General features: G+C 45.8%; 4 protein-coding genes and 3 long non-coding RNA genes across 11 annotated transcripts; 3 read left to right on the forward strand and 4 right to left on the reverse strand.

Moving 5' to 3' along the window:
* Nucleotides 1-27,142: 27,142 nt before the first annotated feature.
* On the forward strand, nucleotides 27,143-486,858 carry LOC146829907 (CD5 antigen-like). The gene is made up of 7 exons (XM_085604183.1): nucleotides 27,143-27,254; nucleotides 67,278-67,342; nucleotides 133,728-134,045; nucleotides 333,319-333,636; nucleotides 421,677-421,997; nucleotides 452,497-452,529; nucleotides 484,114-486,858. Exons 2-7 carry the CDS (start codon nucleotides 67,288-67,290, stop codon nucleotides 484,644-484,646), a joined length of 1,578 nt encoding a protein of 525 aa, XP_085460309.1. The 5' UTR covers nucleotides 27,143-27,254; nucleotides 67,278-67,287; the 3' UTR covers nucleotides 484,647-486,858.
* On the reverse strand, nucleotides 287,770-288,695 carry LOC146829908 (uncharacterized). The gene is made up of 3 exons (XR_014961115.1): nucleotides 288,576-288,695; nucleotides 288,329-288,469; nucleotides 287,770-287,905 (listed from the first exon to the last, which is right to left on the reverse strand). It is a non-coding gene; the product is annotated as an uncharacterized LOC146829908 (long non-coding RNA).
* Nucleotides 294,949-295,531, forward strand: LOC146829909 (uncharacterized). Its single transcript, XR_014961116.1, has 3 exons — nucleotides 294,949-295,060; nucleotides 295,176-295,297; nucleotides 295,404-295,531. It is a non-coding gene; the product is annotated as an uncharacterized LOC146829909 (long non-coding RNA).
* LOC146829910 (uncharacterized) lies at nucleotides 417,070-670,478 on the reverse strand. The gene is made up of 3 exons (XR_014961342.1): nucleotides 670,197-670,478; nucleotides 418,745-419,124; nucleotides 417,070-417,989 (listed from the first exon to the last, which is right to left on the reverse strand). It is a non-coding gene; the product is annotated as an uncharacterized LOC146829910 (long non-coding RNA).
* A 136,382-nt stretch (nucleotides 670,479-806,860) lies between these two features.
* Nucleotides 806,861-950,605, reverse strand: LOC146829911 (phospholipase A2 inhibitor and Ly6/PLAUR domain-containing protein-like). Of its 5 annotated transcripts, XR_014961117.1 has the most exons (6): nucleotides 950,101-950,605; nucleotides 942,751-942,867; nucleotides 939,839-939,994; nucleotides 904,918-905,067; nucleotides 831,648-831,832; nucleotides 814,588-814,665 (listed from the first exon to the last, which is right to left on the reverse strand). XR_014961117.1 is itself a non-coding variant. In XM_085603988.1 (5 exons), the coding sequence occupies exons 1-5, from the start codon at nucleotides 950,150-950,152 to the stop codon at nucleotides 806,870-806,872; spliced, it is 567 nt and encodes a 188-aa protein (XP_085460114.1). In that variant the 5' UTR covers nucleotides 950,153-950,605; the 3' UTR covers nucleotides 806,861-806,869. The 5 variants fall into 5 exon arrangements, 4 of the variants coding, with proteins under 4 accessions (XP_085460114.1, XP_085460112.1, XP_085460115.1 ...); XM_085603988.1 differs by lacking the exons at nucleotides 814,588-814,665; nucleotides 831,648-831,832 and adding an exon at nucleotides 806,861-806,961; XM_085603986.1 differs by lacking the exon at nucleotides 831,648-831,832 and having other exon boundaries at nucleotides 813,234-814,665.
* Nucleotides 950,606-1,022,653: 72,048 nt separating this feature from the next.
* Nucleotides 1,022,654-1,026,555, reverse strand: LOC146829912 (uncharacterized). The gene is made up of 7 exons (XM_085605451.1): nucleotides 1,026,552-1,026,555; nucleotides 1,025,616-1,026,364; nucleotides 1,025,251-1,025,307; nucleotides 1,025,046-1,025,163; nucleotides 1,024,752-1,024,888; nucleotides 1,024,011-1,024,257; nucleotides 1,022,654-1,022,808 (listed from the first exon to the last, which is right to left on the reverse strand). The coding sequence occupies exons 1-7, from the start codon at nucleotides 1,026,553-1,026,555 to the stop codon at nucleotides 1,022,654-1,022,656; spliced, it is 1,467 nt and encodes a 488-aa protein (XP_085461577.1).
* Nucleotides 1,026,556-1,026,585: 30 nt separating this feature from the next.
* Nucleotides 1,026,586-1,027,991, forward strand: LOC146829913 (uncharacterized). Its single transcript, XM_085605458.1, has 2 exons — nucleotides 1,026,586-1,026,592; nucleotides 1,026,688-1,027,991. Exons 1-2 carry the CDS (start codon nucleotides 1,026,586-1,026,588, stop codon nucleotides 1,027,989-1,027,991), a joined length of 1,311 nt encoding a protein of 436 aa, XP_085461584.1.
* The last annotated feature ends 125,442 nt before the right edge of the window (nucleotides 1,027,992-1,153,433 follow it).

The raw sequence follows: 1,153,433 nt of genomic DNA on the forward strand, positions 1-1,153,433 counted from the left end.
TAGATACCGCACAGTGATTGGTTTTCTGGTCCAACAAACAGGGGTTGTGTCAGTTAAAGCAGGTACGGTCAAGTGTGACACATAGCTGTCCTGCTAATAGATGATTTCGGTCCATGGGGACAAGGGGCGTGTTCGAGATGCGAACCGCGTTGGTAATGGGCATGCCTGGCTGACTGGTGAGAGAGGGGTATACAAGGGTATTCTTACAGATTAAAAATCTCGGATAGCTCATTCAGACCAGCCACTGACGTATTAAACTTGATGATGAGCATCGCTTCTCTCCTCACTAATTTGGCGTCAAGGTCGCCACCTCGGGTATCCTGTGTGACTTTTGAAATTACAGTCCATCTAACGTCTCTTTCAGTGTGATTTTTGTTAAGCCAATGGTTCACCAACGGGGCATTAGGCACGTTCTTGCGTATCCTAGATTTGTGCTGTTGTATCCTTGTCTTTATCTCTTGGTTTGTTTTCCCAATATATAATTTGTCGCAAGGGCACAATATTCCGTAAACTACAAACTTTGTTTTGCAGTTTGAGAAGGAGTCATGTTTCCAATTGACCCCCTTGTGGGTAAAGAAATTCCCTTCGATTGTGGAGTCACAACAGACACATGTCCCACATTTATGATGTCCTTGTATTGGAGGCAGATTCAACAGACTTCTTAGATCCTGACTTTTGGTTTTTGGCAGTGCAGCTCTGACTAGCTGGTTGGCTATGCTCTTATCTTTTTTAAAAGCAAATAACGGAGTCTCTTTGAGTGACACATCCAGTTCTTTAATCAAATGCCAATTTTGAGAGATGGTCTTTTTGAGCCAGTTAGACGTTGGGCCATAAGTTGATACGCAAACAATCCTGTTGGTTTTGGATTTAGCCTTTCTCTCCAGAAGTGCTTCGCGTGGAGTCCACCAAGCACGTTTGATTGCCTTCTTTAGGAGTTTTTTAGGGTATCCTCTCTGGAGTAGGTTGTTCTTTAAATTTTCGGCATGGTATAGGTATTCATCTTTGAAGCTACAATTCCGTCGAATTCGCAAGAATTGGCCGTACGGCAGGTTATCTTTTAAGCTGCGAGGATGATTGCTGGAGTAGTGTAACGCTTTATTCCTGTCTGTTTTTTTCTTGTAGAGTGTAATCACTAGACCGCCATTGCTGGGATAAATTTCCACGTCCAAAAAAGGGATCTTATATTTGGAAAAGTTCAAGCTGAATTTTATGTCAGCCGTTCTATTGTTTAACCAGTTGACAAATTCTTGGAGTTGCATTTCATCACCAGTCCATGTCAGGAACACATCGTCGATATATCGGACCCAGTTCGTAATATAGATTGAAAAAGGGTTGTTGTTGTAGACAAATTGATCCTCATACATAGACATGAACAAAATTGCCAGCTCTGGGGCAAAAGGACACCCCATCGCAACACCTTTGGTTTGCAGAAAAAAATCATCTTTAAAACAAAAGTAGTTGTTCTTGAGGGCAAATGTGGCTAATTCCATAATGAAATTCGTGGGGACCTTTTCAGGTTTAGGTCTACTGTTGAGGAATGACTCCAGGACTGCCAAACCTTCATCTTGTGGGATCTCTGTATAGAGTGAGGTGACATCCAATGTTGCTAGAAGATGGACATTTTCTTCAAAAATCATATTGTTAAGTTTGGCCAAAAAATCTGTGGTGTCTTGTATATATGATTTAACATCCTTCATAAAAGGCTTGAGAAAAAAGTCAACGAATTTGGATATTGATTCATTTAACGATTCGCACCCCGAGACTATCGGGCGTCCTGGGGGATTCCTCTGATCCTTATGAACTTTTGGAAGTACATAAAAGATTGGTATCCTTGGATTTTTATTCCTTAAAAAATCGTATTCCTTTTTACCAAGAAATCCTTGGTCAAAGCCTTTTTGTAGAATGAAAAAAAGTTTGCCTTGCATTTCAGTGGTGGGGTCCTTTGTGAGTTTCCGATAGCAATGTACATTTGAGAGTTGTCTCATTACTTCCATGGTGTACCGTTTGGTGGCCCAGATGACAATTGAACCACCTTTATTGGCTTGTTTGATTACTATAGACTGGTCGTTTTTGAGTGAGGTCAGCGCTTCTTTTTGCGCTTTCGTTATGTTGGATTTCACGAATCTCTTCCTTTTATTTTCTGCTTCGTTGATAGCTGATAACACAACTTTCTCAAAAAGGATAACTTCCTTAGGTGTTTTAGAAGACGGGGGGCAAAAAATAGATTTTTTCCTCAGGCCTGTTGTTTCACTGTTCTGTTCTACAGGATTACCCGAAAAAAACGTGATTAGATGTATCTTGCGACAAAATTCAATGAATTCCGTCTTCAGTTGGACGAAATTTGTTGTTTTGGATGGCACAAAAGATAAACCTTTTTCCAATACTCCCAGTTCATCCTGTGTCAATGTTTTGTCTGAAAGATTGAAAATTGGTGAGCTGATCTGTATCTGTGATTCCCGCCGGGGCAGAGCCACTTGTGTGCTTAGTTCTTGTAATTTTGGCGTCTCGTGGACATTTCCCATGGCTGATTGGTATATCTTGCTCTACCTCGTTGTTTTTGACGGCCCCGTCCTAAAAAAGACGGTTGTTGAAAATTCGATTGGTAATTCTGTTGAAAGTTGCCGCGCCTATTCGAATCGCCACTTAAATTGATGTTATCCGTATCACTCCCACTTGAGGAAGATGTGGTGTCTGAATAGGTGATACATTTTTGCCTCGATCTCCCTTGAAAGTCCGATAGGAATCTACGTGATTCTGGTCTGGTATAAAAATCCAATTGGAGGTAGGGGTAAACTTTTTCCAAAGAGAAGGACTTCTTATCCTTCTCAAACTGGGTACTCTTTTGGTTGATTGTGAAATCCTTGAACTCCAGAATATCCTTATCAACCTTTTCAAGCAGTGCCTTTGCGTCCAGGGAGTTAAGGTCATTTCACCCATGGTAGACTTCATTGTCTTGTTTAGCGTGCAGTGTCCCAGGGAGGTATGGTCATTTCACCCATGGTAGACTTCATTGTCTTGTTTAGCGTGCAGTGCCCCAGGGAGGTATCGTCATTGCCCCCATGGTAGACTTCCTTGCAGTATTTAGCGTGCAGCGCCCCAGGGAGGTAAGGTCATTGCCCCATGGTAGACTTCATTGCCTTGTTTAGCATGCAGCTCCCCAGGAAGGAATGGTCATTGCCCCCTTGGTAGAATTCATTGCCTTATTTAGCATGCTGTGCCCCAGAGAGGTAAGGTCATTTCACCCATGGTAGACTTCATTACCTTGTTTAGTGTACAGGGCCCCAGGGAGGTAAGGTTGTTGCCCCCATGTTAGACTTCATTGCCTTGTTTAGCGTGCAGCGTCCCAGGGAGGTAAGGTCATTGCCCCCATGGCAGACTTCATTGTCTTGTTTAGCGTGCAGCGCCCCTGGGAGGTAATGCATTGCCCCCACGGTAGAATACATTGCCTTGTTTAGCATGCAGTGCCCCAGGAAGGAATGATCATTGCCCCCATGGTAGAATTCATTACCTTGTTTAGCATGCTGTGCCCAAGGGAGGTAAGGTCATTACCCCCATGGTAGACTGCATTGCCTTGTTTAGTGTGCAGTGCCACAGGGTGGTAAGGTCATTTCACCCATGGTAGACTTCATTGTCTTGCTTTTTGTGCTGTGCCCCAGGGTGGTAAGGTCATTGCATCCATGGCAGACTTCATTGTCTTGTTTAGCGTGCAGTGCCCCAGGGACATAAGGTCATTACCACCATGGTAGACGTCATTGCCTTGTTTAGCGTGCCGCGCCCCAGAGAGGTAAGGTCATTGCCCCCATGGTAGACTTAATTGCCTTGTTTAGTGCAGCGCCTCAAGGAGGTAACGTCATTTCACCCATGGTAGACTTCATTGCCTTGTTTAGCCTGCAGCGCCCCAGGGAGGTAAGGTCAGTGCCCCCATGGTAGACTTCATTGCCTTGTTTAGCCTGCAGCGCCCCAGTGAGGTAAGGTCATTGCCCCCATTGTAGACTTCCTTGCATTATTTAGCATGCAGCGCCCCTGGGAGGTAATGCATTGCCCCCATGGTAGACTTCATTGTCTTGTTTAGCGTGCAGTGCCCCAGTCAGGTAAGGTCATTGCCCCCATGGTAGACTTCATTGCCTTCTTTAGCGCACAGTGCCCCAGGGAGTAAAGGTCATTGCTCCCATGTAAGACTTCATTGCCTTGTTTAGCGTGCTGTGCCCCAGGGACGTAAGGTCATTTCACCCATGGTAGACTTCATTGTCTTGCTTAGTGTGCTGCGCCCCAGGGAGGTAAGGTCATTGCTCCCATGGTAGACTTCATTGCCTTGTTTAGCGTGCAGTGCCCCAGGGAGGTAAGGTCATTGCCCCCATGGTAGACTGCATTGCCTTGTTTAGTGTGCAGTGCCACAGGGAGGTAAGGTCATTTCACCCATGGTAGACTTCATTGTCTTGCATAGTGTGCTGTGCCCCAGGGAGGTAAGGTCATTGCTCCCATGGTAGACTTAATTGTCTTGTTTAGCGGGCAGTGCCCAGGGAGGTAAGGTCATTGCCACCATGGCGAGACTTCATTGCCTTGTTTAGCGTGCCGCGCCCCAGAGAGATAAGGTCATTTCACCCATGGTAGACTGCGTTGCCTTGTTTAGTGTGCAGTGCCACAGGGAGGTAAGGTCATTTCACCCATGGTAGACTTCATTGTCTTGCATAGTGTGCTGTGCCCCAGGGAGATAAGGTCATTGCCCCCATGGTAGACTTAATTGTCTTGTTTAGCGGGCAGTGCCCAGGGAGGTAAGGTCATTGCCACCATGGGAGACTTCATTTCCTTGTTTAGCGTGCCGCGCCCCAGAGAGGTAAGGTCATTTTACCCATGGTCCACTTCATTGCCTTGTTTATCGTGCCGCGCCCCAGGGAGTTAACGTCATTTCACCCATGGTAGACTTCATTGTCTTGTTTAGTGTGCTGTGCCCCAGGGAGGTATGGTCATTTCAACCATGGTAACCTGCATTGTCTTGTTAACGTTCCGTGCCCCAGGGAGGTAAGATAATTGTCCAGATGGTAGACTTCATTGACTTGTTTAGCTTGCCGTGCCCCAGAGAGGTAAGGTCATTGCCCCCGTGGTAGACTTCATTGACTTGTTTAGCGTGCAGCGCCCCAGGGTGTTCTGAATGCAGATTATGCATGAGTGAGGGCACAGAGTATCAAGTTTCGAGATATTGCTGTGGTTTTGTAGTTGTTTTGTATCATCCAAGCCTGCGATCTGCTTGAAAAGACTGTCTTATCCTCAGCAAAGGAAAACTTCTTTATTGTATTGCTGGGTTTTTTAAAGGCAGCATAAGGCCTTGTAAGGTCACAAAGGTTATATGGTGGATTCTAAGTAAAGCCCTGCCGATGCACCTGTGCCATTTGCTATTTCTGCCCAAACACTATAAATAAGGAATTATCAATTGAAGCCTTCAGCCTATAGCAGGCATTTAATAGAAACCTCTTTTCTTGCCATTGTTTGTTTAATTAGCCCAAATTCCAAATGTGTTTGGGCTGGAGATGCATGTTTAGGTTAGTTAAAGTTTAAAGTTAAAGTTAAGCTTGCGCATGGGCGGTGACCGGTTAAGTTTGCTGGCTACCTAGGCCAAGGATCAATAGGACATAGCCCTAGTCTTCATCGCTGGAACTCAAGTGGCTGGGAAACATCTCCCTCTTAAAATATTGAGAAGGAAGATACCTCAGGAGGCTAATTCAGCCTCTACAGAGATCTCTGCGTAACATCATACTGTAAACTAGCCCCTCCCTTTCACACGTGGATTACTTTAAGTAATGACTTTCCTTCTTAACTTTACAATGCTACTATCCTGCATCTGGGACAGCAGCTGCAAGATACAGTGGGAACAGTCACTCAGGTGTGCCCGTAAAACACCTGCTTAAGCAAAGCCCAGTCTGTCCATGGTTTCACTTCCGATATAACTATAATATTAATACTTAGTGCTGTGGCGCAAGGTCTCATCCTCACGGTTGGCGTTCAGGTTATCAATTCAGCAGCTGGCAGATTTCATCAGCATGGGTCGAAAGGCTGGTTTGTAAACATACTCTTCACGTTCATGCACCTGCTGCTGTGCTTTCTATGTATTTAAGTGGCTCTCGCAGGGTTAATCCACCTTTGGTTGTTCCACTGGTTGCCGACTCCAGCCGGACTTGCTGTTTTACACACTGCATCAGTCCATGGTATGTCATTTTCCTGGGTTGACATCAGTGTGTGACATATTGAGACAGTAACCTGATAGGTTTGACAATGTTTTAGGCATTCACTTACACATGTGCATCTTGATAGAGAAACTGACTCTCTTCCATACCTTCCCCATGCAGCCATGGTGCATTCAGTGGGCGCGAGCGGTAATGACGCACAGTGGGTAGAGTTCAGCTGGTTTCAGTAACGTTCTGACCCATGGGCCACGTGCGCTGGTGGGACATATGAGAGCCGATGGAAGTCTGTATTTATGCAATGTGAAGGTGAACAAACTATCATTTACAAAAATAACTAGTGTGCATGGGTAGCAGTTCATGCCACACTCACTATCCAACAGCACTACTAGCACCGTTGGAGACCGTTGCAAGCTGGGTACATGAACGCAGTTCTTTACAAGACATGGTCCATATGACCCCAGAGGTCACTTTTATCCAACAGTACCTGTGGATAATGGAAGCGCCTTTCGCTGCGGGTTCCAGCGCTGTTTTGCATTCAATTACCAGACCTACAACGGAAACACAATAATAATTCACTACCCTCGACATACTAAGAGTGTGGCCAGCATATACTTTAGAAGCGTGGTGGCGCAGTGGAATCCAGCACCTAACGCAGGAGCCTCCATTGACGTCATGGGCACAGAGTGACGTGCAGGAGTTCTCCTGGCCTTTCCTCTTCCTGAAGAAAAATATTGTATTAGTGAGAGCCATTTAGCCATTTCCAAGGTGGTGATATTCGGCAGGTTATAATCTTTTAGATTTGGATTGCTTTGGAGTGACCAGGTGTTTAATCACAGTTTTCAAAGAGTTTTAAGTTCTGGTCATTTTGGCATCCACGGCGCAATTTTGAGGGGAAAAACTGTCCATCCCTGTGAAAAATATTGAGTGAGGTCCATTTGATAAGTTAAATAATGAGTGTTAGATCTGGGAGGCAGATTAGTGTGCCACGACCTCCGTTCGGGTGACAAGAATTGGAAGATTTGTGTCTTGGCCTTTGGAGGCCCTGCAGTTACCAATGGTTTTTCCTCCACTGCAGCATGGCCCAAGCGTTTAACTTCATATGTCATCTTCAGCCACTCACCTGCTTGTTTCGGTTGCATAGGAAGAGGGTTAATACGGTGTTGGATTAGAAAGAAGCAGCCTCAGGCCACCCATTTCCAACCCAAGGGATGTTCAAAGACTTTGTTTTCAGTAGGGTCGCTCAAGATCACCGTATGATGTATACTCAATGAGCCAAAGCAATGAGGAACGCAAAGTGGTATTTGTCCAATTTATGTGTAATGCCTGTAAGCGGGGGATGAGTGGTATCTGTGAGGTAAAGGGGAACAAGGCCCGTCTGCATGACTACAGAGTACTACCTGTGTAGGTGTACGGTGAGCTGTGTACCAGTGTGAGTGGCGATACTGTGTGCGTGCATGGGGTAGGAGGACAGGATCTGTCTCGGAGTACAGAGTTCAACTTATGTAAGTGTACAGTGACCTGTATACCCGAGTGAGTGGTGTGTGTGTGTATGTGAGTGCAAAATAAAGGGGGACAGGATCAATTTGTAGGGGTAGAGTTCTATCTGTGTAAGCATATGGTGAGCTGTGTACCTGCGTGAGTGCAGGGTGAGTGGTTCGACTGTGTGAGGGCATGGGGAAAGGTAGGCAGGATATGTCTATATGAGTACAGAGTTCTACTTGCGAAAGTGTATGGTGAGCTGTTAATCAGGGTGAGTGGTGTGCATGTGTGAGTTTTGTGCCTGTGTGAGTGCGTGATAAAGGGGGACAGGGTCTATCTCTGAATACTGAGTTCTACCTGTGTAAGTGTACGTTGAGTTGTGTATACGGTGAGTGCAGGGTGAGTGGTGAGCCTGTGTCAGTGCATGGTAAAGGGGGGCGGGGTCGGTCACTATGACTACAGAGTTCTAACTGTGCAAGTGTACGGTGAGCTACCCGGTTGAGTGGTGTGCATGTGTGAGTGCCTGGGGATAAGGTCCACCTGTAGGAGTACAGAGTTCTACCTGCGAAGTGTACGGTGAGCTTTGTACGGTGTGCTGTGTACTCGTGTGAGTGGTGTGCCTGTGTGAATGCATGGGGGACGGGATCCACCTGTAGGAGTACAGAGTTCTACCTGTGTAAGTGTACGGTGAGCTGTGAACGGTGTGAATGCATGGGGGACAGGATCCATCTGTAGGAGTACAGAGTTCTACCTGTGAAGTGTACGGTGAGCTGTGAACGGTGTGCTGTGTACTTGCGTGAGTGGTGTGCCTGTGTGAATGCATGAGGGACAGGATCCATCTGTAGGAGTACAGATTTCTACCTGTGTAAGTTTACGGTGAGCTGTGTACGGTGTGCTGTGTACTCGCGTGAGTGTTGTGCCTGTGTGAATGCATGGGGGACGGGATCCACCTGTAGGAGTACAGAGTTCTACCTGCGTAAGTGTACGGGGAGCTGTGTACGGTGTGCTGTGTACTTACGTGAGTGGTGTGCCTGTGTGAATGCATGGGGACGGGGTCCACCTGTAGGAGTACGTAGTTCTACCTGTGTAAGTGTACGGGGAGTGGTGTGCCTGTGTGAGTGCATGGGGGACGGGGTCCACCTGTAGGAGTACAGATTTCTACCTGTGTAAGTTTACGGTGAGCTGTGTACGGTGTGTTGTGTACTCACATGAGTGGTGTGCCTGTGTGAATTCATGGGGGATGGGATCCACATGTAGGAGTACAGAGTTCTACCTGTGAAGTGTACGGTGAGCTGTGAACGGTGTGCTGTGTACTCACATGAGTGGTGTGCCTGTGTGAATTCATGGGGGATGGGATCCACCTGTAGGAGTACAGAGTTCTACCTGTGAAGTGTACGGGGAGCTGTGTACGGTGTGCTGTGTACTCACGTGAGTGGTGTGCCTGTGTGAATGCATGTGGGACGGGATCCACCTGTAGGAGTACAGAGTTCTACCTGTGAAGTGTACGGGGAGCTGTGTACGGTGTGCTGTGTACTCACGTGAGTGGTGTGCCTGTGTGAATGCATGGGGGACGGGATCCATCTGTAGGAGTACAGAGTTCTACCTGTGAAGTGTACGGTGAGCTGTGAACGGTGTGCTGTCTACTCGCCTGAGTGGTGTGCCTGTGTGAATGCATGGGGGACGGGATCCACCTGTAGGAGTACAGAGTTCTACCTGTGAAGTGTACGGGGAGCTGTGTACGGTGTGCTGTGTACTCGTGTGAGTGTTGTGCCTGTGTGAATGCATGGGGGACGGGATCCATCTGTAGGAGTACAGAGTTCTACCTGTGAAGTGTACGGTGAGCTGTGAACGGTGTGCTGTGTACTTGCGTGAGTGGTGTGCCTGTGTGAATGCATGGGGGACGGGGTCCACCTGTAGGAGTACAGAGTTCTACCTGTTAAGTGTACGGTGAGCTGTGTACCGTGTGCTGTGTACTCGCGTGAGTGGTGTGCCTGTGTGAATGCACAGGGGACGGGATCCACCTCTAGGAGTACAGAGTTCTACCTGTGAAGTGTACGGGGAGCTGTGTACGGTGTGCTGTGTACTCACGTGAGTGGTGTGCCTGTGTGAATGCATGGGGGATGGGATCCACATGTAGGAGTACAGAGTTCTACCTGTGAAGTGTACGGGGAGCTGTGTACGGTGTGCTGTGTACTCACGTGAGTGGTGTGCCTGTGTGAATGCATGGGGGACGGGATCCATCTGTAGGAGTACAGAGTTATACCTGTGTAAGTGTACGGGGAGTGGTGTGCCTGTGCATGGTAAATGGGGGAGGGGTCTGTCTGGTAAAGGGGAACGGAGTCTACCGGAAGGAGTAGAGTTCTACCTGTGCAAGTGTACGGTGAGTGCTTTGCCTGTGCATGGTAAATGGGGGCGGGGTCTGTCTGTATGAGTACAGAGTGCTACATGTGTAGGTGTACAGTGAGCTGTGTATACGGGTGAGTGGTGTGTCAGTGTGAGTGAAAAGTAAGCAGTAAGCAACACATTAAACCCAGACCTACTGGCATAGCCAATGCGTGTTTTGTAAATCTAGTCCAGGTTTATGGAACCAAAGTTTTCCCTCTTATACAAGTGAAAGTTCACTTCACAGCTGGATGATTCGTCTTCATTATGTAGCAGAGGTTTCAGGAAACAGTTGTTTGTCGTTTAACTTGAAACATATTTGCAGAGCTCTCTGGCATTATCCTCCCTCGGCCCCAGGAAAGGAGTGGGAGCTCAACGATGCCAAGATACACAAGGAAGCAGGAGGTGCGCGCTTCACACTGCGCGTCCCTGCCCGGGATATGTTTTCTCTTAGAGATGAAGGTAAAATGAGCCTGGAGAATATTTGGATTTCTCGTTATCCCCCGATACAAAGGCTCTATTTGTTAAAGATAAGGGAGTGCTCGTGAAAAACCACGGCAAAACAAGGCCTCATAGTAACAGCTTCCAGTTTCTAAACAATCGCATTTTGTTTACTATCTGACACTTGTCCTTGAAACACTTCATGAGAATGTCTTCCTAGAAAATGCAACTTCGCAGCCAGCGAACTGGCGCCAGGGTCCATGGAAAGTCGCATCTTTCACTGGACAGAAAAACTACATGTATAGAATGTTACTTTTCACTTTAGCAACAACAAATGCAAACATTTGATGCTCCTGCGATACAGGTACCGCTAAAAAGATGGTGTCACGGGTGCACAGATGGTTTGGTGGTTACATTACATTTTTTCTTTATTTCACGGTCATGCCACAAAAACAGCATGCTGCTGCGTACACGTGGTGGCTATATGCTTATAGTAAAACTTTAACATACAAAATAAATATCCCTTGCATAAAACTTAACGTAACAGAACAGATGCTTCCTGGAAGACAAGTGTAGCAGAAGAGACACAGAAACCCTTTTAATAATGCCCTTCAAAAGAAAATATTTGTATTTCTGACACAAATGAAAGGTAATATTGGCTTTGACTAAGCCGTAGATTAAACCCATAAGGATGGCTAAGATTATTTTTTTTTAACAGATAAGGAACAAGCGCTCGCCAGGCAGCCGTGGCACCCGCGCTTTACTTTTAACATTAAAAGTAAAGCGCGGGTGCCGCGATTATACCAAAAGTAAAGAAATAGAAAAAACATCTATTTCTTTACTTTTGGTATAATTGCGGCACCCGCGCTTTACTTTTAACGTTAAATGTAAAGCGCGGGTGCCGTGATAATACCCAAAGTTAAGGAAAACAAGCATTGAAAGCGTGCATCATCGCGATCACTCGGAAAGTGATCGCGATCGCGATGACGCACGATTTTTCAAAGTGCTGCTGAAGGCTAGCGGTTCGCGCGTGCACGTTCACGTGAACGCAAGCGCTAGGCAACCCAGCAGCACTTTGAAAACTCACATGTAAAATGTCTCTCCGAGCCAACGCATGCGCTGGGCTCAGCGAGACCTAAAAAAGCGAAGCGTGGGCTCCTGCACTTCGTTTTCAAATAGCCCCAGGGTGGGCCAGGTCCCGGGGGCAATCAGTGAATAATTTACAGGGGCCCTTGGGGTCTCCTGCAGCCCCTGGCACTGCCACCTCCCCGGGGCTTATTAATTTGAATGCGGGGGGCACGTGGCCCCCCACAGCACCCAGGACTTCCACCTCCCTAGGGCTTTGTTTATAAATGCTTGGGGGGGGGTCCATACCCCCCATGCTGGCCTGGGGACCGCCACCTCCCCGGGGTATTCAAATTTAAAACGTGGGGGGCCTCGCTGGCTTCCCAAGCCCTGGGGACCGCCACCTCCCTCGGGCTGAAATTTTAAAAAAAAGTGTGTGGGGGGCTCCAGCCCCTCCCCACACTGCCCCAGGGTCCACTACCTCCCCAGGGCATTGAATATTTAAATACAAGGGTCAGTAGTGAAACCTCAGCACCGGGGACCACCACCTCCCTGAGGCAATGCAAATGGATGGAGGGGGCCGTGTGGCCCCCCCTCCTGGAGCCCTTGATGGCCCTGGGGACCACCACCCACCAGGGCCGGCTCCTGCATTGTCCCGGGGTGCCCACCTTGGGGACATTGCTGTTTGCTATGGCCGGGCGGGAGTACGGTTCCTGCCCTGCCATAGCAAACTCTGCTTTACTTTGTTGAAGTGAGAGCAGGGAAACCTGCTCTTGCTTCAAAGAAGCAAAGCAAAGCAGATGATTGCTTTTGAGCAAGGGGAGCTGCACATCAGCAGCTCCCCTTGCTCAAAAGCAATGCCGGCTCTTGCAGGAGGTGGGTAGCCGGCGGGACCATGCCATGCTCCCCAAGGCAAAGAGCCGGACTGGGGGATAGGGTCCCCAAGGGAGGGGGGCCACGTGGCCCCCTCCCTGATTAAAAAAATTATAAATTAAAATAAAAAAATTGAGGCACAGCCCCGGGGGATGGGGTCACGGGGGTAAATAATGGCCTCAAGAGGGGGGCTACACAGCCCCACTTAAAAATAACAATAAAACAATTATTAAGAATGTGGCCATGCCCCAGGGGATGGTGTCCCCGGGGCCGAAATTGGCCTTGGGTGTAGGGCCACATGGCCCCCTTCTAAAAAAATGAAAGAAAAAAATAGCTGGCATCTCACCGGAGGCCCCGCACTCTCCCTGCAGCACTCTGCAAACGCACACCCTGGCGCGTTCTCTGTTGGGGTATTAAGTCCCCTTCATTCCTGAGGGTCCCTGGGGACCAACTAGCCCACCAGGTACCTACAGTATGTGCCTCAGAGCTGTGTTGCAGAGAGGTGATCTGAGGCCATGCCCCTTTTTACACCACTCTGCAAACGTGCCTCTTGGTGCACTTGTGGTGGGGTAATGAGGTCCTCAGGACACAAGTGGACTTCATCCCTGGAGCAGCAGTGCGCCAGGACCTGCATTTGTAGACTGGTGTAAAAAGGGGGCATGGCCTCAGACCACTCTCAGCATTCCAGCTTTGTGGGATTTACTGGAGGTACCTGGTGGGCTAGCTGGCCCCCAGGGACCCTTAGGAATGAAGGGGACTTAATACCCGAACTTAGAACGTGCCAGGAGGTGCATTTGCAGAGTGGTGGGGAAAGGGGGCGTGAACTTTGTCCACCTCTCAGCAATCCCATTGTGTGGGGCTTACTGGAGGTAAGACGTAGGCTAGTTGGCCCCTTAAGGACCCCCAGCAGCAAAGGGGACTTAAATACCTTTCCAAGAGCACGCCAGGGAGCTGGTTTTCAGAGTGGTGGGCAAAGGGAGGTGACTTGCTATGAGAACTTAGCAATCTTGCTGTGTGGGACTTTTTAGAGGTAATAGGAGGGGTAGTTGGCCCCCAAGGTTGTCGTTGAGTGCCAACTACCCCTCTTTTACCTACAGTAAGTCCCACATAGTGGGATTGCTAAGATGTCTAAGGAGGACATGCCCCCTTTCTCCAACACTCTGCAAACGCGCCTCCTGACTACGGGATGGGGATAAAGTCCAATTTACTCTGAAGGGACTTTGGGGGCCAAGAAGCCCGCTTGGTTCCTGCTCTAAATCCTATGCAGTGGAATTCCTAAGTTGGAGGCCCAGCACCCTTTCCCTACCGCTCTGCAAGTGTGACTACTACTTGAAGAAGCGTCTTTCTGCACCTCTGACTTAAAGGTAGTTTTAATCTCCCTGCCCTATTATGTACTAGGGCCTTACAGAGGAGGTCATGCCATTCACAGGGGTTACGCAACGCATAGTGTTCCCTAGTGTATGTCTTTTAGCATAGCACTGACTCTAGGCCTGGGTAGTCAGAGTCAGTTACCACCAGTACCCGTCAGCAAAAAGTTGGGGGCACAGGATGACTTTGCAACAAGGCCTCTTTCTGCTCCTCTGTTGGCTCTGTGTGCACATCTCTTGCTTCTTCCTGCACTTTTCCTCGTCATTCCATACTACTGTTGCCTCTTTCTGCATTTCTCTTGCTTGTTTCTGTGCCTTTATTTCTCTTTCTGCACATGTCCTGCCTCTGTAGGCATAGTTAGATATTAGCATTTAAAAAACCTTTGAAATTCACTGAAAAAAACACAGGTTTCAGGGACGTTATAGTTAGAAATTAGCATTTTAAAAACCTTAGAAATTCACCGAAAAAAACACAGGTTTCACGGACGTTATAGTTAGTTGGACATTCCACTCGTACAAAACCAGAGAAATTCAGAAGTTATTGTTAGTTCAGCTAACTATAACTCACGCCCCCGCAATGCACTAATGAAGACGAAACATATTACATCACTCATGACATGGTCAATGACACCACTGATAAGATCACTGATGACCTCTTAAATGACATCACTGATGACATCATTCACGTGATAATTTGATGCATCTTCTCACACCCTAATATAACCTTTGATACACCCACTCTAAATCACAGACTGCTATTCTAAAAACCATACATACTACAACACCAATAACTGCATACCCACTTACGATTCTTAGGTCTACACACCCATCCACTCACTCACCCATACACTCACTCATACTTTCAGTCACTCATCAGTACAGGACTATCATATGCAGTCATACACCTATATAGACACACACACTCTGCCACTCACCCATAGAGTTACTCACACACCTAGTTAGTCATGCACAGAATTAACAATACTCCTATTTACTCACCTATAGAGTTATACACTCACCACCTCACTTACTCATACAGATACTAATGCATACTTACACTCTTACACAATCACTGATACACGCACACACTCATCCACACAGCCACTCCCACAATTGCTCACTCTCAAATATAGGCATTTGTATACTCCAACACTCACATATACTGCCTTTCACATGTGTAGTTACTCACACATGTACCAGTGAGACATCCATTCACTCACCAACACACCCATACACACACTCACCCCCATACAGTCCATCACAGATGCACTCTTGGATCCATACACCCAGTGAATCACCCACTCAACATCTATGCACAGTCACACACCCCCAACCCACACAAATACTCAAGCACCCATACAGATACTCAGACAACCAATCAATAACCCATATAGACACTCATGTAGCTATTCACCAACCCATGCAGCCGCTTACACACCAACAGACAGACTGATACAGACATTCACACAGTTTAGTGACTAACCCATGCATAAGATACGTTTAGCCCCTTCGCTGCTAAGCCATTTCCCCCCATGCTAAGCCTTTTTTTTGGCTATTTGGGGGAGTTCGGCGCTTAGGCCCCTGTAAGTTTTTATAATCATAATCTTAACAAATATAAGCAAGCTCAAAAAGCACTTCGACGTGCAGTATTTACTGAGAAAAAGAACCGCTCTGAGCAGTTCTGGCTAAAATTGTTACACGCAAATAAAAATCATAACCCAAAATTCTTCTGGTCACTTGTTAATACTAAAATACACAAACAAGGAGGACAAAGCAGTGCTAATATCTCTGAAGCTGAATGGGTTTCCTATCTCACAACTCACTTTGAGGAACCAGAAAAAGATGTCCCACCGGCCAGACCACCAGCCACGGCTCCTCAACCCAATTCACGCCAACTGCCTGGCACAACGGATGCAAGGATATTAGGAAACCATGTCGAATTAAATACAAGGACCCCATCGACAACCAATACGGAATCTCTGCTTCAGTCTATAGATCTGTCACAAAGTGCTCCAACAACTCTGGGAATTATTAGAGAAAAAACTGTTCGAATCATAACCGAGGGTCGTTCAGACGGAGCTCCAGGGCCAAACGGACTCCCCCAGTCTCTGTTTAAACAGGACACAGAATTTTGGGGAAACCAATTGGCACCGCTCTTCTCCTATTGCCAGACCAAATCGGTAATACCGGAATCGTGGCAAGGTGCCATTATTCAGCCAATTTACAAAGGCGGCAAGAGATCAGACCCAAAAAACTATAGGATGATCACTCTGTTGGACGTGGAATCAAAATATTACGCTAAGCTGCTCCTTCAAGATCTGGCATCCTGGGCTGCAAAAAAACCTCTTATACCTTTTAACCAGACAGGATTTGTGCAAAAATCAGGCACTATAACGAACTTGCTTGCAATTTCTGTCCTGCTGGACAAAGTGGAGGCCTCAGGAACGTTAATGCATGGCTGTTTCGTTGACTTTAAGGCTGCATTCGACCGCGTACCCCAAAGCCGATTATGGCTTAAACTGCGGACATGGGGGATTCCACCAGTGTTATTACAAGCCATAATCATGTTACACACCAACACATGGGTTCGTATAAAACTTGGGGATGGAACCTATATCTCAAGGAAAATACAAACCTCCCGCGGAGTGAAACAAGGGTGTGTGTTGGCGCCCCTTCTTTTCAATCTTTTCATCTCTGACTTGTCAGAATCACTTGACGAAGTTAATTCTCACCCCCCAAAACTTGCCGGGACAAGAGTTAGTAATCTACTATACGCAGACGATCTGGTCCTGCTAAGTCACACCAGGGTTGGCTTGCAGAGACTACTCGATCGGTTGTCTCTATATACCAACGAAAATGATCTCGAATTGAACTTAACAAAGACAAAGGCAATCACCTTTGGGCAAAGGAAATATCAAGGTGGAGGTTGGCGATATAACGGTAATAACGTCGACAGAGCCCCTTCTTACAAGTATCTGGGGGTTCACTTGGACAGAAGGGGAATATTCTCCAAACACAGAGAAGAGGTAGAAGCCAAAGCCCTGACAATCCAGGTGGCTTTTAAGACTCTAGCAAGGGAACTATCTGGTCCCAGTCTGACCCCACTTATAACTGTCATAAAGGCAAAAATTATCAATTTCCTCACCTATGGCCAGGAGATCATGCAAGGGAAAGACAACAGCCACGTAAATAAAATAACAACAAGAATATTTAAACAGGCGCTGGGTCTACCAAAATCTTCATCTCCCGCCCAAATACGTCTCGAGTTTGGTCTTCAAGACCATCAAGCAGTAGGGCATGGAGCATACATCAGGTTGTGCAATAAATTGCGTACCTCCAGAGAAGGAACCCTGGAGGCTCTTTTGTGGGTGGAAATCTCAGCCGGCTATCCTGGCAGTTCATTCCGGCGCTACCTGCAAGATTCTTTAAAACTCTTCGATATAGAAGAAATTTGGTCCTCTAATCCATCTCAGCAGGCTCTTAAAATTTACATCAAAAGAAACGTCCGCCTTTGGTCTTTTCATTCGGATAGAGCCCAACTGGTGCATCGTAAGCACGCCTGGTCAATCATATCAGGATTCAAGCCAGGGATTATGGCACACTACCTGTCATGTACCTACTCAGCGCTGTGGAAAAAAAGATTTTTGGCCCTCAGAATGGGTGAATGGCCATTCCTGTACCATTTGCCAGGATGGCGCCGCACAAATTCCAACGTAACATGCAGGGGGTGCGGGAGCAGCCCAGAAACAATCGAGCATGTGTCATGTCTATGTCCTGCAGTCCACGACGATCGAAAGTTCTTGTTAAAGAGCGAATGGAACAAACTTGGAATTCGTACGTGCCGGCAAGCCATCCTTGCATCAATGAACCCGGACAATCCACAGCTCAACATCCGGTTCACCAAGTTCATCACAGGAACAGCAAGAAAATGTACACACAGCGAGAGCCAGTATGCCATTAACGGTTAACTATCAAAGGACAGATTAAACCCTTTACTGCCTCACCGGATTTGTACATCTGTCAGCATCACCCAATTGCAGCAGAACATGGCCTGTTGCGTACGGACCATCTTGTTTTCCTGTGTAATCTTGGAACCCTCAAATATTGTATGCAGGGACCCTACAATATAAATGGACTCGCACCACTAGGGTCTTTACCACAAAATCTGACTTAATTACAGTGTTATTGATTATCGCCTTTTAAAAATCAATGTCCGTTTGTGGCCCTAATAGACGAAAAAATCTGAACGGAGGATTATGGCCCTTAACTGTTTTTTAATCACTTTTCTTTTTTTTAAAAAAAGGGGGTTGTACCGTTTAGATGAGTTAATACTTTTTATCATTATAAAAAACAGGTCTCTAGGAGTTTTTAAATTATTTTATGACGTATATTTACTTATTGTGATGGTATAAATGTAAATATTTTAATATCTATTCTTGATACACGTTCTTATTATGGTAGCATATTCATCATTGTAATGATTTTTATTAATCAAACAATAAAGTATTCCCCCCTAAAAGGTATCCTTGCCAAATTTGCGTCCTTTTCTTCCAGCATCATGGGGATTCTAACGGTATAAACACTGAATCAACCTGGGTCTGGTGCTGTGTCAACAAAAAGAACAAGAGAAAGTATACCTAACTAGTCTGACATCTCTTGTTAATAGAGAACCCTTCTAGGAACAGAACCCCTCAATCACAGAGGAGTAGTGTATTTGTCATCATTTGGGTCTGTATATCTCGATACAACGCACCAAGTCCTGATGGAGTGACCTGGTGACGTATAAAGAGAAATGGCATACAAGGGTTTCTGTCAGATCTCCAATAATATCAGAAGTATGGTGAGCCCTCTAGTTTGTGAAAGGGGTCCTAAAAGTGCAGCACTAAATCATAAAGGTGACGATAAAAATGGCTAGTGGAACTCAAATGTGCTTTAATCGGTAGAGTGCCTCTGCCATCGTTAAAAAGCAATATGGCAATTTAGCATAAATAATTTGTCATTATGCTCAATGTCCATAGTAATCTGGTCGACATGTTTCTGCCCAATTAGATCTACACAGTATCGGGGGCATTCATCAGGACCTTAAATGCTGCTACTATGTGAAAAAGTGTATCAAATCAAAGTAAAAAATTCACAGACAATCCTACCGCACCAGTCAACTCTACAGATATCTAAACCGGATACCTAGGAAAACAAAAAGACGGATAAGGAATACAATCATCCTGGGTTTTGTATGAAACAGCAAAAAAGCAGTCTTTATCAAATGACATCAACAGAAGCACGTACTAATGCTTCACAGCATCTAACAGTGTATTAAATTGCCATTAACCCAAATATTTTGGGTGATACCCTCACCTCAACCTGGTCCGTACTCAGGGAAAAGGGGCCCCTCTCTAGTAAAAGGGAAGACAAAATAAAAGGCTGCTGATTGACATGCCTAAGATGTATCTCCCCATTAAAAAAGGCTAAAAAGATATAGGCAACGTCCAAGTACTAACAAAAAGCATGTGGACAATGGCATCATGGTCATGATCAAAGTAGTAGGTCATCCTGAAACTGTATATCAGGTCAAAGAGCTCAAGGATGTGAAGTGATTCTACAAAGAAACAGGTCTAATTACAGAGTCAATCACGTGTGACAAAACATTGTACTTTTACCTAGAGTGAAGGGTCACCCGCGTATTATGAATAACAACAACCATCTGAATCTTTAGACAGATGGAACTTGATAGAGTGGATAATCGCTCACAAGGTCAAATTAGAACCCAGACAGGCATGACACAAAAGAAAGAAAGAGAGGTTAGCGCTGCACTTACCTATCCGTCGGTACCCCGGGGCGGTCTTTGAGTAAAGACCGGAGGTACCGGCAAGAAAGGTTCAACGTGCTTTATAGTAAGAGAACCTCAATTGGTTGCAGCTGCGTCTGCTCCTCATGGTGGCCCAAAGAGTGCCTGTTGCGTTGTAGACCGGCACGCATGTGTAGAGAAAGACCCAAGCCGAGGAAAAAACTAAAACAGAGTGCGCATGTGTGAATTTATCCGCTAGTCTGCTTTTGCCCAATGCGCATGTGCCAACCTATCTACACTAATCTAATACAGCTCCTTAGTCGCAAAGGGGCTCGTAAGAGACTCATCATCAAACGTACAGATGAGAATGAAAGTATTAGATACTACAAAAATACTCTGAATCAGCTATCAAATTGACATGTGTCACAGGTTCTAACGGTACCCAGAGTTTGTGGATTTCCCTTGAGGGGACCTAGAAATTATACAAAATACAGCAAAAGTTTGGATTTTTGGGGGGAACATGGGAAAAAAGTGCTCCAAATGAAAGCGTCTGTTTTTTTTCCCTGCAAATGGTATCAAAAAAGGGTTTGTGGGGCTTAAATCATAATTTTCCCAACATTTAGGTAATGACAAACGTTTCTCAGAAAATCCGAAATTTTTACATAGTTTTGTCATTTTTATGGGACACAGCCTATTTTTGCTATTTTTTGTGCTTTCAACCTTGTTGGACTTGGCCCTTTTTGCAGGGTCATCCCTAAACTTTTTGCCTTCCTCCTGTATTTTTTCTGACCTGTTGTTAGCTGTTTTATGACTCTGGGCACCTTACCACTGCTGACCAGTGCTAAGGGGCATTTGCTCTCCCTATGGTAAAATGTTGATGTTCATTGGATTCCATGATTGGCTGAAGCGGCCTAGTAAAATGTGCCTAAGGTCTGCCATTGCAGAACCTGTGTGCAGTCTGGTACTGTCATGCTGACTGCGTAAGTGCACCTACTTTTGCCAGTCCCTAAACCTTCCCTTAACTACATATTAGTCACCCCTCTGATAGGCCCAAGGGCAGGGTGCATTGTAAGCATAAGGTAGGACAGGCCCTGATGTGTGTGGCATGTCCTAATAGTGAATTACAGCCATTTTCGTTTTTCACTATTGAAGGCTACCAGCTCTCCATAGGCCAGAATGGGCTGCTGGAATTATTACACTCTATATTCCCAGCGGACTCAGAGAGCATGGTAGAAAGTCAAGTTTAGTATACCTGAACTCAGAATAATAAAATACTTCTTTTAGTAAAGTTTATTTTAATATCCTGTGTTTGTAAATACTACTTTTAGAAAGTTAGTATTTACTTGCCTAACCATTTCAGTCCGCCTCTGCTGTGTGTGTGTGTGCTGTCTAGTTTCAGTGAGGGGCAGGGCTGGGGAATTCCAGGAGACAGGCTGGCTGCCAGGTGGTGAATAGAGAGATTACACCAGGATGGGTGGGAGGAGTACACCTTGACTCTGAATAGGGTTGTGCTCTGCCACCACAATGCTGGTTCCGCCCCCTGTGGAGCGTCTGATGTCTCTGCCCTGTGCACTGAAAGGAAAGAGCAGAGTCACCACAACAAAGTGCTCCAACGCCGGACTGAGCCAGGCACAGGCCCCGTGGCCACAAAGAACAAAAGAAACTGTGTATAAAAGTAGGAGCCTGGCTCCTAAGAAATTAGATCCTGTTGACGCCAAGAAGAAACTCTGCCTGAAGAGAAGGACCTGGGAAAGCTACATGGAGGAGTACTGTCTCTAGCCTGAGAGACTGGCCTGTGGTGGGTGCCTTGCTGCAAGAAGGAGAGAAGAAGAAAAAGACTGAAAGACTTTTGTTCACTTGTGCATCTTAGACAATCTCCAAGGGCTTGCTTGTGAACTTGCCCCCTGAACTGCGACCCAGGAACAGTGGGCGCTACCCCTCCATGGAAGAAGGGAACTGCTGCTGGTGAATGCCCTCTTCAGCGCTGACTCCAGAGACCTGAGTGCGACTGGGAACCTGTCCCGCACTCTGAGAACCTGTGTGCCCTCATCCCGCCGAGCAACGTGACCTCTGGACAACTGTGCCGCAGTGAGCACCGTAACGGCCTGCCCCGCCTGGCCTGAGCATCGCAAACTGTTGCCCCCTCGAGCCGGTGCTCGCACCGCAAGAAAGGACCGTCCGGTCCAAGCAACGAGCCTCTGTGGCCCCCGAGCCGTAGAGCTCACCGCAAAGATCGCCCGCACCTGAGTTTGCCTCTCCTGGACGACACCCTGTTGGCAGCGCCTCGCCACTGAATTCACCCCAAGCCGCCGCCCCCGCCTTCTGCAGCATGGCGACGGATTTCCGAGTCACGAGGCGCCCCACAAAGCATCGCTGCCCTCTGCGAAGCAGGACCACACCGCGACGTGGGACGCCCCCTCTACGACTGCGGCATCTCCTCAAACCCCCGAGAAGAAACAAGGTACTGTGCGCTTCAAAAGCATCAGCGTACCTGCAGCGTACGGCTGCAGCGTAGAGACTTGTGCGCGTTCTGACCCCCAGCGTACAGGCAGCGCATGGCTGCATCACAGAGAACTGTACGCATCATCGCAGGCCAACCGTACGGCCCGTACTGCCTTCAAGATCATCGGCCCCGTACGCTTGCTCACGCGAGAAGCGAGAGGCAGAGTAGGGATCGTCCCGAAGAGCGGTACGACGCGTACCCAGAGCGGTAAGACACGTACGAAGAGTGCTGCGACGCGCACAGACCCCAAAGAGGTGCAGTCAGCACCCAGCCTTGAATTAATAAGAACTGTGGCACCATAAATCATAACAAGTAACTGGAACCCCTTTCAAAGCCTAAAGACTGCATTTAAAAACCTGCTTGAGAAGTTTATATAAAGAGCTATATTTTTTACAAATACCGTCTCGTGCCTCTGTGTGGTGGGTTGGTGATTATTGTGGGACATTGCAAGTGCTTAACCATATGCGCTCTAGAGATTAGCCGGACTGCTCGCGCCACACTACCTAGAGGGTGAGCAGGGGTTGTCTGCTGAGAGCAATCCTTTGCCCTGACTTAGAGGAGAGGGTCCCTGCTTGTCGCAAGTGCATACCTGCGCCAACCAGAGACCCCCGATTCTAACAGACCTCCTTCCAGTTAATGGTAGAAATGGTTATGAAAGCAATAATGGATCCTGGAAAGCTATACATTTTTGAAAAGTAGACAACATTCTGAATTCAGAAAGGAGTCATTTGAGTAGATCCTTCAAGGTTTCTTTATAGAAACTGACAGTTAAATATAGAAAAAATTGAAAATTAGTTTAAAAAAACAGCCTTTTGTGTCAACATTTTCATCTGTAACTTCTAATTATGACAGCTCTTTGAAAGCAATATAAGGTTACATCCGCTGGACATTAATGGTTGCGGGGATATATAGGACTTGGAGGTTCACCAAGAACCCGATGAACCCAGAGCCAAAAACTGAGTAGCGACTTACAATGTTTTTTTATTATGTACTGGGTATATAGCAATTATTCTGGGAAAATGTATACATGGAAAAATCGGTATGAAAGACACCTATGTATTTCTGAAATGGGAACAAAATATAGGGGGCATATTAACAAACCAGGCGATAAAATTATAGCCGCTTTAGCGGCAGAAAACTGCCGCTAAAGCGGCGATAATGGGCTTGATAATATGCTCTATGGAATTCCAATTGAAGCCCATGTTAAATGTGAAGGACGTCTAACATGGGCTTCAATTGGAATTCCATAGAGCATATTATCAAGCCCATTATCGCCGTTTTAGCGGCAGTTTTCTGCCGATAAGGCGGCGATAATTTTATCACCTGGCTTGTTAATATGCCCCATAGAGTTTAAAAACAGTAGATATTTGCACATTTCCGAAATCGGGAATACTCATACTAGCATGAGAATTATAGGTCATTTTTAAAAACGACTTCTTTTTTACACATTCTCTTTCATTTGGAAGGCAGCAATGCATCGAAAGTCACTGGGTAATAACATTCGCTTTACAAATCTAAATTACCCTAAGTCTCCTAATAAAAATGGTACCTCACTTGTGTGGGTAGGCATAGTGCCAGGAAATGGCTGAAAATCCAACGTGAACACGCCACAATTTCAGAATGAAAAATTACCCTCTTTTAGCTAAGTGCCTAGCTGTAGTTTTATAACCCTAGCTCTGCCGGCACCTAGGGAAACCTAGCAAACCTATACATTTTTGAAAGCTACACACCTAGGGGAATCCAGAATGGGGTGACTTGACTGGCTCTCACCAGGTTCTGTTACCCAAAATTCCTTGCAAACCTAAAAGATTGTGAAAAAAACACATTCTCCCCACATTTCTATGGTGGAAAGTCCTGGAATCTGCGTGGATCCACAAATTTCCACCCACCCCACGTTTCCCGAAGTCTTCTGAGAAAATGGATACCTCACCTTTGTGGGTAGGCCTTGTGCCCGCGACAGGAAACGGCGCAAAACGCAACATGGACACACCTCAATTTCACAGTGAAAAATGACCCTTTTTTGGCAAGGTGCCTAGCTGCAGTTTTTGAACCCTAGCTATTCCGGCACCTAGGGAAACCTACCAAACCTATACATGTTTGAAAACTAGACACACAGGGGAATCCAGGATCGGGTGACTTTACTGGCCCTCAACAGGCTCTGTTACCCAGAATCCCTTGCAATCCTAAAATATTGTCCAAAAAAACACATTTTCCTCACATTTCTGTGGTGGAAAGTTATGGAATTTGCGTGGATCCACAAATTTCCACCCACCCCGAGTTCCCCAAAGTCTTTCTAGAAAAATGGTACCTTACTTGCATGGGTGGGTCAAGTACCCGTGACAGGCAAGGGCCCAAAACCTCTTGAGGCGTCATCAAAATTACCTATCACAAACCAACCTGGTTTTGCAAGGGGAGTCCCATGACTTTTTGGCCCGGGGCTCGGCGGCCACCTAGGGAAACCTACTAAACCCACACATCTCTGAAAACTAGACAACCGGGGGATTCAAGGGAGGTATGGCTTGCATGGATCCCTCAACGTTTTCTTACCCAGAATCCCCAGCAAACCTGAAATTTAGCTGAAATAATTACTTTTTTCACACATTTTTGTGTGGGAAAGATGTGGCATCAGTGGGATGACATCAATTTCCTACCACACAGCGTTCCTCCAGGTCTCCCAATAAAAATGGTGCCTCATTCGTGTGGGAGATCCAAGTATCCGCGACAGGCAAGGGCCCAAAACGTATTGAGGCGACATCAAAATTGCCTATCACAAAACAACCTGGTTTTGCAAGGGGGGTCCCATGAAATTTTGGCCCGGGGCTCGGCAGCCACTTAGAACATTTTGTGATAGGCAATTTTGATGTTGCCTCAATACGTTTTTGGGCCCTTGCCTATCGCGGGTACTTGGGCCTCCCACGCAAGTGAGGCACCATTTTTATCAGGAGACCTGGGGGAACACTGGGTGGTAGCCCCTAACCCCACGCATAAAAAAGCGTTGGCGTCTAGTGGGCTTTTTGCCCCCCGGGGGGGGCAGATTGGGGACTACTGCCCCGATCTTCCCCCCAGGGGGGCAGAAAGGCTGTAATTTTTGCAGGTGGGCTGGGGGCATTGGCATGGTCATTTTGGGCAGCCCCCAACCTAATAAAAATTTGCCCAAAAAAATCCCTGGCGTCTTGTGGGCTTTTTTCCCCCCCTGGGTCAGATTTGTGACTACTGCCCCATATGCCCCCTGGGGGGCAGGAAGGCTGTAATTTTTGCAGGTGAGGGAGTGGGGGCATGGGCATGCCTGTTTTGGGCAGCCCCCACCCTAATTAAAATTTGCCCCAAAAATTTCCCTGGGGACTAGTGAGCTTTCTGCACCCCGGGTGTGTTCAGATTGGGGACTAATGCCCCCATCTGCCCCCAATGGTGGGCAGAAAGCCTACTAGATGCCAGAATTTTTTTGGGCCAAATTTTCATTAGGGTGGGGGCTGCCCAAAAAGGGCATGCCAATGCCCCCACCCTAATTAAAATTTGCCCAAAAAAATCCTTGGCGTCTAGTGGGCTTTTTGCCCCCCCCGGGAGGGCAGATTGGGGGCTATTGCCCCATCTGTCCCCTAGCGGGGGGCAAGAAGGCTGTAATTTATGTGGGGGAAAAGGCTAATTTCAGTTTTGGTTTCTGTGCAATGATGACAGTGCGAGTTGCGTGCTGATCGTCATTGCACAGAAACCATGGAGGGGGCCTTGCGAGCTTTAGGAGCTCTTCCTCAGCTCCCAAGACTTTAGGGGAGAGAAGGAAATTCCTCTGCTGTCTGCAGCAGGGGGATTTCATGCCCCTGTCCTCATGTCAGAATGGTTCCGTCATGAGCACAGGGGCACCATTGCTCATTACGGAACCATTCCGTCATGAGCATCAAAGGTGTTAATCACTCACTTATAGAGTCAATCACGTACCTACTAAATCATCTATTCAGACACTCATACACCCACTCATTCTTCAATACACCTTGGCCTATATATATTAAACATATTTAAACTTTACCGAAACAGACAGTCACGGGATGATGTCATCAGTGATGTCATTTGTAGGAGTGGGTGGAATTTGTGTAGTCGTGCTACGCTAAGCTCCGCAAAATGGTAAAAAATCTCCGCAAGCACGCAAACGTTTCGTGAACATGCGGAATTGCTTGTTCTGCCCATTTGCGATGATTTGCATGCTCGGGGAGAAATATCTTGCGCAAGCGCATATTGAAAGCGCGAACAAGCAAAAAATTCTGCGAAGCCGCGGATCGCAGAATTTTTGGCAATTCGGCGTTCTTTGCAGAAAGCAAAATTACCCAAATTCCGTGAGTGGAACGGAATTTACCACCCAAGCCTAGTGATTTGAGATGTCATCAGTGATGTCATCAGTGTTGTCACTGACCATGTCATGAGTGATGTAATATGTGACGTCATCAGCACTGCATTGCGGGGGCGTGAGTTATAGTTAGCTGAACTAACTATAACGGCTGAATTTCTCTGGTTTTGTATGAGTGAAATGTCCAACTAACTATAACGTCCCTGAAACCTGTGTTTTTTTCAGTGATTTTCTAAGGTTTTTTAAATGCTAATTTCCAACTATAACATCCCTGAAACCTGTAAGTGGATATATATATATATTTCCCCCAAAGGAAATTGGGGCCCAAGGGTGGTCGGCTTGTGTTTGAAAGGGCAGACCCCCTGACAATTTTACATCAATTATAAGTGTTTTTTTATTACAATCTTTTTTTAAGTTGTCCTCAGGGGTAGGGGCTGGCTGATGCCATGAGGGCCGATGCCCACAAATTTTCCCTGGTGACCTAGTGGTAATTCCTGCTCGTGGATCGCAGCGCAGCTGTCATGTGTTAGGTACCTTCAGGGATGAGTGCTCTGAAGATGATGCAATGTAAATAAAGTATGTTGGAATCAATTCATGTCTGTGCTGCACAAATGTTAAAATGACATTGGAGAAAGACCAAGGTGGAGGAGCGTTTTTGTTTGTTCTGGCTGTGAGTATCTATCTGATGATGACCCCGCCCTCAGAGAGTCAGAGGAGCAAGGTTTGGTGTTCACTCCTTAAAGTATGACACAGTGGGAGTATGAAAGAAGATCCTGTCCCTGCTCTCCCAGAGCAGCACCTGCTGAACCAGCAGCCACACAAGGCATTTGTGACGGTCACAGAGGTAAGCAGCCTAGATATCACAGGTCAAAGGTCATGTCTCACTTCTGTGTTCATTCTGTGCCAAGCAGGGGGTTGACCTAGCTGTTTAACAAGAAAACAATGTACATGAATTGGGAAACTATCCAATTGTGTAAATTAATCAGGGATTTACACATTTGAACTGCATAATGATATTACAATCACATATTTACAAGTGCACTGTACTCCACACATCTCTTTGGGTTTAGGTATAAGGATAGTAAATGGTTTCCCACAGCACCTCAGAGATGCTTCTTTATTTATTTGTGATTTTTATGAAGCAAATGTGCTTGCGGCAGTCTTACGCCTGCTGTGAGGCAGGCGTAAGATATTGACGCATTTGCGTCCTAGAAGTGGCGCAGTGGAATCTCATAGATTTTACTGCATCACTTCTACGAGGCTTACTGCGCCAGAACGCCCTGCCTGAATACATTATACCTGGTGCAGGTATAATAAGGCGCAGGGGTTTACAAAGCGACGCCTTTACCTAGATGTGTCACTTTGTAAATAAGACGCAACATGGCGCATTTTTTACGCCGCTGGTGCATCTCAAAAAGTGACGCACCGGTGGCGCAAAAGTGACGAAGGGCTTATAAAAAAGCCCCTATGCTTCTAATGTTGCCTGGTTCAGAAGCAGTCTAATGTTGTAAATGTGGATTTTTTTCCATTTTACTGACTTTTTTTTAAAATTCAAGCCAACATGAAATAAATGTATTAATCTTGTCGGATTTTATGTGCAGGGACATGTGCTTTAGATATGAATTTAGATATGAAGCGCCACCTAGTGGAGAATTATTGCACATCTTAATATTTTATAAAGTGAGGAGAATGTGCAGTTAAAAATCTCTCTTCCAGATCTTTGTTTAATATGCCTTCAAATGCTATCTTCGTCAAAAACAAAGTCAAATTTACCAAGATGAGCATTCAACTGGGAGGCTGGTATTACATATTCCAAAGTATCCAAAGATGTCTTTCTAAATGACATGACGTCCCCCAAAATAATAATTTCCCTGCTCAGGACAAGTCTTCATCTTTGGTGTGGGACATGCTAAAATAAGAGACTTTCCACTTGAGCGGAGCCCGTATGTTATCATGTTTGGTGGTCGGTCGACACTGGTGCTCTCTTGTGGATTCATGCAGTCTTACAGGTTCGATGCACCTGTATTGCATTACGCCTTACATCACCCCCTCCCCTTTTATCAAAATTCAGCCACTAGTTACTTCCCTCAATATGTGTTTGGTAACTATATTTTTAATGGGTGTGTCTCTAAGAAGGAAGATTCCACACAGAGTTGACCCTAAAGTTGTTATGGGCTTCTATTATGTGTTGTGGAGTGATTCAAATGGCCACCGGTTTGATGAGTCAACGCCTCATCCTTTCTAGGTCGATAGTAAGCACCACACACCTCTTTTATTCAAATCCAGAAAAACAGAGGTGAATGTGCATTTTCAAAAATATACCTTAAGTATGTCAGTATTACCTCTAAGCCTGGGCAAAGCACTACGCTACGCTACGCTCGCGTAGTTTGCGAAGTTTGCGCTACTTCGCACTACGCGAATTGCACGTAGCACAGTGCAAACATGCGTAGCGTAGCGTTGAGTAGTGCAGCAGTCATTTTTTGCTTGCTTGCGGTCCTCAACATCAAGTTGGTGACCGCGAGCAAGCAAAATGACATCCCGGTGAGACTTTTTCCTTGTTCGTGATCAGCAACATCAAGTTGCTGATCGCGAGCGTGAAAAATAAACATCCCGGCGAGATTCTCAACGCGAGGAGGTCAGGTTTCTCATTGCGAGTGGTCGCGTATGCTCGCGACCGCTCGTGATGAGAAACTACCAGTCCGCGTTGAGAAAGCTGCCGCTCGAGTAAAAATCTACTCGAGCGGCAGAAAACTACAGCTCGCACTGTGCAAGATGCCGTTTTCAATGATTGCAGTGCCGGATGCTTGTCTGCACTGTGCAATCATTGAAAACGGCATCTTGCACAGTGCGAACAGGGTACTACGCAGTTCGCGAATTGCTACGCGTAGCTCGCGTAGTGCGAAGTGCACTTTGCGTAGCTTCGCATAGTGCTACTTCGCGAACTACGCCCAGGGTTAATTTCCTCATTTGCTTTTGTTTGCGGTGCAGTAATGTCCGGAGTAATACGATTTTTTTGGTGTAGCCGACTTGTGAGAGAAACAGCCTCCTATGGCCAGAAGATACCCGATAATTTTACATTTCAACACAGGATCGAAGCGCCCAATAAACCCATGGAGATTGAGCTTATGATCCGAAACATTGTCATCTCTGCCTATGGACACGTTTTTGATTTTAATTTCAATAGCAAAACGAAACATTTTCAGATGTTTTTTTTTTTTTAACCCACAATGGTAGCGGATTGTGAAAATTGGAAACAGAGATTTGGGAGGAGACGTGCTGGTTACAGTGTTCAAGAAGAACACGTGAGCATTGGTAAAGCTTTAGACTGTTTTTAAACTGTCATGTATTAGTCTCTGTGCAGCTATAGCCCTTGCACAGCTGGGTTGGGTGAGTATTTATGGCGTCAAGCCATAATGGTTATTCTAGATTTTACTGTTCTTCAAAAAAAAGGCAGTAAGCAAACCTCGTAAAAATAATATGGTTGCTTTAATTACTTTAGGAAACACCTTAGAGATTGGGGTTGTCACACACCTATGTTATGTTATGTTATATGGTATTTATAAAGAGCGCGGCTACTCCCAGGAGTGTCCCGGTGCTGAAGCAAAGAGACCACATAACAGCTAACAGAGAGAAACACCCAATGCAGAAGGCAGGCCGGACCCTACCGTTGCAATAAGCAGGTCTTTAATTTCATCCTAAAGGTGAGGAGGTCCTGTACCTGTCTAAGAGAGAGGGGCGAGTGTTCCATGAGCGAGAGGCTACCACTTGAAAGGATCTTCCCTCAATCCGGGACATCAGGACTTTAGGTGTGGAGGTCAGAAGTTGAGCAGATGACCTCAAGGTGCGTTGGGGTGTATAATGTTGGAATCATTCCCTGAGGTAGGGGGCCCCTATCTTGTGAAAGGCTTTGAAAATGACAACAGGTCGCTGGTACAGCAAAGCCGCATGGCCCACTATTGATCCTCGTGCAAGTCTAGGTGTGAAAATGGTGACTTTGTAGCTTACTGGGTAGTGATGACTGGGCCCAAATCAGAAACATTCTGCTGTGACCTATGGGTAAGAGCACTTATGGCTTATTGTTGACTAAGCCATGAGCGAGCCTGACTGGCCCTTGCAATACAGAAGTAAGTCAAGAGTACCTGCTACAAGGACAATCACACACACTAAGCAAAATCTTTATGGATCGGGTCCATTTAGTATCGGAACGCTCAATGGAAGAAGAGGTCCAGCCGTGTATGCTGTGTTTTTGGTCAGATTTTGTCATTGGGTGATGGCGGTTGGTTCATAGTTGCCGATCCTCGTAGCTTTGTAGCGTTCCATAGGTGCCAGGATTGTGCATGTTTTATATAAGTGCCTAATTCAATGAGGTAGAACCTCCATGGCGTAAAAGCAGTGTCCATGCTTGAAATGGAATATTTCCAACGGAGCATTGGAAAGACCAGTAACCACTGGAATTATGGACTGCCCTGCACTTTGGCCACGCTCAGTCTTTTTACAGCTGATGTTCCCACTCTTATAACTTATTCATTAACGCAAGGAAAATACTTTTCATAATGATTTCAAATTTAATACGTGCAGTTACATGTACGAGACTGCCAACCAGGGCCCTTTCAAAAACATTTCCAATTCAGAAACATAAGCAAAGCTCTTGGAAAGGTTTAGACGAGCTCGTCATTCAAGTTTGTAAAGCAGGAGTTCAGGAATTAATCATAAAGATAGTACTGATAACACATAACAGAGATAGTGCTGCTAAAACATAATAGAGCCAGTGCTGCTAAAACATAATAGAGCCGGTGCTGCTAAAACATAATAGAGCATTGCTGCTAAAACATAATAGAGCTAGTGCTGCTGAATTGTGTGCATGGTCCTGGGGGTCTGTAGATGAGAGTACCTCTGAGGGTGGTCTTGGGGTCGGTGTGTATCTGAAAGCGAAGGAGCTCGGCGGTGGTGGTGAGGGTGTCGTCGGTGTTGGTAGTGATGCGGATGGTGTTTCTGTAGACAATGGCGATGCCACCTCCGGTTTGGTTGATGCGGTCCCTCCGGGTGATCTTATAGCCGTCCGGGATGGCTATGGCGATGTCGGGCGCTGAGGAGGCGTTCATCCAGGTTTCCGTGAGGAAGGCGACGTCCGGTGCTGTTGTGAAGGTCCCAGAGTTCGACGGCCTACTCGTGGACGGAGTGGGTGTTGAGCAGGATGCACTTGAGGTGGTTGTTGTTGGCGCCCCTTCTGGCGGTCGCGGTGCAGGTTCGGAGGTAGGTGAATTTGCAGGCTTGACAGGTGTAGGGTCTGTGGGTGCGCTTCGGGGTGGCTTGGTAGCAGTCGGGTGGTCGTCCGGTGTTGAGTGCATTGAGGGCGGCGAAGCCGTATCTCAGTCAGGAACCCCGGCTCTGGCGGGGACCAGGGGTTCTGTCGCAGGGCGCGGTCCAGGCGCGGACGGGCGCAGACAGGCTTGCCTGCGCGGCCTCCATATGAGGGGCTGTGGGAGGGAGGAGCAGCTGGGAGGCGGCAGCAGGCTGGCGAATGGGGCAGCGGGGGGCGGGGCCGCAGGAATGCAGAGGCGGGAAAAAGGATACAGAAAGCAAAAACGGGGGGCAGGCGGGCAAGGTTTAGAAAGGGCACAACAGTGGCAGAAAAATACAATCAAGGCAGCAGGTGAATAAAACAGCCGGTGAATAAAACAGAGAGGCAACAGTGACGGCGAAAGGGACAGCGGGGGGCGGGGCCGCAGGGACGCTGCGGCGGGAGAATGCGGGCGGGGGACAGGAACAAAGGGCACAAGTAAACCAAGTACAGCACGGAAGTCAAGCGGGGGGCAGGGGGCACAAAGGGGACAACAGTGAGCAGAAGAGGGCAACAGTAAATCAGGGTCAGCAAGACAAAATAAGATGGCAACAAGTCAGGGGGCAGGAACGGAGGGTAACTTACAGCAAGAGCAGTGGCAGCGGGACAGCGTCACAGGGAGGACCTACCTGGTGTACAGGGTAAAACATAACGCAACTACTGATGCTAAAACATAACAGAGCTAGTGCTGCTAAAACATAACAGAGCTAGTGCTGCTAAAACATAACAGAGCTAGTGCTGCTAAAACACAATAGAGCCAGTGCTGCTAAAACATAACACAGCTAGTGCAGTTAAAACATAACAAAGCTAGTGCTGCTAAAACATAATAGAACCAGTGCTGCTAAGACATAATAGAGCATTGCTGCTAAAACATAATAGAGCTAGTGCTGCTGAAACATAATAGAGATAGTGCTGCTAAAACATAACACAGCTAGTGCAGTTAAAACATAACAGACCTAGTGCTGTTAAAACATAACACAGCTAGTGCAGTTAAAACATAACAAAGCTAATGCTGCTGAAACATAATAGAGCTAGTGTTGCTGAAACATAATAGAGATAGTGGTGCTAAAACATAATACAGCTAGTGCTGCTAAAACATAATAGAGATAGTGCTGCTAAAACATAATAGAGCCAGTGCTGCTAAAACATAATAGAGCCAGTGCTCATAAAACATAATAGAGCTGATGCTGCTAAATCATAATAGAGCTAGTGCTGCGAAAACATAATAGAGCTGTTGCTACTAAAACATAATAAAGCCGGTGCTACTAAAACATAATAGAGCCAGTGCTGCTAAAACATAATTGAGCTAGTGCTGCTAAAACATAATAGAGCCAGTACTGATAAAACATAATAGAGCTAGTGCTGCTGAAACATAATAGAGATAATGCTCCTAAAACATAACACAGCTAGTGCAGTTAAAACATAACAGACCCAGTGCTGCTAAAACATAACACAGCTAGTGCAGTTAAAACATAACAAAGCTAGTGCTGCTGAAACATAATAGAGCTAGTGTTGCTAAAACATCATACAGCTAGTGCTGCTAAAACATAAAAGAGATAGTGCTGCTAAAACATAATAGAGCTAGTGATTCTAAAACATAGTAGAGCCAGTGCTGCTAAAACATAATAGAGCCAGTGCTGCTAAAACTTAATAGAGATAGTGCTGCTAAAACATAATACAGCTAGTACTGCTAAAATATAATAGAGCTAGTCCTACTAAAACACAATAGAGACAGTGCTGCTAAAACATAACAGAGCCAGTGCTGCTAAAATATATTAGAGATAGTGCTGCTAAAACAGAATAGAGCTAGTCCTGCTAAAACATATTAAAGCTAGTGCTGCTAAAACATAATAGAGCTGGTGCTGCTAAAACATAATAGAGTTGGTGCTGCTAAATCATAATACAGCTAGTGCTGGTACTGCTAAAAAATAACAAAGCTAGTGCTGCTAGAAACATAATAGAGCTAGTGCTTTAAAAACATAATAGAGCTGGTGCTGCTAAAACATAATAGAGCTAGTGCTTTTAAAAGATAATAGAGCTAGTGCTGATAAAACATAATAGAGCTAGTGCTGGTGCTGCTGAAACATAACACAACTAGTGCTGTTAAAACATTATAGAGCTACTGCTGCTAAAACATAATAGAGCTAGTGATGCTAACACATAATAGACCTAGTGCTGCTAAAACATAATAGAGCCAGAGCTGCTAAAACATAACACAACTACTGATGCTAAAACATAACAGAGCTAATGCTGCTAAAACCTAATAGAGCTAGTGCTGCTAAAACATAATAGAGCCAGAGCTGCTAAAACATTTTAGAGCTAGTGCTGCTGAAACATAATAGAGATAGTGCTGCTAAAACATAATATAGCCAGTGCTGCTAAAACATAATAGAGCCAGTGCTGCTAAAACATAATAGAGATAGTGCTGCTAAAACATAATAGAGTTAGTGCTGCTAAAACACAATAGAGACAGTGCTGCTAAAACAAAATACAGCTGGTGCTGCTAAAATATAATAGAGCTGGTGCTGCTAAAACAGAATAGAGCTAGTGCTGCTAAATTATAATAGAGCTATTGCTGGTGCTGCTGAAACATAACAGAACTATTGCTGCTAAAACATAATTGAGCTAGTGCTGCTAAAACATAATAGAGCTGGTGCTGCTAAAACATAATAGAGCTATTGCTGCTAAAACATAATAAAGCTAGTGCTGCTAAAACATAATACAGCTAGGGCTGCTAAAACATAATAGAGCTACTGCTGAGAAAACATAATAGAGCTAGTGCTGCTAAAACATAACATAACTAGTGCTGCTAAAAATATAATAGAGCTAATTCTGCTAAAACATATTAGATCTGGTGCTGCTAAAACATAATAGAGCCATGCTGATAAAACATAATAGAGCTGGTGCTGCTAAATCATAATACAGCTAGTGCTGCTGCTGTTAAAAAAGAACAAAGCTAGTGCTGCTAAAACATAATAGAGCTAGTGCTTTAAAAACATAATATAGCTGGTGCTGCTAAAACATAATAGAGTTAGTGCTTTTAAAACATAATAGAGCTAGTGCCGCTAAAACATAATAGAGCTATTGCTGGTGCTGCTGAAACATAACACAACTAGTGCTGCTATAACATAATAGAGCTAGTGATGATAAAACAAAATACAGCTGGTGCTGCTAAAATATAATAGAGCTGGTGCTGCTAAAACAGAATAGAGCTAGTGCTGCTAAATTATAATAGAGCTATTGCTGCTAAAACATAATAAAGCTAGTGCTGCTAAAACATAATAGAGCTATTGCTGGTGCTGCTGAAACATAACAGAACTATTGCTGCTAAAACATAATTGAGCTAGTGCTGCTAAAACATATTAAAGCTGGTGCTGCTAAAATATAATAGAGCTATTGCTGGTGCTGCTGAAACATAACAGAACTATTGCTGCTAAAACATAAAAGCGCTAGTGCTGCTATAACATAATAGAGCTGGTGCTGCTAAAACATAATAGAGCTATTGCTGCTAAAACATAATAAAGCTAGTGCTGCTAAAACATAATACAGCTAGGGCTGCTAAAACATAATAGAGCTACTGCTGCGAAAACATAATAGAGCTAGTGCTGCTAAAACATAACATAACTAGTGCTGCTAAAAATATAATAGAGCTAATTCTGCTAAAACATATTAGATCTGGTGCTGCTAAAACATAATAGAGCCATGCTGATAAAACATAATAGAGCTGGTGCTGCTAAATCATAATACAGCTAGTGCTGCTGCTGTTAAAAAAGAACAAAGCTAGTGCTGCTAAAACATAATAGAGCTAGTGCTTTAAAAACATAATAGAGCTGGTGCTGCTAAAACATAATAGAGTTAGTGCTTTTAAAACATAATAGAGCTAGTGCCGCTAAAACATAATAGAGCTATTGCTGGTGCTGCTGAAACATAACACAACTAGTGCTGCTATAACATAATAGAGCTAGTGATGATAAAACAAAATACAGCTGGTGCTGCTAAAATATAATAGAGCTGGTGCTGCTAAAACAGAATAGAGCTAGTGCTGCTAAATTATAATAGAGCTATTGCTGCTAAAACATAATAAAGCTAGTGCTGCTAAAACATAATAGAGCTATTGCTGGTGCTGCTGAAACATAACAGAACTATTGCTGCTAAAACATAATTGAGCTAGTGCTGCTAAAACATATTAAAGCTGGTGCTGCTAAAATATAATAGAGGTAGTGTTCCTAAAACATAATAGAGCTAGTGCTGCTAAATTATAATAGAGCTATTGCTGCTAAAACATAATAAAGCTAGTGCTGCTAAAACATAATACAGCTTGGGCTGCTAAAACATAATAGAGCTGGTGCTGCTAAAACATAATAGAGTTGGTGCTGCTAAAGCATAATAGAGCTGGTGCTGCTAAAACATAATAGAGCTGGCGCTGCTAAAACATAATAGAGCTAGTGCTGCGAAAACATAATAGAGCTAGTGCTGCTAAAACATAATACAGCTTGGGCTGCTAAAACATAATAGAGTTGGTGCTGCTAAAGCATAATAGAGCTGGTGCTGCTAAAACATAATAGAGCTAGTGCTGCGAAAACATAATAGAGCTAGTGCTGCTGCTGCTAAAACATAACACAACTAGTGCTTCTAAAACATAATAGAGCTAGTGCTGCTAAAACATAATAGAGCCAGTGCTGGTAAAACATAATAGAGCTGGTGCTGCTAAATCATAATACAGCTAGTGCTGCTAAAAAATAACAAAGCTAGTGCTTTTAAAACATAATAGAGCTGGTGCTGCTGAAACAATAGAGCTAGTGCTTTTAAAACATAATAGAGCTAGTGCTGGTGCTGCTGAAACATAACACAACTAGTGCTGTTAAAACATTATAGAGCTACTGCGGCTCAAACATAATAGAGCTGGTGCTGCTAAAACATAATAGATCTACTGCTGTTAAAACATAATATAGCTAGTGCTGCTAAAACACAGTGGAGCTAATGCTGCTAAAACATAGTAGAGCTAGAGGTGGTGCTGCTAAAACATAACACAACAAGTGCTGCTAAAACATTATAGAGCTAGTGCTGATGCTGCTAAAACATAACGCAACTAGTGCTGCTAAAACATTATAGAGCTATTGCTGCTAAAACATAATAGAGCTAGTGCTGCTAAAACGTAATAGAGCTAGTGCTGGTGATACTAAAGCATAACACAGCTAGTGCTGCTAAAACATAATAGAGCTAGTGCTGCGCACACATAATAGAGCTAGTGCTGCTAAAACATAACACAGCTAGTGCTGCTAAAACATTATAGAGCTGGTGCTGCTAAAACATGATAGAGTTGGTGCTGCTAAAACATAATAGAGCTGGTGCTGCTAAAACATAATAGAGCTGACGCTGCTAAAACATAATAGAGCTAGTGCTGCGAAAACATAATAGAGCTAGCGCTGCTGCTGCTAAAACATAACACAACTAGTGCTTCTAAAACATAATAGAGCTAGTGCTGCTAAAACATAATAGAGCCAGTGCTGGTAAAACATAATAGAGCTGGTGCTGCTAAATCATAATACAGCTAGTGCTGCTAAAAAATAACAAAGCTAGTGCTTTTAAAACATAATAGAGCTGGTGCTGCTGAAACAATAGAGCTAGTGCTTTTAAAACATAATAGAGCTAGTGCTGGTGCTGCTGAAACATAACACAACTAGTGCTGTTAAAACATTATAGAGCTACTGCGGCTAAAACATAATAGAGCTGGTGCTGCTAAAACATAATAGATCTACTGCTGTTAAAACATATTACAGCTAGTTCTGCTAAAACACAGTGGAGCTAATGCTGCTAAAACATATTAGAGCTAGAGGTGGTGCTGCTAAAACATAACACAACAAGTGCTGCTAAAACATTATAGAGCTAGTGCTGCTAAAACACAGTGAAACTAATGCTGCTAAAACATTATAGAGCTAGTGCTGATGCTGCTAAAACATAACGCAACTAGTGCTGCTAAAACATTATAGAGCTATTGCTGCTAAAACATAATAGAGCTAGTGCTGCTAAAACGTAAAAGAGCTAGTGCTGGTGATGCTAAAGCATAACACATCTAGTGCTGCTAAAACATAATAGAGCTAGTGCTGCGAACACATAATAGAGCCAGTGCTGCTAAAACATAACACAGCTAGTGCTGCTAAAACATTATAGAGCTGGTGCTGCTAAACACGATAGAGCTGGTGCTGATAAAAACATAATAGAGATTGTGCTGCTAAAACATGATAGAGCTGGTGCTGCAAAAACATAATCGAGCTAGTGCAGCTACAACATAATAGACCTAGTGCTCCTAAAACATAATAGAGCTATTGCTGCTAAAACAGAATAGAGCTATTGCTGTTAAAACATAGTAGAGCTAGAGGTGGTGCTGCTAAAACATAACACAACAAGTGCTGCTAAAACATTATCAAGCTAGTGCTGCTAAAACATAATAGATCTGGTGCTGCTAAAACATAATAGAGCTAGTGCTGCTAATTCATAATAGAGCTAGTGCTGGTGCTGCTAAAACATAACACAACTAGTGCTGCTAAAACATAATAGAGCTAGTGCTGCTGAAACATAATAGAGTTAGTGCTGTTGCTACTAAAACATAACACAGCTAAAACATAATAGAGCTGGTGCTGCTAAAACATAATAGAGCTACTGCTGCGAAAACATAATAGAGCTAGTGCTGCTAAAACATAACATAACTAGTGCTGCTAAAAATATAATAGGGCTAGTTCTGCTAAAACATAATAGATCTGGTGCTGCTAAAACATAATAGAGCCATGCTGATAAAACATAATAGAGCTGGTGCTACTAAATCATAATAAAGCTAGTGCTGCTAAAACATAATACAGCTAGGGCTGCTAAAACATAATAGAGATGGTGCTGCTAAAACATAATAGAGTTGGTGCTGCTAAAATATAATAGAGATGGTGCTGCTAAAACATAATAGAGCTGGCGCTGCTAAAACATAATAGAGCTACTGCTGCGAAAACATAATAGAGCTAGTGCTGCTGCTGCTAAAACATAACATAACTAGTGCTGCTAAAAATATAATAGAGCTAATTCTGCTAAAACATATTAGATCTGGTGCTGCTAAAACATAATAGAGCCATGCTGATAAAACATAATAGAGCTGGTGCTGCTAAATCATAATACAGCTAGTGCTGCTGCTGTTAAAAAATAACAAAGCTAGTGCTGCTAAAACATAATAGAGCTAGTGCTTTAAAAACATAATAGAGCTGGTGCTGCTAAAACATAATAGAGCTAGTGCTTTTAAAACATAATAGAGCTAGTGCCGCTAAAACATAATAGAGCTATTGCTGGTGCTGCTGAAACATAACACAACTAGTGCTGCTATAACATAATAGAGCTAGTGATGATAAAACAAAATACAGCTGGTGCTGCTAAAATATAATAGAGCTGGTGCTGCTAAAACATAATAGAGCTAGTGCTGCTAAATTATAATAGAGCTATTGCTGCTAAAACATAATAAAGCTAGTGCTGCTAAAACATAATAGAGCTATTGCTGGTGCTGCTGAAACATAACACAACTATTGCTGCTAAAACATAATTGAGCTAGTGCTGCTAAAACATATTAAAGCTGGTGCTGCTAAAATATAATAGAGGTAGTGTTGCTAAAACATAATAGAGCTAGTGCTGCTAAATTATAATAGAGCTATTGCTGCTAAAACATAATAAAGCTAGTGCTGCTAAAACATAATAGAGCTATTGCTGGTGCTGCTGAAACATAACACAACTATTGCTGCTAAAACATAATTGAGCTAGTGCTGCTAAAACATATTAAAGCTGGTGCTGCTAAAATATAATAGAGGTAGTGTTGCTAAAACATAATAGAGCTAGTGCTGCTAAATTATAATAGAGCTATTGCTGCTAAAACATAATAAAGCTAGTGCTGCTAAAACATAATAGAGCTATTGCTGGTGCTGCTGAAACATAACACAACTATTGCTGCTAAAACATAATTGAGCTAGTGCTGCTAAAACATATTAAAGCTGGTGCTGCTAAAATATAATAGAGGTAGTGTTGCTAAAACATAATAGAGCTAGTGCTGCTAAATTATAATAGAGCTATTGCTGCTAAAACATAATAAAGCTAGTGCTGCTAAAACATAATACAGCTTGGGCTGCTAAAACATAATAGAGCTGGTGCTGCTAATTCATAATAGAGCTAGTGCTGGTGCTGCTAAAACATAACACAGCTAGTGCTGCTAAAACATTATAGAGCTGGTGCTGCTAAAATATAATAGAGCTGGTGCTGCTAAAACATAATAGAGATTGTGCTGCTAAAACATGATAGAGCTGGTGCTGCAAAAACATAACACAGCTAGTGCTGCTAAAACATAATCGAGCTAGTGCTGCTACAACATAATAGACCTAGTGCTCCTAAAACATAACAAAGCTAGTGCTGCTAAAACATAATAGAGCTAGTGCTGCTAAAACATAATAGAGCTAGTGCTGCAAAACATTATAGAGCTAGTGCTGCTATAACATAATAGAGCTAGTGCTGCTAAAACATAATAGAGCTGGTGCTGCTAAAACATAATAGAGCTCCTTCTGCTAAAACTGAATAACGCTGGTGCTGCTAAAACAAAATAGAGCTGGTGCAGCTAAAACATAATACAGCTAGTGCTGCTAAAACATAATAGAGCTAGTGCTGCTAAAACATATTACAGCTAGTGCTGCTAAAACAGAATAACGCTGGTGCTGCTAAAACATAATAGAGCTAGTGCTGCTAAAACAGAATGACGCTGGTGCTGCTAAAACATAATAGAGCTACGGCTGCTAAAACAGAATAACGCTGGTGCTGCTAAAACATAATAGAGCTAGTGCTTTTAAAACAGAATACAGCTAGTGCTGCTGAAGCATAATAGAACTAGTGCTGCTAAAACAAAATAGAGCTAATGCTGCTGAAACATAACACAGCTAGTGCTGCCAAACACATATCAGAGCTAGTGCTTCTAAAACATAGCATAGCTAGTGCTGCTAAAACATATTTGATCTAATGCTGCTGAAAAATAACAGAGCTAGTGCTGCTAAAACATAATAGAAGGAATGCTGCTAAAACATAACACAGCTAGTGCTGTTAAAACATAACAGAGTTAGTGCTTTTAAAACATAACAAAGCTGCTAAAACTGCTGATTGTGGTGCATAGGATCAATGCCCAGGCATTTTTCAAGTGTGTTCTGGCTGAGCCTCAAACTCGAAGGTTTTCTGGTCAGGTTATGCTTTTGCATAAAAGCTGATCTGTGAATTTCTGGTGTCATCTTCTGCAGCTGTCACATTGATATCCAAAGAAAGTGTTTTCTGACATATTTCAAATCATATCAAAACAGGATTTGTAAAGCGCGGCTAATCACTCGGGAGGGTGTCCAGGGCTGCTTCAGTGTACGGTTAAATCAGGACTATCTACTCACACAGCCCCTTGACAAATGAACTTCCCTTGAGTTTAGCTTGCCATTAACAATTGCTTAAGGTGCATGACAACTCCTCATTTGTTGATCTAAGGGAAATCCATTTTTCAGTGGAAGATTGTATTGCCTTACAATTCAAGGGTGACAGTGTTGTTTGACTTTCTAGCCATCAGTCGTGCGCCCTTGGTTCGACATTAGATGCAGTCTAGTAGCGCATACGCATTGTTTACATGTCTTCTACCTCTGCATCTGGAGGTAGCACTTAAGGGGGTTCCATTCCCGCGTCCCACATATTGTCAAGCTGTGGTGGGTGCTTCAGTTGTTTAATTCCACTCAACATTGCAGCACTTTCCTGTGGTTGTTTCTGAATGTAGTGTGGGATGAGCAGTGTCAAGCAGCCCGCTACTTCCTCCTAACCAAGCACATCGGCTGAGAGTAGTAAAGTAGAAGGAATATACTTTTTAGATCGAGCCTACTAGAGAGCGCATGCGCCGGCTGTTGTGAGTTATATTGAGATTTACCGAGAATATGGAGGAAAAAGAAAATAGAAAAAGCAAGCATTTCAAAGCAAGAAATGAAGAATATATTTGTGATAACAGGATCGTAATGTGGGGCAGCTGACATTACTGGAAAGATATGTTGTGTTGTGTTCTAATTAACATAGCCCAAAAACTGCAAGTCTTTTTAGTAAACTTTTTATGAAATATATTGACACTGTTTTCGAGTGCGGCACAAGCTCATTACATGCTCCAGGCTTTCTCCTGAAGGTAGCTGATTATCAGACCATTTTCATTAAACTATTTTAGGTTTTGTGATGCATTGGGAAGTCTGATTAGTTCATTAAGTACTCCATGGCACCCTATACTTTGAAAAGAGCGCCTTAAGGCTCCGTCTAGGCACTGCACATGTTAAACCCTGGGTGATAACGACTATTAAACACAATGCAAAATTAGAGAAAGCATGTTGAAACTACAAATATGACAAATTCATCCCTCATTTACTTGCACATTTCAAAAAGAAGCTGAAAAACTGATCAAGTAACGTGCTTCATATCACTCCCGCTGTACTTCACACCAACTAGTTGACCGATGACTGAGAAGAGCCAAAGAATCTGAAGTCCTGCAACATCACTGTCTAAAGCAACTGACGGGATGCAGGTAGCCCACCTCCGTTAAATGTACTCCACACCAAGTAGCATACTGATGAGTAAGAAGAGCCAAAGTACCTTACCACTACAAATGTGTCTGTACTTACCATCTTAGCAAAAAAAGCTATACCTCAAAAAACTTGTCCATTTACATTCTTCTTCGACTAGAATCTGCCTTTGACAGAGTCCCATGTGGCCGCCTTCTTGCCAAAACTTACAGAATGGGGCATTCCAGAAAAATTGTTAAATGCCATTATTGCACTGTACAGAGAGACATGGGCACAGATCAAAGCTGGGAATGGCAGTAGGGTCACATTGAAAATCCAAACAAATAATGGCTAGAAACAAGGGTGTGTTTTAGCCCTCTGTTTGTTCAATATATACCTGGCTGACTTGGACAGCTTCCTATTACAAGAGGAGAGTTTTCCACCAAAATTGGCAAGAGAGAAAATAGTGTGCTTGCAATGCGCTGACAGCATCGCCATTGTGAGTTAAACACCTATAGGGCTCCAAAATTCAATAAATGCATTAATAGAATACATCGAGCAGCAAACCCCAGAAATGAATTTGAGTAAGAAAAAAGTAGTCTGTCTTGTAGCCTCTAAGTTTAAGTCACACACGTGGGCCATTAATGGAAAGCGAGTTGAGGTGGTATGCTCATATAAGTAAATGGACATACACATGGAACCACACCTGACCTTTAAGTACCATCTTGCTTCACGGTAGGCGAAAGCACACTCATTACCATTTCTATTCAAACAGTTGCAAAAGAAACTCAGTTGCCCTTTACATGAACAATTGTTAACAATCAAGCAGCCCAACTGGTTCCCACAGCAGACTATGGCCTGGGACTCCAGCATGGAAAAGAAGTGGCCGCTCTGAATTTTCTGCAAACGAGTGCCTACAAGACCATCTTTAGTCTGCCAAAATCCTCTTCATCAGTGCAGATTCGACTGGAATCCAGCTCAAAAATTCAGGAATTAGCAAAGGAAAAACATGGTGGTGGTACCGGTATTGATGTTATTGGTGGTGGTGGTATTGGGGGTGGTGGTGGTAATGGTGGTGGTGGTGTTGGTATTGATGGCGGGGGAAATGGTGCTGGTGGTATTGGTGGTATTGGTGGTGGTGATAATATTAGTGATAGTGGTGGTGGCATTGCTGGTGGCATTATTGTGGTGGTATTGGTGGTGCTTGTATTGGTGATGGTATTAGTGGTGGTGGTGGTGGTATTGGTGGTGATGGTGGTGGTATTGGTGGTGGTGGAAGTGGTATTGGTGGTGGTGGTATTGCTATTGATGGTATTGGTGGTGGTGGTATTGGTGGCATTGGTCATCTTTGTGGTGGCAGTATTGGTGGTGGTGGTATTGGTATTGGTGGTGGTGGTGGTATTGGTGGTGGTTGTGGTGGTATTGGTGGTGGTGGTATTGGTGTTGGTGGTATTGGTGGTGGTGTTATTGGTGGTGGTGGTGGTATTGGTGGTGGTGGTAGTATTGGTAATGATATTGTTGGTGGTGGTATTGGTGGTGGTGGTATTGGTGGTGGAGGTATAGTTGTGGGTGGTGGTGGTATTAATGGTGGTAGTGATACTGGTGGTAGTGGTGTTGGTGGTATTGGTAATGGTGGTGGTATCGGTATTGGTGGTGTGGGTACCGGTGGTGGTATTTGTGGCATTGGTGGTTTTTGTGGTGGCAGTTTTGGTGGTGGCGCTATTGGTGGTGGCGATGGTATTGGTGGTTGTGGTGGTGGTATTGGTATTGGTGGTGGTGGTATTGGTGGTGGTGTTGGTGGTGAGGTATTGGTGTTGGTGGTATTGGTGGTGGTATTAGTGGTGGTATTGGTGGTGGTGGTTGTTGTGGTGGTATTGGTGATGGTATTGGTGGTATTGGTGGTGGTGGTATTGGTGGTGGTGATGGTAGTATTAATGGCATTGGTGGTGGTGATATTGGTGGTGGTTGTGGTATTGGTGGTGGTGGTATTGGTGGTGGTGATGTTGGTGGTATTATAATGGTGGTGGTATCGGTATTGGTGGTATTGGTGATGGTGATGTATTGGTGGTGGTGATATTGGTGGTCTTTGTGGTGGTGGTATTATTGGTATTGGTGATGGTGGTATTGGTGGTTGTGGTATTGGTGGTGGTGGTAGTATTGGTAGGGATATTGGTGGTGGTAGTATTGGTGGAGGTGGTATTGGTGGAGGTATTGGTGGTGGATGTATTGGTATTGGTGGTGGTGGTATTTGTGGTGGTGGTTTTGGTAATGGTGGTGGTATCGATATTGGTGATATCTGTGGTATTGGTGGTGGTGGTGGTGGTGGTATTGGTGGTGGTATTGGTGGTGGTGGTATTGGTGGTGGGGATGTTGGTGGTATTATAATGGTGGTGGTATCGGTATTGGTGGTATTGGTGATGGTGATGTATTGGTGGTGGTGATATTGGTGGTCTTTGTGGTGGTAGTATTGGTGGTGGTGGTATTGGTATTGTTGGTGGTATTGGTGGTGGTGGTACTGGTATTGGTGGTGGTGATGGTAGTAGTATTGGTGGTGGTGGTATTGCTGGTGGTGTTATTGGTGTTGGTGATATTGGTGGTGGTATTTGGTATTTGTGGTGGTGGTATTTGTGATGGTATCAGTGGTATTGGTGGTGGTGGTAATGGTGGTATGATTGGTGGTGGTGGTATTATTGGTATTGGTGATGGTGGTATTGGAGGTTGTGGTATTGGTGGTGGTGGTAGTATTGGTAGGGGTATTGGTGGTGGTAGTATTGGTGGAGGTGGTATTGGTGGTGGTATTGGTGGTGGATGTATTGGTATTGATGGTGGTGGTATTTGTGATGGTATCTATATTGGTGATATCGGTGGTATTGGTGGTGGTGGTGGTATTGGTGGTGGTATTGATGGTTGTGGTATAGGTGGTGGTGGTATTGGTGTTGTTGGTGTTATTGGTGGTGGTATTAGTGGTGGTATTGGTGGTGGTGGTATTGGTGATGGTATCGGTGGTATTGGTGGTGGTGGTATTTGTAGTATTGGTGGGGGTGGTATTGCTGTTATTGGTGGTGGTGGTATTAATGGTATTGGTAGTGGTGGTAATGGTGATGGGGACACTGGTGGTGGTGGTATTGGTGGTGGTGGTAGTGGTGGCAATGGTGGTCTTTGTGGTGGTATTGGTGTTGGTGGTGGTATTGGTGGTGGTGTTATTGGTGGTGGTGGTGGTATTGGTGGTGTTGGCAGTATTGGTAGTGATATTGTTGGTGGTGGTATTGGTGGTGGTGGTATTGGTAGTGTTGGTATTGGTGGCATTGGTGGTCTTTGTGGTGGCAGTATTGGTGGTGGCGGTATTGGTGGTGGTATTGGTGGTTGTGGTGGTGGTGGTGGTGGTGGTATTGGTATTGGTGGTGGTGTTGGTGGTGTTGGTATTGGTGGTGGTTAGGCCTGGGCGGTAAATTCCGTTCCGCTCGCGGAATTTGCGGAATTCGCGTAATTTCGCGTTCCGCGGAGAACGCGAAATTACTCAAAAGTCTGCTTTCCGCGATTTCGCGAAATTTTTGCTTGTTCGCGTTCTCAAAATGCGTGTTCGCGAGATATTTCTCCCCGAGCACGCAAACAGCAATTGTGAACAGGAAAAAAGCATCGCGAACAAGCAATTCCGCATGTTCGCGGAATTTCGGCATGTTCGCGGAGATTTTTTACCATTTCGCGGAGATTTGCGTAACGCAATTTCGCAAATTCCGCCCACCCCTAGTGGTGGTGGTATTGGTGGTGGTATTGATGTTATTGGTGGTGGTGGTATTAATGGTATTGGTTGGTGGTGCTATTGGTGGTGGTGGTTGTATTGGTGGTGGTGGTGGTATTGGTGTTGGTTGTGTTGGTGGTATTTGTAATGGTGGTGGTATAGGTATTGGTGATGGTATTGGTGCTGGTGATATTGGTTGTCTGTGTGGTGGTAGTATTGGTTTTGGTGGTATTGGTGGTGGTGTTGGTATTGGTTGTGGTGGTATTGGTATTGGTGGTGGTGGTGATGATATTGGTTTTGGTGGTTGTGGTATTGGTGGTGATATTTGTGGTGGTATTAGTGGTGGTGGTGGTATTGGTGGTGGTGGTATTGGTGATGTTATCAGTGGTATTGGTGGTGGTGGTATTGGTGGTGGTGGTATTGATGTTATTGGTGGTGGTGGTATTGGTGGTGGTGGTGGTAATGGTGGTAGTGGTGTTGGTATTGGTGGTGGGGGAAATGGTGATGGTGGTATTGGTGGTATTGGTGGTGGTATTGGGGGTGGTGGTGATAGTATTGTTTGTATAGGAGGTGGTGATGATATTGGTGGTGGTGATATTGGTGGTGGCATTGCTGATTTCATTATTGTGGTGGTATTGGTGGTGCTTGTGTTGGTGATGGTATTTGTGGTGGTGGTGGTGGTATTGGTGGTGGTGGTGGTGATATTGGTGGTGGTGGAAGTGGTATTGGTGGTGGTGGTATTGGTATTGATGGTATTGGTGGTGGTGGTATTGGTATTGGTGGTGATGGTATTGGTGGTATGTGTGGTGGTATTGGCAGTGGTGGTGATTTTGGTGGTGGTATTGGTGGTTGTGGTATTAGTGGTGGTGGTGGTATTGGTGGATGGGGTACTGGTGGTATTGGTGGTGGTGGTGGTATTGGTGTTGGTCTTAGTGGTGGTGGTATTTGTGATGGTCTCAGTGGTATTGGTGCTGGTGGTGGTATTGGTGATGGTATCAGTGGTATTGGTGGTGTTATTGGTGGTGGTGGTATTGATGTTATTGGTGGTGGTGGTGGTAATGGTGGTGGTGGTGTTGGTATTGGTGGTGGGGGAAATGGTGATGGTGGTATTGGTGGTATTGGTGATGGTATTGGGGGTGGTGGTGATAGTGTTGTTTGTATAGGTGGTGGTGATGATTTTGGTGGTGGTGATATTGGTGGTGGCATTGCTGGTTTCATTATTGTGGTGGTATTGGTGGTGCTTGTACTGGTGATGGTATTAGTGGTGGTGGTCGTGGTATTGGTGGTGGTGATATTGGTGGTGGTGGAAGTGGTATTGGTGGTGGTGGTATTGGTATTGATGGTACTGGTGGTGGTGGTATTGGTATTTGTGGTGATGGTATTGGTGGTATGTGTGGTGGTATTGGCAGTGGTGGTGATTTTGGTGGTGGTATTGGGGTTGTGGTATTAGTGGTGGTGGTGGTATTGGTGGACGGGGTACTGGTGGTATTGGTGGTGGTGGTGGTATTGGTGTTGGTCTTAGTGGTGGTGGTATTTGTGATGGTATCAGTGGTATTGGTGGTGGTGGTATTAGTGGTGGTATTGGTGGTGGTATTGGTGGTGGTGGTATTATTGGTATTGGGGATGGTGGTATTGGTGGTAGTATTGGTAGTGGTATTGGTGGTGGTAGTATTGGTGGAGGTGGTATTGGTGGTGGTGGTATTAGTGGTGGATGTATTGGTATTGGTGGTAATGATATTTGTGGTGGTGGTTTTGGTAATGGTGGTGGTAACGGTATTGGTGGTATCGGTGGCATTGGTATTGGTGGTGATGGTATTGGTGGTAGTATTGGTGTTGTTGGTGTTATTGGTGGTGGTATTGGTGGTGGTGGTATTTGTGGTGGTATTGTGGGTGGTGGTGGTGGTATTGGTGATGGTATTGGTGGTATTGGTGGTGGTGGCATTGGTGGTGCTGGTATTGATGTTATTGGTGGTGGTGGTATTAATGGTATTGGTGGTGGAGGTATTGGTGGTGGGGCACTGGTGGTGGTGGTATTGGTGGTGGTGGTATTGGTGTTGTTGGTGTTATTGGTGGTGGTATTAGTGGTGGTATTGGTGGTGGTATTAGTGGTGGTGGTATTTGTAGTATTGGTGGGGGTGGTATTGATGTTATTGGTGGTGGTGGTATCAATGGTATTGGTGGTGGTGGTATTGGTGATGGGGACACTGGTGGTGGTGGTATTGGTGGTTGGTGGTAGTGGTGGCAATGGTTGTCTTTGTGGTGGTATTGGTGTTGGTGGTGGTATTGGTGGTGGTGGTGGTGGTATTGGTGGTGGTGGCATTGGTGGTTGTGTTATTGGTGGCATTGGTGGTCTTTGTGGTGGCAGTATTGGTGGTGGCGGTACTGGTGGTGGTAGTGGTATTGGTGGTTGTGGTGGTGATGGTGGTGGTGGTATTGGTATTGGTGGTGGTGTTGGTGGTGTTGGTATTGGTGGTGGTGGTATTGGTGATGGGGACACTGGTGGTGGTGGTATTGGTGGTGGTGGTAGTGGTGGCAATGGTGGTCTTTGTGGTGGTATTGGTGGTGTTGGTAGTATTGGTAGTGATATTATTGGTGGTGGTATTGGTGGTGGTGGTATTGGTAGTGTTGGTATTGGTGGCATTGGTGGTCTTTGTGGTGGCGGTATTGGTGGTGGCGGTATTGGTGGTGGTGGTGGTATTGGTGTTTGTGGTGGTGATGGTGGTGGTGGTATTGGTATTGGTGGTGGTGTTGGTGGTGTTGGTATTGGTGGTGGTGGTATTGGTGGTGGTATTGATGTTATTGGTTGTGGTGGTATTAATGGTATTGGTGGTGGTGCTATTGGTGGTGGTGGTTGTATTGGTGGTGGTGGTATTGGTGGTGGTTGTGTTGGTGGTATTTGTAATGGTGGTGGTATAGGTATTGGTGATGGTATTGGTGCTGGTGATATTGGTTGTCTGTGTGGTGGTAGTATTGGTGGTGGTGGTGGTATTGGTGGTGGTTTTGGTATTGATTGTGGTGGCATTGGTATTGGTGGTGGTGATATTTGTGGTGGTATTGGTGGTGTGGTGGTATTGGTGGTGGTGGTATTGGTGATGGTATCAGTGGTATTGGTGGTGGTGGGATTGATGTTATTGGTGGTGGTGGTATTGGTGGTGGTGGTGGTAATGGTGGTGGTGGTGTTGGTATTGGTGGTGGGGGAAATGGTGATGGTGGTATTGGTGGTATTGGGGGTGGTGGTGATAGTATTGTTTGTATAGGTGGTGGTGATGATATTGGTGGTGGTGATATTGGTGGTGGCATTGCTGGTTTCATTATTGTGGTGGTATTGGTGGTGCTTGTATTGGTGATGGTATTAGTGGTGGTGGTGGTGGTATTGGTGGTGGTGGTGGTGATATTGGTGGTGGTGGAAGTGGTATTGGTGGTGGTGGTATTGGTATTGATGGTATTGGTGGTGGTGGTATTGGTATTGGTGATGATGGTATTGGTGGTATGCGTGGTGGTATTGGCAGTGGTGGTGATTTTGGTGGTGGTATTGGTGGTTGTGGTATTAGTGGTGGTGGTGGTATTGGTGGATGAGGTACTGGTGGTATTGGTGGTGGTGGTGGTATTGGTGTTGGTCTTAGTGGTGGTGGTATTTGTGATGGTATCAGTGGTATTGGTGGTGGTAGTATTGGTGGAGGTGGTATTGGTGGTGGTGGTATTAGTGGTGGATGTATTGGTATTGGTGGTAATGATATTTGTGGTGGTGGTTTTGGTAATGGTGGTGGTAACGGTATTGGTGGTATCGGTGGTATTGGTGGTGATGGTATTGGTGGTAGTATTGGTGTTGTTGGTGTTATTGGTCGTGGTATTAGTGGTGGTATTGGTGGTGGTGGTATTTGTGGTGGTATTGTGGGTGGTGGTGGTATTGGTGGTGGTGGTATTGGTGATGGTATTGGTGGTGGTGGTGCTGGTATTGATGTTATTGGGGTGGTGGTATTAATGGTATTGGTGGTTGAGGTATTGGTGGTGGGGCACTGGTGGTGGTGGTATGGGTGGTGGTGGTATTGGTGTTGTTAGTGTTATTGGTGGTGGTATTAGTGGTGGTATTGGTGGTGGTGGTGGTATTGGTGGTGATGGTATTGGTGATGGTATCGGTGGTATTGGTGGTGGTGGTATTTGTAGTATTGTTGGGGGTGGTATTGATGTTATTGGCGGTGGTGGTATTAATGGTATTGGTGGTGGTGGTGGTATTGGTGATGGGGACACTGGTGGTGGTGATATTGGTGGTGGTGGTAGTGGTGGCAATGGTGGTCTTTGTGGTGGTATTGGTGGTGGTATTGGTGGTGGTGGTATTGGTGGTGGTGGCATTGGTGGTGGTGTTATTGGTGGTGGTGGTGGTATTGGTGGTGTTGGTAGTATTGGTAGTGATATTGTTGGTAGTGGTATTGGTGGTGGTGGTATTGGTAGTGTTGGTATTGGTGGTTGTGGTGGTGATGGTGGTGGTGGTATTGGTATTGGTGGTGGTGTTGGTGGTGTTGGTATTGGTGGTGGTGGTATTGGTGGTGGTATTGATGTTATTGGTGGTGGTGGTATTCATGGTATTGGTGGTGGTGCTATTGGTGGTGGTGGTGGTATTGGTGGTGGTTGTGTTGGTGGTATTTGTAATGGTGGTGGTATAGGTATTGGTGATGGTATTGGTGCTGGTGATATTGGTTGTCTGTGTGGTGGTAGTAATGGTGGTGGTGGTATTGGTGGTGGTTTTGGTATTGGTTGTGGTGGTATTGTTATTGGTGGTGGTGGTGGTGATATTGGTTTTGGTGGTTGTGGTATTGGTGGTGATATTTGTGGTGGTATTGGTGGTGGCGGTGGTATTGGTGGTGGTGGTATTGGTGATGGTATCAGTGGTATTGGTGGTGGTGGTATTGGTGGTGGTGGTATTGATGTTATTGGTGGTGGTGGTATTGGTGGTGGTGGTAATGGTGGTGGTGGTGTTGGTATTGGTGGTGGGGGAAATGGTGATGGTGGTAATGGTGGTATTTGTGGTGGTATTGGGGTGGTGGTGATAGTATTGTTTGTATAGGTGGTGGTGATGATATTGGTGGTGGTGATATTGGTGGTGGCATTGCTGGTTTCATTATTGTGGTGGTATTGGTGGTGCTTGTATTGGTGATGGTATTAGTGGTGGTGGTGGTGGTATTGGTGGTGGTGGTGGTGATATTGGTGGTGGTGGAAGTGGCATTGGTGGTGGTGGTATTGGTATTAGTGGTGGTGGTATTAGTATTGGTGGTGATGGTTTTGGTGGTATGTGTGGTGGTATTGGCAGTGGTGGTGATTTTGGTGGTGGTATTGGTGGTTGTGGTATTAGTGGTGGTGGTGGTATTGGTGGATGGGGTACTGGTGGTATTGGTGGTGGTGGTGGTATTGGTGTTGGTCTTAGTGGTGGTGGTATTTGTGATGGTATCAGTGGTATTGGTGGTGGTGGTATTAGTGGTGGTATTGGTGGTGGTATTGGTGGTGGTGGTATTATTGGTATTGGGGATGGTGGTATTGGTGGTTGTGGTATTGGTGGTGGTGGTAGTATTGGTAGTCGTATTGGTGGTGGTAGTATTGGTGGAGGTGGTATTGGTGGTGGTGGTCTTAGTGGTGGATGTATTGGTATTGGTGATAATGATATTTGTGGTGGTGGTTTTGGTAATGGTGGTGGTAACGGTATTGGTGGTATCGGTGGTATTGGTATTGGTGGTGATGTTATTAGTGGTAGTTTTGGTGTTGTTGGTGTTATTGGTGGTGGTATTAGTGGTGGTATTGGTGGTGGTATTTGTGGTGGTATTGTGGGTGGTGGTGGTATTGGTGGTGGTGGTATTGGTGATGGTATTGGTGGTTTTGGTGGTGGTGGTATTGGTGGTGCTGGTATTGATGTTATTGGTGGTGGTATTAATGGTATTGGTGGTGGAGGTATTGGTGGTGGGGCACTGGTGGTGGTGGTATTGGTGGTGGTGGTATTGGTGGCATTGGTTGTCTTTATGGTGGCAGTATTGGTGCTGGTGGTATTCGTATTGGTGGTGTTGGTGGTATTGGTGGTGGTTGTGGTGGTATTGGTGGTGGTGGTATTGGTACTGGTGTTATTGGTGGTGGTGGTGCTATTGGTGGTGGTGGTGGTATTGGTGGTGGTGGTATTGGTGGTGGTTGTGTTGGTGGTATTTGTAATGGTGGTGGTATAGGTATTGGTGATGGTATTGGTGCTGGTGATATTGGTTGTCTGTGTGGTGGTAGTAATGGTGGTGGTGGTATTGGTGGTGGTTTTGGTATTGGTTGTGGTGGCATTGTTATTGGTGGTGGTGGTGGTGGTGATATTGGTTTTGGTGTTTGTGGTATTGGTGGTGATATTTGTGGTGGTATTGGTGGTGGTGGTGGTATTGGTGGTGGTGGTATTGGTGATGGTATCAGTGGTATTGGTGGTGGTGGTATTGGTGGTGGTGGTATTGATGATATTGGTGGTGGTGGTATTGGTGGTGGTGGTGGTATTGGTGGTGTTGGTAGTATTGGTAGTGATATTGTTGGTAGTGGTATTGGTGGTGGTGGTATTGGTAGTGTTGGTATTGGTGGTTGTGGTGGTGATGGTGGTGGTGGTATTGGTATTGGTGGTGGTGTTGGTGGTGTTGGTATTGGTGGTGGTGGTATTGGTGGTGGTATTGATGTTATTGGTGGTGGTGGTATTCATGGTATTGGTGGTGGTGCTATTGGTGGTGGTGGTGGTATTGGTGGTGGTTGTGTTGGTGGTATTTGTAATGGTGGTGGTATAGGTATTGGTGATGGTATTGGTGCTGGTGATATTGGTTGTCTGTGTGGTGGTAGTAATGGTGGTGGTGGTATTGGTGGTGGTTTTGGTATTGGTTGTGGTGGTATTGTTATTGGTGGTGGTGGTGGTGATATTGGTTTTGGTGGTTGTGGTATTGGTGGTGATATTTGTGGTGGTATTGGTGGTGGCGGTGGTATTGGTGGTGGTGGTATTGGTGATGGTATCAGTGGTATTGGTGGTGGTGGTATTGGTGGTGGTGGTATTGATGTTATTGGTGGTGGTGGTATTGGTGGTGGTGGTAATGGTGGTGGTGGTGTTGGTATTGGTGGTGGGGGAAATGGTGATGGTGGTAATGGTGGTATTTGTGGTGGTATTGGGGTGGTGGTGATAGTATTGTTTGTATAGGTGGTGGTGATGATATTGGTGGTGGTGATATTGGTGGTGGCATTGCTGGTTTCATTATTGTGGTGGTATTGGTGGTGCTTGTATTGGTGATGGTATTAGTGGTGGTGGTGGTGGTATTGGTGGTGGTGGTGGTGATATTGGTGGTGGTGGAAGTGGCATTGGTGGTGGTGGTATTGGTATTAGTGGTGGTGGTATTAGTATTGGTGGTGATGGTTTTGGTGGTATGTGTGGTGGTATTGGCAGTGGTGGTGATTTTGGTGGTGGTATTGGTGGTTGTGGTATTAGTGGTGGTGGTGGTATTGGTGGATGGGGTACTGGTGGTATTGGTGGTGGTGGTGGTATTGGTGTTGGTCTTAGTGGTGGTGGTATTTGTGATGGTATCAGTGGTATTGGTGGTGGTGGTATTAGTGGTGGTATTGGTGGTGGTATTGGTGGTGGTGGTATTATTGGTATTGGGGATGGTGGTATTGGTGGTTGTGGTATTGGTGGTGGTGGTAGTATTGGTAGTCGTATTGGTGGTGGTAGTATTGGTGGAGGTGGTATTGGTGGTGGTGGTCTTAGTGGTGGATGTATTGGTATTGGTGATAATGATATTTGTGGTGGTGGTTTTGGTAATGGTGGTGGTAACGGTATTGGTGGTATCGGTGGTATTGGTATTGGTGGTGATGTTATTAGTGGTAGTTTTGGTGTTGTTGGTGTTATTGGTGGTGGTATTAGTGGTGGTATTGGTGGTGGTATTTGTGGTGGTATTGTGGGTGGTGGTGGTATTGGTGGTGGTGGTATTGGTGATGGTATTGGTGGTTTTGGTGGTGGTGGTATTGGTGGTGCTGGTATTGATGTTATTGGTGGTGGTGGTATTAATGGTATTGGTGGTGGAGGTATTGGTGGTGGGGCACTGGTGGTGGTGGTATTGGTGGTGGTGGTATTGGTGGCATTGGTTGTCTTTATGGTGGCAGTATTGGTGCTGGTGGTATTCGTATTGGTGGTGTTGGTGGTATTGGTGGTGGTTGTGGTGGTATTGGTGGTGGTGGTATTGGTACTGGTGTTATTGGTGGTGGTGGTGCTATTGGTGGTGGTGGTGGTATTGGTGGTGGTGGTATTGGTGGTGGTTGTGTTGGTGGTATTTGTAATGGTGGTGGTATAGGTATTGGTGATGGTATTGGTGCTGGTGATATTGGTTGTCTGTGTGGTGGTAGTAATGGTGGTGGTGGTATTGGTGGTGGTTTTGGTATTGGTTGTGGTGGCATTGTTATTGGTGGTGGTGGTGGTGGTGATATTGGTTTTGGTGTTTGTGGTATTGGTGGTGATATTTGTGGTGGTATTGGTGGTGGTGGTGGTATTGGTGGTGGTGGTATTGGTGATGGTATCAGTGGTATTGGTGGTGGTGGTATTGGTGGTGGTGGTATTGATGATATTGGTGGTGGTGGTATTGGTGGTGGTGGTGGTAATGGTGGTGGTGGTGTTGGTATTGGTGGTGGGGAAATGGTGATGGTGGTATTGGTGGTATTGGTGGTGGTATTGGGGTGGTGGTGATAGTATTCTTTGTATAGGTGGTGGTGATGATATTGGTGGTGGTGATATTGGTGGTGGCATTGCTGGTTTCATTATTGTGGTGGTATTGGTGGTGCTTGTATTGGTGATGGTATTAGTGGTGGTGGTGGTGGTATTGGTGGTGGTGGTGGTGATATTGGTGGTGGTGGAAGTGGTATTGGTGGTGGTGGTATTGGTATTGATGGTATTGGTGGAGGTGGTATTGGTATTGGTGATGATGGTATTGGTGATATGTGTGGTGGTATTGGCAGTGGTGGTGATTTTGGTGGTGGTATTGGTGGTTGTGGTATTAGTGGTGGTGGTGGTATTGGTGGATGGGGTACTGATGGTATTGGTGGTGGTGGTGGTATTGGTGGTGTTGGTAGTATTGGTAGTGATATTGTTGGTAGTGGTATTGGTGGTGGTGGTATTGGTAGTGTTGGTATTGGTGGTTGTGGTGGTGATGGTGGTGGTGGTATTGGTATTGGTGGTGGTGTTGGTGGTGTTGGTATTGGTGGTGGTGCTATTGGTGGTGGTATTGATGTTATTGGTGGTGGTGGTATTAATGGTATTGGTGGTGGTGCTATTGGTGGTGGTGGTGGTATTGGTGGTGGTGGTATTGGTGGTGGTTGTGTTGGTGGTATTTGTAATGGTGGTGGTATAGGTATTGGTGATGGTATTGGTGCTGGTGATATTGGTTGTCTGTGTGGTGGTAGTAATGTTGGTGGTGGTATTGGTGGTGGTTTTGGTATTGGTTGTGGTGGTATTGTTATTGGTGGTGGTGGTGGTGATATTGGTTTTGGTGGTTGTGGTATTGGTGGTGATATTTGTGGTGGTATTGGTGGTGGTGGTGGTATTGGTGGTGGTGGTATTGGTGATGGTATCAGTGGTATTGGTGGTGGTGGTATTGGTGGTGGTGGTGGTGGTATTGGTGGTGGTGGTAATGGTGGTGGTGGTGTTGGTATTGGTGGTGGGGGAAATGGTGATGGTGGTAATGGTGGTATTGGTGGTGGTATTGGGGTGGTGGTGATAGTATTGTTTGTATAGGTGGTGGTGATGATATTGGTGGTGGTGATATTGGTGGTGGCATTGCTGGTTTCATTATTGTGGTGGTATTGGTGGTGCGTGTATTGGTGATGGTATTAGTGGTGGTGGTGGTGGTATTGGTGGTGGTGGTGGTGATATTGGTGGTGGTGGAAGTGGTATTGGTGGTGGTGGTATTGGTATTAGTGGTGGTGGTATTAGTATTGGTGGTGATGGTATTGGTGGTATGTGTGGTGGTATTGGCAGTGGTGGTGATTTTAGTGGTGGTATTGGTGGTTGTGGTATTAGTGGTGGTGGTGGTATTGGTGGATGGGGTACTGGTGGTATTGGTGGTGGTGGTGGTATTGGTGTTGGTCTTAGTGGTGGTGGTATTTGTGATGGTATCAGTGGTATTGGTGGTGGTGGTATTAGTGGTGGTATTGGTGGTGGTATTGGTGGTGGTGCTATTATTGGTATTGGGGATGGTGGTATTGGTGGTTGTGGTATTGGTGGTGGTGGTAGTATTGGTAGTCGTATTGGTGGTGGTAGTATTGGTGGAGGTGGTATTGGTGGTGGTGGTCTTAGTGGTGGATGTATTGGTATTGGTGATAATGATATTTGTGGTGGTGGTTTTGGTAATGGTGGTGGTAACGGTATTGGTGGTATCGGTGGTATTGGTATTGGTGGTGATGTTATTAGTGGTAGTATTGGTGTTGTTGGTGTTATTGGTGGTGGTATTAGTGGTGGTATTGGTGGTGGTATTTGTGGTGGTATTGCGGGTGGTGGTGGTATTGGTGGTGGTGGTATTGGTGATGGTATTGGTGGTATTGGTGGTGGTGGTATTGGTGGTGCTGGTATTGATGTTATTGGTGGTGGTGGTATTAATGGTATTGGTGGTGGAGGTATTGGTGGTGGGGCACTGGTGGTGGTGGTATTGGTGGTGGTGGTATTGGTGGCATTGGTTGTCTTTGTGGTGGCAGTATTGGTGCTGGTGGTATTCGTATTGGTGGTGTTGGTGGTATTGGTGGTGGTTGTGGTGGTATTGGTGGTGGTGGTATTGGTACTGGTGTTATTGGTGGTGGTGGTGCTATTGGTGGTGGTGGTGGTATTGGTGGTGGTGGTATTGGTAGTGGTTGTGTTGGTGGTATTTGTAATGGTGGTGGTATAGGTATTGGTGATGGTATTGGTGCTGGTGATATTGGTTGTCTGTGTGGTGGTAGTAATGGTGGTGGTGGTATTGGTGGTGGTTTTGGTATTGGTTGTGGTGGCATTGTTATTGGTGGTGGTGGTGGTGATATTGGTTTTGGTGGTTGTGGTATTGGTGGTGATATTTGTGGTGGTATTGGTGGTGGTGGTGGTATTGGTGATGGTATCAGTGGTATTGGTGGTGGTGGTATTGGTGGTGGTGGTATTGATGTTATTGGTGGTGGTGGTATTGGTGGTGGTGGTGGTAATGGTGGTGGTGGTGTTGGTATTGGTGGTGGGGAAATGGTGATGGTGGTATTGGTGGTATTGGGGTGGTGGTGATAGTATTCTTTGTATAGGTGGTGGTGATGATATTGGTGGTGGTGATATTGGTGGTGGCATTGCTGGTTTCATTATTGTGGTGGTATTGGTGGTGCTTGTATTGGTGATGGTATTAGTGGTGGTGGTGGTGGTATTGGTGGTGGTGGTGGTGATATTGGTGGTGGTGGAAGTGGTATTGGTGGTGGTGGTATTGGTATTGATGGTATTGGTGGTGGTGGTATTGGTATTGGTGATGATGGTTTTGGTGGTATGTGTGGTGGTATTGGCAGTGGTGGTGATTTTGGTGGTGGTATTGGTGGTTGTGGTTTTAGTGGTGGTGGTGGTATTGGTGGATGGGGTACTGGTGGTATTGGTGGTGGTGGTGGTATTGGTGTTGGTCTTAGTGGTGGTGGTATTTGTGATGGTATCAGTGGTATTGGTGGTGGTGGTATTAGTGGTGGATGTATTGGTATTGGTGGTAATGATATTTGTGGTGGTGGTTTTGGTAATGGTGGTGGTAACGGTATTGGTGGTATCGGTGGTATTGGTATTGGTGGTGATGGTATTGGTGGTAGTATTGGTGTTGTTGGTGTTATTGGTGGAGGTATTAGTGGTGGTATTGGTGGTGGTGGTATTTGTGGTGGTATTGTGGGTGGTGGTGGTATTGGTGGTGGTGGTATTGGTGATGGTATTGGTGGTATTGGTGGTGGTGGTGCTGGTATTGATGTTATCGGGGGTGGTGGTATTAATGGTATTGGTGGTGGAGGTATTGTTGGTGGGGCACTGGTGGTGGTGGTATGGGTGGTGGTGGTATTGGTGTTGTTAGTGTTATTGGTGGTGGTATTAGTGGTGGTATTGGTGGTGGTGGTGGTATTGGTGGTGGTGGTATTGGTGATGGTATTGGTGGTATTGGTGGTGGTGGTATTTGTAGTATTGGTGGGGGTGGTATTGATGTTATTGGCGGTGGTGGTATTAATGGTATTGGTGGTTTTGGTGGTATTGGTGATGGGGACACTGGTGGTGGTGGTATTGGTGGTGGTGGTAGTGGTGGCAATGGTGGTCTTTGTGGTGGTATTGGTGGTGGTATTGGTGGTGGTGGTATTGGTGGTGGTGGCATTGGTGGTGGTGTTATTGGTGGTGGTGGTGGTATTGGTGGTGTTGGTAGTATTGGTAGTGATATTGTTGGTAGTGGTATTGGTGGTGGTGGTATTGGTAGTGTTGGTATTGGTGGTTGTGGTGGTGATGGTGGTGGTGGTATTGGGTATTGGTGGTGGTGTTGGTGGTGTTGGTATTGGTGGTATTGGTGGTGGTATTGATGTTATTGGTGGTGGTGGAATTAATGGTATTGGTGGTGGTGCTATTGGTGGTGGTGGTGGTATTGGTGGTGGTGGTATTGGTGGTGGTTGTGTTGGTGGTATTTGTAATGGTGGTGGTATAGGTATTGGTGATGGTATTAGTGCTGGTGATATTGGTTGTCTGTGTGGTGGTAGTAATGGTGGTGGTGGTATTGGTGGTGGTTTTGGTATTGGTTGTGGTGGTATTGGTATTGGTGGTGGTGGTGGTGATATTGGTGGTGGTGGAAGTGGTATTGGTGGTGGTGGTATTGGTATTGATGGTATTGGTGGTGGTGGTATTGGTATTGGTGATGATGGTATTGGTGGTATGTTTGGTGGTATTGGCAGTGGTGGTGATTTTGGTGGTGGTATTGGTGGTTGTGGTATTAGTGGTGGTGATGGTATTGGTGGATGGGGTACTGGTGGTATTGGTGGTGGTGGTGGTATTGGTGTTGGTCTTAGTGGTGGTGGTATTTGTGATGGTATCAGTGGTATTGGTGGTGGTGGTATTAGTGGTGGATGTATTGGTATTGGTGGTAATGATATTTGTGGTGGTGGTTTTGGTAATGGTGGTGGTAACGGTATTGGTGGTATCGGTGGTATTGGTATTGGTGGTGATGGTATTGGTGGTAGTATTGGTGTTGTTGGTGTTATTGGTGGAGGTATTAGTGGTGGTATTGGTGGTGGTGGTATTTGTGGTGGTATTGTGGGTGGTGGTGGTATTGGTGGTGGTGGTATTGGTGATGGTATTGGTGGTATTGGTGGTGGTGGTGCTGGTATTGATGTTATCGGGGGTGGTGGTATTAATGGTATTGGTGGTGGAGGTATTGTTGGTGGGGCACTGGTGGTGGTGGTATGGGTGGTGGTGGTATTGGTGTTGTTAGTGTTATTGGTGGTGGTATTAGTGGTGGTATTGGTGGTGGTGGTGGTATTAGTGGTGGTGGTATTGGTGATGGTATCGGTGGTATTGGTGGTGGTGGTATTTGTAGTATTGGTGGGGGTGGTATTGATGTTATTGGCGGTGGTGGTATTAATGGTATTGGTGGTGGTGGTGGTATTGGTGATGGGGACACTGGTGGTGGTGGTATTGGTGGTGGTGGTAGTGGTGGCAATGGTAGTCTTTGTGATGGTATTGGTGGTGGTATTGGTGGTGGTGGTATTGGTGGTGGTGGCATTGGTGGTGGTGTTATTGGTGGTGGTGGTGGTGGTGGTATTGGTGGTGTTGGTAGTATTGGTAGTGATATTGTTGGTAGTGGTATTGGTGGTGGTGGTATTGGTAGTGTTGGTATTGGTGGTTGTGGTGGTGATGGTGGTGGTGGTATTGGTATTGGTGGTGGTGTTGGTGGTGTTGGTATTGGTGGTAATGGTGGTGGTATTGATGTTATTGCTGGTGGTGGAATTAATGGTATTGGTGGTGGTGCTATTGGTGGTGGTGGTGGTATTGGTGGTGGTGGTATTGGTGGTGGTTGTGTTGGTGGTATTTGTAATGGTGGTGGTATAGGTATTGGTGATGGTATTGGTGCTGGTGATATTGGTTGTCTGTGTGGTGGTAGTAATGGTGGTGGTGGTATTGGTGGTGTTTTTGGTATTGGTTGTGGTGGTATTGGTATTGGTGGTGGTGGTGGTGATATTGGTTTTGGTGGTTGTGGTATTGGTGGTGATATTTGTGGTGGTATTGGTGGTGGTGGTGGTATTGGTGGTGGTGGTATTGGTGATGGTATCAGTGGTATTGGTGGTGGTGGTATTGATGTTATTGGTGGTGGTGGTATTGGTGGTGGTGGTGATTGGTGGTGGTGGTATTGATGTTATTGGTGGTGGTGGTATTGGTGGTGGTGGTGGTAATGGTGGTGGTGGTGTTGGTATTGGTGGTGGGGGAGATGGTGATGGTGGTATTGGTGGTATTGGTGGTGGTATTGGGGTGGTGGTGATAGTATTGTTTGTATAGGTGGTGGTGATGATATTGGTGGTGGTGATATTGGTGGTGGCATTGCTGGTTTCATTATTGTGGTGGTATTGGTGGTACTTGTATTGGTGATGGTATTAGTGGTGGTGGTGGTATTGGTGGTGGTGGTGATATTGGTGGTGGTGGAAGTGGTATTGGTGGTGGTGGTATTGGTATTGGTGGTGGTGGTATTAGTATTGGTGGTGATGGTATTGGTGGTATGTGTGGTGGTATTGGCAGTGGTGGTGATTTTGGTGGTGGTATTGGTGGTTGTGGTATTAGTGGTGGTGGTGGTATTGGTGGATGGGGTACTGGTGGTATTGGTGGTGGTGGTGGTATTGGTGTTGGTCTTAGTGGTGGTGGTATTTGTGATGGTATCAGTGGTATTGGTGGTGGTGGTATTAGTGGTGGTATTGGTGGTGGTATTGGTGGTGGTGGTATTATTGGTATTGGGGATGGTGGTATTGGTGGTTGTGGTATTGGTGGTGGTGGTAGTATTGGTAGTCGTATTGGTGGTGATAGTATTGGTGGAGGTGGTATTGGTGGTCTTAGTGGTGGATGTATTGGTATTGGTGATAATGATAATTGTGGTGGTGGTTTTGGTAATGGTGGTGGTAACGGTATTGGTGGTATCGGTGGTATTGGTATTGGAGGTGATGTTATTGGTGGTAGTATTGGTGTTGTTGGTGTTATTGGTGGTGGTATTAGTGGTGGTATTGGTGGTGGTATTTGTGGTGGTATTGTGGGTGGTGGTTGTATTGGTGGTGGTGGTATTGGTGATGGTATTGGTGGTGGTGGTATTGGTGGTGCTGGTATTGATGTTATTGGTGGTGGTGGTATTAATGGTATTGGTGGTGGAGGTATTGGTGGGGGGCACTGGTGGTGGTGGTATTGGTGGTGGTGGTATTGGTGGCATTGATTGTCTTTGTGGTGGCAGTATTAGTGCTGGTGGTATTCGTATTGGTGGTGTTGGTGGTATTGGTGGTGGTTGTGGTGGTATTGGTGGTGGTGGTATTGGTGGTGGTGGTATTGGTGGTGGTGTTATTGGTGGTGGTGGTGGTATTGGTGGTGGTGGTTGTATTGGTAGTGACATTGTTGGTGGTGGTATTGGTGGCGGTGGTATTTGTGGTGGAGGTATAGTTGTGGGTGGTGGTGGTATTAATGGTGGTAGTGATACTGGTGGTGGTGGTATTGGTAATGGTGGTGGTATTGGTATTGTTGGTGTGGGTACTGGTGGTGGTGGTATTGGTGGTTGTGGTATTTGTGGCATTGGTGGTTTTTGTGGTGGCAGTATTGGTGGTGGCGGTATTGGTGGTGGTGATGGTATTGGTGGTTGTGGTGGTGGTATTGGTATTGGTGGTGGTGGTATTGGTGGTGGTGTTGGTGGTGAGGTATTGGTGTTGTTGGTGGTATTGGTGGTGGTATTAGTGGTGGTATTGGTGGTGGTGGTTTTTGTGGTGGTATTGGTGATGGTGGTATTGGTTATGGTATCGGTGGTATTGGTGGTGGTGGTATTGGTGGTATTGGTGGTGGTGATATTGATGTTATTAGTGGTGGTAGTATTAATGGTATTGGTGGTGGTGATATTGGTGGTGGTTGTGGTATTGGTGGTGGGTGTATTGGTGGTGGTGATGTTGGTGGTATTATAATGGTGGTGGTATCGGTAATGGTGGTATTGGTGATGGTGATGTATTGGTGGTGGTGATATTGGTGGTCTTTGTGGTGGTATTATTGGTGGTGGTGGTATTGGTATTGTTGGTCGTATTGTTGTTTTGTGTGGGTGATTGGTAGTGGTATTGGTGGTGGTGGTATTGGTGGTGGTGGTATTGGTGTTGTTGGTGATATTGGTGGTGGTATTAGGGGTGGTATTTGTGGTGGTGGTATTTGTGGTGGTTTTGGTGGTGGTGGTGGTATTGGTGTTGGTGGTATTGGTGATGGTATTGGTAGTATTGGTTGTGGTAATATTGGTGATATTGGTGGTGGTGGTATTGATGTTTTTGGTGGTGGTGGTATTGGTGGTGGTGGTAGTAGTGGTAGTGGTATTGTTATTGGTGGTGCTGGTATTGGTGGTGGAGGTATTTGTTATCGTTGGTGGTGGTATCGGTGATGGTGGTGGCATCGGTGGTATTCGTGGTATTGGTGGTGGTATTGTTGGTGGTGTTGGTGGTGGTGGTATTAGTGGTGTTGGTGGTATTGGTGGTGGTGGTATTGGTGGTGGTGGTCGTAATGGTGGTGGTATTGGTGGTGGTGGTATTGCTGGTGGTGGGGAAATGGTGGTGGTGGTGGTATTGTTGGTATTGGTGGTGGTGATGATATTGGTTGTGGTGATATTGGTGGCATCCTTGGTGGTGGTGGTGGTATTGTGGTGGTATTGGTGTTTGTGGTATTTGTGTTGGTATTGGTGGTGGTGGTAGTGGTTATGGTGGTGGTGGTATTGGTGGTGGTGGAAATGGTATGGGTGGTGGTGGTATTGGTAGTATTGGTGGTGGTGGTATTGGTATTCGTGGTATTGGTGGTGACGGTGGTGATTTTGGCAGTGGTATCGGTGGTGGTGGTGGTATTGGTGGTGATGGTGGTATTGGTGGATGGGGTACTGGTGGTGGTGGTATTGGTGGTGGTGGTGGGATTGGTGCTGGTATTAGTGGTGGTGGTATTCGTGATGGTATCAGGGGTATTGGTGGTGGTGGCATTGGTGGTATTGGTGGTGGTGGTATTGGTGGTGGTGGTTGTATTGGTAGTGGTATTGGTATGTGGTAGTATTGGTGGAGGTGGTATTGGTGGTGGTGGTATTGATGGTGGATGTATTGTTATTGGTGGTGGTGGTATTTGTGATGTTGGTTTTGGTAATGGTGTTGGTATCGGTATTGGTGGTATCGGTGGTGTTGGTGATGGTATTAGTGGTGGTGATTAACCCTGGGCGTAGTTCGCGAAGTAGCACTTCGCGAAGCTACGCAAAGTGCAGTTCGCACTACGCGAGCTACGCGTAGCACTTTGCGAACTGCGTAGTACCTTGTTCGCACTGTGCCAGATGTCGTTTTCAATGATTGCACAGTGCGGACAAGCAACCGGCACTGTGCAATCATTGAAAATGGGATCTTGCACAGTGCGAGCTGTATTTTTCTGCTGCTCGAGTAGATTTTTACTCGAGCGGCAGCTTTCTCAACGCGAACTGGTAGTTTCTCATCGCGAGCGGTTGCGAGCATACGTGACCACTCGCAATGAGAAACCTGACCTCCTCGCGTTGGGAATCTCACCGGGAGGTTTATTTTCCATGCTCGCGATCGCCAACTTGATGTTGCTGGTCACGAACAAGGAAAAAGTCTCGCCGGGATGTCATTTTGCTTGCTCACGGTCGCCAACTTGACGTTGAGGACCGCGAGCAAGCAAAAAATAACCGCAGCACTACGCAACACCACACTACGTGTGTTCGCGCTGTGCTACGTGCAATTTGCGTAGTGCGAAGTAGCGCGAACTTCGCAAACTACGCGAGCATAGCGTAGTGCTTTGCCCAGGCTTAGTGGTGATATTGGTGGCTTTGGTGATGTTTGTGGTGGTAGTATTGGTGGTGATAGTATTGGTATTGGTGGTAGCAGTATTGGTATTGATGGTGGTGGTATTGGTAATGGTGGTGGTGGTATTGTTGGTATTAGTGGTGGTGGTATTGGTGGTGGTAGTATTGGAGTTGGTGGTGGTATTGGTGGTGATGGTATTGGTGGTGGAACTGGTGATGGTATCGCTTGTGGTGGTATTGGTGGTGGTGGTATTGGTATCAGTGGTATGGGTGGTGGTGGTATTGGTGGTGGTGGTATTGGTGGTGGTGGTATTGGTGTTATTGGTTGTGATGGTATTAATGATATTGGTGGTGGTGGTATTGGTGGTGGTGGTATTGGTGGTGATGGTGGTAATGGTAGTGGTATTGGTATTGGTGGTGGTGGTATTGGTGGTGTTGGTAGTGGTGGTGGAGATATTGTTATTGGTATTGGTGGTGGAGGTATAGGTGGTATTGGTAATGGTGGTGGTATTGGTATTGGTGGTGGTGATGGTATTGGTGGTGGTGATATTGGTGGTGGTGGTGGTATTGATGGTGGTAGTGGTTTTGGTGGTGGTGGTATTGGTGGTGGTGGTGGTATTGGGGTGGTGGTGGTGGTATTGGTAGTGGTGGTATTGGTTTTGGTGGTGGTGGTATTGGTAGTGGTGGAATTTGAATTAGTTGTGGTGGGATTGGTGGTGGTGGTATTGGTGGTTGTGGCATTGGTGGTGGTGGTAGTATTGTAGTGGTATTGGTATGTGGTAGTATTGGTGGAGGTGGTATTGGTGGTGGTGGTATTGGTGGTGGATGTATTGTTATTGGTGGTGGTGGTATTTGTGGTGTTGGTTTTGGTAATGGTGTTGGTATTGGTATTGGTGGTATCGGTGGTGTTGGTGGTGGTGATGGTATTAGTGGTGGTGATATTGGTGGCTTTGGTGGTGTTTGTGGTGGTAGTATTGGTGGTGATTGTATTGGTAATGGTGGTGGTGGTATTGTTGGTATTAGTGGTGGTGGTTTTGATGGTGGTGGTATTGGAGTTGGTGGTGGTATTGGTGGTGATGGTATTGGTGGTGGAATTGGTGATGGTATCGCTTGTGGTGGTATTGGTGGTGGTGGTATTGGTGATGGTATCAGTGGTATGGGTGGTGGTGGTATTGGTGGTGGTGGTATTGGTGTTATTGGTGGTGATGGTATTAATGATATTGGTGGTGGTGGTATTGGTGGTGGTGGTGGTATTGGTGGTGGTGGTATTGGTGGTGGTGGTGGTAATGGTAGTGGTAGTGGTATTGGTATTGGTGGTGGTGGTATTGGTGGTGTTGGTATTGGTGGTGGAGATATTGTTATTGGTATTGGTGGTGAAGGTATAGGTGGTATTGGTAATGGTGGTGGTATCGGTATTGGTGGTGGTGATGGTATTGGTGGTGGTGATTTTGGTGGTGGTATTGGTGGTGGTATTGATGGTGGTGGTGGTTTTGGTGGTGGTGGTATTGGTGGTGGTGGTGGTGTTCGGGTGGTGGTGGTGGTATTGGTGGTAGTGGTATTGGTAGTGATGGAATTTGTATTAGTGGTGGTGGTGGTATTGGTGGTGGTGCTATTGGTGGTATTGGTGGTGGTGGTGGTGGTATTGGGGGTGGGGGTGGTATTGGTGGTGGTGATATTGGTGGTGGTAGAGGTATTGGTGGTGGTAGTATTGGTGATGGTGATATTGGTGGTGGTATTGGTGGTAGTGGTGGTAGTGGTGGTTTTAGTGGTGGTGGTATTGGTGGCATTGGTGATGGTATTGGTGATGATGGTGGTGGTATTGGTGTTGGTGGTGGTATTGGTGGTGGTGTTGGTGGTTGGGGTGCAATTGGTGGTGGTATTAGTGGTGATGGTGGTGGCATTGGTGTTGTTGGTGATATTGGTGGTGGTTTTGGTGGTTGTGGTAGAATTGGTGGTGGTGGTATTGTTGGTGGTGGTATTTTTCTGACAGGACTAGGGTACCCCAGTGTATTTCATTGACCATCACGCTGGTTCTGGATAGGCCTGGGTGGTAAATTCCGTTCCGTTCGCGGAATTTGCGGAATTTCAGTAATTTCGCGTTCCGCGGAGAACGCGAAATTGTCCAAAATTCTGCTCTCCGCGACTTCGCGAAATTTTTTCTTGTTCGTGTTCTCAAAATGCGTGTTCGCGAGATATTTCTCCCCGAGCACGCAAACAGCAACTGTGAACAGGAAAAAAGCATCGCGAACAAGCAATTCCGCGTGTTCATGGAATTTCTGCATGTTCGCAGAGATTTTTTACGGTTTCGCGGAGATTTGCGTAACGCGATTACGCAAATTTCGCCCACCCTTAGTTCTGGATTGAGGGGATAGAGACCCTGACATGGCCAGGGTAACCCAGTGAGTCTCATTTAACATCATGCTGGTTCTAGATTGAGAGGAGAGAGTCCCTGACAGGGCCAAGGTACCCTAGTGAGTCTCATTCACCATCATTCTGGTTCTATATTCAGGGGCTAGAGGCCCTGACATGGTTCAGGATACCTCATTGGGTCTCATTCACCATCACGCTGGTTCTAGAGTGAGGAGGTAGAGGCCCTGACATGGCCAGGGTACCCCGGTGAGTCGCAATCACCATCACACCGGTTCTAGATTAAGAAGATAGAGACCCTGACATGGCTGGTGTACCCCAGTGAGTCTCAATCAGCCTCACGCTGGTCCTAGATTGAGGAGGTAGAGGCCCTGACATGGCCAGGATACCCCAGTGAGTCTCATTCACCCTCCTGCTGGTCCTAGATTGAGGAGGTAGAGGCCCTGACATGGCTGGGGTACCCCAGTGAGTCTCATTCACCATCACGCTGGTCCTAGATTGAGGGGACAGAGGCCCTGACTTGGCTGGGGTACCGCAGTGGGTCTCATTCACCCTCCCGCTGGTCCTAGATTGTCTCCTGCTCTGTATAATCTGCACTGAAGAGATTCAGGTACAGGATGGGATCCAGGACAAGGTAAGAGATCCAGTGGCTAGCAGGAACATAAAGAGCAGTCGTTCATTAATCCCTAGAGAATCAACCAGGGGAAATACTAGTGCAACTAGTAAAGATACACTCAGTTACAGATACACTGAGTAAGTCAAAGAAACCTTTGAAACCATCTGACACTGATGTTAAATTGTCTTTTCCTATGTTCAGACTCTTGAAAATGTTGCTGAAGGTCGTGTTCTACCTTCAAGTGCTCAGCACTTGTTTTGCTCGAGGTGAGTGTTTGCTTTCCTACTACTGTATTTTAATATTAATGTATATGACATGTTATATTTCTGAGAAAGTGAGAGAGAGAGAGAAGAGACAAAGAAAGAGTGAGAGAGAGGAGAGAGAGTGAACGAGACAAAGAGAGAGAGAAAGAGAGAGAAAGGGAGTGAGAGAGAAAGGGCGAGAGAGCGAGAGAGAGGCAGGTAGAGAGATAGAGAGAATCAGAGAGAGGGAGAGAGGAAGAGAGTGAGAGGAGACAAAGAGAGAGAGAGAAAAAGAGTGAGAGAGAAAGGGAGAAAGAGAGAGAGGGAGAGGCAGAGAGAGAGAGAGTAGACAGAGCCAGAGAGAAAGAGACAGAGTGAGAAAAAGGAGTGAGAAAGAGATTGGGAGAGAGAGAAAGAGACAGAGAGAGAAAGAGAGAGAAATACTTAGAGCAAAAGAGAGAGAAAGGGAGAGAGAAAGAGAGAGAGAGGAGACAGAGAGAGTGAGAGAGAGAAAGTGTGTGAGAGAGAGAGGGAGAACGTGAGAGAGAGAGAGAGAGAGGGGACAGAGAGAGTGAGAAAGAGAAAGTGTGGGAAAGAGAGGGAGAAAGTGAGAGAGTGAGAACTTGTGCATTCCTGCTAAAGGAAGGAGTACTTCTGCACAGAGAATCACTTTCTTCATAACTGTGGGTATTATGAAACTAGAATAGAAAGCTGAGGACCACCAATACTGTCAAGTGTTTCCCAGAGATCAGGAGGCTGAGCAGATTCAGTGGGACCTGCACAGTTAAGCATCTGAGAGCCAAGATGTCTGGAGTGAGGGAGGGCCTGTGAGGTGAAGTCCCAGAGAAGCCAAGAACCATTTACAGGCCCATCACTGTCTGAGGTGTGCCACCGTCAGCACACACACCTACACTGCCTCTTTGTTACACACATTCTGCCAAAGTCTTCTTGTTGGTATAAATAACACGCTAACACCTTCTGAGAGTACCTCTCTGCTGAGGCCCTCTGCAGACAGAGGTTTACAAGGCATGCTTCAATGAAAATACTTATCCATGCAAGAATCTTGAACCCAACAAGCACTGGTGCTGCTTGTTAAAGGCCTTAGTGATGGTCTCAGAGGGGGCATTATTGTTGTGATTAGAAACCCCAGGAACTAGTCTTTATATCACATGAACCTCACAATGTAATCTACAGAATAAAGACTGTTGGTTTAGATGGTATCACAGCTGTCACGTGATGAACATGATTTTCAGGGTGCCCAGGATGTTGTTTGGGTGCATTTCCCTAAAATGTAACTTTGATAATATGTATTTGTAAAGCTCACTCCAAAAAGCCCCCTCAGTCAATTAGAGGCTTGAATATTTCTACTTCAGCCCAACTGTCAATAAATCTATTCATTTTTAACCTTAAATGCTCCAAAATTATTGAACTGATTTACACCAAATCACAAAAAGCACGCTTTCTGGCAAACTATCGAGCTTTACGCAAAATATGGTTTACGTGTGATCAGCCGCTTTAGCACTGTCTAAAATTCCCTGTGGAAATTGCATGGGGAATTTGCATTTTGGGACCACCCTCTTACTCGATCCATGCTTGATGGATCACCATGAAACCTTCGGAGGAAGTAGCTGAGGGCGATTATCTTTTTTGGGAAAGTTTCATGAAGATTTGTCAAATGGCTTCAAAGTTATTAGCGAAACAAAAAACTCACTTCCTATGAAAAGTCTGATGTAACTATAAGTATACAGTGGTGAGTGACACTGTGTAATGTATTATTATCTCAGGCAGGAGTAAAATAATTTGGATGGTGGCTCTTGCTAGGTGCTGAGATCTGGTAGATATGCAGGGGCCATGAAGAGAATATCCAGTAGTGGGCGAAAATTGTTCTTGTACTAGCGTTTAACTTTGCTTTGGGATAATGACCCCGAAACAGGGAACCAAGGGCCTCATTTATGAGGTTTTGCCCTAGGGTAGCGCAGCAGGCATTCCTGCTGCGATTCTCTACGGCAAAAGAAAAGAGCAGGAATGTACCGTATCTGTAAGATACAGCGCATTCTTGTCCTTTTCCCAAGGTGCAAGGGTGCCTGTGTTGCAGGGATGATTATTTTTGTACAGGAAGGGAAACCTTTCTGTACAAAAATAACCACAAGAGGTGTTTTCCTCTTTCTGTGTGTGCTGCAGAATGCAGAATGCAGCACACATAGAAAAAGGAAAAACAAGGAGAAATAAAGATATTTCTACTCGTTGTGCCTCCCTTACGCCTCCCCTGGGGAGACGTAAGCTTTTGGTGCTGCCTCAGACTTACGCTTTCTCGTAAATCTGGGCCAGTGTCAAAAGGCCGTGGATGTTGCTGGGAAGGCCCCCAGCAGCACCCATTGTACGCCCCCTTAACGCAGAACACTGTGTTAAAGGGACTGATATTTATCAGGTACCATTAAGCCAAAAAAAGTGGCTTAGTGCTGCCTGATAAATATCACACAGGCTTCTGCCTCACGGAACGTCACAAAAAGTGATGTTCCGGAGGCGCAAGGAATCTCATAAATGAGGCCCCAAATCTTTAAAAGTGGGGATGAGTATGTGAGAAGTTGGCCTGATATATGCTGTCAACTAATTATAGTGGGCACCTTGTATCAGTCCAAACAACCCCTTATTGGTATAGGTTAAAGACAACCTTTAATGAAAGCTATCCTAGTGGCCGCTATGGAGAGCAGCCTTTAGGCTAATTCTTGAAGGAATGTAAAGCAGCTTGTTTTAACAGTCTATAATCTCTTGAATGACCAAATGAAAGGACAACCACACCAGGTATATATTTAAAATATATGTATTTAAGATAAAACACACCCCTCTAGTCACTTCATGAGACTGTAGTTCGAAGTACTTAATTTACAAGTTAGCAATCAACAGTAATAGCACAAATACACGTTTGGGCCCTAGGGGCGTACCAAACCATATACCAATAAAGTGGTATAAGAACCGCGACTGAACTAGACACTAGGCCTAGAGCCTGTAGAATCGCTGTGACCCCAAGGAACCACCCAAGGTAGTGACACAGGGGACCCACGGGGACTGTATGCAGTGTGTAAACACAACCACGGGTTCCTGTTAGCTTCTATGGGCAATGTCGCGGTTAGAAATGTAAAGATTAGGGACACTTAGAATCGAGTCAGGACCAAACCCTTTTGGACTTAGGAAGTTACCAGGGATAGCTCCCACAGGAGCACTGGAGTACTCATGTTACCTCACCCAGGGTAGCCGGGTGCATAGGTGTCTTTTGGTGTCGGGTCGCGTCGGCGATATCAATGGAAGCTGGCGAAGAAGTGCTGCTGCCGTGAAGAGGAGAAGTGTCCAAAGTGATGCAAGCCTGGATCTAGGATGGAAGGAACCTGAAAACAAAGGGGACAGAGTCTGGGTCACTGACCAGTGACCAAGGGCAGGATGGACCACTGCCCACAGATGCCGGGTGCTTCCAGTGAGTGAACGGGTGTCTTGACTCTTCAACCATGAGGTCCAGGAGGTGCCGATGATGACCAGGAGCTGGATTCTAGCTGTGCCATAAAGTCAGTCAAGTACTGCGGTGTCATCGACCAGATTGGTCACAACAAGCCTTGGCAACGGCAAGTTACTTGAAAGCAGAGAAAGGACGTCGGTGCAGACCAGCAAGGTCTGGGGGACTCACCCAGTGAGGGTAAGTCGGGGCACGTCTGGAGCAACCAGGAAAGCCCAATCAGATGAGGAATTGCCTTCTTGGGGACATACTAGCCAACGGGCTAGCGATCGTGATGGAGCCTCAAGTGATCGCACTTGAAACTGGCCCACGGGTCACTCATGGAGTGGAGGCCAGAAATCTTTGGTGCAGGAAGTGCTCAAGGATTAGGCTATTTGGAGCCCAAAGCACAGCTTTGAGGAAGACCAGGAAGATAGTGTTGCTGCAAAAGTTCACGGTGTCCAGGGGTCTCGGTTCCACGTCACCCACAATAGCCATGAGCCTCAGCTTCGCTGTGGACACAGGGTAGCCTCGGGGAAGTCTGGAAATCCACCTCTGGTGATCCAAGGACTTTGGCATCCAGCGGGAGCTTCAGCAATGCAGACTGGTCAGATGCTTCTTTGATGCCAGTCAAGCAGGGGAGTCACTCCTTGACACCAAGGGAGATTTCTTCAGTCTTCTAGTCAAAGTAGAGTTTCATCCAGGGTAATCTAAAGTCGCAAGGACTGGGTTCCCATAATAATACTAAGTTTGGGGGTTGGACATACTCTAGGGAACCACCTATGGGAGGGTTTGGAAAGAGGGGTGGTTACACCCATTTCCTTTGTCCAGTTTTGTGCCAGAGCAGGGGCAGGTAGCCCCTGCAACCGGTTTGAACTAGACTATGCAGAGGGACACCAAGTGTGCCCCAGTGCAGGACTTCAAAGCACCAGAGAGTGCTCCCACCCAGCCCCAATACACATCTGCCTGTCTGGGGAGGTGGTTACAAACACCGCCCTGGGACAGGAAATCTATTGTCCAGGTCTCCCCTGCCGGAGTTTCGGTCAGCAGCAGGAGGCCAGACCCGTGTCTGTTGCAGAGGCATACATTTTGTGATGCCAGGGCTGTAGAAAGTCCTACCGGGTTAGTCCAGTGTGAACATGTCTTCCCTCTAGAAGGGTGGAATGCTACCCCTGCCACCAGAACTGGCGGGGGGTAGTATTCCAAAGCGTTTGACACCAAACACAACATGTTTCCGTGCAACCATCCCAAAGTTAGCATTTACCTCGAGGTTATAATGCACTTAAGGGTATATGGTCAGGCTGCACCACAAACAGCATCAGAGGAGGTACTCTGAACGCTGCAGAAGGGCTCTGCACATGCAGGGGCACCCTCTCACTTAAAAACCAAGCCCTCTGCCTTCAGGATTGTTAAGGCCTGCCATAGGAGTGACCTATAGGTTTTATATGTGTGTGCAATGGTATTGATATAGGTATCCTATACCACAGTAAGGGGTGCACGCACACCCTTACCCAGGCTGCGGTAGAAGACCTGTGGTGCCATTTTGGAATGCTTCCCAGGGGTGGCATAATACATGCTTCAGCCTCTGGTAGGTGTCTGAGGTACCTATGCCCTAGGTACATAGTATACCATATACTAGGGGCTTATAAGGCACTCCAGGATCCAATTATAAATGTACCTAATTTACATGGAAACCATTTTAGAGAGGAAGCAGCAAGGCTGGGGTCTTGATTAGCAGGGCCACAGCCAGACTAAAGTCGAAAAACAGTAAAACACCAGCAAAAAGTGGGGGTACCCATGTGAAGCCGATCCTACTCTCCTACAGAGTAGTAAGAGAAGGGCCATGAATTCCTATGAAATTAATTTTGAACCCAGACACCTTAAACAAATTTTCAAGTTCCTCGGGTAGTTTATTAATAGAAGCAACTGGGTGTCTGATTCACAAAGGTAAACTTACACTTTTGTGTACTTTTGTGTAAATGTACTTTTTTTTGCTATTCACAAACATTAATTTAATCCTAAATTTACAACTGTGGAGACTCTGCAGTCAGGGTGGAGAACTCTGCACAAAATATATAGGCCTGTCCTATCATTGTATGTCCCCCCTCCTCCCTGACTGCAGAACGTCCATAGTCCTAATTTTACTATTAAATTGGAGTTCATGGACAGCAAATAAAATAGTAACTTACACAGAAGTGTAAAGTTACCTTAGTGAATCAAGTCCTGGGTTTGTAAAGAGTGTACAGTCAGCAAAAGGACAGCTTTATAATCTGTATTTGTAGAAGTAAATCATTTTAGTGCTTGTCTTTTTGAAAGAGAAAATACCAGGGATGAGAATAGACACCCTTGTATTGTCTCTTGTTTGATGGATCTTTTGAGAGAGCTTGCACCGGTTTTTATGCAAGATAATGGATATACAAACTTGGCAAGGATAAACTCAGACATTGTTGAGCCCAGATTCATTTTCAGCAATACGTTTGGTAGATCACAGTTCACCCTAAAGTGCATATTCTAAAGAGCTATATAAATAAATGCCATTAAGATAAAATATAAATACATTTTGACCGTTGAAATTATTTAAGGCGCTTGATCATTATATATGAGCTTTTCACTGAACTTGGACTCATGCTTTACCAGCCGAATGTTCACGTGGATGTTGAAGGGATTCAGAGCCGCCATAATGGCCTGTCTGTAAGTCCGCACTTTAAGAGTATTAACAGCTCTATGCAAGAGCTCTAAGTGCTATCTGCAAGGTGCTGGGCACAAACAAACTACAGGCATATGGGTTTCTTTTCCAGTAGTGGAGAGCCTGCAGGTGGAGTCCATGGACCAACTGAGACACTTGGGTAAAAGGTCCAGGGTTGGAAACACCCCAAATCGATGGTGCATGAGCTTCGATTTGACACACTTCGAATAGCTTGTGCTCAGGAATGCCTGAAGAACTTTGGCATTGCATGTGTTTGTCTCCATCCAGGCATGCCTTCGTCACCCTAACGTGCCCTTGTCCTCTAGTTTGCTAACCTTGGGAGCACTGATGGAAACACATGTTTGAAAGCTGCCTGAGCCACCTGCAGGTTCCACAGATTCCTTCCCTGGTAAATGTATCTGAAGACACTTTCAGGAACCGAAGGCGCAATGAGGTGCTCAGGCTGGTTCAGATTTCTTGCCAGTTGAGATTATCCCGGGTGCCAGGCATAAAGGCTCTTAGTTTGTGGCACAATGTAAGAAATACTGGCTGGCTATTACTTGATTTAACAGGCAAAGCTCTAGGCATACTAGCCATCCTTTAAAGGTTAAAAACTGATTTATATATTTTGGCCACCAAACCAATCATGAGGCCAGCATCCTTCCCCATCAGGGTTCCACTCCTGTATGTTATTGATGGTATTTGCTTTGTGTTCGACATTGGGTTTCTGGCTGGCAGAGGTATGCACCCTGCCCAAGTAGGAACCACAATCCTAGTCAGTTCAAGTCACAACACACCCTAAATTATCCTGTCCTCACCCTCTGGTAGCTTGGCACAGAGCAATCAGGCTTAACATAAGAGGCAATGTCTAAAGTATTAGTGCAACACCTCAAACACCAACACAGTGAAAATATGGCAAAAAGACTCCACACCAGATCAGAAAATAATTATGGTTTTCTAAATAAACAAGACTAAAATGACAAAACAACCAACATGTACAAGTCAAGATATTAATTTTTAAAGAATAAATGCAAAATCACTTAAATGGGCTATCAGGTCGCGCTAGACTGGGGCTAAGTCAAAAGTTCAGTTAGAACGCTATGGGGCATGGGCCAGATACAGGGACCCACGAGAAGTTGCAATCACGAACTCGAACTGGCAAACTAAAAATTGAGGGCGAGTTGAAATTAGCTGAGAAAAAGCTAGCAGTGGAACAGATGGGAGTACAAGGGGAACTGGAAGAGAAGAAACTCCAACGAGAGCACGAAGGACGAATACTTCAACTGGAGCACGATCAAAGCTTGAAAGAAATCGAGCTCAAGTCAAGGAGCGAAGAAAATCGACCCCCGGAGAACCGGGGGGCGCAACCACAGGCGGAACAGAAGGTCCACATCCCCAAAGATGTGGTCAAGGAATATTACAAGAACGATGACATCCAACAATGGTTCAAGGCCTACGAGGTCGCCATGACCTCCCACCGAGTCCTGCAGAAAGATTAGGGGGCCGGGTTGTGGGGACAATTTTTGAGCGAGGGGAGAGACACCCTGCTCGACCTCCCATCCTCCATGCAGACCTCCTACAGTCACATGAAGGAGGCCCTCCTCACAAGGTACGGCCTCACCCCGGAGATGTACCGCCAGCGGTTCCGGGACTGCAAGAAAATCCCCAGTACCACGTGGGTGGAGTATGTGAACTTTTTCAGCCGTGCATTCGACGGGTGGATTAAGGGCAGCAAAGTCACCACCCTGGACGAACTAACCGACCTCATGTTATGGGAACACCTGGCGGCGAACTGCTTTGTGGAGCTACGCCAGCATCTGCTCGACAGCAAGCTCACGGATCCGAGGAAGCTGGCTGTCGAGGTGGCTCGCTGGACCAACACCCGGGTCTCCCAGGGCCCTGTAGGAGAATACCCCTGAGCCAGTCAGGGACCACCTCGCCAGAGAGGGGGGGGGGACCAGGGAGTGCAGAGGGAATCCCTGTCCAGTCCCCCGAAAAGCCAACCTCTGCACTTCCCGGCACCCCCACCCGCTGTATCCGGTCCACCCGTGAGACGGGGGCACCGGGTGACCATCACTTGTTTCCGTTGCCAGAAGCCCGGGCATTACGCCAATGACCCCGAATGCCCCATGGCCCTGCGCGTCCCCACTACAGCCCCCCCCCCGCCAGACAGATAGCTAACATAGCCCTAGGGGAGGAGACTGAGGAGACTGTAGAATGGGAACCCGCCGCCATGGCCTTGGTATCATTAGGAGACAGAGAAATGGTCCCTGGGAGCCTACTGCCCTCCAACACGAAGAAATATGGGCAGCTAGTGACAATCAATGGCCAACAGGTAGAGGCCCTCCGTGACACCGGGGCGAGCATCACCGGTGTCTTCAGCCACTTAGTCCACAAAGACCAGATCCTCCCCAATGTATTTTGCCCTGTAATTGCCGCTGACAACACGGAGAGTCTCTGTCAGGTAGCCCTGGTGCCTTTTGAATGGGGTGGAGTGGTTGGTAAATTGAAAGTTGCCGTAAGAATCTCTCAGCCGGTCGAGCGCAAGGCCCACCTAGGGATGATGGGTCTCCCCGAGTGGGTGTGCGCCACCACCCGATCGATGGCGGCCCGACTGCCCCCCCTGGGGGAAGTCGAGAACGCACCTGCCAACGAGGACAGGATTGTCCCAGCTGAGGTCCCCCACATCTATCGAACTTTCTCAGTTCTTAGACCTTGGAGAAACACAAATCAAGGAAACAACGGCCACAATCAAATCAGGCTCAGCATTAGATCCTTGTCCTCTAAAAGTCATTCGTCCGATCATGGACTATCTCTCCCCTGACATTGTATCAATCTGCAACACAATGTTCAGAACTGGGATATACCCAGACTCCCTTAAAAATACCTTGGTCAAACCCCTACTTAAGAAAGTTAATTTGGACAAGGACCAACCAAAAAACTACCGCCCCATAGCCAGTCTCCCCTTTTTAGCAAAGGTAGTGGAAAAGGCTATGAACTCACAACTCTCAGAGTTCATAGAAAAACATCAACTACTGGACAACACTCAATTTGGTTTCCGCAAGTTCCACGGAACCGAAACTGCCTTAATAAAAGCTACAGAGGACATAAGAGTGATACGGGACCAGGGAGGTACAGCAATACTCGTACTGCTCGATCTGTCGGCCGCCTTCGACACGGTCGACCACAAGATCCTGGTCGACCGTGCCGAAAACCTGGGCATCCGCCACATGGCTAGAAATCTGCTCTCCTCCTTCTTGGCCGGTAGATCACAGGTGGTCACACTGGGGCCCTTCCAATCGCACAAGCTGTCACTACCGTGTGGGGTTCCCCAAGGCTCATCCCTTAGTCCGACACTATTCAATATCTACGTGTCGGACCTGGCCTCTGTCATCAAGGCCTATGGGATGAGTCTTACTTCGTACGCGGATGACACCCAGCTTGTTTTGGCCATAAACGGGAATGGAGACAAGGTAGCTGAAAACTTTCAAGAGGGCATGCGGGCGATCGGTGAGTGGATGGCCTCTAACTGTCTAAAGTTAAATGCAGAAAAAACGGAGGTCGTCATATTTGGACATCTCTCCCCAGGATGGTCAAACACCTGGTGGCCCCCCACGCACGGAACACCACCTACACCAGCCATCACCGTCAGAAATCTGGGGGTGATTTTTGACGATAAATTAAATTTTATGGCCCACTCAAATAAAATAGCAGCAACAGCCCATCACAAACTTAGGTTGATCAAGAAAATCATGCCGTTTTTACCAACCTCAGCAGGTAAGACGCTGGTAAGCGCCCTCGTGCTTTCATCTCTTGACTATTGTAACGGCTTATTCATCAACGCCCAAGCAAGAGTGACGAACAAAATGCAGACCATCCAGAATGCTGCAGCCCGCCTCCTGTCTGGAATCCCTAAGTTCTCACCAATCTCTGAGACTATAAGGGACTTGCATTGGCTCAAGATTCGAAACAGGATCAAGTTTAAAGCGCTGTGCATACTCTATAAAGCATTGCACAACTGTGGTCCACATTTCCTGAAATCCCATCTCAGATACCAGTCCTCCATAAGATCGCTCCGATCTAACAACTTTAAAATCCTTCAAATACCACGAACAAAAACAGTTAACTGGGGCGATAGATGCTTCCTTGTGGCAGCTCCCAGGTTATGGAACTCCCTGCCACCATCCATCAAAGACAGCCCATCCCTGATGCATTTCCGTAGAAAGATAAAGACCTGGCTGTTTGATCAAGAATAGTTACCGGCCTAACCTCGGGAATACCTTCAAAGTTTCTAGCGCCGAGACGCCTACGGGCAATTGTACGCGCTGTATAAATCTCAAAAATAAATAAATAATAAATCTCCCCACTTGAAGAATCTGTCGCCAACGACGGACCCCTACCGTCCGACCCCACAGAGATCGCAGAGTTAAGCGTTCTGCCCGAGTTGGCCCAATGGCGCCACGAGGGGGGCCCCTCCCGAGAGGAGTTCTGCCAAGAGCAAGCTACCTGTCCCTCCCTGGTCGGACCCCGGCAGCAAGCAGAGGCCCAAGCCGCGGGCGACCAGTCTGGGACACACCGGCTATATTGGGAAAATGACCTTTTGTACAGTGAGCAGAAGTCGGTGGAGCTAGGTTCAGCCCGGGTGCTGGTGGTACCCCTACGCTTCCGAGACTTCCTCCTGGGCTTGGCCCACGATGTCCCCCTCGCAGGCCACATGGGCCAAGACAAAACATACAGTCGCCTAGTGACTCACTTTTACTGGCCGAAAATGAAAGCAGATGTAGAAACCCACTGCAAGTCCTGTCCCACGTGCCAGGCTAGTGGGAAAAGTGGAGGAAAGCTCAAGGCTCCCCTCCAACCCTTCCCGGTCATCAATACCCCGTTCGAATGGGTAGGGATCGACATCGTGGGGCCCCTGGACCCCCCAACCACCCAAGGTCACCGCTTCATCCTCGTCCTAGTGGACCATGCCACCCGATACCCGGAGGCCATCCCCCTACGCACCATCACCGCCCCCGTGGTGGGCCGGGCGTTGATGGGGATCTTTTCCCGTGTGGGTTTTCCCCGGGAGGTCGTAAGCGACCGCGGGACGAACTTTATCTCGAAATACATGACGTCCCTGTGGCAACAATGTGGAGTGTCCTATAAGTTCACCACACCGTACAACCCCCAAGGGAATGGCCTAGTAGAGCGGTTTAACCGGACTCTGAAGGGGATGATTGCAGGCCTGGAAGAGCCCCTATGGCACAAGTGGAACGTCCTGCTCCCCTGCCTTTTGTTCGCCTACCGGGAAGTCCCCCAGAAATCCCTGGTGTTCAGCCCCTTTGAGTTACTCTACGGGCACCCCATCCGGGGGCCCCTCAGCTTGGTCAAGGAAGGGTGGGAGGCGGCGCCCCAAGACCCCCCCCGAGAAGTGTTCCGATACGTCCTGACCCTCCGAAACCAGACTAGGAAGTTTCGAGAAATGGCCGAGGCCAACCTGGAGGCGAGCCAAGAAGAAATGAAACGCTGGTACGACCAGAACGCCACTCTGGTTGAGTTCCAGCCGGGCCAGCAGGTATGGGTCATGGCCCCCGTGAAACCTTGCACCCTCCAGGATAAATGGACCGGGCCCTTCAAAGTCGTTGAGCGGAAGAGCCAGGTCACGTACTTGGTGGACGTCCAGACCCCTCGGGACCCCCTTCAGGTCCTTCACGTGAACCGCCTCAAGCTGAGTCTGCTGCTGGCCACAGATGACGGGGCCGAGGAGGAGTCAGATCCCCTCCCTGACCACCTGTGTACCGAGGAGAAGGATGGCTCCGTGGAAGGAGTGAACCTCTCTCCATCCCTCACTTCCCAGCAACGCGAAGACTACCGCCAGCTCTTAGGGCAATTCCCTGACTTATTCTCTCTCGTCCCCAAAGTCACCGACTGGTGTGTCCATGACGTGGACACCGGAAACAGCCCGCCGGTGAAGCAACAAGCCTACCGAGTACCTGATCGAGTCCGGTCCTGCATCCAGGCCGAGGTCTCGAAGATGTTGACCTTGGGGGTGATCGAACCCTCAGACAGCCCCTGGGCCAGCCCCGTGGTACTGGTCCCGAAAGCAGCAGCCCCCGGTGTCGCCCCAGAACTTCGATTCTGTGTGGACTACCGGGGACTCCATGAAGTCACCCGAGCCGAGTTCACCCCATCCCCCGAGCAGACGAGCTCATTGACCGCCTCGGGTCGGCTTGTTTCCTCAGCACATTCGATCTGACCTGCGGATACTGGCAAATTGCGCTCACGGAAGGAGCCAAGGAGCGGTCCGCCTTCTCCACCCCGGATGGGCACTATCGCTTTCGCGTGATGCCCTTCGGGATGAAAAATGCCCGGGCCACTTTCCAGTGACTGGTGAATAGAGTCCTGGCCGGGCTGGAAAAGTTCAGCACCGCATATCTCGACGATATCGCGGTTTTCAGTTCCGAATGGAGCACGCACCTCCACCACCTCCGGAGGGTGCTAACGGCCCTGCGCCAGGCAGGTCTCACAGTAAAAGCCAGCAAATGTCAGATTGGGCAAGGTTTGGTGGTCTACCTCGGGCACCAGGTCGGAAGCGGGCAGGTCGCCCCTCTGCAGCCTAAGATCGACGCCATCCTAGCCTGGGAACCACCCACTACCCAAACGGAGGTCCGAGCCTTTTAGGGCCTCTCCGGCTACTACCGAAGATTCATCCGGGATTACGGCAGCCTGGTCGGTCCAATCACGGAACTCACGTCCAAGAAACAGCCCAAGAAGGTGCAGTGGACCTCTGCCTGCCAGGAGGCGTTCGATGCCCTGAATGCGGCCATGTGTACTGCCCCCGTGCTCCAGGCCCCCGACTACTCCAAGGAGTTTGTGGTACAAACTGATGCCTCTGAGCATGGCATTGGGGCAGTCCTGTCACATGTGAATGACCAAGACCTAGACCAGCCCGTAGCCTTCCTCAGCCGAAGGTTGTTACCCAGAGAACAGAAGTGGAGCACCATTGAACGCGAGGCGTTCGCCGTAGTCTGGGCCCTCAAGAAACTACGACCCTATCTGTTCGGCACCCATTTCAAGGTCCAAACCGATCATCGCCCCCTGCGATGGCTCATGCAGATGCGAGGGGAAAACCCCAAACTATTGCGGTGGTCAATCTCCCTCCAGGGGATGGATTTCACCGTGGAGCACCGCCCTGGTACTGACCACGCCAACGCTGACGGCCTCTCCCGGTTCTTCCGCCTGAGCGAAGAGAACCCCCAAGAAGATGGGTAGTTGTCTCCGGCTTTCAGCTGGGGGGGACGCGTGTAAGACCCGGCCTTGTGGCATGGCCATCCCTGACCCCTGGCCACACCCCCTGACCCGTACACCTCATTCAGTCCCCAGTACACGGCCGAGCCGGTCCTGCCCACCAGGACCCACACACCACCCGACCCGGACTTCCCTGTCCGTGCCCTCCATCTTCCCAGCACCACCGGGCCCGCGTGCCCACTTCCTGCACCTACGATGGCCACCCGGCCCCAGCACAACCCCGGCCTAGAGGCGCCACCCCGGCTGGGGAACATCGCGCTCCCATAGAGTGAGAGAGGGAGGAGCAGTTTCCATCACACCTCTGTCCTCCCCTCGGGAGATGGGTTTCGATCGGCCCTCTGGCCTCCCTGAGGGCTGGCTCCACACCTGCTGGGTGTCTGGGACTACTCCTGACCCGGCCCTGAAAGCATCAAAGTACAACATGGCAGGAAACTCCAACGAGCGGCCCCTAGGCGCTAAGACCCCTGCCTACACAGACCCAGGACATCAAAGAGCAGCTGACCTATATCAAGGGGTGCTCTGGGGCTATCTGGGAGATTCGACTCTGGAACGACGAGAACCCTGCTGACGTGGTCGCGGCTCCCATGCAACCTTGGAACACCTGAGCCCTGCTGAGTGACTCGCGGCTCCCCTGAAGATCGTAAGACCTCCGAACTGGTGCTGAGCCCTGCTGAGTGCCTCGCGGCTCCCCTGAAGATCGTAAGACCTCCGAACTGGTGCTGAGCCCTGCTGAGTGACTCGCGGCTCCCCTGAAGATCGTAAGACCTCCGAACTTGTGCTGAGCCCTGCTGAGTGACTCGCGGCTCCCCTGAAGATCGTAAGACCTCCGAACTTGTGCTTGAGCCCCGCTGAGTGACTTGCGGCTCCTAAAGACTCCTCTGGTCCGGCTGGACTGCAGCGTATCCCCCGGCTCGAGGATTGTGAGCTGTGCGTTGGGTACGCCCCTGCATCTATCCGGATCCCCCAAAGACTGTCCCGCTACCCCCTTCCCTACCGAGACTCTCTGGGCCCGAGCTCTATTTTGTACATATCCACCTTGGTGATCATAAAGATCTGAGGACATAGCAACATCGGGGCAGATGGGGAGAGATCTTAGGGGCAGTTTACCAGGAGAGAGGACAGTGAAGGGCAGAAGTGGGGCAGGAGTGGAGAGGGCATGGTAGCAGTGGGGTAGAAGAGAAGAGGAAGAAGAAGATGGAGGAGAAAGGGGAGGTGTGGGGGAGGAGGGGGAGAAGGAGAAGAGGAGATGAGAGGAGCAGTATATAGGAGGCATTATGATGGTGTAGCAGGGCAGCAGGAGGAGGGTAGGGCCAAACAATCGGGGTGGTAAAGCAGCAAAGTAGAGAGCGGAGGAGGTGGAAAGGGTGGCTAATGGGGAGGGGGAAATGAAGTGGGGGGTCAATGGAACACGAACAACTATTTTAATGGGTGCAAGCATCCATCTGAGATCACTGCAAGGCACATACCAGCGGGCGCGAATGACGTGCATTATTCAAGTGCCAAGAGGGCTGTGAGTGCTATAACAATGGGCAGTGTTGTCAGTGTTACAACTCACTTTCATTGTGTACTCTTGTCAATATTAGGGTGTGATTTCGGACTACAATGTTTCACCAGGGAGATGGTGCACCGACCCTGGAGACCTCTGAAGCTTGAGGGAGGGTTTTACTTTAGTGAGGACTTCAGTCATGGCCGCGAGCTCCACAGACAATTAGCATTTAAATGCGCCTGCGCGGGGAGGGGCGCGAATTCCAAGCAGGGGGCTGGATGAATTACTGAGCACAAAGAGGCGTTTGGTTGGCCAGGGGTGAGATTTGTATGTGTAAAGGGTAATTAACAGGTTTGCCAGGGGGGCGAGAGGGCAAGGGTGAAGGCAAGCGCGGCCGGAAGTCCACGGACAGCCTTTACCTTGCAGTGGGGAGGAAATGAGCTGCAGTCTGAAGAGGACTGGCAGGCTGGTAAGAATATCTAGGACTGGACGGCAGCATCGTGCTCACAAGCTTGCCTTTCTGTACTGGAGCAAGTTATTGTGCTGCATGCAGCCTTTGTGGCACTGATCACCAGAGGCTCATAGTACTGGTCCTGCACACATGGGCTACACCGGTGACATGTGCCACGAAATACACGGTTAAACATGGATAAACTATGCTCATTCGTAGCGGACATCTGCAAGGGTGGCTTGTCCATGCACACAAAACAAATGTGCTCCATAGCAGCCTGGTTTATTGGTAAATGTATTTTTTATCCAAGCAGGCTGCTCTAGCTATTGAAACTCCCCTCTGGTTGAACATTTTTTTATTATAATAATTAATTTTTAATCGTGCCTGAAAAATGGGCACTCGTAGGTGTTTCCATCTTCAAAAGGCACTATGAACTGTCATGGCAGGACGAAGCAGTGTTCATGGGGACGACTGTGGAAGCAGACATCTGTAGGGAGTAAGTAGTTTCCATGGCTACGAAACACTGCAAAAATGAATTTGGAAAAAAATTTTGGCACCGAAGCTAAAAGCAAAATCGGTAAAGATGAAAGAAGGAATGGAGAAGAAATTAGAGAATGGGAAAGAAACGAAAGGGAAATGCGAAGGGACGAGAGGAAAATAAAGAAGGGGAGAGATCGAAGAAGGAACACGCGATAAAAACAGAAAGGAGAAAGTAAACAATGATAACTATGTAAAGATAAAAGAGTAGAAGGTGATAATGAGAGAACGATGGGAGGAGAGAGATGGAAGCAGGCACGCAAGATTAAAATTGCCGGGATAAAACAAGAATATATATGGAGATAAAAGAGTAGAAGGCAAACTATGCCATGCTTCTAATTAATTCAATTGTAAGAGGGAGTCCAGTACCAGAATCATGGAAAGGGGCAGAGGTGGTACCAAATTTTAAAAAAGGAGCAAGGGACGATCCCGCCAGCTACCGCCCAATTAGCTTGATAGATGCCATGCAGAAATTAGTTGGTAAGGTGCTACTACAGAGAATCCATCAATGGGTGGAGAAAGAAAACATACTCTCCCAATACCAAGCTGGATTTAGGGCATGCACAGGGACGGTGGACCAAGCTTTTAGATTGGTTTTAATATATTGGAAGGTAGTTTTGATTGGCAAGGGCAGCCTTTATCTGGCATTTATTGATTTAAAGACCGCCTTTGACCTAGTTCCCCGTGACTGGCTTTGGCACCATTTGGAAGAAATGGGGATGCCTCCGCTACTACTGAACATCTTGATTCTCCTACACGAAGGCAACTATGCCCAAGTGAGGTGGGGGTCCCAGGGACAAAAAGCAAACAGGATCCCAGTAAATAGAGGAGTCCGCCAGGGCTGTGTTCTGGCACCCACCCTGTTCTCCCTATATATGAACGGAGTGGTGAGCTATTTGCAGGAGTTTCCATCTGATGCACCAGCCCTGGCAGGAGATAGGGTTCCCACTTTACTTTTTGCAGACGACACACTGCTTATCTCTAAAACGCCAGCAGGGCTCCAAAAGCTCCTGGCCAGATTTTATACTTTTTGCGAATCCAGGGGCTTGATTGTGAACACTTCTAAGACTAAGCTCATGGCGATCAACCCTTATAAGCCTTACAGAGACAACTTTAGCTTAGATGGAACACGCTTGGATAAAGTCCCAATGTTCGACTACTTGGGAATAAGACTAGATGACAAAATGCGATGGAGGCATCACATTGACAAAATGCTCCTAAATCATAAGCGTGTCACGTGCATATTAATTAAAGAACATCGCCTATCGTTCAGCAGACCTGTGGCTCCTGCCCTTACAATCTATGCAGCTAAAGCGGTCAGCTCAGCTCTTTATGGAGCTGAATTGTGGGGCTTTGAAAATACTGAAAGCATTTGCAGGTCTGAACACAAGTTTTTAAGATATTTAGTGATGTTACCCAGAAGTGTGCCATTGAAACCGCTTCTAAAAGATACGGGTAGGCATTCCTTTAAATATTTAGCGAGACTACGACCCCTGTTATTTTGGGCCCACTATGTCGGACCCCTGAACTAGCCAATTACACAGCCGCATTTATAGAAATTATGGCCCTACACGTAAATAAAAGAATTAGCTGGCTAGTTAATCTTAAAAAATCCCTCGTTGCTTTAGGTTTCAAGGAGGAATGGGATACGCAAACCGCCCCTACTAAGGCTGATCTCAAAAGACGTTATTGGGCTTGGGTTGATGCCCAAGAACATATCAACCCAAGAGCAGGAAGGCTGACGGAAGAGTTTTATCTTCACAAGCAACGCACATTTTTAGAACCATATCTAGATTTTATAAAAACACCACGCGATAGAGCGCTCTATATCCAGTTCAGGGTAGGTTCACTGCCGGTCAGAGAGCTTACAGCGAAATGGAGCACCCCACATCAGATGCCCTTAGGGTGGCCCTGTTGCAAAGCACCCACAGAGAGCATAGCCCACCTTATGTTTGCCTGCCCTGCTTCTAAAAGTGCAAGGAAGAAATGGCTTAAACCCATCTGCAGAGAGTTGAGCACGCGTGAACACTGTACTGCTCTACGCATTTTAAAGGCTGACCCGCGGACCCTCTTTGCTTGTGGTGTAGCCAAATACCTTGGCTGTGCTTGGATTGTAAGGTTCAAATTCTTGCGCGAAGACTTGCAATGAGCTACGCTCATAATTTTAGTGTCATGATTTACACGCGACATATTGCACTGCCACTTTACTCTCGAGAAATAAACCAAGAATAACTTAAGGGAAAAAGGCCTTCATGACTAGAAGGGCCACAAATGAATTTTTGTAAATATTGATCTAAGACTAGATTATTTTCCCAACAATTATATTACTTAATATTGCGGGCAATTAGAATCTGACGTGTTTAATGTCTGATTGTATTTTATACTTTTAAACTGACGTTTTAAACTTTTTATAGTCTATATAAATTGACGGATGTAATCATGGAAATGCTTTTAAGATATTGGATATCGAAATAAAGCTACTTTGAGAGTTGAGAGATAATAAGGGAGAGATGGTGGAAGTAAGAGGGTGGGAGACCATGGGGTGAAGCAAGAGTCCGCTAGAGAGGAAACGAAAGCTGGACGACTGTGAGAGGTCGGAGCTATGCTCAACCGAGATAGCACAGCAAGCAAGAACTCACCTGAGGGCAGTCAGTTTCAGAGGCATGGTTGGAGGCACTGGAGGTGTAGTGAGAGACACAAGGGGCGAGGTGACTCGCCAGAGGAAACAACAATCCTGTGGCAGAGCTTGAATTTTGGAGCTATGTTTCGGTGTGAATAAAACCATTCTGGACACTTTGCGACCACTTAGTTTTGCTCTATTTAGTTAAATTATTTATTTTTTGTATTGTGAACCTTTCTTTTCTCTCCGTGCCGAGGCTGAATTTTATAACAGAACAAATATGCATTTATTCTTTGGGATCCTTTCCACAGGGGAGCGCAGGAAGGAAAGGAGAGGAAAGAGAGGTTTCTTGAAATCACCATTCTCTAGAAAGATGAAAAACAAAAGTAGTGATTCAGTGGCAAACTCAAGTGGTGGAAAAGCAGGAGAGCCAGATGATATAGAAATGAGTGATTGGCTTTGCTACTCGGCTGGGTGTGGAAAACAGGAGAGGAGGAAGGGTGGGTGAGTGTTAGTAAACAGAATGTTTCAAAGCTAATCCCGGCTTCCTCTCAAAACCCTGCGATTCTGGACAAGCCACGTAATGCACCTAAATGTATATTGCAAACAAGCAACAGAACAGGAAGTGCGGCCGCAACTATAAAAGATTTATCGTGGCGGCTGGAACGAGGGTAGCAAACAACAGAACAGGATCTGCGGCAATTATGAAAGAAGCACGGCACCGGAAACAAGCTCAACAAAGTAGTGTTTACTGAAGCCTTTATGGCACTTGTCATGTGACAAGGTGTGAGGCAGTTCAAAAGAAACATTGCAGGAGGGGTGACAGACAGGCCGAAATCATAAACAAGCATTGGGCGCGTGGCAGTAAAAGTAACGCCGTGCGGCCGTAAAAGCGAAAGTCATTGCGATCGCTCTGAAAGCGAAAGTGATCGCGATCGCAATGACGTGCTAAAGCACGAGTTTTCAAACTGCTGCTGAAGGCTGGCGGTTCGCGCGTGCACGCTCGAGTGAACGCAAGCGCTAGACCAGCCAGCAGCACTTTGAAAACTCACCTCCAAATGTCTCTCCGAGCCAGCGCATGTGCCGGGCTTAGCGAGACCTTAAAATGACTACATGTACTTTATATAGCAATATTAGTGAGGACCCGGAAGTACTGAATTATATCTCTAATGAGATTGCTCACTGGCCCCTTCCAGGGATAGTTTGTGGTGACCTTAATCTAAACCTGCCATGTGACTGGTCGGCAGAAACAGGTTTCCAATATAAGGGTAGGAAGCCAAGAGTGTTTCAAGCTTTTAAAAATGTATGTCAAAACCATGGTCTGAGAGACGGAGGGCAAGCAAAACATGCGAAGGATTCTGGCTTTACACATTATTCCAATCCATGCTAGGCATGCAAGAATGGATTATATTCTGGTTTCTAATACGTTAATATCTTGCAGTACAATAGAAAGGTTACCAAGGGTGCTATCTGACCATAATCCTCTTGTTTTAACCATAGAATACGGACCAATGAAATGTAATGTTAGAACCTGGACTTTCGAAAAGGGCATTACTGGTAAATGGGGAATATTGTCACCATGTGCAGCATTGGATACCTCGGTTTTTAGATGATAACATAGGTAGAGCGCCAATCGACATGGTCTGGGATGCCATAAAAGCCAGGATCAGAGGGGAAATGCAGGTGTGTAGGATTTGCCTCTTATGGTTACCCCTACTATTTGCTGGTGTTTCACTGTTTTTCAACTTTAGTCTGTCTGGGGCCCTGCTGTTCAGGAGCCCTACCTAGCTGCTTCCTCTCTAAATTGATTGGATGTACTTTAGGTACACTCCAGATCGGATTCTGGGGTACACTTGTGATTCCCTAATATATGGTATACTCTGTACCCAGGGCATAGGTAACCCAGAGGCCTACCAAGGGCTGAAGCATGTATTGTGTCACCCCTGGAAAGCCCTCCAAAATGCCTAACCCTGGGCGTAGTTCGCGAAGTAGCACTTTGCGAAGCTACGCAAAGTGCTGTTCGCACTACGCGAGCTACGCGTAGCACTTCGCGAACTGCGTAGTACCTTGTTCGCACTGTGCCAGATGTCGTTTTCAATGATTGCACAGTGTGGACAAGCAACCGGCACTGTGCAATCATTGAAAATGGCATCTTGCACAGTGCGAGCTGTAGTTTTCTGCTGCTCGAGTAGATTTTTACTCGAGCGGCAGCTTTCTCAACGCGAACTGGTAGTTTCTCATTGCGAGCGGTCGCGAGCATATGCGACCACTCGCAATGAGAAACCTGACCTCCTCGCGTTGGGAATCTCGCCGGGAGGTTTATTTTCCATGCTCGGGATCGCCAACTTGATGTTGCTGATCGCGAACAAGGAAAAAGTCTCGCCGGGATGTCATTTTGCTTGCTCGCGGTCGCCAACTTGACGTTGAGGACCGCGAGCAAGCAAAAAATGACCGCAGCACTACGCAACACTACACTACGCGTGTTCGCACTGTGCTACGTGCAATTCACGTAGTGCGAAGTAGCGCGAACTTCGCAAACTACGCGAGCGTAGCGTAGTGCTTTGCCCAGGCTTAAAAATGACATCACATGTCTGCTACTGCAGACTGGGTAAGGTGGTGCATGCACCCCTTACTGAGGTGTAGGTTCACTATACCTCACCTATCACTGCACATCAGTCACCCCTATGGCAGGCCTTATCAATCCTGAAGGCAGGGTGCATGGTTATATGTGAGAGGGTGCCCAGGCATGAGCTGAGCCCCTCTGCAGCCTTTGGAATCTCTTCTCCGGGGTTGTCAATGGTGCAGCCTGACCATAAACTCTTAAGTGCATTATATCTAAAACTGTTAATGCTAAATTTGGACTGACTGCACGGAAACATGTTGTGTTTGGTGTCAAACACTTTGGAATCATACCCCCACATCAATTCCTGATGTGAGAATATGATCCCGCCCTTCTAGAGGGAGAGACATGGCAGCACCGGTATGCCCGGTACCAACTTAACAGAGCCCTGGCATCACAAAATAGATACTACAGCCACAGACACGGGTCTGACCTCCTGCTGCTGACCAAAACTCTGGCAAGGGAGGCCTGGACAATAGGTTTTCTGTCACAGGAAGGTGTAACCACCTCCCAGACAGGGACGCGCGCGGGCGGGCGCCGGGCAAAGCCTGGGCAAAGGGCGGGCAGTCTAGGCCATCAGGGGCAGATAGAGGCAGGGCAGGGCACACTCTCTGCGGAGTTTGAAGTACGGCTGCTGGTGTCTGTCACACACTGACTGCTGGCCTAGTAAAAGGTACTGTACTACTGCATGAGAGGATTTAATCCCTGTGTTGCTTTGACTCTGTTTCATGAATCTGAGTTAATTTCCATGTCCTGTGATTGCCATTGTACTGATCTACGAGTCCTGAAAAGTTATTCCTAACACACTCACACAAATGGGTAAAAGGAAATTGATTGATACTACTGGAGGGATTGCGATCATTGCCGGTGGGGCAGCTAAACGGAAAAAGACTAAAAGACCTGCCAAGAAGGTATTACCCACCTCCACAATGGATCGTATTGAAACATTGGTCGATGAGTGCGAACTGATTCTTGACACTTCCCAATCTCCCGCCCCTGATCCTACGAATACATCTCCGTTATCGAACAAGAGCTTGCCTCGCTCTCTGACTGTTCCATCAATGTTTAATCAAAAGCCAGCTCGCAATTCCACACTTAGAGAGGACGTCATCATTACAAGCGAGTCTTGTTTGGTGGCCCCTCCACCTGGTATTAAAATAGGTAACCCTGTGCCTCTTGAACCACATGTCTTGGTCTGTACTAATCGATATGCTCCTTTATCTGAAATCCCTGCTACTATTGAAGAGTCTGATCCTGTCAGTAATTCAGATTTACAAACTTCTGCCTCCAGGGGGGAGGCGGGGAAGCTTCCTATTACTGATGGAAGAGAAACATTTAACGTGATGCAAACCATTACTTCCCTTAGGGAAGAAATAGGCGAACTTAAGTTAATAATCCAAGAATTATTGCTTATTGTTAAAACACCTAACTCAAATTCTGTTCGTCATGATTTGGGTTGGCTGTCTCCCTTGCAACCATCAGCACATCTCCATTATCCACCTTTAATCCCTACTAGCAACCAGTTCCCGCCCCTTGTCTCATCGAATCATAATTCTGTTATTAAAGACATAGGGCAGACCAAGAAAGCTATACCTCGACCTATGACTGCGGCCAGGAAGTCAAGCCCAATTCCTGGCTTAGCGAATATTTCACGGTTGCCAAAAAACTCTTCTGATCGACACTCTTAACTGTCCCTTTCTAAAACCTCTTCCCTTAGTGTCGCTAAGCAGCCCACTGTCTTTATGGTCCATGTCCCCGTCCTTGAGGGGAGAGAAGATGAGGGGTCTTTGATAAATAAAGTTACACATTGGGTCCGCCACGTCAGGGGGTGTCGATCCCTAATTAGGAGTGACATTATCAGGGCCCAAAGGCACAGATATGATGACAACTTATCTGATTGCATCGAACTTACCCTGGCAAGCCACTTTGTAGCTGAGGGACTATTGGCATTAGAGTTCAGAACTTCTTCCCCAGGTACCTCTTCCATTCAATTTAGGCGCTACCCATGTGTAGAATCTATGGCTACAAGAGACCAAGCACCAGAATTGTCGAGAGACGGCCAATCGAATCTGGATTCTAATGATTGACAAACTTCCGGGCTGCCTATTCCTAGGAAATCACAGCAATTTTTCGCAAATAAGCTCAATCTTGCTACTGCTGTTTCACCTGTTCATCCTCCAAATATAAGTTTAATCCCTCTCATCCCTAATGCCCACGATCTTGGCGGTCTAAGCGAATTTGTATTAAGTGAAATGTCTATTCCTGATGATGTTGTCTCCATAGCTTCCACTACCAGCCTTAAGATAATTTCATGGAACATAGCGGGTTTACGTAACAAGCTTTCTTTGCCAGATTGGAATATATTTATTGCTAATCAAGATATATGTATCTTTCAAGAAAGTTGGAGTTTGGAGCCATTGTATAAATCAGGTTTTAGTTGTTTTTTTTTGCCAGCTATTTCCAATGGTCGTGGGAGGCCGTCAGGGGGCCTCATAATTTGGATAAGCGCTAAACTCAATCTCAGGGTAAAACAACACCTGTGCACATCAATGGACCTAATGCGGTTAACAATTAAAGGGGTTAAAGGTGGCCCTGTTGTTGAGCTTTTCAATGTTTACGTAAGAGGCACGAAGGGAGGTGCTAAGTCACCAATTGTCACAGTCTTGAGCGAGGAAATTACCATCTGCCCTCCGGACTCTTTAATTCTGGTTGCTGGAGATATGAATTGTACATTCGAACCTCTAGCCCCAGAGGACCTGCTCAATGTAGAGGCTGATGATGCTAGATTGGGTATCCCGTCTCTATCTATGCCGCCAATTAGGAAGTGGTCTCAGCTGGCCATTCAATTGAACGCCCTCTCATTTGAATTTGGCCTTAGAGCTGCAAATGGTAGAATGCCGTCCGATCTTTTTGGTGCAAATACTTTCAATCGAGCAACTTGCCCTTCTCGCATCGATTATATTTTAGTCGACCTTAGATTGTGGCAATACACTGTGGATATGGTCGTAGTTCCATCTATTGATAGCGACCACAATCCTCTGTGTTTATCTATGATGAATCCCTGGCCTCTTGTTTCCCATAATCACGCTATAGGTCGAACCATGCTTTCCAAGGAAGTTGTTAACTTCCAACTGCAAGAGGCACCTGAAATGGCCGAAAATTGTTTCTGATGACCAAAAACTGAAAGCCATCAAAGTTTCCTTGCTGGCCAAAAAGTAGATCTCCAGGCAGCATGTAGTGCCTCAGAAGGGCCTCCCATTGACAGTATCTATGTTGAAATAGTAGAGACGATGGGTTCCTTTTTTTCGTTACCACCTCGTCCCCTGAAGCATAAGCCTCCTAAGGCGCCTGGGACGTGGTATAATTCGGAGTGTAGGAATAAAAGGAGCACCCTGATAGCCGCTGTTAAGAAACAGGACTGTCTCTCGGTGAATAATGCCAGGAAGGAGTACAAAAGGGCAATTCTAGAAGCCAAGCGTAACTGGGATGAAGCCTTTTGGTTAGACCTTAAGGCCGCTAGTTTAGCTAAAGATGGGAACACTTTCTGGAAGTTATTCAGAAAATCCAGAGATCAGGACCCTGATGATGTTCCTAATAATATTACTGACCATGCGTGGTTTGAGCATTTCAAAAAGCTTTATTCTGGGCCAGTTTCTCGAAATACAAGCACACATGCTGGCCCCTTATCATCATCGTTTGCCTCTCAACCTTTTTTCCCTTTTGAGGAGTCCGAAGTTCTGCTTGCTATTAAGAAAATAGTCCCAGGAAAGGCACCCGGGCCGGATGGCCTGCCAGGTGATCTGTTTCAAGCAGATCCTCCAAACTGGGCCAGGTTTTTTACTCTTTTACTCAATTCCCTCCTTAGAGGATCCCCTGTCCCCGAATCGTGGAAAGAGGGCGAGGTGATCCCAATTTTTAAAAAGGGCTCTAGGGAAGACCCTGCCAACTACCGCCCAATCAGCCTAATTGATGCTGGCCAGAAGGTGATTGGAAGGGTCTTGTTAGAAAGAATCTTGTCATGGACAATCGAAAATGACGTCCTGTCTGACTATCAAGCAGGTTTCAGGGCAAATGTGGGAACAATCGATCAGGTATTCCGGCTTCTCCTCCTGCACTGGAAGGTGGTCTCGATCGGCAAGGGCAGTCTCTATCTGGCTTTTATAGATCTGAAGACTGCCTTTGATTTAGTCCCTCGTGACCGCCTCTGGTCAGTGTTGAGGGAACTGGGAATCCCGATACCTATCCTAGATCTTTTGATTCGCCTTCATCAAGGCAATTATGCCCAAGTGAGATGGGGTCGACAGGATCAAAAAACGGCTAAAATCTGGGTCACTAGAGGGGTGCGCCAGGGCTGTGTTTTGGCTCCCACTCTATTTTCTTTATTTGTGAATGGAGTGGTAAGTTTTTTACAGGAGTTTCCTACTGATGCCCCGGCCCTGGCGGGAGACAAGATCCCAGCCCTACTTTTTGCTGACGATACCCTGCTTATTTCTAAAACACCTGCGGGGTTGCAGAAGCTTCTTGATAGGTTTAATCTTTTTTGCAATACGAGAGGCCTATCTATAAATACATCAAAAACTAAGCTCCTCTCTTTTTAACCCCTCTAGATCTTCTAAAACCAACTTCACTCTGGAGGGAGCACCTCTTGAGTCTGTTAAAATCTTCGATTACCTCGGAATCAGAATTTCCGACAAACTTAGTTGGAGACCCCACATCGACAAAATGCTTCTCAACCACAAGAGAGTTGCGGGGGCAATCGGGAAGGAACACCGATTATCTCAGAGTAGGCCCGTTGCTCCCGCACTGGTGGCTTACGCTGCAAAATCTGTAAACTCTGCACTGTATGGGGCCGCACTGTGGGGCTTCGACAATGTTAAAGAAATCTCTATGTCGGAAAACAAATTCTTTAGGGATTTGGTTTCGCTCCCGATGGGTACTCCATTAAAACCCCTTATGAGAGACATGGGCAGGCGTTCAGTTAGGGACCTTGCCAGATTACGCCCCTTGCTTTATTGGACTCGCCTGAGGCGTACCCCTGAACTCTCCAAATGTGTTGAGGGTCTTAGAGAAGTGATGAGTTTGCCTGGGTCCCATAGGATTACCTGGTTGTGTAATATTAAAAAGTCCCTTTCTGCACTGGGCTTAAGAGATGTCTGGGAGTCCGGAATGCGTCTCAGTAAGGCTGATCTGAAGAAGGCCTACTGGATGTGGATTGATACCCAAGAGAATACAGCCGTGGTTGCCGGCAGCTTAATCGAGGTTTTTTATTTGCATAAACCAGTGACGAGGTTGGAGTCTTATCTTGATGTAATCCAAAAGCCCAGAGACAGGCGATTGTACATCCAGTTTAGATTCGGCACTTTGCCCATTCGGGAGCGCACAAGCAAATGGAAACCCCCTTACCAAACGATTGCAAGTTGTCCATGCTGGAAAGCGAAGGTGGAAACTGTAGCGCACTTCTTGTTTGAGTGCCCTTTCTATAAAACTCCCAGGGTAAGATGGTTGAGCCCTGTTTGGAGACAATTGGGCACGGTGAACCACCGTGTTGCGCTGAGAATTCTCCAATCGGACACTAGTGATTTACTTGTATGTGGGGTGGCTAAATTTCTTGCCTGGTCCTGGCTGATTAGATTGAAACTCCTGGGTTCTTTGTCGTGATGTATCTCTTCTTGCCTTGTTTTAATATTTTTTAGTATTTTTTTTTTACCTCCGTGTCAAAATGCTTTGGGGAAATCATTCTTTCCTCGAGTTTAAATGTAATTTAATACATTTTTAACTTCGTAAATGTATTTAATACGATTTTAGATGCCATGTTTCAGGCCGAGGGGGACTGGAAAAGGGATGTAACAATGCATTTTCATCTAGTATGCCGATTGATCCTCCGTATTACCCTCTCGCTCCTATTGGATCTTGTCCTGACTTTTACTGTGCATTTTATGTTTGTCTGTATGCTTTTATGATATAATTTGATCGAAATAAAGCTTTTGACTGACTGACTGGCTTATGTGTATTGGGGCTGGGTGGGAGCACTCTCAGAGTGCTTTGAAGTCCTGCACTCGGGGCACATTTGGTGGGGGAACAACCTTTACAACGCAACTTTTACCACGCACTACCATTACAACAAACGCGAGTTCATTGACAACGCAGGACATTACAACGCAAGTCTTTACATCGACTTGCACTAGATGGAGTGCTAACATTAAAAATAGTGTAGTTTACTATCCCAACACCTTCCCTACTGTTACGTGGACTGGAGTTGCAATAGTAAATTACACTTTTTTAATGTTAGCACGCCATCTAGTGCAAGTCGATGTAAAGACTTGCGTTGTAATGTCCTGCGTTGTCAATGCACTCGCGTTGTAAAACTTTCGTTGTAACAGCATGCGTTGTAACAGCATGCGTTGTAACGTCATACATCCCATTTGGTGTCCCTGTGCATAGTCCAGCTCAAACTGGTTTAGGGGCTTCCAGACCCTGCTCTGGCATGAAATTGGACAAAGGAAATGCGTGTAGCCACCCCTCTTTCCAAACCCTTCCATAGGTGGGTCCCTAAAGTTAGTCCAACCCCTTCCTTAGGTATAAGTAAGGAACCCTGGGCAACAGGACTTTAGATATCCCTGGACAAAACTCTAAAGCTGAATCCTGGAACTTCAACGCTCTATTCAAGACTAGAGGACTGAAGAAATCTCCCTTGCGGCCAAGGAGTGACTCCCCTGCTTGGCAGGCACCAACGAAGCATTTTGCCAGTCTGCATCTCCGAAGCTCCTGCCGCACTCCAGACATCTCAGAGGCCGACCCAACTCCCCAAACAAAGCTGAGACCCGCAGCCTTCATGCGGCACGTGGAACCGGATCTCCTGGTCACCGTGCACATTTGCAAGTGCATTGACTTCCTGACATCTCTTAAAGTCATGCTTGGGGTTACTAGTAGCCCCCATATCGAGCACCATCGGCTCCAAAGATTGTGGGCCTAGACTCCACGAGTGTTCCATGAGCCCGCTTCTTGCATTTCAGCTTGAGGCTCCTTCGCGATCCCTGGTCTGTCGACTGGTGGGTCCATGTGAAGGCAACTTTGATTTTCCTTGTCTTTCCTGGTTGCTCCCGACATGCCCTGACTCCAAACCAAGTGGTGAGTCCCTCATACATTGCTGGTCTGCACCGAAGCATCTTTCTCCTTTCTGGGTTGGTTGCTGTTGCCAAGGCTTGTTGTGTACAATCTGGGCACCGATGCTGCAGCACTCAATATCATTCGTGGGACAGCTAGAATCCAGCTCCTGGTCATTCTCGACGCCTCTTGGTCCTCGTGGCTGAAGAGTCAAGCTTCACCTTCTTTACCTGAAATCCCCCGACTATCGGGCCCCTGGTCACTGGCAAGTGACCCAGACTCTGTGCCTTCTACTTTCAGGTTCTACTCGACTTCGATCCAGGCTTGGATCTCTTCGGACACTTTGCATCTTCCCGGCAGCAGCACTTCTTTGCCAGCTCCCATTGAAAACGACGACTCGACCCGACACCATTTGACACCTATGCCCCCGGCCTAGCTGGGTGCGGTAACACGAGTACTCCGGTGCTCCCGTGGGTGTTGACCCTAGAACTTCCTAAGTCCCAAAGGGTTTGGTCCTGACTCATTTCTAAGTGTCGCTAATCTTTAAAAATCTAACAGCGACTTTCCCCATAGAAGCTAACGGGAGCTCGCGGCTGTGTTGTTACACTGCACACGGCTCCCGTGGGCCCCTGTGTCACTACCTTGGGTGGTTCATGGGGTCCCAGTGATTCTACAGGCTCTAGGCCTTATGTCTAGTTAGGTTGTGGTTCTTATACCACTATTTTAGTATATGGTTTTGCTCGCCCCTAGGGCCTGACGTGTATTTGTGCTATTTTGCGGTAATATTTGAAGTGTAACTTATGTGTTTTGACCTCTAGCCTCATAAAGAGACTAGGAGGGTGTGTTTAAGAATAAATACATATATTATATATATATATATATATACCTGATGTGGTTGCCTTTCATTTAGGCATTCAAGAGATTATAGACTGGTAAATCAAGCTGCTTTACATTCCTTCAAGACTTAGCCTGAAGGCTGCTCTCCATAGCTAAAACTAGGATAGCTTTCAATAAAGGTTGTCTTTAACCTATCATCAATAAGGGGTTGTTTGAACTGGTACAGGGTGCCCACTATAATTAGTGGACAGCATATACCAGGCCAACTTCTCACAGGAAAGACTACAATTTTCATTAAATGCTTTTAAAAAGGCGAAACAAGAAATGGTACTTCAGAATAATGTAGCAACAGCCGAGGAAGGACTCATAAAAGCTGTCCAGGAGGGAAGGGAAGTTGAAAATATATGAAGGTGGGTTGCGACAGCCAAAAATTGCATTATTGATATTCTAATGACAAGAGCCATAGATAAAGCAACAATGCACAAAGACATTTTTTACGAACTTAGTCAACAGGTGGGACATTAGTTAGCGGTACGTACCTGAGAACAAAGTACAGCTAATTCGGGATCCAGAATTTGGATTAAGGACAGACCCCGGACGCAATAGGAGCTGCATTTCAAAGATTTTATCTAAATTTATATGGGTATAAAGATATACAACAGGATTTCATTGAAGAATATCTGGACCAAGATACATTTTTCAGATTAGGGATAGAAGATTCAGAAAGTATGGATGGTATTCTGCAGTGTGAGGAAATCATTCTCTCAATAAATAGCTTAGCTTTAGGCAAAGCGGCGGGTATGGATGGGATTCCGACTGACTTTTATGTTAAATTGTCTTTACAAATGAAAAAATTATTGTCTGATTTGGTCGCACATATATTTCAGTTGAGATGACCTCCGGTATCATGGTCCTTGGCCAAAATTGTGGGTTTCTTAAAAAAACATAAAGACCCTACAGAACTTGGGTCTTATCGCCCTATAACACTGATAAATGGGGATTCCAAAATTTATGCTAGGCTATCAGCTGCCCACTTGGCTACGATTATACATAAACTTGTATCCGAACATCAGCATGGGTTTATCGGAGGAAGGTCTACAACTGATCATGTTCAAGGGATGACCTCATTGTTTGATTGGACGGATGTTACAGGGGGCCCTGTGGCACTTATATTATTAGACGCCGAAATGGCTTTGGATAGGGTCTCCTGGAAATATCTTTGGACAATCATGTCAAGAAGCGGCATTACGGAACCATTCATTAAAGCAGTACAAATGCTGTATATGGACCCATCTGCCGTTGTAATGGTTAATGGGTCAGTATCTGAACTGTTAGCCATTACTAGGGGGACAAGACAGGTGTGCCCGTGCTCTCCGCTTTTATTCACGATGTATATCGACCCTTTTATTCGTAGACTGGACAATAATGTACTAATTCCACCTATATGGACAAGAAACCATTCTACGAAAACGCTGGCATATGCGGATGACATTGCTTTAGTTACGACCCTATTAATGCAATCGACATAATAGAGGAGGAGGCTAAAAATGTTTGTAGGGTGTCTGTATATAAATTGAACCAAGACAAAACACAGATTATCCTCAATAGCAAAATCAGGATGAGTGATGAACGGGTAATGGAAAATGCTACATATTTGGGTGTCAGCATAACGGCAAAATTGGGGAATTTAGTCAATATTAATATTGAACCACTAATACAACGCACAAAAAAGGATATGATTCGGTTAAACAACCTACATCTATCCATCGGTGGTAGATGTAACATGATCAAAATGCTTTTCTTACCCAGATTTTTATATTTTTTTAGAACAATTTGTCTGGAATTCCCATCACAAATTTTTAAACATATAGACAATATGTTTTCTAGGTTCATATGGGGATACAAGAGGCCATGGCTAGCATTAAGATTCATCACCCTACCTAAGGATTGAGGGGGAATGGCATTATCTAACTTCAAACTATATTATTGGGCCACCACATTAAAATATTGTGCTGGTTTATTATTTAAGACAGACAACAGAAGTGAAGGTAGTATCCCAACACCACAAGAACTTTTATTGGGCGATGAAACCAGAAGGTGCCTAAGGCGACATGTGAATGATAGTTACTTTAAGAAGGTAAGATTCAAGACTATCTTCGGCATTGACAAGGTCTGGAATAATATACGTAAATTACTGGGTATGGGACGGTTATCTCACTACACGCCAATCCTCAAAAACAATAATCTCCCAGGGATCTTTAGAGTTACACCTATGGAGAGATGGGTACAGAGAAGGATCATACAATTAGGGGGCATATCATCAAGGATCGGCGATAATTATCGCTAAGCGCACTTAGCGCTAGGATAATTATCGCCGGGTAACATGGAATTTTATCGCTGAGATAGCGTGCTATTAGCAACGCTTATCTCAAAAGCGATAAAATTACAAGCGCTAACTGCCAAACATGAGATTATCGCTGGAAATCCAGCGATAATCTCACAAAGGCGATAGCTTGATGATAGGGAAAGGCATACTTAGCCATGATATCCACCTTCCATACGATATCATGGCTAAATCAGTCTTGAAGCAGGCGTAAGGAAAGTAGCGATAACAGAGGTTATCGCTACTTTTCTTGCCGCTATGCTTCTTAGCGTGAGGCTTGATAATAGGAGAAATGTCGCTTAGCGGCATTTTTCCCGTTATTCTGGGGAGGAATGCCCCCTTTGCATCTCATTAGAGATGCAAAGCTGGGCGTTAAGGGAAAGGGCGAAGAAGCATGGATTCACGCGTTAGTGTGTCCTTGCTAATAGGGTGTTAAAATTATCGCTGCTTTTCATCCAAAAAAGAACGCAAAAGCGGCGATGATTTTTTAACGCCTCGTTGATGATATGCCCCTAGGTTGTTTTTACTCCACTATAGGACTAACAGGCACATGCATCATCATAGGGTTTTGCGATTCCTTAATTGCGATTATTAAGGAATCGCAATTAAGGAATAGCAAAACCCTATGCATGTAGGAATCGCTAAAGAAATAGCGATTCCCACAAATTCCTTAATTGCGATTAGCAAATTGCGAGTCGCAATTAAGGAATGTCTTCCCATTCATTCCTATGGGCCTCCAGGCCCATAGGAATGAATTAGAGATTGCGGGAGCAATTTGCGAGTACCAGTAGGTACTCGCAAATTGCTCCCGCAATTTCGATGGTGCAAGGGTGTCAAAATGACACCCTATTGCACCCATGTATGTTCACTCTGCACAAATGTTGCATACACACATGCTCTAAGGGCATGTGTGTGGGCAACATGTAACTTAGAAAAATGCAAAGAAGTGCATTTTTCTCAGTTTTCGCAAATTACCATGAGGTCCAGCCTCATGGTAATTTGCTCACGCTAATAGCGAAATCGCTATTTTTTAAACTGTAATGCATTGCATTTAAGGAATCTCAATTAGGGATTCCTTAAATGCAATCGCTATTTAAGGAATCCCAATTGTGAGATTCCTTAAATAGCGATTTTTGCATTTGGGATGATGCATCCCAAATGCAAAAATACCGGGAGCAAAGGGTCAGATTCTGAGAATCTGCCCGTTTGCGACCGGTATTTTGCTTGATGCATGTGCCTGTAAGTCTTTTGAGAAATTACAGATGGATTATAAATTAGATCATCGGGATTTTTAAATATCTGCAAGTTAGGGACTTTCTATTGAAGAAAGGTGGTGGCAGAATAAAATTTCAAGAAATTCATTTTTTAGAGAACCTGTCTAAAAAAATAACTACAAAGATAGGAGAAGTCTATGAATTGATGAATGTATGTTACCCGCAGGATATGGATAAACATGTTTCAAAATGGCAGGTTAGACTAGGTGTTTCGGCTGAAACTCTCCACCATTCCTACAAATTACTTCAGTCCTGTCTAATGTCCACAAAATTGCAAGCTCAATATTACAAAGTCTTTTTTCTATTATATTACACTCCACACAAAATTGCTAAATGGGGGACTGGAATTGGAGGGTTGTATATGTATATAAAAAAAAGAGAGAGACAAAATTTTAAAAATTAATTTTGAGGGGGCCAAGACACAGCCTTGTTTGAGCTGTGCTGTTGAATATGAATATCGAGGGGACCAAGACACAACCTTGTTTGAGCCTTGCAGTTGAATATCGAGGGGGCCAAGACACAGTCTTGTTTGAGCCCTGCTGTTGAATATCAAGGGGGCATAGACACAGCCTTGTTTGAGCCCTGCTGTTAAATATCGAGGGGGCCTAGACACAGTCTTGTTTGAGCAGTGCTTTTGAATATCAAGGGGCATAGACACAGCCTTGTTTGAGTCGTGCTGTTGAATATCAAGGGGGCATAGACACAGCCTTGTTTGAGCCCTGTTGTTGAATATCTGCAGGAGCCAAGACACAGCCTTGTTTGAGCTGTGCTATTGAATATCGAGGGGGCCAAGACACAGCCTTGTTTGAGCCCTGCTGTTGAATATCGTGGGGGCCAAGACACAGCCTTGTTTGGGCTCTGCGTTTGAATATCAAGGGGGCCAAGACAAAGCCTTGTTTGAGCCCTGTTGTTGAATATCCAGGGGGCCAAGGCACAGCCTTGTTTGAGCCCTGCTGTTAAATATCAAGGGGCCAAGACACAGCCTTGTTTGAGCTGTGCTGTTGAAGATCGAGGGGGCAAAGACACAGCCTTGTTTGAGCTGTGCTGTTGAAGATCGAGGGGGCCAAGACACAGCTTTGTTTGAGCCCTGCTGTTGAATATGAAGTTGGGCCAAGACACAGCCTTGTTTGAGCCCTGCTGTTGTATGGACCTTCCACAATTATCATCACCTAATTTTATCCTTACCCAGGTACTGGAATTTAGGAGGTCTAGTGTCCTTGACAGTTTCCATGGAATAGACCTTAATTGCAGATTTCCCCATATTTGAGTTCTAGGGACCCGGTCTAAAGCTGTGTAAAAGTCAACAAAGTAAATGTAAAGTCTTGTCGGTGTCAATAAATTGTGAAGTGCCAAGGAATCCAAATATCTTCATTTCTGCTTCCACCCACCAGTCCTCATATAACTTGATTGTGAGTAAATTGCATATCAAAGGCAGCCGATGCATGTTTCATCAAGCAATGACTTTTTCAAGGCTGCAACATTTGTACGAACAATACTTAACAACAATGTACGCGGGTCAAAATGTACTAAGGTTACGTGCACTAGCACATAGGAATAGAGAGACAGGAGCCCAGCCGATGTGTAATGCTGATTATCCTGCACAATAGAAGTTGGGGGAATAGGGGTCTGTCTGCTTGGTGCCCCTGCAAAGTTGTTCCCGAACTGTGGCAGGGCTCCCTAATTCCCCCCCTGAGCTCTTTGATTTGGGGCCTGGACACTTGCAGTGAACAATGTAGCAGTGGCGTAGCTAGCCCATGTGCCCCCTGTGACGGCCGCATTTATGGAGGGGGAGGTCGCTGCCCTCAAAACTCATGCCGCCCAGGGTGGACTGCCCCCCCTTGCTATGCCACTGCCGTGTAGCCAAAATAATGGCTGTGTTGCGGATGAAAACAAAAGTTGCCACAAGAAGGAACCTTTGTGCACCACTGATTAGAGGTGTGTGCTCTAAGTGTTCAGGGTGAAACAGTGAGGGGGAGACATTTGTGCCCACTCCTGGTCTTTGAGGGGGAGACAGTTGTGCCTGCTCCTGGTCTTTGAGGGGGAGACAGTTGTGCCTGCTCCTGGTCTTAGATGGGGAGACTTTGTGCCCACTCCTGATCTTTGAGGGGCAGACATTTATGCCCACTCCTGGTCTTTGAGGGTGTGACATTTGTGCCCACTCCGGGTCTTTGAGGGGGAGACAGTTGTGCCTGCTCCTGGTCTTTGAGGGGGAGACTTTGAGCCGGGTCCTGGTCTTTGAGGGGGAGACAGTTGTGCCCGCTCCTGGATACTTTGTGCCCCCTCCTGGTCTTTGAGGGGGAGACAGTTGTGCTTGCTCCCGGTCTTTGAGGGGGAGACTTTGTGCCCGCTCCTGGTCTTTGAGAGGGAGACAGTTGTGCCTGCTCCTGGTCTTTGATGGGGAGACTATGGCATGCTCCTGGTCTTTCCCCCTTTGTTGGAGGTGGGACATGAACCAGCACTTTGAGGGTGAGTGGTTTCAGAAAGTGGTGGTCACGACGCTGTAGAAGGACGAGTAGCGGCTGAATGAGCGGCTGACCGATGAGTCTGAGGTGATGAAAATGGTGCTGTGCCTGGCATTATGTTTGCTTCGGATTTTGGTAACAAAGCTCAGAATCTCCAGAACCCCCAGGTCTGAGTGTGACATTTACCTGCCCATAGGGGTGCATGGCATGGACACTGCCCAGACCCCATAATGATGTGGGGTGCACAGGGCTTTATGTAGGCGGAGTCCTGTCAGGTCTCAGCATCGGCAGTTCTAAAAACCAGGTTCCTTTTTTATGGGACGTGTTGCATCTCTGCGACAAAGTAGCGATGCAACACTTCTCAGTGCGCCCTCCTTGTGACGCCATGGGTGCACCGGATTTACAGTACGGCGCATAATGTCGCAAGAAGTAATAGATTAGCCAGTTTTACTGACGTATCTGTAGGCGCAAAAGTGGCACATTGCTGGAGTTGTGTCGCAAGCATGATGAAAACTCCAGCAATGCATGGGGGAGGCCTATCTTTAATGTACTCCGTCACCCTTACGCCTGCCTTGAGGCAGGCATAAAGTATTGACGCAATGGCGTCCTAGAAGTAGCACACTGAAATCTTATAGATTTCAATGTGCCACTTCTACGAGGCTTCGATTCAGGGGAACACCCACCTTGCATACAATATGCCACTTAGTGCGGACATAGCAAACACAACAAGATGATAGATGGAGTGCTGAAACTTTTCAGACACTAACCCCCAGTCAAGAGATCTAGGTTAAACCCATGGCTCTTTTGCTCACCATTCCACCCGGGTTTGGCCCCAGCCATATGCAAATCAGACTATACCCTGATCCCCGTGGGAAAAGTCCAGCCTGAATTGCCAGTCCAGGACCTCCCTGGACTGGAAACAAGGATCATGGGATCGGTTTTGGGGTGCACCAAGGTGAGAGCAAGGGACCCACATCTGAGCATACCCTTGACATCTTGGTCCCAGGATGCTTGCTTACGGTCCAAGGAGGACCTGGCCGGGCAGTTCGGGCCGGACTGTTCCCATGAGTAGCAGGATCAAGGCTGATTTGCATTTGGCTGGGATTAAACTGGAATGTCATGGTGGGCCAAAGAACAATGGATTTACGCGAAGATCTCTGTACTGTGGTTAATGTATGACATTGTTCAGCATTCCGTCCATAAATTGTTCTTTTTTCATTTGTCACCCCGAGTAGGACGGATATGCTTAGACGTAGGTACCGTGTTCACCATGACACTGGATTCGGGCTGGACTGTTCTAATACGGAACAGGGTCTAGACTGATTAGCATATGACTGGGTTAAAACTGGAATGGCATGGTGTGCAAAAAAACTATGCATTTAGACACAGATCTCTGTACTGGGGTGAATATTTGATATTGTTTAGCATTGTGTCCATCAATTGTTCTTTTTACATTGATATAAAGTGGTGTTTACGCAGCCATGATATTAGATTTGTCCTGTTGTATCCCGCCAGGATGCGCATAGTGGTGAAAAATCAAATGTACTTCATTCACATGCCTGAAGTCGCATGGGGTTGGTTGGAGACCGAGGAAATCGGCAGGCCATGAATTATGGATCATCAGGGTTCTTCAAGACTCCTCAGGAACAACCTCACCTGTCAGACGGGAACCTCCCCTACTAAGGAACAGCTACCTGTGAGAAGGGCCCAAAGTGTTAAGACAGTACTATCCCAAAGAAGGTCTGCTTTGGGCTTGGACAGAAGGGTTTGCTAATTAGGGGCAGATACGGATGAGGGTTCCAGCTCCGATGCATTAATACAGGGCCCAAGTCAGCAGACTCAATGGTTTGACAGCTGCTTCTTCAAGTAGATATCAATTCAAATGTCGTGCATGCAGGAGAGCCTGACTGTTGCTGTCCACATTGGGATTGGCTGACACTGGGTGAAGGCCTAACTTCTACAGTCTTGAGGCGTGTGCTAATATCAACATTTGACATGTCCTGGATATCCTGAGTTGCACGCAGTAACCTTTAATCTAATGACCAGGAACAAAGGTATGTGTATTGTTAGCCAAGCTGACTATTTTCACATCAGTTAGTAGTTTTGTGACAAAGTGTAACTTGGCGCAGCTGTTCGTAGGACTGGCCCGATTGAGGGGGGAAGGAGCAATAATTCATATGAATTATTTTCCAATATAGCTCTGCTGACGCGTTTGGTTTCTATTATCTGGAATGTCCATGGCTCTGGAGCTCCAGGAGAGCATTCATTTTGATTTCTTCAGAGGTTCCATATTTGGTAGATAAAGTGCATGTCTACCAAGGGTCACATTTTTGGTACGAGAGGGAAGGCTGGAGACTGATCCATATCTCATATGCTCATGCAACGCAATCTGGTTATTGGGGGGAGATGATAATTGATGTTCTCAAGGATTGATTGGTTCCCCATTGCAGGGATGCACCACAGGCCAAAAGCGTTGCTAATTAAAGGTGGCAATTGGACCCCCTGGAGGGTTGGAGGGAAGTAGATCCGCAAGCTTTTGAGTTCTCGCCCTATTCCCCGATGCATAAGGTACACACATGTTTGGACATGGCCCGATGAGGCTGGGGAGTGCATTGGAGATAGTGGATGCCCATTACTTGGCCCAACCTGTATCTGATGTTAATCCAATCCTCTTAATGGTGGATTAGTTAGGATCAGACCACTGATTTCTATGTGGCATCTCAGGGGAGAGGCGCTGTTGGAGTCAGTGTTTCGAACAGAAATTGGTGAAAGTACAGCTCTCTTTTTCCGTACAAATGATGGGCCTGATTCACAAAAGTAAACTTAGACTAAAAGTCTAAGTTTAGACCTAAAGTCGAACGTAGACCAAAAGTCTAACTTTACAACCACTAAAGATAGACTTTTGTTCTAAGTTAGACTTTAGATCTAAACTGAGGCTTCAGGTCTAAAATGAGGCTTTTGATCTAAGTTTACTTTTGTGAATTAGACCCCATGTTATGGGTCAGGCCCACTGATTGACTGGGAAGCTTTTAAGGCAGTAGTTGGAGGGTTTGTATAGAGATGCGGGCCCATATTTATCATAGTATAGTGTCGCCCATTGCACCACACAAGGGGGAGCAGGAGCGACGCAACACGAACGTAAGATTTATCAAGCCATGCAAGGCCACCTTGTGTGGCACTGTATAACTTGATAACGCTGGAGTACATCAAGGCGGCACAAATTGCTGCCTTGTGTTACTCTGCCCCAGGGAGGCGTTCCATGGGTGGAGCGTGGTGTTCCCATGCATCCAACCATGGATGTTGGCGCAGTCGCAGAATTACCATTAGTGGTAAGCATGGGAATGCCTTAAAATGCTATGAGGATAAATATCTTTATTTCTCCTTGATTTTCCTCTTTCTGCGTGTGCTGCATTCTGCACCACACATAGAAAGAGGACAATGCCTCTGAGGATTGTTTTTGTGCAGGAAGGTGTCCCTTGACCCATGACGCAAGGGTGCCTGCGTTGCCGCATGGCAGCACATTGTGCTCCAGTGCTAGGAAAGGACAGGAACGTGCCATATAGTGTGACAAACAGTACATTCCTGCTCTTTCCCTGTCCCGCAGTGCAGCAGAGTGACTTGCTGCTTTGCATGTACGTTTGATGCATCTGAGCCTATGTTTGGTAAGAAAGCACTGACTCAGCAAATATTAGAGAAAGAAGAGGAACTCAAACTGATTGCAGCCTTGAGTGTCCAGGACGCCTAAGCTCTTGAAACTCTGCTAGTAACTTTCAAGGAATTGACCGGCCTGTGTGGCTAGGCCTGGTACAAAATACAAAGTATTTGCCACAGCAGCACTCTAAGGGGGACAGGTTGGACAGACTGATAGTTGATGGGTTGAGTCAGAGCTGGCCAAAAACTGATCTCTGCTATCTATCACAACATTGGTAAGCGCAGTATTTGCACTGTATTATAAAACATCTTATGGAGCTCCTGCTCAGCGGGAAGGGGGATGTGAAGACGTGTTTCTGGGCGCGTTGTAGTTGCCGTGCCTTATTGCAGAACAGAGAGAGGGGCTGAACGAGGCACTGATTACCCAAGAGATCCACGTTTCAATCGATCAGTTGGCAAAGGGTAAGGCAATCCCAGTGGACATAGAAGGCTAAACTTGTTCGGTGCCTTTTGGTGGTTTATTCGGATGCCCTGAATTGAAGAGTGCTGCCGGAGTCCAGAGTAAGGGCAGAACCCGATGGAAGTTCCACCGTATTGGCCATCTTCAAGTGAAAATGCAAAATTCAGAGTAAAGTTTTGGCAAACAGATTGGCCACCCATAGTGATAGGGAGCGTACTGGCGTGTGTACGGCCCGTACCACTACGAGTACGCATACGCGAGGCCACCCATAGTGATAGGGAGCGTACAGGCGTGTGTACGGCCCGTACCACTACGAGTACGCATACGCGAGGCCACCCATAGTGATAGGGAGCGTACAGGCGTGTGTACGGCCCGTACCACTACGAGTACGCATACGCGAGGCCACCCATAGTGATAGGGAGCGTACAGGAGTGTGTACGGCCCGTACCACTACGAGTACGCATACGCGAGGCCACCCATAGTGATAGGGAGCATACAGGCGTGTGTACGGCCCGTACCAATACGAGTACGCATACGCGAGGCCACCCATAGTGATAGGGAGCGTACAGGCGTGCGTACGGCCCTACCACTATGGGTGTTCTTGCGTATGCATACTGGTAGTGGTACGGGCCGTACACATGCCTGTACGCTCGCCATCACGATGGGTACACATACGGCAGCACTCCCATAGTGATATGGGAACGTACACAGGCCCTCTTCGCAGCAGTACAGCGGTTTTCACACATCACAGTGGTGACAGGCGGCACACAGGTAGGGATAGTGCGGACATACTTGTCCATGGATGGACATACTTGTCCATGGATGGACATACTTGTCCATGAATGGACATACTTGTCCATTAATTGACATCAAGGCATCGTCTGTGCATTACTATTCACAATGAATGGAGGTGCACTGAACATAGAAAAGAAGTCCAAAAATGTTTATTTTTTTCTTTGTTTAATATTTATTTTAGATAGATACACAACCGCAGCCAACGCGTTTCGTTCCTTAAAGATAAACATTTTTTAACGGAACTTCTTCAGGGCTCAAAGTGACAGCAAGTTAAATACAAGCTTAATATTCCGAAAATGAAGAATAACGAATGAGCAGTGTATCCCACTTGGTAATAGAACTATCCAGAGATCAGAAGATATTCCAAATTGGTCGCAGAGGGTCTAGATAAATCTAAAGAACCAGTAGTTGAAAATTAAGATGTAAGGATCCATTGGGATGGTGACTAACAAAGATTCTTACTGAGAATCTGTACTGTTCCTTCAATTCAAATTGTGAGGAAGATTGTCAAAAGACATCATGAATAGATGCTCAGTCAAACGAAATATTGATCAAACACCTTGATAAGCGTTTTCTGCTCCCATCCCGATTCGCCGACCTGTGTGGGGCACAGGTGTGACGGCCTGTGATGTGGAACATTACTCCTGAGTCGAGAAGGCACCAGATGTATGATGAGATGTCTACAGATGTACTGTGTGATGGTGCAATGTGTGCCAGGCATGCCCTTGACTCCTTTGACATGTGTGCATGTCGTACTGCACACTTGGGGTGAGCGTCACTGGCATGGCACGGACACCAACACACGGAAGTGTCCCCTGATGCCCGGTACAGGGGTTACCACACCTGACTTGTCACTACCCACGGTGCACAATGTGACTATGTCATGTATGTGTGGGGGCTTCCCATCAGGTTGATGTTGGAGCACCCTCAAAAGCTGCAGCCGTTGCAGCAACCAACATGTGTCTGTGTGTAGATTGACATTGCACACTGTTCCGCACACCATGCCACATGTGGTATCGGATGTGAGGTGCACATGTATGCATGGGACACGGAGTAGCGTGACAAGGACATGTCTGCATCCTCACAATGAATGTGTGGTGAGTCATGACATGTGCACCTTCATGGCAAGGTGTGTGGGCTGTCCTAGTGTAATGTCATGTGACCTGTGGCTCTAGTGTTCCGCTACCAGTCTCTGCAATCGGCATCCTACTTCTGCTGATGTGTGGGCGTATGTCACTCCTGTCTTGCGTCTGGCTGTTCACTTGCACTGGGACACAGCTATTCCCATGGCATGGCATGGCATGGAGAGGTTCTCAATCTCCGTGTGTAGCTGGGTCTTGGTAGGAGTGTCACCTTGCATCCATACGTGTCCTGGGCATGTAGCACATACCTGACTCCCTATGTAGCATATGTGTATAGACAGATTAACATGTGCTCAGTACATGTTGTCGTAGTGCACTCACTCTTCCTTGTCACTTCCAAATTACTGCAGAGCGCCGCCTCTTGCCCGACCAATTCTGGACTTGGCTGCCATGCGGGAGAATGACAGCATCCGGCTCTACCGCTTCCCCCAACCGTTGATTCTGGAGTTGACGGCAAGACTGGCACCACACCTGCAACCGCAGCACAGGTATCCTACGGCACTGACACCCCAGCTGAAGGTAATGGCTGCCCTACATTTTCTTGCCACGGGTACCTTTCAAAATACCATAGCTCATGTTGGTGGCATGTCCCAGAGCATGTTCTGCCGTGTGCTGCATGATTTCTTAGAGGCCATGTTGATTCACCTGGATGACTTCATCAAGTTCCCAACCCCTGAACAGTTGACTGCGGTCAAGCGTGGATTCTATACCCTGGGAGGGATGCCCCATGTCATTGGGTCCATAAATGGGACACATGTAGCTTTGGTACCACCACACGCACGGGAGGTGGCGTACCGCAATCGGAAGCACTACCACTCCATCAATGCCCTTGTGGTGTGTCAGTCCAACATGGTGATTTCACATGTCTGTGCTCGTTTCCCAGGATCAGCACACGATGCCTACATCATGAGGCGTAGCAGGATGCCTGAAATGATGATGCAGCTGCGCAACGAAAGAGCATGTGTTGTTGGTGGGTACAGTCTGTCTGTCCTGTATTTTGCATAGCCTACCAGCACGACTGCTTCACCACTTCTAACGATGTCCATGTGCTTCCCATGTAGGGGACGCTGGCTATCCCAACATGCCATGGCTGCTCACACCTCTCCGCAACCCCATCACGCCGGCCCAGCTCTGCTACAACACCGCCCATGGCCGGACAAGGCGAGTGATAGAGAGGACGTTTGGCCTGCTGAAGAGCCGATTTCGGTGCCTCCACAAGACCGGCAGCGCGCTCCCATATGCCCCTGCGAAGGTCTGCAAAATCTTCATGGTCTGCTGCATGCTGCACAACATGGCAGTTGAGAGAGCTGTGCCACTCATCCTGGATCAACATGACGAGGACCATCAACCCGTGGAGGACGAAGGGCTTGGCAATGGGGCTAGTGATGTGGAGGATGTGGAGCCGCAAGAGGACATCCGGACTCGGCTCATACGCGACTTCTTTGCTTAGTGGTGAGTACCAGTGTCTGAGTGTGCACGCATTGGTCCCTGTGTGGCATGTGTTGTGATGTGTGTCTCCACCTGCATGTATGGCACGTGAGTCAGAGGTGTGTGTGGGTGTGTCACTGGAGTGATGGTGGCAGTGATGGTTGTATTTCCCCAGTCATAATTGTGACCTAGCATGTTGTCATCCATACATGTGTCGAGTAAATGCACATGCAAGTGGCTGTGCTTTTTGTGGCTGACTTCTTGTGTGTCTCTCTTCCCCAGGTACTTGCGCATGCCGTCTTCTGCTTGCATTGTTGTGGCACTGCTATTCCTCATGGACACGTCATCGTGGGCTGACTCAGCGTTACAGGCACGGACACGTTTGGAAGTCTCCATAGGGTAAGGGATGCATCAGGGGTGTATTGGGTGTGGCAGTTGTTCACGATGTATGCACACTGCCCCTGTCGATGTTTGGTTCCTCTGCAGACATGTAGCATCACCATGGGACACGACATGCAGCTGTGTACACCTGACTAGATGGTCTGCCTGGTTGACAGTCATCAGTGATGGGATAGTGGATTGTGATGATGGCATCAATGTGTGTGACACTGCCCTCGGACACATACGGTTAGCATTGGCTTGACATGGTGTGGGACTTCCACATCAGCGGATCAATGGTGTATGGCAGTCTCTCCGTGAGCAGCTGTGGGTGTTTAGCTGTTAGCCGACAATTGTGTGCCAGTTCCATGGCTAACAGGCATTTGTGCTGCAGAAGGGGGGTGCCAGTGTTGGACCCACATGTTACTCCACAAGATGTGTTCATGTGTACTTCAAGTTGCCTCTGCAATCTCGAAAACATGACTAATAAAGGTGTCCCAATGCCTCCAAGGTGCCTCTTCTCCGTCAATGCTGGTGTGTTGCCACGGTGCATCCAGCATGTCTGGCATGGTTTTCCCTGATAGTGGCTATGTGTTGATGTGTCGAGTAGCAAGATGCAAGCTGTGTGTGTGGGCTGAGACTGTGTATTGGGCATGATGTCCATGACTGTGTGGGTATTGTGACATGTGCCATCCCCATGCATCCAACGTTGGCCAGGCCCCCATTCTCTGCATCCACCGGACTCAAGCTTGCAGGACATGGTTCTGCCACCTGTCTACACATACCTGGGTGCCCCCCAGGACCCTGGACATGATCCCTGACCTCTGCGCATGACCGTTGCTGTACTCAATGTGTCTGTCAGCACGGTTGTGCGGCCACCCCCTCAGCTGGTTGGGCCCATCACGGGTGTGTATGGTGCTCCATGTCTGTCTTGACTAATACACTGTGACCCGTGTGTCCTGTGCCAGACTCAGGCCCCAGTGTGTGGATGGTTGGAGTCAAAAGAGAGCTCAGGCATGTTTAGACTTTACAACACACATGTAAGGTAATAATGCAACCAGCAGGCATCTTCTCTTCATGGTGTGAATTTTTATTTGGGGGGGGGGGGGTATAAAGTGAGGGGCTTTCCGGGAGTTTGGAATCCAAAGTTCAGTAGGGGAGTTGGTGTCCTTGCCATTTGAAATCCTGAGTCCATGCCACAGTCTTTGTCAACATTGGTCAGACAGTGACCAGCAGGGCCATGTGGCAGAGAATGTCTCTTGATGCTGTGATGCTGTTGCTCCAGTGGGCCAGGTGCCAGGCCAGGTGTCCTGGGAGATGGTGATGTTGCGCCGACGGGGAACAACCTTTACAACGCAACTTTTACAACGCACTACACTTACAACGCATTTTTTACAACGCACAATCCATTACAACGCATGACATTACAACGCAGGACACTACAACGCATTTTTAAAAACTACCTTTACAACGCATTCCATTACAACGCATACTACCATTACAACGCATACCATTACAACGCATAATATAGTAATATACTATCCAACACTTACCCTACTGTTGCACCCCCTGGAGTTAGAATAGTAATTTTTACCCCTATACTATCCAACACTTACCCTACTGTTGCACCCCCTGGAGTTAGAATAGTAATTTTTACCCCTATACTATCCAACACTTACCCTACTGTTGTACCCCCTGGAGTTAGAATAGTAATTTTTACCCCTATACTATCCAACACTTTCCCTACTGTTGCACCCCCTGGAGTTAGAATAGTAATTTTTACCCCTATACTATCCAACACTTACCCTACTGTTGCACCCCCTGGAGTTAGAATAGTAATTTTTACCCCTATACTATCCAACACTTTCCCTACTGTTGCACCCCCTGGAGTTAGAATAGTAATTTTTACCCCTATACTATCCAACACTTACCCTACTGTTGCACCCCCTGGAGTTAGAATAGTAATTTTTACCCCTATACTATCCAACACTTACCCTACTGTTGCACCCCCTGGAGTTAGAATAGTAATTTTTACCCCTATACTATCCAACACTTACCCTACTGTTGCACCCCCTGGAGTTAGAATAGTAATTTTTACCCCTATACTATCCAACACTTACCCTACTGTTGCACCCCCTGGAGTTAGAATAGTAATTTTTACTCCTATACTATCCAACACTTACCCTACTGTTGCACCCCCTGGAGTTAGAATAGTAATTTTTACCCCTATACTATCCAACACTTACCCTACTGTTGCACCCCCTGGAGTTAGAATAGTAATTTTTACCCCTATACTATCCAACACTTTCCCTACTGTTGCACCCCCTGGAGTTAGAATAGTAATTTTTACCCCTATACTATCCAACACTTACCCTACTGTTGCACCCCCTGGAGTTAGAATAGTAATTTTTACCCCTATACTATCCAACACTTACCCTACTGTTGCACCCCCTGGAGTTAGAATAGTAATTTTTACCCCTATACTATCCAACACTTACCCTACTGTTGCACCCCCTGGAGTTAGAATAGTAATTTTTACCCCTATACTATCTAATACTTACCTTAAATGCAATGTAATATTATGCGTTGTAATGTTATGCGTTGTAAATGTAGTATGCGTTGTAATGGATATGCGTTGTAAAGGTAGTTTTTAAAAATGCGTTGTAGTGTCCTGCGTTGTAATGTCATGCGTTGTAATGGATTGTGCGTTGTAAAAAATGCGTTGTAAAGGTATGCGTTGTAATAGCATGCGTTGTAACGTCATACATCCTGCGCCGACCCTCACAGTCTTTTCCGTGGACGACCCGCCCTCCTGCGGGGACCCTCAGAAGCAGGCCGTGACAACGTCTGGGATGCTCCATCGGATGTTTCCTCCTCCTCCTCCTGCTCCCTCCCTGTGGGTGGTGATGTTCTCCGCCTTCTGGCACAGGGAGGGTCGGCCATGTTGTCGGCCATCTGACGGAGTGTATCGTGAATTCCCGTGTACGCCGTCACGAGCTCAGCCTGTCCGTCCTCCATCCTCCGTTGGTGTTGCAGTAGACAGGCATGTAGCTCCGCATGTTGCTGGGCCTGCTGGGTCTTGATCCCCTCGAGGACAGACACAACCTGGGCCAGGCCCGTGGTGTCCTGCCGGTATGTGTCCAGGATGTTACGGACATGGGAAAATACCGGTTCCCCAGCCAACTGGTTAGGCTCGCGCCTCCGCCGTCCTCCACTCCCACCACCCCTGCCCACTTGCACCTGGCCTGCCCTTGTGGGTACATCGGGTCTCCGGGACCCCTGAGGGGTGGCATTGGCGTTGTCGCCTGCCTCCTCCTGGGTGCCCGGGACACCGTGTCCCTCCTGGCCAGCCTGGCTGCATTGTGGTGGTGGGGCAGGGATCCTGGGTGTCTCCTGGGATGTGGCAGGAGTGGGGGTGGTGGTTGGCACAGTTGTACCTGACGCAGGTGCTGCAGGTGGTTGGACACCAGAGGTGCCAGGTCGGTCGGGGTCGTCCACAGAGTGGTGAGAGTCGTCGCTGCCGGTGGGATCGGGCTCCCGCAGATCCGGGTCCTGTGAGTCTTCCCCCCCAGTGTTGGGGGGTGAACCACGACGTTGACCTGTGTGTGAGAGAGACAATGTTAATTTTGGTCCATGCAACATCCATGTTTCATCAGTTTCAAAGTTGGCACTTTTCCTCTTGGAATTAGGATCTGTCTTGCATTCCACTCACAGTGCACTTGTGCATGGGTGTGTCCCTTGGACACCACTTTGGCCCCTTTAAATATGTGTGGCACAGTCTTACTTGCTGCGTCAAGTGTGACTGCAGTCAGCAGTGGAGTGGGCAGGTGTGGCAAGCCATGCATTGGCGCCTTCTGTGTAGCACTGTACATGTGCACATGGAGTGGATCCACACACTTATATAATGCAGGTAGCTGTCGTTGTGCTTGTGAACAGGTTGTGACATGGGCCTGTGTTTTGCCATGGGGAAGAGGGGGGGTTCTGGCACTGGCCACCCTTGGCTACATGCACGCAGTCTACCTGCTGACGAGCAGACATTCCCACACACCACACGGCTGATTTGCTCTCCCTGTGTCTCCCTCCCTCTCTGTCCCCCTCTCCCTCCCTCTGTGTGTCTGCCTCCTCCCTCTGTCCGTGTCCCTGTGTCTCCCTCCCTCTCTGTCCCCCTCTCCCTCCCTCTCTGTCCCCCTCTCCCTCCCTCTCTGTCCCCCTCTCCCTCCCTCTGTGTGTCACCCTCTGTCACCTCTGCCCAGCTTCCTAGACACACACTTTTTCCAGTCCTTTGAATGGCCCTTGGCTTGTTGATGTGAGTTTGTTTCTGATCTCCAGGCACCCATTGGGTGTAGTGTCTGTGTGTGCGCTGCTGCTGTGGTTGTGTGTGCTGCCACTCTTTCACAGTGTTGGCTGTTCATTAGCTGCTGTCATGTGCAAAACAGTGCCTTCACCCCCATGTGTTGATGCAAGGCGTCCGCCATTTGCTGGCGAGTCTTTCCTGTGTGGGGACACACTGTTTGTCTGGCTGTGACCTGGGCCATATGGGCAGTGGGCATTGTTGTCTGCTTCTGAGTTGCACTATGTGATTTTTGGGGCCCACCCTCCCGCCATCCGGGTTATCGTGTCATGTGTTGGTGTCTGCTGTGGCCTGTGACTTGACATTGTCCAGCTGGGTGCATGGGGCATGGTGGCGGCAGTGGCATGTGCGTGTTCATGGAGTGTGGGTGAGTCATGCGATAGCTTGGGGTGGTTGCGTGCCTGTTTGTGAGTTTGGTTGTGGATGACGTTCCCCCCATGTGAGGTGCGTTGTTTGTGTACTTACCCGGGTCTCAGAGTCCTCCTAATCCTTCGACTGCCTCCACCGGCAGCACGGCCATCACCCTCTCCCCCCAGGGATGGTAGTGTACGGGTCTGCGGGAGGGCCCTCCTCCAGTGACGTTGGCCTGGTTGTGTTCATCCGTCATCTTTGCTCGGACCCTCCTCCGCAGATCATACCACCTTTCTTGGCATTCTTGCTTGTTCCTTCTGGTGTCCGCAACAGCATTCACAGCATCGACGATGGTCTGCCACATGGCTGTTTTGGCTGCAAGGCTGGTCTGTCTGACCAATGCTCCAAAGAGCTGTGGCTCGACTCTGAGGATTTCATCGACAAGGACCTCCAACTCTCGGTTACTGAACTTTTGATTCTTGGTAGTGGGCATGGTGAGGGGTGTGGGTGTGGATGGTGGGGGGGGTGTGTGGATAGTTGTGGGTGTGTGGGTATGGTTGTGCAGGTGTGTGTGTGTGTGAATGTGATGAGGGGGTGTTTGTGAAGGTGGTTGTGTGAAGGTGTGCAAGTGTAAGGTGTGGTGAAGCTTGTAGCATGGTTCTGTGGTGTCTAGCAGCAGTGAGTCTGTTGCAAAGGCTCATGGTTTGTGTGTGTGGGCCCTTTTTATTGGTCCATTGGTGGGTGTGGCTGTGTTTGAAGTTTGGGTGGGTGTGTTATAAGGAGTGGTGGTGTTTTGGGCCTCTGTTTGTTTTTGGCAGTTGCAGGTCAGTGAAGGTGTTTTTGTAGTGTTTGTTGGCCATGTTTAGTGGCTTTGTGCCATTCGTATAGTGTATTCTTGTGTTGTTTTGTTTTGTCCTGGTTGTGTACGTGCGTTTTGAGCGTGTGTACGGTGTGTACATGAGCCATTTGGTTGTACGGTGCTGTCCTTGTGTGTGGCTTGGTACATGCTGTTGTGATGTTGGGGCCTGGGGTGCGCTCTGTACTTAGGAGGTTGTGTTGGGGGTGCGACGGGAACGTCCTGGGGTGTACATAGACGGTGGTACGACACGCACAGGGGTGGGGGTTCGACTGGAACGTACTGGGGTGTACATAGACGGTGGTACGACACGTACAGGGGTGGGGGTTTGACTCGAACGTACTGGGGTGTACATAGACGGTGGTACGACACGTACAGGGGTAGGGGTTCGACTGGAACGTACTGGGGTGTACATAGACGGTGGTACGACACGTACAGGGGTGGGGGTTCAACTCGAACGTACTGGGGTGTACATAGACGGTGGTACGACATGTACAGGGGTGGGGGTGCGACGGGAACGTACTGGGGTGTACATAGACGGTGGTACGACATGTACAGGGGTGGGGGTTCGACTCGAACGTACTGGGGTGTACATAGACGGTGGTACGACACGTACAGGGGTGGGGGTACGACTCGAACGTACTGGGGTGTACATAGATGGTGGTACGACACGTACAGGGGTGGGGGTACGACTCGAACGTACTGGGGTGTGGTCAGACACGTACAGGGGTGGGGGTTCGACTCGAACGTACTGGGGTGTACATTGATGGTGGTACGACACGTACAGGGTTGGGGGTACGACTCGAACGTACTGGGGTGTACATACATGGGGGTCGGACACGTACAGGGGTGGGGGTTCGACTCGAACGTACTGGGGTGTACATAGACGGTGGTACGACACTAAACAGGGGTGGGGGTTCGACTCGAATGTACTGGGATGTACATAGACGGTGGTACGACACGTACAGGGGTGGGGGTACGACTCGAACGTACTGGGGTGTACATTGACGGTGGTACGACACGTACAGGGGTGGAGGTTCGACTCGAACGCACTGGGGTGTACATACATGGGGGTCGGACACGTACAGGGGTGGGGGTACGACTCGAACGTACTGGGGTGTACATAGACGGTGGTACGACACGTACAGGGGTGGGGGTTCGACTCGAACGTACTGGGGTGTACATAGACGGTGGTACGACACGTACAGGGGTGGGGGTACGACTCGAACGTACTGGGGTGTACATTGACGGTGGTACGACACGTACAGGGGTGGGGGTTCGACTCGAACGTACTGGGGTGTACATACATGGGGGTCGGACACATACAGGGGTTGGGGTTCGACTCGAACGTACTGGGGTGTACATTGACGGTGGTACGACACGTACAGGGGTGGGGGTTCGACTCGAACGTACTGGGGTGTACATACACGGGTGGGGGTGTACATACATGGGGGGTATGTCTCGGACGTGCGGGGGGGAGTGTTGGGCGCGTATGCGGGCACATGTCTCCATGGTTGCTATGGGATTTCGGTGCGGACGGTGTTTTTTCCATACGGTTGTAACATCGGACGCACAGGATGGATCGTGATTCCTCGGTCGGACTTCACCTTTCACATTTGTACGGTAAATCGTCCGAGGACGTGTCGGACACATTTTCCGACCCGAGGACGTGTGGGAAATCATTCCTGATGTGGTTCGTATGGACTTTTTACCACGCGAATCGTGATTGCCAGTTCGTACGGCACTTGTACGATTCGTACGATAAAAAGACCGGATACGAGTCGCACGGGGAATTTTTTTACCGGATCGTAATCGCCACCTCTGTGTCCCTTCAGGAGATGCACCTAATGCCTACAGAAGCCTACAAACTGCACAAACGATGAAGGGAACAACTACACAGCACTTCATATTTGACATTCTCAAGGGGTTCAGCAGTGTGGATAAGGGCTGGGGTCCCGTTCACAGTGGTAGAGTCCAAGATGGATGACCAAGGCAGGTATGCATTATTGAAGGGCACACTGGATGGAAAACTGGTAGTATTGGGGTCTATATATGCACCCAAAATGGATCAAGATGCTTTCCTGGGACGCTTGTCAGTCTTACTGGCGGACTGGGCACAATACCCCTGGCTGATAGGCAGGGACTTTAATGCGGTCCTCGATACAGACTTGGATCGTTCACATCCTCCACTCCCAGGCACGGCAGTAACACAGCAAGCCAAGCTCCTATGTCAATGGGTGGCAGGGCGGAGTTTGGAAAATGAATGGCGAGCTAATAACATAGACTTGCAAGAGTACTCCTTTTATTCACATCTCCATGCCCTACATTGCCTCCTAGATAGATTCCTATGTCCACATTCCTTGCTCACAGCTGTCACCAACACTACCTACTTAGGCAAAACTATATTGGATCATAACCGGCTGGAACTCACACTACACTGGGGCCGAGCACCTTCCCTGATTCCAACATGGCGATTGCAGCCCCAGCTTTTAGAAGATTCCGTATTTAGAAACACTTTGGCCACCACAATTACCTCCTTTTTTTCTGATAATACAGGCACAGCTTCAACGTGGCTGCTTGAATGGGAGGCCTTTAAAGTGGTGTTCTGCGGAGTTTCAATGGGCACAAAATTAGAATCAGAATTGCAATCCCTAGAGGTAGCGGTCTAGCTCAACGCACCAAAGGAGGCAGAGCTGAGAGAGGCTAGAGTGCGATACGCAGAACTACTACAGCGCCTGTGACTTATTGACCTAAATACCTATACCCAACGGACACATGCTGATGCGGACAGATCAGGCACATTACTTGCCCGTATGACACAACCCCAATTCTCTCCCACACCTGTACTGTCAATCACTACCCCTGCTCACAAGCTAGTGTCAACGCAACTTGAAATCAACACTGCATTTCATGACTATTATGTAGGACTTTACAATGCTTCACCGTTACCCCCCGCCCCCCGGAAGCAATAAACAAGTTTCTAGCGGTAGTGCCCCTCCCAGTCATCTCCGCAGCGCAGCTGATGTTAAGGATCTGGCATCCCCCATCACGAAGGCAGAGATTCATGGCGCCATTAAGGAATTTGCGCACAATACGGTGCCAGGATCGGACGGGCTCCCCATCGAGTTCTACCTTTGCATCACAACTAGTACCTAAATTGCTGCAAGTATACGTAACATCCCTAGATGAGGGGGCCTTGCCACCTACGGTCAGGGAAGCAATAGTGATGTCTTTATTAAAACCTGATAAACCCCCCCGCTGACCTATCCTCCTACAGGCATCTGTCGATGTTCAAGACGGAGTACAAGATCCTCAGTAAAATTCTGTGTCGCTGTCTCCTTCCCATGCTCTCGGGGCTAATCCATTCTGACCAAAAACGGCTTTGTACAGCATCGAAGCACTTCCTTGAATATACGCCGACGATTTAGCTTATTTGATTCAGCCCACAATCATTTCCCCTATGCGGGCTGTTTGACACTAGACATTCGGCAGGCCTTCGACACACTGGGCTGGGACTACATGCTGGCAATGCTGAGACAATACAGAATCCCCCTGAATACTGCAGCTGGGTAGAAATGATTTACACAGTGCCCACGGCCAGAGGTAAAACTGGCCAATACATTACCCAACCATTTTGTATATTCTGTGGAACCCGGCAGGGTTGTCCCCTTTCTCCACTTTTGTTTGTATTGGCGATAGAGCCGCTAGCCCAACATCTTTGTCAGGCGATGTGCCCAGTTGGAATACCAAGGGATGACACTACCCACTCGATCTCCCTGTGCGCTGATGATATGCTCTTGTATCTTAGAGATCTGCACATGGACATTTATGCACTGGCCTCCCATCTGACATGATTTGGCACTCTCAGAGGGGTACTAATCAACGCCTCTAAATCATGTGCATAATCCTTTTATAAGACGTACACACTGCCTGCCTTACAATTTGGGACGGTACAACAGAGGGTGGAACCGGTCACTTTTAGGTCCTTAGTCATTCAAGTATACAGAGACATGCAAAACACCTTAGAAGGTAATTTAGTACGTATTATCAGTTCCCAGATGTCACAAATAGCCTTTTGGACTAGATTACCACTATCCACAGCGGGGCGACTAACAGTGTCCAAAATGGCAATGTTGCTGAGATTACTGCATTATTTTGTCAACTTACCGATAGTGATCCCTGCCTGGATCTTTAAACTCCTGGACTCTCTATTGATATGCCTGATCTGGGCAGGAGGTCGCTGGAAGATAAGTCTCTCAAAGCTCTAATTACTGGCGACTAAAGAGGGAATTGGGGCCCCAGACTTTAAGGTGTATTGTATAGTTGGTCAACTTCAATGGCTGGCGTACTGGCAGGCTGGCCACAATTTATTTGAAATTGGGTACATGCCCACACAACTGCGTCAAGGGACGCTACATGCTCTACTCTGCCCAAACACCACAAAACTAAGGGTGGGTGTAGTTCGCGAAGTAGCGCTTCGCGAAGCTACGCAAAGTGAAGTTCGCACTACGCGAGCTACGCGTAGCACTTCGCGAACTGCGTAGTAACATGTTCGCACTGTGCAAGATGTTGTTTTCAATGATTGCACAGTGCGGACAAGCAACCGGCACTGTGCAATCATTGAAAATGGCATCTTGCACAGTGCGAGCTGTAGTTTTCTGCTGCTCGAGTAGATTTTTACTCGAGCTGCAGCTTTCTCAACGCGAACTGGTAGTTTCTCATAGCGAGCGGTCGCGAGCATACGCGACCCCTCGCAATGAGAAACCTGACCTCCTCGCGTTGGGAATCTCGCCGGGAGGTTTATTTTCCATGCTCGCGATCGCGAACAAGGAAAAAGTCTCGCCAGGATGTCATTTTGCTTGCTCGCGGTCGCCAACTTGACGTTGAGGACCGCGAGCAAGCAAAAAATGACCGCAGCACTACGCAACACTACGCTACGCGTGTTCGCACTGTGCTACGTGCAGTTCGCGTAGTGCGAAGTAGCGCGAACTTCGCAAACTACGCGAGCGTAGCGTAGTGCTTCGCCCAGGCCTACACAAAACACCGGGTTGACTCATTCCTACTCAAGACTGCCATGCACTACTGGAAAGTGGCCCTAAAATACACTAACATTCCCTTCTCTTGCGCCCCGAACATTCCACTATGTGGTCTGCCAACTTTGATGGGTACACTGATGGCCCGCAAATTGGCCCCATGGGAGAGGGACGGAGTCACGACGGTCGGATCCCTGTTTGCAGACGGTTTCCCAATGCCGCACTCCAAATTTGTGCACACACACGGGGTACCCGAAACATTGTTCCTAACCCATGCTAGTATTATGCACTACATAAGGCTGCACTGGTTAGTAGAGAACAAGGGGCACCCCACCTTTGAATTACTCCGTGCTTTTCATACAGTGGGTCAGAGGACATACAAGAACGCCTCTGTTAGAAATGGGATTTCTGGTAGGCTCCACTCTAGTCAGGACAAGGGAGCTACACTCCGAAAATATCCCCTGCTCACCCCCTTGGTAGCTTGGCATGAGCAGTCAGGCTTATCTTAGAGGCAGTGTGTAAAGCGTTTAGCACCCAACATACAGTAATACAGTGTAAGTACTACAAAAGGAAACCACACCAGTTTTGGAAAAATAACCAATAACTTTATAAACAAGACCAAAGACGATACAAATCCACAATACTATTTAAAAGAAAGTCTGTAATTATGAAAATAAGATTCCAACAAAGTTCTTTGATTTTGATAGCTCCGTCCGGGGCTATCTCGGCGTCATGTACAAACAAATCCAAACAGTTCTGGCTGGCTGCAGAACATGGGCCAGCTGTGGTGTCGGGAGGACCCACAAACAGTACCTTTCAGAGATGCAGGGCGATGGGGTCCTTGAAGTCACTCGCATTGCAGGTCGAGCTCCTTTCTGATGGGATCAGGATCGCTGGCGCCAACCGTTGTCGGGTCCTGTGGTGCCAAGGGCAGTGGTGCGGCATGCGGTACCCCCAGGTCGCGGTGCGAGCAGCGGCTCTGTGGCATCATCAGATGGCGTCTTCAGTGAGACCAGGGTCACAGTGCGAGATAAAGGCGGTGCTTGTCACGGTTTTAGCGGGTCAGGGAGCAAGCAGCGCCGTCGTCGTTGCTGAAACGCTGTCATCGGCTGACGAGCGGGAGTTAATGGCACCAGCGTTGGTGAGACAAGGCTGCGGTGTGGGATGAGGGCAGTGCATTGTGTTACTTACGAGGGGTGCCCCCAAACCACAGTGCAAGCAGCGGCGTCGATTTTGGCGAAAAGTGGCGGTGTCAGGATGGCAAAGTTCTGGACCCTGAGGGGAGCCCGAAACTTCCACGCACCCAGCATTCCCCCAAGTCTGACGATACAAATGGTTGCTCACTTTTGTGGGTAGGCTTAGAGCCCGCACCGGGAAATGGCCCAAACCGCAATGTGGATGCATCACATTTCTCCAGTGAAATCTGACCCTTTTTGTGCAATGTGCCTAGCTGCGGATTTTGGATCTAGATCTGCCGGCACCGAGGGAAACCAAGCAAACCTGTACATTTCTGACAACTAGACACCCAGGGTAATCCAGGATGGGTTGACTTGTGTGTCTCTATCCAGGTTCTGTTTCCCAGAATCCCTTGCAAACCTCCCAATTTTGTAAAGAAAACAAATTGTCCTCACATTTCAGTGATGACAAATTCTGGAATCTCTGGGGAGCCACAGACTTCCACCCACTCAGCATTCCCCAAAGTCTTACAATGAAAATGGTACCTCACTTGTGTGGGTAGGTCTCCTGCCAGCAACAGGTATAGGCCAAATACTCAACATGGACACATCACATTTTGCCAGTGAAAACTGACCCTTTTTTGTAATTTGCTTAGCTGTGGATTTTGGGCCCTAGCTCAGCCCGCAAGTAGGGAAACGTAGCAAACTTGTACAGTTTTTTAAAACTAGACACCCAGGGGAATCCAGGATGGGTTGCGTGTGCGGTTCTCACCAGGTTCTTTAATCGAGAATCCCTTGGAAACCTCAAAATTTGTAAAAACAAACAGATTTTCCTCACATATCTGTGATGGAAAGTTCTGTACTCTTTTGGGGAGCCACAAACCTACATTCAACCATCATTCCCCTAAGCCTGCTGATAAAAATGGTACCTCACTTGTGTGGATAGGCTTAGTGCCCACAGCAGGAAACATCCCAAAACACAACGTGGACACATCACATTTTTACAGTGAAAATTGGCCCTTTTTTTAAATGCGCCTAGCTGTATATTTTGGGCCCTAGTTCACCTGGCAACTAGAGAAAATGTTGCAGGGATTCTGCCCAAGAATAGAACTATGCGTATTATTGTATGACTTTGGTAAGCAGGGACTGAGTCATCCTCCCACCTGAGTACCGACTAGCTTTAGCGCCTCACTTGCTCTCCTACTCACTTACAGAGAAACAAGCGATTAGACACCCCAGACCACAACTTCCGGATCTCTCAGGAATCGCGGTAACAAGACATACCCTTTCGCTCTTTGTCTTGCCCTTGTCCACAATAAAATTTGACAGAGACACGAAACAGTTTAAAATGTTTATTTTAACTAACGTGCTCTAACATGCAGTAAACGAGCCACAACAAGCAGAAAAATGCACAAGGAATTATAGTCAGTATACAAGCTAATCCATAAATCAAGAAGGGCGATGTCATACTAACAGGACAATAGGGAAAAGGTGTATAGGGCCTACTTTCCCCTTGCTAAGAAAAGGTATTATTATATAATAGAAGATCTCTTGTCTTTGTCAGCAGACCCCATACCTCAGCCTATAGATGGTACGTCTACATCACAGGTGCTGTCACGCTCTTGTTCCTGGAAAGGTCCCTCTCCAATTGTAAGTGCTAACATGCAGGTATCCCCATAATATGAAAGTACAGGTGTTCAACAGCAGCTGCAAAGGTATGTTTTGTCTAGGTGCTAGGGCCTGAACAGAACAGATTAACAAGTGACATTGGTTGTGACCTTGTACAAATTGTTCACACTAGACTCTGGGAACACGTAGTGAACGAGCACAGCAGACATTTCTCATATGAAAAGCATAAACAAAGATATTTGCAAAATTAAAGCTATGTAGTAACGTGTGCAAAGCTGTATAATGGTTGCAGAGTTCATGATAACTTAGTGTTGTCAAAAATGTCCCAACGGCCACGTGAGACCCTCCCCTTGGTCAGGTCTGTAGCACCCAGGGGAAACAGAACATAAAGATAAGCAGAGCGAATGTCAAAAAGTCCGAATTGTACGAGTGCTATAATAGGAAGAATAAATATCATTAAAAAGGGTGTTATCAGAACCTGCACTACAAAAAAATAAATAACTTTTGTATGAAAGTAGACAGAGGAAAACGAGACCAATGAATCTGGTCCTAGATCGGTTCTTTAAGGAGATTCAACGGATTCCAAAAAATCACGGGCAGCGTAGTATTGAATCAGCTCCAAAAGGCCATCAGTACCTTCCTCAGCAAAAAGGTTAACCATTCAGTTAAGCAACGTGAGCATTCATGCGCCTAATATTTCCGTGGTAGGAGGAGCATTTCCGGGCAACCTGCGTGATTTTCAATGGTGCTGCTCTTCTCGTCCTTGGATGTTGTGCTCCTCCTCATACACCATGAAGAGAGGCATCTGCTCAGCTCGTTAGTTCTTCTTGTCCTTCGATGTTGCGCTCCTCCTGATACACCATGAACAGAGTCTTCTCTCCAGCTTGTTAACTCTTCTCGTACTTGGATGTTGCTTTCCTCCTGATACACCATGAAGAGAGTCTTCTCTCCAGCTTGTTAGCTCTTCTTGTCCTTGGATGTTGCGCTCCTCCTTGTACACCATGAAGAGAGGCTTCTCCACAGCTCGTTAGCTCTTCTCGTCCTTGGATGTTGCTCTCCTCCTGATACACCATGAACAGAGGCTTCTCTCCAGCTCGTTAGCTCTTCTTATCCTTGGCCAAAGCTCTCCTCCCAAACCCGGCTATCTCTAGCACAAGAACACTTTCTCTGACTGTGGAATCATGTGAGCGCACCTGCAAGGAAAAGAACATTGCAGCACAAGAAAAACTTTCACGTTGAAGGTTAAACACTGAAATCCCAAATGCTTAAGGCCTTTGGTTAAGCTAACTTAATAGAACATTCAAATACACAGCAAACGCAAGTCCCTTGTGTACGTAAAATGTATACCTGAGTGTGCACATAAAAGTACAATGTTAATAATTGACTCACAGCACCTATGCAATACATTTAAAACAATTTTACAGAAAATATCCGAGGGAACTACGACTTTTCGTATCATTTCTAGTTGTTAGATCACTCCGATACATGATTTCTATGATTTCTCTCATTTCTACAGTGAAGCGACTGATTAGACGTCTAATGCTTCACTCTATATTAATAAGATTAAGGCACACTGCATGGTTAGGCATGCTAGATACACGTAAATACTGTACTCCTGCAACTAACTTAGTAGAGGCCACATTACACTGCCCTTTTCAGTTATAATTCAGCTTCTCTTGTAAAGCAACTTTACTTGAAGTTTAGATGTGGGACCCTTGGTGTAAATGCGTTTCATAGTAAATGGTTAAATATTTCTGCACTGAACCCTGCAGTAGACTTCTGTCCAGCCTGCAAACTCGAATGTGAGATGATGGAACATGCACTACTTTTCTCCACTGCATACTCTCCTGTGCCGGAATGGATTATGCTGCCGGTGAGGGGGGTCTCAACAGAGCTTTTCCATGAGAATCATGAGAACTGACTCGCAGGAGACTGTTGTATAAAGTGGAGCAAGGGTTTTAAGCTCCATGTCCTCATGAGATTGTGTTTTTTTTTTTTTTTAAATATGTAATTTTATTTATGGTTTTCTTGTTCTATGAATGAATGCACCCAGTGGGACTCCTGTCTGGGTCACAGACACCCACATCTGTGGCCCAATGAGGAGCTCAATGGTCGTTTGATTTTTTTATTAGGTTGAAAAACTATCCAATCAGTGTCCTTTCTTCACATGTGGGTGTGTCATAACACACAGGAGCAGATCAAGTCCATGGCAATGTGAAGTCAGGATACTTCAATGTGGACTTCACTAGGTCACAATGTTGGCACATTCCTGCCTCATGTAAAAGGCCCTCTTACATAAGGCGTGGTACTGTTTTTATCAGAAAAAAATAGGGAATATTATATAGGAGGACTTTAGGCATTTGTTTGAGTTTCTGGAGTTTTATGTCACTCAAAACATGGATTCTGCAAGCAACATCCGCATCAATTCCTTTCTGTCCAGTTTGGAGAAATGTCTGGAGTTTGGTAGGTTACCTCAGAGCTGGCAGACCCCGGAACGCAAATACTGCAGGTGCCCCCCAGTGCTGTAACATGGAGGGGTCCCCTATGCTCTGGACCCAGACAGGAGTTCTCAGACCAGGGACCTGGAACCTGTGCACAGTGCCAGAGGGGGCCCCTACAGCAGTCACCCCTGCACCACAGGTACTGCTGGGGCCAATGTTACACCACTTGTGTCCCCCAAAGGTGTAACAGGGAACCCCCCTCACACTACGCACCCAGTCAGGAGCTCTCAGACCAGGGACCTGCAACCTGTGCACAGTGCCAGAGGCGGCCCCTAGAGCAGTTACCCCTGCACGGTAAACACCCAAAATATCGATTCCAAAATATCGACTGCCCAGAATATCGAAGTTAAAATATAGAGTGGACAGAATGTCGAATTATCAAAATATAGATAGGTCAGAATATCGAAATTGGGGTACAAAATATCGATTTCCAAAATATAGACTTTAAAAATATAGAATACCATAATATCGAATTTTCAAATATAGATTACCATAATATCGAAAAAAAAAATTGTGTTATGTATGGTAGTATATGTGTTAAAATGATGTATTATTTTTGTAATGTATGTTTAATTTATTTCAACAAATGAATGTTATGTAATTTAATTATTGCGTAATTTAATTCCGTAGCGGGTTGTGGGTTTATAGGGGAATAGGGTGGGAAGTAATTTAATTATGGTTAATTAAATGTTAATTATATTTATATGTTTTGATAATTAATTAATTGATAATTAATTATTAATTGGTAATTAATTTTTATTAATTGGTAATTAATTTATATTAATTGATTAATTGATAATTATGTTAATTGTATTTGTTAACATTAGGAGTTGGTTGTGGGTTTGTAGGGGAATTGGCTGGGAAGTAAATTAATTGTAATAAAGTAAATAATACAATTTTTATTTATGTGTATTGATAAATAATTGATAATTAATTAATAATTGGTAATTAATTTGTATTAATGGGCAAATAATTTGTATGAATTGCTAAATAATTTTTATTATTTGCAAAATTATTTTTATTAATTGATTAATTGATAATAACGTTAATTGTATTTTTTATTATTGGGAGTGGGTTGTGGGTTTATAGGGGAATTGGGTGGGAAGTAAATTAATTGTAATAAAGTAAATATTAATTTTTAAATTTATGTGTATTGATAATTGATAATTAATTTTTAATTGGTAATTAATTATATTAATTCTTTTTTTTTTTTTTTTTTTTTTTTTGTTTGAAAAACCTTTATTGACGTTTCGATCATTGACAAGTATGGGCCTACAACCCCCCAGGGCCGGCCGCTAAACAATTAGAGCAGTAAGATCAAATATAAACACATGCGGCACCTCGGTAAGCACAATCTTCATGTTAAGATAGTCCGGCCGTGGAGTTACGCAGGCAGGACACCAGGAGAAAAAGGGTTTTTCATTTTATGATGAAACAACAACAGTAGGATCAGGTGCCAAACAATTTCCCAACAGCGATAAAGGGCAGGCCGCATGATAGACGTTAGCAAGAAACAGCAATCTATTGAGTCAATGGCGCAAACACAGGAGAGTCTGGATAGGGAGGATTATCAAAAACAGTTGCGCCTGCAGGCCCCCATACCTAACGCCCAGAGAACACCCCGGAAACTGTGGCACACACGGAGAGGCAACGGTTCACAGCAAAAAGGACGTACCACGCTGATCCCAGAAAGAAGAAACAAGAAGAAACGGAGAAGAGAAAGGAGGCCATGGAAAAGGAGATAAAGACTAAGAGAGAAAAGCTTCCCCCCCCCAACCCCCCGCCCTGCACCTCTGCAAATGAGTATGGCCCCTCCCCCCAGCAGTGTGCCTGTCGCCCTGGAACTAGACCCGAAATATAGAAGAAACAGGGAAAAAGGAATAAAAAAGAACCCCACCAGGCGGGGGGGTGGAGAAAATATAATAAACTGGAGGAGGGCCTTCAGAACATACCCCCGGCTTCTCCCTCCCGCACATTACGGTCTCCCAACAGCAAACAATAAGTAGCACCAAATCGACCATAACAAAAAAAAAAAAAAAAAAAAAAGGGGGGGAATGGGGAGCATTATGTACCGCATATGTTAGCAGCTATGTCCTGAGAGTGCACAACCATGAGTCCGTCCGTCTACCAGATGACCACCCCGAGGGATCAGCCTCATCCCTGACCACTCTTGGCGATGCCGCCCATGCCTACCCCCCGACCCAGCGCCATGTCCGATGTTTCAAGGTGAAAGGGTGTCCCAAAACAACCGGGAAGCGACGCACACAGGTGGGGTGGAAGTCCCAAAACACCAACACAGTCCGCATCTCGAAGGGACGTCTTCCCCAGTGCCGCCCCAGGAGCTGCACTGCACACAAGGTCCAAAGTAGACAGATATTGCTGGTAATGTCCTTGGGTCACCGGAGGTCGTGCACGGGACGAGGCCACCACCTTCCACTCGGAACCACTACGTCCGGAACAGATCAAACCCTCGGTCAGCCGATCATACGGTAGCATACCGTCCCGAGTGTCCGGCAGTGCACCAATCGTGGGGAGGGCTGCGACATTATCCTCCTGTGTGCAGTGTGGGAAGTCCCTGTGTAACTGTGGACCGGCATGCCGCCATTGTTCCAGCGCTGATACCACACCATCGATCTTGCTCCCCAAGACCCCGATGCCACGAGCCAAGGAGAAATGAAGGGCACCAAGGGCCTCAAGGAGGTCGCCGTACCCCAGCACTGCTCCCCGCGGTCGCTCTGCCACACTCCCAGAAGGCACGCACTCCCAATCCTGCTGCGACCCGGTGGACAGGATAGTAGGCTGCATCGCAACAAGATGGCCGCCGGGGAGGCCCGACTCGGATTGGGGCCGGGGCCCAGGGACAAGCGCCTCGGGGTCTACGTCGCTGGAGACAGGGGTCCGGGGGCAGGTACAAGTTCAGCCGGTGCGCGGACTCGGGCAACAGTCGTCCCCACCAAGGACCCGCAGCCGCGGAAATCCGGGAGCAGTCCGCAAGGATCAGGGCGAGCTAGGGGCGGCGTCCGGGCAGCTCACCATCAGAGGCAGGGGCAAACACCGAAGAATCCGAGAACTGCACCCCCGGGCATGTCCGATCCGCTACGCTTTAGCAACGGGAACGGCCGTGGCGAGATGCAGGCCGGGGGCAGCACCGCTCCGGTGGACCGACTCCACCCAGGCACCACAGGCCGTTGTTGTTAGACTGCCACCCGGCCAAGGCGTCCACTCGAGGTCCCGGCTTCGGGGCCGCACGGGCCGCAAAGTTCATCCGCAGATTTCTCAGGCGGTACAGTAGCCAGAAACCCCGGAGTCACACGATCGGCTGCCACTCTCATTCACAAACACGATCCCATGGCGCAAGTTGGGGATTTAGTACAGGATATCCGTGCGGGATGCGGAGGTTCACGGAGCCGGGAGTCTACGCTGCCGTCCCGGTCGCCATCTTGGCTCCTCCCATATTAATTCTTAATACATTTGTATCAATTGATAATTAATATTTTAAATGGTAATTAATTGTTATTATTTGGTAATTATTTTTAATTAACTTTTTATCGGTATTGATAATTAATGTAATCCTATTTTAAATTTAAATCATTACTCTCCCTACTTTTACACTCTCAGGAGTGGGAATAGTATTTTTTACCCTCCGCTATCCAACTCTTTTCCCAACTGTTGCACTCACTGGAGTGGGAATAGTAATTTTTACCCTCCTGCTATCCAATGCTTTCCCTACTGTTGCACTCTTTGGAGTGGGAATAGCAATTTTTACCCCTACGCTATCCAACGTTTTCCCTACTGTTGCACTCACTGGAGTGGGAATAGTAATTTTTCCATTTGCGCTATCCAACGCTTTCCCTACTGTTGCACTCTCCGGAGTGGGAATAGTTCATTTTATCCTCCCGCTATCCAACGCTTTCCATACTGTTGCACTCTTTGGAGTGGGAATAGTAATTTGTACCCCTACGCTATCCAACGCTTTCCCTACTGTTGCACTCACTGGAGTGGGAATAGTATTTTTTACCCCTACGCTATCCAATGCTTTCCCTACTGTTGCACTCTCTGGAGTGGGAATAGTAAATGTTACCCTCCCGCTATCCAACACTTTCCCTACTGTTGCACTCTCTGGAGTGGGAATAGTAATTTTTACCCCTGCGCTATCCAACGCTTTCCCTAGTGTTGCACTCTCTGGAGTGGGAATAGTAATTGTTACCCTCCCGCTATCCAATGCTTTCCCTACTGTTGCACTTTCTGGAGTGGGAATAGTAATTTTTACCCCTACGCTATCCACCGCTTTCCCTACTGTTGCACTGTTTGGAGTTGGAATAGTAATTTTTACCCCTACGCTATCCAACGCTTTCCCTACTGTTGCACTCACTGGAGTGGGAATAGTAATTTTTACGCTCTCACTATCCAACAAAATCTCGACTTTTTTAAATTACTTATATTATGTTTACATTTTAAGGTTTTTTATATTATATTATGTATGTTTTATTTAATTGTTTTTAGTATTTAATTAATTTTATATTATTTTTAATACATTTAAAAAATTCGATATTTCGGCTAACTATATTTTAACAGTCTATATTTTGGAATCGATATTTTAGTACTTACCTGTTTGTAGATAGGGAGTCGATATTCTGTCCTTCTATATTTTGGTGTCGATTTTCTGTGTAGTCGATATTTTGTCCCTCGATATTTAGTCACTGACCCCCCCTGCACACCCTGGGGCTGCTGGGGCTAATGTTACTCCACTGGTGTCCCCCAAAGGTGTAACAGGGAACCCCCCTCACACTCAGCACCCAGTCAGGAGCTCTCAGACCAGGGACCTGCACAGTGCCAGAGGGGGGCCCCTGATGGAGCTTAGATTTTACCTATAACATGTTTGCATTATTATATGACAAAAAGCTGCAGACATGAGTTTTAAAATGGCACGCAGATTGTGGCACAGGCAAGATGAAAACATAGGGCCTGATCATAATGCTTCATGTGAAAACATGCTTAATTAGTTGAACAGCCATGCTTATATGTGATTAATCCATATGTAATCTCACTATAGAATGCACATTAATTTAGAAAATGTATTTGTACTTTTAAAATGGCATCATGTATTTTTGCAAGAGTAGAAATGTGCTGAATTGTGTTACACAGTGTAGAAAACCCCGTGATTTTAGTTTGCTTTAGTGGACTAAACTGAAACATTATTTTGGAATGTGCTCCTCTTTCCCCAGCAACTTCCAATGAAAGGTCCTGATAAAAAATCCTGCCTGCCGCTTCCTCCGACCTTCAAAATGTTGCATATTTTTGTAGCCTGTTTAAACATGGAGAGAAGAACACACTTTTTTTTTCATAAATCACAAGACTGAAATTTGAACAGGAACAAGCCAGAGGGGGGCCCTTAGAGCAGTCACCCCTGCACACCCTGGGGTTGCTGGGGCTAATGTTACACCACTGGTGTCCCCCAAAGGTGCAACAGGAAACCCCCCTCACACTCCGCACCCAGTCAGGAGCTCTCAGACCAGGGACCTGCAACCTGTGCACAGTGCCAGAGGGGGCGCCTAGAGGAGTCACCCCCACACACCCTGGGGCTGCTGGGGTTAATGTTACACCACTGGTGTCCCCCAAAGGTGTAACAGGGAACCCCCCTCACACTCCGCACCCAGTCAGGAGCTCTCAGACCAGGGACCTGCAACCTGTGCACAGTGCCAGAGGGGGCCCCTAGAGCAGTCCCTGCGCACACCCTGGGCCTGCTGGGGCTAATGTTACACCACTGGTGTCCCCCAAAGGTGCCATAGGGAACCCCCCTCACACTCTGCATCCAGTCAGAAGCTCTCAGACCAGGGACCTGCAACCTGTGCACAGTGCCAGAGGGGGCCCAAGAGCAGTCACCCCACACACCCTGGGGCTGCTGGGGCTAATGTTTCACCACTGGTGTCACCCAAAGGTGGAACAGGGAACCCCCCTCACACTCTGCACCCAGTCAGGAGCTCTCAAACCAGGGACCTGCAACCTGTGCACAGTGCCAGAGGGGGGCCCCTAGAGCAGTCACCCCCGCACACCCTGGGGCTGCTGGGGCTAATGTTGCACCACTGGTGTCCCCCAAAGGTGTAACAGGGAACCCCCCTCACACTCTGCACCCAGTCAGGAGCTCTCAAACCAGGGACCTGCAACCTGTGCACAGTGCCAGAGGGGGGCCCCTAGAGCAGTCACCCCCGCACACCCTGGGGCTGCTGGGGCTAATGTTGCACCACTGGTGTCCCCCAAAGGTGTAACAGGGAACCCCCCTCACACTACTCACCCAGTCAGGAGCTCTCAGACCACGGACCTGCAAACTGTGCACACTGCCAGAGGGGGCCCCTAGAGGAGTCACCCCCGCACACCCTGGGGCTGCTGGGGCTAATGTTACACCACTGGTGACCCCCAAAGGTGTAACAGGGAACCTCCCTCAAACTCCGCACCCAGTCAGGAGCTCTCAGACCACAGACCTGCGACCTGTGCACAGTGCCAGAGGGGGGCCCTTAGAGCATCACCCCTGCACACCTTGGGGTTGCTGGGGCTAATGTTACACCACTGGTGTCACCCAAAGGTGCAACAGGAAACCCTGCCTAACACTCCACACCCAGTCAGGAGCTCTCATACCAGGGACCTGCAACCTGTGCACAGTGCCAGGGGGGCCCCTAGAGCAATCACCCCCGCACACCCTGGGGCTGATGGGGCTAATGTTACACCACTGGTGTCCCCCAAAGGCGTAACAGGGAACCCCCCCTCACACTCTGCACTCAGTCAGGAGCTCTCAGACCAGAGACCTGCAACCTGTGCACAGTGCCAGAGGGGGGCCCCTAGAGCAGTCACCCCTGCACACCCTGGGGCTGCTGGGGCTAATGTTACACCACTGGTGTCCCCCAAAGGTGGAACAGGGAACCCCCCTCACACTCTGCACCCAGTCAGGAGCTCTCAAACCAGGGACCTGCAACCTGTGCACAGTGCCGAAGGGGGGCCCCTAGAGCAGTCACCCCCGCACACCCTGGGGCTGCTGGGGCTAACGTTGCACCACTGGTGTCACCCATGAACTTGCCTCGTATTAAAAAGATTCCTGAGTGTCTAGTGTGGATTCCTACTCAAACACATGGGAACCCACACTCTGAGGATGCAGGCAAATTCTGATTTGGGTCATTCCATGGCAGTGGTATGTTCCTGTGTGAGTAAAACTGAAGGGTGAAAAGAGATATTGATGAGAAGTTTACACCCCAGCAGGTCGCCCTCAATGTAACAAAAAAATGCACTGTTTTATAAGTGTATTGTTTGAGCTCATGCTTGGAAAATTCTAATGCTGATATTTTGGCAAACACTCTGGCCCAGGGGTTTGTAAATATCCAGGCAATGAAAGGGTTTCTAGAATGAGAATGATTTGCATTTCTTCTGTTTCTGCAGCTCCCATTTTTGAGGTTGTACTGACGGATTCCAAGGAACCCTGTGTTGGTTTTTTGCGGATTAAAGTCCGTGAATGGGGAAGAGTGTGTAACCATCAGTGGGACATGAAGGACGCTGCAGTGGTCTGTAGAGAGCTGGGATGTGGAGCTCCAGTTTCAGCAACAACCGGATCTTCATTTATTGAAAATAGATATGAGCCAGTACTGATTTCAAATGTACAGTGCAATGGAGATGAACAGAGGCTCTCAGAGTGTCCCAACACCACCGAGATACCCCAGGATTGCGATTCCACGAAGTCCGCAGGAGTGCGCTGCACAGGTAAGAAATAATCACTATTATGAGATCTCACTTCCTGGTAAGAGATGTAAACAATGTATCTGCATCTTTGTAAAGCAAAGCTAACAACAAAGCAGCAGAGTGCTGTACAGTAAACTGGAGGGCATTACAGTGTGGCAAGGAGCACGTGGGAGCAGACTGAGGAGGAAACATGGTCCACAGAGATGGTGGACTCGAGGACTGGTCTGTAACCAGAGGCTGTGACCCCAGGAATACGTTGGGAGTAAGGTAGACTTTAGGGCATTTTCAGGTAACATGGTTATAGTGAAATTGTATTTTGATTATATTTTTTTTCACAGAATCCACACAACCATAGCATTTTCAACCCAAACCAACCACCTGCCAGTATCTCGCGTGGCTTCCGTATGATAATTTTTGCTACTTTTAAACAGGTCCAACCTTTAAATGCTGGCAAGTAGATCTTCCTTAACCCGCACACCTCCCACAATTTAGCAGGACATTGTGGGTCAGATGTACGACCATTTTTTGCAGTCACAAATGGGAGATCGGCCTGTTTGAGACCGCATAAAAGGGTCCAAGCATGTACAAACGTTATTTTGCGAGTCACTGATTCACCAAATAGCGTTTGCAACTCTTGCTATTATAGTGAGTCTCAATGGCATGTACTATTGTTTTGAAGCCGCATTTGCGCTCGCAAAACACTCGCCGTTTGCCACCTGCTTCAAGTTGGTGGTAAACCACTCGCAAATGTTTTAAACTGCTTTATTGAAAAAGTAGTTCCAGACACCATGGTCTGCTGACCCCAGCAGGCCACCATCCCTGTGAGTGCTAGCCATTCCCAATGGGGTCACAAATTGCGCTTGCCTCATGAATATTAATGAGTCATGCAATTTGCGACCCCATTGGGAATCACAAACAGTGTCTAAGACACTGTTGTACATTCACTTTTGCAAGTCGCAAATTTCGAGTCGCAATTCCACGCAATTTGCGATTCGCAAAAGTGAATGGTCATACATCTGGCCCTATGTGTATTGGATAAGACATCAATAATCCTACCAGAGACAGTCAAAAACACATTTATTTGGTTTGCGGGTTGTTGGAACACCTTTCCTCCCAAGGAAGCACACACAAGAACTCCACAGTAAGAAATTGTATCATTGTTTGTGGTGGGTGAGTGCCCACCTCAAGTAAAAATCACAACACTTGTCAGGGTGAACCCTGAAAGTCACTAAATTAACTTTGCACTCAGCCCCCTGGTAGGTATGGCACAGTGTAGACAGGATGGACATAGCTCATGGTGCAAAGTTAATATGCAGTATCACAACAATAGCAAAATCAAAACACCAAGCAATACAAATTCAAAATTAGAAAAGTAGAGTAAAATGTAAAAACAAACACCATAACAACACAAAACCAAGACAAATAGTGTTAGAAAGCACTAAGCTCCGATTGTAGTGAAGGGTTGGACTAGACAAGGACCTAAGAGTGATTTCAGGCCTACCTGGAGAGCAGATAGGATGTACCAACCATGTTAAACCCAGTCGGAGGTTTTACCTTGGGACTACGTCAAGGAAATGGAAGACGAAATCCTTAAGTAACTCAGTATTTTTTTCAAAGCACGCCCTAATCACCCATAAGAGTCTCAAGGCGCTGGGGCCGTCGAGGAGATTAAGTGAGCTATTGCCCAGAGTCACATGATGCTGAGCTGATCTGCCTCTGGCGCTGGGGATTGAACCGTGAGCCCCGCGCTCCAGAGTCAGCCAACCTAGCTGCTGCGCCACACCTCTCCCACCTTAAGTGAGGCAAGTCAGCAGTCTTTTTCGGAAGAAGTCCTCATGAAGTCGGATATGCATTGGACATGGTCCCACTGATAGCTCAGAGAAGGAAAAGTTTAAATGTCGCACCCAGGGGAGTCCTGTGGTTAGATACTTTTGCCGCCTACCTCTGGTCAAGATTTTTACCTTAAGACTTAATCTCAGAATTGTGAGAAGTTGGCCTGGTATATGCTGTCCACTAATTAAAGTGGGCACCTTGTACCAGTCCAAACAACCCCTTATGGTGATAGGTTAAAGACAACCTTCATTGAAAGCTATCCTAGGGGTAGCTATGGAGAGCAGCCTTCAGGCTAAGTCTTGAAGGAATGTAAAGCAGCTTGTTTTACCAGTCTATAATCTCTTGAATGACCAAATGAAAGTACAACCACACCAGGTATATATAAAAAATATATGTATTTAAGATAAAACACACCCCTCTAGTCTCTTTATGAGGCTGGAGTTCGAAGTACTTAAGTTACAAGTCAGTATTCAACAGTAAAAGCACAAACACATGTTTGGGCCCTAGGGGCGTACCAAACCATATACCAATAAAGTGGTATAAGAACCACGACTGAGATAGACACAAGGCCGTTAGCCTTTTGAAGTGCTTGGGCCCCAAGGAATCACCCAAGGTAGTAACGTAGGGGACCCACGGGCGACGCGTGCAGTGTTAGAACACAGGCGCGAATCACCGTTAACTTCTATGGGGAAAGTCGCGGTTGGAAAATTACAAGTTAAGGACGACTACAAGAAAACCCTTTCAGACTTAGAGGTGTCTAGGGCCAACACCCACGGGAGAACTGGAGTACTCGAGTTACCTCACCCAGGGAAGCCGGGTGCATAGGTGTCTTTTGGAGTCGGATCGCGGCGTCGTTTTCAATGGAAGCTGGCAAAGAAGTGCTGCTGCCGTGAAGAGGAGAAGTGTCCGAAGAGATCCAAGCCTGGATCGAGAATGGAAGGAACCTGAAAGCAGAGGGGACAGAGTCTGGGTCACTTACCAGTGACCAGGGGCATGATAGTCCAATGCCCACAGATGTCAGGTGCTTCAGGTGAGTTTATGGGTGTCTTGACTCTTCAGCCACGAAGTCCAGGAGGTGTTGACGACAACCAGGAGCTGGATTCGAGCCGATCCACGAAGTCTGTCGAGTGCTGCGGTGTCGGCGACCAGAATGGACCCAACAAGCCTTGGCAACGGCAAGTCAAGTGAAAATAGAAGAAGGATGTTGGTGCAGACCAAAAAGGTCTGGGGGACTCACCCAGCAAGGGTAAGTCAGGGCACATCTGGAGCAACCAGAATAGCCCAATCAGAAAAGGAGTTGCCTTCGTGGGGACCCACTAGCCAATGGACTAGCGATTGTGAAGGAGCCTCAAGCAGTCACACTGGAAACTGACCCACAGGTCACTCGTGGAGTGGAGGCCAGAGAGCTTTGGTGCAGTTGGTGCTCAAGGCTAGAGGTACTCAGAACCCAAAGCACAACTTTGAGCAAGACCAGGAAGATGATGTACCGGCAGAAGTTCATGGTGTCCAGGGGTCATGGTACCACATCACCCACGATAGCCACGGGCCTCACATTTGCTGTAGACTCAGGGTAGCCTCGGGGAAGTCTGGAAATCTACCTCTGGTGATGCAAAGACTTCAGCGTCCAGAAGGATCTTCAGAGTTGCAGACCGGACAGTTGCTTCTTGTGTGCCTGCCAAGCAGGGGAGTCACTCCTTGACCTCAAGAGAGATTTCTTCAGTCTTCTAGTCGAAATAGAAAGTCGAAGGTCCAGGATATATGTTGCAAAGTTTAGTCCAGGTTAATCCAAAGTCTCAAGGACTGGGTTCCTATACTTATACTAAGATAGGGGGTTGGACATACTCTAGGGACCTACCTATGGGAGGGTTGGTTTGGAAAGAGGGGTGGTTACACCCATTTCCTTTGTCCAGTTTCGCACCAGAGCAGGGGCAGGTAGCCCCTGCAAGTAGTTTGAACTGGACTATGCACAGGGACACCAAGTGTGCCCCCAGTGCAGGACTTCAAAGCACCAGAGAGTGCTCGCGCCCAGCCCCAATACACATCTGCCTGTCTGGGGAGGTGGTTGCACCTCCCTGTGACAGGAAACCTATTGTCCAGGCGTCCCCAGCCGGAGATTCGGTCAGCAGCAGGAGGCCTGACCCGTGTCTGTGGCAATGGCATCCATTTTGTGATGCCAGGGCTCTGAAAAGTCTTTTACCGGTTAGACCAGTGTGTACATGTCTCTCCCTCTAGAAGGGTGGAATGCTACCCCTGCTGCCAGAACTGGTGAGGGGTTAGTATTCCAAAGTGTTTGACACCAAACACAACATGTTTCCGGTCCAAAGTTAGCATTTACCGCGAGGTTATAATGCACTTAAGAGTATGATGCACCTCAAACAGCATCAGAGGAGGTACTACGAACGCTGCAGAGGGGCTCTGCTCATGCAGGGGGACCCTCTCACATAAAAACCAAGCACTCTGCCTTCAGGATTGTTAAGGCCTGCCATAGGAGTGACTTATAGGTTTTATATGTGTGTGCAATGGTAGTGATATAGGTAGCCTTTTTAACAGCAAGGGGTGCAGGCACCACCTTACCCAGGCTGCTGTAGCAGACCTGTGGTGTCATTTTGGAGTGCTTCCCATCGGGGCATAATACATGCTGCAGCCCCTGGTAGGCCTCTGAGGTACCTATGCCCTGAGTACACCATATACTAGGGACTTAAAGTCACTCCAGAATACAATTAGAGATGTACCTAATGTACATGGAAACCATTTTACAGAGAAAGCAGATAGACTGGAGCCCTGAATAGCAGGATCCCAGCCCAAATAAGACATAAACCAGCAAAACACCAGGCAAAAAGTGGGGGCAACCATATAGTCAGATTCCACCTTCCTACACTGCCCAAGATATCGACACCAAAATATAGAAGGACAGAATATCGACTCCCTATCTACAAACAGGTAAGTACTAAAATATCGATTCCAAATTATAGACTGTCAAAATATAGTTAGCCAAAATATCGAATTAAATAATATAAAATTAATTAAATATTAAAAACAATTAAATAAAACATACATAATATAATATAAAAAAGCTTAAAATGTAAACATAATTTAAGTAATTTAAAAAAGTCGAGATTTTGAGAGCGTAAAAATTACTATTCCCACTCCAGTGAGTGCAACAGTAGGGAAAGCGTTGGATAGCGTAGGGGTAAAAATTACTATTCGCACTCCAGTGAGTGCAACAGTAGGGAAAACGTTGGATAGCGTAGGGATAAAAATTACTATTCCAACTCCAAACAGTGCAACAGTAGGCAAAGCGTTGGATAGCGTAGGGGTAAAAATTACTATTCCCACTCCAGAGAGTGCAACAGTAGGGAAAGCGTTGGATAGCGGGAGGGTAACAAATACTATTCCCACTCCAGAGAGTGCAACACTAGGGAAAGCGTTGGATAGCGCTGGGGTAAAAATTACTATTCCCACTCCAGTGAGTGCAACAGTAGGGAAAACGTTGGATAGCATAGGGGTACAAATTACTATTCCCACTCCAAAGAGTGCAACAGTATGGAAAGCGGTGGATAGCGGGAGGATAAAATTAACTATTCCCACTCCAGAGAGTGCAACAGTAGGGAAAGCGTTGTATAGCGCAAATGGAAAAATCACTATTCCCACTCCAGTGAGTGCAACAGTAGGGAAAGCGTTGGATAGCGCAGGGGTAAAAATTACTATTCCCACTCAAGTGAGTGCAACAGTAGGGAACACGTTGGATAGCGCAGGGGTAAAAATTGCTATTCCCACTCCAAAGAGTGCAACAGTAGGGAAAGCATTGGATAGCAGGAGGGTAAAAATTACTATTCCCACTCCAGTGAGTGCAACAGTAAGGAAAGAGTTGGATAGCGGAGGGTAAAAAATACTATTCCCACTCCTGAGAGTGCAAAAGTAGGGAAAGTAATGATTTAAATTTAAAATAAGATTACATTAATTATCAATACCGATAAAGAGTTAATTAAAAATAATTACCAATTAATAACAATTAATTACCATTTAAAAATATTAATCATCAATTGATAAAAATGTATTACCAATTAATAATAATTAATTACCAATTAAAAATTAATTATCAATACACATAAATAAATAAAAAAAAGTAATATTTACTTTATTACAATTAATTTACTTCCCACCCAATTCCCCTATAAACCCACAACCCAGTCCCAATAATAAAAAATACAATTAACGTTATTATCAATTAATCAATTAATAAAAATAATTTTGCAAATAATAAACATTATTTAGCAATTCATACAAATTATTTACCCATTAATACAAATTAATTACCAATTATTAATTAATTATCAATTAATTATCAATACACATAACTAAAAAATTAATTATTTACTTTATTACAATTAATTTACTTCCCACCCAATTCCCCTACAAACCCACAACCCGCTCCTAATAATAACAAATACAATTAACATAATTATCAATGAATCAATTAATATAAATTAATTACCAATTAATAAAAATTAATTACCAATTAATAATTAATTATCAATTAATTAATTATCAAAACATATAAATATAATTAACATTTAATTAATCATGATGAAATTACTTCCCACCCTATTCCCCTATAAACCCACAACCCGCTACGGAATTAAAATACGCAATAAATAGATTATATAACATTCATTTGTTGAAATAAATAAACATACATTACAAAAATAATACATCATTTTAACACATATACTACCATACATAACACACAAAAAAAATTGATATTATGGTAATCTATATTTTAAAAATCGATATTATGGTATTCTATATTTTTAAAGTCTATATTTTGGTAATCTATATTTTGTACTCCAATTTCGATATTCTGACCTATCTATATTTTGATAATTCGATATTCTGTCCACTCTATATTTTAACTTCGATATTCTGGGCAGTCGATATTTTGGATTCGATATTTTGGGTGTTTACCCTCTAGATACACAATAGGTCAGCCAACTGGCCTTTGAAGTCCACTTCTTAATCCTGGGTACAAGGGGGGGCAGGTACAGTCCTTCAGGTCTCCCTTCATGCCCGAAACTGGGTGCCCAGTCCTCTTCTGTTCTTCCATATGTCCAAGAAGCATTATGAAGTGGGTGGCTGGAGGTGACATATTTGTAGTGGGTGAGAGTGACTCCTAGATCCACCCTAACTGATGGGTAAAGGTGCCCGGGGATAACCCAATCCCCCATTGCAGCAGTTCCTGTTTGTCCTGTTTCAAATAATCCCAGAGTGCCCCTCACTCTCACAATCCAAGATGAGGAAACCATTCTGCCTTTGTGCAGAGCCTGTGTACCCTCCAAGAGGTGTGGTCAAAGCAATAGACAGTCCCTCCCTCTCTGGTCACCCCAAACCCATTCTGGAGGTAGGTTTCCTTCCAATGGATTTTCTGTCAGGCTGCCTATAAGGACACAAGCCGGGTCCTTTCCAGGTGCCACTTAACATTTACTTGTTTCAGGGGAGACCCCAATGAAGATAAGTAAGTTCCAAGACCCACCCCTCTCGCCTTCCTGCCAGAGGAAGAGAAAAACATTAATCCACCCCCAAACCATTGTCTGTGCTTTGAGAGCAGTTTTCACACCTCATCAGGGCTAAGCACTTGATGGTCCATTGATGAAGAGGTAATGGAAATTGTAGGCCTGATTTACTAAAGTTTTCTACAACGCTGTGAAGTAAGGGAACGTACAGCATTGCAATGCCTAAAATAGAAGCAAAAATGTGTCATATCTACTAAGATTCAGTGCTCATCTTCCCCCTCCTACCGCTGGCACACTGTGTGCTGCCTGGTGCCAGGGTAGATGCACTTTCATCATGAAGCAAGGACCCCTGCTTTACAGGTTGTATTGTTTTTGTGCAGGAAAAAGTACCCTCCTGAAAAGAGACAATTTCTATGTGTGTTGCAGAATGATAAAGATTTATCCTCATTGCGCCTGCCTCAATAGGTGCACCATTTTGGTGCAATGCCAGGTTTACTGATTTTAGCAAATCTGAGGTTGCATTAAATCCCATGAATGGATGCATGGGGACATCCATGCTCAACCCATGACATATCTACCACATTGAATTATAATGCAAGTCAGTGCAAGCTGCTGCATTGCGTTTCATGTCTATACAAAGTCACAAAAGGTGGCTCAAATTGACCCTTGTGAGGCTTAGCAAATATTATTTAAGGACTTGCATTGCTTTCCATTGACTTGTGTGACTCAAGGACAACACAAGTCTTCAGTAAATCTGGGCCTTGGCCTCCAGGTGCTTTGGGCAACTAAAAGGCAGCTTTCCAAATGTTAATTTTCCTTAATATTTATTAACAATTGATTTCACCATTAAGTTGACCTTTTAATAAATATTAAAACATGTTGTTTGTTCAATTTCATAGTGGGCCCCTAACCAAAAATAGCCAAATTACCATTTAATATTGCTTCCTAGCATTTCTCAGCTAGAGCCTTCCTACAGTGAAAATAGCGTTTGGGCGCTAGCCACTGTAAGAAAATGTTAACTTTAAATTTAAACTTTTCCTCTACTTTTACATTTCATTTACCCGGCTATAAGGGCTACACTAGGGTAACTTATTTATATTAAATTGAAGAATTTCTGCAGCCAAATGCTGATTATATTGACAGGTCACACTGCAGATTCTGCACTGCAGCAGTCAGTCTACACAGGATAAGCTCTAAGTTATGTTTGCGCTGCCGCTATAGAGTATGGCACAACAGGTGCTTCTGTCCACAAGTGGCATTCAACTTCCATGCCTTGGGTGCACATTTTGCACTATATACTAGAGACCTACATGCAAGGTAAATGCACCAATCAATAACAAGGCAATGCATTCATGTTTGAAGGGAAAACAGAAACACTTTATCCCTGATGAGCAGTTGTAAATTGTACAGGACTTCTAAAGCCACCAAAACAAATAGGGAAAACTAATGGGAGGAAATCACACAAAAGATGGTAATTTCCTTCATCCATTCTATAATTTTAAGAGGCTTTGTAAATTTGTATATAGTATAAATGAAAAAAAAGTAAAAGGTGATAACAAATTAGCAGCATATAGAATGACATTCTTTTGTGATCTCGACTAGCCAACCAGAAATCTCTTTGCATACAGAAGTGCCGTGGTTATGGCATCTCCTCTGAAGGCACTGAAAGATTTGTGAGCAGCCAGCTAAACATGGTAACCGCTCAGCAAGCTTTCCTATTTTCCAAAAACAAACTTCCAAAGTGTTTTTTTTGGGGGGTGGATAATTTCTCACACATCCCGAGAGTGCCCGGGTTTACTTTGCGATCTGAAACAGAAAACAATACAACTAATCATTCACCCTAAATATAGCAGTCAGTCTGATGCACTTACACAGAAGGCCGCAACTCTGATGGGCCACCAGTGTGGGGTGTCCCGTTGGCGGAACCAGCAGTGGCACCTCAGTTGGAAATATTACAGCCCTCTAGACTCTAAACAACATGGGTGGACTGTCTGTTTTGCAGACAGGCGACTATGTCACGGAACCCTGTTCACCAAAATGCAAATCAGGCCTAAAGTCGTGGTTTGTTAAGGATTGTCCTGCAAAGGTCTGCAGCACTCAAACCTGATCATAACTGAGCAATTTCTGACTCTGAGGTCCTGATTCACAAAGGTATACTCACACTTTGTGTAAGTTTACTCTTTTTCAGTTTTCACAAAACACCAATTTAATAGTTTTGTACATTTTGAAAAATGGCCCTCTCTGAACTGTCACCCCAAACATGTTCAGTTTCTAGATAAGATTACAACAGGCTGCTACATAACTTCTACACCTGCTCAACTAATCTATGCTTCATGAAAACTACTCTCCGTCTCTGCTATTTCAGCCTGTGTTTAACCTTCTCTTTCATTCCCTTGCCTCATATCCCTTTTAGAATATTCCTCTTCCTGTAATGTAGGGAATATTAGTCTATAAGTTCTATAAGTTCTATAAGTTCACAAGATATTCCGTCAGTCGCGGTGAACAACCTTTACAACGCAACTTTTACACCGCACTACCATTACAACTAAACTATTACAACGCGAAATCTGTTACAACGCATGCCATTACAACGCATGCCATTACAACGAAATGCACTAGATGGCGTGCTAACATTAGAAATAGTGTAGTTTTACTATCCAAACACCTTCCCTACTGCAACGTGGACTGGAGTTAGAATAGTAAATTATACATTTCTAATGTCAGCACTCCATCTAGTGTACGTCGTTGTAAAAGCATGCGTTGTAAAGGCTGGCGTTGTAACAGATCTTGCGGTGTAAAAAATGCGTTGTAACGGCATGCGGTGTAAAAGCATGCGTTGTAACGTCATACATCCGTCAGTCGCGCTTGCGCAGCTGTCTGTTTTAATTCTCCTGTTCTTGTATTTGTTTTAATTTAATTTTTCATTACCCCTGATTTTAGTCTGGGTCTAGGTAGCGGTTTCCCTTCCCTCTCACCGCACTTAAAATACTCCAAGCACCGCCGTTTGGCGGGTCCGGGTCACGGGTGGGTCCCTAGTTGGATTTCGGGCGCCATCTTTGATTGGGTTGGTGTTGGTGTTGCTCTAGCCCGGCGGGCGCCACTGCGAGCGGTCACGCGGCAGGTCAAACCTCGTGGGACATCTACTTAAAGTCGCTCTTCCCGCGCAGCGGGATCGCGCAGTGGGACGCCGTCGCTTAGCCGGAGTCGTGCCTGAGTCCTGCCTGTCTGCGCCCGTCCGCGCTTAGGACGCCTAGGGCGCTAGGGGTGGGTCTCGGGCACCCGGGTGATGAGCGTCGGAATGATTACCTATTCGAGTATCGCCTTACGAGATATCGGAGATTCTCTTCCGACGTGCGATCAGGCACAGATACATCCGCTTAGCGGCCCATGTCAGTGTACCTGTGTGAGATGGGCTCTTGGTTCACCTGTTCGCATCTGCAAGGGGATACCCCCCTCAGCCTCACGAGGCTTTGGTTCAACGTCGTGTCTTCGTTTATTGAACCTAAATGTTAGGTCTTTGGTCCAACATCACCTAGCATTTTTTAACCTAATTCAGGAAGAGTCTCCTGATATAGCTGTGATCACGGAAACGTGGCTGCAGGAACACGATACTGCCATCATTAACTTGGCTTTCCCCCCTGAATATTCAGTTTTTAACCTTAATCGGTCATCTAGAGGAGGAGGTATTGCCCTTGCGGTTAAATCAAGTCTATCTTGCAGTTGGAGGGTCTTAAACATCGTTGGATGTGAGAGTGCCTTTTTTAATATCTCGATTAGTCCCCAGTTTTCTATCTCGGGGATGGTGGTCTACCGGCCCCCAGGCAGTGATGTGGCATTCAGGGAAGCTTTCCCTGATGCCGTCAGTTCACTATCTATGGGTTGTGCGAATTTTTCCATCCTGGGAGACCTCAATCTCCACTTTGAGAACAGGAGTTTGCCGGCTGTCAATAATTTCTTAGCCGACCTCGAGGCCCTCCAACTGACCCAAAAGGTAGATCAACCCACTCATGTGGGAGGGCATACACTCGACCCCTTTCTTACTAACCTCCTGGAAGCTACCATCTCTTCCATAACACCTGTGGGGTGGTCGGATCATTTTTTGGTGGATATTCGTGTTCCGTTGCCTGCTACTCCTGTTATCCCCCCTTCGAGACCTATTCTCAAAAGACATTGGAATAAACTGAGACTAGAGGACCTCCATGAGGTCTTGGCGTCACATCCACTGGGACCCTTTGAGGGTTTGGAACTGGGCTATGACCGGTTCTGTAAGTGGATTTCGGGGGCGCTCGATCTCTTGATCCCTATTAGGGCAAGTAGGTCTCGTTTGAGAGAATCGAGCCCTTGGTATGATAACGCCCTGCGGGTGTTAAAGGGCACTTTTAGGCGGGCTGAGAGAGAGTGGCGGAGACACTATGATGCGGCCAAGAAATCGCTGTATCTGTCCTCCGTCAAGGCGTACCATCGAGCCATTTGTAGAACTCGTGCTGCGTTCTACTCAGAAGAATTCCGTAACAGCCCTAATCCTTCGAAATCAATTTTCAAGGCCCTTAAGGATCTTTTGGCCAAAATAACTTCTTCCCCGGTATTGGCCTCCACTTCACATTGCGAGGTTTTGGCATCCTTCTTTTTGGAGAAGGTGCAAGCCATTTACCGGTCGTTTTCTGATTTGAGTCCACCTTTGGGGCCTCTGGTGACGATACTGGGTCGTCCTATAATGGAGTCGCTTCCTTTGCTTTCCTCTGAGGAATTTGACAGGGTGACCCTAAAAATTAAGTCGGGCTCACCTCTGGACCCATTAAAGCCTGTCGTCTTTAGAGATCATTGCTTTGTAGGACGCCCTCTTTTGCGATCCTTCATTAACACTTCACTGATGACGGGCATGGTTCCAGTCAAATGGAAGCAGGCGGTGGTTTCCCCTATTTTGAAGAAGCCTTCATTGGATCCTTCGAGGCCGGAGAATTACCGGCCTATTTCCTTACTTCCCTGGCAGGCAAAAGTCATGGAGGCCCATGTCAACCAGGCTCTCTCTGATTATATTACCCGTGCTAACATCTTGGATGACACCCAGCAGGGATTTCGTGCTGGGCATAGTACGGAGACAGCTCTTCTGGTTATGGTTGACCATCTTCGTGGGCTGGTGGATTTGGGACAGACGGCGGCGCTAATATTATTAGACCTAAGCGCCGCCTTTGATACTGTCTCACATCCTATCCTTTTGCGTCGCCTGGAGGAGTTGGGCATTGGTGGTGTTGCCTTACAGTGGTTCCGCTCCTTCCTTGAGGACCGTTCCTTCTGCGTTGCCATACCTCCTCATCAGTCCAATTTCTATCCCCTGGGCCTGGGGGTGCCTCAGGGATCCTCGCTTAGTCCCACGTTGTTCAATCTTTACGTGAGGCCGCTGGCTGATGTTGTCAGACAGTGGGGCATGACGATGGTCTCGTATGCTGACGACACACAGCTAGCGGTCACTATCAGCGGGGACGCTGAGTGCGATGCCCCTAGGTTCCAGAGTGGACTGAGAGCGGTGGCGAGCTGGATGAATGCCAACTGCCTCCAGCTCAACGCAAAGAAAACTGAGGTTATGGTTGTCGGGAAGGGACGTGACCTGTGGGGAGATAGATGGTGGCCACCGGAGCTTGGGCCAGCCCCAACTCCGGTCACGGAGCTGAGAAACTTGGGAGTATGGCTGGAACCCGCTCTCAGCTTCGTGGGGCACTCCAAGAAAACTGCGGCCTGTTGTTTTGGAGTTCTTCGAGGCTTAAGATTTATCTTGAAGTTTTTTGACTCCTCAACGAGGCAGTTGGTTGTTCAGGCAACCATAATTTCTCGATTAGATTACGCCAGTTCACTCTTGGTAGGGGCTAACTTGGCGGAAATTTACCGCCTCCAACGGGTCCAAAATGCAGCAGCTAGGGCCATAGTGGGCCTGCCTAGATCCTGCTCTGTGTCCAGCACTCTCCGATCTCTTCACTGGCTCCCGGTGAAAGCCAGAATTCACTTCAAAGTGCTCTGTCTGGCATTCAGGATCTTGAAGGGTTTAGCCCCTCGAATCCTTTCTAACCTCTTGTCGTTCTATGTACCGTCGCGCCCTCTGAGATCGTTGGGCCAAGCGTTGGCAGTGGTCCCGAGATTCAAGTTGAGTCGTATGGGAGGTCGATCTTTTCGGGTGAAAGCAGCTATCTTGTGGAATTCTCTCCCGTTGGAGATTCGCCTTTTGGACGATCTCTTTTTATTCCGAAAAGCTGTAAAGACTGTGCTTTTTTAACCATCTTACTTTCTGGTAGGCCTGGGCGGTAAATTCCGTTCCGCTCGCGAAATTTGCGGAATTTGGGTAATTTCGCGTTCCGCGGAGAATGCGAAATTGCCCAAAAATCTGCTTTCCGCGACTTCGCGAAATTTTTTGCTTGTTCGCGTTCTCAATATGCGTGTTCGCGAGATATTTCACCCCGAGCACGCAAACAGCGATCGCGAACAGGAAAAAAGTATCGCGAACAAGCAATTCCGCGTGTTCGCGGAATTTCTGCGTGTTCGCTGAGATTTTTTACCGTTTCGCGGAGATTTGCGTAACGCGATTACGCAAATTCCGCCCACCCCTACTTTCTGGTCCGTTTGTTGTGTTATTCTCTCTGTTCTGTTAGGTGCGGCTTAGCTTATCTTGTCATGCGCCAGGACGCCCCTTAGCTGGGGCAGCTGTGCGCAATACAAATGCCCCTAACATAACATAACATAACATAACAGATGATTCATTATTTACATACTTCATGGTTGGTTATGTCATGACCTCTACGAAACAATCCATGAAAATGCCTTTGTCTAGATTTATTGGGAACATTTGGACTCCCAAGGACTGAGCTAGGAGAAGGTGACGGTTTGCTGAAACAATTAACACTAGGGTGCTGATTCCGATCGGGTCGAAAAATTTCCCGTACGATTCGTATCCGTATATTTTTACGTACGAATCGTACAAGTCCCGTCCCACCGGGGAAGTATGATTTGTATGTGAAAAATACATACGAATCGTATCGGGAAAAGGTCTACGAGACGTACCCCGGACAGTTTTACGTACAAATCGTAAAACTGAAGTCCGAGCGCACAAGTACGATCCGTACCGCCCTTCCGAATACACATGCGTATGTAAAACGTCCCGTACGTAGCGAACTCTGTACCACTCGTACAGCCCCACCCTCCCCCCGCGTATGTCCACACGTACCTCCGTATGTCAGCACCGTACCCCCCGTATGTCAGCACCATACCCCCCATGTCCGCACCGTACCCCCGCCCCGTACTTGTACGCACAGTACCCCAGCCCCGTACACCAGCCCCATACTTGGACGCACCGTACCACAGCTCCGTACTCATACACACCGTACCCCAGCCCCGTACTCGAATGCACCGTACCCCAGCACTGTACCCCAGCCCCATACTTGGATGCACCGTACCCCAGCCCCGTACTGGTACGCACCGTACCCCAGCCCCGTACTTGGACGCACTGTACCCCAGCCCTGTACTTGGACGCACCATACCCCAGCCCTGTACTTGGACGCACCATACCCCAGCACCGTACCCCAGCCCCGTACTTGGACGCACCATACCCCAGCACCATACCCCAGCCCCATACTTGGACGCACCATACCCCAGCACCGTACCCCAGCCCCATACTTGTACGCACCATACCCCAGCACCGTACCCCAGCCCCGTACTTGGACGCACCGTACCCCAGCCCCGTCCCCCAGCATCACGTATGCATGGACCTTACAACAACATTGCGTATGCGAGCACGGTACAACAACATCGCGTATGTACGCACCTTACATACGCGAAAATGACTCGACCAGGACACTGTAAAACAGCACAAGGAGGGTCAATTCGACTCGCACAACACCACAAAACACGTCTACAGTAGAAAAAACATCAAAATGACTGACCTGCCACATCCAAACAGGCAAACAGAGGCCCAAACTCACAACCACCTCTTATAACACACCCACCAAAATTTCAAACTCAGGCACACCCACAAATGGACCAATAAAAAGGGCCCACACACACAAACCATGAGCCTTTGCAACAGACTCACTGCAGCTACAGAGTACACCCCAACAACTGCACCCATACACCTTAACATATATACCTTCACACAAACTCCTTCACACATATCCCCTCTTCACCTTCCCACACACACCTTCACATTCACACCCACACACCCACAACCATCCACACCCTCACCCCACACCATGCCCACAGATAAGAATCCAAAGTTCACAAGGGAGGAGCTGGACATCCTTGTCAACAAAGTCATCAGAGTCGAGCCACAGCTGTTTGGAACATTGGTCAGACAGACCGGCATAGTGGAAAAATCACACCTGTGGCAGAGGATCGTCGATAGGGTGAAGGCTGTTGAACCCATCAGAAGGACCAGGAATGAATGCCAAGCGAGATGGTACGATCTGCGGAGGGCAGTCAAGTGGAAAATGAACGAGGACTACGCCCAGAGCAACATCACTGGAGGTGGGCTGCCCCACAGACCGGTACATTACCATCCCTGGGAGGAGAAGGTGATGGCCCTGCTTCCGCCGGTGGTAGTACACGGACTTCAAGGACTTCTAGAGCCTGGTGAGTACACAAACAACTCATGGAACATGGGGGGAATGGCATCCACACCCCAACTACACATCATGCACGCAACTACCCCCAAGCCCTCACCGGACACAACCACACTCAAAAACTACGCTCATACCACTAACATGTGTATGCCCCATTCACAAAGCAAGGCCATGCCATGTCCCAGGCTACACAAAGCACTAACCCAAGACTGGATGTCCGGGATGCTGGGAGGGTGGGGCTCACAAAACACATTGCTCAACTCTGAATCAGACACCATTGCCCTCAGCCCATTTTTAGCCCAGGTACATACCCATGCACCATGCTCAATGCACAGGGACTGGCTAAGTACTGACAAGGTAGCTGACACTTGGCCCTGCTGTAGGCAGCACAAGGCCCTCCTTTGACCACTGCAAACTCAAACACCAACACAACAAGCTCAGATATCTAGGACCGGAACTCACACTCACTGTCATGGCAGCATGCTCCATGGGGGGACAGATACATCACCTGGGAGACCCACTGCCAAATCACACTACACCCACCAGCTGGCCCTGTCACACACACCCCTTACACAAGCACACACCCCCGGGGCAGGCAATGGATTTACCCACTCTCACAATGGACATGTGACACAACAAGATCAATCCATAGCCAAAGAAGCATCCAAGCCAAAAATCTACATGTCATACACTCAGGAGAACATATCAATCTGTCCCCCGCAACATACCCACCCACATGTGAACATTGAGGAAAAGGCTAGGCACATACAACTACCTTAAAGAACCGTGCCAACTTGAATATGTATGAAACATGGATGTCGCATGAAACAGCATTAACATTGTCTCTCTCTCACACACAGGGCAACCTCATGGATCTCCCCCCAACAACGGGGGGGAACAATCACAGGCCCAGGCTCGGCAGGAAGATGAGCCCACTGGCAGCGACGCCTCTCAACACTCTGCAGATGACCCCAACCCGCCTGGACCCTCTGGTGTCCAAGCCCCTGCAGCACCTGCTTCAGGAACATCTGCGTCAACCACCACCCCCATTCCTGCCACATCCCAGGAGACACCCAGGAGCCCTGCCCGCACTGAACAACTGAGCCGGTCATCATCTCGTATGCCATTGACAGCCAGCTGCTCCTCACCCTCACCAAAGACACAGCCATTGCCAGTTCCAACCTTCAAGAAGGCATGAGGTCCATTGATGAATGGCTGAACATCAGCCACCGGAGGCTGGACTTGGCCAGGACTGAGGTAATCATCTGAGGATTGTCCCCTTACAGCTGGGTCAACTCCTTGTGTCCCACCCGCCAGGGCACTGCACCAGCACCCAGTGGCCACGCACACAAGATGGTGTGCATCATACAGAACCTGCTTACGTGGGAATCCACATGTGGCATGGTGTGCGTAGATGTGTGCCATGCCCATCTCCACACAGACACATGTTGGATGCAGCAACAGCAGATGTAGTTGATGGAACACTAACAGCAAGCTCATGGGAATACATGACACACACATGACATAGTCACATTGGGGCATGCTGATCGTGAAATGTCAGTTGTTAGTGTCCCTATCCCTGGCATCAGGGGACAGTTGCGGGTGGTGGTGACTATGCCATACCAGTGATGGTGTGCTTGACACATTTGTACTACAGTCACACATGTGCAAAGAGTGAAGGGGAAGTGTGCCACATAGTGCCCCATCACACATGACATGTGTACACAGGTCATCACACATCAATTGTGCAACTACATGAGAAGACATGTGCAATAACACTGCCTGACACACCTAGGCCCGGCACATGAAAGTCTGCAATGACAATGACTTGATGTACAGCCTTGTGTGAGACGGAGACCTCCATTCCTTTTGTGTGCGCCTCCTATCACCAGTGTAAGAGTGTGTAACGCCCCGTACACACGTTCTGAGAGCGTGTGTATGGTCCGTACTACGTGTACTCCTACGGCACCACTACAATAGTGATATGCACCGTATCCATGCTCTGAGAGCGTGTGTACAGCCCGTATCACTATAGTAGTGGTGCCGTAGGAGTACGCGTGGTACGGACCGTACACACGCTCTCAGAGCATGCGTATGGTCCGTCTCACTATAGTAGTGGTGCCGAAGGAGTATGCGTGGTATGGGCCGTACACACGCTCTGAGAGCGTGTGTACGGTGTGTATCACTATTGTAGTGGTGCCGTAGGAGAACGCATGGTACGGGCCGTACACACGCTCTGAGAGCGTGTGTACGGTGCGTATCACTATTGTAGTGGTGCCGTAGGAGTACGCGTGGTACAGACCGCACACACGCTCTGAGAGCGTGTGTATGGCCCGTATCACTATAGTAGTGGTGCCGTAGGAGTACGCGTGGTACAGACCGTACACACACTCTGAGAGCGTGTGTACGGCCCGTATCACTATAGTAGTGGTGCCATAGGAGTACGCGTGGTACGGACCGTACACACGTTCTGAGGGCGTGTGTACGGTCCTTATCACTATAGTAGTGATGCCGTAGGAGTACGCGCGTTACGGGCCGTACACACGCTCTGAGAGCGTGTGTACGGCCCGTATCACTATAGTAGTGGTGCCGTAGGAGTACGCGTGGTACGGACCGTACACACGCTCTCAGAGCATGTGTACAGTCCGTATCACTATATTAGTGGTGCCATAGGAGTACGCGTGGTACGAGCCGTGCACACGCTCTGAGAGCGTGTGTACGGTGCGTATCACTATTGTAGTGGTGCCATAGGAGTACGCGTGGTACGGGCCGTACACACGCTCTTAGAGCGTGTGTACAGTCCGTACCATGCGTACTCCTACGGCACCACTACAATAGTGATACGCACCGTACCCAAGCTATGGATGTGTGAGTACGGTGCGTATCACTATTGTAATGGTGCCGTACGTGTACTGGTATGTGTGCAACACACCGTACATGTTTTTTCGAATCAAAAATTACATATGAGACAAGTATTAGGCCCAAAATGCATGCTGGTTGTCATGGATACAGAGATTTCAGTTGCAATGTGGCCATCATGTGGGCTTGAAAAGTCAGTTGGCCCAAAAATTACAATGTTGCAAAGTGGTGTTTGCCTTGCTATGATGCTCAAAATTTGAACCATGCAAATTTGTGTCATTGGTGTATGTTTAAAGGGATTGGAGGAAACGTAGGATGCAAATGAGTCTGACCAATCACTCTGTACACCTGTAAATGAAAGCCCTCAGCAAGACAGATATAAGTCAGCCAGAACCCATGAGAGGGCACTTGCCTGCACAACTTTCCTGTCGACCACACTGCTGCTGTCTGTGCTTCCTCTGGCACCATGTCGCGGACTGTGGAGAGGGCCCAGCCATTCACACTTGAAGAGAATGAGGCATTGCTGGATGTCCTCCTCCCACAGTACCCAAAGCTGTATGGGAGACCAGGGGTGCAGGTGAGTGCTGACTCCACTACCTTTGACTGTGCACCTTTTTTGTGACTGTCACTTCTGGCATTGTGTCCAGGTGTGACAGACATGCAATGTTGTTTAGAGTGGGTCCCAGGGAGGGAAAGGCTTATGTCTCTCATGCAGAGCATGATGTAGTTCCTGTGTGCACTCCTCACTTTCATTGTGCTTACTGTGACATTCACTGCATAGTGCATGACACATTCAGCCTGGCAAATCCTTGATGGCATTTTTTGGCTATTGTCCTGAGGCGATTAAGTGGTCTCCCCGGTTTAACCGGTGACTGTACCCACAGATGTGTATGAGTTGAATGGACCTGTGGTGAGAGTGTCCAAGTGATGTGTACGCCCTCCTGGACATTGATGTGTGTGAATGTCCCTTGTCATGTGGCTGAGTGCCTATGTGAAGTGTTGCACCCCAGCTGCATGGAGGAGGCAACAGATCTACCCATCTGATGTGACAAGTAAGCTGTGCTGTGTGTCTGACTTGCTGAGCTAGCCTGACACCTGTGAAACCCCACAGGCAAGTGGCACATGTGCAGAGTGAGGTTTGTATCCGCTGTTGCCAATGGCAGGTGATTGATCTGTGCCTGTGTGTGTCTGTGTACTCTGCTGAGGTTGCGTCAGTGGCCTGGGGCATGTAACTGCTTTGAGGCGCTGTCCATCAGCCTGGTTTTGCATGTGATGCACAGTGTGTGCCATGATCAGGGAGTGTGTCGCACCCCTCCTGCCACCTGTGTACTTTCAATGGCATGTAGTGCATTGGGGCTTCCACAGAGGCCAATGTCTATATGAGAAAGATGCAATTCCTTGGCAGCATCCTATGCCCTGTTCAACATATCAAAGATGTTCAAATGTGTGTCTCTGTGACTTGGAGCAGGTGTAGTGATGTTGTCTCACTTTGTCATCCTCACAGATAACTGCCTACGGGAAGGGGGGGATCTGGAAGGAGATCGTCAGGGCCGTGAGATCGGCGGGGGGTCACAGTCATCACCTAGCCCAAGTCCGAAAACTGTGGCGGGATATCCGGTGCTGGACCCGGCGGATCACCCGGGTCCAGCTGGGACTCTCACCTCCACGCCCCCACGGCGGGCGCCAATGCCTGACCACCCACATGATGCGTGACCTGGCGGTGGTCTTCCCTGACCTGGCTAGGCAGTTACAGGAGAGACAGCAGCAAGGAGGGGGTAGGTACATGTCTGTTTATTGTGTTGTGTGTCCCCAGCTTTTGGAAGTGCTCTGTAGCCTGGATACACTGCCAGGGTTTATATGTGCAGTGCATATTCTGTTCCACAAAGTCAACCGGTGCTCTTATTCATCCCTTCCCCTTCTTGACATGTGTCCCCTGGTCTGTGTGTAATCACAATTGCACATGGTCATCTAGGCTGCCAGTTAATCCAAGTGCACATTGCTTTCTGCATCATGTGGGAGGGTGGTCTGTGACATGTGTTGGTACCTTGCCTGTGCCCTGTCCTGTTCACTCTGTTGGGGGTCCATGTTTGTTGGCACTGATGATGAGTCTCAACATAGGAGTGTGAGGTATCAAATGAACACACTTGCAGCATGCATGACCAATGTTGTGGCATCAGACATGATGTGCATGAGTGGGAGATATGCATAGTGCCAGGACGGTTGCTCATGTTACAGTCAGATCATTCCAGGAACAAGGAGCAGTGTGCCCACTACAGTCCCCGGAGACACCCTTGCCTGGTAATCATGTGTGTCATCCAACACTGTGCCCATTTTCAGTGTGTTCAGCATATGTTAGCCTCTGTGGCATTGTTCCCTGGCCTCATTTGTATTTATCCAAAGGGTACTACATGTGTCCACTGGACAGGGAGACCCCATTTGGCGTGTGCATAATCACACTGGGCAGTGCCTGTGTGTCTATTCACAACTATCTGTTGATGGTTGTTTGTCACAAATATGTGTTGGCAGCCTCACGAGGTGATGTGGAGTACATTTGGGAATTCTTGCAGCACATGTTTGTAAACCCTGATTAAGAGGTGTCACTTCTTGATCTGTCTCAATCACATTGTCTCAGGTATGGGGGATTTGTGCGGGTGAGGCCTACATGGCCAAACCTTATGTCTCCTTGCCAGGTCTGACCTGTGTGTGATAATTGGCTGGACAGAGACTCAACATGCAGTGACCCAGTGATGTTGTGCAGGGTATAATGTTTGTGCTTTGCAGCATGTGTCAATTGTTTAAATGCATGATTCCTGCTCATACATTTTTTGCACCAGTGTGTGGTCCAGATGCTAGGTAGTCTGGTCTTTGTGTGCTGACATCTGTGTGGACATTCTGGCTTGCCATGAGGGTGTCTCCTCAGTGCAGGTATGCCTTTTTACAACACAATTGCAGGCCCATAAGCTTTTGCCTTGTCCTGGGTTTGGACATGTGTGCCACTCCACATGACAGGCAGTGGGTCAGATGTGTTGCCAACTGTGTCATCAGGTAACGGATGGCCATGTGACAACTGACATAATTCAAGTTGTTAGTCAAAAGGTATTGTACCTTGGCACTCACAACACTTATCAACAGGTCTTCATGTTTTAAATGCTTTAGTTTGATGTTTTGTTGTTAAGAACAATAATGTGCCTGCATGACTGATGCCTCCCAAGGAAGTGCACAACAAACCACCTTTACACTTTCAGGGAACACGCTGGCACATTTTAAAAGAAGGCAATGTTCTAATGAGACTGTTTTTCAGATTATACATATACATGTTCCCCCAATGTTGTGGAATTTGGGTAAGTCCTTGGTTGTTGGTGATACCAACTTACGGGTGTCAATTCATCAAGCCCTCCGTGGACCCATGTATATGTACTTTCCGCAACAACATTTCCTTCTAACATTGGCTTCTTTAAAGAAGGCTGCCAGCTTCTTCAATGACTGGGTAAATGTAGTTTTGCGTGCACCTCCTTGGGAGCGATCTTTTATGAAGGCACATGTGTGTTCTGTTCACATTCCCACATTCTGACCATGTCGATTGTGTAAAGTATTGTGATTCTCAAGGGACCAACATTTTTTCGTTTTGTGTTCCAATGTACCTACAGGTCTCTGAGTGTGGGGACACCTTTGGTATTGAGGTGTGTTAGTTTGCCTTGGGTGCACCACTACTGTTTCTTTCAGGGTAAACAAGAGGTGGCATGACTTCATTGTATTGCTGTGCTCACCTGTTCCCAGACACTAGCTTCTCAGTGTATTTCTCATTCACATCTTGGGCTGGTGTGTCCTATTTTTCTTTGTGTCCAAGTGGCATGGTGGGTCTACCAACCGGGGAGTACAGGGCTTACATATGTGCGTAGTAATCTAGCTGTTACTCATGATGCATTGCCTGATATGCACTGTGACCTATTGGTTTTGTACTCATGTGTCAGATGTATACAGGTGACTGATGTTTTTCTGTATCTTCACCTTGCCCACAGCATCATCATTGGAAATCGAGGGAGACACCTGCACGGACCTGGAGGAGGGAGCCAGCACCAGTGCCACCAGTGTTGGCGAGTCTGCGGGAGCCAGTGGCACGGAGGGCGAGGGGAGTCAGTCAGAGGACCTGTCTGGTGGCGATTCCAACTACGACCCAGACGGGTCCGAGGCTGACCTCAACGAGGGGGTGGAGGCCGCTACAACACCTGGCAGCAGCCCAACATCTGTCCCGCCTCCTCCATTCCCATCACCGCCCTCCCAGTTGCTCCGGTCCCTTCTGTCCATGCAGGGCCCCACCATGTCTCCTTCGGGATAGGCACCGCACCCCCTGCCCCTGTCACCCCTGCTGCCCTCACTGAAGAGTCTGTGGACATACTGCGCAGTTGCAGGTTGGGCAGTCATCGGTGCTAACTGTCCTCCATTGCCACACCCCACTGCTGAAACAGATGGTGTTGTTCATGGAGGGCATGTCAGCAACGCAGGTTTCTGCGGTCCATGGACTCCTCCCTGACGGCAGCAGTGACTCTCCTGCAGCGCTTCGTCCCCCCCACCCCAGTCTCTTCCACACTTCCCTCTACCATACCTGTCCCATGCACACACAGGCATTCCCAAGCACGCACCCCACCAGACACAGGCAGCACACCACCAAGTAAGGGCAAGCGCACACTTCCTGGCACGCACACTCAGGGGGATGTAGCCACACCCACTGGGTCTGGGGCAAAAAGACATACATGCAGCCACAGTCTGAGTCCGCAGGCCTCACAACCCAGTCCCTCCAAAAGCACTCCCCTTGGCTCCCCTGCCAAACTGACACCCAAAGAGGTCGACATGGGTGAGCTGGCCCTCACCCCCACTGTGACACCACCCCGCAAGCGGGAGAGGAAGTCCCCGGCCAGGGTAGTTAGGTCCCCCCCTGTCCACCCCCTCCCCCAAGAGCGCTGCACCCCATCCCTCGGCCACCCCCCCCCCTCCGTTGGCCCTGGGGTTTCTTCCGGTGCGGGGTTACTCTGGACGCCCTGGCAGAAGTGTGCAGCGCCGAGCTCACCTCCCTGTGGTGAAGACGTCCACCCCTGCACCCACCACTCCTACCCTTCCCCCTCCTGTCCCTGCGGTGCCTGGTCCTTCCCCACATGATGCCCCCCCTGGTCGACGAACCTGAGGGTTCCACTGTGCAGGCTCCAGGAGTTGGTGTTGTGGTAATGTGTTATGGTTCTGAGAAATGTTCTATTCTGATGGTCATGAGGTGGACCATGGTATCTGCGTGCCATCACAAGGTCTCTGCAAAGAATCATTGGTAGTGTGTGTTATTTTGGTTTAGAGACATTGTCCCAAGGAGTGTTCCTTCCTCTGTGGCACCTGACATCTTCCCTGCAAAGAGTTGCACTATTGTTGTGCTGACCTGTGTCTACATTTCCTTTGTTGGTGACGGATCCCTTCAACTATGGCCATGCCTGCTCAGCAATGTCTCCGGCTGCATCGTCTGTGCCATCCTTGCTAGTCACTGTACTTGTGTATTGAGTATGTTGAAATGCCTTCATGGGGAAATTCTCCCTTTTCAGCACTATGCATGTGTGTACACCCGGCCTAGCACACACAATTGGTACTTGTTCTGCAGGGTATTTGGGCACCTGACTCACAATTGTGGGCATTGTATCTGTGGGAACTCCACCCTATTCCTTCCATGAGAGACAACAACTTGGTGGCTGTCCCAGCACCTGTACATTCCTATCAGTCCTGGGATGTGCGTGACAGTGTGTGTTCCCTTTGGCTCCCTTAGTTTAGTAGGCAGTGACATGACTATACAGTCTTGTGGCATGATCTCAGTGTGTGTATTGTGCTGCATCTGCCAGGGGTGGGTAGGCATGTGTTCTTTGTCCTCACACCCACACGTGGTGTGTCATGCAGTGGGGGAAAGACATCCATCCTCCTGGGAGTGGGACACTGCTGTCAGTGATGTGTTGTTATGGCACTATCATCATTGTTCAAAGTTAGGGATGCGTGCATACACCCATGGAGTTGTGGTTATCTGATAATGATGTACACCCCCCATGTCTCTGTCCACTGCTGGGAGTCCTCTGCACCCACCCATATGTGTCTGTCCACTGCTGGGTGTCCTCTGCACCCACACACATATGTGTGTCCACTGCTTGGAGTCATTTACACCCACCTCTCACATGTCTGTCCACTGCTGGGAGTGATATGCACCCACCCCTCATATTGCAGGCCACTGCTGGTAGTCATTTACACCCACCCCTCACATGTCAGTCCACTGCTGGGAGTGATATGCACCCACCCCCATGTCTCTGTCCACTGCTGGGAGTCCTCTGCACCTTCCCCTCATATTGCAGGCCACTGCTGGGAGTCATATACACCCACCCCTCACATGTCTGTCCACTGCTGGGAGTCATATGCACCCAACCTTCATATTGCAGGCCACTGCTGGGAGTCATTTATACCCACACCTCACATATCTGTCCACTGCTGGGAGTGATATGCGCCCACCCCTCATATTGCAGCCCCCTGCTGGTAGTCATTTACACCCACCCCTCACATGTCTGTCCACTGCTGGTAGTGATATGCACCCACCCCCATGTCTCTGTCCACTGCTGGGAGTCCTCTGCACCCACCCCTCATATTGCAGGCCACTGCTGGGAGTCATATACAGCCACCCCTCACATGTCTGTCCACTGCTGAGAGTGATATGCACCCACCCCCATGTCTCTGTCCATTGCTGGTAGTGATACACACCCACCCCCATGTTTCTGTCCACTGCTGGGAGTACTCTGCACCCACCCCCATGTCTGTCCACTGCTGGGAGTGATATGCACCCACCCCCATGTCTCTACCCACTGCTGGTAGTGATATGCACCCACCACCATGTCTCTGTCCACTGCTGGGAGTCCTCTGCACCCACCCCTCACATGTCTGTCCACTGCTGGGAGTGATATGCACCCACCCCTCATATTGCAGGCCACTGCTGGGAGTCATATACACCCACCCCTCACATGTCTGTCCATTGCTGGGAGTGATATACACCCACCCCTCATATTGCAGGCAACTGCTGGTAGTCATTTACACCCACCCCTCACATGTCTGTCCACTGCCGGGAGTGATATGCAGCCACCCCCATGTCTCTGTCCACTTCTGGGAGTCCTCTGCACCCACCCCTCACATGTCTGTCCACTTCTGGGAATCCTATGCAGCCACACAACCAACCCAACCACCCCCTTGGTGCAGTACACTGCTGTCCTGGGCCTACAAACACACCAATATAAAGGTAATATGCTGCACCAGGCCGTAAGCCAACATTCGTGGCGTGTGTACGCCTTCTATCCCAAATGTACTGGTGCCATAGGGGTATGTGTGATACGGACCATACCCCCGCATTCATAGGGTGTGTACGGTCCGTACCACGTGTACCCCTACAGCCCCAATCCAATAGTGATACGGCCCGTACCCAGGAAATGTATGTGTGGGTGCGGTCCGTATCACTGTAGTAGTGGTGCTGTAGGAGTACGCGTGGTACGGGCCGTACACACGCTCTCAGAGCGTGTGTACGGTCTGTACCATGCGCACCCCTACGGCACCTCTACAATAGTGATACTGACCGTACACCCGCTCTGAGAGCATGTGTACGGTCTGTACCACGCGCACCCCTATGGCACCACTACAATAGTGATACGAACCATACACACGCTCTGAGAGCGTGTGTACGGTCTGTACCACACGTACCCCTACGGCACCACTACAATAGTGATACGGACCGTACACACGCTCTGAGAGCGTGTGTATGGTCCGTACCACGCGTACCCCTACGGCACCACTACAATAGTGATACGTACCGTACAAACGCTCTGGAGCGTGTATACGGTCCGTACCACGCGTACCCCTACGGCACCACTATTATATTGATATGGACCGTACACACGCTCTGGGGCGTGTGTACGGTCCGTACCATGCGTACACCTATGGCACCACTACTATAGTGATACGGGCCGTACACACGCTCTGAGAGCGTGTGTACGGTCCGTACCATGCATACCCCCACGGCACCACTACTATAGTGATACAGACCGTACCTACACTATGGATGTGTGAGTACGGTGCGTATCACTATTGTAGTGTTGCCGTAGGGGTAAGCGTACATGTCCACTTCCATTGTAGCAGGATGCAGGGATTGGTGGACACACCCCCCGGAGTGACCAGACCCTGGAGGTAATGTATGTCCTCAATATTGTAGGTTTTAATTTGGGTGGGCGGTATGTTTCCTGCCCCTCACCCCCCCTTGACCCCTGGGTGTTGTTTTCACCTTCTGCGGCGTGTGCGTCGGGTTCGGTGCACCAGGTCATAGGCTAAAAGGGCCAGGATGACACGTAGGATGGGGTCCATGGCTGTCCGTCACGTACCGGGGCTCCGTTTTCGAGTCAGACTCAGTTTTCCGGCATTTTTTGGCTGTCGTAAAAAAATTGCTGTGCGGAGTGACGTAGGGACGAATCGTACTTGCTTGCGTAAAATGCTGCCTAACTCCGTACGGACGTCGTGTACGCGCTGTCCAGGATCAAACTCATAGGTATTTTTTAGCCGTACGGTGTTTTGTAAGATTCGTACGGAAATGCTATTTCTGTACGAATCGTACTTGCTGGATTGTATGGTGGATTTCCCGGGTACGAGTCGTACGGAGAATACGCTCTGTACGACGAATCGTACACGGGTTTTACAGGATTGGAATCGGCATCTAGGTGAGAACTCTGCGTGGTATGTGCACAAGATATCATGGAAGTGTGCCTTTAATGCGACTCGTGATATGAGCTCAAAATATCATGTGTGTGCCCTTAATGTGACCCCGTAAAAACAGTTATTTACAGATAGCTTGTTATTCATACACTCCAGTCACAAGTGCTACCTGCAGACTGCTCACAGCTAGGAGTGGGAGGAACTGCTGGAATTTCACTCTGTGGAGTAACCCAAACATGCCATGAGATTCCTGGGAATTTTTTTTTCAAGTGGCATATTCCTACTCGGAGGAAAATTAAGTTTAAGTGATGATTGAATATCTATCTATCTATCTATCTATCTATCTATCTATCTATCTATCTATCTATCTATCTATCTATCTATCTATCTATCTATCTATCTATCTATCTATCTATCTATCTATCTATCTATCTATCTATCTATCTATCTATCTATCTATCTATCTATCTATCTATCTATCTATCTATCTATCTATCTATCTATCTATCTATCTATCTATCTATCTATCTATCTATCTATCTATCTATCTATCTATCTATCTATCTATCTATCTATCTATCTATCTATCTATCTATCTATCTACCTACCTACCTATCTATCTATCTATCTATCTATCTATCTATCTATCTATCTATCTATCTATCTATCTGATTGATTGATTGATAGGCTTTATTTCATACATAAAATATCTTAAAAGCAATTTAACAGTTTAGAAAAACAGCAGAAAAAACACTTTTCAAACAAAACAATACTTAATAAATACAATTAGTACAGTTAAGATCAGAATTAAATTGATACAGAAAGCCTTTTTGCACGAATCAACCAGGACGACTTTAAAAATTAGACACAGCACAAACCACCAAAGTGGATGTGTCGGACAGTAAAATACGCAGGGCGACTGTGATTGCGAGTTCCCAACTGTCTACAAAGTGGTCTGAGCCAATACCTCCTGGGAGAGCAATAGTCAGGGCATTCAAAAAGAATATGTGCCACAGTCTCGACCCGCGTGGAGCAGAGGGCACAAAAGGGGGAGGGCCGGGGGGACAATTTCCACCGGGATATCAAATCACCTACAGGTAGGATCCCTACTCTGAATTTAAAATATAAGGCCCTATCAAAAGGAATAGAAATCATATCGAGATATGGTTCGTAAGCTAACACGTCTTTAATCCTCAAAAAGGCTACAGTTGACTTGCACTGGCGTGGATCAACAGTAAGTTTAAACGAAACCCAATTTCTTTAGAGTGGCTTTGGGAGGGGCAGATCGAGTAACCCAAGCTTCACCTAGGCCCAACTCCCCAAAAAGATGTTTAACATCCCTCAACCATTTAATCTTACACCAGCCCCCCATAGACATCACCTCGGACAGTCCCTCCACATAGGAGGCTAGTTCAGGGACCCTCCACAAGCGGGCCCACAAGAGCAAGGGACGTAGTCGAGCTTGGTCCGCAATTAATCTACATCCTAAGTCCAACAAAACTGGACTTGTGGGTGTACTCGAAGGGAGAGCCATAAGATCTTTCAAAAATTTGCTCTCTGATTTTGCAAGCACGTCAAGATTGCCTATGCCCCACAACTCTGACCCATATAAAGCAGCACTAACCCCTTTAGCTTTATAAATCTCCACAACTGGGGCAATAAATTGTTTTGTGGAAGTACGATGTACCCTGAGCAAAGCACCACCCACCCTTTTGTGGTTAAGGAGCATCTTGTTGATGTGCGGAGTCCAACACATAGAGTCACTAAGGCGGATTCCCAGGTAATCAAACTCTGATACCCTCTCCAGGTAAGCAGAGTTCAACACGGGAGGGCGCCCCAGTTTCCCAGGTGGATTCATGATCAAATATTTGGTCTCATCGACATTGATCACCAATCCCCTAAGGGAACAAAACTCCTGGAAGCGTTTGAGAAGTTTTTGGAGGCCCTGGGGGGACTTTGCAATAAGGAGGGTATCATCAGCAAAGAGCAGTGTAGGGATCCGAGTGCCCGCCAGGGACGGTGCATCAGCAGGTTCTTGTAGCAAATACTCAACCACCCCATTCACATAAAGAGAGAATAGGGTGGGAGCTAACACACATACCTGGCGGACACCCCTACTTACTGGAATTCTATCTGTTTTCTCCCCATTCTTACCCCACCGCGCCTGTGCATAATTGTCTGTATGTAGTTTTATCAGAAGTGATAGGATATAGGACGGCACCCCCAAACCCTGCAAGACCCTCCACAGTTCCTCCCTAGGTACCAGGTCAAAGGCAGTCTTGAGGTCAATAAAGGCCAAATAAAGACTGCCCTTGCCCAGCACCACCACCTTCCAATACAAGAGCGCCAGTCTGAAGACTTGCTCGATAGTCCCGGTTCCAGAGCGAAAACCAGCCTGGAAATCAAATAAAATCTTATTGTCATCTACCCATTGGAGGATTCTCCCCAGAATCACCTTCCCTACCACCTTTTGGGATGAATCAATAAGGCTTATGGGCCTGTAGTTGGCGGGGTTGTCCCGGCATCCCTTCTTGAATATCGGGACAACCTCCGCCCCTTTCCAAGATTCCGGTACAGATGCTCCCCCCATAATTGCATTCAATAGGGTGGAAACCAACTTCCCCCATTGCTTAGGATTAGCACGTAACAAATCACCGGGTAACCCATCAGGCCCAGCAGCTTTTAGGGGGACCAGGGACTTGATTACGAGCTCCACTTCTCTGTCGGTAAAGGGATACGCCTCAGTGTCCACTGCCTCAACCATCAGGGTAAAGGAGTCATTAAGAACCCCCTCGACAGGGGTATAAAGGGACAGGAAGTTGCTAAACCAATTCTGGGCTGGGACATTACATGTCAGCAAAGTGTCAACAGGCCTATCCCTAGATCTTACCAAACTCCAAAATCCCCCAGCATTCCTGTCCAAGCTTGCAGCCAGGAGGTCCGCCCAGAACTTCTCCTCCCCCTTTCTTTTTGCTGCCTTTAAAGTCTGGGAGTAATCTTTCCTTGCAAGCCTGATAGCTACCTGGGATTTAGATTTAACAGCCCCTACCAGCGCTTTTTTCTTGACTCTGCATTTTTTTGTAAACCAACCCTGCGATTTCGGCAGCAACTTCCTGTTGTTAACACGGGAGGCCATGCTAGGGAGAATAAATAGGTTACTCAATGCCCTAGTTAAGTCGCAGAAAATCTGCGTAGTCTCCTCGGGCGATCGGGTGAGCGACTCCGACTTGCACAGTGCTGCAGCCAGGAGTGCCCCTATATCCGCCACTTTCTCTTCGGACATAATAAGCTTTGCCCACTTCAGCCGTCTACCACAATTAGATGAGAGAACTTCGTGGGAAATAGGTGCTATATAGGATGATAATCCCCCCTTAGCAGTTAACCACTTGGAAAAAAGGGTGTGTGAGAGGAGATTATGGTCACTCTCAATGGTAGGTATGATCTCCATATCCTTCAGAGTGCTCCATAGACTAGCCTCAAGAAGAATGTAATCAATTCTGGACGTATGATTTGGCCTATTATAAGTATGGGCACCCACTAGGTCAGACTTGGACCTCCCATTGACAGCCCTAAGATCGAATTCCATGTTAAGTGAGTTGATCTGTACCGCCACTTGGGTCCACCTCTTGATGGGAGGAAGCGCAAGGGCAGGAATACCCCTCCTGGAGTCCTCCTCACCACTTCCCAATATATCGTCCAGGCCCAGGGGCTCAAACGTGCAATTCAGATCTCCTGCCACCAAGATGCGAGATTTATTGGGGCGCTGCCTAAGCAGACCTTCTAGTAAGGATATTGTGGCCGATAGTATACCACCCTTCGTGCCTCTGTCATAGACGTTAAAAATGTCCAAGAAGAGGCCACCCCGTGCACCCTTTATAGTAATGTTGAGGAGGTCGGGAGAATTGGTAGGATGCTGAACCACCTGACAGTCAAGAGCAATATCAACCCATATGAGGAGACCTCCCGAAGGGCGTCCCTTCCCTGAAACTGAGGGGACAGCAGGGACAAAGTAAGTCGAATAACCTACCATGTGACAGGGTTCCCTACACCATGTTTCCTGGAAAATGCAAATGGAGTAGCCCTCCACAAGCCCATTCCAGTCCGGGAGTCCCAGCTTCCTTGAAAGACCCGCGACGTTCCAGCAAAGAATCTTGATATCTGGATCCGCCACAACCGACTCTCTACAGATAAAATCCTGTAGTAAATTGGTGGCTTCATCCAACTGAGAGGGAGAAGAGACAATTCTTTTATTCGGCACATTGGGCGCAGGAGCAGCACCTGGGCAATGATCCTTACAGACCACCCCATGGCACGTGTCGGTTCAATGTCCCGATGGCCCCCCATAATACCCGGGCCAAAATGCCGGTTGAAATAAATGAGGGATAGCAGGATTCACGGGATGAATAATCATTGCTCCAACCCCCAACAAAATGTACACCATTGTGATTTACTGCGGTCCTAGGGTAAAAATAGGTTAAGTCTACTACACTAATGTTTGCCCCCCCAATTGCGTACTCTGGATTGCAAATAGTTTGGGCAACCCTAGTATCTTTAAAGTTAACCACCACACAATCTCTTTCTAGGTGCTTACGACCATAACCTACCCACCCTACCCTTCTCACTCCTAGGATCAACCCATCTAAACCTCTAGGAAGAGGTCTATTAGACTTTAACCAGTGCATGGTTTTATTTTTTAAAGCCCGATAGGATTCATATTGATCTTCTCTCAAAATGGGTACGTTGGTGAGTATGGCAACATACGGGTGGCACTCGGGGGGCAAATTTACCGGTGGAAAAGTAGGAGACGCTTTTGGGAGAGATTCCTCTGAATGGGTTTCTCTAGGGTGGTTAGTGCAAATTCTGGACGAATAAGCTTGGTCAGGACCAGTGCCCTTAGCAAGCCCATTCGAGGTTTCCTTATATTTAGAAGGTCCCTTCCTACCCGGTAGCTCAGCCCGGATAGGCTTCTGTACCGGGACAATAAGAGGCTTCGGCACACTCGATTGTGCTAGGCCCAATTGACTAATATCACCTAAAATATCCGTAACCTGAGTAGGAGGTTCATTAACCACAGCCGACAAATTTACAGTGTTTTCTGTGTTAGGGCCGGTAGATATGTCCTGTGTGGGTGCAGCAAGCATCCGGGTGCCACTATCCCCACCCTGTCCACCCTCCTTGTTTTTAGAAAGCAGTTTGATAAGTGTTTTCAGAGAGAAAAAATTATCCAAAGTTGCCTGTTCAAATCTATCCAGCCTCTCTCCCAACACTTTTACTCTTTCCACAATCGGGGACAATAACGTTTTCATCAGATCTTCAAGTTGTGAAATTGTCACAGAGTCGTTAGATGAAACTAAATGGCAGTCTGATGTTGGATCAACACATGCGTCCTCAGTCCTAGGACCTAAATGACCCCCCCCCCCTTTCCCAACCCAATATTTTTCGTAGCCAACCCCTCACCCGCTTTAGTTCCTGTTCCCCTTACACCATGTTTCCTTAGTCTCTTATGAAGTTTAGGGAAGCTGTCTTTACATGGGCTGGCAATCCTTTTCCTTTTAGTATCAGTTATATTCATAGAAACCGTTAGAGGTACCACAGGCGGCTGAGGAATATTATCTTGGGTAGTTGGAATAGTTGTGCAAGTTGGTACAACAGGGAGTTCACTGGAGCATGAGTCAGCACTACTACTATCGATAGGAGGGGGAATGGATATGGCTGCCAAGCTCTCCAACCTATCAATGCTGGCCCTCAAAGACGCAACCCGTAACGGCTCCGGTGGAGGGGATGTCATTACAAGGGGATCTGAACTACATACGGGCGAGGTAACAAGTGCCAGGGAACCCAATGAGGACCGTTTCGACAGAGGAAGTTCTAGGGAGAGACGCCGCTCTGTCATTACAATCTCCTTCTCTATGACAGCACCCACCCGTGTGATGAACTGATCCATAGTGCCTATAATACAACTGGCTCCACCCTCACCTCCTCTCCTGAGGCTCTTCCCTGAGCGGGTGGACATTAACACAGGCTATAACAGTGACCAAATGATAATAATAGTAGAACACCCCTATATGTCTCAACGTACCAATGATAATATCAGGGGGGGTGGCCCAACCCGGCCCTGGACAGCCCCGGACTGCCACAGACTGCCCGCCCTTTGCCCGGACTTCGCTCCGTGCTTCGACCCGCGCGCGTCCCGCGTGCGCGGTCGTAAGCGTAGTTAAGTACGTATAAGCTGGGGGCGTGGCTTGCAGGGAGAGCGGGCCAGGTGTCTACTATTGGCCAGGCAGGGACTCCTGGGAGATGGAGTCCCTGCAGTAACGCTCGCAGCCCTGCTGCTGCCACAGACCTCCCCAGCCGGCGCTGAAACCACAGGCACTCTACCGCTCCTTCCGTGAAGCGGGACCCGCAAAGCGGGTCCGGCGAACAGCGATGGCAAGCACAGCAGCTAAGTCCAGGTACAACGCTCCCTAAGATGAGGGTCCACTTGAACAGGAATTAGACAGAAGCACACACAGTCCCACCAGCACCGGGAAAGAAGGATGATTTTAAATGCAGCTGGTGTGCTGGGGGCGTGGCTTGCAGGGAGAGCGGGCCAGGTGTCAACTATTGGCCAGGCAGGGACTCCTGGGAGATGGAGTCCCTGCAGTAACGCTCGCAGCCCTGCTGCTGCCACAGACCTCCCCAGCCGGCGCTGAAACCACAGGCACTCTATCGCTCCTTCCGTGAAGCGGGACCCGCGAAGCAGGTCCGGCGAACAGCGATGGCAAGCACAGCAGCTAAGTCCAGGTACAACGATCCCTAAGATGAGGGTCCACTTGCCCAGGAATTAGACAGAAGCACACACAGTCCCACCAGCACCGGGAAAGAAGGATGATTTTAAATGCAGCTGGTGTGCTGGGGGCGTGGCTTGCAGGGAGAGCGGGCCAGGTGTCTGTGGTAAATAAAATATTACGCTCTCAGACTTTTTCATATTATCAATAGGATCATGCATAAAGCAAGAGGCTGAGTCTGTGGTATCAGATTCATAAAGGGCTTTATTCCAATAACTCGAGTCAAAGGGAGAATATCACCATCACCAAAAAAGGATCTGGACGGGACTGAAAAGTATTCTCAAAACAATATTCACAGAGTACAGTATATATACATTTCTCAATTGTACGTAAGCAAAAGAGCAAGAGAGAATGAGATAAGAGCATGTGGGCGTGTAAGTAGGCGTGAAGGTGGGCGTCCATGTGGGCGTCCACTTGATGATAATGGGTAATTTGTCATGTGTGGGTGGATACCTGGAGATGATTTCGCAATGTCAGCAGAAATACTTGGCAGAGATGCGCGCGCAGCAGCATGACGTGTGATTGACGCGCAACTAGAGGGTGGAGGGGACTTGACATTTAGCTCTACATGTGGAGACAAAAAGTCTGGGGGGTCAAGTCAACCTAATCCCAAATCATATCTAACATCCTATGTTTAAAGAACTATGTTATCCACAAGGGAAGGACTCTCGGACAGAATCTATTCTATACTGACTGTGTGTGCGTGTACAAGCGTCTAAGTGTCTATATGAGATGCAAGGGGCAGAAACCTTCCATGGTAACAGGGCTATGAATTACTTGCATGAAGACAGAGAAGCCAAACCCCTTTGCTCGGGAGCTAAAGGAAATGTTTACCTAAACTACTAGACAGGAATGCATCGGCTGAAGAGCAAAGTAGATAATTCGAAGGTGAAATACAGCTTCTTGGCAGGCAGGCAAAAACTGGCCGAGGCAGGCACCGTTAGCTGCACAGGAAATAGGACAAAGTTCATGGATACAGATGCGAGCTCAAGCTGCAGCTTGTCAGAGACAGAGAGCAGGGAAAAGCTTTGAGGACAGAATCGGGCCTACTTCGCCTGAACTGTAAAAATGGAGTAACTGAGCCATATAAAGTCGGTGGCCTTTCATACTTAGGAAGCGAATATCCAGCCCATTCATGGCGGATCTGACAGAGGACATGTTGACGGTGGACGCACATGTATTTGCGTCTTCATAACTGGAACTGGAGAGAACATACATGTGTTTGTAACATGCACATAGAACCGTTGGGGTCCAAGATAGGGGACATAACTGATCAGGGAAATCCACATTTCCACATTCCCTCCTTGTCCCCTACTTGCCCGTCAAGAAACATCAATCTTCATTAATCCATCGATTTGCTCATGGAGCATCATTTCTTCTTCTTTCTTCTTCCGGGATCTTGAGCGAAAACCTTGATGTGGAATACACGATGTGGCACACAGACCACAAATCGCTGGTCCACATTGCAGGCATAAGCAGCAACTGAATAGTATGAGAAGGCCAATACCTAGGAAGGGTAGGACCCTCCATCCAAAGGTAGATAATACACTCCAAAACCAACCGGACCAAGTCCAGGTGCCTGGATTCTGGTGTATCTGGCTCACAATCTTATGAAGGCGAGTTATGGCTTTATATACAGATGGCGAATTTTCTGGTATGAAAAATGCAACAGCTTGATTTGATGACCCTACAAGCTCCGCCCCTATCGGCCAGGATAACGTCAAGGACAAGACTATTTTGAAGCACAACAATCCGCATAGCAGACTGCTCTTCTGTTAAATTGCCTAAGGCGGAAATAGTTTCGTTCACTACTGCTTCAAGGGTTCTGGTTAATCTACGTATCAACTTACTATTGGTAACTGTACCTATATAGGGAAAGAAACCTTTATTGAAATCTGTGTATTTTTCCCATGCTGTTTCAGTGTAATCGACAATTGGGAGATCTCTCTGCTGTCTATTGTGTACTAAATGAGTATTTCTATGATAATCAGGAGGAGCTAGGAAAACAGGTGGCAAAAGGAATGCTATGTAACAGGTACCATCCCAGTCTGGTGGTAGACCCATATAGGCAGTCTGACCACATATGAAGTAGGAGTGGCGTGAAGCTCTAAATGAAGATTTGCCTTCATCACTAAATTCTACTGTAATAGTGCATTTGCTATGGCCCATATGTATGGAGCCAACTTTTCTTACACATAATTCACCCTTAACTGGAAATACTGACATGGTGGGCAAAATTGGTGTAGCTTCACATTCAACGTTCAGGATCATGAGGTTAAGTGTAAAATTACCTAATCCATATACTTCATTTCTTATATCAGTTCCTGTTCTTTTGGGAAGTCCCTCCTTGTTAGGGTAGCAGACTTTAAGCAAAACTAAGTTCAGGTTTCCCCATACCCAGTTATCTTGATAAACTGCGGAATTCGAATCTAGGGAATTAATCAAACTTAAACCATGCTCCACAGGAGCCATTGTGTGTGAACGGATAGAGAAAGAGGGGCAAAACTCCCTTATAGTTCTGATAGGGGGGGGAGTCGGCCACAGACCCAGCAGTCTGTAGCATTGCTAGTCTGATGTGAATGGTGCAACATCTGAATAAAGGTATTGTTGCGTAAGGCAAGTCGATATGATAGCTCATAGGATGGCAGATCACTAAATGTGTGCTTTATGGTATCATTAGTGGAGGAGTATAAGAGTGAGGCAATAGGAGGAAAAATAGCATGTAGTATTAAGCTGATACATATTATCATGATGCATATAAGAGATTGAAAAATTACAGTCACTATACATCTATTTGCTTCTTATCTAGCTCTCTTATTTTTGCTTTATGTTATTGTCCAAGATTTATGCGAGCCAGAACACATGTTCAACCGCTTCACCACCTAGTGGACTTAATTGATCAAACGAGTTCTGACTGAAAGTTTTAGCTTTGTGGAAACTTCTGGGGAGTCTCCTCTAGAAAATGGTGTTCAAAAATCCAAGTTCAAAGTCTTTTTCCTTTGTAAAAGAGTGGTGAAGGTGCACTTTGACTTTAACAGCCGTCCCCGTGGTCTAGAGCACTGACTTGGGCGCCTTGCATCCAGGAGCGATGGAGTATTCTTTGACCTGGGTGTTGTCAGGGAAGGCGGCAGCAACCTGCGAACAACAAGAGAGTAGTGCAGACATCAAGGAAGCCAGGTAATCTGTCAGCATGTTGCTGTCAACATAAGTAATCTTTTAGGCATTGTAGTGCCCCACATATTTGGTGGTCTACCAAAGACCACTTCATAGGGAGATAAGCCTGTTCTAGAATGAGCTACTATTCGCATGTAAAAGAGGGCAACCGGCAGGGCTACCATCCAATCTATACCTTTGTCTGCGCAAATTTTAATGTCCGATTATGTCTTCCTACAAGGCCTGCTGCTTCAGGATGTCGCACACAATGGAATTTCCAGGTATACCCTAACAGAAGGGACACCTGCTTCATTAGTACCAGGACATATTTGTAACCTCTACATCTGTTTATTTGGATATAATCCATTTGGAGCACTTCAAAAAGGGTGGTCAGGTGGATGGAATCCACCTTGTTCCATCGGAATGCCTTTACCTGCATTGAATTGGCAACAGATCATACATGTTCTGACCTTTTGTTTCGCTGCTGCACGCAGGTGCTTGTTGACCCATATATTCTGTAAGCTATCTATCATTGCTTTCTCTCCTAAGTGTGCAGGACTATGTGCGGTATTTATAATCACTTGTGGATTTGCCCTTATTCATCCAACCCTGATCAGTCAGCACCCCTCCTTGTTCCGACCATTTCTTTAATTCGTCTAGAGTAGCATGTGTCTGAATGTCTTGTACATCCCTGGAAGGATCCCTAACTGTCATGGCTTTGGACAGTGATAGTATCTGTAACTTTGTCATGTCTAGTGGGGTCTGAGCTGTCTGTTTAGCAGTTCGGTCTGCCAGATCATTGCCTTGGGAAATGGTATCTGTGGCTCTAGTATGTGCTTTACATTTTAGGATAGCTATGGCTGTTAGTGAATGTATCGCTTCCAGAAGGGCTTGAATATGGGGGCCATGCTGTATCTTGGCCCCATGAGAGGTCAAGAAACCTCTTTCTCTCCACAGAATCGGTGTAAATGTTTACTCTCAGGTGCTTAGCTCTTATGCACGCTTGTGTCAGGGCGATGAGCTCTGCTACTTGTGCTGACAATATGTCTATTCTTTTAGTCTCTATTATTACAGTATCAGTAGTCACTGCATATACTGCCACTAATTCTCCCGCCCCTGTCCTCATGCATGAGCCGTCAACTTATAGTGTTAGGTCGGGGTCTGGGAGTGCAACATCTGTCAAGTCTTGTCTTGGTTTAGTCACGGTATGTATTACTTCAACACAGTCGTGTGGTGAAACGCTTTCTGTACTGGAGGGCAAAAGGGTAGCGGGATTCAGTATGTTGCATCGTCTGATCTCTATGTGTGGTTGAAATAACGTCAGCTCATAATCTGTCAGTCTAGCTACAGTCAGGTGTTGTGTTTGTGTCCGGTTCAAGAGAACCTCTACTGCGTGTGGTACTTGTACTGTCAGAGGGTGGCCCAGCACTATCGAGTCACTTTGTCTTATGGCTAAGGCCGTTGCTGCAACTGATTTTTGGCACGCAGGCACAGCCTGTGCTACTGGGTCTAATGTACTAGAAAAAATAAGCACAGGGCTCGTGTTTTCCTGCATGATCTTGTGTTAGGACAGATAGTGCTGTTCCATCCCGCTCTGTCACAAAAAGTATAAACGATTTGTGGTAATCAGGGTTTGCTAAAACTGGTGCTTGACATAAAGCTCTCTTTAATTCTTCAAATGCCACAGTGTGTTCTTGAGGACTTTAGTCTTTTTGTGTCTTGGGCTGTGAAAAACCAGAAATCAATTGAATACGTTCCGGTGCCCACAACTAATTCCCCTGAAAGATCACAATAAAACATGAGAAAAAAGGGGAAAACACCATACCTATTTCCTCGGCTTAATTTCTAAGGGGGCTAATTTCTAAGGGGCTTAATTTCTTAAGGGGCTAGCGGGAAGCGAACCTCCTCAGGGGCCAGCAGAAAGCCAATATTCTCCTCCTTCCCCCCCCTTTTTGACAGGAGGAAATCTGAAACAGATTTCACTGCTCTCAAACACTATCAAACCCTGTGTCTTGACAATACTATTAATCCCTGTGTGTAGCTACTGGGCGTAAACAAAATTATAGGAGATACACAGCGTATGTGAAACGGCGAGAAATCCTTCAAATTAATGTACAAACATCATTGTGTTAGCTCATAAGCTAGCCGAATGACATCTCATATGCAAATGTCCCTAGTACATGAACCTACACCAACCTGAAGTCAATATTAATGCTAGGAGGCCCTAATAGGAATGCTAAATCACCTAAATATTCGGAAAACCAAGTTTAGGAACAGTTGTTAATGTTGATAATTAATAATTTGTCTGCTAAAGAAATCAGTCATTGTGCAATGATTTCCACCTACACAATAAATAGCCTAATTCAAAAACAAGTCAACTTTTGGGGCCACCACTCACAAGAATGAGCTTACTAAAGCAAACTTTAAAAAGGAAATCCTGTCAGATATTTTCTCATTACCCTAAATACCGGGCCTCATATGTCACTCTGTGGTGGCAGTCCTTATTTAAAAAAAAACCTTTCAAGAGTTAAAATGCTAGTGCACAGATCATAATTGTTCCTTAATGTCCAATCTGGAAACATATGACCGAGGCTGCCTGTCTATAAGAGAAAGGCAGTCATGTGATACATATTTTAGTCTTGCATAACTTTTCCTTCTTTTATTCATCTCCAATACCAATTAGACACTAACATATATAAATGAGCAGCGATGCGCAATTACAGTACCTTCAGCTCAGAAGCGAACATTCTGGCCTGCTTAATTTGTCAGGTTTATAATCAATAACTGATTTACCTGCCCTATACCCCTCCATCTGACAGTGGGTCATCCCAATGATGACCGTGTCAAGTCTGACACACAGGATCAGCAACAATAATCAAAAAATGAAGAACACACGAACCTGTCACTTTTTTTTTTTTTTTTTTTTTTTTTATAAAAATGAGCTATGTATCTTTGTACACAATGTACCCTCATGTCCTAGTCGAAGATGCATCTCACATCTTTCCTCACAGACCCATAACCACTGGATCATTTATCCAAAGCAACTGGTGGCAGCTTGTGGCCACAATTCAAAAATGTCTGAATTTGAAAATCGTTTTTATATAGGCATATAGCCCTTAAAATTCCAAGCAAGAGCAACATTTTACTTTCCGGCCAGAAGCAATATAACAATTGCTAAAAAATAAAACAAATATTCTCCATAGACATTTCCTCGGGGCACTTGTTTTGCACGGAACATACCAAGGGAATCTTTCTCGACCAACATTTCTCAGCTGCCCTGTCTTATCAGAGAAGCTAAAAATAGCCCCTCAGCGCGGCCTGAGCCTGGGCTGCCAGCCATCTTTTTTTTGTTTTTCCTACTCCTGGCCCCAAGGCTCTCCAGCTGCAGGCATTACACAGATGCGATGTCAGAGAAGCCTTCTAAGCAGTGACTCTGTCCTGCTCCTCTCACCGGCCCCCACCCACACTGGCTACAAGGTCAGAATCTGACTCAGATTTCTGTATCACAATCTGCTCTACACGGCCCCCACCTTCTCCTCACTCTGAAGCTGTCAAAGACAAAAAGACTACTCAATTCCATAAAAACTGCAATAATTCGCCGAATTGAAAAATTATTTTTATATACAATTTGCTCTCAGGGGGTCATAATCATACCGTCTTGACCCAGCACATTGGCTCACTGGACCATCAAGAACACAAACCTGTATTCATGAACAATTTGCAAATTCGAAATACCCACAATTCTTTTTCCAAGCTAAACTTTTCACTAATTATTTTTCGTTAACACTTTGTACATTAGGGGTGTCATCAAATCACAGGAGTTGCTCCTTCTCTAGCTGCACCCCTCTCAATTTCCTATTGACAACGTAGTCAAATGTTGGACCATGTAAACACCAGCTATGCGCTGTTCATTTGGTGGGTGGCTCAAGAACCTTTGGGCTACTATATCATTATTATATGCACTCTAACTGGTCTTTCTCATGGGGCCACTCTTGCTAGGTCCTCTGAAAGGACGTGATAAATACCAGCAACGTCAGTATTTCTTTTTCTGTCAGCCTGCGCTCATTTTACCAGCTCAAATTCCTCCTGTAACATCTCATCCTTGGCTTTTCGAGACTCCAGTCCACTCCTCTCTGCTTCATAAAACACTTACTTTGTCCTTCTATGTGACGCCTTGCGCCAAAAAACTCAATGGCATCCTTCCAAGCTGGTCTACATTTTCTCTTTCATAAGAGTGTTTCGTTGTCCATCTACTTGTCCTGCTTTTACTCGTATACCTTCCTCAACTAACACGTTTTCTCGGGCTTTGTCTGAATCCTCACTACTTTCCTCTTCTTTTCTGAGCGCTTTCTCTGTGCGTCTACGCAATTCTTTATGCCATAATTCAATGACATATTTTTGTTACTGTCTAGCTGTCCTTTTCCATAACTCTTCTTCTACTTTCATCTTAACTTCGAAAAGAGCGGCATATTTGACAACTAATCTGGTACTTTACTCTTGAACACAACTGATTTGATACTTAATCTTGAACACACTTAGTACAAAAAAAACACAATAATGAACAATGCACAATGGACAATCATTCATACCACAATATTCAGGACATTTTTAACACATTAGAAATTAAACACTAAACATTTTGCCCCTTAAAATTGACCAACAATGATGATAGTCTGCATAACTAATCACCAAGCAGAATTCTTGACACTAACTAGATACTTCGGAATACTTGATATACGGCTAAACCGTACATATACACTGCTAAACAGTGCAGACCGGATTTGTGTACCCAAATCCGTCTTGACCGGCACAACCCATGTGCGCGTCAGAACGCCTCCCCGGCGATGGTCCTCACCGGGTAGCTCAAAACGAAAGGCCTCGGAGACTGGACTGGACACGACTGCGGACATCGGACCCTCTGGACATCGGGACTTCGAAAACCTGGTGGGCCTCTGTATACTTCAGACACAGCTCTCTCGCAGGTGGGCTCTGGGTAGGACAATCTGCGTTCCTCACCGCCTCGTATGGATGCCTGGTCGCAGTCTGTCCCCTTCATTTGGCCTGAGGGAGTTGGCGGAAAGACCCGCGACGTGCGCGCTTGAAGTCCATCACGGCCATGGAAGGGGGCAAAACTGGACCTTCATCTCCGGCGTGTGGGGAAAGAGACTAAACTATTCGGGCGCCATTCTGTGGTAAATAAAATATTACGCTCTCAGACTTTTTCATATTATCAATAGGATCATGCATAAAGCAAGAGGCTGAGTCTGTGGTATCAGATTCATAAAGGGCTTTATTCCAATAACTCGAGTCAAAGGGAGAATATCACCATCACCAAAAAAGGATCTGGACGGGACTGAAAAGTATTCTCAAAACAATATTCACAGAGTACAGTATATATACATTTCTCAATTGTACGTAAGCAAAAGAGCAAGAGAGAATGAGATAAGAGCATGTGGGCGTGTAAGTAGGCGTGAAGGTGGGCGTCCATGTGGGCGTCCACTTGATGATAATGGGTAATTTGTCATGTGTGGGTGGATACCTGGAGATGATTTCGCAATGTCAGCAGAAATACTTGGCAGAGATGCGCGCGCAGCAGCATGACGTGTGATTGACGCGCAACTAGAGGGTGGAGGGGACTTGACATTTAGCTCTACATGTGGAGACAAAAAGTCTGGGGGGTCAAGTCAACCTAATCCCAAATCATATCTAACATCCTATGTTTAAAGAACTATGTTATCCACAAGGGAAGGACTCTCGGACAGAATCTATTCTATACTGACTGTGTGTGCGTGTACAAGCGTCTAAGTGTCTATATGAGATGCAAGGGGCAGAAACCTTCCATGGTAACAGGGCTATGAATTACTTGCATGAAGACAGAGAAGCCAAACCCCTTTGCTCGGGAGCTAAAGGAAATGTTTACCTAAACTACTAGACAGGAATGCATCGGCTGAAGAGCAAAGTAGATAATTCGAAGGTGAAATACAGCTTCTTGGCAGGCAGGCAAAAACTGGCCGAGGCAGGCACCGTTAGCTGCACAGGAAATAGGACAAAGTTCATGGATACAGATGCGAGCTCAAGCTGCAGCTTGTCAGAGACAGAGAGCAGGGAAAAGCTTTGAGGACAGAATCGGGCCTACTTCGCCTGAACTGTAAAAATGGAGTAACTGAGCCATATAAAGTCGGTGGCCTTTCATACTTAGGAAGCGAATATCCAGCCCATTCATGGCGGATCTGACAGAGGACATGTTGACGGTGGACGCACATGTATTTGCGTCTTCATAACTGGAACTGGAGAGAACATACATGTGTTTGTAACATGCACATAGAACCGTTGGGGTCCAAGATAGGGGACATAACTGATCAGGGAAATCCACATTTCCACATGTCAACTATTGGCCAGGCAGGGACTCCTGGGAGATGGAGTCCCTGCAGTAACGCTCGCAGCCCTGCTGCTGCCACAGACCTCCCCAGCCGGCGCTGAAACCACAGGCACTCTATCGCTCCTTCCGTGAAGCGGGACCCGTGAAGCAGGTCCGGCGAACAGCGATGGCAAGCACAGCAGCTAAGTCCAGGTACAACGCTCCCTAAGATGAGAGTCCACTTGCCCAGGAATTAGACAGAAGCACACACAGTCCCACCAGCACCGGGAAAGAAGGATGATTTTAAATGCAGCTGGTGTGCTGGGGGCGTGGCTTGCAGGGAGAGCGGGCCAGGTGTCAACTATTGGCCAGGCAGTGACTCCTGGGAGATGGAGTCCCTGCAGTAACGCTCGCAGCCCTGCTGCTGCCACAGACCTCCCCAGTCAGCGCTGAAACCACAGGCACTCTACCGCTCCTTCCGTGAAGCGGGACCCGCGAAGCGGGTCCGGCGAACAGCGATGGCAAGCACAGCAGCTAAGTCCAAGTACAACGCTCCCTAAGATGAGGGTCCACTTGCCCAGGAATTAGACAGAAGCACACACAGTCTATCTATCTATCTATCTATCTATCTATCTATCTATCTATCTATCTATCTATCTATCTATCTATCTATCTATCTATCTATCTATCTATCTATCTATCTATCTATCTATCTATCTATCTATCTATCTATCTATCTATCTATCTATCTATCTATCTATCTATCTATCTATCTATCTATCTATCTATCTATCTATCTATCTATCTATCTATTTAGGTGAATTTTTCAGTTACAACATTAAAGTTTTGAAGTAAAAAGCACCAGTGATGTCATTTATTATGTCATAGAACATATCATCAGTGATTTCATGTGAGGCCATAAGCAGGGCGTGGCGTGGACGCATGTTATAGTTAGTGCTGCTAACTATAAATGCTGAATTTCTGTATTTGTTTTAGTTTAAAACATTTATGATGTCACTGAGAAATTCACCAAACTATAACATGACTTTTTTACCTTTGTTTTTTTCAGTGAATTACTAAGGTTTTTTTATTTTAAATGAAACAGATCTTTTATTACCCAACACTATAACGTTACTCTAAACTTTGTTTTTTTCTGTCAATTTCTAGGTTTTCTTTAACCCTTTAAATGCGGGCAAAATTTTACAGCAGTGTGGGAAAATTTGACGCGTGCGCCAATTGAATGGCTCCCGGCCATCCGACGCACATGCCACCCGTGGCGTCAGACAGCCAGGGGCCGTCTGACGCATCTAAAGGGTTTAAGTAAATTAAAAAAAATTGTGAGTTTATGTGTGGTAGAATGATTTTATTGTATATGTTGTGTGCACACATTATTTTGAAAAAGAATGGTTCACAGTTTGCAAAATATTTCTCAAATATGTGTGAGTATTAAACAGATAAATATTCAGTATTTCAGTGTAGATTGTGTATTTGCTCAGTTCTTGTAACTCTCATATCGAGACATGTTACCAGCAGTCTTTTTTTAGGTGTCATTACTCCCGTGAAAACCTTGTGGGGCACTTGCGAGATAGTAGAGTTCTAAATTTAATTGTGATCTTTTATATACAGTTCTTTATCATATTTCATTTATTATTTAATGCCAATCTATAATAGATTAAAGATTTAGTGATAAAAACATGGTTGGATATATTTTTTTTTTAAGTGATGGCTCTCGTGAGACGCTTGCGGGAGTTGGATGTACAATCCCCTGCGTGGACTCCAAGGGGCTGTACCTTCTGTTTGGCTTTTGCAACGTACCTGTGAGATCCTACATTTAGAATTAAGTTAATTACAATGTTTTCCCGTAAAGTTGAAGAAAGTAAAATATTAGACATGTTGATTAAATTAGAAAAACTGAATTATGTATTGTTGTCATGACGCCATTGAACTGCGCTTACATTGAGATGGGGAAAACACAATGTCATCCAGAGAAGTTATCCCCAATGAAATATCCGTGACGGATTAAACTGGGCCCGACTTGGAAGACAACTCTTAAGTCCATTTTATTGGGACTAAGAGTTTCCACTTCCTCACATCCAGGCCAATGTCCCACTTTCCTAGAGAGTTCTCGGTCTAGTTGTTTTCCGACTCGAGACTCTCTTGGTGTTCAACGCTCCTACACGAGCTTTGCGCAGCACACTTCAACTGTGAAGAAACCTGAAACGGACGTTTCTCTTCTGCGCGCTGTGACCAAACTGAGGAGATAAAGTCTGTGGCGGTCGCGTATCCTGAACTTCAGCTTAGGCATCTTTGAGGAAAGTACTGGAGGCATTTTTGTGATGTTTGCTTGAATTATTCCTTATGTTCTCAATTATTTGAATTACAGCGCTATTCCTGTCAGCAAGTTTATCACGCTAATCAGTCAGCAAGTTTACCGGTGAGTCGTGTCCAGTATCTGAGGAAGGTGCATTGCAGAGTTTGACTAAGACAGCAAAGAGAAGAGTCTTCTGTGAAGAGAAGCCTTATCAATCGTCATAAGTAAGAGTGTTTATTCTACAGCGTTCTGCAAGTGTTAAAATAATCGGCAGGGTTATGCAGTGAAGAAATTATACGCAACGCTTTTTCCAGCCAATAATTCCTAGAGATATATAAGACTTTTGAGCAGCTTTTTCCTGACATAGCTCTTCAAGTACAATTTAAGAAAATACTTATTTTGAGTTACTGCAAACGGAGTTTTTATCTTCCGCAATACTTCAAAAACAATTTAATGGTTTGCCAGACTGGTCAGCTATGAACTTTTAATTTTTCTCATTTCTAATCTCACTCTGAAGCCCTAACAAACTGATCAAATGAATCAATGACAGAACTTTTAAGAGAGGGGCTAGATCTCTGGCACAAAGAGGTAAAGAGTAGATAAATAGGAAAAGTATTACTACGCAAGGTTTAGATAGGGAACAAACTAATTGTTGTTCTTCATTTCAGGAATCAAAATAGAACAGATTTCCAGAAGAAGAAACAGAATCCAGAGGCAGTCTCTCTTGTTTTGTCTTCCACTTCCCCTTTCCCCCTGGCTGAATTCGGAGGCAGTTGTTTTCACCTGTCGCTGACTTTGGTGAGAGGGTTTTGGGACCAATCATCTGTTCCTGGGGAGATCGCAACAGGAATCTGACAATTGTTCTTTGGAAGATATGGAGCAAGTACTTTTTTTACGGCCTCGCAAGACATTTGCGAGACTCTTCCCAGAGCTCCAGGACAAGGAGCACAACCTATAGAAGGATTCTGATTGGTACATTTTTTGTTTGAATCTGTTTATAGAGTATTTTCCGGATTTTACAGCCCATATATCACTGAATCATATTTTCAACAGTACTGTCATATGGTCACAGGGAAATTCGACTTAGATCCAATGAAAATATGAAAAACTTCGAACATTAAACAATGTAATCCCACAACATGAGAGTGTGTACATCTGCAGAGTTGAGACACCTGGGATAAGAGGTGCACTGAAGGGGTGAGCAGTCAGAGTGGTGCACTGGAGGCGTACATCTGGAGAGCCCTCAGTGTCATGGCCCCTCTGGGTGATTGAGCAATGTGTAACAGGGCAGCCTGGAAGTCAGGTGGGATGGCAACCCAACAGGAAACAAGAGGGTATTTGCACAATCCCGTTGTATCCTTTCTGTGGAATGCAGCACATTCAGGCTAGTTCTGTGTTTTCATGGAATGTTCCCAAGCAGCATTTATGCGAGGGGTGGGCAACTTCCACCTTCGGGTAATCAAGCGTTCCACTACGAGGAGTCCCAAATCAATGAAGCGAGTAGTGGCTTCGTGTTTTTTATCCCTACGGCACAGTCCCAGGTGCCCTGTGTAGTTTTTCAAGTGTGTGGCTATGTCTAGCCAGTAACAGTTAAGAGAAATGCAGGCCAAGATCATCATGTGAAGGAGATCACCATCAGGCAGGTTAGAGAGGGGACAGTCAGCATCTATGAGATAATAATAACGGTTTATCTTGTCTGGGTGAGATATGCTCTGCTGAGCATATGTATATATATATATATATATATATATTCACTTAAAAAACCATAGGTTTCACACACGTTATAGTTAGGAATTAGCATTTAAAAAACTTTGCAAATTCACTGAAAAAACCATAGGTTTCACATACGTTATAGTTAGCTGGACTTTTCACTCGTACAAAACCATTGAAACTCCCCCGTTATAGGTAGTTCAGCTAACTATAACTCGCGCAACCGCAATCCACTGCTGATGACGTCACATATTACATCACTCATGACATGGTCAGTGGCATCACTCATGACATTACTGATGACATCTCAAATGACATCACTGATGACATCACTGATGACATCATCCAGTGAATATGTGTCTTTCTGAAAAATAAATATTTTTTAAATATGTATATCTAAAGGTTAATGGAAGAATAAATGGGTAAATAAGTTGCTAAATGGATGGTTTTTTTTGTAAAATTAATTGTATAACTGACTTATTAACAGTATCTTAATTAATACAAGTATTAGTGAGTAATGTTTAAATATTTAAATATCTGTATCAGTGTCTCACTTTGTGTATAAGTGGCTGCATGGGTTGGTGAGTAGCTCCATGAGTGTGTATATGGGTTATTAGTTCGTTTTTAGAGTATCAGTATGAGTGTCTGTATGGTTCAGTGGGGGATGTTACTTAGCGTATAGATGCATGAATGAGTGACTCACTGTTTGTATGTGTTTTGAAGACAGTATCTGAGCAGGACAGTATGGGTGGATGAGTGTGTGTATTGGAGAGTAAGAGAGTGAATGACTGTCTCAATAGTGTCTTTATGAGTAAGTCCATATGTTTTAAACTAGTATATGTGAGTATTGATGTATATAAGTGAGGATATATGACAGTGAGAGATTGGAAGAGTTCCTGTATAAATAAGTATGTGTTTCTATAAGTGATTGTTTAAGAGAGTAAGTATGTGTACGTTTCTGTAGAAGTAAGTGTAGTGGTGTGTGTATAGCTGTATATGCAAGTAAATGGTTGTTTATTTGCATGTGTGAGTATGTGTGTGAGTAACTCTATGTATGAGTGTAGGTGTGTAACAGGATGTATAGGTGTATGAGTACATATGATGACTGAGTACATGTATGAGTGACTATATAGAAGTTTTGATGAATGAGTGGATGCGTATGTAGATTTTGGAATTACTGAATAGGTTGTTCTAACTGGTATTGGTATCTCTATAGTTTTCAAAACGTTAGTTTGTATTTTTCAATGTGTGTATCAAAGTTTATATTAGGATAAGAGGAGGTCTGCCACTCTTACACAAGGATGATGTCATCAGTGATGTCATCAGTGATGTCATTTGAGATGTCATCAGTGATGTCATGAGTGATGTCACTGACCATGTCATGAGTGATGTAATATGTGACGTCATCAGCAGTGGATTGCGGTCGCGCGAGTTATAGTTAGCTGAACTAACTATAACGGGGGAATTTCAATGGTTTTGTACGAGTGAAATGTCCAGCTAACTATAATGTATGTGAAACCTATGGTTTTTTCAGTGAATTTGCAAGGTTTTTTAAATGCTAATTCCTAACTATAACGTGTGTGAAACCTATGGTTTTTTAAGTGAATTTGCAAGGTTTTTTAAATGTTAATTTCTAACTATAACGTGTGTGAAACCTATAGTTTTTTAAGTGAATTTGTAAGGTTTTTTAAATGCTAATTTATGTATGTATTATTATATTTTTTATATATTTATTTTACAATAAACTACCTATGTATATAGTTATAGATTGACTGTATCCTGTAATATGGAATGGCTCAGCTCTTTTTTTTTTTATTTGGATAAAGCATAGTTAATATCTTCTATAAACTTATAAACAGTTTAAAATGTTTTTTTTTTTTTTAAGGGTTTTTCACGGTGCGCGCAACGTGCGCGCACAGGCAATTTTTTTTATTAAAGGAAATGTATTTTTTTGATTTACGAGGTCCTTTAGGGATCCCCTGAGAAGGTCTAGGGGGTCAGGGAGTGTCTTCCCTGCCTCCTTTTCATGTTTTAGAAATCGGGTTAAAAGTAATTCATTTCTGATGCGTGCGTGTACCGTGCGCGCATGCGTGCGTGCACTGTGCGCGCATGCGTGCGAGCACAGTGCGCGCAACGGCAATTTTTTTTATTAAAGGAAATGTTTTTTTTTTTATTTACGAGGTCCTTTAGGGACCCCCTGAGAAGGTCTAGGTTGTCAGGGAGTGTCTTCCCTGCCTCCTTTTCATGTTTTAGAAATCGGGTTAAAAGTAATTCATTTCTGATCCGTGGGTGCACCATTCGCGCATGCGTGCGAGCACCGTGCGCGCACGGCAAGTCATGTGATTACGAAACAACACTTTTCATTGATTCATAGTAGTTTCTGTTCCAGAATCTTCAAACACCACACCTACTCCCCTCACTATTTCATCTTATTTCCTGGGACAAGGAACTGAACATCTACTCTAGTAAAATTTTACTGGAAAATGGCAGAACAGCAGTCTACTTCAGGGAGTGAGGAGGAGACCTTTGTGGTACAACAAAGGAAGAGCAAACAAAAAGACTCTTTCATCTGGAAATTCTTCACCTTTCCAGAGGGCCAAAAGAAGGTCAACGCCCCAAAGGTGACATGCACTATTTGTGGAACTGTCTTGTCCAGAGGAGATCCCAGCAAGAAATACTCATTTAGTATTTATTCAATGCTGAGGCACTTCAAAACAGTGCATCCTGTACCTTATGCTCGAGAAACAACTAGAGCCCTAAGGGACAACCCTCCACCTGCTCAGCCGAGCACATCATCTGCGGCCGCAGATTCACCGTGTACCAGGCAACTGGACATCCGCCCACTTTTCCAGAAGGTGCACATACATTGTAATGTGTGCAATGCTGTTCTTTGCTACTGTGAGAGCAGTATTAACTTGATTGAAAACAGAATACAGCAGCACACATGCTCCAGCCCATAATTTTTTTTTTCATTTATTGTTTTTGTTCCTGTTGAACAGTTTTTCATTCCCAGTTTTTTTTTTTGTGCTCTAAGAAAATCAAAAAAAATACAAAATTGTTAAAAAAAAAAAAATACAAAACAAAAAAGACAAAAAAACTGTTCTTTTCAGAACTCACTTCACTTCTCCAAGAAGAGCTATATTCCTAATATACTGTGTTGTAATTTTATTGAATGAATGTGTAGTGTATACATGAATGATTGAAATGATTGAAATGACTGAGTGAAGAGGAGGAAAGGACAGACAGAATGAGTGAGAAAAGGAAAGTATGATCAGTCATGAAAGGGAAGTGAAAGAATGACTGCAACAAAAGGACTGAGGGGGCCGATTCACAGAACTAACTTAAGATAAAATCCTAAACTTACTACTTTTGGTATTCACAGAAGTTAGGATTTTGTCTTAAGTTTGGCTTAAGACAAACTTAAGACAAGCTTAAGACAGACTTAAGACAGACTTAAGACAGACTTAAGACAGACTTAAGACAAAATTAAGACAGACTTAAGACAGACTTAAGACAAACTTAAGACAAAATCCTAACTTAAGTCTGTCTTAAGTCTGTCTTAAGTTTGTCTTAAGACAAACTTAAGACAAAATCCTAACTTCTGTGAATACCAAAAGTAGTAAGTTTAGGATTTTGTCTTAAGTTAGTTCTGTGAATCGGGCCCAGTGGGTAGAGGATACAGGTAAGAAGAGTGAATGAGTAAGGGAATGGCAGTGAGTAATGGAGAGTGATGGAGGGGAAGTGAGAAAAGGGGAGTAAGGGACGGAGATAGGAAAAGGGAGTAACAGATGAAGTGGATGAAGTACAGCAGGGTAAAGGGATTGAAAGTAAGAGAAGTGGAGTGATGGTGAGATAAGGGGTATGAGGATTAGAAAAGGGGGTAAGGGAAAGTGAGAGATGGGGAGTGAGGGGATGGAGGATTTAGGAAACTGGAGTGAGAGAAAGAGAGTCAGGATTTCAATGAGCAAAGGAGAGTGAGGGAGAGTGAAGGAAAGAATGCGAAAAGATGAAGGGGTGTGAAATACAGACAGGAGGAAGTGAAGTAGGAGAATAGGAGTGACTATGAATAAAGGATAGTGACAGTTAGGGAAGGTGAGGGAAGGAGAATGACGGAGAAGGTTAAAAAATTAACATAGATGGAAAATGAGTGATGGAGAGAGGAGGAGTGGTAGAAACAGAGATGTTAAGGAAATTAAGGGTAAGACAGACAAAGGGAGGGAGACAGAAACAGAGACAGAGAGCAAGCAACTGAGAAGGAGTAAGGCAGTTAGAATGACTGAGACATATGGAGACAGGTAGAGAAACATGGTTGAAAAAATAGTGATGGAGGCAGTAAACCTAGGGGAGTAGTAGAGAAGGAGTGCGGGAGTTACGAAAGAGCAGTAAAGGAAGAAGAGAGAGGGAAGGGGAATGAGAAAAGCAGAGTGAGGAGAAGTGAAGAAAAGGGAGCATGAAAGTGAAGGGGTGAGAAATACAAATATTTTAAACTTACCTGACCAACAAAATAACTTAATTGGAAATAAATGTTTTTTTTTTAATTACAAGAAAAATGGATTCAATTTCCTAAATTGTCTTTCTAGATCTGAAAAAAAAGAAAAAAAGTAGTAATATTTAACAATACATTTTAGAATGCTGTACACATATTTTCATATTTAACAAAGTAATTTTTTTGCCCTCTTTTTGCTGTTTTCAGAATATATTGAATTTCACTGAAAATAGTGATATCAATTGTATTCATCACTTAACAGCGGGCAAAAAAATAAACAATCTGAAAGGTTGTTTAAAAAAGCCCTGAATCTATCCTCAGTAAAACATACCTTGATAGAAATGTAACATATATATTAAAAATATCTTCTAGGAACAATAACTATTTGCAATAAATAACGTCTGTAAATCGTGTTGCTTAAGCACATACACCAAAATAATATCTGTCAAAGAAGTCCACAATAGAAACATTAACCTTTCCATGAGGCCAAATGGTAATTTTTAAATCCTTTTTAGGTGAAATATCCAATGGTAATCCTATAAAATCGAAATAATGGTTTCGTCAGATGCTGCAATTTGCATCTAAAATTTTGGTTTTAGAAAAATTAAGTAGGAATTTGGTAATTCTGCAGGCAAACGTTGCTTGAAAATCAATTGAGAATCATTACACAGTGTCCAGCCTTTTTCACATTTTAGATAAACTGTGTAATGACCAGAAGTTATAGAAGGTCCATCATGGAAAATTATTGCAACTGCAACAAAAGTCTTTCCTGATATTGATAATTGATTTCCTACAAACTTCTTTATTAAAGTGTCCAATTTTGTTCCATCAGCTCTACAACGTTGCATCATTAAAATTATATACTGTCCATATTTCTTTAAAAATAACGTTGATAACATTTCTGATTTACATTGAGAACATTCCATGTTGTGATTTGCATCTTTAACTAATTTACTAAAAGTCACTGATTTACTCTCTGGTAATGTTAAATGTATGAACCTTTCAGAATCAACATTAGTGCTGCATGTGTTCATACAGTTTTCACAACAATGTTCCCATTTATAAGAGAGACCAAACATATTTTCTATTTCTACCCCTTCATCTTCCAGTACCATAAGCATTTACATTAAGAATTCCTGTGCATCTTGCTGGACATTTTGTGTAAACTGTGTACATCCAGAACATACATCTAAAAGATTTCTAACATCAGAAGCACTTTCTATTTTAGTTTTATCATTACTCAACTTCTCATAAAGGAAACTCAGCAGAGAACAAAATCTTTTTTCATGATTTAGTATTATCTGCTCTTGCAAACTTTCAAGATAAAATACAACATTCAGCACTACATTAGCGTAGCAGTTGACACCAGAGCTATTTTCAAAATGACAACCAACAACCTCTTTAACATTGTCCTTTTTCTTTTTGCTTGCAATCACATAACTCTCTTTTTGTTTTCTCTTCTGTACATCCTCATTACAGATATTCTCAATTCTCCTTTTCCGACAAACAGCATGATTTTCAAACACAGGATACTGACCTAAATGAGGAGCATAGCTTCTTCTTAATCTATTATACTCCTTTACACAATTTGCATGAGCACTAACTTTTGAGTCATCAAATTCTATCATGAATAAACCAGATAATTTTTTCACTCGTGACAAAGCAACATATGCCATTCCTTCTTTAAACACACTAGATCCAATTTTTACACAAGCACTATCTACAGTTAATCCTTGAGATTTGTGAATAGTTACAGCATATGCTAGAGAAAACGGAAACTGCTTCCTACGTACATATAAGTCTTTCACAAGCAAAAAACGAACTGAACAACGACTAATGTCTTTAACCTCTTCAATCTGATCAAATTTTATTTTTAAAAATTCAGTTCCATCTTTTTTCTGGTAATTAACAAAACCCACAACTTTACCCATAGCTCCATTCACTAAACCTTTTTCTACATCCAAGTTACGTCTTAAAATTACTCTACAGTTCAGACATACATAAAGATTATTTTCTAAACCAGCTGTTTTCGATATTTTTTCTTTAGAGAATCCAATTTAGTTTTCAATTTGCCTGTCAATATAATAGTTATTCCTTCATGCTGTATTTTATCCACGGCTTCCATTTTCATAATCTCTTCATTTTCCAATTTAAAAAGTTCTTCATTGAATATAGAGCATTCATGTAGTGTTGGCATTAAGCAGATTACAGTATTTTTTTCTGCAATTTTCTTGTATATTTTCTCTGGAACTATTTGTTCTGTTGGAAACAAATTACATAGCAATCGACTCTGTAAAGCTTTTCTGCCATGTTCTGTGAGTAGTCCAATTCTGATATCTTTGAGAATACTTGCATAATCATCATCATTTGCTTGCCGCATATTGGTAATGAGTTCTTTGTACTCAAAGTATGACCAAATATTCACATTACCTATACTTCCTCATGACTTTTTCGTGTCTTCATGTGCAAGAGTATTAAATACTGGTTGTCCTTTAACTGGAGTGAGCTGCAGTAGATCCCCAAAAACTATAACATATTTTCCTCCAAATAACACGTCATAGTCTGTCTTTAGAATTTGCTGCATTCTTAAATGCACAAAGGCAAGCATTAAGTTTGATACCATGCTTACCTCATCAATAATGAGAACTTTCATTTTCTTCAACACTCTTGAAACTTCAAAACATGCTCAGACCCCTTCTCAAGAAACTTGCGATGCCCTCAACCTTTTCTTTATCGAAAAGATTAAAAAAATCAAAGACTCAATCCACTCTCCCCCCCAGCCATCCCTTCAGGTCTCCATGCCTGATAACCACTCGGTCATCACGACGCTCCCTGCTCTTAACGCCGACTCATTGGCTCGACTCGCTACTAGAGTCAAATCTGGCTCTCCTAGTGATTGTTGTCCACCCTCAGTCATGCGAGACATCTGTCTTAAATTACCGGAGCACATCCTCCCTTTGTTAAACTGCTCCCTCAACAGCGGCTCTGTCCCTGCATCTTTTAAGGAGGCAATCTTGGTGCCCCTTTTAAAAAAACCTGGTGCAGATCCGGGAGAGCCCTCTAATTATCGTCCCATTTCCCTCCTCCCCTACCTCTCAAAGCTATTGGAGGCCCATGTCACTCAACTCCTGTCACACTTTATTGAGTCCTCTGGCTTCCTTGAGCCCAATCAAGCCGGATTCAGACCCGCCCACTCGACCGAGGCGGTCATTCTCGCAGTCTTGAATACTCTAAGATGCAACGCGGACGCTGGTTCCCCTCAAGCTCTGGTGCTCCTGGACTTGTCCGCCGCGTTCGACACGGTGGACCATAACATCCTCCTCCGCCGTGTTGCTCAGGCGGGCATCCAGGGCACCGCCTTTAACTGGATCATGTCTTTTTTAACCGGCAGAACTCAGGCCGTGCGCTTAGGCCCTTACACAGCCGGGAGAACTGCAACTACTTGCGGAGTCCCCCAAGGCTCCTCCATTTCGCCGTTGTTGTTCAACCTTTACCTTCGTCCACTCATTCAGTCACTCAGGAAGTGGGATATCACGGTGTACAATTACGCCGACGACCTGCAAATCATCTTCCCACTGAACTCCCCTAATGCTGCTACTACCTTCCAGTCTGTCATGATCCACATTTTTGAATGGATGAATATTAATCAATTAAAGCTGAACCCGGGGAAGACTGAACTGCTTCTCCCTGGCTCCAGTTCTGCTCACTGGGGCCCTCAGTTCTGGCCCACTGAATTGGGCCCTCTTCCGGTCCCGCAGAAATCAGTGAAAAGTCTCGGCGTGATAATCGATGCTGAACTTTCTCTAAAAACTCAAGTGGGGGCTGTCATTTCCTCCTCTATGTACCAGCTCAGGAAGATCCGTAAGATCAGCCACCTACTCTCATCACCTGCATTAATCCAGGTCGTCATTTCCTTGGTCCTGTCCCGCCTGGATTTCTCCAACTCCATTTATCACGGTCTTCCTCAGTGTCTTCTGCATCGCCTTCAGGTTGTCCAGAACCAGGCGGCCCGTCTCATCTATAAAATCCCTAGGTGGCAGTCGGCTAAACCACTACTACAGCGACTCCACTGGCTGCCAATCGGCCAAAGGGCAGCCTTCAAGATGGCGTGCATCACCTACAAAGCACTTCACTGCACTAGCCCTGCCTTCTTGCAATCCTCAATCACGGCATACCAGCCATCACGTAATCTACGTTCTGCCCACCTCCACTTATTGACTGTTCCCAAAGTCAAAACTAAAAAGTTCGGTGCCCGCTCTTTCGCCCTTCTGGCCCCCTCCCTCTGGAATTCTTTATCTCTCCCCATCAAATCTAGTCCCTCCCTCCTTGACTTCAGGAAACTGTTAAAGACCTCCCTCTTCCCCCCTCCTTGCTAACCTACCTTTTGCTATCTGTCCCTCTGTCACTGCTCTCACCCTTCTGTCATTAGCGCCAGGAAACCATTGGTGTCAGTGCGCTTTACAAGCTTCATTTAACATAACATAACATAACATGCTTCTCCTGTTAGCTTGTGGTATTCTATTTTGTTCTCATGCTCTACTGGTAACATTAGCAAACGATGTAAGGTAATTCCTTTTATGTCATATGCTGCTAACCCAGTTGGAACAGTAACAACACAAGACAAAGTTGAATCAGATTTTTTCTGTAGGTAGCTTCTAATTACTTTAATTAAGAATTTTTTTCCAGTTCCAGCTTGTCCACTCACATACATTCTGATTGGTTCAAATGATGTGCATGAGCACTCTTTATTTTCATGTAGTAATCCATGATCAATTTGTTTTGTGACTTCTTCATAAATTTGTTGTTGTTCATCATTCAGTTGTTGTTCCAAATTTGGTAAGTCTATTAAATCTTCCTGAGCTTGATTCATAGCTGTTTCCATTTCAGTCATGGCTATTGCAGCTTCATTTTCTACAATTGGTTGTCCTAGGGGATCTTGACTGAGCGTACCAGAACTTTGACTGTCTTGAGAACTGTCTCTAGCTACTTCAGCTGCAATTGTAGCTTCTTGTTCAATTTCTTCATTTAACATTTGTACATAAGTTGTGAAAGTACTGCATTCTATGCTATCTTTGCATGCATTAAAGGAATCTTCATAGCTTTGAAAATCTCCAAGTAATTCATCCTCTGAACGCCATGGTTTAAACAGCTGTAAAAGTGCTAAGTAGTAAAATTCCTTTTTGTCAGTAGTGTCGCAACTCAGCTTCCTGTGATTAATCAAACTTCCTTTTGTTTGTTTCACCAAACATCCTTCCTCACCAATGACTTTATATTTTCCATTGTTGATGTCTTCTGTGGCATTCCGTGTAAAAATGTAGTTCTGCAGCACTTCATAGAGACACATGTTCTCAAGATGATGACTTCTGTTTGGGTAATATGTGTCCAACATATTTGTTTTCAAAATGTCTGTACTTTCCTGTTCGTTCTCTGCTAAATATTCAATTTCTCGAATAGATTTCAGTACCTGATTTCGCATTCCTGCAAGGCCTAAACTTACCCAAATTATTCTTCTGGATTTGGAGTACAGACTTGCAGATGATATCCTAACTGAGCATTCGTATGACCCAATTTCTCGATGCGATAACATCTTTAAACTGAAACTGTATAGCTTTTTACTGACAGTCTTCTTGTGAGAAATCTCTTCCCATATTTCTTTCAATTCCGTTTTCTCAGATTTAGTGATGTAAGATGTGACATACCGAGCAACAGCAATAGAATAGTCAGCTACATACTGAATATCCATGTTAGCATTCCACATGGATAAAATGACTGGGTTGTAGTCATTTATATATCTTTCCTTCTTAGGTTGTAGGTATTTTTCGGAGATTTACTTGTAATGGTATGTCGCACAGCTGACATAAAACTGTTTACTCTTCCTTTTGAAAGAACAGGTCGTGGAAATCCAAATCGACATTTTGTGTAGAATTTATCTTTACTCTTGCACTTTCGTCAACAGTATTTTCCACACCGATGACTTTGGAAACGTAAAACTTGCTCTTTTAAGTTTTTTTATTCTGTGCTTTTAGGTATAGCACATGTTGCATATTCTTCAATGAAAGATAAAACTGCATCATTAGAATCTGTTCCAAATTTTGGGGCATCCTTGATCCACAACAGCATATGAATAGGAAGAGCACCTCTTGCTTGGTACTCTTTTCTCCAAAAGAAATCCACAACTTCTCCAAGAGGTGGATTTTTTTTATTGCAGATTAAGGACATCATAGCCTCAAATCTATGATTGAAATATCTGCAAACATTAACCGGATCCAATGAGCACAATTCTCCTGCTGTCTTGTATTGGATGTTTTCAATATTTGAATTTGCCTCTCGAAGAAAATCCAGTAAATCATCCCAAGCGTACTCAGCACAGCTTAGGGTAAGGAACCATGTAGGAGTTCCTAAATTCCGTAACATACATTTCAATTCTCCATGGCGTCGGTACCAATATTCATTCGTCCAAGCTGACAAGCCATCAGATTAATCAATTGAGATTCCAAATGATCATCTCGCTGTTGCACTTTGTTCATAAAATCCTTTGCAGACACATTATGTAGATGTACTCCAGTTTTTAAAATGTGATTTACTGCATAAGATAGTGCAGACAAGTCACTTTAAAATAAAAGATGGAACAAATAAGGAATACTTTCACGAAATATTGGATCTTCTGCATATAATCTTGTAGTCCGATACTCAGAAGCAGGAATCTGTACTGGACGTTCATCATATCGTCCACCTTTTCCTGTAGGAAACAGCTGGGGAAAACAACGAGCTTCCAAGCTCTCCTCCCATACACTCATGGGAGTTCCTTTTGCTTTTTTCATCTGAAACAGATCAATAGTGTTTCCCACATCTTCTTTAGAATGAAGAGGATGTATGCTGAAATGTTCATAAATTTCTTCTTCTTTTGACTTATCCACTTTTTGAATTTGCCCAGTTGGTATTCCTGTGTCTGCTAGTAAAACTTCTTCATCTTCATCCATATAAATTGATTCATAGTACTTATTATTTCTTTTCAAATATAAATTTGCTCTTTGTACTTTTCGTACATCTACTAGCTCCTGCCAAATTTTCTTATTCTTTTTAGGTACACCATTAACCAGAATAACTAATGGTTCCGTTTCCAAACTATCTGCATCAATTGTTTCAATATTTTTTTTCAAATCTAATGGCAAATAGACAACTCTTCCTTTTAAACCTCTTTGTAAATCTGAAGGAGGTAATTCACCTGTTTTGGGATCCATACGAACTTTAGTTTGAAACGGTTGGACACATTGAATGAGTAGAGACTCATACATATTTAAATCACTAAGTTCTGCAGGAATATCAACCAATTCTAAATTATTATGTACAGCTCTAGCTGGCATTTTATTTTTTTCTAACTTGTTATAACAGTATTTACAAATACGCTGATCTTCACCCAAATCAAAACAATTTTCCAGAAACAAATATGTACCAAAATCCTTCCACTCATAATTATTTTCTTTTTCACTTTTTTTATAGAGATCAACATTCCTTGTTTGAGTTTTATAATGGCTTCAAATACAAGTAATATTTGGTCTTTCATTAGAGATGATAGTAAATTTTGTCATTTGATCTTCAAACTTTTTACTAACAGTGGGTTCTACATTCTCTTCCACATTTTCTTCAATAACTGTGTCATTTCCTGCACGTTCTTGTTCTGGAACAAAGTAACAAAACTGAATATCATCAGTAACCTTCTCTACATCTGATAAAGATCCACCCAACAGAGCACTATTCAACTCATTTATCTTTAGTGCTGGACTTTTAGCAACATACAATCTTCTCACAAACTTTCTCATTTCAGTATGATGTACTGCCAGCATGCTAAAATGGTGAAAAACACTTTGACAAACTTTCCTAGACAAGCCAGAGAATGTCCTTGCAAACCAGTATTCTTTCTCACTCTGCATGGATCTAGTCTTTGAAGCACCTTAATCTTCTATTTAACACTTTTTTTTACTATATTCTCTTAGAATGTCACGTAATTTATCAATAGATTCTTGTCGTACAGTACAAATACTACTACAATTCCAAGTATACACTGGGGCTTTAGGACGTTTCCCCATAACCTCATCAGCTAACTCTTCTTCCTCATTTCTTGGAACCATTTTCTCCTTTTCCATTACACAACCATCTTTAACTTCATAACTTCGACCACTGGTGTCAACTGCATGCAGCAAACTATTACTTTGAAGATAACTCTCTTCATTAAAAAATGGTTCAGTACTTGAACTATGCTTCCATTCTTCTAAGAACACATTACTAAAGTTACTTTTTTTCACTACTCTTTTCCTTTTGCTTTTTGACTTCATTACATTGACTATTTTATCTAATGTACAGATCCTGTTCAAAATTAAAATGAATAGTTTTCTTTTTAATTCCAAAGCCTTTGCAACAATTGATTCAATATGTTTCTTTTTCTTATAAAATATTGCTTTCTTCCTATATTTTTTCACATCCTTTAGCAAATTGAACACCACTCTTCTCTGAAACATTTTTTTACGAATGTTTTGAAATTCTGTTTTTCTTTTTAAGTCATTCTTTCTTGCTTCTGATTGTACATTAGAATTTAATATTTTCTTTTTATTGTCTTCTTGTTTTCTTCTTGAAACACTATTTACAGTGGATATACTTTGTACATTTCTTCTATGTTTGAGAATATTTTTTAATAAATCCATATTCTGCTTACCAGAAGACTTTTTCTTTTTTCCAACATGAGGTTCTTCAACTAATTTCTGTTGTCCAGTTGTCTTCAAATATAGATGTTTTTGCTGTTCTTTCTCTTTCTTGATTTTATAGGCATGTTTAATGTATTTCAGTGTTGTTCAGCAATACCTAAAGGAAACTAAAAAAAATAATACCTTAATGTAATTTAAATATATTACTATATTTTTTTTGCGCTTTTCAAATCCTATCATATGAGCTGCCCCTTTCCTACGAGTGCAAGTCTTACAGAAAAAGAGCAACACAAATTAAATCTCTGACAACAATTCCTGTGTGCAGACAGACTCATGGTGTGATTCTAGGCAGAAAACGATATTTGATTGGCAATTTCAAAGCACATTTACTACTGTGGTAGAGAAAGTGATAATTACTGTAACAGCCTGACACAATTTCCTTATAGTTTAGAGAGGCAGAAAAGAGCACATGTCCTAACAGCTACTTGAGACCATGAGCATGTGGAACCTGGGTGAGTGATTAGACTAGAGCAAAGGAAATGAGCCTTGGTGATGTTGAATGTGTTAGCGTTACACACTGCTATCTGAAATACCACACAGTGCTGAATAGTAAGCATGGGAATGCAGGAGAAGCAGCTGCCTCTGTGCTAAGAGTGTGTTTCTGGAGACTGTGTATTGTCAGGTGCAAGAGAGATCTGCATGGACGCTTACACAACTGCATGAAGACTGCAGAAATGTATGTAAGATCACCTGTGGTAAGGGTTAATTGGAGTTTTGAACATGTAGGAACTACCTCACCCATTGCAGGAGAGGAAGGAAAATATACCCTGTTGTTTTCAAATGTGTTAGCATTTGCCTCTCATCTGTGAGATAGTGATTTGTGCTGAATGCTAACCATCACAGTTCAAGAAAACAAGCTGCCCCTTTCCTACGAGTGCAAGTCTTACAGAACAAGAGCAACACAAATTAAATCTCTGACAACAATTCCTGTGTGCCCACAGACTCATGGTGTGATTCTAGGCAGAAAACGATATTTGATTGGCAATTTCAAAGCACATTTACTACTGTGGTAGAGCAAGTGATAATTACTGTAACAGCCTGACACATTTTCCATATATTTTAGAGAGGCAGAAAGGAGCACATGTCCTAACAGCTACTTGAGACCATGAGCATGTGGAACCTGGGTGAGTGATTAGACTAGAGCAAAGGAAATGAGCCTTGGTGATGTTGAATGTGTTAGCGTTACACACTGCTATCTGAAATACCACACAGTGCTGAATAGTAAGCATGGGAGTGCAGGAGAAACAGCTGCCTGTGTGCTAAGAGTGTGTTTCTGGAGACTGTGTATTGTCAGGTGCAAGAGAGATCTGCATGGCCGCCACAACTGCATGAAGACTGCAGAGATGTATGTAAGATCACCTGTGGTAAGGGTTAATTGGAGTTTTGAACATGTAGGAACTACCTCACCCATTGCAGGAGTGGAAGGAAAATCTACCCTGTTGTTTTCAAATGTGTTACCATTTGCCTCTCATCTGTGAGATAGTGATTTGTGCTGAATGCTAACCATCACAGTTCAAGAAAACAAGCTGCCCCTTTCCTACGAGTGCAAGTCTTACAGATCAAGAGCAACACAAATTAAACCTCTGACAACAATTCTTGTGTGCACACAGATTCATGGTGTGATTCTAGGCAGAAAACTATATTTGATTGGCAATTGCAAAGCACATTTACTACTGTGGTAGAGCAAGTGATAATTACTGTAACAGCCTGACACATGTTCCTTATAGTTTAGAGAGGCAGAAAAGAGCACAAGTCCTAACTGCTACTTGAGACCATGAGCATGTGGAACCTGGGTAAGTGATTAGACTAGAGCAAAGGAAATAAACCTTGGTGATGTTGAATGTGTTAGCGTTACACACTGCTATCTGAAATACCACACATTGCTGAATAGTAAGCATGGGAGTGCAGGAGAAGCAGCTGGCTGTGTGCTAAGAGTGTGTTTCTGGAGACTGTGTATTTTCAGGTGCAAGAGAGATCTGCATGGACGCTTGCACAACTGCATGAAGACTGCAGAGATGTATGTAAGATCGCCTGTGGTAAGGGTTAATTGGGCTTATGAACATGTCGGAACTACCTCACCCATTGCAGGAGTGGAAGGAAAATCTACCCTGTTGTTTTCAAATGTGTTAGCATTTGCCTCTCATCTCTGAGATAGTGATTTGTGCTGAATGCTAACCATCACAGTTCAAGAAAACAAGCTGCCCCTTTCCTACGAGTACAAGTCTTACAGAACAAGAGCAACACAAATTGAATCTCTGACAACAATTCCTGTGTGCACACAGACTCATGGTGTGATTCTAGGCAGAAAACGATATTTGATTGGCAATTTCAAAGCACATTTACTACTGTGGCAGAGCAAGTGATAATTACTGTAACAGCCTGACACATTTTCCTTATAGTTTAGAGAGGCAGAAAAGAGCACATGTCCTAACAGCTACTTGAGACCATGAGCATGTGGAACCTGGGTGAGTGATTAGACTAGAGCAAAGGAAATGAGCCTTGGTGATGTTGAATGTGTTAGCGTTACACACTGCTATCTGAAATACCACACAGTGCTGAATAGTAAGCATGGGAATGCAGGAGAAGCAGCTGCCTCTGTGCTAAGAGTGTGTTTCTGGAGACTGTGTATTGTCAGGTGCAAGAGAGATCTGCATGGACGCTTAAACAACTGCATGAAGACTGCAGAGATGTATGTAAGATCACCTGTGGTAAGGGTTAATTGGAGTTTTGAACATGTAGGAACTACCTCACCCATTGCAGGAGTGGAAGGAAAATCTACCCTGTTGTTTTCAAATGTGTTACCATTTGTCTCTCATCTGTGAGATAGTGATTTGTGCTGAATTCTAACCATCACAGTTCAAGAAAACAAGCTGCCCCTTTCCTACGAGTGCAAGTCTTACAGAACAAGAGCAACACAAATTAAATCTCTGACAACAATTCCTGTGTACACACAGACTCATGGTGTGATTCTAGGCAGAAAACAATATTTGATTGGCAATTTCAAAGCATATTTACTACTGTGGTAGAGCAAGTGATAATTACTGTAATAGCCTGACACATTTTCCTTATAGTTTAGAGAGGCAGAAAAGAGCACATGTCCTAACAGCTACTTGAGACCATGAGCATGTGGAACCTGGGTGAGTGATTAGACTAGAGCAAAGGAAATGAGCCTTGGTGATGTTGAATGTGTTAGCGTTACACACTGCTATCTGAAATACCACACAGTGCTGAATAGTAAGCATGGGAGTGCAGGAGAAGCACCTGGCTGTGTGCTAAGAGTGTGTTTCTGGAGACTGTGTATTGCCAGGTGCAAGAGAGATCTGCATGGACGCTTACACAACTGCATGAAGACTGCAGAGATGTGTGTAAGATCACCTGTGGTAAGGGTTAATTGGAGTTTTGAACATGTAGGAACTACCTCACCCATTGCAGGAGTGGAAGGAAAATCTACCCTGTTGTTTTCAAATGTGTTAGCATTTGCCTCTCATCTGTGAGATAGTGATTTGTGCTGAATGCTAACCATCACAGTTCAAGAAAACAAGCTGCCCCTTTCCTACGAGTGCAAGTCTTACAGAACAAGAGCAACACAAATTAAATCTCTGACAACAATTCCTGTGTGCACACAGACTCATGGTGTGATTCTAGGCAGAAAACGATATTTGATTGGCAATTTCAAAGCACATTTACTACTGTGGTAGAGCAAGTGATAATTACTGTAACAGCCTGACACATGTTCCTTATAGTTGAGAGAGGCAGAAAAGAGCACATGTCCTAACAGCTACTTGAGACCATGAGCATGTGGAACCTGGGTGAGTGATTAGACTAGAGCAAAGGAAATGAACCTTGGTGATGTTGAATGTGTTAGCGTTACACACTGCTATCTGAAATACCACACAGTGCTGAATAGTAAGCATGGGAGTTCAGGAGAAGCATCTGGCTGTGTGCTAAGAGTGTGTTTCTGGAGACTGTGTATTGTCAGGTGCAAGAGAGATCTGCATGGACGCTTGCACAACTGCATGAAGACTGCAGAGATGTATGTAAGATCGCCTGTGGTAAGGGTTAATTGGGCTTAGGAACATGTAGGAACTACCTCACTCATTGGAGGAGTGGAAGGAAAATCTACCCTGTTGTTTTCAAATGTGTTAGCATGTGCCTCTCATCTGTGAGATGGTGATGTGTGCTGTATGCTAACCATCACAGTTCAAGAAAACAAGCTGCCCCTTTTCTACGAGTGCAAGTCTTACAGAACAAGAGCAACACAAATTAAATCTCTGACAACAATTCCTGTGTGCACACAGACTCATGGTGTGATTCTAGGCAGAAAACGATATTTGATTGGCAATTTCAAAGCAGATTTACTACTGTGGTAGAGCAAGTGATAATTACTGTAACAGCCTGACACATTTTCCTTATACTTTAGAGAGGCAGAAAAGAGGACATGTCCTAACAGCTACTTGAGACCATGAGCATTTGGAACCTGGGTGAGTGATTAGACTAGAGCAAAGGAAATGAGCCTTGGTGATGTTGAATGTGTTAGCGTTACACACTGCTATCTGAAATACCACACAGTGCTGAATAGTAAGCATGGGAGTGCAGGAGAAACAGCTGCCTGTGTGCTAAGAGTGTATTTCTGGAGACTGTGTATTGTCAGGTGGAAGAGAGATCTGCATGGACGCTCACACAACTGCATGAAGACTGCAGAGATGTATGTAAGATCACCTGTGGTAAGGGTTAATTGGAGTTTTGAACATGTAGGAACTACCTCACCCATTGCAGGAGTGGAAGGAAAATCTACCCTTTTGTTTTCAAATGTGTCACCATTTGCCTCTCATCTGTGAGATAGTGATTTGTGCTGAATGCTAACCATCACAGTTCAAGAAAACAAGCTGCCCCTTTCCTACGAGTGCAAGTCTTACAGATCAAGAGCAACACAAATTAAATCTCTGACAACAATTCCTGTGTGCACACAGACTCATGGTGTGATTCTAGGCAGAAAACGATATTTGATTGGCAATTTCAAAGCACATTTACTACTGTGGTAGAGCAAGTGATAATTACTGTAACAGCCTGACACATTTTCCTTATAGTTTAGAGAGGCAGAAAAGAGCACATGTCCTAACAGCTACTTGAGGGAATGAGCATGTGGAACCTGGGTGAGTGATTAGACTAGAGCAAAGGAAAGCAGCCTTGGTGATGTTGAATGTGTTAGCGTTACACACTGCTATCTGAAATACCACACAGTGCTGAATAGTAAGCATGGGAGTGCAGGAGAAAAATCTGCCTGTGTGCTAAGAGTGTGTTTCTGGAGACTGTGTATTGTCAGGTGCAAGAGAGATCTGAATGGACGCTTGCACAACTGCATGAAGACTGCAGAGATGTATGTAAGATCACCTGTGGTAAGGGTTAATTGGCGTTTTGAACATGTAGGAACTACCTCACCCATTGCAGGAGTGGAAGGAAAATATACCATGTTGTTTTCAAATGTGTTAGCATTTGCCTCTCATCTGTGAGATAGTGATTTGTGCTGAATGCTAACCATCACAGCTCAAGAAAACAAGCTGCCCCTTTCCTACGAGTGCAAGTCTTACAGAACAAGAGCAACACAAATTAAATCTCTGACAACAATCCCTGTGTGCACACAGACTCATGGTGTGATTCTAGGCAGAAAACGATATTTGATTGGCAATTGCAAAGCACATTTACTACTGTTTTAGAGCAAGTGATAATTACTGTAACAGCCTGACACATTTTCCTTATAGTTTAGAGAGGCAGAAAAGAGCACATGTCCTAACAGCTACTTGAGACCATGAGCATGTGGAACCTGGGTGAGTGATTAGACTAGAGCAAAGGAAATGAGCCTTGGTGATGTTGAATGTGTTAGCGTTACACACTGCTATCTGAAATACCACACAGTGCTGAATAGTAAGCATGGGAGTTCAGGAGAAGCATTTGGCTGTGTGCTAAGAGTGTGTTTCCGGAGACTGTGTATTGTCAGGTGCAAGAGAGATCTGCATGGACGCTTGCACAACTGCATGAAGACTGCAGAGATGTATGTAAGATCGCCTGTGGTAAGGGTTAATTGGGCTTATGAACATGTAGGAACTACCTCACCAATTGCAGGAGTGGAAGGAAAATCTACCCTGTTGTTTTCAAATGTGTTAGCATTTGCCTCTCAAATGTGAGATGGTGATGTGTGCTGTATGCTAACCATCACATTTCAAGAAAACAAGCTGCCCCTTTTCTACAAGTGCAAGTCTTACAGAACAAGAGCAACACGAATTAAATCTCTGACAACAATTCCTGTGTGCACACAGACTCATGGTGTGATTCTAGGCAGAAAACGATATTTGATTGGCAATTTCAAAGCACATTTACTACTGTGGTAGAGCAAGTGATAATTACTGTAACAGCCTGACACATTTTCCTTATACTTTAGAGAGGCAGAAAAGAGCACATGTTCTAACAGCTACTTGAGACCATGAGCATTTGGAACCTGAGTGAGTGATTAGACTAGAGCAAAGGAAATGAGCCTTGGTGATGTTGAATGTGTTAGCGTTACACACTGCTATCTGAAATACCACACAGTGCTGAATAGTAAGCATGGGAGTGCAGGAGAAACAGCTGCCTGTGTGCTAAGAGTATATTTCTGGAGACTGTGTATTGTCAGGTGCAAGAGAGATCTGCATGGGTGCTCACACAACTGCATGAAGACTGCAGAGATGTATGTAAGATCACATGTGGTAAGGGTTAATTGGAGTTTTGAACATGTAGGAACTACCTCACCCATTGCAGGAGTGGAAGGAAAATCTACCCTTTTGTTTTCAAATGTGTCACCATTTGCCTCTCATCTGTGAGATAGTGATTTGTGCTGAATGCTAACCATCACAGTTCAAGAAAACAAGCTGCCCCTTTCCTACGAGTGCAAGTCTTACAGATCAAGAGCAACACACATTAAATCTCTGACAACAATTCCTGTGTGCACACAGACTCATGGTGTGATTCTAGGTAGAAAACGATATTTGATTGGCAATGTCAAAGCACATTTCCTACTGTGGTAGAGCAAGTGATAATTACTGTAACAGCCTGACACATTTTCCTTATAGTTTAGAGAGGCAGAAAAGAGCACATGTCCTAACTGCTACTTGAGACCATGAGCATGTGGAACCTGGGTGAGTGATTAGACTAGAGCAAAGGAAATGAGCCTTGGTGATGTTGAATGTGTTAGCGTTACACACTGCTATCTGAAATACCACACAGTGCTGAATAGTAAGCATGGGAGTTCAGGAGAAGCATCTGGCTGTGTGCTAAGAGTGTGTTTCTGGAGACTGTGTATTGTCAGGTACAAGAGAGATCTGCATGGACGCTTGCACAACTGCATGAAGACTGCAGAGATGTATGTAAGATCACCTGTGGTAAGGGTTAATTGGGCTTATGAACATGTAGGAACTACCTCACCCATTGCAGGAGTGGAAGGAAAATCTACCCTGTTGTTTTCAAATGTGTTAGCATTTGCCTCTCATCTGTGAGATAGTGATTTGTGCTGAATGCTAACCATCACAGTTCAAGAAAACAAGCTGCCCCTTTCCTACGAGTGCAAGTCTTACAGAACAAGAGCAACACAAATTAAATCTCTTACAACAATTCCTGTGTGCACACAGACTCATGGTGTGATTCTAGGCAGAAAACGATATTTGATTGGCAATTTCAAAGCACATTTACTACTGTGGTAGAGCAAGTGATAATTACTGTAACAGCCTGACACATTTTCCTTATAGTTTAGAGAGGCAGAAAAGAGCACATGTCCTAACAGCTACTTGAGACCATGAGCATGTGAAACCTGGGTGAGTGATTAGAGTAGAGCAAAGGAAATCAGCCTTGGTGATGTTGAATGTGTTAGCGTTACACACTGCTATCTGAAATACCACACAGTGCTGAATAGTAAGCATGGGAGTGCAGGAGAAAAAGCTGCCTGTGTGCTAAGAGTGTGTTTCTGGAGACTGTGTATTGTCAGGTGCAAGAGAGATCTGAATGGACGCTTGCACAACTGCATGAAGACTGCAGAGATATATGTAAGATCACCTGTGGTAAGGGTTAATTGGAGTTTTGAACATGTAGGAACTACCTCACCCATTGCAGGAGTGGAAGGAAAATCTACCCTGTTGTTTTCAAATGTGTTAGCATTTGCCTCTCATCTGTGAGATAGTGATTTGTGCTGAATGCTAACCATCACAGTTCAAGAAAACAAGCTGCCCCTTTCCTACGAGTGCAAGTCTTACAGAACAAGAGCAACACAAATTAAATCTCTGACAACAATTCCTGTGTGCACACAGACTCATGATGTGATTTTAGGCACAAAACAGTATTCCTGGGTGATACCAGTACACCTTAACTTATGGTGAAGACATACTCCATAATATCTTACAAGTTCAAGGCAGTTAAATATCTTCCAAAACATAAAATGTAAAACACAACTTTAAAAGAAGAAACACATTTCTACTATTTATATCAAAATACACCACATACATCCCCTCTCAAATTCATAACTCACCGTTAAAAGTAGTTAGTTGAGAAAGAAATGTGCCACTCACACAGCAGATTATCAGAGCCAGAATCTCTGAGCTGTACACCTCTCATCAGAACCACTAAATGGCAAAACGTCCCTCTCTTTTTTCACACATATACATTTTAACTTCAAATCACATTGCTTCCCACATTTTTTTAAATGGAAACACACATTTCTATTGGTTGCAAATTTCAACCCTTTCCAAATGATTCCTACCCCCAACATGACTTCTGCCTGCTACCATAGCAACAGATCATGGAACACTGGTGTGAGCAGAGAGGTCAGAAGTTCAGCACACGATGTTTCTAATCCAAAGAGCAAGAGTGCTTGACTTTTCAAACCTAACAGCATATCCAAAGTAATCTTCTGTGGGAACACATTTTTCTGAACCAATACAAAACATGCTTTTAAAAATTTAAACATACAGCCTAGTTTTTAGAGTTGAATGGTCTGAAACAGCCAATGAGTTCTTTTTATTAAAAAAAAGTATGTAAGCCTCCATTTTACAACCATCTTTCTTTTCATATTGCCATTCTACTGAAATACACCTTCTGAGTGCATCCAGATCTCCTTGAAAGATGTTCACAGTGTGGATTGTAGGTCATAGCTATGTCTACTGGAGTGAAAAGTATGCAGAAAAAAGAGGTATTGTGAAAAACCTTGCTTTGCCAAATGTAGACATTAAATGGATTGGTCAGAGAGGGTTAAAATGGCACCAATTAATGCCTTTGGTGAAATCCTTTCTACATCTCCCACAGCCTGACCTTATAATTGTGCACTGTGGTGGAAATGACCTAGGCACTTTAACTGGGGTAGGTCTGGAAATGCTTGTTAAGGACACCTTTGTGCAATTGATGTCACTTTTTCCACAAACTACCTTTGTATATTCTAAAATATGCCAAGGCAAAAGTGGAACTGGTCCAACCAATATTGTCCGCAGTTTGAGAAAGCAAAAAAGCACGTCAATAAGTCTGTTTCTGCTTTCCTCCGAGACTATGGTATGGGTTCTATATACCACAACAACTTGCGTTACAACATTCAAGGCATTTATAGAGGAGACGGTGTTCATTTCACAGATGAAGGGAACAGTCTTCCTCTTGAACTTTAGACTCTGCATCGGTACTTACTTGTAGGTACAAAAAAACACTCAATGAACACAACGGCTCTTTTTAGAGCCAACCAACATCTAAACACTTAAACTTGATTTTTGAATCAATTTTTTTAATGAATTTTTTGCCGCCGTGCACGCACCGTGCGCGCACCGTGCAATATTTATATAATTTTGGTTTTTTTTGGGACCTTAGGGTCTTTCATGGTCCCCCTGAGAAGGCCTAGGGTGTCAGGGACTCTCTACCCTGCCCCCTTTTCACGTTCTCCACTTGTGTTTTTAACTCTCTTCTGCCTCTAAAACTCAAAATGGCGGCTGGGGGGTGTGCGCACCGTGCGCGCACCCCGCGATTTTTTGAAAAAAAATAAAATGTTTTTTTCACCCTTCGGGGTCCTTCAGGGACCCCCTGACAAAGGCTAGGGGGTCAGGAACTCGCCACCGTGCCCCCTTTTCACGTTCTCCACCTTTCTTTTTCACTGCCACACACAAAATGGCGTCCGACACTTCCTGATTTTGACCGATTAGAATGTTGACTGACATCTAACCACCAATCAGAATTACGCTCACACACATTTGGTGCGCGCATGGTGCGAGCACGGTGCGCGCACGGTGCGCGCATATAGATATTTATGTACTATTCACTGCAATTTTCTCAGGAACTACTGAATAGATTGACACCATATATGCAAAAGGCACATGCCTGACCTGAGGACTAACTCTTTGCCAAATGTCAAGTAATTCAGTTCAGCCGTTCGGGCTGTACCTTCAACTAAAGGTCCTGTGGGAAAATGCATTGGGAAAACGCGTTTTGGGACACCCCTTTTTTCTCAGCCCCCACTTGACGAATTACCCCGAGACTTTCAGGGTAGGAGCTGAGCGGAGCACCCCATTAGTTTTGAACATTTCACGAAGCTAAGTCAACCGGCTCCAAAGTTATTCAAAATAGAATTTTCAGATTTCCTATGGGAACTCGGTCCTAACTATAACTATCTACTGGCGACCGCCAGTAGATAATATATATATTTATATATATATATATTCACTGAAAAAAACATAGGTTTCAGGGGTGTTATAGTTAGCTGGACTTTTCACTTGTACAAAACCATTAAAATTCCCCCGTTATAGTTAGTTCAGCTAACTATAACTCGCGCGCCCGCAATGCACTGCTGATGACGTCACATATTACATCACTCATGACATGGTCAGTGACATCACTCATGACATCACTGATGACATCTCAAATGACATCACTGATGACATCACTGATGACATCATCCAGTGAATGTGTGTTTTTCTGAAAATTAAATATGTTTTATATATGTATATCTCAAGGTCGATGGAAGAATAAATGGGTAATCAATTCAATTCAAATAGACTTTATTCGGATTTCGAAAACCATCCATAAAAGCACAAAATAAAATTTTAAAATACACGTATAATACTACAGTTTTGGGCCACAATTTATCATTTACAAATATAATTTATAAAAGCAACAATGAAAACCCAAATGACCTTTTTCCTGTACAATGCACAAAACCACCTTAAATACAATATATGGCGGTATACAGAGAAAGGATAACTATCAATATTATGAAAACAAGACAAATACATTACATTACATTAGGTTAGTGCAAATCGTGTATTAAAGTGCAAAGAATGCATATCTCAATATAAAATTAATCAATTCTCAGAGACCTGCGTGAACGTACAATGGCATTAAGAAAATTACTGACTCTAAAAATCAATTCATCTGATCCCAGCATTAAAAAGTGTCTATAAGCATAATTGTAATCGGTCATGTCGTGCTTTCTACAGTAGGGGATTAAGTAATGCCTTGTAAATTTCTTGTAGAAACCACAGCCAAAAATAAAATGTAACATACTCTGGGTTCCACCATGGTCACAAGGGCAATTTAATTTTTCCAGATTTTTAATGTAACCCAGTGGAAAGCAGATGAGATTTACAATACTCCGGTCCCTAAATCTGAATAGTAAGGTCCTATTCCACCTGCCCAGTTTTTTACGTAAATAGGGCTGTGGTAGCATCGGGAATTCGGGGGATGATTCCTGGATTTGTAAATAATTAATTGTGGATTGTTTCGCGGAATCTACTCTTTCCCTCTCCTTGTGGAAATGCTGATAGAGTGCCCTTCTCACCAAGTTTTTGTGGGAGCCATCGATCTGATCGGGGTGTGTGAAAAGGTGACCATAGTTGACACTCACGAGGCTCTTTTCTACCGCATTAATCCATGGAATTAAACCGACATTCTCGCTATTCAGACAGTCCATAATAATCTCACGGGACAGGGAAGCTGCCGGGTTTTTCCAGACCCTTAGCCAAAACAATGCGGGTCTGGCTCTTATAAAATCCTCAACATAGTGTAGTTTTAATTTGTTATGGCATACAGTGGTTGGTGCACTAATGACTCCCCCCAAGATTTTCTGACAAAATCTGTTCTCTTCTCTCTGTAATTCGGAGCAGTTCGAGAACCCCCAGACTTCAGCACCGTATGTACCAGTTGGAAGGCATTGGGTCCGGTAGATTTGTAGTAAACTGGAAACCACGTCCACCTGGCGCGGTTGACAGAGAGAGGTAACAGAGTTAATCGATTTGGAGAGTTTATTTCTCCCCATTGCAACGTGGGGTTGCCACGAGCCGCTATTGGAAAATAGCAGGCCCAAATATGGGAAAGTGCAAGTGCTTTTTAAGGAGTTTTGACCTATCACAATCTTTGGGATTTTATAATTTTTAGGGCCGCAGGTCATTATAAAGGATTTACTAAAATTAGTGCACAAACCTAAATCAGACATGTAATCAACAAATCCTGATATTAAAGTACGCAGGGCATTCGGAGTGCGGCCCATGAGTACCGCATCATCCACGTAGAGTAACGCCGGGATTGGTTTCTTATTAATGATAGGGACGTCTTTTGTCAAGTTACATAAAGAATGGGTTAATTCATTGATGTATAGTATAAAAAGCAAGGGGGCCAGAACGCAGCCCTGTCTCACCCCCTTGCCTATTAAAATTTCATTTGAGACCTCGCCTTCATTATTTATTCGGACGCGGGCCTTCAAGTTGCGGTGGAGATTGGCCAAAAAGTGGACTAGTGGTTCATCTAAACCGTAATTTAAAAGAATGGACCATAAGCGAGAGCGGTTTACAAAATCAAATGCTGAGCTTAGGTCCATAAACCCAAAGTACAGAGGGGATTGTTTGGCTCTTGTGTATTTAGCCATTATAAGGTTGAGGTTCAGATATTGTTCCACCGTGCCAAGTTTGCTCCTAAAGCCTAGCTGGCAACGGTGGATAATAGAATTTTCATCTGCCCATGTGCTAATTTTATTAAATAGGACCCTACCTAGGACCTTCAGGGTATTATCGATCAATGATATTGGTCGATAGCACCCCGGGTCCAACCTATTTCCCTTTTTAAAAATAGGTACGATGGTACTGCTGGACCATGTCGGGGGGATGGATTTCTTACTCAGATTGTTAAAAAGGTTACAGAGTAAGGGGGCCCAGAAGCTTGTATTGGATTTTATCTGGTCAATAGACAAGCCATCCGGGCCTGGTGCCTTATTACCAGCACTATTTACAATGGCTTCCTCCACCTCCTCTAATGTTATGACTATGGTACTGTCGGGGAAATTATCCTCAGTGGGATCTCCAACTTCCGCATAAAGTTTTGAGAAGTGGGTGACCCATGAGTCTCCTGTGATATTGCAATTGATCGGGGTGATGTTACTTCCCAGGGCTCTCAAGTTCTTTACATCTCTCCAAAACCCAGTTGAATCTTTTAAGGCAGCAGATTTCGTGAGATTATCCCAGTGACTTATTAAAAGCTCCTCAGTTCTAACTTTTAGTGCGTGTTTGTATTTGGAGCGTAGTGAACTGACAAGGGACACATCTCGGGGTTTAACTGCCAAGGCCTTTCTAAGTTCTCTATTGGCCCTCGAACAATTAGTATCGAACCATCTTTGGTTAGTTACATTATGTTCTTTTGACGGTCTGGATATTGCCCTTTTTATAGCTATGCATAAATCACAGAAAGACTTAATTATATCAGGGCCACCAAATGCTAAACAGTTAGAGATCAACAGAGGATTATTCCTAATCACAGTAGATAGGATCTCTTGGTTATCGATCCCTCTCCAGACAATCCTGAGCCCGTCTGTGGAGACGGTAATATTTTGGGCTCCTGTCTCATGTGGGCCTATAGGTTTTTTAATTGATTTAAGTTGGATTACTATGGGCAGATGATCGCTATATGAACTACTAACAACCTCGGATCTGAGTAACACTTCGCTAAGGAGGGAAGAGATAAACATATAATCAATTGTAGTTGAACTACCACGGCCAATATAAGTAGGGGCCGGCTCAATTCCCTCAGGGGTTCCGCTATGGCTCATTACATCGTCTAAATCCCTGCTATGTAATAAATCCAATAATTCAGCACCTCGTCTACAAGGCGGGGATGTATAGTGAATGTGGGCATTAAAATCTCCGCCGACGCAAATACCATCAAATTGGCCAAACTTTTCTCCATTTGCAACTTCATCAATAAAATTGAACAATTCTAAAAAGATGGGATTGGGATGGTTTATAAAATCGTTATAATAAAAGTTTATGAGACAAATTTTAAACCTTGCAACATATTTCACGGCTATCAGATATTTACTGACCACATGTAAGGGTTCAATTTTCACGTCCTTAGAGATTTTTGCCCAGATGGATAAACCACCACTTGGACTCCCCGAAACAGAGGGCAAAGCAGTAAGATTATGGCAGAAAAAACCCTCCAGTAATTGGGCGCATGTGCACCACGTTTCTTGCAACATTACCACATCAAAGTTACTTATCCAGGTAACCCATTCTTTAATTTTCATCTTACTTGAAAGCCCAGCAATATTCCAACTAATGACACTAAAAGTATCAGTTAGTGGAACAGTGGTGGGAGAAGGAAGGGCAATGGAAGAATCGGGGCGTGCTACATGAGGTGGAATTAATCCATCTGGACAGGGCTTATAAGTATTTATAGGTTTTGCCGTTTCCAAAGGCGTTGTGCTGATAACCTTATCAAGTTTTATAGGAGATGTTAGTAGTGGTCAATCTAGGCTTCCTAATTCGGATAGAGCGGAAAATCTATTGGATAAAGGAATGGTATTGGAGGCCGTTTGAAATATTCTGTGTGGGGGCCTATAAAAGTGGCCCAGTGGGTGAAGAGTTATGGCAGTAGATGTGCTGGCATAGGTGTTATGTGTGTCTATAAAGAATCTTACAGAGCTCGGGTGTCGGAAGTTGATCACTATACAGTCCCCACTAATATTTTTATGTTGTGGCCCCACCCAGCTTACCCGACGAGTTGATATAATCTCATTTGATATGTTCCATCTTGCCCCTTTATGTTTAGTCAGCCAATCAATGCATTTGTTATGCAGTTGTGGCCATGACTCACTTTGGTTTTCTTTAAAGGCTGGTACGCCTGCTAACACTAGAACATATGGGCAGGCTTCTGGGGGTAAGTGAAGTGATGGCCCTAAATTATTAGTGGTACTATTTCTTACTAACGCACCTCTGCTTATGCTTACACTATCTGAAGTGTTGCCTGTCCTATCTTTTAGGGTTACTGATGGAGTAATAGTGGGGTTAGCATCCGAGCCCACAATATTAATTGAAGCTCTTCCTGCTACTCCAAAAGAATCATGATTTGGGCCCATGGTCAATGCGGGTGGGGTATTAGCTAAAGTGCTGCTAGATGAGACAGCTTTGACAGCTGTTAAGCTTTTGGTGTTACTATGGCCGGGATCATCAGCAGCGGCCAAACCCCCCTCCCTCAGACCATTACATAGTGATTCTAACTTGCTCATAATTTTTTCACCCCGGGCTGCATCCACACTAATGATGCCTTTCCTTTTAATTTCCTCTTTTTTGACAAGGTTTTCAATTTTGTCCAGTCTCTTAAAAACAACATTAAATTGTTTGGCTATTTGAATTTCGACTTGCTTAAAAATGGTATCAACAATAGTTTCTATCAAATTGCCATTGACTTTGGGTTGGATATTTCGGTCGATGGACTCAGTCTGGGTACTGACCGAATTGTCAGTACTCTCATCACATGATATAGGGACCCCACAAGTACCTTTATCCAGGGCTGAAGACTCTGGTCTACAAATAGAGACAGTGGGTCTTCCCGTTCCTTCATCCAATGGTGAGAGTTGCGATGATAAGTCCTCAATGGTACCTGATATCACTATTTCACAGTCATTTCCTTTGTTTTTGTTCCATAAACTTTGTGGGGTAGGTTGGTTTCTACAGTGTCTTGGTTGTTTCCTTTTGTTTATGGTACATTTCACTGGGCCTCTCTTACGTTTCTCCCTTGTTGTTGTGTTGGAACATGGTGTTTTATCTAGTGCGGGTTCCACTAATCGGTCAGTTACAGGTACAGTCACCAAACTGGTTATGTCAATAATGGTAGTTACAGTATCAGCTTGAGCTGATGGTTTGATGACCGTTACTGTAGGGGAGAGAGGGAGACCCAAGGTAGGTAAAACGTTAGGAGACTGGGAACATGGCAGGGTAGTAGTAGGGAATCCGAAGGACATCCTGCGTTCGGTATCAGCAATCTCGTTAGTAACCATAGTAAGGGCGTTAGCCAGTAATGTATCAATCGAAGTGGGCTGTTCAATAGGGGTAACAGTAGTGGCAGATGTGGGCCTCATCGTACGTTTCCCCATGATTTGTATAAATACCTGTACAACCTAACGATGCAAGGGGGTGGCCTAGCCCTGCCTCTGTCTGCCCCTGACGGCCACAGACGGCCCGCCCTCTGCCCGGGCTCAGCCCGGCGACGCCCGCGCGCGTCCCGCGACGCGGAGGGGGCCTCTGCTTATGTAGCGCCTCCGGGCGCGGAACTGTCCGGAAGGAGGTCCTAGCGGCAGCAAAGAATGCCGGGAGCTGTAGTTCCCCCCCACTGCGGCCAACGATGGAGGGTGGCGGCGAGGGGAACACACAGCATCAGCGTCCCGTTACAGCCTGGTGGTCTAGTGGATCCTGCCTGGTGAGTCCCGCTGCTCGGTCGGTATTGCAAATGATCCCCCCGCTCCACCGAGGGAGCCTCTGCTTATGTAGCGCCTCCGGGCGCGGAACTGTCCGGAAGGAGGTCCTAGCGGCAGCAAAGAATGCCGGGAGCTGTAGTTCCCCCCCACTGCGGCCAACGATGGAGGGTGGCGGCGAGGGGAACACACAGCGTCAGCGTCCCGTTACAGCCTGGTGGTCTAGTGGATCCCGCCTGGTGAGTCCCGCTGCTCGGTCGGTATTGCAAATGATCCCCCCGCTCCACCGAGGGAGCCTCTGCTTATGTAGCGCCTCCAGGCGCGGAACTGTCCGGAAGGAGGTCCTAGCGGCAGCAAAGAATGCCGGGAGCTGTAGTTCCCCCCCACTGCGGCCAACGATGGAGGGTGGAGGCGAGGGGAACAGACAGCGTCAGCGTCCCGTTACAGCCTGGTGGTCTAGTGGATCCCGCCTGGTGAGTCCCGCTGCTCGGTCGGTATTGCAAATGATCCCCCCGCTCCACCGAGGGAGCCTCTGCTTATGTAGCGCCTCCGGGCGCGGAACTGTCCGGAAGGAGGTCCTAGCGGCAGCAAAGAATGCCGGGAGCTGTAGTTCCCCCCCACTGCGGCCAACGATGGAGGGTGGCGGCGAGGGGAACACACAGCGTCAGAGTCCCGTTACAGCCTGGTGGTCTAGTGGATCCCGCCTGGTGAGTCCCGCTGCTCGGTCGGTATTGCAAATGATCCCCCCGCTCCACCGAGGGAGCCTCTGCTTATGTAGCGCCTCCGGGCGCGGAACTGTCCGGAAGGAGGTCCTAGCGGCAGCAAAGAATGCCGGGAGCTGTAGTTCCCCCCCACTGCGGCCAACGATGGAGGGTGGAGGCGAGGGGAACACACAGCGTCAGCGTCCCGTTACAGCCTGGTGGTCTAGTGGATCCCGCCTGGTGAGTCCCGCTGCTCGGTCGGTATTGCAAATGATCCCCCCGCTCCACCGAGGGAGCCTCTGCTTATGTAGCGCCTCCGGGCGCGGAACTGTCCGGAAGGAGGTCCTAGCGGCAGCAAAGAATGCCGGGAGCTGTAGTTCCCCCCCACTGCGGCCAACGATGGAGGGTGGCGGCGAGGGGAACACACAGCGTCAGCGTCCCGTTACAGCCTTGTGGTCTAGTGGATCCCGCCTGGTGAGTCCCGCTGCTCGGTCGGTATTGCAAATGATATAAGTGTCTAAATGGATGATTTGTTTTTGAAAAATTGATTGTGTAACTGACTGATTAAGTGTATCATAGTGAATACATGGCTTAGTGAGTAATGTTTAAATATGTAAATATCTGTATCAGTCTCTCACTTTGTGTATAAGTGGCTGCATGGGTTTGTGAGTAGCTACATGGGTGTCTATATAGGTTATTAGTTGGTTTTTTGAGTATCAGTCTGATTGTCTGCATGGTGAGGTGGGGGGTATTACGTAGTGCATAGTTGCATGAATGAGTGACTCACAGTTTGTATGTGTTGAAGACAGCATGTGTGCAGGACTGTATGGGTGGATGAGTGTGTGTATGGGTGTGTTAGTGAGTGAATGACTGTCTCAATAGTGTCTTTATGAGTAACTACATATGTTTTAAACTAGTATATGTGACTATTGGTGTATATAAGTGAGTATATGTGAGAGTGAGAGATTGAAAGAGTTCCTGTATGAATAAGTATGTGTTTCTATAAGTGATTGTTTAAAAGACTAAGGTGCCGATTACGATCCGGTAAAAACCGGGTATGAACCGTCGGTCGGAGCGTATTCTCCGTCCGACTCGTACTCGGTTGTAAAACATTACAAACATGGAATTACGATTCGCACGGAAACACTATTTCCGTACGAATCGTAAAAAACACCGACCGACGAAAATATGCATACGAATGTGATCCGGGAATGCTGCGACGTGACGTCGGGACGCTTCGAGGCAGCGTTTCACGACCCAGGAAGTACGATTCGAACCGACAGCAGTCCGGACGGCAATATTTTTACGGCACCCAAAAAGTGCCGGAAAAGCGAAGTACGGCGCGAAACGACCAGAGTAAGTGGCCCGGTAAGCGCCGTACCCCCCCCAGCCCCCGCATGTACGCGCCGTACCCCCCCCAAGCCCCCGCATGTACGCGCCGTACCCCCCCCCAGCCCCTGCATGTACGCGCCGTACCCCCCCCAGCCCCCGCATGTACGCGCCGTACCCCCCCCAGCCCCCGCATGTACGCGCCGTACCCCGCCATCCCCCGCATGTACGCGCCGTACCCCCCCAGCCCCCGCATGTACGTGTCGAACCCCCCGTGTATGTACACCCGAGTACGTGTCGAACCCCCCCGTGTATGTACACCCGAGTATGTGTCGAACCCCCCGTGTATGTACACCCGAGTACGTGTCGAACCCCCGTGTATGTACACCCAAGTACGTTCGAGTCGTACCCCCCCGTGTATGTACACCCGAGCGCTAGCGCTGGGGGTACGCACCGTACATACACGGGTGGGGGTACGACACGTACTCGGGTGTACATACACGGGGGGTTTGACACGTACAGTTCGACACGTACTCGGGTGTACATACACGGGGGGTTCGACACGTACTCAGGTGTACATACACGGGGGGTTCGACATGTACTCGGGTGTACATACACGGGGGGTTCGACACGTACATGCGGGGGCTGGGGGGGTAGGTACGGCGCGTACATGCGGGGGCTGGGGGGGTACGGCGCGTACATGCGGGGGCTGGGGGGGGTACGGCGCGTACATGCGGGGGCTGGAGGGGGTACGGTGCGTACATGCGGGGGCTGGGGGGGGTACGGCGCGTACATGCGGGGGCTGGGGGGGGTACGGCGCGTACATGCGGGGGCTGGGGGGGGGGTACGGCACATACCGGGCACCTGTTTGGACGTCTCCATGGTTGTTATAGGAGTTCGGTGCGGACGGTCTTTTAGCCATACGGTTGTACATTCGGACGCCCGGGACGGATCGTGATTCCCCGGTCGGACTTCGCTTTTCACGTTTGTACGGTAAATCGTCCGAGGACGTGTCGGACACTTTTTCCGACCCAAGGACGTGTGGGGAATTATTCCCAATGCGACTCGTATGGGCTTTTTACCATGCGAATCGTGATTGCCAGTTTGTACGGCACTTGTATGATTCGTACGGTAAAAAGACCGGATACGAGTCGTACGGGAATTTTTTTTACCGGATCGTAATTGGCACCTAAGTATGTGTAAGTTTCCGTAGAAGTAAGTGTGGTGGTGTGTGTATAACTGTATATCCAAGTAAATGTATGTTTGATTCTTTATTAGCATGAGTGACTATGTGTGTGAGTAACTCTATGGATGAGTGGCATTGTGTAACTGGATGTATAGGTGTATGAGTACATATGATGAGTGAGTACATGTATGAGTGACTGTATAGGACTGTTGGTGAATGAGTGGATGTGTATGTGGATCTTAGAATTACTGAAGAGGTTGTTGTAACTGGTATTGGTATGGCCATTGTTTTGAAATTTGTAGTCTCTATTTTTGAATGTGTGTATCAAAGGTTATATTAGGGTGAGAGGAGGTCTGCCACTCTATCACAAGGATGATGTCATCAGTGATGTCATGAGTGATGTCACTGACCATGTCATGAGTGATGTAATATGTGACGTCATCAGCAGTGCATTGCGGGCGCGCGAGTTATAGTTAGCTGAACTAACTATAACGGGGGAATTTCAATGGTTTTGTACAAGTGAAAAGTCCAGCTAACTATAACACCCCTGAAACCTATGTTTTTTTCAGTGAATTTCTGAGGTTTTTTAAATGCTAATTCCTAACTATAACGTGCCTGAAACCTATGGTTTTTTCTGTGAATTTCAAAGGTTTTTTAAATGCTAATTTCTAACTATGCCTACAGAGATAGGACATGTGAAGAAAGAAGAAAAAATGCACAGAAAGATAAAAAAAGAAGTGCAGAAAGAAGCAACAGAAGTCCTCAAAGATGAAGAAAAGTGCAGGAAGAAGGATAACGTGCAGAAAACAAAAAGAAGAGCAGAAAGAAGCCTTGTTGCAAAATCATCCTGTACCCTCAACTTTTTCAGACGGATACTGGTGGTAACTGAGTCTGACTAACCAGTCCTAGAGCCAGTGCTATGTTAAAAGACACTTAGATTACAGTGAAAACACCTACATACACTAGGGAACATTATGCGTTGGGGTCCCCCTGTGATTAGCATGACCTCCTCTGTAAGCCCCTAGTATTTAATAGGGCAGGGGGATTAAAACTACCTCTTAAAACAGGCCACAAGGTGTTTTTGCACACGTTAACTCAGGCCCCGTCCCCTCCCTTCACCACTGTCTAAACATGCCCTGTGTCCGTTTTTAGTTGGGAGATTAAGTTCATTTGAATCCTGAGGGTCCCTAGGGTCCAACTAGCCCACTAGGTACCTCCAGTAAGTGCCACAAAGCTGCATTGCAGAGAGGTGTAAAAAGTGGCACGGCCTGGACCACCTCTCTGCAATGCAGCTCAGTGGCGCTTACTGGAAGAACTTGGTGCGCTAGTTAGCCCCCAGGGGCCCTCAGTATTGAAGGGAAATTATATCCCCAATTTAAAACGTGCCATAGTGCGTGTTTGCACACGTCACCTCAGGCCCCGTCCCCTCCCTTCACCACTGTGTAAACGTGCCCTGTGGCTGTTCTAAGTTGAGAGATTAAGTCCCCTTGAATCCTAAGGGTCCCTAGGGTCACACTAGACCTCCAGTAAGCGCCACAGAGCTGCGTTGCAGAGAGGTGTAGAAAGGGGCTTGGCCTCAGAACACCTGTCTGCTGCGCAGCTCCCTGGCGCATACTGGAGATGCCTGTTGGGCTAGTTGGCCCTCAGGGACCCTCAGTATTGAAGAGGAATTAATTCCCCAACTTACAACTCGCCAGGGGGCGCGTTTGCAGAGTGCTGCAAGGAGGGGGCGTCGCCTCCGGCACGATGCCAGTCTTTTATTTATTTTAATTTTTTAAGAAGGGGGGCTGTGTGGTTCCCCTTCTTATTCTAATTTATTGGCCCTGATGACCCCATCCCCCAGGGCCTGTCTCCTAATTATATTTATTTGACCCCAATCCCCAGGGCCGGCCAATGTTTTTTATTATTTTAAAAACATATATATTTATAGACACACCTAGGACATGCTGGACAAACCGTACGTACCTATCACCATGACGATTTGCGTGATATTCATTAAAAGGCGACTATGCATACAATGAATCCACATGGAATGTATTTACACCACTAGTGAATCTCTGACATGTCTGATGCCCTACCGTGCCTAATCCCGGTAGACACCCTTGTAGTTTATTTATACAAAAATGGGTAGCTATTGACGGGCACATTTAATACACATGCACACCAAGCCATTCAAAGGGGATTCAACAAAAATTCGACCAAAACTATGCAAGAAACCCCCCTCACGATTAATAAAACACACATCCACTGCCGGATGTGTAATACTTTTTATTTTACTCTCTGGAAAGGGGACGAACATCACTTGAGAGTCACAGCGCGCTCCTGGCATAGCCCAATGCTGTGTTACACCCACCATTGCCTGCTGAGTGCCACACACCTCTGTGTTGTATTCCACTAGCTAGTGCATATGCTATGACACTCTCTAGCCCATGTGCACTGTAACACCACCCTGTGAATATGTCATGCCACACTTGTCTTCGCACGGGTTGTATTGCCCCATCTAACATGCCTTCCTCGATACCTATGTTATAACGCACAGTGCTATGCCATACATATTACAATCTGGGATCCATATCTTTGTCACAGTGCATATGCAACGTTACACTCCCCAGCACATATTTTATATTACAACTTTAGAGACTAGTTAGGTTACACAACACTGCCCTGTGCATATTACACTCCAAGGCGCATATCGCATAGCACGCGCTAGTGCCTGTGCTATCTCGCGCTCTCCAATTAATCTGTCATTGCGCACAATGTATTGCATATTATTTTCACGCCCGGTTCATCTTATATCACACTTTTTGGTGCATAGTTTATACCATACACTATATCTAGTTTTCATTTTCAATCGTGCTCTCAGGACTATGTTCTATATAACACTGTGTTCACCTACCCTTTTGACGGGCATTACATTTTGCGATAGGGGGTGGAGGGTCAGGGGGTGTTTCTGCCAAGTGAGCCCGGAGTCACAGTCACAAACGTCCTCTTCTTCCTGAATAAAAGTGAGATTATGCTGCATACTTGTTCATATTTTAAGTAGTTTACAAAGACACATGTTTTAAAAACAATAAAGTTCCTAATACCCGCCTTCTCTGAACAGTTAGCTTGCTGCCCCATCCCCCTCCTCCCTATCCTCTGTTGTGTGAATCCATGGACTAGCCTCCTCACTCCTGCCATGCATGGTCTGATGTGCTGCCACTGCCAACAATTTAGTATGATGTACCAGTCCACTCCTCCTGCCCTCCATTGCCCAATTCTATGTCCCATAATTGACCTCCTGCTTAAACTCTGTGCTTAGCTTGCTGCCCCTATTCTCCTTCCCCCTGCCCTCCGATATCTTTGTGCATGCCCCTGCTCCATCCTTTTTGCCCACCATGTTCCATGGACCTGCCACTCCTATCTACTCTGAGTGTTCTGTTGAGCTGCCACTCCCCTCCCACCTGCCTAGCATTGTCAGATGCCTGTAACCTGTCCCTGCCACCTCCACCCTGCCTGTCCACATGCCATGCCCCTATCCTCTTCCTCCTGTCCACATGGTCCATTGTACTGCCACACCCTTCTGCCCTCCCTGGTCTGTTGTGCTGCAACTGCTCCTCCTGGCTGCCCCGTGCGGTCTGTTGTGAGGCCCCTTCCCCTGAACTTTCTTGTCTGTGCACAGGTCCTGACCCTGCCCATCATAGCCATTGTGCTGCCACTAACCCTCCCGCTTGCCATGCATGGTCGTCTGTGCTGCCATGGCCCCTCCCACGTTCCCTGTGTGGTCAGTTAGCTGCCCCTGACCCCCTCCCACCTTCCCTCAATGGTCTGTGTGTATGCCATCACAGTCTCACTGTTGCTCTTCATGGTGTGTCTTGCTTCTAGTGCCCATCCTGCCTGACTTCCATGGCTATCTTGCTGCTCCTGCCCTGCCCCCTTGCCCCCAGCCCTCTGTTTACATGTGCAGACCCCTACTCCCTCCCTCCTGGCTTGTCTGTTCCATTGTAATGCCCCTGATCCATCCCTCCTGCCCTTTATGGTCTGTTATGCTGCAGCTTTCTCTCATGTCTGTCCATTATGGTCAGCTAGCTACCATTGCCTCTTGCCCCTCTGTTCTCTGTTGTCCATGTGCATGGTCCTGTCCCCTCCCTCTTGCTTTCTATGGATTGTTGTGCTGCACTCCCGTCCCGCATGCCCTGTGTGGTGTATTGTGCTGCTGCAAAACCTGATACCTGCCCTGCAGGGTCAGTTTGGTGCACCTCTCCATGTCCCTCCTGTCCTCTGTTATCCAAGTCCATGTCCCTACCCCATTTCCTTCCATGATCCAAAGTACCATACTTGCGAACATTTTGAACTTGGTAAGAGGGAGATTTTGAAAAAAAACTGGGGTATTGATTTTCCCCTTTGAGTTACATTGAAAAAGAGGAGATTGTAGACAGGAGACAGATCAAATAAAGCCCATTTGAGCTTAAAAACATTGGACGTTTCCTGGCTGAATCGGGTCTGTTGACATGTATGGTTGTACTACCATTGCCTCTTCCTTCTGCCCACAATGGTCTATTACATTGCCACAGCCTCTCTTGCAAGTCCTGTATTGTTGGTTTGTTGCCCCTGCCCCCCTTTCCACTGCCCTCCATAGTCTGTTGTGCTGCCACGGCCCTTCCTGCCTGCTCAGTGTGGTTAAATTGTTGCCTTTGCACCCTCCTACCTGCCTTCAATTTTCAGAGTCCGTGCCCCTGGCCTCTGCCTCTCAACAGTATCCTAATGAACAACTAGATTGCTAACATTCTATATTTATTACAAAGGTGTGGAACGCCTGACGTCATCTTGATGTAATCAAAACTGTAATACCTAGAGCATTTCCTTTAGAAATTACATATATGAGAGGGTCTTATTGGCATCAAAATTATGGTTAGTGCTCTAAAAGACTAAAATAAGGACACATTTTCTGAGTTTTCAAATAGCAACAAAGCACTTTTAAATTATTTGTTATCTTTATGTTTTTTTATCCAGTTGACCACTTGATTAAATGTTGCACTTAGGGGAGAGGATGTGGTGTTACTTCCAGAACTGCAGACTTTGCAACTGGGGACCTGGTTGGAGTTTCTGCTTCAGGTCGACATTCTGTGATTCTGGTCAAATCACTTAGTCTCCCCATGTCTACAACCAAAATGAATTTGTTCTTGTGTGATGTAACCAATGCTCATGTAAAGCACTCCAATACCTGACAAGTCTGCACTATATAACACTGCAAAAACACAAAATAATAAGTGTTTTGCACACTTCTGTCATTGGGCTATATTTGGGCTACATCTGGGTGATTTTGGGCTACATTTGGGCTCTTTTATCTCCGGTGGCCATTTTGGGAGATTTATTTGTTATGAAGTTTCCTAATTTCCTCATGTACTGCAGTTTCCTCAGTAGGAAATGCTTTCAGTTTTTTACTTTGATTCCATCATGAAGGTATTCAGATATGTCACACATTTGCCATAAATTCTGAATGTTAGCACTCTAGTTGCTCATTAGATCACTGTAGTAAAACTACTGTTCACCATGGAAGCCTGCTCCTGGTATTAAAAGTGCATGTTTCAGTCTGCATGTCAGATTTTTTTAATGAAATAGAAGAGGATTTGAGAAGTCACTCAAAATGTGCCCTCATTTTCTTTATTCAGCATTAATCATAATTTCTATGGCAAAATGAACCCCCGCATTGTGTTCCTTTTTAAATTAAATGTTTTAAGTGTTACCAGTTTATTCCAATCAAGATGGCTTCAGGTGTGCCATACTTTTGTCATAATGAAGACAGTAAGCGCTCTAGTTGTTTTTAAGAACACTCTGGGACATTCTGTCATTGGGCTATACTTGGGCTACATCTGGGTGATATTTGGGCTACATTTGGGCTCTTTTGTCTCTGGTGGCCATCTTGGGAGACTTATTTGTTATGAAGTTTCCTAATTGTTTAATGAAATAGAAGAGGATTTGAGAAGTCACTCAAAATGTGCCCTAATTTTTCTTTCTGTAGCACTAATCATACTTTTTATGGAAAAATGAACCCCCTCATTTTGTTCCTTTTTAAATTAAATGTTTTAAGAGTTACCACATTAATCCAAGCAAGATGGCTTCAGGTGTGCCATACGTTTATCATAAGTAGGACTGTTAGCGCTCTAGTTGTTCTTTGGAACACTCTGGGAAGCTGCAGTAGAACACAAAGGAATCAACTGACAGTCTCTGCCCTTGTTGGATGTACATGTTTTACTGAGACTGTCAGACTTCATTCTCACATGACTGAGAAAGATAATGTGAATTTACAGAAAATATGCTCTCAGTTTAGCTTATAGATCACCTTCCAAACCTCTGTGGGAAAAGCATGAGAAAATAGTTTTCTCTCAAACATGATTCATGATATCACAGCAGAAGGCTTTTTCACATGGTAAAATCATCTTAGAACACAGTATGGTACCATCAACAAATGATTTATAATGTAACTAAAGTCTTAAAACCTTCTATTAACTGCAATGCTTTTTAATGAGGTGCTGTCATGTATATTGGTCCCAAGATGGCTGCCAACACTTCTTGGATGAAGTGCTGACAGCCAATCAGATCTCACGATGAGATGTGTGGTTAGGCTCCACCCAGATATATATGTAAAACAAATATTAGAGATATATGTGATTTTACTTTTGATTTTCTCAGGAACTACTGAACAGATTTACACCATTTAAGCAAAAGGCACGAGTCTGAACTGAGGACTACCTCTTTGCAAAATTTGGTTTAATTCCGTTCAGCACTTCGGGCTGTAGCTGCGTCAACAGGTCCTATGGGAAAATGCATGGGGAAAACGTGTTGTGGGACCCTCCTTTTTTCTTGGCCCCTGCTTGATGAATCACTGTGACATTTTCAGGATAGGAGCGGACCAGAGCTGGCCAAAAGTTTGGAAAATTTCGCAAAGATTCATCAATCGACGCCAACGTTATTCCAAATAGAATGTTGCGGATTTCCTATGGAAAATAGGTCCTAACTATAACTACCTACTGGCGACTGCCAGTAGGTAATATTCACTGAAAAAACCATAGGTTTCAGGGGTGTTATAGTTAGCTGGGCATTTCCCTCGTACAAAACCCTAGAAATTCCCCTGTTATAGTTAGTTCAGCTAACTATAACTCGCGCCCCCGCAATGCACTGCTGATGACGTCACATATTACATCACTCATGACATGGTCAGTGACATCACTGATGACATCACTGATGACATCTCAAATGACATCACTGATGACATCACTGATGACATCATCCATGTGATAAATTACTGCATCTTCTCACACCCTAATTTAACCTTTGATACACCAACTCAAAATTTCAGATGTCCATTCTGAAAACCATAGATACTCCAATACCAATAACTACATACCCACTCATTAACTCTTAGGTCTTCATACACCTCCACTCCCTCACCTGTACAGTCACTCATACTTACAGTCACTCCATACAAGACTATCATATGCATTTATACACCTACATAGATATTCACACATCACCAATCATCCATAGAGGTACTCTCACACCTAGTCAGTCATGCAAATAATTAATCACACTCCCATTTACTCACCTATGCAGTTATACACACTCAAGTTCACTTACTCATAAAAATAGTACCACATTCTTACGCTCTTATACAATCATTGATACAAGCACACACTCATCCATACAGCCACTCTCACAATCACACACTCTCACATATACCTATACTCTTACACGTATATATACTGCCTTTCACATATGTAGTTACTGACACATGCACAACTGAGATATACATTCAATCCCTAACACACCCATACATACACTCACTCAACCATACAGTTCATCACAGATTCACTCTTAAAATCATGCACCCATAGAATCACCCAGTCACACATCTATGCACAGAGTCAGACACACCCTACCCACACAAACACTCAGGCACCCATACAGATACTCAGACAACCAATCAATAACCCATATAGACACTCATATAGCTATTCACAAAACCATGCAGCCAGATATACACCAACAGACAGACTTATACAGACCTTCACACAGTTTAGTCACTAGTCTGCAGTAAGATACATTTAATGACTCACTTATAGAGTCAGTCACGCATCTACAAAATCATCCATTCACACACTTATACACCCACTCATTCTTCCATAGGCCTTTCACTATAAATATATAAAACACATTTAAACTTTTCAGAAAAACACACAGTCACTGGATGACGTCATCAGTGATGTCATCAGTGATGTCATTTGAGATGTCATCAGTGATGTCATCAGTGATGTCACTGGCCATGTCATGAGTGATGTAATATGTGACGTCATCAGCAGTGCATTGCGGCGGCGCGAGGTATAGTTAGCTGAACTAACTATAACAGGGGAATTTCTAGGGTTTTGTAAGAGGGAAATATCCAGATAACTATAATGCCCCTGAAACCTATGTTTTTTTTGTGGATATATATTACCTACTGGCGGTCGCCAGTAGGTAGTTATAGTTAGGACCTATTTTCCATAGGAAATCCACAACATTCTATTCCCAATAAGTCTGGCACCGGTTGACGAATCCTTGCGAAATTTTCCAAACTTTTGGCCAGCTCCGCTCCGATCCTACCCTGAAAGTTTTGTGGTGATTCGTCAAGTGGGGGCCAAGAAAAAAGGGGGGTCCCAAAACGCATTTTCCCATGCGATTTTCCATAGGATCTTTTGTCACAGCTACAGCTCGAACCTCTGAACGGAATGACACCAAATTTGGCAAAGAGGTAGTCCTCAGTACAGACTCATGCCTTTTGCATAAATGGTGTGAATCCGTTTAGTAGTTTCTGAGAAAATTAGAGTTAAAAATACATAAATATCTATGGCCAGGGAGGAGCCGCGGACCCTACCCGCACCGTGAGCGCGCCCTCCCCGAACCAAGCGCGCACCCTCCCGATCGCGCGCTGAATGCTAATTGGCTGTCAAGTGTCTGTCTACATTCGAAACCAGGAACTGTTGGCGTCCATTTTCTGCCTCGGTAGAAGCGAGGCTGAAGAAGCAAGGGGAATAAGTGTGTAAAACATATAAAGGGGGCAGAGTGGAAATACTCTGACCCTCTAGAGGTGCTTAGGGGGTCCCCTTTTTTTTTTTTTGTAAACGGCGGTATGCGCGCATGTTGCACGCATCCTACCGCGTTTGGTGCATGATTCTCTCGCGTTGGGTGCGCGGATCCACAGAATTGTTTTTTGGAAAAAAGGCAAGAAATCATTGGTTGTATGACTACTTTCTACACTGAAAGGTAGGGTGTATATTTCTGTTTTTTAAAGGTATGATTCTTATTGGTTGACAAAAACAGATTGTAAGGAACATTATATATGATAAGCTGATATGTTGAAAAGTCAAGCACACTTCCTGTCTTGTTTAGCAACATTGTGTGCTGAACTTGTGACCTGTGTGCTCAGTGCAGTGTTCCATGAGCTGTTTCTATGGTAACAGGTAGAAGGCAGATTGGGGAAAGGGTTGAAATGTATTTCAGTTGGAAAGGGTTGAAATGTTTAACCAATAGAAATGTGTGTTTGCTTTTGAGTTGATGTGTGAAGGATTGTGATTTGATGTTTACATGTATATGTGTGGAAAAGGAAAGGGAAACTTTTCCATTCTTGTTTTTGCTGAGAGGTGCACAGTGCAGAGATTCTGTAAAAGAAAATATGGTGAGTGACTGATATACTTCTTAATCCACAAAACAACTTGAAAGGTGAGTTATTTAATTGTGAGGGGATGTATGTAGACTATTTTGATTTTAATCAGACTAATGTATTTCTCCTGCTAAAGTGTAGGGAGTACTTTTTTCTCTACAATCTTATTGACAGTGTGTGTGCATGTAGAAACCATTCTGTAATAATCATTTGTATTTTTCATGTGTTTGCAGACAGATAACTGTGCTGTTTTTATATTTTGGTAGAATTAGACACCAGTCATTGTTTATGAATTTGAGAAATGAGTTATGTTATGTATCTATACTAAAATGTAGTACTTCTTCTAGATGAAGAAATGTGTTTTGGTATAGTGCAAGGGATAGTGTTATTTGTCTAGAATCACACAGTGAGTATGTGTGCATTTGGGAACCACTGTGAGAGAAGCATTTGGTAACATCGTGTATTTACTGACAGATAACTGTTTTAAAACCTGCCATGTTGTCAAGTTTTAGTAGCATTAGAAGCCAGTGTTTGCTTATGCATTGATAAAATAAGTTGTGCTTTGAGACTAATCTGCTGTACTTTAATATGTGAATTGTGTGTAGTCTCCTTACCCCTTGCACAGTAGTGAACGAGTTTTGGTAAGCTGCTAGGGATAGTGTTGCTTGTCTAGAATCACACTGTGAGTGTGTGTGCATTTGGGAACCACTGTGAGAGAAGTATGTGGTGATATTGTGTATTTGCTGACAGATAACTGTTTTAAAACCTGTCTTGTTGTCAAGTTTTAGTAGCATTAGAAGGCATTTTTTGCTTATGCTTTGATTAAATGAGTCATGCTTTGACACTAATGTACTGTACTTAAATATGTAGATTGTGTGCAGTACCATTACCTCTTCTAGACTAGTGAATGAGTTTTGGTAAACTGCTAGGGATAGTGTTGCTTGTCCAAAATCACACTGTGAGTCTGTGTACATTTGGGTGAGGATTGTGAGAGAAGCATTTGGTAACATTGTGTATTTGCTGACAGATAATTGTTTTAAAACCTGTCATGTTGTCAAGTTTTAGTAGCATTAGAAGCCAGTGTTTGCTTATGCATTGATTAAATAAGTCAGGCTTTGACACAAAAGTGCAGTCCTGAAAAATGTAGATTGTGTGCAGCTCCCTTACCACTTGCACTGTAGTGAATGAGTTTTGGTAAACTCCTAGGGATAGTGGTGCTTGTCAAGAATCACACTGTGAGTTAGTGCGTATTTGGGAACCACTGTGAGAGAAGCATTTGGTAACATTGTGTATTTTCTATCAGATAACTTTTTTAAAACCTGTCATGTTGTCAAGTTTTAGTAGAATTAGAAGCCAGTTTTTGATTATGCTTTTATTAAATGAGTCAGGCTTTGACTGAAAAGTGCAGTCCTGAAATATGTAGATTGTGTGCAGTTCCCTTATCAGTTCCACAGTAGTGAATGATTTTTGGTAAAGTGCTAGGTATAGTGGTTGTTGTCTAGAATCACACAGTGAGTCTGTGTGCATTTGGGAACCACTGTGAGAGAAGCATTTGGTAACATTGTGTATTTTTTAGCAGATAACTCTTTTAAAACCTGTCATGTTGTCAAGTTTTAGTAGCAATAGAAGCCAGTCTTTGCTTATGCGTTGATTAAATGAGTCATGCTTTGACACTAATGTGCTGTACTTAAATATGTAGATTGTGTGCAGTACCATTACCTCTTCTAGACTAGTGAATGAGTTTTGGTAAACAGCTAGGGATTGTGTTGCTTGTCTAAAATCACACTGTGAGTCTGTGTACATTTGGGTAAGGATTGTGCGAGAAGCATTTGGTAACATAGTGTATTTGATGACAGATAACTGTTTTAAAATCGGTCACGTTGTCAAGTTTTAGTAGCTTTAGAAGTTATTCTTTGCTAATGCATTGATACAATGAGTCAGGGTTTGACACTAAAGAGCAGTACCATGTATTATTCTCTTCACTGTGCCAGAACTGAAAATTTTAAAGTTTTACCCAGGCACTAAGCTAGCAGTAGTCTGATGATTTAGTCAGTTTCCAAGTACTCATGTTGTGAACCATACATTACCACATAGATTGTTTCAAATGTCTATGTAGTATGCATGCAGTCTTCTAACATACTATACACTTGTCTTTCACATTTTCAATTCACTAGTCAGTATCCATACACTTCTAGGAAACACCCTGTAACTCCCTTTGCAGACCTCTAGTGACCCATTCAGCAGCATGTACTAATCCATTCACTGTGGCAAAACCCAAACACTTATAAATTCACCAAGATACTATCTTTGGAGTACTCTAATCATTCATGCAGTGCCTAAGTATTCATGCACTGAGCCAGGCCTTAGCATATGGACTGCTTCAAACCCCTATCCACTATGTATGCAGTCTTCTAGCCACCTAGACTCTTGTCTTTCACACTTTCAATTCCCTAGTCAGTATCCATACAGTCCAGCAAGCATCCTGTCACTCCCTTTGCACTCCTCTAGTGACCCATTCAGTTCCAAGTACTAATCCATTCCCTGTGCGAAAAGCCTACCACTTATAAATTCTCCTTGCTGTACTCTAATCATTCAGTCAGTACCCAAGTAGTCATGCAGAGAGCCAGGCCTTAGCACATGGACTGCTTTAAATGCCTATGCAGTATGGATGCCGTCCTCTAATCACCTACACAGTTGTCTTTCACACCTTCAATTATCTAGTTAGTATTCATACACTTCTAGCAAACACCCTGTCACTCACCCAGTGTGTCTCCTTATAGTACTGTAATCATTTAGTCAGTTAGCATGTAGTCTTGTAGTGAGGTAGGCTTTAGGGCATGAACTGCTTCAAAGTAGTATGCACTATGCATGTAGTGTTTTAACCATCGTCACACTTGTGGTTCAGGGCTATCGTTTCTTAGTCAGTTTTTTATATAAAATGTGTTTGTACAGTAATGGAATAGTATAAATTTGAAAGTTATTAACCCCTTCGCTGCCAGGCCTTTTCCCCCTCCTGTGCCAAGCCTGTTTTTTGGCTATTTGGGGTAGTGAGCGATGAGGCCCCTGTAACTTTTTGACCACATAAGGTATCCACGCCAAATTTGCGTCCTTTTCTTCCAACATCATGGGGATTCTAAAGGTACTCAGGGTTTGTGGATTCCCCTGGAGGGGTCACAGAAATGAGCCAAAATACAGCAAAATTTTGTTTTTTTTCGGAAAAATTGGAAAAACGGGCTGCAAATGAAAGCATCTGGGTTTTTCCCTGCAAATGTTATCAAAAAAGGGTTTGTGGGGTTGAAATCACCATTTTCCCAGCTTTTCGGGGATACCAGACTTTTGTCAGAAACCCAACATTTTTTACACAGTTTTGGCATTTTTCTGGGACAGAGCCTATTTTTGCTATTTTTTGTGCTTTTGACCTCCATCCAGTTAATGGTAGAAATGGGTACAAAAGCAATAATGGATCCTGGATACATTTTCGAGAAGTAGACAAAATTCTGAATTCAGCAAGGGGTCAGTTGTGTAGATCCATCAAGGTTTCTTTATAGAAACTAACATTTAAATATAGGATAAATTGAACATTAGTTGAAAAAAACAGCCTTTTGTGTCAACATTTTCACCTGTAACTTCTTCTAATTATGACAGCCCTTTGAAAGCAATATACCATTACATCTGCTGGATAATACTGGTTGTGGGGATATATAGGACTTGTAGGTTCACCAAGAATCCGACGAACCCAGAGCCAAAAACTGAGCAGCAACTTGAAATGGTTTTTTATTATGTACCGGGTATATAGTAATTATTCTTTAAAAATGTGTACATGGAAAAATCGGTATGAAAGACACCTATGCATTTCTGAAATGGGAACAAAATATAGAGTACTAGCATGAGAATTATCAGTCATTTTTTAGAATGACTTCTTTTTTACACAATATCTTTCATTTGGAAGGCAGAAATGCATCGAAAGTCAATAGATAATAGTTGCTTTACAAATCTGAATTACCCTAAGTCTCCCGATAAAAATGGTACCTCACTTTTGTGGGTAGGCATAGTGCCCGCGACAGGAAATGGCGCAAAATGCAACGTGGTCACACTTTTTTTGAAAATTAGACACCCAGGGGAATCCGAGGTGGGGTGACTTGACTGCCTCCCACCAGGGTCTGTTACCCAGAATCCCTTGCAAACCTAAAAAAATTGTCAAAAAAAACAAATTTTCCCCACATTTCTGTAGTGGAAAGTTCCGGAATCTGCGTGGATCCACAAATTTCTACCCACCCGGCGTTCTCCAAAGTCTTACTAGAAAAACGGTACCTCACTTGTGCGGGTCGGCCTAGTGCCCGTGACAGGAAACTGCGCAAAACGCAACGTGGTCACACCTCAAATTTGCAGTGAAAAATTACCCTTTTTTGGCAAAATGTCTAGCTGTAGTTTTTGAACCCTAGCTCTGCGGGCACCTTGGGAAACCTAGCAAACCTATACATTTTTGAAAACTAGACACCCAGGGAAATCCAGGATGGGGTGACTTAACTGCCTCCCACCAGGGTCTGTTACCCAGAATCCCTTGCAAACCTAAAAAATTGTCAAAAAAAAAAATTTCCCCACATTTCTGTGGTGGAAAGTTCCGGAATCTGCGTGGATCCACAAATTTCCACCCACCCCGTGTTCCCCAAAGTCTTACGAGAAAAACAGTACCTCACTTGTGTGGGTCGGCGTAGTGCCCGCGACAGGAAACGGCGCAAAACGCAATGTGGTTACACCTCAATTTCGCAGTGAAAAATGACCCTTTTTTGGCAAAATGTCTAGCTGTAGTTTTTTAACCCTAGCTCTGCAGGCCCCTTGGGAAAACTAGCAAACCTATACATTTTTGAAAACTAGACACCCAGGGGAATCCAGGATGGGGTGACTTGACTGCCTCCCACCAGGGTCTGTTACCCAGAATCCCTTGCAAACCTAAAAAATTGTCAAAAAAACAAATTTTCCCCACATTTCTGTGGTGGAAAGTTTCGGAATCTGCATGGATCCACAAATTTCCAACCACCCCGCGTTTCCCAAAGTCTTGCGAAGAAAACGGTACCTCACTTGTGTGGGTCGGCCTAGTGCCCGCGACAGGAAACGGCGCAAAACGCAACGTGGTCACACTTCAATTTCGCAGTGAAAAATTACCCTTTTTAGGCAAAATGTCTAGCTGTAGTTTTTGAACCCTAGCTCTGCGGGCCCCTTGGGAAACCTAGCAAACCTATACATTTTTGAAAACTAGACACCCAGGGGAAGCCATGATGGGGTGACTTGACTGCCTCCCACCATGATCTGTTACCCAGAATCCCTTGCAAACCTAAAAAATTGTCAATGCAAACACATTTTCCCCACATTTCTGTTGTGGAAAGTTCCGGAATCTGCGTGGATCCACAAATTTCCACCCACCCTGCATTCCCCAAAGTCTTACGAGAAAAACGGTACCTCACTTGTGTGGGTCGGCCTAGTTCCCGAGACAGGAAACAGCGCAAAACGCAACGTGGTCACACCTCAATTTCGCAGTGAAAAATGACCCTTTTTCGGCAAAGTGCCTAGCTCTAGTTTTTTAACCCTAGCTCTGCAGGCACCTTGGGAAACCTAGCAAAGTCATACATTTCTGAAAACTAGACACCCGTGTGCTTCCAGGGAGGCATGGCTTGCGTGGATCCCCCAACGTTTCCTTACCCAGAATCCCCTGCAAACCTCAATTTTAGCTGAAAAAATCACATTTTTCACACATTTTTGTGTGGGAAAGTTGTGGTATCACCGGGCTCACTCAAATTTCCCACCACCCAGCGTTCCCCTGGGTCTCCCGGTAAAAATGGTGCCTCACTTGTGTGGGAGGCCCAAGTACCCGCGACAGGCAAGGACCCAAAACGCAGTGAGGCGACATCAACCACCTGGTTTTGCAAGAGGGTCACTTGGGTTTTTGGCCCAGTGCTCGGCGGCCATCTAGGGAAACCTACCAAACCCATACATTTCTGAAAACTAGACACCCGGGGGCATCCAGGGAGGTATGGCTTGCATGGATCAAATTTCCCACCACCCAGCATTCCCCCGGGACTCCCGGTGAAAATGGTTCCTCACTTGTGTGGGAGGCCCAAGTACCCGCAACAGGCAAGGCCCAAAACATTTTTCGGATAGGCAATGTTGATGTCGCATCACTACGTTTTTGGGCCCTTGCCTGTCGCGGGTACTTGGGCCTCCCACACAAGTGAGGCACCATTTTTACCGGGAGACCCGGGGGAATGCTGGGTGGTGGGAAATTTGAGTGAGCCCGGTGATGCCACAAATTTCCCACACATTAGTTGTTTCTACAGCGTGAGAATTTCGGCACAATATTGCAAGGAAAATGTGACAGCCTTTTTGAGGTTTGCAGGACATTGTGGATAAAATAACTTTTTGGAATTCACAAGAGAGACATCACCACGAACTCCCGTGGGTTTATGTCAATATCTACAGTTGGTGGGTTATTCTTACATGGAACATACACCTTGACAGAGAAACTAAAAAGACAAGGATTCCTGCACAGCCATCTATTCCTCAAACGCACAAACATACTGGTTGGATTTGGCACGAGGGCGAGTGATGGTTCAGTATATTAAATTTTATTAACAAGAGATTTCACAAAAATGAAATGCACTGTCAATAATTAAATGGAGAAAAAACTGAACCAATGACTCGCAGCTCGTGAGCTGTAAAGCCACGGCAAGGCACCAACCACTTTTCAGGCCATCCACACACCTTTCATATTTGATACACACAAGACCATTCGCACCACCAGGCACAAAAACAACACATTACAAAATTCACAAAAAGGGACAAGGTACACCCTGCTTCAGAAAGGCAAATATTACTGCACAGCCATCTAATCCTCAAGCACACACACATACTGGTTGGATTTGGCACGACGGTGAGTGATGGTTCAGTATATACAATTGTATTAGCAAGAGATCTCACAAAAATGAAATGCACTGTTAATAATTGAAAGGGCGAGAAACTGAACCATTGTCTCACAGCTCGTGAGCTGTAAAGCCACGACAAGGCACCAACCTCTTTACAGGCCATTCATACACCTTTCATTTTTGTGAGACATACAAAACCATTCACACCGCCAGCCGCGGGCCCATCACATAACAAAACTCACACCAGCACACAGCGCCATTCAAGGGCCCATCACTTTCACACGCCCACATTCCTGACACAGCAACTACACAAGCTGATGGATTGCGTGGAGTGGCACTCAGCTAGCATTGTGTGTAGTGACCATCAGCAAGTCACTACTCACACACAGCCAGCTGAGCGCCAGTCCACGCACACCGCTAGCCGAGCGCCAGTCCACGCACACCGCTAGCCAAACACCAGTCCATGCACACCGCTAGCCAAGCGCCAGTCCACGCACACCGCCAGCCAATCGCCAGTCCAGGCACACCGGCAGCCAATCGCCAATCCACGCACACCGCCAGCCAAGCGCCAGTCCACGCACACCACCAGCCAAGCGCCAGTCCACGCACACCGCCAGTCCACGCACACCGCCAGCCAAGTATCTGTCCACGCACACTGCCAACACATTTAGGATTTTTTTAGTCAAAAAAAAAAAAAAAAAAAATCGCAAATAGATACAAATCTACAAACACAAAATCAGAAACTAAATACATTGCACTAACGCCAGCCTTGAAACAGAATCAAATTTTTCAAAGAATACAGACCAGGCAGTTCACTTTACCACTCATGAATGCTCCCAAAAATTATTTTGCGTGTGGTACACTCTAAAACAAGCAGGGACACACAGCCCAGGTTTAGAAGGACAGTCGGGGCAGTACATACGAATCTCCTTCCGCGTACCTCTTCGCCAACAGACTCTGCATCTCCTAGTGGGAAAACCTTTTGACGGTGTGGGAGGGATGAAATCAGGAAAGTGGCGATCTTTCAATCGAACCACATTCTCCACCACTCCAAATCTAGGAACACTTGCCTGTTCCAAAATAACAAGGCTAGCTATCACAGAGTGCTGAAACTGAAGAAATGTCAACTTTGACGCAGGAGAACACTCCTTGAACACAATAAAAGCATTGAAATTTGCTAATTCGAAGAAATGGATGGCCAACTTCTAATACCAAACATAAGCCTTCCGAATAGCAGAGTAAGGTTCCAACCTCTGATCTACTCTGTCAACACCACCCATGTGCTTATTGTAGTCTAGAATGCACACAGGTTTGCGCACTTCAGCAACCTGACCCCAAACAGCCACAGGTGAAGTACTCTCATCATGGATGGTAGTCAGCATGTACACATCCCTCCTGTCCACAAATTTTTACAGCTAGTAGTTCATCACTAAGCAAAGAACTTCACTGTCCCCTCTGAAGTTTTTTGCAAACAAGCTCTTTCGGATAACCTTTACGGTTAGAGCGAATTGTGCCACATGCAAAAGTGTCCACTTTATACAATTCCTTAAATAATTGCACAGCAGTATAGAAGTTATCAAGGTACAAATGGTGGCCTCTGTTAAACAGTCTTCTAGTAAGATCCCACACAATTTTCTCTGAAACTCCAAAAGTGGACGGACAACCTGGGGGGTCAATAGTAGAATCTCTACCAGTGTACACTCGAAAATTAAAAACATATCCTGTCCTACTCTCAGAAAACATATACAGCTTAATTCCATAGCGTGCCCTCTTGCTAGGGATGTACTGCCTAAAAACCAAACGGCCCTTGAACAAGACCAAAGACTCATCAATAGATATTTCTTTCCCTGGAGTATAGATCTCAGAAAATCGATCTACAAAGTGATCAAGAACGGGCCGAATCTTAAAAAGACGGTCACAGTCAGGGTGATCTCGTGGCAACGCCATAGAATTATCAACAAAATGCAGCATACGTAGCACAAGTAAATACCAATTATGAGTCATAACTGCAGGAAATATGGCAGTTGCCAACAAGGGGCTAGTAGACCAATATGAAGCCAAGGTTGGCTTCCTTACCACACCCATCAATAAAGTCAAACCCAAAAACTTCTTAATCTCTTCCAGATATGTGGGAGTCCACCGGGTAGCTCTAGACTGAGGCCTAAGTTTGTCACTGTTGTCCCACAAAAACTGTTCAGCATACAAATTCGTCTGCTCAACAATCTCACCCAAAAATACATCATCCATAAACTACTGAAAAAACTGTAGATGCAAAAAGTGTTCACAATCCACTGTACACCCTGCATCACCGCTAAAGGCAGGCAACACCGGCTGTACCATGTTTGGATCAACCCAAAGTCCAGCACTTCCAGTAGGAAGCCTAGCAGCCTCAGACTGCAATCCAGATGCCTCTTGCACCATCGGCACAGCAGTTTCCTCCTCTAAGACAGGCACTTCATCCGCACTGAGAGTTGCTTCATCCACACCAAGAGTACCTTCATCTGCACTGAGAGTACCTTCATCATCCGATGATTCCATGTTGAGAGAAAACTCACTGCCAGAATCTTCCCCTCCCTCCTCTCCCTCAGACGCACTGTCATACTCATAATCATTCTCAGAGGAAGATTCAAGAAGCATACCAACCACCTGTTGAGCAGTCATTCTACGGCTAGCCATAATGCTTACTAATAAAGGTAACTTGTCAAACAAGTCAACAACAACAAACACTTTGTAAAATAAGTAATAAACAAAAAGCACCTTTATCAAAAACACATATATACTCCAAAACAATACCACTCACTTGCCAGAGGCAGCTAAACTACTCACCACCACCTACTCTGTACAGACACAGTATGGATCAACAATATCCCACTAAAAAAGAAAGAGAAAAAAAATTACACATAAGACTATGCAAAACACATCGCAAAGAATTTCATGCTCAAACCACTAACTAAATATGCTGCCATTATGACATCACTTACAAAAAAATTCATTCAAACATTACAATATTACTCATTTGGAGTAAATACAACATAAAAAAAATTCTTACCAAAACAATGCAACTACACAAAACTGCAGAACAACCACTGTCGAAACCGGAAACAGGAATCAAAAGCTTTAGACTAGAATAAAAATGAGAAAAAACATTAATGTCACATATGCATACAATGCTCTAGACCATCACGTACTGCGCAAAATGTATTGCTTGAACCTCCCACTTTCAAGAAGGAAAGATCGATGGCCCAATCCTTTACAAGCAACGCGGCGAGAATCTGGAACTCAGCCTCAGCTCTGGACCACCCCCTCCCTCTTCCCAGTCCTTCAAAACTGACCTCAAAGTTCTCCTCCTGCAAAGACACTTCCAAACTTAATTCACACCCTCTCTATTGTCTGAAGGAAGTCTTTACATTATAGGAAATTTCGTTCTCCATGCCCGTAGAAGTGCCTTCCCAGTGTGTTCCTGTGTTTTGAGTGTCTGCCATTTATTGCACTTTTATACCTCTACTTGTACTTTGTACTCTTTTGTAACTTGCACACATGTCACTTTTTCTCTTGTAACTTATTGTTTGCTACCTCTTGTATTTTATGTGCTTTTGATACATACACAATTACCACCATTGCCTCATGTAACGTAACGTTTGCTCTTGTTTTCAGAGTGTCTGCCATTTATTGCAGCATTTTACCTCTACTTGCATTTTGTACTCTTTTGTAACATGCACACATCACTTTTTCCTCTTGTAACGTAGCGTCTGCTACCTCTTTGATTTTGTTTTCACTTTAAAATATTTAAAAAATAATGTGGCCATAAGGGGAGCGACCCTTGTCTAAACAACGAAAAAAAAAAACTGGCGCTGGTGGCCATTCCTGCTGCACGATCGTGCAGCAGGAATGCATAAAAGTGACATTGGGGGCAGAGGTGTAGCTAGAGCTTGTGGTGCCCGGGGCTATCTCTCAGATTGCCGCCCCTGGGGAGGGGGTATTGCTGGGGAAAAAAGACAGCGACCACTTGAAAGAGGTCTGAGAGACAAGTAGTATCGCCACTAATAGTTACCTCGATCATGCAAGTTACATGCACATACATGACACTGGTCCAAGGCTACACAGTTGAATACACCGGTGACTGGCAGTACAAAAGAGAACACACAGACTGCATGATCTATCTGGGGACTCAGAAAAACCAAATGTGACATCCATCAGAGAGCTGCGTGAATAATTACCTGGTAATCCCCTCAGCACAATGCAAACTTGCACATACATGACACTGTTCAGGGATCTATCATCTACAGCTGACATTAAATGACCATTCATCATGGTCCTCCCATTAAAGCAGTGCACTTTGTGATCTGTATGCTACATGTTCTTTGCAGCAGGCACATTAACCCTCTGTGCTACCTTTCCAGGAGTCAACCCTTCCACTAGACAAAACTCCATCTCTCTCTAGGAAGAACATTAATCACCAAAGTTATCATGACTTTTTAATTGTTTCTGAAAATTGCTGGAGGCCAAGAAGGAGGCAGCAAGTTTTTTTCAAACCATAATATACTTCCAAACACTACGCACCCACCCGAAATAGGTATCCAGTGAGGTCACACCGTTCGCATCGCCTTAACCTGCTCAAGGTTCATGTGACCTCAGTGACAGAGTCACAGCGACTGGATCACTGTTGCTCTAGGGTGTGCTGCTTCGTAGACCTGCCCGCAAGACTGGAGATGAACTTCAGTATGGATTGTGGTGGACAGGCCTTCAAGGTTAACCCACAATTGACACCACTAGGGTACACCTGCTTGTGCTAAGACATCAAGCCTTCTAAGGTCTAGTGGGGCCTTCTACGGTCTAGCATGGGAATGTGCTCCCTCAGTACAGTGGTGTGGTGGACTGGTCATGAATGCGGAACCCGGTTCCCCAGTTCCAAATTCGACAGCTCTGGCCATAGTGCCACATCCCCACTGAACACCATACTTGCCCACTGAGAGAAACTCGCACTGCCTTCAGCTATAACCTAATTGTGCCCGCTATAAACACTTTGATGTGGCTCAATTCAGATTATGCACTTGAGTAATATGCTGCCTAAAATAAAAAAAAGCAACCACTCATAGGGAATGCAAAGCATGTGAAATGTAAGCAGAAACAACATGGTTACCTTAACGATCTCACACTCAGAATTCAGAAATCAGCGAGTGGTTTCACCTGAAAAGTTATGGACATGACTAGAGGGCCCTGAAGGGAACCGTTTCACTGTCCATTGCTTATATCCTTACAAAACGTAAGCAGTATGGTATAAAAAGACCACATCCATAAACACAGAGCCATGGTACACATTGTGTTTTCCAATCCACCCATCAACCAGGTATTGCAGTACCTCCAGGAATGGTAAACTTTCCCACCTGGGAACAACAATGCTGTTCAAAGAAAGACGAGAAAACGAAAGTAGCGCTTCTCTGGCAAACTCTGTGATGCTGGTGTATTTGGATGTTAATAAAACCAATCTGGCCACTTTGCTACCCCTCTGTCTTGCTTTATTTAGTTATGTACGTATATTTCACATAAGCCTTCAATTTCTCTCCATCCTGCTGCACTTTGGATTAGAACATTTCAGAAACATGGCATTTCTCGGATGCGCGTTTTTTATTTTTGGATCCATTTCACACGGAAGCAACTAAATTAAATAACTACAGCAAGCCCAGACTTAACAGAAATTGTTTGTCCCCCCCCCCCACCCTAACTAACCCACCGATCACGAAATCCCCCCCTCCCCAGCCCCAAAACTCACCTTTCCTCTCTGACGTGCAGGAAGCAAATGGCTTCCTGCGCGACGGAGAACAAAGGGAAAACCTCCAATGACATCAGCGCGGCTCACGCGCTGACGTCATTGATGACGCGGGGGTGGGGGGCGGAGGGAGGCAAGGGAAGGTCTTCCCCTGCCTTCCCAGTAAAAAAACAAAAGAATCGACCACTCACGGGGGGAGCACCAGCGCTTCCCCAGTGGGTGGGTGTCATGACGAGCTTGACTCGTCATGGGCACAGCGCGACTGTGCTCCATGACGAGTCTAGCTCGTCATGGGCACAGAACGGGTTAATATACATTTATTTGTGATTCTTTTTTACAGATACAGAACAGGAGTGTTTCTCATCTGTTTGCACTCTTCTCATGCAAGATTCTTTGGATGAAGGGTCCTTAGGAGTTTCATCATACTTGCTGTGCCGCACGAGTATTTTTTGTTAGGATCCCCTCGTAACAGAACTCTTTTGCAAATTTTACGCGTGACGAAGGTGGCATTGGTCTTTGTTTGCCCCTCATGAAAAGTAGAAAATTTCCACATCACTGAAGGAAAACGTTGTGGGTGTGGTGCATCCTCCAAAAATTCATCCTTAGATTCGGTGAATATTTTAAAGTGACAACATTTACAGTTTTTGCAAGTTAAACTTATAACATTTTGTTAGCTGTATGCATTTTAATATATCTGTGATTTGTATCTTTTTTTTTTTTTGAGAATAGCATGTTGTTTTTTTTTTAACAATCTTTGAGATAGTTTTTTTTTTGCCCGCTGTTAAGTGATGAGTACAATTGAAATCACTATCTTTAGTGAAATGTAATATATTCTGAGAACAGCGAAAAAAGGCAAAAAAATTACTTTGTGGAAATTATGCTGTGTTGTAAAAAATGTATTATTACATGTTATAATTTTTTTTTCCTTTTCTTTCACAGATCCGAATTTTCAAATAAGCAATTTTTATGAATTTAGATTGGAATGAAAATGTGAAAAAAATGTGTACCATTTTTTATTCCTATTACTGTGAAGGTACGTTTTACTAAGTCTCAATATGCAGAATGAGGAGGTCTGCAAGAAGCTACAAAGTTGAAATATGTTTCTAAAAACACTCTGTTTATACCTTTGTAGTTTTGAAATCTGACCATAATCAGATATCATGTGATCTGCAAAAAAAGAGATTTGAGGGGTTCATAATATTTCCTATTTTAGCTATTGAAGGACCGCAATTATTTCAATCATTCTTCTTTGAACATCTTTCCAGACAAAACTCTGTGCTTACCTTTTATCATTCGCAAGGAATTTTAAAAATGGAAATATGTCACTTTTTGTAACATGTAACATTTGAGATGTCATCAGTGATGTAATCAGTGATGTCACTGACCATTTCATGAGTGATGTAATATGTGACTTCATCAGCAGTGCATTGCGGGGGTGCGAGTTATAGTTAGCTGAACCAACTATAACGGGGGAATTTCTAGGGTTTTGTACGAGGGAAATGTCCAGCTAACTATAACGCCCCTGAAACCTATGTTATTTTTAGTGAATTTCTAAGGTTTTTTAAATGCCAATTCCTAACTATAACGTGCATGAAACCTATGGTTTTTTCAGCGAATTTCAAAGGTTTTTTAAATGCCAATTCCTAACTATAACGTGCATGAAACCTATGGTTTTTTCAGTCAATTTCAAAGGTTTTTTAAATGCTAATTCCTATCTCTAACTTTTCTCTAAAGCTATGATGTTGAATGATTTTCATTGGATTTCTAAATTTTTCTATTTAAGTGTGTCAATTCCTTTAATTATGTTTTTTTTTAAAAACTTTTTCATCACCATTTTTTTAACTTATTTTTTCAATTAATTCTTTTAAAAATTAAATGGTAAACAAAAATTAAATATTTTTTTATATTTGTAAACATATTTTGTAAACTATATTTTCTAAACTTTTTTCTTTTTCCATTTTTTGGGGGATTCGCGCTCCCTATGCGCACCGTTCTCGATCCCTGCGCGAAAGCATCCGCGTATGGTATGCGTTGAGAACGTGTTTGGTGCGCGATTGCAATGCGACCGGTACGCGACTCCAATCCTATACGCGACACGTACGATGCACGTTACGCGACGCTTGCGCGGTTTCGCGATGCGTATATGACTCGGTGGGTGCGCAAATCCCACGAAATATTTTACATTTAAAAAAACATATGTATATGTATTTCATGTGAATACTAATTGAAGACAAACTCTAAACTACTCATAAAAGTAATATATTTTTTCTTCTAATCCTATATTTTTTTTAAATTCAATTTCGCGGATGCGCGCTGGGTGCGTGCTGCGTAAGCGCACGGTGCGCGGATCCCATGTGACCTGAAAAAAAGAGATTTGATTGGTTCACTACACTTCCTATTCTAACTATTGTAAGACCCCACCCATTTCAATCATTCTTCTTTGACCTTCTTTAGAGAAGAATCTCTCTGCAGAGAAGAATTTTTTGGGGAGATTTCCAGAGCTACCATTCTTTTTATTCTAAAGAAAATGGCTTCTGGACAGCAAGCACCATCTGATTCGGAACATTCTTCAGATGATGGGTTTCTTCCAGAAGCTCCTCGCCCTCAACGATATAGTTCAGTGGTATGGACGTTTTTTACCTTTCCTGATGGAGAAACAAAGACATATGCAACGAAGGTGACGTGCAAAATTTGCCAGAGAGTCCTATCAAGGGGAGATCCAACTAAAAAATACTCTTGCGGGACCGCAACCATGATGAAACACCTCAGGACTCTCCACCCCATCGACCTGGCAAGGGAAAAATGCAGAAGAATGCGTCACAACCCTCCGCCAGCAGTGGCAAGTACATCTACAGCACCGCCAACTGTTGTTCACCCGGACATACGTCCCGAATTTGGACAACTTAAAATTATTTGCATTGAATGCAACAAGCTGCTGTATTACGGTGAGCAGTCCGTTGAGCTTATCTGCACTGCAGGGTGCAGAGAAACCATCACTGTTAAAAAAAAAATTCCCTACAGTTCACTTTTTTGATCTTCATGTTCCCTTTTTTTGTTAAAAAAAAGAAAAAAATCACAAAAAAATATAAAAGAAAAAAGAAGAAAAAAAAAAGTTATTCTAAGAACTAACTTTCCTGGTTTAAAAAAAAGAGCTATATTTGTTTGTTAGTGTGTGAATGTTTAGATGAATGTATGTGTAGTATGTAATTGACTGAATGAATGCATTAGTAGCGTATGGTGAATGTATAAGTGCAGAACTATGAGGAAGTGCTGCAGCATCACACAGTAACCACTTTAACTGCAGTGTGCTGTAGCACTTCCGAAGCACAGGGATGCAACATATGTGCATAAATATGTTGCAAATCTATGCTTCTCTCTGCACGGCTGCTTAAACTGCAGCCATGTGGTGACACAGGCACCCTTGCACCATAGTGCAAGCATATCTGTGTCATGTGCTGTTTGTTTTTCTGCAGGAAGACACACCTTCCTGCACAAAAACAATTAGAAAACGCATTTTTCTCCTTCAATGTATGCTGAACATTTCAGCATGCATTGAAGATATAAAAATGTGGAGAAATTAAAACAATTCTCCTTGTTGTGCTTTCCTATACCAATTGGAGAATGGTGCAGCATTCACACACATATCGAGATTTATGATTTCTGGTAAATCTGGAGATGTGTCTTGTTCTATGAGTATTCAGTGCAATCATGCACAACAACACTTATAGAACACCGTTTCAACGCAAAGTGGTGTGTATGATGAGGTTGTATTTACATGGAGTAGAGAAGTACACAGAGTGCCTTTTCCTCTCTTTGTAAATATGAAAGAGTGTCTTGCGCAATAACTATGTTACAAAAAGTGACATATTTCTGTTTTTAAAATAGCTTGCGAATGATAGAAGGTAAGCACAGAGTTTTGTGTGCAAAGATGCTCAAAGAAGAATGATTTAAATGATTGTGGTCCTTCAATAGGTACAATGGGAAATATTATGAACCACTCAAATGTGTTTTTTTGGAGGTCACATGATATCCGATAACAGAGAGATTTAAAAAATACATAGGTATAAACAGAGGGGCAGATTTACGTTTCCTGGCGCATCCCTGCAAATCAGCAGGGATGCGCCAGGGAAGATGCATCACGCAAGTTTGCCCTTGCGCCACCGCAGATGCGCCGCATTTACAATGTATTGCATCGTGGCGCAAGGACAAGGAGATGCGTGACGCATCTGCTGGCGTGAGGTTGGCGCAGTGCCGAAGTTGTGTCGCAAGCGTGACGCAACTCCAGCACTGTTCCAACCTGCCCTATACCTAACATGGTGCGTCACGCCTTACGCCTGCTTGAAGCAGGCGTAAGGATTTGACGCACCAGCGTCGGAAAAGTGACTGCGTGAAATCTCGTAGATTTCTCGGCGTCACTTTTCCGAGGCTTTTTCCGCTGTAACGCCCACCCTGCATACATTAACCCCTTCGCTGCCAGGCCTTTTCCCCCCTGTGCCACGCCCTTTTTTGGCTATTTGGGGTAGTGCGTGCTGAGGCCCCTGTAACTTTTTGACCACATAAGGTATCCACGCCAAATATGCATCCTTTTCTCCCAACATCATGGGGATTCTGAAGGTACTCAGGGTTTGTGGATTCCCCTGGAGGGGTCACAGAAATGAGCCAAAATACAGAAAAATGTAGGTTTTTTGGGGGAAAATTGGAAAAACGGGCTGCAAATGAAAGCATCTGGGTTTTTCCCTGCAAGTTTTATCAAAAAAGGGTTTGTTGGGCTGAAATCACAATTTTCCCAGCTTTTAGGGGATACCAGACTTTTGTCAGAAACCCAACATTTTTTACACAGTTTTGGCCTTTTTCTGGGACATAGCCTATTTTTGCTATTTTTTGTGCTTTTGACCTCCTTCCAGTTAATGGCAGAAATGGGTACAAAATCAATAATGGATCCTGGAAAGCTATACATTTTCGAAAAGAAGACAACATTCTGAATTCAGCAAGGGGTCATTTGCGTAGATCCATCAAGGTTTTTTTATAGAAACAAACAGTTAAATGTAGGATAAATTGAAAATTTGTTGAAAAAAAGCACCTTTTGTGTCAACGTTTTCACCTGTAACTTCTTCTAATTTTGACAGCTCTTTGAAATCAATACACCGTTACATCCGCTGGACATTACTGGTTGTGGGGATATATAGGACTTGTAGGTTCACCAAGAACCCGACAAACCCAGAACCAAAAACTGAGCAGCAACTTGCAATGGTTTTTTATATGTACCGGGTATATAGTAATTATTCTGTAAAAATGTGTACATGGAAAAATCGGTATGAAAGACACCTATGTATTTCTGAAATGGGAACAAAATATATAGTTTAGAAACAGTAGATATTTGCACATTTCTGAAATTGGGAATACTCATACTAGCCTGAGAATTATCAGTCCTTTTTTAGAATGACTTCTTTTTTACACAATGTCATTCATTTGGAAGGCAGAAATGCATCGAAAGTCAATAGGTAATAACAGTTCCTTTACAAATCTGAATTACTCTAAGTCTCCCGATAAAAATGGTACCTCACTTGTAGAGGTAGGCATAGTGCCCACGACAGGAAATGGCTCAAAACCCAACGTGAACACACCACATTTTCACAATGCAAAATTACCCTCTTTTAGCTAAGTGCCTAGCTGTTGTTTTTTAATCCTAGCTCTGCCGGCACCTAGGGAAACCTAGCAAACCTATACATTTTTGAAAGCTAGACACCCAGGGGAATCCAGGATGGGGTCACTTGACTGCCTCCCACCAGGGTTTGTTACCCAGAATCCCTTGCAAACCTAAGAGCACCGGGCCAAAAACCCAGGTGACCCCCCTTGCAAAACCAGGTCGTTTTGAGGTAGGCAATTTTCATGTCGCCTCAATACGTTTTGGGCCCTTGCTGTGGTACTGTAAAAATTTGGAACCACATTGGACGCATGCCCCTACCCTGCCGATTTTGGTATCAACAAACCGCAAATGACAAATGCGGTATGTACAAGTGTTTTCGTCATGTTTAACCAATGAATTCACCGTATATATATATATATAATACTACATATTGAACCCTCGGGTTCCATATTAGAACATTAGCCATTTTTGTGGTTGCCCTCACATAGGCTGTGTGCTAAGGCAATGCCTAGGCCTAAAGGACACGTACACCTTCTGTGACTTCTCTGTGACCTGTGCAAACTGACTCCACTGCCCGAGGTCAGCACTGTCCGGCCGGTTCCTTTTACTGCGGCCAACTGGGATAAGCATCAGGGCCCGAGGCATCATAAATTCCTTCTTCCCACACGAACCCTGACTAATCTCTTTCACATCTGACTCTGTTTCCTACTTTATGGCTTGTTTTATGAGCAGGAGGTACCCGTTTTATTGGGGTCTGCTGATATCTGATGAGGGTTCTGAGCCTTGCTGGGTTAAATGATTGAGGGCTGAACGAACTGAAATGTGGGATTGTCATCATGACTCTGCTTTTTCTTTGAAGCCAAAATATGTGAATAACCACTTGTAAAACAGGGGCGGTGTTGCCCAAAGCGGAATATTCTGTATAAAAGAGAAGATTGTTTTTTGTTCTGGAGACTGCCTCATTCAGTTGCTAAGGCTTCTGTGCAACGTAGTCTCACTCATTTGAGTTTAATAAAGATGTCTTTTCATATTTCAGCTTCTTTGCCAAGTTCTTTGTTGTATTACCATGAGTATGAAATTTTACAGTACCGCATTGCCTGTCGCGGGTACTTGGGCCTCCCACACGAGTGAGGCACCGTTTTTATCGGGAGACCCGGGGGACGCTGGGTGGTAGGAAATTTGTGTCAGCCCGGTTATGCCACAACTTTCCCATACAAAAATGTGTGAAAAAGGTGATTTTTTCAGCTAAATTTGAGGTTTGCAGGGCATTCTGGGTAAGGAAATGTTGGGGGATCCACGCAAGCCATACCTCCCTGGAATCCCCCGGGTGTCTAGTTTTCAGAAATGTGTGGGTTTGGTAAGTTTCCATAGGTGGCTGCCAAGCCCGGGGCCAAAAACTCAGAGGACCCCCTTTGCAAAACCAGGTTGTTACATGATAGGTAATTTTGATGTCTCCTCAATAGGTTTTGGGCCCTTGCCTGAGGCGGGCACTAGGCCTACCCACGCAAGTGAGGCACCATTTTTCTCTGAAGACATTGGGGAACGCAGGGTGGGTGGAATTTTGTGGACCCACGCAGATTCCAGAACTTTCCACCACAGAAATGTGAGGAAAATGTGTTATTTTGGACACATTTTTAGGTTTGCAATGGATTCTGGGTAACAGAACCTGGTGAGAGCCAGTGACGTCACCCCATCCAGGATTCCCCTCGGTGTCTAGTTTTAAAGAATGTACAGCTTTGCTAGGTTTGCCTATGTGCCAACTGCACTAGGGCCAAAAATCCACAGGTATGCACATTGCTAAAAACAAATCGGAGCCCAGTGGGCTTTCTGCCGCCCTGGGGAGGAATCGGGGAAAGGGGTTTCATCCTGATGTGCCCCTAAAGGGGCAGTAAGACTGTGGCTATTTTTTGTGGGGGTGGGGGTTTGGTATGACCATTTTGGGCAGCCCCCACCCCCACGCATAAAAAAACCTGCATACTCACTGGCGCCTACTGGGCTTTCTGCCCCCCCAGGGGGAGGATCAGGGGCCACTGCCACCATCTGCCCTCCTGGGGGGCAGAAAGACTGGAATTTCTCTGGGGGTGGAGTGGGGTATTATCATGCCCATTTTGGAGAGCCCCTATCCCTACACTAATAAAACAAAAACATCCATGGTTTCTAGTGGGCATTCTGTGCCCCCAGGGGGGGCAGATTGGGGGCTACAGCTCCCATCTGCCTCCTGGGGGGCAGAGAGACTGTCATTTTTGTGGGGGGGAGGGTGGGGGCATTGGCGTGCCCGTTTCGGGCAGCCCACACCCTAAAAACAATTGTGCAAAAAAATCCCTGGTGTTTAGTGGGCTTTCTGCCCCCCCGAAGGGGCAGATTAGGGGCCAATTCCCCATCTGCCCCCCGGGGGGGGGCAGAAAGACTATAATATTTGGGGGGTGGGGGCATTTCTTTTTTTTTTTTATTCCCTGGTGTCTAGTGGTCTTTTTGCCCCCCCCGGGGGTGCAGATTGTGGGCCAATGCCCCATCTGCCCCCCAGGGGGGGCAGAAAGGCTGTAATGTGGCGGATGGGTGGGGGAATTGGTGTGCCCGTTTCGGGCAGCCCCCACCCTAAAATAAAACTGAAAACAAATCCCTGGTGTATAGTGGGCTTTCTGCCCCCCCAAAAGGGGCAGATTAGGGGCCAATGCCCCATCTGCCCCAGGGGGAGCAGAAAGACTGTGATAATTGGGGGTGGGGTGGGGGCATGGGCCTGCCCATTTTGGGCAGCCCCCACCCCTGATTTTTTTTTTTTTACAATTCCCTGGTGTCTAGTGGTCTTTTGTCTGTAATGGTGGTGGGTGGGTGGGGGCATTGGCGTGCCCGTTTCGGTCAGCCCCCACCCTAAAAAAAACTAAAAAGAAATCCCTGGTGTATAGTGGGCTTTCTGACCCCCCGAAGGGGCAGATTAGGGGTCAATTCCCCATCTGCCCCCCGGGGGGCAGAAAGACCGTGATTATTGGGGGGTGGGGTGGGGGCATGGGCCTGCCCGTTTTGGGAAGCCCCTATTGTTATTTTTTATGAAATTCCCTGGTGTCTCGTGGGCTTTTTGCCCCCCCGGGGGGGCAGATTGGGGGCTACAGCCCCCATCTGCCCCTCAGGGGGGGCTAAAAGACTAAATAATGCCCAAATAATTTGGGGGGAGCAAAGGCTCTTGCCCACGGGGCCGCTCCCCCCCACCCTGGTGTCTAGTGGGTGGATCCCTGCTTGGGGATCGCCCTCCTGTGGCGATCCCCAAGCAGGGATCCACTGGGGAGGGGTACCATTGGAAAGGGGAGATTCTCCCCTTTCCAACGATACCTCTCCCGTCTTTCTATGTGCTCAGGGGGCTGAGATAGCCCCCTGAGCACGTACAAAGTGAAACTGAAATGAGCCTCTTGGCTCATTTCAGTTTCACTTTCACTATAATGACGTTGGCGCGACGTGCGCGCCGATCGTCATTACAGTGAAAGGGGGGGGCCTCGGGAGCTGGGGAATCTCTTCCCCAGCTCCCGAGGCTATTTTGCATGAAAGGGAATCCCTCTGGTGCCCGCACCAGAGGGATTCCCCAGGGAATGCCTCATGACAAGCTGGACTCGTCATGGGCACAGCGCGACTGTTCTCCATGACGAGTTCAGCTCGTCATGGGCATACGAGGGGTTAAACCTGATGCAGGTTTAATGTGGCGCAGTGCTTTACAACGTGACGCATCTCCCTAGATGCGTCACGTTGTTAATAAGGCACAGCATGGCGCTAGCTTTGCACCGCCGCTGCGTCACAAAAGTGATGCAACGGCGGCGCAAATGTGGTGCACAGGGTTTGTAAATCTGCCCCAGAGTGTTTTTAAAAACGTGTTCAAACTTTGTAGCTTCTTGCAGATCTGCCCATTCTACAAATTAATTCTTAGTTAAACTTACCTTCACAGTAATAGAAATTAAAAATGGTATACATTTTTTTCAGATGTTTTTTTGCAATGTAAATTTATGTAAATTGCTTATTTTAGAATTAGGATAAGTGAAAGAAAAGAAAAAATAGTTATAACATGTAATAATACATTTTTAACAACACAGCATAATTTCAACAAAGTAATTTGTTTGCCTTTTTTGCTGTTCTCAGAATATATTGAATTTCACTAGAAATAGTGATTTCAATCATACTCATCACTTAACAGAGGGCAAAAAAAAAACAATCAAAAAGATTGTTTAAAAAAAAACAACATGCTCTTCTCAGTAAAATTCCAGAAAATACAAATCACACATATGTGAAATAATTATGGCTAACAAAATTTTATAACTTTAACTTATAAAAACTGTAAATGTTGTTGCTTTAAAATATTCACCGACTCAATGAGCACGAAAAAGTCCATAATTCAAACAAATACCTTTCCTTGAGGCCAAATGGTTTTTTTGTACTCCTTTTTATGTAAATTATCCAATGGTAATCCTAATAAATTGTAATAATAAATTCCTCAGAGAGTGAATTTTCTTCCTAAAACTTTGACTTTAAAAATGTTAGGTAGGAATTTGGTAATTCCCTAGGCAAACGTTGTTTGAAAACCAACTGAGCATCATTACAAAGTGTCCAGCCTTTGTCACATTTTAGATAGGCAGTGTAATGACCAGATGTTGTGGAAGGACCATCATGGAAAATTATTGTAATGGCTACAAAAGTCCTTCCTGATATTGATAGTTGTGTTGCTACAAATTGCTTTATTAAAGTATCCAATTTTCTTCCATCAGCTGTACAACGTTGCATCATTAAAATTATGTTTTGTCCATTTAAAAAAAAAAAAATAATGTGGATAACATTTCTGATTTACATTGGCTACACTCCATGTTTTGATTTGCACCTTTAACTAATTTATTGTAAGACACTGATTTACAGTCCGGTAATGTTAAATACAGACATCTTTCAGTGTCTACATTAGTGCTAAATGTATGCATGCAATTTTCACAATGATGTTCCCATTTGTAAGAAAGGCCAAACATATTTTCTATTTCTACATCTTCATGTTCAAAAATGGTAAGCATATACATTAAAAGTTCCTGAGCATCTTGTTGGATATTTTGTGTAAATTGTGTAGAACCAGAACACACATCCAAAAGATTACAAACATCTGAAACAGTTTGTATTTTACTTGTATCTGTTGTCAATTTTTCATAAGCAGAATGCAACAGAGAACAAAATCTTTTTTGTAATTCTGCATAATTTGTTCTTGAAAACTTTCAAGATATAAAACAACATTGACCACTACATTAGCAATAGCAGTTGACACCAGAACTATTTTCAAACTGATAACCAACAATCTCCTCAATAGTGTCCTTTTTAGGTCTCGCTGGCGTTGCAGCGCGAAGCGCTGCCGCCAACGAGACTTATTGTTGCCGTGTTTGCTCCCAAGGGAGACAGACCAGGGCACACGCAGCGATCGGGGTCTGTGGACGCGCTTGCGCAGACGCACAAGCGCGCGCACACACTCCGCCGCTGCCGACCCCCCTCACCGCATCCCCGGCTGCCTAACGCGCGCACGCACACACCTCGCGCCGGCGCCCATATCCCTCTTCCTCCCTGCCCACAGCACCTTCTCCACTGCCAGGTCTCAGAAAGCTCCGATGCAGTTGCTAAAAGGCTTTTAAATGGATGTTGGAGGATAAGGACATAAAATGCGTACTGTTCAAACAAGACTGTAAGTAGACTATGGTCAGGCTAAAAAGCTAAGGCAATGTTTGGTTGGAGCAAGAACCGGCCAGAGACGGAAAAGACAGGATTTACAAATTGGCGCCAAACATGTGAAGTGAACCTGCTAAGAGTCTCTGGAAACAGTCTTATGTTCTAAACTCAGTGATTCTCCTGTAAGTCTCCAACTCAGCAGTAGGTGTTAGAATTCCCAGTAATAAGGCCTGCTCACAAACAACAAATAGTGAACAACCACAGTTAACCATAAATGGAACCCTTTTATTAATAAAACACATTTCTTTAAAGCAAATGTTCAAATGTGGCGTGCGGAACCGCTAGTTTGTAATCTCGCTGCCGTGCATCTAATTGGAGCCTGGGGGCTTATTTTAACCTCCTGCTTTTGCTGAGTCGGGTTCATTGCTTATTTTGAAGTCAAAAAGCTGCTTCCTTTTTGGAAATAAAGACCTCTTAGTTAAGTTCTGCCTCCAAGGAACCAATTATGCTTTCTATCATCAAGGCTAGGTTTTGAAGTCTTCAAAATCGTGACATGCCAACAGCTTTTCTCTGCCATTCCCAATCCAAATTAGCACTTTCAGTCGTAGAGATAATGTTCGATCTCCCCGGTTGTTGCTCACCTTTCGCTGAAGCTGCTGGCTTTATCTCCTGGCTCTCTTCCTTGGGGCTGAGGTGTTTGCTGGATCTACCAACGTTGCAGATTACGCTCCTGATCTGTGCGGCTGCACATGACTCGGCTAGCTTTCTGGAAGTCCTCCATTCTGCTAGACTTTGGGACAAGACCTTAGTTTACCTGGTCTGGTTACCACAGAACCAATACATTTTATTGATTCAGACATCGACAGTCTTCTCGTGGGACAATGTGTAGGAGTTGCAGCCTACCTAGGATTGGATCCTTGGAAGACGGAGAATAGCCTCTAGCTAGAGTTGTCCCCGTTACTAGTTTCCAGCTAAGCGGGCAGGTTAAATGAGAGCGAAAAAGGGGTGTTTGAGGGTAACTGTGAAGGGGACATGAAGCATCCACAATTCAGAGATTAACCTCTGTTAATGGCACTGACCATCCTTCGAACGGACATTCATCCTCTTCATACATTTTTTTATTGAGAATTTAAAATTGCATAAAGAAGAAAATATGTAATGAGTATCCAAAGAGCAGAAAAGTAACAGTTGACATAGATTAAAGTTATATTTTTCACTCTGACCTGTGCCGTCCTCCATTTAGGGAAAAAGGAAGCCTGTAGGGCCAGTGACATTCTTTGCCTAATACACTGGCTGCAAGCAAGGAAAATCCACAGCCCTGCAATCCTCTTTGTCCAGAGACCCCAGTCCAGTCTCCTCAGTACAATGTCAAGGCTCTCAAAGTGCTGGGGCAGTTTAATTCAGATAAAAATCCGAATAGGTGTATAGCACAGAGTCTGGAAATAGTTCCATCTCAATGTGTTTTCCTTTCCAGCAGCACCCTACTTTTTAGTTTGTCAATAACATAGGAGGGGAGTACCTTCTCATCCCTGGCCGATCATAAGACTGTGTGTTTCTGAATCCTAATACGATATGTGCTGCGTCCTCAGGTGCTCTGTCCTGCTGAGGTTGGAAAGGAAGCGGGTGAAGCCATAGTAGCCTTCAATGATATTATAGATATATTACAGAAGTCTCTCCGTGCTCCTACCCACAAGAAAGAGCGTGGACCTGCAATGGTAATTAAATCCCTTCATCCTGCAGAAAACTTGGATTTTTATAAACTGGGAGCATTATAAAAGCTGTGGAAAAGTGTATGCACAGCTAAAATGAATAATGAAGTATTTAATTCTAATTGCACATTTTTAACAGCATATTCCTTACAGCAAATTGTGGTGACTTAAAGATTTATTTTCCTTTTTCACCTTCATAATAGGTTTTGTGTACTGTGGCGGTCTAAAGAATGTGGCAAGTGGACTTTCTTAGGAAAAGTCAAAAAGACTAAACTTTGTTCCCAATGCGTGGAGATTATTAGTCTCTCACAGAGAGAGGGGGATCGGTGCAGGAATATTTCAGTTCTTTTGCTGTCCCAAATGTTAAGCCTGTATTGCAATGTTTTCCCTGGATGTCTTTAAAATAGCAATTTTTCCAAGCAGGAATAAGTACCTGAGATTTGTGGCAAGACAAGCATATCCTTTGTGTTTTAAAAGGGGGAGTGACCCCGTTTCGGAGAGTTTCCATGGATAATTTCAGGTGCTTGAACCCCTCCGCCCTCAAGTAAGGCTAGACCTCTTCCTAATTAAAGTCAACCATTGGGCCACTTCAAGCATACGTTCGGCGTATAAGCCCTTTACCCGCTAAGAGCTTCTTAGTTGGCTAAATCTTTCGAAGCCTGATTGTTGCTTCTAAGGCATGAGTCCTTGTTCCCACACTCTCCCTTTTAGAAATGGGGTTTCTGGTTGGCTAGGGTCTGCACCTGAGCCAGGCACAACCCACCACTGTAGTCAGGGTAAGGGAGTTACACACCCAAGATAACCCCTGCACACCCCCTTAGTAGCTTGGCACAGCAGTCAGGCTTATCCCAGAGGCAATTTGTAAAGCGTTTGCTGCACCACCACATGCAGATTAGAAATCACTGTGCTGAATATATGTAACCCACAGACCACATAAATTACTTGACCATAAGTAAGTGTCGTCATAACACGTTTAGTGCAATACAGTAAACACTAATACGTTGCACATGTCATGGACCATCATAAAATGTTATGCCCAACATCACAGGGAAAGCCACCAAAGTAACTACTCCTAGAGGGCAACTCTCAAAAAAAGAACCATCAAAAAAAGTATCAGGATACTTTTTACGCTGTCAACAGCCATAAAATGCCACCTAGCACCACATCAGGGCATGAATCAAGATGCAGTAGGTCATACTGCCTTTGTGCACCTATAATTGAAATGCCCTCAAAGGTGTGTGCCAACCATAAGTGGTAGCTGCCCGTGATGGTGCTCAGAGGCAGCTGCTGCAGGAAAACATACATCCAGAATGAAAATAAAAGGGGTCACTCGCCCCCCACCAGTATGCTTACTTGGGAGGTCTTGCTGTGCCCTCCCTTCCTTACGCACAGCCCTATGCGGCTGCCCGAGGGACCGTGGTACAGCCGGAACAAAGTTTAGCAGCCCAGTCCCGGTGGTAGAGGCATTTGATGTTCCTCAGCCCTTGCAGGACTCAGGTCTCACCTTTCTGTGTGCGGAGGAGAAGAGGCGCTTCTCCGCTTCTCTGGCCTTCAGCTCCACTTGGGCACACAGCTGTGGTCGCACCGCTAACAGGCCTCGATCCTGGGCTTTCAGGTGGTGCTTCCTCGCTCTGGGACAGGCAGGGAGGGGCTGGGCTCCTTCGCCTCCAGCTGTAGCGCCAGCCCATTGCCACAGCAACGCAGGCTTCCTCTTTTGAAAGGGTTGGATCCCTGCGGCGCAATCCAGGGAGCGCAGAGTCGCTTCCCAGTCAGATAAGCCCGGTAATCCCCAGATAAATGCACAAACTCCTCCACAGCATTGGGGAGTTCAAAAATTGCACCAGGGATTCCAAAAGCAAAAGGAATTCCCAACAAAGCGAAAACACAAGAGGGAGGACGAACACAGATCTCACCATGCGCTGCTTGGCCACTTTAGAAAAAGAACAGTCCAGCCCTTTCTCCTGCTCCAGGCAGGTTGAATATAGCCAGTATCTTTCTGTAAGTCCTTTGTATCCCTAAGAATTTCAACAGGAGGCCAGCACACACAAGCTCTTGGAGACTCTTCACAAGCCGGAGACCACAACAGAGCAGAAAGAGTCAGTCCTTTTCCTCCACCAGACAGAAGCAGAAACTTCAGGCCAACCCGCCCCTCACACAGAAAAGGCAGCACTCCTCGCACAGTCCTTCCGCTCCTCTCCTTGGCAGGGTCCTCCTGTTCCTTGAAGTAATCTAAAGTCCTGGGGTTTTAGGTGTAATACTTATACTCCAAAATGTGTTTGTTCTCTTTGTGAACTTGCCAGGACAACATAGCAGTTCACGACTGTGTGTACAGACACTACAGTGGTAGATCTGAGACACATTTACAGGGCTACTCATGTGGGTGGCACAACCAGTGCTAAAAGCCCATTAGTAGCATTTGATTTACAGGCCATGGCACACACAGTGCACTTTACTAGGGACTTACCAGTAACTCAAATGTGCCAGTCATGGATAACCAATCTATCACAATTTATACAGAGAGCATACACCCAGAATCCTATAGCCAATGAAAAAAGGGTCCGAAAATTAGTAGGCAAAAGGCAAAAAGTTTGGGACAAACCTCTTAAAAGGGCCAGGTCGAACACTCCCCCATTGTGTGTGTTGACGATCTACGCTGTTGTTGGGGTTATTAGTTGCAATGTGCCTGGAAGGCTTGAAGAGCAGCAGTTGGTAATAATGGCGACAAACACTCTTGTTGGGTCGGAAGGAGGAATTTGATAGCTCAGCCTCAAAGATTTATAGGTGAAACCCACTAGAGAACTTGAATTCTAGAGTTGTTCGCCTCTGTAGTGTGGCTAAAAGAGAGTGGGAGTTGGTGCCTTGACTCTAGGACAGGCGGTTTGTGTTTTTTGTTCATAGTTCTTGAGTGGCATTGTCCAAAGAAAGAGCAATCCTGTTAAGTTTTGAGGGTTGAATCAAAAGTATAGAGCATGCTTCGATCTGCAAGTAGTGGGCACTTGAAAGGAACTTTGCCTTAAAGAACCATTATCGGGGAAAGTTACCTTTCAGTCATGAGCCTTGCAACCTCTGTCTTTACTGCTGATATTTTAATTGAATTTAGTGAAACATTTGTATTATTTCAATAGCTATCTTTCTCTGGGTATCGTGCCCCAATGTATTAAACTGATAACTTCTATGATTCTCTTTTGAACATAGCGAGATTTAAATTCCGCCTGAAAAATATTACGTAAATTTGAGTCGACAATTGCTAAACCTTTTCATTTTAAAGGAGGATGTATCTACCTAACAACAGTGCAACACGCTTCTCATGAAATAGGTTTCTTTAACGAGGGTGGTTAAAAGAAATGGGCTTTTAGGTGCTAGAGTCCGACAAAGGTTGCCCGAAGCACACACCAGAAAGACTAAGGAGACAGAAAAGGACAGGTCCTTAGTGGTTCGAGATGGTATACAGTCTTCATGGAAGCTGGTTCGATAAGTTAGAGTCAGGGACTGTGAAGGAATGACCTCCTCTATGATTAATCCGGCCAGGGAGAAAGTGACCAAAGTCAGACTATCTCAAAGTTCTTGGGAGAGAGAAGAAAGTAATGAGGTTCTGAATGCTCCTTGGTGAGTTTTGTGAAGCGCACTATGAATAAAGGATAGTGTTTTAAATGTTATTCTTTCTCCAATAGGGAGCCTGGTCCTGATAAAAGCGCGCCTCACAGTCTTTATACCATTCCGTGGGTGGAGTCTAATCACTTTCCTTAACATTTCCATCGGGCCAGAGTATGAAGCGGCCATAGATATCATTTAAGATTTAAAAGAGAGTCGATGGCTAAACTCCACTGCCTCAGATGGAATGGGATATGGGCCAAGTTTAATGGGCCACCACTTCTCAGACCATAGTTGAGGCTGTTTTCCCAGAACCAGGATCTTAGTTTCTCCTTAGTTCAGTCTTTGTCCATCCAAGCAAAAACTGCAGTCAGTGACATTGCTACGGCCTATTTTAGTATCCCGCAATTATCTACTGGAACCCACTCTGGTCAAATGGAACTTTTTACTTGCCTAATAGCATGGAGGGAAGATTACCGTTATCACAATTACAGTCTGCAATTTTCCATAATCAAGGACTCGAAACTTAATCTCTTGGCTCTCTGGTTTTTATTATCAACATAAAGATTTGAAGATACAAAGTCCTCAACACGAGGCACAACAAGTACATAGGCACTAAAACAAATGCTACTCTACGAAGAATCCGCATACGGCTAAAAATAACTAACAGTACAATCTCTAAAAGCATGAGGTAGAACACTACCAAGCAAATGTCGATACTAGGGACACTGAACCATACCATCTCTGTCCCTACTCTGCACTAGGTGATATCCCTACATAGCAATCCCTTGAGACCCTCATCAGATAAAAGGTGTCAGAGCGAAACTTCCTAAGAAGTCTTCACTTAGAGAGCTTGGTCTAAGTTGCCCCCTCTACCCTTCGCCTAGCCGTCCTCTGCTTTGGGCCGCCCCGCTCTGCTCTGCCTCCACCCTCGGGGCGCTGTCCCTAATACAGTACCCCAAGTCTCAGAACACGCCCTTTGCGCCTCCTCTCCTTCCGGGGTCGTCTTTCAGTACTTTTCCACAGAGCGCTGTCCAGTTCCATCGTCCATCGCTTGGCCTTGAGTCCCAGACGCCATCCGCACTAGGAGTTACGATTGGCACATTCCAATACACTCCCATGTCTGGCTTTCTCTACATAATTCAAATTACGAACAAAGAGCTTCTCTACTAACGAGCAACTGTCCTTGCACCTGGGGTGAGATCATGCAAAGCAGACATTCTTCACATCTTTTAAGTTGCAATTTACTACAGCCTGAAAACCTCTACTAAGACAAATCCCTTTTGGCCTATTGCCCTGGCCAACATAAGAAAATACCAGGCCTTTCGCCTCAACGATATATGCGAATCCTGGCCACTACTTCGGTTACACAAGCAGTTTTAAATCACGGTATTGACATTTACGTCTTTCTTTCATGTGTGGTCAAACTAAACAAACTACAGACACGAAGTCTAGGGTACACATTTCTAACACCACACTGCATTTCCCGTAGCTAAACACTATACATTTCTCTAATACGTTTACCATGTGCTTGTACATAGCTAGCACTTCTACTTAAAGTCGATATAGGTTATACAGTTGTAATACATTGCACACGAAATCCCTGAGTACACATTTGGTTATATGCGGGTGCCGACTAACAATGAATATAACGCACCCCTACAATTTTCAGACTTTTAAACGCTACATCAGTTCCCCCATTTGATGACATCCGTCATCACACCATTACATTCCCTTCTTCAGAACTAATTTAAACCGTGCTAGTCATAACATTTCCATGTCGGACTCCCTCCAGTTTCTTAAGACTCTCATATTGCTGCTCCTGAAGCTTTGCCATCCTCCTCTCGTTTGCCTTTAGAGCTCTTTCAACCTTGCCTCCTTGATACCACTTCCATGCCTTCACGCATCCCCACAAACAGATCACACAAACCACGGCAATAATAATTGGCTTCAACACTGAACCCAAAAATCCTCTTCCCAGATTCGCAAACCAAGTTCCCACACTTCCAAATCCTAATCCAATCTTCTCCCACACATTCACCTCCGTCAGATCCTTAATCTCCTTGTGAATAGTCGTGATGTTGTCTATGTACTTCCCTATCTCCTTCGAGTTGTCTGGAATGTATGTGCAGCATTCCTGAACTTTCAATAATTTGCAGACTCCGCCTTCTTTTGCTAATAATACGTCTAAAGCAAGGCGATTCTGCAAAACCATATTCCGGATCGACAACATCTCTCCAGCCACCAATATCAAAGATCTTGCCGTATTCATAGACAACTCATCAACTACAGTCGCCAACCTTCGGATCTTCACATCATTCAACACCACACCCATACTAGGTATCATTGCTCCGAATATGTCCCCAATCACTGCACCGGCATTTGTAGCCCTACGTTTCCTAGGCGGTCGCTTCGTCTCTAACAACTCCAAGTCCCTTGTGTGATAAATCTTCGGGAATATGATAGCCAAATAGCATACTCCATACCAATTGTCGGGTAATCTGACATAAGCATTCGTCCCACAAACATAATACACTGTCGGGATTACTTCTACTGGACCTTGCATAAAATTCTTAGCATAAGCTTCCATTGTAAAAGTCTGAGAACAAATGCTATGTCCGACTGCGACCTTCTCCGTCTTGGATTGAGGCCGGGCAATACACAAATTCCCTTTCTGTGCCTCATCCAATGCTATTGGTCCATAACTTCCCTTAGATCTGTGAGCTCTCTCCTCGTCCGTCCAATCTACTGGGCTATCTCCGGCGTGTCGTGTCTCGGTCAACTTTCTGTACCTGTCCTCTACTTGGTCTATGAATTTCTTCTCTATCTCCGATAACGCACATGTCAGGTTATTCCTGTGAGCATGCGCCGTATCCAGTTTCACAGTCGGTCTAAAATATTTCAGGAGTCTGTCCTCTTTCTTATCCAGATCATATCTATTCAAATGCTTGATTGCTGGCACCTCGGGAAGTACCGTGTCAAAATTTGAGAAGAAATACTCGAACTGTCTCCTGTCATAAAATAAACTGAGCCATATGCTACAAGAAATCCCATAAGTCAATGGGAGATGATGATACTTGATACCCTCATCCACTGAAGCAGGCAACTGCATACATACATAACAATCCTTCACATCCATCGCATCAATATACTCATACAGCAACCTTGCATACGCGTTAAGCTTAAAATCACCCTTTGACAAATCCATGTGAAGTCTGCGAACATCGCTCAAATCCGATAAATCCTGTTCTCTAATACTGACACCACTCTGCCCTGGGGTAATAGGTGTGGGTGCTCCCTGAACCTTCCCCTCTTGCCTGTGAGCCACCATGTATGAACTGATCACTACCGCAAATATGGTGACTACTACAACTCCTATCAATGTGCCTATTATCAGCTTAGCCCTACGATGTGGGTTTACAGGATCTGCCATCTTCGGAATATGCTCAATGTCCAATGCAGTCTCTGAAAGGATAAGTCTCCTTCTCATCAATGTCTCTTTCGTAAACTTAGGCAAACCTCCCTAACTTTTCTTCGTTCTACAACGGAAAAATCCCTAATTTTGTTCTTCTTCCGCTCGGCTCTAGGTAATCTTCTTCTCTGCTTGTAACCTTTCTCATATCAATCTAACATAAGCGCTGGTCCCAACAGCTCCAGGACTCCCTGCAATATTTCGAGCTTAAGGATAATCAGTTCTTGTGGATCTGGCAATGCTGTGAACGTCGGGAACTCTAAATTGTCCAAGATCATACCTCGTATGGCACTCAGGAATGGCGGACTTGGGATATGAATCGTCAGAATCCCTTCGATCTCCAATCCCGGAACTTTCAGCAACACTTCCACCCTCTGGAGCGGGACACTGTTGACCAATGTCATCGACCTCAATCTTCCCGTGCTCGGTAACCCTGGCATCAGTCACTTGGTATGCCCACTCTGGTGAAACGTACTTCCGACTTGGCACTCGAGTTCTCTTGGATCTTCTCACACCACCTTGGGGATTCTCCTCGTCCCCTGATTCTTCTTCGGGTTCTTCTGAAACTGGTGCAAGGTCTGTGTCTGGAGCCAACCTCAGGTTTACCCGGTTCTGCTTTGCGGGCCAAACCCTTTCTGCTTCGGTGGCACCCCCGGTCTTCTCTCCGATACCCTGTGCACTGACTTCCTCTTCTTCGGCTGAACTTGATTCTGTACTACCCACTGCACCTCTTGCTCCTTCGCCGGTTTCTGGGTCAGTACTTTCTTCACGTCTTTCCCCAACTCGATTCAGTGCACCATCAGCCGCTTCAGCAACCCTTACAGCTTGACTGGCCCTCTCTGGCGGCTCTGCCGGCTCACTGGGATCTTGGTTCTCGAGAGGGGCTGTATCTTCCAAGGGTGCTGGAACTCTTCGGGTATGAGAAGCATGCACCCAGTTCGGTAACCCTCCGCACTTGACAGCAGTGTTCGTAACAAGGATTACTTGGAAAGGGCCACGCCACCTAGCATCCAAACAACTCTTCCTCACGTGCTTTCGGACTAGGACCCAATCGCCTGGGTCCAAGTCGTGGCACCTGTCACTCGCAGCTGGAACCGTTGCTGTCTGCACCTGCTGAGACACAGAACGGACCACGTCAGCAAGGCCTTTACAATAGTCCAGGATCATATCATCAGTGATATTTATCAGAGCAGTAGCAGGTATTGCAGGCAAACGCATCGCTCTTCCCATGAGGATTTCATGGGGTGACAACCCAGTTCTTCTATCAGGCGCACTTCGAAGGCTCATAAGGACCAACGGTAATGCATCAGGCCATTTCAAAGACGTAGACGAACACACTTTCGCCATCCGAGCCTTCAGAGTCCCATTCACCTGCTCCACTATCCCTGAAGCTTCTGGTCTATAGCTACAGTGTAACTTCTGATCTATATTCAAAGCAGCACAAAGCAATTTCATAACTTCGCTGTGGAAATGAGTTCCTCTGTCCGATTCAAAGGACGTCGGGAACCCGTACCTAGGAATGAGTTCTCTCAATAACAGTTTCGCTACGGTGAGTGTGTCGCATCTGCGTGTAGGATATGCCTCCACCCACCTGGAAAAGACACATACTATCACTAATATGTACCTCAACCCATTACACTTCGGCATTTCGACAAAATCCAACTGCATCCTATTGAAAGGTCCCCCTGACCTCCCTATGTGGCTCAACGTCACAGCAGTTCTTTTCCCTACATTCATCTGTTGACAAGTGACACACCTCTGACACACAGTTTCAGCCACTGCACGAAACTTCGGATTGTACCAAGTCTGACGAAACACTCTCATCATGGCTTCTCTACCCAGATGTACAGCACCATGTATCAACCTCGCCATGGGATTCAACAAACTTTCCGGCAACACTGCTCGTCCATCATTCGAAACCCATATATCCACATCTCCCTTCTCACATCCAGCTCGTATCCAGCTGTCCCGTTCCTGATCTGAGACCCCTTCCTGGATCTGCTTCAGTTCCTCCCATGTGTCAGCCATTGCTAACATCTGACCGTACACCACCTCTTCCCCAGTTTCCTCAATGTGGGTCTCAGTAAAGTTGCATCCCTGCTCTGCACAAAATCGAGCTACTTCGTCTGCATAGTTATTTCCCAACGAGACAAAGTCGCTCCCCTTCGTGTGGGCTGCACATTTAACAACAGCAATTTCATCAGGACCTTGCAATGCTTTTAACAGTTTCCGCACATAATCACCATTTCTTATAGGAGAACCTGAAGACGTCATAAACCCTCTCTGAGACCATAGCTGTCCGAAGTCATGAACCACACCAAACCCGTACTGGCTGTCCGTGTAAATCGTTACACGGATCTTCTCAGCTGCCAAACAGGCACGAGTCAGAGCAATGAGCTCAGCCACCTGCGCGGAGTGTACTCCTTCTAAACAAGCGGCTTCAACCACACCCGTGATGGTGCATACAGCAAACGCTGCTCTCAATCGACCGACACTGTCTCTTAAACATGAACCGTCCACAAAGAAAACCTCATCTGACACTGGGAGCGGTTCATCGACAATGTCAGGTCTCGGTTTGGTGCATAGTTCCGTAACATCGAGACAATCATGGTCCTCACAATCTTCATTATCATCTATGTTTGGAACAGGTAACAATGTAGCAGGATTTAAAACAGCACACCTCTTCAATGTCACATTATCGGCTGCAAGGATAACTTGCTCATAACGAGTCAGCCTATTATTCGTGAGGTGCTGTGTTTTAGTCCTAGTCATCAACAATTCAACAGAATGTGGCACATGTACAATAAGTGGATGACCCATCACAATGCTCTCACATCTCTCGATGCTGACACCTGTTGCCGCAACGGATCTGAGACATCCGGGCAACGCAGAAGCTACTGGATCTAAAGTAGCTGAGAAATAAGCAACTGGTCTACGGACACCTCCATGATTCTGGGTTAACACTGCTAATGCGCAACCTTCTCTTTCGCAGCAGAACAATGCAAATGCCTTGTTATAATCCGGCATTCCCAACGCAGGAGCGCTACATAAGGCTTCTCTCAGCCCCAAAAATGATTTCAAACAGTCGTCGTCCCATGGTACCGGATCATTTACATCCTTTCGCGTCAGCCGCTGTAAAGGCTTCGCTTCAAAGGAAAAGTTTGGGATCCACTGGCGGCAATAGCCCACCATTCCCAAAAACATTCTAACTTCCCTCTGCGTCGAGGGAACTGGCATTCTCAGAATCGCATCAATGCGATCTGGAGACACCTTCCTTTTACCCTTCTCAATTCTGTGCCCCAAATACTGTACCTCAGGTAAACAGTATTGCAGCTTGTTTGGAGACACCTTGTGACCGTTCTCTCCCAAGAAATTCAACAACGCAATGGTATCGATCCTGCAAGCGTCTTCTGTCTCGGACGCGACAAGCAGGTCGTCGATGTATTGCACCAAAACAGAGTTTTTCGGCAACACAAGACCTTCCAGATTCTTCTTTAACAGCTGATTGAAAATCGATGGGCTCTCCGTATACCCCTGTGGGATACGACACCACGTTAATATACGATTTTCTAGCCTAAAGGCAAAAAGAAATCTACTATCTTCATGTAGGGGAATCGAAAAGAATGCCTGACACAAGTCAATCACTGTGAACCATCCAGCTTCGCATGGGATCTGGAACAGTATCACAGATGGATTCGGTACCACTGGACAACATGGAACAACTATGTCGTTTATTTTCCGCAGGTCTTGCACTATCCTGAACTTCCCACTTGGTTTCTGCAGTCCCATAATGGGTGAATTACATGGACTACCCATGATCTCCACCAGTATTCCCTGCCTAATCATGGACTCAATCACAGGTTTAATCCCTGCAATCGTTTCAGGCGACAGTTTATACTGAGGGGTTCTCGGGAATTCCGCGTTTGGCTTAACCTGTATCTTCACTGGTTCCACTCCCCTGACTAAGCCGATTTCCTCTCCGCTTAGATCCCATACATCGGTCGCAACTGACTCCCTCAAGTCCTGTGGAAGCTCCTCCACTGTCAGAGCCGGGTACACTTCCACGCACACCTGCTGATTTGCAACCTTAAAGGTCGCGTCGTCATCTCTTGTCTGTACCTCTACTCCCCTCGGGGTACAGTAAATTGTGCAATTGAGCTTACACAATAAATCTCTTCCCAACAGACAAACAGGACTAGAATCGCACATCACGAACTGATGTCGATCCCTAAAGTTTCCTATCCTGACGGGAATCGGTTCTGTCAAGGGGCTAACTAGTCTCTTATTCGCCACTCCAACCACTTGTATGCTTTCTCCCGAGAGGGCTACCCCCGGAACTACTGCTGATCTTATGGTTGACCTGGTAGCCCCCGTATCTACCAAAAAGGTAGTAGGGCGTCCATCGAGTTCTGCTTCCACAAAGGGTCCCTTCTGATCTACTTCTAGTATGGCCCTAAGTAGGCAATCATCGTCCTGGCCTAGACTTAGCTGCGCCAGCAAATCTGCATCCCTCTCCTCTTCCACTTCGAACATGGGCATCTGCAAATAAGTCCGAGCTCCCTGCTGTATGTTCTGCATCCTGGGTGGCTGGGGAACCTGCACCTGCGAGACGCCTGTCCCCCCTTGCATCGTTCTCGGTACAGTCACCGTCTGTACCTGTTCCGCCCCAGGGACCTGACCCATTCCTCCCTCCATCTGCGGCTGATTATAGGGGTTCAAGGGACACTCGCACCTCCAGTGTCCCACCTGATGACACTGGTGACAAGCAGTCGTCTTCTTCAAGATCGCTACATCTATGCCTGTCCTAGGGTCTACGGGTCTCGGCCTTCCCTGACCCTGCATATTCTGATTCCCTGTCTGATAATTTCCCTGTCTTCGCCCCACTGGACCCCCATTCGGCGGTCCCTGAGCAGCTTGCATCTGAATGAGCAATAGGTTATCCTTCATCTTCTTGTGCTTTGACTCAATCTCATCCGTGCAGTACCTGGCGTACCGCAAGATCTCGTCTACGGGCTTATTCTGCCAACAAATCAAATGCTGCTGTATCATAAGACTAACCTCGGGCTTCAAACCCAGCACGAACTTAGACACAAACTGTCCCATGTCCTTCGTCTCCAACTCATCTAACCCACTGTACTGCTTAAAAGCTTTCAAGAGTCTCTCATAGAATTCATGTACTGTCTCCTTGGGCTCCTGCACCGTCCTGTCTATCTTCACCCAATCGATATCTTGGGGTGAAACCTTCGATTTCAACCAGGTAATAACCTTATCGTACAGCCTCATGACCACGGGCGACGGACCATTTGTAATCTGGTTCCTATCAGGCTCATAGTCCGGCCAATCAACAGCAATTTTACATGCGCTCCACAGATCTCCCGGAACCACGATATCGAATAAGGTGTTCAGATCTATCCACAACACCTTCGAAATCTTAACGAAACGCTCAACTTGCTTGTACCACTCTGCAGGCTTCTCCCTGAGCCTGGGAAAATCATTCGTAAATGATGCCAAATCCCCCCTGCTCCATGGTACATGCACGTATCCTCCATTCGCCACCTCTCTCAAGGGAAGGATCTTTACCTCCTGCAAATCCCCTTCAGCGCTCCCTCCTTTCGCTCCCCTAGAATTCTTTTTCCTAGCCCATTTCTCTTGCCATTTATCAAGCATCAGCCATACTCTCATGGCTATAATCAGCTCCTTAGTATGTGATCTTAAGCCAACAACCCTCTTCTCTTCTAATTCCCGCTCGGTACAATGCATTCTATGGTTCCCTTGCAATGCTCTAGTCTTGGATAGATCCACCTCATATTCTCGAGCCAAACCCGCCAGTTTCTCATGTGCCACTCGTGCTTTACGAGTCACATCCTTTGCCACAAAAAGCAATTCATCTGGAGTATATGTCAATACTCTCTCAAGAGGTAGATTCCCATCTATTATTTCATCCGCCTCTGCTTTAAGTCTTACTACATCTATCATTCCTGCCTTCAAGGCTCCTTTCAACACCTGACAACTTGCTCCACGTCCCTCATCATACTCGCATTCCGATTCCTGCTCTCTCCTTTCTTCCGGTGACTCTATGGGAGCAGAATAGCTCTTAAAGGCACCTGGGGTTGTCCCCGCTCGGCCCATATTCCAGCTCATTTGCTTCTTGGGTGGTACCCATGACCCTAAATCTGGCCTCGACTCCATCGGAGTCTTCGGCCTCACCGGTCTCTCGTCCTCTTCGCCCCTAGACGTGTCTGACACCGCTGCTAAGGGTGTACTCCATTGTACAGGGCTTGGAGGTCGGGCCGTTGCCCCTTCCAACTCACTTTGCCCACTTTCTCGCCTACTTCTCTCTGCCTCTCGTTCAGACCTCTCTCTCGCCTCTGATTCCGGGCTGTATATAGATACAATCGGTCCAATGGTGACCGGTACCCTCAATGCATCCGGTAACCTCATCTCTCCTTCAATCCTTCGACTGGTCCCCGACTGACCCTGTGAACTCGCTGTATCAAACGAGACCAATCCTTCCACTCGGGTCTCGGGCTGGATCGTTACCCTTCTAGTTTCCTCTCTCTCGCTCCACCTATCATCTGGCTCATCCGGGTTATATGGGGGTGGTCTCTCTTCTAGCAACCTTCGCAATACATCATCATCAGAATCACTATCCTCTTTCTGTGCTTTCCCATTCCTTATCCCCGTCTCCTCCATTATCGCGGGATACAGTTTCGCTTCCTCAATGGTCTGCACTCTCCATCTTTTCTCCGCTGCGTCCCACTTGGCATCCTGAAACGCCCTAATCGACTTCCTCATCCTCTCCTGACTTCTTCCCTTTTCCTTATCATGTGCTGCTCTAATCCACGCATGTAATGCTTCAAACTGTGCTGATCTCGGCAAGGGTTTTAAGGACCCCATCACTGTCTTCAATTGGTACAGCACCGCTAATCTAAATGAGCCGTACCTCGGGAAAGCTAATTCCCCTTCACCTTGCGTAACCTTATGCCAATTCTCGATCCAAACTATAGTATGTAACCCCACATTCTGTGCCATGTAATGTGCCGGGGTATCCTCGGGAGGAGCTTCTTCTCCCCCGCGGACAACCACATGCCTATCACCTCTACACAACTCTCGCAAAGCCCTAAGGCACTTCATGATGAGCAAAATCGATCTCGCGCTCTATTTACTCCTTGTTCTCAAATCCTCCAATAACAGCGCGACTCACACCAACCGGCCTATCACAGCGCGACACTCTCTGACGTCACCTTCCTTCGTTCGCAGCAGTTCCCTTTTTCCAAACTCGTTTCCCGCTTACTCACGTCCCATTCATACACTGAAATAACCAATTAAGTTACTTCTCTGGCTGTCCGTCCACAGCCTCTGACTGTCCGTCCACAGTCTCTCGACCTTGTTGACCTCGATTGGCGCCCGTCTGCCCCCGTCCGGCCAGACAAAAACGCCTCTGATAGGTTACTAACACTCCAATCTGCTCACCACAACCCACGACCAGCGTTAAGTTGCCATACACACACGCATTCGCTCCCCCTATCTCGGTCCAGGTGATCGATGGTACCTCACGATCTCCTTTGGGTGGTCAACAAAATCTATCTCAGGTGTCTTCTACACCACAATTCCCGGGCTGCGCGCGCTCACAGCCTGATCTCACAATCACACGACATACACAACAACTCCGCAAGACATCACACAACAAATCAACACCGCAATCTACAACTCTCATTATGTTCATACTCACTCCTGGAACTGCTGCTTTCTGCCGCGCTGCTACTCGCCGTCGATGCTCATCTGCTGCCGTCTGCTGCTCGCCATCTGATGATTCAGCATCACTTATCGTCTCTTGGGCCTCAAGGGTCACTTATCCCTATCTAATCTTCCCTCGCTATCAGTAAGAAACCATCCTCGTTTGCTACCAACTGCTACGGCCTATTTTAGTATCCCGCAATTATCTACTGGAACCCACTCTGGTCAAATGGAACTTTTTACTTGCCTAATAGCATGGAGGGAAGATTACCGTTATCACAATTACAGTCTGCAATTTTCCATAATCAAGGACTCGAAACTTAATCTCTTGGCTCTCTGGTTTTTATTATCAACATAAAGATTTGAAGATACAAAGTCCTCAACACGAGGCACAACAAGTACATAGGCACTAAAACAAATGCTACTCTACGAAGAATCCGCATACGGCTAAAAATAACTAACAGTACAATCTCTAAAAGCATGAGGTAGAACACTACCAAGCAAATGTCGATACTAGGGACACTGAACCATACCATCTCTGTCCCTACTCTGCACTAGGTGATATCCCTACATAGCAATCCCTTGAGACCCTCATCAGATAAAAGGTGTCAGAGCGAAACTTCCTAAGAAGTCTTCACTTAGAGAGCTTGGTCTAAGTTGCCCCCTCTACCCTTCGCCTAGCCGTCCTCTGCTTTGGGCCGCCCCGCTCTGCTCTGCCTCCACCCTCGGGGCGCTGTCCCTAATACAGTACCCCAAGTCTCAGAACACGCCCTTTGCGCCTCCTCTCCTTCCGGGGTCGTCTTTCAGTACTTTTCCACAGAGCGCTGTCCAGTTCCATCGTCCATCGCTTGGCCTTGAGTCCCAGACGCCATCCGCACTAGGAGTTACGATTGGCACATTCCAATACACTCCCATGTCTGGCTTTCTCTACATAATTCAAATTACGAACAAAGAGCTTCTCTACTAACGAGCAACTGTCCTTGCACCTGGGGTGAGATCATGCAAAGCAGACATTCTTCACATCTTTTAAGTTGCAATTTACTACAGCCTGAAAACCTCTACTAAGACAAATCCCTTTTGGCCTATTGCCCTGGCCAACATAAGAAAATACCAGGCCTTTCGCCTCAACGATATATGCGAATCCTGGCCACTACTTCGGTTACACAAGCAGTTTTAAATCACGGTATTGACATTTACGTCTTTCTTTCATGTGTGGTCAAACTAAACAAACTACAGACACGAAGTCTAGGGTACACATTTCTAACACCACACTGCATTTCCCGTAGCTAAACACTATACATTTCTCTAATACGTTTACCATGTGCTTGTACATAGCTAGCACTTCTACTTAAAGTCGATATAGGTTATACAGTTGTAATACATTGCACACGAAATCCCTGAGTACACATTTGGTTATATGCGGGTGCCGACTAACAATGAATATAACGCACCCCTACAATTTTCAGACTTTTAAACGCTACATCAACATCTTAAGGATTTTGGGGACCCTTGGCCAAGCATATTTTTGGGGGCCCCCGTTAGGAACAGTTCTAAATTTACGATCCAATTTCAGCTCTTTCATGCCCTCATGCCCAAAGTCACTGACGGTGCACAGCCACACTCCTCCAAATTCTAAATGTGTTCACATCTGATATTCAGGGATAATGATGGGTGTTTTCAATATTGTAAACACAGCACCTGCTCACTAATATTATTGCAAATAGTCTCTGTGATACCCTCCCATTCCCCATATATAAGGTCCTGATTTCACCTAAAAGAAACTTTTTTTTATGGATATTGCATGAAACATACACAACATTTCTCTGCAAAATGTCTGTAATAGACACTCAAACATCACCCACATTAAAAATAAAACAAAGCAAAACGGTATTTAAAACAATCTGTATCGGAATTATTCAAGTCCTTAGGGCAAGACTTTCTGCAGAACAGAGCTGGCTCGATCAGGGGGCTCCATGAAAGGCAGGGGCCTTAAAGCGTCTCTGCTGCAGTGAGGCATTCCTTAGATGTCTTGGCAGAGAGTTTTCTCCTTAGTTAGTGATGACAATCTGCCTGTGACCTCCAAATGTCAAAGCTTCAAATCCAAAACTGCGAGTTAGGGCAGCTAAGGGAATCCTATAAATATTGAAGCACATAGGGAGCAGGGAAACCTGTGGCACCCCGTGCGAGAGTGGCAGAGATTTAGAGGAAACAGGTGGAAGGCCGATTTTCAGGGTTCTGTTGGCGAGAAATGAGTGGTCAAGAAGGAGCTGTACCCTTGACACCTCTATCTTCTACGCCTTGAATCCCAGAGGCTCGTGAGGTCTTGTCGAATGGTGTGTCACCCTTCTCCAGAAGAATTTTAAGATAAGATACAGTGAGAAGAAAACCAACCTGCCGAGGGGCCAGGACATTCGAGATTAATAGTGATGTGTAATCGAAACCTGTCTCTGTTCAGGTTTGCACATTCACAGATTAGCATGCTTTTGTAGTTAATTGCTAATATTAAAGAGCTTCTGCTGCGCAGTTTACCTCGGCAGCTGTCAGCACCCTTCACAGTCCGTTATGGGAACGACACAGCAATGGCTGTTTGAGTAACTGAAAGAGTCTTCTGTAAATCTTAGTAATCAAGATGCTTAGTGCGGTAAATGCTTGCAAGCGACATCTTGCCATGTACCGGTCATGTGTTTGAGTTTCAGTTATGCCAGCTCAACCTTCCATCCCTTCAAGGTTGGTAATTTGGCGCCTTTTTTGGACACTACAGAATAACTGCGTTAGTGTTGCATTAGGGTCTGTGTAATAGTATGTTTCTGTTATTATTACTTGATGTGTGTCTGTCCGTGAGATGAGCGTCCGTGGGTGCTCATTGAGAGTAGGACGCATTTCGTATTTCTTTGCACTGTTGTCATACCTAATTCTATTGGCAAACATAATGGCCCTTCTTTCCTTTTCTTAAGCCTCCCTCCCGGTAGCCTGCATCCTCAGAGATGCGTATTCCTTTTTTAGGTCTCGCTGGCGTTGCAGCGCGAAGCGCTGCCGGCAACGAGACTTATTGTTGCCGTGTTTGCTCCCAAGGGAGACAGACCAGGGCACGCGCAGCGATCAGGGTCTGTGGACGCGCTTGAGCAGATGCACACGCGCGCGCACACACTCCGCCGTTGCCGACCCCCCTCACCGCATCCCCGGCTGCTTAACGCACGCACGCACACACCTCGCGCCGGCTCCTGTATCCCTCCTCCTCCCTGCCCGCAGCACCTTCTCCACTGCCAGGTCAGGAATGCGCCTGCAGGCTGTTTAGGTTCGTAGGGGGGCAGGTACCTAATTCACGGTGTGATCGGAAGCTTTTTTGTAGCAGACCAGTATGCTTTGTAGCAGCTGAGTACAGGGGCATATTTTTCTTCAGATGTGTATTTGGTGTTACTGCTCATGCCAGGAGAGGCTGTATCATGAACATTCTTGTGCATTTCATCGAGAGCTTTAGCTGTGGTCTTTGAATCAAAGACTTTAAATACATGATTGTAGTAGCTCCAAATATAAAGTATTAGCGTCGTCTGTTCCTGATATAGGTTGGGTTATTTTTGCTCTGTGACTGTCTTTTATGTAGGACTGAGGTTTTTATATCTGTTGAGTAGTAGGAGCAGCTGTCAGTGGCAGGTTGGATCCATGTGTAATTCCATGCACCGTAATATCTCGTTGACTCTCGGAAAGACACTTTGCTTTGAAGAAGGGCGGCTGCGTTGTCACGTTAGTGGAGCTGGCGAGTTTTCCTCACATGGTTTGAGCCTGCCAGAAGAAGCCCATTGGATTCGATAGTGTACCACTCAGTGCTCATTCAACCTCGAGCTCGAGGAACTCTTGGGTGTAAACACGCATGGCTGAATATGAAACTGTTGCCCAAGTTGCAACTGGTCTGGAATTATTGCGATCAATTATACAATTTTTATATAGCACAAACTCGACCCAAAGGTATCAGAGCGCTTTATATGAGCACCAGTTGTGTTACAGACAGACACATTCATTTTGTTAGGCACGGGAGATTAAGTGATTTGCCCAGAATCACAGGATGTTGAGAGACCCTGAAGAGACTCAAACCCCCTTCCCCAGCTTCAAGGTCAGCCTCCAAATCTTTGGGTATTGGGACAACTGACTGCAAGTGATCAATGTTATGTTGATTTTAGGGGTTGACTAATCCTAGTCTGCCGTAGTCTGTCCAAAAAATCCTACTCCAACTTGATAGGGTAAGACCCTTACGGGGGCTGTATGATTTTCAGGTCTAGCAGTAGTGTCACCTTTTTTGTTGAGGTGCATTGAAGATCAGACGCAACATGAATAGCATTTGTATTTTAAGATCAAAGTTGTGTTGGCGGGTATAACATTTGCCATGCTAGAGTGATTTTGGCAAATTTGCCTGATGTAGTTCTGAGTCGGATGGCACCATTCACCTGTAGGCAGTGGGAACTTGCAGAGAAGGAGGCAGTACTCAATTTTGTAACAATTTACAGTGCTTGGTTTCGACTTATTTTTATTAATTTATCATGGCACTGAAAATGATTTAACCCTTTCCGTTCTCATGACGGAACCACTCCGTCATGAGCCACGGGCGCCGTGTGCTCATGACGGAGAGGTTCCGTCATGCTGCGGCCGTTGGCGGCCGCTCCTCCCACGCGGTGCTAATTCCCCACCTGTGCGGGCGATTAGCGCAGTGGGCGGAGACGTGACGGAACCACTCCGTCATGAGCACAGCTCACTCGTAGCTCGTGACGGAGTGGTTCCGTCACGAGCACAGCGCCACCGCAACTGCCCCCAAACCCCCCCAGCGCCGCGGCGGAATTCCTGCCGCGGCGAAGGGGTTAATTAATGGCTCCTTTGTTTTTGTGTAAGTCATTAAACACAATAATATATAGACACCAAAACAATAACTTAAAACAGATAGTTAATAAGTGTGATGTAGACAAAAGTGAGCCACATTTTAGTAACTGCAAGAAAGTAAAAATTTGGCAAGATTGCAAACATCTTGCCTCCGCTCTCATGACTGCATAGACTTCAAGGTGCTCTGGTGCTTATAATCCTGTAAAGTAACTAGTATAGTAATTGCAAACTGCTTTCCTTTTAACATGTAATATTTCACGTGAAAGTAATGAAATATATCAGCATTTGTAAAGCACACAGCTACCTCCGGAGAGGTGTCCCGGCGCTGGGGTCAATCGGTAAGATTAAACGAGCTATTGCCCAGAGTCACAAGGTACTGGACTAAACTACCGCCGGTGCGGGGGATGGAACCGTGAGCAGCCCCCGTGTTCCGGAGTCAGCCACCCTGGCTGCTGCATCACACCTCTTAAGTAAGATAAGTTGTTTGTTTTAGAGTAAGAGTTGCATCGTGCAAATGGGCCAAATGTTCATGATTTGTTAAGCACAACTTTTGAAATTCATTTGAAGCCAGCTTTGAAAATGGAAAGTAGACAATACATGCCACAGTAGGAGTGACCGTGCCCAGTCCAGTAGTACCTCCAGGAATGTTTTCCAGTTATTTTGTGTGAAGTGAGAACAGCCTGATGTATTTGGCCCTTTATATACTATCCATAAAGTGGATATACGCAAGTCATTGCCTTGCATAATAGCCAGGGCCTTAGCTCGGCCAGTAAGCTTCAGATTTCCCCATCAATCATGCTGGCAAATCTTGTCAAAATCCATTATGGGAAGCAGGACTCGAGGGGTCTTAAGAGGCAGTGGAAAGAAAGAGGAGTGCGGATTGTTAGGGGTACTTAAGACACAATAGTTTTCAAAAGTACCAAGTTTTAGGGCAGAGGCGAGAGTGAGAGAGAGTGTGCATGTTGTCTGTGTGCATGTACAAATCAATGGTGAAATCCGACAGACATCGCAACGGACCCGACTGAAAGCACCTGTACCCAACTATTTACCACAGAATACATCTTCTGGGGGGTAAGTGTAACACCGCAAACACCCCTCCCCAAGCTACCCCCTGATAATAGCAATCCTTCTACCATGCATTCTAGTTCTCAGCCCACACAGCATCCTCTTGCAATAGAATAGACAGAAATGTGTCTCGTCTGCCACCTGTAACCTGGATTGCAGTGAGTGGTGCCCCAGAAGAGGACTACAATTGAACTAACCCAGATTTTGGTTTCTCATGATCATTTTCGCTGTTGGCAATGTTCTCGGGTCAATCTGTCTTTTTGATTGTAAAACACAAGTAATTGTACTTACTTATTATTATAATACTTTTGCCCTTAAACATCTAATTACAATTTTTGTTGCATCCGCAAAAACACATGATTTTACTTTTATGGTGTGCACTGTAAGATTATTCCTGCTACATTACCATTGTAGGTGGTTCAGTAGTCATCGTAGTCCCATGGGGCAAGTCTGGGCAAAAATATTTCGCCTTCTATGAAGAGGCAGTGGATGTAAATTGCTTCAGTTTGAGCAGTGTACTCCATTCACTTCTAAAAGCATTATGAAGGTTAGAAATTAATTCATTTTAAAGAGGTGGTCCCAAAAGGCTTTATCTTTTGGCACCTTTTATGTCCAAATGCTTTTTATCAGACACTCATCCTTGCCGCGTGGGCATTCTGTCTGTAAGGAGCAATGCACAATTACTCTCCACCCATTTTTGAAGATTGATAAAGCAGTGCTATAGCAACAAGCATTGACAGCGTCAGTAGCTTTCACCTTTGAGACCTAATTGCTTTTCTAATGCTTATTGCAATTTTTAACAACATTGGTAAAAAAACGATGCCTTTTGCTAACCCTGTTAAGTATTTGCAAAAAAAAAAGGCTCATTGAAGCGCTCGCTGTTGGAGGTGACCTCATTTTCTTGTATCTTTTAATGACTGATCTAAGATGGTGGATGACACGTTTGTATAGGGCAAGCAGCAACTTGCCACCTGGTCCTTCCGCTATTTTGGCTATTCCCGGTAGCAAGGAGATCGGCCGATAATTGGCCATTACTTCTGGGTCTGATCCTGGCTTTTTCAGCAGGGCTTTAACCATCGCTTGCTTCCATAATAATCCAGTTTTGTTTTCAAATTTCCCGTCAAAATAATAGTGATTCCTTCATGCTCTATTTTATCGATGGCTTCCATTTTTATAATTTCTTAATTTTCCAGTTTCAATAGTTCTTAGTTGAATATAGAACACTCGCGCAGTGTTGGCATTAAGCGGATCACTGAATTATTTTATGCAATTTTCATGTACACATTCTCAGGAACTACATTTTCATTTGGAAACAAATTGGAAAGTAATCAACTCTCCAAAGCTTGTTTGCCATGCTTTGTCAGAAGTCCAATTCTTATATCTTGAAGAAAACGTCCATATTCAGCATCATTTGCCTGTCGCATATTTGATGTCAATTCTTTGTATTCAAAATATGTACAAATGTTCACGTTACCAACACTGCCAAGAGACTTTCTGGTATCTTCATGGGCAAGTGTTTTAAATACCGGTTGTCCTTTTACCGGAGTCAGTTGCAGTAGATCTCCAAAAACTATGAGGTGTTTTCCTCCAAATAACACATCATACTCTGCTTTAAGAATTTGCTGCATTCTTAAATGCACAAAGGCAAGCATCAAGTTTGAAACCATGCTCACCTCATCAATAATGAGAAGTTTCATTTTCTTCAGCACTCTTGAAACTTCACAACAAGCTTCTCCAGATAGCTTGTGGTATTCCAATGTGTTCTCATGCTCTACTGGCAGCATTAGTAAACGATGTAAAGTAATTCCTTTAATGTTATATGCTGCCAACCCAGTTGGAGCAGTGACAGCACAAGAAAAATGCAACTCAGTTGTTGTCTGCAGATAACTTGTAATTACTTTAATTAAGAAACTTTTTCCTGTTCCTGCTTGACCACTCACATATATTTGGATTGGTTGAAATGATGTACATGAGCACCCTTTCTTTTCATGAAGTAATCCATGGTCAATCTGCTCTTTCACTTGTTGATATATTGGTTTCTGTTAAACATTTAGTTGTTCTTTCAAGTTTCTTAACTGTATTACATCTTCTTGAGCTTGATACATTGCTGTTTCCACCTCATTCATGGCAATTGCTGTTTCATTTTCAACAATTGGTTGTCCTAGTGGATCTTGACTCAGTGCAGCAGAACTTTGATTGTCTTGAGAACTGTCTCCAGCAATCTCAGCTGCAATTGTAGCTTCTTGATCAATTTCATCATTCAACATTTTCACATAATTTGCAAAAGCACTGCCTTGTATGGTATCTTTACTAGGGGTGGGCCGAATTTTTGCGAAATTCACTTTCGCAAATTATCGCAAAAATGTTAAAAATCTCCGCAAACACACGGAAATATCGCAAAGATGCGGAAGTTTTTTTCCCGCCCGTTCGTGGTATTTTCTGCGTGTTCGCGGCTCGCCAACTTACCCATGCGGTTGCTCGCGTGCGCGGCTATCTTGTTTTCACTTGTCTCGTGGTGCATGATCGCGAGAAGAAAGACGTGATCGCACGACGAATGACGTTACTGCAGGCACGAACTGTCGCGAGACAGCGCAAATGGCTAACAACAATCCAACATCTCATGGAGAACGCGACACGGACGGGAAAACTTGTCGGTGAACGCGGGGATTCAGGGAAGGCGATCGCGCACGCGCGAGAATGTATTATTTTACAGCGCGAGCAAGCCAAAAATTTCCGGTAAAATGCGGATTGCGGAAATTTTGACATCTTCGTGCGGAACGTGAAAATGTCAAATTATCGCAATTTCCGCGAGCGGAACGGAATTTTAGCCCAGTCCTAATCTTTACAAGCATTAAATTAATCTTCATAGCTCTGAAAATCTCCAAGTAATTCCAGTTCTGAATGCCACGGTTTGAACTTTTGCAAAAGGGCTAAATAGTAAAAATCCCTTTTGTCGCATCTAAGTTTCCTGTGATTAATTAAATTTCCTTTCCTTTGTTTCACCAGACATCCTTCGGTACCAATCACTGCATATTCTCCATCACTGATGTTCTCTGTAGTATTCCATTTAAAAGTGTAGTTTTGCAGCACTTCATAGAGACACATGTTCTCAAGATGATGACTTCTGTTTGGGTAATATGTGTCCAACATATTCGTTTTCAAAATATCTGTACTTGCTGATTCTTTTTCTGCTAAAGATTCAATTTCTTGAACAGATTTCAGTACTTGATTTCGCATTGCTGCAAGACCTAGACTCACCCAAATTATTATTCTACTTTTGGAGTATTGACTTGCAGATGATAACCAATCTGAGCATTAATATGCTCCAATTTCACGATGCGATAACATCTTCAAACTGAAACTGTATAATTTCTTACTTAGAGTCTTCTCATGAGAAATCTCTTTCCACATTTCTTTCAATTCCTTCTTTTCTGATTTAGTAATGTAGGATGTTACATATCGAGCAACAGCAATGGAATTGTCCGCAACATACTGAATATCCATGTTAGCGTTCCACATGGATAAAATAACTGGATTGTAGTAATTTATGTATTTTGACTCTTCGCTTCTTCTTAAGTTGTAGGTATTTTTTGGAGACTTTCTTGTGATGGTATGTCGCACAGCTGACATAAAACTGTTCACTCTTCCTTTGGATAATACAGGACGAGGAAATCCAAAATTACATTTGGTATAGAACTTATCCTTTGACTTGTACTTTCGTCGACAGTATTTTCCACACCTATGGCTTTGGAATCGTAAGACTTGTTGTTTTAAGTTTTAATCTTCTCTGCTATTGGGTACGGCACATGTGGCATAATCTTCAATGAAAGACAAAACAGTTTCATCTGAATCTGTTCCAAATTTGGGGGCGTCCTTGATCCATAACAACATATGTATGTGAGGAGCACCTCTTGCTTGATACTCCTTTCTCCAAAAGAAATCCACAACTTCTCCAAGAGGAGGATTCTTTTTATTGCAGATGAAAGGCATCATAGCTTCAAATCTATGATTATCTGCATACATTAACAGGATCCAAAGAGCACAATTCTCCAGGTGTCTTGTATTCAATATTTTTTATATTGGAATTTGCCTCTCGAAGAAATTCAAGTAAATCATTTGGTATTTGGTATTTGGTAGGGGTATTTGTATAGCGCAGCGTTCGCTCCGGAAGGAGCATCTTGGCGCTGAGAATCCTTGATGACCGGTCCGGAGAAGGAAAGGGGTTAGATGGCTGCTTTAGTGAGGTCATCGGGGAGGCTGAACATCCAAGTCTTCAGAAACTTTCTGAATGGTTTTTCTTGGGTTTGTTGCCTGAGGTGTTTAGGCAGATTGTTCCATGCTTTGGTGGCCAGGTAGCTTAAGGTTTTACCTCCCTTCGTCTTCAGATTATACTTTGCAGGAAGGATGAGGTTGTCCTGGGACGAACGGAGAGATCGCCTGGGGGTGTAGTGGGGAAATCGTCTGTGCAGGTATTTTGGACCGGATTCATTGAAATCTCTGAAGGCGACGATTAGAATCTTGAATAAAATTCTCTTGTGGAGAGGCAGCCAGTGTAAGGATCGAAGGGCTGCGGAGATGGAAGCTCTACGGGGCAGTTTGAGAACAAGTCGAGCAGCTGTATTGAGCACGCTCTGAAGTTTCGCGAGAGTGCTCTTTTTTGCCCCTGCCAGTAGGCCATTACAGTAGTCTAATCGTGAAATTATAAGGGCTACTGTTACACTCTTTCTGGCGTCGAGAGGGAGAAAGTTGAAGAACTTTCTTAAAGATCTTATTATCCCGAAGCATTTACCGGCTACAGTCTTAGCATGTTGATCAAAGGAGAGATCTGAGTCGAAAATGACGCCTAGATTCCTGGCCGTTGTTACAGTTTGGGGGGGAGCGACTGAGTCGTCTGGCCACCAAAGGGCAGGGCAGAAGGAGGTGTTCTTTCCAATCGGGAGAATCTCCGTTTTATTTGAATTACACTTCAAATGATTTGCGTTCATCCAATGGAAGACCTCCGTTAGGCAATTCTTGAGGTTGAGCTCGGCGCTGGTAGAGTTACCGTCCAAGGGCACGATGAGTTGAGTGTCATCGGCGTAGGAGGTTACTGGTATTCCAAAGGATTCAATCAAGGACAGGAGTGGGATGAGATAGATGTTGAAAAGGAGGGGACTTAGGATAGAACCCTGCGGGACGCCTGAGGAAATCGTCTTCTCTTTTGAATGGAAAGGGCCCAGAGCGACGGTCTGTGATCGGTCAGCAAGGAATGATCTTAACCAGGATAAAGCGTAGTCTGAGATCCCTATGTTCATTAGTCTACTGATGAGGATAGAGTGGGAAATGGTGTCAAACGCCGCGGTCAGGTCAAGAAGAATGAGGATTGAATTTTTTCGCTGATCTTGTAGCAGTTTGATCGTGTCTGATAGTTCTATCAGCGCTGTTTCCGTCGAATGTTTGGGACGGAAACCCGACTGCTGTGGATGGAGTATGTTATTTACTTCCAGGTATTGTCTAAGTTCTCTATAGACCAGTTGTTCGGTTATTTTTCCTAAGGCTGGGAGTAGTGAGATCGGGCGAAGATTGGTCAGGTCAGACGGTGGTTTATTGGCCTTTTTCATAAGGGGCTTGACAATTCCTTTCTTCCACCGGGGGGACACAATTCCTTTGCTAAGCGACGAGTTGACTATGTCGTTGATTGCTGGGTTGATTACGTCAATAAGTTGGTGAAGAATTTTGGGTGGACAGGGGTCGGAAGGGGAGCCTGATTTGCAGGCCAGGATGACTTCTCTTGTTTGCGCCAGTGTTACAGGGGAGAAACTGCTCAAATTACCGGAAAAAAAGTCAGAGGGAGGGGAAAATGAAGAGGTACAGAAAGGGGGGAAATTGCTTTGAATGGAAACAATTTTGTCTTCAAAATAGTCGGAAATTTTATCGCATAAGTCTTGTGATGGAGGTATTTCTGGTTGCAGTGCTTTGGGCTGGGTGAATGACTTTACTATAGAAAACAGAGTCTTTTGTTTTTGATGGGATTCTTTGATGGCGTTCACATAGTAGGATTTTTTAGCTGATTTAATACTCGAAAGATAGGTTTTCCTTGTATGAATATATAAGAGACGGTCGTCGATGTCGTAAGACTTGCGCCATTTTCGCTCTGCTTTCCTACAGAGTAGGTGAGAGGTAGCAAGGTCGGGGGTAAACCAGGGGGCATTAATTTTGGATTTTTTATGAGAGATGCCTTGACGTTTAGGGGGGTTTCTGGTTTTCATTTCCTGTGCGAGCCAGTTGTAAAAGAGGTCGGCGTCAACTTCTACATTTCCGGACAGGGTAGGGGTATGGGATTGATTCATAGGTTTAAGAGTCAAGCTTTCTTGGACTTTTTTCCAATTGATAGGGTTGGAGGGGCGTGAGTTAGTATTGTTGCGAGAGGGGGAACGCACGCTATGGATGTGGAACAAGATCAAGCTGTGATCAGTCCAAATTTGGGGAAGCGGGGGCAGGGTGATAAGGGAAGAGAGATTGGTACATACAGCATCAAGGGTGTGACCAAGCAGGTGGGTAGGCTGGGAGATTAGTTGTTGAAGATTAAACATTTCTAGTGTTTGAAGAAAATTGATGGCTTGAGTATCAGATTTGGAGTCGAGATGTAGGTTGAAATCCCCGAGTAGGGTGAAGTGGGGGAAATGAATCAAGAAATTCAGTGGCATTACCGGGCGGGCGATAAATAAGACCACCAGAGAAGGAGGTTTGCTCGTTCAATTTAATTGAAAAACCTAGGCCTTCCGTGTTTTTTAGGGGCTCTAGGTTAAAGGAATGGCAGGGGAAGGTGTTCCTAAGTATAATGGCGACACCTCCACCTCTGCCTTTCGGTCTGTCCTGCCTAAAGAAAGAGTAGCCTTGAGGTAGGGAAGCAGCAATATCAGGATTGCTATCTTCTGTTAACCAAGTTTCGGTTATCATTAGGCAGTCCAAATCAAAGTCGCAGATGAGATCGCATATGTCTTGATTATGCTTGCACATAGAACGTGCATTAATCAGACCTCCTTTAAAGAGCGTTGGGGCGGCCTTGGGTTGTGATAGGTAAGTGGGTGTAATGGCTGAATGATTTGTAGTCGTCCAGCGGCAATTTTTACAGCTGATAGTGCCCGCAGACTTAGTTAGATCGAATATACAGGGGCAGTGTTTGACACCCTGTAATCGATAGAGGTCTTCAGGGAGGTACCTAATGAAGGTTGAGGTTTGAGCAGAGTTTCTTGCGCTAGGCGCGGTCTTGGCGCGGACGGGCGCAGACGGGCTTGCCTTAGGCGCGCCTTTGGCGCGCAAACGGCGCTCCCGCTGCGCTCGTCCGCTGCGCTGGGTAGGTCGACACATTTGTAATGGTCGTTATGGGCGTGGCCTCGTAGTGGGCGTGGCTCCGCCTTTGGCGCGCTGGCGCTGTTGTCGTTTCCTGAAGGAGGGGGTCTGAGTGAGCGCGAAGCAGCAGCGCTACAACTATCAGGTGAGCAAGAGCGTTTTTGTGAGGATTAAAAGCAAGTTATTAGTGACAGTTTTTAAAAAATATGCAGTTTTAGCAAAAACCTCCGGCTTTCCGCCTCAGAGGGGATCAAGAATGGAGTCGTTGCGCTTTCCTAGCGTTTAAGTAGTGGTCGGTGGGCGTGGCCTCGCAGTGGGCGTGGCTCCGCCTTTGGCGTGCTGGCGCTGTTGTCGTTTCCTGAAGGAGGGGGTCTGAGTGAGCGCGAAGCAGCAGCGCTACAACTATCAGGTGAGCAAGAGCGTTTTTGTGAGGATTAAAAGCAAGTTATTAGTGACAGTTTTTAAAAAATATGCAGTTTTAGCAAAAACCTCCGGCTTTCCGCCTCAGAGGGGATCAAGAAAGAAAATCATCCCAAGCATACTTAGCACAGCTTAGTGTAATGAACCATGTAGGAGTTCCCAAGTTCCGTAGCATGCATTTCAGTTCTCCATGACGACAGTACCAATATTCATTAGTCCCACGCTGACATGCCATCAGATTAATCAACTGAGATTCTAAATGATCACTGATGCATTTTATCCATGCATTTCAGTTTTTAAAATGTGAGGTACTGCATATGAAAGTCTAGACAAGTCACTTTCAAACAGAAGATGAAACATATAAGGGATACATTGTCGAAATCTTGAATCTTCTGCATATAATCTTGTTGTCCGATATTCAGATGCAGGAATCTGCACAGGACGTTCATCATATCGTCCACCTTTTCCTGTTGGAAACAACTGCAGGAAACAACGAGCTTCCAAGCTCTCTTCCCATACACTCATGGGACTTCCTTTTGCTTTTTTGAATTGGAGCAACTCAATCGTATTCCCCATCACCTCTTTGGAATGAAGTGGATGTACACTGTAATGTTCATAGATTTCTTAAAAATCTGGACATGTCCACTTTTTCAATTTGTCCACTTAATATTTCAGTATCTTCTGCTAAATCTATTTCTTCTTCTCCTACAAACACATTTCTATAGTACTCATTATTTTTTATCAGATACAATAATGACTTTTGCACTTTTCTAACATCCACTAACTCTTGCCAGATGTTCTTATTTTTAGTAGGAACACCATTAACTAGAATGACTAGTGCTTTTTTTTCTGCATGGTCTATACCAATAGTTTCAATGTTTTTCTTTAAATCTAACAGTAAATACACAACACTTCCTTTCATTTCCTTTCATTCCTTTCATTCCTCTTCGTAACTCTGATGGAGGTAATTTACCTGTTTTAGGCTCCATACGAACAATAGCCTGAAACGGGTGCACACATTGAATAAGAATAGACTCATAAGTATTTAAATCTATCAGCTCGGGAGGAATACCAACAAACTCTAGATTATTATGAACAGCTCTAGCAGGCATTTTTATCTCATCTAATTTGTTATAAAAATATTTGCAAATACGCTGCTCAGATCCCAAATCAAAACAATCCTCTACCAACAAATAAGTTGCAAATTCCTTCCACTTATCATTATTTTCTGTTTCACTTTTTAAATACAGATTGACACTCCTAGTCTGATTTTTGTAGTGACTTCGCCGACAACAAATACAAGAAACATTTGGTCTTTCACCTGAAATTACCTTAAACTTTGTGATTTGATCTTCAAAATGTTTTGTAATCACGGGTTCTACATTGTCTTCAACATTTTGTTCTACTAATGTGTCAGTTTCTGCACTCTCTTGCTGAGGACCAAAGTAACAAAACTCAATATCATCACAAACCTTCTTCACATCTGATACTGACCCACGCAAAAGAGCACTGTTCAACTCATTCAACTTTAGTGCTGGACTTTTTTCATAATACAATCTTCTCACTAACTTCCGTATTTGAGTATGATGTACTGCCAACATCCTGAAATGGTAAAAAACACTTTGATAAACTTTCCTAGAAATACAAGCCAGAGAATGACCTTACAAACCAGTATTTTTTCTCACTTTGCAAGGGTCTAGTCCTTGCAACACCTTAATCTTAACACTTTTTTTACTATATGCTCATAAAAAACTACATAATTTATCAATAGATTCTTGTCGTACACTACAAATACTACTGCAATCCCAAGTGTTCACAGGGTGTTTAGGACGGTAAACACCCAAAATATCGTTTCCAAAATATCGACTGCCCAGAATATCGAATTTAAAATATAGAGTGGACAGAATATCGAATTTTCAAAATATAGATAGGTCAGAATATCGAAATTGGGGTACAAAATATCGATCCCCATAATATAGACTTTAAAAATATAGAATACCATAATATCGAATTTTAAAATATAGATTACCATAATATCGATTTTTTTTTCGTGTTATGTATGGTAGTATATGTGTTAAAATGATGTATTATTTTTGTAATGTATGCTTAATTTATTTAAACAAATAAATGTTATGAAATTTAATTATTGCGTAATTTAATTCCGTAGCGGGTTGTGGGTTTATAGGGGAATAGGGTGGGAAGTAATTTAATTATGGTTAATTAAATGTTAATTATATTTATATGTTTTGATAATTAATTGATTGATAATTAATTATTAATTGGTAATTCATTTTTATTAATTGGTAATTAATTTATATTAATTGATTAATTGATAATTATGTTAATTGTATTTGTTATTATTAGGAGCGGGTTGTGGGTTTGTAGGGGAATTGGGTGGGAAGTAAATTAATTGTAATAAAGTAAATATTTGATAATTAATTAATAATTGGTAATTAATTTGTATTAATGGGTAAATAATTTGTATGAATTGCTAAATAATTTTTATTATTTGCAAAATTATTTTTAATAATTCATTCCATTTGCGCTATCCAACGCTTTCCCTACTGTTGCACTCTCTGGAGTGGAAATAGTTAATTTTATCCTCCCGCTATCCAACGCTTTCCATACTGTTGCACTCTTTGGAGTGGGAATAGTAATTTGTACCCCTACGCTATCCAACGCTTTCCCTACTGTTGCACTCACTGGAGTGGGAATAGTAATTGTTACCCTCCCGCTATCCAATGCTTTCCCTACTGTTGCACTCTCTGGAGTGAGAATAGTAATTGTTACCCTCCCGCTATCCATCACTTTCCCTACTATTGCACTCTCTGGAGTGGGAATAGTAATTTTTACCCCTACGCTATCCAACCCTTTCCCTGCTGTTGCACTCTCTGCAGTGGGAATAGTAATTGTTACCCTCCCGCTATCCAACACTTTCCCTACTGTTGCACTCTCTGGAGTGGGAATAGTAATTGTTACCCTCCCGCTATCCAACGCTTTCCCTACTGTTGCACTCTCTGGAGTGGGAATAGTAATTTGTACCCCTGCGCTATCCAACGCTTACCCTAGTGTTGCACTCTCTGGAGTGGGAATAGTAATTGTTACCCTCCCGCTATCCTACGCTTTCCCTACTGTTGCACTGTTTGGAGTTGGAATAGTAATTTTTACCCCTACGCTATCCAACGTTTTCCCTACTGTTGCACTCACTGGAGTGGGAATAGTAATGTTTACCCCTACGCTATCCAACGCTTTTCCTACTGTTGCACTCACTGGAGTGGGAATAGTAATTTTTACGCTCTCACTATCCAACAAAATCTCTACTTTTTTTCATTACCTATATTATGTTTACATTTTAAGCTTTTTTATATTATATTATGTATGTTTTATTTAATTGTTTTTAATATTTAATTACTTTTATATTATTTTTAATACATTAAAAAAATTCGATATTTTAGCTAACTATATTTTAACAATCTATATTTTGGAATCGATATTTTGGTACTTACATGTTTGTAGATAGGGAGTCGATATTCTGTCTTTCTATATTTTGTCGTCGATATTTTGTGTAATCGATATTTTGTCTCTCGATATTAAGTCACTGAACCGTTTAGGACGTCCCCCTAGAACTTCATCAGCTATCATTTCTTCTGCATTTCTTTCAACCATTTTCTTTTTGTCAATTGGACAACCATCTCTAACCTCATAACCTCGACCACTGGTGTCAACTGCATGCAATAAATTATTGCTCTGTAAATAACTCTCCTCATTAAAGAAAGGCTCTGAACTGGAACTGTGTTTCCATTCGCCCCAAAAAAATCAAAAAAATATGTTCTATTAATTATTCTTTTCCTCCTACTTTTGGCCTTCATTAAATGGATTGGTTTATCTAGTGATCGAATTCTGTTTAATACTAAAATAAATAGTTTCCTTTTTACTTCAAAAGCCTTTTCAACAATGGTTTCAATATGCTTCTTCTTTTTATAAAATAGAGCTCTCTTTTTATATTTCTTCACATCTTTCAGCAAATTATGTACTACTCTCTTTTAAAATATTTTTTTGCGTATTTCCTTATACTGATTTTGCCTTCTTTTACCATACGTCGTCTCCTTTGACTGTCCATTTGCTTTTTTGCTTTTCCTATTATTTTGAAAGAAAATTCTAGTTGAAGCATTCTCAGAGGTTTCAGCACTTTGTGCATTCTGTCTGGTCCTACAAACATTTTTAATAAATTGCTTTGTGATCTTACCAGAATATGTTTTCTTTTTAGCCACATTATGTTGTTCATTCAATACTTGTGGTTAATTTTTCTTCAAGTAACTCTCCTTTCTCTGTTCTTTTCTTTTTCTTTTTTTCTGGCATGATTTCTCTATTTTATTGGTGAAAAACAGTATATGTAAAAAATAATCACAAATAAATGCAATATTAATAACTTTGAAATGTATACTTTTCTATTACTGTACAAACACATTGTATATAAATACTGACTAAGAAACTATAGCCCTGAAGCACAACTGTGACGATGGTTAAAACACAACATGCATAGTGCATACTACTTTGAAGCAGTTCATGCCCTAAAGCCTACCTCACTCAAAGACTACATGCTTACTGACTGAATGATTACAGTACTGTTGGACTTGGCCCTTCTGGCAGGTTCACCCCTGAACTTTTTTGCTTTTTACTGGTGACTTGGTGTGGTGATTTTTGGTTTCTGCGCACTTTCCCTGTGTCCCAGGGTAAAGTGCGTGCGCGCTCTGAGTGCATGTGGTGGGATAGGCCTGCCCTCCCATAGGAATGCATAGGGAATGTATGTGTCCCTAGTAGTTCCTGATGCGTGGGGTGTGCAGGCCCGAGTTTGGTATGTGCGGACTCGTGTGATTGAATGCTGCGCGATGATGTGTGCGGCGTGCATGTACCTAGTGTGGAAGTGCCACTTCTAGAAGTGGGCACTTCGGTGTGCAGTGTAAAATGTGTGCCTTGTCGCGTGATTGGCTGGTTGAGGTCATGTGACGGGCTAGGGATTCCCCAGAGTCAGGATGAGTTACCCAGTGGTGAATGGGGAGATCAGCAGCTAGATGGGTGGGAGGAGTACACCTGGGTCCTGAATAGGGCAGGGTTATCCCCACACAATGCTGGCTCCGCCCCCTGTGGTGCGACTGACGACCCTAGCACTGCCAGTGAATAGAGTGAGGGGCTGTGCACATCAAGGGTGCTCCCCAACCAGCTGCGACTGGTTTTCCCCCTCACCCTGAACCCAGAACAAAGGGTTTTTACTGTATAAAAATGGGGCTGTGTACCCACAGAAACTGTTCTCTTCCAGGATCCTGAGGGGGGCTGCTGCTGCTGGAGGCCAGGAGGAACCTCCACTTTGGACTGCCTTCCTGCCTGGAGGGCCCAGTGAGCTGGCCCCTGGCCCAGCCTTGCCCCCCTGCCCACCTTCCTAAAAACTTTGCTCGATTTGGATTATTTTGCCCTAAAGCGCTGGGAGCGCTTTATCTGTGTCCCTCAGCGCCTGGAAGCGCTCTGATTTGCCTTTAGCGCTCAGGGGCGCTTTATTGCTGCCAGCCGGTGCCCACCCGGCGTTTACCCCGCTTATTTAATAATTTGATCGTGCGGGAGCCCACCCCGCATTGTGGTGTGCTCGCGGGTGCCCACCCCGCTAATTTGTTTATTTTACGGCGGGTGCCCACCCCGCCGTATATCGCATCTGTAGAGGGAGCCTACCCCTCGTTGCCGCTGAGAAAGTCACCACCCCGGCCCTTGGGCAAACCGGAAGTCAGGCGGCCCGTGTTGGGACGTGGGCAGGACGTGGCAGAAAGCAGGAAGCGGACGGGAGCCTACCCCGCGCTCCTGCACTGAAGCCGGAAATCTGTGCTGAGTGACGCAGGGCTCCCGTGAGATCGAGGGAAGCCCCGCACCAAGAGAGAGGAACAAAGTCCCCCCTGCGAGCGGCCCGGTGAGTAGGGGAGGGCCCGGGGGGCTCCGCGGGGCCGGTACTCTCTGTTACAGAGCGCGTGGACGCTCTGAACGAACGAGGGCATTTTGTGTAAGAGCCGTCGAGGCTCCACCATATGCGGGGGCATTATTTCTTGAGCGCCGAGGTCGCTCCACTGAACGGAGGCAATTTGCTACAGAGCCCACGAGGCTCCAACGTTGGCCCCTATGGTATAGTTTGGAGCGTTGCACGCTCCCAACGTCGGGGGCATTTCTTTTGCACTCGGAGCGGCCCCGGAAGACAGCGGGCCGCTCCCATCCATAAGGGGGCATTTCCGTTGTGACTGAGTGGCCCCAGATGGCAGCGGCCCACTCCCACCTCTCCCCACAGTGACGTGCAGAGCCACGAAGGCTCTAGGGGGTATTTTGTGCATTTAGAGTCCAGGAGAGGCTCGAACCCCTGCCATATTTGTTTAGAAGGCGCAGTGGTGCCCACGCTCACTTTCTCCAGCTGCCCAGCACTTAGTGGGCAGCTGCAACGTTTAGGTTGTGGCCTCTGTGTTTTAGCTTGCGCAGCTTGCGCAGCCATGTCCTGACTTTTCTGGACGCAGGACGTCCCAGCCCCCTTCAAGGCCAGTTGGCCTAGGGACTGCCATAGGTTGTGGCTAATGTGTGTTTATGCGCTATTGTGCCTTGTTTACACCTCTGAATGTGTTTTTATGCATCATGTGTAATGTGTTTACCCCTACAGGTATTGTGATACTTAGGTGGTTGTTTTCTCCCTAGTACAGGGGGTGCTAGTGAGGTCCTGATTCCCTGCGCAATATTTTCCTAAGGTGGTTAGGGTTGCGTAGGTGGTACCTACCTGATACCAGTAGTTACTGGTTGTGTGCTACATGTTCTATTTTAGTGCTACAGTGATTGTATGTGCTATGTTCTAAAGTATTCTTCCTATGTTTTAAGTGCTAATTTCCACAAGTGCTAATTGACAGTGGTCCATGTGGCCCTGTCCCCTGTACATATAATCCCTTGTAAATTCTGCCTGTGCCTGTTGGCACATTGTAGAGTGTGTGTTTTTATCTAATGTGTTGTGGTATAATACAAAGGTTATTTTTTTATAATACCTTGTGTGGAGTTTCCTTTGTGGTGGGCCTTGGGTGTTGTTGCTGGGTGCGCGCGCAAACGCTTTACACATCGCCTCAGAGATAAGCCTGACTGCTCGTGCCAAGCTACCAAGGGGGTGAGCAGGGGTTATCTTTGGCGTGTACCTTCCTTGCCCTGACTAGAGTGGTGGTTTCTGCCTGGCTTTGGCGCAAGCCCTAGCCAACCAGAAATCCCATTTCTAACAAGTACTATAAGGAGAGACACAAGGTGAGTGACAGGGTGTTTGCTAGAAGTGTATGGATACTGACTGGGCTATTGATGGTGTGAAAGACAAGTGTGTAGGTGATTAGAGACCTATATGCATAGTGGATACATGTTTGAATCAATCCATATGTTAAGGCCTGTCTCACTCCAATAGTACTTGGATACTGACTGAATGATTTGAGTATTGTAAGGAGAGTGCCAGGATGAATTTATAAGTATTTATTTTTTGGCGCAGTAAATACATTAGTACATGGTGCTGAATAAGTCACTGGTGAAGTATAAGGGGAGTGACAGGGTGTTTGCGGGAACTGTATGAATACTGTCTGGGGTATTGAAGGTGTGAAAGACAAGTGTGTAGGTGGGTAGAGACCTACATGCATAGTGGATAGACGTTTGAAACAGTCCATGGAGTAACACTTGGATCACTGCAAAACTACCTGAGTACTGACTGAATAATTAGAGTACTACAAAGAGAGTGACTGGGTGAATCTTTTTAAGTTTTTGGGTTTTGGCGCAGTGAATAGATTAGTACTTAGTGCCAAATGAGTCAGTGGAGGTGGGCAATTGAAGTGACAGAGTGTTTATTGGAGTTTATAGATACTGACTGGGAAATTGAAGGTCTGAAAGACAATTGTGTTGGTACTTAGAGGCCTCCATGCATAGTGGAAACACGTGTGAATCAATCTATGTGCTAAGGCCTGCCTCACTTCATTAGTACTTAGGTACTGACTGAATGATTAGACTATTGCAAGAAAAGTGCCTGCGTGAATTTATAAGTGTTTCAGTTTTGGCGCAGTGAATGCATTACTACATGGTGCTGAATAAGTCACTGGAAGAGTGCTAGAAGAGTGACAGGGTGTTTGCTGGAAGTACATGGATACTGACTGGGGAATTGAAGCTCTTAAAGACAAGTGTATAGTAGGTTAGAAGCCTATACGCATACTGGATAGACCTTTGAAGCAGTCCATGTGGTAATGCATGGTTCAACAAATTATAATATACGGTATCCCTCTAGACCTATATTGCTTTTACTTTGTGTGGGTTCACATGAAGAAAATACAACAACTATATACGTATATTTTATCTGTTTTATTCATTTTTTGATTCATTTTTGCATTATTTTTTCATTTGAATAAAATTGATCACTTATTTTGAAAGAACAAACTATAGAGAATTAATTATTTCTCCTTAATGTATAGCAAGTTTTGACATATGCTTTTGTCTAAGGAAGTACATACAAAGTGAGAACATATGCTTTTGCCTAAGAAAACCACAATTCGTACAAAATGAAAAGAGAAATTTTTATCAAAAACATACAAATCTTGACATGAATTCAAGAAAATCCCCACACCAATTACACCTCTAAACATACATCATACATGTCACTTTTATACTCAGCATTCATTCTTTACCCCAGAACCAAACAACATGCATAGAAATAACCAAACAGGGCTGAGCTGCTCAACCCTCTGATGCTATGCTGAACGCTGGGGTGTGTCACACAATCTGGTCGACGCACGTTTCGGTGGCTTAGTCTTCTTTAAATGCCACCTTCCTCAGGACCTGTTGCTTAGTATTTTTGCCACAGGCAAAGATGGGGGACCTGGTTTTCTGAAAATTAATTAAATAGTGTTAAAACCATGTTTTTGAATCTAGTATTTCCATGTCTATATCCCACAGGAGATTGTACAATTTATCTCCAATGTAAATAACTAACGAGAGTTTTTATGCTGTCATGACAGCAATAGTGCCACTGAATTTAGCTCTCTCTGAAATGTATAGAGAAAAAAAGGAATTTTTTAGAAGAATAGTAAAAGAATGAGAAAACAAAGTAAGAAGGAACCTAGACTGCTGACAAACCCACGTCTACAGAAGTTCTCATAGGTGTCCAGAAACATTGTCACTCATCACAGATTATTATTATTCTATGTGATTGTTCAGGCTAACTTCTTTTTACTGGTTCTAAGTTTAAGGAATAAAGGTAATATGGTCTACTTGTTCTGTGTCAGTGTTCTGGTAGCAGTACTTTCTTACTATAGTTGTTTGTCGTGTAGTCACTTTTCTATACTCCTGATCTGGCTGGTGCTGTTCTGTGTCGATGTTCTGGTAGTAATGCTTGTTTTCTATGGTTGTTTGTCGTATAGTCACTTTTCTATGCTCCTGGTCAGGCTGGTGCTGTAAAGAGATTCATATTGTCATTAGTTGGGCGTGTTGTGTTTGTACATGTTCTATGGCTGTGTTCTTGTCATATAGGTCCCAGTTTTACATCTACTCTGTGTACCTTGGTAGAGCTGTGTCTGAGTCCTCAAATTCAGAAAACGTTAGATTGTCACGTGATTCGAATTCTGGGTCTCGTCCCGATATGGCACAGTTGAGATAGACCTTAGTGTGGTTGTTTCATGCCTAAACATAAAAGCATAAAAACTCTCGTTAGTTATTTACATTGGAGATAAATTGTACAATCTCCTGTGGGATATAGACATGGAAATACTAGATTCAAAAACATGGTTTTAACACTATTTAATTAATTTTCAGAAAACCAGGTCCCCCATCTTTGCCTGTGGTAAAAATTCTAAGCAACAGGTCCTGAGGAAGGTGGCATTTAAAGAACACTAAGCCACCGAAACGTGCGTCAACCAGATTGTGTGACACACCCCAGCGTTCAGCATAGCATCAGAGGGTTGAGCAGCTCACCCCTGTTTGGTTATTTCTATGCATGTTGTTTGGTTCAGGGGTAAAGAATGAATGCTGAGTATGAAAGTGACATGTATGAAGTATGTTAAGAGGTGTAATTGGTGTGGGGATTTTCTTGAATTCATGTCAAGATTTGTATGTTTTTGATAAAAATTTCTCTTTTCATTTTGTACGAATTGTGGTTTTCTTAGGCAAAAGCATATGTTCTCACTTTGTATGAACTTCCTTAGACAAAAGCATATGTCAAAACTTGCTATACATTAAGGAGAAATAATTAATTCTGTATAGTTTGTTCTTTCAAAATAAGCGATGAATTTTATTCAAATGAAAAAATAATGCAAAAAAGAATCAAAAAATGAATAAAACAGATAAAATATACGTATATAGTTGTTGTATTTTCTTCATGTGAACCCACACAAAGTAAAAGCAATATAGGTCTAGAGGAATACCGTATATTATAATTTGTTGTGCCTTGTTCCCCCTGTTCCCTGGCCTTAAATTAATTTATTAGGGGGTCACCTTGTCTTAATTGATTAACAGTGGTTTTTTAATCACAGGTTTCCTTTGAGAGAGTTCCATTCAGCTGTCAAGGTAAGCAAACGTGCCCAGTAATTACATGCTCTCTCTCTTTCTTGTTTCTGGTCTATCTGTGTATTTACATCTGAGGTGGTCTACTTTTGGGGAGCAGTGAGTAATAAATTACTTGCTTCTTGTGGCACTCATTTCTACTCTATAGGAATATATTTATTGTCTTAAATATTTATTAAGAATTTCTTCTCTTATTTTTTTCTTTACTTATCTGATTTAATACACGATACAACGGATCTTACATTAGTGGAGGTAAGGATTAGAGTAGCACCTCGTAGTAAGTACCCCACGAGCATATAATGGAAGCCTTACAGACTTTTGGCTTCACCGATGCAGATTTCACAGCACTGATTGGTAACACTGGCAACACTAATCGCAATATCACACTACCAAATGCTGCCAACAGCGAATGGCAAGCATTACTCAATCTAAGGAAGAAATGTAAGAGGATGGAATCCCATGCTACATTTATGTTAGAGTATCTCAGGGCTGGAGTTATCCCATCAGGCTTACGAGTCCGTAATGTTCCAACACTATTTGTGGAACTACACAAATTCTTAGAGAGATGGTCCCATATAAGCAATAGATGCTCAAGAGACTGGATGATCTTAATCATCGAAACAGCAAAAGAACAAATTGCAGTCCTCAACATAGAAATTCAAGAACTAGAGGACAAACTTAAAACCAATACAGCTGTGGAGGAGGCAAAGTTAAAACTAGATAGTCTAAATGCTGAATTACATGATTTTTATGAATATATCATAAAGAAAAAAACGGAGAAACTCAAGAAGGATATAAAATGGTTCACCCAGGAGAAGGCATACCCATACCTTAGAGTCAATTATTACCAAGAGTGGCAAAACGAAAATGAGTCACATACACATACTTACAATAACAAGAGAAAAGTGGTCACGTTCTCAGATACCAATTCATCAGAATCAGAAGGTGATGCCCCAAACAACTATGAGGACACCTTTCAAGGCCAACGACCCTATAGAGGGAGAGGTGGAGATTATCAACCCTACTATCAAGCCCCACCTCCTTTTTTAGGGAGAGGCCGAGGCCGGAACAGAACCCGCTACACGAAAACAGACAGGAGAGGGTACCAACAAATGGACCCTCATCCTCCTCAGATGTATATGAGGACCAGGAACCAACAATATTGGAGGAACTAAAAAACAGATCTAGAACAGACGCTATACCGATTTTCAACATCTCCACGCATATGTTGAAATCTGACGAAGTAGCCATCCTGAGCAGAGGACTATCCTTCGTACCCAACACATACTGCAATAAGTTTAAACTTATGCAGGATATCTTTTCCTTTTTTAGGAAAATTCGCCTAAAAAAATTCAGGATGCAAATTGAAATCAACTTTCACTCCCACTTTGGAGATGGTAGGACCAGAGGTATCTATCTTTGAAAAGTCTGTCCTCAATGATATCAACAAACTCATGGGACATAACCACTACAGTAAACCCAATGTGAGAGCTGGGGAGCGAACTGCTCTCCTGAAATTGCAAAATGCTACGGAACTCACCATAAAACCTTGTGACAAAGGTGGGGGCATAGTCCTCATGGACACTAAGAAATATGAGGAAAAAGTCTATCAAATGTTAGACGTGGCTGAACACTATAGGCCCATCAAATCAGGGGCCATCACGAAGTTAAAAGAACTCATTGAACGCACAACGAGCAAAGCCTATGAAGAAGAAACTATTTGTGAGAAGGAATATCTATTTTTGAACAAAACTAATACAATAATACCAGCATTGTATGGTGTGCCTAAAACACATAAAAACACCTCAGATCCACCACTACGTCCAATAGTATCTTCTATCAATTCCTCGACAGAACCACTATCCAAATACGTGGACACGTTTCTATGCCCATTAACAACCCACTACAAATCCTATATTAAGGACACAGGGGATATCATCAACAAATTGGAAAATGCACCTTTTGACCCCAACAATGAGATTTTGGTCACACTTGATATTGAAGCACTGTACATGAACATACCACAACAACAAGCAGTAGAAGCAGTAAAAACCCTCCTAGAAAGAACACCAGGAGATAGACCTAACACCTTCATAGTGGAATGTTTAGAAATAGTGCTGAAAAACAACTACTTTGATTTTAAAGGGGGTCTCTATCACCAAATCAAAGGGACCAGCATGGGGGCATCATGTGCCCCTAGTGTGGCCAACATATACATGGGTGAGTATGAACTAAAACACATTTCCAATAAAGTAGCTCCGTTCTATGAGAATGTTCATAGATGGCACAGATTCATTGACGACATCTTTTTTATCTGGCGTGGTGATGAAGAAACCCTGACTACCTTCATAGACTGGTTGAATGCTAGTGACAAGAATCTGAAATTTACTTGTCATAGAAGTACCATATCGGTAGAGTTTTTGGATATTATCATACAAGCAGAGGATGGTAAGATCTCTGTCAGCTTTTTTAGGAAACCAACATCTAAGAACACTATCTTGTCAGATACCAGTTACCACCCAAATTGTCAAAAAGATTCTATCCCCTTCGGGGAGTTCCTGCGAATCAGACTCAATTGTTCTAACATCCAAGATTTTGACAAACAGGGAGAAGACCTAAAACAGAGACTGCTTACACGAGGTTACCCTAAACGTCTGATTAGGACTGCCTACAAAAGGGCACGCTATTACAACCGTGATGCCCTATTAGCAGGAAATACTCGCCCCAAAAATGACAAAATGGTTTGTGTTGTGAACCATTCGACCTTAAATTTTAAAATAAAAAAGGTCTTGAATAAAAATTGGCACATCCTAAATACCAACGAAGGGCAAGAGATCATCCACAAACCTATCCTCGCGTATCGTAGAAATCGGAACCTCAAAGATAGCCTGGTACATACGAGGCCCAAACAGAAACAATTGAATCTACAAACCACATTGGTAGGACCCCCGATCCTAGGTAACCACAAATGTGGCACGTGTATTGCCTGTGACAGTGCTCTCGTCACTGAAACTTGGAACTACCAAGGAAAGGCAGGTAAACTACGTGACTTTACAAATTGTAGGAGTCAAAACCTTGTGTACCTTATATTGTGTCCATGCGCATTGGGCTATGTAGGCGAGACAGGTCGCGAGTTTAGAACTCGCTACAGTGAACATAGATCTGCAATCAAAACAAAAAAATTAGCATGCCCCATGGTTCAACATTGCATTGATTTACAACACAATGAAAACGAATTGAGGTGGCTGATCTTAGAAAAGGTAAAAAACCTCCCAGGGAAAGATACGCAAGAAGTTAGAAAAGTACGTGAGACTTATTGGATCTATACCCTAGATACAGTCAAAACCGGTCTGAACGAAGAAATAGTATGGCACACAAGATAAGGGGTCATCTTCATCATATACAAAACATAATATGCTTTGTATTCCCTACCCTTATCGATTACCCAAGACTTGACACAGCCATGGTGGCTGCCATATTTCTGAGTACATCTATTTTAAGTATGTCAGTCCCCATAGGGGTGTGCGCCACCCCACGATAGACAGATGCACATAGGGTGGAATTATGAGACCATGACTGTGAGCTTCCTTGCCCAACCGACAACTTGTATGTTGTTTGTCCACATATAACAAGATGGTGGCTGAGCTCCGCACAGCATCACGTTAGAACTACTAAGAACAGTTAAAAACACACCAACCTGCACTGACTCAGTCCAATATGGTGACTAGGTACCACGACATAAGCTGAGTAGTCAGATCATGTGAGGAGCTACAATACACCACTAAATTGCCCCACGTAGATACATGAGTAGACCAGATATGTTTTGAGTCCATATTTTTGAAAGATCAGGCAAATATTTGCATTAATGTTCTAGAACATCCAGAACATGCATGGGCTTTGCCCTCCAGGCTGGTTCTGCTTGAGATGGTGGCCGAGCTAGACCAGTAATGGTCAGACCACCTGAAGCATGTAAATTAGTGCGGACTCAGTCCTAGATGGCGACTATGTCCCGCGCCAGACCATGTGAGGTTTAACAACACATTGCCAAATTGCCCCACACAAACTTAGGAGTAGATAAGATACTTTTTTATTTATCTTTTTATTCCGTATCTGTGAAAAAATAGGCAAACACCTATACTCATGTCCTTGAATACTCAGAATATATACGGATTCCATCCTTCTAGTTGGTTCCGCCCAAGATGGCGGCCGAGCTCCGCACAGTATCCCGTTAGAATAATCAGTAACAGTTAGACCACTCGAAACATGCTAACCAATACTGACCCAGGCCAAGATGGCGACCATGCTCTGCGATACTAGCTGAGTAGCCAGACCACCTGAGGTGAAATAATATACCACCAAACAGTTGGTTCCGCCCAAGTTGGCGGCCGAGCTCCGCATAGTATCCCGTTAGAATATTCAGTAACAGTCAGACTATTCGAAACACGCCAACCAATACTGACCCAGGCCAAGATGGCGACCATGCTCCGCGATACTAGCTGAGTAGCTAGACCACGTGAGGTGGAATAATATACCACTAAATTACCTCACATAAAAACTTATGAGTAGACTAGATAACTTCCCAAAAAAGTAGGTAACCATTTGCATCAATGTCCCTGAACATCCAGAACATACATAGATCCTACCCTTTAAGTTACCACTCTAAGATGGCGCCGTCGTTAGCATAGTCACCCATAAGCAGGAAACGTCAGCAGTCATGTGACGCAGTATGCCGCAGAGCGCCGCAGGTGCTCCGCATTAGCAACTTGGCATTAAGATTGCCAACAATATAAAAAGGCAATAGTACCGTTTACCGTTTAATCGGCACCGGTCCACGTCAGGACACTCGGCTGGTGGGCATATGCAATTATCAGCAGGTAAGACACTCGGGGGGGAGAGACTGTGTAAACAGTGGACTCTTAGGGTAGCTGAGTCCCATTCAGTATTTTCTCGAAGGTGGCAACTATATCAGAATAGTCAGTGTGTTGACGCCTGTATTGGCAGGTCAAACATTCTGTTGAGAGACGGCATAAAAGAGCGGACTCGCATTGCAGCTGAGTCTCAATCCACTATTTTTCCGAAGGTAGTAATAATATCAGAACAGTTAGTGTTTTGGTATAATGCTGTTTGGGATGCGCACGAGGTACCCCTTCTTCATAGGCGAAGAGCTTATATGGCGACCCACACAAGCTAGCTTTTTGGAGCTATCCTAGTAAAAACCTTTATCGTAGAGATTTGACACTGTTTAAACGCTGAGTGAAAATACGCGATGGGCAATAGCGACTGACACAGTAGAGAGCTTAGAACACCAATTATAATCAGGGCCCTGCATAATGTGAATTTTCTTATATCACTCACCAGGTCTCCCTACAAGAAGGGTATCACTGACTTCCATGCAGGTACACACAAAAGCAGTGGCCTGTGGAAAAAAGGAAAAGAAACAAGAAAGGACCTCAAGGAAGAGCCAATAGGACACGTATGGACCAAGTAGGTCACCAAAGATAGACTGACCCTCTGAGAATAATACAAACAGCCTGATTTTTATCGCCCGCAATTTCTAATGTGAATAGTAACTATCCCTACCTTCTATCGTTACATGCAGGCATGAAACAACCACACTAAGGTCTATCTCAACTGTGCCATATCGGGACGAGACCCAGAATTCGAATCACGTGACAATCTAACGTTTTCTGAATTTGAGGACTCAGACACAGCTCTACCAAGGTACACAGAGTAGATGTAAAACTGGGACCTATAGGACAATAACACAGCCATAGAACATGTATAAACACAACACGCCCAACTAATGACAATATGAATCTCTTTACAGCACCAGCCTGACCAGGAGCATAGAAAAGTGACTATACGACAAACAACCATAGAAAACAAGCATTACTACCAGAACATCGACACAGAACAGCACCAGCCAGATCAGGAGTATAGAAAAGTGACTACACGACAAATAACTATAGTAAGAAAGTACTGCTACCAGAACACTGACACAGAACAAGTAGACCACATTACCTTTATTCCTTAAACTTAGAACCAGTAAAAAGAAGTTAGCCTGAACAATCACATAGAATAATAATAATCTGTGATGAGTGACAATGTTTCTGGACACATATGAGAACTTCTGTAGACGTGGGTTTGTCACCAGTCTAGGTACCTTCTTTCTTTGTTTTCTCATTCTTTTACTATTCTTCTAAAAAATTCCTTTTTTTCTCTATACATTTCAGAGAGAGCTAAATTCAGTGGCACTATTGCTGTCATGACAGCATAAAAACTCTTGTTAGTTATTTACATTGGAGATAAATTGTACAATCTCCTGTGGGATATAGACATGGAAATACGAGATTCAAAAACATGGTTTTAACACTATTTAATTAATTTTCAGAAAACCAGGTCCCCCATCTTTGCCTGTGGTAAAAATACTAAGCAACAGGTCCTGAGGAAGGTGGCATTTAAAGAAGACTAAGCCACCGAAACGTGCGTCGACCAGATTGTGTGACACACCCCAGCGTTCAGCATAGCATCAGAGGGTTGAGCAGCTCAGCCCTGTTTGGTTATTTCTATGCATGTTGTTTGGTTCAGGGGTAAAGAATGAATGCTGAGCATGAAAGTGACATGTATGAAGTATGTTTAGAGGTGTAATTGGTGTGGGGATTTTCTTGAATTCATGTCAAGATTTGTATGTTTTTGATAAAAATTTCTCTTTTCATTTTGTACGAATTGTGGTTTTCTTAGGCAAAAGCATATGTTCTCACTTTGTATGAACTTCCTTAGACAAAAGCATATGTCAAAACTTGCTATACATTAAGGAGAAATAATTAATTCTGTATAGTTTGTTCTTTCAAAATAAGTGATGAATTCTATTCAAATGAAAAAATAATGCAAAAAAGAATCAAAAAATGAATAAAACAGATAAAATATACGTATATAGTTGTTGTATTTTCTTCATGTGAACCCACACAAAGTAAAAGCAATATAGGTCTAGAGGGATACCGTATATTATAATTTGTTGTGCCTTGTTCCCCCTGTTCCCTGACCTTAAATTAATTTATTAGGGGGTCACCTTGTCTCAATTGTAATGCATGGTTCACTGCATGAGTACCTGCGTGCTGACTGAATCATTAAACTACTGCTAGGAGACTGCCAGGGTGAAACTTTTAAGTTTTTCGGTTTTGGCGCAGTGAATAGATTAGTACATGGTACTGGATCAGTCACTGGAGGAGTCCAAGATGAGTTGCAGGGTGTTTATTGAAGTATATAGATAATGACTAGTTAATTGAAGAAGTGAAAGACAAGTGTGTAGGTGACTTGAGGCGTGCATGCATAGTGAATAAACATTTAAACAGTCCATGAGCATAGACCTCAGACACTACATGATGACCTGGGTACTGACTGAATCCTTAGAGTACTGCAAGGAGAGTGCCTGGAGAGTAGTTTGGGGGATTTGGCACAGTGAATAGATTAGGACATGCTGCTGAATGAGTCACTGGAGGTGTGCAAGGGGAGTGACAGCGTGTTTATTGGAGTATATAGATACTGACTGGGCAAATGAAGGTGTGAAAGACAATTGTGTAGGTGGTTAGAGGCCTCCATGCATAGTGGATAGACATTTGAAGTAGTCCATGTGCTAAAGCCGGGTTCACTACATAAGTACCTGGGTACTGACCGAATCATTAGAGAACTACAAGGAGAGTGCCTGGGTGAATTTATAAGTCTTTGGCTTTTGGCGCAGTAAATGGATTAGTACATGGTGCTGAATTGGTCACTGCAGAAGTGTAAGGGGAGTGACATAGTGTTTGCGGGAACTGTAAAAAATACTAACTGGGATATTGAAGGTGTGAAAGACAAGTGTGTAGGTGGTTAGAGGCCTGCATGCATACTGGACAGACATTTGAAGCAGTCCATTATCTATGGCCTGGGTCACTGCATGAGTACCTGAGTACTGACTGAATCATTCGAGTACTGCAAGGAGAGTGCCTGGATGAATCTTTTACTCTACTGACACATCTGGCACTAGTTTCAGCCTGGCAGTCTCTTAGCAGTAGTTTAATGATTCAGTCAGTACTTTTAATTTTCAAAACTCGTGGCCCGCTCCGGTCCGCTCCTATCCTGAAAGTCTCAGGGTGATCCGTGAAGCGGGGGCCGAGAAAAAAGGGGGTCCCAAAACTTGTTTTCCCCATGCGATTTTACATAGGGACCTTTAGTCGCAGCTACAGCCCGAACTGCTGAATGGAATTACACCAAATTTGACAGAAAGGTAGACCTTGGTTCAGAGTCGTGCCTTTTGCTTAAATGGTGTAAATCCGTTCACTAGTTCCTGAGAAAATCAAAAGTAAAATCACATATATATCTGGGCGGAGCCTAACCACACATCTCATCGTGAGATCTGATTGGCTGTCAGCACTTCATCCAAGAAGTGTTGGTAGCCATCTTGGGACCAATATACATGATAGCACCTCATTAAAAAGCATTGCCATTAATAGAAGGTTTTAAGACGTTAGTTACATTATAAATCATTTGTTGATGGTACCATTCTCATTTTAGGAATTTTGGTATGTTCTAAGGTGATTTTACCATATGAAAAAGCCTTCTGCTGGGGTATCATGAATCATGTTTGAGAAAAATCTATTTTCTCATGCTTTTCCCACAAAGGTTTGGAAGGTGATCTATAAGCTAAACTGAGAGCATATTTTCTGTAAATTCACATTATCTTAGAGAGTGAGTTGTAGAGAGTGAGTAGCAGAGAGAGAGTAGTAGAGAGCAGTAGAGAGTGAGTAGTAGAGTGAGTAGTAGAGAGTAGTAGAGAGAGTAGTAGAGAGTGACTAGTAAAGAGTGTGGAGAATAGAGTGAGTAGTAGAGTGAGTAGTAGAGTGAGTAGTAGAGAATAGTAGAGAGAGATTAGTAGAGAGTGAGTAGTAGAGAGAGAGTAGTAGAGAGTGGATAGTAGAGAGTAGTGAAGCGTGAGTAGTAGAGATTGAGTAGTAGAGAGAGAGTAGTAGGTTGTAGTAGAGTAGTAGAGAGTGAGTAGTAGAGAGTAGTAGAGAGTGAGTAGTAGAGAGTGAGTAGTAGAGAGAGAGTAGTAGAGAGTGAGTAGTAGAGAGTAGTAGAGAGTGAGTAGTAGAGAGTGAGTAGTAGAGAGAGAGTAGTAGCGAGTGAGTAGTAGAGAGTAGTAGAGTCAGTAGTAGAGAGTGAGTAGTAGAGAGAGTAGTAGAGAGTGAGTAGTAGAGAGTAGTAGAGTCAGTAGTAGAGAGTGAGTAGTAGAGAGAGTAGTAGAGAGTAGTAGAGTAGAAGAGAGTGAGTAGTAGAGAGTGAGTAGTAGAGAGTGAGTAGTAGAGAGAGCAGTATAGAGTAGTAGAGTAGTAGAGCGTGAGTAGTGGAGAGTGAGTAGTAGAGAGGAGTGGAGAGCGAATAGTAGAGAGTGAGTAGTAAAGAGTGAGTAGTAGAGAGTGAATAGTAGAGAGTGAGTAGTAGAGAGAGAGAGTAGTAGAGAGTGAGTAGTAGACAGTAGTAGAGTGAGTAGTAGAGAGTGAGTAGTAGAGAGAGTAGTAGATAGTAGTAGAGAGTGAGTAGTAGAGTAGTAGAGAGTGAGTTGTAGAGTAGTAGAGAGTAGTAGAGTGAGTAGTAGAGAGTAGCAGAGAGTGAGTAGTACAGAGTGAATAGTAGAGAGAAGTAGTAGAGAGTAGTAGAGAGGGAGTAGTAGAGAGTGAGTAGTAGAGAGTAGTAGCGAGTGAGTAGTAGAGAGTGAGTAGTAGTGAGTAGTAGAGAGTGAGTAGTGGAGAGTGGGTAGTAGAGAGTAGTAGAGTAGTAGAGAGTGAGTAGCAGAGAGAGAGTAGTAGAGAGCAGTAGAGAGTGAGTAGTAGAGTGAGCAGTAGAGAGTAGTAGAGAGAGTAGTAGAGAGTGACTAGTAAAGAGTGAGGAGAATAGAGTGAGTAGTAGAGTGAGTAGTAGAGTGAGTAGTAGAGAATAGTAGAGAGATTAGTAGAGAGTGAGTAGTAGAGAGAGAGTAGTAGAGAGTGGATAGTAGAGAGTAGTGAAGCGTGAGTAGTAGAGATTGAGTAGTAGAGAGAGAGTAGTAGGGTGTAGTAGAGTAGTAGAGAGTGAGTAGTAGAGAGTAGTAGAGAGTGAGTAGTAGAGAGTGAGTAGTAGAGAGAGAGTAGTAGAGAGTGAGTAGTAGAGAGTAGTAGAGAGTGAGTAGTAGAGAGAGAGTAGTAGAGAGTGAGTAGTAGAGAGTAGTAGAGTCAGTAGTAGAGAGTGAGTAGTAGAGAGAGTAGTAGAGAGTGAGTAGTAGAGAATAGCAGAGTCAGTAGTAGAGAGTGAGTAGTAGAGAGAGTAGTAGAGAGTAGTAGAGTAGAAGAGAGTGAGTAGTAGAGAGTGAGTAGTAGAGAGTGAGTAGTAGAGAGAGTAGTATAGAGTAGTAGAGCGTGAGTAGTGGAGAGTGAGTAGTAGAGAGGAGTGGAGAGCGAATAGTAGAGAGTGAGTAGTAAAGAGTGAGTAGTAGAGAGTGAATAGTAGAGAGTGAGTAGTAGAGAGAGAGAGTAGTAGAGTGAGTAGTAGACAGTAGTAGAGTGAGTACTAGAGAGTGAGTAGTAGAGAGAGAGTAGTAGATAGTAGTAGAGAGTGAGTAGTAGAGTAGTAGAGAGTGAGTTGTAGAGTAGTAGAGAGTAGTAGAGTGAGTAGTAGAGAGTAGCAGAGAGTGAGTAGTACAGAGTGAATAGTAGAGAGAAGTAGTAGATAGTAGTAGAGAGGGAGTAGTAGAGAGTGAGTAGTGGAGAGTGAGTAGTAGAGAGTAGTAGAGTAGTAGAGAGTGAGTAGTAGAGAGACTAGTAGAGCATAGTAGAGAGTGAGTAGTAGAGTAGTACAGAGTGAGTGGTAGAGAGTAGTAGAGAGTAGTAGAGTGAGTAGTAGAGAGTAGTAGAGAGTGAGTAGAAGAGAGTGAATAGTAGAGAGTAGAGAGTAGTAGAGAGTGAGTAGTAGAGAGAGAGTAGTAGAGAGTGATTAGTAGAGAGTTGTAGAGAGTGAGTAGTAGAGTGAGTAGTAGAGAGTGAGTAGTAGAGAGTAGTAGAGTAGTAGAGAGTGAGTAGTAGAGAGTAGTAGAGAGTGAGTAGTAGAGAGTTATTAGTAGAGAGAGAGTAGTAGAGAGTAGTAGAGAGTGAGCAGTAGAGTAGTAGAGAGTAGTCAGTCAGTGTCAGTCAATCAGTGTCAGTCAGTGTCAGTCAGTGCCAGTGCCAGTCAGTCAGTGTCAGTCAGTGTCAGTCATTCAGTCAGGGGCAGTCAGTCAGTGTCAGTCAATCAGTGTCAGTCACTGTCAGTCAGTCAGTTTCAGTCAATCAGTGTCAGTCAGTGTCAGTGTCAGTCAATCAGTGTCAGTCAGTGTCAATAATTCAGTGTCAGTCAGTCAGTGTCAGTCAATCAGTGTCAGTCATTGTCAGTAAGTCAGTTTCAGTCAGTCTCTGGCTCTTCAGCAGGTCTGCTGACCTGTTTCACTGGCTCTAGAGCACCTCTGCTGACCTAGAGGCATATTATCAAGCCAGGCGATAAAATTATCGCCGCTTTAGCGGCAGAAACCTGACGCTAAAACGGCGATAATGGGCTTGATAATATGCTCTATGGAATTCCAATTGAAGCCCATGTTAGACGTCCTTCACATTTAACATGGGCTTCTATTGGAATTCCATAGAGCATATTATCAAGCCCATTTTCGCCGTTTTAGCGGCAGTTTTCTGCCGCTAAAGCAGCGATAATTTTATCGCCTGGCTTGATAATATGCCCCCTAGTTCTCTGCCTCTAGAGCAGCACTACTGACCTGATTCTATGGCTCTAAAGCAGCTCTGCTGACCTAGTTCTTTCCCTCTAAAGCAGCTCTGCTGACCTGGTTTCTCTGGCTCTATAGCAGGTCTGCGGACCTGTTTCTCTGGCTCTAGAGCAGCTCTGCTGACCTAGTTCTTAGGCTACAGAGCAGCTCTGCTGATCTGGTTCTCTGGCTCTACAACAGCTCTGCTGACCTGGTTCTCTGGCTCTAGAGCTGCTCTGCTGACCTGTTCCTCTGGCTCTAGAGCAGCTCTGCTGACCTAGTTCTTAGGCGAAATGCAATGTGACATCATCAGCAGTGCATTGCGGGCGAGCGAGTTATAGTTGCAGAACTAACTATAACGGAAGAATTTCTATGGTTTTGTACGAGTGAAATGGCCAGCTAACTATAACACCCCTGAAACCTATGTTTTTTTCTGTGAATTTCTAAGGCTTTTTAAATGCTAATTTCTAACTATAACGTCACTGAAACCTATGGTTTTTTCAGTGAATTTCAAAGCTTTTTTAAATGCTAATTTCTAACTATAACGTCTCTGAAACCTATGTTTTTTTTCAGTGAATATATATATATATATACAAATTCCGGTCTTTCAAAATTGTTTTGCCGGACGCCTTTTGAGGCCAACAGTCTCTTATTTATAGGCAGCTTGGAATGTGAGTGAACATAAGGCTCTAATTAGCTGATTGTCTGCATGTGTTTATATACTGACCCCCAGTGGGCCTTGCTAAGCCTCGAAATACATGAAGCAAAACGATTTTGAAAGACAGGAATGAAGATGCTGTTTTTCCTTTTGAAAAATAAAACGGATTTTTGCATATGCTGTCGAGTGCGTCCTTAAATACTTTGGGCCTTTGTTTGAACATTTATATATATATTGCTTCTAGCGGTCATAGTTATAGTTAGGACCAAAGTTTCCATTGGAAAAGCACTTTTTGTTTTACCAATGACTTTGGCCCTGCTTGACGAATCTTCCCAAAATCTTTTAAACACTTCCAGTTTTTGGTCCAGCTGCTGTGTTGAAAGTTTCGAGGTGATCCATCAAGCAGAGGCCAAGAAAAAAGGGGATCCCAAAACAGGTTTTCCCCATGTTATGTCTATGGGGATTTTTCATCTACTGTCAAGACCTCTGCAGTCGTAATTACGTCGGGAGGTCAGGTAAGGAAAATCAGTAATGAGCTCAAAAAGGCAAGCAAATACCCAAGATGGAGGAGATTACGATCGTCAACCAGTCAAACCTTGAAGACAAGGGTCATTTGTCTTCAGAAGCAAAATGGAGGAAGAATCAGGTCAAGACCGATAAGGCTAGGTCAGCAGTCTAGTGTTTTGACCCTTGCGCCCTCTAGCTGGAAGAAAAGCTCTGGTGCTGCGAACTCTCAATGCACTTCAACTGACGTTTGAGACGCGATAACGTCTCTCTGCAGTCTGGCTTCTGACAGAAATTCCTGGAAGAAGATTTCAGCTGTATTTTCGACTATTTTCTGTCACCGCTTTGGCTCTGAAAAGCTAAGTAATCATTCTGGATATTTTCTACACGTATTTAGTAAAACTGGAAAAAGACATTTTAACCGGTGTCTGGCATTCTTTATGCCTAATTGGTTCCTGTCAAGAGAAGTTAGAAAATAATAATTTCACAGTTTAAAGCGCATTCAGTTAAACTTGAAAAAGACATTCAGGCAAGCATCTGGCATTCATCATTTTTATGAGGTTCCTGTCAAACTGGACTTCGCCAGGAATTCATTCAGTGTAATGTGTGTACACTGCAACCCTCAAAAGAATTATTTTCTAGTAGTCACTTTTCCACTAAACAGCAAGAGAAGGTTTCCCTGCACATTTATCAAGTTTAGAAGTTTGTGAAGAACATTTTTTATGCTAGCGCGCTAGTAGGGTTTTTCTCCTAACTGAAATATTTTTCATAACTAATTACCTTCTTTTCTTCGTTCCTTCGGAAGAAGCATAGTGGAACATTTTGGTAAGCAGTTCAAGAGGCTAATATTTCAGCAAGAAGATAAGGTACAGCAATTTCCTTCATTGTTTCATTGCTGTGATACAAGACTTTATTTTTGTAATATTCAGAAGAGAGTTTCTTGGCATCCAAGCTACAAGAACATTAAAACAGTATACTCAACCTCCTACAATCTCAGAAAAGTTAAAATAGAGAGAAGCAAAAGCCTTGACTAAATGGGTAATTTCATAATTGTATTCTAATATATATATATATTCACAGAAAAAACCATAGGTTTCAGGCACGTTATAGTTAGGAATTAGCATTTAAAAAACCTCAGAAATTCACTGAAAAAACCATAGGTTTCAGGGGTGTTATAGTTAGCTGGACTTTTCACTTGTACAAAACCATTGAAATTCCCCCGTTATAGTTAGTTCAGCTAACTATAACTCGCGCGCCCGCAATGCACTGCTGATGACGTCACATATTACACCACTCATGACATGGTCAGTGACATCACTCATGACATCACTGATGACATCTCAAATGACATCACTGATGACATCATCCAGTGAATGTGTGTTTTTCTGAAAATTAAATATGTTTTATATATGTATATCTCAAGGTCGATGGAAGAATAAATGGGTATATAAGTGTCTAAATGGATGATTTGTTTTTGAAAAATTGATTGTGTAACTGACTGATTAAGTGTATCATAGTGAATACATGGCTTAGTGAGTAATGTTTAAATATGTAAATATCTGTATCAGTCTCTCACTTTGTGTATAAGTGGCTGCATGGGTTGGTGAGTAGCTACATGGGTGTCTATATAGGTTATTAGTTGTTTTTTTGAGTATCAGTCTGAGTGTCTGCATGGTTCGGTGGGGGGTATTACGTAGTGCATAGGTGCATGAATGAGTGACTCACTGTTTGTATGTGTTGAACACAGCATGTGTGCAGGACTGTATGGGTGGATGAGTGTGTGTATGGGTGTGTTAGTGAGTGAATGACTGTCTCAATAGTGTCTTTATGAGTAACTACATATGTTTTAAACTAGTATATGTGACTATTGGTGTATATATGTGAGTATATGTGAGAGTGAGAGATTGAAAGAGTTCCTGTATGAATAAGTATGTGTTTCTATAAGTGATTGTTTAAAAGACTAAGTATGTGTAAGTTTCCGTAGAAGTAAGTATGGTGGTGTGTGTATAACTGTATATGCAAGTAAATGTATGTTTGATTCTTTATTAGCATGAGTGACTATGTGTGTGAGTAACTCTATGGATGAGTGGCATTGTGTAACAGGATGTATAGGTGTATGAGTACATATGATGAGTGAGTACATGTATGAGTGACTGTATAGGACTGTTGGTGAATGAGTGGATGTGTATGTGGATCTTAGAATTACTGAAGAGGTTGTTGTAACTGGTATTGGTATGTCCATTGTTTTGAAAATTTTAGTCTCTATTTTTGAATGTGTGTATCAAAGGTTATATTAGGGTGAGAGGAGGTCTGCCACTCTATCACAAGGATGATGTAATCAGTGATGTCATCAGTGATGTCATTTGAGATGTCATCAGTGATGTCATGAGTGATGTCACTGACCATGTCATGAGTGATGTAATATGTGACGTCATCAGCAGTGCATTGCGGGCGTGCGAGTTATAGTTAGCTGAACTAACTATAACGGGGGAATTTCAATGGTTTTGAACAAGTGAAAAGTCCAGCTAACTATAACACCCCTGAAACCTAAGGTTTTTTCAGTGAATTTCTGAGGTTTTTTAAATGCTAATTCCTAACTATAACGTGCCTGAAACCTATGGTTTTTTCTGTGAATTTCAAAGGTTTTTTAAATGCTAATTTCTAACTATGCCTACAGAGATAGGACATGTGAAAAAAGAAGAAAAAATGCACAGAAAGAAACAAAAGACGTGCAGAAAGAAGCAACAGAAGTCCTCAAATACGAAGATAAGTGCAGGAAGAAGGATAACGTGCAGAAAGAACAAAAAGAAGAGCAGAAAGAAGCCTTGTTGCAAAATCATCCTGTACCCTCAACTTTTTCAGACGGATACTGGTGGTAACTGAGTCTGACTAACCAGTCCTAGAGCCAGTGCTGTGTTAAAAGACACTTAGAATACTGTGAAAACACCTACATACACTAGGGAACATTATGCGTTGGGGTCCCCCTGTGATTAGCATGACCTCCTCTGTAAGCCCCTAGTGTATAATAGGGCATGGGGATTAAAACTACCTCTTAAAACAGGCCACAGGGCGTTTTTGCACACGTTAACTCAGGCCCCGTCCCCTCCCTTCACCACTGTGTAAACACGCCCTGTGTCCATTTTTAGTTGGGAGATTAAGTTCATTTGAATCCTGAGGGTCCCTAGGGTCCAACTAGCCCACTAGGTACCTCCAGTAAGTGCCACAGAGCTGCGTTGCAGAGAGGTGTAAAAAGTGGCACGGCCTGGACCACGTCTCTGCAATGCAGCTCAGTGGCGCTTACTGGAAGCACTTGGTGGGCTAGTTAGCCCCCAGGGGCCCTCAGTATTGAAGGGAAATTATATCCCCAATTTAAAACATGCCATAGTGCGTGTTTGCACACGTCACCTCAGGCCCCGTCCCCTCCCTTCACCACTGTGTAAACGCGCCCTGTGGCTGTTCTAAGTTGAGAGATTAAGTCCCCCTGAATCCTAAGGGTCCCTAGGGTCAAACTAGACCACTAGGTACCTCCAGTAAGCGCCACAGAGCTGCGTTGCAGAGAGGTGTAAAAAGGGGCTTGGCCTCAGAACACCTGGCTGCAGCGCAGCTCCCTGGCGCATACTGGAGATGCCTGTTGGGGGCGCGTTTGCAGAGTGCTGCACGGAGGGGGCATGGCCTCTGGCACGATGCCAGTCTTTTATTTATTTTAGTTTTTTAAGAAGGGGGGCTGTTTGGTTCCCCTTCTTATTCTAATTTATTGGCCCTGATGACCCCATCCCCCAGGGCCAGTCTCCTAATTATATTTTTTTGACCCCAATCCCCAGGGCCGGCCACTGTTTTTTATTATTTTTAAAAAATATATATTTATAGACACACCTAGGACATGCTGGACAAACCGTACGTACCTATCACCATGACGATTTGCGTGATATTCATTAAAAGGCGACTATGCATGCAATGAATCCACGTGGAATGTATTTACACCACTAGTGAAGCTCTGACATGTCTGATGCCCTACCGTGCCTAATCCTGGTAGACACCCTTGTCGTTTATTTATACAAACATGGGTAGCTATTGACGGGCACATTTAATACACATGCACACCAAGCCATTCAAAGGGGATTCGACAAAAATTCGACCAAAACTATGCAAGAAACCCCCCTCACGGTTAATAAAACACACATCCACTGCCGGATGTGTAATACTTTTTATTTTACTCTCTGGAAAGGGGACGAACATCACTTGAGAGTCACAGCGTGCTCCTGACAGAGCCCAATGCTGTGTTACACCCACCATTGCCTACCGAGTGCCACACACCTCTGTGTTGTATTCCACTAGCTAGTGCATATGCTATGACACTCTCTAGCCCATGTGCACTGTAACACCACCCCGTGAATATGTCATGCCACACTTGTCTTCGCACGGGTTATATTGCCCCATCTAACGTGCCTTTCTCGATGCCTATGTTATAACGCACAGTGCTATGCCATACATATTACAATCTGGGATCCATATCTTTGTCACAGTGCATATGCAACGTTACACTCCCCAGCACATATTTTATATTACAACTTTAGAGACTAGTTAGGTTACACAACACTGCCCTGTGCATATTACACTCCAAGGCGCATATCGCATAGCACGCGCTAGTGCCTGTGCTATCTCGCGCTCTCCAATGAATCTGTCACTGCGCACAATGTATTGCATATTATATTTCACACCCGGTTCATCTTATATCACACTTTTTGGTGCATAGTTTATACCATACACTATATCTAGTTTTCATTTTCAATCGTGCTCTCAGGACTATGTTCTATATAACACTGTGTTCACCTACCCTTTTCACGGGCATTACATTTTGCGATAGGGGGTGGAGGGTCAGGGGGTGTTTCTGCCAAGTGAGCCCGGAGTCACAGTCACAAACGTCCTCTTCTTCCTGAATAAAAGTGAGATTATGCTGCATACTTGTTCATATTTTAAGTAGTTCGCACAGACACAATGTTTTAAAAACAATAAAGTTCCTAATACCCGCCTTCTCTGAACAGTTAGCTTGCTGCCCCATCCCCTTCCTCCCTATCCTCTGTTGTGTGAATCCATGGACTAGCCTCCTCCCTCCTGGCATGCATGGTCTGATGTGCTGCCACTGCCCTCAATTTAGTATGATGTACCAGTCCACTCCTCCTGCCCTCCATTGCCCAATTCTATGCCCCATCATTGACCTCCTGCTTAAACTCTGTGCTTAGCTTGCTGCCCCTATTCTCCTTTCCCCTGCCCTCCGATGTCTTTGTGCATGCCCCTGCTCCATCCTTTTTGCCCACCATGTCCCATGGACCTGCCACTCCTATCTACTCTGAGTGTTCTGTTGAGCTGCCACTCCCCTCCCACCTGCCTAGCATTGTCAGATGACTGTAACCTGTCCCTGCCACCTCCACCCTGCCTGTCCACATGCCATGCCCCTATCCTCTTCCTCCTGTCCTACATGGTCCATTGTACTGCCACACCCTTCTGCCCTCCCTGGTCTGTTGTGCTGCAACTACTCCTCCTGCCTGCCCCGTGTGGTCTGTTGTGAGGTCCCTTCCCCTGAACTTTCTTGTCTGTGCACAGGTCCTGACCCTCCCTTCTATCCTCCATTGTCCTTTGTGCATGCCCCTCCACCCTCCTTCTTGCCCATCATAGCCATTGTGCTGCCACTAACCCTCCCACTTGCCATGCATGGTCTTCTGTGCTGCCATGGCCCCTCCCACCTTCCCTGTGTGGTCAGTTAGCTGCCCCTGACCCCCTCCCACCTTCCCTCCATGGTCTGTGTGTATGCCATCACAGTCTCACTGTTGCTCTTCATGGTGTGTCTTGCTTCTAGTGCCCATCCTGCCTGACCTCCATGGCTATCTTGCTGCTCCTGCCCTGCCCCCTTGCCCCCAGCCCTACTCCCTCCCTCCTGGCTTGTCTGTTCCATTGTAATGCCCCTGATCCGTCCCTCCTGCCCTTTATGGTCTGTTATGCTGCATCTTTCTCTCCTGTCTGTCCATTATGGTCAGCTAGCTACCATTGCCTCTTGCCCCTCTGTTCTCTGTTGTCCATGTGCATGGTCCTGTCCCCTCCCTCTTGCTTTCTATGGATTGTTGTGCTGCACTCCCATCCTGCATGCCCTGTGTGGTGTATTGTGCTGCTGCAAACCCTGATGCCTGCCCTGCAGGGTCAGTTTGGTGCACCTCTCCATGTCCCTCCTGTCCTCTGTTATCCAAGTCCATGTCCCTATCCCATTTCCTTCCATGATCCAATGTACCATACTTGCGAACATTTTGAACTTGGTAAGAGGGAGATTTTGAAAAAAAACTGAGGTATTGATTTTCCCCTTTGAGTTACATTGAAAAAGAGGATATTGTAGACAGGAGACAGATCAAATAAAGCCCATTTGAGCTTAAAAACATTGGACGTTTCCTGGCTGAATCGGGTCTGTTGGCATGTATGGTTGTACTACCATTGCCTCTTCCTTCTGCCCACAATGGTCTATTACATTGCCACAGCCTTGAAGGAGGGTAGATTTTGTATCACAGGGGGCCCCTGGCCCGTTCTGTCCACACCTGAAGTATGAGACCCTTGTCCTTGCCCTGCCAGCTGCATTTGTAGGCCGTATTAAATTGACCAGCGGGTCCTGTGTTGCTATATAATTATCCTGAGACATCCTTACCACTCAGCCAGCATAAAACCCCTGTGTAGGCCCTTCTGTTCAATATGTAGGCCTCTTTGTTAAATTGACCATAGCTCTGCAATTTTAGTGTATAGCAGTCTGAAGGCAGGTCTGCGAGGCCTTCTGATCCAAACTAGTAGCCCCCACCCTACCCGAGTGCTCCGTGCTCGGTATCAAAGTTCAACATCCCCCTGAAGCTGTCGACATACAGTAGGCTGCATCCTGGACTGGTACTTGCTTCCTGGGCAGGTTTCCCGCTTTTAAGGAAGTGGCAACTGCAGAGCGTCAAGTTAGGAGAACTGAGGAGATTTTATACATGAATATATTGAATTCCCGTACAATACCCATTATTTTCTGCTTGCTCTATGGAACTTACGATAAGCGATTGGCCTGAGAGACTGACCTTTTCACCCAGTCCATTGTCAGCATTAAGTGGGTAAATGACGAAATGTCTGGTAAAATCTGCAGACGAAGCTTTTGGGTAGCATACGTAGGTAGATGTAGCGTGCAAAGGAGACCACAAAATGATATAAAAAGGGAGCACCCACATATATCGACGGACTACCTCGCCGTCTGTATGTAGGTTAACAGGCAGTGCAGGTTTTCCCCAAGAGCTGGGAGCTCTTGTCTTCCTTTGCTTAAAATGTCTTGCTCTGCTTTGCTTGAAGTATCTTATTCTATTTTACCTATATGAAATGTCATGTTATGTTTAACCATTGTTCTCTTTACTTTTGCATTTAAAAGATTTTGTATTGTAATTGCAGGAATGCTTGCTCTAAGAGTAAACGTGAGTGTTCCTAGGTAACATTTTCCTTGGTGTAACTTGTTTCTCATGATGCATTTATAGATGTGTTTTCTCTCTCTCTATGTCAGTACATTAATTGAGATACAGAGAATATTATGACAGCTGTATGATTATCTGGATTCTGTATTTTGTACTTTATGTCTCTATTCTGCGGTTTCTTTGAAGTTGCATCTTCTCATTAAACTGCCATTGTATTCTGCCTCCAATTCCATGTCTCATATGTCTGTTTTCTTCATTTTTGGAGCAAGCGTTCCTAGGCACCCCGGCTCAAATTAAGGTGCCCCTTTTGTCCCTGACTCACTCTCCTGCTCAGTTCTGTGGTGGCTCCCGGGGATCTGGGGACCGCCCCTAGCTTCCTTGACCCGTAATAGATCTTCCCTCCAACAGCCTCTCTTGCAAGTCCTGTATTGTTGGTTTGTTGCCCCTGCCCCCCTTTCCACTGCCCTCCATAGTCTGTTGTGCTTCCACGGCCCTTCCTGCCTGCTCAGTGTGGTTAAATTGTTGCCTTTGCACCCTCCTACCTGCCTTCAATTTTCAGAGTCCGTGCCCCTGGCCTCTGCCTCTCAACAGTATCCTAATGAACAACTAGATTGCTAACATTCTATATTTATTACAAAAGTGTGGACCGCCTGACATCATCTTGATGTAATCAAAACTGTATTACCTAGAGCATTTCCTTTAGAAATTACATATATGAGAGGGTCCTATTGGCATCAAAATTATGGTTAGTGCTCTAATAGACTAAAATAAGGACATATTTTCTGAGTTTTCAAATAGCGACAAAGCACTTTTAAATTATTTGTTATCTTTATGTTTTTTTATCCAGTTGACCACTTGATTAAATGTTGCACTTAGGGGAGAGGATGTGGTGTTACTTCCAGAACTGCAGACTTTGCAACTGGGGAACCAGGTTGAAGTTTCTGCTTCAGCTCGACATTCTGTGATTCTGGTCAAATCACTTAGTCTCCCCATGTCTACAACCAAAATGAATTTGTTCTTGTGTGATGTAACCAATGCTCATGTAAAGCACTCCAATACCTGACAAGTCTGCACTATATAACACTGCAAAAACACAAAATAATAAGTGTTTTGCACACTTCTGTCATTGGGCTATATTTGGGCTACATCTGGTTGATTTTGGGCTACATTTGGGCTCTTTTGTCTCCGGTGGCCATCTTGGGAGATTTATTTGTTATGAAGTTTCCTAATTTCCTCATGTACTGCAGTCTCCTCAGTAGGAAATGCTTTCAGTTTTTTACTTTGATTCCATCATGAAGGTATTCAGATATGTCACACATTTGCCATAAATTCTGAATGTTAGCACTCTAGTTGCTCATTAGATCACTGTAGTAAAACTACTGCGCCATGGAAGTCTGCTCCTGGTATTAAAAGTGCATGTTTCAGTCTGCATGTCAGAATTTTTTAATGAAATAGAAGAGGATTTGAGAAGTCACTCAAAATGTGCCCTCATTTTCTTTCTTCAGCATTAATCATAATTTCTATGGCAAAATGAACCTCCTCATTGTGTTCCTTTTTAAATTAAATGTTTTAAGTGTTACCAGTTTATTCCAATCAAGATGGCTTCTGGTGTGCCATACTTTTGTCATAATGAAGACAGTAAGCGCTCTAGTTGTTTTTAAGAACATTCTGGGACATTCTGTCATTGGGCTATACTTGGGCTACATCTGGGTGATATTTGGGCTACATTTGGGCTCTTTTGTCTCTGGTGGCCATCTTGGGAGACTTATTTGTTATGAAGTTTCCTAATTTCCTCATTTACTGCAGTCTCCTCAGTAGGAAATACTTTCAGTTTTTTACTTTGATTCCATCAAGAAGGCATTCAGATGTGTCACACATTTGCCATAAATTCAGAATGTTAGCACTCTTTTTGCTCATTAGATCACTGTAGTAAAGCTACTGCTCACCAGGGAAAACTGCTGCTGGTATTGAAAGTGCATGTTTCAGTCTGCATGTCAGAATTTTTTAATGAAATAGAAGAGGATTTGAGAAGTCACTCAAAATGTGCCCTAATTTTTCTTTCTGCAGCACTAATCATACTTTTTATGGAAAAATGAACCTCTCATTTTGTTCCTTTTTAAATTAAATGTTTTAAGAGTTACCACTTTAATCCAAGCAAGATGGCTTCAGGTGTGCCATACGTTTATCATAAGTAGGACTGTTAGCGCTCTAGTAGTTCTTTGGAACACTCTGGGAAGCTGCAGTAGAACACAAAGGAATCAACTGACAGTCTCTGCCCTTGTTGGATGTACATGTTTTACTGAGAATGTCAGACTTCATTCTCACATGACTGAGAAAGATAATGTGAATTTACAGAAAATAAGCTCTCAGTTTAGCCTATAGATCACCTTCCAAACCTCTGTGGTAAAAGCATGAGAAAATATTTTTCTCTCAATCATGATATCCCAGCAGAAGGCTTTTTCACATGGTGAAATCACCTTAGAACATACCACAGTTCCTAAAATGAGTATGGTACCATCAACAAATGATTTATAATGTAACTAAAGTCTTAAAACCTTCTATTAACTGCAATGCTTTTTAATGAGGTGCTATCATGTATATTGGTCCCAAGATGGCTGCCAACACTTCTTGGATGAAGTGCTGACAGCCAATCAGATCTCAGGATGAGATGTGTGGTTAGGCTCCGCCCACATATATATATGCTTTTAAATGCTATTTTCTCAGGAAATACTGAACAGATTTACACCAGACCTGCAAAAGGCACTTCCTTGACCTTATGGCTACCTCTCTGCCAAATTTCAAGTAATTCTGTTCAGCCGTTCGGGCTGTAGCTGTGTCTAAAGGTCCTATGGAAAAATGCATGGGGAAAACGTGTTTTGGGACCCCCCTTTTTTCTCGGCCCCTGCTTGACGAATCCCCCCGAGACTTTCAGGGTAGGAGCGGAGCGTAGCGCCCCACCTATTTTGAAACTTTCGCGAGGATTCGTCGTCCGGCGCCAAAGTTATTCCAAATAGAATGTTGCGGATTTCCTATGGAAACAGGGTCCTAACTATAACTACCTACTGGCGACCGCCAGTAGGTAATGTATTTAAGAGATGTTAGAGTAGAATGTTAAATGCATTGTCATTACACAGGTGCTGAGTAGCCAGACCCAAGCAGAGTAGTGGAGACCAGAAGAAGCATTCCGAGTCTTCGTGTTAAGGCAGTCTCTCTTTCTGTCCACTTCCCCTTTCCCCCCTGCGGTTGCGCCTTTCCAGAATTTACTTGCTCTGGAGGGTGTAGCAGCGGAGGGGCGTTGGGACCATCCTCGACTCCTGCGGTTCAGTCTGGTATCTTGACAGATTGAAGTGCCAGCACCTTGCCGCCTGAGTTGAGAATGGCTGAAGGATTGGATGTGAAGGCCTTGGCCAGAATTCTTGAAGGCTTACAAATTCAGCTAACTAAGACTATAGAGGAGAATAAGAGTTTAAGAGAAGAAGTTAAAAGATCACAACAAGAGACACATATGATTAGGCTAAGACTGGATGAATTAGCTGCCAGTTCCTCCTCTCTTCCTGGTTTAGAGTCTAATCGCAAAACAGCTGCTGAGGTTGCCACACAAGTAATCCATTCAGTTTCACCCATTGTTCCATTGGTAAATCCTGAAAGGTATAATGGAGATCCTAATAAGGCCCAAGTTTTCTTAACGCAGTGCTCCTTGCACTTCCTATGTAGGTCAGTGGTTTTCACAGAGGACCAAGCTAAAGTTGCTTTCGTGCTGTCTTACTTGAGCGGTGATGCAGCTGCATGGTCTATGCCCTTGATTTCTCGCAATGATCCTGTTCTTTATGATTATGAGCTCTTCAAAAAAGAATTTTTGAGAATTTTTGACAGGAGAACTGCAAATCAGGCTGTAGACAATGAGCTATTAGATCTTAAACAGGGAAACAGAGAATTAATTGCCTACATTGCTCAATTTAACAAATTATTAGTGGAAACAGAGTGGCCCGAGAGTAAGAGATCTGCAATTTTTTATCGGGGTATAAAGGATGAGCTAAAAGACGCCCTGGCACAAATACCTCACAGACCACAAGATGTCTCAGAACTCATTGATCTGATGCTTCAAATAGAACATCGTCTGTTCGAGAGAAGATCTGAAAAGAAGAGAGATTTTCGTGTATTTGTTCCACGATTAGACAGGGCAAAGATAGAAGCTAACAAGTCAGAGTCAAGTTCAAGTGAAGAACCTATGCAGATAGGATCCATTAGAGGTCCTCTTTCCAAAGAAAAGCGAGTAAAGAGAAGATTGAAGAAGCTGTGTATGTACTGTGGAGCGTCTGCTCATTTTTTGAAGGACTGTCCCAAGAAGCCCAAGTCTAATCAGGGGTTAAAAGACAGATCCCATCAGTAGAGGGAGTTGCCCTGGTGGGAAATAAAAAAGAGACAACTCCGGAACCCCAACAAGTTATCAACACCTTGCAGTCTGCAGCCCCACATTTATCTGTGTCGTTTACTGCGAAATTTGGATCCACTAAAATTAAGAATGTATCTGTGATGATTGACTCAGGAGCCACAGGCAATTTCTGTGACTTGAAATATGCCAAAGAAGTTGGAATCCACGCAATTAAAAATAAACATTTGGAGGTGGTCCGGGCAGTTGATGGTTCAACTCTTACTTCTGGTCCAATCACAGAAGAAACAGAGACCATCGAATTAATTGGGATACAAGGACATCGAGAATATCTAAGATTCAATCTAATCAACGCTCCTCAATTTCAGTTGATTTTAGGCTTACCCTGGTTAACTGAGCATAACCCAAAGATCGATTGGGAGAAACGCACAGTGGAGATGTCCTCTGCATATTGTCAAAGGAACTGTTTTCATGGACAAAGAGTTCATTCAGTTGGTTCTCCCGCAACAAATTTGGCTCAGTTAACAAACACGATTTGCGTCATGGATTTGAAAGAAATTCCAGAAGAATATTTAGATCTAACCAGCGTATACGATCAATCTAATGCAGAGAAGCTCCCACCTCATCGTGAATACGACTGCAAGATTGAATTAGAACCAGGAGCGGTCCTTCCGTGCAGTCGTATTTATGAGCTCACTGAAGCAGAAAATCTTTACCTCAAGACATATCTGGACGATTATCTAAAAAATGGCTTTCTACGTCCTTCTCAATCTCCTGTCTCGTCGCCTTTGTTTTTTATTCCGAAGAAGGACCGGAGTCTTCGCACCTGCATTGACTTTAGAGCCTTGAATCAGGTCAGAGTAAAAAATAGGTATCCACTGCCTTTAATTTCTCAGCTGCTGAATCAGGTTAAAGGGGCAAAGATTTATACAAAGCTTGACCTAAGGGGCGCGTATCATTTGGTAAGAGTGGCCGAAGGCGATGAGTGGAAAACAGCTTTCCGCACTAAATATGGCCTTTTTGAATATCAGTTCATGCCATATGGATTGAGCAATGCGCCAGCGGATTTTCAGCATTTCGTAAATGATGTCTTACGTGAATTCTTGGATCGAGCGAGTAGCAGTTGTCTATATTGATGACATTCTGATATTCTCTGAGAACATGAAGGAACATGTACTACACGTGCGAGCAATTCTACAAAAATTATTGGAAAACTACGTTTTTGTAAAGCTGGAAAAGTGCTCTTTTCATACTAAACAAGTGGAATTTCTAGGATTCGTTTTATCTGCAGATGGAGTGGCGATGGATCCATCAAAGGTGGAAGCTATAAGAAATTGGTCTACCCCTAGAAACATCAAAGAAGTCCAAAGCTTAATTGGGTTTGCCAATTTCTACAGACGATTTATTTCTAATTTTTCCACCAAGGTGAGTCCTCTAACTCAACTGTTGAAGAAAGGAAGGAAGTTTGTGTGGTCCGATGAAGCAGAAAAGGCCTTTCAGTTTTTGAAGGAAGCGTTTACCTCTGCTCCCATCCTGATGCACCCAGATCCAGATCAGGCTTTTTTTGTCGAAACTGATGCTTCAGATTTTGCCACGGGTGGTATACTTTCACAGAGAAATAAACAAACTGGCCAAATGCACCCCGTGGCCTTTAGATCACGAAAGTTATCGGACCCAGAAATTAACTATTCAATCGCCGATAAGGAATTATTGGCTGTAAAGGAAGCCTTTCAAGATTGGCGACACTACTTGTTGGGAGCCAAGCACTGTGTCACTGTATTTACTGACCATCGCAACCTACAATTTTTAAAATCAGCTAAAACTCTTACTCCGCGACAACTTAGGTGGTCACTATATTTCTCTGTGTTTAATTTTGTAATCACCTATAAACCAGGAGTGAAGGATGGAAAGGCAGACGCTCTATCACGAATGAACATGCCAGAAGATTCAAAGGGTCCATCAGTTGAGTCAATCATTCCAGCTAATAAAATCTTGGGAGCAACTCATCTAGAAGAATTCACACAAGAAATACAACGATCAAACTCAGAAAAGAGTTTAGAAGTTTGGGCAGCAGAAGATGCAAAAAGAACGATAAAGGATGGACTTCCTTATTATGAAGATGCCTTATACCTTCCCACGAATGAACTTCAAGAAAAGGCATTGAGGAGCTGTCATGACGATCGATTAGCGGGTCATAAAGGCATACAAATACCTTAAGTTTATTGAAAATACATTTTTGGTGGCCAGGCATGGCGGCTCGAGTAAGACAGTACGTTTCAACATGTGAATTGTGTATCAAGGGAAAACCGAACAGACAGGCTCCTCAGGGTTTATTGCAGCCTTTACCAAATCCCCCTAGCCCCTGGCACACAGTGTCAATGGATCTAATTGTTGATCTTCCTAATAGTCATGGTTACAACACTATATTGGTGTTTGTGGACTCCTTTTCGAAGATGAGTCATTTCATTCCAATAAAAAATATTCCCACGGCCTATCAATTGGTTCAACTGTTTAATCAACACATCGTTCGAACTCATGGTGTTCCACAAGTAGTGATCTCGGATAGAGACACTCAATTTCTGTCAAGATTCTGGAAAAAATTCATGCAAAATCTGGGTATTGATTCTCGATTTTCCACCAGTTATCATCCGGAAACGGATGGTCAGACTGAGAGGGTGAATCAAGAATTGGAGCAGTATTTGAAATTGTATTTGTTAGAACAAGAAGGGAATTGGTCAGACTTGCTTTGGACAGCTGAGTTTGCATATAATAATGCAGTTCATGATTCTACTGGTTACACTCCCTTTTATTTAAATGCGGGTAGACATCCAAGTTTAATGTTAGGAGAAAAAGACAATTCAGTACCAGCGGTAAAAGAGTTAATAGATCAATTAAAGGACTCTTATCAAAAGACTCAAGACAATTTAGTGAGAGCAAAAGAATCATACAAAAAACATGCAGATAAAAATAGAAGACAAAGTCCACCTTATGTTGAGGGAGATCAAGTTTGGTTGTCTACTCGCCATCTTAGGTTAAAAGGAAACAGAAAATGTCAGCCACGTTTTATTGGTCCTTTTAAAGTTAATAAGGTGATAAGTCCAGTAGTAGTAAAACGTCATCTTCCAAAACAGATTAAGGTACATCCAGTGTTTCATGTATCACTCTTAAAGAAAAGTCCTCCAGACGTCAGACTAAAGAGATCCCCTTTACCAATTCGAATAGAATCAGAGGACGAGTTTGAAGTTAGCAGCATTCTAGACTCTAAAATCTCTCAGGGCAAGCTATTCTACTTGGTGGACTGGAAGGGGTTTGGCCCAGTGGAGAGATCATGGGAACCCTTTTCAAACATTCATACCCCTAGGCTAATAAAGAAGTTTCATAGGATTCATCCAAAGAAACCAAAAATGGGAGAACCCTTTTTGGAAGGAGGTACTGTCAAGACCTCTGCAGTCGTAATTACGTCGGGAGGTCAGGTAAGGAAAATCAGTAATGAGCTCAAAAAGGCAAGCAAATACCCAAGATGGAGGAGATTACGATCGTCAACCAGTCAAACCTTGAAGACAAGGGTCATTTGTCTTCAGAAGCAAGATGAAGAAAGAATCAGGTCAAGACCGATAAGGCTAGGTCAGCAGTCTAGTGTTTTGACCCTTGCGCCCTCTAGCTGGAAGAAAAGCTCTCTCGCTGCGAACTCTCAATGCACTTCAACTGACGTTTGAGACGCGATAACGTCTCTCTGCAGTCTGGCTTCTGACAGAAATTCCTGGAAGAAGATTTCAGCTATATTTTCGACTATTTCCTGTCACCGCTTTGGCTCTGAAAAGCTAAGTAATCATTCCGGATATTTTCTACACCTATTTAGTAAAACTGGAAAAAGACATTTTAACCGGTGTCTAGCATTCTTCATGCCTAATTGGTTCCTGTCAAGAGAAGTTAGAAAATAATAATTTCACAGTTTAAAGTGCATTCAGTTAAACTTGAAAAAGACATTCAGGCAAGCATCTGGCACTCATCATTTTTATGAGGTTCCTGTCAAACTGGACTTTGCCAGGAATTCATTCAGTGTTAATGTGTGTACACTGCAACCCTCAAAAGAATTATTTTCTAGTAGTAACTTTTCCACTAAACAGCAAGAGAAGGTTTCCCTGCACATTTACCAAGTTCAGAAGTTTGTGAAGAACATTTTTTATGCTAGCGTGCTAGTAGGGTTTTTCTCCTAACTGAAATATTTTGCATAACTAATTACCTTCTTTTCTTCGTTCCTTCGGAAGAAGCATAGTGGAACATTTTGGTAAGCAGGTCAAGAGGCTAATATTTCAGCAAGAAGATAAGGTACAGCAATTTCCTTCATTGTTTCATTGCTGTGATACAAGACTTTATTTTTGTAATATTCAGAGGAGAGCTTCTTGGCATCCAAGCTACAAGAACATTAAAACAGTATACTCATCCTCCTACAACCTCAGAAAAGTTAAAATAGAGAGAAGCAAAAGCCTTGACTAAATGGGTAATTTCATAATTGTATTCTAATATATATATATATGTATTTAATAGATGTTAGAGTAGAATGTTAAATGCATTGTCATTACACAGGTGCTGAGTATCCAGACCCAAGCAGAGTAGTGGAGACCAGAAGAAGCATTCTGAGTCTTCGTGTTAAGGCAGTCTCTCTTTCTGTCCACTTCCCCTTTCCCCCCTGCGGTTGCGCCTTTCCAGAATTTACTTGCTCTGGAGGGTGTAGCTGCGAAGGGGTGTTGGGATCTTGACATCTACAGCCCGAATCGCTGTAAGGAATTACACCAAATTTTGCAGAAAGCTGGATTTTGGTTCAGAAAGTGTGATTTTTGTGATTTGGTGTAAATCTGTTCAGTAGTTTCATAGAGATATTTAAGTTTAAAAAATGTAGCTATCTGGGAGCCCAATAGCCTACTGAAAACCTGGTGAAATTTGATTGCCTGTCAACACTTCAACCAGGAGATGTTGGCATCCATATTGGGATTCGTTGAACCCCAAGGCCTCTTGGGGAGTCACACTGGGACCCCCTCAGGGCCAAAAAAGCATATTGGCTGTGGATCGGGCTGAAAGCCTTAAAAAATAACAAAGCTGGTTTTCCCATGCTTCTTTATTACTTCCCCCACAGGTGGGCCAGGTCCTAGAGGCAGTGTACAAATAAAAGAGGGGATTGCATGAGCCCCTCATTCCTGGGGCTTATTGTGCCCCCGGACCCCCACCTCACTGGGGCTTCATTGAAATAATGGTGTGGGGGTTGCCCTCACGACAACCCCTGTGCTCTGGGGACCGCCACCTCGCCAGGGCAAAATGTGAATTTTAATGCAGATGGGTCTGTACTCATCCCGCAGCCCCAGGGACAACCCCTTCCCTGGGGCTTCATTGAAATAATAGTTTGGAGTTTGCCCTCACAGCAACCTCTATTCCCTGGGGACCGCCACCTCCCCAGGGCACAATGTGAATTGTACGAAATATGCTAGTGAAGTTCTGTTAGGATTGCCTTGTTTCATAAGCTAGGCCTAAGTTTTAAAGTGACCTTTCACCTATATTTGTCCTACTTTGCTCTTCGTAACGGTTCCAGCACTAACCTGTTATCCAGCTACGCGGAACTCTGTGAAGTGCAAATAAAACTCAGCCGCCTACACGGTGCTCTGCAAACGGCAGAGTACGATAGAAAAATGCCATCTGTGGTGATTTTCAGTGCTGGATGCTTGTCCGCACTGTGCAATCTTCGCAAACGGCACCATGCACAGCGCAAGCAGGCGCTGTTTCCGTTCTTCCACTCGAGCAGCAGCTTTCTCAATGCGAATGGACAGTTTTGCAACGCGAGCGGTCGCGAGCATACGCGAACACTCGCAATGAGAAATCTGACCGCCCGCATTGAGAAATCTTGCCGGGAGATTGATTTTCCACGCTCGGGCTCACCAACTTGATGTTGACGATCACGAACAAGTAAAAATCTCATCAGGACATGGATTTTCTTCGCTCGCGCTCGCCAACTTGATATTGACGAATGCGTTGCAGGGTTTTTTTCGGAACTCCGCGACCTCTGCGCAATGCAGAGTGCAGAAAAATCCGGAGTTCACCGCCCAGACTTAATTTATATGCCTGCATATATTTGCTGTCTTTGCAGCATGGTAGAATTCTGCCTTCTTTTTATGCTGTTGGTGCGTGTAATCTCTTACGTTAGTTTCTGTCTGTTGATTGTTGCAGAATATGTTTTTTACTAGAATGACTTTGGTTCAATAAATGCTTATTGAAAAAATCCCCACTGTTTATTATTCTGTGTATCTCTGTGAGACTAAAGGCATATTATCAAGACAGGCAATAACATTATCGTCGCTATGGTGGCAGAGAACTGCCACTAAAATGGCGATAATGGGCTTGATAATATGCTCTATGGAATTCCAATTGAAGCCCATGTTAGACGTCCTTCACATTTAACATGGGCTTCAATTGGAATTCCATAGAGCATATTATCAAGCCCATTATCGCCGTTTTAGCGGCAATTTTCTGCCGCTAAAGCGGGGAAAATTGTATCTCCTGGCTTGATAATATGCCCCTATGTGAGCATGATTGACTGAGCGAAAAGTACTGTACTGTTTTCACGATCTCTGAAGGGTGAAGGTTGTCATGTTGGATGGTTGCCAGACACTATTCGCTCCTTGGTAAGGTTAGGGGGCTGATGGAGGCACTGTGAGCTAGGTGGTCTATAGGACGGCATATCCTGCAGGGGTGTCCAGAATAAGTCTAGACACCAATCCCTTAGTTTATGTTTTCCAACAAACGCACAGATCAAATGTATTTTTAGGAACTACACGGCATGATGATTGTTTTGTAATGCCTGTAATGCTTTTATGATTCAAATATGAAATCACTTTAACTGCATTCTTCAATGAGAATAGTAATATTTTCAGTCCAGCTTACTCAGAAGAAGTGTTTGAATAGTTATTCTGAATTTTTCTGTCTCTAACTCTGTTACAAGGAGTGTACACCAGAGGTTATTGTCCATTTCTAGAGAGTAGTGTTTTGAGGAAGAAGAAGAAAACTTTTCACAAGCAGTTTTCTCTGGGGAAACAATTATAGCACCAGGGCAATAATGAAGGAAAACAGCAGGAAATGATCATGTGAGAGAGATTGAATTGTCATTAGCCAATTTCTCTTAAATGTAAGACTAAGAAGAAGTTATGATTGAAGATTTGCCGTTTCTCTTTCTGAAAAATCATACCATATATATTTTTATATCAAAGACTGTGTAATACAAACTACAAAACACTCTGAGAAGACAAACAAGAAGAAACCAATAATCCATATGTGAGTAGTAAATTACTAAAGAAAAGAAAGAACATTACATAGCTGTAACTCACCTAAAGATTAAATAAGGTAGATGAATGATTCATGAATGATTCTAGTTAAGCAATTGAGCAGGATTTCTACTTTAGAGAAAGCAGAAGCCCCACTCCAGTATATTGACTTGGCAACGGTTTTTGATAAGGCTGAAGTGGAAAGTTACCTCTTCATAGACGATATGACTGAAAAATTTACCTCGAGACATGAACAAATCTACCTTACAGCAGAATTTATGCACTCACTGAAAAAGAAAAACAATTCTCAAATGAATACCTTGAGCAATATCTTGCTAATAGATTTATACGTCCCTCTCAATCGCCCATCTCTTCACCTGTCTTCTTCGTCCCAAGGAGAATGGAGTGCTGAGACGCCGTATTGACTACAGAGCCTTGAAAATAGTAACAGTTAAAAATCAGTACCCCTTATCGTTTATCACTGTGCTCTTAAATCAAGTTAATGAAGCCAAAATCCATACAAAGTTGGATCTCTGTGGTGCTTACTATTTAATCTGTGTGGCAGAAGGAGATGAGTGGAAGACTGCATTTCGCACTAGATTGTTGTTGTATGAATACCAAGTGATGTCCTACGGTTTATGTAGAGCTGCCTTCCAACACTTTGTCAATGATGTTTTGGGAGAATTTGTAGACAGAGTTCCTGTGGTATACATAGATGACCACTTAATTTTCTCAAATTATCTAAGTGAACATGTGCAACACATGAGGGCCAGTCTCAATAAATTCTTAGAAAATACCCTTTAAGTCAAGTTAGAAAAGTGTGACTTGTATGTGGAAGTAGTTACATTTTTTTAGATTCAAGTTATCTGCTACAGGGATTTCTATGGACCCAGCCAAGAACCAAGCAATTTTGAATTAGCACTCTCCTAAAGATGGTCAAGTAGTATCAAAGTTTCATCAGATTTGCAAACTTCTATTGTTGCTTCATAAAGCAATTTTCTAAAAGAGTTGATCCAACAACCAGTCTCCCAAAGAAAGGTTTTGCTTTTGATGGTCTACAGAAGCAGAAGAAGCCGTTCAGTTTCAAAAGGGAGCCTTTACCACAGCACCAATTTTACTTCACCCAGATTCTGAGGAACCATTTTATGTTGAAGCTGATACTTCTGATTTGGCTATTGGTGGAGTGTTATCACAACGACATAAGAGTACTGGGCCACTATATCCTGTGGACTTCTGCTCTAGGAAACTAACTTCCCTTGAAGTTAACTACTCTATTGCTGAGAAAGAATTGCTGGCTGTGAAAGATGCCTTCCAGGGATGGTGGCCATACCAACTTGGAGCTTGTCATGTAGTTAGAGTGTTCATTGACCATTAATGTAGGAAGGTGGAATCTGACTACATGGTTGCCCCCACTTTTTTCCTGGTGTTTTGCTGGTTTCTGACTTAGTTTGGCTGGGAACCTGCTATTCGGGTCCCCAGCCTATCTGCTTTCTCTTATAAATTGATTCCATGTACTCTAGGTACATAACATATTGGATTCTGAGGTGCCCTTATAAGTCCCTAGTATATGGCATACCCAGGGCATAGGTACCCCAGAAGCCTACCAGGGGCTGAATCATGTATTATGCCACCCCTGGAAAGCCCTCCAAAATGACACCACAGGTCTGCTACTGCAGCCTAGATAAGGTGGTGCAGGCATCCCTTACAGAGATATAGGTTCACTATATCTCACCTATCACTGCACAGAGAAACCTATTGGTCACCCCTATGGCAGGCTTTATCAATCCTGAAGGCAGGGTACTTGGTTATAAATGAGAGGGTGCCCAGGCATGAGCTGAGATCCTCTGCAGCCTTCGGAATCTATCCTCCGGGGTTGTCAGTAGTGCAGCCTGACAATATACTCTTAAGTGCATTATAACCAAATGGTAAATGCTAACTTTAGATAGACTGCACGGAAACATGTCGTGTTTGGTGTCAAACACCTTGGAATCATACCCCCACACCAGTAACTGGTGTGGGAGTATGATCCCACCCTTCTAGAGGGAGACACATGACAGTACCGGTATACCGGTACCAACTTAAAAGAACCCTGGCATCACAAAACGGATGCTGCAACCACAGACACAGGTCTGGCCTCCTGATGCTGACTGAAACTCCAGCAGGGGAGGCCTGGACAATAGGTTTTCTGTCACAGGGAGGTGTAACCACCTCCCAGACAGGCTGATGTGTATTGGGGCTGGGTTGGAGCACTCTCAGAGTGCGTTGAAGTCCTGCACAAATGGTGTCCCTGTGCATAGTCCAGCTCAAACCGGTTCAGGTGCTACCAGCCCCTGCTCTGGCGTGAAACTAGACAAAGGAAATGGCTCTAGCCACCCCTCTTTCCAAACCCTCCCATAGGTGGGTCCCCTGAGTTAGCCCAACCCCTTTCTTAGGTATAAGTAAGGAACTCCTGGCAATAGGACTTTAGCTATCCCTGGATGAAACTCTGAAACTTAATCCTGGAACTTTGACGCTCTACTCAAGATTAGAGGACTAAAGAAATCTCCCTTGGGGTCAAGTAGTGACTCCCCTGCTTGGCAGGCACCAACAAAGCAATTGCCGGTCTGCATCTCCGAAGCTCCTGACGGACTCCGAAGTACCTGCAGCACAGGAATAGTATTTCCAGACTTCTCAGAGGCCGACCCGAGTCCCCAGCAATGCTGAAACCGGCAGCCCTCATGAGTACCGAATCATCTTTTTCCTTTCTGCGTAGGTTGCTGTTGCCAAGGCTTATTGTGACCAATCCGGGCACCGATGCTGCAGCACTCGGCATCCTTTGTGGGACAGCTCAAATCCAGCTCCTGGTCATCCCCAACGCCTCCTGGTCCTCGTGGCTGAAGAGTTAAGCTTCACCTTCTTCACCTGAAATCACCTGACATCGGTGGGCATTGGCCTATCATGCCCCTGGTCACTGGCTAGTGACCCAGACCCTGTCCCCTCTGCTTTCAGGTTCTTCTCATCTTCGATTCAGGCTTGGATCTCTTCGGACACTTCGGATCTTCCCGGCAGCAGCACTTCCTTGCCAGCTCCCTTTGAAAACGACGATGCGACCCTACACAATTTTACACCTATGCACCCCGCTTTCCTCGGTGAGATAACTCGAGTACTCTGGTGCTCCCGTGGGTGTTGACCTTAGAACTTCCTAAGTCCAAAAGGGTTTGGTCCTAGCTCATCTTTAAGTGTCCCTAATCTATAAAAATCTAACCGCGACTTTCCCCATAGAAGCTAATAGGAGCTCGCGGCTGCGTTCTCTCACTGTACACGGCCCCGTGGGTCCCCTGTTTCACTACCTTGGGTGGTTCCTTGGGGTCCCAGTGATTTTACAGGCTCTAGGCCTTGTGTCTAGTTAAGGCGTGGATCTTATACCACTATTTTAGTATATTGTTTGGCATGCTCCTAGGGCCTAACGTGTATTTGTGCTATTTTTCTGTAATATTTGAAGTGTAAATTATGTGTTTGGACCTCTAGCCTCATAAAGAGACTAGTAGGGTGTGTTTAGAAATAAATACATATATTTTATAAATATACCTGATGTGGTTCCCTTTCATTTAGCCATTCAAGAGATTATAGACTGGTAAAACAAGGTGCTTTACATTCCTTCAAGACTTAGCCTGAAGGCTGCTCTCCATAGCTACCACTAGGATAGCTTTCAATAAAGGTTGTCTTTAACCTATCATCAATAAGGGGTTTTTTGGACTGGAGCAAGGTGCCCATTATAACTAGTGGACAGCATATACCAGGCCAACTTCTCACAATTAAATCCTCCAATTTCTAAAATCTGTCCGAACCTTAAGTCCTTAACTCTAAGATAATTGAGATGGTCATTATACTTTGCAGGGTTTAACTTTACAATCACAGATCGACATGGCTCTGCAAATGGAAATGCAGACGCCTTTTCAATAATGGATACTCAACCAAGGACATATACAAAGGAAATTACTCTGATTATTCCTACAGAAAGATTTGCTTGTGCCTTACAATTTCCTGAATTTAAGACAAAGGTGCAAGAGTCAATGTCAAAGGAAGACGTGCTAGAGTGGACAAAGGAAAATGCAGAAAGAAAAAGTTTGGATAATCTCCCTTATTTCAAAGAAATACTCTACCTACCCACGAAAGAATTACAAGAGTTGGCTTTAGGGATTTGTCATGAGGATTAGCTGGCAAGTGATAAAGGAGACTTTAAATCGACAGACCTAGTAAAGAGACATTTCTGGTGGCCTAAAATGAATCCTCAAATAAGACAACATGTTCAAACTTGTGGTAGATGCCTCAGGGGTAAAACTGAGGGGAACTTCTACCATTCCCTATTGCACCGTACCCTTGGCACACAGTCACAGTGGATATGCTAGTAGATTTACTGTCTAGTCAGGGCTATAATACCATCCTAGTATCCGAGTTATTTCATCCTCTTCAAAAGATTCCTAGTGCTCCTCATCTAGCTCAAATCATTGCCCAGCACATAGTCAGGGCACATGGTCCCAGTGGTTGTAAATTCTGATCGACGTGGCCCATTACACTTCAAACTTTGAGAAGGCATTTATGAAAAGGCTTGCAATAGATTATAGATGCTCCACTAGTTATCACCCAGGAGCTTGAACAATACTTAAGCCTAAAACTTTTAGACCTCGATGGAGAGTGGCCAGCATTAATTTGCACTGCGGAATTTGTGTACAATAATGCGATTCATGCTTCCACCCATTATTATCCATTGTATTTAAAGTCTGGAAGACACCCATATGTTGACAAAGTTCCAGCAGTGTATTATTTTAGCAAATTAATTCAGAAGGCCTATCAATCTGCTAAAGAACACTGATAAAAAGCTGAGGCCTAATATAAAATTCATGCTGACAAAAAGAGAAAAAAAAACCCAAACTATAATAAAGGAGACAAGGTCTTGTTATCTACTCAACATTAACACTTAAAAAGGATTTTTAAAAATCAACCTAGATATTTAGGCCCCTTTAGAGTGGACAAAATAATAAATCCAGTTACTGTAAAACTCAAATTGCCCTCCAAATACGGATTCATCCAATATTTCATGTTGCTCTGTTAAAAAAAAATCCTCTAAACTTAAGAGTGACATTTCCTCCAGATTCAGTTTGGTTGGGTTCTGAGAAGTCAGCAGATTCTTAATTCAAAATTCAAAAAGGGAAGGCCTTACGACCTAATTTAGTGGTAAGGTTTTGGTCCTGAAGAAAGGTCTTGGGAACTCTCTCAAAATGTTCACGTCCCACGATAAGTGAAGCAATTTCATCTCTTATTTCCCAGCAAACCTTTTTTGGAGAAATATTCTTTGGAGGGGGGTACTCTCAGGAACACAGTAGCCAGCATCAGAAACTGCTCACTAGGGATGAAGAACTGCTGGAGATTACAAATATCCCTTCTCCTGATCTCATGCTGCTGCTCAAAAGATTGCTCCTGGTGTTTGCATGCTCACTCTCCACAAAAGACTAATTGATCGTTCTAGTCCTGTTATGCTGCCTCGCCCTTGTCTCTGCTTCTTGCGTGCATCCACACAAGAACGCGTACTTCAACTGCCTTCTTCACCGCTTCACCGAGGAGAGTGCCGTTTCTCAGTCTTGCTTACTCAGAAGACATTTTGAATAGTTATTCCGCCTTTGAGTTACAAGATGTACACACCAGGGGTTATTCCCCATTTCTACAGAGTATTGTTTTTGGATGAATAAGAACAAAACTCTCCACAAGCAGTTTTCTCTGAGGAAAAAATTATTACACTGCAGCTATAAGGATGAACGACAGTAAGAAATAATCATATGAGAGAGACTGAGTTGTCATTAGCCTAGATTCGTAAAAGAAAGACTGTTATCCAAGAAGAAGTTCTGACAGAAGATTTCCCTTTTTCCTTTCTGGAAACTCATACCATAAATATATTTATATCAAAGACTGCGTATTACAAACTAAGAAAGACTCTGAAAAGATACACAAGAAGAAACCAATAATGCATATATGAGTTCCACATTTCTAAAGAAACAAAAGGACATTACAACGCTGTAACAGAGAGGAGCTATCCAGAAGATGAACTAAGGTAGGTAAATGATTGATATGAAAGAGAGTGAGTTTTAGAGAAGTAGTTGTTTGGAAATGTTTAGATTATTTTAAGCATATGATTGTCCTCCTATGTAGGTGTTGTTATGGATCTTCTAAAAGAAACACCTTGAGAAGACCTTAGGAAGCATAGAAATAGAAGCGCTCAGAAGGACGCCTGACTCTGGAGGCAGTCTCTCTCTTTCTTCCATTCGCCCTGTTCCCCGTGCTTGTGCAATTTGAGAGATTAGCATTCAGCAACACACATAGAAATTGCCTCCATTGATTGTTTTAATGCAGGAAGGTGTCCCTTCTTGCAAAAAAACCATCTTTCGCAAGGATGCCTGTCTAAGGGCAAGGCAGCCATTTGAGCGTCAGCGCAGTAAAAGTGGACAGGAATTGCTGCCCTTTTCTTTTGATGTAGGGCAGCACAGAAGGAATACTTGCTGCTCTGTCCTATGCCCAAAAATAAGTAAATGAGGCCCCTAGCCGTCAATCTGGCATTGACCAGCATTATTCAATCCATGGGAAATTTGTTGTCAAAATTGCTGTGCAGGAATATTTCTGGTTTTAAGTCAAAGCAACCGAACAATGACTAGTTAATAATTGCTGAGAAATATGTTATTGTGATCTTCCATGAAACTTGGTACACGGAAATATTGTCTGGGATGGATATGAAAGTTTCAGTTCAGCTCTACTCTCTCATAGTGGCTCAGCTCAGGGAAGGTTCAGAGTTTGAGGGCTTGCAAGGCTGAACTAATTGTTTTTAAAAATAGGAGAATTCAAGTCCTTTGGGTTGTACTTCCCAGCACTTTTAATATTTATTTCAATAATTTCGACAAATCCGTCAACACGCAGAATAGGGAGGGTGATCGCAACAATCTTTTCATGTTTTAACTGTTTTAAAGAATCGATCTCTCGCTGTCTCCAATGACCATTGACTTCAATATTATCCTGGAGGATTTTAATGCTAAAATTGCAACTAATGCTACTCAGAATAATCCCTTTTCGATTCAGGATTGGGTAGATATCAAGGGGACTAAGCTTTATAGATATGTCTTACAATTTGGCCTCCTAAATGTGGCAGAAACATTGGAGGATCAGACCAATATCAGGGCTACTTTTGTAGGCTGGGACAGGGCACAATCATTGACTATGTCTCCATCTCAGAGTATATGAAGGTATTCTCTTAATCCTGGAGGACTCTCAAAAAGAGTGTCAGTGACCATAACCCAAATGACTTCTTAATTTTCCTATCAACAGGCACAGATTGTCTGCTGAGAAAGGAACTAAGAACCTGCAGACCACTGACAAAGGGTTGAGACTCAGCTGGAGAGGTATTCATTTTCCCGACCTTGCCTTTTTCCATCTTTAGCGCCAGTTTTGATCTAATAAATGGTTGTTTGCTGACTTTCAATTGATCCCGCCCATTTATCACCGACGCTTCATTTAAACTTAATATTCCATCGAGAGAGCTCAGTTCCAATTAAGAAAAGATCTTCCCAAAGATGGTTTAAAAAAAGAATGGAGAGTAGCAAAAAAAAATATGCTATGTTGGGCTGTTAATGGTGTTTCTAGAAATCAAGCCAACGTTGTCAGGGCTAAAGCTGCTTCTAAGTTAACAATTAGAGTGTGGAAAGAAAAAAGAAAGGAAAAAACCTTGCAAATTTTCATTAAATCCCGTAAAGACAAAGGTTCTGGTGCCTTTTGGAAAATTGTGAGTGCTAAGAAAAGTGGTTGAGATAACTCCAACAGGCCGGCTACCAATATTAGTGCCAAAGGTTGGGTGGAGCATTTTATTAATATTTTTTCTTTCGGCATGGACAGTAATAATGTTGTACAGGAGGCTCACATAACTTGCCTGATGAACATCCATTTGTCTCTTGAAGAGGTTGTAGACACCATTAGAGGTAGCCCAGCTCACAAGGCCCGGAACCTGATGGGCTCTCTATGGACTGTATAAATTAAATACCCAATTCTGGGGGCCCATCATAATTAATGTTTTGACAGCTGCTGTGTCACCAGTATTCCAGCTTCATGGCAGACAGCTACTAGTGTTTGTATCTTTAAGAAGGACAATAGATAAGAACCTAAGGGCCATATGTATCAAATACTTTTGCATTTGCAAACGGTGCAATTCGGTATCTTTGCCCATTTGCGAAAGCATAAGAGCTTTTCAAGGTGTATGATATGCGTTGTAGTCGCAATTTTAGGTAATCACAAATGTGCCAAGCAGTTTCTAAATGCAAACTGTGCAGTTAGAACATGATTTTACCATCGACTTGGAGTTGGTGTAACAATGTGCACATTTTTGAAAATGTATTTTTCAAAGTGTCATGTGGCACACATGCCTCTAGGGAATTTGTGCTTCTTGCATGTGTGCATTTCTTTTTTGGGGTGCTTCGGGGGGGCCTTAGGCCCCAGGCACACCTGGTATTGCATTACCTAATTTGTGATTACCAATTAGGTAAACACAGATTAGGTAATGCCAAACCATTTGCACCTATGGTCCTTTAGGCCCCATAGGAAAGAATGGAGTAGTATTACATAATAGCGATTACCTAATTGTGATTACAAATCTTTAGTACTCGCTATTAGGTAAACCATATTTTCTTACATAGAATTTTGCATTCCTTAAATAGCGATTACCTAAAATTCACTATTCAAGTAATGCAAAATGGAGTTTCGATACATGTGACCCTAAATGCTGCAGGCCGAACTCTATACTCGATTTAGAGGTCAAAATTTTAGGACGTATTATTTTACATAGAATGGAGGCCTGGGCAAATGAGAATAAGGCAATATTATTATGGTGCTGTTTGGATTTAGAGAAGAATTGGGGACTCAAGATCAATGCTCGTACTTGCACCTATTCACTGAAAAGTACACTGTAGCCAAAAAAGGAACTATGTATACCTTTCTTTTATTGCTCTCAGAGGTGTCTTTGACTGTGTCAACCGATCAAAGCTATTGGACATTTCAATACATATGGGCCTACCCAAACCTCTTGTGAATTTTTCACAGGCACTTCACAGTGGGGTGACTGCTTCTGTGAGGTATGGCCCAGAGGGTACTGCACAACACGAGTCAGGCTAGCCAGAGGGGTTTGTCAAGGCTGTGTCCCTGCCCTCATATTGTTTGATTTGTATATTAATTAGGAGTACGTGGAACTTGAGAAGTTTCACTCCACGGAGTTATGCAGAGTTACCCAAAAACTCAGCGAGACTTAGCGGAGTTCCCCAAGCAGTGGAGTTGTGGTACGTCACTCTGCTTACGCAGATTTTTAGCACTGGAATCTGGTCCCACGCTATAAAGTCAGCACAAACGGAACCACACGGTGTGCCAAAAGGAGCTGCATTTTTCTACACAAGCGGCAGCTTTCTCAACACGAGCGGTAGCGACCTGTTACGACTGCCTGCATTAAGAAATCTTACTGACAGGTAGTCTAGCACTTGATTTTGTTGCTCTCGCGACTTACCATTGGTGAGCCGCACACAAGAAAAAACTCTGCCACAAGGTATTTGGAAAAGTACTACCGTAAGCTGAGCACCGAGTGGCAAAACTCCACGAATTCCCATGGAGGAGCGTAGTTTACCGCCCACCCCTAATATTAACAGGATGAGCAATTTTCTAATCGCTACTGGCAAGGATCTGTCAAAGTTGGGGCCCTGGTTTGTTTCTGCACTACTGTTTCGGCACGACTATATGCAGATGATGCTGCCTTAATTGCCCGCACCCCAATAGTCCAAGATAATTTGTTGATCACTTTTTTAAGCTGGTGGACAACCCGAATATTGAAACTAAAATCTCTAAAACTCCTTGCGGGGTCTGTGATAAACAATGCCAGAAGGTTAGACAACTCACTATGAACAGAAAACCGATTATGAGAGTAAATGATTTCTCATATATAGGGGTGATCTTCGATGTCCGGAGCTCCTGGTTAACTTGCATCTCACACAGGTGTCTCTATTTTAATCAGTCTGTGAGGGTAATCTTTGATTTAGTCAGAAAGGTGGGTAAAAAGCTGTGCTGCCTATCTTCAAAATGTAAAAACCCAAGTACATTTCAGTTGTATCCTATGGGGCAGCCATCTTGTCTAAAAATGTAACAGGAGGGGAGCCGCTATTATAGATGTCTGCTTGGACTTCCACCATCCAGTCTGCACTTTTATATACTTAAGGATCTGGAGCTTCCTTATATTGAGGGTTCCATCAGGCTAGAAGCTCTTCTTTGGATTTTAATTTGGGCAAATGAGCAGACCAATTTCAAATGTATGTTCATCACTTGCTTTTACGCCTGTGAGTAGGGCCTTAAAATGAGTGGCTAAAATATGTTAAGAATAGTACAGAAGTATTGGGCAGACCTGAAATGTTTACTTCCCCACACTTGATTGATAAAGGAAACGCAAAACGAATCAAAAAGATAAATATGTCTTTTTGCAGGGTGAAGAGAAAGAATATTGAAAAAAACATTGTCAGGGACTAAAGCTGCTTTTAAATTAGCTATTAGGGTGTGGAATGAAAAACTGGTATTAGGACGGAATCCAGTTTAGATGTGTAAAAAATACGTCAGAAAACTCGTTCCCAACAAACTTTCAGTTGGATACCATCAGGAGCCGTCTGTGTTTTTCCTCCTTGGCCATTGTGACTCAGCGTCTACTTTAATCTGTGATGAGGTTTCTACTCTGACCTTGGCACATTTGTCTGTAAATATCATGTGTTCCCTCAATGAACATTTTTATTACCAATTTTAAAACTAAATGATTTTCATCAGCGCAAACCTGCACTCTAATTTTAATTTATGTCATCCAGTCCCCTGGTGTGTTCTGCAGTTGGTAGGTTTTTAAAATCGCCATTCATATGCACAACTCAATGGGTTACTAAATATTTAAGAACAAAGTCCTGTGCACACTTTTCAGGGTTGTGTGGTTCCAGTGTAGGAACCGTTAATCGAGTGTTCTTTGTGTAACAAGAAATATGAGAGTTGACATCAAGCGAATCTTTCTGAAGATGTTTATGTATCAAACCAAATCAAATACAGAAATGAAAACCAACCAGTTACTAAGTATTTGTTTTCCAAATGTTGGACGTTTTACAGTTATGAATAATAAACAATAGATGTTATGGTTCTGATATACCCCGGGAACCATTTGTGATTTTGCATGAGTTTTTGCTTTTGATGTATTTGTATGATGTCATTGGTATTTTTGCGACCTTATTGTCTTATTCTTTTATGGATTGGTTTTAAATTCGACATAACGATTTTATTAATTGATTGATTGATTGATTGATTGATTGATTGATACTCATATTGTGCATGGAACATGCTCTCTGATGTGATTCTCCTGTGACTTGCCTTCACCGCTGTGTTCCTGAGGTTTTGTTTACAAACCAACAATACATACTGCTTCATATTCAGTTATTCCTATAGATGTTGTATTACTAAACAAAGTACATCATTGTAGCATCTTTCACATGAGTCGCAGGTTTATTGAGTTCTTGGATAGTAATTGACACTACTTCTTTCTTTTCAGGACCAGATGAGATCCGCTTGGTGAATGGGATGTCCCCTTGCTCAGGAAGAGTTGAACTCAAGCAGAATGGTGTTTGGGGGTCAGTGTGTGATGATGACTCTTGGGGACAACAGGAGGCTTCGGTTGTCTGCAGACAACTGGGCTGTGCACTGGTGCAGGACTACATGCATAATTCCTCGTTTGGAAAGAGTTCTCTTCCAGTGCTGATTAGCAACATTCAATGCCAGGGATATGAGGCCGCTCTCTGGAAGTGTGCACAGCAAGACTGGGAACTCAATACCTGTGCAACAGGAAGGGACGCAGGAGTGACTTGTACTGGTAAGAAATACTAAGACAATGCAAGCAAATTCTTTATTCTTACAGGACTATAATTTATACCAGACTACAATATTGTGATAAAAAGCAAAAGGCTACTAATGATGCATTTTAGGGCTTCTACTGTAAGCAGTAACACAGACCAGGCCAGTGCTAATCATGAGCGGGTTCTATACACATTATCATAGCACAGACGAGATTTATTCGATGATGAGTATGCCATATAATAGGATCACAGAGAATCACTGTCCATTCTCAAGTGAGTGCAGGATACAGTGATATCATTCAGACCCACTATCCATCCTTGAGTGAGTGCAAGGTACAGTAGGATCATTCAGACCACGATCCATCCACAAGTGAGTATTGAATACAGTAAGATCATTTAGATCCATTTTCCATCCTCGAGTGAGTGCAGGATACAATATGATCATTCAGATCCACTGTCCATCCTTGAGTGAGTGCAGGATACAGTAAGATCATTCAGACCCACTATCCATTCTCGAGTGAGTGCAGGATATAATAAGATCATTCATACCCACTATCCATCTTCAAGTGAGCTTAGGATACAGTAAGATCATTCAGACCTCCATACATCCTCAAGTGAGTGTTGAATACAGTAAGATCATTCAGATCCACTTTCCATCCTCGAGTGAGCGTAGGATACAATAAGATCATTCAGACCCACTATCCAACCTCGAGAGAGCGTAGGATACAGTAAGATCATTCAGACCTCCATACATCCTCAAGTGAGTGTTGAATACAGTAAGGTCATTCAGACCCACTATCCATTCTCGAGTGAGCGTAGGATACAGTAATCATTCAGACCCACTGTCCATCCTCGAGTGAGTGTAGGATACAGTAATCAGTCAGACCTACTATCCATTCTCGAGTGAGTGTAGGATACAGTAATCATTCAGACCTACTATCCCTCCCCGAGAGAGTGTAGGATACAGTAATTATTCAGATCCACTATCCATCCTCGAGTGAGTGCAGGATACAGTAAGATCATTCAGACTCACTATCCATCCTCGAGTGAGTGTAGGCTACAGTAAGATCATTCAGATCCACTATCCATCCTCGAATGAGTGCAGGATACAATAAGATCATTCAGACCCACTATCCATCCTCGAGTGAGCGTAGGATTCAGTAACATCATTCAGACCGACTATCCATCACCAAGTGTGTACAGTATACAGGATACAGGATACAGTAACATCATTCAGACCGACTATCCATCCTCAAGTGACTGCAGGATACAGTAGGATTACTACGACCAAGAAAAAATCCATGAGGGAGTGCAGGATATCGTAAGACTCCATCTACGAGTGAGTGTAGTTAGGCAAAAGCAAATGACTTGGATTTCGCACACCCCCAATTTCACTGTGCCAGGAAATCCTTTGCTAACTTTTCCCAAACTACCTAATATACATTTTTGTCTCTCTTTTGATTTGCAGGAAACCCAGTTAGATACAGAGTTTGAAATAGGTCTATTTGGTTACAGCAGTTCCTCCTTTATAGCGGCATGCCAAAGGGGGGGTCCGTGTTTTTTATTGAAATCAGTCATTTTGTTGCAGTCTACCAAAGTGTCTTTGTCTTTGAATTTTGCATTGATGATGTATTGTTCAGTCGCAGATGTCCATGATAAATGTGTGGAATACCTCGTTTGCAATGTTTATTTTTCACCCACTTGTGACTTTAAGAATGACATTTCAGTTCTTCAGACAGCCATCCTGAATGCAGAGAATTTATTTCCAAATGCCATCTGTTAATTGTAGGATCATTTATTGTTAACATCTCCTCATCTATTTATCAGTAGTGTAGCTTTTCTGAGCTCAATATGTTTAGACCCTGTACTTCTAAATATAAGGAGTGATAAGCGGGCACCTCTATTACTCAAATGTGCATTAGAATGAAATGTGACGTAAATCAATTGAAGGTTCGATGACCGCCCATCTGAAAGTTTTTTATGGCAGCTGGAAACTCTCAGGTTTCCATTAGATTTTGCCTTTCTACACTACCTTAATTCTAAATCTGTATCTGGCATGACATGAGGCTCAAGTCTCGGGAGTGATCATCTTTAATTAACAATTGGCCTTTGGTTGTAAAGTGAACTTCTAACTACTGGTCCCCATTGTGCAGGATCAAAAGATCTCATTCAAACAGGATTTATGTAATGATCTAGTTATACATGAGAAATTAAGGATGCAAATTCAATTGATTGTTGACTCATCTTCAGGCAATGTAAACAACCCTTTATTTGAGAACTTACTTTTAATAATAATAATAATAAAACCACTTATAGAGCGCCTGGTTACACTCAAAACGGTGTGTCCCCGCGCTTAAGAAATGCTAATGTCCCCCTGAAAAGCCGATGTCCGAGGCTAAATCAATCCTAGGGAGAAGAAGACATTTATTCACTAGGGAAAAGGTACGTTTTCAGCTTTAGTCTAAATCTAGCTTCAGAGGGTTCCATACGCAAGTCGAGAGGGAGATGGTTCCAGTGCCTACTGGCTAGAAGGCGAAAGGAGCTACCTCCCATCCTGGTCCTGCGTACGCGAGGGAGCTGGAATAGCATCGCTCCAGCCGATCTCAGGTTGCGAATAGGGCGATGGATGGTAAGGAGATTGCGTAGATAACCAGGTCCTTTACCCTGGGCAATGCGATGGACAAAACAAAGTGCTTTGAACTTGATGCGCTCCTCGATAGGGAGCCAGTGGAGTTTCCGTAATGCTGTTTTTCCTGAAGCCCTGCGAGGAAGATTGAGAACCAGGCGGGCGGCTGCATTTTGGATGCACTGCAATTGATGTAAGCCCTTTCTTTTTAGGCCAAGAAGAAGAGCATTGCCGTAGTTTAGATGTGGAGTGACTAGGGCATGAATCAATGTTTTCCTGGCACTAATGGGGAGCAGGGTGAGAACTTTCCGAATAGTTTTTAATATTCCAAAACATTTTCCCGTAGTTTTGTTAATCTGTTGTTTAAAAGATAACTCCCCATCCAGCAACACTCCCAGATTTCTAACGGAGTCTGCCGGGACGGGAATTTCACCTAATTCTAGTGGCCACCAAGCCTGGGACCAGGCCGAGGGGGATTTACCAACCACCAACACTTCTGTTTTATCGCCATTAAGGCGTAGGCAGTTGTTGTTCATCCACTCTGCCACAGCTCTCATGCAGTTGGAGAAGTTTTAGCATCCTCTGCCTGATTGTTGGTGAGTTTAATTATTAGTTGGGTATCGTCCGCATATGAGACGATATCTACACCAAAAGCATCCACAATATGTGCTAAGGGCTCCATGTATAAATTGAATAGCGTGGGGCTCACACTTGAGCCCTGTGGAACCCTGTGTCTCAATTTGCGAAGAGTCGATTTGTAGGGAGGATAGGAAATCTGAAAGCTCCTGTTATCTAGAAAAGATTCTACCCACTTCAGGGCTGGTCCTTCAACTCCCAAATCTGAGAGGCGTGACAGCAGCATCGAGTGCAGCACGGTGTCAAATGCTGCACTGAGATCTAGTAGAACCAACGCTGCCGTCTGCCCCTCGTCCGCAGCTAGTCTCAGACATTCAGTGGAGAAGAGCACCGCCGACTCAGTAGAGTGGCCCGCTCTAAAACCTGACTGAGTGGGGTGGAGAAGCGAGTTTTCTTCAATGAACTTCATGAGTTGACTATTGACTACCTTCTCCACGACTTTCCCACAAAATGGGAGGAGAGAGATGGGGCGTAGATTTTTTAACTGGGAAATGTGGACATTGGGTTTCTTTTTCAGGGGTATAACCTGTGCTGTTTTCCAAGTGTTAGGCACGTGGCACTCCTGGAAGGATAAGGAAATCAAGTGTTCAATCTGTTCAATCATGCAGTCAAATATTCCCTTGCAACGATTGGGGGATATCACATCCAAAGGAGAGCCAGTCTGAATGCTATTAACAATAGTAAGTAAATCTAACCTCTCTGGAACTCTAAAACATGTCAGACGGGGTATGGTGGCGGTGATATTTCTCACTGCCGAATGTTTAGTTGGCATGTTATCTGTAAAGGAAGCGTGTATTAAGTCCACTTTGTTTATGAAAAAATCTGCAATCTCATCACATAATTCATTGGAGAAGATGTCTTGGGCCTCTAATCTAGTGGGAATCATAAGCTCTTTGTAGATTGAAAAAAGTTCCTTAGTAGGATTTTTTGCCGATTCTATACGTTCTTTGAAATGAGCGCCTTTAGCTGCTCTTACGAGTTTGTGATAGGCTTTAAGTTCTCTTTTATAATTCAGTTTATCCTCAGAATAGTAGTTTTTCCTCCAGCTACGTTCAGTATTTTTACATTTAGCTTTAGCTTCTTTAAGTTCTTTAGAAAACCAGGGGGCAGTCTTAATTTTCCTGGCGGGGGGCTTTAGTATCCGTGGCGCTACCTTGTCCAAAGCCCTAGACATCCATATTTCATAATCGGCCCAGGCTTTGAGCAAAGTGTTACCTGGAGACGGGGATTCTTTAAGTAGAGCGGATTTATAGTTTTCCTTCGTAAACTTCTTCCGGTCTCTACGCTTCTGAGGTCTAGGTTTGATCATACTATCATCCTGTGGGCCAATTTCAATCTCAAAAGGAATAGCGAAATGGTCTGACCATGTAATTTGCAATGGAGTGGCAACCTTAACCCCTTTCCAGTTAGAAAAAATGGGGTCAAGAAGGTGGCCCAATTGATGTGATGGGAGAGTTGATTGCAGTTTGAGCGACTGTGATTTCAAAGCATCTATCACAGCTTGTGCCTCCTTACAATTGGGGTCCTCAAAGTGGAAATTAATGTCTCCCAAAATGAGAAATTTTTTGTAGCGAAGTGCATGCTGAGATATTAGCTCTGTCAGATTATTACAGAACTGGGAAGTCTTGCCTGGGGGCCGGTATACAAAAAATCCATTAATAACATTTTTAGGGTTGGCTTTAATCGAGAAGAAACCACCCTCACTGTTAGGTAGAGTGGCCTTCTCTAAGGTACAGTGTAGGTCGTTTTTATAATGCGCTGGCTAAGCCTATACAGCCTTCTTTTAACACCTGCTCCCACTCATATAAAGGAACAAAAAGAGGCCCAAGTCACACAACTATGGGGGTCTTTGCAGAGTGCCTTTGTTAAGAGAAAGACCAGTAAATTATCGCAAAGTGTTTGGATGGAGACTGTAGGAAGCTGGCTCTGTATATTCTATGACAAAGTAAGGTATAGTGTGCACAGAGTCCAGTGGATCTGCAGGGTTATAGCAGAAGCTAATTAGACAATCACTGGCAGCTTGTGGTACAGCGGTTGAGCAGTTATGCTTATCAGGAGGGTCTTTTAAGCATTTATTGTATTCACTCAGATAGGAACTGATGGCACACACTCAGAGGCTGAATCCAGACCAAATAGGTAAGAATAAAAAAGATATGCTTATGTTTTGTTTCTGGACCCAAGCAGGACTTGGCACAGGTGAGCAGAATATGCTTTCAAATGCAAACCTTTACAAGAAAAGGCAAATGTAGATGAAATTGGAATTGTTACAGGTTTGTATTTGCTTTTAAACAGTTCAGAATACATTAAGATTACGTTGGATTACTGTAATATTAAATTTCAGTTACTTCGACTACTCTTAGTGATATGCCGAGGTATCACATCATGGAGCATACAAAATACAGTTAAGTATGACAGATTTTGGTTCAAAAGAAAGTTACTTTGGTTTCCATGCAAACGTTAGTTCACTACTTACAACATTTTTAGGAGAAAAATCCTAACATGGATTCCTATGGAGAAAAATAGTGTTCTTGGTTTGCAGGCAAGTAAACAACTTACAATGCTGAGTGTCTGGAGTTAGAACCAATGTTCCCCAAGGTTCAGGTTCGCACTCAAAGAGAGTCACCAGTGGCACTGGGGCGCAGGGTGCAGAGTGCAGGGGCCCAATGTTAGCCAATAGGGCTGAGGGGTCGTCAGTCAAGGGTTGCTTATGAGCAGGTCACTCGGTTATGGGAGCAAAGCTCCGGGGATTAAGATCAGAGTTGCAGGGTCCAACAATCAGAACATGAGCTGCACCAGCAGCAGCATGGAGGCGGCCGGAGGCAGAATGCCAAGGAGACGTCAGGTGCCCTGTGGATTTCAATGGCGATCTCTGGTTTGGAAGAAGAACTGCAGGCTCTGGCAAGGAGGTTTGCTGAGGGTGACCACTGGCCAGAGAGGTGAGTTGGATTCTTGGGGGATGCCTGGACACCATTGGTTGGGCCACAAAGGCCGTGAGGCGTCAGGTGCAGGGGTGTCCTTTAGGCAGCAAGTTTTCTTACTAGCTCCACTCACAATAAGTGGGACCCTCAGGTTTAGGCTGCAGGCATCATTCTGAAGCTCGAGGTAGGTCGGAATCACCAGATCCCAGGTCACGATTGCTGGGGAAACCTCCTCGTGGTGTTGAGCCGCTCAAACTCGGGCCAATGGTGTCGGGTGCAGAGTGGTGCAGAATGATGGTGCAGAACCGCAGAGCCACCTGGATTTGGGTTCTCTGTTGGAGTCTTGGTTTTAGCAAACCAGTACTCACAGGAGACAGAGTCGTTCAGGGGAAGGCAAGGCAGGTTCTCTGGGTTCTGGATGGCGGCTGACTGCTGGACAGGCCGGGTTACGCCGTTTGCTGGTTGAAGTCAGGACAGACGGTAGGGCTGGGGCCTCTTCTTCCTTCTTCAGCACGGCTCTTCTGTCCTTCTTCTTTTTTCTTCTCGTATCTGAGAAGGCACGGTTCAGGGTGGCCACTAAGTACTAAATGTAGGTGCATTACAGGGGTGTGCAGGTTGGAACCAGTAGGTACCTTCCTTGGGGTGAGTACACCCCTTAGTATGCCATCCTCCAGTGGGAGGGGGCATAAGCCTCACTCTGATTGGCTCGGTCCCCTCATCGTCAAGATGGAGGGGACTGAGATGTGTGATTCACCTCACCTCCTTCACCAGAGGGGTGGGGTTGGCAAAGGTGGGCACACTTCTTCTCCTAACTTGGTTTTCCCACCGATTCTGGGGGTCAGAATCAGTGGGAGCAAGTTGCTGGGGACAACAAAAGGCAGGGTCAGCTAACAAAGGCGGCAGGCCTTTGAATCTTCCCCTTCATGGCCCGAGCCCATCCTAGGGGAGGAGGCATGACACCTCTTCCCAGGATGGGCTTTGTTTCTGAACCCAGAGAGCGAAGGCCTTCTGCCCAGGGGTCCAGAAACCTGTCTGGTGTTGGCAAATGGCGGGTAGCCATTCAGGAACTACACCAGGGCTGGTAGTTTTTGAGGGGGCATCTCAAAGTGGCCCTCTGAGTGCATTTTACATTAAATCCCACACTGGCATCAATGTGGGTTCAATTTGCTGAGACATTTGCTACCAAGCTGCCCAGGTTTGAGCAAAGCCATTTTGGAGCTGTGGAATTTGTGATGACCAACTCCCATACCATATACTCTGAAGGGATTTACAATGTCTAAGAATGGACTTAGACACTGTAGGGGTACAGTGCTCATGCAACTGTACCCTCACCTATGGGCTTGTGCACGCTGCTAGAGGGGCAACTTTCCTAGGCCACAGGCATTGGGTTTCAGGCATGGCACACAAGGATTTGTGTCATGTCGACTCTTCACTTTACCTTTCTCTGTACCAAAACATGCAGCCTGTAATGGAAGTGTTTGGTTGTTAGTGTGCATGGCCTCTAAGGGTGTCACAATAGGTGCTGCAGCTCTTAGAGGCCTTCCCTGGTCACAGTGCCCATGGTACAAATGTGTGACTGGGTGTCTTATTGGATGCATTAGAGTTTGGCTGGGTGTGTCAGTGTCTGCACTGGAATGTCCCTGAGAGTGTTAGGGCCTGATTCACAAAAGTAAACTTAGACCAAAAATCTAAGTTTAGACCTAAAGTCTAACTTTACTACTAGTAAAGTTAGACCTTTGGTCTAAGTTTAGACCAAAAGTCTAACTTAGACCAAACGTCTAACTTTTCTACTACTAAAGTTAGACGTTTGGTCTAAGTTAGACTTTTGGTCTAAACTTAGACCAAAAGTCTGACTTTAGTAGTATTAAAGTTAGACTTTAGGTCTAAACTTAGGGGCAGATTTATGACTGCTGGAGCATCTCTGCTAATCAGCAGAGATGCGCCAGAAGAGTTGCGACGCATCTGCCCACCCGTGCGCCACCACTGATGCGCCGCATTTACAATGCGGTGCACCGTGGCACTCGGATGGGCAGATGCGTGACGCCTCTCCTGTCGGAAAGGAGGCGCATTGCTGGAGTTGTGTCGCAACCGCATAGCAGCTCCAGCAAGGCTCGGGGTGCCCCTATCCCTAACATGCTGCGTCAATCCTTACGCCTGCTTCAAGCAGGCTCAGGGATTTGACGCAGCATGGCCGGAAAAGTGACTGAAATCTTGTAGATTTCACTCAGCCACTTTTCGGAGGCGTTCCTGTGCCGGAACACCCCCCCTGTGAAGGTACGCCCACATGTGGCGCAAGATTTACAACGTGACGCATCTCCATAGATGTGTCACGTTGTAAATAGCCCGCAGCATGGCGTTGGCTTTGCGCCGCCGCTGCGTCACAAAAGTGATGCAACAGCGGCGCAAAAGTGGCGCACGGGGCTCATAAATCTGCCCCTAAGACTTTTGGTCTAAGTTTACTTTTGTGAATCAGGCCCATAGTGTATGCATTGGTGTATGCCTGGGTGTGTCAATGTATGAAATCAGTGTGTGCCTGGGTGTGTTATTGGAGGCATTAGTGTTCGGCGGGGTGTGTCCATCTCTGCATCAGTGTATATCCATGGGTAAATCAGTGTATGCATCAGTGTGTGCCTGGGTGTCTTCCTTGATACATTAGTGTTCGGCTGGGTGTATCAGTGCCTCCATTGCTGCATGCCTCGGTGTGTCAGTGTCTGCATTGGTGTATACCTGTATGAGTTAGTACCTGCATTAGTGTTTGTTTGGCTGTGTTTAAGACTGTATCAGTGTGGGGCTGGATGTGTCAGGGTTTGTATTGGTGTGTAAATGGATTTACCAGTGGGGTATCAGTGTGTGCCTGGGTGTCTTCCTTGATACATTAGTGTTCGGCTGGGTGTATCAGTGCCTCCATTGTTGCATGCCTCGGTGTGTCAGTGTCTGCATTGGTGTGTGCCTGTATGAGTTAGTACCTGCATTAGTGTTTGTTTGGCTGTGTTTAAGACAGCGTATCAGTGTGGGGCTGGATGTGTCAGGGTTTGTATTGGTGTGTAGATGGATTTACCAGTGACGTATCAATGTGTGTCTGGGCGTTTCAGTGGCTGCATCACTGTCTGCCTTGGTGTGTAACTTGAGAATGTAGGATTGTTAAGCGACACAGAAAGATTGAATTAGTAAACTAAATTACTCCAATAGATGGTACCATAAATATAACATGGAGTAAAAAACCTAAATACAAGTTAGTAATACGTTTTACAAAAGTACACAAAAAACTTTTAATTTCTGCAAAGCATAAGTTCATATTATAAACAAGACAGTACACATTTCTTATGCTGTAACCCTATCTTAAATTACATTAAAGCATTTGATTTTCCTTTTCTTACTGTTCTCAGGTTCTATAGTTATACACCATAAATGATGTACTGTATTATGAATCATCCTTGAACAGTGGGAAAAACAATCATATAGATTGTGGGAAAAAACACAGAACTGCACTTTATGTCACTGTAAATAAGCAACTCTGTGCATTGTACTCACTACAATTATGTATTCATTGTTTTACCTATAGTTACTCAACTAATCTACCTTACTGCTAATAGATATAAAGGACACCGGGATATGGAGACCTTTATAAAGGCATCAATCCTGACCGGCCGAATGATGTCATAAATACTCATAATGCTACTACTACAACTAAACAATTTCACTTTTTGAGTTGTAACCATCAAAAGATAAGAATTTGGGAGCTTATAGGGCAATCGTTGCTTGAATTTAAAGGTTGCTGTGATTACATTCTGTCCATTCAGTTTTACTTTCTAAATAGACAGTATAGAGTCCAGATGTAACACAAACTGCTTCATGAAATATAATAGCCATTATGGTTTATGTTCTTCCAGAAATAGATATTTGGCCATCTTTGAAATTTGCAATCTCTGTTTCCAATTTACTTCCATCAGCTCTGCATCATTGTTGCATTAAAATAAGACACTCCCCACTTCTTGGTGTACATAATCTTGAAATAAGATCTGAGTGACTGTGAGAAGTTGGCCTGGCATATGCTGGTCACTAGTTATAGTGGCCACCTTGCACCAGTCCAATTCGACTCTTATGGTAGATAGGTTTAAGACAACCTTTATTGAAAGCTATCCTAGTGGTAGCTGTGGAGAGCAGCCTTCAGGCTAAGTCTCGGAGGAATGTAAAGCAGCTTATTTGACCTTATAATCTCTTGAATTACCAAATGAAAGGACACCACACAGGTATATATATCAAATATATATGTATTTATTTCTAGACACACTCTACTAATCTCTTAATGAGATTAGAAGCCAGGAACACATTCAAATATCAACAATTCCCATAAGTTAAGCACAAATATGGCTGGGGCCCTAGGGGCGTACCAGACCATATACTAAAAAAGGGGTTTAGGAAAGTCGACTTGCAAGGGGACAAGGCCTAGAGCCTGTAGAATCGCTGGGGCTTCACTAATCCACCCAAGGCAGGTAAGTAAAAGACCCACGGGAGACGCGTGCAGTGTGAGAACACAGTCGCGGGTTCCCTATTGATTTCAATGGAGCAAGTTGTGGTTGGATTTTTAAAGTTTAAGGGTACTTCGAGGAAGTCTAACAACAAGCCACTTACAAGGTAAGTAATTTGAGGGCCAACAAACACTAGGGCACCGGAGTGCACGAGTTACCTCACCCAGGGAAGCCGGGTGAATAGGTGTCTTTTGGTGTTGGGTCGCATCGCTGTTTTCTATGGAAGCCAAAGAAGATTTGCTGCTTGCGAAGACTGAAGAAGTGTCCGGTGGAATCCAAGGCTGGATTCAAGATGAAGATGACCTGAAAGCAGAAGGGACAGTGTTCACAGTCACTTGCCAGTGACCCGGGGCCAGGAAGATGGATGCTCAAGGATGTCGGGTAATTTCAGGTGATCAAGTGTGTTTTGACTCTTCGCTCACGAGGTCCAGGAGAGATCGACGATGACCAGTAGCTGGATTCAGAGTGTCCCACAACGTCTGCAGCTGACTGTGGTGTCGGCAACCGGATTGGAGCCAACAAACCTTGGCAACAACTAGTCTTGTGAAAAGTGAATAAAGTCAATGGTCCAGACCAGCAAGGTTTGAGGGACTCACCCAGTGAGGGTAAGTGAGGACAGGCCTGGAGCAACCAGGGGAGCCCTTTGGTTTGAGAAGAAAGTCTTCAGGGGACCCACAAGCCAACGGGCAAGGGATCGCGAAGACGCCTCTTGAGGAAATGCTTTAGAGGAGCCCACGGTCACTCGGGATGGGGTAGGCCTCTGATTTTTGTACACAACCTGCGGAGGGTTGGGCGACAAATGGTCCAAAGCACAAGTTCGTGGAATGTCAGGAAGGGGTTGCACTTAACAATAGCGCACGGTTCCCAAGTATTGCAGTTCCTCGTCACTCGTGGGGTCCACTCTCCTCAGCTTTGCAGAGGACTCACAATGGCCGTCGAGAAGTCAGGAAATCCACTTCCAGGGCTGCAGGGACTTCCGACTCCGGCGGTAACGGGAAAGTTTGCAACCGTTGATTCAAGTTTTTGGTGCCCGCCAAGCAGGGGAGTCACACCTTGACTCCAAGGGAGATTCTTCCGTCTTCCAAAGGTAGTGGAATGTCGAAGGACCAGGATTCTTCTTGTAAAGTGTCATCCAGGGATATCTAACTTGCAATGGCAAGGGTTCCATAACTTATACTCAAAGGCAGGGAGGGACTAGCTCTATGACCACTCCTCTGGGAGGATGAGGGGGGTGGGTGGTTACACCCACTTCCCTTTGTCCAGTTTCTCGCCAGAGCAGGGGCAGGTAGCCCCTGAACCGGTTTCAGCTGGCATATGCACAGAGGAGCCTACTGCTCCCCCAGTGCAGGACTTCAAAGCACTCTAGTGCACCCACCCAGCTCCAATACACTAAATCCTGTCTGGAAGGTGGTGACACCTCCCTGTGACAGGATGCCTAATGTTGGGCCTCCTCCACTGCGAGTTTCGGTCAGCAGCAGGAGGGCAGCCCTGTGTCTGTGCTGGTGGCATCCATTTTGTGATGCCAGGGCTCTTTCAGATTTCTACCGTGTTTCCACAGTAGGTACATGTCGTCCCCTCTAGAAGGGTGGGATCATACTCCCACACCAGTTACTGGTGTGGGGGTATGATTCCAAGTTGTTTAACACCAAACACGACATGTTCTGATGCAATCATTCCAAAGTTAGCATTTACCGGGAGGTTATAATGCACTTAAGAGTATATGGTTTAACCGCATCCACAAGCAGCCACAGGAAATAGACCCTGCAAGCTGCAGAGGGGCCCTGCTCATGCAGAGGCACCCCCTCACATTTTAAACCAAGCACCCTGCCCTCAGGATTGATAGGGCCTGCCTTAGGGGTGACTGATAGGTTTATATGTGTGTGTAAGGTGAGATATAGGAACCTATACCTCAGTGAGGAGTGCTAGCACTACTTCACCCAGGCTGCAGTAGCAGGCCTGTGGTGTCAGATTTAGTCTGCTTCCCAGGGGTGGCATAATACATGCTTCAGCCCCTGGTAGGCCTGTGAAGTACCCATGCCCTTGGTTCCTAGGGTACCATATACTAGGGGCTTATAAGGGACCACAGTATCCAATCACTAATGCATCTAGTATGCACTCCAAGTTGATTAGAGAGAACAGAGAGACTGGGGCCCTGATTAACAGGTACCCAGCCAGACTATAGCCAGAAACCAGTGATAACATCAGAAAAAAAGTGGGGCAACATAAGTGCAGATCCTACAGTGACAATTCGGGCAGGTATTGTTTTGTGTAGCTTGTTTGAACAGTCTGCCAAAAGACACAGTTTTGCAATCTAGGAGTATTAAATAAAGAAATTGCTCTGAATCTATTTCCGTATTTGATCTGAATGAGCAAACTTCACACTATGGTTCCATGAGCAAGTACGACCAAATAACTTATCAATACATATTTCTTCTTCTACAAGCTACAAATATCACCATTATAAACTCTTGTGCATCCTGTTGAGTTTTTGGAGTAAATTGTAGTCGCCCAGTACATATCTACAAGGTCTCAAATGTGTGAAGCACAGTGTGTTACAGTTCTATCACTACGTAAACGTTGCAGCAAAGCACACAGTGCAGAACACAACATCTTCTGTGGTTTCTGTTCAATTGCATGTACAAGATGAGGTAATTGAAAGAGCATGTTTAGAACAATACTTGCATATCAGTTGACACCAGAGGGGTTTGACATGTGTTAACCAAAATTATGTTTATCGAGTCAATATTTTTCTTCTTAACAGCGTCTTTGTTTTTCTTGTTTTCCTTTCTTTCAACAATTTCAGTACAATCCTTTTTATGTTTTCGCTTTGGACAGATGATGCGTTTTTCATAGATGGGATACTGTCCTAAATGAGGAACAAGAAGACTTCTTAACCGATTATATTCTTTAACATATCTTGGATCAGGACTTACTTTCATGTCATCAAATGCAACCAAATACAAACTGGACAATGTTCTAGCTCGAGATAAGGCACCATATGACATACCTTCCTCAAACGCAGTTCAATATTAATAAATGATGCATCTACACTTAAACCGTGAGATTTATGAATAGTCTCAGCGTATGCTAGAGAAATTGGAAACTGCTTCCTCTGAAAATACAAGTCTTTCATGAGCAAAATACCGACAATAGACCTTCCAATCTGCTTTACGCCATCAACCTGATCACAATTTATTGCTAAATATTCAACCTCAATCCTATTAGGAAAGTAAAGGAAAATGATCACTTACCCTAAGCACAATTTACTAATCATTCCTCAACATCTAAATTACTATGAAAAAGTATTCTACAGTTCTTGCAAACACTTCTCTAATCCTGCAGTTCTGTAAACAGATTTTTCCAATGTATCCAGTTTCACTTGCTGTTTTTGATTTAGGAATACTGCCACACCCTGATGTTCCATTTTGCCCACTGCTGTAAGTTGAAAGAGTTCTTCTTTCTCCAATTTTATCAATTCTTTATTGAAACAGGCACACTTCTGGAGTCTAGGAATTAGGGACACAATGAATTTTCCTTCTTGAATAAAAGTGAACATTAGATCAGCTGCTGTCTTGTTCGTAGATCGCAGTCTCTTGACAAGTCAACTTTCTAAGGGGCATATCAACAACAACCGGCGATAATTATCGCTAAGCGCACTTAGCGCTAGGATAATTATCGCCGGCTAGCGTGGATTTCTATCGCTGAGATAGCGTGCTATTAGCAACGCTTATCTCAATAGCGATAAAAATCCACACGCTAACAGGCTAACGTGAGATTATCGCTGGAAACCAAGCGATAATCACACGTTACCTTGTTGATAGGGACAGGCAAACTTAGCCATGATATCCTCCTTCCATAGGATATCATGGCTAAGTCTGAAAAATACCAGACGTAAAAAAGCAGCGTTAACCGCGGTTAGCGCTGCTTTTTTTTTCTCTAACAGGGTTAGCGACATTCTTGATAATAGGAGAAATGTCGCTTAGCGACATTTCTCCTATTATTTTACTCTGGAACGCCCCCTTTGCATCTCATTAGAGATGCAAGGGGAAGCGTAGAGTAAAAGGGTGCTAACATGCAAATTTGCATGTTAGCACCCTGTTGTTGATAGGTTGCTAGTTTTATCTCTGCTTTTTTGGCTTTTAAAGCCAAAAAAGCAGAGATAAAGCCCTTGTTGATATGCCCCAGAGTGATGTTTTCCCTCCTCTGGGAGAATGCCTACTCAAATATCCTTAAGAATATTTTCATATTCAACGTCAGATGTTTGTCACATATTCTTAAGTAGTTCTTCGTATTGAAAGTTTAACCAAATGTTTACATTTCCAACACTTCCCAAAGAATTCCGAGTTTCATCATGGAGCAGTGTTTTGAACACAGGCTGTCATTTTTGTGATATGAGTTGTAGTAGAACACTTATAATCACAATAGAGAGTGAGGAACTAGAGTGGCTAGTCCACTTCCCCAAGGAGTATGTAGTAATCAAAAAGATCTAGCTACTTCAATAATGTACGTGTTGTATGTGTCTGGTTGGGAAAACCTATTAGTTTTTAAGAAAGCCCTCACCCACCAACCTAGTTGGTGGCATGCTTCATCATCGGGCCCCACCCGAGGCACCGAATGTGCCTCAGGTGTGCTACGACGCCTGATTACAGCGAAGCAGGAGGTGTTAAGTGAGTGTGCAGTGAAGGTGTTTAGAGGGGGGTTAAAATGCTGTCCTAGAGGTCCCAAATGGTTACTTTATTGGTGGGCCCCAGGCAGAGTTAAAAACAAGGCTTTTGGACGTGGTAGGAGAGACTTATGGTCTCCCACGTCCAGTGTGGTCAACTAGTTTCAGCCAGGCCTTTGGTTAAAAATGGCTTTCGTCAGGACCTATGTGTGAGGGGGTGAAACAAGGGACTAACGTGCTGTAAGCACCCTATGTGAGGCACTCGCTAAGGTGCAGTAATTGTAAGAGGAGGCTTTCCTCTCAGTTTGTACCTGTGGAAAAAAAAGATGGGACAAAACACCAACAGCCTCATGCATCAAGCCAAAATCCAGTCGGTAAAATACCGATTCGCTAATAGCTCCCGGTATTGAGTTAAAAATACCCAATCCCAATGCATCAACCCAAAAGCAAAAATCGCTATTTAAGGAATCCTTAAATAGCGATTCCTTAAATAGCGATAGCATTTAAGGAATCCCAAATTGAGATTCCTTAATTTAAGGAATCTCAATTTGGGATTCCTTAAATGCAATGCATGAAAGTAAAAAAATTAGCGAATTCGCTAATAGGGGGAGCAAATTACCATGAAGATGAACTGCATGGTAATTTGCTAAAAGTTTGAAAAATGCACTTTTGTGCATTTTTCAAAGTTTCATGTTGCGCACACACATGCCCTTAGAGCATGTGTGTGTGCAACATATGTGCACATATCAATTTCAGGGGTGCAATAGGGTGTCATTTTGACACCCTTGCACCCTTGAAATTGCATGAGCAATTTGCGAGAACCTACTGGTACTCGCTATTTGCTCATGCAATCTCCAATTCATTCCTATGGGCCTGGAGGCCCATAGGAATGATTGGGATGGCATTCCTTAATTGCTACTCGCAATATGCTAGTAGCAATTAAGGAAAGTTAAGGAATCGCTATTTGAATAGCGATTCCTACATGCATAGCCTTTTGCTATTCCTTATTAGCGATTCCTTATTTTTCGCTAATAAGGAATCGCAAATGGCATTGTTGATGCATGTGCCCCATAGACACATAATATGTAAAACACGCTGGTTTAGGCACGTAATTGGTGGTAGCGATACCTGGTGCCTAAGTGGTGATCGAGTCAACCGACAGTGATGAGCGGTAGCGTCGGCTGGTGTAATATATGCCGAATAGTAAAACTATGCGATACAGGTGCTAGTACCTGAGGGCGGAATGGCAAAATGCTATGGTGACCAAGGCAAAATGGTATTTAAGGTTACTTCCTAACTTCGGGGGACAAACTTCATGAGTCTCTGGCGGGGATCCGAGACTCTCATGCACTCTGAGGGGGTAAAAAGAAAAAGTTCAAAAGGAGCAGTGGGGAGAAGAGAGCTCACTGCCAGCGGTAAAAATAAGCACTCAGGAGCAGCCAATGGCTATATCCCGGTGGGGATACCGTGAGCGAACTCTCACTCTCCCACTTATTTGACGTTGTCTCTGGATCCGCTGCTACACCTGGTGTGTCCGGCCAGGAACTCCGATGGTGCGGGATCCGGAAGCCGGCGTGGTTTAAGTAGTGTGTTTACGCCCCAGCCGAGGGTCGTTGATGCGGGGCGTGTCTCATGGGTGAGTAGCGTCTGTCAAGGCAAGTAAGAATGGACAGACACAGAAGACATGCTATACTCCCTGTGATATTTGCCAGCGGTAAAGTTAAAACGGCACAGCAAATGGATGCAAGTGTGTGGCATTGTGGGGGGGCACTTGGGAATTAGAAAAGGAATGAATACAGTTGCTGTCAATAAGTGTATTCCAACCCAGTAGTTTGTAACTAATGCGGGGGCTCAGTAGAGTGTATGTGCAGCTGTTATGCTCACTATGTGACAGTTATCTAGTGTGTGTTGGCACCCTTCACATGACACAGAGTATAGTGCCGCAAATAGGGTGGTGCATTCTGAGTGGCCTTATCGGGGTCAGCGGGGGTCAGCTCTGATGGGATAGTCCCGTATAGGCAGTGCTCCTGCTTAATCGGATGCACTGCCAATCATGTTTGTAGTGCATATGTCTGGCCGATAGGGTATCTTGCGCATGCTTACATTAAATGAGACGCGGTGGACACGTCGTAAAAGTATCAGGCGTGCGTCGGGACTAGCTAGGACATGCCGGTAGGCTGGGGCCTAGTGTCCACGCATGAGGGTGGAGGTTTGGCTCTGAATGGGGAGACCCAGTAGATAAAGGAGGGTCATTATTATCACCGAAGGTGGCCATGGCCAGTCCATTTTAATCAGGGGTACAGTTCCGTTCATGAGGAGATGGGCTAATGCAGTCGGGCCCAGAAGGAGGCGTCAACCGGGCAGAGTATGGTTGCTGGTATGGGGTAGAGTATGCAGATTCTGTGGGGGATCAGCGGTTGAGGCTGTTCCACAGTATGTTGTCACTTAGCCCATGAATGGGTGTTGAAAGACGGTAAATCCAATGTTGCTCCTTTGTGAGGAGTGTTCTTTCGTTGTTATTCGGATGGGGTGGTATATGTTCGATAACCGTCCACCGCATATCATTAGGCGTGTGTCCTTCTTCTAGGTAGTGGTCCATGAGTTTGCTGTTGGTCTTTTTGCAGCGTATCGTGCGCCTATGTTCCATATTTCTGGTCCGCATTGGTGGTCATACCAACGTATCTGAGTTTGCAAGGGCACTCTATAAGGTATATCAAATTAGTAGAGTTGCAGTTGGTGTGTTTCAGTAGCTGTCATGTCTTGCCAGGCTCCAAGTTAAGGGTCTTGCTGTGCTGTGTAAGGTGGCAAACACAGGGGTAGTGGCCAATCACATTAGGTAGACACAACGCCGTGTGCAGTGTGTTCTTTGGTGGTGGTGTCGGGGCTCTGGGGCGGGTTGACACCAGTTGGTCTTTTAGGCTACTCGTTTTTTTGTAGGCGTATAGAGGTTGTGTCCAGTTTCTGTTGCCAGTGTTAAGGATCCTCCAATTTTTGCGTATTATTTTGGCTACATGATTGGATATGCCATTGTACGTAGTGACACAAGTCAGTGGTGTTGGTGTCTCTGGTCGTTTGGTCTCCTCCAGGAGTGCATCTCGGTTCTGGTTCCTGGCGCGCTTCCTGGTGTTTTGAATTATTCTCTCAGGGTATCCTTGTAGTTTTAGTGCCAATTCGGCAGATTGTTTGTGATAATCTGTGGTGGAGCCTCCACCCATGACCCTCAGGGAGAATCTCCCATTCGGACAGTTCCCGTGCAAAACCTCATGACAACACCACTCTACAACATTCTCAACGACCAGCAATATTGGCGATAAGATCACAAAACATGCAATAAGGCGCGTTAGCACAGGAAACTAACACCTGCTCTGAACTGGTGCAAAGTAAGGGTGGGCAGAATTTGCAAAATTGACTTCCGCAAATTATCACGAAATTGCTCAAAATCTCCGCGAGCATGCAAAACTTTCGCGAAGATGCGGAGATTGCTTTTCCCGCCCGTTCGCGATGTGTTTTTGCGTGCTCGTGGACAAATATATCTCCAACTTGCCCATGCGGTCGCTAATGGGCGCGGCCATCTTGCTCGCGATGCTTATTTCCTGATCGCAATGACGTGTTCGCAATCGCAAACTCTCGTGGAATAGTGCGACCGGCTACCAACAATCCAACATCTAGAGGCGTGCGCGAACGGACAGGAAAACTCGTCGGCGAACGCAGGGACCCGGTAAGGCGCGACCGCGCGCGAGAATGCATTTTTAAAGCCCGAACAAGAAAAATACTTCCGTTTCGTGGCAGGTTGCGAAAGTTTTGACATTTTCACGCTCTCCGCGGAACGCGAAAATTTCTAAATATCGCAAATTCCGCGAGTGGAACGAAATTTACCGCCCAGGCCTAGTGCAAATACGGACGATAACCTGCACCATCAAAGGAAGCTCAGCCCAGAGCCACACCTGAAGAACAACAGATGCCATGGAGCCACTGACCATGCATCCCGTAGCCCCAAAAGAGCAATGTCACCCCCCCAAGGACCCCACCCCCCCTGTGGCCCCACTCCGGGCACCCCCCAGACAAAGGTATGCCAGACAAAGATATGTCACATCAACGTTACAAAATCATGATCAAAACAATGTGCCTGACGTTGGACACTTACGACACCTAACAAACATGTGTGGTCATAACAATGAGAATCATACATTTATCTTATAATTCCCAAATAATTTGTTCTATTCTGAATAAACACAAAGCAACCAATCTGAAGTGTCATGGCGGGTCTACTCAGGACAATCTGTAAGTCACAGCCTGCAAAACAAAATCCCAGATAAGAAAGTGTCATGCACTCATCAAAGGACAGAGAGAGCGAGCAAAAGAGAGAGAGATAGAGAGATAGAGAGAGTGAGAGAAACATAGTGAGGGTGAGAGAGAAAGAGAGAGAAAGAGATACATTGTACAAGGAGTGCAAGGCCAATCCGGCACTTGGCTCATACATGCCAACTGTTGTGTGTGTATCGCTATTGTTGCACACTAAGTCACAGGCCTGACATCAATTGCAACGCGAAGGCCACATCACATTTAAAAAATGCAAGCATTAGTCAAACTAACATTAGGTATGAAAGCCCCTCTGTCTCAATACACAAGACGGAAGGACAGCTGAACCCCTGACCTTGGCCTTGAATGCGGCTAGCACTCCCTGCGAGAGATACCATACCAGAACCTGACGACTCCCACACCACGAACTATGCGAATGAAAGACCAACTTGTCCACACCCCACACACATTTGTCCCTGCTTGAGGTACACCTGCATGGAATGCCCTTGACACATAAGTAAATAAAAAAACATAAGTTCAAACGTTGCACACAAATACGACTCATTGCTCCGAGCAGTGGCATATCATCCACATAACTGCCGTCTGTCAGAAGAGTGCCGGTGCTACGAGACCAACAAAGGCGATGTCTGGCAATCCCTGGCACATGCACAACCCCTGTCACGCGGAACTGTACCATGCACGAATGCTGCATCTGTTGGGATCACTGCCAGTGGCAGTGTTGCGCATCAGTTTCCGTCTGAGATTCCGTCTTGCGTACTTCACCTGTGTTCAGCCCTGGTTCCACTGTCAATCATGCACATTCGAGTGGCCCATGGATGTCTGCCTATCCAACACAAAAGTAGCTGAACTGGATTATGACTTGTGTGTGCGCCCCCTGTTGGCCCATGAACAGGAGTGTAACCGTGATACCCTTGCATGGGATGCCTTGATATTTGGCGTCTGTGCAGGCAGATGGGCATGGGACATTGCACAACTCCTTGTTTGCAGTGACCGCATAGAGGCGCTCCTCTATTGGGCTGTTTTGCGGATCGGAGAAGCGAAGTGGTCAGAGTACAGCTGCCCGGACCAGTTAATGGATTGGATCGCCCTCATGATCCTTGAACTTGACAACGATGTACTCTTGGAACAGGTTGCCCATGAAGCTGCACTCGCATTCATGGACGAGTAACTACATTCCTGCAGCCACAACTGATTGTCACCCACAGCACAGGTCCCCACACCTAGTAGCATCTTGGAGGATTGGTCACATATCCCACCACAACAGTGAACATATCTGCCTTCGCCTGGTCTCAGAATGCATGTGCGTGGACCTATGTGTGTGTACACACACCTGTGCAAGGTGATGCAGTCCCATTGGCGGGGCTGCACAGCGTCATTTTGCAACTTTCCAAAATCTGAGAAACTTCTGGGGGGAGAGTACACACATGGCAATGTAGTACGACATGTGACCTTGTAGTACCCTTTCACCTGTTCACTGTCAGCAGAGCACACAGTTGGCGCAGTCCGGTGGTACAGCACTATGCAGATCCAATGGGCTGTGAGTCGTGTTCCCTGACACGGGGCAATGAGCAGACGCCAAACATCACATGACGCGTCCAGCAATGCAAGGTGGGCTGTGACCGTCGACATCCGTGATGTTTTGTGTTCATTCTTGCCACCCCATTTCTTGCACCTCAACATGTCCCTGAGCTGTCTGTAAGTGGTTTAAATATTGGTATGCATGTTGTGGCCCTTGCCCTCTCCGTACTGACACGCACATGCTAATAAAGTCTACGCAACTACACTAGTGTACAACTGTGATGAGTGTTGATTATAAAGAGAAATCATGTGCCTACATGTGCATTGTCCGTACAGAGGGAGGGTTTGACTGACACTTGTGTATTGGGGGTGAGTCCCTATTGACAGCTCCACCTCTGTGAGCCGACATTGTGTTTGGGATAGGTGCTAGCAGACCTGTACTCTTACGTGTCTCCAGCAATGTGAGTATGGTGTCCAACTTCTTGCCATTTATCAATGTTATCCATCAAAACAGACTGTGTCCACACAGATGTGTGTAAGCAGGTATGCGAAGAGACATTTTGTTGTCACATGTGATGGGGCACCACTTCAGGACTGCTACCGAATTTGACTTTTCTGCACACAGCCCTTACTAATACATGGCAGTGGGGCTACATTGGGGGGTAACCAGATTGTTGATCATGTGCAATGATGCCACAGCTAGTTCACACCTTCACAGTCATCTAATTGGTCATGTGGGTCAGGGTCAAACATGCACATTGATGACATTTAACAGGATGTACCTTTTAGTGCAGTCAATGTCTCTACATTCATCCATACTTGTATGCGTGCGTGAACATAGACATGACACATCTGTGTGCTTTGGAATGTTTTATTCACATTCTGGGGAGTTTGGGAGCTGGAGCAGTACATGGCCATTTCAAGCCCACATGACATGGTTTCCCAGTGGTGGTCCAACTAGAGTCCTCGGGGGAATGCAAAGTTAATATGAACAGGAAGAGTTCAGTCCGCAGCCGGATTGCTGTGTCATTGGTACCGGAGCAGATATGGCAGGCCATGTCGGGGTCCAGGTGAATGTCACAGAGTGTTTTGGGGGACAGTGGGAGGTGTTGTTCCAGGGCATGATGCATAGGGCTGAGCCAGGCAGGGCCAGGACATGTGGCGTGGATGGATGCTACTACCTCCTTCCTCACACAGTCATTACCCTACACATATTACTCATCTGAGACGGGTTCTGTGTCCGATGTGTCAGGCGTGTGTGTGGTGTTATGGCTGCACCACTGTGTGCCACTGGCACATCAGGGTGTGAAGGTGACAGGGCTGCATCACTGTGTGCCACTGGCACATCAGGGTGCAAAGGTGATAGGGCTGCATCACTGTGTGCCAATGACACATCAGGGGGCGGAGATGTGTGTGTCGAGGTTCCTAAAGCAGTCATCTGGTACAGGCTCAGTGGCAGCAATGGTGATGTGTGTTTCCTGCTGTGTGGTCTGTGCAGGGTGTGGGGTCAGCTCGATGCAGCTGGGCTGCCCTGCTCCTGGGGGTGGGGTGTGGAGGCTGTCAATTATCCGTTGGATAGTGTCTGGGCAGATGTGCAGGGTGTCCTCCTCATCATCACTGTAGAGATGTGTGGTCTGCTCTGCAGGAGGCGTTGATTGTCCCTCTGCAATGTAAAGGGGAGATGCAGGTTAACAGTGTGTTCCATGTATGTTGACGCATTGTAGATGTTTACATTTGGACTGCATGACAATGTACATTTTGACTGTTTTGGTGAAGCTGGCTATTTAATGTGAGGCAGTGGACATTTCAACTACATGACAGATGTGTGGTTGTACTCGTACCTTATGATCTCACAGTGTCATGCAATGCCAGATGTGATGGGCCAGTTTCTATGCACGCGCGGCATCAGTTGTGTCCTCTGTCCTGTGGTGTAAGGGTTACACTTTGTACCCCATTGTCGTCCACGTTGATGTACTGTGATTGCTACGTGTGTGTGCTGCATTGTTAGAGAGTCGCCCCTGCAGCTCTGATTTGGCGGCCCCTTATCCCTTCGGGTGCTGGAATGTTTGCGACGTGTGTGAATTGTGCTTCTAGACAAATGTTGTTCTCTTGTGCATTGTTTGTCTGCAGATGTGTTTTTGACGCCTTGGGTTGTATGTGCACATGGATGTGTCAGAGTGTGATCTGCTACTTTACAGATGTGGTGCACACTCACCCACCTCAATGTCGTCTCATGCATCTTGTCATGTATTGTGACAGCAGCCATGCTATCTGTCATGCAGTGTCACTTGCATTGTCAGCGTAGCTCACGGAGCCGCTGCTTTTCTGGATTCAGCACATGTGCATGGGTAGGTAGTGGCATTGGTGATATGGAGGGGGGCCCATTTGTGCACATTGTGGACAGGGGCCTTCTTGGTGTTTCTATGTGTGCTGCAGTGTGCCAAGGGTATCAGGGACATGTTCCACACTCATTGTGGGTGTGCAGTGTGCTGCTCATGATTGTGCATGTGTGCCATTGTTCCCATCTCCCCCTGGCCCCCCAGTCCCTGGTCGTTTTTCACCCTGTTGTTGTTGGGTTAGGTGATACCGAGCTGTGTCCAGACCCCCAACCCCTTGCACCATCTCCACACTGATGACCGTGGCCTCCATTTCCTCCAGCTCATCCAGCTCCTCGTTTGGCGCAGGACTCCCACCTCCAGTCGCCTTTGCTGCCTTCCTGTTGGCAGCGAGTTTCTCCTTGGTTTGGCTGTGCAGTTCATGCCAGAGCCTCTTGACCTCCTCCATTGACCTCCTCGACACTCTGACTGCATTCAGGTTGGTGACGATGGACTGCCATATTTCCGTTTGTGTTGCCAATGACGCAGTGGAGGTGACGAACAGTTGTTGGTAGTGTTCTATCACCTCCATGACGATGATCCGATCTTCCTGCGGACTGAACCCCGTCTTCCTCTTCATCACAGGGTTCCTGGCTGGTCCTCCATTGGGCTTTTGGGGTTCGGGTTGTCCTCTGCACTTGGTCTGGGTGCATCCATGGTGATAAGAAGTTTGATTTGGTTTTGATGTGTTCTTTTTTTTTTGCTTTTATAGTGCATTTTCCCTCATGACGCATGGGAATTGCTGGCCTGTCGCTGGGTTGTCGCTGATTTTTATATCGTGATTTGGGGCATTGCAGGTTTTTTCAGGTTAGTGCTTTGCATTTTTTCGGCGTTGCGTTCATTTTTAGGCAGACATTTGGTGCGATATTCTGCTACTATCGCATGGTGCCACCGGGTTGTGAATACCACGTTAACACAGCATTATTTTCCCGCGGTCAACTGCGATGTGGAGAGTTGCGTTAGGCTGATTTTGCGATGGTTATCACTCGTTCTTGAGAACATGCCCCTTAGCCTGTTAAGGCTGACCAATCAGCAGAGACTACTGGAAGGCTGGATTTTGGCTTACAGAAGGGAACGGTACATAACTTCTCTTCTGTACTTGTTATGATGAATACATTCAACAGTGGCAAGTCCTTGAATAATATTGTAACCTCTTTCCAAGCGATCTGTATGACTGAACAAAATATTGCAAAGTTAGCCTACGGGGATAAGTTTTTACAATGCAGAAAAATTAAAATGGGCCATTTTTCCCTGACCAGGGTATATACAACATATTTTATAAGGGCCCTGCTTATAGTTACATGACCCCCCACCCTTGGGAAACCTAGGGAGGACCCTGTGGCTGCCTAAGATGGATCAATAAGGTAGATTATCACCTTTAAATTGCCCAAACCACCAAAGTTGAGTTTGCACACAATTTATATTTAAAGACAGTCTGCAAAGGCAGGCTGCCTTTAAAATGACAACAGGCACTCAGCATTGCACACATTCAAGTGCAGGAAACTCGCTGGGCCTCTAAACGTCCATGCCCTGTTACATGTTAGGGACTTTTAGGACGTGTTACCAATTGTGTGAACTTACTTTTAAAGACATGCTGCAAGGCGGGACTGCTTTTAAAAGGACAGCAGGCACACAGCAGTTGACACATGCAAGTCCAGGTAATCTGCTGGGCCTCTACACTTCCATGCCCTATTAAATACTATAGGTAGTTTGCACCCTCTGCCCCTGCTATCTACTAGGGACTTATATGGCCTGTCATTGCCAACTGTAAGTATGCCTTATAGCATGTACCTTTGTACACATAGCACTGGCTCTGGGTCTGGTTGGCAGAGCCCAGGGTACAGTCAGAGTCAGTTAACACCAGTATCATGCAACAAAAAATGGGGGTGGACAGGGCAAAAGAATGACTTTCCAACAATCAACATGTGTCCTTAGAATCTGATGCATTCTTGTACGAAGGAAGGCAAGCATTAAGTTTGAGACAATGCTCAACTCAACAATGATTAAAAGTTTTACCGTCTTCAGTACTCTTGTTTTCATAGGTCCGTAAGTGTAGTGAAGTGGCATTGTCAGAGTCCAGTACCCATACCCAGTTTGGCCTTTGAAGTGGGGGAGACGTCAAAGACAGGCTTTTGAAGTACACAGAGGTCCTGCACTTCCTGCCCAGGTACCAGACCTACTACAGAGGGGTATGCAGCCCTTTGTGTGGGGACATTACACAGTCTATTCAGGTGTAAATGAGGCTGGGTCCAGCTCCTCCCTCCCACCCTCCAAGGATGGCCCATCAAGTCACACCTAACCTCCCATGGTGTGTGGCTGGCTAGGGGGAATACACAAAGCCCAGCTGTCACCCACCACAGACATGTGGTCAGAGACAGGCAGCAGGAACCAAATGGCTAAAGTAAGAGAATGCCAACTTTCTAAAAGTGGCATTTTCAGAAATGGTAATTAAAATCAGACTTTAGCATAGTTAGAATTTAAAATTTGGATTCCAGAAACACCAGGCTTGGAGGGTTCTATATCTTCAGAATTAGAAATGACACCTGTAAAATGTAATGAGGAAATCCCAATGTTATCCTACTGGAGGGGTAGGCCTTCCTGTAGTGAAAAACAACTTTGATATTTTTTCACTACTAGGACATGTAAAACTTAAAAGGGAAAACAGCCTTTACCATGCAGTCGGAACCACACAGTGACTTTACAAACCAGTCTCAACAATTAATATGTCTTCACCACACTAGTCTTTACAACGACTTGCTTTAGGGAATGCATTGTTGGACTGGGGTTGAATTTGATGTCCAACACTTTCCCTTCTGTTGTGCAGATTGGAATTGGAATAGTAAATTATACTATTCCAAAGCCCAGTGCTTCCCTAAGGTAAGTCATTGTAATGACTTGCGTGTTAAAGGAATGTTTGGTAACAATTCATTTGTTGTATTGACCAAGTTGTAAAGGCATGCATGGTAAAGGCGTGCTTGAGTCCATCATACAGCTGCTTAAAAGTACATGTCCTGCCTTTTAAATGCATTGCACCCTGCCCACTGGGTTATCCAGAGCCTCCCAAAGGTGTGGATTGTGTGTCTGAAAAGGGAAGGTTTAGACCTGGCAAGAGATTTATCTTTAAACTGCAGACACTTTCTCTGCCATAACAGGCGTGAACCATTGATAGAGGGCAACTTAAGAGGGTGGCACAATCAGTGCTGCAGGCCCACTAGCAGCATTTACTTTACAGGCTCTGGGACATGTAGCACAATTTACATGGGACTTATAAGTAAATTAAATATGTCAATTGGGGATGAACCAATATCACTTTGTTTAGGGGAGAGAGTACAAGCACTTAAACACCAGCTAGCATTGGTAAAGTGCACAGAGCTCTAAAACCAGCAAAACCGAGGTCAGAAAAATGGAGGGTGCCAGGCAAATACCTGTCAGGTCTAACGGAAGGGAAGCATTGTTATTCCTTTATATAAAAAGGGGAATAGGAATGATCCCAAACGTTATAGACCGATTGCCCGATAGGAAAATCTTTTTCATATGTCTCCTACAAAGAATCTCAGAAAGGATACACTAAAAACATCTCCTCCTGATGGAGCAATCTGATTTGAGGGGGGGCTGTTCTACAATCAGACCCTCTACCTTTAAGTGATTTAGTGAATTTCTAATTAAGCAAAAATTGTTAAAGGGCGCAATGCCCGCAATTTTAATCTAATAGGCCGCAATAAACATAGAGGGTCTCGTCTTTAAGTTTCATTGCTTTCTTTGTTTCTTGACTATTGGCTCTGCAGGCCACAGTTAGAAAGAGCTCGTTCATGCCGACACTTTAGTCATGAGGCACTTTTATTAAGACACTAAAAACAGTAAAAAGTAAAGAAACTGAAAACAATCACTATGGGAAGACTGTTTACTTTTTTCTGCAGTGCAGAGCAGTCTTCACCACCCAGCACACAGAACTCCATAAAGGCCACCAAATCATTTTCAAGGGCGGTATGTATGACCCCTCCTCACCATTCCTCCTGTGGCAATGGCTTTAAAAAAAGGCAGGATGTGAGAACCAGCACTAGCTTGGGAACCACTAACAGCCCTGTAAAAAAAGCTCAGAATTGAAACCACCCTAACTTGAGCACATTCATTTTTATTATTCCAAAAGGTACATTTGATAGGTCACAGCACGTTTTCAAGTAAATGTGCTATAAAGGCATTATCGGTTTTACAGCCAGTGCTGTAATACAGTAATCAAAGGATATGTTGCCCTCACAGTTTTTACTTCATGAGGCTATATCGCAGGTAAGCACATTAGGGTTTTTATATTGCAAGTAAGTTTATCAGCGTCTTTACAGCGCAGGTAGGTTTTTATAGTACTTTACTTTGCACATAGATATATTTTAATTATTTAAAGTCATTATAAATGTGTATATGATTTGGTTAAAAATGTATGTATGAATATTTATATAGAAAAGATGATATATAATATATACATATTATCTAATGGCGGTTGCCAGTAGATAAAGTTAGGACTCAGTTTCCATAGGAGGAGCGTTTATTCTTTTCCCAATAACTTTAGCTCCAGTTGAAGAATCTTCACGAAATTTTCAAAACTCGTGCGGCGCTCCGGTCCGCTCCTTTCCTGAAAGTTTTGGGGTGATTCGCCAAGTGGGGGCTGAGAAAAAAGGGGGGTCCCAAAATGTGTTTTCTCCATGTTATTTCCCATAGGTAACGTTAGACACGACTACAGCCCGAACTGCTGAACAGAATTACATCAAATTTGGCAAAAAGGTAGCCCTTGGTTCAGAAAGAGAAGTTTTTTTAAATGGTGTAAATTCGTTCAGTAGTTCCTGAGAAATTAAAAAAATAAAGGTAAAAACATCAGTTTCCCATAGGAAACTTTAGACACGGTTACAGCTGAAACTGCAGAACGGAATTACACCAAATTTGGCAAAAAGGTAGTCCTTGGTTCATAAAGCGACCTTTTTTTTAAATGGTGTAAATCCGTTAAGTAGTTTTCGTGATATTAAAGGAAAAAAATCTTTATATAACTGGGCGGGACCTAACTACACAAGCACGAGCTTGGCTCTAATTGGCTGCCAAAACTTCAATCCATGAAGTGTTGGAAGCCATCTTGGTGCAATGCTTTTTAGGCCTCGCCTAACGACGTAGCACATGGCCGGCTCACTGCACGAACACCCCAGCACTGCCCTAAACCCTAAAACACTACCCCAGCATGACCCCCTACACTTCCCGAACACCACCGCACTGCCCTATACCCTGAAACACAACTCCCAGCATGACCCCCTACACTTCACAAACACCACTGCACTGCCCTAAACCCTGAAACACCACCCCCAGCACCACCCATACACTGCCCGAACACCACTGCACTGCCCTAAACCCTGAAACAATACCCCCAGCACCACCCCCTACACTGCCCGAACACCACTGCACTGCTCTAAACCCTGAAACTCCACCCCAAGCACCACCCCTACACTGCCTGAACACAACTGTGCAGCCCTAAAGCCTGAAACACCAACACCAGCACGACCCCCTACTCTGCCCGAACACCACTGCTCTGCCCTAAACCCTGAACCACTACCCCCAGCACGACCACCTACACTGCCCAATCACCACTGCACTGCCCTAAATCCTGAAACACCAGCCCCAGCACGACCTCCTACACTGCCCGAACACCACTTCACTGCCCTAAACCCTGAAACACTACCCCCTGCATGACCCCCTACACTGCCCGAACACCACTGCACTGCTCTAAACCCTGAAACTCCTCCCCAAGCACCACCCCAACAATCCCTGAACACAACTGTGCTGCCCTAAACCCTGAAACACCACCCCCAGCACCACCCCTACACTGCCTGAACACCAATGCACTCCCTTAAACCCTGAAACACCACCCCCAGCACCACCCATACACTGCCCGAACATAACTGCTCTGCCCTAAACCCTAAACACCAACACCAGCACGGCCCCCTACTCTGCCCGATCACCACTGATCTTCCCTAAACCCTGAACCACTACCCCCAGCTCGACCCCCTACACTGACCGAACACCACAGCACTGCCCTAATCTCTGAAACACCAGCCCCGGTTCGACCCCCTAAGCTGCCCAAACATCACTGCACTGCCCTAAACCCTGAAACACCACCCCCTGCACGACCCCCTACACTACCCAAACATCACTGCACTGCTCTAAACAATGAAACACCACCACCTGCTCGACCCCCTACACTGCCCAAACACCACTGCACTGCCCTAAACCCTGAAACACCACCCCCAGCACTACCCATACACTGCCCGAACACCACTGCACTGCCCTAAACCCTGAAACAATACCCCCAGCACCACCCCCTACACTGCCCGAACACCACTGCACTGCTTTAAACCCTGAAACTCCACCCCAAGCACTACCCCTACACTGCCTGAACACAACTGTGCTGCCCTAAACCCTGAAACACCAACACAAGCATGACCCCCTACTCTGCCCGAACACCACTGCTCTGCCCTAAACCCTGAACCACTACCCCCAGCACGACCCCCTACACTGCCCAATCACCACTGCACTGCCCTAAATCCTGAAACACCAGCCCCAGCATGACCCCCTACACTGCCCGAACACCACTACACTGCTCTAAACCCTGAAACTCATCCCCAAGCACCACCCCCACACTGCCTGAACACAACTGTGCTGCCCTAAACCCTGAAACACCACCCCCAGCACCACCCCTACACTGCCGGAACACCAATGCACTCCCCTAAACCCTGAAACACCATCCCCAGCACCACCCATACACTGCCCGAACACGACTGCTCTGCCCTAAACCCTAAACACCAACACCAGCACGACCCCCTACTCTGCCCGATCACCACTGCTCTGCCCTAAACCCTGAACCACTACCCCCAGCATGACCCCCTACGCTGACCGAACACCACTGCACTGTCCTAAACCCTGAAACACCAACCCCAGATCGACCTCTTAAGCTGCCCAAACACCACTGCACTGCCCTAAACCCTGAAACACCACCCCCTGCAAACCACCTACAGTCGAACACCACTGCACTCCCCTAAACCCTGAAACACCACCCCCAGCACCACCCCCTACACTGCCCAATCACGACTGTGCTGCCCTAAACCCTGAAACACCACCCCCAACACCACCCCCTACACTGCTCGAACACCACTGCACTGCCCTAAACCCTGAAACACAAGCCCCAGTTCGACCCCCTATGCTGCCATAGCCACACCACACCCAGCATGCCCCCTACACGGCCCGAACACAACTGCACTGTCCTAAGCCCTGAAACACCACCCTCTGCACTACCACCTACACTGCCCGAACACCACTGCACTGCCCTATACCCCGAAACACCACCCCCTGCTCGACCCTCTACACTGCCCGAACACCACTGCACTGCTCTAAACCCTGAAACACCACCCCTGCATGACCTCTTACACCACTGCCCGAACATCACTGCACTGCCCTTAACCCTGAAACACCAACACCAGCACGACCCCCTACTCTGCCCGATCACCACTGCTCTGCCCTAAACCCTGAACCACTACCCCCAGCACGACCCCTACGCTGCTCGAACACCACTGCACTGCCCTAAACCCTGAAACAACAGCCCCAGTTCGACCCCCTAAGCTGCCCAAACACCACTGCACTGCCCTAAACCCTGAAACACCACCCCCAGCACCACCCCCTATACTGCCAGAACACCACTGCACTGCCCTAAGCCCTGAAACACCATCCCCAGCACCACCCCTGCACTGCCCGAACACCACTCCTCTGCCCTAAACCCTAAACACCAACACCAGCATGACCCCCTAATCTGCCTGAACACCACTTCTCTGCCCTAAACCCTGAACCCCTCTCCCCAGCACGAACCCCTAGACTGCCTGAATATCACTGCACTGCCCTGAACGCTGAAACACCAGCCCCAGCACGACCCCCTTCACTGCCCGAACACCACTGCACTGCCCTAAACCCCAAAACACCACCCCCTGCATGACCCTCTACACTGCCCAAACACCACTGCACTGCTCTAAACCCTTAAACACCACCCCTGCACGACCCCTTACACTGCCCGAACACCACTGCACTGCCCTAAACCCTAAAACACCAAACCCAGCGCGACCCCTACACTGCCCGAACAACACTGCACTGCCCTAAACCATAAAACACCACCCCATCACAACCCCCTACTCTGACCGAACACTACAGCACTGCGCTTAATTCTGAACCCCCAGCATGACCCCCTATACTGCCCGAACATCACTGCTCTGCCCTAAACCCTGAAACACCACCCCCAGCACAACCCCCTACTCTGCACGACCACCACTGCTCTGCCCTAAACCCTAAACACCAACAACAGCACAACCCCCTACTCTGCCTGAACACTACTGCTCTGCCCTAAACCCTGAAACACTACCCCCAGCATGACCCCTTAAACTGCCAGAACACCACAGCCCTGAACCCTGTAACACCAGCCCCAGCATGACCCCCTACACTGCCTGAACACCACTTCACTGCACTAAACCCTGAAACACCACCCCCTGCACGACCCCCTTCACTGCCCGAACACCACTGCACTGCTCTAAACCCTGAAACACCACCACCAGCTTCACCCCTACACTGCCCGATCACCACTGTGCTGCCCTAAACCCTGAAACACCACCCCCAGCACCACCCCCTACACTGCTCAAACACCACTGCACTGCTCTAAACCCTGAAACACCACCCCCAGCACGACCCTCTACACTGTCCGAACACCACTGCTCTGCCCTAAACCCTAAACACCAACACCAACAGAACCCCCCTACTCTGCCCGAACACCACTCATCTGCCCTAAACCCTGAACCACTACCCCCAGCACGACCCCCTACACTGCCCGAACACCACTGCACTGCTCTAAACCCTGAAACACCACCACCAGCTTCACCCCTACACTGCCCGATCACGACTGTGCTGCCCTAAACCTTGAAACACCAACCCCAACACCACCCCCTATACTGCTCGAACCCCACTGCACTGCCCTAAATCCTGAAACACAAGCCCCAGTTCGACCCCCTATGCTGCCCGAACACCACTGCACTACTCTAAACCATGCAACACCACACCCAGCATGCCCCCTACACGGCCCGAACACAACTGCACTGTCCTAAGCCCTGAAACACCACCCCCTGCACTACCCTCTACACTGCCCGAACACCACTGCACTGTATTTGGGCAGTGTAGGGGGTCGTGCTGGGGAGAGCGGTTCAGGGTTTAGGGCAGAGCAGTCGTATTCGGGCAGATTAGGGGGTCGTGCTGGTGTTGGTGTTTAGGGTTTAGGGCAGAGCAGAAACACCACCCCCTGAATGACCCCCGTCAGTGCCCGAACACCACTGCACTGCCCTAAACCCTGAAACACCACCCCCAGCACCACCCCCTACACTGCCAGAACACCACTGCACTGCCCTAAGCCCTGAAACACCATCCCCATCACCACCCCTACACTGCCCGAACACCACTGCTCTGCCCTAAACCCTAAACACCAACACCAGCATGACCCCCTAATCTGCCTGAACACCACTTCTCTGCCCTAAACCCTGAACCACTCTCCCCAGCACGAACCCCTAGACTGCCCGAATACCACTGCACTGCCCTGAAACCTGAAACACCAGCCCCAGCACGACCCCCTTCACTGCCCGAACACCACTGCACTGCCCTAAACCCCGAAATACCACCCCCTGCATGACCCTCTACACTGCCCAAACACCACTGCACTGCTCTAAACCCTGAAACACCACCCCTGCACGACCCCTTACACTGCCCGAACACCACTGCACTGCCCTAAAGCCTAAAACACCAAACGCAGCGCGACCCCTACACTGCCCGAACAACACTGCACTGCCCTAAACCCTAAAACACCACCCCATCACAAACCCCTACTCTGAACGAACACTACAGCACTGCGCTTAATTCTGAACCCCCACCCCCAGAATGACCCCCTATATTGCCCGTACACCACTGCTCTGCCCTAAACCCTGAAACACCACCCCCAGCACAACCCCCTACTCTGCACGAACACCACTGCTCTGCCCTAAACCCTAAACACCAACAACAGCACAACCCCCTACTCTGCCTGAACACTACTGCTCTGCCCTAAACCCTGAAACACTACCCCCAGCATGACCCCCTAAACTGCCAGAACACCACAGCCCTGGTCCCTGAAACACCAGCCCCAGCACGACCCTCTACACTGCCTGAACACCACTTCACTGCACTAAACCCTGAAACACCACCCCCTGCATGACCCCCTTCACTGCCCGAACACCACTGCACTGCTCTAAACCCTGAAACACCACCACCAGCTTCACCCCTACACTGCCCGATCACCACTGTGCTGCCCTAAACCCTGAAACACCACCCCAGGCACCACCCCCTACATTGCTCAAACACCACTGCACTGCTCTAAACCCTGAAACACCACCCCCAGCACGACCCTCTACACTGTCCGAACACCACTGCTCTGCCCTAAACCCTAAACACCAACACCAACAGAACCCCCTACTCTGCCCGAACACCACTCACCTGCCCTAAACCCTGAACCACTACCCCCAGCACGACCCCCTACACTGCCCGAACACCACTGCATTGCTCTAAACCCTGAAACACCACCACCAGCTTCACCCCTACACTGCCCGATCACAACTGTGCTGCCCTAAACCCTGAAACACCACCCCCAACACCACCCCTACACTGCTCGAACACCACTGCACTGCCCTAAACCCTGAAACACAAGCCCCAGTTCGACCCCCTATGCTGCCCAAACTCCATTGAACTGCCCTAAGCCCTGAAACACCACCCCCTGCACGACCCCCTACACTGCCCGAACACCACTGAACTGTCCTAAGCCCTGAAACACCTCCCCCTGCACTACCACCTACACTACCGAACACCATTGCACTGCTCTAAACCCTGAAACAACACCCCCTTCTCGACCCCCTACACTGCCCAAACACCACTGCCCTGCCCTAAACCCAGAAACACCAACCCCAGCACCACCCTCCACTACCCGAACACCGCTGCACTGCCCTAAACCCTGAAACACCTCCCCCAGCACCACCCCTACACTGCACGAACCCCACTGCTCTGCCCTAAACCCTGAAATACCACCCCCAGCACAACCCCCTACTCTGCCCAAACACCACTGCTCTGCCCTAAACCCTAAACACCAACACCAGCACGACCCCCTACTCTGCCCGAACACCACTTCTCTGCCCTAAACCCTGTACCACTCCCCCCAGCACGACCCCCTACACTGCCCGAACACCACTGCACTACCCTAAAACCTGAAACACCACCCTCAGCACGACCCCTTACACTGCCCGAACACCACTGCACTGCCCTAAAACCTGAAACACCACCCCCTGCACGACCCCCCTACACTGTCCGAACACCACTGCACTGCCCTAAACCCTGAAACACAACCCCCAGCACGACCCCCTACACTGTACAAACACCTCTGCCCTAAACCCTGAAACACCACCCCCAGCACAACCCCCTACTCTGCCCGAACACTACAGCACTGCCTAACCTAAGCCTGTGCAAAGCACTACGCTACGCTCGCGTATTTTTCAAAGTTTGCGATACTTCGCATTACGCGAATTGCATGTAGCATAGTGCAAACACGCGTAGCATAGCGTTGCGTAATGCAGCAGTAATTTTTTGCTTGCTCGAGGTCCTCAACGTCAAGTTGGCGACCGCGAGCAAGCAAAATGAGATCCCGGCGAGACTTTTTCCTCGTTTGTGATCAGCAACATCAAGTTGGTGATTGTGAACGTGGAAAATAAATCTCCCGGCAAGATTCTCAATGCGGGGACGTCAGGCTTCTCATTGCGAGTTGTCGCGTATGCTCGCGACCGCTCGCGATGAGAAACTATCAGTCCGCGTTGAGAAAGTTGCCGCTCGAGTAAAAATCTACTCGAGCAGCAGAAAACTACGGCTCGCACTGTGCAAGATGCCTTTTCAATGATTGTACAGTGCCGGATGCTTTTCCGCACTGTGCAATCATTGAAAACGACATCTTGCACAGTGTGAATAGGATACTACGCAGTTCGTGAAGTGCTACGCGTAGCTCACGTAGTGCGAAGTTCACTTTGCGTAGCTACGCACTACTTTGCAAACTACACCCACGGTTACCCTATAGTGCCCGAACACCACTGCTCTGCCCTAAACCCTAAACACCATCACCAGCACAACCCACTACTCTGCCCGAACACCACTGCTCTGCCCTAAGCCCTGAAAAACTACCCCCAGCATTGTCCCTACACTGCCCCAACACCACAGCCCTGAACCCTGAAACACCAGCACCAGCATGACCCCCATACACTGCCTGAACACCACTACACTGACCTAAACCCTGAAACACCAGCCCCTGTACGACCCCCTACACTGCCCGAAGAACACTGCACTGCCCTAAACTCTGAAACACCAGCCCAAGCACGACCCCCTACACTGCCCAAACACCACTGCTCTGCCCTAAACCCTGAAACACCAGCCCCAACATGACACCCTACACTGCCCTAACACCACTGCACTGCCCTAAACCCTGAAACACCAGCCTCAGCACAACCCCTTACACTGCCCAAACAACACTGCACTACTCTAAACCCTGAAACACCATCCCGAACATGACCCTCTACAGACCCCAAACACAACTGCACTGCCCTAAACCCTGTCACACCAGCCCCAGCACGACCCCCTACACTGCCCGAACACCACTGCACTGCCCTAACCCCTGAAAAAACAGCCCCAGCATGACCCCCTACACTGTCCGAACACCACTGCACTGCCCTAAACCCTGAAACACCACCAGCTGCATGACCCCCTACACTGCCCGAACACCACTGCACTGCTCTAAACCCTGAAACACCACCCCCACATGACCCCCTACACTGCCCAAACACCACTGCACTGTCCTAAACCCTGAAACACTACCCCCTGCATGACCCCATACACTGCCCGAACACCACTGCACTGCGCTAAACCCTGAAACACCACCCTCAGCATGACCTCCTACACTGCCCGAACACCACTGCACTGCACTGTCCTAAACACTGAAAAATCACCCGCAGTACGACCCCCTACACTGCCCGAACATCACTGCCCCAAACCCTGAAACACCCCCCCAGCAAGACCCCCTACACTGCCCGAACACCACTGCACTGCCTTAAACCCTGGAACACCACCCCCAGCACGACCTCCCACACTGCCCGAGCACCACTTCACTGCCCTAAACCCTGAAAAATCACCCGCAGCATGACCCCCTACACTGCCCGAACATCACTGCCCCAAACCCTGAAACACCCTCCAGCAAGACCCCCTACACTGCCCGAACACCACTGCACTGCCCTAAACCCTGAAACACCACCCCATGCACGACCCCCTACTCTGCCTGAACACCACTGCACTGCCCTAAACGCTAAAACACAACCCCCAGCATGAACTCCTACGCTACCAGAAACACCCCTGCACTAGCCTAAACCCTGAAACACTCCCCCAAGCACCACTCCCTACACTACCCGAACACCACTGCACTACCCTAAACCACTACCCCAGCACGACACCTTACACTATGCAAACTCTACTGCACTACCCTAAACCCGAAAAAACTACCCCCAGCAGGACACCCTACTCTACCCGAACACCACTGCACTATCCTAAACCCTGAAACAATACCCCCAGTACGACCCCTAAACTACCCGAGCATCACTGCACTAACCTAAACCCTAAAACACTACCCCAGTAGTACCCCCTACACAACCCAAACACCACTGCACTACCCTAAACCCTAAAACACTACCCCCAGCATGACCCCCTACACGACCCAAACACCACTGCACTACCCTAAACCCTCAAACACTACCCACAGCACAACGCCTACACTACCCAAACACCACTGCACTACCCTAAACCCTAAACCACTACCCCAGCACGACCCCCTACACTACCCAAACACCACTGCACTACCCTAAACCCTAAACCACTACCCCCAGCACAACTCCCTACACTACCCAAACACCACTGCACTACCCTAAACCCAAAAACACTTCCCCAGCACGACTCCCTACACTACCCAAACACCACTGCACTACCCTAAACCCTAAAACACTACCCCCAGCACAACCCCCTATACTACACCAACACCACTGCACTACCCTAAACCCTAAAACACTATCACAGCATGACCCCTACACTACCCAAACACCACTGCACTACCCTAAACCCTAAACCACTACCCCCAGCACGACCCCCTACACTACCCAAACACCACTGCACTACCCTGGGCCTAAACCCTAAACCACTACCCCAGCATGACTCCCTACACTACCCAAAAACCACTGCACTACCCTAAACCCTAAAACACTCCCCCAGCACGACTCCCTACACTACCCAAACAACAATGCATTACCCTAAACGCTAAATCTGCCTAGCACAACCCCCTACACTACCTAAACACCACTGCACTACCCTATAACCCTACCCCCAGCACAACCCCCTATACTACACAAAACACCACTGCACTACCCTAAACCCTAAAACCCTACCCCCAGCACGACCCCCTACACGACGCAAACACCACTGCACTACCCTAAACCCTCAAACACTACCCACAGCACGAACCCCCACACTACCCAAACACCACTGCACTACCCGAAACCGTAAACCACTACCCCAGCATGACCCCCTACACTACCCAAACACCACTGCACTACCCTAAACCCTAAACCACTACCCCCAGCACAACTCCCTACACTACCCAAACACCACTGCACTACCCTAAACCCTAAAACACTCCCCCAGCATGACTCCCTACACTACCCAAACACCACTGCACTACCCTAATCCCTAAAACACTACCCCCAGCACAACCCCCCATACTACACCAACACCACTGCACTACCCTAAACCCTAAAACACTATCACAGCATGACCCCTACACTACCCAAACACCACTGCACTACCCTAAACCCTAAACCATTACCCCCAGCACGACCCCCTACACTACCCAAACACCACTGCACTACCCTGGGCCTAAACCCTAAACCACTACCCCAGCATGACTCCCTACACTACCCAAAAACCACTGCACTACCCTAAACCCTAAAACACTCCCCCAGCACGACTCCCTACACTACCCAAACAACAATGCACTACCCTGAACGCTAAATCTACCCAGCACAACCTCCTACACTACATAAACACCACTGCACTACCCTAAAACACTAACCCCAGCACAAACACCACTGCACTACCCTAAACCCTAAAACACTACCCCCAGCACGACCCCCTACACTACACAAACACCACTGCACTACCCTTAACCTTAGAAAAGTAACCAGCACCCCATGTCCAATCCCCCTTACCTCTCACTCCTTGTGGTTCCTCCCTCCTCGTGGTTCCTGCTTCATGTCGTCTCTGAGGGGCGGTGCACGTCGTTGTGAGGAAATGGAACAGCCTATCTTTCCTTACAACGATGTAGATCGTCTGCATTTTTTTAGAACTCACGGTCATTTACCATACATACCTTTTCAAGAAAATTTGTTGCAAAGGCATGCGTGGTAAATGACCATGCGTTCTAAAAAAATGCGTAGTAATGACTTTGCGATGTACAACGCATGCGTGGTAATGCATGCGAAGTAAAAAAGTTGTTGTAACGGCTGTTTACCGATCGAAGCTGGCCCCTGTTCTTCAGTGAGTCATTTATTTGATAAATTAGGAGGAAGGAATGTCTTTTTTTTACCGCAAAATGCATTCCCGGCTGTTGTATTGTGAAAGTGTCCGTGTGTCCTGATTTCACTTCCAGTGAGAGAGTGGAAGAGTCTGTTTGGATCTAAAGGGGTTCTGCTGTTGGACAGGGCTGGCGTGACACGTCTAGGGGTGGGCGGAATTAGCGGAAGTGCCTTTCGCAAAATATCGCGAAACGGCACAAAATCTACGCGATCTCGCGATATTTCGCGTGATCGCGGAGATTAGTGCTTCCGGTTGGGGTTTTTGTGACAGGAGCATCGTGCCAGAATGAATCCTGCCCTGCATATTTACCCAATAAGATGCCACCGTTTTGTGCAATACCTCTTCTCAACTCGAGTACTTTCTACTGGCTAATCAGTAAGTGCTACCTCATCGGGTATATGTATAGTGTATTTCCTACACTACAGCTGCGTAAAGGGCCAGAAGAGTTGTCTCCAGTGGCAATGTGTGTCTGTAACGTTGCCACGGCGCCGATGGGCCCGGGGTCCCTCGAGTCAGCTGTCCATCATAGTGGTGGAAAGGGAGGGATGACGTTGCCCACCGCTGGTGTGTGTGGCAGGTTCGTGCATAATGGTGTTGGGAAGGTTTTAGGGTGGTTTGGCAAAATTCCATCCCGATTTGGGTGATTTTGGGGTGTTTTTGTGGGTTTGCGGGGGGCGCGTGTTTGGGCGAAAAGTCGTACCCGTTCCAGTCAATGGATTTGTGTAATTCTTGCTGCGATTCTTGGGAATCGCTGGAACTAGTGTCCCAGTGAGTTTGAAGATGATCGAAGCAGTGGAAGTGCGAAATAAGAGCATTTTTTGTGAAGGCCCGGATTGCAATGTTATCCAATGGGCGGTGTTGGGGTACGTGGAGAAGTGGTTTTTAGGGGGTTCCAGTTGATCGACAGGAACGGGCTGCTGTGAGTGGTAGGGAGGGGGAATTCATGGGTGTGCAGGAAGTTTGGGAGGAATCGATCTATGGGAAGGGTGTTTTTTGGCAAAGTCGACGAATCCTGGCAAACATTTTAAAATTAGTGTGACGTTCACTTCAGCTACTGACTTGAAAGTTTCGGAGTGATCCATCTAGTGAGGGCCGTGAAAAATGGAGGTTCCAAAATGCGTTTGCTCCACGCAATTTCACACATGGATTTTAGACACAGTTACAGCCTGAACTGCTGAAAAGAAATTACAGCAAAATTGGCAGAAAACGAGCTGAAGAAAGTGACCTTTTAAAATCAAGCCTACAGCAGTGCATGCGCTGTTGCTCGACTTTAGTAAGTGGGTTTTAAAAGTGCTTCCCATCGGCTTTTGCTGGCCTAATGCTTGCGTTCACGCGAGCGTGAACGTGCACAGCTGTCAGCTTTCTGATTACTTTCACTTTGTGCGCCGCTGCACGCGCACCACTCGCGTGTTTGCCGGCGTGCACGCGTGTGCACACAACTCCCTCGGCCTCTCTCGCCCGCTGCAGCCCCCATCTTTGCATTCCCCGCGAACAATGCTTGTTGAAAATTTGTAAAGACTTATCCAATTTATCGTATTGTTTGTTGTACAATTTCCAAAAACATTTAAGGGTCCCTGCAGGGATGCTAAATTCCAAGCCAGGCTCTGATTAGGCTCACATTGTTAATTCGTTGGCTCACCTACCTCTACTTACAACAGTACATAGAAACAGTGAAGGAAAGAAATGGCATAATGTTTCAGATTTTCTGAATTCTGTAATCGGCAGAGTATGTAAAAAACATAAATTTAGCACTTGAGTTACCCCGAAACCAAAAATACGAGGAGCACAAATCCGCTCCCTTCCTATCTTTCTTCTATGTTTATCACAAATGTCGTTGTGAAACGCTGCACCATCGGAAATAGTTCCAGTTCTGTTCCCGGGTCACAGTCACAACAAGCATGGCGGTCCTGGCTTCAAATTCAAGCAATCCTATAGTATTCTTGATGTTACTATAGGGGGCAGGTGAGGTGTTTTACGGTGAGAGGAATGTTAGGATACGCCTGACTTCTTATGTTGCGGACTGTGCACACAGTAGTCTACGCGCTCCCTTCCGACTTTAGCCGATGTGTATCTGGTGCAACACCTTTTGATTTCCCAAGTTCTGCACGTTCTGTTTACACAAGGTTCCGCACAGACAGGCGCCGCTAAGTTCACCCTTTTCTACTTACTGTCCAAGGATCTGTCTCACTCTTTACTTTCGTATTTGGTGGGTAACCCCATTTAGTGTGATTTTCCTAAACCAGTTCTGCATTTTTAGTCCAAAGGACGCTACGTTCTGCTAGGCACTTGTAATTTCCATTTCATCATTTTATTACACTTCAGCGTTTTGGAGTGTCTGCGATTGAGAATTAAATATAGAAATCTGTAGAATTTCATGTTCCATTTTACTTGGATTATGAAGTTATAAAAGTGGTAAACTAAACGTCCTCACTTTTAACTCACAAAACCAGGAATCTCTAAGCTAAATAATGCACAAAACAGGAGTCAAGTTAATTATTGAATGTTCGCGTCTGCGGCATTGTAAGTATAGGCTTACCAATTCTTTTATAAAAGCCAGTGTTGTCTGAATTCATGTTCTATATTATAGCTCCATCCTATACAGACCTTCACTGCCTTTCAGCTAGGTTCGCTATACAAGTACCACAAATTTACGTATTTTTACGGTATGAGAATTTGCAAGAACAGTGGCCAAAAACAAATGGTCCTTTTCTCTAAACTTTGCTAGAATTTTACATCTAGTTTAGCACATCAACTTGAGAAGAACCTGCATTGGCCGACCCAGTACGTTTTTCCTCGTGGCTTTAACCATGAAACCTATTGGCTTCGCTAATATAATAGAAAACAAGCATTGACATAGCCAATAGGTCTCACCTTTGGGACCTTATAAGTGTTTAGTTATCCAACACAATATCCTTGGTGCAGCAACATCAAGTGTTGCATGGCTAAAAACTTATATAAGGTCCCAAAGGCTATGCCAATGCTTGTTGTAAATTGGTGTAAATCCATTCAGCAGTTTGGGAGATATTAAAGAAAAAACTAATTTGTGTATATAGGGATGCGGAGGCTTCGTGAACAATCCCAATCTCATCCTGAGATCCAATTGGCTGCCAACTCTTCAACTAGGAAGTTTTGGCAGCCATCTTGGGACTCTGATTTTTTATAAAAGAAATGGGGGCAGGGTAGAAATACCCTGAACTCCTATATCTGGTCAATGTGCCCATCACAATGCACGGCCGGGAGGAGTTAGACGAAGGGCCTGGCCTGGCATTGTGCAACCCACTCAGGCTTGCTGCTCCTGCCACCCTCCTCCTTGCCATCTATCTTTTTCCAAGACCATGTCCCTGCTCCCTTCCCGCCTGCCATGAACAGTTATCTTGCTGCCCCATCCACCTCCCTAACATCTGTTTCTTGAGTCACAGCACCAGTCCCCTCCCTTTAGCTTGATGTCCCTGCCCACTCCTCCTGCCCTCCTTTGACCTCCTGCTTAGCCTTTGTGCTTAATTGCTGCTCCTACCCTCTTTCCCCATCCTCCGATGTCTGTGTGCTTGCCCCTGCTCCCTCTTTTCTGCTCATCATGTTCCATGGAACTGTTACTGCCCCTCCTGTCTTCTCTAAATGTTCTGTTGAGCTGCAACCGCCCCTCCCACATGCTTATCATGGTCTGTTAACTGCAGCCTGTCTCTGCCATCTCCTCCCTGCTTGTCCGAGTTCCACTACCCTATCCCCTCCTTCCTGTCCTCCATTGTACATTTTGCTGCCACTCCCTTCTGCTCTCCCTGCTCTGTGGTGCTGCACCTCCTCCTCCTTCCTACCTGGTGTGGTCTTTTTTGAAGCTCATTTCCCTGCTCTCTCTTGCCTGTGTCCAGCCCCTACCCTCCTGCTGTCCTCCATGATCCTTTGTACATGCCCCTGCCCCCTCCCTCTTGCCCACCGTGACCATTGTGCTGCCACTAACCTTCCCGCTTTCATGGACTTCTGTGCCAACCACAGCCCCTCCCACCTGCCCTGTGCGGTCAGCTTGCTGCCACTGACAAATCCCCACTCTCCCACCTCCCCTCTGTTGTCTGTGTGTATGCCATTATATTCTCACTGTTGCCCTCCATGGGCTGTTGTGCTTCCAGTGGCCATCCCTCTAGCCCTCCATGGTCAGCTTGCTGCTCCTGCCCTGCCCCCGCCCCTGTCCCTGCTCTCCATTTTTCATGTGGAGACCCCTATCCCCTTCCTCCTGCCTTGCCTAGTTCTTTGTTATGCACCTGCACCCCCCATCCTGCCCTTCATGGTCTGTTAGGCTGCAACTGTCCCTCCTGTCTGTCCAGTATGGTCAGCTTGCTGCCCTTGCCTCTTTCCCCTCTGCTCTCTGTTGTAAATGTGTATGGCCCTGTCCCCTCCCTGTTGCTTGCTATGATCCGGTGTGCTGCACTGGCATCCCGCTTTCTCTGTGTGGTGTATTGTGCTGCTGCAACTGCTGACACCTGCCCACTTTCCTCCTGTCCTCTGTTATTCAAGTCCACGTCCCTACCCCATTCCGCTTGCCATCAGTAATCAAATGTACCATACTTGCCAATATTTGAACTTGGTAAGAGGATGAGTTTTTAAAACAAACCTGGGGAATTGATTTCTTTCATTGACTTACATTGAAAAGAGGAGATTTTAGGCAGCAACTAAAATGAGGACACATTTTCTGAGATTTCAAATTGCGACAATTCACTTTTAAATTATTTGCTATTTCGATTTTTTTATCCAGTTTATCACTTGAGTATATGTTGCAATTAGGGGAGAGAATGTAGCATTATGGCCAGAGCTGCAGACTTTGCATCTAGGGAATCAGGTTGGAATTTGGGCATCAGCTCGACATCCTGTGATTCTGGGCAAATCATTTAATCTCCCAGTGCCTCCGGAACATTACTTTTTGGGACGTTCCGTGGCGCAGAAGCCTGTGTGATATTTATCAGGCAGCACTAAGCCACTTCTTTTTACTTAATTCTGCCTTTCAAATATCAGTCCCTTTAACTCAGTGTTCTGCGTTAAAAAGGGGCGGGCAATGGGTGTTGCTGGGGGCGTTCCCAGAAACCTCCATGGCCTTTTGAAACTGCCTCAGATTTAAGAGAAATCGTAAGTCTGAGGCAGTGCCAAGAGCTTACCCCTCCCCAGGGGAAGCGTAAGGGAGGCTCAACGAGGAGAAATATGAAACAACCCTCTGTGATTATTTTTGTACAGAAAGGTTTCCCTTCCTGTACAAAAATAATCGTCGCCGCAACGCAGGCACCCTTGCACCATTATGCAAAGGTGCCTGCGTTGGCGCACAGCAGCCCATTGTGCGCCGGCGCAGGGGAAAAGGACAGGAATGCTCCATATCTTATAGATACGGCGCATTCCTGCTCTTTTCTTTTGCCGTTCGGAAAACTTCATAAATGAGGTCCCCCATGCCTATAGCACAAAAGGAATGTGTCCTTGAGTCATGTAACTGATGCTCATGCAGCCCCAGAGGTGGATTTCCAGACTTCCCCGAGGCTACCCTGGGTCCACAGCAAGGCTGAGGGCCAGGGCTATCGTGGGTGACGTGGAACTGTGACCCCTGAACACCTTAAGCTTTTGATGATCCATCATCTTCCTGGTCTTCCTCGAAGCTGTGCTTTGAGCTCTGAGTAGCCCCAGCCTTGAGCACCTCCTGCACCGAAGATTTCTGGCCTCCACTCCACGAGTGACCCATGGGCCTGTTTCCAGTGCGACCGCTCGAGGCTCCTTTGCAATCGCTAGCCCTTTGGCTAGCAGGTCCCCATGAAGGCAACTCCTCTTCTGGTTGGGCTTTCATGGTTGCTCCAGACATGCACCGACTTACCCTCGCTGGGTGAGCCCCCCAGACCTTGCTGGTCTGCACCAACATCCTTTCTCTGTTTCCAAGTGACTTGCCATTGCCAAGGCTTGTTGGGTCCAATCTGGACGCTGACACCGCAGCACTCGACAGACTTCATGGGACAGCTCTAATCCATCTCCTGGTCATCGTCAACGCCTCTTGGACCTCGTGGCTGAAAAGTCAAGACACCCATCAACTCACCTGAAGCACCCGACATCTGTGGGCATTGGACTATCGTGCCCTTGGTCACTGGTAAGTGACCCAGACTCTTTCCCCTCTGCTTTCAGGTACCTTCCATCCTAGATCCAGGCTTTGATCTCTCTGGACACTTCTCCTCTTTACGGCAGCAGCACTTCCTGAGCAGCTTCCATTGAAAACAGCAACGCGACCCAACACCATTTGACACCTATGCACCCGGCTTCCCTGGGTGAGGTAACTCGAGTACTCCGGTGCTCCTGTGGGTGTTGGCCCTCGACACCTCTAAGTCCAAATGGGTTCGCTCATAGTCATCCTCTAAGTGTCCTTAAACTCTTTATTTCCAACCGTGACTTTCCCCATATAGGTTAACGGCGATTCACGGCTGTGTTCTCATACTGCACGCGTCCCTTGTGGGTCCCCTGTGTCACTACCTTGGGTGGTTACTTGTGGTCCAAACACTTCTACAGGCTCTAGGCCTTGTGTCTAGTTCAGGCGTGGTTCTTACACCACTTTATTGGTATATGGTTTGGTACGCCCCTAGGGCCCAAACGTGTATTTGTGCTTTTACTTTTGAATACTGACTTGTAACGTAAGTACTTCGAACTCCAGCCTCATAAAGAGACTAGAGGGGTGTGTTTTATCTTAAGTACTTATATTTTAAATATATACCTGGTGTGGTTGTCTTATCATTTGATCCTTCAAGAGATTATAGACTGGTAAAACAATCTGCTTTACATTCCGTCAAGACTTAGCCTGAAGGCTGCTCTCCATAGCTACCACTAGGATAGCCCTCAATAAAGGTTGTCTATAACCTATCACCATAAGGGGTTGTTTGGACTGATACAAGGTGCCCACTATAACTAGCGGACAGAATATATCAGGTCAACTTCTCACACCACACCACCCCAGTTTGGATCAAGCCTTATGCAAATCAGTCTTGACCCTGTTCCTTGTGTTAACAGTCCAGCCCAAACGGCCAAGTGAGGTCCTCCCTGGACCGGAAACAAGCATACGGGGACCGGTTTCAGAGCATCACCCTTCATCAGCCAGGCTAGCTAGAATCCAGTGGTGTAGTGAGCACAGGGGCCACATCTGGACAAACCCTTCCCACTTAGGGCAACATATGCAAAAGAAATAATTGATGGTCGGAATGCTGGACAATGCAAACATACATCCCCAGTCACAAGGATATGAGGTAAATTCAGCATTCTTTTGCTCACCAAACCACCCCAGTAATGTCCCAGCTATATGCAAATAAGTCTTGACCCTGTTCCTTGTGGGAACAGTCCAGCCAGAAGTACCAAGCCAGGTCATCCCTGGGCCGCAAACAAGCATCTCGAGACCAGTTTCAAGGCATCACCCTTCATCAGCCAGGCTAGCTTTAATCCAGTGGTGTAGTTTGCACGGGACGCAAGTCTGGGCATACCTTTCCCACTTAGGGTGACATATGCAAAAGAAACCCTTGATGGACGGAATGCTGGACAATGCAAACATTCTCCCTCAGTCACAAGAATCTGGGTTAAAGCAGTAATTCTTTTTCTCACCACACCACCCCAGTTTGGACCCAACGATATGCAAATCAGTCTTGACCCTGTTCCTTGTGGGAACAGGCCAGCCCGAACTGCCAAGCCAGGTCCAAACTGGAGTGGAAACAAGCATCCTGGGACGGGTTTCAGGGCATTACCCTTCATCAGCCAAGCAAGCTTGAATCCAGTGGTGTAGTGAGCACAGGACCCACGTCTGGGCATTCCCTTCCCACTTAGGGAGACAAATGCAAAAGAAACAATTGATGGCCGGAATGCTGGACAATGGAAACATTCATCCCCAATCACAAGGATCTGGGCTAAACCCATCATTATTTTACTCACCATACCACACCTTTGGACCCAGCCATATGCAATCAGTCTTGACACTGTTCCTTCTGGGAACAGTCCAGCCTAAACTGCTAAGCCAGGTCCTCCCTGGACCAGAAACTAGGAGCTTGTGACCGATTTCATGGCATCACCCTTCATCAACCAGGCATCCTTGAATCCAGTGGTGTAGTGAGAACGGGACCCAAAGCTGGGCATACCCTTCCCACTTAGAGCGACATACGGAACAGAAACAATTGATGGATGGCATGCTGGACAATTCAAACATTCACCTCCAGTCACAAGCATCTGGGTTAAATCCATCATTCGTTTACTCACCAACCCACCCCAGTTTGGACCCCGCCATATGCAAATCAGTCTTCACCCTGTTCCTTGTGGGAACAGTCCAGCCCGAACTGCCGAGCCAGGTCTACCCTGGACCAGAAACAAGCATACTGGGACTGGTTTCAGGGCATCACCCTTCATCAGCCAGGCTAGCTAGAATCCAGTGGTGTAGTGAGCACGGGACCCACATCTGGGCATACCCTTCCCACTTAGGGTGACAAATGCAAAAGAAACAATTGATGGCCGGAATGCTGGACAATGCAATCATTCACCCCCAGTCACAAAGATCTGGGTTAAATCCATCATTCTTTTGTTCACCACACCCCCCCAGTTTCGCCCCAGCAATATGCAAATCAGTCTTGACCCTGTTCCTTGTGGGAACAGGCCAGCACAAACTGCCAAGCCTGGTCGTCCTGGACTGGAAAAAAGCAGCCTGGGACTGGGTTCAGGGCATCACCCTTCATCAGTCAGTCTAGCTTGAATACAGTGGTGTAGTGAGCACAGGACCCACGTCTGGGCAAACCCTTCCCACTTAGGGCAACAAATGCAAAAGAAACAATCGATGGACGGAAGGCTGGACAATGCAAACATTAAAATCCTAACTTAAGTTTAACTTAAGTTTAACTTAAGTTAGGATTTTTTCTTAAGAGCAAAACGTAAGACAAACTTAAAATAAATTCCTAACTGTACTACTCCTAAATGCCTTTTGTGAATACTGAAAGTCGTAAAGTTAGGATTTTGTCTCAGATTACTTTTGTGAATTGGGCCCGATAACAATTGTTCTTTGGTTTTTGGAACTGGAGCGTTTACAACAGCTTGCACATGATTTTGTTTAGACTTGATCCTATTTTTAGAAATGCTGTGTCCACTTCATTGCAATTAAACTTGCATTTAGAAACTTTGAGTGTTACCTCCTTTGTCGCAGCCTTTGAAGAAAAACTCTGAGTTTAGCATTATGACCCTTACCTTCCTTTCCATAAACTAGAATGTCATCTTGAAAAGCTATAGCTCCATGCACTCCTTCTAAAGTTTTTTTCATCAGCCTCTGGAAAACCGACGCAACACTAGCTAATCGGAAAGGCATCCTGCTAAACTGGAACATTCCCTCAGGTGTAACGAATGCAGTCAGATGACATGATTCTTCCATAAGCTCAATCTGATGCTATGTGCTTGCCAAATCAAGAGAGGAATATACTTTTGTGCCTGACAAAGTAGAAACTAATTCATGTAGATTAGGTAACAGATGTTTCTCTACCCATATTTCATTGTTAAGACTTCTAAGGTCAAAACATAGTCTAAAAATCTCCTGACGGTTTCAAAGCAATAACAACTGGAGACACCCTCTTGTCATACATATCCTTTAACATCTCCTTGAACTTTCCTCTGAATGTCAAAGGAACTGCATGTCCAATAAAACTATTTGTGCCTAAAACCAATAATCTTTCCCAGCTTCTCTGAAAAACTTCCTGGGAACTCTGATTTCAAATGCATAACCCCCATGTTTCCCTTCAATTCTTCTACTGCATAAACTTGTGGTGCTGCATATGGGTTTAGTTTCATATTAAGGTCTTGTTGGTGGGGCCAACTCGAAGTAGGATCTCCTTTGGAGGCTACGTTGATTTTTCCTCTGTTTTTCCTTCCTTTGAAACTCTCTACAAGGCAGCCCTGTGGTGCATACTGAGGGCTGATTGGCCCCCAGGGACCCCCAATATTGAAGGGGAATTAATTCCCCATCTTAAAACGTGACACAGGGTGCATTCACACAGAGTTGCTGGGAGGGGCGGGGCCTCCGGCACAATGACGGTCTTTTTTTAAATTCTTATTTTTTAGAAGAGGGGCTGTGTGGTCCCCTTTCTTTTTTCTTTTTTTGGGCCCTGGGGACCCCATCCCCCAAGGCCTGACCCCTTTTAAAAAAAAAGAATAATCTAAACGGGTAGGGGACCGCGTGGGCTCCCCTCCCGTGGCCAATTCCGGCCCTTGAGACCCCATCCCCCGGGTCATGGCCAAATTTTTCTTTTTTATTCAAGGAGGGGGACTACGAGGCTCCCATCCTGAGGCGTCTATTGGCCCCGGGGACCCCATCCCATCCACTGGGCCGGCCTTTATTTATTTATTTTTTGGGGGATGGGGGCCATGTGTCCCTCTCCCTGCCACTGCTAGCCCTGGGGACCAAATCCCCCGTGGCTGGCCCTATTTGTTGGGGACAGTGGGGGAGCCTCAATACCCCCCAGTCCCCCCGGCTACCCGCCTCCTGCAGGAGCCAGCATTGCTTTTCCACACGGCGAGCTGCTGACATGCAGGCCCCCGTGTGGAAAAGCAATCTGCTTTGGAAGAGAGAACAGGAAACCTGCTCTCGCTTCCAAAATCTAAACCAGTGTTTGCTATGGCAGGACAGGAGGCGCACGGCTCCTGTCTTGCCATAGCAAACAGCAGTTTCCCGGGGGTGGGCACCCCGGGACACTGCAGGACCCAGCCCTGGGGGGTAGCGGTCCCCAGAGCCATCACGACTCCAGGATGGGGCCGCGTGGCCCCACTCCCTATGTTATTAAACCCCCTGGTGGTGGTCCCTGGGGTGCATTTTCATTTTAGTGCCCCGGGAGATGGCGGTCCCTGGGGCGTGTGGGGGGGCTCGAGCCCCCCACACAGGATTATTTTAAAAACTAGCCTGGGGGTGGTGGCTCCCGGAGCTGCGGGGAGGGCGTGGGCCCCTGTGAATATTTAATATAAGCCCTGAGGTGGTGGTCCCCGGGGCTTGGGGGGCCTTGGAGGCCCCTCACACATTTAAAAAGAAGCCTCGGGGGTGGCGGTCCCCGGGGCTGCAGGAGGACCGAGTGCCCTCCCACACATCATTTTAACCAAGCCCCGTGGGTGATGGTCCTTGGGGCAGCGGGGGCCCTGCATATCCCCGCACATATTTTTGCAAATGCTCCCGGGACCTGGCCCACCCAGGGGCCTCAATTATATGAAGTGCGGGAGCCCGCGCTTCATTTTTTAAAAATTTCAGCGAGATTTGCGGTCCCAGCGGAAATTTTGCTGAAATTCTTTTTTAAAATGCTTTGTTTGGCGAGCAGGCCGAGAGGGTCAGGGTGTTTCTACCCTGCTCCCTTTTCTTTTTTTTCACCTTTGTTTTTCTGTTTTCTTGTGACTCAGTTCTACCGAGTCAGAAGATGGCTGCCAACACTTCCTGGTTTGGAGAGTTGACAGCCAATTAGAATGAAGCTTGTGGTCGGGAGGGGTCGCAATCCACAGTTGCCCTACATATTGAAACTTTTATTTTTTGAATTTCTCAGCAACTACTGAACGGATTTACACCATTTAAAAAAAAGATCGCTTTCTCATCCAAGCACTACCGATGTGCCAAATGTGGGGTAATTCCGTTCAGTAGTTTCGGATGTAGGCTTGATCAAAGTTTTCTACGGGAAATTGATTTTTTGACTCTTATTTTTTTAATGTATCAAAAACTACTGAAACAAATTTAAACCATTTAAAAAAAAGGTCGCTTTCTGAACCAAGCTCTACCTTTTTGCCAAATTTGGGGTAATTCCGTTCAGCAGTCCTATGAAAATTAACATTGAGAAAAAGCGTTTTGGAACCCCCCTATTTTTCAGCCCCCGCTTCAGGGTGATTCGCCAAGTGGGGGCTGAGAAATAAAGGGAGGTCCCAAAAAACGTGTTTTCTCCATGTTATTTCCCATAGGAAAATTTAGACACGACTACAGCCTGAACTGCTGAATGGAATTAGACCAAATTTGGCAAAAAGGTAGCCCTTGGTTCAAAAAGAGACCTTTTTTTAGGTCGAGCCTAGAGCAGCGCAAGCTGCTTGCTCGACTTATTGTAAAGGGGTAAAAAAAAGTGCTACCAGATGCTGCCATGGCCGGCCTAGAGGCTGAGTGCATGTGCGCGGGCGCGCGCTTTGCGTGCCTCTCTCCGCGCTTCAATTCCCTCCCCCTCCCCCACCACAGATCTCGTCACTCTGCTGGCCTCATTAAGTGCATCGCGATCACTTTCAGCCTCATTAAGTGCATCGCGATCACTTTCACTTTCGTCCGGCTTCAGCGTTAGCTCTTGTTTCATTAGTCTTTTTTTCCTAATCATTCAAAGTGGGTTTATAGGCGATTTATGTGCCCGTGATTTCCAGGCTACTGGTCATTTGCGTTCATGGGTGCCCACCTGTGGGTGTGTGAACTGACTGCTTTACGTTTGTTTTATTCCTGCTGTTGTGGAAGGGATCGCTTTATTAACACCAACCATTACTCATACGACATGTTCCCACTAGATCTGACGTCGCCCTCACACATACTCGAGCACGGACAGTGTACCAACATGTTGTAAATGCTTCAAGCTAGCCTTGGCCGTCGTAGCAAAGCAGGCTTGAGCTGCCTTTCACAAACTGTAAGATGGGGTCTCGCCAGCATTTTGTGGGCGTTTTCATCCATTGCACACACTGCTCGTGGCCTTTGGTGAAGTTAAATTACAGCGTCATACGCATGAAGTAGTTATGCTTTTTGCATATGCTAAATTGTGGACAATATCTAGGCATGTTAACGAGTTGCAGTGTTTCCCTTAAGCCAAAATCCACCCACGTAATACAGTAAAACTGTGCCTTGAAACTCTCCATAGGTAGTGCATTGTTGATCTGAAATATGGGGAAAATAAAGAGTTACTTGCCTTTTGTGGCTTAAATATGAACTCTTCTCTGGAATACGGGAATAGCAGAATTTACAGTTATGCTCTTTCCATAATTTTTCTCTCTGGATACTGGGTTGAGTAGAAAATATCTTGTGGAACAGCGAAAACAATGTGAGCCACAACTTTAAGACATTTTCTCCTCCAAGTCGTGCCATTATCTCTTTATTTAATATTAATGCTATACCCTTGCTTTCAGTTTTCAGGCAATCTAGTGGCCTTATGCATTTTGCATAAATAAAAATCGTTTCTCCGTTTTCTTTGTGGAGATTTTAGGGGAGAAGAATTTTACCATACCCAAATGTAGATGTGCCCCATGGCTCTCGAATCTCACACCTGCACTGTAGACTCCAGCGTTTTCTTGTGACCATTAGACTCTGTCTAAAGACAGTGCTGACTTGTCTAATCACAGAGCATTACCAACCTAAGGCAAGGAAGGTTGTTTGACAAGTGCTTTCATATTTGTCTTTTGTGGAAGTTCTGTAGGTGATGGATAATCGTGGACAAGGGTTGGGCCTTGTTTACTGGTTTCTAGGAGTTCCAAAAGAGTTTCTGGCACTGGGAGCCAAGAACACTTATGTCTGTGTTCTGAGATTGTCCTATGAACTCTACTTTCAAATGCAGGGTTTTCGTTCAACAGCGGCTCGGGTGGGGTTCTCATGATTGGCGAGATTGGCAGTAAACATCACTGGTGGTGTTCCCATATGAAAATTTGAATTTTTGTTTGATGCTCCTGGCTACCATGAGGAAGCTGCACTCGTTTGTGCACCAATCTTCCCATTAATAGCTTGGCTGTGCGTCTCTTCAAAAGAGAGAAGCCTCAATGTAATTTTTTTTTAGTTGTGCATACAGGAACACAAACCATGGGCCCACTACCTTGGACAGATGAGCCCTCGTTTTGTTATTAAAGTGGGCTGTAAAGCTTAAGTGTTTGAGAGCCTCAGGCTTTGATGCTCCTTCAAGTTGTCTCGTGCAATACTAGAGTGATATGGGCTTTGTTGAGATGAAGCTTGTGGCACTCATTGCTGTCTTGGTTGTGGTAACTATTAGCCTGAAAACTGGAGTTAGTGTGAATTTGCATTACCTCAAATGCTATGAATGCACGTGGTGAGATTTCAATGGATACATTTCGCCAAGTAAAACATGATGTAATATATCAGTAGATAGCAAAGCAACATAAAGCAAAAACACAAATTTCATTGGTAATTCCTTTCCCTCAGAGAAAAAGTTGCAATAGTGCAGAATTACTGGTGTTTTTAGGTCTCGCCTACGCATAGGAGGGCCTTTAGCCGCCGCTGTGGCGGCATCCACCTTGCGGGAGCAAGGAGCGGCGCGCATGCTAATTGGCTGTTGTTCGCTCCCACAAGGTGGATGGTGCCACAAAGCATGAGTGTGCTTGAAAACAGCTGCTGCTTGTTATTTAAGTAGCCTTTGATGCAACTTTGAATGTTGTCCTTCTGAAGTCTGTGCTCTGTATCCAGTCTCACCCGAGCTGTCCCGTGTGAGCTGCTCATCTGAGCCCTGTTCGTTTGACACAACAGCTTACAGACAAGTAATATTACGCGGATGCACACTGCTTTTAAGCATAATTTAAAGGCAGTCAAAGAGACTATTACAAGGATGTGCACTGCAATACCTATCTAAAAATTATTAACTCAGTATTTGTATTTTTTATTTTCTCTGGCAAACTGGCACTCGCTGTACTGCACTTGCTCCGTGTCCTCGTCGCGCATCACTTGCGACCTAATCAAGCCCCGCCCCCTCCACGCGACACTTTCGGGACACAACCCCCAGCAGACTGCTCACTGTGGACACAGGGCCTCTGACTGCATCTCTCCCTTTCCTTCCGGCCTCTTGCGCTCTCCGCCTCCAGATCACCTCTCCAGTTCCTGGCTCTGTTCCTCCACTCCTCTCCAGCTACCTATCCACTCTCTATCTTGCTCAGTATCCACCTCTCTTTCTCACTCCCCACATGCCGGTCCTCCCCATCTCTTTCAACGCTCCTTGTCTCTGCCATCTGCTCTTTCTCTTTTAACCCTGCTCTCTCTACCATCTTTCCTTACTTGTATGTATCCTCTCTACACATTTTCTCTCCTCTCTTTCTCTCACACTCACATCTCGACGTCTTCTGCCCATCAGTGGAAAACCTATACCTCCTCCATTGTCCCGCTCTCTTCCCAATTATCCCTTTCTCTCTTCTATGTCCGTCTTTTTCTAAGTCTCCCTCCAGTCAGCAACTGCCTCTCTACATATATATATATTTTTTTCTTTCTGCTTGTTTTGCCTATCTCCCTGCATGTCTACTGCTCCTCTCTGCCATGTCCTGTTCACCAGTGTCCCTCTTCTGTGCAATCTCCCTGTCAAAACTCTCCCCATTCACTTCCATTCAATCTGCCTGTATCTCTTTCCCTCTGTTCATGTCTGTTTTTGCCAGTTCGCACTCAGTCTGCAAACCCATTGCTATCAGCATGCGCATGCGCCGGTGCCTCTCTTTAACTTTAGCCTGTCTCTCTTTGACCTTGTAAAACTACATGCCTCTCTTCATGCCCTCCCCCCCTCTCACTCTATTTGGGCACGTTTCTCCATTCCTGCCTATCGCATCTGTGCCTGTCAGTGTTCACTGTCTGCCTCCCATGAGCATGCCCTTCACTTTCTCCTTGTCTCTGCTGGCTCACTCCCTCACTCTATCTGACTCCAACCCCACCCCAACTTGAGGGCATCCCTCACACTCCAATCTGTCCCTGCCATTTCTGTGACTGCCATAGCCCATCTCCACATCTGTCCCTCCCTCCCCTACTTGCCAGGCTTTCTCTCACACTATGTTGCTATGGCTCTCTCCCTGCCTGTCTGCCTGCGCCTCTTCCTTCATGCCACCCCTTTCTGTGTAGTTAGTTAGTCACCCCCGCACGTAACCTTTACTGCCCATATTTCTTTTCTGAATGCATTAATCTCTTCTGTCTTACTTCTTATTTGCCTTTGTCTCATGGGAAACAACCAATCTTGGTCCCCACTGTCTCTCCCTCACTATAAATGTCTCCTACCTCATACCTTCCTCTACATGTACCTACCTCTCACGTACCTCCATTCTCTGCTGGCTGTTTCTCCTCCCCTCCTCTACCTGCAACAACCCCCGTCATCAAACTCAAGGCAACTCTATCTTTGTTCCTGCCTGTCTTTTGGGACCTTATAAGTATTTAGTTATGCAGCACAATATCCTTGGTGCAACACCATGAACTGTTGCATGGTTAAACACTTATAAGGTCCCAAAGGCGAGACCTATTGGCTATGCCAATGCTTGTTTTTAATGGTGTAAATCCGTTCAGTAGTTCCTGAGAAATTAAAAAAAATAGAGATCAAAAAATCAATTTCCCATAGGACAATTCAGACACCGTTACAGCTGAAACTGCTGAACAGAATTACACCATATTTGTCAAAAAGGTAGTGCTTGGTTCATAAAGTGACTTTTTTTTTAAATGGTGTGTGAGATCGGCCTCACGGCGTATGCCCTCCCGGTCATCCAGCCAACCTGCAACCACCCCCAAGACACGGCATCTCCGACTCCGGCCGCCCCAGCCACACAGACCCGAGGGCCGGCCAGAGCCCCCGACAGACTCGACACCCTACCACGCATGTCCGACCGAGGGAGCGGGAACCCCCGAGCCAGACCAAGAGGCGCCAGCCCAGTCACACCTCGGATCGCCTTCCCCCGGGAGGACTCGATCGGCCACCAGGCCCCTGGGGAGCAGGCGCTTCGCCTGCCGAGCGTCTGGGGTCCCTCCCAGACCCACCTGAAAAGACCAAAGAAACGAGCGGCAGGAAACCCCGCCGAACCCCCTCAGTCACCAAAGGCCCCTCTCTGCGAGGACTCCGGACTTCCAAGGGCAGGGGGAGTATAATAGGGGGTGCCGGAGGAACGAATGGCAGAGAAGACCTGGAACCATCAAAGCTTGCTGACGCTGTCGCGGCTCCCGAATACCGAACCACCTGGGCCTGCTGAGTGACTCGTGGCCCCCAGCCATTGAACCATCTGAGCCCTGCTGACGAGATCGCGGCTCCCGAACTCCGAACCACCTGGGCCTGCTGAGTGACTCGCGGCCCCCAGCCATTGAACCATCTGAGCCCTGCTGACGAGATCGCGGCTCACGAACTCCGACTACCTGTGCCTGCTGAGTGACTCGCGGCTCTCCCCTCGAGGACGAATTGGCAAGAGATCGCCCAGAGAAACAACACCCTCCAGCTCGAGGATTGTGAGCTATCCGCAGGGTACTTTGCAGAGACACTACATTCAAAGACTGTCTCGCTACCCCCATTCCCCTACCACCGATTTGTAGTATCTTGTGCCGCTGATGTACTACTTACACCTTGGATCATAAAGATCCCTTGAAACATTCGATAAAAGAACCTATCGTCCAACAAAGAATACGTGTGATGTCACTCTGTTCGTAGTGTAAGCTCAAGGTGTGCGTGCCTGGTTCGGCCTACTTGGGAGAGGTGGGTCAAAGGGGTGGGCAAGACGTGTATCGAACCCCCCTCCGGCGAACGCCTTTCCAACATTTGGTGGCAGAGGACGGGATCCGAGCCGACACCGAAAGAGAGCGTGCAGTGAACGACTGACGCACTACCAAACAGAGATGGAAGGAGAAACCTCCCTGGGTGCCGCAGGTACCGAAATGAGCTCGCCGTTCCGAGAGGATCAATTGGACTATTATACGCATAGAGAATTAAAACAATTTTGCAAAGACCTTGGAATCGCTACCACCGGATTAAGCACAAAGGAAGACTTCCAGAAAGTATTGAAGACCTGGCCCCCGACCCAAACGGAAGGAGACTCCGCCCATGAACCACAAAGCATCCCGGTGAGAAACAACGGGCCAGAGGGGAACCTGTCCCCCGAGGAACTAGCAGACCGAGAGAGAAGCTGCAACCACGAACTGGAACTGGCCAAGCTGAAAATCGAGGGAGAAATAAAACTGGCCGAGAAAAAGTTAGCCGTCGAGCAGTTACGGCTACAAGGGGAACTCGAGGAAAAGAGACGCCAAAGAGAGCACGACGAAAAGAAACTCCAGCTGGAACAGGAACGCAGCCTGAAAGAGATCGAGTTGAGGGCTAAAAGCGAAGAGTCACGACCTTCCGGGAATCTACCATCCGCTCCCACCGTGGAAGCCAAAGTCCACATCCCCAAGGATGTGGTAAAGAAGTATTACAAAAACGACGATATCCAGCAGTGGTTTAAGGCCTACGAAGTCGCCATGACCTCTCACCGAGTCCCGCAGAAGGATTGGGGGGCTGGACTATGGGGCCGGTTCTTAAGCGAAGGAAGAGATACCCTGCTGGATCTGCCCTCCACGGTCATGAACTCCTACAGCCACATGAAAGAAGCCCTCGTGGGCCGGTATGGACTCACCCCCGAGATATACCGGCAACGGTTCCGAGATTGCAAAAAGATACCGGGCACCACATGGGTAGAATACGTGAACTTTTACAGCCGGGCCTTGGACGGGTAGATCAAGGGCAGCAAGGTCTCCACCTTCGAAGAGCTGTTTGATCTGATCGCCTGGGAACATTTAGCGGCCAATTGCTTTGTAGAACTGCGCCAACATCTCCTGGACAGTAAACTCACCGACCCTCGAAAGCTGGACGCCGAGGCTGATCATTGGGTGAACACCCGGGCCACCCGAGGCCCCGTGGGAGACTACGGTCGCCACAGTCAAGGACCCCCCGCCAGAGGGGCGGAGGAAACCACGGCCGACCGAGAGACTTCCCAGGGGGGCCCCCGCACAGCCCTCCCAGCAGCCCACCAGCGGCAGGTCCAGCCCCGTCCCCAGCCAGCACCGGAGCCCCGGGGCGGCTAGGGCCACAAACCAGGATCACCTGCTTCCGCTGCCAACAGCCCGGACACTACGCCAATGACCCCCAGTGTCCCCAGTATCAACGAACCGCAACGACCAACCCCCCGGCCCGGCAGATGGCCTCCGTGGCCCTAGGGGAAGAGATAGAGGACTCCGAAGAGTGGGAACCAGCTGCCATGGCCCTGGTCTCCCTTGGTGATCGAGAAATGGTCCCCGGGACACCCTTGCCCGCCAACACGAAGAAGTACCGACAGCAGGTGACCATCAATGGCCACCGAGTCGAGGGCCTCCGCGATACCGGGGCAAGTGTCACCGTGGTCCACCGCAACCTAATCTCTGAAGACCAGATCCTACCCGGTGCCCTCTGTCCGGTCATATCCTCCGACAATTCCGAGAGCCTCTGCCAGATGGCTCTGGTGCCTTTCGAGTGGGGAGGAGTCTCCGGAGTATTGAAGGTAGCGGTCCGAACATCACAGCCCGTAGACTGCCTCCTGGGCAACGACCTTGAGAGTTCCCCGTGGGGGCAAGTGGAACGAAGAGCCCATCTCGAGATGATGGGCCTACCCGAATGGGTCTGCGCCACCACGCGCTCCATGACCGCGAGATTGCCTCTCTCCGAGGGCGGTGAGGCCCTCCCACCGAACACTGTCCCCGAGAACCTGGACACCCTACCAGAAACGGACAACCCTCCTTCGGAGGGAGAAGAAGACACTAACCCGGGAGAAGGGCCAGAACCTTCCGCCCCTGAGGCACTGACTGAGCTCGGAGAACTGCCCGAGATGGCCCAGTGGCACTGTGAGGGAGGGCCCTCCTGTGAAGAGTTCTGCCAGGAACAGGCCACCTGCCCTTCCCTCGTGGGACTCCGATAACAAGCCGAAGCCCAGACCGCCGGTGACCGGACCGGAACCCACTGGGTCTATTGGGACAATGGCCTCCTATACAGCGAACAAAAGTCAGCCGAGCTAGGCGCAGCCCGAGTACTGGTAGTACCCCTGCACTTCCGAAGCCTCCTCCTGGGCCTGGCCCACGATGTACCCTTGGCAGGACACTTAGGTCAAGACAAAACATATCAGCGATTAGTTACCCACTTCTATTGGCCCAAGATGCGAGCAAATGTAGAAGTCCACTGTAAATCCTGCCTCACGTGCCAGGGCAGTGGGAAAAGTGGCGGAAAGCGCAAGGCTCCATTACAACCCTTTCCCGTTGTGAGTACCCCGTTTGAGCGGGTCGGCATCAACATCGTGGGACCCCTGGATCCGAAGACCGCCCAGGGCCACAGATTCATCCTCGTCCTGGTGGACCATACCACCCGCTACCCCGAGGCCATTCCCGTCCGCACCGTGACGGCTCCCGTGGTGGGCCGGGCTCTCATGGGGATCTTCTCCCGTGTCGGATTCCCTCGCGAGGTTGTGAGTGATCGCGGAACTAACTTCATATCCCGCTACATGAAGTCCCTGTGGCAGCAGTGCGGAGTAACATATAAGTTCACGACCCCCTACCACCCCCAGGGCAACGGCCTGGTGGAACGCTTCAACCGAACCCTGAAGGGGATGATCCTGGGCCTCGAGGAGCCCCTGCGCCGAAGATGGGACGTCCTCCTCCCTTGCCTCCTGTTCGCGTACCGGGAAGTTCCCCAAAAGTCCCTGGGGTTCAGCCCATTCGAACTACTATACGGACACCCCGTCCGGGGGCCCCTGAGCTTGGTCAAAGAGGGCTGGGAGACAAGCCCCCGGGGGACCCCCCCTGATGTGTTCCGCTACTTCCTGGCGCTCCGCAACCAGACCCGGAAGTTCAGAGAACTCGCAGAGGCTAACCTCGAGGCCAGCCAAGAAGAAATGAAGCGCTGGTATGACCAGAACGCAACTCTGGTCGAGTTCCAGCCGGGCCAGCAGGTTTGGGTCATGGCCCCGGTGAAACCCTGCGCCCTACAGGACAAATGGACTGGCCCCTTCAAGGTGATCGAGCGGAAGAGTCAGGTCACGTACCTGTTCGATGTACAGTCCCCACGGAACCCCCTCCGGGTTCTCCACGTGAACCGTCTCAAGCCCCACTTTGTGAGAACGGAGTTGAGTTTGCTACTGGCCACCGATGATGGGGCGGAAGAAGACACTGAACCCCTGCCCGACCCCCTGTGCGCTAAAGAACTGGATGGTTCCGTGGAGGGAGTGAAACTGTCAACCACCCTCACTCCCCAACAGTCCGACGACTGTCGCCAGCTGCTCAGACAATTCGCAGACCTCTTTTCCCTCATCCCAAGGGTCACCGACTGGTGTGTCCACGACGTGGACACCGGCGACAGCCCACCTGTGAGACACCGAGCCTACCGGGTGCCTGACCGGGTCCGCACCTGCATCAAGACCGAAGTACAGAAGATGTTAACCCTTGGAGTGATCGAACCCTCCGATAGCCCCTGGGCCAGCCCGGTAGTCCTGGTCCCGAAAGCGGCCGCCCCTGGGGTCGCCCCCGAACTAAGATTCTGTGTGGACTACCGGGGGCTCAATGCGGTCACCCGAGCGGACGCTCACCCTATTCCCCGCGCCGACGAGCTCATCGACCGCCTTGGGGCTGCACGTTTCCTCAGCACCTTCGACCTGACCTGCGGTTACTGGCAGATTGCGCTCACGGAGGGAGCAAAAGAACGCTCCGCCTTCTCCACACCCGATGGACACTACCGCTTCAGGGTCATGCCGTTCGGGATGAAGAATGCCCCGGCCACTTTCCAGTGGTTGGTAAACAAGGTCCTGGCCGGACTCGAGGAGTTCAGCGCAGCGTACCTTGACGACATAGCCGTATTCAGTTCTCAATGGCACGAGCATCTCCAGCACCTCCGGCAAGTACTGCTGGCCCTGCGCCAAGCCGGCCTAACAGTGAAGGCCAGGAAATGCCAGCTCGGGCAAGGCTCCGTGGTCTACCTGGGGCATCAGGTGGGCAGCGGGCCGGTCGCCCCCCTCCAACCAAAGATCGACGCCATCAAGTCCTGGGAGCCCCCCACCACTCAGACGGAAGTCTGGGCCTTCCTGGGCCTCACAGGATACTACCGGCGGTTCATTAAAAACTATGGTAGCCTCGCAGGGCCTCTCACGGAGTTGACCTCCAAAAAGCTCCCTAAGAAGGTGCAGTGGACCCCCCCGTGCCAGCAGGCATTCGACGCCTTGAAAACCGCCATGTGCACCGCCCCAGTACTCAAGGCCCCCGACTACTCCCAAGAGTTTGTGGTCCAGACCGACGCGTCCGAACACGGCATCGGAGCCGTCCTCTCGCAGTTCAACGACAAGGGCATAGATCAGCCCATAGCCTTCATCAGCCGAAGGCCGCTGCCTCGAGAACAGCGTTGGAGTACCATAGAATGAGAGACCTTCGCCGTAGTCTGGGCCCTCAAGAAACTACGGCCCTACTTGTTCAGAACCCACTTCCGAGTGCAGACGGACCACCGGCCCTTGCGGTGGCTGATGCAGATGAGGGGAGAGACCCCCAAGCTATTACGATGGTCAATCTCCCTCCAAGGGATGGACTTCACTGTCGAGCATCGCCCCGGGACGGATCATGCCAACGCCGACGGCCTGTCCTGGTTCTTCCGCTTCAGCGAGGAGAGCCCCCCAGTGGATGGGTAGTTCTCCACGCCTTTCAGCTGGGGGGGACGCGTGTGAGACCGGCCTCACGGCGTATGCCCTCCCGATCATCCAGCCAACCTGTAACCACCCCCAAGACACGGCATCTCCGACTCCGGCCGCCCCAGCCACACAGACCCGAGGGCCGGCCAGAGCCCCCGACAGACTCGACACCCTACCACGCATGTCTGACCGAGGGAGCGGGAACCCCCGAGCCAGACCAAGAGGCGCCAGCCCAGTCACACCTCGGATCGCCTTCCCCCGGGAGGACTCGATCGGCCACCAGGCCCCTGGGGAGCAGGCGCCTCGCCTGCCAAGCGTCTGGGGTCCCTCCCAGACCCACCTGAAAAGACCAAAGAAACGAGCGGCAGGAAACCCCGCCGAACCCCCTCAATCACCAAAGGCCCCTCTCTGCGAGGACTCCGGACTTCAAAGGGCAGGGGGAGTATAATAGGGGGTGCCGGAGGAACGAACGGCAGAGAAGACCTGGAACCATCGAAGCCTGCTGACGCTGTCGCGGCTCCCGAATACCGAACCACCTGGGCCTGCTGAGTGACTCGCGGCCCCCAGCCATTGAACCATCTGAGCCCTGCTGACGAGATCGCGGCTCCCGAACTCCGAACCACCTGGGCCTGCTGAGTGACTCGCGGCCCCCAGCCATTGAACCATCTGAGCCCTGCTGACGAGATCGCGGCTCACGAACTCCGACTACCTGTGCCTGCTGAGTGACTCGCGGCTCTCCCCTCGAGGACGAATTGGCAAGAGATCGCCCAGAGAAACAACACCCTCCAGCTCGAGGATTGTGAGCTATCCGCAGGGTACTTTGCAGAGACACTACATTCAAAGACTGTCCCGCTACCCCCATTCCCCTACCACCGATTTGTAGTATCTTGTGCCGCTGATGTACTACTTACACCTTGGATCATAAAGATCCCTTGAAACCTTCGATAAAAGAACCTATCTTCCTACAAAGAATACGTGTGGTGTCACTCTGTTCGTAGTGTAAGCTCAGGGTGTGCGCGCCTGGTTCGGCCTACTTGGGAGAGGTGGGTCAAAGGGGTGGGCAAGACATGTATCGAACCCCCCTCCGGCGAACGCCTTTCCAACATGGTGTAAATCCGTTCAGTAGTTTTCGAGATATTAAAGGAAAAAAATCTTTCAATATCTGGCCAGGACCTAACTACACAAACACGAGCTTGGCTTTAATCGGCTGCCAGCACTTCAATACAGGAAGTGTTGGCAGCCATCTTGGTGCAATACTTTTTAGGTCTCGCCTAGCAATGCAGAGCATGCGCTGCCCACTGCACGAATACCACAGCACTGCCCAAAACCCGAAACCACTACCCCAGCACGACCCTCTAAACTGCCCGAACACCACTGCACTTCCCTAAACCCTGAAACACCACCCCCAGCATGACCCCCTACACTGCACGAACACCACTGCACTGCCCTAAATCCTGAAACACCACCCCCAGCACGTCCCCTACACTGCCCGAATACCACTGCACTGCCATAAACCCTGAAACACTACCCCTACACTGTCCGAACACGACTGCACTGCCCTAAACCCTAAAACACAACACCCAGCACCACACCCTACACTGCCCATACACCACTGCACTGCCCTAAACCCTAAAATACCACCCCCAGCACCACCCCTACACCGCCCAAACACCACTGCACTGCCCTAAACCCTAAAACACTACCCCCAGCATGACCCCCTACACTACCCAAACACCATTGCTCTGCCCTAAAACACTACCCCCAGCACTACCCCCTTCACTACCCAAACACCACTGCACTACCCTAAACCCTAAGACACTACCCAAAAGCATGACCCCCTACATTACCCAAACACCACTGCACTACTCTAAACCCTAAAACACTCCCCCAGCACGACTCCCTACACTACCCAAACACCACTGCACTACCGCAAACCCTAAATCTATCCCCAGCACGACCCACTACACTACCCAGACACAACTGCACTACCCTAAACCCTAAATCTACCCCCAGCACGACCCCCAACTCTAACCAAACACCACTGCCCTTCCCTAAACCCTACAAACACTACCCCCAGCATGACTCCCTACACTACACCAACCCCACTACACTACCCTAAACACTTAAACACTACCCCCAGCACGTCCCCCTGCACTAGACAAACACCACTGCACTACGCTAAACCCTAAAACACTACCCCCTACACTACACAAACACCACTGCACTGCCCTAAACCCTAATTCTACCCCCAGCATGACCCCCTACACTACACAAACATCACTGCACTACCCTAAACCCTAAAACACTACCCCCAGCACGACACCCTACACTACACAAACACCACTGCACTACCCCAAATCCTAAAACACTACACCCAGCACAACCCCCTACACCACACAAACACCACTGCACTACCCTAAACCCTAATTCTGCCCCCAGCACGACCCCCTACACTACACAAACATCACTGCACTACCCTAAACACTAAAACACTACCCCCTGCACGACCCCCTACACTACACAAACACCACTGCACTACCCTAAACCCTAATACACTACCCTCAGCACGAACCCCTACACTATACAAACACCACTGCACTACCCTAAACCCTAAAACACTACCCTCAGCACGACCCCCTACACTACTCAAACACCACTGCACTACCGTAATTCCTAGAAAAGTAACCACCACCCCATGCCCAATCCCCCTTATCTCTCACTCCTCGTAGTTCCTGCTTCATGTCGTCTCTTAGGGGCGGTGCACGTCGTTGTGAGGAAACCGAACAGTCTCTCTTTCCTTACAACGACGTGGATCGTCTAAATTTTTTTAGAACTCATGGTCATTTACCATACATACCTTTACAACAAAATTCGTTGTAAAGGCATGCGTGGTAAATGACCATGCATTCTAAAAAAATGCGTAGTGATGACTTCGCGATGTACAACACATGTGTGGTAAATCATGGGTTGTAATGGTTACGCGAAGTAAAAAAGTGATTGTAACTGCTGTTTACCGATCAAAGCTGGCCCCTGTTCTTCAGTGAGTCATTTATTTGATAAATTAGGAGGAAAGAATGTGTTTTTTTTACCGAAAAGTGCATTCCCGGCTGTTGTTTTGTGAAAGTGTCCGCGTGGCCTGTTTTCACTTCCGGTGAGAAGGTGGAAGAGTCTGTTTGGCTCTAAAGGGGTTCTGCTGTTGGAAGGGGCAGGCGCGACACGTCATCAGAAAACACAGCTAATGCAAAGTGTTGTCCCCGAAGTGTGGAGCAGTGCCTTGAGAGGTCAACGAGTGTGCGTCCCACCGCAGTATGACTGTACCGCGTGGCCCATGTGCCGCCTCCATTGTACGGAAGGCAGAAGAGGCATCAATCGCAGGTCCTCTTGAAGACCGTTGTAGCACTAAGTCTACATTTTGGAACTAGGGCATTTTAACCTTGTTGTTCCTGCCAGAAACAAAGAGAAGATCCTGTGTCATTCAGTGTCCTCGTTACCTTTTCTGTGGGAAGTGGTGCTTGTCACTTCGCTGCCCCGCCGGCGCACACGACTGGGCTCCCCAACTCGTGTGCCATCTGTAGGGACTCTGTCCTCGGATCACTGGTTTTTGGTTTCTGGAGTGCCAATATAAACAGTGGCTCCCAAAGGACTAGCCTGAACACTTTGGTGAATATCCCCTGCACCAGCATTCCGCGGAAATTCTTTCCTAGCTCTCCCACATCGACGACGATGTCATAACAGCAAGGCTCCGCTCGCAACAACGTATGACGTCATAGGAGCCATAAGAGGACCTCGTTGGCATGCTGACATCAGTTCCACCCATTTTTCTGTGCCACCGAGGTAAACAGGTGGACCGACACATTTTCACATGTATACATAGTATACTAAATATATATATATTCACTGAAAAAACCATAGGTTTCAGGCATGTTATAGTTGGGAATTAGCATTTAAAAAACCTTAGAAATTCACTGAAAAAACCATAGGTTTCAGGGGCGTTATAGTTAGCTGGACTTTTCACTCGTACAAAACCATTGAAATTCCCCCGTTATAGTTAGTTCAGCTAACTATAACTCGCGCGCCCGCAATGCACTGCTGATGACGTCACATATTACATCACTCATGACATGGTCCGTGACATCACTCATGACATCACTGATGACATCTCAAATGACATCACTGATGACATCATCCAGTGAATGTGTGTTTTTCTGAAAATTACATATGTTTTATATATGTATATCTCAAGGTCGATGGAAGAATAAATGGGTATATAAGTGTCTAAATGGATGATTTGTTTTTGAAAAATTGATTGTATAACTGACTGATTAAGTGTATCTTTGTGAATACATGGCTTAGTGAGTAATGTTTACATTTGTAAATATCTGTATCAGTCTCTCACTTTGTGCATAAGTGGCTGCATGGGTTGGTGAGTAGCTACATGAGTGTCTATATAGGTTATTAGTTGTTTTTTTGAGTATCAGTATGAGTGTCTGAGTGTCTGTATGGTTCGGTGGGGGGTATTACGTAGTGCATAGGTGCATGAATGAGTGACTCACTGTTTGTATGTGTTGAAGACAGCATGTGTGCAGGACTGTATGGGTGGATGAGTGTGTGCATGGGTGTGTTAGTGAGTGATAGACTGTCTCAATAGTGTCTTTATCAGTAGCTACATATGTTTTAAACTAGTATATGTGACAATTGGTGTATATAAGTGAGTATATGTGAGAGTGAGAGATTGAAAGAGTTCCTGTATGAATAAGTATGTGTTTCTATAAAAGATTGTTTAAAAGACTAAGTATGTGTAAGTTTCTGTAGAAGTAAGTGTGGTGGTGTGTGTATAACTGTACATGGATGTTTGATTCTTTATTAGCATGAGTGACTATGTGTGTGAGTAACTCTATGGATGAGTGGCATTGTGTAACAGGATGTATAGGTGTGTGAGTACATATGATGAGTGAGTACATGTATGAGTGACTGTATAGGACTGTTGGTGAATGAGTGGATGTGTATGTGGATCTTAGAATTACTGAATAGGTTGTTGTAACTGGTATTGGTATGTCCATTGTTTTGAATATTGTAGTTTCTATTTTTGAATGTGTGTATCAAAGGTTATATTAGGGGAAGAGGAGGTCTGCCACTCTATCACAAGGATGATGTCATCAGTGATGTCATTAGTGATGTCATTTAAGATGTCATCAGTGATGTCATGAGTGATGTCACTGACCATGTCATGAGTGATGTAATATGTGACGTCATCAGCAGTGCATTGCGGGCGCGCAAGTTATAGTTAGCTGAACTAACTATAACGGGGGAATTTCAATGGTTTTGTACGAGTGAAAAGTCCAGCTAACTATAACGCCCCTGAAAACTATGGTTTTTTCAGTGAATTTCTAAGGATTTTTAAATGCTAATTCCTAACTATAACATGCCTGAAACCTATGTTTTTTTCAGTGAATCTCAAAGGTTTTTTAAATGCTAATTTCTAACTATGCCTACAGAGATAGGACATGTGAAGAAAGAAGAAAAAACGCAAAGAAAGAAAAAAAAGAAATGCAGAAAGAAGCAACAGAAGTCCTCAAAGACGAAGAAAAGTGCAGGAAGAAGGATAACGTGCAGAAAGAACAAACAGAAGAGCAGAAAGAAGCCTTGTTGCAAAATCATCCTGTACCCTCAACTTTTTCAGACGGATACTGGTGGTAACTGAGTCTGACTAACCAGTCCTAGAGCCAGTGCTATGTTAAAAGACACTCAGAATACAGTGAAAATGCCTACATACACTAGGGAACACTATGCGTTGGGGTCCCCCTGTGATCAGCATGACCTCCTCTGTAAGCCCCTAGTATATAATAGGGCAGGGGATTAAAACTACCTCTTAAAACGCGCCACAGGGCGTGTTTGCACACGTCACCTCAGGCCCAGTCCCCTCACTTCCCCACTGTGTAAACACGCCCTGTGGCCGTTTTAAGTTGGGAGATTAAGTCCCCTTGAATCCTGAGGGTCCCTAGGGTCCAACTAGACCACTAGGTACCTCCAGTAAGCGCCACAGAGCTGCGTTGCAGAGAGATGTCAAAAGGGGCACGGCCTAGACCACCTCTCTGCCACGCAGCGGAGTAGTGCTTACTGGAAGCACCTGGTGGGCTAGTTGGCCCCCAGGGTCCCTCAGGATTGAAGGGGAAGTATTTCCCCAACTTAAAACGCGCCACAGGGCTTGTTTGCACACGTTAACTCAGGCCCCGTCTCCTCCCTTCACCACTGTATAAACACGCCCTGTGGCCGTTTTTAGTTGGGAGATTAAGTTCATTTGAATCCTGAGGGTCCCTAGGGTCCAACTAGACCACTAGGTACCTCCAGTAAGCGCCACAGAGCTGCGTTGCAGAGAGATGTAAAAAGGGGCACGGCCTAGACCACCTCTCTGCAATGCAGCGGAGTAGTGCTTACTGGAAGCACCTGGTGGGCTAGTTAGCCCCCAGGGGCCCTCAGGATTGAAGGGTAATTATTTCCCCAACTTAAAACGCGCCACATGGCTTATTTGCACACGGTAACTCAGGCCCCGTCCCCTCCCTTCACCACTGTGTAAACACGCCCTGTGGCCATTTTTAGTTGGGAGATTAAGTTAATTTGAATCCTGAGGGTCCCTAGGGTCCAACTAGCCCACTAGGTACCTCCAGTATGCGCCACAGAGCTGCGTTGCAGAGAGGTATAAAAAGTGGCACGGACTGGACCACCTCTCTGCAACGCAGCTCAGTGGCGCTTACTGGAAGCACCTGGTGGGCTAATTAGCCCCCATGGGCCCTCAGGATTGAAGGGGAATTATTTCCCCAACTTAAAACACGCCATAGGGCGTGTTTGCACACGTCACCCCAGGCCCCATCCCCTTCCTTCCCCACTGTGTAAACTTGCCCTGTGGCCGTTTTTTAAGTTAGGAGATTAAGTCCCCTTGAATCCTGAGGAGCCCTAGGGGCAAAATAGCCCACTAGGTATGTCCAGTAAGCTCCATTGCAGAGAGGTGTAAAAAGGGGCACGGCCTGCACCACCTCTCTGCAACGCAGAGCAGTGGCACTTACTGGAAGCACCTGGTGGGCTAATTGGCCCCCAGGGTCCCTCAGGATTGAAAGGGAATTATTTCCCCAACTTAAAACGAGCCACAGGGCGTGTTTGCACACGTCACCTCAGGCTCCGTCCCCTCCCTTCACCACTGTGTAAACGCGCCCTGTGGCCGTTATAAGTTGAGAGATTAAGTCCCCTTGAATCCTAAGGGTCCCTAGGGTCAAACCAGCCCACTAGGTACCTCCAGTAAGCGCCACAGAGCTGCGTTGCATAGAGGTGTAAAAAGGGGCTTGGCTCAGAACACCTCTCAGCAACGCAGCTCCCTGGCGCATACTGGAGATACCTGTTGGGCTAGTTGGCCCTCAGGGACCCTCAGTAGTGAAGGGGAATTAATTCCCCAACTTACAACTGGCCAGGGGGCGCCTTTGCAGAGTGCAGCTAGGAGGGGCGTGGCCTCCGGTGCGATGCCGGTCTTATATTTATTTTATTTTTTTAAGAAGGAGGGCTGTGTGCCCCCCCTTCTTTTTCTAATTTACTGGCCCTGGGGACCCCATCCCCAGGGCCTGCACCCTAATTTTTTGTTGTTGAAAAAAATACATTTGGCCCTCTCAAGGCCTTAATCGGCCCCGGGGACCCCAACCCCCGGGTCATGACCTTTTTTAAAAAAAAATCTTTAGGAGGGGGATGCGCTGCCCCCCTCTTCAGGCCACTTAATGCCCCGGGGACCCCAACCCCGGGGCCGGCCTTTGTTTTTTATTACTTTAAAAAATATATATATATAGAAACACCTAGGACATGCTGGACAAACCGTATGTACCTATCACCATGATGATTTGCTTGATATTCATTAAAAGGCGACTATGCATAGAATGAATCCACATGGAATGTATTTACACTGCTAGTGAAGCTCTGAAGTGTCTGACGCCCTACCGTGCCTAATCCCGGCGCCCCCGCCGGTGGGTACTCTCCAAGTAGACACCCTTGTCGTTTATTTATACAAACATGGGTAGCTATTGACGGGCACATTTAATATACACGCACACCAAGCCATTCAAAGGGGATTCGACAAAAATTCAACCAAACTATGCAAGAAACCCCCCTCACGGTTAATAGAAAACACATCCACCGCCGGATGTGTAATAATTTTTATTTTACTCTCTGGAAAGGAGACGAACCTCACTTGAGAGTCACAGCGTGCTCCTGGCTGAGCCCAATGCTGTGTTACACCCACCAGTGCCCACCGATTGCCTCACACCTCTGTGTTGTATTCCACCAGCTAGTGCGTATGCTATGACACTCTCTAGCCCATGTGGACTGTAACACCACCCCGTGAATATGTCATGCCACACTTGCCTTCGGACGGGTTATATTGCCCCATCTAACGTGCCTTCCTCGATGTGTATGTCATAACGCACAGCGCTATGCCATACATATTACAATCTGGGATCCATATCTTTGTCACAGTGCATATGCAACGTTACACTCCCCAGCACATATTTTACATTACAACTTTAGAGACTAGTTATGTTACACAACACTGGCCTGTGCATATTACACTCCAAGGTGCATATCGCATAGCACGCGCTAGTGCCTGTGCTATCTCGCGCTCTCCAATGAATCTGTCACTGCGCGCAATATATTGCATATTATATTTCACGCCCCGGTTCATCTTCTATCACATTTTTTGGTGCATAGTTTATACCATATACTACATCTAGTGTTCATTTACAATCGTGCTCTCAGGACTATGTTCTATATAACACTGTCTTCACATACCCTTTTCACGGGCATTACATTTTGCGATGGGGGTGGAGGGTCAGGGGGTGTTTCTGCCAAGTGAGCCCGGAGTCACAGTCACAAACGTCCTCTTCTTCCTGAATAAAAGTGAGATTATGCTGCATACTTGTTCATATTTTAAGTAGTTTGCACAGACACACATTTTAAAAACAATAAAGTTCCTAATAACCACCTTCTCTGAACAGTTAGCTTGCTGCCCCATCCACCTCCTCCCTATCCTCTGTTGTCTGAATCTATGGACTAGCCTCCTCCCTCCTGCCATGCATGGTCTGATGTGCTGCCACTGCCCTCCATTTAGCATGATGTACCAGTCCACTCCTCCTGCCCTCCATTGCCCAATTCTTTGGCCCATCATTGACCTCCTGCTTAGCCTCTGTGCTTAGCTTGCTGCCCCTATTCTCCTTCCCCCTGCCCTCCGATGTCTTTGTGCATGCCCCTGCTCCATCCTTTTTGCCCACTATGTTCCATGGACCTGCCACTCCTATCTACTCTGAGTGTTCTGTTGAGCTGCCACTCCCCTCCCACCTGCCTAGCATTGTCAGATGACTGTAACCTGTCCCTGCCACCTCCACCCTGCCTGTCCACATGCCATGCCCCATTCCCTTCCTCCTGTCCTCCATGGTCCATTTTACTGCCACAACACCAGCACCCTGCTCGACAACCTCGCCAACCTGGGACTCAAGCAACTGGTGTCCACCCCCACCCACCTCGCCGGACACACACTCGACGCAGTCTTCTCTTCCAGCACAGACATCGACTTCAGCCACGCCACAGAGCTTCAATGGACGGACCACAGCTGCGTCCACTTCACCTTCAAGAGAACGACGACCCACCACCACCAGAAACAGACCGCCCGCAGAAGCTGGAACAAGATCACAGCAGACCAGCTCGCCACCTCCCTGAGCCAGCACCCTCCTGCCAGCTCAGCAAACCCCAGCCAGGCCGCAGACAACCTCACGAAGTGGATCAACAACTGCGCGGACGAACTCGCCCCACTGAGGACCCCGCCCAGCAGACCCGGCAGCAAGAAGGCCCCGTGGTTCACCGACGAACTCAAGAGCTCCAAGAAGAACTGCCGAGCCCTCGAGAAAGTCTGGAAAAGGGAACCGACACCGGACAACAGGACCTCCTTCAAACTTGCCACCCGGAAGCACCACCAGCTGATCCGCGCCGCCAAGAAAACAGCTTTCAAGGACCGGTTGGACAACAACGCACACAACTGCAAGGAACTCTTCAACATCGTGAAAGAGCTTTCCAACCCCAGCGCAGGAAACAACGACATCACCCCATCGCAAGACCTCTGCAACTCCCTCGCCTCATACTTCCACAACAAGATCGCGGACATACACAACAGCTTCAACAACCAACCAACGCACACCACGACCAAACAACCACCCCCCACCACCACCCTCCACGCCTGGACCCCGATCAGCACCGAAGACACCATCCGCACGATGAACTCCATCCACTCCGGATCACCGACCGACCCCTGCCCTCACCACGTCTTCAACAAGGCCGACGCTGTCATCGCACCCCACCTGCGAGACATCATCAACACATCCTTCGACACCGCCACCTTCCCCGAGAGCTGGAAGCACGCCGAACTCAGCGCTCTTCTCAAAAAACCCACAGCGGACCCCACCGAACTCAAGAATTACCGCCCCATCTCGCTCCTCCCGTTTCCAGCCAAAGTCATCGAGAAGACCGTCAACAAGCAGATGGCCGCCTTCCTCGAGACGAACGGATCCCTCGACCCTTCACAGTCCGGCTTCCGAGCCAACCACAGCACAGAAACCGCCCTCATCGCCGCCACCGATGACATCCGAGCCCTGATGGACAAGGGAGAAACAGCGGCCCTCATCCTCCTAGACCTCTCCGCGGCATTCGACACGGTCTGCCACCGCACCCTAGTACGGCGCCTCAGCAACATCGGCATCCAGGACAAGGCGCTGGAATGGATCGTCTCCTTCCTCGACGGAAGAACACAGAGAGTCCGCCTACCACCGTACAAGTCAGAGGCCTCCGAAGTCATCTGCGGCGTCCCCCAAGGATCATCTCTGAGCCCCACCCTCTTCAACGTCTACATGAGCCCCCTCGCGGCCATCGTACGCAAACACAACCTCAGCATAATCTCCTACGCCGACGACACCCAGCTGATCCTCTCCCTGACCAACGACCCCGCCGCCGCCAGAGCCAACCTGCACGAAGGAATGAAAGAGGTAGCCGAGTGGATGACGACCAGCCGCCTGAAACTGAACTCGGACAAGACGGAGGTCCTCATCCTGGGCTCCTCACCCTCCGCCTGGGACGACTCCTGGTGGCCTCCCGCCCTGGGCACCGCACCCAAACCGACAGACCATGCACGAAACCTGGGCGTCATCCTGGACTCCTCCCTCTCCATGACCAGGCAGGTCAACAACGTCTCCTCGGCGTGCTTCAACATCCTACGCATGCTAAGGAAGATCTTCTGGTGGATCCCCACCGAGACCAGGAAGACCGTCACCCAGGCCCTCGTCACCAGCCGACTGGACTACGGCAACGCACTCTACGCCGGTACCACCGCCAAGCTCCAGAAGAGACTCCAGCGGATCCAGAACGCCTCAGCCAGACTCATCCTCGACATCCCACGAACCAGCCACATCTCCGAACATCTGAGAGACCTTCACTGGCTCCCCGTCAACAAAAGAATCACCTTCCGCCTCCTCACCCACGCACACAAAGCCCTACACGACCAAGGCCCGAGCTACCTCAACAGCCGAATCAACTTCTACGCTCCCAAACGCCACCTCCGATCAGCCAACCACGCCCTCGCCGCCGTCCCCCGCATCCGAAGAGCGACTACAGGAGGAAGGTCCTTCTCCTACCTGGCCGCCAAGACCTGGAACTCCCTCCCGTCCGACCTGCGCCTGACCCAAGACCACCTCTCCTTCAGGAAGAAGCTGAAGACCTGGCTGTTCGAGCAGTAGCGGCACCCCCCCCCCCCCCAGCGCCTTGAGACCCTACGGGTATGTAGCGCGCTTTACAAGTGCCAATGATTGATTGATTGATTGACCCTTCTGCCCTCCCTGATCTGTTTTGCTGCAACTGCTCCTCCTGCCTGCCCCGCGCGGTCTGTTGTGAGGCCCCTTCCCCTGAACTTTCTTGTCTGTGCCCAGGTCCTGACCCTCCCTTCTATCCTCCATGGTCCTTTGTGCATGCCCCTGCACCCTACTTCTTGCCCATCATAGCCATTGTGCTGCCACTAACCCTCCCGCTTTCCATGCATGGTCTTCTGTGCTGACATGGCCCCTCCCACATTCCCTGTGTGGTCAGCTAGCTGCCCCTGACCCCCTCCACCTTCCCTCCATGGTCTGTGTGTATGCCACCATAGTCTCATTGTTGCTCTCCATGGTGTGTCTTGTTTCTAGTGCCCATCCTGCCTGACCTCCATGGTCATCTTGCTGCTCCTGCCCTGCCACCTTGCCCCCAGCCCTCTATTTCCATGTGCAGACCCCCTATTCCCTCCCTCCTGGCTTGTCTGTTCCATTGTAATGCCCCTGATCCGTCCCTCCTGCCCTTTATGGTCTGTTATGCTGCAGCTTTCTCTCCTGTCTGTCCATTATGGTCAGCTAGCTACCATTGAGTCTTTCCCATCTGTTCTCTGTTGTCCATGTGCATGGTCCTGTCCCCTCCCTATTGCTTTCTATGGCTTGCTGTGCTGTACTCCCGTCCCGCATGCCCTGTGTGGTGTATTGTGCTGCTGCAAACCCTGATGCCTGCCCTGTAGGGTCAGTTTGGTGCACCTCTCCATGTCCCTCCTGTCCTCTGTTATCCGAGTCCATGTCCCTACCCCAATTCCTCCTGCCTACCATGATTCAATGTACCATACTTGCGAACATTTTGAACTTGGTAAGAGGGAGATTTTGAAAAAAAACTGGGGTATTGATTTTCCCCTTTGAGTTACATTGAAAAAGAGGAGATTGTAGACAGGAGACAGATCAAGTAAAGCCCATTTGAGCTTAAAAACATTGGACGTTTCCTGGCTGAAACGGGTCTGTTGGCATGTATGGTTGTACTACCACTGCCACTTCCTTCTGCCCACAATGGTCTATTATATTGCCACAGCCTCTCTTGCCAGTCCTGTATTGTTGGTTTGTTGCCCCTGCCCCCCTTTCCACTGCCCTCCATAGTCTGTTGTGCTGCCACTGCCCTTCCTACCTGTATTCAAAGTGCATGTTTCAGTCTGCATGTCAGAACTTTTTAATGAAATAGAAGAGGATTTGAGAAGTCAAAATGTGCCCTAAGTTTTCTTTCTGCAGCACTAATCATAATTTCTTTGCCAAAATGAACCCCCTCAGTTTGTTCCTTTGCAAATTAAATGTTTTAAATTTTACCACTTTATTCCAATCAAGATGGCTTCAGGTGTGTCATACCTTTGTCATAAGTAAGACTGTTAGCGCTCTAGTTGTTCTTTAAAACACTCTGGGATTTCTGTCATTGGGCTATACTTGGGCTACATCTCGGTGATATTTGTGCTACATTTGGGCTCTTTTGTCTCTGGTGGCCATCTTGGGAGACTTATTTGTTATGACGTTTCCTAATTTCCTCATTTACTGCAGTCTCCTCAGTAGGAAATACTTTCAGTTTTTTACTTTGATTCAATGAAGAAGGCATTCAGATGTGTCACACATTTGCCATAAATTCAGAATGTTAGCACTCCTTTTGCTCATTAGATCACTGTAGTAAAGCTGCTGCTCACCAGGGAAGTCTGCTGCTGGTATTGAAAGTGCATGTTTCAGTCTGCATGTCAGAATTCTTTAATGAAATAGAAGATGATTTGAGAAGTCACTCAAAATGTGCCCTAATTTTTCTTTCTGCAGCACTAATCATACATTCTATGGCAACATGAACCATCTCATTTTGTTCCTTTTTAACCCCTTCGGTGCTCATGACGGAATGGTTCCGTCATGACCCACGGTTGAGCTGTGCTCATGACGGAACCATTCCGTCATGACCCCGCCCGCGCCAGATTCCGCCAGCACAGCGGCGGAATCTGCGCAGCATCGAAGGGGTTAAATTAAATGTTTTAAATGTTACCACTTTATTCCAATCAAGATGGCTTCAGGTGTGCCATACCTTTGCCATAAGTAAGACTGTTAGCGCTCTAGTTGTTCTTTGGAACACTCTGGGAAGCTGCAGTAGAACACAAAGGAATCAACTGACAGTCTCTGCCCTTGTTGGATGTACATGTTTTACTGAGAATGTCAGACTTCATTCTCACATGACTGAGAAAGAGAATGTGAATTTACAGAAAATATTCTCTCAGTTTAGCTTATAGATCACCTTCCAAACCTCTGTGGGAAAAGCATGAGAAAATAGTTTTCTCTCAAACATGATTCATGATATCCAGCAGAAGGCTTTTTCACATGGTAAAATCACCTTAGAACATACCACAATTCCTAAAATGAGTATGGTACCATCAACAAATGATTTATAATGTAACTAAAGTCTTAAAACCTTCTATTAACTGCAATGCTTTTTAATGAGGTGCTATCATGTATATTGGTCCCAAGATGGCTGCCAACACTTCTTGGATGAAGTGCTGACAGCCAATCAGATCTCACAATGAGATGTGTGGTTAGGCTCCGCCCAGATATGTATATGATTTTACTTTTGATTTTCTCAGGAACTACTGAACGGATTTACACCAGATATGCAAAAGGCACATCCCTGACGTGAGGACTACCTCTTTGCCAAATTTAAAGTAAATCTGTTCAGCCGTTCGGGCTGTACCTTGGACTAAAGGTCCCTATGGAAAATTGCATGGGAAAAACGTGTTTTGGGACCCCCTTTTTTTCTCAGCCCCCGCATGACGAATCCCCGCGAGACTTTCAGGGTAGGAGCGGAGCGGAGCGCCCCACCTATTTTGAAAATTTTGCGAGGATTCGTCAATCGGCGCCTAAGTTATTCCAAATAGAATGTTGCGGATTTCCTATGGAAACACGGTCCTAACTATAACTATCTACTGGCGACCGCCAGTAGATAATATATATATATATATACAAATGCATAACCAATAAAGGTATAAAGAATTAGCAACAGATCAAGCATTTCTCACTATTAAAACATAAGCGTGATTAAGACATATTAAAAACATTCATGCCAAACAGTAAAAGCATCTTTTTGGTAGAAACAGGTGGGCATCCTAACGTTTTTTTTGTTTTATATTTTTTTTAATATATTTATATTATTTTCTTTATTGTTTTTTTTTTTTCAATTTTTTTTGTGGAGTCGTGCGCCCAATGCGTACCTTTCCTGATCACTGCGTGGAACCTAGCCGCCATTTTGGGATTGTTATGTAAGATCCGCGTAGGATGTGCGATGGGTGCGTATTTTCATTCAATGAGACCGGTACGCGACTCCAGGCACACGCGACACATGCGTATTACTTTACGCGACGCTCGCACGCTTGCGCATGGAAGGCCCCGGTAGGTGGCGGTTCCCGGGGCTGCGGGGGGGCCTTGAGCCCCCCGTATGTATTCCAATGAAGCCCCGGGGTGGCGGTCCCCGGGGCTGGGGGGCTGTGAGCCCACGTACATAATTTTATAAAGCTTCGAGGGTGACAGTCCCCGGGGCTCACATAATAATATTGCCCCCGGGGCTTGACCCCCCGGGGCCTAATTACCAACGAAACGCTTTGTTTTTCTTTTTAATCGGTAGGATCAGCGCACCCTGAGAAAAAGGATTTCTCGTGCTGCGGTTCTCCAAGGCACAAAATGGCTGTCAACACTTCCTGGTTTGGAGTGTTGACAACAAGTTGACAGCCAATTAACATGCAGCTCGTGATCGGGAGGGTGCGCGCAGGTTGCGCTCAGGGTACGCAGATCCACCGCGCCCATAGATATATATGTGATTTTACTTTTGATCCTCTCAGGAACTACTGGACGTATTTACACCATTTAACCAAAAGGCACGACTCTGAACCAAGGGCTACCTTTTTGCCAAATTTGGTGTTTAATTCCGTTCAGCAGTTCGGGCTGTAGCTGCGACTAAAGGTTCCTATAGAAAATTGCATTGGGAAAACACGTTTTGGGACCCCCTTTTTCTCAGCCCCCGCTTGACAAATCACCCCGAAAGTTTCAGTATAGGAGCAGAACATAGCTGGCCAAAAGCTTTGAAAATTTCGCGGAGATTCGTCAACCGGCACCAAAGTTATTGGGAATAGAATGTTGCGGATTGCCTTGGAAAATAGGTCCTAACTATAACTAACTACTGGCGACTGCCAGTAGGTAATGTATTTGCATGTATATGTGTAACTATTTCACACACACGACCACTTGTTGAAGTAATCCGAGGACACAATGGGGATTTCTTCGGGAGTCCTTTATTTACAGAATTACGGCATAATGCATTTCGGCGGGTTTGCCTTCGTCAGATGCCAAATACATCAGGGTTGTAACTGCTCCCTCTTTTGTACTGTTGCGGCGCTCCCATTGGCGGGAGATCAGCTGTTCACGCTCCACCCAGGACAGCTGTAGCCTAAGTTTGACTGACTACAGGTCCCAACATTCACCTGTTCGTGTAGGTACTGCAGCGTGAAAATCCCAGTTAATACTAATGCTGTGTTTGCCTAGCAAAAGGGGGGGTCTTAAATGTTTGCTGAAAAACCCAACGGATGATAAAGTCCAGGACGCCCTTGAGTCCCCCACGCCCAAAACCACAATTGCAGACACAAACCGGGCCATGAAACGTAGCTGCAATCAGCTCACTTCCCCGTGCAATCACGAGCTGCTCCTGGCAGCGGCTTTTTGTCAGGTCCGATCTTGTGGTGGAAACGGAGTGATTCAATACCTTGTAACTATTTGTATATGTTATGCCAATATGCCATCAACATAAAGGTTGACACATGTCCAACACACAAGAAGAGTATGTTCTTCATGGTATACATTTTGCACATGGTGTAGGATGATGTGTTTTGTCATTAATTTGCTGAAAAACGATACCAATAACTTTCTGATCACTACCAAATGACTGTTGTGAGCAGACACGTGCCTATCTAAATAATATTGATACATGTGTTTGTTTTATGTTATAAGGGACAGTTGTACCAAACAGGCCAAAATGTATAATTGTGTCAGGTGTGACGCTCCATCACAATTGTGAATGATGTTACGGTAGCCCTATTACAGGTGATATAGCATAAAATGCATTTATAATACAGTGGATGTTACAAACGTCACATTTGTGAGTTGGTATCATAAACAAAAAATGTGAGCCAAAGTGACTAGAAACATAAGACAAAATAGCTACTTTTTTTGTTAATAACACACTGCCAATATGTTTTTACTAAAAAATGCAATTTAATTGATTTTAAAAGTGACAGATTTGCATGATGTCTTACTCATTCATAAATGTGCATGCAAGCTATTCTGTTTTTTGAAAAATGAATTTGATAGTAAAACACTTTTTAAAACAGACAGGAATGTGAACACATTGGTGACAGAGTAACACATACCGCAAAACATCATTTTTATGTCCTTTGTTATTTCCAGATGATAAATCAATATTGATCAAAAATAGATTAAGGGGACTTTTGCAGATGTGATGATCCGTCATGTATATGTTGGAGTATTCCACCTGGAAAACTCCACATGAGGCACAAAAAAATGACTCATTATCTCGGACATTTTAGAAATGCATCAGGGTTTAATCTTTTTCATAATGTGGTTTGCATTTTTATTTCAAAGAATTCATCCAAATCAGTGTCTTTAAAATGTACTATAATATTGTAACAAGTTTCACCTAAAATGAAATTCAGAATATTTGTAAGTTTTTTCACAATGGAAAATGACACTAAAAATAGCTTAAGATATTTTTGGAGTCAAATGTGAATTTCTTTTGCTCTGTACTAAAGTGGATTAGAAATGTATAAAGCCCTATATATGTACTTATGCTGTGGAAGTAATTTGAAAATACCAACAAATGAATTTTTGAATTTCTTCAACAACATAAGTAAAAACATAGGACGTGATACTTTATTAAGCAACTTAAGTACTGGGGGCCTCATTTATGAAAAGTGACGCATCGCTGCGTGAAAACAGTGATGCATCACTTTTCACTGCGTCCACCCTGCGACACCAATGATGCGTCATATTTACAGTATGAAGCATCATGTCGCAAGGAGTTACAGATACATCAGTATTTCTGATGTATCTGTAGGCGCAAAAGTGACGCATTGCTGGAGTGTGTCACAAAAGTGACGCAACTCCAGCAATGTGTCCTTTCACATGGGCAAGTCCCATGTTGATAGTGCCTGCATCAGTCTTACGCCTGCAGTCGTAAAATATTGACGCATTAGCGTCCAAGAAATGGCGCGGTGAAATCATATAGATTTCACTGCGTCCCTTCTACGACAGTATTTTGGTCAAAACACCCCCCCTTGCATACATTATACCTGGCGCAGGTATAATGTGACGCAGGGGTTTACAAAGTGACGCATTTACCTAGAGGCGTCACTTTGTAAATATGACACAGCAAGGTGCATTTTTTACGCAACTGGTGCGTCACAAAAAGTGATGCACCGGTGGCGCAAAAGTGACGCAAGGCCATAGATCCATAACATTATTTTTAACCCTTGAAAAATACTGAAGTTAGTTGAAGTTAGTGTTGTCATTGTGAAATGCCCAAACAAAATAAACAGGCTTTCAGTTTATACAAATATTGGTACAACATTGCAGTAAATATTAACACATGTTGATTCACATTTTTACTTTTTAAAATAGAAACACATCAACTTTTTTTTACACACACAATGTTCAAAGGAATTTCTGCTTTATATTGATTTTTGTGACATAAGTTCAGTATTCAAAACAACCAAAGCAAACCATTCAGAGGTGTTAAACAGTTCCCGGGGAGAATTGAAAATGATTAGGAGAAATGATCAAAAATAAGATAGGAGCAGAGAAAGTACAAAACTGTGACCAAATGGTTTCTGAAGATGTTCCCTACATGCATGAGATAATGATAAAAGTAAATCAAAGTTTCAAAGCCTTTAAGCAGTTAAAACATGACATTTTGGGAAATGTTTTTGAGAAAAAGTTCATGATCAGTTCTATTTACACAGATACAATAAAACTATTGTATATGTCTTTCAGCATCTTCAAGAGCAGGTGAACGGGACATTGACCAAGAAGGCAGGGAAACAGCTGGACCCTGTGTTTCAGGTGGTGAGATATCGGACACAGATGGACACAGTGGCATTGAGTTTGAGGGGACTGGAATGGAGGTCACCACCTCGTCATCATCTTTGAAGGCCTCCACAAGTGAACATTACCAAGTGGTGATGGACCCTACAGCAACTGTACCAACCACATCTTTGTCTGACACCCAGAGATCCAATTCCACCCTCTCTCCTGCTCCCCCAGTTGGCCAAACCTGACCCACCAAAAGGGCTGGAATCTCTTTTGCCACGGGCACCTCAACAATTGCCCCTGTCACCCCTGGTGTGCTGAGTGAGGAGGCTATTGACCTCTTACGCGGCATCTCTGTAGACCACACTGCAATTGTGAATGACATCCAGAACATTAGTTGCCAAATGCAATAAATGGTTCCATTACTGGTCGACATTCACAGTCTAATGTCTGGAAGGCAGGGATCACTTGCATAAATAGCCTCCTCACTCACCACAGTCTCCCAAGCAATTCAACCTTGTACACCAACTCAGCTCCCTTCTTTAACCCAAATCTCAAGCCCCATCCCAATCTGAACTATACCCTTTTTCTTTACAGACACCCACTCCAACAGACACAAGCAGCACAATCAGACACACATAAACACAGACACACAAAGAAACACACAAACAACATGCACACACTAGTGATACTGCACTCACAGGCATCAAAACCACCACCACACCCACAACCACCACAATATCCACAACCACAACCACCAGCACCCCCACAAGCACCACAAACACCTCCACACCTACAACCAGTAGAACACCCACAAGCACTACAACCACCACAACACCCACAATCGCCACCACATCCCAAAACCACACAAACCACCTCAACAGCACACTCATCCAAATCAACACACTCACATAAAAGCACACCTACACGCAAAACAACACAAACCAAACGCAAACACACTAATTCATCAGAATACCAAACACCAGCCAAACCACACACATCCAAACATACACAACATACACCACATCCACATGTAACTGCAAAACATACAGACAGACGCAATACAACCACACCAACCACTTCAACAGCACACTCATCCAAATTAACATATTCACACTAAAGCACACCTATGTCCAAAAGCACACACTCTTCCAAAAACCAAACACCTGCCAAAAATTACACTTCTAAACATACACCAGACCCACATACTACTGCAAAGCATACAGACACACGCACATCACCTACTCCAGCTCCCTCTGCCTCCAAAACCCAATCCTCTCCCACCCCTCCTACTTGTACTCCTCCTTTTAATTTCACATCCTACCTGTCCCTAACCCCTGTCAAACACAAACCCACCCCCTCAAAAAAGATCCTTGAAGTCCATTCTCTGTGGTCAATAGCTGCCACTTCTTGAGGAGGTTAACCTTTGGCAGTATATCTGTGAGGCATGTTTTGAGCAACACTACAACTGCCTGTTGTGAAGATAAATATTTTTGTTACCCTTTTATGTAAAATAAATATGAGAGAAGTATCTCATTTGGTAATAAAAAAATAATTTGACAAAGTTTGTCCTAACATTATTTTTCATTTACAATTTGTTGATTCCAAGAAATGTAATGATGAAAATGTGAATTCGATATTTTTACTTGCAACTATGGGGCACATGCATCAAAAGTCGAAATAGCGATTCCTTAATTGCAAAAAGTAAGGATTTGCCATTAAAAAATCGCTATCTAGAATGCATGAAGGGAATCGGTAAAAATAGCGATCTGCTAATATTAGCAAAAATGATACCGAGGACACAAATGCGACTAGCTAAGCCAGGGAATCGCAAAATGCGAGCTCGCTATTAGCCATTTCGGTATTTGCGAAATCGCTATTAGCCAATTCGCAAATAGCATGCCGCACTGGAAGCAGGCTGATGACATCACAACCAGGAAGTCATCCAGTGCATGCTTCATTCAGTGCCCTGAGGAGCTCAGAGGAGGAGGCAGAGAACTGGAGCTGACCTGAGACACCTAACAATCGGTATCCGGCAACTGTTTACAGACCCAGGATAGCCAAACCAACAGCAGGGGAGAGTGCCACGCCAAGGAAGAGGAAGCTGAAATTGTCAGAGAGGAAACTTGAACATCTGATTGAGAAGGTCAGCAGTAACCATGATAAATTATTTGGGAAACTGTCCCTGAAGGTGCCAGAGGCAGTAAAGCGTAAAATATGGCTGTGCATCAAGGAAAAAGTAAATGCTGTGGGAGTCACACACCGCAGCATTGATGATTTGAAGAAAAGGTGGTACGACCTGAGGAAACGTGCCAAGGAGCGCATAGCCGAAAGGGTGAAGGAAGCAGGTGGTACAGGAGGGGGACCATCGAATGCACCCACCAACACAGCCCTGGAGGACCTTGTTGAGGCGACAATCGAGCCTGAGGCAGTCGTTGGAGTCACACAATTGGACACAGCAAGTACCCCACAAGGTAAGATGCATGCAAGCGTTAATCCTTTGCGTATATTCGTGCACATACCCCTAGGTAAATCACAGTGTACAGGTAAAACTCCATGCCACGTTTCCCCTCATACACAAAATGCATAATGGGAGTTGTAGTCATGACAGCCAAGGGGGCATTCAAAATCAACAATGGTTAACAAAACATACCAACACTGCATGTCAGCCAGTGTGTTTAAATCTGTCATTTAATCTGAACATAGTATGCCAAATGATAAACAGAAGTAGGATCAAACAAAATTAACACTGCACTGTTTGACATCACAGATGCAGCTGAGGCAGACTCCGAGGATAGTCAGCGGCTCCACATCTCAGAGACACCTGCAGAGACGGATGTAGAGACTCCAGTGGTCCCAGCATGCACACAACCCCACCACCAAAACGCAGGGCACATGTACCTTCACTGCAGCCAATGGAAGCCGAGCGGACTCCAGCAACCACTACAAGCTCCAGCCAGCAATGTGTTGTATCACCAACTCCAACACAAGCACAGGTCCAACCAGGACAACGGTGCAGATCCAGGGCCTGTATTGCGGAACGTGATGCGCAGACTCCAAATGTGTATTTATTTATTTTATTTATTTAGAAAGTTTTATAGAGCGCGAACTAGATCCTAAACGGATATCAGAGCGCTATACAATCAATAAAGGTTACTATACAACAAATAAATGTTACACATAGCACATACACAGAGCATCTTGTGTAGGCAAAGCAATAATCAACCTGAGGAAAAACAAAAAGTCTACTTGCTTAGATGGTCTATTATGACCGTCTTGTTAGGGACACGGATTTGATTGGAACCCAGATGTCTATAGTCCATGGTTAGGTGAATTTGGCCATGAGTATCGATTTTACCTCCCTTTTGAAAGAAGCAGTGGAGGAGTTAAGTCTGGTTTCAGGAGGTAAGGCATTCCAGATTCTGGGTGCCATCCCGGAAAAGGATCTGTTGTATGTTTTCTTCTTGTGGAACCTTTGTGGTTTCAGTAGTAGGTTATGCGCACTTCTTGAAGGTCTGATCCCACCAGAGATAGTTGGTTTCTGTGCCAGATATGTGGGTGCATGGCTGCGTGGAGTCACAGATGCTACGTGTGCAGCGCCTGCAGGGGAAACACATGGGTACAATAAATATGCAAATTTCAAAGCTGGCTAAGAACATCAGCACAATGGCAGACAGTGTGCATGAGCTAACAACAGTGGTTGCTGAGGGAATCGGTAGACAAAATTGAGCCTACAGGAGCTCACCCGGGCGGTGCTTGCAGGACAAAGCACTAAGCGGAGAAGGCATCGCCAGAGCTTGATCCGCACGTCAGCGAATACAAGGGCCATCAAAAAGCTCAGCAACACCACCGCGCTCCGTGTCAATGCAAATCGATCTTGAACATTTCTGTGGGGATGTTGCCAGGGCCTTAGGACAAGTGACCACTGCTGTTGAACACAGCCAGTCCGGGACTGTGAGTGCGATCAACTTGGCAGGGAAGGATGGGAGTGAGGAGGCATCGAGCCTGAGTAGCCTGTCTGTGCCAGTGAACACTACCAGGAGGCGCAGCTCACACAGCTCCACATCCAGAGGCACACATCAGGGTGATGTTGCAGAGGCAGGCGACAGGAGGCTGGGGGTACGTGGAAAGAGGCGCTAGCCATGCATATCCTCCTTTTTGGCCATGGTGGTGTAACCATGTCAATTACAACACAGTGATTGCCCTCCAGTGATTAGAACTATTTTATTTTGACTTTAGAGCCCAATGCAATCACCTTCCTAATTTGCAAAATAGTCTTCTTTAGTTTGACATGTGCTTATGTTAATAAAACATTTACGTTCAACATTCAGTTGTAATGGCTCATTATTACCTACCTCAGAAATGATGTTGAGTGATATTTGCATGTCTCCTCTGCCCTTCTGCTGTGTTTGCCACATGCACCTGTCGGTGTTGCGCGGGTGGTTGGTCGTCCCCATCAGAGTCACTGTCGGACATCTCAATGTGTATGCCTCTCCTAGTGGCAATGTTGTGCAACATGGCACATACAGCCACAATCCTGCAGCAGGTCTCGGGCTGAACTCCAGTGCTCCACCAGTTTTATGAAGAATGCGGAAATGACTTTTGAGAACACCGAAGGTCTATTCAATCACATTCCTAGTGCTTATGTGTGCCGCGTTCTACCTCTGCTCCTGTGGTGTGGCTGGGTTGAGGTATGGTGTCAAGATGTATTCGCACACAGCGTATGCGCTGTCACCTACAGGGTGGAAAGCAAAGTGTTAGCCGCAGTTTTGCAATTACATTTGGTTGAATGATGTAGCAAATAGGTATATGTATGTACCAAGTACGTGTCCTTTGCCAAATTCACCCCCAAGCAGATGCATGTGGATGCCACTGTGGAGGAATATATATGAGTCATGGGTGCTTCCTGGAAATTGTGCCACGATGTCTGGTATTATATGCTTTGCTTTGCACACGGTCTGCACATTGATGGAGTGGTACGACTTCCTGTTCCGGAAGATGTACTCGTTGGCTGCTGGGGGACAGATAGGGACATGCGTGCAGTCAATGCATACGATCACATGGGGGAATTGGGCCACCTGGTTGAACTCCAGTTGTGTCTGATTCAACTCCTGTGGGGTTGAGGGGAAGGTGATGTGTGTGTGGATCCTTGTCATCATGGCGTCAAGGAATTTATGGAAGAAGCGTGAGAGTGCGCTTTGGGATACACCACCGTCTACGGCTACTACCCCCTGGAAACTGCCTGACGCTAGTAGGTGCAGGCTACATAGGACCTGTACGTGTGCAGGGATGGCATGGGTCTCATGGGTCTGGTGCTGCAATAGGGGTTCCAAATCTACAATTAGGGACATGATCATTGCACGGTCCAGCCTGCACTTATCATAGATTTCGTCATGTCTGTCCCAGTAATGTTATGCGCACTCAGAATACCCTCACCTGTATCCTCCTTCTGCGCTGGCTACTGCATTGATCCTCATCCTCCTTGCAAGCACGAAGAGAGCTGCCATTGTGAAAGGCTTACGGGGTCTTCTGAGGCATTTTAACAGTTTTCAGATTGCTAGCACCTGTATTTTTTTTTTTTTAACTTTACCTCCTGGTTGGGATTCCCCTTATTCTGCTCTTGATAGCGATTTTCATGATATTCGCTATTTGCGATTTTACATGCATTGAATTGCGATTCTTTAATTGCTAATCTCTATTTGCGGTTGCAGTTTTATGTTTCGCTATTAGGGATTCGCTAGTTTTTTTGCGAATTTCTTGTATTTTTGGTATTTTGGTAGCTGCATTGGAAAGTGTTGTTTTGCAGTCACTAACGGGCTATTTTAACGATTCGCAATTTTTGCGAGGGTAATTTTGCTTGATGCATGTGTCAGTATGAGAGGAAATACAACAGTTTTCTTTAAACAAATTTCTAATGCAAGAGTCCATACACTAGCAAACAAAGGATTTGATGGTTACTTAAATTGTGGTGAAAGCCTTCCTCATGATAATGGACACTTACACCAAAAAAAAATATATATTTTTTTTTAAAGTGTTAATACAGGTGCTTTTATTTGAACCTGACGGGGGATATAAATAAACACATATGCATTACACCTTAAAAAATAAAATTAACATTTTATAAAATACAGAAAACAAACTAGACATTGGGAAATGTTACATTAATACATATATAAAATGATTTAAATTTAGAACAAACATTGATTTTACTAAATCTCCTTGTCTAGTGCAATTTCTACAATATATTAAATGTAATTATTCCAAAAGTGTGTAATGCATATGTTTAGAATTTGATAATTTTCAAAAAATAATGAAACACACTTGTATAAAAAAATCATCTTTGATTGATGTCAATTTTTGTGTAAGTGTCCATTATCATGATGCCAGCCTGCACCAAATTTGAAAATAAAATTAAATTATACAGTTGTGTTTCTTTAAATTTCTTAAACAACAACATTACACATATCTGTATTACACATTAGTAAACCATTACTGTAAGAGAGATTTAAAATTGCACAAGTCCAGAGCTAATGTAAACAGACAATTCAAAAGGAAACAAACTTACTTTCGATTCTGGCAACTACAGGGTTGATTTGATTTGTGGTCAAATAGCAGCAGCAAAGGAAGGACTTGTACGATTGGGTTCATGATGGGAAGGGAAGTGGAAAAAAGAAAAAGGTAAGTTTCTGACTTCTATTCCTTATGAAATGTCAATCAAGTGTGGATGTCTCCACATGACAGTTCCGTTGGTGGGAAGGCACATCATGATTGGTCGGCAGAAATACTGGCTGTAGTCCCTCTTACAGCCGCTTTTACCCAGGAGGCCATTGACGCAGGAGGACAAATATGGCAGAGACTGTGGCGCTCAGATAGGCTATCGTCCATCGACCCACCAGCATCTATATATAGCGGGCGGACCTCCTAATAGGTGTATAGAGAAACCAATGGAAAATCGACGATGGGACCAGATCTGCCAATATCTAAATCAGGCCGTGAATCTATACAGGTAGAGTAACATCAGGGAATTGCCCCTTAAGTGTCACAGTTTCTCAAAATACTTCAATTGTAGGTGTGAGTCCACACAGGAGTACACTTAGGTTCCTTTAATCGTTTGCAGTGAAAACATGCTTTGTGAAGAGGAATTTTGTTTCGTAGAATTGTTCATCAAAGATATCAAAACATGTTTACTTGGAGGAGATATATTATTCATAGGAGAATCCATATGAGGTAATAACTGAATACTGTGTGTCACATACTGTCTGCTCTCTTTGGTATTTCTGTTCTTAGGTGGTGCTGATAAGATCCGTTTGGTGAATTCTGGAGATGCATGCAAGGGCAGAGTGGAAGTGAAACATGACAATCTATGGGGAGCTATCTGTTTTGATTACTGGGATATAAAGGAAGCACAGGTGGTCTGCAGACAGCTGGGATGTGGGTCAACAAAAGGAGCAACCATCGAAATTGTACACTTTGGAAAAGGAAAGCTCCCAGTCTTGCTGAGTGATGTCAAATGTACAGGAGAAGAAATCTCACTTTTTGATTGTCAGCACTCTTCCTGGGGATTCAATAGCTGCACTAACAGAAGGGATCCAGGAGTCATCTGCTCAGGTAAGAGATCAATGTGGAATCCTTAGGGGGAGGAGACATGGCCTAAGGGCCAGAACTTCAAAGTTTGGAACTGGCAAACTTGGTTCGAGTCCTGACCATCACTCAATATCCTGTGGATCTAGGTGAATCACTTAAGCCCAGATTTACTAATACTTTACTAACAAGTGTTGGGGTGGGATGCACTATGCAATGCAAACCAGGGTCTGCTATAATTTATTGCAAAGTAACAAAAGCCAAAAGTGCACCAGCACAGGAGGAGAGACAAAATGCACCAAGTCCTAATTAATATGGCAGGTTTGTCTCTATCCCTTTGACACAAGGCTGCACAGCAACTTAGCTTCAATTGTCAGTAAATATGGGCCTTAATCTGCCAGTGCCTGAAAAAAGTGTAATGTAATCTCGTTCTCATGTGAAGTACTACACTGCCCTTGAACTAAGTTTGTATGGTAAACAACACCTGCTAAATCCTTACGATACTTGTGTTATATTGTAATAATATACTTAGGAAGCAACACTGGCTAGCAGTCAATATCCTGTTAGTTCTAAAAGATATTTGGTTATATTCGTTTTTTGAAGGCATAGAGTTAACTGTTAGATGAATGAATGAATGAATGAATGAATGTACTTTTGTAGAGCATAGTAGAAACTCCAAGATAGGAGAACTCTGGTGTAGAGACAGCAGATCTAAGAAAAGGCCAAGAAAGTTAACGCGATTTTAAGAGCCACGTTTTCAGCCTCTTGAGAAACATTCTTTCAGATCCGGAATGAAGCAAGCCATGAGGGAGGGTGTTCCATTGTCTGGCTCGCAGGCAGCCAAAGGAATGACCACCCAATCTAGAAAGGTAGATATGAGGAACCTTTTAAAGATATGAGATGTAGAAAAGTGGCCTGTTATGTGGTGATGCTGGTTAGGCCTCACTATGTAATACTCACAATACCCCAAAGATGGCCATTGGATTCACAATAATAAATCCTTAGCTCAGTCCTGGTAGTGCGGCAAAGAGCAGTCAGTCTTCATTAGAGGAGCATGTAGTGCCTAATTTTAGGCGGTGGATTCCGGTGCTCGGCACTAGCACTTATTTGGATTTCGGTGCTTGGCACTGGCACTCAATTGTCAACACCACACTTATTACAGTCTGCCACATGGTGGTGCTGCTCATCAAATTTAGAGAGGAACAAAACAACGGTTGTTTATTGAATACAATATACATCAACCTTTACTAATACCTGTCTCCCCAGCCATTCCTTTAGCTTTAGGGGCCTGGAATAATCTGTACTGTCTCACTTGCATGTGAGAGAAATGGGCAGTAGTTGTTTTGGTGTTGTCATTGGCAGAGATGGGTGGTGCAAGCTGCAGTGGCCTCCTGGTCAGGGCCCTGGCACTTTTTATTTAGCCAATTAAGAACTGGGAACATGTGTTAAGCATTTTGGAGTACCAACAAGGACGATAAGTAATAGCACGTACCCCCATCGAACTGCAGAAATCTTTATCCAAATATGCAGACTTCATGGGCGCCCTGGACCTTCACATAAATGTCAAAAAAACTTTCGTTATGGTAGTTGGCGGATCAAGAAAAACAACTAAGTCCATTTTTCTGAAGGAACAAAAAAACGAAAAGACCTCACAGTATCCCTACTTAGGCATCATGATCGACGATGCCCTGAACTGGAAAGCGGCAGTTGAGGCCAGGAGACATCTCTTCAAACGAGCGATCATGGCGTTGATGAAATTCTCCAATAAACTCGGGAAAAGACCACCAGTAGAATTGCTACAGATTTATGCCGCGAATGCCAAGCCACCGCATTATATGGTGCAGGGATCTGGGGACACACACCCACCGGCTCTATGCAAAAAGAGGAGAATACGTTCATGAGGTTCCTTTTATCAACTCCAAGAGGCACTTCCATCTATGCCTCACACATAGAACTTGGAATCCCATATATTGAAGATCTAATAAAAATTCAACCTATTTTGCTTTGGAGGCGAGTATGGGTATCAAAAAAAAATAGTCTGACTAAAACCATCCTACGCGACATCATGGATCTGGACCACGCTCATAAAATAGCCTGGCTCTCTTACGTAAGACATTTTTTCTCCGACCTGGGTCTAGAAAAATATTACCATATGCCAGAAGAATTGAAGGAAATACCTAAAAAGGAATTGAAACTAGCTGCCTTGAGCCACCTGGAATCCCTTAGACTGGCATCATTGATTGCGAAAAAATCGGTTACTCACGCAATTATGACACAGCAGTCCCTGAATATCCAGCCATATCTGACCCTGGAGATCACAACTTATGAAAAGATGCTCCTAACAAGGTTCAGAATGAATCTCTTTTTCAGACTAGTGTCATTCCCTGAAAAAAATAACTGGAAAACTCAGATGGAACCGTGCCCATGTGATGATCTTTCACAACAGTCCACCATGCACACACTATTGTTTTGCGAGTTCTTCCATACCCATTGAAAAATCTGGCTAATCACTTTATTAAAAAAATGGGGCCACAGACAATGTCGTCCAGCCATGCTGGCACTTCAAACCTTGGACTCCGAATGTACAGTGTATCACGTACTGAATTTTTTAAAGTGTATTATGAGGCACAGAAACAATTTGTAAAACAGTGAATTAATTTCCATATCACCTAACTACTTACATTCTCTTTTTTAACTGTATATTTAATCATATTTTTAAACAAATTTTACTATGAACATTTGTATGTCATGATATCTTTTATGGTTTTGCAATGCTAAAAACCGAATAAAGATTATTATTATTATAATTGACACGACTCGAAGGAAAACCAACACCAATTTTTAAAAATAAAGCAGATTTTTCAATTTAATTCAGACACCAAAATGAATACAATCAGATGAGTATAACCGGTTTTATTGATTTTAGAAGCAATTGTGAATCAGTGCGATTCTCTAAAGTAAAACGTTACCAATGCGGTGAATGGGAAAAAACACTAGTAACAAACGGTCACTTGCAGGTCGAGTTACCTGGAAACCGCGGGAGGTTAAGGTGATGCTGGTTGCAGGACCAAGCCACACAGTCAATTTAATTTTACCTAGCCCGAGAGGCCTGGGTGCAGTGTTGTCCTGGCTATCCTAGGTGATTAAGCAGGAGCCACGGGACCGCATAGACGGTACTGGGGAGGAAATGGATGAAAAAGATCGACAAGGTGGCCACTGCTGTATTTGATTGAAGGTGCTGCAAAGTTCCCTCAGGTTGTAGTGTTGAGTAAAGATGGTGGTAATCAGATGGTTACCTACAAGCCACTTTGGCTGTAAAGTCAGCAAGATGATACTTTGATGTGCAGAGGTCATGGGATAACAGTAGCTGCCTGAAACTTGCTGGAGTTAGGGAGCTTGTTTCCCACAATGCACTGGACCATCTAATCACTCAGAAGGCCAATGGCAAGTGATTCTTTGCTTCTGGGAGTCTGTTCATACCTGCAGGCATCAGGGAACAAATGCCACTATCCAAGGGAGTCTGGAGTTGCCTTTGGCGCCCAAAGGGGTCCCTCTGAGATGGGGAGTCAGTCTTTGGTCCTGGATGAGTTGCAGTCATGCAGCTGCAGGTTTTTATGCCTTTACTTTGCGCAGGTCCTGAAGTCACAGTCTTGGGTTTCCATGGCGGTAAACGTTTAAAGGGACCTGTCAAAGCAAATACTCTGCAAAAGGGGGATTTGGGGACAAGTCATGCTGTGGGGCTGTGCTCATGGGGACTCCTGGCCCAAAAGGACTCAGGCAGAATTTATGTGCTTGAGCTGTGGGGCTCGGGTACAGAGGTGCTGGCTGGCTGGCTACCTAGAGTTGAAGGCTATCATTTTTCTTGGTCTACCTGTAGCGGGAAGAACACCAAAACAGCAGGGTGATATGGAGCTAACCTGTCCTTAAGTCCTTTGACATGTAGGTAAGTTTTAGCACTGTGATGGCCGGACTGGACACTAACAAGCCTTGGGGGGTGCAAATGTCCCGGTAGTCAGGGAATAGAGATAGGGCTGACCTCCAAGATTCTTGAGACCCTCCTCCTGTCATGCTGCTTCTTTGGTGGGCCAGATGGCCTACAAAAACAGATTACTGGACAGATTACTGGACAGGTGCAGGAGGATGGCTCCTCCACCCCAAGGGAGCTGCTGCTTGGTTGTTGAAGTCCTGGGCAGTCTTCCACAACTTTGGGAGAATGCACAGCTTTTGGATGAGTCGGGTCAGTGCAATTGTCGATGTTCCAGCAGCAGGGTTTGGTGTCAAGTGGTGGTTAAATCCTATGTTCTCACTGTGACTTCTCTTCTTTTATCCTTTCTCGTTCCCTACAGACAAATATGCATTCCTGGTGTCAGGGGACCCCATAAATACTGTGTTTAGGGACGGTTAGGGGGGTGTAGATTAGTACCCAATGCGCTACTACACACCCGACATGACCATTTCCTATGGAGAGTAGTCATAAACCTGACCCAGATCTTCTAGTTTCATCATTTCAAAATGGTGAAACCCTTTCTTGGTTGTCCACTTCAGGTGTCCCACCTCAGGGGTGTGCCTGGTCTGTAGGTGTACACAAGGAGATGATGGATGGAGTGCTGAAACTTTTCAGACACTCACCCCCAATCAAAGATCTGGGTTGAACCCATCATCATTCTTTTTCCCACTACACCAACCCAGTTTGGACCCAGCCATATGTAAATCGGTCCTGACCCTGTGCCTCATGGGAACAGTCCAGCCTGAACTGCCAGGCCATGTCCTCCCTAGACCGGAAACAAGCATCCTGGGACCGGTTTCAGAGTAACACCCCTCATCAGCCAGGCTAGTTTGAATCCAGTGGTAAAGTGAGCAAGGGACCCCCATCTGGGCATTCCCTGCCAACTTAGGGCGAACAAAGCAAACACAAGGAGATGATGGATGGAGTGCTGAAACTTTTCAGACACTCACCCCCAGTTACAGATCTGGGTTAAATCCATCATCGTTTTTTAGCTCACTACGTCACTCTAGTTTGGACCCAGCCATATGCAAATCAGTCTTGATCCTGTGCCTCATGGGAACAGTCCAGCCCGAAATGCCAGGCCAGGTCCTCCCTGGACCGGAAACAAGCATCCCGTGACCGGTTTTGGGATAACACCCCTCATCTGCCAGGCTAGCTTTAATCCAGTCTCAAAGTGAGCAAGGGACCCAAAAGACAATTTGCCAGTACCCTGATGTCAAACTGAAAGTACATAAATTGTGCTGAACCCAGCCTGTCAATCCGTTCATCAGCTCTTGGGATAGGATGTGCATCTTTATTAGTGACAGCATTGAAATCTCTATGGTCCAAACAGAACCTCAGCTCTGTTTTTCCACCCCTGGAGTGAAGTTTGGGGACTAAAACCAGTGGGCTGGCCCTGGGACTTTCAGATGGCCAAATCACCTCTCGCTTCATCATCTTGCTGATTTCAGCTCTGCTGCATTCTTTAACTAGGTCAGATTGCCTGTAAATGTTCTTTTCAATAGACTGACTGTCCCTAGTTTCCACTTTCTGGGTACACCAGGTTGTCTGACCAGGGGTTAAAGAAAAGAGCTCAGCATACTGCCCGAGGACTGCCTGCAGCCAGGTTGCTGTTGGGCAGAGAGGATGACTGAGAGGACAACTCCTTCAACTGGCCTATCTTTCGGGTTGTGGGAGAGGAGGTCAGAGAGAGGTTCAGCCTCTTCTTCCTGATTCTTATCAGTGACTATCAGCATGATCACATTAGCCTTGTCATGAAAAGGTGTTAGGCACCCTTGTTAAGGCTTCTGCAAGGGCCTTGGTCAACCAAGTAGGTGACCTCTCCCATTCTCTCTAGGATAGGGTAGGATAGGGTAGGGGCCACGCCATTTGGGCCTTTGGTCTCAAAACTGTACGTCTAAGATTAATCAACTGGGGGCACACACATACTATATGTACTAGAGTTTCCTGTGGCCGTCCACAAAATCTACAGTTGGAATCCGGCCACAACTTTGTTGGGTTTTTTCCCGTACATAACCTTAAAAACATATTTTTACACTTTGCTGAAAAGAAAACATTCAGGTACGGCTGAACATGCAGGGATTGGTATGAATTAATCACATAACATGCATAATGTGTCTCTGCTAATGCATTTTTATCCAATTTAAACGAATCAGCTTTGATAAGGTTATTTAAAATTAATTTATAATTGGGCATTTTCAGATCTTGCAGTGTACTTTGCAAGACAATATCTCGTAGGGAAGTTTAAATATAAGATCTCCATTTAGCCGCATAGACAGACTTGTCTATTTCTTGCCAACAAATATTCCCTAAAGATACAGGGGTTGATGTTGACAATGCGACCATGAATTTTAAAAACGCTCCTTTTGATACCAGGCTCTGTCTCTGGAGACCAAACTCCAGTCTTAATCCTGCTTGACTCACTGACTTGGCAATCCCAAAAGTTGCTTTGTAGACCTTGGCAACCAATAGGTCAAGAACGTTTGCATCTTTCCCTCTAGTAATGTGAGAACCATATATTAGGGTGGGTTGTAACTTGGCTTTGATTACTTTAAGAAGAAACTCATATGATTGACAGTTCAGTGATTTTTTTGAGCATTTAAAAGCATGGATCAAGGTCACAGCCTTGGCCCTTCGATCCTTAAAATTAAATTTAAAAGACACATGATTGTCAGACATCACCCTAAGTATCTATACGTTTTAACAATGTCAATTGCACCTTCTCTGGCCTTCCAGGAATTAAACTTTGGTTTAACCATACCAATTTTCATCACTTTGGTTTTTCTGACATTCAGTTTAAGGCCATTCTGTTGTATATAGTCATTGAAGGCAGTAATGAGTCTTTGTAGGCCGATAGGAGTATGACTCTCGAGGATAGTATCATCGGCATACTGGAGGTAACTCATTTGCACCCCCCCATCCTAGGAACACGCCCATCAACAACATCCAAATGCTGAGCAAGATCTGATAAAAATAAATTAAATAAACAGGGGGCAAGGACTCAACCCTGCTTTAGGCCATTATATGTTCTAATCCTCCCTGATAAGGAATAGCCATCACCCAACTTAACTTGAACCCAAGTGTCGGTATACAGAAGAATAATAGCCTTCAACAATTTCCTTGAAATGCCCTGATCTGACAGTTTTTTCCATAAAAAGTTTCATATACAGAGTCGAAGTCTGCCTTAAGATCAATAAAAGAAATATTCCATTTCCAATCTTTATTCGAGCAAATTAAAATGAACATAAAAGCACAGGTATAAAAACATCATTTATTAAAAGAAGAATTTCCCCCCTCTAGTTCATCATAAATTCTAAGATAAAAAGAAGCCTAATACAATAAAATTATCTCATATGTTAAAAATGCTTTACAATTGGATTAACATGAAGTAAGCTCAGAGAACTTAACACCCCACCCTTCCTCTTCCTCATGCAGGCCCATAGGAACGTCGCTACCGAATGACAAGTCAGCGGATCGGGTAATGATTTTAAAAATGATAGTGCCACCCGACACTGGTTAAAATTCCTTTGTTTTAAAATTGGGGTGAGGTAGTCATTCCTTTCTTTCTTATAGAGCTTGCAGAATAGAACTAAATGCCGCTCTGTTTGTAGTGAGAGATTGTCACATGGGCAGATACTTAAGTCTGATTGATTGTACGTTTTTCTGGGTACCCTAGCATCAATGGAATCATGTTCAAGCGGATTGTCAGTAATATAAATCTATGTTTCGGCCAAGCAACAATTACATAATATAAAAACCCCTCCTCTAGGAATGGGTGATTTTGACGGTATAGGTAGAACGCTTATTTCTCTTTATAATGTTCCTTTCGCTTATACTCAGACATCAATAAAATATGTTTCCAACCTTTTGTTTGTGACCTTTCGGCAAGCCAGTGGATTATTAAACAATTCAGGGAGGCCAATCTCCTTTAGAGCAGATTTTACACAGCTGAGCCTTCTTGAAGTCTTCCACTTATCCATGGTTAGACAACTCTTTATTATTGTTTGGGTGAGTGTCACTGTATCTCTCCGCCAGATTGAGCTCCAAAGGAGAATCGGGGCTAGCTGTATGGGATCAGAAATGTAGTGTAAGCCCAATTCCGAATGTAAAATATAGTTTGAAGTCGAAGGAGGAGGTCACTATGGATATGAAAAACTGTTTTCAGTGGATTGCAATTGTGTCGATGTTACCGTACCCCACACACCCGCCCCATAGGTCGCTGCTGCCTTTACCTTGGCCTGATAAATATTTTTAATGGGTAGGATAGGTTTAGCACCCAGTTTCCGAGTGAAAGATTCAACAGCAGCGATGCCACTATCTATTTCCAACTTGCTTCCTTCTATCAACTTTGACCATGAAAGGTCTTTATCAAAGAGGACCCCGAGGGAAGGAATCCACCACCTCTATCCTTTTGGCATCCGCTTGCAGATACAGCCTTTTATCTCTTTTTTTCACCCCCACTATTATTACAAAGGACTTGGTTTGGTTTACTTTCAATTGAAGTGAATCCATGAAGGAAACATATGCATTTATCAATCGTTGTAAGCCAAGCCCTGTTCTGGCGATTAACACCGCATCATCCACGTAATCCAATATTGGTAACGGTTGGGAGTCAAAAACAAGGACATCTTGTGAGGCCATAGTGAGTGCTTTCTCGACTTCATTAGTGTATAGGGAAAAGTGGAATGGGGCGAGGACGCAGCCCTGCCTTACACCCCAAGCAATTTTAAAAGGGCGTGTACCGTCTCCGTCCTTGGTATAATGGACTGTTGCCACAGCGTTTAGGTACGATTGTCTAATGAAGTCTAGTATGGGTTGGTCGACCCCCATCACCTCCATTATGTTCCATGGCTTAGCATGGACCCCACAATCGAATGCGGCCGTCATGTCCATGAAAGCCATAGAAATCCTTTCGCCCTTCATTCTAGTGTATTTTTCTACGATCAGTGCTAAGTTTAGGCACTGTTCCATGGTACCCCTTCCCTGCTGAAATCCATACTGGGCCTGGATCAAGATTGTTTTTTCCTTAGACCACCCCTCTAGCCTAGGGAGGAGGAGGCGACCCATTAAGTTAGATGCTGTATCCAATAAGGAAATCGGTCCCAAGCACGCATTCCCAGGTTGTGTGCGTGGTCGGTGGGTGTTGGGGCTGCTCCCAGTGCCGTCGGCCCCCAGGAGTCATCCCAGGCTGAAGGGTTGGAGCCGAGGATGAGGACCTCCGTCTTGTCCGAGTTCAGCTTCAGATGGCTGGTCTTCATCCAGTCAGCGACGGCCTTCATTCCTTCGTGGGGGTTGGCTTTGGCGGTGATGGGGTCCTTGGTGAAGGAGAGGATCAGTTGATTGTTGTCGGCGTAGGAGATTATGTTGAGGTCGTGCTGTCGGGTGACATGTGTGAGCGGGGCCATGTAAATGTTGAACAGTGTCGGGCTGAGGGAGGATCCCTGGGATACGCCGCAGATGATCTCGGAGGCTTCGGACCGAAATGGGGGAGGCGGACGCTCTGGGTTCTGTTCGGGAACTCTAGGCCTACATTTCAGTGCTCGGGTCAGTGCCTTCCTTGCTTTAGAGCATAGTGAGTCAAACCAGCCCCTGTCCTTTTCTTTATTCGACTTTTTTTGTGAGTGAGGAACAGTTTTACCTTCTCTAGGATATCACAAAAAGCCAGCACCACTCCCCCTGCATCAGCCTCTGGATCTAGGCACAGTAATATGTTATCTTGTGTATTTGTTATAACATCTGGAATCATCTTTAATCTATCGATCTGTGCCCATTTCGATTGGACTCCATTTTTCCTTGTCACTGTTGGAGTTCCAACTTGCTTATAGTTGTGTATGTCTCATATAGATACTTTCATCTCCATGGATAAAATCGAATGATCACCAAAAGTTGTAAAACAGTTTCCTTCCCTGGAAACCCTTAATCTGAGTGGGGTCGTTAAAAGTATATAATCGATTGTTGACTCCTGCCCGTTTTGGTGGAAAGTTCCCCCTGAGTTTTCTGTATCGAGATCTGTATCACAAACTACTTCCATATTTAGGGAGGTTAATGACCTGTTTAGGGAGTTACCATACTCATTTTGAGTAAATTGATATATAGGGTTACCACCCATGTCATCTAGTCCACAGACGGGGAGTGCGTTATAATCGCAGGGGTGTATATTAAAGTCACCCATCCAAATAATATTAACATTCACACCCTTAAGGTTGTGCATGATGCTTTCTATTGCCTTAAAGACCTCAACCACAATTAGGTGCATGTTTGGGCCAAATCTGTTCTTATAAAATGTACTAATAGCCATATCCCTTCCTGTTGTATCTCCAGCATCAGGATATGGAAGTTTGGATATGTACAGTCACACTTTTTCACATTAACTTTTAGGTCATTTCAAATTAATGTCAAGATGCCTCCCTTTGCCCTCCCTGAAATAGATGGTGTTGCTTTTAGTCTGGAAGGAGTGGTAGCCTTGATGTGCACTGGTCCCACAGCCCATGTTTCCTGGAAACATACTATTCCGTACTCTTGCCATACACTTAGCCAATTGCTATCGCTCAGCTTGGAAACAATACCAGCTACGTTCCATGATGCTATTTTTAAGACCGCTTTTTGTATCCCCTGTTGTCTTATAGGTGTCTGTGGTCTATCACCGGTAATGGCCTGGCTCTCTGTGTAATTTGGTTTCACTAGCTGTAGTCAGTCACAAGCTTGTAGGTCAGAGAGGGGTGCAAATCTACTTTCAAGTCTCAAGTCTGTTAATCTAGGGATCTCGCATGAGGCCCTCCTTGTCTGTCTCTCCATATATTGGGGGCAACTCCCTGTTGCTTGTCAGAAGAGTGGTCTAAAGAAAAAATCAAAGGCAACACATTAATTGTGAAATGTCTATCAAAGTCGTTACCCAAATTGTCCAAAAGGGATCTGGCAATACAACCTTTATTAAAGTTTAGGACCACACAGTCTCTCCACATTTCTTTCCTTGTGGGCCCTACCCAAGTAACTCTTCTAGTCATAATCATTTGACTTTGTAGGTTCCCACCCAGACCCCCCTCCCCCTTCAAATATTGGACCACCCAATGCATGGCTTTAAACATTAGTTGAGCTGTTGATTCTGCCTGGCCATCCCGCAGTGGTGGCACATTTCCCAACACCACCACCAGGGGAGCAGCCGCTGGGGGGAAATTTAAAGTCTGAGTTCCATCCATCATATTGAAGTTATCCATTAATGGATTGATTTTATCAACCGCTTTATTCAGTTTGTTAGCACAGGATAGACTCGGGTAGCTTTGGGCAAATTCACTGGATATGTTGGCTGTCAGTATGTTAGTCCCATCGGTGCAAGTGGCAGAGTTAGTATCTATGGGGTGTGCCATATTTTGGGGTACAGTCATCATCCTTTTTGGTTTTGTAGGTTTTGTACTGGGGGCTATTTTGCTTGCCTCTTGGATAATGTGGGGTTCTCCATCTGGCGTTGACATGTTCCGTACTAATAATGCCTCTAGTGCGCTAAAATTTATCTTGGCCTGAGATTCAAGGCAATTTATATTATATTCAATCTGGCTCAGTCTCAATGTAATGGGGTTTAACATGGAGAGACCAAGGTTTCTAATGTCTGCCACATAGCCTCATTAGTTGCCGGACATGGGGCAGGAGTCAGTGTTTCCAAGTTGCTTGAGTCACCTAAATCTGGGTCTGTTGTGTCAACCTCCCCCCCTTTTTTTATTCGGCCTCGAGGTCTTTGCTGGTTTTGGTCTCTGCCCCCCCCCCCCTCTTTTTCTTTACAGCAGGGTCAGGAATAGATCCCGTAGATTTTATTAGTACTGCTGCCCTGGTGGAGGCTCTTTGTGTAGTAGAAATCAGTACCGACTCGTGGTATATCGATCCCGTGAGTGTTTCTGGGTCTGGTTCTATTTCTATTGTTTTGTCTGAAATCTCGTGTGCAAGAACAGAGGTTGCCCTAGTTAGAATTTGGTCAAGTGTCCCCACAATAATTCCACCTGGTTGTACACTCTTTCCCTCTCGTTTGCTAATCTTGTTACTGGCTGTCTACAGCAAAGTTGGCATGCAGGAGGTCAATGCCAATACCCCAGAGTTATAAGTTAGTTGTTAAGGACAGACCACTGTACCTTCAGTTAGTGCAGATCGCAGGGGGGGCCCAGCCAAGTCTCCTCAGGGCTCTGACGCGAGTGAATGGGCCCTCCCTTGGCTTCCTGGGAGCGGCTACGAGGGGCAGCGGGCCAGTGTGTTGGTTAAATAGCGTGTCCGCGCACTAAGGCTGCTGATCCTTGTGGTTCTTGCAGGGCAAAACTGCAGGCGAAAACAGCGAGGTTCCATGGAGCGGCTATGTGGTGCCCGGGCTGGCATGCTGGTTAAATAGCGTGACCGCGCGCTAAGGCTGCTGGTCCTTGTGGTTCTTGCAGGGCAAAATTGCAGGCGAAAACAGCGAGGTTCCAGGAAGCGGCTAAAATATATAAATGTTGTTTATTTAAGACAGCCCTCTCCGCAAGTAGGGTTAGAGCCAACAAGTTTGTAGTAGTGGATTTTCCTTTCGGGAAACCAGTCTGTTCTTGGGCTATCAGTTCTTTCAGTCACCATGGTGACACTTGCTTGTATATTCCTCAGTGCTTCTACGTCAACCAAATTGATCTGTGGCTTTTGTCTGTTTTCGTCCAGTTTACTGGGCCAGAAACACAAGATAGCTATATCCACCACGCCCTTTGAGATTAAAATAGCTTTATTGTGCTGTCTGACCTGGCTAGGGCACACCAAGGATACCATCTGGAGACTAACAACCCCTGAACGTGCTGGACTCATTTGACTTGTATGACCCAAGGGTACGCCTTCTTCGACAACTCCCGGGGAGTGTCCAACCCTAGATCCACTAAAGTACTGATGTAGTTTTGCAGAAGTACAGTTACTTAACAGATTCTCCTTTATAATCAAATTATAGAGCCCCTCATTATCTTGCATCTTAATCCCTTTTAACCAGCTACCTATTGCTTCCCAGGGCTGACCTGGGTTCTTGTGAGTCTCCCTGAACTAGATACAGTACCTTTCAGTGGTTAGTCCAAAGCCCTCAGTCAGGGTTGACATCATGAGGTCAGAGGACTCAGCATTATCCTCATCTAGTGTCAGGAGTCTGTCCCTGCACTTTCCTGAGAACAACTCCCAAAGCAGAGAGCCCCAGTATTTTTGCTGTGACATTCTCAATTTACAAGCCCTCTCAAAGATTGTAAACCACTTGGTAATGTCATCAAATTCAACATATTTGGGGACTATCCCAGACTGGACACAAACAAGCCTTGGTAGGCACAAGGGGGGGTACTGGACGGTATAGCATCTCAAAACGAAGCAGAGAGAAGGGGCTGACCTCCAGGAGACTCAAGAACCTCCTCCTGTTGTGCTGCTCCTTTGGTGGGCCAGATGGCCAACAGCATGGGTTACCAGACACATGTGGTCAGTGCCTGCAGATGCAGGACGATGGCTCCTATACCCCAAGGCAGATGCTGCTTGGCTGTTGATATGCTGGAGAATCCTCCACAGCTTTGGAAGGATTCACAGCTTTAGGATGAGTCAGGTCGGTGCAATTGTCAAGATTCCAGTAGGAGGGCAGGGTTTGGTGCAGTGACTGCTCTTCTTTTGCCATTCCTGGGTTCCCAAAAGACACACCAATGAAGGACAAAATGCAGAACAAATCAAACATTCACCCCAGTCAAGAGATCTGGGGTAAATCCATTGTTCTTTTGCTCGCCAGGCTAGCTCGAATGCAGTGTCACTCTGAGCCCGGGAACCATGTCTGGTCATACCCGGCGTACTTAGGGTGAGAAAGCAAAAGACACACAAATGATGGACAGAATGTGGAACAAAACAAACATTCACTCCTAGTCGAGAGAACAGTCCAGCTCGAACTGCCAAGCCAGGCCAGCCCTGGACCAGAAACAATCAATCAACCAGGGTTCTTTTAAAGCACGACTACTCACCCATTAGGGTCTCAAAGCGCTGAGTTGGGGGGGTGGATCTGTGGTTCAGTCGAAGAGCCTGGTCTTCAGGTCCTTCCTGAATTGAGGCAGAGACACTGATTGTCTCAGATGTAGAGGCAGGGAGTTCGAGGTCCTAGCAGCGAAGTAGGAGAAGGATCTTCCTCCAGCCGGGGTCTTGCAGATCCATGGGATGTCTATGTATGAGATTTATAGAGTACGACTGTTACTCCGAAGAGTGTCCTAGGGCTACTGCAGAAGGATCATCAGCAAGAAGGACAGGACTAGAGGCAGGAGAAAAGCCAGGTCTTAAGTTTTTCCCGGAACGCAGGTGTTGCCTTAATGCAGTGGAAGTTTGTTCTAGAGAGAAGGGCCCAGGAAGGAGAGAGATCCACCCCTAACCTTGCCTTTCTAATAAGCAGAACTATGGCTAGACAGAGATTTTCAGAGCAAAGGTTGCTCTGGGGAGTATACAACTTAAGCAAGGGCTGGCGATATAATTATTGATGCTTTAGCGTCTGTTTTTGGGCGAAAAGTGGCGATAATTATATGGCAATATCATTAAGGACACGCTAGCGCGTGTTTCCTTGATGTAGAGCCCATTATTTCACAGCCTCGCCTCGCATAGCTAATGAGATGCAAAGAAGGCGTGGCTGTGAAAACAACACATGTTAATATCAAGAAGGCAGCTTCACGATATTAACAAGGAGGTGCAGCGATAAAAAAAATCGCGCAACCTCAGCCTTAACTCAGGAATTTAACGTCTGTTAAATTCCTGACTAAGGCATACTTTTAATGGGAGATGGATTATGCTGATAGGACCGCAGGGTCCTATCAGCAATGTTATCGCTGTTTTCAATGGAACATCGCTGGAAAACCAGCGATGTTCCATTGAAAACACCGCTATCGCTTAAATATTATCGCCATAGCGCTATGAGTTGTAAATATAGCGTTATCATGGCGATAATATTCAGCGATAGCCGGCGATAATATTTCTCGCTCTATGTATGGCCAGCGATAATTATTGATAATATGCCCCTAAATTCTATCTTGTAGGAAGTCCGGGCCAGTTCTGTGTAGAGCCTTCTGGGTGACAAGCAGTATCTTAGAAATGATCCTCATCCTAACCGGGAGCCAATGAAGGTTCGGAAGAAGGCAAGTTGAATGGGAATTGCGTGGGAGCCCAAAGATGGTATGTGCCGCTGCGTCCTGGACTAACTGCAGCCTGTTGATCAGGTTTTTGGGCAGTTCTATGTACAGACCGTTCCCGTAGTCAAGGCGCGAGATTATCAAGGCGTGCATCACTTGTTGTCTAGCCTTAAAGGATAAGAAATAAAAGAATTTCCTAAATACGCAAAGGAGGGCAAAACAAGTGCCCACCACCAAGTTAACTTGGGAACAAAATAACAGTTGTCCATCAAATTTGAAGCCCAGATGTTTTACCACCTGTTTTAGAGATAACTGTGTGGGGGGGTCATCCTCAGGCCAGAATGTCTGCCTCGGTGTCTCAGCCTCTGATCCAAAGAAGAGGAACTCAGTCTTCCCGGCATTACATTTAGGTTGGTTGCTGGATAGCCAACCGAACGTTGCTGTAAGACAGATACGGACTTTCTCACCTGGGAAAGCCTCGCCCTTCCCCCAGGAGAAAAGCAGTTGGGTGTCATCGGTACATGACACAATTTTTGCCCCTAAGGATTCTACCAATGTGGCCAAGGGAGTGAGAGAGACAATAAATATAGTCGGAGTAACGGCTGAGCCCTGTGGCACTCCTGCCCTTCGCTTAGGGTAGGCAGCAGAGAAAGGGTTGCACCATACCTCTTGTCCTCATTTCTCCAAAAGCAATGCCAGCCGCTGCCAAGCCGGCCCTCTAATTGCCACCGAATGAAGATGAGCTAAGAGGATTGGGTGAGCGATGGTGTTGAATGCTGCAGATAGGTTGAGTAAAAACAGCAGCTCTCTGTCACCCCCGTCCAGACTGAGGAGCATGGAATCGAGTACTTCCAGCAAAGCTGACTCAGCGCTACAGTTGGGCTGGGAACCAGATTGGCTAGCATGGAGCAAGGTATTGCTTTCTAAGTATGAGGACATCTGTTGGTTATCATGTTTCTCAAGCATTTTTGACAGAGGTGGAAGGAGAGAGATTGGTCTGTAATTGGTTGTATCATTAGGGTCTGCCTGAGATTTTAATAAGAGCGGTACAATTTTGCATGTTTACATGCTCTAGGCATCATAGCTGATGAGAGGGAAGTATTAAATAATTGATGCACCACCGGGTAATAACCTCTGCCCCTCTGGTTAAAATAAAGGAGGGACCAGGATCAGAAGGAGAGCCTGATTTGAGGCAATTTATGGCCAGAAGAGAGTCTTCCAAAGGGAGGGGGGGAAAAGGAACCCAGGATACTATCTTTACACCTGGAGATGGATACTGAAGGAAAAGGATCTCCCACCTTCCCCTCCTCTTTGCCGATCGATTCCTCAGTACCATAGCCCAGCAAGCAACTGTCAGCTCCTGGAGGGGGAAGGCTAGCTTGAATAGAAGCTATTTTGTAATGGAAGGAACAAGTAAGTTGTTTACATCATTTTTGGGAAGAGGGTTTATAATTAGTCTAAAAAATAGCGAAGAAAATTTGCTCTACCTTTCTAAATAATTATAATGCAACTAAATCGTAATGATATAGAACCATCAAAACACACTCAGGCAGTACCATATAGGAGATAACACACCAAATGTTTGTTAATTAATCTCAGCCTCCAGTGAGGTAAAAGACTTAACAATTTAAAAAACTTCCTTGGAGTGATTGCCAGCGTTTAAGATTTTAGCCTCAAAATGTAGGTTTTTTGATAATTTAATCTCTTTATGATACTTTCTAAAAACTTCTCTATAATCTGTTTTTGCCTTTGGACAGTAGGTGGCTCTCCATTGCCTCTCTATACGTTTACACTCTTGCTTTGCATTTTTTAACGCCTGAGTGTACCAAGGACTGGTCCATTTAAGGCAACGTTGCTGAGTCCTCCTCACTGGAGCAAGAGCTAGGATGGAGGTCTCAATCCAACTATCAATCCGGCTCACATCTTCATCAATATTACCGGAAAGAGTGGGTTTATCCTCTTCTCGCGTACAACATAGGGCTTCCAGTTGAATTTTATGGAAGGCTCTTACCATACATGATTAGTTGCCATTCCTGGCAGGGGGGCCTCTGAGCTTTGCCCATTTGAACCTAAGCATGTAGTGGTCGGAACAGACGGACCAAAGGGATAGGGGGTGGCAACTTCCAGAGGACGCGAAGTGAACATTTGGTCGAGTATGACCAGCAAGATGTGTAGGGGCAGAAATAGTTTGGACAAGGCCCATGACGGCCAGATTCTCAAGAAGCAAAGAACTTCCTCTTGCATCTGCACATTCCATGCAAAGGGTAAAATCTCCCAACACAATGCAATGCACGTACTTAAGAGTTAAAGAGGTCAGGACATTGCATAAAGAGGGTATAAACCCTCCAGTAGGGCCAGGAGGCCTATAAATAAGTGCCCCAGATACAGGTCGCTTGGATGAGAGGGAGAGCGTGAAACCCAAAATCTCTGCGCCAGCTAGATACATTGGGGGTAAAGGGGCCAGAGTGTAGCATTCCTTGTAAATAATTGCAAGTCCTCCCCCTCTACCCTTATCGCAATCTTTCCTCAGAACCTTAAAGCCTTTGGGGACAGCTGTCCAAATATCGGGGCCAGAGGAATCTGAGAGCCACGGTTCAGTTAAAAACAAAACATCAAGATACTCGTCGCACAGTCGGCCATGTATATTATTTGCATGTTTCGGAAGAGAGCAGGTGTTGATCAAGCCTGCAACAAAAGAGGAGCTGGGACATAATAGCGCCATTAAAGATCGGTCCCTAGTGTTAGTACAGAAATGACATGATCTGCATTTTGTCTGAGAGAGACCAAGGGGCATATTTACAATTACTGGTGCATCCCTGCATATCAGCAGGGATGTGGCAGTTATTGTGCGCCACAGCTCCGCCACCATGGATGCGCCACATTTATAATGCGGCGCACCATGGGGCAAAAAACGGCACAGATGCGTCAAAGTGGCGCATTGCTGGAGTTGCGTCGCAAGCGCAACGCAGCTCCAGCAAAGCTCTGGGGGCCCCTATCTTGTTAATGCTGCGTCAATCCTTACGCCTGCTTCAGGCAGGTGCAGGCTTTTGACGCAGCATGGGCCTAAAAGTGACTGAGTGAAATCTTGTAGATTTCACTCAGCCACTCAGCGTTACGCATCTCCCAGATGCATCACGTTGTAAGTACTCTGCACCATGGCGCAGGATTTGCGCCGCCGCTGCGTCACAAAAGTGACGCAACAGCGGCGTAAATGAGGTGCAAGGGGCTTGCAAATATGCCCCCAAGTGTGTAGTGATTAAGAGGAGTGCACGTGGAGTTAGCACCAAATCCCGAAGTTGTGAGGGGCTGTAAGAGAGATGGGGAGTACCTTTCCTGATGAAACCAGAATAGTGGCTGGTGCTGGTCCATTTTAGGGACGCTGACGGGTGCAGATGAGCTTGCCTTTAGTGCGCCAACGGTGCGTCCACTGCGTGCGTCCACGCAGCCTCACTGACTAAATAGATGGGGAGGCTAAGTAAGCTAGAGGGTGCACTTTCAGAAATGGCGGCTCTAGTTGTCCCTAAGGAGGAGAAATGGCCGCTAAGCACCGTGCCTCGTGGGAGGTACCAGCTGTTCCCTCTCCCGCAATTGTAAGAATAACCCGGATTCCCAATTGCTCAAGGTCAGTTTACATCAAGTCAAATCCAACTGTTTCACAATTTTAAAACAGGGTGATGTATTAAGATAAATGCCTAAAGTGCTAAGAGAGAATAAACAATCAGAAAGAAGGAATTAAAACTCAGGAAAAATTTACAAGCATATAAAACCAAGGCCAGTTGGACAGAGCAAAGGTGTGTGGAAGGAGAGGTGGTGTTTGAGGTATGCAGTTCTGGCATTGTGGAGGGCTTTGTAGGTGTGTGTGAAGAGCTTAAAGGTAATTCTTTTGTTGATCGGGAACCAGTGGAGGTCTCTCAGGTAACCAGTGATGTGGCTGTGATGGGGGATTTTCAGGATGAGTCTGACAGAGGCGTTCTGCATGTTCTGCAGTTTTTTGGGAGTTTTTGTTGGTGACAGCATAGAGTGCTTTGCGGTAGTCTAGTCTGTTTCTGATGAGCGCAAGGGTGACTGTTTTCCTGGACTCAGTGGGGATCCACTAGAAAATCTTCTGAAGCAGGTGTCGCATGTGGAAGCAGGAGGATGAGACGGCATTGATTTGGCGGTTCATAGAAAGTGAGGAATCCAGGATGATGGAGAGGTTATGTGTATGACCCGTGGGTGCAACGAGATTTCTGGCAATTTGGGCCACCAGGTGTCATTCCATGCAGAGGGAGTGGAGTCCAGAATTTAGACTTCAATCTTGTCTGAGTCGAGCTTGAGGCAGCTTTCCTTCATCCAGATGATGACTGCCTTCATCCGGTTGTGGAAGTTGCTCTTGGCGACTGTGGGTTTGTCTGTGAGGGAGAGAATCAGATGGGTGTCATCGGCGTAGGAGATGATGTTGAGTCCATGGCTTGTGAAAATGGCTACAAGCGGGACTATGTAGATGTAGAGGAGGGTGGGGCTCAGGGAGGACCTTGGGGAACTCCGCAGCTGATCTCTCTGGGTTCTGAGTAGAACAGTGGAAGTCTCACTCTCTGTGTTCGGCCAGTGCGGAAGGAGCAGATCCATTCTAAGGCTTTGTTACAGATGCCGGAATCATCAAGTCTTGCGCAGAGGGTGTGCTGGGAGACGGTGTCCAAGACTTCTGAGAGATCGAGGAGGATGCGGGCTTCAGTTTTGCCTCAGTCGAGGAGGATGTGGATGTCGTCTGCAGCAGCAAGCAGTGAGGTCTTGGTGCTGTGCTTGCTTTTGAAGTCCGACTTGGAGAGGTCCAGGATGTGGTTCGTTTCGATGAACTCACAGAGTTTTGCTGAGGGAGGTGGTGGGCTAGTCTTCTGTGACTTTGTGTCAGCTTCTGCTAGGATGGTAGTGGGCTTGGTGGTGTACGGTGGATTTGGTGAAGGAGAAGTGGACGCACTGGTGGTCGGTCCACTGTAGCTCAGAGGAGTGTCTGGCAGAGATGTTGTTGCTTGTGGAGAAGATGGGGTTGAGCGTGTGTCCTGCTTAGTGGGTTTCAGAGGTGACTAATTGATTGAATCCGATGGTGGCGAGGTTCTCCAGGAGGGATGAGGTGTTGTGTCAACGAGGTTGTTCTGGTAGAAATTGAGGTTGATGAGGAGGATGTAGTCCCTTAGGGTGAGAGCCTGCTGAGCCATGAAGTCGGCTATGGCTTAGCTGAAGGTGAGGTGGAGTCCGAGGGGTCTGTAGACAATGGTGCCGCAGTGGGTGGTATTCAGGTTGGTCTTGATCTGGAAGTGGAGGTGTTCCATGTCAGTTGAGTGGTCTTTGAAGCTGATTGTGAAGCAAAGGTTGTTTTTGTGTACGATGGTGATGCCTCCTTCCGGCTGGTTGGTCCGGTCCTTATGGATGACTCTGTAGCCGTCGCGGATGGCGGTTGCAATGTCCAGGGCTGAGGTGGGGTTCATCCATGTTTCCGTGAAGAAGGTGACATGGGGGAAATTGAGTCAAGCAGGTACCAGATCACTGCTGATTGTGTTTTGAGGGAGCGATTGTTGATTAGGATGCAGCTGAGTTGGTCGGTCTGGTACTCGAGGGTTTGGCAAGCAGGGGGTCTGGTGTGTGGAGGCAGGAGAAGGTGCAGTTTCAGCAGGTAAACGGACCTCGGGTGTCCTTCAGAGTCGCAAGATGGCAGCAGGCTGTAGAATGTCCGAGGTTGAGTGCATGGAGAGTGCTGCCGTCATAGCAGTGGGGGCTGCAGAAACCAGAGTCCGTGGCACTGGGTGCAGTCCAGGTACGGACGGGTGCAGATGGGCTTGTCTTTGGCACATCTTTGGTGCACCTTTGGTGTGCCAGTGGCATGCCAGCTGCACACGGGCGCACAGCAGCCGCCATTCAGCAGTAATGAGGAGGTGGTGGTGCTGGTCAGCTGGGAGGTGGGAAGCAGTGCTGGGAGGGGGCGGTGCCGCAGAGGCAGGCAGCAGCAAGATTGGGAAGCATGAAGGGGGCACAAAGAACAGCGCAGAAGGAAAAGGGCACACAAGGAGAAATAAAGCAAGAGAAATAGCACAGCAAGAAAAATACAGTAGAGAAATACAAAAAATACAGGTAACAGAAAGGAAATACAGAAATCAGAAAGACAGACAATACTCACCGTCGGACAACCTGGGATGAGGTGGAGGAAGGAGCCTGTGGGTGGAGGAGGGCCTCAAACTCAGAACCTGGGCCCATGAGGGAAGTCCACTACTACGTGGAGCTGTACGGTGGGGGAGCAATGCACACTGACAAGGTCAGTGAGGTTGTCCTGGGACTGGTTTTGGGGCATCATCCCCTCATCAGCCAGGCTAGCTTGAATACAGTGGCACAGTGAGCCTGGGACCCACATCTGAGCAGGGGCAAAATGCCTTGAGTGTGGGGAGGTGTTGTTGTTCCTTTCACAGAATGTCCTGCTGCCTGGGTCCAGAAACTTGATTAACATCAAAGAGGCCTACCTTGTTGCACGCTAGTGGAGATAACACTTCAGTCAGGCAGGAACCTGGTTCAGCGTGACCACAGAGGAGGGGCTGCTTATTTTCATGCCACATCTCTGGGGTGGGCACAGGGGAAGAATTATTCTATCATCTCGGTTTAAGTAGAGGGGGCACTGTGGAATTATTTGCATTATGGCACACAGGAAATGCCTTAAAAGTGGTAATTTTAACCCCATTGCTTAGAGAGCGGCTGCAGTGGCTAGGAGTTTCAACCACCCATAGTCTGATGCCTGGCAGGAAGGTAGCACCCCCAGTATGCTCCTCAGAACAGAAGAGGACTGGACCTGCTAGTTGTGACCTAGAAAACTGGACCTGCTGTCTGCCTTGTATCCAGGACAAAGAACTGGACTCCAAGGGTCATATGGCTGACCTACAGTTCAAGCTACAGGGACTCGACGAGCTACAAGAGCTCTTTTTCTGCAACTGCCTAGATGACCTATTTCGTCTGCACCAGCCCTAGACCCTTTGCTGGCCTCTGCCGGAGTAACCCTCAAGTGCTATTCCCTGACCCTTGGTAGATGTCCAAGTGTACACCTCCTTCTGTCAGATCCTGAAACGTGGTACTTAGAAACGTTTTGGCTACAAGAACCTTAACTAGGACTAGTCAAGTGTAATCAGATGACCACATTTTGCACTTAATTTTTTGGGCACAAGTTTTATATGTAAACTTTCAAAATTCATAACTTTGGGTTCCTTTGTTGTATTTCTGTTGCTCTGGTGTCACTTAATTTATTAAAGCTTATTCGAATTTGTCTTATTTTGTTAAGGATTTTTCTTGTGTTGTGTTTTGACTTTATTATTGTTTCGGTCCTGCGTATATAGTTTACACACTGCTTTGAGAGCAGTGCTTCTTCTCCACATGTGAGCTGGAGTCACACTCAGACTTGTGTTGGACAAGACTATGAGTGAGAGTTGTTTCTTGTTGGCGTCTGACGTCACTTTCGAGCGCGGAGCGCGGAGTTCGGAGCTGAGCTGAGTTTATCGCTGCTGGCTTCATGCTCGACCGACCCAAATGACCCTCGCTGTCTAAGCTGTCATCAGTATCATCAGTTTTAATCAGTTTCCATCAACAATCACAACACCGCCGGAGCCACCATTGTACCACTCACCGCTCGCTGCCTGCCTGCTACCCGTCTTTCAATCATTCCATGGCTGTCACTTCTTGGACCGCTGGTCCGCTGTCTGGCGGACTGCGGATTTCAGGCCGGTGGCCTAGTGCAGCTTTGTGTGGCTTCGTGTGGCTCTGTGGGGCTCCATGCTGCAGCGGTAAGGTGAAGCGGTGAAAAGTTGAAGAGGTGGAGCGGAGAGCGGGAGGCGGAAAGCGGTAAGCGGCAAGTGGGAGTTTGCAGATCTGTTACTTTGCCATTCGCCTGCGATCTACCTCCTGCTCCTGCGGTCACCTACCACGGGTTGACCAGACTTGTTGTGCCTTTGTTCGCCTGCTCCCTGCCCTACCCCTGCCCTCCCCACAGCTCGTATTTTTGGGCTCCCTGGATTCACCACCGGCGTGTGGCAGCGGGAGAAAGTGAGCGCGAGTGAGCGCGAGTGAGGGCATGAGGGAGCTGTGAGGAGAACAACATTGAGGAACAGCTGAGGAGCAGCTGAAACCGTATGAGCCGCCACTACAGCCAGAATTTAAGCTAGGATCTGCGGTTAGAGTTGAAAAAATTGTTTCAACATCGTTCATCGTTCATCGATACCAAGAAGCGCAGCGGGGGGGACGGATATAAGCTTATTTAATCTTCAAATCTTCAAACCCTTGACCTAGCCTGTAGACAATGAGATCAGGCCGACAGCGAGGGGCGCCGCTCAGACCCCAATCAAAGCGACGTCAAAAGATCGAGGAAAGCTTTGAAATTTGTGCCACTACAAAGAAGTGCACGTTAAAAGAAGCCCCCCTGAATGATTCAGCTAAAATGGCAGTCCCCCCTACAAATTCTGATCAAGTCCACGCGAATCAGCTGTCTATCAAGAGCTTCTTTAAGCAGCACCAAAAACAGTATCAAAAACAACAAAAAAACTAAAATAATGAGACTGACAATGGCCTCTCATCACCTTCATCTTCAACAAGTGTAGAGAGAGTCTGACCGTGTGCAATACTACAATCTAAGTTGCCCTCAGAAACAGAGGAGTTAAAAGATGGTGGCAAACTCCAAGTTAAGATCAAAAATCCAGGCTCAGAAAATTTTGAAGTGTCTCCAACCCTCAGACCAATCCTAAAATCGTCTGGCCAGTTACAGGCAAAAGCCCAAATTCATTTGCAAGACTCTGCTATACAATCCATTGCGTTGTCTATGGCCGATGAATCTCTAGCGGTAATTCCAACTAGAAGGGAGGAGCCTCTCAAATCGCTGGTTTGTAGTCAAAGTGAGATCGGCTCAGTGATTAACATCTCCTCAGGCCTGGACCAAAACTTAAGCGATGAGGTCTTCATGTTAGGCTATGTCGCTGCCGAGACAGAAAGTAAGAGGGGTAGTCAAATATTGACACCAGTGATACCTGAATTATCATCCAGTCCAAATGACCTAACTGATATAGGGGCATATCAGCAACAACCGGCGATAATTATCTCTAAGCGCACTTAGCGCTAGGATAATTATCGCCGGCTAGCGTGGATTTTTATCGCTGAGATAGCATGCTATTAGCAACGCTTCTCTCAAAAGCGATAAAAATCCTCACGCTAACTGCCTAACGTGAGATTATCGCTGGAAACCCAGCGATAATCTCACGCAATGTGGCGTTAGCTTGATGATAGGGACTCACAAACTTAGCCGTGATATCCACCTTCCATAGGATGATAGATGTCAGGTCAGGAACGCCCACTTTGCATCTCATTAGAGATGCAAAGCTGGGCGTTAGGAATTCCTATGCTAAAGCAAGTTTTGGCGTGTTAGCGTGAGCTTGCTAATTAGGCGCTAAAATTATCGCCGCTTTTCTGCCGAAAACGGCCGCAAAAGCGGCAATAATTCTATCGCCTCACCTTGCTAATATGCCCCATAGTCGTTAATGTAAGGTCATTTAGTCCGGATCAGTCAAGTATAATCCTGGAAAACAGCTTTATCAATAACAAATCACTACTGGTACCAAGTATTGTCAGTGCTGAGAATGTGCTCATTTCAAATGAGCAAAGCAAATTCACACATGTAGTTCCAAACAACCAGTTCAATCCGGTGGACTTATCATTATTAACAACATTTGATGGGAATTATCAAGCTAGATCTGGCGACATAGAAAACAACCCTTCTAGTTTACTCCACACTATGGATTCAATCACTAATGCTCTTAGCTTTCATTCAGATAAATTAAATATCCAAGTAGACATTTTAAATACATTGGCTATCCACGTAGTAGGGATCGATGCAAAACTTCTCCAATTGACTAATTTGACAACTAAAGTCCGATCGAATAAAGAGAACCAACTAGTAACTTGTACTTGTGCACAACTGATTGACAAAATTTCAGACCTACCGTCAATTGTTAGTTCTTTTGCACAGGAAGTAAAACTGATGTCGGGTAGAACAGCTCAAGGCAGAATAATTCCACACGAAGATAAAATTTATTTATTTGTGGCAACAAATTACTCAAATTACCCAAACCAATCGGTATTGACAACCATAGAAAAGTCAGTGAATTCACAAGAAAAAGTGAATAGAGGAAACCAAATTACAAATGTTAAACTACCTAATGAGTAAAAGTCAAATCCAAATTGCAATTAGCGCAAATAGTAAAGTCGCCGATACGAATGAACAACTCGTAAATGATGCCACTATCCTGAAAATGTCTGAGTTATCTCAAGATAGGCTCAAAAGAACCGAACCTAGGGAACAATTAATAGTGGATGAGGTGAACACCATTCAATCTAAAGTAAATCAAGCATCAAGTGCTACTACAAACTCTGAGATCCTGTCCAAAAGGGCAAGAAAAAGGCTAAGGAAAACCCACAATGAATTATCATCAAAGGGAAAAAAACCCTTAAGGAGGCTGTCATTAAAGAACCCAACGAGCCTAATACGAAAGTTCTATTTACGATTTTTAGATCCGCGGAAGCACCTGCGGTTAACTCAAAGGTTAACCGAAATAGACAAGTTATCGGCATTCCTACCCCTGACATGTCCAATGACAGTATATGGTCAAAAAATTCTGCTCCATCAATGTCAGGGGTCATTAGGCGAGAAGAGCCTCCTAAAGAATTGCCCGATCGATGTGGAGAACAAAATACCTACACAGAAAATTATAAATAACGTCAGCCATCAGAGTCAAAACGAGATCTATATTGAGCAATCAATCATCCCTGACCAAAAGACATCAGAAGTCCATGTACTAGAAGAATCGACATTTCCAGTTTCGGCTCCTACCGTTGGGAAGAGGGATCCACTTAGTTATATAAATAAGGAGAAAATAGAGCTTACAGATTACTCGCATGAACTGAAGAAAGTAGTCTTTTGCCCTCAGTATACTACAAGAGGCCCCTACGATATCCTGAACCGTGGAAATATTCTGAAATTATTGAATGCAATTGCAGATTTGAAGAATGTAACATCAGATGATTTGGAATCAGTTGAGTTTAAGAAAGATTGTAATAACCTCTATAATGAAATAACCGTTACAGCTTGGCAACGTGATGAAATCATCAGCAAAATATTCACCAATAATAATCAATTTGAGAAATGGGGCATCAAAGTTTGGAGAATTTATGGGTCTCAATACCCGACTTTGTTGATTCCTAGTAGGTCATCTTGCAGTCCGGACTCAAATATCAGTGGGCAAAAAACAGGTCCGGGACCACACGTTAGAGTTTTGAAAGGTGCCTCAGGTCCATCAACAAAGTTTAATTTGTCATTTGGTATTAAGGAACTGTCAACCAGGACTTCGAATATGTGAAGAGTCAAAGAAAGAAATTAATCCAGTTGAAGATTGGAGTTGGTTCCCGTCTACATTGGCAAATGGAAATCTTGTGAAGCACGATTGATGCCCGAACTCTCTTGATAAAGCATTAAAACTTTTTGAAGTCTGTTCTTGGAACACAAATGGTTTTAAATCACTTCTTGAGGATCCAGATGTAATAAGCTTTCTTAGAGACTTCGACATATTAATGCTCCAGGAAACTTGGAATATGGTCTGTGAACCCCTTATTGGTTATTTTGAATATTTAAATGTGGCTCTCCGTAAGGCCTCTGTTGGTCGCCCCAGTGGCGGCCTTTCCACTTATGTTTCTGTGAACTTGGATGCTAAACACTTTGAGATTGACTTTCAGGTAAAATGGCTATAGTGTATTAAATTAATTTCCAAGCAACCTATTATCTTTTTAAATATTTATATAAGTCCAAAACATAAGGTTAAATCTACCCAACTATCGAGCTTGTGGAAAATAGTGAAAGTGTTATACTATGACCATTTAGACTCATTGATAATCATTTCCGGTGATTTTAACACACATCTTTTTACTTGTAAAAAGCCGAATATATACCCGAAAATTCTATCCCAGTGGATTAATTCCAAAGTTTATAAAATTTGATCTTAAGATATTGCAAGACGAGGATCACACATCGACATTCAAAAAAACGTGTAATCCTTCTATTATTGATTACTCCATAATTTCTGAGAAACTGTTAAATTTGCTTCAAAGTTATCAAGTTACCAAGGATAGAGAGTGATCATAATCCACAAATTATTTCCTTCGCTTTCTCTTTTGACCACTTACCGAAAACAAGAATAATTAAACCTGCTCCTACTCCATTTAATCTTAAAAGGTTAATATGGAATGAGAGAACCGAAAAGGATATATTGGATGCCCTTTTTTATTTAATTTTAAAAGACGCAATAGCTGAAGGAAAATCTATGGTTGCTCTCTTGCCTTGTTTGTGTTCCTCTCTTTTGGTTGATTTTCCTAATTCTAAAACATCAAAAGGTGCAACTTTGACTTCAAATAAACCAGGGTGGTTTTCGAGCCGGTTACTCTACCTTAAAAGAAGTCTTAATAGAGCAACAAGAGCATTGTATAGAAAAGCGAAAGGAACAATCTAATTTCCTTGTGTCTTAACAAATTAAACAATTGAAAAAGGGATACAAGAACGAAATATGGAAGGTTAAACAAGCGCACTATGAAGAAATTTGGTCTAAATTACATTTTTCATGTAAAATTAAAGACTCAAGGTCATTCTGGGGTATCATTAATAATCTTGAACGTGGTAATCATAGCGGAAATAGTGCCAATATTGAAGAATCAAGCTGGGTACATTTTTTCCATAACCTTCATGCTGCTCCTCCGGGCCCACAGTTTGATTCTCATAAATTTGATTCTGCCCATCATGGCTCGCAAGAAAAAATAAAAGATGGCGGGTCAGACTTAAATGTCCACGATCCACTGAGTCTATTCGACAAAGAGCCATGGTCGGTAGAGAAAGTTAAAAAGTAATAAATAATATTAGATCAAATGGAGCTCCCGGTCCGAATGGAATCCCTAACATAGTTTTTAAAACAAATCCAAAGTATTGGCATGAGGTTTTAACATTTTTATTCAATGATGTGCTTAAAACAGGTTCCATTCCTGAATCATGGCAGGGAACTATCATCCAACCAATATTCAAAAGCGGTCTTCAAGACAATCCTGCAAACTACCGTTTAATTGCCTTAACGGATGTGGAGGCTAAAATATTTGCTAGTTGTCTGTTGGAAGAACTGGAAGGGGACCACCTTCTTTGAGGGAATGTCTTCTGGGGGTAAAATGACACAGGTGAGATGGCAATGGAAATACATCAAACTAAAGAGCCCCACTAATCCCTGGCAGGAGACTGGAATAAATACATCAAGTTATAAAGAGCCCCACTAATCCCTGGCAGGAGACTGGAATAAATACATCAAGTTATAAAGAGCCCCACTAATCCCCGGCAGGAGACTGGAGTAAATACATCAAGTTATAAAGAGCCCCACTAATCCCCGGCAGGAGACTGGAGTAAATACATCAAGTTATAAAGAGCCCCACTAATCCCCGGCAGGAGACTGGAGTAAATACATCAAGTTATAAAGAGCCCCTCTAATCCCCTACAAAGAACAGTGGTCCTGGACCTATATTTTAAATGAATTAATCAAATTACTTTGTATTTTATGATTCAGTTAACCATAACATTAGATGAATTAATACAGCAAAAGGAAGAAAAACGACCTGGAAAGGAATTCATCGTGTGTTTATTCAATGATATATTGGAAAAATGCCATCCATGTTATATTTAATCAAATGAATTAATCAAAAGGAGGTTGCACCAGAAGAGAATGTGCAGTGAAAAGGAGAGGGTGCTCAAGTGTAAGGAAATCAGAGGAAAGAATACTTCAACATATTATCTAAAATTTAATATGTCAGGGCAAGGAAGCACGGTTACAAGTCACCGTCTTAGCTGGTCTGTCCCAATGTCATTCATATAATCTTTGACTTTTGTTCAAACACAGAAATCAACCTTGGCTTTCATTCATGCCTGACTCCACAGTGACGACCGCGTACTGACGAGGCGCGCTTTTTCCAAACAATCAACGGAACCCCAGTTGACCGCTTAACTTTACAATTGAACATTGGCTGTAATCGTCCCTTGAAGCCTCTGGTGGTTCACTTTTGGACATTTATTGTCAAGGTTGACTATATTCATTCTATTGGACTCCAAGTATGAACCATGAATTTGCACATCGCCTATAACTGATAGGTTGCCCAGGCCTAGTCCTGATGAAGATCCGCAAGACCGAGGCTGTTTAATTTCCCTTATGGTCGCAAGTCGGATCGAAACGTCGACGCCCCCCTTTGAATTCAGTCTGTACCCGAAATATCCTCTTCCATGTGCTGTATCAGAATTGATTTCTGTGTTTGAACAAAAGTCAAAGATTATATGAATGACATTGGGACAGACCAGCTAAGACGGTGACTTGTAACCGTGCTTCCTTGCCCTGACATATTAAATTTTAGATAATATGTTGAAGTATTCTTTCCTCTGATTTCCTTACACTTGAGCACCCTCTCCTTTTCACTGCACATTCTCTTCTGGTGCAACCTCCCTTTGATTAATTCATTTGATTAAATATCACATGGATGGCATTTTTCCAATATATCATTGAATAAACACACGATGAATTCCTTTCCAGGTCGTTTTTCTTCCTTTTGCTGTATTAATTCATCTAATGTTATGGTTAACTGAATCATAAAATACAAAGTAATTTGATTAATTCATTCAAAATATAGGTCCAGGACCACTGTTCTTTGTAATATACATTACCCAGGTCCTTGACCAGATTGGGTTACCCCGTCTTTTGTAAAGATCCTCTAATCCCCGGCAGGAGACTGGAGTAAATACATCAAGTTATAAAGAGCCCCACTAATCCCCGGCAGGAGACTGGAGTAAATACATCAAGTTATAAAGAGCCCCACTAATCCCCGGCAGGAGACTGGAGTAAATACATCAAGTTATAAAGAGGTCCACTAATCCCCGGCAGGAGACTGGAGTAAATACATCAAGTTATAAAGAGCTCCACTAATCCCCGGCAGGAGACTGGAGTAAATACATCAAGTTATAAAGAGCTCCACTAATCCCCGGCAGGAGACTGGAGTAAATACATCAAGTTATAAAGAGCTCCACTAATCCCCGGCAGGAGACTGGAGTAAATACATCAAGTTATAAACAGCCTCACTAATCCCCGATAAGAGATTGGGGTAAATACATAAAGTTATAAAGAGCCCCACTAATCCCAGGCAGGAGACTGGGGCAAATACATCTTCTGTGAAACATTACATCTACGATTACTGATAAAGTTCACATTTTCTGCAGTTTACCTTTTCTTTGCTCTGTAGCACCATGTAGTCTAAATGCCCTGACCTTTCACACATCTTCTCTCCCCAGAAACACGGAAGTTGAACCCAACCATCTACAAAGGTAAGTTCCATTTTCTCAGTGAAAAGAATGCATTGAATAATTAAAATATGTTACGTTGAAGTTGGGTGGATAAGAGTGCCTTAAAATTTGAAGTAAGGATTACTCTTTATGCCTATCCTTATGTAAACCATGAAAATGAATTTCTTCTTAAACAAAAACAATTACAACTTTTACAAACAGCATCTTTGTCCTGAAGATTACTGAGGAAACTTCTGGGTACTCTGGTAAGTACTATTGCGCACACTGGATATATCCAAAAGGGATTCAAAATAGGTGTTCATGGCCCACAGGAGAGCTTTTACTCATGACGGAGTTACAATGTGATGAACTAAAGAAAATAAACAAATCATATATAAAACATGGGCTGATATTATGTTATCATTACCTGAATCAGATAACAGCTGTGTGTTGTAGAGTCAAAAATCCCATCCCTAGAAGAAATATGCTTGCCTGCTCCTCATTTTATCATTCTGACAGACCTGGTGTGTGTTCCTGTAGATGAGTCTCGTAACACAAACCCCTTGACAGGTGCTCGATAATACCTTTGTATGTTGTTAATCAAAGATTTGGGAGACTTTGCTGGAGGGCATGGCCACCCAAAGAGGTACTACTTTTATCAGGAGTAACTCCCAATCCTGTGACCTGATTGGTAGAAGGTCATGTTTGGTCTGTAGCCATGGTGTACGAGCCTTGCTTCTTGGACCCCTTCCTGTGTAAATGTCTGTTGCCTGTCGTGTGTCATGACTGGACCCCTCCACATTCTCCTAATGTATGCACAAACTAGTGTTTGGATACATGAGCGTTGGTGCAGCCCCAATGAGGGTCCATCAGTATGCATCTAGCACCTGAGGTTTTAGGGTGCTCATTGGATGTAATGGCTGTCAGAGCTGCTGTCTGGCATTCTGTGCTTGTCCTCGTCCACTGATTGCCTCCACTCCCTCCGATCACAGCCTTTATGAAGGCGCACTACATGTCTTTATTGGGTTCACCGAAGAAGTCAAGATTATGGGCCAAATGTTTTAAACTTTCATGCGAGGCAGAAAGACAACTGGCTGAGCTACTGAAGTAAGGAGGAGACGAGAAGACTTCGAGGTAAGTAAAAGTGGATTTATTTTCAATCAGTGAAATACCCACGACAGAGCACTCCCACCGCGTACCAGGATCTCTGCCAACTGATTAATGTTGGCAGAATCATGGCACACAAAGAACAGCCGGATTGTGGAACCATATTCAAACAACAATATAGAGCGAGACACTCTTGCGCTGGCTACAGCGCGAGGATGCCTCGGAGCAAAGTAAGTAAGAAGCTACTTCTCCCGCCCCCCAAAGAACAGAAGGAAAAGGACAAGGAGGCAGAAGAAAAATTTGGTGGCAAAAAACATGGTAAGCATAACTTTAAAGTGAATGCAAAAGGAGTAACGAAAAGTCCTAGTTGCAAATTCATGACAAAACATAATCATTGAACCTGGAGGGTAATCTTCTTCTATGAGATACCAAATCATCAGATCGTACAGGAAAACCTGCGACATCAAAACAGCCTCAGGGACAGGACTTTCATGCTGACTGACATATGAGGGTGAACATTGAGAGGGAAAATCTCCCCCTGTATCCTGTTCTCGCACAGGTGGTGAAACACAAAAAGTGGGATCACGCAACTAACTAGTCCAGTCACATTGTTCAACCTCTTATTTAGACAACTGCATTAAAGACTTAACCTGTGATTCAGAAAGATGAACAAGCGATCTTTTATTCCACCACCCCTTACTACCAAGGAGTGCTGAACCTTTGCTTACACCCGTGACATGAACAGGGGCAGAAAATGTAGACTAACCCTTAGAAACTTTTTTGAGATTTTTGATAAGAACCCAATCATTGACTTTCATCTCCATATTATTAAACTTTTTACCTGAATCATGTTAAGACTTCATAAGATTTTGCTTATACAACACTCGAGACACAAGACCTTTGTTACAGGGGCCACCCTTATCATGCTTGGTTTGTGGCCAATTGGGACACAAATTGCTGTGGGTGTTTCTGCCCCTCAAAAGGGTAAGAGGAGGAACTCCTGTTGTTCAGTGAAGCAAAATATTCTAAGACTATTATTTAGCCTCAACACAATCTTGAATGTCTTGACCAGACGAAAGGGTTGCTTGAATGGCGACCTAAACTAACCTGTTCACCCTTTCGACCAAACCATTGGACGCTGGAGAATAAAAAGTAACTTTATAATGAGTAACATCGTTTTCATTTAAAAATGTACACATCTTGTGCGAGACAAAAAGTGTACCATTGTCAGTTACATTAATAGATGGGGAACCTTCTACAGAAAAAAACATTTTTCAAACATTTGATGGCATTAGTGGTCCTGGCTGAGTCACAGAACATATGACAAATCCATTTAGAATGGTAGTCAACCATGAGAATGAGAATCTTAAGGTTATGAGGTAAAACATCATACGGTCCAGAAAAATCTAAGCCAACCTTGTCCCAAGGTCTGTTGGGAAAAGGAACAGGGTGCAATGGTGTACTCATCAATTTCGATTTTTATCTGATAAAAGATATTCAATGCATGAATTAACACAAACTTTGACCTGGGATTCCAAGGATGGCCACCAATAGTACAATTTGATTAGTTGAGAGGTTTTCGTAACACCTAAATGACCATGGTGTGCAGATTTGAGGATGTCCTTCCTGGGACTTGACGGAGGAAGAAAGGAATCGTGTTGCATGACCATACCATTGACAAGGGATAACTCAGATGCCACCATGGCAAAAGCTTTCAACTCAAAAGAAAGTTTTCTGCTCTCGATCCATCCCTTGACAATGTACTCCATAACCTGTTTGAGAATTTCATCTTTGCTGTAAGCCTCTGACCATGACTGTTCAGTAATGTTGGGGCATTCTTTGACAGCGTCTAAAGCTGCCACAACACATTCTGTGTCCTCAAAATCCTCAAGATCAGAATCATCGAGATAAGCCATGCGTGAGAGACAGTCAGCCCTGAAGTTCTTACCACCAGCATTGTGCTTAATAGAACAGTGAAATTCATGTAAACGCAAAAGTAATCTAACCAATCTGGTGGAAGCCTTGCCAAGCCCTGTACCATTGAATAAATGAGTAAGGGGTTTATGGCCAGTAAAAAGGTCAAATTCACGTCCCAAAATGTAATTTTTAAATTTATCAATTGCCCAAACACATACGAGGGACTTGCGTTCAATTGTACTGTTATGAGTCTCAAAGGGTTTGAGCCTTCTTGAAGAAAGGGCTATGTTGTGTTCTTTTCCAGACACCCATTGACCTAGAACTGTACCCAACCTTGTGAGACTGGCATCCACCATGATGAAAGATTTATAGCCATCTTTAAAAGTGTGTAAAGCAGGTGCCTCGACAATGAATTTCTTGACTTGGTTGAAGGAGGAGGAGACTTTGTCAGACCAAACAAATTTTGAACCCTTGCGCAGGAGAGCACACAATGGTTCAACTGTTTGAACATAACCCTTAACAAACCGTGCATAATATTCTGCTAATCTCAAAAATGACCGAAGGGTATCATTGTCTTTGGGAGGAACAGAATGACTAATGGCCTTGATATGGGAGAACTTGGGTTTGATGTCCTTGGTTGACAAGGTATGACCTAAGTAATCCAGTTATTGGGTACCAAAATGCCTGCTTCATCTAATTTCCTTAAAACTTTAGTCAAATTGTTCAAGTGTGTTTCCAAATTTTCTGCAAACACCAGGATATCATCCTGATAGGCCTGGACCCACGGCATGTCTTTGAAAAGATTATCCATCAACTTCTTAAAGACACTAGCTGCGGTGGCCTGGCCAAAAGGTAACCTGAGATACTTGTAAACCCCGAAAGGTGTGACAAAAGTAGTCAACTCTTGAGAATCCACTATAAGGGGTATTTGGTGATAAGCTGAACGAAGGTCAATGATAAATAAAAACTTTGCCCCACCCAAACTGGCAAGAAGCTCATGAATCTTGGGAAGGGGATGGCAGCCAATCAAGATGTTTTTATTCAAAGTGCGTAACTCGGCACATAACCTGACCTCCCCAGATTTTTTTCTGACAATAACAATGGGAGATACCCATTCTGAGGAGTCACCAGGTGTGATAACCCCTTCATCACACAATGACTTGAGGACTGACTTAAGCTCACTTCTATCACTAAGTGCGCAAGGATGAACCCTGTGAACAATGGGTTGGGCAACTGGCTTAAGTCTAATCTGATGTTGAAAACCTTTAACAGACGTCCAGGGGAGACTTCTGTAGTCCTTTGTTGATTGGTTTTCTTTACTTTCGAAAGGTTCAAAAAGCTTGTGAAAAGAGTTTATTTAAAAAGTTCATGGTCTTTTTTCCCACACCTGGGTCTTATTTAGTATTATGGACGTGGTCGCTGAACAGTTGGTGGGCTTCTGTAAAGGTGGTCCACTTCAGTGACTCAATTGCAGACCTGTTGGAATATAGCTGTTGTTTGTGGGTTAGTTCAGAAAATATTTGCATCCCTACATGTGAGTTGTATGATGGAATCATGCACTCCTAAACCACACGTGGCTTAACAACACAGTCACTATCATGACTGCGTTGTTACCGCGCATTGCTTTAGCACACAAGTCGTTACAACGACTCGCTTTAGTGGGGCGCTGGACTATGGAATAGTATTATTTTTTATTCCAACTCCAGTCGGTGTATTAATAGGGAAGGTGTTGAACTTTATTCCAACACTAGTCCAACACCGTATTCCCTAAGCAAGTCATTGTAGTGACTTACGTTCTAAAGTAATGTGTGGGAACTATGTTTTCAATGTAGTGCCCATGCTGTAAAGGCACTATGTGGTTTAAACTGCGTAGTAAATGGCGTTTGCCCTACATGTGTCTTCATAAATCTGCAGTGGAGGTTCCTGTGTCTTTCTTTTTGGGGTGGACTTTTTACTAAGCCTGGGCGAAGCACTACGCTACGCTTGCGTAGTTTGCGAAGTTCGCACTATGCGAACTGCACGTAGCACAGTGCGAACACGCGTAGCGTAGTGTTGCGTAGTGCTGCGGTCATTTTTTGCTTGCTCGCGGTCCTCAACGTCAAGTTGGCGACCGCGAGCAAGCAAAATGACATCCCGGCGAGACTTTTTCCTAGTTCGCGATCAGCAACTTCAAGTTGGCGATCGCGAGCATGGAAAATAAACCTCCCGGCGAGATTCCCAACGCGAGGAGGTCAGGTTTCTCATTGCGAGTGGTCGCGTATGTTCGCGACCGCTCGCGATGAGAAACTACCAGTTTGCGTTGAGAAAGCTGAAGCTCGAGTAAAAATCTACTCGAGCAGCAGAAACTACAGCTCGCACTGTGCAAGATGCCATTTTCAATGATTGCACAGTGCCAGTTGCTTTTCCGCACTGTGCAATCATTGAAAACGACATCTGGCACAGTGCGAACAAGGTACTACGCAGTTCGCGAAGTGCTACGCGTAGCTCGCGTAGTGAGAACCTCACTTTGCGTAGCTTCGCGAAGTGCTACTTCGCGAACTACGCCCAGGCCTACTTTTTACATACATTTGTGCAATTTTAGCAGTGAGTGATTATTCATGGATCGCCTTAATTTTTACTTATTGGTCGTTGGTTGACTCACCTCACCATGCCAGAAAAGGATACAAGGGGGTGTTACATCAATGTGGGTTGTGTCTTTTGACCTACACAGGCATGGGGTGACATATAAAGAGGGGGTATGTCGCAATTGGGTGTTGTTGACCATTGCAATGTCCCCTGAGGTAACATGTGTACCCCTCCAGTCTCGATACGCAGCATGCAGTTTGATTCTCCCTAGTGGGGCCAGTTGACTTGACTACGCCCTTTTTCTAGAGGCTTCTTTTTGTGCTGGTTTGGGGGTTCTCTTTATGGATCTTAGGGCCCTTCCCTACGTCTTCATCTGATTTGCTGTCTCCATGGCTGTACACTGGAAGGGGTCAAAAATCTGTTCCACATCCCCCGTGTGTTTCTGATGTGGTACTGTCTGAGATTGGGCTTATCACCTCTCCCAGACTGTGTGTTTAAGGCCTTGTGAGATGGTGTAGCAAGCACTATTCAGCGGTGAGCGGGTTTCTGAGTATCTAACATGAAGTTGTGATGAAATTTAGCAGATTCTGTTCTTTCTAGCATCCCCCTCTACCTTAGACCAGAACTTATCCAAGATTTTTTGGGCCTGCTTCCCTGGCTCTGGACAGGGACTTTTAACTGGCAGAATTATATTTTTGCTGCTTTGGAAGGACATGACCTGGTGAGCAGGCTTTTGGATGTTTGAAAAACCTTGAGGGAAAGGAGGAGGCAGAATATTGCTACTAGGGGTGGGCGGAATTTGCGAAATTCACTTTCACAAACTATCGCAAAAATGTGAAATATCTCCGCAAACACGCGGAAATATCGCGAAGATGCGGAAGTTTTTTTCCCGCCCATTCGCGGTATTTACTGTGTGGTCGCGGCTCGCCAACTTACCCATGCGGTTGCTCACGGGCGCGGCCATCTTGTTGCGGTGCATGATAGCGCAACGAATGACGTGATCGCGAGACGAATGACGTTACTGCGGGCGTGAACTGTCGCGAGATAGCGCAAATGGCTACCAACAATCCAACAACTCCTGGAGAACGCGACCGGATCGGGAAAACTTGTCGCCGAACGCGGGGATTCAGGTAAGGCGATCACACGCATGCGAGAATGTATTTTTTTACAGCGCGAGCGAGCAAAAATTTCTGGTAAGATGCGGATTGTGGGAATTTTGACATTTTCGTGCTCTCCGCGGAACGTGAAAATGTCAAATTATCGCAATTTCCGCGAGCGGAACGGAATTTTCGCCCATGCCTAATTGCTACAATGAGGGTCCAGTGCACTATGCAGAGCTTTGCAATCTGTCAGACTTTGTGCACGTGCTATGGAGGTTATGGTGTCTTCATCATACCAAGTGTGCAAGAAACTTGGCTCCCGACACTAGAACATTACTTCATTTTGGAACTGAAAGGGGGCCGCCATTTGGCTGGAGGCTGCTTTCCTGTCGGTGCTACATGCCTTGAAGGAAATTTGGTCACCCGGTGAGAGGCCCGAGAATTGGGTCCTTTTGATTTGGTTATTGGAACCCATCCCAATTAGACATGTGTGGACAGGGAGTGGCTCCTCCCCCTTTTTAGACTGCCTTCCCCCCGGGGTGTGGCTAGCCAACCCCACCCTGGGGGATCAACAGCAGAGTGAGGCCAAGGCTCCTACAGGTCTCAAAATGGTGGACTCTAGTGCGGATTCCTGGTCGATAAATCATACAACAGCCCTGAGTTTTCCTAAATGCAAGTAAAAGGCATGAATTCCTAATGTTATCTCACAGCTTTCTGTTTTTGAAACAGATTTTGAAGCGTGGGTGGAGTGGATGTTTTTCATTGGGGTTTGAACTTAGTTTGTATTTGGGTTTTGCGACTGTGTAAGGCCTTTGTCTGATAAGACAGTTGCTCCTCCCTCCGGGGGCTGTGGCCCCAGTCTTTGTTGGGCCGGGCTTTCTATCTGTGGTTGCTGTTGCCCTGTGTTCGTCCAACTACCTGACCCTTGTTGCGGTGGTACAGTGGTTGTCTGACTTCACTGTAGATGAGTGTAAGGGTCATTTGGGTTCCCTGGGATTGGTTTTGTGGATGGGGATTTTGCAGCGATAGGCACAGAGCAACGCACTCTCCACCTAAGAAGAACAGAGGTAGGCACAGAGTGCCGCTCGGAGATGAGTCCGAGCCGGAACTAGAGTGGAGGATTGTGCCTGAGACTCAAGCCTCACAAGACTGGCAGGGCAGGAGAGGGGCTGACCAGAAAATAAGAGATCAAGGTAGCCTGCTGAAAATTCAATTAAGATGCAGGAGAAGAAACATGGCACCTTTGTGGGCACACAAGGAGAGCAGTGACAAAGACGTCCGCTAATCCCCCCGGACGTGCGGGATAGACAAACCGGCCCCAAGGGAGATAGTGACCAGAAAGGAAGGTGCGATCTTCGAGTGACCATTTTGCAACCTGCTAGCCAGCTGGACCAAAAGGGAGGGTCGGTATGATAGACCCTGGTCGAAAGAGTGATCCTTTGATCCAGAGGACATGGCCTTTTTGGAAGACTGTATCCGGTGCGGATGGGGAGATCCCAAGTGTAACTTCTCCTACTTGCAGTATTGCCTAAGAAAATGTGAGCTTTAAGTTGAGGAGAAAGTTAAGCCTGGGCAGAGTTCCGCATCCGCTATGCGGAACTCCGCAAAGTGACCAAAAAACTACACCGTGCTATGCCGAGCTCCGCTATCCGCAGACTTCATTAGGTTGTGCCATTCAAGCCAATCTTTAGCGCTGGGTGTTTGTCCCGTGCTGTAAAATCATTGTAAACTGCACCATGCGCAGTGCAAGAGGGCGCTGATTCTTTCTGCTGCCCGAGTAGATGTTCTACTTGAGTGGTTGCTTCCTCAACGCAAACAGAAGGTTTCTCAATGTGAGCGGTCACGGCCATCTCCGACCGCCCGTTTTGAGAAATCTCGCTGGGAGGTGGTCTGGAATCCCTTTTTTTGGAACTCCGTGTGCTCCGCGGAGTGTGGAAAACACTGTATACTCTGCAAATGGAGTGAAGGTCGCCGCCCAGACCTAGAGAAAGCAGAGATACCCAAAACCAAAATATGCCCGCTATTGCAAGAGGGCACGTCAAGGACCATCTATAGTGAGGAAATGCCTGTACACAGTCACAAGAGTTCATAAATTCAAGGGGAATTCCTCCCCAGGCAATGTTCCCTTTAAATGATTTATGAGGACTAATTTAATTTTAGATGTGTTGATCCCCAGGCCACGTGTGGAACAAAACTTTCAAAGAAAGTCAAAAGTTTCTTTTGTCTGCTCGATGTCTTGGACATCAACAAAGTGTCATTCATGAATAAAAGGATTGTTACTTTAGTTTCTGCCAAGAGCGAAGTGTCCGTGTCTTACTGGGTTAGGAAGGGGACTATGCCACTAAGGAATAACAAAAACAATGTGGGCACCAGTAAGCAGCTCTGGCTAACAGATCTAGCAACAGATATTCTATTTATCAACTGGTCTTGATCTCCCCCCCTGACATGCGCATAGCTATCCTTGTGTAGGCGTATCACTAGTGAAAGAATATTGGAAGTCATTGCCATGTCTGGGAGAGCCTTCCATAGACCAGTCTGAGAAACTAAGTCAAAAGCTGACTTTAAATCTACAATGGCAACATAAAGGTTGCCCTTGCCAATTGTGACCATTCTCCAGTATAACAACAAAAACCCAAAAATGTAATCTATTATGGACATTTTCCTGTGAAATCCAGCTTGAAACTGGCTAAGTGCGTCATGATCATACGCCTAGTCCTGATTTTCCCCAGAAAACATTGGAAAAAAACCTTTTTGTAGGCAATTTATTAGTCTGATTTGCCTATAGTTGCTCGGTAAGGGTCTGTCGCCCTTTTTATATATTGATACAACAATAGCACCCTTCCAGATATCAGGGATTGGGGCCCCTGCTGCAGTAGTGTTAGCAATTAAGAGGATGTAACTACTAGACCAGGCTTCCCGATCACTTATAAACAAGTCAGCCGAGTCACCGTCCAGACCGGGGGCCCTGCCACACGGGACAATGTCGAGTGATTGAGCAACATCAGAGAGTGCAAACATTTGGGTAGAAGAGGGACTAGGCCAGATGCATGGAACAGGATGCGATTCATGAGCTAGGCTAGTAAAATCAGCAGAATACAATTGACTAAACTAGTCTGCTCAGTCTACAGGAGCAATGTTCATAGAAATGTCCAGTGAAGTCATAGCTGAACCAAGGGCAACCAATGACCAGAATTTAGAGCATTCCTTAGCAAAATATTCATCCTTTCAACCTCTCCACTTCTGGTCGTCCCAATTCCACTTAGCTTTAAAGATGGCCGTCTTCTAGACTTTCATAAGTATGGAAATTTGAGCTGTGTTCTTGGATTTGATATCTTTAACCAGTGAAAGATTTAATACGCGACATTCCTTAGTATATCAGTAATGTTTCCCTCTAGTTCTATTGCTTCTAGGTGTATTGGTGATAGAAAAGTGCACAACTACTTTTTCAAATAAGTCAGTGCGAGATGATATCACCTGATTGGCGATGATAAGGTGGCCTCAAACGTGTAAGAAAATATTTGAGGTCAACATTCACTGCAGACACTATATCAGGAAGAGCAGCCACCTGGTACCATTTTAAGTGGCGTTTGTCAGTAGTCAAAATGATATCCCTGGTGTATGTGATGGGCCTATGTCTGAAAAGATCTTAGTTCATAATGTTTGCATAGACACAGAAAGAGGATTGTGGTCACTTTCTGTTCACTCTACTGCGGTCCTATCAATGACCGTTGGCCGCAGAAAGTAGTCTATTCTATTTGTATGATTGTCTGTATTGTACGTGTGTCATCCTTTTGGGTCAGATTGTGTCCTTCCAATAGGGACCCTTAACCCAACCTCAACTGTTAATGCTTTTAGTTGAAGGGCTACCTGTGACCACCTATTAATAGGTGGGCTACCCAAAGGAGGGGCAGACCACACACTGTCCTCTTTGTGGCTATATAAAAGTCATCCAAGTCATGGGGCACAAATTGGCCAGCCACGATAAGATGGAAAGGCCAAGGACACTGCTCAAGGAAACTTTCGCACATCTGAAGTGTATGAGATGCTATGCCCCTTTGACCCCCATACCTTTAATTATTAAATATGATTATTACTGAATTAAGACCAAAGTCCAGTTGGATGCTTAAGATATCGGTGGAATTGATGTAAAGTTGTTAACCACACAGTAGTTATAAAAATATGTATATATTGATATAACACTATCTAGTACGACACAGTGGTAAACAACGTTTACCGCGAAACTTGGTCCCCGCAGGGAATCACAACGCGGTTATTACAACGACCGCATTGTGATTCTACATACCATTACTCCGCAAGTCGGAATGACGACTTGCGGAGGGGGGGAAGGTGTTGGATTTAAAATCCAACACCTTCCCTAGTGTCCGCACAGACTGGAGTTGGAATAGTAAATTATACTATTCCAACATCCAGCGCCCCCCTCCGCAAGTCGTTGTTCCAACTTGCGGAGTAATGGTATGCGGAATCACAATGCGGTCGTTGTAACGACCGCGTTGTGATTCCCTACGGGGACAAACAATGCGGGATGACGAGATAGATTCCGACACAGTATCTACGACACAGAGATAATCAAAAAACAAACACTATACTTGAGCACAGAAATGAGAGTAAATAGCACTAATACACAGTGGGCCCCAGGAGGGGACCAAACCATATACTAAATAGGTGGTATAAGAACCACAACTCTAGTCAAGACAGTGTCGAGAGGATGTAGACTCGCTGGGACCCCGAGGAACTACCCAAGGTGAGTAGATAGGTACCCCGCAGAGGACGGGTGCAGGGTGGGAATTCGACTGCATGAGACCGCATGCTTCCTACAATTCTATGGGAAAGTCGCAATTGACATGTCAGAGTTTAAGGACCCTTCCCAGTGGACTTCGAAGAAACCCTGTGGAAGATGGAAGGCTGGAGAGCCACCCTACCCGTGGATACTGAAGTACCCAATTTAGCTATCCCAGGGAAGCCGGGTGCAGAGATCTGAAATGGCGTCAGAAACCGCTGTTGAACCCAATGGAGAACTTCAAAGAAGAGTCGCAGCTGTAAGGAAGAAAAGTGTCCATTGGAATCCAAAGGTGGATTCTTGTCGAGAAGTACCTGAAAGCAGAGGGGGCAGAGTCTGGGTCACTTGGGAGTGACCAGGAGCTCGGTAGACAAATGCCCACCGATGTCGGGTGCTTCAGGTTGGTTGATGGAGTGCTTGACTCTGCAGTTGCGGGGACCAGGAGATGTCGAGAACAACCAGGAGTCAGATGCGAGCTGTCTCACAAAGGATGTCGAGTGCTGAGGGGTTGGTGTCCGGCGGGAGCACAAAAACGCCATGGCTATAGCAAACCATGCAGAAGGGCAAGGAAGGGTACGGTGTGGACAAGCAAGGTACAGGAGACTCATCAATTGCAGGGAGTCAGGGCAAGCCTGAAGCAACCAGGGAAGCCCAATAAAAGCATATTTTACCTTCAAGTGGACCCACAGGCCGGAGGCACAGGAGTCGCGAGAAGACCAAGTGCGATTTCACCAAACAACAGCCCACAGAGCACTCCATCCGAGGAGGTCTGAGATCTTGGTAGAAAATGGCGCCAGCATTTGGGGCTATTAGTAGCCCAATGCATGTGTTCAGGAACGGCCAGCAAGTACTTGCACTTTCAAATGTACACAGTGCACAGGGGTTCAGGTATTGCAGCCCCCACAAAGGATTCTGTCCTCAAACTTGGTAAGAGGTCAGCTCGGGCCTCAAGAGATGTAAAATCCCACCTCCTGTGTTGATGATTCCTTCAGAGTCTGCAGGAGCTCAGGATGAGTAGACCAGTCAGCAATATTGAGGTGCCTGTGAATGCAGGGGAGTGACTCCTTCACTCCAAGTGAGATATCTTTGGTTATCCTTCATGCTCTACAGGTCCTACACAGATCCTGTATGGTGCACGGGCTCAGTCGATACAGCAGACTGAGTGGGAGATAAGGTAGGTCCCAAACGAAGTCCAGCAAAGTCCAGAGTGTCCAGCCTGTCGAAGTTCAGTGGTTTCTGGTTCATAATCTTGTCCACGTCGAATCCAGAGACCTACAGCAAGGTAAACCCTTAACTACCCACAGGAGAGGGTTAGACAGATTCAGGGGACCTCCTAGGGGAGGGTCTGGACAGTGGGGAGGTTACTCTCATGTCCTTTGTCCAGTTTTGTGCCAGAGCAGGAGCCAACAGCCAACACCAAATGTGCCCCTCATACAGACTTTCGGTCACTGGAAAGTGCACCCAGCCAGCTCTAATACACTAAATCCTGTCTGAGAGGTGGTCACATCTCCCAGTGACAGGATGCCTATTGTTCTGCCTTTCCCTGCTCGAGCTTTGCTCAGCAGCAGGATAGCGGAATTGTGTCTCTGGTCGGCAGCAACCATTTTGTGCTGTCCGGGACTAGAAGGCTGTTACCAGGAACACCAGGGACTCCATGAAGCTCACTTCTGAGGGGTGGAATCATACCTCCCACACCGGGTAGCGGTGTGGGGGTATGAGTCCAACATGTTTGACACCAAAAACGATAGTGTTTGCTTCAGTCATTTTAGAGTTGATCATCATGCGGTCGCATAATGCCACTCTATGGGCCAGATGAATCAAGCAAAATTGCGATTGCAAACGGTGAAATTCGCAGAATTTCACTTTTTGTGATCGCAATATCGTAGTGTGCAATGTAGGGAAGAAAAAACCCACTTGCAAATAAAGAATCGCAAAATTTGCGATTCCCTATTTTGCGCACGCATTTAGAGGATTCCAATTTGCAAATACCTAAATGCTATTCTAGTAGTCATCGCAAATTGCAATAATCATAAATTACCACCAACTTGAAGTTGCTGGTATTTGCGATTTCCTATAAATATGCATTTTTTCAAAGTGCCATGTGGCTCAGATACATGCCCTCAGGGCGTGTATGTGCGCCACATGTGCACACATGCACATTTCAGGGGTGCATCAGAGTGTCCTTATGAATCCCTTGCATCCTTGAAATGGCGCATGCAATTTCTGTCATTCCTATGGACCTCTAGGCCCATAGACATGAATTGGAAGCCATTCCTTATTTGCGACACGCAAATTGAGTAATGTGTAGGAATTGCAAAATATTGGCAGATTCCTACATACATTGCATTTTGCGAGTCTATAATAGTGAATCTGTAAAATTCGCTATTATAGACTCACAAAATGTAATTTTGATACATCTGGCCCTATATGTCATAAATGGCTGCTTCACTAACAACCCGGGAGAATGGACTCTGTAGGCTGCAGGGGTGTCCGGCTCATGTAGTGACACCCTCTCACTTAGATCCAAGCACCCTGTCTTCAGGAGTGTTAAGGCCTGCTATAGGGGTGACTTATAGATTTTAAGTGCAGTGACCCTTAGATATAGTGAACCTATATCTTAAGTAAGTGGTGCAAGCACCAACTTACACAGGCTTCAATGGCAGACCTGTAGATCCATTTTGCATGGCCTCTCATGGGTGGCATAATACATGCTTCAGCCCATGGGAGGTCTCTGGGGTATCTATGCCCTGGGAACATGGGTACCATATACTAGGGCTGACAATGGTACCCCAGTATCCAATCTGGAGTATACCTAGTACATGACATTACCAATTTAGGGAGAAAGCAGCTAGACTGGGGTCCTGATTAGCAGGATCCCAGTCAGACTAGTCAAAAACAGTATTACATTCAGCAAAAAGTGGGGGTAACCATAAGAAGCAGATCCTACTTTCCTACAATATTCTTCTTCAATGTATGCATCAGTGTTGCAAGCCACACCTGACAAAATTGGCCCTGCTGTGCCTTCCCTCGACAGGCGTACATGGAGGGGGTGTTTACAGAGGAAGGGGTGGCTGAAGCCATCTCAGCATTACCAACTGGAGAGGACGGCTATAAGACAGGAAATCCCCTCCTGGTCCCTCTTCTAACAACTGATACCAAGTAGAGGAGGAGATGGACTCCTTGGGGCCCATGTCTAACCAACCTACCAACACTGTACTTTCTAAAGAAAAAAATACCCACTTGGGTGCACTATCACCTCATCTCCTTGGCTAATGTTGACCTTAACTCCTTCGCTGCTAGGCCTTTTCCCCCTGTGCTAAAACGTTTTTCAGCTATTTGGCGTAGTTCACGCTTAGGCCCTGGTAACTTTTTGTCCACATAAGGCGTCCATGCCAAATTTGCCTCCTTTGCTTTCAACATCCTGGGGATTGTAAAGGTACCCAGAGTTTGTGGATTCCTCTGAAGGGGACTGAGAAATCATTCAAAATACAGCTGTAGTGATGACGCTGTAGACCTTTCAGTTGAAGAGATAGTGAAGTTTAATAGCACAAACAGCTATACAGCAAAGGGAAGTACGGCCGATCCACAGCAGCCTCCAACTGTCCCAAGCTCCACTTCCAGACATATCCCACAACGACTCCGTAACCTGGCAACATCCTAACATTCTCCCTGATGTCACCAATGACAGAATACGATGAACAGAACTACATCTAAAGCCTCCTCCTTTCTCACTTTAAAAAAAAGCAAAAATAAAAGCATGAACTGGAAATAAAGGAAACAACAAGGCATGTACGGAAAATACAAAATGAGAACACTAAAATAAAACGTTTCACATATGGCACCTTACGGGAATCATTTTTTTTCTCCCACTTCTCCTAGCCGGGACCTCGAGAGGTCCACTGACCACCATATCAGGAGAAGCCGAAGAAGAGCATGGAATAACATTCTTAACTTTAACAATTTTACATACATTCCACCATTTCCCTCCTTCAACTTGAATGGAATTCTTTCCCACCTTGGTAACAAGAACAAGTGGACCAAACTTACTCTCTCCCTTCTTGACATGAAAAGGAGACTTGATTCGCACCGTGTGTCCGACACCCACCGAAACCAATTTGACACTTTTTTTTATGTCAAACCATGACTTTTGTTTGTGCTGTGAGCAAGAGACATTTTCTCTCATTAGTTCCATAAGTGAATTAATATCAGGAACACTTTTGATCCACTTATTCATCCAGGCGGGTTTAAAGTTAGTGTTCGCCTTCCTTCCCCTCAGAAGCTCAAAAGGAGAGACCTTAGTAGTAGAGTGGGGAGTGGTCCTGTAGAACCATAATATGCTCACCAGAGAATTAACAATGTCTATATTCCCACACTTGGCCCACCTAATGCAGTCCCCCACTAATCTATTCATACGCTCTACCAGCCCATTTGATTGGGGATGGTAAAGTGAACTCATTTCATGTTTGATGTTACATGATGAAAGGAAATTCCCAAAACTCAAACTGGTGAATTGAGTACGGTTATCCATCACCAAGGACTCTGGAAACCCTTCCCGCATTAAAACTTTTTTGAGGAAGGAAATGATGATTTTGGTGGAGACCTCCTTGGCCAGTTTTATCTCAGGCCTTTTCGAAGCATAAACGATAAGGACAATAATGAACCGACTACCACCAGGCAATACTTCAAGAGGCCCCATGATATCTAAACCCACTTTTAACCAGGGACCAGAAGGACATTCAATGGAAATTAACGGAGGGGTAATAACTTTTAATCCTTTATCGGCTGATCGACAAATAGGGCACATATCAACAAATTCATTGATTTGGTTAACTATAGAAGGCCACCAGAAACACTCACGAATACGTCTTTTAGTGAGTGTCGATCCTAAATGACTGTCGTGAGCACGTGTAATAATCACCTTCCTAAGATGCTGTGGAGGAATTAGTCTGTCAGCACGGAGCAAAATACCACCTTCCAAAGAAATTTCAGACTGGACATTCCAGTAAGGCTGTAAACTTGGAAGGAGAACATGCTCCATCTGAGGTTCTGGACTTTTAAGAGTCCAGAGGTGTCAGGGAAACAACACCCGAAGACCCCTGAGTTCCTCCTGTCTCGGTGCACAAATAAACAGAGACACGGGCTTCTCGATGGTGGCGTCAAAGACCAAGGTTTATTTACTGCAGGGACACAGAAATCATAGGAACCACACAGAGGCAGAATCTACGAGACTGTTCGAATTGCATTAAGTGGGTTACTCTTTAAATACACGCAAATTGTCTTTAGGCAACATTACACGAATATTTCTCATGCCCAACCCGGCATCCCAAACAAACAGTAAATTTGACATCAAACAATAATTAGTTGTAGGTTTTCGGTATTCGATCAGGTCCTCTCGACAGTTTTCCATTCTTCGCCCGATCCTCCCCATCATAAAAATCGTAACCTCCCCATTGTAAAAGCCCAGAAGGAAAGGAGCAGAGCCAGGTGCAAAGGATTGAAATGTAGGATAAGAGGTGTTTATGGATCATAAACGGGCATGGCTACCGTCTTCGGCCTTTCAGTCAGGACAACGGACATGAGAACCAGTATAGCAGGACTGGCCTCAGGCAAGGGAGGCAGCTTGATTCTGCCTAGTCATGCAGCGTCAGCCTTTCTCGGGCTCGAGCTTACGTGTCCTTAACAAGGTGACTCTGCCGGGGTCATCGTCCGTTCATTGACTATGTGAGGGCAAGAAACAAGATGGATGCCGTAACTAAAATGGGTGCCATGACTTTTACGACAGAATGCCCTATTTTCCAGTGAATTCATGCTAGTTGCGCAGCGAAAACACTGTCATGTATACAATGGATCATTTGCGGTTCATTGGTACCGAAATCGTGTCAGTACTACGATACCGAATTCACGGTTTCGGATCGCTACAGAACCTCACCTCGGCCATCCTGATTTCACAAATTCGCAGACCTGCTGCAAAATAACATCATCAGGAAGAGCTTTCAAACAATCATCTTCAGAACCGACACCATGCTCCATTAAATCAATTGAAGCAATCAGACAGTCGTCTGAGTCTTCCTCACCACAATCACTCGAACTAGAGTCAATCCTTTCTTCGTCAATCGGAAAATGAGATAAGAAGTGAGCCCTGACATTCCTCCCACCAGAGACATGTACAACATCGAATTGATACTGCATAAGCCGTGACACCATGCGTAAAATCCTTGGGGAGCAGGATTTCCCTGTGCTCGAACTGAGAATATTTACTAACGGTTTGTGATCGGTCCTCAATAAAAAACGCCTTTCCCAAACGTAAGGACGAAACTTCTCAATCGCCCATAAATATGATAATAAATCCTTCTCAGTGACCGAGTATTGAAGTTCACTGCTTCTCTTCTCAGGACTCTGGAAGCAAAAGTGACCGTACGTTCAACATTGTGCTCATTTTGTGTAAGAACAGCCCCCAAACCTACCTGACTTGAATCGACTGTTATACAAGAAGGTAAACTTGGGTCGAAAGGCATAAGAGCCTGGCTATTCTTTAAACACTCTTTCACAGAGCTCAAAGCTGAAGCACATTTGTTGTTCCACTCAAAACTCACACCATTACTGAGAAGGGAACTAATGGGACGTACAAGAGAAGCATAATTAGGGATAAATTTAGAATAGTACTCAAGAAGACCAAGCAAGGATTTGACACCAGTTTTATCAAGAGGGGCTGGAGCATGAGTAATGGCATCTAATAAACCCAGTCTTGGCTTGATACCTTACCTGAAATGAGGTGACCTAGATATTCAATTTAATCGCGACGAAAACTAAACTTCTCTGATTTAACAACCACGCCACGATTTTTGAAGATCTCAAGTACCTTTCTAAGTATATTATCCTGCGATAGGACATCCTTAGAGTGTATCAGGACGTCATCTTGAAAGACTAAGACTCCCTCAATATTTCCCAACATGTTTTGCATAACTCGTTGGAAAACGGATGCTGCAGATGCAAGTCCGAAAGGCATCCGTTTGTACTGAAATGTTCCCAACGGTGAGAAAAAAGCTGTGAGAGGACGCGATTCAGGATCCAATTCTATCTGATGGTATGCACTTGCTAAGTCAATTTTTGAGAAAAAGCGTGACCCCCTAACACATGCAAAAAGGTCATCAATTTTAGGTAAGGGGTGAGAATCGACCCAGATCTCTCTGTTTAGAGATCTCAAGTCAACACAGATGCGCAACTTCCCACATTTTTTGCACGCGACGACCAAGGGTGAAAGCCAGAGTGATGACTCTGTAGGTTCGATGATCCCTTGGTCACAAAGTGACTTTATTTCAGACTCTAGATCGTCTCTAACGCTAAAGGGTACACCCCTTAGTTTATGCTTAATTGGCAGCGCTCCATCCTTTACAAGAATTTTGTGTCTGAACCCTTGTATAGTTCCTAGATTCTTTGAGAAAACAGAAGGGAAACATTCATCCCAACCTCTCAAACTGTGGTCATCTGTTACAACAAGGACTTGTTCAGCTGCACCTGGTTTTAAAATCATTCTGAACAAGCCTTGATGATACCAGCCAAGAATGTTTAACCCTTTGATGGCTACATAGATCTTCCCCCATATTTTCGTCCCCTTGAACATGAGATCATCCTCAAAAAAATCCTAATAAATCAATTTTACGACCCTTATATGAAACAGGGGAGCGATCAGGAGGTTTTAAGGCTCTGTCACCCCAAGTCTCATTAAATAATTTTTGTGTTATCATGGTGATTCTTGCCCCAGAATCCACAAGTAGATTGAGGCATTTATCACCAACACAGATTTCAACAATAGGATCGATGCAATCAGAGGAATCATGAACATTTGAAATAACATCATGAGAATCAACAATTACAGAAACAACCTCAGTATCAGATTCTTGATCAGATTCTATGACGCATGCAACAGTTCTTCTACGATATTTCTTTTTTAAGCAAACTTTTTCAAAATGTCCTGTTTTCTTGCAATAATTGCAGATTGCATTAGCTCCTGGACATCTCCCCCCTTTTTGATGAGGTGGATTACACAACGGTAACAGATTTGCTTGGCATTATGGAATTCATTCTTTGAGGTAGAACCATTTTTGGCACTGTTTGAAAACTTTTTTGGGAAATTTTTAGACGAACCAGGCTGAAATGTAGCAAGTTTAGTCTTATTGTTCTCAGCAACTAAATTGACAAGATCAACAGGCTTAACTTCCAGCTCTTTCAGTGAAACTTGAGATGTCTTGATGCTCTTGGCAATTTTAATTGTTTCTTCCAAGGAGGGATTTGCTAAGGATAATAATTTTTGACGAATTTGTTTGTCTCTGTAGTGGCACACAAATTGATCTCTAATCAATTGGTCAGTAAATGTGTCAAATTGGCATACAGAAGCCAACATACATAGACCTGAAATCTAAGAATCAACATCTCCGCTTACTCCTTGTAGTCTCTTGAGAAATTTGTGCCGAAGGACCATCAAGCTAGGTTGCTTGTCAAATCTTGTTTTGAGTTTCAAGATAGTATCCTGGAAAACGTCTATCTCTTCCCCAGGGGGATTGTCAATTTCAGGAAGATGTTTAAATATAGATCTCCCCTCAAATCCCAGGGAATGGATAAGAAGGATTTTTTTCCGTTCGCTATTAAATCGTGAAGCACCGATGGCACCAAGATAGGTTTGGAAAGCGTCAAACCATATCTTCCACCAAACAGGAGGTTCACCAGGGGATTCAAGAATAGAGGGAGGAGGAGTCACAGATTGAATGATGTAAGTAAAGTAGAAAGGACAGTATAAGAAAGAGAGAAGGTAAAAAGAATATATAAAGAGAAATAGAAAGAATGTGCAAAGATGAAAAAGATGAGCTTAAAGAACGATTTAAAAAAAGAAATATATAGAAAAACGAACTTTAATAGTAAAACACACTAATAGATGTGAATGCAATCGAAAACAGAATGAATATTTTAAATAGAGGTGGAGAGTAAAATTATAAATCCCCACACGTTGCGAATTACCATTTAAAACTGACAAAGCTTGTAAAAACTGGTAAAGATGGTAAATATCAATTTATATTGTATTGCAGAATGTATTTTTTTTTTTAAATGTAGATTCGAAAAATGCCCTGAAAGGTCAACAACAATCTACTAGTAGAGGTGTGCGAATCGCCGTGATGCTTCTTGAATACATTTGGTATCCGCACTGAGAAGGTTGTGCGAATCACCGTTTGAACTTTAAATCACATATTTAAATAAAGGAACTATTTGTAGAGGTGTGCGAATCACCGTGATGTTTCTTCAATATTTTTGTTACTCGCACAAAGAAGGTGGGCGAATCACCGTTTTAACGTTGTAAGTAGTGATAGATGTGCCGATCATCGAGATCGGCAAAATATGAGGGTTTCCTTGTTTTCAAAAACACCTGGCGCACAAAGCTTGGGGTTGCTATGCAACGGTTACACGCTAGTGAAGCGCGTATGAGAGTAGGGCAAGCTGAGGTCTACTGCGCATGCGCAATGAACGACTGATGCGCATGATCGGAAAGATCAACCACAGAAAGCCGGATGCCGTCGAGTCAAGCTTGAAAACACCAATAGTATACGATGGCGCTACCTTAGCGGAACTGGAGCTGCGACCGGTAAGTCTTGTATGGTGAGCACAGCATGCAGAAAGGATGTTAGGTGTCTCTGTGTTTAGAAAAGCTTTGCAAAGCTAACGGGATCTCCGAGTAGCGAGAGGCGGTGCAACTTCGTTTGACGAAGCGGTGACAGTCAAAGCAGAAGATAAACAACAGTCTTACCGCTCGTCGATATTTTTGATGCACGTCGGGTCCTGAATGTCGCTGTGTAGCTGAGTAGATCGTCGCCAATAATTGTAGTGATGACGCTGTAGACCTTTCAATTGAAGAGATAGTGAAGTTTAATAGCACGAACAGTTACACAGCAAAGGGAAGTACGCCCAATCTTCAGCAGCCTCCAACTGTCCCAAGCTCCACTTCAAAACATATCCCACAACGACTCCGTAACCTGGCAACATCCTAACATTCGCCCTGATGTCATCAATGACAGAATACTATGAACAGAACTACATCTAAAGCCTATTCCCAATGAACGTAGAGAAAGAAGCTATAACAACAGCTAACTTTTGTTTTTCCGGGAAAAATTGGAAAAAGTGCTGTAGTAGAAAGCGTCTATTTTTATCCCTGCAAATGGTATCAACAAAGGGTTTGCAGTGCTAAAATCATCATCTTACCAGATTTCAGTAACAGGCAGACTTTTTTCAGATAACCAACATTTTCTACCACTCCCCCTATCCAGAGTAACAAAGAATGCCTTAATACAGAACTGTGCCCAAGGGGTTCCCTAACCTCAGAATTTGCATTATTAAATGACTTTATCAATGGTGGAAAACAATCTCCTCCCATTTGAAGAGGAGTCTAAACAAGCTTTGTGTCTTTTGTTCTGGGGAAAAATACAAATGCTCAAAATGACTGCGGCACTCATATTTAATGATATCTTTATTCTGCTGCTGATGATTCTCCAGAGCCTTCAGCTCCCCAGAATCTGAGCTTTAAGACTATGGCCAGACACAATGTGGCACCACGAATAACAGACACACCTTTCTACTGGGACCCCTGGTACGCAAAGGGGGTACAATGCATGGATCAGATGTTTGCATTATAATTGCTTAGATACAAAATTAGCCTCCTTCCAACTGACTGCTGGAAATTTCACTAACTGACACATTTTCTCTCAGCAGCGCTTGACCTCCACCTGCAAAGTTAATGGTATGACCCCTTCTGGAGTATCTGCAAATATAGTGTTAATGTAGGGGTGTCACGTGCAGTCTATCTGAAGTTCTGATCAAGACTATACATTCCGGGTCTAGTCTTACTTTGACCGGGCTGACCTGACAGACCACCCCCGGCAGGGAATACTCTCCTAAATACTGGGAGGTGATGCTGCTCCTCGACCATGATAGAGTCCTCAGGGAATCCTGCTTGAAATATTTGTAATAAAATGTCCTCCATGAATGGTATTGGAACCCAAAGAATCTGCAGCGGGCATGTCTTCTGCCATAACCTGGGTAACCTGCATCACATCCTTTGGGCTGGTCCAGACCTGAGATCATAATGGATGTTTGCCTGGCACCACCTTCAAAGTTGTACCCACCTTGCTGTCCTCCTGTCTGCGCATCTAGCGCTATTCATTGACATCTCTGATCTTCCTGGATTAGACACTCATACACACTGCTGACTAGCTATGTCTTTGGCAGTAGTTAAAGTATGTATTCTACCTCATTGGGGCAACCTACGAGTCTCACTGAGCTCCACAGAGTGGCATTTCATGAGCAGACTACCTACCGACTGAATGATAGAACCAAAGCACTTGAGAGAATCTGGGGAAACTTCATTGCTACAGAGAAAGAAAGTCCTTAAACTAGCCTTTTCTTCCCTTCCCAACCTCACTGCCATGGGTCCTCTTCCCTTACTCATATGGCGTCCCTCCTATGTCCTGCCGAGTTTTCTCAATGTTGGCCCGACTAGACCATTCATGGATGGCTTAGCCTTCACTTGGATGTTCATAGGAAATAATGACCCTGCACCATAGTTGTGTCCCAGGAAGATCTCGCCTCCCTACTCCCAGCTGTCACCTCCTTCACCCATAGGTTTCTAACATTCACCTTATACAGATAAGTCCTGCACCCACCCTCACCTAGGGCACACTTCCCCACCCACTCCCTTTATCCAGCTAGATTCTTCTGCTCATCGATTCAATACCTCCCGTGGGGCATAGAGTTGTGGGAAGGGCCTTGAATGTTTACTGTCGATGTTGTTGTATGGAGACACCCAACCCTTTCTCCCTAGCATGTCTTTTGACCACATGCAGAACAAAACTATGCCACTGGGTGAATGAAGTGCACAATATGCACAGTTTTGCAAAAATGGCCCCTCCTATTGGAGATGAGGCATATATGGTGTTAGAAATGGGGGTCTCTAGTTGGCCATGGCTAGCGCCACTGTCCAAATAGGAACCCTTCTTCCTAAGTCAGGGCAAGTGAGCTACCCCCTTTGACAACCCCTGCTCAACCCTGTGGTAACGTGGCACGAGCAACTAGGCCTATCTCAGAGGCAGTGTGTGAAGCATTTATGATCACATACAACAAGGCAGTAATAACACCACAAAAGGACACAACTCAGGTAGGTATAGAAAAATAATATCTTTATCCAACAGTTCAACTCAAAACTCTCCAAACGTTTCAACAACTGTAAGTCACGTCAACCCATAGGGACTCAAAAAGACAACAAAATATTCACCAAGGTGTGACACTGAGTTCAGGGCCGGGGCCTACGCGACCCGCGGCACACCAAATACCTGTTGTTGAAAGGGAGCACAGAACGCAGATTCTCAAAGAAGTAGAGATGGTGACAGGCGGACTCCCAGCGACCACAAGACTCAGCTGCGGAGGTCCGCAGAGTGCACCCACAATGATTCAGGCACTCTGGGACAGGCGGGCGCTCAGCATCAGCAGCACGCAGCTGCGGCTGCCCGGACTGGTCGGGGCACTGACTCTCATTGTGTAGTTCCATGGTGGGCTCACAGCGGCAGCAGCTCTTTCTTAGCTACGGCGGCCCAAGAGACGATAGCTACAATCCTCAAAAATGGGGGACAGGGTGCGGGCGCACAGCGGCATCAGCTCTCTCTTAGCTGCGGCGGCCCACGGGACAAATCTCGATGATACAAAGTTGCCAAAGGTGCAGGTGCTCAGCGGCCACAGCTCTCTCTTAGCTGCGGCGGCCCATGGGACAAATCACGATGTTGCAAAGTTGAAATAGGGTGCGGGCACTCAGCAGAAGCAGCTCTCTCAGCTGCGGCGGCCCACAGGACGATCACAATGAGGCAAAGGGGCAAAGGGTGCGGGCACTCAGCGGCGGCAGCTCTCTTTTAGCTGCAGCGGCCCACGGGACAGGTTATGATGATGCAAAAGTGGCAAAGGGTGTGGGCACACAACGGCGGCAGCTCTCTCCCAGCTGCAGCGGCCCACAGGACGAACCACTAGGATGCAGAAGTTGACAAGGGAGTGGCCACGCAGCGGCAGCAGCTCTCTCTTAGGTGCAGCGGCCCACACAGAATATTACGGCGATGCCCAGTGGCCACGGGTGCGGCCACTCAGGGGAGGCAGCTCTCTCTTATCTGCAGCGGCCCACAAGACGAGCCACAAGGATGCAGATATTTGCAAGGGTGTGGGCTCGCAGTGGCAGCAGCTCTCTCTTAGCTGCGACGGCCCACACAGCAGATCACGGTCTCGACCAAGCTGGCACACCGGTGGCCACTCAGCGGCTACAGCTCTCTCTGAGTTGCAGCGTCCCACACACATTCAGGGGAAGGCTCAAAGGTGCAGATTCTGGTGGGCTCTCAGCGGCGGCAGCTCTCTCTTAGCTGCAGCATCCAACACAGACTTAGCAACAGTTTCAAAGGTTCGGATTTAGGCAGGCTCTCAGCGGCGGCAGCTCTCTCTAAGCTGCAGCGGCCCACACAGGGTGAGCAAGGATTTCAACAATGTCCAGTCTGTGATCCTCACAGTAGAACTAGAGGCTGCAGATTATTCAACGGAGACCTCACTTGCAAATAGGATACCTTGCACAGGAATTTGACGGGGTGAAGTCTAATGTCCCTGAGACTTTTGCAGGAGGTGCTCTCAATTTTAGGCCCTTGGGTAGTTTTTTTGGCAAGCTTGGTGAAAGTTTTAAAGTCCTTTCCACTGTTCGCTCGGAGAGAGTTTCGTCTTGACATGCAGCAGGAACACACCCGGACAAAGTTCCAGCGCAGCATTTTATACCTAAAAAGTCTTTGTTCTCTAAGGTCCAGTCAGAACCAGTTTGGTGGAGTCGGGGAGCACTTGGTTTATGAGGCGACAGCCTGCCCTTTCGGAATGAGGGGGTCTGCTATCAGACACCCAGTGGGAGGTGGAGCCATCATTCACCTTGCCAGGCACGGCCCTGCTTGGATCAAAGAGTCACCCCTCCCCATGCTCTGAATACCGATCTCTCTCTCCAGCCAGGTCCGCCCCAGCTGGCCCTGCTGCCTGAAAACCAGATGGCCAATACACATACTTGCAACAGCCTACAGTAGGGTTTAGCCAAGAAACTGCTGCGTTTCCAGAAGAGGCATTTCAAAACATGGGAAATATAAACGGTCCTTACTAAAAGATGGCCCTCACTGTTCTGAGCATAAACATACCAAACTCGAAGGTCCTATCAGGTTCCTAGGGCCCGATAGGAGAATGAAAATTAATCCTGAATCAGTCTATTCTGGCCTATGAGAACGGATTGTGTCATAGTAGCGACAATTAAATGGAGGGTAACTCACTATGGGAACAGGCTACACAGACGTAAGCATTATGGTTGTCCTAACTCATACAGTCATTTATATACAGGGAGCATTCGCGCTGGGGCACTGATTAGCAGTGGCACGGCACCCAGAGCACCTAAATACAGCCAACATAAAAGATCGGAAGGGTAAAGGGGAAGGGAGACCCACGCCAATGATGCCAGGTCTAACATATGGGTCATGGCAATTGTAACTATTATGAATCTGTGACATTGTCCATCCTCTTAGTGCTCCCCTTTGTCCCCCCTCTGCTCTCCATTTCTCTGCCCCTCCACTCCTTTCCCCACCTTCTTTATCCTCTTCCCCCATCATGCTTGTGGCAGGTGTTCCTTGTGTGCTGCGCTTACGTCTTTCCCTCACAGCTGGAGGATCCAGACCTAGATCTCCATTGAACACTGAACATCTCTCTCCTGTTGACGAGGCCTGATCGAAAGTTTGATTACACTAGAGGAATTGGAGTAATTTTGGTAATTCTCTTTTGATGACTAAGAGTAATTTGTGGCACAAATCCTACAGCAGGCAGACAGGTACAACAAACTTAGAGAGCGTAAAGGTTGCAGCTGTTCTTCTCCTGTTGCATTAGATGATATTGTCATCCTACGACCCATTTTGTACAAAACGGTGCATTTTGTTGTAAGAAAATAGTGCTGGATGCTTGATTGTTAGACCTGACAGCCCTAGGGTAGTCTCCCCCCCCAACCTTTTTCCTTGCCTCTCTTCATTTTTCTCACTTTGGTTTTGCTGGTATTAGGACTCTGTGCAATTCACCCCTCCTAACTAGTGCCAAAGGGTTTGTCCTCTCGTCCCTAAACATGGTAATATTGGTTCATCCCCAAATATTATATTTAATTTACTTGTACGTCCCTAGTAAAGTGGTACCCAGGGACTGTGAGTTAAATGCTTCTAGTGGGCCTGCGGCACCCATTGTACCACCCACTTAAAGTAGCCCTTTAACCATGCCTTGGGCCTGCCACCGCAGAGCCTGTGGGTAAAACCGTACACTGGCATCCGTATTTCTCCGGGATACAATAAAGTGCTCGTGCTGAGGGTGTGTGCACTGCAGAGTTTAAAACAGATGAACGAGGCGATTTTGTATAGTCAAGTTCAGTTCATCTTTTATTCTTGTCTAATTCTTTTGCCGCTAGGTTCAAAACCTTTATTGCCTCGCAAGGCAATTGGAGAGTCGAGCCTCCAGGCATTTTATAACGGCCTCTCTGAAGGTCCTTACTTGTTCTCTCCTCAGTGTTGGCCATAAGAGAGTTTTCCGAGTGTTTGGCAACGCAGAACAAATGCATGATATGTGGCGTAGCGACTCATCGCTGTGACCACAAAGACGGCATTCCTTTGTCGATCAAGTCCGTTTCCATTTTGGGGTGAGGTCTTTCGAGGGGAAGGATCCCAGTCTCTGTAGGGTCAGATTCCGCTTATATTGTTCTGGGAAGTGTTCTGACAAATACGGTTGAGGTTTCAGCGATTTCTAAGATGGTATCACCGCCCACGCGTGTGTTTTGTGGATTAAGAAGGCTCTGTCTGTTAACAGCAATTTTTGCTTGATGGCTTTGTTAGCTATTTGTTTAAACTCGGAGTAGGCCGTTATTGTGAGCCAAGTAACCTCTAGCTTTAGTGCTGAAAGGGATTGCTTTAAAACTCGGAATACTGACTCACTCAGCCTGGATTGTTTTTCGACCTCCTTCCAGCTGTGGTGGGCTAAAGTGTTTTCCTCTGCTGCTCTCATTCTCCAATAATATTTGACAAGGGCTCCTTGTCTTGCTGGTATGTGTCTTTTTTAATCCACTCGTATCTGGGCTTGAGGAATGTGGCGTGGAATTGAGAACAATTTCTTGAGGAGACTAGATTGTGCTGTGTTTAAGACTGTCGAGTCCTTAGTGTTTATCATTTCCGATCCCTATGAAATTTTGCTGCTATGACCTTTAGTAGATGGTTTGTTGAACAACTTCTGAGTTTTTTCTGCAGGATTTTAAATGCAAATAGCAGTTGTTTGGCTTTTACTTGCCCTAGGTCCAGATGTTGCTTGAAATTGAGCTGGCAATCTAGATGTGCCCCCAAATATTTGTATGTATCCACCTGGGCAGAGAGTTGTTGTTTAACATACAGGTGAATTTAGGACATTTTTTATGGGCACTGGGAAAGCACATGACCATCGATTTTTGGAGGTTGATTACTAATTGAGCTGAGGTGGTATATTCTCGACAATGTCGTCTGCGTATTGGAGACGTACTATTGGGACGTTGCCCAATTTTGGAAGGTCTCCTGGTGATGAACGAAGGTTGTTCTCTAAGTCGGCTGCGTAGATGTTGAATAAACAGGGAGCCAGAAAGCACACCTGTTTTAAGCTGTTGATGTTGGAAATGTTATTAGTTAGACTTCGCCCGTCCACCTTTTTTATTTGGACCCATGTTTGTGGGTATTGATTGATGATTGCCTCTAATAATTTTGTAGGAACTCCCCAAGATTTCATTTTCGCCCCTAGCTTGGATCTGGGCACTTTATCGAAGGCTACTTTGAGGCCTACAAAGCAGGCATAGAGGATGTTTGATTTGGCGATGGCTTGATTGGCCAGGAGGGTGACTGCCGATATGTTCGTTAAAGTGCCGATCCCTGCCCTAAATCCTGTTAGTGTTTTCGGAATCAGGTTTGTGCTGCTGACCCAATCCTCAAGGTCTGCCCACAAGCTTGATGCGTAGATGTTTGCCTCAACGTCAATGAGCGCAATCAGTCTGTAATTGGATGGGTCGGAATGCGCCCCTGATTTGTATATGGTTTGTAGGATGCTTCCTCGCCAGGAATCAGGAATGATACAAGACTTTAGGATGTGTGTAAACAGAGAAGTTAGGTGGCCATCCCGAAGGGATGGATCTTTTGTAAATAATACGTTTGTCAGGCCATTTGCCCCCAGCGCCCCGTCCGGTCTCAGATGTTTTATGGTGTTCAGTACCTGCTTTTGTGTAATCTGTAGGTGGTGTTCCGTTGATTCAAACCTTGTTGTTTCCCAAGCTTCTGGATGTAGTTTGTCCGCTGTTTGGTTTTTTGGGTGGTAGAGTGGATTTTTATGTAGCGATTTGCAGATTTTAGCATCTGTTTTCTGGATGGTTCCGGGTTTTCGGGCCTTAGGACTTGTTGTCTAACTGGTGCCCATCCCAATCGCTTTTAAAGGTTTGGTGATAGTTCCCACGCCTGGGAGTGAGGTCGTATTGTATGTGACTTCAATGTAACTTCTCCATATATGTTCCATTATGTCTGAATTGAAATGTCGGTTTTTGCCATTTAATAAGAAGATGATGTTTGCCCAAAACAGTTTGGAGTTTCTTTGCTTGCCGGCGTGGAGTAATTTCATCCAGTATTAATCGTTATATGTTTGCTTTGCCGCCTTTGTTTCTTTTCATTTTTGCTATAAATGTAAGGGTCTGTTGTGTCGGTTCTGATCCCGGGGTTCGCAGTGATCTTAGGTACTTGTTTAGGTGGGTTTTTTGTCCTTCGGTTGTGTGTGTACCAGGCTGCCCTGACAGTTCTGGGGGCTTTATGGCTGTTTTTAACAACTCCCAGGCCTCTATACACTGTGGCTCTGCTTCTGTTGATGCCAAAAACGAGAAACATGCCCCCACGATGTTATCTATGTTGTATTTGAAGTTTCTGCCACTTCAAAGGCACTGCTGGGTATAAGTACTGGACCTCTGAAACCGCCACTTCTGTACACTTCTGGATCTGTGAAGACTCTGCCAAGAAAAAGAACTTCTGTACTGCTGAAGAACTGACAGTCTGCTGAACTGTTGTTCTGCTGAACTCCTTCTATGTTGTGTTGCCCTTCAGCCTGCAATCATCTTGCCGTTTTGGGGGGACTGGAACTGCATCACTTGAACCCAGAGTAACTCCAAGGGCTAGTTGGCTGGCCTCCTGATCTGACGTCTCAAGGACATAAAAGTCTTCCAACCACCCCGCCTCTACACCTGAACTCTGCCATCTGTGAGCCTACCCTGCCAAGTGGAGCCACCCTAGTCCTGGACTCTTGGAAGTGGGCCTCAGGTGTTTGCTCCAGCTGAACAGGCGCATTCCTTGCTGAACCAAAGCATCGCTGAGTTATGGGGATCGGATCTGATGCATCCCCGCCACCGCATGGATAGGAACCCACACAGCGCCACTACTGCATGGATTGGACCTGACGCACTGCACAAGCCTCTTCCCGCTGCAGGGTCTTCACATTCCCATCAACGGCAGCCTTGATGACAATGATAAATCTCTGTATTGGAGCGTTCCCTCTCACCAGAGCTGACACATTGCCTTGATTGCTCCACATATCCTTGACACTGGTCTTTGCCTTGCAAGCCCCACTGACAGGGTACTCAACGCATTTTTCAACTTAAATCCACACAACGTTCCGCAACCTAGGATTAAGGTATTTTTGTTCAGTGGACCAAACTGGGACCCTGTATCCAGTCTGCGCTCCATTGTGGTCGTCCTGAACTTTTGACTTTGTTCTGGTCCGACATGACCAGATATCTTATTTTAGCGCTTTACTCTTCTTGCACTATTTTTACTTAAAACCTTTCAAAATTAATATTTCAAGTCGTTTTGAACTTCTTTAATTTATTAAAGTCAGAACAATTTTTCTAACTTGTGTGGTATCTTTTTGTGTGGTGCTTTCACTGTTTTACTGTTTAACCCCTTCAGTGCCCATGACGAGCTGGACTCGTCATGGGCCGCGGTGGCGCTGTGCCCATGACGAGTCCAGCTCGTCATAGACCCCGCCCGCTAATTCAACGGCCGGCACAGGGCGGGGAAAGGGGCGGGCACTGAAGGGGTTAAAGTGTTGCACAAATACTTTACACTCTGGCTCTAAGTTAAGCCTGATTGAGGTGTGCCAAGCTACCAGACGGTGAGCACAGTTAATTTAGGCTTTGCCCGACACTTAACCTGACTAGGAGTGTGGTTTCTGTTTGATTACGTTTCATACTCCAGTCAACCAACAACCCAATTTCTAATACCCCCCCCCATAATTACATGAAATGTCCTGGTAATTACATCTAATTAGGCTAGAGGCAATTACACGAGTTACACCCAACCCTACTGTTGACCCTGTTAATTCAAATGTTGTACATCATGGATTTCTTGATATTTTTACATATATTTGTCTGTCAGTCCAATATGTAATGCTTAATGCTTTTTTGCTTGTTTCTTTTAACTTTTAATAAATAGATGTTGTTATCGAGACTGTGCAATGGATGAGTGTTTATGAGCCCTATAAACAAAATAAATACATTTTTAGTGATGTAGTTGATAAAACACAGAAGTGGAGTCTTCATGAAGGTCGCCTTCGGAGACCAAGCTAAGATTGGTCCATTCAACAAGCCTCTTAAAGCAGCAATGAGGGATGGTCCTCATCTAGAACAAACACCATGTCACTTCCAGAGAGATTTATTTACACTGAGGTAGATGCCACAAAGAGTGGTTTGAGTGGGGAGGAAAGTTCTGGCTGTATCAAAATTCCCACCCAGTCTCTTGGTGAATGGGTGAAGCTAGAAGAGAGGGAGCCCCCTCTAAAGGACCTACACAGTGGTCTTCAGCACATGTGCATCTCGAAGTTCAAAAGTCTTCCCTTCTCTCCTGGTGGGAGTATTACAGTTAGTGAAGTCTCCAGTTTATGTATCTGCAGTGTTTATGCATTTGTGTCTACTTGTCTGCTGGTGGTGCTTGTAAAGTTCAAATTCAAGACCGTTTAACCCCCTTCTTCTCTTTCTAGAGTCTCTCTCCTTTGATCCAGACACAGCACACTCTTCCCTCGGCATCTCTGCAGATAGAAAGAGTGTCACGCTCCTTAACAAGCCGAAAAAAGTTACTATCAATGATAAGAGGTTTCTACATTCCCAATGTGTCCTGACATCACAGAGCTTCACGTCAGGACATCACTACTGGGAGGTAACCCTGCCTCCAAGAATACCCAGAGGGCCCTTTTTTAAATTCTCCATGGCTTTCGGAATCGCTCTCTCGTCTGCTATACAAAAGCCCTTTCGTGACATATGGTCCTCTGGTAATGATATCTGGTACTTTGCACATTATGGGACTCGTTGGAATGTGAATCCAAGTCCACCACTAACAGAGAAAGAAAGGAAGGCAATAAGAAAGTTTGGGCTTTACCTGGACTATGAGGAGGGGCTCCTGTCATTTTATGATGCTGAGACTCAGCAGCACCTCTACACATACACCATCACCTTCACTGAGAAAGTGTTTCCTTGTGTGTGTATTTACAGAAATTCAACTATAACACTGAATTAGCAATTAGGAGATAGGCTTGTAGAAATATGCCTAATACAGCTGATAATAATTTGGCAATATTACAGGGATGGTGATGCAATACATTTTAAAGGAGCTGCTTCAGTAGCAAGTAGAAATATAAACATGTTTGTTGCATCCCTACACCTCCCTCCTATTCTCTCGGCTTCCCTCCTATTCTCTTAGCCTCTGTCTGGCTCGCTTTTACTCTCCTAGCTTTCTGTCTGACTCTCTTTGACTCCCTCTGACTCTCTTTGAATCTCTCTGACTCTCTGTGACTCCCTTTGCCTCCCTCTGACTCTGTTTGACTCTTCTTGCCTCCTCTGGCTCTCTTTGACTATCCAAGCCTTCCTTCCCCCCTTCAGAGTTTCTTTACCTTCCTGAGTCTCTTTTCCTCCCTTTGCCTCCTTCTGACTCTTTTTTAATCCATTTTGCTCTCACTGACTCTCCTTGACTTCCTTTGCCTCATTTGACTCTCTTTGCCTCTCCGTGCCCCCTCTGCTTCTGTTTGCATCCCTTTCCCTCCTTCTGAGTTTATTTACCTTTCTGACTCTCTTTTCCTCCCTTTACCTCCCTCTGGCTCTCTTTGACTTGCCTTGCCTCCCACTGCCTCCCTCTGACTCTCCTTGCCTCTCTCTGACTTGCATTGACTCCTTTTGCCTCATGTGACTCTTTGACTCTCTTTTCCTCCCTGAGCCCCCTGCCTCTGTTTGCATCCCTTTCCCTCCTTCTGAGTATCTTTGCTTCCCTCACTCCGTTTGACTCTCCTTGCCTTCCTCTGACTCTGTTTGACTCTCCTTGTCTCCCTCTGCCTCTCTTTGACTCCTATTACCTCCTCTGGCTCTCTTTGACTCTCCTAGCCTTTCTTCCCCTCCTTCTGAGTTTATTTACCTTTCTGACTCTCTTTTCCTCCCTTTGCCTCCCTCTGGCTCTCTTTGACTTGCCTTGCCTCCCACTGCCTCCCTCTGACTATCCTTGCCTCTCTCTGACTTGCATTGACTCCTTTTGCCTCATGTGACTCTTTGACTCTCTTTTCCTCCCTGAGCCCCCTGCCTCTGTTTGCATCCCTTTCCCTCCTTCTGAGTATCTTTGCTTCCCTCACTCCGTTTGACTCTCCTTGTCTTCCTCTGCCTCTCTTTGACTCCTATTTCATCCCCTGGCTCGCTTTAACTCTCCTAGCCTTTCTTCCCCTCCTTCTGAGTTTCTTTACCTTCCTGACTCTCTTTTCCTCCCTTTGCCTCCCTCTAGCTCTTTTTCACTCTCCTTGCCTCCTTCTGACTTTTTTTACTCCCTCTTGCTGTCTATGACTCTCCTTAGCTCTCTCTGGCTCTTTTTGACTCGCTTTGCCTCCGCTGACTCTCTTTGAATCTCCTAGCCTTCCTTTCCCTCCTCATGAGGTTGTTTTCCTCCCTGACTCTCTTTTCCTCCCTTTGCATCCTCTGGCTCTCTTTGACTCTCCTTGCCACCTTCTGACTCTCTTTGAATCTCCCTGGCTCTCTCTGACTTTCCATGCATCCCTCTGACTCACTGTGAAACCCTTTGCCTCCCTCAGGCTCTTTTCGACTCTCCTTGCCTCCCTCTGGCTCTCTTTGACTCACCTAGCCTCCCATTGTGTCCCTCTGTCTCCATCTGACTGTCCTTGCCTCTCTCTGCCTCTCTTTGAGTACCATTGCCTTCTCTGACTCTGTTTGACTCTCTTTGACTCTCCTTGTTGGTTGTTATGGATTGACAATAGCTGGATTGAAAGCAATGAGGAAAGTATGTCTAGTTGTAGCAAGTCCTTATGTTGTGCTTAAGGCTTGTGTATCTTTGGGGTGGTCTATAGTGCAGACATTGGCTGCAGAGTGTTCTACACAGAACAAGCAACGCATCAGGAGGTGTGCTAGCTTTCAGAATAGGTAAAGGCTAAAGACACAAATATAATTAAGTGTGTTTATAAGTGTTTGGGGATGTCACTTGAGGATAAGTGCAATATAGGTGATAAGTGACCCCCTGTTGTATGTAAGGAGGACCTTGTAAGTCTGTGTGGATTTCTGTTAGAAAATAGTAGAACAAGGCCGAAGGCTGACTTCCTTTATCATGTTAGCTCTGCGGAAACTCCCTCTGTCCTTATGTGTGGTAATGGATTTATTGTGTTCCTTCTATTTCTTCCACACAACCACATGTTAAATCCACGGTCTCCATCCCACTAATAAAAAGGATCTGAATGCAGAAATGAATGTGGAATTTGTGTTCTTTAAACAGTTGCAATGAATAAACACTTCATTAGAAACAAATAATGAATGGGCATTTAGAGGAAATTAAGTTAATAAAAACCGGTCTCTAATTGTGTCTACTCTCTACCTATGTGCTCAGTGACCTGCGTTTCTGTGTCTTTCAGTCCTAGCAGAAGGCACTGTGATGTGTTACTGTAGACAGGCTATGCCATTTTCCTATTACAGGTGGCTGGTGGTGTCAGAAGTACAGTGTAATACCAATATTACAGAGCAGACTTTCAGTAGGTGGTGCAAGCTACCAGAACTTATACAAACAGACAGATAACAAGCTGAAGTTAGATTGGTGGTGGAATAGAAAATGGGTCAAACAAAGATCTTCCCCATATGAAAGGGAGAATTATTTCAGAGCTGGGCCCTTAGGAGGAGATGGCCACCCTACTTGCTGTGGAGATCCAGATTCATGAGAGGGCTCGGTCTGAAAGGAAAGGAAAGGTTTCTCAGCTAGGTGAGCAGAGTAGTGGTGTGGAGGGCCTTGCAGGGAGTATCCTGAAGGTGATACCTGCTGGCAGGGAGAGCTAGTAATGGCAGGTGAGGGTGATTGTTAGGAGAATGGATTTAGAGTGGTCCATGCTCCATTAATCCTCATAGATGGCAGCACACTCAGTCACCTCTGAGGTACTCGATGGTCTGTGTAGTCAATGCCTGGATGTCAGTGCACAACATATAGCAATCAATTAATCAGGGATTTGTGAAGCGCGCTAATCACCCGTGAGCGTCTCAAGGCACTGGGGGGAAGCGTGCAGCTCCAAATCAGCCAAAGAGCCAGGTCTTGAGGCTCTTCCTGACGGTGTGCAGAGTGGGGGAACGCCTGATGTTCAGCGGGAGTTTGTTCCAGGTTATTGCCATAATGTAGGAGTAGTCTCTTCCACCTGTTCCAGCTCTGGGGATGCATGGGGTTTCGGCGAGGGTGAGGTCGGCGGTGCGGAGGTTTCTCTTGGGTGTGTGGAAGGAGCCTCTTTCGTTGAGGTATTGGGGTCCAGTGATGTGGATGGTTTTGCAGGCATGAGTTAGTAGCTTGAAGGTTACTCTCTTCTCAACGGGGAGCCAGTGGAGGTCTCGTAGGTGCTGGGTGATGTGTTCATGTTGTGGGATGCCGAGGACGAGCCTGGCAGCGGAGTTCTGGGTGGTCTGGAGATTCCGGAGCAGGGATTTGTTCATTCCAGCATAGAGGGTGGTTCCTTAGTCCTGTCTGCTGGCTATGAGTTTGTGGATGACAGTCTTTCTGGATTCTGGGGCGATCCACTCGAAGGTCTTGCGAAGGATGCATAGGTTGTTGAAGCACATGGAGGAGACAACGTTGATCTGTCGAGTATGATGCAGAGGTTCCAGGCGTGGTCCGTGGGGGTGGGGGGTTTGCCGAGGGCAGTGGGCCACCAAATGTTGTCCATGCTGTGGGGGTGGATCCGAGGATGAGGACTTCTGTCTTCTCTGAGTTGAGCTTCAGACAGTTGCTGCTCATCCAGGATGCAACGTCTTTCATTCCTTCCTGGAAGTTGAGTCTGGTGGTGTCGGGTTGCCTCGTGAGAGGATGAGCTGGGTGTGATTGGCATAGGATACTATGCTGAGTTCATTCCATCTGACGATGGCGGCGAGGGGGGCCATGTAGATGTTGAAGAGAGTGAGGCTGAGTGACGATCCTTGGGGTACTCCGCACTTGATCTATGTGGGTCCGGAGAGTAAAGGCAGGAGTCTGACTCTTTGGGTTCAGCCGAAGGGGAAAGAGCAGATCTAGTCGACAGCAGTTACCTGTATGCCACGGTTGTTCAGTCTGGCGATGAGTGTGCAGTGGGAGACAGTGTTGAAGGCCTCAGAGAGGTCCTTTAAGATGAGAGCCGCTGTGTGGCCCTGGTCGAGGAGAGTGCGCATGTCGTCTGTGGCAGCGAGGATGGGGTTCTCGATGCTGTCGTTGCTGCAGAATACAGATTGGGATGAGTCAAGGCTTGAGATTGCTTCAATGAAGTTCGTAAGCTGGATGTTGACGATCTTCTCAGGGACTTTATCCACGAAGGGGAGGAGAGAGATGGGTCTGTAGTTTTTGAGGTCCGTAAGGCCTGCGGAGGGCTTCTTGAGGAGGGACATTTCCAGTCACCAGGGAACATATAAGATGGTAATTGATGGGTTGAAGAATGCAAATGAGTCAGTGTTTCTACAGGAAAGGTTCTGTCTAGGGAAGTGCTGCCTCTACAGTAGCATAAACCTGGGGAAGATATTCATCATGAGGCAATGCCCACACTGAGCAGGAGAACGCTTATGCAGGTTACATCCCACCAGTTCATTCCTCCCTAAAACAAGTGTGTTGTACCCGCCAGCAGTGTGAAAGACATTACGTCACTCTTATAATGACTATGTGAATCCATAGTCCACAATAGTTAGAGTGAGTGTAATCTCTGTGGGAAGGCCCCCACTGCTCTGGTGTGTGTTTAAATATGTGTATCACAGTCATAGACTGTAACCTTTAACAAAGCAGAGCTGGTGCACATATAACAGATAAAAACCAAACAGAGGAGGGAGGGTCCAAGGGAGAATGATTAAAGACCTGCTCAGGTTACTCCCCTTATCAAACTCTAGCAAAACAAAATTTTATCCACGGGTCTGGCAGGCTTCAAAAAGAACTAAAGACAAGTGGCACAATCCAGATCTATTTCCTACATAGTGGGGGAATCCTTTAATAAGGATAGAATCCCATCACCCACCGAGGTGGCATGCTTTATCAATTGGGATTTCTCCTCTCAGTTGCAACTCCTAGTGCATATTAGTGCAAGAAAAACACATACAACCAGTTTCCTTAGTTTCGGTCTGGTCACAGCTTCTGAAGATCCGAGGTACCGACGGACAGAGCGGTGCCTCCCTTCTGAACTGCTGCCAGGTGAGGTGAGGTGTCTTACTCATTATCTACGGGTATGATCAAGATATCGCAACATCACCAGAAATAAGGAAACTTGTTGTATGCGTTTTGCTTGCACTAATATGTGCATTGTCAGTATCTCATTGTATCACCATTCATCACGCAATAGCAATATCCAACTTGGTCGTGAAGAAGGCCATGATCTCACTGATCACTCAGGCTGAAACATGTAGACCCGTTTACTAGATAGAAGCAGATAATATTTCTAAACTGCATTTGCACTGTTTTTAACCTTGACACCAAGAGTTAACTAATAAACGTATTTTTCTCTTGGTAGCCAATTTTAGAACACACCGCACTTTTTTGTCTAGCACTGCACCCATCACCCGAACATTCTTCACATTGTTTGGATTTTAGTAGATCCAATACTCATATAGCATCTCAAAGAATACATCCGTGAGCTCCTCCCTCACAGTGAGGGGTTTGTAGCCCTCAGATGCACTAGGAGTTACAACTGAGAGGAGAAAAACCAAATGATGAAGCATGCCCCCTCAGTGAGTGATGGATTCCATCCTTCTTAAAGGATTCCCCCACTATGTAGGAAAGAGATCTTGCTTGTGCCACTTGTCTTTAGTGCTTTTTGAAGTCTCCCAGACCCGTGGATAAAATGTTGTTTTGCTACACATGTAACAGGTACCAGGTCTTTGAGGTCAACAGGAATGCACTGAGCGCATTATTTGGAATAGAATAGTTCTAGATACCTATAGAATCTTAGCTCTATTTAAGAGCTATTGGGACTGCAGATTGAGAACTCTGGCCTTGACACTGGACACACTGAGGTGCATATCAACAACAACCAGCGATAATTATCTCTAAGCGCACTTAGCGCTAGGATAATTATCGCAGTCTAGAGTGAATTTTTATCGCTGAGATAGCGTGCTATTAGCAACGCTTATCTCAATAGCGATAAAAATCCTCACGCTAACAGGCTAACGTGAGATTATCGCTCTAAACCCAGCAATAATCTCATGTTACCTTGTTGATAGGGACAGGCAAACTTAGCCATGATATCCACCTTACATAGGATATTATGGCTAAGTCAGAAAAATACCAGATGTAAAAAAGCAGCGTTAACCGCGGTTAGCGCTGCTTTTTTTGTCTCTAACAGGGTTAGCAACATTCTTGATAATAGGAGAAATGTCGCTTAGCGACATTTCTCCTATTATTTTACACTGGAACGCCCCCTTTGCATCTCATTAGAGATGCAAGGGGAAGCTTAGAGTAAAAGGGTGCTAACATGCAAATTTGCATGTTAGCACCCTGTTGTTGATAGGGCGCTAGTTTTATCTCTCCTTTTTTGGCTTTTAAAGCCAAAAAAGCAGAGCTAATGCCCTTGTTGATATGCCCCCAGGTAAGTAAATTTAACAATGGCACAGCAAGGCCCTTCAAAGAGTGGGGGGGTCCCCCTTGTGGCGGCACTGGGTACAGCCATATCTGCAGGTGAATATTGTTAGCGCACAGTTGGAAAAAGTAGAGTGTGAGAAAGTGAATTGTTAGTTGGGGTGAATGGGAGTCTACTACAATTAAAAGAGTCACAAACGTTACAGTAACATTGAACTCAGCTCTTGGTAGCTATTGCACGGAGCAGACAGACTTAAATTACAGAAAACATGTAAAGAATTTAGAAGAATCACAACAGTAAAAAAGTTAAATTCACAACGCAATACAAATCCCATTACATAGAAAGAATTAATAAGCAAAATGACATAGAAAACATGAATATTCCGTAAGAGGAACAAGAGATTTGAATTTTTTAAGATGTGAGTGAAAATAGCACCAACATGTGCCAACTGCCAGTTGTAGTCAATGGTTAACATGAACAGAGACCTAGGAGCAATTTGAGGATGGCCCCAATTGAGGCCTGGACAGATAAACCAAGTAGATTGGTCCACATGAAAGTATGGGAGTCAAAAATGTTGAAAAACTTTCAAATCCCAATCCAAAAGCAATTTTGCTTTTTTTTTCTAGAATTTTTTTTCCTCTGTCTAAAACGTAATTGATTTGCAAGCATTGGGGTTAAAGCGGGCACTGTCACTAGTGAGTAGAGTTTGTGCATGTGATGGAAGAAATCTTAGCCGTTAGAGCAGCACATGGTTGCAATCAAATAAACCAGTCCAATATGTGAAGATATCTGCTTGATCTGCACAGAGATGTCATCATATGAAGCAGTCTATTATCTGGATAATATGTAGTACAGAAAAAATAAATCCTATGATCCTTCCTCCATATGGTTAATTTCACAACAGGGGAACCAGAACCCTAAAGTATTTTGGTAACACATTTGTAGAATTCCGCGTAACTTCTGCCCTGGGATATGGTGTTGATGCATTTTGACTCCATGGGAATTTTAATGTCTCCTCAGGTGAGGGACTGGTGGGAACAGTGTCTGTGAGACATGGACAAAAGGCACTCAGAACACACTGGGCTATTGTGTCTAGAAAATCCTGTTTGCGGCATACCGTAAAAAATGCTGAAGAAAGACCCGGCCTTGGGAACAGGAGCATTCTCTTGAGGAAATAATATTAGGAATATTGCTGTTTTAATTGGAGAAAGAGTGGGACACAATCACAATTTGTATGGAAGAGGAATACAGGAGAAAGTTGTTATCGTTTTTTAGAACTCCTGCTTCTTATTTGGTTGCCCAAGCGAGGATCATTTCCTGGTGTTTTGTTGCATAGAGGTGCTCGACCTGCTGGCAGGCACCTTGTTTCTGCAGTGTGCTCTATTTATAAGAGTCACTGAACAGATCACTTGCTGGGACCAGGGAACGGCATATCGGCATACTATATCAAAGATCGATGTCTCATTGCGCTCATTCCAGAGAACTTGTGACGTCACATGATAAGTGGTCATGCTGGGACTTATAGTTCACCAAACCAGGAACAGGCAGGAAGCCCTGTTGGGTAACTCTGGATATCTTCTGCAAATGATGGATAGACTGGATATTATGAAGGTGTGTGGATGCAGACCACAGTTGGACCTATATTGACAGTAGAGATTTGGATTGGCTGGCTTCAGTGTTTAGGGGAGGCAAGGAGGGGTGCGGAGATGTTGTATTCTCACTAAGCATTCATGTTCCCATTCATGGTAAGTGAAAACTTTCCGTGGAATACTAGCTTTGTGCAAAAAATGGTGACGATAGTGTAGGTAACAGAACATATTGCCAAAACTCGATGTACCATCATACAATTAATCATTTGAAAATGCATCAGATTTTTCTAAATAAGATAGCACAGTGTGCACAGTTTCAATGTCCCAATCATCAGAGAGAGTACTAGAGGTGATGATATCACTAAGAGTAATTTTGAATCAATGTGGGGGTATATTATTAAGGGCCTTTCGCTGCTTTAGCTGCACTTTTTTGCAGCTAAAGCGGCGATAATTGTATCGCCCTATTAGCAAGCTGCAGCTAACGGGCCTTAGCGCAAGTTTTTTGGAAATAGCGGCCCGTTTTTTAATCTCAAAGTATGTTAGCGATATTTATCGCTAATGACATGCAAAGTTGGCGTTCCTTACCAAAAGTTCACAAAAAAAGTCACTAAATGTAAATGTGGGTGTACTTGTAAAGCGCACTGTGACTCCATGGAGTATCCTGGCGCTGAAGACCGCTGGGGAACCCGTCCTGGTTTTCCCTGTGAGATGGTCCCTTGCTGGTTATCTTCAAGGTGAAACCAGGCATCCCCGGCGTCTGTGGGGGGCCGTTGTAGAGATGAGGCAAGCTTAATGCCCAGAGTTGCCGAGTGTGTTCCTGGTTAGAGTAGGTACCGAGGCGAGAATTATCGAGTCCGTTTTGACCCTGGTCCACGACCCTGCTGCGTCGGGAATTGAACCCTGGTCCCTGGCCGATTCTCTGCTTACGGGTCGGCCGCCTCTAACTAGTGAGCCACACCTCTCCACTAACACAACATCGCACTTTTATCAATGATGACCCGGACCCGCAAAGCTCCAAGAAAATTTGGTCTAAGCCCAGTTAGCACCAGGAATTTAACAACAGAAAAAAACATGACTTAAACTGGTGATGAATGGAGCTACATAGGAAAGACTAGGCCAGAACTCCATCAGGAGAGCCACAGATGCCATGGAGGTGGTGATCATGCCGTTTAGGGGTTCCACGAAGGCAAAAGCAAACACTGCCAATGCCACCCCCACAGGACCACCCCGAGGCAGCGACGAAGAAGACAGCGGGTACTGCGCAGACATCACAGGCGCAAGTCCAGCGGGGCATCCAGGATCTAATCATGGTATTCCTGGATGTTGGGGGGCTTCAGGGGGGTTGCCGATGTGTTCTACACTTGGCCCTGGGTGTTCAGATCTGCATTTTAACTGTATGTGTACATCTTTTCTATGGTAGGTGGACTGATAAGCTATTATGTTAAAGTCCACACTTGCGGGTTGCGTGCTTTTTTTATCGGTAAAAGCATATTGTTGGAATCTGACCGCTATCGCCGGTTTTCCTATCGCCATCTCACAGTGGTTAGCAGCAGTTTTTGCGGAAGCTATTGCCTGTTAGCGCCGTGTTGGTAATACTGCGAAACAGGCGATAGACGGCAACAGAAAAACTAGCGCTAACCTAGGTTAGTTATCGCCAGTCCTTGATAATATGCCCCGTGGAGTTCTTAATAGTTTAGTAGGACCATACAAATCATAGGAAACTCGGTCCCAAACTATTCCTTCAGGAACTGGAACTGCTGTAATGTTCATTAAGGACAGGTCCCTCTGTTCACAGTGCGATGATGCATGTGGTTTTAAGCCCAAGTTCACATGTTGTACTGCAGAGTGTTCTGGGAGGTAATGTACATTCAGGAGCAAGAAAAAGGCAGTCACTTGTCAGGATTGGAGCTGAAAGGTCAAGTTTTCCCCAGTTGAGGCAACAATCTCATGGTCAGACTAGGCTGGTCCGAGGTAGGCGTAGATGCGTTTCTGTGAGATCGCTCTCCGCCTTCCTACGGTCATTTGTAGTTTAGTCACATTTCTACCCCTTCCTTCCAAGATGGCCGCTGGTTGGTCCAATTCTTCCCTCTCACAGTTTCTCCGCTGCGGTGCAGTGTTTAGATTTTGAAGTTGTGCGCTCGCGTCCAATACGCGGCGCACTTCAACTGTCAAAATTTGTGGAGTGGCGGTGTTCTTTCGAGCTCCGTCCTCTCCAGTTAATTCCAGTCAGAGTTTAGACTTTCTAATATTCATTAGTTTCCAGTTTAGAGAACCTTCCCCCAGTCCCGCAGTGGGACACTATTTCGGGAAAACCAGCAGTATCTTCGAAAGAGTTTCGTGAGGAGAATCTGGAGAAGAGGGCTTCTCGTTCACGACGGAGGACAAGTTCTTCATGAGAAAGAAGGGTGAGAGGTTTGGCGTGAGAGCAGGGCATTTGAGAAGTAAGTGCGCCTTTTTTCTCTCACATTCTTGGAGCGTCAACCTTCCAGAGAGCTTCGTTTCAGAGACTAGAGACTCAGTGGGTCAGTAAGCTTTTATGTGTCCGCTTATGATTCACGTATTTTCAGCAACAGTACTTCTTCAGTAAAGATTCGCCAATCAGAATCAATGTTGAGTTCCAGTGGATAGTAAAGGAAAGAAAAGAGACTGAATTAAGAGACAGAAGGATGAGTAGTTGAGAGACAAAGAAAAACTTTCACAGCTTGAACTTAAAAGAAAAAGCAATTGAAAATATATATATATATATTTAATTAAGAGCATTTCCTACCAGCATCTCTTCGTTGTGCAGAGTTCAACAAGAAGATGAGCTAACCTTACTCAACCTCAATTTCCAGCTCTTCTTTACAATATAGAATACCACTTATTGGGAGACAGGTAAAGTTGGTGGGAGAGAGTCAGGGAGCAGGGGGCTTAGGAAGATATAGGGTTTTACATATGAGTTTTCATTACAGGGTTCGCTGCATGACAACAGTACAGCCCCTCATTCCCAATGAGATACCCAGCCGACTGAGTATAGAGAGTAGCTACCCACTGTGTCAGGACAGGTATTGTGTGGAATAATTACATTTGGAATTCTTAAGGGTAGTGTTTGTGGAGCTGTTGTTATTAACTCTCGTTACAGGAATCTAGAAGACGGAGGTTCGTGTCCAGTCAAGAAAGAAGACACAGTGCAGTCTCTCTTGTCTGTCCAATTCCCCTTTCCCCCTCCCCGCTGTTCGTGAGCCTTTGAGTTCGCGGCAGCGGAGTAGGGGAGTGGAGAACCAGCATCAGCTCCTGTGGAAACCGAAGTTCAGCTTGAGGTACTTGACAGATTGAAGTGCCAAAAAACTGAATTCCACCCGAGCACGATGGCTGAGGGGATTGATGTTAAGGCACTAGCTACAGTATTAGATAGTATCCAGAAGCAGTTAAGTGATACTATGGAAGAGAACAAGTCCTTGAAAGAAGAGGTTAGAAGGTCAGTTTTAGATGCAAGTTATTTGCGCCAAAGGTTTGAAGAGTTTTCTGGGGGAACCCGTCCTGCTGTCCAAGAAGATAAGCCTCCCTCTTTTGCCCCAGCCCCTTCTGCATCCGAACTCACTACTCAGGTGATCCACGCTATCTCGCCAACTATTCCATTGGCTGCTCCTGAAAGATATAGTGGGGATCCGAACAAGGCCCAAATTTTTCTTACTCAATGTTCCCTACACTATCTCTGTCGGCCCATAATTTTCAAAGAAGATCAGTCTAAGGTGGCGTTCATGCTGTCGTACCTGAGTGGAGATGCCGCCGCCTGGTCTATGCCGTTGGTGAACAACAACGATCCCATTTTATATGAATTTGAAGGCTTCAAGAAAGAATTTCTACGAATTTTTGACAGACGGTCCATCTCGCAATCCACTGATAATGAGTTGTTAGATCTGAAGCAAGGAAATCGAGAATTAGTTGCTTATTTGGCGCAATTTAATAAATTAATTGTAGAAACCAACTGGCCTGAGGCAAAACGTGCTGCAATTTTTTATCGTGGTCTCAAGGATGAGATCAAAGATGGTCTATCGCAGATTCCAAAACGTCCCACGGAGGTTTCTGAATTAATTGACTTAGTTCTTCAGATTGATCAGCGTCAAAATGAAAGGAGGAATGAGAGGCGGAAAGAAACCAGGTATATCCCTCCTCGTTTTGACAGAATGAAGACAGAAGGATCTAAGCAGAAAGAATCGTCGTCAGAAGAGGAACCAATGCAGATTGGTTCCGTTCGAGGCCCATTGTCTAAAGAAGAAAGAGAGAAGAGACGTTTGGGAAAGCTGTGTATGTATTGTGGGAACTCTGGCCATTTTGTGAAGGAATGTCCAAAGAGGCCAAAGAACAATTCCTGGGTAAAAGATCGGCTCCACCAGTAGAAGGGGTTGCCCTGGTGGAAGCTAAAGAACAGTCAACTCCAGAGGCGAAATTAGCGGCTAATACTTTGCAATCTTCGGCTCCACATTTAATTTTGTCAGTTCGGATTAAGTTTGGAGGACAGATCAAGGAAGGAATGTCGGTCATGATCGATTCAGGGGCCACGGGAAATTTTTGTGACATTGGATTTGCGAGAGCTCTTGGAATCGCCTTCTTGAGGAAGGAACGGCCGGAGCCTGTACGTGCTGTAGATGGAACAAGTTTGTCCTCCGGGCCTATAGTCTACGATTCTGAGGAGATTTTGTTGTATGGACCCGGCCAACACGTGAGCTCTTTACAATTCAACTTAATCGATGCTCCGCAGTTTCAATTTATTTTGGGCCTGCCCTGGCTCACTGAGCATAACCCTCAAATTGACTGGGCTCAGCGATCCATTTGCATGAATTCACATTTTTGTTTGCAACATTGTTTCCAATCCCATCCAGAACCATCAATAGCTTCACAAGCTTCACAGCCCCAAATCTTAGCTAGCATTCCGAAGACCATTTGTGCTTTAGATACTCAAGAAATTCCACAAGAATATGAAGATCTAGCCTCAGTTTTTGATGAAAGAGAAGCGGATCGTTTGCCTCCCCATCGTGAATACGACTGTCGCATTGAGCTGGAGCCGGGAGCCTCTCTGCCCTGTAGCCGAATTTACGCCTTAACCGAAGCGGAAAATGTCCATTTAAAAGAATATTTGAATAAATATCTGGCTAATGGCTTCATTCGCCCCTCACAGTCTCCAGTTTCGTCTCCACTTTTCTTCATTCCGAAGAAGGATGGCCAGCTGAGAACTTGCATAGACTATCGCGCCCTCAATTTGGTGACCAAGAAAAATCGTTATCCACTACCCTTGATTTCTGAGCTCTTGGATCAGGTTAAGGGAGCAAAGGTGTATACTAAATTGGATCTGAGAGGCGCCTATCATCTGGTCCGCATGGCTGAAGGAGAGGAGTGGAAGACGGCTTTTCGCACTCGTTTTGGTTTGTTTGAATACCAAGTAATGCCCTTTGGCTTATGCAACGCCCCAGCCGCTTTTCAGCACTTCGTAAATGATGTGTTGCGAGAATTTTTGGATCGATGTGCAGTGGTCTACATTGACGACATCCCCAGTTTAGAAGAACATATTCAGCACGTCAGGTCCATTCTGAAGAAGCTGCTTGAGAACCAACTTTTTGTCAAACTGGAGAAGTGTGTGTTTCACTCCATACAAGTGGAATTTTTGGGATTTGTCCTGTCACCCAATGGTGTTTCCATGGATGAATCAAAGGTTAGGGCCATCAAGGAGTGGCCCTCCCCGAGTTCAGTGAAGGAGGTACAGAGTTTCCTCGGCTTCGCCAATTTTTACAGGCGTTTTATAATTAACTTTTCGGAGAGAGTTTGTCCTCTCACGAAGTTGCTCAAGAAAAAGGCAAAGTTCGAGTGGAATGCGGAAACAGAAGCAGCCTTTAATGAACTCAAGAGCATTTTTGTATCATCTCCGGTGTTGCTTCATCCAGATCCTGAAGAACCGTTTTTTGTGGAAGCAGATGCCTCCAATTTGGCCATTGGAGGAATTTTGTCTCAGCGCCATAAGCAGACAGGCCAATTACATCCTGTAGCTTTTCGTTCCAGGAAGTTAACAGCGGCAGAGATAAATTATCCCATCGCGGATAAGGAACTGTTGGCAGTCAAGGATGCTTTTTTGGAGTGGCGTCATTATTTATTGGGTGCCCGGCACGTGGTGACCGTCTTCACGGACCATCGAAATCTTCAATTTTTAAAATCCGCCCGCACCCTCACCCCCCGTCAATTGAGATGGTCACTATTTTTTGCCGACTATGATTTTGTTCTCACTTACAAGCCTGGATCTGCTAATGGAAAGGCGGACGCCTTATCTCGTCTGAATGTGAACGAAGAGGGGAAGACTGGAGAAGAGGGAGTTATAATTCCTGTAGATCGAATAATCGGAACTCTCACTTACACAGACATTGAAAAGAAACTACAAGACACACAGTCTCCAGAAGAAGTGAGGAATTGGACAGCCAGGGGAAAAGAATTCCAAGTGAAAGAAGGAAGGCCCTATTTTCAAGACAAGTTGTTTGTATCAAGTGTGGAATTGCGAAGGCAGATCATCGAACACTTTCATGATGAGCCTCTAGCTGGACATAAAGGGGTGAAGAAAACGTTGGAGTTGATCCGAAGAGAGTTTTGGTGGCCGGCAATGGAAGCTCAGGTGCGGCAGTATGTAGCCACTTGTGAGTTGTGTATCAAGGGAAAGACTCCCAGAAGGGCTCCACAAGGTCTTTTACAGCCTTTGCCTCTCGCCCCATACCCTTGGCATACCATTTCCATGGATTTCATTGTGGATCTTCCGTCTAGTGGAGGCCTCTCAGTTATTTGGGTGGTGGTGGACCATTTTTCTAAAATGAGTCATTTTGTCCCTTTGAAGGCTCTTCCCAACGCAACTCAATTGTCCAAACTATTCACACAACACATTGTAAGGGCACATGGGATTCCAAAGATAGTCATTTCCGATAGGGGTCCTCAGTTTGTCTCTCGTTTTTGGAGATCTTTTTTAAGGAGGTTGGGTGTTGACTCTCGTCTGTCCACCAGTTTCCATCCAGAGACTGATGGACAGACGGAAAGAGTAAATCAAGAATTGGAGCAATACTTGCGCATGTTCTTGCTGGATCAGGAAGGAGAGTGGCCTGACCTAATATGGGCAGCCGAGTTTGCTTACAATAATGCCGTTCATGCATCTACTGGTTACTCCCCATTTTATTTGAATTCAGGAAGGCATCCTAACACACTGGTAGATAAAGAAATCAGCAATGTTCCAGCAGTGGAGACAGTAGTGCAGGAATTACATTTGGCTTATCGGTTAGCTTCCAGAAATTTGTCTAAGGCTAAGATTTCCTATAAGAAGCAGGCAGACAAGAAGAGGCGCCCAAATCCAGTTTATGAGAAGGGAGATCTGGTCTGGGTTTCCACCCGAAACTTACATCTGAAGGGGAACCGGAAGTTTCAGCCTAGATTTGTGGGTCCTTTTCGAGTAGACCGGATGGTGAATCCTGTCAGTGTTAAGGTTCATCTTCCTCCAAGGTTGAAGATTCATCCAGTCTTCCATGTTTCCTTGCTCCAGCGTTGTCCTGAGGGTTTTAGAGTTAAGAGGTCCCCTTCTTCAGTTTTGGTGCAGGGAAGGGAAGAATTTGAGGTGAAGAGAATTTTAGACTCTAGGCTACAAAGAGGGAAGATTTTCTACTTAGTCGATTGGAAGGGTTATGGTCCTGAAGAGAGATCCTGGGAGCCATCTTCCAACATCCATGCTCCACGTTTGCTCAGGGAGTTTCATCGCACCCATCCTACTAAACCCAAGGAGGAGAGGAGAGGGGCTTTGGTGGGAGGTACTGTCAGGATTGGAGCTGAAAGGTCAAGTTTTCCCCAGTTGAGGCAACAATCTCATGGTCAGACTAGGCTGGTCCGAGGTAGGCGTAGATGCGTTTCTGTGAGATCGCTCTCCGCCTTCCTACGGTCATTTGTAGTTTAGTCACATTTCTACCCCTTCCTTCCAAGATGGCCGCTGGTTGGTCCAATTCTTCCCTCTCACAGTTTCTCCGCTGCGGTGCAGTGTTTAGATTTTGAAGTTGTGCGCTCGCGTCCAATACGCGGCGCACTTCAACTGTCAAAATTTGTGGAGTGGCGGTGTTCTTTCGAGCTCCGTCCTCTCCAGTTAATTCCAGTCAGAGTTTAGACTTTCTAATATTCATTAGTTTCCAGTTTAGAGAACCTTCCCCCAGTCCCGCAGTGGGACACTATTTCGGGAAAACCAGCAGTATCTTCGAAAGAGTTTCGTGAGGAGAATCTGGAGAAGAGGGCTTCTCGTTCACGACGGAGGACAAGTTCTTCATGAGAAAGAAGGGTGAGAGGTTTGGCGTGAGAGCAGGGCATTTGAGAAGTAAGTGCGCCTTTTTTCTCTCACATTCTTGGAGCGTCAACCTTCCAGAGAGCTTCGTTTCAGAGACTAGAGACTCAGTGGGTCAGTAAGCTTTTATGTGTCCGCTTATGATTCACGTATTTTCAGCAACAGTACTTCTTCAGTAAAGATTCGCCAATCAGAATCAATGTTGAGTTCCAGTGGATAGTAAAGGAAAGAAAAGAGACTGAATTAAGAGACAGAAGGATGAGTAGTTGAGAGACAAAGAAAAACTTTCACAGCTTGAACTTAAAAGAAAAAGCAATTGAAAATATATATATATATATTTAATTAAGAGCATTTCCTACCAGCATCTCTTCGTTGTGCAGAGTTCAACAAGAAGATGAGCTAACCTTACTCAACCTCAATTTCCAGCTCTTCTTTACAATATAGAATACCACTTATTGGGAGACAGGTAAAGTTGGTGGGAGAGAGTCAGGGTGCAGGGGGCTTAGGAAGATATAGGGTTTTACATATGAGTTTTCATTACAGGGTTCGCTGCATGACAACAGTACAGCCCCTCATTCCCAATGAGATACCCAGCCGACTGAGTATAGAGAGTAGCTACCCACTGTGTCAGGACAGGTATTGTGTGGAATAATTACATTTGGAATTCTTAAGGGTAGTGTTTGTGGAGCTGTTGTTTATTAACTCTCGTTACAGGAATCTAGAAGACGGAGGTTCGTGTCCAGTCAAGAAAGAAGACACAGTGCAGTCTCTCTTGTCTGTCCAATTCCCCTTTCCCCCTCCCCGCTGTTCGTGAGCCTTTGAGTTCGCGGCAGCGGAGTAGGGGAGTGGAGAACCAGCATCAGCTCCTGTGGAAACCGAAGTTCAGCTTGAGGTACTTGACAGTCACTATACCAATCCAAAAGACTAGGAACAGTAGACCAATTGTAATCCAGAGCTGTAGCCAGGGAAAAACAAAGTAGGTATTTTCAACCAAAGGTAAAAATCACAAATTTGTTTGTAGTGAACTGCAGTGGCGGTAACTCGGGTTCACTTGAACCCGATGAGAAATCATGAAAATCAATGAAGTAGCCAGACGCAGTCCGATCCATCTTTGGCAGCTCAGCAGTTCTGTGGAAATGGCAGATGCCTCCATTCAAGACAAATTCACATAGACAACGGCATTTGGCCAAATTGAGATCTGAGTGTCATTTGTAGTATGATGTTGCTCATTTTCAACAGGTAAATGTTGTATTCCGTTGTTGGTAACTCCTTCACTTCGCAGAGTGGAGTCGTCAAAAGTTATTAGTCTTTCCATCTGAACTTCCTGTATGGTAGCAAGAGGAGATCAGTGGCTACCCAGGAGCCCATGCAGCCTACTATCGAGTATCGCCCACATAGTGTGGTTTGATCAGATCAGTTGAGACAAATCTCTTGCCTTTGCAGCCGGCAAAGGGCAGAAGAAGTACTTGTCTTGTTCCTTAGACAGTGATGCAGATCAGGATGATAAAATAATATCCACTACCACGGATAGAGTGATCTTCACAGTTACACGCACATACATACGTCATACACTAGGGCCCATTTCACTTACACGTACTCCGATACTCCATCAGCGGCAAACCTGTAAAAAGAAAACACCTAAACACCCTGTACCTGCATCTAGGCGATAGGACCAGTTTTAGTGGCTGTCCAACACAATATAAACAATCTATAAACAATAATCAATAATAATTCAATAAATGACAAGGAAAGAAACAACCAACACCATATTCAAAATTATATTGCTTTATCTAAAATTAGTCAGAATGAAATCGGAATAAATCATCTCTCATAATTACCTATTCTAACTAGTGTCAGAACGGGTCAGGACCAGTCTCTTGAAAAGTCTTTCAGGATAGAGTCCTCAGCATTGGTCATCTGCAACGCAAGTTCACGCAGCAAGGCGACGAAAGAAAGAGTGGGGGAGAGCCCTCCCTATGCTAACATTTTATACCGCGAAATACAATGAAAACCCACATTAAAAGTTTGTATCACCATGAAGAACAAGAAGGATGGGATGTATCTTGACTGCATCCTGAGAAACTCCGCTCAAGAAAAGTCTTAACTATGATTCTGCAACATTTTATATTTGTTTCCTTCGACAAGCCAGCTTTCGCACAATGTTCTCTGTGGCTCTTTGTCTTTCAAGGATGAGCATTACTTTTGGAGATCCTCCAAACTTGCTGATGTCTTCCCGGATATATCCTTATATGGACTACCGACAATTTCTCTGTTAACTGAACACCAGCAGGGGTCTCTCTTGATACATCAAAATTTCAACGCCTGAAATACATCTCAGCCAGGCTTCAAAATATTCTCGAAAAGGCCTCCATAGGCCTCAATAGACCATCTTTAATTAAAGAGACAAAATAAAGATTACTACATCATAATGATTAAACAGTGTTAACCCCACTAATACCCTTATGTGTATGCATTTATCTAGCTTTGCGACATACAGAGCATTAATTCAGACAGCGTTTTGTGCTTAAAATAAATAGCACACAGCAACACTAAACATGTAAAACTTTGCACGTTACTGTAAAACAAATAAAGCACAGACACGCAAACCCATGTGTAAACCCCTTCCGTATTAAAACAAACAGGTTGATTAATAAGACATTACTTGCACAAGACAAATAATTAGTTATTAATTATTAATAATTAGTTAAACGCATAGACATGCCAGAGCTTCAAAAGCCCCAGAATTTTCTAACAGAAAACTCTGCTCCAGCAATCCCCCCTTTGGTGATTTTATCACCAAATAAACCCAAAAAAAAAATTAATGGAAATTTAGACCCATTTTAGAAGAAATCAGAAATGTCTTTTCCCCTACACAACATTAAACACCAGTCTCTCTTTCATCATCTCTCTTAGTCTCTAAATAAACACTTTCCCTCAATTCTTCTAATTCAATCTCTTCTGGTTCTCTTTTTAACTTCTCAAAAATCTTATTTTTCTTATTTTTCTTTTTGTTATCCAAATTTTTCTCTTTCCCTCTCCTGTTTTTATAACACACACACACCAATCTCAGTATCAACACAGCAACGATTATACAAGACAAAGGAAACAAGACCCTACCTACAATAGTACTACCTATTTTAGTAATAAAATCCTTAACAGCTATCATCTTATTAGCTAGTTTAGTCCATATACTCCCAGTTTCAAGTGGTACCAGATCTTCATGCAAATCAGTAATATTTCTAATATAGACTTTCAGATCTCTGCTTTCATCAGGAATGTAAGTGCAACAATGTTGAACTTTCAAAATTCCACAAACTCCACCCTCCTTGGCCAAAAGTATATCAAGAGCAAGTCGATTTTGCATAGACATGGCACGTACGGCACTCAATTCCGTATTTACCAAAAGAAATCCTCCTGCGGTATTTGTCGATAAACGATCAACCACTGTGGACAATTTCCGAATTCCATAAGCATTTAAAGAAATTCCCACTGCTGGAATTAAAACCCCAAAAATGTCACCCACAATTTCAGACCAAGTTTCTCTCTTAAAACGTTTTAGTACATTAATATCTTCTACATCACATGTACAGACGCTCTGTATAATGGCCCAAATTATTTTCTGTCCACTATCTTTTCTCTGACCAGGGCTCCAACTTTTGGGATCCAGGCAGGTCTTGCCAGTTCAGCTTTCACTTCTCCAGTGGCAGTGTGTTCACTTGGACGTTGCTTTCTACTGCCCAGAATTCATTGAGTTCTTGTAAAGCAGCCATACAATCATTGATGTCAAATGGTTTTCATCTGCCACTGTGCTGCCACCATCTAGGTCAGGTACCCACATTCTTATCCCGCACATGACTTCATATGGAGTACGGCCCCCCAGGGATTTTCTTGGCATTTTGTTAAGTGCTCTCTGGTTAAAGCTCCGGAACTTTACCGCAATCATGTAGGGTGGGATGCCGAGTCACCTCACCATGAAATACCATTAAAATCTACTCCAACTCCAAAGAGGCAGTGCCCAATAAAACATGATGCAAAGAAACTAGTCAGGGAGATCTTAGGTCAACTTGAACATCAAGAACTGATTGAAAACTGCACCTCTCCCATGAACAGTCCTTTGTTTCCGGTAACAAAAACTGACAATTCATACCATCTAGTTTTAGACAACAGGCATTTGAACACATGAACTTTTGCAGTACAAAATACACATAGTGCCTCGTTAATGAATAACATTGTGTGCCAAAAATACAAAAACGACACTAGATATCTCAAATTGATTCTTCTGTCAAAATATAGCACCTGAAAGCAGTTATTTGACAGCATTTTTGGCCCTAAGCACTCAACACCAGTTCTGAAGACTGCCCCAAGGGTATAAGAATAGCCCTGGGTTGTTCTCAGCAAGAGTTTCAGAGTTGCTCCAAAATTGTGATGAGGAGGCATTGCCCTATGTAGAGGATATTTATCTGACAGACAATGAGTTATTGGAGCACTTGAAAACGGTGAACAATATAATTTAGGGGATCGCCACTGTGAACTACAAATTTAACTTTCACAAATCGAAAATTGCCCACCTCGATGTTCTATTTTTGAGATATAAGTTATCAAGTGAAGGGAAAAGACTGAGAGCAACTCTTTTAGAAAAATGTGCACTGCTCCAAACTCTAAAAACTCTGAAAGGTTCACAATCTAAATCTAAATCCGTATTTTTGAAGCGCGAACTACTCACCCTTATGGGTCCCAAGGCCCTGGGGGTCGTTGTGGAAATTAAGCAACCTAGTGCCCAGAGTCACATGGTGCTGAGCTGCGCTGCCGCTGGAGATGGGGATCGAACCATGAGTCCTGTGCTCTGAAGTCAGCTGCCCTGGCCGCTGCACCACAACTCTCCACAATCCGCCTTAGGATTCCTACATTTTGGCAGAACATATATTTTGGATTACGCAGAAATGGTAAAACCATTCTATGAGCAAATCCAACCTGATTTTTCAGTTCAAATATTGGACACAAGAACACACAGAAATTTTGTGTTCCGTACAAGCTGATATGATAGCTTCTAAACACTTACACACACATGTAAATTCCATGAACCTGGTGATCTGTGTGGCGTGGATGAAGCAGGGTACACCTATATCACTTTCAATGAAGATGAAACTGTACCCATTGCATACAAATAACATTTGTACAAGAATGCTGAAATGCATTATTCATCCACTGAAAAGATACTCACAGAAGTACAGACTGCTGTAGTGAGAGAAAGAGCACTATCACAGGGAAAACACATAATTGTTGTGACTTCAATACCAACCTTAGAGGCTGTTACCAAAGCAAGCATTCCAAATGAAAAGCACTTCATTCACGATGGATACCATGGGCTAATTCTCTCACTGCAACAGATGTAAATTACAGATATGATCCTACACTGAAAACACAAGCATTTCTGCATTATGAACAAGAATATCCTTTTCCGAATTAAATCCTCCCTCTCAATCAGTATGAATGGATCATTTATAGTGACAGTTCTGCTCAACCAGCCGTAGGAATTAAACAGCCATACAGTGCAGCATGTGCGATTGTGAAGGGACATATGCAGGACGGCAAATTCTGTCCTAGCAATACACAGCCGCAGTCTCTTGGAGACTGCACAGCACAACTGACAAAACTATAAGCCCTGATAATGGCACTGAAAAATACGGATTGGGAATTACCCACACTCATTGTGTGCGATTTGTTTTATTGTGTCCAGTCATATAATAAATATCTTCACTACTGGGGCCAGAATGGCTTTAGAGATTCCAAAGGTTGCACAATAAAGTACAAGCTGCTTTGGGAACAAGTGGCAAAGCTAAAGAAATGCTTGCCACAGGCTCATGTAATTCACGCATTAATTCATCAGCGTGTTGACGTGTAGGTTGAAGGGAATTTATTTGCTGATGAAGCCGTCAAGGTGACAGTGCAAACTGCTGCAGTTGCTGCAATCACTCGTTCTAGCACAAGAATAGACGGACAGATAATGATAGCTGTAAACGCCATTTGTAAAAGCTCTGCCTTGCCTAAAGGTTTTCCACTCATGTACTCCCACAAGTTAGATGCACAAAACATTCCACATACTTAAATTCCAGGAGTGAGGGATAGAGTAATACCAAACATGGATCACAGATTAGGATTGATTCAAGCTGCACACAAGGGTCTGGATACACCACACGCAGGATTCGCTGTGACTATTCCACTACTTAAACAGCATTATTAGTGGGCAGGTCTTGCAAGTCAGACCTAGAGCTTTGTCCTTAAGTACAATATCTGTCAGCAGATGAAGGGTTTCACCGTAGCACGTCCACCACAAACACTATTACTGATATCAGACAGACGTCTCGCTTGTGTCTATTTGGACCACTTCGGCCCCCCACAATCTGACTGGGCTTACAAATACATCTCGGTGGCAGTGGATTCATACTGTGGGTTTAGCCTCAGCGCTTGGCTGACGCCCGAAGGTTATAAAGGATTTGCAAGTCTTCATAGGGACATACGCAATTGACACATTACATTCTGACTGTGGCCCTGCGTTTAGCTCACAGGCTTACAAAGAAGCCTTGGGAAGTTTGGGTTTGGCCTCTCAGTACTCCTCCCCATATCATCCCAAAGGAAATTCGATCGTGGAGAGGAAGAACTGGGACATAATGCAATCCTTAACAGCTAGGGTATTAGACTCGGGTGGCAGATGGGTCAATCGCCTATATGGTGTCCAGAGGGCACTTAACAACATGCCAAGAAAATCCCTAGGGGGCCGTACTCCATATGAGCTCCTGTTCAGGATAACAATGTGGGTACCTGACCTCGATAGTGAAAGCACAGTGGCGGATGAAAAACCATTTGACATCAATGATCGTTTGGCTGCTTTAAAGGGAACTGAATGAATTCCTGGAATTGCAAAGCAACGTCCAAGTAAAACGCACCGCCACTGGAGAAGTGAAACCTATTCCGGCAAGGCCAGCCTGGATCCCAAAAGTTGGGGATCTGGCCAGAGAAAAGATTGTGGACAGAAAGAATTTGGGTCATCATACAGAGCGCCTGTTCCTTTCCTGGCTGTCGAAGAAACAATAACAGTACTTCTTTCGCCCTGTGCCGGCTGCAAAGACAAGAGATTTGCCACAACTGATCTGATCAAAGCACACTATGTGGCTGATTCTCAACAGTAGGCCGCATGGGACCCTGGGTAGCCACCGATCTCCTCTCACTACCATACAGGATGTCTGATTTAAAGACTAATAACGACTCCACTCTGCAAAGTGAAGGAGTTACCAACAACAGAATGCAACTTGGACCAGTTGAAACTAACAACAGCAAGTTACAAATGACACACAGATCTCAATTCGGCCAAATACTGCAGTCTATGTGAATATGTCTCAAAACGAGTCATCTGCCAGTTCCACAAAACCTACTGAGCTCCCAAAGATAGCTCTAGAACACTCTCTGATGATTGGGACATTAAAACTGTGCATACTATGATGTCTGATTTAGAAGAATCTGCCTCATTTCAAAACGATGAATTGTATGATGGTACACCTAATTTTGACACCATGTTTTGTTACCAGGACTATGGTCCTCATTTGTTGCACAAAGCAAGTATCCCGCAAAATGTTTTCACTTACCATCAATGGGAACATTGCCCAACATCACCAAAATGTAGTTCAACAATGTGCACAGAGGTTTGCTTAGTTTTCTGGGTTTAACATTTCAGACCCGGCTTCTTATTACTATAGGCTTGCACAAACACATGCAAAGAAAAATATGCTCACTAACACCAGGTTGATATACTCTGCATCCTTTATTTCCCAGCTGTCTTTACAGGGTTTCAGCTTTTGGAGAACCACTATAGACACAAAATCTGTTTGGGGGACTAAGGATTGGCAGGTTCAGGGAACCAAGGCTTTATTTAGAACTTGCCTCATACCACATCAGATAACCTTCCTGAACAAAACTGCATAACAGACTTCCTGTCTTGGGTTAGCCAAGAATTAGGACTTGAACAAACCTCAGATTCTCTCACCTACACACTTTGAGGGTTGGCAAAATTATATACTACACAGTGAGGATACACTAGAAGCAGTGATGCATAATGGATCTTCCAATTCATACCCCAATTGGAAGGGATGCCTGATTTGGCCAATAGACACAAATAGGTGCCAGTCAAGATTCAGGGATTGTGAGGAACTTCGATTTCTGATCACGATCGAATCGACCCGCCATTTTGTGCTCCACCGCCATTTTTATGTTGCCATCACTTAGGCACCACGGCGAGCAAAGTCCATTCTGCTTTTTCTGCACCCTGGTGTCGAAATACACTTTCTGCCTCTATTTACAAAGCTGGTGTTAGGACTGGCCGAGTACACTAGTCCCTGTCTGGCTTTCCTGATTCCTGTCTCAACTATCTATTGATTCACACCATTCTTTTCTGACTTTATCTTGTCCCCTGGCCTTCACTGCCTTCTGCTAGCATTCTCTCGTTTCACAACTGTCCTCCAACACACACAAACGTATCTCGCCACCTGCAAGTTAGTTATGAATCTGTTAATGAATTAGCTTGAGGGAGGGGTGACCGACATGATTGGAGGAGAGGTTTCTTCGAGTCATCTGACACTTTTGTTTTCCAATCTCTCCTATTGGTTCTATACTGTTTTCCAACTTTCCTTATTGGTTCTTTCTCGTGTGTTATGGGAGTGTTCTTAGTAAATGTTTCTGAACCCTGTATAGTATAAAACCCTGTGCACCACAGAGTGAAGTGACAGTCTCCTGAGAACCTACTTTGTGTACTTCTAGGATAACTGTACTAGCTGCAGCTAAATAAATCTGATCTTCTAACGCCGACAGAGTGTCCCGTGTCTCTGTGTAGCTGAGCAGGAGAACTCCGGAGACTTGGGCGTACCCTGCGCCGCCAGACCCAAAGAGTTCTGGTTCTTCAATACCACTGAAGGGTTTAGTGTTCATAGGCAAGACCCACGCTATGTATAGTCAGAACACTCGGGGTGGCGACATCTTACAGTGTAGGTAAACTATGCCTAGAGTGACTAAAAACCTTGACGCTGTCTCAGGTGAAGCAACACTTGTCCCTTCTATCAGACAACATGGATCTCAGGGATTTTTTGTTAGGTCTCCAGAAGCAACGTCGTAAGCGCTTCTTGTATGCTATTTACAACTAGCTATGTAAAATCTCCCAACAGGAGGCTGATGAGAGATTACATGAAATAGATAGGGTTTACCTAGGAAAGGCTTTGGCTGTGGCCGGCAATGGTATGGCACGCTATTGTCCAGAATGTATTCACTGGGCAACATTGTGTCTTCTGCAATAGATATAAAGGAACAAGATTTCTATATTTTACAACATGGGCAGTCTCAATTGCGTTCCAATTATATTGCTAAGCTGGACACTACAGTCCTTGCGATCTGGCCACATGCCCTGGCGTTACATCAACAGGATGACTCTGTTTTCTGTATACAATCTAACAGAAAGACAGATGTCAAAGGCACAAAAAGATGCAAAGCACACCATGCTGCAAACTGAAACATTGGAATTTCACCGTGGCTGAGTCACCTCCCACAGAATGGTTAATGCGTGGCTCTATCACTCTACTAGTCATGACTCTCCAATTTCAATTCTGTCTCCAGTATCATCCGGTAGGCAGGTATGAAGCGCTGGGAGAAGGGTACATACATGATTACTGGGAATTACCTACAGATTTAGGTGCAGGAATGGGGACACTGAAGTTTTTCTCAGCGGTTCAAACTGTGAAGTGCTTTAAGTGGATCTCTTGTTTGCAAAGAGATTACACTCCACAGAGCCTGCAACGCTTTGGTTGCAAACTTATCCTGTTATTTGAAGGGCTCCCCAGCTGCCATGATTCATCCGGTGTTCGAGCTGGAGTTACTTGATACTGAATGATCAAGGCTGCTGTGGGATGTGACCGGGCATCGCATATCTGGTCACAGTAAGCTCCAGGGTTACTTGTATGGAAGTATTGTTTCCACCGGCCCATACAGTTAGGGAGGCAACGCTATGGCATATGTTGAAATTTTCCTTTGTACAGTTTGATTCTCTGAGCAGACTGAAAGCCATGCTTTTTCAGAAAGATGTGGCCTTAACCTCAGCCCTAGAGACTTTTCATCTCCAGGTTGCATAGTCTTCATCTAACATGCAAGCACTAGTCCGTACAAACTTTCCACTCCATTTCGGGGAAATGGTTCATCATATCTTTAACATATCTGATGCTGGGGGGGAAGTATCGTAAACCTATTTAAACATATAGGTTCTGGACTGGTTAGCACCTTTCAGACGATCTTCTGTGTAATTCCAGCATTTGTACACTCCGTATTGGAAAGCGTTTTTGGAGGGTTCCTGCTGGTCCTACTACTTGTAGTGGGCATCCTGATTTACATTTTTCTGCTTCACAATTGACATCCTAATTCATCGAGAAATAAAAAGAGCCCTACTGGTGCAACGTTGTCGTGAATGCATGGTTCTCCATCTGGGCACACCTCGGCTTGGGGAGTTCAGTGAGCATTGGTTCCTATCGTTCAGACCTGTCTGGTTTGACTGCATCTTGCCTGTGCTCCTCTGCATATTCTGCAGATACGAATGCATGTTGGACTTGTGTCTGACCCTTCCATCGGCTGCGCCGCGAGACATGGACATACTACTGGACCCCTTAAAGGCCCTTGTGTATCTATGTCCTCAGCGCATTCCCATGTTGATGATGGCATTCTTAGAGCCTCCATGGGATGCTCTAGCTCCTGGCCGAATGGACACTGGCTCTACAACAGGCTCACAGGTGTCTAGTTCTTCCTCAGGGACTGATGTGGGAACCTGAGAAGATCACCTTTGCTCCATTGACCAGATACATGAGGTGCTAGAGGGACCATTGTCTGCCAATGAGAGCAACAGTGATGTTGTGTCTCCCACACAGGAAACATAAACAGTTCAGCTCTCTGTTTGATGGTAACAATTCAGCCTTTTCCAAAACAAGCCATATTGGAATGTGAAGCATCTTTTTGTTTTAATTTTTCTGCTCTCACTGAGCACCATGGCTTTCAATGTGCTCAGTCAGTCTGATCATATATTGACTTTTAGAGCTTATTGGATTTTTTACAGCATCCTTTTACCGCATTTAAGATTAACATGTTTTTAGATGGTTTTAGACAATGATTTTATAGCAATAATTTTATGCTTTTTAGCTGGCTTATTTTAGCATTAGCTGACCTTATCCACCTTCGGATAAGGAGTGGGTGTTATATTTCATAAGCTAGACCCTTTACCTACATTCATCCTACCTTTCTCTATATAACGGTTCTACTGCTGACCTTTTACCCAGTTATGTGCTGTATAAATGTTGGGTGGTTTACTTTGAAAACTACAAACAATTAAATATGTTCCCTCATAGCCTGTTTATAACTTCCATTGAGACTTAGTTCTTTTCAATTTAAATTATCCATTCACTCACAATAGTGACAAAAAAACATGAACTTTGTCATCGCTTTATTACTTCAATTTCTTTGAATATATATCATAACATTTTCATTTTTCTTTTTTATGTATATACTCTCACAAAAATTCATACAATAGACATCTGTACATAGGATGAGGTTATGAGGTTATGTTGTGACAAATAACACCTCTGCGACCAATAGGATTTTGTATTATAGAGCAAAAGCTCAATAAACGGTCGATGCGTGTTTCGGTGGTGTAAAAGAGATAGTTAGACCTCTTTCATCAGGACCTATACAGAAGTCAGTTCCATCCGTACCATAGCGATCAAGGGACCTAAAAAATACATACAAAATGGTCACTATCGTGAGTATGGATGTGTTTGAATGAATGTGGTATGTTTGTATTTATTCAAGTTAAATATAGGGACAAATTTTTATTTGAACGGAATTCTGGATATGAATTTGTATGTAATAATTGTTTCTTTTTTGCTTTGTATATAAATTGTTATTATTAGTCTGGTTGAAACAGAAAAAGGATATACATAAAAAAGAAAAATGAAAATGTTATGATATATATTCAAAGAAATTGAAGTAATAAAGCGATGATAAAGTTCATGATTTTTTGTCACTATTGTGAGTGAATGGATAATTTAAATTGAAAAGAACTAAGTCTCAATGGAAGTTATAAACAGGCTATGAGGGAACATATTTAATTGTTTGTAGTCCTTTCCCCTCTTTTCCCTAGCCTGAAAAGTATCCCTTAGAGGGGGTTCCCCATTTTTTGCAATATCTTTGAAAACTAGCCACATTTATTATGCATGAGGATTCTTAGTATCATATCTTAATCCCCTGCACATAACGTACATAACAGGAATAACATACTCTGCATAATAACTCTGTACAAAACTCACCGCTATCGTCATCCTTGGACGACAGGCCACATAATTGCAATTATTGATTCAGGTTGATTAACATAATTGCAACCATAACATATCGATCTGGGTAGAACCCCTGAGGGCACCTTTTTGGTATAAAAGAACCACACCTTCTCTGGGTAACCAGAGGAGACTCTTCCACGCTGACACTGGGTCCTGCATGCTGAAACTTCTACACACAGCAGTCTGACATTCCTTGCGGGGTGTCCAACTTGAGACCAAGACGGGGCCCTTCATTCTCTCCCATTAGGTAATGGGGTTGGCTCTTCCCAGGGGATTCTTGGCTTCACACACATACATGTTTCACACTGATATACGTTACGTACGGGAAACATTGTTTACAATGCGGGCATTGCATCGCAATGCCATTACATCACGGTCATTACAACGCAAGTCATTACAACGACTTGCGCTGGATGGCACTCTAACCTAAGGAACAGTATAATTTACTATTCCAACACCTTCCCTACTGTACGTAGACGGGAGTTGGAATAGTAAATCATATTATTCCTAAGTCCAGCGCCCTCCAACGCAAGTTGTTATAACGACTTGCATTGTAACGAACGTGATGTAAAATACTGCGTTGTAATGGCTTGTGATGTAATGACATACATCCGTTAGGTACATTTAGGTACACTTAGGGTCTGCATCATAGGAGTATGCAGAGATTACTGCTTTATATATTCTTGCATATATTCATTGCGTTAGCCCCATGGTAGAAATATATCTACTGTTTACTCTGTTGATGCTTGTAATCTCTTACATTTGCTTCGTTCTAAAGCTTGTTGCAGCACATATGTTTTTAACTAGAATGACGCTGGTTCAATAAAGGCTTATTTAAAACATCCCAAACGTTTATTCTGTGTATCTCTCTGAGACTAAGGGGCAGATTTACAATAACTTGTGCATCCCTGCATATCAGCAGGGATGCGCCAGTTATTGTGCGTCACGGCTCCACCACCATGGATGCACGCATTTACAATGCGCCGCACCATGGGGCAAAAATGGACAGATGCATGACGCATCTGTGCCGTAAAGGCAGCGCATTGCTGGAGTTGCGTCGCAAGCGTGACGCAGCTCCAGCAAGGCTCTGGGGTGCCCTATCTTTACAATGCTGCGTCAATCCTTACGCCTGCTTCAAGCAGGTGCAGGGTTTTGACGCAGCATGGGCTCAAAAGTGAGTGAGTGAAATCTTGTAGATTTCACTCAGCCACTTTTAGGAGGCGTTCCTGCGACTGGATGCCCCCCCTGCACAGGAACGCCTACTTCTGGCGCAGGGCTTTACAACAAGACGCATCTCCCAGATGCGTCACGTTGTAAATACCCCGCAGCATGGCGCTGGTTTTGCGCCGCCACTGCGTCACAAAAGTGACACAACGGCGGCGTAAAAGAGGCGCAAGGGGCTTGTAAATCTGCCCCTAAGTGAGAACACGTGACTGAGTGAAAAGTACTGTACAGTTTCCACGATCCCTGAGGGGTCAGTGTTGTCATGTTCAGTGGTTGCCAGAAAGTATTCGCTCTGTGGTAAGATTCTGGGGCTTATGGTGGCACTGTGAGCTTGCAGGTCTATAGTCCGACAAATCCTGCAGGGGTGTCTGGTAATCAGTCTTGACACCAAGCCCTTAGTTTATATTGACCAACAAACGTGCATATCCACAACAAGCCTATTCCCCGTTCAGAAGCAGAGTCCTCAGTGGCTTGGTCATTTCTTATTTTAAGGCCAGCTACCTTCTTATTTTTATTTTGAGCTTTAGTTTTGGGTTTATCTTCTTGTTTGATAATGTAGTCTGAAGTGCGATGTGTCTCCCTTTTTGACTTGACTCGCTCTTCTGATCTTTGTTCTGAAAGTCCTTCTCTCTCCGAGTGTTTTGATGAATTCTGAGAGGAACAAGAGGAACGTTTATCAGTATCCTGATACCTGTCAGGTTTTTTTATATTATCATGGTTTTTGAGATTGTATCGTTTTTCAGAGGGCTCCTGTTGAGGAGACACACCCCGTGATTGTGATGCATTCTGCTTATTATTTTATTATTGTTTGTTATCCCATTTCTTTTTAGATGAATCGGGTGCTTGCTTAGAGTTATCCTTTTCAGAATTACCCGCCACTTGTGGTTTCCCAGGTCTGGCTCTCAAATGATCTCTACCTAGTGAAGCATAGGTTTCGTCAATAATCCTAGGCAGTTCTCGCTCCTGTTGCACAGGAGTGACTTCCCTCAGGTGTTGGCATATAGCCACCGCTGAAGCCTCCCCTTTTATGTTACTTAACATAATTGCTGATACCTGGGCAAAACTGCCCATCAGTTTCATCCCTAAGTCCAGGTCAGGTCCTGCCCGTACTCATTCTGCATCTGTTTCAATATATCCGGTAAAACTGCTATCGATGAGGTAGCATGAATTCTGTTATAAACAGCAGCGAAAATTGTACCTCGAGTGGTACAATCCTCTATCGGAGGAGCCATCCCCATTGGCAAGCAAATTGCTGGTATTCTGTGTTTTCCTGCGGGCTTGTATGGGGAAATCCTGTTCAGAGCTGTGCTATTTTCTGTGCTATCCAGAATGGAATTTGCTCCCGATTGGTGGGCATTCTTCCCATAATCACGTTCATCATTTGTCAGCTGATAGCTGGTTCAGTCAATTGAGGTTGACCAGCTTGAGAAATCTTTGCAGATTGAATTGGAAATGTTTGCATTATGAACTGTGTAAGGTTTCTGTAGAGTTGTACTACTTCTCTGTAAAGTGTATGGTTTTCTGCTGCTGACAATGTATCAATGTCTGGATGAGTTGTATCAGCAGCTAGGACCGGCCAAGTCGCTCCTTCTCTGCTGAGTGGACCAAGTCTCACATTTGCTGTGGAGTGGGGAGGGCACTTTAAACCAATTTATATGCTCTTGGTAAGTAAACAGGACTTCTATGTCCACGTACGGAAAGTATTCTTGAGGTGTGTCATCTTCAATGTAAGTATGAAAGAACTGTGTGCGTGCGTGTGTCTGCAGGGGGAAATTTAACCCACAATAGAATACCTCTGTTCGGAATGCTTCATGTGCCTCTATCAAGAAGGTAACACTACCACCCAATGCTGGGAGGCCGTATTGCAATAATTTCATAATAACTGCATGTCTGTAATTTTCTGTAATGTTAAGAACGTCTTCCTGCTCTTCTACTCCTGTACCAATACAGCTGTCTCCATGAATAGACAATGTGGGAGGAAGTAGTAAGGAAAAGAGATAAGGTTTTGCACAATGTGGCAAGCTATAATCCTTCAAGCTTGATTTAACCTGCCGCCAATGCATAGGGTGCACCTACTCAGCTGCGGCAGATTTCCCTTCCCATGCCAGACGTCTCTGGTTAAGTGTGAGTCGGGGTCTCTGAGAAAGAACAACAAAACTACTCAGATTTGACTGTTAAATAAGAAGCAAACAAACGTTGGCGGCGCCATGTCGTGTAGTTCCTATAAATATATAGGATATACGCGTTTGCTGGACAACATAAATGAAGGGCTTGGTGTATAGCCTGATTCTGGACACCCCCTAAGTATATGTTGGCCTATAGACCAGCTAGCTCACAGTGCCACTGTAAGCCCTTGAAAGCTACCATGGAGTTAATAGTTTCTGGCAACCACTGACCATGACAACCCTTGACCCTTCAGAGAACGTGGAAACAGTACAGTTCGTTTCGCTCAGTCACTGATGCTCACTTAATCTCAGAGAGATACACAGAATGAACGTTGGGGACATTTTCAATGAGCATTTATTGAAGCAGTGTCAATCTAGTATAAAATGTGTGCTGCAACAATCAGTAGAAAGAAGCAAATGAAAGAGATTACAAGCACCAACAGAGTAAACGGTAGGTACATTTCCACCATGATGCTAAAGCAATGAATATATGCAGGCATATATAAAAATAGTAATCTTTGTGTACTCCTACAATGCGGACCCTATCTAAGTATACCTAAATGTACCAAGCATGTATGTGCGTGTAAAGCCAAGAATCTCCTAGGAAAGAGCCAACCCCATTACCTGAGGTGAGAGCATGAAGGACCCCGTCTTGGTCTTGAGTTAGACAACCCGCAAGGGATGACTGACCACTGCGTGTCGGAGATTTGGCATGCAGGGTTACCTAGTGAAGGTTCGGTTCTTTTATACCTTAAGGTTAGCCTTGGGGGTTTTACCTAGATCGATATATTTATGATTGTGAAAAAGCCACTATCACTTATCTTTTTTTAAAATTCTATTTCCTAACTACAACGGCCCTGTGACCTTTTTTCAGTGAATTTCTATGTTTTTTAAGTAGCAATGGTGTTTACAGAGAGGTGTGGAAAAGGGGCAGGCCTCTGACCAGCTCTAAGCAATCCCACTGGCTAGGACTTACAGAAAGTACCACGAGGGCTTCTTGTTCCCCAAGGTCCCTTAGCATCCAAGAGAATTTATATCCCCAACCAGTGGTGTGCCAGGAGACGTGTTTGCAGAGTGGTGGAGAAAGGGTGTGTGGCCTCGTTAGACAATCTTAGCAAATTAACTGTGTGGGACTTGCTGGAGGTAACAGGGGGGGTAGTTGTCCCCCAAAGACCCTCAATAGCCAAGGGGACTTCATCCCCTAATTAGTAGTGTGCCAGGAAGCACGTTTGCAGAGTGGTGGAGAAATTGTTCTTGATGATTGTGCATGTAGTGCCTGTGGGATTCTATGAGTGCAATTGCCAAGGACACACTGCGAATACCGGGTGTGTTTAACAAAGTGTAAAAACACATATATAGACATATTTTACATAAAGTTTCAGTGTAGCTATTTAGTAAGATACTAATTTAACTTTTCCCTTTGTATTCATTTGTCGAAATTGTAAATGGTGTACTTGCCTGTTACACCGCATAATTGTTTTCCTCCACTGGATAATATTGAGGTGTTCTGAAATTGCACTGTTTACTTCTGAACCTGAAAAGTATTTTTAAATGAAACTTACTTACCAGATTGTGAAGACCTTGGTCGGGAAATAAAGTTTAAACAAAGCTTATTTTTCTAAAATTGGTCCGGATCTCCTTCTTAAGTCGGGTGTCCATTATTGATCACTGTTGTGCAAAAATGCCTTAACCTCCTCTATGTTAGGCCTGCGGCTGCTCGCCCACACTGCTACTGGTAGAGCACTTTGGGTTTTACGTTGAGCGCTGTACACTTTTGGGGAACCCATGGACTCTGAGCACGGTATAACCACCTAGCGGTGGAGAAGTGTGGCTCAATGATTAGAGCGGCAGACCCTGATGCAGAGGTCTATCCCGGGACCAGGGTTCAATTCCCCACCTCGGCGGGTCTTGGGCTCAAAAATTCCACGGACCTGATAATTCTCGCCTCAGTGCCATTCCAATCATGGAGTCCCACTCTGCAACTCTGGGCAATAGCTTGCTTAACCTCCACAACAGCCCCCACAACGCTAAGGATGCCTGGTCTCCACCTTGGGGGTGCCCAGGAGTGGATGCCTCACAGGGAAAGCCAGGATGGGTTCCACAGTGGTATTCGTAAAAGCGCCTTGAGACCCTTGCGGGTGAGTAGTGCGCTATACAAGTATCAATTTACAATTTACATTACAGCGGTGATACCATATACAGAGCCAACTTCCTACATCTAGAAATAGTATTTTGCACTGAAAGGGGGCCATTCCTGTACAAAACATATTCTAGATATGATACATATACCTTTGCACTATGATGCAAAGATGTTTTCGTGGTGCTAGGCATCCTGAGTGTGCATGATCACTAGAGAGAGAGAGAGACTTACAGTGGAATTCAGCACAGTACATTGGTTGCAGGATTGTACTGAATGACATCTTTATAAATGTGCCCCTAAGTGCTGGGACTGTAGTGTAGTTCCTATATCCCTGATAGGCTCTGATAGGCTCTGCACATTGGAATAACATACACTATAGATTTGACATAGGACTAAGGTCAGTATGTCTCTATCAAGTATATTAAACTTAATTACTAACTAGCTAACTCAGAAGTCACTAGAAACTTCTCGTATATACAAGACGTGGTTAGTCTCTGACATCCGCATAAACATGACAACTTTGTTTCCCTTTAGAATCGGAACAGTCTCAGAATTGTGGAAACACTAGATAACAGTTTCACTCAGTCAATTGTGAATGCTTTGTTTCTACAGAGTTGCACAGAAATAGAGAGACGGGCATTTCAATAAAAGGGTTTTTTAAACAGTCTTATTTCTTATGCAAGAGATATGAATTGCTACAATCGTAAGACAGACTGCGAAGTACAATATGTACAAGGTTAGCAGTGAGATAAAATAATACTGCAATAGCATGGTTTGTAGCTATGACACATATTAATCAAAATACATACATAAATAACACAAGCTAAAAATGTGATACTCATCTAAAACTTCTAAATTGTTCTACCCCAGTGTACCTAACCTAAGTGTAGTACGAGGTTTGAAGTAGGTGCCGTTTCTAAAGTATAGCTAGCTATGTTTTAGTTTTACCCAAGAGTTGCCAAAAGTTTCTCTAAGTTCTAGTCAGCTCCATACCTTAGAATGAGAGAGGTTGGAATCTCTTTTCTGGACTCGATAGTCTAACCCCCCGCAAGGGAAGTCAGAGAGCACTGGAGCTGGATCCTCTGCGAGGAGGATGGCAGCAACAGGTCAGTGCATCAGGCTGGAACTCGTTCTCCTTCCAAAATTGCCGTGTCGAACCGCGTAGTCTGGGTTGGATCGAATCATCCGGGTACCGCAATTTGCCAGAGCAAGTGCAGGTATATTTATACCTTGAAGGTGTTTAGGAATGCCAGTATTGCCGTAAAAGTCGGGCAGAGGAACGTCATGAATGAACCCCTAAGGGATAGATGTTCATGCATACTTAATGATTTCTTGGAGAAATCAATATTCAAGCTGAGGGAAATTCCTGAAGGCTTCAGGGTCTGGTTTTCCAAGAATTTGTTGTGACGTGGATGGACGGATGTAGGTGGCCATGCCTGTATTTGGTTTGTACGAACAATATCTAAATAGGGCTGGATTTCTATGTCCAAATAAGGGCAATGTGAATTGTACCTATGTAAGGGCATGAATCGGGAAACCTATATACGGAATCTAAATCAGCACACAACAGGACCCAGAGTTTTTCTTAGAAGTCCGCCACCGGGGCTGCAAATGGCAGCATTGTGAAATACCATGGCAGTCTAGCCTTAATCATACGTTATGCCTCTTCCATCCATCTGCCTGCATTCTCTGTCCCTTTATCGCTCTCTTCCAGGTTGTTATTCATCCATTCTTTCTCCTATTTTCTTTATTTTCTTTATGTGCTCCTTCTTGTTATTTGCTCTCTTGCTCTGGGTCTGAAAATAAGTTCTGGTCCACAAGAACGAGTGCAGGTGGGGCCCACCATGTCCTGCAACCACTGGCTCAGATTCGGCACTGCTGATTCCCCAAACTGCAACAGTTACACTTAGAGCTCTGCATTGACTCCACAAGCGCAGTCAAGAGCACCTGTGGGACATATTTACGGGAATGGTGGCACAGGACAGTGCGGCGAATTACCTTGCTACGTTGCCCTGCGCCACGGGAAACAGGCAGAAATGTACCACATTACTCTGATACGGTGCACTCCTGCCCTTTACCCCTGCGCTGGTGCCATTTTGGCAGCCTAGCGCCAATGCAGGCACCATTTCACCATGGTGCAAGTGTGCCTGTGTTGTAGGCATGATTGTTTTCGTGCAGCAATGGGCATTCAGACCATCCCTTCTGTGCAGGGTGAGGGAAAAACAAGACAGATCTTGTGCTGTGTCTATTGAGGGGTCAGGACCTTCTCTTCTGTGCAGGGTGAGGAGGTGAAGATGAGATGGATCTTGTGCTGCATCTACAGAGGGGTCAGGACCCTCCCTTCTGTGCAGGAAGAGAGAAGACAAGACAGATCTTGTGCTGCATCTACTGAGGGGCCAGTACCTCACTTCTGTGTCGGGTGAGGAGGGGGAAGACGAGACAGATCTTGTGCTGCGTTTATTGAGGGGTCAGTACCTCCCTTCTGTGTAGGGTGAGGAGGAGAAGATGAGACATATCTTGTGCTGCGTCTACTGAGGGGTCAGGACCTTCCCTTCTGTGCCGGAAGAGGGAAGACAAGACAGATCTTGTGCTGCATCTACTGAGGAGCCATGACCTCCCCTTCTGTGCAGGGTGAGGGGGGAGAGACAAGACAGATCTTGTGATGTGTCTATTGAGGAGCCAGGACCTCCACTTCTGTGCAGGGTGAGGGGGGAGAGACAAGACAGATCTTGGGCTGCGTCTACTGAGGAGCCAGGACCTCCCCTTCTGTGCAGGGCATGGGGGAAAGACAAGAGATATCTTGTGCTGTGTCTATTCAGGAGTCAAAACCTCCCCTTCTGTGCAGGGCAAGGAGGGGAAGACAAGACAGATCTTGTGTTGTGTCTATTCAGGAGTAAGGACCTCCCCTTCTGTGCAGGGCGACAAGGGGAAGACAAGACAGATCTTGTGCTGCGTCTACTGAGGGGTCAGGACCTTCCATTCTGAGCAGGGCGAGGGGAAGACAAGACACATCTTTTGCTGTGTCTACTGAGGAGTCAGGACCTACCCTTCTCTGCAGTGGGACAAGGGGAAGACAAGACATATCTTGTGCTGCGTCTACTGAGGGGTCAGGACCTTCCATTCTGAGCAGGGCGAGGGGAAGACAAGACACATCTTTTGCTGTGTCTACTGAGGAGTCAGGACCTACCCTTCTCTGCAGTGGGACAAGGGGAAGACAAGACATATCTTGTGCTGCGTCTACTGAGGGGTCAGGACCTTTCATTCCGTGCAGGAAGAGGGAAGACAAGACATATCTTGTGCTGCATCTACTGAGGGGTCAGGACCTTCCCTTCTGTGCAGGAAGAGGGAAGACAAGATATATCTTGTACTGTCTCTACTGAGGGGTCAGGACCTTCCCTTTTGTGCAGGAAGAGGGAAGACAAGACAGATTTTGTGCTGCGTCTACTGAGGGGTCAGGACCTTCTCTTCTGTGCAGGACGAGGAGGGGAAGACAAGACAGATCTTGTGCTCAATCAATCAATCAATCAAATAATTTGTAAAGCCCACTTCATACCCGTGAGGGTTTCAAGGCACTGGGGGGGGGGGGGGCTGCTGCTGCTATTGGTCGAAGAGCAAGGTCTTGAGTTGTCTCCTGAAGGTCAGCAGGTCTTCGGTTTGTCGCAGGTAGAGGGGGAGGGTGTTCCAGGTCCTGGCGGTGCGATGGGAGAAGGATCTGCCTCCGGAAGTTGTTCTCCGGATGCGCGGGACCGTGGCCAGGGCGTGGTCAGCAGAGCGGAGTTTCCTGTTGGGTACGTAGAAGGAGAGCCGATTGTTAAGATAGGCTGGTCCGGTCTTGTGGAGTGCCTTGTGTGCGTGAATCAGGACCTTGAAGGAGATTCTCCTGTAGACGGGGAGCCAGTGCAGGTTCCTCATGTGGGGGGTGATATGGTCGCGGCGCGGGACGTCGAGGATCAGGCGTGCAGATGCGTTCTGGATTCTCTGCAGTCAGTTGATGAGTTTGGACGAGGCTCCTGCGTAGAGGGCGTTTCCGTAGTCGAGTCTGCTGCTGACTAGGGCCTGGGTGACTGTTTTCCTTGTGTTTGTCGGGATCCATCTGTAGATCTTCGGACCATGCGGAGGGTGATGAAGCAGGTAGAGGAGACTGCGTTGACTTGTTTGGTCATGATGAGTTTCGAGTCGAGGATGACTCCCAGGTTGCGTGCGTCGTCGTTGGGGGCCGGGGGTGACCCCAGTGACGTGGGCCACCATGAGTCGTCCCATGCTGAGGGGTTGGACCCGAGGATGAGGATCTCCATCTTGTCTGTGTGCAGTTTGAGGCGGCTATCCTCCATCCAGTTTATGACGGCCTTCATTCCCTGGTGGAGGTTGGATTTGGCAGTGTGGGGGTCATTGGTGAGGGAGAGGGTCAGCTGAGTGTCGTCGGCGTAGGAGGTTATGTTGAGGTCGTGCTGTCGGGCGATGCGTGCTAGAGGTGCCATGTAGACGTTGAACAGCATCGGGCTGAGGGAAGATCCTTGAGGGATGCCGCAGATGATCTTGGAGGCATCGGATCGGAACGAGTGGAGGCGGACTCTCTGAGTTCTGCCGGAGAGGAAGGAGGTGGTCCAGTCCAAGGCTTTCTCCCGGATCCCAGCGTTTTGGAGTCGCGTACGTAGTGTGCGGTGGCAGACGGTGTCGAAGGTGGCGGAGAGATCCAGGAGGATGAGGGCCGCCGTCTCGCCGTTGTCTAGAAGGATCCTGATGTCGTCTGTGGCGGCGATGAGGGCAGTCTCGGTGCTGTGGTTACTGCGGAATCCTGATTGGGACGGGTCCAGGATGTTGTTGTCTTCGAGGTGACGGGTGACCTGGGTGTTAACTATCTTCACGATGAGCTTTGCTGGGAACGGAAGCAGGGAGATGGGTCGGAAGTTCTTGAGGTCGCTCGGATCCGCCTTGGGTTTCTTCAGTAGGGCGTTGATCTCTGTGTGCTTCCAGTTCTCAGGGAAGGTGGCGGTCTCGAAGGAGAGGTTGAATGATTTTGTGCAGGTGGGGTGCGATGGAGTTCCTGGCTTTGTTGAAGATGTGATGCAGGAGAGGGTCAGACGGGGATCCGGAGTGGATTGTTCCCATGGTCTTGATTGTGTCTTCGATGCTCACATTGGCCCAGTTTGTCAGGGTGTCGTGGGCGGTGGGGTGCGGTGGGTCTGGTGCGGCGAGGTCTGCAGGGGTCGTCTGGGGTCTGAAACTGTCATGGATGTCGGTGATTTTCCGGTGAAAGAAGCTGGCAAGGGAGTCGCACAGGGCTTGCGATGATGGGATGTCGTTGGCGTTGGAGCTGGGGTTCGAGAATTCCTTCACAATGATGAAGAGCTCCTTGCTGTTGCGTGCGTAGTTGTCAAGGCGGTCTGTGAAGGAGGTCCTTTTGGCGGCTCTGATGAGGTGGTGGTGGTTGCGGATGGTGTCTTTGTGGGAAGCGCGGCTGTCTGGCGTCTTGTCGCTGTGCCATATGTTTTCCAGTTTCCGGCAGGTGCGTTTTGAGTCGAGGAGTTCCGTGGTGAACCAGCTGACTCTTTTGCTGGTGTCTCTGCTGGTGGGTTTTTTTAGCGGGGCTACGGTGTTGGTGCAGTCGTTCATCCAGCAATTGAGGGTGAGTGCACCCTCATCGGGGTTGGTGGGGTTAGTCGGAGGATTGAGTGCGAGGCTTATCTGTAGTTGTTCTTGGGTGACTTTGCCCCAGCAGCGGCGGGGGGTCTGTATTGTGCGGTGGTGTGTGAGGGGTTTTCGGAAGGAGAAGTGGATGCAGTGGTGGTCTGTCCAGGTGAGTTCGGAGGCGTGGCTGAAGGTGACGGGGGGCTTGAGGAGAAGATGGCATCTAGCGTGTGGCCGGCGATGTGGGTCGGCGTTGTGACAAGCTGTTTCAGTCTGAGGTTGGCGAGGTTGTCGATCAGGGTGGAGGAGTTGTTGTCGTTGTTGTTCACCAGGTGATAGTTCAGGTCTCCGAGGAGGATGTAGTCGGTGGAGGTCAGCGCGTGTGTGCTGATGAGGTTGGCGATGGAGTCGCAGAATTGAGGCCGGGGTCCTGGCGGTCTTTAGACAAGGGTGCCCCTTAGGGTGGTCTTGGGGTCCGTGTGGATCTGGAAGTGCATGTGTTCGGCGGTGCTGAGGGTGTCATTGGTGTTTCTTGAGACCCTGATGGTGTTTTTGTGGATGATGGCGATTCCTCCTCCGGCCCTGTTGGTGCGATCTCTGCGGGTGATCTTGTACCCGTCGGGGATGGCTATGGCGATGTCTGGCGAGGAGGCTTCGTTCATCCAGGTCTCGGTCAGGAAGGCGACGTCCGGTGATGTGGTGTTGAGTAGGTCCCAGAGTTCGACGGCGTGTTTGTGTGCAGAGCGGTTGTTGATCAGGATGCATCTAAGCTGGTTGGGTTCGGTCGTGGCAGGCGTCTTGGCGCTTTCGCGGCAGGAGAAGCTGCAGTTCCGGCAGGAGAAGGGACCGTGGGTACGCTTCGGGGCGGCCTTGCAGCAGGTGTGGGTCCTTCCTGGGTTGAGAGCGACGAGGGTGTTGGCGTCGTAGTGGAGGCGGCGGTCCTCATGGCTGCTGCGGGGTCCAGGGGTTCTGGCGCTGGGCGCGGTCCGGGCACGGACGGCCGCAGACGGGCTTGCATTAGGCGCGCCTTCGGCGCGCCAGCAGCACGGCCACTCATCGGCTGCCATATATGGGGAGGTGGGTAGGGAGGAGCAGCTAGGAGGCGGGAGGCGAGGGACGAGTGGAGCGAATGGGCGTGGAGGGGGCGGGGCCGCAGGGGCGGCAGTAGTTGGGATGGGGCAACAGAGACCGGCGCGGGGCACGGACTCGAGAAGGGGGCTCAGAAAAAGAAGCACAAAATCAGAGGGGGCACAGGAGTACAAGCACAAAATCAGAGGGGCACAGGAGTACAAGCACAAAATCAGATAGGCACAGGAGACAGTGGTACAGAATATAAAGGGGCACAGAGGTTGGCGAGGGGTACATAAATCAGAAGGGGCACAGAAGCAAGCGGTGAGAGGGGCCAGGGGGGCACAGAAGAGGAGCGGGCAGACAGGCAACGCAAGCAACAGGCACAGTGGAAACAAACCTTAGGCCACCACTGGCCACCAGGGATGATGCACAGGTGAAACCTGCGGGTGGAGGAGGGCCTCGATATCACCGGCGGCGGCAGCAGAGACAGCGGGGGTGACGGCGGAAGTGCAGCAGGGGGAGCGACCTACCAGGAAGGTCAAGGGTCGCTCTCCTCACCGTGCAGCGGCCGCCATATATGGGGAGGTGGGGAGATGGGGAGGGAGGAGCAGATGGGAGGCGGGAGGCGAGGGACGGGTGGAGCCAATGGGTGCGGAGGGGGCGGGGTCGCAGGGAAGGCAGCGGCAGGGACAGGGGAAAGGAGACCGGCGCGGGGCACGGACTCAAGGAGGGGGCACAGAAAAAGAAGCACAAAATCAGAGGGGGCACAGGAGTACAAGCACAAAATCAGAGGGGCACAGGAGTACAAAGCACAAAATCAGAGGGGCACAGGGGACAGTGGTACAAAATATAAGGGGCACAGAGGTTGGTGAGGGGTACAGAAATCAGAAGGGGCACAGAAGCAAGCGGTGAGCGGGGGGCAGGGGGGCACAGAAGAGGAGCAGGCAGAAAGGCAACGCAAGCAACGGGCACAGAGGAAACGAACCTTAGCCCACCACTGGCCACCAGGGATGAGGCACGGATTACTGACATAATATCGATAACCAAAATATCGACTACATAAAATATTGTTGCCAAATTGTCGACTACAATATTATCGACTCACTATACTTATTAAAGAAAATACAAAAATATCGAGTACACAATATCGTCTTTACAAAATATCGTATATCATTATATCGAAATAATAAATATCGTTAACGAAAATATCGTCTAACCTTAATTTACTATCTAAATGACAAAATTGTCGAAACCCGAAATATAGACTACCAAAATATAGAATATGTCACAATATCGACTATCTAAAAAACAATGAATAAAATATACTTTTAGCACAATACAAACATTAGCATTGTAATACATAATAAAACACTTAAATAACATAAAACATTTTTGTTCAAACACATACATTTAAAAATAAACATTCCATAAGCAATATTAATACATTTCACAACAAAAATAGTTTTATAATTATTATACATGCATTAAACCACATTACAAAATATCTTCAAACCATTTAATACTACAAATAAACCATCACTTACTACTAATAAGTTGCTAATTATCGTTTCCCTTACATGGAAACAAACAGCCAAAAAATAAAAAAACATCAACGTGGACAAATGAAATGGTCACATTTAAAATTCAACCAATGAAATGAAGCAACTAATTAATTTCACTGTATAAAAACACTACATTTCAAGATCTCTTTCACACTACAAACTGAAAAGAACAAATAAGGTGAAACTCTACTCAACTGTTTCCTGAAAGAAGATTTACAGTCCAAAAGAAAATTTTACAACTACAGAAAGTAAGTTAAACTCTATTTAAAATACAACAATACTAGAATGCTACAGCTTAAACTATTTCTATAAATTTATTTACTACACTTTATTTAATTACATTCATATCTCCTCTACAGATACCTTTTAAACATACAGAACAATTTTCGACATCACCACAACTCTAATATTAATGAATGTAAGTATATTTTAAATTTTTCCAACCCACCTAGAACTATTAATTAAAAAAAACGTTGTAAAACATATTTTATGACTGATTTCTCTCCTCAACAGAAAACCACAAAACCATCCAAAACTACCTTCTACACAATCACCTACTGGACCTAAGAAATAAGTAAGTATATAAATCTCAATCATAAACAGCCTAAAATACGCAGCTAAAATTTTACTTTCCCCTTAAAACAGTATCACATTCCCAAAAATGTATCCAACTATTAACTACTTTTTTTCTCTTACCAACAGAAAATCTATCTCCAAGATTAAACTGAAAGCTTGAAATCAGCTAATGAACATCTTTCAACACATCAAATTAAACATTGTAAGTAAGTATATTCACTAAAATGTAAATATATTTAAAATATCTGTAACATGTTTATATTTACAATATATTTTGTCATCTCCCCTAGCATAATACAGAACAACATGACTGAAGGTGCAGAATTTATAACATCTCAAAAAAATTAAATGTTGTTATGTTATATGGGTTATGTACATACACAAGAAAAGCAAAGTGGTCTGAAAATGTTTTGGAAATGTAGCAAATACTACTTAAACAAATGCTATGGGAGAGCTATTACAAAAGAAACCACTGTTCTTTCTGTAAAAGAACATAATCACCCCCCCAATAAAACAGAGATTGAAGTTAGGAATGCTCTTGAAAACATTAAAGAAGCAAGTACTAGCACTGATAAACCCACCACCCAAATACTCAAAGAACAATTATTAAAAATACCACACCATGCATCAGCACAATTACCCTCAATTGATTGTTTAAAAAGAACTATTGCTAGACAAAAAAAAAACTACCCAAACTCTACCTACCCCTAAAACATTTGAAACAGTAATCATTCCCCCAGAACAAAGCATAACTCAGACTAATGAACCATTTATTTTTTTTGATAACAAATCTCCTGATAAAAGAATAATTATGTTTGCTACTGCAAACAATTTAGTGAAATTACAACAATGTGACACTTGGATGATGGATGGAACTTTTAAAGTTTGTCCAAAACCATTCTACCAGCTGTACACAGTGCATGGATTGTACCAACATTCTAACATTCCATTCATCTATGCCCTCTTACCAAATAAACAGCAAATGACATACATAGAAATGTTAACCAAAATAAAAGAAGAAACCAATAATTATTTCCCACAAAAAATAATTATTGATTTCGAATTAGCCATGATCAATTCAATACTTAAAAATTATCCACACACAGCAATCCAAGGTTGCTATTATCATTTTAACCAGAGTCTATGGAGACATTTCCAAAAATCCACCCTAAGTGTACAATACGCTACAGATAGTACTTTTGCCTACCAGGTTAAAAAACTAATAGCACTAGCATACGTACCTATAACAGATGTAGCAGAACACTATAATATTCTAATAGAAAGTCCCTATTACAAAAAGAACAAAGACAAATTAAGCCAACTCCTAGACTACTTTGAGGACACCAGGGTGGGAAGATTACACCGATCAGGACATAGAAGACAACCAAAGTTCCACATTCCTTGGTGGAATGTATACCTAAGTACCTTAAATAAACAATCCAAAACAAACAATAGTGTTGAAGGATGGCATAATGCCTTCCAAGCACCTACAAGCAGAGTGAAACCTACCCTACAAAAACTCCTGGAATCTCTAAAAAAAGAACAAAGCTACCAAGAATTACGGATGCAACAATCTGTTACTCAAATAGGTCCTAAATTAACTAAACAAACCAAACAAATGTTTGATCTACTACAAAGTCAAGTAACCCTATACCCATCAACAAGTGGCCTAGACTACCTATCACTAATAGCCAAAAGCATTTTATAATGAACATACCCACAGCTAACAAATGAAAATGTCAATACAATAAACAATTGCAATTATATATTAATACTATTTTTTCCTAAATAATATATAATTCTCATATACATTTCTTTTTCATATAGGAAATATATATGTACAATTAAATATTATTTCTCTAAATATAATATATATAACAATAAACTATAGTAACATTTCCCACCAAAATTATAAAAAAATTTAACTTACCATTGATGTAGCCATAGAAGATGAATGCCACCAAGTAAGACTCCTTCCATTTATATGTCAATCCATAGTAATAATAAAAATGTAGCCCCCCCAAAAATTCAAAAATTCAACACATCCAATGTAAATCCATCCTCGACAAATCCAAAAACGTGAAACCCTCCAAAACCCGAAAAATAGAGCAAAATAGCAACAAACGCTCCTGGAAATCCCTGAAATAAAAAGTGTGATAACTTTATTAGTTTAATTAACTAAAACACACTTTTGTTAAAAAAAAAAAAAAGTCTCTCTTTCCAGCATAATATCCAAACCCTAAAAAACCCGAAAATATGTGAAAAATCCAAATAAACGCTCCATGAAATCCCGTAAAAAGCTTAAAAGTGTGTTAACAATATTACTTAAATCAAGTAACACACACTTTAAAAAAAAACGCGTCTTCGTCTTCGACAAAACATCGATCAAAATGTACCTGTAAAAAGAACAAAACATACCCACCCACACAATAATACCCAAATACATGATTTAAATACAATTACATCATTTCAAAACAATACATATTCAATCACAATATTTACTTCAAAAACTACGTCACAACCAGTAAACAACCACACGTAACTAAAACATTACTAACACCTTCAAAACACCCAAAACAATATAAATTATTAATAAATACACTCTAAACATCCAAACTACCCTAAACATAAGTATTTAATAACATACAATACTTAAAACACCCCTTACCTTGCTCAACGCGACACAGCTTCCAACCGCGAGCTTCCTCAGTCCAAAATGACCCAAAATAACATCAAGCGGTTACAAAATAAACCCATTAAAATGAAAATACCTACTTAAATCAGTGTAAACACATTAAAACAATACAAAACATCATTATAATCATATATATATATAACATTAATGTATCTTAATTTATTAAAAGGAATTTGTAATAACCAATACCTTTAAAAATTATATTCATAATAATTTTAAATACATTATTATTATGATTATAATACAATAATTTATTTTCACAACTGTAAAAACTATAAAAACTTTTTTTTTATAATTAATTTTTTTTTTTTACCAATCTTACATGTTCAAAAATATTTTTTTTCATATAATTATAAAAGAGAAACATTATTAATATTAATATATCCTAGAATAATATTATTAATCAACATAAAAAATACATACCATAAAAATATAATTTTTGTCATGTACTAATTATGTACAACAACAAAATAAAAATGACACAATATTCTCCAGAAATTAAATATGCAATGATTTTTTTATGTATATATCCAACAAAAACATTATTATATCAATACTGTAAAAATATGTTTATTTGCAAACAATGTAAAAAAAGTTATAAATGTAATGTATGTTTTTTTTAATTATCAATACTTCTGTTATAAAATGTGATGATATCAACAAATTTTATTTTCCTTAAAACATTGCAAAAATACATAAATGTATGGATATTTTCTGTATCTCTACTAATGTATACTCCATTCTGTAAATAAAAATAAGCAATACTCTCTCTACTTTCTTCCACAAAAATAAAGCTTATTTACAAATATAAAATGTGTCATTTAATTTCATCATTTATTACTATCAAATGTATAATTTTGCTAATTAATTTGTTTAAAAAAGTTAATAATCACATGTTTTCCAACATTAAATAAAAAACATACTTCATTAACACAATACATATACATTCTACACACTAACCCTATACAATTTACTATTCCCATTTGAACTACATTAAAGTCTGGGAATGTGCTGGACACTAACCCTATATAATTTACTATTCCCACACCACTTAACATGAAGTCAAAAAAGTTGCTGGACACTAACCCTATATAATTTACTATTCCCACTCCTGTTAACATAAAGTCAAGGAAGGTGCTGGACAGTAACCCTATATAATTTACTATTCCCACTCCACTTAACATAAATTCAGGGAAGCTGCTGGACAGTAACCCTATATCATTTACTATTCCCACTCCAGTTAACATTAAGTCAGGGAAGGTGCTGGACCATAACCCTATATAATTTACTATTCCCAATCCAGTTAACATAAACTCAGAGAAGGTGCTGGACATTAACCCTATATAACTTACTATTCCCACTCCAGTTAACATAAATTCAAGGAAGGTGGTGGACACTAAAGCTATATAATTTACTATTCCCACTCCAGTTAACATAAAGTCAGAGAAGGTGCTGGACACTAACCCTATATCATTTACTATTCCCACTCCAATTAACATAAAGTCAGTAAAGGTGCTGGACACTAACCCTATATAATTTACTATAACCCACTCCAGTTAACATAAAATCAGGGAAGGTGCTGGACACTAAGCCTATATAATTTACTATTCCCACTCCAGTTAACATAAAGTCAAGGAAGGTGCTGGACAGTAACCCACGGGGCTCTGTTCATTGCTGTCCTGTAAGGCCACGCCACTGCAACGAAACGCACTGCTTTCCTCACCTGCTGCCAGCCTCCCCTGCCGCCGACGCCGTCTTGCACCCAGGCGTGGCCGCAGTGAGGGGAGGACTACATCCCCCAACAGCACTAGCGGCAGGAAGCCGCACACGCCTCCTCGGCGCCCGGAGGCCTACTTTAACCGAGGAGAGCCCCGGTGGAGCGGGGGCTCCGTTCATTGCTGTCCTGTAAGGCCACGCCACTGCAACGAAACGCACTGCTTTCCTCACCTTGAGGAAATATGAATTTTATGATCAGTTATGTCCCCTATCTTAGACCCCAACGGCTCCATGTACATGCTACAAGTACATGTATGTTCCCTCCAGTTCCAGCTATGAAGACGCAAATACATGTGCGTCCAACGTTAACATGTCATCTTTCAGATCCGCCATGAATGGGTCGGATATTCCATTCCTAAGTATGATTGGCCACCGACTTTATATGGTAGATATGATTTGGGATTAGGTTGACCTGACCCCCCAGACTTCTGTCTCCTCACGTAGGGCTAAGTGTCACGTTCCCTTCACCCCCTAGTTACACGTCAATCACACGTCATGCGGCTGCGCGCGCATCTCTGCCAAGTATTTCTGCTGACATTGCAGGATTCTCTTATGGATCCACCCACCTGTGACATCATTTTAAATGACGTTTCTAGAATACGCCTTTATGTACGCCTATTATAACGCCTTTTTCATTACGTATGTGTATTCTTATCTGTATTATCAGCTGTTACGCCTCCTGCATCTGTCTTACTGTAATGCATTTCATATATATACTATTACTTGTCAATAATGTATTGCCTATCCCTTCCTGAACCTTCGTGGTGATGGAATTCGATTGCCTGGTTCGAACCATAATTCCTTTGTAAGGAATAAAATCCTTTTTAGAACCTCTAATACCACGGATTCTGCCTCTTATTTTACTGAGTTATTCTTATTGAATTTTACCGCATAAAAAATAGTACAGGTAATTTAAATATTTACCACATAAATTGGCGCCCGAATAGGGACACTTTCCCCATCTCACGCGCCGGAGGTGCGTTGCAGGCCCGGTCTCCTGCCACAGCTGGACGGACAACTATGCGTACCCTCAGGATTTCCTGTATCTCCCTCCGGCCAAGCGGGGAGACTGAGGCTGCGATCAACACCCAGACGAGGCGGTGAGAAGTGCGAAGGATCCCGACCAGAGCCTAGCTGAGAGAGCAAGATCCGAGGTATACAGAGGCCCACCAGGTTCCGAAGTTCCGTGTCGAGTCCAGTCCAGTCCGGTCCAGTCCAGTTCAGTTCCGAGGCCTTCCGTTCCGTGCTTCCCGGTGAGTACCGTTGCTGGGAAGGCATTTAGACGTGCACATTAGTTTGTGCCGGTCAAGACGGGTTTGGGTACACAGATCCGGTCTGCACTGTTTCAGCAGTGTATCTGTACTGTTTAGCAGTATATCTAGTATATCTTGTGTATAATCCAGTATTATCTAGTATTAGTATTATGTCGGTGACTAGTTTTCTTCTAATTATCATTGTTCGTTAAATGTTAAATGTTTTAATATGTTTTAAAAATTGTGATATGAATGAGTGTTCATTATTGTGTTTATTGTATTAATTGTGCTCAAATCCAGGTATTAAGAGTTTGAGTAAGAATCAAGTAGCAAGGTTTAAAGATGCCGTTCTTTTCAAAATTAAGACAGATCAAAACAAGAAAAGGGGTACTCGAAGAAGCTGTTCCCATTCCACCTAGGGACACTCCAGGGTACTTTATGTACCATAAACATGGCCTAGATGCCGTATTATATCTTGATTTATGGGTGGACTACACCAAGGATTTAGCAGAAAGTCAGAGATGGCCCGCAGCTGGGACATGGGATGCAGATTGCATCATGAGAGTGGAAGAAGAATTATGGAAAAAGAAAGCCAGACAGTCACAGAAAGATGCCATTGAATTATGGCGTAAAGAATCGCATAGACGCACAGAGAAAGCGCTCAGAAAAGAAGAGAAAAGTAGGGAGAATTCAAATAAAGCCCGAGAAAATATATTAATTGAGGAAGGTATCCGAGTAAAAACAGAACAAGTAGACAGACAACGAAACACTCTTATGAATGGTATGTATCCTCTTCTGGCCGAGGGTTTACCTAAGGCCACCCCGGAGGTACCGAAAGATCTGCCACCTCCATTACTCCCGATTAAAGCACATCCCAAGACCGCAAAAGATATTTTCCTTTCTTCCTATTTAGACGATGTAGCTCCCGAGTATGTTAATGCTCCGCCGCCACACACAACACCTGTCAATGGTGCTCAACCCCAAGATCATCCGCCCCCAACTCCGCAACGACAAACTCCCCCTCACATTCCAACCGTTTCATCTGTTTCTACCGCTTTTCCTGCATCTACAGTCTCTACCTTACATTCAACAAATCCTTTCGCGCCTAGCACCTCAGAAGGTGCGACAGGAGGTGCGACAGCAATTTTTTCCACGCCACCGCCAGGAAATAAATTGACCTTTAGAGATTTAGCATACCAACGTACACCTCAAACAGCAAGATCCGACATGTTTAAGGAACATCTTGTGGATTGTAGATATGATCCAGTGCCCGGTAAAAATGACAGAATGCTGCTGTCATCACTACGTATACGACGAGCGTCAACATATTTAATGACACTACCAGGAATGGTTGCTCATCTAGACAATATATATCACTTTGTCCAATCAGGGCGAGGCCCTGAAAGTATTGACAAGGCCATGGAATACCAGAAAGTAGATATACAGAGACTACTGTTAAGCTTCCTCATAAACTGCTTGATCAGAAACAGAGATAGGCCTGAGGTAGATCACGATGAAATGCAAGTACTTACCCGATGGGGTCAGAATATATCGGAGGGAAAACATGATAAACAGAAGTGTATAGTAGCTATGTGCCGAAAGATCCGCAAAGAAATAGAACGAATACATAAAATCAGATTAGAGGCAGACAAAACTGAATCAGAGGGAGAGGAGGAGGAAGAATCAGAAATGTCCACAGGACAATTAGAAACGATAGCTTATGTAGGTAGGGGAAGATCTTTTAACAATACCAGATACTTTAATGAGCCAATACGTCCGATACGTCCAGAATGCAACAGAAATTTTCAAGCCCCTATGTTAAATACGAGGTCCCCTGAACACCTATTCCAGGCTGCTGATAAATTACTCCGAGACCGAAGGGGGTATCATATGCTCGATTCTATGGACGAACAAGAATTAGCCAGGTCAGCAGTACAATGGGCTGACAGCTCTGAAAAATACAGTGATGATGCGCTAGCACACACGTTTCTGAATCTTACCCCAGACGAACAGCGTTTAGCTGGTATATACATGATACAACACCTCCTTATATTGTATAAAAGCCAACACTCCAATCCTGATCCCCTACCCGATATCCTGATAGAATTACTCACGAAAAAATGGAGAGGTTCAGGTACTGATTTAATTAAAGAAATTCTAGAATATCGACACCAGTACATTGTCTTCGTATGCCCAGAACATGTTTCAGTTCCCACCGTGGAAAGAAAAACGTATCACATAGACAGACAGAATCCCTTACGCGAAGTGCACCCAGTCAAAGGTGAAGACAATATTTTTAAACGTGTGTTTGTGTACACGCCCATAACTAAAATAGAATTATTGGAAATGAAGAAAGTAGTACCTAGCCATGACAAAGATCCAGCAGGTTTCCACCGTGAGATAAAGGACATGTTACTCATGGGAGATTATACCTACCCTGACATTATGAAAATATTAAAAGTATTATTGCCTGCCGGTATTTACGAGAAACTCAAAGAAAAGGAATGGGAGGTGGGAGACCAAAAGATTGATTGGACAGCATTAGAAAACGAAGAAAAGGCCCGAACTGCAGGTTCAGGGCTTGGGGAAAAAACTACAGCATTACCAGGATTACTAGTGCAGGTATTGCCACGTTTATTAACTACGAAAAAGGAAGACTGGGGTGCAATTTCAGCCTGTAAACAAAAACAAGACGAAGACACTAGTGATTTTTATTCCCGATTTGAAAAATGTTTTGGTATTAATAGTGGCATAAAAGCAAATAGCGAGTCGTATCCACATCTGTTTGTGACAAAACTAGTTGAAAATTCCCTGCCCCAAGTTAAGAATAGAGTATTGAAATTCGAGAGTACTTGGCAAGGTAACACCCCTTCACAGATGTTACAAATGTTACAATATCACCACAATAGAATTAGAGAAGAACAAGAACATGAACAAAGACGTATGAAAGACACGAAAATGAAAATGCTTGTTGCTCAGTCAGTTCCAGCTGACGGTCATAAAAAGGGTATGACACAGTCCAGTAATTCAGCGGTTCCTGTAAAAGGGACATGCAACTATTGTAAACAGCCAGGTCATTATGTACACGATTGTGCAGTTCTGAAACATAATATCTCTACGGGTAAAACCAAGGAGAGACCACGTCCACCTAGACAGGATCAGATCCAACAACAAGTACCTCAGCATGTGCAACCTATGCCAGTTCCACAACAGACCGTAGCAATATCACAGCCGCAGCCTATTGCTGCAACACAAACCACGACACAACAGATGTACCAGTATGCACAAGCTGACTATCCCGATTATCAGCGATACACATGAAATAGCCTAGAGAAGGAAGTTGGCTTACCCCTTATTGAGGTTCCTGTAGACCAAGAGGGACCTTATGTACATAGTCAAGTATTAGGGAAAGACAGAAAATTTCTAGTTTTTACAGGGGCAAGCAGAACAACTATAAGTCACAACGAAGTTCCAGGGGCACCCCTCTCAGGCTCACAGAATATTTCCCTTGGATTCTCAGAAAAGCCTATTATTAATGAAGTATCGCTACCTCTTCCACTTACGGTTGGTCCATTGACACGAACGACAGATTTATTGCTTACTAAATCATGTCCAGAAAACTTGTTAGGTATAAAGACACTGAAAGCTCTAGGCGCTCTAATATGTTGTTCTCCGGAAGGAGTACGATTATTTTTGCGTGACTTTAAAGGTCACTACGTGTCCAGAGACATGGATCACCGGTTACAGAATTTACCTACACATTTATGGGCACAAGGTCCCACTGATGTTGGTTGCATGCACATTACACCATTTCGAGTCACACTCAAAGCAGGAGTGGTACTACCACGAATGCGACAATACAAGTTACCTCCAGATGCTGTAGTGGCTTTGCTGCAAATCATTGATGAGCTCATTGCACAAGGAGTGGTTGTGGAAACCGACTCCAATGTATGTAATTCCCCGATAATTCCGATTCTTAAACAAACTGATCCAAAAGCACCGCCAGTATATCGATTAGTTATTGATCTGCGCGAGTTGAATAAATGCATTGTACCACAATATCCAGTGGTCCCAGATATCTCTTCATTATTAACAGCTATTGATTCAGAAGCAACGTTCTTTACTGTAATTGATCTCAAGAATGCCTTCTTTAGCGTCCCAATCGATCCGGAAAGTCAATATTTGTTCGGATTCAGTTTAAATGGACGAAGTTTTAAATTCGCACGCGCACCTCAAGGATTCACAGAAAGCCCCAGCATCTATAGCCAAGCACTGAAAAGACAACTTGACAGTATCCACATGCCAGTTAACACTGCCCTGCTTCAGTATGTCGATGATCACCGCCCGAAGCGAACCTGAATGTGAAAAAGCATCACTGACGGTTTTACAATTCCTAGCAGACAAGGGGCACAAGGTGTCCCCTTCAAAGCTGCAATTCTGTGTCCAGCAAGTTGTGTACCTTGGGCACTTGCTGTCCAAGGGGGAGAGGCAGCTTACACCTGACCGCATTCAGTTAATTGTTAACATGCCGCCACCCAAGACACAAAAGGAGGTGCGGGCATTCATAGGCCTCACTTCGTACTGTAGGCAAAGGATCCCTCAATATGCATTTCTAGCAAAACCACTCATTCAGTTGACAACACAGGAGGCAGCGACATCGACTGTCCTCCCTTGGACTCAGGAACATACACAAGCTTTTGAGAGCTTAAAGAAAGCTTTATGTCAAGCACCTGTTTTAGCAACACCATGTTACAGTAAACCTTTTACACTTTTTGTTACAGAACGTGAAGGTACTGCCTTATCAGTACTCACTCAGGAACAAGCAGGATCACACAAACCATGTGCTTATTTTTCTAGTACGTTAGATCCCGTAGCCCAGGCTCTTCCTGCGTGCCTGAAATCAGTCGCAGCAACAGCTTTAGCGATCAGACAAAGCGATGCCATAGTACTAGGACATCAATTGACAGTACAAGTACCACACGCAGTAGAGGTTCTCTTGAATCGGACACAAACACAACACTTGACTATAGCAAGACTGACGGGTTACAAATTAACATTGTTCCAGCCACACATAGAAATCAGACGTTGTAGTACATTAAATCCTGCCACACTTTTGCCATTAAGTGGAACAGATCCATTGGCACATGATTGTATTGAAGTCATTACTGTTACGACGAAACCCAGACAAGACTTGACAGATATTCCATTACCAGATCCAGACCTGACATTATATGTAGATGGTTCATGTATGAGAACAAGTACAGGAGAGTTAGTGGCCGCTTATGCAGTCACAACAGACACTGAAGTTATTGAAACAAATTGTATTAACACCTTGTCAGCTCAAGCAGCAGAGCTTATCGCTCTGACACAAGCCTGTATTCAAGCCAAAAATAAGAAAGTCAACATATACACAGATTCACGTTATGCATTCGGAGTCGTCCATGACTTCGGCATGCTTTGGCGAGAGAGAGGTTATTTAACTTCTCACGGTGCCCACATCCAACACGGACCCCTCATTTAAGCTCTATTAGATGCAATTCATCTACCTACTGCAATATCTATTATGAAGTGCAAGGCCCACACGAAAGTGACTGATATCATTTCCCAAGGTAACGATCTAGCTGACCGAACAGCTAAACAGACTGCTCAGAATCAGACTCATACAACTGACACGACAAAGACAATAGTTCCGACACCCACACACTGCATGACAGTTAAGGATCCCGCCCTTGATGTAATTGACATACAGACACATGCTACACCAGAGGAGATAAAGAAATGGACTGAATTAGGAGGGATCCAAACGGATCAAGGATGGATGACGAAGGGAAAATCTATATGGTTTCTCCCCGACTCCATGGTTCAAGTTATCATTAATACAATACATAGTCCAGCGCACCTAGGAGAAAAAGCTATGCTAGATAGTATTCAACACATTTGGTTCAACAAACACTTGCGAGCAGCAGCCAAACAGAAAGTACGTACCTGCATGATTTGTTGTCAGTTCAATCCCGGTAAAAGCATTCCTGTAGAGCAAGGTGGATTTCAACCTCCCGATCACCCTTTTGAAGCACTCCAGATGGATTATATCCAGATGGAACGATGTCGAGGATTCAAATATGTTCTCGTAGTTGTATGTGCTCTTTCCCGTTGGACAGAAGCCTACCCGGTCTCAGATTACACTGCCCCGACTACTGCCAAACAGTTCGTTCGAGAATTCTTCCCACGGTATGGTTTGCCCCGTGTCGTGTACTCAGATAACGGCCAGCCGTTCTCATCCGAGCTAATGAAACACGTTTCTCTTCTGTTAGGCTATCAATGGAAATTCCACTGTGTCCGGCATCCCGAGGCAGCAGGTCTCGTGGAGCGTCATAATCAAACTCTGAAAATTAGATTGTCTAAAATCTGTAGAGAAAAAGGTGTCGACTGGATAGTAGCCTTACCAGTTGCGCTCTTTTACATGAGAATGGTAGCACATTCTCGAACAGGGCTATCCGCGTATGAGGTGGTCTTCGGTAGGCCACCAAATATGTGGGGGACGCCTATACCTCGTAAAATCACTGATGTTGATTGTAATATGCTGACAGATTACCTGGCTTCCTTGATGTCTGCACTACAATCTTGTCGTTCACAGGTATCTGCAGCTTTTCCCGATAACACTGAGGTGAAGCCCCATGAAGTGGTTCCAGGCGACCTAGTGCTTGTAAGAAACTTCGACAGGAGGAGCCCGCTGGAGCCTCGTTGGCAGTCGCCCAAGCTTGTTCTTCTCACCACAAGGACAGCCGTGAAGATTGAGGGTTGTAAGGGTTGGCTACACTCGAGTCATATCAAGAAATTTCATGGACTACCGTCGGATTTGAACTTTCAGCCCTGCATTCCCTCACCGACTGACTCAAAACTCCCCCTGGTTGAAAAATCAGAAAAAGAGAACTATAAACTGAAACTAAGGTCTAGCAAGTCAGACAATTCGATTGTTTAAGTCCTCTCCAAGGTGAATCGGTTGAATTAGTCTCTGACATGTATCCTCTAGACCGAAATAGAGAGAGAAATAGACAGAAACAGCTCAAGAAACATGCGTACTGTAAATCACTTCGTAGTCACTGTATAGTGACATTATTAATTATGTTTTTTCTAAGTCTTCTGATTATTGTCGCAAGCATACTATTACACATGTATTATCCTATTTCCAAGCGTGCTTTCAATGCTACTGCCGAACATTCCTTTAGCGAATTACCTCCGCATGAGTTGTCCTATAGATTTGCGCTGCGTAACAACACATTCATTAGTATGTTACATCATTCTCATCAGACCAGCAATGCTACCAATTGTTGGATATGTGGCCGACTCCCTCCCTATCAGAAATACAAGGGAGTTCTGCCCCTCTTTCCGTATCCATTCACACACAATGGCTCCTGTGGAGCATGGTTTAGTTTGATTAATTCCTTAGATTCAGATTCAGTAGTTTACCAAGACAATTGGGTATGGGGAAACCTGAACCTAGTTTTACTTAAAGTCTGCTACCCTAACAAGGAGGGACTTCCCAAAAGAACAGGAGCTGATCTAGAAAATGAAGTATATGGATTAGGTAACTTTACACTTAACCTCATGATTTTGAATGTTGAATCTGAAGCTGTACCAGTCTTGCCCGCTATGTCAGTATTTCCAGTTAAAGGTGAATTATGTGTAAGAAAGAATGGTTCAATACACATGGGCCATAGTAAATGTACCACTGTAATCGAATTCAGTGATCAAGGCAAGTCTACATTTAGAGCTTCTCGTCATTCCTACTTCATATGTGGCCAGACCTCATATATACGTTTACCTCTAGATTGGGATGGTACCTGTTACATTGCATTCCTTCTGCCACCTGTTTTCCTAGCCCCTCCTGATTACCATAGGAATACCCATTTAGTACACAACAGACAGCAGAGAGATCTCCCGATTGTCGACTACACTGAAACGGCATGGGAGCAATACACAGATTTCAATAAAGGTTTCTTTCCCTACATAGGTACAGTCACTAATAGTAAGCTGATACGTAGATTAACTAGAACCCTTGAAGCAGTAGTGAATGAAACTACTTCCGCCCTAGGTAACTTAACAGAGGAGCAGTCTGCGATGCGGATTGTTGTTCTTCAAAATCGTCTTGTCCTTGACGTCATCCTGGCCGATAGGGGTGGAGCTTGTAGGGTCATCGGATCAAGTTGCTGTGTTTTCATCCCAGAAAACGCGCCATCAGTATATAAAGCCATAACTCGCCTTCATAAGATTGTAAGCCAGATACACCAGAGTCCAGGCACCTGGACTTGGTCCGGTTGGTTCTGGAGCGTGTTGTCAGCCTGGGGATGGAGGATCCTATCCTTCCTAGGTATTGGCTTTCTCATACTATTCAGTTGCTGCTTGTGTCTACAATGTGGGCCAGCGATTTGTGGTCTGTGTGCCACATCGTGTATTCCACATTCAAGTTTTCATTCAAGACCTCGTAAAAAGAAAGAAGAACAGATGATGTTATATGAACAGATTGATGGATTAATGAAGATCGATATTTCATGAAGGGTCCGTAGGGGACAAGGAGGGAATGAGGAAATATGAATTTTATGATCAGTTATGTCCCCTATCTTAGACCCCAACGGCTCCATGTACATGCTACAAGTACATGTATGTTCCCTCCAGTTCCAGCTATGAAGACGCAAATACATGTGCGTCCAACGTTAACATGTCATCTTTCAGATCCGCCATGAATGGGTCGGATATTCCATTCCTAAGTATGATTGGCCACCGACTTTATATGGTACACTTTTCACGTTTTACAGTTCAGGCGAGTAGGCCCTGAATCCTGTCATCAAGTCTTTTTCTGCTTTCTGCCTCTGAAAGTTCCAGCCTGAGTTTGCATCTGTATCCATGAACTTTGTCCTACTCCCTGCGCGGCTAACGGTGCCTGACGCGGCCTGTTGCCTGCCAAAGACTGTATTTCACCTTCAAGTTATCTGCTACGCTCCTCATCCAATGCATTCCTGTCTAGTAGTTTAGGTAAACATCCTTCCAGCTACCGAGCAAAAGGGCCCGGCCTCACTGTCTTCATGCAAGTAATTCATAGCCCCTGTTACCATGGAAGGCCCATGCCCCCTCGCATCTCATGTAGACACTTAGACGCTTGTACACGCACTAACCGTCAGTATAGAATAGATTCTGTCCGAGAGACCTTTCCTTTTGGATAATACAGTTCCTTAAACATAAGATATTAGATATGATTTGGGATTAGGTTGACCTGACCCCCCAGACATCTGTCTCCTCACGTAGGGCTAAGTGTCACGTTCCCTTCACCCTCTAGTTACACGTCAATCACACGTCATGCGGCTGCGCGCGCATCTCTGCCAAGTATTTCTGCTGACATTGCAGGATTCTCTTATGGATCCACCCACCTGTGACATCATTTTAAATGACGTTTCTAGTATACGCCTTTATGTGATCTATCCCTTATACCAGTTAGAATCGATTTTGGTGAAGCACAGAGCATGTGCATTGTATTCAGTGCTCCCTGAGCAAAACGGATCGTTTTTTTGTGATTTTTAATTAATTTTAAAACTGTGTGATTTTCATGTTGTAAATGCACTCAGCATACCTCTGATACACTTGCACGCATTTTCGCCCATCTATCACGGCGCTAGCTGCCGTTAGAGCTTCAAACCGGGCTCAGGCTTCTCTGCACTCGGCGGCCATCTTGAGTGGGGGCTAGAGTGGTGGGAGCGCTCTAGTGTACCACATATAAGGAGCCCTGAAGCAGCGCTCGCGAGATCTATCCCTTATACCAGTTAGAATCGATTTTGGTGAAGCACAGAGCATGTGCATTGTATTCAGTGCTCCCTGAGCAAAACGGATCGTTTTTTTTGGTTTTTGTGATTTTTAATTAATTTTAAAACTGTGTGATTTTCATGTTGTAAATGCACTCAGCATACCTCTGATACACTTGCACGCATTTTCGCCCATCTATCACGGCGCTAGCTGCCGTTAGAGCTTCAAACCGGGCTCAGGCTTCTCTGCACTCGGCGGCCATCTTGAGTGGGGGCTAGAGTGGTGGGAGCGCTCTAGTGTACCACATATTAGGAAACAGTGTTCTACCGCGCTAGCGGTCGCGTTTGCGGGGGCGCCGTCGCTGCGCCGGAGTCTCGCCTGAGTCAGCCTGTCTGCGCCCGTCAGCGTCCCGGAAGCGCTCGGGAACGTTTTCTGGTGGGTTCCTTTGAGCTCTTGGCTCGATGTACACTAGAGATGATCTTCTGTCTTACAATGTACACACTGCTCCATGTCAGCGAGCTATCCCCTACTCTGCTGGGGATATTACTAAGTGCCCCACATGTGGGTGGATGCCGGACCCCACAATTCCCTGTCCTGGCAAGCTCCCTCTTTTAGGTACTAACTGCACTTTGTTAAATACTAGGTCTCTTCCTCAGCACGCTCTCGACATATATAATCTCTTAACACAAGATGACATAGATTGTCTCTTTCTCACAGAAACATGGCTCGGTGAGGGCTCGGAACCTGATCTGGCTATTGCCATCCCTCCCTCAAATGCTATTTTCCGTCGAGACAGATGCAAGGGAAGGGGAGGCGGAGTGGCACTTATCATTAAAAGGCACATTCCTTGTACCATCTTGTCGACGGATGATTTACCTGACTGTGAAATCCTTGCCTTCTCCCTGGCCCTATCCCCCCATCAATCCTGCCTGGGGCTTTTGCTTTATAGACCACCTGGCCCTCTCGGCTCCTTTACTGAGGATTTGCTATCGATCATTTCCACACTGAGTCTTAGAACAAAACACTGCCTAATACTCGGGGACTTTAACATCCACATGGATAAGGGCGAGGATCCAGAAGTGCAAAAATTTCTGGATATGACATCGTCGGTGGGACTTCATATGTACCTACAGTCCCCTACACATGAGAAGGGGCATATTTTAGATCAAATTTTCTCGACCGTTCCGGTGGTCCTTTCCTCCCTTGCCCCAGTTCTTTGGTCGGACCACTTCCTAGCGGATTTCACGCTAGTACATCAGCCTGTGGCCGCCCGCATTTCGCAGCGGCTCGCTGCACGTAGTTCTAGAGCCTTCCACAAAGTCACCCCGGCCATGATCACCCAGGCTTTAGATACCCATCCTTGTGTTCTTACGGGCAGTCTGGAGGATGATGTGTTGTGTTTTCAGAATTGGCTCACTGCACGTTTGGAAGCCTTGGTACCATCTCGCCAGGTTAGATCTGAACTGGCACGAGCATCAGCCCCGTGGTTCTCTGCTGCCTTGGCGGCCAAGAGAAGGCACTGCAAGAGGCTGGAGAGAATTTGGAGGAGGCACTATGATACATCGGCTAAGCAGTCTTACAGAGCAGCAGTGAAAGAATATCACAGGGAGCTCGTTGCAGAGAAAAAATCCTTTTTGGCCAGAAGGATCGAGGAAGCAGATAGCTCCTGCAAAGAGATCTTTAAGATTGTTAAAGAATTCACCTCTCCCTCCTGCTGCACTTCTGCATCTGCTTTCTCGGAACCTTGGGTCATGGAGCTTGCAGTATTTTTTACTAATAAAATACGTACTATCCAGTCAGCGTTGCAAGGAACCCAGATCATCTTGAGCACAGGTTCAGAGGTCGATGGCCTTTCCAACCCCTGGTTATGCCCACCAGCTATGCATATGGATGCTGTGGGCCCTACCCTGCACTGTTTTCCCTCTTTAGAGCCTCAGGCCTCACTTGACCTTTTGTCTAGCCTGAAATCTGGCTCTCCTCTGGACCCTTGTCCCGCCAAGTGTCTTGCGACCCTGGCACCTGCCCTTAATCCGATCATCAACCCTCTCATTAATGCATCTTTGAAGTCGGGCAAAGTCCCCTCCTCCTGGAAACAGGCCTTAGTTCTTCCCCTCATTAAAAAAACAAATGCAGATGCTAAACTGCATTCTAATTATAGGCCAATCTCGCTGCTTCCTGCCCTGGCCAAGATCACTGAAAAGTGTGTTCATACCACCCTTACCAACTTTGTAGAGGGCAACTCCCTTTTACAACAGTCACAGTCTGGATTTAGATCTAACCTGAGCACCGAGACCGCTCTTCTTGAGGTTACTGAGATTGTGAAGGAGACCCTCGATAGGGGTGGAAAGGCCCTGCTTATCATGCTTGATTTGTCGGCGGCCTTCGACACCGTCCCCCACGACCTCCTCCTAATTAGACTCTGGGAGATTGGGCTGCGGGGTACGGTGTTCGCATGGTTTCAGTCTTTTTTGGCCGATCGGACACAAACGATCTGGGCTCCCCCTTTCTCCGCCCGGATGCCACAGCGTAAGGTAGGGGTCCCGCAGGGCTCCATACTGAGTCCTTCCCTCTTTAATATCTTCCTTACACCTCTTGCGGCACGGGTGGAGGAGCTAGGGGCCCAGATCATATCCTATGCGGATGACACACAGCTCCTGTTTACTTGTGACAGGGGCTGTGACTTCAATGGAGCAGCCATTCGGAAGTGTTTGGAGTTTGTGTTTGACTGGTTTGGGAAAAATGGCCTCAAATGCAACTCCGACAAATCCGAGATATTGTTCTTTGGCTGTCCTGCAGACCCACGTTGGAAGCTATGGTGGCCTTCGGCCATGTCTCCCCCTGCCAGCGACTCGGTCACAGCGAAGAACCTGGGTATGATGGTCGATAACACTCTTTCCTTTAAAACCCAGGTTGCTGGCTTGACTGGGAAGTGCTTTGCCATCTTAAGGATGTTGCGCAAGTTTCTGCCCTATTTATCTTTGGAGCATAAGAAAATTACGGTGCAAGCATTAATTGGCTCGCGCCTAGACTACGCCAACATCCTTTACTTAGGTCTTCCTGAGTATCTGCTGACTCGTCTGCAGATAGTTCAAAATTCTGCAGCCAGGGCAATCTTCGGTTTAACTAGAAGATCTAGGGCCAGCAATCTCCTTGTCTCTCTGCATTGGTTGCCGATTCGTAAGCGTATCTTTTTCAAGACCCTAACTACAGCTTTTAGGGCGCTTCACAATTTTGGCGCTGAATATCTGCAGAGAAGGGTCAATTTCTATCTTCCATCCAGACCTCTGAGATCTGCTGCCCAGGCCAAGGCTATCGTTCCAACAGTGAAGCGTGCTCGCTGTGGAGGTCGCTCCTTTAGTTACCTTGCACCCCGCCTCTGGAACACATTGCCCTTGACGCTGCGGGTGTGCACCAATCTCTCGGTTTTTAGGAAAGGACTTAAAACCTATCTGTTTGCTTTGTAATGCTGTTATTGTTAATTCTGGTTATGTTTTCTGTTATAGCTGTTTGTTTGCTGCTGGTATTTGGTGGGATGATCTTTAGCGCCGGGACGCTCTTTGGAGCAGCTGAGCGCTCTACAAAACAAACAGTAACAGTAACATATGTACGCCTGTTATAACGCCTTTTTCATTACGTATGTGTATTCTTATCTGTATTATCAGCTGTTACGCCTCCTGCATCTGTCTTACTGTAATGCATTTCATATATATACTATTACTTGTCAATAATGTATTGCCTATCCCTTCCTGAACCTTCGTTGTGATGGAATTCGATTGCCTGGTTCGAACCATAATTCCTTTGTAAGGAATAAAATCCTTTTTAGAACCTCTAATACCACGGATTCTGCCTCTTATTTTACTGAGTTATTCTTATTGAATTTTACCGCATAAAAAATAGTACAGGTAATTTAAATATTTACCACAACCTGCTGCCAGCCTCCCCTGCCGCCAACGCCGTCTTGCACCCAGGCACGGCCGCAGTGAGGGGAGGACTACATCCCCCAACAGCACTAGCGGCAGGAAGCCACACACGCCCCCTCGGTGCCTGGAGGCCTACTTTAACCGAGGAGAGCCCCGGTGGAGCGGGGGCTCTGTTCATTGCTGTCCTGTAAGGCCACGCCACTGCAATGAAACGCACTGCTTTCCTCACCTGCTGCCAGCCTCCCCTGCTGCCGACGCCGTCTTGCACCCAGGCGCGGCCGCAGTGAGGGGAGGACTACATCCCCCAAAAGCACTAGCGGCAGGAAGCCGCACACGCCCCCTTGGTGCCCAGAGGCCTACTTTAACCGAGGAGAGCCCCCCGTCGCGGGATGCGCGCGGGTGGCGCCAGGCGAAGCCCGGGCAAAGGGCGGGCCCTCTGAGGCCCTCAGAGGTCAACAGTGGTCGGGCGGGCCATCCTTCTAAGCTGCTATTTAAGGTGAGGTCAGTGATATGTCAAGCATGGGGAAACGTAATGCCAATGCAACCACAAAGTCATCTGTGGTCCACTCTGCTATCCCGTCATCCTTAGAAAGCATGCTGGACAACGCTTTCAATATGGTTACAAATGAAATAGCCAACACCGAGAGGAGAATGTCTATGGAGCATACACGCTTACATCCAGAGTCGCAGGAAATAAGCCCAAATTATAATTTACCGCTGTCCCCCGTGGTCACAGTTGCCAAACCTAATTCGGCCAACCTACTACCTACACCATCAGGGGGTAACTGTGGTACAATTGTAATCGATTCACAGTCTGATCCCATTACGCATGCCCTCATCCCTTCTCTGTCCCCGAATAACAAAATCGCAGGGGAAAAACGAAAAAGAGGCTCTTTGAAACCATCAGAAAACAAAAGGAAACAACCCTCACGCAATAAGAGCCAACCAACTCTGCAGAGTATGTGGACTAGAGGGAAGCAAAAAATGCCAGGGGGTAGCAGCGTCATGACTGAACCATTGCAACTCGCTGAAGGGCTTTTGGACACTGTTCCCTCCAAAGAAGGACATAATTGCGCATGCATACAGACTGATCCTGTAATCGAAAGCGCCACCTTAAAAAAGTCAAATGAGAATTTTATGGAAACTATAGTTGATACTATTTTTAAACAAATGGAGAACAGTTTAATAACATTTTTAAATGATTAGATAGACTAGAAAATTTGATAAAAAATGAAGATGCGAAAAAGAAAGGGGTTATTAGCCTTGATTTAATGAGGGGAGATCGCCTTTTGAAAGAGCTGGAAGTTGCTAGTAAGGGCTTCCTGGGTGGAGGGTCCAATACTATAAGTAGTACAGCCACATCCAACACTGTACCAAAAGGTGTCAATGGAGAGAGTAATCATACTGTAATGACTCCTCAGCATACCCCGGTTGGAGCAATGGAATTAGTTTGTCCTATTAGCGTGGCCTCCAACACGCTAAAGGACGCTTCTACCTTGCCCTCTATAAGGCTGGAGGCACCCACTAATATTGGGTCAGATAAGGGCCAAACCATTGCTACTAGGCCGATCAAACACCTGGGGCCTGCCCTTCATCTGCCTCCCGATGCCTACCCCTATGTTATAATTTTGGCAGGCGTACCACAGCTAAGGGATGGACAGAGTGAGTCATGGGTTCAGCTAAACAACAAGGTGCCGATCACGATCCGGTAAAAAAATTCCCCGTACGACTCGTATCAGGTCTTTTTACCGTACAAATCGTACAAGTGCCGTACAAACTGGCAATCACGATTCGCATGGTAAAAAGTCCATAAGAACCGCATCGGGAATTATTCCCCACACGTCCTCGGGTCGGAAAATGTGTCCGACACGTCCTCGGACGATTTACCGTACAAATGTGAAAAGTGAAGTCCAACCACGGAATCACGATCCATCCCGTGCGTCCAATGTTACAACCGTATGGAAAAAACACCGTCCGCACCGAACTCCCATAGCAACCATGGAGACATGTGCCCGCATACGCGCCCAACACCCCCCCAGCCCTCCTATGTACCAGTCGAATCCCCACCCGTGTATGTACGACCCGTACCCCCACCCCAACCGTGTATGTACGACCCGTACCCTCACCCTAACTGTGTATGTACGACGTGTACCCTCACCCGCGTATGTATGGAGCGTACCCCCACCCCAACCGCGTATGTACAACCCGTACCCTCACCCGCGTATGCATGGAGCGTACCCCCACCCCAACCGTGTATGTACGACCGGTCCCCCCACCCCAACCTTGTATGTACGACCCGTACCCTCACCCGCGTATGTATGGAGCGTACCCCCACCCCAACTGCGTATGTACGACCCGTACCCTCACCCGCATATGCATGGAGCGTACCCACACCCCAACCGCGTATGTACGACCCGTACCCTCACCCACGTATCTATAGAGCGTAACCCCACCCCAACCGCGTATGTACGACCCGTACCCTCACCCCAACCGTGTATGTACGACGCGTACCCTCACCCGCGTTTGTATGGAGCGTACCCCCACCCCAACCGTGTATGTACGACCGGTCCCCCCACCCCAACCATGTATGTACGACCCGTACCCTCACCCGCGTACGTATGGAGCAAACCCCCACCCCAACCGTGTATGTACGACCGGTCCCCCCACCCCAACCCTGTATGGACGACCCGTACCCTCACCCGCGTACGTATGGAGCGTACCCCCACCCCAACCGTGTATGTACGACCGGTCCCCCCACCCCAAACGCGTATGTATGACCCGTACCCTCACCCGCATATGTATGGAGCGTACCCCCACCCAACCGAGTATGTACGACCCGTACCCTCACCCCAACCGTGTATGTACGATGCGTACCCTCACCCGCGTATGTATGGAGCATACCCCCACCCCAACCGCGTATGTACGACCCGTACCCTCACCCGCGTACGTATGGAGCGAATCCCCACCCCAACCGTGTATATACGACCGGTCCCCCCACCCCAACCGTGTATGTACGACCCGTACCCTCACCAGCGTACGTATGGAGCAAATCCCCACCCCAACCGTGTATGTACGACCGGTCCCCCCACCCCAACCGTGTATGTACGACCCGTACCCTCACCCGCGTACGTATGGAGCGTACCCCAACCGTGTATGTACGACCGGTCCCCCCACCCCAACCGTGTATGTATGACCCATACCCTCACCCGCGTATGTATGGAGTGTACCCCCACCCCAACCGCGTATGTACGACCCGTACCCTCACCCCAACCGCGCATGTACGACGCGTACCCTCACCCGCGTACGTATGGAGCGTACCCCCACCCCAACCACGTATGTACGACCCGTACCCCCACCCGCGTATGTATTTAGCGTATCCCGACCCCAACAGTCTAAGTACGGAGCGCACCCCAGGCCCCAACACCAGCACCTTCACCCAACATCGCGCATGTACGAGTCGTACCAAGCCAGACACAAGGACAGCACTGTACAACAAAATGCCCAAAGTACACACCGTACACACGTTAAAAACGCACGTACACAACCAGGACAAAGCAAAACAACACAAGAATACACTATTCGAATGGCACAAAGCCACAAAACATGTCCAACAAGCACAAATACAACACATTCACTGACCTGCAACTGCCAAAATCCCAAACAGAGGCCCAAAACACAACCACTCCTTATAACACACCCACCCAAACTTCAAACACAGCCACACCCACCAATGGACCAATAAAAAGGGACCACACACACAAACCATGAGCCTTTGCAACAGACTCACTGCTGCCAGACCCCACAGACAACCTACAGCACCATACTTGAACCTTTACTACACCTTACACTTGCACACCTTCACACACACACCTTCACAAACACCCCCTCATCACATTCACACACACACCTGCACAACCACACACACACACCCACAACCATCCACACCCACACCCCCCCCAACCATCCACACCCACACCCCTCACCATGCCCACTAACAAGAATCCAAAGTTCACTAGCCGAGAGTTGGAGGTCCTTGTCGACGAAATCCTCAGAGTCGAGCCACGCCTCTTTGGAACATTGGTCAGACAGACCACCATTTCCGATAAAACAGCCATGTGGCAGAGGATTGTCGATGCTGTGAATGCTGTTGCGGACACCAGAAGGTCCAGGCATGAATGCCAAGCCAGGTGGTACGATCTGCGGAGGAGGGTCCGAGCCAAAATGACCGACGAACACAACCAGGCCAACGTCACTGGAGGAGGGCCGCCCCACAGACACGTAGAATACCATCCCTGGGAGGAGAGGGTGATGGCCATACTGCCTGTGGTGGCAGTGGACGGATTAGAAGGACTACGAGACCCGGGTGAGAACACAAATAACTCACCTCACATGGGGGGAACGTCATCCACAACCAAACTCACAAACAGGCACGCAACCACCCCAAGCTATCGCATGACTCAACCACACTCCATGAACACGCACATGCCACTGGCGCCACCATGCCCCATGCACCCAGCTGGACAATGCCAAGTCACAGGCCAAAACACCAACACAAGACACGGTAACCCGGATGGCGGGAGTGTGGGCCCCAAAAATCACATAGTGCAACTCAGAAGCAGACAACAATGCCCTCTGCCCATATGGCCTAGGTCACAGCCAGACAAACAGTGTGTCCCCACACAGGAAAGACTTGCCAGCAAATGGTGCACGCCTTGCATTAAGACATGGGGTGAAGGCACTTTTTGCACATGACAGCAGCTAATGAACAGCCAACACTGTGAAAGAGTGGCAGCACACACCACCACAGCAGCAGCGCAGACACAGACACTACACCCAATGGCTGCCTGGAGATCAGAAACAAACTCACATCAACAAGCCAAGGGCCATTCAAAGATCTGCAAAAAGTGTGTGCCTAGGAAGCTGGGCTGAGGTGACAGAGGGTGACACACAGAGGGAGGGAGAGGGGAAGAGAGAGGGAGGGAGACACAGGGAGATGGACAGAGGGAGGAGGCTGACACACAGAGGGAGGGAGAGGGGGACAGAGAGGGAGCGAGAAAGGGACACACAGGGAGAGCAAATCAGCCTTGTGGGGTGTGGGAATGTCTGCTCGTCAGCAGGTGGACTGCGTGCATGTAGACAAGGGTGGCCAGTGCCAGAACCCCCCCTCTTCTCCATGGCAAAACACAGGGCCATGTCACAACCTGTGCACGAGCACAACGACAGCTACCTGCATTATCTAAGTGTGTGGAACCACTCCATGTGCCCACGTACAGTGCAACACGGAAGGCGCCAATGCATGGCTCACCACACCTGCCCACTCCACTGCTGACTGCAGTCACAATTGACGCAGCAAGTAAGACTGTGCCACACATAGGTAAAGTCGCAAAAGCTGTGGCCAAGGGACATACCCATGCACAAGTGCTCTGTGAGTGGAACGCAAGACATATCTAAATTCCCAGAGGAAATGTGCCAACTTAGAAACCAATGAAACATGGATGTTGCATGGAACAAAATTAACATTGTCTCTCTCACACACAGGTCAACGTCGTGGATCACCCCCCAACACTGGGGGGGAAGACTCACAGGACCCGGCTCGGCGGGATGACGGAGCCACCGGCAGCGATGACTCTCACCACTCTGTGGATGAACCCGACCCCGACCAACCTGGCCCCTCTGGTGTCCAACGACCTGCAGCACCTGCGTCAGGTACAACTGGGCCACCACCACCCCCACTCCTGCCACATCCCAGGAGACACCCAGGATCCCTGCCCCACCACCACAATGCAGCCAGGCTGGCCAGGAGGGACACGGTGTCCCGGGCACCCAGGAGGAGGCAAGCGACAACGCCAATGCCAACCCTCAGGGGTCCCGGAGACCCGATGTGCCCACAAGGGCAGGCCAGGTGCAAGTGGGCAGGGGTGGTGGGAGTGGAGGACGGCGGAGACGCGAGCCTGACCTGCTGGCTGGGGAACCAGTATATTCTCATGTCCGAAACATCCTGGACACATACCGGCAGGACACCACGGGCATGGCCCAGGTTGTGTCCATCCTCGAGGAGATCAAGACCCAGCAGGCCCAGCAACATGCGGAGCAACATGCCTGTCTAATGCGACACCAACGGTGGATGGAGGACAGACAGGCTGAGCTCGTGACGGTGTTCACGGGAATTCACAGTACACTCCGTCGGATGGCCGACAACATGAACAACCCTCCCTGTGCCATCAGGCGTAGAACATCACCACCCACAGGGAGGGATCAGGAGGAGGAGGAGGAGACATCCGACGGAGCATCCCAAACATCGTCACGGCCTGCTTCTGAGGGTCCCCGCAGGAGGGCGGGTCGTCCACGGAAAAGACCGTGAGGGTCGGCGCTACAGCACCATCTCCCAGGACACCTGGCCTGGCACCTGGCCCACTGGAGCAACAGCAGCACAGCAGCAGAAGACATTCTCTGCCACATGGACTTGCTGGTCACTGTCTGACCAATGTTGACAAAGACTGTGGCATGGACTCTGAGGATTTCAAATGGCAAGGACACCAACTCCCCTAGTGAACTTTGGATTCCACACACCCGGAAAGCCCCTCTTGTCATACCCCCCCCCCACGTACCCCAAAAAAATAAAAAGTTACACCATAAAGAGAAGATGCCTACATTTTGCATTATTACCTTACATGTGTCTTGTAAAGTCTAACCATGCCAGAGTTCTCATTTGACTTCAACCATCCACACCCTGGGGCCTGAGTCTGGCACAGGACACACATGGGTCACATTGTATTAGGCAAGACAGACATGGAGCACCATATACACCCGTGATATGCCCAACCAGCTGAGGGGGTGGCCGCACAACCGTGCCAACAGACATTTTGAGTACAGCGACAGCCATGCGCAGAGGTCAGGGATCATGTGGAGTGTCCTTTGGGGCACCCAGGTACGTGTGGACAGGTGGCAGAACCATGTCCTGCAAGCTTGAGTCAGGTGGATGCAGAGAATGGTGGCCTGGCCAACGTTGGATGCATGGGGATGGCACATGTCACAATACCCACACAGTCATGGACATCATGCACAATACACAGTCTAATCCCACACAAACAGCTTGCATCTTGCTACTCTACACATAGACACATAGCCACTATCACGGAAGACCATGCCAGACATGCCGGATGCACCGTGGCAACACACCAGCATTGACTGAGAATAGGCACCTTGGAGGCATAGGGACACCTTTATTAGTCATGTATTCGGGATTGCAGAGGCAACTCGGAGTACACACAAACGGGTCATGTGGAGTAACATGTGGGTCCAACACTGGAACCCCCCTTCTGCAGCACAAATGCGTGATAGCCATGGAACTGGCACAAAAGTGTCGGCTAACAGCTAAACACCCCCTGCTGCTCACGGAGAGACTGCCATACACCATTGATCCGCTGATGTGGAAGTCCCACACCATGTCAAGCCAATGCAAACCGTATGTGTCCAAAGGCAGTGTAACACACATTGATGCCATCATCACATTCCACAATCCCATCACAGATGACTGTCAACAAGTCTAACCATCTATTCAGGTGTACCCAGCTGCATGTTATGTGTACCATGGTGATGCGACATGTCTGCAGAGGAACCAAACATCCACAGGGGCAGTGTGCATACATCGTAGACAACTGCCACACCCAATACACCGCTGATGCATCCCTTACCCTAAGGAGACTTCCAAACTTGTCCGTGCGTGTAACGCTCAGTCAGCACACGATGACGTGTCCATGAGGAATAGCAGTGCCACAACAATGCAAGCAGCAGACGGCATGCGCAAGTACCTGGGGAAGAGAGACACACAAGAAGTCAGCCACAAAAAGCACAGCCACTTGCATGTGCATGTACTCAACACATGTAAGGATGACAACATGCTAGGTCACAATTATGACTGGGGAAATACACATCACTGGCACCATCACTCCAGTGACACATCCACACACACCTCTGACTCACGTGCCATACATGCAGATGGACACACACATCGCAACACATGCCACACGGGGACCAATGCGTGCACACACAGACACTGGTACTCACCACTAAGCAAAGAAGTCGCGTATGAGCCGAGTCCGGATGTCCTCTTGCGGAACCACATCCTCCACATCACTAGCCCCATTGCCAAGACCTTCGTCCTCCACGGGTGGATGGTCCTGATCATCTTGATCCAGGATGAGTGGCACAGCTTTCTCAACTGCCATGTTGTGCAGCATGCAGCAGACCATGAAGATTTTGCAGACCTTCGCCGGGGCATATGGGAGGGCGCCGCCGGTCTTGTGGAGGCACCGGAATCGGCTCTTCAGGAGGCCAAATGTCCTCTCGATCACTCACCTTGTCCGGCCATGGGCGGTGTTGTAGCGGAGCTGGGCCGGCGTGATGGGGTTGCGGAGAGGTGTGATCAGCCATGGCATGTTGGGATAGCCAGCGTCCCCTACATGGAAAGCACATGGACATAAGTAGGACAGGAGAAGCGGTCGTGCTGGAAGTCTACGCAAAATACAGGACAGAGAGAGTGTACCCACCAACAACACATGCTCGTTCGTTGCGCAGCTGCGTCATCATTTCAGGCACCCTGCTACGCCTCATGATGTAGGCATCGTGTGCTGATCCTGGAAAACGAACACAGACATGTGAAATCACCATGTTGGACAGACACACCACAAGGGCATTGATGGAGTGGTAGTGCTTGCGATTCCTGTACGCTACCTCCTGTGCCTGTGGTGGTACCAAAGCCACATGTGTCCCATCTATGGACCCAATGACATGGGGCATCCCTCCCAGGGCATAGAATCCACGCTTGACACCAGTCAATATTTCAGGGGTTGGGAAATGGATGAACTCATCCAGGTGAAGCAACATGGCCTCTAAGAAATCATGCAGCACACGGCAGAACATGCTCTGGGACATGCCACCAACATGAGCTATGGTATTTTGAAAGGTACCCGTGGCAAGAAAATGTAGGGCTGCCATTACCTTCAGCTTGGGTGTCAGTGCCGTAGGATACCTGTGCAGCGGTTGCAGGTGTGGTGCCAGCCTCGCCGTCAACTCCAGAATCAACGGTTGGGGGAAGCGGTAGCACCGGATACAGTCATTCTCCCGCATATCAGCCAAGTCCGGAATTGGTCGGGGAAGAGGCGGCGCTCTGCAGTAATTTGAAAGTGACAAGGCAGAGTGAGTGCACTACAACAACAATTGATTTGTACTGAGCACATGTTAATCTGTCAATACACATATGCGACATACGGAGTCAGGTATGTGCCCCATGCCCTGGACACGTATGGCTGCCAGGTGACACTCCTACCAAGACCCAGCTACACACGGAGATTGTGAACCTCCACATGCCATGGCATGGGATTAGCTGTGTCCCAGTGTAAGTGAACAGCCAGACGCAACACAGGAGTGACATACATCCACACATCAGCAGAAGTAGGATGTCGATTGCAGAGACAGGAAGCGGAACACTAGAGCCACAGGTCACATGACATTACACTAGGACAGCCCACACACCTTGCCATGAAGGTGTACATGTAATGACTCACCACACATTCATAGAGAGGATGCAGACATGTCCTTGTTCCGCTACTCCGTGTCCCATGCATACATATGCACCTCACATCCGATACCACATGTGGCCTGGTGTGCGGAACAGTGTGCCATGTCCATCTACACACAGACACATGTTGGTTGCTGAAACACCTGATGCTTTTGAGGGAGCTCCAACATCAAGCTAATGGGAACCCCCCACACATACATGACATAGTCACATCGTGCACCGTGGGAAGTGACATGTCTGGTGTGGTAACCCCTGTAGCGGGCATCAGGGGACACTTGCGTGTGTTGTTGACCGTGCCATGCCAGTGACGCTCATCCCAAGTGTGCAGTACGACATGCACACATGTCAAAGGAGTTAAGGGCATGCCTGGCACACATTGCACCGTCACACATAACATCTGTACACATCTCATCATACATCTGGTGCCTTCTCGACTCAGGAGTAATGTGCCACATCACAGCCTTTCACACCTGTGCCCCACACATGTAGTACTGCCCAGACAATGCCTTGATGTCCATCCATGGACAAGTATGTCAGCCCTATTCCTTCCTGTGTGCTGCCTGTCACCACTGTGATGTGTGAAAGGCACCGTACTTTCGCTAAGAGGGCCTGTGTACGTTCCCTATCACTATGGCAGTGCTGCCGTATGCGTACTCATAGTGATAGTGAGCGTACAGGCGTGTGTACGGTCCGTACCACTATGAGTACGCATACGCGACAACACCCATAGTGACAGTGAGCGTACATGCGTGTGTACGGTCCGACTCACTATGGGTTGTCTCGCGTATGCGTACTCATAGTGATAGTGAGCGTACAGGCGTGTGTACGGTCCGTACCACTATGAGTACGCATACGTGACAACACCCATAGTGATACACACGCCTGTACGCTCACTATCACTATGGGTGTTGTCGCGTATGCGTACTCATAGTGGTACGGACCGTACACACGCCTGTACGGGCTGTTGGTATGCATTTGGGGTGCCCTAGGGCCCCGGGACGCACCGTACCTGTGTGTGAAGCTCCAAATTACATAGGGGACACATGAGGGACAAGTATAAAGGCCTACATGCATGCTGGTTGTCATGGAGACCAAGTTTAAAGTTTGAATTTTTTTAAGCAGGTGCACAGCAGTAGTCAGTTTGAATGAATCTACTTTGTTGCAATTTGGTTCTGGAGTTGACATCATGCTGAAGAAAAAAACACAATAAGAACCCACTGACTGTGCTAGGTTTGAAGGGATTGGAGGAAACATAGGATGCAAATGTGAGTGACCAATCACTCTGTACTCCTGTGCATGAAACAGGCCAGCAAGGCAGATATAAGGCAGCCATGTCCCATGAGGGAGCACTTGCCTGCACATCTTTGTATTCGACGACCCAGCTGCTGCTACTGATTCCCTGGAACAATGTCAAGGTCTGTGGAGAGGTCACAGCCTTTCACCCTGGAGGAGAACCTGGCTTTGCTGGATGTGATCCTCCCACAGTACCCCCTGCTGTATGGCCGACCAGGGTATCAGGTGAGTGAGTCCACTAGCACAGACTGTGTCCCTTTTCTGTGAGTGTGACTTCTGCCATTGTGTCCAGGTGTGACACACATGCTATGTACTGTAGGGGGGTCCCAGGGGGGGAATGCCTGATGTCTCCCAGCCAGAGCATGCTGTGGTGCATGTCTGCCATCCTCACTTGCATTGTGTTTACTGTGACAATCACTGCATGGTGCATGCCACATTCTGCCTGTCTTGTCCTCCTGGGAATGTAGCCTCTACAGTCCTCATGTGATTATGTGGTCAGCCCAGTGTGACAGGTGACTGTACCCACAGATGTGTGTTAGTTCTGTGTACCTGTGCTGAGAGTGTCCACATGATGTGGTCGTACCCTGGACATCGGAGTGTGTGTAAGTCCCCTATCATGTGGGTGGGTGCATATGTGGAGTGTAGCACCCGGGCTGCATGCGGGATGGATATACCCTGCCCATCTGATGTGAGCAGGGAGCAGTGCTGTGTGTCTGACGTGCAGAGCCAGCCCCACACCTCTGAGGCCCCCCCGTCTAGTGGCACATGTGCAGAGTGAGGTTTGTCGCTGCATTTGGCAATGGCAGGTGAATGTCCTGTGCCTGTGTGTGTCTGAGTACTCTGCTGCGGTAGCGTCAGTGGCCTGTGGCATGTGACTGCTTAGAGGTGCTGCAAATTATCCTGGTGCAGCTTGTGATGCACAGTGTGAGCCTGGATCATTGATTGTGTAGTTGCCCTCATTCCACCTGTGTACTTTCAATGGCACGTACTGCTTTTGCCCTTCCCCAGAGGATCATGTCCCTATGACAAAGGTGCAATGCGTTGGATGCATACTATGCCTTGTTGTAAACAGCAAATTTGTTCTAATATGTCTCTCTGTGACATGTGCCTGGTGTATTGATGTAGTGTCACTTGTTCATCCTCACAGGTAGGCGCCTCTGCCAAGAAGCAGATATGGCTGACCGCCGTCAGTGCCGTGAGGAGTGCGGATGGTCACAAGCGGCGCCTGGCCCAGGTGAGGAAACGCTGGCAGGATATCCGGTGCTGGACGCGGAGGATCGCACGGGTCCTTCTGGGGGACTCACCTGAGACCCATAAGAACTGCGGGCACCGCCGTCTGACCCACATCCACAAGCGTGTGCTGGCGGTGGTATTTCCAGACTTGGAGAGGCGCTTACAGGAGAAGCAGCAGCAGGAAGGGGGTAGGTACATGTGTGTTTGTTGTGTGTCACCAGCATTTGTAAGTGCACAGTTGCATGGATACACTGCCAGGGTTTAAAGGTGCTGTGCAGATCCAGTTACCCACAGTATAGCTGTGCTCTCCTGCCACCCTTCCCCTCCTTGCAATGTGTTCCCTGGTCTGTGTGTAGTCACTCCTTCACAAGGTAATGTAGGCTGGCGCTTTCTCCACGTGAACTATGCCTGTAGCATCATGTGTGGGGGTGGTGTGTAACAGGTTTTGGGACCTTGCCTGTGCCCTGTCCAGTTCAGTACATGTGGGTTCCATGTCAGTTGGCATTGATGCTGAGTCCAGACATGGGAGTTAGTCTCTCAAGTGTCATGCCTTACAGCGCGCATGTCCTATGTTGTGGCCTCTGACATGATGTGCATGAGTGTGCGATACGCATAGTGCAGGGATGGTGGCGTGTGTTGCAGTCATTCCCATTCAGGACCATGGAGTTGTGTGGCCACTACTGTCCCCTGGGGCATATTTTCCTAGGTGTCATGTGTGTCATCACAAAACGTGGACACTCTCAGTGTCTACAGCATAGGTTGTGCTCTGTGCCATTGTCCCCTGGCACCATGTATATTGACGTGGAATGTAGTACAAGTGTCCACTGTACAGCCTGACCTGATTTTCCTTGTTCATACTCACAGTGGCCAGTGCCTGTGTGTCTTGTTACAATCATCTGATGATGGCCATTTGTACATGATTATTTGGACAGGCGCACCTTGGGTATTTGGCGTCCAATCTTGCATTTATGCAGCCCCTGTGTATTTCACCCAGACTAAGAGATGTAAGTGCCACCTGTGTCTCAACAAATTGTCTCATGTAGGGGGTGGTTGGTGCGGGCCAAGCCTACATGTCAAAACCAGTATACTCCTTGCTAGGTCTGGCCAGTGTGTGATGTTTGTCTGGACATACACTCAAGGTGCAGTGAGCCAGTCATGGTGGGCATGTTTTCAGTATTACCTATGCAGCATGTGCCTCAATTTCATGGATATGGTCCCTCCTCATCCCTATTTTCGGCACCGCTGTGTGGTGCAGATGCAGTGCTGGATTGTCTCCAGGGCTTGGCTCCTATGTCAAACTCCATTTCATGTCATTTGCTATTGTGTCATGCTCTCCATGGATTTTCTGTGGCATGGTGGGTCAACCAACTGGGTGTTGCATGCCCTACATCTGTACCTTGTTTTGTAGATGTTACTGATCTTTCTTTGCAGGCTATGCACTGTAACCTATGTAGATTGGACTCATGTGACATATGTATACAGGTGTGTGATTAATTGCTGTCTCTTCACCTTGCCCACAGCATCGTCGGGGGACACGGAGGGAGACATGAGCACAGACGAAGCGGAGGGACCGAGCACCAGTGCCAGCGTTGACATCGTGGCTGGCACATTGAGTGGTACTGAGGCGGAGGACCTGTCCACTGGCACGACTGAATATGAAGCTGACGGGTCAGAGGATGATCTCTCCGAGTGGGCGGAGGCTGCACCAGCAGCTGACAGTGGCACAACATCGCACCCCGCCCCCTCCATTGCCATCAGCCGCCTCCCACTTGCTCGTGTCCCTTCCCAGCGTGCCTGGTCACCACATGTCTCCTTCCTGCCAGGCACCGCACTCCCTGCCCCTGTCTCCACTGCTGCCGCCAATGCCGAGTCTGTGGACATCCAGCGGCAGTTGCAGGTTGGTCAGGCTGCGATCCTTAATGTCCTCCATGGCCACAGCCAAGTGCTGCACAACATGGAGGCATACTTGGAGGGCATTTTTTCATCGCAGGCTGACCAACACAACTTGCTGAGGTCCATTGACTCGACACTGACTGCAGCAGTGGGTCTCCTGCAGCGCTACGTCCAACCCCCTACCCCTGCCCCATCCACACTTCCCACTCCCATGCCTGTCCCACATACACCCAGACGTCAGCATGCACCCACCACAACAGACACAGGCACCACACCAGCAGGGAAGGTCATACGCACACCTCCTGGCACGCACACACAGGGTAAAGTAGGCACACCCACTGGGTCGGGGGGCAAACGTAAGTCACGCAGCCACAGTGGGAGTCCGCATTCCACCAAATCCACTCCCTCCAAATCCCCTCCCCTCAGCTCTCCTGGCCACATATCCGGCAAGGACTCCTTCATAGCCGCTCTGTCCCTGAGCCCCACTGTGACACCACCCCGCAAGCGGTCCAGGGAGTCCCCGGTCAGGGTGGCTGAGTCCCCCCCCTGTCCACACCCTCCCCCAGTGGCGCTGCGACCCATCCCTCCGCCCCCCCCCTCCTTGGGGCCTGTGGTTCCTTCGGGTGCAGGGGAGACGCTGGAGGACCTTGCTAAGGTGTGCAGCGACATCCTGGCCTCCGCCTTTGGCCCTGCCCCACCCCCTGTGGTGGAGTCCTCCATCCCTGCACCCACGACGCCAACCCTTCGCCCTCCTGTCCCTGCGGTGCCTGGTCCTTCCCCCCCCACATGATGCCCTCCCTGCTGTGGAAGACGAAGGAGTCTGACTGTGCAGGCAAGCTAGGGGACACACGTCCCACTGTGTCCCCCATCCAGCTGTGACTCATGTACTGCCCTATGGGCTTTGTAAATATTGAACTTTATCCACACACACATTATTTGGAAATGCTAAATAAAGCCTTTTTTTTCCTTAGAACACTACTGCTTTTGTGGTGTTGCTGTTGGTGGGGCTGCTACATGATTTTGGGTGGTGATCATGTGTTGGGTGTGTGGGAAATGTAGTAGTGTGCTGCTCTTAGGGGGGACCCTGGTATCTGTGTGCCATCACACGGTGTTAGCTAGGTTTCTCTGTTCATGTAAGCAGTTACTGCATGGTGAAATTGTCCCAAGGTGTATTCCTTCCTCTGTGTACCCTGACATCTTCCCTGCAGGGTGTTCCCAATATTTTGCGCTGAGCTGTGTCTACATTAGCTGGGTGTGTGACGGACCCCTTCAACTTTGGCCATGCATGCAGAGCGATGTCTCCACCTGCATCATTCGTGGCATCCTTGGTGATCACTGTACTTGTGTATGTAGTCTGTTGACATGACTTCATGTGGACATGTTCCCTTTTAGGCTGTATGCATGTGTGTACTCTCAGCCTCACACACATGTGTTACATGTACTGCAGGGTCTTTGTGCACCTGACTGACAATTGTGGCAATTGGATCTGTAGGTACTCCACCCTTTTTTTTCCATGGGCAATGCTGGGGGCCTCTGCACCTACCCCTCCTGTGTCTGGGCACTGCTGGGAGGACTCTGCACCCACCCCTCCTGTCTCTGGGCACTTCTGGGAGGACTCTGCACCCACCCCTCCTGTGTCTGGGCACTGCTGGGAGGACTCTGCACCCACCCCTCCTGTAACTGGACACTGCTGGGAGTGATAGGCACCCACCCCTCCTGTGTCTGGGCACTGCTGGGAGGACTCTGCACCCACCCCTCCTGTCTCTGGGCACTGCTACGAGGACTCTGCAACCACCCCTCCTGTGTCTGGGCACTGCTGGGAGGACTCTGCACCCACCCCTCCTATGTCTGGGCACTGCTGGGAGGACTCTGCACCCACCCCTCCTATGTCTGGGCACTGCTGGGAGGACTCTGCAACCACCCCTCCTGTGTATGGGCACTGCTGGGAGGACTCTGCACCCACCCCTCCTATGTCTGGGCACTGCTGGGAGGACTCTGCACCCACCCCTCCTATGTCTGGGCACTGCTGGGAGGACTCTGCACCCACCCCTCCTGTCTCTGGGCACTGCTGGGAGGACTCTGCACCCACCCCTCCTGTCTCTGGACACTGCTGGGAGTGATAGGCACCCACCGCTCCTGCGTCTGGGCACTGCTGGGAGGACTCTGCACCCACCACTCCTGTGTATGGGCACTGCTGGGGGCCTCTGCACCCACCCCTCCTGTGTCTGGGCACTGCTGGGAGGACTCTGCACCCACCCCACCTGTCTCTGGGCACTGCTGGGAGGACTCTGCACCCACCCCTCCTATTTCACGATATGTACGCTTAGAACATACACGGGTGTGGGTTCGCTCCATGCATACGAGGTGGGGGTACGGTCCGTACATACACTGTTGGCATCGGGGGTACGCTCCATGCTTACACGGGTGAGGGTACGGGTCGTACTTACACTGTTGGGGTGGGGGTACGCTCCATACGTCTGCGGGTGAGGGTACGGGTCGTACATACACTGTTGGGGTAGGGGTACGCTCCATACGTCCGCGGGTGAGGGTACGGGTCGTACTTACACTGTTGGGGTGGGGGTACGCTCCATATGTCCGCGGGTGAGGGTACGGGTCGTACTTACACTGTTGGGGTGGGGGTACGCTCCATACGTCCGCGGGTGAGGGTACGGGTCGTACTTACACTGTTGGGGTGGAGGTACGCGCCATACGTACGCGGGTGAGGGTACGGGTCATACATACTCTGTTGGGGTGGGGGTACGCTCCATACGTCCGCGGGTGAGGGTACGGGTCGTACTTACACTGTTGGGGTGGGGGTACGCTCCATACGTCCGCGGGTGAGGGTACGGGTTGTACTTACACTGTTGGGGTGGGGGTACGCTCCATACATCCGCGGGTGAGGGTACGGGTCGTACTTACACTGTCGGGGTGGGGGTACGCTCCATACGTCCGCGGGTGAGAGTACGGGTCGTACTTACACTGTTGGGGTGGGGGTACGCTCCATGCATACGGGAGTGGGGGTACGGTCCGTACATATGCGTCCCCACGCTATGTGATGCTTGTGCGGCCCGTACCCAGGCCTTTGCCATGTGGGTACAGCCGTCCCGCCATTGTTGGGATGACGTAGGTGTGGGCGGGGTACGACTCGTACCCACGCTCTTAAGGCATGGGTACGGGACGTACCTGTATTGTTGTGTTGCCGGTTCGCGTCATCAAGCACTTCCGTTGTGGCGGACGCTGGCTTTTCTGGACACGCCCCCACCCCCTCGTAGTGACCAGGGCCTGGGGGTCAGGTATGTCCAGGGCATGCGTGCTGTGTGACTTTGGTGGGGGTTTTGTGGCCTGCCCCTGCTCCTGCCCCCCCCTTTCCCCCCTCCCTTTGTTGTTCTGACCTTCTGCGGCGTCTGCGTCCGAACCTGTAGAGGAGGTCGACTGCTATGAGGGCCGGGATGACACGTAGGTTCGGGTCCCTGTCTGTCCGTCGCGTACAGGTACTCCTTGTTCGCGTCGTCCTGATTTCCCGGCAGTTTTTGGCTGCCGGAAAATATTCACCGTGCGGGATGACGTCGGTGCGAATCGTGATTCCTGGTTCGTGAATGGCAGGCTGCGTGCGTCCCGACGTCACATCGGCGCTTTCCCGGATCACATTTGTATGTTTATTTTTGCGGTCGGGTTTTGTACGATTCGTACGGAAATGGTGTTTCCGTGCGAATCGTACTTCCATGTTTGTATATTTTTACGACCGGGTACGCGTCGGACAGAGAATATGCTCCGTCCGACGGTTCGTACCCGGTTTTTACCGGATTGTGATCGGCACCCAAGTGTCTAGACTGGCTGTCCAAACACAAAGGGGTAGGCCCTAACATATCGAGAGGAATTTTGTCCGTCCGACGGGTGTGCTGGGTTGGTCCATCATCTAAGAATATAGCAGGAGACTGTATCGTAATTAACTTCAGAAATCCCAACAAACAGTTAAATCCATCCTCGGCAGCATTAACAATTATTTCTCCCCTCCTACTGCTATAACCTCTTTGCCACTGGGCTACTTCTACAGACCCCATCACAGATTACCCAGCCCTGTCCCACCACCTTTCCCACTGCATAATAGGTTCAGCACATTGTCTGAGCTGGGTACCCTGGACTGACCATCAGTCATCATCCCAGACTTAGGTGCCGATTCCGATCCTGGAAAAACCGGGTACGAACTGTCGGTCGGAGCGTTTTCTCCGTCCGACTCGTACCCGGGACAAAAACATTACAAACATGGAAGTACGATTCGCACGGAAACACCATTTCCGTACGAGTCGTACAAAACACCGACCGATGAAAATATACATACGAATGTGATCCGGGAATGCCCCGACGTGACGTCGGGACGCTTTCAGGCAGCGTTTCATGACCCAGGAAGTACGAATTGAACCGACAGCAGTCCGGACGGCAATATTTTTACGGCACCCAAAAAGTGCCGTAAAAGCGAAGTACGCCGCGAAACGACCAGATTAGGGGGCCCGGTACGTGCTGTACCCCCCCCAGCCCCCGTGAGCACGCGCCGAACCCCCCGTGTATGTACACCCATGTACGTACGAGTCGTACCCCCACCCGTGTATGTACACCCGTGTACGTACGAGTTGTACCCACACCCGTGTACGTATGAGTCATACCCCCACCCGTGTATGTACACCCATGTACGTACGAGTCGAACCCCCGACCGTGTATGTACACCCGTGTACGTACGAGTCGTACCCCCACCCGTGTATGTACACCCGTGTACGTACGAGTCGTACCCCCACCCGTGTACGTACACCCATGTACGTACGAGTCGTACCCCCACGCTACGCGCTGGGGGTACGCACCGTACATACACGGGTGGGGGTACGACTCGTACGTACACGGGTGTACATACACGGGTGGGGGTACGACTCATACGTACACGGGTGTACATACACGGGTGGGAGTACGACTTGTACGTATACGGGTGTACATACACGGGGGGTTCGGCGCGTACTCACCGGGGCTGGGGGGGTACGGCGCGTACATACGGGGGCTGGGGGGGTGTTCGGCACGTATGTGGGCACATGTCTCCATGGTTGCTATGGGAGTTCGGTGCGGACGGTGTTTTTTCCATACGGTTGTAACATCGGACGCACGGGATGGATCGTACTTGCACGGTCGGACTTCACTTTTCACATTTGGGCGGTAAATCATCCGGGGACGTGTCGGACACATTTTCCTACCCGAGGACGTGTGGGGAATTATTCCCGATGCGATTCGTATGGAGTTTTTCCCATGCGAATCGTACTTGGCAGTTTGTACGGCACTTGTACGATTCGTACGGTAAAAAGACCGGATACGAGTCGTACAGGGAAAATTTTTCCAGGATCCGAATCGGCACCTTAGTAACCAGGAATCATACTAACACACCTGGCACAGTGGGGGAATTGTCAACTTACCCCATTACAAAGGGCTCCAATGGCACTAAAGCGCCCACATTGTCATCTCACCTTAAAGCCATTAGCCATTCCATCGCCACGCCATCATCAAATTATGGTCTTGTGGAGGCAACGGAATCGGCTCTTCAGGAGGCCAAACATCCTCTCTATCACTCGCCTGGTCCGCCCATGGGCGTTGTTGTAGCGGTGATCGGCAGCCGTGCTGGGGTTGCGGAGAGGCGTGATCAGCCATGGCATGTTGGGATAGCAGCGTCCCCTACATGGAAACATCATGGACAAGAGTGGGTCAGGAGAAGCAGTAAGACAGGAAGATGACGTTAAATACAGGACTGTCAGAGTATACCCACGAACAATACATGCTCGTTCGTTGCGCAGCTGCAGCATCATTTCAGGCACCCTGCTACGCCTCATGATGTACGCATCGTGTGCTGATCCTGGAAAACGAGCACAGACATGTGAAATCACCATGTTGGCAAGACACACCACAAGGGCATTAATGGAGTGGTAATGCTTGCGGTTACGGAAGGCTACCTCCTGTGCCTGTGGTGGTTCCAAAGCCACATGTGTTCCATCTATGGACCCAATGACACGGGGCATCCCTCCCAGGGCATAGAACTCACGCTTGACAGCTGTCAACTGCTCAGGAGTGGGGAATTTAATGAACTCATCCAGGTGCTCCAACATGGCCTCTAAAAAATCATGCAGAACACGGCTGAACATGGTTTGGGACATGCCACCGACATGGGCAATGGTATGTTGAAAGGTACCCTTGGCCAAGAAATGTAGGGCTGCCATCACCTTCATCTTGGGTGTCAGTGCACCAGGATACCTGTGTAGCGGTTGGAGGTGTGCTGCCAGCCGTGTCGTCAAGTCCTCAATCAAACATTGGGGGAAGCGGTAGCGTCGTATACAGTCATTTTCCCGCATGTCAGCCAAGTCCAGAATTGGTCGAAGGAGAGGCAGAGCCCTGCAGTGAATTAGAAGGGACAACGAAGAGTGAGTACAGTACACCACCAATGTCAATGTACAGAGCACATGCTCAACAGGCAATACACATATGCTACATACAGAGTCAGGTCTGTGCAATATGCCCTGGACGCGTATGCCAGGCATGTGACACTCCTACCAAGAGCCAGCTACAAACGTTGATTCTCAACCTCAATATGCCATGCCATGAAACTAGCTGTGGGCCAGTGTAAGTGAGCAGGCAGACGCATTACGGGAGTTACAGACATCCAAATATGTGCAGAAGAAGGATGTTTATTGTACAGACAGGTTGCGGAACACTAGAGGCACAGGTCACATGTCATAGAATAAGGACAGACCAAACACCGTGCCATGAAGGATTACATGTCAAGACTGATCACACATACATTGAGAGTATGCAGATATGTCCTTGTTTTGGAACTCCGTGTCGATGCATACATACACACCTAACGTCGGATTACACATGTGTGCTGGTGTGCGTAACAGTGTGCCATGCCCATCTACACACAGACACATGTTGGTTGCAGCAACTGCAGATGCATTTGACCAAACACCTACAGCAAACCTATGGGAACACATGACACACACATGACATAGCTACAGCGTGCAACACGGGCATTCACTTGTCAGGGGTAACATTCCGTGTACCTGGCATCAGGGGACATTTGTGGGTGTCGGTGACTGTGCCATGCCAGTGACGCATGGCCCACCAAGTCAGTACTACATGCACACATGTCAAAGGAGTGAAGGGGATGTGTGGCACATAGGGCACCATCACACGTGACATGTATACACAGCTCATCATACTGTAATTAGCTTCACACCCCAGGAGTATGGTGCCACATCACAGCCTGACCCACCTGTGCCCGACACATGTAGTACTGCACAGACAATGCCTTGATGTCCAGTCTTGGCCATGTATGACAGCTCAATTCATTCCTGTGTGCCACCTGTCACCACTGTCAGGTGTGAATTTCACCGTACATACACTCCGAGGGCGTGTGTGGGGTCCCTATCACTATGGTGGTGCTGGCGTATGCGTACGCCATAGTGATACGGACTGTACACGCGTGTGTACGGTCCCTATCACTATGGTGGTGCTGGCGTATGCGTACGCCATAGTGATAGGGACCGACCCTACACACGCGTGTGTACGGTCCGGACTACTATGGCATACACGTACGCGAGCACCCCCATAGTGATAGGGACCGTACACAAGCGTGTGTACGGTCTGGACTACTATGGTGTACAAATACGCGAGCACCCCCATAGTGATAGGGACCGTACACACGCGTGTGTGCGGTCCGGACTACTATGGCGTACACGTACGCGAGCACCCCTATAATGATAGGGACCATACACCCGCGTGTGTACGGTCCGGACTACTATGGCATACACGTACGCGAGCACCCCCATAGTGATAGGGACCGACGGTCCCTATCAATATGGGGGTGCTCGCGTGCATGTACGCCAAAGTAGTCCGGACCGTACACACGCGTGTGTAGGGTCGGTCCCTATCACTATAGCGTACGCATACGCCAGCACCACCATAGTGATAGGGACCCTACACACCCGTGTACGGTCCGTATCACTATGGCGTACGCATTCGCCAGCACTCCCATAGTGATGGGGACCATACACACGCGTGTACGGTCTGTTGCAATGCATTTGGGGTGCCCTAGGGCTGTGGAACGCACCGTACCTGTGTTGTGACATAGGATTGACATAGGGGACACATGAGGGACAAGTATAGGGGCATAAATGCATGCTGGTTGTCATGAAGACCGAGTTTCAGGTTTGAATTTTGCATCATGTGGCCAGCAGAAGTCGGTTGGAGACAATATACTTTGTTGCAATGTGGTTGTTGACATTACATCATGCTCAATTTTAAAACCATGCAAAGCCTGTCACTGGGGTAGTTTTAAAATGATTGGAGGACACGTAGGATGCAAATGTGACTAAGCCAATCACTCTGTACTCCTGTAAATGAAACAGGCCAGCAAGGAAGATATAAGGCAGCCAGGTCCCTGAGAGAGCACTTGCCTGCACATCCTTTCATTACACAACACTGCTGCTGCTTGTCATTCCTCTGGCACCATGTCCAGGTCTGTGGAGAGGGCCCAGCCATTCACCATTGAGGAGAATATGGTGTTGGTGGATGTGATCCTCTCACAGTACACCATGCTGTATGGTCGACCAGGGGAGCAGGTGAGTGTAGACTCCACTATCTTAAACTGTGCCCCTTTTTGTGACTGTGACTTCTGGCATTGTGTCCAGGTGTGACAGACATGCAGGGTTCTTCATAGTGGTTCCCAGGGGGGGGAAGGGCTCATATCTCCCATGCAGAGCATGCTGTAGTTCCTGTGTGCACAACGCACTAGCATGGTGCTTACTGTGACGATCACTGCATGGTGCATGCCGCTTTCGGACTGCCTTATCCTCCTGGAAATGTTGTTTCTACAGTCCTGATGTGAGTCTGTGCTCCCCCCAGGGTGACAGGTGCCAGGACCCACAGATGTGTGTCTGTTCAGTGTACCTGTGGTGAGAGTGTCCAAATGATGTGGTCGTCCCCTAGACATTGGTGTGTGTGTGAGTCCCCTGTCATGTGGGTGTGTGCATATGTGGAGTGTTGCACCCAAGCTGCATGTGGGATGGATACACCCTGCCCATCTGATGTGAGCAGGGAGCTGTGCTGGATGTCTGCCGTGCTGAGACAGTCCCACATCTGTGACACCCCCAGTCTAGTTGCACATGTGCAGTGTTAGACGGACCGGGAGGGTCGGCCGAGGACAAGGGGAGAGGTCTCCGGGGAGAGCCGTCTCCAGCGATCGTACAGACAAATAACTTCCCCCCCACAGACAGATACCACACAAGGAGAAGATTCAGCGTTCTTTATAAGCACTTCTTAAGGTACGATGAAATGGTACAAGGAGGTCTGGACTCAGGGGTCCCCTCGATTCAAGTCTCTCAAGATGGGAAAAGGGGGTAGCGGGACAGTCTGGTTACCAGTCTGGTAGTTGAGGTGGTATGGTGGGTAGCTCACAATCCTCGAGCTTGGTGGTCTAGGTGGTACGGGCCGCGGCAGCGCCAGCAGGTCCCGGTGAAGATGGTCGATACACGGTCCGCGGCAGCGCCAGCAGGTCCCGGTGGAGATGGTCGATGTACGGTCTGCGGCAGCGCCAGCAGGTCCCGGTGAAGATGGTCGTTACAACGGGCCGCGGCAGCGCCAGCAGGTACCGACGAGGATGGATGTTGCAGAAGGCCGCGGCAGCGCCAGCAGGCAGGACGATAGTTCGCAAGATAGGGCTACGGCAGCGCCAGTAGTCCGTCAAGGCTGAGTTCTCTCGGTGTCTCTCGACTCCAGGATACAACTGCCTTCCTGCTCCGGAGCTGCTCCAGTTATAGGGCAGGCGCCCTTTGATGTCCGGACCCTCGCACTTGGAGGTCGGAGGGTCCGGGATGAAGGTGTCCAGACACCCAGCAGGGGGTGGAGCCGGTGCCTGGGGGAGCTGGAGGCGATCGGCACCTGGCGGGGGAGAGTCCTTGGCGCTTCGTTCTCCCATTGACCTGCCAAGTGGTCCGCTCACCTCCTGGGTGGATTGTGGTGCCGGGATGTCGGGGCCGGCCAGGCCCAGGGTTAGGGTCGTGTGGAGGCCACGCGGCCTCGTGGCGCAGGGCCCAAGATGGCGGCTTGACCCGGCCGGGGGAGCCGGTGGTGGCTTGGGCCCGTGATACATGGAGGTCCGAGGGCAGGAGTTCCGTCAGGAGACGGGGTGCGGGTGATTCTCGTGGGTCACGCCTGGCGGGCCGGGGCTTGGGCCCTGTCATGCGGGGAGGGAGCAAGCCCTTTGTGTGGCCTGTCCAACATGCGTCCCCCCCAGCTGAAGGCGGGGAGAGTCACCCATCTTCTTGGGGACTCTCCTCGTCGAGGCGGAAAAAGCGTGACAGGCCATCTGCGTTGGCGTGGTCTTGGCCCGGTCGGTGCTCCACGGTGAAGTCCATTCCCTGCAGGGAGATGGACCAGCGCAATAGTTTTGGGTTCTCCCCCCGCATCTGCATCAGCCACTGCAGGGGTCGATGGTCGGTGTGTACCCGGAAGTGGGTACCGAAGAGATAGGGCCGGAGCTTTTTGAGGGCCCACACCACTGCGAAGGCCTCCCTCTCGATTGTGCTCCAGCGCTGTTCTCGGGCCAGGAGACGTCGGCTGATGAAGGCCACCGGCTGGTCATGACCCTCGGGGTTCAATTGGGAAAGAACCGCTCCGATGCCGTGGTCGGAGGCGTCTGTCTGTACAACGAATTCCCGACTGTAATCGGGGGCCTGGAGCACAGGGGCGGTGCACAGGGCGGCCTTCAGCTTTTCGAAGGCCGCTTGACAATCGGGGGTCCAGTTAATCCGCTTCGGTTGGTTTTTGGACGTGAGACCCGTGAGGGGCCCCACAATGCTGCCGTAGTCCCTCACAAACCGCCGGTAGTAGCCGGTGAGCCCCAAGAAGGCTCGGACCTCGGTCTGGGTGACGGGGGGCTGCCAGGACTGGATGGCAGCAATTTCAAGTTGCAGCGGGGCCACCAGCCCGCTTCCCACCTGGTGCCCAAGGTAGGTCACGGACCCTTGACCAATTTGGCATTTGCCGGCCTTAATCGTGAGGCCGGCCCGCTGGAGGGCCTGTAGGACCTCTTGGAGGTGGAGGAGGTGGTCGGACCAGTGGCGGCTGTATACTGCGATATCGTCCAGGTAGGCAGCGCTGAACTCTTCGAGCCCCGCCAAGACCTGGTTCACAAGACGTTGAAACGTGGCGGGGGCGTTCTTCATGCCGAAGGGCATGACCTTGAAGTGGTAGTGGCCATCGGGGAGAGAAGGCGGACCGTTCCTGAGCCCGGGGTGTGAGACCGATCTGCCAGTAGCCCGCTGTTAGGTCGAAGATACTGAGGTAGCGGGCGGCCCCCAGCCGGTCGATCAATTCGTCCGCTCGGGGGATAGGATGAGCGTCGGTCCGGGTGACAGCGTTCAAGCCCCGGTAGTCAACGCAGAATCTCAGTTCAGGTGTGGTGCCGGGGGCAGCGGCTTTGGGGACCAATACAACCAGGCTGGCCCAGGGACTGTCCGAGGGCTCGATGACCCCGATCGTGAGCATTTTGGCCACTTCCTCTTGTATGCAGGCCCGTACCCGATCTGGTACGCGGTAGGCCCGGTGTCGGATAGGGGGACTGTCCCCGGTGTCCAGGTCGTGCAAGCACCAAGGGGTGACCCCGGGGGTGAGGGAGAACAGTGTAGCGAACCGCAGCAGGAGGTCCCGGCAGCCCTGGCGTTGCTCTGGGGTGAGGGCATCAGAGAGCCGGACCCCGTCCACGGAACCGTCGTTCTCCTGAGTCTTCAGGAGATCCGGGAGGGGTTCGGAGTCCTCCTCTGCCCCACTGTCCGTAGCCATCAGGAGGCTGAGTTCTGAGCGCACAAAGTGTGGTTTGAGTCTGTTGGTGTGGAGGACCCGAAGGGGGTTCCGGGGGGTCCCCATGTCGATGAGGTAAGTGACGGGGCTTTTGCGCTCGACCACTTTGAAGGGCCCCGTCCACTTATCTTGCAAGGCACATGGTTTGGTGGGGGACATCACCCACACTTGTTGACCAGGTTCGAACTCGACGGAGGAGGCATTGTGATCATACCATCTCTTCATGTCTTCCTGGCTGGCCTCGAGGTTCGCCTTGGCCATCTCCCTGAAGCGCCGGGTCTGATTGCGTAGGGCCAGGAGGTACTTGAAGACGTCTGGAGGGGTCTTTAGGGGGGCCATCTCCCAACCTTCTTTGACTAGGCTGAGGGGCCCTCGCACAGGATGCCCGTACAGGAGTTCGAAAGGGCTAAAACCGAGGGACTTCTGGGGAACTTCTCGGTAGGCGAAGAGGAGGCACGGGAGTAGTACATCCCACTGGCGACGGAGGGGCTCTTCCAATCCCCCAATCATCCCTTTGAGAGTGCGGTTGAATCGCTCCACTAGTCCGTTCCCTTGGGGGTGATAGGGGGTCGTGAATCGGTAGGTGACCCCGCACTGTTGCCAGAGGGACTTCATGTATTTTGAGATGAAGTTCGTGCCTCGGTCGCTGACGACTTCTCGGGGGAAGCCCACCCGGGAGAAGATCCCCATTAGGGCCCGGCCAACCACCGGAGCTGTTACAGTTCGTAGGGGCACCGCCTCGGGGTAGCGGGTGGCGTGGTCCACCAGTACCAGGATGAACCTATGTCCTTGTGCCGTGCGGGGGTCCAGGGGCCCCACAATGTCTATTCCTACCCTCTCGAACGGGGTGGTGACCACTGGGAAGGGTTGCAGAGGGGCTTTCAGCTTACGGCCACTCTTCCCGCTGGCCTGGCACGTGGGGCAGGACCGGCAGTGGTTCAGGACATCGTTCCTCATCTTCGGCCAGAAAAAGTGGGTCACTAGGCGACTGTAAGTTTTGACCTGGCCCAGGTGTCCAGCCAGGGGGACATCGTGGGCCAGGTTGAGCAGGAAGTCTCTGAAGCGGAGAGGTACCACCAGTACTCGACCGGCCCCTAGTTCTGCGATTCTTTGTTCGCTGTATAGCAGGTCGTTATCCCAGTAGACCCAGTGAGTTCCGGTGGAGTCCCCTGCGCTCTGGGCGCTGGCTTGTTGGCGGAGTCCCTCGAGAGAGGGGCAGGTCTTTTGCTCCTGGCGGAACTGTTCTTGGGTGGGCCCCCCTTCTTGACGCCACTGAGCCAGGCCGGGAAAGTCCTGGGGTTGCGCGTCCCCTTCGGTCGTTGGTTCTGGGGGGTTGGCCTCGTCGTTGTCTTCTACTGGGGCGACCGGGGGCGGAGGTGCTGGCCATTCCGGTTCTTCTGATCGGGGGACGGCACGGGCGGCCATGGACCGGGTGGTTACGCAGGCCCAGTCCAGGAGGCCCAGCATCCCCAGGTGCTCTCTTCTCTCGACGGTGGCCCACGGGGAACTCTCAAGGTCATTCCCCAGGAGGCAGTCCACGGGGGCATCATCCAGGACCGTCACTTTCAACAGGCCGGAGACCCCTCCCCATTCGAAGGGGACGCAGGCCATTTGACACAGACTTTCGGAATTGTCGGCTGAGCGGACGGGGCAGAGAATGTTCGGCAGGATCTGCTCGGGCTTCACCAGGTGACAGCGGACGGCCGTCACACTGGCGGCTGTGTCACGTAAGGCCTCGGCCCGATGCCCATTAATGGTCACCCACTGACCGTATTTCCTGGTGTTGGCGGGTAGGGGAGCCCGCGGGACCATGTCTTTTCCCCCTAGGCACGCTAGAACCATGGCGGCCGGTTCCCACTCTTGCTGGGCCGGCTCATACTCTTCCTGTTCCTCTGATAGTCGTTCTTCCCCCAGGGCGGCGGCAGCTACCTGGCGGGGCTTGGGCGTTTGGTTCTGCGGGAAGCTCGGGTCATTGGCGTAGTGGCCGACTCGCTGGCATCGGTGGCACGTGACGTTGGCTCGGAACCCAGGACGCATCGGGGGGTTGCCCCGGCCGGCCGGGGGTGGGGTGCTGGCCACGGGTGTTGCCGGGAGGGTGTCTCTCCCTCGCCCCTGGCCTCCTCCTCCTCCCCGAGGACGGTGCTGGCCTTGGTTGCTTCGGTTTTGCTCGTGTGGTCCTCTCCGGCCCACTCGGGTGCTTTCCCATCGGTCAGCTTCAGCGGCGAGCTGCCGGGGGTCAGTCAATTTACTGTCGAGGAGGTGCTGCCTGAGCTCGACGAAACAGTTGTTCGACAGGTGTTCCCATACCATAAGGTTAAAGAGTTGTTCGTAGGTCGTTACATGGCTCCCCTTGATCCATCCCTCGACGGCTCGGCTGAAATAGTTGACGTACTCCACCCAAGTTGTACCCGGGATCCGGGTGCAATCTCTGAACCTCTGGCGGTACATCTCGGGTGTGAGGCCGTAGCGGGTGAGGAGGGCAGCCTTCATGTGGTCGTAGGACGACATTTGGTGATCTGGGAGCTGCAACAGGGCATCGCGGCCTTCGTTGACGAACCTCCCCCATAGTCCGGCTCCCCAATCACTCCGGTCGATCCGGTGGGAGGTCATGGCGATCTCGTAGGCTTTGAACCACTGTTGTATGTCGTCTTCTCGGACATACTCTCGGACAACATCCTTGGGGATGTGGACTTTTTTCTCGGTTGCCCCCGGGGTGTGCGGTCGCTCAGGCACCCCCGGTTCTTTATTCTGTTTCCGAAGTTCTATTTCCGCCAGTTTGCGCTCGTGTTCGAGTGTTATTCTTTTTTCCTCAAGCTCTCTCTGTCTCTGTTTTTCTTCTCGTTCTTCTCGGAGCCGCAGATGCTCTAGATTTAGTTTCTGCTCGGCTAACTTTAGTTCACCGTCCATCTTGAGTCGTGCCATTTCCAACTCGTGTAATCTGGTTCTTTCTCTTTCTTGGATCTCCTCCTGCGAGAGGCCCGTTCCCCGCTCCTCGGGAGCCGTGGCGTTCCCCTCTGGTGCGACACTGTTTTGGTCGGAGGATCCGGCGATCCCAGTTTCTGCCCACGACTCAAGGGCGCGCTTCAAATCGTCTTTGGTACTCAGGCCGGTGGTAGCAATGCCTAGTTCAATGCAGAATTGTTTAAGTTCGCGGTGGCTATATTCTTCCAACTTATCCATTTGGAACTTTTCAGTGGAACCGCTATCTTTGGCTGACATCGTGGTTTTGTCGTGGGGTGAGCTACTCTCTGTACGATTACGCGTTGATTCGGATCGCGCCGCTGGCCACCAATGTTAGACGGACCGGGAGGGTCGGCCGAGGACAAGGGGAGAGGTCTCCGGGGAGAGCCGTCTCCAGCGATCGTACAGACAAATAACTTCCCCCCCACAGACAGATACCACACAAGGAGAAGATTCAGCGTTCTTTATAAGCACTTCTTAAGGTACGATGAAATGGTACAAGGAGGTCTGGACTCAGGGGTCCCCTCGATTCAAGTCTCTCAAGATGGGAAAAGGGGGTAGCGGGACAGTCTGGTTACCAGTCTGGTAGTTGAGGTGGTATGGTGGGTAGCTCACAATCCTCGAGCTTGGTGGTCTAGCTGGTACGGGCCGCGGCAGTGCCAGCAGATCCCGGTGATGATGGTCGATGTACGGTCCGCGGCAGCGCCAGCAGGTCCCGGTGAAGATGGTCGTTACAACGGGCCGCGGCAGCGCCAGCAGGTCCCGACGAGGATGGATGTTGCAGAAGGCCGCGGCAGCGCCAGCAGGCAGGACGATAGTTCGCAAGATAGGGCTACGGCAGCGCCAGTAGTCCGTCAAGGCTGAGTTCTCTCGGTGTCTCTCGACTCCAGGATACAACTGCCTTCCTGCTCCGGAGCTGCTCCAGTTATAGGGCAGGCGCCCTTTGATGTCCGGACCCTCGCACTTGGAGGTCGGAGGGTCCGGGATGAAGGTGTCCAGACACCCAGCAGGGGGTGGAGCCGGTGCCTGGGGGAGCTGGAGGCGATCGGCATCTGGCGGGGGAGAGTCCTTGGCGCTTCGTTCTCCCATTGACCTGCCAAGTGGTCCGCTCACCTCCTGGGTGGATGGTGGTGCCGGGATGTCGGGGCCGGCCAGGCCCAGGGTTAGGGTCGGGTGGAGGCCACGCGGCCTCGTGGCGCAGGGCCCAAGATGGCGGCTTGACCCGGCCGGGGGAGCCGGTGGTGGCTTGGGCCCGTGATACATGGAGGTCCGAGGGCAGGAGTTCCGTCGGGAGACGGGGTGCGGGTGATTCTCGTGGGTCACGCCTGGCGGGCCGGGGCTTGGGCCCTGTCATGCGGGGAGGGAGCAAGCCCTTCGTGTGGCCTGTCCAACATGCAGAGTGAGGTTTGTAGCGGCAGTTGCCAATGCCAGGTGATTGTTCAGTGCCTGTGTGTGTCTGTGTACTCTGCTGAGGTAGCGTAAGTGGGCTGGGGCATGTGACTGCTTAGGGGTACTGTTCAGATTCCTGTTGTAGCTTGGGATGCACAGTGTGAGCCTGCATCATTGATTGTGTTGCACCCCTCATTCCACCTGTGTACTTTCAATGGCACCTACTGCATTTGCCCATTCCCAGGAGGATGATGTCACTATGACAAAGGTGCAATGTGTTGGCTGCATACTATGGCCAGTTCAAACATGCATGATTTGTAATATGTGTGTCTCTGTATCATTGATAAGGTGGATTGATGTATTGTCACTTTTGCATCCTCACAGGTAGGCGTCTGTGCCAAGGGGGAGATCTGGAAGCAAGCCGTCAGTGCCGTGAGGAGGACGGATGGTCGGAAGCGGCGCCTAGCCCAGGTGAGGAAACGCTGGCAGGACATCCGGTGATGGATGCGGAGGATCGCTTGGGTCCTGCTGGGGGACTCACCTGTGAGCCACAAAAACCGTGGGCGCCGACGTCTGACCCACATCCAGAAGCGTGTGCTGGCGGTGGTCTTCCCTGACTTGGATAGGCGCCTAGCGGAGAAGCAGCAGCAGGAAGGGGGTAGGTACATGTGTGTTTGTTGTGTGTGACCAGCTTTTGGAAGTGCGCAGTTGCATGGATACACTGTCAGGGTTTAAATGTGCAGTGCATATCCTGTTCCCCAAAGTAAAGCGGTGCTGTTCTTCCTCCCTTCCCCTCCTTGCCATGTGTTCCCTGGTCTGTGTGTAGTCACTCTTGCACAAGGTCTTCTAGGCTGGCAGTTACTCCAAGTGCCCAATGCTTGCAGCATCATGTGTGGGGGTGGTGTGTAACAGGTTTTTGCACGTTGCCTGTGCCCTGGCCAGTTCTGTCATTGTGGGGTCCATGTTAGTTGGCACTGATGCTGAGTCCTGACATGGGAGTGTGTGTTTCATGTGTACTGCCTTACTGCCTGCATGTCGAATGTTGTGCCCTCTGACATGATGTGCTTGAGTGTGAGATATGCATAGTGCAGGGATGGTGGCTTGTGTTCCAGTCATATCCATCCAGGGCCATGGAGTAGTGTGGCCACTACAGTCCCCTGGGGCACCTTTTCCTAGGTATCATGTGTGTCATCAGACAATGTGGACATTCTCTGTGTCTTCAGCATAGTTTGGGCCCTGTGGCATAGTACCCTGGCCTCATTTGTATTCACGTATACTGTGCTACATGTGTCCACTGTACAGGGTGACCTAATTTAGCTGGTGCATACTCACAGGGGCCAGTGCCTGTGTGTCTTGGTACAACTATCTGATGATGGTTGTTTGTCAGTGATATATGTGGACAGGCGCACCAGGGGTAGTTTGTGTGCGATCAGGATTAATTGCAGGCCATGTGTTTTCATCCCAGACTAAGAGGTGTAAGTACTTCCTCTGTCTCAATCACATTGTCTCAGGTAGGGGGGGGGGGGTTGGTGCGGGCAAGGCCTACATGTCCAAACCTGAAGTCTCCTTGCTCGGTCTGGCCAGTGTGTTATGTTTGTGTGGCCAAACACTCAAGGTGCAGTGCCCCAGTCATGTTGGCCATGGTGTTCAGTATTACCTTTAAAGCATGTCCCAAGAGTTGATAGACATGGTTCCTGCTCATCCCTTTCTTGGCTACGCTGTGTGTCGCTGATGCTGTGCTAGATTGTCCCCAGAGCCTGGCTCCTCTGTACAATTTGATATCAAGTTATTTGCTATTGTGTCATGCTCTTCATATTTTAACAGTGGCATGGTGGGTCAACAAACTGTGTGTTGCAGGGACTACATATGTACCTTGTATTGTAGATGTTACTCTTGTTGCTTTTCAGGCTATGCACTGTGACCTATGTAGAGTTGACTCATGTGACATATGTATACAGGTGTCTGATTTCTCCTGTCTCTTCACCTTGCCCACAGCATCGTCGGGGGACTACGAGGGAGACACTGGCACGGACCGTGAGCAGGGAGCGAGCACCAGTGCCAGCAGTGCAGAGTTGTCTGGCACATCGAGTGGCACGGAGGCCGACGGGAGTGCAGCGGAGGACCTGTCCAGTCAAACCACCACTGACTATGACGCAGACGGGTCCGAGGCTGAGCACTCCGAGGGGGCGGAGGCTGCTCCCACAGCTGACACCAGCACTCCATCACTACCCGCCCCCTCCATTCCGATCACCGGCCTCCCACTTGCTCGAGTCCCTTCCCGCCGTGCTAGGTCACCACGTGTCTCCTTCTTGCCAGGCACCGCACCCCCTGCCCCTGTCTCCACTGCTGCCACCAATGCCGAGTCTGTGGACATCCTGTGGCAGTTGCAGGTTGGTCAGACTGCGATGCTTAATGTCCTCCATGGCCACAGCCGAGTGCTCAACCAGATGGAGGCCTACATGGAGGGCATTTCAGCTGCGCAGTCTGACCAACGCAACTTGCTGAGGTCCATAGACTCGACACTGACTGCAGCAGTCGGTCTCCTGCAGCGCTACGTCCCCCCCTACCCCTGAACCATCCACACTTCCCACTCCCATGCCTGTCCAAAGCACACCCAGACGTCCCCATGCACGCACACCACCAGACACAGGCACCACACCACCAGGGAAGGCAAAGCGCACACCTCCTGGGACGCACAAACAGGGTGAAGCAGGCACACCCACTGGGTCAGGGGAAACGGAAGACACGCAGCCAGAGTGGGAGTCCACATTCCTCACGACCACCACCCTCCAAATCCACTCCCCTCAGCTCTCCTGGCCAGGATTCCACCAAAGACTCCTTCATGGCCGCTCTGTCCCTGAGCCCCAAAGTGACACCACCCCGCAAGCGGTCAAAGGAGCCCCCGGTCAGGGTGGTTGAGTCCCCCCCCCTGTCCACACCCTCCCCCGGTAGCGCTGTGACCCATCTCTGCGACCCCCCCCACTCCTTGGGGCCTGTGGTTCCTTCGGGTGCAGGGGAGACTCTGGGCGACCTGGCAGTAGTGTGCAGCGCCATGCTCGAATCCACCTTTGGCACTGCCCTACCCCCTGTGTTGGAGTCGTCCGTCCCTGCACCCACAACACCTACCCTTGCCCCTCCTGTCCCTGCGGTGCCTGGTCCTTCTCCCCCACATGATGCCCCCCCCCCTGTGGATGACAAGGTAGTCTGAACTGTGCAGGCAAGCTAGGGGACACGCATCCCAATGTGTCCCCCACCTGGATTGGAACTATGGACTGTCCTATGGGCCTTGTGCATATGGAACTCTTCATACAATTCATTTTAGAACATTGCTGAATAAAGCGATTTTATTTTCCTTGGCACACTACTGCTTTTCTGGCATTGCTGTTGGTGGTGCTGCTCCATGATTTGGGGTGGTGATAATGTGTTAGGTGTCTGGGATATGTTGTAGTGTGCTGTTCGTGGGGTGGACCCTATTATCTGTGTGCCATCACACGGTATTTGCTATCAAACTTTGCTCATGTAAGCTGTTACTGCATGGTGACATTGTCCCAAGGTGTGTACCTTCCTCTGTGGACCCTGACATCTTCCCTGCAGGGTGTTGTGAAGACATTTGTGCAGTGCTGTGTCTACATTTGCTGGGTGTGTGACGGACCCCTTCAACTTTGGCCATGCATGCTGGCCAAGGTCTCCACCTGCATCATTTGTGTCATCCTTGGGGGTCACTGTACTTGTGACTGGAGTATATTGACAGGACTTCATGTGTACATGTTCCCTTTTCCGCACTATGCATGTGTGTACTTCCAGCCTCGCACACAAGTGTTTCGTGTTCTGCTGGGTCTTTGAGCACCTGACTGACAATTGTGGCCATTGTATCTGTGTGTACTCAACCCCTTTCTTTCCATGGGCATAGCTGGGGGGACTCTGCACCCACCCCTCCTGTGTCTGGGCACTACTGGGAGGACTCTGCACACACCCCTCCCATGTCTGGGCACTGCTGGGAGGACTCTGCACACACTTCTCCTGTGTGTGGGCACTGCTAGGAGGACTCTGCACACACCCCTCCTGTGTCTGGGCACTGCTGGGAGGACTCTGTACACACCCCTCCTGTGTCTGGGCACTGCTGGGAGGACTCTGCACACACCCCTCCTGTGTCTGGGCACTGCTGGGAGGACTCTGCACACACCCCTCCTATGTCTGGGTGTTAGAAGGGCGCCCTCTGGGAGCCCGATGGTATCGGCCGGACCACCCCGAGGATCACCGTTCCTTAGGCGAGTAGCCGAGCCCCGCTGAGAAGCCTCCTGGGCGAGGTCCTTCTCTTAGGATCGTATCAGCCAAGCAACCCCCCCACCACAAAGGGACACAGTCAGGGGATCAATTCTTATAAGTCTTTATCGGTAATCAAGGCAGATTTCTGTGGCAATATTTACAGGTGGATCAAGGGATCCAAAAAGAGTCTCAAAGTCTTGTTGGGATGGAGTAGCGGGAAAGTCTCAGTCTTAGCCTGGTACGGGAAAACCTGCGCCTAGCTCTCAATCCTCGAGCTGGGGGGTTCCGGGAGCCGGGACGTCGTCCGCAGGGCTTGGGGGGTTGCCTCGGTGAGGTCGAGCCGCGACGAGGTCAGCAGGGCTCCGATGGTTACTTCTGCGAGGTCGAGCCACAACGAGGTCAGCAGGGCTCGAGTTCCAAGTTCCAGGTAAGGAGTCTCTCTCCGTAGGGTCAGCCGCGATCCGATCAGCAGGGCTCTCGACTCCAGGATACAATTCCTGTCCTGGTTTGAGGCTGCCCCAGATATAGGCCTGGACCCCTTTGATGTCCGGACCCTTGCGCCTGGGGGGCGGAGGGGCCGGGATGGGAGAGGCCAGACACCCAGCGGGAGAGGCGCCAGCGCCCAGGAAGGCCGGAGGGCGATCGAAACAAGGCGTTGGGGGACGGTTGGGGGTCCCATCGAAACTCCCCTCCTCCGGGATCGGTGGAGTGGCCACTTGGTGCCCCCTGGCTGGATCTTGGTGCCTCGATGTCGGGGCTTCGCTGGGGCCGAGGCCGGGGCGGGCCGTGTCGCGTAGGCTGGTGCGGGTAGCAAGGTACAATCCGGAGGGACGCCGAAGGGTGGGGGCTGCCCCCATCGGGTCGGGTAGGAGGGTTCGGGACCACGCCACGAGGCCGGGTCCAACAGGCGTCCCCCCCAGCTGAAGGCAGGGAGAGTCACCCATCGTCTTGGGGGTTCTCCTCGCCGAGGCGGAAGAAGCGGGACAGGCCGTCGGCGTGGCGTGGTCGTCGCCAGGCCGATGATCTACAGTGAAGTCCATCCCCTGCAGAGAGATGGTCCATCGCAACAACTTCGGGTTCTCGCCTCTCATCTACATCAACCACCGCAAGGGTCGGTGGTCGGTTTGGACCCGAAAGTGGGTGCCAAAGAGGTAGGGCCGGAGCTTCTTGAGGGCCCACACCACGGCGAAGGCCTCCCGTTCGATGGTGCTCCATCTCTGCTCCCGGTGCAGCAGGCGCCGGCTGATGAAGGCCACCGGCTGGTCAACCCCCTCAGAATTCACTTGGGACAAGACAGCCCCGATTCCGTACTCTGAGGCATCCGTCTGCACCACAAACTCCTTGCTGTAGTTGGGGGCTTGTAGCACGGGAGCGGTACACATCGCTGTCTTGAGGGTCTCGAAGGCCGCCTGACAGCGGGGCGTCCAGTGCACCTTCTTGGGCTGTTTCTTTGATGTGAGCTCTGTGAGGGGGCCCACAATGCTCCCATAGTTCTGAATAAACCGTCTGTAATAGCCCATGAGTCCCAGGAAGGCCCTCACAGCGGTTTGGGTGGTTGGGGGCTCCCAGGCCACGATGGTGTCGATCTTTGGCTGGAGGGGAGCCACATGGCCGCTCCCCACTTGATGTCCCAGATAGGTTACTGATCCTTGGCCTATCTGACACTTGCTGGCTTTTATGGTAAGTCCGGCCCTTTGGAGGGCGGTCAGGACCTACCCGAGGTGCCTCAGGTGCTCGGCCCAGTGGCTGCTGAACACCGCAATATCGTCCAGGTAGGCGGCGCTGAATGCTTCTAGGCCGGCCAGTACCTTATTTACCAACTTCTGGAAGGTCGCCGGGGCATTCTTCATGCCGAAGGGCATCACTCGGAAGTGGTAATGGCCATCGGGGGTGGAGAAAGCGGAACGCTCTTGGGCGCCGGGGGTGAGCCCGATCTGCCAGTATCCGGCGGTGAGGTCGAAGGTGCTAAGGTAGCGGGCTGCCCCTAGGCGGTCGATCAGTTCATCTGCCCGAGGAAGGGGATGGGCATCGGTTTTGGTGACGGCATTCAATCCCCGATAGTCCACGCAAAACCGGAGCTCCGGGGTGGTGCCGGGGGTGGCAGCTTTCGGCACCAGGACCACAGGGCTGGCCCAGGGACTGTCGGAGGGTTCGATGACCCCCAGTGCCAACATCTTGGCGACCTCGGCGTGGATGCAGGCCCGTACTCGCTCGGGGACCCGGTAGGCTCGGTGTCGCACGGGGGGGCTGTCCCCGGTGTTGACGTCGTGGACGCACCATTGGGTGACTCCGGGAGTGAGGGAGAAGAGAGCAGCGAAGTGATGCAGCAGTTTGTAACACTCTCGGCGCTGATCGGGAGTCAGGGTGGCGGAGAGGATGACTCCTTCCACGGAGCCGTCCTTTTTGGAGGTTTTCAGGAGGTCGGGCAGGGGCTCGGAGTCGTCCTCGGCCCCATCGTCCATAGCCATCAACAGGCTAAGTTCTGTCCGGGCAAAGTGGGGTTTGAGCCTGTTGGCGTGGAGGACCCGGAGGGGGTTCCTGGGGGATTCCAGGTCAACCAGGTAGGTGACGGGGCTCTTCTTCTCGACCACCTTGAAGGGCCCGGTCCACTTGTCTTGGAGGGCACAGGGGTCGACGGGTGACATGACCCAGACCTGCTGGCCGGGCTCGAACTCGATGGAGGAGGCGTTCTGGTCATACCAGCGTTTCATCTCCTCCTGGCTGGCCTCGATGTTGGCTTCGGCCAGCTCCCTCAATTTCCGTGTTTGGTTTCGCAGGGTCAGGAGGTACCGGTAGACGTCGGGGGGAGCATCTTGGATGGTGGTCTCCCAGCCTTCCTTGACCAGGCTGAGAGGGCCTCGGACAGGGTGTCCGTACAAGATTTCGAAGGGGCTGAACCGCAGAGACTTTTGCAGGACCTCCCGATAGGCAAACAGGAGGCAGGGCAGCAGGACGTCCCACTTGCGTCTCAGGGGCTCCTCTAGGCCTTTGATCATCCCTTTCAAGGTCCGGTTAAATCGTTCGACTAGACCGTGGCCCTGGGGGTGGTACGGGGTGGTGAATTTGTAGGTGACCCCACACTGTTGCCACAGGGACCGCATATACTTCGAGATAAAGTTGGTGCCTCGGTCGCTCACAACCTCCCGGGGGAAGCCTACTCGGGAAAAGATTCCCATCAAGGCCCGGCCCACCACGGGGGCCATCACTGTTCGGAGAGGGATGGCCTCGGGGTATCGGGTGGCATGGTCGACCAGGACGAGGATGAAGCGATGCCCCTGGGAGGTTCGGGAGTCCAGGGGCCCCACGATGTCGATCCCCACTCGCTCAAACGGGGTGTTGACTATTGGAAAGGGCTGGAGAGGGGCTTTGACCCTTCCCCCGCTCTTCCCGCTGGCTTGGCAGGTCGGGCAGGTCCGGCAATGATTGTCCACGTCCTTCCGCATTCGGGGCCAGTAGAAGTGGGTCACCAGGCGGCCGTATGTTTTGTCCTGCCCCAGGTGCCCAGCGAGGGGCACATCATGCGCCAGATTGAGGAGGAAGTCCCAGAATCTGAGGGGGACCACCAACACGCAGCTGGCCCCCAATTCTGCGGTCTTCTGCTCGCTGTAGAGGAGGTCATTGTCCCAATAGACCCAGTGGGTCCCCGTCTGGTCTCCGGCAGCCTGGGCGGCTGCTTGCTGTCGGGTCCCTTCGAGGGAGGGGCAGGCCTTTTGTTCTTGGCGGAACTGCTCCCTTGTGGGGCCACCTTTTTGGCACCATTGGGCGAGTTCGGGGAGGTCACCGAGCGCGGCGACCTCGTCCGGGGCGAGTCCTGGCGGCCCGGCCTCGGTGTCTGCTTCTTCTTCGACGGAGGGAGGTGGTGGTTCGGGGCACTCCGGCTCTTCGGGGGGAGCCTCGACGCTCGGTTGGATGGCCCGGGCGGTCGTGGACCGGGTGGTTTCCCAGGCCCATTCGGGCAGTCCCAGCATCCCCAGATGCTCCCGGCGCTCAACGTGGGCCCAGGGGGAACTTTCCAGGTCGTTCCCGAGGAGGCAGTCCACGGGGGCGTCGTCGCGGACGGTGACCTTCAGCATGCCCGACACTCCCCCCCACTCGAAGGGGATCCGGGCCATCTGGCACAAGCTCTCAGTGTTGTCTGCCGACCGGACGGGGCACAGTACATTAGGCAAGATCTGTTAGGGGGTCACCAGGTGGCAGCGGACGGCTGTCACGCTGGCTCCGGTGTCTCGGAGGGCTTCGGCCCGGCGTCCATTAATGGTGACCCACTGTTGGTACTTCTGGGTGTTGCTCGGGATGGGAGCCCGGGGTACCATTTCCCGGCTGCCCAGGCAGACTAACGTCATGGCGGCGGGTTCCCACTCGGTTGGGCCGGCGTCGTAGTTCTCTTCCTCTTCTTCCCCTTCCCCCAGGGCAGCGGCCGCCAACTGGCGGGGGGGTGGCCCGTTGGTCCCCGCCCGTCGGTTCCCGGGGCAGGTAGGGTCACTGGCATAGTGCCCTGTTTGTTGGCAGTTGTAGCACGTTACCGTCGGTCGAGGCCTTGGTCGGGCTGGGGGGGCCCCTCTTCGGGCGTGGGACAGGGACGTGCGGTTTGAGGGCGGTCCCCGGGGAGGACTCTGGGGTGGCCCCGCTGGAAAGTCTCTGTTCCTGTTTGATCCCCCTCCTCTGCCCCACTGGCGGGGGGCCCCGTGGTGTTCCGTTGGTACTCCCTTATCGAGTTCCGAGGGACCCGGGTGTTAACCCATCGATCGGCCTCGGCGGCGAGCTTCCGCGGCTCCGTCAGCTTGCTGTCGAGGAGGTGCTGTCCCAGCTCGATGAAGCAGTTGTTGGAGAGGTGCTCCCATACAACGTTCGTAGGAGGTGACCTTGCTGCCCTTGATCCAACCTACCAGGGTTCTGCTAAAAAAGTCTACGTATTCCACCCAGGTGGTACCAGGGAGCTTCTTGCAGTCCCGGAAGCGTTGGGGATACATCTCTGGGGTGAGCCCATAGCGGGTGAGCAGGGCCTCCTTCATATGGTCATAGGAGGTCATCACTGCGTCTGGGAGCTGTAGCAGGGTGTCTCTGCCTTCGCTGAGGAACCGTCCCCATAGGCCGGCACCCCAATCTTTCCGGGGTACCCGATGGGCGGTCATGGCTACCTCGTAGGCCTTGAACCATTGTTGGATGTCGTCGTTCTTGTAGTACTCTTTGACGACGTCCTTGGGGATATGTACTTTCGCCTCGACCGGTGTGGGGGTGTCTCGGTTTCCGGGGGTGCCAGTCTCTCCATTTCTTGACTTGATTTCAAGTTCTTTAAGGCCCCGCTCATGCTCGAGGGTTAGCCTCCTCTCTTCCAGTTCTCGGTGCCACTTTTTCTCCTCTATCTCTTCTTGCAGCCGCAGTTGCTCTAGGACCAATTTCTTTTCGGCTAGTAGGAGTTCGCCTTCCAGGCGGAGTCGGGCGAGCTCTAACTCGTGGGTCCTGACCCTCTCCCGCTCTCGTATCTCTTCCGTGGAGAGGCCGGTATCTATGCTGGTTGTCCTCCCCTCTGCCGGGGCTGCGGTTGGTTGCCGGTGTACGTTTGGCACCGGGTTTTCTTCGGTTTGGGGGGAGGCCGCTTCGGACTCTACCCAGGTCTTTAGGGCTTTTTGCCTTTAGGGCTTTTTGCAGGTCCTCTTTTGTGTTTAATCCGGTGGTCGTGATGCCTTTGTCTTTACAAAACTGTTTTAGTTCCTTATGTGTATATTCCTCCAAAAGTTCTTGTCGGAACTCAGCGGTTGGGGTGGTCTGTTGGTCGTTCATGGTTACCCTGTGTCTAGGTAGGTAGTGGGTGAGTTACTCGCTGTACGATCTGCGTCGGGCTCGGATCGCACCGCTGGCCACCAATGTTAGAAGGGCGCCCTCCGGGAGCCCGATGGTATCGGACGGACCACCCCGAGGATCACCGTTCCTTAGGCGAGTAGCCGAGCACTGCTGAGAAGCCTCCTGGGCGAGGTCCTTCTCTTAGGATCGTATCTGCCAAGCAACCCCCCCCCCACCACAAAGGGACACAGTCAGGGGATCAATTCTTATAATTCTTTATCGGTAATCTAGGCAGATTTCTGTGGCAATATTTACAGGTGGATCGAGGGATCCAAAAAGAGTCTCAAAGTCTTGTTGGGATGGGGGAGCGGGACAGTCTCAGTCTTAGCCTGGTACGGGAACACCCTGCACCTAGCTCTCAATCCTCGAGCTGGGGGGTTCCGGGAGCCGGGACGTCGTCCGCAGGGCTCGGGGGGTTGCCTCGGTGAGGTCGAGCCGCGACGAAGTCAGCAGGGCTCTGATGGTTACTTCTGTGAGGTCGAGCCGCGAAGAGGTCAGCAGGGCTCCGATGGTTACTTAGGCGAGGTCGAGCCGCGACGAGGTCAGCAGGGCTCCGATGGTTACTTCTGCGAGGTCGAGCCGCGACGAGGTCAGCAGGGCTCGAGTTCCAAGTTCCAGGTAAGGAGTCTCTCTCCGTACGGTCAGCCGCGATCCGATCAGCAGGGCTCTCGACTCCAGGATACAACTCCTGTCCTGGTTTGAGGCTGCCCCAGATATAGGCCTGGACCCCTTTGATGTCCAGACCCTTGCGCCAGGGGGGCGGAGGGGCCGGGATGGGAGAGGCCAGACACCTAGCGGGAGAGGCGCCAGCGCCCGGGAAGGCCGGAGGGCGATCGAAACCAGGCATTGGGGGACGGTTGGGGGTCCCATCGAAACTCCCCTCCTCCGGGATCGGTGGAGCGGCCACTTGGTGCCCCCTGGCCGGATCTTGGTGCCTCGATGTCGGGGCTTCGCTGGGGCCGGGGCGGGCCGTGTCGCGTTGGTTGGTGCGGGTAGCAAGGTACAATCCGGAGGGACCCCGAAGGGTGGGGGCTGCCCCCGTCGGGTCGGGTAGGAGGGTTCGGGACCACGCCACGAGGCCGGGTCCAACACTGGGCACCGCTGGGAGGACTCTGCACACACCCCTCCTGTCTCTGGGCACTGCTGGGAGTTATAGGCACACACCCCTCCTGTGTCTGGGCACTGCTGGGAGAACTCTGCACACACCCCTCCTATGTCTGGGCACTGCTGGGAGTGATAGGCACACACCCCTCCTGTGTCTGGGCACTGCTGGGAGTGATAGGCACACACCCCTCCTGTGTCTGGGCACTGCTGGGAGGACTCTGCACACACCCCTCCTATGTCTGGGCACTGCTGGGAGTGATAGGCACACACCCCTCCTGTGTCTGGGCACTGCTGGGAGTGATAGGCACACAACCCTCCTGTGTCTGGGCACTGCTGGGAGTGATAGGCACACACCCCTCCTATGTCTGGGCACTGCTGGGAGGACTCTGCACACACCCCTCCTGTGTCTGGGCACTGCTGGGAGGACTCTGCACACACCCTCCTGTGTCTGGGCACTGCTGGGAGGACTCTGCACACACCCCTCCTATGTCTGGGCACTGCTGGGAGGACTCTGCACACACCCCTCCTGTGTCTGGGCACTGCTGGGAGGACTCTGCACACACCCCTCCTGTGTCTGGGCACTGCTGGGAGTGATGGGCACACAACCCTCCTGTGTCTGGGCATGTACGGTCGGGACATACACGGGTGTGGGTATGCTCCATTCATACACGGGTGTGGGTGCGCTCCATTCATACACGGGTGTGGGTACGCTCCGTACATACACTGGTGGGGTGTGGGTATGCTCCATTCATACACGAGTGTGGGTACGCTCCGTACATACACTGGTGGGGTGTGGATATGCTCCATTCATACACAGGTGTGGGTATGCTCCGTACATACACTGGTGGGGTGTGGGTACGCTCCATTCATACACGGGTGTGGGTATGCTCCATACATACACTGGTGGGGTGTGGGTATGCTCCATTCATACACGGGTGGTGTGTGGGGACGCTCCATGCATACACAGATGGGGGTACGGTCCATACATACACTGGTGGGGTGGGGGTACGGTCCGTACATACACTGGTGGGGTGGGGGTACGGTCCGTACATACACTGGTGGGGTGGGGGTACACTCCATTCATACACGGGTGTGGGTACGGTCCGTACATACACTGGTGGGGTGTGGGTACGCTCCATTCATACACGGGTGTGGGTGCGCTCCATTCATACATGGGTGTGGGTACGCTCCGTACATACACTGGTGGGGTGTGGGTATGCTCCATTCATACACGGGTGGGGGTACACTCCATTCATACACGGGTGTGGGTGCGCTCCATTCATACACGGGTGTGGGTATGCTCCGTACATACACTGGTGGGGTGTGGGTACGCTCCATTCATACACAAGTGGGGGTACGCTCCGTACATTCCCGTACCCACGATTTGCAGGCCTGGGTACGTACCGTACCCAGGCCTTAAGAGCGTGGGTACGAGTCGTACCACGCCCACCACTACGTCACCCCAACAATGGCGGTACGGCCCGTACCCACGTTTTAATGGCCTGGGTATGGGCCGTACCAGCATTGTTGGGGTGATGTGGGGGTACGCGTGGTACGACCCGTACCAACGCTCTGAGGGCCTCGGTACGGTGCAGACCCCCAATGGGGTGTCGTAGGGGTACGCACCGTACCCAGCCCTTCAGAGTGTGGGTACGGGTCGTACCACGCGTACCCCTACATCACCCCAACAATGCTGGTACTGCCCGTCCCCAGGCCTTTAGTATGTGGGTACGGGCCGTACCGCCATTGTTGGGGTGATGTAGTGGTGGGCGTGGTACGGCCCTTACCCACGCTCTTAAGGCCTGGGGATGGTACGTACTGGTATTGTTGTGTTGCCGGTTTGCGTCAACATCCACTTCCGTTGTGGCGGACGCTTGCGTTGCTGGACACGCCCCCACCCCATCGAGGTGACCAGGTCCTGCAGGTCAGGTATGTCCAGGGCATGTGTAATTTGTGACTTGTGTGGGGGTTATGTGTCCTGCCCCTGCCCCCCCTTTGCCCCTGGGTGTTATTCTGACCTTCTGTGGCATCTGCGTCGGTGCCTGTAGAGCAGGTGGACTGCTATGAGGGCTGGGATGACACGTAGGTTCGGGTCCATGGCTGTCCATCGCGTACAGGTGCTCCTTGTGCGCGTCGTCCTGATTTCCCGGCAGTTTTTGGCAGCCGGAAAATATAATGCATGCAGGGTGACGTCGGTGCGGATCGTACTTCCTGGTTCGTGAACCGCAGCCTGAATGCGTCCCGACGTCACGTCGGAGCATTCCCGGATCACATTCGTATGTATATTTTCGTCGGTCGATGTTTTTTACGATTCGTACGGAAATGGTGTTTCCGTGGGAATCGTACTTGCATGTTTGTGATGTTTATTTCCCGGGTACGAGTCGGACGGAGAAAACGCTCCGACTGACGAAACGCTCCGACCGACGGTTCGTACCCGGTTTCTCCAGGATCCGAATCGGCACCTATATATATTATATTTCGATATTTATAACAAAACTAATAAATCGATATTATCTACAAACGATATTACTTCATCAATATTTCATACTTCGATATTTTACTAAACAAAAAAAAATACGATATTACTTACATCGATATTCTACACTTCGATATTAATGTTATCGCGATATTTTTACTTAAATTTTCGATATTATGTCTATTTACCATGAGGCACAGGTGGAGCCTGCGGGTGGAGGAGGGGCTCGATATCACCGGCGGCGGCAGCAGAGACAGCGGGGGTGACGACGGAGCTGCAGCGGGGGGGAGCGACCTACCATCACTCACTCTATTGACACCCCAGAACCAGCACTGTCTGCACTGCCAACGGGGAATGCTCAAACTTTGTGCATGAGTGGATGATTCATCTCTGGACATAAAGTGCCATTTCAGGTTAACCCACGTGCTCTTCAGACCAGAGGTGAGCTGACCCACTGGGTGAAATGAGGGACGTAGAAGGGTCGGTGCCCGTGAAACACCTGCACCAAACCTCTCCCGCGTTTTCTCGGTTTTCCGTCGTTTGTGTTATGTTCCGGTGGACCATACTATCTGGTGGCCCGCCGGTGGGTGTACTGAGGGTTCAGGACCTCCCCCTCTGTGCAGGGCGAGGAGGGGAACACATGACAGATCTTGTGCTGCGTCTATTGAGGAGTCAGGACCTTCCCTTCTGTGCAGGGCGAGAAGGGGAAGACAAGACAGATCTTGTGCTGTGTCTACTAAGGAGTCAGATTCTTCCTTTCTCTGCAGGGCGAGGGGAAGACAAGACGTATCTTGTGCTGCATCGATTAAGGAGTCAGGACCTCCCCCTCTGTGCAGGGTGAGGAGGGGAACACATGATAGATCTTGTGCTGCGTCGACTGATAGGTCAGGACCTTCCATTCTGGGCAGGGCGAGGGGAAGACAAGACAGCTCTTGTGCTGCATCTACTGAGGAGTCAGGACATTGCCTTCTCTGCAGGGTGAGGGGAAGCCAGACATATTTTGTGCTGCGTCCATTAAAGAGTCAGTGTGAGAAGTTGGCCTGATATGTAGTGCTCACTATTCTAGTGATCACTGTGTATCATTCCAAACGACCCTTATTGATGATTGGTTGTAAGTCAACCTTATAGACCAGCTATCCTAGTAGCGTGGATACGAGCAGTCTTAGGCTAAACTCTAGAGGGCGTGTTAAGCCAGCTGTTTACCATCACATATACCCCTTGAACACCAAGTGAAAGGACACCACACAAGTTGTTATGAAAATAAAGGATATTTATTTATAACAAGACTACACTGGCTCTTTATGAGTCAGGGAGCTAAGCACAATACAAAACTCTTAGGAAAATACTTCTGGTTGCACAATTTACACAAATGCCCGAGGGCACGAAACCATTTACACTGCAAGTGGAATGGGAGAGGTTAAGAAGTCTAAAGTTACTGATTCCGGAGGAATCCGATCAGTTGGACTAAACGAAAAAGAAACTGGACACTTGTAAAGCGAACCTGCGATGGAGCACCGAAATGCTTGAGTTACCTAGCCCAGAGGCTGCGGCTGCGGGAGGTTCGGCAAGATGTCGGGAGTCCTCGTTGTAGTCTCAGGAGCCTGAAAGAAGAAGTTGCTGGCAGGCGACCAGTGACGATGTTCAGCGAGATCCAAGCCTGGATCGGGGATGAAGGAAACCTGAAAGCAGAGGGGACTCAGTTCTCAACCGCTAGCCAGCGATCGTGTGGGCACCAGGAGGGTACCGGCTGAAGTCACCTCGACCAGGTGAGTGGATGACGTCGGACTCGGCTGTTCCTCGGACCAGGAGGCGCGGCGGCGACCAGGATGGAGGGCGAGCTTTCCCACGAAGGTGTCTGCTGTCGATGATGCTGGGCCCAGGAATGGGGCAGCGGATCTTGGCAGTGGCAACCCACGCGGGGGAGTCAAGATGGTGTCTGGAGTGGACCAGGAGGGTCCGTGGTACTCCTCTGTTGAAGGGGAGCAAGAGCCAGTCTGGAGCAACCAGACTAGACCGGGGTTCAAGGTTACTTCCATGTCGTGCCCCTCTAAAAGGAGGGAATGCTAACCCCGTCGCCAGAACTGGCGAGGGGTTCGTATTCCAATTCGTATGACACCTTACTCGACATGTGTAGGTGATGCGATGCCAAAGTTAGCAAATAACCGCAAGGATTATAATGCATTTAAAAGTAGTTGGCCCGCGTCACCATGGAACGGCTATTAGGACTTGTTTCCGCAAGCCGCCGACGGGCTCAGCTCGCGCCAGAGCACCGTCCCACATGATTCCCTGCACTCTGCCTTCAGGATTGATAAGGCCTGCCATAGGAGTGACTGATAGGAATCCATGTGTCAATTTCAGGGTTAGGTGTAGGAATACTACACCTACAGCAACGGGTGATTATACCACTTTGCCCCAGCTGTCGTGCAGCCAGTTGTGTCAGATTTGGGCGGCCATCCAGGGGTGGCATAATACATGCTGCAGCCCCTGGTAGGCCCTGGGTACACCGATGCCCTGGATACCTGTGGTATGCTGAGACAGGGACTGACAAGGCGGCCCAGTTCCAATTAGTGGATGCACCTAATGTACATGTGTGTTAATTTCGAGAGAGAACAGCTAGGCTGTGGGTCTGATTGGCAGGCCCACAGCAAGGGAAAGTCGTAAACCAATGAAGCAAAAGCAAAAAATCTGGGTGATCATAGGATTGCAGACCCTACTCTCCTACATGACCCCCCCCCCCCAAACTTTGGGACAATAAGCTAACCTTGACCAGGTGAGTCTTCTTGCTCTAAGTGGAAATACCTGGAGAGCCCATCTGCATTGCCATGATCAGTGCCAGGTCTATGCTCCACTGTGAAGTCCATCCCCTGTAGGGAAATGGACCACCTAAGTAGTTTGGGGTTTTCACCTTTCATTTGATTTAGCCACAAGAGGGGCTTATGGTCGGTCTGAATCTTGAAGTGAGTGCCAAACAAGTATGGCCTCAGCTTCTTCAGGGCCCAAACCACAGCAAAGGCCTCCCTCTCAATAGCTGACCAATTCTTCTCTCTGGGGGTCAGCCTCCTGCTAATAAAAGCTATGGGCTGGTCATGACCATCAAAATTCAGTTGAGATAGAACAGCTCCCACACCCAACTCCGAAGCGTCTGTTTGGACAATGAATGGTTTGGAGTAGTCTGGACTCTTTAGGATAGACGCTGTGCACATGGCCTGCTTTAGGTCATCGAATGCCTTCTGAGGTTCCGTGTGAGACGGGACGGCACCTTTTTGAGTGGTGACGAATATGGATGAGTTTGGTATCTATGAACCGCAAATGACGAGTATAGTGGGTGTACGAAGTTTCGCTACACAGCCACGTATGGTTCGCCTCATTTTCGGGTTCGTTCATCCGAACCCTCGGGTTCCATTTTAGATACAGCGTCCATTTTGTTTCTTGCCCTCAGGTAGCCAGCGAACGGGCTTTTTGTCCGCTTCGTGACCCTGTGACTTTCAAGCTAGTACGAAGGACACGTGTTTCTTTGAGGTGACTTTTACGATGAGGGGAATGACACGAGTGAGGCAGATGGCCCCGCTCAAAGGCCCATCTTGCCGCTCCGGTCTATTGTTTCAGTCACGCATACATTAGACACGAGGTCTTTGAACTCTCTATCGAGTTTCCTTTATTGCCCCTAACACTCTTCTCTAACCTGTTGTGCATCCTCGTTCTTTCCCTGCATTCTGTTTTTCGTCCTTCCTTAATGTGTTTATGGTTGGGAGGAAATGTGTTTATTACGGAGGGAATATGTTTTTACAGTTGGGAACCGGCAAGACTGTTGTAATTATGTTCCGGCCTCCTGAAACATGAACGCGACCCTTTTGAAGTTTGTTATGGGAACTGAGTTGTAACCTTTGTTCGCCATACTGTGCTATGGCGAAAACGTGTATAAAAGGAGCGACCCACTTCTACGAATTTGAAGCAGTCTCCGAGAACCTACACGTTGTGTACTTCTTGTGACCTCTGTATCCCTGCAGTAATAAACGCTGATCTCTGACGTCGCTGGAAGTGTCCCGTGTCTCTGTGTTTGGTACGCCAGAACAGGTAACCCACGAAGGTTTCAGGTGTTGTCCCCTGGCACCGCTGGGTCTTAAGAATAACCCAGTCCTTCAGTTGGCGCCCAACGTGGGGCGACATCAACGGTACCGGTCCAAAGCCCGACGATCGTGAGGAACTTCGTGCGAAATCTCCGAGGGAAGGTGCACCCCGCTTCATCGATCCAGTTGTCGAAATAAGTGGCCCGACGTCTTTTCCCGCGAAGATCCCCGCCTCCTGACGGCTGCGACGGACCGATGCCCTGACTGTCGACCTGTTTTGGCGCCTGGCGTAGTCCTTTGTACGGCGAGACGATTGACGGGCCTTCCTGGTGACGCCATTGTTCTCTCAGTTAAGTATTTGTGGGTCGCTCCCAGTATTGCTTTGTTGTTTGCATGGTTCCATAGCATTCGTGGTTCTTAGTTGTTGGGTTTTATTTGACGATTGCAATTGCCAAAAACCGAGGGTCTTGCATTTTTGCGAGGACATCGTAACCCGACAGCCCTTGAAGTTTGTATACTTGGCTAGTGTGCACGATGCCTGGCCGTAGTACTTTGTTTGGGTTTCTCAAATGTTGCAGCATGGATTCCCGGCTGGAGGATTCATGTCCGATACCTCCGGCTGGAACTCCGCTTTATGAGCTCTATAGTCGCCATGGCGTGGGTCCTATTGTATACAATGAATATTGGGTTTGTTACACTAAAAAGGATGGCGTCCTTAGTTGGCCACCTCATGGTAGTTTCGAGACTGCCGTTTTAGATAACTTGGAAGCTAAATTATTTAAAAAGAAAGCTAGGCCGGCCATGTTTGATTCCTTCCGGTTATGGCGGAAAGAGGCCAAACAGAAAGAAATCAAACAGAATAAGAAAAATAAACGAGAAGGTGTCATTACGGTGATGCGCAATGCAGAACAATATCAGTTAGACAAAGATGAGAAAGAGCAGGAAGTTAGTGCTCGGCTTCACCACATGGCAGTGGACAAATGTTATCCGGCGCTACCTCCTACGATCGATCAGACAGGAGAAGAATCGGTGGAAGATTCGCTTTTGTCTTATCTGATGAAATCGCCACCTCCTTATGCTCCCGATGTTATGGGTCCCGTCCATCCACCTCTTCCTCAACCCGCTGTTCTGGCGGCTGCTGGTCAGCCCGCCGTTCCTCCCGTACTCCCGAATCCCCTTGGGCCACAGATCGTACATCCTCTTGTTCCGGCTTCTCTCCCTATTGCGCCTTTCCAAGTCCCTCCTCAGCCTGTTGTTCCCGCTACTCCTGCTGCTGCGTCAACCGCTACCGTTCCCGCCCCTATGGCGGCTACGCCTGCATCTTCGTCCTCTTCTCCTTCTGTTCGTAGTCGTCTTTTGACCGCTGTTGCTTCTCTTTATTCTCCGTTCTTTGGGCCGATACTTGGCTCGACTCTTTCGGATGTTGCTCAGAGACGCAGTCAGCTTCCTGATGGTAGGGAGCGTGAGTCGTTGGTGAAAACGGCACGTAGATGGATTCGCAACCCTGTTAAATACACCCCACGTGTAGTGTTCGAAACGTTTTCTCAGTTTAATGTGCCCACGCAGCGATTCGTGTTCGAAGAATTGTGTAAGTCATTAAAAGAGGAGTGGGACGAAGATATAGCTGATGATGTACCACCTGAGGTTTCCGAGCTACAGCTTCGGTTTGCCACGGGTGTCATTGTAGGTGATAAAGTTCGAGAGGCTCTGGAACGTTTGTTATCCTTTCGATGTACAGTGCAACCACGTGCACTGTTTAAGGACGCGACCGCGGAATGGATGGCACAACCTGGTCAATATCCTATGCGGGAAGTTCCCCCGGTATGGATGCCAGGTGATGCTGCTGCTAACCCTCCTGTCCCAGCCCATTTCCAGAGGGTGTGGATACACCTCTCTTGGAAGCGATCGGAAGTTTTGCAAGTGAAGCAATCCCTACCTGATCCCCGTAAGAATCCTGCGGGTTATTATAAGGAGCTGTCCCAATTGGTGGATGCTACTGTTATGAACCTAGCCGATATTGATATGTTGTTCGGCAATGTAGTGCCTCAGCCGATTTGGGCGAAAATTCGTCACGAGAATCACGTAGCCGAGTTAGGCGGTGACTGGGCTGCCCTTGCAGCGGCAGATGCCCGGCAGGTCGGTGGGGCTAAACCCGAACAGATTATTGTGGCTTTACCCCAGAGGATAATTACCCTCATGAAAACACTTATGCCAGCGATGCGCGTCAATTGGGACAAATTATCGGCGTGCAGGCAAAAGAGGGATGAAAGTGTTTCTGATTTCTTTACAAGATTTGAGGAAGCGTTCATTGATCATAGTGGTCAGGACATGGGTTCCGAGGGTGGTCAGCGGTTGTTTGTTGATAAATTTGTATCAAATTTGTTGCCCGATCTTGGCAACAAGTTGAAGAATTCTGAGAGTGCGTGGGCTGTTTCTACCACTGCCCAAATATTAGCTACGGCCCAATATTACGAAAATAGAGAAAAAGAGGAAAGTGAGCGTGCAGAAAAGAAAACTAAGGATCTCAAAACTAAGGTCTTGTTGCAGCAAGCCTATCCGCCGCGTTCGAATTTCAGTGATACACAGCAGCCAAACAGATCGCAATCACAGTTCTCTAGACCACAGCCGCGCAATGCTTCGCCTGCGCCTCGTTTTGTGCTGGGATATAATCAGTGCGCTTATTGTCGTGGGGAAGGCCATCTGAAGTTCGATTGTCCGGTTCTCCGTGATAGGGCCAATGGCGTGTCGGCTCGGGGAGGACGTAGTGGTCCTCAACAGGTTTCTCGTGGTAGAGGTCGCGGAGTTACCCAGAATCAGGCCGAACGCTTTGCGACGTCTTCGGATTTGCAAAATTGTTTCGATCGGCGCGAACAATCGTCCGGTCGGTCTACACAGTATCATGTGGATGATTGTTATGTTGAGTGTGATGTTGATGCGGATGGTATCTACTAGGACAGCCATAGACAAAGGAAGGGAGAAGTATCAGTTCCGGTTGATCAGAGAGGGCCTTATGTTGCAGTAGCCACCTTGGGCGTTGTTGAGCCTTTTCTGTTGGACACTGGTGCAGCGAAAAGTTCTATCATGCATTCTAAACTCCCTGGCGCGCCTTTGTCTGGCTTAACAAATGTTTCCGTTGGATTTTCTGGCGCCCCCGTTAGCAATCCAGTTTCTAGCCCTTTGCCCCTTACAATTGGGTCTCCTGAGCTGGAAGCTCCTTTGATTTTGACTACTGGTTGTGGTGAGAATCTTTTGGGCTTAGATTTGTTGAAAAGGTTACATGCGACTTTGTACTGTTCTCCTGCGGGTGTGGAGCTTACGTTGGGTAAGAGCGTGATCTCCCCTATGTATTTATCGATCGATAAGTTCCCATCGGAATTGAGATCTCTTCCAGCCTCCTTGTGGGCGACAGGTCCCAATGACGTGGGCCTGTTGGATATACCACCTTATGTTGTCCAACTTAAAGTTGGTGCGCGCTTGCCACGTATACCTCAGTATCGTATTTCTCTGGATGGTGAAAGGGCACTATTAGCGATCATTTACGATCTGATCGGCAAGAATGTTATTGAGGAGACACGCGGTAATGTGTGCAATAGTCCCGTGTTGCCTATTCTGAAACGAACGGATCCCTCCAAGCCTCCTGTGTATCGTCTAGTTATCGACTTACGGGAGGTAAATAAAGTTGTTGTTCCGCAGTTTCCTGTGGTGCCAGACATTACAGCTTTGCTGACTCTAATTCCAGCTACTGCATCATGGTTCTCGGTCATCGATCTGAAGAATGCGTTCTTTAGCATTCCGATTGCTGACGAAAGCAGAGACTTGTTCGGTTTCTCATTAGGTGGTCGTAGCTTCAGATTCAAACGTGCTCCACAGGGCTACTGTGAGAGTCCATCAATCTATAGTCAAGCTCTTAAAAGTCAGCTTGATGCATTTGTGTTACCGGCTGGTGCAGCCTTGATTCAGTACGTGGATGATCTGTTGGTTGCTGCTGACACTGAACAGCTCTGTAAAGCTGCTACAGTGTCTTTGTTACAGCATCTTTGCGACTTACATCATAAAGTGTCACCTTCCAAACTACAATATTGTTGTCAAGAAGTTACCTATCTCGGTCACTTATTGTCAAAGGCGGGAAGAAGGTTGACCCCTGAACGAATTGCAGCAATTGCTCGAATGACTGTGCCAGCGACTCAGAGAGATGTGCGTGCCTTTTTAGGTATCACATCATACTGCAGACAGTGGATCCCGAACTTTTCACTGTTAGCGAAGCCATTGGTAGCTCTCACGTGCAAGGACGTTTCGACTCCTTTGCCTTGGACGGAGGAATGTCAGAAAAGTTTTTCTGAACTACGTGATGCGCTGTGTTCGGCTCCTGTGTTAGGTACTCCCGATTACAGTAAGCCTTTCACATTATACGTCCATGAGAGGGACGGTTGTGCGTTGAGTGTTTTAACGCAACAATTTGGTGATAAGCAGCGTCCGTGTGCATATTTTTCCTCGACCTTAGACCCGGTGGCTAGAGCGTTGCCAAGTTGCTTGAGGGCGACGGCGGCAGCTGCGGCGTCTATTCGACAATCCGCAGGTTTGGTCATGGACAATATGCTCATAGTAATGGTTCCGCATGCAGTTGATACGCTCTTGAATAGGACAAAGACTCAACATCTGACGAGTGCAAGGTTGTCTGGGTACGAGCTGACCCTTTTGGCAAGTCATATACAGATTAAGCGTTGTAATGCACTGAATCCGGCGACATTGTTGCCGATTAATATCGGATCTGATGATGTCCTGCCCCATGATTGTTATTTACGGACTGAGGAAGAAACAAAAGGTCGTGTGGACCTGAAAAACACTCCCTTGTCAGATCCCGATGGTACTTTGTATGTGGATGGCTCTTGCTTTAAATTGCCGAATGGCGATGTGACGACTGCGTATGCTGTGGTGACGTTGAGCACGGTTGTGGAAACTGCGAGATTGAACCAGAATTCAGCGCAAGCGGCAGAATTAATTGCATTGACAAGAGCGTGTGTTCTGTCAAAAGGAAAACGTGTGAATGTGTTTACCGATAGTCAGTATGCATTTGGTGTTGCGCACAACTTTGGAAGATTGTGGAGAGAAAGAGGATTTATGACGTCGCATGGTACGAAGATTCAACACGGGAATCTGGTGAATGACCTTTTGGATGCGCTTACATTGCCTAAACAGTTGGCGATTGTGAAATGTAGTGCGCACCGGAAAGTGACGGATGATGTTGGTTGTGGTAATGCATTTGCGGATGAGATTGCTAAGGAAACGGCTAAGAATCTTGCGACTCGAATGTATGTCGCGAGTTCAGTGAGGTGGCCGGCGGGGACTGGTATGTGTGAAAATACTGTTGAAAGTGTGAAAGAAATTCAGAATGGAGCTACTGAAGCTGAAAAGACCAAGTGGAAAGAAAGTACAGGGAAATTGGATATGCATGGATGTTGGGTTGACCTGACGGAATGTCAGAGATGGATGTTACCAGACGCATATGTATTAGCTGTTGTGACAATGGCTCATGGGTTGTCACATATTAGTGCGAAAGGAATATGTAAGTTCTTGTCTCCTGTGTGGAGGAATGATGGTATCACTAAGTGTGCTGAAAGAGTGGTTAAGAATTGTATGGTGTGTTTGATGCACAATCCCGGAAAAAGCACCCCCACTCCACCTGGTCATTTCGCTCCTCCTGCCTGTCCCTTTGAGGTTATCCAGCTAGACTTCATCCATATGGAGAGATGCAACAACCTGAAGTATGTTTTAGTTGTGGTTTGCGCGTTCTCCAGATGGATTGAGGCCTATCCTCTTAAAGATAATACTGCCCTGTCCACAGCAAAAATCCTGCTGAAGGAGTATTTTCCTAGGTATGGAATGCCGCGGATTGTGTGGTCGGATAATGGAAGTGAGTTTGTGGGAAGTGTAATGCAGAGTGTGTGTAAGGGCCTTGGAATACGACAGAAATTCCACAGTGCCAATCATCCTCAGGCAGCGGGTTTGGTTGAAGGGTACAATGGTACCCTGAAGCTGAAACTCGCTAAGATTCAAGCCACGACTGGTCTGTCATGGCCTGATGCCTTGCCTCTGGCTCTCCTATCGACCAGAGCAACCGTACACTCTCGAGTAGGGCTTAGCCCGTATGAGATTGTGTTCGGCCGCCCTGCGAATATTTGGGGAGTCCCGAGACCTAGGGCTTTTGATAGTCTTGAATATCCAATGTTGATCGATTACTTGTATGATTTGACCACTAAACTACGATTAATTCATCAACAGGTCTTTGAAGCTCTACCATCACAGACAGAGGGTCCTGGACATCAGCTCCGGCCAGGAGATTGGGTAGTTACCCGAAACTTCGGTCGGAAGCGTAACTTGGAGCCCAGATTCGTCGGACCCCACCTAGTCTTGTTGACAACGAGGACAGCGGTTCGACTGGAGGGCCGGAAAAATTGGGTCCATGCCAGTCACACAAAGAAGGTACCGAACCCCTTACCAACCGACGGTTGGGTGAGAACTGGGATTTCGGCCGAAGAAACTGAGACTCCTTCGCGTTTTGTGCCATTTAGCGACGCTCAACTTGTAGAGGAGGATTCGTTATTGCCAGATCCACGAGTGGAGTCATTAGTAGCAGAGAACCCAAGGTCCGACTCGTCATCTGCTTCATTGAACACTGTTGCGCCAGCTGAACAATTGTTTGTAGAGCAAACTCGACCTGGAAGAAGTCGATACTTTCTTCGTTCAAGGACTTCAAGGACTAATAAAAATTGACAGTATAGTGGTTTTTACGTTACGAGTATTATGGACAATCACATCCTTTCTTTTTGAGTTTTTTTGTGCTTTCCACTGCTAAGAGACTTGTAATAAATTTAAACGTTTCGAGGAGACCTCGCCATCCGGGTTACCGTAGGGCCGTGCGGGTACTTCTTTCTGTTTAGCAGGTTTCTGACGCTAGGTTGGTTACTTTTGTCGATTCCTGGGAACTCCTGGGGATTGATAATCGCTACTCAGAACGAAGTGCGTCAAGTACGTCACGGACGGTTTGTAGAGGATGGCTTCAGGACTTGGTAGTTGTTTGCATCCTCAGCTCTAGTAGTGAGGAGCTTGTCTCGCCCTTTACCTTCAAAGGAGAGCCACAGTATAGCTGCCCACTGACTTGGGGGGACGCACTGGACAGTGCAGGCCCTCTCCAAAGCAGTTATCCACTTGTGGATGTCGTCCCCTTGTTTAAAGGGGGGCACTATTTTACTCAGGTGTCTAGTGTCTATACCCCTGTCTTTCTCTCTATTGAGAATGCTGCCACCAGTGGGATCTAACCCACTTAATTTCTGCTCTCGGGCCAGGGCAAGTCTTTCTTTGGCGAGGGCAAGTTCTTCCCGCTCGATCCTCAGATTGACTTCCCTCATCTTCGCTTCATGCTCCCTTCTCTGAGGGGACGTCATTCCTCTCTGAGAAGATGCCTGAGAGACATGTGTATGAACCGATCTGCCAGAGCCTCTGGAGAGAGACCTAGCTCGTCCGTTCCCAAGGTTAGGCCTGCTTGAGCGTGGGCCCGGGGCTCCCCCAGTTCCATTCTCATGCCTGCTTAAGTTGGTCCTTGTAAGCCTGCTGACTACCACTGGACCTTTGTCTGCCTCGTCTTCTGTTAACTCCTCCTCGTCCTCCTCCTCTGTGTGGAGGTCGAGGTCTGGGTCACCGAGGGTTCCCTCTAAGGGAGGCATGTTCCCATCAGCACTGGGGGGACCTGTGTTAGAGGACCTCCTAGCATCGTACGCCTCTAAGAGACCTATCAGAATTGCGATGGTAGGGTTAGAACCCTGGTTTAGCTTCCTGGAGGCACACAGTTGTCTCATCTCCTTGAAGCTAAGAGCTGCATATCGTGACACGACCTGTGGAGGGTCACTGACCACTAAGGGAGTCTCCGCAGACTCTCCGTGGACCGACATGCTTTTTTAGTGAGGTGTAAGTGATGCACCTACCTACACTATGGGTTTACCTACTGATCCCTTGCTAAGAGTTGCAGTCAGGGTGTGCTAAGCCCTGTTACACTACAACAGCCGGTTCAGTAGAACTCGGAGTATTCTAAGTTAAGTTATATGTACCTGGGTACTTATGTGATCTTTCACTTCGATATTCTTAGGATACGTGTGTGGTAAAACAACAGCAAGCTCAAATCCCAATGTGCACCTAATGTACATGTGTGTTAATTTCGAGAGAGAACAACAGCTAGGCTGTGGGTCTGATTGGCAGGCCCACAGCCAGGGAAAGTCGTAAACCAATGAAGCAAAAGCAAAAAATCTGGGTGATCATAGGATTGCAGACCCTACTCTCCTACAGTCAGGACCTCCCCCTCTGTGCAGGGTGAGGAGGGGAAGACGAGACAGATCTTGTGCTGCGTCTACTGAGGGGTCAGGGCCTTCCATTCTGAGCAGGGCGAGGGGAAGACAAGTCAGTCCTTGTGCTGTGTCTACTGAGGAGTCAGGACCTCCTCTTCTGTGCAGGGTGAGGAGGGGAAGACGAGACAGATTTTGTGCTGCGTCTACTGAAGGGTCAGAGCCTTCCATTCTGGGCAGGGCGAGGAGAAGACAAGACAAATCTTGTGCTGTGTCTACTAAGGGGTCAGGACCTTTCATTCTGGGCAGGGCGAGGGGAAGATAAGGCAGATCTTCTGCTGCATTCACTGAGGAGTCAGGACCTCCCCTTCTGTTTAGGGCGAGGAGGGGAAGACGAGACAGATCTTGTGCTGCGTCTACTGAGGGGTCAGGGCCTTCCCTCCTGTGCAGGAAGAGGGAAGACAAGACAGATCTTGTGCTGCGTCTACTAAGGGGTCAGACCCTTCCCTTCTGTGCCAGGGAAGGGAATACAAGACACATTTTTTTGCTGCATCTATTGAGGAGTCACAAATCATTTTAAGATTATCTGATTGATAGACGTCGAGCATCCATAGTCACCCGGATGGGTGTCGGGTTTGAATAATCCAAGTTTGGGGCCTGGTGTAGAGTTTTGAAGTTTAGTTACTCTGTCAGAAATGCAATGGAATATCCTGTCTGTCTGGTTAAAAGAACCGTAAGATATGTTGCACTTTTATTAGGGCAGACAGGATAACTTTCATGTCTGTGACAGATTATCCAGTCCTCCAAACTTCAGTTCAGTCTCCTAATGTCCAATTCGAAAATAAGGGGTGCAGGGCCAACTATTCCATCCATTTAATGTTGGGTTCTGGGTAGACATCTGTGGAAATATACATTTTATGAGGAAAGTGAACAACATGGGAGATTATAAAAGCAATCGCTTTCCCTGTTCAATGTGTGGACGGGTCAAAAGTGCTTACCTGTGGCATGTCTGCTGCATTTGTCTGATGTGTGTGTAACCACTGCACAGCCAAGAGAGCACCAGCCATGTTTTTTTTTATCCTTTTATCTTGATAATGGGATATTGCGAAGGTATTCTTGCTTACACAATTGGATGACCACCACTGTTCAGTTACATGCACTTACTGGTTCAGTGGTGGAAACCGGTGTCACTCTAGCGCCTTATTCAATCCCATGATACCTGACACTGTTGAGAACAACTGGAGCAGGATACAAAATAGGAAACACTGTTGGAATGGGGCAGAGCGCTTACATAGCACCAGTTGCGTTACATGAGGACATTCATGTTTGTTAGGCATGGGGAGTTTAAGTGATTTGCCCAGGATAACAGGATGTTCAGCGTCATTGCCAAGACTCGAACCCGGTTCCCCAGATTCGAGGTCCAATGCCCAGTTACTTCTCAGCCTCTGCACAGCCTCTCCTGAGCCTCTGCCTGCCTCTCCTCAGCCCCTCCCCAGCCTGTGCTCAGCCTCTCCTCAACCTCTCCTCATCCCCTCTCCTCAGCCTCTCCTCAGCCCCTCCTCGGCCTGTGCTCAGCCTGTGCTGAGCCTCTCCTCAGACTCTCCTCAGCTTCTGCTCAGCCTCTCCTCAGCCTCTCCTCAGCCTCAGCTTATCTTCTCCTCAGCCTCTCCCCAACCCCTCCTCAGCCTGTGCTCAGCCTCTCCTCAGCCTGTGTTCAGCCTCTCCTCGGCCTCTGCTCAGCCTCTTCCCAGCCTCTCCTCAGCTTCTACCTAGTCTCTCCCTAGCCTCTCCTAAGCCTCTGCTCAGCCTCTCCCCAGCCTTTCCTCAGTCTCTCCCTAGCCTCTCCCTGGCCACTCCTCAGCCTCTCCCTGGCCTCTGCTCAGCCTCTCCCCAGCCTCTCTTCAGCCTCCCCCTAGCCTCTCCTCAGCCTCTCCTAAGCCTCTGCTCAGCCTGTCTTCAGCCTATTTCTCAGCCTATTTCTCAGCCTCTTCTCAGCCTCTCTTCAGCCTCTCTTCAGCCCCTCGTCAGACCGTGCTCAGCCTCTCCTCAGCCTGTGCTCAGCCTCTCCCCAGCCTGTCCTCAGCCTCTACCTAGCCTCTCCTCAGCCTGTGCTCAGCCTCTCCCCAGCCTCTCTCCAGCCTCTCCTCAGCCCCTCTTCAGCTTGTGCTCAGCCTCTCCCCAGCCTCTGCTGAGCCTCTGCTCAGCCCCTCTTCAGCTTGTGCTCAGCCTCTCCCTAGCCTCTCCTCAGCCTCTCCTAAGCCTCTGCTCAGTCTCTCCTCAGCCCCTCCTCAGCCTCTCCCTGGCCTCTGCTCAGCCTTTCCCCAGCCTCTCTTCAGCCTCTCCCTAGCCTCTCCTCAGCCTCTCCTAAGCCTCTGCTCAGCCTCTCCCCAGCCTGTCCTCAGCCTCTCCCTAGCCTCTCCGTAGCCTCTACCTAGCCTCTCCTCAGCCTGTGCTCAGCCTCTCCCCAGCCTCTCTCCAGCCTCTCCTCAGCCCCTCTTCAGCTTGTGCTCAGCCTCTCCCCAGCCTCTGCTGAGCCTCTGCTCAGCCCCTCTTCAGCTTGTGCTCAGCCTCTCCCTAGCCTCTCCTCAGCCTCTCCTAAGCCTCTGCTCAGTCTCTCCTCAGCCCCTCCTCAGCCTCTCCTCAGCCTCTGCTCAGCTTCTCCTCAGCCCCTGCTCAGCCTCTCCTAAACAGGAGCTCTTAAGTTCCAGGCAGCAGGGAGCTCGGTGGGTTATGTACCAGGTGCGTAGGGTAGAGTGGTACATGGTCGCGGAAGCTGAGAGGCCATTGCCTCTTGTTCCTGCTTCGCTCCCACATCCTGCTCAGTATCCTGAACTCCAGTAACTCCCTTGGCCCCCAATGGCCCTCTTCATATCCTTATCTAGCTTGAGGTGCTGCTGTGGCTGCTGGGGTAGGGGTATAAGCATATGTTCCTCCCTTCAGTCGGTCTGTTTTTTCATTAGGTTTATTGCTTTATTTTGTGACACAACACAGTAGTCTAGTTAGAGTGTAGGAGAAAGATATTTTATTTCCATTTATCACTTTTTAAAGCCATTCCACTCGTTTTTAGGTCTCGCCTACGCAGCGCGCATGCGATGCATAGGAAAGACCTTTAGCCGTTGGCACAGCTTTGAGGGCAAAAACGTGCAAGCGTTGCATTGCTTCCAATGGCAGCGCATGCACGTCTGGAGATTCCCTTGCAGGAGCGAGCGGCGCCATATTGTGGCACCATATGGTCGCAATCATCGCGCCTTGCTGCTCGCTCCCGCAAGGGAATCTCGTAGGCCCCCCTCCCCCTGGTGCCGTGCGAGGCGTGCGCTTGTGCTGGTTTTTGTATGCTAGCGGCAAGTGAGCCGCGACCCCTCACCTTCATGGGCCGCAGCAGTGCGGTGCTTCAGGGGCTCCTCACAGCGGGGGCCCGCCTCGCTTTTTGAGCTGGTCGCCGGTTTCTCTTTGGGCCCTATTGTTTGGTCTGATCATCTCCACAGCTGCCATACAGGTCTCAGGGGCTCTCCTCCCCTCCGATCGCTGCCCAGGCAGGGCCTTCCCCTTGCTGTTTTTCCCTGGCCCAACTTTAGTTCCTCTGCTGCTCACTACATGGGGAAGGGCCACCACTCGACACGCTCCTGCGGCTCACCCCGGCACATCTCGTCACCACAGGCCGCCTTTTTCACCCCGTCTCAGCTTCTGCCAGCGTCGTCTCTCCTTTGCACTGACTTTTTGGGGTTGCCTCCCATGGATTAATCAGGATGACACTGGTGGTCTGCAGGTCCTCAGCTTTCCTGATGGCCATCAACTCCGCCTCCGGCCAAAGGGAGAGAGTCTCTGATTTCCGGACATGTTTGGTGGGGTCGGTGTTAGTACTACACAGCAGGATTCCTCCGAAAATGGCAAGTAACTACCAGTATTCAAGTAAAAAAGAAATTATTCTTGCCATGTGTTTGAGAGGCTCGGTGCAGACATAGATTAAGGTAGTAAATACAATCAACAAGAGTGGTCTTGAAAGAACCGTGGGGCATATTTCAAGCCAGGCGATAAAATTATCGCCGATTTAGCAGCAGAAAACCGCCGCTAAAACGGCGATAATTGGCTTGATAATATGCTCCATGGAATTTCAATTGAAGCCCATGTTAAATATGAAGGACGTCTGCCGATAAAGCGGCGATAATGTTATTGCCTGGCTTGATAATATGCCCCCTTGTTTTTTGCTATTTTAATTTCTCTTGTCTAGCTCTCAGACTACAGAGTTCCATTCCTAATCAAAATAGACTGAATGACTGAATGGCTTCTTGTTTCAATTACTTAAATTTGGTACAATATTGGTACAATATTGTAAAAACAAAACCACGAAGGCTTAATAAAACCAGATAACATTTTTAAAATGAAGTACACATTGTAGCGTCTAGGTGCCTGCTGGCCAGATCTTGAGAGCTTGTTTAATTACTTATTGTCTTTGTCATGTGCCACCAGTTTCCTCTTACCTTACTACCAATTGATATTTTATTCATGTACTTGCCAAACCGGGCTAGGTCCATAGTGGTACTAATTATCAGACAAAGATCCAGAACCTGTGTTTAGTTAAGTCTCAGTTTCCAGTTGGCTCTTAGGTCGTTTTTTGGGAATACCATGAGCCGCACTCAAAAAATGTGCGTTCTGCACTCCCTGCTTAGGGCCGCTTCCAGGTATGGATGCATTTTTATGTCATCATATGAGTTTACAATCGAAGACGCGTAGAATGGCGGATTTTATCTAAATCCGCCTTTTTCGATAGAGCCACATTTTTTTTTAGGTGGCCTTTAATTCAGACGGTGAAGTGAAGTGTCAGCGTTGCTTCCAAGTTCACCCTCAGGCCCTTGGCGGTTGCGTTTAAGTATAGAGCCCAGGGTTACCTTTTTTTTTATCTCCTTCAAAATAGTTTTTAAGGTACCAGATTTGGCCTGATGGGCTGATAGTATTTGAGAAAGGTTGCCTTACATTGTAGATCATGCCCTACAAGACCAAACTCAAGTCGCAAAACAGGTTGTGTGTGTACTTAGGCTGATTAAACATTCTTCTGTATGCCACACATTGCAGTTTGCCCAACATTTACAAGAATTTTCCAGGATGTGCTTGGGGCCCATATGGAATTGTCAGTAGTAGTTTTGCTTTAATGGTTCTCATAATAGCCTCTGATGATGAGCTGTGTAAGTGTATGTGTAATGTAATGTAATGTAAAGGAGAATTTATACCGCGCGGCTACCACTCCAAGGAGCATCTTGGCGCTAAGTCAACCAGCTGGAGAAGTTGAGGGGGGAAGACATAATTCACACAGGTACCAAGACTACACCATAGCTAGGCAAGCCGCATCGGTAAGAGAAAAGATCCATGTTTTTAGAGCCTTTCTGAATTGAGCCTCCTGCGACAAGGAACGAATGAAGGAGGGAAGAGCATTCCAAGCCTTAGCGCCCAAGACGAAGAGAGATTTGCCACCCTTGGTGGATAGCTTGAATTTAGGGATGGTGAGCAGATTCAGTCCTGAGGATCTCAAGCAACGTGCCGGATGGTAGCGTTTAAAGCCATTACACAAATACTTCGGGCCTTGCTGATGGAAGGCCCTAAAAGTAAGTAGAAGGAGCTTAAAAAGAATCCTGTAGCTGACGTAACGAGAATGCTAAGGCCGTGACTTTTCCTGTGATCTGTTTTAAATGTAGGTTTTGTTTAGTAATCTCTGAGAACCAGACGCCTATGCAGTTGTATTTTGAGGTATGTACAGTTTTAAGGCTAACAAGCCTCCAGGTATCTGATGATTTCATCTTGTCATTCCTGAAGACCATCACCTCCATCTTTTCGGCATTTGCCACCCGCTTATTGTCTAGGTAATAGCGATTTAGCTAATTCAGCGCACGCTGCATGCCTTTTTTGATGTGGTCTGGATAACAAAGTCGTCTGCACATTGGATAATGGACCTCCTATAGGGTCCAATCCTTGGGTCCAATCCTTGGAGGTATTGTGTTTGCCTCTGTAAGTGCACTGCCCAAATCAGCTGACTACAGATTGAACAGAACTGGGGCCAAGACCCAGCCTTGTTTAAGGCTTTGGCTGTTGGTATTCAGCACATAGCTGTCTTTTCGGTTCCTAGCTTAGTATGGGCCCACGTGTTTGACGAAGGACAAGTCATGGCCTTAAGCAGAGGCTTTGGAATGGCACCATATGCGGGCTTGGGCACAAAGTCTGTTCTGACCCACGCAGTAGAAAGCTGCAGAGGTCCGGAACGAGGGGTTCGCCCGATGTCATATATTGTCTGTGGAAGATGAATTTTGTCAGATTCCGGTTTGGACGAAAGAAATTAAACTCACTCTGTGAGCCCGTTCCTCCGATTCGGCAGTAGAATATTTGCTAATACTTTTGCCTCGATTTCTAATAGTGCAATTAGGCGGTAGTTTGTGGGGTCACCACTGTTGCCCTTTTTAGGTCTCGCCTGACCCAGCGCACGCGCTGCTCTGTCGAGACTTATTGAGAGGGCTCCAAAAAGTGCTACCAGGCCAGCCTAGAGCTACAGTGCATGTGCGCGGGCGCGCGCGCTTGCCCGCTTTGATGTTTGATTGTGATCACTTTCGCGGCCGCAGGGCCACTTGGCATAGCCAATAGGTCTCGCTTTTGGGACCTTATAAGTATTTAGTTATGCAACTGTTGCATGGCTAAGCACTTATAAGGTCCCAAAGGCGAGGCCTATTGGCTATGCCAATGCTTGTTGTAGATAGGGTACAAAATGGAGCCTCTCCAGGACTGCAGAAGCTGGGCATTGGAGTCACATTCCTTATAGAAAGGTGTAATAAGCAGTTCTGTCCAGAATTCTGGATCGGCTTTGACGAGAGCCTGGTAGCCCATTGGGGCCAGGCACCCCATTTTCTCTGACAGCCTTGAGGACTCTGCGGACGTCTGCTTTGGTGATTCTTCCGGTATCCATTCTGAAGCAACATACCTTTGCAGACCACAGGAAGGATCAGTTGGTCATGCGCTGCTCTGCGAGACATTTTGTAGTGTGCTTTTAAAAGTGCTACCCCAGGCTTCTGCTGGCCTAGCGCTTGCGGTCACGCGCGTGTGCACGCACGCAGCCGCCAGCTTTCACTGCCTCTCCCACCACAGAGCTCCTCCCTGCCATCACTTTCACTTTCGCAAATTAAATGTTAGTGTCTTTTTGCGTTTCCAATGTGCACTTGCTATTACCCTGTTAGATGCTCAGGCGGAAACAAAGACGTTCCATTATCTTCAAACAGAAACATCATGCGCACGCTCTTCTAATGTGTAAAAATCAAATTCTGTTCCTGACAGTATCGTTTTGTAACATTCTACCCCCACTGAGCCCTGGCCGGGCTTTCAGCTCATTGTACCACAGCACAGAACGGCAGCTGGCGCAGATACGACGAGCCCGTGTGGGCAGGTCGGGGCTGCTGATAACTCAGGGCAGGGTGTCTGTCGTGTATCGGGCACATCGGAATGAGCATCATTCAAGCTCGGTTGCACGGAAGGGCTAGAGTGGCAACAGACAGCAGCGAATCCCCTGGCTCGGGAGAACCACATCCCACATTGATAAAGTCATGGCTGACGCTCGGGCCAATGTATGTCCGCCGGGGGCCTCTGGGGACTCCATTCTCTGGAGCCGAAGTGAGCTGGGTGACTACGGAGCACATGAGCCTTTTGTCCCTGCCGCAAAGCCCTTAGCATGTGCTTTGCGCCCCCCAAGCCCCAAGGCTCGGGTCTGAGGTTTGCAACACACAACTCTGGCTGCAGTTACTTTTCACTGTGCAAGCGATATAATGTCCCGTTTTATGCTCGAGGAAGGCAAACCCTGAAGCTCTTTTGGTTGCCCGCAGGGGTTTATTACAGTGTGGCCAGGGGCATGCCCAGGAATGAACCGCCTGAGGACTGCGCTGTGCGGCTTGCGTTGGTCATGCTGCAGCTTGCTTTCACTTTTGCATGTTTGACTCTCCATTGGAAACAGATTCACGCTTCTTTGCACTTAGTTACTTTGCGCACTAGTTCATGTTCTGTGTCTAAGCACCTGACCATGTTTACCAGAAAGGCACATTGTTGCATGCAATGCGAATCTGGAAGCAACCACAGTAAAAACGTTATAAAAATAGATTAAGGGAGTGAATGCCAGTATACTAGCAGGATAGCAGCGCGCGCTAGTGTTTTACTTTTATGGTAAACATTCCGATGATTGTAACACATATTTCTAATAGAACGATATCGGAGTAATTTATTCCATGCACGTGCGCTCGTTTCTTTAACAAGCATGGGCATGCACAGATCCACGGGCACGGCATGTGGGCATGTGGGCATGGCTCTGAACCGTCCAGAGTTTTAAGTCGCTTCTTATCATGCTTTTCCAGCATAATTCATGGGCACGATTCATTCTTTTTGAAAAGTTTAGTGATTAATATGAACATGATATCAACATTTCGCAATAATAATTTTAATCCATGCGGGTGAATCCTCAACTTCGTCATGGGACGGGCGGGGTTTGTGGCAGTGAATCTCTTAAAATAATTTAAATGCATTGATGTCAGGGGAAGTCTAACCTACTCTGTTAAGGTGTGTTTATTGGTGAGAGGGTTTCTAGAAAGCCACAGACTGATAGACATACATTTGAAATATGTTTAACTGGTCATTTATTCCTAAAAGTCACAAGATCTTATTGAAATAGTCTGTCTATTCGCCACTGAACAGCTTCCAGCCACTCTTAAGTTATGTAACGATGTATCTGTAGAATAGTATATGCCAATTCCTTAGCCTTTTGGCTAAAGGAGAGGGTAGAACCTTCCGACCTAACCTGTGTCATTGTCCAGTGTGTAGACTGTGTATCATACTGCCTGGAAATGCATTTGTAATTCAGACCAGATGCAGATGGCTGCTGTTTATAAAGGGTACACAGTGTACAGCAATGGCACAGTACCCAGGAGAATGCGCTGCATGCAGTGCTTTAAATGGAAAAAAAAAAGTGCAGGTACTCATCAGATTGAGCTGGGGTGTGACAAGGGGGTGGGGCTAGAGGCGGGACTAAGGGAGGGGCTAATGAAAAACATTTAAAGGGCTCAATAATTTTTTGGGGGTACAAATGAAGACAAATTGCTTCAATCTGTACTGTATTGTTGGTGCCCTTGCATGTATTAAGTTGTACTAGTTGACTGTTGAAAGGTAACTATCATGTTTCCCTTTTTGTTAGAGGCACCTGTATATTAAACAAAACATTAAAAGTTGCGGAGACTTGTTATACTGAAAGACGAATGATCCTGTTCCTATAATATGGCATTGCATTAACAAGAACATTCCAGATTGCTTACAGATGTGAGGTTTTTTCACTCTAGAGTTATGAGACAGAGGAGGACCAAATTATGCAGTTTGTGGCAGTATTACTTCACTATTGAGTGATTTTTAAACTACAACATCAGGTTATTTTGCTGCTAATTTGGGACAATTCTGACTTTGCACTATCCTGTAATGCTGTGTTTACGAACAGCCTTTGTGGCTGTCTGTAAAATGTAATAAACTGTTAAACTTATTCTGTTGATCTAGAACCTAATAATTGATTTGGCCTTTACTGGATCCATTGTATTTTTGTTGTCTGCCGAAGTACCTTTAACTTGCGGACACATTGCCTCATGAAATTGAGGTTAACACGGTTTCCGAATCATCAATTCTGTAGCTAAGTTATTTAGGTACACTTTGGGGTGTTCACATTTGGGAGTTTCCCATGCCCACACATTAAAGAAGGTAATTAGGTAGGAGGTCTGGCACATGGAAGTTTCAGACAAAAAGGTGGTTGAGAAGTGTAAATGAGAGAAGGCATTCTATTTGGAGAAGAGTATCTGAGGGGAATAAAAGGATTGTTAACAGAATGTTGAAGGTTATCTGTGGTGGGAGTGGATGGTACAGGACAGGGATTGAAGTTGCCTGCATGGGGTGCAAAATATCTGACAGATGTGGCAGAGAACCTGAAAATGGAGTATACCCTTTGTTGAAGGATAAGAGAGTGAAGGGCAGAAGGCACATGAGAGAATATGTTTGATGAATACTGAGGGAAAGGGAGGAGAGTATTAAGAGATGGACCTAATAAAAAGAGTAAGGATAGAGTAGAGAGTACCACTGATTTCCTCACTGATCTATATATCCTGATACTCTTGTGTAAGCTCTTGTGCCCTGCCTCTATGCCCCCTAAGTAACCTACCCATCTGCCCATGAGTGCCCGTTTCTCATTACTTTCTTTGTACCTCAACCTTCTGCAGTCCCTGACTCTGTACCCTCTGGTGGTCTTGGATCTGTTCCGCCTGCACCATCCAGTGCCACTGTCCATGTGTTTTCTTGTACCCTCTGAAATCTCTCCTCTGAACCGTTACTGCACTGCATCTCAGCCGTCTACTTCTGAGCCCTCAGTGCACCGAATCACTACCCTCTGGTAAATCCCCATATCTACCCTCTGTAAGGATATAGATTTTACATGTAATGTCTTTAAGCTTCAAAACTGGGGTGATGGGAGCAATGGGGCGAAGAAGAAAGAAAAGAGTTGGCAGTAGGAGCAGACAGTGCAGCATTAGGCTTGTGACCTGTGGCCCCTGAACCAAAAAAAGGCCAGTTACAAATCAGGATGACAGTAGTAATGACACAAACTCAAACACCCAATAGGAACAGGAAGGGAAAATTATGGATAAACGGTCAACATACAGAGTATTCCTGACATATAAGAAGAGAGCAGCCCCCAGTACAATTCCACAACAGGCAATTAATTACAAGAAAAAAAGACTACATGCTAAAATACAACTCTGATCCACATAGGGTGTAAGGAAGCAGTCAGCTGTCATGCTAGTGATCCTGGGGAAAGCAAGTTATCTGGGATCTCACAACAGAGCAATAATATTTCACACTTTTAGATACTGTGCCACTCAGCAAAACCTAGTCCAAAATTCTGAGGGGCTAGTGAAGGGACGGAGTAACATATGAGTGTGGTGTCAATGTAGATGATGGTGGACAGCAGGCCTGCCATAGCCACTGTTATGGGAGGCACCCTGTACGCACGTGTTTGATGCTCTAAGCTTCCCTTAGGCCTGCTCGTTCTCTTCAAGCCCAAAGCTTGGCTTCCTCCCGTGGGTGCGGGGGGTTCCATGGTGCTCCCACCCTCACTGTGTGGCTCACTTTTTTCATGCCAGCTGTTGTGTGAACTGATGACGACCAGTCTGGTGCACCTCATCGTGCGGTGGACCCCTACAGATTTCTAAGCTGCTGTAGTGGAAACTGCCACACTTGCTCCTGCTACAACCACCAGGCCCCCACCATATGTGGAGGGGGGGGCAGACGCTTGGCACTTCTCATTCATATCTCTGTACTGTTCACAGCCTCACACTCCTGGATGCCTCCACAGCATAGTAGCAGGAAAGACATGCCTGCGTTTCCCTGGCTAACTATGATCCTTCCTTCTTTTGACTTCTCTGCCCGCGCCCTCCTTTCAGTGCGGGGAAATGTGTCATGGCCTGTAGTGGTGCGGGTGTTTCCTAGGCTCCCTGCCTGGCCTGAGGGTCTAGACCTCTGGCCACATCTGAAATGACAGTTACATTCTAGGGACAATATTTATAGTAGTGTACCACTTTGCCAATTCACAAATTTTACATGTATGGAAATCCAGTGTTCATATTATGTGTTTGTCGGAACACAGTAGTGGCACTCTGTGGGTGCAGAACTCCCAAGTTGGAGTGCTGGGTGTGCAACCAAAAGAAGGCAGTCAATGAAGGAGAAACCGCACCTAAAACAGAGGATTTTACTTTAATTTGTTGAAAACTGCAGTTATTGTCCCGGGAAAGTTACTTGAATTTGCATCAATTTGCTTTAAAAGGAGGTGTAAGGCTGGCTGTATGTGTCACTCCCCCAACGCAGACAGTCTTTGCAGAAAAAAACCGAATTTCCCGGTTTGTGATTATTGTATAACATTCACCGTTTGAGGGGTCTAGTCATTTCTGCATCTGTGGCAGGTCACTGGATATGGGCTGGCCCTAGAATGGCAGACCATCGATGGAGAACAGAAAGAAGGAAAAAACAGAAAGAAAGCATTCTTCATCTCCACATCCACGACCTGGAACAACATTTATAAAAAATACTTCAGCCCTCATGCAAATCTGAAAGAAAGTGAAAATGCATTTCCAAAAGGACGACTATCTCCGTACTTAAGATAAATGCACTGGTCATATGCCCATTATTGAAATATAACCCAGGGATTTTGGGCACAGTTAGGCATTATGATTTCCACAGACCCAATACACAGCTTCTTTCTGGACTGTATGGAAGCAGCCGCAGTGAAAGTCAACACAGTAGCACTTATTAATTAAAACATGTAATCCAGCAAAGGACGCGAGGCATCCAGCCACCTGCTCGCCTCCCCGCCCTGCCAAAGCTGCAGCACCCCGCATCGAGTGGAGGCCTAGAAGGTATAGCACTGCATCCTCCCCTGCACTGCACATGGACACATTCATTTTTTAAGGCTCGAGGAGATTGGGGCTGCTCACAGGCCACTCACCAGAGGCGCAACTAGAGTCAAATTTCGGGGGAGGCTAAGAAAAAATTTCGGGGGGGGGGGGGGCTGATTTTTCAAACAAAAGGCAGAGTGGCGCTGCAGGTGCCCTAAGCAGGGGTGAAAATCATCAAAGCCTCATTAACAAGCAAAAGGTCTTTTAAAGACCTGTAAAGTACTCGGGGCGGCTGTGTGGGTGCCCGGGAAGATGTCTCATCCCGGGCAGCCAAACACGACGGGGGGGGGGGAGAGGGGCTGAAGCCCTTTGAGTCCAATGGGCTTGCCACTCACCTACGGAGTGGCAGAAAGTTCCTTGTCGATGGGTCCTCAATCGGACTGGCACTGGCGCTGATGGGAAATCCTGCTTGCTGATGGAATTTTCTGGCTGTTTCCCTTTCTGCTGTGCTAGAAAAGAGAAAGGGGAAAGCCGAAGGGCTTCACTTTCTTCCCGCTGCACAGCTACCTGGCGTGTGAAGTCACACCCGTTGCTCTGCCGTTGCGTGTCACTGCCCCCCCCTGTGAAATTACCTTTATGTGAGCATGCGCCAGCAGTGTAGAAAGCGATGCATGCTCGCATATTTGTGACCTAAAATGCCGCATTGACACAGTGAGTACCGGTACTCTCCTTGGTAACGCAAAAGTGCTGGTACTCTTTAGGGTAAAAAATTGAAGTGCCGGTACTGAGTACCGGTGAGTACCGGCCCATTTAAAGCACTGGCTGCATGGCTAAACACTTATAAGGTCCCAAAGGCGAGACCTATTGGCTATGCCAATACTTGTTTAGTCATGTTTTATGGCAGGATGTTTAAGAAAAAGGGGACAGCCGACACGTGTTTCGCCCTATGTGGCAGATTGAGCCAGGGCTTTCTCAAGGCTAGTTTGTGATATTCAGAAGTCCTACAGTCTATTGTAAGTATATTACATTCCAGATTTCTTCATTGTAGTATATAAGAATATTCACAATTCGAAGTAACGAGGTTTCGGTCCCAGGAAAAATCCATCTTTTGCAGTGTTGCTGTTATTGGGGGCCAACCTCGAAAGGAGAAGTTGACTCTGCCTTCTGGGTGGTCTGTGCTGGTCGCCATCTCCTGTTGCCTCCAGCTTGCCGCGGCGTCCCCTACCACCACGGCCTACTGCGGCCAGGGCTGTCTTTGGAGCTACATATAGTGGCTTTGCTTTCCTGCACCACCAGCTCCGGGGGCCCCTGTTGGATAAAGGCACAAAGGCGAGAAGGAGCTGCTCGCCCAGATGCAAGAGCCAAGTCTACTCTGAGGTGCGCGGTGCTATATGCAGGGTACGACCCAGGCTTGGGGTTACTCAGTCTCCCCTATGGGAAGGGTGCTTAATGAGGGGCAGCAGCAGCTCTTTAGCACACATAGAAATGTTAATGTTCTCGTCACAGTTTAGAGGCGATACAGAAACGGGAAGAGCACCAGGGCCCGCAGCTCCCCCGCGGCAAGGAAGCGTTGCGGCTTGTGACGCGGGTGGTGCTGGTTTTCTGCTGTCTGTCACTCATTACAGTATTCAATAGCCCCTGCAATATGGTAATGCTGCCTAAAGTGGGGGCCTGGTGAGGACCAATCAACGCAAACCACAAGATGCAGCGTTTGAGCTCGAGCAGTGTAGCAGTGGGACGAGTTGATTTTTAGTGGCTCCCAGTCCTTGATCACCACGACTATAAGGAAAGTGTGCTCGGGGAAAGTGATTGCTTACAGAATATATCCGAAAACCACATCAAATCCCTTACGGAACAAATCCTGTCCTGTGGGCGCATTAAAGGGGTTGGCAGCCACTTCATCTTATTATACTTTAGTGGCTCCCCAAAAGAAACATCTCGTCTTTGGGAATCCAATCAGCAAAGCGATAAATGGGAAGTTTAAAATACTTTATCAGAAGATGTAATGACACACTTTGCCATATCTCAGCATTTAGCGAGCAGTCAGAGCGTTTTGGCTGGCAGACGTGTAGGCTTGCTTTGAGTTTCCTGCTGGCTGGTGCCACTGCCTCATCTCCATAAACCCAATCAATCAATCAATCAATCAATCAATCAATCAAACATTTGTAAAGCGCACTACATACCCGCGAGGGTCTCAAGGCGTTGGGGGGGCGCTGCTGCTGATCGAAGAGCCAGGTCTTGAGTGTTCTCCTGAAGGTCAGCAGGTCTTGGGTCTGTCGTAGGATCAGCGGAAGAGTGTTTTGGCGGCGAGGTGGGAGAAGGATCTCCCGCCGGTGGTTGTTCTTCGGTTGCACGGGACGGTGGCGAGTGCGAGGTCGGCGGAGCGTAGCTGGCGATTGGGGATGTAGAAGGAGAGACGACTGTTGAAGTAGGCAGGTCCGGTCTTGTGGAGTGCCTTGTGTGCGTGGATGAGGAGCTTGAAGGATATCCTCTTGTTGACGGGGAGCCAGTGCAGGTTTCTCAGGTGGGGGGTGATGTGGCTGTGGTGTGGTATGTCGAGGATCAGTCGTGCCAAGGCGTTTTGGATGCATTGTAGTTGTTTGATGAGTTTGGTCGGGGCTCCTGCGTAGAGGGAATTTCCGTAGTCGAGTCTGCTACTGACGAGGGCCTGGGTGACTGTCTTTCTTGTATATGTTGGGATCCATTTGTAGATTTGCGGAGCATGCGGAGGGTGTTGAAGCAGGAGGAGGAGACGGCGTTGACTTGCTTGGTCATTGAGAGCGTTGAGTCTAGGATGATTCCCAGGTTGCGAGCATGGTCTGCGGGTGTCGGGGCTGTCCCCAGTGCCGTCAGCCACCAGGAGTCGTCCCAGGCTGAAGGGTTGGAGCCGAGGATGATGACCTCCGTCTTGTCCGAGTTCAGCTTCAGGCGGCTGGCCCTCATCCAGTCGGCGATGGCCTTCATTCCTTCGTGGAGGTTGGCTTTGGTGGTGATGGGGTCCTTGGTGAGGGAGAGGATCAGCTGAGTGTTGTCGGCATAGGAGATTATGTTGAGGTCGTGCTGTCGGGCGATGTGTGCAAGCGGGGTCAAGTAGATGTTGAACAGTGTCGGGCAGAGGGAGGACCGGTGGGACCCTGGGAAGACCCTGGGTCCCTGGTGGGACCGGAGTCCCAGGGTCTTCACTCGCCTTCATTTGCCACGCTCATCATCCTGGTAGGGAACTACCAGTCCCAGGGTGCAACGCTCCTCCCACAGGAGCTGCTAGTGAGGGGGGAGGCGCCAGAATTAACATGGCGCATAAAGCGCTGCTTCTCCCCCCGCGGCGCAGGACGTGCGCGGGCCACGCCGGGGCAAAGCCCGGGCCAAGGGCAGGCCCTTCCTTGCCTATCAATGACAGGAAGAGACAGGGCAGGGCCATCCCTCTTTCATCTGGCATTCCGACTTTGGACTGTTCCAAAGACTAGTACCGGCTGCTGAGGTATTGATTAACTTTGTTCTTAACCCGTTTCATCTCCAAGCAGAGTCCCCGCGTTGAATCTAGGAGTGATTTATGTTGTCTTCATTCACTCTGTGCCCACGTGCCAACCACTATCCGAGTTCCATTTGGTTGTAGTTGGTTGTAGTTTAGACCTGCCGTAATTAACCGAGCACTTGAGCACAAGCTGGTAGGTCTGGCTTGTTTCCCTTGAAACTCAGAAGGATTGAGAAAAGAAAATCCATGCAGGGAAGTGGAGACGGGGTGGAGGTGGTGGTATTCGTTGGGCCGACAAAGGAAAAAAGGCCAGGAAGCTACAGAAACACGCAGGTACTAACTGTGTTTTAGACCGCATAGACACCCTCTTTAGCGAGCGCGAGGGTATATTAGAGGTAGAACCAACCGAGCAATCTGGTACTGACAAGTCCCCCCACAGATCCACCCAACTCACTAATCGAAGCCCAAGTCGCTACCCTGCTATCCCAGCTATGTTTCACAAACCACACAAAAAAGGGACCATTACACCAAACATAGAGGGAAAACGAGACACAACGAGGGTATGTCCGTCTCTTACCAGTTCTCTTGGCGTCAACTTTCAATAGCCAGGTACTACGATTTCCCGTACAAATAGGTTTTCCTCCCTGTCGAAACTGACCAATACTGACAGGGAAGAGAGGCCCCAGCCATCCCAACCACTTTTGACTAACAGTACAGGGATAGCCTCAAGGCCTAACACAGAATCCCAGGACATGATTCAACTCGTTTATACTCTTCGACTTGAAATAGGGACAATGAAATCCATGATCGGGGCCCTAAGCTCAATGGTCAAGCTACTATTGCAAAAGGACTCTTCCCGCACAGAGAGTGCAAACCTTACGACAGAACACCCTCCCCAACTTTGTCAGGCTAATCACACCAGCAGTGAAACAGTCACCCTTATTAAGGATACCTGTCATAATGGTCGCACGATGTCCCGCCATGCTGTCATGACCCACAAGATAGCGCCCTCACTACAAACGGCCAAGCATTTTCCTCATTTCAACTCACGTTATCATAATGGCTGCCATAGTACAGCAGTAACACAGGACCATCTAGCGCACGGTAGACACGCTTTACCTTTCCAGCTACAATATCCCCAGCGTAGTACACAACTTCGGCCGGATGAATTGAGCACTTCTACTCTGTCCCAGACCCCCAGAAAGTACACGGTGAATGTACCTTAGTATGACACCAGTAAAGGCGTGAAAAATGATGACTCTTTTACTAACAAATCCTTTCATCCTTGTCAGAGGGCTTGCGGGTTACTAGAGGTACATCACCCAACATGTCAAACGGGTTAGTGTCATCTTCTCATACCTCTCCAAGGGCAACCGTGATATCATGGAACATCGCAGGGCTGAGTTCAAAGGTCACATCACCCGAACGGCATGTATTTATTGAGTGCAATGACATCTGCCTCTTTCAGGAATCCTGGTTGGTGGACCCCCTCTACTGTACAGGCTACCTAAATTATCACATCCCAGTGTTTCAGGGATTCTGCTCATGCACAGAAGTATGCACAGGAAACCAGGACCTCAGTGAATTGTGGTGTACCAAAAAACTCACCTCAGAACCCAGAACCCCTATCTGACCAGCATCAGTGTCCCATTCGTTATCCGTATTCTATCGTAAATTATCACATCCCAGCTATTAGAGGAGCAAAAGGCCATCCATGAGGGGGACCGACAATTTGTGTCCGACAAGAAATTGTCTATAACATTCAAGTACTTCTGACTCAGAGCAAAGACATTCTTGCTTTAAGGCTGACGATGCGTCCGCAAGGGAATGTAGACATTTACAATGTTGATGTGAGAGGAACAAGGGGGAAGAAGTCGGATGTGTTAGCGGCTCTCGACGATCTTCTTGACCTACATTCCTGGGATTCCCAAGTCTAAATTGCGGGTGACTTTACTCGTCCTTCGAGCCCCTTGCCAATGAGGAGTGTGACCTCACAGAAAAGGAAGATGCCCAGTGGGGCATCCCAAAACTGGAACTTGCACCCATAAAAAATGGATGGATGTGGCAATCCAAATTAATTCTATTTGTTTGGAGAAGGGAATACGGGCGGCAAATGGAAGATCTCCATTAGATAGACTTGGGGCGAATACATTAAATAACGGTCATAGTGCTACTTGCATAGACTCTCTATTAGTTAGCTTGCAGCTATGGCACTCTTTTGGTGATATGATAGTGAGGGACCGGTTAGAGAGTGATCATAATCCCCTATGCGCGACCCTGGAGGTATTACCGCAGAGGGCATTCACTCTGATAGGTAGCGAATTGCTCTCTCTTGATGTTGTCCCCACAAACGATATTAGACGATTAAAATGGGTGACGATATTTGAGAAGCCTGAACTCATAGTTAATGTCACCAGGGATATTGACCACGCCATAGCCGAGCTAGAGGCAAGCGTGGCCAATATCGAGGTTCCAGAGCTTATAATTCATACCCATAACAAATTCTTTGCCCTTCTACGCACCCACTTTGTTAAGCAGTGTTAGTTCAACAGCATTGAACATAAGAAAGTCTGTCATTGGTTCAATGAGGAATGCAGAGGGGTGAGTAAATCTCTAGGGTATGCTATCGAAGCAGGAGATCCTGCAAAAGCACGCTCTGCCAGGCATACCCAGGAAAAGCCAAGAAAGCATGGGATGAAAACAGATGGCAGGACCTTAAACAGGCGTGTGCCATGAGCAGTACAAAGCATTTCTGGAACAATAAAATGGGACAGGGGAGAGCAGCCGCAACAGCCACAAAATCATGTAGCCCAGGAAGAATTGGTTATTCATTTTAAACCCCAATACGCCCGTAGTCCAACTGAGACAGATGTGGTTGAGCCGACTTACTCGCGCTATCAAGATGAGGCTTTTTGCAGGGCTGACATCGACGCCGCTCTTAGGTCAGTAACGGGTAGCAGAGCACCAGGCCCAGACGGCATCCCGGCTGATATATTCCTTTATGACAAAGCCAAATGGTGTTGGTATATTCTTCTGTTGGCTAACGCGATTGCCCACGGAGCACCAGTCCCCGACTCCTGGAAAGGGGCTGAAATTATCCCCGTTTTTAAAAAAGGGGATAAATCCCAATACAGGTAACTAAAGGCTCATTAGTGTAATAGACTCCTTGCAAAAGATAATGGGGAGCGAGTTCTTAATAAGGTCCAAGAGTGGATAGACGAGCAGGGTATTTTATCCCTATTGCAGGCTGGCTTTCGGGCGCACACCAGTACTATCGACCAGGCGTTCCGATTTATTTTATTTTACTAGAAGACAGTGGTTCTGGACAAGGGCAGCTTGTATGCTGCCTTCATTGACCTAAAGTCAGCATTTTATCTCGTGCCCCCGCAGCAAACTATGGGCGAGGCTGTAAGAAATGGGGATGTCTCCCGAACTGTTAACCCTCATTATCAGATTACATGAGGACAATTACGCCCACATTCGATGGGGCTCACAGGGTGATGTTACCAATCCCATTGACAAAGGTGTGCGCCAGGGCTGCGTCTTGGCACCCACACTATTTTCACTGTTTATCAATGGGATAGTGAAGAGTATGAAGTATGACGCCCCCAGCTCTAGCAGGTGGAAAAATCCCTATTTTAATGTCCGCAGCTGACACATTAATTAGTTTAAAAACTCTGAGTGGTCTCCAGCGAGCCTTGTTAATGTTTGAGGAGTTTTGTCTCTCGCGGGGTTTGGAAATTAATGTGTCAAAAACGAAATTCATGTCCTTCAATCGTCAGAGTTCATTCAAAGGAGGCATCTTCATGAATAGTCGCCCCCTGGAATAAGTCAGTGCCTTCACGTGCCTGGGCGTTACTATACAGAATGATTTGAATGGAATCGACAGCTTGACATGGCAACGTTGAAGCACCGGCAACTATAGGGAGCACTTCAAATCGAGTTTAATAACTCACTCACACAACCAGTTAGTCCGATGCTGCAAATATACAATATGAAAGTGGTCGGCCCAGCCCTCTATGGGGCAGAGCTTTGGGGATGTGAGATTCTGGCCAAGCTTACTGTAGTAGAAAAAAGTTTCCTATTCAAGATCACCACTCTCCCGCAAAGCCCTCCAGTGCGCCCCTTACTTTATGATCTCGGTAGAAAAGCACCGGCAGAGATAGCGAGATTACGCCCTTTACTACACTGGCGTAGAATCCGGTGCACACCTGAATTGGCAACCTATGCTGCAAGATCTAATGAAGGCAGACAGCTTCCATAAAATTAAATGGTTACAGGAGGTTAGAGCCAGCCTAGTAAGCATTGGCATGACTACATTGTGGGATGATCCAACAAGCTCCCTGTTCCCCTCTAAAGAGATTCTAAAAGAAAAATATTCGGACATGGTGATGCAGAACATACATCGAAATAGTGATACATCCTTACTAACGGGAGGCTTTTTGGAAGTCAAACCAAGCCCTAGCCTAGAGCAGTACTTAGACAGAATAACAAAATCACATGTTCGGAAGTTATACTTCCAATGTAGGGTGGGTTCACTTCCAATAAGATCCTTTACAGCTAGATGGGCCAATTCAGGTGATAAGACGTGCCCCGCTTGACAGGCCAACCTGGAGTCTCTGGCCCACCTACTGTTTGTCTGCCCAGCATACGTTGCCCCGCGTCGAGCATGGCTGATGCCAATTTGTAAGTGACTAGGCACCAGAAGGAGTGGCGACCCACAAAGAATATTGCGCACAGACACGTCAACTCCTATTGTCATTGCACTAGCAAAATGTTTGGGGCGGTCTTGGGCTATCAGATCGCAATCTCGCGCTGCAAATTGAAGGCCGCGTTTGTTATTGTTCATTTGCATCTGTTCTAGTGGAGCCGTAACCCACGCTCCAAAGGCATGGGTACGGGCCGTACCGCCATTGTTGGGGTGACGTAGCGGTGTCCATGGTATGACCCATACCCACACTCTCAAGGCATGGGTACGGGCCGTCCCGCCATTGTTGGGGTGACGTAGGGGTGTCCGTGGTACGACCTGTACACATGCCCTTAAGGCGTGGGTACGGGCCGTACCCCTACGGCACCCCAACAATGGCGGGACGGCCCGTACCCATGCCTTGAGAGCGTGGGTACGGGTCGTACCACGGACAACCCTACGTCACCCCAACAATGGCGAGACGGCCCGTACCCACGCTCCAAAGGCATGGGTACGGGCCGTACCGCCATTGTTGGGGTGACGTAGGGGAGTGCGTGGTACGACACGTACCCATGACCTTAAGGCGTGGGTACGGGCTGTACCCCTACGGCACCCCAACAATGGCGGGACGGCCCGTACCCAGGCCCCCAGAGCGTGGGTACGGCCCGTACCACCATTGCAGTGGTGATGTAGGGGTACACGTGGTACGGGCCGTACCCACATCCCAAAGGCATGGGTACGGGCCGTACCACCATTGTTGGGGTGCCGTAGGGGTACGGCCCATACCCAGGCCGTAGGACGTGGGTACGTCTCGTACCACGCCAGTGGACAGACACATAGGGGTGTGTGGCCATCAGCCCCCCGCAGTGCCCAGACATAGGAGGGGTGGGTGCAGAGTCCCCCCAGCAGTGCCCAGACATAGGAGGGGTGGGTGCAGAGTCCCCCCAGCAGTGCCCAGACATATGAGGGGTGGGTGCCTATCACTCCCAGCAGTGCCCAGACATAGGAGGGGTGGGTGCCTATCACTCCCAGCAGTGCCCAGACATAGGAGGGGTGGGTGCAGAGTCCTCCCAGCAGTGCCCAGACATAGGAGGAGTGGGTGCAGAGTCCTCCCAGCAGTGCCCAGACATAGGAGGGGTGGGAGCAGAGTCCTCCCAGCAGTGCCCAGACATAGGAGGGGTGGGTGCCTATCACTCCCAGCAGTGCCCAGACATAGGAGGGGTGGGTGCAGAGGACTCCCAGCAGTGCCCAGACATAGGAGGGGTGGGTGCAGAGTCCCCCCAGCAGTGCCCACACATAGGAGGGGTGGGTGCAGAGTCCTCCCAGCAGTGCCCAGACATAGGAGGGGTGGGTGCCTATCACTCCCAGCAGTGCCCAGACATAGGAGGGGTGGGTCTAGAGTCCCCCAAGCAGTGCCCAGACATAGGAGGGGTGGGTGCAGAGTCCCCCCAGCATTGCCCAGACATAGGAGGGGTGGGTGCAGAGTCCTCCCAGCAGTGCCCAGACATAGGAGGGGTGGGTGCAGAGTCCTCCCAGCGGTGCCCAGACATAGGAGGGGTGGGTGCCTATCACTCCCAGCAGTGCCCAGACATAGGAGGGGTGGGTGCAGAGTCCCTCCAGCAGTGCACGGACATAGGAGGGGTAGGTGCAGAGTCCCCCCAGCAGTGCCCAGACATAGGAGGGGTGGGTGCCTATCACTCCTAGCAGTGCCCAGACATAGGAGGGGTGGGTGCAGAGTCCTCCCAGCAGTGCCCAGACATAGGAGGGGTGGGTGCCTATCACTACCAGCAGTGCCCAGACATAGGAGGGGAGGGTGCAGAGTCCCCCCAGCAGTGCCCAGACATAGGAGGGGTGGGTGCCGAGTCCTCCCAGCAGTGCCCAGACATAGGAGGGGTGGGTGCAGAGTCCTCCCAGCAGTGCCCAGACATAGGAGGGGTGGGTGCAGAGTCCTCCCAGCAGTGCCCAGACATATGAGTGGTGGGTGCCTATCACTCCCAGCAGTGCCCTGACATAGGAGGGGTGGGTGCCTATCACTCCCAGCAGCGCCCAGACATTGGAATATGCTAAAAAAGAACAGGGGTCAGGGTAGAGATACCCTGATCCTATCTATACATATATCTTTGTTTATTTAAAAATAAATTAAAGGAAGGGGGTGCTGAAGGCCCCCCTCCTTGGACAGTTTTCAGCCCCAGGGACCCCATCCCCCCTGGCCTGGACTTTTGCTTTTCAATTGTATAAAATAAATATAAATGGAGGGGGCAATTTAAAAAAAAATAACTTCAAGGGAGGGGGCGGAGCTCCCCCCCTCCTTGGGCCAATTTTGGACTCAGAGACTCCATCCCCAGGGGCCTGGCCTTTCGTTTTACATTTTTAAAAATAAATTTAAAGGGAGGGTGGCCAGGCCCCTTTTAAAATGTTTTATTTCAAAATAAATAAAAAATGGGAGGAAGTTGCACTGCCCCCCTTCTGGGCCAATTTCAGCCCCGGGTACCCCATCCCCCGGGGTTAGCCTCAATTGTGGGTCCCCAGGTCCCACCCATGGGGCACCCACTCTCTTGGAGATTGTGGGGGAGCCTCAAGACCCCAGTGGTCCCTGCCAGCTCCCAGCTTCTTGCAATAGACAGCATTGCTTTGACACACAGGGAGCTTCATGTTAGCTTCAAAGCAATTGTAATCGCTTTCAGCAAGTAAGAGCATTTTCAATGCTCTCCCTTGTTGAAAGTGAGCAGAGTTTGCTATGGCTTGGCACCAGCAGTAAAGCTGCTGCCAAGTCAGAGCAAACAGATATGTCCCGGGTGGGCCCCCAGGGACATAGCAGGAGCTGACCCTGGAGGGTGGCGGCTCCTAGGGCCATCTTTGGCTCCAGAAGTTGGACCACATGGCCCCCCTCTAATCTTTACTTCAACCCCAGGAAGGGGGTGGTCCCCTGGGCTGTGGGGGGGGGGGGGGGCTGTGAAGGCCCTCTGTACTTCTATAATAATTGCTCTGGGGAAGTGGAGGTCCCCAGGGCTGCGGGGGGGGGGGGCATACCAGGCACCCCATATTTGTATTTATTTTCCCCAGTAGGTGGTGGTTCCCAGGGCTTGGGCGAGTCGCGTCAGCCCCTCTATCTTTCAAAAATGTATAGCCTTAGGGAGATGGTGGTCCCTAGGGCTGTGGGGGACTTAGCAGCCCTCTCACATGTCTAATATCCATTGCCCCACAGGGGTGACAGTCCCAGGGCTGTGGGGGTTGCCCAGGACAACCACCGCCTAAATTATAAACAATGCCCCAGGGAGGAGGCAGGCCCCAGGGCTGTGGTGGAGGCCATATGGGCATCCAGCACACTCATTATACACCTAGCCCTGGAAATGTGGCAGTCCCCGGGGCTGCGAGGGGCCCCAGCATCATTTTATTTGTTGTCCTGGGGAGGTGGTGATCCCTGGGGAGCAGGGAGTGCCACATGGGCACCCCCTGCATAATTAAAAAACACTTGCCCTGGTATTTGGCCCATCTGGGGGCTTCATAAAAACAAACATGCAGGAGACTGGGCGTCTTTTTTAAACAAATTTTACAACGGTCTGAGGGTTCACCTGTAAATTTGTTGCAAAATTGATAAAAGAAATGGTTTTGACTCCCAGCATGATCCCTGTGGGATCCCCCCCACCATACCTGGGAGGTCAGGGTATTCCTACCCTGCCCGCTTTTCTTTATTATTTACCTTTTTTGTGGGACACGGCTTCAAGCCGAGTCCCAAGATGGCTGCCAGCAGTTCCTGGTTGAAGTGCTGGCCGGTCAATCAAATATTAGTAGGATCCGTGAGCCTACTGCAAGGGTTCACGTCCCCAGATATCTATATTTTTAAAACTTGAATATCTCTGAAACTACTAAGCTAACGCCTTACTCCGCCACTTCCTTGAACATATGCCCCCTACTGTGCTGAAAGGCGAACAAACTGCTTGACAAGTGTCATTTAAATGTGGCGCTCGCTCTGTCAATATTTTTACAAAATGGCAGCTGGCAAGCTCCACGTCACTCAGCCCAAGAGCTTTAAAGATGCTGTGGAAATGTCACGTAACTGTAAACTGGAACCTGCTACCCCAGTCATTGCCAGGAAAGGGACATTTGTGTAGAAGCTGTTCAAAGTAAATATCAAGTGAAGTCTCTGTAGGTACTGCAGAGCCTCGTCTGGCGGGAGGAAGTTGGCGCCATGTCTGTTTGTTTGTGTGATGTAAGGAGTTTCCTCAGGAGATCAAAGGAGATCTCAAACTGTCCCACAAAATGAAGCCTTACCGAAGATACTGTTCATCATCTGGTTCTACATACATCAGCACCTGCCAAGCAATCATTCACACATTGTTGAGATAGAGAAGGTGGGGCACACCTGAGTGTAACACACTACCACATTAATGAAAGGTCCAGAGGGAATCTAATTATGCACTTGGCGAAGAGCAAATATCTCAATGATATTGCGCTGTAGAGCATGCATTAATGCTGGGAGCAGCAGTACTTTGGTGGAGGATTTGTCTTTAAAAGCTTTTGCCTATCTGGTGGGCCTGGCTAACAGGAGGAGTGGGGGAAGATGGTATTTATTTTTAATGGGATGATTTTAAAAAGCGATATAAAGTGGTCTACGCTGGCCATTCCAGAGCGCTTATTAGCAGCGGCGGTTCCTCAACTAAGGGGGAGTAGCGCCGCCCCACTTAGCTTTGAGCAGTGGAAAAAGGAAAAATAAAATGATAATAACACAATGTTATTATCATTTTTATTTTCCTTAGGCAGTTTTATGGGGTGGGGCGGGGCGGGGCTGGGCTGTCGTCACAGCCAGAAGTTGGAGAAGTGGTTGAGGCACTTAAGTGGGCATGGTGGTTTGGCCAGCCGTCTTGGGCCAACGAAACAGTCATGTGCACTTAGCATGTTCTCCACCGGGCTGTAATGCACAGCTTGGGTAGAGAACATGCACAGGCTCCCACTTCTTGTCTGAGCACTGAACCATGATGCCCAGACCAATCACAACGCTGCTGTCATGCTGGTAATAGCAGTGTTGTGATTGCCGTGATTGGCACAGAAGCCTCTGTGCTTCCTGCGTCAGGACCAGAAGAACAGAAGAGGGAGGAGAGGCGGCAGCCAAGTAAGTGGCATTTTGTATTTCCCCCTCCTCTTCCACCCCACCCCACCTGTACTACTCTGTTGCAGCCACCACTGCTTTTCAGATTGACTTTGGAGAGCCATGAGTGGGTGTGAGGGGGAGAAGAACCAGGGACGGAATGAGTTAAATTTTAAAAAAGGGGACCGAGTGGGTGGGAGATGTGGGAACAAACAGGGACGGGAGGGAGAGGAGAAGAAACAGGGAGTGGTTAGGTATAAGTTAAATAAGATGAAAAAAGAGCTATGACGCAGCCAGTGTTGACCACGACATAGCTCAGAAATAGTCCTGGCTTCCAGCGCAAGCAGAAGATGACCAGCGGAGGGGCACTAGTCAAAGAAAATAAATCTGTACTTGATCTAAGCGCCACATTAAGAAAATGAGTAATGCATGGCAAGTGCTGTCCAATGAAAAGACAGCAAAGAAGAAGGACAATGATGCAGACAAATGGTAAGCTGTGGGTGGGTTTCAAGCACATTATTTCATACAAGAGTCTTGCAAGCGAGAGTGCATGCTCTAGTTGGTGCTCTCGCAGCCACAACCTAAAAAAAGTGAGCCTACAGTCTTGTTATAGAATAACATACCAACATAGACACTATCCGGTGTCCATACATCCATCCACCACCATAAAGCAAAACATCCTCATCCATAAGCCCACTCACCCGCCATGATATGCACATCCACCGGAGAGACAGACATGTTCATATTTCTAGACAGACCCCCATTATCTCCATATAGCACGGCCATTATATTCACAGACCCCCAATCTGTTTACACTGCCACTCTGTGTACTCAATAAGTAGCTCTGTGACTAAGGGCCTGATTACGATGGCGGACAGAAGCCCCTCCGCGCTCGCGTCAGAGCTGGAAAAGCACAATTTGGTTGCGCCGGAAGCGGTCTTCCCAACTGCCATATTACAATGGGCACAGATAGGAATTTTTCCATCTGACGCAGTACTTCAGAATCTGACAGGAAGTTCTGACCACACCGGTGTCAGAAGGGGTCAATGGAGACAGACAGGCCGGCGGAAGTGCACTCCGACTGCCCACTTCTTTACGATGCGCCAATCAGGCCATCCGACCATAGAGGTAAAACCAGCTCATCAGAGATGTTGGAACAGAGGCACAGAGAGAAGATCTTCAACTCCCTGCAGGTTTATGAATGGCATTGGGAGAATTTCTTTGGTTGGTGTTCTTCGAGGGGATTTATCCTTGACTCTTGTGAGGGGGGTTCTATTTTGAGTCACTCCGGGATGGGTACTTGATGGGGATGTCGGTCTCGGATCACTGAAGTAATATCGACAGATATATTAATGACCTACCAAACTATCAGACAAAAATATCGACAACCTATACTTATTTTAAAAAAAACACACAAATATCGACAATAAAATATCGTTAAACATTTACATCGATATCAGTATTATCGACACATAAAAAAATCGTAATAACTAATATCGAAAATATTAAGAAAGCATACAAAATAACAATATCGATAACAAAAATATAGACAACACTATTATAGTACAAAAAAAATATCGATAACACAATAAATACACCAAAAATTATAAAACTGTCAATAACACACACAGCATACAAAATAAATAGATTAACCCATAATTTAATAACATTTAAAAATCATGTCTTCAAAATTATTAAATACACAAAATGATTTACTCTTTCAAATATTATATATAAAATAAATAAATATGAATTAACATGTAAAACAATATAAATTACATAAGATATGCTATACCATTTTGAAATACAGAAAAACAAGCTCTAACTAAACCTTAATTGCCGTTTCCAATATAAGGAAAACAAGTGGCAAATGTATTGAAACAATAAACAGCAACAAATCAAATACGCATAGAATTAAAATAACCCAATAAGATTAAAACAACAATTATTTAAAAACTATATAAACATTGGACTTCATTAGAGAAAACTCTGGTTCCAGCTCCACAAAGAAAGTAACATAGGATTTTAAAAGTACACTTACTTACAATCATCTCAAAGCACTTTTTCAATAACAAAATGATTAATATATATATTTTAAATTACATCTCCACTACAGATAATTCTGAAGAAACTCAACAAACTACTGCTTTGACTTACCACTGGGGAGGGAGGGAAAGGACCACACCAGATATGATACAGGCTCCAAAGACCCCTCCAAAGGTAATAAAGGTAAAGATAGCCGACAGAACCCTCCACTCAGACCAGATGGTAAAAATGGCTTCAAGAAGAATAAGACGAGGGTGAAGCCAACACAATCCCTGGTGTGTGTATTATTGAACACACGTTCACTTGTAAAACATAAATACCAGTTAGAATGCTTCCTTCAAGTGGGAAATCCTGATATCGTTTTCCTAACTGAGACTTGGACTGATGCCAGCTCAGATCCAGATTGGAATATGGCCCTCCCCCCAGGTTATGCAATGGTACAACATGATAGGACACAAGGCAGAGGTGGGGGTGTAGCCATAATCTACAAAAATAGTTTACAATTGCATCACAAGGTTATAACAATGCTCCCAGCTGAGACGCTAATGTTCTCATTGAAAGCTAATGACTCTCTCACATTGAAAGGGTTACTTGTTTATAGGCCACCACGGCCCAGAACGGCGTTCTCGCATGCCATTTTACATTTTTTAGAGTCAAGCCTAGATTCTGAGTTTGTCACCATTATGGGGACTTTAATTATCATTTAGAAGCAGGAAATAACTCAGATACGGCAAGACTGGTGGACAACTTGGAAGCATATGGACTTTCCCAAATTGTATCAGAACCCACACACTTAGCTGCTCACATCTTAGATGGGATCTTTACTAATCAACCAGGTATAAATATAACAAAAATATTATCCTTACTTTGGACCGACCACAGAGCGATTGTCTTTGAGGTGATCAATAAAATTCCCATTTTACCACAGGCTTCCCTGGTCCCTAACCTGCGGGTTCGGAAATGGCACAAGGTTGAAAAGGCCGACCTGGAACAGATGCTGAGCTCAAGCCTTCCTGTACTAAACAGTGATAATGATATAGCAGCCAGTCAATTCGATAATTGGATTAGAACAGCTGCAGATAGCCTTGCTCCGGAAACTAATAAAACCATTAGAAGAGCAACCGCTACAGCACCCTGGTATAGTTCTGAGGTAAAAATAATAAGAATGAAATGTAGACGGACAGAAAGGATCTGGAGAACAGATTATAGTACACAACATAAGCTAGCTTACAACCAATGTTTGGAAGAGTATAAGCAGGCTATTGTCAAAGCCAAAAGGGCCTATTACACTGGAAAAATAAGCGATGCTACTCATTCCACAAAGGAACTGTTTAAAACCGTGCATACCCTTGCTACACCCCAACACTCAGTCAAGTTTATACCGGATCTAGACTTTTGTAATATAATGGCCACATTTTTCAAAATAAAGTCCAAGTGATCTATGACGATCTTTTAGACTCGGCTAATACTATGCCATTTAATAATCCTCTGACCACAAACGTAGGGATAGAAAGTGGTAGACTTGCAGGTTTCAGGACACTCAAGGTGGAGGAGGTCTACGACCTCATGATATCCACTAAATCTGGGTCTCCAAATGATCCATGCCCTCCAGCAGTCTTCCATCTGGCTTCTAAAGTCATTAGTGAACATCTTACCCCCCTTTTAAATCAAGTTCTTGTAACTGGTAAATATCCTGAGATCTGGAAAAAGGCCTGTATAAGGCCAATTCTCAAAAAGCTGGCCTTGGATCCATTAGAACCAAGAAATTATCGGCCAATCTCTCGACTACCATTACCATCAAAAATTCTGGAGAAAGCAATAAATAGTGAGTTAATCCACCACCTAGAAGACAATCTGCTGCTAGACCGGACACAACATGGCTTTAGGCCTGGGCACTCGACAGAAGCAGCACTGGTGCTGGCAACAGAAGAGATTCGTAGGATAGTGGATGAAGGTGGCAGAGCAATTCTGGTTCTATTGGACCTTTCGGCAGCATTTGACACCGTAAATCATAAGGTGATGGTACAGCGGCTGAAAGAGATAGGGATGGAAGGTACGGCATTGAATCTTCTTTCCTCCTTTTTAGAAGCCAGACAACAAAATATACATTGGGAGAACATGCAATCTGGAACATTCCAACTCCCATGTGGTGTTCCGCAGGGTTCGGCATTGTCCCCAACCCTCTTCAATATATATGTGTCCCCACTGGCCAACATGGTTAGGAAACACGGGTTTTCACTAATCATGTATGCCGACATTTCACAACTCACTATCTCAGTTGCCGAATCTCCAGACAGAGTAGCTACTGATTTTCATGCATGTCTGAAGGATATCATGTGTTGTATGAGTTTAAACTTTCTAAAAATAAATACGGACAAAACCGAGGTCCTAGAATTTGGTAAAGGACCATCGGTATGGAGCACTAACTGGTGGCCGACAGAGGCTGGGATTTGTCCTACTCCTGTGACTAAGGCAAAATATCTAGGGGTCACCCTAGACGATCAGCTTAACCTATCCGCCCATGTTAATCAGTTAACTTCCTCCTGCTTTTTTCTCTTAAAAACTTTGAGGAAAATATTTCTGTTTATAACATCGAAGCTTCAAAAGACAGTTGTAGTCGCATTGTTTCTATCTAAACTGGACTATTGTAATGCTCTTTTTGTGGGAATTGACAAAGAACAGGAGAGGAAACTACAATCACTGCAGAATGCAGCGGCTAGGCTACTCATGAACCTTCCTAAGGGCCATTCCACTTCAGAAGCCATCAGAGCATTACATTGGCTCCCCGTTCATCAAAGAGCCAATTTTAAGGCTCTGTGTCTGGTACATAAGGCCCTTTATGGTGGTATTTCTGGGGAGGTGCGGAAACTTTTTACTAGGTATCTCCCTGCTAGAACTCTCAGATCCTCTACGAAGGGCCTTGTCTGTGTCCCAAAAATACGTAAGGTAAGGTGGGGGGCCGCACACTGTCTTTTTGCGCGGCAAAACTTTGGAACCAGATGCCATCTATTCTGTGTTGTCGGATGAGGTTTAGGAAGGAATTAAAAACCTGGTTATTTGCCAAGAATTAAAACCTGTTCGGGGTCTATTAGCAACTTATCACAGTGAGCGCCAAGACGCTTATTGCTGTAGGGGCATTAACTCTTTCAGAGACAATTTTAATGTTCCTCACTCGAACCCTGATAAAATGATAGCAATTCTGAGGGACTTCTATGTCTCTCTTCACAGGGAAGACTCTGCCCCCACAGTAGAGGAGTGTCATAAATATCTAGATGATTTTACACTCCCGTATATCACTGACAAGGAAAAAATGCTGCTTAGTAAACCAATAACGCTGGAGGAAGTGTACAAAGCAGTCGACTCCCTCAAACTTAATAAGGCTCCGGGCCCTGATTGAACTCCGCCACTGAAGAAGGGAGATGGAAACTCCTGAAACGCGTCTGGCGAAAAGATTAACTTTTGATGCCTGTTACCTGGATGGTCGCCTGCTTGCAAGTTGTTAATAAAGAATTGTGCTACTCATCTTCCTGTGGCTTCATTCCATTTGGGGCTTACCTGTTTGGATGGATTATTGCGGCTGTTTGCCCAGCCGCAGAATGAGGCCCACCGCATCGATGCGGGTCCGTGCCGGCGTCACGACGAAGCTGGTATCGATGGAAGGAAGGCAAGTGTTGGCGCCATATGCTGGGTGAGGCTGCACTACAATGACCATGTCATGAATGATGTAATATGTGACATCATCAGCAGTGGACTGCGGGCGAGTGAGTTTAGTTAGCAGAACTAACTATAACGGAGTAATTTCAATGGTTTTGTACGAGTGAAATGTCCAGCTATCTATAACAGCCCTGAAACCTATGTTTTTGTCAGTGAATTTCTAAGGTTTTTTAACTGCTAATTCCTAACTATAACATGTCTGAAACCTATGGTTTTTCAGTGAATTTCAAAGGTTTTTAAATGATAATTTTTAAATGTAATAATAGTTATATGTATTTTTTATACTGATTTTCTACAGTTTTTTAACTTTTTATTTTTACATATTTTATTTTTTAAATTACATTATATATTTTTAATACGAATGGAAATAAAAATGTTTTTTAAAATATTGAAACTGAAATATTGTTTTTTTTTAAATATTTTAATTTTAATATACTTATATTTTTTTCTTTTCACGTTTTTTTTTGGAGTTGTTCACCCAATTTGTACCTTTTTTGATTGCTATGCAGAACTTTACTGTCATTTTAGAAATGTTGTGAATGATCCGTATAGGGTGTGCGACGGGTGCGTATTTTCTGAGATGTGCGCGATCGCTATGCGTCCGGTACGCGACTCCAGCTCCCGCGCATTCACAACACATGCGCATTACTGTACCCAACGCTCGCGCGCTTCCACGTGACGTCATATACTTGTTCGACGCGGTGGGTGCGTGACACCCGTGAATTTTTTTTATGTCTAAAATGATATATATATATGTCTTTAATATACATATTAGGGCAAGACATTATCTAAGCTATTCATAAAAATAACAAAATCGTTCATAAAAATACAAAAATAAATAAAAAGAAAAAAAGAAGAAAAAAAAAGTTCTTCTCATAACTAACTTCTCTGGTTAAAGAAAGAGCTATATTTTTATGTTAATGTGTGAAAGTTTGTTTGAATATATGTGTATAGCTTAATTGACTGAAAGAATGCATTAGTAGTGTATGGTGAATGTATAAGTGCAGAACTATAAGTGTGTTGGTTAGTTAGGGGACTGCATGCATAGTGGATAGGGGTTTGAAGCAGTCCATGTGCTAAGGCCTGGCTCACTGCATGAGTACTTGGGTACTGACTGAATGATTAGAGTACTGCCAGGAGAGTGTCTCGGTGAATTTATAAGTGGTTGGGTTTTCGCACAGTGAATGGATTAGTACATGGTGCCGAATGGGTCACTACAGGAGTGCAAGGGGAGTGACAGGGTGTTTGCTGGAAGTGTATGGATACTGACTGGGGAATTGAAGGTGTGAAAGACAAGTGTGTAGGTGGTTAGAAGACTGCAAGCATAGTAGATAGGCGTTTGAAGCAGTCCATGTGCTAAGGCCTGGCTCACTGCTTGAGTACTTGAATACTGACTGAATGATTAGAGTACTGCAAGGGGAGTACCTGGGTGAATTTATAAGTGGTTGGGTTTTGGCACTGTAAATTGATTAGTACATGGTGCTGAATGGATCAGTAAAGGAGCGCAAGGGGAGTGACAGGGTGCTTCCTGGAAGTGTATTGATACTGGTTGACCTTGTCACCCCAGGAATCCTCATAGGGTCCTGCATGTGAATAGATTGAAACTCCACCATGACAGGGCAGACATGACCATGTTACTGGTCACGGATGAGGGTGTAGAGGAGGAAACTGAGCCTGTGCCCGACCTCCTCTCCACTAATGTGCAAGATGGGTCAGTGGAGGGAGTTGTGCTCTCTCCCAAATTGACAGACCAGCAACACAGAGACTGTAAGCAAGTATTGGAGCAGTTTGTTGCCCGTTCTGTTTGACCCCAGGCATCATTGAGTGGTGTGTGCACCACATTGACACTGGTGACTGCCTTCCTGTCAAAAATGAACTATACAGGTTGTCTGACCATGTCAGAGCCAGCATTAAATCTGAGGTTGCTAAGATGCCGGAACTGGGTGTAATTGAACCGTCTGAGAGTCCATGGGCCAGTCCAGTGGTGCTGGTACCTAAACCTAATCCTCTGGGGGGACCCAAGGAGTTAAGGTTCTGAGTGGACTACAGAGGTTTGAATGCAGTCACAAAGACTGACGCTCACCCTATACCTAGAGCTGATGAGCTCATTGATAGGTTAGGGGCTGCTAAGTACCTGAGTACGTTTGATTTGACTTCAGGTTACTGGCAGATTGCCCTCACCGATGGAGCAAAGGAGAGGTCAGCATTCTCCACACCAGTGGGACATTATCAGTTCAAGGTAATGCCCTTTGGATTAAAGAATGCGCCTGCCACTTTCCAAAGGTTGGTGAAAAGGGTCTTGTCTGGGTTGGAACAGTTCAGTGCAGCTTACCTGGATGATATAGCTGTATACAGTTCTACTTGGGGGGATCACTTAAACCACCTAAGGAAAGCGCTTCAGGCCATGCAGCAGGCTTGCCTGACTATTAAGGCAAGCAAGTGCCAAATTTTGCAGAGTTCTGTGGTGTACCTGGGCCTCCTGGTAGGTGGGGGCCATGTACAGCCTCTCCAAGCTAAAATCCAAACTATTTTGGATTGGAAAGCTCCTGTTACCCAGACTCAGGTCAGGGCATTCCTTGGACTGGCAGGATACTATAGAAGGTTTGTTCAAAATTATGGGACCATTGTGGGGCCCCTAACAGAACTGACTTCTAAAAAGAGGCCCAAAAAGGTGATTTCGACCCCAGAGTGTCAGAAGGCTTTTGACACTCAGAAAGCTGCTATGTGTTCAGCACCAGTGTTACTGGCCCCTGACTACACAAAATAATTTTTAGTTCAGACTGATGCTTCAGAGCAAGGGATTGGGGCAGTGTTGTCACAGCTAAATGAAGGGGGCCTTGATCAGCCAGTTGTCTTCTTTAGCAGGAGGCTTCTTCGAAGAGAGCAGAGGTGGAGTGCCACTGAGAGAGAGGCTTTTGCGGTGGTGTGTTCACTGAAAAAGTTGAGACCATATTTGTTTGGGACTCACTTTTGTGTTCAAACTGACCTCAGGCCTCTCAGGTGGCTCATGCGGATGGGAGGGGAGAATCCCAAGCTGTTAAGGTGGTCTATTTCCCTACAGGGAATGGACTTTACAGTGGAACACAGACCTGGGGTTGCCCATGCAAATGCAGATGGACTTTCCAGGTTTTTCCACTTAGCTGAGGAGGACTACCAGGGTGTAGGTTAGTAACCCCTCACCTTTTGTTTGGGGGAGGTGCTATGTTGCAAAGTCATCCTGTGCCCTGGGCACCCCCAACTTTTTGCTGACTGGAACTGCTGGTAACTGACTCTGACTTACCCTGGGCTCTGTCTAACTGGACCCAGGGCCTGTGCCAAGCTGAAAGGAACACATTAGAATACAGTTAAGACACCCAACATACACTAGGGTACACAATGGTATGGTGGGGTACCCCCTGTAATTGGCATGACCCACCCCATAAGCCCCTAGTATATAATACTAGGGCCTTCCTCAATATCTCCGCACTGATATGACCCTTCTCCAGTTCATAAAGCTTTTGAAAACGTATCTTTTTTAATTTGTTTGCCATGGTTGTACATATGTTACAAGCGCAGAGATACCCCTTGGGGTGATTCAGCGCTATATACAATTATAAAATAGATAAAATAAATAAATAGGGCAGGGGATTGAAAGTACCTAGAAGTCCCCAGTATCCCGGGGCATGGCAGTTTAGAGGCCAGCAGCCTTTCTGTACTTGTATGTGTGCCATGCTGAAGCCTGGGGTCAGTTTAAAAACAGCCAGGACTGCTTTTAAAAAGTATATTGTGCCCAAACTTGACTTTGGTGGTGGGGACACTTAAAAATGGATATCCTACAATGTTTTGGCATATTAGGGACCCCCAGGGTCTTCCCTAGGTATCCCAGGGGTGGGGGGGGGTCAGTTGTGTATAAGGTATACCCTTAGAAAATGAGATGTTATATGCCTGGGTACAGTGACATTTGACATTTCACTTCCCACATTGTTGTAAAGGGCTGCTCAAATTCGACTTTGATGCTAGAAGCACTGTTGAAGAAGGATCTGCAATATTTCTGCAGATTCAGAACCCCTAAGGTCCCCCCTAGTTTCACTGAGGGTGGGGGTCCTGTGGAAAATAGGGAAATACTTATAAAATATATTTTTATAAGCCACGGTGCTAGAAAACTGGCCCAAGTCATTTTACTCATTGCAAATCCCATGGCCCATAGGTTAACATTGCAGGAAGTTATTAAATAATAACTCCTGATAGGAAGGACCTAGAGCCACCATGAAAAGACTTAAAGGAATAGTAGGGCTACATCCAACAATATCCTATTGTTGAATTTCTCCAAAAATGTATCTACAGGAAGTTATAAGACTTTCTTGTTTGTAAGTCCAAATTTAGCCTTCCAGTGGTCTGCCCTGATTGGTCAGAGTTAAGTGGATTAGCCAGGCTGCTTTGAAGAGGTGATAAAGAGCCCCTGGGGTTACCCACTGTCCTGGGAGGGCAATGTGTTGTTCCATAGGAATGCCAGGCCAGGGGGAGGAGTTGTAAACCATGCTCTTCAAAGGCAGAGGGGAGGCCTGGGTGTCAGTTATACTTTTACACTTTTGACCCAGAGCCAGGACTAGGCTTAAGGAAGGTATGTGCAAATGGTAGGGGGGAGTCTATGGAAATGAGCCATCCCTGGGGGGGGGGTGTTTAGCCAGGTCTTGACTCTCTGCTAGAAATCCAGCCATTATGGATTTGGAAGATTTGATGCACTCTGGGACAAAATATTGCCACACTCTTCAGGAAGTGGTCATCGACTTGAGGAGTTACCCTGCTCTCATTGGTCAGGAATGACCTGCTGCTTGACCCAGAGAATTTTGAATAAGTATCTGAGAGTGGCAGAGCCCTCCAGATCTACTGCTGAAAAGTTTTGCTGTGCAAAGATTTCTAAGGTCTGACCTCTGAAGACTGCACCAACTGAAACTGCAGCGCTGTGGATTACCCTGCTACAAAAGGACTAAACAGTGGACTCCCTGCAAGCAACAGGTTAACAGAGCTCATCTGGACATCCCCACAACAAATTCCCAGCCTGGAGTACCAGTGGATTTGAAAGGGTTTTGTTCAAGTAGATTGCGGAATTGAAGTTTCACACTTTCAAGGACCCTCTTGGAGATTCCAGAACCTTGGAATGTGTGTTGGGTACTTTGGGACCCGCAAGCAGAACTTCAGGAGGGAGTTCAAACTGGACCCGCCTGCTGGAGAAGGCACAACACATTTGGTGATATTCTCCAGAAACATGTTTAAAGGTGTCCCTGTCAGAGAAAACAAAATGACTAAAAAGGGCACTGTTGATTTCTAAGCACTAGAAACTGACTAATCATTAAACATTCATCATTAACATTCATAACTCTGGTTCCCTACAGTGGATTTTTTTTGTTTATTGGTGTCATTTACAAGATAAAAACATTACCTATTTTTATAAATTGGTGTTGGAGTTTTATTTTGTGTTGTGTCTTAATTATTTACTTTAATGGTGTTTTTGAATGCTTTACATACCTGTCTTTGAAGTTAAGCCTGTCTGCTCGCAGCCACGTTACCAGGGGTTGAGCATAGGAATCATTTTCTAAGACCTATGCTGAGTTCTATCATGTGTTTGTGGCCTTATCGCCAGTGGCAGACCGACATTTGCCCCTACCAACAACCCACTTTCCAAAAGCTACTATTTACAAACCTAGGTATAATAGTGGGAAAAAGGGACCTAGCAAAACACTGGGGGATTCCACCCCACCCACATTGCAAGAATGGAGAAAGGAGATGGTTCTATACATGAAAGCTGAAAAGGTAATATACAGGGCATGAGGATGTAAAGTAAATGCAATAAAATATGTGGTCCATGGCATGAGTTCCACGGATTCATGGCAATGGGAGTAAATGGAGTAATTCTCAACCTCAAAATCAGGAAATCACAATGACACCAGGGGTAGCACAAAACACCCACTGACAACTTGTAACTTGTTATGATGTATATGTATTACCAATATACTTCTGTAAACTATACCTTCAACTACGTCTATGTGAGTTGTGTAATGGTTATATAAAAGAAAAAAGAAAATATATTTTATAAAATAACTTATCTGAAAATTGTAGTTTTAAATATACCATTCACCAGGGGATCGTCGTTGCAGGCAGGCAGTGCAGAAACAAAGGGGGTCATACATGGGGATTCATTGAGGGCGGTACAACATACCCCCCAGCTGCATTCTCCACATAGTGAATCATGGTACATGCAGTGCAGAACTTGCACTCCCCTCTGTGTTTACTGTAATGCAACGCTACAGTCAACAAAGAGGGAGCACAAATTGTGGACTGCGTGTACCATGATGCAAAGAGCAAACTTTTCAGGGATATGATGTAGTGTGTGGTCACACCCTTTTTCCTACCCAAACTGCATTTAATGACCTCCTCTAACATTTATCACATGTTCCTAATGATCCTTTTTTGTAAAAATAGCATTCCGGCACATTGATGACACTTCATCCAGCCCGAGCCGGAGAGTACGGCTTGAGCCGAAGAGTATGGCTCGGTGAGGAGAGTATTGCCAAAGCAGGAGATTCTGGCCCGACTGTGGGCATAAAGATATGATTCGTGAATCACCACTTTGCATACCCAAAGTCATAAAGGACATCAGACACTTTCCTTCCGCCTGGGACTGCCGTGAGGGGAACGGCCAGCGTTGGGGGCATTTCCTACCTGACCTGATCTTTCACAGTTGACACTGCCGCCGTGAGGGGAACGGCCTGGGATAACTCCATCCCCCAGCACACATAGCGCCTGCCGTAGTTGTCACTAGGCAGCGCCTGGGCGTTACTTAAGCCCCTTACTTGCCCCGCTGCGCGGGACGCGCCTACAGGACATCAGACACTTTTCTTCCGCCTGGGACTGCCGTGAGGGGAACGGCCAGCGTTGGGGGCATTTCTACCTGACCTGATCTTTCACAGTTGACACTGCCGCCGTGAGGGGAACGGCCTGGGATAACTCCATCCCCCAGCACACATAGCACCCGGCGCCTGCCGTAGTCGTCACTAGGCAGCCCCTGGGCGTTACTTAAGCCCCTTACTTGCCCCGCTGCGCGGGACGCGCCTACAGGACATCAGACACTTTCCTTCCGCCTGGGACTGCCGTGAGGTGAACGGCCAGCGTTGGGGGCATTTCCTACCTGACCTGATCTTTATCAGTTGACACTGCCGCCGTGAGGGGAACGGCCTGAGATAACTCCATCCCCCAGCACACATAGCACCCGGCGCCTGCCGTAGTCGTCACTAGGCAGTGCCTGGGCATTACTTAAGCCCCTTACTTTCCCCGCTGCGCGGGACGTGCCTACAGGACATCAGACACTTTCCTTCCGCCTGGGACTGCCATGAGGGGAACGGCCAGCATTGGGGGCATTTCCTACCTGACCTGATCTTTCACAGTTGACACTGCTGCCATGAGGGGAACGGCCTGGGATAACTCCATCCCCCAGCACACATAGTGCCCGGCGCCTGCCGTAGTCCTCACTAGACAGCGCCTGGGCGTTACTTCAGCCCCTTACTTGCCCCGCTGCGCGGGACGCGCCTACAGGACATCAGACACTTTCCTTCCGCCTGGGACTGCCGTGAGGGGAACGGCCAGCGTTGGGGGCATTTCCTACCTGACCTGATCTTTCACAGTTGACACTGCCGTCGTGAGGGGAACGGCCTGGGATAACTCCATCCCCCAGCACACATAGCGCCTGCCGTAGTTGTCACTAGGCAGCGCCTGGGCGTTACTTAAGCCCCTTACTTGCCCCACTGCGCGGGACGCGCCTACAGGACATCAGACACTTTTCTTCCGCCTGGGACTGCCGTGAGGGGAACGGCCAGCGTTGGGGGCATTTCTACCTGACCTGATCTTTCACAGTTGACACTGCCGCCGTGAGGGGAACGGCCTGGGATAACTCCATCCCCCAGCACACATAGCACCCGGCGCCTGCCGTAGTCGTCACTAGGCAGCCCCTGGGCGTTACTTAAGCCCCTTACTTGCCCCGCTGCGCGGGACACGCCTACAGGACATCAGACACTTTCCTTCCGCCTGGGACTGCCATGAGGGGAACGGCCAGCGTTGGGGGCATTTCCTACCTGACCTGATCTTTATCAGTTGACACTGCCGCCGTGAGGGGAACGGCCTGAGATAACTCCATCCCCCAGCACACATAGCACCCGGCGCCTGCCGTAGTCGTCACTAGGCAGTGCCTGGGCATTACTTAAGCCCCTTACTTTCCCCGCTGCGTGGGACGTGCCTACAGGACATCAGACACTTTCCTTCCGCCTGGGACTGCCATGAGGGGAACGGCCAGCATTGGGGGCATTTCCTACCTGACCTGATCTTTCACAGTTGACACTGCTGCCATGAGGGGAACGGCCTGGGATAACTCCATCCCCCAGCACACATAGTGCCCGGCGCCTGCCGTAGTCCTCACTAGGCAGCGCCTGGGCGTTACTTCAGTCCCTTACTTGCCCCGCTGCGCGGGACGCGCCTACAGGATATCAGACACTTTCCTTCCACCTGGGACTGCCGTGAGGGGAACGGCCAGCGTTGGGGGCATTTCCTACCTGACCTGATCTTTCACCGTTGACACTGCCGCCATGAGGGGAACGGCCTGGGATAACTCCATCCCCCAGCACACATAGCGCCCGGTGCCTGCCGTAGTCATCACTAGGCAGCGCCTGGGCGTTACTTAAGCCCCTTACTTGCCCCGCTGCGCGGGACGCGCGCGGGCAGCGCCCGGGCACAGCCCGGGCCAAGGGCAGGCCCGTCCTTGCCCGTCAGTGGCCGGTTGAGGCTGGGCTGGGCCCATTCCCTTGGTTCTGGATTGGCATTTCGTGTTTATGTCGCTGGGTTGTTCGTAGTCACTTGACAAAAAGTGGGCTTTGTCCTTTTGTTTTTGTGTTCCTTCATTGGGTTCCGTGTATGCTTATTCCAGCATAAGCGCAACAAGTATCAAGCTACTAGTATCATGAGTAAGAGAAAAGCTGAGGTTTGGCTGGCGGGGACTCTTGATGACTATCTTACAAGGGCTGAGTCAGTAATTAATCATAAGATTTTAGCAGTGGAGAGAAGACTATCCCTAGAACCAGTTTTGGCGTTACCTCCTGTTCAGCATGTGGACGAACAGGATATCTCTATGAATACTGGGCCTGGTAACTGTTTCCTGGCGGATCAAGTACGTCTAACACCTACAGCAGGGATTATTGATCCCTTGCCATCCATAAGTAGCCTCCCCAGTCCTGTTATGGTAACAACTAGGGCCAAACAAAGAGCTACTGACCCTAAAACTAGAGAACCGCCCTGCAAGATAAGGAAAGGCAGAGCCCCAAGCAAGTTAAGTGCCCCTAAGGCACCCCTTGGTAATAGAGGAGCCCATTCTTGTGGGACTCCTTCTGCCTCTGCTAATACTTCCCCCTTGCAACCTATGACCCAGCAGAGCTTTGAGCTTTTAAGCTCACTTTTTAAGGAACAGCTATTTTTACTTATCCAACCTGTTTTGGACAAGCTAGATTCTTTGGCAACAAGGCTAAACTGTATTGAAGCATCTTTGGCAAGTAAAACCCCACCTGCTGTAACCTCATTTGAACCTAATTCAAATGATGTGGCCAGCAACGTAGGTGGAGGGGTTCCTGATGGCCCTCTCGATTTAAGACCCCAAGTTGTTAACACCTTTGATCACGTAGTTAATAGAGCTAACTCTAATCAGCCCATGGCCCCCCATACCATTGCTGACAGGCCTTTGACCGATCACCAGCTAAGGGGGTCTACCCAAGGACCTGCTGACCAGGCATTAGTGGATCCTGATGCGTTAATAAATTTACATCTCCCCCCGGAAGCAACTCCCTATACAGTTTTTTTAGCTAATGTTCCATCACTACCAGCAGGGACACGGGAGCACTGGTCTAATCTTAAAAATAAAGCCCTTCACTATCTAGGGAACAAACTAGGGGCCAGCAAAAGGTTGTTTAATGAATTCAAAATGTTTAGGTGGGTAAAATGGGTTGGCCACTCTCACAAACCTTTGGTAGGGGATTGTGCGGTTCTGAGTTTTAGGTCCCCTCTACTGGTTGAACAAATTTTGGAGATGGCCTCCCAATTTGCTCCTAACCCTAACGAGATCATGATTTTACCCCTTGGTTACTTTTATAGACCAGTAAGGGATGCGCTTACCAGACAGTTCCGTGCCTCGCATTTTGTTTCCCAGCAGGGTCTGCAGCCCTTCAATCCTATTCTGTTACATAATCGCTTCACTGCCCTCTCTTCCTTGGAGGACAATGACTGACTGAGGGTTGTCAGCGTTCATTCCGGGACTGGGACAACAGGGGTCTCAGAACCCTCTAGTCGGGTGCCTCCTGCCCAATCACTTCCATTGGTCCAAGGAGAAGATTTAGCTTTATCTGGCTTACCCAATGCCTGTTCTACCTCCCACCCTAATGTGGCGAACCAGATAGTGCATAAAAGGAGTGATTCTCATAATGTTAACATCTCCTCCTGGAACATAGCAGGTTTACTTTCTAGACTGGCAGTTCCTGATTGGCTGGTTTTTGTCGACCAGGCAGATATCTGGTGCTTTCAGTAGACCTGGTCGCTAGTTCCCCTATTTCGTGTAGGGTATTTGAACTTTTTAAAATCAGCCATTAAGGGTCCTAGAGGCAGACCGGTGGGTGGATTGGCTATTTGGGTACGTCAATGTGAGGGCATTACAGCTGTGGAAGTCCCGATCGATAATCCTGATATTTTGGTTATCAGGATTACTTCCACAAGGGGTCTTAATATCCTCATTATAAACATCTACGTGAGAGGTCTCCCGGGTGGCAAATGCTCCCCTACAGTCCATCTTTTAGACCATCTACTCTGTTCAGTGTCCAGTGATGGCCATAGGGTGGTGGCAGATGATTTTAACACATGTTTTGAGCCTCTGGGTGATGATGACGGGAAACTATCTGAGGCTGAGGATTCTGTGTGGGGAATTCCCCAGTTGGAATTAAGCCCAATTAGGAAATGGACCCAAGCAGCATTATACGTGAAGGGTCTTTGTCTTGAAAAGGGCCTGCGGGCTGCCAATGGCAGAACGACATCAGATAGGTCCGGGACGTTGACCTTTAATAATGGCAGAAGTGGTAGCAGAATAGATTATATTTTGGTTAACTGTGAGTTGTGGTCGGCTGTTATGATGGTGACTGATAGGATAGAAAGTGACCTCAACCCCCTGACGTTGCTACTATCAGATAGTAGTTTTAATGGCCCTCCAATTGATGATGGTTGTGTTGTGCAAGCGCATGCCATCTTAACTAATGATCAGAGAAGGGTTCGCTGGCCCAAGATTGCCTCTAATGCTACCGCACAGGAAGCCATTAGGAATCTGGTTAATATAGCTATGGATAAACTGACTAGCTGCGAGTCCGACGATGGGGTTAAGTGTAGCATCCCGCATATTCACAGAGACTTATTTGCAGGTCTTAAATCTCTTTTTGTCAAGAGCATCCCTGTCAATGGTAAATATAAATTCTTGGGGGATAACTCTTGGTTTGATATAAGCTGTAAAGAATCTCGAAAAGCCCTTTCATTAGCTATTAAATCCAGGATACCAGAAAGCATTAGTAGCTGTAGATCCGCGTACAAATCTGCCCAAATAAAAGCTAAGAAAAACTGGGACGAAAATCGGTGGAGGGAGTTATATGAGGCTTGTGAGGGTAGGAGCATGTGCCAATTTTGGCGCCTCCTCAAATGGGGCAAGAACCCACAGGATATGACTCCGGTAAATCATGTTGAACCCGCCCAGTGGGTCTCCTTTTTTGAAAATCAGTTTAAGTCTAGTGAGAGTCCAGATAGAGTTTTGTGGTCTGATGCTGACACGGAAGAGTTACGGTTTGCCCCCAGTGAGGTGAGGGCAATCTTGAAATCTCTTCCAAGTGGTAAAGCCCCGGGTCCCGATTGTATTCCTGCTGATCTTTTTAAGCAGGACCAGGACCTCTGGACTCCCTATCTGACCATTCTTGCTAATGCCCTGGCTGGTGGTGCATTGATTCCGGATACCTGGTTTGGGGCAGAGATATTGCCGATCTATAAGAACGGTGATCTGTCAGGTCCCGCGTAGGCCTCTCAGGATCGGTTCGTTGCTCAATGGGGGCCCCCCTATTGACAACCCTAATTCCGAATAGCCGTAAAGGCACGGAAGCTTAAGGGGGTCAATCGAGGGGCAGGAAAGGATGGGAACAGCGGGGAGGGAGATCTGTAAAGGAAGCACAGGTTTGGTTAGCCGGATTGCCTGTAGCTAAATTGGCTTTACACCCACTTGACTCACATAAACAATTCAGTCTACCTGTAAAGGAAAATAACCAGTTCTATCTGTGACAGCAGAAGGGCGATTAAATATCGTCAAGGCCGCTTCCACGCCAGCTAATTGCAGTGTGCCTCGGAACGTCGCTATTCTGTAAAGGTACTCACAGGGCGCAACTGTAGATACACAAACAATACATAAGCACCCCTCCCTGCTATTATACCAGCAGCAGAATATACCTTTTTGCCAATATAGGGTAACACCATATACCCACCAAAGAGGGTGTGCAGGTAGGCCTCACTGAGGAAGGAAGGTCTTACGCTGTAGCCTAGCTGCCCCTCTACCAACCCCCAGCTAGAAGACAACACAACACACACACACAGATCATAAATACATGTTCAGCGGTGATTTCAAGAAAGGCAAAACATTGGTGTACAAAGAATTTCACAGCGTGGTATTTAGGGTCATACCACCTGGTAAGTTCAAGCGTGAATGTCGAGCGCTCCACGCACTCACTCCGATTCTCTTAAATGCCTGTTAATAAGTCTCACAAGCGTATTTGTCTTTTGGCAGTCTTTGATATCTCCAGCACGGAAACACAAACAGAAGCACAAACGTGTGCACTAAGGGACTCTTGGTGGTGTCACTGACACCCTTACCGCACCCGGGGAACTCCACAACGAGATCTGCAACACGTTCAGGTCAGGCTCCAGGATAATCTGCGAGTAGTTCTCCGTGGTTCCTGGCTATATGGATTCCCGTCTATTGTGCCGCGTCACTTCCTGTGCGCGCGCGTCGGGCCTAGAGGTTGCTGGGAAGCGTAGTCCCTTGGCAGCTTTGGTAGTCTCCCATAATCCCCGCATTGCGCGGATATGGTTCGAGGCCTGATTCCAACGGCCCGCTTCTTCCCTGATGGACGGCGAGAGGGCAGAGGTCAGGTGAGTTTCCATGACAGCACATCCCTCTCCCCGCGACCTCTGCCAGGAGCCAGGTTTGTCGGGATATTTAGCATGGAAGGCTTTTGCACACCGAGGAGCATGTACCCCCCTGGCAGGTTCCCAAGAATCTTCTTCCCGTCCGTATCCTTTCCAAGATACCAGGTACCAGAGTTTGGACCCCCGCATTTTGGAGTCGAGGATGGCCCTGACTTCGTACTCCGGTTCATTGTCTACCCAGACAGGAGCAGGATTCTTCTTCACCGGGGTGTAGGAAGGTTTCAGCAGCGACACGTGAAATACTGGATGTATTTTTAAAGATTGTGGTAGCGCTAGCATCATAGCCCTAGGGGAGATAACTTTCTTTATCTTGTATGGCCCGATGTACCTTGGGTTGAAAATGCTGTATTTCCGGAATCGTATGTTTCTGGTTGATAACCATACTACATCATCCTTCTGATACGGAGGATTAGGTTTCCGGTGTTTATCTGCCTGGTTTTTGTACGCTATTTTAGCTTTAGCCAAGTTTTTGTATGTACTCAGAAGGATTTTTCGAATGTGTTTGGTTCGGGTACCAACTTCCGGGACCCCAGGCCCGCTCACTGGTTGGATCAAAGAGGTAAAACGAGGATGGAAGCCATAGTTGCTATAGTAGGGTGAATACTGTGTAGATTGATGTGTGGCGCTATTGTAAGCCACTTCGGCCAAACAGAGCCATTCAACCCAAGAATCGGAAGTGTCTGCTACATAGCAACGTAGGTACTGCTTAAGATTCTGATTGAGTCGCTCCGTCTGCCCATCCGACTGGGGATGGAAGCTAGTTGATTTGGATGACTTCATGTGTAACGCTTTACACCACTCCTTCCAAAACTTAGCTGTAAATTGAGGGCCTCGGTCCGAAACGATATTGGCCGGGAGTCCGTGTACTCTTATAATGTGGACCAGGAGTAACTGGGCTAACTGCCCTGCCGTGGGTTCTTTGGCACATGCGATAAAATGTCCCATCTTGGTGAGGCTGTCTACCACTACCACGATGGTTGTACAGCCGTGGTCCTTTGGAAGACCTACTATAAAATCAATAGAGATGGTTTCCCATGGTTTCAACGGTGTGGGTAAAGGTTGCAGTAGACCCTGCGTCTTCCCATGGTCCGTTTTGACTTTAGCGCAAGTTTCACAATGCCTTACCATGTTTGTGGTGTCTTTCACCACTGAAGGCCACCAGAATTGTCTTGCTATTCTGTCGAGAGTTTTTCTGACCCCATTATGGCCAGCGCTGGGCGTGGAGTGACACATCTGCCATACTTCCTCTCGCAAGGACTTCGTTGGTACTAACAATTGATTGCCTTTCATAGGCAGACCTTGGAGTAGCTTCCATTGCGGATGTGCTTTCAACCATTGTCTCCAGTAAGGGGTGTTGATTCCTACGAGTATCTTTTGAAGGAAGTCATCCGTATGTAAAACTCCAATGACCTTCTTTGGGTCCAAAATAGCCTGCTGTTCTTCTGTCTTATGCTCCAGGGGGGTAGTCTGCCTGGATAAGGCATCTGCCTTTCTGTTCTCTGTTCCGGGTCGATATGTCACTATAAAGTGAAATTCCGAGAAAAACAACATCCATCGCAACTGCCTAGGAGATAACATGCGAGTTGAGCGCATGAACTGCAGATTGCGATGATCAGTATAGACCGTGACTACATGTTTGGCTCCTAATAACCAGTGCCTCCAATCTGTGAAGGCTTCTTTAATGGCTAAGAGCTCTTTTTCCGCTATAGTGTATCTGGTCTCAGCAGGGTTTAACTTCCTGGATAGGTAGGCAACTGGATGTAATTGCCCGGTAACTGCATGTCTCTGTGAAAGAATAGCACCTATGGCTACATCAGAGGCGTCCGCCTCTACAATGTAAGGGCGTTCAGGGTCAGGGTGAGCTAACACCGGAGCGGTCACAAAGGCATCTTTCAAACATTGAAAGGAGTGTTCGGCTTCAGCCGACCAACTAAATTTTACGTTCTTTCTTAATAGGGCTGTGATGGGTGCCACCATGTTTGAGAATCCGTTAATAAACCTGCGATAAAAGTTTGCGAATCCCAGGAAACATTGCACGTCCCTCACTGTGGCAGGTTGGGGCCAGGTTTTTACCGCCAAGATTTTCCTGTCAGACATTTCTTGCCCATTGGGTGTCAGTATAACTCCTAGAAACTCCACCTTATCCACGTGGAACTCGCATTTGCTGAGTTTACAGTACAAGTTGTTTCTTCGTAACGCCTCAAATACTTGACAGACATGCGCCCGATGCTCCTCAACCGAGGAAGAGTAAATGAGGATGTCATCTATGTATGCTACCACAAACCTGTCCAAGAACTCCCGCAACACCTCATTCACAAAGTATTGAAATGCAGCGGGAGCGTTGCACAGGCCGAATGGCATTACGGTATATTCATACAGCCCATACCGTGTCCTAAAAGCTGTCTTCCATTCGTCCCCCTCTCTTACCCTTACTAGGTGATATGCCCCCTTTAAATCAAGCCGAGTGTAGATGACTGCTGTTTTGACTTGTTCTAAAAGTACAGGGATTAAGGGTAAGGGGTATCTATTTTTTATGGTGATATCGTTTAGGGCGCGAAAGTCTATACAAGCCCTCTTTTCTCCGTTGGCTTTAGGGATAAAAAAGAGGGGAGAGGCAGCCGGAGATCTGGAAGGACGGATAAAGCCATTCTCTAGGTACTTGTCCAAGTATTCACGCAAGTGAGTGTTCTCGGCTTCTGTCAAAGCGTACAAGCGCCCACAGGGGATCAAGGCCCCCGGAACCAGATCTATGCGGCAATCGTAATGCCTATGAGGGGGTAATGTGTCTGCCATCTTTTCACAAAAAACGTCCTGATATTCCGAATACCAGGACGGAAGCTGTACATCCGTTTCTGCTGCCGTCGCTACACTATAGGACGACTGCAAGGCCCCCTCCTTGTCCGTACACCTGCCAATACAATGAGCTTTGCACCAGGCCCCACTAAACCTCACCCTTCCTTCTTTCCAATCTATATCAGGGTTATGCTTTCTTAACCAGGGGAGCCCCAATATTACTCCGTATTGCGGAGCATGGAGGATGTTGAACTGTGCCGTCTCGGTATGGTCCTGCTCGCACTGCATGAGCAAAGGTTTAGTATTAGAGTCAATGGGGCCAGTGCTTAATTTCTTTCCATCTACCGCCAGAACCTCTTCGGGATGGTCTTTCCTTACTAACACGAGTCCCAAGCTTGAAGCCACTTCCCGATCCATGAATAGCCCTGTGGCACCGGAATCAACCATGGCTTCTATAGATTGCCATCCCTTGGGGGTCTTGAGGTGTATGGGAAGAAAAAAATGGTGAGTAATGTACTCCGTCGGTTTAGATAACGAAGGGACATGAATACCACGCAAGGAGTTCCCTTCAGTGTTCCCTGAGTGTATTAGTTTCCCTGTTTATCTTCCGTTGAGCGTCCGGAGGTTTTAGTCGCTCCAAATCCAGTCTTGGGTTTGGCCAAACACTCCCTAACAAAGTGGCCTTTTTTACCACAGTACATACAAAGCCCCTCTTTGCGTCTATTGTCTCTCTCAGCTGGTGTGAGCGGTGCCCGTACAGCCCCTATATCCATAGGTTCTACGTGAGCTCCAGCCCCCACACCTAGGCCTCTGTTGCGGTCAAAGCGCAGAGGGGGTCTGTCTACTTTTTTCCTATCCCCTCTACGTTCTCCTAGCCTATAGTCTAATCTCAAGGCCAGATTTATTAAATCTATGCACGTGGAAGGTTGGGGGTCAATTTGAGCTATTACGTCCTTCAGGTCATCTTTTAACCCTTGATAGAAGAGCGCCCCTTTCTTGTCCTCGGGCCACTGGGTTTCAGCCACTAGTCTCTGAAAGGTGTTAACATAGGTAACTATATCCTTGGTACCCTGTCTTAGTTCTAGCAGCTCTCTATCTGCTGTGAATGAGGCCGCTCGGCGATCAAATACTGTTTCGAACTCTTTCTTAAACTCATCCCAATCATATAACAGGGGGTCATCTCTCCGAACATACGGCACGGCCCATTGAGCAGCTTCCCCCGTTAAGTATGATATCATAAAGGCTACTCTGGCCTGATTTGTGGGAAAGGCCTTCGGTTTGCACGAGAAATGCATCAATACCTGTGTCATAAAGACCTGGACTTTATTGGCATCGCCCTGAAAACGTTCAGGGGCGGCCAAGGGAATGGGAGTAGGCATCTCTACGGTTACTGGCGTGGTTGCAGAGGGGGTTCCAAACTGGAACATTCCCCCGACTGCTCCACGCCCTACCTGGGCATCAAAAGGGTTTCGCTGTAACCGGTTTACTGAGTCCTGTAGAGCGGCTGTCTCAGCCCTAGAGGCTACTAACTCATGTCGGGAATCAGCTACCTCTTGTTGAAGATTTACTAAGGTGGCTAATACATCCTCTAGGGTGGTCATAGTGACAACGAACCGACCGGGAGAGGTATATTAAGTTAGGCAGATTATTCTGTCAGGTCCCGCGTAGGCCTCTCAGGATCGGTTCGTTGCTCAATGGGGGCCCCCCTATTGACAACCCTAATTCCGAATAGCCGTAAAGGCACGGAAGCTTAAGGGGGTCAATCGAGGGGCAGGAAAGGATGGGAACAGCGGGGAGGGAGATCTGTAAAGGAAGCACAGGTTTGGTTAGCCGGATTGCCTGTAGCTAAATTGGCTTTACACCCACTTGACTCACATAAACAATTCAGTCTACCTGTAAAGGAAAATAACCAGTTCTATCTGTGACAGCAGAAGGGCGATTAAATATCGTCAAGGCCGCTTCCACGCCAGCTAATTGCAGTGTGCCTCGGAACGTCGCTATTCTGTAAAGGTACTCACAGGGCGCAACTGTAGATACACAAACAATACATAAGCACCCCTCCCTGCTATTATACCAGCAGCAGAATATACCTTTTTGCCAATATAGGGTAACACCATATACCCACCAAAGAGGGTGTGCAGGTAGGCCTCACTGAGGAAGGAAGGTCTTACGCTGTAGCCTAGCTGCCCCTCTACCAACCCCCAGCTAGAAGACAACACAACACACACACACAGATCATAAATACATGTTCAGCGGTGATTTCAAGAAAGGCAAAACATTGGTGTACAAAGAATTTCACAGCGTGGTATTTAGGGTCATACCACCTGGTAAGTTCAAGCGTGAATGTCGAGCGCTCCACGCACTCACTCCGATTCTCTTAAATGCCTGCTAATAAGTCTCACAAGCGTATTTGTCTTTTGGCAGTCTTTGATATCTCCAGCACGGAAACACAAACAGAAGCACAAACGTGTGCACTAAGGGACTCTTGGTGGTGTCACTGACACCCTTACCGCACCCGGGGAACTCCACAACGAGATCTGCAACACGTTCAGGTCAGGCTCCAGGATAATCTGCGAGTAGTTCTCCGTGGTTCCTGGCTATATGGATTCCCGTCTATTGTGCCGCGTCACTTCCTGTGCGCGCGCGTCGGGCCTAGAGGTTGCTGGGAAGCGTAGTCCCTTGGCAGCTTTGGTAGTCTCCCATAATCCCCGCATTGCGCGGATATGGTTCGAGGCCTGATTCCAACGGCCCGCTTCTTCCCTGATGGACGGCGAGAGGGCAGAGGTCAGGTGAGTTTCCATGACATGATCGCTCAGCCCCGGCCAATTACCGCCCAATCAGCCTCATAGATGCTGTCCAAAAAATTATTGCTCACCTCCTATTGGGCCGCATCCAGAGTTGGATTTCTGAGACTGACATTTTACCTCCACTACAGGCGGGCTTTCGCTCACATGTTGGAACCATTGACCAGGCTTTTAGGTTTACCTTATTATACTGGAAGGAAGTATTTCTTGGGGGTGGCATGCTTTTTTCCGCCTTCGTGGACCTTAAGTCTGCATTTGATTCTGTCCCAAGACTTAAACTGTGGGAAGTTCTTCGGGCGTTGTCCATGCCAACTGGTATATTGAGGCTGTTGATTAGATTACACGATTCCACTTATGCCCAGGCTCGCTGGGGGAAACCAGGGGAGGTGTCATCTAGATTTGAGGTGTCCAAGGGGGTAAGACAAGGCTGTGTCTTGGCCCCTACCCTTTTTTCCCTGTTTATTAATGGGGTAATTGATTATTTCTTAAATTTTCGGACTGATTCGCCCACATTGGCTGGTATGAAGGTCCCCCTGCTCATGTTCGCGGACGACACCCTCCTAATTTCTAAAACGCGTCAGGGGCTCCAGTTAGCACTGACCCGTTTTGAGTTGTTCTGCCGCGAACATGAGCTTGAGGTTAATGTGGGGAAGACCAAATTTATGGTCTTACGTGTTGCCAGACCGGTTAGGGCCAGGGTCGAAATGGGAGGAGTAACATTAGAACAGACTTCTACTTTCACCTATCTGGGGGTCACTTTTTATGACAACCTTAGCTGCAAGCCCCAGATTGACCACTATACCCTTAAACATATTCAATTGGGTGGAGCACTGCTTAGGGAGCACAGGCTCTCGTTAACTAAACCTATGGCTCCCCTGATTAAAATCTATGGGTCCAAAATCCTTCCAGCGGTCATGTATGGTGCTGAAATATGGGGGTTTGGTAATTTGAATTCCCTGAGAGTGGCTCAAAACAAATTTCTTAGGTCTGCAGTAGGGTTACCACAATCCTCCCCACGTATACCCCATCTATTTGATCTGGGTTGCCACCCTGTTGAGGACATGGTGCGGTTTAGGCCACTGTCGTTTTGCCGACGTCTGTGGACCACACCTGAGTTGTCCTCTTACGCCAATGCTTTGATAGAAGTTAAAAATCATGGGGGTTCCCACAGAATCAGTTGGTTGTTTGAAATTAAAACTATCCTGACTGATATGGGAATGGGTGAGTTGTGGTCTAATCCCGAGACGGCTGTTTTTCCAAAGAAATAGATCTTTAGGGACACATATTGGCAGTGGGTCAAAGATAAGCGTTTTGCCTCTATGACTGGAGGTCCTCTGACCATAACATACTTGACCAATAAGGATGACCCATATCTTGAGGCATATTGGGATATAATCACAAAACTGCAGGACAGGAAACTCTACCATCAATTTAGACTAGGCACCCTGCCAGTACGCTCCTTTACTAAAAGCTGGTCTACTAATGACAATTGCCCCCACTGCGAGGATACGACAGAAACTGTAGATCATTTCCTCTATGTTTGCCCGGAGTATATTCGCCCAAGAAGGTTGTGGTTACGCCCTGTTTGTCGCAAACTTGGAGTTAGATCAGTATCAATTGCCAGCAGAATATTGAAATCCGATACTTCAAGTTTTGTGATTATTGGTGTGGCCAAATACATAAGTTGGGCATGGCTCTTACGTAATCGGAGTTTTAGTCCCTAACCATTTTGCTCCTAATATCGTATAGTCTGTTATGACATAAGTTTTAAACATATCAAGTCATTGTAACTTTGCACATTTAATATCTTTTTATTATTGGTGTTTTTAATAGTGAAAATTTATTTATAGGTTTTTATGTATACTGGTTCAATATATATCTGTATGTTTTTAACTTGTATCGATGATTTTTTAGCATGTCTTTTATGATGAAATATTCGCAATAAAGTCTTTCTTGACTTGACTTGACTTGACATAAAGTTAGCCTTTTGTCTCAGATTGCCTTTGTGAATCGGGCCCAATATTATCAAGGTATTTGTATGGCCAGAATATTGTCATTCAGATGAGAGCTTATTTTTCTGCAAAACAACTTTCCAAAATGTTTGAACTGAGAGGTAGTAAGGAAGATATCTGATAACTTTTATGATTAGTTGGTTTAGCATTTGATTTGTGAATTAGGGGATTATCCGTGGCAGCCTTAAATATAGAGGCACTCTGTCTTGGAACAGAGGATAATCAGATCAATGTGAAATCTGCTTTTAAAGGTGTCCGACACGCGGGCTGTTGAGGCTCCCAGAGTGAACTTTCCAATGTGCAACAAACATTAGGGCAGATTTACAAGCCCCTTGCGCCTCATTTACGCCGCCGTTGCGTCATGGTGCGGGGTACTTACAACGTGACGCATCTGTAAAGCCCTGCGCCACATGTCACTTTTAGGCCCATGCTGCGTCAAAACCCTGCGCCTGCTTGAAGCAGGCGTAAGGATTGACGCAGCATTGTAAAGATAGGGGCCCCCAGAGCATTGCTGGAGCTGCGTTGACGCAACTCCAGCAATGCGCCACTTTTACGGCACAGATGCGTCACGCATCTGTGCTGTTTTTGCCCCATGGTGTGCCGCATTGTAAATGCGGCGAATCCATGGAAGCGGAGCTGTGGCGCACAATAACTGGCGCATCCCTGCTGATATGCAGGGATGCGCCAGGTATTGTAAATATGCCCCCAAATATTCTGCAAGACAGATCAACGTGTTTTAAACACAAAGGGACATCTTATTACCCCAAGCTCTCTCTCTGCTGAGTGACCGTACATTGCAACCATCTCATATGCCTACAAACCTTTCATGAGCTCTTATTATGGCCATCAACTTTAAAACAAATAGAGCTTTATATCATGCAGAATCAGACTGACTGATGCACGAAACCACCCCTCTGAGATCCCTTTTCCCCACTGGCCCATCCAAGCGTTCCCTCAAATACCAAACACACTGAGCGATACTCTCAAGCCATGAGTTTTATCAGCGTGAAGTATCACATTGGCCTTCATGAAAAATCACCTACTCTTTTTTTAGGTCCACCCTGGAGATAGCTATGAGGTTTGTTAGCCTCATGTTTTCTCAAATAAAATATATAACAATGCATATGCCTATCTCGGCAAAACAAGCTTTGGGTCAGCCTTCTTTGTACATTGATTAGTTTGACTGTCAATCCAAGACATGGGAATGGATCAGCCCTTATTTGTCATTGTTTTACTTGGAGGTGTCAGCTTTATTTCCGTTGTGTTGACAGCATATGGATTGTCACATTTAAGTTACCCTGACTGACAGTAAGAAAGTCATATTTCATTGGCTGCCAACTATTGGTTCTTGCCCGTGGGATTAGGGGCGATTTGTCATTGTCTTTTTCCCTGAACTTTTTTTGCCTGCATCTTGTATATATTACAAATAGAATAATGTTTTAATTTTTTTTGAGAATGTGTTACTTTGGTAACGTAGGGCTTAGTGCTTCCGATAGTTTATGAAACTCTGTTTAAAGTGCATCTGATTTGCAGCCTTTTTAGATGATGGAAGTTTTGATTTCTAAGTATATTTGTCTCTACCTTTCCATCTAAAAGTATCTATGGGGCATATCAACAACAACCGGCGATAATTATCGCTCAGCGCACTTAGCGCTAGGATAATTATCGCCGGCTAGCGTGGATTTTTATCCGTGAGATAGCGTGCTATTAGCAACGCTTATCTCAATAGCGATAAAAATCCTCACGCTAACAGGCTAACGTGAGATTATCGCTGGAAACCCAGCGATAATCACACGTTACCTTGTTGATATGGACTCACAAACTTAGCCATGATATCCTCCTTCCATAGGATATCATGGCTAAGTCTGAAAATTAGCAGACGTAAAAAAGCAGCGTTAACCGCGGTTAGCGCTGCTTTTTTTATCGCTAACCAAGTTAGCGACATTCTTAATAATAGGAGAAATGTCGCTTAGCGACATCTGTCCTATTATTTTACTCTGGAACGCCCCCTTTGCATCTCATTAGAGATGCAAGGGGAAGCGTAGAGTAAAAGGGTGCTAACGTGCGAATTTGCGTGTTAGCACCCTGTTGTTGATAGGGTGCTAGTTTTATCTCTGCTTTTTTGGCTTTTAAAGCCAAACAAGCAGAGATAAAGCCCTTGTTGATATGCCCCTATATATCTCTGTCCCAATCTATTTGTCTCTAATCCCCTCTCTGTGGTGCATATTTCTAAATATGTCTACCTAGTTTGTGTCACAAAAGTAACGCAAACTGTTCCAGTGTTGAGTTTGCATTTACTGCGCCCTCTGCACTGTCTGCGCTTGTGTGTACCAAGGAGACGTACAATCTGTGGTACATGGACATTCCATGCAAGCAGCCCTGGAGTTTAATGCAAAGTCTAACTAATAAAAAAGGTATACAGGGCTCTGTCCCAAAAATGTACATCTCCTTGGGACAGGTGTAACATTGGAAAAACATTTTCGTTTCTTCGCAGTTTTCCAACTTTGCTTGTTTGTTGCAATGTTCAGCACTTATACAGATATGGAAAAAATGTCATGTGAGCATGCAATGTTGTACTGGAAGGGTGGCCTTCCAGTACAAACCTATTCTAGAGATAATGGTGACACATTTGTACTATGGTACTCGGGTATGTGTGAATGGCACAAAGTAGCCGAAAGAGCTCTGCGCATGTGGGTTGGTGGGAGAGAAACAGCAACATTTCCTAATTGTTAATATTCCCACCCTTCAAGATTGACTTGTCCCTGGGTCTGTCTATCCGTATCTCTTTGTATTTGTCTCTGTCTCTCACTATTTGCCTCTGCCTACTCATGTCTCTGTTTCTGTCTGCCTCTTTGTCTCTTCCTGTTTTGATCTTCATCCTGCCTCAGTTTTTGTTTGTCTCCAATCCTCGTCTCTTCCTCACTCCCCTTATTGTGTTTATGTTCCGTCACTCTTCTACTCACCAAAAACTGGACTCTCTTTCACAATCAATAGCATCCTCTCATCCCTTTTCATATTTGCATTATTTGTGCATTATTGTTTGTGCCGTTGAGATTCAGACCATTCTTATTTTTTCTTGTCCCTAAAACAATTCAACAAGAAGACTAGATGGGACTCACTCTAAGCATCCAGGATTGATTCGGTGGTCTGGCGACAGCTCAGCTGTCACCAGGCGATCATGCCAGAGTCACCAGGAGAGGAGTCTTGTGTCTTCGCACATTTTGGGGGCCCGGAATATGTGTTTTGATTGAGAAGAAAAAGAAAAAGAGCTGCGATCCCTAAACCTAAACTCTCAGCGGCGCGCACATGACATTGTAATGCTACTAAAGGGCCTTAAATAACTCGATCATTCATGGGGTTGGATGAGGGCACTCATTTACCTTCATGGATTTTTAGATCTGGCATGACAGTGCAACTGGTAGCTTAACTTTTAACTTATACCAATATTATTTCACAGTTCCAGACAAAGACACATCCATCCCCATGCAACCTGCTTGTAATGCTTCACATTACCATCCAGCATTCCTCTAAAGCCAGACCAATTGGCATTGCCAAGGCCTGTTTGCACTTGCGTCGCTCTGATTAACTGAAATACAAAATGATATGCAGGACTATAGATTGGATTTCTCTTCCCTGGAGAGCAGTGTTCTGCTCGGGTATCGTCACTCAGTGCTCTCCTGACGTCACTCACTCCGTCAAAAGCCTGGAGAACAGCACAGTAGGTGAGACCAGCGCATCTGCGACATGTGACCCCATTGGCAACATTGTGCAGTTCATGAGTTGGTGCAAGCTTCTTGTCTTGTCCGATCTCCGGAGTGTCTGTGACTCTGACATCTGTAACATCGGGGATGTGTGGGGTAAGTACAGTCTGTGACCATGGCATCTGCAAAAGCTGCAGGGGGAATGGGGAGAGTGTATGAGAGTAGGATCTGGGTACCCCCACTTTTTGCTGGTGTTTCACTGTTTTTCGACCTTAGTCTGGCTGTGGCCCTGCTAATCAGGACCACAGCCTAGCTGCCTCCTCTCTACAATGGTTTCCCTGTACATTAGGTGCATATCTAATTGATTCTGGAGTGCCTTATAAGCCCCCAGTATATGGTATACCATATACCCAGGGCATAGGTACCTCAGAGGCCTACCAGGGGCTGCAGCATGTATTATGCCACCCCTGGGAAGCACTCCAAAATGACACCACAGGTCTGCTACTGCAGCCTGGGTAAGGGTGTGCTTGCACCCCTTACTGTAGTATAGGCTACCTATATCAATACCATTATACAGACACATATAAACCTATAAGCCACTCCTATGGCAGGCCTTGACAATCCTGAAGGCAGAGTGCTTGGTTTTATGTGAGAGGGTGCCCAAGCCTGAGCTGAGCCCCTCTGCAGCTTTCGAAAATCCTTCCTTATGCCTGTTCTGTGATACAGCCACACCATATACTCTTAAGTGCATTATAACCTCGCGGTGAATGCTAACTTTGGAATGGCTGCATCAAAACATGTCTTGTTTGGTGTCAAACGCTTTGGAATACTACCCCCCCCCCACCAGTTCTGGCGGCGGGGGTAGCATTCCATCCTTCTAGAGGGAGAGACATGTTCACACTGGCTAAACCCGGTTAAATCCTTTCAAAGCCCTGGCATCACAAAATGGATGCCACAGACACGGGTCTGGCCTCCTGCTGCTGACAGAAACTCTGGCAGGGGAGGCCTGGACAATAGTTTTCCTGTCACGAGGAGGTGTAACCACCTCCCCAGACAGGCAGATGTGTATTGAGGCGGGGTGGGTGCATTCACAGAATGCTTTTGAGACACTGCCTGGGGCACACAATGTGTCCCTGTGCATAGCCCGGTTCAAACTGGTTGCAGGGGCACTCAGCCCCTGGTCTGGGGCGAAACTGGACAAAGGGGAAGGGGTGTAACCACCCCCACCCCAGGCCCACCCATAGGTGGGGCCTTAGATGTAGTCCATCCCCTAAACTTAGTATAAGTATAGGAACCCCGTCCCTAGGACTTTATATTACCCTGGACGAACCTCTGAAACATATATCCTGGACCTTCGACTTTCTATCTCGACTAGAAGATGGAAGAAACCTCCCTTGGGGTCAAGGAGTGACTCCCCTGCTTGGCAGGCACCAAAGAAGCAACTGACCGGTCTGCATCGCTGAAGCTCCCGCCGGACGCCGAAGTTACTGCATCCCCAGAGGTAGATTTCCAGACTTACACAAGGCTACCCTGAGCCCACAGCAAAGATGAGGCCCGTGGCTATCGTGGGTAATGTGGAACTGTGACTCCTGGACACCGTGAACTTTTGCAGCAACAACACCTTCCTAGTGATCCTTGAAGTTGTGCTTTGGGCTCTGAGTAGCCCCAGGCTTGAGCACTTTTAGCTCCGAAGATTGTTGGCCTCCACTCTACGAGTGACCGGTGGGCTGGCTCCAAGTGCGATCGCTTGAGACTCCTTTGCGATCACTAGCCCGTTGGCTAGCAGGTCCCCACGAAGGCAACTCCACTTCTAACTGTGCTTTTCTGGTTGCTCCAGACTTGTGGTTACTTACCCTCACTGGGTGAGTCCATCAGACCTTGCTGGTCTGCACCGCAGTCCTTTCTCTGATTTCCTGAGACTTGCTGTTGCTAAGGCTTGTTGGGTCCCTTCTGGTCGCCGATACCGCAGCACTCGACAGACTTTGTGGGACAGCTCGAATCCGGCTCGTGGACTTCGTCGACGCCTCCTGGACCTCGTGGCTGAAGAGTCAAGACCTCAGCAACTCACCTGAAGCACCCGACATCTGTGGGCATTGGTCCATCCTGCCCTAGGTCACTGGCAAGTGACCCAGACTCTGTCCCCTTTACTTCCAGGTTCCTTACATCCTAGATCCAGGCTTGGATCTCTCCGGACACTTCTCCTTTTCTCGTGAGCAGCAGTTCTTTGCAGGCTTCCATTGGAATCGACGACACGACCCGACACCAAATGGCACCTATGCACCCGGCTTCCCTGGGCGAGGTAACTCCAGTACTCTGGTACTCTCGAGGGTGCTAGCCCTAGAACGGTCTTAGTCCAAAAGGGTTTGGTCCTAGTTCGATTTGAAGTGTCCCTAATCTTTAAGATTCCAACCGCTACATTCCCCATAGAAAGTAATAGGAACCCGCGGTTGTGTTTCCACACTGCATACGGCTCCCTTGGGTCCCTGATGTCCCTACCTTGGGTGGTTCCTTGTGGTCCCAGCGATTCTAGAGGCGATAGGCACCTTGCCTATCTCAGTCGTGGTTCTTATACCACTATTTTAGTATATGGTTTGGTACGCCCCTGGGGCCCAAACGTGTATTTGTGCTTTTACTGATGCTTGATCACTTTTAACTGAATTACTTTGAACTTCAATCTCATAAAGAGACTAGAGGGTTGTGATTTATCTTAAATACATATATTTTGAATATACACCTGGTGTGGTTGTCTTTTCAATTGATCACTCAAGAGATTATAGACTGGTAAAACAAGCTGCTTTACATTCCTTCAAGACTTAGCCTGAAGGCTGCTCTCCATAGCTACCACTAGGATAGCTTTCAATAAAGGTTGTCTTTAACCAATTCACCATAAGGGGTTGTTTGGACTGATACAAGGTGCTCACTAGAACTAGTGGACAGCATCCATCAGGCCACCTTCTCACAGAGAGCACACAAAGTATACAAGAGTGGGGACTAGGAGATAAGGTAAGAGGCAAAATAACTGGGGGATAAAAGTCCATAGAAAGGTTAGTAGTCTAAAGGGATCAAACTAAAAGTGACAGGTCCCACGCTCTTAAAACGGAGCTGAAATGCTGTCGAAATAACGTGTGTGTATGAGTGACAGCCCTCCCTGGAAGTGGGCTGCTGTGGGGATGTGTCACATGGGCTGTGCTAGAGTGTGAGCAAGTGTTGATGCCTATGTTAGGGTATTAACAGTGAACTTAGGGTTATGTAAAAAATTAGGCCCTAAATGTGTGCGAAAAAGTGTCTTCATGTAAGAGGGAGATGCCTGGGTCTGTTTAAAACTGGGCCTGCAGAGCTGTGACAGATGAGGTCTCAGCAAGAGGAGCTGGGAATAACCAGACATCCCACGTTCCCCACCCCCCACTGGTGTTTGCTGCGCAGAGGTATTTTTAAAAAAAAGAAAATAAATATCTTTCTTTAGAAGCAGCTATGTCAATTTTAAAATGCCTCCCTGACAAAGGTGGTGGCAGCAAACTATCCACGACAGGCCTCAAAAGGGGTTGCAGCTGATAAAATGTTAGAGTGGCATACCCTTCTAAGGATCACAAGTCGTGAGATGAAAACACATGTGCCAAAGGGCAGCTTTCAAGGCATGGCTCTGGCATGTAGATGTGAAATTGATAAAGTGACAACAGTTGTGAGCAGAGCAGTGTTGAGAAGAGGGAAAATGCCAAGCCCTGGCTGGGCCCAAACGTCGCCAAGAGAATGTGAAACAGGATAACACTTGCTCCCCCAACACACAAGCCGATGCTGCAAAGTCAAAAACGTCAAACAAAGAAGCTGCTTCTAGCATTCCAGGCACACAGTGGTGGCACATCATGTGGCATCATGGTGTTCCTGATGCCTAAATTTGTGTTCTACTTTGTTTTGTTTTTCTTTCCTAGGTACTGATCAGGAGCGGTTACATCATGCAGCTGTAGCCAGATTCTGGTTAATACAGGTTACTGCCGCCCTGATCGATCCTGAGGGTATTTTAACTTTGTCTTTCACGTGCACCTTACATTTTATAGTTCTGGTCCTGAAGAAGCGCCAACGACCCTTAATGCGACGCAGGCGCGAAACATGTTGACCTATGTCTTTCTATACCCGGGCATAATATGCTATTGGGGCTAGATTTTATTTAGCAGTTAAGTCTGCTCAGGGTACACGATTCAGACATTCGCTGCATGTTTACCCTTTATGAATTTCTCATCACACTTGCACGCACTTTTTTATCACCCTCATTGGACCCCCCACCCCATACACCCACATGCACCATCCGGCAGTCCTATAAAAGATCTCCGATAAAGAGACCCTTTGGGGGACCCGTAGGGAATTGCAGCGCCGGCCCTACGAGGAGCAACTGCCCGATGATGAAGCATGCCATCCTTCGGGTGTGTGAGGGCAACAGAGGACACAAAATGGTCTTCCCTTTCATTTGTGGGTCCCTTCACCTAGGAATTCTGTCTTTTTTCTTTATTTCCCTTTTTTAACACACAGTGACTTTTTGCACCTTAATGCATAGGTGACTTTTTGCACCTTGCTTTAGGAAAAGTGTTCTTCTTGTTGATATTAATGTAGATATAAGGAGCGTGGACACTGGACCTTATAAACGCTCCTTGGTCCCCCCCTCTTTTGTATAGTAAAAAAAATAAGGCTCCCAGAGCATGCTAGGGGCTGGGCTATGCTCTGGGGCTTGTCCCAGTATGTGGTGGGCCATCGGTCTAAATCTGCTGAGGGTGGCCCCAGAGGCTGATGCATCCTGAGTGGTGCTCTGGGGTAGTGTACGAGTGTGTATGGTGGTGGCCTGCTGAGGACTCCCCAGAGCCATCTGAGGTCCGGGAGGGCACTTGGTTTGTGTGGGGTATGGGGCTCATGGCTAAATAAATCCTCAGAGCCCGCTTACAAAGGGCACTGATCTGGGGTTAAGGGCGTGTGCAGACGTGTCCATGTCCAGTGCAGGCCCTCAGTCCCAAAGCAGCTGTTATACCAGCCCAGAGCACGCGGTGTGCTGTGCAGTGCTCTGGGTGTGGGTGGTGTATGCGGCAGGGTGCGGTGGGGGCCTATGGCCCACACATGCTGTGGCCACCCAAGAGCCATCCTACCCATGACGGGGCTTTGAGGATTGTCAGGTATACTATTATAACTCAAAGACGTCGTAACTTCAAAGTTGATTTATTTATAACACCCACCAGCTGTACATCGATTCCAGCAGGCTCCGTGAACATAACCGTCTCCACTACTCAAGTACATTCTTTCTGATGTCACAACATTCTCTTAAGTAGCCAAGACTTAAAGGGGAAGTTCCAACACATCTTCCCTATATAAACAATATACATAAAAATAACAAAGGAAAATAGAAAAAATATGAAAACAGCAAATTGCACTTAGATTGTTTACATAAATAACTAATAGACCAAAAGGCTAAATAAATACTGGACAACTCAAAATAATGAAGTAGAACAGTACTGATTCTACTAATACTTTACAAAGTAATCTTGCAGATACAATGGTGGCCTCCTGACTCTAGAATCATGAGTTGGTGAATCAGAACGAGGACAATCAACATTACATTTGGGAACCCTTGACTAAGGTAAAGAGCTTCTGTAACCACTCTCCCTTGAATATTTTGACAAACGAGACATACTCCATACATCACCCCCTTCAAGCATTACCACATTCCTCATCACTTTGATAATGCCCCTAGGGCCAAAATATTTTGTTTCACCTTTAGGAGACCAAACTGCTTTCTTCACAAGCACAAGATCACCTATTTTCCAGGTAGTATGACGTACTCCATTTTTTGTGTCAAATCTACGCTTCTAATTATCTTGGTATCTATTAAATCTCCAATTGCTCATAACACAACCCCTGTCTTTTACACTCAACCAAAGAGGATTAAACTTTGAACCAGCTGTTCTCCCCTTAAGTTTTTTAAACAGCGAGCATCCAGTCACACTGTTAGGTGTGTTCCTGTGTGCCCACAGTTTTTCCCTAAGAATGGGCTTGAGTGAAACTCTTCTCTCCAATGCCATCTGAGCAGAAGCTCAAACTAATCTATTCATGCTCTCAACTAAACCATTTGCCTGAGGAGAATAGAGGGCAGTTCTTTGATGCGTGATGGAAAGCTCTTTTAAAAAATCTGACATCTCCTGGGAGGTGAACTGCACACCATTGTCTGAAACAAGTACATCAGGTACGCCTTCACATGTAAAAGCATCTTTTAAAAATTCAATGATATTCTTAGTCACCACCGAATTCATACAAGCAGCAGAAACCCACTTAGAGGTAAAATCAACAAGTGCAACAACAATCCTCTCTGAAGGAGACAAGATGTCAAAAGGGCCTACAATATCCACAGCAAGCTTTGACCAAGGACGTTCAGGTATTGAAACAGGAGAAAGAGGAGTAGTCCTCACATTCCTCGACTTGTCATTGCCTGCACACATAACACAATCCCTGACGACACCCTCTACTGGTCGATCAACCTCAGGCCACCAATAAGACTCTCTAACTCTTGCTTTGGTCAAGCTACGACCAAGATGACCCTCATGTGCTAGATTGATGATTTTCTCTCTCATATCATTTGGAGGTATCAGTCTTTCCCCACGCAACAGCTCACCTTGTAAAATATTCAATTCATCACGAACATTCCAGAAACCTTCCACAGAATTTGGAACTTCATTCAAAGAAGGCCAACCATTGATGACAAAATTCATGATAACACCTCTGACCTCATCACTCTCACAACTAGATTCCCATTCTCTCTTGTCTATGGCTGAATCTTTCACCCAAGAAACAATGTTGTCAAAATTGTTAGTTGAACTTTCTTCAACAGGCATTCTGGATAGAAAATCAGCTGCTGGTGCATTCTTTAAACCAGGCAAATATTCCACCGTAAAATTGTATTCCCATAATCCTTGCACCCACCTTTTGATTCTAGGTGTAGTGCTCTCTCAACATTCCTACAGGAAAACATATGCACAAGTGGTTTGTGGTCTGTTCTAACAAGAAACGGTAGACCCCACAAATAAACTCTGAAATGATTGATAGCCCAGTAACAGGCTCGAGCTTCACGCTCTATCACGGAATTACCGCTCTTCAGCTCCCTTCAACGAGCGAGAAGCAAAACCAATAACTTTCTCACTGCCATCAACCACTTGCGATAACACCGCACCCAAACCTCGCACACTGGCATTTGTGGTCAAGATGGTCCTTTTCTGAACATCGAAATGCCCCAGAGTTGGCACACATGCAATTTCTTTTTTAACTTTTTTAAAAGCATTTTCACAATCATCAGACCAATTAAAATCAGTACACCTTCTTCAAAAGTATTCTTAAAGGTTCCATTCCACTTGAAAAATTGTACACAAACTTCGAATAATATTCAGATAAGCCTAAAAAAGCCTTTACTTGATCATTATTTGCAGAAGATGGTTCCTGCAAAATTGCCTTTGCAAGATCAACTTTAGGGCTAATCCCCTCACCAGAAATTGTGTGCCCTAAGTAGGAAACAGAAGTAACTCTGAATCTGCATTTTTCACTTTTCAATGTGAGTCCCAGTTCTTTCAACCCTGACAGAACACGGAATACAACTTCATCATGTTTATCCTTGTCCTGACCATGAACAAGTATATCATCTTGAAAGAATAAGACTGACTCAATGCCACTCAAAACATTTTTCATCACTCTTTGAAAACAGGCTGCAGCACTTGCCAAACCAAAAGGCATCCGAATAAACCTGTAAGCACCTAGTGGAGTGACAAAGGAAGTAAGTGGTTTGGATTCTTCATGAAGTAGAATCTGATGATATGCCGCAGATAGATCCATCACACTGAAAATATTGACACCTCCAAGTTTCGATAAAGCTTCATTAATATTCGGTAAAGGTTGCCTATCCACCCAGATACAGTTGTTTAAACTTCTCAAATCCACACACATCGATTTTTTTTCCATTATCCTTGGGAACCAAAACTATTGGAGCCAACCATTCAGAAGACTCTATCTCTTCAATCACTTGCAAATCTAGCAGCTTATTGATTTCTTCTTGTAAGGGTTTCATCATAAGGTTGGGAACTTTCCTTACTTAATTGTGTACAATTGGTATTGCATTTAAAAAAAAAAATGATTTTATGATTAAAACCATTGAGGCAACCCAGTTTATCACTAAAAACTTCAGGAAACTTTCCTACAATGTCTTGAGCATCAGTCTGTTGCGAAACAAGCATAACTTGATTTGGCGCATTAGGGTTCAGAATAATACCAAGATCTCTTTGATGGCACCAACCCAAAAGATTGTCCCCTCGCATCGCAACATAGATTTTGCCTACTGTTTCTCTACCTTTGAATACAATCGGGTGAATAGAATAACCTATTAGATCAATTCTTTGTCCTCCGTAACCCGCAGGATTGATGTCAGGTGATATAAGTTTTACATCACATGAACCAAATGTGGAATACCAAAATTTATCACTCAAAAGCGTATAAAGTGAACCTGAGTCTGCTAAGACAGAAACACATTTACCTCCAATATACACATCACACTTTGGCATGTTAACATTACCAGTGTCTGCTATTCCTTCATCATTTGCCGATTCAACCATGCTGTCTGTAATACAATGAATCGCTAATTGTAACATGTTCACTTTTGTATTCCTACACATACGAGCATAATGTCCTCTTTTGCCACAGTTCCTGCAATTAGTACTCTTTGCAAAACAATTTGGGAAATTCGGTCCATGGTTTTGGCTACCACACCTAGGACATTTTAACTTACTATCTTTATTAAAATTATAATTAAACTTTTGTCTGTCAAACTTAGTGGCGGTCTTTTCCTGGTTGGTATTCACTTTACTAACCACTGCAACAGATGTATCACATGGTACATGTTCCTGATCCACTTTACTGACACTGGAAACCAAGTCACCAGTGGTCGTGCTGTTCCGCATCTCTTTGACCCAGAAGGACGTGTGCTCAACACTCTCCACAATGATAATAGTTTCTTTAAGATTTGGATTTTTTGACAACAACTTTTCCTGGATTTTTGGGTCATTAGTGCATCGCACTAATTGGTTGCGGATGAGTGAGTCAGTTAATTGCTCAAACTCACAAGTTTGCGCCAAAGACTTTAATGCCGCTACATAGTTGCCAACTCTCTCCCCTTTTGCTTGCACCCGCATAAAACATTTATGTCTTTCCATAACTACATTTATGCGAGGTCCAAAATGTGTCTGTTACTGCATTAAACTCATTTCATACACATCATTTCGTTCACCTGCACCTCTGTCATAGATATTTCTTCCTTCAGTACCAAGGTTGTGAAGTAAAATGGATTGTTTCCTAATTGCCGAAAATTTTTCACCACCAATGCGCCAGAAGATATGAATCAAAGAGCGGGTTCCATTTCTTCCAAGGGAGTATCGGTTCCCCCCGTTCACTTAAAAACTGTGGAGGTTGACTCATACCACTAGATGTCGCCATGCTAAAAGAACAAGTTAACACAACAAGCTAATAAAATAAGCCAATACAATTATTTAAAATAATTAACTAACATAAAGAGATAAAATAACAAGTTAAACAAACTTGTCGACAAATTCCTCTGACTTCCTTGAATACTATTCTGGATGTTCAAAACAAAATTCAGGAGTCTCAATTTGAGCGCAAAAATGAAAAGTAAGATTATATGTCAAAAAAGTGGCCATCAAGCAATGAGTTTATGTCCTCAAAACTAAAGCATTCTCTATTTTACATACAAGTAGTTATTGTGACCAAAAAGCTGTCTGCATAGAGACTGTCTGAATCTCCTGTTAACAGAATGCTCACGGTTCTGAAAATACTTGTAAAGACAAAAAATGAATTTTCATCAACTGGCTCTTGGCACACATGAAATGATGAGATTGTGAAAGAATCTATATCCAAATGTTGCTGGCACTTTTGTAATCGCACCCTCAATCATTTAAAGAAAGAACAGCTTCTCCAAAAATGGTGCCAGTTTAATCCTTCCTGTATTTCCATGAACCCTGCATCTTGAAACAGACATCAGACAAAATACCCTTCACTTCCTTGAGAAATTCTCTTAAAACATTGAGCCAGCACATGTATCATCCCCCGTCCTTCTTTAATCCTTTGATGAATAAAGCTTCACACGATGATTTCCTCCGTCTCTGTTTACTTTGACTTCGAGCTCTGAAGCACTCTAAAACATTAGGCCAGTGTATGCGTCAGCTGCATTCCTTGCACAGCTGATCTTTACAATAATAGCCTCACGCGCTGACCTCCTTCGCCTTTGTTTACTTTGACTTCACGCGCAAGGCTGACTCGCATCATTAACATTCTCTGTCTCGCGCTCCGTTTAATTAATGCGCAACTGCTAACCTTTAACACCTTTTGTCATTAACACTAAAAAAAAATATGTAAAAGCACTCTTCAGCATGCACTTTAAGTTAAGGATTATTCTTCCTTTATCCTTGCCTCGCCGCGCAGCAGTTCCGCAGACAGCACTTCAATTAAAAATGAAAAAATAAACGGACCGACCTTTTTCCTTCCGCCCGTTCTTACATTGGCACGCCGGGTTCTTTGGTGGGTTTTTCATTATCAGTCGTCGCCAGTATTATAACTCAAAGACGTCGTACCTTCAAAGTTGATTTATTTATAACACCCACCAGCTGTACATCGATTCCAGCAGGCTCCGTGAACATAACCGTCTCCACTACTCAAGTACATTCTTTCTGATGTCACAACATTCTCTTGAGTAGCAAAGACTTAAAGGGGAAGTTACAACACATACGTTGCGGGCCACGCTGGATCCGATTGCCTGAAACAGGTGGTTTCGACCCAGAGCTCCAGTCCTTAGTGCTAATGCCAGCCACGCCCACCTTGACGTCTACGGGGAGTCCCTCGATGTCACGGTGGGCGGGGCCGGCCCTCGTTGAGAGCGGACAAGGCCGGCTGAGAACCAGCAAGGCTTTTGGTGCCCCTCAACATGAGGAAAATCCCTGCAGGGGAGGCCTCTTGTTTGCGTTTTACAACCATGGGCTCTCGTTAGCAGCAAGCCATGATGATTGCTGCTAACGAGGGCTCGTGACCCCCCCCAAAAAATAGGGCTGTAAAAGGAAAGAGAAAGGGGAGGGGAACATGGCTTCACGGCGACTGCAAAGCGCCCAATGCAGGGATTCTAAAGAGGAAACTGCTGACATAAACCGCTGGGATTAATGTTCTTTGAAGGGTGAGATCAGCATTATGGCTAGTGTAGGCTTTAGATGATCATAAAATTGCACATAGGGTTAATATGTATGCTGCCAGTGTAAAGTAGGCAGGGATCCTTTTGTTACTTGCGGTTTATAAGTTAAAATCCTAATACAGAGGTGTTTATTAAAATGTTGTTAAAGAGCAGAATGTACAATCCACTGTATAGATTAGAGCCTAGATTAATGTACATCGGGTGAGTCATGTGGGTAGAAATCAGAGTTTATTATTAAAAAGTAAACGTCAATACATGGTTTTGTTTTCATTTCTGAGAATGTGCTTTTCCAAACTTTAACCAGGTTGTGTACCCATGGGTTTGATGGATTGTTCTTACAAATTGTACACCTATGGCCTATGTAACATTTTCCTACACGCTGATTTACATATGCCATATGTATGGATGTATGTCTCTATGTAATATGTAATAGCATTTTCTAAGGTGAACGTGGTAATGTTATGTTTATGAGATCGAGTTTTAAAAACTGCCCCTGTTTGATCTGCCCCCACCACAGGACCTCCAGGAAATAACTATCAGTGACGAAGACCTGCTTCCCTTTCAGCACAGTAGAGGTATTTAGAGTTCGATAGTTCTGAGTAGTTTTTGTACAATGGGTTCTCAGAAGCTCTGCTTTTCTAATGGTATTCTCATATATGTATGATGTTATAGATTATGACGCCAAAGTACAACTAGCTGTTGACACTCTACAACAGTTCCTGGAAGGTCAAGATGCATCGTTCAGGGACTAGACTCTTTAAACTGTCTAAGACTTAGGCAGTGAGCTGTAGGAGGGCTCCTCAGGAGGGACTGCAAAGGCATGGTTTATATTGTAAATGTGACGTTTTTTTCTTTCTTTACAGATCCCATGGATGCCTGAAAGGTCGACGGGGATGTGGAAGAGGCTGCTCAGCGAGCAAAAAAAGGGCCACTGAAAAGTCTTGAGCGTCTAAAGAGGGACCTGTGACGCAGAAAGGCGCTGGGAAAAGACTTCTAACAGGTGTGTGTTTTTTTCAAAAGGTTGTCAAAAAAAACTCTCAGGTTTTAGTCTCTCTAAAGAAATGCCCGTTAACATGTAGTAGTGGGTGTCTAAAAGATTGTGTAAGATTTATAGGCCCATAGGGTGTCTGTGGCTAGTGTAAGCTATAGTTTATTCAGGTTTCATTTTGTTTTTCTTATATATATATATTTATGTTACATTCTAGGAGCAGCTCAAAAGCTCACACGCAAAAAGCCATGCAAGGCTAAGAGGGTGAGGGCCCGTTAAGCTACATCACAAAGACAGAACGGAACAGCAAGCCTACTGCAAAATGTATGTGTAAGCGTGTAAGCCATTACAAACTATGCTCTTAATATGCACATATCCAGCAGAGACCCAGCAAAGACATGAAATGTCAAGTCAAGCCACCGTCCAACCTGTTCAACACTTCTACAGGAATGCCTATTCTGCATATGGTGGGAGACTCTAGAGGGGAGCAGCCCTTAAGAAGAAGCAGGTGGTCCCTGATCCCCAAACAGCTCTGTTAAACCTCAATAAGAAGCCCCGAACCACTCTTTAGATCTCTCATTAAAAAAGGTTGTTACGCCATTGAGTGATCCCATTACCCCCCTGATCTCTAAAGGGCTAATTGCCATGACGGCTGTTCCTGCAGATCTGATGCAACTCCAAACCCCAAAAGTGAATCGTCTCTCAAGGATAAATCTTAAGAAGAAGCATGGGGTCCCTGAGTTACACGTAGAAGCAGTGTAAAGGAACTTAAACAAGTCTATTACACTGCAGCCCCCTTCCCACACCCTGAAGCACTCTATAGTTTCAAATAAGCTGAGGCCCATGTAGAGGTGCTCCCCCAGGGGCCCCTAAAGACATATATAATCAGTCCTAACAGGCATAGGGACTCACCGATAGTAATTGATCAACCCTTACAAACAACTTATACTGCCGGCCTAGCATCTCTAAAGGCCTTGGAAGGGTTGGCCAATAGTAATGACAGACCCACAGAAGCCGTGAATGGGGGGGGGGGCTTCTAATGTGGTCAATGGGGAGTTGCAGGCGACGGATAGACACACACCTGACCTTAACTCTGACGAGTCCTACACTTCTGAGCCCCTTCAGTATTTTGGCTGGCATTTAAACTCCCCATACCCTGTCTCTCATCACCCCCCGCAGGAGCGTACGACCCAACCATCCCCGTATCCAGTGTAAATCCCATTTCACCAACCTCAACACACCCAGATAGCAGTATAGAATGGACCAGCTTTACAAATAAAAGTTTGGATGATGTATCTAGTAAGGAACCGGCCACAGGATCCCGAGGATCTTCGCATTGGGACGCTATTCCTTTGACCGCTACAGGCCCCACGTTACAGAATGACATTGTGGAGGACCGTCTGAGAATTTCGTCAAAGTTACTTCAGGGTAATGTACAAAACATCCCTGTGTTTATCCCTAATCCCCCACAATATGATTCTGTAGACCCAAAAAAGGTACTAGGGGCTCAAGTCAAAGATATACAGTTGGCGGTCTGAAAACTTAAACGGCAGGTGAAAGCCGTATCCTTAAAACTGGGGAAGGAGGGAAGAGGAGACAGGGTCATGACGGGTGCACAGCTGAAGATCCAGCAATGGGTTGAAATGTGTAAAAGTATGATCCTACAGATGTGTCAAGCAGCATGCATGACTAGGTACACTATTCAACCGGTATTAATAAAAGTATACATACATCAAAATTTAGCCCTAAGGTCTGCACTATAATGACAAAGTTCCTAGGCTTCGTACGATGCCTAAGGTGTGAAAAGTACATAGAGCCCAACAAACAAGGTCTTACAGTATCACACACCATGCCTAAAACATATAAATGAATCCTTAAAAGTAGACAATGCATAAGTTCAGGAGAGAACATCCCGAGGGTGGGTCATTTGAAATGTTCAACAGGTAGAGCTGCAATTTGCCGACACCAGGAACAAACAGATACATGTAGGTTAGGTAGCAGAGGTCTCTACGAGCACAACGCTTACAAGTACAAACCAGACTGTTCAAATAGGCCTAAAAAAAGGTAGTCCAATAAAAAGCAAAAGTGGATTCATTTCTCAAACTCAGGATTCAGACCCTGTGTTTGAGAAATAAATCTGTGTTTTAAGAGAACGTTCGAAATTACAGTCTTACGGTAGAGAGATTTAACGCTACAGAACACTATGGGGAATTGAGGTTTGTTAACCTACACCACATAAGATTATGGGGTTTTAGCCACACATTAGGCTGTGCAAATGCTTATAGAAAGGTTTTTACACAATGTGGGTCCTAACAATTTCTTCCAGGGACAGGGCATTGATAGTCCATTGTTCACCAAACGAAGGTCCTGCGATGTCTCTCAAGGCTTTTAGAGAGTAAGGCTGAACTAGTCGCCTATGGTTCTTTCAGAGTCATAGCCCTCATTGTACGGGGTCATGAGGGTGGTGTTTCCGGGCCTTTAAAGAGTATGCTATACAGCAAGATCATTGGTAAGAAACAACGTTGGCTGCTCAACTTTAACAATGGAGCCACCAACACCTGTCTGGCGACCAGCATTGTGGAGTTGCTGCAGGGTCGCACAACCCCTGATGCTGTTGTCATGTCTAGAGCGGCTGAAGCCCATGAGGTGCTTGAAATACGTCCAGAAAGCTTAGTCTGCTTTGGTGAAATGGGTCTTTTTGAGAACTTTCTCGCCAATACCGTGAAAGTTCTTTATCACAACAGTTCTTGGAAGTACTTTAAAACCAGGGAACGTGTGAAAAACAAGACCGTATATGACCTCCACTATGAAAATCACTTTTAAGGGTTCTTGAACCTTATAGGTTGTCTATAAGCCAAGTACATCTGCACCCACTGCGATCACATCTACAGCACTAAGGCAAATCCTCAGTGGGAAATGCATTGTAAGATGTGTCAAAGGGACGGTTGCGTCATAGACGCTGCCCAGAAGGTGAGGTGCCGCACCTGTAATCTGCTTTGTCGCCCGCAAGATTGCTTGAGCATACACAACAACGCTGTTGAATGCATCCCTAAAATGGATTGCCGTTAGTATGGCCGGTATGTGGCAGAAGATCACAAATGCAAAGGCATGAAATGCCCAAAGTGTCAGACTCCTTTTAGGGTATGGAACTGTACACAGGTGCTACATGGTTAAAGGGAGGCCCAAGATCAAAACAGAAGACTACATAGTGTTTGATATAGAGTGTACACAGGAAACGGGGGTACACCAACCTAACTATAGTTACGCACACCATCTAACTTCTGGTGACTGCTGTGAGTTTGTTAGGCGAACGTGCGTTGGTGATTTCCTTAACACTTTAATTCAAACCAAATTCAAAGGGTATAAAATGCTGGCCCATAATTCAAAAGCATAAGACTCATCTTTTATTTTACAAAATATGATGCGTGAAAAGGTGCCAGTAGAACTCATCACCCAGGGTTCCAAGCTGATGTTGTTAACGGCTGGCCAGTTACAAAAAAGGTTCATAGGGCCACATGTATCATTATCACAAGTAGCGATTACCTTATTGCGATTTTCTCAGAATCGCAATTAGGTAATCACTAATTCTAATGTATGAAACTGTTTTCAGTTTCACTAGCGATTCTTAATGGGTTGCAATGACCTACCTCATGCATATTAATGAGGTAGGTTGCATTTTGTGAGCCATTAAGAATCTACGCCATCACAGGGATGGTGGCCTGCTGAGGACAGCACACCACCATGTCTGTGATTGCTTTTAAATAAAGCAGTTTCTTTTGTTTTTAAATGCAGCCTGTTTTCCTTAAATGAAAACAGGATGCATTTAAAAGGAAAAAATGAAACTTTGCAGTTTCATTTTTTAAGAGTAGGCAGTGGTCTGTGGGACCACTGTCTGCTCTTAAAAATGCTTTTACAATCATTCACAAAGGGTTCCCTTGTGGACCTCTTCACTTCTGCAAATGGGTTGCCACCTACTTGAAGTGGGTGGTAATATGTGAATGTTTTGCAACTGCATTCACGATCACAAAACATTCATGCTTACCGTTAGGATTGGGTATTTGGTAGGGACGCCCTAAACACGCCCCTTTCAAATACTGAATCGCAAACCCATTTTGCGATTCGGTAGCACTTTACCAAATCGCAAATTAGGGTTTGCTGCATCTGAAAAGCATTTTTTGCGTTCGCAAATGGGCCGATTCTGAGAATCGGCCCGTTTGCGAAGGCAATAATGCTTGATGCATGTGTCCCATAGACACCCTGAATTTCCTACCCATGAAATTTAGTAAGTTGCCAAAAGCCTTTGGTTTTCTAGGATGTAAGGGTTAATTTCCACACTTTTATAACACCTGGGCAAACCAGAAACATGTGGGGCCCATGCCGCCTTCCGACAGCAATGGGGCTAAGTATATGATGCCTTGTGAGAAGGAGTGCTTTCTACCATGGTACAATGAAAAACGTGAAAAGGAGTTTCATTTTCGGACAGAGGGGAAAGCTTATGGTCAGGCTGATGTTATGATCCTACGAAAAGTCTGCAACCTCTTCAGAGATGTTGTGGTGTCTATGACTAAGAATGTGTAACGCCCTGAACGTCTCAGGATCGTTTAACAGACACGATAATGAGGACGCAACCACTTGTGAAGGGTTAGTTATTTTAATGAAGGCAAAAATAATACAAAGAATAAACAAAAGTTATAGTCACTGGAATCCTCCAGGCTAAGTACGTTACCAGCCCACCGCACGGATGGTCCTAACCGTCCTCTGCATATACGCCGATCCCGGCGTATGCCAACAGAGGGCAGAAATGAAATGGCCGACAATGCCCATCGGTAGGCTGTGAGGGGCATGAAGAGTGTGGGGGAAAATCGAGGAGTCAGGGAAACACCCAGCCGGGGTCTCTACCTGAAGGGAGCAGCCGCTCAACCTCTTCCTCAGACTGCAACGGGACGCGGAGTCACCTCCTGGTGATGCGTCACCGATACCCCAATCCAAAGCAAGAAGACTGAACCGAGAGCAGCCGCTCGATCGATCCTGTGGACTTCCGAGTCTGTAACGCGGCAAACACCTCCTGGTGTGCGTTACAGCTGGCAGTCCCTGTATCTCTGGTCGGGCTGGGAGTTACGACTCCAACCAGCAAAAGCGCCACTGCGCTTTGACTCAGCCGAGTCAAAAAGCGAAGCTCAATAGTTGACCGGTAGAGCTTCCGGGTCCTTCACAGGTGACGATGGGGCAAGACACGGCCCAGGGAGTAACGACTCGACCTACCTCCGTTCTTGCCTTACTGGAGCACCACTCCGGAACACTGCTCTTCACGAAGCAGGTACGTCGGTGTAAACACAACATCCGACAGCGTTGTACCTCCCGGTTCCTCCCTTTATAGGGCGTGTTTTCCTTGAGTTATGTAACAGCTCTCCTGTTTACATAAGGGCGTGTTTTCCTTGAGTTATGTAACAGCTCTCCTGTTTACATAAGGGCGTGTTTTCCTTGAGTTATGTAACAGCTCTCCTGTTTACATAAACTCTCAACCGCTAAGCATCCTGGGAGATGTAGTCCGTGTTCGCTGGTTACCGTTTTCTTCCCCTCGCATGACAGGAATTCTTGACAGTACATCCTCCCTCTCAGCGGCTCCCCACGGGTCCAGCGCTGGCAGGAAAACGCAGATGGAACAAGAAGACCAAGCGCGGAGCATGAACCCCTTCAGCTGGTTCCCATGAGTGCTCCTCCGGGCCATAGCCTTTCCACGCAACCAGGTACCACAGCTTCCCCCTGCGCCATTTGGACGCCCGTATGCCCGACACTTCATACTCCACCTCCGACTCCACACATACCGGCCTAGGTGTCCCAGACGGCTTGGAGGGTGCAGGTTTGAGCAATGATACATGAAAGACAGGGTGTATCTGCAATGACTGGGGCAAGCACACCTTCACGTTCACGGGACCCATACACTTGGTAATTCGATAGGGGCCCATGTCCTTGGGAAGGAACACACTGTGCTTTCGAAACCTCATGTTTCTTGTGGATATCCAGACGTAGTCTCCAGTGCGGTACAGTGGCCCGGGCCTTCTCTGCCTGTCTGCCGCAGCCTTGTATCTTCTCTTGGCCTCTATTAGGACAGCCCTTGAGCTCATCAACGTGTCTTTTATGTGTGCCACCCTGTCCGCTGTGGCGGGAATCCTGTCCTCTCTGAACGGATGTAGAAACGGCAAGAACCTGGGATGTTGGCCATAGTTGCTATAGAACGGAGATGACTGTGTGGAGCTGTGAGTGGCGTTGTTATAGGCTATCTCTGCAACCCATAGCAAGTCGACCCATTCTTCCCTGCCCTGGTCCACAAAACATCGCAGATACTGTTTGAGCGTTTGGTTCAGGCGCTCGGTTTGGCCGTCCGTTTGAGGGTGGTAGCTGGTGGACAGGGCGGTCTTAACATGCAGCGCAGTGCACCAAGTCTTCCAGAATTGCGCAGTAAACTGCGACCCCCGGTCCGACACGATCACCCCAGGTAATCCATGCAGTCGTACCACATTCTTTAGAAGTAGTGACGCCAATTCCCCGGCCGTAGGGACTCTCTTGCAGGGGATGAAGTGCCCCATTTTCGTCAAGTAATCCACCACCACCAGTATTGCCGTCATCCCCTGGTCTACCGGTAGGCCCACCACAAAGTCCAGTGATATGCTATCCCATGGTCTATCCGGGGTCGGAAGTGGATGTAAGAGCCCTTGGGTTCGGCCATGATCGGCCTTCATGGTAGCACACGTAGGACACTCCTGTCCCCACCTCCTGACATCCACTCTCATGGTTGGCCACCAGAAATGCCGTCCCATGCTAGCCACCGTCTTTTCAAAGCCCAAATGACCTGCGCATGGAGAGTCATGGCACCAGATGAATGCTTGTTTCCTTAGCCTAGGCGTGGGTATCAGTAGGCACCTGCCCTTCAGGGGTATCCCGTCCTTCAGCTGCCATTCCCTGTGACTGAGGAGCCACCTCCGCCATGCGAACTACCTGATCCCTCTCTTTATTCCCCTCAGGAAAGTATCCGGTTGGATAACCCCCAATACCATCCTCGGGGAAATGATGGAACGCTCGGTCGCAGGCAATGGTTCCTTAACTGCAGTTTGACGGGACAGGGCGTCCGCCTTCCGGTTTTCCGTCCCCGGCCGATATGTGATGCGGAAGTTGAACCCCGCAAAGAAGATCATCCACCGCAGCTGCCTGGGAGAAAGGTGTCTTGTGGCCGTCATGAACTGTAGATTCCGATGGTCCGTGTACACCGATACCACATGTCTTGCCCCCATCAACCAATGCCTCCATTCGGTGAAGGCGTCCTTGATTGCGAGAAGCTCCTTTTCCGCAATATGGTAGTTGCGTTGGGCGTCGTTGAGTTTGCGGGACATGTACGCAACGGGATGAAGCACCCCTGTGTCGTGGTTGCGTAGGGACAAGATAGCCCCCAGCGCCACATCCGAAGCGTCCGCTTCCACCACGTAGGGGAGATCCGGATCGGGGTGAGCCAACACCGGCGCCTTACCAAAGGCGCTTTTCAGGGCCTCAAAGGCTGTGTTCGCTTCAGGGGACCAGACAAACTCCTTGGACTTCCTCAGTAGCTGTGTGATTGGGGCCACCACTCCTGAAAATCCATCTATAAACCGCCTGTAAAAGTTGGCGAAGCCAATGAAACTTTGGACGTCCTTCACGCTTTGGGGCACCGGCCATTCTTTCACCGCCTTGATCTTTCGTTCTGCCATCTCCTGCCCCTCTGGACTCAGCATCACTCCGAGGAATTCCACGGACGTGACGTGGAAGTCACACTTGCTGAGTTTACAAAACAGCATGTTTTCCCTCAGCTTTTGGAGCACAGCTTTGACGTGGTGTACGTGCTCCTCCACACTGGACGAGTAGATGAGGATGTCGTCGATATATACGACCACGTAGATATCCAACTCCTCTCTGAATACCTCATTCAAAAAGTACTGAAAGGCTGCCGGGGCGTTGCACAGACCGAACGGCATGACGAGGTACTCAAAAAGGCCGAACCTGGTCTTGAAGGCGGTCTTCCACTCGTCTCCGTCCCTCATGCGCACCAGATGGTATGCCCCTTTCAAATCCAACTTGGTGTAGATACGAGCTTTCTTGACCTGTTCCAGAAGTACACTGATGAGAGGCAAGGGGTACCGATTTTTTATGGTTATCGCATTCAATGCCCTAAAGTCCACACAGGCTCTCAGCTCCCCATTAGCTTTCGGGATGAAGAAGAGTGGCGAGGCGGCCGGAGACTTGGACGGGCGGATGAATCCTAGCTTGAGGAGTTTATCCAGGTACCCCCGGAGATGCACGTTTTCAGGCTCCGTCAGGGCATACAGCCTGCCGCTGGGAACGCTGGCCTCTGGCACCAGGTCGATCTGGCAGTCAAACTGTCTATGTGGTGGTAGCACTTCCGCCTTCACCTCATCAAATACATCCTCAAAACTGTGATAAGCCTGGGGGAGAGCCACATCTTTTTCTGCCGCTGTAGCCACCGTCTGACTCCCGCTCTCATCTGCGTCAAGGGATTCCGTTCTTTTTCCACAATGCAGGATGCAATACGGTGACGTCATTTCGACGCGATGTGTTGGCCAATCCACAGAGGGGTTGTGTTTCTGTAGCCACGGCAATCCCAATATGACGCCATATTGGGGCGCTCGGATGATGTTAAAATCGATTTGTTCCCAATGGTTCCTCCCATATCTCATCGGAAGGACCCCCGTGTGCTGCCCGATGGGCCCCGTCACCAATCGCCTTCCGTCTACAGCATAGACGTCTTCGGGTACAGCTTTGGGAAGAAGCACTAGCCCTAGCCTGCATGCCTCGTTGTGGTCCATAAACATGCCAGTGGCCCCTGAATCCACCATGGCCACAACGGGTATCCACTGGTCATGCACTCCCACGTGCACCGTGAGAAACAGGTGTCGGTGTCCCTTAGTGACCGAGTTGGAAAGTGAAGGGATGGATGAGTGACTCCGAGATGCCCCTTCTTTGGTCTGGGAGTCCTCTAGTTTTCCGCCGGTATGTCCACCACGGCTGTTACCGACCGGTTGGCCCGATAACGTGACGTCTTCGGTTTGGCAGGGCATTCACGTACGTAGTGGCCTTTTTTGCCACAATATAGGCACAATCCTTGTTTACGGCGTGACTCTTTCTCCGTGGCTGTGAGGCTCGCTCGTATTGCGCCGATGTCCATGGGTTCTCCCTTGGATGCGGTGGAAGTTTCAGGACTTCCCACCGTCACATAGGATGGAAGGGATTTTCCTTTTCTCCCATGATCCCCCTTTCTTTCACTTAGCCTATGTTCCAGCTGTAATACCAGGTTGATAAGGCCCTCACATGTCTTGGGTTGAGGGTCAATATGAGCCACGGCGTCCTTGAGCTCATCGCACAGCCCTTGATGGAAGAGCGCCGTCTGTTTAGCAACAGGCCACTTGGTTTCCGCAACCAGCCGTCGGAACGCGTTGAGATACTGCACCAGGTCGTTGGATCCCTGTCTCAACTCAAGCATTTCACGGTCCGCCGTGTACGAGTCAGCCCTTCTGTCGAATACCTTCAGGAATTCCTCGCGAAAAGCACCCCAATCACATAAGATGGGGTCGTCCCTGCTCACCAGAGGTACGGCCCATTGTGCCGCGTTTCCAGCTAAATAGGAAATAAGGAAAGCCACACGAGCCTGACTCGTGGGGAACGCCTTTGGTTTGCACGATAAATGTAGCGCCACTTGTGTGAGGAATACCTGCACTGTGTTAGGATCCCCACTGTACCTCTCTGGTGTTGCCAAGGGGATGGCTACCGGCATTTCCACTACTACAGCAGGGGTCTGGTTCGTGAGGGAGGTGCTGGGCGAGAGCGGGTCCAATTGGATAGCATCCAGTCTGGCTTTTACATCAGCTGTTTCTTGCCTAGAGGCAGCCACTTCAGCTTGCACGGTCGCTAAAGCAGCCAGCACATCGTCAAGTGTTGCCATGTCTGTTATCGACCGGGAGACAGTTAGTGTTATTAGGGTCGGATATTTTGTAACGCCCTGAACGTCTCAGGATCGTTTAACAGACACGATAATGAGGACGCAACCACTTGTGAAGGGTTAGTTATTTTAATGAAGGCAAAAATAATACAAAGAATAAACAAAAGTTATAGTCACTGGAATCCTCCAGGCTAAGTACGTTACCAGCCCACCGCACGGATGGTCCTAACCGTCCTCTGCATATACGCCGATCCCGGCGTATGCCAACAGAGGGCAGAAATTAAATGGCTGACAATGCCAATCGGTAGGCTGTGAGGGGCACGAAGAGTGTTGGGGAAAATCGAGGAGTCAGGGAAACACCCAGCCGGGGTCTCTACCTGAAGGGAGCAGCCGCTCAACCTCTTCCTCAGACTGCACCGGGACGCGGAGTCACCTCCTGGTGATGCGTCACCGATACCCCAATCCAAAGCAAGAAGACTGAACCGAGAGCAGCCGCTCGATCGATCCTGTGGACTTCCGAGTCTGTAACGCGGCAAACACCTCCTGGTGTGCGTTACAGCTGGCAGTCCCTGTATCTCTGGTCGGGCTGGGAGTTACGACTCCAACCAGCAAAAGCGCCACTGCGCTTTGACTCAGCCGAGTCAAAAAGCGAAGCTCAATGGTTGACCGGTAGAGCTTCCGGGTCCTTCACAGGTGACGATGGGGCAAGACGCGGCCCAGGGAGTAACGACTCGACCTACCTCCGTTCTTGCCTTACTGGAGCACCACTCCGGAACACTGCTCTTCACGAAGCAGGTACGTCGGTGTAAACACAATATCCGACAGCGTTGTACCTCCTGGTTCCTCCCTTTATAGGGCGTGTTTTCCTTGAGTTATGTAACAGCTCTCCTGTTTACATAAGGGCGTGTTTTCCTTGAGTTATGTAACAGCTCTCCTGTTTACATAAGGGCGTGTTTTCCTTGAGTTATGTAACAGCTCTCCTGTTTACATAAACTCTCAACCGCTAAGCATCCTGGGAGATGTAGTCCGTGTTCGCTGGTTACCGTTTTCTTCCCCTCGCATGACAGGAATTCTTGACAGAATGTAAGGGTTTTGAAGCCAAAGACCCCTCAAATGACAAAGGCAGTTGAATACATAGACCCTTTTCAAACATCACTTTGGCTTCCATGTGTATGTCCATCTACAAGCACATGTTTTTAAGACCTAAAAGTATTGCTCTAGATCCACCGGACCTCGATTACGATAAACAGAAACATTCAGCCCCCTCTATCCAAAGGTTCCTGTATGTCTCTGAGAATGAAGACATACATATTCAACACGCCTTACAGGGTGATGAATAATTCCTGGGTCCCTATGGGTACGCTGTAATTAAGGGAGTGCCAATGGCCTTTGAATATAATCGCCGCTTTTACCACGGCTGTCCTCAGTGTTACAAACCCCACAATTTTATCAGACTGATGGGTGCCAAATTTGAGCACTTACATAGACGTACTCTATTGAAGGCCCAGTATGTTGAAAAATGTGGCTTTTCTATGAGGTCCCTTTGGGAGCATGAGTGGTTAGATATGCTAACATCCAATACAGAACTCTGCTCATTCTTTAAGAGGAGTGATTTATCAGAGCCTCTGGAGCCTGTGATGCCTTATTTGGGGGCCGTACATACGCTATACATCTGTATAGACACACTGATGAGGGTGAGAAAATACACGACTCCGATTTCACTAGTCTGTACCTGTTTGTGAACAAGATGACGGTATACCCCTAGGTCACCCCACCATCATATATAGAGATTTTAAACCCATATCTGAATACTTTGGGTTAGTTAAATGTCAAATCTGACCTCCAAGGCATCTTTACTTTTCGGTGCTACCATACAGAGTCAACGGTAAGCTAATGTTTCCCCTCTGTCGAACATGTGCTGTGAGTAAAGAGGTCAGTGTGTGAAGACCCACTGAAGAACAAAGGATGCTCACAGGGACATGGTGTAGCATAGAGGTCCAGGCAGCCTTAGAGAAAGGCTACAGGCTCGGCAGAGTACGTAAAGTGTAGCATTTCAAGAAGACCACAACACGCCTCTTTTCTCCGTATATTCATTTTTTTCTCAGAGACAAACAGGAGGCCTCAGGATATCCCCAATGGTGAACTAGCCAGAAAACAAAGCAAACATACATCGATGACTACTACACTCACGTGAGCATACGCTTACGGCCCCACTTGATAGAGGGCAACCCTGCCAGATGACAGTTAGCCAAGCTCTGTCTGAACTTTATATTGGGAAAATTCGCACAGCATACAAACATGTTAAATGCTACCATTATAACAGATCCTGATGAACTGTTTCAGTACCTTTTTGTCCCTTGTTACGAGGTGTCAAGCTGCGAGTGTATAGATGACGAGTCCGCAGCTTTGTGCTGGAAACACACAAAAGAGTACCCCACAATGTGTAACAACATAAACATGTTCATAGCGCACTTCATGATCACTCATGTGCGTTTTATGCTTTATGGGGTTATTGATAAACTCCAGGACCGGTGCTTGTATCAGGATACCCACTCAGGTATTTTTGTGAGTAAACCAGGGGATGAAGACACTCCTCTTGGTGATAATCTAGGTAATTTGACCTTTGAACTTGATAAGGATGAGTATATAGTCAAATTCACCTTACCCGGATCTAAGATCTATTCTAACAAAACAAACAACAACAACGTATGTATGATGGTCAAAGGTACGGTTATTAGACACATAAGAGCAACTGACTCGTACACTATGGACACACGATTACAGCATCCGTTCTCCTGCGTTTTAGCAGGTCTCACAAACTGTGGTGAAAGCTACTTTATAAAAAAGCGCTTAGAAAATGCTGCAGGGGCTTTATGCCAAGCACCCAACAACATTGTATAGCTTTATTCTAGCTGGGAAGATATTTATACCGAACTATCCAGAGGTTTCCCACATATCAGGTTTATTGAAGGTATACCTGATAATCTCAACGATGATGAGCTGCTGCCGCCAAACCTTGTAATTGTAGAGGACCTTATGCGTGAAGGTGGGGATGATCCTGAGCTAGAGAAAGCTTTTACCCAATATTCACGCCATCGCAATCTAAGCATATGCTACATCGTGCAGAACCTGTTTTACAAGGGTAAGAACAGCTCGCAATGCCTCATATCTGGTTTTATTTATAACCCCCCCCCCGTGACAAACAAAAAAGCTTCATCATAGCTAAACAGATGTACCCTGGAAACACACATTTTTCCATGGATGCCTTTAACAACGCTACTGCTAAATCCCACGGTAACTTGCTGGTTGACTTGAAAAATAATACTCTAGAAGACTACAGGCTCACGGCTGATATTTTCTCCCCTGATCTCTCTGTTGCTTACACACTTAAGACTAAGCCCAGACCCCCCAAAAAGACACGTTGAAGGCACTTTAGTGGCATTTACAATCTTGATCTTATAATATAACGTGGTAACTATGTCTGTCCGCTTGCGGCGTAATTTAGCTCCTCCAAAAATGCTGGTTACAGGCAGCCCCCAAAATAGAAAGGCCATCCTGTGTGCGGATTCAGGGGATTTTGTGGCAGCCATTTCAGAAATCACCCTCAACACCCTAAAAGGTAACGTCCCTATATCAAATCGCCAGTTACAGGTGCTGAAGAAAAAGCAACACCTTATCAAGAAACTCAGTAATAAAAGGGCGTCCCTCATTTAAAAAAAAAAACTGGTAAAACAGTCTGGTGGGTTTATTGGTTTGATGTTGGGAGATTACAAGTATCCTCTCAAGTCAGTGACGAAGCATGCCTCAAAGATGTATTTGGGACCTAGACAGCAGTTGGAACATTTGGGCCCATCTACGGACAATGCCTGGGATATAAATAAAAATGAGACTCTGAGGCTGGATGCTGAAAATAAAGAAATTTTGAAGTGGACCAATGTAAATCCGAACAAACAAGCCAACCTTTACTCCAGCACCCATTAAACATTTTTTGAACTGTTACAAACAGTGGAATACAGAAGAAAATAAGCTAACTCTATATGTCCCCGACTCTGACCAACAACCAGCACACACTGCAGCCCCGCAGCAACCACCTCAGCCGCCTCAAGGCCCTGCACCACCCTCAGATATCTTTGTTGAAGACCTCTTAAAAAAAATAAGTCAAAGGTACCGGGGGCAGCACAGATGTTGATGTGTAAGCTTGCAGCTTCTGAAGACCTAACAGTGTGGAATAAGCGGGTGAAGTCCTCTGCAGGGGGCAACCGATCCCTAGATCACACATGTACGATCTAGTCAAAGGTCTCACACATGTAAGACCCCTAATGGACCAGAATGCTCTTAGAGGTTGAGAAAACTTTCTGCGAGCCTCTGTTGACCTCAATATCCTTTCAATGCTCGTGGGTAAGGACGACCACAGGTGCCTGCTTGAAAGTCTGAAGGGACCCATCCTGTCATCACCACCAGCCTTACGCGTTTAGTGGCTATCCCCTGTATGGACCACACCGGTTACGACATCTGTACCTTGAAAAAGGCCACAGCCAAACCCTCTCTCGTGCATTACAAACTAATGTTTCTCCAGACTTTTTGAACAATTGTACCGTGTACTGTGTATAGTTATACAACCGATAACAAATGTGTCTGATTTTTTCTTCGTATAGTTCTTTAGTAAGTTTGTCACTGTAATACATTTTCCTAAAAAAAGTTTGTAATAAACACTTTTAACTTTTCATACTGTCTCAGTCATCTTTTAAAGCACTGTAATTATGTTGTATGTGTCAGAATAAAACTATGTAGTTCATATTCATGCTTTAATTTTTTTTATTTTAGACAATAATCATTAAACATACAGCCTCTACATGACCTTACAATTTTGACATACGGTGTATTCCATTTTAACAGGACAGACCATAGCACCGGTGTTTTCTTTTACATATTTCAAAACTATACGGTCATTGTTAACAAAATCATTTGAATATAGTTGAAAGAAATTTCTGAACGTCATACCCTCTGACATTTTACTAATTAAATATATACAATGTTCACCGCATGTGATGGCTAACGAATCCTGAACTCTCATCTTGTTATACTCAACCCGTATTGCAGCTTTTTTCACATACTTGAATATGGGTTTTGTATAGATGCTGTTTTCGGGGAACTCTGTGGTACTGTCAAACTCTGTAATCTTGTCACTATCCTTAAACATGGCAGCCCAATGTGTTCCGTTCTTGTAATTCGGATCTGTATTAAAGACAAGTGTGCAGGGTCTTTCTGTCCCCATTTCAGCTGGTAACCCATCGCTAGGGAAAACATCTAAAAAGTGTTTCCTAGCATGTTTATGACTACTTAAGAACTCACGTATCTCCACATTTTCCACTTCACAATGTTTTAAAAATAGTCAAACAGTCTGGTTGACCGGAATGACGCTGTTGAATACCGAGAATACCGAGAATACGACTAGGTTCACATTCACAGGCTTGGTATTACTAAAACGTATTTCAGCTTTTCGATTTCTGTTTATGACCAAGCTATATTGATTGCCATCATCCATGTCAGGAGTCAGATCAAATGCGAACAGTGTGTATTCGTTCCCATAGCCTTCTCTTTACACGACTACCCAGCAGTCCCATAGATGCTTCCCGGTTATCAAAACCAGCCCCAGATATTCCCTGATACATTTGGAGATTATAAAACTGGGTGTGTAGGGTTTTACAGTAATCACAGTGCTCTCGTGGACCAATATGTTCACCTGCCACTGATAATCTATTTGCGCATTAACAATTGCCTTCTGGCTGGTTTGTGGAGTGAATATGCCTCCTCCCCTGTTTACCAGGTCTCCAGCAGGTCTCTGTTTACTGGTTCATTTTCACCTACAGCCCTCCTATACAGAGCTTTGGCGCTTCCAAAGCTACCAACCCCTCTTGTACCATAATAAAGTTTTCTTAAACGGGCCCCAGACATGTTATCAGTCGTTACAGCCCTTAAAATGAAAGACACTTGGTTTGTGTAAGTCCATTTTATTAATAATAAGGAATATTGGCAAAATATTAAGAAAACACATTTCACATTTTCATAGTATATAGCATAATGGCTCTGCACTTTTTACAGACATACACACAATGGTTCTAACAGGACCTTCCATAACAGTCTCTACAAAAGCCTGCGGGGTATAATGCATAGCCACATGGCCCTGTGACATTTTATGGTTTTTGTTAGACCTGTCAGCCCTTTGGGTGGTCCCTCCTCATCATTATTTATTTTGTCCCACTTTTGCCTCAAACCCTGTTTGACTTTTTCCTTTTTACTGGGAACCACCAGACTTTTTCGTGTTGCTACAGATTCAGGGAGCCATTTTGGCTACCCCTGAATACTTCTGTCTGAGGGCCTGAAGCACAAAATGGTGGCCTTCTATGACATCACCAGCATCCACTGGAACCTACCAGCACCTTCCAGAACCTTCCTGAAGATTCCAGCACTGGGTGACAGTTGGAAACCGTTTGGAATGTTGGGAGGATAAGAGGAGCAGTTGGCAGTTGGAGCTGGCAGTTGGCACCTGACTGGTGAAGAGAGAGGAGCTCAAGAAGAAAGTGGAAGGAGTGAAGCAGCAGGGGTGGAAACTTGTGCCTGGAGTGGGGTCCATAAACCCACCCTTGATACTTGTCCCAGCTGATGGATCCCAGCCTATAGCCCTGTGTGGGAGAAGAAAGAAGAAAACCATCCTGAGGACCTGGACAGCAGGAACAGGCCTTAGAAACTAAGAAAGCAGAAGTCTCTGACCTGAGAGTTGGATTCCCTGGAGCCTGGCGTCGAGTAGCCGAAGACCCGGAGCCCGAGGTGGAGAAGCGGCGCTGTCTGAGGTAGCAGACGTCGTACCCGGAGCCACCTGAGGTCGTAAGAGGGCGCCGGCGGAGGTCGAGTGGAATACCAAGGGTCGTGAGGTGAAACCGAGGTCGAGCAAGCGGCGTCATCGGAAGGGTGAAGTCAGCCCTCCGGAGTCGTCGGAGACCGAGGTACAGGAGCACCGGAGGTCGGGAGTGAGGATCGCACTCCGGAGTCGCCCGGAACCTGTAAGGAGAAACACCGGAGGTCGGGGGTGAGGATCGCACCCCGGAGTCGCCGGAAGTCGACAGCGAGGTCAGGCCGGCCGACGTCATCGGAGCCGAGTGCGCCATCGGACCGGAGCCGCCCGAAGTCGACATCGTGAAGAGACTGCCCGACGTCGTCGAACCGAGGCCCGACATCGGACCGGAACCGCCTACCGGCGTCGTCTAAAGAACTGACATTGTGCCGAGGCCGCCGAGACCGAAGCGGAACCGCCTCACGGCGTCAACACGACTCCAGCGGCGTCGGAGCATCAGAAAAGGGCAGTAAGTGGAGTAGAGGGCGCCTAAGGCCCTGTGAAAGCCTGAGAGACTATTCTAAGGGGCTAGGGAGGTGTTGAAGCCCACCTGACTGTGCCTGGGGTGAACTGGGACTATCCTAGAGAGGAGTCTGTGGAGAGGGAAGCCAGGGTATTGGTGTTTCCCCCCTTTTTGATCTACCTCAGATTAGGCCTCAGCCTTTGCCTCAGCCAGGGAGCCCCCCTCAAGCCTTTCACACCCTACAAGCTGTGCCTGGGCCAATTCAGCCCTTCTGAAGTGAAGTGTCATCTGATTGCACAAAGTGTTATTATACTGCTAAATATTTATTGGGGTTACTGTATTATTTAAGATCTCATCTATTTATTGCTGCACTGCATTTTTAGGTCCACAGGACTTGTGAGTGTACAGTATTTATTGTGATAATATTTATTGATACAGTAATTATTACCTCAAAGTATTTATTTGCCTGTATATATTGCACTGTATTTATTCCTTGGTATTTATAATCACCCCTATTTATTTCAGCAATCAGCAACTATTTATTTGACCTGCTATATTTAAAGTAAATGTATATATTGTGATTGATATTTATTTTACAAATCAGCAACTAAGAGAAACAAGATAAAGAATACCTATTTTCATAATTTTTACGGTGTAGAGTCGTTTTTGGAGTGGATGCACGCATGGTTATTGTATGGGTATATTGTATGCTTAGCACTGCGCCTGTTTCCTGACCACTCGAGCCAAGCTACCACAGTGTGTTTGGGAACGGTCCACCCTCGCCCTGCGGAGTGGGAGTGGGCTGTTTCCAACATAAATTGGTGTTCAGTGGTGGGATAGAGCTGTGCCTACATATACTCTACAATAACTGTGGGTAGTCCATAGGCCTACACCGGGAGTTTTCTCACAGCGGCCTTCCTAATTGTGGGTTTTTGTTTTTTCCAAATTTACTCTGGTGGTGGGTGGAGGTATTATTAAAGGTATCCCCCTGCATTGTTACTACACAAAACCTGTCCTCTAACCTGAGTGGGCAAGATGGAGTTTGTTCTTGAAAACCTAGACACATACACTGTGGCCCAACTCAGGGAGTTTTGCCAGCGAGAGGGGGTGTACTGTCCCCCAGGAGCAAAGAAGGGTGCACTTCAAACCAGCTTAAGGGCTTGGGGGGAGGCACGCCGAGAAAGCAAGGCTGAGGAAGAAGACAGGGATGGAGAGCCTGACCCCGAGGGGGCGGAGATGTACCAACCTGAGGTGGGGAACCTGTCCGCAGGGCCCAGGACACTCTCTAGGGGGGGCAGCCGTGCCTCTAGCGGGGGCTTGTCTGAAGTGGAGCTAGCAGACCGGAGAGAGAAGAGACAGCTCACATGGGATTTAGCCAGGCTGGAAAAGGAGAAAGAGGAGCAGAGGATGGCCCATGAATTGCGCTTGAAAGAAATCGACCTTCAGATCTTGCGAATCGGGGCACAACCTGTTCCCAATGGTGGCAGCCAAATCCAAGAATCCACCAGGGAATCCAAACCTTACCTGCCAAAGGACATTGTCGCAAGCTATGGGGCAGGTGATGACATCGCCAAGTGGCTCGCGGCCTATGAGGTCTCATTGAGGGCCCATGGGGTTCCAGCGAAGTACTGGGGAGGGGGATTGTACAAATACATGCCTCCAGCTGGAAGGGATGCTTTATTGGCCCTCGAGGAGGATGAGCAAACCCACTACCCTGCCATGAAACTGGCGCTCATCAGGAAGTTTGGACTAACTCCGGAAAAGTATAGGCAGAAGTTCAGGGGTAGTCACAAACTGGGCACACAGAATTGGGTGGACTTCCTGGACTATGCGAAGAAGGCACTGGAAGGTTGGATTCAAGGCAGTGAAGTCAGGAACTACGAGGAGCTGTTTGACCTGGTATTGAAGGAACACCTACTCGAGAAATGTTTCCCTGAACTGCGGCAACACCTGGTGGATAGCAAGCTGACCAGCCCCCGGAAGCTTGCTGAGGAGGCGGACATTTGGGCTAGTACCCGGGTGTCCACAAGGGGGACTGGAGGGGATACTCAAAAGGCCGGACAGGGCGCCCCCCAGAAGAAAGAAGGAGGGGAAAAGAAAAAGGAGTTCTCCAAAGGCCCCCAAAATAACTTCCAAGGGAAGGGATCAGGATTCACCTCTAAGGCTAACCCACCCAGAAACCCTAATCCTGGCCAGAGTCAGCAGCCAAGGGTTGTCCATTGCTATGAGTGCGGTGGCGTTGGACACTATAAAGGAGATCCGAAGTGTCAGAAACGATCACCCCCTCCCACTGGAGGAAAGCCCCCCGGAGTAGCTAGTGTAGTGCTCGGGGAGGAGATGCCCTTAACTAAGGGAAGGGAGTGGGCGGGTGTCACTTTAGTGTCCCTGGGAGAACGGGAGATGGTTCCTAAGATCCAGGTGCCCGCAAATACTGCAAAGTATGGGCAGTGGATCACCATCAACGGCCAAAGAGGGGAGGCTCTGAGAGACACAGGAGCCAGTATGACTATGGTACGTAGCCAACTGGTGTCTCCAGAGCAAGTTATTCCCGATGTACTCCACCCAGCCGCGATGGCTGACGGCAGAACCGGCCACTATCCCGTGGCTGAGGTTCCCTTTGAATGGGGGGGGGTTGCAGGTTCACTTCGAGTTGCCGTAAGCCCTGCCGTGCCAGTCGATTGTCTGCTGGGCAATGACATGGAGCACAACGCTTGGAAGGAGGTGGAATACCGGACTCATACCGAGATGCTGGGTACACCTGACTGGGCCTGTGTTAGCACAAGGTCCGAGACTACCCGAAGAGGGAGTTCATTCCGGCTGGAGCCTGGAACAATGGCCCAGCCAGCTGCCAGTCAAGGGAAGAACCGAGGACAGGAGGAGCCTGCCTCGGCGTCTCCACCCCGTAGGACGGATAGGCCACCGGAGGTGGTGGGCCAGGAGTCTGCGGAGGGGGACGTTACCAATCTGGAGGACTTACCCATCCCGGCCGAGTGGCACGTGGAGGGAGGCCCGTCCAGGGAGGAATTCTGCCAGGGCCAGAGGGAGTGCCCTACCCTTGAGGGGCTGAGGCGACAGGCCGAAGCCCAGGCAGCAGGGAACGTTGAAGGGAACTACAGTGTTTACTGGGAGGATGGCCTCCTCTACAGTGAACCCAAGGCACCCCTACATGGATCCTCACGAGCCTTGGTAGTACCTCAACGTTTTCGAGCCTTCCTGTTAGAGTTGGCTCACGAGATCCCCTTGGCAGGACACCTGGGGCAAGACAAGACCTTCGCCCGTCTTGTCCCACACTTTTATTGGCCTCAGATGAAAGTGTCGTCCGATACCTACTGCCGGACATGTGTGTCTTGCCAAGCCAGTGGGAAAACAGGGGTGAAGCTGAAAGCTCCCCTGGAACCACTTCCTGTCGTTAGCACCCCCTTTGAAAGGGTGGGCATCGACATTGTGGGTCCGTTAGATCCACCAACGACAGCTGGTCACAGGTTTATCCTGGTTCTGGTGGATCATGCCACACGGTACCCAGAGGCAATACCTCTGAGGACCATAACAGCACCTGTTGTGGCTAGGGCCCTGATGGGAATCTTTACCCGAGTGGGTTTTCCCAAGGAAGTTGTGTCCGACAGGGGGACCAACTTCATGTCAGCATATATGCGGGCCATGTGGAAGGAGTGTGGAGTGACCTACCGGTTCACAACTCCTTACCACCCCCAGACCAATGGTCTGGTGGAGAGGTTTAATAAAACCTTGAAAGGCATGATCAGAAGTCTGCCTGAAAGCCTGCGGAGGAAATGGGACGTCCTCCTACCCTGTTTGCTCTTTTCTTACAGGGAAGTGCCACAGAAGGGAGTGGGCTTCAGCCCCTTCGAGCTTCTGTATGGGCACCCTGTACGCGGACCTCTTAACCTGGTGAGAGACGGATGGGAAAGAACTCCCAGAAAGCTCCCCCAGGATGTGGTGAGCTACATGCTGGCCTTCCGGAGCCAAATGGCTAAGTTGTGGAAGCAAGCTTCTGACAACTTGGAAGCCAGCCAAGCAGTGATGAAGGCGTGGTATGACCACAACGCTCACCCGGTGGAGTTGGAGCCTGGCCAGAAGGTGTGGGTGATCGAACCTGGAGAGCTTAGTGCCCTCCAGGATCGCTGGTCAGGACCCTTTGAGGTGTTGGAGAAGAAGGGTAAGGCTACCTACTTGGTGGACCTGAAGACCCCTCGTCAGCCCCTGCGGGTGCTGCATGCCAACCGCCTCAAACCCCACCACGAGAGGCCCGAAGTCATCTTGATGATGGTGACTGACGGAGGAGAGGACGTGGAAAGCGAGCCTCTCCCTGATCTGTTTGCGTCTCAGGAAAAGGATGGGTCGGTGGAGGGAGTGATTCTCTCCCCATCCCTAACTCCTGAACAGCAGGAGGACTGTCGCCAGGTCTTGGGGCAGTACTCTTCGTTGTTCTCCCTTGTCCCGGGTAGGACTCACCTGTGCGTCCATGACGTGGACACAGGAGACAGCCCACCTGTGAAGTCCAAGATCTACCGGATGTCTGACAAGGTGAAGGCCAGCATTCATAGTGAAGTCACTAAGATGCTGGAGCTAGGAGTGGTTGAACCTTCTAGCAGCCCCTGGTCCAGTCCGGTGGTGTTAGTACCAAAAGCTGCACCACCGGGTGCCCAACCAGAACTGAGGTTCTGTGTGGACTACCGGGGACTGAATTCAGTGACAAGGACTGATGCTCATCCGATCCCTAGGGCGGATGAATTGATTGACCGGCTGGGAGCTGCCCAATATCTAAGTACCATTGACCTTACTTCAGGGTACTGGCAGATCTCGTTGACAGATGGAGCAAGGGAAAGGTCAGCCTTCTCCACGCCCAATGGCCACTACCAGTTCTGTGTGATGCCCTTTGGGCTCAAGAACGCACCTGCCACGTTTCAGCGCCTGGTAAACCAGATCCTCACCGGGATGGAGAGTTTCTCTGCTGCTTATCTGGATGACATAGCCGTCTTCAGTAACAGCTGGGAGGATCACTTGCAGCACCTGCAAGCTGTTCTCCAGGCCCTGAGACAAGCTGGATTGACGATCAAGGCCAGCAAGTGCCAGATCGGGCAGGGGTCGGTAGTGTACCTTGGACACTTGGTGGGTAGGGGAACGGTGCAACCCCTCCAGGCGAAGATCGAGGCCATCATGGCCTGGGAACCCCCCAAGACACAGACTGAGGTCCGAGCATTTTTGGGCCTCACGGGATACTATCGCCGCTTCGTGAAGGGGTACGGTACCATCGTAGCCCCTCTCACGGAGCTCACGTCCAAGAAACAACCTCGACGGGTAGTCTGGACGGAGGCTTGTCAGCAAGCCTTTGAGACATTGAAGAAAGCCATGTGCGAGGCCCCGGTCTTAAGGGCCCCAGACTTTTCCAAGAAGTTCATTGTCCAGACAGATGCATCAGAACATGGCATTGGGGCAGTGTTATCGCAACTCAACGAAGAGGGTCTGGATCAACCCGTGGTCTTCCTATCCAGGAGACTACTTCCCAGGGAACAGAAGTGGAGTGCAATAGAGCGTGAAGCCTTTGCAGTGGTATGGGCTCTGAAGAAGTTGCGGCCATACCTGTTTGGCTCGCACTTCCTGGTTCAGACCGACCACCGACCCCTTCGTTGGCTGATGCAAATGAAGGGGGAGAATCCCAAGTTGTTGAGGTGGTCTATTTCCCTACAGGGGATGGACTTTCAGGTGGAACATCGGCCTGGAGTGGACCACGCCAATGCCGACGGTCTCTCAAGGTATTTCCGCCTTAGTGATGAGAACTCCCAAGGGGTTGGGTAGCTCTCCCCACTTTCAGCTGGGGGGGACGCGTGTTAGACCTGTCAGCCCTTTGGGTGGTCCCTCCTCATCATTATTTATTTTGTCCCACTTTTGCCTCAAACCCTGTTTGACTTTTTCCTTTTTACTGGGAACCACCAGACTTTTTCGTGTTGCTACAGATTCAGGGAGCCATTTTGGCTACCCCTGAATACTTCTGTCTGAGGGCCTGAAGCACAAAATGGTGGCCTTCTATGACATCACCAGCATCCACTGGAACCTACCAGCACCTTCCAGAACCTTCCTGAAGATTCCAGCACTGGGTGACAGTTGGAAACCGTTTGGAATGTTGGGAGGATAAGAGGAGCAGTTGGCAGTTGGAGCTGGCAGTTGGCACCTGACTGGTGAAGAGAGAGGAGCTCAAGAAGAAAGTGGAAGGAGTGAAGCAGCAGGGGTGGAAACTTGTGCCTGGAGTGGGGTCCATAAACCCACCCTTGATACTTGTCCCAGCTGATGGATCCCAGCCTATAGCCCTGTGTGGGAGAAGAAAGAAGAAAACCATCCTGAGGACCTGGACAGCAGGAACAGGCCTTAGAAACTAAGAAAGCAGAAGTCTCTGACCTGAGAGTTGGATTCCCTGGAGCCTGGCGTCGAGTAGCCGAAGACCCGGAGCCCGAGGTGGAGAAGCGGCGCTGTCTGAGGTAGCAGACGTCGTACCCGGAGCCACCTGAGGTCGTAAGAGGGCGCCGGCGGAGGTCGAGTGGAATACCAAGGGTCGTGAGGTGAAACCGAGGTCGAGCAAGCGGCGTCATCGGAAGGGTGAAGTCAGCCCTCCGGAGTCGTCGGAGACCGAGGTACAGGAGCACCGGAGGTCGGGAGTGAGGATCGCACTCCGGAGTCGCCCGGAACCTGTAAGGAGAAACACCGGAGGTCGGGGGTGAGGATCGCACCCCGGAGTCGCCGGAAGTCGACAGCGAGGTCAGGCCGGCCGACGTCATCGGAGCCGAGTGCGCCATCGGACCGGAGCCGCCCGAAGTCGACATCGTGAAGAGACTGCCCGACGTCGTCGAACCGAGGCCCGACATCGGACCGGAACCGCCTACCGGCGTCGTCTAAAGAACTGACATTGTGCCGAGGCCGCCGAGACCGAAGCGGAACCGCCTCACGGCGTCAACACGACTCCAGCGGCGTCGGAGCATCAGAAAAGGGCAGTAAGTGGAGTAGAGGGCGCCTAAGGCCCTGTGAAAGCCTGAGAGACTATTCTAAGGGGCTAGGGAGGTGTTGAAGCCCACCTGACTGTGCCTGGGGTGAACTGGGACTATCCTAGAGAGGAGTCTGTGGAGAGGGAAGCCAGGGTATTGGTGTTTCCCCCCTTTTTGATCTACCTCAGATTAGGCCTCAGCCTTTGCCTCAGCCAGGGAGCCCCCCTCAAGCCTTTCACACCCTACAAGCTGTGCCTGGGCCAATTCAGCCCTTCTGAAGTGAAGTGTCATCTGATTGCACAAAGTGTTATTATACTGCTAAATATTTATTGGGGTTACTGTATTATTTAAGATCTCATCTATTTATTGCTGCACTGCATTTTTAGGTCCACAGGACTTGTGAGTGTACAGTATTTATTGTGATAATATTTATTGATACAGTAATTATTACCTCAAAGTATTTATTTGCCTGTATATATTGCACTGTATTTATTCCTTGGTATTTATAATCACCCCTATTTATTTCAGCAATCAGCAACTATTTATTTGACCTGCTATATTTAAAGTAAATGTATATATTGTGATTGATATTTATTTTACAAATCAGCAACTAAGAGAAACAAGATAAAGAATACCTATTTTCATAATTTTTACGGTGTAGAGTCGTTTTTGGAGTGGATGCACGCATGGTTATTGTATGGGTATATTGTATGCTTAGCACTGCGCCTGTTTCCTGACCACTCGAGCCAAGCTACCACAGTGTGTTTGGGAACGGTCCACCCTCGCCCTGCGGAGTGGGAGTGGGCTGTTTCCAACAGTTTTGTTCTAAATGCACACATGTATATAGCGCTGAGATAGAATTTCAGCGAGAGTACGTGTTTTAATCTTTCCTGATTTTAGAGCACATCGCTATTTTATTGAATTTGTGACTGCTTTTAAACTGCGCCGATATATTCTGTCAGTTTCACGAGTTAGCGCGTTTCTAAAGTGTTTGTCATCTGTACTGTTCTACTGCAGCTCACCTGGCCTACCGCTGCAGCTCCGCCCGCCCCGGTCCATCACGGCTTCTGCCGATTGTGTGGAGGGCGTGGCCGAGCTAGCTGACGTATTTCCTGGGTGGGAGGAGGGGAGGAGCTAACCTGACTCCTCTACTTAAATACATGTGTAGGCGACCGCGCTCTGACACTAGGAGATAGAATTTCAGCGAGAGTACGTGTTTTAATCTTTCCTGATTTTAGAGCACATCGCTATTTTATTGTGACTGCTTTTAAACTGCTTTTAAACTGCGCCGATATATTCTGTCAGTTTCACGAGTTAGCGCGTTTCTAAAGTGTTTGTCATCTGTACTGTTCTACTGCAGCTCACCTGGCTTACCGCTGCAGCTCCGCCCGCCCCGGTCCATCACGGCTTGTGCCGATTGTGTGGAGGGCGTGGCCGAGCTAGCTGACGTATTTCCTGGGTGGGAGGAGCCAACCTGACTCCTCTACTTAAACACATGTGCAGGCGACCGCGCAGCGGACGCGCGCAGCGGGCGCGCCGCTGGCGCGCCGAAGGCGCGCCTAAGGCAAGCCCGTCTGCGCCCATCCGCGCCGGTACGGGCCCAGGGGCCTGGTCCCCCGGTCCCGCAACTCCCAGAGATAGGATTATCTACACCAGGGAAGAGCTACACATGTTATCCAAACCACTGAACCTTACATGCAAACATAGGCTAAATGTAGACAAAAACACTTTGAAGTGTGGGCACTGCCAAACCAACTTCAGGCCAGAAACACAGATTAATAATATTCACGTTTGGCGTTTAGCCCTGCTCAACTGCAGATCATTAGCCAAACACAAGTATGAAATTAAAGATCTACTTGAGGAACATAAACTAGATGCCCTATTCCTGACTGAAACATGGCTTAATGAGAGTTCCACCCCAGATGTTCTGGATGCCATTAACGTTAACCACAAGATAGTCAGACAAGACCGCTCGGGCGGAATGGAGTATGTATAGCCATAATTCATAAAGTCAATATGACATGTGACGTGCAACAAGTTGGTTTAGATGACTGTGAAGCCCTTTCATACACGCTGTCAACATCAGATAGCACTACATTAAGTGGTATCTTAATATACAGACCACCGGGCCCAGTCACCAAGTTCATATCAAGTCTAGTGGATACAATAGTGCAACCTGCCCTTGGACACAACAAATTTATGGTGCTAGGTGACTTAAATATACACTTTGACAACAAACAGGACGAGGGTATAAACCTCTTGTGTAAAGACCTACTCACACTAAATCTAGCCCAAAGGGTCACAACACATACCCACCAAAAAGGACACCTACTAGACCCCATTTTCACTAATTGCGAAGATGTAATGGTTGGACTTCCTTGTCCTATCCCATGGTCAGACCACTACCTAGTGCCTTTCTCCATACCTACACACAGAAAACTTCCTAAACAACCCGACCAGAAAATAACTACTAGGAACTGGAAAAATGTAATCCCACTTCCTTCTCGCAAGCTCTAATAGAAAGGGAACCAAGATGGGACAATGACACAAATTGTGCAAATGACCAACTAGATTCGTGGATCTCCGAGACGCTAAATGAAATAGTGCCATGGAGCACCAGAATCCCTAAAAGGAGGGGTACAACTGCACCATGGTTGAATAAAGAACTAGCTGTAGTCAAAAAGAAATGTAAAAAGCTGGAACGAATATGGAGGAAGAATTACTGTACCAAAGCGAGAGAGGAATACAAATATGAACTCAAACAATACCACTCACTAATCATGAAAACCAGAGGCACCTACTACACGGAGAAAATTAATGGAGCCAAGAATGCTCCTAAAGAACTATTCACGATATTGAAGTCGCTAAAAACTCAGAAGGAGCCGGATGAAACTCCTACCTCCAAAGAGAACTGTGACAAAATTGCGGAGTTCTTTGCCTCTAAGGTTAAGAACATTTATGATACTTTTCCTACAGAGGCAAGACTTGGTACTAATACTATCCATGCCAACAACAAATACCATGTAGGAGGCACATTGGACGAATTCACCGTACACAGCCTAGACGAAATGCCAGAAACCGGTCCTAGGAAGCTTGTTTCCGGTCCAGGGAGGGCATGGCTTGGCAGTTCGGGCTGGACTGTTCCCATGAGGCACAGGGTCAGACTGATTTGCAAATGGCCATGTCTGAACTGGGGTGGCAGAGTGGGCTAAAGAACGGTGATGGATCAAACCCAGATCTGTTGACTGGGTGTGAGGGTTTGATTGGTTCTGATGCTCCGTCCATCACCACCCCCTTTTGTACCGCTTTGTTTGCCATAAGTTGGCAGGGTATGCTCAGACGTGAGTCCCTTGTTCACTTTGCCACTGGATTCAAGCAAGCCTGGCTGAAGACGGCTGAAATGCCAGAAACCGGTCCTAGGAAGCTTGTTTCCGGTCCAGGGAGGGCATGGCTTGGCAGTTCGGGCTGGACTGTTCCCATGAGGCACAGGGTCAGACTGATTTGCAAATGGCCATGTCTGAACTGGGGTGGCAGAGTGGGCTAAAGAACGGTGATGGATCAAACCCAGATCTGTTGACTGGGTGTGAGTGTTTGATTGGTTCTGATGCTCCGTCCATCACCACCCCCTTTTGTACCGCTTTGTTTGCCATAAGTTGGCAGGGTATGCTCAGACGTGAGTCCCTTGTTCACTTTGCCACTGGATTCAAGCAAGCCTGGCTGAAGACGGCTGAAATGCCGGAAACCGGTCCTAGGAAGCTTGTTTCCGGTCCAGGGAGGGCATGGCTTGGCAGTTCGGGCTGGACTGTTCCCATGAGGCACAGGGTCAGACTGATTTGCAAATGGCCATGTCTGAACTGGGGTGGCAGAGTGGGCTAAAGAACGGTGATGGATCAAACCCAGATCTGTTGACTGGGTGTGAGTGTTTGATTGGTTCTGATGCTCCGTCCACCACCACCCCCTTTTGTACCGCTTTGTTTGCCATAAGTTGGCAGGGTATGCTCAGACGTGAGTCCCTTGTTCACTTTGCCACTGGATTCAAGCAAGCCTGGCTGAAGACGGCTGAAATGCCAGAAACCGGTCCTAGGAAGCTTGTTTCCGGTCCAGGGAGGGCATGGCTTGGCAGTTCGGGCTGGACTGTTCCCATGAGGCACAGGGTCAGACTGATTTGCAAATGGCCATGTCTGAACTGGGGTGGCAGAGTGGGCTAAAGAACGGTGATGGATCAAACCCAGATCTGTTGACTGGGTGTGAGTGTTTGATTGGTTCTGATGCTCCGTCCATCACCATCCCCTTTTGTACCGCTTTGTTTGCCATAAGTTGGCAGGGTATGCTCAGACGTGAGTCCCTTGTTCACTTTGCCACTGGATTCAAGCAAGCCTGGCTGAAGACGGCTGAAATGCCGGAAACCGGTCCTAGGAAGCTTGTTTCCGGTCCAGGGAGGGCATGGCTTGGCAGTTCGGGCTGGACTGTTCCCATGAGGCACAGGGTCAGACTGATTTGCAAATGGCCATGTCTGAACTGGGGTGGCAGAGTGGGCTAAAGAACGGTGATGGGTCAAACCCAGATCTGTTGACTGGGTGTGAGTGTTTGATTGGTTCTGATGCTCCGTCCACCACCACCCCCTTTTGTACCGCTTTGTTTGCCATAAGTTGGCAGGGTATGCTCAGACGTGAGTCCCTTGTTCACTTTGCCACTGGATTCAAGCAAGCCTGGCTGAAGACGGCTGAAATGCCAGAAACCGGTCCTAGGAAGCTTGTTTCCGGTCCAGGGAGGGCATGGCTTGGCAGTTCGGGCTGGACTGTTCCCATGAGGCACAGGGTCAGACTGATTTGCAAATGGCCATGTCTGAACTGGGGTGGCAGAGTGGGCTAAAGAACGGTGATGGATCAAACCCAGATCTGTTGACTGGGTGTGAGTGTTTGATTGGTTCTGATGCTCCGTCCATCACCATCCCCTTTTGTACCGCTTTGTTTGCCATAAGTTGGCAGGGTATGCTCAGACGTGAGTCCCTTGTTCACTTTGCCACTGGATTCAAGCAAGCCTGGCTGAAGACGGCTGAAATGCCAGAAACCGGTCCTAGGAAGCTTGTTTCCGGTCCAGGGAGGGCATGGCTTGGCAGTTCGGGCTGGACTGTTCCCATGAGGCACAGGGTCAGACTGATTTGCAAATGGCCATGTCTGAACTGGGGTGGCAGAGTGGGCTAAAGAACGGTGATGGATCAAACCCAGATCTGTTGACTGGGTGTGAGTGTTTGATTGGTTCTGATGCTCCGTCCATCACCACCCCCTTTTGTACCGCTTTGTTTGCCATAAGTTGGCAGGGTATGCTCAGACGTGAGTCCCTTGTTCACTTTGCCACTGGATTCAAGCAAGCCTGGCTGAAGACGGCTGAAATGCCAGAAACCGGTCCTAGGAAGCTTGTTTCCGGTCCAGGGAGGGCATGGCTTGGCAGTTCGGGCTGGACTGTTCCCATGAGGCACAGGGTCAGACTGATTTGCAAATGGCCATGTCTGAACTGGGGTGGCAGAGTGGGCTAAAGAACGGTGATGGATCAAACCCAGATCTGTTGACTGGGTGTGAGTGTTTGATTGGTTCTGATGCTCCGTCCATCACCACCCCCCCTTTTGTACTTAAGGACACAGCCAGAGGAATAAAATCCGGCTCCCCCCTTGATGCCGCCAGACCGAATATAATTATGGAAGGCGCCAACACTATCATGCCCCATATCATGGACATTATATCCCGCTCCTTCCAAGATGGCATAGTTCCCGACAAATGGAAACAGGCTATTGTCAAACCTCTGAAAATGAATTCCCGCATTGACCGCACTGTATTAGAAAATCTACGTCCAATCTCTCTACTACCTTTTACAGCTAAGATAGCGGAGAAAATATCTAATAAGCAACTTACTGACCATATAAATAAACATGATCTATTACATCTTTCACAATCAGGCTTCAGAAGTGCACATTCAACGGAGTCAGCTCTACTCTATGCCACGGAAGCATTGAGGAAACATGCTGATGAAGGAGATACCGCTGCACTGATCCTTCTCGATCTCAGTGCAGCTTTTGACACTGTATCCCATCAACTGCTCCTACAAAGACTGGAAGCATACGGTATCAGGGGTAAAGCTCTGTGCTGGTTAAAGTCTTTCCTCTCTGATCGTAGTTTTAGAGTGGCTCACGAATCTTATATATCAAAAAGCATGCCTCTCGAGCAGGGAGTACCGCAAGGCTCCATATTAAGCCCGACCCTCTTCAACCTATATGTAAGTCCGTTGGCCGAACAGCTCGAACAACATAATGTGTCTATCGTCTCATATGCGGACGACACACAACTAATTGTCCTACTGTCTCAAACAGATGAACAAGCAGCCACCCGCTTCTCTAACTGCCTATCAGAGGTTGCAAAATGGATGTCAAACCACTGTCTTAAACTAAATGGGAACAAAACGGAGGTAATGATTGTGGGGAAATCACCAACCATCTGGTCATCTGCCTGGTGGCCAGCCTCCTTAGGCCCACTACCCAACCCTAAAATGGAAGTCAAAAATGTAGGTATCTTTTTTGACGCAGAGTTGAATTTCATCAACCAAATACATAGGGTTGTGGGTAAATGTTATGGAGCGATCAAGGTTCTGAGGAAAATTCTGAACCTCATGCCCTCCAATGCTAGAAAAACCATTGTCCATGCAACAATAACTTCACAGTTGGACTATGGCAATGTTCTCTATCTTGGAACCACCAAGGGAGGACTTGCCAAACTACAGAGGGCACAGAACGCTGCTGCTCGATTGGTACTTGGCTTACCCAGAAGAGCAAATGCAGAGAATGCACTGAAGAAACTCCACTGGTTGCCAGTAGGAAAGAGGGTCATATTCAAGGCGTTATGCTATGGGCACCGCATCCTCATGAAATCCGGCCCTAAGTATCTGCACTCACTCCTTGAGGAATACAAACCTGACAGAACTTTACGGTCCTCGGACAAGGCATTGGCTAAAATACCCAGGATATACAGAGCCAGGCAGGGAGCACGGTCCTTCAGGTATCTAGCAGCAAAGACCTGGAACACTCTACCAATAACCTTAAGAACAGAGACGTCTGAAATACGTTTCCGCAAACAACTTAAAACATGGCTCTATGGTAAAAAAGAACTATTATAGTTCTACTAGCACCTCCCTTACTGCTACTTTCTTTTTCCTGTGTCAGAGCGCGGGGACACACGGTTTGTGGTGTAACCAGGCGCTCTATAAATGTGTTATAAATAAATAAAAACAGTCTTCGGGGGCTAAAGAACCTGTTCTTCTATTTTTAAATACATATTACACATATGCCTTTCTACAAGCCATTCTATAATCTTTCTATCAAAGCTAGTACACAGCCCCGGCATACCCTGTAGTTTTGAGGCTTAGTTCACTGGAGTATCGAATCTCATTGAGTGAAATTGACAATGTGTTCAACATATCAGGGTGGACATTTTTCTTTTCAGAGGACAACCCTTAACAGTTTATACACCTTTCACGGGTCTAACAAACTACATATATAACAGATTGCTCTTGCTCTGTATGAATCACTTGGGCATTTGTGCGCAGCCTGCCGAGGGTCCTTTATTTGATGGCCGCACCAAAGGCTGTAATAGTCACTGCAGCAAACCCTTTAACAGACAACACGGCATCTTGGTGTACCGCTGGACTTTCCTTTTCACAGACGCAGCTCCTAGATGCACAAACACAATTCCTGTGGCCATCGTTGTTTTGGCATGTGGAGCTTTCAGTCTGCTTTGAACACCTGAGGCAGTAGATATTTACGTCGTCCTCTTCTGACGGCCGTCCCTCTGCACCCGTTCTACAGTTCGAAAGAAGAAAGAGAGACAACCCATTAGTTAAAAATATAATAGACCATTATACACGTTAATATGTTTTTTACTAACCTCAGCATTTTCATAGCCCTCAACTGTGCCCCTAAAGTCTTGAGAGTCACAGGTGTCCATCGATACCCCACTGTCTTTGGAGCTTGTACCCGGCTGTTGCACGACAACTGCCTTGGGAACTGCTTCCTCCACGGAAGCCATATCTTCATAGAGCAGCAAGTTAGGAGGAGCTACAGCTTCTTCACCCACTTCCGTTTGGAAGAAGTTGCCTCCAGCAGGCCCTTCACTGCTAGTAGAGCCCCGACTGCCGCTGTTATTGACCTTAATCAGTGACACCAGGTGAGGCCAGTCCTTGAGACTAAGCTCTTCCATCCGAAAACCAGTAACGTCGCAGCCCATATCTTGAGGAGTTTCCTGTTGAGCATGCTCGTCCACGCTCCCTGGTGATATGCTCCAATCACTCTTCAGCGGGATCCATTTCATGATTGGGCTGTATCCCTTCATATTGATAAGTTCCTCTATCTGCATTCAGGCTCGTGCTTGCTGTACACGACTTTTAAGGGCGCCTTATATGTATTCTAAACATCCCTTAAAAGAGGCGTACATTTCTACATCACAACTTGGACACATGGCATCATCGGGTTCTGGTTCACTGTGATCTCCAAAACAGACCGCCCTTATGACATCCCACCCCCTTTGAGACAAGAACTCCCCTGCAGCATTTTAGTTCATTTCTAGGGCATGGGACCTGTCACTTTTAGTTCATTTCAAGGGCATGGGACCTGTCACTTTTAGTTCATTTCGAGGGCATGGGACCTGTCACTTTTAGCTCATTTCGAGGGCATGGGACCTGTCACTTTTAGCTCATTTCTAGGGCATGGGACCTGTCACTTTTAGTCCATTTCGAGGGCATGGGACCTGTCACTTTTAGCTCATTTCGAGGGCATGGGACCTGTCACTTTTAGCTCATTTCGAGGGCATGGGACCTGTCACTTTTAGCTCATTTCGAGGGCATGGGACCTGTCACTTTTAGCTCATTTCGAGGGCATGGGACCTGTCACTTTTAGTCCATTTCGAGGGCATGGGACCTGTCACTTTTAGTCCATTTCGAGGGCATGGGACCTGTCACTTTTAGCTCATTTCGAGGGCATGGGACCTGTCACTTTTAGCTCATTTCGAGGGCATGGGACCTGTCACTTTTAGCTCATTTCGAGGGCATGGGACCTGTCACTTTTAGCTCATTTCGAGGGCATGGGACCTGTCACTTTTAGTCCATTTCGAGGGCATGGGACCTGTCACTTTTAGCTCATTTCGAGGGCATGGGACCTGTCACTTTTAGCTCATTTCTAGGGCATGGGACCTGTCACTTTTAGTCCATTTCGAGGGCATGGGACCTGTCACTTTTAGCTCATTTCGAGGGCATGGGACCTGTCACTTTTAGCTCATTTCGAGGGCATGGGACCTGTCACTTTTAGCTCATTTCGAGGGCATGGGACCTGTCACTTTTAGCTCATTTCTAGGGCATGGGACCTGTCACTTTTAGTCCATTTCGAGGGCATGGGACCTGTCACTTTTAGTCCATTTCGAGGGCATGGGACCTGTCACTTTTAGCTCATTTCGAGGGCATGGGACCTGTCACTTTTAGCTCATTTCTAGGGCATGGGACCTGTCACTTTTAGCTCATTTCGAGGGCATGGGACCTGTCACTTTTAGCTCATTTCGAGGGCATGGGACCTGTCACTTTTAGCTCATTTCTAGGGCATGGGACCTGTCACTTTTAGTCCATTTCGAGGGCATGGGACCTGTCACTTTTAGCTCATTTCGAGGGCATGGGACCTGTCACTTTTAGCTCATTTCGAGGGCATGGGACCTGTCACTTTTAGCTCATTTCGAGGGCATGGGACCTGTCACTTTTAGCTCATTTCGAGGGCATGGGACCTGTCACTTTTAGTCCATTTCGAGGGCATGGGACCTGTCACTTTTAGCTCATTTCGAGGGCATGGGACCTGTCACTTTTAGCTCATTTCGAGGGCATGGGACCTGTCACTTTTAGCTCATTTCGAGGGCATGGGACCTGTCACTTTTAGCTCATTTCGAGGGCATGGGACCTGTCACTTTTAGTCCATTTCGAGGGCATGGGACCTGTCACTTTTAGCTCATTTCGAGGGCATGGGACCTGTCACTTTTAGCTCATTTCGAGGGCATGGGACCTGTCACTTTTAGCTCATTTCGAGGGCATGGGACCTGTCACTTTTAGCTCATTTCGAGGGCATGGGACCTGTCACTTTTAGTCCATTTCGAGGGCATGGGACCTGTCACTTTTAGCTCATTTCGAGGGCATGGGACCTGTCACTTTTAGTCCATTTCGAGGGCATGGGACCTGTCACTTTTAGCTCATTTCGAGGGCATGGGACCTGTCACTTTTAGCTCATTTCGAGGGCATGGGACCTGTCACTTTTAGTCCATTTCGAGGGCATGGGACCTGTCACTTTTAGCTCATTTCGAGGGCATGGGACCTGTCACTTTTAGCTCATTTCTAGGGCATGGGACCTGTCACTTTTAGTCCATTTCGAGGGCATGGGACCTGTCACTTTTAGCTCATTTCGAGGGCATGGGACCTGTCACTTTTAGCTCATTTCGAGGGCATGGGACCTGTCACTTTTAGCTCATTTCGAGGGCATGGGACCTGTCACTTTTAGCTCATTTCGAGGGCATGGGACCTGTCACTTTTAGTCCATTTCGAGGGCATGGGACCTGTCACTTTTAGCTCATTTCGAGGGCATGGGACCTGTCACTTTTAGCTCATTTCTAGGGCATGGGACCTGTCACTTTTAGTCCATTTCGAGGGCATGGGACCTGTCACTTTTAGCTCATTTCGAGGGCATGGGACCTGTCACTTTTAGCTCATTTCGAGGGCATGGGACCTGTCACTTTTAGCTCATTTCGAGGGCATGGGACCTGTCACTTTTAGCTCATTTCGAGGGCATGGGACCTGTCACTTTTAGTCCATTTCGAGGGCTTGGCACCTGTCACGTTTAGTTTGATGAGAATTGATATCCCTTTGGACTACTAAGGTTGAGCAAAGTAGAAAGAGAGAAAAAAACAAAAAAGCACAGAAGAGCGGCAAGACGGAATGATTGTGAGGAGCACAAGATTATTCAAAGAATGAGAAAGAGTGTGAAAAAGACAACAGAAGGCAGCAGAAATGTGCAAAAGGTGGAAAAGAGAAAGCCCAGAAGAGCAAGAAAATGTCAAAGGGTGTGTGTAGGAAAAAAAGATAAAGGTAACTTAAAAAGACGTAAAAACACGAGATCAAAGGCCAAAGAGAGAGTGAAGGCACAAAAAAAGCAGGAGAGTGAAAAAGAGAAGCAAAGGTGCGAAAAGAGAGGAAGGTGGACGATGTGGGGACTGTCAGACATCGCTGGCACTGGGTTGAAAAGGGCCTGGTCAGAGGACCGGGCACGGATACCGATGCAGGTGCTGGGTGGGGGGCAGTCAATGCCTGCTTCATGGCTGGTCTGCTCGGTGACTACCATTAAAAGCAGTGATAGCCGAAGCCTTAAAAAAGGGAATCAGCAGCTGTTTGCTATATATTTGGTAAAAGAATAAAAAGTGTAACATGGATTGGCTACCACGATTACCACAGGGACAGGGCCTTTGCTCAAGATTGATGTTAAAGCCTAAGGTATTTTAAAGTGCCATCCCCTAAGGCAAAACAGCAAGCTTCGTTCCCAGCGGTTGGTCGCTTTTAGGAGATAGCTAGATGGAAGTTTTTTGGGGGGGCCATCAGCATTCACCATAGTTACAAAAAAGGCGACTGAAAATTTCGAAATGTCTTGCTTATATCTCAAGTTGCAATAATATTCATACAGGGCCTCCTGGAAAATCTTTTGGTTAATTCCTGCCATATGGCTTGGGTTTGTGAAGATATGCAACAGATTTACAGTAGTCAGGCTAGCCTTGACAGCCGCCAACCATGGTATGTCACTGCCCTTATCACATTCAAAGCAGTCAACTATGATTTCTCTATTTAACGTAGCTGCTGGATTTTGCTATACTTTTATCTAAAAAATGACTGGGCGGGTCCTGATGTCCTCTATATAGGATACTTTTAACTCATGGTGGCAGCCAAAGGATGAGGAACAGATCGGTGCCCCCAAAACTCTCCGGCAGAATCTATTTTCTTCTACCTGAATGCTGTTGCAGTTCACATAGACCCATATGTTGCAGTGGGTATACACTGGGTTTTATATATTTTCTTTAGGGAAAACACTACCTCGGTTCTTCTGGGTTGGGGGAGGCACAAGATTGAGTTGTCAGTCTTTAAAAATTTGCTCCGGCTATGTGCCAAATGAGCAGCCTAAGAACCATAATCTGAGAATACTAAGCCCAAATATGGGAAAGTGCCTGTGCAAAACAATTTTTCAGAACCAGAGGTATTTAAATTAACAGAGTGTTTTTGGGGCCACAGCTCATTAAGAATGATTTTTTTAAAATGTGTGCAAAGGTCCAGCTTGTTCATAAAATCAACAAAGCCCCCAAATAAAATGCGCAATGCATTAGGTGTGTGGCCCATTAGGACCGCATCGTCCGCATATAATAAGGTGGGTAGTTTATTGCCGTTAATCATCGGGACGTCCATAGTCAGTTTAGATAACTCATTATGCAGCTCATTAATACATAGATTAAAAAGCAGAGGGGCCAGCACACATCCCTGCCCGACCCCTCTGCCAATGACAATGTTCCCTGAGACTGCCCCATCCCTACTAATCCTCACCTTTGCCCCCCAGGTCACTATGTAAATAAGCCAAAAAATGCACTACGCCCTCGTCCAGCCCATATTTTAAAAGACATAGCCATAGGCGCGATCTGTTTACAAAATCAAAGGCTGAGGTGAGGTCCATGAAAGCTAGGTAGATGGGAGACTGCCGAGCTATCGTGTATTTACCAATGATCAAATTTAAATTGAGGAATTGTTTTGCCATTCCCAATTTGCTTCTGGGGCCTAACTGACATTTGTTAAAATACTTTCATCCTCAGTCCAACAGTTCTGTTGCACGTTGGAGAAGTGATGCGTTGAGTCCGGTCCGTAGGGGGAAGTGATGCGTCGACTCCAAGAAAATCTGGTCTGCAGGTGGTGAGCTGGGATAATATACTGCACAGGTAAAATGCGTGCAAATCCGGGATCCTCTGGTGATCGATGCAGCAGCATCGAGGGCCGCTATTCAGTTTCTACAGATACGATCCCTCGATGCGTCAAAACAGATTTGAATGTGGCATGCCTCTTGTAGTTGCGTTGCTTTTCCAGCTCCCAACAGCAAGAACAACCTTCAGAGGCACAACACAGTCGCAGGCACCTCTTGGCAAGGCAGAACTCCCAGCAAGGAAGTTAAGGGGAGCTGGAGGTGAAGTCTTTGTGTCCCTGAGAATTCAGAACAGGAGCCAAGCTGTACTTCAAGCCCTTGGAGATCTTCCTCAAGCAGGGGACACAGCACACAACAAAGTGCTTGTCCTTTCCTTGCCAGAAATAGCTACTTCAGGCCAACCCCAGATGGCACACAGCAAAGGGGCAGTACTTGTCCTTCAGTTTCTCAAGCTCTTCTCCTTGGCAAAGGTTCCTCTTGAACTTAAGAAATGAACTAAAGTTCTGTGGTTTTGGATCTAATTCTTATACCCCAAAATGTATTTGTTCTCTTTGTATAAGGAACCCCAGCAACACCTTGTACTCTTTCTACGTTACATGCAGCTTAGTATTTTTCCCTCTCCATAAGTGTCAAGTTCCTTGGTGTGTATATCTACCCATGACTCTCTTTAAATGCCTCAGACTCTGTTGCATCACTTGGTCTCATGTACTGCATTAAGTCTTCTCATGAATTGATGGAGCAACCTCATGCTCACACTTCGCTTGCTTCCATGCTTAACATTCTAACATTTGTCTCCCATGCTGAAACCTATCGGATAATATCCTCCACCCCACCCACATACTCCAATTTCTGATGTTTATAAAATTGTGATGTGTTATCTGCAAGGGTGTCCACACACTCAAACCTGATTAGCTTGATGAAAAAAGACTGTCTGCTGCCTATCCACCTGCAGAGCATACTGCTCATACTGCACTTTCTACTCCCTTTACTTCTCTCCCTTTACCTTTCGATTTTTTGGGTAGATGGATGGCTCTGTCATAGTTTCGCCCTATTCCACTTTTCAAACAATAATTCCAGTAAACCAGTTTCTGCTTTTACAGATCAGAAAAAAAAAACATGCAGTCTTATGTAAAGCTTGTCAAATCAGGATAGAGGGGGGTAGAATGCCTTGGTAGGCCACCAACTGCTTTATCTCTGTTACCTCCCTAAATGAATCCAAAATGTGTTTATAATTTATTAAAAGAGACAATATTTAAACGTCAAAAAAACTCCATATATGGGCCAAACTGCTAAATCTGGTGGTTTTTGTTTTCGTCCTAGTTACTAAGTATGTGCATCAGGTGCCCTCCACAAGATGGTCCTCAGTAATAAAGAGGTACTTTTAAAACTATGGATTCAAGTTACAAGGGTGGTATCTCACTGCTTCGCTGCCACGATCTGCAACAACCAGTGGTAGCAATCATATATTCAGAGTACATCAGGTAATCTATGTCAGCACTGGGATTTTTTTCTAAGTGTGACAGTTCCAGAGATAATGACTTGGCGGATCGGTGCTTTAGATTGTAATAGTTTAATAAAAGGTTAATAAGCATGTGGTCATAGTTGCAAGGGAAACTACTTTGGACATATAAAATGAGAGCTCCCTACACTATATTGGTCTGAAACTCCCATCACTTAAGTGAAGAACTGTGAGTCTGATTTATGGTTTGACGGACAGTACTCTGGTCATTATGATAGCAGAGGACATTATCTCCACAATCCTGGCACACTATCATATGTCACATTCAGTGATGTTCACCAGCACAAATATTGTCCCTGTACCTTGAAAGGAGCCCCCTTCACATTGGTTCCCTTCAAGATATAAAATGTTTGGTAAATGGATCACACCAAACCTTTTCAAAGTCTTTGTTTTTCAGAAACAAACTTTAAAGTGGGAGTGTTTCAAGAATCTTGATGACTCCCAAGGTGTGAGGGATATTATTTGTTTTGTCCCTTGCTGCCATGTTTTCTGTGGTTGTGAAGGACAAAGAAATACAATGACATCATCTACACAAAATAGTGTCCATTAGTGTAACGTCCTCCCTTTGACTGCCAGCGCTCCCTCAAGCTTTCCATCAACTGAGCAAACGGGCACTCAATTATTGGTCACTTAAGGTTCCCTCGTTTATAAATGAGATCTGACAGACCGAGGGTCAGGCAGTGTACCCTGCTTGTCATTTAATAAATAGAAACCTATGTTTCTGTGTGTGTCCTGATATTCTCTCTTTTCCCCACTGCCTTGATTGCAACTGTGTGCATGGAGTTTTGTCTCTATTATCCCTATTATCCCATCCTTTGAGCCTGTAATCCCTAAGCAGCCTGGCATTGAAGGTACTATCACACTTCGCTGAACCAAGAATACATTCCCTCATTTAGCTGTTTGGGTGTTTTACCCGCTTTTTATGTTTTATGCTGTATCAATTCTGAGCCTGAGTATCCCTTCTACCTGTTACCTGTTTTGTCTGGTGCTCAGATTGCCACCATTCCAAAAATGCTACTGTGACCACCTTAAGTTGTACGAAACCTTCATCTGCTGCTTTGGTACATGTGCACCTAGGAAACAAGACTATATTAGGGTACACTATCTGCTCAAGCCCAACCAGACAAATAAGGCTCATAACATGTGTCACAGCATGCTATTACTGTACCCTGTAATATCACTGGCATTCACAGACACAAATACATACTAGTTGAAAAGCACAGCACAAAATGGAACATAATTTGTGAATCATTCACGGATGACCTGGCAATACTGGGAGCTTTTGTGGTGTTTTTGATTCTTGGCCCCAAATCCATAATGGCTGGTAAGAGGGTTGTTAATGTAAGATGGTCAGGGTAATACTCTGACCACTTTTACTCCCCTCATTTTTACCACCAACTTGTAATGAGCTCCACAGTGGCAAGAGAAATATGGGCTTATTTGCAAAGGTAAACTTAGACTCACTACCACTGTAGATAACTCAGCAAATAAAAAGATAGGACAGTGCCTGTAATTGTAAAGATATTACATGTAAAACTACACTAGTAATTTGTGATTAGCATATCAATCCTGCTGAGAAGTGCCCACATGGTGCCACATAGACTAAAACAGCTTTGCAAACAAGTGACTGGACAACTGGACCCGTAATAGGCACATTGTGTGTTTTCATTCTTTTGCAGGAGCATCTTTTAAAAGGTGTGCCAAGTGCAAACAATGATAATGCACCCTATTATGGGGAAATAGCTATGCAAAACTTTTAAAGGGGATGTCTGGGGGGTCCATAGGGACACCTTTAACTCCCTCCAGAGGGCTGCTCTCAGGGGCACACTCATAGTGTGCCACCTTCCAGGTGGTGCACCGTGAGTGCACCTCCTGAGAGTTTCTTTGCCTCTGCACCTGTAATACGCGGGTGCCCATATGCTGCCTTATAATTAACCATCGGGATAGTCTTAAAAAATGGTATTAAAAACTGTTTTGTGTATTTTAAATAGAAACTACCGAAGAATAAAAAATGCGTCATTGTTTGTTTACATTGAGCATTGCAAGGGCAGGGGAGTTGGTCAAGTTTGGAGTTGAACCCCAGAGGAAAGCAAAGCAGAAATTTCACAGTATCGACCCTTAGTCTAAAGAGCAGGCTCCTCTCCCATCTACCAATTTGTCTTGAGAGATAACTACAGGGTAGGTGGGTTCTATTCTCAATCGTCATGTATCGGGCTACTAAGGGTTTTTGTGCCTGTATTTTGTGTCTGGTTTTGCTGTATGCCACGTAAAGTGCCTTCATTAGGCTTTTTTTACTTATGCCATCTGAGTCGGTTGGATTTAAAAATAACTGCTCAAGATTTACACTGGCCAGGCTCTTCCTGACAGCGGCGAGCCAGTGTATATCCTTTCCTTTATCGCAGCTGAGACAATCTTTAATGATTTCCCTAGTAAGCTGTGCCGCGGGGTTCTTCCACACCGCGAGCCAGAATAAAGCGGGTCGAGCTTTGATATAATCTTCTATGTAAGGAATTTTCAATTCGCTGTGGCAAGCGTATTGTGATGTGGAAATAGGGGCGCCCAATATTTTACGACACAATCTGTTTTCTTCCCTTTGTCACACTGCCTGAAAGCCCAAACTTCTGCTCCACAAGTGGCAGTCGTGATGCATTGTAATTTAAAAATTTTAGAGATAGCAGAAACGACCTGTATCTTTCCAGGCTGGGGCAAGCCAAGTATGCTGTTAATCGCTCTAGAATCTTTTTTGCCGCCGTGTGCTACATGCTCCACCCATAGGCTGTTCCCTGCAAAAACTAGTCCAAAATAAGGAAAAGTGCTGGTACTCTGTAAACAATCTGAACCCAAAGTAATGGTATTATTTAGGTACTTTTTCGATCCGCACGCCATTAAAAACGATTTCTTAAAATTAGTGCAAAGGTCCAAGCTTGCCATAAAATCTACGAAGCCCCACAAGAATAAGCGTAGGGCATTTGGGGTGCATGCCATTAAAACCGCATCATCGGCATAGAGAAGGGCTGGGAGCGTGTTGCCATTAATGATGGGAACATCAGGGGTGAGTGATAGCAATGATCCGCTCAGATCACTGATGTAAAGAATGAATAGCAGAGGGGCCAGGACGCAGCCCTGCCTGACCCCTCGCCCAACCCTGATGGCCTTTGATACCTCACCGCCCTTCCCTATCCGCAGCCTGGTATGCAGGTCCTTATGCAAATAAGCTAAAAAGTATACTAAATCCTCATCCAGGCCATATTTTATGAGGATGGACGAAAGCCGAGACCTGTTAGCAAAGTCAAAGGCCGAGGTCAGATCCATGAATGCCAGGAAAATAGGAAATCTTTTAGCTGTTGTGTATTTTCCTATGATCAGGTTGAGGTTAAGGCACTGTTCAACGGTGCCAACTTTGCTCCTGAACCCCAACTGGCATGGATGGAGGATGTGACCCTCCTCGGCCCATGCCCTGATCTTGTTAAGCAGGATCCTCCCTAAGATTTTCAGTGTATTGTCGATCAGGGAGATCGGCCTATAACAACTTGGATTAGAACGGTCACCCTTTTTAAAAATTGGCATGATGATGCTGGTAGACCACGTTTCTGAGATTAGTGAAACTGATAAATTGTTAAAAACATTCAATAAAAGAGGTGCCCATAATTCAGGCTGATGTTTAATGAGATCATTTGGCAAGCCATCTGGGCCTGGTGCCTTTTTGCCCGCACTCTGATGTATTGCTTCGTTTACTTCTGTAAGGGTTATCTGGACCCTGGTAGCTAGCGGATTCTCGTTCAGAGCCGTGTGTTGGGCTGGAGCTAAGTAAATCTTTGAGAAATGATTCTCGCATGACTCACTACTGATGTTACAACTGATGGGAGACAGCGGGTGATCTATAGATCTCATGGCTTTAACAGCCTGCCAGAAGCCTTTCCCGTCTTTTAATGTAGCAGCACATGCTAATTTATCCCAGTGTTCTTTAACTAAATCACATTTTCTTTGTTTGATGGTGGCCCTATATCGCTGTCTGCACAGTTTAATGGGCATATGGTCCCTGGGGATTTTTGCGATTGTCCTTCTAAGATCTTTATTTGCAGCAGAGCAAACGCTATCAAACCATCTGGGACCTAAGTATGTTTCCTTAACGGGCCTTGAGAGCTCATGTTTAATGCCCTCACATAGTTGCGTAAAGTCACCGACCACATCTGTGTTATGTTCTTTAAAAGTCAAACAGATGTCTACAAGATCTGAATGCGCTTTAGCCACCTTGCCCAGTGAAGCTGTGTTATCGATACCCCGCCAGACTAGTCTAAGATTATCGGTAGAGGAGGACAGATCTCTTGCACCACACTCTTTACTAAAAGTTGGTCTACGGGCGAGTCTCAAGGTTACATTTACCGGGTTATGATCTCCGTGAGTGGTAACGACCACCTCAGCTTTAAGGAGGCAGTCTTCCAGTAAGGGTGATATGAAGACATAGTCAATGGTAGAGGCACTACCTCTTCCTCTATATGTGGGTATGGTATGTTTGACACATTTGGGGTCCATAACAATCTCCATTACATCCACCAGGTTGTGTGTACATTGATAATTAACCAATTCGATCCCCCTATTACAGGTAAGCATGTTACTAGGTTGGTGAGTGGCAGTATGGCTACCGTTGTGAATTTTAGCATTAAATTCTCCCCCTAGGCAGATTCCTGACAAGTTGGGGAAGTTATTTAAGTTCTGTATAGTGCTTATACATTTGAATAAATTAACAAAGTTAATATTTGGTAGATTCTGAAAATCGTTATTATGAAAATTAATAAAACATATGGAAACACCTCTTTTATAAATAATTGCCTGGAATGTATGGTTATCAGTGTCCAAGGCCTTTACACTGCCACCTGCAAGGATGTTTATCCAGATTGGCAGGCCTCCTGAAGGGCGACCCAGGTGGGGAACGGAAGCGAGAGAATTAAAACACTCAAACCCCTCCAGAAATAAATCTCTGGTTGCCCATGTCTCCTGAAGCATTAAGGTGTCATGTTTTTGAACGAAATCTATCCAGTCTGGCAAATTGATTTTGGAAGCCAGGCCGGCGACATTCCAACTTAGTATTTTTAAGTCGAGATCACGTGCAAGCGTGGGCAGAGTGGAAGGCAAGGGCCCTGGGCTAAGGGTTCGGGATCATGGTCGAGGGTAGGCCCAATGGGGATGCAAATGTCTCTATCTGGGGGTTCATAGGATCAAGGAGATGCATTAGAGGACACAGCAATGGGAGGTAGTCAATCCTGGTTGTCCAAGTCAGACAATGACGAGAACCTATTGAAAGTGGGGCCAGGGGCTGCGGAGTTGGGGATGCCCAAATGCGGTTTGTAAAAATAGCCCAAAGACAGAGCCCAGATCTGGGTTGTGACATTGGGGTGGGACTCCTGGGCCGTTACTATAGATTTCACCAAGGATGGGTTTCGGAAGTTAAGAACTACACAGTCCCCCTCGATGTTTTTTGGGGACTGCCCACCCATCCCACTCTACGCGTTATTGGTGGGGAACAACCTTTACAACGCATGACATTACAACGCATGACACTACAACGCATTTTTAAAAACTACCTTTACAACGCATTCCATTACAACGCATACTACCATTACAACGCATACCATTACAACGCATAATATTACACTACACTATCCAACACTTACTCTACTGTTGCACCCCCTGGAGTTAGAATAGTAATTTTTACCCCTATACTATCCAACACTTACCCTACTGTTGCACCCCCTGGAGTTAGAATAGTAATTTTTACCCCTATACTATCCAACACTTACCCTACTGTTGCACCCCCTGGAGTTAGAATAGTAATTTTAACCCCTATACTATCCAACACTTACCCTACTGTTGCACCCCCTAGAGTTAGAATAGTAATTTTTACCCCTATACTATCCAACACTTACCCTACTGTTGCACCCCCTGGAGTTAGAATAGTAATTTTTACCCCTATACTATCCAACACTTACCCTACTGTTGCACCCCCTGGAGTTAGAATAGTAATTTTTACCCCTATACTATCCAACACTTACCCTACTGTTGCACCCCCTGGAGTTAGAATAGTAATTTTTACCCCTATACTATCCAACACTTACCCTACTGTTGCACCCCCTGGAGTTAGAATAGTAATTTTAACCCCTATACTATCCAACACTTACCCTACTGTTGCACCCCCTGGAGTTAGAAAAGTAACTTTTACCCCTATACTATCTAATACTTACCTTAAATGCAATTTAATATTATGCGTTGTAATGGTATGCGTTGTAAAGGTAGTATGCGTTGTAATGGAAATGCGTAAAGGTAGTTTTAAAAAATGCGTTGTAGTGGCATGCGTTGTAATGTCATGCGTTGTAATGGATTATGCGTTGTAAAAAATGCGTTGTAAGTGCATGCGTTGTAAAAGTGTGCGTTGTAACGTCATACATCCTTATTGGTAAGTGATGCCCTGAGTATCCCTTCTACCCTTTTACCTGCTGTTGTTGTGAAACTTTTTGTCTTGTGCTCAGATTGCCTCCATTCCAAAAATGCTACTGTGACCACATTAAGTTGTACGAGACCTTTATCTGCTGCTTTGGTACATGTTCTCCTAGGAAACAAGACTATATTAGGATACACTATCAAACTATTAAGGACTGCGCAGACAAATAAGGCTCATAACATGTGTCACAGCATGCTATTACTGTACCCTGTAATATCACTGGCATTCACAGCCACAAATACATACTAGTTGAAAAGCACAGCACAAAATGGAACAGAATTTGAGAATCATTCACGGATGACCTGGCAATACTGGGAGCTTTTGTGGTGTTTTTGATTCTTGGCCCCAAATCCATAATGGCTGGTAAGAGGGTTGTTAATGTAAGATGGTCAGGGTAATACTCTGACCACTTTTACTCCCCTCATTTTTACCACCAACTTGTAATGAGCTCCACAGTGGCAAGAGAAATATGGGCTTATTTGCAAAGGTAAACTTAGACTCACTACAACTGTAGATAACTCAGCAAATAAAAAGATAGGACAGTGCCTGTAATTGTAAAGATATTACATGTAAAACTACACTAGTAATTTGTGATTAGCATATCAATCCTGCTGAGAAGTGCCCACATGGTGCCACTTAGAATAAAACAGCTTTTCAAACAAGTGACTGGACAACTGGACCCGTAATAAGCACATTGTGTGTTTTCATTCTTTTGCCCAGAGCATCTTTTAAAAGGTGTGCCATGTGCAAACAACGATAATGCAAATCTTTTAAAGGGGATGTCTGGGGGTCCATAGGGACACCTTTAACTCCGTGAGTGCACCTCCTGAGAGTTTCTTTGCCTCTGCACCTGTAATACGCGCTGGTGCAGAGGCAAAGGGATTACCTCATTTGCATGGGGCATGCCCCCATGCAACTGAGAGAATGCTCCCTGCAGATAGCGCTTTTTGTGCACCAGCACTATTGTTATTACAGTAGGGTCCGCACAAGAGTCTTGGACCCCTTCTGTAATAACAAAGTGCCCCAGGACACTTCATGTAATATGGTTCCTGATGCTCCATGGACCCTCTAACAACACTGATAGTTCTAATATATTCGATGTCTGGCAGCTGTGCTGGAATATTCCTGTATCGATCCTTTATACAGACACCTGTCCTGAAGTGGTGGTGCTGTCCAATCGAATGAACATTGCAGAAAAGCCATGTATCCATGTATGCAGAAACATAGTTGTACTTACATAGCGGGAACCTAGCTAGTAGACAAATCGTGGTATTTTGCCTTCTCTTCTCTGTTGGCCAAATAAAGTGCTAGAATCCCAATTTACGACACACAAATGTATCACGAGGGGAGACACTGTTGACTAGTATTTGTATGAACCAGGTACTCAAAGAGCACATTAGCACTCATGAGATCCTTCTATCAAAAAAACAAATTAATAATAATCTTAGCTTTATAAAATCAAAACTATGAATGGAAACCTTGAGGCCATATACAAGAGGAATAACATCAGAATCCTGGGGCTTCCATAACGCACAGTTAAGAGCAAACCAGCAGGTTTTGTGAAGACTGTGTTGTGTTAGCTGTTTAAGTGTAAATCACTGACATTGATGCTCCTAGACGAATATGCACATATGAGATGTGCCCTTTGCTCGGTGCCTGGCACCCCTCTCAGGCCAGTGTTAGCTAATGTTTTACTCTACCAAGATGCCATCCTTAACGTGGCATTAGATAAAAGTGAAATTAATTATAAAGTTTTCCTCCTGGCTATCTACCCTGACTTCACTAAAGCAATTTTTGATGCCTATTGCATCTTCCTCCCAGTCAAAAATACACTTACAAGCCGTGGGAATAGCATATGCCGTGTGATACCTGGCCAGAGTGAAGTTCCAAATTGCTTTCAAAACCTCATGTCATAGCTCACCCTCTGCTGGTAGCCTCATTGCTAAATAAACACCCACATAAAAATCAAACCAAGAAGATGGACGACAACCAGACACGAGACAATCAAAGGATGAAGTAGAATAGCTGATTGATGGCAACCACAGTATCCATCTGCAGTGTCACTGGAGCCGGTGTAGGAGGAGTCACTGGTGCACACACAGAAATGTGTCTAAATGAAGAACTGCAGGAGATCACCCTATACATTAAACGTGTGAAATAATATGTAACTTTTCTGTCCCACCGGGGCAGAAAAAGGATAAAGCAGCAGTGTGAATCAGCATTGTGGCTTGGAACTGACTCACTGACGACACCCTCATGCAAACTATAATAAGGAATGTATTGTAAGCCCCACAAATGTAGCAATGTGTACACACACTCAGGGCAGTTTAATATAACAGTTGCAGTGTGAACAAGGGGAAACAGGGATATATGCCCAAGTTTAAAATAATATATTCTGGCTTCCACCCCAGATGCTTCGCTTGGTAGATGACGTTATAATGCAGAACAGCACTAGAGAGTTTGGGTCTAATGTGGGTGGGGGCTTCAGGGTACACAGTGTAAGCAACACATGTGCTGGGGTTTGGGGAATAGAGATGATGGTCCGTAGAGAAAAAACAGGAATTCACCTCTAGTCTGATGGTAGGGAATGACACAAAACTCTCCCCTCCCTCTAAATTGTCTTTCACACTCATCATTAACCTCAACTGTGTTCTTGTAAACAATACACATATCTACAACAGCACAGTTAACAACAATGACATGAATCACATGATATGACCATGTTCACTCTTCTAGAATATGAAGAAGACATTCATTACAGTGAATGTTTTACATTTGCAGCTTCTGTAGACAAAGATGTGACAAAATATCCAAATTATAAAGTAGAGTTTGTTTGGAATACCATTCACAGTTACCTCCTTGTGAAAGCTATGTGCATTCAAAAGCACACATTGGTGCTAAAGAAGAAATATTGCTATTGACAGACTTGAAAAGGTGTGGGAAAACAAAGTAAATATACATATGCCAAAAAGTTTGCATTTGTATATCAAGAACAGCAAACAGACTGCAGGAAATAGAGCAGAATGTTGAGACAAAAAAGAAAATGACAGCAATTGGCATTAACCTCTCCTGAAGTTCAAAGTGACTTTAATGATGAAACCAAAATACAAGGTGAAGCAGGAAAAGAAAGACATAGAGATTTTATACACAGAAAATGAGCTCCTGGAAGCACAAGCTTTAATGATCTTGAACAAAAGAGGTGAACATATCCATCAAATATCACAGACACCGTGAATCAGGTATGGACTTAAGGGACTAATATGGTCCTTTATATATCACAGAAAACACTACTGGAATTTATCCAGGATCCAATAACAATACCTAAACAGGAACTGCCAATGAAAGAGTTAATGAGACTATCGACACTGTTCAAGATGAAAAGCAAAATACATCAAAACAAAGCAACAATACAAAGAAAAATGCATGTCTAAACCAAAGACATTACAAAAATGTACAATACCTACAATACCAGAATGTTTTGTCTATGAATATCTGCGTGAAGAAATCACAACTCTTTAAATATCATATGTAAGTTTAGAAGCAGATTTAATCAAAGCAGTCAATCCTGACAATTTTGGCCTGAACAAATTACCCATAGGGGCCCCCTCGGCCGCCATCCGGAGGCATTGCATCCATGGGGCCCTGCTAGGGACCCCCAAAGTCGACGTCTGACAGCCTTTCTGTGGTGGAAAGGCCGGCACAGAAAGGCTGTCAGAATCCCACATTGCAGTCCCTCAATCGGAAAGAGCGGCCCTTCAGATTAGTGGAGGCTTTCCGAAGGGCAGACGGACTCTCCGAGCCCATTGGAAGCCATTCGGAAATCCGGTTCAGATTCATTTCTGACCGACTCCATCATAATGGGTCGGTCGGAAATGAATCCGAACAGGAGATAGCGATGTCGTCGAAAGTCTCCGACTTTCCTACAGCATCGTAATTGGGCCCATAATTTGAAGTGAGTTCTTGATAACCATAAATGCGGCCATAGACAAACTCCACAAAATAGGTAAATGAGCAAATGCAATAGTTACAACATTTATGAAGCAACCGGCACAAATTTGGACCAGAAGATTCATAATATTTACAAACATGACAAAGTACGGAAAGGCTTCATGAAAGTGAAACCCCTGCAAAGGTCATAAAATGGATATGGCAGAACAGCCGTGCTGTTGCAGTGATGTTCAGAAACATATGAAAAGCATTTGACTCTGTCAGTCATCAGTACATCATGGCCCTGGTTATGGGTCAGGAGGAGCAGAATTATCATAGGGGATTCAGGTTTCACTGGTGTGGGAGCACTAGACCCTATTTCTCCGCGCAATTAATCCAGTTAGAAAACAGTATTCAGACGAAATATCAAAAAAATACAGTTAATATCGAGGTCAAGAATAACAAAATTAGGTAATGTATTAAGTATCATCAAATACACAAAATATGGTAACCAGGCATAAAGCAAGCAAATGGGTGCACTGCACTCTTATTTATGGGAGAATATAAAACATATACAAAATACATGCTGTGCTCCTAGGAAGGGATTGGTTACCATCCACAATCCCACTCTGCCCTCTCAAGAAAGAGCAAAATTAAATTAAACTTCAAATCCAAGCACTCCAAAAAGTCATCAATACTAAGTAGTTGTTTGAAATGGGGGTCTCTAGTTGGCAATGGCTGGCCACTGTCCAAGTAGGGACCCTTCTTCCTAAGTCTGAGTAAGAGGGCTACACCCTTTGATAACCAATGCTCAACCCTGTGGTAACGTAGCACGAGCAGCTAGGCTTATCTCAGAGGCAGTGTGTGAAGCATTTATGACCATACACAGTCACACAGTGAGGAACACTACAAAGGGACACCACACAAGTAGTTATAAAAAATAAGTATCTTTATATATAGACTTAACACAAGACCACTAACGGTAAAAAGGCACAATACTGTAAAATAGGGTTACTCTTAAAATGCTGCAAAAATAGTTCAAAGTGTGCAAAGAGGAGTTCAGTTCAAAGCAGTGGTCTCTGCGACCCTTTTACTTACAAAGTACCTGGATTTCGCAGCAAAACCAACAAAATGTCGCAAAGAAGCTGTATCGATGATTTTCTGCACGCGAGGCCGGCGGTGCGATGAATCCTTGCCACGAGGGAGGAGACAATGCGCCAATCTGCTGATGCATGCGGGGACAAGGCGACAAATTTATGCACGCTAGGCTGTTGATGCGATGACTCCTTGCCACGAGTGAGGAGACAAGGCGACGATCCTGTTGCGTGTGCGATCGGGTTGCGATGCGAAGAAATGGTGCTCCATGAGGGAGTGACGATCCTGATGAGATGCGATGAAAATGGCAGACGCCCGGCGTCCGCGCTGCGATGTCGTGATACGATGATCTTGATGCGATGATTTTTGGAATTAGCGAGCACTTGGCAGCCCGCAAACGTGCGATGATCTTTGGTTGCGAGCACTCAGCGGCAGCAGCACGATGATTTTCTGTTGCGCTTTCAACTGCGGCGGCTTGCAAACGTGCGTTAGCGACGATTTCAGCACTCTCTTCTCCGTAGTAGAACTAGCGGCCCTGGAACTCACAGGAGCCTCATCTGCAGATAGAAATCCTCACTGGGAGGAATCAGGAGGCTGGTGGTGAAGTCTGATGTGACTTAGACTTCAACAGGAGGCTAGCTCTCTCCTAGCCCTTGGGTGATTGCTTTAGCAAGATTAATAAAAGTTCTCTCAAAGTCCATTTCCCTCTTCTTCCAAGTCCAATGGTAACCACTGCAGGCCAATCCAAGAAAAAGCACACAAGCACAAGGATTGTCAGCTCCTGCAGATTCCTTCAGTTACACGGACAGAGATTCGGCTTGATGTCCTGGAGCAATACAATTTGTAGGTGTTTCAGCACAGAGATTTATTCCCCAAAAGTCTTTGTTCTCAAAAGCTACAAGTCACTGAACCCAGCCAGAACCAGTTCTGCTCAGTCCTGGAGCACTTTGTTTACCACGCTGCATCCTTCCTTTCAGAAAGAGGGGGTCTGCCATCAGACGCACAGTAGGAGGTGGAGTTAGCCTTCACCTTGCCAGGCACAGCCCTATTCAGGTCAAGGAGCTACCCCTCCCCATACTCCACATGCAGATTTCTCTAGTCAACCCAGGTCTGACTCAGCCTGCCCTGTCCCTCCAAAACCAGACAGCCAATACACATAACAGCAGAGCACACTGGAAGGCTTAGGCAAGAAAATACCTACTTTCTAAAAGTGGTATTTTCAAACACAGAATATTAAAATAAACTTCACTAAAAGATATATTTTAATATTCTGAGCTCAGGCATACTAAATTCGCTTTTCTACCATGTTCCTTAGGTCAGTTAGGATTATAGAATGTAATAATCAAAACTGCCCATTCTGGCCTATGAGCAACAGGTATACTTGCAGTAGTAATTCACTACCAGGACATGCTACACACAGCAGGGCATGTCCTACCTTACACATACAATGCACCCTACCATAGGGGTGACTTACATGATTCCAAGGGAACGTTCAGGGGCTGGGAAGTGGGTGCACTTCACAGCCTAGATGGCAGTTCTGGACTGCACACAGACTCTGCAGTGGCAGGTCTGAGACACACTTTACAAACTGCCTCTGTTGGTGGCACAAACCAGCACAAACCAGCACTGCAGGCCCACCAGCAGCATTTGGTTTACCAGCCCTGGGCACACACAGGCCACGCTACTGAGGACTAACAGGCAAACCAAATAAGCCATTAATGGATGTACCAATTCACATGTCATATTTACACAGGGAGCATTTGCGTTGTGGCACTGAATGGCAGTGGCACAGCGCCCAGAGCATCTAACACCAGCAAAAACAGACAGCGAAAAATGGAAGGGAGACCCACGCCAATGGTGCCAGGTCTAACAGTAGTCCACATTTAATCCACGTTCAGGTACATAAATCTACGTCCAAATTTTCACATCAATTTTGTGTAGATGTTGTTTACAGTTGGTTCCAAAAGGAAGGCAATCCAAATCAATAATTCCACTATGTCGAGCAGTTTGAAAGCCAATTAAGAAACAAAAACAAGTCAGCCAACACGTGTTTCATCTATTGGACGTACACCTCAACTTCTTTAGGGCTGTGGGCATTAAATAACCCAACTTGAACAATTGTTTTCTACATAAACTGTGTATTTCCTCACCAAAAAATGGTGCGCAGAATTAAGACAGTGAAATAAATGCCCATTTAAATCTCATAAAAAAGCACCCAGGGTCCTAGTAGAATTCTCTATGTACATATTAGCAAAAGAAATAATATTCAGTGCACAGAAAGAAAATATAAATAAAAATGTTTACATAAACACATATACGCACACAACAAGTATGTATATCTACATATACATAAACTTGTAAATTGAAAGACATAAAATAACGAGTAAAAGTAATAAGGTAGAAGTGAGATGGAGAGAAAACCCAGCAGTATCAAAGCCACCAATAGTAGACAACAGAAAGTAAAGGGATGTGACCGAACCGCAATGCTAATCATGCATCACACAATGTGTACGTTCTTCATCCAGTGTTAAGGACCTTCTTTGCTCTCTATCACCCTTGATAGAATAAAGCATATCATTCTGTTCATATTAACCTGTTTGGGCGGTATATAGATGTTCTTCCACCTGATAAAAATGTATTCCATAGGTCAAAATAATGCCAAAGTCCAGTAGTGCCAGTAGTTATAAATATCCTAGGTCAAAATTCACAATTTAGTACATCGAAATGCACAGCAATATATATTTCAAACTTTCGTCAAACGGGCAAGACCACAATTACACAGCCTTCTCCAAATCTTAATTTCATGGGAAAAAGACTAAATGAAAAAAACACATAACTGATTGTAGTACCCATATTACATGTAGCTGACAAATGCAACAACAAGTTATCCCCAGTATCACAAAACTACTGTATATGAGACCAATAAAAGACCACAGACTTTCCATATTATAGGCAAATAAATAATATTCAGTAAAATTCACTCATGCACACATAGTAATTAAAACACAACTACTACTAAATCTAAAGTCCAGAGACCACGTAACATCTTTTATGTTTGAAATGCTTTATTGAGGAAAAAGTATAGTGGACAACAAAATACAGATCATAGAAAGAACATTGTCATACAGAATCAAAAAGAGAAAAAATAGAGGATCATCATGAGTTAAACATAAGAAACCAGAGGGAAAATTAAAAAGCATTTTGTAAAATTTTAAAGGCAACCAGGGGGAAAAGGGGGAAAGAGGAGAAAAAAGGAAGAAAAGGGAAGGGAAGGGAAAGGAGAAAGAGAAAGGTAAATATTAGGCGTTAGGAGAAGAATAGATAAAGAGATCAGAGAAAAACTAGGTTGAATAGAAAGAGCAAACAAGCCAAGGGTAGGGAATAGTTGAAAGGCAGGAAAGAGAAATGCAAATGTAGAAGATATAAAAGGGAAAGAGTCACTAATGGGGGTTTGAAATTCTCAGAGGATAAAGGAGAGATAGATTTCGATTTCAGAGCCATGCGGTCAAGATATGCTGTAAGAGGCAACCAGAATAAATCTCTATTGAGGGTAGGAGTGGAGGCAGCAGCAAAACGAACATCAAGCCTGTGATAGTGACAGAGAGAATTCCACCAACATTGTATAGAGAGCTTAGAGAGGTCCTTCCAATTAGAAGAAATATGTAGGAAAGCCAGAGCCAACATAAGATCTAATAGACCAGAGGAGCGAGAAGGAATATCAAGAGTATCAGAGATACTACCTAAAAAAAGAAGAGGGATAGAGTATGGAATGGAGATAGAAAATAGACGAGAGATATGAGAACACACCTGATCCCAAAGTGCGAGAACAGAAGGGCACAGAAAAAGTAAATGAAAAAGATCAGCATTAGGGGCAGAGCAGGTCCAACAGGCAGAGTCCTTATCAGGAGAAAAACGAGAAATAGAAACAGGAGAGAGATAAAGCCTATGATATAGAAAGAACATAGATTGAGTTAGTGAGGCGGAACGGGAAATTTTTAAGGACCTGGCCCAAACTTTGTCCCAAACAGCTATAGACCAGTCACAGCCCAAATCAAGCTCCCAAGCAAGTTCCAATTTAGATTTCGAGCGGGTCGGATTGGGGGAGGAGAAGAATTTATAAATAAGAGAGGCTTTAGGGAGAGTAGACAGGATCTGAAGAAGCGGGGAATGGGATACGGAAGAGGATGATAAGGGGAGTGAATAATAAACATCAAGTATGATGGCCATGAGGACAGTGAATCTGCGGAAAAAAGTCTTGGGACAGTGAAACAGAAGTCGGAATCGAGGAAAAGAACATGGGAGAAAACCATCGAAAAGTTGGTTAACCCATATCAGACCCTTTGATCTCCACACAGTCCAACAAATAGGACGATTATTGAGGAGAATAAGCGAATTGTACCAGATAGGGGAAGCCAAAAAGGATTCACGAGAGACCGGGTCAGGACGGACCAGAGCATGTAGAAGAGAAGAAGTGTGTTTGAACAGGGGTAGATGAGTGGTTAAGTTCTTAGCAGAGAAATGTACAATTTCAGATAGGGAGAAAGGAGAGAGGAGTGAGCGTTCAATAGAGAGCCAAAGAGGAGCAAGTGAGGAGGGTGCAAGACCAAGCCAATTAGAAGCCTGACGGAGAGAAAAAGATTTATGATAGAGACGGAAATCCGGAAAGTTGACTCCGCCATTGGATTTCGGTTTACAAAGAGCAGCTAGAGCAACTCTCGATTTTTTATGATTCCAGAGAAACTTAGAGAGACAGGAATCAATGCGTTTGAAATAGATATCAGGGATATGAATGGGGAGCATGGAAAGGATGTATATAAGAATGGGAGATATCATCATTTTGATCGAATCCAGCCGACCCCACCATGAGAGAAAGAGAGGATTCCAAGAAGAGAACAACTTATCAATACGGGATAATACAGCAGACATGTTCAACCGAATAGATGAAGAGATGGAGTTAGAGAACCAAATTCCAAGGTACTTAATTTTAGAGGAATTCCATGCAAAACCAGTGGTCGAAAACTGATGAGGGAGACAAAATTTAGTAAGAGGGAGAATCTCAGTTTTATCAGAGTTAATCTTGTAACCAGAGACTTGGGAAAAGGAGCTAAACTCAAGTAGTAAGGCCGGAATGGATTGGTCAGGGTCAGAAATAAACAAAAGAATGTCATCCGCATACGCAGAGAGTTTCAAATGAGTCTTGTCATAAGGGAAGCCAGAAATAGAAATGTTGTTTCTAATAGACGTAAGAAATGGCTCTAAAGCTAAGACAAAGAGTAGAGGGGACAAAGGGCAGCCCTGACGGACTCCACGCTGCAAGGGAAAATAGGGGGATAGATGGCCATTAACTAAAACAGACGCTTTAGGGGAGGAATAATGTAAAGAAACCAGAGAAATAAAATTAGGACCAAAACCGTGCCAACGCAGGGAGGCGAACAGAAAGGACCAATCTACTCTATCAAAAGCCTTCTCAGCATCAACCGAGATGGCAGCTAGAGAAATGTTGAGAGAAGGTACCTTATTGAGAACATTGAGAAAAAGGCAGGAATTATCCGAGGTGAGTCTGCCCTTTATGAATCCACATTGTTCCTTACCAATGAGATGGGGGAGGAGGGGATCTAAGCGCCGGGCAAGAAGTTTAGCAAATAATTTATAGTCTACATTAACAAGGGATATTGGGCGATAATTTTTACAGAATTGGGGGTCGCGACCCTCTTTAGGTATTAGGCAGATCGTAGCCTCGTGAAAGGTACCGGCAGCTGTGCCAGAGGTAAAGAAGGATTGGAAGAGGGAGAGAAGTTTAGGAAGCAGAAGATCTGAGAAATGTAGGTAGAATTCCACAGAGAAACCGTCCGGACCCGGAGATTTTCCTTTGGTTAGAGATGTTAAGGCGCTATCTAATTCGGTAATAGAAAGGTCAAGTTCAAGATCAGGGAAGTTAAGATGAGAAGTGGAGGGGGCAGGGATTTTATCCAAGTAGGATTGAATAAGGGCAGCCGAAGGGGGGGACTCAGGAGTATAAAGAGATTGGTAAAACTGTTGAAATTGGGCGAGTATATCCTGCTCCTTATGCAAGAGAAGATTATCGGTGGAATATATCGAATCAATCAGATTGCGCTCCTTGCGAGACTTAAGGTAGTTGGCCAATAGTTTACCTGACTTGTTGCGACCTCCATGGTAGCGGGCGCTGCTGCGAAGATATATTGAGGAAGCGTTATCAGTGGTGATTTTGTTAAAATCAAGTTTGGTGCGTATAAGGTCTGGTAAAACCGTTTTAGTAGCAGAGGTGTAGAATTTATGCTCCAGGGATTTAATATGGGAGAGAAGGTCCTTCTGTTTCTTAAGGTAAGACAGCTTTTTCTTTGAGACAAAATCAATCACAAAACCGCGAGCGGTAGCCTTAAAAGAGTCCCAAATAACGTGAGGGGGTAAAGAGGGATCAGAATTGAGTAGAAAAAATTCCGTAGCAAAGGAAAGAAAAGAAGAGGAAAAGAGGGGATCTAGGAGGAGAGAGTTATTTAAAAGCCAGCGGGAGGATTTGGGATGAGGAGGAAGAAGATCAAGAACTGTGACAATGGGAGCATGGTCTGAGATAACTATCGGCTCTATAGAAGAGGAAAGAAGATTTTGAGAAAGAGACTGAGAAAGGAAGATGTAGTCAATCCGAGAGAAAGAGGCATGAGGAGGTGAAAAGAAGGAATAGTCCAAAGAGTCAGGATGGAACAGTCTCCATGAGTCAAGAAGGTGAGATTTAGAGATAGTGTCAAGGAATTGTGTATGTGATTTGTGGGGGGTAAAGCGGGCAGAGGATTTGCGATCAAGAAACGGGTCAACAATTTGATTACAATCCCCCCCCAGAATGAACAGGGAATCACTGTATTGAAAACACTTAGAAGTTATTAGAGGCCAAAAATTACAATCAGGATGAGTGGGGCATATACATTAAAAACAGCCAAGGATACAGAATTAATTAACAGCTTAACTAAGACCCAACGACCCTCGGTATCATTTTCTTGAGAGAGAACTTTACATTTGAGCTTCTTGTGACACAAAATGGCCACACCATTCTTTTTATTGGATGTAGGAGAAAATAAAACCGTTCCCACCCAGCCTCTCTTTAATTTAAGAGACTCCGCCTCAGAAAGGTGAGTTTCTTGTAAAAGAACTAAATCAGGAGTATAAGAGGCTAGATGGGAAAGCACTCTCTGTCGTTTAATAGGGCTAACAAAACCTTTCACATTCCATGAGATAACTTTGAATTAAATAACAATAAAATGTGTAAAGAACAGAGAAAAGGCATAAAACCAAGAACGCCATAAGGGACAACAACAAGTGAATGAGAGAAAAGAGCAAGACAAAAGAAAGTCAGGAGATACAGTAAGAGAAAACAAAGAAAAAGGAAAGAGAGGAAAAAGGGGGGAGAAGAGAAGTAGAAGAAGAGACAGTACATATCCAAAACGGATGACTGAGGAAAACATACCTGAAGGGGGGAGGGAGATGACAAGATGACGGTGGGGTATGGGAGGATTCGACAAGAACGGCCTCCTAAGCCGGAGAGCAACACACCGCACCAGGACGGAATATGAGGAAGACGAATCGTATGATACGAAGAGGGATACAAGAGGGTTTATCGAATAAAAATCTAAGGGAGGGAAAAAGAAACGTGTTAAGCAGAAGTCATGGTGAGATAAACAGTACAAAAGCAGACATTATATGTAAAACAGAAAACCCAAACAACAACCACTATAGAATCACATCAAGCAGAAGAAGAATCAAACCAGGGAGGGAGAAATTTCAGCAAAAACCTGTAAGGAGAAAAAAAAACCAAACAGATAAATAATCAACCAGTAGGGGGATTGGATGTGTCCATGCCAGCATTGGTCTGAATGTGAATAAAATTCTTAAGTTCAGCCGGATCTTGGAAAGTCCAGGTATTGTTTTGATGAGTTACCTTGAAGGTACAGGGGTGAAAGAGGCCATATCTAGCTCCAATAGAGCGCAGAGGAGCACGAAGAGATAAGAATTCTTTTCTTCTGGCAGCAGTGACATTAGAAACATCCTGAGAGAGAAAAACTCTCTGACCCATCCAGGACACCTGGCGCTTCGCTCGAGCTGTAGAGAGGACCAGGAGGAGATCAGTAAACTTGAGGAAGAGGATGATGACCCCTCGCGGTTTGGTTGAGGAGGAGGAGCGAGGGCCAAGTCTATGAGCTCTTTGGATACTTAGAGCAGTAGTAGTAGGAAGATCCAGAAGTTTCAGAAGAAAAGAGGAGAAGAACGTTACAGGATCATCCCCTTCCAAGGACTCCGGCAGGCCATAAACACGCAGGTTGTTCCTCCTATTCCTATTTTCCAAATCCTCAGTGTGCTGTTGGAGGGTTAGAAGAGACTTTTCCAGAGAGGAGATGCGCTGAGAGTTTGACTGAATCTCAGTGACCTGCTGCTCCACGGAAGAAACACGAGTTTCCATCGTTGACCATTTAGCCTCAAAGAGCTGCATCTTCGCATTAGTCTCCTCCACAAACGGACGTAGAGCGCGAATCTCCTCCAATATCAGCTTCATAGATATAGGGGACGAAGGCGTCTCAGGTGGAGGTGGAGGAGAGTCTTGCTTCAATCGCTTAGACAAGGAAGCAGAAGGAGAAGGTTTGTTTAGGGCAGGCTGTGACGGAGAAGAACGGGTGGATGATGTCGTCGCCATTTGCTCCGTGGGAGAAGGATGGGAAGAGTGACCAGCCGTTGAAGAAGAGGCGGAAGAAGGAGAGCTCTTCGAGGGCACAAAGACAAACTTTGGGTTGCGTAGCTTGCCCATAGAAGCTTGAACGTGCCAGGGCAGGATGAGAAAGAAGTGCTCCAATGCAACGTCTTGTACGCAAAAAGCAAAGAATGTCAGTATGTATAGATGAAAAACACAGCGATCAACAGAAGCACTAAGGGATAACAGCAAAAACCAGAGTCCCAAGACACAGAGGTGATGCAAGCCAGGAATGAAAGGCTACTTCCAGTGTTGACAGAGAAGTCACCGGTGAGCGCAAACGCCAAATGCGCCGAGATTTAATGGTAGAATTGCAGAAATCCAGCATGTGGGCGTAATGAGGATGTAGGGAGATTTACGCACTGGAACTGAAGTAAGACATCAGGGAAGAGCACAGCAAACGTAACAGCCTGTGAGGAGAACATGGATGTAGGGGTCTCCCAGGAAGCAGCAGCAGCATGAAAAATATCATTCAGGCATAGCGCGATGACAGAGCGGCCATTAATTGTCAATGATAAAGTCCAGGAACAGAAGGAAGAACAAGGAGAGCATATTTGCAGTTACCTCAGCGTCGCACACACATCGCGCCTACTTCAAAATGGCCGCCGCGCTGAGGCACTTACACCGAGGAGCGGGAACTGGGCAAAAAACTGCTGGAAGACGAAGTCCGGCGGTCACATCCTCAGCTCGGAGATATCCGCTTGAAGGAGCCACAAGGAAGGAGCCGAAACAGTCGCAGATAGCGGTGGGGAGATGAAAGAAACCGCCGCGGCGCAGGGAGCTCCGGACTCAGGCGGCCATCTTGATCGGCGTCCAAGCCACGCCCCCGACCACGTAACATCTATTACATTGAACAACAAGAAAATAGATGTTGTTGCATATATGACGTATAACAACCGCACTTTTTAAAACAGTTTCAACCCCATCTCATATACTCAAGTCAGGCCGGATAGAACAGGAGAGTGCTCCTCGTGCCTATATCGCGTGTGCCACACGCGCCATATGGCAGATTTTTTTATTAGGAGTGTGGTATTCAGTTTATAGGGGTTGAGAGTGGGGAGCAATATAAAAACATTTGAATACATTTTTTTTTATATAGTATGATAGGGTTTATAGGGCATACTGTTATATTTAAAAAAGTCATAAAATTTGTGTAAATATTTAGACAATTGTAAATATTAACTAATATGTTAATTAATTAGATGAAATTCTTTATTGGATTGTTGGTATTCAGTGGATATGAGTGTTAAAATATTAAAAAATTGGAATGTTGATATAGTAGATCATAAGGGTGGGTAGCAATTTAACATTGTTGAGAAACTTGGAATAAGTTTTAATCAATAATTCATATTTTTATGTAAATTATAGATATTTTAATGAATTTAAAATTTGCACTAAAATTTGGGTAATATGTTATTGAAAATATTTGTGTTGAGTTTAAAAAAAAATAATGACAAAACATATACAAACATGTTTTTTATGGTTATTTTTTATTTGACAGTAGTTGGTATTGAATATTTATAAATGTTTTAAAAATATACAAAAATAAAAAATAACTATCACAAAAAATAACGTATAGCCTGATTTTGACTTTGGCGCAGTTTTCCGGCTCTCGGCCGGCACAGTTGCGCCAAAGCCGCGCAAGGAATGCCCACCGTATTACAAGTTGAACTTGTGTACAGCGGACAGTGCTTCTTTTTGGCATAAACTTGACCCGAAGGTATCAGGTATCAGAGCACTTTACATGAGCACCAGTTACATCATACAAGGGCACATTAGTTTCTGTTAGGAGCGGGGAGATTAAGTGATTTGCCCAGAATCACAGATGTTGAGCGTAATCCTCTCCTTCACCTTCCCCATGGCAGTAATCCTCTCCTTCACCTTCCCCATGGCAGTGCCTGGAAAACAGCAAAAAAGTTCCAGCACAGCAAGGATGGTGAGGTTTATGCAATGCTGCAACTTTGGGGAAATATACACAGGGGGAAACATGTTGTGCCCTTCTGAATGTATCCCCATGGCGGGGGGACATTGAGGCCCTGTAGGGTCCCCTTTGTTCTTTCTCCACTAGCCTTTTCATGGCACTATGAAATGGCTGGCGGTTGCGGAACTTGTCAGACTGCTGCAGTTCCCTCAGCACCTTACATTGTTGTGCAGTTCTGCCACCTGGCGCAACTGGTGGTCCTCTGCCACCGTATGTCTGGCAGTCTTACAACCTCCAGACTCTTAATCAGCCCCTTAGATTTGTACTTAGTTCTTATTTAAATTGTAAGATGCAAAATGTATTTTTATACTAGTTTAATAAATGTTTTATGTTCAACCAATTTTCTAATTTGTGTGTTGTGGAAAATTGTTATATATTTTAATTTTTCATTTGTAATTTATTTATATTTGTGTGGTTTTAGGAATTTAGGACCTCCTCAGGATGGTGAAAAGCCCATCACCGCCATGCCGTTGGTGGTAGTTACCCACTAATCGTAAGGGCCAAATTGGCTGTCACATTACGATGGCTGCCAAATTGGTAGTGGTCAGAAAGACTGGCCGCCACGATTCTGACAGTCAGAATGATTCAGACTGCCCGTCCGACCGCCCATAATCCACAGTATGAAGTGGGTGCCTGCCAGGCACCACAATAGGAATATTAATATTCATTTCCCCATGTCTTTCAGCGGCAGTCAACCCGGCATGGCCAGGCAGGCGGAAACAGACTTGGGGGCCCGTAGCGGGCTGCAGTTGACCCCTTGGGCATCAGACATGGACCCTCGGGGGCAGCTATGATGTCTCCCTACATATCCCAGCACCATGTGGCAGGCACCACAAAGAGGTGCCTGCCATGGAGTGAAGGGATATGTAACATGTCATTTCTTTGTACTGTCATAAGGTGCTACACATCGCAGCACCTGCTGCAATAAAATGAATAGAGTTTGTGACTGCCTTGTAGGCAGGCGGTCCCCATTCCAAATTGATGGTGGACAGATGAAAGTCTGTCCATCATCCTAATTAGGGCCTCTTTACTAAGATATGAAATATATTTTTATAATTGAAATACATTTGAAATGAAATAGGGAATATTATAAAATATGTTTTGAAATTAAACAAATAATAATAAGGAAATATTGTAAGTAGTGGTTAGAAGGTGTGCATAATATTAATTTTATAATGTTTTAAAATTGGTATGGATAAAATGTTGTGAATAGGTTTATTGTTTATGTTTTTAATTTCTTAACATTTAAAAAATATGTTTTATATATTTTACAAACTATGGATTTTTGTATTGTGTTTTATTTACGTTATGCTGTGTTCACATTTAGAAAAAAATTATTTTGATCCAACTTTAATAGGTTAACTTTGTTTTATAATATAGGGGGTAAAAAAATTGTATTTTTATAATGTTTAGCAATTTTTATGGATTGATTTATGTTTGGAGTTGGAGTAGCAAATTATGTATGTTTTTGTCCAGTACTTTCCCTAATTGAAGTTATTTTGAAGTGGGAATAGTAAATTAAGTATTTTTAGTGTCCAGCGCCTTTAATGACTTAAGCGATATTGAGTATTGAGGTGGGAATAGTAAATTATGTGTGTTTGCGGCCCAGCACCTTTTCCTACTTACGCTGTACTAGAGTGGGAATACTAAATTAGATATGTTTCGTTTCTGGGACCTTCCATGACTAAAACTATGTTAGAGTGGGAATAACGAAATATGTATGTTTAGTGTCTAGCACCTTCCTTGACATAAGCTATATTGGAGTGGGAATAAAAAAATTATGTATGTTTATTGTCTTGCACTATTCCTGACTTAAGGTATACTGGAGTGGGAATAAAAAAATTATGTATGTTTAGTGTCATGCACTATTCCTGACTTTAGGTGTATTGGAGTGGGAATAATAAATTATGTATGTTGTGTCATGCACTGTTCTTGACTTAAGGTATATTGGAGTGGGAATAGTAAATTGTTTATGTTTAGTTTCATGCACTATTCCTGACCTAAGGTATACTGGAATGGGAACAATAAATTCCCCCCACCAAACACCTTCACTTTCAGATCCAGACCAGTCCCAGAACCACTCCGCGGCACCCATGCCTACAGACCCCCCAGACGCAGCGCTTTGTTCACCACTACCGTTGCTGACCTCATCGCACACAGCGCTATCGCCTCCATGTACTACATACTCATCGGAGACCTAAAATTCCACCTTGACAACCCCAGCGACCCCAAATCCGCCACCCTCCTGGACAGCCTCGCCAACATCGGACTGAAACAGCTCATCACCACACCAACCCACAAGGCAGGACACACCCTTGACCCAATCTTCGCAGCAGGAAACAACATGCTCTTCAGCCACACCATGCAACCCGAATGGACAGACCACCACTTCGTACACTTCCATTTCGACAAACCCATGCCTCCCAAACCTGCACCACACCCCCCAAAAAGGAACTGGAGCAAAGTCACTGGGAAACAACTCAACTCCACCCTCAACTGTTACGCACCCACCACATCGACCGCCCCCAACCTTGCAGCTAATTGACTCCACAGATAGATCTCCAGCTGCGCAGATATCCTTGCACTACTATACAACCCTGACAGGCAATGCCCCAGGAAAGACACCTTGTTCACCGATGACCTCCAATAATCCAGATGCACCTGCAGGCGTCTTGAGAATAACTGGAGAAACAGCAAAATGCCAGAAGAACCACCACCTACAAAAATGCCATGACGGAATACCACCAACTCATCAGATTCACCAAAAGGACCTTCATCCAAAACAAGATCCTCGCCAATGCCGGCAACTCCAAGCAACTCTTGAGCATCATCCAGGAATTCATCAAGCCCCCAGTGAAACCACAGACATCACCCATTCCCAGGCGCTCTGCGACAAGCTCGGATCCCACTTCCATCTGAAAATCAAGGCACTCTATGACAATTTCAATGACCAGACACCCCACTCTGAAACCACATCCTGTTCCAGCCATCCAGCCCACCATCTCCTCTTGCACCACAGTCACGACCAAAGACACCACTTCGACCATGAAAGGCATCCACTCAGGGGCCCCCATGGACCTCTGCCCCCACAGATCTTCCACAGAGTCGCCACCGCTCCTGAACTACAACACACCATCAACACAATCTTCAAGACTGGCATCTATCCCGATGACTGGAAACATGAAGAAGTCAGACCCCTGCTCAAGATGCCCTCAGTAGACCCGACGACATCAAGAACTACCGAGCCATCTCCCTCTTCCTCTTGATGGCCAAAGTCACAGAGAGGACCGTCAATGCACAACTAACCAAATTCATCGAAGAGCACTCTATCCACGACCCCCAATATCAATTCTGCAGCAACCACAGCACCGAAACCACTCTACTCACCACCACAGATGACTTCCGCACCCTCCTCGACCAACGTCACACCGCGGCCCTGATATTTCTCGACCTCTCTGCAGAGTTTGACACTGTCTCCCACCGCACACTCACCGCCAGACTCCACAAGTCAAGCATACAAGGAACCACCCTCGACTGGATCCACTTGTTCCTCACCTGCAGAACCCAAAAAATCTGACTAACACCTTTACTCTCCAAACCCACGGAAATCAACTGCGGAGTGCCCCAAGGATCATCGCTCAGCCCCACGCTCTTCAACATCTACATGGCTCCCCTCGTCGTCATCGTTAGACAGCACAGACTCAGCGTAGTATGCTGACCACACCCAGCTCATCCTCTCCCTCCCCAAGGACCCAATCACCACCAGATTCAACTTCCAGGAACGAATGGAGGAAATTGCATCCTGGAAGACATTCTCGGACACTACCCCTCAACATGGGACAACACCTAATGGCCTACGGCCCTCAGCAGTCCCCCACACCCACTAACCATGCCTGAAACCTCAGCATCATACTCAACTCCTCCCTCTCCAAGACACAACAGGTCAATGCCATCGCCTCCAGCTGTTTCATCACTGTTACAATCCTCTGAAAGACCTTCAAGTGGATTCCCCCAAGTCAAGGAAGGCCGTCACTCAAGCACTCTATTAAGAAGTAGACTGAATAGCTTTAAAATAGTTTTAATGATATAAGCTTACAACCTCCTGCCACAGAGCTTACAGCTGAAACTGTCAAAACACTGTCAGTTTAGTCAAGGGCGAGCGGAACATTCCAAGAGGGTGAAAAGGAGAGGGGTGGCATGGGAAGGGAGAGGAACATTCCAAAGGGTATGGAGAGCAAGGAGAGTAAATTACAACACTTCTCCCTTCCACAACAATAACAGGAAAGGAGTGCGAAAACAATTAGAAAAAAATAGGGGCAACACAGTACCTCATGTGGGGTGAGACTGGAAATGCTATCCATGCTCCAGGTTCTACCATCATCCAGTGTGACCACATTCTTTTTGACCTCAACTATTTTCATGGGTTTGGAGAATTTGCTGTCACAGGGGCGACGGGCCACAGGAAGTTTTACTACTACACTGTCCCCAGCTTTCCAGTCAGGATCTTTCACGGCATGTTTTACATTGTATCTTTTTGTATACTCTTCTTGATTTTAACATGGCTTTCCATCTCCTCTCTATTGACCCATGTGGGTTTACCTCCACCCAACCAGTTGGGGATCATTTTGGTTCCTGGTAATCTACGCTTGAGGGCCAGAAATGGAGAAATATTCGTCACAGCATTAGGTGTTGTATGATAGGACCAGAGCATGTTCTTAAGTGCTTTATCTACAGGTTTACCTGAGACTTGGCCCATTTGAATGCATTCTTTTATCATGCGTTCCACAAGACCATTAGCCCTTGGACAGTATAAAGCAGTTTTAATATGACAAATAGACAATTTCTTCAAAAAATCGTGCATTTCGTGTCTGTTATGATGGTACTAGGAACTCCTTCAGTCATAAAGGTATCAGAAAGGAATTCAATTAAAGACAAAGAATTGATTTTGGTACAGACTTTTGTCGTTATCCAATGTGAATGGTAATCAACTAATACTAACATGCACTAGTGGGCTAGATCAGCAATTCTATCCCACATATCATTAGGTGGTACCAGCTTATCTTTCCTCATAACTCTCTCATTTACAATGCTTAGTTCATGGCGGACTTCCCAAAAATCCTTCAAATTATCATCTAAACACCCTTGTTTCAAAAGCCAACTATGAACAATTTTTTATTTTACTTTGTTGAGAGACTCATCCAATCTCATCCCTTTTTCCCATTCTTCTTGAGAAATGCCTGGAATCTCCACTAACATGACTTGTTCAGTTATATTGTCTGCATCAGTTCCCTCTCCACTACACAGTGATCTAGATAAGCAGTCAGCTACTACATTCCTAGTACCGGAAATATAATCAACCTTGAAGTTGTATCCTTCTAAACTCATAAGCCATCTGCTTATGCGTGGAGTGGTATTGCCTCTGCTTTTGGTTGAAAAAATGTATACAAGTGGTTTTTGGTCTGTGAGTACTGTAAAAGGCAAACCCCACATATAAAATTTAAAGTGAATAACAGCCCATGCCACAGCTAGTGCCTCTCGTTCCACAGTGCAGTAGTTGCGCTCAGCATCTTTTAATGCCCTTGATGCGAATGCCATAATTTTCTCTTCGCCATATATGGTTTCACTGAGAGTCGCCCCAATGCCTTTGCTACTGGCATCTGTTGTTAATATAGTTTTTCTTCTTGGGTCAAAATTGCCCAAGAATGGTGCATTCACAATAGCTTTTTTTTTAAATTTAAAAGGCTCTTGACACTCAGGACTACAGATAAAGGGTTCCCCTTTTTTAAGTAACTCTCTTAAAGGAGCCGTAATGTCAGCAAAGTTTTTTACAAACTTTGTCATATACTCGACTAGTCCAAGGAAGGACTTAACTTCTTCCTTATTAGTTGGTGCTGGCGCTTCTCTCACTGCTTTCACAAGATCTATTTTAGGGTTAACTCCACTCTTGGAAATGGTGTGTCCTAAATAGTCAACAGTGTCTACATCAATCTTACATTTCTCTCTCTTTATAGTTAGGCCAGCCTCATTAAGTGCCTGCAAGACTTGTTTTAAAACATCTTTGTGATGTTCACTTGTTTGACCGTAAATTAGAATGTCATTCTTAATGTCTTTCAAGATCTGATGCATGACTCTTTAAAAACTGCTGCTGTCGATGCAAGTCCGAATGGCATCCTGAAGTATCTAAATGCTCCAAATGGCGTAATTAATGAGGTCAGTGACTTAGAAACTTGATGGAGTTCAATCTGATGGTGCGCTTGGGAGAGATCTATTACACTAAAATGTTTGGCTTCCCCAATCATGCTGATCATTTCATTTATTCTTCTGAGAGGAAATCTGTCTACCCAGATATTTGCATTAAGGTCTCTTAGGTCCACACAGACACGCAAACCCCTCCCACCAGGTTTTTGGGTGACAACTATGGGAGCTAACCATAAGGAGCTCTCGATTGGTTCAATGCTTTTCTGACTTACTAGTTTATCAAGTTCTTTTTTTAATGGTTCATGCATCAAAAGAGGGATTGGTTGAACCTTGTGTACAACTGCCACTGCGTTAAAATAATGTGCACTTGTGAAAATTGTATAAATGTACAACGAGCACTGGAACATAAAACATGCATAATGGATTCTTAACGGTGAACCCTTGCATAGATCCTCTGTGGGAGGGAAAACAGAATAGTGTATTGAAAAACAGAATAGTGTAATGGACTCTTGACAGCGTTTACCACTTGGCGTATACCTAGGGTCCATGGACAATAGTATTGAAAGCAGACCAGTAATCCACGCCGGTGAGCGACAACTCACCCAAGTAGTCAAGTAATAAACACCCTTGCGTAAAGGAGCAAATTGTGACTCCAAATAAACTGTAACATCAAACACAGAACATTGGAAATTGAAGCTTTGGATGTCAGATATATTAACTCCATATGCGCAGGCAGTGTGTCTTTGTGATTCAAGATGTACATGGTGGAAAACATTATGCAAGGTGAATGTACAAACACTCCAGAAAGTAAATGAGTCAGGTATGCAGGATTAGTTTCAGGTAGTTTTATTCAGGATCACATCAAGATTATAACAAGACCCCACCAGGAGCAGCCAGAATGCTGCTCAACCCAGCCAACTGTGGCTATTTGACACCCAACATTTTGTAAGATGACATCACATCAAGATTCCAGAGAGTGAGCAAGCATAACATGGGAGTCAAGGTACAACATATCCCCCTTTCTTCTTAATGAAAAAACAACAACAAGAGAATAAGAGAAAGGAACCGAGAAAGAAGAGTCACAGAGGATACAGAACTGTTAAACCATGGAAAGAAGAACAACAAGGGCAAAAACGAGAAGTAGAGAAGAAAGGAAAACAAAGACATAGAAACCATCCTCCCTTCTATACACAACAGAAAAGAAGAAAAAATAACGACATCAAGGAAGAGAAGAAAAAGAATCACGAATAACTGCCTCAAAACATACCCTCTGGCCAGAACAGGAATGTAAGAAGGCAGAAAAGGAATGAACCAACAAAACTAAGTACTACAGGATGTGGAAGACACAGAGAAAAGAAACAGAGCAGAAAAGCAGAGAAAATCTCGAATTCCAAGCAGAGAAAATCTCAAGTTCCACACAAAGCAACAGACAAAGACATCACCAAAAGAACAGAAATGAAGAAAGAAAACAATGAAGATGAGGAAAAGTTGATGGGTAATCCTCACCCATGAGAAACACCATCATCAATACAAAATTAAAAATATAATGTAAAGATAACAGTGCATGATACGAATTCATAACTATATGTGAGGTTCAGGAGGATTATAACCCGAAAACAAGCCCTTGAAACATAAGGCAAAACGGCAATAACAGGTGGGAATAAGACCCATAAGAACAATAGTCCTTGTATAGTTGACATCTTGAAAACTAAAGAGAGTTTGAGTGATGTCAAAAACAGATATGGGTAGGAACCCAAATGATAATGCGAAAGGACTAAAACACTTGCATAAAAAAACAGATATGGGTAGGAACACAAATGATAAGAACAGATATGGGTAGGAACCCATATGATAATGCGAAAGGACTAAAACCCTCGCAGAAAAAGACCAAAAATTGAGCACATGTGAACAAGTGTATGGGTGTGAACCCGGCAACTAGACATGTGTGGGTAAGAACCCGTAAGCAGTCTCTAGGTGATAAAGAAAGACACATATGCAACAGGACTGAAACCCTTGCATGGATGCAGAATCGACTAAAACCATTGCATAGATCCCCTGTAAGAAAAGACAACTAAAATAATGTGCACTTGTGAAAATTGTATAAATGTACAACGAGCACTGGAACATAAAACATGCATAATGGACTCTTAACGGCGAACCCTTGCATAGATCCACTGCGGGAGGGAAAACAGAATAGTGTATTGAAAGACAGAATAGTGTAATGGACTCTTGGCGGCATTTAACACTTGACTTATACCTAGGGTCCATGAACAATAGTATTGATAGCAGACCAGTAATCCACACCAGTGAGCGACAAATGTACATTAGTTAATTATAAATATAATAATTATTTTAATTTTCTTTCATTTTCAGGTTTTATGGAGCGTTTCTTGTTTTTTATTCTATTTGTCATGCTTTTGATGGTTCTACGCTACAGAGGATAATGTTGGAGCATTTATTTTTGCACAGTTGTATTTTGGGGAGGTTTTAATCAAAAAAGGGATTTCAAAGGATTACTTTCCTGTTACTGCTCTTTATACAGGCTCTCAGCAACAAAACAGTAAGTAATTTTAATTTATTTAAAGTAGGTGGGAAATGTTATTTCTTTATTTGTGGTTTGTTGTTTAAAATTGAGATGTACTGTTTTATTTACTATCTAAGGATGGGTATCATGCATTTGTTTGGTTATTTTATTTTTTATAAGGATATTTATTAAGTAATGTTTTTTAAAGTTAAAGTTACAAATATTTTTATTATGTCAAAATTCATAGATTTGACATAATATTCATATTTTAAAATTAAAACGAAAATGTTAATAAGTTAGGATGTTGCATTGATTTATTTTTGGAAAGTTATTCCTTAAGTAAGAGTTTGATTTATAATATGGCTCTTGCTATGTTTTCTAAGTATTCTAGACCTTTTGTATTTGGATACAGTCTAACTTCGTAAGTAGATGTTCATACATAGTTTTAGTTTGCTTAGTTAGCTTAGAGCGCGCTTGTGTTATGGATTGGTCCAGTCTTAGGGGCATATCATCAAGCTGGCGATAGAAGATTATTGCCGCTTTTGCAGCCGTTTTCTGCCGAAAAGCGGCGATAAGTTTATCGCCTAATTAGCAAGGTCACGCTAACGCGTGAAACCTTGCATTAGCACACAAATTTTTAACGACCATCTTTGCATCTCTAATGAGATGCAAAGTGGGCGTTCCTGACCTGACATGACAGGAGGAACATTTCTCCTATCATCAAGCCCCACGGTATGAAGCATAGTGGCAAGAAAAGTAGCGATAACCCCTGTTATCGCTACTTTCCTTGCGCCTGCTTCAGGACTGACTTAGCCATGATATCCTATGGAAGGTGGATATCATGGCTAAGTTTGTGAAGCCCTATCAACAAGCTAACACCACACTTCGTGAGTTCATCACTGGGTTTCCAGCGATAATCTCACGTTAGGCAGTTAGCGCTAGGATTTTATCGCTGATGAGATAAGCGTTGCTAATAGCACGCTATCTCAGTGATAAAAATCCACGTTAGCCGGCAATAATTATCCTAGCGCTAAATGCGCTTAGCGATAATTATCACCAGTTGTTGCTGATATGCCCCTTGGTTCTTTCTGTTTGGCTTCTAGTAGTTTATGTAGGGTGGGTTGACTTCTTCCTATTGTGGATTGGAGCCATTATGCCATCCTTCCACCGTGTTGTTTGTTGGGCTAGGGTATGTTGTACACATTCCACCATGGAATGTGGAATTTTGGTTGGCGTCTGTGACCAGATCTGCATGATTTTCCTACCCAAAATGTACTCAAAATAGTCAATTAGGGGAGTCAGTCAATTTTCATTGGCTTCATAGTAGGGGCTTTCAATGAAAAGGTTATATTGATTTGCTGCCTCATTTATGGGGATGCAGGCTAAAGCTAATATTTTATTTATTTCATATAGAAAGCTTCTATTTATTGCATATTCAAAATTAAGGGCGTCAATACGAAGCTGCTGTATGACTGACATTTGCTTGTATGATCTAACCAACAGATTACTATGTGGCTGCCTGAGGAAGCAGGTGGAGGGACCGACTGCTGCTGTTCCGAGAGCCAGTCGGTCCAGAGGTCAGAATGTATTCCATACCATAACGCTGGTGCCTGCTCAGGTACTGCTGTAGGGATTGCGATGTCCCTTTCGGTTTGCCTTTCTAAGGCCGTCTGACCTCCATAAAAAGAAGGCCTGGGTGGTGAACTTCACACCGTTTGCAGAGTTTGTGGAGTTTTCTGCATCCCGCACTCCGGTAAGTTCGCAATCGCAGTTCACGAGCGTGAGCTGCCACTCGGGTAGAATTTCTACCCGAAAGGCAGAAAAACCAGCACAAACTGCAGTTCGCACTGCACCCCGCCACTCACAGAACTTCGCAGAGTTCTGGTTAGCAAAACTCCACAAACTATACTCAGGCCTACAGAAACGGACTTTGGGGGCCCCTAGCATGGTCCATGACCCTCGGTAGCCTCTACTGCAACACGGTGCAGGGATGTTTAAAAAGTGCACGGTTACTATTACTGCTTGTGCTTTCAACACAATGCCGGTTGGACAAGCTCAACCAACCAGCATCGTAATGGGGCCATAAGGTCATCATTATGATGTTGTTTGGACCACAACTGAGCGGCTGTTGTTGGGTCCGACTGACATTTGCTCCTGTGACCCGACTGTTGTGTTGCAGCGCGGAAACCTGGGTAACAGGAATCAAGACAAAACCCCGTACCTAATATCCTCCCATCGTCACAGACCAAATATCACATTAACACATTCACTCCGACAATCATTGGTGGGGCCCATAACACCAACAGTCACACTTGTCTTCTCACTGGTCTGCACTTACGGGAGAGATGAATGTTCCAAGCACTGACATGAAAGGAATACCTTATAACCTATAGAGAGAAATTATTTACACACCTATACACTAATCCTTATATCTACACATCGTGAACCTAAACATTAAGATACTACTCCCACGTGATCAATGGATCATTTAGTTGGATTGATAGGGTGATTTAGTCCTGCTAAACACACTCAAGACCCTGATCTATCCTCTCTCAATAAACGACCAAAACACATTTGCTTGTTAATCAATATTTTTGTTTATCTAATTAATGCAAGAATTTAGTTCCATCTAGTAAATTTATTAGTCATTACGCAAATCACAGAACACCATATTTACCTAATTTGGCTATTGGTCGTCCTCTAAGTCATCAAATTTAGTCGTCAATCAGTCAGAGTTCAAAAGTTCTTCATGCAGCACGCTACAGTCCCAAAGATTGGGTCAAAGACCAGAGACGTGCAAGCATCGATCAGTGCCCATAGATTTTAGGAAGTCCTCAGTTCATGAAGAAATTGGGCAGCAATTCAGTCTGATTCAGGAACGCAGCAGTTACGTAGCGTCACCGTCGTCTCCGTCAGCAAAACGGAAAGCACGCATCGAGTAACGCAGCCCTTTTCTATTCTATCGTTATTTTTATAATAAAAGTAATGTCAAGAAGATACATTTTAGAAAATTTGGGCTTCTCCCATTGGTCGGTTAGGATCGTCCGGTGAGGTTTCACACAGTTCAGGAGGTTATGTCATTTTTCATGATGGTTCAGTTTTTTTGTAAAAGTCCTTTGTCAAGATGCTTGGAAGGCTTCCCACCGTGGCCTTGCTTGGGTACAGCGAGTCTAGGGTCATGTCGAGGCCACTGGTACATGTTGTAACGCATGCGCACTTCCGCCGGAACCTCGTGGAATGGAGGCCATCACGTCATGTCAATTTGGCGGCCATCTTAGTTTTAGGCCCAAAGGACAACTTAAGCGAAACAAACACAAAAGAGTAATTAATACATAGAAATAACAAATAAAATGTTAAACCCTCACTAATCCCTCTATGTGCATGTAATTACCTAGTGTATAGCGACATTTAAACGTTCATATTCACCCATTGATGTCATCTGGTGCAACATTACGAAAACGTCACAAAAGCAACAAATATCATACGATATTCTATTTTCCTAGTATTAGTATGCGTACACATGTTAATTACAAATTATTTAGCCATGCAAAATGCAAATCCCACGTGTATTTCGTACATTAGTAATGTTGATTAAACTTCATGTAAACACATTAATAGTATTACAACCAATAGATTATTCTACTTAGTAGAAACATGCAGAATAGGGGGGGTATACAAAATGTTGTACTACCCGCTCCATCAATCCCCCCTTTGGTGATTTATATCACCACACCATTAAAATGTTGTATTACTTTTCATGGAGTCGAAATGAGTTCTTGCATTTATTCACATCTCAGTCTCCCCAGTATCTTCTCTTTTGGCTGTCTTATACATACTTTCCTTTACCTCTTCTAATTCTATTTCTTCAAATTCTCTCTCTTGTTTCTTATCATTTCTTCTTAAATGTTCTCTTTTTAACTTTTTCTGACTTTTCTTTCTTTTATGACAGAGGCATCCTAATTGTAATATTAATACTAAGAAAATCACACATGTTAATGGAAATGAAAATTTTCCTAAAACTATACTACCTAAATTTTTTAAAGCAGATATTTTCTTTACAATCTTTTCCCAAACACCTTCAACCTCCAGTGGTGCAATTTCCTCATGCAGATCAGTTATATTTTTAATATAAATTTTCAAATCTTTACTTTTGTCTGGAATGTAAGTACATTCCACAGACTCCACCTTCTTTTGCCATTAATATATCAAGGGCAAGTCGATTTTGCATTACCATGGCACGCATGGCAACCATTTCTGTGTTTACCAATAAAAATCCTCCAGCGGTGCTTGTTGACAAGCGATCCACTACTGTTGATAGCCTTCTAATTTTGTTTGAATTCAGAGATATTCCCACTGCTGGCATCAATGCTCCAAAGATATCGCCTAAAATTTCCGTCCAAGATTCTCTCTTTCTATGTGCTAAATAACTACCTAACTTATGTACACCATCGTCTCCTCTTCCGATGTGAAAAATCTTTGGGAAAACCAGGCCTACATAACATGTGTCATACCAATGGTCTGGCAAACGATAATACGCCATGCACCCACAGATAAAATATAACCCAGGAAAAACTGGATCATTTCCTCCTTTAAATCCACTGTCAGGTCCCCAACTAAAAGGTCTCATATCAAGAAAGGTATCCTGTATAAGAAGAAAGGAATTATGGTTGCCGTGTTGTCCAAACTGTGTAAACATCATTGGGTGCAAGGTCGATTGCAACATGGCGGCAGTGTGTTCCATAATAGGAAACGGTTTAGCGCTCTAGTCAGATTGGCAGATTGGAGTGTTACAGGTGAGGCGCACAGAGAGCTGCGCACTTCACCTGAACAGTAGGAGGAGTAGGAGGTGTCTTCAACGCGTCGCGTTAGTTTAGGGAAAAGAAGCTTCGCGTCGCGAGAATCCTGAGGAAATATTTGAGTTTGTGTACAGCCAGCTATCCTAAGTAAGACAGTTCCAATTTTGCCTGAGAAATGGTCCGTAAAACTTGTAACTGCGCATGCTTGCCAGAAGCTCTGCTTCCTTAGAGCGAGTGCGCAGTTTTTTCTGAATAAGTTATCTTGTACGAGTCTAGAGTCAGCACAAGTCTTGAATATAAATAGTACTAGGTTACTCGACGAGAGTTCTGAGAGGTGACGGCATTTTCGAAGTGAATGCCGTTTCCTAATAGTCTCTCATACAACTTAGAGAGTGGAAACACGCATGAGGTCAGAATCCATATGACTCAGAAAAGTTAAGAGAATAGAAATAGCGTCTACCCTCAGTAACTATAAATAACAACAGTGAAGCAACTGTAGTTAGATAATAAGATATATATATATATATATAGGTGAAGAAAAAAAGGAAACTTACCAAGGCTGCAGTTCTCTGTCCTGTAAGTGAGCACCTGTGGAGAGAAATTAGAAGTTAGAAATACGAGAAAGAATAACAAATAACACAAGTCCATTACATTACAGTGAATAATACTAAGAACAGAAGAACAAGTAGCATAAGAAGAGAAGCAAAGGCACACAGCTCCTGGGTAGGTTTAGAGCGAATTAAGGAGAGCAAGGTTAGAAGGAGAAGAGGAGTCAGAGAGTGATTACATGTAAGTTTATTTTTCAGCATACTAGAACAGTAGGGCAGAAGAAAAATAGACAACATAAGAAGAAGAAGAAAGGAAGACTACACGTGTGTGCATTCTCTTCTCTGTCCAATTCCCCTTTCCCCCTTGGGGCTTTTCTGGCTACGCATTTAATATTGTGCTTGGCTGGGGAGTTCTGAGGAGGAATTGGGAGCTTACGTCATTCTGCTCCTGTGTCACCCGCCAGCAAAAAGAAAAGAGCTGGTTCTGACAGAGTGAAGTGCCCACGAGGTATAGGCACCTGAGCAGAATGGTGGAAGGTTTGGATTTGAAGAAGCTGGGGAACATTTTGGATGAGATACAAAGAGAATTAATTACAGTTAGAGAAGAAAATAGAGAACTCAAAAAGGATACCACAAAATTGGCACAAAGAATAGGGAGTTTAGGTTCGGGAGATGGGTTTAAGATATCTTCCCCAGTTTTGGGTTCATTTGGGGAATCAGCTTCATCCCAGTCAAAAGTAAACACACAAGTAATACATTCTTTATCTCCGGTGATTCCCCTAGCACCCCCTGAACGCTTTAGTGGAGACCCCCAGAAGGCTCAAGTCTTCTTAACACAATGTTCCTTGCACTTCATGTGCAGACCTGCACTGTTTCCTGATGCGCAGTCTCGTGTGGCATTTATCCTATCTTACTTAAGTGGGGATGCCGCAGCTTGGTCAATGCCCTTGGTCACCAGAAACGACCCTGTGCTATTTAATTTAGATGACTTCAAGAAAGAGTTCATGCAAATTTTTGATCGTCGAAAGGTGTCTCAAGCTACAGATAATGAACTTTTGGAGATCCGACAAGGAAACAGAGAGTTAGTGGCATACTTGGCACAATTCAACAAGTTGTTGTTAGAGACGGAATGGCCAGAGAACAAACGAGCAGCAGTATTTTATCGGGGGCTAAAGGATGAATTAAAGGATGCTTTAGCGCAAGTTCCCAATCGTCCTACTGACATCTCCGCTTTGGTGGACCTAGTTTTGGAGATTCATTTTTGCCAGAGCGAGAGAAGGGGCGAGAAGAAACGAGATTATCGACCCAGTGTACCGCGTTTTGATAGGGCCAGATATGAACCTCACAAGGAACATGATTCAAATCGCGGAATTGACAGAAGAAAAAACCACAGTGGTAGGGACAAAATGCGCAGAGAAATGTAATATTCGTGCTAAAAGTAAAAAAGAACCCTTGCTACTAGGTAAGCAATACGACAACCACTAATGTCGTAATCTAGGTAAACCAAGTCTACCCTAAACATCAACAATTTTTGAAACCGAGCAATAGGGTTCAAAAGTAAAGTCCAAGTAATGGTGCTAGTGCACATCAAAAGAAATTTCAAATTGGTTCCAATTGTTCAAGTCTTGTCTTTATTCTTTGACAGAGCTTCTTCGATGTAAGCCCCCTGTCAGCCAACACGTGTTTCGTCCTGACTATGTTACGTCATGGACTTCATCAGGGCTGCAGGCAAACAAAAAAATATGATAACCATAATCCATAAGCATATGTTGCTAATCAAAAAACATTCATACATCTAAATTAACATAGTAAGCTATAGTATTAATAATACAATTTGTGGTGCTAATTAACCTAATAGGTATAAATGATGGTCGGAGCAAAGCATATGATTTTGTGTGTTCACCGAAAAGTAAAGATTATATTCTGTGATTATAGGAAAGGAAGTGAAACGCCAGAAGGAGAATAATTTTGTAGAAAAGAACCTAATAAAGAACCAATAGAAGTGAATATCGAAGATAAAAAAGGAGATCAAATAGGCTGTATGAACCTCAAAGACGACAGCCACTATCTTAACCACTAGTCTCCTAGGTAACGGCAATAGAATTATTAATAAACACCCAAGTGTATTCTTGCTACCTAGGTTCGTACTACAATGTTCAATCGTGGCTGTCGTCTTTGAGGTTCATACAGCCTTTTTGATCTCGTTTTATCGCTGTATCGCCTCAAGCAATTTTCCAACCACCTCAGCATTCTTAATGGGAGTTCCACTTGATGTCAAAAATCCTCTCTGTAGCCATATTTGGCCAAAATCATGCACCACACCAAATCCGTACTGACTGTCAGTTATCACAGTCACTCTCACACTCTTCCCAATCTTACATGCCCTAGTCAAAGCAACAAGTTCAGCTACTTGGGCCGATTTTACTCCTTTCAGGTAGGATGCTTCCATTACTGCTGCAACTGTGCATACTGCATATGCTGCACTCAACATTCCATCATCTGTTCTCAGGCAAGAACCATCTACAAACATCCCAAAATCACTTTCTGGCAATGGTACATCTTTTATATCAGGACGTGGTTTGGTTCAGAAATCGAGTACATCCAGACAATCATGATTCACTTTATCTCTGACTTCCACATTCTCAGCATCAGGCAATAACGTTGAAGGATTCACGTTCAAGCATCTCACAAGACTCACATTCGTTGCACCAAATATGACTTTCTCATACTTAGTCAGCCGACTATGTGTCATGTAATGAGTGCGACTCCTTGTTAAAAGGATTGCCACATCATGAGGTACAAACACTTTCTGTTTATCTACTGGCGACAGTATCCAACCATTCCAAGAAACATTCTCACCTCTCTTTGCGTCATGGGAGCTCTCATTCCTTTTATGATCCTGATTCTGTCTATTGTTATCTTTCTCAGTCCCTTTTCGATATTGTGGCCTAAATAATGTGCTTCTTTTTGGCAAAATTGTAACTTTGATGGTGACACTTTGAGTCCTCCATCAGCCAGATGATTCAGCAAGGCTATAGTGTCCATTACACAAGGTTCACGAGTCTTCGACGCCACAAGAAGGTCGGCGATATAGTGTACTAACACTGAATTTTCAGGCATCTCTAGACTTTCTAAGGATTTCTTCAATATATGATTAAATATTGAGGGGCTTTCTGTATACCCCTGTGTAATTCGGCACCAAGCCAAAATACGCTCGCCGAAGCGAAACGCAAAAACCTGCTGGCTGTCATGGTGCAATGGGATGGAAAAGAAAGCATGGCATAAATCAATCACAGTATACCATTCTGCATCATGGGGAATCTGATACAAAATCACAGATGGATATGGTACAATGGGACAACATGACAACGATTTTGTTTATCTTTCTCAAATCTTGCACTATCCTGAACTTTCCATTAGGCTTTTTCAGTCCCATAATCGGGGAATTACATGGACTACTCATTATTTCTCTCAAAATGCCTTGTTTTATCATTTTCTCAATTATTGGAGTGACTCCTTCAATTATCTCAGGTGTCAGTTTATATTGTGGGACATTTGGATAACATACTCCTTCCTTCACTGTTATTTTTACTGGGTCCACATTTATCATTAATCCCACATCTTCTCCCGTGAAATCCCAGACTTCTGCCTTTACAGTCTGTTTCAGTTCTTTGGGTAACTCATCAGGGTTAAATACAGCATAACTTTCAGTAACCTCTGTTTCTCTATTTGCCATAGTCATCTTATACAGCACATCTTCATCAGGGGTCTCAAATGCTATACCATCAGGGGTACAGAAAATAGTGCAATTCATTTTGCACAGCAAATCCCTACCTAACAAATTCACAGGACTTGTGTCGCACACAACAAAGCGGTGCATTTCCGAGAACTTCCCTATGCTAACTTTCACTGGTTCTGTAAGATAAGTTTTGATCTGTCCGTTAGATACACCAACTACTTGGATCATTTCATCCGAGAGAAGAAGATTCTTAACATCAGCTGACCTAACAGTTGATCGAGTAGCACCAGTATCGACTAGGAAATAATATTTTCATTATTTATCTTCCCATCCACAAATGGGCCTGTCTGGTCTACTTCTAGAGTTTTCTGGACTGACCCGATTCACCTGAGGCCTTCTATTTCCCTTGGAGTCCCTAGTGACTGGCAGCGCTTCTTAAAAACTACCGCTTCATCAGTTTTGTTTAATCTTACCACGACAAACATTTCCGTGATTTTCGCGAAGATGCATTTGCATTCTCTCTCCTTGGCCTCATAAAGCCCTGCACACCCAGGGTTGGCATTTAAATAAACTCGCCTCGGAATTTTCTCATTATTAAAGGATTTTGCTCTAACTCCAAGGATGTCTATTTGTCCCTTCAGAATTATTTCAAGCTACGCATCGATCGTCTGTCCTTGACCAGAATGACCCTGCTCATGCCCCCCTTTGTGGTCTCTCAGGTCCCAGCATAAACCCATACTATGACCTTTGGTTCTCGTTCGCCCTGAGGAAGGTGGCACCAATATTTCGGTGCTTTCACCGAAACGCGCGTCGGCGCTTACATGTGGCCCACCCAAGCCTTAACTCCTCAAACTTGAACATTTATTGATGATTCTGTATATATATTGAATTTTGTTTATACATCGAATATACTTTGGGTTTTTTATACCTCTTCATATGTGGATGTGTGATCTTGGTGTTTATGGTGTGGAATGATACCGGTATGAGTGTGCAAGCCTGTGTGTGTTTGAGTACGCTTGGGACCTTTTTATGTATGTTTATTGTTATTTGAAATTTTTCTTTATATCAATTGCAAATTACTCAATTTATATTTCTTTGAAATAGATCCAAGCTAAAAATAAAACACTTATGGATTTGTTCCTGATTATTTTTTGAATGTTCTCTTCTGAATTCTCTTTTTGCGTCCTTAGTCCAAGTGTTGATATACTAATGAGACGATACATTGTACGCTTTGAAATCTATAGGTAGAGATGCTCCTTTTTGTATTCTTTTTGTATTCCTACTTCTACTTCTAGAGTTGCGCCAAGTACGCACTCTTCTTCCTCCCTTCAGCACCATCAATAACCTTCTTCTGAATCGCTCTCATCGCATTGTAGCCAATACTGCAAAACAGCGCTAGCACGCTGCAGCTTAGTTACCTGTTCTTCGTTGTAGAATCCTCTCTCATTACTGTATTTCTGTGAATTTTTGCTTTGTGGAAAAGGCAGTTTTGGCAACTGATTCTGTTGGGTAACAACCTGCTGCTGTCGCTGCACTTGACCACTCACCTCATTCTGCACCTGTGGATTCAATGATGCATTTTCATTATTAGTACTTGGGGGAAATTTACACTCGGATTTCCAATGCCCTACTCTACCGCAATTATGACATGGGAATTTCTTTTTAGCTTCTTCTATATTTAAATTTCCCTTAACTTTCCCAGGAATGAATTTTGATCTGGGTCCTGTATTATTCGTTTGTTCCGCTAGCTGAGCTTCTTGTCTCTCTGCCACTTTTACCTATGCCCACATAGCTTTCTCTTTTCATTTACGCTGTTTTGCTTCAATCTCATCACTGAAATATTTTGCATGTCTCAATACTTCATCTATTTTCTTGTTTTGCCAATCTACAGTATGTTGTTTGATCATCTCACTAATTTCTGGACGTAGACCATATACAAATCTGTATACAAATGACTCAAATCCTTTTCACTCAAATTCTCATCACCACTGAACTGTTTAAAGGCCAAAATCAACCTTTCGTAGTAGGCATGTACCGACTCCTTACTTTCCTGATGTGTCCTGTCAATTTTTACCCAATCAGTCTCTTTGGGAGGTACTTTATTATTCAAAAAAGCAATAACTTGTTCATATTTCTTCATACCTTCTGGGTCAGGTTCACCTGTCTTTGGATCCCTAGGGTATTCCTGTGTTGGCCAATTTATAATAAGTTTGCACTCTGTCCATAAATCTGCTGGTACTATTATGTCAAATAGACTGTTTAGATCAATCCATAATGCTTTAGATAATTTCACAAACCTATCCACTTGCCTATAACACTCGACAGGCTTTTCGTGTAGTCAAGGGAAATCAATGGTAAATGACAAAATATCCTGTCTAGACCATGGAACATGTACTTATCCTCCTCCTGGAATTTCTCTCATGGGGCATCCTGTTACTACCTTTTCCTTTTTTCTCACCGGGAACGCTGCAAATGTTTTATCTGAGGCATCATCTTGTTTTCGGTACCACCTGCTTCTCCATTTATCTACATCTCCCCATTTTCTCAACAAAATAATTATCTCCTTAATCTGACTTATTCGTCCTGTGGTATTCAAATTTTCAAAATCTTTTTCAGTAAAATCTTTTCGATATGGTTTTTGTAAAGCCTTCACCTTTTCAATATCTATACCCATTTCATTTGCTACTTCTTCTAATCTTTCATGCAGATTTTTTGCTCTCCATGTTACGCTTTTGATCAGAAACAGTAATTCCTCATCCTGATAAGTTTTTAACTTCTCTGTGGCTATAGTTCCCACTATTAACTCTTCCAGTACCATCCGTAATTTGGCCACATCTATTAATTGGGATTCTTTGTCTTTTCTCTGCAAACTTCTCAACCATTCGCTCAATTCCTCTGAAGATGGGCCTACTGGTTTCTCTACATTACTTCGTTTTAAGTCTTTTTGAGTCTCTAATACTGATTCCATTGTCATTGTATGTCTTTCTGCTATATTTGGACCTACAAATGGATTATTCGAAACGTTTGGCTCAATTATACTCATTGTCTGTCTCCATGGATTTTCATTTAGGCTCTGATTTGGCTTTTCAGTCTGTTTATTACTATTATAAGAAACTGTTAAACAATGTTCACTATCTTTCTGTTTATCATAAATAGGCATCACAGGGCCTATAGTCACTGGAACAGTTACAGCTTCCAAATCTTTGGTCAATTCTCTTATCTTTTCAGTTAATTCTAAAGTTGTATTTGCTAATTCTGCTGAATTTTCGTCACTCGTTTTATCATCTGATTTTCTCTCTATTTCTCTGATGGAATTATGTTTCTCTAATTCTTGGGATACTGGTTCAGTCTTAATGATTTGCAAAGTTTCTCTCATTGGGGCACCTGGTGTGAGCATTTCAGATTCTGGTTGATATGGAGGTGTGTTTTATAAAACATGTCATCAAGAACATCATCCTCTGGTTCATGCACTCCATACTTTCTCGATTCTATATTATGTCTCTTTTCCGTACATTTTCTACCTCCTATTTCTTCAGCAGTTCTCACAGGAAACAAGCCTTCAGTTATACTTACATTTTGCCACCTTCTCATTCTCTCATCATGAGTGTCATGCCCGTATCTACCAAACATGTACTTATACCTTCCGCCACTCCTCTGTCTTTCTCTGTCATGCATCTCATCTTCCCATTCTGACAGTGCTTCAAACTGTGTCGGTCTAGGTCTTGGTTCTAGATTCATCATTTTCTCTCTCAAATTTCTCAAAACCGCTAAATTAAATGAACCATGCTCTGCAAATGCTAAGACTCCGTCATTCTTGTTGTATTTTACCCAATTGTCTAACCAAATACAGGTATGATATCCGTATTTTGCAACCATAAACGATGCGCGGGTTTTCGGTGGGGGAAGAAATTATCCTTCCCTAGTCACAATTGGTTTGTCCTTTTTAAACCACTTCTTAACTTTCCCAAACCAGGACTTTTTCTCCTTTTTAGGTCAATTGTAATACATTATTTTGTCATTCGTGTATCGCTAGTCTTTTCCTTATGACTGTCTTGTTATTTTAACCAATCGTAGCGCGACTCACACTAACGCACCAATCCGGAGCGTCTACGTCACTTCTGCAATTCTCCAATCCCAGCGCGTCTCACACGTGTGCACCAATCAACAGCGTCTACGTCACCCTGTACTTCTCCGCTCCTGGCGCGGTGTACACTAGCACATTAAACAAGGGTGTCTACGTTTCTCACTGACTAGCCAATCCCAGCGCAGCTTTTCTGAAGTCAGCTTTTCTCGCTGTCGCAGCTCCTGCTCCTGTTGACCCCTCCTTTACAAAATTCTCTCGGTAAGCCTTTTACGTTCTTCAAATTTACAGATCTGTTACTAACGACATAAAAACACCATCATTGTCCGCTTCGCTAACCAAAGAATAGTCAATGACCTCTTTCACAAGAATTCCGTCTTTCCCGTCTTCCGTTGATAAAGTAGCACATCCCTGTGCCTTACCCTTCTAGCAAGCATTAGCTAACTGTTTCTCCAGAATTAAGACACCGAGTTGGAGACCCAATGCTCCTGAGAAATAAAACCAGAGTTTCATAATTAACCTGAATGCTATTTCATTCATGCACTTTCATACTGAAAATGTAGTTCATTCACACAGAATTCTGTCTCTCCCGAGAACAGCGACAGTCTGTCCTACTACAGAATTATGACATACGTTAATAAAGTAGCGCTTCCCTCTACTTTATCCTTCTAACAAGCTTAGGGAATACTATTACCTTTCCAGTGATAAGCATTATCAGAGTACCTTCTGGACTCCTGGTACCTAAGACCAAAATTTCACAGGTGACCTTCGCTACCATGCACTTCTCTCATACAAGAAATATCCCTAATGGCAACACACGGCGATGTCACCGAATAGAACCCAGACAATGCGTCGTGCAACTCCAATCGTCACACGTATTCCCCGTGTACCTACGGGCAACAACAATTCCGTCTTTCCCGAGAGCAGCGCTTACCTCTGCTCTACTACGGAACTGTTACAAACTTCTGACTTCCTACATCCCAGAAGCCGTGCAAACAACATAGAACCTGACGCGACTCACATATAGTGTTACTACATAAACCTTTACCAATCAATAATCAATCAGCAATGTACGAGCAATAATCACCAAACCAAAACAATAAAAACCATCATCCTGCTACCAGAAAAACTTTGCAGCGCAGAAACTTGGGTAACGGGAATCAAGACAAACCCCGTACCTAATATCCTCCCTTCGTCACAGACCAAATATCACATTAACACATTCACTCCTACAATCATTGGTGGGGCCCATAACACCAACATTCACACTTGTCTTCTCACTGGTCTGCACTTACGGGAAAGATGAATGTTGCAAGCACTGACATGAAAGGAATACCTTATAACCTATAGAGAGAAATTATTTACACATCTATACACTAATCCTTATATCTACACATCGTGAACCTAAACATTAAGATACTCCTCCCACGTGATCAATGGATAATTTAGTTGGATTGATAGGTTGATTTAGTCCTGCTAAACACACTCAAGATCCTGATCTATCCTCTCTCAATAAACGACCAAAACACATTTGCTTGTTAATCAATATTTTTGTTTATCTAATTAATGCAAGAATTTAGTTCCATCTAGTAAATTTATTAGTCATTACGCAGAACACCATATTTACCTAATCTGGCTATCGGTCGTCCTCTAAGTCATCAAATTCAGTCGTCAATCAGTCAGAGTTCGAAAGTTCTTCATGCAGCTACAGTCTCAAAGATTGGGTCAAGGACCAGAGACGTGCAAGTATCGATCAGTGCCCATAGACTTTAGGAAGTCCTTTAGTTCATCAAGAAATTGGGCAGCAATTCAGTCTGTCAAAGATTCAGGAACGCAGCACTCACGTAGCGTTACCGTCGTCTCCGTCAGCAAAAAGGAAAGCACACAATGAGTAATGCATTCCTCTTTATTCTACCGTCATTTTTATAATAAAAGTAATGTCAAGAAGATACATTTTAGAAAATTTGGGCTTCTCCCATTGGTCGGTTAGGATCGTCCGGTGAGGTTTCACACAGTTCAGGCGGTTATGTCATTTTTCATGATGGTTCAGTTTTTTTGTAAAAGTCCTTTGTCAAGATGCTTGGAAGGCTTCCCACCGTGGCCTTGCTTGGGTACAGCGAGTCTAGGGTCATGTCGAGGCCACTGGTACATGTTGTAACGCATGAGCACTTCATCCGGAACCTTGTGGAATGGAGGCCATCACGTTATGTCAATTTGGCGGCACAAACACAAAAGAGTAATTAATACATAGAAATAACAAATAAAATGTTAAACCCTCACTAATCCCTCTATGTGCATGTAGTTACCTAGCGTATAGCGACATTTAAAGCGTTCATATTCACCCATTGATGTCATCTGGTGCAACATTACGAAAACGTCACAAAAGCAACAAATATCATGCAATATTCTATTTTCCTAGTATTAGTATGCATACACATGTTAATTACAAATTATTTAGCCATGCAAAATGCAAATACAACGTGTATTTCGTACATTAGTAATGTTTATTAAACTTCATGCAAATACATTAATAGTATTACAATTAATAGATTATTCTACTTAGTATAAACATGCAGAATAGGGGGGGTATACAACATTTTGTACTACCTGCTCCATCAGTTGCATTACAATACATCAGTGCAAGGCAGTAGCAGTTCGAATGAATCCTGCTGTTCCACTGTAGTGTAGTTCCTATTTCCCTTATAGGCTCTGCGCATTGGAATAATATACATTATAGTTTTGCATAGGACTAAGGTCAGTATGCTCCTATCGAGTACATTAAACTTAATTACTTGAATGTGCCAGCTAACTCAGAGGTCACTAGAAACTTCTCGAATGAACAAGAAGGGATTCGTTTCTGACAACCGCATAAACATGACAACTTTATTTTCCTTAGAATCAGAACGCATCTCAGAATCGTGGAAACAATAGATAATAGTTTCACTCAGTCAATCGTGCATGCTTAGTTTCTCCAGAGTTACACAGAAATAGATAGATGGGCATTTCAACAAAGGGGGTTTATTGAACAGTCTTGTTTCTCGTGTAAGAGATATGACCTGTTACAATCATTAGACAGTAAGCAAGATATAATACGCACAGCGTAAGCATTAAGAAGAAATAACACTGCAAAAGCATTGTCTTTTAGCTATGACATATATTCATATACACATATATAAATACCACAGGCTAAAAAGTGAATACTCATCTGATGCTTCTAAATAGTCCTACCCCAGTGTACCTAACCTAAATGTAGTACGAGGTAAGAAGTCGGTGCTGTTTAAATCTTGTATGCCAAGAGTCCCTCTAGGTTCTAGTCGGCTCAATACCTTTAGAATGAGCGAGGTGGGAATCACTATCTGGGTCTCAAACTCTAACACCCCGCGAAGGGAGTCAGAACTCTGGAAGCTGGATTCTCTGCGAGCAGGGATGACAGTGTCTGGTCAATGCGTCAGGCTGGGATATGGTCTCCTCCGAACTTGCCGTGGCAAATCGTGTAGTCAAGTCGTGCTGAGTCGTGCCGTGGTTTCCCATGGTAATGGAAGCATATTTATACCTTGAAGGTGCTTAGGAATGCTAGCATTGATGTAAAGTCGGGCAGAGGAAGACGTCATGGATGAACCCCTAAGGAATAGTAGTTCATGCATAATAAAAGAGTTCTTGGAGAAATCAATAATCCTAGCTAAGGAAAGTCCCGTTCGGCTTAAAGGTCTTATTTCTAAGAACTCGTGACGTGGGATGGACGGATGTAGGTGACCATGCCTGTATTTGGTTAGCATGGCAAATACCTAAATAAGGACTGGGATTCTATGCCTAAATAAGGGCAATGCTAATTGTGCCTATAAAAGGACAAGATTCAGGGAAAACTATATACGGGTATCTAAATCGAAACACAACACCCCTAGGCTAAAGGAGAACATTGTGCCACCAGTCGGAATGTACTCCCTACATTAAGGGCGGTGCCTAGTCAGGAATCGCCATAAGGATTACGATGTCCCTTTTGGTCTGAGTCTCCATGCTGATCCAACCGCCACAGAAAAGTAGATGGAAACAGACTTTGAGGGTCCCTAGCAGGGACCTCATCCCACTGTGGCCTCCACTATGAGGCCTGGGGACACCTGAGGTACCCCTCAAAACTTCCCTGCACAGTGTGGCAGGCACCATCGCGGTGTCTTCTACAAACTGCAGAGCTGTTTAAAAAGTGCACATCTACTATTGCTGCTTTTGCTGCGACCAGCAGCACACGTCGCAATAGTAAAAATACACTTTACAACCGCTGTGAAGGCGGTTGCATCGTGATTCGAAATGCAGGACCTTCGACTCAGGATATCCTTTTTCCACCACGAAGCCGTTTGACTGCTCATCTAACCGGTATCGTAATAGGGCCATTAGGGTAGATTTTTAGAGGTGTCTGAACAAGCTTTGGTTAAATTGGTAATAGCACCCTTGTATGACTGTGTGGGGCAACTTTTAAGGATAGCTTATATTATTAATTGTTCAAAGTCAATGATACTTTTGTGTGGTTAGTTTTATTTTCTATTTGGGTTAGGAGTTTTATATAGGTTGTTTGTTTGTTTTGGTAAAATTGCATAGATGAAAGGGAAGTTACTCTTGTGGTATTCCCCAAGGATGGTATACAGTTGGTTAAATGGTTTGGGAAATATTTAAAATGTCCCATCCTTCATCAATGTGCCACGTTTCTTCAGTTTCAATTGTTTTGCGGGTATTGAAAAAACAAGAATTCTATTTTTACAACATTTGTCGTCATAAAGAAGTTTCCTTCTTTGTGAGATATTGACAGTCCGGGTAGTATTGTACCTCACTAAGGCCCTGATTATGATGTTGCCCATGAACGACATGAGGTTGGTGGTTCATACACTGCAATAAGAATGTAACAGTACATGGGAGCTTGGGTGGCGGGCCGAAACCGCCCACAGCATAAGCTCACACTGAAGTTGTAAAACATCCTTGCACCATGCGGCAGTTACCTCATGCTGCCCCCCTCCCTGAGCAGGGATGTACGGTGACCCCCGCAGGGTCACATGTGGAGGGCCTGGTGGGATGGGGCCCTGCCAGAGGCCCCCAACGACACTTTCTGACAGTAGTTCTATATCAGAAATGCCGACATGGAACCACTGTCAGAAAGTACCATCATAAACCTGATGGTGCGAAGTCCATCTTGCAGAGATTATGAGGCCTTTCTGACAAGCCAACCAGCTTCTTGAGCCTGTCGGAACTGAGTCAAATTCACCGGCCAGTTTAAACACTGACCACCGTTATTGTAATATAGTGGTCAGAGTTTAAACCTTGAATGTCGATCGGAAAGCCTTTGACCAGTGGTCAGAGTCTTTACAACTGACATAGTAAGTAGGCCCTTACTGTTTTTTGGGCAGGTGTGGTTTTAGCTGTGGCCTTTATGGCTCTGATAATTAGTTGTTTCAATGTTGGAAAGGCAGGTAACTGACCAGCTACATGCTGCAGGACATGGGTTACAATGTCTTTAAGAATTTCAGTTTCTGCTAGCTAGTACTTGCTTCCTTAATATTTTCTAATACATCTCTGACTTCAATTTTAGTCACATTAGAGCGTGGTTATGCCCCCTAACATTTATAACAGTTGTTTCCATAGTTGTTGTTTGAGCCAAAATTACTATGTTTAGATGAGAAAGCACATGCACTTTAGCACTGGGTAGCAGTGGTAAAGTAGGCAGAGTCCTAAGGACAACACACACAAGGTCTAATTTATCTCTTCTGTACTTGCTTCCACGTTGGGTTGGGCTAGGCAAAGCATTGCCCACCTTCCAAAGTGGAAACTGTTGGGGTTTTTGTTTTCTTTGTTGTTACTTGAGGGATTCACTGGATTCACCTAGGGTGGGTGGGGGTATAGATTCAGATAGTGTTGCAGTGTTTGTTTATGTTCACAGATCTCGTTATGCCGAGAAGAGCTTGCTTCACAGATTTACATGTACACCCATTCGCACACCCACTATTAGATGACAGCTTCAAGATTGTAAAGGGAACTCATCGCTGAACTCACATTCTTATTCTAGAATGTAAGAGGCCATAATAACCCTCTCAAAGGCAAGAAGTGCTGCTTTGCCTGCAGAAGACACACTTGCTCTCAGGAGCTTCTCCCACATTTGCAACCACTAACAGATACTTCTCTAGTTACAGTACTTATTATCGTGGGGTCTTCACACCCACACACAAGCATCCCCTTCCACCACACTGCTAGCATTATAGATGAGGGTGGGAGATACATCGTGTAGGCACGCTCCCTGACTCGCCTTTGCGTGTTTCTGGTTAATGTGTATGCCCCAAATGTAGATACCATGGACTTCTTTCAAGATCTATTGTCCGTACTGGGCCATGCAAATGCCGATATCATACTCCTGGGGGGAACCATAGCATGATACTAGACCCCAGTTGGACACAACTGCCATGGAGGCTGGTGGCAAGCCACACTCACTGCGAGTTCATGTTACACACGGCTGATAACTTAGGGGCATATTTACAAGCCCCTATCGCCACCACAATGTCAGTGACGTATTGATGGTGATAGGGACCTTGCCTCATAAATAAAGCACCCTTTCATGCTGTACTTAGCGTGAAAGGGGTGGGTAATGGGCCTTCCTCCCACAATACCAATTGATTTTGACACTGTCCCCTATTCAAAAGGGAGCGCCAAAATTAAGACCAGGGAAAACCTGGTCGTAAACAGATGAAATGAGGAGAAACGCTTTATTTCCACTCATTTATTCTGTTTCAATGTGTGATGCCTTGGGTATCACACATAGAAACAGCAATTCGCCTATGATTGTTTATGTGCACGAAGATCCCCCTTCTTGCACATAAACAATCATTTTTAATAAATGTCATTTTGCAACTTCTATGTGTGCTGCATTAAGCAGCACACGTTGAAGTTTCAAAACGGCATTTAACGATTGTTTATGTGCAGGAAGGGAGGGCCTTCTTGCTCATAAATAATCTTCCCCAAATGCAGACACCTATGCACTATAGTGCAAGGGTGCTTGAATTGTTGCTAGGGAAAACGCAGGGGAGGTCCGCAATCTTGTGAATATGGCACATCCATCCTTTTTTAGGATGGAGAAGTGTGGTGTTATCAAAGTTTGCTTAATGCCACGCATCTACATTCTGCTGTAAATAGGCCCCTTAGTCCCTATTGTGAGGAAGATTGTCCACTTTGGCGGGCGCTCTGGCCGTCGCATCAACAGGTCTAAGTCTGAGTTGTTACCCTTCAAAGATGCCACCACCACAATGGCCTGTGAATATCTTCTCACTTGTTGCGATGGGCCAGTGAAGTATTTTGGCATTATCTTGCACAGCAATAAGGAACAGGTGAACTATGGCACTAGCATAGTGAAGCTGACCACACAAATTGACCGCTGGCTACGCTATGATCAAAATGGTAGTACTCTCCCAATTTCTGTACTATTTCTTAAATATACCCATCCTCCTTACCAATAACTTTTTCAACACCCTATATAGCCTCTAGTTGTAATTGGTTCGGGCCGAATGTAGGACCCAAGTACAATGGTGTACCCTAGTACTTTCCTATGACAGAGGGGGGTTTGGAGTGCCTGATTTGCAGCTGTATTTTTTTGCTGCTCAGTTGCCCATCATTGGTACCTTGCTGACCAACCCGTACCCCAAACGCCGGGGTGGACTTTGCACATCTAACATGGTCTGCATTCATATAGGGGAGTATTGGCTGGAAGTTCTTTTCCAGTGAGTCAATAATATTAGAAGTTTAAATTTCACCAGAACCCTTCATGGCCCTGTTGGATATGTGCACAATATCCCAAAAAGGGTCGGCAGGTTCACTTCTATAGCACTTCTGCTGGTGAAACATGAAGTTGCACTGCATTGGGGCACTAAACATAGTCCAAGTGTCCATGCATGGTTGAAAAGCCCCACATTCTGTGACACTACATGTGAAGATTACACTATGCTGCAACCCCCTACAGGATGACCCAAAGATATTTGGGAACCATTTAAAGACCAATTGTTTTCCTTAGAGACTTTAGGACCAGATTGAACCGCAGGAACGTGCCCATTGGTTGCTCCTATTACCATGCACTGGATGCCACCAGCTGAATTGAATTGAATTGAATTGAATTGAAATAAGCTTTATTTCGATAAAAACATATCTTAAAAAGCACATACAAATGTAACGTACAAGATGGGCACAAGCCGGAGAAATACAATAGCATCCATAGATCCCAGGTTATACAGCAAGAGTTTAAGAAAAATACATATAGACACAATAAATAAGACAATTTAAAAAGATGGAGTATATACAAAGAGGGGGATCAATCATCCAGCTTAGCTAGAGTCTGCAAGGGCTTTGGTTCACCAGCTGTATGAACGATCCCCCATGTTGTGCCTTGTAATCAGATAGCAGTTGTCAACCCCTTTAGTTTTTTAATCTCTCCCATGGCCGTCTTTCTGTGATGCATGTTTACGAACGGTTAGATTTATTACCATATATATGTACTCTCATTGTGGAAAGTTAATGTGCATGTTTGTATGAGTGTAAGCTACAAAATGATTACAAAAAATATTTTATAAAACAAAAGTAAATTAAAAAAGCAGACAGCCATGGCATGAGGAGTAATTTGTGGAAAGTACATCAGTAGGATGCAATGTTGCTGGAGTGCAACATTTAGTTGTGCACTTCCACTATCTTAGGGCCCCAGCCCAGTAGTCAGTCTTTGTCAATAAGTGGTAGCATCGAAGGGTGTCTCCTGGGTCTGCGACTCAATCGTTCTGCTTTCAATGTTCACCCTTAAACTCTGTGGAGGCGTAAGTGCCCAAGGAGCCCTGTTTTCACTATCTTGATTCTTTGTGACGCCTCGCCTCTGTAGTTCCCCTCGGTCCCTGAAGGATCGTTCGGTGCAATAGGTTGTAAACCGGCCCATGTCCCCTGTGGAGCACCAAAGAAGTACAACTACGAATCATGGAGCACTGGCCACAGTGCGAGATAGAGGAGCATGTATGAGAGATTCATGTTCCATATTTTTTGCTTAAATAGATCATGGATTTTTCCTGTGATTAGACATGACAGGTACGATCAGAATGTGTCCAGATTAATGCATTAGGGGACCCTTTGCCCATGCCCCACTCAGGATGGCATCTCTGTCTCTGTAATTCTAAAATGTGGCTATCATAGGACGAATTGGGGCTCCCAGAGGAGATTTCTGAGCCAGTGACCTGTGGGTGCTCTCAACTTCAAAGTAGGGGGCCAAGTGCAAATTATCCAAACAGGACTAGATCCATTGCTCCAGAAATGTTTATGGTGATGTGTCCTCGGCTCCCTCCACGAACCCAATAAACCAGAGATTTTTGCGACATCCTCTGCTCCATCGTGAGATAGGCTAGATACTTCAGAGAGTCCATGCGCCATGTCTTTCTGCATGGAAATGATATCCTTCGTATCTGTTACTCGGTCTACAGCTAGTCAGAGGTCTTGCACACCATAGGGCCATGTCGACCTTAACCTTTCTAATCTTGGTCTCCAGCACTGACTTGGAGTCCTGAATGACCTACAGTATTAAGTGTGGTATCGATTCATGAGAGTCTCCGCCGCAGTGCAATCCTCTCTCCCCCCTTAGAGGCAGTGTATTTGTCCATTTTGGTTTGTGCTTGGGGACCCATAGTGCCTGTGGATGTGTCAAGCATGAAGCACTGGTTGTTGCCAGCGAGCTCTCACCTTAGTGGTCTCAAAGGACTCACTTCTCATTCTGGCCCACCGATCAGCGGGACAGGTGATGGGTGAAGGTCTGACCCGCTTGCCCCAGAGAACCATAGTTAGGGTTAGCACCAGCAGTATAATTCAAGAGTATGGAGGGTGGACAGCGTCACTATAGCCCTGGGCCATCACTGAAGTCCTCCAAAGTCAATTTAGTGCCACCTAGACCTCAGGGGGAAACCATATGCTGCCACCCCAGGAGGCAGCTAGAAGATAGAAGGAAGGAGAACTGATGCCATACAGGGTCCTTCCCCTCAATAGTCTGGGGAGGTCACTCACCCTACATTCTTGAGGAGTTCTCAACAGAATCCTGTATGGCCTTAGCAAAATTTACCTCAAGTCTTATTTTAATAGGCTCCCCATGAAAGGGGGTAGGGGCCCCAGATCAAAAGCTCACATCAGCTCCTGTAGCTAAACTTAAAATGGTTGGGGCGGCGCCTCCCAACTGTGCCAGAAGTGGGGTTATGGGCAATTTGCCTCTCTTTTCTCTGGCCTGGGCTCCAGTTGAGTTCTGGGTTCCGGCAGCACCCCTGACTCACGCTCACGAGGAGACCCACCCAGTCAGAGCCACGTGACCAGTCCAAACTCCAGTAGCCAACTACCAGAGTCACCACATCTGGTTCTAGCAACTCCCTTCCTGGCAGATCATCAACCAGCAGATTCCAAAGACACCGCCGAGGCTGCAAGGGTCACTAGGATCACGGTCCTCAGAATTGATTCCTGCTACTGATGGCACAGGAGAAATGGAGTGATGTAGGTGTCTCACCTTTATGATCTTCGTAATCCACATGAGTGATCTTCTTTGCCTCTGAGGCAGTGAGATTTTTTCTACAGTCTATTGTGTAATGGGTTCCTGTCAAGCTCTATGGCTTTCTCCTAGTACACTGACTAAAGGTCGGAAATTAACAGCCCTGGCAGAGACATAACAATAATTTCTTCTGGCACAGCAAAAAACTATAAAATATTACAAGAGACTTTGTACTTTTGTGAATTACGGACACTCACTGCGGGATTGCCGGTTTCTCCTCCGGTCTAAGGGGGATTGAGACCACACCTCCCTGCTGTCTCTGCAGGGCGCACGCCGCCTATGCCATGCCGCCCACGCTGGAGAAAGCGACTGGAGGCGCATAAATAGCAGGCAGGGCTCCCGCAGTGCGGGAGCCTTTGTACTTTTGTGAATAACGGACAAAGGCTCCCGCAGCGCACTCGGGCCGGAAATTCCGGCCCGGAGGCGGAGCTTCCGGCCCGGAGGTGGGGATTCCGGCCAGTGGCGGAGATCTAGCCATGGCCAAAATCTCCACCTCTGGGCCGGAAGCTCCGCCTCCGGCCCGGAAGCTCCGCCTCCGGGCCGGAATTTCCGGCCCGAGTGCGGACGTAAAGTTAGTAGTCGTAAATCCATTCTGTGAATAGCAAAAGTAGTAAGTTTATTCTGTGAATCGCAAAAGCAGTAAGTTCATTCTGTGAATACCAGAAGTAGTAAGTGCATTCTGTGAATACCAAAATAGTACTAAGTTTAGGATTTTGTCTTAAGTTTGTTCTGTGAATCGGGCCCCATATGTCTACTCGGATTTCTGTATCCAACAGATTTCAGGCCTTGTCAGATCTGGCTACACAGGATTGACAAACACCCTCAGAACATCGACTTGGTCTCCTAGAAAATCCTCAGGATCTTGCTTCTCCCCCACACATTGACATGTTAGACTAGCAGCCAACAACACCTAAGGCAAAGGTAGACACAGATTTAAGCATTCTGAGCTGGAATGTGGCCGGCCTTCAACAGAGGCTTGGTGACCCAAATTGGTTATGTCTAATAAAGGATCAGGACATAGTTATGTTTCAGGAGACTTGGGCCACCAAAGAATTACACATTAATGGGTTCCATTGTTATAATATTGTAGCCCCCAGCCCCAAATTTGGCCGCCCCTCGGGAGACCTATTCATTGGGATCAATATTTCTGCAGGGGGCAGCATCAAGGTTCCACCCACTAATAGTTGCAATTTTCAAGTTTTAATGTATAAAAGGAAAGTCTCTTTTAATTTGATTAATTTTTATAATAATGATTTTACCTCTACCCCCAATGGGAATTTCATTAAGCTTTTTGAGTTCATCTCCCACCTGGACTCCCAGCAGGAAACAGCAAAATGTACTGGTATCCTTCTGGGGGGTGATTTCAATGCAAAATTAGCAGATAGATCACGTAGCTCAGGGTTTCATAATTAACCCTGGGCGTAGTTCGCGAAGTAGCACTTCGCGAAGCTACGCAAAGTGCACTTCGCACTACGCGAGCTACGCGTAGCACTTCGCGAACTGCGTAGTACCTTGTTCGCACTGTGCCAGATGTCGTTTTCAATGTTTGCACAGTGAGGACAAGCAACCGACACTGTGCAATCATTGAAAATGGCATCTTGCACAGTGCGAGCTGTAGTTTTCTGCTGCTCGAGTAGATTTTTACTCGAGCGGTAGCTTTCTCAACGCGAACTGGTAGTTTCTCATCGCGAGCGGTCGCGAGCATATGCGACCACTCGCAATGAGAAACCTGACCTCCTCGCATTGGGAATCTCACCGGGAGGTTTATTTCCCATGCTCGCGATCGTCAACTTGATGTTGCTGATCGCGAACAAGGAAAAAGTTTTGCCGGGATGTCATTTTGCTTGCTCGCGGTCGCTAACTTGACGTTGAGCACTGCGAGCAAGCAAAAAATGACCGCAGCACTACGCAACACTACGCTACGCGTGTTCGCACTGTGCTACGTGCAATTCGTGTAGTGCGAAGTAGCGCGAACTTCGTAAACTACGCGAGCGTAGCGTAGTGCTTTGCCCAGGCTTATTCATAATCACAACTCTACTTGCCGTAGGGGCGTTGAGTTGGCCACGCTTCTGAGCACGCACAATTTTACCAATGTTATGGACATTGCGGGCACAACATATGTCAAGAATCATGTTGTGCCATCATTTAGAGGAAGGGGATGTTCTTCGACCATAGACTTCTTTTTGCATCCCCTTTTCTTGCTGACCACTTAATGGAAGCCGAAGTTATTGCTAAGAGTCAAGGGGACCACAATCCCATTAGAATAGGACTGAGTCTAGCGCCACAGCCCATGTTCACTTCTGAATGGGGAGCCAGGAACCTAACGCCCTCCACTGACAACTTAAGATTAATATGGAGGGATATAGATAATAATAATTTGTTTCAGACAGTGGTAAAGGACAATATGCATCTTATTAACTCATGTCTATCAGCCTAAGACCCACTCCCTGAAGCCATCCACAATTTTAATAACCTCTGTGTAACAATAAAAACTCTCTTGTCACAACCCATCTCTCATGCTAAAAGTGAACCCAGATGGTTTGACCACGAGTGCTCTGAAGCAAATAAACGATTGCGCAGAGCCTTATCAGCTGACCCCAAATCTAACTTCGAAGTGAAATCGGCCCGGCTGAGGTACAAAACTGCGATCACAAATCGGAAAGCAGAAATAAAAAAAAAAACCTTGGGAGGCATTAGTGGTAGCGGCAAACACTAGAAAGGGTGAAACATTCTGGTCAGCCGTGACGGATCTGCAATCCATGGTGCAGCTTTTTACTGCTGCACTATTGCGAGCGAGTCGTGGGAAAAACACTTCTCAGAAATGTATGCTGCACCCGCACAAGAGGCAGATCACTTTGAGCCAGGGCCGCTAACCAGAATGCAGATGACCATATCCGAGGTGGTAAAAGTGATTCAACAGAGCGCGGGCAACAAAGCCCCTGGACCAGATGGTCTATCCATTGACCTTATCAAACATAAGCCAGACTTCTGGGCTCCTCTACTTTTAAATGTTTTTAATAACTTAATGTATGCTCCGTTACCCAGTTCTTGGTCCACAAGCATTATTGTTCTGATTTTTAAAAACGGGGATCGTTCTCAACCCAACTGTTACAGGCCTATCTCCCTAATTGATAACACCTTAAAAATTTTAGGTAGAGTCCTGTACAACAAGATCTTAGAGTGGTCTGAGAAAAATAGAATTTTAGATCCCTGTCAACTGGGCTTCCGTAGTAAGGTGGGCATTGTGGGTAAGTATACCATTGCACGGGCATCTCAAGTCTATTTGGCCTTTATTGATTTGACCTCTGCTTTTGACCTTGTCAATAGGTCTAAGCTCTGGTCTATCCTTCTGACCTATGGACTCGATGAGCCCCTGGTATATTTTTTGGCAAACCTCCACCAAGATCTAAAGCCCGGGTGAGGATCGGATGCGGGGGTGAGGTCACGAAAGCTGTAGATCTAGGAAGGGGGTAAGACAGGGTTGTGTCTTGGCACCCCTCCTTTTTATCATCTATATTAATGGACTGAATTAAACATTGAAAACGTTAACTCAAGATGTCCCAAAAATCAACGGATAATCACTCCCTGTATTACTTTATGCAGATGATGCAGTCCTTATGGGCCGCACCCCGAATTCCTTGCACACCTTAGTGCAGGGTTTTGTTAACCACATGGATAGCCTGGATTTACATACTCATTTCGAAAAGTCTTTCATAATGTTGTGTAGGCCAAAGAAACGTGAACTCAGTTCAAAATCGGTGGGTAATCAGAAGCTGATGAGCACCTTGGGGTTGTCTTTGCTGCGAACAGCTCCTGGACTGAGCTTATGGCACACTCCAGAAACAAGTTCTCAAAGGCACCCAACTCGATCCTTAGTCTTCCGCGCCCAAAGAAAACAGGTGCTATTTTAGCCATTTTAAAGATTTTTAAGTCCCAATGTGTGCCGACAGCCACGTATGGCGCTAAGGTGTGGGGCTCTGCCAAGAGAACCTGCATCCAACAGGAAGAGAACAGGTTTTGCAGAAAGTTATTAGGCGTCCCAATTTCAACACTACAATATACTTGTCACAGGGAACTCAACCTAAATTTTATTGAAGATTTCATCAGGACCCGCCCTGCCCTTTTTTGGCTATCGGTTTGAAAAAACCCGGCCGCATCCCTAACGAGAGAGATCATTAGCAACTGTATGGGATGTGCAAAAGGAAAGGACATTCCATGGCTGTCAGGGGTGTACCAAAGCCTATGTAGCGTTAACAAGGGAAGAATATTTTTAGATCCCAGCACAGTAACGACTACGAACAAAAAGTAGCTTAGGAGTGCACTCTATTTGCTATATCGAGCTGAAAGGATTGTAAAGGAATCTAAATAATCACTTGTCCATAGCTACATGGCCATTGAAAACTCTGTACACCCGCTGGCTAACTACATTACCCTGCCTATGAGCCACTGGGAGAGGAGCCTTCTGTTTCGCTTAAATTTCTATTATTAGGCACCATTAAATTTCTATTATGTTTTCCTCTTGGCCACCACTCTGACCTTGACCATTTACCTTGTCTGTGTGATGGCCAGAGTGGTCAATCCAGCTTTCATTTTTTGTTTTTCTGTAATTACTATTTAAAGCATATCAAGTGGCTTTTAACTCCGTATTTTAAAAAGCATATTCCCATTACTTTGGGAAACGCCTATCTGAGGTTACTCAATCTGGATGATGAAGAATTGGTCTTTCGCACAGGCACTTTCCTGGGAATTGCAGTTGTGCACGCCGACTTATGTCTAACCCTTGAGTTTTTAACTATTAAGGAATTCCTATGTATGTAAAGATTATTGTACATTGTATGCTGCTAATGGTTTTCTTTTATGACTCTCTTCTTATATTCTTATATTTTTAAATCTGTTTGTCTTGTATTGTGGTTCAATGGATACGTTGTTATCCGAATAAAGTGTTTTTGAACCTTGAACAAGAAAATGTGGAAAATATGCATACAAGTCTTGTGAGGAGAAAATTTACATTTATTTCTATGGCTGTTTTGTAGGTGTTGGAGAAACAAAATTATCTCCACACTGATGAACAATGTAGGACATCAAATTACTGAGCAATCTGGGCAAGAGGCCACAGTCTAACTGATCTATCCACTTTACTTTGGGTACCTTACATTAAGCTTTTTACCTCTTAGTCTGTCCTCTAGCATTGTTATGGCCCACTATTCAATGCACAATGATAATGTGTACACATGCACTTTGAGTCAATCACGCACTAATGTAAAGGGAACATATTTCATCACCTTGGCTTGGGTCCATGACGCTCTCTAAAGAATAACAAGAGTGCCTCTTAATTGCACCTAGAAGGGTAGTTGTAATAGATGTCCTTGCATGAGAACAGATTATTACCTCTTTGTAAATACTGTCCCTTCTTAAGACATCCTGTCCTCAGCAATTATTTATAAATAGATGCTTTTAAAGCACACACTGTTGATGCACCCCAACACAGTGGCCAATATTTAACCTTCCAACTAAAACTGAGAACAAAGAGTTAAGAGACCGTCTATGACAGTGAGGGTAGTGACTGTAGTTACTCGCCTCGCCTAACTCTAATCTTTTCTGATTGCTCCAGACCTGCTCTTACTTACCTTGCTGGGTGAGTCCGTCAGACCTTGCTGGTCTGCACCACAGTCCTTTCTCTGCATTCCTGATACTTGCCGTTGCCAAGGCTTGTTGCCTCCTTTCTGGTCGCCGACACCGCAGCACTCGACAGACTTCGTAGTACAGCTCGAATCCGGCTCATGGACTTCGTCGACACCTCCTGGACCTCGTGGCTGAAGAGTCAAGACACCCATCAACTCACCTGAAGCACCTGACATCTGTCGGCATTGGTACATCCTGCCCTAGGTCACTGGCTAGTGACCCAGACTCTGTCCCTTCTACTTTCAGGTTCCTTACATCCTAGATCCAGGCTTGGATCTCTTTGGACACTTCTCCTCTTCACGGCAGCAACAATTCTTTGCAGGCTTCCATTGGAATCGACAACGCGACCCAACACCAAAAGACACCTATGCACCCGGTTTCCCTGGGTGAGGTAACCTGAGTACTCCGGTGCTCTTGTGGGTGTTAGCCCTAGAACTACCTAAATTCAAAAGGGTTTGGTCCTGACTCGATTAGAAGTGTCCCAAATCTTTAAAATTCCAACCGCGACATTGCCCATGGAAGATAATAGGAACCAGCGGTTTTGTTGTCACACTGCATACAGCTCCCGTGAGTTCGCTGTGTCACTACCTTGGGTGGTTCCTTGGAGTCCCAGCGATTCTAGAGGCAATAGGCCTAGTGCCTATTCCAGTCATGGTTCTTATACCACTTTTTGGTATATGGTTTGGTACGCCCCTAGTTCCCAAACGTGTATTTGTACTTTTACTGATGCTTGATCACTTGTAACTTAAGTACTTAGAACTCCAGTCTCATAAAGAGACTAGAGGGGTGTGTGTTATCTTAAATACATATATTTTAAATATATACCTGGTGTGGTTGTCCTTTCATTTGATCATTCAGGAGATTATAGACTGGTAAAACAAGCTGCTTTAGATTCCTTCAAGACTTAGCCTGAAGGCTGCTCTCCATAGCTACCACTAGGATAGCTTTCAATAAAGGTTGTCTTTAACCTATCACCTTAATGGGTTGTTTGGACTGATACAAGGTGCCCACTAGAACTAGTGGACATCATATATCAGGCCGCCTTCTCACATTGCTGTGCAGCGTGTGGGATTCCAGCTTGCTATTGTTTTACCAGATAATCTCAATTGAATTGATCAACTGAAAACCACTAAAGGTACCTTAGGTACATATAATCAAGTTTAGCTACAGTAAGTTCTACTGAACTTAGAGTTGTGTGTTAAGGGATAGCACACCCTTTCTACAACTCAAGAGAGTTTAGTAGTCCACACTAGTGTAGGTAGTGCAATACACCACACCACATTAGTAATGTCTAACCAGTCAAGATCCAGTGGGTCCCTTCCAGGAACCAGTGAGCTCCTTCCGTATTAATATGAGGATCTCTCCTTTGCTCAGCTTAGGGCCTTATGTTCCATTACGAAGCTGAAGAGAGGCAAAAGTCCATCCACACAGCATCTCTTAAAGATCTTGAAACTGGATGATATCACAAGGCCTAGTGGGCCTGATGATTTAGACAGTGTGGGTGGGACAGTACCTGAGGGTGGGTCCAGGGGTGGAAACTCCCCTGACCCTAACTCTAATGCTGACCAGACTGGTGACAATGACCAGACTCTGGTGAACACAGACCAACAGGATGAGGATGATGACAATAATGCCACTTCCTTTATTCCGCCAGGTAGGCCTGACAACAGGGCTAGAAGGGATAATTCTCTGTCAAGTGGATCCATCCAGTCTAATTCCTCTATAGAAACCTCTGTTTCTTCTCACAGAGGGAGGGACCCTCCCAGGAGAGGAGAGAGAGACTGCTGAAGTATGAGCAAGACAGGTTCAACCTCAGAAAGCAGCAGATGGCCTTAGATAGGGAAGCCCTGGAGCTCTACAGAGCTAGTAAAAAGGAGGGACTAGAGTGCCTTGGTGGCTGCAATTTCCCTGGAGATAGGGAGAGGTCTCATGACCATAGAAGCCTAAGTAAGATTGTCGCTCCCTACCAGAGTGGGGATGACATCCACAAATGGATAACTGCCTTGGAGAGGGCCTGTAAAGTACAGAAGGTCCCTCAAGGTCAGTGGGCAGCAATCTTATGGCTCTCCTTTGCAGACAAAGGTAGAGACAAGCTCCTCACTGTCAGAGAAGAGGATGCTGATGACCCAAAAAATCTTGAAAAGTGCTCTGACAGATGGGTTTGGCCTAACCACTGAACAATACAGGTTAGAGTTCAGAGATACCCAAAAGGCACAAAATCAGGACTGGGTTGACTTTGTTGACTGTGCTGCTAAGGCTCTGGAAGGTTGGTTATTGGGCAGTACGGTGTGTGACTTCAAAGGATTGTACAATGTGATAATGAGGGAGCAGATTCTTAATAACTGTCAAAATTAGCTGTTGCACCAGTACCTGGTAGACTCTGATCTGACCTCTCCACAAGTATTGGGAACGAAGGCAGACAAATGGGTTAGAACCAGGGTCAGGCAGAAGGTACAGAACCAAGGTGGTGACCCAAAGAAGCAAGATTCCAAAAACTCTGACAAGGGTGGGGACAAGGGTAAAGACCAGAAGTCTTCTCAAGGGCCCCAAAAATCTTCAGGTGGGGATTCACAGTCAGAAAAGGGTAAAGGCCAAAAGAAGCCCTGGTGCAAAATCTGTAAGCAGAAATCTCACTGGACTAGTGACTGCACCAAGGCCAAAGAAAATACTCCAACCACCACCAATGCCCCTAAGGCACCTGTTCCCCCTAGTACAGTTATAATTGGTGCTGGAATACACAGAATAAGGGTGTAGTAGGGTTGACCCTGAGTTCTGAGCTAGACTCTGGCCTAGTCAGAGTACCAACTCAGGCTGTGCTTGTCAGTGATGGGGGCATGGATATATCCCCCTTTGTGAGCCCAGTAACCTGGGCAAATACAGACAGCAGCCTTTAATTAATGGAATAGAAGCTTGGGCATTCAGGGACACAGGAGCAAGTGTCACAATGGTGACAAAAAATCTTGTGGATCCTGGGCAGATTATACTTCGTGAAATGTACCAAGTGACCAATGCTAGCAATGTCAGAACAGACCATTCTCTGGCGGTTGTTAACTTCTCCTGGGGAAGGGTAACTGGCGTTAAGAAGGTTGTGGTAAGTGCGGACCTACCAGTACAGTGTTTGCTTGGCAATGATCTAGAAACTTCCGCTTGGGCTGAAGTGGAGCTCAGGACACATGCAGAAATGTTAGTGATCCCTGCACATGTATTTGCTGTGACCGGGTCACATGCAAAAATGTGAAAAGCTGGACAGGCCCTGGCTTCTGGAATAATGGGCCAGGTGCCTCACAAGAGGAGGAGCAGTAGGGTTCTCAGGAAACTGATCAGTCTCCTCAGGGAGATGATCTTGAGCCTGCAGAAGGAAATGTCCTAGAGGAGCTTGAACCTAACCCGGTTGAGTTCTTGGGGACAGGAGGCCCTTCCAGGTCTGACCTGAGCCAGGAGCAGAAAACCTGCCCCGCTCATGAAACCCTCAGACAGCAAGCTGCTGATGAGGCTGCTGGGAATGCTAGTGGCACCCATAAAGTTTATTGGGATGATGGACTCCTTTACTCAGAGAGTAGAGACCCCAAGACTGGTGCAGCCAGGAGGTTGGTTATACCTCTGAAGTTTTGGTATTTCCTATTGACACTAGCCCATGATATTTCCCTAGCAGGACACCTAGGCAAGAACAAGACTTGGGACAGAATTGTTCCTCACTTTCACTGGCCCCACATGTCCGAAGACACAAATGAGTTTTGTCGCTCCTGTGTAACCTGCCAAGCCAGTGGCAAAGCAGGTGGCACTACAAAGGCCCCCCTGATACCACTACCTGTGGTGGGGATGCCCTTTGAAAGTGTAGGGATTGACATTGTTGGTCCCATTGATCCCCAAACAGCATCTGGGCACAGATTTATACTGGTGGTGGTGGATCATGCCACCAGGAATCCAGAAGCAATTCACCTAAGGACCACTACAGCACCTGTAGTGGCAAGAGCTCTCTTGAGTGTGTTCTCAAGAGGTAGTATCTGATAGAGATGCAAACTTCATGTCTAGTTACTTGACTGCTATGTGGAAGGAGTGTGGAGTGAACTACAAGTTCACCACACCCTATCACCCAAAATGCAATGGTTTTGTTGAAAGATTCAACAAAACCTTAAAGGGCATGATCAAAGGACTCCCAGAGAAGGTTAGGTCGAAAATGGGACCTTCTCTAGCCCTGCCTTTCATTTGTATACAGGGAGGTGCCTCAGAAGGGGGTTGGCTACAGCCCATTTGAGCTTTTGTTTGGTCACCCTGTCAGGGGTCCATTGTGTTTGGTGAAGGAAGGATGGAAGTTACCTCTCAAGCCCCCAAAAGCAAGACATAGTGGACTATGTCCTTGGTCTCCGCTCCCGGATGGCTGAGTACATGCTAAAGGCAAACAAAAACCTTGATGCTAGCCAGGAACTACAAAAAGCCTGGCATGACCAAAAGGCTGTACTGACTGTTTACGAGCCAGTACAGAAAGTGTGGGTGTTGGAGCCTGTGGTCCCATCAGCTCTCCATGACAAGTGGAGTGGACCCCACACTATTGTTGAACAGGAGGGAGAGGTTACTTATTTAGTAGACCTATGAACTCCCAGGAGTCCCCATAGGGTTCTCCATGTGTGAGAAGTTGGCCTGGCATATGCTGGTCACTAGTTATAGTGGCCACCTTGCATCAGTCCAATTTGACTCTTATGGTAGATAGGTTTAAGACAACCTTTTAAAGAAAGCTATCCTAGTGGTAGCTGTGGGGAGCAGCCTTCAGGATAAGTCTTGAGGAATGTAAAGCAGCTTGTTTTACCTTATAATCTCTTGAATTACCAAATGAAAAGGACACCACACAGGTATATATATCAAATATATATGTATTTATTTCTAGACACACTCTACTAATCTCTTTATGAGATTAGAAGCCAGGTAAACATTCAAATGTCTTAAACAACAAAGGAGTCCGCGGGTCTACAGCAGTCTACCTAAAACGCAAGACCAGCGCGCCAGCTACATTCAAATATGCAAAAGTCCTTTTAAAAGGGACCAAGTCCCATCACCCACCGAAGTGGCATGCTTCATCATCTGGGACCTCTCTTAACCGCACCTGGTGTGGTTAAAGAGCTACAACTCCTTTAATTACTGTAAAGAGGAGGAGCTCAAGGATGTTTTTAATTGATGTAACTTGGAGGATATAAATCTCATAATGAAGAAAGCTACCAAAAGTGTAGTGAGATTAAGTGCAGTGTGTGAAAAGTGGTTTAAAATTGATTACCAATAGAAAAATATTTTTATTCGATATCCAGTGGTATCAAAAGTAAAAAAGCAGAAATATTGGAGGAAAACGTGTGCACAAATAATGTAGGAACACGTCCTCTTAGGTCTACATGTTTCAGCCAACTAGTGTCTCAACAAAATGACAGTGGCTTTCTTCAGGACCATAACATAACACTACTGCAATGTGAAAAACTGTGAAACGTGAGTACAAAAGGAACGATACAACCTACACAAGTACCTGCTTATCTGGGGTATGCAGCACCGTAGGGAAGTACAATTGTCGCCTGTTGAAAACAAGGGGTAATTTTAACAGGGAAAGATTTTAACAGGGAAAGACATGCATAATTGATCAGAGCTGGTCAAGATTACAAGTGTAGGTAGACTAATGCAGACATATCAAAAGTAAATGTATGCCATGAAGGGATCTGAAATGCCTTCTTACCCGTCAAGGATCGGGGAACGTCCTACACTCCTGGTAACAACTCAGGGCGTGAGGCAACGCTCTAAAAGACAAAAGGAGCAGACTAATACTAAAACGGCATAGTATTGTCTATTCACTAAAGTCAACACAAACAAGATTAGCTATACACACATAACATAACAGGGCGGTAGATTGGCTAACTAAAAAATGAATGTTACGGTGGACCCCACGCTGGGAATCCTGACATTCACCCAAGTATCAGCTGATAAAATACAAGGATTCTGAATAAAAATACCAAAAACACTGGAGCAGTGCAACAACAAGCGTGCTCCTCTCCAGTATGGCCGGGTTAATTTCAAATGCTGAAAGTGCAAGGACATCAGTGGAGCACTGGATTAAGTGACGCTTCTCTGTGCCCTTATTACAGCCCACAAAAACGCCAAACAAACGGAGCGTCAAGGGGGGCGATGTCCCAGCGGTGTGACCAATTGAATCTAGTATCAAATAGTTGCAAAGGGTGAAAGCCCAGCGCTGGCCGAAAGGATCTAAATAACAATCATGAAGAGAAGTATCCGAAGTGTGGATACATCCTCAAGTATGTAGACTGCAACCTACAATCTAAGGTATGCTTACCTGTCCGTCGTTACCCCGAACCTTCTTCCTGGTTGTTCCGAGTGGTAACCGGAACAGTGTAAGCATACCGAACTTGAAACCTCACGGTGTCTCGTCCACATCGCTGAACCAATCCTGTGCGTGACCCTCGTCACATGGCTAGGGAGACCAAGCATCGCACGCGATGTGGAGCATGCCGATAGGGGAGCATGCCGGGTAATGTAGTTTATCAGCAAACCCTCAATGTCTTACGGGCGCGTCAGATTCATGGATCTTAAAGCACATAGGACCTATCAAGGGTAAGAGTATGCCATAAACTATCTCGTTAACTCAATGTGCAAAACTAGCCATCGCTCGTTCTGAGTAAAAACTCGAAGGGTGCTTAAAAGGAGCGTATTGTCATGAACATCATGGGGTGAGCTCGAGAGAGATCGAATTTACAACAAGTATATGTTGTTGTGCCACAGTCCCACATGATGCTGGATCGAGTTCCTATTGCCAAAATCTATGAAACGGACACCTTAGGGACAGCGTCCTGTGCATACCAAATATAGAAGAAAGCAGAGGATCCTTTGTGGTAAGATGTATTGGGCTGGGAGCAAATGAGAAAATGAGAAAAAGAGACAAGCAAAGGGGCTATATGGGGCAGCAGTATTACCAGAGTAAAACGGATTCATTATCAGGACATGTAGCCTATCAACAGCAACAAGCCCTAGATATCGGGTTCACAGGTATGTAAGGAACCGGTGATGACAACAAACGGTCAAAAAGTTATTATTTGCTTAATGTCATTATTACAGACACAGCAACAAAACGATCGTGAGTTGCTGATAGAGACCTCATGGCCACATGGCAAATAAGACACCCCTCTATCACAGTGAGGTCCAGGGAATGGCCTCGTTCAACCCCACTTGGTCACTACTCAGTTTAAAAACCCAACGTTGTTCTTTTCTAAACAGAAATTTGGAAATGTCAGTGACATGGGACGAATGAAAGGTTGTTCGAGTATCGTCCACCTTATGTCTTCAGGCCTGTGCTTCAAATCCAAAAAATGTCTGGTTAGACGTGTGGCCTGTCTCTGGCATCTAATGGTGCTTTTATGTTCCTTTATCTGAATTTTGACCTTCCTGGTGGTCATTCCCACATATTTCTTGTCGCAGGGGCAGGTAATCAAATAAATTACCCTCTCGCTATTGCAGTTTGTGTGTTTCAACTGTCTCCAAGGTTTGTTTGTTCCAATGTAAATTTCGGTGGTATGTTGCATGTGTATACAAACCACACAATTACCACAAGCATAATGACCCTGAACAGGTGGCAAATTCCAGAGAGTGTTAGTCGTAGAGGCAATCGTGTTTCTCGGGCGTGTGTGAACCAAAGTATCACACAAATTAGCGCTTCTCTTAAACGAAAATAGTGGAGGAGATAGATGTACCTGTCCTACGTTCAGAATGCGCCAGTGTTTGCGTATGATTTTCTGTAGCTGGTTTCGAATGAGTACTGAACGTGTGTACGCATGTCAATCTGTCCAGAGGGGCCTTCGGTGTAGATGGCTCAAGTAAGGCCTCTCGGTTGTTGTTGCCAGCTCGTTTGTATGATTGGCGAATCAACTTAGAGGGATACTGGCGAGCCTTCAAATTGCGAGAAGGGACATCAGCATGCTCCTTGAAACTGTCCACAGTGGAACAGTTCCGCCTCAGTCTGAGGAATTTCCCAAAAGGTAAACCTGAACGGAGTGACTTGGGATGGAAACTATCATAAGACAAGAGGGAATTTCTTGCCATAGGTTTGGTGTATAGCTCACTGCCCAAACCGTTGTCAAAAGGAAAGATACGGAGGTCAAAAAATGGCAAGCTGAGTTTGCTAGCTTCCATGGTGAAATTAAGGAAGGTGTTCTGATCATTAAGCCACAAGTGAAAGGTCTCTAAAGTGGCAAGCTCACCCCGCCAAATGACGAAAATGTCGTCAATATAAAGTTTCCATTCGACTATACAGTCACGAAAAGGGTTGTTGGTATTCAGAACAGAGTTTTGATCAAACAGATGTACATAGAGATTGGCCAGGCTGGGGGCAAAAACGCTGCCCATCGAAGTACCCGATGTTTGGAGGTAGAATTGATTCTCGAACTTGAAAAAGTTTTCGGTCATAGCCAGCCTGGCACAATTCATAATGAATGGAACTGGCGAACTCAACCCAGTTGTGTTCACTTCGAGGTATACCTGCATTGCCCAGACAGAGACCCTTGAAGCCATCAGAGGGCTCCTCGAAGTGGGTTTCAAGGCGCTGGGGGGGGGGCTGCTGCTGTTACTGGTTGAAAAGCCAGGTATTGAGTCATCTCCTCAAGGTCAGCAGGTTTTCGGTTTGTCGTAGGTTGAGGGGGAGGGTGTTCCAGGTCTTGGTGGCGCGGTGGGAGATGGACCTGCCTCCGGAAGTGGCTCTACGGATGTGCGGGACCGTGGCCAGGGCGTGGTCAGCGGAGCGGAGTTTCCTGTTGGGTACGTAGAAGAAGAGTCGACTGTTGAGCTAGGCTGGGCCGGTTTTGTGGAGTGCCTTGTGTGCATGGATCAGGAACTTGAAGGAGATTCTTCTGTCGACGGGGAGCCAGTGCAGGTTCCTCAGGTGGGGGGTGAAGTGGTCGCGGTGCGGGACGTCGAGGATCAGGCGTGCAGAGGCCTTCTGGATTCTTTGCAGTCTGTTGATGAGCTTGGACGGGGCTCTGGCATAGATGGCGTTTCCGTAGTTGAGTCTGCTGCTGACTAGGGCCTGGGTGACTGTTTTTACCATGTCTGTCGGGATCCATCTGTAGATCTTGCGGAGCATACGGAGGGTGTTGAAGCAGGTAGAGGAGACTGCGTTGACTTGTTTGGTCATGGTGAGTTTCGAGTCGAGGATGACTCCCAGGTTGCGTGCTTGGTTGGTAGGAGCCGGGGGTGTCCCCAGTGATGCGGGCCACCAGGAGTCGTCCCATGCTGAGGAGTTGGGCCCGAGGATGAGGATCTCCGTCTTGTCTGAGTTCAGCTTAAGTCGGCTTTCCTTCATCCAGTTGGCGCCAGCCTTCCTTCCCTAGTGGAGGTTGGATTTGGCGGTGAGGGGGTCCTTGGTAAGGGAGAGGATCAGCTGTGTTTTGTCGGCGTAGAAGGCTATGTTGAGGTCGTGCTGTCGGGCAATGCGTGCGAGTGGTGCCATGTAGACGTTGAACAGCATCAGGCTGAGGGAGGATCCCTGTGGGACGCCGCAGATGATCTCGGAGGCTTCGGACCGGAATGGGGGGAGGCGCACTCTCTGAGTTATGCCAGAGAGGAAGGAGGTGGTCCAGTCCAAGGCATTGTCTCGGATCCCTGGGTCATGGGGGCGCGTGCGTAGTGTGCGGTGGCAGATGGTGTCGAAGGTGGCGGAGAGGTTCAGGAGGATGAGGGCCGCCATCTCACTGTTGTCTAGCAGGATCCTGATGTCGTCTGTGGCGGCGATGAGGGCGGTCTCGGTGCTGTGGTTGCTGCGGAATCCTGATTGGGAGGGGTCCAGGATGCTGTTGTCTTCGAGGTGACGCGTGAGCTGGGTGTTAACTATCTTCTCGATGACCTTTGCTGGGAACGGAAGCAGGGAGATGGGCCGGAAGTTCTTGAGGTCGCTCGGATCCGCCTTGGGTTTCTTCAGTAGGGCGTTCATCTCGGCATGCTTCCAGCTCTCAGGGAAGGTAGCGGTCTCGAAGGAGAGGTTGATGATGCTGCGCAGGTGGGGTGCGATAGAGCTGCCGGCTTTGTTGAAGATGTGGTGTGGGAGAGGGTCAGACGGGGAGCCGGAGTGGATTGTGCCCATGGTCTTCATTGTGTCCTCGATGCTCACGTTGGCCCAGGTAGTCAGGGATCCGTAGCTGATGGGGTGCGGTGGGTCCGGCGTGTCGAGGCCTGTAGGGGTTGTCCGGGGGTTGAAGCTGTCATGGATGTCGGTGATCTTGTGGTGAAAGAGGGTGGCGAGGGAGTCGCACAGGGCTTGCGATGGCGGGATGTCGTTGGCGCTGGAACTGGGGTTAGAGAGTTACTTCACGATGTTGAAGAGCTCCTTGCTGTTGTGTGTGTTGTTGTCAAGGCGGTCTTTGAAGGAGGTCCTTTTGGTGGTCCTGATGAGGTGGTGGTGGTTGCGGATGGCGTCTTTGTGGGCAGCACGGCAGTCCGGCATCTTGTCGCTCTGCCATTTGTTCTCCAATTTCCAGCAGGTGCGCTTTATAATTTATAATTTTTATACATAATATTTTTTATAACTTTATAATTCCGGCAGGTGTGCTGAATAATTAAAAAAGGGTCAATATTAACAGGGTCGACGTTCGGCGGGCTTTTTTCAGAAGGACACAAACTTGCTCCTCCAGGCGGGCAACACGACGCTTCAATGCGTGGCAGTTGCATCTATGGGGGGCCATTACTGATGGAGGGGTGGTGGCGGGCAGCTGCCAGATGGTGGCACTGTACCACTGGAGGGCGGTGGCTGGGGCCCGGGGCATTGGAGGAGGCTGCAGCTGCTGCCGCCTCCTCCTCCTCCTCTTCCAGGACCACCAGCCGACGATATTCAGTCTGTATGGCCTCCAGTTTCCGGCACCGGGCCTTAGCTGCCAATTCCTTCCGGTCAGGTTTCCCCTTGGAAGGAGTAGCTATATATGAAGAAGAAAAAACAAGACTATTGTAAAACATACTCTTAGCAAAGCAATAAGATAAATATTTCTACACATAGTGTCACGGTAGCACCAGCAGGCATATAACATTTGTGATATGTACTATCTATCCATCCACTTTCTTGGACTTTAACAGTTGTGGGATTTTCAGGCATTCAACTAACCGTGCATCTGATTCCTATCAGCCACCTATGCATGCTGCATGCATCCCACGAATCATTCTCTGACAGTCATAAATCCTAAATCTCGCCCGTCCTTCTTCCTTCCAGTCTTATTTCCCTTTTCATTCAACCCATCCATCAAGGTCATCTGATCTGACTTTTAGTCTTCTCCATAAAACTTTCACAGCTGAGTTGAAATCATCAGATAGAAGAGGCCATTGGTTACTCAACACTCCCGCCGCTAATGCTTTTACTAATGGTAAGTAAAGGGTGTCTTCAACCGTTCACAACAACTTATTACTTAGTAAGTCAACCGTACAGTATTATACAGTTCACCCTTGCAGTGAGTGTAATGTCAATAAGTAAGGATTAGGAATCTAACTTACCACCGCCCGCCACTGCTGCTAGCTCACCCCCTGCAGCTCCTCCTGCAACTGCTGCCTTCTCCTCTCCTGCGTCAGCAGCCGCGTCGCCGCTGGCCCCGGCACTGGTGGTTGGTAGTGTGCCTTGAAAAAACATTACACAATTTTTAGGTGTCATATCCACCTTCCCCTATTTTTCACTAGCAAGATTGAAAAATGGGTTAATAGTAATACATACATATACAACACACATCACTTGTACAAATCAGGTAGGTAGTAGAGTAGACACTAGTAGTTATATGGTCCCTAGGGTCACTCTAGTCTTTGATAAGTTAGCCCGAACCATGCTACAATTTTACCTTTGTTTCTTTTATTTTAGCACACGCGTTGTTACCTCGCAGCTTGTTGTATAAAGAGTGATGCCTTTGAGCCCACATGAGCTCATACTGCTACTGTCTAAGCGCTGCGTACAAGGTCAATCAAAACAAGCCACTTTGTTATGGAGTTCTGGTGTTAGTCCATATTGCTTATCCAAAATGCTACACTTTTTGACAAGACTGAGAAATGCTTGCAATATACTAACGCGCACTATTTTTCGCCTAACAGACGGAAGATTCCCTTCTACGAACCAGAGCTCTGCAGAGCTTATGATGTAACCAGTTCTAGCTTCTTCTAAGGTGAGGGGTCCACAGAATTCGCTCAGAGATCTTCATTTATAATTTATATAAACTCTATTCCTATTCCTACAAAGGGGATGGTGGTGCTTCCACCACTGTTCACTTATTATTAATCATGATTTCGCTTTTTTTTTTCCTCGTTCTATGGACTTGTAGTTATTGTAAGTGTAACTAAGTGCAACAATGTTTATAGTTTTAATCTTATGCATTTTGCTGTTGGTGCTGCATTATAGAACAACGTACAGAGCTTTTCAGTTGCAAATACAATTGTTGAACTTACATAGACTCGGTGGTATGTGGAAGGGTGGAAGGGTGTGCAAACTGTGCATGTGCATTGCTTCCACAACTGAGAGGTCGGGAGTGTTATGTCTGGGTTGTCTACTCATTGGGCATCTTGGGGGGGGTTCGGAGAGCTAATAGTAATAAAACACTATTATAACTAGTCGGGCAGGTTATTGTGGTGGGTTCTGTTCTGATTGAGGTGTGAGTGTGAGGCAGGTCCTACCTCCCATCACCAACATCCTATTTTCTTGTGCAATGTTCTGTATGTGGAAAATCCCTACAACAGTAGTAGTATGTCCTATCCTATCAAAATTGTAAAATCTGGTTGGGCATTTAATTTGTGGGAATTGTCGAAAAACATCAAGATTAATAAAGCCTCAAAGATTAAGATGAATAGAAGTAGTACAAGAGGACAACCCAAAGGACTGGACTCATCAATGGCTAGAGCTACTGGTGAATCTGAGTTTTATTTAAAACCTTTTAAATAAGGAGTGGCCAACTGGGCAAGCTTAGCAACCGACAGACTAATAGTAGTAGTAAAGAGAGTCATAACAGAGGCAGTTAGAGGCAGAGATAACAAGAATCTAGAAACAGATAGTCTAGATCGAAGGGTAATTGTTGTTAAAAAATAGCATTAGGAAACGGAAACAATAGCTCGGGAAAAAAATACGGTGCAGTAAAAGTTAGTGAATAAGAATTAATATTAACAACAGGAAGACTTACTGGGGCCAGCAGAAGAGCCCTCGTTCTGGTCCTCCTGTCCGACTGAAACTGCTCCCGCCGACTCTGCCCCCGTCTTCTTGCCCTTGGGTGCTGATCATGAAAGATATAAGAAAGAAAGAGACAAACATTGATGATTGGTGTGAAACAAATAAAATATTTTTATAAGACTGTCAAAACAACAATTGCAATAAAATTGACCTATCTAATCTGGTCGACAAGTAGTATCTGGGGATTTGCGGACCGACTAGTCATTATTTATCTACACTAATCCAGTGTCCCATTCTGATTCCAGAATACTAACTAAGCCTAAGTAGTACGTACCACCTGACCGAGCCCACCTATTCCAGGCGTGCCAATTGTACAATAAGTAAGCATTTCCTCTTCTTTTGGTGGAGAAGTGTGGCTCAATGATTGTGGAGAAGTGTGCCTCAATGATTAGAGTGGCAGACCCTGATGCAGAGGTCTAGCCCGGGACCAGGGTTCAATTCCCTGCCTCAGTGGGTCTCGGGCTCAAAAATTCCACGGACCTGATAGTTCTCGCCTCGGTGCCTATTCCAATCAGGGAGTCCAACTCTGGGCAATAGCTTACTTAATCTCCACAACAGCCCCCACAATGCTAAGGATGCCTGGCCTCCACCTTGGGGGTGCCCAGGATTGGATGCCTCACAGGGAAAGCCAGGATGGGTTCCACAGCCGTATTCGTACAAGCGCCTTGAGACCCTTGCGGGTGAGTAGTGCGCTATACAAGTATCAAATTTTAATTTCTTTTAGTCCTCAAAAATGCATAAATGGAGGACATATCCCTATATTTTTGCATAGACAAAATTGTTGGTTGGTTGATGCAGATGTTCTGCTAGTGCTAAGCCTATTAGCACTCACTGAACAAACTACAAAAGGTTTTACTAAGGACTGGGGTAAGCACTAGCAGCACTCAGCAGCACATGACGTAATAGAGGGGGCGTCGCAGACCACTGAAAAATTACAAACTTATAATAAGTAACTGTGATCGTGGGCTGTAGGCGGACTGGAAAAGCAGGCAAGGAGGCCGGATATAGTGGGCAATATTGACTTTTTATTTTACACAAGTCAGGTTGTATATCTAACAAGGAGCCCAAAAAGGTTTCAAGCCGTGAGAAGGACGACACTTCGAGTAGAACTCTTCCTCTTCCTCCGTCTTGATGGTGTCCCAGGAAATTTATATCGGTGACCTCGACGTCGGCACCCGGCACCCGGTGGGGATGGTTCCTCAGAGGGCGGTAAGAGAAAGAAAAGGAGCCGTTAGTCCTTCTGGGGTTTGTGGTTTTACACCGTAACCATAACCAGGAGTGAGAAAGACAAAGGAATGACCGTGAGGGCAAAGGTGAGAGAAGGGGAACGGAGCGGGACTGACAACAGGAAAAAGGGTGCTCGGAATGGGGCGTGTGGGACAATATTCACAAGTGGAAGGTGCTGTTCATGATTTAAACAGGATCCAACCGGTGAAAGTACGTGTCTAGGGGAGAAGGGCAATTTACATTGGAGTTATAGTATTTACACAGAGCACCTAGCGTGCTATTAAGATGGTAACTGGTACTCACGCGCTCCGCCGTAACTCTCCTCGAAGTTACGGCCGCTCTTCAGCCACCTCCGTAGGAGTCCACCACTCTTCGGACCACTCTTCAGTTTCTCCGCCACCGCCTTCACCGTTCTCCGCACCTCCAGTCGAAACCTCCTGCCACGATACTCCGACGCTCACTGACTCCCTCCTTCCGTCTTTTCTCTGTCTGTCCGGCAGTACGAAGGAGGGACTTCCGGGGTCACGGGGCAGTCCTTCCGGTCCGCTGTCATTCCGGATTGGCTCCTGTAACAGAGAGAGGGGCGGGGTCTCCGTTGTCACGGACGCTGTAGATCGGTTTCCGTATGGTGTACCCTGGAATGGAGAACATTGGAGGGGGAACAATCCAGGGGGGGGGCACTGGTTTTGGGTGATCAGGGACTACCTCACATTCCCTTTCCCTAGCTGTCTTTCTTGTACGGGTTGTGGACATTGGGTAGCGGGAGAGGTAGTCCGCATTACCTTGGTTCGCTCCTTTCCGATGCACTGTGGTGAAGCGATAGGGTTGGAGGGCCAGGAACCAGCGAAGGACCCGATCATTATGTCCTTTGTTCCGAGCCATCCATCCTAGAGGGGCATGATCCGTGAATATGGTGAAGTCCCTTCCTTCCAGATAGTAGCGGAGACTCTCCACGGCCCACTTGATTGCCAAAGCCTCTTTTTCTATAACCGCATAGTTCTTTTCTCGTGGAAATAATTTGCAGCTGAGGTAGAGGATAGGCTTCTCGTTCCCAAACGGGTCTCTTTGGGACAACACCTTCCCTAGTCCCTGTTCTGAGGCGTCTGTCTGGAGGAGGAAGGGTTGGGCATAATCAGGACTAACTAATACGGGGCTAGAGGTCAGGGCATTTTTCAGATCAGTATAAGCTTGCTACAACGCAGGGGTTGGGTTCTGAAGGAAACTTTCTGTTTTCATGGACTTCTTTAACAAATCCGTTAGCGTTGCTGCCCTTTGGGAAAAGTTAGGCACGAACCTCCGGTAATAACCGAGGAGGCCCAGGAAAGCACGAAGGTCTTTTCTGGTCTGGGGAAAGGGAAGGGAACGGATGGCTTCAGTTTTGCTTTGCTGGGGTCGTATCAGGCCTTCACCCAGGAGGTATCCCAGATACTTAACCGTTTGGGCTGCTAGGGTGGTTTTGGCAGGGTTGATGGTGAACCCGTAAGACCCCAGGGAGGTGATGACCTTTTCCAGGTGTTCTAGGTGTTGTGTTCAGCTATCGCTATAAATGACGATATCGTCCAGATAGGCTCCCGCATACAAGCTGTGGGGCTGCAATATGTGATTCATTGCTCTTTGGAATGTGGCAGGGGCGCCATGTAGGCCAAACGGAAGTACTAGAAATTGGTACAACCCCTCAGGGGTGGAAAACGCCGTTTTCTTTCTGTCCTCCTCTCTGAGGGGAATTTGCCAATACCCTTTACAGAGATCCAGCGTGGAGATATACTGTGCCTTCCCAATACGCTCGACCATCTCGTCGACGCGAGACAACGGATATGTGTCAAAGGAGGATATCTTATTGACTTCCCGGAAGTCAATACAGAATCTGACAGACCCGTCTGGCTTGGGTACAAGTACTATCGGGGAATTCCAATCGCTCACCGAGGGTTCTATGATACCCATTTTCAACATCTGCTCGACCTCCCTCTGTATAACCGCCCTGCGGGCTTCTGGTACTCTATACGGTCTTTGTCGCACCACCTTCCCAGGTACTGTTTGTATGGCGTGTTCGGTGACGGTGGTATGGCCGGGCAACGATGAAAACACCGTGCGTAAGGGGTAGAGACTATTTGTAAGCTCGAGACACTGCTGGGTGGTTAGTCCAGAGTCTAGGCAAGGGGAAAAGGGAAGGGGAGTAGGGTTCACCGAGCCAGATAGGGCGAGACGGGGGCCTTCCCATTTTTTCAACAGGTTTACATGAAATATTTGAGTGGTACCGCGTGTGGGATCAAGCTCTAATTCGTAGGTGACTGGGGTTACCTGACGAAGGACCGCATAAGGACCCTGCCACTGGCCTAGGAGGTTTTGATCGGAGGATGGCATCATTAGGAGAACCTGGTCACCTACGGAGAAGAAGCGGTTTTTGGTACCCCTGTCGTATTGCTCCTTCTGTTTTGTTTGCGCGTTTTCTAGGTTACGGTGAACTATGTCTCTTATCATAAATAAGTGTGTTTTGAGATGCTCCATGTATTCGGGGAGGGGTCTAGTACGATCGGGTTCCGCTTCCCAGGCTTCTTGGGCCATATCAAGTAGGGTACGCGGGGCCCGGCCATAGAGCAATTCATAGGGTGAATAACCGGTACTGCTCTGGGTCTTACATCGAATAGCGAATAGGGCCAGCGGTAACATGTCCTCCCACCGCTTTGACTCTAGCCCCAGTAATTTTTTTAGGGTTTGCTTTAGTGTGGCATTATACCTTTCCACAAGCCCGTCGGTTTGGGGATGGTATGCTGAGGTTCGGATCTGTTTGATCCCCAGGTGGGAGCAGACTTGCTTCATGAGATTGGAGACAAAAGGGGTGCCCTGGTCGGTTAGGATTTCCCGGGGAAACCCTACCCTAGAAAACACCGAGATGAGAGCTTTGGCGATATTTTGGGTTGTGGGTTGACGCAGCGGTAGGGCTTCAGGGAAACGCGTGGCATAGTCCACTATGACTAGCGCGTACCTACAGCCGCTTCGTGAGGGCAACAAGGGACCTATAATGTCCATCCCTACTCTACTGAATGGAACATCAATAACCGGAAGGGGTTGTAGGGGTACCCTAGGTGGGCGATATCGGCTATGCTTTTGACATACCGGGCACTCTCTACAATACGTTTTAATGTGTTGGTGTACCCCTGGCCAGTAGAACCGGTCTATGATGGATTGGCTGGATTTTCCTCCCCAAAATGACCGCCCAGGAGGTGGCTGTGGGCCAGGAACAGGACCTTCTCTCGGAAAGGGCCAGGGATCAGAAGTTGGGGTTTTTGTTGGGTCCCCCCTTTTCGATATAATAACCCATTCTTCTTGTAGAAGTAAGGACCTATGGTAAGGGGATCCTCGTGGTCTAACACCTTTGCCCAGGCTTCCTGTAGGTTAGGGTCTTCTTGCTGTGCCGCCCTGAATTCCCTGTCGGTTTGCCAGGGGTGTTCTTCCGGTATGGCGGGAAAAACCCCGGTATACTCTCTATTCTCCTTTTTCTTTTGTGTTTTGGTTTTCGGGATTTTGGATTCCATCGTAGGAGAGGATGGCCCCTGGGGAAAAGGGGCTTCTTCCCACCAGCGGGTCAGGGAATCGGTGGTGTCCTGTAGAAGCCCCGGTAAGCCAGAATAGTCGCTCCCCAAGATGGCCTGTTCCGGAAGAGCAGGTATCAGACCGACTGTGAGGGTAGCTCCGGGATCCTTGGGGAGTTGTACTTGCACTCGAGCGGTGGGGTAACTTTTAGTGTCGCCGTGAACACATTGAATGGCGACTGTACCTGTCGGGGAAGGAACAGGGTGCGGCAAGTCCTGAGGCCTAAGAACACTTTGTCGACACCCAGTGTCTGCCAGAGCCATCAGCGTTTGTCCCTCAATGGTCACCGGACAATGGAAGGGTGGTGGTGCAGTACCCGGAACTGAGCACACATAGTTTCGGGCCAGACCAACCTCCATCGGTTCCTCCTTGTGTGGGCAAACCCGAGCGATATGTCCAAACCCACCACAACTGTAACATTGGGGCCCAGGATTGATAGGTCTCGGTAGCACAGGGACAGGAGGCAAAGGGACTGGTTCCGGTCTTCTTGGGAAGGGAGGACAGTGAGCTCGTGGCCCTGTTGCGGGGTGGGCCTTAGGGGGATGATCCTCCTTGCCTCATTGCAGGTCCTGAGCACGACTGTAGGCGCTTGCTATTTCTACTGCGACCTCCAGGGTAAGACGGGCATGTTGTCTTACCCACCGTTGCGTGTTAGGATATAAGGACATCAAGAATTGTTCCAGATAGATTTTCTCGAGGATTTCCTCTTTGGTGGCAGTATCCGGTCTCAACCATCGATTGGTTAAGTCTTTAATTCGAAACGACAGGGCTCTGGGGGTTTCTTGGGGTCCTTCCCGGACCTGCCGTAACTTTACTCGATAGGTTTCATCATCAATGCCTAGTCGTTCGAGGATGCATTTCTTGATCTCTGCATAAGGAGTGGTACCCTGTATATTGGCCTGTTGGTATGCGGCCTGCAAGTCACCGGTCAACAAGGGACCCAGATAGTGGCCCCAACGGTCGTTAGGCCATGAGGCAGCTTGTGCTAGTCGTTCGAAATTTGTAAAGAAGAAGTCGGGGTCCTCTCCTGGCACGTACTTTTGTAGAACGACAGAGGGTAGGGAGGTTGTTGGTCTCTGGTGTTACAGAACGGTTGTCAGTTTCCCCATGGCTTGTTCGTGGGTGTCCCCCTGTCCTTTCAAGACATCGTGGAGCTGTCCCCTATCATTTTCGGCTGTCTTTAGGAATCGCTCCATTAACTGTCCCAATTGTTCTTGGGAATCGGCCATCCTCTTCATCACGGCCTCCATGCTTCCAGGTGATCCCACTTCTGACACCAAATGTGATCGTGGGCTGTAGGCGGACTGGAAAAGCAGGCAAGGAGGCCGGATATAGTGGGCAATATTGACTTTTTATTTTACACAAGTCAGGTTGTATATCTAACAAGGAGCCCAAAAAGGTTTCAAGCCGTGAGAAGGACGACACTTCGAGTAGAACTCTTCCTCTTCCTCCGTCTTGATGGTGTCCCAGGAACTTTATATCGGTGACCTCGACGTCGGCACCCAGCACCCGGTGGGGATGGTTCCTCAGAGGGCGGTAAGAGAAAGAAAAGGAGCCGTTAGTCATTCTGGGGTTTGTGGTTTTACACCGTAACCATAACCAGGAGTGAGAAAGACAAAGGAATGACCGTGAGGGCAAAGGTGAGTGAAGGGGAACGGAGCGGGACTGACAACAGGAAAAAGGGTGCTCGGAATGGGGCGTGTGGGATAATATTCACAAGTGGAAGGTGCTGTACATGATTTAAACAGGATCTAACCGGTGAAAGTACGTGTCTAGGGGAGAAGGGCAATTTACATTGGAGTTATAGTATTTACACAGAGCACCTAGCGTGCTATTAAGATGGTAACTGGTACTCACGCGCTCCGCCGTAACTCTCCTCCGAGTTACGGCCGCTCTTCAGCCACCTCCGTAGGAGTCCACCACTCTTCGGACCACTCTTCAGTTTCTCCGCCACCGCCTTCACCGTTCTCCGCACCTCCAGTCGAAACCTCCTGCCACGATACTCCGACGCTCACTGACTCCCTCCTTCCGTCTTTTCTCTGTCTGTCCGGCAGTACGAAGGAGGGACTTCCGGGGTCACGGGGCAGTCCTTCCGGTCCGCTGTCATTCCGGATTGGCTCCTGTAACAGAGAGAGGGGCGGGGTCTCCGTTGTCACGGACGCTGTAGATCGGTTTCCGTATGGTGTACCCTGGAATGGAGAACATTGGAGGGGGAACAATCCAGGGGGGGGGGAACACTGGTTTTGGGTGATCAGGGACTACCAGTAACTAAACCTAAGTATCAATCCACCCCTATCTCTTAGTGACAGGACAAAGGAAGGACTAGAGCCACTCTAGCATTACCTAACTTAAGTTTTCTAAAATATACTCTTACTTAATCACGCAAAACGAGCGCAAATGCAAAGTTGCAAATAACAAGATTAGTAGCGCAGAGCACCTGTGTCATAACAATCACAGAAGACTTTTAAATGTAAATTACCTGTAATGTATGTAAGCAGCAGCATTCTAGCTGGTCGGAAAAAATATATATTCACAATATATAATACAAAGCAGAAGAACAGACACACAGTAGTAATAATTAAATAGCTACTCACCAAGACTCGGGACCTCCACTCCTAGCAGGTCCAGCAGATTCTGCTCCCGGTCCAGGATAACGGACCACCAGTGCGTCAGCTGGTTCTGGCTGCGCCGGACACCCGAGCAGTGAAACACTGCCCGGCGCACTTTTCCTCACCGCTGCCGACGCTCCCGAATCCCGTACCCGGACCCAGGCCTGCCGCCTGCTGCCAGGGTTAAGGGGAGGTGGCGCTGCACAAAAAAAACCAGTGCAGCAATCTCCACCTACCCAAATAAGGCCCGTGTCTGCACCCCTTGTGGGCGCCGCCTTTCGCAAGGAAGGCGGTTGCTGCTCAGGATGCGATACCCCCTGTGGCCCTTTGTCATGGTTCTGGGGTAGGCAGGGGGGCGGAAAAGAAAAGGTAAAAATTAAAAAAGTAATTAAAAGAAATGAAAAAAGCAGGTAATAGAAAAAGTAGTTAAAAACACACAAAAAGTTGACAAAAACAAAAAATAGAGAGTCAGGAAAATAGAGAGAGAGATAATAAATAAAAAATATCAAAAAAAAGTTTTCAGAAGCAAAGGATTGAAAAGATAGAGGGAGGATTGAAAAGCAGGCCCCAGAACCATAGCTTAGAGTGAAAAACAAGATGACCACGCCCATAGCGACCGCATGGGCAAGTTAGCGAGATATTTTCCCCCCGAGCACGCAAAAAGCGTCACGAACATGCAATACACGTTCCCGAACAGGAAATACCTATTGCAAACAAGCGCGAGCATGCATTGCGCGACCCAGAACAGGAAATAGTATTGCGAGCGGGCGGGACAAATGAACACAAGATGGCTGCGCCCATTAGCGACCGCATGGGCATGTTGGCGACACATTTCCAACGCGATCATGCAAAAAACATCGCGAACGGGCGGGACAAAAACTTCTGCATCTTCGCAATATTTCCGCTTGTTCGCGATCATTTTTAGCGTTTTCGCGAAGATTTGCGTAACGCGATTACGCAATTTCCACCCTCCCTTACTCTCATGCACAAAAACAATCCTACCTCCAATGCAGGCACCCTTGCACCATGAAGCAAGGGTGACTGCTCTGCGCAACATCAAAGTTTGATAAATCTGACACTTGCAATGTGTGTATCTCAGTATCCAGAGAGCTGCTTCTACCTTGTACCACAACCAGGTCATCAGGATCCTTTTCAGCCTGTTAAAGACAGTGCACTCAGCTGCAAAATTGTTTAAGGGATATGGCTACTCCTTCCATAGAATTACACACACACCCCACAGCTTTGCTCCTCCTACGCATGTGTGCTGCAAATCTCAAGTTAAGTAAGCCACCTGCTATATGGAGACCGTTCATTTCCTCCTGCCAGAAGGCCACCAATTGGTACAGTCATATTGAGTAAAATCCAAATAACACACCATGACATGGAGTGACAAAGCACAACCGCACTATGTGTATCAATTGATAAACCAAGGCCTTGAAAACGTCTTAGGTATGATTGAACAGAGTCAGTCACAAGGGCAGCCTTCTGCACTCATTTCCAATTAGTCAATCAATCAATCAATCAATCTTTATTCAGTTTACACGTGAAACCATGAACATATAATACATACATTTATTGCAGCCAAAAAATAAAATACATAAATTGGAATAGAAATATAAAACATACAACCAATTCATAAGATGAAGACACTGTTAGGAGAGGACATTTCCTAACTTGCACAACATTATTTACAAAACACAATAGAAAGTTAGATATGGGCACAGTAAGAAAAGATTAAAGAAAAATAAGGGCAGGTCTGCATTGGGTCAAATTTTAGGACAATTTGTTTGAAAACTGTGTCCTAGGAGTTCTGCAAAATGCATAGAGCAGGGCAAAATGCATAGTGCTTTGTAATGAGGATCTTTCTCAAGGTCAGGCTCCTTAAACAAGTGTCCCAAGTTAGGGTGTGCCACCATAAAATATATAGTGTTCCACGCTAAATAGGGGAAAATAAAGTGATAAACAAATCCAACTGAATGCCTCCTCCAGATAAAGTTATACCTTAGCCGGAGATTGTTTGCTTAGAATTTTCACACCCTTCCCTGCAGCCAGAGTGATCACTCTTAGTTTACATTTCAGTCCTGCTTTTGAAAGGATGGCAATAATTGTGCCTTCTTCAGAGTTAAACTCAAACCTAGGAGAATCTGCAAAGTTCTAATCAAAGCATTATTGAGGGAGAGACAAATAAACAAAGAGTAATCTTTTCAGACTGGTTTCAGATTTGGCCCAGATAGACTCTATTGGCTGTACCTCAATATAAGGTAGACCCAGTTATTTGTGGCAGATAAACCCGGAGGTACAGTGAGCAATCTTTAAAGTCAATGCAATTGTTGGCAATCGGCATAGACTCATACAATAAATAGCAGCAGAAATACATTTACTATTATATATATTACACACATATCTCTTATATGACTTGAACCATAATTTGGAGGCAATTCTGAATCTAGTACAGTTGATTTTTAGGGTGCTGGTTCCTAAGCATGAATTGGGGTTTCCAATGTCCAGAGCCTTCAAATAGAATTCTCAGGTTACAAAAGGTATTACCTTTGTGTATCTGTAACCTTTAATGGAACACTGTTGTGTTTGGATACTCCACCTTAAATCATTGTGAATGTTTTATTAAGGACCACCTTTAAATTGAAGCTTTCCATACAGACCATAGAAGAAGCTAGGAGCAAATGCAAGCAAGTCGCTGTATGTGCAATAAAAACGGCATCATCTGAGTACATAAGATTAAATCCGGTATTTGTGAAGTGCAAACCACTCACCCCTAAGGGTCTGAAGACGCTGGCAGGGACAAGTCTAAAGAAGTGGTCAGCAGGGTCCATTCAAAGGTTTTTATATAGATATGGCCTTTACCATCCAGAACGGCATCCAGCACTACTTTCCAATCCTCTCCCAATATGATATGGGATCTGCAGAGTTCACGGATGGGGCAGTTGAGGTGGGAGAAAATGGCGGACATGTCACTGCTAGGAGCGTAGAGAGAGCCGATGATGAAAAGCATAGTGCGAGTCCAGAGCTTGGCAGACACATATTGTCCCTCATCGTCTGACCAGTTTTCTAGAACACTACATGGAAGGGACTTGTGAATGAGAATGGCCACTCTACATTTATTGGAGCCGGGCATGGTGACACTGAGTACGGTGGGGTCATGACTGGTTGATATCTGGCAGTTTTAGAGGACTCATCCCACCCAGTCCAGTGAGTTTCTATGCCTCCCTTGCTGAAAGGTGTGTCTCTTGGAAAAGGGCTAATGTCAGTGTGCTTATAGAACAGGATATTTTCCTATTTAATATGAGTGCAGCATAATAACTTTGAGGTGGTGGGCTGTGGTAGTGGCCATTAGCGAGTGAAGTTGGTGAAGTATACAGCAAGAAGAAGGAAGGCAAGTGTATTTTGGAAGGGTCAAGGACATGGAGAGAAGGGAGGGAGAGCACAGTATTTGTGAGGTGATGTGGATGCTTAGGAATGGCGCAGATGAAGGGATGCCTGAACCCCAAGATATTCTAAGGGCATGAGCGGGAGGTAGGCAGATGAGGGGGATTTGCCACAGGGAGGTTGAGCCAATAAGGATGCAGAATAGACAAAGCAAAAAAAGAGTGAAAAGTAGTAAATGTATGTTCAGGTGGTGATGACACTCCTCTTGGAGACATAGGATGGCATGAGGTACTCATGATGGTCATACTCTTAAGAGATAAGTATGGTCAGTGTGCTACAACTGGGGGAGAGAGAGGAGAGAAAATGATACAGTGGGTGCCAAGAGAGCTTGGCATGCTACTTCTTTGAAACTGTTTCAGGGGCAGGGGAGTAGATGGTAAGAGAGTAGATCTACCATGGGGTGTGTCTCTGGACAACAAGACAGATAACAGATGAGAAACTGGCAATGTACGGTGATGTATAGAGGCCAGTCAGAAAGATGGGGAAGGAGAGGAGGGTGCTCTGCCTAAGGGAGGTGAACAGGTGCAAGAATAGAGATGTGTGCAAGTATAGCAACACTACCAGAACCATGGCCACAAATACTACCACAAACAGCAACATCAGAATCAACATTAACATCAATGATTATGGTCCCCTGTGAGGTCTCCAGTCCACAAACCAATGTCCCATGGGGATCAGGAAAAGGACTGTCTGCCATAACAGGTAGAACGGACCATGCAGAGAGTATCATGCCAGAAAGGGGCAATAGCAGGTAGATGTGATGTAAAGCCACTTCATAGTTGAAGGGAAACATTAAATGTTTCTCATTATGCTACTGGCCGTGGTCTGCCACGGTCAGATTCCCTGGGGAGCATGTGAACACAAGTCGTCCCTTAAATCTGTCTGAGCTAATTCTGCTACAGCTACATTCAGAAGAGCTCCTCTGTGATTGGTCTGGTAGACTGCTCTGGCGGGGTTGCTGCTCCCCTGCATGTGCAGCCCCATCCTCTTGTTGAGATGGGGGGGGGGGGGGTTCCATGGCATATAGGGCCAGGCAGTCCAGGAAATGGACCAGTTTGGTGGAGTCAAGGAAATCTCTGGAGTGGTGATCCAAAGTAATCCACATGGTGTACAGTTCAGGAAATACATATTTCATTTCCCATTTTTAAGCTGCCGGCAAATGGCTAGAAACACATTCCTTTTAATGCTGGTCTCTGATGAAAAGTCCACTGTGATGTGAATCCTGTTTAATAGAAAGTGTTTGGGCATGAGCAGAAAATAGGCTATCAGCAGAGGGAGTCTTTTTGAGCACACAGTGGAGGAGTGAGTAGTATAAGACCAAATTCTATGTGCCTTCTGAATTTCCAGCTGGGGTAAAGGACAGACCAGTGATGCATGAGATAAGATCCAAGAGGAACGTGTGGATGTCATTGCATTCAAAACATTCCAGTATTCCGTAATAGCATATGTTTAGTAGGGGCGACCAGTCTTCAAGGTCAACTTATATTTGAGGGATTGTTGTCCAGTTCCAGTACCTCCAGGTGCCCCAATCAGTCTTCTGCATTGACTAGCCACTAGTCCACTATGTCCATGCGGGCTTGAAAAACACTTCTGCTGTCCTATATGGTCTTGATGTCATCATACAATCAGTTATCTTCAGGCCTATGAAGGATAGCTGGAGGTGGTAACTTTCTTGAGTAAGGCGTCTGTTTTTTTTCAGTGATGGTGATGCAGAGGCTGATTTCTTACCACCTCTCCCACTACACCCTTGAAGTGTAGCTTGTGAGAGGATTTATATGAGAATATTGTGTTAGGATTGGTGTTTAGTAACAGATGTAAAGAAGGCAAGGCCAGGTGTATAGGGATTTGAGACAGGTGAGAGAAAGCAGTCGTTGTCCAGTCCAGGTGGGTTTAGGAAGTGTAGCTGCCCAGCAGGTTGTCACTGCAGGAAAGTGTGAATTGGCCGGGCAAAGACAAGCAGTGCAGCAGCATCAACAAATAAAGGTGCATCCTCTCAGGTCCTGATACTCCAGTGGGTTGGCCCATAAAAAAGAGGCAGAAGGTAGACGAACAATGGACTGGGTTGAATGCCATCCATTGTCAGGGGATCCAGTCATTGGTGAGAATGTCCAAAGTCCAACCATCTCTGAGAGTATTGGGGGAAAAACCTATAGATTAGTGCTGATTCATCAGTGGGATGGCCCATAAAAAAGGACCAGGAAGGAGACTAACAAGGGATGGGTTGAATACCATCCAGGGGCAGGGGATTCAGTCATTGGTGTGAGTGTCCAAGGTCTTATAGTCTCTGGAAGGTGTGCGGAAAAACGTGTAGACTAGGGATGAGTTAGTGGGGAGGGCCTTTGAAGAAATGCCTAAGCAAATAGTATGGGGCTTGGCTTAACTTCAACGAGGCCCAGATAAATCGTGGTTGCACCATGGTTCTGATATTGGAGCAGCTCCGCTGTGATGATAAGAATTGTGTCCCTCAAAGGAGTCCCTTGCATTGAATTTTATGGCTCACTTGTGGTAGGCACTGCTGAAGACAAAGGGGCTAGTCCTACAGCCTGGACCAGGCATGACAGCTAAGGTCATCTGTGATGGGCAGTGGAAAATGAAGAGTACAAAAAGTTCTATTTCCTTTACTTCTATTCTTTTTTTCCTATGGTTTTTGGAGGTGAATAGATTGATCTATACCGATGTTGTCCAAGGCCACATTTCAAATCACAGATCCGGGAAGTCTGATTCTGCTCTTACAGTTTGAACATCACATGCAGCCCATTCTGTCAAACCTGAGAATGAGGGTGTTAGCACGCCTGGGGAGGCCACCAACAGATTTCGAATGGATACATCTCTAGATAAATCCAAAGGGGGTACATAGCACATTAACTAGTGGCAATATGATGATGGTCATAACAACTACACATGATAGATGGGCTGAACTGCATCAACACAACTTTTACCTTGTGATATTGTCCCAGCTGATGAAGCCCCACAGCTGGAGAGGACCAGGGTGGAACTTACATTACATGACCTATGCAAGAGAATCATCAGTCATGAGGAGGTGCTGTTAAAAATAGGGATGGTACCTCTGCTAGATGGAGTGTTTGTTGCTTGATTGCGAAGTTCACAATTGTTCACATTGGCAAATGGGATTGAGACGTAGCAGTGGAATATACAAGTGAACTGGGGTAAAAATCAACCATCCAGCAAAAGTCAAGGAAAATATGTCTACAGCGATGGACGTTATTTTCTAAATGTAGTCGACGCAAAGATAGTGGCTGAAGCGATCAGGGCTTTAGGTGATAATGCTTCTAAAGTATTGTTAATGGTCACAAAAGCAGAGACTATTAGATTCAAATAATAAAAAGGAGAGTTTCCTACAACGTTTTGTAATGAAACAATGGTCTTGATTTATTGTTTGATGGATGATACTTCTTCCTACAGGGTGGTGTAGATCGCTTATTTAGGTCGGACATTGTAATGTCTTTTATTCATATCTGTCATTGCCAGGAAAAGATTTTGTCTATGGTGTTGGGGGGGGGGGGTCATTTTTTTTTTCCATTCCTCACCACCAAGATTTCCTGGCGGTGACATACAGAATAAAAACATTACACCTTACACTGTCTGGGAGATGATCAGTCTAGTGGAATTCTTCTGACTATCTCTACTCTCTCGGTCCTTCAGAGGAAGATTTCCATCATTAGTGCAAACGAGGGCTCTGTCATTTGAAAATGTTAGGACCGCTTGTCTCTCAAAAAAGTTGGAGGGGGAAGAGTTTGGCAGCACACTCTTTCCACTAAACTCTAATTCAGACCCCATGCCTTCATGGGTTGCCTGATGTTCTCAAGCTCTTTTAAGTTCAACTATCTACATGGCTGTTTGGTTTCCGCAGGCCTATCTGTGTTCCATGTGTGAAAATCAATGAGCAGTTTGATGTCAGAGATAATTTACCCTGGCTCTAGACCCCAAAAACATTCACACATTTAGCTATAGTGGCATGATCTTCAATTGGCTTCTGTACCTGGGTATTACACCTCCTTTTTCCTGGCACCAGTCCATTTGAGCCAATGTCTTGTCTGATACTCAGATGGAAAGCATTCTAAAACCACTAGCAATGCTTGGGGAGTTATGGGGGGGAACTGCTGCTGCTCCTGTGTGGCCCCCAACACAAAACCAATGCTGCTGCAGGGCTCCTAGGCCCCTGCGACACTACAGCCCAGGTAGGACTCAGGGATGCTACTTTGCACTCGTGCCTATTTTAATAAAGTAGATTATACTCTTTGGTGGGCAGTCACCTCCCCTTGAGGAATAATAACACTATCCTGTTAGGGTTTGCTCCAAAAGTCACTGAATCAGCCTGAGTTCAATGGCACAGAGCAGACAGACTTAACTTAGGGCAATTTATGAAGAATGTACGTGGTACCGAAACAGTAATATAGTCGAAACACCTAACAATGAAAATCCCATTATAAATTAGAAAAATAAAGCACATTTTAATGAGCAAAACGTCAACAAAATGATCAAAATCCAAACTTTAAGGAAAAATAGTGGCAATAATATCCCACGGTACACAGAGACCTACGCCCACTTTAATGCTTTAAAGCTGACCAAAATGGATCTTATGGTTGGACACACCAGCAAGGCCGCCCGGTATAGGATTCTCCCTTAGTGTTCAAAATGGAAGTCACAATCACTCAGTGGGGCTCCAGGCTTCACCAGGGAATGTCTCTCTAAAGTCAGATAAGCATTAAGTGAGTCTGAATGAAACTGTTGGTTTTGAAAGGAAAAGTCAAATTTCATGTCAAGATAAGTTGTTTCATGTTATCTTGGGCCCCTCTGCTAAGAACCAAGTTCTACGTTGGGACACTGGGGCATATTTAAAATAGTTTTGCATCACACTTGAGCCACACAAAGGGCTGCAAAGGTGACGAATAACCTAGAATGACATTTACCAAGTCACGCAATGTCACCGTGCATGGCCCTTTGTGGCTTGGTAAATGTAGAGTAACATTACCTTGTGCTACTCTGCCCCAGGGAGGCGTTCCATGGGTGGAATGTGGGTTTTCTCTTGCATCTATCTATAGATTTTGGTGCATTTCCATATTCACCGTTGGTGGTAGACCTGGGGCTTGTTTTTTTACAGAACTAAAAAATCTATAAACAACTAGGTTGGTGAGTGAGGGTCTTCTAAAAAACACAAATGTGTTTCCCATGTACAAACATACCTAAGGAGCACTTCCTATATAGCCAGTTCTCCAAGATTTATACAGACAAGTCTACAGTCTGCCAGTGGTCGGGGAGGGTTCTGATGTTGTGTGTGGAAATGATCTATGCAGTCCCCATGCTGTGGCTGGCACAGAATCCTGATTGGGAGGCATCCAAACGGTGGTTCTGTTCCAAGTATTTGGTGGGCTGTTGATTGGTGACCTTCTCAAGTACTTTGGCAGGGAAAGGGGGTAAGGAGATTAGTCGATAACTTTTGAGTTTGCTGGGGTCAGAGGTGGGTTTTTTGGTTTGGATCCTACCTCTGCATGTTTCCAACTGCACGGGAAGACTGCTGTGGTGATGGAGGTGTTGATGAAGCTGGTGAGTTCCATACTGATTTGTTTGGTTCCAAGATTGCCGATAGGGTCAGTAGATGCCACAGAGTGGATGGATGACATGACGAATAGTTATTTCGTGTGGATGGCTGATGTGAACTGTGATAGCTGTTCTTTTGGCTTCCTTGATGCACAGGTGCAGTTGTTGAGGGCTGCTTCCTGAGAACTCTGTTGGAGGGGTTCCTTGAAGAGCACCACCATTATGAGTTGGTAGCTGTTGCGCTTGGTGGCTCAGAGCCCTTGGGTGTACCAGCTGGCTTGCTCTGATATTTTGTAGGCTTTTGCAGGTTTCATCGGAGCAACTCTATCAGCACATTTGGTGATCCATGCAGAGAAGTTCTGGACGGCTTGTCCTGGAACTGATGAACCTTAATTTCGGTGGTGCTGAGTGCCTGGGTCCACTGTGACTTTCCCTAGTTGAGGTGGGAAGCACTGTTATGCTTGGCAATGGTGTGCTGAGCATCAGAGATGTTGAAGTGAATGATTGTGTGGTCGGACCAAGTGAGTTCTGTGATGTGGCTGAAGGTGAAAATGGAGTTGAGTGTGTGACTGGCTTTGTACGTGTGTTTAGTGACCAGTTGGGTGATTCCGATGTAGTTCAGGTGCTCCAGGAGGGGGGTGGAATAGGTGTCCAGTAGGTAGGAGTCGAAGGCTAGGAGGGTGATGAGGTTGGAGATGGCATCGCAGAGGCTGGTCAAGGTCCCAAGGCTCTGTAAATGATGGTGCCTCTCGTTGTTGTCTTGGCATTGGTCTATAGATGGAAATTGTGGTGTTCCTTGAGAGGTGTGTGATTGCCATTGGTGGAGATGCATTGAATGGTTTCCTTGAAGATGAAGGTGATGCCTCCACCATGTTTTTCAATCTGGTCTCAGTGTATCATCTTGTAGCCATTGGGTGTTGTGGTGGTGATATCGGGGTTTGAGGAGGGGGCTGAACCATGTTTTAATGATGAAGGCAATGTTGGGGGAGAGGGTGATGATGGTGTCCCATATTTCTGTGGTGTACTTGCAGAGGGATCAAAGGTTGTTGAGCAAGATGCATTGCAACTGTTCTGGGTTGTTTGTGGTCTTCCAGAAAGATGTGGTAGGGGATCCTGTGTAGGCAGGTGGTCCTGTATTGCAAGAGAAGTGGCAATGGTAGCAGGTGCAGGGTCCTTTGGTTGCTCATGGGGAGGAGGTGCAGAGGGTGGTGGGAGGGCCAGGGATTCTGGGGCTGGGCACGGTCTAGTTGCAGATGAGGGCAGACTGGCGTGTCTTTGGCGGCTTCGGCCTCCATTAGGTAGGTCCTTAGAGGGGTGCTGGGGAGGAGGGAAGACAGAAAAATGGTGAGGGAAAAAAACAGAAACAGTGAGTGATAATGGTCCAGGAGTTCCTCAGACACAGGAACCTCAGGTGCTTAGCTTAGGGCACAGGTTCCAGGGTGGCCTGACTGCCAGCAGCTGGAGGAGGGAGGCAACTAACAGCAAGGGCAGCTGGCTAGGTCCTGCTCAATGGGGCTGCACTGCAGCTTCGATTAAATAAGTCCTAGGAGGGGCACTGGGGGGGTGGGATGCAGGAAGTGGGAAAAAAGCACAGGAAAAACAGAAAAGGGTGAGTGGAACTGGTCCTGGAGTCCCCCAGGGACAGAAACCTTGGACTGAGCCTAGTGCACTGGAGCCTGGGTGCAAACTTGCCACAATGACGGCAAAGGAGTAATGTTCTCCAACAGTGGAGTTGCTGCATTGGCAGTGGTGAGTGGCTTATGCAATGGAAAACACTCTTCTCTGTGGCTCTGTCCAGAAGATCCCCAACAATGATGCTCTCTCATTATCTTTTGGGATCTAGTTTTTACTAAAAACTTTAAAAATTCATATCTCTAGTTCTACAGATTTGGATTTTTCTTGTGTAGTGTTTTCACTTTATTACTGTTTGTGTGCTGCATAAATATAGATTACTTCTAAATTAATACTGCCTGCTTTTTGTGCCAAGCTTCCCAGGGTTAAGCATGGGTTAATTTTTTGAGTTTTTGTGGTTCACCCTGCCAGGGGTTGTGGTTGTTTCTTAACCATGGCTCACACCCCAGTCAACCAACAACCCTTTTTCTGCAGTACCATAGAGTGATTTGTGTTACACAAAAATGGCATACACAAAATGTGACTCAAAGTTGACTCCTTTTAAAATTCTTCTTAGTTTTCCATTGGCTGTTTTCACCCTTTTGTAAATTTACGTGTACTACTGTTGCAGGGATTCTGCTTATGTGCAGAATTATGCACAGGAACCCAGGCCCTCAGTGAATTGTGGTGTGCCAAAAACTCACCTCAGAACCCAGAACCCCTTATCCGGCCAGCATCAGTGTCCCATTCGTTATCCGAGGTTTAGCTTGGCGGTCCCAATGTATAGACAACCCAGAACAAGCGACTTAGTATATTTCTCAGGAATGGTGGGAATCAGAAATACCTTTTCGTGATTTTTCTCGTACCAGTCCACAACAGAGTAAACAGAGACACGGTAAAAGTTTAAAGAGTTTATTTTATAAACCTTGTGTCCTAAGATGCAGTACTTTGGCTAACATAAGCAGACAAACAATTAAAATCAAAACCATCAGCATAGTTACAAAGCTAATTTTGTGAATATTCACGAATTATGAATGTGTTGAACATGCAAATGCTGAATCGCTATATAGTTTTAACAATGTCCTATTTGTAATTCAGTATATATAGTCACCACAAAAAGGCGATTTGCTTAACATTTCATTTGCATCGCTAATAAAAGAAATGCATACTACTTGGACCAGCTGTCTCCAACCAGTAGCTCGCAGAAACCTTCAGAGAAGCTACTAGCCTTGACTTCATTTTAACTTAGAACTGCAATAGTAAGTGGTGCATTTCCATTTCAAAGTTAAGGAAAGGCTATGATTGATTTACATTATTATCAGGCTGCTGATAGCAGGGCCTGATAATGAGCACCCCTCCTCTCAAATGTATGACCCCTGTGGGTCACTGAGGTTCACAATTGAAACACTCCAATATTTAACTCTTAAATAAAAGTCGCTCTCAACTCATTATTGGAGCATGAGAACAAAATGATATTTCTAAATGCTTTTTAAATGAGAGAACATTAAAAAGAACAGTTAAGTTAATGGTTAAGTTAAGTCTTCATTTTCATTTTCTCCCTTTCCAAAGTGTCACATTTACAAACAGCAGGCATCTTCCTCCCAGTGGCTGCTAGACACAGTCCCATATTCATAACTCCAAAATACAGTCTTATTCTTTTAAATGGAAAACATTTAAAGTGACAAACAGTGTTTCAATGAAAGATTGCCTTGATGTTTTTCTCTACTTTAAATTAAGCCACTTAAGTCCTAATGTTTTATGAAGCATATTTCTTCACTGTAAATCCCTCACAATTAAACAAATGGCTGTCTTTTACTGTATGAATATGGGACCATGTCTACAGGCTGCTGGGAGCAATATGTCTGCTCTTTATAAAGACACTTTGACAAGGTAGAAAATTAAAATGATGAGTTTTAATTAAAGCATGTACCCATAAAGTTAACTCTTCAGTTGAATAGTCTCCCATTTCAAAGTCTTGCATTTACTTACAGCAGGCATTTTTTGAAATGTGAGAAATTTAAAGTGTGGGAAAATGTTCCATGATGTCCAGACAAATGTTCCTTTTTCATGAACATTTTTGCTTAACATTTTTATGCACTCTAAAGTTCTCCCAGTTTAAAAAAAAATGGTTATATATGTGTTGTACATGTAACAGTGCCACATATGTTGAATGATACGTCCTGTACCAAAAGTACATAGAAAACAGGCTCTCAGTCACCCATACAGATATATCCCATTCATTCACACACTTGTTTACATAGCTCCACAGACCATACTCTCAGTTACACACATAGCAGCCCTATCAAAGTACCCCTGATCACAGTATTTTGTTCAATCCACAGCACCTAGGCTCTATGAATATTAGGTTTAAAATAAATAATGCTGGGCGAGGGGGTGTCTTGTAACAATAAGTGAGTTACTTGGCCTTCAGTAGCTCAAGATGGTGTTCACTGATCAGTAGCAGTTCTCACTACAGAAAAGGTAGGAGACCCCTGATTTCGACATTTGAACATACAGACACAAGGTGTTATTGGTCACAACTTAATTTGCAACTGTATTTCGAGTTGTGAATTTTTTTAATGTAAGAGCCCAGATTCTCTGGACATTTTTGCAGACAAGCCTTAATATGTCAGAGGAAGACTGTGAGAGATGTGCTAATTATACTCTACAGTAAATACCCCGCCTCCAGGTCCATATCCAAGAAGAAAATACCTGTTATTCATAGGTAGTTTTGTTTGTGAAAGAGCTGGAATTACGCCCTGCACTTATAATTGTGGCTTCAGTACAATTTGGAATCTATGCAGTAAATCTGCATTACATCATATCATAAATTAATTTTAGTATATCTCCATTTTCACTCATTCACAAATGAATGGTTTAACTACCACATCAAGATGTGTTTTCCTGTGTACAGAGCTCCGGCCCCAACTCTTCTGTGACAGTAGATAAGGATTCCCCACTTTACCGAGGTTCTGCCAGGTTTGAGTTGCAGTGCATGTTATGTCATAGCATGTTATGTTGCACACTAATCACTCGAGAAGGTATCTCGGCGATTCAATTGTACCCGGGGACTATTCAAGCTGCCCCCTGTGACAATGCCCTCCACTGACCTCATAGAAACCGAGCGCCTTCTGATTTCAATGAATGGAAAACGTCATTAATTTATTTGAAGTGACGTTTTAATAATAATCTTGATCATTGTTACTGCTGTAATGGAAATTACCTTCAGGGCATCTGTTGTCATGGTAACCATTAGATGACCACAAACATATCTTTGCAGGAAAGTTAACAAAAAGATATGGGCAGCTGCTGCCAAAAGAGACACAACAGATTCTGTAAGTGCACAACTCCTTTTTCCAACCTCGTGGTCTTTGTGTTCCCAGTGTACCACACAGGGGTATAACAAGGGCTCCCCCAGAGCTGCAGTGCATTCTTGGAAGCAGACTGAAATTATTGGACTGCACATGAACTAATTAGCCATTGGTTGGAAGAAGAGCGATGCCGTCTTGGAAAGAAGCAACGTGTGTCTTTATTTCATATTTTGTTCATACCTTGTAGTGATCAAGTCCACGCAGTTGAGATGAAAAGGAGGTTTATTAGAAGATGGTACAAGATCACAAAGAGACCATAAGTAGTTCAGATAGAGATCAGGGTAAGACCCCACCAGGAGCAGCCTGCAGGCAGCTCAGCCCAGTCAATTGTGACTCATTTGACTCACAACATTCCAAACCATGTCATTACTGTAGGATTCTACAGGCAGGGCATGCATAACCATGAAGTCAGGATATAACATACCCCCCTTTCTCCCAAATAAACAAAAGAACAACCATGACAGAAACAGGAAGAAGAAACCAGAAAGAGGAAAAACAGAAAAGCAAAATGGAAAGAAAACGAAAGGGGAGAGCGAGCGAGAATAGAACATATCAAAGTAAAGAGAAGAATGAAGCGAAGAAAATAGGCACAACCCATCCTCCCTTTTACAAAGAAAAGGAAGAACAAGGGAACAAGTGACAATAACAAAAAAACAACTTCGTCAATGTCACGACAGTATATGGATCATGACCAAAGAATCTTTGAACAGCATGTGGAGAACGTTAACAACAATATACCAATATAATGCATAAATGTGCTAAAGGGACTAAGACCCATAGCAAAACGTACAATGTAGAACAACTGAACTAATCGTACAATCCCATGAAGAAAAAAAAATGGTGAAAACAGACTGTAATGTGAAAATAACAAATGAACAATGGACTCCAAAAGTGAGAACTTCGGGTCCTTGAACTCACAATCTAAATCCAAGAAAATCATTGTACAACTGAAACACCATGCAGAGCTAGAGTAGGGAAGCAAAAAGCATGCAAAAAAAAAGACTCTTGATGGAGAACCTTTACATAGATCCTCCATGAAAGTGAAAACAGAATAGTGAAATGGACTCTTGACGGTGTTTACCAACTTGGCGTATACCTAGGGTCCATGGACAAAAGTGATGAAGACAGACCGGTGATCCCACGCCGGTGAGCGACTACTCACCCGAGCTTTAGAAAACACAAGGCACCCTAGCATAAGGGACAAGACATAAACATGCCTAACGTTCCCCAGTATCTATATGGCGCATATAAGCATTTGAGCAGAAACAGTAGAAAACATAGTTCACTATAAAAAAAAAAAATATTACAAATATGCATGAGGACTTTACGAAGATGATACAAACCCTATACCACCCCACACAATACACTTCTTAATATAAATGCTAAGGTAATACTGAATAGACAGAATACTCGGGTGCTGTCTTTCAATCACCTAGTAACCCAGCTGGTTGGTGTGTTTTACTAAATAAGACATGTACGTGTGACTTTTCCTAACTTATTAACCAATACAAACTGTCAATCCCCTTAAAAAAACACCACCTTAAGTAAAACAAGAACATGCATTGTAGTGAATGTATACGTCATGTAATGTAATGTCCAAGTTAGGACGCACCTCGACTGGAGGTCATATGTTACGTACGGGATGAAAGGCAAAAACCTAACTTACACACCTCCGGAGAGGTCAAGAGATTGTGCATAGTGGATGTACACAATGTACTATGAGACAAAATATTAACCAAACAATGAACCTTGTGTGAAGGTCTGGTAAGCTGCACATGCACCAATGACGAAACACCCTGGATTTAAACCTAGACGTTGTGCACAAACACCACGGAGGCAAGAGAAACTCTGTATGGCTGAGTGCGAGATAATGTGCATGGTAGAGAGGCACGAGGAGTTTTAAAAAAACACAGCGGTTGAACTGCCATGTAGCCTCGCTGAAAATCAATTACTTAAAACGTTAAAGAAAATGTATTTCCCTTGTAACAATTGAACACACAACACTCGGTTGAATACACAATATCCAACAGGCTTCTAAGTCTAGACGAGCACTTCACTCGACAAGGAACACAAAATCAAGCAAACAATAAAAAAACAAATGCCAAGAATGCTTGATATGAGGAAATAACCTCTGCATATGATGAAATCTAGTTGACTTGTACACACATGAGCAAACATACTTCTTCGCCAGACAGTGTGTCAGATTGATTGATTCATGCACAAATAAGCAGATGGGACTGACGCCCATAACGTACACTCTGCGTGGAGCAAATCGGACTGTAAACTGTACACCCAAAACATATCTCTAGTGACAGTAAAATACATGAGTTGCAAAGGGACATTGACCTATGCATAGTCGCCTTGAGTGTAAAAAAATAGGAAAAAAAAATCAGAACAAAACCTAGCGTTAATACCCCTATGGTATGGGTGAGAACCCATATATTTAATTACACCCATGCATAGCTCCCTGGAGAGAGGTAGAACAAAGTTGTGCACCAAAGGGGGTCAAACACACCCTATGTAGGATAAATGTATTAAGCCCAAATGCCCTGTGAAGGAAATAAAAAAAACGGGTGATGAATGGGTGCACACTGTGCACTAAACTAATGAGATAAATCCCAATAAACACACCACATTAAAATATTTTGTGCACGGTTGTGAAGAGACTAAACTCTAATACCCAACAACGGGTAAAGACAATAAATGTTGTGCACTGTTGAGAAGAACGACACACCTCGTGTAAAGGTCAAATGTCGTACACTGCAGTGATGGGACTGTGACCCATACTACTCACCTCTAGTGGAGGTCATTTGTTGTGCACTAAATGGGAATGTGCCCCATTTGAAACACCTCCTCTAGAGGCAACAAAAAAAATGTTGTGCACAGTAGAAGATGGGAATGTGCCCCATTTGAAACACCTCCTGTAGAGGCAAACATGTTGTGCACCAGATAATGTTACAATTTGAAAATACTTCAGACTTGCGTAAGTCAGGTGTATAAAGAGATAACATTGCCGCCAACGTACATGTGACTTCGTGAGAGAAAATGGTCCCACTGAGCATGTACAAGTAAAACATTTGAATGTCAACAAATTGCACCATAAACGAAATATAATGTAACAGTCACAGGAGTGCCTGTCACGGGGATGGAAACAAACATACCCAAGCAATGAGGTGTTGACGCAGAATATAACCTTTGCATAGACACACCCTGTAGGTAGGAACATCAGAAAGTGTACGGGTAGGAACCCGCAAATTGATTAATGCGAAAGGACAGTAACCTCTGCATAGACGCACCTTGTAGGCAGGTACATTAGAAAGCGCACGGGTAGGAACCCGCAAATTGATTAATGCCAAAGGACAGTAACCTCTGCATAGACGCACCTTGTAGACAGGTACATTAGAAAGCGCACGGGTAGGAACCCGCACTGCTGCAAAAAGACTGTAACCTTTACAACTGTAAAGAGAACATGCATAAACACATTACTGGAGTGCCCAACATGAAGAATGATACCAACGTTCGTATGACATGTCAGAGAAACACACACACATCTTGGTGAAAAAAAAACACAGTCTTTCAAAACCAGAAACATAACTGATGCCATGCGTGGTCAAAGTCATCTTGTAAATAATATGAAAAGTCTCCAAACTAATTTAGCCACTAGATGGCAGCGAAATTCTGGCAAAGAAAACAGAAGAACATAGCTGCGCAAAAACAAAACTCAGTCCACAGTTTCGAACATTAGCACATTCCACTTGAATAAACAAGGATAAAATGAGTCACTGTTAATGTTGAAGTGCTGTTTCGATCAGGATCTAAAACGTGGTTGGCAGAGCAAAGCAGATAGATTTTGTAAAATCATCCAGCAACCAAAATATGATAACACGTAGGAGTCACCAAGTGTTAAAGCAGAAACAGTACCTGTAGCGAAGGAACTGCAAGAGCTGCAACGATGTTTGAAATGGAAAACCAACAGACACCTTTGAAACTGAATGAAACTTTATAAACACGGACAACGTGGTTGGCTCCAAAAACATGGTTGAGATCTTCGACGATGTACACTGGTGTTGGGACAAACCCAAAATGGCGGCACGCTGTGTCACGCACAGCAGGGTGGCTTACAGCACCAGCGTGCTTTAAAAATTGCCAAGCAGCAGTAATGACACGAAGAGGAATCGTCATAGAGGAAGTTCCTTGGAAACTGGGAGACCAGCTGAAGGAAAACCACGCGACCAAGGCTCGAGGTGAGAAGTGCCTCGTGGTGTGTTTAAATGTTGCAAAGACAACGGCAATAACTGAAATGACTGCCAAAGCGCTTTGAAAATGCCCATTTATAATTTTTAAACGAAAACACGAGCAGGCATAAAAAAAACAGTCTGACCTGTACTTAGATGGCAGTGACTTTCCAAAACACACTATTGCCGACCGTGTTATTAGAGGCAACGCACAGATCACCAAAGTGCTCGCAGCAATGGGAGAAAAACCTTTTCTGTAGAGCCAGTCAGAATACACAGGCAGCCTCAGTATATTGCGCTTGCTCCTATACGCTGTCAGTGACCATAACTCTCAGCTTCAAAAAAAGAATAACTCTCCAGATACATGTGAAAACGAGTTAAAGCTTCAGCGTGAAACAAAGACAGCTTGCCTTAGTGCGATAAAACCAGATTTCTGTTGAATGGCAGCAGCTGTACGTTGTAAGCCAAATTGCAATAAGTTGTCAAAGGTTGAAGCGCAAGGAACATCAATAAATGTAAGGAGTGTAAAGTGAAGTGGGCATGGCAGTCTCCATCACAGGTTGGCTAGCAGACATATGAAACAGAATACTTCTTTACCAGACAGTGTAGACAATGATGAGTGGCACTGAAGACAGACGTTGTTGAAAGGCAGGCTTACCCTCACTGAAGGCACAGCATAAAGCATAGACGATGGCAAGCTTGCTTACCCTCACTGAAGGCACAGCATAAAGCATAGACGATGGCAAGCTTGCTTACCCTCACTGAAGGCACAGCATTTCCCAGACGTTATTAGGCTTACCCTCACATGAAGGCACAGCACAAAGCGAAAACATTAAAGATGTTGACAGGCTTACTCTCACTGAGGGCACAGCACTTGCGCAGACATGTAGGAACAACTGGCAGACTGCTGTGGGCGACCGATTGGAGGTCACTGGTGGGGTGAGGATGCCAGTTGGTAACTTGACTGGAGATGCAGAAGGTTCTTTCTTTTAAGTTGCTTGAAGTCTTTTAAGTTACTTGAAGAGATGACAGAAGTAGGTTCTTTAAAGATCGTCGCCAAAATTCTGTACTGATCAAGTCCACGCAGTTGAGATGAAAAGGAGGTTTATTAGAAGATGGTACAAGATCACAAAGAGACCATAAGTAGTTCAGATAGAGATCAGGGTAAGACCCCACCAGGAGCAGCCTGCAGGCAGCTCAGCCCAGTCAACTGTGACTCATTTGACTCACAACATTCCAAACCATGTCATTACTGTAGGATTCTACAGGCAGGGCATGCATAACCATGAAGTCAGGATATAACATACCTTTCATTCGTGTTTCCCTTTAAATAGTGACCCCAATTCATTAAGAAATTTGGCAGCTGCACTAGTACATTTACTGGCAGCATTTGTGCAGATTTCAGATTTTTAGGAATTTACAAAGGCTTCCAAGAACACTGGTTGAAACCTGTGACAGTAATATGTTTCAAGGAAATCAGTTTGGAAATTCCAATTTAACATGAGCAAATGCACACAGCCATATGAGGAAACCACTGTTGCTTCTTTATTTCTCCATGAGTACAAGAACCAAATGTCCAGACAGAGCCTGCTCTTGGTCTCTTTAAAGCAGCAGATACTAGCCTTCCCACACTTGGCAAAGACGCTTGAAAGGATGAAGCTGGTGTGATGTCCACTTCCACTGGTCCACTAGTTCTCATCTGGTGCCCTCAGCTTTCATCATTTCAAACACCTTTTGCTGTCTCCATCGTGAAATGACAAGGGTATAAGCGGGATTCACTGGCAGGATGTGGACACATGTATGATTGAGTGTTAGCGAGTGGCTAATGCAACTACTCATTGGCTAGAACCTCTGCTCATGAACGGTCGCGACACAGCTAAAAAACTCTTTCCACAGTCCTTTGCAGGCAGTGCGAAGTTCCAAACTTCTACATCTGTCCAAGTAGTACAATGCTAGGAGTGGGTCACATTTTAAGAGTTATAACTAGTCGGACATTGCAAAACTATTGAAATACACAAGAACTATAATGGTCCCCCTTTCCTTCCTGTTACTTGAGTCACTGTGACACAGTTTCTAAATATCTCCTTTGTGGCAACATCTATCCTATTGCTCATTTAGGGCAGGGGTGGAACAGTGGCTTCATTTTCCTGTGTTGAAATCTTTAACTACCAAAGCTACACACTATGATGGCCTACTTACTTTCATGTGTCTTAAACAAATTATTTATCAACAAGTCTAATTTACTCCTTTATCCACTTCTCTCAAAGAATCATTCAGTCCCGTGGCAACATTCAAGCATGAAATTTACGCGCATTGTGCCTACCGTCTCGAGAATCGCTGCGCGTAAATCAGCAACATTGGTTTATCTAAAACTATTATGATGTGTGCTCCCTATGCCCATCATTTCTTCCTTTATCATTATTTATTTCTTCTGACATTCAATGATTTGTTTAGTTAATGAACTACTCTTTATAAGCATCAGTGATGACAGGCATAGATCATAGTAGATATACATATGAGTACAAATGGCGCCATTCTGTTGTCATGGTCTTATTTTTCTTTTTCTTTTTCTTTTCTTTTTCCAGTTATAGGTACCATTGAAAAATAACCATCTAGTGACCCAATAGCTCACTGCAAAGAAGGGTAAGTGCAAAACTTACCTGTGCACGTTTACAATAAATAATGTTGTACATTTTGGTCCTGATGGAAGCCCTCCAACATAACAGGGCACCGTTAGTGCTGAAACATGTCGACTCCTCACGTTTAGGGTAACTACAGTCTGTGGCTCCATAAGTAACAGGGCACATGTGAGGGCATGGATAGTCTGTGACTCTGACTTATGTAGCTGATGAAATGTGCAGAGTAGGCACAATAACAGAGGGGATGTGGGGATGTATTGTCTTTGACTTTTTACATTTGTAACAGAGGGGCTGTACAGTGTAGGTATGGTGTTGAAAAGGGGTTTATTAGTAGTGATAGGTAGTGACCTACCAGTAGTAATACGGTCACAAGCACAATAAAAGGTTCAGGCAGGGTCTCAATAAATAAATAATTTGCCCAAACCTTGGTATCTGGCAACAGCAAGCAGGCTTAACTAAGGAGGCAGGTGTGTAAAGCATTGAAAAACACAAATACTTGAAATAAGTAAGACACAACAAAGAATAAAAATCCAAACACTAATTTATAATCATAGATTATATTTCTATGAACAAATAAACACTGAAACGACATAAAAACAATGTAGGGAAACAGAGGTATGAATTTTTAAATCATAAAATTTAAACTTGTGCCTGGAAGCAAATAGCTCTCAGAGGGTTAAAAAGGGTTGTGTGGACCTTCCAGAAGTGCCAGCCAAGGGTTCAGATGCTCTGGGGTCTGGGACTACAATTACCACTATGCACCTAGCCACCTTATGGAAATGTTTACAAAAGGGGCTCCTATCCAAATCCTTAAAAGTCCACTGGACGCACTCCAGGATGGGGACTTCTCAGTGGAGCTGATGCAGATGGATGCTCCGTAAGTAAAGGATAATTCTGCACAACTATCATATGATTTTAGTGTGATATGGAATTGTCAGGAACTCGATTGCTTGCACACTTACCACTTTGGCTCCTAGAAAGACTAAGGTGTTTCGGCACGTTAAGCTTAGAAGGCTACATCCCCATCTGTGGTTTCTGTTTAACAAATTGCTCCTGTTGATTGCGCAAACCAGCTGGAACCCTATCCAAGATGGCGGCTGCCATTCATTCGACATGACCCGCTCTAGTCTTCAGGAGAAAGGCTCGAGCTCAGGCCAATCTGCCGCGCGAGCGCCCAGTGAGCCGCGCACTTCAACTGAGGAATCCGGCGTCGACAGCTGTGTCTCTCAGCTGTTCCTGTGAAAGGACTAAATTCTAGTCAGAGTTCCCCCACCTAGTTTTTTCCGTTAGAATTTTTAGGGTGTGCACACCGGGAACTCGTTCCCCAGGATAGAGTTCACTAGTTTTTGTGTTTTCTTACGCCTTAGTGAGGCATTCGTCTAAAGTTTCTGTCTGAGTTCCAGAGAGAGAGAATTATTCGTCGAAAGTTTCCGTCAGAGTTCCAGAGAGAGAGAATTATAACAACGAGTCTTCCTCGAGCATAGAAGGCAGTTTTTCCGTTTCCAGTCAGAGTTCATGGCCGTGAGTCCAGAGAGCATTCAGGCACACAGCGAGACCAAGTAAGGCAGAGACATTGTATTGGTACAGGAGACTGAAGAGATATATGTATATTAATGACTGTTCAGAAGGCAAGAGCTTCACCTATCTAGCGACTTTTTTGAAGCACTGAAGACTTTTAGAGGAGCGCTGCAGTTCTTCAACATTCCAGTGAGTTAGACCTAGTACAGCAACTCAGGTATAGACACCAGTATCCTTTGGGAGGGAGTGTTGGGTGAAGGCTTAGATAAGGCTTAGTTCAATGACATAATATTTCCCTTCTTGCTCCAGGTGTAAATAGAGGTCGCTACACTTCAGGAACACTATTACTCTACTGACAAGAGAGAGGCAAGACTGTGAGAACTTCAGGTAGATTATGTTCGAACATGGAAAGAGAAAGGAATCCCAGGTATTAGGGAGGATAGAATTGTAAGGTTGTTCCTCTCCCCCTCTTCTGCAGGTTCGCCAGATCTGTCCAGAATCTAGAAGGAACAAGAAGAAAATTAAAATAGAAGATTCTGAATAGAGAAGGTGGCAGCTCCTGAGATCACAGGCAGTCTCTCTTTCTTTTCCCATTCCCCTTTCCCCCCCGTGGGTGTCGAGATAGAGTTATTCTGTCTGGGCAACAGCGCTGGGGATTTGGGACTAGTCATCTGCTTCTGTGGAAGAAATTCTGGCACCAAGGTAAGAATCCTGACATGAATTTTGTAAGGATTCATTTCAGAAAATTGTTTATTATGATGTCCATAATAACTAAAATGTTTGGTGATTTAATTAATTTGTGTCTTGTGAAAGGACCTCATATTTAAGGCATGTACTGAAAATAACGAAAACCTGCTGGTGGTCGTTCCCAAAGTAAAGCATATTCCTGAACGACCACTATATGATGATATTGATAAAAGGAATCTTATAAAGATGAATTTTTGAGAATTGTAATAACTTAAATATCTGGTGATTTAATGAACTTCCGCTCTGTATATTTAAATTATTGTGTGTGAACATTGTTTTATCTTTTTGCAGGTGAAAGTTTTTTTATCATTTTTGTCTTATATATATATCTATACTTTTATGTTACTGAGAAGTATTCAATAATGTTACTAGCTGACCCTGTTAATCTGTAACTTTCAGGGAGTCCATTCCTTAATCCTTTTTGAAGCAAGAAAAAGTCCACATGGCACACAACTGGTTCTGCAACACCTTCCCTTAGGAAATAATAGAGATAGGGAATCAAAATAAAACCCCATTGGAAATAAGCATCTGTTACATTAATTTTAATTTTCTTATATTCAAACTTTGTTTTTAACACATTTCATCATTAAATCATAATTGTGTACTATTTTTAATATATTTGATAACATTTGTATATTTATGTATAACTAGTTAAAATAATGGTATTTATTACCTCTAAACTCAAGTGCACATTGTATCCTTTAGCATTTTTTATATGCGTGCATATTGTTGTTGGCTTCACTACTCACCGATATGGAGAATGCAATCTAACAGGTGTAGTGAGTAATTGAAAACACACACAATGCTACAGCAATCACTGGTAAAAAATCCCTTTTATGGGCAAAGTTGAAAAATCTGGGCCGTAAAATTTGTATCTAACATTTCTGTAATTTCATACAATGTGGGGTGTTTGAAGCTATTGTTAGGAGAATGAGGGGATTTAGCAACCATTTAATGAACAGAATTATGCTGTTCAATTTCTGTCCCAAACTGTTTCAGTGCCTACTACAGATGAGACCCCAACGGATACATATGTGTCGATTGCTTTAATGACCATTCTGCAGATGACTGCACAGCGACTAGCGAGCATCAGCGCACAGGAAAGCAGAAGACCTGTATCAACTTCTCAGGAACTCTTTCCAGGCCTGGAGAGCTGTACACATTTTTGAAATTTTGAGTTATATATCCCACTGCACAAATCTACTTGGAGGAAGATTTATAAGCCCCTTGCAACACATTTACGCCACCGTTGCATCACTTCTGTGATGCTGTGGCATCGTAAACAATGCACCATGTTACGACAAATTTACAACGTGATGCATCTAGGGAGATGGGTCACGTTGTAAAGCCCTGCGTCACATTATACCTGTGTCAGGTATAATGTATTCAGGGTGGGCGTTCCCACGCGAGGAAGCCTGGTAAAAGTGTAAATTTCACGGAGTCACTGTTATGACGCCGCTGTGTCAAAACCTTATGCCTGCTCGAAGCTGGCATAAGGAGTGACGCAGCACAGCAAGTATAGGCAGCCCCTGAGCAGTGCTGGAGTTGCATCGGGCTAGTGACACGACTCCAGCACTGTGTTACCTTTACGTCACGCATCTATCAATCCCTGTGCCACGGTGCGCCGCATTGTAAATGCGATGCATCCATGGTGGCGCAAATGTTTTTTTACATGACACACCTTAACTGACGCATCTCTCCTGATATGCAGAGATGCGTCAGTTCTTGTAAATCTGCCCCTTGGTTTCCAACTTTTTTTTTAAATGAAGTGCTGCTAAAGTTAAATATTTGCAGCACATAGAATACCACTGGATATCGTCAGGAAGCATGATTTTACCATATACAATGTGCAAATCATGTCCCGCTGGCGACATACAACCTGGAATCTAGTCAGACTATTTATCATATAATGCCAACATCTTTAGTGAAGTTACCAAAGTTATTGTCTCATTTGTACTGCTTGAGCAAAAGGGGGTTCAGACTTCCCTGGGTCCTGCTTGTATGTATCCGTAAGTGTGTGCCATTTCTATAAGACAGGCGCACTGCACTTTTTTTAATATATTTTTTTTAGAGTTTTATATAGTGCAAACTAGACCCGAGCCATCAGGTATCAGGGTACTTTACATGAGCACCATTCATTTTTGTTAGGCACAGGGAGATTAAGTGATTTACAAAGAATCACAGGATGTTGAGCGTAGTTGCTGAGACTCGAACCCAGTTCCCCAGCTTTGAGGTCGACCGCTCTAGCCGTAAGGCTACATCCTCTCCCCAATAGGTTCCAATGCAAATTAATCCAAGGCTAAACCTTGAAGTAACCATGGTGTTTGGGAACTTGAGTCTAAGACACTTGGAATGTATATCTCGCTAGATGCATTCTAAACCCAGATACCTGCTGCTGCACTGCAACGGGCCATCAGGCTCCTTTATATGTTTATAAGGTTGGCCTTTATTGCATTAGTTGGCGGTTTCCAATTAGTTCAAGACCAACCTATGTGCATAGCTGATAAGCATTTCAGGGATATGGCTACACAGTCCTTAGAATAAAATGTCATCTTTACCTCACAGTCATAAGCTTTGTTTCTCTTACATTTGTTCTGCAGTTCTCTATCTCAGTAAGCCATCTGTTTTATTGTTTGATCTTTTCTTACTGCCAGGATTGCAAAATACTTTTTGTGAAATATCTGAATACCATTTCATGACATGGCATAACATACCATGACACTGCAGTATGAGCTCAAAAGAGAACAATGAGCTATGAGATATAGACTACAGTCACATTTTACTGATAATCATTACAGGGCCATTAATATGTCTTTGACATAATTAAGCAAAGTCAATCACTATCAAGTTGCAAGGAAGAGCATTTCAGATCAGAACTAGTTTGTACATTGTTTGTTCAGGACACATTCTGTTCTGTTGCTTGGACAGAAACATTGTGGTCCCGAAGAGCATCTTAGGCAGGGTTTGAGCTCCACTTTGCTATCCACGAAATATGAAGTTGGTGAGGTGAATAATCACAACAAAGTCTTCCTTTTTAGACTCGAATGACAGATTTTCTGTGTTGCATGAAGATGGTGGATAGAAGGGTGTTTCCTCTTCCTGAAGCTGACTGGCCAACCTCCAAAGATAATAAAGGGCAGGATGCATGTCACAACTTCGGATCATCTAAATCAGCACAAACATGCAAATGACTAAGTAAACTTTAGTGAGAAAAGCAGATTTTCACGATTTCATTATTACTATCGTGGCTGTCATAAGTAGAAAGTAGGAAAAAAAAGTGAGCACATTTTATTAAGGCAGAAAATGTACCTGGATCAGAAATCATTCCACAGATGATTTTCAGGGTAGGGCACATTGATCATTAAGTATGATTTGTTTCAAATAGGGATTACAAAAAAGACAAATTCCACTCATAGGATTTAATAAGTTTACCTAGGCATTTTTGTAATGGATTCAGCAAGTCCCATCATCTGCAGACTTGAAGGTGAAGCTTGAATACAATAGGTATAACTTCCAAATACTCTTACAACCCAGAGGTGTGGCTTTTTTTAGGGCAAAATGTGGTCAAATCCATGCTTAATTTAGGACTAGAGTTCAAATCTTCATCAGGTGGAGAGATTCACTAATGCTTTGATATAAATTCTAATGTGACACTACATGTTTTATGTTTTATTAAAATTCCATAAAGCTACACCACCAATGCTCAGTAAACTCCAAGTATTGCTGTCAGGTTACTTTTGGTTGCTCTGCCTATTGGAGGAAGAGGTGATAGGATACATAAGTAGATGTCAAACAGTACCATTCCCTACAATTCTTAACGTTCTACTATGATAACATACCCATCATATGGTACATCTCAATGGAACACAGCATACAAGAACACTGCTCTCTTAAATAACTAGACCCTACATATGGCAGTGATTGACAGGTAATCAGGAAGGAGATAATCCAGCTTTACCAACTGTGATGGTGTTCATCATTGAAGTATGCGCTATTGTGTCCCATGCTCATCATTAAATATTATTATTATATTTATACAGATTTATAAACTGCACGGCTACTCCAATGGGGTTTCCACAGGAAGGGGTAAAGCAAATACATTCAAAAAGGCATGCCTTCAGACGTTTTTTTAAACTTAACAAAAGAATTAAAGAGCCTGAGTGAGGCAGAGAATTCCATAGCTTTGGCCCCAGGTAAGAAAAGAAAGAACCACCTTCTCTCCCCTAACAAAAACCTAGGAACAACTGCATCATTCAGATTGCTCGATCATAGAGATTAATTGGGATGAAATGATGACACCAATGGCCTAAGATTAATCAGTACCTTGAACTAGACACGCTTGCTAATTGCGATTCAATTTAAGTCCAGAAAAAAGTGAGAGATCAAAGAGTGTTTTGGAAGGTGATATAGGAGCCAAGCTGCCTCATTCTGAATGACTTACAATATCTTCATTGAAGTTTTGAAGGTCTTGTCACACCCAGATGAAGAATATTACCATAGTCAAGTCCTGAAATTATCAGAGCTTGTCCAACCATCCTTTGGGCTGGAACAGAAACGAGCCAAAGAATTTTCCGTAGCCACCTAAGGATTTTGAAACAAGAGGAAGAAACCTTGGTGATTTGCTGGTCTTTCATAAGCTTGTCATCAAGCCAGAAGCCCACGTTCTTATCTTCTTTGATATTGTATTATTCTGTTATTCATCGCTGTTCTCAGACCCAATAAATAGCTGAAATGATTACGTACAAGTCAGGCCGACAGTATACTTGTCCCATGCATGGACCATCTGTAACACTTACAATTCAAAAATACATCTCAAGCCCTGGAACCTTGGTCATGTGGCCTCCAACAATTATTGTTGTGGGTTGCTGGCCAATCTAAGACCTAAGTGACTGGGATGGGAATTATTTCCTTCCTAAATGCAGAAAACCTTGATCCAAAACCAGTGTTAATGACTGATTTGACTGCTAGCCAGCAGCACCTGGGGGGAGAGCCACGCTCAGCGGGTCCAAATGACTCGAACACCAAGGCTCCCTTCACTCTGCCTCACACCGCCTCATCACTCCCGCAGTGCCCAGAGGTGCATTAGTGCACCGGTGAACTCCCGCAGCGCGGGAAGCCATAGCCAGCAGCACCGGGGGCGTTGGTTTGGAACTTGGAGGACCCGCCCTTTTTTTCATTCTTTCAAGAGCATCTCAGAGCACACACCTGTTGTATTTTGCTCCTCTTCTTTCTATCTTTTTGGTGTTTTGTGTTCCATCAAAAAATGGCAGCTTTAAATCCATCACATCAGCTTACACCTGAAGAGGAAGAAGATTTGGAGAAAACAGACAAAATCCGGTACGAGAGCATCGTGTGGGAATTCTTTTCCATATCACCAGGGGAGAAATAGCTCAAAGCCCATATGGTGACATGCACTGTTTGTCAAAAGGTCCTCTCACAAGGTTCTCCCCAAAAATATTCATGTTGGAAATCATCTCTGCTGAAGCATTTACCGACAATGCAACCTCGGCGTCTCACAAGAGAACAAATACGTTGTGGACAATAAAGACAGTCAACAGAGGACAACACTGCTGGAGCCAGAACCTCATCTGCTGGCACAACAACTGCTCCAAGCAACATCTTCCCTGACTTAGCTAGAGTGGAGCAGCATTCTTTAAAACGTAAGAAACCCTTATGTGTTGATGAGCAATCAGTGAATGCTATCCTGGTTGCCAGTTTTTTAATTGCATGATTTTTTCAATGTTTTTATTGTTGGTTCTGTTTATTTTTTCATTTTTTTAACAACAAAAAACACCCCAAAAATTCAAAAAGAGTTTAAAAAAAACAAAGAAAATAAAACAAAAAAAGAAGAAATACAATGGTTCTTTTCAGAACCGCATATTTTGTTAAAAATAGACAAATTTGTAAGTTTTGTATGAATTGTGCAAAGTTGAATATATGGAGAAGTGTATGGGTAGTGCATGTATGACTAGAGAAGTGTATGTGTACTACCCGAGTGATTGCATGAATACATGTGTAATGCTTCAGTGATTGTAAGAGTGCATGAGTAATTTGAAGGTGCATCAAGGAGTGTATCAGTAGTGCTTGTGTGATTGCATACGTACATAGATAGTGCCTGGATGATTTTATAAGTGCGTGGGTACTGCCTGAGTGATTAAAGGAGTGCATGTGTAATCCCTGGGTGATTGCATAGGTACAGGGGTAATGCCTACGTGATTAGAGGAGTGTGTGGGATCTGCCTGAGTGATTGAAGGAGTTCAAGGGTAATGCCTGTGTGATTGTATGAGTGCAGAGGTAATGTCTGGGGGATTGAAGAAGTGAATGGGTAATGCCTGTGTGCATGGAGGAGTGCATGGGTAATGTCAGGGTGATTGTATGAGTGCAGGGTTAATATCTGGGTGATTGCAGGAGTGCATGGGTAATGCCTGGATGCATGAAAGAGTCCAAGGATAGAGCCTGGGTGCATATAGGACTGCATGGGTAGTTCATGGGTGATTGGAGGAGTGCATGAGTAGTGCTTGGGTGATTGCATGAGTGCCACAGAAGCGCCTGAGTGCATGTATGTGTGCATGGGTAATACCTGGGTTATTGCATAAGTGCAGGGGTAATGTCTGGGTGATTGGAAGAGTGCATGTGTAGTGCCTGAATGATTAGATGGTTGTATAGGTTGTGCCTGGATGATTTTATCAGTGCATGGGTAGAGGCTGGGTAATTGGAGGAGTATATGGATAGTGTCTGGATGACTGGAGGAGTGCAAGTATAGTGCCTGGATTATTCCATGAGTGCATAGGTAGTGCTTGAGTAATTGCATGAGTGCAGGAGTAAAGTCTAGGGGATTTTTGATTGAAGGAGTGCATGGATAATGCTTGGGTGCATGGAAGAGTGCATGGGTAGTGCCTGGGTGAATGGAGGAGTGCATGGGTACTGGCTGGTGTTGCAGGGATTCTGTACATACACAGAACTATGCGCAGGAAACCAGGACCTCGGTGTGTAGTGGTGTACTAACAAACCCACCTCTGTGCCCAGAACCCCAATCCGACTAGCTATAGTGTCTCATTTGTTCTCCGTACTACAGTGAAGCTACCAATGATTAGACATCCTAGAACATGTTACTCCAACCCTCACAGGAAACGTGGGAACAGGAACACTCTTTTTTTCAAACACTCATACTTGTCCACAACGTGAGTAAACAGAGACACTGTATAGTTTAAAATGTTTATTTTAACTAGCGTGCTCTATAATGCAGTACACGAGCCAATACTAGCAGCAAAATGCATAAGAACAATATAATCAGCATTGTTATAATTCCAGCACCGAAGACACCACCCACACGATGAACACCATCCACTCCGGATCCCCCACCGACCCCTGCCCCCACCACGTCTTCAACAAGGCCGACGCCATCAACGCACCCCACCTCCGGGACATCATCAACACCTCCTTCCACACCGCCACCTTCCTGGAGAGCTGGTAGCACGCTGAGCTTAGCGCCCTCCTGAAGAAACCAACAGCGGACCCCACTGACCTCAAGAACTACCGTCCCATCTTGCTCCTTCCTTTTCCTGCCAAAGTCATCGAGAAGACCGTCAAGAGACAGCTTGCCGCCTTCCTCAAGACGAACAGATCCCTCGACCCCTCGCAGTCCGGGTTTCAGGCCAACCACAGCACCGAGACCGCCCTAATCGCAGCAACCGACGACATCAGATCCCTGATCGACAACGGGGAAACAGCGGCCCTCATCCTCCTGGACCTCTCTGCTGCGTTCAACACTGTCTGCCACCGCACCCTAGTGCAGCGCCTCAGCAACATCGGAATCCAAGAGAAAGCACTGGAGTGGATCATCTAGTTCCTCGCCGGAAGAACCCAGAGAGTCCGCCTCCCCCCGTTCAGATCCGAGGCCACCAAAGTCATCTGCGGCATACCACAAGGATCATCACTCAGCCCAACCCTCTTCAACGTCTACATGAGCCCCCTCGCAGCCATCGCACGCCAACACAACCTCAACATCATCTCCTACGCCGATGACACCCAACTGATCCTCTCCCTCACCAACGACCCCGCTACCGCCAGAGCCAGCCTACACGAAGGGATGAAAGACGTCGCCGAGTGGATGAAGAACAGCCGCCTGAAACTGAACTCAGACAAGACGGAAGTCCTCATCCTGGGATCATCCCCCTCCGCCTGGGACGATTCCTGGTGGCCCCTTGCCCTGGGCACCACTCCCAAACCAACGGACCACGCGCGCAACCTGGGCTTCATCCTGGACTCCTCCCTCTCGATGACCAGACAAGTCAACGCCGTCTCCTCATCATGCTTCAACACCCTGCGCATGCTCCGCAAGATCTTCAGATGGATCCCCACAGAAACCAGGAAGACCGTTACCCAGGCACTCGTCACCAGCTGACTGGACTACGAGAACACCCTTTACGCCGGAAATTCTAATTTCTAATTTAAAACACTTGTAGAGCGCAGCATACACCTTGCGGTTTCTTGGCGCTGAGGGTTCATTGGCTGAGGGGAAGGAAGACCGGGGCGATAGTTTTTAAGCGGGGAAAGCCTGGCTGAATAGGAAGGTTTTTAAGTCTCTGCGGAACCACAGCCAAACTTAAAAAAAGACTCCAACGCATCCAGAACGCCTCCGCACGACTCATCCTGGACATCCCCCAACAAAGCCACATCACCGGACACCTGAGAGACCTGCACTGGCTCCCCGTCAGCAAGAGAATCACGTTCAGACTCCTCACCCACGCACACAAGCTACGATCGACCAGCCATGCCCTCGCCACCGTACCACGCATCCGCAGAGCCACCGCCGGAGGAAGATCCTTCTCCTACCTGGCAGCCAAGACTTGGAACTCCCTCCCCATCCACCTTCGGCTAACCCAAGACCATCTCTCCTTCAGGAAGCAGCTCAAGACCTGGCTGTTCGAGCAGTAACGTACCCCTCCCCCCCAGCGCCTTGAGACCCTTCCGGGTGAGAAGTGCGCTTTACAAATGTCGTGATTGATTGATTGATAAAGCAACAAAGGGGAAACCATATTATAATGACAGTGGAAACAGAACTACATCACCTTACTATCCTCCCTGTGATAGAAGCTACTTTATTATAATTATAGAAGACCTCTGGGCTTTGTCAGGGGGGCCCCATACCTCCAAGTTTAGATGCAAGGATTTACATCTTCAGACAAACACAGCTCTTTTTCGTCTGAATGATTTTCTCCAAGTGCCTCTATACGCATATATAATGCCATATTAAAAGCACTTGAGTTTCAGTAGTGCAGCTGTGTTCTATGTTATGTCTATGGGAGTGGGACTGACTAAGTGAATCAACAGCATACATCGTTATTCAACCTTGAACACGCTGTGCAGACGAGGAGCACAGTGTACAGCTAGATGTGTGAAAGGCAGAGGGTTCTCATGTGAAAAAGCACAAGCAGAGTATTTACGAGAATAAAGCCATGTGGTAACGTGTTGAAAAGCAGAAAATTGGCGGCCAAGCATATACTAATTTATGCGAACTCAGCAATGTCTGCAGTTAATCCCATGTCCTCACTACACCTGGTCAGTGGTCTTTTAAGAACACAGCGTTCAAGAAGGTTGACCAAGAATCAAGATGGATATGACCTCAAATTTAGGCAAAGAGAGTTAATTTGAAATCTTGAACATATGTCTGAGAAAAAAAATTGTCTTGCATAAAGTTAACATATACACAAATAAAATGAAAAAACATCCGGCAGATAATGGGCGCCAGCCAAGTTAATCCATCAGAGTGTATGAGCAGTAAGTTGCAACAGCTTCCAAGAGGAAGTCATTGTTAACGTCAGAAAAAAGAGACGCCATCCAGTCAAGTAAACAGAGTGAACATATGTGTTCCTCAATAATGGGCGCCTCCGGCACCATCACGGGACAACTTGAGTGATACTCGATGTAACTCCGTTGGAGGAAATCATGTGCAGTCTCACAGATATACCATTGTACCAAAACTCCAAGCGCAGTCACGCAGGCCATAATCCCAACACCGGAACATTATTGCTCATGGGACACTAAGGGACTCATCAGCAGATCAAAATCCGGTGCAGGAGATACCGTATTGGAGAGGCAAACATCCAATGCCCATTCAAATTAACATTTCAAGCAGGTGATGACTGGTTGCAAGCAAGTGTAGTATACCAAACGAAAGGATAATCTATAAATCACGCTGAGTGTGGCCAGGGGCAGATTACCGTAGCATTCAAGCATAAGGCTACAAAGCATCTGCAGACGGTCTGGGCTGTGCAGGGCCACAGGAGGAGCAGCCATTTCGCAGCAGGCAAATCAACAGCAGAACTTCAGCAGCTAAGGCAAGTAATAGTGCCAACCCACCGAAGAGGTTGGAAAAAATAGAATGAAAAAATGCCGGTATCACACCAAATATAGTTTGGAAAGAAGTCACAAAGCCAGAGCCCCAACTTTAAAAAAATGAGCTAAGCCTGTAGTATGAGAGGCATTGAAAATGGTATGAATTAATGCACCAAAATGCAGTGGGAGATCACTATTAAGAAGGCCTGCACCTCTGTCAGGGTGTTAGCCACATGAAGGACGAATGTCTCACGGGCAGATGTGAGCGAACCTTCTGATTGGGATAATAGTGCTCTTATTCTGCTTAACTTATTGAAGTCTGCCTTCAAGGTCAGAATGGAAGGCCAAATCGTGTTATCGAGCCTCCTGTGTGGGGGTGGAAAAAGTACTTTTTTACAGCAAACCACACGTTGTGAGACTGTCACAATGTAAGGGATGACGGCAAGCATGCCACAGCATTCCTCATTATTTAAAATCAGATAACTACCATTTGCAAGCAGAATGAAAGTAGGCATAAAAGCTGGCACTGGATTACCCTTCAAAACCAATGCAAGTTTCGGGGCCGTAAGGTTACAAGCTCCATGCAACTGTATATTTTTGCAAACTTGTGAATGACCTATTGATGAATCGCATGATTCCCCAGTAAGGTAAACCTCTTTGTCATCCCATGGGCATCTGTATGTGAATGGTAACGACCACACCTCATGAAGGAATGCACTGCCTAAGGGTTTGAAGTGGCCTAGAGGATAATTCTTCATGCATGAACTAAATTTAACCCCTTAAGTGCCCATGAAGAGCTGAACTCGTCATGGGCTGCGGTGGCGCTGTGCCCATGACGAGTCCAGCTCGTCATGAACTCCGCCCGCTAATGCAAAGCGCGGCACTGGGCGGGGAAAGGGGCGGGCATGCAAGGGGTTAATGAAAGAAAATGTCAGGGTTATTACTCCACGAGCCAGACAGCAGAGTCAGTTTCGGCCACAGAGAATGGTAAAGGATCTAACTTTTCAATATGTAAAAGAGTGTATGTAGCTTCTCTCATGTACATAATCTGCTGTTTGTCTGTCAAGTTAAAAGGCAAAAATAAAGATGATGCGTTCAAATAATGCAATGGAACTCTACCCATCTTCAGAGTTTGTAAATTCCATGCAAATTGCATAACTGAACGCAATTGATTTTGACCATGATACAAAAGAGATACATCATCTTATATAATATCTACAACAGATGAAACAACATTATCAATGTGTAAATGTGGGAAGAAAGTGTGTTTATACTATTATCAACAACAGCAAGAACCTTTTCTAGATTAGCCTGATCTATTGCCCTTAAACGTGATGCAGCTTCAATTTGAGATAGCTTCCAGATTTCATTGTAAGCTGCATATCTTTTGGACCTAGGACCAGCAGGCCCTTTTATAAAATCTGTCAAATCAATATCACCTGATAATAACAACAAATGTTGTTTTACTGATGTAAGTGTCGAGTGGTGCAACTAATTTTCACACAACTTTCCAACAGAATAGGTGGTAACCGAATGGGAGTTAGAAGAACGTGGATCATGCCTATCCTGTGTGTAGGCAGGAGCCTTGTCATGGAAACTGAGTTGGCAAGCATTCTAAACTGGTCTGCCACACCAACCAACCTAGGGGGTCTAGACTAGAAATATTAAAGGTATCATTTGTAAACAATGATTGTAAGTCTTCAACGGAATAATCTGTATGATTGCTCTAGTTCTGATATGTAACCAGAGCAGGAACCATAGGGGCATTCATTTGCCTCGAAGTAGCCAATCTAAAACAAGTGATCTGATAGATCGAATCATTTAAAAATCAACTCTGAGTTGAGATGAGGCACACGCGATGTAAATCTTCTGTGCCCCGCACCTGCCAGGATCTAGAAGCCCAAACAGATTTAAGATCTACTGTGAACTTCCACAGGCCATAGTCCTCCAACGACAAGTTATCAAAAAAGGATTTGGAATATAATAATTTAGTGTGGGTGAACATCACCTTAGGTTTGGACGAAGTATTTAACTTAAAATAGAATGACTCTGGTTTTAACTTATCAAAATCTGTAAAATATGTACATTTTTTCAAAAGCGTTTTAGAGCTGCCTTCCAAAGGAGTGGGGCAATGTTCCCACTGTGTGTAATTTAAAACATTTCTAAATATATTAGCTTTATGCTGGTAATGATGGCCATAATGCTGGTAGCAAAACAAATCAGCATAATTTGCAATATTCAAATACAAATCTTCAGCAACAAAAGCAGCATAATACTTCAAATCAGAAAACAAAGATTGTACGGCTTGTATGTCCCAATCATCAGACTGTATGTTGTGTTTCACTACCTCACCCATTGAAAAACAAAGTACAATTGGTACATTAATTATCTCTGCAGGGCCATAAATTTGGAAATCCACAGCATCCCAAACTTTGCCATCTGCAACTGGCCAGGGGGTGATGTTGACAAAAGTCTGGTCTCTTTTCATGATGTGAGAAGAGGAGTTCGGAGCCAAAGTTCCATCAACCAGTTTTACAGCAAAGCGTTCAGGCAGGTAGTGATCATTGATTAGAAGGGAAAAAAAATCACAAATCCAATTGACATGAACAAAAAAATGGCTATGAGAACCAACCAGATGTATGTCCAAGGCGGAACCAATTAAGTCTGTTAAAACCAGATGACAAAAATATATAATTTTGTAGGGGCCAGTGATGATGTGGAGGTTGAGTCAAAAGAAAAACGTGACTGGGTAACGGCATCCGCTGGCAAACCGGGTCAAACTCTTTTTTGTTCTCCACCTTCTCTTGGACCAGGTCTCTGACTTTGGGTAGCCAGCTGACTTCCAGAATCTGCAGTGCTGCATCAGTGGCAGAGGGTAAATGTTCCTTTGCAAGACTGTCATGGGTCTCTTGTAGGTTCTGTAAGAAAGCAGAATGATTATCTGCGTCAAAGGATGCGGCAGCCGTTGCCATGTGTAGACCATCAAAGTCTGGCACAAACATTTTCATGCCAAAAAGCAATTCGTATGGGGTCCGTCCGCCCAGAGATCTTCTAGGGAAATGGAAAGTGCCACAGGCAAAAATTCCCACAAAGACATGCAAATCCCTGATGACAGTTCATGCATCACCACTGTGTTGTGGCCACACCCGAAGAAAACGTGCGCACAAATCGGCTGCAACTAAGATGAATTTATAGGCTGTATTTGAAGAAAATGGACCACAGTGATCCAGATAAACACATCTAAAAGGTCTATTTGAAATGCACTGCTGCGTTTGTGGTGGGAGTGTTACCGTTGAGGGTTTAATCTGCTGACAAATGTCACAAGAAAGCACATAATTACGGGTTTGTTTATATAAACCATGCCACCAGTAAAGCTGCTGCAAGATAGAAACAATTGCAGACACGCCAGCATGGGCCGAAGCCATGCCTTCGTGTGCGGCTGTTATCAGAGAACGTCTGCGTTCTGCATTGGGAATCAACCTGTCACTAACGTCATGAATTCTCACATAAGGAACTTTATTGGGACTTAAATGATAAGAGTATTTTGAAGGAAAACCCTGAGGCTAATTGCCAACCTTCTCTGTAGCAGCTATTGTGCCAAGATGTCATTATCAACCTTATTCATGGATCTTGTAACTGCTTCAACTGAACATGTGGCTACTGCCGATTTAGCTGCTTCATCAGCCAAACTGTTGCCGACCGCGTGTACTCCTATGCGCTGGTGGCCAAGAGAATGAATCACATGTGTGAGATTCAGACGTCCTTTAAGATCTGTGACTCCAACCCAAAACATGTTATGCTTAATTGCGCTGCCTTTAGAATCACGATAGTCATTTTGAGACCAAAAGAATAAGTTGTCATTGAAAGACTGAACACAGTAGTAAGAATCACTTACAATTAAAGTAGTCACATTAGGATCTGCAAACTCAAGTGCTAGCACCAGAGTGCGCAGCTCTGCCAATTGAGCGGTACAGGCACCTAGTGCCTGTGTGTGTACAACACTGAATTTAACTCCCCGTTCACTATGGCACCTGCCACAATAGCGCATGCTGCTGAATAACAATGGTACTCCTCCAACGGACGCATTGACAGAGGAGCAGGATGAACAAATTCATACTGTAAAAACTCCTGTGTTCGCAGTGAGGGGTCGAAGATAAAGGTGACTTCCAGAGATGTCAACGAAGTAGCACATTGGATCCAACATGGATGCAAAGCTTTTGAGTTTGGTACACTTGTTTTCATCACGGCTTCAAGAACAGGACATGGTGTCACAACCAAAATACGTTTTCCCTGTGCCAGTGCACGTTCCTTCAGAATCGCCATCTGGGCAGCTGTAAAGACCTTTTCAGCAGTGGAAAATCGCAGTTCAGCCGAAGTGTGCAAATGTGATTTCTAAGCAATAGGCACTGTGTCACCTTCATTAAACGTCAAGTAAGTGAAATCCACCATGCCTGGCACTATACGTACCACCATGTTTGTGTGGTTATTACGTGTCAAGAAGTATTTAGATTCAAGAAGATCAGAATGCAAATATTGCAGGATAGCGGACTGTTCCGGAAGCCAGCAGGCTTTAGAAAAGGATGGTTGTTTCAAAGCATACAACGCTTTGATACGCTGGGCATATTTGGGAATGTAAGTATGACCGAAATTTAAAAATCCCAGCAAAGACTGCAGCTTTTTCAGGGTTGTATGAGATCGCAAACATGTGCATTTCTCCAAGAAGTGGGGGGCCAAGCCTCTACCATCACTATTGAGCTTGTAGCCCAAGAACAACACTGTGTACTCTGCAATGTGTGATTTTGCAAAGTAAAATTTTATAACCGTAGTCCGCAAACAAAACTATGATGCGGTCCACGGGACAAAGATGCGACCATAATTCATCGTCTGTTAGACAAATATCATCAACGTACAAGTACGCATCAGGGTCTATGCCGTCTAACAAAGCGACGACTGGGGCGGCGAATACACCAGGGCTGCTTTTGTAGCCCATGGTCAAATGCCGAAATTGTTTCTGTTTTTCGCTGGGGGTAAAGGCGGTCCATTGACTGCTTTCAGGGGACAGATTGTGACTGAAAAAGTAGTTGGAAATGTCAAGCATAGTTTTATATTTTTTACGAACAAGACTGTCTACTAGAGCAGAACTATGGGTATTCTGAATCGCAAAGCTGCGACAATGAGTGTTCAAATGCCGGTAATCCAAAACTAAGCGTTACGACTCATCTGGTTTGGTTACGGTTTTAGGGCTGCTTTTGTAGCCCATGGTCAAATGCTGAAATTGTTTCTGTTTTCCGCTGGGGGTAAAGGCGGTCCATTGACTGCTTTCAGGGGACAGATTGTGACTGAAAAAGTAGTTGGAAATGTCAAGCATAGTTTTATATTTTTTACGAACAAGACTGTCTACTAGAGCAGAACTATGGGTATTCTGAATCGCAAAGCTGCGACAATGAGTGTTCAAATGCCGGTAATCCAAAACTAAGCGGTACGTTTGGTTACGGTAAAAAGTAGGGGTGGGCGGAATTTGCGTAATCGCGTTACGCAAATCTCCGCGAAACGGTAAAAAATCTCCGCGAACATGCAGAAATTCCACGAACACGCGGAATTGCTTGTTCGCGATGCTTTTTTCCTGTTCACAGTTGCTGTTTGCGTGCTCGGGGAGAAATATCTCGCGAACACGCATTTTGAGAACGCGAACAAGAAAAAATTTCGCGAAGTCGCGGAAAGCAGAATTTTGGGCAATTTCGCGCTCTCCGCGGAACGCGAAATTGCCGAAATTCCGCGAGCGGAACGGAATTTGACGCCCAGGCCTAGTAAAAAGAGGGTTATTCATCGGTGGCACACATGCCTCAATCACTCCTTCATACTCTAATTGATTTAGAATCTCAGACACAGGAGTTTTCGCTTCTCGCCGGAGGGGATACTGGGGTTGTGGCTGTGTCATAGACTGTAATGGTATCTCATGCGGGGGAGAAGCTTTATCCCAGCCCACCTGAGTACGGTACAAAGCCGGTGGAAGCACCAAAGCCCACACGTCTGCAAAAGACTTTGCTTGCTCCTTGGAGACGTTATGAGAAAAACTCGGAAGTATAACCTCCTCTCCCCTTGGAGAGGTTAGCACAAAAGGCGGGGGCCAACCTGCCTCTGCCAACAAAATGTCATAAGAAGAAGTCAGATTTTCCCCCAAAATCCCTTTAATTACACACTGTATGTTACCTTCAATCAGAAGAATTATATCATATAACCTGTCAGGGGGAGCCACTCGGGTGTCAGCCATTTCAACTGTGATGACTGTTTCAGTTGCTGTCGCCTCCAGAAATTAACGCAGTACTTGCCGCACTATTGTAACCTCCGCTGCGCTCTCTAGCAGTGTTACTGCCCATGTTAGGTTACGGGTCCTCACCGTCTGTGGCATATCTCGCTGTTAAAGCAGCAACTTTCTTTTTCTGAAACTGGGCGCTGACGAGGAAAATCATCTTGTTTCCCTTTACCGTCAGTCTGACGAGGTTCCTTACGTCCTAGCGGGGCACCTTGTACTCTGCCGCAATCCTGGCGTTCCCCGCCACTGGCCTGTGAGCATGATGTTTCCTGTGAAGAACAAGGAGAACGCTGATCAGGAACCAAAAACCTGTTAGGAGACCTAATTCTCGCGCGGTCGCACAAATCATAAGTGCGCTCAGAAGACTTGGGTACTGGTGACGCTGACCTCGACCCTTGTCGTGTAACTGACTGATTAAGTGTATCTTAGTGAATACATGGGTTAGTGAGTAATGTTTAAATATTTAAATATCTGTATCAGTCTTTCACTTTGTGTATAAGTGGCTGCATGGGTTGGTGAGTAGCTACATGAGTGTCTATGTAGGTTATTACTTGGTTTTTCGAGTATCAATATGAGTGTCTGTAGGGTTCAGTGGGGGGTATTACTTAGTGTATACATGCGTGTCACTGTTTGTATGTTTTGAAGACAGTATGTGTGCAGGACTGTATGGGTGGATGAGTGTATGTATGGGTGTGTTAGCGAGTGAATGACTGTCTCAATAGTGTCTTTATAAGTAACTACATATATTTTAATCTAGTATATGTGAGTATTGGTGTATATAAGTGAGTATATGTGAGAGTGAGAGATTGGAAGAGTTCCTGTATGAATAAGTATGTGTTTCTATAAGTGATTGTTCAAAAGAGTAAGTATGTGTAAGTTTCTGTAGAAGTAAGTGTGGTGGTGTGTATATAACTGTAGATGCAAGTAAATGGATGTTTGATTCTTTATTAGCATGAGTGACTGTGTGTGAGTAACTCTATGGATGAGTGGCGGTGTGTAACAGGATCTATAGGTGTATGAGCACATATGATGAGTGAGTACATGTATGAGTGACTATATAGGACTGTTGGTGAATGAGTGTATGTGTATGTTGACCTTAGAATTACTGAACAGGTTGTTGTAACTGGTATTGGTATGTCCATTGTTTTGAAAATTGTAGGTTCTATTTTTTTATGTGTGTATCAAAGGTTATATTAGGGTCAGAGGAGGTCTGCCACTCTATCACAAGGATGATGTCATCAGTGATGTCATCAGTTATGTCATTTGAGATGTCATCATTGATGTCATAAGTGATGTCACTGACCAGCTATTTAAAGAGATATTTATATCCATCATGAAATGTTACCACCTTGGAAAATACTTTACTCACTAAATATTTGTTGTCACTATTGGAATACTCTTGCCCCATCGTTGAGAGAGAAAGTAAACCAAGACAGTGACTTTAAATAGATGCATTTTGTCTCATCTGTGAAAAACCAAAACTGCGATAGTGAATATAAACAAATGTCTATTAGAAAAAATACACTTTTTAGGAGGTAGCAGTCAGGTCCAACACATGTTGTATAAAGGCAAGATAGCTACAGGTTGAGCAGGTTTTGAGCTAGTGATGTTTATTTCTCACAGCTTTGATATAAAATGTGTATAATAAGTTGTAAAATATGGGCTGTTGTTTCATTTAGTTTTGTTGTATAGAGAATGTGTTTAAATGTTGTAGCAGGTGCGCACAATTATCCTTAGACCCGTTAAGGTCTAGTCATATTTAATCTGTTTTATAAAGAAATCCATTTAATCCATTGTGTTTATGTTCATTTCATTTATTATTCTTATTCTTCAAATTGTCACGTTTACTCATTTCTTTAGTAAAGCAACTAAATCTTTTTACATATTCACATGTTCACACTACCCAATGCATTTCGGGTCAATGAAAAAGACCCTTCTTCAGGGGTCTGTAACAGAAAAATAAAGGAAATATAATGAGCAATTCAGTCATCTAATCATACTCTTTCAGTATTTGACTCTATCTAATATACAAAAATTATCAATGTATCTCGTTTATAATAAGGTTTTCATTATTCTGTCAGTTGGCGAAGTCTAAAAATCTTTACAACTCTATACCTTGAAAATCCAGTGCCTGTATTACCCCTGTCAATGTTTAAATAAAACACCTGAAAAGATAATCCAAATGAAATAAAGTTCGTGCTAACTACAGTTCATTAACAATCAAATTGCAAAAAATATATCTGAAAAATGAAGACTAAAAGCTAACATGTCTAAAAGGTGAAGGCTGAAAGCTAGCGTAACTATTCTTTGCAAGTCTGCCGGTTACTTACTTCCATGTGCAACACAAGTTCCCAACTCTCCTTCAATGCGAGTTCAGTTTACAAAACAGCCCTAGTGTGTGATATTTATACATGACTTAATTGGTTGAAAGCATGATGACACATCGTGCCTACAGCCAATCATATGTAGTGGTTACCAGAACCTATCAGATTCTCTTATTCGTGTAGGTGAAGCTCCCGCCTAATTTCAACCTATCAAGAATCACTTGTCAATTACACAAATGTTGTTGTAACTCGGTAGAGGCGCGCTCATTGGTCGCTCCTTTACGAAGTCAAAAACAAATTATACCTTTAGTAATGGTGATTATACATAAAGAATAAATAAATAAATGTTGTGGAAAACGAACCATTATTATAAAAATTAGAATTTAAACATTCTTCAACAGATAATAATAAATTCGAACTACTGATATCTATAGTAAATGACCAGTTTTGTCAAACATCTTCAAAGGTGTTCTCTATGCAGGATGGCAAACAATATATCCTCACAGGTTTTACAAAAAACACGATAGTTCAATTCTGTCATTAATTCCTTCCGGTTGCATGCTCGCCATTTTTCTGATCCAAAAATATTCTGCTCTTAATCTCTGTTTGTGAGTGTCCATCGATGAGTTTGGTTTGATCACTTCTAATATGGTGAATTGTAATTGCGCAATGTTGTGTCCAGCCTCTATCCAATGCATAGCCAATGTGGACTTGCGGTTTTTATTTCTTATATTGCTTTTATGTTCTGTGATCCTGATTTTTATTTTTCGTTCCGTCTGCCCCACGTATAATTTACCACAGGGGCATTTTATTCCATAAATCACTCCTTTTGTGTCACACGTGCTTGAATGTAAGAGTGGAATCATTTGTCCAGTCATCGGATGTCTGAATTGTTGACCAGTTATCACATTATTGCAATGTGTACAGTTCTCGCATCTTTTCATGCCTTTGTGAATCGTCTTAACATCTTGATTTGATTGTTTCTTGATTAATTCTTTTAGATTTTTTGATCTCTTGTATGCAAAAGTGATTTGATTGGCTACTATGGGTTGTAAGTCAGGTTCTTCAGTGATGAGTGACCAGTGTTTTCTCATGATGGTGGTGATCTGTTTTGATTGAGCTGAATATTTAAGTACACATACTGTAAGTTTTTTCTCCAATCTTTCTTTTTGATGAAGTAGCAATTCTCTGTCCATGGACTGAACTTTGTTTTTGGTGTGTTGTAATATACTTTCAGGATATCCTCGTTTTAAGTATTTCATGATCTGATTGTCGATGGTGGAGGATAAGTCATTCGGATCTGATGTTATTCTTTTAAATCGAATGAATTGGGATAGTGGTAGGTGTGTCTTTAATGAGTAGTGATGAAAGCTGTTGAAATGTAAACTACTGTTCCTGTCAGTTTCCTTTATGTGAACATTGGTTGTTATTTTGCCGTCTCTAATTGTTATCTTCACATCCAAAAATGCCAATTCATTGGAGTCAATTTGATAAGTGAACTTGATTCTGTCATGTACCTGGTTTAGTGTGTGAATGTTTTCAATAAGTTGATCTTTGGTGCCCTTCCAGATTACAAAGATGTCATCTATGTAACGTTTGAATATCATGATGCCATCCTTCCATTGTGAATTATTCAGTATATGATCATGTTCAAATTTTGCCATGAAGGTATTGGCGTAGGACGGTGCCCCCGCAAAACCCATGGAAGTTCCGCTACATTGCTCATAGAAACCATTCTCCCATTCTAGATAGCTGTGGAATAACGCAAAATGTAATAGTTCCATCAAAAAGATTTTATCTGTTCCTATGATGTCATTTTCCAGTAATCTCCATTCCATTGCTTCTAAACCCTCATGATGGGGGATAGAGGTGTAAAGTGATGTCACATCAATAGAACATAACCATATTTGCTCATCTTTTGGGATTGTTATTTCATTTAGAAGGTTTAAGAAAGCAGTGGTGTCTTTGATATAGGTGCTCCAATTTTGAACCAATGGTTGTATGAACCAGTCTAAGTATTGACCTAGTGGTTCTGAGATTGATCCACAGGCTGACACAATAGGTCTAAAAGGTGGTATGGTGGCATGTTTATGGATTTTCGGGAGCATATAAAATTGAGGTCTCCGTGGATATTTGATGTTTAAAAAATGAAAAGTCTTTTCGGTTATCCACTTCAACTCTAGTGCTTTTTCCAAAATTGATTTTAATGTTTCTGCGAAGATATCAGTGGGATCCTGTTCAATTTTTCGGTACGTGTTGATGTCTTGTAGATGTGTACGTACACTTTCCATGTAAAAATCAGTGTTCATCACTACTATAGCTCCACCTTTATCTGCTTTCTGTATTGTGATGTTTGTCATCTCTTTTAAAGATCTCAGAGTGTTCCAATCTTTTTTGGAGAAGTTGCTTTTGTTTCCACTCGAATAGTTAATTTTTTTCATTTCAGTGGTAATTACTCTTTCAAACGCATCAATGGTCTTATGTGATGTAGGTGCACAAAATGTACTCTTGACTTTAAATTCTTTCATCTCGCTTTCAGGCTTATCAATCGATTGAAAATTTGAAAAGAAATTCTTTAATCGCAGATTGCGTAAGAATTTAAAGATTGCAATTTCTGTTTCTTGGGCGTTTGATCTGTAGTGAGGTACGTAAGTGAAACCTTTATTTAGCAGTTTGGTTTGAGCATCTGTTAATTGAATTCCTGAGATATTTATGACAAGGTTGTCTTCTTTTTGGTCGACCGGAGTGCTCTTTCTGTCTCTGTTTCTTTTGTTTTTTCTTTTTCCCCTCCTTGTTTTTGGGGTTCTCCCGTTGTTGTTGACCCTGAAGGAGCATTGTTGGCGGCCGGGCTGGTCTCTAAAAAAGTCACCTTATTTTGTTGATCTCTACGAGTTGTTTGTAAATTGCTTCCTAAAGGTTTCCTGCTTTGTGCAATTTCGGATTCTGAAATAACACTCTCTTGTGATGAACTCATTTCTGTTTGTGGTCTCTTCCAATTTCTCTGATGATAAACCTCTGCCCAACTATAGACTTCTTCCAACTTATAATCTATAGTGTCTCTTTTATATTTTTTGATTTTCCTTTCTTCTATTTCTTTAGCATATTTCTCAAGTTTTGTATTGATGTCTTCCAGTGTTTTTGTCAAATCTTCATGAGTGTTTAATTCGCGTTTGATTGTTTCCAATTCTTCTTCCAAAGTCTTTAACTCTTTTGACAATTCCTCCACGATCAGTAAAATCAGATCTAGACTGCATTTGTTAAGTATTTGATACCATTTATTGAGGAAAGTTTTGTTGCTCCTGCATAGCATAGGTTTTAGAGCGATTCTTAGACCTCTGGGGATACGTTGATTTTTATGGTAATGAATTAAGGTTGTAGCATGTAAACGCTGGTTGATCTCTCGTTTACTGACATATTCCAATTGTTTCAGTAATTGACTGATGGTGTTCAACTGTGGGCTGAATGCTCTTGTTTCCTTTATTAATCCATAAATCTGTTCAGCTTCCTCTGTGCTATAAGCCAATGTCTCTGCCTTGTTTTTTGTGATTTGCGCTATTTCTTCAAGATTCATTTTTGATGGTGCTCCGATGGGGGGTAGACAAAAAATAGAATAATTCGTTTATTTATCCATCCGGCACTCTTATTAACGTTTTCTGGTAATTTCGTCTTATTTATGGTGTGCTGCTCCCTCTTTTAGTGTTTTGTCTAGGAACACTATTTATGAAACATGAAATCAGGGGAAAGTGACGTCTCTCACTTCCAAGTAGCAGGTGCACACAATTATCCTTAGACCCGTTAAGGTCTAGTCATATTTAATCTGTTTTATAAAGAAATCCATTTAATCCATTGTGTTTATGTTCATTTCATTTATTATTCTTATTCTTCAAATTGTCACGTTTACTCATTTCTTTAGTAAAGCAACTAAATCTTTTTACATATTCACATGTTCACACTACCCAATGCATTTCGGGTCAATGAAAAAGACCCTTCTTCAGGGGTCTGTAACAGAAAAATAAAGGAAATATAATGAGCAATTCAGTCATCTAATCATACTCTTTCAGTATTTGACTCTATCTAATATACAAAAATTATCAATGTATCTCGTTTATAATAAGGTTTTCATTATTCTGTCAGTTGGCGAAGTCTAAAAATCTTTACAACTCTATACCTTGAAAATCCAGTGCCTGTATTACCCCTGTCAATGTTTAAATAAAACACCTGAAAAGATAATCCAAATGAAATAAAGTTCGTGCTAACTACAGTTCATTAACAATCAAATTGCAAAAAATATATCTGAAAAATGAAGACTAAAAGCTAACATGTCTAAAAGATGAAGGCTGAAAGCTAGCGTAACTATTCTTTGCAAGTCTGCCGGTTACTTACTTCCATGTGCAACACAAGTTCCCAACTCTCCTTCAATGCGAGTTCAGTTTACAAAACAGCCCTAGTGTGTGATATTTATACATGACTTAATTGGTTGAAAGCATGATGACACATCGTGCCTACAGCCAATCATATGTAGTGGTTACCAGAACCTATCAGATTCTCTTATTCGTGTAGGTGAAGCTCCCGCCTAATTTCAACCTATCAAGAATCACTTGTCAATTACACAAATGTTGTTGTAACTCGGTAGAGGCGCGCTCATTGGTCGCTCCTTTACGAAGTCAAAAACAAATTATACCTTTAGTAATGGTGATTATACATAAAGAATAAATAAATAAATGTTGTGGAAAACGAACCATTATTATAAAAATTAGAATTTAAACATTCTTCAACAGATAATAATAAATTCGAACTACTGATATCTATAGTAAATGACCAGTTTTGTCAAACATCTTCAAAGGTGTTCTCTATGCAGGATGGCAAACAATATATCCTCACAGGTTTTACAAAAAACACGATAGTTCAATTCTGTCATTAATTCCTTCCGGTTGCATGCTCGCCATTTTTCTGATCCAAAAATATTCTGCTCTTAATCTCTGTTTGTGAGTGTCCATCGATGAGTTTGGTTTGATCACTTCTAATATGGTGAATTGTAATTGCGCAATGTTGTGTCCAGCCTCTATCCAATGCATAGCCAATGTGGACTTGCGGTTTTTATTTCTTATATTGCTTTTATGTTCTGTGATCCTGATTTTTATTTTTCGTTCCGTCTGCCCCACGTATAATTTACCACAGGGGCATTTTATTCCATAAATCACTCCTTTTGTGTCACACGTGCTTGAATGTAAGAGTGGAATCATTTGTCCAGTCATCGGATGTCTGAATTGTTGACCAGTTATCACATTATTGCAATGTGTACAGTTCTCGCATCTTTTCATGCCTTTGTGAATCGTCTTAACATCTTGATTTGATTGTTTCTTGATTAATTCTTTTAGATTTTTTGATCTCTTGTATGCAAAAGTGATTTGATTGGCTACTATGGGTTGTAAGTCAGGTTCTTCAGTGATGAGTGACCAGTGTTTTCTCATGATGGTGAGAATATCAGTAGTTCGAATTTATTATTATCTGTTGAAGAATGTTTAAATTCTAATTTTTATAATAATGGTTCGTTTTCCACAACATTTATTTATTTATTCTTTATGTATAATCACCATTACTAAAGGTATAATTTGTTTTTGACTTCGTAAAGGAGCGACCAATGAGCGCGCCTCTACCGAGTTACAACAACATTTGTGTAATTGACAAGTGATTCTTGATAGGTTGAAATTAGGCGGGAGCTTCACCTACACGAATAAGAGAATCTGATAGGTTCTGGTAACCACTACATATGATTGGCTGTAGGCACGATGTGTCATCATGCTTTCAACCAATTAAGTCATGTATAAATATCACACACTAGGGCTGTTTTGTAAACTGAACTCGCATTGAAGGAGAGTTGGGAACTTGTGTTGCACATGGAAGTAAGTAACCGGCAGACTTGCAAAGAATAGTTACGCTAGCTTTCAGCCTTCATCTTTTAGACATGTTAGCTTTTAGTCTTCATTTTTCAGATATATTTTTTGCAATTTGATTGTTAATGAACTGTAGTTAGCACAAACTTTATTTCATTTGGATTATCTTTTCAGGTGTTTTATTTAAACATTGACAGGGGTAATACAGGCACTGGATTTTCAAGGTATAGAGTTGTAAAGATTTTTAGACTTCGCCAACTGACAGAATAATGAAAACCTTATTATAAACGAGATACATTGATAATTTTTGTATATTAGATAGAGTCAAATACTGAAAGAGTATGATTAGATGACTGAATTGCTCATTATATTTCCTTTATTTTTCTGTTACAGACCCCTGAAGAAGGGTCTTTTTCATTGACCCGAAATGCATTGGGTAGTGTGAACATGTGAATATGTAAAAAGATTTAGTTGCTTTACTAAAGAAATGAGTAAACGTGACAATTTGAAGAATAAGAATAATAAATGAAATGAACATAAACACAATGGATTAAATGGATTTCTTTATAAAACAGATTAAATATGACTAGACCTTAACGGGTCTAAGGATAATTGTGCGCACCTGCTACTTGGAAGTGAGAGACGTCACTTTCCCCTGATTTCATGTTTCATAAATAGTGTTCCTAGACAAAACACTAAAAGAGGGAGCAGCACACCATAAATAAGACGAAATTACCAGAAAACGTTAATAAGAGTGCCGGATGGATAAATAAACAAATTATTCTATTTTTTGTCTACCCCCCATCGGAGCACCATCAAAAATGAATCTTGAAGAAATAGCGCAAATCACAAAAAACAAGGCAGAGACATTGGCTTATAGCACAGAGGAAGCTGAACAGATTTATGGATTAATAAAGGAAACAAGAGCATTCAGCCCACAGTTGAACACCATCAGTCAATTACTGAAACAATTGGAATATGTCAGTAAACGAGAGATCAACCAGCGTTTACATGCTACAACCTTAATTCATTACCATAAAAATCAACGTATCCCCAGAGGTCTAAGAATCGCTCTAAAACCTATGCTATGCAGGAGCAACAAAACTTTCCTCAATAAATGGTATCAAATACTTAACAAATGCAGTCTAGATCTGATTTTACTGATCGTGGAGGAATTGTCAAAAGAGTTAAAGACTTTGGAAGAAGAATTGGAAACAATCAAACGCGAATTAAACACTCATGAAGATTTGACAAAAACACTGGAAGACATCAATACAAAACTTGAGAAATATGCTAAAGAAATAGAAGAAAGGAAAATCAAAAAATATAAAAGAGACACTATAGATTATAAGTTGGAAGAAGTCTATAGTTGGGCAGAGGTTTATCATCAGAGAAATTGGAAGAGACCACAAACAGAAATGAGTTCATCACAAGAGAGTGTTATTTCAGAATCCGAAATTGCACAAAGCAGGAAACCTTTAGGAAGCAATTTACAAACAACTCGTAGAGATCAACAAAATAAGGTGACTTTTTTAGAGACCAGCCCGGCCGCCAACAATGCTCCTTCAGGGTCAACAACAACGGGAGAACCCCAAAAACAAGGAGGGGAAAAAGAAAAAACAAAAGAAACAGAGACAGAAAGAGCACTCCGGTCGACCAAAAAGAAGACAACCTTGTCATAAATATCTCAGGAATTCAATTAACAGATGCTCAAACCAAACTGCTAAATAAAGGTTTCACTTACGTACCTCACTACAGATCAAACGCCCAAGAAACAGAAATTGCAATCTTTAAATTCTTACGCAATCTGCGATTAAAGAATTTCTTTTCAAATTTTCAATCGATTGATAAGCCTGAAAGCGAGATGAAAGAATTTAAAGTCAAGAGTACATTTTGTGCACCTACATCACATAAGACCATTGATGCGTTTGAAAGAGTAATTACCACTGAAATGAAAAAAATTAACTATTCGAGTGGAAACAAAAGCAACTTCTCCAAAAAAGATTGGAACACTCTGAGATCTTTAAAAGAGATGACAAACATCACAATACAGAAAGCAGATAAAGGTGGAGCTATAGTAGTGATGAACACTGATTTTTACATGGAAAGTGTACGTACACATCTACAAGACATCAACACGTACCGAAAAATTGAACAGGATCCCACTGATATCTTCGCAGAAACATTAAAATCAATTTTGGAAAAAGCACTAGAGTTGAAGTGGATAACCGAAAAGACTTTTCATTTTTTAAACATCAAATATCCACGGAGACCTCAATTTTATATGCTCCCGAAAATCCATAAACATGCCACCATACCACCTTTTAGACCTATTGTGTCAGCCTGTGGATCAATCTCAGAACCACTAGGTCAATACTTAGACTGGTTCATACAACCATTGGTTCAAAATTGGAGCACCTATATCAAAGACACCACTGCTTTCTTAAACCTTCTAAATGAAATAACAATCCCAAAAGATGAGCAAATATGGTTATGTTCTATTGATGTGACATCACTTTACACCTCTATCCCCCATCATGAGGGTTTAGAAGCAATGGAATGGAGATTACTGGAAAATGACATCATAGGAACAGATAAAATCTTTTTGATGGAACTATTACATTTTGCGTTATTCCACAGCTATCTAGAATGGGAGAATGGTTTCTATGAGCAATGTAGCGGAACTTCCATGGGTTTTGCGGGGGCACCGTCCTACGCCAATACCTTCATGGCAAAATTTGAACATGATCATATACTGAATAATTCACAATGGAAGGATGGCATCATGATATTCAAACGTTACATAGATGACATCTTTGTAATCTGGAAGGGCACCAAAGATCAACTTATTGAAAACATTCACACACTAAACCAGGTACATGACAGAATCAAGTTCACTTATCAAATTGACTCCAATGAATTGGCATTTTTGGATGTGAAGATAACAATTAGAGACGGCAAAATAACAACCAATGTTCACATAAAGGAAACTGACAGGAACAGTAGTTTACATTTCAACAGCTTTCATCACTACTCATTAAAGACACACCTACCACTATCCCAATTCATTCGGTTTAAAAGAATAACATCAGATCCGAATGACTTATCCTCCACCATCGACAATCAGATCATGAAATACTTAAAACGAGGATATCCTGAAAGTATATTACAACACACCAAAAACAAAGTTCAGTCCATGGACAGAGAATTGCTACTTCATCAAAAAGAAAGATTGGAGAAAAAACTTACAGTATGTGTACTTAAATATTCAGCTCAATCAAAACAGATCACCACCATCATGAGAAAACACTGGTCACTCATCACTGAAGAACCTGACTTACAACCCATAGTAGCCAATCAAATCACTTTTGCATACAAGAGATCAAAAAATCTAAAAGAATTAATCAAGAAACAATCAAATCAAGATGTTAAGACGATTCACAAAGGCATGAAAAGATGCGAGAACTGTACACATTGCAATAATGTGATAACTGGTCAACAATTCAGACATCCGATGACTGGACAAATGATTCCACTCTTACATTCAAGCACGTGTGACACAAAAGGAGTGATTTATGGAATAAAATGCCCCTGTGGTAAATTATACGTGGGGCAGACGGAACGAAAAATAAAAATCAGGATCACAGAACATAAAAGCAATATAAGAAATAAAAACCGCAAGTCCACATTGGCTATGCATTGGATAGAGGCTGGACACAACATTGCGCAATTACAATTCACCATATTAGAAGTGATCAAACCAAACTCATCGATGGACACTCACAAACAGAGATTAAGAGCAGAATATTTTTGGATCAGAAAAATGGCGAGCATGCAACCGGAAGGAATTAATGACAGAATTGAACTATCGTGTTTTTTGTAAAACCTGTGAGGATATATTGTTTGCCATCCTGCATAGAGAACACCTTTGAAGATGTTTGACAAAACTGGTCATTTACTATAGATATCAGTAGTTCGAATTTATTATTATCTGTTGAAGAATGTTTAAATTCTAATTTTTATAATAATGGTTCGTTTTCCACAACATTTATTTATTTATTCTTTATGTATAATCACCATTACTAAAGGTATAATTTGTTTTTGACTTCGTAAAGGAGCGACCAATGAGCGCGCCTCTACCGAGTTACAACAACATTTGTGTAATTGACAAGTGATTCTTGATAGGTTGAAATTAGGCGGGAGCTTCACCTACACGAATAAGAGAATCTGATAGGTTCTGGTAACCACTACATATGATTGGCTGTAGGCACGATGTGTCATCATGCTTTCAACCAATTAAGTCATGTATAAATATCACACACTAGGGCTGTTTTGTAAACTGAACTCGCATTGAAGGAGAGTTGGGAACTTGTGTTGCACATGGAAGTAAGTAACCGGCAGACTTGCAAAGAATAGTTACGCTAGCTTTCAGCCTTCATCTTTTAGACATGTTAGCTTTTAGTCTTCATTTTTCAGATATATTTTTTGCAATTTGATTGTTAATGAACTGTAGTTAGCACGAACTTTATTTCATTTGGATTATCTTTTCAGGTGTTTTATTTAAACATTGACAGGGGTAATACAGGCACTGGATTTTCAAGGTATAGAGTTGTAAAGATTTTTAGACTTCGCCAACTGACAGAATAATGAAAACCTTATTATAAACGAGATACATTGATAATTTTTGTATATTAGATAGAGTCAAATACTGAAAGAGTATGATTAGATGACTGAATTGCTCATTATATTTCCTTTATTTTTCTGTTACAGACCCCTGAAGAAGGGTCTTTTTCATTGACCCGAAATGCATTGGGTAGTGTGAACATGTGAATATGTAAAAAGATTTAGTTGCTTTACTAAAGAAATGAGTAAACGTGACAATTTGAAGAATAAGAATAATAAATGAAATGAACATAAACACAATGGATTAAATGGATTTCTTTATAAAACAGATTAAATATGACTAGACCTTAACGGGTCTAAGGATAATTGTGCGCACCTGCTACTTGGAAGTGAGAGACGTCACTTTCCCCTGATTTCATGTTTCATAAATAGTGTTCCTAGACAAAACACTAAAAGAGGGAGCAGCACACCATAAATAAGACGAAATTACCAGAAAACGTTAATAAGAGTGCCGGATGGATAAATAAACGAATTATTTAAATGTTGTAGGTCATTTTAGATTGTATATAATTGTAGATATTTATTTGTAGCCCTAAAGAAGTCCTTAGGGACGAAACGCGTTGGATACGCTGATTTTAAAGAAGAATTTAATAAAGAAAATTTCATAGAAGACCTGCTGAATGGATTGACATATTTCATCGTATATTATTGTATCTTCAATTGACCATGTGGAGTGCTGGATCACAGTGTTGTTTTATTACTGTATGTGAACGTGCTCTATGTGACAGGTCAGGATGTCATCACTCATAGCGAAGTAAGCTGACCACTGCGAGAAGTTGGCCTGATATATGCTGTCCACTAGTTATAGTGGGCACCCTGTATCAGTCCAAACAACCCCTTATGCTGAATAGGTTAAAGATAACCTTTATTGAAAGCTATCCTAGTGATAGCTATGGAGAGCAGCCTTCAGGCTAAGTCTTGAAGGGATGTAAAGCAGCTTGTTTTACCAGTCTATAATCTCTTGAATGACCAAATGAAAGGACAACCACACCAGGTATATATTTAAAATATATGTATTTAAGATAAAACACACCCCTCTAGTCTCTTTATGGGACTGGAGTTCGAAGTACTTAAGTTACAAGTTAGCAATCAACAGTATTAGCACAATATATGTTTGGGCCCTAGGGGAGTACCAAACCATATACCAAAAAAGTGGTATAAGAACCATAACTGAACACGAAACAAGGCCTAGAGCCTCTAGAATCACTGGGACCCCCAGGAACCACCCAAGGTAGTGACACAGGGGACCCACGGTGGCAGTGTGCAGTGTGTAAACACAGCCGTGGGTTCCCGTTAGCTTCTATGGGCAATGTCACGGTTAGAAATTTAAAGATTAGGGACACCTAGAAATGAGTCAGGACCAAACCCTTTTGGACTTAGGAAGTTCTAGGACGATCTCCCACAGGAGCACCGGAGTACTCGTGTTACCTCACCCAGGGAAGCCGGGTGCATAGGTGTCTTTTGGTGTCGGGTCGCATTGTCGATTTCAATGGAAGCTGGCGAAGAAGTGCTGCTGCCGTGAAGAGGAGAAGTGTCCGAAGAGATTCAAGCCTGGATCTTGGATGGAAGGAACCTGAAAGCAGAGGGGACAGAGTCTGCGTCACTTACCAGTGACCAAGGGCACGATAGACCAATGCCCACAGATGTCGGGTGCTTCACGTGAGTTGACGGGTGTCTTGACTCTTCAGCCACGAGGTCCATGAGTTGCTGATGACAACCAGGAGCTGGATTTGAGCTGTCCCACAAAGTGTGTCGAGTGCTGCAGTGGCGACAACTAGATTGGACCCAACAAGCCTTGGCAACGGCAAGTCACTTGTAATCAGAGAAAGGACGGCGGTGCAGACCAGCAAGGTCTGGGAGACTCACCCAGTGAGGGTAAGTCAGGTAACATCAAAAGCAGCCAGAAAAGCCCAATCAGAAGAGGAGTTGCCTTTGTGGGGACCTACTAGTCAATGGGCTAGCGATCGCGAAGGAGCCTCAAGTAGTCGCACTGGAAACTGGTCCATGGGTCACTTGTGGAGTGGAGGCCAGAAATCTTCAGTGCAGAAGATGCTCAAGGCTGAGACTACTTGGAGCCCAAAGCACAACTTCAAGGAAGACCAGGAAGATGATGGAGCTGCAAAAGATAACAGTGTCCAGGGGTCACAGTTCCACGTCCCCCATGACAGCCATGGGCCTCAGCTTTGCTGTAGACTGAAGGACTGGGTTATTCTTAAGACCCAGCGGTGCCAGGGAACAACACCTGAAACCTTCGTGGGTTACCTGTTCTGGCGTACTAAACACAGAGACACGGGACACTTCCAGCGACGTCAGAGATCAGCGTTTATTTACTGCAGGGATACAGAGGTCACAAGAAGTACACAACGTGTAGGTTCTCGGAGACTGCTTCAAATTTGTAGAAGTGGATCGGTCCTTTTATACAAGTTTTTGCCATAGCACAGTATGGTGAACAAAGGTTACAACTCAGTTCCCACAATAAACTTCAAAAGGGTCGCGTTCATGTTTCAAGAGGCCGGAACACAATTACAACAGTCTTGCCGGTTCCCAACTGTAAAAACATATCTCCTCTGCAATAAACACATTTCATCCTAACCGTAAACACATTAAGAGGAAGGACGAAAAACAGATGCAAGGAAAGAACAAGGACGCACAACAGGTTTGAAAAGAGTGTTAGGAGCAATAAAGGAAACTTGATAGAGGGGTCAAAGACCTCGTGTCTAATGTATGCATGGCTGAAACAATAGACCGGCGCTGCAAGATGAGCCTCGAGCGGGGCCATCTGCCTTAGTCGTGTCATTTCCCTCATCATAAAAGTCACCTCAAAGAAACACGTGTCCCTCGTGTAAGCTTGGGAGTCCCTGGGTTATGAGGCGGACAAAGTCCGTTTGCTGGCTACCTGAGGGCAAGAAACAAAATGGATGCTGTATCTAAAATGGAACCCGGGGGTTCGGATGAACAAACCCAAAAATAAGACGAACCATACGTGGTTGCATAGCAAAACTGCATACACCCACTATACTCGTCATTTGCGGTTCGTAGATACCAAACTCGTCCATATTCGTCACCACTCGAAAGTGCCGTCCTGTCTCACACGGAACCTCAAGACTCAGGGTAGCCTTGGGGAAGTCTGGAAATCCACATCTGGTGATACAAAGACTTCAGCGTCCGGCGGGAGCTTCAGCAATGCAGACCAGTCAGTTGCTTTTTGGTGCCTGCCAATCAGGGGAGTCACTCCTTGACCCCAAATGAGATTTCTTCAGTCTTCTAAGCAAAGTAGAACATCGAAGGTCCAGGATATATATTGCAGAGTTTCATCCAGGGTAATCTAAAGTCGCAAGGACTGGGTTCCAATACTTTTACTACGTTTGGGGGTTTGAAATACTCTAGGGACCCACCTATGCGAGGGTTTGGAAAAAGGGGAGGTTACACCCATTTTCTTTGTCCAGTTTCATGCCAGAGCAGGGGCAGGTAGCCCCTGCAACCGGTTTGAACTGGACTATGCACTGGGACACCAAGTGTGCCCCCATTGCAGGCCTTAAAAAGCACCAGAGAGTGCTCCTGCCCAGCCCCAATACACATCTGCCTGTCTGGGGAGGTGGTTACAACTCCCTTTGACAGGAAACCTAATTTCCAGGCCACCCCTGCTGGAGTTTCAGTCAGCAACAGGAGGCCAGACCCATGTGTGTGGCAGAGGCATTCATTTTGTGATGCCAGGGCTGTAGAAAGTTCTACCGGGTTAGACAAGTGTGAACATGTCTCTCCCTCTAGAAGGGTGGAATGCTACCCCCGCCGCCAGGACTGGCGGGGGATAGTATTCCAAAGCGTTTGACACCGAACACGACATGTTTCCGTGCAGCCATCCCAAAGTTAGCAATTACCACGTGGTTATAATGCACTTGAGTATATGGCCAGGCTGCACCACAAACAGCATCAGAGGAGGTACTCCGTACGCTGCAGAGGGGCTCGGCTCATGCAGGGGCACCCTCTCACATAAAAACCAAGCACTCTGCCTTCAGGATTGTTAAGGCCTGCCATAGGAGTGACATATATGTTTTATAGGTGTGTGCAATGGTAGTGATATAGGTAGCCTATTCCACGGTAAGGCGTGCAAGCACCACCTTACCCAGGCTGCAGTAGCAGACCTGTGGTGTCCTTTTGGAGTGCTTCCCAGGGGTGGCATAATACATGCTTCATCCCCTGGTAGGCCTCTGAGGTACGTATGCCCTAGGTACATAGTATACCATATACTAGGGGCTTATAAGGCACTCCAGAATCCAATTAGAAATGTACCTAATGTACATGGAAACCATTTTAGAGAGGAAGCAGCTAGGCTGGGAACCTGATTAGCAGGACCACAGCCAGACTAAGGTAGAAAAACAGTGAAACACAAGCAAAAAGTGGATGTACCCATGTAAAGCAGATCCTACTCTCCTACAGCCACTTCCCCATGCTCTATGCTGGAGTGGGTGGAAGAAACATGTGAATGACGAAAACAGACCAACGAACAAAGAGGGCTAGCTGACGGTCCCTAGAAAGATGTATTTTAAGCATATCATTTTATTAAAATCAAACAGTCTTGGCAAATGCCAGGCCTAAAATCATTAGTCCTGTGGTGTGCAACCCATTACACCACCACATGCGGGATTCTAGCACCAAAAATCACTAATGCAGTAGGCAGATGTGCAAATACAAGATGCCAGGCCAACATAGGCCAAAGTCTAAGCAGCAGGAACCATCATAGTCACAGGCATGAACGCTCCACAAAGCAAGGACACGGGCAATCATATACCAGGACCTGGCAACCAAGAACCACTGAGTGAGCCGAGAAATGACAGAGCTTGAAAGTACCTGGAGGAAGGAGCACCGGATTTGCCCTCCTTAAGGGGTTGAACCCGTTTTGATGGTTCAGCAACAGCAACTAATTTTGGTGAATTCTTGTTTTTGTGCCTCAAAATTTACCATGGTGCCGTTCTTACCCATTACAGTTTCATGTGTCTCCATATAAACAGTTTATTACTTCTGTTCAGAACACTGAACGTGGAAAAGCCTAAAACCTGTTGGATAAGTTTAGTGTGAGCTGTCGGCAGAGAAGAATTTCGATATTCACCTGTGAGCAGAGGTAATGCCTGGATGACTGCTGGTTGGCAGCACAAGATGCTATATGTTCACAAGTAGGAAGGGTGAAAAGCTGGGTGTCTCTCTTGTGGGCATGGTGGCAAGCTACTCTTACACTAGAGGGTAGCAAGCGAAGTGGGCAGTGTGAGAAATCAGGCACACAGTCATGAGCAGTCTGCAGCTGGATGCGCACTAGTGGGCAGTGCAAGAAGCTAGACCTGTACTGCTAAGAAGTGTGAGAAGATTAAGTAATGGTGGTGGGCAGCAGCAATAGCTTAATCAGAGGGCCCACCGTGAGAACTTGATGAGCACAACAGGGTAACAGAATTTAATGTGGCACCTTTCACTAACACCAAATGCAAGCCTTAAATCCACCCATTTGTCTGGACACTACTCTGTATGTAAGGCGAGCTACAGAATAAACTCACAGGTGATTGAGCAATCAACACAGACACATAAAGCACAACATAAAACACAGGGGTGCAGAGCTGACTAACGCTGAGCCATAAGGGGGAAACAAGAATGAGCAGGCAAGTGAGCCTGCCTCTGCCTGGCATGAGCTGTGTGCAAATGCCTATTGGCACGGGATATGAAACACCGTGTAGTGAAACCCAAGGTTTCTCCAGACAAAACATGTACGATTGTCCATGGACCCTCCCACCCCTCCACCCCCCCTCCAACTTCCATAGTAAAGCCAGCAGGGCATGCACCCACCCCAACCTACCCGATCCTGTAGAGCGTTTCTGGAGGCATAGGTTTCACCACACCGATGCTGTGAAACATCAGGAGGGAGGTGGAAACATAGGGGATAATTAACAGCAGGGGAAGGAACGGCCGCATCAGCCTTAATGTAAAACTGCTACCTACTAAAGGCCGGGCAATCCAGGTAAAGTACAGCCAGAGGCTAAAGGGACAAGTGGTAGCCCTGGGCTGGGCAATGACTACAGCTATGTGCATACAGTAACAAGCACCTTGGGGCTGAGATTGATGCCAGTATTGGCGGGTGTGTGCTGCTATACTGTGTCGAGTGGGGGATTTCCGCAATGCTGAAAAACTGGCACAGTGGTCGATTCCATGCAGGTCTGGGGTCTCTGGTGTAGAGAATGCTTGTTGGGCCGGCATGGGGCTGTGTGCCATGCTAAAGCTGCCTGCAATCGCTCAACGCTACCTTTTTTAAGTGTCTTCAGTGGGCCTGCTGCTGCCACATCTCCGCTGGAACTCAGCCTCACGCAGTGGTGCTGAGCGATACCCCCACCCTCCTCTTCCTTGCCTGACCTCTCACACGTTTAGCGTTCTTATGCACGACGCTCTGCTATGCTTCTATATTTTCGGCCAGTGTAGTCTTGTAGCTGGCACCAGGGTTGAATTGCTAGGTGTTACTCTCGGTGCAAAAAACACCTCGCCCACTGGTAATCTCCTTCCGTATCTCCTGCACTACACTTCTCTCTGGGCTCACTCTGCAGCTGGTGGGCAGCCAGTTGCTTTGTGTTACTGCCCGCTTGTACGGTCCGTTTCACTATGGCGTACGCATACGCCAGCACTCCCATAGTGACAGGGACCCTACACATGCCTGTACGGTCCGTATCACTATGGCGTACGCATACGCCAGCACTCCCATAGTGATAGGGACTCTACACACGCTTGTACGGTCCGTATCACTATGGCGTACGCATACGCCAGCACTCCCATAGTGATAGGGACCCTACACACGCCTTTACGGTCCATATCACTATGGCGTACGCATACGCCAGCACTCCCATAGGGATAGGGACCCTACACACGCCCTCAGAGCGTATGTACGGTGCGTTTCACACCTGACAGTGGTGACAGGCGGCACACAAACCGGAATAGAGCTGTCATACTTGGCCAAGGCTGGACATCAAGGCATTGTCTGCGCAGTACTACATGTGTCGGGCACAGGTGTGTCAGGCTGTGATGTGGCACATTACTCCTGAGGTGTGAAGCAAATGAAAGTATGATGGGCTGCGTACACATGTCATGTGTGATGGTGCACTATGTGCCACACATCCCCTTCACTCCTTTGACATGTGTGCATGTAGTACAGACTTGTTGAGCCATGCGTCACTGGCATGGCACAGTCACCGACACCCGCAACTGTCCCCTGATGCCAGGTACATGGATTATTACGCCTGGCATTTGAATGCCCGCGTTGCACGCTGTAACTATGTCATGTGTGTGTCATGTGTTCCCATAGGTTTGCTGTAGGTGTTTGGTCAAATGCATCTGCAGTTGCTGCAACCAACATGTGTCTGTGTGTAGATGGGCATGGCACACTGTTACGCACACCAGCCCACATGTGTAATCCGACGTAAGGTGTGTATGTATGCATCGACACGGAGTTTCAAAACAAGGACATGTCTGCATACTCTCAATGTATGTGTGATCAGTCTTGACATGTACTCCCTCATGGCAAGGTGTGTGGTCTGTAGTTTTTCTATGACATGTGACCTGTGCATCTAGTGGTCCGCAACCTATCTGTACAATCAACATCATTCTTCTGCACATATGTGGATGTCTGTAACTCCTGTAATGTGTCTGCCTGTGCACTTACACTGGCCCGCAGCTAGTTTCATGGCATGGCATGGCATATTGAGGTTGAGAATCGACGTTTGTAGCTGGCTCTTGGTAGGAGTGTCCCCTGCCTGGCATACGTGTCCAGGGCTCATTGCACAGATCTGACTCTGTATGTAGCATATGTGTATTGCCAGTTGAACATGTGCTCAGTACATTGACATTGGTGGTGTACTGTACTCACTCTTCGTTGTCCCTTCAAATTCACTGCAGGGCTCCGCCTCTCCCTCGACCAATTCCGGACTTGGCTGACCTGAGGGAACATGACTGTATACGCCGCTACCGCTTCCCCCGACAGTTGATTGAGGACTTGACGACACGGCTGGCACCACACCTCCAACCGCTACACAGGTATCCTACTGCACCGACACACAAGATGAAGGTGATGGCAGCCCTACATTTCTTTGCCACGGGTACCTTTCAACATACCATTGCTCACGTTGGTGGCATGTCCCAAACCATGTTCAGCCGTGTTCTGCATGATTTTTTAGAGGCCATGTTGGATCACCTGGATGAGTTCATTAAACTCCCAACTCCTGAGCAGTTGACAGGTGTCAAGCGTGAGTTCTATGCCCTGGGAGGGATGCCCCATGTCATTGGGTCCATAGATGGAACACATGTGGCTTTGGTACCACCACAGGCACAGGAGGTAGCATATAGGAACCGCAAGCATTACCACTCCATTAATGCCCTTGTGGTGTGTCTTGCCAACATGGTGATTTCACATGTCTGCGCTCGTTTTCCAGGATCAGCACACGATGCCTACATCATGAGGCGTAGCAGGGTGCCTGAAATGATGCTGCAGCTGCGCAACGAACGAGCATGTATTGTTGGTGGGTATACTCTGGCAGTCCTGTATTTAGCGTCAACTTCCTGTCTTACTGCTTCTCCTGACACACTTTTGCCCATGATGTTTCCATGTAGGGGACGCTGGCTATCCCAACATGCCATGGCTGATCACGCCTCTCCGCAACCCCAGCACGGCTGTCGAGCACCGCTACAACAACGCCCATGGGTGGACCAGGCGAGTGATAGAGAGGACGTTTGGCCTCCTGAAGAGCCGATTCCGTTGCCTCCACAAGACCGGTGCACACTCCCATATGCACCGGTGAAGGTCTGCAAGATCTTCCTCGTGTACTGCATGCTGCACAACATGGCAGTGGAGAAAGCTGTGCCACTCATCCTGGATCCAGATGAGCAGGACCATCCACCCGTGGAGGATGAAGGGCTTGGTCACAAGGCAAGTGATGTGGAGGAGGAGGAGGCGGTAGAGGACATCCGGAGTCGGCTCATACGCAACTTCTTTGCTTAGTGGTGAGTTCCAGGGTCTGAGTGTGCATGCATTGGGCCGTGTGTGGCATGTGTTGCACTGTGTGTGTCCATCTGCATGTCTGGCAGGTGAGTCAGAGGTGTGTTTGGATGTGTCACTCGAGTGATGGTGCAATAGGAGAATGTTTTTCCAGAGTCATCATTGTCACCTAGCATGTTAACAACCTTATACGTGTCGAGTACATTCACATGCATGCGGATGTGCTTCTTTTGGCTGACTTCTGGTGTGTCTCTCATCCACAGGTACTTGCGCATGCTGTCTGCTGGTGGCATTGTTGTGCTCCTGCTATTCCTCATGAACACAGCAACATGTGCTGAATCAGCGTTACATGCACGGACAAGTTTGAAAATCTCCTTAGGGTAAGGGATGCAGCACGGCTTTTTGGGTGTGGTATTTATTTTGAATGTGTGTGCACTGCTCCTGTTCATGTTTGGATACTTTGCATACATGTAGAATCACCATGGGGCACATGAAATGGAGCTGAATTCACCTGAATTGATGGTCAGACTTGGTGACAGTCATCTGAAGTGGGATTGTGGAATGTGATGAAGCCATCAATGTGTGTAACACTGCCCTCGGAAATATACGGGTTGCACCGGGTTGACATGGTGTGTGAATTCCCCATTAGAGGCTCAATGGTGTATAGCAGCCTCTCCGTGAGCAGCAGGGGGTGTTTAGCTGTAACCCGTCACTTGTGTGCCAGTTCAATGGTTTTCCAGCATCTGTGGTGCAAAGGGGTTTGCCAGTGTCGGTCCCACATGTTCATACACATGACCTGTGTATGTGTTGACAGAGTTGCATTAGCATTCCGACACACATGACTAATAAAGGTGTCCCTCTGCCTTCAAGGTGCCTCATCTCTGTCAATGGTGGTCTGTTGCCACTGTGCATGCAGCTTGTCTGGCATAGTTATCAGAGATAGTGCATATGAGTCTATGTGTAGAGTAGCAAGATGCAAGCTGTTTGTCAGGGATTAGAATCTGTATTGTCCATGATGTCCATGGCTGTGTAGGTATTGTGGCATGTCAGTCTCCACGACGGCCACTGTGCTGCATGTGCATCCATTGTGTGTGTGTGTGCCATGTTGAACCAGACATTCCTTCCTTGACATACACCTTTTGCATAGTTCCTTCCTGAGATCCTTGTCTTTGTGTGCAACTTGTTGCATTGTTTTCTTGACATGGCGCATGCTGCTGCAGGCCCTGCATTATGCACAAGACCCCTAGTTCCATCCACCTCAAGGCAAGAGAGACCATCCCCCAGGTCAACTACGACATCCGTGTCTCATCCTACCCTGCACTCTACGGACATGTGCGTTACCACTCCCATGATACTTGTCCACATCCAGGGTGCATCTGCACAGCTCTGCTTTTACATCCGGCGACCAGGCCACATCAACGTCCAACAGAGATGGGGGAATGGATCACTGCCAGCTGCAGGATGACCTTCTCAATCCACGCACACACTCAGGATGCAGCCCACAACCCCAACACAACCTTGTGGCACTGTGTTCCAAGTCCCCATTGTGCAATCTCCATGCATCCAACCTTGGCCGGCCCACCATTCTCCACATCCACCTGACTCAAGCATGCAGGGCATGGTTCTGCCACCTGTCTACACATACCTGGGAGTAGCACCCCAGGACACTTCACATGATCCCTGACCTCTGCGCATGACTGTTGCTCTTCTAAATAGGTCTGTAGGCACAGTTGTGCGGGCACCCCCTCAGCTGGTTGGGCCCATCACGGGTGAGTATGGTGCTCCATGTCTGTATTGGATGATACATTGTGACCCATGTGTGTCCTGTGCCAGACTCAGACCCCAGGGTATGGATGGTTGGAGTTACTTCTGAAATCAGGCATGGTTTGACTTTACAACACACACATGTAGTGGAATAATACAACATGACGGCATCATCTTGTGATTGTGATGATTTTTATTTGTGGTGGGGTACGTGTTTGGGGGGATGACAAGAGGTGCTTGGCTGGAGTGTAGAATCCAAAGATCACTGCAGGAGTTGTTATCCTTGCCATTGGAAGTCATCAGAGTCTATGCCACAGTCTTTGTCAACATTGGTCAGACAGTGACCAGCAAGTCCATGTGGCAGAGAATGTCATGTGATGTTGCGCTGCTGTTGGGCCAGAGGGCCAGGTGCCAGGCCAAGTGACCTGGGAGATGGTGATGTTCCGCTGACTCACAGTCTTTTGCGTGGACGACCCACCCTCCTGCGGGGACCCTCAGAAGCAGGCCGTGACGATGCTTGGGATGCTCCGTCGGATGAGTCCTCCTCCCCCTGATCCCTTCCTGTGGGTGCTGATGTTCTTCGCCTGGTGGCACAGGGAGGGTTGCCCATGTTTTCGGCAATCCGACGGAGTACACGGGTCATGTCCGTTTGCACCGCCACGAGCTCAGCCAGTCTTGCCTCTATCCGTCCTTGGTGTCGCTGTTGACTGGCATGTTGCTCGGCCTGCAGGGTCTTCATCTCCTCGAGGGTGGACACAACCTGGCTGATGCCCCTGGTGTCACGCCGGTATGAGTCGAGGATGTTGCTGACGTGTGACATTACCGGTTCCTGAGCCAACTGGTCAGGTTTGCGCCTCCGCCGTCCTCCACTCCCACCACCCCTGCCCACTTTCACCTGGCCTGCCGTTGTGGGCACATCGGGTCTCCGGGACCCCTGAGGGATGGCATTTGCGGTGTCCCCTGCCTCCTCCTGGGTGCCCGGAGAACCTTGCCCCTCCTGGACAGACTGGCTGTGTTGTTGTGTGCGGGCAGGGCTCCTGGGTGTCTCCTGGGATGTGGCAGGAATGGGGGTGGTGGTTGGCACAGTTGTACCTGACGCAGGTGCTGCAGGTTGTTGGACACCAGAGGGGCCAGGTTGGTCTGGGTCATCCACAGAGTGGTGAGAGTCGTCGCTGCCGGTGGGGTCCTCTTCACGCAGAGCCTGGTCCTGTGAGTCTTCCCCCCCCAGTGTTGGGGGAGATCGACGACGTTGACCTGTGTGTGAGAGAGACAATGTTAATTGTGTAACATGCGACATCCATGTTTCATTCATTTTTGAGTTGGCACAGTTCCTCTGGGTGGTTGGATATGGCTTGCATTCCTCTCGCAGTGCACTTGTGCATGGGTATGTCCCTTGGTCACAGCTTTCGACACTTTACCTATGTGTGACACAATCTTAGTTGATGCGTCTTTTTGGAACATAGTCAGCAGTGTAGTGAGCGGGCGTAGCAAGCCATGCAGAGGCGCCTTACGTGTTGCACTGCACGTGGCCAAATGGTGTTTTTTCCATGCTATTTGAGAATGCAGGTAGGTGACTTAAGCATTTGTGACAGGGTTCTAACAAACACAGCGGGTGGGTATACTGGGTGTAAGGTTAGGTTTGTGCCTGCAGCACGGATGTACTCGTGCACAGATTGACACATGGCCCAGTGTTTATCAAAGGACAAATGGGGGGTTCACGCACTGCCAAACCTTGTCTACATGCACACAGTCCACCTGCTGACGAGCGGACATGGCCACACCACCCAAGGGTGATTTGGTCTCCCTCTGTCTCCCTTTCTCCCTCCCTCTGTGAGCCTCCTCCCTCTGTCCGTCTCCCTCTGTCTCCCTTTCTCCCTCCCTCTGTCAGCCTCCTCCCTCTGTCCGTCTCCCTCTGTCTCCCTTTCTCCCTCCCTCTGTCAGCCTCCTCCCTCTGTCCGTCTCCCTCTGTCTCCCTTTCTCCCTCCCTCTGTCACCCTCCTCCCTCCCTCTGTCTGTCTCCTTGTGTCCCCCTCTGTCTCCCTCCCTCTCTCTCTCCCTCTCCCTCCCTCTGTGTGTCACCCTCTGTCACCTCAGCCCAGCTTCCTGGGCACAAACAGTTTGCAGGTCTTTCAAAGGCCATTGGCTTGTTCATGTGGGTTTGTTTCCAATCTCCGGGCACCCATTGGGCGGAGTGTCTGAGTCTGCGCTGCTGCTGTGGCGGTGTGTGCTGACACTCTTTCAGTGTGCTGCGTCTTGATTAGCTGCTGTTATGTGCAAATTGAGCCTTCATACCCATGTCATCCTGCTATGCGCCCACCATTTGCAGGCAACACAGTACTGTGTGGGGACACACTGTTTGTATGGCTGTGCCCTAGGCCATATGGGCTGAGGGCATTGTTGTGTGCTTCAGAGTTGCACTATGTTTGTTTTGAGCCCACCCTCCCGGCATCGGGGACATCCTGTCTTGTGTTGGTGTTTTGTGTGGCCTGTGACTGGGCATGGCCTTGCTTGGTGCATGGGGCATGGAGGCGCTAGTGGCATGTGTGTGTTTTTGGAGTGTGGTTGTGTCCGGTGCTGGCTTTGGGGGGGCTGCGTGCATGATTGGGATTTTGGTTGTGTATGGCGTTCCCCCCATGTGAAGTGAGTTGTTTGTGTACTCACCAGGGTCTGGGACTCCTTGTACTCCATCTACTCCCACCGGCGGCAGCGTGGCCATCACCTTCTCCCTCCAGGGATGGTAGTGTACCAGTCTGAGGGGGGGGCCCTCCTCCAGTGATGTTCCCCTGGTTGTGATCGTCCGTCATTTTGCAGCGGACCGTCCTCCGCAGATCATACCACCTGGCTTGGCACTCATGCCTGGTCCTTCTGGTGGCCCCAACAGCATTCACAGCATTGAAAATCCTCTGCCACATGGCTGATTTTTCAGATATGCTGGTCCGTCTGACCAATGTTCCAAAGAGCTGTGGCTTGACTCTGACGATTTCGTCGACAAGGACCTCCAGCTCCTCCTTAGTGAACTTTGGATTCTTGTTAGTGGGCATGGTGTGGGGTGTGGGTGTGGATGGTTGTGGGTGTGTGAGTGTGGTTGTGAAGGTGTGTGTGTGTGAATGTGATGAGGGGGTGGTTGTGATGGTGGTTGTGTGAAGGAGTGCAAGTGTAAGGTGTATTGATGGATGTAGTATGGTGCAGTGCGTTGTCTCTGTGGTCTAGCAGTAGTGGATCTGTTGCAAAGGATCATGGTTTGTGTGTGTTGGGCCTTTTTATTGGTCCATTTTTGGGTGTGGCTGTGTTTGAACTTTGGGTGGGTGTGTTATAAGGAGTGGTTGTGTTTTGGGCCTCTGTTTAGCTGTTTGGCAGTTGCAGGTCAGTGTATGGGGTGTATTTGGGCTTGTTATACATGTTTTGTTGTGTTGTGTGAATCGAATTGACTCTCCTTGTGTTGTTTTGGTTTGTCCTGGTTCAGTACGTGTGTTTTTGGCGTCTGTACTGTGCGTACATGGGCCATTTTGTTGTACACTGCTGTCCTTTGCTATGGCTTAGTACGACTCATACATGCGCGGGTGAGGGTGCTGGTGTAGGGGCCTGGGGTAGGGTGCGTACAGACACGGGCAGGGTGTTGGTCCGCACCGTCCATCGGTGGTGGTGTTTTGCCGCTGGGTGTACGCTCCGTACATACACGGGTGGGGGTACGCTCACATACACTGGTGGGGTGTTGGTACGCTCCATGCATACACTGGTGGGGGTACGCTCCGTACATACACGGGTGGGGGTATGCTCCATACATACACGGGTGGGGGTACGCTCCATTCATACACGGGTGGGGGTACGCTCCATGCATACATGGGTGGGTGTACGCTCCGTACATACACGGGTGGGGGTTCGGCACGTACATGCACTGGTGGGGTGATGGTACGCGCCGTACATACACGGGTGGGGTGTTGGTACGCTCTGTACATACATGGGTGTTGGTACGCTCCATGCATACACGGGTGGGGGTACGCTCCGTACATACATGGGTGGGGGTTCGGTGCGTACATGCACTGGTGGGGTGTTGGTACGTGCCGTACATACACGGGTGGGGTGTTGGTATGCTCCTTACATACACGGGTGGGGGTACGCTCCATGCATACATGGGTGGGGGTACGCTCCGTACATACACGGGTGGGGGTACGCTCCATACATGCATGGGTGGGGGTACGCTCCATACATGCACGGGTGGGGGTACGCTCCGTACATACACGGGTGGGGGTTCGGCGCGTACATCCCGGCGGGGGGGCGTTTGGCGCATACATACGGGGGCTGGGGGGGGTGTTCAGCGCGTACATACAGGGGCTGGGGGGGTGTTCGGCGCTTATGCGGGCACATGTCTCCATGGTTGCTATAGGAGTTTGGTCCGTACGGTGTTTTTTCCATACGGTTGTAAAATCGGAAGGACGGGACGGATCGTACTTGCGCGGTCAGACTTCATTTTTCCGATTCGTACGGTAAATCGTCCGGGGATGTGTCGGACACATTTTCCGACCCGAGGACGTGTGGGGAAATTTTCCCAAGGCGATTCGTATGGACTTTTTCCCATACGAATCGTACTTGGCAGTTTGTACGCTACTTGTACGATTCGTACAGTAAAAATACCGGATACGATTCGTACGGGGGAAATTTTTAACGGATCGGAATCGGCCCCATAGTTGGACTCGTTTCCCCTTTCAAGTGTTTCTCCATTTCTACATCCCAAACTGTTTTCTCCACTTTCCCTTCCAAAGCCTTTCTTTGCATTTTCAATCTCCTTTCTTCAACCATATCTAAAAATGTCTTCTCCTCTTTCTTTAAACTGCAAGTCAAGTTATTTCTAAATATGTATTCTAATGTTAGTTCTTTAGTCTCCAAGAAAAATTCACCTAATACCTTTGCAGGTTTTACCTTGTTTAGTTTGTTAATTGCTGGTACTTGTGAAAATATAGTATCTACATCTGAAAAATAATACTCTAATTTACCTGTTTGATAAAATAAACTAGCTATTACACTACATGTTATTTCATATGTTACTGGAAGGTAATGATAAGTCACTCCTTCAGATACAGATGCAGGTAACTGCATACATACGTAGCAATGGATCACTGACAGAATATCGAGGAGAAGAATATCGACCTACAAAAATATCGAGGAAAAAATATAGAATACCAAAATATCGAATCCCTATCTACAAATAGGTAAGTACAAAAATATCGATTCCAAAATATCGTTGTAAAAAATATAGTTGGTCAAAATATCGAATTTTTTAAATGTCTTAAAAGTAATGTAAAATTAATGAAATAATAAATATAATTAACTAAAACATTTACATTTTTAATACCTATATATATTAACGTAATATTAATAAAAAATATTCTATATTTTTAGCGTACGATAGCGGGCGGGTCAAATTTACTATTACCACTCCAGTAAGTCCAACAGTAGGGAAAGCATTGGATAGTGGGATGGTAAAAATTACTATTTCCACTCCAGAGAGTGCAACAGTAGGGAAAGCGTTGGATAGCGTAGGGGTAAAAATTACTATTCCCACTCCAGCGATTGCAACAGTAGGGAAAGCGTTGGATAGAGTAGGGGTAAAAAATACTATTCCCACTCCAGTGAGTGCAACAGTAGGGAAAACGTTGGATAGCGTAGGGGTAAAAATTACTATTCCCACTCCAGAGAGCGCAACAGTAGGGAAAGCGTTGGATAGAGTAGGGGTAAAAAATACTATTCCCACTCCAGAGTGTGCAACAGTAGGGAAAGCGTTGGATAGAGTAGGGGTAAAAAATACTATTCCCACTCCAGAGAGTGCAACAGTTGAGAAAGCGTTGGATAGCGAAGGGGTAAATATTACTATTCCCACTCCAGAGAGTGCAACAGTAGGGAAAGCGTTGGATAGAGTAGGGGTAAAAAATACTATTCCCACTCCAGAGAGTGCAACAGTAGGGAAAGCGTTGGATAGAGTAGGGGTAAAAAATACTATTCCCACTCCAGAGAGTGCAACAGTAGAGAAAGCGTTGGATAGCGGGAGGGCAACATTTACTATTCCCACTCCAGTGAGTGCAACAGTAGAGAATACATAAGATGGCGTAGGGGTAAAAATTACTATTCCCACCCCAAAGAGTGCCACAGTAGGGAAAGCGTTTGATATCGTAGGGGTAAAAATTACTATTCCCACTCCAGAGAGTGCAACAGTAGGGAAATCATTGGATAGCGGGAGGATAAAATTTACTTTTCCCACTCCAGTGAGTGCAACAGTAGAGAAAGCATTGGATAGCATAGGGGTACAAATTACTATTCCCACTCCAAAGAGTGCAACAGTAGGGAAAGCGTTGGATAGCGTAGGGGTAAAAATTACTATTCCCACTCCAGTGAGTGCAAAAGTAGGGAAAGCGTTGGATAGCGTAGGGGTAACAATTACTATTCCCACTCCAGTGAGTGCAATAGTAGGAAAAATAATAATTTAATATTTTATTAAAAATAAATTAATTATTAATAGTAATAAAAAAATTATTAACATTATTTACCAATCACACAACCTTTATTAATTAATTATTTATAAATACCAAAAAATATTTTTTAAAATTAATTACCTATTAATAATTATTTGACAACCAATTAATTTCCAATATAAAAAAATTAATAAATACAAATACAAATTAATAATTACTTAATAATAAATGAATTATCAATATACAAAATAATTTCAAAAATTAATTATTTACAATTAAATTACTTCCCACCATATTCCCCTATAAACCCACAACCCACTACAAATAATACATTAATACAATTAACATAATTATTAATTAAACAATTAATAGAAATTAATTACCAATTAATACACATTAATTACCAATTAATATTTAATCAACAACCAATTAATTTTCAATACCAAAAATTGATAAATAATAAAAAATACCAATTAATAATTAACAGTAAATTAATTATCAATACACACAAATATTTTCAATAATTACTTAATTATAATTAAATTACTTCCCACCATATTACCCTATAAACCCACAACCCGCTCCAAATAATAAATTAGTACAATTAATATAATTATCAATTAACCAATTAATACAAATTAATTACCAATTAATAAAAAATAATTACCAATAATTACAAATTAATTACCAATGAATAATTAATTACAATAAATTAGTTATTACCAATTAATAATTACTTAATAACAATTAAATTACTTCCCACCCTATTCCCCTATAAACCCACAACCCGCTACAGAAGTAAAACGCTAAATTAAATTACAAATAATTAATTATTCCTAAAAATTATTATTTATTGTACTATAATTAAATTACTTCCCACCCTAATCCCCTATAAACCCACAACCCGCTACGGAATTAAATTACAAAAAAATTAAATAACATAAAATTCATTACTTTAAAAATGTTCAAACATACATTCCAAAATTAATACATACTTTTAACACATATACTAACACTTAAAACACTATAAAAAATTCGATATTTTTAACAACAATATTTAATGCTGTCGATATTACTTACTTCGATATTATGTAAATCGATATTTCTTACCTGATTTTCGATATTCTTCACCACTATATTTTGGCAATTCGATATTCTGTCCATTCTATATTAAAAACTCAATATTCTGTCCAGTCGATATTTTTTTTTCGATATTTTGACTGTTTACCGTAGCAATCCCTTACGTCCATTGTTTTTACGTATTCATACAATAAATGTGAAAACACATTATTAGAAAAATCGGTTGTAGGCCTGTCTTTATACAAATAGTTTCTATCTATTCGAGTCGGAACTACCTTTTGAATATTCCCTATATTAGTTATGTTATCACTATGTCCTTCTAATGTATCTATAGTAACTTTAAATGAAATTAGTAGAGCAAGTATACTCCAAAGAAGCATTAATAGTCTTGTACAACAACAACACATTTTGCACCATCTTCTAAAGAAGGTACATCTAATTTTGCTACTTTCTATGTTTGCCATCTTATCTAAAATGAGCTGTGTCTTTTGACTTAGCCTCTTCTACTTCACAACTAGTTTCTAACCCAAGGCTCCCACACACCTTCGTGGTTCTACCAGTTTTTGTCTTTTTCAGTATTTTATTGTCTTTCCATCAGTAATTTTCTTGTCTCATTCAGTTTGGCATCTCATCATCTTTCACTTTTCCTTCGTTTTCAGCATACAGATTGTCCTGAACATCCGCTTCTTCTCCAATATCGGACAAGATAACTCTCAGGATTTCCGATTCTTCGTCTTCCTCAACCACTTCTGGTACAACCACCTCTGGATTTCCTTGGCTATCCGCCTCTTCTTTTACTTCAGGCATGGCCACATATGTCCATTCTGGTGATTTATACCTCAGGTTGGGTTTCCTTGTTCTTTTGCTTTCTTTGAATGCTGTCAATTCCTCTTTATTCAAATCAATTGGATCTCTCACATCACTTCTTGTCAATCGTACCAAAGGTTTTGCAATCAATGAAAAATTGCTTATCCACTGACGACAATATCCAACCATTCCCAGAAACATTCTCACTTCTCTTTGGGTCATTGTTGGACTCATACTTTTGATAATTCTGATTCTGTCTATGGTTATTTTTTTTTGTCCTTTATCAATGTTATGTCCTAAATATTGTACTTCCTTCTTACAAAATTGTAATTTCGATGGTGACACTTTTAGTCCTCCATCTGCCAAGTGATTCAGCAAGGCCACTGTGTCTACCTCACAAGCTTCATGAGTTTTCGATGCCACAAGGAGGTCATCGATGTATTGAACCAATACAGAATTTTCAGGCATTTCTAGACTTTCCAAAGAATTCTTCAACAACTGATTAAATATTGAGGTGGCTTTCTGTATACCCCTGTGGAATTCGGCACCACGCCAAAATACGCTCACCGAAACTAAATGCAAAAATCTGCTGACTGTCATGGTGTAATGGGACGGAAAAGAAAGAATGGCATAGATCAATTACTGTATACCATTCTGCATCATGAGGGATCTGATATAAAATCACAGATGGATTCAGTACAATGGGACAACATGGTACAACAATCTTGTTTATCTTTCTCAGATCTTGCACTGTCCTAAACTTTCCATTAGGCTTCTTCAGTCCCATTATTGGTGAATTACATGGGCTACTCATTATTTCTCTCAAAATTCCTTGTTTTATCATTTTCTCAATCACAGGAGTAACTCCTTCAATTATTTCAGGTGTCAACTTATATTGTGGGATATTTGGGTAACTTACTCCTTCTTTTACAGTTATTTTTACTGGATCTACATTTCTCATCAATCCTACATCTTCTCCAGTGAAATCCCAAACTTCTGGCTTAACAGATTGTTTTAATTCTTTTGGTAATTCGTCAGGGTTAAATACAGCATAGGTTCCTGTAACCTCTTTTTCCCTCTTTGCCATTGTCATTTTATACAGCACATCATCATCTGGTGTTTCAAAGGCTATTCCATCAGGAGTACAAAATATGGTGCAGTTCATCTTGCACAACTAGGGGCAGATTTATGTTGCATGGCGCATCCCTGCAAATCAGCAGGGATGCGCCAGGAAAGATGCGTCATGCAAGTTTACCCTGACATCACCACAGGTGCACCACATTTACAATGCAGCGCATCGTGGCGCAAGGATAAACAGATGCGTGACGCATCTGATGGCATAAGGGCGGCGCATTGCTGGAGTCGTGTCGCAAGCACGACGCAACTCCAGCAATGCTCAGGGGCTGCCCATACCTAACATGCTGCGTCATGCCTTACGCCTGCTTCAAGCAGGCGCAGGGTTTTGACGCAGCAGCGTTGGAAAAATGACTCAGTGAAATCTTGCAGATTTCACTGCGTCACTTTTCCAAGGCTTTTTCCGACGGAACGCCCACCCTGCATACATTAAACCTGACGCAGGTTTAATGTAGCGCAGGGCTTTACATCGTGACGCATCTCCCTAGATGCGTCACGCTGTAAATAAGGCGCAGCATGGCGCATGGTTTACGCCGCCGCTGCATCACAGAAGTGACGCAACGGCGGAGTAAATGTCTCGCAAGGGGCTTGTAAATCTGCCCATAAATGTCTACCTAACAAGTTCACAGGACTGGTGCCGCACACGACAAACCGGTGCATTTCAGAACATTTCCCTAAACTAACTTTCACTGGTTCTGTAAGGTAAGTTTTAATCTGTCTGTTTGATACACCAACTACTTGGATCATTTCATCCGAGAGAGGAAGATTCTTGACATCAGATGATCTAACAGTTGATCGAGTAGCACCAGTATCTACTAGGAAAGTAATATTTTCATTGTTAACCTTCCCATCTACAAATGATCCTGTCTGGTCTACTTCTAGAGTTGCGCCAAGTACGCACTCTACTTCCTCCCTTCGGCACCGTCAATAACCCTCTTCTGAATCGCTTTCATCGCATTGCAGCCAATACTGCGAAGCAGCGCTAGTGCGTGGCAGCTTATTTACCTGTTCTTCGTTGTAGAATCCATTCTCTTTACTATACTTCTGGCAATTTTTGTTCTGTGGAAAAGGTGGTTTTGGCACCTGATTCTGTTGTGTTACAACCTGCTGTTGTCATTGCTGTTGACCACTCACCTCATTCTGCACCTGTGTATTTAATGATGCATTTTCATCGTTAGTACTCGGAGGAAATTTACACTTAGATTTCCAATGCCCTATCCTACCGCAATTATGACACGGAAATTTATTTTTAGCTTCCTCGATATTCCCTTTATTTTTCCCGGGATTAAATTTTTGTCTTGACCCAGCTTGTTCCGCTAATTGAGCTTCCTGTCTCTCTGCTACCTTTACTTGTGCCCACATAGCCTTTTCTGATAATTTCCACTGTTTTGCTATATTTTCTTATTTTGCCAATCTACGGTATGCTGTTTTATCATCTCACTAATTTCTGGACGAAGACCATATACAAATCTGTATACGAAATGACTCAAATCCTTGTCACTTAGATTTTCATCTCCATTCAATTGTTTAAAGGCTAAAATTAACCTCTCATAATAGGCATGTACCGACTCTTTGCTTTCCTGATGTGTTCTGTCAATTTTTACCCAATCTGTCTCTTTAGGGGGTACCTTGTTTTTCAAAAATGCCATAACCTGTTCATATTTCTTCATTACCTCGGGGTCTGGAGCCCTGTTTTTGGATCCCTTGGGTATTCCTGTGTCGGCCAATCTATCATGATTTTGCACTCTGTCCATAAATCTGCTGGTACTATTATATCAAACAAGCTATTTAGATCAATCCACAATACTTTGGATAATTTTACAAATCTATCCACCTGTCTGTACCACTCAACGGGTTTTTCACGAAGTGGAGGGAAGTCATACTTAAATGACAAAATATCCTGTCTAGTCCATGAGACATGTATATATCCTCCTCCTGGAATCTCTCTCATAGGGCATTCTGTCACAACCTTCTCTTTGTCTCTCACAGGGAAAGCTGAAAACGTTTTGCCTGAAACTTCATCTCGTTTATGATACCATCTGCTTTTCCATTTGTCCACATCTCCCCATTTTCTCAACTAAATAATTATCTCTTTAATCTGACCTATTCATCCTGTGGTATTCATGTTTTCAATGTCTTTTTCAGTGAAATCTACTCGATAGGGTTTCTGTAGTGCTTTTACCTTTTCAATATCAATACCCATTTCATTTGCCACTTCTTCTAATCTTTCATGGAGACTTTTTGCTCTCCATGTTACGCTTTCACACAGAAATAACAACTCCTCATCTTGGATAGTTCCTACTATTAATTCTTCCAGTACCATTCGTAGATGGCCACATCTATTGACTGAGATTCTTTGTCTTTCCTTTGCAAGCTTCTCAACCATTCTCTTAATTCCTCTGTAGATGGTCCTACTGGCTTCTGTACATTTCCTTGTCCAAAATCCTTTTGTGTTTCTGACATTGACTCCACTATTGTCATACGCTTTTCTGCACAGTTTTGACCCACAAACGAATTATTTGCAAAATTGGGTTCAATCATACTCATTGTCTGTCTCCATGGATTCTCATTCTGACTCATTCTTGGTTGTGCAGCCGGTTTACTACTTTTATAAGGAACTGTCAGACAATGTTCGCTATCTTTCTGTTTATCAAAAATAGGCATTACTGGACCTATCGTTACTGGAATGGTTACCGCTTCCAGATTCTTAGGCGCCGATTATGATCCGGTAAAAAACGGGTACGAACCGTCGGTCGGAGCGAATTCTCCGTCCGACTCGTACTCGGTTGTAAAACATTACAACCATGGAATTACGATTCGCACGGAAACACCATTTCCGTACGAATCGTAAAAAACACCGACCGACGAAAATATGCATACGAATGTGATCCGGGAATGCTGCGACGTGACGTCGGGACGCTTCCAGGCAGCGTTTCACGACCCAGGAAGTACGATTCGAACCGACAGCAGTCCGGACGGCAATATTTTTACGGCACCCAAAAAGTGCCGGAAAAGCGAAGTACGGCGCGAAACGACCAGAGTAGGTGGCCCGGTAAGTGCCGTACCCCCCCCAGCCCCCGCATGTACACGCCGTACCCCCCCAGCCCCCGCATGTACGCGCCGTACCCCCCCCAGCCCCCGCATGTACGCGCCGTACCCCCCCCAGCCCCCGCATGTACGCGCCGTACCCCCCCCAGCCCCCGCATGTACGCGCCGTACCCCCCCAGCCCCTGCATGTACGCGCCGTACCTCCCCCCAGCCCCCGCATGTACGCGCCGTACCCCCGCCCAGCCCCCGCATGTACGCGTCGAACCCCCCCGTGTATGTACACCCGAGTACGCGTCGAACCCCCCGGTGTATGTACACCCGAGTATGTTCGAGTCGTACCCCCACCCGCGCTGGGGGTACGCACCGTACATACACGGGTGGGGGTACGACTCGAACGTACTCGGGTGTACATACACAGGGGGGTTCGACGCGTACTCGGGTGTACATACACGGGGGGGTTCAACACGTACTCGGGTGTACATACACGGGGGGTTCGACGCGTACATGCGGGGGCTGGGGGGGGTACGGCGTGTACATGCGGGGGCTGGGGGGGTACGGCGCGTACATGCGGGGGCTGGGGGGGTACGGCGCGTACATGCAGGGGCTGGGGGGGGTACGGCGCGTACATGCGGGGGCTGGGGGGGGTACGGCGCGTACATGCGGGGGCTGGGGGGGGGTACGGCGCGTACATGCGGGGGCTGGGTACGGCGCGTACATGCGGGGGCTCGGGGGGGTACGGCGCGTACATGCGGGGGCTGGGGGGGTATGGTGCGTACATGCGGGGGCTGGGTACGGCGCGTACATGCGGGGGCTGGGGGGGGTACGGCGCGTACATGCGGGGGCTGGGGGGGGTACGGCGCGTACATGCGGGGGGTGGGGGGGTACGGCGCGTACATGCGGGGGCTGGGGGGGGTACGGCGCGTACATGCGGGGGCTGGGGGGGGTACGGCGCGTACATGCGGGGGCTGGGGGGGGGTACGGCGCGTACATGCGGGGGCTGGGGGGGGGGTACGGCACGTACCGGGCACCTGTTTGGACATCTCCATGGTTGTTATGGGAGTTCGGTGCGGACGGTCTTTTAACCATACGGTTGTACATTCGGACGCCCGGGACGGATCGTGATTCCCCGGTCGGACTTCGCTTTTCACGTTTGTACGGTAAATCGTCCGAGTACGTGTCGGACACTTTTTCCGACCCGAGGACGTGTGGGGAATTATTCCCAATGCGACTCGTATGGGCTTTTTACCATGCGAATCGTGATTGCCAGTTCGTACGGCACTTGTACGATTCGTACGGTAAAAAGACCGGATACGAGTCGTACGGAATTTTTTTTTACCGGATCGTAATTGGCACCTAAGTTGTTAGAAATGGGATTTCTGGTTGGCTAGGGCTTGCGCCAAAGCCAGGCAGAAACCACCACTCTAGTCAGGGCAAGGAAGTTACACGCCAAAGATAACCCCTGCTCACCACCTTGGTAGCTTGGCACGAGCAGTCAGGCTTATCCCGGAGGCAATGTGTAAAGCGTTTGCGCGCGCACACAGCAACAACACCCAAGGCCCACCACAAAAGAAACTCCACACAAGGTTATATATAAACATAGCCTTTGTATTATACCAAACACATTAGATAATAAATACACACTTCACAATGTGCCACTGGCACGGGCAGAATTTACAGGGGAATTATCTACATGGGACAGGGCCTCATGGACCACTGTCAGGAATAAGCACTTTTAGAACTAGCACTTTGTAGGAATAACACTTTGGAACATAGCACATATAATCACTGTAGCACCAATTAGAAAATGTAGCGCACAACCAGTAACCACTGGTAACAGGTAAGTACCACCTACGCAACCCTAACCACCTTAGGAAAATATTACGCAGGGAACCATGAACTCACTAGTATCACTATACTAGGTAACACAACCTCCTAGATATAAAAATACATCTAGAGGGATACACAAAGCATTGCATAAATCACATTAGGCAATAATTACAAATAGCGCACAGATCACCTAGACCTGTCCCCTAGGCCAACCTGGCCTCTCAGGGGCTCAAACGCCCTTTGTCCAGCAGAGTCAGGGCAAGCTGCAAATGCAGCAGCGCACAGGGTGCAGGGTGCAGGGCACCACCTAAACGTTGCAGTTGCCCACTAAGTGCTGGGCAGCTGTGGAAAACGAGCCTGGGCACCACTGTGCTTTTAAATATGCAGCGCGTAGGGGGGCCACCTAGGCTCTGGGAGTAACTCTGCCCAAACGTTGGAGCATGCAAGCTCTAAAAGAATAATGCCCCCAAAAAGTTGGAGCGCACTGGCGCTCTGGATTAATAAAAGGAATATGCCCCAGTCGCGTTTTAAGCCTCGTGGGCTCTTGAACAATGATGCCCCCTTTTGTTGGAGCCTCTCAGGGGCTCGAGAACACTGCCCCCGACGTTGGAGCCTATCGGGGGCTCGAGAACACTGCCCCCTACGTTGGAGCCTCTCATGGGCTTGAGAACACTGCCCCCTACGTTGGAGCCTCTCGGGGGCTTGAGAACACTGCCCCCGACGTTGGAGCCTCACAGGCTCTGCAAAATATTGCCCCCGACGTTGGAGCCTCTCGGGGGCTCGAGAACACTTCCCCTGATGTTGGAGCCTCTCGGGGGCTCGAGAACACTTACCGGGTTTCTGCTCCGGGGTGCTGGAGCTCTCTTCACCGGAGCTCTTCTCCTGGGAAGCCTCCGAGGCTCCGTTGATTTCGGTGGCACGCGGGGATCCTTCCTTCGATACAGGAGCCCCGCCAGTACTACCACCCGCTCCCTTCTTTTGGGGGGGGGGCGTCTGGTGAGACCGGAGCCCTCCTCGTAAAGCTGCCGTCCGTCTTCCCAACGTAGTGCACCGGAGAGCGGGGTAGGCTCCCGTTGCTTCCGGTTTCCTCCTTCCAGTACAGGAGCGTGGGGTAGGCTCCCGTCGCTTCCTGTTTGAAGTCCCGCCGACGTCTTCACCGAGGCTGCCTTGCTTCCTGTTACGGACCGGGCCGCAGTGGTGATTTTTTCCTAATTCTTCCACCAAACCGCGGGGTGGGCTCCTGCCTTCGTTTCAATGCTAGATACGATCAAATAAGCGGGGTGGGCACCCGCCAACGAGCACCCCAATGCGGACTGGGCACCCGCTATACAACACGGCAGAAAGCGGGGGAATCCCTATGTCGGGGTTCCCTCACAAATTATCGCAGCACAGCGCTGCGGGTCACCACGAAGGCGCTCCTCCGTCCAAACCACAGCGCTCCTCCAGACAAGGAAAGGTTCATAGGAATAAAGGCGTCCAGGAGGCAGGGGGGCAAGGGCTGGGCCCAGGGGCCAGCTCACAGGGCCCTCCAGGCAGGGAGGCAGTCCCCAGTGGCGGTCTCTCCTGGCGCCCAGCAGCAGCAACAGGCCCCCCCAGTTAGGATCTGCAGAGAACATTTTACATGGGGTCACAGCCCCTTTTTATACACAGGTTACCTTTGTTTCAAGGTGCAGGGGAGGGGCGAACCAGATGCAACTGGTTCTTGAGCACTTTGTTTTGCTCAGCCCCTCTCCCTATTCACAGAACAGGCCAGGTTCATCAGTCGCACCACAGGGGGCGGAGCCAGCATTGTGTGGGGAAAGCCCAGCCCTATTCAGGTCCCAGGTGTACTCCTCCCACCCATCTGGATGTAGATCTCTCCACCCACCACTGGGGCAGACCCATCCTGACTCTGGGGATTCCCTAGCCCATCACATGACCTCAGCCAGCCAATCGCCAGACAAGGCACTCATCTTACGCTGCACACAGAAATGCCAACTTCTAGAAGTGGCACTTCCACACTAGGTACATTGATGCCGCAGACATCATCACGCAGCATTTCATCACCCGAGTCCACACATACCAAACTCGCACCTGCACTCCCCACGCATCAGGAACTACCAGGGACACATACATTCCCCCATGCATTCCTATGGGAGGGCAGGCCAACCTCACTACACGCACGCACTTTACCCTGGGACACAGTGGTAAAGTGCGCAGAAGCCAAAAATCACTAACACCAGGTCACAATAAAAAATCAAAAAGTTTTAGGGGTGAACCTGCCTGAAGGGCCAAGTCCAACACAACCATCTTCCAGCCAAAACGCAGGGTAGACCAATCACCACCGTGATGGTCTTCCCTGCTTGGGGCGATAAAACACGGATGCAGGCCCGCAACGGCAGGGACACTCTCCGGTTTTACGCCACTCTGAACCCACAGAATTGCATGACGAAATTGTACCACTGGAGGTTGAAGGTGTTTGTGAGAAGATCGGTAAGATAATAACAGCTATCAAAGACTTTTTAGTAAAACTAGGTAGTACATTTATAGGTAAGATATTATTTCCATTAACTTGTGTGATTTCCTTAGTATTAATAATAAGACTAGGTTGTATTTGTTGTAGAAAGAATAAAAACAAGAAAAGAATAAAAAGAGAAAACTTAAGGAGAAGGGATAAGAAACAAGAGAGAGAATTTGAAGAAATAGAACTAGAAGAGTTAAAAGATAGCATGTATAAAACAGCAAAAAGAGAAGAAACAGGGGAAACTGAAATATGAATGAAACAAGAAATCAATTAGAAATTTCCGTAAAAAACTACAAAATGTTATGTTAGTGTGGTGATATAATCTTCAAAGGGGGGATTGCTGGAGCGGGTAGTACAAAATTTAGAATACCCCATTCTGCATGTTTATATTAATCCGAATATTCAATTAATTGTAATATTATTAATCTGTTTGAAATGATAACTCACCAACTATATTAACAAGAGAAACATACGTGGGAATTGCACTTTGCATGGCTATATCAATTGTGAATAAACTTGTGTACGCATATTAATAGTAGAAAATTAGAATATAAATGTTATATGTTGCTTTAAGTGATGTATTTGTGATTTGTGCTTTATTTAGTGAGTATAAACCGCTCTGAGTGTTGCTTCTGCTAGATAAATACACACACATCTGGGTATTAGTAAGGGGATAACATTTTATTAGTCATTTCCATCTTTTAATTACGTTTTTGTGTTTCTTTTGCTTAAGTTGACCATTTCGGCCTATACAAGATGGCTGAACGGGACAGTAAACGTGACTGCCTTGACAACACGAGGTTCTGGGTGAAGTGCGCAGGCATCACCGCCAGCAACAGTGGCCTGGACCTGACCCCGGGTGAACATGTACCCTCCAAGGTTATTCCGGGAACCCATCCAAGACTAAGAGACAATGCCCAATTTAAAAGCCGGAACAAGCAAGTTTAATGACTTTAGCTACGACACCCTGAGAACCGCTCATTGCCAGTCGAAATTGACCAATCAGAACTCTCTAAACCCAATCTTGATACATATTTGTTAGTATCTTCATTATAAAAGTAGGTAGGGAATTAGGGTAGTATCGTTACAACCGGCTCGCTCTTCTTTGACGAACTCGATTTCCTGACGTTATGCTGACGGAGAGGACGGTGACACTGCGGGACAACTGTTATCCTGAATCTACGAGAGACGGAATTGTGACCTAACTTTGCTGAATAAATTCTTCTTTGACTGATTGACTTAGAGGACGACTTAGCCAGAATAGGTAAATATGATGCTCTGAAATGCTGATGATGATGATTTCTAATTTTCTTGCAAAATAATTTAGATAAAGGGTATTTGATTAATTGACAAATGTGTTGTGTCAGTTATTTGAATAAAAGAAATGTGGTAAGAAAGTAATGTATAGATAGACGAGCATTATTCATTAAAACCAAGTAAAACAACTAAATGATCCATCTCTGTATGGGAGGGATATCTTAGGTTTGATGTCAAAGTATCTAGGGTAAAGTAAAGGTATTCCTCTCATGTCAGCGTTGAGAAACGTATTTCCCCTCAGAAAACAGGTCAACCGAGTGTAAGTATATTGGTGTTATGGGCCCTGATGTAGTCTTTACGATGCTACCTTGTTGTGTGTCCCTTTCAAGCTCTCAGACTCTGGTGTAGTGTTTATGATGCTACCTTCGTGAGCGTCCGTTACAAGCTCCCAAAACCTGATGTAGTGTTTACGATGTTACCTTGGTGTGCGTCCCTTGCAAGCTCTCAGATCCTGATGTAGTGTTTATGATGCTACCTTGTTGTGCATCCATTACAAGGTCTGAGACCCTGATGTAGTGTTTACGATGCTACCTTGGGATGCGTCCCTTGCAAGCTCTCAGACCCTGATGTAGTGTTCACGATGCTACCTTGGTGTGCGTCCCTTGCAAGCTCTCAGACTCTGATGTTGTGTTCACGATGTTACCTTGTTGTGTGTCCATTTCAAGCTCTCAGACCCTGATGTAGGGTTTACGAGGCCACCTTGGTGTGTGTCCCTTGCAAGCTTTGATATCCTGATGTAGTATTTACGATACTACCTTGGTTTGCGTCCATTACAAGCTCTGAGACCCTGATGTAGTCTTTACGATGCTACCTTGGTGTGCGTCCCTTGCAAGCTCTCAGACCCTGATGTAGTGTTTACGATGCTACCTTGTTGTGTTTACGATGCTACCTTGTTGTGTTTATGATGCTACCTTGTTGTGTTTACGATTGTCAGACTACCGCTGCTGGCACCACTTCCTCTCAGCACGGGAGCTGAATGTCGCAAGTTCCCAGCACCTCCCCTAGCCTTCCCAGTGTTCCGCGTAATAACCTGAGCGAACACACCAAGGAATTCCAGGGGGGGAAAGGGGATGGGACAGAGAAGAGACAGCCACTATTGTCCTCTTGGTTCTTCACTCTTACGCCCTTCTATCATCTTGGACTGGACAGGTGAGTCTTTACTAAAAGAGAAAACAACATTTAAATCAAAAACATCCTTCCTGCCTATCCATATGTTGGTGTGTTGTGTAATCCTCCTCTAGACACCTACCCTGTCTATAGTGACCTATGCTTCTCTTCTTTCGCTCTTTTATCTCGGTTCTTTCTTTCTGTTCTTCTGTGGCACTGTAACTGAATGGAACGATATTAGTTTTCCTTTCCTTTGGTCTTTCTATTTTAATTTCTTTATTTTATATCTCCTTAGATGCCCTTACCCACAGACTCGAGACGAGCGCCTCGACTGGATTCTTTTCTGGTGAGTAATATCCCTCTGTACACGTTTTATTCTGTTTTCTGTGAGAGTCTGGAATTCCTTAGTTCTTTCTCCTCCTTGCTCTCTAATTCTTTTCTTATTATTCTGTACACTACTCTCCACACTAAGAGTTCTGAAAATACATCTGACTGAAAATCTTTATCTTACATGGTATGAGTTGTTCTCATGAAAAGCCTTAAACTCTTGATTTCTGCTCTGTATTTCTCCGCAAATTATCCTGCCTTAAACTGCGGTAGGTAATTGCCACTAATGTGCTCGAAGACAAGGCAGACTACTTCAGCTCCAGGAAAATATCTCAATAATTAATATCAGGAACAGTCTTACTTTGCTTTCCTCCGCTACAGACTAACAATGCTCAAATACAGGTTTGCGCGACGAAGCGTCTTATCCCTGACTGACTTCACGACGCTTGCCAAAACACGACCTCAGCTTCTTGGTGAAGTGCAAAGCAGCAACCGCTCAATACCTGCACCTTCATTATCTTTGTGGAACGCTAGAGCGCTAACCTGCAGCTCCTTCGGTCCAGTGTTGGCGGCCATTTTAGGTTCAGCTCGATCCTTAAATAAGCTTAAGGAGCCGCTCTTCTTCTTATGAACGTTCATTTCCAGCATCCTTGCCCTTACAAAAGACTTCAATCTTATCTTTGGTCTTACAGTCCTGACAGTACCCCCTCTCAAAGAGCTTCCTCCCGGCCTGGGCTTATTTGGAAATCGCCTATGAAACTCCCTAATCAATCTGGGGGCATGAACATTAGAGGATGGTTCCCAAAATCTTTCCTCTGGCCCATAGTTCTTCCAATCCAACAAATAGTACAAATTCCCCTTTTGCACCTTAGCATCCAATACTTGGTGTACCTCAAATTCTTCTCCTTTTTCAGTTTGGATCGGCTTTGGGGGGCTTTTAATTCGTAAATCCCTTGAAACCTTCTTTAATAATGAGACATGAAACACGGGATGAACCCGCAAGCCTTTGGGTAATTGTAACTGATAGTTGACTGCACTTAGTTTCTTCTTAACTAGATAGGGGCCTACAAATCTTGGCTGAAACTTTCTTACCCCTTTTAGTCTAAGGTTCTACATGTTTAACCATACCTTATCTCCTGCCTGTAAATCGGGCTCCTTTCTTCTCTTCTTGTCTGCATAAAATTTGTAACTTTCCTTGGCCTTAGTTAAATTTTCAGTGGCTAATTTATGTATATGTGTCAGATGTTCTACTAAATCAGTAACAGCTGGTACATCTACTTCCTGGAGATTTAGAGATTGATGGGGGTGCCTTCCGGTATTCAAATAAAAAGGTGAGTAACCTGTGGACATATTCTTTGCATTGTTATGTTCAAACTCTGCAGCCCACAGATAATCCGGCCAATCCCCCTCCTGTTCTAGCAAACACAATCTGAGGTATTGCTCTAATTCCTGATTGGTTTGTTCAGTTTGACCATCAGTTTCTGGGTGATAACTGGTTGTGTACCTAGAATCTATACTCAATTTTTTTGTAAAAGCCTTCCAGAAATGAGATAAGAATTGAGAACCCCTATCTGATATTAACACCTTAGGTATTCCATTGGCTCGAACTATGTTCTGACTAAAGGTATGTGCCAAAGTAGCTGCCGTGGGAACCCCTTTTAAAGGTATAAAATGGGCCATTTTGGTAAAAGCATCTACGCACACCAAAATAGTATCAAACCCTTTGCCAGATGGTAAATCTACAATCAAATCTAAGGTTATAGTGTGCCATGGATAAGGTGGTGTGGGCAAAGGTTGCAATAGACCCTTGGGAGCTTGTCGTTCCGACTTTCCCCTAGAGCAGACCTCACAAATGGTTACGTAATGTCGCACATCCTTAATTACCCCTGGCCACCAAAAACGTCTCCTCACTAGGGGCCATATGTAGGTAGCTAAATACCGGTCGGTAACGGCCGAAATTCAGTAAATATGCCGTTACCGACCGGTATTTAGTCAAGTGAGATGTAGGAGGCCAAAAACCAGTTTTCGGTAAATATGAAGCAGTAAATACCGATTCATATTTACCGAATACAGATTTACCGAATCGGTAAATATGAAGTGGTAAATATGAAGTGGTAAATATGAAGTGGTAAATATGAAGTGGTAAAATTGAAAAAGACATGTAGGTAAATTCGGTAATTAAGAAATCCATGAAATTCGGTAATTAAGAGTCGGTAATTAACACGGATTGAAAGCAGGTGGTAAGCATCAACAGTGCATATAAGCAATCCCAAAATGCAACAGCGTAGACAACATGGCCGCTCTGTATGTCATTGCAAGGCGCCTACGTCTACAGGCAGCAGGTCTGAGGATTTGGAGACGGGAGGAACGCATTTACAGACAGCGCATCACACTCTTTCAACAGACTGACGCAGAGATACATGAAAGGTACAGGCTACACCCACAAACCATCATGGACCTGATAAGGGACCTGCACCCACTCCTGGACCAGCCAACAAGAAGGGCGCATTCCATACCACCACATGTGCAGGTTCTCTGCAGCCTACATCTACTCGCATCTGGCAGTTACCAGGGGGTGATAGCTGCGGTGGGCGGTGTATCCCAGAGTTGCCTGTCCCGTTTCTTCAGTAAGTTCCTGGATGCCATGATGCAGAGAATGCACCACTACATCAGCTTCCCAAACACACAGGCTGAACTGCAGAAAACTAAAACTGGCTTTTATCACATGGCACAGTTCCCCCATGTCATTGGCTGTATTGATGGCACACACATCCCAATCTGCCCACCAGCTGCCACTGAGCACATCTACAGGAACAGAAAGTCCACCCACTCCATCAATGTGCAGGTAATCTGCGATGCAGGGAACATCATCACTGATATTTAGCGAAGTTTCCTGGGAGCACCCACGACTCCTACATCTTCCAGAACAGTGGGATCTACACACGACTGCTTGCTGGAGAATTTGGAGACGGATACCTGCTAGGTAAGTAACAGTGACGCCCCATGAGACTTGCAAATCATAGTGTATTGAGACATGTGACTGATGGTTCACTTTCACTCACCTAGGCGACAGTGCATATGCCGTGCGGTCATTCATCCTCACTCCCTACCTACACCCATCAACCCAGAGTGAGAGACGATATAACGTGGCACACAAATCTACACGCAACGTGGTGGAGCGCACGTTTGGACTATTGAAAAGCAGGTTCCGCTGCCTCCACAAAAGCGGAGGCGCACGCCAGTACACACCCATCATCTGTTGCAAGATCATTGCCACTTGTGCAATGCTGCACAACCTTGCCACAAAGAGAGGTGCAGAGGTGGAACTAACAGATTTTGAGGACAATGATGATGATTCAGGTCAGCCAGAGGACAACGCTGCTGGAGTGCCAACAGCAACAGATGGGAGAGAGAGACGGGCAGAGATCACATGCAACTATTTCTGAGTAAGTAAGGGGACACAGCCAGTTGTTGTATGTCATGACGTAGTTTTAATGCGGCACTACGCCACGAAACCAAGATTATGCCATTCTGGCAACATTGCGTATTGACAAGTTTGAAGTCCAGTGTTACGTCACCCAATTGTCTTTTGCTACGCGGTGCAGCATCAATGTTTGCGGCCACGCGCTTCAGTGTGGGATGGCACGGATTCAGCCTCCTCACTGGTGCCAGCCCCATGCCGCCTGCTGCTCCTGCGTGTTTCTGGGACCGGGGGTGTCATGCTGCTCCTGCTGCTGGTGTCGATGCTTTCAACAGCATCCCCTGCACCACTTGTGGCCGCCTGACTGGTCAATAGCACCTCCAGGGCACTGGTGACCTGCACCATCCCCCTAGTAACGTCGCTGCTGCAGTGTGTCAGGCCCTCCTGCATGTTCACTGAGCGCCGGCAGAGTAGTGAAGTTGCAGTTGCCAGGCGGTTGAGTGCCCTGGTGTGCCTGTCTCCCCTCTGGCGTTCCCGGCGCCTTGCAGCTCTATCTGCGTCTAACTTGCTGCACAACAGCTTCATGGACTGTGACACGTCCCGCAGGCCCGCTGCCATGTCAGTAATCCCCGCCGCCATTGCGCTGATGTTCCTGTCCATGTTTTTGAATGTGGATCTCAGTCCCCGCACATGCCGCTGAACTGACATAACTGCCTTTGTTTGTAGGCGCTGCTGCTTGAGCATGTTGCCCTCGAGTCCCGCAAATACCCCATGGCTGTCACCGTCTGCTGGTGGACTCTGAACCCGCGACCTGCGGCGCCGTCTTGCACCCGTGTGTGCTCCCTGTGAGGTGGAGGGCACAGTGGCATAGCTCCCATCCTGGGGCATTGTGTTTGGCTCCGGGCCCCTGCTGTCGTCGGATGAGGTCTCTAACGCTGCCAACCTGCCAGCAGCACGCCTCCTCGGCATCACAATTGCAAGTGGTGATGTGGGCGGTGACTCATGCATGAGTGGTGATGCGGGCTGTGGTGGTGGTGATGCAGGCTGTGGTGGTGGTGATGCAGGCTGTGGTGGTGGTGATGCTGGCTGTGCAGTACTCGTGCTGGCCAGAGCTGACCTGTTTTGCCGGTGTGCCCTCTCTCCTGTACCATGTGCAGTCCTGCGCGATGTTACATCTGTGGACAGAAATGCAACATCAGCTCAGTGTACCTGAAGGGCTGCATTGCAAGCATCACAATAAATTCATGTAACACTCTCACATTGTCCTCTGCCTGCTTTTGGCTAATGTGTGTACCATGCATTGTTGTCCTGTGCTATTCACTTCATGGTTGGGGGTTCCCTGACTACATCTCCCATAATGCATTGCCTGTCTGCACTAACACATGGACTGTAGTGGGATACTCATTTCACAATGGGGGATGTGGGATAGGGGTAGGAGGGGCTACATTGCTGTGCATTCGTCTTACCTTGTTGGGTGGCGGCTCTGGCAGAGCTGCCGGCATCTCCATGCCCCACGACGCTCTCGTGCTCTTTTGTGGCCTCCACCAGCTCCTCCAGTTCGGTGAGGGCAAGTGCCCTGTTGATTCCACCTCCAGTCTAGCTGGCCTCCTTCTGGATTCCCCCCATCTTCCTCTTTGTCACAATCCTCAGGATGTACCAGCACTTTTTGAGTACCTCAATGTCCCTGTGGGTCACTCCCACAGCATTGACCTGCGCCTGGATACCCAGCCATATAGTGCGCTTCTCAGACTCCGGCACTTGCAGGGACTGCCTCCCAAACAGCTTCTGGTGCTGCTTCACCACCTCCTCCACTAGCACCTGGAGTTCCTTGGGGCTGAATTTCATCTTCCTCCTCCTTTCCCCTCCATCTCCCTGTGTCCTCTGGCTGGACATGATGATTTTGAGCTGCACAAACAGGCACTGGCTCCCTGCCTCTCCTCTGCACTCCAAGCCTCTCCAGAGTCTGTTGATTGTGTGCACCTGCCTGGGTGTGGCCACTTCCTGGTTGGGTGGGGTGTGGTTGCACAGGATTGGCTGTTTCATCCAGTCATGTGATTTTCTTTTCCCGATTCGGTAAATACCGATTCGGTATTTACCGAATCGGTAAATACCACCTCGGTATTTACCGATTCGGTAAATACCACCGCGGTATTTACCGATTCGGTAAATTCCGATTCTTGAATACCGAATGTTACCGATTCGGTAAATATTACCGAATTATTACCTACATATAACTTACCGATTCTTAAATACCGATTCGGTACGGTTCGGTATTTAAGAATCGGTAACTTTTATTTACCTACATGAGGCCCTAGATCTTCAGTCTTCGTAATGCCCTTGTGCCCAGCCAATATGTCATCGTGACTTTCCTTCAAGGCCTTTTGCTGCATTTCTTGTGTTGGCAGGTAAAGAGCCCCATGATGGTACGGTAAACCTCCTCGAATCTCTCGCCCAGGATCTTCTTTCACCCAGTTTTCCATTTCCGCCAAGGACATTGACGTCTGGGCTTGTTCTTCCTGCGACTCTTGCAACACTGCTCCAATTACCCTATCAACAGGTAAAATTGTTTGGTTCTTGATTTCTTCCAAATTTCCTTCTGTTCCCCTTCGGGACAAGGCATCAGCCTTACCATTTTGGGAACCAGGACGATAAGTAATGACAAGGTCATAATCTGCGAAGTATAGAGACCAAGGTAACTGTCTTGGAGTTAGCGTTCTGGCTGACTTCATAAATTTTAGATTTCTATGATCTGTATAGACAGTCACCTTATGCCTTGCCCCCATCAAATAATGTCTCCACTCCGTGAACGCATCTTTGATGGCTAACAACTCCTTCTCAGTGATGGTGTAATTGATTTCCGCGTTACAACAAACAAATGATGGACGGAATGCTGACAATGCAGACATTCTCCCCCAGTCAAGAGATCTGGGTTAAATCCATCATTCTTTTGCCCACTATGCCACCCCAGTTTAGACATGGCCATATGCAAATTAGTCTTGACCCTGTGCCTCATGGGAACAGTCCAGCCCGAACTGCCAAGCCATGTCTTCCCTGGACCGGAATCAAGCATCCTAGGACCGGTTTCTGGCTATCAGCCGTCATCAGCCAGGATAGCTTGACTCCAGTGGCGTAGTGAGCACGGGTCCCACGTCTGGGAATACCCATCCCACTTAGGGCAAAAAGCGTTACAACAAACAAATGATGGACGGAATGTTGACAATGCAGACATTCTCCCCCAGTCAAGAGATCTGGGTTAAATCCATCGTTCTTTTGCCCACTACGCCACCCCAGTTTAGACATGGCCATATGCAAATCAGTCTTGACCCTGTGCCTCATGGGAACAGTCCAGCCCGAACTGCCAAGCCATGTCTTCCCTGGACCGGAATCAAGCATCCTAGGACCGGTTTCTGGCTATCAGCCGTCATCAGCCAGGATAGCTTGACTCCAGAGGCGTAGTGAGCACGGGTCCCACGTCTGGGAATACCCATCCCACTTAGGGCGAAAAGCGTTACAACAAACAAATGATGGACGGAATGCTGACAATGCAGACATTCTCCCCCAGTCAAGAGATCTGGGTTAAATCCATCATTCTTTTACCCACTACGCCACCCCAGTTTAGACAAGGCCATATGCAAATCAGTCTTGACCCTGTGCCTCATGGGAACAGTCCAGCCCGAACTGCCAAGCCATGTCTTCCCTGGACTGGAATCAAGCATCCTAGGACCGGTTTCTGGCTATCAGCCGTCATCAACAACATGCAGCATAACGATGCTGTATACCCATTCGCACAGCTTCGGAAAATTGCGTCACACACTTTTAAACTTGTTCACAAATTTTATTCAGAAATGTTCAAATGTAATCCCGCTTGACTTGATTAATACACGAAAAAGCTGTTCCAAATATCCCAATGCTTCACGTAAAATAGTTGTGCCCATCCAGGCCTCTTACTACTTCATGTCAGGACATTTGTTTCATAAAATACAGCAACATCTTACTCCCAATGCATTTCGGGCATCCTTTCTTGCCCTTCGTCAGGGGGAGCTGTTTAAAAACAATAAAACCTGTGTTACTTCTCCACATCTCTACTCCATGATCTCATAACAAACTTCCTCACTATAATCCCAAATGCAACATAAAATTCCCTTTCAAACTACTCACGTAATCACCCACCCTCGGAACCATGCTAGCTGTGTGCAGTGTTTATTACAACGCAGTTACCTCCCCTACTCCATCCTCGCTGTTAAACCTGCCAGTGTTATACCACGTTGTAAACTAAACACTCGAACCAACCCTGTGTGTTAAATAAAAACCTCTAGATTCACTAAACCCTATTCCCAACTCCAAAACGAAAATTCAATATCTAATGTCTGTTCCTGTGCCCTTACATACAAAGACATCACGAATTCCTGCATTCCAATTTACCTGTAGATGATGTTAGCTCGCATCTGCTCTATGTTCTTTCTTTAGCCAAATACTCAACCAACCCTGCGGTTGCTCTGTGCACTATTTAAGCTCTTTCTTACGCGCCATTTCAACCCGTGACCGGCATAGCCTCGCCCTCATATTTCTTAATTGGAAGCCATGAACCCGTTAACCCTTGTTCACCCTGCCTGTTCCTCCTTCCCACTCTCTACTCCTACAACTCCCATAATCCTTCACCTTGAACCAAAACATTTTTTTGCTAAAAAAATGCAGCCCAACAAAAACCGTTTAGTTTGTGACATGTCAATCCCCTCCCTTTAATCTTGAAAACAGCATCGAAATCTGGCACATCACAACTTAAATTAAACAATGTGGCTTTAGACCCGATTTGTAAGTGTCCAAATGAAATGCCCTGAAGTTTTGCCGAAATGAAAACACTTTCATAAAGAGAAAGATTTCACAAGTCCTTGTTATTTTTTCATGAAAAAGTCAGCTTTAGTCGTGAAGATGTTGAATTATTAATCTGTTTCATCTTTGATTTGCAGTTCGTTGTCGGGTGCAACACAGCTAAGGAGGCAAGAATTTCATTTCTGACATTGTTTGAAGAAAGCCGTTGCACACCTGTTTTTTCTCGATGTACTCCTTTTGTTTGACTATTATTTTGCATAAATATTCCTTGATATGCGTGCGTCTGGGATCGTGCCTTGCCTTGTATCACGTACAATAATCAACAACATGCAGCATAACGATGCTGTATACCCATTCGCACAGCTTCGGAAAATTGCGTCACACACTTTTAAACTTGTTCACAAATTTTTTTCAGAAATGTTCAAAGGTAATCCAGCTTGACTTGATTAATACACGAAAAAGCTGGATTACATTTGAACATTTCTGAATAAAATTTGTGAACAAGTTTCAAAGTGTGTGACGCAATTTTCCGAAGCTGTGCGAATGGGTATACAGCATCGTTATGCTGCATGTTGTTGATTATTGTACGTGATACAAGGCAAGGCACGATCCCAGACGCACGCATATCATGGAATATTTATGCAAAATAATAGTCAAGTGGAACAGTCTTACTTTGCTTTCCTCCGCTACAGACTAACAATGCTCAAATACAGGTTTGCGCGACGAAGCGTCTTATCCCTGACTGACTTCACGACGCTTGCCAAAACACGACCTCAGCTTCTTGGTGAAGTGCAAAGCGGCAACCGCTCAATACCTGCACCTTCATTATCTTTGTGGATTGCTAGAGCGCTAACCTGCAGCTCCTTCGGTCCAGTGTTGGTGGCCATTTTGGGTTCAGCTCAATCCTTAAATAAGCTTAAGGAGCCGCTCTTCTTCTTATGAATGTTCGTTTCCAGCACCCTTGACCTTACAAAAGACTTCAATCTTATCTTTGGTCTGACAGTCCTGACAACGATGCTACCTTGTTGTGTTTACGATGCTACCTTGTTGTGTGTCCATTTCAAGCTCTCAGACTCTGTTGTTTGGTTTACGATCCTATCTGCATTGACTGCCCATAAAATTGTCAAACTGGAGGCTACCCTGTCTACATCCTCCTCCTCCGTCATCACTTGCATCACATCCCATGGTTCGAATGTTACATTTAAGACTGCCCCAAATACTCGTCCAGGATAAGTAAAGTTGGAGAGGCATGATTTAAGCTTGGGAATCGATTATATAAGTTTAGGAGTTGTATTGTAAAGTCTCCACTAAGAGAGGAAATATTCAGACCTAGTATATCAGTAGTCTTAATGTTTAGCTTTTTTACATTGCATATCATGGTTGTCTTTGTCCAAATTATTCACCCGCCCGGTGGCCAACCCATTGGTGAAGAAGAAGCCTCTAGACTATCATGCATAAACCCACTCTACATTCTGGGCATGACGCCCAGGTTTCCTGAAGACGCAGACATGGACGCCATCTATGACTGTCCCCTTTCCACTTTCTTTAGTTTTGACCTCAAGCCTGCCACATTCCACAAGGGTCCTTCAACTGTGTGGAGGCATCTATTACTTTAAGGATTTGTGATGTTTGCAGGGGCCCCCCTATTTCCTTGATCTCAGCAGTATTTGTTTGTACCCCTGGGACCCCGGTAGAATGGGACTAGACTCAGTCTCTTCCATACAAGCCACCTCTGTGTGTCAATCCAAACTTCTGAATCAGACAACAACAACATTTCCCTCCCCCTTCACCCCTTGCTCTAGTGAGGGTTGTCGGATAGCCTGATCTTTATCCTTGACATCAAGCATGCTTCTCTCTGGGGTGGATAGTAATCTTGGATCCATGGGGGGGTGGGAGCGGCGGGTGAGGGGGGGTGGGTAGTAAGCTTGTTGAGATTCACCAGACTGTATGCAAGTTCTTTTTCTAGTTCCAAAATTATGCCATCACATTGATCATATTGGCAATGTTTCACTGCAAGTATATCAGATCTTACCATTGTATAAACAGTGCCAGTGATGTCTAATCCAGCGTATTACTTTGAATACGAATCATTCTTCTCTCTTACTCTATCCCAGAGTCTAGGAACATGGATCATGTACAATGTAGTATCATTCCTCTTATGTACCCCACTTGACCCTGGGAACTGCTCTTCTCTCGAGCTGGTATCAATGTCCCCTTGCTCCCCTTTCCAGCAACAGCTCACTTTTGTTCCCACTGTGTTTTTCTACTACAATCACGCACAAGCCCAATTGGGTGATTTTAAGCTATTGACATCGTAAATGGTAATGCCTTTTATTTATGTGTTTTTCAAATATATAAAAGGCATTGTCATGTCTAATGCTCATAGCTCAAACTCTCATTAATGCGAGACGACTTTAATGGTGGCCACACCCCTTTCTTTAGATGCTGCTCACCATATTCAGGTTACAGTGAGCTGCCTCTGAAGAAAGGGGCATGGCCAACATTAAAATGAAAGCGCGGAATGGGCAATTTTACACAAAGTGTAATTATAAATAAAGAAAGCTTTTGTAGCGCAGCCGTTAAAGTGAAAGTGCTCGCGCTGTAAATTACATAAATAAATAAGCACGGCTACTAAAGTGAAAGCGGACCATGCCATAGATTAAATAATTAAATAAGTGCAGCTGCTATAGTTAAAGGGGACCGCGCTGGAAATGAAAAAATACTTGACTTATAACAATATAAAACGGTGGCGGCGTGCTGTGATGGCGTGGGTGGAATAGGGAAGTCAATAAAGTAAAGAGTTCTCACTGAATAGGTAAAGACTGTGTAGCAACAAAAGTAAAAAGTCCGGTCGTTATGGGAGGTTACAAATGCAGACAAGGCGGTACCAAGATGGGACCACTAAGCCTATTCACAAATGAAAAGCAACGATTTTGAAAGTACAGTAACAGAAGACAATTGAAAAGATGGGCAGGAAATGGGCAGAGCTTCTAAGCAAGGGCCGGACTGGGAACCAAAACCGGCCCTGGCAAAGTTCTCAGCTGCCCCCCTCCACCCCCCGCGGCTATGCTGCAAAAACGGCCATGCAACAAAACTGGCCCCCACCCGTGCGGCGCACCGGGGGATTGCCCTGTTCAATGCCATACCTCAATACAGCATTCTTCGCAGAGCAGCGCATTCGCTGCCCAGTCTCAACCTTAAAACCTCATCTCTTAACCACTGATGGAGACATAAGGCAATCTGACATCTTTTAAAGCTATGCAATCTCAGAAGAGGCAATAACAGGCTTTTGTGAAACCTTGGTGATATTTACCAAAATGGAACAGAGAGTGACTTGTGACTCCAACACAGGGGTAAATGCAGATGTCAGAAGTACTGTAATGCCCTAATAGGAAACAGAGTGCACATCGAAAAGCGACATACCCAAATAAAAAAAGTAAAGTTCTCTCCCAGGGGCCTAGAACCAACTTCAACTAGGGCACACAGGATTTTAAAATAATATGTCCTTCTTTATAATAGCAGAAGGATTCAAAAACAGAGAACAAGCAATCCCTTTTAAAAAAATGTTCATCAATGTACGACAGACACAGCCTTTCTAGAACTTTGGCACAATATAAACAGCCATTCATAATTGACTGAATAAGAATTGCTTAGCGATTAGACCCAATCAAGATCCATAACATTAAGGGGGAGATCTCGATTAGGTCCTGCAAGTACAAAATCCCCAGCTTCATGTGACACAAGTAATTGGAAGTACAAGGTGGCAGTGAGAGAAGATGTCAAAAAAATCAATTCTCTTCAACATGTAAAGATATAGTATTGGCAAATCCTCACACTCCAGACCCATAACTAGAGATCATTCCTCTCTAAAGCTTGTAAACGTTCCCAATCCGTACAATAGATGCCCCTCAGGGCGGCAGAAACTGGCAAATTAATGCTCCTCAAAGGGGAGCAACCCTTGCCCAAGGGGCCACTCCCCACAAACAAATCCCTGGTGGTCTAGTGGGCCCAATTTAAAAAAAACATGGCGAGATCTGCTCACCAGACACAGCCACAAATATTGCCCCCAAAGGAAAGCGACCCTTGACCAAGGGGTCACCCTCCACAAATAAATCCCTGGTGGTCTAGTGGGCCCAATATAAAAAAAATGGTGAAATCTGCCCCCCCCCCCCATGGGGGAAGGTAGCCACAAACAATGCCCTCAAATGGGAGCGACCCTTGCCCAAGGGTCCACTCCCAACAAATAAATCCCTGGTGGTCTAGTGGGCCCAATATAAAAAAAATGGTGAAATCTGCCCCCCCCCCCCATGGGGGAAGGTAGCCACAAACAATGCCCTCAAAGGGGAGCGACCCTTGCCCAAGGGTCCACTCCCAACAAATAAATCCCTGGTGGCCTAGTGGCCATACAAAAAAAATCAGCCAATCTGCCCACCCAGGGGGACAGAAACGGCCAAATGAATGCTCCCCAAAGGGGAGAGAACCCTTGCCCAAGGGGCCACTCCCCACAAACAAATCCCTGGTGGTCTAGTGGGCCTAATTTTAAAAAACAGATGGCGATCTGGCCCCCTGATTGCCAGACACAGCCACAAGTATTGACCCCAAAGGTGTGCGACCCTTACCCAAGGGGTCACCCTCCACAAATAACTCTCTGGTTGCCTAGTGGGCCCTAGATTTAAAAAATGGCAAAATCTGCCCCCCATGGAGGCAGACAGCCAAAAACATAGCCCCCAAAGGGGAGTGACCCTTGCCCAAGGGGCCACTCCCCACGAAATACTCCCTGGTGGTCCAGTGGGCCGTTTTTGTTTATATTTATGCAAAATATACCCCCAGGGGCAGACAAAGCCAAAATGATTACCCTCATAAGGGGAGCTACCCTTGCCTAAGGGGCCGCTCCCCCAAACAACAAAACTGACTCACATATACAACAAAAAACATGGCCCCAAAGGGGAGTGACCCTTGCTCCAGGGGCCACTCCCCACTAAATACACCCTGGTGGTCCAATGGTCCATTTTTGTTTAAAATTAATAAAAATCTGCCCCCCCAAGGGGGGCAGACAAAGCCAAGATTAATACGCCCAATAAGGGGAGTGACCCTTGTCTAAGAGGCCGCTCCCCCAAACAACAAAAATCACTCACCAATACAAAAAAAAAATCCCTGGTTCTAGTGGGCATTCTTGCTGCACGATTGGATGATCGTGCAGCAGGAATGCACCAAAGAGGCGTCGGGGGAAAGGAAAACCCTTTCCTTTCCCCAGATGCCTCTTTTGGATAAGTCCCCCCTCCCCCTCCCCAGCCCCAAAACGTACTGGAATCAAATGGCTTCCTGCGCATCGGGGAACAAAGGAAAACCTCCAATGACGTCAGTTGACTTATACAGGGGGTTGGGGGGAGGCAGGGGAAGGGCTTCCCCTGCCTTCCCCGGTAAAAATACCCGGATCTGCCTCTCCAGCCTCGCCAGCGCTTCCTCGTGGCTGGATGTCATGATGAGCTGGACTTGTCATGAGCACACGACCACTGTGTGCCATGACGAGTCCAGCTCGTCATGAGCACCAAAGAGGTTAAGGGTTGTTCAACTATAGGCTGAGTAAAAACATAATTTGAAGTCTTTTTGATTTGTGAGCATAAGTCACTCAACATTGTCAGAAGAGTAACTAATTTATCAACAATCGGGCTATACCCACAGATGCGGTTGTTATCTAGAGCATAATCCTGTATGCTTTGCGGAGAGGTGTTCAACGTGCCTAACTTGCCATCGATTGCAACCACAAACACTGCCAAAGTATTCAATAAGGTTAGTTGTGTGTCCATGTTGTCAGATTGATAATGTAGGGCCTCTACCAGGAGTTGCACTATTTTTAGCAGAATTGACCAGGTACTCCCATAGTCTGTTTTCTGCGTGACTACATGTCGATCATCAGGTGCACCATCTATGCATCCGGGTGAGTTATGTTTCTCTTGCGTCTTCTCGGCTGCCCAATAATCCTCAGTTTTCTTGGGCCCCTCTATTTTTGAGTCTACAGGGGTGTCATTCCTGCACTTGTCCTGCAAGTAGGTTTCAAAAAGTCCCTCCCACTCCTCCTTATCAAGATAGGAGAATTGATCCAGATCTTTGCTGTCTTCCATCACGCTAATTTGGGGTTTCACGGGCTTAATTTGTATTGGTGATCGTGGGAGCCGTGTTTTATACTCTGAGGCCAGATTTTACTTTAAGATTGCAGATGATACCGCTATAGTTTTTATTTCTTCCATCTCGTCTGCGGGTTTTTCTGTTCTAATTCTCGACTGTGGGTTTTCTTTGGGGCTGTCTAGCTCATAGATAATGAATGCCTCTGTTATAGCACAGTTACCTTCATCGTTTTTGTTTTGGGGTGTACACCTGGGCGTTGGAGCATTTGGAACTTCTAATGCATCAAAATTGCAATCACCTAATCCTTCTGTGGAGGTTTCCTGTGCTTCCTTAGTCCCATTCTTTTTGCTCATCTCTTGAATTATCTCAGCATCTACTCCATTGGTTTTTTACACTGGGTTTCTAGAGTCTGGGAGGTGGAGATAGGTTGACACTGTAGGATTGTTGTTAGACCATTATTTCCTTCTTTCTCGCCACTATCCGCTTGGTAAAAGGGCCGGAGGTGGGAACCGAAGGCCAAATATTGCTGTAGGGCATGAAAGGAGAGCATCACCAGTGTTTTTTAGGAAACAACATTTTGTATCTATTTTGGGCTGAAAAAGGCAGTATTTTTAGTGTTGCTTTCTGGAGTTGTGTTGCTTGTCTTTATATCTGGAGTTATTTCAAATATAGTGTCAACTTGCTGCGTAGCAGCTCTAGTCTTTGCCTGCGGTTCGCCCGCTGAACCAGCAGATGTTTTCAGTTTCCTTTTACGTTTGTAGGCCCTCCATGCACACATCCTGACCTCATAATTGACAGTACTGTGGCCATCTTTTTATGCCTTGGTGATTCTTTTTGCACCCCTTTCTTTAGTTTTTGGAGAAATCCTGGTAACTTGGTTTATCCTTAGAATATCCTTAATATTCTGTATCCCTGGGTATCCTTGTACACCAAGATTATCAAATTTTGTTAAAGTCAAGTCTAGCTCTGAACTAGAGACTCGTGGTAATCTCAAATTTTCGAGGTATAGTTTATTCTATGTACTCTTTTTTTTAGTACTAGTTATTTATTATTACTTGATACTCTTTGTGGGTGCCGAGAAGATGTTGTCCTTAATGTTGTCCTTGTCCTTAATTGCCACTAATTTCGGAGGCCTCCGGGTGCTTAGAGGATTCAATGGGTTCCTTTGAATTCCCCTGCTCCCTGTCCCTCGCTCACTCACTCACTCACTGCCTGCTCCTCTTCTTGGGCCTCCTGGTATCCTGCTGTCTTGATGTCACTGCTCGTCACACCTGGATGAACCACAGCCCTCCCTTGTGTATGCTTTCTACTCTGCTACCGCAACATTGCAGTGTATGCAACATACACAATATGACCTATGAGCTTGTAGCACGTTTGTTGTATGGCATAGGGGGCTATATGGGGGAGGGCAGTACCCCAGTGATCAAAGGGGTGCCCCAATGTTCAATGTCCAGTACAGCAAGCAGAAGACAGACTCCACAATCTATTGCCTTGCTGCCTCGCTGCCTGCCAGTCTGTCTGCTCTCTGCAGTGTTGAGCTCACAGCACCCTGCTTCCCGTCTCCCAAGAGCAGTTACAGGGGCAAGTAAGGGGCAATTTGAGGGGCAGGAGCAGTTCATCAAGATCCCTGCAATGCCCCCGCCTGTGTGGCACCATCTGCTCTCTTTTACTATGCTGAGCCCCAAACCAGCCACCGGCACACCAGCAACGACGTCACCGATTACTGCAGTCTCGCCGGCACAGCGACGCTTGGTTCCCGGTTTCCAGCTCAGGGCAGGGGCTGTGGCTGGGGGTGGCCCTGCTCCGTGCTGTCGTGGGTACAAGGATTCTGTTCTTTCGCAAGCAGTGGAGAGAGCAAACAAACTGGAATGCCCAGAAACATTATTATCTAGAGAATGGCCTAACATAGAACGTCTATCTGTTAAGTAGGGAATTCAAGTTGTGGAGGCAGGGAAGTAGGAGTGCGGTTAGAGGTGGGGAGAGAGTTTGGAGGGGGTTGGTTGTTAGAGGGAGTGAGAGTTGTGACGTGTAGGGGAGGATGGGACAGACCGGGTGGGGTGGGAGACAACATGAGGCCATCAGGCATTTGGGCTGAAGAAGGGTTTAGAACTGGTTGACAAACAGGTTGAGGTGGTAAACAGGGAGTTGAATGTGCGAAGAATGAAGGCTGATCGCCGGGGGAACAGAGGGATATCTATCGATATGATAATCCCAACCCAGGAGCTCAGGGAAGATCTCCTACTCAGCTGCCATCTTTTCCTCTGCACCAGCTGGTCGAGTGGGAAGGGATGAGTGGCCTGGACAGGGAGCCAGTCACTGCAATGTCATACTTGTATATTTTCTCTTTTAAAGGGTCATCCTGTCTAGTATTTCAGAGCTAATAATTTGTTTCCCAAAGTTGTGGTAAGGAAATCGCGAAACTGAGATGAGACAGGAAACTGAGTGAAAAGACAAAGGGCCAGATGTATGACCCACCAATTAGCGAGTCTCAAATTGCTTCGCATTTGTGACTCGCAATTTGCGACTCACTAATTGGGATGCACAACAGTGTCTGAGACACTGTCTACAATTCCCAATGGGGTTTCGAATTGCTGGCACTCTCAGGGATGGTGGGCTGCTGGGGTCAGCAGACCTCCATGTGACTATTTTTAAATAAAGCAGTATTCTTTTTTAATGCAGCCCGTTTTCCTTGAAGAAAAATGGGATGCATTTAAAAAACAAAAAAAAATGGATTTTTTTCAGTTTCATTTTTTTAAGGGCAGTCAGTGGTCCCTAGGCCTGCCCTTACAGATATTGAGGACACTGCTTTGAGTGGGGTGTGGCCTCTGACAATGCGGCATAAGTCATAATAGTTCACTGAAAGATTGTCTGGCAGCAGTAGTGTTGAGTGCATATATTGAGGTGCCAACACCACATACACAGTAAAGTGTCCTGCATTGTTGATCTGAGATGCATCTCCTGGTGGAGGACTTAGACATAGAGAGACCAAAAAACATTAATCTATAAAAATTCTCTTGGCTAAAAAGTATTGGTCAGCGTAATTTGTCATAGACTGCTTAAAGGGAGAAGTTCACATGTTACCTTCTTTCTCTGCCCTCGGTCCTGAGTCATTAAAAAATTCATGTTTCAAGTATTGGGCTTTAGCATAAGGTCCTTCATTATACTACAACCCTCTGGGGTGGGAGAATGGTTCCCCATATCATGAAAAACAACTGAGAACGACACCACAACTTCAAAGGCCTATACCATTAAAAATGAGGGCAAAAATTAAGTTAGTGAAATTTGCGAATGGCTTGAGCTGCACCTCTCTCATGAATAAATATTTGTTTCCCATAATGACACCAGATCATTATTATTGCTATGTGTTAGATTATAGACACCTAAGCACTGCTACACACACCTTTGTAGTGCAGAACACTAAAAGTGCAACACTAATAAGCAACAGAGTGTGAATAAAATACAAAACCACACTGGATATCTCAAATGGGTATTTCTGCCAAAATATGGCACCTGAAAGCAGGTATTTGACTGCATTCAGTGTGATAGGTTCTCAAAAGCAGGTCTGTCATTTGTAACAGGATTAGAAGAATTGCTCCTGGCTGTTTTCAGCAGGGGTGACAAAAATCTTACAACATTTTAATGACTAGACATTGTCCTATGTTGATGACATATATTTGACAGATGACCTTTTACTACACTTTACAAGAATAGATCGCATAGTTCTAGGATTTCCTCACAAAGGCTACACATTTAATTTAAAACAAATCTAAAATTGCCCACCTAGTTGTTCTATTTCTGGAATATGAATAGTTTATTGAAGGCAAAAGTCTTGCAAAAAAACCCTTAAAGAAGTTTGTACAATGCCTATGTTTCCAGAATTTTGAAAGAACTTACATTCCAGATTACACAGACCACGTTAAATCATTCTACGACTTGATCTGTCCAAATTTTTCAAGCATACAACTGAACATACACAGAACAACCTGACATGTTAGCTTTGAAACACTTACACACACGTGTAAACACAACTAATCTGGTGATCGGATAATTGCGAGGGCATCAGGGTACGCCAATGTTGGTGACACTGTATTGAATTCAAATAAATCCCTTTTATACACCAATGCTTAAATGTGTTTTGTACCAGCAGAAAAAATGCTAACTGCAGTACAGACTGCTGTGGTGAGAGAGAGAGTACTAGCTCAGGGAAATCAAATAATTGTTTTGACCTCGGTGCGGATCTTAGAGGCGGTCATGAGAGCATGCATTCCAGATGCAAACGCAATACATACAAGTTGGATACAATGGACTACCTCACTCTTGGCAACCGATTATTTTCTTTAATATGAACATGAGTATCCTCTGCCTAATGAAGTCATGCTTCTTGATCAATATGATTACACGATCTAAACTGCCATGCCTGCTGTAGGGACAAAGCACCAATACTCAGCCGCATGCACAGCCATGAAGGGTCACACGCAGGACAGGGAATGCTATCCTTGAAAGACCTGTATGCAGTCAATCGATGACTGCACAGCACAGCTGCAGAACTCAGAGCTCTAATTCTGGCGCCATAAAATACAGATCCCAGATTCCTCACACTTATAGTTTATGATTCGTATTATTGTGTCCAGTCTTACAATGAGAACTTACATTGCCGGAGCAAGAATGTGTTCAGAGATTCTAAAAGGTGCACAATAAAGCACAAGAATGCTTGCTGCCGACTCTTGCATACTTTGAGTCACCAACGTGTAGGTGTACATCTCGCATGGAATTCCATGGCCGGTGAAGCCACAAAAGCAGCATTGCAAACTGCTGCTGTCGCTGCTTTCACCCATTCCAGTCCGTGGAAAGATGGAGACATCATGACGGCTGCCAACGCTGCACATGGTGTCACGCACCTACTTAAAGACTTTCCACTCAAGTACTCCTTTCAGTTAAGTGTGCGACACATATAATTTGCTCATATTCCCAGATTAAAGGATAGAGTAATACCAAACTCAGACCACTGGTTATCTTAATCCTAGCAGCACATAAGGGCATGGCATCTGCACGTAGGTGACAGCTACAATTTCACTATTGTAGCCACGCTATTGGTGGTCACTGCCCTACAAACAGACCAAGGACTTTGGCCTTTTATGTGACATTTGCCAGCGGATGAAGGGTTCAGCCCTAGCACGCCCACCACAGACACCTGTAATGATTTCAAACAAGCCTCACACTTGTGTTTGCTTGTGGTATGTTCCCGGGTTAGGCCCGTGTAGCAAAGCTGCTCATTTCTTACATTGTCCTCTTTTTCACGTAACCATTTCCGCCACAAACATTTTTGCACACACTAAAAAGTCGGATTAATTTCCCTGAAACTACCTTTTTTACACATCTAGCTTCCCTCAATGGAATCACGAGGCCTCGAACATCATGTATCTATGTGCAAATGTAGTTTTATATTCATCCACAGGGCGAAAGAGCTCTGTACATATCCACAACATCGCTAATCTACAATGTACATCGCAAGGCTGCTTTCTTTTTGAAATAATGAGCATCCCAATAGATTAGCAGAGGATGCACTTCAGCTGACACCGAGGGTCCCAGCAGGCTGAGACTTCACCATGGTCTGCCGTCTTGTGAGGGGTGTGCAGTTCATAACCAAGATTGGGTTCTTTATTATCTTCCTCTAGGTGATAAGGTTTGATCGTCCCTAGCGTAGATGCTCGGCTCTACACCTGCACACACTAGGTACACTTAGAGTAGTGTTTGCATAGTAGGAATATGCCTGATTACTGCCTTGTAGAATATGCCTGTATATCTACGCTGTTTTTCTACCATCATAGAACTGTATCTACTATTTACTCTTTTGGTGCTTGTAATCGCTGTCATGGCTTCTCTCTACTGGTTATCGCAGCACATATTTTCTATACAAGAATAAAGGGGCATATCAACAACAACCGGCGATAATTATCGCTCAGCGAACTTAGCGCTAGGATAGTTATCGCCAGCTAGCATGGATTTTTATCGCTGAGAGAGCGTGCAATTAGCAAATCTTATCTCAAAAGCGATACAAATCCTCACACTAACTGCCTAACGTGAGATTATCGCTGGAAACCCAGCGATAATCTCACGCAATGTGGCGTTAGCTTGATGATAGGGACTCACAAACTTAGCCATGATATCCTCCTTCTATAGGATATCATGGCTAAGTCAGTCCTGCAGCAGGCGTAAGTAAAGTAGCGATAACAGGGGTTATCGCTACTTTTCTTGCCACTATGCTTCATAGCGTGGGGCTTGATGATAGGAGAAATGTCGCTTAGCGACATTTCTCCTCTCATGTCAGGTCAGAAACGCCCACTATGCATCTCATTACAGATGCAAAGCTGGGCGTTAGGAATTCCTACGCCAACGCAAGTTTTCACGCGTTAGCGTAAGCTTGCTAATTAGGCGATAAAATTATCGTCGCTTTTCGGCCGAAAACGGCCGCAAAAGCGACTATAATTTTATCGCCTCGCTTTGCTGATATGCCCCCAAGCTGGTTCACTCAATAAATTAAGGTTAGGGGGCTTATAGTGGCACTGTGAGGCAGCTGGTCACTAGGCCAACATATCTTGCATGGCAGATCATACGGATTAGTAGGAACTACACAACACTTTGACACATGCAAAACTATTTAAAAAGATCGGGGCATACACAGATGGCACATTCCACTTTGGCAATGGGCCGGCGTTCACTTCTGAGGCTTACAAACATGCCAAGGGAAGTTTGGGTGTGGGCCTGAGGTTTCCTTCACCCTAACTTTCTGAGGTAAATATTGCTGTGGAGATTAACAACTTGGTTTTAAAGCAGTCCTGAACAGCTAGGGTAGTAGGCTCAGGTTACAGTTGTGTCCATCACCTATAGGGAGTCGGGAGTACTTTGCACACTGTGCCTGTAAAATCTCAGGGTGGTAGGACTCCGTATGAGCTTGTGTTTGGGGTTGAGATGTGGGTCCAAGACTTAAACTATCCCAGCACAGTGGAAGCTGAAAAATTATTTGACATCAATTATTAATTGACTGATTTACAGGAACTGATTATCTTCCAGGATGAATAAAACAATGTCCAAGTAAAATGCACTGCCAGTGGACAAGAGAATGAAGCACCAGTGACTCCAAGTTTGATACCTAATTTTGGGGATCCGGTCCAAGAATAAAATATTGGACAAGAAATAATTCAGGCCATCTTACAGAATGCCTACTCCCATCCTGTCTGTGAAAGGTGCAAGAGCTATACTTCTCCTGTGCAATAGTCATTGCAAAAACAAGGCGTTCCTCTTAATTGATCTCATCAAACTGCATTACACAGTAGGTTTCTTGGGATCCTAGGTAGTTACCTGCCTCTTCTCAGTACCATACTGGAAGTTCCGATGGAAGCTTTGATCAGTGATGAAGCTTCTTCTCTCCAACTGGGACTGTAACTAACAACTAAGTATCACGCCTACCTGTTACACAAACAGCTATCACAAGTTAACTGCCAAAAAAAGTTTGGACTGCCACTGGATACTTCAACGGCTTTGATGACTTCTCTTTGCATTCATTTGATCTGCCTGGACCTCTGTCTCTACTTTTCAGAATTAGACTGCATGCTTTTAATCTTTGGCTAAAGAAGACAAAATTTGTTTCTCCATGGGTATACCTATGGATTAGAATTTTGTTACGTTTCCTCATCCTTTGTATTTGTTTTGGACAGTCTTTTTCTTGCTTCCTGATGCATACTCTCTCCCAGAATGCTCTGCTGCTACTGACTTGGTTTTACCATCCCATTCTTCCTAACGCAAAGTGTAAAGATACCTTTTTCCTGGTGAGCATTTCCGCTGTTCCCGTTCCTGATGTCATTGTTTGGGATAGGGTATCATATGATACATTTGGTCCTACTGAACTTCTGCAAATATGATATGCATTTCACATTTCTCTGAATGACTTCATCACCCCTATTTTTATCTCTGATGATTGGGACATTGATACAGTGCATTCCATGCTAGAAGATCTAGAGCATTTTACTGTTTTTAGCTCAGATGACTTGCATAATGGTCTGGCTAAATATGATGAAATTATCGGTTTTCAACATTACGGTCACCATTTCTTTTATAAATCAAGTACACCACATGCACATGCGTAATTTAATTACACACAATGGGAACACTGCCCTACACCACCTCAAGGTAGTTCAAAGTCGTTTGCACAGAGGTTAGGTTGTTTTTCTGGTTACAATACAGCTGATCCAGAGTCTTATTATAAGCCTGCAGCATCACTTGTGAAGAAAATTTTTAAAACAGATACCAAGCTGATATATTCTGCATCTTTTCTTTCCCATTTGTCCACACAAAGGTTCGGCTTTTGGTGGGATACTGTACACGTGAAATAGATTTGGTGAAGCAACGATTGGCAGGTTCAGGGGAACAAGGTTTTGTTTACAGCATGTCGATAATATGAGGGACGGAGGGCCAATGAAGGCCCCGGATACATCCCCCAAAATGCAAGTAATGTCGAGGGTATGCGGCTCCTAAGAGAACAGACAGGTCAGGAGCACCTGAGAAATAAGATCAGGGGATCTGACCTATCAGGAGCGAGAGACCTCACACAACCTACGTGTTTTCATGCTTCATCATCGTGCAGCTCCTCGTTGGGCTGATGCTGCAATGCCCAATGTGCCCCTCAGGGGGCCTCTATGCTGCAGTTCTTCTTGTTTGCTGATGTGAAGAATGAGGTGCTGTGTGGTTGTGATGAAGTGTGTAGGTTGCACTGAAGTTAGTTAAAAGTAACTAAGGCTAATCTAATAGTATATGTAATTTCTGAATCGCTTTGTTCTACTAAAAACCCTTGACCTTGTTCAGGCAGGTTGCTCCCCACGCCACCCAGCTCCACCTGTCTGTGCCGTGTCTCCCGCCTTGCTGCGGCCGCGAGTTCACGCTGCCAGAGCTCTCCCTGGACATTTCCTCTGCCTCTGTTATTTATTTTTCTGAATCTTTCTCCTGCTGCTCTTTTTCCTCTGCCTCTGATAATTATTTGACTGCCCCTTTTCCTGCTGTTCTCTCTCCCTAGCCTTTCTCTACTTTTTGTTCTTAAGCTCATTCTTGCCCTCTTGCCTTCCTGCCCTCTTTCGTCCCGCTCGCCTTTCCTGCTGGTACTTCCCCTGCGGCCCTGCCCTCCTCGATCACCCATTTGCCCACACACTCGCCTCCCAGCTGCCCCTCTCTCCCACCTCCCTTTCTTAAAGGCACATCTAAGGCAAGCCCGTCTGCGCCCGTCCGCGCCTGGACCGTGCACAGCACCAGATCTCCTGGCCCCCACAAGCACCACGACACCCGATGCTGCAATGACGCCAACCTCCTCCATGCACTCAACGCCGGCTGATCAACCACCAGCTTCCAGGCCACCCCAATCCTCACCCGCGGACCCTTCACCTGCTGGAACTGCAGCTTCACCAGCCAGCGAACACCTGCACGTCCTGCCCCTCCCACCAGGGCAGGTCGCAACCACCTCAGATGCATACTACTTAACACCCGCTCCATCCACAAACACGCCGCCAAACTCTGGGACCTGCTCGACTCATTCTCCCCGGATGTCGCCTTCCTGACTGAGACCTGGATGAACCCCTCTTTTGCGCCGACATTGCCATAGCCATCCCTGATAGCTACAAGATCACCTGCAGGGACCGCACCAACAGACCGGGAGGAGGAATCGCCATCGTCCACAGGAATACCCTCAGAATCTCGACCTGCACCGAAGACACCCACAGCAGCGCCGAACACCTGCACTTCCAGATCCACATCGATCCTAACACCACCCTCAGACAAACCCTCGTCTACAGACCGCCCGGACCCCAGCTTCAGTTCAGCGACTCCATCACAGACATCGTCAGCTCGCACGCCTTGGCCTCCACAGACTACATCCTCCTCGGAGACCTGAACTTCCACCTCAAGAATGTCAATGACAGCAACTCCACTACCCTGCTCGAAAAACCTCGCCAACCTCAGACTCAAACAGCTCATCAGTAGTGTAGGACTACTGTCTCAGTGTCGCACAAAACTCTGTGTGAAAGATCCACTATGAATTTGTCTTGTTGTGGCTGCTGGTCTGTCTCCTCGTTTGTTGCTGTGTTTCTGCCAGGGGTTCTAGCCGCTGCAATAATTTGTGCTGTGTGCCTCTTCTATTTCCTTGCACTCTGCCCCAACCTCTCCCTAAAAAGGTTGGTTGACAGGGTGATGCAAAAGTATGGTGTGGGCCCTGAGGGCACATGGAATATGGAAGAGGATACATTGTTGGAGGGACTTTTAATGTAGGCGGAGGGCCTTGGTATGAGGTCATACCATAGCCAAATTGTGACAAAGGGTGAGGCCTAGGGAATTGTGGACCGCATCAGGTCCTGTCACTCCTCCAGCTGCCGATGTGAGGAGCCACTGTCGTCAGAGGAGTATCCCCAACCTATAGGGTAATCCTCTCTTAGTTAAGGGTAAATCTTCTCCTTTTTCATGTTTCTTGATATCTTTATGTAGTTTGTGTATTTTTTGCTTCAATAAGTAACCCTTATTCTCATTGATCTCATTATTGATTTCCACAAATCTTGATTTGTAAGTTGAGATTAGAATGCCTGTTATCAAGGCGTTATGTGCCATAGTGATTCGGATCTTTAGAGCATCAGCAAAACATTTAGCTGTATTTAGCTGCACAAGTAGGTCCATGGTGCATTTCCATGCCACCTGGGACTATTCATGTTTGAAAACACGCACCTCCAGAAAGATGTGTGGAGTGTTAGAAACAATCAACCCACTTGGGGCTATATTACCCCCATGTATACGGTCATAAGTGTACCATGAAGTGTGATTTTAATCAGTTGGCTTTTTAGTGCTGTGAGAGACGTCCGTTCCTCACTATTGCTACCTAAGGGGGTGCAACCATTGAGGATCTCTGAAACCGCATCATTGTTGAAACTCAGACGTTGGTGGTTGTCCATAATCAGGGGATGGATGGGACACTGCTGTATAAGAAATGAAGGTAATTAAATCCAGTGGGATTGCAGATGACTTGGGGAAAATAGACAAACAAGTGAAGGAGTTAGAAATTGAAGTCTCCCTGATCGGAGAAGAGTTAAACAACTGCTTCTAGTTTAATATAATCTCACTGCTGGACCGCCATACAAAAAAGAAAATTCAATAAAAAGGGGGAAAGACGGAGAATGAAGGACCACATATGCCCCAAAATGCAAGTACTCTCATGGGAATGCAGTTCCTATGAAAAGGGACAGGTCGGAACCCCCCGAGAAGTGAGATCAGGGGATCTGATCCATCTGGAGCAAAAGCCCCCACACACCCCAGGGGGTGTCATGTTTATCATCAGGCAGTTCATCGTTGGGCTGGCACTGCAATACCCAATACCCAATAGGCCACTCAGTGGGTCTCTTTGCCAGAGTTCTTTTTGTCACTGACATGAAGAGTGAGATGTTGTGTGGGTGTGATGAGGTGAGTAGACTGCAGTAAACTGAGTTTAAAAAACTAAGGCTAATCCAAAAGTAAATGTAATGTTTGGATAAATATGTTAGATTAATAACCGATGATGGCCAGAGTTTGATGCAACTTTCCACGTTATCTCTAAATATTACGTAGAGGTCAAAATATTTCTTGCCTTTCTAATGTCAATGCTGATCACGGCATTTCTTTAGGACCAAATAAAGGCTAGACGACTCAGGGAGGGGTCGGTCAGTGTATGTGGTATTTCAAGAGCTGTGCCCTACACGGATCATATAAAGTATATAGTATACCTTAATTTAAGTCAATAAACTGACCTGGAACAATCAGAATGGAGGGGTGGCTGCAAGCGAATAGACAGGAACAAGTTTGATTAATGGATCTGCTCTGAGAGGTGCCCCTAACAACATCATCTGAGGTTGAGTTTCGAGTGGTGGGAACTTAATTTGGCCCTCTTTTTAACATCCTAAATTGATTTTATACTGCATTACTTTCAATTTTCTTTTTCTTTTTCTTTTTCTAAACTTTTAAATGATGGCTTTCCGAATGCTTTTAGCTTCAAATTACATGATTGCCTTTTTATAATTTTAGTGTATTTTATGCAAATAAGTACATTTTGTCAGAGTTGATCCCCGATTGCTTAGTCAAATCACATCAAAAGAGTGGGGGTCACGTGGCTGGGTAAGGCCCTTGAAGAAACGTCATCATTTTTACATGCACACATTTCTTAAGTTGCCTTCTTTCACAATTACTTTTGACATACATTTTTTGTGTGACTGTGCAGGATATGGTTCTCAGAAACCGCATTTGCTTTCATTCATACTTAATAGGCACACTATCATGAAACCTGGAACAATTAATACCATGGAAAACGATCACTTTGTGGAAGAGGATAAACAATGACCGCCTGGCTGAAGCTTCGGCACGGCAGCATGGATGATGTTTATTATATACACAGAAGCATTCAGTTTTCAGGCAGAGGAGCACTCCGCTGTCACTGGGAGGTCACTGCCTGCCGGAATTCCAGCCCTGATGATTCCTTTTTTCCCCCTGGGAAGAGGGATGACCAACTTGTGACCAAAACAGGCACCCTGAAGGGACTTAACCTCAGGTTATTGGGAATTAGATCATCCAACGAGGCATTCTTGGCAGATCACCCACCCTAGGAAACTAGGCAAGGGAGCACAAAGTAGGAGTACACTATACACAGTACTTAAATGGCAGCATGTATACACTGCTCGTGCAGAATGTTAAGAATTGTTGATCTTTTTCACTATACTTCAATGCTGATTATGCTATTGTTTTTCCCTCTATTCATCATAGTATGGCATGCCTCTTTGTGTATGTCTTGTATATCTCTTTGGGTATGCAGAGTAACTGATTGAAAGGGTTCTAGATCTGTTACCACAATTCCTTGGAGTGTCAGAGTTGTAATGGTCTGATGTTATTTAGCTCATTTGTTACCTGCTCAGGTTTTAGGGGTTCAGATGGTGCACTGTGAGCTAGCAGGACTGCATGCCAAAATATCATGAGGGGCTGAATTGAAATGGTCCAGCACAATCCAAACCTTAATGTTGTCCAGCAAACGCACTGTCCCTATTGAGTACGTAGATGCCATGCACCTTAACATTAACAGTTCTATGTCGCTGTGTATTTACCTTCATTCCTTTTACAAAACCTCTACAAACTCATCAGCAAAATATTCTTCACTCTTTGTTGCTTGAAGAGGTATTGCTGATTATCAATATTTTGCTTCAAAGGGTCCAGCTGCTTTCCAGAAGAAAGGATAAACCTTTGCTAGAAAAATCTGTTCATAATTATGTTGTGCCTAGTGGTGGAAAAGATGAGGAAAAATGATGGGGCAAAAGTACCATAGTTAGCTAGAGTTTGACAATGCAGCAGTTTGTTACAGTGCCTGTCACATGTCAACAGACACTTGATATGCAGTTTGTATGTTTATTTAATGGCAGGCTATACATGGGTTATATGATCACATAGATATAAGGTGGGCACCCCAGATGATGTTACGAGTGATTCGAATTTCAAATATAGAAGTAACGCTTCTTGGTGGTTACTCATGATGCAACCATTAACCCATTAACACCATAGAAAAAAGCTCCCCTTCTATGAACACAAGATGAAGGACCCGAATCGGATGAAAGTCTAATGTTCCTTCTGGATTCTGTGTGCCATGGAGTCTGGCAGGCATTTATTAGATTCATTTATACTAAGTTGCTCCTCACAAACCCTGAATGTGCAATTCAGTAACTGTAGAGTTTAGGAATGGTTCTGTTAGGGGTAGGCATGCATAGAAGGTGTGATCAATGGTCTCAATGCTTCTCAGAAGGAGAACACAGTAGAACATAACCGGTGGCTTGTGTTCCAATAATGTTGTAAAATGCAAGTTTGCAGAAATCTTGGGTAGCGCATCCTTTAATGTTAAACTGTCTCTTGGGTTCACCTATAGAAAAAACACATGCATAACAATTAATTAGTAATGGGACAAGGACACTGTCAGCCGGACTGGTAAGTAATAACTACAGCTTTTAATTGTCAACAGCAAGTGTAAATCACCTATACAATTTTAATGAGATTAGCTAATAATTCATGTTAGTTTTAACTGTTTTTGGAGTCCAAGTTTACCGCTCTACTTCATTAAAATTTTTGAACACTTTTAATTCAAATAAATACCAAAGCCCAAGAGGGCTCTGTTCTTTATATGTAAGTGCAGCAATGACATGGACAAACTACAGGGCAAAAAATTCATTTTATTTTTATTTTGTGTGTCCTTGTACAAGCTCTGTGTTTGAATTTAGGCATTCTGACATAGTACTTAAAATACAACTCCATCTCAGTGGCGTGTCCAGCAGTGGGAGTGCATAGGAAATGATTCATCCCTGCTCTTCTTTATACTGTTGTCTTGTAGGCCCTTCTCCCTTTTTATGGGGTATGGGGTACAGCAGCAACAAGCTAACCTATGGGGCCAGCGGCTCCAACATGAAATTTGGGAGACAATCACTAGGATTTGTCGCTCTAGAGGAGCTGCATGGTCTGTCCTGAATTTATAAGACGGTCTGGGAGAACCTGCTTTCTCAAATAGCTGAAACATCCTCACCCGTCCAGAATGCAAGCCTTAGTTCCTTCCTTGATGTTGTTTCTGGCCAACAGATGTGCGATTTCTGGACCAGTCAGCAGTTGTGTATTACACAGCTTGTCATGGTGCTGTGAACTCAGAAAGAGGAAGTAATGAGGAGCAATAAAGATATTTCTTTGTGTTACTCCTCTCAGTGGTACCAGCACCCCAGTGGGGCAACACTAGGCATACTGCCATTAGTAATTCTGAGTTTGAATCAAAATGCATGCATGGTTACATGGGAATAGCTGTGCTCTACTCATTTAATGCACTCAATGATGTGTTTCATTACATTTTATTACAAGGCTACGCAAGGCGATGCAAATTGGCTGCTGTGTGGCTTTGTAAATGTCAACTAGTATTTTGTGTTGTGGATGCACCACACAAGTGGTGCAACCACAGACAAAACATTAGTCAATCTGGCCCACAGTCTTTACCCAGAAACATTGACAATCAATGACAAATGCAAAGAAGACGAAGCTGATAAATGAACCTTATGACCAGGGCTTATGGCCAGTGCAGCAGCAGCTATCTAGGGTCAGGATGGAGGTAACTAGACCCACATTCCAGGCATCTTACAATCAGTTTGCAAACACTGAGATCACTCCAAAGTTCAGCCCCGGTTTATTTTGCCTTTGATCTTATACAGCGCCCCCTTCATTTTATAGAAGTTAGTGCAGTACAGAAATCACATACATACAGATACATATATATTACAGATGTGGGAGATGGACCCAGGGAAGTTTGAACCCCCTTTTTGGCATGCTGACCTGGTAGCAAAGGGAAATTCCACTTAGAGGACAAAAACTGCACTCCTTGAGAGGACCTTGGCCCTAAATGAAGATAGTCTGGTTAGATATCAGGTAGTGTTTGGCCACTGGGACATGATTTATATCACGTTCTTAGTAGAATGATGCACTCTGAGAGTATTCAGTTGGATTCTATGTGCTACAGTTAATTAGCGGGAACAACATTTATTTTGAGAAAAATGCTTGGAAAACAAGTAGTTTGCTGTAGTGGAAAATAGAACTCCAAACTACAAAAATCTGTATATCTCACCAGGCCTAGGAGTATTTCCATAGCAGGTGACACAGGCGTTCTGCATCCCAGAGCACTGAATTTTTTCATTTGCTGTGCAATCGTCTGTGGATTGGTCATTAAGGCAATCATCACATTTATATCCATTGGAAGTCTTGTCTACAGCAGGCACTGAAACAACCCAAAACAGGAATTGAGAAGACAAGCTATGGTTATGAAAAGGATGCTAAGTCATGGGTAAATTCCCCCATCCTCACAACAATATCTTTAAACATCCCACTCTGTAAAATTAATGTAAGATCTACTCTTGGGGCCCAATATTTTCAAATTCACGATTGCTCATAAAAAGTACCAGAATCCTTTAAGTCTTGCGGAATTTCGTGTGCTTTGGGAAACTTACTAGACATGATACATTACATTTTCCAAATCTGTGAGTTGTGATGCCAACAATACATTCACACACATATGAACCGTGGAACAGAATGCAATGTACCATTAAGTTTTAAGTGAAAAGAGTATCTGCAATGTGTTAAGTATCTTTATACACGTCAATTGGCACATGTTCAATGCCACAGCAGACAGAGAAATTTAAGGCATGGGCAAAGTAAGCTCTCCAGCTTGGGTAGCAGACCATCACCGGCATCATTGAGGACACACAGTAATAGACTTGATTCCAACTACAAAAAACAATGATGCTACCAGGAAGTGTGTCAATTGTTTCTGAATCATCACCTTCATGTTGACAACTTTCATACTATGAGCAGATGTATGGCTGGCAGGAACCACAACAACTCCATCTGACCTTTAGTGAGACTAACCTTGTGTTGAGAAGGACAAAGCGGTAACAGGAAGTGCAGCTGGCTGCCACTTCCTCTTCCTCTCTAGCCTCCCTTACAAGGTAGCCGCTGAAGCCTTAGATGCCTTCACTGAGCTGCCCAAAAACAGTTAGAAGCTGGTGAGAGGAGCTTTTAGATCCAGGAGATTCCCCTTCTTTAGACTCACCCTGAGAATGATCACCAGGATGAAGACAACAAGATCACTACAAGCAACCAGAACAAAAAACAACCTGTAGCAGAAAGAGACAGTGTCTACACACATGGACTGCCTAATCCTGTATTTGAAGCCCCAATCGAAAAATACTATTTCATCATTTTATTGCCCACTACCTCTATTCAGAAGCAGGAAAGTTTATTTCTGTGGGTGACAGGTTTTTCATTCTTAGGTTTATGACAAAATCCCTGGGGAAGGTTAATATAGACATACTGTGCAACACCCACTCTGGTCATTTTCAAACTAACCTGGCCATAAATGCCTTTGTCATGAACATATTCTGGCCTTAACCTTTCATTTTTTGCATACATTTTGACCCGTATTTAGTTCGAGAACTAAGTAGGAACCTTGAAGGTTAAAATTAGGATAGCCGGGGAACTATTGAAGGTTCACTGTGATTGTGTTAATGTTTTGATTTTTTAGATGCCTGTGAAGATGGGCATCACTAGAGTAGAGAAGGTGCAGAGAGAAGCCATTCATATAGTGCCTTTACTGGGGCCATGGGTTTCCAGGGCCCAGGTATTGGAACTGGTAGAAGAGCAGGCCCATACTCTAAAGGCAAGAGACCATGCAAAATATTTTCAGGAGAAGCCAAAGGATCCAAACAAATCATTTTGCCCACTTAGTAGCCATACAAGGAGTCTTTCCCCGGAGAAAAATACTAACTACATAAAACTACTTTCATAAAGTTTATAAATCATACACTCATACGTCCTTTGTTCCTATTATAACCTCCTTAAACAATCAATCCACAGCTATTACCTGCTATTAGTCTTTCCCTTTTATTGACATCGGCAGAATTGTCACAAATGTCCTGATAATCTGATAATGCATTGCTTGATAGAGTGACCAAGATGCACAATCTGCTTCTTGGAACTAATAGTTAATGTGTCAAGCAATGAACAGGTGAAGAGTATACTATTTTCTGTTGTGGCATATAGAGCTTCAAAATATGGCAAAGCACTTCAGTTTCTATCAGAATTATTAAAATGCCCTTTTAGGAGGGCATAGTTGGAGTGGTGTTGGATATAGCAGTCCTATGTGTGTAAAGTTCCGAAACATTTTTTCATTGTTGGTATGAAAAGCATTTCAAAAACATATTCTGATTGCTGAGAGTAGCTGCAGCCAAGCATCTACTTGCAATTTGTTGAATGAAGTAATATTGATATGAAAAGCCAAGCGTTTCATACTATCTGTAAGTGGATATGATAGATAATTCTCCATATTTGAGGATGCATTAACTTTGAAAAGTTGGTTAACTGGACAAAAGTGGAGGCAGGTTTGCTAGATTGTGTTTTTTGATGGGAGGTACAGTCAGTGGTTCAGCCACCCTTGAGCTGTAATTGCAGCTCTTGCTTGGTAATATATGAGATGATTTTGCTGACGAAAGCCTATTCTCATGGACTGTTCAGAGAGCTATGGATGAGACTTTAAAGGCTATTGCAAGCCAGTTTCCTGAAATGAGACCCAATGTGCCGCGGCTCCACAGCAAGAGATTAGGAAGCTGATTGAAAGACACTGTTTGGATTTACTGCAGTTTCCAAAGTATTCAAAGGGAAGAATCAATTTATAACCAATAGGCATGGCCACTGTGGGAGATTGCCAGTGATCTGTCTGCTTGGGCTTTTTGAGAAAACCTATGGTAAATAACAATTCCTCAACATTTAAAAGCTTTGTATGGGCACTTTATGGCATCTAAGCTCTTCATTTGATCTGAGTGGGGTGGTGGCCGTACTAGTTCCTGAGGGCAAATGTTTGACTGGTGGCCTCTGATATGGTTACCACATGCTGGAATCTCCATTTTTGGGGATGTTGAACTTGGGATATTTCGCATACTTTCAGTGACCAATTGTTCACAGACTCAGCCCTAATGTTTTGGAATCACTGACAAATGCAAATGAGCTTTAGAGCTTTAGAATGATGTGTGCATCTTTAGCATCATTACAGCAGGTGGGATTAACAGTGGTACTCACAAAGGGCAGTGCCACCCGTGGGAAAGCTACACACATAACTTTACTCTCACTCTTTAGAGTGACTTTACTACTTTTGGCTATTCACTTTTAGCACGTGTACACAGTGGGAAGAGGCAATCTTATCAGAATAAATGAATGCAACCAAAAGAGGAGCAGTAGTGAGCCCACCCCTTCAAATGGGAAACCAGTGACACTGGAACACTCTCTCACAGACAATAATGGAGGCAGGGCCTTAGAATAGAACTATATCTACATTAAAGGTTTTGTTAAGTGGTGTGTTGGAGAATATTGTGGAGAATAGTGTTGTACAGTGTAAGGTCATACAGTGTTGTGTTGTATAGTGGAATACAGTGAAGTGGAGTAGATTGGAGTGCTGTAGCATTCAGTGGAGTCACGGTAATACAGTGAGTGGCAAGGTGTGCTGTATAGTGTTGTAGAGTGAAGGGTCATGTTGTACTATGTAGTTGAGTGTCATACAGTGGAGTGTTGGTGACTGCAGTGTTGTGGAGTCTTGTGGCATGGAGTGCTATTGAGTATACTGTTATACAGTGACATAGGGTGGTGAAGAGTGGTGCAAAATGTAGTGGCATAGAGTAGAGTATAGTGCAGTAAAGTGTCATACAGTTTAGTGTTGTAGAGTGCGACATTCCACTCAACTGTGTTGTGTCATACTGTGGAGTGTTATGAAATAGGGTGTCTTACAGTGGACTACGGTAAAGTGTTGCACAGTGGAGCAGAGTGACATAGAGAGGAGGGGTGTGTCACATAGTGGAGTGGCGTGTTGTAGAGCATAGCGGAGTGGCATGTGGTACAGTTTCATAAAATGTAGCACAGTGGCATATAGTGGATGGGCATAGAGTGGACTAGAGTATCATATAATGGCACAGAGTGCAGTTGAGTCTTGTTAAGTGGAGGTGCATAGAATACAGTACGCTATCTTACAGTGAGTAAGTAAGTAAGTAAGTTTATTTTATGCATAAAATTAATTAAAATCATTGCACATGCTATCTTACAGTGGAGTGGTGTAGAGTGGAATGTTGAACAGTGCCTTAGAGTGGGGTAAACTATTGAACAGTAGATAAGAGTGGAGTGGAGTTCAGTTGAGTCACATAGTGTGGCTAGAGCGGTCAACGTTGAAGCTGGGGAACCAGGTTCGAGTCTCGGCTACAATGCTCAACATCCTGTGATTCTGGGCAAATCACTTAATCTCCCCGTGCCTAAGAAAAAATGAATGTGTTCTTGTGTAAAGAAACTGGTGCTCTGTAAACGCTCTGATACCCAATTTATCGGGTCTAGTTCACGCTATATAAAACTTCCCAAAATAAAATTAAAAAAAAATAAATGTTTGGAAAAACAGGAACAAGTTGGTTTAATTAAAGCAGCGGCCAGGAGAGCATCAACAGAGTCGCGTCTGAAGATAGTCTTGATGTTTTGGCAAGTTCTTGAGGTACAGTACAACGATTACACATTCTTGTGAAGCATGTAGCTATTGGCCTAGTCATGAACCATAAATACAACCATCTGATAAGGGGGACATAGGTGGCTCTCAACCTTGTGAGAGCTAGTGTGGCCCAGTGTGAATGTGTCAAGATGTACGGCATGGGAATGATCACAGCATGTAGTGTGCATGCTGTGTTCTGATTGGCTGAGTGTTCCTAACTACATATGGCATCTGACTTTGTTTTATTTGGGGAACACACGCCTTTGGCCAAATGTTTTCTTTTTGGCTAATCTCCTCAGACCTGTTTGTGGTGTAGTACCGATCAGGGTTTTCCCCTACCCCACCTATCAATTGGTAGGCTTTGGTTTGGGTGGCAGGGCCTGTGTGACCACATATCTCTGACTCAGTGTTGACAGGGAGCACTGATATGAGTTTTCTATTAAGTGCACATATAAAATGCCATTCACTAATATCATATTTACCCACATTCGTATTGTTATGTGCACATTTGTCATTAGCATTGATACGTGTGCATAGAATATGGGGTACACTGACATTGCATTTACTGGTATTGACGTTGTTATGCTTGCATATATCATGGCATGGATTGAAATTGCAATCATGAATATTAACAATAGGATAGATTGGAGTAAACTGTAATACAGTGGAGTGCTATGTTGTATAGTAAAGAGGCATGGAGTCAAGTGGAGTGGCCTAGTGTATTATAGACTGGACTAAAGTGTCACAGCGTGGAGTGCTGTTTGGAGTTGGAGTTGCCTGACATGCCGTAGAGTGTTGGAAAGTGTTGTTCAGTAGAGTCACATAGAGTGGATTAGAGTGTTGAAGAGTGGTTTGCCGTATAGTACAGTATTGTAGAGTGTGGTACAGTGTAGTGGTATCGAGCGTCCTAGACCTGAATGCCACAGAATGGAGTGGCACACAATGTAGTAGAGTGGAGTTGTGTGTTGTAGAGTAGAGTGGAGTAAAGTGGGGTTGATTGGCATAGAGATAGTTGTGAAATGTGTTTTAGAGTGGCATAGTGTGTTGTAGAGTCGCGAGAGTTGAGTGTCGTACAGTGCCACTCTGTGGAGTAGAGTGTTGTACAGTGGAGTGTAGGGGCATATAGTAAACTAGAGTGACATACACTAGCATAGAGTGCTGTAAAGTATTGTAGAGTGGACTTCTTTAGAGTAGAGTGTTAGAGAGTAGAGTGTGTAGAGTGTAGTGTCATACCTCAGGGCTAAGTGGGGTAAACCGTTGAACAGTTTAGCCAAGTTGAATGGTGTAGCATCTAGTCACGTAAAGTGTTTTATTGTGGAGTGACATCTCATATAGTACAGTGCCGAGGAGTGGAATACAGAGAAGTGTAATAGCATAGAGTGGAGTAAAGTATCACAGATTGGAGTAGCGACTCGGACAGTCAAGTGGTATCCATGTCACAGAGTGTGGAAAACTGTTGTAGAGTGGAGTGGGGGAAAATAGTGTGGTGGTGTGTGGTACAGTGGAGTGTCATTGAGTTTTGTAAAGTGGCATACAGCGTTGTTGAATGGAGCAGCATAAAGTAGAGTAGTGGATTAGAGTTGAATAGATTGGAGTAGTGTGTTATCAAGTAAAGTGGAGTCAATTTTGGTGGAGCGTCAGAAAGTGCATTGCATAGTGTCATAGAGTGGAGTATACTTTGCTAGAGTGGCATAGAGTGGACTGCAGTGTGGCACTGTGACATGGGCTTGAGTACAGTGACACTCTTCTGGTTTGGGGCTTACTTTGCTGCATAAATCCTACCCACATATGCCCTGGTGGGACTCCATGTTCCAGGGTGCACCTTCATCCAAACTCACCTCAGCTGTCACAGTGAAAGGGCGTGCTCATCGTTCTTATAGCACTGCCTCTTTCCTCATGGCGTGGGACGCTCTTCTGGTTTGGGGGCTCCCTGTGCCAGGGGGCACCTTCATCCAAGCGTGCTGCAGCTGACAGCGGGAGGCATGGCCATTCCACTTTTAGCTTTGACTCCCCCCTCATGGCAGGGAATACTCTCTTGGTTTTAGGGCTTACTTTGCTGCACAAATCCTGCCCGCATACACTCTGATAGGACTCCATCTCCCAGGGTGCACCTTCATCCAAACATGCCGCAGCTGACAAAGGGGGAGGCATGGCCATCGCGCTTATAGTGCTGCCTCTCCCCTCCCTGTGTGGGAATCCTTCCTGGTTTGGGGGCTTAATTTGCAGCACAAATCCAACCAGCATACAACCTGGTGGGAATCCCTGTCTCAGGGTGCATCTTCATCCAAACTTCCTGCAGTAGACTCAAGGAAAGGCATGGCAATTGATCTTCTAATGCTGGTTCTCGCTTTCTGGCGTGGGACACTAGTGGGCCATGCCCAGGCTAAGCCTGGTCCAAGGGCTGGCCCATTCAGGCCCTTCAGAGCCCGGAGGAGGCTGGGCTAGATTCTGCCTTGACTTTGGAGTAAGGAGAATGAAGACCTTTTGTCTATGTACTGACTAGCAGGCAAAATAAGGCAGAGGTGGAAGGGGTTGAAACATTGAGCCAGACTCAGTGTCTCCTGAGCCTCACCTGATATTAAGTGAATGATAGGAGTTTTTCCTTTTTTTAACACATTTTGCCACACAGGCCCAAGCTTCATGTGTTCTACTTGCCAAACTAGGTCTTTATTTCTGGTCCAAGGAATAAGTAATTGGGGTCTGGACAAGTAGACCTAGGCGGTGGGCATATTGTAGAAGAGCAAGCCTTTTTAGGAGTCCTATCTCAGTTCTTGCATGAGATAATATTAGGGCATAACATAGGGAAGCATCAACAATGGTTTTGTGTTTCCAATGCCCCTACCAGCACAGTTACCACAAGGGAAGCCTTTTCAACAAGGGTAGTGGGCATTCTAGACGGAGAAATTGAGCTGGGAACTAAGAGACTGTGTTTGTTCCCCATCACTACCTTGTCTTCTGAGTTACCTAATGCACTCTTGACTGCTCCTATTGACCTGGTTGTTGGGCTTTCACTTACATCACCCCTCAAGAGTAGGAGAGAAGACTCCCTTTCTGTCCTCGATGCTTCCTCCATAGATGGGCCAGTGGAGCTTGGCATGGGAAGGTCTACCAGAGGGACCAGGAAATGGAAGAGAGTGGAACCTTGTGGGAAATCCAAGCAGCCTTGGGCTAATTCTAGTCAAATAGCAAGGAACACTACCTTCGCAGCTGTGCGTAGTGTTAACCTTGAAACCCTAATGGAATCTATTCACGCTACTGTAGTTGCAGTGCTGGATGTAAAACTTGATCCTATTTGCCAACGGTTATTTGCAATTGAGACAGAAATGTCAAAATGGAGCCATCTAATCCAGTCATTGGCGATTGTCTCCCTGCATGATCAATGGCAATTTCCAAGGTCATTTGGAAGGCCGGGCAGATTTTGGATCCACCAAAACTGGCTTTCTCGAACAGATTAACACCACTGTCTGCTCCGGATGTATGTGATTGACTGACTGGAAAGACACAGCTGAACATTTCACAGGTGGAACAAGCACCGGTATACTCTCCACAGACATATGATACTTTGATGCACAGGAATAATGAGAAAACTTACAAAGATTTTAGTTGGACCTTTGCTGGTATTGCAGGAAAGTTTAATGATTCTAAGTGGTTATCCTTTATCAGAGGTTTTTCTGTAATTTGCCTTCAGGAAGCTTGGGCAACAGAGAATAGCTACTTCCTAGAGGGTTACAAACCATTTTGTTTTCCAACAACAGCTTTAACCTCTTCAATGCCTATGACGAGCTGGTCTCGTCATGGGCCGCGGTTGCGCTGTGCCCATGACGAGACCAGCTCGTCATAAACCCCGCCCGCTAATACAACGGCCGGCACAGGGCGGGGAAAGGGGCGGGCACTGAAGGGGTTAAGGTTAGGCAGACTGAAGGGGGGAGGGTTGAGTACTTGTGTTGCCTTAGGAATCATAGGCTGAAAGTGATAATTTCTAGTGATGTTCCCCGGCAGGTCACTACTTTTTCATCAGGCACAAACAAGCTGCTATTGATACGTTTTTGTGATGCGAAGTCTCCCTCACAGGGCGTTTGTAAATATCCAACCTTGGGATATTTCCTGAGGAGCCTTAATGGATTTACGGAGTCTGCTGAACACATAGTGCTAGCAGGGGACCTCATCGTTCACTTGTGTGGGGGCCCAAGGGATGACAGGGAGAAACGTGCAACATGCCCTCTAATGACTGATATTCCCCTGGAACAAAGCAAAGAAGGTTTAAACCCAATGCATTCCTAAATTAATTCAACCTAGCTTATACCCTGAATAGGATGTCTCTGTTTAGAAATGATATTGCCCGACCTTTGTAGTGAGAGATAGCAGGTCTTTTATAGGCTTTGTCTCAACAGGTTTTCTCTCGTACAATTCTGAATTCAGTAAGCCCTCAAGTATTTTTGAGTGACAATAACCCAGTATGTATTTCAGTCTTTTGACACCCTTGACATCAAAACCCAAAGGTACATACCAGTGGGGCATTGAAGGCGAAAAGTAGTGTTAGGAGACTTATGTGGGCTCAGATTACAGGATGAGTTTTATAAGTCTCTGTTCTCTAGTTGCACAAAGGCAATGGTTCAAGCAAGTCATGTGATACTTGGGGAATTTTAAAGAAATTTCTAATGTAGTATCCAGCTTACTAGAAACACCTGTGCCATGGCCCCATAATGATTCACCTCGAAGGTTCACCTCTGTGTGCTCCAAAGTGGCAAGGCATCTTCAGATAACCCTGAAAGACCAGTGCAGGTACCCAGTCAAAGATGAGTCCTGTCGCTATGTGTAGAAACATGAGCAGGTCAGGTGTAAAAATGACCTTAGGGAGGAGGCCTTGACTAAATTGTCTAAGTCTAGCACCTAGAAATGTAGGGGCGTATTAACAAGGAACAGGGAAAATTAACGCTACGGGCGCTTAGCGTTAATTTTTTTAACGCCCGCTATCGCTGGATAATGTCGCCTGGTTATCGCGTTATTAACAACGCTAACCGCCTAGGCAATAAAAAATCCAGCGATAGCCGCATTTTGGGAGGTTATCGCTGGTAATGCAGTGGTAAAACTACAAGGATAGGGCTATCCTTGTTAATAGCCCATGGTGGACTTAGCCATGTAATCCACCTCCCATTGGATTACATGGCTAAGTCTGAAAATTAGCAGACGTAAAAAAGCAGCGTTAACCGTGGTTAGCGCTGCTTTTTTTGTCTCTAACACGGTTAGCGTGAAGATTGATAATAGTAGAAATATCACTTAGCGACATTTCTCCTATTATTTCTCTCTGGAACGCCCACTTTGCATCTCATTAGAGATGCAAAGGGAAGCGTAGTGAAAAAGGGTGCTAACATGCGATTTTGCATGTTAGCACCCTGTTGTTGATAGGGTGATATTTTTATCTCTGCTTCTTAGGCTTTTAAAGCCAAAACAGCGGAGATAAAGCCCTTGTTAATATGCCCGTAGTTCAAAATTCTGGAGAATCATTAATGGTCCTCTCTTCTGGTCAGAGGTGGCCATATCCTTAGAGTCACACATTACTGATGATTCAGGGATGTCCTACAGGATATATATCATTTAGCCACTGAGAAAGTTAGGACAGTGGAGGGAGAGTTGGAAGAATCCGCCTCATTGATGTTTACATGCGAGGAAGTGAAAAAGGGTATTATGGGTCTTTCAAAAAATAAAGCACCTGCTTCAGGCGGAAACCTCCTGCTCTGTATGTGAATGATGCAGGGTTTTAGGCCCATATTTGGACAGCCCTTTTTGATGCAGCAGTAAGAGTAGGTCCTCCAAAGTCTTGAAATGTGTCCATAATTGTGTCTATCTTTACAAAGTGGGATAGAGATAGCCCTCCTTGTGATACGCCCATCTCCCTATTAGATTTAGCTCTAAAGGTGATGAGGAGAATCCTTCTGGATAGAACTACTTAGCACATATTGGACAGGAGTGTCCATTATCTACACGTGTGTTATCATTGATAATATCATTACTCATTTTTAGAAACTTCACATTTCCATGACTGATGAAGCCCAGACATCATAATTAATAAAGACCAAATATATATATTGTCCAACCCATAATTACAAGAGTGTACATTAGTTATATACAGGCGTCATTGAATCTTGATGAAACAATCTTGATTTATTTCTATTCTCTTTGTAGGTGTAAGCATTAATTCAGCCCATCCAACTTTTTTTTATCGTAAATGGATTCAGAGTGATACTCTGAAACCGGTTGATGGTAGCTGCTGCTTTGGCTCCATGGAAGAGCAATATAATTGATGACAATGAATTCACTTCTGATGAGGAAGATGGAGAATTGGAATAAATACATTGAATATTTGATAACTCATCTTTTATACTATCATCTGGGATCCACTCCATTACAATGCAAAGCCTAAGCAGAGATGATAGACCTGATTTTGAGCATTTACTTACAACCCTGATGAAGTCCATTTTAGACGAAATGCCTTGGCTGGGCTGAATTTATATATTTGGTCTATCTTAATTATGATGTTTGGGCATCATCAATGATGGAAATGTGAAGTTTTTAAAAACGATTAATGATATTATCAATGATAACACATATATAGATAATAGACACCCCTGTCTTGAATGTGCTTAGAAGTTTTGTGCAGTTATTCGTTGGCGGTAGAATCACAAACAGTTGAGTGTCTGGGACTAACTAAAGAAATAATACAGATAAATACTAGTGTGACTGTCCTACAGCCCTACTACTTATCTTTGTCTTATAAAATCCTTCTGGATGGACTTTCTGTCTGGACTGAGGCAGGAGGAGTTCTAACTGAAGTCAGGTCAACTATCGGCCAATGTTTGAATTTGTACCTGGTCCTAGGTAAATATACTATTGCACATCCCGGTTCTATATAATCTTAAAGATCACAATTATAGCAGATCATGTTGAATATGGGGGTGGATCTCAACATTGTCCTATTTCTTATGGACCTTCATAGAGATACTGAGGCTTCAGTGCGATTTTCCATGGATCTACATTGCACACGATGACTGAGTATTAAAAGAGGTGTCTGCCAGGGCTGCATTTTGGTCCCTTAGTTGTTTAACTTGTACGTTAACAATTTAGAGAAAACCATGGAGAACGTTAGAGCTGATTTTCTCCAGGAGGGGCCACACAGCCGTTAGGTGTTGTTATATGCGGATAGCGCCGTTCTTATGGCCAAGACCGCTAAGGGGATGTAGTTGCTATTGAACTCCCAATGTTTTCATGAGGAAGTCGGACCTATCAGTCAATGAGAGTAAATCATTTGTGATGGTCGTTGGTCCATGTGCTACTAAATCAGCAAAGTTTAACATAGGATCTTGTACCAACCCTAAGACTAAGGAGTTTACTTACCTGGGCATGTTGTTTGGCTTGGCACCCTCAGATTAACAAAAAAGTGATGATTTTAAATGCACTAATGCTGCAGTTTTTAGTTTTGCCTCAAGGTTGGTCAGTAGCCCAATTGGTGCCCTTCCATAAGTATATAGAACCAAATGTATCTGGAAGGTAGAAGTGAAATATGGGGCTGGAGTGAAATATGGGGTTATGTTAATTTGGTTGAGTTGCAAGCTAGGGAAAATACATTTTTACGGCGCCTCTTGTGTATTCTCCAAAGCACCTCTACCTTCACGATGCATAAGGACTTGGGTGCATGACACATAATGGACACTGTGGCATTTCACCCTCTTGTGCTTTTGCTGAACATTTGGTTAAGATCTGGCATTAAGGTTAGTAGGAAGATTTTAAAAGAATATTTATCCCTTGACCATGCTTTTCACCTCCCCTGGCTAAAATATATTATGGTCTCTTTGCAGAATCTGGGGTTAAGACACCTTTTTAGTATGCCAGAGGGGATATGCACAGCAGATTTTAAAAGGGCGAAAGAGCAATTTTTCAAGATGAGATTCACGGAGAGAAAAGTGCTTTCCTTAGCCAAGCCCTGTGCACAAAGTCATTTTATGTTAAAGGCAGTGCCATCTACAGAGCCATATCGTCTTATTGTTAAAAGAAGGCATGACCCTTTCTTGTTAACCAGGTTCCATTTTGATTTACTGCAATTCCTGCTAATCCTTGGGGCAGTCACAGAGGCCATGAGCTCTCAGCATGTGAATGTGATAATAGGTCCCTACAAGGTACTCTCCATTTTGCCATGTTTGCAGTGTTTATGAAATGCCAAGGAAAGTGATTATGATTCCCATTTTGAAAAAGACAAATTTACTCCGGGTTAGACCGCCCCTCATGTTTCTACAAATGCTCTCAGGGACATTAGTTTTAGCATACTTAATTTTTTCAAAGTTGCTATAAGACCGAGGAACAGTTGTTATTAGGAATTACTTGATGCATGTTTTGACTATTCCCTGGTGATATGTACTGTATTAATTGCGCTTGTACATCTGGTAAGATTTCTGGACTACCTCAATACCCCCTAGCAACATTTATTGTATTAGCTGTGTTTGTATAAATAGTAATATTATATGTCTTTCTAATTCATTTTTATGACTTTTCTTCTATATTTTATTGATATTGTATTTTATTAGTTGCTTTGCATATTGTATGTGATTTCATGTTTTTTTTTTTTAAACCGAATAAAGTTTATTTTGTTTGATTGATTGATTATCATGTTGTACAGTGGGACTGCATACAGTGCTGTATAATTTGGTAGAGTGGAGGGGCTTTGAGTGGAATAGAGCTTAGTAGAGCTGGGTAGACTTGAGTGGCATAGATTGGAGTGGTATAGAGTGCAGTATCGTTCAGTGTTGCATCGTATTGTGTCGTATTGTGGTGTAGAGAGTCATGGCGTGGAGTGGAGGGACTTAGAGTGGAATAGAGCTTAGTAGAGCAGGGTAGACTTGAGTGGCATAGATTGGAGTGGTATGGAGTGCAGTATCTTTCAGTGTTGCTTCGTATTGTGTCGTATTGTGGTGTAGAGTCATGGCGTAGAGTGGAGGGACTTAGAGTGGAGTAGAATTCAGTAGAGCAGAGGAGACTCAAGTGGCATAGATTGGAGTGGCATAGAGTACAGTATTGTTCAGTGTTGCTTCTTATTGTAGACTATTTTGGCATAGAGAGTCCTGTCATAGAGTGGAGGGGCTTAGAGAGGAATAGACATTAGTAGAGCAGAGAAGACTCTAGTGGCTTAGACTTGAGTGGCATGAATTTCAGTGTCCTACTGTTTTGTGTCGTAGTGTGTTGTATTGTAGACTATTGAGGGATACCGTGCAATAGCAGAGTATAGAGTAGCATATGGTGGAATAGCAAAGAAAGGAGTGCTGCAGAGTGGAATGGGGTCCAATAGAATAGCATACAGTGGAGTGGCCTAGAGTTCAATGGCGTATACTGGAGAGGCGTAGAGTGGAATACTATCTAGTAGAGTTTCATATAGTGGTATATCTTAGAGTGGAGTGCCTTAGAGTGGAGTGGCATATAGTCTAATAGCATAGAGTGGGGTGGTGTAGAGTGGAGTATCATAGAGTAGAGTAGTCTACCGTGGAGTGGCACATAATTTTTTTTTAAAGAATTTCAGCCAGAGTTGCGCTTGGTGCGCAAATCCGTAAGTAAATAAAAAAAAAAAGTGCTGGCTCTCGTGCTTCATTTGTATTAAGCCCCAGAGTGGGCCAGGTCCCAGGGGCAATGTCCACTTATTTAACGGGGCCCGCGGGCGCCCACGGGGACCCTCTAAGCCCCGGGAACACCACCTCCCCAGGGCTTTATCAATAATGTGCAGGGGGCATGCAATCCCCCCTGCAGCCCTGGGGACTGTCAACTCCGTGGGGCTTTATTTATTTTAGGTCAGGAAGCCCTCACAGGTCCCATAAGCCTTGGGGACAGCCACCTCCCCGGGGCTTCACTAAAATATGGGTGGGGGCCTCGCGGGCCCCCCCAAGCCCAAGGGACCACCACCTCCATCAGTGATGTCTTCAGTGATGTCATGTGAGATGTCATCTGTGATGTCATTAGTGATATCATCAGTGATATCACTGACAATGTCATGAGTGATGTAATATGTGACATCATCAGAAGAGTATTGCGGGGGTACGAGTTATAGTTATTACAACTAACTATAACGGCTTAATTTCTCTGCTTTTGTACGAGTTAAATGGCCAACTAACTATAATGTCCCTGAAACCTATGATTTTCCGGTGAATATATATATATTATAATATAATATTATAATATATATATTACCTACTGGCAGTCGCCAGTAGGTAGTTATAGTTAGGACCTATTTTCCATAGGAAATCCGCAACATTCTATTCCCAATAACTTTGGCACCGATAGATGAATCTTCGCAAAATTTTCAAAACTTTTGGCCAGATCCGTTCCGCTCCTATCGTGAAAGTCTCGGGATGATTTGTGTAGTGGGGGCTGAGAAAAAGGGGGGGCCCCAAAACATGTTTTCCCCATGCAAATTTCCCATAGGACCTTTAGCCACAGCTACAGCCCGAACTGCTGAACGGAATTACGCCAAATTTGGCAAAGAGGTAGTCCTCAGTCCTACTGAGGAGAATGTAGTAAATGAGGAAATTAGGAAACTTCATAACAAATAAGTCTCCCAAGATGGCCACCAGAGACAAAAGAGCCCAAATGTAGTACAAATATCACGCAGATGTAGCCCAAGTATAGCCCAATGACAGAATGTCCCAGAGTGTTCTAACGAACAACTAGAGCACTAACAGTCTTACTTATGACAAAAGTATGGCACACCTGAAGCCATCTTGATTGGAATAAAGTGGTAACACTTAAAACATTTAATTTGCAAAGGAACAAAATGAGGGGGTTCATTTTGCCATAGAAATTATGATTAGTGCTGCAGAAAGGAAAATTAGGGCACATTTTGACTTCTCAAATCCTCTTCTATTTCATAAAAAAATTCTGACATGCAGACTGAAACATGCACTTTGAATACCAGCGGCAGACTTCCCTGGTGTGCAGTAGGTTTACTACAGTGATCTAATGAGCAGCTAGAGTGCTACCATTCAGAATTTATGGCAAATGTGTGATACATCTGAATGCCTTCTTGATGGAACCAAGTAAACAAGCATTGAAAATGCAAAAGGTCTCGCCCTCGTTTAAGTTAAAGCAATTCTGTTTGTAATTAGGTGGCTTTCTAGCTTTGCTTGTATTAGTGTTTTTCAATCTTTCATATACATAACATGCATATGTATGCATATATGTATATGTATATGTATGCATGCATTTATATTTGTATTTATATAGATATGCAGATTATATATATGTTTATACATGTTTGTATATATATATTCACTGAAAAAACCAGAGGTTTCACACACGTTATAGTTAGCTGGACATTTTACTCGTAAAAAACCAATGAAATTCCCCCTTTATAGTTAGTTCAGCTAACTATAACTCGCGCGCCCGCAATCCACTGCTGATGACGTCACATATTACATCACTCATGACATGGTCAGTGACATCACTGATGACATCACTGATGACATCTCAAATGACATCACTGATGACATCACTGATGACATCATCTAGTGAGTATGTGTTTTTGAAAAATTTCAATATGTTTAATATATATAGAGAAAGGCCTGTTTAAGAATGAGTGGGTGTACAAGTGTGTAAATGGATGATTTTCTGTGGTGCATAACATGATTCTTTAAGTTAGTCATTAAATGTATCTTACTGCAGACTAGTGAGTAAACTGTGTAAATGTATGTATGTGTCTGTATGTTGGTGTATGTGGCTGCATGGTTTTGAGAACAGCTATATGAGTGTCTATATGAGTTATTGATTGCTTGTGTGAGTATCTGTATGGGTTCATGAGTGTTTGTGTGGGTAGGGTGTGTGTGACTGTGCATAGATGTGTGATTGGGTGATTCTATGGGTGCATGGTTTTAAGAGTGCATCTGTGAGGGACTGTATGGTTGGATGAGTGTATGTATGGGTGTGTTAGGGATTGAATGTATATCTCAGTGGCACATGTGTGACTAACTACATATGTGAAAGGCAGTATATATGCGTGTAAGAGTATATAAGTGGGTATATGTGAGAGTGTGTGATTGTGAGAGTGGCTGTATGGATGAGTGTGTGCTTGTATCAATGATTGTATAAGAGCGTAAGTATGTGATACTATTTTTATGAGTAAGTGAACTTGAGTGTGTTTCACTGCCTAGGTGAGTAAATGGGAGTGTGATTATTTGCATGATTGAGTAAGTGTGAGAGCACCTCTATGGATGATTTGTAGTGTGTGAGTGTCTATATATGTGTGTATAAATTCATATGATACGTTTGTATGAAGTGACTGTAAGTATGAGTGACTGTACAGGTGAGTGTGTGGAGGTGTATGTTGACCTAAGAGTTAATAATTGGGTATGTAGTTATTGGTATTGCAGTATGTATGGTTTTGAGAATGGAACTCCTAAATTTTTTGTCGGTGTATCAAAGGTTATATTAGAGTGTGAGAAAATGTGCTACTCTATCACAAGGATGATGTCATCAGTGATGTCATCAGTGATGTCATTTGAGATGTCATCAGTGATGTCATCAGTGATGTCACTGACCATGTCATGAGTGATGTAATATGTGACGTCCTCAGCAGTGGATTGCGGGCGCGTGAGTTATAGTTAGCTGAACTAACTATAACGGGGGAATTTCATTGGTTTTTTACGAGTAAAATGTCCAGCTAACTATAACGTGTGTGAAACCTCTGGTTTTTTCAGTGAATTTGCAAGGTTTTTTAAATGCTAATTCCTAACTATAACGTGTGTGAAACCTATGGTTTTTTCAGTGAATTTCAATGGTTTTTTAAATGCTAATTGTTTTATTTTTTTATTATATTTTTGAAATATTTCTTTTAAAAAAACTTCCCTATGTATATATTCATATATTATCTGTATCCTTTAATTTGGTGTGGCTTATTTTTAAAAGTTTTATTTAATTTAAAGTTACAGCATAGTTAATATCTTCTATTAAGTTATGTCCACTTTTTTTTTATATATATAAATTCTTGGGGTGCGCGCACCTAGTACGTTTGCGTACATTTTTCTTCTGGAGTGAAAAATTTGCAGAAAAAAGAGGTATGGTGAGACACCTTGCTTTGCCAAATGTAGACATTAAATGGATTGGTCAGAGAGGGTTAAAGTGGCACCAATTAATGCCTTTGGTGAAAACCTTTCTACATCTCCCACAGCCTCACCTTATTATTGTGCACTGTGGTGGAAATGACCTAGGCACTTTAACTGGGGTAGGTCTTGAAATGCTTATTAAGGACACCTTTGTGCAATTGATGTCGCTTTTTCCTCAATCTGCCTTTGTATATTGTAACATATGCCAAAGGCAAAAGTGGAACTGGTCCAATCAATTTTGTCCACAGATTGACAAAGCAAGAAAGCACGTCAATAAGTCTTTTTCTGCTTTCCTCAGAGACTATGGTATGGGTTCTATATACCACAACAACTTGCGTTACAACATGCAAGACATTTATAGATGAGACGGTGTACATTTCAATGATGAAGGGAACAGAGTCTTCCTCTTGAACTTTAGACTCTGCATCGGTACTTACTTGTAGGTACCGAAAAACACTCAATGAACACAAGGGCTCTTTTTAGAGCCACCTAATATCTAAACACTTAAAAGTGATTTTTATTTCTTTTTTTTTAATGTTTTTTTCCGGGTGCGCGCTGGGTGCGCGCACCTCGTGATGTTTTTTATGTTTTTTCGGGTACGTGTAGAGTGCGCGCACCTCGCGATGTTTTTAAAAAAATTTAAATCTTTTTTTGCCCTTCGTGGTCCTACTGTGCCCCCCTGACAATGACTAGGGGGTCTACAACTCCCTACCCTGCCCCCTGTTCACGGTCTCCACCTTTCCTTTTTAGTGCAACAGACAAAATGGCGGCCGACACTTCCTGATTTCGACCCATTCGAATGTTTACTGACATCTAACAACCAATCAGAATTACGCTCGCGCACGGCAGGGTGCGCGCACAGGGCTTGCTCAGTGCGCGCACGGTACGCGCGTATAGATATTGATATTCTTTTAAATGCTATTTTCTCAAGAAATACTGAACAGATTTACACCAGACCTGCGAAAGGCACTTCCTTGGCCTTATGGCTACCTCACCGCCAAATTTCAAGTAATTCTGTTTAGCCGTTCGGGCTGTAGCTGTGTCTAAAGGTCCTATGGGAAAATGCATGGGGAAAACGCGTTTAGGGACCCCCCTTTTTTCTCGGCCCCCACTTGACGAATCACCCTGAGACTTTCAGGGTAGGAGCTGAACGAACCGCCCCATTAGTTTTGAAAAGTTCGCGAGGATTGGTCAACCGGCCCCAAAGTTATTCAAAATAGAATTTTCAGATTTCCTATGGAAACATGGTCCTAACTATAACTATCTACTGGCGACCGCCAGTAGATAATATAAATATTCACAGAAAAAACATAGGTTTCAGGGGTGTTATAGTTAGCTGGCCATTTCACTCGTACAAAACCATAGACATTCCTCCGTCATAGTTAGTTCTGCTAACTATAACTCGCGCGCCCGCAATGCACTGCTGATGATGTCACATAGTGCATCATTCATGACATGGTCAGTGACATCACTGATGACATCACTGATGACATCTCAAATGACATCACTGATGACATCACTGATGACATCATCCAGTGAATGTAGTTTAGTTTAAAATTTAAATATGTATTATACATATATATACCAATCTGTATTGAAGATTGAGAGGATATATAACTGTCTGGATGTAGGATTTAGTAGCTGTCTGACTGTCTGTTTAAGTGAGTAAATAAAATTGTCTCACTTAATACATGGATTAGTAACTAAACTATGTGAATGTGTGCATCACTGTCTCTGTTGTTGTATAACATGCTGCATCATTTGGTCACTAACTACATGAGTGTGTATATTAGTTATTGATTTGTTGGGTGAGTATTTGTATGGGACACTGAGTTTGTGTGTGGTTGGATGGGGTGTGTGTAACTCTATGCATAGATGAGTGAATAGTTGCTTGACTACGTGTATTGGTTTAATAGTGCATGTGGAAACAGTTGTTTGGGTGACTGAGTGTATTTATTTGTGTGTTGGTGAGCGAATATATGTTTTAGTTGTACATCTTCAACAAAGTAAAAAAATAAAAGGCATTGTATGTGAGAGTTGGTGTATATAAATATGTGTGTGTAAGAGTCAGTGATTGTGAGAGTAACTATAAGAATGACTGTATAATTGTAATGGGGATTTTTTAACATATTAACTATGAGTTACTATGTGTTTGAATAAATGAGGTGTTGTGCGTATAATTGTGTAAGTGAGCAAATGTAAGTGTGATTAATTTTTTTCATGAGTGAGTAGGATGAATGCATAACCGACTAAGATGATTGCTGATGTGTCAATGTCTATATATGTGTATAAGTGCATTTGATAGTGTTCTATTAATTAGTGACTGCATGTATAAATGATTCTGTTGTTGAATGGGTAGTTGTGTGTGTAGACTTAGGAATCCGTGAGTGGGTATGTAGTAACTGGTATTGGTGTGTCAATGGTTTCAAATATGGTACTCTGTATTTTACAGTGAGTGATGAAAGGTTATACTAGTGTATGATGAGGTGTATCAGATTGTCACGTGGATGATGTCATCAGTGATGTCATCAGTGATGTCATTTGAGATGTCATCAGTGATGTCATCAGTGATGTCACTGACCATGTCATGAATGATGCAATATGTGACATCATCAGCAGTGCATTGCGGGTGCGTGAGTTATAGTTAGCAGAACTAACTTTAACGGAGGAATTTCTATGGTTTTGTACGAGTGAAATGGCCAGCTAACTATAACACCCCTGAAACCTATGGTTTTTTCAGTGAATTTTCAAGGTTTTTTAAATGCTAATTTCTAACTATAACACCCCTGAAACCTATGGTTTTTTCTGTGAATATATATATACACATATATATATTATCTACTGGCGGTCGCCAGTAGATAGTTATAGTTACAACCTAGTTTCCATAGGAAATCTCAAAATTCTATTTTGAATAACTTTGGCGCCGGTTGACGAATCCTCGCAAAATTTTCAAAACTAATGGGGCGTTCCGTTCAGCTCCTACCCTAAAGCAGGGGCCGAGAAAAAAGAGGGGTCCCAAAACACGTTTTCCCCATGCATTTTTCCATAGGACCTTTAGACACAGCTACAGCCCGAACGGCTGAACAGAATTACTTGAAATTTGGCAGAGAGGTAGCCATAAGGTCAAGGAAGTGCCTTTTGCAGGTCTGGTGTAAATCTGTTCGGTATTTCCTGAGAAAATAGCATTTAAAAGCATATATATATGTGGGCGGAGCCTAACCACACATCTCATCCTGAGATCTGATTAGCTGTCAGCACTTCATCCAAGAAGTGTTGGCAGCCATCTTGGGACCAATATACATGATAGCACCTCATTAAAAAGCATTGCAGTTAATAGAAGGTTTTAAGACTTTAGTTACATTATAAATCATTTGTTGATGGTACCATACTCATTTTAGGAATTGTGGTATGTTCTAAGGTGATTTCACCATGTGAAAAAGCCTTCTGCTGGGATATCATGATTGAGAGAAAAATATTTTCTCATGCTTTTACCACAGAGGTTTGGAAGGTGATCTATAAGCTAAACTGAGAGCTTATTTTCTGTAAATTCACATTATCTTCCTCAGTCATGTGAGAATGAAGTCTGACATTCTCAGTAAAACATGTACATCCAACAAGGGCAGAGACTGTCAGTTGATTCCTTTGTGTTCTACTGCAGCTTCCCAGAGTGTTCCAAAGAACAACTAGAGCGCTAACAGTCCTACTTATGATAAACGTATGGCACACCTGAAGCCATCTTGCTTGGATTAAAGTGGTAACTCTTAAAACATTTAATTTAAAAAGGAACAAAATGAGGGGGTTCATTTTTCCATAAAAAGTATAATTAGTGCTGCAGAAAGAAAAATTAGGGCACATTTTGAGTGACTTCTCAAATCCACTTCTGTTTCATTAAAAAATTCTGACATGCAGACTGAAACATGCACTTTCAATACCAGCAGAAGTTTTCCCTGGTGAGCAGTAGCTTTACTACAGTGATCTAATGAGCAAAAAAGAGTGCTAACATTCTGAATTTATGGCAAATGTGTGACACATCTGAATGCCTTCTTGATGGAATCAAAGTAAAAAACTGAAAGTATTTCCTACTGAGGAGACTGCAGTAAATGAGGAAATTAGGAAACTTCATAACAAATAAGTCTCCCAAGATGGCCACCAGAGACAAAAGAGCCCAAATGTAGCCCAAATATCACCCAAATGTAGCCCAAGTATAGCCCAATGACAGAATGTCCCAGAATGTTCTTAAAAACAACTAGAGCGCTTACTGTCTTCATTATGACAAAAGTATGGCACACCTGAAGCAATCTTGATTGGAATAAACTGGTAACACTTAAAACATTTAATTTAAAAAGGAACACAATGAGGGGGTTCATTTTGCCATAGAAATTATGATTAATGCTGAAGAAAGAAAATGAGGGCACATTTTGAGTGACTTCTCAAATCCTCTTCTATTTCATTAAAAAATTCTGACATGCAGACTGAAACATGCACTTTTAATACCAGGAGCAGACTTCCATGGTGAACAGTAGTTTTACTACAGTGATCTAATAAGCAACTAGAGTGCTAACATTCAGAATTTATGGCAAATGTGTGACATATCTGAATACCTTCATGATAGAATCAAAGTAAAAAACTGATAGCATTTCCTACTGAGGAGACTGCAGTTGCAGTACATGAGGAAATTAGGAAACTTCATAACAAATAAATCTCCCAAGATGGCCACCGGAGACAAAAGAGCCCAAATGTAGCCCAAAATCACCCAGATGTAGCCCAAATATAGCCCAATGACAGAAGTGTGCAAAACACTTATTATTTTGCGTTTTTGCAGTGTTATACAGTGCAGACTTGTCAGGTATTGGAGTGCTTTACATGAGCATTGGTTACATCTCACAAGAACAAATTCATTTTGGTTGTAGACATGGGGAGACTAAGTGATTTGACCAGAATCACAGAATGTCGAGCTGAAGCAGAAACTTCAACCTGGTTCCCCAGTTGCAAAGTCTGCAGTTCAGGAAGTAACACCACATCCTCTCCCCTAAGTGCAACATTTAATCAAGTGGTCAACTGGATAAAAAAACATAAAGATAACAAATAATTTAAAAGTGCTTTGTCGCTATTTGAAAACTCAGAAAATATGTCCTTATTTTAGTCTTTTAGAGCACTAACCATAATTTTGATGCCAATAAGACCCTCTCATATATGTAATTTCTAAAGGAAATGCTCTAGGTATTACAGTTTTGATTACATCAAGATGATGTCAGGCGTTCCACACTTTTGTAATAAATATAGAATGTTAGCAATCTAGTTGTTCATTAGGATACTGTTGAGAGGCAGAGGCCAGGAGCACGGACTCTGAAAATTGAAGGCAGGTAGGAGGGTGCAAAGGCAACAATTTAACCACACTGAGCAGGCAGGAAGGGCCGTGGAAGCACAACAGACTATGGAGGGCAGTGGAAAGGGGGGCAGTGGCAACAAACAAACAATACAGGACTTGCAAGAGAGGCTGTGGCAATGTAATAGACCATTGTGGGCAGAAGGAAGAGGCAATGGTAGTACAACCATACATGCCAACAGACCCGATTCAGCCAGGAAACGTCCAATGTTTTTAAGCTCAAATGGGCTTTATTTGATCCGTCTCCTGTCTACAATCTCCTCTTTTTCAATGTAACTCAAAGGGGAAAATCAATACCCCAGTTTTTTTTCAAAATCTCCCTCTTACCAAGTTCAAAATGTTCGCAAGTATGGTACATTGGATCATGGAAGGAAATGGGATAGGGACATGGACTTGGATAACAGAGGACGGGAGGGACATGGAGAGGTGCACCAAACTGACCCTGCAGGGCAGGCATCAGGGTTTGCAGCAGCACAATACACCATACAGGGCATGCAGGACGGGAGTGCAGCACAACAATCCATAGAAAGCAAGAGGGAGAGGACAGGACCATGCACATAGACAACAGAGAACAGAGGGGCAAGAGGCAATGGTAGCTAGCTGATCATAATGGACAGACAGGAGAGAAAGCTGCAGCATAACAGACCATAAAGGGCAGGAGGGACGGATCAGGGGCATTACAATGGAACAGACAAGCCAGGAGGGAGGGAGTAGGGGTCTGCACATGTAAACAGAGGGCTGGGGGCAAGGGGGCAGGGCAGGAGCAGCAAGATAGCCATGGAGGTCAGGCAGGATGGGCACTAGAAGCAAGACACACCATGAAGAGCAACAGTGAGACTGTGATGGCATACACACAGACCATGGAGGGAAGGTGGGAGGGGGTCAGGGACAGCTAACTGACCACACAGGGAAGGTGGGAGGGGCCATGGCAGCACAGAAGACAATGCATGGCAAGTGGGAGGGTTAGTGGCAGCACAATGGCTATGATGGGCAAGAAGGAGGGTGCAGGGGCATGCACAAAGGACGATGGAGGATAGAAGGGAGGGTCAGGACCTGTGCACAGACAAGAAAGTTCAGGGGAAGGGGCCTCACAACAGACCACACGGGGTAGGCAGGAGGAGCAGTTGCAGCACAACAGACCAGGGAGGGCAGAAGGGTGTGGCAGTACAATGGACCATGTAGGACAGGAGGAAGAGGATAGGGGCATGGCATGTGGACAGGCAGGGTGGAGGTGGCAGGGACAGGTTACAGTCATCTGACAATGCTAGGCAGGTGGGAGGGGAGTGGCAGCTCAACAGAACACTCAGAGTAGATAGGAGTGGCAGGTCCATGGGACATGGTGGGCAAAAAGGATGGAGCAGGGGCATGCACAAAGACATCGGAGGGCAGGGGGAAGGAGAATAGGGGCAGCAAGCTAAGCACAGAGTTTAAGCAGGAGGTCAATGATGGGGCATAGAATTGGGCAATGGAGGGTAGGAGCAGTGGACTGGTACATCATACTAAATTGAGGGCAGTGGCAGCACATCATTGACCTCCTGCTTAGCCTCTGTGCTTAGCTTGCTGCCCCTATTCTCCTTCCCCCTGCCCTCCGATGTCTTCCTGCCTGCCCAGTGTGGTCAAATTGTTGCCTCTGCACTCTCCTACCTGCCTTCAATTTTCAGAGTCCGTGCCCCTGGCCTCTGCCTCTCAACAGTATCCCAATGAACAACTAGATTGCTAACATTCTATATTTATTACAAAAGTGTGGAACGCCTGACGTCATCTTGATGTAATCAAAACTGTAATACCTAGAGTATTTCCTTTAGAAATTACATATATGAGAGGGTCTTATTTGCATCAAAATTATGGTTAGTGCTCTAAAAAACTAAAATACGGACATATTTTCTGAGTTTTCAAATAGCGACAAATAACTTTTAAATTATTTGTAATCTTTATGTTTTTTTATCCAGTTGACCACTTGATTAAATGTTGCACCTAGGGGAGAGGATGTGGTGTTACTTCCAGAGCTGCAGACTTTGCAACTGGGGAACCAGGTTGGAGTTTCTGCTTCAGCTCAACATTCTGTGATTCTGGTCAAATCACTTAATCTCCCCATGTCTACAACCAAAATGAATTTGATCTTGTGTGATGTAACCAATGCTCATGTAAAGCACTCCAATACCTGACAAGTCTGCACTATATAAAACTGCAAATACACAAAAAATAAGTGTTTTGCACACTTCTGTCATTGGGCTACATGTGGGCTACATCTGGGTGATATTTGTGCTGCATTTAGGCTCTTTTGTCTCTGGTGGCCATCTTGGGAGCTTTATTTGTTATGAAGTTTCCTAATTTCCTCATTTACTGCAGTCTCCTCAGTAGGAAAACGTTTTCAGTTTTTTACTTTGATTCCATCAAGAAGGTATTAAGATATGTCACACATTTGCCATAAATTCTGAATGTTAGCACTCCAGTTGCTCATTAGATCACTGTAGTAAAGCTACTGCTCACCACGGAAGCCTGCTGCTGGTATTGAAAGTGCATGTTTCAGTCTGCATGTCAGATTATTTTTATGAAATAGAAGAGAATTTGTGAAGTCAAAATGTGCCCTAATTTTTCTTTCTGCAGCACTAATCATAATTTCTATGGGAATATGAACCCCCTCATTTTTTTCCATTGTAAATTAAATGTTTTAAGTGTTACCACTTTATTCCAATCAAGGTGGCTTCAGGTGTGCCATACTTTTGTCATAAGTAAGACTGTTAGTGCTCTAGTTGTTCGTTAGAACACTCTGGGACATTCTGTCATTGGGCTATACTTGGGCTACATCTGGGTGATATTTGGGCTACATTTGGGCTCTTTTGTCTCTGGTGGCCATTTTGGGAGACTTATTTGTTATGATGTTTCCTAATTTCTTCATTTACTACAGTCCCCTCAGTAGGAAAAACTTTCAGTTTTTTACTTTGATTCCATCAAGAAGGCATTCAGATGTGTCACACATTTGCCATAAATTCAGAATGTTAGCACTCTAGTTGCTTATTAGATCACTGTAGTAAAGCTACTGCTCACCAGGGAAGCCTGCTGCTGGTATTGAAAGTGCATGTTTCAGTCTGCATGTCAGAATTTTTTAATGAAATAGAAGAGGATTTGAGAAGTCACTCAAAATGTGCCCTAATTTTTCTTTCTGCAGCACTAATCATACTTTCTATGGCAAAATGAACCCCCTCATTTTGTTCCTTTTTAAATTAAATGTTTGAAGAGTTACTGTCAGGCTGGCAGTAGCCGTATACTCCAGGAAGCTACTAACCTGCTGATCGCCCGGCAGGAACGATGACGTGAAGGAATTCTCTCTTTCCCACAAGTGCAACCCCACGCTGATGAACCCAAGCAAACACTAGTGCGTGGTAGAGGCACACAGGGGGAAAAAGAGAGGATAAACAAAGGAGAGATTGGGGTCAGCGTGGTTCTTCTATCAGCGAGCGGGTGGATCTTATGGAGTCACTCTCTTAGCAGGCTGCAGTAAGGAGGAGACAAACAGAACATGTGTTTAGGGAAGAAAGTGCCACCTACCCACTGCCTTCCTTCTCCCTTTAGAGGACTACTACGCACCTAAGGAGTACAGGAATCTAGAAACCCCAGTCGTGGAGACCGTTAGCTTCACGGCCTATGAAATCGTGGATAGGGCGTTGTCTCTCTGTGCAGAGTCCTTTCTGGGTCCTTACGAGTACGGTAGTTATCCTCACTATCGTGTGACCGCAGGCGGTACAGACCGTGCCTTACGTGTGCCCTGAAGATCCTCTCTGAAAGCAAAGGTCGGGTGTGAGTTGCGTAGCGCCAACGCTTTCCTCGCATTGGCTGCGCAGTACGCTGAAAGTTAGGGAAACGCGGCTGAGGCACACGAAACAATCGCGTTCCCCGGGTGAGTCTACAAAGTCTTTCGGAGTAAATGCAGTTAACACACTGCCTCGGGAATAGTCTTTAAATGGAGTGCTCCCGCTCCTCCCACGGCGTCCCACATGATTACCTGGCCTTGGCGCCGCAGACAGGGATTGGAAACGGAGAAATCAAACGGGCTTTGTGACAACGAGCATCGGGTTCGCGGTTGTGGATGTAGTCGAGCGCTAGTCCTCCAGCGGGGATCACCATCCGCTAAGCGCTGTCTTCGGGAAACTCCAACGGATTGTCAAGCACCGTTCCTACAGAGGGGGAGGGTCTTATAGCGGCGGTCATGTGATCGACACCGCTTCCTGCGCTCTGGAGTTCGGCGTCCCAGTGTCTTCTGGGAACTGTAGTTCGACTTTCGCTTCCGCTTCTTCTACTTGCAGCAAAGTAATAGCTGGGGGCGCCGGTCTTCCTTTCGGCCGTCAGGTGTCTTGCGAGGATCATGACAGAACCCCCTCTCGAGGACCGCCGTCTCTGCGGTTGCCCTGGTTTACCAGGATATCTGGCGTTAAATTGTTGTAGTAGTTTTGGGCAGTGAAGGTTAGTTGCTGGTTCCCAAGTCCGTTCTTCCGCCCCAAACGCTTTCCACTCTACGAGGTACTGTACTCTTCCCCTTACCAGACGGGAGTCTAGTAATGTTTGGACTTCATATTCGTCTTGACCCTTCACCTCCACAGGGAGGGGAGTCAGGGGTAGTCTCATGCTGGCAGGGCATGGTCGGAGAAGGGAGACATGGAAAACAGGATGTATTTTCCAGGAGGAGGGTAGGCATGGCCTCACTGCAACAGGATTCAGGATGTGTTCTATTCTGTAAGGCCCTACATACTTGGGAGCTAGTTTACCCACCCCTTTGAGATGTAGATTCTTGGTGGACAACCACACTTTGTCTCCCACCTGATACTCAGGTTCTGGTGCTCTCTTTCGATCAGCGTACAGTTTTTGTGTTTTTTGAGCTTTCTCTAAATGGAGCCTGGTCTCTGTTAGAACGGTTCGAAGGTGAGTATGGTGTTCTTGAATTGTGGGGTGTTTGGTGACCACAGGCCACTCGATCGGGAGAATGTTAGGGTGGAAACCGTAAAGACAAAAGAAAGGGGAACACCCTAGTGTGGCGTGTTCTGCGTTATTGTATGCGAACTCCGCTAACCATATTAAAGGGTACCACTCTATGGTGTTTTGAAGGGTAAAACAACGCAGGTACTGTTCTAGTGTCTGGTTCAGGCGTTCTGTTTTACCATCCGTCTGAGGATGATAACTCGTGGCTAGACGGGCATCAATATTCATCGATTCACACAATTTTCTCCAAAAGCGTGAGGTGAATTGGGATCCTCTGTCTGTTATGAGTACCCTTGGTAGTCCGTGTGCTCTCACCACGTGTTGCAGGAATACCAGAGCCAATTCGCCCGCTGTGGGAAGTCTTTTGAGAGGGACGAAGTGACCCATCTTTGTTAGGTGATCAATTATCACTAGCACGGTGGTATAACCTTCACAGGGCGGCATCTCAACTACGAAATCCATCGACACCGTGTGCCATGGGGCTGGTGGGATAGGGATGGGACACAACAGCACCACTGGTTTAGAATGGCTGGTTTTGCTCTGTGCACAGACGGCACAGTTCTTCAGATATTCTTTAGCATCCGTCCGTAAGGTGGGCCACCAAAAGGACCTTTCTAGTCCTGCTATGGTCTTGTTTACCCCCAAATGGCCTCCCAACGCGGAATCATGGATCCAAGCGATAGCTTGTTGTTGTTGTGCCTGCTGGGGTAGAAACAGGGCATTGTTCTGGAACAGGAAGTCCCCTTTTTTGTTTCTGTGGGCTGGGTCTGTTTGTATCCAGGCGTGGATGTTGAAGTCGGATAAGGACGCTTTCACAGCCTCAAGGTATTCGTCTGCAGAGGTGAGGGCAAGTAACTGGTGAGAAAAGGCCTTGTCTGGCAGAATAGATGGTGGCTCAGGGGGTATGCTCATCTCGGGGTGTGTGGGTTCCTCCATACGGGATAAGGCATCGGTCTTGCCGTTCTGGGGTCCAGGTCTGTATTTGATAAGGAAGTCATAATCGGAGAAGAACAGGGACCAGCGTAACTGACGCGGGGTGAGGGCTCTGGCTGATTTCAGGAACAAAAGGTTTCTGTGGTCGGTGTACATCTCAACTGTATGACTTGCCCCTAGAAGATAGTGCCTCCACTCTTCACAAGCCCGTTTGATGGCCAGCAGCTCCTTATCCGTGATGGAGTAGTTCACCTCACTCGGGGATAGTTTCTTGGAATAATACGCCACCGGATGGAGTTGCCCCGTTTGTTGGTGTCGTTGGGACAACACTCCGCCTATGGCGTATTGTGACGCATCCGTCTCCACCACGAACGGCAGGTCAGAATTTGGTTGGAGTAGAATTGGAGCGGTTGTAAATCTTCTTTTTAACTCCTGAAAGGAGTGTTCTGCCTCTTGGTCCCAGACAAAAGGTGTATTCTTTCGCAGTAAACGAGAGATGGGGTGTATCACCTTAGAGAAGTCTTTTATGAACCGCCGATAGTAATTGGCGAACCCCAGAAATCGTTGTACCGCCTTAACGGGACTTGGGGCTTTCCAAGAAGTGATTGCGTCCACTTTGGCGGTATCCATTTGAAAGCCTTGTGAATTGATGATGTACCCCAGGAAGGCCACTTCTTTTACATGGTATAAGCATTTTTCCAGTTTTGCGTATAAAGAATGGCGTTGAAGGCGGTTCAAAACTTCTTGTACATGGGTAATGTTTTCTTGCAAGGAGGACGAATAGATGAGTATATCATCTATGTAGACAATGCAGCAAACCTCCTGCAGGCCTCTGAGGACTTCATCCATAAAGAACTGGAATGCTGCTGGGGCATTGCATAGACCGAAGGGCATGACTTGATACTCGTAAAGACCAAACTTGGTTTGGAACGCAGTTTTCCATTCATCCCCAGATTTTACACGAACCAAATGGTATGCACCCCGAAGATCTAGTTTGGTGAATATTTGGGCCCCCTTGAGCTGGTCCAGCAGCACGGGAATCAACGGGAGAGGATATCGGTTCTTAATGGTTATCTTGTTGATGGCTCGATAATCGATGCAGGCTCTTAACTCGTCGCAGTCTTTTTTAGAAATAAAAAAGAGGGGAGAAGAGGCGGGTGATGAGGAATGGCGGATGAATCCTGACTCCAGATTCTCCTCCAGGTATTTCTTGAGGTAGCGGGTCTCCGGTTCGGTTAGTGCATACACTCGGCTGCAGGGGATGTCGGCTCCAGGGTGGAGATCGATCCGGTAATCGAATGATCGGTGGGGAGGCAATTGGGTCGCTGTTTGTTTATCAAACACTGGTTGGTATTTCGTATACACGTCGGGTAATGAGGCAGCACAGCAATATTCAGGTTCTTCCCTGCCTTCTGCGAGGAAACTTGCTTGTGTTCTGGACCCGTTGTCCTCCTGCAAGGATTAACTAGTACAGTGCCTTTTGCAATGATCAGATGTCAGGGATACTGTGCGCTCTGCCCATCGGACTACTGGGTCATGCAGAGTCAGCCACGGCATGCCTAAGATCAAGCGGAATTGAGGGGCGTCTATTAGGTCAAACCGCAGAACTTCATAGTGGTCTTCCCCTACCCTCATTTTCAGGGGTATGGTGTGATGTCTGACAGGTCCGGATGTTAAGGTCTTACCATCTACGGCTTTCACGATTTCGGGTATTGCTTTACTTTCGTATGGCACCCCAAACCGCCGAGCATATTGTAGATCCATGAAATTTCCGGTTGCGCCTGAATCCAACAAGGCTGCCACGTCTAGAGGGTGGTTCTCGGTGATCCATACAGTAACGCACACATTGATGTGGGCTACGGCGGGTTGCATGGTGTTGGCTAGAGCTAGGGGAATCTGTGATAAACCTGTACCCATGGCAGTGATTCCTTCCTGTCGTGGGCTTTCTAGTTTTCCGACTCCTGTGAAAAAGAAGCGGCTGGTACTTGTATGGAGCTGGGTCGTTCGGGGGCCTTGGCTCTCGCGCGACATTCCCGTATGAAATGCCCGCTTTTCCCACAGTAAAGACAAAGCTTCTGCTGCCTTCTTTATTCCCTTTCTTCAGGGGTAAGAGGACCTCGCATTCCCCCAATCTGCATGGGTTCGCTGGTGTCGGTGGTTTTCGGACGTTCCTCGGGGAGTGATCTAATCCTAGGAAGCGGGAAGCGAGTCTCACCTCGAGCCTTATCAGTCTTCCGCTCTTGCAAGCGATGTTCCAACTGTACTGTGAGATCAAGCAACTCCTCACAAGTCGGAGGCAGCTGAACCACTTGAGATAATACGTCTTTTAGCTCACCTCGAAGACCTTGGTAGAATAGGGTAGAACGTTTCTCGGTAGGACAATCGGTTTCCACCAACAGTCTATTAAACGTGGTGATATATGACAGCAAATCCTGTGAGCCTTGCCTGAGGGTAAGAAATTCACGATCCAATGATAGCATGTGAGATTTACGATCGAATAGTCTTCGCATTTCTGTACAAAAGTCTTGGAAATTGTGCAGCACCGGGTCGTTTCTTTCCATTAACGGAATGGTCCAGCTAGCCGCGTTGCCCCCCATGTACGACATCATGAAGGAGGTCTTGGCGGTATGTTCCTGGAAGATCGTCGGTTTACAAAGGAAATGTAACCTGCAAAGTCTCACATTTCTTTGGATCCCCGAAGAAACTTTCGGGGGGGCTAGTGGTATCCCATGAGTCTGGATGACATGCACTGTAGGAGCAGAATCTTGAGAAGCTTGTGATGTGCCAGGAGGGGAAAAGAACCCTGTACCAGAGGCGCCACCCCCCAGTACAGGGGTTGTGCGTGTCGCAGGAGGGGGAAGGGTCCAATCTTTTATGTACGCGCTCTTACCAGGGCCTTGTCTAGTAATGCCTGCGGCCTCCCTGCGCAAGGTACACATTTCTTTTTTCATTTCTTGGTTCTCTAACCGAGAAGCGTGCACTTCCTGTTGTAAACCCGTGATGCTCTCCAACAGGGAGGACAAAACCGTTCAGGCCGAGAAGTATACTTGGGCTTGACAATCTGTCAGGCTGGCAGTAGCCGTATACTCCAGGAAGCTACTAACCTGCTGATCGCCCGGCAGGAACAATGACGTGAAGGAATTCTCTCTTTCCCACAAGTGCAACCCCACGCTGGAGAACCCAAGCAAACATCAGTGCGTGGTAGAGGCACACAGGGGGAAAAAGAGAGGATAAACAAAGGAGAGATTGGGGTCAGCGTGGTTCTTCTATCAGCGAGCGGGTGGATCTTATGGAGTCACTCTCTTAGCAGGCTGCAGTAAGGAGGAGACAAACAGAACATGTGTTTAGGGAAGAAAGTGCCACCTACCCACTGCCTTCCTTCTCCCTTTAGAGGACTACTACGCACCTAAGGAGTACAGGAATCTAGAACCCCCAGTCGTGGAGACCGTTAGCTTCACGGCCTATGAAATCGTGGATAGGGCGTTGTCTCTCTGTGCAGAGTCCTTTCTGGGTCCTTACGAGTACGGTAGTTATCCTCACTATCGTGTGACCGCAGGCGGTACAAACCGTGCCTTACGTGTGCGCTGAAGATCCTCTCTGAAAGCAAAGTTCGGGTGTGAGTTGCGTAGCGCCAACGCTTTCCTCACGTTGGCTGCGCAGTACGCTGAAAGTTAGGGAAACGCGGCTGAGGCACACGAAACAATCGCGTTCCCCAGGTGAGTCTACAAAGTCTTTCGGAGTAAATGCAGTTAACACACTGCCTCGGGAATAGTCTTTAAACGGAGTGCTTCCACTCCTCCCACGGCGTCCCACCTGATTACCTGGCCTTGGCGCCGCAGACAGGGATTGGAAACGGAGAAATCAAACGGGCTTTGTGACAACGGGCATCGGGTTCGCGGTTGTGGATGTAGTCGAGCGCTAGTCCTCCAGCGGGGATCACCATCCGCTATGCGCTGTCTTCGGGAAACTCCAACGGATTGTCAAGCACCGTTCCTACAGAGGGGGAGGGTCTTATAGCGGCGGTCATGTGATCGACACCGCTTCCTGCGCTCTGGAGTTCGGCGTCCCAGTGTCTTCTGGGAACTGTAGTTCGACTTTGGCTTCCGCTTCTTCTACTTGCAGCAAAGTAATAGCTGGGGGCGCCGGTCTTCCTTCCGGCCGTCAGGTGTCTCACGAGGATCATGACAGTTACCACTTTATTCCAACCAAGATGGCTTCAGGTGTGCCATACTTTTGTCATAAGTAGGACTGTTAGCGCTCTAGTTGTTCTTCAGAACACTCTGGGAAGCTGCAGTAGAACACAAAGGAATCAACTGACAGTCTCTGCCCTTGTTGGATGTACATGTTTTACTGAGAATGTCAGACTTCATTCTCCCATGACTGAGAAAGATAATGTGAATTTACAGAAAATATGCTCTCAGTTTAGCTAATAGATCACCTTCCAAACCTCTGTGGGAAAAGCATGAGAAAATAGTTTTCTCTCAAACATGATTCATGATATCACAGCAGAAGGCTTTTTCACATGGTAAAATCACCTTAGAACACACCACAATTCCTAAAATGAGTATGGTACCATCAACAAATGATTTATAATGTAACTAAAGTCTTAAAACCTTCTATTAATGGCAAGGCTTTTTAATGAGGTGCTATCATGTATATTGGTCCCAAGATGGCTGCCAACACTTCTTGGATGAAGTGCTGACAGCCAATCAGATCTCACGATGAGATGTGTGGTTAGGCTCCGCCCAGATATATATATATATGATTTTACTTTTGATTTTCTCAGGAACTACTGAACGGATTTACACCATATATGCAAAAGGCACATGCCTGACCTGAGGACTACCTCTTTGTCAAATTTCAAGTAATTCTGTTCAGCCGTTCGGGCTGTACCTTCGACTAAAGGTCCTATGGGAAAATGCATGGGGAAAACGCGTTTTGGGACACCCCTTTTTTCTCAGTCCCCGCTTGACGAATCACCCCGAGACTTTCAGGGTAGGAGCTGAGCGAAGCGCCCAATTAGTTTTGAAAATTTCACAAAGATAAGTCAACCGGCGCCAAAGTTATTCAAAATAGAATTTTCAGATTTCCTATGGGAACTCGGTCCTAACTATAACTATCTACTGGCGACCGCCAGTAGATAGTTATAGTTACAACCTAGTTTCCATAGGAAATCTCAAAATTCTATTTTGAATAACTTTGGCGCCGGTTGACGAATCCTCGCGAAATTTTCAAAGCAAATGGGGCGCTCCGTTCAGCTCCTACCCTGAAAGTCTCGGGGTGAATCGTCAAGCAGGGGACGAGAAAAAGGGGGGGTCCCAAAACGCGTTTTCCCCATGCATTTTTCATAGGACCTTTAGTCGAAGGTACAGCCCGAACGGCTGAACAGAATTACGTGAAACTGCTTTCATCAATATTAGGCTTCATCAGTGAGGTATATCTTAGACCCTGTGGCACAGCAAGCAAGAAATCCATGCTGGGGTACACTCTCTGACTTGTAAGGCATAATGTCAAAAACACAAAAATCCCTTTTTCTAATAATTACGTAACATATTCCAACCAGGATTGCGTTATTCATGCTGCCCATAATTCACTGATACTCACACATCAGAAAATGTCTAGTATGTCAGGGCCATCATTTTCTCATTAATGCCTTTTTCGCATTAGGCTAAGAGTTACCCACAATATGATAGCATCAGCATTTTACCACAGGTGCCACTCTATTCTACAAATGATCTCCACTGTGCAGGACCTGCATTTTGCTACAGGTGCTCCTATATTCCACAAACGATCTCCACTGTGCAGGACCTGCATTTTGCAACAGGTGCCCCTATATTCCACAAACAACACCAAATGTGGGACAGCTCTGCACTCCGTCATTCTGTTGTAAATATGACCCTGTGTGTACCCTGCACATTCCCTTTGTTATAGACACCAGAGTCACAGATTATAGATACACTGTACAATCCCTCAGTTACAGTTGTCAGAGCCACCAACTGCAGGTACCCTTCACATTCCCTTTCATGCACATGTCAACGTTACAGGATTTACATACCCTGCACATCTCCTCCATTGCAGAAGTCAGATTCACAGCACGTTCTGCTGATGTAGAGAGAAAATGCTGAGTTTTTGACGGAGAACTCTCCACTGCAGACTGCTATTTGGGAGGGATTCAGACAGTCCTTGAACGCAGTTAGAATAACATTGTTCCCTGTTGGCAAAGATGCATATTTTGATGTCACATAAAGTAGATTTCAGCATTATTTCCAGAGCAGACATCTTTACCCAGAAGGCAAAACAGGTGTACCCAGAACAAGCAAGGACTCAGTGCTTCAAAATAGCTTTATATAAATGTTTCTTTTCAAATGCCAATTTTAGGTACGGTGAAACCTTCCTTTGAACATTTTATGATTGGGGGTGTCACACTGCTCCAATCCCACCATGATGCTTACTCAATTGAATTATGTCACTGATTTTTCATTCACATGCCCTTTTTCACTTGATTTGCACATGTATTATGTGTATTTATAAACCACACTGTCCCCCCCGACGGTATGCTAGATTTTAGCAGGTATGTGTGTGCTTAGCCCTTCCCATGGTAACTTGGTTAATTGAAAAAAGGTCTTTAGCTTCTTGCAGAATTCAAGAACAGAAGAGGAGGCTCTGATATGGAGTGGGAGACCATAGGAGTGATGTGAGAGAATGCCCATTCTAATGATCTGGTTCTGTGTATGTGTGAGATGTGCAAGTAGGATCCCTGTTGAGTTGCTGACTGGTTAGTGGAAACCAAATGTGACTATTCAGGTAATTATGTCCTACGTTGTGTAGTACCTTGAATTTGTGTGTGGAGGAGTTTTAAATTAGCACATCTGTGTATCAGGAGTCAGGGAAGCTCCCTGAGGTGTGGTGGGATGTGAGTTCCACATGATGGGTTGGGGATGAGTCTGGCTGCTGAGTTTTGTATGTATTTTAGACTTCTAGTGAGTTGCCTGGTGATCCCAGCATTAAGGGTATTCCTGCTGGTGACCAGGGCATGAGTAACAGTTTATGTAGTGTTGCCTCACAGCAATTCAAAGATCTTCCTCAGCATTTTCAGGGTGTGGAAGCAAGATGCAGTAACAGCACTGACCTGTGCCATCATATCCACTCTGCTGTCAATAAATATTCCAAGCTTTCTTGCCATACATCACTACTTCTGTCTCGTCAGTGTAGAGTTTGAGGCAGTTGTCTTTCATCCATCTAGCCAGTTTTGGCATCTAGGCGGCAAAATTGTTTCTTGTGTTGGGGACCCTGTTCAAGAGGGAGTATGAGCTGTATGCCATCTATGTTGGAGAGAATGTTGATGTTGTGTGAGTAGATGATGTTGGACCGAGGGATCATGTGTTCATTGAAGAGGGAGCAGCTCATCGATCAAACTTAAGTCATTCAGCAGATGAGTCTGCAGGCTTCCAAAGAGTAAGATACCAGGATGACAGCTTGTGTTATATCAGTTAAGAAGGAGCAGATCCAGCAGACAGTGGGTCCTTGGATGCCGATCTGGTGCAGGTGCTTGATGAGGATTGGGGTGTGAGACTGTGACTAATCCTGCACAGAGGTCCAGGAGGATGAGGGCTGCCATGTCTCCTCTGTCAATGAACATGTGGGTCTCATCTTTGGCCATGAGTGCTGTTTTGGTACTGTGGTTGATGTGAACCTGGATTGTGTGACGTCAAGGAGCTGGTGGTTGTTGAAGGGTCAATACAGAATTGGTTGATTAGTTTCTCCAAGATTTTTGCCAGATTTTGTAGGGGGGAGATGGTTCTTAGTTGGACCCCTTAGCTGGGTCAGTTGGTGGCTTCTTGTGCAGGGGCACAATGTTTGCATGTTTTCAGGTGTCTTGGAATGTGGCTGGGTTGATTAAAGCATTTAGGCTGGGTGTTAGTGGTTCGCTGCTCAGTAGGACTCCTTTGGTGAAGGCGTTTTTGGTGCAAGTGTCGGATGAGGCCCATGAGTGGATGGCCCTAATGGTTGCAGTGATTTCAACAATGGTGATGGTAGGCCCCAAGGTCGGGGTTTATTCTTCAGTCATGATGGGAAGTTGAGTTGCGATGGTGACAAGGTCTGTTTTAAGGTTAAGGTTGCTGTATATGAGGGAGATTTTGTTACAAAAGAGAGCTTGCTGAAGATGTCATGTAAGGGGTTATGTTGCTGGGACAGGAGGAAGCACAGTGAAATCTTTGGTTGTAATGAACATTTCCTTGCTGCTGTTTTGTCGGCCTGAGAACCTGCAAGCACCAACTGGCCTGTGGTCGGGCTCTTGCTGTTGGGTTGTGCTTGAGGGGAGCCAGTGTGTCTGCACATGTAGAAATCCAGCTGTTGAGGTTCTTGGTGGCTTATAATATGTTGCTGAAAAGCTCATACCAGTGTGTTGAGAGGGTGGAAACCCACTCCTCTCCTGTGATGAATTTCTATCTAGGGTAGGTAGATCTAGTGGTGATAGATCTGTGGTGGTACAAGATGGGTATAATGAATGTGCACACTGCATGTCTGTCCAGGTCACAGTTGCTGGCATGCCAGCTGTTATGTTGCTGATTAGGTTGCAAATGGGGTGCAATATGCATCCAACGGTGTGAGTGACTTCTGAAACTTGCTGAGTAAGGTCAAGGTTTCTGAGGTGTTCTAAATGACCATATAGTTTAGTTCAGTGTGGTAATACATCTAATACAATTTCACCCTCCTTGTGCTTCTTTTCTGTTATAAATACTTTGTAAATTATCACTTTGAAAACTTGCAAGCAAGAGTACTGGGGTTGGCAGGTTGAGGTATTTATACCTGACATCACATATTAGCCAATCACCAGCTGGTGCCATGTGAACACAATAGAAAGGCATTCTGAAGGTCGGCCGGAAAGCTTGTAGCCAACCCAAAAATGGCCATATATTGGTGATGAAATTCAAATGTTACAGATATGTGGCACGTGACACTCACCCACTGTCTGGTTCTTTAGGCCTGTGACACAGTGAGTGACATCAGGAGAACATTGCTTGAGGATACCAGAGCAACTACTGGCATGGGCAGCCAAACACTCCTCACAAATTAAGCAATCTGCAAAAAAAAAAAATAATAATCTAGAGTTCTGTGTACAATTCTATTTTTCATTTCAACAGAGCTACACAAATATAAAAACACACAGGCATAGTTTTAGCCTTAGAGACTTCACATTGAATTGTTTAAGGACTGAGGAGAAGTCAAGCAAGTTCTAGTGCTCAATAATACGAAATAATAAAAAATGACCACAGGATTGGGATTATATGATGCAGGTTTTGGAGAGCAGGGGCATAAATAAATCTAAACAAATAAGGCAGCATCGGGCAGGGCTGAGCACTAGATACAAGCAACAACTGAGGTAGAATTAAGACACTTTATGATGAGTGAAGGCAGCATGCAGAATTGCTAACATTAGATGCAATGTAGAGCAACAACCAACGCTGAGACGCTGCTTTGCGTCAGATAAGATGTGCAGAACATTGCGATAGCTACAATGGATGTGGTTGTGTTTCTATCTTCCCCTGCGTTGGATCACTTTGAGACGCCTTGTGCCATGCACACTTCTTTTCACCATAGCGTTATGTTAAGTTATTGCTATTGTTATGTTTAGTGCACACATATCGCCTGGAAGGGCCCGGCTCTTTCAAAGGGAGAAACACTGGTCTGTCTGGTGTCTTGTGGAAGACAAATGTCTTCTATTTCTTTCTGAATTTGAGGACAGAGCTGGAGGCTCTGAGGTGGTGTAGGAGTTATTTCCTGTTTTTGGGGAAAAGGCAGGAGAAGGCTTGTCCTCCAGCTCTGGTTCGGCTGATGCGGGGAAGGTCGGTGAAGAGAAGAGTGACAGAGCGGAGATATCTGGCAGGGAAGTTCCGCTAGATGTGCATGTTGCGGTACCAATGGGTGTGGGGAGGGGCTGTTCTCTCCTTTCAGACCTCTCTTTCAGATGACTGGCATGTGTTGTAGGGTGTCGGGAGGGAATGGCTTCTCTGTTGAGTCCCCCCTTCTTACAATTAAAACCTTCAACAGTTCTACTCTGATCATATTGATGTCATATTTGATCAGTGTGACAGCACATTTTATGGCTCATTTATAATAGGACATTTAAAGATGAGGAACATGCAAAACATAAAAAACAGTCATTGTCTTAATATCTTAATGACTTTGCTTATGTTATTGTTTATATTGATGGGAGAAGCGCATGGCCTGCGCAAAGACCAATGAAGAACGGGCTCACAAAATAGCTATGTGCGCTCATTATATTGATGATATATTCATTGCCTGGCGTGGTTCCGAAGCAGAAGTTATTGATGGTATTATGTAAGGAAAGATACATTTATTAAAAAATGATCGCAACATTTTCTGTAAAGGGATACCTTTTGACCCAGAGTTTTTTAGTCCATTTTCAATTATCATGACACTAATAATGTTTAAATATATTTGTAGCAGTGTGGCACGCGGACATTGACAAAGGGCGTCTTGGCTGAAATGCATTTTTCTGTTTGAAATAAAGTACCGGAATCTGACTAATGTGCACACTACTAATCTTGCAACGGCAAGGAAAGTTTAATTATTGCGTTGCGGTTTCGCCACTGCAAAGTAGCAGCACCCATATCTTTGTGAACGGTGGTATTGGCGAAAAGTCTGATATGTATACGAAGAATTGAGTACAAAGATACAGAGACAACGTCGGAAGCGGAGGACCGGAGGAAGACAGAGGCATATCAACAACAACCGGCGATAATTATCGCTAAGCGCACTTAGCGGTAGGATAATTATCGCCGGCTAGCATGGAATTTTATCGCGGAGATAGGTTGCTATTAGCAACGCTTATCTCAAAAGCGATAAAAAATCCTAGTGCTAACTGCCTAACGTGAGATTATCACTGGAAACCCAGCGATAATCTCACGAAATGTGGCGTTAGCTTGTTGATAGGGCCTCACAAACTTAGCCATGATATCCACCTTCCATAGGATATCATGGCTAAGTCAGTCCTGAAGCAGGCGTAAGGAAAGTAGCGATAACAGGGGTTATCGCTACTTTTCCTGCCGCTATGCTTCATAGCGTGGGGCTTGATGATAGGAGAAATGTTGCTTAGCGACATTTCTCCTGTCATGTCAGGTCAGGAACGCCCACTTTGCATCTCATTAGAGATGCAAAGCTGGGCGTTAGGAATCCCCACGCTAAAGCAAGGTTTCACGCGTTAGAGTGAGCTTGCTAATTAGACGATAAAATTATCTCCGCTTTTTGACCGAAAACGGCCGCAATAATTTTCTATCGCGTCGTTGTTGATATGCCCTACAGCTCAGAGGACACATAGTCAACGGAGGAATAGCTTTTTTAGCTTTTTTAAGTCAAACTACTTGCTACAATTATCAAATTGAAATAACTGCCTCAGCTGGCATTGACGAGTCATAATTTAAACTCAGATGCAACTGCAATATCCGATTTACATTACCTTGCTTTACAAAATGTTTATTGACGAATAGAGATCGTAAGTGGCAGTCTCTTTTTTCTCAGTGAAACTTCATGATAACAAAGGAAATAGAAATGTGCAAGGAGGAACTAGTACCAAGAGTACTTTAAAGATGTAAGAAACAAAGAGCTCAATCGCATTCCAAGGGGTCTAAGGATCTAAACAGTGCCCCCTATGAGAATCCAGACCCGAACATTCTGTTAGAATGGGCAGAGCATACGACATCAGTTAAAGGAATGGTGGAAATTCGTATAAAGTATGCTACAAGTGATAGAAGCAAGCTCCTGGTAGAAATTATGGGGCATCTTATCAAGATGTCCTTCACATCTAACATGGGCTTCAATTGGAATTCCATAGACCATATTATCAAGCCCATTATCGCCGTTTTAGCGGCGATAATTTTATCGCCTGTCTTGATAATATGCCCCTAAGTGCCTAGAGGACCTATTGCGCAGGATTCAACAAAATAAATTGCTGAAAATTTAATACGAAGAAACTATTGATACATTTGCAAGAGACAAATATGTTAACCTTTGCTAAGAAATTTGTTTTACCCAAGGAAATTGGTACAAGTGGCAAGTAAGAGGAACACCACTTCAGCAATAAGAGACACATCAGAATCTGAGATTGAAACTGATCAGTCAGAAACAGAAGGAGCTACTGCCGATTTGTCTTGGTTTGGTTGGAGTTGCAAATTTTTCCAAAGGAATGTCAGATAATACAACAATCGAGACTCCAATTTCCACAACAAACAAGACCCCTGGAACAAGAAAGAGAAAAAATAGAAGGAGTAGCAAAAGAAGCAAAAGAAACAAGACAGCAAGGTACCACAAGAGTTACCAGGAGCAAAAGAGGGGCATTTCAGAAGTAGCATAACATGACCTCACTGTAGTAAGCTTATCTAAGAGACAGCAAGCATCAAATGATTACAAGTTCTCCATAGATGGCTGACATTTTGCACAACAAGAAGATGGGAGTATGTACAAACAAGGATAGATGTCTATACGTTTATAAGATAACTCACATTGAAGAAGCAATTCCATGGAAAAACTAAGAAGCCTGTAAACATTGGAGATATATCTGTAGAATCAACGTAAGTTTTTAACAGTGGGTGATCTGGCAGCTTTAAGAACTCCACACAAACTAGAAGGTCTCTCAGCACCAACAGAGCATGACTCAGAAGAAAGTGGTCTCCAGTTTCTGGAACAGATTAATATACCTCAGAAACGTACCAAAATATAATTCAAAAGTAAATCTATATTAATTCCCAAAACAGCATTCAACATGATTGATAGATTCCATGCAGTTGTTATTAATGTAATGTAATGTAATATAAAAAGAACTTATAGAGCGCACTACAACTCATCGAGCATCCTGGAGCTAAAGAGGGAAAAGACGGGACAGTTATTATTATATAAGCAAAGAGATGTTAGATTCTGGGGAAAAGCCAGGTTTTGAGTTGTTTACGAAAAGATAGAAGATCTTTCAACTGTCGCAGCTCCAGGGGCAGTTTGTTCCAAAGTCTTGCAGCAGCAACACTAAAAGCTTGTCCCCCCAACTTAGCTCTTCTGAACCGAGGTACTTTCACCCAGTAAGCTGTAGAGGATCGAAGGCTGCGGGAAGGGGGATACCAGCAGAATTTACTCTGTAATGGTATGGGACCCAGACCATGCAGTGCCTTAAACACAACACAGAGGGATTTAAAGTGGATCCTCGGTGCTATGGGGAGCCAGTGCAGCTCCGCAAGGGCCTGAGTAGAGGAAGATTGATGGGGGCGCGCCAGAGCCAACTTGGCTGCCATTTTCTGAATTCTCTGCAATCTCCCCATCAAACGTTTAGGGGATTCCAGCAGTAATGAATTACAATAATCCAACCTGCTCAAAGTCACGCTCCTAACTACCAGAGGGCGCGTTTGAGCCGGGAGCTGAGATCACGCTCCTAACTACCAGAGGGCGCGTTTGACCAGGGAGCTGAGATCACGCTCCTCACTACAAGAGGGCGCGTCTGAGCCGGGAGCTGAGATCACGCTCCTCACTACAAGAGGGCGCGTCTGAGCCGGGAGCTGAGATCACGCTCCTCACTACCAGAGGGCGCGTTTGAGCCGGGAGCTGAGATCACGCTCCTCACTACCAGAGGGCGCGTCTGAGCCGGGAGCTGAGGGAGACTCTTCCTCAAGATCCTAACAAGAGAGAAACAGGTCCCTGAGATCTTGTTGACGTGTGTTTCCAAGGTCAGTTTCTCATTAAATGTAACTCCCAAATTGCGGACTGACTTAGATGGTCGCAATGGGGGATCTGCAGGAATGGGCCAGAAGTTGACCGGAAGAGAATGGGACACTCTCCCACCCTCAGTACAGAGGATTTCAGTTTTATCTGCATTAAATTGCAGAGAGTTAATTCTTAACCAGCAAGCCACGCTCCGCAGACAAGCGTGAAAATTCTTCAAGGAGGATGACTGGTCTCCCTCCAGTGATAAGATCAACTGGGTGTCATCTGCATAGTTTACCATGCCTAGGCCATAAGATTTAATAATATCCACCAAGGGACGCATGTAGACATTAAACAGAATGGGGCTTATTGCAGAGCCCTGCGGCACACCATGGTGGATTTTGGTGAACTTGGACCGAAAGGGTGGAAGAGCTACGGCCTGACTTCTATCAGATAGATATGAATAAAGTCATTTATGTGCTAGACCGGTCCCTACTCCTTCCAACCGCTTCAGGAGGACCTTATGATTGACCGTGTCGAATGCGGAAGACAGGTATAATAGGACCAAGATGGCATGTTGGCCCTTGTCTGCACGCAGATGAAGATCGTCCAACACGGTCAATAGGGCAGTCTCTGTCCCATGTCCTGTGCGGAATCCAAACTGAACCTCATCCAGTAGATCATTTGCCTCTAGGAACTGGGAAAGCGCTCAATGATCTTTACGGGGTATGGAAGGAGTGGAATAGTCGTTTTTAAGGCACGCCGGGTCAAGTGAAGGCTTCTTCAATAGGGGGGAAACAACCGCTTGCTTCCAGCATGAGGGAACCATCCCACTAAGCAGGGATTGATTACAGATTATTAAAGATCTGGATAAAATGAGGAATCAAATGGAGAGTAAAGAGAAACAATGGAAACAATACAATGAATCTAAGAATAAACGAGAATACCGATTTTGTGATTTATGCCCTTGTAATTTACTGTATGTAGAGAGCACAGTTCATCAAGCTAAAAAGAGGGTGTTAGAACATATGCGGGCAATCACTAAATTGCACAATAGTTCTCATCTAGCTAGGCACTTCACAACATTTCATCAGAGCAGTAGCAATCTTTTGAGGTTTTATGGCATAGATCAGGTGCCCATACTAGAGAGAGGAGGGGACAGGGTGAAAATTCTACGCCAGCTCAAATCCAAATATATATTTGAGCTAAGGACACTCGTTAATGAACAGTGAGGAAGAATTTTGGGTTCACATTGGTTAGAGGTCCAATAAGCAATTTAAGATACAACTTTCTAGGATTTGTTTTGGAATCAACTTTATATATTCACAGTCTTTCTGAGTATTTAAAGAAATAATATAATATGAATTGAGTAAATAGGTTGGAGGTTAAGGCACGAGAGCTGAGTGGATGTCTTGATAGACTCTATGTGAAAAATAAAAATTACCTTGGTCTTATGTATAGCATTGTAGTTGAGGTATCCAGTGGATGAGTTTATTTGATTCACTATGTATTGATAAATGGGGGTAACTGTTGTAGCTAAGAGAGGTTAATACATGATTACTTTGATTGGAAGGAATCTCTTAGCACTTCCCATTCAGGGCTTGATTATTCAATATCAACAATAACATAAGCAAAGTCATTAGGCTATGAAGATAATTACTGTTTTTTATGTTTTGCATGTTCCTCATGTGTGTATGTCTCATTAAAATGAGCCATAAAACGTGCTTGCACAATGATCAAATATGAAATCAATAAAATAGAACAGAAATGCTGATGGTTTTAATGTAAGGAATGATGAATTTGTTTAAAAAAAACTGGAATAATTTGACCATTTAAAGATGGCTGCAACTTTTTCTGTAAAGGGACAACTTTTGACTCAGAGTTTTTTCATCCGATTTCAATTATCATTACACTAATAATGTTTAAAAATGGTTGCAGCAGTGTGGCAGGCTGACACTGACAAAAGCTGTCATGGCAGAAACACGTTTTTCTGTTTGGGTGTAGAAATAAAGTAACAGAATCTCACATGTGTGCGCACTATTAATCTTGCAACGGAAGTTTAATTATTTCAGGGCGATTTCACCACGGCAGAGTAGTAGCACTTCCCAGTTCGTGAGCGGTGTTATTAGTGAAAAGTTTGATATTCATATGTATATATGTATATCTATATATTTATATGCATACATATGTATGAAAAAAGGGGCGGAGCTCTCAGGAACCCAGCTGTGTAGGACTTACAGGAGGTCCCAGGTGGGCTTTTTGGCCCCCAAGGTCCCTCAGGAGTAAAGTGGACGTTAACCCTTCAACCAGTAGTGCGCCAGGAGCCGCGATACAGAATGGTGTAGACGGGGGGCATGGGTCCGACACCCTCCTAGCAATACCGCTGTGTGGGACTTACTGGCGGTAACAGGAGGGGTAGGTGGCCCCAAATGACAGGGACAAAGGGGAAAAGGTACATCATATGGCAGTAGATGGAGTTAGCTGGGGACGGTTATTCTTATTGCGGATTTTGGGGGAGAATTATGCACTATCCTGATCAATGTGGATTCTTGAATGGGGTGATCGTGCAATCACCCCATTCAAGCATGATAAAGGTTATGACAATCTTACCTCCGGCTCTCAGTGCCTGGAGCATGACGACAGCTGCAAGGAGGGCCCTCATGGTGCTAAGAGAGTAAGGAGCAGCGAGATGCAGTCACTGTGCCTGATCACCTTCCAGTGTCCTTTTTGTATTTCATGCGCAGGGTGTTCCTTTTATGCGGTCCCAGAAGAGGTGGGGCACATGATACCCGAGCTCTATAAACAGGAGCAGAAATGTGATGAGGCTGATCTTTTCACTTGTATCTGTGTCATTGGCTGGACTTCTCTGGTTGCTGGGATCAGCCTCTAGAAATAAAAGAATATGATGCAATTCAGATACATTGAGTAAATACCAGAGTGTACCGAGGAAATGTTTATAAGTTCAGGGCTAAATTCCCATTCATTAACAAAGAATGCCTGCAGTAATCATAATTATGAATCATAGGTCATTTCTTCTTGGGATATTTACCTTAGAGAAGGTTACTGATGGCGTGGGGTAACTACCAGGCCTCTGACAGTTTCTCTCCTACATTTTCATCAGGGGAAATGTGCAGAGAAGAAGAGAAACATGAAGAATCTGGTGCCTTAAATATTTCATCTTCATGGCTTGCCACATTGCCAGGCTAAACTTGAACAAGAGCTATTTACCAGACTAAGGAAATACTTCACCTTGGAGCATTACTGTTTTCTTGGAGCATCAAATACCTTATCCCAATCTGTTCCACCTGTAATTGGGGCAAAAAGTGTTCTGCAGATGTTAATTTATATTTGTACATTATCTCATTCATACATTAATACCTTTTTTCTGTATCACTGCAGAAACCTTCAGCAGTCTGATGCAGACAGCATTGAAAGCAATACTTTAGAATATACTTAGGGTGAGCTTTGGATCTGTCATTGTGCATTATTGGATGGCTTTCTTATTTATTTCAATTCCATGCTTCTGAATCCTTGGCTTTATGTTGCCATCATTATATCTTTATAAAATAATGATTCATGCCTCTTTTTTAATATTTTCCCTAGTCTCTCTAATGTTCATCTTGGCCATCTTCATATACAGAACACTTGACGTGCTTAAAAATGTATTGAGACCGTGATCCAGAGTGCTATTGGGGCTTTGGTCATTGAGTGCGGTGGGGTCGGTAATAAGAGACGTCAAGAGTATCAACTCCTTTGGTGGTAAGAGGTGGCTCTGCATATACAGAACATTACAGAATGGTCTATAGTAGTGGCATCTGCAAAATGGGTATTGTCGGTATGTGATACATCGCAGCCGTCAGTCAAAGATCATCAAATGTGTAGTGCAAAGCAAAGTAATGTGAGCTTGACCAGTAGTTCACTAGTGGAAGCTAGACAAGGACCGCCGGCGATAGGTAAGGAGGGGGAATGCAGTAGTCCCTTTTCCAATAAAGGATGGAGCTTGCATCAACCCCAGCTGGACATTGATAAGGTCAGGATGTCAATAGGGTCCATTGGTATTACATGCGAGTATATGGCATGCAGAAGCAATGTGTCTGATTGGTCTTTTCTGGGTATGGCATATGGTATTCGACCATCGCCATGGTAACAATGGCACGTGAATTGACACCACACCGCTAGGGAGTATAACTGAAAGTGTGGCACACCAAAGCCACAAAGTTTGTATGCTAGAGTTAATGTGTCCCAGCCTATCAGGGGTCAGTGGCCCTCCCACACTAGTCGAAAAAGTAGGGTTCACAGCAACATAAAAAAGGACTTTGTGAGAGCAATTTGAATGTTTAAAAACAAATATAAAAAATGAGGAAGCACGCCCATCTTGATAATGGTGATCTGGCCCGCGATTGAAAGTAGTAAGTTATTCCAACGCTAAACCTGCATCGAGAGTTGTTCGATGACTGGGCCATAGTTCAGATGATGGTTTTGTTCCTTCTCATGATGAATTTGAATGCTTAGGTATTTAACTGATTCCACGCACAACTTTAGGGGATGTCGCTCACCCAAGGGGTTGTTTCATTCGTGATTGGGAACAGCTTGGACTTGTCTTAATTAATTTCGGGACCAGAATGTCCTCCCCACCTCACGCAATACGTGCTCTAGAAAACAGATGGGTGTTGTACAAATAGCAGGATATCATCTGCATAGATAAATATTAATAAGGGGTCTTCCCAAAACTTGACACCATGAAGGAGGTGCCTCTCTTGGAGATGATGAATCAAGGGGACCATGGGAATGCTGGAGAGTATTGGGGACAGAGGGCATCCCTGCCTTGTCCATCTGACAAAACCAAAAGAGGGGGTCAACGTGCCCTTTTCTCTTGCTTATGAATACAGCAGCATGATTAGGGATGTGAACCCCATGGGGATACCCAGTTTCTGAAAGGAGGCCTGCAGAAAGACCATTCCATAGATTCAAAAGTCTTCTCTGCCTCAAGCAGAGCCACCACTGCAGGTGTCTCAGAGGATATTATGTGGAGCACCGAGAATAGTGTACGCAGATTAAGAAAGGCAGAGCAGTGTGGGATCAAACCAGACTGCTAGAACAAAATTATTTGGCAGGTAAGCCCCCAAGATTTTGGCGAGAATATTGTTGTCAAAATTTAATAAAGGTCTGTAGGAGGAGCATGCAGTGGGTCCTTCCCTGGTTCTGGTTTCAGTAGGAGGACAATGACTATCTTTCGGAGTGTGGGAGGGGCAGAGAGCCAGAATCCAGCGACTCTGCTTACATTTCCAGTAGGTGCATGTTTGTATGATTTGCAGAATGCACCCATGAGCAGGTGCACCAAAGTCAAGCTTGTCAGCACCCATCCATGCCCAGATCGCACCTCTCATCAGAATCCCCTACTCTTTTATTACAGGACAACCGCCATCTGACACATACTCAAAAGAGGAACTTGCGGTACTAAACACAGCCAGTAAGAATACTAGATGCACAATCCTTGAGCACCATCTTGACCCCTCTCAATGCACAGTCTGCAAACTGACTCTCTTTTATGATACCGTTCACGCTTGCCATTCTGCAAGCTCCCAACAAGCCTCTTACCAATCCCTTTTGGACTCTTTTAGATGCAGCCTAGTAAATTCACTTTCCCTATTAAAGTACAATCTAGATCTTGTGGAATTTGTAGGCACACATATGTTATATATCATATTTGTTACAGAAACATGGGCGGACCCTAATTCCATCCTGGACCTTTTCCAAGGGGTTATGGCAGGTTATTCTATCCTGAGGGTTGAAAGATCAGGTAGACCTAGGGGTGGCTTGGCCATTATCTCCAAAGACTACCTGACAGTATCAGGCTCTACAGTAGATCTTAGCAAGATCTACCTCTTCAAAGGCCTGCGTGTCTATCATCCACAGGGTACGAAAACCTATTTTCTTAAAACTCTCTGTCCATTCCTAGAATCCAGCATTGAGTCATCAGATTTTTCAATATTAGATGCCTCTGGCACCTTCTCTCTTGTTGACACACTTGCCAACTTTGACCTACACCAACAGGTAGCACTGCTCACTAAAGAGCAGGACACACTCCTGATGGAATCTTTATGAGCAATCTAGGAATCTAAGACCAACTACTGACAAATCTCCGTAGTCCCCAGAACTAAAAGAGCCCACTTCGAGGAAAAAGCTTTACCACAGGAATGGCAAAATTGTGTCATTCGCTCAATTGCCATCAAGCTAAACAACAGTACTTTATCTATGGTCCTAAAGGAAAACATTAAAAATCTGACTTTTTAATAACTAATACTGTTCTTTTTAACCACTCTTACGCTCACTCTTAAGAAGCAACACCAAGACGCCTTATGGTATTTGAGCGCTTCATGACATTAGATTCAAATTAAATCCAAATCAAATCTTGAGGCCATCTTGCCAAGGCGCCTTGAATCCATATCAAGAGTTTTTTGCCTGTATCGCTTCTTATGAAAATATGGGCAAAACTAAATAAAAGCCTCTGAGCTTTCGATAGTCATATCATTGGAATTTCTGAGACTTACCTTTTTATGTCATTGCCTAGATTAGTTCCTCGGGAGGTGTAAAGTTGACTATAGCATTGCTGGAATTCTGCAAGAATAGCAGTGTTATTTGTTGTGCGGGAACCGTCTCTCAGGGGCCGTTCTGTGGAACTCACTCCTCACAGTGGATGCATAACCATGCCGGGGTACGGCCTGGGTGTTCGCCCTCTTCGTATCACCAAGCAGAATTTTTTTTTCCAAAATATGCCACTTTCAAACAGGCAGGGTAAAGCATTTGATATTTTACTCCATGTTCTCTAAGCATGACTTTGACATCAGTATACTTGCAACATGCCTCTTGGACAGCCAGAGGGAAGTTTGGAAAGAATGGGAGTTTCATAAACTGGTACTGTATCAGTCCCTGTTCTCAAGCCAATCGATGGGGAGTGTCCCGGTTCCTAAAATATAACAAACATACAATAAGTAAAGAGGGGCTCAAGAGGGAGGCCTTGTGCCAAGGGATTTATGCGCTCTCCTGACTACGAATGTGGAGGTGAACTGCTGACAGTCAAAGTGTTCAGTCAGGAGGCGTTCAACAAATTGATCCATCCTTCCCTGTAGCAATACCCATGATCTACAGGTAATCTACAGGTTATTGTGGCGGGATCTGGCTTCTAAATCTTTGTTTTTGATGGGACCAGTTTTGAGCAAATATTCCCATCTTTTGTTTTCATGGTCATAGAGGCATTTTCCTCCACTGTGTTCTGTTATGGTAACACATTTGTCCCAGCACTATTCTAGAGAGATGACACAGCGAAAGGGGCAGTGGGTTAGATCAAGAACAACAAAGTCTTCACAGCCCTTCTGAAAGCCCAGCGATTAGGAATAGTCCTAGCAGACTTAGCAGACCTAGACCGAAGAAGCATATTCCACAAGGAAGGGGCTTCCACCCTCACTCTTCCTACCCAAGGCACATGAGCTGAAAGTAGCTTAGCAGATTAACAACATATACTACAGTTATTTCCATTGATAACTACCTCGCAGTTTGTAACACTGTTAATGTTTTATAAAACAGTAGTCCCTAAAAAAGAATTGTATACATAGTGCTTCATTTAATATTTTGATAAAGCGTACATTTCTAGGAAATATGACTTCATTTGTGTTTAACTGTTTTTTACTTGTTATTGTTGTTGTGACCTGAGATGATGTGGCGCGGGAGTGTTTCTTGTAGCACAACTTTTCTAAAAGTAACTGATGCCCTCATAGATTAACAAGAATATTGGGCAACACTATTACAAACTATAGGTGACAAAAAAAGGGAGGGTGTGGCCACGCTTAAGGGATATTTTATGAATTGCGTTTTTATTTTTCACCCCTCTGATATATACAGCTTCACTTTCCTAAGAAAGTATATTTGTGATTGCTTAATAATAACTGTTTTACACCTAGACTGAAATTTTTGCAGCGCAACCGCACCTACTATTTTGCTGCAAGGAAGTAGCACTCCCCGCGACAGAAGTAAGCACAGCACTATAACTATACATTATAAGTAATCATTGCTCCCGAGAAGTAGCCTACTCAGAACCTTATTTAAATGAAGACCACAACAGCACACTTTGTATTTGCAACCTCCTCCTCCATATTAGAATATTTGCTCCAAAGATGTAGCACTCCCCGTCAGAAAAGTAAACACCACACTGCTCCTGAGAAGTATCCCACCCACTGACTTAATAAAAAGAAGACCGCAACATACTCTGTAATTTTCCCACCGTGATTTGTAGGACCCACGCAAATTATATAAATGGCCCTACCCCTAAAAATATATAAAATACAATTTTTACCTTCACAGTCCCTGTCCACCACCTTCTGACCACTGTACAGAGTTAATAGTGTTCAGACCCTCCCCACTACTACTTTTTTTCCCTGTACTCCTATGAAGTGTGTCACAAAATGGCTGACAACAGTGAACCATTCCCACCCAATAAGGAGCAAACTTGTACTCGGAACACGTTAGTCAATAAAATGTCCATGGTGTTCCACAGAGGAGGAGGGAATGGCTGCCAACATTTCTACTTTTAATGCTGTAGTGGGGGCGGAGTTCCATGTACACACATTGCTATGTTAGCATAAGCGGCTTGGATGTAAAACGCCATCTTGCCACTTTTGCCACTTTTGCTGCTTTTGCACACAACACTGCAGGTAGCTGTTATTACAAGAAAAACTGCTTGCTTGCTTTTTCTTCACATGAGAACGGTCTGTTGTTCACATCCCTAGACGTGCATTGCGACCTTAGTCTGAACACTGTGTGTAGAAGCCGTCAAGGTCAAATAACAATGTATGCTTTTGAATTCATGTTGATCGACCCACGCTCTGGCCATAACACGCACACACCAGCAAATATCTGAAACTCGGGTGCCTTTAATATTGCATTTGCATGCATGATTCAGACACTTTGGAGAAAACCTTTTCCAGACACAGAAAAAAGCCTAGAGACCTTATAGTAGTTTCATAAAACTAGCTTACTAGCGAAGGGAGGGCAGTTGTATTCCACTATCATTTGTAATATGATTTCTCCCTTCATTTTCTATGGTATTGCAACAATGTTGATGGTTTTGTTTTTAATAATTTGCCTGCTTATGTTAGCCAAAGTACTGCATCTTAGGGCACGTAGTTAAAAATAAACATTTTAAACTTTACTGTGTCTCTGATTACTCTTGTTGTGGACTGATATGAGAATAATAACGAAAAGATGTTTCTGATTCCCACCATTCCTGAGAGTACTCTAAGTCAGTTGTTCTGGGTTGTCTATACATTGGGAGCTTCGAGATGATACGGAGAACGAATGAGACACTGTTGCTAGTCAGATAGGGGTTCTGGGTACGGAGGTGAGTTTTTGGTACACCACAATTCACTGAGGTCCTCGTTTCCTGCGCATAGTTCTGTGCATGAGCAGAACCCCTGCAAAAAAGCGTCACAGCCAATGAACATTAAGCTTGGGAAGGTCCTGCTTGGATCACGTTACCCGATCAGATGTCCCTGATACTCCACGGTGGGGGAGGGAATTGCTGCCAACACTTCTACTTTCAATGGTTTACAGCCAATGAACTTTAATCTTGGGAAGGTCCTGCTTGGAACATGTCAGCCAATCAGATGTCCCTGCTACTCCACGGAGGGGGAGTGAATGGCTGGCAACACTTCTACTTTCAATGGTTTGCAGCCAATGAACATTAAGCTCTGGAAGGTCCTGCTTGCGACATGTGAGCCAATCAGAAGTCCGTGCTACTCAGTGGAGGGGGAGGGAATGGCTGGCAACACTTCTACTTTCAATAGTTCGCAGCCAATGAACATTAAGCTCGTTGTTGGAACACCTCAGCCAATTGAACGTTAATTTTGTTCTGCACACAGGGAGAGAACACGCCCTCCCACATAATATCAAATTTCCTCTAACAAAGTGACACTATCCATGATAAAAGTGAACACCGCATTATAAGTAAACATTACTGTGCATTATATTAAAGTAAGGCCACTATGCGGCACATTGTTGTTTTCCCGATATGATTTCCACAGTATACTGAACATTGCCGCAATACCGCAAATCTTTGTTTTGCGGATGTGATTTCCGCGGCCTACGCAACATTCACACTACCTGTGTGTGCACCCTACACACTGCATGCCGCAATACAGTGCTTTGTTTTCCCAACGGGATTTCCAGACCCTACGCAACCTTGCCGCAATACCAGCACCGTTGTTCTGTGGACGTGATTTCCACAGCCTATTCAACATTCAAACTCCCTGCCTCTGCACCGTACAGACTGCTTAAACTAAGTCCACAGTGTTCCTACTATACCCTCTTATACATTTTTTCTCTTTTTTCCCCCTACTCCTTTCAACTGAGTCAAAAAATGACTGCCAACATGTGGTGTCTGTGCATTATTTCTCAGTGCACTTTCTTTATATAAAAATGTTGGAATGTCACTTTGTACTTGTCAATGTATTCTATGTAATACTTGTTTACAATGCTTGGGCCAGGCTCTGGAATTGCTTCACAGGCAGTTGGAGCTACTAATCCAGCGCGGAATGTAAAATCCCTCCCTTCGTCACAGATCATAGATCACACTCAATCACTACATTCGCTGGTGGGGCCCATAACACCAACATTCATCTTTCTAACAACCTGTTTCCAAGGAGGTGATTGTTCCACTCGCTGTAATGGAAGGAAGTACTCATATATCCCTATTTATTCAGGCCTAAACTTCATCTTTTGCACTCCTCCCATGAATAGGCCATGGATCAGCTAGCTGCAGGTTGGAGTGATAACGAAATCTATAACTTATTTACATAAATACATTTTTCATAAGAACAACCCAACCAAGTTCTTGTAATAAATCTTAAATTTTTATCTAAATAATTGAAATTGAATCTTTTGTTTAACCAAGCAGTAGACTGTCATATTTACCTATTCTGGCTAAAAGTTGTCCTCTAAGTCAAAATCTTGGTCATCAGTTCATACTGTCAGAGTCTTAGGAAACAGCTGTCCTGCAGTGTCACCGTCCTCTCCGTCAGCATAACGTCAGGAAATTGAAAATCTTCTGAAGGGTATCGCTCCACAACCTCTCTATTCTACCATTTTTATAGTAAAATTACATCCCAAAAAGTAACGAGCAGTATTTTGAATACTCGTGATTGGTTGATGAGATCAGTTCCACCAAATTCTCACACGGAAATGTTTCTTTAGGTATAGTTCATAATTTCATGTTGAAGTAACTTTTATTGTTTCTTTTCGGGGCAGCTGGCTGTTAGCCCGGAGTGTCCTTGGTGGGTACAGTCGTGTTTAGGGTCGTCCAGAGGCCACTGCTGCTGATGGTGACGTATGCGCACTTCACCCAGAGACCTTCATAATGGAGTTGTGTTCGTCAAATAGGGATGTCGGCCAATTTGTGGCCACCAAATGGTCAACTTAAGCAAAGAAACACAAAAACATAATTAATACATGGAAATCACTAATAAAATGTTATCCCCTTACTAATACCCATATGTGTGTGTATGTATCTTGCAGAAGCAACACTTAATGCGGGTTATATTCACATTAATAAAGCACAAATCACAAATACATCACGAAAGCAACACATAATCATGCAATTTCTAATTGTCTATTATTTATATGCAGTTGAAAATTAGTTTACGTATTAATTAGGCCATGCAAAGGCAATTCCCACGTGTATTTCTTATATTAGTAATGTTGGTCAATTCACACAGCAAACAATTAGTACAATTACTATTAATTAATTATTCCTATTAATGTAAACATGCAAAATGGAGAGGATATATAATTTTTAAAGAAAACCCACAACAACACTAATTTATTTCACCCTTTTACGGAAAATTGAAATGTATTCTTGCTCTTAATTATAATTCAGTTTCTTCTTCATCTCTTTTTGCATTTTTATACAAACTTTCTTTCCATTCTTCTAAAGTTATCTCTGTTAAGTCTTTATCTGGATCCTTTTCTTTTCCTTTTAGTTTTTCTCTTTTTATTTTATTCTTTGTCTTCTTATTTTTACAGCACATGCAACTTAATCTTATTATTAATAACACAAAAATCACACATGTTAATGGAAATAATATTTTACCTATAAATGTACTACCTATTTTCACTAAGACATTTTTAATAGCAGCAATTTTCTTCCCAATCTTTTCCCAAACACCTTCAACCTCCAGTGGTACAATTTTGTCATGCAATTCAGTAATATTTTTAATGTAAACTTTCAGATCTTTGCTTTCGTCTGGAATGTAAGTGCAACAATGTTGCACTTTCAGCATTCCACAGACTCCACCCTCTTTTGCCAATAAGATATCAAGGGCAAGTCGATTTTGCATTACCATAGCACGCATTGCAACCGTTTCAGTATTAACCAATAAGAATCCTCCAGCGGCGCTTGTTGACAAGCGATCCACTACTGTTGATAATCTTCTAATATTGTTCGCATTCAGAGATATTCCCACTGCTGGTATCAATGCTCCAAAAATGTCACCTACAATTTCTGCCCAAGATTCTCTTTTACTACGTACTAAACGATTACCTAAACTATGTACACCATCTTTACCTCGGTCCATGTGAAAGATTTTTGGAAAAACCAGGCCTACGTAACATGTGCCATACCAATGGTCTGGCAAATGATAATATGCCTTGTTCCACATAGATGAAATAAAGTCCAGGGAAAACTGGATCTCTTCCACCTTTAAATCCCCATCCACCCATGATTCAGTATGTATCATGGCACTCACTATTCCCTAGAAAATGATTGTCATACGCCGTTTGATTCCTCCTTATACACAGTTTCCCTTTCTGAGGCCAATTTAAAGCCAAAGTTGGATTAGACTCTCCCTTCATATGTTTTCCCATTTCTACATCCCAGACTGTTTTCTCACCCCTTTCCTTCAGATGCCTTTCTTCACATTTTTAATCTCCTTTCCTCGACCATGTCTAGGAATGTCCTTTCTTCTTTCTTCAAACTGCATGTCAAATTATTTTTAAATATATATTCTAATGTTAGCTCCTTAGTTTCTAATAAAAATTCACCTAATACCTTAGCAGGTCTTACTTTGTTTAGTTTGTTATTAGCAGGTACTTCCACAAAAATTTTATCTACATCTGAAAAATAATCTTCTAATTTACCTGTCTCGTAAAATAAACTAGCTATTACACTACATGCTATTCCATACGTTGCTGGAAGGTGATGATAAGTCACTCCCTCTTACACAGATGCAGGTATCTGCATGCATACGTAGCAGTCCCTTTTGTCCATGTTCTTTACATGTTGATACAAAAACGGGGCTGTTTCATTAAAGATATTTTTTAATTCCCACTCGCCCATGTAGATGTTAGCCACACTCGGCGTGCATCCGGTGACTTATACTTCTAGTTAGGTTTCCTTGTTCTTTTTCCCTCCTCCTTATCTTGATTAGTCTCTTCTTCTTTTGATTTTTCTTGGCTTGTCACTTCATTCACCTGATCTGCCCTTGGTGATTTCACTCGTGTCAGCCGATATCTCAATCTCTTTATTGTGTTTGGCCACACTTCGTCCTTTTTAACTCTTTTCTTGTTTACTTTCTTTATTATTCTTTTCATCTCTCCAAGCCCTTTTTCTTAGAACTCGACCTTCTGGTATCCCATTTTCACTCTCTTCAGATTCTGTTTCAACTTGCTTTTTCCTTTCAACAACTTCTTTTTCCACCACTTGTTTTGTTTTCCCTACTTCTGTCCCTCCTTGGGTCTCCGACACGCAGTCTTCCTGCTGGCTACTTGTCCCTTCACCTAGCTGGATGTTGCAGTTCCCTACACCTCCTCGGGGGTCTTCCGCAATCTGTCCCTCTCTCTCTGTACCTGTCCCTTTTTCACTTTGATCTATTATTTCAGGTGGAATTTCTCTTGGTGTCTCATCTGAAACTTCCTTCTCTCGAATTTCTTTTACTGCTTCTTTGTTGTCTTTTCCTTTTTTCTTTCTGTGTTCCTTTCTGGGACCTCGTCTCCCTTGTTCGTTTTCAGAATGTGAACTGATATCAGAAATCTGCAATCGTCTTCTCAGAGAGATATTTCTAGAGACCAATATTTGATCAGATTCTTTTTCCCCCCTTTCAGGATTTTCTTGTGTTTTTGGCTCTTCGTTATCTGATTGAGTACTTGACTCTGATTTGTCATAGTACTCTTTTCCTTTGCTGTCAACTGGATTTGGTATCCTCAAATTATGGCTGGCATGGATCCAGTTTTTCACTCCAGCACACTTCACAGCTGTTGTTGTGGTCAAAATGACTTGCCTTGGTTTTCCCCACCTTGGAACCAAACAATTTCTTCTTCTGTGGACTTTTATCCTTACCCAGTCTCCTGGGCTTAGATCATGGGCTGGCTTCCTTTCAAGAGTGGTGGCATCCGCTCCAACCTGATGAAACACAGAATGAACTGCGTCAGCCAGGCCTTTACAGTATTCCAACACCATTTCATCAGTTATTGTCATCAGCTTGTTGACTGGAATGTACACATGCCTCATCGCTCGTCCCATGACTATTTCATGAGGACTTAACCCTGTGGTTCTGTCTGGTATTGCTCGAATTGTCATTAAAACTAGAGGCAAGACATCAGGCCATTTCATACCAGTGGCTAAAAATATTTTCCCAATTCTGTTTTTGATTGTACCATTCATCTGTTCAACCACACCAGAAGCCTCTGGTCGGTAGGCACAATGTAGTTTCTGTTGTACATTCAATGCTTCACAAATCAATTTTACAATCTCGTTATGGAAATGTCCTCCTCTGTCTGATTCAAGAGTCACTGGGAACCCAAACCTGGGGATGAATTCTCCCAAAAGTAGCTTAGCCACTGTCATCCCATCATTTTTTCTTGTTGGAAATGCTTCCACCCACCTAGAAAACAGGCAGACTATGACCAGAACATACCTCAGTCTGTTACATGGAGGCATTTCAATAAAGTCAACCTGCATTCTGGTTAAAGGCCCGCCTTCTCGGCCTATGGTTCCTAGACTCACCACTGTCTTTCTCCCAGGATTGTATTGCTGACATATTAGGCATCTCTGACATAGGCTTTCTGCTACAAGTCTGAATTTTGGAGTGTAACAGGTTTGCTTAAAAGACCTAATCATGGCGTCTCTCCCTATGTGTCCCTGGCCATGATACATCCGTGCCATGGTAGACATCATGCTATCAGGCATCACTGGTCTTCCATCTCGACAGACCCACACACGGTCCTTTTCTCTTGGTCTACAACCTGCTTTTATCCACTGTTTCATCTCCTCATCTCCTGAATCTTCCTGTAATTGTCTCACTTCTTTCCAAGTTCCCACAGTGTTAGTAAACATTACTGAGCAAGAAGACATTTCTCTTTCCGTGGCCCGATTGACCGAATTCTGATTCCGTGCACAATACTGTGCCATATCGTTCGCATACCTATTTCCAGTAGTGATGTAATCACTACCTTGACTATGGGCAGCACATTTCACAACAGCCAATTTTTTTATTCAGCTGTATCGCCTCAAGCAGTTTTCAAACCATTTCAGCATTCTTTATGGGAGTTCCACTTGAGGTCAGGAAACCTCTTTGTAGCCAAAGTTGGTCAAAATCATGGACAACCCCGAAGCCATACTGGCTGTCAGTTATCACAGTCACTCTCATACTTTTACCAATTTTGTATGCTTTGGTCAAAGCAACACGTGCAGCTACTTGGGCTGACCTCACTCCTTTCAAATAAGATGCTTCCATTACTGCTGCAACCGTGCATACTGCATATGCTGCGCTTAGCACTCCTTCATCTGTTCTCAAACATGACCCATCAACAAACTACACAAAATCCCTCTCAGGCAGAGGTCCATCTTTTATATCTGGTCGTGGCTTTGTGCAATACTCAAGCACATCCAAACAATCATGATCTGCTTCATCTCTCACTTCCACATTCTCAGCATCAGGTAACAAAGTTGCAAGATTCACATTCACACATCTCGCAAGGCTCACATTTGTTGCACCTAATATGACCTTCTCATACTTTGTCAGCCGACTATGTGTCATATACTGAGTACGTCTCTTTGTCAAGAGAATCGCCACATCATGAGGTACAAACACTTTCAACGGATATTCCATCACAATACCTTCACTCTGCTCCAAACTTCGACATGGGTAAAGCTGCAGCCACTGGGTCAAGCATTGATGAACAATATGCAATTGGTCTCCTCAACCTTCCATGCTTCTGGATCAACACAGAGAGTTCACATCCATTTCTCTCACTGCAATACAACTCAAACTCTTTCTCATAGTCAGGCATGCCTAGTGCTGGTGCTTCACACAAACTCTCTTTCAATCGTTTGAATGCTGCCAATTCTTCCTTGTTCAATTCAAGGGGATCTTTTACATCACTCCTTGTTAATCGTACCAATGGTTTTGCAATCAGGGAAAAATTACTAATCCACTGACGGCAGTACCCCACCATTCCCAGAAACATTCTCACCTCTCTTTGGGTCATGGGGGCTCTCATTCCTTTTATAATTCTGATTCTGTCTATTGGTATTTTTCTCAGTCCTTTCTCGATTTTATGTCCCAAATACTGTACTTCATTCTTACAATACTGTAATTTTGCTGGGGACACTTTCAACCCTCCGTCTGCCAAATGATTCAGTAGTGCTATTGTGTCTACCTCGCAAGCTTCACGTGTTTTTGACGCCACCAACAGGTCGTCGCTATATTGCACTAGTACTGAACTTTCAGGCATTTGCAGACTTTCCAAAGATTTCTTCAACAATTGATTAAATATGAGGGGCTCTCTGTATACCCCTGTGGGATTCAGCACCATGCCAAAATACGCTCCCCAAAACGAAATGCAAAAATTTGCTGACTGTCATGATGAAATGGGATAGAAAAGAAAGCATGGCATAGATCAATTACTGTATACCATTCCGCATCATGGGGAATCTGGTACAGAATTACTGATGGGTTTGGCACAATGGGACAGCATGATACCACAATTTTGTTTACCTTTCTCAAATCCTGCACTATCCTGAATTTCCAATTAGGCTTTTTCAGTCCCATTATCGGTAAATTACATGGACAACTCATTGTTTCGCTTCAAATTCCTTGCTTGATCATTTTCTCAATTATTGGGGTAACTCCTTCAATTATCTCAGGTGTCAATCTGTACTGTGGAACATTTGGATAGCTTATTCCTTCCTTCACAGTTATTTTGAATGGATCTACGTTTCTCATTAACCCTACATCTTCTCCAGTAAAATCCCACACTTCTGCCTGCACTGACTGCTGTAGTTCTTTAGGTAGTTCATCAGGGTTGAATATTGCGTAAGTCTCAGTAACCTCATTTTCCCTGTTAGCTATAGTCATTTTATACAGCACATCCTCATCTGGGGTTTCAAATGCTATTCCATCTGGAGTACAGAATATAGTGCAATTCATTTTGCACAACAGGTCCCTACCTAATAAATTCACCGGACTGGTGTCGCACACGACAAAGCGGTGCATCTCTGAAAATTTCCCTATAATAACTTTCACTGGTTCTGTCAGAAATGTTTTTATCTGTCTATTGGACACACCAACCACTTGGATTGTCTCATCTTAACATCAGCTGATCTAACAGTTGATCGAGGGGCTCCAGTGTCCACTAGAAAAGTAATATTTTCATCATTAACTTTCCCATCTACAAATGGTCCTGTCCGTTCTACTTCTAGAGTTGCGCCAAGTACACACTCTTCTTCCTCCTTTCGGCACCGTCAATAGCCATCCTCTGAGTCACTCTCATCGCGTTGCAGCCAATACTGTGAAACAGCGCGAGCGCGTGGTGGTTTATTTACCTGTTCTTGATTGATGATTGATTGATTGATGAACTTATAGAGCGCAGCTATCATCCTACGGGCATCTCAGCGCTTGCATTGGGAACCCGTCCTGGTTTTTCCCTGTAAGATAACCCGTACTGGGCATCCCCAAGGTGAAAGCCAGGCATCCCACCGCGGGGGGCCGTTGTGGAGATTAAGCAGGCTTGTTGCCCAAAGCTGCATAGTGTGAACCCGTGCTTAGAGTGGGCACCGAAGCGAGAATTATCGAGTCCGTGGACGATTGGGCTCTGGACCCTGCCGCGTCGGGAATCGAACCCAGGTCCCGGGTCTGATCTCTGCTTCAGGGTATGCCTCCTCTAACCAGTGAGCTACACTTCTCCTTCTTCTTCTTCATTGTAGAATCCCGATTCATTACTATACTTCTGAGTGTTTCTGCTCTGCGGGAAAAGTGGTTTTGGCACCTGATTCTGTGAGGTAACCACCTGCTGCTGTTGCTGCAGTTGACCACTCACCTCATTCTGCACCTGCGGATTCAATGATGCATTTTCATTATTAGTACTTGGAGATAATTCACACTCGGATTTCCAATGCCCTAACCTACCGCAATTATGGCATGGAAACTTCTTTTTAGCTTCTTCTATATTACCTTTCCCCTTTCCTGGGCCAAATCTCGGTCTAGTTCCTAGGTTATTTGCTTGTACGACCAACTGAGCTTCCTGCCTTTCAGCTACTTTTACTTGTGCCCACATTGCCTTTTATTTTAATTTTCGCTGTTTGTCCTCAATTTCATCACTGAAATATTTAGCATGTCTCAATACTTCATCTATTTTCTTATTTTGCCAATCAACCGTATGCTGTTTTATCATGTCACCAATTTCTGTGCGTAAGCCGTAAACCATATACAAATCTGTATACGAAATGACTCAAATCCTTATCACTCAGGTTCTCATCTCCACTGAACTGCTTAAAGGCTTGAATTAGCCTCTCATAGTATGCATGTACTGACTCTTTTCCTTCCTGATGTGTTCGATCAATTTTTGCCCAATCTGTCTCTTTAGGGGGCACTTTATTTTTCAAAAATACCATAACCTGTTCGTACTTCTTCATTACCTCAGGGTCGGAGCTCCTGTCTTAGGATCCCTAGGGTACTCTTGAGTTGGCCAGTTGATCATTAACTTGCACTCTGTCCACAAATCTGCCGGTACTATTATATCAAATAAACTATTCAAATCTATCTATCTGATCAGTTATGTCCCCTATCTTGGACCCCAACGGTTCCATATGCATGTTACAAGTACATGTATGTTCTCTCCAGTTCCAGTTTTGAAGACGCAAACACATGTGCGTCCACCGTCAACATGTCCTCTGTCAGAACCGCCATCAATGGGCTGGATATTCGTTTCCTAAGTAGGAAAGGCCACCGACTTTATATGGCTCAGTTACTCCATTTTTACAGTTCAGGCGAAGTAGGCCCGATTCTGTCCTCAAAGCCTTTCCCTGCTCTCTGTCTCTGACAAGCTTCAGCTTGAGCTCGCATCTGTATCCATGAACTTTGTCCTATTTCCTGTGCAGCTAACGGTGCCTGCCTCGGCCAGTTTATGCCGGCCTGCCAAGAAGCTGTATTTCACCTTCGAATTATCTACTTTGCTCTTCAGCCGATGCATTCCTGTCTAGTGATTTAGGTAAACATTTCCTTTAGCTCTCGTGCAAAGGGCTGTCCCCCTGCAAGTAATTCATGGCCCAGTTGCCATGGAAAGTTTTCTGCCTCTCGCATCACACATAGACACTTAGACTTCTGTGCACGCACACACAGTCAGTATAGACTAGATTCTGCCCGAGAGTCCTTCCTTGTGGATAACATAGTTCTTTAAACATCGGATGTTAGATATGATTTGGGATTAGGTTGACTTGACCCCCCAGACTTTTCGTCTCCACATGTAGAGTTAATGTCAAGCCCCCTTCACCCCCTAGTTATACGTCAATTACACGTCATGCTGCTGCGTGCGCATCTATGCCAAGTATTATCTTATAGATCCACCTATATGTGATAACTTTAACCAATTATGTTTCTTTTTATTCCTTATTACGCCTAGTTTCGTTTACGTAATTACTATGTCACTTTTCTTATCAAATGTTACGCCTTCCACATTCGTTTCATTGTAAATGTACTTATTATAAAAATGCATGTCTGTCAATAAAATATCGTACTTCACTTCCTGAACCTTTGCGGTGACGGAACCTGAAGGCCGCCACTCGAGTCGGCCATTTTGGAATAAAGCCCATTCAGAAACCTCTTATACCACGGATTCTGCCTCTTATTATTCTGAGCTATTTGTTTAAAGTTCCAGTATGAAATTCGGATCGGTAAAGAATATTTTATTTACCACATAATGGCGCCCGAATAGGGACACTTCCTCATCTCACGCGCCGGCGGTGCGTTGCAGGCCCGGTCTCCTGCCACAGCTGGACGGACCATAACGCGTACCAGCAGGATTTCCTGTAGCTCCCTCCGGTCAAGCGGGGGCGACTGAGGCTGCGATCAACCCAGACGAGGCGGTGAGAAGCGCGAAGTATCCCGACCAGAGCCTAGCTGAGAGAGCAAGATCCGAGGTGTACAGAGGCCCACCAGGTTTTCGAAGTCCCGATGTCCAGAGGGTCCGATGTCCGCAGTCGTGTCCAGTCCAGGCTCCGAGGCCTTTCGTTGTGAGCTACTCGGTGAGTACCATCGCCGGGGAGGCGTGTTGACGTGCACATAGGTTGTGCCGGTCAAGACGGATTTGGGTACACAAATCCGGTCTGCACTGTTTAGCAGTGTATATGTACGGTTTAGCCGTATATCAAGTATTCCGAAGTATTTAGTTATTGTCAAGAATTCTGCTTGGTGATTAGTTATGCAGACTGTCATCATTGTTGGTCATTTTTAAAATGTTTAACGTTTTATTTTTAACGTGTTAAAATGTCCTGCATATTGTGGTATGAATGATTGTTTTATTTGTGCTTTGTTCATTATTGTGTTTTTCGTACTAAGTGTGTTCAAAAATTAAGTATCAGATCAGTTCTGTTCAAGAGTAAGTACCAGATTAGCTGTTGTCAATATGCCGCTCTTTTCGAAGCTAAGACAAATAACTACTAGAAAAGGGGTGCTTGAAGAGGCAGTCCCTATCCCTCCTAGGGACACTCCAGGGCACTTTATGTACCATAAACATGGCTTAGATGCCATATTATTCCTAGATCTATGGGTGGACTACACCAAAGAGTTACCAGAGAATCAGAGATGGCCCGTAGCTGGGACCTGGGATGCAGACTGTATCATGAAAGTAGAAGAAGAGTTGTGGAAGAGGAAAGCTAGACAGTCACAGAAAGACGCTATTGAATTATGGCGTAAAGAGTCGCATAGGCGCACCGAAAAGGCGCTAAGACAGGAGGAGAGAAGTAAAGAAAGTGCAAATAAGGTTCGAGAGAAGCAGTTGATTGAAGAAGGTACACGAGTACAAACAGAACAAACAGAGAGACAAAGAAATGCCCTTATGAAAGGGATGTATCCCCTTCTGGCCGAAGGATTGCCTCAAGCCACTACGGCCATACCAAAAGACTTGCCACCCCCATTGTTTCCAATAAAGGTACATCCTAAAGGACATCCTAGAACCGCAGAAGATATTTTTCTTTCCTCATATCTAGATGACACAGTCCCCGAATATGCCAACCCCGCACCACATAGGCCGGCTGCTGGGGGGGTTCAACGTCAAGATCAAGTTCTTGTCCCGGTACCACAGCAAGCTCCGACACAAGTTACGACACAAGCTTCGGCAAGCACATCTGCCTCCACGTCTGTCCCCGCAACTGATTCTACAGCCGTGTCTACACCTATAGTGGCTGTAGCACGTTCAACGAATCCTTTCACGTCTGACACCTCAGGGGGGGCTACTGGAGGTGCTACTAGCCTTCATTTCACGCCACCCCGAGGGAGTAAATTTTCTTTCCAAGAATCAGTACATACACGTACGCCCAAACTTATAAATAACCGTACGCTTAAGGATCTTATGGTAGATTGTAGATATGATCCGGTGCCTGGTAGAGAGGATGAAATGATTATAACATCATTACGTATTAGACGAGCTGCGTCGTATTTAGGAAGGCTACCAGGAATGGCCGCGCATTTAGATAACATATATCATTTTGTCCAAACAGGAAAGGATCCTGAATGCATTAACAGAGCTATGGAATATCAGAAAGTCGAGATACAGGGAGAATTGTTACGTTTTTTTATAAATTGTGTGATCAGAAATCAAGACCGACCAGGGGTAGACCCGGAAATAATGCAGATCCTTACTAAATGGAGTCAGAATATATCCGATGGAAAACATGATAGACAAGGAAGTATAGTAGCCATGTGCCGAAAAATTAGGAAAGAAGTAGAACACATGCATGCAGAGAGATTGGAAACAGACGAGTTCGAGCAGGATGAAGAGTCCGACTCAGGAGATTCAGGAAGACAGACAGACACCATAGCCTATGTGGGCAGAGGAAGGTCCTGTAATAATACCGGAGGTTTTTCTGATCCGATACACTCTATACGTCCGACTATAATAAATATGAAATCTCCCGAGCGTTTGTTTCAAGCAGCAGATAAAATACTCCGGGAACGAAGGGGTTACCACCTCCTCGATTCCATGGACGAACAAGAATTAGCGAGGGCAGCTGTTCACTGGATGGACAGTCCCGGTAAATATGGTGATGTAACAGTCGCACACGCGTTTTTGAACCTCAGTCCAGACGAACAATGTTTAGCTGGGATTTATATGATCCAGCAACTTCTTATACAATATAAGAGCCGACATGCTGATCCTGGTCCCTTACCCGATATGTTAACCGAACTACTCACGAATAGATGGAGAGGTTCCAGTAACAAGTTAATTAAAGAAATACTAATGTCACGTAAACAGTATGATCTTTTTGTAAACGCAGATCCTTTCGCGATCCCCAACAAAGAAGGAACATCGTACTACATGGATAGACAAAATCCCCTACGAGAAGTTCACCCAATAAAGGGTGATGACGATCAGTTTCGTCGTGTATTTGTTTACACACCCATATCAAAAATGGAATTATTAGGAATGAAGAAAGTAGTACCAAGTCATGATAAAGACCCAGCGGGTTTCCACCGAGAAATTAAAGACATGTTACTGATGGGAGAGTATACCTTTCCTGATATTATGACGATATTAAAGGTGCTTTTGCCTCCTGGCATTTATGAAAAACTGAAAGAAAAAGAGTGGGAAGTGGGAGACCAAAAGATAGATTGGACAGCATTAGAAGCAGAAGAAAGGGCCCGAACTGCAGGTTCAGGGCTCGGGGATAAAGTTAAACTGTTACCAGGTTTACTAGTACAGGTACTGCCACGTTTATTAGCGACGAAAAAGGAAGATTGGGGTGCAATCTCAGCCTGTAAACAAAAGCAAGATGAAGACACAAGTGATTATTATGCCCGATTTGAAAAATGTTTTGGTATAAATAGTGGTATAAAGGCAAGTAGTGACTCATATCCACATTTATTTGTGACAAAATTGGTGGAAAATGCATTACCTCCAGTGAAGAATAGAATATTGAAATTCGAGAGTACCTGGCAAAGTAACACTCCGTCACAAATGCTACAAATGTTACAGTATCATCATAATAGAATTAGGGATGAACAAGAACACGAGCATAGACGCATGAAGGATACTAAAATGAAAATGCTAGTTTCCCAGACAGTACCAGCGGATGGTCACAAAAAGGGTGTGACACACTCTGGAGATTCTGCAGTTCCTGTAAAAGGAACCTGCAATTACTGTAAACAACCAGGCCATTATGTACACGATTGTCAAGTCCTGAAACGTAATATAGCCTCAGGTATTGCAAAAGAAAGACCACGATTAGTTAGACAAGATCAGAGTGAACCAGGAGCTATGCAGCATGGACAGTCCATGCCAGTTCAGCAACAGTCTATACCAGCCGCACAACAGCCCATACAGTTTGTGCCAGCTGCACCACCGTTGCCTGCTGCTGCCACGCAAGTAACTTCACGACAAATGTATCAGACCGCACAGTACGAATATCCTGAGTATCAACGTTATGCATGAACCAGCCTAGAGAGGGAAGTTGACTTACCCCTTATCGAGATCCCAGTGGATCAAGAAGGACCTTATGTCCATAGTGAACTATTAGGTCAAGACAGGAAATTTTTACTCGATACAGGGGCAAGTCGAACAACGATAAAACGCAGTGAAGTTCCAGGGGCACCCCTCTCAGGCTCTCAAAATGTTTCCCTTGGTTTTTCAGGAAAGCCTATTGTTAATGAAGTAACACAGCCACTTCCGCTTACGATTGGTCCCTTGACACGAACTACTGATTTATTGCTTACCAAATCATGTCCAGAAAACTTGTTAGGTATAAAGACATTGAAAGCCCTAGGGGCTATTATCTGTTGTTCTCCGGAAGGAGTAAGATTGTTTTTACGTGATTTTAAAGGTCATTATGTATCCAGAGACATGGATTCCCGACTACAGAACTTACCAGCGCATCTATGGGCACAAGGCCCTACTGATGTTGGTTGCATGAACATTACACCATATCGAGTCACACTAAAGGCAGGAGTGGTACTACCACGAATGCGACAATACAAGTTACCACAAGATGCTGTAGCGGCTTTACTGAAAATCATTGACGAGCTAGTTGCGCAAGGAGTGGTTGTAGAAACCAACTCCAATGTGTGTAATTCACCGATAATTCCGATTCTTAAACGAACTGATCCTATGGCCCCACCAGTATATCGATTAGTTATTGATTTGCGTGAATTAAACAAATGCATTGTGCCACAATTTCCCGTGGTCCCTGATATCTCATCATTATTGACAGCTATTGATTCTCAAGCTACATTCTTTACTGTAATTGACCTCAAGAATGCTTTTTTCAGCGTCCCAATTGATCCGGAAAGCCAATATTTATTCGGATTTAGCTTGAATGGACGAAGTTTTAAATTCACCCGCGCTCCTCAAGGGTTTACAGAAAGCCCCAGCATCTATAGCCAAGCACTGAAACGAGAACTTGACAGTATACACATGCCCGTTAACACCGCATTGCTTCAATATGTAGATGATCTGCTGATCACCGCCCGAAGCGAACCGGAATGTGAAAAAGCCTCACTGACAGTTTTACATTTTCTAGCCGACAAAGGGCACAAGGTGTCTCCTTCTAAGCTGCAATTCTGTGTCCAGCGAGTTATCTATCTCGGTCACTCGCTGTCCAAGGAGGGAAGGCAGCTTACACCTGACCGCATTCAGTTAATTGCAAACATGCCAATACCACAGACACAAAAGGAAGTACGGGCTTTCATAGGCCTCACTTCATACTGTAGGCAGTGGATCCCTCAATATGCATTTCTAGCGAAGCCACTCATTCAGTTGACAACACAGGAGGCAGCCACGTCGACTGTCCTCCCTTGGACTCAGGAACACACACTAGCTTTTGAAAGCTTGAAGAAAGCTCTATGTCAAGCACCTGTTCTAGCGACACCATGTTACAGCAAACATTTTACACTTTTTGTTACAGAGCGTGCAGGTACTGCCTTGTCAGTACTCACTCAGGAACAAGCAGGATCATGTAAGCCATGTGCTTATTTCTCCAGTACATTAGACCCCGTAGCTCAGGCTTTGCCTGCGTGTCTGAAATCAGTAGCAGCAACAGCTTTAGCAATCAGACAAAGCGATGCCATAGTGTTAGGGCATCCATTGACAGTACAAGTACCACATGCAGTAGAGGTTCTTGTGAACCGAACGCAAACACAACACTTGACCATAGCAAGACTCACTGGTTACGAGCTGACATTGTTTCAACCACACATAGAAATCAGACGTTGTAATACACTGAATCCTGCTACACTTTTACCAGTAATTGGAACCGATCCACTAGCTCATGATTGTGTTGAAGTTATTGAAATAAAGACAAAACCCAGACAAGACTTAACAGACGTTCCATTGTTAGATCCAGACCTGACGTTGTATGTAGATGGTTCGTGCATGAGAACAAGTACAGGAAATTTAGTTGCTGCATACGCAGTCACTACAGACACCGAAGTCATTGAAACAAACTGTATAGATACTTTGTCAGCCCAAGCAGCAGAACTTGTTGCTCTAACACAAGCCTGTATTCAAGCCACAGACAAGAAAGTCAACATATATACTGATTCACGTTATGCATTTGGAGTCGTACATGACTTCGGGGTGCTTTGGCGGGAGAGGGGTTATTTAACTTCTCATGGAACCCATATTCAGCACGGGTCCCTCATTCATGCTTTGTTAGACGCAATTCATTTACCGACTGCAATATCGATTATGAAATGCAAAGCACACACGAAGGTTGCTGATATCATTTCTCAAGGCAATGATTTAGCTGACAGAACAGCTAAGCAGACTGCTCAGACTCGTACATCCGACATGACAAAGCCAATAGTTCAGACACCAACACAGTGTATGACAATTAAGGATCCCGCACTGGACGTAATAGATATACAGACACATGCCACAGAGGAAGAAATAAAGAAGTGGACTGAACTAGGAGGGATCCAGACAGATCAAGGGTGGATGACGAAGGAGAAATCTGTGTGGTTTCTCCCGGATTCCATGGTTCAAGCCATTATAGCTACAGTTCACAGTCCAGCACATTTAGGAGAGAAGGCTATGTTAGACAGCATTCAGCACATTTGGTTTAACAAACATTTACGAGCAGCAGCTAAACAAAAAGTTCGTACCTGTATGATATGTTGCCAGTTTAATCCAGGAAAGAGTGTCCCCGTAGAGCAGGGTGGATTTCAGCCTCCTGATCATCCTTTTGAAGTCCTCCAGATGGATTATATTCAGATGGAACGTTGTCGAGGATTCAAATATGTTCTCGTAGTTGTCTGCGCCCTCTCCCGTTGGACAGAGGCGTACCCTGTATCAGATTACACTGCCCCGACTACTGCCAAACAGCTAGTTCGAGAATTCTTCCCACGGTACGGTTTACCACGTGTTGTATATTCAGATAACGGCCAACCCTTCTCATCCGAGTTAATGAAACATGTTTCGCTTCTGCTAGGATATCAGTGGAAGTTCCATTGTGTCCGACACCCCGAGGCAGCAGGTCTTGTAGAACGACATAATCAACTTTTGAAAATCAGACTGTCTAAAATATGTCAGGAAAAAGGTGTTGACTGGATAGTAGCCTTACCAGTTGCACTATTTTACATGAGAATGGTAGCACACTCTCGAACAGGGCTATCCCCGTATGAGGTGGTCTTTGGCAGACCACCGAATATGTGGGGGACGCCTATACCACGTAAAATAACTGATGTTGACTGTAATATGCTGACAGATTACCTGGCTTCCTTGATGTCTGCACTACAATCTTGTCGTTCACAGGTGGTCGCAGCCTTTCCTGACAACACTGAGGTGAAACCCCATGACGTGGTTCCCGGTGATTTTGTACTCATCAGGAATTTCGATAGGAAAAGTCAATTGGACCCCAGGTGGAAGCTTCCTAAGCTGGTCCTGCTGACAACAAGAACAGCTGTGAAGATCGAAGGGAGAAAGGGCTGGGTTCATTCCAGCCACATCAAAAAATTCCATGGACTTCCTCCTGATATGAACAGTTCTCCCCGTGTGTCTTCCCCCATTGACTCAAAGCTACCTTTGGCTGAGGCCAGTAGCACCGAACTCTATAAGCAAAAACTTAGGTCCAGGCCTAAACTGTCGGACGATTTGATTGTTTAAGTCCTCTCCAAGGTGAAGCGGTTGAATCTGTCCCGACATGTATCCCTTAGGTCTGAATCATGTAGAGTCCAGAATCATAATGAAAAGACATGCATACTGTAAATTACTGCGTAGCCACTGTATTGTGACTTTATTAATTTTGTTTTTCTTAAGTTTTATAATAGTTACTGCAAGTATATTATTGCATATGTATTATCCTGTTTCTAGACGTGCTATTAATATAACTGATGAACACTCTTTTAGTGGTCTACCCCCACATGAGTTGTCCTACAGACTTGCGCTGCGTAATAACACTTTCATTAGTATGTTACATCATTCCCATCAGACTAGTAATGCCACTAATTGTTGGGTGTGTGGTCGACTCCCTCCCTATCAGAATAACAAAGGAGTTCTGCCTTTTTTTCCACATCCGTTCACATATAATGGTACTTGTGGAGCATGGTTTAGTTTATTGAATTCCATAGACTCAAACACAGCAGTTTATGAACACCATTGGATATGGGGAAATCTGAATATAGTGTTATACAAAGTCTGTCACCCTGACAAGGAGGGTCACCCCAGCAGAACCGGAACTGACCTAGAAAACGAAGTGTATAGATTAGGTAATTTTACACCTAATCTCATGATTCTGAATGTCAAATCCGAAGTTGAGCTAATTTTGCCCACTATGTCCGTATTCCCAGTTAAAGGTGAATTATGTGTAAGAAAAGTTGGTTCCATACCTATGGGCCATAGCAAATGTGTTACTACAGTAGAATATAGTGACCAAGGAAAATCTTCATTTAGAGCTTCCCGCCATTCCTACTTTATATGTGGTCAGACGGCATATATGCGTCTACCTCTAGATTGGGATGGTACCTGTTACATTGCATTCCTTCTGCCACCTGTTTTCTTAGCTCCTCCTGATTATTATCGAAACACTCGTTTAGCACACAATAGAGAGCGAAGAGATCTCCCAGTTGTCGATTATACTGAGACGGCATGGGACAAGTATGTAGATTTTAATAAAGGTATTTTTCCATATATAGGTACAATTTCAAATAGTAAGTTGATACGTAGACTAACAAAGACTCTAGAAGCCGTAGTGAATGAGACTATAGCTGCCCTAGGCAATCTGACAGAGGAACAATCAGTGATGAGGATTGTTGTCCTTCAAAATCGTCTTGTCCTTGACGTCATCCTGGCCGATAGGGGCGGAGCTTGTAGGGTCATCGGATCCAGCTGCTGCGTATTCATACCAGAAAATTCGCCATCTGTATACAAAGCTATAACACGCCTTCATAAGATTGTGAGCCAGATACACGAGGATCCAGGCACTTGGACTTGGTCCGGGTGGTTTTGGAGTCTGATATCAGCCTGGGGATGGAGAGTTCTATCCTTCCTAGGTATTGGCCTTCTTATACTATTCAGTTGCTGCCTATGCCTGCAATGTGGACCAGCGATTTGTGGTCTGTGTGCCACATCGTGTATTCCACATCAAGGTTTTCGTTCAAAATCCCGGAAGAAGAAAGAAGAAGAAATTATGCTCGATGAGCAAATCGATGGATTAATGAAGATTGATGTTTCTTGACGGGCAAGTAAGGGGACAAGGAGGGAATGTGGAAAAGTGGATTTCCCTGATCAGTTATGTCCCCTATCTTGGACCCCAACGGTTCCATATGCATGTTACAAGTACATGTATGTTCTCTCCAGTTCCAGTTTTGAAGACGCAAACACATGTGCGTCCACCGTCAACATGTCCTCTGTCAGAACCGCCATCAATGGGCTGGATATTCGTTTCCTAAGTAGGAAAGGCCACCGACTTTATATGGCTCAGTTACTCCATTTTTACAGTTCAGGCGAAGTAGGCCCGATTCTGTCCTCAAAGCCTTTCCCTGCTCTCTGTCTCTGACAAGCTTCAGCTTGAGCTCGCATCTGTATCCATGAACTTTGTCCTATTTCCTGTGCAGCTAACGGTGCCTGCCTCGGCCAGTTTATGCCGGCCTGCCAAGAAGCTGTATTTCACCTTCGAATTATCTACTTTGCTCTTCAGCCGATGCATTCCTGTCTAGTGATTTAGGTAAACATTTCCTTTAGCTCTCGTGCAAAGGGCTGTCCCCCTGCAAGTAATTCATGGCCCAGTTGCCATGGAAAGTTTTCTGCCTCTCGCATCACACATAGACACTTAGACTTCTGTGCACGCACACACAGTCAGTATAGACTAGATTCTGCCCGAGAGTCCTTCCTTGTGGATAACATAGTTCTTTAAACATCGGATGTTAGATATGATTTGGGATTAGGTTGACTTGACCCCCCAGACTTTTCGTCTCCACATGTAGAGTTAATGTCAAGCCCCCTTCACCCCCTAGTTATACATCAATTACACGTCATGCTGCTGCGTGCGCATCTATGCCAAGTATTATCTTATAGATCCACCTATATGTGATAACTTTAACCAATTATGTTTCTTTTTATTCCTTATTACGCCTAGTTTCGTTTACGTAATTACTATGTCACTTTTCTTATCAAATGTTACGCCTTCCACATTCGTTTCATTGTAAATGTACTTATTTAAAAATGCATGTCTGTCAATAAAATATCGTACTTCACTTCCTGAACCTTTGCGGTGACGGAACCTGAAGGCCGCCACTCGAGTCGGCCATTTTGGAATAAAGCCCATTCAGAAACCTCTTATACCACGGATTCTGCCTCTTATTATTCTGAGCTATTTGTTTAAAGTTCCAGTATGAAATTCGGATCGGTAAAGAATATTTTATTTACCACACTATCACTCGACGGGCTTTTCGCGTAGTCGAGGGAAATCATTCGTAAATGACAAAATGTCCTGTCTTGTCCATGGGACATGTACATATGCTCCTCCTGCAATCTCCTTCATGGGGTATTCAGTTACTGCCTTTTCTTTATCTCTAACAGGGAATGCCTGTCTTTTCTGAGGCATCATTATGTTTTCTATACCATTTACTTCTCCATTTATCCACGTCTCCCCATTTTCTTAATAAACTGATGATGTCCTTAATCTGGCCTATCTGTCCTGTGGTGTTCAGATTTTCAATGTCTTTTTCGGTAAAATCAACTCAATAGGGTTTCTGTAAGGCTTTTACCTTATCAAAATCTATACCCATTTCCTTCGCAACTTCTCCTAGTCTTTCATGCAGATTTTTCGCTCCCCATGTCACGCTTTTGCATAGGAATAACAACTCCTCATCCTGGGAATAGTCCCTAAAATTATTTCTTACAATACCATCCGTAATTTAGCCACATCTATTGACTGGGATTCTTTATCTTGTTTCTGTAACCCTCTCAACTATTCACTTAGTTCTTCCACAGAAGCTCCTACCGGGTTCTCTACGCTACTCTGTTCTGGATTTCTCTGGGGTTCCAACAAAGTTTCTACTGTCGTTCTACTCCTTTCAGCATATCTCTGATTTATAAATGGATTATTTGAAACATTTGGTTCAAACATATTTACTGTCGGTCCCCATGAATTCTCAATTTGACTCCGTTCTGAACTCTCAACCAAATTATGGTTCCGGTATGGTACCGTCAAGCAATGTTCGCTATCCTTTTGCTTCTCAAAAAAGGGCATTACTGGACCTATGGTCACGGGAACTGTTACAGCTTCTAGATTCTTAGTTAATTATCTTATTTTCTCTGTTAATTCTAGGGTTGTTTTGGCCAATTCTGCTGAATGTTCACTACTTATTCTATTCTCTGACTTCTTTTCTACTTCTCTAATGGAGTTCCTCTTTTCGAAATCTGGTGACATAGTCTCAGTCTTGATAATTCGTAATGTTTCTCTCATTGGGGCGTTTGTTGCCAACATTTCTGGGTCTGGTCGGTACGGTGGTGGATTTTTATAAAACACATCATCCAGCACATCATCATCTGATTAACCTCTTGATTCCACATTATTCCTTTTTCCCACACATTTTCGTCCTTCATTCTCTCCTACTGCTCTTACAGGAAACATACCCTCAGTCATACTTGCATTCCTCCATCTTTTCATTTGATCATCATGCGTTTCATGTCCATATGACCTGCCAAACAAATATCTGTAACTTCTACCATTTCTTTGCTTTTCTCGCTCTTGCTTTCCGTCTTCCCACTCCGTCAATGCCTCAAACTGCGTCGGTCTAGGTCTAGGTCTTGGTCTAGGTCTTGGTTCTAGATTCATCATCTTTTCGTGTAAATTCCTTAAAACAGCCAAATTAAAGGAACGATGTTCTGGAAATGCCAGGACTCCATCGTCCTTGGTATATTTTACCCAATTATCTAACCAAATACAAGTATGATATCCATATTTCGCAATCATTAAAGATGCATGAGTTTTCGGTGGAGGAAGTAACTGTCCTTCCCTAGTTTTGCCTGTTTATCTTTCTTAAACCACTTTTTAACTTTACCAAACCAGGACATCTTTTCCCTATCTGGTGGTTGGTAATAAATTTTCTTGATTTCTGTGTATCGCTAGTCTTTTACAACTGTACCGCTATTCTGTCCACTCACAGCGCGACTTCACGTTAATGCACCAATCAAGAGCGTCTACATCACTGTCACAGTCCTCTAATCCCAGCGCGACTTACACTAATGCACCAATGGGAAGCGTTTACGTCACCCTGTACTTCTCCCATCCTAGCGTGGCTTTACACTAACGCACCAATCCGGGGCGTTTTACACTTCTGACCGACTGTCCAATCCCAGCGCGGTCGTTTTGACGTCAGCAGCCGCTGCGGCAGCTCTGCTCCTGTCTACCCCTCCTTTACAAGTCCGCTCAGTGAACTTTTATTGCAACTTTTACAATTCCATTAGTAACAACACGTAAACATCTCAATTGTCCGCTTCGCTAAACAAAGAACAGCAATAGACCTTTCTCACGAGAATTCCGTCTTTCCCGAGAGCAGCGCTTACCTCTGCCCTACTACGGAATCGTTACTTCCGTTGATAAAGTAGCACATCCCTCTACCTTACCCTTCTAACAAGCATTAACGAATCGCTTCTCTAGAATTAAAACACTCTAGAGTTTCGCCATTAATCGGAATGCCTTTTTTCATACACACACTGTCATACAGGGAAAAATGTAGACCATTCACACAGACTTCTGTCTTTTCCGAGAACAGCGCTTACCTCTGCCCTACTACAGAATTATGACATTCGTTAACAAAGCAGCGCTTCCCTCTACTTTGTCCTTCTAACAAGCTCAGAGAATACCTGCTACCTTTTCAGTGATAAGCGTTATCGGTATGCCATTTGGTTTCACAGGTAACCTTCGCTATCATACACACTTCGCTCACACAGAGAATATTTTTAATGGCAAAACACGATGAAGCTGCCGAATCGAACCCAGACAATGCATCGTGCAACTTCACTTGTCACACGTTTTCCCTGTGTACCTACAGGGCAACAACAATTCCGTCTTTCCCCAGAGCAGCGCTTACCTCTGCTCTGCTTCGGAACTGTTACACACTTCCGACTTCCTACATCCCAGAAGCCATGCTAACAACATATAACTCAACGCAACTCAACATATAGTATTAGTAAATAAATCAATACCAATCAATAATCAATAAGCTATTTACAAGCAATGATAACTAAACCATAACAGTAGCTAACCATATCTCTGCTACCAAGAAAAACTGTTGCAGCGCAGAATGCAAAATCCCTCTTTTCGTCACAGGTCATAGATCGCACAGACACATTCAATCATTACATTCGCTGGTGGGGCCCATAACACCAACATTCATCCTCTATTAACCTGTTAGCAAAGAGGCGGTTGTTCCATTCGCTGTAATGGAAGGAAGTACTCATTTATCCCCAATAGATTTCCCTACCTTTCTCTATATTTTTTTTAAGGCCTAAACTTCACCTTTTAGTACTCCTCCCATGAATAGGCCATGAATCAGCTTAGCTGCTGGTTGAAGTGATAACTAAATCTATAATTTATTTACACAAATACACTTTTCATAATAACGACCCAACACAGTTCTTGTAATAAATCTTAAATTTTTATCTAAATAATTGAAATTGAATCTTTTGTTTAACCAAGCAGTAGACTGTCATATTTACCTATTCTGGCTAAAAGTTGTCCTCTAAGTCAAAATCTCGGTCATCAGTTCATACTGTCAGAGTCTTAGGAAATAGCTGTCCTGCAGTGTCACCGTCCTCTCCGTCAGCATAACGTCAGGTAATCGAAAATCTTCTGAAGGGTCTCGCTCCCCACCTCTCTATTCTACCATCTTTTATAGTAAAATTATATTCCACAAAGTAACAAATGATATTTTGAATATTTGTGATTGGTTGATGAGATCAGTTCCACCAAGTTCTCACACGGAAAATGTTTCTTTAGATATAGTTCATTATTCCTTGTTGCAGTAACTTTTATTGTTTCTTTTCGGGGCAGCTGGCTTTTAGCCCGGAGTGTCCTTGGTGGGCACAGTCGAATTTAGGGTCGTTCAGAGGCCACTGCTGCTGATGGTGACGCATGCGCACTTCACCCAGAGACGTTCACAAATGAAGTCAATTCGTCTGATAGGGATGTCAGCCATTTTGTGGCCTCCAAATGGTCAACTTAAGCAAAGAAACACAAAAACGTAATTAATACATGGAAATGACTAATAAAATGGTATTCCCTCACTAAACCCTTTATGTGTGTGTATTTATCTAGCAGAAAGCAACACTTAATGCAGATTATATTCACATTAGTACAGCACGAATCACAAATACACCACGAAAGCAACATATAATCACGCAATTTCTAATTATCTATCATTAATATGCGTACGAAAATTAGTTTACGTATTAATTAGGCCATGCAAATGCAATTCCCACGTGTATTTCTTATATTAGTAATGTTGGTCAATTCACACAGCAAACAATTAGTACAATTACTATTAATTAATTATTCTTGTTAATGAAAACATGCAAAATGGAGAGGGTATACAATATTTTTAAAGAAAACCCCACTCTAGCACTAACAGCCCATATCACCAGCTTATCCATGATAGCAGTCGCAAAAAACATCACCACAGATGACCACGGCAACTAACGCTAATGAGATGCTGAGTAGGTGTTACCATGCAAAAACTCGCGACAACACCACTCCACAACATTCTCAATGACCAGCCAGATCGGCGATAAGATCACAAAACATGCGATAAGGCGCGTTAGCAGCAGGAAACTAACACCTGCTCTGACCTGATGTAAAGTCGGATGACAACCTGCACCAATAAAGGGAGCCCAGCCCACAGCCACACCTGAAGAACAACAGATGCCATGGAGCGATGGATCATGACAGCTCGAACACCCAAGAGAGCCACAACACCAACTGCCATCACCCCCATGCCCACCCCCCCTCCCGTGCCCTACCCCCAGCACCTCCCCAGACAAAGACATCTCACATCAACCGTAAGTAAACATTTTCCGAACAATTGGCATGATCTCGCACATTGACCAAAAAGAACATTTGTGTGTGGACAGCCAAAGGAGAAGCATACATCCAAATTCCAATGCAACATAAATCATTTATTAAAAATATACTCAAAACAAATAACAGAGGGATAAAGAGGGAGAGAGAAAGAGGGAGAGAGAGAGAAAGAAGGAGGGAGAGATAAAGAGGGAGAGCAGGAGAGAGAACGAGGGAGAGAGAGAGAAAGAAGGAGAGAGAGATAAAGAGGGAGAGCAGGAGAGAGAAAGAGGGAGAGAGAGTGCCGACACCGTGGAACCAGGCCTCACTGCTCACCTTTCACCAATGGCTTGTCTCAAAGAGGGCCCAACACGTTCAGGGGAAAGCTCCAAGCCCGGGGCGCACGACCTTGGCAGCCTCCACAAGGTCACACACGTGAGTCTGGGTCTTGATTTCGTAATGCCAGGCAACATACCAGTGCAAAGGGCATCATCGCAGGGTGCACACCCGCTCAGCCCTATAGGTGCCACTAGCTCTGTGAACCGTAAGGCCACGGCATGTGGCGGTCGCCACAAGCAGCCTGCTTGTTCAAGCCTACACTGCAGTCAAGCAGGGCCCATACAGATCCTCACCAGTCCGGACCTCCAGGACGGTGCATCATCGCAGGCTGCACACCCGCTCAGCAATTCATGGTGCCCCTATCTCAGTTCACCGAAAGTCACCCTCCTGTGGCGGTAGGCCCATTCCGGGCAAAGAGCCATGGATGCCACCAACTCTGTGCACCTCAAGTCATGGTCCCTTTCTGATTGAGTCCCGTGGTGCGGATGCCGTAATATCACCTCCGGCAATGGGGAATGTGATATGGTAGTGCCCTAGGCCCACATGCATAAAAACCACCAACACGCAGACACCCCGAAAGACAGTGGAAATGGCGTCCAGCACGTTTGCAAGGCCCTTCTTATTGGCAGGGTCACATGTCCTGTGATACCTGTGGTGGATGGGTGTGGTGTGGGTGTAAACCAGCCGTGAGGGAGTGGCTGTGGCATATAGACAACTAGACCTGTGAGCAGCAGCTCCCGACAGGGAAGACCTGGGACATGTAGCGTAGTCATCACCCCCTGTGAGCGTAAGCAGAGTGGGCTGTCCTGGTGTATGCTAGTCCAGCGTAAGGGTGTGTACAATGGCCCCGGGGCATTGGGCGTGGTTACATCCTGGGCTAGACAAGGAAGTAACTAATGCGTGTGTCTCCGTAGTAGTGTAGGCGCCACCCATACCACAATTGGCAATGTGTCACCCTGTGACCCAAGTCTCACAACATGAGCAACATGTACATAGGGGGAATCACTGAACCTACATTCAGCCATACTTCCACACTTGAAAGATCATAGACTTGACACAGCTATGTGAATACGAATGTTTACTGCACATTCATTGGAATGTTGCAGCTGGAGCAGTACAGGGCCATGCAAGCCCCACTTTACAGTCTTGGCCCATGGAGGGCCAGCCAGAGTCCTTCAGGGAATGATTGGGACATCAGACGAGGAAATGCTCAGTCCGCGTTCTGATAGCTGTGTCAGTGGTGACAAAACAGAATATGGCAGTCCATGTCGAGGTCCAAGGTGAGTGTCGCAGAGTGCATCGGGGACAGTTGAAGGTGATGATGCAGAGGGCAGAACCAAGCAGAAACAGGCAACATGGCGGAGATGAATGATACTGCGTCCTTCTGACCACGGAGGCAGATTCATCTGCATCTTCGTCCTCTGCTGTTGCATGTGCCTCACATGTGGGTGGTGGTGTTATGTCTGCCGCACTGTGGACACTGACACCTCAGGGGCCGTAGATGTGGATGTCAAAGCAGCAGCAGCATGTATCAGTGCCAGAACTTGTGGCAGCAATGCCATGAGGAAGGTCTTTAGGACACTGAGGGACCCAGCTACCTCTCGCTGGTGTGCAGCCGTGGCAGCCGCTCTTTCCACCTGTGTCCGCTCCATGTTCTCTATGATCCTCCGCATGTGTCCCAACTCCCGGGCGAGCTCGCTGGAGGCACTCTGACTAGACAGTTGTTCTTGTCGCAGAGTCAGGACTCTAACAATGTCAGCCATGGTTAATTGGAGAGCATGGAGTGGACTGTGGTTGTCCGCTAGGGACTGTGATTGGTCCCTGAAGGGACTTAGACACCCACGTATGGCATCTAGTTTTGCTGCCATGCAGTCGAACCCCACCTGCACCTGTTCAGCCAGCTTCTCCTGGCACTCCAAAACACAGCATTGGAAGGCCATGTGTTCATTGTGGTGGTCCTGGGAGGCAGCTATGATGGTTGGTGCTGCCTGCTGTGTGTTCTGTGCAGTGGGTGAGTTCTCCTCATAGCAGCTGGGCTCCCCTGCTCCTGGAAGTGGGCTGCTGAGGGTGTCCACCAGCTGTTGCAGGACATCAGAGTCAAAGGTGTCGTCGTGCCCTTCGTCATCAAAGAAGAGAGGTTTGGCCTGCTCTGCAGGAGGTGTTGGATGTCACCCTGCAATGTGAAGGGGAGGTGCGGTTGTACATTGTGTGCACATGTATGTTGACGCATTTTACGTGTTTACATTCAGACTGCATGGCAGTGTACATGTGTTTGGGGGGAGCTGCCTATTTGATGCGGGACAGTGAACATTTCGACAACATCACGGATGTGTGTTTTTACTTGTATATTGTGAACTCACATTTGCCTACAATGCCAGGTGTGATTGGCTAGTTTCTGCGCACATGCGGCACCAGTTGTGTCCTCTGTTCTGTTGTGGACGTGTTGAGGTTTGTACCACATCGTCGTCAATGTTGATATGCTCTGCATGTAATGTGTGTGCCGCATTTTGGGGGAGTCACCCATGCAGCTCTGATTTGTCTGCCCCTTATACCTTACATGCGTCAGCCTCTGGCTTCTGTGCCTATACAGTGCTGAGATGATGCATACTTGGGTGCATTGGTCTCTTGGTGGGAGTTGCGGGTCTTGGGTATGGTTTGTCGGCACATGTGCTGTACTTAATTATGCATGTGTGCCATTGTGCCCATCTCCCCCCGTCCCCCCAGTCCCTGGTCGTTATTCACCCTGTTGCTATTGTGTCCGGTCATGTTGAGCAGTGTCGGGCCCCCAAGTCCTGCCACCGTCTCCCCACTGATGATTGTGGACACCAATTCCTCCATCTTGTCCAGCTCCTCCTGTGGCGCAGGACTCTCACCTTCTGTCTGCATTGCTGCCTTACGGTTGTTTGAAAGATTCTGCTTGGTTTTGCGCTTCACATCATTCCAGTGCCTCTTGAACTCTTCCATTGCCCTCTTGAGCACTCCGACTGCATTCACATCATCCACATTGGTCTGCCATATTCTATTTTTAGTTGCCAGTGACACAGTGGAGGTGACGAACAGTAGTTGATGGTGTTTTATCACCTCCGTTATCAGGATCCTGTTTTCCTGCGGACTGAACTTTGTCTTCCTCTTCTTCTTCCCCTTGCCCTTCCCTGACCCCGAGGTCCCAGGCTGGTCCTCCGGGGGGCTTGTGGGGTCCACGTTGTCCTCTGCACTCAGTCTGGATGCATCCATGGTGCTACGCAGTTTTAAAAAAATATATATTTTCACTGCTTTTATAGTGCATTTTCCCGCAAGAGGCGTGGGAATTGCTGGCCTGTTGCTGGTTTTCGCTGATTTTTGTATCGCGATTTGGGCCATCTGCACTTTTTTTGCATTGGGGTTTCTCCTTTTTTCGGCCTCGCGTTGATTTTAACGCGGCCATTTGTCGCGTTATCGTGAGACTATAGCATGGTGCCGCTGGGTTGAGAATTCCACGTTGACACGGTGTTATTTTCCCGCGATGGACCGCAATATGAGAAGTTGCGTTTGGCTGAATTTGCGATGTTTAACACGCATTCTTGAGAATATGCCCCAATGTGTTTTATAGTATACACATTAATCCTCTATGCTGTTTTATGATGAGTCCAGCCTACGACTAGACTGCACACACATCTCTCGAGCAAGTACATTAACTGCCAGTTATCTTACCAGTATGATACACCAAAATTTGCAAAGATCTGTGATGCAGGTGCTTTAACCACATAAGGTTTTCTTTTAAATGGAGCCTATATGTCATCATTTATGTGAGATACATTTACCATCAATTTTGTAAACTTGCAATTTCATTATGAAAGTGTTTTTAAAAAAACAAAAGCATAAGTTGACTGTCAGAGCTGACGTCTCATGACTCTGCCCCTCTTTACTGTTCATTTTTAGATGCCACAACTTAACCCTCAGTTTATGGGTTCCTGAAGTTTATTGTGTACATTTCCAGCGCTGTTTAAAAGGGAGAACTGCAAGTGCCAGAATGCAATTCCCTGGAGGCCAAAGTGATTTGTGTTACAGCATGTGTCCCTGTGCACAGGAAGCGTGCAATGCTCCTGTCCATGTGGCAGAAATTCAATCAAGACAAAATGCATCTGCCTGTGAGCACTGCAAACATGAAATACCGGCCTCCCAAAATATAATCCTCAAAAACATTAAGGGCCTTATGTAGGTGGGCTTGCATTTACCACTTCATAAATACCGAATCATACCGATTCGGTATTTATGAAGTTGTAAATGCTATGTAGGTAATGAGTCGGTAATTATTACCGATTCGTTAAAATTCGGTAATTACCGAATCGGTATTTACCGATTCGGTAATGAGGCATACCTTCCCATTGATGGGAAGGTATGCCTCATTACCGAATCGGTAAATACCGATTCGGTAATGAGGGGAACACATGCAAGGGTGACAGGGTGTCACAATGACACCCTGTTGCACCCCTGAAACGGCCATGTGTGCACATGTGGCACACATACATGCCCTAAGGGCATGTATGTCTGCCACATTGCACACTTGTAGGCGCTTTGAAATGCATTTCCACATCCATTCTTCATTTACCACCAACTATTAGTTGGTGGTAAATACCGACTCTAAACATCACCCACACACTCCCCCTACATCTCATTTCTGTATTCGGAATTTACCGAATCGGTAAAATTACCGAATTGGTAATTTTACCGATTCGGTAAATTCTGAATACAGAAATTGTCCCCCTACATACCAAAAGCCTAAATACCGGTCGGTAACAGTATAATTACCGAAAATCGGCCGTTACCGACCGGTATTTGGCTACCTACATGAGGCCCTAAATGTGAAAAATTTCACATTTATTTAATAAATATGGTTTTGCACACCGAAAAATAATACAAGCGCATCCTACATGACTCACACACATTCATTCCACCAAACAGAAGCATACCCTGACATGATCGTACGTCCTACAAGATAAGGATTCAACATTTACAAAATAACAATATATACATGGAAGCAAATTCCCCCACACAACAAGAGACAATTGACAGTTCTGTGAGATCCACAGGGATGAAACACAAAGGATCAATTAACAAAATGAACACAGAAATCAGTTGATGATACAATCCATGTTTGGAATCCAATTTCTTCTCAGCATATTAATGATTGTAGAGGGGGAGAAGAACACAACAGGTTGACAAGAAGAACTCCAGCGCCGACACGTGTTTCGGTGCATGAGCCGGATATGTGTCTCACCTTCTTCAGGCGCAATGATCAAGTGCAAACAAAGAAGGACACGCCTGGAAAAACTGAAAATAAAACACACTATATATTTATTTATTTTATTTTATTTTATTGAACTTGTATTGCGCGCAGCTACCCGCAGTGGGTTTCCCGGCGCCAGGGATAGATTGGAGAAGAAATCAGAAGACAAGCGATTGCAAGAGGGAGACATTAGACCGGAGGAATCTGGGACTAGAACAGAAGGGTCTTCAGTTTTTTGCGGAAGGCCAGAAGACTGGGTTCTGTTTTAAGCGCCAATGGGAGAGCATTCCACATCTTGGGGCCTAGATATGCGAATGAACGGCCTCCCATTTTTGCCAATCGGATTCTGGGAATCACAAGATTGCCACTGTTGGATGACCTCAAGAGGCGGCCAGGCTGATATGGCTGTGCAAGATTATGCAGGTAGGCTGGAGCGGAGCCTTGACGAATTTTAAAGAGGATGCACAGAGTTTTGAAGGCCACTCGATCCGAGATTTTTAACCAGTGGAGGTCACGTAGTGCCTGCATTGCGGACATTCTCCTAGGGACATTACGCAGCAGGCGGGCGGCTGAGTTTTGTACGACCTGGAGTTTATTGATTGTAGCTTTATCTGCTCCTAGATAAAGCACATTGCCATAGTCGATATGGGACATCACAAGGGCCTGTACGACAGTTCTACGAGTGGACTCAGGCAGCATCCATATGATCTTTTGCAACCAGCGAAGGGTGTTAAAGCAGATCGCAGCGACCCTAGTTGCCTGCTGCCTCATCGAGAGTTTGTCGTCGATTAGGACACCGAGGTTGCGAGCAACAGGCACGGGGGTAGGCAGAGGACCCATGTCACTGGGCCAATGTTGTGAACCCCAGAGGTCTTTTTGTTTGCCTAGTATAATCACCTCGGTCTTATCTCCGTTGAGCTTTAGCAGATGCATTTGCATCCAGGCGGCAACGCGAGAGAGGCCGATTTTGAGGGCGGAGGTGTCCTGGGCCCTGCTGCTGGACAGAGAGAACACAATCTGCGTATCGTCTGCGTATGAGTAAATAGACAGACCGGCGTCCTCTACGATGGTAGCAAGTGGTCGGATGTAGATATTGAACAACAGAGGGCTCAATATAGACCCTTGGGGGACGCCGTAGGCAGAGGAATGAATCGCAGATTCCGCTTTGTTTGAGAAAACCTGAAAGGTGCGCTCATTAAGAAATGAGGACACCCAGGCAAGCGCTGATCCAGCAACACCGAGGGATCCGAGAGACTCCAGTAGGATGGAATGGGACACGGTATCGAAAGCAGCGCTTAAGTCAAGAAGGATCAGCGCAAAGGTCTCACCGCCATCGATACCGTGTCGGAGTCGCTCAGTTACCCCTAGGAGTGCGGATTCGGTGGAATAATTAGCGCGAAAGCCTGATTGGGACGGATGGAGATATCCCAGGTTTTCAACAAACTCATTAAGCTGGGTGTTAACATGGCGTTCTAGGATTTTAGAACAGACTGGCAGCAGGGATATAGGCCTGAAGTTGGCAAGATTTGTGATGTCAGCACCAGATTTTTTAGGCAGAGGGACGACCATGGCATGTTTCCAATCCTGTTCCACACGAGATTCGATGAGCGAGACGTTTAATAGCCTCATTAGGAACCTTCGTGGTTTGAGGTCAAGTTGTTTAAGTATCTTCACGGGGACTGGGTCCCGCGGAGATCCAGACCTGATGCTTTTTAGGCAGGATAGGAAGGAAGCGTCATCAAATGGTGTCCAGTTGTAGATGAACTCAGTGGGGGAGGTGGGGGTATTACAGGACAGACCGTGTAGAGAGGAATCAGTTGGAGAGGGAGCGGAAGCAAGAGATTGATGGATGCCTTCAACCTTAGATACAAAAAAGTCTGCTATGGCATTACACTGTATGGCATCTAGAGCCGGCAATGCGGGGATAGTGTCAGCTCCAGTGAGTTTTTTAACTGTGGCAAAAAGAGTACGGGGACAGTTTTGCACTGAAGTAATTGCGGAAATAGTGTAGGAGGCCTTAGCACATTTGCAGTTTGCATGATAAAGTTTTAGTTCTTCTTTGTAAGTTACTTTAGAGGAAGCTGAATAGGACACCCTCCATTTCCTCTCCAGGGCTTTGCATTTAGAGCGTTGGATTTTCAGCTCCTCTGAATACCAGGGTGCTGGTGGGCGTAAGGATCTATGTTTGCTCCTGGATAAGGGGGCGAGAGTCGATACTGCATCTGTCAGCCAGTCAGAGTTGGAGACATTCAGATTCTGGACAGTGTTGATGGAAGATGGAATAGACTCTGTTAGGCGCAGGTTAAAATCGACTATATTGAGCTTGTCCCAGCGATACGATGATTTAATTTCATCCACATGGACCCTGGCAGAGTATAAGGCAGGAGGTAGTGCAAAATGAACTGCATAGTGATCAGACCAGACAAGCGGGCGGGCAGAATGAGCACAGTCAAATGAAAGAGTAGAGATGATAGGATCCAAAAGATGACCAGCATTATGAGTGGCTCCAGAGTTACAGAGTTTGAGGTTAAAAACCTCAAGGTCAGAAAGAAGGACTTTATTGATAGGGTTATTAGCATCATCGAAGTGTATATTTAAATCACCAAGAATGGTGAAATTATTAGATTTTAAAAGTGTTGCTGATAAGCAATCAATAAGTGAGGGAATCCAAGGTGCGGCATTTCCGGGTGGTCGATAGATTAGCAGACCGGAGAGCGTCATTCGAGGATTAATCGTAAATTTGAAAAGTGCAGCCTCACTACCTTGGAGATGTAGGGGTTCCAGTTTGCATTGGTAGATGGATTTATAGATGATAGCGATTCCACCACCTATACCTACAGGTCTGTCCTGGTGCAGCATAACATAGTTAGGAGGAACGGCTGCAGCAATGTCCGGACCGGAACTGGCCTGAATCCACGTCTCGGTCAGGAATAGAGCGTCAGGTGATTCCTCAGTGATAAAATCGAAGATGTTTAATTTATTCCTAGGGAGCGATCTACAATTTAGGCTCCAGAAATGAAGAGGGGACGGTGAGGTGATAGGGCCCTTAGTGGGCTTTCTTTTTCCCCTGTAGTGCTTGACGCTCTGCTGTGTCTTAGAGAGCTGCATTTTACCAGTAGTGAAGCCACAGCTAGCACATGTAAAATAATGGCAAGGCAGAGTGCACAAGGAGCAAGATATGGGGGTACAAGGACGAAAAGACAATAATGCCGTGGAAGAGTAGATGAACTTACGACCACCCTGTGTTTGATTGTTGAGAGGCATGATAAAAGAGGGACAGCCCGTCCTGCAGCTCGTCCTCAGCGCGGACGGGCGCAGACGGGCTTCTCTTTGGCTTGTCTTAGGCGTTCTTAGGCACGACCCTGCGCGCAACCGCTGCGCGCTTGGAGTGACGAGCACCCTTTATCGTCTTGCGAGGACGAGGCTGGAGCGCTAACCACCCCTAACCCGGAAGTAGCAGGGTCTGCCTGTCCGCCCTCCGCTCAACGGTGATAGCCACCGAGTCGGACCGAGGCGTGCAGGCTGTGAACTGACCCAAAACTACTGACGTCGCAACAGGTAAGGGGGGGGGGGGGATTGAGGGTATTTCACCGCCCTAACAGCGTTAGAGGAATAGTGTAGTTAGAATTTGCTTTTTAAAATGTAACATTCACACATTAAAACAGCGAGTGTTCCCAGAATTGCTTACGTCTCCAGTCGCTTTCAGCAGCCTATGTAGACGCTGCCACCGTCCACAATGAGCCGCCAAGGTCTGTCGTTCCTCGCTCCCTTTATCGTCTTGCGAGGACGAGGCTGGAGCGCTAACCACCCCTAACCCGGAAGTAGCAGGGTCTGCCTGTCCGCCCTCCGCTCAACGGTGATAGCCACCGAGTCGGACCGAGGCGTGCAGGCTGTGAACTGACCCAAAACTACTGACGTCGCAACAGGTAAGGGGGGGGGGGGGATTGAGGGTATTTCACCGCCCTAACAGCGTTAGAGGAATAGTGTAGTTAGAATTTGCTTTTTAAAATGTAACATTCACACATTAAAACAGCGAGTGTTCCCAGAATTGCTTACGTCTCCAGTCGCTTTCAGCAGCCTATGTAGACGCTGCCACCGTCCACAATGAGCCGCCAAGGTCTGTCGTTCCTCGCTCCCTTTATCGTCTTGCGAGGACGAGGCTGGAGCGCTAACCACCCCTAACCCGGAAGTAGCAGGGTCTGCCTGTCCGCCCTCCGCTCAACGGTGATAGCCACCGAGTCGGACCGAGGCGTGCAGGCTGTGAACTGACCCAAAACTACTGACGTCGCAACAGGTAAGGGGGGGGGGGATTGAGGGTATTTCACCGCCCTAACAGCGTTAGAGGAATAGTGTAGTTAGAATTTGCTTTTTAAAATGTAACATTCACACATTAAAACAGCGAGTGTTCCCAGAATTGCTTACGTCTCCAGTCGCTTTCAGCAGCCTATGTAGACGCTGCCACCGTCCACAATGAGCCGCCAAGGTCTGTCGTTCCTCGCTCCCTTTATCGTCTTGCGAGGACGAGGCTGGAGCGCTAACCACCCCTAACCCGGAAGTAGCAGGGTCTGCCTGTCCGCCCTCCGCTCAACGGTGATAGCCACCGAGTCGGACCGAGGCGTGCAGGCTGTGAACTGACCCAAAACTACTGACGTCGCAACAGGTAAGGGGGGGGGGGGGATTGAGGGTATTTCACCACCCTAACAGCGTTAGAGGAATAGTGTAGTTAGAATTTGCTTTTTAAAATGTAACATTCACACATTAAAACAGCGAGTGTTCCCAGAATTGCTTACGTCTCCAGTCGCTTTCAGCAGCCTATGTAGACGCTGCCACCGTCCACAATGAGCCGATACGATAATAAAGTGCTGTGTGCCATGGATATGCACATGGGTGTTGCTTTGGGTATTCCCAGGTAACTCCCATGGATTCTGCGGTATTCCCAGATTTACAGCCTTTCGTAAACTTGGCAATGCGTCGGAATCCAATGCCTTCCCCGGGGAGGCATGAGGAGGCGCAACAAGGAGAAATACTTTTATTTCTCCTCGTTTTTAGGTTCGCCTGAGCCAGCGCATGTGCTGCTCTGCGAGACATTTAGTAGGTGGGTTGTCAAAGTGCTGCCACAGGCTTTTGGTGGCCTAAAGCTTGCACGCATGTGAGCGTGAACGTGCACAGCAGCCATCTGTCTTTCCACCGTTGATCGCGATTGCAATCACTTTCACTTTCGCTGGCCGCACGGCCGTGTCACTTTCACGGCCGCGCGGCCAATGCTTGTTTACTTTATGGGAGTCACTGGGCCCTTACCGCACGCGGCAGGACGCCCACATCAACGTCTATTAGTCATTGAGTTAATTGACATATGTAGAAGGTGCGTGGCACAGCCTCGGATGGGTTGGGCGAAGGTGGCATATGAGGTGCGACAGGCCTTTCCTCTCCATTTGTCTGAGGAAGAGATCCGTCTTTGATTACTACAATTGTTTGAAACTTGCGGGTGTCTAGTTCGCCATGTGGCGGTTGCTGCAACTGACTCATTAATTCACCGTCCATCTTCATACTGCAGTGCAAACACTTTATACCTGTGCAGTGGCCTTCGCGAGAGATGCCGTGTTTATATGGGCCACTGAACACGTCTTCTGCCCGACGCAAAGGGATTAACATAGTTTGTGCTGTAAGTGATCACTGCAAGTAAGCCATAGACCTGAGACACAAATCCCATTCCTGGAACCGTTCCTGGCGAGAGCTGAGCATAGTTTGTGGAAGCAGCTTGTTTACACCTCAGTGTGAACCTGTGTGCAAGGGTGTGGGACTTCCCGTCTGTTTGGCAGAGCATCTGAGGGGAAGAGGCCTACCAGCCCTGACCTCTGAACTGCAGCGATCGATACTCTACTATTGATCAGGCTCTTTTTGTTCCCAACTTTGTCAGAGAGCCCCTTTTGTGGAATCACTGTGCCCAGTGCTCCAAAAATACTTAAGGTGACACTGCATGCCCTGCAGCTCGAGGTGCTGCTCCTGTGATTGGGTGAATGCACGCCCGATATCTACGTCCTATTCAAACCCTGGCTAGGTGGTCTCTCGTTGCTGCAATGTAGGCAGTCACTCACACCCCAAACCCAAAACCTGACAAGGCGCCTGAAATATTCAAATAGAAGACACCAGAAAGGTCGAAGTTTTATAGACATATAGCAAACAAATTGCAATCGGTGACAACTCCATCTGCCTGGGAAATGTGACATATTTGCCCAGAATCTCCTGGTCTCAGACGCCACTGCTCAGGGTGGGATTTGGACTGGAAATAGGCCCCAGCATCCCAAAAAGTGCCCCTGATTCACAGAATGCAGTGCTTCGCAAGGATCGTGGAGAATGTTGGGAACATTTTGTGATAATTAAAGGGTTTTAAAGCGTGTAGGGCCAGTAACTGTAGTCAAGACTGGAACCACAATGTTTCACATGCTATAACCCACATATGACACTCATCTCAACCTCAGGTTCCATAATCCGTCGCTCACCCTAAAGCCTCTTTCCAGTACTCACCCTCAGGCCCCTAAACTGCCTTCAGCCCCCAACGTTCCTGTTCATCCTCAGGTGTCCTTATTTCCCAGGTACCAACAGGTCTCCAGAGGATCATACCTAAAGTTCTGGAGAATTCTGTCCACCCTCAGGGACCAGTGAGCCCTGCTCCCACCAAATCAGCAGGAAGATGCCCTTTGAGGTGGAGGGTCTGATGCAAATGCTGTCACTCACTCATGTTACTCATCGAGGCTCTTGTTCATCGTCAGTTGTGTCCTAAAATATCCAGTTCCACTCGGAACCCTTCAGCGCATGTCCATTCTTGTGTCCCCTGAGACTCTTGCTCGGTATCAGATCCCTAGCACTGCTGCTCGCTCTCGGCAGTCCTTCTCGCCCTCCTGTCCACTGATAGTCCTATTTACCCTCAGGCCATGTAGATCTTGCCCTGGAAGAGCCTTCTGCCCCATAGTCATTGGGATCATGTTTACCATGTGTTCCTATGAGGCTTCTGTTTACTCTAAGCTCCATGGGCATTCAACTCACCCGAGGCCCTGAGACACCCGCCCCTCAGCAGGACTTTAAGACCTTCAAAGCTCCTCCTGAACACAAGCACAATGGGCTTAAGAGAGGCAAACTGCATCTTAGCTTCGGTTCAGTTCAGTGGAAGATTTGGAATTTTCCCAACTCCCTCCTTAAATATGAAAGCGAAATAGTGCTAGAACTGTCATTTTTAAAGAGTGTTTTCTCAAATCCATCAACTAAAGCTGATTATGTTTGAAAGGCCTCTCAAGAGGGTAGGACCTTAATACCCAAAGAGTGTTTAGTTGGTATGCATCACTGTTAACTTCAACAGGGATGTCAATGAGCAGTCACCCCGAAGTTTGGCCCGATTGGAGGAGGCAGGCTTTTTTTCTGTAAGAGCATATAAAAATAACAAATATATTTTGAACCACACCTAGTTAAATCTTATGGATGGGGGAGGCGTTAGTACACATCTAACATGTGACTCACCTTCTGCCATTCCCAAAGGATTTTTAGGAGGAATCTTTCTGTCAGTAAATCTTTGCACTTCACCTTGCCTTTTGTTCATTGTATAGCTGGCATAGTATTCATTTAATTCCCCCCAAATAAGGAATTAAATACATACCTTCATACAGAAAAAAACGTATATTTATAAAATAGTTATATGGCTATATGCCTGGATTGTTGAAGACACATTGTAAGAGAAAATGCCAAAATATTCTGAAAGCTCAAAACTAGAAAAATTGAGCATTTAGTCACTCTTTAATTGCTGCCTTATCCATATATTTGCTGCAAATTGTTTGGTTAATTTGTACTGGAAATCAGGGCACTGTGCATACTTAGGCTGTCTTTGGCACTTACACTGGGCTTTTAAGAGGTTCATAGTATTTGTTACATTAAATAGAAAGAGGCACTCCCCTCTTCAGAGACTGATGAAGGGTACGACTGTTTTATGCTTGCTTACTCTTGGTACATTTTTAAGTTGAAACAGAGGTAAAGATGCTAGTTTGTAAATGAAAAAGTAAAGTGTGAGTTTCCTCACCTGCCCACATACACTCCTCTTGCCGACAAGACATGGTATGTGGCAGCAAAGAATAGCAGAGATCAAGTGATCTCAGACCATTACCTGGGCTATGAAGCGTGTGCCTTCCTTGCGGGGCCTCTTTTAGCCGAAGGCCACTCTCTGTCGGAAAGAAACCAAGCAGCCTCCCTGAGCACTACTGCAAAGGGTGAAATGTGCCAGTTATCCCCAGGACCTACAGGTGTCCACACCAATGTTGAGCCTGGGGGTGGGAAAACATGACTCCACTCTCTGTCCATCGCTTCTATCTCAGAACCTCTTTGAGGTGAAGCAACCTTAGTAATACTGCACTCAAACATCAGCTCCCAAGTATCAGCCTGTTCCGTGCAATGAGTAGAGGAAAACAAGCATTGGCTTAGCCAAAAGGTCTCGCCTTTGGGACCTTAAAAGTGTTTAGCCATGCAACAGTTGATGTTGTTGCACCAAAGATATTGTGCTGCATAACTAAATACTTATAAGGTCCCAAAAGTGAGACCTATTGGCTATGTCAATGCTTGTTTCCTCTTTCTATGCGTGCTGCATTTTGCAGCACATATAAAAACACCTCTTGTGATTCTTTTTGTGCAGGAAGGTATCCCTTCAGGCACAAAAACAACCATCCCCGCAATGCACGCACCCTTGCGCCATGGTGCAAGGGTGCCTGCGTTGGCGCATGACTGCCAATTGTGCGCCATTGTAGGGGAGGGCTTAGGGATATGTCATATTGTTGTAAATATGATGCATCTCATTGCTTCGGATGTAACACAGCACGGTGCAGCCAAATGGCTAGCCGGACTGCGCTGCCGGACTGCACTGCTTTACCTCATTATGGCCCTATATGTTTATTTTACAGCATCTCACCCACCTGATACGTCTCAGTTAATCAGGCAGAGGCTAAGGGGCTGATCCCCGGGAGCCTCAAAACTCTCCATACCGGTCCGTTCTTTGTGGCACTGATGGTCGGGTCATCCGGCATATCGGGTGCCAGTACTGTAACCGCCTGTGGACCTGTTCTGGGCACCGCAGGGAGGACATTTCCTTGCTTTCACAGCAACTCACGATGCAGCGAAACTCCAGCAAAGAAGCTAAGCACATGGGACCCAGGCAGAAATGAATGTGTATCCATGACAGCCACATTCCCTGCCCTCTTCAACCCTGGGCCTGGCACATAATCTGGCTGCCGGCAGCACACACAGCAGAGCTATTCAGTCTTGGGTGCTAAAGGTGCTCGGACACAAGCACTGCAGTTCCTTTACCAATTAAGGGCACTAAATCCATTATATTGAATGCCAGTGCAGTGATGCGGGAAAAGGCATTAAAATGCGTTAGCCTAACCCGCAATGTGTGGCACTTGGCAGTGCTGAACAAATAATTGTTGTGAGTATCTTTTCGAGACTGTTACAGCCAATGTTCACCCATGCGCTGCACATTTCCTTGTAATTGACATGCACAACGCTCTGCTTTTTTGGGGCGATGCACTTTTGGGCTGTTTATCAGTTTAAAGGATTTCATTACGGAATCTAGGTCATTGCATTGGCTCAACCTTATGTGATTCTGGACAAATAATTTAATTTCCACATGCCTGTAAACCGAGCGTATGACCTTGTGTAATGTAACTGGTGTTCTGGTAAACCGCTCCAAGACCTTCAGGTCAAGCTCTCTCTATATTTTCAGCAAATTTGTCGTAGTTTAAAAAGGAGATTTTTATGATGCTATTTATTTATCTTTTGTTAAAGAAAGAGAAACGGACATCGATTCATCAAAATGCCAGGGGTAGCAGAAGTGACATCACATGCCATGTGACCCAGGCCTGAGGTCACAGGAAGTGACATCACACGAACGTTTACCTGGTGACATCACAGGAAGTGACATCACCTACTCTTTGACCCACCCTGATGATGTCACCAGAAGTGACATTGCAAATCATTTGACCTGATGACATCTTTGGAAGTGACATCACGTAACCTCAGGACCCCATGAAATCAAAGGAAGCAACAGTGCATGACCTTTGGCCTCGTGCTATCACATGAAGCAACGCATCTAACTTTTTGTGAGAAGTTGGCCTGGCATATGCTGGTCACTAGTTATAGTGGCCACCTTGCAGCAGTACATTTCGACTCTTATGGTAGTAGGTTTAAGACAACCTTTTAAAGAAAGCTATCCTAGTGGTAGCTGTGGAGAGCAGCCTTCAGGCTAAGTCTCTGAGGAATGTAAAGCAGCTTGTTTTACCTTATAATCTCTTGAATGATCAAATGAAAGGACAACCACACAGGTATATATATTAAATATGTATGTATTTATTACTAACATCTCTCTGCTAATCTCTTTATGAAATTAGAAGTCAGGAAATTATGCACAAATCAACATTTCACAATAAGTTATGCACAAATATGGTTGGGGCCCTAGGGGCGTGCCAGACCATATACTAAAAAAGAGACTTAGAGATAACGACTTGTTAGGGGACAAGGCCTAGGGCCTTCAGAAGGGCTGGGGCCTCACTCATCCACCCAAGGCAGGTAATTAAAGGACCCACGGGAGACGCATGCAGTGTGAGAACACAGCCGCGGATCCCAATTGACTTCAATGGAACAAGTCGCGGTTAGAAATTTAAAGTTTAAGGATACTTCGGGAGAGTCCACAAGCAAGTCACTTACAGGGTAAGTAGTTCTAGAGCCAACACCCACATGAGCACCGTAGTGCTGGAGTTACCTTACCCAGGGAAGCCGGGTGCATAGGTGTCTTTTGGTGTCGATTCGCGGCGTCGTTTTCAATGGGAGCCAAAGAAGACTTGCTTCTTGTGAAGAGAGGAGAAGTATCCGGTGGAATCCAAGGCTGGATTCAGAAGAAGGAAGACCTGAAAGCAGAGGGGACAGTGTTCAAAGTCACTTGGCAGTGACCCAGGGCAAGGAAGATGGATGCCCACAGTCGTCGGGTGATTTCAGGTGATCCACTGGTGTCTTGACACTTCAGCCATGAGGTCCAGGAGGTGTCGACGATAACCAGAAGCTGGTTTCGGCGTGTCCCACAAAGTCTGCAGCTTACTGCGGTGTCGGTGACCAGATTAGAGCCAACAAGCCTTGGTAATAGCAAGTCTCGTGGAAAGGATAAAAAGTCAGTGGTGCAGACCAGCAAGGTCTGAGGGACTCACCCAGCAACGGTAAGTCAGGGCAGGTGTGGATCAACCAGGGAAGCTCTTTGGAACTGTAGAAAAGTCTTCTGGGGACCCACTAGACAACCGGCAAGGTATCGCAAAGACACCTTGGGAAAATTCACTCAACAGGGGCCCACGGTCTCTCGGGAAGGGGTAGGCCTCTGATCTCCAGTGGAAATCCTGCTGGTGGCTTGGACCACACATGGTCCAATGCACAAGTTCGTAGAATGTCGTGAAGGGGTTGCACTCGAAAATAGTGCACGGTACCCAGGGATTGCGGTTCCTCGTCACTCGTGGGGTCCACTTGCCTCAGCGTCACTGGGGACTCACGATGGCCTTGGAGAAGTCAGGAAATCCTCTTTCTGGGCTGCTGGGCTGCAGGGACTTTGGACTCCGGTGGGAGCAGGAAAGTTTGTGACCGTTGATTGCAAGATTGGATGCCTGCCAAGCAGGGGAGTCACTCCTTGACTCCAAGGGAGATTCTTCCGTCTTCCAGAGGTAATGGAACGTCGAAGGTCCAGGATTCTTCTTCAGAGCGTCATCCAGGGATATCTAGTTTGCAATGGCAAGGGTTTCCTAACTTATACTGAAAGGAAGGGAGGGACTAGCTCTACGACCCCACCTATGTTCAGTTTCGCGCCAGAGCAGGGGCAGGTAGCCCCTGAGCCGGTTTGAAATGGTGTATGCACAGAGGAGCCTACTGCTCCCCCATTGCAGGACTTCAAAGCACTCCTGGAGTGCACCCACCCAGCTCCAATTCACTAAATCCTGTCTGGGAGGTGGACAGTAATTAGGGTGATGACCTAAAGCCAGCATTTATTTTCCCTTATCAATACATAGTTAAAACAGTAAATGCAAGAAGAAAATACTTTTAAACGTTTTCTGTAGCTATCTAAATTATCTCCGGTTGATAAGTAACTCGTGAACAAGCAGACTGCAGGGGACAGTGTGGGAGCTAACACGGTGACAGGAGAGTGGGCACAGTATGGAGAACGAGTGATGCAGTAGACTGGAGTGAGGGGGCAGAGCATGGAGACAGAATGAGCACAATACTGAGAATGAGTGAAAGAGCAGACTACAATGACCTCTATCTAGCACAGCTGATTTCTTTTTTTGCGAGTTTATCTCGTTAAATCCAGCTTACTTGGGTTTTCTTAAAGTGTGTTCTTCATACATTTTGTGTGTAAGTTTAGCTTGCGGAAGACTGGCTTGAGCATAAACTGTCTTGCAGGGTGTGTGAAATTTGGATGAGTGCCGTGGCGTCATGCCATGAACTAGCAAAGTTCACTGGGCGACTTTAGAAACTCTATGGAGAGTACAATGTGCGAGTACCTCACGTCATCTAAAGCACAAGAGTATTCCTCACGTAGAGGTTTCATGCATAAGACTGTCAAACATGATTCACACAATTTGCATGTTTTTGAAAAAATAGACTTATGCGTGGAAACAATTGCACTATTTCACCCACCGCTAAACTCCACCTACAAACATGGCGAGTACTTCTCCCCTCTCCATCTTTAATACACTTCCTTCTTCACGTCTGTAAGGTAGGCACAGAGGTCTGCAGCAAGATAAGCAAAAGCAAAGAGAGCGAGAGAAAGAGAGCGAGAGAAAGAGAGAGAGACAATGAGAGAGTATGGTACGGAAGCCGGAGAGGACTGCACAGATAGCAGGAAGGGGGGGAGAGTAGACTTCAGGGGCAAGAGAGTAGTCTGCGGAGACAGGACACAGATGTACTGCAGGCAAGCGGAATGAGCATTTGATGTACACACTCAATCAGCAAATGAATTCACACACTCAAGAACTGAACTCTAGGTCAATTGTTTTCGTATTAAAAAATATAGTGTTGTTTTATTTGAGAACCAAGCACGCCTGGCACAGGTAAGCATAAAATACTTTGCAGTAATAAGGTGCTGATTGTAGAACAGTTTGAAAATGCAATAGAGATTGTACTTTGTTTATGTACAGGGAATGCAGTAGTATGCAACACTTACCAAATACAGTACATTGAAATGAATAGGCTTTTTCCGTAATTTACAGGTAAGTTACTTTTCTCGTTACTTTTCTAACTCAGTGCTGGATACCTGCATTCAGCACTGGAATATTTCCTGATAACAGATAAGTAAATACGCTTTGGTTATTTGTGTGATTTTTAAAGAATATTTTTAGATACCAAAACTTCACACTGAAACTTTTTGGAAGAAAATTGTCAATGTTATCCTATGGAGGCAAAACAGGTTATCGGTTTATTGGTAAGTAATCAACTGTGGGAGTTAAGGTTCTGGGGTTAGATTCAGGGGTCCCCCAGGGTCAGTGATGCACTGTTGTTCCACCCTCAGCGGCACTAGGGCGGCTTGGTGCAGAGTTTTGTTTCGACGTTGGAAGCCCTGTTGGTTTCAACGGGAGACCTCCGGTTTGCAAAGGCACTGCAGGCAGGGAGACAAAGGACTTCTGGGTGCGACCACCACGTTGAGAGGTAAGTTGGAAAGTTAGGGGTTGGTTAGGCACCATCGGTTTGGGCACACAAGGCCGTTGGGTATCGGGTGCAGGGATGCCTTTTGGGGTTGGATCTTCTGACCAACTCCAGGTCGCATTTAGGGGGGGCCTTCTAGTTTTAGGCTGCAGGTGTCGGCTGGAGGCTTGAGGCAGGTCAGGGGTCACCAGATCTTGGCTCAGGGTTGCTGGGGTGACCTCCTTGTGATGTTTGCCCACTCAAACTCAGGCCTTGGACGGCGGGTGCAGAGTGCGGCAGATTTGCAGTATTCGGCCGGAGCCAGAGGTTGCAGTTGAACAATTCCGGTGTTCATGGGAGTAGCAGTCTTTGGAAGTGAAGGCAGGCAGGTCCTTGAAGGTTTTTGAGGTTGCTGGCTGCAGGACACACTGGGATTTCGCAGGAGCAGGTTCAAGGGGGCCTGTAGGGCTGGGGCCAAATCAGAGGGTGTCGTCCTCTTGTTAGCTCTGAACGGCTCTTCGGTCCCTCATCTTCTTGTTTCTTGCCCCCTAAATACGAGATGTAGGGGTGTTACAGGTAGGTAAAGGGCAGTGACCAATGGGTCCCTTCCCTGGGGTGGGTACACTCCCTATTCTGCCACTCTCCAGTGGGAGGGGAGCCGAAGCCTGTCCCGGATTGGTTGGGTCCCCCCATCCTCAAGATGGCAGGGACTCGGAGTTGTGCTTCACCTCGCCTCCCCACCTGAGGGGTGGCATTGGCAGAGATGGGCACACTTCTCTCCCTCACTTGTTTATCCCACCGGTTCTCCTGCCCCAAGTGGGGGTAGAACCAGTGGGGACCAGTTGCATACAGCATCAAATGATCTGGGGAGGCTCACAAAGGCGGCATGCCTTTGAAGCTTCCTCTTCGTGAACCCTGCCCATCCTGGGGGAGGAGGTTTGGCACCTCGTCCCAAGATGTGCATTGTTTCAGGCCCCCGAGAGCAGCAGGCTCGAAACTCAGGGGTCTGGAAACATGTCTGTTGTTGGCAGCCTAAGTAGCCTCTCAGTCGGGACACTAGAAGTTGGTCGAGTTTCAGGGGGCATCTCTAAGATCAATCAATCAATCAGTGACATTTATAGAGCGCACTACATACCCGTAGGGTCTCAAGGCGCTGGGGGTGGGGGGGTGCCGCTACTGCTCGAACAGCCATGTCTTCAGCTTCTTCCTGAAGGAGAGGTGGTCTTGGGTCAGGCGCAGGTCGGTCGGGAGGGAGTTCCAGGTCTTGGCGGCCAGGTAGGAGAAGGACCTTCCTCCTGTGGTCGCTCTCCGGATGCGGGGGACGGCGGCGAGGGCGAGGTTGGCTGATCGGAGGTGGCGTTTGGGAGCGTAGAAGTTGACTCGGCTGTTGAGGTAGCTCGGGCCTTGGTCGTGTAGCGCTTTGTGTGCGTGGGTGAGGAGGCGGAAGGTGATTCTTTTGTTGACGGGGAGCCAGTGAAGGTCTCTCAGATGTCCGGAGATGTGGCTGGTTCGTGGGATGTCGAGGATGAGTCTGGCTGAGGCGTTCTGGATCCGCTGGAGTCTCTTCTGGAGCTTGGCGGTGGTACCGGCGTAGAGGGCGTTGCCGTAGTCCAGTCGGCTGGTGACGAGGGCCTGGGTGACGGTTCTCCTGGTCTCGGTGGGGATCCACCAGAAGATCTTCCGTAGCATGCGTAGGATGTTGAAGCACGCCGAGGAGACGGCGTTGACTTGCCTGGTCATGGAGAGGGAGGAGTCCAGGATGAAGCCCAGGTTGCGTGCATGGTCTGTCGGTTTGAGTGCGGTGCCCAGGGCGGGAGGCCACCAGGAGTCGTCCCAGGCGGAGGGTGAGGAGCCCAGGATGAGGACCTCCGTCTTGTCCGAGTTCAGCTTCAGGCGGCTGGTCGTCATCCACTCGGCTACGTCCTTCATCCCTTCGTGTAGGTTGGCTCTGGCGGCGGCGGGGTCGTTGGTCAGGGAGAGGATCAGTTGGGTGTCGTCGGCGTAGGAGATTATGTTGAGGTGGTGTTGCCGTGCGATGGCCGCGAGGGGGCTCATGTAGACGTTGAAGAGGGTGGGGCTCAGCGAGGATCCTTGAGGGACGCCGCAGATGACATCGGTGGCCTCTGACTTGTACGGTGGTAGACGGACTTTCTGTGTTCTTCCGTCGAGGAAGGAGATGATCCATTCCAGCGCCTTGTCCTGGATTCCGACGTTGCTGAGGCGCTGTACTAGGGTGCGGTGGCAGACAGTGTCGAATGCTGCGGAGAGGTCTAGGAGGATGAGGGCCGCTGTTTCTCCGTTGTCCATCAGGGCTCGAATGTCATCGGTGGCGGCGATGAGGGCGGTCTCGGTGCTGTGATTGGCTCGGAAGCCGGACTGTGAGGGGTCGAGGGATCCATTCGTTTCGAGGAAGGCGGCCATCTGCTTGTTGACGGTCTTCTCGATGACTTTGGCTGGAAACGGGAGGAGCGAGATGGGGCGGTAGTTCTTGAGTTCGGTGGGGTCCGCCGTGGGTTTCTTGAGTAGCGCGCTGAGTTCGGCGTGCTTCCAGCTCTCAGGGAAGGTGGCGGTGTCGAAGGATGTGTTGATGATGTCTCGCAGGTGGGGTGCGATGACAGCGTCAGCCTTGTTGAAGACGTGATGAGGGCAGGGGTCGGTCGGTGATCCGGAGTGGATGGAGTTCATCGTGCGGATGGTGTCTTCGGTGCTGATCGGAGTCCAGGCTTGGAGGGTGGTGGTGAGGGGTGGTTGTTCGGTCTTGGTGTGCGTTGGTTGGTTGCTGAAGCTGTTGTGTATGTCTGCGACCTTGTTGTGGAAGTATGAGGCGAGGGAGTTGCAGAGGTCTTGCGATGGGGTGATGTCGTTGTTTTCTGCGCTGGGGTTGGAGAGCTCTTTCATGATGTTGAAGAGTTCCTTGCAGTTGTGTGCGTTGTTGTCCAGCCGGTCCTTGAAAGCAGTTTTCTTGGCGGCGCGGATCAGCTGGTGGTGTTTCCGGGTGGCCAGCTTGAAGGTGGTCCTGTTGTCCGGTGTGGGATCCCTTCTCCAGACTTTCTCGAGGGCTCGGCAGTTCTTCTTGGAGCTCTTGAGTTCGTCGGTGAACCACGGGGCTTTCTTGCTGCCGGGTCTGCTGGGCGGGGTCCTCAGCGGGGCGAGTTTGTCCGCGCAGTTGCTGATCCACTGTGTGAGGTTGTTGGCGGCCTGGCTGGGGTTCGCTGAGCTGGCAGGGGGGTGCTGGCTCAGGGAGGTGGCGAGCTGGTCTGCTGTGATCTTGTTCCAGCTTCTGCGGGCGGCCTGTTGCTGGTGGTGGTGGGTCGTCGTTCTCTTGAAGGTGAAGTGGACGCAGCTGTGGTCCGTCCATTGGAGCTCTGTGGCGTGGCTGAAGATGATGTCTTTGCAGGATGAGAAGACGGCGTCGAGTGTGTGTCCGGCGAGGTGGGTGGGGGTGGATACCAGCTGCATGAGTCCAAGATTGGCGAGGTTGTCGAGCAGGGTGCTGGTGTTGCAGTCGTTGTTGTTCTCCAGGTGGAAGTTAAGGTCCCCCAGGAGGATGTAGTCGGCGGAGGGGAGGGCATGCGGGCTGACGAAGTCGGCGATGTCCTCGCTGAATTGTATGCGTGGTCCCGGGGGTCGGTAGATCAGGGTGCCTCTGAGGGTGGTGTTTGGGTCGGTGTGGAACTGGAAGTGCAGGTGTTCGGCGGTGGTCAGGGAGTTGTCGGTGCTGGTCGTGAGACGGATGGTGTTCCTGTGGATGATGGCGACGCCTCCTCCCATCTGGTTGGCGTTGCGGTCCCTCCGGACGATCTTGTAGCCCTCCGGGATGGCGATGGCGATGTCGGGAGCTGAAGAGGCGTTCATCCAGGTCTCCGTGAGGAAGGCAACGTCAGGGGCTGTGGCGTCTAGGAGGTTCCAGAGTTCCACGGCGTGTCTGTGGACGGAGCGGGTGTTGAGCAGGATGCACTTGAGGTGGGTGCTGCTGGTGTTTGGCTTGGCGGCTGCTGGCGCGGGGCAGGTCCGGATGCAGGAGAACTTGCAGGCGTGGCAGCTGAAAGGTCCGTGGGTGAGTCGTGGTGTGGCTTGGTGGCAGTCTGGGAGTCGGCCGGTGTTGAGTGCGATGAGGGTGGCGGCGGAGTACGTCCGGCGGGTAGGTCGGGGTCCTCGTGGGCCAGGGGTCCTGGCGCTGGTCGCGATCCGGACGCGGACGGGCGCAGACGGGCTTACCTTTGGCGCGCCTTCGGCGCACAATCGGCGCGCCCGCTGCGCGTGACCGCTGCGCGTTCGCACGGTCGCCATATAAGGCGAAGTGCGCGGGTGGGCGGGCAGCTGGGAGGCGGGAGCGGGGAGGGATACAGAAGGAAAAAGGGGCGGGGCTAAGCGGCGGTGGCGGGAAGCGGGGAGGGATACAGAAGGAAAAAGGGGCGGGGCTAAGCGGCGGTGGCGGGAAGCGGGGAGGGTGAGCGAGGATCGGCGAGGTAGGCGGGCAGACAGGGAGGAGACAGCGAGACACGGGCACAGTTAGCAGAAAAATAAACAAAAACACGGGCAAGGTTACACTGAAAGGAGAAGCACAGGTCACACAGTCAAGGGAATACAATTAGCACCAAAAGCGATCAGCCGGCAGGCAGGCACGGACCGCGCCTCTCGGAGGAGGGGGCGTGGTCAGCGGCAGCACGACAGGCAGCGAGGCAGCTAGGCAGGGCAGAGGAGCACACGCAGCAGCTGGTGGCCGTGTGGCGCGGGGGTGTCCCACAAGTGGGTCACACTCACCTGCGTCGCACGGTCGCCATATAAGGCCAAGTGCGCGGGTGGGCGGGGCAGCTGGGAGGCGGGAGCGGGGAGGGATACAGAAGGAAAAAGGGGCGGGGCTAAGCAGCGGTGGCGGGAAGCGGGGAGGGATACAGAAGGAAAAAGGGGCGGGGCTAAGCGGCGGTGGCGGGAAGCGGGGAGGGTGAGCGAGGATCGGCGAGGTAGGCGGGCAGACAGGGAGGAGACAGCGAGACACGGGCACAGTTAGCAGAAAAATAAACAAAAACACGGGCAAGGTTACACTGAAAGGAGAAGCACAGGTCACACAGTCAAGGGAATACAATTAGCACCAAAAGCGATCAGCCGGCAGGCAGGCACGGACCGCGCCTCTCGGAGGAGGGGGCGTGGTCAGCGGCAGCGCGACAGGCAGCGAGGCAGCTAGGCAGGGCAGAGGAGCACACGCAGCAGCTGGTGGCCGTGCGGCGCGGGGGTGTCCCACAAGTGGGTCACACTCACCTGCGTCGCACGGTCGCCATATAAGGCCAAGTGCGCGGGTGGGCGGGGCAGCTGGGAGGCGGGAGCGGGGAGGGATACAGAAGGAAAAAGGGGCGGGGCTAAGCGGCGGTGGCGGGAAGCGGGGAGGGATACAGAAGGAAAAAGGGGCGGGGCTAAGCGGCGGTGGCGGGAAGCGGGGAGGGTGAGCGAGGATCGGCGAGGTAGGCGGGCAGACAGGGAGGAGACAGCGAGACACGGGCACAGTTAGCAGAAAAATAAACAAAAACACGGGCAAGGTTACACTGAAAGGAGAAGCACAGGTCACACAGTCAAGGGAATACAATTAGCACCAAAAGCGATCAGCCGGCAGGCAGGCACGGACCGCGCCTCTCGGAGGAGGGGGCGTGGTCAGCGGCAGCGCGACAGGCAGCGAGGCAGCTAGGCAGGGCAGAGGAGCACACGCAGCAGCTGGTGGCCGTGCGGCGCGGGGGTGTCCCACAAGTGGGTCACACTCACCTGCGTCGCACGGTCGCCATATAAGGCCAAGTGCGCGGGTGGGCGGGGCAGCTGGGAGGCGGGAGCGGGGAGGGATACAGAAGGAAAAAGGGGCGGGGCTAAGCGGCGGTGGCGGGAAGTGGGGAGGGATACAGAAGGAAAAAGGGGCGGGGCTAAGCGGCAGTGGCGGGAAGCGGGGAGGGTGAGCGAGGATCGGCGAGGTAGGCGGGCAGACAGGGAGGAGACAGCGAGACACGGGCACAGTTAGCAGAAAAATAAACAAAAACACGGGCAAGGTTACACTGAAAGGAGAAGCACAGGTCACACAGTCAAGGGAATACAATTAGCACCAAAAGCGATCAGCCGGCAGGCAGGCACGGACCGCGCCTCTCGGAGGAGGGGGCGTGGTCAGCGGCAGCGCGACAGGCAGCGAGGCAGCTAGGCAGGGCAGAGGAGCACACGCAGCAGCTGGTGGCCGTGCGGCGCGGGGGTGTCCCACAAGTGGGTCACACTCACCTGCGTCACACGGTCGCCATATAAGGCCAAGTGCGCGGGTGGGCGGGGCAGCTGGGAGGCGGTAGCGGGGAGGGATACAGAAGGAAAAAGGGGCGGGGCTAAGCGGCGGTGGCGGGAAGCGGGGAGGGATACAGAAGGAAAAAGGGGCGGGGCTAAGCGGCGGTGGCGGGAAGCGGGGAGGGTGAGCGAGGATCGGCGAGGTAGGCGGGCAGACAGGGAGGAGACAGCGAGACACGGGCACAGTTAGCAGAAAAATAAACAAAAACACGGGCAAGGTTACACTGAAAGGAGAAGCACAGGTCACACAGTCAAGGGAATACAATTAGCACCAAAAGCGATCAGCCGGCAGGCAGGCACGGACCGCGCCTCTCGGAGGAGGGGGCGTGGTCAGCGGCAGCGCGACAGGCAGCGAGGCAGCTAGGCAGGGCAGAGGAGCACACGCAGCAGCTGGTGGCCGTGCGGCGCGGGGGTGTCCCACAAGTGGGTCACACTCACCTGCGTCGCACGGTCGCCATATAAGGCCAAGTGCGCGGGTGGGCGGGGCAGCTGGGAGGCGGGAGCGGGGAGGGATACAGAAGGAAAAAGGGGCGGGGCTAAGCGGCGGTGGCGGGAAGCGGGGAGGGATACAGAAGGAAAAAGGGGCGGGGCTAAGCGGCGGTGGCGGGAAGCGGGGAGGGTGAGCGAGGATCGGCGAGGTAGGCGGGCAGACAGGGAGGAGACAGCGAGACACGGGCACAGTTAGCAGAAAAATAAACAAAAACACGGGCAAGGTTACACTGAAAGGAGAAGCACAGGTCACACAGTCATGCATTTTACATTAAATCCCACACTGGCATCAGTGTGGGTTTAATGTGCTGAGAAGTTTGATATCAAACTTCACAGTTTTCAGTGTAGCCATTGTGGTGCTGTGGAGTTCGTAATGACAAACTCCCAGTGCCATATACTCTTAATGGCAGCACTGCACTTACAATGCCCAAGAATGGACTTGGGCACTGTAGGGGTACAGGGCTCATGCACCTGTACCCTCACCGCTGGCATAGTGCACCCAGCTGGAGGGGTGGCTGATCTAGGCCAGGGCAGTGGGTTGTAGGCATGGCACACAGGAATGTGTGTCATGTCGACTCTTCACTGCACCAAAACACTTAGCCTGCAAAGGCAGTGTGTGAGTGTAGTGGTACAGGACCTCTAAGGGTAACACAATATGTGCTGAAGCCCTTTGAGGCCTTCCCTGGCCACAGTGCCCTGGGAAACCTGTGGTACCATTTACCAGGGACTGACCTGTGGCCAGAGATGCCAATTGGGTTTGTTCTGGGGAAAGAGCACAGGCCCTGGGAACCAGATTGGCAGGGACCCAGGGCACACCAAGAAAAAGTGCATCAGTAGTCTGGCAAAAAGTGGGGGGGGGGGTTACTGCAACAGAAACCCACTTTCCTACACCTTATTATAATGATCACAGTGATGTTGGGTGGACGCCATTGCGGTTCTGGAACCAGCCAACCTGATATTGGCGCAGCGGTCATGACGACCGCACTAGTCTACTACGAATCGATGCGATCGCTCATAGGCCATAGGGCAGTCGCAAACCTCCATTTGTCAATGGAAGCTTGTGTGGCAGGCGAAAAAGGCCTGCAGCACACGCTTCCTTTGAGAAATGGAAGTTGTTTTTCACAAAAATCCCTGCACAGTCCTTGTGGAATTGGTATGCACCATGCGGTTATGAAATTACAAATAACTAATTACAGAACGTCTTACATAATCATCATTAATCACATCAGTCCAAGTGAATGGCAACAAGTATTATTCAACAACTAGGTTAGGTGGGTAGCGCCAAGTAATCTAAGCACCTGTCTAGAATAACAGATTATTTTTATTACATAATATTTGAAAACTTAACTTCCCTGCATGTGAGCAGCATGCTTGCTATTGTTTGGGGAAAAAAATATTAGCTATGGCACAGAACACACAAGTAATAATAAACATGAATAATTTTAATAATTACTCACCTAGCCCCGCAACCTCAGTTCCTGGCAGGTCCAGCAAGTCCTGCTCTCGGTCCAGTATACCGGACCAGCGGTGCGCCAACTGCTGATGGGTGTGCCTGACCCCAGAGCAGCGGTAAACTGCCTGGCACACCCTCGACCAGTGCTGCTAGCACTCCTGCATCCCATACCCAGACCCAGGCCTGCCACCTGCTGCCGGGGTGGAGGGGAGGTGGCGCTGGAAATAAAAAAAAACAGTGCTGCCACCTCCACCTCCAAAAACAGGGCACGGGGCTGCACCCCTGTCTGGCGCAGCCTTCTGCAAGGCAGGCTGCTGCGCCTTGGTGCATCCTTATCTGCCATGGGGTTGGGGGGAAAGAGAGAAAAAAAAGAAACGGGGGAAAAAGAAGTAAAGGGCTGAGTAATAGTAAGGAAGTAGGAAAGCTAAAAAATCAAGTTCAAAACGCACCAAAAAAAACCCAGTATAGTAGAAAGAAAAACACAAATACACACTTAGAAAGAAAAAGGGAAATATTGTAAATAAAAAAGATGGGAAAAAAAGTTTTAAAAGCCAAGGATTACAGAGATTAAGAAAGGATGAAAAAGTAGGCCCAGTCACCATAAACAGAGTAAGAAACAAGATGGCCACGCCCATGTGCAACCGCATGGTGCAGTTTGTGCGATATTTCCACCCAAACACGCAATCCGCATTGACGTACAGCGAAAAACGTCACACGGACAGGCGAGACAAGCAACTCCGCCCGCTTGCTGAACTCTGCATAGCGCGGTGGAGGTTTTTTGCAACTTCGCGGAGTTCCGGATAGCGCTGCTACGCTTACTCCGCCCAAACCTAGTTAACATCTTGAACTGGCATCTCTTCTGGATAGAGAGCTAGTGTAGCTTCTTGAGGTAGGGTGTGATGTGGGATTGTCTGGGTAGATCGAGGATGAGTCTAGCCACTGAGTTTTGTATTGTCTTTAGTCTCTTTAGGAGGTGTGGGATAATTCCTACTTAGATTGCATTCCTGGAGTCGAGCCTGCTGGTGACAAGGGCCTGCATTGCGGTCATTCTGATGATGACTGAGAGCCATTTGAAGACCTTGCGGAGCATGTGGAAGCAGGCCGATGAGACTGCATTTACTTGTTTCTTCATGGAAAGCTTGCTGTCCAGGATGATGCTGATGGTGCGGGTGAGGTCTGTCGGTGCGGGGGGATGGGCTGGGTTCCACGGGCCACCATGCGTCATTCCATGGTGAGATGTTGTTTCCAAGGATATGGGCTTCCATGTTTTCTGTGTTGAGCTTCAGACAATTGTCCTTCATACAGTCAGTGACGTTCATCATAGATTGTTGAAGTTTGTTCTTCTGTTGGAGCGGTCTTCAGACAGTGAGCTGATGACCTGGGTGTTGTCGGCATAGGAGATGATGTTGAGTCCATGTGATGAGGGAAGATGTGTGGTGCAGCACAGGGGCTCAAGGTTCGATCCCGGGCGCTGGTGGCAGGTTAGCCCAGCGACGGCCCCCAGCACCGGGACACCTCTCCGGAGGTAGCTGTGCACTTTACAAATGCTGGTATATCATATATAATATTTGTTGGTGCTGGTCAGGGGGTTCATGTGTGTTTTGAAGAGGGTTGGGCGGAGGAACGATCCTTGGGGGTTGCCGCAGGTGATCTTTTTAGGTTCTGAGTAAACAGTGGGAGACTGATTCTCTGGGTTCTTCCTGTGAGGTAAGTGGCAATCCATTTGAGGGTGTCTCCTTGGATTCCGATGAGATGGAGTCTGTTGATCAACATGTGATGGGAGACAGTATTGAAGGTGGTTGACAGTTTCAGGCGGATGAAGTCTTCTGTTTCGACGCGGTTCGGGAGGACTCTGATGTCGTCATTGGCTACGCTCAGGGTTGTCTTGGTGCTGTGGTTGGCTTGGAATCCAGATTGAGAATGGTCAAGGAGGTTGTTGCTTTTCAGGTGTTTGGTGAGTTATTGGTTGATTGCCTTTTCAAAATCATATACTGGGAAGGGGAACAGGGCGATGGGCTGTAGGAGAGTAGGATCTGCTTTACATGGGTACCCCCACTTTTTGCTGGTGTTTCACTGTTTTTCGACCTTAGTCTGGCTGTGGCCCTGCTAATCAGGACCACAGCCTAGCTGCTTCCTCTCTAAAATGGTTTCTATGTACATTAGGTACATATCTAATTGGATTCTGGAGTGCCTTATAAGCCCCTAGTATATGGTATACTATGTACCTAGGGCATAGGTACCTCAGAGACCTACCAGGGGCTGCAGCATGTCTTATGCTACCCCTGGGAAGCACTCCAAAATGGCACCACAGGTCTGATACTGCAGCCTGGGTAAGGGTGTGCTTGCACCCCTCATCGTGGTATAGGCTACCGATATCCAAATACATATACAGACATACATAAACCTATAAGCCACTCCTATGGCAGGCCTTGACAATCCTGAAGGCAGAGTGCTTGGTTTTGTGTGGTAGGGTGCCCAAGCATAAGCTGAGCCCCTCTGCAGCTTTCAGAAATACTTCCTTATGGCTGTTCTGTGATACAGCCATACCATATACTCTTAAGTGCATTATAACCTCGCTGTAAATGCTATCTTTGGAATGGCTGCATCAAAACATATTGTGTTTGGTGTCAAACGCTTTGGAATACTACCACCCCCACCAATTCTGGTGGCGGGGGTAGCATTCCACCCTTCTAGAGGGAGAGACATGTTCACACTGGCTAAACCCGGTAAGACTTTCCTGAGCCCTGGCATCACAAAATGGATGCCTCTGCCACAGACACGGGTCTGGCCTCCTGCTGCTGACCGAAACTCTGGCAGGAGAGGCCTGGACAATAGGTTTCCTGTTGAGGGGAGGTGTCACCACCTCCCCAGACAGGCAGATGTGTATTGGGGCTGGGCGGGAGCACTCTCTGGTGCTTTGAAGTCCTGAACTGGGGGCACACTTGGTGTCCCTGTGCATAGTACAGTTCAAACCGGATGCAGGGGCTACCTGCCCCTGCTCTGGCATGAAACTTGACAAAGGAAATGGGTGTAACCACCCCTCTTTCGAAGACCACCCATAGGTGGGGCCTTAGAGTTAGGCCATCCCCTAAACTTACTATAAGTATAGGAATCCAGTCCCTAGGACTTTAGATTACCCTGGACGAAACTCTGCAACATATATCCTGGACCTTCGACGTTCTACTTTAATTAGAAGACTGAAGAAATCTCCCTTGGGGTCAAGGAGTGACTCCCCTGCTTGGCAGGCACCAAGGAAGCAACTGACCGGTCTGCATCGCTGAAGCTCTCGCCGGACGCTGAAGTCTTTGCATAACCAGAGGTGGATTTCCAGACTTCTCGAAGGCTACACTGAGTCCACAGCAAAGCTGAGGCCTGTGGCTATCGTGGGTGACGTAGAACCGTGACCCCTGGACAACGTGATCTTTTGCATCAACACTATCTTCCTGGTCCTCCTCGAAGTTGTGCTTTGGGCTCCTAGTAGCCCCAGCCTTGAGCACCTCCTGCACTGAAGATTGCTGGCCTCCACTCCACGAGTGACCCGTGGGCAAGTTTCAAGTGCGACTGCACGAGGCTCCTTCGCGATCAATAGCCCGTTGGCTAGCAGGTTCCCATGAAGGCAACTCCTTTTCTGCTTGGACTTTCCTGATTGCTCCAGACATGCCCTGACTTACGCTTGCAGGGTAAGTCCCTCAGACCTTGCTGGTCTGCACCCCAGTCCTTACTCTGAATTCCAGTGACTTGCCGTTGCCAAGGCTTGTTGGGGCCATTCTGGTCGCCGACACCCCAACACTCAACAGACTTTGTGGGACAGCTCGATTCTGGCTCATGGACTTTGTCGACGCCTCCTGGACCTCGTGGCTGAAGAGTCAAGACACCCATCAACTCACCTGAAGCACCCAACATCTGTGGGCATTGGTCCATCCTGCCCTCGGTCACTGGCAAGTGAACAAGACTCTGTCCCCTCTGCTTTCAGGTTCCTTCCATTCTAGATCCAGGCTTGGATCTCTCCGGACACTTCTCCTCTTCACAGCAGCAGCAGTTCTTTGCAGGCTTCCATTGAAATTGAAGACGCGACCCAACAGCAAAAGACACCTATGCACCCGGCTTCCCTGGGTGAGGTAACTCGAGTACTCCGGTGCTCCCGTGGGTGCTGGCCCTATAATTTCTTAAGTCCAAAAGGGTTTGGTCCTGAATCGATTAGAAATGTCTCTAATCTTTAAATTTCCAACCGCGACATTGCTCATAGAAGATAATGGGAACCAGCGGTTGTGTTTACACACTGCATACAGTCTTCGTGGGTCCCCTGTGTCACTTCCTTGGGTGGTTTCTTGCGGTCCCAGCGATTCTACCAGCTCTAGGCCTTGTGTCTAGTTCAGTTGTGGTTCTTATACCACTTTTTCGGTATATGGTATATAGCGAGTATTTGTGCTATTACTGATGATTGATATCTTGTAACTTAAGTACTTTGAACTCCAGTCTCATAAAGAGACTAGAGGGGTGTGTTTTAACCTAAATACATATATTTTGAATATATACCTGCTGTGGTTGTATTTTCATTTGATCATTCAAGAGATTATAGACTGGTCAAACAATCTGCTTTACATCCCTTCAAGACTTAGCCTGAAAGCTGCTCTCCATAACTACCACTAGGATAGCTTTCAATAAAGGTTGTCTTTAACCTATCACCATAAGTGGTTGTTTGGACTGATACAGGGTGACCACTAGAAATAGTGGACAGCACATATCAGGCCACCTTCTCACATTGGTGTGCAGCATGTGGGATTCCAGCTTGCTATTGTTTTACCAGATACTCTCAATTGAATTGATCAACTGAAAACAACTAAAGGTACCTGAGGTACATATAATATCAAGTTTAGCTACAGTAAGTTCTACTGAACTTAGAGTTGTGTGTTAAGGGATAGCACACCCTTTCTACAACTCAAGAGAGTTTAGTATGCCACACTAGTGTAGGTAGTACACTACACCACACCACACCACATTAGTAATGTCTAACCAGCCAGGAACCAGTGGGTCCCTACCAGGAACCAGTGAGCTCCTTCCCTATAAATATGAGGATCTCTCCTTTGCTCAGCTTAGGGCTTTATGTTCCATTAGGAAGCTGAAGACAGGCAAAGGTCCATCCACCCAGCATCTCATAAGGATACTTAAGCTGGATGATATCACAGGGCCTAGTGCGCCTGATGATGTAGATAGTGTGGGTGGGGCAGCACCTGAGGGTGGGCCTAGGGGTAATAATTCCCCTGACCCTACCTCAAATGCTGACCAGACAGGTGACAATGACCAGACTCTGGTGAACACAGACCTCCAGGATGAGGATGAGGAGGATGACAATAATGCCACTTCCTTTATTCCTCCTGGTAGGCTTGAGAATAGGGCTGGAAGGGAGATCTCTCTATCAAGGGGATCTATCCAGTCTAACTCCTCTATAGGAACCTTTGTTTCTTCTCATAGAGGGAGGGAAACCTCCCAGGAGAGGAGAGAGAAACTGCTGAAGTATGAGCAAGACAAGTTCAACCTCAGAAAGCAGCAGATGGCTTTAGAGTCCCTTGGTGGCAGCAATTTCCCTAGAGATAGGGAGAGGTCTTATGACCATAGAAACCTAAGTAAGATTGTCCCTCCATACCAGAGTGGGGATGACATCCACAAATGGATAACTGCCTTGGATAGGGCTTGTAAAGTACAGAAGGTCCCTCAAGGTCAGTGGGCAGCAATCTTATGGCTCTCCTTTGCAGACAAAGGTAGAGATAAGCTCCTCACTGTAAGAGAAGACGATGCTGATGATTGCAAAGTCTTGAAAAGTGCTCAGATTGATGGGTTTGGCCTATCTACTGAACAATACAGGTTAAAGTTCAGAGATACCCAAAAAGCACAAAATCAGGACTGGGTTGACTTTGTTGACTGTGCTGCTAAGGCTCTGGAAGGTTGGTTATTGGGCAGTAAAGTATGTGAGTTCCAAGGATTGTACAATCTGATAATGAGGGAGCAGATTCTTAATAACTGTCAAAATCAGCTGTTGCCAGTACCTGGTAGACTCTGATCTGACCTCTCCCCAAGAATTGGGAAAGAAGTCAGACAAATGGGTTAGAACCAGGGTGAGGCAGACGGTACAGAACCAAGAAGGTGACCCAAAGAAGCAAGATTCCAAAAACTCTGACAAGGGTGGGGAGAAGGGTAAAGACCAGAAGTCTTCTCAAGGGCCCCAACAATCTTCTTCAGGTGGGGATTCACAGTCAGGAAAGGTTAAAGGCCAAAGGAAACCTTGGTGCAAAATCTCTAAACAGCAAACTCACTGGACTAGTGACTGCACCAAGGCCAAAGAAAATACTCCAGCCCCCACCAATGCCCCAAAGGCACCTGTTCCCCCTAGTGCAGTTACAATTGGTGGTGTGAATACACAGAATAAGGGTGTAGTAGGGTTGACCCTGGGTTCTGAGATGGACTCTGGCCTAGTCAGAGTTTCAACTCAGGCTGTGCTTGTCAGTGATGGGGACATGGATATGTCCCCCTTTGTTAGTCCCAGTAACTTGGGCAAATACAGACAGCAGCCTTTAATTAATAGAGTAGAAGCTTGGGCATTCAGGGACACAGGAGCAAGTCTCACAATGGTGACAAAAGATCTTGTGGATCCTGGGCAGATTATACTTGATGGGAGTGCATGGGAGGAGGCAGTATGAGGGGGGAGTGAAGGGGGAGGGGCAGCATGAGGGGGAAGTGCAGGGGGAGGGGGCAGTATGAGGGGGGAGTGCAGGTGAGGGGGCAGCATGAGGGGGGAGTGCAGGGGGAGGGGGCAGCATGAGGGGGCAGTACAGGGGGAGGGGGCAGCATGAGGGGGCAAAATAATTTAAAAAAAAGAAAACGTACCTGCTGGTCTTCCGCTTGCTGCTCCCCGGGTATCTCCTCTTGGAACAGGCTGAAGCTCCCAGCTTTCCTGCTGCCAATCCCAACACTGCTCTCACCGTGAGAGCAGCGTAGGTATTGGGCAGAGTGCACTGGTTTTGCACTCCATTGGGAGCTTGGAGCCCATGCCAGCTGATCTCTCCACCCAGCAATACAGCTGGGTTGGAGAGATGACAGTGCGCATGAGGGTTTGGCCGGCCTGAGACAGCTGGCCAAACCCTCATGTGCACTGACAGCAGGGCCCACCACTCCTTCTCCCCTGTTGCAGTGCTGTAGCCCCACCCCCCACGACTCAGCTGTGGGATGATAAATGAAATGATCTGCATTAAGATCATTTCATTTTTCGTTTGCCTCCACGGGCAGCGGGGCGACGCTCCTCTGCCATAGCGGAAGAGCCGCCCGTGACTGGCACCCTGTCATGAGCTGGTTTGCACATGCAAGCCAACAACTGGGAACATCTAATGAATATATTCCAAGAAATATCAATGAAATATCAATGAAATTAAGTACCTAACCCACTTATGTTGTGGTATGCAGCAGTGTCTTATAATGCTGGTGCATATACTATAACCCTCACATGTGGTGACCAGTAAGTTGAATATCACGTTTCAAGTGGGTCACAATGATGCTCAGTTTTCTAATCGAATAGGGTTGGATGCCTATTCAGATATATTGGATTCATGGAGTTGTGTGTAGCGGGATGGCTCTTCAAATGTTGTTTAAAACAATGTTGCTCCTAAGGGCAAATGTCGGGAAGACTCGAATATGACTGTTGTGTGGTTTGCACGTGGACCATCGATATACCAAACTGGGTAAGGCCCAAGGTATCTAAGCCAACAGATGGGTGTCACAAGAAGGAACTGTGTGCAAATGATTTGCCTTTAATGCAGCATGGCTTGCCCCTTTATTGCCACATAGTTGTAGCAGTTCTGATAATTTCACTTTTTCAATCAATCACATGCTTCCTTGGGTTACAATGCTAGAGGACTGATAACATGGGGTTGTAGGAGAGTAAGATCTGCCTCTTATGGTTACCCCCACTTTTTTGATGATGTATCACTGTTTTCAACTGAGTCTGACTGGGCTCAGGACCCCAGTCTATCTGCTTTCTCCTGTAAATTGATTGCATGTACTTTAGGTACACACCAGATTATATTATGGGGTACCCATATATATATATATTTATTTTTTTATAGAGTGCGACACTTATCCCGGGGGATATCACGGCGTTATGTAGCGAGAGGTTGTGGATGGGCTGCCAGTCTGATCACATGCTCTGTTCGGGGTTAGGCCTTAGGAAATAGATGGTTCTTAATTTTTTTCCTAAAAACTAAATAGTCAGTCGTGAGACGTAAGTCTTGTGGGAGTTTGTTCCATTTTTTTGCTGCCAGATATGAGAATGAGCGTCCACCCGCTCTCGCTTTCTTTATGCCCTTCGTCCTAGCCAGTGCTTGATGGAATGCACGTAAGCTCCTTGTGGGGACATGGAATTCAATTCTATCCTGTAGAATTCTAGGGCCACGTTGATGCAGAGCTTTGTGTGTGTGACTGAGTAGTTTGAACACTGCTCTTTGTCACATGGGTAGCCAGTGTAGATCTTTCATGCAGAGCTGAGCTCAGTCTGCCTTTATTACACGCCAGTTTGGCTGCAGTATTTTGAAGCACCTGCAGGCGTGTAAAAAGTTTTCCGCCATATCAACGAAAAGGGCATTTCCGTAGTCGAGCTTACTTATGAATAAGGCCTGTGTGACAGTTCTTCTGCAGTCCAATGGGATCCAGGGAAAAAGTCTCCTAAGTAATTTCAGGGTTGCAAAACCCCTTCCACAGAGGGCCCGCACATGGCCCTTCATGGAAAGGGAGTTGTCAATGAGGATGCCTACGTTTTTTGCGCATTGCTTAGGAGCTGTGGCATCTCCCAGGGTTTGTGGCCACCAGGTAGCATCCCATATTACGTTGGCTCCTCCAAAGAGCAGGATTTCAGACTTCCCTGCATTTAGCTTCAGACAATGGTATGACATCCATTGTGCCATTTCTAAAAGGCAGTTGTTCAGATTTGCTTTGGTGGTATCAGGCCTTTCATCGAGAGATACCATCAGCTGTGTGTCATCCGCATAGGAGCAGACACCAAGACCCCATTTCTTACAGATTTTCACCAAAGATGACAAATTTGCGTTAAATAGTGTGGGACTCAGAGAAGCTTCCTGCGGTACACCACAGCCAATGGCGCTGGGTTTAGAAAGAAAATGACCCCGTTGTACCATTTGGGTTTAATGATCAGGAACGAGCTGAGCCAGTCTAGTCCTTTAGAATGGATTCCGTTTTCATGCAGGATTCCCAGCAGTCTGTTGTGTGAGACCGTGTCCAACGCTGCCGACAGGTCCAACAAGATCAGTGCTACCGCTCCCCCCTGGTCAGTCCGAGATCTGATATTGTCTAGGACAGCCAGCAGTGTTGCCTCAGTCCTGTTGGCAGCCCTGAAGCCGGTCTGCGTGGGGTCCAACAGGTCGTTTGACTCTAAGTAGTTAGATAATTGTCTATTTACCAGCCTCTCCAAAACTTTGGAGAGGTATGGTAGTTGGAAAATCGGCTGGTAGTTTTCAGGGTTGTGGACATCTGTTCCTGCTTTCTTAGGGAGGGTGGTCACTACCGCCTGTTTCCAGATTTTGGGGAAGGTGGCAGCGTTGAGAGAGTTGTTGTAAAGCTGCGTAACATAGGGGCAAAGCACATCTGCAATTTGCACAAAGATGAAATGGGGGCAGGGGTCTAAGGGCATCCTGATTTAACTCCCCCCATTGCTTTTAAGACATCAGCTTCTGCTATAGGAGAGAAGTTGCCCAGCCTAGATGAAGCCTCAGAATGTGGGGTCCGTTTCTCTCAATTGATTCCGTCTGTTGTGGAGTTCGGACTGAAAGAAGCATATATTTTACCTATTTTGTCCAAGAAGAAATTACAAATTTTCTTGAATGCTTCTTTTGAGGGGGGCAGTATTTGGGACATACTTGCGGGTTTACTAAGTTCCCTTACTAGTTTGTACAGCTCTTTGGCAGAGTTGCAGTTCTCATTGATTCTCTGCTCAAAATAGGTATTTTTTGCCTTTCTGATGGCGTTAGTATAAATCCTAAATTCAGATTTATACTTCAATCTGTCAATTTCCAGCTTGGACAGTCTCCATTGGTGTTCAATCGTTTTACACTTTCTTTTAAGTGCCATGTGTTCGAGTGCGTACCACTTCTCATTGTTGGATCTTTGTGACTGCTTATGTTTTAACTTGGGTACGTATAGATCTAATGTTTTTGTAATTTCTGTTTCGAGATTTGCTGCTCCTGTGTTCACTAAAGGAGCACCTTAGGGTCTTCGCGTTATTGGGGGTGAAATGGGACTTGAGGGATTTTTGGATAACTAGCTTCCAGGCTCTCTTGGCCACCTGCGGGGGTTTCCCTAGTCAAAAAGGAAGATCATCCTGGAATCATTCTGGACTCGTCCGATGATTACAGTCAGGCTATTCCTGCAATTATCTGGGGAAGTCATCTGAAGCCATCCTGGAGTATGCCTATAGGAAGAAATATTTAAATGAGATGACTCTATAGACTCATCACAAAAACTACCCTAGGATGGTGCTCTGATGACTTCCACTGGCAGGGAGCGATTACCTCTTACAACTCCACGAATACTAATTGACAACTTCAGGATGAGTGAGAATTACTCCAGGATGGGTTCTAGCCAATTTAAGGATGGCTGTCAATTATTCCTGGATGATCCTATAACCGCTTCAGGATGGAAGTTGATTACTCTGGAATGATCCCATGACAATTTCCAGATGAATGTGGATTATTCCTGGATGATCCTAATACAGCTTATTGATCGCTATTGATTACTTCAGAAAGGCCCCATTATATTTTTAGTAATGTGTAGATTACTCTAGGGTGCTGTAATGCCAACTCCAAAAGGAGCTTGGATTACTCATGATTATTTGAAATACTCCTGGATGACTTTAAACCAACAGAAGAATAAGAGTAGATTACTCCCAGATGATTTAATTAATAATTTAGAATGCCTGTAGATCACTAATAAATCATTACAGGTGCATTACACCTTGACAATTCCATGTTAGGAGCACGTTAGCCACCTGCCAGTATTCCCTACTAGTTTAGGACTATGAATTTGCTGGTAGGAAAACATTTGGCAGACAACCTTAGATGTATTTTCCTGTTGAAAACAGGTCACTTTGATGTAATATGCCTTTTTTTACACAATACCAAATATTGTTTGCAATGCCACAAGTTCTAAAGTAAGGCCCAGCTTTACAAATCTGTCACTGAACGCAGTGCAGCACCCGATTGGCTGTGTTGCATAACCAGGGAGAGAGCTGGGAAGGGTCATGTCTATCTCTCTCTAGCACCACTGCACTAGAATGCAATGTCTGTGAGAGTCTAGCCTGGGTTTTGTCCTGGAAGGTTACGCTTCTGGTTCCCAAAAAATACTGGGGCATATTTACAAGCCCCATGCATCACGTTTACGCCGCTGTTGCGTCACTTGCGTGACGCATCGGCGGCGTAAACGTGGCGATCCCTGCGACCCATTTACAACATGACGCATCTAGGCAGATGTGTAAGGTTGTAAAGCCCTGCACCACATGTGGGTGTTCCCGGGGCAGGTGCGCCTCGCAAAAGTGCCTGCGTGAAATATTACATGCAGGCACTTTTGCGAAGCTACTGCGGCAATTCCTTACACCTGCTTGAACCAGGCGTAAGGACTGACGCACCGCCGTGATGCAAGGGTAGTTTTGCGTGACGCAAATCTTCTGGCGCATCTCTGCTGATTTGCAGAGATGCGCCAGAAGTTGTAAATATGCCCCACTATGTCTAGGCAAACGTGTAACCTTTCCCATTTTGGATGAGTGTTGTACCAAATACCAATACACTGATTTGTAAATCCTGAAAATGATTTTGATTCAGGTCTGCATTGTAAAACTTAAGCAAACCAAAGAAAACTTCCCTAAATCTGGTCCTAATAATCTGATTATTTTTTAAATTGTACAGTGAGAGGTAGATACCTGTATAAAATAAATCTGAGAAATGCTATTTTTGGCTAGGTTTGTGCTGCAGAAATACCACAAGCACCTTCATACAAAAGAAGTGGTCTGCAAGAATGTTATACTTTGCATTCAGATAAGTGTAACAACCAGTAGCGGCTTGCATAGGGCGTGCAACAGGGCAGTGGGACGGGAGGGGCAGGGTGGGGGAGTAGTAAACACTGACATACGACGGACGAAGGCAAGTAATTATTACGTTCCTCCGTTCTGTCGTATGTCATTGTTTGCTACCCTCCCACCCTGTCTCTCCCCCGCCCGCAGCACGCCCTATACGAGCCCCTACTGTTAACCTGTGCTGCTACTCACATACTCCTGACTCACTGTGACTTGCCTTATTTTGAGGTACAGAGCATTATCTGAATCTGTTTGACATGGTGACCAGTGGCAAAAGAACAAACAAAACAGTGGTTAAATGAAAAATGTTCCAAAAGGTATGTGTCAACATGTAATTTTATTTATCGAAAGCACATATTTGGCCCCATAGGGGCCAGGATACCAAACAAGAGAAAAAATCCAGAAAAAAAAAAAAAGTCAAGTAAAAAACAAAAAGGAGGGGGAAAAAGGCCAGACAGAAAAAATTGCTTAACGAAAACCAGCAAGTTCATGGTTTGATTCGAGATGCGGAGTTTTCTTTAATCCTCTCCTAGCATTACAAATCTTTGTAGCCAGCTTCCTTCTCATGCTTCTGTAGTCCAGTGATGGCCAGCCATTGCTACTGCACACAGACTTCATAAACTCTGGAAAAATAAAACATACATCAGTATCATGTCACCACCACTATTTTTAGATTTTAAATGGGCTGATCTGTCTTTAAAAAGTTTCAGTACCATTATTTCATATAGAGTGCCAGATGAGATATGGTTAGGGTTACAAGGGTTCACAAGTGTAACATTAAGGGCAGTTGCTCAAAGAGGCACAGGTGAGAGCAAGGCATTGATGAAGAGGGGGCAGAAGGTGAGGAAAGAAAAAAGTCCCTTTATGAACTTAAGAGTGAAGCAGCAAGTTGTGGATTCTGGAAATCTGTTGGAGTTTCAGGAAGGACACAGAAATGTGTACCTTCAACAAAGGTCTTAAATGTTGTGCAATGGGACCCCTGATGATAAAAGATGAGGTCCCCTCCAAAACTTCAGATAAAACTCAGGGCAGCAGGAGTGGGCATGGCTCAGAGCAGGCGTACATTTCTGCAGCTCTAAATCCACATTAAATAGGAGAATTATTAAGGAGCAAACGTGACCGACGACAGAAATTGAACACAAAGCACCACCACATAACTGGTGTGTAGCCCCTGGTCCCTAATGACCATTACAGCCCAAAGTAGAAGTCTGTCTTCTCTGCCTCTTTCACCCTTTTGAAACGCTGGGGTACTTGGAATAAAGACTGTACCGATGTAGAGGAAGTGAAACAAACATATTCTGTAAACACAGTCACGCTTCCTCTGCAAACAAAGTAATCAGTGCCAGATTTCTTAACAAAACCATCCTGGAGGCAGAACTCTACTTGCAATGTTCATATTTTGAAAACAGTCTAACTAGCATAGGGACTAGAAATAAAAATTGGAGCTTACAACCAAGTGCTAGGGACCGGACCAACTGGTCTATTAATCATAAAAGCTTCAATTACAGTATTTTATAATTTCAGTTTGCTATCACCCATTCATCCAGTTTGAGCCCCTCACCTGGACCACAGACTTAGAAATAAAATCCCAACTCAAGGCTTTGTGCCAGATTTGTAGCACAAACTCAGCACACATTGTTAATAAATGACAAGCCACCACCATTGTTCTTCTTGTTCATTTGCAGACATCTGTTGAGTAATGGAGTTATCGTACCATTATATGATACAAGACCACATATGCAAACCTTCTTTAACAACATGTATAATAATGAATTTTCACAATCCCAGATAGACAATGTTAAGTTGAACATTTGTAATATCTTACCAAATAATGCCTCGACCTTCTCCTCATCAAGGACAGCTGCTCCAGCACGAGCCTTCGTTACACCTTTTGCCGAAGCAAGTTCTTTGGGCGAAAAAAGTATTTCGCTGATGCCATTGAGTAGAAAACCCGCACTGTCTCGAGCTGCCTTGGCTTCCTCCAAGAGTTTGTGCAATTTTCGCTTTGGTACGAGAACATCTTTGAACCGTGAAGGATCATTTGAGTCCTTGACCAACTGCTGCATATCAGGCTGCAAAATAATACAACTATTAACTATTTGCCATCATGTTAGGTTACATATTAAAAAATATATGAGTTTTATATTTTGATTTGGCATCTATACATTGTGTTGTATATTGATTCTTACTTAACATGGCTGACTGTATTAGTTAGTCCTTTCTTAGTGTTATTACCTCCTCAGCCTACCACATTACCTAAGAGTACTCTAGCCTGTACTCTAGCATTCTACACTTGTCAGCTGATGGCCTGGTCAGCTGGTGAGGTTTTCTGAACTCTGCTGTAACTTGAATAAATCTACTTATATCTAACAAGAAGCTTCAAGAACATATTTACAACACTTTGCTAACAATGTAATATTTGCTAGTGTAGCACCTAGAGTATAAGGCAGCCATATTTAAAAACATAGCATGCAGAAAGATTTCAAAGTCCTCATGCAGGAAATCTACAAGGTTTACCCTATATAGACTTCAACTGGGCTAAAAGAGTGGCAGAGAAAAGAAGTACCTTTTGTACAGTGAATGATCGACTGCATATCTTTGATGCTGCTGTATCTGTTACGTTGCTTGCATTGGTCAAAGCAGACATCGCAGCTTGCAAATACTCCAATGCCAACTCCCTATTGCAAGTGCCTTGCAACTGTGCTATAATCAAATAAATACAGTTGTTAAAGGCAGCAGATAATACAATAGTCACATAACGAGCATACTCTTTGGCAATGCATGTATTTCGGTGGGAAAATTCATTATTAATGGGAATTTGTTGCAGTTTACTTGGGAAGGTAGAATATCAAGCACGCACCCTTTAAGTGTTCGATTTCAGCTCGTAACCGTACACACTCCTCATTCTGACAGGAACCAGGGCCAACGGAATAGTTTTCATTGTGATTAATTATGGCCAAGGAGTTATATACCATTTCCTTAGAGAGAAAGCAAATCATAATTAGGCCATACAGGTGGAAATGCAATTTCCTATGTATCTTAAAAAAAACACAAAAAAACATTACCCCAGTGTTGAATGATGGACTTTCCTCCGTCATCAAATGAAAGGATTCTTCACTGTCCTGAAGGGGGGGGGGGGGGGAGAGAAAGAAATCATTAGGCCCTCATTTACACTGACCATGTCAAACAGTTTTCCATTTGTCTATTCATATTTCACAGGTAGGTATATGTGCCTTATTGTTGAGGAAATGAATGCCCCATATTAATTCTATGCTTTAATGAGTATCTAGGCTTTTTGTAGAGATAACAGGTAGAAGTTGTGGTTTTGGCACCAAAAGGCAAATTGTGTTAACCAAGGAAAAACGGCTGGCATACAGCCTTAACAATATGCAAATGTGTATAATGGCAGCACTCATTTATCTCCGCTTACATTCTGGTCAAAGTTTTCGTTGCTTGCAAACAGGTCATCATGGCACGGGGTATGGTTCATATCCACAGCTGTTGCTGCAGATGGAAACTCACTGTCGGCCAGGCAGTGTGACTGTGAGCCGTGAGCCACAAATTCTTGTGGTGTCAAACTATGTGGTGTCGAGTGTACCATCATTTTATGATCTTGTTTGCAGGGTCTAGAGGGTGTTAAATCTTTGCTCGCAACAGCCAGTTCTCGTGCAGGGAATAGTTGTTTGGGCATTAACTGGTGCCGTGGTGAAAGGGAGGCATGTTTTTGTCCTTGGTATTTGGATTTAAGTTGTGACTCCAAGACAAGTTCATTGTCACGTTCTACTGAGTCTTTACTTGTGGGTTTAGGATGAAGGACACTAGCCATCCCTGCTAAAAGGGCCAGGTTCTCAAGTTTTTGCAAATTCATCCGCGAACTCGCATCACCATGCTGAGAAGTTGTGCTTTCGGCATGAGCTTTGTTGCCAACTCTTGTAGAATCCAGTCCACTCTGCTTGGCTTTTTTGTCCTTACATCTTTTCTCAGCAATTTCTTCCTCTTGGAGTTCGCGTAACACCCTCTTAAGTCTCCCAGCGCTTCCCCGATTGCCACAGTCCATTAACAACTGCTTTTCCTCCTGTGCCCTTTGAAGTAACACCTGTTTTAGACCCTCTGTTGTGCCCGAATAGCTTGCAATTATGTCTTCAAAAATAGCCTGAATCATTAGACACTGTTTCTTCACTAAAAAAACGAGAAAAAAAAAAATATTTACATATAAACTTCAAAACAGAGATAAGAACATAGTGATCAATTGCAATATATCTTCACGCGCTAGCCAGAATATATAAATAAAGAGGTATGGATAATAAAGGACAAATGTACAATCTATCCATAACCAAGTAAGTGAGTTTTCCTTAATAGACAGTACACATTGTAAGCCTGAACTTACAGCACCCAGTTTAATGGGAAGTTTGGGTGCTGGCATTGTTTACAAGAGGGTGAAGTCACTGTTTCAGGAAAAGGGCACTGTAGAGTATTTCCCTACAATGCTGAAAACCCAAAAGGGCCACCAAGGACACTCGATACTATTAAATCGGATGTAAACAGTGCAATAGCTAATATTGAGAGTGGACTTTCCGATTACAGTGTAAGAGGGATCAAAGGTCCCATGTGGTTCATGTTTTTGAAACATTTTTGTGTAAGCAGAGGATTTGTGATTGATTACATGCATGGTGTATGTAGTGGCATTATGAAATTGTTGATGACCATCTGGTTCACTAAAGAATATAAGCACCATTCATACTCTTTTTATGAAAAAGTCAAATTAGTTAATGTCTATTTGAAACAGATAAAACCCACACTGGATGTTAGTAGAGTTCCAAGGTCTGTTGATGAACTACCATATTGGAAGGCCTCCGAGTTTCGGAACTTTCTTTTATTTTATGGAATGCCTGTTTTAAAACATGTTTTAGATAGATCACGCTATTTACACTTTTGTGTACTTATGAAAGCAATTCATAAGCTATTAAATGATGACATTAGCCAGGAAGATTTAAATATAGCAGAACAGTGTTTACTATTGTTTGTGCAACTGTTTAATGATTTATATGAAAAAAGATTTTTGACAATGAATGTTCATCAATTGGTCCATTTAGTGGACAGTGTAAGAGCAGCAGGGCCTTTGTTTACTGCTAATTGTTTTGTTTTTGAAGATCTTAATGGTTTCCTTTTACAACATGTGCATGGTACAGTAGGTATAGAAACACAAATTCTAGATGCAGTAAATATGATACAAGTAATACCTGTGTTAGTGGAAAATCATTTGCCTCCTGATAGTGTTGAGGCAGAATTTTACCAGAGTATGATGTGTTCATATAAGAGAAACAGACAACGATACTTAAAACTAGAAAATTGCATTTATAGCGTTGGTTCGACATACCCTTATAGCTTAACAGAGAATGAATATGTAGCAGTAACTCAGATCACTCATATTTTAGGCTCTGATGTAGTAGCCTATAACAAAATATTTTTAGAAAAAAGCAATATTCTTGTTTACAGCTCAAATTACACTTGTATTCAGAGGAGAGACCAAAGTGTAATAAAATATGAAACAGAATCCGGGGTGTTTGCCTATGGCAGGGTCACTAGATTTATTCAGTGTAAGCAGGCAGACGTTTCTATTAATATAGCACTCATGGTTCCACTTAAGTGTGAATCCTATGACATCCGTGAACCAGTTCATCTGGTAGTAGTAGATAACATCATCACAGCTATCAGGATATCAATGATAAAATGTCCCTGTTTTTACATTCAGGTAGAAAATGAATCATTTGTTAGTGAAATGCCAAATCTGTTTGAAATAGATTAAGGCAAATCATGATAGAAAGTTCTCCTGCATGCACGTCTCTTTTTATAGCGCATTTGATTAGAAATCATCTTGATAAGCATTCTTAACATGTGCCCCAAGGACACCTAGGGGCCCGCAACACCTATGAAGGGGTCCTAGACTGCTCATAAAACATAGTAATGTTGGCCAAATAATAACGTGTATAGCAATATAGATGAAAAATGTACAACTGAACATAATATGCAGCATTTATTTTTGTTATGTTATTTAGTTTATCCGGCCGCATATTTTCATACTTCATTTTCACTTAACTTCAGTGACCATGCATATAATGCCCAATGTTCATCTTCATTAATGTTATGCATTGGTCTTTTTACAGTGGATGCTTATTTTACCTGCCTTGTACAAAAAGAAAGTGACAAAAATAAATACATGTGTTAAAAATAACCACTGACTTATACACTGTTTGCTAAAGCACATTGTATGCTCTGTTGTGTATAATAGAAAACGTATATGTCATTTTGCGTTTATCACACTATCCACTTTGTATAATGCGCAAAGCGTCAGTTCCACATCATCATTTACACAAGTGTTGAGCACAAAAAAACTGATTTTTGCCATAAAGCGTTACACCAAAACCTTTTGGAAAGACACTTCTCTTTGTAAAAGCTGTTTGTAGTTTACCCAGTTTGTCTCCTTCAAAATTACTTTTAGCCAAAATGTTGTTCCACCAGATCCCTTATATTTAAACTTTAAAGGTGTGTGAAGTTCACAAGGATTATAAAGTTTTAGAAAACTTTAAAAAGGTGGAAAGGAAAAATCTTCACCAGTTTTAATCACTGGCCTCACTCTTCTCAGCTCACGTAGCGGGTAGTTTCGCTTAGCGGAAATATATATGTATTGGCACTGAGCGAACTGCTGGTGAAATATATCTGTATTAGGGGACATTTCCCTTATTTAAAAGCAAAAGAACCTAACCTAAGACTTAAACACAGACACACAGTACATGTGATCACGGTTCCTTCTTGAAGAGATGGAGCAATGTTATGAAATGTTAGCACACTCGCTTGGCACGCCTGCGCGGCAGCCATAGACAGGGCCGGACTGGGAACCAAAACCGGCACAAATGTGCACACTGGTATTGTTGTGAGTACGGAAGATGAGACTTGCTACTAGTAACAAGTGGCCTGCCCCAACATGTCCGTAACCCTAAAACTACCCCGGACCACTAAAAATAAACCTACACCCCAAAACCTAAACCTTAAACATACCCCTGCACCCCAAAAACTAAACACACCCTGAACCCTAAAAATACCCCAGCACCCCAAAACCCAAACATACCCTTAACCCTAAAATTAGCCATGACCACTAAAAATAAACCTGCACCCCAAAACCTACAACGACCCTGAGCCCTAAAAATACCCCTGCACCCCAAAACCTAAACCCACCCTGAACCCCCAAAATACCCTGGGCACCCCAAAACCCAAACGTGCCCTCAACCCTAAAACTACCCCTGACAACTAAAAAAAAACCTGCACCCCAAAACCTAAACCCTAAAAATACCCCTACACCCTAAAACCTAAACCCACCCTGAACCCTAAAAATACCCCAGCATCCCAAAACCCAAACATGCCCTTAACCCGAAAATTAATCCTGACCACTAAAAATAAACCTGCACCCCAAAACCTAAACCCACCCTGAACCCTTAAAATACCCCTGCACCCCAAAATCTAAACCCACCCTGAACCCTACAAATACACAGACACCCCAAAACCTAAACACAACCTGAACCCTATAAATACCCCAGCACCCCAAACGCCTTAACCCTAAAATTACCCCCGAACCCCAAAGCATATAACCCTACACTCCAAAACCCAAACCCTATACATACCTTATACTTACATATAAATCACATATGCTTCTACCATTCATGCATTTACAACAAATTGCGTTGTAAAAGCATACGTGGTATATGCATTGTAATGCCATGCGTTGTAATGGCATTGCCGAGTAATGGTAGTTGCATTGTGATGGTATGCGGGGTGATGGTAGTAGCGGTAAAAGATTAGTTGTAATGGGTGTTTACCTCTTGCACTAGAAGTATAATCATTCTCAAAACAAGGAGCAATTTCATCATGCTAAGAAGAAATGATGCTTGTGGAGATTTGGATGTTTATTTTCCAATCATCAAGCACAATTGGATCTTATGAAGTAATCACATACTCATTCTTAAATCCTCCTGAAGTCATCAGGAAGTCACACCTTGTGAAGTCATCGCATACTCATTCTTAAGTCTTCCCGAAGTCATCAGGAATAGTCACACCTTGTGAAGTCATCGCATACTCATTCTTAAATCCTCCTGAAGTAATCAGGAATAGTCACACCTTGTGAAGTCATCAGATGCTCATTTTCACGTCATCCACAAGTCATCGAGCTCAAGTTTCTAAACTCTGCTGATGACTTCAAGAGCTTGATGATGTCTGATGATGTGAAAATGACTTCTAGAGTAGTTGGATGATCATCCAATGACTCTGGGATTGCTTCTAAAGTAATCCTGTTTGACCTGGGTTAGCATCTTTTGTTGGATTTATCGACAGGCTAAGTGAAAAGAATATAAGTGAATGTTCAGTCCAGGGCACAGATTTAATCTCCTGGATAAATGTGGATTCTATATTGGAGAATATTAAACCTAATGTGTGCCCTGCCGTGTCTGTAGGTTCCTTGACCCATTGATTAAGTTGAAGAATTTGCATGTCATTTTCAAGTTGTGTTACAGACGGGATGTTTGCTTTCTCAAAATGCACGTTGAAGTCCCCTGTTACTATGTAGTTCTCATGTTTCAGGCATACCAAGAGGAGTTGGGTAAGTAAACTACTGCTGAGTTCTGCTTGATGACCTGGAGGATTATAGATTACTGCCCCAGCAAGTATTGAGTGGCCATCTTTAGATAGCTGAAATGAGAGGAGTTCGTAATCTCACAGATGTGCTACTTGTACCTGCGAGCAGGTCAGGTAGTCTATGAACAAGATAGCCAAACCTCCTCCCTTCCGCCCGTGTCTGTCTTGTTTTATTATTTTGTAATTTTCCGGTATGGCATTAAAAATGTCGGGTGAGCTGTTTTCATCGAGCCAGGTTTCAGTTATGAAAACCAGGTCGGGGTTCCTGTCACTGAGGGTGTCCCAGATATGGAGGGAATGTTTTGTAACCGACATCGCATTGAAATAAATGCAGGTCAGTTTCCGTATGCGGCCAATTTTGTTGGGTTGTACTGCTCCATTGGCAGCCACGACAGGAGAAAGGGCCCTCCTTATGTTCTGGGGGGGCTTTTGTACATAGTGAGTTGCCATTAGCTACATTTTGCGAGATAGCCAGGAGTATGTCTCTTGTGTAGCAGTGGGCAGTGTTTGGTGCAAGGTTGAAAGGGGCAGGGGGCCTGTCACCTGGTCCCGTCCAGGCACGAACGGGCGCAGACGGGCTTGCATTAGACATGCCTTCAGCACACCTGCGGCGTGTCCGCTGTGCAAACCCTGGCACAATTGGCATGCCTGGGGTAAAGTAGGGGAGTAGGCTGGAACGTTGCTCCGCCCTCTCCCGAGCCGGAAGTGCCCTGCGAGTTGCCCAGATGCCTCCAAACACACCCTCCACTTAAACGGCACACAGCCGTGGTGGACCGGGGCGAGGTGGATGGCCGGGAACTGTAGTTTGTGACCGTGTCGATGAACAGGTAAGGAGAGTGATGCCTCTCAATAAAGTGCAAAGTGCGGGATAGTGCGCGGGTCAAAGACGTGCATAAATCAAATAGTAAAAAAGATTAAAAGGTTTAAAACACTTTAAAATGCTTAAGCAGATTGTTGCCCTGGGTTTAGGGGTGAGCGGAATTTGCGAAATTAACTTTCGCAAATTATCGCGAAAATGCTGAAAATCTCCGCAAACACGCCAGAAATATCACGAAGACGCGGAAGTTTTTTCCAGCCTGTTTGCGGTATTTTTTGCGTGATCGCGGGTCGCCAACTTACCCATGCGGTTGCTCACGGGTGCGGCCATCTTGTTTTCACTTGTCCCGCCCTCTCGCGATGCTCACTTCCTGTTCCGGATCGCGCAATGCATGGTCGCGCCCGTTCGCGGTCGATATTTCCTGTTCGCGACCGCTTTTACTTGATCGCGTTGCTTTTTGCTTGCTCGGGGAGAAAATATCGCGCAAACTTGCGCACGTGGTCGCAATGGGCGCGGCCATCTTGTTTTTCACTCTATTGCATGGTTCTGGGGCCTGATTTTGAATCCTCCCAAAATCTTTTCAATCCTTTGTTTATAGCCACTTTTTATGGATCTTTATTACTTATTATTTCTCTAACTATTTTCCTGCTTCTATATTTTTGGTTTTTGTCTACTTTTTTTTTTGTTTTTTAGCTACTTTTTCTCTTTCTATTGCCTGCTATTTATTTCCTTTACTCCTTTATTTATTTTACCTTTTCTTTCCCGCCCCGTCCCCAGAACCATGTCCAAGGGTAGGGCTGTTCGCCGGCGCAGCCAGAGCCGCGACCGCCTTCCTTGCGGAAGGCGGCGCCCACAATGGGTGCAGGCACAGGCCTTATTTGGGGAGCGCCACCTCCCCTCAACCCTGGCAGCAGGTGGCAGGCCAGGGTCCGGGTACGGCCTTCGGGAGCGTCGGCAGCGGTGGGGGAAGGTGCGCCGGGCAGTGTCACGCTTCTCTGGTGTCCGGCGCACCCAGGCGCAGCTGACGCACCGGTGGTCCGACATCTTGGACCGTGAGCAGGACCTGCTGGACCTGCTGGGAGTGGAGGTCCCGGGGCTTGGTGAGTACCTATTTAATTATTACTACTTTTTGTCTGTTCTTCTGCTCTGTGTTATATATTGCGAATATCTTTTTTTTCTTCCAACCAGCTAGAATGTTGCTGCTTACATTCCAGGTTAATTACGTTTAAAAGTCTGTGATTTTTTTTGACACAGGTGCTCTTCTGCGCTACTACTAATCTTACTTGTTTGCAGCTTTGCGTTTGCGCTTGCTTAGCGTGATTCTTTACGAGTTTATTTTAGAGAAACTAAGTTACGTAATGCTACAGTGACTCTAGTCCACTCCTTACTTTGTCCTGTCACTAATAGATAGGGGCGGATTGATACTTAGGTTTAGGTACTTTGTATGAGCTTCTAATTTGTTAGTGGTATGCGTGATGCCCCCTCACTCAGTTACGTGACGTGCTGTTAGTACGGCAGTCTTTATTAGAACATTTTCTAGTTTGTTCAACGAGTGGTGGTAGGCTTAGCAGTTACTTAGCACTAGCAGATCAGCATCAATCAATCAAACCCAAATTTGGTGTATACAAAAAATGTAGTCATGTTCATGTGTCCTCCATGATTTGACCACATGCATTGTTGAGGAATACAGTGGAAATACATACTTATTATACAATTGGCATGCCTGGAATAGGTGGGCTAGGTTGGGTGGTACGTTGTACTTAGGCTTATTTGTAACTTTGTATTCTGGAATCAGAATGGAAGACTGGATTACTGTTGATAAATAGTAACTTAAGTAGTGGAACTGCGAATCCCCCGATATTACTTGTTGACCAGATGAGATCGGTCAATTTAGTTATTGCAATTGTTGTTTACATAAGTGTTTTTTGACCGTTGTTGAAAAATATTGTATTTGTTTGACACCATCCATCAATGTTTGTCTCTTTCTTATATCTTTCCTGTTCATCAGCACCCAGGGGCAGACCGACAGGGACTGGGCAGTTGGCGGGACACTCAGAGGAACACCACCAGGAGGACACCGCTGAGGGCTCCTCTGCTGGCCCCAGTAAGTCTTCTTGTTTTTAATAATATTTCTTATTCCATAACTTTTACTGCCCCATATTTTTCCCGAACTATTGTTTGTTTCCAAATGCTATTTTTTTACCACCAATTATCCTTCGATCTGTACGGTTTCAAAAATCTTATCCCTGCCTCCGCTATGATGACTCTGAGTACTACTACTACTACATACTATCAGTCTGTCTGTACTGTAGTAGCTAGTCTTGCCCAGTTGGCCAGTGCCACTCTTAGTGAAAGGTTGTAATATAAAACTCATATTCACCAGTAGCTCGAGCCATTGAGTCCAATCCGTTGGGTCGTCGTCTTCTACTACTTTTACTCTTATTGATCTTGAGGCTTTGAAAATTCACAGCAACAACAGCCCTACCAGATTTATTACTATTTTGATATGATACCCTGTAGGACATACTACTGTTGTAGGGATCTTGCACATACACAGACATTTGCACCAGAAAATAGGATGTTGGTGATGGTGGGTTGGACCTTCCTTGCACACCTCAATCAGAAATTCTGCACCCACCACAATTCCACTGCTTGACTATAGTACTGTCTTGTCATAACTATTAGGTCTCGGAAGCCTCCCCCCAAGATACCCAACAAGTAGACAGCCCAGAACATAACACACCCAACCTCTCAGTTGTGGAAGCAATTCACATGCACACCCTTACTTTAATTTGCTCACTCGTGTAAGTTAGTCCACACTAAATACCACCAAGTCTATGTAAGTTCAAAATGTTTATTTCAATTTGAGAAGGTCGGTACACTGTTTTCTAATAAATGCAGCACCAACCGGAAAATCAATAACATTAAAACAATATACATCGTTACACTTATACACACTTATACAGTTGGGAATTAAATCATGATAACTGAACAGTGGTGGAAGGCAGGAAGCACCACCATTCCCTAGGAATTTAGTTTATATAAATTTATAAATGAAGATGTGAGTGAAGGGACCCCTCACCTTAGAAGAACCTAGTACTGGTAGTTGTTGCATCATTCAGAAGCTCTGGTTCGTAGAAGGGAATCTTGCGTCTAATGCGAACAATGAAATGGTGTGCGTTAGTATATTGCAACTTGCAAGCATTTCTCAGCCGTGCCAAAAAGTGTAGCATTTATGGATAAGCAATATGGACTAACAGTGGGAGGTGTATATGACAACTAATAAATGTGTAATGTTTTCTAGGCGCACTACCGACCACCATTGCCGGGGCCAGCGAACAAGGCGACGCAGAGGGCGAGGATGCGGCAGTTGCTGCCGATACCGACGATGGAGCGGTAGGGGGAGTGGCAGCACCAGTGGCAGGCGGTGGTAAGTTAGATTCATAATCCTTAACTATTGTTGAAATTGACAGTACACTCACTGCAAGGGTGTACTGTATGTATATGTATACTGTACAGTTGTGACTTAGGGCCCCATTAGGATGGTGGGCGTATTGACCCCGCCGGGCTGGCTGGAATTCACTGCCTACACCGCAGGGGCAAACCTCCCACCATCCCTGTAGAAAATATTCAGACCCCCCACATGTCGACCAGGCGGAAAAGGGTTCAATATGCCGGTGGTGTCTCTCTGAACACACCGCCAGCCATATAATCTGCATTTTGGAATGCCTTTGCGTGGCGGCATTGCTGTCCACCACGGAAAGGCATGCAGAGTGACATTGCAGAGTATGCTTGGGTGCCCCCATGGAGGGTACCTACCTATGCTATGGTACACCCCACCTTTCAAAGCAAAACGTGACAGGCTCCGTGCGGGGCCCGTCATGTTGTGCTTGGAAAAGCAACACAACATTTTAGCATTGCTTTCAGCAAAGCCAACCAGAATGTAAAAAAAAATAGGATGCGCCCGCCACTGTTCCGGGCGCATCATCCTAATTAATTGTCCCCACGGGACCCCCAACCTTTTTAGCATGAGGATGGCTGGCGGACAAAGTCTGCCCACTATCCGATGTCGTAAGTAAGTATGAGTTGTTGGGGACGTTTGAAGAGTGACCTAGAAGACTAGAATTCCCTTTAATTGGCATAGGAGCTGGAGTATTAAGTAACCACTGGCCTCATCTATCTGATTTCAACTCCGCTTTGAAAGTTTTTTGGAGAAGAGCACCTGGTGCACTGTTCAACTAAAAAGTGAAAGACGGGTGGAAGGAAGAAGGACGGGCGACATTTAAAATGTTATGTACTACTGTGCTTTATTTTATAGTGCTACTCTACCATGCCACTATGTGTATAAATAATTACCTTGTCCTACTGTTTTTCTAAGAGTATATTTTACAATTGTCTTGTTTTTTTCTTTTTAATACACAGCTACTCCGAAACAAAATCGGAAGGAGTTGGCCGCCAAGGCACGGCGCCGGAAGCTGGAGGCAATCCAGCGAGAATATCGGCGGCTGGTGGTCTTAGCCGAGGAGGAGGAGGAGACTGCGGCTGCAATTGTTGAAGCCTCCTCCAGTGGCCCGTGCCCCAGCCACCACCCTACAGCGGTACGGCGCCAACATCTGGCGGCTGCCTGCCGCCACCGTGCCATCTCCGTTGCCCCCCCCACTGTGGCAGCAACTGCCGCACCCTTAGACGCCGTGTCACCCATTTAGAGGGTGAGATGCGCCAGATGCGTGTCCTCCTTGAGTCCCGCCCCACCACTTAGTCCCTGTCATCCTGTTCTGCCCCTTTTTTAATTCTTGTTTGGGTGGGTGGGTGGGAACTTGTTTGGGCGTTACGGACTTCTATGGACATTGGTTGCGGTTAGGGAGGGGGGTGGGTCAGCTTTTGTGGGTTTAGTTTATTTTTGTTAGGGTAAATTAAATATATTTTTCTATGTTACGTGCAATCTTGTTAATGTTTTGTAGGTGGGGTAACTGTTTTACATCACACTGTTTCCTTGCTGGTGCATGGCCGCCCATAGCCTGTGTTTGATTTCAATAATTGGCTGACTGTATAAGACACAGACAGATAGATGAGAGACACACCTCACTCATTGACTGGTCCTTCTAGTACTTTCAGTCTGTCCTCTAGTCTATGCATTCTTTGTACTGGTGTGTGAAAATGAAATCATTGACAACATGTCCATTATTAATTCTGCCTCCCCCAAACTTCTCTCTTACCGGTGCTTGATGCTTATGTCCAACTGTGGCACAGCACTGGCTGCATGGTGAAGATGGTTTCCTTTTTCATACATGCCATGATTGGGGTGGCGGTGGTGGTAGCATAGTAGTAGTAGTAGACACAGGCAGGGCGGCAGCATTTGCAAAAAAAGAAAAGGAGACAATCGCCTTTGAGAGACTGTTAGAGGAGTAGTTGAATGAAGTATAGTACAGAACTTACCGAGCAACAATAATATGCTCAAATATTTGACAAAAAAACAGAATGGTGGTTAGGATAGCCTACTAGACAGAGTTACAAACTATAGTTGTGTTGAGTCACTTGACTAGGCCTACAGCCTAACAGTTAGTGCTGTATATGAAGAATGACAACAAACAAATACAATCAATGCCGGCAATTCATGCTGAGGTATATGTTCCTTTGTTAAATAAAATAACCTCTGAAATATCCTACTCATGGGTGGCCAAGCAGAAGAAGATCATCGCTCTGCCTGGAAATTGAAGTAGTGTTGCTTTCACCACATCCGCCCCAGCAAGTGTGTGATTAAGTATTGGTGTACATTTAATTTAGTTACACCTCGACAATAAGTCACACAGCCCGGGGGAAGAGGGTTACGGTTTGTTGAATGGATGGGAAGGGGGTTTTTGGGAAAGGTTTGACATAGAAAAACAAACAAACAAACGACAATCATTGAAGTCTACCATATCCATATGTTAAGAGAGAAAAAGGCAATGCATGCATGATGATGAGAGACCCAGATTACATACACTTCTAGTTCTTGTTCTGTTGTTCCGGCCTTAATACTTTCACAGATAGCAAATAGAAAATTTAAATATTGGTAGGGAAGAAACGTAAACACAGAGCAAACCTAATGATGATTGATGATAATAACAACTCCAAGAACACACTGTTGTAAAGATTGTATACAAAATATTAATCAAATTATCTAAAAGAAGATTAAAGTGGATACTGTTACTGTGTTATCCTGGTAAAAAATGTGGACTGGATTTGCATCTCGGCATTCCTCTTGCTCCTCTCGTCCATCAATCTTGGGTGTGTCGCCTCGCCACTCACCACTGCCCGGCTGGAAAAAAAATGTTGATTTATTGGTAAGGTAAGAATGCATTGTAATGTTTTCCAAAGTATAGGGCAAGGCCCGGCCTGTATTTGTAGATGGGAAAACCAAAGGGGATATTGAGAAACAAAGATGAAACAAATGCACAAGTTATGGTTTAGTGCAACAAGAACACTTTCCGAGGTGGCATGTATGCATCATCTCTACTCTAGTCTGTTTCCAGCATTGACCTTCAACAGTAACAGGAGAGAGCAGGCCCACAGTGCTTAGCAGTAGCATATCCTATGTTAACACTTTAGAGTCCTTTTTTTTTCTCTCAAAGAGTTGGACAAACGCAAAGCACATTATCCATTCCAAACATAGCATTTTACAGTTTAAGTTAGTAAAATGCACTGCAGTCATCCCACCGCTACACTCTATTCAACTTCTACACAGACATTTGGGTCTGCTGTGGTTGTTGTTGACGTGTTTACCTTTAGGCTTTTCCGTTTTATGCCACTCATGAAACGTCCTCCTGACTTCATCATCATCTCTGATACTTTTACTGACTGACTGTGAAGATCGGCCTGCAGTATAAGTAAAAATTTTATGACACAACAAGAGTAGAAATATAAATATTACTGACTTGAGTCATTCTTTATTGTGTACAGAAAGATAGATTACAAGTACACTTTGACATCACTTTATGCACAACAAACAAACAACAAAAACACAAAGACCAATCGCTCAGAGTCAGGTGTCCAATGCATGCCATTAATTGTCATCATTCATTACCTGTTCCTTCTCATCTTAACTTAACGGGCCATCTCCTTCGCCATCATCATGATGGACGGTGCTGTTGTGTCACAGTCATTGCATTGCGCAGATTGAGTGAGTCCCCTTCCTGTATTGAATTAAAAGCAATGTATCACCAAGATGCAGGAGAAGTACACATTTCTTATTTGCAAGAAGGGGAACATTAGTGTGTTCTGTAGAAAGTTGATTAGTGGCAGTGCACAATTACATAAATTCATGCGCAAAGAACACAAGAAAATCTACATCATTCAGTCTGCGATTCTGCGGCCAATGCATGGCATCAATCATTACCTGTTCCATCTCATCTTAAGTTAACGGGCCGTCTATTTCGCCATCATCACGATGGACGGTGCTGTTGTGTCAATCATACTCATTGCGCAGATTGAGTGAGTCCCCTTCCTGTATAGAATTAAAAGCAATGTATCACCAAGCTGCAGGAGAAGTACAAATTTTCAGTTAATGGCCAGTCTCTCTCGGCTCTGAAAGGAGGATAGCTATAGTAGTCATCTGATTCATGCTCCACTTCTTTTGGAAGAACTAGGAAAGTTTGAATTGGTTGTTGCCATCATCCAATCATCATTCATGAGGGAAATGGAATTGAGCAGGAGATTCAGTATGATGGAGCGGAGGAGCTGGATTCGGAGGACTGTACTGTCAAATAGCAGACACCTGAAACTTGTATATTAAATTAGAAGAGTAGAAGACGGTGGTAATGGATTTGTTGTGATTCACAAGTTTATAACCGGAACGACAGACACATAAACAAAGGGGGAAAAAAGGGAGGAAGACAGTAAGTGCGAGCCTAATTGTCAGGGAAGTATAGCTCGTCCTCAAACTCTGGGGGTTCAGTCAATAGTAGGTAATCATCTGACACAATACTTCCGTCACCTGAGCCGCTGTCCTCATCTTCCTCCGTTGATTCATGTATTGTGTAATTCGGTGGTATGAAGTGCTGATTCATTTTGATCATTGTTAACCTCTCCATGTTTTTTGGAGATAGACTGGTCCTTCTCAATGTTACAATGGAACCAGCAGCACTGAAAACACGTTCGGAAGAGACACTTGCGACAGGGCAAGCCAGATAGCTTATCGCCAGCCTGCTGAGCTGTGGCCATTCAGACCTTTTCCTATACCAATACTGCAATGGGTTTTGATCAACGTACACCTCTGTTGGGTCGTCCAGATAGGCCTGGACCATCCGCTCAATGTTCAGGGTTGCTGCTGGTAAGCTTTTGTGCTGTTTTTTCTGTGCATCAGCACTGTGCTTACAAAGGCCCATCTTTACATATCAATCCTGTAATGAGAATGATTGTACTCGGCCTAATGATCCAGTTATTGTTTCTGTGGTCGATAGTGATGGTGAGTGTTGTGATTGTGAGCCAAACGCACTGCCATCAGCCGACGAAGTTCCACTTGATTCTGCATGGCCTGCTTCAGTACTTGTTGTGGGTTGATCTTGCGGGCTTTTGAGTAGCAGCCCTTCGTTTTCCAACTTACTGGCTGCTTCAGCTATACAACTTTTGTAGCGGGCAACATCAATGTCGGAAAAAGCAAGCAAGTAGTCCTAATTTTGCACATGGATCCAGAATTGTGGCACAAATGTAATATTCTTGTGACAAAATTTTATTTTGTATCCTTACATTTTCAGCTAAGCGCCGGGCTAAGCTCTCCACCAAGTCATGGGCTTGCCCTCTGTCCTCTACACCTTTGTATGATTCAGACACATTATTCAGCTCATGCTCTAGCATTTGCAATAATGGGATAGCTTGGCCCATTGTACAGTCCTCCTTGCTGACTTCACGTGTGAAGACCTCAGAAGGAGACAGCATCTCAGTCAGGCATTTAATTAGGCTCCATTGCTCCATGTCAAGGTACATGCCTCTAACAGTAGCATCCCCTCTTCTGTTCCAGACAAATTCATGGAGTGACCTGTACTGCTCATACAGACGATCAAGCATGTAATATGTTGAGTTCCAACGTGTTGCCACCTCCTGGATGAGTGCCTTGACTGGCATCCTCAGTTCACGTTGGATGAACCTCAGCTGCTTCCGAGCTTTAAAAGAATGGCTGAAATGAGTGCATATTCTTCGGCAGATGGCCAGTAAATTGCTGACTATGGGTTCTTTTTTCAGAAGGTCTTGAACTATAATGTTTATGCAGTGCGCCAAACACGGAACCCTGAAATAGGAACCAAGTTCCATGACCTTAAGTACATTACTGCCATTGTCTGTGGCAACAAAACCAATAGCACGCCCTCTGGGCCGCAGCCATTCCAAAACCTTGCTGCGAAACTCGTGTAAAATGTTTTCAGCCGTATGAGATTTCTCCATGGTAAACATGGCTACAGTTGCATGTTTCCGAGTACCTTCGAAAATTGCAGCTGTGTCAACAGTACTTCCTGCAGATAGTTTATCTCTAACCCCCACAAAAGAGATCCAGTGTGCAGTGATGCACATGTAATCTGTGGCTTGGCAACTGGTCCACATGTCTGTTGTCAGGTGGATATTGTGCACAGCACTCTGCTGCAAAGCTTGTCCAACCAATTCCAGCACATCATGATGTAGTACCGGAACAGCAATTCTTGCGAAATAGGACCGGCTGGGAACTTTCCATTTCGGGCAGATGGCAGACACAAATTCAAGGAAACCCACACCTTCCACAAATGAAAATGGAAGAAGGTCCAGCGCTAACATTTTAGCCAGCTTTGTATTGTACAATCGTGCCGATGGGTGGTTGCGTTGAAACTGCCCCTCCAACCTAAACATGCACTCAATGGTAGGCTGGCTTACTTTCCTTAGTGGTGCTGTTTTCATTAACCCACTAAGGCTCAACGACACAGATTGTCTCATTGAGGTACTCGCCGCCGGTCGCCTTGGTGTCTCACCCACACTCTGAGTATGGCTCTTACTGCGGTGCCACTCTGATGTTACTGAGGAGGATGTGGGCGTTACCACTGCACTACTGGGGACAGGGCTAGAAATGCCTCCCTCTTCTTCACCTGCCACCGCAATAATATCGCTCTCTGATTCATCCTGACCAACTTCAATGGGTTGAGTTTTTCTACTTTCTTTTAACTTAAGTAGGTGATCATCCCACGCGATAGTGTGGTGTATTCTTAGATGACTTGCTTGTCCTCCGATAACATAGTTTGTACCAAGCTTACCACGCCAAACACCTTGCCGACAAATTGAGCATATAGCAATGTTCTCCTCCTTGGCGCTAACAGAAAAGAAGTCCCAAACTGCGGAGGGGAACTTTCTGGCACTGCTGGATATGCCACTTCCAACACCAGATGAACTGGAGGGGGTGCTTGAAAATATGTGACCCTGTCCACCTACACTGTGACTTTTACTACCACTTCCTACTGAGATGGTTGAGCTGGATGTAGGTCCCTGCCGGGCCTTGGAAAATATGGCAGCTGGAGGTAGTGGTGGTGTAACCTGTGTTGGTGATATCCGTGCTACATCCCGCTCAGTAGCAGCCTTTCTGGATAGGGTGAGAATGTTGGTCTCCAATCCCTTTGGGGCGGGAGTAATGTGTGTGATGACTGGCTCGTCTTCATCAACATCATCACCCCCCTCTTCTACATCTACCTCCATAACTCTAAGTTTTTCTGGGACCTTCCTTTTCAGAAGCATTGTCTTGTGGCGTATATCACTCTCAGACTGAGCTGGTGGGAGCCAAGTGGGATCACGATCATCAGAAGCGGGGCTTGAAGAAGAAGATGATGGACTAAGCCTCCTTTTCCTTGCTGGTGGTCTGGAAGACAATAGATCTTCTGAAACAGTGGTTTCACTTTGCTCCACTTTGTCTGCAGGAAGCTCGATTTCCTGAAATGCCCCTACGTCAGGAGCAATAACTACTATGGTGGGCTGCGGCGGCAGCTGCTGTTCTTGTTGCGGCGGCCACTGCTGTTCTTGTTGCGGCGGCCGCTGCTGTTCTTGTTGCGGCGGCTGCTGCTGTTCTTGTTGCGGCGGCTGCTGCTGTTCTTGTTGCGGCGGTTGCTGCTGTTCTTGTTGCGGCGGCTGCTGCTGTTCTTGTTGCGGCTGCACACTGATCTGCTGAGTTTGCGCCTGCGTTGATTGTGTACTACTTTGCGGTAATGACATTTCTTCAACATCACTGCTCGTTAGTAGACTGGCTACCTCTGTGACACTAAAGCCCTTGTGCCTAGGTTGGTGTGGTTGAACCGCTGTGCTGCTCCCAGCTTGGTTCCCGGACAACGCTGCTGCAGGCGTAACTTTTTGGGTGCCAAAAAACACATTGGCCGGCACACCACCAGTCGTGGTTAATGGCACTTCCTTTTTCTGTTCCTTCTTCTCACCAGCAACTTTCTTGGTACTGGACCTGGTACCTTTCTTTGGGGCCATCTTCTTCAGATGTCAGGCAGGATGCAGATGCACAACAAGTTCTGGTCACACGTGGACGTGATGTGCAGCAGGACTTCTGTCTGGCTGGCAGTACAACGGGTAGCCGGGTGATGCTGATGACACCTCCTACTCTGTCTTTTGTGCACCTAAAAGCAAATAAGCCAAGAAAAGAACATCAGTGAAATGTTGCATTTGTTGTTGTGGTTCAGTTACTTAGTACTGTACTAGTGCAAACAAAAGATAGTCTAGCCATTTATGACTTTTTTTTTAACTAGGGCTCTGTTATACTACTGTGTACAGCCACACACTACACTCTCAGTAAGGATAGGAAAGTTAATAATAACCACCAAAATACAAATGTATTGGAAGTGGGGTGGACCCTATTTGCCATTAAATTATTTGAGCATCTCAGCATCCATGGAGCTGCTGCTGGCAAAGGGGGGTGGATGGATGGAAGCAGTAAGCCAAATAGCCAATAGGAAAACCATGCAGGCCTATGGCAAAAGCAGGACACTAATAACTCCCAGTCCAAACACCAAAAAAGGCCACCACCCACATGGACACTCACAAATCACAAACAAGCAGGGGGCCTGGAGAACAGAACACCAGGAGCTGACAAAAGGCCTATAAAAGCCAGGTAAAGGATGCATGCTAAAGCACACTGCTCTGCCTTTTTAATGCAACAAAATGTAAATAAGAACATTCACAGGCCCCAAAAAGGTCTGCAGGGTGCATGCATTGCACACCAACAACACACCAGTGACCAGACACATACAACAAAAGCATGTCTTTAAGACAACCAACATCAGAAAGGCCACCCCCGAAAAGCACACTTCCCCAACTCAATCCAATGCCATCCATGCCCTAAATGAAGTCTAAATTCAACAGACCACACAGAAAACACTAAATTAATAAAGCTGTGGCTACCTGATCTGATCCTAGTGGATGAAAGCAGTCCTGTTGGCGGACAAGGCCTGGCAAGCTTGCAGGCCTAGGCTTAAAAATGGCCACCAGCCACATGGCCAGGCGTAACAACATCAGAAAGGCCACCCCCAAAAAGCACACTTCCCCAACTCAATCCAATGCCATCCATGCCCTAAATGATGTCTAAATTCAACAGATCACACAGCACAGAAAACACTAGATTAATAAAGCTGTGGCTACCTGCTCTGATCCTAGTGGATGAAAAAGCGGGCCTGTTGGCAGACAAGGCCAGGCAAGCTTGCAGGCCTAGGCTTCAAAATGGCCACCAGCCACATGGCCAGGCCCAACAACATCAGAAAGGCCACCCCAAAAAACACACTTCCCCAACTCAATCTAATGCCATCCATGCCCTAAATGATGTCTAAATTCAACAGACCACACAGAAAACACTAGATTAATAAAGCTGTGGCTACCTGTTCTGATCCTAGTGGATGACAAAGCAGGCCTGTTGGTAGACAAGGCCAGGCAAGCTTGCAGGCCTAGGCTTCAAAATGGCCACCAGCCACATGGCCGGGCCCAACAACATCAGAAAGGCCACCCCCAAAAAGCACACTTCCCCAACTCAATCCAATGCCATCCATGCCCTAAATGATGTCTAAATTCAACAGACCACACAGAAAACACTAGATTAATAAAGCTGTGGCTACCTGCTCTGATCCTAGTGGATGAAAAAGCGGGCCTGTTGGCAGACAAGGCAAGGCAAGCTTGCTGGCCTAGGCTTCAAAATGGCCACCAGCCAAATGGCCAGGCCCAACAACATCAGAAAGGCCACCCCAAAAAACACACTTCCCCAACTCAATCTAATGCCATCCATGCCCTAAATGATGTCTAAATTCAACAGACCACACAGAAAACACTAGATCAATAAAGCTGTGGCTACCTGCTCTGATCCTAGTGGATGAAAAAGCAGGCCTGTTGGCAGACAGGGCCAGGCAAGCTTGCAGGCCTAGGCTTCAAAATGGCCACCAGCCACATGGCCAGGCCCAACAACATCAGAAAGGCCACCCCAAAAAACACACTTTCGTAACTCAATCCAATGCCATCCTTGCCCTAAATGATGTCTAAATTCAACAGACCACACAGAAAACACTAGATTAATAAAGCTGTGGCTACCTGTTCTGATCCTAGTGGATGAAAAAGCAGGCCTGTTGGCAGACAAGGCCAGGCGAGCTTGCAGGCCTAGGCTTCAAAATGGCCACCAGCCACATGGCCAGGCCCAACAACATCAGAAAGGCCACCCCAAAAAACACACTTCCCCAACTCAATCCAATGCCATCCATGCCCTAAATGATGTCTAAATTCAACAGACCGCACAGAAAACACTAGATTAATAAAGCTGTGGCTACCTGCTGTGATCCTAGTGGATGAAAAAGCAGGCCAGTTGGCAGACAAGGCCAGGCAAGCTTGCAGGCCTAGGCTTCAAAATGGCCACCAGCCACATGGCCAGGCCCAACAACATCAGAAAGGCCACCCCAAAAAACCCACTTCCCCAACTCAATCCAATGCCATCCATGCCCTAAATGATGTCCAAATTCAACAGACCACACAGAAAACACTAGATTAATAAAGCTGTGGCTACCTGCTCTGATCCTAGTGGATGAAAAAGCTGGCCTGTTGGCAGACAAGGCCAGGCAAGCTTGCAGGCCTAGGCTTCAAAATGGCCACCAGCCACATGGCCAGGCCCAACAACATCAGAAAGGCCACCCCAAAAAACACACTTCCCCAACTCAATCCAATGCCATCCTTTCCCTAAATGATGTCTAAATTCAACAGACCACACAGAAAACACTAGATTAATAAAGCTGTGGCTACCTGTTCTGATCCTAGTGGATGAAAAAGTAGGCCTGTTGGCAGACAAGGCCAGGCAAGCTTGCAGGCCTAGGCTTCAAAATGGCCACCAGCCACATGGCCAGGCCCAACAACATCAGAAAGGCCACCCCAAAAAACACACTTCCCCAACTCAATCCAATGCCATCCATGCCCTAAATGATGTCTAAATTCAACAGACCGCACAGAAAACACTAGATGAATAAAGCTGTGGCTACCTGCTGTGATCCTAGTGGATGAAAAAGCAGGCCAGTTGGCAGACAAGGCCAGGCAAGCTTGCAGGCCTAGGCTTCAAAATGGCCACCAGCCACATGGCCAGGCCCAACAAAATCAGAAAGGCCACCCCAAAAAACATACTTCCCCAACTCAATCCAATGCCACCCATGCCCTACATGATGTCTAAATTCAACAGATCACATAGAAAACACTTGATCAATAAAGCTGTGGCTACCTGCTCTGATCCTAGTGGATAAAAAAGCAGGCCTGTTGGCAGACAAGGCCAGGCAAGCTTGCAGGCCTAGGCTTCAAAATGGCCACCAGCCACATGGCCAGGCCCAACAACATCAGAAAGGCCACCCCAAAAAACACACTTCCCCAACTCAATCCAATGCCATCCATGCCCTAAATAATGTCTAAATTCAACAGACCACACAGAAAACACTAGATTAATAAAGCTGTGGCTACCTGCTCTGATCCTAGTGGATGAAAAAGCTGGCCTGTTGGCAGACAAGGCCATGCAAGCTTGCAGGCATAGGCTTCAAAATGGCCACAAGCCACATGGCCAGGCCCAACAACATCAGAAAGGCCACCCCAAAAAACACACTTCCCCAACTCAATCCAATGCCATCCTTGCCCTAAATGATGTCTAAATTCAACAGACCACACAGAAAACACTAGATTAATAAAGCTGTGGCTACCTGCTCTGATCCTAGTGGATGAAAAAGCAGGCCTATTGGCAGACAAGGCCAGGCAAGCTTGCAGGCCTAGGCTTCAAAATGGCCACCAGCCACATGGCCAGTCCCAACAACATCAGAAAGGCCACCCCAAAAAACACACTTCCCCAACTCAATCCAATGCCATCCATGCCCTAAATGATGTCTAAATTCAACAGACCGCACAGAAAACACTAGATGAATAAAGCTGTGGCTACCTGCTGTGATCCTAGTGGATGAAAAAGCAGGCCAGTTTGCAGACAAGGCCAGGCAAGCTTGCAGGCCTAGGCTTCAAAATGGCCACCAGCCACATGGCCAGGCCCAACAACATCAGAAAGGCCACCCCAAAAACACCCTTCCCCAACTCAATCCAATGCCATCCATGCCCTAAATGATGTCCAAATTCAACAGACCACACAGAAAACACTAGATTAATAAAGCTGTGGCTACCTGCTCTGATCCTAGTGGATGAAAAAGCTGGCCTGTTGGCAGACAAGGCCAGGCAAGCTTGCAGGCCTAGGCTTCAAAATGGCCACCAGCCACATGGCCAGGCCCAACAACATCAGAAAGGCCACCCCAAAAAACACACTTCCCCAACTCAATCCAATGCCATCCTTGCCCTAAATGATGTCTAAATTCAACAGACCACACAGAAAACACTAGATTAATAAAGCTGTGGCTACCTGTTCTGATCCTAGTGGATGAAAAAGCAGGCCTGTTGGCAGACAAGGCCAGGCAAGCTTGCAGGCCTAGGCTTCAAAATGGCCACCAGCCACATGGCCAGGCCCAACAACATCAGAAAGGCCACCCCAAAAAACACACTTCCCCAACTCAATCCAATGCCATCCATGCCCTAAATGATGTCTAAATTCAACAGACCGCACAGAAAACACTAGATGAATAAAGCTGTGGCTACCTGCTGTGATCCTAGTGGATGAAAAAGCAGGCCAGTTGGCAGACAAGGCCAGGCAAGCTTGCAGGCCTAGGCTTCAAAATGGCCACCAGCCACATGGCCAGGCCCAACAAAATCAGAAAGGCCACCCCAAAAAACACACTTCCCCAACTCAATCCAATGCCACCCATGCCCTACATGATGTCTAAATTCAACAGATCACATAGAAAACACTTGATCAATAAAGCTGTGGCTACCTGCTCTGATCCTAGTGGATAAAAAAGCAGGCCTGTTGGCAGACAAGGCCAGGCAAGCTTGCAGGCCTAGGCTTCAAAATGGCCACCAGCCACATGGCCAGGCCCAACAACATCAGAAAGGCCACCCCAAAAAACACACTTCCCCAACTCAATCCAATGCCATCCATGCCCTAAATAATGTCTAAATTCAACAGACCACACAGAAAACACTAGATTAATAAAGCTGTGGCTACCTGCTCTGATCCTAGTGGATGAAAAAGCTGGCCTGTTGGCAGACAAGGCCATGCAAGCTTGCAGGCATAGGCTTCAAAATGGCCACAAGCCACATGGCCAGGCCCAACAACATCAGAAAGGCCACCCCAAAAAACACACTTCCCCAACTCAATCCAATGCCATCCTTGCCCTAAATGATGTCTAAATTCAACAGACCACACAGAAAACACTAGATTAATAAAGCTGTGGCTACCTGCTCTGATCCTAGTGGATGAAAAAGCAGGCCTATTGGCAGACAAGGCCAGGCAAGCTTGCAGGCCTAGGCTTCAAAATGGCCACCAGCCACATGGCCAGTCCCAACAACATCAGAAAGGCCACCCCAAAAAACACACTTCCCCAACTCAATCCAATGCCATCCATGCCCTAAATGATGTCTAAATTCAACAGACCGCACAGAAAACACTAGATGAATAAAGCTGTGGCTACCTGCTGTGATCCTAGTGGATGAAAAAGCAGGCCAGTTTGCAGACAAGGCCAGGCAAGCTTGCAGGCCTAGGCTTCAAAATGGCCACCAGCCACATGGCCAGGCCCAACAACATCAGAAAGGCCACCCCAAAAAACACACTTCCCCAACTCAATCCAATGCCATCCATGCCCTAAATGATGTCCAAATTCAACAGACCACACAGAAAACACTAGATTAATAAAGCTGTGGCTACCTGCTCTGATCCTAGTGGATGAAAAAGCTGGCCTGTTGGCAGACAAGGCCAGGCAAGCATGCAGGCCTAGGCTTCAAAATGGCCACCAGCCACATGGCCAGGCCCAACAACATCAGAAAGGCCACCCCAAAAAACACACTTCCCCAACTCAATCCAATGCCATCCATGCCCTAAATGATGTCTAAATTTAACAGATCACATAGAAAACACTTGATCAATAAAGCTGTGGCTACCTGCTCTGATCCTAGTGGATAAAAAAGCAGGCCTGTTGGCATACAAGGCCAGGCAAGCTTGCAGGCCTAGGCTTCAAAATGGCCACCAGCCACATGGCCAGGCCCAACAACATCAGAAAGGCCACCCCAAAAAACACACTTCCCCAACTCAATCCAATGCCATCCATGCCCTAAATGATGTCTAAATTCAACAGACCACACAGAAAACACTAGATTAATAAAGCTGTGGCTACCTGCTCTGATCCTAGTGGATGAAAAAGCTGGCCTGTTGGCAGACAAGGCCATGCAAGCTTGCAGGCATAGGCTTCAAAATGGCCACAAGCCACATGGCCAGGCCCAACAACATCAGAAAGGCCACCCCAAAAAACACACTTCCCCAACTCAATCCAATGCCATCCTTGCCCTAAATGATGTCTAAATTCAACAGACCACACAGAAAACACTAGATTAATAAAGCTGTGGCTACCTGCTCTGATCCTAGTGGATGAAAAAGCAGGCCTATTGGCAGACAAGGCCAGGCAAGCTTGCAGGCCTAGGCTTCAAAATGGCCACCAGCCACATGGCCAGGCCAAACAACATCTGAAAGGCCACCCCAAAAAACACACTTCCCCAACTCAATCCAATGCCATCCATGCCCTAAATGATGTCTAAATCCAACAGACCACACAGAAAACACTAGATTAATAAAGCTGTGGCTACCTTCTCTGATCCTAGTGGATGAAAAAGCAGGCCAGTTGGCAGACAAGGCCAGGCAAGCTTGCAGGCCTAGGCCTCAAAATGGCCACCAGCCACATGACCAGGCCCAACAACATCACTAAAGGCCACCCCAAAAAAAAACACTTCCCCAACTCAATCCAATGCCATCCATGCCCAAAATGATGTCTAAATTCAACAGACCGCACAGAAAACACTAGATGAATAAAGCTGTGGCTACCTGCTCTGATCCTAGTGGATGAAAAAGCAGGCCTGTTGGTAGACAAGGCCAGGCAAGCTTGCAGGCCTAGGCTTCAAAATGGCCACAAGCCACATGGCCAGGCCCAACAACATCAGAAAGGCCACCCCCAAAAAGCACACTTCCCCAACTTAATCCAATGCCATCCATGCCCTAAATGTGCTTGAAAATTAAATACATTAAAAAAACACCAAAAGGAACAGTTGCTTCATCATGCAAACACCCATGAGGCCATGCCCATGGCTAGCGCGGGCCTACTACTACTATCCACAAAATAAAAAAAAAAAAAGGAATGATGATAATTATCAAAAATAAATTGTAGTTACAAGTACAACAACTGCAATGCCCACAATCAAACAGACACAACAACCACTTACTTGTAAAACATCCTATTCCAAAAATCCTCAAATCCAATTGCAATGATGCAGCAGACAAAAAGAGTGATCTTTCCAGCTCCAAATCCAAAGGCTGAATGAGCAGGAGATGGACAATGCACTGGGAGGAGCCTGCTGGACAGGAACAGGAAGTTGGAGATTCTGTGTCACTTCCTCTCTCTCTCCACCTTTTTAAAAAAAGGACTCCTTGCACAAAAAAGGACAGCCAAATGTCAATGTAAGGAGTTGTTTTCATCCAAAATCAGCATTTGCAGAAGGTTTCATGCTGCTAGAGCTGATATTCCTCTCCAAATTTAAAATTTTACATGTTCGAGTTCTCGAGCTTCACATTACTTCCGCCGGCGTGTCGAAAATGACATGATCGCGTTCTCTTCGTCCCTGTCGCGTTGGATATGATGTGATTGGGGTCTCTTTCTCCTGTTCGCGTTCGATTAGACGTGCCCGCGTCCTCACCCTCTCGCTCGCGATGTAGAATGACGTGTTCGAGATCTCAATCTTCTCATACTTGCGCGGTGCATGATCGCGAGAAGAATGACGTGTTGGCGCAACAAATGACGTCATCGCGAGACAATGCGAGCGCAAACTGTTGCGAGACAGCGCAAAATGGCTACCAACAATTCAATATCTCGTGGAGAACGTGACCGGGTCGGGAAAACTTGTCAGCGAACGCGGGGATTCAGGTAAGGCAATCGCGCGAACGCAAGAATGTATTTTTTTACAGCACGAGCAAGAAACAAATTATCGCTAAGCTGCGGAATGCAGAAATTTTGACATGCCAAATTATCGCAATTTCCGCGAATGGAACGGAATTTTGGCCCAGGCCTACCTGGGTTTAGTGCTGGGATGACACTCGCAGATATTAAATAATGAGCTGTGCACGGATAGTGCAATGTGGGACAAGCAGCCTTACCAGAGATCAGTCCCTAGTATGTGGTACACCATCTACCTAGGGCATAGGTACCCCAGAGGCCTCCCAGGGGCTGAAGCATGTATTGTACCACCCCTGAGACTAGAGGCCATTCAAACTGACACCACAGGTCTGCTACTGCAGCCTGTGTAAGGAGGTGTATGCACCCCTTACTTATATTTAGGTTCCCTATATCTATTCTAAATCACTACACATATAAACCTATCAGTCACCGCTATGGCAGGCCTTAACAATCGTGAAGGCAGGGTGCTGGGTTTTGTGTGAGAGGGTGCTCCTGCATGAGTAGGGCCCCTCTGCAGCCTTTGGAATCTATTCCCGGGGTTGTCTGTGATGCAGCCAAACATATATACTTAGGTGCATTATAACCTTGCGGTGAATGCAAACTTTAAAACAGCTGCTTAGAATCATGTTGTGTTTGGTGTCAAGCACTTTGGAATCATACCTCCCCGCCAGTAACTAGAGGGGGAGGTATGATTCCACCCTCCTAGAGGGACATATGTGGATCACCGGACTACCTGGTACCAGCTTTCTCGACCTGGGCATCACAAAATGGATGTTTACAGACACGTGTCTGCCCTCCTGCTGCTGAGCCAAGCTCGAGCAGAAGAAGGCCAGGCAATAGGTTTCCTGTTACAGGGAGGTGTGACCACCTCCCAGACAGGCTTTAGTGTATTGGGGCTGGGTGGGTGCACTCTGAGAGTGCCAGAGAGTCTGCACCGGTGGGGGCACATTTGGTGTCCCCATGCATAGTCCAGCTCAAACCAGTTGCAGGAGCCATTTGCTCCTGCTCTGGTGCAAAACTAGACATAGGACATGGGTGTAACCACCACTCTGTCCGGTCCCTCCCCTAGGAGGGTCCCCCGAGTCAGTCCAACCCCTTCCCTGGGTATAAAGTGGGAAACCTGATTACAGGACTTTGGATTTTACCTGGACTAAACACTGCAACAGAAACCAAGTACTTTGACGGTCTACACTTTGCTGGATGACAGAAGTATCTCCCTTGGAGTAAAGGTGTTACTCCCCTGCAGCAGCAGGCACCTAGACGCATCTGACCGGTTTGCATCTCCCGAGCTCCTGAGGACTCCAAGGATTTCAGCAACACAGGAGGTGGGTTCCCGAATGTCCCTGAGGTCGATCTGCTCTCTCAGCAATCCTGAGACCAGTATCCCTCGTGGGGACCGTGCAACTGGAACCCTTGTGCACTGTGTGCTTTTACAACAGCATATGCTTCTTGGCAATCCGTGAGGCTATGCTTTAGACTACGTGTAGTCCCGACCCTGAGCAGCATTTCCACTTAAGATCACCAGCCTCCACTCCACGAGTGCTCTGTGGGCTGGTGCTTTGTGAATTAGCTTGAGGTCCCCTCCATATCCCTGGTCCGTTGCCCTGTGGGTCCTGGCAAGGGTCACTTTGATCTTCCTTGGGCTTACCTGGTTGCTCCAGAAGTGCCCTAACTCCCCATAGTTTGGAGAGTCCTCTGGACCTTGCTGGTCCACACCATAACCTGTTTCCTCTGCCCGCGTGGTTTGCCTTTGCCAAGACTTGTTGGTGTTCAATCCGGTCACTGACCCCTCAGCACTTGACATCCTTCGTGGGACAGCTCACCTCCGGACTTTGGTCATCGTCCACATCTCCTGGTCCCCGTGGCTGCAGAGTCAAGCATCCTCTCTTCACGCATGAAGCACCCGACATTGGTGGGCATTCGTCTATCGAGCCCCTGGTCACCCTGAAGTGACCCACACTCTGTCCTCTCTGCTTTCAGGTTCTTCTCATCTCGGATTCAGGCTCACTTTTCATCTTCCCGGCCGCAGCACTTCTTCGCATTACGCCACTGAAAACCACAACGGTTTTCGACACCACTTAAACACTATGCACCGGCACCTCTGGGATAGGTAACATGGGTACCTCGTTATTCACAAGGGGGCTGGCCTTAGAACCTTCTATGTTCCAAAGGGTTTGCTTGAAGTCCTCTCCGAAGTGTCCTTAAACTGTATTTTTCCAACCACAACTTTCCCATAGAGTTGTACGGAGCACGCGTCTGTGTTCCCACACTGCACCCGTCCTCCGTGGGCTCCCTGTGTCACTCCTTTGGGTGGTTCCTTGGGGTCCTAGTGATTCTACTGTCTATTGAACTCATTGTTGTTATACCACTTTCTTAGTATTTAGTTCGGTCTCCCTCTGGAGCCCGCTGTGTATTGTGATATTTACTGAAGTTCTATTGATTAAGTATTGTGTGCTTTATGTTCTAATCTCGTATAGAGATTAGTAGAGAGTGTTTAGTAATAAATACATATTTTTTATATAACACTTGTGTGGTTCTCCTCAGGATGTTCTGTTCTAGTAAAACAATCTGATTTAAATTCCTTCTAGACGAGACTTAGCCTGAAGGCTGCTCTCCATATCTACCACTAGGAAGGTTTTTTATAAACGTTGTCTTTGACCTAATCATTATAAGGGTCGTTTGGACTGGTGCAAGGTGCCCACTTTAATTGGTGGACAGCATATACCAGACCAACTTCTCACAGGGGTTAATGAATCTACAGGCTTTAAAGGGGGAAGTGGAGCTAAGGCAACCTATTTCTGCACCATGCAAAAGTCCACCAGTTAGGGCTCTAGAGCTGGTCAATCCATTACTGGACCATGTAAACCATGAAAACAAAGCAATTGGCTTTATGTGATAGACATATGAACAGCTACTCACACACAAACACAGACAAACAGACACACACACATACACTGAAAAACACGCAGACAGATAGACACACAAACAGACAGGCACACAGACAGGCACACAGAGAGACAGATAGACACACAGACACAAACAGAGACAGATATAGACACACACAGACAGACACGCACACAGACAAAGACAAACAGACAGGCACACACACAGACAGACATACAAAGACAGACACATACTCACAAATATACACACAGAGACACACACATAAAAACACACACAGAGACAGATAGACACACAGAGACAGATAGACACACAGACAGACACACAAACACACAGACACAGACACACACAGACAGAAAAACACACACACAGACAGACATACACAGGCACATACAGAGACATGGAGAGACAGACACGCAGAGAGATAGACACAGGCAGCCAGACAGTCACACACACAGACACAGTCACACACAGACACAAAGACACACACGAACACAGACTAGCACACACACACATGCACAAACACGCTCACACACACAGAAAAACACTCACATAAATAAACAGACAGATACACACACACAAACACACTGTTAGACCTATTATCCTTAGAGTGGCCTTTCCCCCAACTTTCTGACTCTCAAATTTTCTGATACTTTTAATTGGCCTTAGGACTCTGAGCATTTTTACCGGTACAGAGCTAGAATATCAATGTATAAATATCGATGTACAGAAAAATCGATGGAAAAAATATCGTGGTCAAGAATATCGATTGTTAGGTAAGTAATATCGATTGCAAAATATCGAAGTGTTAAATATTGTTTACAAAAATGTAGTTGTTAAAAATATCGATTTGTTATTAATGTTATCTATTTTAGTATTTTGTATGAGAATTGTTTGCATTTTTATTATATGTGTTAAAATGTTAGTAGTTAATTTTTTTTTCTAAATACAATTTTGTGTTTGCGCCGGGACACTCTTTTTGAGTAGCCGTGCGCTATAGAAATAAACATATAACATAACATAACATAACATTCATAATTGTGTAATTGTGATGTTATTGAGTTAAATGTGTACAGTAATTAATTAATAGTTGTTTGATAATTAGTTGTTAATTTATTTAAATTAATTAATTGATAATTAATTATGGTAATTGTTTAATTATTTTTAGGTGTGTGTTGTGTTATTTATAGGTGTAAATGGTGAGAAGGGTGGGAAGTAATTTGTTAATTAATTTGTAATAATTAATTAGTAATTAGTAATTGTAATTGTGTAATTAATTTTAGGTTTGTGTTTCGGATGTTATAGTGTTAAACTATGTGTAATTAATGATTGTTTATTATCTTTTTTAATAATAATATATTTACATTTCAATATTATTCATGTTAATAATGGAAATTATATTTAATAAATATGTTTTTTTATTTTTTATTGGTGTGGTATCCAGCACTTTCCCTACTGTTGCACTCACTGGGGTGGGAATAGTAATTTTTACCCCTACGCCATCCAACGCTTTCCCTGTTATTGTAATTATTGTGTTATGAAATGTATGTTTTATAGTTTAATGTGTTCATTAACTATCGGATGTTTTATTTTATTTTAAATTATTAAAATATATATGTATATATTTTATTTTTATATAATTTAAAAGGTTTATAAATTAAATAAAGATTATATTTAATAAAATGTATATGCACACTTAGGTGCCGATTCCGATCGGGTAAAATTATTTCCCGTACGACTCGCATCCGTATTTTTTTACGTACGAGTCGCACAAGTCCCGTACAAACGGTGAAGTACGATTCGTACCGTAAAAATATATACGAATTGCTTTGGGAAAAGTCTACGAGATGTCCCCGGACAGTTTTACGTACGAGTCGTAAAACTGAAGTCCGAGCGCACAAGTCCGATCCGCACCGGCGTCCCGAATACACAAGCATATGGAAAATGTCCCGTACGGAGCGAACTTTGTACGACCCCTACCCCGGGTACACTTGGGCCCGGGGTATGAGTCGTACGGCCTCCCCACCCCACCCGCACATGTACGCGCTGTACCCCAGCACCCGCGTATGTGCGCGCCGTACCCCCCCACCCCAGCACCCGCACCTGTACGCCCCGTACCCCAGCACCCGTGTATGTACGCGTCGTGCCCCCCACCCCAGCACCCGCGCACGTGCATGTACGCGCCATACCCCAGCACCCCCGTATGTACACGCCGTACACCCCCACCCCAGCACCTGCGCATGTACGCGCTGTACCCCAGCACCCACGTATGTACGCCCCGTACCCCCCACCCCAGCACCCACGCATGTACGCACCGTACCCCAGCACCCACATATGTACACCCCATACCCCCCACCCCAGCACCCGCGTATGTACGCGCCGTACCCCAGCACCTGCGTATGTCTGCGCCGAACCCCACCCCCACCCCAGCATCTGCGTATGTACGCGCCATACCCCAGCACATGCATATGTACGTGCCGTACCTCCCACCCCAGCACTCGCGCATGTATGCACCGTACCCCAGGACACACGTATGTAAGCGCCGTACCCCCCACCCCAGCAACCGCATAAGTACGCCCTGTACCCCCCACCCCAGCCCCGTACTTGGACGCACCGTACCGCAACACCGTACCCCAGCATTGCGTATGTACGAATCGTACAACACCATTGCATTGCATACGTGATCACTGTACAACAACATAGCTATGGACGCACCTTACATACGCGAAAACGACTCGTAATGAACCAGGACACTGTAAAACAGCACAAGGAGGGTCAATTCGACTCGCACAACACCACAAAACACGTCTACAGGACAAAAAACAACTAAAAGACTGACCTGGCACATCCAAACAGTCAAACAGAGGCCCAAACTCACAACCAACTCTTATAACACACCCATCAAAAGTTCAAACCCAGCCACACCCACAAATGGACCAATAAAAAGGGCCCACAATCACAAACCATGAGCCTTTGCAACAGACCCACTGCTGACAGATATCACACACAAACAACTGCACCCATACACCTTAACTTGCACACCTTCACACAACCTCCTTCACACAGACCCCCTCTACACATACACACACACCTACACATTCACACCCACACACCCATAACCATCCACACCCACACCCCACACCATGCCCACAGACAAGAATCCAAAGTTCACAAGGGTGGAGCTGGACATTCTTGTCAACAAAATCATCAGAGTCGAGCCATAGCTCTTTGGAACATTGGTCAGACAGACCAGCATATCCCAAAAAACTAGCCTGTGGCAGAGGATCGTCGATCGGGTGAATGCTGTTGCACCCATCAGAAGGACCAGGAATGAATGTCAAGCCAGGTGGTACGATCTGCGCAGGGCAGTCAAGCGCAAAATGAACGAGGAATACGCCCAGAGTAACATCACAGGAGGTGGGCTGCCCCGCAGACCGGTACATTACCATCCCTGGGAGGAGAAGGTGATGGCCCTGCTTCCGCCGGTGGAAGTACATGGAGTCGAAGGAGTGCGAGAGCCTGGTGAGTACACAAACAACTCACATAACATGGGGGGAATGACATCCACACCCCAACTACAACAAATGCACTCACCTACCCTCAAGCCCTCACCTAACACAACCACACTCTAAACAACGCTCATGCCACTAACATGAGTATGCCCCATTCACAAAGCACGGCCATGCTATGTCCCAGCCTACAGAAACCACAAACCCAAGACAGGATGTCCGTGATGCTGGTAGGGTGGGGATCACTAAACACATTGTACAAATCGGAAACAGCTACTATTGCCCTCAGCCCATATGGCCCAGGTACATACCCATGCACCATGCACAATGCACAGGGACTGGCAAAGTACTGACAAGGTAGCTGACACTTGGCCCTGCTGTAGGAAGCACAAGGCCCTCCTGTGACAACTACAAACTCTAACACAAACACAACAAGCTCAGAAATCTAGGACAGGAACTCACACTCACTGACATGGCAGCATGCACCATGGTGGGACAGATACATCACCCGGGAGACCCACTGCCAAATCACACCACACCCACCAGCAGGCACCGTCAAGCAATCAACAATCAATCAGGGTACTTGTAAGGCATGCTACTTACCTGTCAGGATCTCAAGGCGCAGAGTGGGGGTTCTACCACTGCTCGAAGAGCCAGGTCTTGAGGAGTCTCCTTAAGGCAAGTAGGTCTTGGATCAGTCGTAGGTGGGTTGGGAGGGTCTTCCAGGTCTTGGCGGCGAGGTAGGAGAAGGATCTGCTGCAGGCGGGCGTACGTTGGATGCGGGGGACAGCTGCCAGGGTGAGGATGCCGGAGCGGAGCTGGCGGGTAGGGGTGTAGAAGCTGTGTCCGATGTGCAGGTAGGCTTGTCCGGCGGTGTGGAGTGCCTTGTGTGCGTGGCTGAGGAGCTTACAGGTGATCCTCTTGTCGATGTGGAGCCAGTGCAGGTCTCTCAGGAGGGGGGTGATGTGGCTGTGGCGGGGGGCGTTGACGATCAGTTGTGCCGAGGCGTTTCCGAAGCGTTGTAGCCGCCGTTGGTGTGTGGATGGGAGTCCTGCGTAGAGTGCAGTGGCGTAGTACAGTCAGCTGCTGACGAGGGCCTGTGTCACTGTTCTACTTGTTTAAGTCAGGATCCACCAGTAGATCCGGTAGAGCGTGCGTAGGGTGTCGTAGCAGGAGGAGGAGACGCCGTTGACCTGCTTGGACATGGAGAGGGAGGATGCGAGGATCAATCCTAGGTTGCGTGCGTGTTTGGTGGGTGTCGGTGATGTCCCCAGAGCGATCGGCCACCAGGAGTCGTCCTAGGCTGACGGTGTGGGTCCCAGGATGAGGACCTCCGTCTTGTCCGAGTTCAGTTTCAAATGGCCGCTCTGCATCCAGTCGGCGATGGCCCTCAGACCCTCGTGGATGTTTGTCTTGGCGGTGTGAGGGTCCTTGGTGAGGGAGAGGAGGAGCTGGGTGTCGTCGGCGTAGGAGATGTTTTTGAGGTTGTGGTGGCGGGCCACTTGTGTGAGGGGGGCCATGTGGATGTTGAACAGCATCGGGCTGATGGATGATCACTCACCCCTTACACAAGCACACACCCCCGGGGCAGCCAATGGAGTCACACACTCTCACAATGGACATGTGACACAACAAGATCAAGCCACAGCCAAAAAAGCATCCAAGACCAAATGCGACATGTCAAAGACCCTGGATAACATTTCAATCTGTCCCCTGCAACATACCCATCCACAAGTGAACAGTGATGTGAATGCTAGGCACATACAACTACCTGGAGGAACTGTGGCAACCAGAACATGTATGAAACATGGATGTCGCATGAAACAGAATTAACATTGTCTCTCTCTCACACACAGGGCAATGTCATGGATCTCCCCCCAACACTGGGGGGGAACAATCACAGGCCCAGGCTCGGCAGGAAGATGATCCCACCGGCAGCGACGACTCTCAGCACTCTGTGGATGACCCCAACCAACCTGGACCCTCTGGTGCCCAAGCCCCTGCAGCACCTGCGTCAGGTACATCTGTGCCAACCACCACCCCCATTCTTGCCACATCCCAGGAGACACCCAGGAGCCCTGCCCGCACAGAACAACTGAGCCAGTCTGACCTGGAGGGACAAGGTTCTCCAGCCACCCAGGAGGAGGCAGACAACCCTGCAAATGCCATCCCTCAGGGGTCCGGTAGACCCGATGTGCCCACAACGGCAGGCCAGGCTCGTGTGGGCAGGGGTGGTTGGAGTGGAGGCAGGCGGAGGCGCGAACCTGACCAGCCAGCTGAGGGAACCGGTATGTCACACATACGCCACATCTTGGAGACATACCGGCGTGACACCAGGGGCATCAGCCAGGTAGTGGGGACCCTCAACGAGATTAAGAACCAGCAGGCCGAGCAACACGCCAGTCAACAACAACACCAAGGACGGATGGAGGCAAGACTGGCTGAGCTCCTAGCGGTGCAAACGGACATAAGCCGTTCACTCCGTCGGATCGCCGACAACATGGGCAACTCTCCCTGTGCCACTAGGCGAAGACCAGCACTAGCCACAGGGAGGGAGGAGGAGGAGGATTCGTCCGACGGAGCGTCCCAAGCATCATCAAGGCCTGCATCTGAGGGTCCCGCAAGGAAGGTGGGTCGTCCAATGAAAAGACCGTGAGAGGCAGCGGACCATCCACATCTCCCAGGCCTGGCACCCAGCCCTCATGCACAACAGCAGCACCTCATCCTATGACATTCTCTGCCACATGGACTTGCTGGTCACAGTCTGACCAATGATGACCAACACTGTGGTCTGGACTCTGATGACTCCAAATGACAAGGATCCCATCTCCCCCTGTGAACTTTGGATTCCATGCACACTGTATAGCACCTATTTGTCCACACTAAACAGGCCCCCCACCGAGAATGAAATCTTAATTTCTACAATTACATGTTGCATTCATTTTGCATGAGTACACAACCTACGTGTGGGGAAATGTCAAACTATGCATGAGTGTTGAACTAACTCCAGCCATCCATACCCTGGAATCTGAGTCTGGGACAGGACACACATGGGTCACAATGTATCATACTATACAGACATGGAGCACAATACTCACCCGTGATGGTCTCAAGCTGCTGAAGGGGGGCATGCATTACTGTGCGGACAGACCAAATGGGAAGAGTATCGTGAAGGCGTAGAGGTCATGGCTCATGTTGATGTTGCCGGGGAGGGAGTAGCAGGTAAGTCTTGCCAGGTGGGAGAACTATGTTCTGCATGTTGGAGTACGGTGGATGTGAAGAATGGTGGCCAGGGCAAGGTTGGATGCACGCAGTTGGCACAACGGGGTCTCGGATGACAGACGGCCAAGATTGGTTTGGGGTCTGGGGTTGTGGCCTGCCTCCTGAGTGTGGGTGGGGAGTCTGAAGGTCATCCTGCAGCACACAGTGATCCATTGCAGCTATCTCTGGTGGACGTTGATGTGGCTGGGGCGCGGGATGTTGAAGCTGAGGTGTGCACATGCAGCCTGGATGTGGACAAGTTTCTCGGGAGTTAGGATGTACTTGCTCCGTAGAGGGCGGGGCAGTAGTTGACACGGCTGGTGTCGTGGGCCTGGGGGATGGTCTGTCTTTCCCTGGAGTGGATCTATCTGTGGATCATGTGCATCATGCAGAGGGTGTTGCACCCTGAGGTACAGATGCTGGTGATTAGCATGGCAAATGTGAGTGACGAATCCATGATGCACACCATCTTGTGTGCGTGGGCACTGGGTGCATGTGCAGGGCTCTTGCGGGTGGGACACAAGCAGTTGACCCACCTGTAAGGGGACAATCCTCAGATGATTACCTCAGTCCTGTACAAGTCCAGTCTCAGGTAGCTGATTTTCAGCCATTCATCAATGGATCTCATGCCTTCTTGAATGTTGGAACTGGCAATGGCTGCGTCTTTGGTGAGGGTGAGGAGCACCTGGCTGTCAATGGCATACGAGCTGATGATGAGGTGCTGTGCACATGTGATGCCGGAGAGGGGGAGCTGGACACATTGTAGATTGACACACTGAGAGATGATACCTGGGCCATGTGCCAGATGATGCCACTATACTACAGGCAGAAGGCTTGAGTCCCACTCCCATGGCCTTGCTTGTGTACAGAGCCGGTGGGGAGTAGGAGGGACATGACCTGGTTGGTGTGGCAGGACCTGGAAGGCGGGGCAGTGCTGTGTATGCAGTTGGAGTTGCACACTTATCATGCAAAGGTGTCGTGATTGTGCCTAGGGTATGCCTGAGAGCAGGCGGTAGCTTTTCGGATGGACAATGCTTGGAGGGTGGCTGGAACATCAGACTGTAGTGTGATGTGGGTCATGTAAGGTCATGAGGGTCGTGCAATGTGCACGTTGCCTGCGCTGACGGTCCAGCCTTTGGCACCTTGTGGCCGCAACAGTGGCACAGACAAGCTGATGACAGCCAAATGAATGGGTGGAGGGAGGAAGGGAGGAGCATCTTTGAGGTGTGTGTGTTGCCGAATCAGTAAACTTTGTGTGCCCTTGCTGCAGGGTCCGCAGCAGCAGGCAGCATGTCCTGGAAACTATGCCACAAGTTGCACACAAAGACAAGGATGTCAGAAAGGACTACTGCAACAGGCGTATGTAAAGGAAGGAGTGTCCGGTTTCCCATGGCACACCCAGAGACAATGGATGCACAATCACCAAAGATGACTGACACCGGATCATGAAACTGAAGGACGAGCTGCGCACAGGATACACACCCTCAGCAGGTGTTGACGGTCCGTTGTGGTCACCAACATGCCCAAATACATACACAACCATGGACATCATACACAATAGAGATTCTAATCCCTGAAGAACTGCATGCATGTTGCTAAACTACACATAGACTCATATGCACAATCTTTGACAACTATGCCAGAGATGCCGCATGCAAAGTGGCAAGAGACCTGCATTGACAGATATGAGGCACCTTGGAGGGTGAGGAACACCTTTATTACTCAGGTTCACACCTAGGAAAATGCATCAATATGAACAGACTCACAGGTAATTTGGCTGAACATGTGGGACCTACACTGGACACCCCCTTCACAACACAGATGCTGTAAATCCATTGAACTGGCACACAAGTGAAGTGGGTGAGCCAAACACCCCCTGCTGCACACGGAGGGTCTGCAATTCACATTGATCCTCTCATGGCGATGTCCCACACTATGTCCACACTATGTCCACCCGTAGCATCCCGTATGTTTCAGAGGGAAGTTGTACACACATTGATGCCTTCATCAGAATCCACAGTCCCATTACAGATGACTGTTACGAAGGGTGACTATCAATACATGGGAGTCATGCAACATGGCATGTGCCCCATGGTGGTGATGGAGGGGTATGCGTGGTATGGGCCGTACACACGCTCTGAGGGCGTGGGTACGGCGCGTACTCCTACATCACCACTACAATAGTGGTACGGGCCGAACCCACGCCCTCAGAGTGTGTGTAAGGCCCGTACCATGCGTACCCCTACATCACCACTACAATGGTGGTACGGGCCGTACCCATACCCTCAGAGCATGTGTACGGCCCGTACCACACGTACCCCTACATCACCACTACAATGGTGGTACGGGCCGTACCCATGCCCTCAGAGCGTGTGTACGGCCCGTACCACGCGTACCCCTACATCACCACTACAATGGTGGTACGGGCCATACCCATGCCCTCAGAGCGTGGGTACGGCCCGTACCACACGTACCCCTACATCACCACTACAATGGTGGTACGGGCCATACCCACGCCCTCAGAGTGTGTGTACGGCCCGCACCACGCGTACCCCTACATCACCACTACAATGGTGGTACGGGCCGTACCCATGCCCTCAGAGCGTGGGTACGGCCCGTACCACCATTGTAGTGGTGATGTAGGTGTACGCGCCATACCCACGCCCTCAGAGCGTGTGTACGGCCCGTACCACGCGTACCCCTACATCAACACTACAATGGTGGTACGGGCCGTACCCACGCTTTGAGGGCGTGGTTACGGGCCGTACCACCATTGTAGTGGTGACGGGTACGCGTACGCGGGTATTGGTGGACACGCCCCCCGAAGTAACCAGACCCTGGAGGTAATGTACGGACAGTACATGTTTTTTTAAAATTAGGTAGAGGTTATGTTTCCTGCCCCTCGCCCCCCCTTTGCCCCTGGGTGTTGTGCTGACCTTCTGCGGCATGTGCGGCGGTTTCGGTGCACCAGGTCGTAGGCTAGGAGGGCCAGGATGACACGTAGGATGGGGTCCATGGCTGTCTGTCGCGTACCGCTGCTCCTTCTTCGCGTCGTCCTCAATTTCCCGGGAGTTTTTGGCTGCCGTACAAAATGATCCGTGCGGAGTGACGTAGGCACGAATTGTACTTGCTGGTTCGTAGAACGCTGCCTGACTCAGTCCGGACGTCACGTACGCGATGTCCCGGATCGGAATTGTGGGCATTTTTTCGCCGCACGTATTTTATTACGATTCGTACGGAAATGGTATTTCTGTACGAATCGTACTTGCTGGTTTGTAAGGGGCATTTCCCGGGTACGAGTCGTACGGAGAATACGCTTCGTACGACCCGGGTTTTACAGGATCGGAATCGGCACCATAGTTGGGTGTTTATATTTTTTTTTATTAAGTTTATTTGTTAGATTTAGTTAAAATATATATTAAATGTAATTTATTTTGTTAAAAATATTAATATTATTTAATTTATTTTGTTTAAGTTATATATATATATTTTAAGTCAATATTTTTTACATCTATATTTTTTACTTCGATATTTTAGGTTCGATATTATTGTACTTACCTGTTTAAGTATAGGGAGTCGATATTTTTGTATTCAATATTTTTACATCGATATTTTTGTGAACTATATTTTTTACTCCGATATTTAAACATGGAACCCATTTTACCACTGCTATCCAGTGCTAAAGTGCGAGTGCTTCTCCCCTTTAGTTAATATATTTGGGTTGACAGCCGAGAGGTACCAAGGCTGTTCACAAACTCTCTACACAAACATGGGTGGATTTTACAGACTATGCTGGTAATGCACTGAAGGGCTCTGTGAGGGGCAAAATAATTAATGATTATGAAGGGTTGTACAACTTGTTTTTGAAGGAGCACATGATGGAGCAGGGTTTTTACTTTAAACCCGAATACCTGTTTCATTTTCGCATGTTATAACTAAAAATACTACTGATTAATTATTAAGTATTAAAAGTTTGTCAAATGTTATCTAATCAACCTTATTAACAAGAGAATTACATGTGGGAATGCTATTGCATGGCTAAATAACAAGTGAACTAAGTTGGTGAGCAGACTGACAGAAAACGATGTTGCTTATGTGATGTTATGATGTTTTGCACTTTTAATTAATATACATTAATGGCTTTTAATGTCGCAAATGGCTAGATAAATACACACACATAAGGGTATTAGCAGGGGAATAACACTGTATAATCATTTTCGTGCAGTAATTCTGTTTTATGTTTATTTTTGCTTAAGTTGCCCATTGTGGCCTACCCGAAAATGGCTGCGGTCTACAGCCTGCATTGGAGTTGCTGGAAATTTACAGAAAGGCTTCGCTCTGCCTGTGACCTTGCACCTCCGATGAACTGAAAAGCCATAAGCATGATGACAAGTCTGGGACATCTGCCAAAAGCCCCTGAAAGACGGAAAAATTGATACGAACTTAGTGTGAACCCATTTTTGAAACAAATTCACATAGTAGAGACATCCGTAGATGTTGCGAATTAGCCATGGACGTTCAATTCTGCTATTCATTATTTGGGACAATCTATGTGTGAGAACCTCCCATATAATATCGAAAAAGTACCAAGATGACATTATTTCCGCCAGTCATCCGTTTTGAATAAAGAAATGTTACTTTTTAGAATGTAAATTTCAGTATAAATAATAGTAGACTAGAGAGGTCTAGCGCCACTTCTTCCCGAGCTGATGATGCGAGGTCCCTATGCTGACGGAGAGGACTATGACTCTACATGACGACAGAAGACTCTAAAACTTCTACAGAGGACCGGTTCTGACTTAGGATCTGACATTTAGACAGAATAGGTAAATATGAGAGAAATGAAATTTGCATTTAATTGGCTTTTCTTGAAATTTTAGATAAATGAACAATTTGTTTGAATTCCTGTCTCGGGTGATTATTTCTGGTCATGTTTATTGATTTATTGTGTATTCTTTGAAATGTATTTTACTAGATCTACAGCAACTAGCTGGTCGCATTGACCTCAAAGTACAGGCAGATTAGATAGAGCATATGTGAAAGGTGTTTCTCCTTTACAGGGCACGGATAGAGTGATTTAGGGTGAATGTTGGTGTAATGGGCCCCACCAGCGTATGATGTGTGTATGCGTGTGTGACTGTGAAATCATTCCGTCCGTGGAAGTAGAGGGGATTCGGAAGTTCTAAGCTGCACCAGTTTCTTGGTAGCAGAATGATGGTTAGCTATTGTCTTGATCTGGCGAAATTGCGTGTATATAGGCTTGTTGATTATTGATTGATATTTGTACTAACACTATATGTTGAAGTCGTGTTGAGTTCTATGTATTGTGAACGGCTTCTGGGATGTAGGAAGTCGGTGACAGTTCCGTAGTAGAGGGAGTGTTGCTCTCGGAAAAAGGTGGGATTGTTGGCCCTGTATGCAGACAGGGGAAAACGTGTGACAATTGAAATTGCACGTCGCATTGTCTGGGTTCGACAAGGTAGCATCGCCGTGTGTTGCCATTAGAAACGTATTTCTGTGTGAAAGAAGGGTATATGATAGCGAAGGTTATCTGTGAAACTCTGGTCTTAAGTCCCAGGGATCCGTAAGGTATTCCGTTAAAGCTTACTGCTGGAGAAGTAATAGGTATTCTCAGAGCTTGTTAGAAGGACAGGGCAGAGGTAAGCGCTGCTTTGTTAACGTATGATATAATTCTGTAGTAGGACAGACTGTTCGCTGTCCTCAGGAAAGACGGAATTCTGTGTGAATGTACTACATTTTCTGGTGTGTAAGTGCATGAATGAGAAGGCATTCTGGTTAATTGTGAAACTCTTAGGAGCATTCCGGAGGGAAACAGTTAATTGATGCTTGTTAGAAGGGTAAAGTAGAGGGATGTGCTACTTAACAACGGAAGTAACGATTCTGTAGTAGGGCAGAGGTAAGCGCTGTTCTCGGGAAAGGCAGAATTCTCGTGGGAAAGGTCTTTTGCTGTTCTGTGGCTAGCGAAGCAGACAATGGAGATGTTTGTATGTTGTAACTAACAGACTCGTAGAAGTTGAAACAAAGTCTACCAATTAGTCTTGTAAAGGAGGGGTAGACAGAAGAAACAGGAGACAGGAGCAGAAGCGACTGCAGCGACTGCTGACGTCAGGAGGACCGCGCTGTGACTGGACAGTAGGTTAGAACGGAGGAAGCGCAGAGATTGGTGTGTTGGTGTACGCCGCGCTAGGATTGGGAGACATACAGGGTGACGTAGATGCTCCAGGATTGGTGCGTTAGTGTGAGTCGCGCTGGGATTCGTGGACTAAATCAGTGACGTAGACGCTCCAGGATTGGTGCATTGGTGTGAGTCGCGCTGCAATTGGACAAAAGATCGTACAGCTGTAGTAAGAGTAAACAGCTAGTGGAAAATAAGAAGATGTATTACCATGCTGAGGAAAAGAAGAAAAAGTCCTTGTTTAGTAAGGTTAAAACCTGGTTTGACAAGGATAAAGACATAGTAACAAGGGAAGGACAGTTATTGCCCCCGATAAGAACCCCGGCATCCTTCATGGTTGCGAAGTATGGGTATCATACCTGTATTTGGTTAGATAACTGGGTGAAATACACTAAAGACGATGGAGTGTTATCGTTCCCAGAACATGGTTGATTTAATCTGGCCATACTGAGGAACTTACGAGAGCAGATGATGAACCTAGAGCCTCGGCCTAGGCCGACACATTTTGAGGCATTAACTGAATGGGAAGACGAAATGCATGAACGAGAAAAGCAGAGGGGTGGGGGTAGCTACCGATACATGTTTGGGCGAAAGTATGATCGCGAAACACATCATGACAGAATGAGAAGGTGGCGAGATGCCAGTATGACCGAGGGGTTATATCCTGTAAGAACAGCAGAGGAATCAGGAGGGAGAAAATGTACAGAGAAAACACATAATGTAGAGACCAGAAGATATGGGGCAAATGAGTCTGATAATGATATCTTAGAGGACATGCTCTACAAAAGACCACGCCCGTATAGAAGAGAACCGGAGGTAGGAACAGCAGTTACCCCAATAAGAAACACCCTGCGGATCATAAAGACAGAGGCTACAGCCCCTGAGCTGAAAAGCGGTTGTTCTTTGGCAGAAAGAGAAAGAGAGAGGGAAAGAGAAAGAGAGAGAGAAAGAGAGAGAGATAGAGAAAGAGAGAGAGATAGAGAGAGAGAGAGAGAGAGAGAGAGAGAGAGATAGAGAAAGAGAGAGAGAAAGAGAATTAGAGAGAGAGAGAGAGAGAGAGAGAAAGAGAGATAGAGAGAGAGAATGAACTTGAAAATGAAAAGACCAGAGAACTAGCAAGAACTACATCTGAACTAACAGAGAAAATCAGGGAGCTGACTAAGAATCTTGAGGCTGTTACAGTGCCTGTGACAATAGGCCCGGTTATGCCGATTTTTGACAAGCAGAGGACGGGTGAAAATGGTTTGACGGTGCCATACGTGGGCAATAGGTTAGTTGTACCTCCAGAACAGGCAGAAATGAGAGTGGGAGAAACACAATGGAGAACAGGAGAAAATCAGTGGAGACATACCGTATGTGGAGGAGAAATGAGTGTGCAGACTAACTCAAGTTTGAATTCTGGATGTATGGAAGGGAACAGAGGATCAATTTTGGAACCGCAAAGGGTGACAGAACCAGGGGGTGCGGAAAAATCTGTGATAACTGCTGAAGATTTGAATGACTGGCTGAAAACATTACAGAAAAAGGAGAAAGAGTCACAGGGAATGGATGTAGCTAGGCTACGTATGGAAATGGAAGAATTGATAGTAGGAACCATACCTACAGAAACACTGAAGAATTATCAGGAAGGGGAGATCCTCTTTTTATGTAAGAGTATCACATGGAGAGCAAAGAACATACACGACAGGTTGAAAGGAATAGCCAGTGAAGTGGGAATTGACATGGATAAGGTGAAAGCTTTACAGAAAACATACCGAGTGGATTTTTCAGACAAGGATATTGAGAATCTGAACAATGCAGGCCGAACAGGACAGATTAAGGAAATGATTGCCTTGTTAAGGAAATGGGGAGATGTAGAAAGATGGAAAGACAGATGGTATCGAAAGCAAGAGGATGGAGTGGATAGAACCTACTCCGCATTTCCGCTAGCAGAAAAAGAGAAGGCAGTGACAGCTTACCCCATGAGAGAGATTCCAGTTGGAGGGTACGTACATGTCCCATGGACCAGACAGGATATTTTATCATTTACGAATGATTTCCCTCGATTAAGGGAAAAGCCTGTGGAGTGGTACAGACAAGTCGACAGATTTGTAAAGCTGTCAAAAGTACTGTGGATTGACCTGAATAGTCTGTTTGATATAATTGTACCAGCAGATCTGTGGGCAGAATGTAAAATAGTCATAGACTGGCCCACTAAGGAGTACCCGAGAGATCAAAAGACAGGAGCTCCAGACCCGGAGGTAATGAAAATGTATGAGCAGGTTATGGCCTTCTTGAAAAATAAAGTACCCCCCAAGGAGACAGACTGGGTTAAAATAGACCGAACACATCAGGAATTAAAAGAATCAGTCCATGCTTACTATGAAAGACTGATACTAGCTTTTAAGCAGTTAAGTGGAGATGAACACCTGGGTGACAAGGATCTGAGTCATTTTGTGTACAGATTTGTGTATGGTTTGCGGCCTGAGATCAGTGAAATGATACAGCAGCATACCGTGGACTGGCAGAGTAAGAAGATTCATGAAATTTTGAGACATGCAAAATACTTCAGTGATGAGATTGAGTCAAAGCAGAGAAAACTAAAAGAAAAGGCAATGTGGGCACAGGTGAAAGTTGCAGAGAGACAGAAAGCTCAGCTGGTTGAACAGGCAAATAACCCAGGAAATAAACCCAGGTTTGGTCCAGGAAAAGGAAAAGGGAATATAGAGGAAGCAAAGAAAAAGTTCCCCTGCCACAACTGTGGAAAATTGGGGCACTGGAAATCCGAGTGTAAGAATCCACCGTCCACTAACGATGATAATTCATCATTGAATTCGCAGGTGCAGAGTGAGGGGTGTGGTCAGCATCTGCAACAGCAGAAGGCTGATAAGCAGCAGAATCAGGTGCCAAAACCACCCTTACCATAGAGAAAAGGATCCCAGAAGTACAGCCAAGAATCGGGGTTCTACGATGAAGAACAGGTAATCAAACCAAAACGCGCAAGCGCTGTATCTCAGTACTGGCTGAAAAATGAGGGAAGTGACTCTGAGGGAGACTTCTGACGGTGCCGAAGAGAGGAGGAGGAGTGCGTACTTGGCGTAACTCTGGAAATAGATCAGGCAGGACCTTTTGTAGACGAGAAAATTAATGGTGAAAGCATCACCTTCCTAGTTGATACTGGGGCCACGAGATCAACTGTCAGGTCAGCTGATATAAAGAATCTTCCTCTCTCGGACGAAGCGATCCAAGTGGTTGGTGTGTCCAACACACAGATCAAAACACTACGGCATTAAGTCCCACCCTGTTTAATATCTACGTGGCCCCCCTTGCTAGACTAGTAAGATCGCAGGGGATGGAGGTGGTATCATATGCCGACGACACCCAGATCATGGTTTCGCTGACTCAATCCTCTGTCAAAACATCTGCCTTTAGCTTCCGGTCTTGCATGCAACATGTTGCAGACTGGATGGTTGCAAACTCCCTGAAGCTAAATGGCGACAAGACTGAGGTTTTGATCTTCGGGAAGAACCAAGAGATTTGGTCAACTGACTGGTGGCCTTCCTCTCTGGGTATCTGCCCGACTCCATCTCAATCTGCCAGAAATCTGGGTGTAATGTTCGACACCTCACTCTCAATGTCCCTACAGGTGAATCGGACTGTCTCGACCTGCTGGGGCGTGATCAGGACGCTCAATAGAATTCGCAGCTATCTGTCACTTCAAGCTCGTAAACAGATTGCAGTCGCCCTTGTTGGCTCCAGGTTGGATTATTGCAACTCTCTTTACATGGAAGCCAACAAGGGCCTTATACATCGACTGCAAATCGTGCAGAATGCCGCTGCACGTTTTGTCCTGGATCTCTCCAGGTCCTCCTCTGCTACTGCTGCGAGGAGAGACCTTCACTGGCTGCCTATTCAGCACAGAATTAATTTTAAAATTCTGTGTCTGACATACAGAGCAATGGAGGATGAATCCAAAGGCGCCATCAGCTGTTTGCTTACTCGTTACTGCCCTTCGAGAAGTTTGCGTTCTTCAGGGCTGCTTCAACTTGTTGTCCCTCGTGTTAAGCTCGCCAGATGGGGAGCCAGGGCTTTCTCAGTTGTTGCCCCACAACTTTGGAACAGCCTGCCGATAGAGCTGAAGACTTTGCCCTCCTTAGCTCTGTTTAAAAAGGCCCTTAAAACCTGGTGCTTCTCTAGAGCGTACACAGGTTGAGCTGCTGGAGCTTTTGTAATTAGCTGGATTTGGATTTAGGCGCCTTGACGCCCATTGGGCTATGTTTGCGCATGACAAGATCCCTTTTATTATTTTTTATTACTTACTGAAGCAGTTAAGGTTAGAATAGGGAAATTTTCAGACATGCACCGATTCGTGGTGTGTGACACTAGTCCAGTGAACCTGTTAGGCAGGGATCTGCTGTGCAAAATGAATTGCACTATTTTCTGTACTCCAGATGGAATAACCTTTGAGACACCTGATGAGGATGTGCTATACAGAATGACCATGGATAACAGAGAATGTGAGGCTTTGGGAACATATGCAATATTTAATCCTGATGCATTACCCCCAGAGTTGAAACAGACAGTGAAAGCAGCAGTTTGGGATTTTACTGGAGAAGATGTGGGCCTGATGAGAAATGTAGATCCAGTAAAGATTACTGTAAAAGAGGGAGTGGTTTACCCAAATATACCGCAATACAGATTGACACCTGAAATAATTGAAGGAATAACACCCTTAATTGAAAAGATGATCCAGCAAGGGGTGTTAAGAGAAATATTGAGCAGCCCATGTAATTCACCGATAATGGGACTGAAGAAACCTAATGGAAAGTTCAGAATAGTACAGGATTTGAGAAAGAATTACAAGATTGTTGTGCCATGTTGTCCGATTGTGCCAAATCCATCAGTGATTTTGTATCAGATTCCTCATGATGCAGAATGGTACACGGTAATTGATCTGTGTCATGCTTTCTTTTCAATCCCATTGCATCATGACAGCCAGCCGATATTTTCATTTAGATTTGGAGAGCGGATTTTGGCATGGTGCCGAATCCCACAGGGGTATACAGAGAGCCCCTCAATATTTAATCAATTGCTAAAGAAAACTCTGGAAAGTCTGACAATGCCTGAAAATTCAGTCTTGGTCCAATATATTGATGACCTGCTTGTGGCATCAAAAACACGTGAAGCTTGTGAAGTAGATACCATTGCATTACTGAATGACTTGGCAGATGGAGGATTAAAGGTATCTCCAGCCAAATTGCAGTTCTGTAAGAAAGAAGTCCAGTATCTGGGACACGATATTGAGAAGGGCCTGAGAAAAGTGACTATTGATAGAATCAAAATCATTAGGGGAATGAGAGCCCCAATGACACAAAGAGAAGTGAGAATGTTCCTGGGGATGGTGGGTTACTGTCGTCAGTGGATAAGTAATTTTTCCCCGATTGCCAAACCATTGATTAAATTGACCAAAAGTGAGGTGAAAGACCCATTAGAACTAAACCCAGAAGAAATGGCTGCATTCAGAGAGCTGAAAGACAGACTTTGTGAAGCCTCTGCCCTAGGGATGCCTGACTATGACAAGGAATTTGAATTGTACTGTAGTGAGAGAAATGGATGTGCACTTTCAGTGTTAATCCAGAAACACGGACGTCTGAGAAGGCCAATTGCCTATTTCTCAGCAACTCTTGACCCAGTAGCTGTGGGTTTGCCAGGTTGCCTGAAAGCAGTAGCTGCTACTTGCAAAAGTTTGGAACAAAGTGAGGGAATCATAATGGGATACCCTGTACGGGTATTTGTACCTCATGATGTGGCAATCCTTTTAACAAGGAGCCGGACACAGTTCATGTCTCATAGTCGGCTGAGTAAATATGAGAAAGTCATTCTTTTTTTTTTTTTTTTTTTTTTTTTTTTTTGAAACCGTTTATTACGAATGCAAAACATATACAGGTATGGGCCTACAACCTTCCGGCCGGCCGCTAAAGTGACAAAGAACAAATGGCATTTCTACAGTAATGCAGTCAGCATAACAAAGTCACTAAATCAGGAGGTAGCAAAGCAGGGCCTACGTGCCCCTGTATCCACAATACGGTTTCATTTTACATCACACAACGAACATAACACCACACCCGCAAGGCCACCCAAGATCGAGCGTGACTACATGTGCTCCGACGTGGGGAACCCCACCCGTTCATTAAAATCCAAGGAGGGGAAGGGAAACCGTGCCAGAGCAGGGAGAACACCATTCCCAGGACCGAGGGGGGGAGTCAACTAAGGGGAAGAGACTGGTGAAGCGGGAGGCAACAACGGCGGCTCGCAGATGTCCCCGCGGTAGGCGTTCCAGGGGCCCCATATCTTCACCCACGCCCCAGGCTTGCCCCGCGCAACATACACCACTTTCTCTTGGAACATGCACCAATCCATATGCTCTTTCCATGCTGATACCGCAGGGGGCTTCTGTGATCCCCACAATTGAGCAATGTCCCGTTTGGCTACCATATATCCCAGAGTCACCCATCGCGTCTGCGGAACCGAATAATCAACCGGCTCCCACACATTCAACAGACATCTCCTCGCCTCAGGCAACAGCGCAACATGCGTGACCGCACGCAGGATCTCATGCACACCACGCCAGAAACGCTCCACCCTCGGGCATTCCCACAGGATATGCATAAAGGTTGCCAAAGCTCCACACCCACGCCTACACAGTCCATCCTCAACATAGCCCATACGCTGAAGCCTCGGCCCCGTCACGTACACCCGGTGAAGTATCTTGAGCTGGACGAAGCGAAGGCGAGCCGGGATGGCCACCTCCTTCGGAGAGGCCACCGCGGAAATCCAGTCCTCGTCGTCCAGCTCCAACCCATCAGCAACCCAGGCCTCGCGGAGCCCATTCAATAGGCCCGAGCGGTCGTTGATCAGTTTCTTATATATGAGGGAGATCGTGCTGTCCGGAACGTGGCCATCCAACACTCTATCTTCCAACGGGGAGGACTCTGGGATGGCGGCCACGTCTGGGAAAACAGAACCCAGTGCGTGGCGGACCTGCAGGTATCGAAAGAGTTCACCGCTCTGCAGCTTAAACTCCGCCTGCAGTGCCTCGAATGTTTTGAATCCTCCCCTCGTCCAGAGATCTCCGACTGTACTGATGCCTATCATATCCCACCGCTCGAATCCCTTAGAGGTCCACAGGGAGCCCAGCCTCTCAGACGCATACAAAGGTGACGCCCGGGTCAAACGGTCCTTCCATCCCATAGCTGCATTTGCCGCGTGCCACACTCGCACCATGACACGCGTGGGTCCCGTCAAGCGGGGATCAGGCACTCGAGCATAGAGCGCTCGATTGTAGTCTCCACCAGGCAGTACCGTCTTATCCATTTCAAAGGCCGGATTTAAAGCAGGCCCATAAAGGCCGTGATTAATGGCAGCTAATTGGGAGGCCCAGTAATACCGCTTGATGTCTGGGAGGGCAATCCCTCCGTCATACCACGGGAGCGTCAACTTTGCCAGGGCTATACGTGGCCGCCCATCCCAGAACAGGCGGCGCTGCAACCCTTCCACCTCACGAAAGTAGCGCGCCGGGACCAAGTCCATGGTGTTCTGGAGAGCGTACAGAAAGCGCGGTAAGGACATCATCTTGAACAATGCCGCCCGGCCGAGTGGTGAAAGCGGCAAGCGCCGCCAGCGCGCAACGTCCTCCTTCAAACGCTGGAGGGGGGGAAGCAAATTCCGCTCGTAGCGAGCCACCGGGTCCAGAGTAATATAGATGCCCAAATAGCGAAACCCCTGCGAAGCAATCTGGATCGGACAGCCCCGCGGGAGAACAGGCGCCTCCCCGGAAAGCACATAAACACAGGATTTAGCCCAGTTGATGACCAGACCTGAGTTACGGCCGAAGGAGCGCAAAACATCGACCAGGACGATCAGCGATTTGCGCGGGGAGGCGAGGTACAATAGGATGTCGTCCGCATAGAGGGACACGCGGTCCTCATACTCCGGGGTCCAACGGAGGCCACGGATAGAAGGGTGCCACCGCAGCCACTCCGCCAGGGGCTCCAAGGCCAGCGCAAACAGGAGCGGTGACAGGGGGCAACCCTGTCGTGTGCCCCGTCCCAGCGCGAAGGGGGCCGAGACTCGACCATTTACCACCACCTGCGCCATTGGGTCCGCGTACAACAATTTGACCCAGCTGATGAAGCCCGGTCCAAATCCGAATTTCGCCAGCATCGCCCAGATGTAGGACCATTCGAGCGTGTCAAACGCCATGGTGGCGTCCAAGGACGCCAAGATGGCCGGCTCTCGCACAAATGGAACACGCGCGAGCACCCCGTGCAAGCGCCGAAGATTAAGGGCCGTGTTACGATGGGGAATAAATCCGGACTGGTCTTGGTGGACTAAATCGCCCACCACACCGACCAGCCGGTTGGCCAACACCTTGGCGAGGATTTTCGGCTCCGCATTCAAAAGCGAGATCGGCCTATAGGAGGTAACCCGATCCCGTGGCCTCCCCTCCTTATGAATGACCACGATAGTAGCCAGGCGCTGGTCAGGTGGGAGGGATCCCCGCGAGTGGGCCGCAAGGAACATGGCGCGGAGGTGGGGTGCCAGTACATCCGGTCGCAGCTTATACAATTCAATAGGTAGGCCGTTCGGGCCCATGGCCTTGCCAGAGGCGACCGAGCGTATGGCGAGAGCAATTTCGTCCGAGGTGGGGGCGGCATCCAACGAGTCCCTGTCCTCCACTGAAAGGGAGGGCAGCGTAATATCACGCAACAGGGCGCGAGAGTCCTCCTCCGAGCAGGGAGAGACCGGGGTATATACCTCGCGGAAATAATCCGCGAAGCAAGAGACGATGCCTTCCGGCTCAGTAACTCGTACACCATCCATACTCTCAATCAGAGGGACCACACGACTAGCTCTCTCCTTTTTGTCCAGCCACGCAATCAATTTACCAGCCTTGTCACCCACATCATACAGTCGCCCCTGTTGCTCTCTGCTAAGGCCCCTGGCCGCCTCCGTGACGAGGGCCCTATAGGCCGCCTGGAGAAAGTCATTCTTGGTGCAACAAATGTAAGTCTGGAGAGATGCGTGAATGTGAATCCAGCGACACTGTTGCCTGATGCTGAATGTGTGGGAGTGAGAAATGATGTTGATCATGATTGCCTGGATGTACTTGTTTACTGCAACGAACCAAGACCAGACATAAGAGATCTGCCATTGCCTGAAAGTGATCATGTGTTGTTTGTGGATGGATCTTGTCTGAGAACAGAGGAAGGAGCATTGAGTGCTGCATATGCTGTGTGCAAAGTCTCGGAAGTTGTGGAAGCATCACCCTTGAAAGGAGTTAAATCCGCTCAGGTGGCAGAATTGGTGGCACTGACAAAAGCATGCAAGATTGGGAGAAGTGTGAGAGTGACTGTGATGACTGACAGCCAGTATGGCTTCGGAGTTGTCCATGATTTTGGCCAGTTATGGCTACAAAGAGGTTTCCTGACCTCAAGTGGAACTCCCATAAGGAATGCTGAAGTGGTTGGAAAACTGCTAGAGGCGATACAGCTGCCTAAAGAACTAGCAGTTGTAAAATGTGCTGCTCATGGTCATGGTGACGATTTTGTAACAGTTGGTAACAAGTTTGCCAATGACATAGCACAATATTGTGCAAGGAACAATCACTCAATTAACAGGAGCAAAGAAAGGGAAATGTCTTCTTGTTCATTAATGTTTACTAATGAAGTGGGGACATGGGAAGAAGTAACACAGCTGCAGGATGAGGCAGAAGATGATGAAATGAGAGATTGGGTGAAGGCAGGTTGTGCACCTAGAGAAAAGGATCATGTGTGGGTCTACAGGGATGGAAGACCACTCATGCCTAACAGCATGCTATCAACAATGGCAAGGATGTATCATGGCCAAGGACATCTGGGGAGGGATGCTATGATAAGAGCCTTTAAGCAAACCTGGTACAGTCCAAAGTTCAGACTGATAGCAGAAAGTCTCTGCCAGAGATGTCTGATATGTCAGCAATTCAATCCTGGAAAGAAAACAGTGGTGAGCATAGGAACAATAGGCAGGGAGGGAGGACCCTTCACAAGAAGGCAGATAGATTTCATTGAAATGCCCCCAGTCAACAGGTTGAGGTATGTCCTGGTGGTGGTCTGTTTGTTCTCAAGGTGGGTGGAGGCGTACCCAACAAGAAGAAATGATGGGATAACAGTGGCTAAATTACTGCTAAGAGAATTCATCCCAAGGTACGGGTTCCCAGTAACCATTGAATCAGACAGAGGAGGACATTTTTATAATGAAATCATGGGTCTAATTTGTGAAGCATTGAGTGTACAGCAGAAGTTGCATTGTGCTTACCGACCAGAGGCTTCTGGGGTTGTTGAGCAGATGAACGGTACTATCAAAAACAGGATTGGCAAAATGTGCTTAGCCACAGGAATGAAATGGCCCGATGTCTTGCCTCTAGTCCTGATGACCATTAGGTCTACTCCAGACAGAACAACAGGTTTGAGTCCACATGAAATTATCATGGGACGTGCTATGAGGCATGCATTTGTACCAGTGAACAAGCTAATGACTATAACTGATGACATGATTTTGGATTACTGCAAAGGCCTGGCTGATGCAGTTCATTCTGTGTTTCACCAAGTTGGAGAAGACGCCACCACACTTGAAAAGAAACCAGCCCATGATCTGAGCCCAGGGGACTGGGTAAGGATAAAAGTCCACAGAAGAAGGAATTGCCTGGTTCCAAGGTGGGGAAGGCCAAGACAAGTCATCTTGATCACAACGACTGCTGTGAAGTGCGCTGGTGTGAAGAATTGGATACATGCAAGCCACACACTGAGAGTTCCAAATCCAAGAGATGATACTGGAAAAGAATACTTTGAAGAATCTGATTCCAGTGATGATGCAGACAGTGAGGCAGTAAGAAGGAAAAAGATTCCTGAAAGTGGGGAGAGCGAATCAAGTGAAGCTTTCATCCCACCTGAAGAGGTTCTGAAGAGAACAGTGCAAACTGCAGAAGCAAGTTCAGACTCAGAAGAATTGCCTGAGGTTCCAATTGACAGAGACCAACACAAAAAGAAAGAAAGAAAAGAAAAGAACATTCCAACAGAAAAGGCATCTGAATCACATGAGGAAGTTGGACAAGTTCCACCTGAGATAAATATTGAAGACAAAGGGACAGACAAAGACAGTGAGGGACAGATTGCAGAAAATCCCCGAGGAGGTGTAGGGAACAGCACCAACAAGCTAGGTGAAGGGACAAGTAGACAGCAAGAAGATTGCGTGTCGGAGACCTGAGGAGGGACAGAAATATGCAAATCTCAAGTGGTGGAAAAAGAGACTGTTGGAGAAAAAGAAGTTGCTAGAGAAAAGAAAACTGTTAATGAACCAGTAGCAACTGAAACAGAGTCTGATGAAAGTGACAATGAGACACATGGAGGACGAGTTCTGAGAAAGAGAACTTGGCTTGGAGAAAGAAACAATAAAGAAGGAAAGCAAAAGAGAAATGCTAAAGGAGATCTTTGGCCAAATTAGATAAAGAGACTGAGGTACAGGCTGACACGAGTTAACTCGTCAAGAGCTGAGCAGGTGAACGAAGTGTCAAGTCAAAACCCAACCAAAGAAGAAGAAACAAAGATACCTGAAAGAGCAAAAAGAATAAGAAAACCAAACCAGAGGTACAAGTCACCGGAATGGACGTATGTGGCACTGCCTGAACAAGGAGAAGAGGCGGACAGCCAAGGAAGTCCAGAGGAGGCTTTACTGAAGGAAGTTGCTGAAGAAGAAGCTGTGGGAATCCTGAGAGTTATCTTGTCCGACATTGGAGAAGAGACGGATGTTCAGGACTTAATACAGTTTGATGATGATGAAGAAACAGTGAAAAGTGATGAAAATCCAAATTGAGTGAATCAAAGAAAGTTCAATTGGAGAACAGAAGAAGAAGAAATACTAAAATTAGTAGAGTCTAATAATCTGGTGGGTACTTGCTGCCCTTAAAAGTCCAGTAAAGGAGTAGAAGAGGCTAAGTCAAAAGACACGGTCCAATTTACAAAATGGCTAACACTGAGAATAAAAGTAGATGTACCTTTCTGAAAAGATGGTGCAAAATGTGCTGCTGCTGTACAGGTTTATTAATGCTGCTTTGGAGCTCTACTGATTTCATTTAGAGTCACTATAGACACTTTAGAAGGTCATACTGAGAACAAGACTAATAGAGGGAAGAGTCCATCAAAGGTAGTTCCAACTAGAACTAGTAATGTGCATATACATAAAGATTGGTCAATTAATGATTTTTCTAGCAATGTTTTTTCTAAATTGTTGTATGAGTACGTAAAGACAATGGAAGTAAGGGATTGCTACGTCTGCATGCAATTACCTGCCTCTGTTTCAGAAGGAGTGACTTATCATCATCTTCCGGCTACGTATGGAATTTCCTGTATTGTATTGATTAGTATATTTTATCAGTTAGGGAGATTAGATTACAATATGTCTAATATAGATAATATTCTTGGGCAGTTGCCTATGAATAAAGCACTGAATCCTGCAAAGGATGCTAACACTTTAGGTGAGATTTTTTTAGAAACCAAAGAATTAACCTTAGACTATGTTTTTAGAAACAATTTAACTTGCAAATTGAAAGGAGAGGAGAAGAATTTTCTAGACATGGTTGAGAGAAGAAGGTTGAACATGCACAAGAAAGCAGAAGGGCATAAAATAAGTGACACAATGTGGGATATTGAGAAAGAAAAGGAGTTGAAAAATGGAGCCAGTCCAACTATGGCTATAGATGCCCCACAGAAAGGAAAACTGTGCATTAGCAGGAAGAGATCCCAATATGATTATTATTTCATAGGGACTAGTGAGTGCCATGATACATACTTTATTGCAACCGGATGGGGATTTAGAGGAGGAGAAGATCCAGTTTTTCCGGGAGTGTATTATATATGTGGGAACAAGGCTTATTACCGTTTGCCTGACCATTGGTTGGTACATGTTATGTTGGCCTGGTCTTTCCAAAGATTTTTCACATGGATAGAGTAGATGATGCTGAACATTCTAACACATTAACACGCTATAGAAGAGAAACATAGACAGAAATTGTAGGAGATATTTTTGGAGCTTTGATTCCAGCATTGGGAATTTTTTTAAATGCCTATGGCATTCGGAAGCTATCAACAGTGGTAGATCACTTGTCAACAAGCACCGCTGGAGGCTTTCTTTTGGTAAATACAGAAATGGTTGCTTTGCGCGCTATGGCGATGCAAAATCGACTTGCCCTTGACATTCTGTTGGCAAAAGAGGGTGGAGTCTGTGGAATGCTGAAAGTTCAACATTGTTGCACTTACATTCCTGACAAAAGTAAAGATCTAAAAGTTTACATCAAAAATATTACTGATTTGCATGAAGAATTAGTACCACTGGAAGCTGAAAGTATCTGGACTAAAATGGCCAATATGATGATTGCTATTAAGAACTTTGTAGCAAAAATAGGTAGTACCATTTTTGGTAAGATATTATTTCCATTAACTTGTGTAATAGTTGCACTATTGATTCTTAGATTAGGATGTATATGTTGTAGATATAGAAGAAATAAAAAGAAAATAGTAAAAGAAAATGTTAAAAAGAGACAAAAGAAATCAGAAAGAGATCCACAAGAAATAGAACTTGAAGAATTGAGAGAAAGCATGTATATAGAAACTAAAAAGGAAGATGAGATGGAAACTAGGGTCTAAAGCAAGAACAAGAAGACATTTCAAACTCTTCTAAAAGGGGAAACTAAATTGATTTTTGGGGTTTTGATTTTTGTGGTGATTATATATCACCAAAGGGGGGATTGATGGAGCAGGGTTTTTACTCCAAAACGGAATACCTGTTTCATTTTTGCATGTTATAATTAAAAGTATTACTGAATAACTATTAATGATTAATAGTTTGTCGAATGTTGACTAATCAACCTTATTAACAAGAGAATTACACGTGGGAATGCTATTGCATGGCTAAATAACAAGTGAACTAAGTTGGTGAGCAAACTGACAGAAAACGATGTTGCTTATGTGATGTTATGGTGTTTTGCGCTTATAATTAATATGCATTAATAGCTTATGATGTCGCAAATGGCTAGATAAATACACACACATAAGGGTATTAGCTGGGGAATAACACTGTTTAATCATTTCTATGCAGTAATTATGTTTTGTGTTTCTTTACTCTTAACTTGACAATTGTGGCCTACTGAAAGATGGCCACCTGCTGCAGCCTGCAGTCGAGTAGATGACCTAATGGAAAATTTTGCAAGAAGGCTTCGCGTTGCCTGTGACCTTGCCCTCTTGTCGAACTAAGAAGCCATGAACATGACGACAAATCCAGGCTGACAGCCAAAAACGCCTAAATGAGAAAATTGTAGCAAATGAATAAATCTGACTACATGAACTTTCGGTGGTCTCATAAGATGATACATTTTATCTGGGAAAAACATCCGTAGAAGTAACGGATAAAATTATGGACATTACATTTTCTATTCATCGTTGAAGACAGACAATATTTGGGAACTTTTTCTCATGTTGCAAGACGACGTTATTTCCGCCATTCATCCGTTCTGAATAAAGAAATGATACTTTTTAGAATGTAATTCACTGTATAAAAGAACGTAGACTAGAGAGGTCTAGCGCCACTTCTTCCGGAGCTGATGATGCGAGGTCCCTATGCTGAAGGAGAGGACGGAGACTCTACATGACTGCAGGAAACTCTGTTTCTCCTACTGAGGACCGGTTCTGACTTAGGATCTGACATTTAGACAGAATAGGTCATTATGAGAAAATTGAATTTGCATTGAATTGGCTTTTCTTGAAACATTAGATAAATGAACAATCTGTTTGAATTCCTGTCTCGGGTGGTTATTTCTGGTCATGTTTATTTGATTCAATTGTGTATTCTTGGAAATGTATTTCTCTAGATCTTCCGCAACTAGCTGGTCGCATTGACCTCAAAGTATAGGCAGATTAGACAGAGCATATGTAGAAGGTGTTTTCTCCTTTACAGGGCACGGATAGTGTGATTTAGAGTGAATGTTGGTGTAATGGGCCCCACCAGCGTATGATGTGTGTATGCGTGTGTGACTGTGAAATCATTCCGTCCGTGGAAGTAGAGGGGATTCGGAAGCTCTGATCTGCACCAGTACCATACTCATTTTAGGAATTGTGGTATGTTCTAAGGTGATTTTACCATGTGAAAAAGCCTTCTGCTGGGATATCAGGAATCATGTTTGAGAGAAAACTATTTTCACATGCTTTTCCCACAGAGGTTTGGAAGGTGATCTATAAGCTAAACTGAGAGCATATTTTCTGTAAATTCACATTATCGTTCTCAGTAATGTGAGAATGAAGTCTGACATTCTCAGTAAAACATGTACATCCAACAAGGGCAGAGACTGTCAGTTGATTCCTTTGTGTTCTACTGCAGCTTCCCAGAGTGTTCCAAAGAACAACTAGAGCGCTAACAGTCTTACTTATGACAAAGGTATGGCACACCTGAAGCCAGCTTGATTGGAATAAAGTGGTAACATTTAAAACATTTAATTTAAAAAGGAACAAAATGAGAGGGTTCATTTTGCCATAGAATGTATTATTAGTGCTGCAGAAAGAAAAATTAGGGCACATTTTGCGTGACTTCTCAAATCCTCTTTTATTTAATTAAAGAATTCTGACATGCAGACTGAAACATACACTTTCAATACCAGCAGCAGACTTCCCTGGTGAGCAGTAGCTTTACTACAGTGATCTAATGAGCGACTAGAGTGCTAACATTCTGAATTTATGGCAAATGTTTGACACATCTGAATGCCTTCTTCATTGAATCAAAGTAAAAAACTGACAGTATGCCTACTGAGGAGACTGCAGTAAATGAGGAAATTAGGAATCTTTATAACAAGGTTCCCAAGATGGCCACCAGAGACAAAAGAGCCCACATGTAGCACAAATATCACAGAGATGTAGCCCAAGTATAGCCCAATGACAGAAATCCCAGAGTGTTTTAAAGAACAACTAGAGCGCTAACAGTCTTACTTATGACAAAGGTACGGCACACCTGAAGCCATCTTGATTGGAATAAAGTGGTAACATTTAAAACATTTAATTTGCAAAGGAACAAAATGAGGGGGTTCATTTTGCCATAGAAATTATGATTCGTGCTGCAGAAAGAAAACTTAGGGCACATTTTGACTTCTCAAATCCTCTTCTATTTCATTAAAAAGTTCTGACATGCAGACTGAAACATGCACTTTGAATACCAGCAGCAGACTTCTATGGTGAGCAGTAGCTTTGCTACAGTGATCTAATGAGGAACTAGAATGCTACCATTCAGAATTTATGGCAATTGTGTCACATCTGAATGCCTTCTTGATGGAACCAAAGTAAACAAGCATTGAAAATGCAATAGGCCTCGCCCTCGTTTAAGTTAAAGCAATTCTGTTTATAATTAGGTGGCTTTTTAGCTTTGCTTTTATTAGTGTTTTTCAAAATTTCATACACATACCATGCATATGTATGCATATATGTATATGTATATGTTTGCATGAATTTATATTTATATAGATATGCAGATTATATGTTTATATATGTATATATATACACATACATATATAAATGCATATGCATATGCATATATATGCATATATATGTGCATATGTGTGCATGTACAGAGAGGTAGAGAGGTAGAGGTATATAGGTAGAGGTGTAGAGGTAGAGAGGTAGAGGTAGAGAGGTAGAGAGTAGTAGAGAGAGAGGTAGAGAGGTAGAGAGTAGAGAGCGAGTAATAGAGAGTAGAGAGTGAGTAGTAGAGAGTAGTAGAGAGTAGTAGAGGAAGTTTCAGAGAGTGAGTAGTAGAGAGTAGTAGAGTGAGTAGTAGGGAGTGAGTAGTAGAGAGTGAGTATTAGAGAGTGAGTAGTAGAGAGTAGTAGAGAGTGAGTAGTAGAGTGAGTAGTAGAACGTAGTAGAGAGTAGTAGAGAGTGAGTAGTAGAGAGTAGTAGAGAGTGAGTAGTAGAGAGTGAGTAGTAGAGAGTAGTAGAGAGTGAGTAGCAGAGTGAGTAGTAGAGAGTGAGTAGTAGAGAGTGGTAGAGAGAGTAGTAGAGAGTGAGTAGTAGAGAGTAGTAGAGAGTGAGTAGTAGAGAGTAGTAGAGAGTGAGTTAGAGAGTAGTAGAGAGTGAGTAGTAGAGAGTGAGTAGTAGAGAGTGAGTTGTAGAGAGAGAGTAGTAGAGAGTAGTAGAGTAGTAGAGCGTGAGTAGTAGAGAGTGAGTAGTAGAGTGAGTAGTAGAAAGTAGTAGAGAGTAGTAGAGAGTGAGTAGTAGAGAGTAGTAGAGAGTGAGTAGTAGAGAGTGAGTAGTAGAGAGTAGTAGAGAGTGAGTATTAGAGTGAGTACTAGAGAGTAGTAGAGAGCGAGTAGCAGAGAGCAAGTAGTAGAGAGTGTGTAGTAGAGAGTGAGTAGTAGAGAGTGAGTAGTAGAGAGAGTAGTAGAGAGTGAGAAGTAGAGAGAGTAGTAGAGAGTGAGAGTAGAGTAGTAGAGAGTGAGTGGTAGAAAGTAGGAGAGAGTAGTAGAGTGAGTAGTAGAGAATAGTAGAGAGTGAGTAGTAGAGCGAGTAGTAGAGAGTAGTAGAGTAGTAGAAAGTGAGTAGTAGAGAGTGAGTAGCAGAGAGAGTAGTAGAGAGTAGTAGAGTGTGAGTAGTAGAGAGTGAGTAGTAGAGAGTAGTAGAGAGCGAGTAGTAGAGAGTGAGTAGTGGAGAGTGAGTAGTAGAGAGCGAGTAGTAGAGAGTGAGTAGTAGAGAGTGAATAGTAGAGAGTGAGTAGTAGAGAGTAGTAGAGAGAGAGTAGTAGAGAGTGAGTAGTAGAGAGAGAGTAGTAGAGTAGTAGAGAGTGAGTGCTAGAGAGCAGCAGAGAGTAGTAGAGTGAGTAGTAGAGAGCAGTGGAGAGTGAGTAGTAGAGAGTGAATAGTTGTGAGTAGTAGTAGAGAGTAGTAGAGAGAGAGAGTAGTAGAGAGTGTAGTAGAGAGTGAGTAGTAGAGAGTAGTAGCGAGTGAGTAGTAGAAAGTGGTAGAGAGTGAGTAGTAGAGTAGTAGAGAGTGAGTGGTAGAGAGTTGTAGAAAGTAGTAGAGTGAGTAGTAGAGAGTGAGTAGTAGAGAGTAGTAGAGCATGAGTAGTAGAGAGTGAGTAGTAGAGAGTGAGTAGTAGAGAGTAGTAGCGAGTGAGTAGTAGAGAGTGAGTAGTAGGGTAGTAGAGAGTGAGTACTTGAGAGTGAGTAGTAGAGAGTGAGTAGTAGAGAGTAGTAGAGTAGTAGAGAGTGAGTAGTAGAGAGTAGTAGAGAGTGAGTAGTAGAGAGTGAGTAGTAGAGAGAGAGTAGTAGAGAGTAGTAGAGAGTCAGTAGTAGAGTAGTAGAGAGTAGTCAGTCAGTGTCAGTCAATGTCAGTCAATGTCAGTCAGTCAGTGTCAGTCAGTCTGTCAGTGTCAGTCAACCAGTGTCAGTCAGTGTCAGTCAATCAGTGTCAGTCAGTCAGTGTCAGTCAATCAGTGTCAGTCAGTGTCAATCAGTGTCAGTCAGTGTCAGTCAGTCAGTGTCAGTCAGTCAGTGTCAGCTAGAGCAGCTCTGCTGACCTGGTTCTCTGGCTCTAAAGCAGCTCTGCTGACTTGGTTTCTCTGGCTCTACAGCAGGTCTGCTGACCTGGTTCTCTGGCTCTAGAGCAGCTCTGCTGACCTAGTTCTTATGTTACAGAGCAGCTCTGCTGATCTAGTTCTCTGGCTCTACAACAGCTCTGCAGACCTGGTTCTCTGGCTCTAAAGCAGCTCCGTTGACCCAGTTCTATGGCTCTGAAGCAGTTCTGCTGACATGGTTCTCTGGCTCTATAGAAGCTCTGCTGACCTGGTTCTCTCCCTCTAAATCAGGTACTGACCTGGTTTCTCTGGCTCTGCAGCAGCTCTGCTGATCTGGTTCTCTGGCTCTAGAGCAGCTCTGTTGACCTTGTTCTTAGGCTCTAGAGCAGCTCTGCTGACCTGGTTCTCTGGCTCTAAAGCAGTTCTGCTGGCCTGGTTCTCTGGCTCTAAAGCAGCTCTGCTAACCTGGTTCTTCCCCACTAAAGCAGCTCTGCTGACCTGGTTTCTCTGGCTCTACAGCAGCTCTGCTGACCTGGTTCTCTGACTCTAGAGCAGCTCTGCTGACCTAGTTCTCAGGCTCTAGAGCAGCTCTGCTGACCTGGTTCTCTGGCTCTACAGCAGCTCTGCTGACCTGGTTTTCTGCACTCACGACGCACGCATCCGACTTCGCGAAAATATATTTAAAAATAATATAAGTTTCTTATAAGTACAAATATATTATTTTGATGAATATCTTACATAATCTCTTGCCTTAATATGTATATTAAAGACACATACATATCATTTTGGAACATAATTTTTTTGGGCGGGAGTCGCTCACCCAGCGTGCCCCAGCAAGTATATGATGTCACGCGGGACCCGCAAGCGCGCAAACATCTTGTACCGTAATGCGCATGTGTCGCGAATGCGCGGGAGCAGGAGTCGCAGACTGGTCGCATACCAATCGCGCATATCACGTGATATTAAATGTATATGATGTAACTGAAAAACACGCAGCCGTCGCACACAATACGCGGATCCTTCATGACTTTTCTAAAATGGTGGCTAGAATGCGCGCACCCACCGTGATGTGGAGAGGTGTGGCTCACTGGTTAGAGGCCAGGCGGCAGATCCGTAAGCAGAGAATCGGCCAGGGACCAGGGTTCAATTCCCGACGCGGCAGGGTCGTGGACCAGGGTCAAAACGTTTTCGATAATTCTCGCCTCGGAACCTACTCTAACCAGGAACACACTCGGCAACTCTGGGCATTAGCTTGCCTCATCTCCACAACAGCCCCCCACATTCGCCGGGGATGCCTGGTTTCACCTTGGAGATACCCTGGAGGGACCATCTCACAGGGATAGCCAGGACGGGTTCCCCAGCGGTCTACAGCGCCAGGACGCCTCAGGGCAGCAGTGCGCTTTACAAGACACATATATTTACATTTACACATTTCCATTTACATGTGTACATATTGAGTGCGCGACTGCGAAAAAAAAATGATTTTTTTTAAAGAAAATGATATAAATATATTAAAATAAAAAATGAAAGCAAGAAAATTAATCAATATTTCAGTTTTAATTAAAAAATGTTTTTTTGCAATTTTCAGAAAAATATATGTTATTTAATGAATAAAATATTTATAAATAAACAGTTAAAAAACTGTAGAAAATCAGTACAAAAAAATAGATATAACTACTATCACACTTAAAAGTTAGCATTTAAAAAACCTTTGAGATTCACTGAAAAAAAACATAGGTTTTAGAGACGTTATAGTTAGAAATTAGCATTTAAAAAACCTTAGAAATTCACAGAAAAAAACATAGGTTTCAGGGGTGTTATAGTTAGCTGCCCATTTCACTCGTACAAAACCATAGAAATTCCTCCATTATAGTTAGTTCTGCTAACTATAACTCACGCGCCCGCAATGCACTGCTGATGATGTCACATATTGCATCATTCATGACATGGTCAGTGACATCACTGATGACATCACTGATGACATCTCAAAGGACATCACTGATGACATCATCCACTTGACAATCCGATACACCACATCATACACTATTATAACCTTTCATCACTGTCTGTAAAATACAGAGTACCATATTTAAAACCATTGACACACCAATACCAGTTACTACATACCCACTCACTGATTCCTTAGTCTACACACACAACTACCCATTCAACAACAGAATCATCTATACATGCAGTCATTAATAAATAGAACACTATCAAATGCACTTATACACATATATAGACATTGACACATCAGCAGTCATCTTAGTCGGTTATGCAGTCATCCTACTCTCTCATGAAAAAAATGTATTGCACTTAAATTTACTCACTTACACAATTATCCAACGACACCTCATTTATTCAAACACATAGTAACTCATCGTTAATATGTTAAAAAAGCACCATTACAATTATACACTCATTCATATATTTACTCTCACAATCACTGACTCTTACGCAAACTTATTTATATAGACCAACTCTCACATACAATGCCTTACTTTGTTGAAGATGTACAACTAAACATATATTCGCTCACCAACACACAAATAAATACACTCAGTCACCCAAACAACTGTTTCCACATGCACTCTTAAACCCATACACCTAGTCAATCAACCATTCACACATCTATGCATAGAGTTACACACACATCATCCAACCACACACAAACTCAGTGTCCCATACAAATACTCACCCAACTAATCAATAACTAATATACACACTCATGTAGTTAGTGACCAACTGAGGCAGCATGTTATACAACAACAGAGACAGTGCTGCACACATTCACATAGTTTTGTTACTAATCCATGTATTAAGTGAGACACTTTTAATTACTCACTTAAAAGGACAGTCAGACAGCTACTAAATCCTCCATCCAGACAGTTATATATCCACTCAATCTTCAATACAGATTGGTATATATATAATACATATTTAAATTTCAAACTAAACCACATTCAGTGGATGATGTCATCAGTGATGTCATCAGTGATGTAATTTGAGATGTCATCAGTGATGTCACTGACCATGTCATGAATGATGCAATATGTGACATCATCAGCAGTGCATTGCGGGCGCGTGAGTTATAGTTAGCAGAACTAACTATAACGGAGGAATTTCTATAGTTTTGTACGAGTGAAATGGGCAGCTAACTATAACACCCCTGAAACCTATGGTTTTTTCTGTGAATTTCTAAGGTTTTTTAAATGCTAATTTCTAACTATAACGTCTCTGAAACCTATGTTTTTTTTCAGTGAATATATATATATACATATAACCATACATACATAGAAGATTAAATCAGGTCTTGTGTCTCTGGTTTCCAAAATGCACTGAACTGCTTGTTCCTCTTTTTACTGAAATAGTGCAATTCACTGTGACTACCAGTCCTCCTTTATGCTACTAAAAAACCTCTAGAACCTTATATCTTGGAAGAAACAGTTCTCGTCGTCTTTTCTTGTAGTAACGTCTTATGACAGCTACAAGTCACACTATCATAGTTCCTTCTCTTGGGAATTCGCAGAATCCTTATTAGATAATAAAACAAACTTACTTGGAATACTGAAACCCCTTCCGATACTTCTCACCAGATTTTAGAACGAAGACTCGAAGTGGGAATGACTGGAACTTCTGTGAACTATTCCCCAACTTCAAGCTACACTGCTGTGGAACTCTTGCTGCTTCTATAAATGGAGCGGCACGAAAGAATTGTCGAAAAAGTGCCAAAAACGGGTCTAGGCTGAGGAGCAGGAGTGAGGAACCAAAGCGGACTGCTCTCCTCAGAAAAAACGGTTGAAGTGCACCACGCAGATGAAGAGCGTGAGCTAAACAGCCACAGAGCGAAGGCTGGCCAAAACACTAGATCGCCAACCTCTCATTCCTCAGTGGCGGCCATCTTGAAATCCCGCGATCTGAGAGCGGAAACTCTACGAAGCAGCAATGCCAATTGCCTGATTGGGATGACTCTACGCATCCTGGCACACAGGTAACGGAGACCTCTTCTCCCTACAGGACGGGCTCTAGTACTTCACTGACCATCCCTGACACTCCCAGCATTAATGCATGCTGCACAGGGCATTATCATTGAGATATGTGCCCTTTCTACATCCTTGTGCGCCATCGCCTCAAAGTCCAAGTGCATGAATAGATGCCCTCTGGACCATTCATTAATGCGGTAGGTGTTACACTCAGGTGTGCCTCACCTTTTGTATCTCGGCAGTGTATAGATGATTGATTGACAGCTGTCGATGTATACGTAATAGAACAAAAGATGACCAGTATCTTCGGGCAGGTTTCATTTTGTGGGACAATTGAGGTCTCCTTTGATCTCCTGAGGAGACTGATACATTACACGAACAGACAGACGTGGCGCCAAACAAGGCCCGGCAGCGGTCTCAGCAGAGACTCCAGATTGTATTTACTTTGAACAACTTCAGCACAAATGGCACTTTCCTGGCCATTACTGGGGCAGCAGGTTCCAGTTTTCAGTTACGTGGCGCTTCCACAGCCTCTTCAGAGCTCTTGGGCTGTGCTTGGAAAGGCCCTTGGTTGCAGCGTGTCGTGGGCTTGCCAGCTGGCATTTTGTAAAACCAATGAGAGAGTGAACGCCACAGGCAAATGACACTGGGCCAGCAGCTTGTGCATCTTTTAGCACAGTAGATGTTTCTGGGAGCGTTAAATAGTACTTTATACCTGTCTTTTTATTCTGACACACACCCTAGAATAAAGTAAAATAACTGCCCTGTTTCTTCTCATCACCTCCCTCGCTCTTCTCATTTCATCCCTGGTTCTTTTCATTGCCTCCCTCGTTCTTCTCATCCCATCCCTGGTTCCTCTCATCCCATCCTTGTTTCCTCTCATCCCATCCCTGGTTCTTCTCATCCCATCCCTGGTTCTTATCATCCTCTACCTGTTTCTTCTCATCTGGTGCTTGTTTCCTCTCATCCCATCCCTGGTTCTTCTCATCCCATCCCTGGTTCTTCTCATCCTCTTCCTGTTTCTTCTCATCTGGTGCTTGTTTCCTCTCATCCCATCCCTATTTCCTCTCATTCCCTCCCTATTTCTTCTCATCCCATCCAATGTTCCCTCTAATTTTTTTCCTCTGTGTGCGGCAGTATAAGGTCCATGTGCGCTGCAACCAAGGCTATGTGCGCCAGTAACCAGGCATGCGTGTGGGTGCAGTGCTAAATATCACTCCAAACGTTTGCTTAAAAAAGTGAATAGACGGTGCATTTCCTCGCGTACAGATCCGCGTGAACGGTGTTAAGGCAGGTTTGAACCCGTCCCGCATAGCAATTTGAAACCCAGGCAGCTGTGTCGCTGCATTTCTTTTCTTAATCGAGCTGGGCTGCGGGGGGATTGGGTGCATTGGTTCAAGTTTTCATGTAAATTTCAGCTCATGATGGGCGCTGAGATTAACATGAAAACTTCAACAAATGCTCTCTTTGAGCAGGAAAAATAAAATTATAATAATGTTATTTAAATTTTACGTTTCGCAGTTTCAGGGCTGGGTTAGGGTAGGGCCGCATCAGGCTTTCGACTAACGCATTTTAATGCTAGTGTCCGCATCACCGCATTAAAATGTATTAGTCACGCATTCTAGCGCCCCTCTGACAATACCACAATTGAGGCGCACTGCCAATGAGGCAGCACCAGAATGCTAAAATTGTCTAACATATGAGAGCATGCAACTGCGCCTTCAAATTTAAAATTCTGTGCGTCAGCGATAGAATATTCATGAACAGCTCTGAGCAGGCAGGCCAGAATTTATCAGATCAATTAACCGTGCTCCAACCAGCCTTCCTAGAGTCTACTCTGGGGGTACCAGCCATCACGAGGGTGATCCATGGAGCGGGTCTTGCCTGCTGTTTTCCCACAATCACACCACCCTTTTGGTGACCAGAAGCACACACATGCTTCGAAGATTGGACACACTGGCGGGTGGTAGCTTTCTTTTTCCTTCCCGCATCCCCCATTACCTGAGCCTCTTGCGCAGGATGTTATAGTGTTACAACTCTTCTGGGCCCGTTCCCTCCTATGCCCCCACATCAGTCTGGACAGAGATCGTTGACAAACAGTCAACTTCTCAGCCCCTGCCGTGCCCTCTGAACATGTGTGCTTTTCTGTACCAGAGGCACAGTATTGGTCTTGTCACTTGAGCCCCGGACTTGATTGTCGTCAGAGCGGCACACAAGTGTTTAAGTGCGACCAACAGAGGTAGGAGGCGTTTAAAAAACAAGCTTCTAATCCATATTTTCAGACATTCTGTTTGTTTGATCTGGGTTTAAAGCAATAATCGCTTATATACTTCAAAACACTTTGCTTTGGATATGATCTGCTTTGCCACACTTTTTGAATCTTCGTCGTTTAACTAGTCTCACCGCCAATGAACCTTGCTTTACCTCTCAAAAAGAAAAGAAATCCATGGAAAATGGACTTTGGGAGATCCAGGTCGTTACCCAACCCTTACCTTTGCTACCACCTTCTCCACAAGGACAGGGCGCCGCAGTCTTACTGCCTTGTCACACGGTAGCTGCTGCTGAGGGCACATCATTTCAGGGATCAAGATTTAGGTTTTCAGGGAAAGGGAATGGGATTGGTAATTCCAAGTGCACGTGATTCAGGAACCCAAGAGTAACAAGTAGAGCTTTCATTAGAATACTCTGCATGCTGCACAGAGAAGGGAATTAAACACCTTTCAGCAATAGAATGAAAATGCAGCTCTGCCGGGGTTTTCTACCCTTACTGCCAAACACACTATGTCCATCAGATTCCCTTCCTTTTCCGACGCCAAGCACAACAAATATTTTGTAGTGACTCTGTCCAATCACGTTGATTCATCTCATGCACTCTAGCTCAGCCATTCCAGTAGCAAGACCATCATTAACCCTCAAAGTAGTCTGCTTGCTTCCGAAAAGCACCACACGTGCAGCTGAAATTGTGAAATTATGCAGCAAATGATGCATTATGCAGTAAATATTGCAGAACCAGAATTATATAAAACATTTCAAAACTAAGATATTTTGCCATTCATGCTTGAACTGCTCTTGTTGAAAAAGGGAGGAGAAGTGCTGATGGCAGAAGCTGCATGGCTCGGAGACAAATGATTTGTGCTTCCATTTTTAGGTTGAGTCAGCGCGCATGTGCTGCTCTGCGAGACTTCTTGTTGTGGAGTACGAAAGAGAAGCCCCGCCCACTCTCTGCCGATATCTGTCATTAGCTGGTGTCATTGTCTTTCTTAAATGCTGCCTTCTGGTTCTTTAGTAGGCTTGCTAGTCCCTCCTTGGTCCTGCCTTGTCTTCAATTCTACCCTCCTATGGTGACTGGCCCCTTTACTTCGGTGTTACTGGGACCTCGTTCTTAGGTTTGTGAGCACTCTTTTCTTTAAGGAGTTTCTGTTTGTGCAGGCGTGACGTGCGCTGCTTCAGCTGGTTATAACTTTCTTTCTGGTGCGTGAGGTGCATAGGGGGTTGTTGCCTATTGAAGACCCCTTCAGCCCTCCCCCCGGTATGTGGAGTAGAAGATTCTGAGAAGCGCTTGATTTTGTGAATACCAGTGGCTTTTGGCGGGGGGGGCATCCTTTAAATACGCACCCTCTGGTTTGGCGAATAAAACAGCTTTTTTCCTCAGGGTCTGTTGTGGAGCGGAGGGGGAAGGAGCGAAGCAGGAGGAGACTTCTCGTTTTGAGAGATGTCCCTGTCACTACATTCATTCTGTAGCCCTGCAGCGTACCCTCCACATGAGCCTCGTTTAAAGGCTCTGGCTGCCACCATAATCTCGTCATTACACAAAGAGACAAGTTCCTGCGTGTGACTTGAAGTACCAGGGCCTTATGGGCCTGGCGGCGCAGGGCACGCCTTAATCTCCTGAGTTCACCTGCCTTGTTGAACAGAGACACGAGACACTCTGTTAGGCGTAGAAGATCGGGTTTATTAGCTGCAGCTAAGCACAGTTGTCCCAGAAGTACACTCGGTATGTTCTTAGGAGACTGCCACTTTACTCCGTGGCGCACAATCTTTTATAGCACACAGATAGCATACAGATTTACAAAGAACACTCCCAATGCATACATGGTTAACCAATGAGAAAAGTTTGAAAACAAGATATAACCAATGAGAAGAGTTTGAAAACAAGAAATCAAGTAACCCAAATAAGCCTCTCTTCCAACTGTGTTTGTCAACCCTCCCTACAAGTTAATCAGTGGTAGTGTCTACAATTCGACTTGCAGGTGGCAGGACACATTTGTATGCCGCGGAGGACAGTTGTGAAATGAGAGAATACAAGTAGAAAATAGCGAAGGTCAGAAGATAAGATAAAGTCAGGAGAGAATGGTGCGAACCAACAGATAGTCGAGACAGGGATTAGTCAAACCAGACGAGGATTAGTGGACTCGGCCAGTCCCTGACATCAGTTTTGTAAACAGAGGCAGGGGGTTATTTGACACGTCGCAGTAAGCCCAACAGAAAAACTTTGTTCGCCGTGCTGCTTGAGTGAGGGCAACACAAAATGGCGGCGGGACACAAAATGGTGGCTGAATACAAGCGAGATTGAAAATCGAATTTCCTCAGACTCTCTAAATAAGCCTTTCACTCTGATGAATTCAAACAGCGTGGTGAATGCGGACAGCAATAGTGCCTCGATGTCAGCAGCCCTTCATTAAACCTAATTGAGAAGCAACAAGACTCTCAGTATCAATTTGATGGACCCAGACAACGATTTAGTTGAGCTGTTTATTCTGCCTTCCCTTCCCTATTTTTCCACTAACTTGGACAGCAAACAAATTGTAGGAAGGAGAGGTTTTCCATCATAGAATTACTTTGCCAGCAAGCAACGTCATCGGGTTCAGAGGTAAAAAGACATACTGTGCTGGAGAATGCCATATTACACACAGTACTTTGTGCCCAGCACACTTACTAAATTATAAAATACAATGAGTTTCTGGACAAAAAGAAAAAACAGTTATATTTATTTAATACTTTCTGCTGAAATATGTAGATTTATTTTCATTGAGGACATTTTCAAAATTCTCCATTTTACAATTGCAGCTCTGTTATTTGCAGTTGTATGATCATGTTTGCTACTTGTAAGGCCCACTTTCGGTACAGTTCACAGATTCTCTGTCACATGGGTTTAAGGCATAATTTGCATATCTTTACTTGAATATCATCAGATGAGCACTTAATTAGGAGCACTTGCCAGCTTATGTGACCAGTGCCTACATTTCCAGTTTTCGCATCTTGTGCAGTGAGCATTATAGAAAGCTGTTGGGTGACTTTAGCCAGTCCATTGTATCAAACTGGTGGGTTGCAAACTTTAGGCGCTAGGAGGCCTAATCACAAATCCCAGCTTTCCCTACTAACAAAATGGTTATTTGGCTGGCCTTTGGTTTCCTTATCTATCAACGTTTTGAGTGTTGAAAACCATTGGAATAAAGGCCTAAAGGATGGCCCACAATACTGAGCACGCGAGCTTGCATTTATGCAGATATAATAGTCATATGACTGAACTATGCTTGGTTGACCTTTTATATTGTCTTGTCTCGTTCGTTGTTTTTCTTTCTGTCTGTGTCACTTTCTCTTTTAATGTGTTATGTTAACATACTGTAGCCTACCTTTAATAAAAGCGCCGGGACACTCTTTTTGAGTAGCCGTGCGCTCTATAAAAGCCATTTTAACATAACATAACATAACATATTGGTTTTAGACTACGATTTACATATCATATATTTATTTATATATTTATACATTGACATATTCTATTGAGTCCCTGAATCCGCTGTGGTTCTATGTGTTTTCAGCAGCATGTTTTTATCACTTGGCCATACTTGTATTTTACGGTTCTTTACTCATATTTTATGAATAATTGAGATCCATGTCCAAACTATTATGGAATTTACAAACCATCTCATTTAAATGTGTCGGCTGACATTGTAATAGTGGAAAAACGTGATAAATTGATGGTTTTAACAAACGTATATATGAATGGCAAAAGTCTTTTTTCTATGTTTGGGGATATGTGACACTGTTGAAAAAATATAGAATGTCTTACTGCAAAGCAGTCTGTATGTGAAGAAGGCCTAAACGCGTTATGACATCAACGGGAGGGAGAAATAAAAAAACCTTTGCACCAACAAGAGGAGTGAGCGCAGTCTGTATCGCCGTAAAGGAGGTCAAGGAGCGCTTGGTTATTGGAATATATATTATCTACTGGCGGTCGCCAGTAGATAGTTATAGTTACAACCTAGTTTCCATGGGAAATCTCAAAATTCTATTTTGAATAACTTTGGTGCCGGTTGACAAATCCTCGCGAAATTTTCAAAACAAATGGGGTGCTCCGTTCAGCTCCTACCCTGAAAGTCTCGGGGTGATTCGTCAAGCGGGGGCCGAGAAAAAGGGGGGGTCCCAAAACGCATTTTCCCCATGCATTTTTCCATAGGATCTTTAGTCGAAGGTACAGCCCGAACGGCTGAACAGAATTAAGTGAAATTTGGCAAAGAGGTAGTCCTCAGGCCAGGCATGTGCCTTTTGCATATATGGTGTAAATCCGTTTAGTAGTTCCTGTGAAAATCAAAAGTAAAATCATATACATATCCGGGCGGAGCCTAACCACACATCTCATTGTGAGATCTGATTGGCTGTCAAAACTTCATCCAAGAAGTGTTGGCAGCCATCTTGGGACCAATATACATGATAGCACCTCATTAAAAAGAATTGCAGTTAATTGAAGGTTTTAAGACTTTAGTTACATTATAAATCATTTGTTGATGGTACCATACTCATTTTAGGAATTGTGGTGTGTTCTAAGGTGATTTTACCATGTGAAAAAGCCTTCTGCTGGGATATCATGAATCATGTTTGAGAGAAAACTATTTTCACATGCTTTTCCCACAGAGGTTTGGAAGGTGATCTATAAGCTAAACTGAGAGCATATTTTCTGTAAATTCACATTATCTTTCTCAGTCATGTGAGAATGAAGTCTGACATTCTCAGTAAAACATGTACATCCAACAAGGGCAGAGACTGTCAGTTGATTCCTTTGTGTTCTACTGCAGCTTCCCAGAGTGTTCCAAAGAACAACTAGAGCGCTAACAGTCTTACTTATGACAAAGGTATGGCACACCTGAAGCCATCTTGATAGGAATAAAGTGGTAACATTTAACACATTTAATTTAAAAAGGGAACAAAATGAGAGGGTTCATTTTGCCATAGAATGTATGATTAGTGCTGCAGAAAGAAAAAATTAGGGCACATTTTGCGTGACTTCTCAAATCCTCTTCTATTTCATTAAAGAATTCTGACATGCAGACTGAAACATGCACTTTCAATACCAGAAGCAGACTTCCCTGGTGAGCAGTAGCTTTACTACAGTGATCTAATGAGCGACTAGAGTGCTAACATTCTGAATTTATTGCAAATGTGTGACACATCTGAATGCCTTCTTCATTGAATCAAAGTAAAAAACTGACAGTATGTCTACTGAGGAGACTGCAGTAAATGAGGAAATTATGAATCTTCATAACAAGGTTCCCAAGATGGCCACCAGAGACAAAAGAGCCCAAATGTAGCACAAATATCACCGAGATGTAGCCCAAGTATAGCCCAATGACAGAAATCCCAGAGTGTTTTAAATAACAACTAGAGCGCTAACAGTCTTACTTATGACAAAGGTATGGCACACCTGAAGCCATCTTGATTGGAATAAAGTGGTAACATTTAAAACATTTAATTTGCAAAGGGGGTTCTTTTTGCCATAGAAATTATGGTTAGTGCTGCAGAAAGAAAACTTAGGGCACATTTTGACTTCTCAAATCCTCTTCTATTTCATTAAAAAGTTCTGACATGCAGACTGAAACATGCACTTTGAATACCAGCAGCAGACTTCCATGGTGAGCAGTAGCTTTGCTACAGTGATCTAATGAGGAACTAGAATGCTACCATTCAGAATATATGGCAAATGTGTCACATCTGAATGCATTCTTGATGGAACCAAAGTAAACAAGCATTGAAAATGCAATAGGTCTTGCCCTCGTTTAAGTTAAAGCAATTCTGTTTATAATTAGGTGGCTTTTTAGCTTTGCTTTTATTAGTGTTTTTCAAAATTTCATATACATACCATGCATATGTATGCATATATGTATATGTATATGTTTGCATGAATTTATATTTATATAGATATGCAGATTATATGTTTATATATGTATATATATATACACACACATATATAAATGCATATGCATATATATGCATATATATGTGCATATGTGTGCATGTATAGAGAGGTAGAGAGGTAGAGGTGTATAGGTAGAGGTGTAGAGGTAGAGAGGTAGAGGTAGAGAGGTAGAGAGTAGTAGAGAGAGAGGTAGAGAGGTAGAGAGTAGAGAGCGAGTAATAGAGAGTAGAGAGTGAGTAGTAGAGAGTAGTAGAGAAAGTATCAGAGAGTGAGTAGTAGAGAGTAGTAGAGTGAGTAGTAGAGAGTGAGTAGTAGAGAGTGAGTATTAGAGAGTGAGTAGTAGAGAGTGAGTAGTAGAGTGAGTAGTAGAAAGTAGTAGAGAGTAGTAGAGAGTGAGTAGTAGAGAGTAGTAGAGAGTGAGTAGTGGAGAGTGAGTAGTAGAGAGTAGTAGAGAGTGAGTAGCAGAGTGAGTAGTAGAGAGTAGTAGAGAGAGAGTAGTAGAGAGTGAGTAGTAGAGAGTGGTAGAGAGAGTAGTAGAGAGTGAGTAGTAGATATTGAGTAGTAGAGAGTGAGTAGTAGAGAGTAGTAGAGAGTGAGTATTAGAGTGAGTACTAGAGAGTAGTAGAGAGCGAGTAGCAGAGAGCAAGTAGTAGAGAGTGTGTAGTAGAGAGTGAGTAGTAGAGAGTGAGTATTAGAGAGTGAGTAGTAAAGAGTAGTAGAGAGTGAGTAGTAGAGTGAGTAGTAGAAACTAGTAGAGAGTAGTAGAGAGTGAGTAGTAGAGAGTAGTAGAGAGTGAGCAGTAGAGAGTGAGTAGTAGAGAGTAGTAGAGAGTGCGTATTATAGTGAGTACTAGAGAGTAGTAGAGAGCGAGTAGCAAAGAGCAAGTAGTAGAGAGTGTGTAGTAGAGAGTGAGTAGTAGAGAGTGAGTAGTAGAGAGAGTAGTAGAGAGTGAGAAGTAGAGAGAGTAGTAGAGTAGTAGAGAGTGAGTAGTAGAGTGAGTAGTAGAGAGTAGTTGAGAGTGAGTAGTAGAGAATCAGTAGTGGAGAGTGAGCAGTAGAGAGTAGTAGAGAATGAGTAGTAGAGAGTGAGTAGTACATACAGAGTGAGTAGTAGAGAGTAGTACAGAGTGAGTAGTATAGAGTAGTAGAGAGTGAGTAGTAGAGAGTGAGTAGTAGAGAGAGATTAGTAGAGAGTGAGTAGTAGAGTAGTAGAGAATGAGTGGTAGAGAGTAGGAGAGAGTAGTAGAGTGAGTAGTAGAGAATAGTAGAGAGTGAGTAGTAGAGCGAGTAGTAGAGAGTAGTAGAGTAGTAGAGAGTGAGTAGTAGAGAGTGAGTAGCAGAGAGAGTAGTAGAGAGTAGTAGAGAGTGAGTAGTAGAGAGTGAGTAGTAGAGAGTAGTAGAGAGCGAGTAGTGGAGAGTGAGTAGTAGAGAGCGAGTAGTAAAGAGAGAGTAGTAGAGAGTGAGTAGTAGAGAGTAGTAGAGTGAGTAGTAGAGAGTGAGTAGTAGAGAGTAGTAGAGAGAGAGTAGTAGAGAGTGAGTAGTGGAGAGAGAGTAGTAGAGTAGTAGAGAGTGAGTGCCAGAGAGCAGCAGAGAGTAGTAGAGTGAGTAGTAGAGAGTAGTAGAGAGTGAGTAGTAGAGAGTGAATAGTTGAGCGTAGTAGTAGAGAGTAGTAGAGAGAGAGAGTAGTAGAGAGTGTAGTAGAGAGTGAGTAGTAGAGAGTAGTAGCGAGTGAGTAGTAGAGAGTGGTAGAGAGTGAGTAGTAGAGTAGTAGAGAGTGAGTGGTAGAGAGTTGTAGAAAGTAGTAGAGTGAGTAGTAGAGAGTGAGTAGTAGAGAGTGAATAGTAGAGAGTAGTAGAGCGTGAGTAGTAGAGAGTGAGTAGTAGAGAGTGAGTAGTAGGGAGTAGTAGCGAGTGAGTAGTAGAGAGTGAGTAGTAGAGTAGTAGAGAGTGAGTAGTTGAGAGTGAGTAGTAGAGAGTGAGTAGTAGAGAGTAGTAGAGTAGTGGAGAGTGAGTAGTAGAGAGTGAGTAGTAGAGAGTGAGTACTAGAGAGAGAGTAGTAGAAAGTAGTAGAGAGTCAGTAGTAGAGTAGTAGAGAGTAGTCAGTCAGTGTCAGTGTCTGTCAATGTCAGTCAATGTCAGTCAGTCAGTGTCAGTCAGTCTGTCAGTGTCAGTCAATCAGTGTCAGTCAGTGTCAGTCAATCAGTGTCAGTCAGTCAGTGTCAGTCAATCAGGGTCAGTCAGTGTCAATCAGTGTCAGTCAGTGTCAGTCCGTCAGTGTCAGTCAGTCAGTGTCAGATAGAGCAGCTCTGCTGACCTGGTTCTCTCCCTCTAAAGCAGCTCTGCTGATTTGGTTCTCTGGCTCTAATGCAGCTCTGCTGACCTGGTTCTCTGGCTCTAGAGCAGCTCTGCTGACCTAGTTCTTATGCTACAGAGCAGCTCTGCTGATCTAGTCCTCTGGCTCTACAACAGCTCTGCAGACCTGGTTCTCTGGCTCTAAAGCAGCTCCGTTGACCCAGTTCTATGGCTCTGAATCAGTTCTGCTGACATGGTTCTCTGGCTCTATGGAAGCTCTGCTGACCTGGTTCTCTCCCTCTAAAGCAGCTCTACTGACCTGGTTTCTCTGGATCTGAAGCAGCTCTGCTGACCTGGTTCTCTGGCTCTAGAGCAGCTCTGTTGACCTGGTTCTCTGGCTCTAAAGCAGCTCTGCTGACCTGGTTCTATGGCTCTAAAGCAGCTCTGCTGATTTAGTTCTCTGGCTCTAGAGTAGCTCTGCTGACCTGGTTCTCTGGCTCTAAATCAGCTCTGCTGACCTGGCTCTCTGGCTCTAAAGCAGCTCTGCTGACCTGGTTCTCTCCCTCTAAAGCAGCTCTGCTGATTTGGTTCTCTGGCTCTAGAGCAGCTCTGCTGACCTGGTTCTCTGGCTCTAAAGCAGCTCTACTGACCTGGTTCTATGGCTCTAAAGAAGCTCTGCTGACCTGGTTCTCTGGCTCTAGAGTAGCTCTGCTGACCTGGTTCTCTGGCACTAAAGCAGCTCTGCTGATTTGGTTCTCTGGCTCTAGAGTAGCTCTGCTGACCTGGTTCTCTGGCTCTAAAGCAGCTCTGCTGACCTGGTTCTCTGGCTCTAGAGCAGCTCTGCTGACCTGGTTCTATGGCTCTAAAGCAGCTCTGCTGAACTGGTTCTCTGGCTCTAAAGCAGTTCTTCTGACCTGGTTCTCTCCCTCTAAAGCAGCTCTGCTGACCTGGCTCTTAGGCTCTAGAGCAGCTCTGCTGACCTGGTTTCTCTGGCTATACAGAAGCTCTGCTGACCTGGTTCTCTGACTCTAGAGCAGCTCTGCTGACCTAGTTCTTAGGCTCTAGAGCAGCTCTGCTGACCTGGTTCTTCCCCACTAAAGCAGCTCTGCTGAACTGGTTCTCTGGCTCTGCAGCAGCTCTGCTGATCTGGTTCTCTGACTCTAGAGCAGCTCTGTTGACCTGGTTCTTAGGCTCTAGAGCAGCTCTACTGACCTGGTTCTATGGCTCTAAAACAGCTCTGCTGACCTGGTTCTCTGGCTCTAAAGCAGCTCTGCTAACCTGGTTCTCTGGCTCTAAAGCAGTTCTGCTGGCCTGGTTCTCTGGCTCTAAAGCAGCTCTGCTGACCTGGTTCTTCCCCACTAAAGCAGCTCTGCTGACCTGGTTTCTCTGGCTCTACAGCAGCTCTGCTGACCTGGTTCTCTGACTCTAGAGCAGCTCTGCTGACCTAGTTCTTAGGCTCTAGAGCAGCTCTGCTGACCTGGTCCTCTGGCTCTACAGCAGCTGTGCTGACCTGGTTTTCTGCACTCACGACGCACGCACCCGACTTCGCGAAAATATATTTAAAAATAATATAAGTTTCTTATAAGTACAAATATATTATTTTGATGAATATCTTACATAATCTCTTGCCTTAATATGTATATTAAAGACACATACATATCATTTTGGAACATACATTTTTTTTGCGGGAGTCGCGCACCCAGCGCGCCCCAGCACGTATATGATGTCACGCAGGACCCCCAAGCGCGCAAACATCTTGTACCGTAATGCGCATGTGTCGCGAATGCGCGGGAGCAGGAGTCGCAGACTGGTCGCATACCAATCGCGCATATCACGTGATATTAAATGTATATGATGTAACTGAAAAACACGCAGCCGTTGCACACCATACGCTGATCCTTCATGACTTTTCTAAAATGTCGGCTAGAATGCGCGCACCCACCGTGATGTGTACACTTTGAGTGCGCGACAGCGAAAAAAAAAATGATTTTTTTTAAAGAAAATGATATAAATATATTAAAATAAAAAATGAAAACAAGAAAATTAATCAATATTTCAGTTTTTATTAAAACATGTTTTTTTGCAATTTTCAGAAAAATATATGTTATTTAATGAATAAAACATTTATAAATAAACAGTTAAAAAACTGTAGAAAATCAGTACAAAAAATAGATATAACTATTATCACACTTAAAAGTTAGCATTTAAAAAACCTTTGAAAATCACAGAAAAAAACATAGGTTTCAGGGGTGTTATAGTTAGCTGCCCATTTCACTCGTACAAAACCATAGAAATTCCTCCGTTATAGTTAGTTCTGCTATCTATAACTCACGCGCCCGCATTGCACTGCTGATGATGTCACATATTGCATCATTCATGACATGGTCAGTGACATCACTGATGACATCACTGATGACATCTCAAATGACATCACTGATGACATCATCCACTTGACAATCCGATACACCACATCATACACTATTATAACCTTTCAACACTCACTGTAAAATACAGAGTACCATATTTGAAACCATTGACACACCAATATCAGTTACTACATACCCACTCACTGATTCCTAAGTCTACACACACAACTACCCATTCAACAACAGAATCATCTATACATGCAGTCATTAATTAATAGAACACTATCAAATGCACGTTTACACATATATAGACATTGACACATCAGCAGTCATCTTAGTCGGTTATGCAGTCATCCTACTCACTCATGAAAAAAATGTATCGCACTTAAATTTACTCACTTACACAATTATCCAACGACACCTCATTTATTCAAACACATAGTAACTCATCGTTAATATGTTAAAAAAGCACCATTACAATTATACACTCATTCATATATTTACTCTCACAATCACTTACTCTTACACAAACTTATTTATATACACCAACTGTCACATACAATGCCTTTTATTTTTTTACTTTGTTGAAGATGTACAACTAAACATATATTCGCTCACCAACACACAAATAAATACACTCAGTCACCCAAACAACTGTTTCCACATGCACTCTTAAACCCATACATCTAGTCAATCAACCATTCACACATCTATGCATAGAGTTACAAACACCCCATCCAACCACACACAAACTCAGTGTCCCATACAAATACTCACCCAACTAATCAATAACTAATATACACACTCATGTAGTTAGTGACCATCCGAGGCAGCATGTTATACAACAACAGAGACAGTGCTGCACACATTCACATAGTTTCGTTACTAATCCATGTATTAAGTGAGACACTTTTAACTACTCACTTAAAAAGACAGTCAGACAGCTACTAAATCCTCCATCCAGACAGTTATATATCCACTCAATCTTCAATACAGATTGGTATATATAATACATATTTAAATTTCAAACTAAACCACATTCAGTGGATGATGTCATCAGTGATGTCTTCAGTGATGTCATTTGAGATGTCATCAGTGATGTCATCAGTGATGTCACTGACCATGTCATGAATGATGCAATATGTGACATCATCAGCAGTGCATTGCGGGCGCGTGAGTTATAGTTAGCAGAACTAACTATAACGGAGGAATTTCTATGGTTTTGTACGAGTGAAATGGGCAGCTAACTATAACACCCCTGAAACCTATGGTTTTTTCTGTGAAAATATATATATATATAAGTCAGTTATAGAGATACTCGCACAGCAAGTCTAGCCATAGTACAGCCCTCCTGGACCTACGTACGACACGCCTGGAGTACACTGTGCAAGTTACATTGGTCAAACCCAATAACACGACAGCAGGTTCAAGCTGCGGTTGTAGAGTTTTCTATGTAACGTGTTGGTTACATGATCTAATTCAGGAGCGTAACACAGGCCCCCCTGCTGTTCAAGGGCCCTCCATTCAGCCCAGTGTCAATGAACGTCTGTGAGACAGTGGAGACTTGGCGCCTCATCGCATTCTGCGAGGGGGTTCGCTTACAGTCAGTGAGTCGGGTGCCCTTTCACCTCGTACACAGGCCCCCCAACTCTTCAAGGGCCCCCCATTCAGCCCAGTGTCAATGAATGTCTGTGAAACAGTGGAGACTCGGCGCCTCATCGCATTCTGGGAGGGGTGGTTCGTTTACAGTCAGTGAGTCAGATGCCCTTTCACCTCGTACACAGGCCTCAACAGACCATTTTCAGTCAGAACAGCTAAGTCAGTGGCAGGAGGTTGTGTTTCCTGTACAACAAAATTGTGTTACATGCACCATATTGGATGGTTTATGCTAATAAAGATAGTTGGTTGGTACTTTAGGCGTCTGTGCTGTGTGAGAGTGCAGCCTGGCTTTGCTCTCTTGTTCATTGGCAGGGCATGCTCTGGAAATAAGGGTGCATTCCGCAAGCGCGCAACCAGACCTTGTACCTTGGTAACATTAATGCAGGCCTATGCCTCAACACTGAAAGACTTAAACAAAGGTATGTATCCAGGTTGTGGAGAAAGGGGGGAAACCAAGGGGCATATCAACAAGGCGGCGATAAAAAATTATCGCCAACTTAGCGCCAGTTTCCGGCGATAATTTTATCGCCCTATCAACAAGGCGACGCTAACCCCTGTTAGAGTTACTTTTCCGGCGATAGCGACCGGAATTTGTATCGCCTTTCAAGTGAATATGAGACGTTATTACGCATGCCATTACTTCGCATGCTTTTACTACGCGGTTATTACTTAGCAATAACCGTTACTACGCAAGTTTTTACTTTGCATACCATTACAATGAAAGTGTTAATGTATGCGAAGTAAAAACTTACCTAGTAATAATAATGGTATGCGGAATAACTTGTCATACTACACTAAAACCTAAAACTCTACCCTACACTTCACTAACCCACAACACTGCCCTTAACCCTAAAGCACTAACCCCCTGACACTACACTAAACCCTAAAACACTACCCTCGACTTCACTAACCCACAACACTACCCTAAACCCTAAAACACTAACCCCACAACACTACACTAAACCCTAAAACACTACCCTAGACTACACTAACCCACAACACTACCCTAAACCCTAAAACAATAACCCCCCGACACTACACTAAACCCTAAAACACTAACCTAGACTTCAATAACCCACAACACTACCCTAAACCCTAAAACACTAACCCCACGACACTTCACTAAACCCTAAAACACTACATAAGTACACAACCCTGCACTACCCTACACAGCCCCTACACGACCCCACACAGCCCCACTTACCTCTTACCACACGTGGTTCAAATCTTCTCCCCCTTCATGATTCCACCAGCTTCCTCCGTGCAAATGTCCGCCGTGACTAGTACCCGCCCCCTACGCATGCGTTGTACAACGCATGCGATGTAACAGCATGCGTACTAAAGGGACGCGTTGTTACATCGCATGCGTACTAACGCTTGCGTAGTAACGGTAAGCGAAGAAATGTCTGCGTACTAGTGGATGTTTCCCCTTTCAAGCCAGCGATAATTAACGCTAATTACATGCAAAGTAGGCGTTCCTGACTGAAATCCAGTGAAAAAAGTCACTGACACAGCTGCTCACTATTATCAAGGATATCGCCAAACCGCTTAGCTACAAAAAAACGCATGCTAACTCCCGCTAAATTCAGTTTTTAACACCTGATAAAAACCTGACTTACACTGGAGATAAGTGGGAGTATATAAGGAAGAGTCGGCCTGAGCTTCCGAAGAACAGCCACAGAAGCCATGGAGGTAGTCATCATGCAGATTGGAGTCCCACCAAGGCAGCAACAACAACAACCACCGCCAATGCCACCACCACCAGGACCACCACCACCTATGCAGCGACGAAGAAGACAGCAGTCACTGCGCAGACGTGTTTACCTCACAGACTTAAGACCAGAGGAAGTCATAGCCCACTACAGGCTCAAGAGGACATCCATCCAGCACATCCTGACCCTCATTGCCCACAGGCTGACGCCACCAACACAGCGGACAACCAATATCCCTCCGCACACAAAAGTGCTCGCTATGCTGCACTTCTTGGCCTCTGGAACATTCCAACCAACAACAGCCAGAGTCGGTGGAGTATCACAGGCATCACTCTCAACCTTCCTCCCCACTGTCTTGGATGCCATACTCAGCCCGATTCCTCAGCACCTTCACTTCCCCAACACTGTGCAGGAGCAGATTGCCATCAAGCAAGGATTCCATGCCATTCCTGGCATACCACAGGTGATCGGTGCAATTGACTGCACACATGTACCATTTGTGCCCCCTGCGGACAGCGAACACATCTACCGCAACAGGAAGCACACCATTCAATGAATGTGCAGGCAATAGTGGACCACCGCGGACTGTTCACAAATGTCATTGCCAAATTTCCAGGGAGTGTGCATGATGCATTCATCTTCCGACAATGCATCATAAACCATCACTTCTGGGAAGGCACATATGGGAATGCATTGCTTGTCGGTAAGTACCAACTGAACACACCACATGCACAAAAAACACAATCATGTTGACCCATCTAGAGGGAGGATGTAACTACATTGCCTAGGTACTGATTGGGGGGGCACAAAAAGCATGGGCACATGTTGATGTACTGTGTACGAGGATGAGGTATACAGGCTCCACTGCATAGAGCACGGGTACTCATAGTATGGCCCACATGCTGCCAGCGGCCTGGCAAGACTTTCTTGTTGGGCCGTGGACCTTGCAGACATTGTACCCGTGTGCCATGTCTGCAGATTTCATAAGAGTGCCACCAAACACTGCCGCAACAGCGCGGACTCCGAGAGACTCTGCACCATGGGGGCTGTGCGAGTCCAGCGATAGTCAGAGTGGAGATGCATGTGCACCAAGAGGTGAAATATAACAAAAACTAGTTAACAAGTAAATGATCCATGAAAGACCTGTGAAGTACTGGGGTGTGGCTGTGTGTGTGTGCCCAGGATGCTGTTCCAACCCAGGCTGCCAGGGGGGGAGGTGACAGAGGGTGACAGAGGGAGAGAGAGGCAAAGAGACACAGGGAGGGAGACAGAGGGATGGAGACAGAGGGATGAGGGCGACAGAGGGAGGGAGACCGAGGGTGACTGAGGGAGGGAGATAGAGGGAGGGAGAGATAGAGCAAGGGAGGGAGAGACAGAGCAAGGGAGGGAGACAGAGAGAAGGAGGCAGAGAGAGAAAGAGAGAGAGAGAGAGAGAGAGAGAGAGAGAGAAAGAGAGAGAGAGATGTGTGTATGCCAGGTCTGGTGGCTCAGTGAATGAGGGTGTCCGCACCAGGGGCCTGTGTCCAACCACATGGTCAGTTCCCTTACTCACTAGCCCTGCCTCCTTCCCCACTGATGCTGCCCCCACCCGTGTGACACAGTGACACAAACCACACAGCAAATTTGGGACCGGAGAGAAAGTATGTGAGTATCCATGGTGTAGAGTAACCCCCAGAACCTGGCTATCCATTTACTGAAATAAAGTCATCCGGACTGGTATCCCAGTCCGGCGTGTGGTCGCATTGTTGATGAAGATGATCATGTTGCACTTCTTGTTGCCGGTGACCTATTAGGGTGAGCCAACGTTTCACAAGTACTCACACATGTACAATCAGTGTGTCAAGTCTGCGGTTTGTCGTGACCAAGGTTGTAAGAATGCACTTTGATTGTAAGAAGTGCAGTGTGGCAAATGTGCATGCATAGGCCGGAAAATGTGTCATGAAACCACCATACAGCGCCACTGGTGTTGACTGCAGTGTTGTTGGTGCTGCTGATGATGGTGTCTAGTAGCATCTCCTCTCTCACTCTGCCACAAATATTTCTCAGTCTCAACCCTGTCATATGGTGTGTCATGTGGTTGCCCGATGAGTAAGTGGATGTGTATTCGGTCACTACTTGTGTGTTGTAATTGAACTGTCGAATGCTAATCCATTACAAATGCTAAGAAGTGTGCAAAGGTGAGCCATGCCATGTGTATCAGCGTGGGGAAGTGTGTGGACAGTCTGATCTTGTTGAATAAACCACATAGTGAAAATGATTGTGAGAAGTTGTGTCATGTGAGTCTTATGCTCTGCTACTGACAGATGACGCAGGCCAGTAAGTTTACTTTGTGTCACAAGTTATTGTTGATGGTGTGTGCCAACCTTCACTGTCCCCAGTGGGCCCTGCATGTGAGGTGGCTGTGGTCTGTTCCTCCGTTTTAGCTCTAGACATACAATTGCATAGCTTGTGTGGTGTCACAGGTCTGCCATCAGCATGAGATGCATGTCTGAATGTTAGCTGTGCCATGTGTGGCCTATGTCATTTGAACATTCACATGGCGCTGACTGCAACAAGTGTGGATCAGTGCCATGGCTAGATGTTAGGAGATGCTACAAAAAGAGGGGGGGACCGGGAGCGTAATTGGAGATAGGTCCAGTACCCGTGCTCCCTCAGAATCACGTGTATGTATTGAGAGGGTAGCTGTTCCTAAAGAGGGTAGTGTGTGCTCTCAAAGTGTAGACAGATCGGGTAGAAAGTGGGGAATTTCTCCTTTTGTATATAGTGCCCTCACACACCCTTTCGAGTGTCTTGCTTCATCATGGGGCGTTGCTCCTCGTGGGGGTGGCGCTGCAGTCCCCCACGGGCCCCGCGAGAGGGCTCTTTGTCGGAGATCTTTTATTCGGAGACGCCGCAGTTGTGCATGGGGGTGTGTGGGCCTATCTACAAGGTGGTGAGTGGTGTGTTTAAAAATTAATTGATAGAGTATTTGACCTTTATTCGCAACTCTACCTAGTAACGGTTAAAATGGTGATCCTGGAGCTCCTCTTGGAAAAGAAATAAAGAGGGCAGATGTGATGATAACTGCTGCTCTCAGGAGGGTGCATGTGAGTCCTAATAGAAATTGGTCAACATGTTTCGCGCTTAAAGGTGGGTCCTTAAGGGATCCCGATGCGCTTCGTCAGGACCGATCTATAAGTGAATAAAACAATAGTGAATGTAGGGGAACAGGTTTCAAAAAGAGGTTTGTGTGTTGTAAACCTGTGATACCTCAATAGTAGGTAAATGCAGCGTCCTCGCGCTGCTAGGTAGTCCTTCTTGTATGGATAACCTTTACCCAACCTAAAAGAAAATACACAAAGAAAGGTACACACATGGATAGGGGAGAGAGAAAAAAAAAATATATATAACACAAACTCTGGTAAACAGGATCTATTGTGATCGCACTGTGACCCAGCACGAGCAGTAAAGTAAAAAAAACATGCTTCAGAATTGATTGCATGCAGGTACAGGTAACTAGTGTTGGAGCCGTATTCAACAACATGCTTGAGACCGCTATGGTGGGGTGTGAGTAATATTGGGTTTATTAACACTACTCGGGTGCCACCGTTGAGTCTTCAACAACCTGTGTAAAAGGACTAGATAAAGTTCATGGCAAGAACTTGGAATGCTATAGATCGTGAGGTTCTTTTCCAAGTATAGAGCTACATGTTTAAGCCTACCCTGGAAGTATAGGGACTGGGCTCCATCAGCAGCGCGGAGTAGGCAAAAAGAGAAACTGGATAAGGAAAAACAAAGATTGTCATCGGTGTCGATAAACTGTCATCGCAAACAGTGCGTTTAAGCTCACCTCGTTGGATACGAGTTAATACTCACGGGTGCTCTTTCGCCAAGGGTGAAGTGACCTACCCCTCCTCCGAACAACGCTGGGATGGACGAAGGAAGTTGCGAAGCCCTGTTTTAAAGCCCATTAATTGGTGGTTGTTAGTTCCGGGTGGGGGCGGTCCCGGGACTCTGAGTGGTGACGTCATGACGTAGCGTCATGCGTTGTCTAGGTGATTCTGGGTTCCGCCGCACCTTATTGGTCGTTATGTGATTTGTCAGTCCTGGTAACCATGGGGATTGTACGTAACGTGAGCTATTTGGTTGTTATAGAAACCGGGGGTGTGTATCTGGCAGGGGGATGTGATTGCATACGTCACGGGACTTCAAAGTTCCCGGCATGTGAGAGAGACTAAGTAGATTCTGTGTGGTGTCTTCTTTAGACACGGGAAAGTTTGTTATTACGACATGTAAATTTGGAAACAGAGTGGTGTGGAATCCTCTGATATGAGCCGTGTTGGGGGTAATAACAGACTAGTTATCTGTAGTTTCTAGAAAAGGGTCTGGGAGTGGTCACACCATGATTAGTGTCTTGGAGGATCGTAATTATCTCTGTAATTAGAACAATTTCTTAAAGAATGGATCCTTCTAAGTAGAGCGGACTAAAGGTGTCATATAAGCTCAACCCATGGAATTTCATCATTCAAGCCCCTGGTGTCACATCCCAATCTGTGGACCCATCGTTGCTCCTGTCTGAACAAAGTTCGTTTTGTCCAGTTAGGATTGGAGACAATGATGGTCCATCTTAAGCTATTCGCTGTGTGTCCCCGTTCTGCGAAATGTGTCAACAGTTTCGTGTTTGTTTTGCCTCGTCTAATGGTACTCTTGTGTTCCCCTATACGAATCTTAGCTGCTCTTGTGGTCATACCCACATATCTCATGTTGCAAGGACAGACGATGGTGTAGACACAGTTGGTCGTGTTGCAATTTGTGTGTTTTGTTTGGCGCCAAGGAGTCTCGAGGCCCAAATCGATTTCTTTCGAAACCATGGTCTCAGCACATGTAGAACAGGAGCCACACGGATAGTGGCCTGTTACTGGTGGTAAAGACCAGAGTGTACTTTGTGGTGTGGTTTGTGGTTTTGGCCTAGTGTGAACCAGGTGGTCTCTCAAGTTCTGTGTTCGTCTAAATGCGAACAAAGGTGGTGGGCCAGGGTCAAATGATCCTGAATTCAGTATACACCAATGTTTCTTGATGGCCTTTCGTACATTGTTGGAACTGGGTGTGAAGGTTGTTACACACGTAATGGTGTCTAATGCAGGTTTTTCTTTTATTTCAAGAAGAGATTCCCTGGGGCTGTTCCTGGCTCGCTTCTGGGCTTGGCGAATGATGTTTTTAGGGTATTGTCGTTGAGCCAGATTATTACTGAGAAGATCAGACTGTATCTCAAATTCCTTTCTGGTGTCACAATTCCTCCGCAGACGTAGGAATTGGCCAACTGGGAGGTTATTTCTGAGTGCTCTAGGGTGGTGACTGTCATAGACCAGGAGATTGTTCCTGTCTGTCGGCTTTTTGTAGTTGGTCGTGTGTAGGCAACCATCCTCCAATGATATAAGGAGATCTAGAAAGGGAATTTTCTGGCGTGATCTTGTGCTGGTAAATTTCAGGTAAGGATTGAGAGTGTTAACCCAATTGCAGAATTCCATGCATTGTTCTTCAGTCCCTCGCCAGAATAAAATGACATCGTCAATATAACGGCGCCATAGAAGAATATGTTCATTAAAGGGGTTGTTCTCTCCTAGAATGTGTTGTTCCTCAAAATGAGCCATGTAAAGGCATGCCAGACTCGGCGCGAATGTGCTTCCCATGCTCGTGCCTTGTACCTGGTGAAATAGTTGGGTTTTGAAGGCAAAGAAATTTTCTTTCAGAGCGAGGGAAGCACATTCGCAAATGAATGGAATGGGGGTGATGTAAGGCCAGGGATTAATGTTCCTGAGGGTGTCCTCTAATACTTCCAACGTGGCATCCTGTGGTATGTTCGTGTAGAGGGCTTCCACGTCCATTGTTACTAGGAAGTCTATTTCGTCTGCATTTGGAAAGAGATCGATGAGATTGAGGACCTCTGTAGTGTCCCTTAAGTAGGTGGGGGTCTTACTCACAAGGGGGCGTAGATAGAAGTCGCAGAATTTGCTTAGGGGTTCTAGAACAGAATCAATGCCAGAGACGATCGGACGGCATGGCGTAATAACGAACTTTCCCGTGTCTAAAGAAGACACAACACAGAATCTACTTAGTCTCTCTCACATGCCGGGAACTTTGAAGTCCCGTGACGTATGCAATCACATCCCCCTGCCAGATACACACCCCCGGTTTCTATAACAACCAAATAGCTCACGTTACGTACAATCCCCATGGTTACCAGGACTGACAAATCACATAACGACCAATAAGGTGCGGCGGAACCCAGAATCACCTAGACAACGCATGACGCTACGTCATGACGTCACCACTCAGAGTCCCGGGACCGCCCCCACCCGGAACTAACAACCACCAATTAATGGGCTTTAAAACAGGGCTTCGCAACTTCCTTCGTCCATCCCAGCGTTGTTCGGAGGAGGGGTAGGTCACTTCACCCTTGGCGAAAGAGCACCCGTGAGTATTAACTCGTATCCAACGAGGTGAGCTTAAACGCACTGTTTGCGATGACAGTTTATCGACACCGATGACAATCTTTGTTTTTCCTTATCCAGTTTCTTTTTTTGCCTACTCCGCGCTGCTGATGGAGCCCAGTCCCTATACTTCCAGGGTAGGCTTAATCATGTAGCTCTATACTTGGAAAAGAACCTCACGATCTATAGCATTCCAAGTTCTTGCCATGAACTTTATCTAGTCCTTTTACACAGGTTGTTGAAGACTCAACGGTGGCACCCGAGTAGTGTTAATAAACCCAATATTACTCACACCCCACCATAGCGGTCTCAAGCATGTTGTTGAATACGGCTCCAACACTAGTTACCTGTACCTGCATGCAATCAATTCTGAAGCATGGATTTTTTTACTTTACTGCTCGTGCTGGGTCACAGTGCGATCACAATAGATCCTGTTTACCAGAGTTTGTGTTATATATATTTTTTTTCTCTCTCCCCTATCCATGTGTGTACCTTTCTTTGTGTATATTCTTTTAGGTTGGGAAAAGGTTATCCGTACAAGAAGGACTACCTAGCAGCGCGAGGACGCTGCATTTACCTACTATTGAGGTATCACAGGTTTACAACACACAAACCTCTTTTTGAAACCTGTTCCCCTACATTCACTATTGTTTTATTCACTTATAGATCGGTCCTGACGAAGCGCATCGGGATCCCTTAAGGACCCACCTTTAAGCACGAAACATGTTGACCAATTTCTATTAGGACTCACATGCACCCTCCTGAGAGCAGCAGTTATCATCACATCTGCCCTCTTTATTTCTTTTCCAAGAGGAGCTCCAGGATCACCATTTTAACCGTTACTAGGTAGAGTTGCGAATAAAGGTCAAATACTCTATCAATTAATTTTTAAACACACCACTCACCACCTTGTAGATAGGCCCACACACCCCCATGCACAACTGCGGCGTCTCCGAATAAAAGATCTCCGACAAAGAGCCCTCTCGCGGGGCCCGTGGGGGACTGCAGCGCCACCCCCACGAGGAGCAACGCCCCATGATGAAGCAAGACACTCGAAAGGGTGTGTGAGGGCACTATATACAAAAGGAGAAATTCCCCACTTTCTACCCGATCTGTCTACACTTTGAGAGCACACACTACCCTCTTTAGGAACAGCTACCCTCTCAATACATACATATAGATGTTAGGAGAGCCAGACTGCCTGTCGGTGTCTGTGGTTTTTGTGCAGGTATCATTCTCATTTTGGAAACTTGTAGTGACACTTATGCAACCGTGCAGCAAACACCAGCAAAAAGGATGGTTGGAGGATCAACACTGAGACAATGTACTCAGCATTGATGCCGCTAAATAGCCAGAAGCAACACATGTCTAACCTAGGAAAAAAATAGCAAAATAGCAAAAAGACAAATCGCAAAATATGTCAACACTGGCAACATAGTATGCCTAATGAATCATGTACACATCTCCCTATTTCATCTCATAGGTGATCAAGGATATGCTCTCTGCCCGTGGATGATGACACCAATCCGAAACCCCACCACCCAGGCACAAAGGCAGTACAATGCTGCACATCGACGCACACGTGGGATCGTGGAGCGTACATTTGGCGTGCTCAAGTCACGATTCCGTTGCCTGGACATTACAGGTGGCAAACTGCTGTACAGCCCAGAAATGGTCAACAAAATAATACTAGCATGTTGTGTATTGCACAACATTTGTGTCTGCACAAATGCCCCCTGGATCGAAGTGCCTGCAGCACTGGGCGATGACCAAGATGATGACGAAGATCAACGAGGTGGCCCACACACCACTGCCACTGCTGCTGGAATTGCCTGAGGGGACAGGATAATAATATAAACAATTATTTCACTTGAGCACATCACATTGACAAAAACAAAGACATGTATATGTAAAATTACCTCAAGAACTCTTTGTGACAATAAACAAACTCAATACACACCCCCTGTCTGCAAGTTACTTTCCTGCCTCAGTATATCACTATGAAATGTTACCATAGTACAATAATTGCAAGTAAGAGTCCAAAAATAAAATCCTGGTGTGTCTGTTTCATCATCACAGAGACTTAATAGGGTGTCAATCGTGCGCAACTTGACTTTACAAGGAGTAAAATCTGGCACACAATTCATCAATGGTTGTGTCAAATAGCATGCAAACCCTGATTCACAGGGTGTACTAATCATTAAAAATTGAAATTTATGGCTTTGTAAGTGCCAAATAATGAATTTCATGGTTACTTCGGTGTTACATTTTTGGGACAAATCTGAAAATTGGGCGTGGAATGTTGCTCAAATCTGAGAAGTGGGTGTTGAATGGGGCTCAAATCGGAAATATGGGTCCTAAATTGGGTGCAATTGTGAAAAGTGGGTGTGAAATGGTGCCAATCCTGAAAATATATCTCTGCATGTATCCAAGACATTGAATGAGCCACCAGCAGAGCTCACATGCACACCATCTCTGGACACCTTCAGGAAGACCATCAAGACTGGTCTCTACTTTGAACAAATCAGCTCATTGGCAGTATGACCCAACAGACAAGACGAACTATCTGACCATCTCCCTGCACCCCGTGGTGGCCAAAGTCACTGAGAGACACATAAACACCCAGCTGAGTGGCTACATTGAAGAGAACTCCATCATGGACCACTCCCAGTCTTGTTTGGGTATCAAGCACAGCACCAAGAACGTACACCATGCTGACAATGCTTAAATATGCATGCCACTTGACCTGTGTCACATTGTGGACAACACATCCTACTACACCTCTATGCAGCCACAAACACCCTCTCACAAACCACATCCCAGATGCCAGACACCACCACAAGGGGATACGAGGAAAAGCCCTCTCCTGGAGTACAACATGGAGCGTCACTAAGACACACGTTTTGCTATATGCACATGCCTCCACTCACTGCCACTGCTAGACAGCACGGGGAAGCATATCATCCCACACAGACAACACACAGCTCATCCTCCCCCTTACAAATAACACAGAAGACACAAAAGCCAGCTCCCAGGAATGAACATCGGAACTAGCAGATTGGATGACACACCTCGGCATAAAGATCAACTGTGAGAAGACTGACCTCCTCATCTCCGCTCCATCCACATCCGCATGGGACAACCACTGCTGGTTGTCTGCCCTTGTGAGCCCGCCCTCACTGACAGAGCATGCACACAAGTTTGGCATCATCCCAAGTTCACCATCATCCTGCCCAGCCAGATCTACTCCACTGCATGCCACAGCTGTCTACAGACCGAGCCTAATCCATCACAATGGATAACCCCAAGATGCATTAAAATTGGCACAAACACACTCATCCCCAGCAGACTGGACTGCAACAAAATCTACGAAGGGAGATACAAAACGCCACTACACAAGTTCTAACACAGCCTGAAAGCTGCAGACACACCTGTCTTCAGAAACCCACATCCCAAACACAAGAGGCAACACATACAGAACATCCAATGTAGCACTAACAAGGAGAAAGTAAGCCGCTAACTACTCACACACACATACAATTCACTACACATCATCAGCCACAAAGACATCCACGAGAGAGTCAACCTCCACATCCCCAAGAGGAACTGCTGCTCTGACAACCTTGCCCTTGCAGACTCGACCAGGATCGGAAAATCACAAGGCAGAGGGAGAGCTGCCACCTACACCGCCAGCAAAGCCATGGGCGAGATGAAAGTCAACTTCCAACAATCTCACACCCAGCATGCTTACATGCGGAACTACAAGACATGTCTATTTGGCGGAGGTGGAGCTGCACTCCCACTCCCCCACAGCACTTTGGGAGCCTCACGTGTAGGGCACATCATGCCCACCCTTATTGTCGGGTTGATCTGCGCACATACTCATCACCTACCGACCACCCCAGGGGAATAGTACCCTTACAATTCACATCTCTTTTTAGAATGAATGTCTGTGAAATTACCCAAAGATGTGGGGATGAGTAATGTCACATGCCATTTTGGGTGTCGACTGTTATGGAACATAAAAGGTAGTCTGTGTATACCTCTGAGGAAGTGTTGGCTATGGAACAACAATTCCCATTCTGTTGGGTGCAGGGGGATACACAGTACCTGGGCCTACAACGTGCTCCGACTCTTGCCTGTACAGCGAAGCTCAAATATCCAACACTGTTGCTTGAGACAGATAAGGCGCTGGACTACTGCTCAAAACTGACCTCACATGGTTTCGAGGCATAGCCGGAGGGAAAATGTAGAGTCTTCAACGCATTTCCGAAGTATGTCAATTTGGACACATGGTGTCCCACCCCCGTGCACTCATACAATTGCAAGCCATCATAACTAAGTCTTTCAGGGAGGGCAATCGGACTTGCCTCTCACATGTGCAGCTTACACTGCTGAAAATTCAAGGTTGCCTGGGATTGCCCCTCATTGGTGGCTACTAACAAGCCACATGCCTTTGATATATGGTTGAATGGAATAGGCTGCTATGGGGGAAGCAATGGAACTTCATGGACCAGTCTGTGGCATGCAAAAACATCTGGATCTAACTGTGGCTAGCCCATAAGCACTGTTCCTGGGTCTTGTAGTCTTTGCCGGTTAGGGCACCCACCCACAAGGTCTTCGACAGGGTGGCAATATGGAAGGGGTGGGTCTTTATCCCCTCACCGACAAACTACAGCGTGGATAACCCGGACTTGCCCCCGGATCAGGAATCAGCGATATTCAATCGCTGGCAAAAACAGGGCTGCAAGAGCATAGGGTCTATCTTTGATCTAGAAGGGCATGTGCCATATCTGTGGCCCATACAGGATTATGAATTTCCCGCTGCTGTTGTGTATTCATAATGCCAAATAACACACTGGGTCACGGGACTCTACCTTGGTTACGTCATATGCGAAGTGGTTAGCGCGTAACAAGGACAAACATTCCCTCATATCTGAACTGTACAAAATACTTCTCACTAGTCTGAGTGGTCAGTGCACAAAAGTGCAGGTTTTGTTGGAAATGTAGCTGTGGAGGCCAATTTAAGCCTAGGAATGGGAACGTTTCCTGTATTGCACACACCACACTGCGCACAGTATAGCGGGGGCTGGAACCCCCTACAAGGCTTGCTCTCATTGGTGTTTCACACCTGTGCAACTACATGTCTGGGATAAAAGCAAGCCAGATCGCTGCTGTTGGGGATACTGGATGACTGGTACCCTCGTGCACTTACTCTGGCATTGTCCAAAATTGCAGAGATATTGGGGTGAGTCCTTAGATAACATAGATACAGCGTGCGACATTGCAATGCCCGGCGCACCGGAGTACACTCTCCTCGGCCTCTCACATCCGAAGGCCTTCCCACTAACATCCCTCAGGGGTAGGCAAATAGTCCCAGCGTTGCTGGTGGACAGGCCGGTTATCCATCACAGTGGGGTACTGTGGCAGTTCCAGGGCTCCTGTCCTGGTTACAACATCTAAGGAACCTATTAGCTCGGGAGCATCTGTCTCGGGCTGCAGAGGAAATGGTGAGAGATATTGCAACTCTGTGTTGCCCCTTTGTGATTTCATTGTCGAGAGATATGAGGGAAGTCACATGCCCAAAGTACTTGCAGGTCTGACGCATTGCACCGATGGGGTAATCATCCTCCGCCGCTCACCCTGTGGAGTGACGAGGGGGCTCCCTTCCACACATATTGTGTATGCTTGCTATCAACTAGGTAGGCTGCAACTAGTGCGGAAGGTGGGGTTGTGGGAGGGTTATTTGGGGAGGGGTGTCTTTTCTCCCTTGTTCATGATTGTTTCACTTCTCTGTTTTACATGCTTATTCTTTGGAAAATGGTATACACTCTTAGTGGCTTGTTTGCTCTTCTGGTATGCGTCCGGCATCTGGGTGGCGGCTTAAACGCTGTGTAAATGCCCACAATGCTTGCACGTTCGACATCCGGATGTAGCCAGCAAGCTGGGTGGGCCACATTAGCCTGCCTTCCTATAAAAATAGTTAACCCTCAAATGGAGGCGGCCTTCTTTGTGCAAACCTATCTTCACATTGTATTATTGTGCTGTGACCAGAGTTTTGGCCTGAATGTCCATCATTGCTATATAAATTTCGGGCCGTGAGATTCTCATCACAAACACGATGATATGTCCTCCGCGCATTTAAAAGGACATGGCTGGACACACTCCCCAATACTGTATCAGCATCAGGACAGCAGCAGCCTCTTAACGTGAGGAAACCCATTGAAAACTATGAAACATGCCGCATACACACGACAGTAGGCATATGAACATTAGCGGGCCCTTAGCGTGCAGATTCTGTTTGCATGTATTCAGCCTGATGACATTAGCTGCCCCTTAGCGTGCAGATTCTGATTGCATTTCATTAACCTGGACGCATACACATTACAGTAGGCCTATGGACATTAGCGGGCTCTTAGCGTGCAGATTCTGGTCGCATGTGTTCAGCCTGATAACATTAGCTGCCCCTTAGCGTGCAGATTCTGAGCGCATTTCATTAAACTAGATGCATACTCATTACAGTAGGCCTATGGACATTAGCGGACCCTTAGCATGCAGATTCTGATCGTAAGTATTCAGCCTGATGACATCAGCGGCCCCTTAGCGTTAAGATTATGAGCGCATTTCATGAAAACGGGCCACATACACATTACAGTATCAGCCAGAGTACATTAGCGGCCCCTTAGCGTGCAGTTTCTTGTCGCTTTGTACAAAAAATTCCTCTAACACACACGAAGTGATATATGCCTGCTTCCTGTCTCCATGTGTGTGGTATTCACATTCACTTTCTCTTTTGAGCACATTGTGTTGGATTTGGCTGAGTGAGGAGATGTTTTTGGGATTGTGCTGGTGGAGGGTGTAGTTTGGAGTGTTGCTGTGTTGCTGTGACCTGTCTAACATGTTTTTTTGGATTATTTCACATTTTAATTACTTTTTCTGTCTACTGTCCTCAGTCTTGTTGTGTTTGTTGTGGGTTATTTTCCTTTCTTGTCATTCTTGGGTTTTCTTTTTGTAGTCTGGGGTGAGAACTGGGATGTGTGGAGATGCTGGCGGTTGGAAGGTCAGGGCGGATGTCGGAGGGGGCATTGGGGGGCTTCCTGTGGCTGGTGCGGTGCTACCTGCCTCTGATGCTGGAGAGGGGAGGACGTATCCTCCAGAGCTATGGTGTGGCAGTGCGCAAGTTGCGGTGGGAGCGTGTGCAGGCGCAGATGCTCCGCTGCTTTAAGGTTAACCGGACCGTGCACCAGTGGAAGCACCACTGTCAGGACATGCTGGCGCGGGAGGAGGACCTGCTAGATTACACCAGAGTCATGCCTGGCATCCAGGGTGGTAAGTACCAATTCCCTTGTTGTCCACAACTAATGTTACATACATATATGAGTGACGTGTGTGAGAAGAAGAGAAGAAGTCTTAATGCTGTCCCAAGACCATGACACTGTAACAACGTGGTTAATGCAATGCGACTTGCGAAAAATACTTGCGCATGATGGCCTTGACCTTGGATTTGCATGACTCACTCTTCCCACTACAGTGTGTGCAACAGTACGGAAGGTGTTGGGATAGTCAATCAAAATACACATTATTAATGTGCGCCATGCAGTGCAAGGTGGAGTGACGATTGGCGTTGCAATGACCGCGTAGATTACGTTTGCCACTGGAAAGACCACATAGGAATGGAGATCTCCGGTGTTAAACATCCCAAAATACACATGCTTAATGTGAGCAGAAACTCAGCAGGAAGCATTGCAGGGGCACGGTGGTGTTTGCATGTTGAAGTATAGCAAGGGATGTATCTGTCGAAGAGCAATGTTCAGAGTTAGTGTTGGAGATGGGGAGCAACGTTGCCTGTCAGAGGTGTAGCGGAAGGTTGCCACAGGCCATGTCTGCAAGGTAGGAAAAGGAGCAGACTCACAATCTGGTCCCTCTGGGGCGGGGGAACACGGCATAGGCCAGCTGGTTGGATCGGCGGGTCCTTTGATGTGCCATGAAATAGAGTTGGACGTTAAGGTATGTTTGCCCAGTGTTGTGGATGGCTGTGTGAGCCTGGGTGCACATCTTGAATGTGACTCTAGCTTTGATGTGGAGACAGTGGAGTGTGCGCAGGTGTTGGGAGGGGTGACAGGGTCCTGGCAGTGTGAGGATCAGTCCTGTGGTTGCATTTGAGATGTCCTGCAGCTTGCGGATGTCATTCATGTAAAATCTGTCATGGACTGTGGTGCGGTAGTAGGGTGAGCTATTGCACAGGGCATGAGTGAGTTTCTATGTGTGTTTGAGTAGGAGTCATTTGAGTGTCTGACATAGGAGGCAGAGTGTGTGGAAGCACGATGATGAGACTAGATAGATATTGCAATTATCTTGGACATCGGAGTCCATGATGGATTACATGTTGCGTGCTTTGGCCGTGTTGGGGTGTGGTTTCCCCATGCCGTGTGAGGAGCCTGTGTAATTACATGCGTGGATGTTTTGGCACATGATGGGTACTTATCTTTTGTTGTTGCTCACTTGTAAGCAGCTTTTTGACATTCATCTAGCAAGCTCTGCAATGGATTCGCAATACTTGTGTTTGCTGGAGTTGTGTTGGCTGGATGTGTCGAGGAGGGGTTGCCAGTCGTATGCCTATGATACAATGTTGAGTCCATAGCTAAACACGATTGTGGCGTGCGGAGACATGTAGATATGAAAGATTGTAGGGCTGAATGAGGATCTCCACGGCTGGTTGTTGGAGGCTTCAAGACAACGGATGGGTTTCTGACCCACGCGTATGTACGTTGAGGAAGGAGCAGATCCACTTGAGGGCATTGTCTTGGATCCTTTTGTTGTGGAGTCTGCAAATTGGCGGGCTTTGTGAGACAGTGCTGAATGCCGCAGCAATTGGTCAAGGATGATGAGTTTTTTTTGCGCTCTGTGTGGATGAGGTGCCTTGATATTGCTTGAAACAACTTAGATGTGCAGCTCGGCCAGCAGTGATGTTTTGGCTGTGCAGCCTCTGCTTCCACATGTTCGTGTGTGGATGCCATTCAAAGTAGGCCCATTCATGTGGCCAACATGAAGTCAACACCACAGGGATATAGCATTGTTTGTCACTGTAACAATTCACATTGTGAATATGAAACGTTTGCTGGGGTTTCCTAACAACACCTATTTGCATTTGTCCTCTCACAGATGGACGTCAACCGATCACCCAGGGGGACATTGACGGTTTCCGGGACCCACATGCCACCGGTGAGTAGTGACAAGAAATATTGGCATGTTGCGTGGTCATGAGGGTCTGTGCCAAATGCAGCACGTTGATGATTAGCAGTATGGGTGTGACTGTGTATCACATGTCAATTGCCTATGATGTGCAGAGGTATTCAGCCTTTCCTTACTGTGTCTAATATGGTCGTGTAAAGGCCAGGGGTACAATGCATCTCATTCAGAGTTGTGAGTTTGTCCATCAACAGTCATTGATACACGTGTCAATGTATGTGCCTATTTCAGAGCAAATAATGCTGCCAACTAGGCATTTACGCTGCAGTTGTGTTGTCTATAGGCCACTAGCATTCACTCCCATGTTCATTTGCGCAGCCTAGTCAAGATGGCACACTTACATGCGGTAGACATCGTCCAAGGGGCGTGCAGTGGGTGTAGCATTGTGCACAATGAGGCAGTGCTATTATGTCCGTACAAGGTCAGACATATTAGCACAGTGATACCTAAGGTATGCTGCATAGCACAGAAGCAGAAGTGGCAGGGTGTAGCCCAGATCCAATATTGTCAATGGTGTGTTACACAAACACATTCCATAGATGTGTACGTCAATTGAGAATTGATATTTGTGCACTGCAATGGTGTTGACAGGCTATGTCCGTGTGGGCATACCAGGCTGGAATCAGGATCATGCGTCCCAACTCATCTGACACAATTGGTGACATCACTTAACACACATTTCATGGCCACGCATTAGCTATGCATCATTTGATGTCACGTAGATTTGCAAATCAGGACTGCGGAAACAAGATCTGTGTGTACACATTACCCATAACAATTACACAACCCTCATGACCCCAGTGTGCCATTACAATGTGTATTCCATTGTAACAGTTTGCATAGTTGATGCATGCATGTTCATCTCTACTATGGAGTGAGATTGGGGGTTACAACACATGCATGACTGGCAGTTGTGGGTCAATGATGTATCCGCCTCGCAGTGGATTACTGTCACAAATTGCATAGTAATGGTGGAGTGAGTAAGTGCCTAAGTTGTGGTAAATTTAAATTACCTAGACTTAATTCATGCGGTAAAATTCAATAAGAATAACTCAGTAAAAATAAGAGGCAGAATCCGTGGTATTTGAGGTTATAAAAGGGAATTTATTCCTTACAAAGGAATTATGGTTCGAACCAGGCAATCGAATTCCATCACCACGAAGGTTCAGGAAGGGATAGGCAATACATTATTGACAAGTAATCATATATATAGTAAATGCATTACAGTAAAGACAGATGCAGGAGGCGTAACAGCTGATAAGAAAGATAAGAATACACATACGTAATGAAAAAGGCGTTACAATAGGCGTATACTAGAAACGTCATTAAGAGGATGTCACGGGTGGGTGGATCCATAAGAGAATCCTGCAATGTCAGCAGAAATACATGGCAGAGATGCGCGCAGCTGCATGACGTGGGATTGACGTGTAACTAGAGGGTGAAGGGGACTTGACATTTAGCCCTACATGAGGAGACAGAAGTCTGGGATGTCAGACCAACCTAATCCCAAATCGTATCTAATATCTTGTGTTTAAGGAACTGTATTATCTAAAAGGAAAGGTCTCTCGGACAGAATCTATACTATACTGACTGCTAGTGCGTGTACAAGCGTCTATGTGTCTACATGAGATGCGAGGGGGCATGGGCCTACCATGGAAACGGAGGCTATGAATTACTTGCACGGAGACAGTAAGGCCGGGCCCTTTGCTCTGTAGCTGGAAGGATGTTTACCTAAGCTACTAGACAGGAATGTATTGGATGAGGAGCGGAGCAGATAACTTGAAGGCAAAATACAGTTTTTGGCAGGCAACAGGCCGAGTCAGGCACCGTTAGCCGCGCAGGGAGTAGGACAAAGGTCATGGATACAGATGCAGGCTCAGGCTGGAGCTTTCAGAAGCAGAAGGCAGGAAAAGACTTGATGACAGAATTCAGGGCCTACTCGCCTGAACTGTAAAACGTGAAAGGTGCACCATATAAAGTCGGTGGCCAATCATACTTAGGAACGGAATATCCGACCTATTCATGGCGGATCTGAAAGAGGACATGTTATCGTTGGACGCACATGTATTTGCGTCTTCATAGCTGGAATTGGAGGGAACATACATGTACTTGTAGTATGTACATGGAGCCGTTGGGGTCTAAGATAGGGGACACAATTGATCATAAAAATTCATATTTCCTCATTCCCTCCTTGTCCCCTACGGACCCTTCATGAAATATCGATCTTCATTAATCCATCAATCTGTTCATATAACATCATCTGTTCTTCTTTCTTCTTACGAGGTCTTGAATGAAAACTTGAATGTGGAATACACGATGTGGCACACAGACCACAAATCGCTGGCCCACATTGTAGACACAGGCAACAACTGAATATTATGAGAAGGCCAATACCTAGGAAGGATAGGATCCTCCATCCCCAGGCTGACAACACGCTCCAGAACCAACCGGACCAATTCCAGGTGCCTGGACTCTGGTGTATCTGACTTACAATCTTATGAAGACGAGTTATGGCTTTATATACTGAAGGCGCGTATTCTGGAATGAAAACACAGCAACTTGATCCGATGACCCTACAGGCTCCGCCCCTATCGGCCAGGATGACGTCAAGGACAAGACGATTTTGAAGAACAACAATCCGCATCGCAGACTGCTCCTCTGTTAAGTTGCCTAGGGCGGAAGTAGTTTCATTCACTACTGCTTCAAGGGTTCTAGTTAATCTACGTATCAGTTTACTATTAGTGACAGTGCCTATGTAGGGAAAGAAACCTTTATTGAAATCTGTGTATTGCTCCCATGCCGTTTCAGTGTAGTCGACAATCGGGAGGTCTCTTTGGGATCTACTGTGTACTAAATGGGTAATCCTATGATAATCAGGAGGGGCTAGGAAAACAGGTGGCAGAAGGAATGCAATGTAACAGGTACCATCCCAATCTAGAGGTAAACGTATATATGCGGTCTGACCACATATGAAGTAGGAATGACGAGAAGCTCTAAATGTAGACTTGCCTTGATCACGGAATTCGATCACAGTGGTACATTTACTATGACCCAGGTGTACTGAACCATTCTTTCTTACACATAATTCACCTTTAACTGGGAATACTGACATAGCAGGCAAGACTGGTGTAGCTTCAGATTCAACATTCAGAATCATGAGGTTAAGTGTAAAGTTACCTAATCCATATACTTCATTTTCTAGATCAGTTCCTGTTCTTTTGGGAAGTCCCTCCTTGTTAGGGTAGCAGACTTTAAGTAAAACTAGGTTCAGGTTTCCCCATACCCAGTTGTCCTGGTAAACTACGGCATTTGAATCTAAAGTATTGATCAAACTAAACCATGCTCCACAGGAGCCATTGTGTGTGAATGGGTACGGAAAAAGGGGCAGAACTCCCTTGTATTTCTGATAGGGAGGGAGTTGGCCACATATCCAACAATTTGTAGCATTGCTGGTCTGATGGGAGTGATGTAACATACTAATGAATGTGTTGTTGCGCAGCGCAAATCTGTAGGACAACTCATGCGGAGGTAATTCGCTAAAAGAGTGTTCGGCAGTAGCATTGAAAGCACGCTTGAAAATAGGGTAGTATATGTGCAACAGTATACTTGCAGCAATAATCAGAAGACTTAGAAAAAACATAATCAATAATGTCACTACACAGTGACTCCAAAGTGATTTACAGTATGCATGTTTCTTGAGCTGTTTCTGTCTATTTCTCTCTCTAATTCGGTCTAGAGGATACATGTCAGAGACTAATTTAACCGATTCACCTTGGAGAGGACTTAAACAATCAAATTGTCTGACTTGCTAGACCTTAGTTTCAGTTTGTAATTTTGTTGTTCCGTTCTCTCAACCAGGGGGAGTTTTGAGTCAGTCTGTGGGGGAAGGCAGGGCTGAGAGTTCAAATTAGAAAGTGGTCCATGAAATTTCTTGATATGGCTCGAGTGTAGCCAACCCTTGCGACCCTCAATTTTCACTGCTGTCCTCGTCGTTAGAAGAACCAGTTTCGGCGTTTGCCAGCGAGGCTCCAGCGGGCTCCTCCTGTCGAAATTTCTTATGAAGACATAGTCTCCAGGAACCACTTCATGGGGCTTCACCTCAGTGTTGTCGGGAAAGGCTGCAGCTACCTGTGAACGGCAAGATTGTAGTGCAGACATCAAGGAAGCAAGGTAATCTGTCAGCATATTACAATCAACATCAGTTATTTTTCGAGGTATAGGCGTCCCCCACATATTTGGTGGCCTACCGAAGACCACCTCGTACGGGGATAGCCCTGTTCGAGAATGTGCTACCATTCTCATGTAAAAGAGCGCAACTGGTAAGGCTACTATCCAGTCGACACCTTTCTCTCTGCAGATTTTGGAAAGTCTAATTTTCAGAGTCTGATTATGACGTTCCACGAGACCTGCTGCCTCGGGATGTCGGACACAGTGGAATTTCCATTGATAGCCTAACAAGAGTGAAGCGTGTTTCATTAGCTTGGATGAGAACGGCTGGCCGTTATCTGAATATACGATACGGGGCAAACCATACCGTGGGAAGAATTCACGAACTAACTGTTTGGCAGTAGTCGGGGCAGTGTAATCTGAGACGGGATATGCCTCTGTCCAACGGGAAAGAGCACATACAACTACGAGAACATATTTGAATCCTCGACATCGTTCCATCTGGATATAATCCATCTGGAGTGCTTCAAAAGGGTGATCGGGAGGTTGAAATCCACCTTGCTCTACCGGAATGCTTTTACCTGGGTTGAACTGACAACAAATCATGCAAGTACGCACTTTCTGTTTGGCTGCTGCTCGCAAGTGTTTGTTGAACCAAATGTGTTGAATACTATCTAGCATAGCTTTCTCTCCTAGGTGCGCTGGGCTATGTATTGTGTTAATGATAACTGGAACCATGGAGTCGGGAAGAAACCATATAGATTTTCCCTTCGTCATCCATCCCTGATCTGTTTGGATCCCTCCTAATTCAGTCCATTTCTTAATTTCTTCTGGTGTAGCATGTGTCTGTATGTCAATTACATCAAGGGTGGGATCCTTAACTGTCATGCAGTGTGTGGATGTCTGAACTATTGCCTTTGTCATGTCAGTTGCGTGAGTCTGATTCAAGGCGGTCTGTTTAGCTGTTCGGTCTGCTAGGTCGTTACCCTGGGAAATAATGTCGGTGACTTTCGTATGGGCCTTGCACTTCATAATGGATATTGCAGTAGGTAGATGTATTGCATCTAATAGAGCTTGAATGAGGGGACCGTGTTGAATGTTGGCACCATGAGAAGTTAAATAACCCCTCTCTCGCCAAAGGACTCCGAAGTCATGGACAACTCCGAATGCATAACGTGAATCTGTGTATATGTTCACTTTCTTATTTTTGGCTTGAATACAGGCTTGAGCTGACAAGGTATCGATACAATTAGTTTCAATAACTTCAGTGTCTGTTGTGACTGCATAAGCGGCCACTAACTCTCCTGTACTTGTTCTCATGCATGAACCATCTACATAGAATGTCAGGTCTGGATCTGATAATGGAATATCTGTCAAGTCTTGTCTGGGTTTCGTCGTAATAGTAATGACTTCAATACAATCATGTGCCAATGGGTCTGTTCCACTTAACGGCAAAAGTGTGGCAGGATTTAATGTACTACAACGTCTGATTTCTATGTGTGGCTGAAACAATGTTAGTTCGTAACCCGTCAGTCGTGCTATAGTCAAGTGTTGTGTTTGTGTCCGGTTCAAGAGAACCTCTACTGCATGTGGTACTTGTACTGTCAATTGATGTCCTAATACTATGGCATCGCTTTGTCTGATCGCTAAAGCTGTCGCTGCGACTGATTTCAGGCACGCAGGAAGAGCCTGAGCTACGGGATCTAATGTGCTAGAAAAGTAAGCACATGGTTTGTGTGATCCTGCTTGTTCCTGAGTGAGTACTGACAAGGCAGTACCTTCACGTTCTGTAACAAAAAGTGTAAAAGGTTTACTGTAACATGGTGTTGCTAAAACAGGTGCTTGGCATAAGGCTTTCTTTAAGTTTTCAAAAGCTTGTGTATGTTCTTGAGTCCAAGGGAGGACAGTCGATGTCGCTGCCTCCTGGGTTGTCAACTGAATGAGTGGTTTTGCTAGAAATGCATATTGGGGAATCCACTGCCTGCAGTACGAAGTGAGGCCTATGAAGGCCCGTACCTCCTTTTGTGTCTTGGGTGGTGGCATGTTAACAATTAACTGGATGTGGTCAGGTGTGAGCTGTCTCCCCCCCTTGGACAGCAAGTGCCCAAGGTACACAACTTGCTGGACACAGAATTGCAGCTTTGAAGGGGACACCTTGTGCCCCTTGTCGGCTAGAAAATGCAAAACCGTCAGTGATGCTTTTTCACATTCAGGTTCGCTTCGGGCAGTGATCAGCAGATCATCGACATACTGAAGCAGGGCAGTGTTAACTGGCATGTGGATACTGTCAAGTTGTCTTTTCAGTGCTTGGCTATAGATGCTGGGGCTTTCTGTGAATCCTTGAGGTGCGCGTGCAAATTTAAAGCTTCGTCCATTTAAACAGAATCCGAACAAATATTGGCTTTACGGATCGATTGGGACGCTAAAGAAGGCGTTCTTGAGGTCAATTACAGTGAAGAACGTTGCTTCGGAATCAATGGCTGTTAGTAATGAAGAGATATCTGGGACCACGGGATATTGTGGTACAATGCATTTATTCAATTCGCGCAGATCAATAACTAATCGATATACTGGCGGTGCTTTTGGATCAGTTCGTTTAAGAATCGGAATGATCGGAGAATTACATACATTGGAGTCGGTTTCTACAACCACTCCTTGTGCAATGAGCTCATCAATGATTTGCAGCAAAGCCACTACAGCATCTGGAGGTAACTTGTATTGTCGCATTCGTGGTAATACCACTCCTGCTTTGAGTGTGACTCGATATGGTGTAATGTGCATGCAACCTACATCAGTGGGGCCTTGTGCCCATAAATGTGCAGGTAGATTCTGTAACCGGTGATCCATGTCTCTTGACACGTAGTGACCTTTAAAGTCACGCAAGAATAGTCGTACTCCTTCCGGAGAACAACATATTACAGCTCCTAGAGCTTTCAGCGTCTTTATACCTAACAAGTTTTCTGGACATGATTTTGTAAGCAATAAATCTGTAGTCCGTGTCAATGGACCAACTGTAAGTGGAAGAGGTTGCGATACTTCGTTAATAATGGGCTTTCCTGAAAAACCAAGGGAAATATTCTGTGAGCCTGAGAGAGGTGCCCCTGGGACTTCGTCATGACTTATAGTCGTTCTGCTTGCCCCTGTATCAAGTAAAAACTTTCTGACTTTCCCTAATATTTGACTATGTACATAAGGACCTTCCTGATCTACAGGAACCTCAATAAGGGGTAAGCCAACTTCCTTCTCTAGGCTATTTCATGTGTATCGCTGATACTCGGGATAATCATTTTGTGCATACTGGTACATCTGTTGTGTCGTGTTTTGTGTTGCAGCAATAGGCTGTGGCTGTGATACTGCTACGGTCTGTTGTGGGACTGGCATAGGCTGTACATGCTGAGGTACTTGTTGTTGGATCTGATCCTGTCTAGGTAGACGTGGTCTCTCCTTGGTTTTACCCGTAGAGATATTATGTTTCAGAACCGTACAATCGTTTATATAATGACCTGGCTGTTTACAATAGTTACATGTCCCTTTTACAGGAACCGCTGAATTACTGGACTGTGTCGCACCCTTTTTATGACTGTCAGCTGGAACTGATTGAGCAACAAGCATTTTCATTTTCGTGTCTTTTATACGTCTTTGTTCGTGTTCTTGTTCTTCTCTAATTCTATTCTGGTGATACTGTAACATTTGTAACATCTGTGAAGGGGTATTACCTTGCCAAGTGCTCTCGGCTTTCAATACTCTGTTCTTAACTTGGGGCAGGGAATTTTCTACTAGTTTTGTCACAAAAAGATGTGGATACGACTCGCTATTTGCTTTTAGGCCACTATTAATACCAAAACATTTTTCAAATCGGGAATAAAAATCACTAGTGTCTTCATCGGGTTTTTGTTTACAGGCTGAAATTGCACCCCAGTCTTCCTTTTTCGTAGTTAATAAACGTGGCAATACTTGCACTAATAATCCTGGTAATGCTGTAATTTTGTCCCCAAGCCCTCGGCCTGCAGTTCGGGCCTTTTCTTCGTTTTCTAATGCGGTCCAATCAATCTTTTGGTCTCCCACCTCCCATTCCTTTTCTTTGAGTTTCTCGTAAATACCGGCAGGCAATAATACCTTTAATATTTTCATAATTTCAGGATAGGTATAATCACCCATGAGTAACATGTCCTTTATTTCACGGTGAAAACCTGCTGGATCTTTGTCATGGCTGGGTACTAATTTTTTCATTTCCAATAGTTCTATTTTAGTTATGGGCGTGTACACAAACACGCGCGAAAAAGAATCATCTGTATTTTTAACTGGGTGCACTTCGCGTAAGGGATTCTGTCTGTCTATGTAGTACATTTTTCTTTCCATGGCGGGAGCTGAATCATGCTCTGGACATAGGAAGGCACTGTATTTGTGCCGATGTTCTAGAATTTCTTTAATTAGATCGGTACCTAGACCTCTCCATTTATTCATGAGTAATTCTATCAGTATATCAGGTAGGGGACCAGGATCGGAGTGTTGGCTTTTATATAGTATAAGGAGGTGTTGTATCATGTATATACCAGCTAAACGCTGTTCGTCTGGGGTAAGATTCAGAAACGTGTGTGCTAGCGCATCATCACTGTATTTCTCAGAACTGTCAGCCCATTGTACTGCTGACCTGGCTAATTCTTGTTCATCCATAGAATCGAGCACATGGTACCCCATTCGTTCTCGAAGTATTTTATCAGTAGCCTGGAATAAGTGTTCAGGGGACCTTGTATTTGACATAGCTGCTTGAAAATTTCTGTTACATTCTGGACGTATCGGATGTATTTGATCATTAAAGTATTTGGTATTATTAAAAGATCTTCCCTTACCTACATAAGCTATCATTTCTCTAGTTGAAGATTCTAATTGTCCTGCGGTCATTTCTGACTCTTCCTCCTCCTCTCCCTGTGATTCGGTTTTATCTGCCTCTAATCTTCTTTCATGTATTCGTTCTACTTCTTTTCGGATCTTTCGGCACATAACTTCTATACACTTCTGTTTATCATGTTTTCCGTCTGCTATATTCTGACCCCATTTGGTAAGTACTTGCATTTCATCCGGTTCTACCTCAGGCCTATCTCTGTTTCTGATCAAGCAGTTTATGAAGAAGCGTAACAACACTTTTTGCACGTCCACTTTCTGGTATTCCATGGCCTCGCCAATACTTTCAGGACCTTGCCCTGTTTGGATAAAGTGATATATTTTATCTAGATGATCAATCATTCCTGGTAGCGTCTTTAGATAGGTCGAAACTCGTCGTAAACGTAGCGATGATAGTAACATTCTGTCCTTTTTACCAGGCACTGGATCATATCTACAATCTGCAAGATGCTCATTTAACAAATTGTTATTAGCTGTTTGGTGTGTACGTTGGTACGCTAAATCCCTATAAGTCAATCTATGTCCTGGCGGTGGCGTGGAAAAGCCTCCTGTCGCACCTCCTGTCGCACCTCCTGAGGTGCCAAGTCCAAAAGGATTTGTTGGATCTAAGGTAGAGAGTGTAGATGCCGGAAGGACCGTAGAAACCGGCGGAACGATGGGAATGTGAGGAGGAGTTTGTTGCTGCGGAGGTGGGGGCAGATGATCTTGGGGTTGAGCGTTGTCAACCGGTGATGCGCGTTGATGCGCAACATTAACATATTCGGGGGCTGCATCGTCTAAATAGGAAGAAATGAAAATATCTTTTGCGGTCTTGGGATGTATTTTAATCGGAAGTAATGGAGGTGGCAGATCTTTTGGTACCTCCAGGTTGGCCTTAGGTAAACCCTCGGCCAGAAGAGGATACATACCATTCATAAGAGTGTTTCGTTGTCTGTCTACTTGTTCTGTTTTTACTCGGATACCTTCCTCAATTAATATGTCTTCTCGGGCCTTGTCTGAATTCTCTCTACTTTTCTCTTCTTTTCTGAACGCTTTCTCCGCGCGTCTATGTGATTCTTTACGCCACAATTCAATGGCATCTTTCTGTGACTGTCTGGCTTTCTTTTTCCATAATACTTCTTCTACTCTCATGATGCAATCTGCATCCCATGTCCCAGCAGCGGGCCATCTCTGATTCTCTGCTAAATCCTTGGTGTAGTCCACCCATAGATCAAGATATAATACGGCATCTAGGCCATGTTTATGGTACATAAAGTACCCTGGAGTGTCCCTAGGTGGAATGGGAACGGCTTCTTCGAGTATCCCTTTTCTAGTTTTTATCTGTCTTAATTTTGAAAAGAACGGCATCTTTAAACCTTGCTACTTGATTCTTACTCGAACGTTAACACTTTGACTTTGAACACACTTAATACGATAAACACAATAATGAAAATTGAACAATAATTCATACCACGACATCCTTTAAAACATATTATAACATTTAACATTTAAAACGAACAATGATAATTAGAATAAAACTAGTTACTGACATAATACTAGATATACTGGATGTACTGCTAAACAGTACAGATACACTGCTGAAACAGTGCAGACCGGATCTGTGTACCCAAACACGTCTTGACCGGCACAAACTAATGTGCACGTCTAAATGCGTCCCCAGCAACGGTACTCACCGGGAAGCACGGAACGGAAGGCCTCGGAACTGAACTGGACTGGATCGGACTGGACTCGACTCGACACGTAACATAGATACTTCGGAACTTCGGAACCTGGTGGGCCTCTGTATACCTCGGATCTTGCTCTCTCAGCTAGGCTCTGGTCGGGATTCTTCGCACTTCTCACCGCCTCGTCTGGGTGTTGATCGCAGCCTCAGTCACCCCCGCTTGGCCGGAGGGAGATACAGGAAATCCTGCGGGTACGCGTAGTTGTCCGTCCGGCTGTGGCAGGAGACCGGACCTGCAACGCACCTCCGGCGCGTGAGATGGGGAAGGTGTCCCTATTCGGGCGCCAATTATGTGGTAAATTTAAATTACCTAGACTTAATTTATGCGGTAAAATTCAATAAGAATAACTCAGTAAAAATAAGAGGCAGAATCCGTGGTATTTGAGGTTATAAAAGGGAATTTATTCCTTACAAAGGAATTATGGTTCGAACCAGGCAATCGAATTCCATCACCACGAAGGTTCAGGAAGGGATAGGCAATACATTATTGACAAGTAATCATATATATAGTAAATGCATTACAGTAAAGACAGATGCAGGAGGCGTAACAGCTGATAAGAAAGATAAGAATACACATACGTAATGAAAAAGGCGTTACAATAGGCGTATACTAGAAACGTCATTAAGAGGATGTCACGGGTGGGTGGATCCATAAGAGAATCCTGCAATGTCAGCAGAAATACATGGCAGAGATGCGCGCGCAGCCGCATGACGTGTGATTGACGTGTAACTAGAGGGTGAAGGGGACTTGACATTTAGCCCTACATGAGGAGACAGAAGTCTGGGATGTCAGACCAACCTAATCCCAAATCGTATCTAATATCTTGTGTTTAAGGAACTGTATTATCTAAAAGGAAAGGTCTCTCGGACAGAATCTATTCTATACTGACTGCTAGTGCGTGTACAAGCGCCTATGTGTCTACATGAGATGCGAGGGGGCATGGGCCTTCCATGGAAACGGAGGCTATGAATTACTTGCACGGAGACAGTAAGGCCGGGCCCTTTGCTCTGTAGCTGGAAGGATGTTTACCTAAGCTACTAGACAGGAATGTATTGGATGAGGAGCGGAGCAGATAACTTGAAGGCGAAATACAGTTTTTGGCAGGCAACAGGCCGAGTCAGGTACCGTTAGCCGCGCAGGGAGTAGGACAAAGGTCATGGATACAGATGCAGGCTCAGGCTGGAGCTTTCAGAAGCAGAAGGCAGGAAAAGACTTGATGACAGAATTCAGGGCCTACTCGCCTGAACTGTAAAACGTGAAAGGTGCACCATATAAAGTCGGTGGTCAATCATACTTAGGAACGGAATATCCGACCCATTCATGGCGGATCTGAAAGAGGACATGTTATCGTTGGACGCACATGTATTTGCGTCTTCATAGCTGGAATTGGAGGGAACATACATGTACTTGTAGTATGTACATGGAGCCGTTGGGGTCTAAGATAGGGGACACAATTGATCATAAAAATTCATATTTCCTCAAAGTCCGCATTCATACCCTAAACATGTTTCCATGTGTGTGGCATGATGCAGCCTGATTACAAGTGTGAGTAGGGCAGTCCCAGGCCTGTTATTGTGCATGTAGTGTGAGACTACAATAGGTAGTTATTCACACCTGCACACATACACCCTTGCCTGTCTTGGCACTGACTTGATGTACTGCACACAGTTCCTGGGGGACACACATGGCTGCACATGTGCATTGTAATTCTGATGCAGCTGTCTGTCACAGGATGGGAGAGGGTTGTGCTGTGCACGTAGGGCTTATGCCTCCCGAATGAAGTCAATTGTACAGGTCACCCACAGCCCGGTTGTCCAATGGTGTCATGTTTGCAGCGCATCCTTAGCTTTCAGTTGTGTCAGTGCATGTACCATGCCATGCACTGTCATGTCCGTCTCAACAGCATGTAGTTATTTAATCATGCGTAGACATTGTGTTTAACAGGTCAGTCCTTGACTTAACATGTTGTTTTTCACTTGTGATACAGATCTCATGTTGTACAGTTACATAGTGTAGGGGACAGAAAACTGACATAGTTTTTTTTTCTCTCAGACAACATGACACCTGCGGAACAGCACCGGTTCCAGGTCACCAAGGACTGGTACCTCCATGTGCGGAAGGTACATAAGGGTTACAGATTGATGGCAAGGAGGTACTGGGCCAAGAAGAGGGCAGGAATGCATCACAACTGGCAGCGGCTCAAGACCATCCACCTCAGGTGTCGTTGTGGGATCCCAAGATGTGAATGTCCCTGCTGCCACACCCGCACCGGTGCCAGGCCAGCATGCCTGCACCAGCCCCGGCCCCAGCACCAGCACCAGCACCAACACCGGCCCCCATGGATCCTGGACTTGCCCAAATCATGCGGATTGTCCAGGGCCACACTATCCTCCTCCAGGACATCCGCCAGCTGTTCCTGTATCTGAACCAGCAGATCCACGAGATCGGGGCCCACCTCGGACTGCCATGAACACTGCCCCTGTTCTCACCCCCCCACCTTTTCTCCCTTCCCACACTGTCCTCCTTTTATTATTATGTTGTGTGATGTCCTAGTTGGGTGTGTTGTTTAGCATAGTTTTAGTGTAGGCTTAGTTAGGGTTAGTTTTAGACTTTTTTACTTATTGAATGTTATAGGATTTGGGGATAGGTTTCATTTATCTTTGGTTGGGGGTTGATGTATTTATTCATTTTCTGTGTTTGTAGATCGTTAGGTAAAATAGCTTTAGTTAGAATAAATAATTGTAGTTAGTTTAGGGCTAGAGTTAGGGACATAGATTAGTGTAGGGTTGTTTTACATACATATATTATTGTATAATAAATCTTGTTACTAATAGATTTCTGCTTGCACTTAAATCATGGCTGTCGCGGGGGAGTGGGGCTTGCCCCATCGTGTGCAACTAATACCATCATTGGAGTAACCATTGTATGTGTAACTATGGTCGTGACCTGTCACTCAGCAGGATGGATTGAGACTAGATACCTTAGATGTGAGCACAATGACCTTGCATGTCTGATAGATTAGCAATTATGGTTTACGGCCTACTCTGGTGATAGTTCATTGTGAGCGCAAAACATCTCACATGTTCCTGGCCATGGCCAATCGATCTCCATTCCATGCATGCTGTTGGTCATTTGTGGGTCCATTGTTAACGTCACATGGCACAACAGTGTTAGTGAGTCACATGAGTTATATGAGACAGAGTAATGAGTTTGGAATAGAGGTCACTCACAGGTGTCTTGGAGTATTAGCACTGTCCGGAATACAGACTTAGCTTTGAGTTTCTTGCTTTTGTGACACACTTAATCATTACAGTTATGCCTTGGGACATGATGATGTTGGTTTGCAGATACACAGTTCTGCTGCACACAATTGGTGACATGCTGCATTGCTCCCTGTACCAACAGTGCCATAGCCACTCATCCCAGATGGAACTTTTGCATTGTCTCATAGTGATGACACCCTTGTAATCTTAAAAGCAAAACTAGATTATCCCCGTGTACTCCCAAATATAATTGATGGTTCAAAAACTCATGTCGGTGCTCCTTGTGTCACACGGAGTCCAACCGTGTCTTTAAAATGTACAGAATGTTGTGGGGAGTGTCACCTTCCCACTGAACAAGTGCGCACTGTATTCAATGAAACACTGAGGTTTCTTCACATAGTTCAATTTATTGATTGAAACGAAAAGTTACTCCATAAGGTTGAACTTCAAAAATTAATTAGTTCATGAATCACTTGAATATTATATCCATAATCATCTTTTGACAAAACGTTCTTTGTGTTCAAAATTAGACATCCACCCAATGCATTTCGGGTCAATCGAATCTGACCCTTCTTCAGGGGTCTATAACAAATGAAACAGGACCATTAAGTTCACTACACAGTGCAAAAATGAGCACAATAAATTAATTGGCACACAAGTGAAAAGCAAAATATACATCTGCCACATCCGGATTTAAAAGTAAAATGTGCATCTATTATATCCGAAATCTAGGTATACGATTCGTGGAGTTTTTAATACAAACTTAAACTGTGATGAATAGCAAAAAGCAGTTAGAGGACTTGAACAAGAAACTGTCTGTACAATGTGGTAAAAATGATAATATAATGACGTGTATAGGGACGACCAAGTGAAAATAACCCATGTATTGAGCGAGCCAGTTTTAACGAACAATAGCAGTTAAGGTTCAAAGTTAAAGTGTCTATAGTTAAATTCCATTCTACGCGTCTAAACATGTATTTCATAAACCACTTACTAGGGACCGGCGGGTCTCAGTTGCCGTTGAAACTCTATTGTCGATGTTCAATTTCCGCGCTGATGCAATGATGTTATAAAGTGGAATGTGATAGGTCGAATTATATAATGAGATCATAGTCACATGATACGGGAGGAAAGGCTGATGGTGACGTATAAGTGGAAGGCCAATGATTTTGTATCACACATAAGCGTGTGTCTCACGTGATCGGGGGAGCAGCGGCTTAACTAGTGTTAGCGCGTTGAATTCAATAAAGTAATGTGATGTGGATAGAAAAAAGTCGCGTGATGTAAATGGACAAAAATGTGTGCTGAAATGTCGAAGGTTCAGAAGAAACCACTGAATATACAAAATGGAGGTTAAAAGAGAGACAATATTAACACATGGACAATAAAATATGCAAAATAACACTCAAATAAAAAAACAAAACGTTACACATGATATACGGACCAGAATGTTCCTCTTGCCAATGTGATGTCCTTTAAGTATATTATAAAAAACATGCATACTCTATGCGATCATTAATCCCATTAGGATGGGTACAGTTCAATTTTTTTATCCAAAAATACTCCGTTCTTAATCTTTGTTTGATGGGATCCTGGTCTCGGCGTTGTGTGATCGTTTCAAGTATGGTGAAGCCTAGTTGAGAGATTTGATGTTTAGCCTCAATCCAATGACATGCTACAGAAGACTTGAGGTTCTTCAACCTAATGTTGCTCTTGTGTTCTGTGATGCGGATTTTGATTTTCCTTTCAGGTTGACCAACATATTCTTTGCCACACGGGCATTTGATGGCATAGATGCAATTGGCCGTGTCACAAGTACTAGTGTGGTTGAGTGCTATGGGATAACCTTTAGTGGGGTGGGTGAATTTATTGCCAACAATAACGTTCCCACAATGTATGAAGTTGTGGCATTGAAGCATACCATGCCATTTCTTCGTGATTTTCTTTGGTGTGTTCAATATCTCTTTCAAATTTTTGGATCGTTGAAATGCGAAGGTTATTCTGTCATCATATAAATCTTTCAAATCAGGTTCCATTTGTATAATGCGCCAATATTTATTGATGGCTTTTTTAATCTTCAATGATTCTGTGGAATATTTTAAGACGCATACAGTCTTGTTCTTTTGATGAATTGTTTTTTCTTGCAATAGATCATCACATGATTGCACTAACACCTTATCTAAAGATGTCTTTAACACGTTTTCAGGATAGCCTCTTTGGCGATATTTCACCGTTTGTTCATCAAGAATTATTTGTAAATCTTCATTGTTCGATGAGATGCGTTTCATTCTGATGTATTGGGAAGTTGGTAAATGTTTCTTGAGAGCCTCTGGGTGAAAACTCTGGAATAACAGACACAAGTTTTTATCCGTCTTTTTAGTGTGAACTTGAGTGATGATCTGATTGTGATCCAGTTTCACTTTAACATCCAAGAAAGTAATAGATTTCTCATCAATGGAATGGGTGAATTTTATGCGATCGTTATAAGTGTTTAACCTCTTGAGTGCCCATGACGAGATGGTCTCGTCATGGGCCGCTGTTGCGCTGTGCCCATGACGAGACTATCTCGTCATGAACCCCGCCCGCTAATGAAAGGGCCGGCACAGGGCGGGGAAAGGGCGGGGCACTCAAGGGGTTAAAATAGAGATGTTGTTTTCAAGTTCTTGACGAGATCCTTTCCAAATTACAAATAGGTCATCGATGTATCTTTTATACATGACGATCCCTTTAGTCCACATAGGGTTCTCTAGAATGTAATCGGTCTCGAATTTGTTCATGAAAATGTTGGCATACGAAGGAGCCCCCCTGAAGCCCATAGATGTTCCGCTGGCTTGGTTATAGAATTTTCCTTGCCATTCAAAATAGCTGTAGTATAATGCAAATTGCATGAGTTCCATGATGAACAATTTTTGTGTCTCTTCCAAATCGCTTCTTAGCAAAATCCATTGTAGTGCTTCTAACCCCTCTCTATTTTAAACACTTATAACGATCGCTCAGGGCAAATGGTGAAGTAGGTAGGAGTAGAAGTTACACTGCCAGGGCCCCTCGGGCGGGTGGGTGCAGGGTGCCTTTGACCCTTCGTGCGCCCAATGGATTACAATGGGAAAGCCTCTGGACAAACAAAGGCTGCAAGCTCGGGATCGCAGATTCTTCATGTGCCCCCACCACTTTGGGAGGTAAATTGGGTAGTTGGAGGGTGGGTATGTACCCAGGAGTCGGGCACAGGGGGCCGCAGTGCACCGGGTGCTGTGGTGACTTTTGGTCTTTGGATCTCTTACCCTCTGTTGATAGTGGTCGGGGGGGTCCCTGGTTCTGAGGCTGCAGGCATCGTCATGAGCGTCAAGGTGAGACCTTGGTGGGCAGATTCGGGATCACAGTCGCCGGGGGGATGTCATCGGGGTCTTTGTCCACTCCGACACAGGCCAGGCTTGTCCAGTGCAGAGTATGCAGGGTTTGTGGTTCCGGGATGATGCCAGGGGTTAGAAACTTGCTTTGAGCAGAGCTACTGCTCAAGGGACTCACAGATGATCAGAGTCACAAGGTAGCCAGGTCTGCCGTGGTTTGTGAGGTTGCTGGCCACAAGTGGGTCTGGGCTGTGGCAGGAACAGGTTCAAGGGTCGACAGGCCTGTAGGGCTGGGGCCAAAGCAGTCAGTGTCTTCCTCTTCTTAGCAGCTGCACGGCAGTTTCTTCTTGCTCTTCCTTGCTTTTTCGGAATCTGGAGAAGGAATGTTCAGGGTGCCTCTAAATACTAGGGGGCAGATTTACAAGCCCCTTGCGCCTTCCTGCTCTGCAAATTCACCCACTGTGTTGGAAGCCAACTACCTCAGATGCATTGTCCCCAACACCTGCCACAGATTCCAACACACAAGTGAACTCTGGGACCTACTCAACTCAACCTCCCCAGGCATGGACTCCATGACAGTGACCTAATTGTACCCCTCCTCATAACACTACCTCGCCATAGCCATCCTGTGCAGCTACAAGATCAATCACAGGGACCGCACCAACGGAGTAGGACTAGGAATTGCCATCGTCAACAGGAACACTCTCAGAGTCTCAACCAACAACGACAACATCCTCATCAACGCCAAACACATGCACGTCCAGATCCACAGCAATCCCTAAACCACCCTCAGAGTAACCCGTGTCCACATAGCCTCCAGACCCCTAACACACTTCTGCAACTCCTTCACCAACTTTGTCAGTACACACACCCTCACATCGACAGACTACATCCTTCACGTTGAGCTGAACTTCCACCTTGTGTACATTAACGGCACCGTATCCACCACCCTGATCGACACCCTGGCCAACCTTGGCCTCATACAACTTGTCACAACACCCACCCACCACAACAGCCACACACTTGACCACATATTATCCGCAAGCTCCCACGTCTACTCCAACCACCCACCCAACCTCCACTGGAACAACCATCAATGCATCAACTTCGCATTCCATGAAGACACCATGCGCCACCACACCCAACGGATCCACTGGCACTGCTTGAGCAAAGTCACAGAAGAACAGCTAACCAGCAGCCGTGCCTGGAGCACAGCCACCGACACTGACTCCACCGCCCAGAACCTCAGACAAGGGATCGGCAACTGTGCAAACACACTCGCAAAGATTAAGACACACTCCAACAGACACACCAGCAAGTAAGCCAGCTGGTTCAATGCAGAACACCAGGCCTCAATGCCGACCTGCCATGAGCTAGTGAAGAAATTGCTATGTGAACAGACAGTGGACAGCTACGCAACCCACAAAGACGTCACACGCAGACACCATCACCTCATCAGATACGCAATTGGGCCTCCTTCAAAGACCACATTCAACCTAGTGAAAGAACTATCCAACACCAGCTCCAACACCATCCCACCTTCGCAAGACCTGTGCAACTCCTTTGATACTTTCGTCCATCGCAAGGGTCTAGCCATCCACGACAGCTACAATGCCACGACTGCCACGAATAGCACTGAGACCTCCATCACCACAGATCCCATACGCACCAACCCCCTGCTCTCCTGGACCAACGTAAACAACACAAACACAATGCACTTCTGGTACAACATCCACTCCGGATCAAAGTCAGGCACATGCCCACACCACATCTGCTCCAAAGCCAGCCCCACCATTGCACCCCATTTCCAGATGAGCATCAACATCTCCCTCATAAATTCAACATTGAGGTAGAGCTGGAAGCACGCCGATATCAACCCCTTACTCCACAAACAAAAGACTGACCCAAGGACCGCCTCAACTTACGTCCCAGCTCCCTGCTACCATTCCTCTGAGGTGTCATTGCGAAGACCATCAACAGACAACTGACCCACTAACTCTATGGGAACAGCATCCAGGATCTGTCCCATTTGCGCTTCAGCTGCAACTCCTGCAGTAAACTGGACACATCTCCGCCACCAATGACATAATGCCACAGAGGACAACAGTGAAAGAGAAGCACTCATTGACCAGTACCTGTGATTTGCCTTCAACACTGTCTTGCACTGCACACTATGCACACGCATACACGACAACGAGATCTGAGACAAGGCTCGTGACTGGACAAACTCCTTCCTCTATGGCAAAACCCAGTCCGCCCTCCTCCCCCCTTCCTGCTCAGAGTCCACAGTAATCTTCTGCAGATTACCCAAGGGCTCAACCCTCACACAACATTGTTCTACATGTACATGTCACCACTCGCACACGTCACCCGACTGCACAACCTCAACATCATCTCCTATGAGAACAACATTCAGCTAATCTTCTCCATTACCATGGCCACCCTCACTTACACAACCATACACCATGTAGGACTGTAAGACGTTGCTGAGCGGATGAAGAACTGCCAAAAGGAGATGAACATCAGACAAGACAGAAATGCTCATCACCGAATCCACTCCCTATGCATGATACACCTCCTGGTGTGCGTCCGCCCTGGGAACAGATCCAGCACCAACCGACCACGCATGCAACATGGGGTTCAAAATCAACTCTACTCTCTCCATGCCAAAGCAGGTAAACGCCGTCTCGTACTCCTGCTTCATCACCCTCCAGATGCTTGTCAAGTTCAACAGGTGGATTACCACCAAAACATGGGGAACAGTCACACGGGCACTCAGCAGCAGCAAGTTGGAATACGGTAACATCCTCTATGCAGGAGCCTCGACCAAACTCTAAAAACAACTTAAACGCATTGAAAACGCCTCTGCACACCTGGTCCTCAACATCCCTCGCCAACAGCACATCACACCCCACCTGTGAGACCTGCACTGGCTCACCGCCAACAAGTGTATCACCTCCACGCGCAAGAAGCATGCACACAAGCCACTCCACAACACTGGACATGCATACCTCAACAGAAGACTCAGCTTCTGCACCCCAATCCAGCAGGTCCGCTACGCTGACATTGCAATCGCCACAGTCCCCCGATTCTGGACAGTTAACTCCTGCACAATATTATTATGCCACCTCAATGCAAAGAACTGGAACACTCCCCCCACCCTCCTGTGGCAGGCACAGCACATGCTGACATTAATGTGACTCCTCAAGAACGGGATTTCCAAGCAGTGGCAGACTCCCACCCCCCCGCTCCTTGAGACACTCATGGGTTAGTGGTGCACTTTAAAGATGTTGTCATAGGAAAATTATCTAGATTGCTTTTGCCCATACACGGCCATCTCACTGCCTATCCGTGTCAGGTGACACATGTATATTGATTGAATTAGCCTTGCTGGACCTTCTTGTGAATTCACAGCCCCTTACGTACTGCCTAATACTAGATTGTTCATGGAAACACGCACCTGTGTGATTTAAGTGAATTTATTTACAAAAAACAGGTTGTGCATTGACCAGAACTGGACCATAGGACATGGGATTGGCAGGATGCCTGTTGGAGTAGTAGTCCATTGTGAGCGACAGAGCCAGGGGAGGAGGCGGATTTAGCAGTGCCATTATCAATGAACAAGAGGAGATTTGCTGTGGGTCAATGTGTGGGTCCACGCTAGGTGTTGATGGACGTCGGCAGACAGTGGGAGAGGAAGGGCAGTGAAATGATGTTATGTACAAACCAACAGGCCTTTGTACATCACTGCTAGCTGAACATGCGCATCACCACGGTGGTAGTTTCATCCTCAGATTCGTCCAATGATGTGTCGTGATGATGTGTCGTGTGTCTCACATGTGGGTGGTGGTATGGTGGGAGCAGCACTGTGAGGCACAGACACATTAGGGTGCGGAGCTGAGGATGTGGATGTGCAAGCAGCAGATGTCGCAAGACCGTGGGGCGGTAAAGATGTCATGTGGAGAAGCATGGCCTGCCATGTCTGTTCCAGATTACGCTGGTGTTGAGCCATGGCAGCCAGCTGTTGGAGCTCCCTCTGCTCCCTGGGCTCCATTACCCAGGCCAGTCGGGATAATGCAGCAAAAACACTGCTGGAGCTATCCTGCAGGGACAGTGTGTCCGCTCTCCGGATCAGGACCCCATCAAAGTCATCCAGGGAGCATTGGATGTTATTGAGGGATGTGTGGATGTCTGGCATCCTCGCCATGTTGTTATTGAGGCAATTCAGACACCCACTGAGCTCCACAAACTTGGCTGCCAGGCTCTCCAAGCCCACCCGCACAAAGTCCCGTGTCTCCCGTTGGACCTCCAGCACCACGATGTGAAAGGCCGCATATGTGTTGGCTGGGTCCTGGGAGGCAGCTGTGGTGGGAGGTGCTTGCTGCTGGGTGGTTTGTGCTGGGGGTGGGCTGTGCGCAATGCTGGTGGGTAGCCCTGCTCCTGGATTTGGTGTGTTGAAGGAATCGAGGAGACGCTGAAACTTGTCCACATTGATGGTTGGTGTTTGGGACGAGTCATCGTGGTGGAGTGGGTCGTCCAGCTGTCCAGGAGGTTTTGTCGCTCCCTCTGAAATGTTCATGGGATCCGTGTATGGGCATCCATTTTTTGACTTAACAATCAGACTGAGGGAGACTGTACATTATAGATATTTTGTGCAATATGCATGCTAGTTTCTGGATGGTGATTATTTCAGAGACATCACGGATGTGTGGGTGTACTTGTACGTTGTAATATCACAAGTTGCCTGGGTGAGGAATGTGTCTTGACAGTGTCTACACTCTAATGCTACCTGTTGTGTCCTGGTTTGTGTTATGTGACTGATGCAGTCCGCAACACCTATTAGGCAATGTTGATGTACTCCAATTAGTATGTGTGTATACTGCATTGTGTGATGGTGGCACCTGTTGCCTTTGTTTAGCTGCCCCTTGTCCCTTTCATGAAATGGTCCTTTGAGTTCTGTGTATGGACAATGCAGACATGTGGAAATCTGTGTGGATTGTGTATCCTTGTCAGAGTTGTGACACTTGTGCATAGTAGGTCATCAAGTGTCTTGTTCACATCAGGGGTTGTGTGTACATAAGTTTGTGCCAGGGTGTGACATGCTCCCTTGAGGATGAGTTCCACACTCCGCAACATCAGTGAGGTGTCCTGCACCATGTGAATCTTTTTCTCCTGCAGACATGCTATCCATCACGTCCTATCACATGCATTATCAGTGTGGCTCAAGGAGTTGCAGCTTTGCAGGGGCTTGCAACTGTGCATGTGTTTAGTGTGCTATTAGTGATGTGTGATGAGTGCCCACTTTTGGCACATTGGCAATGGGAGCCTACTTGGGGGCATGTTATCATGGACGTCCATGGTGTTATCAGCGCTTTATGATGTTCTTGGAAATGTGCCACATATAATTCCAGGAGAAGCACATGTTCTGGTGTGAACATGGGCTTCTATTAGAATTCTCTGCGGCATGTTATCAGGCACATTATCACCGCTTTGGTGGCAGTTTCATGCCACTGAAGTGGCGATAATTTTAAGAACGTCCTTGATTATATACGCCGTGCTTTTTCTACAAAGCTGTACTGTGTAGGACACATGTGCCTCTAAGTCGCTTTGTCTCCTTGCGATTTGTGTTGTGTGCATTGCGTCTGTCATGTTTAATCTTGCTTCCTGCACTTCTTTTGGTTTACCCTTTCAGAGTATGGTGCAGCATGTATAGCAATTGTTGTTGCTGTCTGAGCAGACAGTGTCCACACCCATTACCCACAGATTTGGTCCCACATGTGGAGTGTGTGTGGCAGTGGTGGGCCGTTTCGTGCATAATACCAGGCGCTGACCTTCTAGACTCTGCATGAGCGCTTTGATTTTAGAAGGGGGGACTACATACTCCATGCAGCGATCACAGCAGATATTCGTGCGCATTGTAAAAGGGACCAAGCAGGACCTGAGCTTTCTTTAGGGTGCCAATAAATATTGACAGCAGCTGTAAAGTTTAAGGCAGTCACATGCCTGTACATGCGCATTGGTCACGTTGAGCTGCCCCCTTTGGACATACTTAATTGAACTGGGAGGTAGATGTAGGGAGAGAGATACCGGAAAGGGCTTGTGCTGAGATTGTAGAGTAAGCATGGAGGTGCAGCAGGCACACGCTTCCAAAGGCTTATTTTTAATGTTTTACAGTGCCTTACCTCACACCGGCAAAAAGTCAATGCATGTTTCTACACTGACTCATAGGCATGCACAAGGGTTCAGGGAGAGGGGGCAAACTTCCCTCACATGATTTGGGGGTGACCACTTCAGGCTACTTATTGGACCGTAGTGATATCACTATTGAAGGTGGTGACATACAGGGAGGTAGATCTGTCATGGGGGTTTGTATCCTACATTGCTTCCCACACACGGCTCAGATTGGGCTTGCCGCAAGTTTATGGATAGGGGATTATTAGTGGCCATGAGGGGATATTACGATGCACTGGAAGGCAAGTGGGGACACGAGTTTAGATCAATGGGAGTGCAAGTTCACCAAATGGGCAGAGTGTAATGGGATAGTTAGGCTACTACTGGTCAAGGGTACAGTGAGCAAGGGATCACTTGAGGCAGCTAGGGCATGGGACCATTTCTTTCGAACATTGGTGGACGGAGACAGCGAGAGCGATGTCAACACTGAGCCAGGTGAGCCGGTACCAGGGTAGTGCCTTTATAGCCCGTAGATGTGACCATTCGACACCATTGTAGACATGCATGATGGGTGAATCTAAAGCGGCAGCCTGTATATTGTGTTTTAGTGTTTACCTTCTGGATACCACAGATTATGCACTGCTAAGGCTATCAAGGAGTACAGGGCAACATGGGTAGTGATATGCCTTGAGGGATTGTGAAATAGACTTTCGTATGGATTTGTGCTGGTGATGTTTGTTTATATGGCCTGTGTTGTAAATTGGTTGTTAATCCCCTTTTTACATGGTTCTTAATATTAAAGGTAGTAGAGGAGACATGTCATAGTAACAAGCCAAGGATCCTAGGCTCAGAAAATTGAACACCATAGTGAGGGGAGAGGGACTAGGGGCCATATTGTCAGGATCAGCGTTAAAATGATTGCGGCTTTAGCGGCAGATAACTGCCACTATAGCAGCGGTGTTGGGCTTGATGATCGGCCCTTGTGAATTCCCATAGAAGTCCATGTTCTGGTCTGAACATGGGCTTCTATGGGAATACACAGGGGCATATTATCAAGCCCATTGCCGCCACGTTAGTGGCAGTTTTCTGCCGCTAATGCAGCGATAATTTTAATGCTGAACTTGATAATATGTCCCTAGGTTGGCGCAATTGTTAGATTTGAAGATCTAGCATTCGCAGACATAAAGAGTTTTTAAATTTGCAAGAGAAAATAGTACATGCCATGCGTTGATGCGGGGCGGTAGTGGGTGGTGGGTATTATGGACAGGGATGTGTGTGAATGCAGGTAAGTTGCCTTTGGATGACTGAATGGATTTCATGGTGTGCTCTGCATCGCATTTTGCAATGAAGGGCACACGACTAAGGGGCAAATTATCAGGGACGGCATTACAAATTATTGGCACTTGAGCGGCAGAGAACTGCCGCTTAAGCGGCGATAATTGGCTTGATAATATGCCCTTGGGAATTCCAATAGAAGTCCATGTTCTGGTGTGACCATGGGGTGGCGTGGTGAGCAAAATAACTGTGGATTAAACCCAGATCTGTGACTGGGGCTGAATGTTTTGCCAATGTGCAACATTCCGTCCATCATTTTGTGTGTTTTGCTAAAATTAAAAGAATACATAAAAAATGGCTGGCCAAAAAAAGACAGAATAAAGTCAGAACTTTTACCATTTTACAATGTATTGGAAGAGCTAGAGTTAGAAAGTGATTTCATTTTCAAGTCAGGAATATGTATTCCTCCAGAGGGTATGCATGAAGTCATTTTACATATTGCACATAGAACTCATTCAGGCATATCCTCTATGAAACGCTTAGTAAGAACATACTTTTGGTGGCCGGGAATTGACAAATTTATTGACAGAACTGTTAGAGAATGTCCCGATTGTGTCTCAAGTGAGAGGATGCTTAAGGTGCACACTCCACCACTTAAGATAGTTAAATGGCCATCTGAACCATGGGAAAAGATTGCGTTCGACATTTCAGGCCCTTTTCACATGCTACCAGAATCCTCATGGTATGCTTTAGTGATCATTGGCTATCATTCAAAGTGGCCTGAAGTAAAGTTTGTCCCAAAAGCCACCACCAATGCAGTTAATCATTTTTTCAAAGACATTTCCACCAGAGAAGGATGCCCGTCATGTTTAGTCACAGATAATGGAGTTCAATTGACTTCTTCAGAAATGGATAATCTCCTCAAAGGGTGTGATACCATTCACAGGTTCACCTCACGGTATGAACCACATGAAAATGGTCAGGTGGAACGTTTTAATCGAGTTCTAAAGAGTTTCGTTGTTGAATCCGTAAAATTTGGTGTGAATTGGGTAAGTGCTTTAAGAGAACGTTTGTGGACCTACCGCATAACACCTCACACCACCACTGAGGGGAGTCCTTTTAGATTTTTCAAAGGAAGAAATCCTGCATCACAAATGTTACCGTGGTGGTCGAGAGAGAAATCGCATCATTTTGTCTCCAATAAAGAGAATATAAGTGATATTGCTAAACGTGTGGAAGACAAACCATTTAAAACCAAAAATTGGTATGATAATAAATGGAAAACAAGATCACAATTTTTTCAAGTAGGAGATTGGGTAAAGAGTCTCAAACCAGGTTTGATGAGTAAAGGCGCTAATAAGTTCAGTGAGTCAATTCAAATTAAAAGAGTTTTTACCAATAGTGTAATGACACAAGATGGGGAAATTTGGAATGTGAAAAGGTTGGCTAAGTGTCCCATGCTTAACCCTACAAGAAAAAATCAACCTGACGTTGATGCCAATCTTGACAAATATGTTTCTGTTGCTCACAGAGTCAAGGATTTTAGATGTATTATTAACATACCAAAAAGATATGCAAATTTCACGTAACTGCATTATTATTATTTCATGATGTATATTTTTTTTTCTGGTTGTGTTTTCTTTTTCCGTTTCTTCATGTTTCCTTCTTTCGTTTAATAAGGGGGGTGTGTTGCAATCTCTGTTTAATATTATGACGGTGTTTCTTTAAATTACTTGTACTCTGCCGCATGCCTTTGCATGCGACATGTAATGTTTCTAATGGAGTTCCATATTCCACGAGTGGTAGTTAGTTTAAAAAGATGTTGTTTTTTTTAATTTTTTTTTTCCTCATATAACCTCCGTAGCCATAGCAACCTCTCGACCTGATGCACCACTGATGCTGATGACTTGGTGGTTTCAGTCTCAGCTGTTGTTCCTTCGGGGACCGCCCAAAGTACACATCATGAGCTGACCAAGAGGTTTTAATCATTGGAATTTGACCTTAAGCTAGTCTAATCTACTATCCGTTGTGTTCTCATCCAACAAATTCCAAAATAACCCAGTAGCGGGCCTCCCTCTGTAGGTGTTCACCCTTTGATCCAGAGCTCTAACATAAATAACTGAATTCCACCAGGCATTCCAAGAGGGTGGAGCCGTCTGACGCCACAGTTTGCATCTCTCTCCTGGCCAGAAGGATCATATAAAACACCAGCTTATATTGCAATACGTTCATGTCTTGCCTCCCCCCAGGTTTAAGGGTTATCCCAAAAAGTATAAGAGAATGGCTTACCTCTACGTCTGAGCCCAACACCCTCGAGATACTCTTACCCACATTTTTCCAATATTCATGTAGCTTGGAACAGGAGACAAATATGTGGATATCATCTGCATTCAAGGAGCCGCACCTAAGTCATCTTGCTTCTCCACCGCCACTCATTCTTGAAATTTTGAGGGGAGACCAATATAGCCTGTGAATTGTAAAGTAGTGGTTCTTTCTGAGAGCAGCAGATTTGATTATTGAATAAAGAGTGTCTATTGATACTTGCCATAATTGGTCTAGCTCCTCTCTCGGCAAGTAGTTTTCCCAGACTCGAATTGGCTTGTCGATCTTCCTGTCTGCTGCAGCTAGAAGGTACCCATACCAAAGAGCCACCTCCTTTTCCTTGGGGCCACATCTTGTAAGTCACTTTCCATTGGACATTCCTCAAAAGGCGGCCAACATTGGTTCTTATACCAGGAAGCAATCTGATAGAATTTAAACCTCGACAGGGTGCCTCTAGTGATGATGTTCCAATGATCCCAAGAAAAACATTCATTGCTTGAGACAATATCCTTCCAGTGCATGACACCAGCCTCTAACAGAGGACGAGCTAAAAAATCTAGGAAGCACTCCGGAGTTCCTGGGGAGCCCCACACAGGCGCCCACTCACTGTAGTATGAGAGGCCCAAACAGTCACGACAACTTGACCATAGTTTGGTCGCCATTTCTAAAGTCTTCAAGCGCACTTTTTTGAAGAATTTAAAGGAGCCACATTTATACATGAATCCTGATGTCTCTGTGCCAGCTAACATGGCAGTGAACATGCTCCCTATTAACGAATTATCTGGGGTAAGCAATAGCATCCTGTAATTCTTTAACTTGTAGGCCCAACAATAGAGTTGTAAATCAGGTAAACCCATACCCCCATGCTGCAGTTTGCGCCTTAGTTTTTTCCAAGATAAATGAATCCCCTTACTTGCCCATATAAAAGACGAAATCTTGCCTTGAATTCTAAGCAAATCCGCTTTTGTGAATGCTAGAGGAATGTTATTAAACAGATAAGTACATTTTGGAAGTAAAGACATTTTTATTAAGCCTGGGCAAAGCACTATGCTACGCTCTCGTTGTTTGCGAAGTTTGCGCTACTTGGCACTACGTGAATTGCACGTAGCACAGTGCAAACACGCGTAGCGTAGTGCAGCAGTCATTTTTTGCTTGCTCGCGGTCCTCAACGTCAAGTTGGCGACCGCGAGCAAGCAAAATGACATCCCGGCGAGACTTTTTCCTCGTTCGCGATCAGCAACATCAAGTTGGCGATCGCGAGCGTGGAAAATAAACCTCCCAGCGAGATTCTCAATGCGGGGAGGTCAGGTTTCTCATTGCGAGTGGTCGTGTATGCTCATGACCGCTCGCGATGAGAAACTACCAGTTCGTGTTGAGAAAGCTGCCGCTCGAGTAAAATCTACTCGAGCGGCAGAAAACTACAGCTCTCCCTGTGCAAGATGCCATTTTCAATGATTGCACAGTGCCGGATGCTTGTCCGCACTGTGTAATCATTGAAAACGGCGTCTTGCACAGTGCGAACAGGGTACTACGCAGTTCGCAAAGTGCTACGCGTAGCTCGCATAGTGCGAAGTGCACTTTGCGTAGCTTTGCGTAGCTCTACTTCGCGAACTACGCCCAGGGTTAATTTTTATAAGATTTACCCTTCCGTAGTGGGAGAGAGGTATACTCTGCCATCTTTTCAGCAGAACGTCGACCTCTTTAGAGACCCCATCTAGGTTAGTTTTTGGAATTTTTTCAAGATCTTGAGTGATTATAACTCCAAGATATCTGAGCTCTCTGACAGGTTTACTTTCATGATCTGGAATATTCCAAACCATAATCTCCGTTTTATCTTCGTTCACTTCATATCCTGAAAATTTCCCAAACACCTGTAATTCAACCATAAGCTTTGAGAGTGCATTTGAAGACATTAAAACTAAGTCATCCGCGTAAAGCACGACTTTCCTCTCAAATCCGTTTATTACGAAAGGAGTTATCTTCTGATTCTGGCGTAGGCTCTGGGCGAGGGGTTCGATGTATAAGTCAAACAGAATAGGTGACAGGGGGCATCCCTGCCTAGTTCCTCGACTTATTTTAACAATTGGGGAGGGGCTTCCATTAACCAGTCTGTGGGCATAGGTTGACCTATATATTTTCTTGAGTACTTCCCGAAACTCTTCACTGAAACCAAAAACCTTCAAGACCCTGTCTAATAAGTGCCAATTCACACGGTCGAAGGCTTTGGCAGTGTCAACAGTAATGATGGAAAGAGGCATATTCTGTGACACTGCCAAGTCGGCTGCCCCAATTAGAGTATATACCAGCTCAGACATCTGCCTAGCAGGAATGAAGCCCTTCTGGTCTTCATGTATAATAGGACCTATAATTTTAGACAGGCGGTTGTTCAATATCCCTGCGAATACTTTGTAGTCAGCATTAAATAAAGAAATTGGCAGATATGACTGGCATTGTGTCGGATCCTTCCCTGGTTTTAAGATAAGTGATATGAGTGCTCCATTCCAGGAGTCTGGCAGTGGGGAAAGACCACCTAAAATATCATTGAATAAATTCAGCCAAACTGGAACAATCTGATCCCTTAATAGGGAGTAGACTTCAATTGGGATCAAGTCCAGGCCGGGGGCCTTTCCCCTCTTAGATTTATCTAGTACCACCAGAATCTCACTTCCAGTTATTTTTGACTTTAGGAAGTTTTGGCTATCCTCTGATAGCTTCGGGAGTAGTTTCTTAGTAAGCCAGCAATCTATATGTTCTTCCACCGTGCAATAGTCTTCTTGATACAACTCTTGGAAGAACTGCACAAAAGCCTGTTCTATCTTATCTTTATCCTCGGTAATGTGTGCATGTAATTTGATCCTACTGATGTAATTATAGGATCTATCGATTCGACTATTTATTGCCAAAAATTTACCGCAATTCTCCCCCTGCTCGAAATCGGTCATCTTGCTCGCTTCCCATTTTTGAAGTGAAATCTCTTCAGATTTAAGCCTGAAATTTAACTGTGCTCCCCCAAGTCTCCTTATTAAATTTTCCTTTTCTATAGCGGTTATACTCCTAGACTCAAGCTCTGACTCTACTTTTTTTATTTGTGATTGTAAACCGACCAACTCACTCTTCTCTGCCCTAGACCATCCCACCACTGCCCTCTTTAGAGTTCCCCTCAGCCAGGCTTTATAAGTGTCCCAAACATTATGCAGGGATGTCGATCCGATGTTATCTTGTAGGAAGCAAGCAGTTTTAGATTTCAAGAAATCAGGAGTGGAAGGTTGCAAAAGAAATCTCCTATTTAAGGTCCATCTATTCAACAGAGATTTTTGAGGGAGCTCCAAATTAAGAACTATAGCCCCAGGATCAGAAATGTGAATGGGCATGTACTCTATATGACTTACTTTGTCCACCTCAGAATGATCCAAAAATGTGTAATCTAACCTGGAAAAATGTGAATTCTTTTTACTAAAAAAGGAGTATTCTCTCACCTCACCCATTTTTTTCCCCATACATCGCATAAGTTCAGTTTTTTTAGAGTAGTCTTAAGATGGGCTTTGACACGCGGGGCGGCAATCTGTTTCCGAGGGGAGGATCTATCCAGCCTATTATCCAAAAGAACATTAAAATCACCTCCCATTATAAGTGGGGACTCAAAGTCAGCCAGAGAAAAGCAGAGATTGTTTAATGGCCCTATGTCATCCTCATTCGGGCCATAGAAGCTAACCATAGTATATTTGCAAGCCTGAGATTGTATTTCTGCTATGACCCAACGCCCCATTGTGTCTACCTGAGATTTAATATGCTCAATCCCTGAATTTGATTTCAGAATAATGGCAGCCCCTTTCAATCAACACTGCTGATCTGAAGCTATAGTCTTGTCTACCCATCTTGCCTTATCAAATAATGCCTTACACTCAGATTGTAAAAGATGAGTTTCCTGAATCATAAAAATTGTAGCCAAACAATTTTTTAGGTATTGAAGAATCAAACGCTGTCTTCTCTTAATTCTCAACCCATTGAAATTCCAGCATAAAAACCCCAGATTTCGTCTTGATCCCTGTACGGGTCTATCCCCATCATTGTCCTGGTCCCACCCTCTGCTAGAGCTACTGAAGGTTATTACATCAAAAAGGTTTAACATTGCTTTTTAAAATATTTTCCCAATGCTCCCAACCAACACACGTGCAAAGCCCCCCCACACCATCCCTTCCCCCTATACCCAACAACACCCACCCCCGGGAACCCTCCCTGTCTACCTGTGGCAATAATTATTGCCCTATGAGTCGTGGCTCTCCCGTCTCCTGCCAGAAAGAGAAAAAAGTAAAAAATAATAGGTATATATGGGACCGACCTTCCTTTGCCTTAATTACTAGTTTTGGTTTGTTCTAGAAATGTGTCTACTTCTTCTGGGAATCTGAAGTTGAACATCCTATTAGCCCAGATAACTTTCAGGAAGGCTGGGAATCTCAGCTGCACCTGTGCCCCCATCTCTCTCAGCGCATCCATCCGCTTCCCTAGTTCCCATCTCCTATCTTCTGTTACCCTAGAGATGTCAGACCTAATCTTAAAGGAGGTGTCATTAACCTGTATAGATTTAAGTTTAAGGGCTGCCCCCAAT

This window comes from Triturus cristatus, chromosome 5_1 (assembly GCF_964204655.1).
Source record: "Triturus cristatus chromosome 5_1, aTriCri1.1, whole genome shotgun sequence".
Lineage (NCBI taxonomy): Eukaryota > Metazoa > Chordata > Amphibia > Caudata > Salamandridae > Triturus > Triturus cristatus.

Excerpts from the sequence above, each read along its gene's own strand:
- LOC146829907 (XM_085604183.1), top strand. The coding sequence starts at position 67,288 with ATGTTGCTGAAGGTCGTGTTCTACCTTCAAGTGCTCAGCACTTGTTTT. Across the intron at positions 67,343-133,727 it reads CAGCACTTGTTTTGCTCGAG|CTCCCATTTTTGAGGTTGTA; the intron begins GTGAGTGTTTGC and ends CTGTTTCTGCAG. Across the intron at positions 421,998-452,496 it reads TCCAGGAGTCATCTGCTCAG|AAACACGGAAGTTGAACCCA; the intron begins GTAAGAGATCAA and ends TTCTCTCCCCAG.
- LOC146829911 (XM_085603986.1), bottom strand. The coding sequence starts at position 950,152 with ATGAGGGCCCTCCTTGCAGCTGTCGTCATGCTCCAGGCACTGAGAGCC. Across the intron at positions 905,068-939,838 it reads CAATGGAGGAGATGTGCAGG|TGCCTGCTGTAGACAAGACT; the intron begins GTATGTAAATCC and ends GGGTTGTTTCAG. Across the intron at positions 814,666-904,917 it reads TGGAAATACTCCTAGGCCTG|ATTCTGGACAGATCTGGCGA; the intron begins GTGAGATATACA and ends TGTTCCTTCTAG.
- LOC146829912 (XM_085605451.1), bottom strand. Across the intron at positions 1,025,308-1,025,615 it reads ACGAAAACTTTGACCAGAAT|GACAGTGAAGAATCCTTTCA; the intron begins GTAAGCGGAGAT and ends CCCCCCCTTCAG. Across the intron at positions 1,024,258-1,024,751 it reads GATCATTCACTGTACAAAAG|CCTGATATGCAGCAGTTGGT; the intron begins GTACTTCTTTTC and ends ATTATTTTGCAG.